The sequence below is a fragment of the Mirounga angustirostris genome, unplaced genomic scaffold (genome assembly GCF_029215605.1).
Source record: "Mirounga angustirostris isolate CCGP_5_RB_7025 unplaced genomic scaffold, mMirAng1.0.hap1 SCAF_16, whole genome shotgun sequence".
Taxonomy (NCBI): domain Eukaryota; kingdom Metazoa; phylum Chordata; class Mammalia; order Carnivora; family Phocidae; genus Mirounga; species Mirounga angustirostris.
The window spans coordinates 1,560,679-2,701,576 of record NW_026991724.1 but is presented as its reverse complement, the minus strand read 5'-3'; the positions used below and the strand labels follow the sequence as shown (position 1 = coordinate 2,701,576).

The window sequence follows — 1,140,898 nt, the reverse complement described above, 5'->3', positions numbered from 1 at the left end:
GCGGCCCCGCGTCGCCGCTGAGCGCGCTCAACCTCGCCGCCGGCCAGGAGGGCGCGCTCGCCGCCGCGGGCCACCACCACCAGCACCACGGCCACCACCACCCGCAGGCGCCGCCGCCCCCGCCGGCTCCCCAGCCCCAGCCGGCGCCACAGCCCGGGGCCGCCGCGGCTCAGGCGGCCTCCTGGTATCTCAACCACAGCGGGGACCTGAACCACCTCCCGGGCCACACGTTCGCGGCCCAGCAGCAGACTTTCCCCAACGTCCGGGAGATGTTCAGTTCCCACCGGCTGGGGATGGAGAGCTCGGCCCTCGGGGAACCGCAGGTGAGCACCAACGCGAGCTGTCAGCTGCCCTACAGATCCACGCCGTCTCTGTACCGCCACGCCGCCCCCTATTCCTATGACTGCACGAAGTACTGACCTGCCTGGCCCGCTCCGGCTTCGCCTCCCACACCCGGACCTCTCAGACAGTTCAGGCTGCAGAGACGCAAAAAGAACCAAAACATGCCCACCAGCTTTTTCTCAGACCCCGGAGCAGAGAGAGCGCGCGCCAGCCTCAGCCCTCTGTGAAGCTGCAGGTAACTCTAATTCGCTGCCCCGTTTCCGAGATCCTAAGAAGCCCCGGTAAAGGGACGCGGCCCAGCGAAATGAATATTGATTTTAAGCCCCCCTCCCCTTCCAGGATGGTTGTGCTCACTGCTCCAGCTGGGGTTTCAAAAATTAAGTTACGGACCAAATCCCATAGAGACCCAGTAATGACTCTCTGTAGAGACCCCCATAAGTCTATGGGGGCCTCTATAGATTCCGTTTGTGCTGTGTGTAATTTTAAATTTCTCTAACCGTGCTGTACAAATGTGTGGATTTGTAATCAGGCTATTTTGTTGTTGTTCAGAGCCATTAATATAATATTTAAAGTTGAGTTCACTGGATAATTTTTTCACCTTGCCCAACCATTTCTAACTGCCAAAATGAAAATTCAAGAAACCTATGTGGGGTTTTTACCCCCTGTACACTTACGAGATATACTTTTTCCCCCCGGTGGTAGGTCTTTTACAAAACAAGGAAATAATTTATTTTTTTGTTGTTGGCGGATAAAAGAGTCAAGTATCTGATACTTTTTATTTACAAAGTGTGATGGTTTTGTATAGTAGATTCCTCCCTGAGCATTCCTAAAAGAAAAAAAAAAAACTTTAAAAATTTAACTTCACCTGTGTTTGTCTTATGTGGTCTTAATTGTTGTACTTACCTTAAAATAAACCCATGTTGTTTCTCTGCCCAAAGTCCGGACAGTGTGTTTGTGTTCTCGCCTTTTTGAAAAACAAGGTGCGTTTGCAAATCCACCTGTTTTGATTATTTTTGTTACACAGGTGGGTAAACTCATAGAGGTATACAGAGGATCACAGAGGAATGGGGGCACTCCCCTATTGTCTTGTTAGTGATGGAAAAGACTTTCGATTAATTTAGATCCCACCCTGGCCTAGGCAGTGGAAAAACAGCCCTGGTTGGATGTGGCTGCCTGAAGGACTGCGTGCAGTCGTGTCCATTTGCTGTAACTGCTTTTTGCTAAATGCAACAAAACATGCCGATTGTCAAAACAAAGAGTACCATTACACCTCAGTGTCCAGCCATCCCCAACTGAGGAGGCAAAGGAGGAGAAAGAGAAGTGTGTTCCATTAGCTAACTACTACGAACCAGGGGGAGTCCTGCTTTCTCTCCATTTCCTAAAATGCGGACTTCCTTCCCCACTGTAATGGTTTTCCAGAAAAGAATCTGAAGTGGGCAGGAGAAGGTCCAAAGAAGATTGATTCTGGAGCATTTAACGACCATTCCTGGCAGTGGCTAGATCAGAGTTGGATTTCAGAACCTCTTTACTTCTTGATTTGATTTCTTAATCCTTACCCTATTGCAGTGAAAAATTGTAAAGGCTCATTGGCCTTCAAGAATAATTGGCAGTGCTTTTAGAGTTCTAAATTTATCAACTCTCGGGACTTTAAGTAATAGGGAGATTATTTGCCTTTTCAATTTTGAGATCTTGTCTTTAAAAAATTTTAGCGATGAAACCATTGTGAGGGATGCCTGGGGCAGGGGGATGGTTTTATTATCTGTTTCACTGGCCCAAACGCACAACTCCCCTGCTGGTCTCTGCGTGTGAATTTTGAGGCCAGAGCTCCAAATTGGGAATGAGTTTCCCACCCAAGTAGGTGAGCTGTACTTTGCTAAGAGTGAAGCTCCTTGTGAACTTAACATTTCAGGTGATGATGAGTTTTCCAAAAAGTGATTTTCCTTGATGCACTGGCGCTGAACATAACCTGGGTTTGGGTTGTTGTTTTAACCATGGCAGTTTGTCTGTAAGTCACGCTGAAATGGAACTGGGGGACGTGTGAGCATAATACATTTCCCCATATGTGCAACACAGATTCTTTCGATCTGTAGCCCCAGAGGTGCTGGCAGGTAAGCTGGAAATGCAGCATTTTCATCCTTTTTCTAGTGCTCAGGATTGGAGAGCCTCAGTGCTTGCTGCTTGACCTCTAGCAGGCCCCCTGGCCCCCTTGCTTTGGTTGAGTGAGCTGGACCAGCCAGCTAGGAAAGAGAGGGAGACAGAGAGTCCCGTCTCCCGCAGCAGAAGAGGTCAGCCCTCCTTGCGCAGCTCAGTACTCTGGTTCTGTTTTGCTCCTGTTCTTAAGATGATGTTTGCCGCGGGATTAGGGCAGAGTAGTCTGGCTGGCTTTCTCCTTCCCCAGATTTTTCCTAAGAGTCCACCCTGAAAGCTGGCCTTCATCTCAAGATTCGGAATTCAGATGAGGTCTGAGAGACACGCGGGAAATAAAGGAGAGAAGTGGGAAAGAATCGGGTTAGAGATCCAGGCTGCCACTGAAGCCACACTGGGATCTTCTATCTTTGGGGTGGCCTCTGAAAGAAATCCCTGTACGCGGGCCAGTCACCCAAGTGAGTAGCTCAAGAGGGGTTCCCCCCACCCAACCACCCATAGAGGCCATGGCTAGGGGTCCTTCCATTTCCCTAGGAACGCGGGCAGCTCGAGGGATTGTGTTTGGGGCTTTATCCAGGCCTCTGGAGGCGGCAGAGGGGAGGGGTGTGTAAGGCCTGGGCGCGCTGGGACGCCCCCGCCCCCGAAAGCTTCCTGAGTCTGAGGTCCCAGGGGCCAGGGTAGGTGCCGGTAAGCTCCGCCAGAAGGCCGGCCCTGCGTGCTCCGCGCTGCGCTCAGAGCTCCCTGGGCTCAGCAACCCCACAGTCATTCGGACTTCAGGCTTAGGGACTGAGCCGCCTCGGGGCATCGGTTGCTCCCCCGCAGGGTTGGGGGATCCAGCAGCGCGAAGCTGAGCATCGCGGGGCGGAGGCGATCCGGCCGCCTCGCGGGTCGCCGCCGCCCCTGCTTGTCTGTTGCCCCGCGTGCAAAGACCGCGCTCAGGGCACAGGCTGTCCTCGCTCCACCTATCCGCTCGCCTCCCCTCGCTTGGGCTGCTCGGTCCTCGGGAGGCCCAGGGCCGATCAGGAAAAGGGGAAAGGAGGTCGGGGATGGAAGGGCCGGAGTGTTGGTCGCAGGCGGCCAGGACTCCTGGCCGAGCTGCTCTGCGGTCCGGTCTGCCAGGCACAATTTGAACGAAGGCGCGGCAGATAATCGCGTCCCTTCCTGATCTAGTAACACGGAGCTAGCTAGGCAGGTCTCAAAGATACTGCAAATAAAACGAAGCAACCCCAACACCGCGGGAGAGACCACTGCCCATAGAGTTAACCCTGCCTGCCCTAATGGCCTTAGCTGCGACTGTTTCTAACCAGGGTCCCGTTTGGACAGATATGGGCTGCTGGGAAAGACTCCGTGGCCTCTGAGAATCCTGCACATTCCCAGCCCCAAGGAGGCTGCTTCTTGTAAGACTCCAAGACATGCCCCAAGCTCACAGCTTTCCTGGAGAGGGACTGTTGTATGTGGCCCAGCCCAGGCCTCTCTTCCCAGGCCGGACTTGAGTCTGCGGCCAGGCGGTCTTCATCCCCTGGTTCAATAGCCTGTCCCCACCCACACCAAAATCAGTGGTGACCTGTGTCCTCTAATTGCTGGAGCACCCGGCTAGGAATTGGAAGACCAGGTGACACTGTGAGAGCAAACAACTTCCCTCCCTGGTCTCAGTCTTCTCATCTGTAAAATGACCAGGTGCGTGTAAGGTCATTTGGGGCAGCCCAGCACTGTCCTTTCTGGCAGAGCCACACTCTCATGATGGGCCCTCACTTATCCCCACTCCCCACCTGGCTGGCAAGAAATGAAGATCGGAAGTGGGAGGGAGGAGCAAATGTGGGGTCCTGGGAACTTTGGTGCTTGGCTCATAAATCTTTCGGGGCCCATCTCCTTTCCTTTACCCCAAGACTGAGTGGGGTCGCCTTTGGGCCTGGGAGAGGCTTGTGAGCTACATTCAAAGCAGAGAGAGCGGAGTTCCCAGATCCCCCGTGAAAACTAGCCCTGGTACCCGAGTGCTTGCCTCATCACTCCTCACCCCCACCCCAAATCCAAAACACCGAACAGGGTGTTGGCCACGGTTGGTGTGATTGGAATTCACTGATAACCATAAACCTGAGGTGGGTGGAGACAGCCGAACCGAGAAGACACCCATTAATTAACGGGCAGAACCAAGTTTCTCAAGAATGTGCTGGGGTCTCGGAACCTGTGACTGGTGCCTCAGGGTGGCACGGTGCCTGTGTCATCCCCGTGGGGACACTCCTGGTCTCAGGGAGTGGTGGACATGGAGAGAGACCTTGGGTCTCACCTTGGGTGCAGCTAGGCCAGGGATGGCGGGGGGGTTCGACTCTAGGTGAGCGGGACCCACAGGGCCAGGGCCACCAGAGAGGGCCTTTCGGCACCACATACTCGAAATGCTTTCCCAAACTCTGAGAAGCATTCCCTGCTGCCTCGTTTTTGCATGGCTTCGGCTCGCCAAGGCATTTGAAATGTTTGCTTTTGGACAGAGGGATGTTTCGGGGAGTTTGCAGTGAGGACAGCCACCGGGCCCGAGTGGACGCCCCTGCCTTGATTTGTGCCAGCCCGTTCCGGGCTTTGGTGACATTCCTGCTTCACGGCGAACACAGAAGGACACAGTCCGTGTAGAGTGTGATTCTCGAATGTGAAGCTCTGGTGCTGAGGTGGTCATGCCAGGAGCAGGCTGGTGGGTGTGTGTGCGAGTGTGTGCGTGTGTGTGCACACGTGTGTGTGCGTGTGTGTGAAAAGCCGGCGTGAAGCGACGGGGGTGGGCTGGCAGATGGACTAGCTCCCTGGCCACACAGGTCCCTTTAAGGAGATGGGATTGGGGAGCTTGGGGAGGGCTGCCCCAGCCTGGGGGACAGCTTTGTGCTCAGTCTGTCTGCCCACCCAGGCTGGAGGTCACAGAGGCCAGAGAGGCCCCTCTGACCCCTGGCTTAGTGGCCCTGGGCCCTGGGTCTTACCTTTCCCAATGGCCCCATGGGGGCTCTCTCTCTGCCTGCCTGTTGTTTTTACAGGCCGCCCCTTCAACCAAGCTTCTAAGCCGAATCCACATGCACCAACTCAGGGCCTCCTCACAGGCCAACGGAGGGTTTGTGTGACCTCGGCCGTGCTCCCTCAAGCTCCCTGGGCCCATTTCTCAACTGAGAAGTGATGGGATTATCACATAGCGTTATTGTTGAGGATGTATGAACCCAACACACGTCAGGGAAGTCCTTTGCTAGTGCCCTGGCCACAGGGAGGACTCCCCGTGAGCTGTCGGGATTCACCCCGACACCGGGAGAACCCTGACTCTTTGGTCTCAGGTGACTGTGTGTGTCAGGCTGCTTGCTGATACGCCCTAACCACCCCTGTTTTAGACCTTTTAAATCACTGCTGGAACAAGATGAGCTCTAAAGAAATCTGTAATTTGGAAAATCCTGCCCTGCTCTCTGGGCTTCAGCCGACAGGCTGAGCATTACATTCGTGGCTCACTTCCCCCAAGAGAAGCAGGAGAAGACCCTGCTCCAGACACACCTCTCGGAGCCTCTGCAGATTCCTGAGGATGTCAGACCTCAGAGAATCCACCTTTGCAGGAAACCGTGTGTGTTCCAACACCCTGTTCGGCTACTTATGGCCTCCACTATCTGGGATGTTCACCGCCCATTCCAAATCTCATTTGTAAAATGAGCGAATCCATCACCACTGTCTTTCATAGATGTTGTGAGGGTTCTTGAGAGAGAGCTTCCTCGGGGCCCTTTGCATCCACACACAGTAGTCCTATTATAATGGGATGGTTCTCTTGTTTTGCAACACTTCCTCGTGTTAACTTCCTGGCCTCGGTGTCCTGGTCCACAGAATGGGAATGATGAAGACTCCTGTTTCTTAGAGCCGAGAAGAGAAGTGCCTTAATCCAAGGGACATCTTAGGAGGGTACCAGCACATAGTAGCATTCAAGACATCTTAGTTATTGCTATCGTCCTGGTCATCACCATCTCCAACGTGTTTACGGTGTCAGTAAGGTGAACTGGCTGAGTAGGTCCTGTATCTTCCCACCCTCCCCTCACACCCATTGCAAGCATGGGAGATCGTTCATTCGTGTATATATACCTTGTCAACTGTCTTCGCTCGGAGAAAAGTGATGCCAATATTTGGGAGGTGACACAGATCATCCTTAACTTGAGTATTTGCTTTTCAGTTGACTTCAGGAGCAGAGGAAGGGTAAATGCCTCCGGGCGGGTGGGGTAGGAAGACCTCCTGTCTCTCCCCTCCCCTCAGCCTTTTTCTCTGAGGCCTCTTGGTCCTGCCTGGTGCCTGGCCTCTGCCCAGCCTGCCCACGGAGCAGGCTTTCTCCCTGGGGGCTGGGAACTGTACTCTCTGCCCTCGTCCCACGCTGACCCCAGAGTAGGAACCCCTCGCAGTCCTTGCAGGAGCATCTGGGCAGGCTGGAAATCTCAGGGCTTTGCTGTGGGCTGGGAGATGTGCGGGCACTGACTGCAGAGAAGAATGCATGTTTGGGGCTATCTGAAGACTACGAGCCTAGGGAGAACTTTTAGTGTCCCCATCTGGCTCTCTGGGATACCCAGTTGTCCTGGCCGTCTCCCAGGCTCTTCGCCTCCCCCACCCCACCCCCGGACCCCCAGCAGGCCTCAGATAGGGCCTCAACACACCGAGCTTCCGCACGAGGGCGCATCCGCACTCGGAGGCCAGAGGCTTGTGCTATCCACTCCCCGGAAATATGCCCCTGCGCCGGGCTCCTTCCTACAGCGGGCTCCTCCTCGGCTCAAGTTGCAAACTCCTAGCCTGGGAGCCCAGGATTCGACCCTGCGCGGGAGCCAGGTTGGGGCACCACGCAGATCTACTGCTGGAAGGAACCTCCCGGGGATGCTGCAAATCTGCAAACGTGAGGGGCTGGACTTGCCTCTCCAGACCGCGACTAGAAGCTGTTTTTTTTTTTTTTCCCCTCTTTCTTTCTTTACTATCAGTGCCCCGCCCACCAGCCTCCCGGTCTCCGCCTGCGTCCGGCCCATGCCCAAATTGGGCGGTGTTTATTATTGTACGAATTCAAGCTCGGATTTGCCTTGGAGTTTAGAAGTAGCGCGGCGGAGGCGCGCCTTTCGGGAGAGGCAGGGATGCGCCTGCTGGACTTCGGGTGCCGGGCAAGCTCCAGGGAGGGCTCCGGCTGCGGAGGGGTTGGTGCGGAGTGACACCCATCTGTCTCCTCCTCTGGGCCTGTTAGAGCGGGAGCTGAGGCTGGACATCGAGCTAGATCCAAGCTTGAGCTTGCTGGGGGCGCGCTGGTCTGGAGACTGGTCCCCGGGACTATGGAACTGCGGGTTGCATCCGCCCAGGCATTGAAGTGTCCCCCCCTCCCCCAGGGTTGAAAGGGGGTGCTGCGGTGAGATCTAGAGATCCAGAGAGATGACAGCGCCCCGCCCCCTCCTGGCTAGAGGGCCATCCTCAACACCTAGGCCAGAGCCAGGCTGGGCTGGATGGTTGGCCTAAGTTAGAAAAGCAGCGCCTGGGAGGGAGGCCCGGAGGTGCCCCCGCACTGGCCTGGCGCTCTCTCAAGCTTCGCCTGCACCCAAACCGGTTTTTCCACCCTGATTTTGACTTCCTATGGCGTGTGTCAAACTTTCCCACTTCCTTGCTATCTGGAACCCCCGAACATAGGGGTTACTCTATGGATTCCCCATTTTGGAGTGGGATTCTCCCGGCTTTCCCTTGTTCAGGGGTGACCTGGCCTTTAGCAAGCAGATGTCCTCTCGCTGCTGACATGCCCCGCCCCATGCACCATAGTGCCTCTCTTTCCCTTCCCTGTGGAGCACGGCCCTGGGCCATTTCTACGCCCACCTGCCGCCCTCACCTCTCCCTCTCTTCTTTGTCATCCCCACACGGTTTACTCAATGAAACGCTAATTCAATTAACCCAAGTGTTTTTTTTTTTCTTTTAAAAAATATTCAGCAGAGATCATAAACAGGAACTAGTGGTGCATTAGCCCCCCGACCCCACCCCCACCGCCGCGGTGGGACAGAAGGCCGCTCCTTCTCAATCGGCGTCATTCAGGGTTTTTGATTCCAAGCATGACGTGGCTGAATGTAAAATGAGACAGGGTGGGGGTGCTTACACCCCAGGGTGAGTGGGTGGGGGTGGGTGGGTGGAGAGCAAGCAGGCTTCCCAAATGCTTAATGTAATCACGGGCCAGCTGCGTGCACTTGTAAAGTTGTTATAACCCCCCTCCTTGTTATAAACAGGAAAGCACAGAATATAAAGCAAGAGACCCGCATTCACAAATACCAGCTCTCCTGCGACAGCTGCCAAATTCCCCTTTTATGGTGTTCCTCGCTTGCAACCTCAGTCCCATCAGAAAGACCTTAGCTTCTCCCCCCTGACCTCTCCAAACGGGTTTATTTTGGAACTACCCTCAACCAAGCCGTGGCCCAGGTACCCCCGCCCTCTCTAGCTCCCCAGTACCCTGTGCCTTGGCTTCCGGAGAAGCTGGGCTCCTGGAGGCCTCTTCTGGGTCCTCAGGGAGCCCCTGGAGGTAGAGGCTGGCCCACTGAGGGATACCAGGCCCCCCGGGTGAGCGCCTCCAGCTCCTGCAGGTCATCCCAATAGTTTCTCCAAGGAGGGCTGCATCCTCTTCTCCCGAGACTCCCAGACCTCTTAGATAGACACGCCGCTCCCCCCACACCCAAATATCTAAACGCTTTCAAAGACCTCAGGAGGCATTTTATGAGGTGGTTCCATCTCCTCATCTATGAAGGCTGAGAGAAGAAAAGACCTTTTGTGGGAGGCTCAGGATAACTGGGCTCCCCCAGGCCAGCAGTAAAACTCACCCCTGCGCCCCCACCCCATCCCCACCTCTCCTTCCCGGCCCAGCAGACCCCCGCTCCCAGCCACTGCGGTCCACATCCTGCCTCACTGACTGTGCTTACGGCGTCCAGGGGTGGACGTGATATTTCAAACATCAGATCAGTGCGTTTATATATTGGGTGCCCGGAAATTTTTCCAAATAAACACAGCTTGATTCAACTTGGGTGGGCGGACTTATCAACAGACTAATTCTATAAACAAATGAAGGAATAGCCCTGAAACCGATTGGCTGGTATCAAAAAGACACGTGGAGGGAAAAGCTTGGAGTTTTTCAGCAATGAAATTTTAATTAATGTGGGTGGGCTGAGCACACAACGACTGTTTATCATAGACAATTTATTTTCCAGCGCTAAGTCAACATATAATAGCAAACTTACAACAATTATTTAACATTTTTAAAGCCATGAAGGGACAGAGCACGGAGCGGCCAGGGAGAGCGGCAGAGCGGGAGGCAGACGCACCGCGGGCTCCCCCGGAGGGCCCTCGCGGCGCGGGGCGCAGTCCCTAAGCCCTGGGTCGCCTGCGTTGCCGGGGAGCGCAGCGCCGGGCTCCGGCTCGCCATGAGCCACCTCTTCGGTCCCCGGCTGCCTGCTCTGGCCGCCTCACCCATGCTCTATCTGTACGGCCCCGAGAGAGCCGGGCTGCCGCTGGCCTTCGCCCCCGCGGCCGCTCTGGCCGCCTCGGGCCGGGCGGAGCCCCCCCAGAAGCCGCCCTACAGCTACATCGCGCTCATCGCCATGGCCATCCAGGACGCGCCCGAGCAGAGGGTCACGCTGAACGGCATCTACCAGTTCATCATGGACCGCTTCCCCTTCTACCACGACAACCGGCAGGGCTGGCAGAACAGCATCCGCCACAACCTCTCGCTCAACGACTGCTTCGTCAAGGTGCCCCGTGAGAAAGGGCGGCCAGGCAAGGGCAGCTACTGGACGCTGGACCCTCGCTGCCTGGATATGTTCGAGAATGGCAACTACCGGCGCCGGAAGAGGAAGCCCAAGCCAGGCCCAGGGGCCCCCGAGGCCAAGCGGGCCCGCGCCGAGACGCAGGAGCGCGGCTCCGAGGCGCAGCCCCCCGCAGGGCGCCGCGGCCCCGCGACCCCCCGCCAGGAGGGAGCGCCCGCGCGCCCCTCGCCCCTGCGGGACGGCTCCTCTCCGCCCGCGCCCCTCCACTGGCCTGGGCCCGCGTCCCCGGAGGAGGACGCGGGCGACGCTGTCCAGGGCGCAGCGGCCTTGGCCATAGGCCAGCCAGCGCGCACAGTGGATGGCCCGGGGTCTCCTCCACGTCCTGCTTCCCACGGCTCTCCGAAGAGCTCCGACAAATCCAAAAGCTTCAGCATAGACAGCATCCTGGCGGGACGGCAGGGTCAGAAGCCCGCCGGAGGGGTCGAGCTCCTGGGGGGCGCCAAGCCGGGGCCCGGCAGCTGTGTGGGTGCCTCGCTTCTGGCCACCTCCTCAAGCCTCCGTCCGCCTTTCAACGCTTCCCTGATGCTCGACCCGCGCGTCCAGGGCCGCTTTTACCAGCTCGGGATCCCTTTCCTCTCCTATTTCCCTCTGCAGCTTCCCGACACGGTGCTTCACTTCCAGTAAAGCAAACAGTGACGGGGTCCTTCCCCTACCCTGGGCTGAGCTTGTGAGACCAGGGGTCTAATCGCTGGGGGAAGGAGCCACGTTTTTGTTTTGTTTTTGTGTTTTTTTTTTTTTTAAATGATCTTTTCTTCTGCAACGTGTGAATCCTGGGAAGTGTTACCAACTTTTGCACGCAGGTGGGCAGGGTCGCCTGCCTCCTCCGAGGTGAGGCGGAATTTCCCAGAACCCGGAACACCTCCGGAGATTTAAAAGACCTTGCCTGGCTAGGACTTGGGCATCTCAGACCTCCTACCGCCAGAGCAGGAGAATTCCTTGACCTTAGGTCAGTCTAAGGTTGTGGTCTTCCACTGCCCAGCACAGGTCCTTCATGTCCAGAGCAGCAAGGGCCCAGACAACCAGGGAGCGGGACTGAAGGACATGGTGGGGTGCTTTCAAACAGAGCCACAGTCTGACTGTGGCCAGCTCGATTGTGGGTTGTCACTGTGGCTCAGGCCTTGGCTTTGGGTCCATGGGGTGGTAGGTGTTCACAGCTGGGTTTGTCCTTGAAGTCCAGTTGTGGGGACACTGGCAGTGACCCGTGTTTCAGGTTCTTTGGGAGATCTAGGGCCTGGTGAGGATTTACAACCAATGTCCAGGTGGAAGCTAAGAAACCACACTTTTATTTTAAATAGAGAATTTCTCTCTTTTTTCTTTCTAGACAGTAAAAGGAATATGCTATGTTCTTTGGCTAGATGCTTGACTCTTTTTACTACAATGATTGCCCTGTGAAAATGTCTATAGTAACAACTTCTATTAAGAAAGTGCACTCTATATGATAGCATTTTGTTGCATTATGATAGCCCAATAGTCAGTACCCATGATCTCCAAGACGTGTTACCAACATTAGCAGGCATCCTGTCTTGTTGCTTTTGTTTTTAAGGGATCAAAAGATAGCAGAGGACACCAGAAGTGTGTGAGGGGGAGGGAAGCTGTCTTAGACACAGAAGATTTTCCATTTGCATGTTTTTTCAAGCTCTAGGTTTGATTTTTGCTACATTTTCCAGAATTGTGTAGTAAAGGACCACCTTTAATCCAAAAAGTTGGATGAAACAAACACAAAAGGCAGATACTGGGAGAGATGGGTCATGCTGGGCAGAGAAAGGGAATCTTCTGATATCTGCTGGAGGGTGTGTCTCTGGACCCCAAAGAACAGGAAGCTCAGCCAAAGGATTCTTTCAGACATTCCCAGCTGATGGCATCCCAGCCCGCACCCAGCTCTTCCCTCCAAGCTCCTTCCCCGGGGCGGGCAGTCCTAGAGCCAGCAGCTAAATAAACACCTCATGGAGGTGACTGGAAATCTGGAGGGTGGGGAGCAGGAAGATTGGGGGGAGGACAGGAGGAGGGTTCTGCAACAAAGATCTGGTTAAGACAATGGAGATTTTTACAGCCCAGTTCAGTTTGGAACTTTTGGGAAGTGCATCTAACCCCTTACAGTATCTCTCTTTGGGTTGCCTTGGATGGGAAACTGAATTTCCTGAACCTCTAGGTTATTTTAATTTTATCGGATGTGGGAAAGACTCAGTAAGTCATGAGAGTTCTGGAGGTAGGCTGCAATAGATCTTCCAAATAACTTTTAAAATAATTTCCAGGACTTAGATAAAGATGAACACAAACTTTACAGCAAGAGAGCCTATCGGTTAATATATCCGAAAGGACATTCCAGACAAGCATAATAATTTAATAATTAGTAAGCACACAATTGGCTTTCTGAGAATTTATTCTTAAAGCCATGTGCTACTGACCCATAAGTTTCCTTGAGCATATTCTGCCCAGGTTGGTGGGAATGTTCTGGTGAGCTGCACAGTGTCCTTGATTTTAAGAACTTTGATGAGATCCCATTGTTGAGATCCGGGCTCACTGTGATTAACCTACAATGTGGTGGAAGGGCTGTCATGGATATTTTGTTATCCCAAAGTCTCAGCCTCTGTGAATAAAGTTGTTTTTTCATTAACCTCTCAGTGACTGGTTCAGTGGATTACTGGGGGGAATAAGCAAACAGTGTAATAGGAGAGAGGAGTCAGGGATTATATGTGGGAGCCCTGTCAGCATCTCAGGAGCAGAGAAGCCTGGGGCCAGTGGGTGCTGCCGGAACATCATGGAAACTCCACGGTGTAGGTTATGTTTTTAATTTTTCCTTTTGTGTTTGATTTGCTATCTCATGTGTTTTGTTAATTTACGATGGCTGTCTTCTGGAGAAACCAATAATCTAATTCTGCCATTTTAAAAAGATGCATTTTAGAGTTACAATTCCAAGAAGTATAATATAAACATTGTTTTTGTGTCTCAGAAAAAAAAAAAAGGCAGGAGTGTGTATCTGCTTTGTAAGAGTGTTTATACATACATAAGGAGGCATTCTGTTAACTAATCCCCGCATTCATCTGGTTTGGGAAGGCTGAGGGGAATGGACGGTACAGTGATGGAATCTATCGAATCGGTACAGTCCCGTGAAGATTCCTTCCTACTGAAGAAAAAGAGGACCTGTCGGTCTTAGCAATCCACACAGCTATGCCGGTGCTCCGGATTTAATCACAGGCTCCAAGTTGTAGGTCAGTAAGGCAAAAAAAAAAAACCCAAACAAACAAAAAAAACCCCAAAAAACTCTTACTTAAAGCAAACTCTCCTCTGTATTTAGGGCAAACCAGAAGCAACCTTATCTTTCTACTCTTAGGCAATCTGAAGGTACACCTCTGTGTTCCCTGCTAAACAAAGGGAACAGATTCTGTTTTTCTGAAAAGGGTCTGTGGTTTAAGCTCAGTGCATGCACACACACACACACACACACACACACACACACTGATGAATACATTGATCATAATGGGGATATAGCGGGAGTACCATGTACAACGATAAAGACAGAAATGTGTATATATATACGCATGGGTATGTATGTGCATACATGCATTTGTATATGTGCGTGTGTGTATGCGTGTGTGTATATGTGTGTGTTCTGTACACACGAATGTGCAGAAGTTCATCTTTTTTTACATATAAGTGGGACAGATGGGCTCAGACCAAGTGCTGAATCCTTTCAAATTAATCCAAGTATTGATACTTTCAGAAAGATTTTCTTTTTCGATATAGTTCAAGCCAGGGTTGAAAATTTGGATTTTGCACTATTCTGATGAAACTAATGAAGATTTTCTTAAACAATCTTGGAAGACATACCAACGTTGAGATCTTTACTTCTTCGACTTGCGCAAGGATAAGAGAACTTTGTAAAGGCCTTTTGCTTTGGTTTTGGATGTTCATTGGCTCTTGTAGCAGCTAATGACCCTGCTGGGTCTCAAATGCCTCTGAAGGTTTTCCGGAACCTGAACAGGATGTGATTGGCCATTTCAGCGTGTATCCACGTGTGGGTTAAAGAACTGGCCACACATGATGTTACTGTTGCAGCTGAAAGCTACTGTTAACATCAGAGACATGGGCGATGTTTCCAGTAGCGGGCAGCTCTAGATGAGAGCCTCAGCTTTGTGCACTTCCCATCTTCATGGTAGCTGGAAACGTCTTGTTTGCAGGAAGCGGAGTTTGTTCCACAGAGTAAAAAATGCACATGATAAGAAGCAAAGTTCATTGTTTAAAAATAAAGAGCATGAGTTTGTTGGAAAGATAAAATTCTTTGGATCCACATTTCAAGCAGTTTTTAAAAATATGTCTGAATAGCTAAATGGCAAGTTCTCTACTACACTTGTCCTCATGGGTTCTCTAGGGCCGGGCAGACACCATACCTTTGTGCAGCATCCTAGTGGTGAGCACTAGGAGGCGGTGGAGCCTGGGCAGAGCTGAGGGCTTTGCCTCATCCAATGATATCTGAATGCCAATTTTACTGGGCAGACCATGTGAAGGGCACTAGGCCCGATGTGTATTGAAGCCCAGGGTCTACAGCATGGTGGGCAGATGAGAGTGAGTACAAGATGCAGTTCTGGCCCTGGAAGGTGGCTGTAAGGAAAGGGGGTAACCACAGCACGGTCCTAGGTCCTGAGGGGTGTCGTCTACATGGTCAACACCATTGTCTTTATTTACCTTGGCAGTGAGGGGGGAGAATGGAAGGGAGGTGGTGAGGCAAAGATTTGGTCTTAACCTTTTCCCATTAGGCATGAGAATCAGGGTTCCAGAAACAGAAGCCCACTTACATGGGCCGATGGAAAAGACCAGGGTAGAGGGATTGCTTCTGTGGGGGAAGGGCCGGGGGAAGGGCAGCTCCATGGGGAGTAAGAGTGAGTGTGGTTGCAGCTTCTGCAGGCAGGAGCCGAGGGGAAATACCCCAACCTCTCTCCTCTCCTGCCTTCCAGCCTCATGTGGATACCTCTCATTGGCTGACCCTCCTAGAAGTCCAGGCTGCAAGGGAGCCCAGGTAATGCAATACATAAGGGGCAACCTGCAAGGCCAAGAGGGGCTGAGAATGCACGGGGGTGGGGGCGGGGCAGATAGACTGTGCCCAGCACAGTCGGGGTGGGGGGTCCTTCCTTCAGGGTCAGTCGGTGGCACCTGTCCTGACCACACTGTTGGTCCAAGAGCCGGGACTAGGATGTCTTGGACAATACTGGCAGCTACCTCTGGCCTTCCAGGAGATCTGACTCTCCTACTTGTCAAGCTTCCAAGAGAGGTGACTCTAGAGCCATCTGAGACCCGCTTAGGGAGGCACGGCCTGGGTCTGGACTTTGCTCCCGGGGGCCCTGTCCCCGGCCATGCAGTCTCTGCCTTCATAGCTTTGAGCCTGAGTTGCTGGGGGCTGTGAATGATGCTACACGGGTATCTTTCAGTTCATTGAGAATCTAAAACAAAATCACCTTTTACTAAAAGTGTCCTGAATACGGCTGGTGTAATCTCCTCCTCGCAGGCTGTGTGGGCCTCACGCTGGGAGGGCACTTCTGGCCCAAGGGCAGAGGAAGTGGGACACATGTGAAGTGTTTGGGCCCCAGCACAGCATCTAGGTCAAGCCCTCTGGGAAGGGTGGAAGGATGTTCCGGTGTCCACAGGACCGCGTCACCTTGGACAACACTAAGTTGAAAGCGTGACTCCGGTCCTCACAATGTGCAATGTAAAGTATTAGAAATGCCACACCTTTCTGGCATCCTGGCATCACTACTTTCCCAGGTAGCTGGTCACCATGTACTACTTCGTATTTTTCCAGGTGTTTCTAGACACATCTACCAGCGGGGAAGAATTCCTCTCATTACTGTCTTAATGACTTGTTACTGTTCGGTAGGTTGAGTTGAGGTGGGTTTAGGGAGGGGTATGTTAACCTAGTGAAGAGTGTGTCCTTGGTGCCCACCAGGCAGAAGCTAATTACCCAGCTCTGCCCTTTTGTGTTGTGTGACCTCAGTAAGGTGACCTAACACTTCTGTGCCTTAACTTGCTCATCTGTACAAATGGGCATAGCATCAGCAAAGGCCTCACAGATCCATCCTGAGGAGTAAAGTAAAATGATGGCTGTAAGTCCATAAAACAATGCCTGCCCTGGTCCCCAGCTCAAAATGGCAATCACCATGATGCCTCCTGCAGAAAGTGCTCAGTAAATGGGAGGTCTGTATACAGACAGAGCCGCTCATCTAAACACTTTGGTTTTATGGGCCCGTTTGTGCCTTCCTAGTTATGCAATGAAATCATGACCCAATAGCTTTGTTCATGTTATGTAATTCTGGAGGTAGCAGAAGGCTTCTGGGGGTTGACTTCTCTGGGTAGGCTGGGATGCGTTTTCATCTCTTTATTGCCCTGTTATGTCTCTTGAGATGATCCAACCCCTTGAACATGAAACCAAAAGCAAAATAAGCAGCGATGCATGGCGGGGGATCCTAGGAAAACCACAGGAGAGCCAATCCCGCAGGCCAAAGAGAGTGAGGTCCCTTTGGCGTTTCGTCGCTTCACACCAGAGCCCAGAGGGGCTTCCCAGGGCCGCTGTCTAGCCATTGTGAACCAAAGGGCCCTGGGAATGAATGCAAGTCTTTATTTCTGCCCTCAGCACCAGGGCTGCTCCTGCAGGCCAAGGAGAGGCCCCAGCCCTCTCCTGGGGAGAACGGGACCGGCCCAAGGAGCAGTGTTCCTTAAACTCTTGTGTTTCATAGCCCGCCTTATAAAGTGTAAGGGACATTTCTTTAAATGCTGTGGCTAAATATAGCAAGGGCTTGGTCAGCTAGAACATTTTTAGAAAGCACATTACAAATCAGGAATGTTTTGAAGAAATAAATAAACTTTCCCACATTTTTGGACTTTGAGTCGGCACTGTGGGCTCCATCTTGGGAGCCTGATGGTGGTGGTGGGGGGGGTGGTGATGAATAATTCACGTTGGGGCTCCAGCTGGTGCCTGAGTCCCCTGGCAGTGACATTTCCTTCTCTCCACTGGGCGTGGGTGGGAGACACTGTCAGGTTAAGGGCACCCCGGCGTCTGAGGAAGGGCCACCCAGTGACCTAAGAAGTGAGGATTAAAGAGGAATGAATCTATTTCTAGCACATTTCACGGCTCGTCTTGTCTTGTTCTGGATGTTCACTGGACTTCCATGTGAGAGGAGAAGGATCCTGGGGGCAGTGACACCCTCTCTCTCTGTTGCAGGATGGCCAGCCGCTCTGGCCCCTTCCAGGGCCGGTGTCCCATCCCCAAGGACCCCCATCAGGTCAGCCTGTGGTGGGACTGGACGATGCGTCTCTAAAGGCTGCTCAGGGGTGTCTGCTCGGCAGCCAGAAGCAAGAGCCACGCCGGTGAGGGGCATGGCCGTCTGTGGGGCTCAAAGGACCAGCCCATCCTTTCTTCTCACCTGTCGTACTGTACTCGGTTTCTAGGTGATGGGAATAGATTCTTGGCTCCTCTCCATGACCCCCACTGTCCTTCTGTACTCTGGGTCGTGGTGCTCTGCATTCAAGCAGACGTTGCAGCTGATGTGTTCACGGGAGAAGTGTGGACTATGCAGGAAAGTATTGAGAAAGGAAAAAATCTATAATCTCCTGATCAGCTGTAACAATCCCACCTCCAGGAGATTCTAGAAGACTGGCATTTCAAGGCTATTCTGGTAGGTCCCTCTGGATGGACAGAGGTGAGGTCCACGCACACACACGTACATGCATACATGTGTATACATTGCCTTTTACTTCATCACTGCCACCACCCTCATTGTCATCTCCCTGTCACCGAGGAGCTGCTCTATATTCTCTGTGCAGGGCCACGTGCAGTGCTGTGGACAGAGACCTCTGACAGCCAAGCAACAGAGGGAGATGAGGAGAAATGAGATTTGCTTACTTACTTACTAAAACCTTTTGTTTCGAAATAATTACAGATTCGCAGGAAGGAACAAAGAAATATCCAGGGAGGTGAGAGACACTTATTTTGTACAAGAATTCTTAAGTCATTCTGCAATCTAATTTTCATTTCTGGCACTAGGGATTGGGGACAGAGACCCCCCACCAAGTGATGGCTGGTTGACAGATCTGCTCAGTGACCCCACTGTCTCCTCCCTCCTGGCCACGCTGGCTTCTGTGTCCGAGCCACGCCAGACCCCAAGTTCTGCTTTCGTGCGCTTTCCTATTCTCCCAGATGTTACGGAAGTACCTGCTGGTGAACAATGGGACCTCTGTTGTCCACTGTGCTCAGTGGGTCTCTACCTGGACTGAGCCCTAGAATCACCAGGGGGCTTTACAAAATACTGATGGCGGGGTCACAGCCCTGATGGTATGTCAGAAACCTCTCCAGATGGTCCTAGTGTGCAGCTGGGTTCAGGAACCAGTGGTTTCGATATTCGTAAGGGATGGTCTGAAGTCAAGGGCCCAGATTATTCAGAAAAAACACTTGGCACGAAGAAATGAAAAAGTAGGTTTGGGGCTGAATGAAGCGGACTGGCTGTGGATGTTATTCAAGGCTCCATCACTCCTTGCACGCCCTCCAGGGAGAAGGTATTGGGCACATCATCTTTGCCACACATCATCCCATTGGATCAACAACCCTGTGAGCTTGCCTAGAGTCTTCCCGCTTGATGGATGAGAGAAATCGAGGTTGGTGGGAAGGGAAGCTGACCAAGCGCACCTAGTCAGTGAGAACCTGAGTCCGAAACGGAGGCCGGCTGTTCCTGAAGCTCCCGCCCTCCTTCACACCTTCTCAATGCGGCCACACACAGTAGCATGCCAGCTTGGGGTGGAGGAAGCACGTGCATTTAGGGATGTGCAGAGAGCAGCGGGATGGTTTATATTTCCCGCCATCGGGAATGTGGCTTGTACCAAGCGGCTTCTGTAATCAGAATCGCTAGTCGTTCTTTAGCTAACCAACAGCGAGTGCCCACTAACAGCCGGGCCTCGGACACTCCTTAGGGGCTTAAAAGTGGACCGGGCCCACATCTTGTCCTCGAGGGTTTTGTGTGCAGGGGGGGAATCCTGGGGAAGCAAATGGACACGCCAAGAGCAGCCCCGAGCAGCAGGGTTATCTGACTCAACACGTTGATAGCCCCAGGGCTCGCCAAAACCCCGCACAGTGCGTCTCTGTGAGATCCCCACAACCAAGAACGAGCTGATGTTATAGTCACATTTCTCTCACCCTCTCATCTCTCTTGGATTTTCAAGCTAACGGGCCTCTTAACCTCCCAGACTGGTGAGCCAAGAAAGAGCAATTTCACGATGCTTAGTAGCCACATTAAAAAAACAAAACAAAACAAAACAAAACAAAAAACTGAAAAACAGGTGCAGTGAATTTTAGCAATGTATTTTATTTAAACCCACTCATCTGAAATATGACCATTTCAGCAAGTCACTGAATACCAGAATGTATTGAGGTACTTAGCATTTCTTTATGTGGTACTAAGCCTTGGAAGCCCGGCGTGTGTTGGGCGCTTGGGGCACCACTCAGCGGAGCCGGCCACGCTGCAGGCGCTCCGGGGCGGTGTGTATCCGCGGTCGCCCACGGGCAGGGGCGGCTCCAGGTTCTCTTTGCTCGCCCCTCCACACGCGCCTCTGGAAGCCTGTAGCTCCTTAGGGTCCTTGTCCCCACAGCGGTCAGGTCATGAGAGCTGCACAGGTCTCTCCCCATGCTGCGTAAGCTCTACCCTGGCGAAGGTGGTATCGTTTTTGTCGTGTTCCTTTTCTTCTGTAAGCGCTAGCCTAGTGCCCGCCACACAGTAGGCATCCAAAAACGTCACAGGCTTGCGTTTTCCTCGGTGCCTGACTCTCCTGCCGGAGCGAATGTCCCTCAGCTTTGATAAGCAAGTGCTTGGCGCGTGAGAGCCAGTATTTGTCAGCCGGATGGTCTTACAAAGGCCCAGGCCCCCATTCGGATGTCTTCTTCCAGGAGCCGGCAGTAGGGCTTAGCTGACAGGTGAACGTGGATAGAATTAACTGGGCGCTGGGGGCCCAGTCTGGCTTTTTCCCTTGGGAGTGAGCTACCCTCAGCAGGCACTCATTCTGTTCACTCTCGAGGGTCTGGGGGTGGGGGCAGAGGTGGTCCACAGCTGCCCAGACTGGTGGGCAAGTCTATTGCTCACCATGCCTATAAGCCACATTCTCGACCAAGCCTTTAAAGTAAATGTGTTGATGTCTTTCGGCCCAATCCCATCATTTCCCAAATGGTTCAGAATTCAGGCAAATCCCCAGTTTTCCTAATGAGAACCCCACCAAGGGGCAAGGAGGAGGTGTGAACTCCCCGAGGCACAAAATTATATAGTGCAGGGTCGCAGGGGGCTCCCAGCTCCCAGTCTGCAGGGCGGGGGTCAGGCTGCAGCGCATGAGAAAAATGCTAGCCGGAATCGCTCTTCTCACTCTGGACGCACCCCTGCGGGCGAGGACCTCCCCGAAGAATCAAAGGGAGTGTGGTCTTCGGAGCACCGTGGAAGAGACCCAGGGTTCCGTGTTTAATCTCCACAGCTTCCAGAGGGGCAGGGAGACCGTTCAAACTGCAGACGCGACCTTTGGATTTATAGGTTTTCGAGAGAGTCGTGTCCCGTCCCCTCTGGTGAGAAGGATGCTCCCGGGAAGCTAGAGTTGTGGGGATGGGGGTGGGATAGGAACAAGAAGGCGGGGCGGCAGCTGGGGACTGTGAGAAACAGGAAAAGTCCTTGGAGCTCCATTAAGAGCAGGCGGTTGTCTTTCCCAGCAACAGAAATTCTCCATGGGCCCCATAATTCATGCTGCAGAGCCGAGCTTGAAATCAGCTCAGAGAAGCTGCTCTTGGTATGACCACCGACTACGAGGCGAGTGTGTGTGCGTGTGCATGTGCGTGTGCGTGCGTGTGTGTGTATGCACGTGTATGTGGCAGAAAGAGGCTTTGGGGGGACAAGACTGTCCACCGGTGCCCCTTCCTCCATCCCTAGATTTTGCGGGGGGACCCTGCCGGCGCCCTGCACTTCCTCCCCTCTGAGTCCCACAGCCATCCCTCAGTCTTCAGAGAGCTTCCTGAGCCTTTGTTTTCATTAGCAAAGCAATATGTAATAATAGTTGTTAAAATAATTGTATTTCTGTTTTTACATCTGTAAAGATTAAGTTAAACAGTATGAAGCCCATTAAACTATTTCATGACACGCTGCCGTAAATTGCCCTTCGTTCCCACTGCTACTATTATTCCAGAGTAAACTTCAGAGATCGGGCGGCTGCCACGAAGGGTTATTTATAGCGGCTCATTCATCAATGAAAAACTTCAAAAGGAATCTGTTACTCTTCTATTGGGAAGCCAAAGAAAACTCACATAAAGACAGCCCTGTTAAGAAACAAAGCGGAGGCGACCGCAGGACATTTGGTTAAGTGAAATCCTGATTTCTAACAAATACCATGTCGCAAAAAGAGATTGCTCGCAACGTGAATCCATTTAAGCAACTCCGATCCCGTTGGATAGTTCAAATAAGCTGTTAAACAATTGTATTTACATTGGCTTCAAAGGGCCTGGGCTTCCTTTGGGGTTTTAAAAGTGTAATAGGTTTGTGATCCTGATGTAGTGGAACAAGTCTTTTCATCTTAAGCGAGCTCGAGGGACGGACTCATCCCTTTGCCTGTTGCTTATGGTTTGAACCTACAGTTTTCTTGGCTTTTAGTATGAAAGCGAGTTGGGGATTGGAGTCGAGTCTGCAATGGCGGGAATACCATGCACTGAGCACGTACTATGTCCTTGGTACCACCCTTCAGAAGCAGGTAATGTTGGCTCCGTCTTGCAGATAAAAAACTGGAGTTGAGGAAATCTCAGTCCTCGTCCGTCATGTGGGCCCAAAACGTGACCCCTAGATGACCCTGCCTTTTGTGACATCTTAGAACCGCAGGGATTTGTTTCGTGTCGGGTCCCGAAACAGGACCAGATGCAGCCAGTTACATGTTCGTGGACAGAACAGCCACCATACAGCCGGCTCGCTCAGGAAGGCAAAGCCCAAGATGTCATGATGGGAGCCCTGGCACTGGGCATTCCCGCACCTCGACCCTGGACAGGACTCTGGTGAGCAGGGTGCCCGGTACCCAGGAGATGAGCCGTGGCAAGGAAACCGTGTCTGATGACTCTGTGTTGTGGAGACGGTTGGTATTTCTGGAGGCGGAGGCTGGGACACCGGCCGAGACAACATGGGTTCGAGCATTCACAATCATCAAGCAATTAGCCTGCGCTGGGAACCCCGCCAAGTGAGAGCATTACGGGTTTTCTGTCACTTATTTTTCCCAGGCCTGTGATGTAAATAGTAATGTTGTGCCCATTTCACAGACGAGCAGATTGAAGCTCGGTGAATTAATTTGCACAAAGTTGCTCAGCTGGGATTGGAGAGGGCTCAACTTGGGGGCTGGCATGGGGGAGGCTCGTGTCCTTCTCTCTCCGCTCGTACCTGAATGGATGGATGGCTCTGGATTCAGACAGGACAGGGTCATGGTGATGGTTGTGCAGCTTGTTTATCACATGGACCTGGCTGGGAGGCTGAGTCAAGGCGGAAAATCAGGACGCCCTCTGCTTGCTGAGCTGTGTGCCTCAGAGAAGGTGGCTCAGGAGACAGTCCTATCTGGATTGGAAATCTAGCTTTGCTACTCGTTAGCAAGTTATGCAGCCTCTTGGAGACTCAGATTTCTCACCCCTCAAATGGGGTAATAACATCAAGGCGGTAGTGAGGATTGAATGGGATGAGGTCATTTATCTGCAGAGACTGGCGTGCATGATAATCCCCACGGCAGGCATCGCCTGAGCGCCGAATCCCAGCCAAACCAGAGCCTGACCTGTAGAGATGCGAGACGCGGGCAGTCCCTCCAGCTGCACTCCCAGATGGGGCTCTTCTGCCCTCATTCTGCGGAGAGGTTCGGTAGCTTGCCCAGCACGGCACAGCTCCCAGTGGGAGAGCAGGGAGGCAAAGCCAGGCGGTCGGGCTCTGGAGTCTGTTCTCATCTCTCTCTTTAGCAGACCCTCAGTGAGTACGGAGAGCATGGGTGCCACCCTTTAGAGCGCACTGATGGGGCGAGGATGAGAGTCAGTGCTCATTCTGGATGTCTGCTGACCGCGACGCATTTCTTGTGCCCCTCCAGGGACACCACCCCCCTGAGGACTCGCAGAGTTAGGTTCTAGAATGTTGTCCTCCAGGTGGGCAACACCTGATCTAGACAGGCCGCCTCTGAGTGCTTGGGAATCAGGCCTTGGACCCCATCCCCGGCACCACTGCCGTGGATCTCAGCGGGTGACCCCCAGCAGGGCCCTGTGCTCTCTGGACTCGGTTTCCTGTATGACAAGGCAGTGGGTTCCCGGGAGGGCTGAGGACAGCTCTGTTGTAACGCGCTCTGGGTCTCTGCCATCGGAGTTGGGAGGGGCCCCCGTCGCACGTGCCTGACCACAGACGCTCCTTCTAGGGTCCAGACTGACTCTCAAAGGACCCGCACTTTGTTTTTGTTCAGAGCCTGAGGCAGGTGCCCTGTCTCAGGCATACAGAGCAGTGACCAAATTACTTCCTTTTGTGGGAACTGTGTTCATTTCCCATAGACGGCTGTCAGAGGGAGTTCGGAGAGCATCTCTGATTAGGGCTGGGGACCTGAACAAAGCGGAAATGCTGACTTTTGCAATTTCCTTGAATTTCCTTGAAAGCAGTTACCAGGAAGAACAGGTGACTGCAAAGACCAGAATCACTCTCTGGCTGTGTTAGCGGGAGCTTCCAGCGCACGGCCTCCTGGCTTGAGGAAGGGAATGGGGCTTGTTGGATGCAGGATGGAGGGAGCGAAGCTAGCGCCCACCCTGGCCTGGCGCTCCCCCTGCATTCAGGGGGTCTTTTCCTTGGACCTGCTCTTGGAACTGAATGGATTCGGAGGCATTTTGGATTTGCTGACCATCTCACTCAGTTTTAAAAATGCTTGGGGTTTCATAAAACCGAGAAGATATTTGTCACACCCTTCCCCTCCATTTTTAAACCCATGTGGATTTTAAGGGGAATTTAATCCATGTGTTTCTGATTCATTTGCTCTTAACTCATCAAAACCTTGTTTCAAAAAAGCTATTTGACGTCCAAGGAGCTTTTGGAGCTGGGCTTTAGATCTTCTCAAAGTCTCCCCTTCCCGGCCTTGAAATGAGATATTGCCTTTTGCCAAGCATAAATGAGCTCACCAGCTGAAAAAAAGGTTCCTGTTTGGTTCACAGTTGGAGACTGTGAATTCTCAGTGGGCTGTGAAGTGGGCAAAACTTCCCTCCTCTGAAGACCCGGCAGGTCCCCACTCCTCGAGGCAGGACCCATATCTTGCAGCCTTGGTGTCCATCCGGGAGCCTGCTCGGTGGCCACTGGCCGGGGAGCGGTGGGAGTGACGGAGCCCACTGAGCCTACCACCTTGCCTCTGCCCAGAGAAGGGGGAATGCTCGGAAGATACTTTGAGGAACAGTTTCCCCACATTTAGGGGAATGTAACTTAGGAGTGACTGCTAACCTCTTTATAAAGTCTGAATTATTTTTTTAATTGCAGTAGAGCTGACAGAGTCTGAATTATTTTAAACTTTTTTATGCAGAGAAGGGTTAAGACGTGCAGGAGAGTAGAGAATGCACACCTCCCCCACCCTCACAGGACTTTACCAATTATCCGTGTGGTGCCAGTCTCGATTTTGAAATGAATCCTGGACTTCACATCATTTCAATCTTAAATATTTTGGCCTATATCTCCAAAATATAAGGAAGGGCTCTTAAAAAATCCACAATACTGTGATCAAAAACTGACAGTAAATTCCTGAATTTCATGCAATATCACATCAGTGACTAATTTCCCCCGTTTCCCCACAATGTGTTCTTTGAAGATTTTTGACCAACTTCACCGCTTCGCTCAACTTGCTAAGTGTTTTCATATTTATCATTTCTTCCTCAGAGCATCCCTTTGGTGTGGCTGAGAAGGACCGAATAATTAATTTGACCAAGCATTGTTTGCTGAGCGCCTGCCTTGAGTGGGGCCTCTTGGGGGACTGCACAGATGTTAGCGAGCTGGAGTTTCTATACCCAAGTAGGTGACACTCTGTAACCACCAGCCATGTGATAAGTAAACTGAGGCCTGGAGGCTAAGTGGCTATCCCGAGGGGTCAGGGCTTTCAGATGGAGCCAGGAGTCAGGACACATCCTTTAACTTCCCAGACCGGGTCTTTCCACTGAAGCCTGATGCCCCTTTGTGGTGTTGGACAAAAGCTCACCCTTGGCTACTTCTCTGGGCCTGCTGTCCATCACTTGGCTGTGCCAGCGTGGGCGGGTCCCTTTGTGTTGCCCGAGCGTGAGACCCGCACAGAGGGCGCCGACTTGCAGCCTGCTTCCCAGGCTGGGCAAGTGTGGGCTGTTTTCTTTGGTTCACCAACATTTCAAAGCACGCTGTATCTTGGAGATCTTATTCTTGGTAGCAATCCGAGCAGCCTAGTGTCTATACCTTACAGCTGGCCCCCTGCCGAATTTGCCACCCCTGGATCGCGGGGTGGCCTCCTAGACACTTTGCAGGCTCATCAGGGCAACGATTCTCTTACCCTTTAAAGTCTATGTGTAGGGACAGCATAGGCACACTTTTACACAGGTGCACATCTTCCTATCACCGCTCAGGCTACTCTAGACTCTTCCCATCACCCCAGAAGTTCCCTGGAGCCCTTCCCCAGTCAGGCCCCCACCCTGCAGGTAAGCGCTATTGTGGCTTCTGCCGTCATTAGTTTTATTTACTCTTGACTGTCATTTCCTCGCTCTGGAATCACACAGTGTGGACTCATCTGTGTCCGGCTTCCCTTTCGCAGGTTGTGATGTGCCTCCCGCAGTATTGTGCACCCTGGTTTGTTCCTTTCCCCTGCAGTGTGCTGTTCCCGTATGTGAGTGCACCGCGGTCTCTCCCTCTGCACGAGCACACCAGTCTCCCCTCCCTGGCACGAGTGTACCTCAGTCTCTCCCCCTGCATGAGTATACCGCAGTCCCTCCCCCTACACGTGCGACCGCAGTCCCTCCCCCTGCACGAGCGTACCGCAGTCCCTCCCCCTGCACGTGCGACCGCAGTCCCTCCCCCTGCACGAGCGTACCGCAGTCCCTCCCCCTGCACGAGCGTACCGCAGTCCCTCCCCCTGCACGTGCGACCGCAGTCCCTCCCCCTGCACGAGCATACCGCAGTCTCTCCCCCTGCACGTGCGATCGCAATCTCCCCTCCCTGGCATGAGTGTACCACAGCCCCCCCCGCCCCCGCACGAGCATACCGCAGTCCCTCCCCCTGCACGAGCGTACCACAGTCCCTCCCCCTGCACGAGCGACCGCAGTCCCTCCCCCTGCACGAGCGGACCGCATTTTCTCCCCCTGCACGTGCGACCGCAGTCCCTCCCCCTGCACGAGCATACCGCAGTCTCTCCCCCTGCACGTGCGACCGCAGTCCCTCCCCCTGCACAAGCGTACCGCAGTCTCTCCCCCTGCACGTGCGATCGCAGTCCCTCCCCCTGCACGAGCATACCGCAGTCCCTCCCCCTGCACGTGCGACCGCAGTCCCTCCCCCTGCACGAGTGTACCGCAGTCTCTCCCCCTGCACGTGCGATCGCAGTCTCCCCTCCCTGGCATGAGTGTACCACAGCCCCCCCCGCCCCCGCACGAGCATACCGCAGTCCCTCCCCCTGCACGAGCGTACCACAGTCCCTCCCCCTGCACGAGCGACCGCAGTCCCTCCCCCTGCACGAGCGGACCGTGGCCCCTCCCCTGCACAGATACCCCACAATCTATTTATCTATGGCATTGGAATAGGCGCTTGGGTTGTTTGCAGTTCTAGCACGAGTACGGCTGCCACGCGCGTTCTCACACATGTCTTTTTGACGGACCTAAGCCTAAGCCCTCGTTTCCGTCCGGGTCGTGCTCCAAAGGACCACAGGGTGGTCGTGGGGGCCTGCCGTTCGCTTTGCTAAGTCTGCCAGACAGCGTCCCGGTGAGGCAGGGCCCCTGGCCTCCATTTCTCGCTCCTTCAGAGGGGCCGCCTCCTCCTCTTCGCTCACCACCCTGTAAGCCCCTGGCACACACAGCGTGTTCAGCTAACGCGGCCCATGCCTGGGGAGGAGTCCTGCCCAGACCCCCTGCCCGCCACACCCTCGTCCCGGCCGCTGCCAGCACCCGCATCACCCGCACACATGACATCGCACACTGCTCCGTTTTTTCTTTTTCTTTCTTTCGGAGCAAGAGAGAGCGCGTGTGAGCGTGAGTGGGGGTGGAGGGTAGGTGAGGGGGAGGAGCAGAGGGAGAAGAAGAGAGAATCTTTTTTATTTTTTATTTTTATTTTATTTTTTTTTAAGATTTTATTTATTTGAGACAGAGAGAACGAGAGACAGAGAGCATGAGAGGGAGGAGGGTCAGAGGGAGAAGCAGACTCCCCGCCGAGCAGGGAGCCCGATGCGGGACTCGATCCTGGGACTCCAGGATCATGACCTGAGCCGAAGGCAGTCGCTTAACCAACTGAGCCACCCAGGTGCCCAAGAAGAGAGAATCTTAAGCAGGCTCCAGGCTGAGCACGGAGCCCAAGGTGGAGCTCGATCTCAGGACCTGAGCCGAAATTGAGAGTCGGACACTTAACCGACGGAGCCGCCCGGGAGCCCCCGCACACTGCTCATTCTGTCCTAGGCCTCCTCCTGTCCTCCAGAGCTTGGTGAGGCTGGCATCCCCATGCCCACTTTGCAGAGGGCAAAGCTGAGGCTCAGTGGAGCAATGGCTGGTCCCTGTGGTGCTGAAGGGGTGGAGCTGGGACGCAGACCTTCCTGAGGCCCGAGCGCTCGGTCATTAGCCCACCCACCCCTAAGCACCCCTCAGCCTTTGGCACCCCCAGTAAGCCCACTGCCAGACGGCCCCCCCAGCCCTTCTGTTCCCGGGGATTGGTTTTCAGTGACAAGCTCATTTCTAGACAGTTTGGCTTCCCCTGGGATGTCTCCAGGGGCTACAGTCTGTTTATAAATGGCCCCTGGGCCTTTTCCTTTACTGGCCTCTATTGACAAATAAATGGCTGACTCACAAGAGTAAAAATATACTTCTGGTTTGGAGTTGCGTGGAGTTATTAGAAGTTTGTTGTGTCTACTCAGATGGTACAGCCGTGCCCTAGGACGAGGCAGCTGACTGACTGAAGGACAGACGCCAGCTTCCTCAGTTGCTACCATTTGTTGTAGGCCGTAGGGACCAGGTTCACGAGGCCCCGGGGTCACTCCCCTCTGGGGTTCTGGCTGAGCAGAGCCCTGGATCTGGGGCCGGCAGACCTGGGTGGGTGCCACAGACCTGTCATTTCTCAGCTGTGTGACCCCGGGCCGGTCATCAACCTTGCTCCCAGGGTTGTCCCGAGGAGTGTGCAACACACGATTTCAAACAAGTTGTCAGAGTGAATGTTTTGAGGTAGGAAGAGGGGGCCCGATAGGAGCTCTGAGAAGGAGTCTGGGCCAGATCACAAGAGCCTGTGGAGGATTCGGGACGTCTCGGCTTGGCGATGCCAAGAGCCCAGCGCAGGTTCTGTCGCCTCCCCATCCTGTGCCCTTGGCAGACATTGCTAATTGATCACAGCGTTTCCCTGCTGGGGCTGGAAATGGAATCTCCCAGGGCACATTCTTGTGGGATCCTCAGGATGTGGCCCAGGCAGCCGCCAGCAGTGGACTGGAGTTGGCGTGGAAGTTAGAGCCTGTGTGCACTTCTTGCCGAAGATCAGCATCTTCCAAGATGTGAGGCACATTCTCCGGGGAATTCTGAAGGTGGCTGAGCTGCGACATCAGGCCTCATGCTAAGTGCATGTGAATGAGCAACACAGAAAGGTATTTCCTGCCCCTCCTCATTGCTGGCCCGTCTCTGTGATAGGACGCCTCTCGAGTGACCCTGCTCTGTCTGTACCCCTCTTTCAACGCTCCTGACCTCCATGTGTAACAAAGACAGATGAGCTTCAGCTCAGAGGCCTGGGTGGCTGGAGCGTCCGGTGAGGGCTGGGAACCAGTGTTTGGTTTCCGTGGTATTTATTTCCACGATCATGCCTTCTTCTGATGGTCCCACTATGGGTTTTCCATTTATACTAGGGGCGTGAGGATTCTTATAAAGGAGTCTTGTCCAATGAAGGTGAGTCCATTTAAAGGAGATTCAGTGCATAAGGGCGCAGGGTGGGTGTGACCATCAGAGCGCGTAGACAGCCTGCAGGGGTGCTGGCTGGGGGGAGCTGCTGGAGGCCACACAGGAACCCCCGCGATGCGGGGCCTCGGCCCAGGGCTCTCGGGAGCCGTGGGAAAGTGTGGGCGGGACAGGCAGGCCTGGGTGGGCCCCTGCAGCCCCTGCAGCAACAGTAGTCTCTCAGGGGGCTCCAGAGCAGGGCGGATGCAGTGGGGGGGGACAAGTGGGGCTTTGTGACGGGTGCCTTGGGCGAGGAAGACGAGGGAGCCATAGATGTCACCCACGGCTGGCGCCTTGATGACAAGTTACCGGGACGTGCCCCTCGCCACCACATTCTTCGTGCTGATGTGATGTGTCCACTGTGGTTTGCCTATTTCCAGCCCTCAGTCTTAGTTTCTTAGACTTTAAAAAATTTTGGTAAGATACACAGAGCATAAAATGTACCATCTTGGCCATTTTTAAGTGTACGGTTAAGCGTACTAAGTTCATTCACGTTGTTGGCAGCCGTCCCCACCATCCATCCCCAGAGCTTTTCCGTTGTCCCAAATGGAAGCTCTGTCCCCATTAAGCCCTAATTCTCCATCCTCCCCACCCCAGCCCCTGGCCCCCAGCCACCGTTCCACTTTCTGTCTGTAGGGACTCGACAACTCTGGGAACCTCATATGAGTGAAACCATAGAGTCTTTGTCCTTCTGTGGCTGGCTTATTTCACCCAGCATAGTGTCCTCAAGGTCCATCCATGTGGTAGCAGGTGTCAGAATTCCCGTCCTCTGTAAGGCTAAATAGTATTCCATCGTCGGGAGAGACCACATTCTGTTTATCCATCCATCAGTGCACACCTGGGTTGCTTCCACTTTTTGGCTATTGTGAATAACGTTCCTATGAACACGGGCGTGAAAATATCTCTTTGATACCCTGCTTTCAATTCTTCTGGGTACACCCAGAAGTGGAATTTCTGGATCAGATGACCAGACATCAGTCTTTAAACCCCATAGGCATGACTCTCTTGTGACAGAATTCAGTACTAAGTGATGGGCCTGTGACAGCAGATACTGTAGGGAAGAAGGAACCTGCCCAATACTCCTTCAATCATAAGATATATGCCTGAACTTAGATTCCCCAGAAGCAGAGCCTGAGACAAGGATTGGGTGCAGGGAGTTTACCTGGGAGGTGGTCCCGGGAAGCACAGGCAGGGGAGTGGGGAAGTGAGGCAGGGCAGGGATGGGTGCAGCAGATGTGCATTAATGAGGAGGTGACTTTGGAGGGCACTGGGCTCAGCAACACTGGGGGACCCGGGAGATCCTAGAACATGCCTCAGGATCATCAAAGCGTGAGGACACTGGGGTATTCACCCCCTGATTCTGGTTCACCATGGGCTGTGGGCTGCTTTGGGGTGAGTGGGGATTGTGCTTCCTGGACATGGTGAGGGCCCATGGGTGGGACGCTGGCAGCCTTGGCTACGGCACAGGTGGTCCCCAAGCCCTGCCAGGAAGCCGTCCACTCCAGAGGCTGGAGAAAGAGTGTGCTTGGTTCCAAACTCCCCCCAGGTCAGGGCCCTTCTGCCACCATACTTCTGCCCCCTCTGGATGGGCAGGCGTGTGGTCCTACTGATGACTGTGAGGGATGGGCAGGATTTACTGCACGAGTAAGAGACCAAATCCTAAAATACCAGAAAGACTGCAGAGGGTGTCAAAACCAGGGCCGGCAAATGGGGGCCCATGAGCCCCTCTGCTCTCGAATCCCCCAGCCAGTACACTTCCCCTGAAACTCCGAGAGCCTGCCTGGTTGGAGTCGGTGCGTGTGAGCAGACCCCCAACCCGCACCCCCCAGTGCTCCTTGAACACCTTGCTTCCCAGTCGGGGAGTTTGGGGACCAGAGCTCGTGGGTCTCTGGAAGCAAAGCCTTCTCTGTGAGGCCACAGGCAGCACCAGGGCAGATCTTTCGGCCTTGGGAGGCACTTAGCCTGATGGGCGTTCTCGTCTCTCAGTCTCCGGTGTCTGGAAACCAAAGCACTAAGAGCTGTCTCACCGGGCTGTGTTCGAGGGATGGACTTCTGCAACTGTGGTGAGACGGTATTTAACATTTCAGAGACAGGAATGGCCATCCGAAAAAGCTAAAATGATATGTTTTGGCCCCGTCTCTAACCTTTGGAACGATGCCCGGCTTCCGACAGTCTGATGCTGTTTTGGGGGAGGAAATCTTGTGTTGAAGAAAAGCACATTGCTTTTGTCCAGCGTGCTCTCTCGTTTGGCATCCTTCATTTCAGACACCGCAGACACGGTGTCTCTTGATTCTCTTTGCCGCCTCCAAGTGGGGCGCACCCTGGACACCCAGGTGGTCAGAGCCTGTGCATTCTGTCCAGGGAGACAGAAAGAAGAAAACGTGTTCTAAGAAGTAACTTCTCTTGCCTCCAAAATACTCGTGGTTCTTTGCAAGAAAACACGTTCCCACAGAGATTTGAGAGAAATCCTCCCAGTGAAGTCCTTTTTATCAGAAAGGGATATTATCCCCTGAGTGGCCAATTTGTAGAAGACAGATGTGTTCTGTGATTCCCGGGATGAACGCTGGTTGTGATCACTCGCCTCTTAGAGAACAAGTCAACACCGGATCACTTTAACGATGTATTTAGCGCACAACGTGGTCTAATTTGGGGATTAAACCAAAACCAACCCAGCACTGTATTATCTAAAAAGCAGTTGCTTGATTGCATCACAAAATCAATGTTAATGGGTTATTTGTAAGAATAACTACCTGCTTGCTTTCCTTTCCTCTTATGACTCCTTTAAAGATTAGTGTTGCATTTGACATGAATGTATACCTTTTCGAGCTGGACTACTAGGTGACTCAAATTAGAGGAGGGAAGTTGGATCTGGGCTCGCTGGGCCCCCTGGAGACCTTGAGTCCCCATCTGAACCTGGCCTCTACTTCTCCATTTGTAACACAAATGGTCTGAACTAAGTCATCCTTCTAGAGCTACTCTTGAACGAGAAGACGATTAACGTCGACGGGGCAGAGAGGGACGCTATGATTACCTAGAGCAGCGCTGTCCGGTAGGACTTTGCATGACCATGGAGGCCATCTAGAACGTGTTCTATAACACGCCACGTGCGTGCTCCCCTGCTGGGCAGCTACCAGCCGCAGGTGGCTCCAGGCGCCAGAGCAAGCGAGGAACTGAGCTTTAAAAACGATAAACTGTAATTCACTGAAATGGAAGTTGGCTCCACGGGGCTAGCGGCCACGGTCCTGGCCAACTTGGGGAGAGTCTGCAGACTGGCAGATGCGGCAGGCCGTTTTCCCCCGTGGGTCTCACTTTTCTTTTCTTTTCTTTTTTTTTTTTTTTAAAGATTTTATTTATTTATTTGAGACAGAGAGAATGAGAGACAGAGAGCATGAGAGGGAGGAGGGTCAGAGGAAGAAGCAGACTCCCCGCTGAGCAGGGAGCCCGATGCGGGACTCGATCCCGGGACTCCAGGATCATGACCTGAGCTGAAGGCAGTCGCCCAACCAACTGAGCCACCCAGGCGCCCGGGTCTCACTTTTCTTATCAGAAAAAGAGAACTTTGGATAGATAGGGCTTCTCAAGAGTTTCCACCAAAGTGCAATGCTACAGTCAGAATCCGGTTAGGAAAACAAGCCACACTAGGTATTTCAAAGAGAGACTGGGTCCAGGGAACGGGGTGTTTTTGAAGCCTTCAGAAAGTCCCAGGGCATGAAATCAGGAGAGGCCGTACCCCACATTCAGGTTCATTGAGCAATTCAAAGACTCGACCTGTTGGTACTGTTGCCCAGAGGTCAGAGAACTATAGAAAGCAGGGCTCGTCGGGCTGCCCCGAGCTGGGGGGCTGGCAGGGGAACACAGAGGCGGTCACGAAAACTTACATTTGCCACAGCCCACATATCCCCTGAGGCCGCCAGAGAAGCCGGAGTGGCTTTTGCCTTCCAAAGGTCACGCGAGAGCTCCCCATCAGCAGCATGTATACTGCATGGAGAACTCCAGGGGCCAGGGTAGCTCTGTCCTCTGGCCCTGGGGTCCAGGAGGTGGAGATGGTGTTGACTGCCCCCAAGCAACATCTCGCAAACATGTCCAACACCGCTGGAGGGTGACCGCGTGCCCAGAGATCGGAGGTGGTGCAGCGTGGTGGGGCCCTTCCTCAAGGACAAGACTGACATCTGTGGTTTTGCCTGCTCAGTATCTGTATTCCTATCTCCTTGGCAACAGCACTGGGATTTTCCATGGGCGCCACCGCTCCCCCACAGCCCATCCCTTCAGTTTGGGTTGGGTACTTTACCCTTGCATCCAGAAGTGGCCTAGGGATTCAGGCTGGACAACTAGGTGATTATCTCACATGCCCTGAGCCAGAGTGTTGGGGCCAGGGATGTTAGGAACCCATTTAAATCAAAGAGACCCAGTGGTCATGGGAAGGGAATTTCTCTGTTTGGATGGGGAGCTCAGGGAGATAAGATGCAAGGCAGGAGCCTAGGCAGCCATCCTGCCCCCACGAGGGCAGTTTCTGGGACTTTACTTGCCTCGTAATGACAATAGCAGCAAAGGTCATTGGACACAGCCAAGAGTTTTGTTCTAAAAAAAAAAAAAAAAAAGAAAAGAGCCAATGGACAGGAAAGCAGAGGTAAAAGATGGGGTTATGGTGTGAAGGATGTGTTGTCCCAAATTCACAATGTTGAAATCCCCATTCTCAAAGGTGATGGGTTTTAGGAGGTGGGGGGTGATTGGGTGGTGAGGATGGAGCCCTCAGGAATGGGATTAGTGCTTTTAGGAAACAGACCCCACAGGGCTCCCAACCCCTTCTGCCCTATGAGGACACAGCAAGAAAGTGTCCAGCTGCAACCCACAGTAGGCTCCTGCCAGAGCTGCTTAATCATTTTTCATAAAAATCATTAGAAATCAAAGTAGTGCATAGGTTATCAATTCTGATAATATTTGGTGCACTTCTTTACTTAAATTGCATTCAAAGCACTTATAGAGAGCATCTGGAATGTTCTTTCTGCTCTCTGCAAAGTAGAGAGGATGCAAATATTTACTATGCCTTATTGTTAGCAGAGAGAGAAACCGCGTCCAGGAGAATAATAGTAAAATAAACGTTTAATAATAACAAAATAAACTCTCCAAAGGTTTACATAGAGCTAGGAGCTGAGTTTCAAAAAAATTTTTTGGTAGTTTACTTTATTTAAAATACTTCCCTCCACCCCAACAGCAAAATTAATATGTATTTGTGAAAAGTTCGAGCATTACAGATGTATAGCAGATTTTACTTTTTAAAACGTTCATTCAAGTCACTTTTAAACTGCTAATTATTTTCATCTACCTCTATTTTATTTAAACATGTTCTTAAATAAATAAGTGACATAATTATTACTTTAAAAAAATAATATTAAATTTATAACATAGGGAGTGCCAGTTCCTGCTTTCAGGATAACCATATTAAGAGACTTTGGAGCCTATTTGTGCGCACGCCCGGGATACATTATTTTTATTTCTTTTTAATAAAAAATGGGAATGGACCTTACTGTTTTATTACCTCTTTTTCACGTAATGAGCGATTTTGGGCATTCTCCATGCTTATACACGTGGATCTTTCACTCTTTAATGGCTGTAGGGTTTTCTTTGGGGTTGTAGTTTATTTAACCAATCCTCTACTGGTGAACATTTGGGTTGTTTCCAGTGATTTGCTCTGACAAATGGCACTACAGTGAAAATCCTTGTGCTGTTATTTTGGCACATTTATGAGAGTGGGATAAATTTCGTGAAGAAGAATTTTAAGTCACAGGATAGGTGCCTCCTTAAAAAATCTGTACTGGATATAACGGTGCGCCCCGCACAAAGTTTGTGTCGGTCAGCTTGCGCTACCAAAGGGGTCCCCCCCGCACCACCACGTTCACTTCTACAGGTGGTTTTTTTTTTTTAATTTTTTTTAGAACAAAACTCTTGGCTGTGTCCAACGACCTTTCACTGCTATTGTCATTACGGGGCAAGTAAAGTCCCAGCCCCTTTACTAGGAGACGCCACTTCAGAGCTAGCAACGCCGCGTTCGCCGCCGCCTCCGGCAGCTCCCGGTCCTCCTGGTGATCCCGAACTCACAACCCAAGCACGTGCAGCGGACGTGCTCAGCCTTGCCGAGTGCCCACGTGCTGGCAGGACAGCCAGAGGGTTCCCGCCTCTCCTGTTGGTACAGCTGGAACTTGGTGGTCCCCCTTCCTGTTCAATGGTTGGGACACACACGGTTTCGTTCTAACATCATGGGATGTTAAGACCCCGGAGAAGCACTTTCTTTTCCTGGATGGTGAGAAGTCCCCCATGAGAAGGCTCTGCAAACTAGTTTTGGAGTTGCTGTATTGCTTTCTCAAAAACCAGGAGAAAGGACTATATTGACCTTCCATGGCTTGGGTTCGAGGAGGCTTCCCACAACCCTGCCTTGATGCCTTTGCTCATGCCGTGTGGGGTCTCGCTCTCCGCCCAGGCCCTGGGCCTCCCTTCGCCTGTGTGTCCACACTCTGCCTGGCCTCACTGCCGTGGCCCCGGCTTCCCACAGGCGCCATGACGCCCCATCCCCGGGGGACAAAAGCAGAAGTTCCCGTGGGCGTTTTCCCAGCTGAGCTCTCTCGGGGTACTGCTTCTTCAGCTGGAGTCTCAGGGCGAAAATCTGGACGGGTCCCTGGAGATGTCCTCCTGAGCCATGCAGGAATCTGCTTCAGGTTCCTCTCCCCCTTTCCATCTCCTGCTATAAAGGCTGCAGATCAAGTAGGTGCTCTTGCAGACCCCTGCAGTCACAAGAGGCTGGGTGAGCCCATCTTGGCTCATGATGTGAAAGCGGAAGTCTTCTGGAGGGATTTATGGGACGCTTTTCTGTTCTTCACAGAGTTTCCCCGTTTCACCCTTCTTTTTATCTTGAATGTGGATATGATGTCTGGAACTGTAGCAGTCATCTTGTGCCATGAGGCATGGCAGAGAAAACCACAGAGACAGGGAATCTGTGCACATACAGTGCTGGGCCACTGACCACGCTGCCTCCTCTAGACTTCTGGTCATGTGAGAAAATACACCTGATTTTTTAAAGCCACTGTGGTGAGTTTTCTGTTGTCTGCAGCCAAACACGCTCTTAATGTATACAACTCTTTAATAAAGGATGATGATATATTCATACAATGGAACATGGCTGAGCCACTAAAGGAATGATATTACTGTACATCTTTACTAACACAAAGAAGTTATTATATTAGGTAGGGGGGAAAAAGTTCCCAAAGAACATTTTTATAATTATGTAGATAAAAGGACACATAAACATATATATGCCCACACTTATGTTCATGAATTTCTATTGGTAAGAGAGAAAATCTGGAAGTATAAACATAACATGTTACGTGTCGTGGGATTTGAGGGTATGTGTCACGTTCTTCTCTGGTGCTCTAGCCTCTGAAAATTACAAGATGTGGGGAGGACCTGAGACCCCAAGATGTGGGCGTGGAGTCCCCACTGGGCGAGAAAGCTCCCTCCCTCAGAGAGGCACCATCCTCTGCACAAGACAAGGGGCTTCAGGGCCAGTGACACTGTGGGTCTTTCGGAAAGGGCCAGCCTTGGTTTGCTCCTGTCTCCAGCAAATACAGAAGTGTCGGAATGATTCAGTTTAGCTCCGAGCGTTTGGGAACTGGACGCGGCAACCAGCAGGCAGTTGGGGTGTCGGGCTCTGGTCTTGAGCTGACGGTGCCGAGCTGTAGGGGCTGTAGGCTCAGGTTATTTACGGGTGCCTCCCACCTGGGGGAGACCGGGGGCATTGTGGCTTTGTGTGCTGGGTACCGCTAGATAGGTATCGGAGAATGGAACTCCAGGGATGTCCCCTGGGACCCACATAGGAGCCGGAACTGAGGGGGAGGTGCCAGGCGCAGACCCGGAGCCGCCCATGACGTATGAGGGACTAACCCTGGAGGTTCGTGAACAGTGACACGCTGGTGGGCTGGTTAACAGGAATAGGACGGGTTAGCCGATGAATGCGACTCTCCACACTAGACGTGGGTTCCAGGAGCACAGGGACAGTTCCCGAACTCCCAGAGGGGAATGGAGACAGGGCAGCTCCCCCCAGACCAGCCCGGGCCTCCTCCCCTCCACCCTGCTGCATGCGCAGGGCCATCAGCCTCCCTTGTGCCTTGCGACACCGCGGGTCATGGCCCTGATAAGAGCTGCATCTCTTCTCAGACCTTCACTCCCTGCAACAGTGCCATCCAGGAGAAAGGTCTGCAATCATGGAATGTTCTAGAACCACACCGCCCAGTGTGGTCACCACATGTGACTATAGGAACACTCGAAATGTGGCTGGTGTGATTGAGGAATGGAGTTTTTATTGTCACTCAGTTTTCATGATTTTGATTTAAATAGCTGCACGTGACTGGTGGGTTCTCTCTTGGGCAGTGGGTCCCGAGGCTGGAAGCCCCTGCCTTGCTTGTCTTTGCCCCCCGATGCCCAGCTGAGTGCATGGCAGACAGCAAAGCTACACTAAATGATGATCTTATCTAACCTGCTTCTTTCCTGCTAATGTGGTCAGATCCTGGGTTTGTAAGAGTTAAGTGGGAGTCTCTCTCCTCAGCCTGTACACATTAACTCCCTGAAGGATGGTGACTGGCCAGGCCTGGTCCATATCTACTCTCCATATACCTAAATATAAACAGTAACTCTTCAAAATAATCAAATATCCAGTTACTGCTCAAAATTTTCCAGCTGCCATTTCTCTATCTATCTACATCATCCCCAACCATATCTACACCATCTATCATGTATGTTGATGGCATTCACTATCTTTGTCTATGCACTATCTACCTATCTGTTCTATCCATCCATCCATCCATAATACAATATATCGATATTATCTATCCACCCATTCATCACTACCTATCATCTATCTATATCTATCAATCCATCCATCCACCCATCCATCCATCCACCCAATATACCAATATTATCAATCTATCCACCCATTCATCACTACCTATCATCTATCTATATCTATCAATCCATCCATCCACCCATCCATCCATCCATCCAATATACCAATATTATCAATCTATCCACCCATTCATCACTACCTATCATCTATCTATATCTATCAGTCCATCCATCCACCCATCCATCCATCCATCCAATATACCGATATTATCAATCTGTCCACCAATTCATTTCTCTCTGCCTATCATCTATCTATCCACCCATCCATCCATCAATCCGATATATTGATATTATCTATCTGCCCATTCATCTCTTGCTCTTTCTCTCTATTACCTATCTATCTATCTCTCTATCATCTATCATCTCCAGCCGGCCATCTATTTTTTCAAGTCAGGATGCAAATGAGGTCCCCACACATTACACGTGATATCAGCACCCAACTCTTCATTCCTAGGTTGTTGGCCTCACCCCCTGAGCAGTGACATGAACATAATTGGGGACCCTCCCATTTCCCACCTGGCTCACTCGGGGAGGGATAACTCCCTTGGCCCTGGTGTCCTGTCCACCCCCCATCTCCTCATCGGTTGCTGAGGATGTACTTGTGGAGCTCGGAGCCCAGAGCTGGCAGCCCAACCATCTGATATGGTGCCCTCAGGGAGATTTCAGCACTTCGTCATCCTTGCTGTCCTGGCGCCAACCACTTGGCCCAGCCCACTGCCAAACGGAGCTGTCGGACCCCATGGCTGCGTTTCGCATGCTCGGACACAGCCAGGCCACGTCTAGACAACCCTGTGCATCCAGGAAAACACCCCAGGTCTGGTCAGACTGGATTGAGCTCTCTTCCCCAGAGGCTGCAAGCCCATTTTGGCACTGACCGCCCTGAGTGCAGGTTTTAGGACTCAGTGCTCGAGAAGGCAGCCCTCCCCACGGAGACTGGGAGACTGGGAGGAGGCACCGTCGCAGCTGGGAAACAGATTTCCATGGGAGCAGTTACTGCTCTTCTCAAAACTGCTGTTCTTTTAGTTTCTCCATCTTCCAACCCCACTCCTGCCCATTCCATCCATCATACCTCTTTCATTAAAGCAGCACAATTCTAACGATTTGACTTATCGTGTGCACAGAAGGCCCCCTTTTATCCTCACAGTGACTTTCCTGTCTTACCATTCCTGTTTTCTGTGGAGGAAGAAGGGAGCCCAGAGTGGTTAAGTTCCTTGCCCAAGGTCACACAGCAGGGCTGGGGTTTGAGCCTAAGTCTTTTTGGCGAGGGAGCAGAAGGCTAGCTGAGGACAAAGCACAAGCTGACAACCAGCAACCTCCCCCGCGCCCACTCCTCGGTGGGACCTGTATGACATTCATCCAGTAAACTTCCAACTATCTTTTTTTTTTTTTTTAAAAGGTTTTATTTATTTATTAGAGAGAGAGTACACGAAAGAGAGCAGGGGCAGAGGGAGAGGGAGAAGCAGGCTCCCTGCTGAGCAAGGACTCCCCGATGCGGGACTTGATACCAAGACCCTGGGACCATGACCTGAGCCAAAGGCAGATGCTTAACTGACTGAGCCACCCAGGCGCCCCATCTTCCAACTCTCTTAATGTTAATGCCTTCCTAGAGGGAAGAATAACCTTAACTTGACAATGGCAAGAACTCAGGTATCCTGTGAATCTTTAACATATGATAATCCTTTCGAAACCTCCCTTTTCCTTACCTCCCCCAACTCCCAAGTATATAACCAGCCACCCCTCACAAACCCAGGGCAGCAGCTCTCTCTGCCCACGGGCCCTGTCCTGGTGCTTTAATAAAACCACCATTTTGCACCCAAGACGTCTCAAGAATTCTTTCTTGGTCATCAGCTCCAGATCTCACCCCACTGAACCTCACCTATGTTCCAAAACTACATCATTTTGACTCCAAAGTTAGGAAGGAATGGATTGTCCAACAGACCCTTTTCCTTCCTGGATGGCAGGGCCCTCAGGCACCCAGAGGTGGGTGAGGGGCAGAGCCGGGACGGAACCTGGGAGGATCCCATAGATGCTGTGGGGACAGGGACCCTCTCCACAATGCCCCACTCAGGCTGTGGGCCGGGCCACAGGGGGTCCTCTTGTTTCCCTGACTTTTCTGTCTCTCCAGCCTGAGCTCTAAGTGCCTTGGGGACACAGTCTTCTTGGGACGTTCCTCATATATCTCAACCCAGTAGTAAAAACTGGTCGCCACCTGCCCACCAGAACTTGTGACTGAGTCTGAATCCCAGCCACGGCCCCGGGACACACACCCCATCCTCCTGTTACCCATGGGGAAACTAGGCTCAGAGAGCACAGGAACTCACCCGAGGCCCCACGGCCAGGCCAGGGCTGGGATTCAAAGCCAGGAATTTCTGGATGTGTTTGTATCCAAGGGAATAGCTGCTCTCAGCCCTGACTCAAGCACCTTAGGATCAACTGCCGAGCGTCAGAAAAATGGAGATGCCTCTGGACCCTCAGAAACTCAGGTACAATTCGTCTGGGGTGGGGTCTAAAAGCTTCCCAGGTGATTATTGTGTTCAGCCAGGGTCTGGGGTCTCTGGGCCAGTGGAATCACCTGGGAGCTTGCTAGAAATGCAGAGTCCCCGGCTCTACCCAGCCCCTCTGACTGGTCAGAATCTGCACTTTCAACAGACCTCCCAGTTGTTTTGAAAACAGTGTTTTCCCCTATCGTCTTGCAAACTGGAATCATGGAAAACCTTAAAAATAACCAGGGCCCCTCCCTCACCCCACCCCTGGCCTCTGACTTAATAGGCAGGTCGGGCGTATGATGGGGGTCTAGAGTTTCAACCCCCTGGGGTGGCTCTGCTGAGCTGCGATGCTGAGAGCCCCTAGTTCGGGGTCCTTGCTAAATTCGGCTTCCGTAAATGGGTGGTCCTCAGTGTCTTTGTGAGGTAAAGGACCCTTCCTCTGGTGTAGAAAATATTTGTATTTATTGATTGAGCGTATGACGAGAGTCACGACAAAAAGGGACCGTTTTCTAGGGCTATCACCTCTCACCCACTTTCACCGGATTTGGGGTGTCTCTAGCTCCTGTACTCCTCCCCGCCAACCTGGGGGGGAACAGGCACTGACCAGGGCATTTGAATTTAGGGAAAAGTGAGTCTTATCAATAAGAAAATGGTAACTTTGGGGACATCGTTTTGGGACACTTCTGGCTAATGGATTGTAAAATTGATGGAATGACTCATAAGCAGTGTGTTTGTGTGTTTTAATGAAACAGAATAGAATAAATAAGACTAGAATAGAATAGAGACTTGCAGACCACATCAGAAGTGGTAAGAATATGGTTTTGGTTATACTGGGGTGAGGTGCAAGGCATGTTTCTCATCGTGCGTGTGGTACAGACAGGAACTGAAATCCACTCTGGAAGGACCTTTTGAAGACACTTTCTCTCTCTGTCTGCCTGACCACCCTAGGCCGCTGGTCTCTGACTGCCTGATTGTGAGGGGAGGAAGCGGGGGACGAGCGGCCTTCTGTGCCTTTCATAAAGCTGCAGAGCCACGAAGTGGGAGATACATAAACCCTGTCCACCTGCTCGCCCAAAGTCTGACCTCCTGGCTGCCCCTCTGGCACCGAGAACCAGGTAGATAAAACTGCATGGTGGCTAAACTTCTGGAGCCTGAAGACCCCTTTCCATGTACAGAACCTCCCGGTAACCACAGTTCCGGAACTACGCTTTCAAGACCCAGTTGTGGGGAAAACAGGTAGGCTTTCATACATCTGGAAGCAACTCTTGGGTGAATTTGCATGTACTCCTCCAACAGAGTCCCGCCTGGGAGCGGTGGGTGGCCTCGCGGGAAACCCACCCAAACCCTTGACCTTGTGGTTCTTTGCTCGGCTCTTGGCCTGTGACTTCACCTGCACTCAACCAAAGCCACTCATCCCCGAAGTCTCTTCCTAGAATCGTCACCACCGTTCGGTCCCATGTCTGCAATCACTGGTTCCAACATCCACTGTGACCACAGGCTCTTCTTCTATCTCCCCCAGCCCTGATGCAGGAATTCCTCATCCTCATTAGGCCTCTGTGTCTGACTTGACTTCTCATCTTTGTTCCCCACTGCCGGTCACCTCCCGCCCTGCCTTTTTCTCATACCCAGCTAAAGTTTCCATGGCCTAGCCCTTCAGCCTGTCACCTGCCAGCTCCCACCAAGGGCAGCTTCTAGAACCCAGAAAAGACAAGGAAAGGAAGAGGAAATGAATTATTCTCTGGAGCCTCTGGGAGGAATGCAGCCCTGCAGACGCCTTAACTGGAGCTCCATGAGAGCCAGTGCCAGACCTCCGACCTCTAGAACTGTGTGGCCGCAGATCTGTGCCATTTGAAGTCACCAAGCTGGTGGTAATCTGTTACAGGAGGAAACAATATGGCCCTTTGCCTCTGTGGTGCTGTAAGAGGGTGGGTGCGGCCGGCGGCCCGCCTGACCCCTGGGTCCTGTTCCTTCCTCGGCACGCCCTTCCCCCAGAGGCTGCACACACCTGCACCTTCCCCAAAACGGCTGAAGCCACTTCACCCGGAGCGGTGGGGCTTGTGTGCCTCACCCCAACCTCAGGGTGGCCTGTGGCCCACAGCCAGGTCCTCACCTTGAGCAGGACAACGTCCATGCCACAGGCTCTCCTCCAGGGCCCCCGTGGGGCCAGGCTGAGGCTGACTCCACCCCAGCCTGCACCGCTGCTCTGCTTTTCCCCGGCACACCCCCCACCCCCATCCCTCCTCAGGGGGTCTCCTGAGAGCACCCACACCACAGATCCTGAGTCTGCATCTGGGGACCCCCGATCCCGCTGTAGGGTTTTCTTTGGGGTTGTAGTTTATTTAACCAATCCCCTACGGGGTACGGCCCGGCCCCGTGAGGCAGGTGGGCCCCGAGCTGCGGGGCCTCAGCGAGGGGGAAGTGCTGTGTGCCCTGAGGCTCTGCCCCCAGCCCGGGAGTAACCCAGGGGCTAGCCTTGGAACCAGGGCTTACCCTTGGGAAGAGCCAGCACGCCTGGCCCTGGTGGGGTCGGGGAGGGGTGCTGGTGGCAGTCAGCTCGTGACCCCTCCCCAGCCACTAATCAATCAATCTGCTGGCACGACCTTTCACCTCCAGGGGTTTTAGCCTTTCCCCTAGTCCAGGGCGCTGGGACAATGTGGCAGGATTCCATCTAAGGATTAAGCCACCGCCTCTTGGCAGCAAATAATGGGCACGAAAGACCCCCTGCCCCCACGTTGTCCCACCCTGGCATCTGGAGCGAGAACCTAAAGACACATTTTCTTTATTAGCTGGAAACAGTCGACCGGAAAGGAGAGCAAATCCAACAACAGCCACAACATGTTGAGCATCCCCTGCGCTCCAAGTTCTCTCCCTGTGTCCACTTTTCTTGCACAGTGCGACTGCGCTCATTCACTCCACTTACAGACGAGCATCCCGAGGCCCAGAGGGGCCAAGTAACCTGGACAGGGTCACACAGCCGCTGGCTGGGAAGGCGGGGATGTCAACCCCGCCTTGCCAACTCCCCTATCTGCACACTTTCCTCCAGGCACACTGTCTCTCTGATTCCTGTCCCTGCTTAAAAACAAAGGTCTTCACAGGTTTATGAAATGAGGAGATGTGTTTGGTGAACAAAACGTCTGGGCTCCGCGGAGACAGAGAATTACAAGGGCCCCTGGCTACCTGAAGCTCTGACCTAAGGGTTTAAACATGTCATTTCACCGAGGAAGGCAGCCAGACCCTAAGAGACTAAGCCAACCAAGCCATGAGTCTGAGAGGTGTCTGAGGCAGAGGGATGTCCCGTCTCAAACCGGCCCTGGAGCAGAATCGGAGGGCAGGACGGCTCAGCCGCTTTGGAAAGCAGATCGACAGCCCGTCGTGACGTTCAATACACACGCAGAGAGTCCAGCCGCTTCGCTCCAGGGATCACCCAAGGGAAATGAGACTGCTATCCACACACAGACTTGCTCATTGCTAACGGCCGATACCGGGGAGAGTCCGAGCGTCCAGCCCGGGTGAACGGACAGACAGAGAAGGGCACATCCATACAACAAAGAAGACAGCGCGCAGCCAAAAGGATGCTTCACACAACACTGAGCTGAGGAAGGAGGCCAGACCCCCAAGGGCAGAGGGTCTCGGGAGGAAAGAGATTCTAGACAAGGCAGAACCGATCAGTAGTGACAGCCTGGGGCTGGGGATGGGGAGGGTGGGTCCGATGGCAAAGAGGGCACCTGGAGCTCCCTGACGTGCTGGAGACGTTCTGCATCTCAGCCGGGACAGTTGCTACCCGACTGCACACGTGCGTCCAAATGTATCAGGCTCACACGTATGACAGGTGCCTTTTATTGTACATAAATCACGTCCTGGAAAAGTTGCTTGAAAGAAACAGGCCTTGTTCGCAGACGGCTCTGGGTGTGGCCGGAGAGACCCCTGGGACAGCGCCAGGCCTGGGGCAGTCGCCCGAGCCCCTGGGGCTTGGTCTGCTCCGCAGGAGAACAGGACGCTAAGGATACGGTGGGGGTCCAACAGGGTGGCTTGTGGGAAACTCCGTGCTGGGCTTGGGGCACCGGCTGCGGCCTCTGTGCGCCCTGGCCTCCTCAGTATGGGGCAGGAAAATTCCAGTTCCCTCAGCTGCCCTCGATCTGGGCGGGGATCCCACTGTGGCGCTCGGCCTGTGCTCCCAGGCGTCTCCCGGGGTGTCCTCTGGGGCCTCCTCTGATCTTCCCTCCCCTTCTGGAATCTCCTGTCAAATAACCAAGTCACTCTCTGCTGGCCGCACCCCCGTGTGCGTCTCTTTTCACTCTGGGTTGGAATCCTGACTTCTCAGCCTCTCTTGCAGGTGTGGGTCCCCTGGTGCCCCCATGTGCGGCTCACTGATGTAGGCTGTGCAACTGGGGTTGGGGCTGAGCTGGAGCCGCAGTCCACGGTCCTGGGACAGGAGCCTTCCCAGGGCCCCAGGGCCCTCCCGCCAGGTGATTTCAATTTGTTGTGACCTCGGGCAAAGCATCATTTCATGTGAATAATATGTACATCCGGTTACATTTTAATTACTGACTCTGGTCCAAGGGAAACCTAGAGCATCTTGTGAAGGCCTGGTTCCTGCCACTTTTTCCCCTAGCCCACAGCCTCCCCGCCGCCCCTGCCTCCAGTCCCTCTGGCCCCTTACAGATGCTGTGAGGTGCACTGAGCTGGGGCGGTGCTGACCGTGACCACGCAGCTTCCCAGGGCAGGCTGACAACACGGACAGTGTAGACGCTGTCATGCGTTGTCCACCCGACCCCCACAGCAGGCAGCATGGGGCCCCCTGACGCTGGCTCTGGGGTCCAGATTTGAGTTGTTCATCCTGTAGGCGTTTTGGTCACCCACGACCCCAACAGTTCGTGGCTCATGACAACAAGCGGTCTTTTCCTTTGCCTGGGAGTCTGCAGGGCTCGGGGCAACCACTGGTCTCTGCTCTGTGCTGCCAGAGGCCTTATCCGGACAGCTGGACTGGGTGAATGACATCTCTCTGTCTTCACGTAGCCTGTTGAGGAGGCTGCTCCAGCATGGCGGCTACGAGGAAGCCGGATTTCCCACGAGGTGGCTCAGGGCTGTAGGTGTTCTGAGAGCCCACAGCACAAACTATAGGCCTTTTGCAGCCTAGCCTCAGCGGTCACCTGAATGTCGTCTAGGACCAGCCCTGATTCAGGGCCCACAAGGCATGGGCCACCGGGGGCCCATGTGTGCCAGGTCCTAGGCTGGGTGTGGGATGGCTGGGCTGGCCATGAACAAACCAAAGGGGGACCAACACTAAATAGAAGAACGTACACTGTACCAAGTGGCGAAAATTGCCAGGAAGGCACATAAGGCAGGGCCAGTGATGGGGGGCAGTGGGCACTGATGTAACACAGGGGAATGGGGACAGCCTCTCAGAGGAGGGCATTTGAGCGAGCTCTGAGGGACATGTGGAAGGAGTCTCTCTGGGGAAGAACGCCCAGGCAGAGGGAAAGGGACAGCCAGTGCCAAGGTCCTGAGGCAGGTGTCTTTATGTGCAAACAGCAAGGTGGTCTGTGTTTGTAGGATCTGCCAAGACTGTTTAATGCAAAGTGAAGGGTATAGACCCTGGAGGGTTTTGAGCACAGGAACAACATGTGACAGGTTTTAAAAGAATCCCTGCAATTCCACGCTCATGGATTGGAAGAACAAAGATTGTTAAAATGTTCATACTACCCCAAGCCATCTACACATTCAATGCAATCCCTATCAAAATAACACCAGCATTTTTCACAGAGATGGAACAAACAATTCTAAAATTTTTATGGAAGCAGAATAGACCCCGGATAGCCAGAGGAATGTTGAAAAAGAAAAAGCCGGCAGCATCACAATTCCAGACTTCAAGCTCTATTACAAAGCTGTAATCATCAAGACAGTATGGTACTGGCACAAAAACTAATCTTCGACAGAACAGGAAAGAATGTCCATGGAAAAAAGACAGTCTCTTCAACAAATGGTGTTGGGAAAATTGGGCAGCCACATGCAGAAGAATGAAACTGGACCATTTCCTTACACCACACACAAAAATAGCCTCAAAATAGTTGAAAGACCTAAATGTGAGACAGGAGTCCATCAAAATCCTAAAGGAGAACACAGGCAGCAACCTCTTGGACCTCAGCCACAGCAACTTCTTCCTAGGAACGTCGCCAAAAGCAAGGGAAGCAAGGGCAAAAATGAACTGTTGGGACTTCAAGATAAAAACAGTCCACAAAACCAAAAGACGACCGACAGAATGGGAGAAGATATTTGCAAATGACATATCAGATAAAGGGCTAGTATCCAAAATCTATAAAGAACAAATAATCCAATCAAGAAATGGGCAGAAGACATGAACAGACATTTCTGCAAAGAAGACATCCAAATGGCCAACAGATACGTGAAAAAGTGCTCAGCATTGCTCGGCATCAGGGAAATCCAAATCAAAACCTCAATGAGATACCACCTCACACCGGTCAGAATGGCTAAAATTGACAAGTCAGGAAACGACAGATGTTGGCAGGGTTGTGGAGAAAGGGGACCCTCCTACACTGTTGGTGGGAATGCAGGCTGGTGCAGCCACTCTGGAAAACAGTATGGAGATTCCTCAAAAACTTAAAAATAAAGCTACCTTACGACCCAGCAATTGCACTACTGGGTATTTATCCAAAGGGTACAAATGTAGTGATCCGAAGGGGCACCTGCACCCCAATGTTTATAACAACAATGTCCACAATAGCCAAACTATGGAAAGAGCCCAGATGTCCATGCATGGATGAATGGATAAAGAATGAAATGAAATGAAATGAAAAAAATGAGATCTTGCCATTTGCAGCGATGTGGATGGAACTAGACGGTATTATGCTAAGTGAAATAAGTCAATCAGAGAAAGACAAATACCATATAATTTCACTCATATGTGGAGTTTAAGAAACAAAATAAATGATCATAGGGGAAGGGAAAAATAAAATAAGATGAAAACAGAGAGGGAGACAAACCATAAGAGACTCTTAACTCTAGGAAACAAACTGAGGGTTGCTGCAGGGGAGGTGGGTGGAGGGATAGGGTAACGGTGATGGACATTAAGGAGGGCACATGATGGAATGAGCACTGAGTGTTATATGCAACTGATGAATCACTAAATCCTTACCTCTTAAACTAATAATACACTCTAGGTTAACTAACTTGAAATTAAAAAATAAAAATAAATAAAATGTCAAAAAATAAAATAAAAGAATCACTGCAGCTCACGTGGGTAGAGGACAGCGTAAGGGGCTAAGAGACCAGGTAAGTGCAGTCTCCATCTTCCAGGTGAGCCCACTGGCTCAGTGACTTAGAGACAGATGTTTCCTGCTGTTCCCTCCACCTGCAGCCCTGGGCAGCTCCCGATGAGCCCAGCAGCTGAGGCCTGAGCAAGATGGCCAGCATGGGACAGGTGACAGTGACACTGGGGCCCGGAGACACCGCAGGGGTGGATGCCGGCTGGCTGAGCCTGCGGATGCACTTCCAGACGAGTCAGCCACTAAAGCCAGGAGGGGCAAAGCCAGCGAGCAACCTGCTTTTCACGCAGAGCAGCCAGACTCTCTCGCCTGGGCCATGTGCCATCAGCCCGCAGAGGGGTCGGCGATGCTGAGTCCGCCCACCGGCTTGGGCGTGCCCACCCTTCAATCTTTCAAGAGCTGGTGAGGTTTGTTCTCACAGATTTGAAAAATGCCTCTCCAGTAAAGATGCGGGACCACCACGACGGTGATAACCTCCCAACAGGCTGAGCGCCAGGGGCCCTTCCCTCGGAGCACAGGCTTACCCAGTTTATTTTGGTTAGGTGGTCGCTGACGTGGAGGGACACGGCTGCTTCTCATTTGCAGTTCTAGAAAGAGGGGCTGGCGAGGGTGGCCTGGGGGTCAGAGCCCTGTGTGACCTCCACCTCCCACCAAACGTCCACGTAGTCCTTGCTAGGATTGAGATGCGCTGGGACAGAGCCTCGCACACTGCAGGGCTCCGTGAATAGGGAAATGGGGACACAGGAGCAGGACCCCTTGGTGGTGCCACCTAGTCCTGTGCCTCTTCTCCCAGCCAGGCTCCCAGCAATTTGTGGGACCCCACTGGTGGGGTCACAGAAAGCTGGGGGCTCCTTAGGGAGGAAAGTCACCTCACCCTGCAGGGCACCTTGGAAGGATGTTGAATTTTGGGGTGAGGCTGAGCAGCCGGGGTACCTCTCTCCTCCCCAAACATCCACTAGCTGGTCCTAAGCGTGTGTTACAAGGAAGTCTGGCTTTAGAACGAAGTGGTTTTCATCCCTAGATGAAATGCTGGCGCTTAACCCAAACAGCTTTGGATGGCTTTTTTTTTCTTTCCTCTTTTTGGGAAAAGAAAAGTTATCGATTGGGCAAACACAGACGTGTTTAATCTTTAATCAGTTCGCGGTGTGTGCGGCGTCGACGCCCGTGTCCGGGCCAGAATCAGCCCACAGGGTGCTCACTGTGGCTGTAAAGGGGAGGCAGCTGATGACAGAGAGTGTCAGCGTTCGAACGCGGGCTTCGGTGGTGTGGGGCATTTGCTGGATGATTCCAGGTGATTCTTTAACATCGGGGCGTGCAGAGAAGTGACTCTAAGTTCTGTGGTGAAAACCCAGAAACCGGCTCCGTCATCAGTCCGAAACTACCGTCAGATTCCTACTTGTACATTATTAACAAGGCTTTTCCCGGCATGTGGCGGCCGAGACTAAGTCACGGGAGGTGAGGCAGCGTCCGCCTGGACCTCGGGGGGTGCTCTGGGCCCGAGTCATTGCACTGTGAGGAAGCCAAATGGCCCCATGGAAAAGCCACGTGGAGGTGTCCTGGTCCCAGCCCCGTCTGAGGTCCCCAGCAACATCAGCCACCAGCCAGGTGAGCCAGACCCCCTTCAGGTGATCCCAGCCTCCACCTTGAGGGGTCCGGGTGGGTAGTTGCTGCTGATCTCTGCGCAGAAGTGTGAGCAAAGCCATGTCATCGTGTGAAACCACCACATTTTGGAGTGGTTTATTAGGCAGCAACAGATAACCACACACAGCAGGTGCAAACTGTGTGCGGAGCTTCTCAGCCCCAGGCTAGCTGACCTTACTTTATTTGTGTTAATTATAAGTCATTCCGTAGGACAGTTATTTTGGTTTTATCATGTGTTTAAACACATTGAAGAAAAGTTTTTTAAATTAGGGGTGACATTCACGAAACATACAATGAATCATTTAAAAGTACAATTCAGTTGCACTTAGCACATTAACCATGTTGTGAAAACACCACCTCCAACCCAAGTTCTAAAATATTTTCATCGCCCCAAATGAAAACTCTGTATCTGTCAGCAACTGCTTCCCACCAGCCACCAACCTGCACTCGTCTGTGGATTTCCCTGGTGTGCACATTTGATGTAAGAGGAATCACTCTTTGTGGCTGGCTTCTCTCACGGGGTGTAATGTCTGCAGGGCCGTTCAACCCATGTCAGCACCTTGTTCCTGTTTGCCCCAGAGTGATGTTCCAGCGTACGCATAGACCGAGTTTGGTCAATCCATTCATCAGTTTCTGGATACTTGAGTTGTTTCCACCTTTTGGCTGCTGTTGATAGTGTTGCTATGAATACCTGTGCGCAAGGGATTGTTTGAGTCCCAGTTTTCAGGCCTTTGGGGGATACATGTAGGAGTGAAATGGTGGGGAAGATAAGAATTTCTTCTAACCACCAATAGTCGGTGGCTTCTAGTCTGAAGGTAGGGAGGGAATCTCTTACTGAGTCGCCTGAAGCATCAATGGCACCAGGTAAAACGCGGTATTTAAAACCTCTTAAGGGGCGCCTCGGGGGCTCAGTTGGTTAAGCATCGGACTCTCGGTTTCAGCTCATCTCCGGGGTCCGGAGATTGAGCCCCGCATAGGGCTCCATGCTCAGAGGGGAGTCAGCTTGTCTCTCTCCCTCCCCGCGCTTACCCTCAGCTCTCTCGCTTTCTCTCTCTCAAATAAATAAATAAATAAAATCTTAAAAAACCCCAAAAACAATGGGGCACCTGGGTGGCTCAGTCGTTCTGCATCTGCCTTCGGCTCAGGTTGTGATCCCGGGGTCCTGGGATCGAGCCCTGCATCGGGCTCCCTGCTCAGCGGGAAGCCTGCTTCTCTTTCTCCCACTCCCCCTGCTTGTGTTCCCTCTTTCACTATATCTCTCTCTGTCAAATAAATAAATAAAAATCTTTAAAAATAAATAAATAAATAAATAAATAAAACTGGGGACCCCAAAACACAATTTTAAAAAAACCCTATTATTACGGTTCTTAAGAGATCAACTCCTTACCCTAGAAAAAGATGTTGGGGAGGGGCTGTTTGCTACTCTTGGTGACCCAGATTTATAGGAGATGGTTCAATAATATTTAGAAAAAAGGCAATCTGACCCAGCCTTGCTGGGAGGAATTGATGCCTTTTATTTATTTATTTATTTTATTGCTGACCTTCGTTTTTTACTTAAATATAGTGATCTTTAAGAGAATAAACCAAAAGGGACGCCTGGGTGGTTCAGTCAGTTAAGCGTCTGCCTTCGGCTCAGGTCATGATCCCAGGGTCCTGGGATCGAGTCCCACTCGGCTCTCTGCTCAGCGGGGAGCCTGCTTCTCCCTCTCCCACTCCCCCTGCTTGTGCTCTCTCTCCCTCCCTCTCCGACAAATAAATAAATACAATCTTAAAAAAAAAAAGAGAATAAACAAAAAAAACCCCACCTTTACACAGCAAATGTTTTACATAAATGTAAGCATGCACATCTACTTCATAATTATGGAAAATAAACTTTCAGGCACAAGATTTTAAAAGTCACTAAAGAATAAGACAATGAACCCCAGACAGATACAACAGAGGCAACGGAAACATACATTTCATTATGCTTCAGTTGGTCTTATCGTCCAGCCTACGGGTCAAGGCCTGAGTGTCTGAAATCCTACCTTCCTTGCCAAATTGAAACATCCAATTTGGCTGTTAAAACACATCCACACAACAGACTATTATCCTTCAAAATCATGTAATTAATACATCTCACACACACACACATAGATGCACCCCCATACGGACACCCTATGTAACCAGCCTCTCAAGAAAGTGAGGATTTGGGAGTTTTCGTTTTTCCACCACTGAAGCACATACATATTAATACCACACAGGAAAAAACGATCCTGCTACAGAAATAAAATAGTTAACAACTGGGATCATCACAAGCTTCTGCCGCGGGCAGAGATCATCACATACCGACAACTTCCTGGGGTTCCACCTATTATAGATTAGGGGTGGGCTCGGCTGCCCAGGAATTTGACCGTGCTTGACCAAATGAGGCTGAGCTATGAGGCCTGATTTCCTCGCATGACGAGAATTCCAAAGATAGACTTGCACGTTGTAGTGGCTGAAGGAACTTGCTAAGACCTGGGTCTCCTTCCAGCGCGCTGCCTTCCCGCCTGTGGTACATGCAGGAAGGCTGCATCTCAGGCACAGAGCAGGTGGTAAGAAGAAGGGAAGGAGGTGTGTGCCCAGATTTTATTAAACACGCATGCACACATGTGCAAACACATGCTCACACCCACACACGTGCATGCATACACACGCTCATGTGCATACATGCACGCTCGCACACATCCATGAGCACGCGCACGCACACACACACAAGCCTTCCCCGAAACCAACTCTGTGGACAGTCATCTGTTCACATCTCATTGGCCAGGAAAGGGTCATTTGGGCACCCTTCACTGCTAGGGATGCTGTGTATTTTTAATTTCAACAGATGTTTTGTCTTGGAATGATTTAGGAGTCATAGAAAAGTTGCCGAGACCGTACCGAGCGTGACCATATACCCCACACCCAGTTTCCCCCAGTGTCTCTATCTTCCATAACGACAGCACATTTTGCAAAGTAAGAGATCCACGTTGGTACATCACTGTTAACCAAACCCCAGACTGTAGATCTCCTCCGGGATCCCAACCTGCATTTAGGCTCCATGTCTCCTTAGCCTCTGCTGAGCTGCGGCAATCTCTCAGACTTCCCTTGTTTCTCATGACCTTGACAGTTTTGAAGAGGACTGTTCAGATGTTTTCCAATTGTCCCTCAACTTGGGTTTGTCTGTCACCCTGGGTTTTTGTCATGATCAGACTGAGTTTTGTGTTTGGGGAAGCATAGCACAGATATGAAATGTCCTGGTGATGTTCACCTCTGTCCCCTGCCTAACGAGGTGTCTGCCGGGCTTCTCCACTGCAAGCTTCCTGAAGTTCTCTCTCCATGCCCTTGTCTTCGGAAGCAAGGCACCTGATTCAGCTCACGTTCAAGGGTGGGGTTAAGCTCTACTTCCCAGAGAGGAGAGCATCTACATGCAGGTTGCAGCATTCTTCTTGCAGGGAAGAAGAATGGCTATATTATCACCCTGGATAAAATTGGGGACATACTGATAAGGAAGTCGGAGAGCATGGGTATTATTCCCTCGGCTGTAAATGGAGATGAACAATATTTGCCTTACCTATGCTGATAAGAGAATTTTTACATTTAACGTTGGGTCTTCCAGAAGCTTGGAACGATGGTGGGGGTTCTTATCAGAGGCTGTCAACCTGTGACCTGTGAGTTTATTTATCCGAGAATCATGTCCCAGAGACTGGAAGAGAGCTGGGGACGCAGTGTGAATAAGACTGTGGCCAACATAGCTCGTCGCCATCAGCATCCATGTTCCCTTTTCCTTTGGAAACAGAATCCTGGTATTTCAGCAGGCCCGTGGCTGCCAAGGGGAAGGATTACATGTCCCAGCCCCCAGGACATGAGCATGTGACGAGCTGCTGGCCAGTGGGGGATGGACAGAAGTAATGTCTCCAATGTCTGAAATAAGCCACGGTCTCTTGGATGGATATGCATAATAGCCATTATGCAAATATGCACATCTTGCTTCTCCAGCTCAAATTTTAAAGATTACCAAAAAAAAAAAAAAAAGACAGTGGGTTCTGGTGCTTACTTTTCACTCAACCAGAAGCTTGTGGGAGGGTCATCCCTGGGGTCAAAGCTGTGGCATCCATATTGTGTAAATCATTTTCCTCTGGGTGCTGGTAAATTCTGTACCCACGAGTGACTCAGAAGACTGTGAATCCTAACCAAAAAGACCATGGTTGCTGGGTTCCCCTCTTCCTGCCTGTGCCTGCTTGACAAGCCACACCACTCCTACGAGCCTCTGTGGGCGTATCTGGGAGTGTTGATACCTCTCACACAGATAATTGGGTAAATCCAATGCATTTTGTAAGTAAGATACTCAGTATGGTGCCTGATAGATCGTGAGTGTCTCAATAAATATTTGCCTCTATTTTTGTTAGCATTATCATGATTATTACCGAAATGTTTGTAGGATTTTTTAAAAAAGATTTTATTTATTTATTTGAGAGAGAGAGAGAGAGCATGAGTGGGGTGGGACAAGCAGACTCCCTGCTGAGCAGGGAGCCCGATGCGGGGCTCGATCCCAGGACCCTGGGAACATGACCTGAGCTGAAGGCAGATGCTTAACTGACTGAGCCACCCAGGCGCCCCATTAGGTTTTTTTTTTTTTAATTTATAATCAGGCCAGAGTTCATTGTCCTCCCCTACCTTTTTTTTTTTTGGTCTTTTTTGTTCAACCCAGCTCTAAACTGCAGTCCTAATGAGGCTTGTCTTAAATGTATGATACAGTTTCCAAATTTGGAACACATGAACCAATTCGGGGCATGGGAATTAGGCTGCATTCCGGATCAATTAGGGAAATAGTTTGCAGTCACTACGACATTTTGAAACACGTCAAACGAGAAGGAGAAACCAACTGTTGTATGTCACCGTCAGAAAGAACAAGTAAGGCATTTCTGTCTATTTCCAGAACGGCTCGCAGAGTCCCTGACGGAAGTGCAAGAAACAGCAGGCCCGTGTCAGAAGTAAGCCTCTGACTCACAGACCCCCCAGCCGACCCCGGGAGATGGGGTGACTCCATGGGGATTAAAGGCCCACCCAGTCCTGGTGACCAGGGGAGCTGAGTGCCAGCAGGGTCACCCTTTCCATTTTTCTGTCAAGCAAAAAGGCAGAGTCTCCCTAGAGAAGATGGAATATTTGCTCTCAGCCCAAAGACCCCAAAGGACCAGAACTCTTTACCCGAGATTACAAAAGAGGAAAAAAAAAGTTTAACTGCATAGCGTTGCTGGGTCTGGACGTTCTCTCTAACCCCGCACTATGAGCTAAAGCCCCTGGCATCTGAGTCAATGAAAAATGAATAATGCACTTAGTTAAATATTTCCTTCCACCATGAAATCCTTGCTGGCCCTAATGTCTTCTCCTACTTGACGTTTTCCCTTCTTTCCTGGCCGGCTAGCTATACTGAGCGCTGGCATTCCAAGGACCTGCGTTGTATTCCAACACAGGCTTCCTCCACCGTTCCATTAGATGCCTTTGAAACTGAACCCCTTCACCCCACATTACTTCCTCCCCTGGAGCTGCTCAATCCCTGCTCAGCAATCCCCTTACAGTTGTAACTTCCATTTCTAAAAAGCTGATAAAACTGTAGAGATGTTTGAACCCCATCCAGGGCAGTCGACTTCCAAGCGATGCAAGGAGGGGAGAGAGAAAGAGGAGTTGTGGGGTTGAGTTGTGGGCGAAGAAGGGCTGTGCGCAGCGGATTGTTCGCCGAGGCTGCTGGGTAGGTGGTGGTCCATTTTTGGCACATTTGGGGCCTTTGCAGCACAATCCGGGGGTCGTGGGACTACTGTATAGATTTCTGGGTGGCTTAAAGTGTTCTCCTTCGTCTTTCTGGTGAGTGGCTGACATTGTGGAAGGAGGGAGTGACTGAGCAGGATGCGGACTAATCGCAAGGAAGTAGGATAAGGTGTCTGCTCACATAGAGCGGGTCTGTGGCTTCTCTGTTCCTCTTTTCTTGGGAGAGAGGAAGTTTCTGGCTTTGCTGCAGGGAGGGAGGGGCCGAGGAGCCTGGAGTTTGGCAGGGCAGCATCTCTGGAAAGGGAGAGGGAGGGGAAGGTGTCTGGGAAGAGGGCTGACTCCCCTGGAGGAAAAGGGATTGCTCCTTTTCTCTGCCGGGGGTGATGGTGGGCAACATCAGGGAGGAGGGCTTTTGGCCGTCCTCAGATCTGGCCTGCTCTTCTTGGAATGCACCTCTCAGGGTCCATGCGCCCTGGCTCCCTTACGGCTTTGCCCAACGGAGATCTGGACAGTGGGGCAGGAGAGGGTGGGGGAGGCTCTCCTCATCTTCCTCCATCTGAGCCTGCGCCGAGCTTCTGGCTCACCCCATCCTCTGAGGTCCTCCTTCTGCTGCCATCCCCACCTCTGGGCTTTGGCAGTGGCCGAAGCTGGCTGCTCACCTTGCTCACCGTCCCCTCCGAGGCTTCTGGGTTGTGGAACCGACTTCCTCTGTTCACTTCTGTCTGGTAGAAGTGCCCAGTGGAGGAGGCGGGGGCAGTGGGGCAGCAAGGTGGTCGAGGCTACACTCTGCCAGGACCCCGGGCTCCTGGGGCAGCTGCCCAGTAGAGGAGGGGGTCTTCCATGCAGAACCAATGCAGCAGGCACTGGAGCAAGGCCCCTGACCGTGGCATGTTCTCCGGGCCCACCCCGTGCAAGCGGCTTTGCACTAAGGAGAGTGTCTGCAGGTGAAGAGGTGACAGGACAGCCAGCAAGCTCCACCCCGCAGCACCCAGGGCTGCCTTGGGCTCATGGAGAGGTGGCCGTGGGCGCCCGAGCCAGGTGGCCACGGCGTCTGCACCAATGGGACACTTGGCAGTGACAGGTGACGGCAAAGACTTGCTGCCTTGGCACCTGCATCTGTGGCCAAGAGGAGGCGGGACACATGTGCACCTCTGGGCTTTGCCACGACTCCCCAAGGGCAGCTTTGCTCAGCTCCACGGATCGCTGGAGTGGGGCTAGAAGTCAGACACAGGCCTGCCAGGAACACTGGTTCGACCTGGGGATTCGGGGCCGGGGAAGAGACTCCGTGTTGCTGGACTTGCATAAGGTATGTCTGGAGGCTGTACAAAGACGTGCTTTCTGCCTTGCACACCCCGAGGTCTAGGGTGAGGGAGGAGAGACCCACACACGGGTCGGGGTGAGTGGCATGGAAGGAACACAGCATGGGGGTCCTAACTCCTCCCCGCTCCCAGGTCCAGCCCTCCTGGCCCTGCGGCCCTCCTGCCCGGGGCTCCAGGCTCCGTGACCGGCCACAGTCTTTTGGGCACCTTCCCCTCATCTGTCGGAGCCAGGACAGTCTTTGGTTTCTCCGATTTGCATCCTGGAGTATGTTAACGATGTCACAGTCCTTGCGCAGAAGGAGTTTATCTTAGTCTGGAGGGGGAGAGCGACAGGGACAATCCCGGGGTGGGGTGATGGGGCCATGGGAGGGACGCTCTTCCTGAGGGTCAGAGGGCCACTGGGAGGGGGTGAAGCCTGAAGAGTGAGCACGAGTGTTCGAGTAGGAAAGGAGAAGTAGAGAGCACGGTTTTCCTGCACCGTAACAGGGCGCCTCTCAGCTCCTGGCTTTGGTGGCAGGCCTCTCAAAGGCTGGGGCTGATGGAGCATATTTTTATCCACCGTAGTTTCTGGTAAATGGCCAGGGTGGATGCTCACACGTGACTCCTGATTGTTGAGTGACACTGCGATCTTCCAGGGGATGGACCTGCTTTTGCTGAAGGGAGAGTGATGAGTCACAGGAGCCACAGAGTACTCGAAAGAACCACAGAAGGCCCCCAGAGGACGCGCTGGTTGAATTGGGTTTTGAAGCATTCTCTTCAAAAGCCGAGGACTGGAAGAAGTGAGTCCTGTGGCGGACTCCCCCGCCCGGCAGTCATGGCCAGGCCCCCGTGTGTGGGGCGGCAGGGCCTCACCTTGGAGGTCCTGTAGGATTTGATCAGAACGAAGGCAAGGCTGACGCAGCGGGGATCAGGGAACAGACAGTGCGCGGCCGTGGAGCCAGAGGTTCGTTGCTGAGCCTTGGTGTCCACGTCTGCCTGAGGCACTCGCGCGGACACATGGGCGCTGGCCGGGAGCTCAGCGAGGCCATGCTGGGGAAGCAGCCGATCGGAGCGGGGCCCACGGTGGGTGTTCTCACTGTGTGGACAGCAGGACCCGGGGGCCACGCTGCCACGGAGCCGCCAAGTGGAGCAGCGGGTGGAAAGAGCAAACAGCTCAACTAAGGATGCCTGTTTTGATCTCTTGCACGTTGGATGTTATTTTAGCGACTTTTATCATGGCCTCGCCCCGCCTGGCCCCCACGTGGTGCCTTCTGCATCCCAACGAGGAAGTACGTCAGGGGAACATTGCTGGGGGATTTTCGGTGGCTGACTGAGTCTAGCCCCCACCCTGGCCGACTCCAGCCGGCCAGCTGGTCTGTCCGGTTCCCCGGCTGGCATCCCAGGGTGCTGTCGGACGGTGGTCACCAGTGGTACGGGATCAATATCACGATCGATAAGCTCTCCTCCTGGTATATTTTGGCTTCTCCCTCCACCAGCTTCTCAGCGGGGGTTGTGGGGGCTGTTGTCACTGGTTATTCTCCTATTTTCCAGATGTGCAAATGGAGGCATGGAGAAGCTAAGAGACGGTGCCCCGCGTGTGCTTCTTGGTCCCAGGAGCAAGCTCAGTCGATCCCAAGATCAACACTAGGAGGGAAGTGCCCTGATTATAGTCACACTGCAAATCAAGAACTTCACTGCCTGAGGCCACAGGCCACTCAGAACCGAGAGGACACTTGCATTTGCACCAGCGCCTCAGAATGCAGAGCCCACACTCCCAAGGCTGCGCGTCAGCCCCGGCTTAGTCTGGGCCTCCCCACGTGGATGGCACAGATGGTCTGCTGTGGGGCACGGGGAGGTGAGAAAGGCAAAGACGGATTCCTCGCCACGTGGTCTCCTCTGCGGGCAGCCGAGGCCCTTCCCAGAGGGCACGCTGTGCAGCACGGGACACAGCACGCTCAGGAACCCGACACTGGGGACCGTCCCACAGCTCCTGATCCGTGTGGAGTGCTCCTGTGGGCATTGGCTCTGTGGTCCTTGTGGCCTATCCTGCAAACATCCTCAGACGGTCCAAGAAATGCAGAAAGCCATTGGCATGGGAGGGACTGTCTGCCGCCGACCCCAGCTGGGCTGAGGGCTCCTGGGCTGTCAGTGTCCAGGTAAAGTCTCTGCGTTCAGCCCTTTCATGCCTGTGTTCTGGACTCTTCCCAGTCCCACCGGAAAGGGCTGGATGATACAATCACAATGGAAGGGAAACTTTCTGGCTGTTTAACTGCTCAGGGCACCACCTGCCTCCCGTGCGGACCTGGCATGTTTCTGACAGTTGCTGTCCTTGTCCTTCCAGCGGAAGCAGGGGCCAGCGCTCCACAAGGTCCCAGAGCGCCACGCTGCCCCTCTGGCTTCTCAGACCTCGCCTGGACAGCAGGATGCCGGGGAGGAAAGGTCAGGCCCATCTCCTCTGGCAGCCCCAACATCCGGGTGATGGGGACGCGCCCGGTCGGTCAGCCCAGGGGCTCTAGGCTGAGTCGGCACTGAGGACGGTGCGGCGCACTCACCAAGCTCCTCTGGGGCTCGGTCTTCGGTGACCAGCGCCGCGGGAGCGTGGCGGGTGGAAGTCCGTCCGCTGGCGGGGCGATGGGGGGCCCAGCCGGGAAAGCGCGCTGTCAGCGGTGCAGCCTGTCCTGGGGACGTGCCTGGGGCCAGCGTGGGGCGCGGTGCAGGGACCGCCAAGCGGGAGGCATGGCTCCTGGTCTCAGGGAGCTTCCTGAGCAGAAGAGAGCCTGGGGGCAGGTCTGGTCGCCTTCTGCTGTGTTCCGCTGGTCATGGTCATGCCTGGTCCTGTAAGCCTCGTGCTGACACTGCGTTAGGCATGCACACGCACTAACTCACTGAATTTTAACAACAGCCCGGTAAGCTGGGGGCTGCGGCCGTCGCCCTGCGAGCCATGACAAAATGAAGCTCGGGGGCCAAAAGTCCATTGCAAAGCAAACACTTGAACCCAGGTGGCTTGGCGTAGAAATTCGGATGTAAAACCCCGACGCCCTTCAGCCTCAGCTTCACCCTTAGTCCCAGTGAAGCGTCATGGAGAAAGCGGCTAGGGTAACGAATACTCCCCAGGGTTTACTAAGTGCCAGCCACTGCCATGCTTTCTGCGCCTTCTCCTTGGAGACCCTACAGCCGCCCCATGGGGTTGGCACTCACTGCAGGAAGATGAAGCTCCGAGGGTTGAAAGGACTGTGCCCAGGTCACTCAGGCAGGAAGTAGTGGAGCTGGGATTTGAACCGGGCAATCACCAGGCCTCCAGGTGCAGCTCCTTCTCCAAAGAGGACTAATCCCTCTGAGGGATGCTCCACGGAAACAGGGTTCCAAGCCCAGCACGTCTGCAAGAACTGCTGAATGCTCCCCTCCCGTCAGGGGACTCAAAATGCTCCTCGGCAGGCGAGAGGCTCAGAGGAGCCCCATGGCGACGAAGGCGTTCCAAAGGGGACTCACTCCCAGGTATAAGATGAGCAGGTGGGGGCGGGTGTCATGCACAGCTGGAGCCTGCAGCTCCTGACACGGTACCCCTTGCTCGGGCACTGCTGCTGCCAGACTAGATATTCACAGTTCTTCCCGCCAAGGACAAATGGTAACTATGCGCGGGATGGTGCTGGCGGCCACGCCATGCTCTCTTTCCGGCCCTCGCTTTTCTTACATAGGTCATCACTTCTGAAGTTATTTTTTGCCTCAAAAAGAAAGCAAACTGATTCTATAATGGTTCTACCAATAAATCCACACTAGACTGCGTGATGGGGAGAAATAGGTAAATCATCAAGTGTCGCTAGTTGGAGATTTTTAAATGCACCCTTTCAGATCCCGAGAGCTCAAAGAGACAAAAGTAACACATAGGCGGGCGTTTTGAATGACCTCCTAACTTAAGTTTGCTCCAGCGGACGCATGTAGAACTTTACAGCCAACACACAGGGCACCTATTTTCTGGTGAAATTTCCATTCCCACTCTTGGCACATTCTCTTTACTTCCCAGCTGTCTTCTGCTTGCCCCCCGCCACTGAAGCCCATTTTGTTCCTTTTTTAGACATGCCTTCGATGTACTCTGTGATTTTAAAATTGCTTGGAGCTAAGCAAGAAAAAGAATTGAGCGCTGAGTTCCATTTGCAAATTACTTTCAGTCTGTGGCTCTGAAAAGAAGGGCTAGGTAAAGTGCTGGTAGCCACACTGCTTTCTCAGGGGGCGGGCTTGAAAAATGGCAGATCAAAAGCTCCTCGGGAACGGGTGTGGGTATGTGCTGGGAGTCTGTTCTGTCTGAAGGAAATCTCTGGCAGGTATTAATTTGAGGGAGGAAAAAAAAAGGCAAGGTTCTTAAAGGAAGTCACCGTGAGCAGGAAAAGAAAGGGGAAGGGGAGAAAAATCACAGCGTGTTCTAATTGCGACTCGGAAACTTCATAAACACAACTTACATATGTATCACTTATAATCACGGCCCGGGCCAGAGCAATAATTAGGATAAATCCTTTGTCAACCCTGCTTAGAAGTCCTTATGAGGTAGTCGGAAATTAGTCCACATTCTAGACAACAGTTCAATAAAAGTCCGATCCAACCCAGCCTCTCCGCATGTGGAATTCCACACGGCCTGTAATCAGATGTTCACCAAATCACACTTTCTCACTGCCAAACGCCTTGGCAGGTTCGCATAAACAAGTCTTGAATTCATTAAGTTGCATTTTTTGGCCTTCTAATTAGCTAAAAGTTGTACACTTCAAGCACAGCATGTCAAGAGCTCGATTTCAAGGTATAATGATATGGCATGGAGGCCAAAGTCGCGGCCTTCTGTTGGAAATGTTGGTCGGTGGCTCTGTGGTGACCTGACCTTGGACCAGCTTTGGCGGGTGACCTTGGCGATGGGCAGAGAGACGTGGGCAAGAAAGCATTCTTAGCACACGGTCACTCTGTTTAAAAAGTGAGCCCGCACCAGCTGAGGTTTAGATGCTAGACACGAGGTCCTCCAAACACAGTCACCTAATGAGCAAGTTTTGTTGTCGTTACTGTTTTTTTAATATTCCCATTTCCCCCCTCAGTGACCCCACATCAGCAGACTCAGCCACAGATCAGGCCTTATTGTGATAACGTTGAAACACAACCACGTCACCAACAGATGTTGCACATGCTCATCCGCAGGGCGCTTGTGGATAACATGATGGCATTCCCATGTAAGTCCAGCTCATTTGTGTAAATTTAGAGTTAATAGCTTTGGACTGCATAGAGAGGACGCAGGGCAGGAACAGAACAAGCAGATTCTAAAATAGGCCGTGAAGACCTCCAAGTCCAAGGCTGTCCTGTGTTAGAGTGAAGGTGGGACCCCCGAGGCGAGAAGCGCAGCCGCGTGTGAGGCTGACCAGCAGCAAAGCAGGGTTGGAAGGGAATCGTCGTGTCTTTCTTTCAGAGGGCACCCTCACTTTTCTAGGGCGATTCACATCCCTGATCTCACTTCAGACTCCGAGGAGCCCCGTGCATGAGGGTGTGGGTACAATGCCCCGCGTCCTGCTGCAGAGCCCCCCAAGGAGCGAGGAGGCCGTGTTCCTGCATGAGGGCATGTGGTCAGCTGCCAATGAGCACGGACGGCACTCCAACTCCCCTCAAGTTCAGATCATGCCTTTCTGCTGGAGCACAGGACCCTGGGGGTTTCATAAAGGACAAGGGAAAGTGCCATAAGGCAGCAGCTTCCACACACGGCAAGCACAGCCCCGATAAGAAGTCATTGATCTGGTTATCCAGGGTGGTGGAGACTGGGCACTGGCCTCCGTCCCCCCTTCCTTGCCTTTAGTAATAGAACCTCCCAAGTATCAGGGGTGTCTGCTTGCTGAGCTGGAAGACTGTGTCTCCCATCAGTCTCTCCGGGCGAGTAGGTGTGACCTTGAGACTAAGTTCTGGCCAAAAGGATGTGAGAGGAAGCGTGAGCGCCCATCTGCTCCCGTCCTTAGAGAAGGGAAGAACTTGCCTTCCACTTGCTCGTCATCCCCGCCTCTGGGCTGTAGCAGCCCTGGGGCTGTGAGCCGGCTGGGCCAGGCTGGTGGAGGTGACCCCCAGGGATGGGGAACAAGATGGGAAGAATGGGGGTGTCTACATGATCCCACAGAGCAGAGCCCTCCGCTCACCCTGGCCCACCTGCCCACTGCTGGACTAGTGCGGAGAGGGAGACAAAATCCCACTGGTTGATACACTATATCTGGGTCTCTTTATTACAACAGCATAGGCCGTTCCCGGACGGATGTGCCTGGGGTTACACACTCACATGCGCACACACACACACGCACGTGCAGGACAGATTCAGATGTTTCAAAAACAATGCCTCATCTTCCCAAGTGAAATGTGCTCTGGTCTACACTATTCTCTCCTATCTTACTCTCTCCTATTCTCTTCTACCCTGTTCCACTTTTTCAAGAAATGGCTATCACCATCACACTGACTTCGTGACCCACGTTATGACCTGTATGACCTGCAGGCCTGGAGCTCTGCTCAGTGACCCACGGGCGAAGCACTTTGAGAAGAGAGGTGGAAGGAAGCAACCTGCGCCAGCAGTTGGGACGGATACGGACAAATGCAGAATGGCATGAGCCCAGGGCCGACAGGGGCGCTGAGGGGTTGCTGGAGTCCGTGGGGAGCTGGGGCTCGGTGGGCTCCGTGCAGGTGCATTCATAATGGGAGAGGCAGTGACTTCGACCCCAGTAGCAGGAACGTGCCACAGAGGGCCCGGGGCTGTGCCTCTCCAATCTCAGAGCCTGGGTGGCACGTTTTACACTCTCGAGCTCGTGTGCGTCAGGGGGAGGTACCTGGAATGAGGATTCCCTCCTCCTCTGGGCACTCTGTCCAGACCACTGTTCTCCCGCCTTTCTACTGGTATTTCCATCTTCCTCGGGGCTGGTCCCACACCCCAGTCCCCACTTCTGCACTAACTTACAGGCAACAGGTGGTACGGGAAGAAAGAATGTGTCCCTTGAGCCCACATGCTGGCTGGGTGATGCCAAGAGTTAAGTAAACTTATCTCTGCTTGGTTTGCTCACCTAGAGGATAGGTACAGTAGGACCTGCCCAGTGAGGATTGGCCTCTGACAAAGAGTCAGGTGGCTGGTGATCTTTGAGGAGCTGCTAAAACAGGCTCCAGTCCCCAGAGTGTAAAAGAGATGATGTATGTAAGGGGCTGACGTGGCATCTGGCTGGTTTTCGGATTTTAATGTCATCTGTCACGTGTGTGTCATTTATCATTAGATCGTCAGCTCCTTGGAGATTTGGGGACTAACTTGCAACATATCAGACATTATTCCAGTTAACAGGAGGGACAGAAATGGAATTTTGCAGTAAAAATTTTGTAGCAAAAGGGTCGCTATCGTGCAAAGAATTTAGTGGCTGAAAGGATTCGAATCAAGGATTCATTTTTATTATTTTTCCTTTTTTATCATTAATACCTAAAATTGAAGAAAAACCCCACAACCACCTCTCCCAACGTCTGATATTCTCACATGATGTTGAAAGGGTATTTACGTTAAGCTAAAAACATTTTCCCACCATTTGCCGAAATAGAATAAGCAAACGTAACGTGTGCGAGACTTTTAGAAGGCGGCGGCGCTACCTTCCACGAGGGGGGAGATCACACATTTCAGGGAAAGAAAGTGTCTTAATAAACACCGAGGATTTTGCAATGAGCCTTGGCACGCGGGGGTTCACGTTTGAGACAGCAGGGCGGGACGACCTGCAGGTTGCTCCGCATCTCTCAGCGGGGTTCTCCCGGTGGCCACGGCTGCCTCACGGGGCTCACGGGGCACCGCGGCGAATCACAGGGTCACTTCTACTGAAAACATCTGGGCACAGAGTCATTCTCCAGGAATGTAGCTCTGCTCAGTGGGAAAGCCTAGGGAGCGGGCGCCCGGGTCCGTTTGTGGGGTTAGCCGTGGGCAGGGCCCCTCGGTTTCTCTGAGCAGTCTCACCTATGAGTGGCTGTGCTTTCTGAGGAGGGAGGGCTCGCGTCCCGGACGGATGGATGGACGGACAGACAGGGCTCAGGGAGGGCTGCGATGGAGCCTCGCTGTGGACCCGGGCCCCGTGGGAGGATGGCAGCGGATGTTGTTGACGGAGGACCCCTGCGCGCCAGGTGCCGCCACGGGCAGTGTCTCCCTGGAGACACCTGGAGGTGGGCGCCTTGGCATGGCCTTCTGCAGGTGCAGGCTCAGGTGCAGAGCGGTGAGGCAGCCCCGGCCAGCCCAGGAGACTGAGCCCCAAGTCCGGCTGGGGACAACCACCTCGAGAACCTCCTCCTGGCACAGGGGAGGCGGGGCCCAGCAGGCAGCCCCCTTCCCGTCTTTGTTGGGCAAGGGCTGTCCCTGCTTCTTTGAGGACAGCCGTGTTTAGGGGGCATGTAGTTTAGAAATTTTTCTCTCCCCGACTACCTCTTTGCGAGAACACAGAAACCCCAGGCAGAAGGGAGCCCTGAGTGCCTCTGTGTCGCCCTCCATGTGCAACCCACAGTGACCCGCGTCCAGAAACATCCTCCAGGAAGCGTCCCTGGCAGGTAGCAATGGTAGAGGGAAGATTTTCACCTGAGGGGCTGACTGCAGGACGAAACTCTCACTGAGGTCACGGCGGACTCGGAGGGGAAATTTCAATTTGAGCAATAAAGGCATTCACTTCTTCCTCTGTGGGTTGATGGTTTTGTCCACAGAAACCCATTCGAAATATACATATGTATGTATTTTAAAGCGACATTTAGTTTATTTAGAGTTAAAATAAACCTCGGTAAATATGTTTGCGCTCTCTTTTTACCCTGCCACAAATAAAATATAATGAGCTCGACGTTTAGATAATCCTCTGATTTTTCTCAGCAGACATTTTAGATAAAAGACAAAGAGTTTCTTATTTTTGGGTTCATAAAACATTCTACATTTATGGCTTCATTTTTCTGAAATTCAGATCAAAGCCTGGCTGTGAAATTTTACTGTCCCACTGCTCACGGGTCTGTTGACTTAGTGCATACTTCAAAAATCCCTTCTTCCCTCTAGACCCTCTGACCACCTCCTTTTTTTAAAGGATATTTGCATTTAATACTACTCAGGACCTTCAAGATGTGGATTGACAGAGTGAGGTGGGGGGGTGTCGCTGAAACAACATTTTCCCGGGCTCTCATTAAAAGAATTAACCATATTCATGGTGAGGGGCTGCATCCTCAGAGGCACGACACCCCAGTGCTGAATGCCAGGCGGAGGGCCCGTTCTCAGCCCGTGATCGCCCCCACGCCTGCTCACTGGATGCCTTTATGATCTTTGTTTATATTAATCCCCAAAGAACTAAGCTTCATTTCATTTTATTTGGGAGGGAAATCCAGCAGAGAGAAGTTCAGGAGACCCAAATGTTTCCATAATTGCGTTGAGTTCTGAATGTATTTCAGGCTGACAGCTGAGATAAAATGCCCCTTGCGGTCTGGTGTTGGGAGTCATTTTGCAGAGCCCTGTGTGGGAAATCGAGCTGGGGCTGCACTGGGGCGGGCAGGCCGGCTCCGAGCTCACAGACAGCGGGGAAGGGGCCCCTCCCGTCCCTGTAAACCGCCCTGCTGTTTCCAGCCGGGGTGGCCCTCACTCCTCAGATGAGCAACGCGATGTTGGAAACAAATTCGCAGAGAAGAGACTCGGAGGAGGGCAGGCCCTTGTTTGCCTCTGATGTCGTGTTTCCTAAATTGCCCCTCATTTTCTTTTCCACCCACTCGGATAATTCCTGCTTTCAGTGGTGACGGAAATGCGCAGGGGCCAGAATACTGCGAGCTATTCCCAGGATGACCGCAGTGAGACCGCAGGCCCCATGCATGTGTCATGAGAAAGACCGGCTCTTGCACCCTGCTCCCGGTGCTGGGGCTCCTGGAATTTCGGGGAGCTGGCTTCCTCCCCGACCCACGGCAGGGTGGCTGTACCCCGGCCGGGTCTGCTCTCTGGCATGATCTCAACCTCTCTTTGTCCCCATCCAAATAATGGGCCCATTTTATCGTGGCCCTTCTTATCGGTCCAGAAATCTCTGCAAATGATTTCAGAAAGTCTGTCCAGCACTTGGGAAGAGATCCATGGAGCAAAAGCCATCCTACAGAAGGCCCCTAGGAACTCAGAGGCTAAGTGATCACGCACCGAAGCTCACCCAGCTTTCTCGGAAGCCATTTCTAGATGGAGTTTAGCTTGGGGGGAAATCTCAGCAGGCACATAGTTTGAAGGGTGGTTCTCAAAGGTTCTGGTCTCAGAACCCCCTTCCAATCTTAAAAATTACTGAGAGCCCCAGAGTTTGGTCTGGGTGGGTTATGTCTATTCGTATCCACTGTATTAGAGTTTAAAACGGAGATTTAGTGTATTAATTTATTAAAAATGACAGTAATAAATCCATAACCTAAATAATTCATTAACAAAAAAAATTTTTTAAGTTTTATTTATTTAAGGGGTGCCTGGGTGGCTCAGTCATTAAGCATGTCATTAAGCATTAAGCCTTCAGCTCACATCATGATCCCAGGGTGGTGGGATTGAGCCCCACATGGCTCCCTGCTCTGCGGGAAGCCTGCTTCTCCCTCTCCCACTCCCCCTGCTTGTGTTCCCTCTCTCTCTGTGTCTCTCTCTGTCAAATGAATAAATAAAATCTTTAAAAAAAAAGAAGTTTTATTTATTTAAGTCATCTCTACACCTAATGTAGGGCTCGTACTCACGACCCCGAGATCAAGAGTCTCATGCTCTTGTGACTGAGCCAGACGGGCGCTCATAAATAATTCATTTTTAAAGGAAAAATAGCAATATGTTCCCAAACAAGAAAATCAGTGAGAAGAGCTGGCATTGTCTTACACTTGAGCAAATCTCCTTAGTGGCTTGTATCATGGAAGATGGTCAGTTTTTACGTCTGCTCCTGACTTCCATCTGTCGCCCTGTTTTGACGGGAGCATATGCAGAAAGTCAGCCCCCCTCAGAGGCGAACAGAGCTGGAGAAGGGAGGAGCACTCTGGTAAGCATTTCCAGACGATCAGAGCTTTGCCCCTCTGATACTACACCAAAATTCAGCAAATGGTGCGTCTCAAAGCTTCGCTGCAATGCGGGAGCTGAAATCATGTGGAACAACCGTGCATTCTCTGTGACAAAAAAAGCCCTTTGGGGTGTCTGGCACTCTGAGCACACCACTCACCCGGGGATAATTTTGTAACATCGGATGCTGGTCGCTTAGAAAATGCTGGCTCAGACGTTCCAAAGGCGGATGCATTTGATTATATGGTATTTTAAACATCACGTTGATCAACATCACCACCGATATCATTAGAGAAGTCTTTAAGAATTAGGAAGCTGTTGACCTTGCAGTGGTGAATACACATTTCCCAAAACTCTCATTTTTCCCTGAAAGTTTACATTTTGGCATTGCAGCAACCGGTCAGGTTGTTTTCCTTGAAGTTACAGTGGGCTCGCTTTGTTCCTTTCAGGAAGATGCCTGCCAGTCATCTAAGTCTGAATAACGGTGATTTGTCTGTCACTTGTTCTTTCAAGAAAAATGGTGTTCCATGGAAAAGAAAAGGCTTGTTCAGTGCACAACTCAGACAACCGCACATTGTACTTCAGTCTCAGGACTGCGTATGTCGATGTACCACACTTTGAGAGACACTATCTAGAATATAACTCATTTGGATGCTTATTATAAATACGCCTGACTTCCCAACTTACAAATGGTACCCATTGCATACATTTGACTGGGCATGGTGCCACGCACATGGGATTCCGTCTATTCCACAGACTTTCAGAGCACCTACTATGTGTTCTAGGCACTTGGGAGACAGGTCGGCCATCCGAGACAGAAGATGTGGTCCATGTTCTGGTTCTTCCTCTCAGTGACTGGGGTCCACAGGAGGGAATCTGCAGACCGACAGAACAGGTGCCTCCGGAGCTCCCTCTGGGAGCCCTGCTGTGCTGGGCATCTTTGTTTACTTATTAATACCCGCTGCCCTCCTCCCCTCATCTGTCCACCTGCCCACTTAGCACGTTGTATTGAGCACCTGCTGTGTGCAGGCATGGGCTGGCATGCTGCCACCAACCCCCCAACCAGCCCGGTCTCTGTCCGGGGGCTTCCCGTGCAGCCTCCGCCCCTCTCAGGGTACTGGCAAGGTGTGGCCAGACACACGTGAGGAAATTAGGGGATGTCGTGAGAGCTGTGGAAGGGAGGCTCCTGAGGGTGCTCGGGCTGGGAAGTACAGATGGGAAGGCGGGGCCAGGTGAAGAACATTCTGGGCTGAGGGAGGAAGCAGCCTGGCATGGCTGAGGAGCAACCATGGAGGAGGCTGGGCGGGCAGCAGGGGAGAGCCCACTCGGGCCTCGTGGGCAGGGGCACACGTCTCACTTCTCACGAAGACAGACAGACAGCCGTGTGGTTCCGCACAGAAACCTGGTCAGACCGTAGAGTCCCTCACCGCTCTGCTCGGTGGAGGGCAGGCTGCGGCAGGGGAGCTGGTGGGCGGGAGACAGCGAGAATGCTGGGGGATGGTTCAGGGGTGAGGGGGCAGTTTGGAGCAGGGTGGGGGTGGCCAGAGAAGAGATCCCGCAGGCCCTGCAGAGAGCCACGCTGTTCCTTCGGCTCTCCCACGGTCCGAGGGAGGCTTGGTATGGCCATTCTGTGGAAACCGCCGGTTCACATTCAGAGTGTGGGTGATCTGCCCGAGGCCCCCAAGTCACACCAGGGGAGCAATATCCTTTCTCGTGAACTCAGAGACTCTTCCTGTGTGTGTGTGGGGGTGGTTGAAGGATAAGCTTGGGGCGGGGAGGGTCCCTGAGCCCCCTGAAGACTGTGCCCCAAAGGTTGTGTCCGTGAGCATTTGTGTTCTTGTGAGGAGAGGGTCCCAGAGGGAGGCTGCACCCCCACGGTGATTCAGATGCCCATGGCCTGAATGCTGTTCTAGAACCATCAAACTCCTGGTTGACATTGGGCTGCATCCTGTGCCCCATCTCAAAGCCGGACTGCTGGACTGTGGTTCGTTACATTAACGCTCATTAATGGAACGCTTGGACCCACGCTGTTCTTATTTTCCAGACTAGTGCTCACCCCTGGGGTTCTGTCTGTGGTCTTTGAGGCCGGGGTAGACCTGACCTGTGGACTGTTTTTCTCATCTTCTCTGTGGATGCTGGTTAGCACCCAACCCACCGTGTCTCCTGGCTGCGAACGTGCGGAAGACACAATCCAGGAATCCTGCCATTGTCTGGTCCCCAGAAAGGAAGACCGTCTTTCTCAGAGTGCGTCCACACTGTTCAGACAGGCAGGCTCCGCAGGCACGATGCCCAGGAGAAGGGTCAGATCCTCACTTGACTTCCTGAAGAGCTTGTTTGGAAGTGTGATTTTACTGATTCATTCGCACAGCTCTGTTGAGCTCCGTCATGCTATCGGCACCGTGAGCTAATCCAGAGGAGTCTCAGACCCTTGTCCTCGAGCACTCTTGAATCTACTGTGAATTTATTTAATCAACATTTCTTTGCTGTCAGGCTTTCCATAGATTAAAAAAAGAACGCCAGAGAGCTGATTCATTATCATGAATATTTCACCCCGAACCTGCTTTCTATCAAATCATCTGCGTCTCCTAATCTACAAAAGTATGTATGTTAATGCTTTTCTTTTTCAGAGGGTGTTTGTGAACTTTCAAGGGGCAAAAAAAAAAAAAAGACTTGGAAAAATGAATAGCCATTTCAGGAATTTCCAGAGTAAATGAGGCTTTGAGCAGAGCCTATGATCACTGTGCGTAATTCATTAAAAACAAATCACTCTGCAAAACTGGGGAAACCAACATCCTCAGACTGTCTCTGCGCCATCTGGCAGCCACACAGTCCATGCTGCTGCTAATGAAGCTCTTCATATAAATTTGAGAGTAAACAGATTCGGACAACGTTTCTTGCTGGGAAAGCACCAGCGAGAATCCCCAATCACACAGGCCCTTAAAGTGTGGTCTGGAGAAAATGACCCTTCTGAAGACGTGTGTGAGCACGTGTGCGTGAGCATGTGTGCATCGTCTAGAATTATTGGGCATTATTACAAAGCCGTGGGAACACAGACCCTGTGTTTTCAATAACTGATCTATTTCCAATAGGGGGCAAGTCAGGAGAACAAGAGCAGCCCCCATGCCGAGCGCTCGGCAGGCAGACGACAGCTCGGCAAGCGCCTTTCGATGCCTGGTGTGCATCACCCTGGAGCACCTGTCAGGCCCACGACCCGCGTGGGGAGAGGAAAGGCTTTGCCCTCTCCACGTGTCACATGTCCCGTAATTAGCAGACTGAGGACTTAAATTCAGGCTTTGAGTCCAAAGCATGTGCTCCTAATCATTGCACTTCATTCACAGATCTGGAAGATTCTCTGGAATATATCCCCTTTCTACCCACTCAGTGTAAGCATCTCAGGAGACCGGCGGGGGAGGAACTCTGGACACCTGCTGTTCTGGGTGCGCACGCTCACCTCCTCGTGGCTCGTCCCGCAGTTTGCCTTTTGTTAAGGGAGGCACCGTATCTGAAAACATCTTGCTGTTTCCTGCTCTCTTTCTGCTTCTTGGTTTGGTTTTGTTTAAAAGTTACCTAATAGAAGAGAGTCGATTTAAGTTTAGAATTCTGATTCAAAGTATTCTGGTTTCCACGGTTCCGGGTGGTCAATGCGGCTTGGCAGGGATGGACCCGCATGCACAGTCTACACCGTGGCTCCCGTCTGCCACTGGATGGGCTGCCTACTCCTTGACTGGCATGGAAATGCCATCTAGGCCTAGATGTTAAAATATGCTCTTGTGAACTCTGTAAAAAGCAATAACAATAGAATTTCACCCCAAAGCCCGTATCTGTGCCCACAGCTGATCTGTCAGAACTCACGGGGTGATCCTGAGGCAGAGCAGAGGACCTGTGTCCGTGGATGGCCACGTGGCTGCTCAGCACAGCTCCCAGAAAAGTTCCCCAGTGTGTGCGACCGCTTGGGATCTTGTTTTTCCTTTGTTGACTTAGCTGTTTCCTCTGGAATTTGAGGATGGTCGCTTTGGGGGCGGCCCCTCATTGTGCTCATCATGGAGGCCAGCCTCAGATACTCCGGTGTCTTCTCTGAAGGGGAGTCCACGTGAGGCTCGTGGACAAGCTGTTTGTAAGGCTGAGCCATGTCAGCTCACTATTTCCCCCCTGTGGTCTGGATTCCTGTAGGAACCTTTGACTCTCCTCTGATGCTTTTCCACCTTATTTACTTGAGGAAAAAGTACAGAACACATGAATATTCTGAACTGTTTCCAGAACGATTACACTCGCTGGCGGGCAATCGTTTCACGTCTCTACCACATGGAATGCCATGTGGTCCCCCTGTCCATGGTCTTTTTGGGGGATATCAGGAGGGGAACTCAGAGATGATGCCCATTTCAACATGGCGAAGTAGATTCCAACAAGGGAAGGGCCAAGGACCTCCTGACCTTCCACGCTTGCCTCTTTATTTTTCTGAACCATGAAGTCTGCCTGGCCGCGTTTCTGTTCTCTGGTGCTGTGGGCTGGTTGGCGCTGGCCCTGGTCAGAAGGAGAACAGAAAAATCCTCGGGGAAAGTACAGGATGTGACAGAAAACTGAGCTGGTGAATCAGGGGTGGGCTGGTCTCCATTGTGTCAAAAGTGCAAGAGTTCTAGAAGGTTGTGGGCAGGAAATGGCATTGCTGAGTCAGTGCAGAGGACCTTGCTCCGTGAGTCAGGGCCCATGGACAGACACACCTTGGGGCACAGATGTAGACGAAACCCGGGAGAACGTTCCAGCCCGGTTAAGAGAAAAGAAGACTCGCAAGCCTGCTGAGTATTCTCGTGTAGGAAACTGTCCCAAACTCCAGGCTTTTCAGGGAAAACAAGATCTTGAGATGCAGTCTTGGGTGGGCTCCCTGGGAGCAGACCCTGGGACACAGCTGTGTGTGAAGGGGTGTATTAGGGAAGTTCTCAGGGAGGACAGGGGAGGGGGCAGGCGGGGGCGTGAGAAAGGAGGGGAGCCAGGCGGGAGTGGGGGGGAGAGGCCCACACAAAGCCTCAGCCGCCAGCCGTGTGCGCACAATGGGGCAGGAGGTTGGAGGACACCGCAGTGTGCGGGGGCCAGCTCGCCAGGGACGGACACTGCAGGCCCCGAGCGTCCCAGCTCCGTGTTGAGTGACAACCATGCATTTAGCTTGAAATCAAACATGTGGGAGTATTTACACCATGGAAATTGGCAATTGCTACAATTCAGGGCTTTTTTTTTTTTTTAAAGCCTGTTGCTGCCCACCTCCCGGCCCGGGATGGGGGGGACACCCCAACACTGTCTACACAGCAGGTACTTCTGAGTATTTCCCATGTGTCAGGCACTGTTCTGGGCATTTTTGCACCTTAGCTCATTTGATCCTCACGGTGACCCCTAGAGAGAGGACTGTTTCTCATCCCCATTCACAAATGAGGTGCTGAGAGGTCAGGGCATTTGTAGGGATCGGTCAGTCAGTCAGTGGCAGGGCCACAGCCAAAGCATCCTGGTCCGAATCTGCACCCACACATGTGCAATATTCAACAGTGCAAAATACGCAGGTGTGTATCACAGACAAAACACTGTCCCCGACAATAAAAAGTATGCAATTTTAACACTACTTATAACTGCAGAATACTGGAAATTACAAAACGCCCACCCGTAGGAGATCTGGTTGAATAACCTACGGTACAACCACACAGTGAAGCCTGTCCAGCTGTAAAAAGGAGTGAGAAAGTCTGAGAGGAACTTATGTGGGGCGGCAGCCAGGGTTAAGGGGGAAATCACCTAAGTGCAAAACAATGTACAATACACGTATTTTGCAGAGAATATATATATTATGCACATGTATATTTCTTTTTTTTTTAAGATTTTATTTATTTATTTGTCAGACTGAGAGAGAAAGAGGGAGACAGAGAGCACAAGCAGGGGGAGGAGCAGAGGGAGAAGCAGACTCCCTGCTGATCAGGGAGTCCGACGCGGGACTCGATCCCAGGATCCTGGGATCATGACCTGAGCCGAAGGCAGATGCTTAACTCACTGAGCCACCCAGGCATCCCGCATATATGTATTTCTTATACACATATATGGACACGGGCACATGCATGTATGTGTGTGTGTGTGTGTATAATTATATATATAATATTTCCTCTCCCCCCCAAAATACAGGAAGGACAGACCAGAAATAACTAAGGAGATTGATTCCCTGCAGGGTGTGGGAATGAGAGAAGGGATGGGGATGGAGTGAACTGTCCAAGTGTACATTTTTTGAATTGTTTTGATTTTTGGAACTAAGTTAATGTCATATTTTACTCTTTAAAAATTTAAACCCATAGGGTGAGGAAAACGTCTGCGAGGGAGTACGTCTGCTTGCGTGGGCACCTCTTTGGCACGTGCAGTCTTCACGTCTTGCCTACAGATGCACCTGTGGTCTGGATCCGTCTGGAGGAAGCCCCATCGCAGAGCCGGGGACGCACTCCCTGGTGGATGATCGCACGAGCACCACGGCAGAGGTCGGCAATGAGCTCCTGGGATTGCCGTGTGCCAAGAAAAAGTTCCCACTGCTCAGATTCGGGGGTGTTCGGAAACGCCAGGAAACCATCCAAAACTGAAGGCGTCGAAAGAAGGCTCTCCAGGCTGCAGAAGACAGCTCTAAGAGGAAGGGGACCCCCAGGGACCGTGCTCCTCTAGCCAAGAGCCTGGTTGTGAGCCCCCAAACAGGGGTCAGGAGGCCACGATGATGGGCTCTAGGTAGAGACGTGGAATTCAGCTTTTGTTCCAATCTGGGTTTATTGTCCGCATCTTGTGCCAGACCTTCTCTCGTGGGGCGGAGGACGCGCTGCAGACGGGGCCAAGCAAGCCAGCAGATAAGAGAATGTGAAACCAGACCGAGCTGCTCTCCCGCTCTCAGCCGCCCCGCCAGGCTGTGGACTTCATGAGAACAGGCTCTCTCTGGAGGTTTGTGCTAATTCCTTTTCCCAACTGGGCTGGGAATACCATCAAACAGCTGTGCTGGTGTGGTCCAGGGTGTCTGCTTCTATCCTGACAGCCACCGGAAAGCATGCACATCCAAGGACCCAGGGAGGTCATCTTGGGAATCTGCAGCCTTGTGGAATGAGCTCCGTAGTTAAGGAGAGTCTCCTGGTTTGGTTTTCTGGCTCATTCTTGGGACTGGTTCTGATCTCACATTCCTGGGTCATGTGGGTTAAGAGTCACCTCCTCATCTAATGTAGAGGACGGGGGTCATTTGCACAGATAAGAGCCCTGCATTCCTGTCCTGATTTCTTCATGTCCAAGCTGTGTGACCTTGGACACATCACTTTCCTTCTCTGAACCCTGGATGATAAAAGGAAAATACTGATTCCTGCGTGGACAACAATGAAGTGCACATCCCCGTTGTGCAAAGGAGGCACCAGAGGCTGAGGCTCCACCCACGGTCATACAGCTAGTGGGCAGAGGAGTCAGGTGGGCCGCACCCCAACGCCCACTGGCCTTCCTTACCCCAGCGGGATAGCCAGAGCTCTCCCCACTCACCCTTACGTTGTTTAGAGTCTGGAAACCCGCTAATCCCCGACCATGTGTCCTTCCCAGACAGTTAACGGGTCTCGCTTCAGAGCTCAAGCCAGAGGGCTGGCTCCCCCCTCCGTTCACTTAGTGTCCAAATTTCTGATTCACTGGGAGAAGCCCAGCACCTCCCCTCCAGTGCCGTGATGACCAGAACCGGCTACAAGCCTCCAGAGGCAGAAGGGTCTTGGAATGCGTTTTCAGTTGGAAGGAGAAGGGACATGTCTCTCTCAGGGAGACCACTCCAGCACCTGCAATGCAGCTAACATTCGCTGGATACACCTGGAATTCTCAACCTGGGAAAGAGCCGGGGAGAGGCACCCGACTGCTGGGCCCAAGGTGCTGATGGGAAAACAATGGGCTCGCTTCAAGTTAAGCAAACTTGAAGCTTATCTTGGGGTCTTAACTTAAATCCCTGCTGAATGTCTGGGATAGAAATCAGGTTCACCCCGTCGGAAGTCTGATTTATTGTGATCATGGCAGACACTGGAAGCTCCAACCAAGACCGTGTCTGTGCTCTGCAGGGCTTCTGCATCCGTCCCGCAGCTGCGTGCTGCGTTAGCAGGCGGCCGCTCCTAAGGGCGCCGGCACCGGACTCCGTCAGGCTCAGCCCCCAGGATGACTTGGGTCTCTCTGTTGCTCTCTGAGCTTCAGCCTCCTCATCTGGGAAATGGGCGAGCTCAGGCCCCCAGTCACTCCATCTGCCCAACCAGAACCTTCTGAAAGGAAAGCTTCCATCGGGGGCACCCGGCGCGAATGGGGACCACCTCCAGCATCCAGAAAGCACTCCACGAACGTCAACTCGGGCTCTGCCCTCCTGTGCGCACTTCCAGGTCCTTCTGGACACCTCACAGCTATCCAGTTGTTTTGCTGTGGCAAGGGGCACATAGAGGGAGGATTGCTGTTATTTCTGGAAGCAAAGGCCCGTCAACACTTCGCTCAACGGGATGTAGAAATATCCCGTTTTATTTCTGTGTCGCAGACATGGTGCTGGATGCCCGCTCCGGGGAGCGTGGAGGGGGCTAGCTGTTTCAGAGGCACCTTCGGGCCGGTGCGCCCACCATGAGCCAGTGAGGCCCCCTGTCCTCCTTCAGGCTCGTGCGGGAGGCTCTCTCCTCCACCATCTTCGAAACCACCCGTCCTTTTCAGGAAAAAGAAAAAAAACCAAACCAACAAACCAAAAACGCAGTAGTCTGACATTCCAAGAAACCCCAGGAGCAGGAATGCAGAAAATCAAATGTGCTGGTCCCCGTCCAGGGGCCACTCCAGGGAGACAGAGGATTGCAGAGCTAGTGGCCAGCCCTCCAACACTGACATTTTCTTACAATGTGCTTAGGTCCGGTTTGTGTTGCTTTCTGTCTCCACAACAATTACCAAGATTTATTTTTTATTGCTCCACTTAACTCTGCCAGGACCACACTTCCTTTTCCTTCTTAAAGGAACGGCCGAAGGAACGGAGGGGCCCAGGAAGCCAGCATTTTCGATCACAAACATGAAAATAAACAAGGCTGTTCGTGTCCTCTGGCTTCTGGCTCTCCTCCGTTTGACAGATGGGCTCACCCAGAGACGCGGCCGCAGTCCCCAGGCGGGGCAGCCTTGCTAAACTTGTCCTTCCCAAGGGGTTCCACAGAGCACCCACTGGGAGCCCAGAGGCACTCTGTTCTCTGCAGCGGGCGCCTGGATTTCTTGCGTGGTCATGAGGATGGAGTCAGGGGTGCATCTTTCTCAGGGCTGATGTGGTTTTCCGAGATGAAGGGCCCCTTTGGGGTGTCCAGGTGGTCTGGGATGGGCTTGCCTGTGTGCTTCCTGGGAGGAAAAGGGGCAAAGGGCCCTGGGGTCACCACTGGAGAGGTGGGGGCTGTAACCAGAGAGGTGACACCAGTGTGATGACCAGGGTGTCGTTCTGCTCCTCCAGGTCCAGGCTGTGTGGCCCCGGAAGGTTCCTCATCCTCTCTGAGCCCCAGTCACGTCCCTGGAAAGCACCTGCCTCCCTGGGCTGCCGTGAGGGTCCCCTGAGACCAGGGACGGGGAGGGGCTTGCACGCCTGGCAGCCTTACCTGTGGCCGGCTGGAAGATGGCCCCACCTTGAGATGGAGAGATGCTGCTGCATTCCCCGGGGGTGGGGGCACTGTAATTAGAGGGTCCTTAGAAGCAGGCACAGGAGTCAGAGAGAAGTGATGCGGGGCCACCGGCATGGACTGCTGGAGAGAGGGCAAAGGAACACATGCTCCCCGGGACTCTAGAAGGAAGCGTTCTGCTGGCACCTTGACTTGAGCCCCGTGAGCCCTGCCCATGTCAGACTTCTGGCCCCAGACCGAGAGAGTGAATGTGTGTTGTTTTAAGCCGCTGAGGTCGTGGCCACTTGATACGCGGCCACAGGAAGTGGATACAGTGTCTAGAACCACCATCACCGCGACCAGCAGGGGCAGCAAGCAGAGAACGCCATGCTGCCCCCTCCCCACGCTGTCCCCCCAGGGCTCCCATTGACCTCCAGTGCCCCGAGGCTGCCATTCATTCATTCATTCATTCATTCTGAGCTCCCAGAGTCTGCTTGAGACACGTTGCTCCCCGCTGACCCCTCAGGCTCCCCCACCTTGAGTCTGTGCCCCACCGAGCAGAAGGGGTCACCCTTGAAAACTTTGTCAGGTCACAGCCCCTGTGCCTGAACCCGGCACTGTCCTCTGTCCCAGCCCTGGGACACCTCCCCCGGCCGTTTCTGGCACTTAGTAGGTGCACAGAAAAATCTCTCACACGTAAGGACAGGGGGCTGTCATCTGTGCTGTTCGAAGCTGTGCTCCCAGTACTCAGGGCAGCATCTGGCTCACAGGAGGATCTGCAAATACCTGACCGGGGTGGGGCCTGTGCCCATCAGCTCTGCCTCCCAAAGGCCAGCGCTCCTGGCTCCCGAAGTAGGGGGAACCACTGGCTGCTCTGGGGTCTCTCCCTGCAGCCTCACAAACACACGTCTATGTGAATCAGGGCGGGTTTGACATGGAGAGAGAAAGGGGGTCAATAGGCCATGAATCAGCCATCCCTTGCTCTTCCCAGATGAAGTGGCTCAAAATGTCGTCTGCCCAGGTGGTGCCCTGGGCTGGTTCTCTTGACAGCTGTGGGCTAAGGCAGGGTCTGGTCACCGAGGGCCGTGGTCACCATCTTCCCGGCAGGGCCTCTGGACCGGCAGCCTCTTGTGCAAGAAGAGAACCCCAGCCTGTCTTGGCGGTGTGTGCCCACAGCCTGACAAGGCCCCCAGTTCCAGGCTGTGTGTCGGGGACTGCGACCTGTGCCTTCCCCATGCCCCCCAGTTCCTGCTGGAGACCAAGGTCAGAGGAGGAGGCCCCGCCAGGATGAGGCAGGTTGGGGTGTCCCTGCACACCCTCCTGGGCACACACACCTAGCTAACGCAAGGAGGGCCGAGCCCTCGGCGACCTCTCTGGAGAGGCTGGCCCAGGGCGCATGGCTTCTCGCCGGGACCACGTGTACCTGGGACTGTGGGTGGGCTTCGGCCTGGCTTCCACCATCAGCCACCAGCCTGCCCATCACCGAACCGGGAAGATTTCCTCCAAACAGGACCTTTGGCCTCTGTGCGAAGGGTGCAAGGGGGAGCCAAGGGGGCTCCTGATCTGAGGCTCTGGGCATGTTCTGAGATGCTGCGGGTTTGGACTTCAACGTGTAAGTTCTGAGCCGACAAAACAACCCTAAGGCCCTCCTTGAGAGGTACACACCTCCATCACAGCCGTCACTGGTGGCTCCTTCCACCTCTCGGAAGGATTTTCTGAATTTTCCAAGCCTTTCCTGCGTTCGACTTTCTGTACATTTGTTCTAAGTGTGCAGGCCTCAGAGGCTGGGAGGAAGGTGTCGTGGGTATGCCGCTGTGTCCCCGCACCCCCTGACGGTGCCTGGCGGGTGGAAGGGGCTCGGTGTTCACCGAGTGACTGAACACGGGGCCTGCCTCCCGCGTCCCCCGTCAGACTGCGCGCCTGCCCGGGGCAGGGATGTGGTGGTGGCTCTGGTGGGCCAAGGCCAGGCCCGGGGCGAGCACTCCGTACATGCTTGGGAATTAGAGTCACTCTTTGGTCCAGCGGCAAAGTTTCCTGTGAGTCAGTAAATCAGTATAGCTAATGAAGGAGGAGCAATCCCAGAGGAGCAGACGTTTCAACCATGCAGATTATTCCTGAGTTTTTAAAAAGTGTCTCTTTAAAGGAAGAAGTCCCCGGGGGCTCCGGCTCTCCACGAAGGCCGACTTCCCACTCTCTTAAGTAGCTCATTTTGGCCCCAAGACAAGATTCAGTTGGTAGTTTTTAATAAATAATGTTTTGTGTTGCAAAAGTTAGCATTGGAAATCTTCACAGAAGTAGAAGGAATTAAGAAAAATAATCCGTCAGCCACAGACAAGCAGGCTGTTAATGTGCCATCATATTTCCTTCTGCTCCTTCTTTATGTGTCTATTTTTATGTGGCGATAAACAAATTTAAGTGCAACTGGGTTGGGGCTTCAATTAAACAAAAATCCATCTTGAAAGCCTTCTCCAGGTTCCACACACTTGAAGACCCCCAGGCACGTCCACCCTTGAGGGAGGGGCAGGGAGGAGCGCAGGCCTGGGTCTGGGGTGGCAGGGGCACCAGAGGCCCTCGACTCGGATACCCGCGCGGGGGACACGGCTGGGATGAGCCCGCACCTGCCGAGAAGCCTGTCTCCTGGACTGGCCCCGTTCCGTGGGGCGCGGTGGGAAAACGGGGTGGCTGCCCCCCACCGCCAGCCCGGGGAGCGGCTCCAGGCCGGCTGGGATCCGGGACGAGGCCACCGGTGTTTTGGAGGGAAATGATACATCCTGACGGCTGGAAGCGCTGGGACCGATTCAGGCTTTGTGGTGGTCGCTGATGTCATTTCAGAGAAAGAGCTAAGAAAGCTGTTTTGTTTTTCAGACTATGTCTCTGAAATTGTCTTCGTTTTTGTTTTTGTTTTTTTTTTTTTTAAATCTGACTTTATCCCAGAGTGGACGTTCCAAACCCCAAACCTCTAATCCAGGCTTGCTTGAAGGCCCCTGCCCTGGCCCAGTGCTGGCGCCGGGTGTGGGGTGCTGGCGGGGAGGCCAGGGGTCACCCGGTTCAGCCGGCCACAGAGCTGGGCCCGGCGGGGGGAGCCCTCCAGGGAGACCCTCCTCTGCTGCTGGGCTGGTGGGGGGCCTGGGGGTGGGGAGGCCAGGGAGAGGGGCTGGTCAGGAGGCATTTGTGGAAGGGCACGTGTCTTCCAGAAGGCACCGTCGGTATCCAAGAATGCCACAGAGTGCCTTCCAAAATTCTCTCTTCCGGGTGTGTGGGGGAGGCTCACCCTTGGCTGACACGCTGGGAACGTCGCGAGAGCTGTTTCTGGCCTGGCACTCAACGCCCCACACGAGCGGGGGAGCGGGAGGGGAGAGATGCAGGGAAAGTCCCCGCCTGCAGACCACGGGGGCGGGAGGGGTAGCGACAGCCCTCCTCCCCGCCAGGGAGCCCCCCAGGACCCTCTTCTGGTCCCCCCAGTCTGCCCTGCGGAAAGGGACCCAGCCTCCCCTTCCGGCACATTTCTGTTGCCTTCAAGTCCCGGAAGGGGGACGCTGCCGTCTGGTGGACGGGGGGAGTGTGCTTGGCCACTGATGGCTGGGTCAAAAGAATGCCGGGTTGCCGGGGATTGGGGCCCTACTGCGTGGCCGAGTTCAGCGTGGGAGGCTTTCCACGGGCCACCTCAGTAAGCCCTCACGGCAGTGCCGTGGGGCGATTCATTCTCTGGATGGAAAGACTGAGGCTTTCAGAGGTGAGGTCGGCTGGCTGGAGGTGGCAGGGCCATGGGGCAAGCCTGGGGCTAGGGGGTCCTTTGATCTTGCACCACACTACCTTTAGCGTAGAGTGGGTTTGCACGCGTTACCCCAAAGAGATGTGCACCCGTGGATGGGACCTTATTTGGAAAATGCGTCTGTGCAGATTAACGAAGGATCTTAAGATGAGGTCCCTCTGGAGGTAGAGTGGGTCCTTATAAGACACAGGAGAGGAGGTGACACAGACCAGAAGGCCATATGAAGCCGGACAGAGGCACCTGGCGGACTCGTCCCCAGCGCCTCCAGAGGGGACCAGGGCTGCTGACACCTTGATGTTGGATTTCCAGCCTCCAGAGCTGGGAGGCAGTAAAATTCTGCTGCTTTTAGCCTCCAGGTTTGTGGTGATTTTCTTTATAGCAGCCCCAGGAGGGCAACACAGCTGCCTTGAGGGTGGGCGGCCTCTCCATGCTCCACCTTCTTGGGCCTAGACCAGCATGGGGGGTGCTGGTGCTGGCTGGGCCCCGAAATGCTCACCAGTCTGCCTTGTGGTTGTCACTTTACTGATGTCACTGGGAACTGGCTCGTACAAGGCCTGCGGCTGGTGCCGCGTTTCTCCAGCCCTTCCCCACAGGGTAGGACGATGCCATGACAGTCACCTCGCTGTCCACGGACCTCGGCGGGGGGCGGCACTCGGTGAGCACTCACACAGTTGCAGCTAGCTGGGGCTGGTCTGCACCGGGGAAGAGTCACTGGAGAGGGGGGACCAGGCAGCCGGGGCCAGAACTGCTGGGTCTCTCCGTCTCTCTTGTCTCTGTCCCTGTCTCTCTCTGTCTGTTTCCCTCTCCCCAGGCCCCACACCATCTGTGTCTACATGTGACTGGATTCTGGGCAGCATCCATGCCAGTCAAAGGCTCCTGGAGCAAGCACCCTAGAGGCTGCCTGGCCTTCTCGAAAGCAGCCCCCTCCCAGCGTCGCCCCCCCGGGGCTCACCCCGGGGCTGCAGGCGCCGCTCCAGGCTCTATCCGGTTGCAGCTTCTAAGGCCTGTAGGGCTTGAGGTGAGTCTCCCCCGCAGGCTGACTTTCAGGCAGAGCTGGCTGGTCCTCACGCTCCCACAGTGCGCCCAGCCAGACCCTCCCCGCTGCTCGCCTCCCCCCTCCTCGGCTCTCCAGCCAGTGGCCCCAGGATACAGTGAGGACAGTCCCACCAGGGAGCAGGCCCGCTGGTTTGGCTGCAGAGGCCAGCGCTCTGCAGTCACGGGTGCTCGTCGCCCGCGCATCCGCCCCGCCGTGTGAACACGACAGCATCCCAGGCAAGGATGGGCCGGGCAAATACCCAGGATCCCTGGTCTTCCCGAGACATGGCCACAGAGTCGTCAAGCTTCCTAAAGCAACACTTGTTGTAACTAAAGTGTACTTTGGGTGTTGGAAATATAAACCTCAGTGCTTGACCAGGTGTGACCGTGGACGCGTGCGTAATGGGACAAAATGCAGTCTGTGGATTTCTACCACAGGTTTATATTTTTAACATTTACAACCAATAAACATTGGTTCCAACATCAACATAAGAAAAGGAAGACCATAAATCCTTCCTTTCCAGTAGTAAAGGGAGTGGAGTCCCAGACCATAATGCTCACTGTCATCTTTTAATAGCAACTGCTAACGGAATGCTTGCCCCATGCCAGATTCCAGGCTAAGCCTTTTGCATTTATCATCTCACGGGTCCCCAAACAACGCTATTATTGTCATTCCCATTTTAGACAGAGGCAAACTGAGGCTCAGGATGATGGGTCACTTGTTCAAGGTCACATGTCAGCAGAAGGCAGAGCCAGGGCATGCGTACCCCGCATGTGATCATATCCCTGTCACTGAAGCTCTTCTGTAAGGGCACAAAATAGTCCACCATCAGCTTTTACTGAACATCTGCTTGGGATGCCTCACCTTTGAACATATTAACTGCCAGATGAAATTTGGTGGTACTGGGCTGCAGGGTCTGGGGAAATCAGCCGCCGGCAGACGGATTTGTCCTGGAGCTCAGCCATCGGCCAGGGACAAGCGAGATGGTTCTCAGGGAATTCCATGGGCCCCGGACAAGCTGGAAGAGGACGTGCCCTTTCCTGGAGAGAGATTCTCAACAGAAACCAGGAATATGACGCTGGTTCTTTGAGAAGATCCATATGTTTGATAAACATCTAGCTGGGGTGATCAGGAGAGAGGAGAAATGACACCAATTGCCAAGATCAGGGAGGAGGCCACAGATCTCACAGACAACTTGTAGGAACGCAGTGGGCACGTGGCTTGAGAGACACAAACCACCACAGCTAATGCATGAAGAGATGGATGACCTAAAGAGTGCAATCCACTGAAAAAAAACCCAACTGTATTTGTGGTTAGAAACCTTCCCACAGAGAAAACTCTAGTCCCATGTGGCTTCACTGGTAAACTCTACCAAACATTTAAGGAAAATTATTTTTCCAATTTTGCACAAACTTGTCCAGAAAACTGAAAGGGAAGGGACGCTTCCCAACTCATTTCATGACCTGGCATCACCCTGATACCAAATCCAGACAAAGAAATTGTAAGAATGGAGAGCTATGGACTGATATTCCTCATGAACACAGAAGAAAAAAATTCTAAACAAAATTTAGGAAATCAAATCCAACGATATATACAAAGGACAGTACATCACGGCCAAGTGAGGTCTGTGCCAGGAGGGCTGGGCTATTTGATTAGAAAGTCAACGAAACTCATTGTATTAACAAGCCTAACAAAGTCATGTGATCATCTCCACTGAGACAGAAAAAACAAAAACAAAAAAACATGTGACAAAATCTGCCCTCCATTCCTGATTTAAACCACTCTCAGAGAGCAATGAATGAAAGGAAACCTCCTCACCCTAAAAAATTACAAACTATCACACACGCCAAAGTTAACTCGAAACGGGTCATAGATCCAACTGTGAATCCTGAAACTGTAAAAGGTCTCGAATAAAAGGAGAAAACAGATCAAGAGTTGCCAGGGGATGAGTGCATCGGTGGGCAGGCGAGTAGGAGGGAGAGATTGCAAGGGACCACGAAGGAGCTTTCTGGGTGACGGACATGTTCATTTTCTTGACTCTGGTGATGGTTTCATAGGTAAATATATGTCAACTCTTCGCAGATGGTACACTTTAAATATGTGCATCTTGTTACACACCAATTATACCTCAATAAAGCTCTTTTTAAAACCAGTCCGAACAAAGAAACATCGCCCCTTTAGAGATTTTTTTTTTCCCCTTTTCTAACAGGAAGGGACATTCGAAGTCAAATCGAATCTAGATTGTAGAGTTTTCTGACTGTGTGTCTCGGGCCCCGAGGCAGGTGGCTACCCTGGGGTCTCGAGCTCACGCTCTTCCACAGCCTGACTTGCCTGTTGCTGTCCCCTCCCCTTGAATCTGGTGGCCTGTGACATCCTAACAGGCCTGTGCAGCTTCCCCTGGTTCTCTGGAGACTCCTGCTCTGGGGGAAGCTGGCCACCCAGCAAGATGTTTGACCCCTGAGACCACCATGCTAGAGAGGCCACGTGTGGGCCCATGAATGGCGGTCTGGCGCTCACGCTCACAGCTCAACTCCACACGTCCCGGGCTCCAGTCTCAGGGCATCGCGTGTCAGCCGGGCCGTGTGTCAGTCCCGGATCACTTCTGTCCCCTCTTAGTGGGTCCACGACGATCTCGACAGTCTAGACTATTGTTTCCAATTCGAGTTGTCAATCTTCCAAAAGCAAATCTGCTTTTTAGAAGAGTGGAATCGGGCTTATAGTTATGAATGTTCCATGCTGATCCCAGCATCCTGCTTTTAATCTGGCAGATGAACCCCGCGTGTGCGCTGCGTGACTACAACTTTGTTTTTAAAGCATCACCCGAAGAAGCGTGTCTTTTAAAAAGTTGTAGGAAGAGCACAGCACGCTCACCCATGTACCTTCCCTTTTGGCTTCAGCCTAGGCAGCTCCAGCAGCTCCTGCAAGCATCTGCTCTGTGACGTGGTTCCTTCTTCCCCTTTGATGCCGGGGACCTTGGTAGACCAGGAAGCCGCAGCTGGGAATGCATTCAGAGACCATTAGTACAGGAAGCATTGTGGAATCCAAGGAAACCATGAACCAGCAAGTTGGAAAACAGTCTATGAAAGGCCTTTTCAGGCTCTTTCTTTCAGGAGGAGTTTGTTTTTGGATTAAAGAAGTTTATTCAGGTATTCACAAATACCCAGGCTCTCCGCACCGGCTGGAACGTGGAAACCCCTCAGTCATACTCAATTGCTGTAGAGGGGACTGGCGTGTTCCGACTGGGGAGTACATGGATGAAAGAGGCGTAATTAGGTGACACGCCTTCAGAGAAGATGAAAGGCCCCAAACATCCTCAAAAACGCAGGCAAATACATACTCTGAAATCACTACACTCTTTATTTTGGAAGTAGCAGCTCCCATAAAGGGCTAGGTGTCAATGGCATGGTGTGTAGTGAGGTCCTGGACTGGGTTTCTTTCTTTTTTTGTTGTTTCTTTCCTCCCTTGGGGAAGAAACATGATGGAATGTCGTTCCTGTATTTCCTCCACTCCCAGCAAACGTGTGACGGCTCCCTCCCTGACCAGAGACTCTGAGTTGTGCCAATGCCTTGCTGGGCGTCCACTGGGGGCAGGACAAGAGGACCAGCGGTCAGTGGCGGACCTATTTGGACCCCCACCCTCTGCCCTCTCCATCCCAGCTTCCCCTGAATGGCTCATTTATAGTCTTGACTCCTTTGGTTAATAAACAGCACCTTTTCTCTGCTTATGTTGCTAAGAAAGCACATAAAGTTCCATAGTCTCCTTGCAAGCTCCTTTTCCTTGTACCAGTCCTGTTCTCCGATCTCATTAAATACAGGAGATTGGCAGATTCCGATGATGAAGGGGTTTTGTAGCTGGGGTCCTCCTCCTCCCCTCTACCACTCATTTTCAGAGAAGACAGAGCCCTAGGGAGCTTGCAAGACTTACTCTTACTCTGAGGAGTGGGTCTAGAGCCAAAACAGAAATCAGGGGGGTGGGCTTGACCCCCAATGAGCACTTTTCCTACTGCTCAAGCTACTCCTTCTCAATTTCCCTTTATTTTTATCCATTAATGGACATACTCTGACTGTGTTGCAGCAGTCATTAACACATATTTAAATAATTACGGAAAAATCCGCATTTTATGCATCCTTAAGCACTTTGACCTCTGGGTTTCTGCAGCTGGATCTGACGGAGTTTTAGCTATTCGGCACATTCTAATTAGGGTCCCAACTGCCTCTTTGCCCCTGTGGGCTTTAAGCAGCCCACACAGCACACCTGCCTTATTGAGCTCAGAGTCTCCAAAAGCGCTTACACAAACACTTGGCTTTTTCTTTCTCTTCTCTCGCTCACCACCCCCTTCTCTTTCCTGGCTGAATTCGAGAGTACAGAATGAAGGTGCTATTGAAGGCCACTTTGACAACACCACTAAATAAGGATTCCTCTTGGCTAGCAGAATTTTTCCAGTTCAGACCAGGGCTACACAGAAGGGGATGCCAAGGCGGTGGCTGTGGCTTGAAGTAGGAGACACGTAGGGAGGGCCACGTGCAGACCAAGAAGACACACATTTATCTATCTGCACACACACACACACACACACTCACACACACATATATATATATGTGTCTTCCACCTCAAGCTGTATATATATCTCTCCAAAAATGGAATCCCACTGTTTTCTACTGTGCTTTTCTACGGTGCGTTATATTATACTAATTTTCCTTGTCGATGCATCTAAATGGCTAATGTTTCATCATATGGAGATGGACCATCAACTTTAAAACCACGCATCTCCTGATGAACACATAGACATCAAGCTTGTTATCTGTTGCGTGTATATAATTTTGCTCTCCTCGGCAGCATTTCATAAACAGCTATGCATACACACCTTTTCCATCTGGTCTGAGTATTTCCTTGGGACAAATTCCTACAAGACTTATCCTATAAAAGCTCTGTACACTTAATGTTTTGACAGGTATTGCTCTTAAGAAAGGTGGGGGTGGTTTAGAGTCCTACCACCTGTGTTAGAGGATGAGCCCGCCTGCCCCATCAGTTGAGGAGATGAGACGCCAAGGGTAAGGAGAAGCTGGGAAGGACGTTTCAGGCACAGAAAGCGGGGGCAGGTGGGGGTGAGCGGGGAGGGACAGGCAGGGGTTGGACCCTGTAAGGCTTCAAGCAGTTCATGGGGAGGCACACATGTTTCACTCCAGAGTCCGTGGCAAGCCACAGTGTTCAAGCAGGAGATCTGGATTAGATTAATGAAAGGAATTGTGTCCCTCATTCATCTGTCCGTGACTTCTTTCTAGGAATGTGCTAGATGTCTTCATTTGCCTGCCACGTGCACTGCTCTGTGCCCCAAGAGGCAGCAAAGGGCCCCCTTGCCCTCTGGCTTCCAGCTGAGTTCAATCAGTTGGGCCCTGGTAGGGGGCCAGAAGGCGGGAGGACTGTTTGTTCCCCTGGACCCCTTCCTGCAGTACTCCCTTGGACCGACTTTATGCCCTGACTAAAGGGACATGTTTGTTAGTCCTGTCCTGCAGATACAGCTCTGTCCTCTGGCCCTGGTCACGATGGCTCTCCTCTGTTGCTCACCTGGGGGGGTGCATCTCCCTAGTTGGTTTCCTTTAGTCCTGGCACAGCCTTCTATTAAACTCTCCTCAATGACCCCATTTGACTGCATCACCTTTATCTTCCTGGAACCTTGCCTGGCACCAAGGGTTTGCCACAGTTATCCTTAATTATTCTACATTCTGAAGAAAAGTATATTTCGGCACAGCAAGTGGATAAACAAACAGGAAAGATAAGACATCTCTGCACCAGAGAGGAAGAGAAGAGAATGAAACCAAGATTGGGAGAGTGCCTCATACATCCAAACAAGGCCATCAACCACGTCTGCTCCCAAGGTCCTAAATTTGTCCCCTTCCTGCATTTGCTATCTGGTCCTCATTGGAGACATGACCATCTGCCCAATCAGCCAGGTCAGAAGAATGGCAGTCATTGAAGGCTCCTCCCTCTCCCAGTTGTCACGCACCAGGTTCTATATATCCTGCCTAGTAAGTGTGCCTCCCATCCTTTCTATGCATCCACCCCAAACGCCATGAATGAGTTGAGGCATTCACCATTGCTAGAGTCTTCAACCCCCAATCTGACACCAACACACAGCCCACCCTCTGTCAAGTGCCCATGGTGATCTTTCTAACCGATGATGTTACTCATCTGTGAAATAATCTTTAATGGCTCTGTCTTGGTTTGGGTTTTCCAAAAGCAGAGCCTGAGGCAAGGACTTGGTATAGGCGGTTTGTTTGGAAGTTGATGCCAGGGAGCAGGAGTGAGGGATCAGGGGCATGAGATGAGGGAAGGGAAAACTCAGTAGAGTACATTCATGAGCAGTTACCACTGGGGGCAACTCCGAATTGTCAGGGGAGCCTGGCATGTGTCCACTGACCCATGCCCCATTGGCTGAGGGTTGCCCCTGGGATGTTAACTGCCCTGCACTTCTGGGCAGCTGGGGGGCCTTCTCTGCACCAGAGGAAGAAAAGCAGAGAGATGTGGGATGTTGGCAAGTGCCAGGAACTGCCCTTGACAAGGGTGCTGAAATCGGGGTGGGGGTGCTGAATGGATGCCATGCAGGCATAGTAAGCATCTGCTGCAGCCTCTTCCTGGTGGTCAGGATGAAGCCCTTTATGACCCATCTCTTTTGTCTACCTTGCTTCATTTTCTGATGCCCATCCCCTGTACTCAAGACCACCATTAGGCCACAGGATGCTTGTACCCATTAGAAAGTCACCCCTTCTAAGGCAGCTTTGTGCCTGTGCATCCTGATAAGCTTGGGTAGGCTGGAATTCACCCCACTGGCCTCTTGAGGTTGGCATCCTTGTGTAGTACACAGCCTGAACAACTGTATGGGGTAGCCCTAATCATTAATCTCAGTCTAACGAATTGCACAGCATTCCCTGAATACACCAAGTGGTTCATATTTCTGTGTCTGTACTCTTCCTTCTGCCTAGACTTCATTTGTCAAATATTTATGGAGCATCTCTATGGGCCAGTCACTATTGGAAGTGCTGGGAACAGAGCATAGAACAATGCACACATGGAAATGCCTGCCTGTGTGGGACTCACACTGGAAGTGGAGACAGACCCCCAAAGCAATAAATGAGTAAGTGTACAGTATGCTAGATGGTGTCGTGAGCCACTGAGGAAAAGACAGTGGGGGGCGGAGATCGCCGGGGCAGGGGCTGGGATATTAAGCAGAGGTCCGAGAGGTGACACTTGCGTGAAGACCTGAGGCGTCTGGGGAAGGGTGCCAGGCGGAGGGACAGCCAGCACAAAGGCACCGAGACAGGGTATAGTGACGAGGACACAGTCAGGCCAGAGCACAGTGAGTGAGGGGCAGAGGCAGGAGAGGAGGTCAGAAAGGAAGGGCAGGCAGGCGGTTGGATGGCGCCGGACATGGCCAGAGCTTCCATCTCTACTCAGAGTGACATGGGAGCACGGGAGGGCTGGAGCAGAGGAGGGAAGGGACCCCAGCCTCCTCTCAACAAGGTCACCTCTCTCGTCCTGCCCCCAACTCATCTCAACTAAACTGGCTTGGCCCCACCCCTGCAGAAGCCCTTTCGGATCCCACCCTGTCCTGCCCTACTCCGTGTTCACATACTCCGCCCATCTTGGTAGCTTCTGCGCTCTATCCCGATGGGATGGCAGGAGAGAGACCAGAAGTCCCACCGTGGCCTCAGGGACCTGCTCCTTGGGCCAGTCAGATGGCCTCCTCAAATGAGACCTTTCCGGAATATCAGTGGCAGAACGTTTTGGATGCAGTAGGGAAGGACTGGCCTTCTTGAGGATGGGGGCCCTGAAGGTCAGCAAGGACATGACGGTTTCCCGTGGAAGACTGTTTCCTCGTCCATAAAGCAGGGAGATTATGTCTACCGTCACCGTGTCGTAGGTGGTGGCAATCACCAGCGTCATCACGCCGCATGCGCCGTTTCACTCCGAGTGAGCACGCAGGTGGCTTCCCGGGAGAAGCCCAGATTCCCATTATTATCACAACAACAACACGTAGCCAGAAGCCCAAGGCGGCACCACGTTTTCCTTTCACTCTCTCCTTGACACGTAAGGAGAGAAGATGAGAGGGAAAAGTACTTTAAAATGGTGTTTTAGGAGAAGACAACCGGTGGGTTCCTACACAAAAGCAGATCGCGATATCGGGGCACGCCCGCTGGGATGACGGCTGTTAGGACAAAGGTGGGAAATCACTAGCGTTGCCCAGGACGGGGTGGGGTGGGGGAGCCGGGGCTCCTGCGCTCTGCTCCTGGGGACGCAACACGGCACAGCTGCCCTGGAAGCCGCTCAGCAAGTTAAACAAACACGCCATGTGGCCCAGCAATCCCACTTCTGGGTCTGTACCCAAAAAGCTCAGAGAGACACTTACACACCCATGATCGAGCAGCACTAGGCACGATACCCAAAAAGGCGGAAGCAACCGCGTGTCCATCAACAGATGAGCGGATAAACGAAACATGGTCCATCCGGTGGAATACAAGGAAGGACATCCTGACGCCTGCTACAATGTGCATAAGCCTGGAGGACGTTATGCCGAATGAAATAAGCCAGATGCAAAGACACAAATACTGCGAATCTGTTGACGCGAGGAGCTGAGAGCAGGCAGACCCGTGGAGACGGTGAGGGTGGGCGCCCGGGGCTGGGAGGCATTTGGGAAGCTGGTGTTCAATGGGAACAGAGTTTCTGTTCGGGAAGATGAGAAAGTTCTGGAGATGGATGGTGGGCATGGTTGCACGATAATGTACTTAGTGCCACAGAGCTGTATACTTAAAAATGGTTAAAATGGTAAATTTCATGTTATGTATATTTTACCACAATTAAGAAAGAAAACCAGCGTGCAGCAGCTGGCTCCCGGGCGGGGGTGAGCGGTCAGGAAAGGAGACATGGACGCTGTGCCGGGCGCCCCCCACGCGGGGGAGGCCCCGCCCTGGACCCCCTCCATCTGCAGGCCCAGGTGCCGTCTTCAGAAGCCAAAAGGTCACCCAGGGGACATGCTCCTCTGGAGAGGCCCCCGGGCTGCCAACGTGTCAGCTCAAAGACGCTGCTGGCGGTGATAAGAATGAAGAGGTGTAACTGAAGTGTCATCTGAAAGCTACTAGAAGCTTAGCGACACTTCAAAGGCGCGACACAGGGACGGGGCCCAGGACAGCAGGGCGCAAACAACGCGGCTGGCGCGGTGATTATGACTTCTCATGTTCCACCCTCGGCGTGTGAAAAGGGCACAGGCGGGGACTCACCCGGGCGGCGGCGAGGAGCGGGGTTTTACGGGGATGGCAACTGTCTCCCTGATAAATCCCAGGAAAGCCGAGAGCCCCTGAGCAAGAAGGGACACAGTGGTCCGCAGCAGCTGGGCCACAGACACAGGGGAAGGAGGCGGCGGCAGGCAGCCTTCGGGGCCGCGGAACCTGACTCACACCCCCTCAGAAGGAATGGCCTCGGAGAATCGAAACCCCCCACGCCTTGGTTGCTCTTACTCCGAATGAGAAAAAGGAAACTCTACGTCCCCGAAAGTGCCCAGGACCACGCAAACTCAGTGCCTTCTCCGCACACGGCCAAGGAAGCCAGGAATCCTACCATTTGGGGTGTCTTCGTTTAAACAAATGCAGCTTTGGAAACAAACTCTAGAAGCCCATCAGGTGCACACGTCCCTCCCCAGAGAGCAGCCCTGCTGTGCGGGGAGGCACCTCTGCTCCTGCTGTACTCAACCCCCGAGGCAGGAATATTCAGGGTGCCCGGGTAGATGAGCCCCGGGTGCTGGGGTGTCGGGGAAACTCCCATTGCTGCTTCATGGAACCATGGCCCAGGGGACGAGGCCACCACGGTACAGAGGGGAGCAGGCAGTATTGGGGGTCCTGGCTGGGGAGGACGGGGGGATTCCCAGTGGGGCTGCTGCAGAAGCCCAGAGCTGAGGGGTAAGAAAGGGTGCCGGAAAAGGCGCATGTCATACTTTCTGTTGGTCCTGGGGGGTGGGCGGCAAGCAAGGGGGTCCAGCAGAGGCTGGAGGGGACAGGGAGTGGGTGTAGGAGGGACACATTCCCCTCCAGTGGCAGGAACCCAGGGCACGAGGGGCGGAGCGGAAGTGAGCCCGAGCCATCACCAAGGGCCCTCCAGTCTGGGTGTTTTCCGGAGCCCAAGAGAAGCTTTTGCATGGTTTGAAGAAGACAACATGGGTTTTGTAACTCAGGGTTGTGTCTCAGGCTGAGATCCATGGGGTGTGGATGGGGTGGGACAGGGAGGCCAGTCAGCAGCTGTTGGGAAGTCTGGGCCACAGTGACACGGTGAGGACCAGGGGAGAGGCCCTGAGGATACCGGAGGTGGATGGACGTGGGCTTCTTAGTGAGCTTTCCCTAAAGTGCTTCATCAGAGCTGGTTTTGGGGGCAGCCTGTGTGTTCTGTCTTGGCAAAAGGGTGACCTAACCCATAGTAGGAAGCGGGGTTTCTGAGAGCGGAAGGCCCATCCCTTGCACCGGAGCCGACACAGGCTGGGGTTGGGGGTATCCCATTAACCCCATCCCCTCCCCTCTAGGACAGACAGTGACAGAGCAGCCACGGGCATCACGAGGCACCGGGGTCCAGAATCCACAGCCCTCTGGGCCTGGACGCCCCACCGTTCCCATGCTAATGCCGAGCCCTGCCCCTCCACCAGCACAGCCCAGTGATGCCAGGCGACCAACCCCGCAAGCTGCCCGGGAGGCCGAACAGCCAGCCCGTGCTGCCCGGTCTGCTAGTTCGGGGAGAAAGTGGACACAGAAACGTGGGGCTGGAAATCGAGGGTGTCTTTCAAGGGGCCATGCCTTACCTTGGTGATTCAGATTCCGCCGAGGTGTGGTGGTGGCTGTGACTCTGCATGCGTAGCAGGCTCCACGTGGCATTCTGGGGACCCAGCCAGGAGTGACGCAGAGAGCCGTGGCCGGGGGCCTCCGCTGAAGCTCATCGCCTGTCTGACCTCAGGGTTCTGGGTAAGATGAGTGTTCCCATTGTGAAGGTCAGGGTCCGTTCCTAACCTGCGAGTCTGCAGGAACGAGGGATCTACGGAGACGTGTCTGAAGCCCAGAGGCGGGTGGACGAGGAGGAGCAGAGCCCAGGAGCGACGTCTCTCTGGAGACACAGATGAGGACCAGTCCGTAGAGTGCGAGCTGGTGGCTCCATGGGAAGAGCTCAGACACCGAGGCCATAGAGCCGGGCTCCAAACCTCAGCTCTGCCCCATACTTGGCCAGACCTCGAGCACGTGGCCTCGCCCCACCTCCTGTGCCTCAGTTTCTCCATCCGTAAGTGAGGGATAATAACAATGTCCACCTCCTGCAGCTGTGGGGAGTCACCAGCTGTATGGGGAGGATGCAGAGAATGTGCAGCATAGAGCTGGCCTCGAAGCTATTGGCTCCTGGTTTCGCCTCACTGTCCAGCGCTTTGCTGTATATTCTGGAATCAAGAGACACCGGAGTGCAGGATGAATTCTGAGACCCGCACCGCCCAGGTCGAATGTGGCTAGGCTGCTTAAAAGCACCTCGCATTCAACTCTGCAGATCGCTGAGTGGTTTAACCTTTCGGGTTCTTTAAATAAACTCCCTTTGCTCCTGCTGCGGTGCGCTCCTGAGCACCATTCCAGCCAGGACTGGAACCAAGCAGGAAGAGGTCCGCTCCCCTGTGACTCTTCCGAAAGCTGGAGCCGTGTCCGCGCCGTGCCCACCGAAGGGTCCTCTCTCTGAATGCGTGACTGTCCGCAACCACACCTCCAAGGTCAGACGTGCACGAAGTCCTGGGGGGACCGAAACGTTGCCTTTGGGTTACCCCCTTACCGGAATGTTCTGTCTCCTGCCAAAGATAGTTGAGTTAGGGCACATCTCCCCATATTCAAGAAAACAACAGTTTTACAGAAAACCCCCAACACAGCCTCTCATGTGCATAAACATGGCCCCGTCACCCCGGAGCATCTGTGGGCTGGCAAGATGGCCCGGGAGTGATTGTGTCTAAATGCCCCCTCTTTGCAAGGGTGAGAATAGACCAGAAATGTGGATGCGTCATAGTGCAGTTGGAGGGGCTCTGGACTGCTGGGCACATAGCCGGCTCTGATGGAAGCCCCCATGCAGTTGCAGATGCGGACTCCATGGCCTCATGCACAGAATTCTATCTCCAAGCTCCGCACCCACCCGCATTTCCTCAACAGCTCTGAGCCCTGGCTTTTCCAGCCCTATGGTAGGATAAAGGTGTCTATTTACAGAACGGTTGGGTACACCAAATCCCTTCATGCCTTTAAAACACGGGCATGTGGTGAATGAGCAATAAATCAGCACGATTTTCTGAGAGCTTATCACGTACGAAGAACTATTGGAACTTTTCTTTTCTTTTCTTTTTTTTAAAAGATTTTTATTTATTTATTTGACAGAGAGAGGCACAGCAAGAGAGGGAACACAAGCAGGGGGAGTGGGAGAGGGAGAAGCAGGCCCCCCGTGGAGCAGGGAGCCCGATGTGGGGCTCAATCCCAGGACCCTGAGATCATGACCTGAGCCGAAGGCAGATGCTTAACGACTGAGCCACCCAGGCGCCCCTGGAACTTTTCATATCATCAGGTTTTTTAATGCCAAAAATGAAAACCCCATGAGATGATGATCATTGTCCCCACCTCACAGATGAAGAGATTCAGGCACAGAGAGGTGAAGCAATGTGCCTAAGCCTGCCCAGCTGGGCAGCTCTGTGTTCTTACTGGCCATCCCACATTGTCTTGTGTTACTTTCCTTCTTGTCCTTATGTTACTCTTCCTATTTTTCGTCCCCTCCTCCGTCACAGCCTTACCATCTGACAGCCCAGCACCCCAGTGACCAAGCGATCCCTGCTCAGGTTTCTTGTGCTCCCCGGCACTGGGTGCATGAATAATATGCATGAACTTGACCTTCCCAGATGAACCATGGCCCATGTTTCAAGGTCAGGCTCAAGCGTAACCTCCCCTCTGAAATCTTCCCTGGTCCCTCCAGTCGAGGTCATCGTCCCCTCCTCTGTGCCCCTCTCGGAGCTTGTTGCCTGTTCTCCCCACTGCGTCTGATAAAGGGTCACTAATTCTTCCTTCCCATGGAGGCTGTGGGCTATTTCTCTGCCCCTGAACCTGGGCTTGGCCATGCACCTTGCTTTGGCCACCAGGGTATTAGCAACACGATGTGAATGCCATGCCCTGGGGTCCTAGCGCTTTTTGCTCTTGGGAGGCTAAGGACTCTGTGTGAACAAGCCTGGGCCAGCCCGCTGGTCAGTCAGGGCCACAGGAGAACCAAGACAGCCCAGTCAACAGCCTGGCCTCAGTTGCATGTGAATGAAAGGACTCTGTGTCATCCAGCTCCCAGCTGAGAACAGACATAGGAACAAGCACAGCAGAAACCATCCAGCCCAGCCCAGAACTAGGAACTGAATAAATGGCTGTGTAAAGCCACCGAATTTGGGGCTGGCTTGTTACACAGCACTAGCCAACTGATACACTGATGGATCTCTGTTGCCTGGAACGGTTCCAGGTGCTTACATAGGTGCTCAGTGAGTAAATGGATCACGGCACTCAGTGAAGAGCTGAGTGAATGGATGGGGAGGACACTGGGGTGTGACGTGGAGGAAACGTCACCTAAGTTGGTTCTGGGGAGGCTCCGGTTTCTTCTACTTCCCCATCTCTAGACAGAATCTCCCATCTTAAGCTGGGTAATGAGTCCACTAACACCTTCAGCCCGAGTCATCTGGTCAGCACTCAGCAGTCACTTCCTGTGCACTTTGTTACACAGAGTGATTGATAATCGAAACTTAAAGCTTCCTTAGCTGCAGTGACAAATAGCCCTGCAGTCTTGGTGCTTTGCAACAACAAAGATTCACGTTTTGTCCGTGCTACAAGTCCTCCCAGATGAGGCTGTGGCTCTGCACACATTCGGTTTGGGATCCTGGCAAGAGGAACTGCTTCCATGTGGAGTATCACCGTCACTGAGCGGATGGAGAAGAGAAGACGGTGCACAAAAGGCTTTCCTTTGTCTTGCTCCCCCTCCATCCCCAGCACAAAGCACAGTGCGCAGCAGGTATCAGGTGCTCAGTGAACATCAGTTGACCGACTGAATGGCTGCATGATGTGGTAGGTCGGTCGTGGGCACACAATCTCATAGTATATACTATTCTTTTATCAGATAATTCATCACATTGCATTTTTAGAACTTTTTGTTTTGAAATAGTTTTAGACTTACAGAAAAGTTTCAAAAATCACAAGAAAAGTTTTTTTTACCCTTACCCAGCATCCCCTATGTTCATTTACATAATTATAATAACATTATTCCAAAGCTAAGAAGTCAACATTGGCACAATACTAACTAAAATACAGACTTTATTTGGATTTTTTTTTTTTTTTCCCACTAATGTCTTTTATCGTTCCAGGATCCAGTTCAGGATCCTGTGATGCATTTTGTTGTCATATCTCCTTGGTCCCCTCCTGTTGGGTCTCAGTCTTTCCCTGTCTTTCACGATCTCAGCCTTTTTGAAGAGTGCTGGTCATGTGCTTTGTAGAACGTTCTTCCATTTCGGTTTGTCAGAGGTCTGCTCATGATGAGACTCAGGTGATGTGTTCTTGGCGATCGTGCCCCAGAAGTGATATTGGGACCTTCTAGAGCATCTCATCGGGGGTGCATGATGACTTATTATAGGTGATGTTACCTGGATCTCTTGTTAAGGCAGTGTATCTGTCAACTCTCTCCATTCTAAAGGCCACATCATATTTCAGTAGCCAGTTGACTTGTCTGGATCTACACGAGGATGGAACCCTCTAGAAGACAGGGTCCCTGTCCATTTTCTTTGTCATTATATCCCTAGCACCTGCCACCACATCTTAATGCCAACATCTTATTAAATGAATGAAAAGACATGAACCAATCTTCAGGGAGCTGATAGGGATAATGGGTTTTCAGACTAAGTATCCTGGCTAGAAAGATTCAGGCAAATTGTTGTACCCATGTCTCCTGTGTGTCCAATGTCTTATTTAATCTCATATTGTACTTTCTCTTTCCTATCTTCTGATTCTCTATCTTATCCTATGGCTGAATGAGATGCGTCATTTGTGGGATGTTTGATTTACACAATTTGGAAGGCCAAGTGAAAAGCAAACAAACTTTACATAAGCAATATAAAAATTGATATTTTTTACTGACCCATTTTCATGGAAGTCCACCTTTCCCCCCACCAGCCATTCCTGATTTCTGAGAGGGAAACTGACTAGACCCTAGGGCCATCCAAGGAAGTGGGAAGGTAGAGCAGGTCTGGACATGTTTTTCTGTGTTTCTGACAGTTTTGTCAAGTCAAAACCAGAACTGTAATCCAGGTCTCCCATTTGTCATTTTCTTGGTCTCATTACCATAACGCTAAAAACAATCACAGTGAAGCATGTATGAAAATAAATCCACTCATCCATCCACCTATCCATCCATCCATCCACCCACCCACTCACCCATTCATCCATCTTTTCATCCTTCGATCTTTCCATTTGTCCATCCATCATTCAATCCATTCATCCTTCTGTCTTCCCTTCCATCCACTCCTTCCTTCCTTCCTCTCTTCCTTCCTTCCTTCTCTCAATTCTTCTCCCCTCCCCTTTTCCTCCCTCTCTCCACCTATCATTTTCATGTTAGGGTGCCCACTTGACCCAGTTATGACCAAGGAGACATAAGAAGACTATTTCTGGGGAATAAGGGAGAGAAATTCAATAGAGGTCTCTTTTTCCCTTCCTTCTTAGGACACTGTCAGGAGAAGAGATGATGCTTGGAGCTGCAACAATGAGGACATGCTCTGCATCTTGTACTGGGGGTACATAGTGAAAAAGACAGCCCCTATTCTCCTGGGTTCACAGTCTAGTGCAAGAGACAGAGAAAAATTACAATCTGGTGTGAACTACTATAGAGAAGTGCTAGGAGGAGAAAATTAGGGACAGAGGTTCTTTTTTTGGGGGGTGTGGGAGTGGGTTGGTGAGGTTCGTGTAAAGTCAGGAAGGAATAAAAGGTAGCGAGAGAAGAATATTCTGGGCAGAGGACACAGCCTGGATAGAACCAGCTGGAAGTGGGGGAGTTTCAAGGCAGTGGAATTAAATTGGTTCAGAACGGATGGGAAGGAGAGAGGTGCTGAGCAAGGAGCCCGAGAGTGTGGGGCTCAGATGGGAAATAGTGGGATGTGCCTCTCCCAGCTCTAGAGGAACACGCTGTCAGCCGTGATCTCCTTTGTGACTGTAGAGTCCCCATTGGGTTCTTTGTTTTAAACTGCAGCGCCCCCACCCCCCGGCCCCACCGAGCCCCTCCTAGGGACACGCTCAGTGGCAAGGGTGGGCCTTGCTTCTCTCTGTGATGTGGAGTACCTCTGGCCTTTGATATCTGTGCTGGACTCCTGTTTCCTGCTCTCCGCGGTCTCAGGGTGAACAGAGGAGGGACGAGCTCCTCCCTGGTCACCCCTCCTTGATAAGGTCAGCCATCAAAGGCCGATGAAGGAAAGCGTCAGAGCTCATGGCCCCTCGCTGCTGCTGACAGATTGATTGTGCACGGAAGCAGCTAATGATTTGGCCAGCCCCGTGCTGTCACCTCACCATGCCTGGCTTTCCCTGGGCCCTTGCTTGGCAGGCAAGGCTCATGGGAAGAAAACTACCCTGAACACACTGTTGACGACGGGGGTGGGGGGCATCATGAAAATAGCCAGGGATGCGGCCCCCAAACCCTTCTCCTGGGCAAGGTGGCCCAGATGCAGCTGGGCACTCACTGCCTTCCAAGAGATCCGGGCCAAGGGAAAAAAGGGACCTCCACAACTTGGCAAAAGCCCCTTCCCCGCGACAGTCCCTTCCCGCGGAGCAGGACGATTGAACAAAGGGGACGGGAGATGCGCACCGCACACCAGTGGAGCTCTTGGCTGTTTGCAGCTCCAGGTTTGATAACTTTGGAAATCCCATGAGAGAGGTGTTTTGTCAAGGCATTCACAAAATTATTTGTAAGGGAACAAGAAGGCTCTCCGTGACCAGCAGGAGGCACTCCCCAACTTGAGGGCAGGGGACTGCATCCACTTCTTCATCCCCAGGGTGACACCAGGCATGTAGCGGGACCTTAATGACCAGCCCCTGAGTGTGCATGTCAGTGTGTGTGCATGCGTATGACCCCCTGACGCACAGGGCAAACACATCGCTCCTTCCTTTATTCTCCATCTACCTGCTCATGTGACCCTCACGGCAGCTCTTTGAAGGTGTCATAAACCCCTTTGTGCAGTTGAGAACCACGGAACTCAGAGAGGTCATGAGACCTGTCCACGCCACACAGCTGAGGAGTCAGGTCTGAGGTCCAGGGCCTCCTGGCGCCAACACTGTGTCCGAGGCTGGGAGGTCCAGCAGCCCCGCCACACGGGTGCGCTGCCTGGGCTCACCCTATGTTGCCCGACAGCTTCCCATCAGGGGACTGGTCAGGAATGCCATGCGGACCCGTGCGGACCTGATGGTCAGCCTCTTGCCGTAATGATGACCCTTCACTCAGCCCCTCGTTCAGGCCTGAGGACACCGGCCCCTCCAGCAGCCGGCGCCCCAGGGAAGCTGGGCTGAGATACGGGTTTGGGTCTACTTGAGTTTGTGAATGGGTGAGTTGCCTGTGGTAGAGACAGGCCCTGATCCTGTGGGAACCCATCCTTGGGTCACCTGTCGTGGTGGGATGGCTCGGGCTGGTTGAAATGGTGCCCATAGAGAGTCCTCACTGAGCACGGATTGAAACGCCCGCGCCTGGGGTCTGGACCTGGGAGGGAACCCACGAGGGAGGGCGGGGCTGCCGGGCTGCGTGGTGACCCTGAGTTTGGGGAGCTGCCAGGCTGTTTTCCACAGCAGCGGACCCCTTCATGTTCCCTCTGGTAATGACTTTCCCCTCTTCTGCGTACTTGAATCTTACACGTTCTCGGGAGCGCTTACCCACGACTTCCATTTTCTTCCCTGAAGATAAAATTACCTGGTGGTGGAAGGTGGCCTGGAAGGTGGTCTGTATCTGGTCCTACCATCCGGAGCCTCTGAGACTCCACAGGTGATCTGTACACCTCGAGGGGAGGGACGCCATGAAGGACAGAGATGCTGTAGATAAATGGAGAGTGAAGGCAACTCAGGGTGTGGGTGTGGATGTAGATCAAGACCGCGACCCCAGCAGAGATTTTGCAGCTCAGCGTGAATCGCCGCCGTGAAAATGAAGGGCAGCCCATTTCAAGCGAGAAGAGGCTTTCCCTCCCCTTCCCTTCTGCATCTGGAGTCCCACCTGCTGCCCGTAGGCTCGGCGCTCGGGAGCCCATGGGACGCTGCCACAAACCACATCAACAACTTCAAAATTAATATTATGAATTCCATAGCAAAGGGGCCTGGGCCCGAGAGGGGGCACTGCTGGCTGCTTCTGGCCCCAACAGTAAACCTGGGGACAGCTGGGATCCTCAGGTGGGCACCGTCAGGTTGGAATGTAGGACAGTAAGGACTTGGCCATTTCTGGGGTCATGCTCATCAAGGCTGATCGAGGACACATCTCCTGAGATCTACAGCTCTCATTTCCTGGCACACATTGCCAGACATTTCAGATTTATATCAAAAATAGGCTCTTTCCACTCCCCCAACTGCACACCTCCCTTGTTTGTTTGGTATAAAAGGGCCCAATGTTTTCACATGAGGGACATCCTTCGATTTCCTGTTTTGTGGAAGCTGGAGTTCTCAAGGTTTGTGAACCTTGGATGGTTGGAGGTTGGCAGGAGGTCACTCAGTTCAGACTGGCCTCTCCCTCTGTCCAAACAGATCATGATATCGGTCCTAAGATCAGGACAGATCATCTGGGCAAGTTATTAAATCAGCTTCTGTAAGCTTCCTTATCAGTAAAGTGGGCAAAAGAAGAAGGTCCATCTCAGCAGGGCGTCGTGGGGATTGAATCAGACATGCATGTAATGCTCTTAGTGCCATGCCACGCCCACTGCAAATAATCAATGGCAGCATTATGATGGTCACCAACCACCCCCCTGCGCACAGTGTTTTCTTTGTGCCCACACCTCGCCTTTCGAATTCGTCAAGTCTGCAATTGGCTCGGAAACGAAAGCTCCCTTCCCCAGCTGGGTTAAACAAAGGAGGCAGAGCGAGCTCGGCCCGACCCCAGACCCGCGGGAACCAGCTCTTCCCTTGGCCAGGGGTGAGGTGAGAACACCTGGGAGGGGCGCGGGCGAGCAGCAGGCACCTGTGATGCCCGCCCTCTAGTGGAAGGCCCAGGCTTCTGAACTCAGGTGTGCCAGGAGGCAGGTGCACTCGAATGTGCTCGCAGACCCAGGTGCGTTTTCATGTCCTCCAAATTCAGTTCTCCTGAAACACAGCCAGCGAGCAGCGTCATCAGAACTGCAGGCAAGGCAAACAGAACCGTGTCTTCGGAGATTTACATGGGTGATGTAATTTTCCTGCTTCGCGTCTTAAATCGACCCCCGGAAGCAAAGCGCGGGGTCAGGATGGCCACCAGCAGGTGCGGGCTTTCCTTTGGAGACGCCAGAAATGCTCTGAAGTGAGTTGTGGGGACGGCTGCCCGGCTCTGTGAGCGTCCTCAACGCCACTGGACCATGCACTTCCAGTGGGTGAACTGTGTGGTAGGTATGGGATATCTCAGTTTTTAAACGTTCTGTTGTTTTCAGACATTTCCCCAAGTACTCGCTAATTACTGAGAGGGAACACACACGGAAGGATGGATCGTGCCCAGATTATTTCGCTGCTTTGTCAGTTGCAGATGCGTTTTATCACATGGGCACAGTGGGGTCCGGGTGGTGCTGGGTGCAGAGGGAGATGGGAGGCGTCCCGACCCAGAGAGGGAACTGAGGTTTCCAGACTGACCCTCAGGAGCGACTGGACAGAAAGAGAGAAAATGGCTCCCAATAAGGAGCTAAGTTATTTGTCTGGTGAGTTTAAAGGATGAGGATGTGAATGAAGGTTCAGGTAATCCAAGATGGCTTCTTGGAGGAGACACCTGAGCTAGAGCTTACCAGGTCTAGTAAAAATAAGACGTAAAATACAATAAAAATAAGGAAAATTAAATAAAAGGAACAAAGAGTTATAATAACAGCAACTTCTCTCCTTCCTCGGGCTCTCCCAGGTGCCGGGTACTCCAGAAGACAGGTGCACCCTGTGCCTCCCTATCTCCCATGTCCCACTGGTGTCCCCACTGGCTGACCTCAGCCTGAGGCCAGAGTGCAGGGGCCACCAACAGAGTCTGTGGGACCTGCTCCCAGGAAGACAGGAAGGAGAAAAGGACAAAAGGGTGACCGGGAGGGCTGAGCAGAGGCATCCAGCCCCAGAGAGCAAGGCCGCAGGTGGGTCAGAGCATGATGTGAGCAGAATCCTAGAGGGAGAGAGATGTACCAGGTGGACTGTCAGGGGGTCAGTGACTGGCCCTCCGCCGCCTCCAGTTTTTAGAGTCCAGGGGCAGACAGATCACTTTTACCATTAGAAGGTATTGGCCTCTTACTTTATTCATTTACTTTAAAATCTTGCTACCTAACACGTGGTCCTCAGACACCCCCTGGGAGCTGGTTAGAATTGCAGAGCCTCACTGACTCAGAAACTCCATGGCAGCCAGACCCCCGGGTAATTTTTATGCAGGTTGCCCTGGGAGAGGCAGTGGCTTAAATCACCCCAGGTCTGGGCAAGTGGGGGTGCGGGAGGTCGGGAACAGAAGTTTAAAGGTGGGATTGCCGTCCTCGCTGCAGAGGAACAGGTGTGAAGAGCAAGACACCATGGCTGCCGTCTGCCATCCCTGCAGACCCCCGGGCCGCCCACCATTCTTGCAGCCCAGTCCAGCCCGGATCCACTTCACATCTATCGGAGCTTGCAAGCGAGGTGGCATGTAGTTGCCAAATGTCTGTATAATATTGCCCACTTTTATTTTTGGCAGAAGTACAAAATGTGTGGGTGATCAGGAAACAGACAGCAGGCCCATCCTCCACATTACCCGCGTCTACCCACAGGGTGCCAGCAGGCAAGGGGTGTAGCGGAGACGGCAGGAGGCGGGGAAATCATCCAACGCATTGCTCGCCGGGCACCGCGGTCACCATGGACAGCGCTGTCTGCACGCGGGAGGGAGCCTGCAGGGAGGAAGCGACCTTGGCTTGGGTCTGGGAGCATGGGCCCGCGTGGCCAGGGACAAGGGCAGGGAGACAGAGTGTCCTTCCGGGCAGCCACAGGACCCACCAGCGACAGCGCAGAGAGCCGGGCTCTGCGCTCAGCAGGCCGTGCTCGCGTGAGAGAGGGTGTTGGCGTTTGACAATGTGGAAAAGCACTGTGTTCTTTCTTTGGTTCCCAAGCATACCTCAACTGGCATTCTTATTTTTTAAACCTCCAAGAGTGAAGCTCAGCAGAGAAATGACAACGCTGATTACCATGTGAATTTGACAGTCATTTTGGAATCTGGCCAACAGGCGGTTTTATGTTGCCCCTTATCTAAAAGCGCCGTGCTTGAGTCTGATGTGCCAGCCGCCCGTGTATTTCGAGCGGATGTGTTGTCCCTCCCCACCTGAGGTCTTGCTTCTATGGCTTTGGGCAAAGGGGAAGACTGACAGAAGCGGTCGTTCCGGCTCCTGGTGGCTCCTTGCAGCTAAGATGGCTTTGCAAGTGGTGGAACTGGACCGTCCAGATGCCAAGGCCCATCACCACGGGAGAACAGAACAAAGGGATCTGAGGTTGCATCTAACTGGGTTGCACTCAGTGCCAAGTGCAGTGGAGACGGAAACTAATGGTGAGAGCCATGTGACAGGCTGAGGCGGTGATAACCACGTCACGTTGAGGTCACAGCCTCTTAGAGTCAAAGGACGCTTCTATCCTGGTTCTGCGGTGCATCCCAGAGTGAGCTGAGGGGGGGTGGCTGGGGGTGCTCCCCGTGCCCCAGGGGTCCCCCTCTGCAGGGAGGTAATAGTACTCAGCACAGCACCTGGCCCTGAGGACATGCTCAGTGCAAGAGGGCTCTGCTGGTGGCGACCCCCAGGTTACCTTCGAGATCATGTTGGTGTATCTTACAGGCAGTCAGCTAAAATTGCACGATATCATGTGTTTTATGTGAAATGTGGGGGGAGGCTACACGTGAGGAATATTTCAGCCGCGACCATGGTGTATAAGCCATGAAATCTTGATTTAAAGATCAACCATGGGACCCCGTTGTACTCTTGCGTGTGTGCCCTACGTCTCTGCCTGTGTCATGACATCCGACTGACACACACTTCACATGTACATGTTCTCCGATCTGTCAGCATGTGCAGGGCATCCCAACTATTCCTGGCCCACGGCCACTAGCACTGCTGATGTGGCGGGAGGGGCGCCTCACGCTTTCTAGCAGGACACTCAGTGCGGGCCTGGGGGCTTCCACAGCGGATGGTGTCGCGGGGACGGTGCTGCAGGTGCGCTGCTGGACTCGCGGGCTCTGATTGAAGCCGGGAGGCCGGCCGTGGACCAGCCCCGCCGCGCCTTCCCGCCTCATTCCCCTTCCTGAGTTTGTGGTCTGTTTTCTCCACAGGTGTCCCTTGGGAGCACATACCCTCTGTTTTGGACGTGGCTTCAGACTTACAGAAGAGGAGCACAGAAATTCTCAAGATCCCCTCCACTTCGATTCCCCACATGTGATTCTTGACTACCACCCCCCACCCCGGCCACACCGCACAGAGACACGTGCACAGAAGGTCACAGACAAGGTCCACCTCTACCACTGAATGCTACCGTGTATGTTTCCCGAACAAGGGGTTCGCCTACTGAGCTGTGACACAATGGTCAGGATGTGGCACATGGCCCCGTCGGCTGATTTGCAGATGCCACTCACGTTTCCCCCGTGGCCCTAGAAGGCTCACTCCACTGAGAGTGGGCGAAGCTCCATCCTCACCGACCCACCTGCCCGCATTCTCTGCACCCCCCCGGCACTGTGTTACTTCTCAGTCTGGGCCCACTTCTAATGTCTTATTTCAGAATCAGGAGTAATACCGAGGACAGAAAGTATTGTGTATAGGCTTCTCTTTCTGTAATACATTTCTGTATCAAGCAATATTCGAAAGCCTGGCCACTGAGCCATCCTGACACAGAGCGTGAATCACCACTGAGATCTGCTGGTACAGGGGACGATGCTTCTGAGCCCAACTGAGTGTGTCTGTGTGCGCGTGTGTTGGGGGCAGCGTGCACCCCTTGTGTGTGAACACAGCATAATGCAGGGGCCGCCGAGTTAGTTTCAGGGCATTTGAATGGTGGTCTTGACTTTGTACAGCTCTCCTCCTGGACCTGGGGCAAGTAAATTCAGTTCTCTGGGGCTTTATCTCATCACCTGTTAAATATCAGGTAAGATCACTGTTATATAAAGGGATCTGTTTTATTTTAACATTCTGATTCAAAGTCCATAGATACACTGAGTGTGTGCATGTCTGTGTGTCCGTGAGTGTGACGAGGTCGTGTGTGTGTGTCCCTAAGTGTGACGAGGTCTGTGTGTGTGTGTGTTGGTGTGACGAGGTCTGTGTGTCTGTGAGTGTGACGAGGCCTCTGTGTGTGTGTGCATGTCTGTGTGTCCATGTGACGAGGTCTGTGTGTGTGTATGTGTGCATGTCTGTGTGTCCCTGAGTGTGACAAGGTTGTGTGTGTCCCTGAGTGTGACGAGGTCTGTGTGTATGTCTGTGTGTTGGTGAGTGTGACGAGGTCTGTGTGTCCCTGAGTGTGATGAGGTGTGTGTGTGCATGTCTGTGTGTCCCTGAGTGTGACGAGGTCTGTGCATGTGTGTGCATGTCTGTGTGTCCGTGAGTGTGACGAGGTGTGTGTGTGTGTATGTCTGTGTGTTGGTGAGTGTGACGAGGTCTGTGTGTGTGTGCCCGAGTGTGACGAGGTCTGTGCGTGTGTGTGCATGTCTGTGTGTCTGTGAGTGTGACTAGGTCTGTGTGTGTATGTGTGTGTGTTGGTGAGTGTGACGAGGTCTGTGTGTGTGTGCATGTCTCTGTCGGTGAGTGTGACTAGGTCTGTGTGTGTGTGTGTCCCTGAGTGGGATGAGGTCTGTGTGTGTGTGTCCCTGAGTGTGACAAGGTGTGTGTGTGTGCATGTCTGTGTGTCTGTGAGTGTGACGAGGTGTGTGTGTGTGTGCATGTCTCTGTCGGTGAGTGTGATGAGGTCTGTGTGTGTGTGTGTGTCCCTGAGTGGGACGAGGTCTGTGTGTGTGTCCCTGAGTGTGACAAGGTGTGTGTGTGTGCATGTCTGTGTCAGTGAGTGTGACGAGGTGTGTGTGTTTGTCCCTGAGTGTGACGAGGTCTGTGTGTGTGTCCCTGAGTGTGATGAGGTCTGTGTGTGTGTGTCCCTGAGTGGGACGAGGTCTGTGTGTGTGTCCCTGAGTGTGACAAGGTGTGTGTGTGTGCATGTCTGTGTCAGTGAGTGTGACGAGGTGTGTGTGTGTGTGTCCCTGAGTGTGACGAGGTCTGTGTGTGTGTGCCCGAGTGTGACGAGGTCTGTGCGTGTGTGTGCATGTCTGTGTGTCTGTGAGTGTGACTAGGTCTGTGTGTGTATGTGTGTGTGTTGGTGAGTGTGACGAGGTCTGTGTGTGTGTGCATGTCTCTGTCGGTGAGTGTGACTAGGTCTGTGTGTGTGTGTGTCCCTGAGTGGGATGAGGTCTGTGTGTGTGTGTCCCTGAGTGTGACAAGGTGTGTGTGTGTGCATGTCTGTGTGTCTGTGAGTGTGACGAGGTGTGTGTGTGTGTGTGCATGTCTCTGTCGGTGAGTGTGATGAGGTCTGTGTGTGTGTGTGTGTGCCTGAGTGGGACGAGGTCTGTGTGTGTGCATGTCTGTGTCAGTGAGTGTGATGAGGTGCGTGTGTGTGCATGTCTGTGTGTCTGTGAGTGTGACGAGGTCTGTGTGTGTGTGCATGTCTGTGTCAGCGAGTGTGACGAGGTGTGTGTGTGTGCATGTCTCTGTCGGTGAGTGTGATGAGGTCTGTGTGTGTGTGTGTGTGTCCCTGAGTGGGACGAGGTCTGTGTGTGTGTCCCTGAGTGTGACAAGGTGTGTGTGTGTGCATGTCTGTGTCAGTGAGTGTGACGAGGTGTGTGTGTGTGTGTGTCCCTGAGTGTGACGAGGTCTGTGTGTGTGTCCCTGAGTGTGATGAGGTCTGTGTGTGTGTGTGTGTCCCTGAGTGGGACGAGGTCTGTGTGTGTGTCCCTGAGTGTGACAAGGTGTGTGTGTGTGCATGTCTGTGTCAGTGAGTGTGACGAGGTGTGTGTGTGTGTGTGTGTGTCCCTGAGTGGGACGAGGTCTGTGTGTGTGTCCCTGAGTGGGACGAGGTCTGTGTGTGTGCACGCGCGTGCACGCGGGCAGGGGTGTAAACGGCACTCCAGCTCTGTCTCTCTGCCTTCCTCTGGCCTGGGCTCTGTCCCCGCGCCAGCTGCCCTGGTGGTGGCAGGATGGCTGTCAGCAGCACCAGGCAGAAGGGACCCCCCCTTTCCCCACAACCAGTCCTTCCCATGCCTGACCGAGCCACTCAGGTACAGCCTGCCCCAACCTAGCAACAGTTGCCAGGGGGCCGCCAGGACCTGATTGGCTGAAGCCTGGGTCCCCTAAGAAATCATTGGCAAGGGGGAGGAGCTCGCTGTGCCACATGACCCCTTGGGCTCCACCGGGGTGGGGGGATCCACGGGTGTTCTCAGCTCCCGCAGGTCCCCCCTGGGAATGGGGGAAAACGCTGAAAACCGCCGGGTTCTCTCAGGAACCAGGAGGGTGGGGATGCCGGGACAGCAACCTGTGGTCCCCCCAACAGCTCCCCTTTCATAGACGAGCAAGTGAGGCTTGGAATCGTAGCCCGCTAGTCAAGCATTTGAAACTGGTCTGTTTGGGCTTCAAAGGCCACGAGATTTCCTTTTTACCTTGATTCCTCCCTTGAAATTGAGGTCACTGTGCCGTGCAGTTTAGTGAGCTACTAATTACCCGACCAGCCTAGGAGCACCTACTGTTCAAAGCTGTTCACAGCGGCATCGCTCACAACAGCCCAGCGGTGGGGTCCAGGGGCAGATGACGGATACACAAAATGACGTCCACCCACACGACAGATTGGGCCTCAAGAAAGAATGGATGGTACTGGCACGCCCTACGGCATGGGGGTACCTGGAAGAGGGGATGCTCAGGGAAAAAAGCCAGTCGCAAAAAGACCAACCCCCTGTGAGTCCCTTGGCACGAAGCTCCTAGAGCAGTCAGATCCCAGAGGCGGGAAGCCGCTGGTGGGGGTGGGGGGAGGGGACTCGGTGTGCAACGGGGCAGCTCCAGCTCGGGAGGGTGAGGAAGCTCTGGACGGGTCCTGGGTGGTGATGTCGCACAGCGTGGATGTGCTCGATGGCACAGAACCAGACACCAAAACCCGGTCAAAGCAGATTTTATGTCATGTGTATTTTACCAGGAGTTTAGAAAATTAGTTTTTTTTTTTTTCAACAAGTTGCGTTTCCGAGGAAGTTGGCATTTTAACCCTTTGTGTGGAGCAGTTGTGCAATAGTGTTTACGCCTGTCATTACTCTGCTCCCTGAAAAGCCTTCCCAAACTCATTAGCCACACCAGTGTCAGCTGTCCCTGATTCCCTCGAATGTTCTCCAGAGCGTGAGCAGGGGACACACATGTACACACTCCTCCCAACAGCGCCACTTGGCCCTGAAGTTAGAAACGAATTATTTTCCATTATACCACTGACCCTGTTGTGCGTCCTATGAACACCACATGTTACACGTCTCTATTTTTAGTAAAGCGTGGCCTCGTGTGTTCTCTGCCTTTCCCCCCAGCACGAGCACTACCCACATGGTGCCTGGAAGCAAGGGCCTCTCTTCACTCCACGTGGCCTTGCATCGCTTCCCAGACGGAAAGCACGTACGGCAGAATTCACATGATCGGGGAAAAGGTGGATTTTATCAGCTCCTCAAGGCACAGTGAAGTGGGTCCATATTTTATAAAACATGTGTTTGGCAAATGATTCCCTGTGGGTTGCAGAAATCCAGATGGAGGAAGTTTTCTAAGTGCGATGTCAGAATTTTACATCTGCTGATCCCAACAAGTGTTATGGGGCCAATGAGAATTGAATTGTTTGTTCACAAAATCTGACAGCACGGATGTGTTTCTGGGGGCGTGTGCAAATCTAGAAGGCAAAGGCCATGGCGTCCACAACCCCCACTGGGCCTGGGTACTGCTTGGGCTGGAAGAAACCTTAGCACTACCTAGAAGGGCTCCCCATCTTACACACCAGGAGACTGAGATACACATACAGCGAGTCACCCAAGGTTGGAACTGGAATCTGGGGCTCTGTAGACGGCACAGTGTCCTTCAGCCTCCGCCATGCTGGACAAGGCACTGGCAAGTGGCCTTGGCCGCATGGGTTTGCTTCTCTTGGCCCAGCTGTCCATTGCAGTTCCTAAGTCTGCCTGCTTTACCCCTCAGATCCCTGATTTCCCTGTGCACAAGATGGAGAGATAAGAGGAGCTCCCACACAGGGCAGTTAGCTGGTACCATGCTTGGTACGTCGTGACGGGCTGATGATAGTGAGTCATGGCACAATAAGGAGAGGCCAATAGCACACCACCGGGATGGCCACGAGGGGTCCGAGGGAGGGCCAGGGGACCGGCTTGGGTGAAAGGGCTGGAGGAGCCTGCTAGCAGCAAGAGGCCCGCAGAGCCCGCTGCCATGCTCGGGCCGGGTGGCACGTAGGGCTGAGAGATGGCAGGCTGGTCACCAGGAGCCCTGAAGACTGAGATGACAGTATGCTGTACTTTGACCACATTAGCGGGAAGCTGTGCTGGCTGCTCTCTAGTTATCCCTCCAGACCCGTTCCTGACGCCACTCTGTGCCCTGGGAGGCTGCCCTGTGTGGACTTCCTGCTTCCCAGTTCCTGCTGGGATTGGCCAGCAGGACACACCAGAAGCAGCCTGGCACGGGGAGTAGGGGTGGCCAGGATGCCTCGTGGTAGCTCTCCCCAGCTCTCTCCCCTTGCCCTGTCCGACCCAGCTGGCTATGACTCCCTGCTCTCCCCGGTTCTTTGTTGGCTCCCTCAAACCCTCCCTGCGTTCTGTAAACCCAGCTGCCCCCAACGCCCGCTTCGGGTGCCTCTGAAGGATGCTGTTTTCCTGGTCAGAGCAGGACTGACGTAGGAGCTGACAGTCAAATCACAGCAATGTTGACATCTAAATTCAAGGGGAGGATATTACATGTTCTGGATAGTTCCAGAATCCCCTTGAGATTCCGTGTCAAAGGAACAGGCACATAGATGCCTGCAGAGACCAGAGCCCATTCGGAGGCCACAGCGACCCCCTCCCACACTGCCCCCAGATGGAAGGGTTTCCGCGGTCTTGGGGCTGGTCTGGGACTTAAATCTGAGGTCACTCTACTGTCTTACAATATCCCATTCTATTGCATTCCAGCCTGCCTTCCTTCCCCCATTCTTCATTAAACACAGAGTCGAAGAAAACAGACATCAACCCGATTCTGGAACTTATGACCCAGTTCTGCCATCATGCACTTGGGCCCTGGGGATTGTGAGGACACCTTGAGGGGATCTATGAGGTCACACCATCTTCATAATACTAACATGTTACTCGCCTTGTCCAGTGTTGATATTTGCACCGATTGTTCAGAATCAAGGGTGGGCAAAGTGCTAGGGGCTCCGTGTGGATCAAGGCAGTGGTACCAGAGTGCACTTCCCAGGGGGCCCCTTTTTCCACTGCCTTTTGGCTGCAACAACTGCTTCACTTAGGAATGTCCTCGGTGAGGTGGCGAGATTGTTCATATTGCTCAATCTTGACCCTCAAGTGTATGTCTTCTTAATATTCAGTTTGATGAAATGGGAGGGCCCGTCACCTGCCATTCGATCCCTGACAGCCACACCCAGTGTCTGGGATTTGGAGGAAAAGCACTTGAGCCATCAAGTTACGAGCTGAACCACCTACTTCTTTCATGAAACACTTTACGAAGAGAGCGACTGACAGACAGACAGACTATGGTCATTCAAACCAGCATCCTTAGACATTTTTCTTGAGAAAGAACAGTGAGCCTGTTACTTTTAGGAAAAATTCAAACTTTTAAGCAAGAATTAGAATTTTGGAAAACTTGTATCTGTCATGGTGAGCTTGACCTCTTCTCAGTACTCAGAAGATTTTTCTGATGAGATCAGTGGTAATATTAGCAAATGTCAGTTTTCGAACGTTGTAGCAGATGAGAGAATCCAACAATTTTCTACTAAGCCAGACAGTAAATGGATTTGAAAAATGTGAAATAATGTGAATCCTCTCACTACTTTTTATTTTGCAAAATCTAATTACTTTTCTAAAATATGTTACTTATGTTAATATTCACAAATATCACAGGTTTACTTTTGTTCTTGATTATGACTTAATGGATTCCATATTTTATTTTACTTTTTAAAGATTTTATTTGTTTGAGAGAGAGCATGCTCGTGTGCGTGTACAAGAGACGGGAGGGGCTGAGGGCAGAGCCTGACGTGAGGCTCGATCCCAGGACCCTGAGATCATGACCTGAGCCAAAGTCAGATGCTTAACCGACTCAGCCAACCAGGCGCCCCAATGGATGCAATATTTTAAAATTTTACCAGTTTTAATGTCAGATTCTGTAAATACCAATAGATAGAAGCCACATAAGCAAATTCTTTGGGATCCTCAGCAAGTTTTAAGAGGGCAGAGTCCTGAGGTTCAGTGGTTTGAGAGACCCTGTCCTGGGCACAGTATGGTAAGTGTTCACATCCCCTGAACCTGAATAAGGGCCAGGCGGGACTCAGCAGCCACCCCTTCATTGGATCCTCATGAAGCTTGTACCCCCAGTAAGTGGTGTGCTGGAGATGAAGGGTCTGGTCAGATAGAGTCAGAGTGCCCAGGAGGCTAGGCTTTGATTCCTTCAGCCTGGTCAGATAGAGTCAGAGTGCCCAGGAGGCTAGGCTTTGATTCCATCAGCCTGGTCAGATAGAGTCAGAGTGCCCATGAGGCTAGGCTTTGATTCCATCAGTCTGAAAGCTGTGTGTCTCTGGACAAGTTCATTCCTTCTCCGAGCCTCCCCTGGAAATGGGGGTTATTGTGGCTGCCGCCTGACGGGTGTGTGTGGGAGCAGGGCAGTAGACGTGCTGGTGGTGAGCACATGACAAGCAGGTGCGTGTGCTGGACACCGAGCTCGGTGTTCCCTGTCCAGGTCCTCCCTGGGTCGTCTGTGCAGCCCCTAACCCGGGTACTGTCACCCCTTCCGGTTCATAACGAGGAGACGAGGCTCCCTGTGAAGGGGACAGTGCCTGTCCCACACCGAGACCAATGTTTTCAGTGTGTGTCTAGTGCGAAGCCTAACGACTCTGCCAGAAACCCTTTTCCGAAGGGTCAGGATGCTCCTTGGGCAGCAGGAGCCTCACGCCCAAAGAGAAGAAATGCCTCTGCTTTCCCGGCCGCCGTGGGCCAGCCGCTTGTTTAGAAACCTCCACTGGGTGGGGGGGGCAGTGTGGGCGGGGGGAGACGCAGCCTACCGTGGGGAGACTGCCCTTCCCGGATCCTTGAGAAGCAGGTATTTCAAGCTGTGTTTGCGCACAGGGGCCGCCAACAATCCCTCTGCTTGTCTGCCTGGCGGTGGGGTAATTTTACAAACTGGCTTTTACTGGCAAGGGAGGCGGGCGGATGTGGGCGGTGGAATATTCCGCTAGGTCGCAGGTTCAGATCTGGCCTGGCTGCTGGAGGCTCCTGGGGTGTGACCCACCCACTGAGAAACTGTTTGTCCGTTTCGACTGAGGACCTGGGCCACGGCTTTCAGCCACCAAGTGTCTGTTAAGACCTACTAGGTTCCAGGCCCCACGCACGTTATGTGCGGAAGATACAGCGGTGAGCCAGACGGGCAGAATTCACGTCCTCGGGGGAGTCTCGGTCTCATAGGAAAGAGAGGATTTTGTTCTGCTTCTTCCTTTCATTTTTTTGTTTGTTTGTTTTTTGTTCTGCTTCTTCTTTCATTTTCTAGAACAGTGGTCCTCAAACCCGGGTCATGGGCTGGTCCACCGGGGGCGGGCCTGGGACTCTGCCAGTCTAGCCCCCTCCCAGAGGATGCTGAGGCTGCTGGACCACATTTCGGATGGAAAGGCTCTAACGGGTGTGTTTCCTTCGAATGTCTGTTCAGTGCCTAGAACAGAGCCCAGCACACAGTAGGCGCTTAATAAATACCCCACGGTCACTCCATTTCTCAGGGCCAAGATCTCATGTCTCCCTCTTGCCCATGGGCCCTCCACTAACTTTAGATCTCTAACCAGGGATGAATGAGCCTGCAAGGCACCCAGGCTGGCATGAGGAGTGATGGGCAGACAGGCAGACACGGGCCCCCCTTTCCTCTGTAACTCTCTACCTCTATTAATCATGTACGATTTCACTTGCTCATGTGTAACCCAAAACCTCATGTTGCCACACCAATCCCACCGCACCTCCCAAAATGGGGGCTGGTGGAGTGGGGTGCCCCCCTCAGGCACGCGAACCTTAGCCCAGCTACCATGAGGCCTCCAAAGCTCAGCTGGGATATCCCCATCCATGACCGGCACTGCAGATCAGCCCACGACTCAATGTGCCCTCTGTTTATTATTCCAGAGGAGCAATTTTCAAGGGGGTTGAAACTGTTGTTAAAATTAAGGTAAAGAATGTAAACCACAGCCAGGCTCGTTCACCTTATGCTTCAAAAGCCTCTTGTTTCTGGAGGCACCACCTTCCTGCGAGCCTCCTGCAGGTCCCGATTAGCTCTGCTGAAGAATAAGGCCGGTGGCCCCACGGATGCACAGAGCAGGGCCGGGAGTGTGCTCTGTCTCTGGGGCATGCACAGCTGTCCTGGGCCTGGAGGCACCTGCTGAGCTTGTGCAAAAAACTTCGTGGAAAGGTCGAAGAAACCCAGCCAATGAACTTGACAGAAGACTCAAGGGGAAAACAGGAGTCTGCAAAATCCACGGGTGCCTTAGGGACCCACCATCCTCATGGGGTTCACTCTTGTCTCTCAATGAGTGAGGCACACATCCCATTCTGGGCTAAGTCTCAGCAGCTCAGAGTCTGTTGCTGTTAAAGCGCAAAGGGGAAGCCTCTTGATAGCTTCAAACACCGAAAGTCAGAGCCCTTCAAGGAAAACCACTCTCAGTGAGCTCCACCCACACGGGCAGCTTTGAAAACGCTCTTCCCAACTTCCTCTGGAGATTAGATCAATGGGGAAGATGATGATGATGATGATGATTTTTTAAATCAACAGATCTGAGCTTTTCTCCAAAGCGGGCACAGATTCAAGTCCAGGCCACATCTCTGACAGCTGTGAGCACCAGCACGGTGCCGGAAGACCAGGGTACCCTCCACACCTGTCTGGGAGGTGACTTGCTGTTCCTGGTGGAGGAGATTGCAGGATCTGGCTTCATCAGCTCTTCTGGTATTCGGGAGCTTGACACTGTGCAAACCACAGCCCTTCGACGACCCTCCGCCTTTGGGAACACCTTCCGTGTCAATGCTCACGTGCAGAGGGTGCGGTGGTCAGGACTCCAGGCCGGGTGGGTGGGAGCTGAATCCCCCTGCTCGAGAACCGCTGAGGGGGCCTCAGCCGTGTACGAGCTTCCGACGTGCCAGGACACCTCTCTGCAAAGGGCTGAGGATGGAGCACCTGTGGTATTGTTCCCTGGGAAGGGTTTGTGCTCTCGTCTCGGACATCATTAAAGTCTGTTGGCCCCAGATTAGAAATAAGGTGGTACATCCAACAGGATTTAGGGATGATTTAGGATCACAGAAGGTTCCTGTTCAGCCTTAGAGTTGTACACGTGCCCAGCAAATCAGGGGAGCCTCCGGTGTGAGTCCCCATCTGAATCGGAAAGCCCGAGAACCAGGAATGCCGGTGTCTGAAGGAAGGCAGGAGATGGACATCCCAGCTCAGAGAGGACACATTCCCCCTTCCTCCAACTCTCCATCCTCCTTGGGTCTCAGCAGATCGGGTGATGCCCGAGGCACTGGGGGGCCCTCTGCTTTACTCCACGCACCGACGCAAATGCTGGTCTCTTCCAGACATGCCCAGAACATGCCTGTTTCACCAGGGGTCTGGGCGTCCAAGCCTGGGCGGCTTCACAGGTAAGATTAACCAGCACGTCTACACATCAGTCCCCAGCTTGTTTTCACAACGCCATCAGCATCTCCTCTCGTGAGCACGTGGAGCCCCCTGCTCTCTGCTGCCTGGGGAGGGGCATGCCCTGTTGGGATGTGTGACAATTGTTTACCATTTCCAAGGGATGAACTTGAATTTGGCTTCTGCCAGTTTGGGGCCATCCCAGGAAGGCACAGTGGACCCCCTGGCATCTCTACTTTGGGGCGCCGATGCCGCGGGCAAGCCGGTAAGCTGCCTGGGGCCGAGGCCATGGTACTGATGGCGTCTGCCTGGTCACTTGGAGCTGTGGAACCAGGCGACGGACGGGGCGGGGGGGGTGGTGGCTGCAGCCAGCCAGGCCCTCACGGAGGTCTAGAAGAGACGAGACGCCAGGAATCCTGTTCCAGACCGGCACATTCCTCCTTTTGAATCTATCACAGTGCGCTTCGAGGCCAGGGCTTAGCAAATGGAGGGTAATTGAGGATAGTGGGTGGTCCCATAATCGCCGGGCAATTAGATATGAGGAAGCCCTCCCCGGGGCAGACCGACCACGGACGTCTGCACATTTATCCAGCTGCCAGCTGAGCTCAGTGCGGGGCACTCCTTACCCTCTGCAGCCGTGTCTGGTCTCCACGGCAGGGCCTTGGACACGCCAAGAAGTCCTCTGCGAGTGGCAGCAACCACCCTTCGGACGACTGGCAAGAGGAAGCTTGCATTTTACTCCTCAAGGGGGGACCAGAAGCAAAAGTCACTGTGGCATGTTCTTCAGTAGCTGGATGGGTATTCTGTCCATGACATGGGTGTCAGGGAAAGTCTCCTGATTCATCTGTCTTATCGCATTCCTCAGTCTGATAAATCCAACTGCATCTGTCCCCTCCCGCTCCCCACTAAACTGGACATCTGGTATTTTTATTTGCGTTAGGGTTTGTGAGAAATGTTAAGTTGGGTGGCTTTAGCTTCTGGGAGGGGAGGGCAGTGGTGGGGTGAGGTCAGTCCTCCGGAGCCAGGTAAGTGTCTGCACGGGTCGTAAGCAATCCAGCGTATGAGCGAGGGGCTGGTGCACCTCTCCCCACCGCGGCGGTCGGAGGCCAGGTGCACAAGAAGCCGTGGCTGGTCAAGCGCGGGGCAGACAGCCCCACTGTAGTCTAATCAAGGGGAGGGGAGGTGATGGTGGCGGTGCAGGCGGCGGTGGAGGGGATGGAGACAGAACAGCTTGCCAGGCGCCCAGCATCCTCTGAGCGGATGCTGTGGCCACGGCACCCGTGGGCAAGAGCGCTCCGGCAGATCTGGGAAACTGACCTGGCCGTTTCCACGGTTCCTCCGAGTGATTCTTGAGTAGGTTGTCAGATTTCACAAATAAAAATACGAGATGTCCAGTTCAGTGGGGATTTCAAGATAACCAGGAGTCCTTGTTTCCTGGTGCTGCCAGAACAGAGTATCACAAACTGGGAGCTTAAAACAAGAGAAATCTATTCTCTCACAGCTCTGGGGGCCACAAATCAGGATCAAGGTGTTGGCAGGGCTGTGTTTCCTCTGGAAGCTCTAGGGGAGGGTCTTTCCTGCCTCGCCCGGATCGCAGGGCTCCCAGCGTCCCTGTGAGTTCCTCGGCTTGTAGACACATGGCTCCGGTCTGCCCCCATGTTCCCGTGTATGGCCCCGGTGTTCTCTGTGTCTTCACGTGTTGCTCTTATAGGGACACCACCGGTCCCTGGATTTACAGCTTCCCCTCATCCAATATAACCTCATCCTAACCTAGCTAATTACATTTGCAAAGATCCTATTTCCAAATAAAGTCATTCTGAGGGTCCAGGTGGACACTACTCAACCCACAACAACGAATCTTTTTAAAAATATATTTATTTTGGGGGGTGCCTAGGTGGCTGAGTCAGTTAAGCCACTGCCTTCGGCCTAGGTCACAATCCCAGGGTCCTGGGATTGAGTTCCGCATCGGGCTCCCTGCTCAGCGGGGAGCCTGCTTCTCCCTCTCCTCTCCACTCGTGCTCTCTCTTGCTATCTCTCTCTCTCAAAGAAATAAAATCTTAAAAAAAAATTTATTTTTTATTTATTTCATTTTAGAGGGGGAGCTCGAGAGGGGGGGAGGAGCAGAAGGGGAGGGGGAGGAGGGAAAAGAATCGGAAGCAGACGCCCCACTGAGCGTGGAGCCCAACGCGGGGCTCGATCTCACAACCCTGAGATCATGATCTGAGCCGAAACCAAGAGTTGGATGCTCAACCCACTGAGCCACCCAGGCGCCCCTCAAAGTTATTCATTTTTATCTGAAATTCAAATATGGCATGCGACATACTTGCACACTAAAAAATTCCTTGCTGTTTATCTGAAGTTCAAAGACTGCATGGTACGTACTTATACTAACAATTATTCCTGTTTGATCTAGTGGCCCCATCCCTGAGTCCCAGGGCATCTGTGTCCAGCCCCATGTGAAGAGTGGCGGCCTCTTGGGCCCCTGCCCTCCTGGGAGGGAGCCTGGCCCCCGAGCCTGAAGCCCTGCAAGTGGGCCATGCCACCCCACTCCCAGCCCCTGCATGGGGAGGGGGAGCTCAGACTGAACGAGGCTGTTCTCCCCTTCCTGGATGGCGGTAGGGAAGGAAATGCTTTACCGAGGTTGCAAAGCAGGAAAGAGAGGTCAACCCGTCATTCTTTTCCTTCTCTCCTTCGGGGCGGGGTTGAGCTTGCTGCTTGAGCAGAGGCTTGAGAATTGTTGGCACCAAAGCTGAGAGCCCCTGTCCCCGCAGATGCCACGGGCTGGGAGAGCAGAATGGGGGCTGCCCCTTCATCAATCCAGCAGAATGCACTAAGCCACGCCAGTCACTGGAGCCGTGGGGGGTGCAGACATCCACAGCCGTGCACCCGACCCATGCGGCGCCGCTGCCCACCAGACGGATTGCGGTCAGTGTGGTCAGCCTGTCTGCTCTGTGCCGAGCCCCATGTCAGCGCCATCTGTTTCTGTGCTCACAACAACCCGGTGGGGTCCCTGAGCGCCCCTGTTTGCACCTGTGCGGCTCAGAGATGTAGGGCAATGCCCCCAGGTTCACGCACAGTCAGTAAGTGAGCGAGTGGGATTTGAATCTACTCCCCCATGCCTGACTCAGAGCCCACACACGCTCATAAACCCAGGCTCCCGAGGTTGTCTGCCAACGTGGTCAGGCATGCGTGTATCCATTCCACAAGTGGTCTTGCATTTGACCAAGTGCTGGAGGCTGGGTGGAGCTCAAGGGATACACGGCAGCATCGCACACATTCCTGGGGTGCTGGTTACCGTGGCCGAAAACGAAGGACGGTAAACATGCAGGAGTAGCATGTGAGGGTTGTGTGCATGTGTGAGTGTATGTGTGTGCATGTGTGCAGTCTTAAATGGATGGGTCAGAGAAGCTCTCTGATAACATTTTGTAAGTCATCCAAAAGTGAGGGAGTGAACTATGTGGATATCTGACGGAAAGAGTATTTAAGGTGGGGGGTGCAGCAAGTGCCAAGGTCCTGGGGCAGGATTAGGATTGCTGTGTTGGGGCTTAGCACAGAGGCAGTGTGACTGGAACTGCATTTATATCTCATGGCTTCCGTCTTTTTTTGATAGTGGCTTTGTATACCCCATCAGAAAACTTTGGGGAGGCATGGCATAGCCAGGGAGCCAAATCGTTTGTACTGACTGGGTGAATCTTGCATTTCTAAGCCAGTAGATGAGAGGAAGGTCTGTTTGTAGAGCAGAGATTCAGGAAGAAACCCCTAGAGATACCCACTACACTAGCTAGGGACTGCATCTTCTATTCTTACAGATACAGGCTCTTTGTGGGGGCACTGAACACACATATTATCTAGAAATCTAAAATGTAGGGGCAATTCATTTTTCTGTAATGAAAAACTACCCTGTATGTGTGAGCTGCTTTCACTGACTTCCAATCTTCAAAATCTGATAGAACAAGGCTTTGGTCCCACCAGGTTCAGCTGGCTCGGTCCCAGAGAGAACGTGGGCAGAGATGATCTCTGGTTGTGGACATGAGAACAAAAAATGAGCAGTGGGGGTTGGGGAGGGGCAGGTGGGCCGAGAAAGACCAAAGGACCAGCTCAGGGATAGACAGGAGTCTGGGATGAAATATGGACCCCTGATATGACTCGCACCTGTGGAGTGGAGGAACATTTAAATCTGTTATTGAAGCTGTAAGAGTATCTATTCCTTCAGAATCCGAGTTTCTGAAGCTGAGCAGGAGGTGGTGCATCCTGAGAACCCAGGCACTGGAGGGGGCCAGTCCAGGACCAGAGCTTCCCGCCGTCTGGCCTTGGGAGTTGCTTTGTCTGACACACAGGGAAAGCACAAAGCACGGCTCCCAGCGCGGCTTCGGGAAGCAAGGAACGGAGTAGCTGAGCGTGACAAGCAGGACAGAGGAAAGCCGTGGGATGGTTGCAGGGAAGGGGAAGGGAGAGCCTGGGAGAACAGCTCCCGGCACGCAGGGAGAAGGGGGTAGGCACCGAGGACAGGCACGGGGTGCTGCCGGAGAAGCAGTGAGCGCGTTCAGGGCACCCCCCCAATGCCGGTGCACCAGAAGTGCCCATGGAAGTCTTCCCCACCCCACTGCCACGCATCAGGAAGCCACGGACAAGGCTACACGGTCTGCCTGCTTTCCTGGGGATGACATGCGGCCCTGCGGGAGAGAAGGAAGGCTGGTCTGAAATGCCTTTCATGTGCGGAGATGACCGAGCGGTTTCTCCAGTGTTCTGAGGGTGAGAAAACTGGACAAAGATTACAAAGTCCAGGTAAGTGGCCTTTCAAGTATGAAGACGGCAGACAGGGGTTTTCTGAAACAACACGAGAGAACTCTGGATGTTGGGCTCATCAGTCCCCCCCTGGGGCGCAGGGGAATTAGCGGGTGAGATGGAGCTACAAACAAGAGACTTATAAGGAATAAAAAGAACGGAGAACCGTTATAAATGGTGGCAGAAAATTTGAGATCCGTCTGAATATGGGATTTTGCACACTTGGGGCAGAAGAGAATGCACGTAGACAGACGCTAAATACAGGGCTCCATGCGCGGCACCCCATTATTGCAGAGCACAGCTTCCGGCACTCAAACCTGCCCACGTGCAAGGACACCTGAAGTCAGCGGGCCTCCAGGCCCCTCCTTGCCCACGGGAAGGTCACACAGCGCCACCTTAAGGGCGTGGCGGACAGAACTGCCTCTCGGCTCGCTTCTAAGCTTAGAGTGACTTCTAGAAGTTATCCTCCTGATGTAAAGGATTATTTCAGCAATTCCCTCCATGTTACTTTACACTGCTTTCCAATTAAATTCAAGTAAAACGAATATAGTTTAATTTAAAAATAGCATGGATGGTGTTACTCGGGCGCATGACATTATCTCTCTTTTCCGCTTTCTGCTTGTATGGGTATGCGGGAAGACGTCTGGAAAGATGGCCATGCTGATACTATTTTGGATGAGTTAATACATTTTGGGCAATTGGTTGCTTTCTTAGGAATTTCTGCTTAAGATTTTTTTTTAAAAAAAGCGTGTAAGTGACATTTATAAAATAGAAGGGAAACCAGTATTTAAAAACACACCACTCAGACACCTTTCTTGGAGGAAAAAAAATAAAAATGGAGTATATATTGCAGCTTCCTGAACAATAAGTCTACATTAATTAATCACAGGAAATAAGTCCATAATTAGAAAACACGGAATCACTAAACCGAATTACATTAAATCATCAGGAGTCTGGCCTACCACGGAGACACAGATGTCAAAATGATTCCTTTTTCCACTTTTCAACTCACTGATTTATTCAACAAAGTGTCTGAGTACCTACTATGTGCTGGGCACATCTCTTTTATTTGATGACAGTTCCCTCGGATCCTACAGATGAGTGACAATGTTACATTCAGACAAAACAGAAAGGAAAGCCGGAGTCATTAGAGGGGTTCCAGGGTCACTTGGCAGCCAAAAGGAAGCTTCCAGAAAGCATCCTCCTACAAAGAAGGTATGGTTGGAATTGCCGTGAATACTCACACCCCAAATAATATGTCCCTACTCTTTGTATAAGAAGCAAAATCTGTTAAAAAGTAGAATGCGAAGGAAGCAGAGATGCAATGATAAGAGCGTGTCTCAGCTTTCCAAAGATGAGGGAAGCAGAAATGGACAGATGCTCTTCTCTCAGGCTGATGTATTAGATACACAACAGAAGTTGTATTAGAGAAATTCCACGCTGGTGTCAACCCAGATGACTTTGTTTTGACCTTGGCCTTCCTGGGAAGCTAACGGAAGCCCAGCACAGGGCTCCCCTCGTATTCCCTGTTGCCCCAGCCCTGTGCCCAGTCCTAGGGCTGCCTTCCATCAGATGGGCCAGCCACCCTGCAGTGGCCCCTTCCAGTCTGTGGGCCTTAAACTATGCAGCATTATCCTACCAGATGGAGCCACTTCATGTGGAGATGCTGGGAGGAAGCTGGATTCCGGTGGCTGGGCTGTCTGCCCTGTCCGGAGCTAGAGCCCTGTCAACCGGCCTTGGTCCAGAAAGCCCGGGAAAGCAAGACTTGAGCATCTCAGGCAAGTATGGAGAAAGACTTTCTTACTTCCGTGTCCTCAGCTAGCACTCTGGTTCTGGCTCCAGCCTCCTGGAGACTGTGGATGTGGTGGGTGACAGCCAGATGACAACCTGCACCTCCCTGCGATGCAGAGGCCACGTGGGTGGAGGATGGTCCACCGCCCCTGACAAGAGTCCCTACAGTCGCTCTGAATCAGTGGGCAGATCTGACCTTCCCAAACCAGGCCACATACCAGCCTCTGCGACACACGGTACAGATGAAATGGGCTCAGTCTTACATCTGGAAGGACATCATTAGAGGTGGTCCAAGCTAGGAAAGGTCTCGGCAAAGACAGACGGCGGCTTAATGTCCAGCCTTGGAAGACTTTGCTCTTTCACTAGAGGCTGAATTTGTCGCTGAATGCTCGCTGTCATGAGCAAAACTTGGGCCAAGGCTTCAGCTGTGACTTAACTCTTGGTCCCGATACATATGTGCATTCATTGTGAGTAAACTGAGGCATGCCTGGGTCCCTGTTGTGCGCAGGGGGTGTGAAAGGGAAGGAAGCCCCATGCTTTCCTGCTGTTTTGAGGGCCTGCTTCAGGTCCGGTTTCCAGAATAGACCTGTAAGTGTCTGTCCCCAGCTTCACTTTGCTCCAAGTGCAGTGAGTCAAGGCTTCAAGGTGAAGCCCTTGTGCATCAGATGGAGGTTCACTCCTCATTTCTATGGACTCGGGTCTTCGTGTGCCAAAGAGGAGGGCCCCTCCCACCCCCAGGGGAGTGGCTGCTTGACAGGTGGATGGAAGGGCCCCGAATGTCTGAGCTGCAAAGGGCCAGGACGTCAGGAGAACAGAATGTGAACAGCTGGAGCAGGCAGGGGATGCTGGCCCGGCCTGGGGGTGTCCACTTTGTTTCATTTCCCCCTTGTGTCTCCAGCTGCAGGGACCCCAAGAGACTCCTCCTGGGGTCCAGAATCCCCTCCAGGATGGACGTTCCCAACCTCTGGTCCTCACAAACCGTCAGGTCCAGCCCCTCCCCAGGACCAGGGAAGCCCACTGAGCGTCCTCATAATGTTTGTTTTCTTCTAGTTAATTGCACCTACTGCCTTTTATGCTTATTTACATAAACATATTCTAATATGTTTATTTATAGAGGTTTATTACATTACTGCAGAGGTTTACTCTGTTTCTTTGTCCTACAGAAATCAGTAGCGAGCAGGGCACCTTGCTGTTTCCGTGCCCTCACGAAGCCTGTGAGCCGTCTGCAGGGCCTGAGCATGGGACCCTCACAGGTGGAGCCCCTCGAGCCCCCGATGGGTGCCCGGCTGGTGGCGGCCATCCCAGCTGGCTGGCGTTTCTGCGGTCACTGTCATGAAGAACAGGGCTGACAGCCGCTGTGACCCGGACAGAGCGTGAGGCAAGCCGCGGGTCGCTGGTCAGTGCCACGGCAAAGCCAAAGCCCGGAAAACACCCACGACAGAAATAACCACACTGCGTGAGGCCAGCTGTGTAGGTTCTCTCCTCCTGTGTAGTTGGCTGAAAAATAAAGTAAGAGCCACTGGGGTGGTGGGACTTAGGGTCCGAGGCGGGACTGAAAGAAGTCTGTTGGGGGCCGTGGTGCAGGGCAGCTGGTGGGACATTCACCACCGCAGAGGCTCACAGAAGTAGTGCTCATTTCCTGCGATTTATGGGACCTGGAGGCTTTTGTTCTGGCTCGGGGTCCTAAGGGCTGGGAGACCTCACCTGTGGGTAGCTGCTAGTGGGGCTGGTGCTCATGGATGGGGTCCAGGCTACGGGAGCCCACAGGAGCCCATAGGACGCCGCTCGGGTGAGGGACGGTGTCAACAGCGGACTGTTCAGATGCGGGACCATCCCTTTCTGATTTACGACCCAGGCAAGCAGTTCATTCATCCAGCAGGGGCCCCCCGTCTATTCATAGCTTACTGGGGGCAGGGGAACGGCCACTGGAAGTGGTTTTGAACTGCTTCCTGTGGTTTCCCCCACCCCGCGGGGGTGGGGCTTCTATTTGTAGAGAGCGTTCATGGCACTGAAGGTCCCGTGCCCCTAGACGCGCTGTGGGGCTGTGGGTGAGCGGGGCAGACTGAGTGGGCTCTCCGTTCAGACGGGATTCTAGGGGAGAAGGCCACCACTTCCATCTGAAGGGGCTAGAGGGGCTGACCCGGCCAGCCGACGCTGGGACACTTCGCCATGAAATGTGTCACTGTGGTTGGCAGGCTGGGGACCTCTCCACATGAGGCTGCATGGCCACTGCCCATCAGACATCAAGATACTCTTCTGCTTATTGGCATTGACCCTGGGCCTTCCCCGGACCCGATGCCACGCTGTGGACGGTTTTCAGAATGGCTCCATCTCAGGTGCTCTGCTCTCTGCCAGTTGGTGGGTCCTGTGTTCGATGTGCAACATACTGTTGGTGCAGGGCTCACGTGTAAGGCATTTTGTGGGAGGCCGTCCCGGCGACACCTGCCTGGGAGCAGGCGGGTGAGGCAGAAAGGCAGGGCCGAGGCCGTGGATGAGCAGAGCTTCTCAGAATGTGCGCTGAGGCCAGCAGGCCCATCCATCCGGCCCTCCCATGAAGTGGGGTCTTCTGAAGGTGAGGAACCCTCCCAGGGACGGCACGGTGGCTTGAACCGTAAGCCTCAGGACATGGGGCCAGGATGCCAGGGACCAAGCAGGAGAAGGGTTTCATGGAGAGCCAGGCTGCAGAGGGCCGTGCTGAGCTGATTTCCGTCGCCCGTCCGCTGTGACTTCTCTTGGGTCTCACAGTGCCATGCTCCCACAGTGTTCCTCTGGCTGTGAAGCCCGGGGCCAGATGTTTCAGGGTCCTGTTCCTTTCTCTTGCTCGGTTTGCTCTCTCTTTAACATTCAGACTCGGCATCTTACTTCAGCCTAAGCACTCACTCAATGCAAACCACCTCCACAAGGAGATACCACCGGCGGGAGGATGGCCTGAGTTAAGAAGACTGACAAATCCCAAGGGCTGGCGGACATAGGAGCAAGAGGGACACGCGTGAGTCCCTGAGCAACCAGGATGGCTGGCTCGTCCCTCTCTTACCGAGAGTCAGGCCAGGCATCTGGGCGGGGGTCCTGCAATGTGGGGCGGGAAAGCTCAGAGCGGCTGCCAGGACGCCCACCTTCCCCCACCAGGCGCCGGCCGCGTGGCTCACCCTCATTGTCTCAGGCCCCCACCTAGGAGCTGAGCATGCTGTTCTCTGCCTCTCCAGATGGGGACACCGAGGCATGGAGAAGGCATGTGAGGCTTGTGCGATAGCAGGGCCGGGGTGTAGAGAAGGGGATGACACAGTAGCTGGTTGGCTTGCATTCTGCAGGAGCTTTCCCTGTGGACGGCACACCCTGGACTCTGAGGAAAACCACCACCTGGACTATATCTCGTAAGGGATGGGATCCCCCAAGGGCCTTCTCAGCCTGTGCAGTGACGAGAACCGGGTTCAAGGGCATCCCCGGCCAGCAGAAGGCCAGGAATGAGGCTCAGCTCACCTGTACCCTACCCGGGCCCAGTCTTAACAGGTTGCTCAGCACCTGGGGCTGGCCCCGCGAGTGCTGCCGGTGTCCCTCACAAGCACACGTTGGGGCGTCGGCTCGCGGCCAGGAGCATGCACACACACACACACACACGAGCAGCAGTGTCTATCAGAGCCCCCAGGGGACGCTTTCTCCCAGAGCAGATACAGAGATGCGCACACAAGAAGGGAGAAAAGGGGCCGCATCTGAGTTCTTTTAGCCAAAACCACCCCCCAGTTTATTTTTCCATGCCTGAAAATAATGCGTTTTGAGTCTTGTGAAGTACTGTACTTCAGGGAAAAGGCACCGCGACTTGAGGAACCCTGAGTCCCTCCCACAGGTGCAGCCCCAGCCCTGGGGGACACGGGGAGAAGGACAGCAGAGCCCACGCTCATCCCCAGAGCTTTCCCCCGCCTGCCGCAACCCCAGCATCCCCTGCAGGCTGCTTTCCACCTCAACATAACGCAGCGAAGGACACGTGTGGCTCTGGTAGCCGGGGTGCCGATTGGAAAGGCATGTCTGGGACGGGGTCACTGAAGTTATGCTTTGTGGATTATCTGAGGACGAGAGAACCCCAGGGACACATACAGAAACCACGCACCAGGGCAGGCCCACGGGAAGACGCCCAGCTGAGTACACACAGTTAGGAGAGAAGACATAGACGGGTTTCTGGGAGGACCACAGTCAGGATGAGTTCCAAGGTACTTCTTAGCCAGTGTCCGACAGGAGAAAAGTCTGACCTTAGTCTTACGTCTTCATCTGTTTGTGCTTTTTCTCTCTTATATTAATGCAACTCCCTTTCCTGCTTTAATGCACCTTTAGCCCTCCTGTCCACCCACCCATCTGTGACCTTGTGCTATCTCAGCATCCCTGTGTCAGTCATTGACACGCTAGTATAAATAAGCAGTGGACGGGCTCCTTTTCTGGGCTGGAAGTGGCAGTTAAGCCCCAGCCGGTTCAGGGCTTGTGCTAGCAGCTGGGCTGTGGCCCACTCTATCTGCCCCTCTTCTGCTCCTGCCTGAGACAGAAGCAAACATGCTTCTATCTACATATTCACTGGGGGTACTTACGCACACCTGGGTGTGTGTGCGCTCACACATACTCTTTCAGGCCTCCAGGATGGAATGCAAGTCACATTTTCCAGATGTCTTCATGGGTATTCCAGCACTGGGAAATTCTGCCTGGGTTGCCTTCCATGAAGGAAGCAAGCGAGCGAACGAGTGTTCACATGTTGGAACAAGCTGGCTGTGTCCATCCTTAACAAGAGAGGAAGCAAGGCCCCCAGGGATGCTGATGACCCTGGGTATAGGGCTTTGCGATTATTACTTGGTCAGGCTATAAACAGGGAGCCTTTTTTGTTTTAATGGTAGTGGGCACCAGCTCAAAGATGTCTGCTAAAAAAACTCTGTGTTCTCTCTGCTGACTCATTTGGTGGGAATTACAAACCCAAATGCCAACATGTGGCTGACCCACATGACCCTCCACTGGAAAATAAAGACAGGGTCATTTGAGTTCTTGTGTGAACAAACAATGGCCATGCAACCAGATTTTCTTTCTCTCGCTGTTTTCATCCCCGCCGACAGCTCTGCACCAGGCATTCGGTGGGGCCGCAGTATGTCCTGAGGACAGGAGACTTGATCACAAATTGGCACCTGTTTTCTGTTTTTGAACCAGGGAGGAAGAGTCTTGCTATGCAGCAGGGGGAGGAACACCAAGACTCAGAGTGGTCTGTTTTTTCGGCCGAGTCCACAAGTGCCAGCATGATGTCAGCAGAAAGGAGACAGTCTGGGGGCCAGAAACCCTGGACTTTGGCCTCGCTCCGCCACCAGTTTTCCCATCAGCAGAGCGAGGGTGCTGCTCTGGGCCAGGCGCCGCTGGTTGGTCACCGCGGCTCTTGGATCCTCTCTCTGAGCCTTGTGAACCTGGCTGTTGCAGAGCCATCGGCGGTCGCTCAGAGACCTACGGGCGCTCGCGGTGCCCACATATGGGGTGCCTGCTGTCGGTTCCCCGTGGATCCCCGTCCAGGCCTGGTGATGGGGGGATTGCGACGAATCGTGAGCCTGTGCAAGATGGGTCCCTTCCGGGCTGGGGCACGTAACTGCCGTGGCAGGCCCCTCCACAGCTCCTTTTCCCCCGCAGGGGAGTGGGACCGTCCAGCTGGCGGCCACTTGATGAGCCTGCGTCACTGGGCAGGGACCTCTGCTCCCCAACAGTGGACAGGCCACAGGAACAAGAAAGAAGCCTTCACCGATTTCCTCAGGGCTTGGGGGTTGTTTGTTACTTCAGCGTGGTGTGGCCTTTCTGGACGGATCCATCACTCCCAGCCCCTCCAGTCCCGGGGTCTTACACGGCTGGGTCTGAAAACTTGGCCATTCCGCCTCAGCCCGAGCTGTCCCTTGGGGCCTGTGACTCCAACACCAAACAGAACACTTCATTTACTGTATTCCAGAACACTCTCGTTAATGTGCTCAGACATGCCTAAGAAGAATTGAAGATGCCCATTCTCTTTTCTTTTACCATTTGCATTTTTATTTTAAAATTAATATACCATAAAAATAATTTTCAAAATTTCATTTACACTATGTAATGAATTCAGTCATGGAGAAGAGCGTAGCAAATGGTTGCTTTTGCACAATGCTGTGTTCCCTGAGCTCACGCATGAACCCACGGGCAGCCCAGACCGCCTTCCAGAGCAATGTGGAGAACACGTCTCCACCACCTCTCAGATTTGACCAACCATTTTAACACTGGGATGGGATTTCTGGCAAATTTTGTTCTATCCTTTGCCCTCCTCCTCTGTTTTTTATGCCCCCTTTCTTTTTTTTCCTCCAAATTCTGTATATGGAGCATGCATTACCTTTGTAATCCTGATTTATGGTTAAAATAATAATGCATCTTCAGCTCTGTTTCCGACACTTTTATATTCATCATCTCACTTCCACCCCACCCCCGTGATACATGTGGGACTGGTACTATTTTACAGTGGAGGAAACAGGCTCAGAGAGGTGATGTGACCTGCCCAGGGTCACACAGCTCCTAAGGAGACGAGCTGGAATATGAACCTAGTGTTTTCTCCAGCAGACAGCTCTTTTCATGGAAACACCACCACCTCCTCTGAGGGATGAAAAGTTCTTAGGAAAATCTTACCGTTAAGATGACATGTCTTTAAAACAAAGGTACATGCCACGAGCTGAAAGAGGCATTTTTTTTGTGAGGATTTAAGGGGTAGGAATTCACTCTCCTTGAGAGAGGATCCTGAAAACGAACAGTTAGCCCTTTCTCCCTCTCCCCCAGCTTAAAAATAAATACATTTTGGTTTTGTTTAAGTTAAAAGAATGTGAAGAGAGAGAAGTTTACTAGTTGCGGGTAATTTATACAATCTGTAACGACAAAATCATTTCTATTTATTTACTCTGAAGGGTCTAACCTGGTGCTCTCCCAAAACAACCCCTCCATTGGCTGCAGACAGGAGCCTCAGCCTAGCATAGCGGGAAATGGAAAACAGAGAGCCCGTCACAGAAGACGTGCCAGCGGGGCTGTTTGGTCTCGCTTTGCTTTACGCCTGGGGGACTCAGGCTGTGCACGTCCACGCCCCTCGAACAGCACTGTGTGGATGATCTGTCCGGTGCTCCTGTGAAGGTTTGGTGTGGGGCCTGGGACTCTGCATTTCCGACAGGGACTAACAGTGGCCTTGGAGGCTGCTTCTCAGCTCCGGCTGCACGTGTGAACCCCCGGGGCTTTCAAAGTCCCAGCGCCCGAGCCCCAAAGCAGAGCAATTAAGTCAGAAATGCCTGGGTGGGACCCGGGGGCACCAAGGAATCCAGGGCTGAGACCTGCCTGGAACACTCGGAAGACCCTTCGCTCCACTTCAAAGCGTGCACCTGGGCACCGGGAGCCACCGGCTGGCTCTCCACCACGCAGCAGGGCACACCTGCAGGAGCTTCCGTCATCTGCTGATAACATCCTTTCCTCTCCGGGCTGGCCACGGCTCGCGTTGGGTGAGGTCTACTTCTCTGCCCCGCTGGGGATGGCCTTGGCCTCGTGACTTGCCTTGGCCGGCGGAACGCGGGCAGACGTGAGCCAGCGTGAGTTCCAAACCAGGACTGGAGAGGCATGGGGATTCCCAGGCACCCCCAGCCTCCGCCACGTGGCTGCTGGTGTCACAATGGGAAGCATGTGGAGCAGGTCTACACCTGGCCCAGCAGAGTCACGCTGGCTTCGAGCCCCGTGAGGAACACATGGTGCTACTGGAGGCCTCTGGGAGCGCAGGGGTGTGTGTTACCCAGCATCACCACAGCGCGCCCTGGCCGGTCTGCCGTCGAGGGAACAGGAGTGTGGGAAGCACTTAGTAGAGCGTGTGGTACGCGGCGGGGCCCCGTGCACGTGAACGTGATTAACACCCATTTCGTCCGCAGCTCTGCTCCTGTCCTTCCTCCCTTTCTGGGCGGGGACTCGGCAGCTCACCCCCCCTCCCCACACATCTGCGCGAGGTGCCCACACTCCGACTTCGGGACAGGTTTGCAGAGCCTCTGCCGGGTACGTGGCAAACAGCAAAAGCCCTGCCTCTGTGAATGGGGTTGTTCAACCTTATCTCAAATTCTCTTGGTGCGGCTGGTGGTTTTGTGTCTGCCAGCATTCTCTGAAAGGGTTTTTTGTGGTACAAGCGTGGAAGGAAAATGAGAAGCGGGAAGGAAACAGGCTTGACTTTGTTACGAGGTGCTCTGGGTTTCAAAGGACACGTGAAGGCGAGTCCTGGCTGTGGGCTTGAGGCAGGGCGTGGAAGGAGGCTGCTGTCACCTTCCGTGTCCTTGGACACTGCTGTGAGCTGGCGGTGCCCCACTGGCTTCCTCACCGGGACCTTGGCACACACACACGAGTTCAGTTACTTGCTGACCCTGGGGAGCAGCCTGATCGTCCTGCTCACACCTCATCGGGCTGCCCTGAGGGCAGAGGGAGAGCGAGCCTGCACCTCGTGGGGCCCGAGGTTGGCTGTTCACACTGTGGTCCCTGCCTCTCTGTTTGAACAGATGCTAGTCCCCCGAACGGGTCACCAGCCGCGGCTCGGCTGAAATGCCATCTGCCTAGTGACATTTCTCGTCTGGAATGAAGATGTAGCAAATGCTCCGTGTGGATGGGCACAGGACATTTTCCTTCAGGGGCAAGTGGGACCTTACTCCACGCGACAGGCGGCCTAATGAGGGTGAATGGAATAATCGTGCGCAGGGACAGTCTAACCTGGACATCAAGACGGTTGCACCAGAGGAAACAAGGACAGGTCCGTGTGGTGAGTCAGATGAAGCTGGTGGGGAGAAACGCACAGTGTGTAATTTCCCTAGGTGCCAGGCAGCAGGATGGAGACAAGAAGAAGATGCAAAACTGGACCCACACGCTAAAACCGTGCCACGCGGTAATCTGTGCACTGGACCTGCTTCCCTCTTTGACTCGCTGTTGCTTGTCATTCATTGTTCTCTGGGGCGTTCCGGAGGCTTTGAGTTGTGCAATTTCCTTTTCACTTTAGAATTTTTTCGATAAGAAGTTTGGGGTCTGTTCTGGGAGTAGTGAGGGGTGAATGTCAGTAAAAAAGGAAAAACACGGGAGAAAAACCATCTTCCTTTCAAAATCCACAGAATCTTAATCCACATAAATGGCTTCTTCATCTGTCTTGTTTTGGAGACTCATAGAAGATCCTTTAACAGTGCATTCTGCTCATTTGCAGCATTTCTTTGTGGCTCAGGATGAACTGCTTTAGGGCAGGAAGATGGGGAGGTGGGGAGCTTCGCCTGGACTCTGCTACATATCCTGCGAACACCACAGCTTAAACCAGCCCACAAGCCAGACAAGCCCCGTGAAGACAATGCTGAATGGAAAGATGTAGGCTGATGGGCTCATTACAGCAAGTGGGGATTTTTGGTTATTGAAGTGCGGTGTGGCCAAAGGGAAACCGGAGTCAAGGAATGTTAGTTACTTCTGGTACCTTTAGCCATGAATTAGCCCTTATCAGCGGTGGCTTCTTAAGGCTAATTCTGCCCCAGAGAGGAGGCATGGCACATGCCCGCGCACCGAGGTCGCCCTGCATTTCCCAGGATTGCCGCAGAAATGGATCCTGCGATAACTTCCCCGACTCGTTTTAGTTAATTCAACCCCTGCACGAACCATCTCCCCCCACAAGAGGCGAAACAAGCTGGACCTTGCTTCACTCTCCTGCCCTTGCCCAGATTTTTGCAGAGATAAGTGTGAGCCCTGAAAGGTCACCCGGCAGGCTCTAGAGCCATGGAGAAGGCCTGGGGTTTTCCCTGGAAAAAAACAGTTTCCTCACTCTTCCTTCCAGCTTGCACAGAGATACCGTTCCATCACCGTCTCTGTGCCTTCGGCACATGCCCTGTGTATTGGCGATCAAAGTCAGGGGGACCCTGTTCCACTAGCTCGAGCGGCCATGGCAGGACAGGGGACACCCCAGTGGGAGTTAAAGGGGTGGGAGGCGAGGCACTGAGGCCGCCCGAGCACACAGAGGACTGGGGGGGTTGCTCCCGGAGACGGACTCCTAGTGGCTGAACTGCACACTGCAGCCAGCGCTGGGGGAACCCCGGGGGAGGGCAGAGGGCCCCCCATGGGCGAGAGGTGGCGCTTTCTCCCACTGGGTTTTTATGAATGCACTGGTCTCTATTTGAATTTCCTCATGTAAGCAAGTGAACAAGACAAAAATTCAAAACACCTGGTAGTTCGAAACTTACTCATTAAAAGAAGAAATCCCGCTAATAAGGACGCTAGCAGAAAAGATGAAGTCCAGATGAACCGCAGCTGCCGGTTCAAGTGACAAACTCGCATCCCTTTCTTCTCTTCGAGCGGGGAAAGGGGAGGCTATCCGCAGCTTAAAGTCGGTTAACGCAGATTTTCATCATTGTTATCCTAAGCAGAATCATTGTTATCGTTGTAATAACATTTGCCCGGCGTCCCCGTGGTGGAGACTGTGCATATGGCGACCACATTGTCTGAGCCAGGAGTCGGGAGCGTCATTGGCCCGACAAGGAGGGGATGCTTCTTGGGGCCCGGGGGGTGGGGTGGCCAGGCCTCTGGTCAGAGGTGTTGCGGGCAAGCCTCCTCGACCTCGGGCGTCAGGATCGGGAATGCCACCGCATCTGATGGAAGGAGTCTGCCTTCCTAAACACTCGTGGGAGCCCGCGTGTCCACCTCAGGGCCACCACCAGGATGGTCAGAACTGCACCGAGTGACGTGCTTGGTGGCAGTTTCCTAAAGCCTGCAGTGTTTCCCCCCCGTGCTCCCTTCTGGAGAACAGGGTGAGAACGACGTCACCAAGACACAGAGGAACCAGGAGAAGCCCAAGATGAAGGACGACAGAGAAACGGGCAGAGCGTGAGGATAGGAGGGTCCTGTGCGGGTGTAGACAGGGCTGGAGGAACAAGCAACCAAGGGTGGTGAGCACAAGGACAGCGGCCGCGGTGGCCGCCATCTGCCAGCATTTGCTGGTGCCCGGGTTCCCCTCCTCGGAACCTCCCAGCCCCCCGAGGCTGACATCCTCATCACCTGCCTCACAGGCCAGGGAAGGGGGACCGACGATGACATGGCCGTGGCGGGAACGGAGCAGGCGCGTGCACCCTCGGGACCCTGCCACTGCCCCTGATGAGCAGCCTGCCGGCCAGGCACCTGCCTAAAATGTCACTGTTGTCACGAGAGCCTGGCCTTCTGAATCCCCATCTCAGCAGTGGGGGTGGGGATGTGGGGGGTGTGCGTGGGGACAGTGACACACTTGCTTTGGGGCCATGCTTGCTACGCTAGGGTGGGGGCATGAAGCTGGATGCGGGGGACACACAGCCGGAGTGGGACAGCAAGCAAGGGCTGAAATATGGAGCCACGTAGCTCTCAGAGGTGAGGGTTTCCATGCTGGAAGGGGGTGCTCGTGGATCACCAGCCTGTGGTTCTTGGTTTGGGACCATCTCTGGGGTTAGGAACCTCTCTGAGGACCTGATGCTGTCTGCAAACGGGGAGAGAGGCCCGTGGATGTTCCAGGGTGTGGTTGGCTTCAGGAGGCTGTGGGGACCCACTGAGAGCACACACGGGACTCCCACCCCAGCGCGCGGGCATGAGGGAGGCACAGCAAGGTGGGTAAGAATGCACGTCTGGGGTTGAATCGCCTGGCTCCTCTCCCAGCTTCATAACTCACATACAAGAGGCTCCTTCACACCTGCCCGTCAGGCCCCCAGCGGCAAAGACTGACGAGCGCCCACGCCTGCCTCACCGTTACCACTGGCACCTTCGGATGAGGCCACGCAAATGACAGGCTGCCCGCAATCACAGACAGCTGTCAAAGCTCGGTGATCGTTAGTGCTGGTCGATCACTGTGATCATTACCAGTGACAAGCAAGCCGAGGCGCAGGAGGGAAAGTGGCCCAAGGCCACACAGCGGCAAGAGGACCAACGTCCATGGAGAACCCCCGGCTCCCGGCTCCCTAGGGTCGCCTCCCTACGGCGTGGGCCCCTAACTGCGCATCCCCCGGTGGAGAGGCGTGGTGCTGAGCCCGCCGCTCCTGTCTAGCCCACACACCCTCCTCCCGGCGGGAAGAGAGCCTCAGGGTTCCCTTGGTGTGTGGGTTCCCATCCAAAGTGGAACTCCACGTGGGCCCCAAACAGGGGGGTCTGTCCGTGGCAATGACCTGTGGCCGTCCTCTTAGGGTGAACGGAGGCAAACCGGCCTCGGGTCTTCGGATCCCGCCCGCCCCTCCGCTGAACGGGAGGCCAGTCTGGCCGCACAGTCTTGTCGGCATCCAGGGCTTTTCTCCACTCGCCCTGGTAACCCGGCCGCGACTCAGCGTGCGGTAGGCTGTGGCTGCAGGCCCTCGCTCAGGGCTGTAATCAGCCTTCAGCGTGTCCCAGTGACGCAGGCCAGTCTGGGGTCACCAGGAGGCCAAGCTGTGTGAGCAAAATGCTCACAAGTTCCCGAATTCGCCTCTCGCCTTGTGATTGCCCCAGGAGCCTCCCTCGGAGGCAGGAGGCGCGGGGCCACGCATTTGGCGGCTGGAAACTGATGAGAGGCTCGTGGGTGTGGGGCAGGGCAGCGCACATATGTGTCATCAGGCGATTACAGGGTCCAAGGGCTTAAAAATGTACCTTGCCGCATTCTTTACCAGCAGCGGGCGGAAAGATGGGGATAAAATGAGAAGCAGCTTGGATCCGTTCCATGAAAGATCCCAGGAGGGGCTAGTTTCTGGGTGTTAGTGGGCACTGAGGGCCAAAGCACACCGCCGTCCTCATCCATGGGCTTTCGGTCCAGGGGGAAACAATGGGAACCCGGCAAGGACTCCCTCGGGATGCGTTTCTAGACTAAAGAGGTTGGAAGCATGTGTTGTTCCCCTGTTTGGAACCCTCCGAATAACTTGCGAGGCCAATTCCTCCATCAGATGAGGACTGTGCAGGCTTGTATCTGGCCTTGGCTGGCTGCGTCCGAGGCCGTGTCCAGGGAAGGCTGGAGCAGACGCCCTCCGGTTGCCGCTGATTCCGGATCAGTTAGTGCCTACATCCCCGTGGTCCCTCTGGAGCCAGGCTGCCCCGGTGTGAGATCTGGCTCCTCACCTCCCTGCTGTGTGTCCTTGGGAAAGTCCGCTGACCTCTCCGTAGCTCAGTTTCTTCCTACATAAAGCAGGGCTTCTGAAAGCACCACGTCCCGTGGTTGTGAAGATGACATGGGATGGGTGGGCGTGAAGTGCCCCACCCATGCCAGTCAGCAAAAGCCATCTTGAAGGGTATGTTTGGTTATGAGTGTCATTATCACTGTTGGGACGGTACCCACTAACCCACTAATAGGCAGTGCAGGAGGGCTGCATTGCTGCGATCCCAGCTTTTCCCTGTGGAACACAAGGACCCAAAGTGGGAACAGGCAGAACCAGGAAGGGAAATTCATGGGAAAATATCCTAAGTCTTTCTGTGAAACTGGGTGCATCTAATCTCATCGGGCTGTTGAGCCCCGAGAGGGACAGAGCGACGGTGGGCGCTGCCACGGGAAATGCGCGCTCTAGGCAAGCCCCCGGGCCGCTCCCTGCTTGGGCCAGTTTCCCCTTCTGACCTCAGAGTTGAGTCTTTATCATTCATTCCTCTGGGATATTAGCCTGTCTTGTTTGGGGTCCCCCGAAACAAGGATTTTAGCATGATGCATTCATTTGGGAGGTGATCTCAGGAACACAGTAGGGCAGTGGGCAAGCGGGAAAGAGACCCAGAGAGAGGAAGGAGCCAACTGCAGGGCAGGTTGGGGGGTCCTTATCGAGCAAGGTTGTCTGGGAAATGCCGTAGAGCACAGACCTGAGAACTATCCCACCCAAGGAGAATGAGCTGGAGGATTTATATGCCGGCTCTCATGGCCAGCGGCTGGGGCTGCTCCCAGGGGCGTTAACTCTCTGCGCCTCTTGGCCGGACACCAGCCACGCATGTGGGCAGAACCGACTCCGGGGGCTTGGGACAGCCCTCCGCCAAGGAGACGTGGTGCCAGGAGCTGGAAGAGGTTAGGGCGCGGGCAGGGCCTGATGGCATCTGCTACAGGGCCATTCGAGAAAAACGGCCTGGCTTTTTCCAGCTTTGGCTTCTTCCTCTGCTTTTATTCCTTTTGTCTCTACCGGCCCAGCGTTCAAACAGAAGCACGCTGCTGCCCTGCGATTTTATTTTCCACTTGTCCTGGGTACACCTTGTGCCCTGTATATACGCTAAGTTCTTTTAAAAGCAGGAACATGGTTTTCCACATGCTCAGGACACAAATTACGGACAGACATGCTCACGCGTTTGTTCTGTCCCTTAGGGCCACTGCAGAATATCCCGGAACTCACTCCTTCTTCTTCCCGAGGGAAATTCTTCAGCAGACGAGCAGCCATGTCTACAGCATAGTGATGGAAAGAGGGGCTCGGAGCCCCCAGGGCTGGGGAGGCGCCGCAGTGTGAAAAGCTCCAAGTCAGCCGCCAGGTGCACAAGGAGGGATGGAGGAGGCGGGGCTCCTGGGCAGGCGCTGAGGGCTGCTGAGTCTGGAGCCCAGGGCCCTGTGCGGTTGTGGAGAAATGTACGTAGAGGATCCGAGCCGTTCCGAAATGAGTTTTGATTGCCACACTGTGTATCTCTGATAGTAACTGTTTTTGAGCCTGAACTACAGAGATTCTGCCCTCCAACTGTATCTTCCAGAGGGCACTCTATGCAGTCAGCATCCAGTAAATGCTGCTGAATGAATGGATGGACGGGCGTATTTATGAGCAGTCAGAACTAGAATGTACCTGGAGACCCTCTGGTCCAGGGCTCTGCTTCTCACTTGCCTCTATAAAATCTCCAGGAAAGATGCAAGATGTCCCATTACATTGGAATTTCAGGTTAAAAATGGATACTTCTTTAGTGAAAGTGCATCCCAACTGGTACATGGGACCCAGTTAATACGCAGTTTGCTAAATGTGGCAACTCAGCTTTAGGAACTGTGCCAGTCATGGAGTTTAAATTGAGTGAGACAAGCCATAGACAATAGGGAGTGGCGGGGAGTGGGGAAGGTTTAAGGTCAATGAGCACATGTCCTAAGTGCATCTCTAAGAAAAAAAAAAAAAAGATCACTGTGTGGGCAAAACAAAAACACATCTTCTAGACCAACACTCTTACGTTAAGTAAAGAAGCCAAAAGCTGGGAGGGTAGGCAGCAAGGTTCAGGCCCAGATGACACTCGAGCCCATGTGTCCTCCCCCACAAGCCAGTGTCCCTCCCACCATGTCACCGTGGAGGCTGCGTGCACCCCGATGTATGGCCTCAGACCCCGTCCCCACCTTCGAAAGGGCAGATGGTGAACGATGTGGCAGGATAGGATCGGCTTCACAGAGCACCCCGTGTGGCCCGTGCACATTTTCTTTTCGACAACAAAGCCATTTCCAGACGGAGCCACAGAGCAGGTGACCCTGGTCTCCTGGGTTCCAGTGGACACTGCACCTTCTTCCTTGAATGCAAGCAGCTGGTATTATGATCATGTTTTTACTTTTGCCATCTGAGGTGCGCTTGATAAAGAATTACGGTGGTGATATTAGGTAACGAGATTCAACATCTTGGAAAAGTTAGGTCCTTTCCAGAGGCTCAGTTTCAGCATCTGAGAAAGGCGGGGGCTGGGCAGATGGTGCGTGAAGCCCTGGTCTCTGATGAGGGCGACGAGTGCGGTGGCTTGCCAGGGAAGGTCCCAGAGCATGCCTGTTGCCCGGGGTGCTCATTGACCACGTTCCCCTCCACCCTCCAAGATGTCCCCTTTTGCACGAAAATGTGCGCATGTGGCCCCATCTGGCGGAGCGTGGCAGTGAGCTTGGCTGCAGCAGGAGGCTTGCCAGCATGGTGACAAGGGGACCCGGCATGTCGGGCATCCCCCGAGAGCTGGTTGTTAACACCCACAGCACCCCCCGGCCCCTACTCTTGTGGTCAGCACCTACTCCGCATACGTGTCCGCACCAACTTCCAGGCTGTGGGTGAGTAAGCATGGCTAACAAAGCCTACTCTGAAAAGCTCTTCTGGGGACAATGCAGTCGACGCCCATACTCCAGTCCTTCCAGTGACTGGATGGTAAAGAAGTCCCCCGAGTCCTGGGTCCGTCCCAGCCCTCAGCACCTGTGACAACTGGGAAGCAGAGTCCCCTGGCTTGAGTGCGTTTCCCTGCTTCGTCGTGGGTACCGTTGGGTTGGCCCAGCTACTGCGGGACACAGATGCTCTAGGAGAAAGTGCTACCCGCATTTGGTCACTGCCAGGTCTTCCGCAGGCCCGTCGGGGGACCGGGTCACTAGATTCAGATGCCCACCTGAAAAGGGGTGACTAAAATGACACATGCCTGGGGTGCCTGGGTGGCTCAGTTGGTTAAGCGACTGCCTTCGGCTCAGGTCATGATCCTGGAGTCCCTGGATCGAGTCCCGCATCGGGCTCCCTGCTCTGCAGGGAGTCTGCTTCTCCCTCCGACCCTCCCCTCTCTCATGTGCTCTCTCTCTCTCTCTCTCAAATAAATAAATAAAATCTTTAAAAAAAAAATTTTTTTTTTAAATGACACATGCCTGGGGAGGCCGCAGGTGAGGGCAGCCTCCAGCCTGGCCTTCCTTCCTGGGTCAGACTAGGAGCCTTCTCCTCTGAGATGGGGAGTCTCTCCCCACCCCCACTCTTGGGAGGAGGTGCAGATAATCCCCACCCTCCAACAAGGCATGCCCGAAATATGCCCTGATGAGCCCCAGCCACAAACAGGGCACTTGCCTCAGCCTCCTGATGTCATCAGCAGGGAGCCCCAACCCAGAGGGGCATGAATGCTAAAGGTTACACAGAAGATGAGTAATGAGCTAGAGCAGAGGTGAGGAGTCCTGACTCCCACGAAGGGTGAAATCCAAGCATCCTAGAACCTCAGAACAGGGAAGGCCCTTAGAAGTGATAACATCACCCCGCCTCATTTTAAAGATGGGGCAGCTGAAGGAGCGGGCCGGGCTCCCAGGGAAGCAGTTCAGCCTGGTGATGGGGAGTCAGGAGCTCTGCAGTAGGACCCAGATCCCCATGAGAAAGAAAACATCCCTGCTGGAACAGACTGAACCTGAAACCCACCCAGAAGCCAGAAAAATCTAGATTTTTCAGTTATATGAACCAATAAATTCCCTTTATTTGTTTAAGCCAGTTTGGATCACCCTAAGTGATTCATTGAAATGCTGTTCTAAGGTCACATCGTGCCAGACTTTGGCATCCTTAGCCTTCTAGCTAAATGAGATAGGGCATGAAAAGCATCTATGCTGCATTTAACACATACAGGAGTCTCATAAAAATTAATAGTTTTGCCTTCCTTCCTTCCTTCTTTACTGTATTCAAAGCAATTTCAATGACACTGTCAAAAATTAGATTTCCAAACTGCTCACGGATAAACACACTCATTAGTCTGGACTGTTTGGGGCTTTTTCAAGTAATTGCATGCCTTGGGAAATATTAATACAATGCCTTTATTTCTCCCTTGAGACAGAATGAGCGACACTAACCCACTTGGAATGCAGCGAAGCACTTGAACACTAGTTAGGGGCTGAGTTTAAAACTGGGAACTGGTTATGTTTGGTTAAGATTTTAAGATGTGCTTTTCCACCGTTCCATGTGCTGCTCGGGGCTCACAGAGCGAAGGCGGGGAGTCCAGCCGAAAGGGTGGCGGGCAGCTCTCCCGTCCATTCTCCCCCCGCCCCACGGGCCCCCATGCGGCAGCATGAGCGCATGACCTGCACCGCGTGGAGCTCGGGACAGTCACGCGTCAGGACGGGAAAGGCGATATACCAGCATTTCCACCACTCTCTACCTGGAATATGGGTTTTGCCTCCATTGCAGATACAGGTGGCAAAGGGCGGTGCTAGCATTAGAATACCTGTGAGACTTCTTGCCTCTAGAACCCAGCTGTTTTCAGATCACATTCCAGGTGTTGCGGATAGCTCAACATTTTGTATGTTCCAGGTTGAAATTAGAGGGGCTCTGACATCTGGTCACTGAATGCGTTAGTAAAGAAATGCATACATCACCATATTACAGATGTTTACATTCTGTTGGCCCTAACCAGCTGGTTGCTGTTATTTCTATTATTATGGCCCAGAATGTCCATTTCCCTGACAGTCTCCCCACGTAGATTGTGGGCTTCTTGGTGGGAAGGACCATGCGTGCTCCATCCTTATTTCCAGCATCGAGCACAGGGTTCAGAGTCTAATAGGAACCTCCTACCTATGGACTCAAGTGGATAATGATGATGCACAGTGGTTTTATTTTATTTTTTTAAAGATTTATTTATCTATTTTAGAGGGCAGGGGGAGGGGGCAGAGGGAGAATCCCCAGCAGACTCCCTGCTGAGTACAGAGCCTAACGTGGGGCTCGATCCCTCGACCCTGAGATCACGACCTGAGCCGAAATCAAGAGTCACACGCTCAACCGACTGAGCCCCCCAGGGGCCCCTGCACAGTGGTTGTTATGACCACTTTCCCTGGGAAGGCAAAGTGCGAGGTCTCCCTTTTTCAAGGCGCGGGCATGCTCTCACACGTGGACCACAACCATACCTCTGCCTGCAAGTGGGGTTTGCCCACTCAGTTGTACTTGTTGAACATCAATCCCACACATACACACACGTGCACGCACACACACGCACACTCACATGTACATGCATGCACACGCACACAAACACGTGTGCTCACACACACATCAGCAGGAAGCTGCTTCCTTCCTGCTCCCACTGCTCCCCTGCCTCCAAGAAGATATTTATGATTTTTAATACATGGGGACCACGACTAATTAGGCTCCTCACCCACGCCCCCGCGGGGCAGTGACGTGGGCGTTCCAGCTCTCTGAGCACTGAGGCCTCACATGCCACACCGATGAACTCACGGGGGACGGAGCCCTGGCCCTGCTGCCTGGGAGAGCATTGTCTTTCAAACCAGATTAAAAGAAAACAAGAACGTGGCCCATCCCCAGCTTGAGAAGCACGGAATTATGCACTTTGCCCAAGTAGGAATGTGGCCCATTAATTACTATTTGTCATCAATTAATTGCTATTTGAAATACGGCCCCTGGCTTGTGAGGAATGCCCCCGTGCCCCCCAGCAGAGAGGGGGTGACTGGTGTGTGCTCATGAGCTGATGTAACCTTCCGGGCATGAAGAGGTGCCTCAGAGCTATATCCTGAGAAGGGGGCAGGGGGCCCACGTAGGGTTTGGGGCATTTTTTGGTAAAGGAGAGAAAAGATCCAGGAGCATGTTTCCCGAACTCAGTGAGCACAGGTGAGGGGCATGGCTCGTCCAGGGGACCAGGCCAAGTTATTACCTGCAGGTCCTGGAGTCAGGCAGTCTGTTCCCAGGTAGTCCTGACACACTGGCGCTAGGGGCTGGCATGATCCGGTAAGGTGACGCGGGCAAGAAACCTACTCCCTGTGGTGGGTTAGGGGACCCCATCATCAGGAGGCATTCACAGGCAAGAGGCTTACTCATGATGGAGAGGAAGGAGCAGAGGGTGTGGCGGGTGGGAGGCCAGGATTTCATTCTTGCATCGGCCCCCACGGGCCCACTCACCAGCGGAGGGCCTTGGGCAGTGACTAGCGGGTCTGTCTCAGCTTCCACCGCTGTGGAGCCTGATGGTGACGGTAAGGCCTGGCCCCCGGCCTCGCTGCAAGTGTCAAGCCAGGGCTCGTGTGGGAAACATGAGGACGCGTTGTTTGGACCAGGGCTGTGCCGGCAAAACCACCCATGTTGCAGGGACCAGGGGTGAAATTGGGTTTTAAAATCCACAGAAGCTATCAATAATAGTCGCATTTCAGGTGCACAAACTCTGCGCCAGGCCTGTGCTGAGCGGGGTGTGGACACGACCGTGTTTGCAGAATTCGAACTCAGAGCCAGCTGGTTCAAAACCCTGACCATGGGGCTAACTGTCCAAGGGTGCAGTTACCTTAACCAATAAGACAAGAGCGTCCTGTCCCCCTCTTTGGGGGAACTTTTGCTGGAAGGATAACAGACACAGGGTGAAGTGCAGAAACCCCAAGTTCTATGAATTTTGCGAAGTGGACACGCCCATGTCGCCACCGCCCATCTCGAGGACTAGAGCACGGCCAGACTGCGGCAGCTGCTTGTGGCTCCTCCAGCCGCTGCCGCCACGGAGGAGGGAGGCGGTTCTGGCTGCGGACGAGACAGGGAGGCACTCGCGGCTCAGCCACGGTCACGGAGCCACCGATCCTCAGCACCCCTGCTTCCCCAAACACTATCGAGAACTCCAAGCAGCTCCTGTTCATGTATTTTGTTTCGTTCTATGAGTATTTACTGAAATATAAAACTAGAAATCTAGAAACATACTTGGTTCATTTGGAATAATAACACAGTCACTCATGTTATTATGAATAACGTTTTAAATAAAAAATAATTGTGTTCAGGATGAGCGGCGTGGCACTGTTTTACCTTCTCACAAATCTCTTTGTGTCTCACTGAACAGAGGAGAGCTGGGGGCTCACACCTGCTCCTTCATTCTGTCTGCGGTCCTATCATGTCACGTAGCTTCTGGAATTCTCCTCCAGACCCTCACGGGACGAGAGTGGAAAAGCAAATGGCATCCTGGTGATGTTACAAAATTGCTTTGATCTCTCAGATCCCCTGAATGAGGCTCGGGGACCCCGGCGGTCCCCGGACGTCGCGCTGGGGGAGGCTGCCGCATGCTGTTCCAGCGTGTGAGTACGCCACCCTTTCCCCACTCACGGTGACGGGTGTCTGGGCTGTTCCCAGTTTTGGGCTATGATGAATGAATTTGCTACGGACAATTTGTATACGACTTTGCGTAGGCACGCACAGATGCACGCACATGCACGCACTTACACACATGCCCACGTGCACAAGCCGTTTTGTTGGGTACGTAGGCAGAGGTAGGATTAGTGCATCACGGGGAAGCTGTGTATTTAGCAGATCTGTTTTCCGAGCTGTTTCCCAACATGCTTGTCCCAGTGACACCCTCAGCAGCAGCAAACGAGGGGTCTGCTTCATCTTTCCCCTCTTCTGTTAAAGTAACAGACCCCATCTAGGCACAGCGAGTCACCAGGAGGGGAAGAAAACCAAGGAGCCAGGAGCATTTTTAAAACCTTCTACTCTGAAATAATTTTAGATTTTCAAAGAGTTGCAAGGTGAGTACAGAGCGTTTCCGAATACACCTCGCCCACTAGTGATGACCCCATCCCCTACCCAAGGACATCCATCAGGTGTGAGAAACCACCAGCTGCAGAACCAGGGCCCAAGAGACGGACTCCGCGTGCCTTTCCTGGTTTCCCGCCAGGCCCTCCTTTGGCGCCAGGACCCCTGCCAGGGCACCACATCACATTCAGCGCCATGTCACCTTAGGCTCCCCTTCTGGGACAGTTTCTTGGACTTTCCTTCTTCTTCATGACTATGATCCTCTGAAGAGTCCTGGTCGGGTGTTTTGCAGAATGTCCCTCAAATTGGGTTTGTCTAGTGTTTGCTCATGGTCAGAGGAGGTTATGGATTTGGGGAAGAACATGACAGAAGTGATGTGTTCTTCTCGTTCCGTCCTACCAGGGGGTGAGTGCTGTCTTGGACCATGGTGGCGCGGGTCACTTAGGGTGGGGTCTGCCAGCTATGCCCAGCCCACTTCACCGCCCCCCTCAGGGCTCAGGCTACAAGAACGTGTGGGCGTATGTCACCACCTCACCATAACCAGGAGATCTTTTTTTTTTTTTTTTTTAAGATTTTATTTATTTATTCATGAGAGACAGAGAGAGAGAGGCAGAGGGAGAAGCAGGCTCCCAAGGAGCAGGGAGCCCGATGTGGGACTCGATCCCAGGACCCTGGGATCATGACCTGAGCCGAAGGCAGACGCTTAACCATCTGAGCCACCCAGGTGCCCCCAGGAGATCTTTTAGGGGAGAAATCCCGAGGCTCTGCCACCATTCTGCTTCATCAGAGCTCCGCCGCTAATTTTCGCATTTGTTGCTGGGTCTTGCCACAGTGACTCTCATTAACGGTGACTCCTCTTTGCCCTCACTCCTTGTACATTTAGTATATGGAAATCTTCTGCAAGGAAGATTTATCTCTTCCCCATGTATTTATTTATTCAGACATCTGTTTATATCAGTATGGGCTCATGGATATTTATTATTTGGGTAATAACCTAACACTCCCATTATTTATTTTGTTGTTCAGATTGTCCCAGGTTGGCCATTGCAAAATCTTCTGGATTAATTCTTGTGCCCTTCTGACATGGCCCATCCCTTTTTTCAAAAATACTTTCTTGCTTTCTGCCACCACAAGATACTCCGGGCTCTTATTCTTTTTCCCTGCCCAGTCTTCGAATCCGTACTCCAAGGAGCTTTGACCCAGGACTCTTTCCACCCTTCTCTACAGTTACAGTGATCATGTACAAGTGGGGAATGCTGTAGAGGATAGCCTGATTCCCAAAGGTAAAAGTAACATGTTTCGTCCACAACATGTTGAGTGTATGTTTGAGGCTCTATCTTTGTGATGTGATCAAGTATCTGTTTTCTGAGTAACTTTTTTTCCTGAGGATGCTTATTGATAAAGTATCTATGGGTGTGCCCTGTGGCGGAGGACCTGTAACCCTGGGGCCGGGGGGTGGGGTGGGCGGGGGGGCGGTGGTGGCTGAGTGTGCAGATATTCCCACCTGTGTGACTGATGCGCATTGACCAGGTCACTCCCCCAGTGAGAGCAACACGGCTGCCCAGGGTGGTTTCTGTGTCGGACTCTCAAATACGAGGCCCCAGGGAATCCACCCACTAAACCTTCACACCATCCTCAACACAGTCGACGCATTGCGTGGATCTGTAAATAATTCAGCCATGATGATTTGTACCCACACTGTCACTCTAAACACGTGAAAACGTAGCTGGTGTTGGTAAGGGAGCTGTGCATTTTCGGCATGGCAGACCGTGTGTTCTCTGCGGGGACGGAAGGCTTCGGTTTCTTTTCTGGCCAGCAGTAACTGGGCTCCTTTGGCCACCCCTTCGGTTCCCTCCAAAGCCCCACCTGGCAGTGCTTGTGGCCATCCTGTCCATGAAGTGAACAGTGGGACTCAGGTGTGAGGGCCATCTCTCCATGCAGGGAGGGGTTAGCAATCTGCACACACATCTGTCCTCCCTCCTGGAGAAAGGCGTTGACATCCGAGGGGCCGGGCCCTGGAGGCAGAATGGCATTTCCATGTTGGTTGCTATCGTGTTTTGACAGGAAAGGGACTAGAAACGGCGTCTCTCCGCGTGAGGGTATCTTCTGATACAGTCAGCCCATGTGAACCTCACCTCCGGTGGTTCGCTGGCTCAGGAGCCGTGCATTTGTCAGGGGCTGTGATGGGGCCCCCCACCTTGCAAGGATGACATATGGCTGAGGAATGCGCATCGCCAGGAGCCTGCCTTGGGAGCTCTCTGCTCCCGGACTCATTCCTTAAACTGACCCCAAAATGCCTTGTTGGGTAACCGTATTGCAGTGATGCTGAAGCTCCTGGAAATAAGAGTTTACGGAGACAAAGGATCATCATCAAGATTTTCTCTCTTTGGGCTGAAAGCCTTTTAGTTGTTTGAGGGAGTCCTGCTCAAGAGTAATTTTGGGCAAAGGAACCAAAGAACTTAGGATGATGAATGGAGAAACATAGAATCTTTTGGGTGAGAAGGTTTCTTGAAGTTTAAACTCTCTGGCTAAAGAGGTTGAAAAAAATAGTTATTATTTATTGAGTGCTTTCCAAGGGCTGGCATTGGGCTAAACTCTCTCTCTATTTGAACCATATGAAACTGTCTGTTTTGCAAGTACAAACAGGTCAAAAGTCAGTAGTTGCATATGGTTCAAACTAAGACAGAGCCTCCTTTCTTGCAAGCCTATGAGAGTTGGTGATAAACCCATTGTGCAGATGAATAGGCTGACACCCAGAGTCAGGTAACTTGACCTCGGGCACACAACTGGTAAGAACGGCAGAACAGGGACTTACATCCATGACTCCAAGATTCACACTTGAAGTGATTATGGCATAGTGTTCCTGTTACACATGTTTGTGAGGTGCCTAGGATGGGTCTTGATGCAAGGTTCAATAAGAATAAATTATGAAAGCATTTTGTATTCATTGCATTCATTATACACACATACGTTGAATCATACACACATCAGATCCAAGTCCATGATTTTCATGAAATCCTCCATATTTGGCTATGTTTGGGATTTGCTGGGAAGTCTCCTCACCCCCAGTCTTGCCATAAACCATCCTCAGACCCCAGACAACACCGCCTCACCCATCAGAACCCGGAGTCCTCAGGCTTCCTGTGTGTCAAACCCGCCCATAAACCCCAGTTGGATTATGATAGCTCCAATTTTCTTTTGGAAAACATAGAAGCCATCATATAGGCAATTCTTTCTTTTGCGCCACAGGGTTATAAAAACGTAGACATGGGGAATTCGAGGGAGAGAATCTGGCCCAACAGAGCATCTCCGGGAGCAGGAGGCTGGATGTCAATCCCACGCGTGCCCTGAGCCAGCTGTGTGGCCGTGGGTGCCTCCTAACTTCTCGGATCTGCATGTGTTCGTCTGTGCTGTGGGGGTTGGGCCAGATCGTTAACATTCTTTTTTAGATCCAGGAGTCTCTAAGATCATGTCATCTCACTACGAAATGGTGCATCCTCCTGAAAGGCCATATTCTCCTGGCCATATTCTCATGAAAGGGGACCTCCTGCAAGATGCTCACCAGCCTCTACCTAAAACTGCTTGGTTTCCATTTATCTGTGTTTTGAACGCGCTCAGAACAAAGTGTACAAGGCACAGGAGGGTTTTCAGTGACGAGTCACCCCCCCACCTCCCCAGTCCCCCAGTTTCCCTTCGAGGAGACAAATGCAGTTGTCGGTCCTGGCAAGGTGAGCCCATACAGATAAAAGCAAACATGCTCAGATGTGCAGACTGTCTCTGGCACCCTGACTGTCTGCATTAACCATGTTCCGGAGCCACTCCTGCTCGTCTTAAACCCACACCTCTGCCCACGCCCCTTTCACACTCTGCTCTGGAACCCAAGCCCAGCTCCCAGCACCAAGACCGATGAAGGACTCAGACCCCATGGTACCGCCCCACGTCCCAGAGGAGAAGCGGATAGACAAGGCTGCAGCATTTTTGATTCTGTGTTTGTTGAGAGCACTTACCTGTGGCCCCACTTGGACTGGGGAAACGAGGAGGCGTGAGCGCCGTCTCCCGTGTAACCCGCTGCTAGCGGTATGAACACATCAAGCCTTTGCACTTGGAATAAATGCGCATTTCCTCCCTGCGGCCCCCCTGCCCTCTGTCTGAGGTCCGGTCCCCTCCACCTGCACAGCCTGATGCTAACTGCCCACCCCCGCCAGGCCCTGGGGCCTTTTCGCTGTTCCTCCACCCCCAGCTCCTTTCCAGCTGGGGGTTTCCAAAAACGCTGGCTGGGTCGCCCACTCGCCCTTCCAGTGTGATTCATGGGAGTGGCTGTTCTCACCATGCTGTCATCGCTCGCATGTCACCAGCTCAGGGAAGCCACCACTGGCTGCTGGTCCTAAGCTAGCTAGTGCACCTAGGAACTGAAATTTAATTGGCTTGATTGTAATTTATTTAGGTCTAAATGGCCACATGTGGCTTGGGACTACCACACTGGACCTGCGAGGCCAAACCAGGCTGCCAGCTAGTACCGTGGAGGCTCGCGAGGTGATGCATTCGGGCCCCAGGCCTCCTGGGTGTTATCTGCGTAGCGTGGGTCGGGGGCCTGGCCTGGGCGTCTGCTGGGTTCTCCATCCCCACGGATGTCTCAGGAGCAGCAGGCTTGGGCTAAAGGGGCTCATCAATGTCCTCGCTTGCCAGGTGAGGAAAGACTTTGAGGGGAGGAGGGGACTTATCCGGCAGCAAGACCTCGCGAGCCAGTCCAGGGAGTGGGTTCGCATGGGATGTCGGGACAGCTGTGTTTTCTGCCTGGGTTCTCTGTCCCTGAAGACCTGGAGAAGCGGGCACGTCAGCCATGGCTCTGCCTCCTCGCCAACCCCTCTTCCCCCAGCCGAATCCTCCTTCCTTTCATGCTGGTCACCTTCCCCACCCCCGGACAGAACTGATGAAGCCAGGTCTAGAAGCAGCAGATTCCCCAGGATGACGATGGCATCACTCTTTCCCTTTCCAAGCCAGGCTGAGGAAAAGGACGCTCTGAGTCACCGCTCTGCCTATCCCTGACCAGGCTGGCCGGGTGCCCTCCCTTGTGTGAAAAGCCAAGAAGGCAGCTTCAGACTTTCCTGCCACATCACCGGCCCCCGTGTCCGTCCTGGGTCCACAGACTGCTAGAGGCTCCCAGCGGGTCAGGGCTCAGTCTGCATGTCTGTATTCCCTCCTCAGGGCAGCCCCTGTGGACGCGGCCACAGTCGTGATCCCATTTTAGAGATTAGGAAACTGTAAACGGTAAAATAATGTGCCTCGGGTCTTCCATCAGGGAGCCATGGGGCCAGGACGTCAACCCTGCACCCTGGCCAGCATCCGCTCCATCTGTGGGGATGGCATGTGCAGTGGGCACCAGGTCTCCTGGGTCAGGAATTCAGGAAGGGCTTAGCTGGGTGGTTCTGCCTCGGGGCTCTCCTCTGGGTGCTGTCAAATGTCCTCGGGTGTTGAATGGGCGTCCAAGATGTCACACACACAGTGTCCTGTGGACACCAGCAGGTCAATGCCCTGGGGCCCGCATGCAGCCCCTCCATGTGGTTTTTGCTGCATAGCATTTGGGTTCACCTCCCAAATGGGTGAGCCTCCCAAGAGACCCAGGAGGAAGCACCAGCCTCCCTGGGACCTGTTCTCTGTCCCTGGCTATGGTCACCCGGGAGCACACTCATCCCTCCCCTGCGTGTGTGTGTGTGGGAGTGCCACCCTCCGTCTGGAGCTCCCGTGGGAATCCCCACATTCTTCACCAGTATTACGCTGAGCAAAGATAACGAAGATAATGCCTAACATTTATGGAGAGCTTGTTACTGGAAACGGCCACGGGCTGAGAATTGCATACTATTTCTTCTTCTTTAATTCTCTGTGAGTGATTATTTCCAGTCCAAGAGAAAGAACGATGGGTCCAAGATGATCTAATTAATAAGCAGGGAACCAGTGTAAATATATGGATTTTTAAGGGGATTTATTGCAAGGAATTGGGAATTGGCTCACATAATTGTGAGGACAGGCCTAGCAAGTCTGGGGTTCGTGGGGCGGGTGGACAGGAAGCGCCCTCAGGAGCTGGAACTCCACCAGCACGGTCCCCAGTGGTGTCATCCATGGGTGGGCGGGACGCTCTCTCCCTCTCTCCCTCCATCTCTGTCTCCCTCCATCTCTGTCTCTGTCTGTCTGTCTCTGTGTCTTTTTCTCTCTGTCCTGAAGGCATCTGACACCTGCCACATGGCCAGGAATCAGTACAGGTGTAAGAGAAAGTCTGTGTCTTTCGGAGCATTGTTGTGATTATCAGGAGCACCCTCCAGACATCTGCCTACACATGGGGTTTTCACCACCCTTTTCTGGTGGGCCCATTATTCCCATTCACAGATGAGAACAGATTCAGGAAAGCCAAGAGGCCCGCTCTGCTGGAAAGCTGTGGAGCTTGACTTCGTAGCCAGTTCCCTCAAGAAGCAAAAGTACAGATGTTCTTAGGACGGGTCCAGGCCGATCATCAAACACGGCGGCGCCCTAAGCCCCCAGCCCTAGCGCGCACCACCAGCCCCCCACGCGGTGTCCTCCTTGCCTGGGAGATGACCACGGCCTGCTCTTCTCTGCACTTGGCACCTGTGGGCGTGGCTGTGAACCCATAAAGAGGTCCTCCCTGCTTCTGAACTCCACGAAAGCACAATCTCAGCGTATCTGCAGTTTGTGACCTGCTTCTCTCATTCGTCACTGGTTTGTGTGGAGACTTTGGTTCCTTTGTGCACTTTCGGGAAATGACAGCCATGGACAAACTCAGCCAAGGACCCCCTGAGCCCGTATTTAAGCTGAGCTTAACTCTAAACCCTGGAGCCCCCATCTGGCTGCCTGCAGTCTTGGGCCAGTTTTGCAGAGGCAGGCCACACAGGGACACACGGCTCCAGGAAGACACTGTCACACCACGGCCCCCACTGCAAGAGCACTGCGTCCCCGGTGCGTGACTTTCAGAAGATAACATGACTCAGACCCGGAGGTTTGGAATTAACCTGCCCAGGTCACCCAGCTAAGCGGCACAGCAAAGTCCACACTCACGGGCAGCCTTCGGGCTGGTGGGGCTGTGGAGAGTCCATGAACACGGGTGGAACTTCTTAGCAAACAAGGGACAGCCCGAAGTTCACCAGTGCCTTTTATTGCTACATAATGCAGGTTCATGGCAAAGCCTGGGCTGCCCTCCCACGCCTCCTATCAAATGATTTCTTTGTCTTATGCTCATTTTGTTGATGATGTCATGACATGGCCCATCAACCCTTAATTAAAACCATGGCTGCAGTGTTCGCTTCCTTTAAACCGTGAAAGCCAGGGCTTTGGAGAGGTCCCTTCAGAGTCACAGAGGCTCAGGAGAAACAGTTGTGGGTTTCCAGAAGGAATCAAGAGGTTCTCAGAGGCGCTGGGGCGGGGAGGGACTTGGGGCACTGGGGGCTGACTGGGTCCCTCAGAATGCAAGCTTACTTGGAAATAGAGTCATTACAGATGTCATTAGTTAGGATGAGATCACACTGGCGTAGGGCGGATCCCTGATCGAAGATGACTGGGGTCCTTAGAGGGGGACCACTGGGGAGGACAGAGACACAAAGAGCAAGGAAGGATGGCCCTACAGGGTTCAGCGGGAGCACGGCCCTGCCAACACCTTGACTGCAGTCTTGAGAACAGCAAGACTGTAAGTGTCTATGGTTTTAAGACACCCAGTTTGTGTTGCTCACAAACCAATACCCTGGATCACTTGTCTGTGAATCCTCAGGGGGACCGTGGTCTCCATCTGCAGGTGAGGAAACCGATGGGCCCAGGTCACACGAGGATGTCTGCGGCGCAGTGACAACCTGGCACGGCCATGGTTACAAGACATGTGCTGGAAGGGCACCAGGGTGTGAGTGGGTGTGAGCACGCCTCCATGTGTGAGAGAGGGAGTGTGGGAGTGAGTGTGTGTATGCACGGCGTGTCGGTGTGCGTAGGCGTGAGAGCGTGCGTGTGACCGTAACACGCAAGCACATATAACTGTCCCCCATGAGGAGGGTGAAAGACCATGATCTTATTCCACGAACACAAGGCTTTCTCGTGTCTCTCTGGGGTAGTCGTGGTCATTTTTCATTTCAATTCTTTAACTTTTTCTAAAATTAATTAATTAACATATAGTGTATTATTAGTTTCAGGGGTAGAATTCAGTGATTCATATGCCAACAAATTATGCCATCTGGAAGACATGGATGCATTCCTAGAAACATATAAACTACCAAAACTGAAACAGAAATTCTGAACAGACAGACCCATCACCAGCAAAGAAGTTGAATCTGTAATCAAAAATCTCCCAAAAAAAACAAGAGTCCAGGGCCAGATGGCTTCCCAGGGGAATTCTACCAAACATTTAAAGAATTAATACCTATTCTTCTGAAGCTATTTCAAAAAATAGAAATGGAAGGAAAACTTCTAAACTCATTCTACGAAGCCAGCATTACCTTGATCCAAAAACCAGACAAAGACCCCATCAAAAAGGAGAATTACACACCAATATCCCTGATGAACATGGATGCCAACACTCCCCAAGATACCAGCCAATAGGATCCAATGGTCCATTAAAAGGATTATTCACTACGACCAAGTGGGATTTATTCCTGGGCTGCAAGGCTGGTTCAATCGCAAATCAATCTTTTTTCCACATTAATAAAGGAAAGGACCAGAACCATATGATCCTCTCATTTTAAAAACTTCTCATTGAATAGTCTCCTTTTCCTTCCCATTGCCTTTTTCGTTATTGTGGTAACGTACACATGTCATAAAATTTACCTTTTTGACCCTCAAAGCTGCACCATTCGGTGGCACCAAACCCATTCAGAAAGTGTGCAGACACCACCTCGGCCCTGTCCCATTTTCATGCCCCAAGAGGAGCCTGTGCCCTCCAGCAGCCACCCCACCCCTTCCCCAGCACCTGGTATCTGCTCATCCGCATCCCCTGTGTCCCCGCCGACTGAGAGGGACCGGGCGGTGGGTAGGGAGGGAGCTCTAGGAGGAAGGTGACTCGCTCTCTACCATTGTCCACTGTTGTTCATTGTTGAAGTGCTTGAGCTTAGCCCGAGCAGATCAGGGCCAGGTGATCACTAAGGACTTTACCATCCAGCACCTGCTCCAGCTCGGGGCCATGATCTCTGGGAGCAGTCATGCTTGCTCAACCAGCTCAGACTCCAGGACAGTCTGGGGTGGGGGGTGGTGGTGGTGGTGAACTCATCCTTACCCACGACACGCTCACCGCGTCAGAGGTCGGAGGGCATGGCATGGGATTTAAAGCAATCACCAACTCACAATTCTACAGACAACGATCTGCCATGCAGGTTGAAAGGCCAACAAGGACAGAACCCAGTAGCCACAAACATCTGCTAATGTGTCATCTTTTAGAAACGCACAAACAAAATAAAACAGCATGTCTCATGACTGGTGACATTCTTGTAACTTTGCTTAGTTATACGAATCCAGCAAGAGTAGATTTCAAGGATGTCAGTGCACTTGGTGATTTAAGATGAATGGAGCCAGTTTAGGGAAGAAAGAAAATAGCACGTTTTAAACACCAAAACCCTAAAAATTCTTGTCCCAGGAAATCAGTGACCTCTGTGGATGGGCAGCTGGAACACAGGGTCACTCTGAGCCGCAGAATGAGAACAACGTCTCTGTTACAAAGAAAGCATGGGCGTAAGGGAATACCAATTGGTAACAATTAGAGACGGATCAGATAGGTGGGGGAAAGTTCAGATCTCCTCTGGGGTATATTTATATATCCTCCCCAGAGCAAAAGGCTCGTTAACCTGTGACTGGCTATCGGCTTCCCCCATCAGTGACCTGATCCAGTCTCTCTGCAAGGAATTTCAACTGTGGATGACTTTACTCAACATTATTTGTGACCATGTCACCGGGGACACATTTTCCCCAACTATCTGAAGCACTGCAAACCACTGCCTCCAGGAAGCAGGCAGATGCTGTGGACTCATGAAGTGGATTGGGGGCAGACAATAAGGGGTGGTGGGGACTGTGGCAAACTGTCAGCCCAGACCTTGTCCAAAGTGACAGTCATGGCTGGGCTCCAGAGCTTCATTCCCAGATGGGAACACTGGCCCTGTATGGCCAAATCTGCTGAGTTTATCCAGAGCGACAGGATAGCTGCATTTATATGTGAAATGTCCCATTTTTAAAGCAGTGTGGGCCAACAAAATAAGCCTGTTGCGGTTGAAGGCGCCTGCACTAGTCACAGGGAATGGCAGTGATCTCTCTCTATGCATTGACCACAGCCTCCCTTCGCCCATGAAACGGTGGCCTTTGGCACCAGGCAAGATACAGATGTGCGGTCTGCCCAGTGCCTTCCTGCTAGGCCAGACAGCATCCCACCCCTGAACCTTTGCCTGCTCAGTGTCTCATGCCAGGAGGCCCTTCTTGACCCTCTCTAAGTGCAGGTGGAGTATGGGGTCACAAGGGAGGCTGTCTTTGTGATTTGTGAGAAGTATGTTCACGAGCGTGCATGGGGGTCAGAACTGACGACTAGCTGGCCTGCCCACCGGAGACCTGGGCATTCCCAGTGCTGGCCTTTCTCCCCACCGAGTCTTTCTTCATCCCCTCACGAGTTTACTCATGGCCCGCCATGGTCGAGACAATGTGGTCTCACTAACTTTAGGAGGTCGATGGCTTCGACCTAAAGCACCCTTCCCAACACAGGCTCCGCCTCAGGCTGGCCTGGCAGAGCTGTTACAGTTGTGATGCTCGGACTGAGGTCCGGAGCCTCTGGGGAGGGGTCCCAGCGCCTGCGCATTTATGAAGCTCCTGCAGAGATCACTGGCTCTTTAAGCTCAGGCACTTCCACGAAATCCTCAGCCTACCAGCATGTCTTCCTCAGAATGTCTCATTTTGTGTCTGCTCATTTGATACTTGGGACCAAACCAAAGTCAATTAGAGATGACCCCTTAAGGTCAGGGACCATATTTCAGCACCTCCGACGGCATGTGGTTCGGGGGACATTTGTGACAGGGGCTCCGCTTTCAAAATGACCAGGGTTCTCACCGCGTGAAGCTCTCGTTAGGAGAGAACTGTCGGCTGCCTGGTTAATAAGCTAACGGAACCTCCCTCTGGAGAGGCTCGAAACTGAAGCCCACATGGATTTAGGAGGTGCAGGACTATGGCAGAGCCTGCATGCCATGCAGTAAGAGATAGCACTCACCAGGGTAGTCGCTGTGGCTCCGGGATGGGAACGTTCACCACTGGGCTCCAGCCATTTCTGGACACGTCAGCGCGTGGGGTACGGTTCACGTGAGCAAACGAAGCCAACCCAAGGAACGGGACCAGCCTCGGTGTTCAGATGTTAATCCGAGTAAGCCCCAGCGGTTGATAACCATGACGTTCTGGAAACCAGACACCGTAGATCATTACACAGCAATGTCAGGCAGGGGGTGGTGCCCCGAACCCTCCCCAGTCCCTGGGTTCAAATCCCACAGGCTGACTGTGGTTCTAGATTTTTTTTCTTTTGGGTCACCTCTACTTAAGGCCAGGGACACCTTTCAGCACGATAAAGGGCACGCTGCAAGTGGCCGGTGTCTATTTTTCAGCTGTCATTTCCAGCTCACCTTGCCAAACGTGACCTTAAAGTGGGTAAGGAACACTACTGAACTCTGTCCAGGATTTTTTTTTTTTCCCCCAGACAGTAACTGCCCATAAACCAATCAGGGTGAGGAAGTTAGGGGTGTGAACTGCAGAGTAACATACTTTTAAAAGACAAATTACACCCATCCCCGGGCACAGTCTATGAAAATTGTATGGTTAAGCAAACAAATGCAACTAGAACAGGAATATCCCATCTCTGGATGCAGGCTAACGGGTCCCTGTCGGCTGGCTTGCAGGCGGGCCTCGTGGTCACTTTGCATAAAGCAAATCTTGTTCGCCCCCTTCGCCTTATCTTTTCTCTGCCAACTTCAAAAGCTCAAGTGAGCCCTCTCCCAGAAGGGTAAAATTTCCAGGGTGACAGATGCAAAGAGCAAAGCAACTTGAGGTCAAAGGCAAAAAGAAAACAGTCTCTCATCTGATTAATGGTTTGAATTTAATTAGTGGGGAAAAGCTCAAATCAGACAGTGTGTGACTTGGTCAGGCCCCAGGTCCCTTCTTGCAAAATTGCAAACGGCAAAAGGGTGGGTTGGCCTGGGAAGGTTGACCTTTTCGAGATGCCTGCTGGTTTTTTGCTGGTCTAACCGGCAAGTTAAAGAGGAGTTTAAACAGGCACGTTGGTGATGTTCCAACCTCGTGGTTTAAAGGGTGGCTTTAGGGTTGTAAATTCTGAGGTTTTCGAAAATGAAATAAAGTTTGGAAAATACAGCAGCAGCATATTCTCACCCTCTAACCCTATCACCCCGTGAAATGGGAGGAGCGGACTTAGAGACCTTCTAGGGAGTCTGGATTTAACAGTCTCACAGCCATAAAGGGTAAAGCAGGTAGGGATGTTGCCTTTTCAAGATTAAGTTTGGTTATTTAAAACAGGCCTCACATTTGTTCACTCATTCATTCATTCCACGAGCACCCACTGGGGCAGCCACAGTGGGGCAGGCGTGAGCGATTCAGACAAATCCTCCTGAGAATGCACCGCGAGCCCAGGGAGGGCAGTGACTCAGCCAAGTTCACACCCAAGTGCGCAGCTGGGTCTGGATGAGCATCTCGCTTCCTGAAGCCCAGCCACCACCACCCCTGCCCCCACCGCCGTTCTAGGAAATCTGCAACCCCAGGACTGCAAAATGGGCGAACAGGTAATAGTATTTAAAAAGGGTTGTATTTCAGAGGCATTTAGGACACTGTTTCTCCACCTGGCTGTATCTTAGAATTTCCTGGAGATATTTATTAAAAAAAAAAAGGAAGGAAGGAGACACCTGCCCTCTCTCTAGATAGACCCAGTCAGAGTCGCTTGGAAGTTGTGTTTGAGCACCAGTCCTTCTCGAGAGCTCCCTGCGAGCCTGGCGGCCACAAGGGCACTCCTGGCCTGCAAGGCATTGCAGACAGGTGGCTCAGCGAGCTCCAGCATGGGTTAGCTCTGGGCCGAAGCCCAAGTCCCAGGCCTCTGGGCAGCAGTGGGGAGCACAGTTCTTCTGCTCTAGGGTCTACTGGTGGAACCCTGGGTCCCCCGACGCCCTGCCTCTCTGTCCCCCTCCCAGTCCTATTCTTTCCCATCTCCTGAACTGGTCTTCACTGTCCTCCCCAACCCCCAAAGGCTCCTGTTGTCCCCCTTCCTCCCCAAACTTCTTTCAGACTTTCGTGCTGACCTTCCCCCACCCCCCAGGCTTCTTGCTGATCAGAAAAAGCCCTCTTCTTGCCCCCTGGTTTGGACTTCCATTTCCCAACTGTTTTAAATCCTAGGATCTTCCCTACATTAGGAAATGGATATCACAAAGGCACAATAGCTCCAGCTTGGGGATTCCATGTCTGAGGTTTGAAAAATAGAGTTTTTGTCCTTTATCCCTGTGAATATTTGAATAGGGACCAACCCCTGTGCATTCTACATGTGATCCCATCATACAAACTTTCTACCCTTAATCACATCTTCAAACAAAAAGATGTAGCATATTTTGGCTCAAAAAAGACCCTCATAAGTATTGGATGAATGGATGGATGGATGGATGGATGGATGGATGGATGTGTGGATGGATGGATGTGTGGATGGATGGATGGATGGATGGATGGATGGATGGATGGATGTGTGGGTGGATGGATGGATGGATGGATGGATGGATGGATGAATGGACGGATGGATGGATGGATGGATGTGTGGGTGGATGGATGGATGGATGGATGGATGTGTGGGTGGATGGATGGATGTGTGGGTGGGTGGGTGGATAGATGGATGGATGTGTGGGTGGATGGATGGGTGTGTGGGTGGGTGGGTGGATGGATGGATGGATGCATGGTGGATGGATGTGTGGATGGTGGAGGGATGGATGGACGGACATGTAGATGGATGGATGGAAGGTTGGATGGAGGGATGGAGGGATGGAGGGATGGATGGATGGATGGATGGATGGACAGATGGATGCATGGATAGATGCATGGAATGATTGCTGAGAGCCCCAATTCTGAGGGCATGTGGATCTGGATTTGAATCCTAATTGAGCCACTTACTAACTGTTGACAGGTTTCACAATGACTCTGAGCCTCAGGTAAGGAGGTTCAACTTTAGAAGGTATTGGTGAAGTTGAAATTAGATAATTTTTGTAAGAACCCAGCAGAGTGCCTGGCCCAAAGAAAATGACTGATTTTCTAAACTGAAAACAATAGCAAGTTAAAATACCCCCTTTCCTGGCCCTGTTTCTGGAGAGAACATCGGCCCCAAGGATTGAGAATAGCTTCAGAGTTCAGTATAAATCGGGTTTAAATAATAATTTTTATACCAAAAGGATCATATTTCATATACCATTCTACAACTTCCTCTGTTCGATATATTTCACCCACACTATCTTATTCACAATATCTTGTCCACATCATTTTACAAAGATATGTCATTTTTAGATGTTTTCATAATATTTCACCACATGAATAGTCCAGTGGACTTTGGGCTGTTTCTAATGTCTTATAATTCTAGGTTCAATGATGATCCTTGAACACAAGTCTTCATATTCATTTTTTAGAGGGGCAGACAATTGCTGGAAGTGGAATTTCTAGATAAATTGATAAGGGATAAGATGACAATTTAATAAAAAGTGCCAAACTGGCCTTTCCAAAATGCATTCCAACCATGCTTAAGAGGACCTACATCCCAACATCCCAACTAACTTGGAATATTTTGGTCTTTTCAATTTTGGACAATCTGGCAAACAAAAATTAAGTCTCCTTTTCAAATGTGTGCCTGCATTTGATTATTAATCATGGTGGGCATATTTTACATGTAGATTGGCCATTTGTACAGTGTGTTTGCGAAATGCTTATTTATGTCCTGCCCTTGGCTCATTTTTCTCTTTCAGCTGTTTATATTTTTCATATTGATACAGAGATGTGCTTTTATCATGTGGATCTTAATCATATGTCTGCCATATGTATTGCAAATTTCCAGTTATTGAACTACCTCCCAATCTTCCATTACAGATCTCTATAAGATATAATGTATATTACTCTTTTTTAACAGAGATCACTGAACATAATTTAACATCTTACTGATGACCCATAACTTGGCCCCTCTTCATGCACTCCCAAAGTTTATGCAATTGTTGGTCCTCTCAGTAAATGGCCTCACTTTGCCATACTTGTGATTACTTTTCTCTACTTTGTTATCTTGGTATTAAAAATTATATTCTCCCCCAATATCCTAAATGTACTTTTCTCTCTCAGCTACTGCTGGGCAATCCACCGAGTCTGTTAGAATCATGCATAAAGTAGGAGTCACTGGGTCACCGATAAGAGCCTGTGTTCTTTCCTACTCAGAAACCGAGAACCCTGTAGCAACACTTGAAAATTCTGAGTCATTTTGTATTTTCTTGCTAACCTCCATTGTTTTTCAGCTCGTTTAGGGTGCTTAGCATTTGAAAGCATAGTTAGGTGAGGTGTTACTCTATTCCAGAGGCCCTTACATAGAAGCTGGTAACCATGTCCTCTTTCTCGTGGGTTGACCGACTGTCAGACCTCAGACTTCATTTAGCCCATCCTTGCCCTGCCCAGACTTGGAAACCCTTCAACAGTGCCCCCAGCCAAGCGGTCCTCTAAGCCGTCTGGACAGTTCCCGTGGTGGACAGAACTTTCTTTAACCAGCTGTCATCAATCAAACAATATGTGGAACGAAATTCCCCAGAATGTCCGCCCCTGGTCCCAGCTCTGCCTCTAGCTGGCCTAGCTCTGCATGTGTCTTCTCCACGGGCAGAATGGTGATGGCTATGTAGTCTGTATAGATCTCCCTTGGTGGGCCTGCACCCCTCCCCAGCAAAAACACCCCCTTCCGCCCTAAGGGATAAACACTGGCTTTCCAAGTCCCACCGGGACTGTGGGGCCAGCCTGGGAATTCCACAACCTGAGCTGCTCTGGGCTCAATAAGGCACCAGACCCGAGGGGCGCCAAGCTCCGGGTGAGGTCATCGCTGTTCCAATCCCATTTAGCCTTCCCTAAACACTGCAAGAAACCTGCCCACCAGGCACGTCGATATTAAATGTCAGCCTGAAAGGGTTCTAAATCAAGGCAGGTTAGGTGTCTAAGCTTCTTAAATCTTGGCCGCTGCTTTGAATGCTGGCAATTGGCTCCCCTTTCCTTCAGAGAGCTTCTGGCAACGTCTTTGACTGTGATTCCAACGTCAACTCTTCCTGAACCCCCCAAAAGGAAAGAAATACGCACAAAGAAGGTATTTGTTTTTGTTCAACAATCTGGTCACTCAGAAATGAGAATTCAGGCCTGTATGCCCAGATGTTCCCCTTGAGGAGGGCATGACTCCGTCAACCACCTAGCACCAGTGGCCGCCACAGGGGTCCTGAGGCAAAAGGTCTGGCCCATGTCATGTTCTGGCAGAGGGCAGGCTTAGCTCAGCTTGATACAGGCATACGGAGACCCAACCCCACGCAGGGCAGAGCAGGACAGAGGAAGATAAAGAATACATCATTGGGGAGCTCTTGTGGTTGGCCAAACCCAATGACCACCTTCCCTAGAGGTCAAAAAAAAATTGCTGAATACCTACAGTCTTGGGCAAGAATATGAACACTTGGAGCTTTCCTTCTCTGGCCTTGCGGTATTTTCTCATCTGTCAGTGAGTGTTTGGACCAGGAAACACTGAAATCCCCCATCAAACCTAATGTTTTTAGAGTCAAGTGGGTTACTTGGTGGGGAATGGGCACCAACCCATCTCTGCTGCCTTCACTCTCCTCGTGCAAGGAGGCAGCACTGCCCACTCGGGGGTGCCCCGTGGGCCCTCAGGAGGCTGCGAGATTTGTTGCCAGCACCAGCATGACCGTCACCGTCACTATCATCAGCCATCATCATCCTCACCTGGGTTTGCAGACATTTAGATGGAGCTAACACTCAGGATGGTTAGCGGTCCTTTTAGAGGTGACACACTCACTCCATGAACATAGGATCATGTTCGATATTGACTATTTTGGTTTTCATCTTGACAACACCCCTTTGCCTCAAATTCCCGTCCTTCTCCATTAGCACATGGGGGCGCACATTCTATGAACGGTGTGGAAAGTGGTGGCAGAGCGAGGTGTCTCTTCCATCATTGTGTGGGGTGATTCTGTAAGCACGATGCAACACGTAAGTACTGGAACACAGCCCGGGAAGAGACTAGTAGACCCCGTTTTGACCACATCCTGTCATCTGTCTGTGGTGTGTCCCCATTTGCTGAGTCTCCAGTGAATTTCCTGCACAATAGCGGGCAAGGGGGGAGAGTTTGAGTTTCCCTCTTTTCTAAGCCAGATGACAAATTGGGACAGAATTATATGTATAATGTTTTTCTTAATCTCTCTTCTACTGCTTGCTCATCTATACAAAGACCTTTCAGACCATCATGTAGAATAAGAAAAGGAAGAAGGAAGAAATTTCACAATGTATACCTCTATCAAGTTATATATCGAGTTATACACCTTAAATATATACACTTTCTTTTTTTTTAAGATTTTATTTATTTATTTTAGAGAGAGAGAGTGCACGTGTTCGCGAGCCAGGAGAGGGGCAGAGTGGAGGGAGAGAGAGAGAGAGAGAATCTGAAGCAGACTCCGCGCTGAGCACAGAGCCCGAGGGCGGGTGAGATCACGACCTGAACTGAAACCAAAAGTTGGATGCTCAACTGTCTGAACCACCCAGACACCCCAAACATACACTTTCTATATGTCAGTGATATCTCAACAAAGCTGTTAGGGAGAGAGAGGGGTGATGAAGAGAGAACAAATCTCACCGTACCCTTCCTTCAATGAAATACAGAATGAAAGTATTTCGAAAGAGCGTTAAGAATAAATCCCCAGAGTCACTGAGTAAAATCAAAGTCTTGATCCCTGTCTGCACTAGAGGTCCCCAAATTCTTAGGGTGACCATATAACTGGTTGTCCAAACTAGAGCCCATTTAAGAATAAAAGGAGACACTAAAACCTATTAGTAGACATTAATTAGTTAAGAATCGCCTCAACTTAACTGTCCCAGCCCAAAGGGACTTACAGTCATCCTTCAGGCATCAGGCCTTGGGCTCAGTGGATCTATAACAAATTTTCACCAAAGGATAAATGAGAGAAATGAGGGCCATATAAGTATGCATGAATTTGTTCACGATTATCTACTGCCCTGTCTTGAGAAGGTCTATCTTTCATCTGTAATGATGTTCTTCCCACTTTTTTGGTGTGTGTTAAAATATTCTTTTCAAAATAAATTAATTGGTTATAGAGGTAGATAGTAGGAATTTGTCACTTTTGTTCAACTGTTTCCTTGTTATTTTTCAAGTACTTAATAGATACAATGAAAGTTTGTAAGCCTAGGTCAATCCACCTGATTTAAAAAAAAAAAAAAAAAATTCTTGGTCTCTGAAATCACCAAATCTGGAGCCACTTATCTGAACCTCTCTAGCTGAGCACAGAGAGGATACCCCCGGGTATTGCCCTTTGGCTGCCCGACATCCTCACCCTTCTGAGAACCACCCATTCCTCCAACCACACTGCATCAGTTCCTAGTGTTTAACTTGGATCCCCTCCCCACAGACCATTAGAAAGGGTCATTCCCTGAGTCCCACAAGAGCAGCGCACCCCACCCCACCAGCCCATCCCCACCCACCCCCACCCCAAGCAGTGGCAGCTCCTTCATCATCACAGATAGGGGAATTTGTCTCAGAACCATCTGGCAGGCATCACTATGCAAACGATGTCCCCACTGAGGGAGCCCATGGCCAGATTGCTATCTCAAGACCCCATGTTGGGCTGCTGTTATTTTTAAAGACAGCTCATTCAGCCACTGCAGGGAACTAATTTCTTTTCAACAAGGCCTGCAGCCCTGCCTCCACAGCACCCATCCAGAAGTTAGGGAAGGCACACAGAGATGGAGGGGGGTCGGGGTGGGGAACTATGATTAGCACAATTTCTAGGATCAAAGTCCTTTATGACCTGAAAGATCTCAGGCTGTTAGATTATAAATTGGGGTTTAATTAGAGCCTTGTCAATCAACTTTTACCCCTGCCTTGGTTAGGGGCAAATGGTTCTTACTTTGTCAACTCATTCATTAAGTCTTTTGGAGAACACAGCTCAGGTTTTTATGTCAAGCAGAGAAGCAGACGTGGGTGGTTGTCCACTCTTAGACACGTTTTTTTTCCCCCTTTTGGAGAGTGGAAGTGCCTTTCCTTTGCTTTAGAAAAATAACCAGATACATAGAGGTTTAAAAGTCTTGAAGCATCTATGTCTTGTTAATTCTCAGGCAAAGACGAAGGCACAACTTATTCTAGAGGTCGAAGAGCCTAAGGCTTGTATTAACCACCTGACTCTGAGTTCTATTCTATACTAATACACTTGGGCAAACTATTCAGCTTCAGTGGGCATCATTCCCCTCCTCTCTGTGATGATCATGTGATGGCACCAACTCACAGAATTGTCCTTCTTGTTATTCTTTTATTCAACTACAATTATCTGTCACCCACCATGTCACAGGCTCTGGGCTAGTTCTGGGAGTCCCACTGCCAATAAAACAAAAGCCCTTGCAGGGTTTACATTCTGGGCAGAAAAGGGCAGAGGAAACCCACACCAACCAACAAATAAATCTATGATGTAATGCCCGGGAGAGGTAAGTGCCATGAAGAAAAACTGAATAGAGTGTAAGGAAAAAAATAAGAGGGAGGTGCTAATGACCTCGAGGAGTTAGCATGGTGCCTGGCACATAATAATGGTCAAATAAAGTTAGTGATGACGATGGTGGTGTGGATGATGGTGATGATGATGATCATGATGATGGGGTGATGACGATGGTGGTGATGTCAGTGGTGTTGATGGTGACAATGGTGATTCCTGAAACTCTCTGGCACACCAGATCCCTTCCTTCATTTATTTCCATCCTTGGCAACAACCTTTCAATGATCCTATTTGGGGTGCATGAATGCCATAACCATGCCTACTTTTTCCTTTCTCAAGTTCAACTCTTTCCCTTAGGTTTGGTTAAAGGTTTTGGAATAAGCTTTCAACTAGACCTTTATTATAAAGCAACACACATGCACAGCCCAAGAAATCATCCAAACTGCAAAAGAAAGGGGTTCCTTGTGTTTTGCTACTTGGCAACGAGCTCGTCTTAAATCAGAACAAGACTGATTCTGCACAGATAGGAGCTCTTGGAACCAGCTCTCCTTGCTGCCCCGAGCTGCAAGTGGCTGAGTGCCCCTCAGCCACACCTGTGCCTTTTATTAAATTCTGGGAAGAAAACCCTTGGACCAAACTGTTCCATTACTAATTTAGCACTGCAAAGCAAAACAGCAATGAGGAATGAACTTCCCTTGGCCCTCTGGCCCTCATGATAAGTGACCAGCCCTTGGCAAAATAGAAACAATGGTCATTTCCCCGCGATCTAGGGACAGTGGCAGAACGGTCCCATTCCATCCGTGTTTCTGGCTGCCTCCCAAATGGGAGGCCCTCATGTTCATCTAGTTTTGGATAAAATCCATGCATTTGCCGTTGAGGCTGGAACCAGGCTAAGCTGGAGAACGAATCGTTTTCAGATTTCTCTTCCCATTTCCATGAGCAAAGGGGGGCAGAGGGATAAAAGGAAATGAAAAGTCATACTTGGGGAACCCATGCATTGCTGTTTCTGCTCATCCAAACACATTAAGAATGAAAGCATTTTGCTCTCTTAAGGGTCATTCAAACTAATATTCTACTACCAGGAGGATAAAAAGAAAGTTCCATTACTTGGGGATTTTTCACTGCAGTGAAAACATTTCTAACTTAAGAAAAGAAGGAATTCATGGATTGTTCTGGGATAGCCCATGGGCTCGACAGGAGTTTTAGAATGAGGTCCCAGAGTGTGGGGAACCCAGATAGCCTGAGGGCCCAGCCTGACACCGCTCTCAGAATGAGTCAACGCCAACTGTTTCTAGCCTGTGCATCAATCAACACTGATTCGAAATCCAGGGGGGGCAGAGCTGGTCAGGTTGGCCCCACTTGAGTAAGTGACATGTTCCCTTGCTGGCCGCGGGGGATGTACGAGTCTGCTCAGGCTGCTGTAACAAAATGCCACAGAATATCACAGACATTTATTTTCTCGCAGTTCTGAAGGCCTCAAATCCAAGATCTAGGTGTTGTTAGGGTACTTCTTCGCGAGGCCTCTCTCTTCGCCTTGTAGATGGGCTGCCTTCTCGCTGGGTCTTCTCCTGTCCTTTCTTCTGAGCATACGCTCAGAGACAGAGCCCTCAGGTGTCTCTTCTTCTTCTTGTAGGACGGACACTGACTTCATCAGAATGGGCCCCACCTTTATGACCTCATTTAACCCTGACCACCTACTTGGAGGCCCCTCTCAAAATACCCACCACACCGTAGGTTGGAGCTTCAATGTATGCATCTATGGGGGAGGGGCAGGTAACAATTCAGTACCTAGGAGGGGAACCAGCGCTTTGGCTGAGAAGTCATTTGGGGTGTGGAGGTGGACACTGGGCACGCACAGCGACATCACCCAGAGGGATCTGCTGACTTCACCTGGCACAGACAGTGGGATAGACGTGACCTAGTGCCATCCTCTAGGACTCGCTCTGGGGACAGAATGTCCTGCACATGACAGCCATGCAAACAAATGGGAGCTACAGAGCCGAGGGGTGGACGTGTAGAGAGGACAGCTCGCTGTGCTGGCAGGAGGGCGTGAGGAGGGCTCAGAGTGGGGGCAGCAGGCTGAGCATGAGCAACGTCACTGACGGTGAGTCTGGTCAGCCCCCCTGGATCTTCAGGGCACGCCATCTGCCTGCTGTTGTGGGCGTGGGCCCCAAGTGGGTGTGACCAGAATACAGCAACCCCATTGTGGGCGAGCTCACACCTTGCTTTCGCAAATGCCAGTTTTTCTGGTACCCAGGCACCCCACACCCCCGCTGCTCCACCAGCTGGAAACGCCTCTCTCTCCCCAGTTAATACTTATGGGTCCCACATCCTGTCCTGGAGCGTGACGCCACAGAAAGGCACAGATTCGGGGCCCGGGGAGATGCCCCTTACAAGCCGGGCGACTCTGGGTGAGCGGCCTCACCTCTCAGAGGGCTCCTTTTTATCATTTCCACAGTGAGGACAGCGGGGTGCATCCTTCCTGACCCACTGGCCCAGAGTGGGATCATAGCCAATCATGGAGGAGAGCCTCAGTCCCCAAGAGCTCTCGGCTGTAGCTCGTTCAGTTACTCATGTGTTTATTACTACTTTCCTCTCAGGACCGTGGACATTAGTCATTTGCTGAGTACTGTCATTCAACATCTTGTCCACGCACGGGACTATTTTAAAAGGTGGTATAATCATATTGTTCAAGGCTCTTGGAGATACCAGATGAAAGGACTGGTTTAACTTGCTGCGTTTTAACCAGGGCAACCCATGTTTTGGTGAAGTGATAAGTTCTTAATGTTTACTATCTTATATCAATTATAAGAGTAACGCACTTTTTATGTTAGAAAATTCGGAAAGTGCAGAACAAATATGGAGAAGATAAGAATCACCAGTAATGTCGCTGCTAAGGCATGATCACTGGATAATGTGATACATGTTTTAATTCCACAGGAGCCTCATCCTCCGCACTCACACAGGAGCACACGTTCACAGCACACCATACGCTGAGACCGAGGTTGCGTCTTTAGGTTCTGCACGAGGACAGGGAAATTCAGATCAACGTCTGCACAGCTTTCCCTCACTTGGCTCCTTATTCATAGTTATGATCAGATCCCCTCATTTTGGGCACTGACATTCCTCCTAGATTTACCCTCTTATAACTGCGGTGATAAACCGCCCACATTCTTGCACGAACTTCTGTGTGCGTCTCAGATGGTTTCTGGGCTCAGCCCCTAGAAGCAGAATTACTGCATTCAGGAGAGAGGGATTTAAGTCTTTGGGAACTCGTGCTCTGGGCGGGATGGCTCCCCTTGCCCGAGTCTTGCCATCTCTAAGTGTGGCTACTGCAGATTGCCCGGGGTCGCAAGCTCTAGCCTTGCTGGCCCGCCGTGGGCCCCGGGGCCCGTCCTTTCTGCCTGTACCCGTCCCCCCTCGGCCAGAACCCACAGCGCACAGTGCCTCTGGAGCTATGGGGGTGGTGCTGGGGGGCGCTAGGACAAGAGGGGTCACAGGTATTGGATATGGGGGAACCAGCCAGCCTTCGGCATAAAATAGCACGAAGCTTTCAGTGAGGACAGCCAGGAAGTGGCAGAGCCGGAAGGCAAGCCCAGGTGGTCTGGCCTGGAGCCCCCGCCCATCCATCCATTCCGGATCGCAGTCCAGGGCCCAGCACTGGGCACTCAGCAAAGAGCGACACAGGAAGAATACAGGAGCCAGGCAGGAAAACAAAGAGTAAGCTAGAGATGAAATAACCTAACGGTGTGACTGTGGAGACAAATCCGGAAGGGAAGGGGACGGGGTTGAAGGAGAGGCGGGCCCGCGGCCGGCTGTGGGACCGCGCCCTTGCCGTGCGCAGCGTCACAGGCTACAGGGCTCGAAGTGGCAGTGGGCAAGGGTGGGAGTCAGGAAGCCCGCGGGGAGACAAAGGCAACAATGCAGGTGAGGGAGGATGTAGGTTTGGCCCAGGGTAGGAGCCACCCAGGCAGGAGCGGATGCCTGGGCCGCGGGATTTGCTCAGCGAGCTCTGGAGGCGGCCACCACCGAGGCACTGGCAGGAATGCAGGGAGAGCAGACACTGGGGCGGGGGATCAAGAGTTCAGGCTTCAACAGGAGGAATCTCCAAATCCAAGAATCCGAAGGAGTAAATCTGACGACGCAGATAGAGTGCGGCGCGTGGTGCCTGGCACCTAGAAAATACTCAAAAATATGAACTATGTGACCGGTTCTGGAATACCTTGCGGTGGGCAGGGCTCCGCACCACGCACGCAGCCTGCTCAGCGCTATCTTTTTATCGTGGCCGGCCTCCTTGCATTTATCTCCCAGTGAAAGGCCCAGGAAATATGAGCTGACGCTGGATGCGGGCCATCCCAGGCAGTCAGGGAAGATCAATGCCCTGTTTGAAGGGGGAGCTCCCGGGGTTCGCGCCGCCCACGCACTCTGAAACCTGATCATTACCGTGTCTTTATGAAGATAGAATCCCTGACAGGTGATTATTTTTACTGTCCCACTTCATATCAAACATGCTCAAGATTAGTCACTTGTTAAGGGCCGGCTGTTGACAGGGAAGGGTGGAAGGGGCAGGCAGGGGTTCCTGCTGCTCTCTCCGGGAGCTCATTACGCTCAACAGCGGGTTCCCCCCACCCAGAGCCCTGACCACAGACAGCGGGGAGCTGGGGGCCCCAGGCTCTCCAGAATGCCCGAAAAGACTCTGCAGTGGTCTCTGGGCTTGACAGGCTCCCAGTGACCATTCAGGTCTCAACTGAAATGTCACTTCTTCCAGGAAGCCTCCCTGCCCAGGGCCAGATGAGTGTCCCGCGTCATGCTTGCTCCTCTTCTCCCAGCACTCTGTATTCTCGCACCGATTTTATTAACCATCTGTTTGACTTGTTCAGCACCCATCTCCCACATGACACGAGCTTCCTGGAGGAAGGTCTGTGTCTCTTGATTTCACTAACCACCCCACCCCCAACCCCAGGAGGCTAACACATGGTAGGGATGGGTCAGGACTTACTGATCGGCTGTTGACAGAGTTTGCGCAGAACGGAATGGGAAAAGCAAAATACAAGTACAGTCATCACTCTGGGCCTTGTCGACGTAAAAGATGAAAAACCAAACTGAACCAAACCCTAGATGACAGGCATTCACTAATAACCTAAAACCGCTGGCTCCAGTCTGTGGCTACAGATGTTAGAATAACGAGGAGACAAAATTATTTTAAGGGGTCTGTGAATTCATGTTGGGCCAACTATTTGCTTTATTTAAGTTTATGTTTTTTATTATGAGAATTTCCATAGTAAGTAGGGTAATAGTGTGATGATGTCCCATACACCTGTCAGCTCCATTCCACAGAGTACGACATTTCCTACACACTTAAATAGACACCTTGAAAAAAAAAGATGTCTTCTTATAATAATAGCAAAAGCATCTTTACAGAAAATATTCTGTCCTGCCCAGATGAGTTGGACTATGATTTTTTGAAGTATGTGTTTTTGCAATGATGGCCTTTCTAACTTAAAAGTGCTCCAGATTCAAGAAGGGCTTTTTTGTCAGGGGTGTACTTCCTTCGTTCACAGATATTAAAAGTACAACGGCCATCCTGAGGGGCCTGTGACATTTCTTGACATCATTTGTGCAAAGGACAGGAAGCTGATCTAAAACCTCCTGTCTCTCTGGGTGGAAACTGCAAAGAGAAGCCATCAGAGAGGCCTGACTACCCCCTCCCCCCACCATAGAGCCGCCCCAGGAGAGAAACGGGAGCTAGACAGGAAGAGACAGGAAGGTGGCTGTTCAGGGTGAGAACGGTCCAGCAGTGTCTCTGGTTTCCAGACTGTGTGGGAAGTTGGGTCTGGATGTCCAGTACATGGGATCGAAGTTCTGGTCCATCTGCCGCGAGCTAACTGCACCACATTGCTGGACTCCTTTCACCCAGTCCCCCGTTCGGTCATCAGCAAAATGAGTATAGGAATTCCAGCCTCCCACCCTCTCTCCTCAGGGTTAAAGACCCAACTGAGATTGCTGTGCACATTTTAAAGAGCGCGCTGATGCTCTACTGCGATCGGGCCTTTGTGAAGAGTCCCTTGGTCGTCTGGGACCTTGGGGCTTCTGTGAGCATCCTCCCCTATCCCATTCCCCCAGTGTCTCGGGGGTAGCTGCCCCACCCCAGGCCAGAGCATCTGACCCACTGCAAAAGGCCCAATCCATTAGCGGCTTTGTCCACATCATGCCAAACAACTGCAGCAGCCGACCCTTCTCACTAAGAAGACCAAATGGCCTTGGGACAGTTGGAGCCAAACTCTGCCCCCCGCACGCAGCCCAGACTGCTAGCCTCCCACGGCAGCTGCCTGGTCCCCGTGCAGCTGGCTCCCACCCGGGCTTCTCTCTCATTCACAAGCCACAGCCAGGCCCCATGCCTGGAGATGCAGGGATGGGATCTCTGGCACTGGGGCCGGGCAGCGGGACCTGCTGGGAGCTCCCCAGGTCATTCTAATGCGCAGCCAGGGTTGAGAACTAGCTGGCTAATCAATCCACTCAGGGCAACCAATGTGCCTGTTCGAATCCGGGAGAAATGAGTCAACCAAATCCGTTGTTTGATAAAATCATGCTCTAACCAAAAAAATAATAAAAAGTTTATCCAGAGGGAGATTGACCCACAAAGGTCGAACAAACCACCACTGGCCTCCAGCTGTCAATGGAAGAGATCCCAGGGGATGAATCACCGTGAGAACCCGGCTGGCTCGTCCGCCTCGAGCTTCACCTGGAGAGCCACGCTGCCCTGCATCCACACATGCATCCAGCCACGGGCGGAGGAGATTCACTCAGGAGCGCACCCCAGAGCAGCCAGGTCCAACAACAGAGCTCCGTGATGGCCCCGATGGGTCTCGAAGCGTCGTGTGAAGCCAGCCAAGCAATTTGCAGAGGGAAAGTACAATAGGAGACTGTTTATATGCAGCATAAGAACATGAGCCTTCATAACGTGTTCTGGATGAATCCACATGTGGCCACATATAAAAACACGCGCGGGAATGACAAACGTCAACATCAAGGTGGTGGTCAAGTCTAGACAAGGAAGCCAGGGCAATGGGACCAGGAGAGGTATATGGAAGATCTCCAATGCATCCCTCAGGTTTTCTCTCATAAAAACAACATCCAAACACACAGGGGAAACGTTAGTGTTGGTTAAATTGGGTGGCACGTATATGGTGACTGGTTGCTTTATTCTCTGTGCTCATCTGCATGCTCCAAGTATTTCAGATTTTTAAAAGATCAGACAACATTTCTTCCTTCCTGAGCTGGACTTTGGGGTCTAGATCTTTCCGGTTTTAGACCTAAATGAGGATTTTACATGTCTCTGTTGAATGTCAACACTTTGGGTCCTTCATTCCAACTTAGTACAATTAATTTAGTTCATAAACATTTATAACAGGCACCTGCTAAATGCCAGGTCCTAAGCTGTGGGTTTTTAGAGATGCTTTGGACATAACTGTCTACTCTCTTTTGACTTATTTCTTCCTCACACACCTCATGAGAACTGTTCCTGAGTTTTGCGAATTCTACAGTTTGATGAAATGGTTTTTCTTCAGCCGAGTAGATACATACCAGTAGTGAGTAGGTTTGCTACACAAAAGCATGCTTATGCTTAACACCACTGTTCTGTGCATTTAAAAATGGATAAAACAGCAGATTTTATGGTATGTGTTTTTTTGCTGCAGTAAAAAAGAACAGTGAGTATGACAGAGCTAACTGCAGAGCCCTGTGGCAAGCCACTAGAGACTTCTCTCCATGGGAACTTTGCCATCCTATTTGAATGTGTGCATGCGTGTGCACGTATGTCTGTACGCACATCTCACATACAGAAATGTAGCCCGAGTTATAGGTGGTCAGTCCATGAAGAAAAATCTCTCGAAGCATCTTGAGACATTTTCAAAGTGTTTGCTGCGTTTGTAGAAGGAAAAAAAACATAAACTTGGTTGAGCAGAGATTTTCCGCGTCTGTTGTGAAGTGTCCCGTGTGCCAATGTCACGGAGGAGAGGGAAGCCTGGGCCAGCCTTCCTCTGGGGGAGGGTTTCCCTCCTTGCTCTTCACCTGGTCAGCTGGTCACAGGTCTGCGCCCGGGCTCTGAGACCCCACGCCGGGCGCTCACGTCCCTCGCTGACGCCGCGACTGCCCACTGCAACAGGTGCCTCCTTCCGCGATTTTATCCCTTTTACACTCATCTCTTCCGGTATGCTTTTCTTCACTGTGCCGCTCTATCAATATTTAGTTTCTAAATATTGAGTTTCTAAATCGCTGTTCTTGTCTTGTTTAGCCAGAACACTTCATCCCAGCGAATCACTTGTAAATTCATTCATTCACCACAGAGGTTCCCAGCCCGCTGCAAAGAGAGTCACCTGGGAAGCCTCAAAAAGACATCCCGGCCCCAGAGCAGACTACTCACGTCTGAATCTCCGGGGCGGGGTCCAGGACCAGGTATTTGTCTCAAGCTTCCCACATGAGATTACTGTGCAGCCAGGACTGAGAAATGTGGATGTTGTAGGTATTAACTATACCCCTCTGTGCACCAAGATGGGACTGTTGAGGGGGGCAACAAGGAGGCCTTCCTGAGAGAGGTGTCAGGCTGCATTTCCCAGAGCACGGCAGCCACAGCCGCCCACAAGCACCTCTGGGAAGGGGCGTCCACGTTGCTCCTGGTGCACCTCTCCCCACCTGGAACGTGGGCAGGCCCTGCAGCTGCTTTCACCGACGACGAGCAATGGAGGGGGACTCTGTCTATCTCCGCCCTCACCTGGACTCTGCTTCCTGCAGGCAGCTTCTGTCTGCATCTCCTGCAGGCACCGGTCTTACCGCATCCCACCGTTTTTGACAAGCTGTGTTTTTTCATTTTCACTTAGGTCACTGTTCTTTTAAAAAATGTCTCTTGAGACTTCTTGGATCCACAGGTGATTCAGAAAAGGTATGTCTAGGAGGAACCCCTGGAGGAGTTCCTGCTCAGAACCCAGCTGTCGTGAGGCGGGGAACCATGGACCAGCTAGCAGCCAAGCTGAGCCCCTGGATGCCCCCACTCGGCCCTGTGACTGAGCCCCGGACGCCCCCACTCGGCTCTGTGATTGAGCCCCAGACGCCCCCACTCGGCCATGTGTCCTCTCCACCCCACCCAGCGCCCCAGGAGAGCTACCAGCTCACCATGCATGTCTATAGGGGCTGGAGAACCCAGGCGATTTCCTTCATGGCTTTGGGCTCAGCGTGAGGCTGGGGTCAGCTTTGCTCTAGAAGGTGCCGGGACACGGCTTTTAAAGGTCGTTTCTCCCACTTATCTTTGAGGGTTTTGCGTATGATTTGGTGACAGTCCAGTGATGACCATCTCCCTTCTAAGTAACTGCACTGTGAGCTGCTTCCCAGGCAGGCCCCAGAGATGTGGTAGCATGTTAGACCTTCACCAGCAGCATCTGTTGGCCTCTGGCCACCTCCACGGTCGCTGCCGGCTGTTCCCGGAGAAGCTCTGCAGTAAGAGTCTCCCCAGTGAAATGCAGACACGCCTGACTCAGGACGTGGGGGCCACGCATGCTGCAAAGCTGCCCTCGGCACCCACGCTCCCTCTGTTCCCATGCAGAGCAGAGACCAGGTTTTCCAGGGCGACCCCCTCTCTGCCCTGAATGGGAGGGTGGGCTTGACCCCACCCCAGATCTGAGGTGCCCTTGCAACTCAGGTCTGGCCCGGAAGGCTATCACCACCCCTGCCGGAGTGATTGGTTCACGACACGTGGCCCAGCGTGGCCAATCAATGCCACAGACTCCGATCCAGCTCTTGGGTAGAGCTGACATTGCTAGGGAATCGCCTCGCTGCTTCTGGGGAGAGCCAGAAAAAGAATGAAACCAGAAAAAGCTAGGCGGGGATGAAGAGAGCCGGAGACCTGAAGACGCAGCGTGAGGCCGCAGGATGGAAGCACGTCTGCGGCAGGACCACCAGGGCTTTCTGAGTCCACACTGGGTCATCTTGCCCTAAACCAGGCACGAGTTTTGTTTCTACCACTTGTCACTGCAGGAATCTCGAGGAGACCCCCTATGTGGGCAGTGCTCACTGGCTGGTCCCAGGGCAACCGTGTGTCCTCGTTTCCAGGGGCTGGTCCTAGTGCTGCGGCAGTTCTGTTCTAATTACCGGCAGCGTCCCCTTTACCCTCGGGGGGATGATAAACCAAACAGTCGCTCTTCCAGTGATCTGTCACTGGGTAGCCAGCTACCTCAGAACCTGGTGGCCGAGCCCAGCACTGTCTCATGGGCACACAATCCTGCAAGCTGGGCTGGGGGGTTCAGCTGGGAGTTCTTCTGCTCTCTTGAGGGTGGTCGTTTGTTGTGAGGACATGTGGCTGGCAGCCGGCAGGCTGAGCTCGACCAGGACACTGGGATGGTGTACCTCCTTCTCTCCACGTGGCCCCTCCAGCAGGTGATCGGACCTCCTATGTGCCCGCTCCAGGCTCCCAGCAGCACAAAGGACAGGCTACCAGGGTCTCTTACAGCGCAGGCCTGCGAGGGCCACAGCCTCCCTTCCACCTTCTTTTAGTGGAAGTGGCCACGTTCCCAGCCCTGGTCCGAGGAGAGGGGACTGACAGGGCTGTGAGTCTCTGCAGGTGGGGCTCAGTCCCCAGGTAGAGCAGCGTCAAGGTGACCCCAACCACCTGCTCTCTGGGGCCCAAATAAGAGCCTCGGTGGCTCATGTCAGTGTTGTGAGCTCAGTGGGGGGAGAGGACACGCAACTGCCCACCTTTCACTGCTCTGGCCTCAACACAATGAATTCGGGGACCCCTACTCCATGTGCTAGCCCCAGGAACATCCTCACTGACTGCAGACTGGTTAGAAATGAGACTCCCAGACCCAGCGAACCAGAATCAGCCTTGTAACAAGACCCTTGGGACGCGAATACATCGTAAGGCACGAGAAACATCACGCCAGATTCCACGCTGTCGTGGAGAACTCAAAGCTGGGTCTGCACAGAAACCACAGAGTCAGGGCAACAGCCACGCCCCTGGACAAGCCACGTACGATGCACCCTGACATCAGGCCCAACACATCTGCCCCCAGACCCGACCCGAGATACGAGGCTCCTGCTCACACCCAGCAGGGCAGAGGGGCAGCTCGGTCTGGAGCAACTCCCTCCTGGCACGCCCGGACCTGCTCTTCCAGCCTCCCTTCTATAAAGAGAGAGAGGGGGTGACTCTGCTGCCCTCTGGGCCCTTCCAACCCTAAGACTCTGGGAATCCAGGAAATCCCAGTTTAGATCTGCGGCCTCAAAAGCTGGCAACAGACAGAGTGGGACCCGGAAGGCCCTGCCATTGTGAGCGTGGAGTCTAGACGCTGACAGGGAGCCACCGAGGCAGGAAGAGGTGAAAGTGCCCTTTCTCAGCAGTGGCCTTGCAGGAAGCAATAAGCAGGCAGGGCTCGGCAAAGCCCGCCGGGGCCGCAATCTGGCTACCCCCGGGCATGTCCAGCACACGGTTATTGTCCTGCGGTGGTGGTGCATGTCCAAATACTCACACACCCAACCCAGTGCTTCCTCCCCGATAACGCCAGCAGCGGGAGACGCCCCCGTGTCATCCTGCACAAACAGGTGATGTTTGTTTACCGCGTGTAAGAGACAGCCATCTGACCAGCCCATGCCAGCTGAGAGCAACGGGGTCTGATAAAGGCGGCTTATCACAAAGGATTAGCCAGTGTTATTTTCTCTTTGTTTGTTTGAAGTTCGGTGTTTGGACAATCGCTGTGAGCCCCAGTGCGGTCGGGGCCAAGTTTAACAATGGCCACGGAGACCGTGGGGCTCGTTCGGTGTAATGAAGCAGAATGGGTGGGGCCGGTGCTGCGTATGAGGGGGGGTCCGCTGCAGGGTCAGCAGGCTGGGCTCTGACAGCTAGCGACCAACAGCTACGTGCGGCCAAACCTCTGTGTGCCCGGGACTGGTGCTTCTCAGCCTCGGCCGCACGTCCCAGTCCCCCGGGCACCTTGGCCGCTCCAGGCTGCACCCCAGGGCAGTGCAATCCCAGGCTCCGACCACTTGGGGATAAAATGCAGATTCTGAGTCAGTCTGTCCCAGGTGGGGCCGAGGTTCTGCATTCCTGACCCCCTTAAGGGATGCTGATGCTGCCGGTCCGTGGACCACGCTTTGAGTAGCAAGGCTGAAGTGAACAGATGTGGGGCGGGGAGAGGGGTTCTCCGCTGTGGGAGATGTGACGGCTGAGTTGCTACTGAGGCGGGAGAGACAAGTCGAGCTCAGAGCCGGGGGGCCTGGGCAGCGGTGCGGGACAGAACGGGAGGAACAGCCTGGGCTTTGTGGGCAATCGCCAAATGTGGGCCAGAGAATAAGATCTCATGGTAGGATTCCTTTAAAAGCATCTCTGCTGAGATAGAATTCACAAACCATTCCATCCAGCAGTTTCAAGCATACAATCAGTGCACAATTCCCAGAGCTGTGTGGCCGCCGCCACGGAAACCTAGAACGGCTCCCTCCCGAGGGTGTTACTGCAGACTCTGGAGGAGACCAGTGAGGTGAGCCCTTGGCTGGGAGCCCGGGGAGCAGCCCATCTGAGGGGGAGGAGGACGGGGCTGAGGGTCTCGGATTCTGAAGCCCTCCGGATGCCCCCAGGCCAGATGACACTCACTTCTTCCTTGTTCGCTCACCTTCCACACCCAGTAGCCTCCGGACCAGCCAGGGGCCCCGTGGGCCAGGGCCTGGTCTACCCCTCCCCGTAGCCCACACCTGGCCTGCGCAAGCACAGGGGCTGCCGTGAGGACCTGCTTGCTGAGAGTGTGCTCTGAGGCCCCCCTCGGCTGTGGGGTGGAGTCTGGAGACAGGCAGGGTGTGGAAAGAACAGAGGCACCATCCAGACGGTTTCATGTCAGGCTCACAGTTGGCACCTTGAGGTCTTCTTCTGTCGAGTGCAGAGGGAACCCCTCCTGGGCCCATGGCCATCCGAGGGCCCAGGAACAGCAGCACCGAGTACTGGCTCTCGTCCCAAGGATGGTCCGAGCAATGAGTGGACTCAAAGGCTGGAACATGCCGAGGAATATAAAGAAACGGGGATTTCCTTGAAAATGGAGATGTCTTCAGGAACAAGCCCCCATCACTGCTGATCATTTAGGAAAACACTTTCTCAAGACGTTAAGCGGGGGGCGTGCGTGAGCTTGACCATCATCCTAACCTGGAGCTTCTGGGACAGACCCTTCCTTGGGTAAATCACAAATTCTCACCAAGCACCGACTGTACGCTCGTGTGGGAAGCTGACCAGGAGAATGACGGTGCCATTGAGGAAGTCAGGGGACCCCAAGAACAAACTCGTCCAGGACAACCAAGAGCACAGAGCACACGCCTCAATCCAGTGTTTGAGAAGCGCGGCCAAGACCACTACTTCCTGCCACTGTTTTCACGGGGGATTTTGTTCAGGGTGGCCACGTGCCCAACTAAAATCTCCACTTTCCAGAGTGTCTTGTTAGAGGACGAGACTGGATGGGGTTTTAGAAGGGCATTTTAAAAGAGATATGCTCGGCCTTTTGCTCCTCACCATTTTCCCTTCTAAATGCCTGGAATTACGGAAGCCAGGCAGTGACAATGACGGGTGCTCACAGAGGGTGCAGGGCAGGAAGACTCAGGCACCCACACACCGTGATGGCATTTGGAGGTTAGCACAATGGCCCTGAGGTATCTACCTGCAGACATTTGTGTGGGAAACAAGCCAATAAATGAACACACAAGAACTAGGGTTTGCACTCGTACCAGAAAGCTGTCACCTGCCCAGCGTCTCCCTCCGCCCCCTACCCATCACACAGTATGGATGGCAGAGATAAGGCCAGGTAAATTCGGCCACTTTCAGCAAGATTGCACGAAAACGCCCGGCCCCATTCGCTATTCCAGACAGACGGCAATGGTAGGGACATCCACGTCCCTGCACGGCAAGGTTTCTCGGCCTCGGCACTATGACCTGGGGGCTCGTGGGGCCATCCCATGCACTGCAAGATCCGGAGCAGAATCCCTGGCCTCCACCTGCAAGATGAGATGCCAGTAGCAGCGCCCCCATTGTGACAACCAAACATGTCCCTGGGCGGGTGTCCTGGGCGAGACACGGGGTCCCCGTTGTTGCAGGAACCTGAGGCCGACTCTGTGACATGGTGGCTGTATGGGATCTAAAACTGAGGAGGGGGGCGCCTGGATGGCTCAGTCTTTAGCGCCTGCCTTCGGCTCAGGTCATGATCCCAGGGTCATCCACATCGGGCTCCCTGCTCGGCGGGAAGCCTGCTTCTCCCTCTCCCACTCCCCCTGCTTGTGTTCCTGCTCTCGCTATCTATCTCTCTGTCAAATAAATAAATATAAATCTTAAATAAATTAATTAAATAAATTTTAAAAATAAATAAAACTGAGGAGGACCAGGGCTTACCTAGTGCTTTCCCGGCATCTCTTGCTGCCAGGTAAGAGGCAGTGAAGGAGGAGGTTAGGAATGGGGCTGGAGAGTCAGGGAGGAGGCCACAGCAACAGCCCAGGGGACACGGCAGGGCTTGCCCAGGTGTGGCATGCAGCTTATGAGAAGGGAGGTGCTCCAGACGGAGTCTGAAGGTGGGGCTGACTGGGCTGCTGACACGGTGGGAAGAGTGGAGGTGGTATTTTCTGAGACGAGAAAGACGGGGGGTGGGTGCCAGTGGACAGAGAAACCAGAGGTGTGCAAATGGTGGTGCTGATGGGCGCCGACAGGCTCTCCCACTGGCCAGAGTACACTCTGTGCCTTCCGGAGGGAGGTTTCTGCCTCTGACACATTTCTTGGCTTCAGAAGACCCACTCACCTGCACAGGGACCTCGCACAATGAAGGCCATGGCCTGCTGGCCATGGGGTGTGTCTGGAAAATCCCCAAACATTTTCCCAAATGAGGCTGAAATCCACTTTTTCAGATCCCTGCGGCCATTCAACAAACGCACGCGGTGAGAGCACGCTCCAGCGCTCACGGGCAGTCCGGCCGTGGCACCTCTGGGGCCCTAAGGGAACAGACTGACCGCTGATCCCCACGGGAACCTGGTCCGGGAGGAGTGACAACCACAGACAGCCCCTGCCCGCACGCGTGTGACTTCACGCGCAAGCCTCCACCCAGCCACAGCCATAGCGATGGCAAAAGCCACCACCCCCTACCCACGCGGTCCCCCATGCGGGACGGAACACCCCGTCTGTTTGCAAGTTGACACGTCTGGAATGTGGCCAAAGCACCCAGTGGAGATAGCAGCTCCCTTATCTGCACCACCTGTTTCTCATGAGTAAATCCTTTCACACCAAAATGACATGAATGGAAGGTTTAAAGGAGCACAGGCTCGACCTAGTGCTGCCCTGAGTTCCACACAAGGCAGCACAGATGGCCCCAGAAAACCCCTTTTTGGGGATTAAGAAGAATGGAGAAAGCAGAAGAAGGGCTGTAAGAGGCAGACCAGCAAAGCCGGGTCGCTCTCAGTCGGCAGAGATGCACCCAGCGCTCCTTCTGCTCTGGGGCCTCAGCCCGGCAGAGAAAACACGCACAAGCTGGAGGCGAACCAGAAACAGATTCCCATTCGAAACCCACGTAGACCAGAGAACAGGAAAGCAGATCGTGGACAGAGTTTGCACCCCTCCAGCTGACATGCTGGTCGCCTTCGGGTCACTGCAGCTGGCGGCACGGACTAGGGCAGCTGCAATGACAAAACTCAGTGCGGTGTAACCCCGGGGCTGACCGCGAGCCCACTGCCACCTCTGATTCCAGCCTCCACGGCACAGGCAGAAGGAGCCCCGGCAAAGCGTGCCTGGGACTTTACGGCTTGCGGTCAGAAGATACGTTACTTTTACACACATCTTACTGACCTCTCGCCAGGGGCACAGAGAGATGCAGACCTGCATGCGCCTGGACGCGGAGACCCCCACCCAGACTCCCTGGCATTTCCTTCGGCTTCCCAGATGCACACAGGCGGAGGCTGTTTATACGGCCACAGTGTTACTACTGCATAACGCGAGTCACGGTCCTAAGAACACATGCCTAGTGGGTGGTTGTCAGGTGCACAATCCCTGGCCGCGTGTGTACCATGACGTCATTCTTTCATTCGCTCAGCAATTGTACATCGAGTACTCACGATGTGCTGGGTGTCAGGCTGGGCAATTTACAATCATCATCTCCTTTAGTCTTTGGAATGACCCTATAAGACAGTGCCGACGTCACCACTGACTTGCAGACAACACAGCCTAGTATAGAAGCAATGCAGAAGGGGAGTGTATTTGGGAATCTCTCTCCTGTACTCCGAGAGGGCCAGAATCAGACCTGGAGGCCCTGCAAACAGCTTGGATGCTCAGCTCAGCTCCAGGAGATGCTGTCACGGATCAGAGGCCAGCGCTGGGCGGTAGAGGGACAGAGTGGAAGCCAGGCTTTCCACTACTCTCCTGGCCCGGCCCGCCTCCTACACTCTTTCCTTCCAAAGCAGGTGCCTCGCACACCTCCATGTCCAGCAGGGGCGGTGGGGAGATGTGTACTTCGGGAGCAGGACACAAAGCAAGGTGCTGTGTGAATGTTGCTGGTTAAGGCTCAAGCATGGCAGATGCTCACTACACGCGGTGCGTTCTATGCACGACACACGGAAACTCCAGGAGGTCCAAAACAAACCAGCACCACCACCCAGGCTCCCCAACTGCAAGGGGACACACTGGGGCCAGAGGCACGCTTCCCCCGCCCGCCCCAGCCCAGCACCCAGCTGCAGGTCCGGCCCAGGTGAATACAGCGTCAGGTCATCACACATGTAAAGCACGTTCCTCTGGGGATTTTCCTAGCCAGGTAATCTGACATGCGTCTAGACATCCCCCTTCCTCCATGGCCCTCGTGACATCGAAGGCTCTCAAATCAATGATGCAGGGAGCAGGCAGGTCCCCTCCTCCCCAGCATCTCCCCAGCCTTCCTGCTGCAACACCCCTACCCCTGGGTTCCTGCACGCGGCCTCCAGCTCCATGGCCCGGGAGAGCTGTGCTCCTGAGGAACAATGGGGCCTGGTGGGGAGGCAGCGTTTTAGGTTGGGTTTATGCTCTTACTCCAGATTCTCCCCGTGTGAGCATCTGGGGCAAGCCCTTCACCACTGAGTCTCAACTTCTCCATCTGTAAAATGGGAATAAAGTAACAATAGACGTGCAGCAGAGCTCTGATTATATTGCTCAGCGGGACAATGAGCATGACAGCCATCTCCAAGCTGGGAAGGGCTTTCTGCAGATCAGCTGCTCGTCAGCACTGCCTCTGAATGAGACATGTGTGTTACCTCCCTGGTAGGATAGTTACGTCTTAACTAGCAACGCCTTAACCCAAAGGATGGTTGGAATGCCGTCCTACTTGGGGACACGATGTGGTTGGGAACATCCATTCAGCCTCGCCACGCCATCAGGAAATCGGGAACTGGAATCCTACTGCGTTTGGGTCCCGGCCTTGATGCTTTTGAGCTGTGTGACCTTGGGCAAGTGTCTTGAGTCTCTGAACTTCCATTTCTTCCTTTGTGACATGAGATCAGGCAAACGCATGCTTCATGGGGTTACGGGAGGTCATGCATGTAACACAGGTGGCTCTTAGTGCCAGGCATACAGTCGGTGCTCAGTAAATGCCGAGGGGGAGGGAGAAACAGCAGACCAGGAGGAGGAGAAGAGCATGGTGGTGCTTCTCTCCCGCGGTCAGGGGAGGGCAGTGAGGGACGGTGCCCCCGACTGGCAGCAGCAGGAGTCACCGTGGCAAGACGTGGGGGCAACGAACGTCCTGACCCCTCTCTCCTCGCGCCCTCCAACGGGGAGCCAGAGCTCGAGCTCAGAGTGCCCCGCAGAGACCAGCCTTCTAGGCACAGGGGCGGGCACTGCAGGGAGGACAGTGGATCTCCCAGATGGGGCCAGGGACACACATGGGAACGCCCCTCTCCCTCCTCTCTGCGAGTCGCCCACCACCCGACCCTGCACACCAAGCGAGCAGGCCAGAGGCAATGGCCCTCTTTTTCCATCACCTTCTCCTCCTCCACAGGCAGGAAGCCACGTGGCATCTGCCTCCACCCCACGGCTGGGGCTGCATTTCCCGGGGACCTGAACGATGTCGACCGACGGATGCCCGAACAAGCCTGGGCACTCGGCTCTCTGCCCTGATGAGGGCTTTGCCCACTCCCAGCAAAGCCTTATGCACGAGGCAGACATGCTCGGCAAGAAGGCTTCAGCCTGGCTCTGGCGTGGGGCCAGCGCCCTGGGATCTCGTGGCATGGGGACGCGGTGGCCTTAGGACCACACAGCCCGGGGACGGCGAGCGGACTGGCTCTGTATGTTCCATGAAAGAAGAAGGAAAACACCCTCCTTCTGAAACAAAACCCACCGTGAACAACACTAAGGAGACATTAATTTACAGAATCAGAAATCAGGCCGGCGGGAGACTTACGACAAACAGAGAGGAAGGGCGTGTGCCGTCCCAGCTCCCCGGCCCCAGCCGCCCCTGGTCCCGGCCACACCGCCACCACACCCGTGCCTCCCTCTGCAGGACACGCAGGCCTAACCTGTCTTGTCTGAAGCCACAGCAGCTCGGTGATGGGCTACTTCTCTCCCTCTCAGAGGAGACGAACAACACAGCCGGCAAACCGAGTCGGAGCTACTCCAGCTCTGGTCCAGCTCTTCCAACTCCAGGGGCTGTAAGCTGAGTTTTTACCGCAGTCCCCAGGGCAGGACGGGAGATCCCAGCAGACTGTGCAGGGCGGTGTGGCTGAGAATTTCGCCCGTGAACACAGAGAGTGGACGCCCACAGGGAGGCCACCAGCCTGACAGCTCCCAGTGGAGGCCCTGAGAAGGTCCAGCCAGTGCCGCCCAGGCTGGGACACATCCCACCAATGAGACAACATTATTGGAACGTTCAGGGCCACTGAAATTCACCTGGTGCTGCTCTCCTAACTAGCCTGTGGCTTCAGGAGGAAGCCCGCAGCCTGGAGGGCGTCTCTGATGCACAGATTGCCCCTGTTAACAAGCTGGAACAGGCTTCGGCTCGAGGCCTTTGGCAAGGCCAGGATCCAGTGGAAGCACAGAAAAGGGATTGCCGACCAAGTGTGGGGGATGGGCAGGTCAGGGAAGGCTTCCTAGAGGAGGTGATGGGCAACCTGAAACATGAGCTGGAGTCTGTCAGGTAGAGAGGTTGGCAAGAGTGGTCTGGGCAGAGAGGAGGATTTGGAGCAGTGAGGAACTCTGCCTCCTTGAATATGAGTTGCGAGGATGGTGACAGATGAGGCTGGACAGGTAGGGAAGGGCCTGGAGTCCCTGTTACAAAATTTAGGCTTCATGGTGAGAACAGTGGGGACACCTGAAGGTTTTTTGTTTTTGTTTGTTTTTTTTTTTTAAGTAGGAAGTGGTGTTGTTGGGTTTCCATTTCAGAAAGGTCACTTGGGCCTTAGTGGGGAGGATGGTTTGGGAAGAGAGGTGGCTGGATGCCATGTTTGGTTGTGTAGGTTGGGCACTGCACAACTCTATGGGTGGCACCCCTCTATGGTGACCTTGGCATGTGGAAAGGGCTGACATCATCTGAGGGCAGTTGTCAAGGCAAGTTAGTGACAGATGTAGGGCCTGTAAACCAGTGGCTACAGACACAGAAGGAAGGGAATTAATGGTCTGAGAGGAGGGCTTTGACTCTGTGACTTGGAATCAGGCCTGGGGCACAACCCGTTGCCAGCTGGGTCCCTAAGTGTGTTCTTTGTGGGATCTGGGGGCCACGCAGAGGTGGATTCATCATGGCGTTAATGCAGTTTAAGCTCCCGGGCCTAACATGCATGAGGCTCTTCTAGTGAGTTCCCAAGATCCTATGTTCTTAGGAAATTTGCAAAAGCAAGGTATTTTTATTGCAATTGACTAAGACTTCCCTGCCTTCCACTCTGACCAGCCCTCTGCCACTGCTATTGGGAGCATGACAGTCTTGGCATGTGGCTAAACAGAAGTTGGTGAGTGAGGTCTGCACTGTAAAGGAGAGAAAGAGGTACGAGCATCATCGGGGACGGTTGGGACATATCTGGCCTCCTGGCATCGGAATACGCATGCTGCCCTGTGCTGACTGACTTGCCACCACAGCTTGGAGGTGCAGAACCAAAGGTTGGACCGGGGAGACAAAGATGCCCGTGATACCCCGCACACAGTGGAGGGCACACCAGGTTTGGGATGCACAGACCCAGACACCAGTCTGGAAATTCCTCCAAACACAGGCACATGGTTGTGGATGGAGGATCCAGTTTTCTTGGACTCACAGTCACATGGAAGTTCATTTCCACCAGGAGTGCCCTCGACAGTGTGGTGGATACGTGATGCGCGAACCACAGACTTTCAAATCGTTTTTGGTGGGAATGGTATATTTGGCAAAGTCCGAGTATGCCATTATAATTGGAATTCGGAAAAGCATGTGGGAATATTTTAATAACACAAGTGAGAAATTACAGACTCCTAATTTGGACATATCTGGAGAGTACCCTTGTTTGTCATGGTTAAATTCCCTCGTTAAAGAACCGAGGGACACATGGAGATAAGATATTGGCCGATGGAACAAAGGTGACACCCATGAGCAGGACGGCAGCATCCGGATGCTGAGAAGGGAGTTAGAACTGAAATGTCCAGATCAGAACAAAAGCTCCCGTATGAAAGAAGTCCTACCCAAGTTTCCCTCCTTTTGGCGACAGTCTGGAAATTTCTCCCTACCGGTGCAAATGGGGTCTGCAGTGCAGGTGGCAGTAAAGAATGTCATCATGGGGAGAAGAATGTCATCATCATCCCTGAACTACCAGCATACACACAGGGAGACACACTGCGACCACCACGCCAAGGGAAAGCCCACCTCTCCTCCTCCTCTCTCTGGACATGTGATCCAATGGGTCTCGTGCAAGAGGGGGTCAAAGAAGATGCAGCCCCAGAGAAAACAGGAAAAAAGAAGTGTTACAGATGTGTGTCGGGCTCTTCAGTAGTAAAACTATTTGTGGATTCAGTGATGCTTTTAAAATCTGCCATTTGGGGTGCCTGAGTGGGTCCTTCGGTGAAGCATCAGGCTTTGGCTCAGGTCATGATCTCTGGGTCCTGAGATCGAGCCCCGTGTCGGGCTTCCTGCTCAGCAGGGAATCTGCTTCTCCCTCTCCCACTGCTGCTCCCCTGCTTGTTCTCCCTCCCTCTTTCTTTCGCAAATAAATAAATAAAATCTTAAGATCTGCCATTTGTTATGGCTTCTTTTCCGAATACTCACTTTTGAAACTGCTTTTATATTTTTAATTTTGAATTATTTTTCTTAAAGAAGGGTCTCCAGATTGTATGAGGTTTGAGCCCGAAGACTTAGGTCTGCCGGCAGGGCCAGGAACATACTTTGTACCTTCAGACCAGCCCGAGGTCGTATGGTAAGACCGCAGCCCGCGGCAGGGCTGATGCGCTGGAGGCGTGGAGCTGAGGCAGACACGGCTGGACCACCACGGCTCCGAGGGTGGGTCCCTGCTCGGGGGGCGTTTGCAAGCAGCTCGCTCATTAGTATCACCGAGCTCACATCTGGGAAAGCGAGCCCCCCACACAGCCTCTGTCCTTGAGCCAAAATAACATACTCTAAGCTCCGATACAGTTGAAAGTGAAACCACATGGTTTTTAAAAGTTTAAAAGCTCGTTTGAAGAAGGGCAGAGGGTCAGGAGAGAAGGAGCTATGTTTAGGAGAGCTGGCACTTTCCACGAGGAAGAGTCCACCTAGAACGGCGGGTGCGCGGGCCGTCAGCGCTCCTGTCCACGGTGGCGAGGAGGATGTGGTCTCGCGAGCCAGCCCCCAGGAGCCTGGGGGTTTCAGAGATGGGGAGGGGGCTCGGGGGGAGGGCTGGAGGTGGCTGGGGACAACCCTGAGCTGCAGGCCAGCTGATGTGATGCTGGCCCGGACGGCAGGAATGGGTCCTCCAGACGCTTCTCACGCGCCCGAGGAGGACCACTCTAACCACGCGGCGCTCACGTCTTGTCCGAAGTCACCACGCAGTCTGGATGGCGAAGTGTGGATTGGAAATCTGCATCTTCACGGGGACCTTCAGAGTCGCCGTCATCAGATGCATGCAGTTGGTGCTCAGGTTTGTTATCTGAGCCCATCACCCACTGCGGTTTCTAAAATGCCCTTTTGAGATTGTCCAGTTACCACTGTTTTTACCGTTCAAGGTACCACTGTCAGGGCCCTTTGGTCATGATTCCCCGTGACAGTAACACCAGCTTTGGTACCGATGGGCGCGTCCATCGGGTGCTTCACAGCTTACCAAGGTCTTTCTTCATAGAGTCAGTGCTCACAAGAACCCTAGCAAGGAGGTGTCAGTCAGAAAACAGACTCAAAAAATACATACACGTACGGGACTTGTCCAGGTCAGGCTGGGTAGGAAGCGGCAGAACAGGACCCGCGTCCTCGGTGTCTTAACCCAGCGTTTGGACTCTGTTGGAAAGTTCGTGCACTGTTTCCTCTCAATTTCCCTGCCATAATATTAGGGAAGGGGTAGCTTGGGTTTTGGGGGTAATACCTGTCCCATCCACCTCACAGAGAAGCTGTAGGGTGAGATTAAATGTCTGTTTCCAGCAGGACGAGTGCGTCCTGGGGGCCCCACCCTGGGCCCCAGGCCTTGGCACGAGCTGCCCCTTGCCCACGGGACCGTCTCACCTCTCCACGGGAGCTGGGACATCTGTCTTCTGCCCCAGACAGCAGAACTCCCTGTTCTCAGGCATCAGGGCTCAGGTGGTGACTTCCACCCTGGGCCATCCCTGCTCCGGCCTTCATACCCGGACTGCAGTGCAGGCTCAGGCCACAGACATCTCGGCCTCCAGAACTGTGTGAGCCGGTCCCTGTAACGAATCTCCTCCGCATCCATATGTCCAGTATCCTACTGGCTGTGTTCCTGGAGAACCCTAACACCCTGTTCCGTAACACGGAAGCACGGCTGTCGCTGACGGGGTTCTAAGGCAGGTGGTTCCACTGTTACCCGCTGAATGAGTGTGTGCGTGAGTGAATTAACGAATGGGCACAGGACTACCAATCTGGGGAACCCGTGTCCACCATCGAGTCTCTTCGTACAAGGACACTGTTTCATGAGGATGGTCCTTTGGCAGTTTGTCAGCCTCGAGGTCCTCAGGGGCAGGCAGGCGGCCCGAAGGAAAGAAATGGGAAGGGTCTAGGTATGACTTCGCTCCCAGCCAAACACATGGAGGTAGGTGAGTGTGTAAACCGTGGTGGGGTCCCTGCATGGAAAGATCACCAGCCTTCCTGTCGGCTGCCAGTCTGTAACCCCGCATGCATGGCGCGGGGACACCTGTTTGCTGGTGACAGTTTTAAATGAGAAAACCTCAGGTCCCCAATCCCTTACATTGAAACTGTTGGGGGCAGGTGCGTGCAGAATTCAGAGCTGGTGCCTACACCACACACGATGGACTCCCCCCAGCAGGTTTGGTCATACAGTGAAGTGGTATCACCAGAGATGAAAAACTGCCACATGCACGTTCGGGGAAGAGCCTGTCACCAAGTGACGGTCTTTAAAATTTGGGTGTTCAGCTTTCTGGATGTTGGGACTGCTGAAATGCTATCATGGGTCTGTGCTGCTGGGGAGTCTCAGCCTTCTAGGCAGAGCCCACAGCCCGTCTCCTCCAGCTGAAGCAGCTCCTCTGTTCTCCATCTCTATCACTTCCCTCCGGGCTTTTGGGAGGCATGGACGTGTTTTCTCTCCCTCTGCATCTCGAGTACAAAGGCCAAGCTGGCTGCTGATTGAGAGTATCTGCACTGGATGAGCACATTGATAGCGCATGAGCTGAGGCAGGACCCATATGCTGGGTCACCCAGCAAGCCACGCGAGCGGGGCCCGGACCACATCTGCTGGCTCCTACCTCAGGGCGTTTTTCCTTAAGAGAGGAAAGAGCCCAGGGTGTCAGGTGGAGGATAGCCCATCACGGCTGATTCTGGTGAGGAAGCGGGGGCCCCGCTCCACGTCCACTGAAAACCCTCTTGCCTTTGGCATTCACTTCTCCTGAAAGTGAAAATCCCTTTTGTCTGTGGGAAAAACCTCACAAAAAAAGAAAAGCCCAACCGAAAAGCACATTGGTTTCTATTTATAATCCGAGGGAAGGAATTTCACACAGATTCAACTCATGTATGAAAAAAAAAAGAACCTATTACTCAGAGTCGGATGTGTTTCCCATTTCCTATTAGCATTAATTTTTTAGGTCACCGCTCAGTTATTTGGAGATTGTTTCATTTAAAGATGATTTATTGATCAGGGATGGTGGGAGAAGCTCAGCGAGCTGTGACAGAGAGCTGCCCGGATGCTCCCCGCTCACCTGCCGTGCCCATCACCCAGGATGCCTTGGGCACCTCTTGGGGCGCTTCTAACCTCGGGTTGGGGATGGCGGGTGAGAGTTCTGCGTGTTTTCATTTCTTCCCCATGGACAGGAGGAGAGGAAGAGAATGAGAGAGAAGACAAGGTCCAATTTAAAGGACAGCAGAGCTGGGGACAGAGCTGGAATTTCCAGCCACCCTTTCTGCCTTGCCTCTCTGCTGTTGGCAAGTTCTATGGAAAATGAAGATGCCTTTGAATGCATCTCATTCCGTGGTAAAAACCCAATCTCGAGGCTGGAGGAATTTGGGGAGATTTGAAACTTTTGACCCCTTGACTGGGTGTGTCTGTCCAACTAGAGGCCACGAGGAGGTCAGCTGGAGCTCCCAAGCAGCCAGCTCAGATCACAGGATGGCACGAGCAGATCGATGAGGCTCACCACTAATAGTCACCTGAAATCTCAGAACTGAACTCCTGGCATAGTCTCTCCGTTCGTGAAAAAGTAAGACGAGCCCAAAATAGCAGCGCTAACGAATATTGCCGAGAGGTGGGGAGGTGAGCGTTTACAGAGGCTGCAGGAAAGGAAAATTCTTGACGTGAATTTTCTCCATTGGCTCCTGTTATGAATGGGCTGAACTGTGTCCCTCCCCCAATCCGAGATGTTGGAGTCCTAACCCTGTGGATGTGACCTTATTTGGAAACAGGGTCTTTGCGGATGATCAAGCTAAGCTGAGGTCATTAGGGTGGGCCCCAATCCATTACGACAGGTGTCCTCATAAAAAGGGGGAATTCGGACACAGAGACAGGGACACATAGAGAAAGACAATGTGAAGCCACAGGCTGGACAGCATCCACAAGCCAGGGAATATCAGAGGTCACCAGAGCCAGGAGAGAGGCACAGAATGGATTCTCCCTCACTACCTTCAAAAAGAACGGACCCTGCCCACGCCTCGATGTCAGATCCGTGGTCTGCAGAGCTGTGAGAGGGTATGACTGTGTTATGTAAGCCACCCCGTTTGTGCAATTTGTCACCACGGCCCCTGAGACCTAGTACCACAGCCGTCGTCGGAGGCGGGTGCCCTTACTATTCCTGCTGTATGGATGCGGTGACAGAGACAGTCATGGCTGCAGGAATGAAAGAAGTTAAGTGACTTTCCCGAGTCCAAACAGCATGTGAACAATACTGTCTGGGTTTGAACCGCGCTCTCTCTGACCACAGAGCCCCCGATCATCGCCACGTCATCCCTGATGAACTCGTGTCTCGGTTGGGGCACACCTGCTTCAACCCCTCAACGCACAAGGGAAGTCAAGGATGCCTGAAGAGGTCCAGCCAGCAGCGAGGTGCACATGAGGACCCAGATCGCCGCCAAGGCTCGACTCCCCACGACACCCGGCTGACCTCAAACAGCTTGACCAGAAACCACTCCAAACCAGGGCAAGAGCGAATTTGGGTCTGCGGTTGTGGTGGTGTTCCGGGATGCTCCTTCCCTGGAAAGAGCAGATGGCAGGGCCGGGGGCTGGGGACTGAACGGGGCTGTATGCACTCTGCTGCCCACCACACCTGGCTTCGCACTCTGGGCCGGGCAGGATAGGACGGACAGGTGGGCAGCAGACAGGGCCCCTGGGAGAATGAAGACGCTTGTTTCCAGAGCACCCGTTTGCCCCATGGTGAGTTGTTAACCAACATCATATTTATATTAAAGCAATAATCATAACTGATCTTCTCAGAAGTGCATTCAGCTGCTGGTAACAGAGGCCTTAAATGAAGCAGCTTCCATGAACTGAGAGGCTCTTCTCTCTTCCCACCTGGGCTGCGGTGGGGGCTCCACGGTACTCTCAACACAGGTGGAGAAGGAATGAAAGGTGTGCTCTGGGGGTGTGGGGACGAGGCTGTGTCCTGCCTGGCTGGAGAGAAGAGTCCAAAGTCTCACACGGGACATTAGACCCAAGAGTTAGGTTGAGGTTCACCCACTCATGATGGCTGAGCGGGGAGCGTCTGTTCCAGACTGAGGGTTAGGAGGAAGGAAAACCACACAGGTGTCCTTCAAACACCCTCTCTTTGGTGACAGGGACAGATACGGTACCTAGGGTAGCTACTGTCTATGCTAACCCTGACCCACACGCACCCGATACAGAGGATTGGGCATTCGGCTGGCTTTATCGCCAGGAGGACCCCGACTCCCCAGATTAGCGTTTCAGTCACCAATGGAAAGAAGTGGTCTTGTTTCTGTTTGGGGAGAGAGGCAGGGGAGCGGCTGTGATGTGGGAGGGGATGGACAGGAGAGCAAAGGGGACACTCTGAAACGGATTGCTCTGGCCCACTTACGCCCCTCATGTTGGCTGACAGATGCTGCCAGCACGTGGGTTACTTTAAAATTTGCCCTGGTTCCCGGACTCGGCTTCTCTAATGACCACGCTGCCCCGAGACTGGACCTTGTGGGTGATGGCCTTGGACACAGTGCACGGCGGGGTCCCTTCTCAGCTTAGTGGTGAGGCAGAAGCCACATGTGGCCAAGGGTACCCTGGAAAGTCGTTGAACTCGCCCTCAAAGGGCAGGACTTGGGGCTCAGAGAGCTCAAAAATCTCAGAAGTCACTTCTTTTTTTGTCTCTGAATTCTGGCCATGGCTTCCCTTTCCCTGGGGCTGATCTGGTTAAAACAGGGAGAAAGGAATTTGAAACGTGACTTCTTTTCAAGCACATCTGATCAGATGCCTGAATGAGAGATGTCTGCGCGCGTGTGCGCTAGGATTCCACCGAGCAGGCTTGAGGGAGCAGCGGGGTCATGGCCTCCACTCCCATTCCTTCAGTCCTGCTGGCTGGCCTGGCCCCCGAACCCCCTCCCAGGACCAGGGCATCCTTCTTGTCTTCTTGATCTAATAGACGCACTTTCAAACACAGACCTCCCATGCATTTTTAGCCTCTGGGGTTGGTGACTTCTTGCCATTTATCGTCCCAAAGTGAGAACGTCAAGGTGGGAAGAAGAGGAAGAGTCAACAAGGAGGCAGCCTCAGAGCAGGCCGCTTGGAGAAGGCTGGACGCCCCCCATGGCAGGACCACTGCCGGCATGGTCCCGGCGGCCAGGGTGTGGGTGAAAACCTCACAAACGGCTCTTTGTCGCTCTGCCGGGGATCTGGGACGTCCCGTGAGTTGCAATACACACACACCCACTGGATTAAGAGCCGTCAGACTGGTTCCCAAAGCAAACACTGAGTTAATTTTTCCAGCATATTCCTTTCATGTCTGGCCTGCTTCAGGCTTCACTGGGTCACTGGGCTCTTTGTTGCTGGCTTTGCTGAAGCCCCCCAGCCCCCTCCGCCTCACTGGCTCCTGGAGTCCTCCCCCGCCTACACCCAAGCCCTAGTACACTGTTCCGTTTCACGTGAGGGGCAAGAAGAGCCCCCAAAGAGATTGGCCTTTGAAATCTCTGAGTCCATGAGTGCGAGCTCCCTGGAAGTGTGGGATCACGTTTCTCCGAGCCCCTGGCACGTGTTGGCCTGTAAAAGTCAAGTCCTCATTTCAGGACACGTCCCAGCATCTGCCGTGTGTTTCTGCGCCTCATGCCTCCCCTACTGGGGACCATGCGATCACGCCCCACCACCCCCAATCCTTCTGGACACGCAGCAGCGGCTGCCCACTGCCCTCAGGCCGTAGCTGCGGTCCTCCACAAAGCTGACGGCCCCGCCTGGTCTGGCTCTGCCCTCACCACTCTCCCCCAATCATCTGAACATACTGTAGGTCCCCGAGTGTCCCGGTAGTCCCTTACTGCCATGACACAGGAGGAAACCTATTTGCCATCTGTGTCAGTTAAGGTCCTAACAGGAGAGTCGAAATGCTCCGAATATTGAAAACAGAAGAAATACAAGGACCTGGCCACACACGTGATGGGATTGCTAAGAAAGCAATCAGAGGATGAACAAGGCCCCCCAGAACCCCACTCTGGCACCCGGGGGTCCAAGGCTCCGCTTGGCCGATCCTCAAGACCGCCCCCCAAGAAGATGTCCAAGTTCCTTCTTTCAAGTCTGCCTTTTCCCAACCCACTTGCCAAACAAGAGCAAGGCCCTGGTTCTAATTCCCAAAACACGGTTGAATAAACAGGTTTCTCTTGAGGGATCCACAAGCCCGGGTGGGGGGGAGCAGGAGGGGCTTTCTGCACCGGACTCCATGGACGTGGCAGATGCAATGCACGGACGGGGCCAGCGCCGTGCTCTGTGACACCCAGATTCATCGGAGGGAGTTTGGAGAGGGGGTGGTTTACGGAGCCAGGTGGGGCGGAGCCAGGGAGAGGCCAGGCGCTCCAGAGAAGAACCATGGGAAGGTTTTCCCTGAAGATGACTTTCTAAAGAGAGAGCTAGAGAGGCCTTCAGATTTCCTGCCCAAGGTCATTCATAGACGCAGCCGTGACAGGGGACCCGCACGAGAGGCAGGAACAGGACGAGGGACCGACTCTCCCAGCAAGCTGTCCCATCTGCCCTGTCTTCCTGCTCGTTTCTCAAAGGAGAAGGACACCCGGGCTCTAGCAGGAACCCTGGCACCAAATGCTCACAGGAAGGGATCAGAGTCCCTGCTTCTTAAAGGAAGGCAGACTCAAAGACCTGGCTTCCCCAGCCCCTAACCCCCACCGCAGGGGTAGGGGGTGAGGACCCATCCCACCCTGCGGCCACACCTCCAGCTCTTGGTGGGTGGGTGGGGGGGGATTGAACTATAATCCCACCTCCAAAGGCAATTCACTTCTAAACTCTCCTTCCTCATCTTCGCGACTCCTGCATCCCCTCCACGCTCCAGCAACACTGGCCAGCTAAGATTTCCGGAATATTCTATACCGTTTCAGGGTTAAGCCCCAGAAGGCTGTCCCATCAGCCTGGAATGAACTTCTGGCCTTTGTGGAGCCGTTTGTTCAGATTCTGCCTTCTTCTGGAAGGTTTTCACGCCCTGCCCCAACTCCCACAAAAACAGTCCTCTCTGCTTTGTGGTTGTACGGCGCCTGCCTTCCTTCAACCTGAGCGTGTCCCACACTTGTTGCCTCCAGTGTCCTGGGAGCTGCTTGAGGACCAGACAGGTCACCACTGCAAGACAGTAGGCACTTGATAACTTGATAATTGTTGATAACTATTGATAACTCCCAAATAAAAGGATACAGTGAGCACTCGGCAAACCCCAACATAAAAACTGAAATTGGTTTCGGTGCCAAGGATGGTAGGGTGGTGGTTCTCAGTTCTGGCTACATGTGGGGGAGGACAGTTTTAAAAAAATACTGATGCTGGAAACCCGCCCCCCCACACCCCGAGATGAGAACATCAGTAGAACCTTCTAAAAGTTCTCAAGGTGAATTTAATTGGCCAAGAAAGAGCTCACTCATCCTTGCTGGAGGACATAAACATGAGTAAGGCATGGTTGCCCTTCCTTTGAGCCACTGACATGACCCAGCTGACTTTTTCTCTCCAAGACAGGAAAAGAGTGGTTCTTAAAGTGGGAACCAAGGAACAGCAGCAAAGCCTCCCCTGAGAACTTGTTAGAAATGCAGATTCTAGGGCGCCCGGGTGGCTCAGTTGGTGGAGCGTGAGACTCTTGATCTGGGGCTGTGGGTGTCCAGTGGGCTGGACACTGACCTGCAGGGGATCCAGACTGTGCTAGAGTTTGAGAACCACAGCCCTACGGGCTTGTTTTTCAAAGTGTGACTCACTCACTGCCACATCAGAAATGCCAGATATTGCGAACATGTAGATTCCTGAACCCCTTTTCAGTGCAAATGACTCAGAGCCTTGGGGCTAGGAGGAGAATCTCACATTTTACCACCAGTTGGGAGACGGAGCTCCATCTTACAGACGGCTTCCTGGGGGTGGTGACCTGGTCCCTAATGTAACACGGTTCCACTAAGTGCCATCCACCCCCCTGTACCCCTGTCAGAGAGTAGACTTTGCTGAGTTGAGGGACACTCAGGAGTACCACCCCCACTGTCCCCATGCAAATGTCTTTTCTGCACCTCCCGTGTCAGGAAGGGACCTCTCCCTCCAGGGGCGACGGGCCATCACCACTAGCCGATGACAGACACACAAGAAGGCATCACGTGGGACTCTGAATTAACTTGTAGCTCCACATCTGGGACCAGATAGCTGTCAAAACTTCTATCAAACACACATTTTATAATCAGAAAACACCCTGTTTGGGTGGGGGGCAGAGATTTCACTTTTGTTCACATTTGAGCAAACACACGAGCTTTTCAGCTGCTAACTCGTCAAGTGCAAATATATCCCGCGTTCCATTTTTATTCCATTGGTGAAGCAGTGCCAGGCCGAAAAGGAAATGGGAACTGTCCCGCCAAGGACAGCAGAGGCCCTGCTCCTTTCCTGTTGATGCTGTTGCCATGGAGACACAGCCAAGCTGCCCCCTTCGGATGCGCCGGCGGAAAGTTCGCATCGGGCTCCCACTGGCTGCCTGAGAAGTACCCGCTCTGCTCAGCACAGCGCCCTCCGTGGCTTGTTAATCAGAGAATTTTCAGCTTCAGCCTTTGTGGGTGGGCAAGAATGTGCCTGTGGAGAAGACCAGCCATTTCCAGATCGAGGAAGGAAAGCATTTTGCTGTCAGAGCACCCGGTGATCCCTGTTGGGTACAGTGCATGCTGAATTTTATCTGCCGCTTACCACCTCAGGACTACAAAAAATGACCAAGTCCTCTTCGTAAGCACCCTGCAGCCTGGGAAGGCCCAGGAGAGTGGCCAGGGCAGTGGTCTTCCAACTGGGTTCCAAGGAACCCCACGATGCCTCAAGGAGCCGGTGGGGAGAAGGGAAGGGATGTCCACTGCGTGCTGGTCTGGTGACTTTGGGCAAATGCATTCCCTTCTCTATGCCTCCGTTTTCTCCTCTGCTGAGTGGAGGTAATGGGGCCCACTTTGACGGCTTTGCAGAGGGGTTGCGAGAAGTAAATGAAACACTACCTAGGCACATGCTTGAGCAGTACTTTAACCCAGAGGGGTGATTTGGCAGAGAGGGCAAAGGGCATTTCAGGAGAAAGAATGGCCAGAGCAAAGGCCAGGTGGCAGGCATGTGCACATGTGCGTGGGGGAAATGCGTGACCCACGTACAATGGGGTGTGCTTGGCAGCTTCCGGGAGCCAGCGTCTCTCACAGCTTCCCCCCGGCAGATCCAGAACACCAGACCTCATTCGTTTGCTTCAGGGCCATTTCCTTCCTGGACCCACACTGATCGGTGCCAGGCCATGGGTTTCTCTTTAGCATCTTCCTGGATTTAGGGAGAGCACATACTCTAGGAAAGGAATGGTATGACTGCCAGAAACATCCGGAAGCTCTGCTAAGTGCAGACCAAGGGGCTCTGTTATTCCCAGGGATGATCATGGTGAAAATAAAACCATCGGGGGCCCCACCCCACCACCGACCGTCTGACCCTCCCGTCACCCCTATGCCAGAGACCATTCCTGCCCCCACTTTGCACGCAGGGAAGCCACTGAAGCACAGAGAGTGTAACTTGTCCCCATTACTTGGACGTGCTGGGATTTGAACCCAGGCTCCATGGCTGACACTGTTGGTCACAGATGTTTCCATATCAGTTTCAGCAGCAAGGGGTGGCTGGAGGGCTATGTCAGCACTCTACGGTCTCTCGGCCCTCACCAAGACAGTGTTAATGAAGGGGAAGGTGGTGATCCCTCGGTGCTGAAGGAGGCTGGAAATATAGTCTGTTAGCTGGACACCTGGCCCCTTTGCATAAAATCTGTGTTCCTTTAGGAAGAAGGAAGGTGAGGTACTTGGTATTGACACTCCTTCTGACATTCAAAAAATGATGCCGGTTTGCAGGTTGCATTGTCTAACAACATGATGGCCCAGCCTTCCCCACTGAGGGCCTTCATGAGCTAGGTCGTGGTCTCACATTCCCTTTGGGGACCACAATACTAAAGAAGGTATCTGGAGGGAAGGCCAGGGATAAAGAGAAGGGGAGCTGTATCTTTCCTGAAGGCAAGAAAAATCTCCCGGTCCTCTTCATTCCAGAGCTGGGGTCCAAAATCTTTTGCAGTGATCTGCTGGGACACCTTTCCCAGTTTGGTGTAGGATTGGGGCTGTGGAAAGGATGGTCTTCATTCATTATAGTTCACTCACTAGGGGTCTGTTGTCCCTCTACACCTCCCTCTCCAACACGGGTCCTCTAAGACACTGGGGATCATATCTAATGAGAAGGAAATTCTCCGGCATGTCCTGTTCATTGAGAGAAGACAGCCCTTGTCACTTCAGAGAACATCCAACGAGCCAAATTCACAGCTTTGGAATCCACCAGACATGCCAAGGAAACCCACTATCATTCTCAGGTCTTGGAAAGTCTTCCCAAGGACACTGTAAAGAGGGCCCCAGGGGTTGTCCACCAGCCGGAGAGATGCCCCCACCCAAGTGTGTGTTTGTCCTTCTGTCTGGAAGCTGCAGACCCTTACACCCCTGCCATGTTGCCCCGAAGATGCACACCACTCTGTATCTCCCTCTCCAGGTCTGAACACGGTGCCAAAATGGAGCCAGGAAAGGCCAAGAGGCCTGACTTGTGAGACAGGAGCTCCAATCTTGTCATTGCCTTAGCAAAGCAGGGAGGAACGTGCCAGGAAAACAAGGCACATACTCTGCCACATTTCCTTGTAAAGCCCTCAACCTCTTCTTCATAGGCGCAGGCTCCAAACATGATGGGAAATGCATACCGTAGTCACTGGGCACCCTGATTTCCGAAGCTGCACCTCCACTAGCAGGTGACTTATCACAAAAGGGGCTCCCCATGGTCACAAAAATAAATTTTAAAAATCATGCCTTTCTTACTGGAAACACAAGTTGGGACTTCTTCTCCATGCTGTTCTCTACATAGGCAAGGAGATAGCCAAGGGGACCTATTCACCAACAGAATGTCACTCTTCTAACCAGGGACTCGGCAATCTGGAGGTGCCCCTCATTCATTCGTTGATTCAATAAATCTATTAAGCAGCTTTGCACCAGGTACTGTTCAAGACAGTGAGGAGCGGTGGGGAACGAGACAATGAAGAGTCCCTGCCCTTGTGGAGCTCACATTCCAGCAGCAAAGTGGCACATAGTACAGTGCCAAGGAGGGGTGGTCCTCCCAAGGGGCCGCTTTTTTCATCAAGGGGTTGTGAGCAGAGCAGACACATGGCCGTCTCAATAGCCAAAGATAAGTGAATCCATTGTATGGTTTCAAACAGCAGTTTTCCTGAATGGACTTAAGGAGCTGAGGACAGAGTTCTAACCACCAAAATGGTTAAACCTTTCTATATTCATGATGTAGAAATGCAATGCATCCTAATCAACTCCATACTCTCACTACTGGGTCAGGGAAAGCCAAGAGATTGAGCTGGACATGGAAAGACCTGGTATTATTTTTATTACAATGCCTCCAGGAATGACTGATCCATTTGATCTCATGGACTTCCAGCAATTGTTACTGAATCCCAGATACTCCATGTCAAGAAAGAATGTGACTCTAGCTGTAGATTCTGTGTAAGATGGTTTGCAAGGCCTGCCCAGGACCAGGAGAAAGTGCAGCAGACGAGTAGAGGGTGCCCTGGTCCTAGGTCTAGACTGGCAGTCCCAACTATGATACTGAACCCTCTGCAGATCTCAAATTATTAGCAGAATTATTTTTTAAATCTACATATAAAATTAAAGTATGTTTGTTAAACAAGGTACATATCACACAACCCTGCAGGAAGAGGAAGAGGTAGAATGGTGTAGAATGGTGCTAAAAATATCCTACAGACCCTCCTAATGTTTCACAGTTTTCCAAAGGGTGGACCCATTGAGCTGATTAGAGACAGGAAGAGGAATTGGGGTGGCAAGTGTGTATGTTCCATTTCTAGAATTCAGATGCCAGTTTCCTTGTTTGGGGGAAAGAGTGTTTAAAATAGATAAATCACACAGAAAAAAGGAAAGTTACTCAATTTATGCTGTCAAGGTTATACTCTCACAGCATTAACACTGTAGCCCTGTGATATGGAGATGCTCCGTGTGCTTTGTGTAGCTTGTTTGAAGTTGCTAACTTCATCATCACCATTGTCAGCACGACCACCATCACCACCTTCATTACCTTCATCATCTTCATCACGTCATCACCACCATCACCAACATCATCACCTTCGTCACCACCATCACCATCATCACCATCACCGTCATCATCACCGTCATCATCACCGTCATCATCACCATCATCATCATCATCACCATCACCATCATCATCACCATCATCATCATCACCACCACCATCACCTTCATCACCACCATCATCACCACGACCACCATCACCACCTTCATTACCTTCATCATCTTCATCACGTCATCACCACCATCACCACCTTCGTCACCACCATCACCATCACCATCATCACCATCACTGTCATCATCACCGTCATCATCACCATCATCATCACCATCATCATCATCACCATCATCATCATCATCACCATCACCATCACCACCACCTTCATCACCATCATTATCATCATGGGTGTCATCATTATGATTACTATGATTAATGTCAACAAGTAGCCCAGAGTAACTGTGCACTTCTAAAGCTGCCTGAGACACATCAACAGGGACAGGCACGGGGGGAGCCTCGTAAGTGGAAGCCTTTCTCTTTGGCGTCTCTTTACACACTTACACGTAACCTTGAGCCCGGCATTTTATGCACCAGCTGTAGCGTCACCTCTGTCCCCGAGTTTTACCCAGAGCCTGACCTTGCAAGTCAATTACAGCTGTTTGCATTGTGCTTGTGAGCTTCCAGCATCCACCCGGGCCCAGCTTTCAACAAAGACTGGATTCCGTGAACTCTATTCTTTATTACCAGCTGGTTCCGATTAGACATGAACCAGTAAAATGAGGAGTAATACAGTCGCAGTGTGTTCCTAAATGTAGCACTTTTCCATGTGTTTTGATTTACCGGTTGGCCAATAAATCCCAGCCCTTCAACAAGGTGGATGCCATACCTCACATGTTCGGCTTATTTTGGTAATGAAGCTTTTTAGAGATTGAAAAAAGAGTGTGGTGACTTTGGTGTGATAATATCTCCTGGAGTGTGTGTGTGTGTGTGCACGTGCGCGCGTGCATGAGAGCTTGTGTAGGAGTGTGAATTGTGTTTGTGAATGTGCAAATGCATGTGGATGCAAATATGTGAGTGGTACGTGAGAGTAGGTGTGTCTATGTGAGTGTGTGTGAGTGGGTGGGCTTGTGTGAGGGCTGTGTGTTTGTAAAAGTGTGCGTCTGAGTGTGTGCAAGAGTGTGTGCACGTGATGTGTGGATGTGTGGGCACGTGTGACCGTGCAGGTGTGTGAGGGTGCGTGATGTATCGGGTCGGAGAGTCAGAGGCGGGGTCTCTTTGGCAGGGCATCGGGCAGCGATTCAGAGCACCAACGTCTATACAGACATTCCCTGTCAGCGCCCTTGGGAAATAGCCCACAAGTACAAGAAGAAATACACAATACCATGTTTCCTCCCTCATTTCCAGGCGGGCCCTCCCCTCCTAAACATCTACTTTCCACCTGCTTTTTGAGGCCCCCAGGAAGGTAGCTGTGACCCAGCAGCGTCCCTTGCCCTCGTGCTGGATGGAGCCATTGACTAGTCAAGCCGCGCACTTTCACGTTCAGCAGAAAAAAGGCCTAGGAAAACCTCTGTGGGGCTCCAGCTGGTATGAAGGAAGGTGCTTACATATGCAGAAATTTGCACAACTAGGATACTTTGGTACCACCCAGAAGACCCGCAAGTCAGTCTAGAGCAGGAGACCAGGTGACAGGAGGGAAGACCCCTAGCCCGCAGAGTCCGGGTACCCCCTTCTCCTTGTGTCTGCACTCAGTTCCCCAGGGCAGCCTGCTCCCCAAGATGCCCAGTCCACAGGGAATCCCCGTCAAAGCGCCATGCTAGTGTTCAGCTGGGGCATAGTGCATGTTTGTGCACTGAGGGCATGATGGGGGAGGGTGGGGAGAGTCCTGGGGATGTTTTCTGTGGGAGCTGGATTTGAGGTGGTGTTGTGGATTCTGTTGGGGAGAGAAAAGGCGGTTTTATGTTGGAACCACAAACTAGAAGACAACTCAGAGACCGCCCAGCCTGGCTTCCTGCAAAGGAACGAGCACTGAACCTTTAAGAACGGGGCATTTCAAGCTATAATCCATCCATCATTCATTCATTCATTCATTCAGAAATGATGTTACAGGGATGAATAATACGAGTCTTGGCCCTCATGGAGTTTTCCTTGCAGGGGGAAAACAGAGAATCAGCAAATCAACACGTCAACCAGCAGGAGACACCATTAAAGGTTGTGGCAGGTATGGGAAGAAACGGAGTGCTGTGTGGGGGTGGTCAGGGGAGGTACCCCAGAAAGTCACGAGAAGCCAAACCCGAGGGACGCCATGGGAGGAGCAGTCCCTGGAGACGCAGTGGCAAGTGCAGAGGGGGTTCCAGGGGCAGCCAGGTAGAAAACCACTGCATGAGAGTCAACTTATCTAAAATCTGCAGCCCAGAACATCTCAGGCCTCTAGGTGTGTGGGTGGTTATGGCCCCTGGGCAGATGTGGAACTGGGGAAGTCATCAGGCTCTTTGATTTGTTTGAACATGATTGCCCATTAAAATGTAATAATGCAGGCTTTTTCTCCATTTCTCTTAAACTTAGCAAGTTTTTGCTGGCGTGCAAGGAAGGAAAATCAATCCAGGACAAATATTCCTTACTTGTAATTTTGCAGAAAGACAATGTGCCGAGGAAATGTCCGGTTGCTTCCTTTTCCGAAGGGTCACTGCCACAGTGTGAAACCGTCTCTCATCCGATCACAGGGCTCCCCTGGCCCCCAGAGGTGGCACTCGGCTGCATTGTCACTTTCGGTAGGAGAATGGAAATAAGGCCAATCTTGCCACCAGGCCAACCTGTCAAAAGAGAGCACTTTATTGTTGTAAGGTAGTTCAAAGGCGCGTGGAACAAAATCCCTATAACATCAGGCAGGAGTGTATTAAAACCCCACAGAGTATAAAGGTGCAGACCCAGGAGTTCGGTCCTGGGCGTGGTACCTGGGCTCATTTCTTTCTGCTTCCACATGGAGAGCTTTCACTGGTGGAAGCACCAAGGACAGAGCGCGCCAAAGATCTTGTGTGGCGCGAGCAAGCCTTGCCCTACACCTCCCAGCAAACGGGACAGCATCCTGGGAGAAGGTTGTGTGTTACGTCCACAGTAGAACTGCTTTAATTTTGCACCATTGCTATAGTAAGACAACCATTACTCAAAAGCTGAGGGTGAGGCTTTCCAACGTTCTATTGGATGGCCTGTATTTAATGCCTGTCCGCCGTGTGTTAGGCAAGGAACAAAGGACTCGAGCATCCTGCCTTGAGTGATCCATGCTGGGGGAGCAGGGAACTTTCTCTGGGGAAGGTGGTACCTGGGCTGGTGGTCTGTCACCTGTGTTTACTCTATTACAAAAAGTTCCCTGTTGAAAGCTTAGAAAATAAACACAAGCAAAAGAACATACAAATTGCTCAAAATTATGATGCTCATATAACTTGTTATCCAAACAGGGACATTTTTGCAATGAGAAGGGGCACTGTGACTAATAACACCAGGAGATGTCAGGCATAAATCAAGGCTGACTGGGGCCAACCAGGACATGGGGGCACCTTATTTGTAATGCTGCTCCCAGGGGTGACCCCTGGTGACATTCTGGAGTTTGCTCTGCAACCCTGGTAATGGAGGATCAATTCCGCTTCTGCTTGAATTCTGAAGAATTGTCCAGCCAACCACCACATTTATGTCATGATCCTTACAGCAGAATAGAATCAGTGTAGGGGATTTTCAGAAAGAAATCAAGTGCATTGGTGTATGGGGTGTGTGGACCCCCATGCCTGTGCCTCCCTAGGGTGAAAGCCAGGTAAATGGCAATACACTGAAATTTTAGGTCTATACTCAGCAGTCAAGCTTATCTCCCACTGAATGGCCATTGTCTAACACTAACCAGAGGGTGGCTCCCTGATACCTGCTTTCATTGCCTCCATCAGATGAAATTTGTACCTGCTGCTGCTGCTGATGCTGGTGATAATGGTGGTGATGATGATGGTGGTGATGATGGTGATAATGGTAATGATAATGGTGGTGGTGATGATGATGGTGGTAATGATCATGATTATGATGATGATGATGGTGGTGGCGGTGATGATGGTGATGGTGGTGATGATGGTGATGATACTGATCATGGTGATCATGATTATGATGATGATGGTGGTGATGGTCATGGTGATGGTGGTGATGATGGTGATGATACTGATCATGGTGATCATGATTATGATGATGATGGTGATGGTGGTGATGGTCATGGTGATGGTCATGGTGATGGTGGTGATGATGGTGATGATACTGATCATGGTGATCATGATTATGATGATGATGGTGATGGTGGTGATGGTCATGGTGATGGTCATGGTGATGGTGGTGATGATGGTGATGATACTGATCATGGTGATCATGATTATGATGATGATGGTGATGGTGGTGATGGTCATGGTGATGGTCATGGTGATGGTGGTGATGATGGTGATGATACTGATCATGGTGATCATGATTATGATGATGATGGTGGTGATGGTGATGATGGCAATGGTAATGATGACACTGATCACGATTATGATGATGATGGTGATGGTGGTGATGATGACGATGATGGTGATGGTCGTGGTGGTGGTTGTGATGATGATGGTGATGATGTTGGTGGTGATGATATTAATCATGGTGATCATGCTTTTGATGATGATGGTGGTGATGGCAATGATGGTGGTAATGATAGTGGTAATGATGGTGATCATGATGATGACAGTGAGGATGGGATGAGAACGATGTGGTGATGATGGTGACAACGAACACTTACATGGAACCACAGGTGCCAGTCCCTAGCCCAAGCCTTTTGCATATATTAACTCATTTGAGTTCTCATAATTGCCCTGTGAATGAGGAACTGTAATTACCTCCATTTTACAGATAAAGAAGTTGAGCCCTAAAGAGTGAAGTCCCTTGTCTGATCTCAAGAAAGACATTTTAGAAAAGCTTGTTCTGGGAGTAGTAGCGCAGAGGAGTTAAAGTAAAAGGTTTTGTTCTTTGGAAGCCGTAAAGAGAACTACAAAAGCTTGTTTTTAGCTCATCTGGAAATGAAGGTCAGCAGGGTCTCCTTGCCTTTTATTTTCTTTCTTTCTTCCCTTTCTATGTATTTATTTTTAAATATTTGAGCCTCCATTTCACTGACAGAGTGTGAAAAATATTTGTCCCTTTCGAGGTGCTTATTCACCCTGGAAAACTGGCTGTCATCCAAATGTCATCCAAATGTGTAGTCAGCTATCAGTGTAAACTAAGGATTCACATTCCCAAAACAGAACACAGTTAGGGATTGTTCATTTGTTGAAAACCCTTTAAACCTCACACTGTTTACTTCATTGCTTTTTCCTTGTTTATTGGACCAAAAAGAAAAAAAAAAAAAGCCAGCACAAACACAATGAAAAACAGACAAGACAGATGCAGTGCACTGAGGATTTTCCATAGATGCTGAGCATCTTCTGATGGCTGGCAGACAGTGAGAGGAGGTGGATGAAGAAGGCTCAGTGAAGTCAGCACACACAACTGTAGGGCATCAGAGAAATCAGGGCTGCAGCTGGGAATGCAGGAGGCCTGCTCGGAGCACCAGGCTGGGCAGGCCATGGGGCTTCTTCTCAAACCCTCACGGCCCTCAGGAAGGCACTATGCTAGGTGCCCAGGGTAAAATTGGGGGGAAAACGGAAATCTGGGGACCAGAGGAACTTCAGTTGGGGAGGGGAATGAGAAGACACTAAATAGGCAATTACAAGTCATGTTGATGTTCTACGATGGGGTATGGCAGAGACCATTCTGTTTTATTTTCCTTTTCCTGAGCACACATGAGGGATTAATACATTTTCCCACCTCCATCCCAGTTAGGTTGGGGGCCAGTGATTAGTCTGGCCAATGGATTGTGGGCAGTGACCTGTGGCACTTGGGTCAGGGGCAGTTAAGGGCAGGAGTCAGTTCTTGACACTCTCTACCCCTACCTGTGTCCAGAAGGGAAGCCTCCACCAGCCTGGGTCCCTAACTGATGATGGGGAAAGGGGACCCCCTGAACTTTTTTGAACATGTAACCCAAGTGAGAAATAGACCTTGATTGTGTGAAGTCACTGAGGTTTCAGGGTTAATTTGTTGCTCGCCTGTCCTGGCTGACATGAAGGGGCAATCAATCACATGTGCTTGGGGCACAGGGAAAGGGTGGTGGGAGGAGATGGTGGTCGGCAAAGGCATCTCTTGGAGGTGAGAGGGACACTGAGCCATTACGGAGCTGTTCAGGTGACAGTGGAGGAAAAGCATTCCAGGCAGAGGGAACAACATGGGCAAAAGCTGAAGGGAAGGAACTGTGCATACCCAAGAACATGCAGAAGGGTCCAGCGTGAAGGGACTGGAGGGGCAGGTGCAACTTCCAGGTAAAGGGAGCTGGGACCTTGAATATCATGCTAAAGGGTTTGGACTTCATTGTGTGTCTTATGTCGGCTCAGGCTGCCATAACAAAGCACCACAGACTGGGCAGCTTAAACACACTTGTATTTCTTGCATTTCTGGTGGCTGAAGTATGAGATCAAAGTGCCAGCCAATCTGCTTCCTGGTGAGGTCCCTCTTCCTGGTTTGTAGACAACTGCCTTCTCCCCCATGTCCTCACTTGGTCTTTCTTCCTCCTCTTACAGGGACATGATCCTATCAAGAGGCCCTATCTTCATGCCCTGATCTAATTACCTCTCAAGGGTCCCTCTTCAAACACCATCACACCGGGGCGGGGGGGTCAGGACTTTGACATAGGAACTGGGTCAGGGGCACTATTCTAAGCCTCGTGCAAACCAGGGAGGGTTGCCAGGATGGTCTTAGGAGCCGAGTGACAAAAATCATGTTGCATGTTAAAGGGTCATGCTAGCTCCATTGTGGCTTGGAGATAGAAAAGAGCAAAGCCAGAGGGAGAAACCCAATTTCCACCTTCTACCCATCAGCACACATCTTCAATATTATTTACTGAGGACCTACTATGTGCCCAGCACTGTTGTAGGTGCTGAGGAGACAGCAGTGAGCATAACAGACCCCTGTCCTTGCGGAACTCACACAGACACACGTGGGGGCGGGGTAAACCTGTGTTCTTTTCCACATGTGTGTTGTATGTCGACAAAATGTCCAACACACTTCAGGCGATGCATATTCCAAATAATCTGCCCGGGGTGGGGATGTCCACGGAGCCTGGGGAGGGCACTGTCTGCAGCAGGGGCCACACTTCTGGGTCAAGCCCGGCCCTGCGGCTGCTGCTGGGACCCACCCATGTGCCGTGTGCCACCTGGGGCTGCGCACCCCCCTGCCTCCACCTCGGCCGCGCCCCTGGATAGCAGGGGGATATCATCGCCTCTCAGGGCTTATTTATGGCTTTTTCCGTTGCAAGTGGAGCCAGCTATCAGGCCAGACACACTCTGCTTTTGAAAATTTAGCCTGGTTTGTGACTCCAACATTGAAATGGGATCTAAGGGGAGGGCTCGTATCTGCGTTGACACAGACGGGCCAATTGTGTCTCTTTAATGACAAGATAAAAACAGTTTTCAAAACAGGAGAGAAAGCACACGCAAAGCAGAGGCTGCGGAGGCTCCCGGGGAGGTGGCCGCTGAGCCCTGGTCTGCAGAAGAATAAGGGACGTCGTGACCCCTGGCAAAGTCTTGAACACCCTTCTCTCAGTGACCCTATTGCAATGCACATGGCACCCCCACACTCCCCATGCCTGCCCCCCATTCTCCTTTTCTCCCCGTGTGTCCGTGCACTTTACTTTCAGTATTGTCTGACCTCCCTCCAGCACCCACGCTCCCCTGGGGCACGTGTCTGTTCAGTTCTGCCCCTGACTGTACCCCAGTGCCTGGACGAGAGAAGGCCTCATGGGGCTGGGCTTGCTGCTTCTGGATTCTCTACCCGTGGACTCAGATGGCCTGGACTCCCCGTGTCTGGCTGATTTTGCTCAGCACACTGTTTGGTTGTGGATCTCTCATTCTTGTTGCTGTGTTAGGCTGCATTCTGACCTATACCAAGTCTATCCATTCCACTGTGCTGTGCATTGTGGGTCTTCCCAGATTGGGCTTAGTACCGAGGCACGGCCAAGAACGTGCCAGTCCTTGGGCGCTGGGGTTTAGATCCCTAAATGGGTTGCACCAGGGCAGGCAGGTGGAAGCCCCTGGCCTGCTTCCATGGAGGTCCTGCTCAGCGGAGGCACTGTTTTTTGTTAGCTAGAAGGGATGTCCAAACTTTCAGAGGATACCCATTACCGAAAATAAAGACACGGCAAGTGCAAGAGGAGTCCGGGCTCACACTGGGACTGCTCAAATCCCAAACTAGGGTGGTCCCCTCTGGCGGGCTGAAAGAGGACTACCGTTCACAGACCGCCTGCCCCCTAGCCCCCACGGCTTCTTGTGCCCCGCCGCTAATGGCCGAGGCCATGCATCGTACCTGGAGATCTGGCGGCCGATGTCCTCTGCCCTTTGTGTCAAAGGGGAAGGTGGCAGACGGAGCAAGGAAGAGGCCAGTTCTGGGCCCAGTTTGCGGGAAGCCACGGCCCCTCCCTCGAAGGACGAACTTCTACCGAAACCCTCCCCAGGAGAGCCTGTCCCCCAGAGGTCACACCCTGAACCCCCCATCAGCTTCTGCCACATACACTTGTTGGGTTTTATCTCCATTTCTAATTTGAGCTAAAATTTCCAAAAATGAGAGATTTCACCAACCATGATCTACTTCGGCTTCTCTTAAACTACAAGCAGCGTGCCCACCCCAGCCCCGTGTTTCACGGTGGCCACACGTGGCAGAGCTGAGAAGTGACATCCTACTGATGCTCTGTACGGGTAGCAGGAGTAAGTTCCCAAACAGGAAATTACTTTATGCACATGGCGCACGCGCCCGAGCCTCACGTGAACTCGATTCTAGGTGTTTGACAGGAGAGACAGAGAGAGACGGGGAAGAGAAGGATTTGGGAAGGTGAGGGCCGTTTTGGCCGCTGCGTCACTCCGTGGATCTTACAGAGATGAGCTCAGAGCCCAGCCCCCGGGCGCCCATCGGAGAGAGTGTCGTGCGCCAGAGAAGGCCGCAGGAGGCCCCGCTCGCGGCCACGTCGTGCGTCTGGGCCCCCCCCACTCAGGCCAGGTACGGCCGCCCCAGTGCAGACCCGCAGCCCCTGTGGATGATGTCACTGTGCTTTCGAGGTTTATTTTTTCTCTAGTGTTCTTAATTGGGGGTTTATGTGCCAACATTAGAACTTAATTCCTGTTCAAATGACAACTCTGTTGACTGACATTAAATACGGTTTTTAGCCAAGCTTCTGCATCCAACCCCGCCTGACCTGTGCCGTCCCCTTGGTTCACACTCTCTGCCATCTGAAGTGTCCCCACACTGCCCCAGAGCAGCGTCAGGCCCCCAGGGAGGAGGAAAGCCATGGTGGAGTCCCGTCCGCTGGCCTATCCTCCCTCCCTCCCTCCCTTCCTGCCTTTACTCAGCAGACATCAATGAGCAAGAACCCCCATGAGTTGGGGCTGAGAGGGACCAAGTTGAATAAAAGATGAGCTCTGGCCTTTGCCCTCAGGGCGCACACAGAAACATGTGCGGTGGGGACCAGACCTCCGTTCCATGTCCACGTCCCCCTCCACTCAGTGGGGGCAGGACCCCCAGGCCTTACCAGGAGAGCCCACCTCCCCACCCCGAGTCTGCATTGGGCAAACCCTGGTGCAGCTGTTCTGGAGCCTGAGACCACCCCTCTGACCGTGGATGCCGGTCGGTGGCCCCGGGCTGGGGGGCCAGAAAGCCCCGAAAGGCAGCTTGCAGGGACCCCACAGCATCTAGCAAGTGGGTCTTTCAGTCTGTGCTCCTGTGTCTCAGCAGACTTCCCACCTTCTCGGTTCATGCTGACAAGGGCACATTCTTTTCTGCCGTTGAAGACCCCAGAAGCGTAGGAGGGAAAGAACCAGAGCCATGGCCTCCCTTTCTCCTCCCCTCACCCCGCCTCTGCTCTGCCCCGGTCAGGCTCTGTGCCGCCTGCAGGCAGGGGCTCAGTGGGGAACCGCAACTCCAGAGCCCACTGCCTGGTGACCGGATCCCCTTCCCTGGCCATTGCCCTTCCTGCTGCTGAGACAGAACGGCACCGTGGGGACGATACTGCCAGGCCTCACACGTTGTTAGTGTGTGTTCGTGCGGGTCGTCGGGGGCAGACGCCAGGGCAGAGTTAGGCACGGGGCGGCGGGTCGTGGTGCCAACGTGAGGGGCCAAGCGGAACAGCTGCACCGGGCTCTGTAAATCTGGCTAGCTCTTTTCAAAAGCATCCAGACAGCATTTATCAAACACTTAAACACACTTTGCCAGTAATTTCCACTTCTAGCAATTTATCTGATGGGTCTAATCCAGCATCTGCATGAAGATAAGAATTTTGTATAGCGTTGTTCACGGTAACAAAGGATTGAAACAGCCCCAATGTCCAGCATCAGGAGCCTGGTGACAGAAACGGTGGGACGTCCATACACAGAGTGGTACGCAGCCGGGTAAAGAGAAGGAGGCGTCGCCAATGTAGGACAGAATTCCCGGAGAGACTGCCGAGTGACGGCAGGCAAAGCTGGACTCGTGGACACAGAGGGGTCACTGAGTGCACACGCTCCATCGGCCCGACGGACACCGAGGAAGCCCAGCAGTGCGCTGGGAGGCGGGCCGTGCACCCTCCAGCCCTCCCATGCCCGGGGTTTGCTCTGGCTCTGGCCACTCCTGCAGACCGTGAGTCCCCATCCCGCGGTGTGAGGGGCCAGGCTGTGTCCATGCTCGTGGACACGGCCACAGCATGCAGCACGCAGCCCGGCGTGGGGCACAGAGCAGGGCCAGGCGGCAGGAGTGGGATGGCAAAGTGCATCCCCACTTCCCAGCTTAGGAGCCTGAGGTTTGGGGATGCAACAGGACCTGTCTGAGGTCAGCTGGCCCGTGAAGGTGGCTGGCCCAGCGCCGTTACCTCCTGTTCCCCAAGACAGGTGTTGGGGATGCGAAGCCGGCCACCTTGCAGAAATGCTTCATGGTGACGACCAGTTCGTCTGCACGGGGGAGCAGGTGGGAGGCTACGGCTTTGCTGAGAGCGTCATGCTCCAGGACATCTCCCACTTCCCAGGAGCCACCGTGCCCGGCTTCTCCGAGCACTAACGAGCAGCCAGTTCGGGTCCACACGCGCCCCTCCCACGCGGACAGACTCGTTGTGGGTTCCAAGCAGCTATGAAGGTCGGCGAAGCCAGTTCACTGGGAGGCCAGATGCTTCCCCTCTGTCTTCAGCCTGTCTCCTCCTCCTCCTCCACCCCAGACACGCGCGGCGTGTGGAAGACATAAATCACCGTATTTACGGTGCTGCAGAATCTGTTTATTCCCTATGTCCGTATTGTTTGACCGGCACTCACGCTCGTCTGAATCAGTTGGCTTATTCTCGCCTCCCCACGGCTGACGGGAGAGAGAGACTGTTTACTCAAAGCTGAGAACTTCAAAGAATGAGTCCTTGTCTCGAGGGGCTCCCAGCACCTCACACCCGTGAGCCTCCTCAAAGTGGGGGGCTGAGCGCCAGAGGCCCTTCCTGGGGACGTGGTCTCCGTCCTTTCTCTAACGCGGTCACATGCACGCTCACACATTCACACGGTGACACACCCACTCACTGCTCACACACACTGAGATGCACTCACACACAAATTCAAACTCACTCTCACACTCACAAGGTGACACTCTCACACACTCATGCTCACACGCACACCCCACACTCACACTCACACACACCCCCTCACACCCCCACCCCTCCATATACACTCACACACTCACACTACGCACACCCACCCCCACACACACTCTCACACATAGATAACAAAGACTACTGTCTCTCCCTGCAGTGGGTTTTCCCCTAATTCCCTCAAACTTTCCCGTTTATTTCCTGTCCTTGGGAAAGGGAATTTCTGAATCCTTCTGGGGTTTCTCATTAAGATCCTGACAAATGGGAGAACAAGGAGGACTTCATGCCCACCGCATCACCAAATATGGGATAAAAATGTGCCCTTTCCCCTCCTGCCCCCCCCCCCAGCATGACCAGAGTGCTACCTATGCCCCAGAGGGCCGTTCCTCAGGCCTGTCTCACCCAGCTCCCAACAAATGCTGAAGGGGCCGGCGTGGCCACACAGACTTCCCCGTGAAACCCAAGATGCACAGGGATTGCCCTTTAAACACAATGCGGGGCTTTCTTTAGAGGCGGCCTGACCCGTCTGCATTGCTCCTGCCTTAGCGCTGATTGACAGGGCCCCTGGGGCCCACAGGGTGAGGCCTCCACCAGGGCTGTGGCCTTTTCTGGGGTTTAGAGGCCCCCCAACAGATTATCGGGATGGTCCCTTAGGGACCAATCTTTCAGGTTTTCCTGTCAAGGATTCCTACCTCCTTCTTGGGACGCGGAAGCGGGGTTGACGGCAGCTGGGCTGTCCACCCGTGTGGCCTCCGGGAAGTCATCCCCAGAGCCGGCTCCATCTCTCCATCAAGCACACACACCACCGCCAGGACCATCCCTCATTTTCTTGTCCCTAGGGTTCCCTGACAGTGGGGGAAAAGGCTGCAAGCCGCAGTGGGGGTGTGGCCTCGGCTCCCCGACCCTGGGCTGGGACCGTCACCACAGATCTATGAAACACAAGCCCTGTGATCCCTGCCGTTGGCAAGCGCACAATTGTGGCCTTATGTTTCCCCATGGCGGCTTGCCTTCCCGGACAGGGACGGGCGGCCTCTGCCCAGCAGCCTGAGACCCCAGCATGGTGCACAGCAGCAGGGAGGCCCCATGGAGCCCCTGCGAGGGGCCACGCTGTCCTCTGGGACACTCACAGCCAGGCGAGGACGAGCTCCTGCTGCCAGCCTGCAGATGGGGAAACTGAGACACGGCGTGCCACCAGCAGCGAGCCGCCTGCCTGGGACTCTGGCTCCATCCTGCACGCCCTGTCTCAGCCCAGTAACCTCTGAGCAGCCTGTCGCTCCCAGGAGATGTCTCAGAGAGGTAACGAAGAGTGTGGGCAATGCTGGCAGAAAGGCCTAGACCCCCACACTGTGTCCACCGCCTGCTCCTTCATCCCGCTGCCCGGTCCCACTGACCCTCCTGTCTTCCAGCACACACACCTGCCTGCCACCTGCTTTAAGGGCTGCCCGTTCCTTCCAGCCAGGTCCCTGCGCAAGTGCCCTCGAGGGGCCTTCCCATCCACCTGGGCCAAAATCATGGCGCCACCATCATCACCATCTGTCTCCTCAGCTGGCCAAATCCTCACGAGAGCACTTGCTTCTCACCAGCACCCATGAGCAGATCTGTTTCCTCACTTATGGAGTCTTTCCTCTCCTGGGCTGTGGGTTTACTGAAGGTAAGGATTTGTGTAGATTCCATCCACGGATGTATCTCCAGGCCCTAGAACAGTGCCTGGCACACAATAGGGGCTCAATAAGCATCTAATGAATGAACAGACAGACGAGGAAGAAATGAGGGACCTGCAGGGTGCGTTCGCCTTAGCTTCCAGCAGGGATGGCTCCATAATGGCCTTCCTGATCACGGTGGCGTTCCTTCCTGCCCATCACCCCCCGTACACTGATTCCCGCCCCTGAAACCGTTGTATATGACCTGCCCGACCCCCATGTTCCCAGCTGTTGCCCACAGGCCCTGGGGAGCCCACGACTCAAACTGGGCCGAACAGAAATCAGTGTCCCCTCCCTGGAAATTGAACTGGGATCAAGAGGGCTCATCTTGTTTTATTCTGCTGGGTACATACTGTTGTGAAAATATTTCCCCGGAGCAGAGGGAATGGACTGAAGGAGGACGATCAACGAAGAAAAACACAATACAGACAGAAAAGAGGCAGAAGGGCGGTGGAGGGAGATGGAGAATTCCTGTATCCCCCTGGGACCTGGTCCCAGCCCATCCACAGCGTTCTTACAGATCCCCCTTGTGTTGCCTAAGCCACCACCAGCGGGCCTGTCCTCCCCACCAACAAGAACCTAGCTCAGGTCGCAGGCTCCTTTTCCACCCTCAGCCTGTCCTCCTGCCCCCTGCCTCCCATCAGTGTGTGAGCACAGGGCCGCGAGTTTGGAAGAGGACAAGGGCGTCCTGGCAGATCACGCTGACCTCCATGTGCTCAGGGAAACCTGACTTGCATGCATGCTCGTCAGCATCAGGCTGCCTGTCCACTGATCCCACGGGCCCTTTGAACACCTCTCTAGCCAGACACTCAGCTTGTGCCGGGGACACAGCGATGAGCAGACAGGCAAATGCTCAGCTCCTGGAGAATTTGCATTCTGTTAGGAGAGGAGTGACTTCACAAACCCAAAAAATAAAAGCCAGATATTATTCTGTAAGTATGATGGAGGAGCCTGGGGGCAGGAGAGGGATTGCCCTTATAAATAGGACTGTTTGCATTGGTGTCACTGAAAATGTGGCATTTCAATAACAGTTCAAAGAAGTGAGGGAAAAATCCACGTTCAGCAATCCAGGAGCAGCAAGTGCAAAGGCCCTAGGGTAGATGGTGCCTGCTGAGAAACAGAGAGCCAGCCCACCGGTGTGGGAGGTAGTGAACAAGGTAGTAGTTCTAGAAAGAAAACAGGGGACACGGGCTGCAGGGGACACGCCAGGGAGGCCAGTTGCCCACTGTGTGCATGTGATTTGGGCCTCACAGAATTTTGGGAATGAGAGATAAGGAGCAAAGACTCACAAAGGTCAGGGGGATTTAAGGCCACACAGCCACTATGTGGAGCGTATGGGGCTCTTTCCACCTGAACAAACCCAGGGGTTTAAACTAAGTATTGTTCAGAAGCGGTAACTGAATTCCATGGCAGTGCCCCATGTTACATTCCCCCTGGCAGTCCCCAGCCGGGGCGGGGGGTGACTGCTGATGGGAACATTCTGGAGTCAGATACAGGTGGAGGATGCACGGCACACCATGAACGGACTAAATGCCGTGGAACCCCCCACTCTAACACGGCTAACATGGCGACCTCTATGTTGGGTGTATTTTACCACAATCGGAATAAAAGCGACGGCCTATCTCAGGCCCCCTCGGGACATATAGGGACAGTTGCATTGTCGCCTTTGTTCTGTCTGTTTAGCACATTTATGAATGGGCTTGGACTCTCATCAAGGGTTTCTGGAATTTACCTTGAGAAGAATGTCTAAGAACGGCCCGGTGGGGCTATCTCCAAGTGTCCTGTTCAGATTTCCGAGCTGACGGGGACAATTTGCCGACTGCTGGCTTCACTCTCCAAACCAGACCCCGAGGCATCAAGGAAGCGCCTCCAAGGTCACCCCAAACGAGTCCAGCACCAGACGACATCAACACCCTGCCCCTCATGGAAGCCCCAAGAACATGAACTAATAACAATAAATAGCTATTTGGTTATATTTTACGGACGCATTTGGACTGCATTTCAGGCAATTTTATGGGCAAATGCTATTTTGAGCATTCCCAAATTCCCAAATTGCACGTGAAGCATCTGCAGCGTGAACATCTGGAGTTTTATGCTCGCGGCTCCTTGTGCGTGCTGGGACATAAATCTGGACCTGTTCTGAGATCCCAGCGTGCTTTACCGATGGGTAAGACAGGCCTACCCTGCGTCATCGCCACGTCTGCAAGACGAGGACGCCCATGGAAGGTGGGGCACGCTGGGTGGCAGCGGGGGCCGTCAGTCCCACCAGCTCTAAAGAAGCCATGTCCATCCTTGTGGGTGTGGCTGTGCTCCCTCTCCCTAAATTTAGGGAGAGCCTGTCCCAAGTGGGCACAGGTAGACTCATGCCATCACCTTTCCTGCTAAGTCTGCAGCCCCCAGCTGGCTGGGCTCAATGAGGGGAGAGTGTTCTCAGGGGCTGCCCATTGCCTGAGGGTGAAGAGCAGGCTCGTGGCCAGGACGGTCTGGGCCAACTCCTGCTGACCTGAACAGAACCCCGTCTGTGTCCTTAGCGAACGTCCTTCCACCACTGAGCACCGTGTCTGGCTCGTGATACGTGTCCCACTGTTAGCGCATAAACACTTGTTAATAAATTCGTAAACAACTGAACGAATGAAGAATGTCATCTCATGGGCACCTTCGGTGGCTGTGCATCCGCAGAAGCAAGCTGGCCATGGGATGGCGCATCGACATCCTTCCGTCGTCTTCCCCACAGGTTGGTTTACGGCCTGCAGTCCCATGGCCAAAGTCTGCTGCGTAAGTGACTTTCAAAGCACACGCATCACCGTGCTGTCTGCACGCCATGTCCCTTTGTGCACACACTTTCTGTGATCTCAGGTGTGTGTGCGTTTTTCTGCTTTTTACGTTAACGTTCCATCATTTGTTTTTTCAAGTTTCTATAGGATCTGAAATTAGCTGCTACACAACCATATTTTATTGTTTGAGAGCACGATAACCACATTCTTTCCTATAGAACAGGGGATCAGCAAACTATGGCCTGTGGGCCAAATCCTGCCTGCTGCCTGATTCTGTAAATAAAGTTTTATTGGAACACAGTCAACACTCATCTGCTTACAACTTCCTGTGGCTGCTTGGGCACTGCGAGGGCAGAGCTGGTGGTTGTGACAGAGACCATATGTCTGTGGCCCACAGACCGAAAACATTTATGATCCAGTCTTTTAAGAAAAAGTTCACCAACCCCTCTTCTAGGACATTTAGATATTTTCCAGGTATTGGCAGTTTGATAATCTAGCAGTGAACATCTTTGTACTTTTGACTTTTAACTTTCAATGTCACCTTTCCTTTGCAGTGCTTTGTGTTTCCCTGTATTGACATTCATGTTGCATAAAATTTATTAGGCTATCGAAATTCAGTGAGAATTCTGGTTTCACTATCATCAGGCATGAGTGTTAACATTTAGAGTGTCACAGGTTAACCTGGGAAGTACAGGAATGATACCCGAGGGCTTTAATTTCAGTACTTTGCATATCTAGTGACCAGATCTTTATTTTGATGGCATTTTTACTTGCCCCAAAGTTCAATAATGAAGTTATGGTGAATCTTTTTTTTTTTATAAGAGATCCACAAACACCTTGACTTGCTGTGAAATCCTCTTCTAGGGAAGAGCAACCTCTGGGAGGAGGAGGGAAAGGGCTCATTTCTCTATGGGAAGTATATTTCTGTGGGGACAGCAATTTCAGTGGGAAGCATCCCCTGTTTGTTGATGAACAAGAGGAAGACTAACAAGACTAGAGTCTAGGAACCCTCTGTTTTGGAGATGTGGGATTTCCTCCCAGCCTGCTGACTGTTACCTCCCAGGGAAACTTGCAAGAACGTGGCCCTAACTGGACCCCACCCAGCCTTCAGGTTGGAGCCAGGTCTCCCAGGGAGCACTGCTGGTCGACCAGGTGGCTGATAGGAGGGCTGTTCCGGGCTGCTGACTCTGGTGTGAGATGGCTCCAGGCTGGGACTGTGTGTGCCTTCGGTGTTCCTGTGGTCTTTCTAGAGCAGATAGACACTTTCTAAGAGGCTGAAAATTCCATGGCAGCTACCCAAGAGCCCCCAGGCGGAGGTGAAGCAAAATTTCATGGTTTGTTTATGCTGTTTCTCAGGTTGACCGGGAAGACATTGTCAGATGTCACTCAGCTCCACAGTCCTCCACCCTGCCTCTACCCTGAGTGGCACCCCACTGCTTTCAGCCTCAGGGCAGGACAAAAGAATTCTCTGGGAGTAAAGTTGTAAAACAGAGTATACATCAAAATAGACTAAATGAGCCTCATACTCATGGCCCACAGTGCCTTTCACGATCCACCCCAGGGGATTTCAACCCCAGCAGCACGTCAGAAACCCGGTGGGAAACTTCTGACATTTACTGGGAGTGTCCTAGCCCCATGTATCATGACTGAATTGATCTGGGTGGACTCCATCGCCTACATCTCTCAAGGGTTCCCACAGAGATTCAGTGTGAAGCCAGGAGTGGAGAACCCATTAGAACAAGAGTCAGATAAGACAGTGGGTGTGAGCACAGATGAACCACTGGCCCACACTTCAGAGGCCGACACCTGGGTGCAGATCCTGACTCCAGCCCTTGGTGGTTGTGTGCTCTGAGTGATTTGAACTTCTGCACCCCTTCAACCTGTTTTCTCATCTGTAGAGTAGAAGTGATGACAGCCAATGGGCCAGGTTGATGTGAAGACTGACCAATATGTAAGTCAAGATGGCTCAGATGTGAACTGTACATCCTCCATAAGTAGGAGGGTTTGTTCTTTAATATACTACCATTACTGCTAAAGCATTGGCCCTTTAGAGGGAACCAAGTCACTGGCTTTAATGGTGTTGTCAGTCCCCAAAATGATTCTAGAAAGGGTCTTTGAAGACTGCCTTCTTATTGTCATTTCAAAGATACTTGTGTGTGGCCCGTATCTTTGATTATCTCTAGGGATAACAAATCTTTATCTTTAGGAGTTGGTTTGAATTTTAGAATAGCCAAAATATTTCAGAGCCAGTTCTGGTGACTCATGGATCTAACAAGCACGGCTTGTGTTCCAAGTGAAGAAATGAAACCAATTTCATAATTGGATTTTATAATCCCTGCATGGATCTCAAAGTCTCAAATGTCAAGGACCAACCTATTGTTGATGGTGCCTTTGTGGATTGGGGATGTCTACCTACTGGTTTGTTCATTAAACAAGTGTCTACTGATCCTTTGCAAAAGGAGGCTCTGAATAGATTAAGCTAAAGATACATAACCGAAAACTACTTGATCTTATTAGAGAGACCCTCATAATAATACAAGAGCATCCTGAGAAGACTAACTGACAGTCTTATGAAGCCATTGTTGTTTAGGACAGCAGCCCTCAGTTAAATAAGCAAAGCTTAAAGCTGAGACTGGAGGTGGTAACTAAATCCTAGTCTTCTCACTGGTAAATTAAGTAGTTAATCCTTAGTGGACAGAGGTAAGTTTTAGGACACAGACATGTAAATTGGTCATCCCAGAGCCAATGGTAATCACCAGCATCCAACAATCACTGTTCGTGAAATATTATCTTGACTTTGTGTCTCAAGCCCTTGGTTTCCTTCAAGGCTAAATGAAGTTAGTTGGGGAAGGCAGGGAGGGGAAGCAGCTAAGAGCATGGGCCTTGGGGTCCAGTGGGCCCCACAGTCAGTGGGGCCCATCACAGTCTGGCTGTGTGGTCTGGGCCAAGGCCCTTGAGCTTCATGCTGGGACCAGGGGGAGAATCCCTGGCTTTGGTCCCAGAACTCCATCTAGAGCTCTTTCTTTCACAAAATAACTGCCCCTCAGTTTCTGCCTGAAATGAGGTCTCTGGCTGCACCATTTCAAACACATCAGCTTACTACGTTTGTCATAAAGGCTGAGCAACTGGGTCAGCCATGAGGCTATCACTCCACCTGGTCATCCTAACACAGCCCAGCATGGCGGTCAAACCCACTCGTATCTCGGTGCGTGGGTTGTTTGGGACTGTCCTACTGAGCAAAGCCTGTATACCCCCTCCAAGTCCAGGTGGAAGAGATGTAGCTCCATGGGCAGCATTAGCCAGACATGGAAGTCGGGAGACCCCCTTGAGTCTGGTTGTGTAACCTTGGGCAAGCCACATAAACTCCCTGAACACCCTTTCATCTTTAATTGTATGGCTGGGACAGTGTCTGTTCCAACACTGTGGGTACTGTGATCATCGTGCCTATTGTTCAGAGAAACAAACTGAGGCCCAGAGGGAGTAAGTAACTTGCCTGAGGCTGACTCTGGCAGGAGGGGGCAGTGGCAGGACTCGAACCCAAGCATCTGGCTCCAGAGCCCATGTTCTGAACTGCCTCTCTTAGCAAGGCTAAAGCCTATTTAAAGCTAGTTGAAAAATGCCTTTGGATGCACTGGGGCATAAAAACTTTCTTCATATGCCTGAATAAAATTAGAAGATGTCACAGTTAATTTAGCACATTGGACCATTATGCTGGATAATTCAAATCAGCGAGTCTGTGTGATCTTGTTTGAAATCGGCTGTTGCTGTTATTAATACAGCTAAAAATGAAGAGGAAAGCCTTCCTACCTTGTCTCCTGGCCAAATCCCCTGACGGTTTTCTAATACCTGTAATTATTAACTGGAAAATTTGCCGTAATCTTTGTGAAAGAAAGTTTCCAAGTCAGATCTCTATCAACAAACACATTGTAGATATGGAGGTAAACAGCTCAGCTCATCCCACCTGCCTTGTTTGTTGTTTTTTAAGAACATGCATGAGTGCATTTGTAGTTGGGCATTTTTGGTGGCTTTGCTCTCTTGGCTTTCTGTTTTCCCTATCCACGGGTCAGTATTTCCTCCACAGGGGAGAGGAATAGGGAGGTGGAGACAGCAGGGAGTCTGGGGCTGTGAGTGGACACCCTGGAGAAGATCCTATGAGATCAGCTCCTTGAGACCCTGAGACCAGCCTCCTGGTGAAGACTCTAGAGCAGTGTCCCATGGGAGGGTCTCCATCCTAAAGCTTTAGGTCAGAGATGTTCTGGGGAGGGGTGCTGTCCACTCCCCCCAGATAGCCCTCCCCAGAGCATGGATGGTCAGGATGGGTAATCACAACCTCTAGAGTAGAAATGTAGAATAGAAAAGAATATTCCATTTGACAATATTATATAATGTATGGGGGGTGATCCTTTTTAACAAAACTTGGAACTGCGGAGTGACAAAATATTTTTGGTTGGTGGAGATTTTTAGATGGGATTGTGATTATTAATGAAAACTTATTCTCCGTAGACCTTTGGGGGAGTGGGTGTGCAACTCAGTATATAAAATGGGATGTGTTTCTGTGTTTCTCGGAAGGGGATATCGTTTGAAATGGTTGAGAAGCACTTACTTGAAGGATGAGCCAAAGAATTAGTTGAAAAGAATCAAAATGGTCACTTTGCATTTATTCAAAATATGGGAATGTCGCAGCTGCGGGGGTGGGGGGTGGTCAGCACTGAGCATGAACTAGTCTGAACTCGGGAAATTACGACTCTGACGGGGGGGTTAGGTAAGGTCCTCGCAGCGCACATGGTCGGGGTGTTGGTGTGTCCTGGCCAAGGCCTGTGGCAGCCCACACGGGCATGGCTCTCCTCTTTGAGACTGACGTTCTCACTGCAGAGGGCTGTCAGCGTCTAAGTTCTTGAGAAAGATCTCCACGGCTGATAAGCCCTCTATGGAAGAGTTACAGGGCCACTTCTTGGCAGGGCCACTCATCACCTGTTTCTTCTGCTATTGCACAAGTCCATGCAGCACACCAACTGTTCTCATTTAGGTGTCCTCCTCTGGCGCCCCGTGCCCCTCCTTCTGGCAGGAAGCGTCTGTTTAAATCTTTCGCAGATTTAGAGGGAAAAGATCACGTCTTCTGGGCCCTGCCACTTGTGAGACTTTCTCTCGTCAAATGTGTCCTCTGTTATTATTCTCTGAGACATGTCCAGGGTCACGCGGTGACCGAGGAGCCACTCCCTCCCACCACGATGGCAAGGGTCACACACTTATTGCCCCTGAGATGGAAGGCTGGGGGTGGGCACTGTGCACAACAAGCCATGTGGAATTTGGGCCCAATGTTGTTAAATGTATTGATTTTTTAAAACATGAAGTCTTTTTTTTTTTTATAATGGAAAAGTCCCTCATTTCTAAAAACCCTGAATTTCCCAGAATGTGTAAGCTCAGTTAAATCCTATCAGACAAACTTGAACAGAGGGACAAGCTACAAAGTCTGCCCTCTTCCTAAGTGCTGGTGAAATGAAAGGTGAAGACAGGCTGAGGAAAGTTCCAGATTCAAGGACACCAATGAGGCATGATGGCGGCAGTGATGTTGAGTCCAGGTTGAAGCCTGGACGGGAGGCTGACAGTTGCCATAAAGCACCGTACTGGGACGCACAGTGACATGGGAACATGAGCATTTGCTCAAGCACCGTGACATCGTGGTTGTGCAGGAGAATTCCTTGTTCCTACGGGACAATGCTGATGTCTTCGGAGGTAAAAAGGGACACATCCTACAGATTAGTTTCAAGGAGTTCAGCAAAAGTAAAGCAATAAGCAATGACCATGAAATGACCATGAGAAAGAAAAGGAACTAAAGCGCAGATACAGCTAAATATTGACCTAGGTGAATCCAGGTAGCAAAACTATGGGAGTCCATTTTAACATCTGGGAATTTTTCTATGGGTGGACCCAAATTCTTTTAAAAATAAAAACTCCAACAGAAACAAAGAAGACAGGAAAACATAAGGCCGGGTGAGCCAAACCAAGCTCTGCTCTCCCCCATGGGCCCCCAGATGGAGGCTCCCAACAAGAAGGCGTCCGCCCCTGGAAGGCGCTCAGGTGGTCTGACCACAGAGTGCCCACAGTGCCAGGCACATACTGAGAAGAACGAAGCAGGCAGCTCCTGCCCTCGTGGGGTTTACGTTCTAAATCTGTTCAGATAACGAGCATAAGCAAACACCGGCCTCGGTAAAATGACACCCCGTTAGTGGCACGGAGAAAGCAAAGCAGCAGAACGGCAGTGGGGTGACAAGATGCAGTCCTGCAGGGTCACCTGGCCACGGGGTTGGTGGGAAGCTGGGAAGCAGCCCAGCCATCACAGACCTAGCGAAGAGCCTTCCAGGCAGTGGGATTGGCGACGGCATGGGAGAGAGTCCCCACGGCAGCAGCCAGGGTGACGTGGGGAGGAAGAGAGGCCCATGTGGCCAGCCTGGTGGACGGAATGAGGGTTGGGCTATGTGGGTTTTATTCTAACGGTACCTGGAGGTCACTAAAGTACATCATGTGTGTCTGCCCTGACCCTCTGTCTTTCTGTGTTGTTTCTGGAGCCCTGTGCCCAAGGATACTAGTAAGAACAAAGCCCCTGGCATCCCGCTCCCTGTGCGCCAGGCTATGAACACACTACAGCTCTTAGCCAATTTACCGCCCACATCCCCCAGTGAAGGAGGCCGGACCATTACCCCATTTACAGATGAGAAAACCAACACGGGTCCTTGCAGAGAAGAGCTCCACACTGGGTAGAATTTCGGCCCCTGAAAAGATGTGTTCCAGTTCTAACCCCCCTACCCGTGGACGTGGTGCACCCATGGACGTGGCCTTATTCGGAAAGAGGGGCTTTGCAGACGCCATCAAGTGACGATGAGGTCGTGCTGGAGTGGGGGGGCCTGAATCCAATACCTGGTGCCCCAAGAAGAAGAACGAAATTTGGACGCCGACATACTGAGACGGAAGACACACGCGTGAAGACAGAGGCAGCCATGGGAGGGACGTGGCCACAAGCCAGGGACTGATGGCAGCACCACAAGGCAGGAAAGCGACAGGAAGGAACCTCCCCTGGGGCACGCAGAGGGAGCACAGCTCTGCCCATACCCTGACCTCAGACTTCTGGCCGCCGGAACGGGGAGGGATGAAGTTTCGGTGGTTTGAAGTCCCCCGGCTTTCAGAGCGTGGTGTGGGCAGTTCCAGAAGGCTCTCGGAAGAGCTGCCAGGCTCTGCACCTGATGGGAGCTAGCACCGCACTCCACAAGACTCTGGGGGCACGGAGGGGCTCCCGGGCCTCATTCGGGGAACTGTTGCACTTTGTGTGTGAGGCCCTCCTACAGCTCGCCATCCCCAGCCCCGAGAACCGTGTCAGGTGCAAGTCCTCTGGACCCTGACACCACGGGAGGGAGAAATGGACGTCAGCAAGCCACTAGCCCCTTCCCCCGCCCCCTCCAAGGCATAATTGAAGAAATTATAAGCTGGGGCCACGTGGGAGCTCTCCCGTCCATGGAAGGGCCGCTGGACCTGCTCTGATGGACAGCTGGCCACGGAAGGGACGGATGCTCCACGGGGCCCCCACCTGCAGGAGGGTCGGGGCCGTGCCGGGGCCTCCCTGGGCGCCGTGAGCCACCGCCCTGCTCAGATACCTGTCAAATCAGCGTGTGCAGCTGTCCAAACTGTGGTCCCGAAACCCAGTGACCGGGGCTTCGAGAGGTCAGGGACGACACACACAGGAGAAGCTGCTTTCTAATGAAAACACTTGCAGGAGAAACAAAGGAGACTTTCTCTTGGAAACCGCCCTGCCTCTGCGCCAGCCCTGGGGGGAAGGAGAGAGATGAGCGAGCAAGCAGGGAGGTTCTGGCTCTGGGACGGGCTGCAGGGGAACCCGCCGAGCCCACCTCGAGGACACAGTCCTGTCCCCCAGTGGGAGGACCCAACCTCCGCCTGCCCGCAGTCTCGGGATGTCTGACTCCTAACCAGAGAAGACCGTCTCCATAAACAAACCTGTCGGCTTCACCGTGAGCTTCTCAGGAGGCATTTTCCTCCCAGTGAGATAGCCACTCCTGGGGGATCCTGAACTTTGTGAGTTTTCATTTGGGAGTAAACAAGCCCCTTTGATTTCTCTCACGAGGAGCCCTGGGAATAGATATTCTGGTCCAACATCCAAGCTGGGGGATGGCCTGCTTTTTGTATAACAGTAGTGACTGTTTAGACAAAGGAATGGTAGTTCAACTTTCAAGTCTTAGCCAGAAATTACACATAAACAAGCGGTCGTGACGGCACCAATGAGTCCCAGATGTGGCAGGTAGAGGGGTGGGGGCTCCTTTGTTTCTCCAAGCCCCCGCACAAACAGCAGGTGCTCTAGAAATGCATGCCTGGGCAGTGGGATTGAGAAGCGCGTAATTTGAACTCAGGCCCCTGCACACACAGGACGGTCTGGAGCAGCATTTCACTGGGCGGCTGGGGGCACAGGGGCAGGAATGGGTCACGGGGGTCCCATTGTACCAGGGTGATAGGAGCCACAGAGCTCGTGGCTCCAGCAGCAGACTAAACCCACCAGGGGGACTGAGGTCCTGCCACTGTCAGTGATGGGGGGAACACATCCCCCCCGGCTGCCAAGTCAGATGGCCACACGGAACATTAACACGGGTTGTAACAGGCGGGCAAGGTGACACTGTTCTGGCAGACGACAGGACACAGCTCTTCCCGATGACCAGCTTCAGGGCACAATGTGGCTGCAGCAACGGCTGACATCGTCATCACATCTCGGGGCAGGCCGGGCGCTAAGCACTTCCCATCCATCACTGCAGCTCCTTCTCCCGCATCTCAGCAGCAGACCCCGTTATCGTTCCCACACTGTGGATGTGCCGGCTGAGGCTCTGGGGGCTGACCCGCAGAAGTGCCACAGACGGGAAGCAGAGGGACAGAGGCTGGGACTGGCTGGGCCTGACTTCTGGGCATGCTTGTCCTCTGCGCTAGAACATGCTTCTCCTCCATGACCTTTCCTGCCTGGAGTAACTAGTCGGCTTGGTCACGACACTGAGTCTCACTACCTGATTCATGAAGCCATTTGACAGCATGTGTTGGCAGCTACTGTGTCAGATGCTGCAGGGGTTTATGCCCAGAGGATGCACCTAGGCACTGGGCGCAGATCAGTGATCAAAAAAAAAAGACAAAATTTCGAAGCACCTGGGTGGCTCAATCAGGTAAGCGTCCGACTCTTGATTCAGGCTCAGGTCATGATCTCAGGGTCCTGAGATTGAGCACTGAGCGTGAAGCCTGCTTAAGATTCTCCCTCTCCCCCTGCCCCTCCCCTCCTGCTTGTGTGCATGCTCTCTCTCTAAAAGAGAGAGAGAGAGAAAAGAAATTCCTGCTCTCCTGGAGCTGATGCTCCAGTGGACAGAGATAGAAACCATGGTGAAGAAGTTACACAGCATGTGAGAGAAAAATGGACTGGTGCGGGGGCTGGAAGAGCTGGGGGAGAGTGTGCACGTGGATTTACCACGTGCCAGCTCTTTGTTTGAGGCTGAGGGTTCAAATGTGAATCATGTGAGGCTCCTGTGGACAAGAAGCTCCAGGGTCATCCAGGGGACACCCAGCATGGGAACCAGTAGTCACCATGCGTGGGAAATGCCACAATGCAGGTAAGAACAGACAACATGGAAACAGAAGTGCCCAAGTGTACGTGTGTTACATCCCCTGCCGGGCGGCTGCTACCACCTGCAGCCACTGCCACCCCAGGGCTCGCCCTGTGCTAGCCCCGACTGCTCGTGCTTCGGCTCCCTGGATCCTTAGAACACCTCCATGGGGAGGAAACTGAGGCTCAGGGACATCAAACTACCTGCCTCGGGGCCCACGGCCCTGTGTCTGAAACCTGACTCATGCCCAATGTCCTGTTCTCCAGCACTTCTGAAGGAACGAACCATTTCTTTTTTTCCATCTGCTGCAGACAGAACACAATTTCTTACATCGATCAGATGCTCAAAACAAAGTGTGTTGAGTGAATGACTGCATTTTAGAGTTGCGTGTTCTGAGCTTTGTTTCCTGTATGTCTCCATTCCTCATCCTCCTCTCCCCAGTCCCGTACACATGGAAGACAGAGAGACATTCAGAGGCGAGCATGCCCAGGGCGCAGATGCGCACGCAGCTCATATTCTGGCTTAAGCACAAGCTGCTTGCCTCCCTGCCTCTTCCCTCTGCCCTACCTGACACAAGCGTGTTTGGAGGACAGTGGGTTCTGGAGCAACATGGACCTTGGCCTCTTCCTCCTCACTCCTCAAGTTATGCCCCCCTCGGGATGGAAGAGCACTGGATCCCTCCTTGCATGCCCAACTCTTGGCCTGGCAAAAGCTCAGGCCTCTGGCCAACCCCAGGCCAGGTGGCCTCAGTGCAATCGTGCATGCCGCAGGAAGCCGTCCAAACTCAAATCCAATTAGCTGCAGCTTCCAAGTCCGTCCGGAATGAAAGGCATGGAAAGGCGTGACCGCTCATCGAAGGCTCCAGGCTTGGCTGTGTGTCTGAGGCTCAGCCCAGCCTCTGAGCGAGCTGAGGAGGAACTCCCCCAAGATGCTCTGTGGGCCCGGAAACGTTCTCCTGGAGCAGGTGGGCCATGGTTTCAGGTTGAACCGGGCTCTGAGTCCAGGGTGTCAGAGGTTTATCTGAAGACTTTCCAAACCTCTTGCGTTGGAAAAATTGCACTTGAAGGCTGCTATGCCCCAGCCATCCAGTGAGACTTCTGGTACCTCTGCCCTCCATCCTGGCCAGAGCCCCCAGAGCCAGCTTCTTCACTTCCACACCCCTGCATTCTCAGCCCTGCACAGAGCCCCTCTGACTTCAAAGGGAAGGACGGAGGGGAGACAGGAGGAGACAGGGGCCAGCCATCAGCAGACAGTATGCCTGTGTGAGCCCCGTACTCGCAGCTGCAACCCCGACAAGAGGGCCACAGCGGGTGCTGATGTGGGGGAAAGAGAAGCTGGAGGGGACCCTTTGAGAACGGGGTCAGGCCTGGCCACGCTCGCACGAAGGTGCAGTTCCAAAAGTGCCCGGAAGCCCTGAACAGGGGCCCTCCACGCAGGAATTGTCTTCCAGAGGTTAGGTCTGAAGAACGTGTGAGAGCCCGCACTACCTGACGTCTGCCCAGCAGCCTCGGACCACCCACGCCCAGGAAAGCTCCACTCCATGTCAGAGAGGAAAATCGGGAGGAGGATACCAGCACCTCCACACCCTGTGAATGCAAGTCTCTCTGGCAGCAACCAGTGCTGTGGGGAAGTGAGTGCTCACACAACCCAGGGTCCTTGGAGAGCGTGGGGCCCAGGATTATGAAGCAGCTTGTCCCTGAACCACACAGCCAGAGAATGGCAGGACCAGGACGGGAGGGAGCGTCTCCTCGTCTGCTCATCGTTTTCTCCACTCTTCCCCAGGGTGAAAGCTGGCTGGGGACAGAGTCTACTGCTCATTCATTCTTACACTCAATAAATATTACTAAAGGCCTGGACCCTTGGTCAAGCCTTTTTTGACAGAAAGTATAGATAAAGGAGGTAGACCAGCAAACCAGCCATTACAAAAGAAGGACTGCAATCACTTATGATCCTAGATGTACAGTCGAGGTACGCACCCTGGGGGGGGGGGGTAGTTTTAAAAGGTCCCAAGGTGATTCTAATGTGCAGCCCAGTGGGATGCCACCTGATCTTCCAATATCTTATTCCCACCATGGAAATGCCTGAGGGACGGGATCCTGGTAAGTGCCGTGCCTAAAAACTCACACGAGGGCCGCTCCCTGTGTTGGAACTGTAGCCCCTCTTCTGATCCTGACTGCCACACTACATCCCCCCACTTCTAATGTCTTCATTAGAACACATTCCTAGAACCTGAATCCAGCTGTTTCCTGGCACCCCAGTGCCACCGAAGCAGCAAACTCAGTCCCGGCTGTCCTTGCACCATGCTGACTCGGGGCATGACCACGGTGACATCCCCACGCAGGTCCCGCAGTGGGTCAGGCTGCTCTCCATCTCAGTAACTCACTCAGTGAACCCACAAATACTTATGGAGCATCAACTCCAAATTGTGGGGTGACTTTGCTCCAAATAAGAGGGTTGAGGTCTTTTAGCATAGATCCAAGTCAACTGGGGTTCCCAAAGGAAACTGGATGAGACTCTTGAGCCAAATGTCCCGATACCCCAAGCCTCATGCATCTGCCTCGCCCCTTCAGCCCACCCATACTTACTGCTCCACCAATCTGGTTAACGTCAACACCACCCCTTCTCTGTCTGCACAGAAACCTCCAGCATCCTTTATGACTTCTTCCTCTGCCTCAGCCCCACATTTCCAAACCAACAGTGCCCACACACACGCTCAGTCCCAGGCAGCTACCTTTTCAACTCCTATGACCTAAATATGTTACACCTCTCCTCGAGCATCCTCCCCCCTTGGCAGGCCATCTTATCCGTCTATTAGGGAGAAGAGGGTTCACTGGGCATTCACCTTCTCACGTAATCACCTCTCCCCACACACATGCTTCTTTTCTTCCTCTTTCTCCCCTCCTCTCTCCCCCAAGGCTCTGATATTCTCAGCACAAGAGTCATTTTCTGCAGGCTGGGACCATGCAGACGCTTCTGACCCCTCGGTGCTGGGCTCATGGTAGGTCTGCAGGGCCTCCTTGCAGAGTGGAGGCAGCAGGGCTGTTCCACCAAAAGCATGTAACTCATGGGATCTATGTAGGGTTGACACACCCGCCCAGCACACCCAGGTCTCTGGGACAGAATTAGGATTTTGCATCCTCAGGGACTCCCAGTGACTGGAGCCAGTCGTCAGGCTACCTGTCTTGTACATCTGTGATCCTATTTCAACAAGAATTCTTCCAAGGTCAGTACTGTTTGCCAGATAAGGAAACTGGATGCCAGAGAGGTGAAAAGCTTGCCTGAGGTCACCCATTCAGGAGGCGAGGGGGCTGCAGTTGAAATCCCAGTGAGAACATTCCAGCTCCCATCCTCCCCACCACCCAGATCCTCTCCACACTGAATGCTTGGTCCCTTCCCAAGGCCATGGGGACACATCTGGGCTTTGTGGTCTCTCAACACTGGCCATGTCACCTGGATGGGGAGAAGGCATCTCCAAGGCTCCTGATTCACATGGACAGACTGTCCCAACCCTCTTGCTTTGTAAACTGAGGCCCAGAAAGACTTGGTGGCTTGTTCTGGGTCCCAGGCAGGTGTCACCAGACCCAGAACCCCTCAAGTGAGTTTTCCTTCCACCGTTTTCCATTGGTGTGAATTTCCCCACCTGGGAGGGAGGTGAGGAATGGAAAACTCCACACCGCATGGCAGAGAAAGAGGAGCTGAGCTTCGCAAGGACTCTCGAGGTCACTCCTGCCTGAAACTCACACGGGTGAGGAGCCCAGGCGTCAGGTGGCCTGGTAATCCCCACGTGACATCCACGGTGGAGCCCAGACACAATGCCAGACCACCAGACAGGTGACTTCCTGCCAGGGGTTCTTTCTACACCTCTTGTACCCTCTTTCCCATCTCTTCTCTCCTAGTGGGGGTTTTAAGGACTAGAATGAGAGACCCAGACTTCATCGTGTATAGTGGCCGGGTGTGGGGCTTATGGACACAGCGAGCTGGTGCAGGACAACAGGGCATGTCCCCATCCTGGGGACGGCCCTACCCACATCCAGCCAACCGCCGCCACAGGGAAGGTCCAGCTGTGGGTGGGTCTCCCGACTGAGCAAGAAAAGCCAGAGCTCTCGGTTTTTAGATAAAATATCCTGTTTTTAAGTGAACAGTGTGTAAAAACTTTAACACATCTATGATCACATCTTCAAATCTCTCGGGTAGGGATATCACTGTGCCCCACGAGGGCAGCTCTGCTGTGACCAACAAGAACAGAAGCAGCCTCTGGCAGAAGTGACAACCGGCATCAGCAGTTCGAAAGGAGACATGTCTGCATAACCTGCCACCCACTTTTAGGTCTGTGGTCGGCGGCGCTATTAGCAGCTGGGCTTCAAAGGGTGAGGAGGACAGCAGGTGGAGGCCTGCACAGTGTCCCTGCTTTCATCCTGTCGTTAATGAGGGTTGGTTTACACAAGCATCAAGTGCTGATAAGGGCACCTGAGGGTCGTCCGTGTAACTGCAGCGGCGAGTAGACAATTTATTGGACAGCCAAGTCCAGCCCATTAGTCATGAACTATTGGAAGACGTTTCGGATGTTGTTTTTAAACCGTCTTTTGAACCCCGGTAGACTTGAACTTCACGTAGGTGGTACCAGGGAGGATGGGGGCGGAGGGCCGCCCGGGAGCCAGCGCGACCACCGCCATCCCGATGTCTGCACGGGGTGGTGGCATGGCACGTGGGGGTCGGGAGACCTGGGGGGCGCATTCGCTTCAGCCTCTGACCGGCTGCACCAACGCGGGGGGCCACGGGCGTCTTCAGCCTTCAGTAACTTCCTCTGTAAGAAGATGCCTCTGGCTAACGTGCCCAACATCCATTTTGCGAGGGACCTTCCTCGTCCCACCCCCGGAAGCCCATGTCCCGGGAAAGCTCAGTCCCAGAGCAGCCTCGTCACTGCCCTGCCAGCCCCGAATCCAACAGCTCTCATGCCCAAGATCGCAGTAAACGTAAAGGTGGTGTGGACGTGTGGGGGAACGTGCCGTTGCCCAACATGCCCATGTTATCCGAGAACCTCACACGGGACGATTCTCTCTGTTGGAAACCTCTGTTGAGCTCGACTTCTCCGGACATCTGGGGTGAGGTGGAAAGACATCTTGAGCCTAAGTTCTCTGTGGGTTCTTTTTTGTGCTCACAGGCTGGGTTTGCCCGCACACGCATCTGTGGAGGGGCTTTGTACGGAGCCTCGGGCCAGAGACAAGGCAGCGGGCCGCCCAGGGGAAGCTCCCGGCCCTCAGGGCTGACCCAGCCTGGCACAGCGCCCACTGGCTTGAATCGCTGTCTACATTTCCCGGGTGCTGTTCTGTGGGAGGTGGGAGAGGGATAAATGCAAGTGACCTAAGGTCTCAGGGACGACTTGAGTTTTATGCGTGCATATGACTCCCTCAGCTCCAGCTAAACGCGGGTTCTGATCCGTGAGCCTTAAGACCCTGCCAGGCACTGGGTGACTGACCCCATAACAGAGACTGGATCCCACGCCCCCCTCTTTGACCCGGTGACAAAGCAAAGTCCTGAAAGGAGTGAACCAGATCCAGGAGCAGACTGAGCGTGCACACTTCACATGGGGTCGTCCACCGGCGACTCTCTCCCGGAGTCGCGCTCAGCCCCCACTGCTCCCTCTCTCGCTCAGGCTACATTCCTGGGAATATTCACCATTTGTTGTTAGCTAATCAGTCAGTGGAACTGTCCAGGTTGGAATCCAACAACGCTCAGGTATGACGACTCCACCCTGCCCGACACCTTCTCTGCCAGAGACCAAGGCCGTAAGTGGATGTCTACTTTCCCTGCTCCCACCTTCTCTGCAGCCCAGCCTCCCCCCTGAATTGTATGTGTTGGCTTCCTTCGCTCCAACCATAAAAACACTAAAATAATCAGAGATATAAACAAGGGTATGCATGCTTTATAAATAAGAAAAACTAGAAGTAGCCTAAACGTCAAGAAAAGGGATTGACTGAATCATTTAACACATTATCTGTTAGATGGAAGAGACGCAGCCATTAGAAACTGTATTTCTGCCTGTGAACAACGGGAAGTCATCACCATTGAAGAGTAATTATAAGGACAAGGTTGCAAAACGCCACAGAGAACAAAACATTGATTTTGTTAAAAAAATATATATATATATATTCATATTCCATAACGGAAAGCTCCAGGAAATGGTGTCAACATCTTAACAGGTTGGTGGCTGGGTATGGAGCTGTGGTGTTCTCTCTTCTGATGTGTTCTTTAGTGGTGTTGTCGACACAGGGCTCTAAAGTCAAGATTTCTGGGTTCAAGTCCCAGCTCTGCTGGTAGCAAGGTTCTGAGCCCATGGGTGCCTCAGTTTCCCCTTCGTAAAAGCGGAAGTGATATGACACCTCCCTCCTAGGGCTAGGGGGTAGGTCTGATAAGGTGCTGTGGCAGAACTGAAGGTCCTGAGAGTTTGGGGTGAGATGGCCACAGGGACCCACCGCGAGGATAAACCTGGCCAGGCTATGACATGGCTCCCCCACCCCACTCAGGTGTACATACATGCACACATGTGTGCACGCATGCACACGCACGCACGCACACACACTTTCCTCCATTCCAAACCTGACTGGACTTCTGATCCTATCCGAGCGCTCCTAGGCCATAGAAGGGCCTTTGCCGCCCTCTGTATTCGCTGTCGCGCCGCGCCCCCCCGCAACCCGGCCGCTGAGGGAACAGGCGGGCAAAGGAGCCACAGGTGAGGAAGCCCCTTCTCTGTGAACCCAGAGGCTCCTGGCGCCCAGCATCCACTCGCTGTGGAAGTCCCCGGCTTGGGGCCTCCACAGGGCAGCATCCTCGGATACGGAAGGGCAGGGCTGACCGCAGGTGGGATCGGGGAAACGCCCCTACTCCGAGTTTTATTCAATGAAGTCCCCTGTTGGGTCCCACCCCATCACATTATACCTGCCCTTATTCAAAAGGAAAAAACAAAACAAAACGGCACGCTTGATCCCGTTCTGGATAGGCACGCACACCGTTTGGGATTTTCTAAATGACAGCACCTGTTAATTGTCTGGTTAGGTATGACCTATTAAACATTTACCGCCCATTTCCTGTACATGTCTGGCGAGGCCAGCAGGAAATTTAGAACAAATTAAGCAGCAGCTGCAGTCCGTCGTGCTTTAATGGCCCCGCCATGATTCTGCGCGGCATTGTAAATATGAGGGGCAGATCTATTAGGGACAGGCGGGTTCCATCAAGAAAGCCTCCGCCTCCCCGTCCTCCTGCCAACCGGGCCCGTAAAGTTAAATTGGCCAGCACGCATCTCTCCCTCCCCGCTTCCCCCCACACCCGTCCATCTGAGGGGAGGCTTTCTCATGTCCACACCCCCTCACCCCTCCCCACCGTTCCCACACGATTTCACATGTGGTCCGAGAGGGGCACTTCCTGCCGTTATAAAAAGCAAAACCGAGACCCCAGCAAAAACAGGCTGTGCGCAGAACACCCAAGTCGACAGTGTGAGAGAGGCTAATCCACTCCATATGACAAACAGCAGTGGCCCAGGGGCAGACCCAGGCCCGAGGAGAGCTCGCCGCAGCCCGTCCCCCACCCCCACTCCCTGCTCAAGTGGACCCTTCAGAACAGGAGAAAAATATTCTTAGGAGCACACCCCTAACTTTAAACTGATTATGTTTGGGTTTAATAGCCTACCATGCATTGTTCTTTCTTCACTTTGAAAATAAACTCTAGGAAGCATTAACGCAAATACAATATAAACACGCTCGTTCCTACATTTTCGCATCTCCTGGGTGTGCTCTGGCTCTCTCCGAAGCCATGGCTTAGCCTGATGTGAGAACCAGATGGATCTTGAAACGGGAAGCTTTGCAATTCTCACCGTGTGAGCAGACAGCTGTCCAGGTGATCTGAGGGAGGAGAGCGCCCCACAACACGACTCGCATAACCGCTTCTACCGCCTCGAAACAGTGAAACCTTCAAGGGCTGCTCTTTCCGGCTGCTCTGCAGAAAAATGCCAAATATTACCTCGGTTATCGAGGGAGGTGTGACCAGAGATTTAGATTTAAAAGAACATATCCTGTGGTAACCATACTTCAGTCAATACTTTTAAATTTCTGGCTCATGTCAGATGCTGGATCCCTGACTCAGTCATTCGGTCCCTGCTGCTAGCCAGCCAGGGGGACGACCCCTTTCCACAGCTGCTCCCCAAGGAAACTGGGCCTGAACATGCTTATCAGTCACCACATCCAAAATAGAACCCTTCTACTTCCTGTTTCCTACTTCCTGCTTCCTACTCCCCAGTTCCATAAACCATTCTTGAGAGGTGCTAAAAATGGAAAGGACAAGATGAAAGAATTAGCCAGAAGATTTATACCAGCCCATAAAAGTCCCCTCAGTGTTCCAGAGACTAAATTGTCAGTTCTACTTTAATTGAACCTTTTACTGAGTGGTTAATCTGAATTTTGTCTATAATTCCATTAAAACCTACTAGGCCAACTGTTTGTGGTTTGGTTGTTCTGGATGACTTGACAAATTAGTCTAGTAAATTTTGGGTGTCTTAAGTACTAAATTAGGTCATTTGTTTAATGAGCCAATCCACTGCCCAGAGTTTGACCCCAACCCACTAGGGTGAGTTCACATGGAGTTCCAAGGCAGAGCCCTCATTTGTCTTATGCTTCCAGAGAAACTGCTCTGGTGAGGGCTGACCATGGAATTCCAACCTTAACATTGATTTGTTAGTGATGATTAGCAAAGTAAATTCCTTTCTTCATTTTCCTTTCTATTCTCCTCTTCCAGTGTTGTCACTGCCGTAATCACCACCATCACCATCCCGTCATCACCATCACCACCATCGTCATCATCACCACCATCACCTCCATCACCACCATCATCCTCATCAACATCACCACCGTTACCTTCATCATCACCATCGTCACCATCACCACCATCCTCATCATCACCATCATCACCATCATCCTCATCAACATCACCATGACCACCATCATCCTCATCCTCATCACCATCACCAGCAACACCCAGTCCCACATGGAGCACTTAATATGTGTCAGCACCCAACTGCTCAGCGCTCTGGGTACCCTACCCAACCCTTACAATGAAATAGTGCCAACATTAGCCTTATTTTCCAAAAGAGAAAATAAATCTTAAAAATGCTCATTTTCCCAAGAGCACATTCAGTCACTCATACTCACACATTCATTCATTAACTCTTTCAACAAGTATTTAGTAAGCATCTACTAGGTACCAGGCAGTGGGGATCCAGAGCTGATTAAACCATAGTTACAACTTCCAAGGGCTTCACCATTCAGTTGAAGAGAGTCATGAATATTAATAAATGTAATGTAATTCTGTAATGTAATTATCATAATTCAGTAGACCAAAGTACACCTGGGGCACAAAGGAATAAGTAACCAACTTTGTCTCTAAAACATTCCCTGAATTATGTATATGAATTCCAGCCTTTTCGACGATATCCATTCACTAACATAATATCCACCCAGAAGGTCGTGTGTATGAACTTGTTACCTTCTGAGAATCAGAAACTCCCTTAGCAGGCTCTTCTGTGTGTGTATAGTACAGAGGGGCTGACATTCATAGCTGTGACTCAGAAGAATGACCACCTTTCCTAACCGCACTGTGAATTAGCCACCACTCCTCTCTGGGAAGGACTGTATGGCTGATCTAGCCATGAGTACCAGAATGGCATGGACAGTGTCATTTTCCTTCACGACCCGCTATGCTAAACACCGAACGGGGGACACCACAGGTTCTGAAGAGATGTTGGTTGACTTGATTAGCTTTGATTTGATTGGGTTTTCTGGAAAATCAGTTCTCTATATAGGTTCTAGGTAGTGACTCTATTAACCAGGGTGGGGCTGCTTGTTTCCAGCCCAAATGGGATGACATGAGCTTGGTGCAGACTCTCCAGTTATGACCATCTTGACTCAAGAAATAATCTTAGGTTTAGATATGCTCAGAACCTTAATTCAGCAAAAGAGAGAATAAGAGCGTTCTTCTCTTATTATTACCTTCTTGAATATCCCCCATGCTTGAGAGCATTTCATTTCCTATCTGACCTGCTCTACACATTTAAGGACCGACCATTCCAACGCTGGCAAGTAGTCAATCCACAACACACCCTTCTGAGCCGTGATATTTGGTTTTGTTATTTTACAAAGGGCTCCTGAGACACTGAGCTGAGAGGAGGGACTTCTGGGGGGCGGTAGCCCAGTCCCCTTCTGGCAGCTCTGGCTGCACATTCGTGTGACAACTGTGACGTGAGTATCTGAGAGGCAGCATCCCGAGTCCACCTGCACCAGCTCCCACCCACATTTCTCTGCCCTGTGTCTCAATAGGCACCGACGAGGGGATTAAGCATTTAGGAAAAACAAGAACCAGTGGGCAATCACCTCATGTACTCAGACTACGGATGATAACAATGCAGATGAAACTGTCCATTTAAGCTTTTCGTATTTGCTGCAAGTACACAAAACCTCAACTCAGACACACACACACGTACGGGAGGGCAGGGATTTGTGCACATGCACACACATTGATGTGGACCTTGGAAATGATACATGAAGGTAGAGACAGTCTCATGAACCAACAGGGGTCCAAAGGAGACTCTAACGTTGTCTAACTTACGATTCCACATCACCTTCCTGCCCCATTCTAGTCTCTACTGATACATCCCTTCTCTGAACTCCCTGGAGTGTGCCAGTCACCCCATCTAGGCTGTAGGTCAGTGGGGGGGGGGGGGTGCTGTGCTTTTCCCTCCATTTTAATTGACATTATAAATACACGGGGAAGTGCACAACCAGTAAGTGTGCAGCCTAAGTATACCCTGGTGTTGCCACCACCCGGATCAAGTACGGAGTATTTCCACTCCCCCAGTGAGCTCTCTGTGAAACCGCCCTCCTTCTGCCTGTCACCCCTGAAATGAGCAGAACCTAGGGGCTCAAAGCACTGGCCCGCTCATTTGGCATCCTTCATGGCTGTGTGATATTCCTTTATCAGATGCCTCACTTCTCCAAACGCTTCCTCCATAAAATGATAGCAGCAATCACGCTATCGACCCTCTCCAGCCAATGGCATTCTTTTGAGGATAAAGTGAGGAAATGCCCACAAAGTGCCTGCTCCACGGTAAATGCTGACGACCACTTAGCTAGGATTAGCATCGTCGCTGTAAGATGCCAGTACGGAAGGTGTTGGGCAGTTTAACGGCTCTCCCACGTGTGGGTGTGGGCACCCTGTTGTCTACTGTCCTCCAGAATTCCTGGTGGTGGGCTTCGCTGAGATGCTTATGGTTGCTAGTAGTTTGCTTATTCTTATCCAGCTGTGTGGGGTAAACTTGGCTCCTCTGCCCCTGGTAGGAGCGCTTGGGAGGACATCACGCCCGGGAGCTCTGGCGTCCTTGCAAAGCCAGAGAGGACTAGAGGCAAACGATGAGAGGGCCCACCTCCCCGGCACCACAGGCTCACTCCTTCTCCGGATTCAAAGGGCTGGGCTGCAAGCTACACAGCAGGATGTCCTCCTTGTGGCCCTTCCCTTTGCTTTTCGGTTTCAGCAGGGGAAGCCCCCTCTCCCGCACTTCTTCCCACCCCTCTGGACTAGCACCACTCTCCACACTCAACCCTGCCCTGGTGCCCTTTGCCACGCAGCCTGTCAGGTTTCGATTAGGCCAGGGGAACACCACAGGAAATGAGTCAAGGAAAGGAAGGCTGTGATGTTTTTTTAATTTCGAATACCAGATTTATTTATTTATTTTTTAAATGGCAGCGTCCCAGCAGTGCCAGGTCGAGGAGGAATGCAAAAAATGTGTAACTCGAAACGTTTGAGGAGCAGCTAGATCCTCCAATTGTTTCTGATAAAAACCCTTTGGAAGCTCTCAGCTGTCCCCTGGGAAGACATCTGCCGTGGGAGGCGGACGCCGGGATCATGTCCAAGGTCGGGGTGGGAAGTGGTCAGGTTCCGACCACCACGGCCAGCCTTCCTTGGGCTCCTCAAACCTCTGTCTACTGGCCTGGCTGCAAGGGAGCTGCACGGACCTGGACCCGTCCCTGACCTTGCTGACCCCCAGACTCCAGAGGGGGTGTCATGACTGTTTAGTGAGGCTCAGTTTCCTCTTTTTGCCAAAAGCATGATTTGAATTGAATATATGGGTCATCTAAACCCTCCTCGCCTCCAATGCCATAAGAACTGCCTGTCAGTAGAAGCTGGCCGGTCAGGATCCCGCCAGAGACACAGAATCAGCAGGAGAGAGATAGTAAGAGATCAATTTCAGGGGATTGGCTTAGTGAAGGCGGGGCCCGCCGGGCGAGTCCAGCATCCGCAGGCCCCTGGCCGGACCTCTCGGGCGTGGGCTGGAGCCGCCGTGCACACGCGGGGCTTCTCCTTCTCCAGGGAAGCGTCAGCTCTGCTCTCGGGGCTTCCAGCTGAATGAGCCAGGGCTGCAGAGACAATCCAGAACCATCTCCCTGCTGAAAGTCACCTGATCGGGGACCGCAGTCCCATCCGTGCAGGACACTGTCCCCACGGCACAGAGGAGTGTTTGATTACAGAGATGGGCTCGGCAGCCTCACCAAGCTGACACACTGTGGCAACCGAGGCACGGTTCAAATCTGGGCAGGCTGGCTCCAGAGTCCACACTGGTACTATTTCATTATTATTATTATTATTAAGTCAATAGAATTTATTTTTAGAACAGCTGTAGGTTTACAGAAAATCCGAAAAAGAAAGTTCAGAGTCCCCACCTGTCCCTCTGTGTCCCTTATGCACAGAGTCCCTGTGACTAACATCTTCTGCTACATTTATTAGAGTCGATGAACCCACACTGATACATTATCATCACTCAAAGTCATAGTTCCCCTTAGGCTTCACTCTCGGCGGTGGACATCTTCTGGGCTTGACAAATGTATAATGATGTGTATTCACCATTACAGCATCACAGAAAGATCTCACTGCCCTGAACATCCTCCGTGCTCTGTCTGTTCGCCCTGTCCACGCACACTCCTGCCACTGATCTTACTGTCTCCATGGTTGTGCCTTCTCCAGAACACCACAGAGTTGGAATCCTGTCTTATGTGGTCTTTTCAGACCGACCTCTGTCACTTAATGATATGCACTTAAAGGTCCTCCAGGTCTTCTCCTGGCGTGATAGCTCATTTCCTCTTAGCACCGAATGATAGTCCACTGTCTGGGTGTGCTGAAGTTCCTTTTTCCATTCACCCACTGAAGGACATCTTGGCTACTTCCGAGTTTTGGCAATTATAAATAAAGCTGCTGTAAACATCTGTGCACAGATTTTTGTGTGGACATAAGTTTTCAACTCCTTTGGGTAAATTCCAAGGAGCACGATTGTCGGATCATATGGTAAGAGTATGTTTAGCTTTGGAAGAAACCACTAAACCATCTTCCAAAGTGGCTGCACCATCTTGCCTTCCCACCGTCCCACCGTCCCACCGTCCCACTATAAATAATGCCTCTCTTGAGTATACAGGCGGAGTATGCAGGCGGAGCTCAATGCAGGGGGCCGTGCAGGGCGGTCAGCCCCACCCCGCTCTCCGCGTCCACGGAGTCCAGCGTCTCTCTGGCAACCATCCCACTCCACCCTCTCTCAATTTTAGCTCAGGTCACGGCCAGTTCAGTTATTTGAATGTCTGCAGGAATCTGCGTCCTGCTGGTCTCCCGGTGGGGAGTCCGGAGGGGATACTGAGGATGCAATCATGCTGGTCTGGCCTGCACCCATGTTTCTTATTTCTCATTTGCAAATAAAAATACTCGGCCCCTCCAAGGCCCACAAACTGCCACCTCCCCAGCTGGCCACGCACTGCAGCCATGGGGTAAGGCAGCCGCAGCAGGGCCTGGGACACGGGAGCACCTGCGAATCCCAGCACGGAGGCAGCCACGTCCAGGGAAGGCCTGTGCCTGTCCCTGGGCCTCACTGAGCACTTTCAGACATGGGAGTCATTTTCCAGGGGTTGCGGTTGAGGCCTGGCTGTCCTCGGGTGAACGTCTGTGGAGCACTTACTACACGCCTCGTGGAGCACGTTGCTGGCATCTCGTGACGTGGATGCCGCATGTCCCCACTTCACAGACACGAACCTGAGGCTCGAGGCGGATACGTGACCTGACCGAGACCACGCAACCGCGGAGACCACGCAACCGCGGAGAGCACAGAGTGGGGCTTCAGGCCCAGCTTCCTTGACGCCTGGGCGCACAAGACACCGCAGTCCACGAACAACTACTGAGTGCCTACTGCATACTGTGCACACACCGATTCTCCTTGGAGTCCTAAACTCGGTGGGGCAGCTGTCACCTCCCCACTGCGCAGACACCAGGAAGGAGGCCAGGGCACGGGAGCAAGATCTGGTTAATAGCAAGCCCGACTCTTCCCACTTGGGGACATGAGTCTGGCATCCGTTGGGTTCCCACCTCAGCCCTTCCTGGACCATCTGCATGACACTGGTTTGACTATCCCACCCGCAAGACTGAAACCACAGAGTGCCTTCTTCACAGGCTTCCGGAAACCCCCAGCCCAGAGCCCAGGCACAGAGAGCATAAGTTGCCATTTCTATTACTCCCTCTCCCCATTCTGGTCTCAGTGGGAAGAGGCAGGTGGCAGCCTCCGGCCAGGACCCTTCTCAATGGCGAGAAGGAGACCCGCCCTCTATACCCAACCGTGAGAAGCCCCTTCCCACCTCCTGTTCTGAACGGCAAACATCCCTCGACTTCCCAACCCCAGAGCCAGGTCCCGCTGAGAGCGGGGAGCTCATGGAGCAGACAGAGCTGGAGCCAGCACTGAGTGCCATGAAAGCCACCCGAGCTCTCCGGCCAGAACAGACCCCAGGGGGACGTGCTGGATGGGGCAGAAGTCACAGCAGTCTGAGAGCGTCCAGCTTCCCGACGGGTTCTGCTTCACGTGAATATGGCTTCCCTTCTTAACCAGATCGTTAAGACGCTTGGGCCAGGCTCCCGGCCACGACCCAGAGTCCCTCCTGCCCACCCGAGCGGCACTTCCCCAGCAGCCTCCAGGAGGCCCCAACCTCCTTTTTTAAGAGGTTCCAAATGGTCCCCAGTCGTGTCTTCCTTCCATGAGACACAGGCAATTTAGGTGTCATGGGGGCCTTTGTAGAGATGTCAATGGATTATTTCACGAGAAGGAAACCCCCTCTTTACACCCCAACGTGGCTTCTGCTATGGAGATGAAAGAACTGGGAAGGCAGGCCTGAAAACAGATAATTCATGGGACTGTCAGAGCGTGATCTGAATGACATTCACACCAGGCCGAGCCGGGGAGGGGGCTGCAGAGCCCAGGGGGTCTCGCTCCAGGGGGACGCAGGCCCGGCTCGCAAGTGCTGAAGTGATAATCCAGCCCACGGGGCCTGGACAAAGCTGGACATTTTGTCCTTGCTGTCAAAACGCCACAAGCTCAGGAGCAGATGGAGTGGTGTTGGCAGTCGTAAAACGCCCCCGGCCCACCAGGGACAAGCAGGTTAACAGAAGGGATTGGCGCCATGCATGTCATAAAAGCCCCACAGACCTGTCATGTTCCGATAAATCTTGATTCTGTAACGGAATAGCACTGTGGTTCCCAGCCTTGGGTTTCACAGGTGAGCCGTGGACTGATGGATGGTTTGGGAGCTGGGGGGACGGGGGGGGAGGACAGAGGAAACCTTACACGCCACCCCTACCCCCTCTCCGGCTCTCTAGCGCCAGGCAGGAAATCCAGGCTGCAAGAGGATATATGGGGCATTTGTTACCCGGATCCATGCTGGAATGCTGGAAGGCAACCAGGCTCCGTCCCCATCACTCGGCCCTCACGGTGGGTAAACCAGAGGAGCTTAATAAACACTGGCAGTTGCCCTGTCTCGGTGAGGCTCCTGGGCTCAACCGCTGGGTAAACAGAGGGCTAAGGGGGTGGGGTCCCTTCACTGCCCACGGGGCTGCACCCGCCCGCCCTGCACCCTGCACTGACCCCCACGCCTCAGGGAAGCGCTCCTTTCTAGGCTCCATCTGCCCAGAGGGGACACCTTTGGGTCATCTGTCCACGAAGAGCTGCCCTGTCCTGTGTCCCACAGTGGTGCCATCTTGCCCGCAAGACCCTTGTTAAACGTCCTCTCTGAACGCTTCCAAATGAAGCATGAGACAGAGCGCTGGGGTCTGGTGGGGGCGGCAGGGGACGGGAGAGGGTGACATGGAGCCACGGCCCCCACACCCGGACGGGCGAGGGGCCTCGGCCGGCGGGGCTACGGTTCTGTGTGACTTCCATGCAGGAGCTGTACCTCCAACTTGGTCTCCCACTCAAGCAGACGTTTTGGAATGTGAGGGAGTGAGAGTGACTTGTTTACGGAACAACCCTGAGCCACTCCGAGCTGGGGGTACAAGCCAGTGCTGTCTAAGCAGTGACTGTCTCACGGGGGCGACCCAAAGGTTCCAGAGCCCAGAACGCCAAGGGTGCTGCTGACCGACCGGGTCCCGTGGGGGGGGGGGGGTAGGTCTCCTCAACCGGCCCCGGGGGGACCCCATCCACGCTCGCCACCAACAGATACACCCCACCTCCTGGGCTGCTCTGCCCCTTGGCCTTCGGCGCCCTCAACGCTTAAAGACAGGTCATGAAAACCAGGGGGCCCGCCCTCCTCTGCCCCATCACGCAGCCGGCCGGTGGGAAACGCAACAAGACTGCGGGCCGCACGCTGGCGGCCAAGCCTGTCGGTAGCACCCCGCTCCCTACTCAGACAGGCTGCTGGGGAGGCTTGCGCCCCGGGGCTGTCCTCATGCTCTGCAGCCAGGCCAGCTTCTCTGTTTGCGGTTCCCCTGGGTCACCTGCCTGGGAGCTGGGAACTCAGAAAAATGGAGGTGCAGCTGCCTTCAAGGGGACTGTGCACAGACTGGGGAGGGGGCGCTCACTAGCCTCCCCCCACTGAGCTCCAGTGTCCTCGTGACTCCAGGCCAGCCTGCCCTGCCCTCACCCCACCGGTCCTCTTGGGCTTCACACTGAGTTCCTCAACGTTCCTAAAGGGACCCTGTTCTCCTACCTCCTCATCTTGGCATACTCAGTTTTCTCTGCTGAAGCCCCTGCCCCCTCGTCCTCACTTGGACCCCAACTCCTCCTTTTACACCTCCTGTTCTGACTCAGGGCCTGCAATGTAGCCGATGGCTCCCTTTCCCCACTGCCCACTGCCCACCAGGATCCCCAGCAGGGTCCGCCTGCCCTCTTCTGCCCCCACCCCCTGGAACTGGGCCTCCCGCTCCCTGAGGGCTACAGCCCCAAGGTCCAAAGTGCCCCCCACACCCTCGCAGTTCCAACCAGAATGGCAGTAAGCACGGCCCCCCAGAGGAGACAAGGAAGGCCCTGAGGCATCTTGGAGGCGGTGGGGACTCTGGACCAGGACGGATGAGACACAGGGGTCGTCAATGGAATGTGCACCAGAGACAGGAAGCGGAGTGGGAAGTGCTCGGGCCGTTGGGAATGGGCACTTTGGGGGTGGCAGCTAAAGGGACGAGGGGTCTTTTTGGGGTGACAAAGCGTTCCGGAACGTATTGGGATGAATATTCTAAAAGCCACTGGATCGTACATTTTAAACGGGTGACCTGCGTGGCGTGTGAACGGTCCCTCAGCACGGCTGCTACAGAAGTAATGAATGAAGAACGGAATCCCACAGCCCATCCCAGGCGGCCGTGGACACGAGCAGTGCTGGGCTGGCCTGGACCTGGCCTAACTGTGCTGCTTGCTGACAGGGGGCCTTGTCCCTCCGGCCTCCTGGGCCACCGTGTCCTCGTGTAGAAAGCGGTGATGAGCTGGACGTCCGTCCAAGGACACCGAGACACATAAATATAAGGAAATGAAAGGAAAGTACGTGGCCCAGCAGCCACTGTAAATTCTCAGCAAACAGTACGAAAACCAACAAGAAGAAAGTGATTCTGGCTGCCTGAGCCCCGCATGAATCCAGGGGGACCAAGCGTCCCGCTCATTCCGCACTTGCTCCTCCACGGTGCCGAGCGGTGCCGTCAGCACCTGATTCTGCAGAGGGGAGCGGGCCTCCTCCCCGGGGGTGGCGGGCAGCCCACCACCCGGTCCTCAAGGCAGCGCGGAGGCCTCTCCCAAGATAAGCGCCCGCCTGTTCGCCCGCGCCCTCGTCATCTGTGCAAGATTTCTGGCCTGCAGGCTGCAGCTCCCACTGTCAGGAGGGGCCAGCGCCGCCACAAGATTAATGAAGGAGAAGGAAATGTAATAATGCACGGCCAGCCCGCCAAACTGCATAAATCTCTCTGGAGATCGCACAGGGGACGCAGTCCTCCCTCGCTGGGCCTTGAGAAAGGGCATCCTCCAGGTTAAACGGAGTCTGGGAAACAACGCGGGCCTGACATCACAGCTCACCTGCACACACAGGAGCCCGAGCCACGCAGGGGCCGGTGGCCGAGGAAGATCACTGCCCGGGGGGTGAGGGGGCCAGTAACAAGGGGAAAGCCAGCCGGAGGCAGCCGGGCCGATGGACGAAGACCCCAGCACGGGCTTCGGTTCAAATCCAGGCCTGCCTCTCACTAGCTCTGAGATGCTGGGTGGGTTTCTGTTTCTCTTGGCTTCAGCGTCTTGTAAAATGGGGACAAGGACGGAATCCCCACAGGGTGCTCTTGTGGGGCTGGGCCGCATGGCCTCAGAGGGGCTGCTCTTACGGCCGTGCACTGGCTCTGCCTCATCTCCCTTCAGCCGGACACTCAGGAGAGAGGAATGATCCGTCCCGTTTTACAGATGTGTGAACTGAGGCCCAGAGCAGGGCGCACTCATCCCAAGTTCCACAGCGAGGAACGCCCAGGCCTCGCTGCGCTGCCTTCTGGCGGCCTGAACGAGCAATTCAAAGTGCGGCGGTCCCTCCCTGTGACTCTTTCCGTTTTGACCCCGGGGCCTCCCACAAGGCTCACGGGCTGCCATTTGTTACGACTGCCTCCGGACCCTCAGCGGCAAGAACAAACGTCCCCCTCCCACCTCCCATGGTCCCCACAGCACGCCACATGCAAGTGGCCTCAGATCTGCTCCAATGGGGGACTGTCTCCCTGTCCATCCCTCCTGCCACTGCCCCTCCTGACTGGAATCGTGAACCGCCGTTTCGGCCCTGCCTGGGGTCTGCTCGGTGTATGGGCAGCTCGGAGGTCGGTAACCCGAGCTGGACACCCACTGTTGCTGAGAAGGGGGGACCCCTTAATGGTTCTAGCAGATGCCGCAGGGAGGGAGAGGCCGCAGGCAGCCCCCAACTGCCCACCCGGAGATAACCCCTGACCCCTGCCTCTCTCAACGGGCAAGTCAAAAAGTCCGAGCACTGGGGAGGCCAATAAATCCTTGGGCGTCGGCCTCCCAGGATTCCGGCCTCCCGCCTGGGGGAAGGTGTTTAAGCTTCTTGAAAGAACTCGTTTGCTAACCCTGCAGGAAGCTGCTCAGGACCTGCTGGGACTGCGGACAGTCGGGGCTCTGGCGCAGGTTCTAGAACAGCGGTGCTGCAAAAAGCATCTGGGGGCGTGCGTCCCAGCACCACGCTGAGCAAGGCCACCGGGTGTGGGCGCCATGGAGGGTGCTGGCCGGCAGTGGGGGGGACCCCCAAGCTTCTCTTGCTGCTCGCCCCTGGGACGCCTGGGGGTGGAGGTCCCTGGCACAAAGGGGGCCATTTACTATTCAAGAGAACGTCAGACTAGATAACAGGACGGATTTAAGACCATATATTCATATGGCTAAAATTCAAGGCACAAAAAGGCATTTCCCTGTGGCCTTTCCACACGGGCACCTGCCCGGGGTTCGAATACCTGGAAAGCTCGTAGGCACAGAAGCGGGTGACTGTATGCACGCATGTCCATGAGCACACACACTACACACGTAAGTTTGCACACACGGGAAGTCATTCCAGGGCGGGCCCCGTCTGCACAAAGGGAAGCACATTATACATACGGTTTGGAGCTTTGTGGTTGTTCATTCATCTGTTTTGAAGTTCCTTCCATGTTGTCATATAAAGAGCCCGTCATTCTTCTTCATGGCTGTATACTATTTCCTGGGATGCCCCCTACTGATGGGGCCTTCCTGACAAATGTCACTTCTCCTTGGGTTCCCACATTAGGTGGCATCCCCACCGTGGCCATCTGGGACTCCAAGTCACTCTTGGCCCCGTCCCTCCTCGTCCCTCTCAATCTCTGTGCTGCCTTTTCTGGGGTCCAGCTCTCGCCTGAGGCTCTGTCAGTGGCTGGGTGACTCTCAATGTCCTTCTGCATCTTGACAAGTGCTCCTCTTGGTGACCTGACCCCTCTCACACACGGCACAGCTTCTCTCGTATGTCTGATGGGAACACAGTACGTGCTGGATCCACCTCAGTGAAGCGAGCGTAGGGAGAGTACGTCCTGGTGGGGGGAAGTTGCCTCCACCTCCGCCACGGAGCATGGGGCATTCAGATCTGCCGGAGGGTACTGCACGCGGAGGAACAGGAGGGGCTCAAGGGAGGCCTGGGGGTGGGGGGACGTCTGACCCTCTGTGTATCAGCCGTGTAACCTGGGTCTCCTCCAACCACCTGTCCAGCAGCGGCCAGGAAGCCACGGAGGCCGCCGAGCACGGGGCGCCCCCACGGGAGGCAGAGCCCCTGGCCAGCCACCCCGCAGCTCTGAGGCCAGCCCCGCCTGGGTCCACGTCCTGGGCCCCCTTCCTCCCAGCGAGGCGACGCTGGGCAGATTCCCTCCCTCTCGGAGCCTCAGTTTGGGGATAATTCTAACAGTACCTGCCCCTCCAGCCCACGGGCTTGTTTGGACGAGTCAGTGAGATGGGGTTCGCCTGTCCAGCCGCCGCACCGCATGGCAAGTGCTCAAGGCATTTTTGCTTTTACTGCTGTCCCAATGCTGTCGTGTGTGTGGCCGCCGTGGCCGCGGCTGTTCTCCCGACACCGCGGGCCTTCCGCACAGAGGCCCCGCGCCCACCGCAGCGCGACCCTGCGCACCCAACGCACTGTGAGCAGGTGCTGGGGATTGCCGCTTCCTCATTCCCTCCAGGTGCTCCCGGCTGCTTCCCCGCCCATCCTCACCTGTGGCCCCGCGAGGGAACACGCACGGTGCCTTTGCTGGGGGAGGCCTGCCCGCAGGCGGGGGGTTGAACCAAATGGCCTTTTGACCTCTCTCCCGCCCGAGCAGCGGGATTTGGGATCACCGGGCAAGCGCACGGGCCAGCGACATTAACTCCTCTTTCCGGAAGTGCGAGGTGATTCAGCCTTCGGCGGCTCTCAGGGGCTGTGTTAGATAAGACTTGCCTCAGGCTTTCCCCCAGGGCTCGTGGAAGTCTCTGGGTCTGTGTGACATCAGCTTGTGTCCTCCCGGTCCCACCAGTGACCTTCCACTGACCTTTGGAGACCGGCGAGAGAAAACGTCATCTTTCCCCTAACCCACTGAACTCTCAGAAATGACGAAGTGACAGAGGCCGCCGGGGCCTTTCCAGAAGGGCCTCGGCCCCCGCCAGCACCGAGGCTGAGAGAGAGCACCCACGCCCCGCCTCGCGCTGGAAACGGCCGAGATCTTCCTGAGAGGCTCTCTCCTGCGAGGCCCGGAAGAGCGAGCAGGAAGGCAGGGGGCCGGCCGATAGGCCACCTAAAGGAAGAGGAGGAAATGGCCAGCAGAGTCTAGACGCGTTATCTTGCCCCCCGTGCGGGCACCAGCCCCACGCTCATCCATCGTCCCTGGGACCGACTTCCTGCCGCAGGATTTACGCCAATGACTTCACCCTCTTGCTATCTCGACTGTCCCATTGCTGCCCGCTCGGGGCTCGCAGGAATTAGGGGCCAGATAACAAGTCTAGACAGCTCAGAAGTTTTAAACGGATTGTTCTCCAGGGGGAGGAGGATGGCTAGCAACTAGCTCTCGGGCCCGAATGCTGACACCCTGGAGCACGCTCAGATGCCGAGTGTGTGTGGAGCGGGTGAGGCATTTGCTCTCCCCGTGCGGCCCCAGCACCCCGAGGCTGAAAACGGGCACCCGCGGCACAGTCGGGGGCCCACCTCCCCCCCCCCCCCGGCTGCGCCTGGCTCAGGTGAGGCCCCCGCGGCTGCCTCGGCTTGTGCAAACCACAGGCCACGATGAGCGGCAAATGGAAGTCCACCCAGCGCAGCTCCAGCTTCCCTCCACGTGGTCGCTGCTCGGAAGCACTAGTTCAAACACTAAGTGTCTCACGGGAAGGTGTCATGGTGCCCCTGCTTTGCAGGTGAGCTGGACACACACCTTTCCCTGCCCGTGGGGCTGCACCCGCCTGAGGCCGGCTGTCCCACAGGTAACCTGGCAGCCCCCTTTCCCTCCTTCTTCCGCCCGGTTACGGGCTGAATTGTGGACGCCTCGCTCCCAGGACCTCAGAATGTGACCTTATTTGGAAATAGGATCCTTGAAGATGTAATTAGTTAAGATGAAGTCATACTGGCATTGGCCTCCAATCTAACATGACTGCGTCCTTATAAAAACGGGAAAGGCGGACACAAACACGCACACAGGAAGAACAGTGAAGATGAGGGTGGGCGTGGGGCGATGCATCCACCAGCCAAGGGACATCGAAGAGGCCAGCAAACCACCGAGAGCCGGGGGAGAAGCCTGGGACACAGTCTCCCCCATGGGCCCAGGAGCAACCAGCGGCCCTCCACCAGTGCCATGAGAGCTGGCGGGCAGTGGTCCCAGGTGAAACCCTATGAGGGTGATCCATGCAGTCCCCCCGAGGCCCAGACGGAGGGAGCCCTGCTGCCCACACTGGTCACCCTGAACTGGTTCCTTCTTTTCCCCGTCGTCTGCCTCACCCCTACCACCGCCCCCTGCCTCCTGAGGCCACCTCCCAAATGAACCCCTTGCTCTCACGCCTGAACCCGGTCTGCACGGGGTCCAGACTGAGACCCTGGCAGATCACAGAGCTCTGTGCAGAGAAACCAGGGTGAGAACATATATCCAGGCTGCACGCTGGGTTCTCTGGGTCTCTCAACAGAATATCTGCACCCACATTAAAACCGGTGTGATGGGTGTCACGGCAGAAGCCGCTACATTACCCACCCTGCTTCTTAGGTGAGAATACTGATTGTAACTAGACTTGGGATGGTCCAGCCCAAGGACTCACCATCTCAGAATCCACCCTTACTAAAGACACAAGGTCCCAAGTAGATATGACTGTGTCTCTCTTCTGGCCAGTGGGGTGGAAGGGAGCATGATGTCCAGCTCCAGAATGTGCTGCATCCTGCATCCGATGCAGACTGCTGAAGGGATCTCCTGCCTTCCTCCTCCTCCTCCCCTCCTCCCCTCCTTCTCTTCTTCTCTTCCTCCCCTCCTCCTCGTCCTCCCCTCCTGGTCCCCTCCTCCTCCCCCCTTCCTTCTCCTCCTCTTCTTCCTCCTTCCCTCCTCCTCCTCTTCCTCCTCCCCCTCCCCCTTCATTTTCCTCCTCCTCCTCCCCTCCTCCTTCTCTTCCTGCTCTTCTCCTCCTCTTCCTCCTTCCCTCCTCCTCTTTCTCCTCCTCCTCTTCCTTCTTCCCTCCTCTTCCTCCTACCCCTCCCCCCTCGTTCTCCTCTTCCTGCTTTTCTCCTCCTCCTCCCCTCCTCCCCATCCTCCTCTCCTGGTCTCCTCCTCCTCCCCCCTTCCTTCTCCTCCTCCTCCCCTCTGCTTCCTCCTCCTCATCTCAGACTAAAGAAGGGTGTGGTTGAAAAATGCTGCAGAGTCTACTATTGATATTTCTCCATCAGAGCCAACTTGAAGCTTGTGACTCTAGCAACCCTTTCATCCATTTCAGAGAGCCAAAGGCAGCTTTCATTTGCATTAATCCAAAAATAATAAAGTGAGAGAAATTGTTTTAAAAATTTGGGAAAGAATATGGGTGAATCCCAGAACTGATGAGTCCAGGAAAGACGAGGATGTCAGAAGCAGCCTGTCCTGATAAAACTGGAAAGTACGCCCCTCCAACAGGTGAGGGGTGACCTGACACATGGCGTGGGGGTCACTGGAAGGCCCGCTTGCCTGAACCCACAGGAGCCCCATTTGGAGGAATTTCCTAAAATGACAATGAGCAGGAACAATGGGTGAGTCAGGTCTTTAATTGCCAGAAACGATCTGGATTTTCATAGCGATGTTGAAGTGTTTAGAAAGTCTGTGTTACATAAAGATAAACTCATGAGGGCCAGAGGCTGAGGAGCAGCCAAGAACAGTTAGGAATTTGCGCTCCGCACTGTCTCCCATGGAGGGTTAGCAGTGTGTTTTTGAGGCATGGAACGGGACCGGTTTATATCGAAGACACCGCCCCCCTGCCCCCCTTGTTGGCTGCACAATGGCCAGGTCAGCAGCTGTGTCTCATCCCAGCAGATCTGGTGTGTCACTAGGATTGGAGGGAGGAGCTTGGGACTCCTGGAAATGACGGTGCTGGCACATCTCTCCTCCTAGGGACAAAAGCATGTGCTTAGGGTCAGACCTGGCCAGAACTCTCCTTGATACTCGCTAGCTGTGTGCACTCAGGCCAGACGTTTGGCCTCTCTGAGCTGCACTTGACACACCTCTTAAATGAACTCAAGATTGGGTTCTGTGAAGATTGAAGGAAATAACATAAGTACCGGCTAAAGACCTCATCTGCTTAGGCAGCTCTGACAAAACATCACAGACCAGGGCTTAGAAAAAACAGATGTTTATCCCTTACACTCCTGGAGGCGGGAGATCAGGGTGCCAGCAGGATGGGGTGGGGGATACTCTTCCAGTCTCAGACTTCTGGCGGGGTCCTCATATGGAGGAAGGGGTGAAGGAGCTTGCTAAGATGTCCTTTAGAGGGTGCTAATCCCATTTATGGGACCCTACCCTTATGACCTAGTCACCTCCCAAAGGTCCAGCTTCCTAATACCATCATCTTGGGCATCAGATTTTCAACAAATGAATTTCAGCTGGAAGACCATAGTAGGTAATATCTGGTGTATGCATTGGGTGTGGTATGAAGTGTGGTATGATGTGTGGTGTGAGTGTGGTATGAAGTGTGGTGTGAGTGTGGTATGAAGTGTGGTGTGAGTGTGGTATGAAGTGTCGTATGATGTGTGGTGTGAGTGTGGTATGAGTGTGGTGTGAGTGTGGTATGAAGTGTGGTGTGAGTGTGGTATGAAGTGTCGTATGATGTGTGGTGTGAGTGTGGTATGAGTGTGGTATGAAGTGTGGTACGAGGTGTGGTGTGGTGGTGAGTGTGGTATGAGTGTGGTGTGAATGTGCTGTAAGTGTGGTGTGAGGTGTGGTGTGAATGTGGTGTGAGGTGGTGTGAGGTGAGGTGTGATGTGTGGCACGAGTGTGGCAAGAGGGGTGATGTGAGTGTGGCGTGAGGGGTGGTGTGAGTGTGGCATGAGTTATGGGGTGAGTATGGCATGACATGGGGTCTGAGGGGTGGTATGACATGGAGTGTGAAGTGTGGTATGAGATATGGTGTGAGTGTGGTGTGAGGGGTGGTGATGTGTGGTGTGAGTGTTGTGTTAAGTGTGTGAGTGTGGCGTGCGGTACGGTGTGAGTGTGGCGTGAGGGGTGGTGTGAGTGTGGTGTCCAAAGTGAGGTGGCGGAAACGCCCCTGGACAGGAAGCCAGGGGCACTGGATAAGCCGCAGTGGCCGAAAGGACGGCGAAGTGACAACTTCCGCGGCGCAGGCAGAAAAGCAGGCACAGAAGGAAGCACCCCAACTTGTGCTAGAGGGAAGGAGGGAAGGAGGGAAGGAGGGAGAGGAGAGTGTGCTCGCCGTACCTGTGTCGTTCTCACGTAGACCTGACACGGAGAGTGGCCGCGAGAGGCAGTGAGCGCACACCGAGGGGGTCACCAGCACCCGTCGTCAGGGGGGTGACAGCGGGCACCCCGGGCACCGCCTCACATCCTGCAGGTCGGCGCGGGGACGCCACCGCGTCGGGCATCACAAGGACATGGAGCCGCGGAGCCGTCAGCACAGCGCGGACCCGAGCGCCACGGGCGCAAACCCCGGGAGGGCTGTCGGCAGGATCCCCCACGACACCGCGGGTGTGCACCCTATAACGCGGCCAGCCCCCTCGGGGCAGATGCCCACCGAAAACGGGTGCCTGTTTCCCCGCAGGCCCCCTCCGAGGACGCTGAGAGCAGCTCACTCGTGAGAAAACCTGGAGGCAGCCCAGGCCCTCCAGCGGCGGCCGCACAATCAAGCGTGGTCGGCCCACGTGGCAGACCCCGGGGGCGCCCCGACGACACAGGTGGGGCCTTGCGCGGCATGGTGACTGGCGGAAGCAGGGCACGGAGGGGCACATCTTTGAGTCCATTTCTGCACATTCGATAGAGTCCGCAGCAGGCACAACGGGTCTGCGTGTTGGAGAGGGGCTATGTGCAAGCGGCCTTGGGGCGGCGGTGGGGGGGCTGGAGGGGCTCTGGGGGTCCCACTCTGGCCCTGTGCCCGGGTGCTGGGCACTGACAGCATGGGTGTCTGCACTACGTCCTAAGTCCTCAGCCTGTACCCTCGGACATGCGCCCTTTTCAGACTGCATCGCACACCTCGATAAAAAGCGTACTTTGAAAGAAGTTGAACAATCCTGACGGCAGGTATGCGCTTATCTGGCATTATTTTCCAGATACTTGGTTTATTTCATGATTTAAAAAATTGGAGGGCGCCTGGGTGGCTCAGCTGGTTAAGCGACTGCCTTCGGCTCAGGGCATGATCCTGGAGTCCCGGGATCGAGTCCCGCGTCGGGCTCCCTGCTCAGCGGGGGGTCTGCTTCTCCCTCTGACCCGCTTCCCTCTCATGCTCTCTGTCTCAAATAAATAATTAAAATCTTTAAAATAAAAAGTCTTTGGGGGCACCTGGGTGGCTCAGTCATTAAGCGTCTGCCTTCGGCTCAGGTCATGATCCCGGAGTCCAGGGATCGAGTCCCGCATCGGGCTCCCCGCTCGGCAGGGAGTCTGCTTCTCCCTCTGACCCTCCTCCCTCTCATGCTCTCTATCTCATTCTCTCTCTCTCAAATAAATAAATAAAATCTTTAAAAAAAAAAAATTGGATACAAGAGGTTTATCGGCAGGATGTGCAAGAACTCAAGCCGCTTGTCGGAAGCGCTTTAGGGACCAGTCCTCATGCCCACACCAGCCCTTTCCCGCTCGCCCCGGCTACTGACGGGGAGGAAGCTGGCCCGGGGCCGCGGGCCAGTGAGTGGGGTCAGGAGCGGGCCAGCCTGTCTACCCCACCGTCCTCTCGCCGAGCTCTGAGGTCCACATCAGAACGAGAAGGCAAGGGGCCGGCTCGCGGTCACAGTCACGTGGGTTCTCCAGGGAAGGGACAGACGAGAAGGTGGCTGCTTCCAGCCCAAGGTGCCCCCCCAGCCCCCATACACTGGGAAAGGCAGAGAAAGCTCAGCACGGCCTGTGCTCAGGGGTGCGGGGAAGTCTGAGTTACAATTTAGGGACTTCGGGGAGTTCCGATGGCCATCGCAGACTGATTTGTGCTGGGTCACAGGTTATCGGAGACTGCTTCGAGTAAGGGGAATAAGGAAGTGGGCGGTTTCTGTGGGGTCTGTGAGCAAAGACAGGAAACGGCAGAGTTCTCAGAGCCGCTGAAACCCAGGGAGGGGGCTGTGGGCTCCACGCTAGGCCGGCCCCGCTCGCCGGCCACAAGGCCACCCGGCCACCCGGCCACCACGGCGGCAAGTCAACAAACGTGTGACCACAGCTCCGTGTGTACCACAGGGCCTCTGAAGACGAAAGGCTCTGACAGGAGAAGCCACCGACCAGGTCACCTCCCCAGGCCTCCCAAAGGGTGTGCCCAGGACAGCAGGCCCGGCGTGGTCCCACCACACACTCACACTCGGGGGCACAGACCTATGAGCTCGGGGAGGGCTGCCGACAACCAGCCTCTCGGGAAGCCCCACGAACCCCCGTGTCTTTAACAGTCGTATGAGCGGTCTCGCACGCGGCAGACGGTTTGCCCCTTTAAAGTGCGCGGGTCGAGGGGCTTAGCGCGCTGTCGGCACTGACATGTGTCACTGTCACCACGGTGCATCTGAGGATGTTTTCATCGCCCCCAGGAGAAACCCAACACCCCTCGGCCACCATCCGCCCAGTCCCCCACCTCCCACAGCCCCGGCAACCACGAATCCACTTCTTGCCCAGGAATCATCTGACACGTGGCCTTTGGGGTCTGGCTTCCTCCACTTGGTGTGATGTCCTCCAGGTTCACCCACGCCGTGGCCTGTGTCAGAGCTTCGTCCCCTTTCATGGCTGAATCATATTCCGCTGTGTGGACACACATTTTTTCATGTTTTGTGGATTTTGCTCCAAAAGCGGCGCTGTGCTCTCATTACGGTCTCCTAAGCTAGCTTGGAGGTGAGGGTATTGTGCAGCAGACATCCTTGGGCGCTTATCAGAGAGGGGTCAGGGAGGCAGGCGTACTGCCCAAGAACATTCCAGAAGTTGCTTTGTCTGGGAATGAGCGTACACAGAGTTAGGAAGTGGACAGAGCTGCTGTCCCGTGGCTCACTGTCTAGATGATGAGGCCCAGAGAGGGTCTCCTGTCTGAGGACACTGGAGTGGCAGGCACCCTCCACTTCCACGGACTCCCGATGGCTCCCTTGTGAGTGCAGGAGGCTATCCTTCCCCTGGGTCATGGACGTCTGGCCATTTTCTCACTAAGAGTCTCCCAGGTGCCGAAGACAGACTCCCAGTTCAGAAGGACCCAGACTGAGCTCATTTCTATTTCATGGCACACCTCCCCTGACACTGACCTCTGGCCCTTTCTGAAAGCACCCACGGGCATCACAGACTCCACAGTGGCCCCCACAACCCCGGCTCCATCTGGATGGATGCTGTGCGGTTGGGGGAGGCTCTGATTTCACCAAATTCCCGACACAGGTCCGGGTTCCGGGAGAAGCCTCCCTGCCCTGGGTGTGGGCAGGCAAGATCGTGGTCACCGGTTGGACACGTTTGGTCCCTTATCACTGGTGCCTTCAAAGCAAGCATATTTGGGAGCCAGATATTTTTCATAAATAATGGGGGTCAAAAGCTGATAAAAATCAATGCATCTGAAACAACGTGCCGTTCCTGGTACGGTGCTCCAGCGGATATCTTGTGGCCCGGCGGGTCCCTTTGAAATGTTCACAACAACAGAAAGGCTTGTTTTTCCATCCAAAGCAAATGAAGTACTCGCAGGAGGCAAAAGCAAATACTGTCTGGGGGCTGGAGTGTTTCTGGCGGCCCGGGTGTGCTGAGGGGACCCAGGAGATGCACGGCTGTGGCCGTCTGCAGGAAGAGGGGTTCCCCGTGGAGCATGGCAGGGTGCGAGGTTGTCTTGGGGATGAAAAGTCAGTAAGAAAGAACACAGAGTATGAAGAGAGGGGTTTGTGGAGCAAGGGGTTTGTAGACGACTCCTGCAGCCACCACTCGTCTACATCCTTCCCTCTGGGAGCCTCAGTTTACCTGTCAGCCAAATGGGATAATAACAGCTATTTTGTTGTTGCTGTTGTTTTTGTTTTATAGGGTTGTTGGGAGGAAAAAATTGGTTCAGGCACATGGTCAAGTCCTACCTTAGTGCCAGTTCTCCACATGGTCAGAAACTCGCGAGCTGTAAGTGCTTCTGCAGTAGCTCACTTTTAGTCTGTACGTAAGACCCAGCATCCCTCCATCTCCTGTGTGTTCTTGTTGGTTGTGTCATTTTCAGGACCAGTAAGTGAAAACTGGATCCCTTCCAAGGCCCTTCAACCTCATGGTTGAGTCTCTTCGATCCAACTAGATTACAAGGCCCAGGGACAAGGGCCACGCCCGGCACATCTTCTGCGCCCACCATGGATTTTCACTAAATAATAAAAGCTAATGGTCACGGAGCCTTGACAAGCACTCACGGGTACCAGCACCTGCCACATAATAACTCATGTAATCCCCACAACGATTCCATGTTGGGGCAACACTGTCATCATCCCCACTTGTAGATGGGGACCGAGGCTCAGAACGGCCGGGCGACCTCCCGGGGCATCGGTGCCAGCCAAGGCAGCCTGTCCCTCTGGTTCCACTCATGGTCTGAGCATCAGTGAGGAAGTGAAGTGAGGGGTGGGAAGCAGGGGGTGAAGTGGCCACTGCACAGAGGAGAGCCAGAGAGTCCCAGGGTCAGCGTTTGGGTGATATCTGGGGCAGGCAGGTTTGAATGAGCCCAGGAGAGAAATTTAAACCAACGGAGGGGGGATGTAACATGTGGCTGCCCGTGGATGGTCCCTCAAAAACTTAAACACGGAATTAGCACATGGCCCAGCAATCCCATTCCTAGGTGTATGCTCAAGAGAACGGAGAGCAGGTGTTCAAAGACCCACAAACACATGTTCACAGCTGCACTATTCACAACAGCCATAACGGGGGAAACCACCCAAATGTCCATCAGCGGATGAACAGATAAACGCAGACATGGTCCATCCACGGGATGGAATCTTACGTGGCCACAGGAAGGAATGAGGTTCTCACGCACGCTACAATGTGGATGCACCTTGACAACATCACGCTGAGTGACAGAAGCCCGATGCCAGAGATCACATCCTGCATGACTCCATGGATATGGACTGTCCAGAGCAGGTAAATCCACAGAGACGGAGAGCAGGTAGGAGGTTTCCAGGGGCTGGGGGAGGGTGTCGGGGGACGCTAAAAGGCTTGGACTAATGCAGAGGGCGTGGTCACACAACATACTCCCCACACTCAATGCCACAGAATTGTTCGCTTCAGAATGGTTAATCATGTGAATTTCATGTTAACCAAACAGAAAGAGGGAAAGGAAGAGGCTGGTCTACACAGACAGAGATGCAGGTACCGAAGGAGAGAGCAGAGTCTCGAGGGCGTGAATAGGCAAAGTCCACGCTGAGCAGGGAACCCAGAACCATGGCCAGGAGGCAGGCCAGCCCAGAGGCACAGCCGGGGTCACGATGCTGGCGAGGTGCTAAGAGTCGGAGCTGGTTCTCGCCAGATGGCGGCTGCCTGGCCTCTGGGTGTGGACGGTGCAGCCCTGCCCTAAGGCAGGGTGAAGGGCAAGTGGCAGAGAGGCAGTGTCCTGAGGGTGCGACTGGCTTTGCCAATTGTGAGATGCATCCATTCGGTCCTTCGTGAACAGGTTTTAACTGAGCACCTATTACATGCTGGTGGGAAAACTCAGTGGGCAAGGAAGTTCCGATTCCTACCCTTGTACAAGTTACATTTTAGAAAGACACACAGAGAGTCAACAATTGTGGGAAGTGACCTGAGGACAAAGCAGGTGCTATGATGAATATCAGGGACCCCTGACCTGGCCAGTGAGTCAGGGAATGCTTCCTGGAGGAAGTGACATTAGCCAGGGAAAGAGAGGAAAGAAGAGCACCCCACAAAGAGCAGATGGTGTGTGCCAAAGTTGCAAGCTCGGAGGGAGCATGAGGGTGAGGGGCAGAGGACAGCCTGTGTGGTGCCCGCTCAGAGAGAGTGGGGGCCAAGTGGTGATGTTGGCCATGTGCCGGGCACAGAGCTGAGCACTGTACAAGGGACACCGTGCCACCCAGTTGTTCCCACTTCCCAGGGAGGATGGTCAAGCACGGAGAGAACTATTAATGTGCCCGAAGTCCCTTGGCCAGGGAGCACGGGGCGGACTTGCACCCAGCCAACGGGCGTCGGAGTCTGGGCTCCAAGCAGCACACGTTTACATGGGGAGGTTGACATGGCCCAGACCGGACTCGGGAGCCACAGCGGGGTCTTCCCACTTTGTCTGAAGAGTATGGAGAAGTTCCTGAGGGTGGTGGCAGGGTCAGGTCTGCATTGTGAAGGGGACAGTTCCTGGGACACGGGCAGTAAGGGATGAGAGACAGAGCGAGAAGTCAACAAAAATTTTCACCGAAATTCATGAAAATTTCCATTTCTTTGAAAATTTATGTCCACACAAAAACTTGTCCGTGAACGTTCACGTCAGCTTTACTGATCACAGATGGAAGCTGGAAACAACCCGGATGTCTTTCCATGAGGAGTGGGCCAACAGCCGTGGGGCCTCGCGCGTGGTAGGGGATCCGTGGTACACGGTCCGGTGACCCTCAACCACACTGAGTAAAACCAGCCCATCTCAAGAGGCTGCGCACGGTGGTTCCACCCAGACGGTGTTCCCAATGCGACAAGATGGTAGAGGTGGAGGGCAGCTTGGCTGTGGCCACGGGAAGGAGGCAGCAGGGATCCCCGGGACGGGGCTGTTCTCGTGCTGACCATGCTCGTGGTCACAGGAATGTACCCGTGTGACAAAACACGCACACGCGTGCATGTCAGACTCATGAAGTCGGGCGGCCTGGTGGCTGGCATCATTGCCAGGGGTCCTGCTCCTGCCCCGTTCCTGCCCCAGTGAGTGGCTGCTCTCATGGGCCCAACTGGGAGACAGGGATATGGACTCCCCGGGGCTGTTTCTCACAGCTGCATGCAGACCTACAATCATTCCAAGGTGACAAGGTTTTTAATGGAAGTGAACTGAAGGTCACAAAAATGAATTATTAATTAGTTGAATAGAGGAAAGTGCGTCACCAGGTGGGAGACGGTGGCACCCTGGGTGCAGGTGGTCCCCGCAAAGCCATCACCCAGAGAAAGTGCTCTGCTGCGTCCCAGCTGCTGGGAGGACACTGTTCTCCCACCAGAGAGCAAGGACGGGGAAGGCAGGCCGTCCCCACCGGGGCTGCCCGGCGGGATCGCCGGCCTGACGTGGGCGCGACACTGGCATTTTGGAAGAGCTCCCCAGACGGTGTGGTGGGGGCAGCCAGGGACAGGAGGAGCCCACACTTCCAGCCAGGGCTCATTCTTTAGGGCTGGAGTGGGGGACCGCTCGCTCAAACCCAAGGAACTCAAGGGCCCAGGGAAAATGTCAGTGCCCGCAGAGATGCGGCGAGAGTGTGGTGCGGGCCTTTCTGGAAATTCTCTCTGTTCTGCCTGCTCCCCCATCATTTTCTCGAGGCAAAAATAAACACCGACATCCCCGCTGTGTCAAAGTGACGGGTGTGTACACCCTCAGCTTGGAAAGTTATGCCCCGAAGCCGAGCTAGACAACCAAACAAAGCCTCCCTGTCAGTGAGTGGATGTGTCCAATATTTCAAGCAAAACGGTTTAAAGCTATTTTTGTAATGTGACTCTAAGTGGATAATGTAAGGCTATGGCCAAGCCCCGCGAATGAATACATTTTTGTTTGCAGTTTGAAAATCAATAGAAGGCTTGGAAACCCTGTGAGCGTTCGTGCACAAGACAATCTGTGTCACTGAAGCGAGGCCCGGCAGCCTGGGGAGCAGGGACAGACCTCCGGCTTCGACAGGCCAGTGCCAGCCTCGGGAACAGAGGACTGGCCTCTCCACCAACCATTGCTAATGACCACTTGCACGCATGCAAATGTTGTCCCCAGGTTCTAACACTCTTTCCGAATCTAAATCTGGGGTGTCAGTTTCGGCGCCAGGCAAAGTTTAATTCACCTGCAGTGAAGGCCCGTATCCATCTGGAGGCTACAAGCCTCCTCGTCTGGCCTCCACAGGTACCAACAGGTTTTCAAAAGCAACACCTCCTTGCACGCATGCTCCCTTTGTGGGGAAATGGTTTCCCTCCTGGGCAGCAGGGCAGCCAAGCACTCAGCTCTGAAGCCCCCAGATCTCTTGCCTGAATTGTTAGAAGACTCTTCCTAGTTGAGTGGTCCTTACCCTGGGTCCACCTCTGGTATTTAGTGGCTCTGTGGGCCCACTTGATTTAGGTGCAGAATTCCATGTGGAATCCATTTTCCTGGGACGCAAGTCCGTCAGCATCTCTGCCTCTCACTGGAATCCATACCCCAGAGCTTGAGGCTCGCTCTCCTGAGCTGGTCCAACTCCCCGCTACAATCCCACCCCACCGGCCTGCACACAGAACCCAGTCACCCTGCTCTTTGGGCTTTAAAACATATTTTTTCCATATTACAGAAGTGATGCATTCATTCTCTTTACTGAACACTGGGAAAAATCCAGATAACACTGATACCCAGATTCCAGAGCCTGATGCCAAAACTCAAGCGAGATGGTATCTATTGCCTCCTGCCCCAAACACCTGGCAGCCCCCAGCACTGAGGCAAATTGCAAATCTCTGTGCTGCCTGTGGGTCTCCAAGACCCCCGGCCCTCATCCGGCACCGGACACCTAGGAGCTGCTCTCTTAAGTCTGCATAATAAATAAATGGGTGTTTCCAAATTGGCCATCTGGCATTGCACAGATAAGACCTCTTATCTGCTGATAAAGAGAACTGGAACCCTAGGGACAAACTGGACCGGTAACTTATTCTCATTCTGCATCCATCCCATTTGAATAACAGCTAATATTTACTGAGTGCCTCCTGCTGGGGCCCCCGAAGGCACAGGTGGGGACTTGGGTGACAAGGATCTGGAGGAAGGTGAGTTCAGGAACCACTGGGAGGGGAGCCAGCCCTGGGAGCTTTAATGGAGAGGTCGCTGCTGGGTAGTCGGCATAGACCCTGGTGGGAGCCTCATGGAGCTATGGGGAGACACATGGAATTCTCTTCCTACAGGACAAGCCCTGCATGTCTGCTACCTGCTCCCGTCTCTCACTGGTGGGTGGGGGGCTGCTCTGGGGACACCGACTCCCTGCATGGCCCAAGCTTTGAGCCAAGAAGCCTCCTGGGTGAAGAGCAGCCAGTGCTTAAGGAGGGAGGCCGTGAGGGTGCAGGAGAGTTGCCCACCCAAGGGTTAGGCAACCTCTAGAGAGCAGAGGGGGAATCTAACAGGTTTGCTACACCCATCTATTCTGTGCCAATTTTCTGCTAGGAACTGTGGGTGCGCTTCATCTCGACCATGCCCCCCATCAAGTGGGAGTATGACCTCATTGCTCTCCCCATCTCAAGTACGAGATGCTTAGATGAAGGCAGCAGAGGACTTCGCCCATGGTCCTCCTGAGCAGCAGTGGACGGCACACCTAAGCCCACTTTTGTCTGATTCCAAGTCCCACGACCTTCACCAACACGCAGGGCGCCTCCCTGGGGAAGGGCCCGGATGGCACCTCGCTGGGCCGGCAGGGAAGGTGCCAGCAACAGGGAAATGCTGAGTCATGGCACCTGAGTTCTGCTGACCTGATCTGTCCCAACACTTTCAGGAAAAACAATACACTCTCTTTGATCGATGTCCAGGTCCACGACGGGCTCAGGTTCAAAATCAACACGTTCCCAACGCGTGGAAGCCCTTGGGTTCTGGGAAAGCGGGGAGAAAAGGGTTTTTCTTCCTGGAGTTTATTTAAGATTTCCCCTCCCATGTTGCAAAAGTGTCCTTGAGGGAGGCCACATGGCAGCAGACACCGGGCCCACCCATGCAGGACACAACATTTCAGGAGAAGCCTTGATGAGAGGCAGTATCTGCAGGATGGCCTCAGTTTCCCCATTTGCAGAATGGGTTGGGTGCACCAGTCACACTGGAAGTTGTCACCAAGACCAGCTGTGGTCACATCCTAGTGACCTGACGCCTGGAGTCTGCATCTCACCCCTACCATCACCAGGTGGACAAGAGCGCGCGTGAGGCATTAAGTATGTACCTCTGAGTATGGAGAGAAGGACTTTGATGGGGAAAAGCAAGAAGCAGAAGAACCTGTAATGGGGGCTGAGCCTGCCTGGGACCACACCCTTACCTCGAGCCACAACAGTGCCCAGCGGCCCTGGTCAAACCCTTAGGGCCCAGAGCCTTCTTGGGAGCCTCTGCTTTGAGCCACCAGGTCATACTGTTTTCTCTGGGTTTTCTTGGCTAGAAAAAGAACCTTAGGGCCCGGACAGGACCCCGGAGGTCCTCCACACAATACCTTCCCCTCTGCTCTCAGGCCATCTGCACAAGAGTAGGTAGGTGCTCTGAGGCACAGAGCAGGTAGGTGGCGTTCCTGAGTCCACAGGGTGACCAGAAAGCCCTTTAAACCAGGTGGACCCAGGTCCTTCCCCTTGGGGCTGATGGCCTCTGGGATCTCTCTGACACGAGGCAGAAAGGAAAGTTCATGTAGGGAAGCAACCCTGATTTTTTGCTTTATTTTCGATGAGAAGGAGTTCCATCTGGGCAGTTGAGAGGTGAATGTACGCACAAAAAACACACACACACTCTCCCTGGGAGGCGAGAGGCCAGCTCTAATGATAATACATTTCCTGAGAACTTTCCACTTGCTCCGAAACACTTCTAATTATGTCTGGAGTCCTTCCTTCCTATCGCACAGGATGAGCTGGAATATGCAGCTCAGGAGTCTTATCTCTTGCGCGGCAGCCTGGACCTGTGCCCAGGGCTCAGGACTCAGAGCAGGAGGGGAACCCCGGCCAATCATCCTCCTGAGCTGCACTCGCTCACCTGCAAAGAGGAGACAGCAAGACCGGCTCCACATGCGGGGTCACTGAAAGGATTTGGTGACATGGTGAGTGGAGACTCCCACCCGCCAGTGGTCCCCGAGTGCCCACTGCTCTCCCTGTGGTTCTGGAGGGGGGAGGCAACGAGGCCACCTCCCACCCACCATTTTCTTTATTGTCATGAAACTATGACGATCTTCTAAGGAGCTCTTGGGAAGCCAAATGCTTCTTCAAGACCATATGGGCCCCTGAGCCAGTGTGTCCCCAACCATCTCACGGGGCTTCACGCAATTCCCGGACTGAAACAGAACTCAACTCACTTTACAGAAATGACATTATGATACATGATAAATATAGGATGCCTGTGGAAAACATGTCAAATAAGGCGGTGACGCTGGAGTCAGGGACGAGTGACGGAGCACAAGAACTCAAGGACAAGGAAAGTCACTCAGCCTTGTCCCCAAGCCTTGAGCCAGCCCTCCAAGGTCTGGAGTTGTCAGCCCAGCCCTGACACCTGGGCCTGGCTTCTCAGAGCCTGTCTCCTGAGCTAGTACCTAAGGGCAGGGCCCTCGTCAGTCAGGCCCTGGGGACAGATGAGGAAACAAGGCTGGGAGAGCTGAAGTCTCTCGTCCAAGGTCCTGGGACTCAGGACTAAAGTTTCTGGAATCCTGAGTCCTAAAGGCCCTGTTATGCATGTCTGTGTGTACCACCCCATGAGCTGGCCAGAGAGTCAGCACTCTGTCTCTCTCCCCACTTTAATACCACAAATGCAGGTCCCAACACACACCCATGCTGGTGTGTCCTTTCCTCCCCTTTCCCTGCCAGCCCCAGCCTCAACTCATTATCTGGCCACTCACTGACAACGTATGGGGAGATGTGGGGGCAGAGGTGCCCCCACCTTTCCACATGCAGCCCTGACCTTCCCACATTCTCCCAAGATGGAGGTCTATGCTCTCCACTCGTGGGTGGAGTTGGTCCTCAGTATATGGCAGCCCCAGTGGCTTTGAAAGGACTTTAGCACGTCCCATTTCACTGTACTGGGGACTCATTTCCCTGCACCTCAGCAATCACAACATCCCCCGGGTCTAGTACTGAGCCTGGCATGAGGCCAGCAGGTACTATGGAGCATGTAGGTTTTGGCATCAGACAGACCCACAGTAACTACCTGGCCAACTACTGGTAGTGTCACCCAGGCAGGTTACCTCATTCCTCCGAGACTTAATTTCCTCATCTGTAAAATGGGGATGATTTTCCAGGATCTCATTTGGCTTACTGGGTTCTCAGAGGGATTAAATAGACTATATAGGGCACTTGGCACTGTGCCTGAGTGATGAGAAACACTCGAGATATGATAACTATCAACATCACCATTATCATCACCATCTTACTATCACCACCATCATCACCATCATTACCACCATCACCATCATCACCACCATCATCACCATCATTACCACCATCATCACCACCAACACCACCATCATCACCACCATCACCATCCTCATCACCATCACCATCCTCATCATCACCACCAACACCATCAACACCATCCTCATCATCACCACCAACACCATCAACACCATCATCATCACCATCATCACCATCATTACCACAATCACCATCAGCACATCATCACCAACAGCACATAACCATTATCATCATCACCACCATCATCATCATCACCATCCTCATCACCACCATCACCATCCTCATCACCATCATCACCACCAACACCACCCATCATCACCACCATCACCATCCTCATCACCATCCTCATCACCATCACCATCCTCATCATCACCACCAACACCATCAACACCATCCTCATCATCATCACCATCATCATCACCATCACTGCCATCACCATCATTGTTTCCTCTGTAGATGCTTTGCTGAGGCAAAGACTTATTCTCATGGCAGCCACTGCATCCTTGGTTTAGAGCTAGTTGTGAAGCAATCCAAAGCACATCTGAAATCTGACCTCCCAGCTTTACTAGCCTGTTCAATCTAGCTAACTCACTTCAACCATAGCATGACAAAGGCAGGAGGCCCAGGGATGGGCCAGTACCCCATGTGCTCCAATACTCAGGGTCCTGCCATGCAATCTGGGGCAGGTGGCTGGGTGGATTTCAGCATCACCACCCTCTCCCCATCCCTATAATGGAGATCCCCAACTGCCCAGCTGAGCCAGGGTGGGGTAAGAATCACTCATTCCGCGGCCTCCTTTAAGACCTGCACCAGGAAGTGAAGAAGTCACTTCAGAGGCTCCTGTCCAGAAATGGAACATTTTCTTCTCACTTGTGAGCTCAATGTGTACTCAACCAGGATCAGAACCCACGCCAACCGACAGGCCGTGCCAGGGTGTTAGGAACGTTTAGATCCTAAGGGGAGAAATGAGAAGCAGGGATGGGCCCACATTTCCGATGACTGGTGGTCATTGCTGAATGTCTCCATTGCGCCAGCAGCTAGTGGTTTTCTCATCCCTGAAGAATGTTTCTGACGGAGGAGATGCCCTCAACCTGTTTCCTTCCCTCCAAAAGCCACCTTCAGCATGGAACTTATGTCATTCTTGGCAGAGAATGTGGCAAGGTTTTATGAGTGATGCCTTCCCAAGAAAATGGTTTTATACCTGTTTCTTTGAAAAGGAATCCAAGCCCAGATATGCCAAGTGCCATGCACAGAGTTGGACAATGTTTGCTGGAGCATTCAGGTCTTGATCTGATCTCTGCTTGAATCCACTTTTCTAAAATACATGATGGGTGACGTTTGTTGAGGGTGTGCTCTGGACCAAGCCTTTGGCTAATGGCTTCATATACATTATTGGGTTTGCTCTCTATAACAACCCAATAAGTTGAAATTTTCAATATCCCCTGTGGGTGGATGAGGAAAGCAAGACAAGAGATGTTACGTAATTCACCCAAAGTCACTCAGCTAGTAAGTAGGAAGCTAGCATTCAAGGCCAGGAAATCTCTCCCCAGAACCCCCGTCACTGGCCACCATAATCTTTGGTCTGTGCTGGTGTGGGACTGGCCCCGCCCACTTCTTACTGCTCTGTATGTCCGGGAGGTACATTTCCCAGCTCCCCGCTCTGACTTCCCGGCAGGCTCAGCCGACAGAAGGCATTGGTGGACAAGTGCAGGGTGGGAGGAGGGGAAAACCCAGGGCATCTCTCTTTCCCTCTCTCTCCATGCATCTCCTTCATGACTCCATGCTCCCACCACACAGGACCACCAAGGTACCAGCCCCTACCAGGTGGCCCTGTCTCCCGCATTCCATGTCCCTCCAGCCCCAGCAGTGCTGCTGATTCTCTGCTCTTGCTAATCCTCGTGGTTCCCCACACCCCCTACTTGATTTTTCCCATGCTTGTCACCTACAAGCCATATCCCTGTATGACATCCCTCCGTGTGAAATACCCAGGGTAGCTCCTGTTTGCAGAAGGGACACAGTGCTCAGGAGAAGAATGGGTGGCAGAGAATGTGGAACTTGGTGAGCACAAACTATCTCCTTGGCATCACACTGCGTGCCTCCCAGGTGTTAGGTAGCTCATTGGACCCTCGCAACAGAACTTGGCGAGCAGGTGCTCTCCTCTGCCACATTTTACAGAGGAAGAAAGTCAGCTCGGTGAGTTAAGCAACGGGCTCAACTGAGAGAACAGACACTCAAACCGCACTCTTCTTGCGCCAAATCTGGAGCTCTCACCTCCATACGCCGCTACTGCCAGCTCCCAATTCCCTGCCTGCTAACTCCCATCCACAGCCTCGCAGGAGGGCGTGATCTGTATGTGCTCGTGCACCTGACAAAAGCCAGCCCTGACCTCAGCCTGTGGAAAACATTCTTCTATGCCACCTTCCAGCGCTTGGGATTCTGACCACGTTCGCACTCCCGGCCTTGCACGGCTGCACGGTGAGGCCCGAGCTGGACGCCCTCAGCAAGGGCTGCTCTGGCAGGCCCAGATTTATGGCTTTGTTATTACTATGTTTTGGAGTTTTTACAGCCCCGCGCTCCCTGGAGAATCCCAGCGCTTTCTCTAGGACGTATCAGTCAGACGGCGGAGGAAATATCCAAAATGCTGGGAACATCCTGTGTCATAGCGTCCCCCCGCCCCCACTGGCCCCAGGTACCGGCGGCCTTTTGTTTGCAGCCAGAGGGAGGAGGAAACTGATAAAGGGCAGGCGTTGGGGGGGAGGCCGGCAGCCGGCACCTCTGGTGCCCTGGTCTGTCCTTCCCGATGACAATGTCCCCGGCTTCCTGACCAAAACAGTCAGCACCGTGGGCCCTCTGATGTGCAGCCAGAGCTCAGGCTGGAGCGAGCCCCTCTTAATTAGCCCTCACTCGCTCCGGGCAGATTGCTGACTCTGCAACGAGCCTGTGCGCTCACCAGTGGGGTCCAGCGGAGTTTGCCCACATAGGAAACAAGGCCCCATTGTCCTGCTACTGCCCCTCCCCCACGGCCCGCCTCTCTCTCCCAGAATCCTCTGGGCGGCGGCTCACTTGGGGACTTGAGGCCTAAACTCCAAGGGGGGACGGTTGGGAGGGGAGGAGTGAGCCCGGACAGCAGGAGCAAGACCGGGAAAGGAGAGCGCTGGCTAGGATTCCGGTTGGAGCCTTTTTTTGGTTTTAAAAACACATGCATAAAAATAACAAAATCAATAATGATCAGAAATACAGAAAGGTCCGGAATAATATATAGCTAAACTGTTGAAGGGTACTTTTTTCTGATTGGTAGGATCGATTCATTTTTTTTTCCTTTAGGCTGTTCTATATTATCAAAACGGAGAAATGTTGACGAGCATCTGTCACTTGTTTATAGAAACAAGAGTTGCTTTGCTTTCACAAGTGTAACACTGATGAATCCCTCTAAGTGTCCTTCATTCAAGCGCCTGACGCCAGGGGCAGAAAGGTGTTCAGGAGGCGTGCGTGTGAACTCTGCGGCCACTTCCCTGGCGTGTGCGTGGGGTGGCGTCTCGGTCTGTGTCCTTGTGCCAGTCCAGGCCCTCCCCTGTCCTCCACAGAGGGAGGAGCAGCCCTTACCCGCCCTGTGCAGCCAGGGCAATGCGGAGCCTGCAGCCAGGAGCGGCAGAGGAGGCCCGCCAGGTCAGGCCGGCACGTGGCGAGGGGCAAGGTACCTCGTGGACAGCCCTGCACCTCGTCGGCCAACAGCCCCGTGTCCAGCAGCCCACCCCACGGACTCCGCAGGCCCAGACTGGCCCCAGGGGGGCAGTGGGTGGATGGGGACAGAGGCTGTAGGGCCTCTAGCTCCTAAGTGGAGGCCACCCAGAGATTGGGCTCCAACGTCCCACCCTGAGAAACAAATGCGACCTGTCCTCTGACCTCCAGCTCACCCTCACCTCCCCTCTGACCCGCCCCCAGATCCAGGCCCTCGGAGTACCCCCTGCAGGCAGCGGTGAGGCCACGCCTGTGCTTTCAAGTGCAGGTTTCTGGCCTCCCCAGTGTGGGGGGCTGCTAAAAACACACCGTTACTGACGGGCGACATGTGGAGGGCTGTTTTCAGTGTCGGCAAAGCACAGTGGAGCCATTCATAATTCCACTGTTTAGGGGCAGGAGAAATGCCCCCCTGTGGTGACAGATGTCCCCACGCCCAGACTCCAGTCTGCCTGGGGCTTGGAGTTGGCGCATGTTCTGTGACGCTGAGCTGCGTGCAGGAGGCTTCCCTCTGTGTGCGGTCCTGCCCCGGACCGCCCCCCGCGGCCAAGGGAGGGGTGCCTGTGACGGGGAGGGAGTCCCAGTCCTCGGAGCCGGGGCAGGTTCCCCACGTCACCTGCTTCATCTTCCCTGCTCACCCAACAGCATCGGGCACGAGGGATCACCATGCCCACCCCAGAGGGGGAACCGAAGCCGCACTCGCTCCTGGTTCAGAGGCTCGGCGACAGCAGCTGTCTCGACAGCTCACTTTGCTACTTGAATCATAAAAGCTTCCAAGAAGGAAAAGAAGGAAGGGAAAGAAGCTGTGAGCCCAGCGGGCGTCAGGAATTTTCAGACATGTAATGGCTCGGTTCCTCCCACCACCCCGAGGGTGAGGGATGATTAGAACTCCCCTCCAGAGAGGAGACTCAGAGATGCCGAGCAAGTTGTCCAAGAGCACAGCGTGCGGCCTCCAGGATGCCTAGCAGGTTTGTCAACTCTGCCTTCTCTAGACACGACACAATCATGCGGGAGGAAGGGGCGCGAGAGGGTCCTCGCTGTCAGGCCCAGAAGCCAGAACAGCATTGACTGAGCTCTCGGCATAATTAAGCTCAGTGCAGATTAGAATACTGGATTTTGTTCTCATGGCTCAACGTTTGTCCTTCCACTGAACAATCTGGAAGTATGTGGCAAGCTTCGGGGGGGAGGACATGCGGAGCCTGGGTGGGTGGGTCGAGGGAGCCAGGGGTCCAGGTGGTCTCCTGCAACAGGGAACAGTTAGACCCCAGACCTGGGCCCCGGTCTGTGGAAGGAGCCCTCCACACCCCCACGACAATTCCTGACGCCTGGACATGGAGTTCCCCTCAGCTTCCCTCATCCCACCTTCATTATCATCGTCCTTGCTGGGAACTGTGTCAAAAACTCACTCATTCAAGGAACGGGGTTGAAAAGCTTAAAGGATGAAAGTACAGACCTCGGAGTCCCTCGCGTGTGGACCACAGCAGAGCGCCTCACTCCAGGCCGTGGACTCGTAGCTTCGGCACGTCCACAGCCCTTGAGGGTCTCAGAGGCAGAGTGGGTGGGGCAGCAACGGCCGTGGGCCTGCAACCCAAAGGGGGCACATACAGTCCTGCCTGTGCCCACACTTCCCTCGGGAGGTCACTGCATGTCTCTGAGCCTCAATTTCCCCTTCTGCACAACAAGGCGACAAGACGGACCATTTCCAAATGGAAAATCCAGTAGTCCCTACAGTTTGGTTGACTGCTTCTCAGCCTATAACAAACTCGAAAGAGGAGGCACATGGTGGAAATATGGCCGGCTACAGGGAGGGGACCAAAAGTAGAGTAGCCGAGGAAGCTGCAGTTCAAGAGCGAAGCCTGTGTGTCTGGAAATTAGCCAGTGGCCTGTCTGCATGCCTCATTTTCTCTCTCCATGGGAATCGGGGCAATGACGCCTACTTCCCAGAGCAGGCTGTGAGGGGAAGAAGATAATGGGCCAGAAATGCTCAGCTCAGCAGGCTCCTGGCCCCAAGTGAGTGCTGGAGTCTCAGAATGTGCTGGAAGAGTGGCCTCTAATTGTTGCTAAAACTCACAAAGACAAGGGAACACACAAAGCATCGCAGCCCAGGACTTATCTACCCTAAACAGAGTGCTCTGCCCATTTAAGCAGAGTCTCACGCCACCCCAACAGCCTGGCCACGACACGACTGTTCCGTTACGCTCGAGGTCCTGCAGGCTGGGGATCTGTCTAGAGCATAGCAGGAGCAATGAGGTAGGGAGAGTGCAAGTGCCCAAGAACTTGAATCGTCTAGAAGCTTCTTGCATCACACATCTAGCAACTGGCCTGGGATGACGGGAAACAGGCGGTGAGCTGGGACAGGTGACTGAGGTGTCCAAGCCCGAGCTGAGCTTCCTGACAGTGTGGCGGCCGCAGGGTAGCTGGATGTGGCTACAAACAAGCACACACAGCTGCGCAGCCTTGGCGGCCCAGCCTCAGAAGACAGGGAGCATCGCTGTGTACCGTGGCTCCATCACCCGCCCGCCCAGACTGAGGGTGGCCACACAGGGACATCCTGCGTGACCCAGCAGCTTCCATCTCTCTCAGAATAAGACCAGAGCCCTTACAAAACCAGCTGGTCCACCCTTCCCACACGCCTGCCCTCGGACCTCACTAGGACCACCCTCCCCTCACACCCCCACTCCGGCCACGTTAGCTGGCAGCCTTGCTGTCCACGAGCTCCCCCCACATGCTCACCCCAGGGCCTTGGCTTTGCACTTCCTTCTGCCATGCCTGCCATCTCCCTGACATTTCTGCTCCAACTCCGTCTTGTCAAAGAGGCCTGCCCCCCCGAAAGAGCATCCCCGTTTTTCTCAACCCCCTTCCCCGGACAGTATTCGTGGCACTGACCACCCCCAACACATTATATGTGTATTGGTTTATGTGCTTCAGAATGTCTACGCGCCTCCCCCAAAACGCAGCCCCCAGAAAGCAGGACTTGGGTTCACAGCTGTGTCCAGATGCGGCCCTTAGCAGATGACAAGCCAGCATTTGCTGAATGAATGAATTAGTGAACAGCAAACCCAGCAGGTGGCGTTGAGTCCTACAGGAGAGTGTGCATCAGGTCACAGACACCGTCGGTGAAGCTGGGACACGCACCCGGGAACGTCCACGGTGCCAAGGAAGTGAGCACCAGGCCTGAACTCAGAGGAAAGATCAGCCGAGTCTGGGTTTGACTTGGTCCCTCCCTGATCAACTGGATCCCTCGGGCAAGTCAACTTCTGCGAGCCTGTCTCCTCACCTGGAAAACCGGCATGACACACGCCCAAGAGTGTGGCGAGCCATCAGAACCCACTGCAGTTGGCATGGGATGGAAACCCCTAGAACGCAGCGGCTCAGGCTACTGTAATTATCGCAGCCCAAGCCACCGCCCACTTGCCCCTGGGCCCGCCCCTCCTTGGGAGGATGGGTAGCCAGGTGTGAATGTGCCCCCTGGGGAAGCTCTGGGCTCTGGGGGGCGAGGCCCAGCCCAGACTGGGCTTCCTCCCTCCTGTGCACTGACGGCGGACATCAGCCTGCCTCTGCCCGGGCCACGGTCCCACCACGAGTGACCTGGGAAGGTCTCCCAGGCTCGTCTACTGCGGGACACCACGGAGATTAGAGCATCTGTCTGTTTGGCAGGAGACCCTGCGTCCGAGCATGCTCATCTGTTGGCCCACTGCTCTGATAAGAAGACAGGCCTGGACAGGCGGTGAGAACGGGCTTTCCCTCCGCTGTGACAGGCAGCAGCGCCTTGCCCAGGAGAGACAGACGCATCTCTAAACACTTGGCACGCCGTAGCTCGTTGTGAAAAGCAAAGCAGAATGGGGGAACATGGATGAGAAAACTCGGCTCTATGGAGCTCACACTGAACACCCAGAAAGAGCACACATGTTCAGCCCGGCGGTGTGAGGGCAGCATTCTGGGGGACAAGTGCTCCGTAACCTTCTATTACTGCGCACGATACACAGGGCAGAGCACCCCGTTGGAAGTTTCCAGCACAATGACTCCACCAACCGAGGGTGTGTGTGCCAGGCACGGGTAATGTGGAGACACGCAGGGTGGAGGTGGGGCCCAGACTCTTCTGCGTTAGCATCCATCATCACGAAGGTGTTCTCCGGCCCCACCGAGGCCTGTGCCGTCCCGTGCCGGCCGGCCCCCCAGAAGGAGCTCACATGGCATCGCGGGTCTCTGGAACATGACAGTCCATGTCCCCAGCTGGACCGGGGCCCCCAGGGACAGGACCACCGGGCCTGCTCTGCCCCCCCATCCTGGCGTCAGTTCCAAGAAGCCAACTCTCCTGAGCCAGCCCACCTCTTAGCCCCCTGCAGTGTCCAGGAGACACAAGAGCCCCTTGCCTGCTTGCTCCCATCAAGACTTCAGGGAGGCCCAGCGGGCGGGACACAGGAAAGATTTATCAGCCCCTCAGCCCTGTAAAAAGCATTCTGTCAAAGAATTTGAAAAACGCGTCTCATATTCAGCATTCGGAGACAGCTATTCCCTCTGAGAAGGGGGATGATGTGAAACACATCAGTCCCTTGTGTGGCCGTCCAGCAGCCGGGAGATCTGGTCCTGACAGACAGGGGCCGCGGAGGCCAGGAAACCTGGCAGGGAGACGGCTCCTGCCCAGCCCCACATCCCCCCTAGGGAGGCTGGCGCAGCCTTGAGGGGCCCGGGGATGCCGGGGGGGAGGCCCAAGATGGGGCTCTGGGGACACTGCTGACAGAGCACCTGGAGGGGATGTGGCTGGGAAGAGGGAGGCACAGGACACAGCCTCAGAAACTCAGTCCAGGCTCAGCCTCGGCCGCCACTGGGCACCAGGGAAAAGTGGGTACACGGCTGGCTGGCAGGGAGCGGCTTCCGGGACCCCTTCGTTCAGAAAGCTGATGCTAAGCAGGCAGTGGCCCCGCTGCTCTGGCGAGGACAGGCCCCCCCATCCCGGTCTGTGCACCCGCCCCCCAGCAGGGCTTCGACGGGTGTGAGGGGGAGGGCCTTGAAACATACACGCGTGTGACGGACTACTACAGGACGCTGCCCGGCTCTCCTGAAAGGCCTCTGGGGCCCTGGCCATGCCCTCAGCCTGGAACTTTCTCTAGGGCTTACTTTGCTTGTCCCACTCATGTTAGCCCAACGTCACCTCCTCTGACAAGCCTCCCTAGTCACATACCCTACAGACGTGCCCCTGACATCACGGCCAAGCATCTGCACACACATGCACACATACATGGGCACACGTGTGCACACGCCTATGCACACGGAGACATGCATGTGCATACTTATACACACATATAGCTGTGCACACACAGGCATGCATGCACACGCACACGTATAGCTGTGCACACACCGGCATGCATGCACACGCACACGTATAGCTGTGCACAACAGGCATGTGCACATGCACACACACGTATAGCTGTGCACACACAGGCATGCACGCACACGCACACGTATAGCTGTGCACACACAGGCATGTGCACATGCACACACACGTATAGCTGTGCACACACAGGCATGCACACTCATACACACATATAGCTGTGCACACACAGGCATGTGCACACGCACACACACGTATAGCTGTGCACACACAGGCATGTGCACACGCACACACAGGCATGCACACGCACACACACGTATAGCTGTGCACATACAGGCATGCACACACATGCACACGTATAGCTGTGCACACACAGGCATGCGCACACACACACGTATAGCTGTGCACACACAGGCATGTGCACACACACACGTATAGCTGTGCACACACAGGCATGTGCACACACACACGTATAGCTGTGCACACACAGGCATGCACGCACACGCACACGTATAGCTGTGCACACACAGGCATGCATGCACACATGCACACGTATAGCTGTGCACACACAGGCATGCACACTCATACACACATATAGCTGTGCACACACAGGCATGCATGCACATGCACACGTATAGCTGTGCACACACAGGCATGCACGCACACACACACGTATAGCTGTGCACACACAGGCATGCACACTCATACACACATATAGCTGTGCACACACAGGCATGCACGCACACGCACACGTATAGCTGTGCACACACAGGCATGTGCGCACACACACACGCACACACCACAACAGGACTCTGGAGCCATAGTTCAAATCCTGCCTCTGCCAAGCGCCCATGGGTAGGTTACTTAGCCTCTCTGTGCCTCAGTGTCCCCATAAGTGAAATGGTGGATGGTAACACTGTCTGGTTGCTAAGACTCTTGGGGAGGGGTGCTAGATGAGGCGGGGGGGGGCAGCACTTCTCCTGTCCTTGCCGAGTGAGAGACAGCTGTCATCATCTCTGCGTCAACACTATCTGAAATTATTTTAGCTACGCATCTGCTTACCGCTCCACTATCTCCCTCCCTGGAATGGAAGGGCCCCCAAGGTATTCTGGCCCTTCGTGGAGGGCAAAGTGTAAGGGGGGAAGTGTGGGATGATGGGGTCTCCTCCGCTGCCTGCCCAGGAGCCCAGCCGTGTGCGGCCACACCACATGTACAGAAGCCCCGACGGGTATCCACGTGCAGGTCTGGGCCACCTGTGTGTGCCAGGCACCAGGCCAGCTGGAATTGTCGTTTCATCCTTGCAACCAGACCAAGGGTGGGTCCTCTCATCACCATGTTTCAGACAAAGGAGAATGGAAGCCTAGATAGGGTGAGTAAATCAGGCAAAGTCCCACAGCAGAAAGAGGAACGACTGTCTTGGAGACCAACTTGTCCTTCCTGCAATGTGGACCTCAAACACACCTTCCTTTCCACAAGGCTCCTGTGATGAGAAAGACTCTCTACATTTTCTCGCCAAGCCTCCCGACAACCCTATTGGCACGTCCTTCTTTGGCCTCCTTCTCACCAGTGAGTTAGTGAGGCTCAGGTGCCATCCGCAGAGCCGCCCAGAGCCAGGGTGGCAGAGGCCCATTCAAGACAGTTGGACGCGGGGCTCTTGTTCCCTCTGCTATGACCTTCCTGACTCGCACAGCAATACTGTGCCCTCCCCCATAAACTGAGGCTCAGAGAGGGCACCCGACATGGCCCAGCCCCAGCCCCCAGGCCATCAGGCATGGGTCGTGGACTCAACTCGGGGGGTACTGGCTGTGGTATCCATCCCGCCACACCCACGCAGCAGTTCCAGATCCCGAGTTTCGTGGGCTGGCACACTCTGCTTTGCACAATCCAAGCTGAATCCCTTTCCCATCTTCCTCCAGTGGGTGCGTGAGGACCAGCTCCCAGCCCTTCTCGGCCTCCGCGTGGAAGCCTCCCAGACAAGGCTTCCGGCGGAGCCCTGATGTGGTCAGCGCCCACAGGCTGCCCCAGAGCCGAGGGCTCGTGGGGATGACAGCGGGCAGCGGCTTGCTCTGTCCCTGGGACTGACCGAAGCGGCTCGAGTGACACTCTTGGAACCTGCTCCCACACTCCTTGGCCAGAATCGCCGGAGGGGCAGATCCCAGGAATCTGCCTGCTTGCAGGAATCAAATCCACGTTTCGCTGCCCACACTCAGGACCCGGAGGGTCTCTCGGAATAAGGTTTATGAGGTGGCTTCTGGATTTGATTACAAGGAAATGTGTTCCCCACCTCAACCCTTCAACTCTCTCTGCCCTCAACTGTAGGAATGTGATGCTGGCTGATTTCTCAGCAACTGCCTCATTTCTTGCAGATACCAGACGATGAGCCAACATTCTACCTCGCTTCTGCAACTCACGAGTCACAGGGCGATTCAAGGAGACGGTCAGACTTCTGGACCTCGAAATCAGTGAGATGTGAGCGTCCCGGGCCACCACCTGAGTGCTTTCAAACAACAGGAATTCATTCCCTCCCTGGTCTGGAGACCAGAAGTCCACAAACAAGGTATCACCAAGGTCACTACACTCCCTCCAGAGGATCCAGGGGAGGATCCTTCTTGCCTCCTCCAGCTCTTGGGGGCTCAGGCATCCCCTGGTTGTGGCCATGTCTTCCGGTCTCTGCCTCCCTCCTCACGTGGACTCTCCTCTGTGTCTCTTATAAGAAACTGGTCATTGGATTTAGGGCCTGGCCAGGTAATCCAAAGTGATCTTATCTCAAAATCCTTAGCTTAATCACATCTGCAAAGACCTTATTTCCAAATGAACACATCCAAAGGTTCTGGGGATGTGGATGTGGACACATCTTTTTTGGGGACACCATTTAAAGCTCTACAGTGAGTTTCCTTCTTTCTCCTGAGCAAGTGTATGAAGAACCATCCCCTGGCCAGGCCATCCCTGGGGAAGAACGAAGACGGCAGGGGTCAGGGCAAGTGCTCTAGTCTCAGCATCTCCCTTCACCCCGTATCCACAGGAGACCTTGGTCCTGGTCTCCACCTACCCTGTTCTCAGAGCTGAGGATGCAGCAAGAGCCATGACCGACTGAGGCCTGGCCTCCTCTGAATTTACGTGCCAGTGAGGGAATCAGACAGTAAGCAAACACAAGAATAAATGGGTAGATAAATACGCCACGTGGTGACAAAACGCTTCGAAGAAAAAAAAAGTAGGATGTGGGACAGAGAATAAAGGAATAAGAGGGCTATTTTAGATGGAACAATCATTGGAGGTCTTGCCGATGACAGAGCTGCAGAGGTCAAGGCTGTGGGTCCTGAAAATAGCTAGGGGTTCTTGCAGAAGAGGGAACTGCCACACAAAGGCCCTGGGGTAGGTGTGCACTGGGAGTGCTTATAGAGCACAAGGAGGCCAAGTGGGGTCAAAGAGATGATGAGGCAAGATAATGCAGGGCCTGGGAGGCCCAGGGAGGGTTTTGGAATTTTCTCAAACTAGCACAGAAGCTGCTGGAAGGTTTCCAGCAATAAGCGGTGGAGTTGGGTTTCCCTTTAAGGGGATCACTCTGGAGGGTGAGTGGACAGCAGAGTCCAAGCAGAATAAGCAGGGAGGTGTGGGGGGCTCTGAGCAGGCGGAAGCATGACATATGATTCTGTTCTGGGTGGAGCTTGAGTCCTGCTCTGGGACTTGCCACCTCGTCTGTACAGGTTAAGGGGGCGATTCCCACAGACCACACTCGGCCACTGAGGAGTCATGCAGAACCGCACACCTGTGCCCCACAAGGAGCAGGGCAGCACAATCACCTCCACCCGAAACAACCATGAACAGCCTCACCTCAGAGCGCCCTTGAAAGGGGAAGTTTGGCCAAGAACGGGGCTTCTCCACTCAGCAGCTTTGACATTGGGGGCTGGATGCTTCTCTGGGGCCGTCCTGCGCCTCGTTGGCTGTTGACAGCATCCCTGGCCTGCACCCACCAGGTACCAGCATCACCCTCCCGGTGACACCAAATAACATTGCCTGCACACATGGCCCACGGACCCTCGTGGGGTGCACGCAGCCCAGTTGAGAACCCCTGTCCCAGGGGATGGCCAGCACGGGCTCGCCTGGCACCAGGCTCCTGGCTCCTGCAGGCCCGTGCCAGCCCTTAGACCTTGAGCGGGTGTGGCCACCACCTCCACAGGGACGGAGACAAGAGTGCTTCCCCCGGCTGGGGCGGGGCTAGAAGGGGCCCATGCACTGAGCCCCCTGCTCAGAGCCAGGAAGCTACCAAAGCCCGGCTGCTCCCCACATTGCCCATCATCACTGCATGCCAAAGGGGTCAGCTCCTCATCCCTGTCTGTTACCAGCTGGCCCCAGGGCCTCAGCAGGCTACCTGCCCTGTGACCCTGGCTTCTTACCCCTAAAACGGAAACACCGATAAAATGACCTGGTGTGTGTGTGTCATCATCCCCAGCCTCAGTCCTGGACCCCCGTGCCGCCCAGCTCTGGCCTTCTGTCTCTACCCTGACACGCCCCTCTGTCTGCAGCCGCTCTTGAGGGCCCCCTGCCCACCCCTTCCATGTTCAGTGGCCCTGGATGGGTGGGGGCAAAGGGAGGCAAGGGGACGGCGTTGCGGCTGTGTGACCAGCTGCCAACCAGGAGAGGTTTCTGGAACACCGGCTGCCTCGGTGGGTGATGGGCTTTGCTGGCCTGCCAGAAATGATAGCCAGGCCCTGTTTGCTTTGCCTTATCTGAGTGTTTTGCACCAGTATTACCTCCTGTCCCCTCTGTCCCCTTACGGTGGTTATCAGCAGGCAGCCACACAGCATCCGCCACACAGGGTGAAGCCCGTGGCGACCTTTCCCACGCCCATCTGTCTGCACCCGAGATCAAGGCCCTCTGCTTTCACGCAGGCCCTGCCAGAGGGTCGCCCCAAAAAGGGTGGGCCTGGAAAAGAGACCTGTCCTCCGTTGGAATTTAGCTCCGAGAGAGCCCCAGGGACGCGCTTCTGCATGGGAGGAGGGGACCTTAGCGGTCTTCTGTCCCGGGGCCCCGGAATATTAGAACCAGCCCTGCGTGTGTCCTGTGGCTGCCGTGACCGAAGACCACACGCTGGGCCTCCAACACCACAGGAATTCACTGGAGGCCGCAAGGCCAAGATCAGGGTGCCAGCAGGGCGGGTCCTCCTGAGGCCGCGAGGGATTCTGTGCGGGGCCCTCCCCGGCTCCCGCAGGCTTGCTGGCGATCCCTGACGTCCCTGTTGTAGACACATCACCCCACATCTGGTGTCATCCTCACACAGCCTCTCCCTGCGAACACAGCTATGGCCACATTCCCCCCCCGCCCCACACCCTGTTTTATAAGGACACTGGTCATATCGGCGGACTAGGAAAACTCTGATGACCTCATCATAACTTGGTCTCCTTCTGCAAAGACCCTATTTCCGTAGAAGGTCACATTCACAGTCACTGGGGTCAGGCCTTCAACATCATTTTGGGGGGACACAACTGTGAACTAAAAAGAACACGTCCAACTTCTGTCTCACCCCCATCAGCAAGCAGGGTCTCGACAGGGAGGCTGGATGATTCCAGTGTGGGGCCCCGGGAACTGCTGCCCTACCCAATGGATGGGGGGAAACGGAGGCCCCAAAACTGGACATGTCCAAGCTCAGTGGGTGGCATAGGCAGTCTGCGACTGAGGTCCCCTCCTCCTGATTCCTGCCATGTCCTCAGCCCCAGGCTGTCTCTGCAAAGCCAGGGCCAGGAACTGCTCTCAAATCTGCACGGTGGGGGCCAGTGTGGAGCCCAGGGCAGAAGCTGCATGTGAACTTTCTGAGCTAGTTTTCCACGTGTGTTTGGTTTTCACGTCCCACTCCTAAATGGCGTGAGGGAGGGCTGTCTCCATTCTCTCCACGTGGGATCTAAGATTCAGAGAGGCAAATTCACTTACTCAAGGCAACACAGCTAGCCAGGCCCATCCATTTCCACAGCCTGCTCCCCAAACAACGCAGGCCCGGAAAACCAAGCCTGTGGGTGCTGGGCCATTAGGCAGTCCTGGGACAGACTTGTGGGGGCGCTGGAGTCTTCCTGCGACGGGTTCAGGAATGGCTCAGTAGCAGCAGGCCCATGGCCCAGTCCCAGCTCTGCCACTGCCTAGCTGTGTGGCCTGGGGTGAGTGACTCAACCTCTCTGTGCCTTGGTTTCTGCATTGGTAAAACAGGCACGAAAGTAGCACCAACCACTGAGGGTTGCTGGGGATTCGATGGATTAACACACGTAACATGCTTCTTGTGGTGCCTCCCGAAATGTCAGCTTGCGGCTCCTCAGAGGTGGGCCCAGCTGTCCCCCAGCTGCTCTCCCCAAATTTATGTTTCAGATCGGCCCGCGGCCCCATCCCCACTCATGCCCCCCTCCTTCAGTGGACACATGACATCTCACTCCAAGACCAGTCCGAGTGACTATTAAGGTGATAAATCTCCCACCAGCCCCTGCTGCCCCCTCCACTGCCCGAACAGAGACCGCACTGTTATAAATGTGTCCGGCCCATGAAACCTAACCCCAACATGCCCCATGACAGGGGCGGCAAGAGCAACTCCAGCACCGTATAGGACTGGAAGCCAGTGCCTGCATTTCCCGCCTCCCACCCCAAAGCTGCAGGACAGGGTGGTGCAAAGAGGAGATTTGCTGCAGATTCTAATCTGGGGTGCACCTCCGGGGGGTGGCGAAGTTCCACAGAGGGTAGCCAGGTGCAACAACAGCAAACCACAGGAGGTAGCAAGGGGGAGGTAAAGAGGTGCACGAGCCTCAGAACCCACATCTAGGCCCCCAGCCCATGCTCTGGGATCTGTCTTTCCACACATTTGGGGCAAGAATGCCATTCTCATCTTGCTCCTCTGTGAAAAGAACTTACTGGCTTCTATAACAAAAGAGCCAACCCAGTGGTAGTCTGGGGTTTCAGGCATGGCTTGCTCCAGGCCTCAAACAATGTCTCCAGAAACTGATTTCCCTCTCTATTTCTGGGCTCCGCAACAGGCTCTAGGGATTTGATGTGGACGTCTGGTGTTTTGTTTTTTTTTGGGGGGGGTCATTTTTCAGCCTATTACACATGCATATATGGGGTGTAGAAAAATGCTTCATGACTGGCACAGATAACAAAAGTGACTACTCCTGCTAAGGACAAAAGCTGACATTTGATTTTGGCCCTCTGGTTTATGAAACCCTGTGCCTCGAAAACTTTATTTAACAAATAACAGTAAATACTATTTATGGAGCACTTACTACACCCCCTTTGGGATCTACTTTGAGGCTCTTCCCTGCTTTTCAAGGGGAGGGCTACAAACCCATTTTACTGACTAGGAAACTATGGCTCAGAGACTTATTTAATTTGCCCAAAGGCAGAGCAGGGATTCAGAGCCTGCGTCCTTTTCAACACATCCTCCTGTCTCCCTTGTTTGGAAATCCATCACCGGAAGATGAACCAGCTTCAGGGCTATGTGTTAATAAACCCGAGGGCTAGGACATTCCAGGGCTGTGCTCACACCCATCCGCTCAATGATTCAACAAATAGAAGGGCATCTTTCTGGGGAGCCAGGCACAGTGGTGGTATGGAGAAGGAAAGACATTTTTCTCTGTCCTCAAGGAACTTAGAATCTGCAACCCATGTCATAACGCACAAAAGATCCTGCTCCAATGAGGAGGAGGATCCTGAGGTTCAGAGAGGACCCCCAGCTGGTGAACAACAAGGCCAGGATTTTCTGCCTATACCACATCCCCCTTCAATGTTTGGTAGCTGTGTTCTTTTGTTAAAATGCTGTAAATTACCACCCCCCAAAAAACAAGAGGCTCACTAGGACGCTCCCACAGACTAGCTGTATGAACTTGGGAAAGCTAATGAGCCTCTCTGAACCCCCTTTTCCTTTGCTGTAGACAGAGAGTGAACCTATTGGAAAGCCACTGCAAGCAATGGAATCGCCAACCTTGAAATGCCCTGAGAAGTGCAGTTAACGGGCTCACATACCTGAGAGACCTGGGGGAGCCGCCAAAACGATTTCGGGCCAGTGGGTTCTCCTCTTTCCAGTCATGAGCGGTTCCATCCTGGATCTGTGCTCAGGCATCTTCTGGTGACCGGCAGCTCCCAGGGCCACATCTGTCCGGATTCAAGTCCCGCAGGAAAGAGGGAGCGTCTCCATGCTGGTGCTCCCTGGGTGGCCGGCAGGCGTCTTCTGGCGGCGCTGTCCCCGGTCACCCTGGTCATCGCTCACCTTTGAACCAGGCAGGCCAGCTGGGGGGTGCTGGATGGCGGAGCCCTGGGTGGTATGCTGCTGGCTCCGTCCAGAATGGATACAAAGAGGGAGGAATGCATGCCAGGGACGTACACAGCACCCACACCGAAGGGCTCCGCGGTTCCCTGCTCTGAGCACACACTGAAATCACTCGGGAAGCTCGCAAAAATGTCAGTACCTCCAGGCGAGATGGGGTAAATGAGAGCCGCTGGGACGGGCCCAGCCATCGGTGCGCTGCCTGACTCCCACTGGTGCTGCCGGCAGTGAGACCGAGAGCAAGCTTGCTTACTCAACAGTTTTTCCTTTCCTTTCTTTCCTTTCCTTTCCTTTCCTTTTATTTTATTTCATTTCATTTCATTTCAATTTATTTTATTTTATTTTTATTTTCTTATTTTTGAAAGGCAGATGGCCATGGGCAGCACCTCGTTTGGGGTTTCTGGAGTTTTGGAAGCTTGAGTCCCCTACGTTCTCCTACGATACGCTCTCCAGATGGGCCTCGAGAGCTGGTTGGGAGGTTCCAGCAGGGGAGAGCAGCTACTCGTGTGGCCTGGACGGAAGAACGGGGGAAGGTTGTCCCCTTCGACCGAGCTCGTGGTTTCGGGAGGGACGCACAGGGGGCGGTGAGGGGGCAGGGGTGCCCACCCCGCCAGCCAGATCAGCAAGTCAGCCCTGGCCGTCATTGGGGTGCCGGATGTTGCAGATGGAATACCCTCACATCCTCAACTGAGTGTCATTTCCAGTCAGCAGTGTCTTAGTCTTCTGGGGCTGCTATAACTGAGTGCCAGAGATGGGGGCTTCCACAGACACTTATGTTCTCACGGCTCCAGGGGCTGGGAAGCCCACGATCAGGTGCCAGGACCACTGTGTTCTGGTGGGAGCCCTTGTCCGGCGGGCGCGCTCACAGAGGGAGTGCTCCCGTGTCTCTCCCACTTTGTATAAAGACGCTGACCCCACGTGACCTCAGCTGACCCTGGTCACCTCCCAACGGCCTCACCTCCAAGTGCCATCCCGTTAGACGCTGGAGCTTCAACACACAAACGTGCAGGGGACAGGGCTCAGTCCATAAGAAAGTGCTTGGTCCCATATTATGGATACAAACCCAGAATGTTCTACGAGAAAAGAGGACACATCAGAAATTCTGCTAAGACAAGGATCTTGACATGAGAGCAGACCGTTGTGCCATGGAGTGAAATGGTGTCACGGCAGCGGGCGTGGAGTCTCAGCGGGCCTCCACGTGCCTCTCCATTAAATGGGCTCATTGGGATGTCCACAGAGGCGCCCGCCAAGCAACTGGCCTCCCGGCAAATTGTTTTTCCACTTGCTACGGATGGAGGAAAGAGCCAGACACGGCAAATTACTCGGAGCTTTTAGATGACCCAGTTGGAGTCGCCCTTGCCAGCCCACGATGGTCTGATGACTGACGGGCCCACACGTGGTTCATTCCATTACAAGGGCCTGACTCGGGAAAGACAGCTCGGTGGTCAAGCCGGCGTCATCAGAGCAGTCCTCCTGGAAAGGAACAAGGTCAGGCACTCCTTTCTTCAAAATAAGCCATGAAATGCCTAAATATTATCATGACATCTGGGTGGTCGTAATAAATAAATTCTAAATTTGCAGAAAGATAGAACATAGACTTTCTCATTATCCACATATCCAGAGCAACTCTTATCTTTTTCGTGTAGGGGCCAAACGCCATTCACGTTGGGGCGACTCCATGACAACACGTGTACGTCGTCCGTAAGGACCCTGGTGCTAAAGAGGGCCAGTAGCCAGAACCCCGGAAACACATCAGCACTGTCTGTTCACTTCGTTGTAAGAATATGTCTAACACCTTTTCAGTGGTTTCCACCCCCAAAAATTGAAATTTAAAGCAAATTTTTACTTTTGGGTCACAAGGAAATTCCTTGATGGCATGTTTGCCATGTGGCTCCTAGCGAGAGTCCAGCGTTTCCTTAAGGATCTCTGGACTGCGGGCGCTGGGCAGTCGTGGGTGGGCCGGACACTCAGGCTCAGGACTTACACCCACGGCCCGCTCTGCGGAGACACGCTCATGCCAGAACTCACGGACGTCTGAGCTGGAAGACAGCCCTGGGGAAAGCGCACCAGAGGCGTGGCACCCCCGGGACAGTCACACCCCGCGTGATGCACGATCACAGCTCCCCCAGATCCGGGGATCTCTGACTCAGGGGCCTGGGGGACGCGGGCCCAGGCACTGGCAGATTTCAGACACCCTCGAAGTGTGTCTGAAGACACCCTGTTTGGGCATCTGGGGTAACCCTGAGCTGAGCTTGCTCCAAGCTCCTTGTCTCAGGAGGGAACGTGAGCACCTGCGGAGGGTGGCCAGTGGTCTGGAACCACACAGTAGGGAGAGGAGCGGGGTGTTGGCAATGTCAGCAGGGCCCTTAGCATCCACACTCCCCTCAGGGCTTCACCAAGACTGTGTTACTGGGTGCACTCGTGTCCCCCAAAAAGATTCTGCCAAGTCCTAAGCCCTGGTACCTGTGAACATGACCCCATGTGGAAATAGGCCTGTAGAGGTGTAATTAGTTAAGATGAGGTCCTACTGGATTCGGATGAGCCCGAAATCCATGACAACTGGTGTCCTTATAGGAAGAGGAAGATCTGAGACACAGACACAGAGGTGAAGCCTAGGTGGGGACGGAGGCAGATACTGGAGGGACGTGGCCACAATCCAGGGAACCCCTGGGAGCTGGAAGAGACCAGAAGGATCTGGGACTTTCGCATAGCAGAGCCGACAGCATGAGGAGGCATCAGCCCAGCTGACATTAGGGAAGTTTGCACGGCAGGGCTGGCTCCGAGGGGCCGTCTCCCCGGAGCCCTGGGCAGGCCAGGCCATTCCCCTCGACTGCAAGCCTCCCCGCCTCCCACAGCAACCCCATCGACCTTGCCTGGACCCACTTCCACTGCAGCCAGGAGCCCCGACCAGTCCAGAAGGGTGGCAGGCAACATTCCCTCCTCTGGCCACATGTCCTCCGCTAGGATGCCTGACTCCAGACAGAATCCCCACCTGCACCGAGGGGCAGAGGCTCACCAGCACCGGGCCCCACCTGAAGCACATCTGGCCGTCACGGGCCAGGCCACGTCCGCAGCTGTTGTCCCCACCACAGGCTGGGAGGGAAGCGATACGGTGCACCGGCCAAGAGTGTGTGTTAGCGCTGCCCGTCGGCGCTGGAACGTGGCCCCTGTCACTGAGCGGGGTGGGCGTGCAAAGCTCCCTAATCCCTTGGAGCTACGCGTCCTGGTCTTCAGTAGAAAATGTCATATCTAGCTCTCATGAACGGTGCCGGGAGTAAACACCACGGCGCTTGGCACAGAGCAGCATGCCGCCAACACCACCGTCACCGTGGGCTTCAGTCTGGCTCTGGCCGTCAGCTGCCGGGGCCCAGCTGTTTGGCAGCCTCTGGGCGGTTTGAGCTGAGGACGGAGGGCCTTTGGAAGCCCAGTGGAAGCGGGAAGCAGGCCGAAACGAGAGGCCTCAGAGGGGGCCCCAGATGTGCCAGTGCTGGAGGCAAGCGGTCCGTTCAGGGGTAGCTCCACATGGAGGAGCACAGCCAACAAGTGGGCACATCGGGGGCTACGTCTGCTTCTAAAGACGGGGGTGGAGGGCAGAAAGGGAGCGGAGGTCCGGTTCGTTCATGTCCTGCCCCCTGACAATCTCCAGCAGCTCCTTAGTGCCCCCAGGCGCACATCCACACCCCTAGTACACACTTCAGAGCCTCTCTGGTCTGGTCTCTGCTCATCTGGCCAGCTTCATTCTTTGCCATGCTGATCCCCTTCCCACCTCAAAGTGCACACCCCAGACAGGCTGACCTGCTTTTAATCTTCTTAGTGACTGACGGATGGATGGAAGGATGGATGGATGGAAAGAAGGATGCTAAGAAGGAGAGATGGATGGATGACGGATGGATGGATGATGGATGGATAGATGGATGGAAGGATGGAAGGAAGGAAGGAAGGAAGGAAGGAAGGAAGGAGAGATGGTTGGTTGGATGGATGGATGGATGGATGGATGGATGACAGACGGATGGATGGATGGAAGGATGGATGGATGGATGGATGGATGGATGGGGGATGGATGGATGGGGGATGGATGGACAATGGATGGAGGGATGGATGGATGATGAATGGAAGGAAGGAAGGAAGGAAGGATGAACGGATGTTTGGTGGATGCAGGGATGAGTGAGTAAATGAGTGAATGAACAAATGAACACATGAACAGCCTATGATGTACACAGACAATCTCTCCTATCTCCATCATGACACCATTGTTCTTTCTCACCTCTGGCTACTTGCATCCCACCTGTCCCCCTAGAGGTGGTGCCCCAAATTCAGATGGACTTGATATTAGCATTGCCTGGTGCGGGATTAAGCAAGAGAGCTCTAAGACTCACTCATGGAAAAGTCACCTGCAAAACTAATTTCTCTACAATAAGTTCTATTCTGTCTTTTTTTTTTTTAACCATTTACATATTAATTCTTTAGCAAGGGAGAAGGGAGATAGCACCGAAATGCACAAACAGTGAAGGCATGTTAAAAAGATCGGTCAATACTGGGTTCTGCTACGCCCGCGTCCTGCTCTGGTGTTAATGTGTGGCTTCTACAGGGACCATCTTCCCAGGCAAATGCCAAGAAAGGGATAACAGACCTTGGCTTGCTTCCCACAGTTCAGGAACTTTTCCTTAATCATGAGTAAAACATCTTCATTTGGGGATCTGAGCAGACTATCAGAAGGGACGTTGCGTTAAGCCTCTCAGTGTGTGGTTTATGTATTTCTCTGCTCGCATGGAGTCGTCCAGGGTCACGCAGCTACTAGGTCACCGAGCCAAAATTTGATCCCGGGTGTGCTAAAAATACTTTCTTCTCCTACAAAAGAGCTGTGTCCTTAGAGGCTGACCCCCTTCATGAGAGGAAGCTGTGAATTTAAGATACAGATCAATGCTTTCAGAGTCAAAGTGACCCGGGCCTCCCCTCTGAGTGGGGCCAGCGAGTCTGTTCCCGCGTACCAAGGTGGTTAAAAGTTCAGCGTTGGAGACTGCAATCTGACTTCCTGAGATCAGACCCAGCTCCGTGACTTAGGAGAGCAGGCCTCGCCGACCACGTCCCCCTGCCCGCACGCAGCCCCTCCCGCATAAACACCACTAATGACAGGAACCATGTTTTCGGAGCACTGGTATGTCCTAGTGAGGCAGATCCTGCGTGTGCCCCAAAGCCCAGAAATTCCACTCCTGGGTGCAGCCCCACCAGCCCGGGTCCGCGTGTCCCCCAGAATCAGGGCAGGCGTGCTTGTGAGCACCCCGGCCTGCAACCGCCCAATGCCCGTCCACAGGGAGATGACGAGTCCGTTGCGTGGCGGCCACAGTGGGAGACCACGCGGTGTGAAGGAATGTGTTGTCGCTACCCCAAACAACGCAGACGGCTTTCACAAGTGCGTGGGTGAACAAAGCCTCACATGAGTGTGCCTGCTGTGTGGTCCACTTGCACTGTGTTCAAAACGGGTGGAACTCACCTTGGGAGAGCTGTCATCTGAGGGTGGGGGGCCTCTAGGGCTGACAATAATCCCTTTCTGCATCATGGGTGTGTTCAGTGTGAACATTTATGTATAAATCTAGATGTGAAGATGTATAGATCCTATAGATGTATAGATACAGATAAAATTTCAATAAAAGCGTGAAGAATCCTACCTGTAAAATCCTCACTCAACACAATACCTGTTCCCAGGTAAGCCATCAGGAGCCCCACTGTTGATCCCTTCCCCGGGCTACACTAGGGCACACACATCAGCACCAAAGGAATACTTCCTCTGGGTCTCCCGGGCCGTCACTGTGGGAACCAAGCAGTCAGCCCAGGGCTGGCCCGCCAGCCACTACATGGCTTCACCCTCCGGGCCTCCACTGCACACCTCTCCTCTTCCACGCCCAGGGCGGAGGCGAGTGGTCCTGGGGGCGGCAGGCGGGCAGGCGGGATCCTGAGCAGAGGTGAGCCAGGCAGAGCATCAACCCAGGGCTGTGACAGAAGCACGGACTGAGGGAAACCCTTCTCAAGGTCCAGGGGGAGCGAAAGACATAAACAGAGCCAGGACACCGAGGCGCGCCTCCAGGAGGACGGAGCAGGTTGAACTAGGGAGGCCCAGTGGTTGCAGTAAAGTGTTCAGTGACATCTAAAAGTGTGAGGCTGTCCATCGGCCGTCCAGAACCCCAGGACATGGAGGACAGGATGCAGGAGCTCAGAGGCGAGGCTGGGGAGCACAGCCATCCGGGGCTTCCTAAAGTGTGAGTTGGGGCTCGAGCAGAGGCTGGTGGGGCCATGTAGGGAACAGAACTGTTCTCAGAGGGTTGAGGGGCCCCAAGTTTGCCCCCCTGACTCCCACCCTGCCCTCCTCATGGCCCTTTATGGGGTTCCTGGGGCTGCAGGGAGTAGTATGTAAAGCTCCAGGAGACAGGACCACTCTGAGGGTTAAATACGTGGGCCATGGTACCCAGATAGTTGGTCAAACACCAGTCTGGATAATTAACATTGAAATCAATAGACTGAGTAAAACAGATTACCCTCCATCGTGTAGGTGGGCCTCATCTGATCAGGTGAGGGCCTTCATAGAGAAAAGACTCACTTCTCCCAAGCAAGAGGGAATTCTGCCACTGACAGCCTTCACACCCAAGCTGTAGCAAGAGCTCTTTCCTGGGTCTCCAGTCTGCTGGCCCGTCCTGCAGACTGTGGACTTAGCCAGCCTCCATGATGACATGAGCCAATTCCTTTGAATGAATGAATGAAGCTTAGAGATAAAGAGAGAGAGACGGAACCTTCCGAGCATTTGTTGGAGATGCAGAAAGAGGCAGAAGAGAACCTTTGCAGCCAGCAGAAAGCCAGCTGGACTGGGGCAGCTACAGGGTTGCACGCTGTGTAAGGAGCAGGTACGCCAAATCTCCATGATATCCTGTGACTGGACAGCCCTGGACACTCACTATCACAAGTGACACCTGCTTGCCAACGGGGCCCTGGGAGCTACCCATGCCTGGCACACGCACAGTAGGTGTTCAGTACACAGGTATGGACACATGGATGGTGATCCCCTTCAGGTGTGAACACCGCCCAGGCAGGCGCTTCTGTTTCCCCATGGCACTTGCTCAGTCTAGGACGTGCTGTTCATCAGCGTGCTTTAGCCTGGTGTCACGTTCCTACTTTACAGTTCATATGGGTAGCTCATTTCTTTGAGATGCACTGTAAATAAACATATTCGTCACAACCAGGGGATTTAATATTACAAGGATCATACAAAAAAGCCTAACACTGTTGCTGGCACAGAGAAGTAAATTTTTTAAAAATATGTTTCCTTTAGAAGTTTCACAGAATGAAATGTTTAAAGAATCAAGCTAATTATTACAGGTCCCACCACCCCAAACAAAAGTCCTTTAAAATCTTGGCACCCTCTGTAAGGCAACCCCGGGGATGGTTCTCACAGGTGTGTTGCTGAGCAAAAGGAGACGGACACAGAAGAGAGCCCTCTGCATGGCCCCAGGATGGGCAGTGTGAGCCCTGGGAATCAGCGGTAGAATCAGAGAGAAGCTTCCTCACGGAGGAAGGGGCTGGTGTTGACCGGAGGGGCACAGGGTGCTGCCGGGAGGGCAGAGATGTTGGTCTGGGTGACGCTCATGTGGGTGTGTGCACACTGGAGAAATCCACTGAGCAGGACATGGAGACAGGCGCTCCTCACGGAATGCATCTACTTCGGTAGAAAATACGCAAAACAGCTTTATTCTAGAATAGAGTCTAGATAGCAGTGGGTTTGAATGTTTTTATAATTGCTAGGAGGAAATGCATTTGCATGGTTTGGAACTTGAAAGATCTCTATTCAGAAACCTTATCCCTCCCTATCTCTACCTGCCTCACTGGCTCCCCGCATGGCCTGCCAGGTAACAATGCACCTGATGTGCACGGACTCTTGGATACTCCACAAAATTTTACTATCTAACTGTAACAGCAAGTAAGAACTATTGAGGGCTCACTATGCACCTAACATTACAAACACCACTTCTGTTTTTTATCCCCCCTTTACTGGTGGGGAAATTGAGGCACAAACATGGTAAGCAATTTGCTCCAGGCCACGGAGCTAGTGAGGGGCAGAGCTGGGCTCTGAGCCATGCCCTCAGCCCTGGGTCACATGGTGCTGGACGCATGGCTGGGAAACTTGACCATAAAACCCAGTCGTGAATTTTCTGGCGACAGACCGAGAGGGATATTGCTGGGGAGCAAAATCCATCTCTTTTACAACTGTCCTGACGTGTTTATGGATCCATGCATTTGATGGGGGAGGGGAGGAGAGTGGGCTGCCCGCCCCCCCGCCACTATGCAGGGCTGAGTCCAACCCCTACGGAAAAATGAGAAAAACTGCCCATTTTGAATGATTTCTACCAAAGCAGATTCCAGAGTTGATCTTCGCCACATCTGCCACCAGACTCCGGCTGACTTTCAAGTGTCCTCTAGAACACAAAGCAGATGTTGGCAGGGAATTCGATGTTTGCATCTCAAAACCTCATTGTTCAGTCGCCCATGGGCCTGACCTGGGTTCCTGCACCACACTGTGACTTCTGACGGGGTGCCCCCCATGGCACACAGACTGGGGGCTGGAGTCCTTCGGGGAAGCCCCCGGGCCCAAGAAAGAGCCAGAATGTTGTCTGCCACTCAGAGTCCAGGGACCCAGTACCCGACTCTTTCCCTGGGGGGTATTTCTCCCACGGTCTGCATTTGCGGAGCATGACGTGGACTTGGGGGCAGTGTCCGAAAGGCACCGTGGTTTCTGTTCTCCCAGAGTCTATCTCCTCCTGGGGCACAAGATGAATCCCCCTTCTCCCAGCGGGAGAGAAAACATCCCAAAGGCAGCTCAGAAGACAAGATTCTGGTTGTGTGGGACGTAGAGCCGAGTCAGGGGTCTGAGTGTGCCCTGCAAAGAAGGGGGCAGGGAGCAGCTGTGGGGAGTGGGGTTCAAGGTTCGCCCTCTGCACGTGCACAGAGCTGCCCATCTTTGTGGATGGCACCCAGACCGGCAAGCTATTTACACAAGTGGAGGGACACTGGCTGCGTTTGGAACCAGCTGAGGGAGGGGCTGGGCACCCACTCCGTGATGCCCGGCAGGACCTCGCCCAAGTGTCCACGGGACGTAGCAGCACCCACAAGGGCTCCCACAGCCACCGACGTGGGTTTGGAGAGACCTTCGGAGCTGCTCAGCGGAATGGTTCCCTCTGTCAAGAGGCAATAATTACCTGTAATTATTATGCAAGTTTCTCATCACTGCATGTTGGCTAATTAGCTACAAATTGCTCTGGCAGTAAATCCCCTTGGGCAGAAAGACCTCGTTCCTTCAGAATGTGGGCAGGTTACGGAGGGGGAGGCAGGCAGTGGCTGCCCCACAAAGGTGGCTGTCCTTGACTCGAAGGCTTTCTGAGAAGTCTCCTGGAACAGGGCCGTGTGGCGGAGAGGGGCCGCGGCCCGGGGTGCAGGACGGCGGCCCCCAAGCCGCACTTCTTCGGGGTGTGGAGGAACGGGATGTCCACGCGCCCAGACCCCACATTCCGAGCAGGCTCCACAGAACCTCCTCCACGCCTGCCCGTCCTTGCCACCCTGAGGAGGGGGCTGGACGCCCACAGACCCGGGCTGCTGGCTTCCCACCAGCAGCATCACACAGCCCAACCCCCGAACCGAAATCTGCATCTTCACACGGGCGCTGGCAGAGAGCGCCATCACAGCCCGAGAATGTCTTCTGGGGTCCTGGTCCTAGTTTTTAAAAGGACGTTCATTAAAAAACAAGTGTCCTTTCATGGGGCGCCCACACGAGTGGAAAGTAACGGGATCTAGAGCCGGAAGGCAAGTTCCATGGGGCAGGGGTCACAGGCTGTCGGCGGCTGTGTCCCCAGGCTCCAGAGCAGTGTCGGGTACACAGCAGGTGCTCAATAGATGTTGAGTGAGCATGTGCACAGACAGGAATGCTCACGCTCTAGACTGGTGCGGGCAGGACGATCTGGCCGACGTCCTGAGGCACTGGCGTTTAGTCTCACCGCACATGCTCAGAAGGGTCGACTTCAGGTGGACCAGGGTTAGCTTGCAGATTTTAAAAACACGGAGAGACTCTGCATCCTTCCGTGCTTACTAACACGGCACTGGCGGGCATGCGTGGAAGAGTCCCAACCGGCTGCCCGTGCCCGAGCCCTCGGACGGAAGGCGGCGTCCGTGGCGGTCAGGGGCCAGCAGCGGGGTGGCCCCTGCCTGGCCTTCTGGAGAGCCGCAGGCTTGAACCTGTGAACCTGAGTTTTGCTGAGTTCCCGGGCTCTGGCTGTACGGCGGGGGTGCGGGACCCTCCCGGGGCCCTGGGGCTCGCTCTCCGCCATGGACGCTGGTGGCCCTGGTCCGGACGCGGCTGGGTTAGGGGCTTCCTCAGCAGCCCCCTTACTGGCTCAGCCTCTGTTTACCCTACTGCCCCATGACAGCTGCTAGCAAGTCCTAGGGCGGAGCGCCAACGGAGCACCGACACCCATTTTGCACGTGTGGTTTTGTGCAAACCACAAAGCTGTGTGAATCTGCATACGAGGCCCCGAGGGCGGGTGCTGTTCTTACACCCATTTTATAGATGGGAACACGGAGGAGCTCCAAGAGAGAAGGGGCGCCACGTGCCACACACCCCTCCCTGGGCCCCGGCTCCCACACCAGGAAAATGGGGCCGCGAGGGCCGCTCTGCTGGCCTCCCAGGGGGCAGGGAGGCCCAGGGCACCGAGAGCCCTTCCCAGCAGGGCTACTCCCGTGTCGAGGACCCTCAGTGACTCACCCAGGACCAAGTCCACAGCAGAGGCTTAAGGAACCACCATCAAGGAGCTAACATAGTAGAAACGCTTGCTACGGCGCCGAGGGCTGCAGGGTCCTGGGTTCTAACGAGCCGTACATCCTCACATTCTGGGGCCGTGTAAGCGTGAGATCACGGAGCCTGCACACCTGTGCCCCTTGGGGATGGGGACAGGAGGAACCCGTGAGGGAAGGGCTGCTGTCTGCTCCGTTCACGGTCAGCCGGATCCTGGGGCTCACACTACTAGCAGTTTCTCTCCTCCCGAGTAACATGTAACAGTGATGATGCACACCTTACCCTCTGGCTCAAATCATACCTTGAAAGTCCCTTGAAGTGGCCGCTCCTGGCCCAGGCTTCTGGACACCCCTAGACTTTATTACTTTGACACTCTCTGCACTGGGACTGTCCTGCCTCCCATCTGTCTTCCACAGCCCAGCACCCAGCTGAGAAAGAAGCCAGGCCTTTCCTTCTCAGTCTTGCTCCTCCTCTGGCCCACCCAAGGCCTCGTCCATGTTGTTGGCGGGGGACCACTCCAAGAGCTCCCATTTTAGAGGTCAGACTGCAAAGAAGCTTCCCTTGGGGCCCCCGGGACACGTGCAGGCTGATGGGTTTAAAGTTTCACTTTGGCCTGATGACTGCTTTACTGATCTAAAGCTCAGTCTCCTCCACTGGGAATTAGGAATAAAACATTATAGGATTAATGCATGCATGGGGTTGAATAGTGTCTCCCCAAAGCTCACATCTACCCAGCACCTCAGAACGTGACCTTATTTGGAAATAGGATCTCTGCAGATGTAATTAATTAAGATAAAGTCACACTGGATGATGGTGATCTAATCTAATGACTGGTGTCCCTAAAGAAGGCCATGTGAAGACAGAGGGAGGGAGGACGAGGCCCTGTGACCACAGAAGCAGAGGGGAGGGACGCCAGGGGCCACTAGAAACCCCACCCACACCGTGATTGGGGATGTGTGGGCTCCAGGACTGGGGGACACCTCTCTGCTGCCCCCAAATTGGGGCAGCGTTTTATAGCAGCCCTGGCAGGCTGAGGGGGTGCCCTCAGAGCATGGCTCTCGGGAGGGGGGGAGACGGGGGGGCTCTAATTTAGTGCACGCCCCCATCGTCAACACCGAGGCTGCGACCACCTACTCTCTGGGAGAGGCAAGAGCCAAGCATGGGCCACCCCGGCAAGACGCCCAAAGGCGCCAAGTGAGACAGGAGAAGCCTGCGGTTCTGGGGCCGTCCCCTCTGCGTGAGCCCTGGGGCAGGTTGTACCCACAGACCTCTCCCTTTGCAATGACCACAGCTGCCCCAGAGCCCCCAACAATGGAGCAGACTGTGGGATGCTGCATTTGTCTGGCTGTTTGGGGAACAGGACCTCGTCTGCCCCCTGGAACCCAAATACAGATGTGTGGGGTCAGAGGCCGGGCTAATTAGCTTAGGAAGGCCACGTACACTTGACCTGAGCCACGAAGGTCATTGGGAGACCCTGAGATGCCCCTGTGCTATTTTTAGCCTTGGGGGCCCCGTGATTAGACCACAACGTCCGCGTGGCCCAGGACGGCTTGGTGGGGTGCTCCGCTGGAGAGGGCGGAGGGGAAGGAAGGAGAGGGTGTGCAGGCCCGTGATGAAGGGGCGCTTTGGAAGACATCAGCCAGCCAGCCGAGGCCTGTGGACGGTCACAGGGCCGGCGTTCCCTGTGACTTTTCACTCGCGCTCTCTGTTAAGGTTCACAGCGGCCTTATGGCTGCCGGCTCCTCTCAGCACTGGAGAAACTGAGGCAGGGAGTGAAGAAGTGGCCCCTACAATGAGCCCACCATATCCTGAGGCGGTTGTGCAGACTCTCTGTACTGCAGGAGAGTTATGTTTGAGGGTTTTGCGGGGTAGAAAAATACATACTTCGATGCAGGATTATGGGGTGCACGTGCAGCTGGGTGCCCTGACTTGCCCAAACGGGGGCTCCCAGGGCAAGTGGTAGAGAGGCGAACCCCACTCCATCACTTCCGGCTGCGAGCCCAGAGCAGGCGGCTTCTGCACGCCGGGCCTCGGGCCTCTGCAGTAAAACGCAGATTCCCGCCCCGAGGGCAGGAGTGCCTCGACACACACGGCGGGCTTAGTGCGTCTCTCGGAGCGGGCCAGGGCTGTGCTGGGCTTCCCGTGACACCCCGGCCACCCCAGCCGAGTGCAGGAGAGCGCCAGTGACAGAGGAGGGAGCCTCGCAGGGGCAGCCCCTGGGGCAGGGCCAAGGAGGAAGGGGGGACGAGGCAGGCCAGCCGGTCCGGCTCCAAGGCTGCGACATCCCGAGTGTGGGGCCCCAGCCGCGGGGCTGGGATGCTGAACGCAGGGAGACGGGAGATTAATGGAGCTCTGATTACAGGGAGATAGGGCTTTCCGATGGCTTCCAGGGGCCCCCTTTGCAGGATTAGTATTTATTACACCCTGAATTAGCTGGCAAGAGGGTCGGCTTCTGTGGAGACGGTCAGGGGAGCCTCGAAGCATAATGTTCCTTTATTGCTCCATAAACACAGCCAGGCTCCCTCTTCTACCTCCCGCCCCCTCTCGGTCCCGTCCTTTTACGCCTTTTAAACCTTTAATCAGAGGCTAATTGGGCAGAATAATAACAAATCCCTTTCAGCTCTGCCCTTCCAGAACCCCCGCCTGGAGGTGGCTGAGGGAACAAGGCCCTACAGAAGCCCCGGTAGTGCCCAGGAGGCCAGAACTTCACGTGTGTTCTGTGAAATACGGGATACCTAATACCCCTGCTAAAACAAGTGGCAGAGAGCTGTTGTGGAGGTTACCACTGCGGCATGCTCCTCTAGGGGGGAGCCAATTTACCCTCACCCAGAGCCCTGCAGTGCACAACCTGGACAACCACACACAGCAACCTGTTGCTACAGCAACCAGGTAAAATAGAAATGCGAAGATACCCAGTCAAGGCCAGAAGTGGCATATTAAAGGTGACTTTTGTTTTCTTCTGAGCTTCCCCTGCACTTTCTAATCGTTCTATGGCAAAGAGACTTAGAAAAACAGGCCCAGTTCCAAGTGCTTGGCATGTATTCACTCTGTTAACATGCACAACAATCCTAAAAGCTAGGTCTTATCATAATCCCCAATTTATAGATGAGGCACTGAGGTGTCACGTGACGGATCATGGATGGCCGAGCCGGCCACTCTGGTTCTGTACTCCCAATTACGAATGCTAAATTGCCTCTTATTATTCCATCCCCAAATGAAGTCAACTGCGTTTATTTTAAATGACCCAGCCAAATTCTACTTCTAACACTTCAGTGGCCCCCCTCTCCCCTTCCCCAGGTACCTGCTTTTCACTCAAACCCTTCGGTCCCCATCACACAGTTCTCTGACAGACTTTGTCCTTACAAGTTATTTATACTCTAGCAAGAATTTTAGACCATACATAGCCCTCGAAGGACCTAATTTCTCACTAAATCATGAAATTCTTGAAAGGGATCAGTAAGCAAGCAGAGAGAATCCGGAATGGGAAAAGGGAATTTTGCTAATGACCCAGAAGTCAAAATGGTCAGGCACCACTGGACAGATTCATGATAGGCTAACTTCTAGGAACAGAAGGATGTTAGTGATCATTTCATGACAATTCTAGATATGGGAAAAACAAGCCCCAAGAAGGAAAGCGGTTTCTGCATAGCACACAGTAAGACAGTTTACAACTGAAACTCTGAGTCTCATTCAAAGATTATCTTCCAGACCTGGCCTCACAAGAAGACAGGATACAAGCATCTGAGCGACAAGCCCACGCCCCCAGACTGACCCAAGCCCTGAGACATGGAAACATCACTGGATATGCGACAGACGTTGGAGGCAAAGGGTCCCCGGGGCACAGATCAACCTGTCCCATCACAAGGTGGGAGAGGCAAGGCTGAGAGAGTTAATAACGCCGGCTATGGTTTACCAAACACCTGTGAGTCAACAGGCCCTGTGCCGATCGTAAAACTCATCACAGTTAACCTGCTAGCCTTACATGAGGTAGGCAGAGGTTTGGCAAATGCTGGGCTAAGGAAATTTAAACAGAGTTTGGGTTTATTTATTTTACCTGCAGGGTTTTCGGAGCCTTGACTATGCTTATGTGAGCTCTGACTCTCCAAGAAATAGACAGGATTGCTGACTTCCCTGGTTCTTTGGGCAAAGAAACACCTTTCCGTGGAGCCTGTCCTGGGACACAGTCCAGTTCTAGATTGGAACCACATACGACATTCCAAGAGCTCTGCCAATTTGGCATGTGTGCAGATGCCCAGTAAGTGGCCCCAGCCGCAAGGGCCCTGAATTCCAGGGCCAGACAGGCGAGATCACCTGGCATCTGTCTACCATCACGCAGACGCGTGGGGGGCTCCTTCCAGCACGGGGCATTGAGCTCTTCACCACAGTGGGGTGTGAGTGAGAGCAAGATGAAATGGGTGTGCGAGACACGATCAGTGGGCGCAGATCAAGCTTCTCTTTGTCTCGGACACAAGAAGACCACGCTTCTCAGCCCTCCTGCCACTGGGGAGCGTGGTATGTGCCTGGTTCCCCGGCCTGTGAGCCGAAGCAACACGGGCCAGTCCCAGGCTGGATCGGTAAGGACAGGTGAGGCCTCTCTAAGCTTGCTGCCACGCGCAAAGTGAAAGCCTCGTGTTGAGACGATGGGGCAGGAGGATGGAATGGGCCCGGTCACTGGCCCCCACATGGAGGGCAGCTATCCCCAGAAGCTCGCCTGGACCTGCGGGGGCGTGGCACAAGCTGGAGCTCCGTATTTGCCACCTCACTGAGGTTGGGAGCTGTTTGTTACTGCAGCACAGCTAAGCAGAGCCCGGCTGCCAGGAGGACACTGAGCGAAGATGGGTGAATCAGACACAAATTCCTCCTTGGGGCACAGTACTCAGTAGGGGAGATTCGATTTTAGACACGGGTCCTGGACCCAGCTCTAGGAGGTGTTCCGTGAGCTTCTCAGGAAGTCCTGGGAGGTCCGAGCCCCCCCACTGCCCCCAGTGACCTCAATCACACACCCTTCACCTGCCCCCTCTCCCTCATTCCCATGCCCTAGACCACCTCCCCAGTAAACCACCAGCTCTAAGGGGGAGAGCCCTGGATAAGACCAGGAATGTATTACCAGAATCAGTGGGGGAAGGTGGGATATGGGGAGAAGGTCATTGAAAGGTTTTGCAACAGACCCAGGGAACAAAACATAAAAAAGCAAACACTGCTCCATAGAGAAGTGACAGCAAAGGTGGTTGAAGATGAAAGCCACTGGCCAGGACCCCCGTCCCCCGTGACTCTTCATTGTTTCCCCTAAGCTTCCCCACAAACACCTTTTATTACTTCCTTGATTTTCCAAATCTGGAAACTGAGGCTCAGAGAGGCACACTCTTTCCTCTTACCTGGGTGACTTCCCATCCACCCAAAATATGTTCTGGGAGAAGATGCAACAGGAGGAAAGAAAAGGTGACTCTGAGATCAGCCCACCCCAAGAACCCTTCCTAGAGGAAGTGGACGATTCCAGACATGGAACCCTTTATTGGAAACCAAGGCAAATATGCCACATCACGATAACTCTTATTACTATCCCCCATCCCAGGGAAAAGGCTTATGCCCGGTGGCGGGGGGGTGGGGGGTGGTTCTGTAAATCCCAGTTAGTTTCTGATTAAATACCGGATCACCAGGAGTCTCTCTAAACGCTCCTTTCCCGAGCCTGGAGGATCTGTGGCTCAAGTGCTTTGTCAGGAAACAGTAACTGCCCAACACAGACCATAGCTTGGAGAAGCTCAGCAGTGGGAGCGGAGAGGGGCAGTGTAGACATCCAGCCCAGAAAAGCACGTCCCACCCTGTGGTGTTTGCACCAGATGGACTGATGCGTCTCTCACAGAACAAGCTGGTGGACAACAGGGTCACACGAGCTGCGGGGGCACAGAATCGCAGCCTTGAATCCAGCTGCTGGTGCTCCCTGCAGACATTCTCCCCAGCAGGCTGTGTAGACGACGGGCAGGCTGTCCTCCTGCCCATCCCCTCGCTCCCTGCCCCCGCAAGCCCAGGTATGGACCATCAAAGACCATTTCACCCCCAAATGGAGTTATAAATCAGTCCTTTACGGGGATGGCTTGCACAACACACCCGCTTCGCTGTCAAAGAGTAAAAAGGAAAAGGAAAGACCGTGAAGACAAAGGCCTGGCTCACAGGCAGAGGAGCAAGACGACAATATTTGTTCAGCGGGCTTGGTGCCGAGCTCCCGCAAGAGCCCAGCGTCAGGGAGAGCCAGTCCTTTGAACTGTCCCACCCTTTGTTATCCTAAGAGGGTTGATGATAAGCCCACCCAGCACAACGATATTCTCAATTCGAAGCATATGGACTCCATTAATCTGCCCTCACACCTTTTAAGAGCTCCACATCTCCGCGCCCACGAGCTCCAGGCAGGGCGGGAGCCCCAGGGTTAATTTTCCTAAATGGGTTTTAGTCAGGCGCAGCCGGGCCTCCTTGGAGCGCATGAAGTTGACAAGCCGCCCACCAGCCGCGATCTGTCCTTGGGGTAAAGGCGGCTGCCCGGCCTGCACCTCCAGCCGTGGCAGACGCAGCCCTTGAGGGACACGCCGGGTGCACCGGCTGAGGGGGCGCCCCGCACGGTGTGGGGGGCAACGGGCTCGCGTCAGAACCTCAGCCCCGCCACCGCCAGCCATGTAACTTGGGCACGCGCCTTGGCATCTCTGGGCCTCAGTTTCTCGCTCTGTAAAGCAAGGCAACAGTTAGTGCCCTGCAGCCTGGTCCCGCAGGCTGTATGCGCGAGCATGTGTGAAGCGGTGCTAACAGCTCCCGGGACATACTCAGCGCCCAACAGAGCTCTGTCGGCCGGGGAGGACGTGGGAGCAGCACCCGCCGTAAGAGCACGACGGCCATCAACATGGCACAGCCTGGGCCGGGCACCCAGAGCTTCAGATGGCTGGTGGCGCCAGGCTGACGGCAAAGCCCGGCCCTCTCTTGGGTCCGGCCGAGCCCCGCGGTCAGCCCCCCGCCGGCCCCCGGGACGCTCCCGCCCCTCCCTCCTGGTGCTGCAGGCCACACGCTTCTAAACTGCTTATTTCTGCTTTCACCCGCCCGGCCACATCCATGTAGAAAGAACCACAGAGCTCGCAGAGTGCGCCGCCAGGACTCCAGCCCCCAGGCCGCTGTCTGCGGTGGATTTCACAGAGCATACTTCCCCTTGGCCGCAGATGGGATGGAAGCACCTCGCCCAGGGTCACCCAGACCTCGACAGCCCCCCGCCGTAGGCAAACTGATGGTCGCCTGAAGGAGGTGGCCGGGAAGGTGCTGCGCGGCTCTGCTCAGGGACGCCCTTCTGCCTGGCGCGGAAGCAGCAAGCAGACCGGATAGCGGAGAAACAGCTTCATAGGTGACATTACACTGCTGACCTGCAGTTCACTAGGTATTTCTGAGTTCTGTTTCTCAATTTTTGCCTTTTTTTTTTTTAAATAAAAGAGCATGGGGAAAGGGTCCCCCAAGAGGCTGTTACTTGGCAAAGAACATGCTTAAGATTTAGCAACCTCAGAGTTTCTTTTTCTATTTATTTTATAGATAAGAGCCTCGGGTCAGGGTTTGAGACGGTTTGCATGTAACATCGTACCATTCCTCGGGGATGAATTTTATTCGACTGTTCTCAGCGGAGTGGAAAAGCATTAACACACAAGATGAACCCACCTCCCTTCTCCAAACGAAATGAAATCAGGCTGTGACAGAGGCGCCGGCCCTCCCATTCGCTACGGCATCCTTCACAGCAGCCAAGACAGGGGAACGGGCTGTGTCCGTGGGAGGATGAGCAGATGAAGCCAGGGGAGCCTCACACTCCCACGGCGGGGCGTCAGCCGCACAAGGAAGGGAATCCCGGGGGCGTCATGCTAGGTGAAATAAGTCAGACACAGAAAGACAAATCCTGCACCATCTCACCTACCAGTGGAGTCCGAGCAAGCCAAAGTCCGGATGCCGGCAGGAGAGGGGGGTCGCCGGGTGCTGGTGGGCGGGGGAGGGGGGGCTGTCACGGGTGGGACTCTCCACCGTGAGACAAGGATGTTGGGGGGAGCTCAGGTGCAGTGTGGGGACTGCGTTGTGCACTTAGAAGTTGCTGAGAGTGGATCTTAAGTGTTCTCACCACAGTAACCGTGAAGCGGTAGAGGCTTCTCACGGTGACCGTCATCACGTCTCCAGTCATCACGTGGATCCTCAAGCACGCACGGTGTCATCTGCCCATCACGGCTCCACGAGCCTGGGAACGTGACCAAGGCGGCTCGCTGATGAAGTAGTTACCAGGAGGGGAAGCACCCCCTCGTCCATGTCAGCCCTGGGAGGTGGGAGGCGCCGGGCCGAGCCCGGTGTTATCTCAGCGGCTGTGTTGTTAGTGACGGTGACGATGATGTGCTGTGGGTGCCGTGGTGCTGCCACGGCTGTGTCGATGGGCTGCTGATGTTGTCACTGCTGTGTCATCGGGGTGTTGCTGGGTCGTCGGGGTGTTGCTAGGTTGTCTGGGTGTTGCTGGTTTGTGGGGATGTTGCCAGGTTGTTGGGGTATTGCTGGTTTGTTGGGGTGTTGCTGGGTTGTGGGGATGTTGCTAGGTTGTGGGGTGTTGCTAGGTTGTCTGGGTGTTGCTGGGTTGTGGGGATGTTGCCGGGTTGTTGGGGTGTTGCTGGGTTGTCGGGGTGTTGCCAGGTCGTCAGGGTGTTGCTAGGTTGTCTGGGTGTTGCTGGTTTGTGGGGATGTTGCCAGGTTGTTGGGGTATTGCTGGTTTGTTGGGGTGTTGCTGGGTTGTGGGGATGTTGCCAGCTTGTTAGGGTATTGTTGGTTTGTCGGGGTTGCTGGGTTGTGGAGTTGTTGCTAGGTTGTGGGGTGTTGCTGGTTTGTCTGGGTGTTGCTGGGTTGTGGGGATGTTGCCAGGTTGTTGGGGTATTGCTGGTTTGTCGGGCTGTTGCTGGGTTGTGGATTTGTTTCTAGGTTGTGGGGTGTTGCTGGTTTGTCTGGGTGTTGCTGGGTTGTGGGGTTGTTGCTAGGTTGCGGGGTGTTGCTGGTTTGTCTGGGTGTTGCTGGGTTGTGGGGCTGTTGCCGGGTTGTTGGGGTATTGTTGGTTTGTCGGGGTGTTGCTGGGTCATGGAGTTGTTGCTAGGTTGTCAGGGTGTTGCTGGGTTGTTGGGGTGTTGGTGGGTTGTTGAGGTGTTGCTGGGTCGTCAGGGTGTTGCTGGGTCGTCAGGGTGTTGCTGGGTCACGGAGTTGTTGCTAGGTTGTCTGGGTGTTGCTGGATTGTCAGGGTGTTGCTGGGTTTTCGGGGTGTTGCTAGGTTTTTGTCACTGCTGTGTTGTTGCACTGACCCGCTCATCAGACACCCTGCCGCATGCCACCTCACTATGTCAGGGAAGGGATTCAGGCACAAATCTAAGTTTTGTGCTACCTTAAGCTCACACAATTTGGAGGATTGTCATTAAAATACACATACACACACACACATGCACACACATGATAACCAAATTTAGTATGAAAGTGAGTACTTATTTGTAATGAGAAAAGAAATAAAACTGCAAAGACTCAAACCAATAAATATAACAAATATCACACAATCCAAAAGACAACATCCCCTTTCATTAAGGAACAGCCTGACGCCACTCGGACCCTCCCCTGCACCCCCTCCAGTAAGACCACCAGGGGAGATGTGAGGACACACAGTGCAGCAGAGCCCAAGCGCCTGGTTCCCAGTCCACTCCGCCACGTCCGGGCTGGCGGCCCTGCACCCAAGGACCCTCATTTCTCCACGCCTCCAATTCCTTGTCTGTAAAGCAGGAGGCCGCTGATAGCTGAGCGACCTCCCAGGGGTGTGGGCAGAGCAAGAGGAAGCTCGGCCTGCCCATGGTCAAGCTCTCCTCTGCGGGGCTAGTGATGTGAGTGGTTTCCCCACATTTCCTCCTGGACAAAGTAGGTGATTTAGAACAGCGACCACGTTCTCAGCGAGTGTGGGATCAGGGCCATCCTGGCAGCCGGCAGCAACTGGGTGAAGGTGTCTGGGCCCCCCGCCCCGGCGCAGGCTCTGGGACGAGCATTAGAGGCAGAGGTGGTTACCTGTGAGGTGGCTGGCACGAGAGGGGACGTGGAGAAAAGCAAGAGCCAACAAGGAGCTGTTTTATCAAGCCCTTCCCAGCACAGTGGCTGCGGCTCGCTCCTTCTGGGGAGCTGGGGTGTAAACAGGCTTCCCATTGCTGCTGGAACAACTCACCCCAAATTCATCACCCCAACAGCACAATTTAGTATCTCATAGTTCTGTAGGGAGAAGTCCAAAATGGGTGTCACTGAACTAGAATCAAGGTGTTGGCAGCCTCCTCCCTCTAGAGGCTCCAGGAGAACCCATTCCTTGCTTTTCCGGCTTCTGGAGGCACTGGAATTCCTTGGCGTGTGCCCTCTGCCCCATCTTTTGGGCCAGCAGGGGCTGGTGGCATCTCTCTCAGGCGGCCTCCCTCTGCCACTTTCAAGGGCCCTTGTAATTATACGGGGTTCATCCAGATAATCCAGAATAATCTCCGTACCTGAGGCCAGCTGATTAGCAAACTTCATTCCATCTGCAGCCTTAACTGCCCTTTGCCAAGGAAGGTGACATATTTGCAGGCGCCAGGGCTTAGGCCGGGGACATCTTGGGGGCCCCTATTCTTCCTGTGCACCTGAGTAACAACACTCACACACATGCACACACTCACACACATTCTCGCACACTCGTACTCATATTGGCTGACACCATGATCATCCCAGGCTGGGCGGACACAAGCTGGCCATGGAGAGAGAAGCCCGCCGATGCAGACGCACTCAGGCCCAGGACGCAGGGGCATCTGACCCTCCTTTCATGCTTTCTCGTTTGTTCCCTGCCTCTGGGAGCTTTCACTGCAGGGGGCATATGACGACCCCCAAAAGCTAGCTTCTACCTGGTGCATGAACTGAGTCGGGCGACCCCAGGTCATCTCCATTCTTGCGCTGTTCCCCCTTCCCTGCCCCACACATGAGGGGGTGCTCGGGACTTGGACTTCCCTGCCTCTCCAAACGCCGTGGAAATCCCAAGCGCCCTCCACGAAATCTCCCCCTGCACGCCCACTGGCTCACCACCAGGCCTTTGTCATGCTGAGCCTCCTGGAAGTCTCTCCCCACCCCTCAGCCCCCAGCCCCTACTGGTCCCTCACGACAGGGCCACCATGACTCCTCCTGCAGGACGCCCTCCAACCGCACTCCTGATGCCCAGGTTCTCTGTTCAGGGGCACCTTGTGCACCCTCTACTTGTCCTTGCCTTTTATCACAGAAACATGCAAAGTCAGACTCGGAATTTATTATATGTCCCTTTCAATACTGAAGACGAAACAAGGCAGGCCTGTGGAGTCTGGGGACCAGCTGAGCGGAGCTGAGCGGAGCTGAGCTGAGCACAGACACGCAGACGATCCCTCAAGGTCAGGGAAACCAGCTTCTCCTCCATTCAGGAGCAAGGCAAGCACCTCCGTGACAAAGGGCACGTCACACAGCCAGGACAGAGAACAGCACCCCTCCCTGAACAGCCTGTTTCAAGCTCCTGACCGGCTCGCCGCAATCCCTGCTGGGGATGCTCCTGCAGGTGAGGGGCCCCAGCACGCCTACTCCCTCCCCGGTAGGCTCACATGCTCTTCAGCAGCTGCCCAGAGTGAGAGGGACCACTGCACGTCTGCTCCCTCCTGGGCACCCAGAACGCAAGTGCGGGCTCGGGCCAAGGACATCACAGGCGTGCAAGTTCTTGCTGTGCCATCAAGATTTGCTGGCTTAGTTTCTCTGCTCCCTCAAGCCCAGAGCCAGCAGGGCGGCTTCTGGAACAGTCACAGCAGACCCTACCTTGCCCCACACTCTCTCTCAGCTCCCGATGCTGAGTAGCTGCCAAGGAGGCACTGTTCTCCATGCATAACCCCAGACAGAAAGGTCTGTGCTCCTGTTCCATCTGCCCCAGGCCCCTGCCCAGGCTGTCACTGCCTGGAGATGCTGTGGGGTGAAGCGTCTCAACTCCAGTTAGCTGGGAGTCCAGGTGAGGACTCATCCTAAAAGGTCTATCTCCCCTCACCTCCCTGGCCTCACCTCCTATCACTCCCTCCAGCTCACTCACAGGACTTAGCCATGCCGCCCTCCTCGCCTTCCTCCCTCTCATACACTCCCCTCCCCCGGAAGGCCCTCCTCTGAAACCCACACAGCCCCCCACCCCTCACATCCTGCCTCGTAGCTCATCGTCCCCAGCGGCCTCCCCAGGCACTCCATTTGCAATAGCAATTCCAGGGAGGCCCAGGTCTAAAGGCAGTCATACCAACCCGGCGCTAGGCCCCAGGTATGCACAGATCCCAGCAATGTGTGAGAAGCTGGCTCTTGACTGCCACATCTACTCCATGCGTGTTGCTCCTGAATGACCTTGGAAGGCGGGTCTCATTGCCATGCTTGCATGGGTGGGGAAACTGAGGCTCAGAGACATGAACTGGCTTGCCTGAGGCCACAAGGATCCTGAGTGGGAGTCAGGACCCGACGTGGCTGAGGGCAGGAGGAACCCGGTAGAAGGCCAGGCCAGTGATGTACCTCGGAGCTGTATCCCGGGAGGCGAGAGCCAAACGCTTCACAGCAGACAATGAGCCCCTGTTGGACGGAAAGGCACCCGGACAGCTATAATTTAATTGTGATTATGTGTTGCCTGCCATTTAATCCATTTTACACGTGGGCAGGCAGGGGTTTGGACTGGAAGAACAGGAGTGAAATCCAAAATGAAGCGTGCCTGGGGCAGAACTGGGCCCCCGGCGGCCACCTGGGGCCTGGCACACACCTGCACCTGCTGGGCTTCAGTGTCTCTGCGGGCAAGTGTCAGAAGGAGGCTCTAAATCACCAAGTTCTCGCCATGGCCTCGCTCCACCTTTGAACCAAGAGCCCACACACGTGGGGGTGACCGCATCAGGCGCTGATGAAGTGCGTGGCTGGCGTGGTCACCGCCTCTCCGAAAAGACGAGGAAACTGAAACACAGAGAGGTTGGTCATCTTCCCGAAGGCCCACAGTGAGTAAATGATGAAGCCGGGAAGCGACCCCAGCAGTCGGCCATGGCACATCCCTCAACCCTGACCACCGGGCTTCGGGGGAGGGAGCAGGGTGTCTGGGAGCCTCGCCTCTCAGGCTGGAGGAGGAGAAGCCAATGCACAGAGGTCACACGTGTCACACCCATCCGATGAGTGACTACAAATGCCCGGAGGCACGCCATCAAGCCAGAGAAGGTAAAGGCATCATCTTGGAAGAAGGAAGGAAAATTAACTTTGCCCACAGATGACGTGATCCTAAGGAACATGCACACACACACATACACACACAACTACGAGAACTAATACACGAGGTCCCAGGACACAAGATCAATACCCAAGAGCCAGTTGTGGTTCTATGCACCAGCCAGGGACAATCCAAACACAAAACTAAGAATGCAATCCCGTTCACAAGAGCATCACAAGAACAAAATACTTGGGAATAAATTTAGCAAAAAGTGCAAGACTTAGGAAAGATCACTAAACTCTGCAGAAGGAAGTCAAAGAAGAGCTAAATAAATGGAGGCACAGTCTATGTTCACAGACGGAAGACTCGTTATTATTAAATTAGCACTTCTCCCAAATTGATCGGTAGATTCAATGCAATTCCTATCAAAATTCCAGCAGGTCTTTTCTTTCTTTCTTCCTTCCTTCCTTCCTTCCTTCCTTCCTTCCTTCCTTCCTTCCTTCCTTCCTTCCTTCCTTCCTTCCTTTTTTTTCTTTCTTTTTTTTTACAGAAATTGACAAGCAGATTCTAAAATTTTTATGAAGCTGCAAAAATACCTAAATGTTCTAAAACTCACTCATGGTGATGGCTACACCACTTGTTTTAGTAAAGTGACTGAAAGCATTGAATCGTGCATTTGAAATGGTTGAATGTTACGCTACGTAAATACACATCGGTGAAGTTGTTTTTGAACGTTCCCAGGGCTGCTAATACAGTGGGAACACTCTGCAGAGTCGGAGCAAGAGAAAGCGAGAAATTCAGGCTCTCTCTCATGGAGAGGTGACAGGAGAGGTGCCAGAGGTGCCGGGGCGCAGCACCCTTGAGCGGAGGGATCTTTTGATGTGCTTCGTTCCTAGGAGTGTCATTTAATCCCAAAGTCTCTCTGAGTTCAGTTTCTCTTTTGCTGCCATATACGCCGTGTGACTTTACACAAGACAGTTACCCTCTCTGAGCCTCAATTATTCTGCAGGGAAATCACTGGCACAGTCAAGTGCCACGCCAGAATTTGGACTTACTCCCATCCGAGCCTTCTTCCTGTTACAATTCTGCATCCTACATCCTACATCCCTTTAGCCGTTACACATTCTACATATTTCTGTGGCTCTTGGTAGCGAGCGACTTCTCCAGGGAAATGCTGCCACCAACAGAGAGACCAGGAGGCCTCGGTTCCCCCATGCCCGCTGCCCCCAGGGCCCGGCTTCTCAGCTCCCACCCTGGGGGAGTCACAGCCCCCCACTCCTCTGTCCACATACCCTTCGACAGCCCTTAACCACCCCGTCTCCACACCCCGTCTCCCCACAACACCCATGCCCCCCATATTCATCCAACCCAGCGCACACCCACGTCCCCGGCCCCCATGCCCGGCCCGCACCCAGGGCCCCCTCGGGGGAGCTCCTGAAGCCAATGCAGCCCACGAGACTCAGTTGGAGATGGTGTTGCTCTCGTTTCCCAAACTGCAGGCTTCCTCTCTCTGCCTCCTCTGGAGAAAAGGTCACTGCGGCTGCTATTTCTTATTTACATGACAGTCCTGAGCTCCTGGGTGTCGGAATCGTGGTGGGGGGCTCGGTAGGGACGCACTGGGGGGGAAGCTGACCTCCCCAGTAGGCCAGCAGCAGCATTCCGCTGGGCAGGCAAGGCACAGAGCTGAAGGCTCGCAGGAGGGAGGGAGCAAGAAGACCAGAGTGAAGCCAGCGAGCACAGGCCCCAGGCCCCTAGGCAGGTGGGGGCGGGAAGGACGGCACAGGGTGGAGTCAAGGACACAGGCTGGTAAACTGAGGCTGCCGCCATGACTCTGGAGCCACTGGAATGGCTGGTCACATCAGCATCCCTCATCCGCTGCCTTTGTTCCCTGCCTCAGTCTCCAAGCCAGTCAGGCTCCCTCCTCAGTATGTCATAGGCAGCTGGGGGACAGAGGCAGCTCTCCAGCTTATTAGCTGGTGGTGGGAAGCCTGGAGAGAGGCTGAAATGAGCATTCCTCCGTTCCACAAATCGTCACCAGCACCTACTGTGTGTGCGGCGCTGGCTTGGCACAGCGGATACGGCAATAAAAATTCCTGCCCTGTGGAATTTACATTCCAGCTGGGGGAGAGAAACTTCCAAATAAAATAATCAATAACCAATACTGTAACGACCTGCCCCGTCAGACCGTGGGAAGTGCCAGAGAGGACAAGGCAGGGCGGGGCGCAGAGCAGAGTGGGGAGGGTCACAGTTGGGGTGGGGGCCCATCTCATAGACTCTCCGGTGGCCTGGAGGCCTCCCACTTCGGGCATTAGGGAGGGGAGTGCCCTGGGAGCGCCGGCCCCCCTGCAGCCCTGGGGCTCCCGTCCCCACATTTTGCCCCCCCCCCCCCCCCCCCCCGCCGCCCACGCTGCAGACCAGTCAGGACAACAGCGACCTTGGTGGAGCCTGGAAGACACTTGCAGGCGTCTGTGCACCTGCCTCAGGGGGATGCCAGTGGGACCCTCCTGTCCTCTCCCTTTCCTCCCTGCCTGGGCTTCGGGGCTAAGTGCTGTTCTCAGTAGGACAGGGTCCAAAAATGCTGCCCGCTAGCATCCCCTCCTGGCAGAAGACCCCAAACCCGGGTCAGTAGACTTTCTCGAAAGGGCCAGAAAGCAAACGTTTTAGACCACATGTCGTGGTCCATGACTGACGACTTAACGGCCACTGCAGGGCCAACACAACCACAGACGCTGCACAAACGAATGGGCGTGGCCGGGTTCCAATAAAGCTTTATTTACAACAGCAAGGGGTGGGCCAGATGTGGCCAGCGGGCTGCAGTTGGCTGGCCCCTGCCCTCCAGCACCAGCTGGGCTTCATATGGCTGTGACCGCTCTGAGGTCCTTGGTGAAGGAAGAAATAGTAGAGGTAACGACGGCGATGATGTGTGCTGGGTGCCGACTTCCTGCCATGCGGCTCTTCCATCTGCTGAGCTGGGAATACAGTGCTGAAGGCAAGAGGGCAGCCCCGCCCCCCACACTTGGAGTCTGGTGGAAAGTTCCCAGACACACACTGGGGAGGTGCTGTGTGTCACCCCATTTCACAGGTGGGGACATGGAAGCTTGGGGAGGTGACACAACGTGCCCAGTGACACAGATGGTGAATGGTGGACACAGGTGAATCCTAGTCTTCGTATTCCTATTTGACGCGCACACGGTGTCCCATCCCGGATCAGCCCGTGTCCCCCGGCGGTGGGACAACCCTCCGCCACAAGCTCACTGATGCCCACACGGTGTCCCATCCCGGCTCAGCCCATGTCCCCTGCAGAGGGGGTCAGCCCGTGTCCCCCAGCAGTGGGACAGCCCTCCGCCACGAGCTCGTGCCCAGAAGATGGCCCTGGTAGAAGCAGTGAGGAAACCACGGGGCCTCGTGCCTCCCTGAGCCACCACATGAAACAATGAGCCAGTATTTCTCAAATGACACACGATGCCTACCTGCCATCATCTTCGACACTCCTTTTTCAACAAAGACTTTATTCTCTTGCCAATGTCTTCACCCTCAGATGTAAGAAGCCCTTTGATCTATCGATTACATTCCTGCGCTCCTCGGGACGTCAGCTGTCAGGGCGACAAGCATCCCGTCCCCGCAGATGACGCCTTTGACCGTGAACAAGCCTTTGACTAACAGGGTGGAAGAAAGCTGACGGGGCCCCAGTGAAGAACAGGCTGGAGGCTTCAAGGTGGAGGCGAGACGAGCCCTTGCCTGCCCTAACGTGGGAACCTGCGACAACCCACACCGACAGGCACTTGGCACATCTGAAAAGGGGTCCACGGACCCACCGAGGCTGGGCCGGCCGAGTCACCCCGTTTGAAGGGGCGGCCGTCATGTGGCGGGAGCTCCCTGACTGAGCAGATGCTCTGACGACAGGGGAAGAGGTGACCTTTCCACCCTGGATCCACAGGTAAATGGGTCAACAGACACACAGGGTGGCAGTCAGCCTGCATGAACGAAGAGCTGGAACAACAAGATGGGGGTGCCCCCGCGAGGTGGCCCCCAGCGCCGCCGCTCAGACTGAGACAGAGGGCTCTGGCCCCCAGGAGTGACCGCCACCATCGGCCGCTATTGCCACCAGCTCCTCTACCAAGCACATCCGGATGGCCCACAGGACTCCGTGGCACCCAGGTGAGGCCACTCCTGCCAGGAGCTGCCCCACAGAAGGCCGTGCTCCAGGAACGGGAACCGAGTGGTGGCCCTCGGGGAGGTGGGAGGGAGCCCTTCCTGTGGCATCACCATCTGTGAGAGGCTCCCAGCCTCGAGGCACCAGGTTCCATCAAATCGCTGCTTTGTGTTTACCCGCAAACCTGACCTCCAGGACTAAAATGTGCTCTCACAACAGCCCAGCTCCCAAGTCCACGGCGACCATGGCCCTGTTGCTGGGCCATACTCGGCGTGGCCTGGCTCCTGCTCATCACCGTTTACTCCCTTCTGGGGGCACCTTGCAGCTCCTGGAGGCCAGCTTCTGAGGCCCAGGTACCATTGGTCAGACCCTAAGACACGTGGGATGCCACGTAAACCCAGGGAAAGTCCCCTCACACAGGATACTGGTGACAGCTCTGGTCTGCTGGGCCGCTCTGTGCCAGGAACCGGACCCTCGTCCTGGTGTGCCCAGCGCCGGCAGGAAGCAGGTGGGCCAGGCAACTAGGGCGCTGGAGGGCAGGTGCCTGCACGAGGTGGTCCGCAGCCTGTTTTAGAACAGCCTGGGAGCTGAGTATGCTTTTTACATTTTTTAAATGTAAGAAGTAAAAATACGAATGTGGGACCATAGGTCTGTGGTTCATGGAGCCTAAAATATTTCCTTCGTGTCCCTTCAAAGTGTTTGGTGACCCCCAGAAGAAGGCCTAATAAATAGAGGGGAGGGAAGGGTTGCCGTGGTTACCAGAACGGGACAGGTGGGGTACCACTGCTCTTGCCTCTCCCAGGATTCTGGCCCTGGGAGAGGGGGGTTCCCGTGAGTGCTGAGGACCAGAGACCACCGCCCACGACCGTGCCGCCTGAAGAGCCCAGAAGGGTCCTGGGCTGTCGGCTCACAGACCATGTGGCTTGGCTGGGCCCCGACACCAGCTCACGCTCTGCCCCAGAAACTCTTCTACAGAGCAGGTGAAGCAGGGTGGCCCAGAACCTTCAACAAAATAATATTTGAAAGCCACTGAGTTCAGTGGCTCCTGGTGAAGGGTGAGGAACAGGCCGAGGGGTGGTAACCATACCGGGAACAGCGCCCAGCATTAGCCATAAAACCTGCTGAAAGCCCTTGTTGACAGGGCGATAGGGCGAGAGCCGTCACCAGCATCCCACGGCCGGCCGGCCTGGGGCTGCACCTTTTCCCAGGAGATTCCAAGCTCCACCTCTTTCTTCCTGGCCGCCCGAGGGGGCTCCAGTGGGAGAGACCCCACACAGACCTCAGCTCGCAGGCTCAGCACCCATCGCATGCAGGGAAAGTGGAGGCCCCGCCTCCGGGCATGTCCTGGGGCACCCGACGCTGCAGCAGATGGTCACCTCGGTGGCCCACAGCACCCATAGCCTGGACCGTCCCCTCCCGAGCTGACTCTGGGCTCAGTCACGTGACTGGCTGCGGTCAGGGGGCATCAACGACTGTGACAGAAGTGAAGGCTCAGTAAGGACTTGCAGACTGGGGCATGGCCATGCTGTAGGAGGCAGAGGTGACCCGGCGGGAGCCGGCCCCAGGGGCAGCCCTGGGATGGTGGGCCGTGAGCGGGGACCAGCCAACCCGCATGGAGAGAAACCACGGAGCTGCCAGCCACACCACCACTGGGCAGCCCACCGAAATGAGAGACACAAATCACTGTTTACAGACACTAAATCTGGGGGGCTTATTAGGCAGCAAATACCCACCACCCCCATAACCGCAGATGATTTTGCCTCTGCTTGCACCGAAAATGACAACAACCTTGTTGCAGATGCCAATGCCCCCCTTCTGGGCTACTTCCTTCAGAAAGAATGCCGGACGCCAGGACCACCCAAGTTCTAACCACCTTCTGGACAAGCAGTGGACAAGCAACCACGAAGAACCAACCATCGCTCATCAGTCTTTGCGCCGCTTGAGTTCAATGACCCCTGCTGTCACTTCTGGCTTCCCACGCCCTCCATCATCCGCTGCGGGTCTCTGGCCGAGCTGCCCAGCCTCTGAGCTCTGATGTCAGGGCCTGTCGGGCATTAGCGGCCACCCAAAGTCAACAACCCACACAACCGGCCCTTTGACGTGTGAAGTCACGGGACCTGCTCCCAGGTGGCATTCGTGCTATTCAGGAACCAGCCCAAGGGTCGTGTTCGGCATGGCCCTTCTCGGCCGACAAGGCTTGCTCTTGGGGGCAGAGCAGCATGGACGGAGTGGGTCCTTGGTGGGTCCCAAACCTGGGAGGAGGCCCCCACGGTAGGAGGCGACGACAGCGCTTCGTGGAGGGTCTGATGTGGGTCAGGAGCTGTGCTGGGCATTTCCGGACAGACGGGCTTTGCTTGAGAAGCTCTACCCACAGTGACCTTTAGGGCAGTGAAACTGCTGTGTGACCCCGTGAGGGCAGCTGCATGACATTGTGCCCAAACCCACGCATTGTGCTCCAGCAAGAGGGAGCCCGACGGCTGCAGGTAACGAATGCCTCAACATCAGCTCGGCACTTGTCACAAATACACTGCAGGAATGCAGTGTGACTGGGAGGCAAGGGGGACCGAGCCAGCAAGGACAGCCGCAGCCGGGAGCCGGTGGCCGAGTCCTTCGGTGGCACGAGTGATCACAGGAGCTCACAGACCCGGGGTGGGGTGGACGCTGGGGCTGGGGGGATCCACCTCATCCCTCAGTGCTGCCCTCAACTGCAGGCTCAGAGGTGCCCGGTGCGTGGGGGCCTGGTCTGGCCCACCTGTCCCGGCAGACACAGGGCCCCCTACCCACCCCCCCACACACACACCACACACAGGCTGCGGCAGGCTGGGGGAAGTGCGTGCTGGCGGTCTGAGCCTCAGCCTCCCAAGCCTTGTCTGCAGGGCCTCTGAGCTGGACACGAGGCCCTGGGTAAACACACGGGATTTTCCTTTGAGGCTTCTGAGTGCTTCTCCAGGCCCTAACTGTCACCTGCTTCCACTGAGGGATTCCAGGCCTGCATTTCCAGGGAGGTCTCAGCTCTCCCAGGCCCAGGGGAGTGAGGATTCTTCCTTAACTCCTGGGGGACCAGCAGTGACTCCCAAACGGGAACCCACAGAAAGCTGGCTCATCAGGCTCATGATGCTCACCCAGGCAGCAAGCACACAGCAAGTGTTCGCTGGGTCAGGCCTGTGCTTAAAGTTTCGGATGTGCAGAGAACACACAGTGCACTGTGGAAGATGAGCGCTTACAGCACCACCTTTTAGAGACACGCAGGAAATACCCGATGTGGACAGAAGCAGCCAGGCCTGGGCGAGGGGCAGGATTCACTGAGGGAGGAGCGTTTCTGCGGCTGGGGTGGGTGACAAGCAGGTTCATTACCCTGACCTGTCCACCCGCCAGTGTAAGTTTTGTAAGGAACTGTCACATCGAATTGTGATAGTCACGGCGGGGCCGGGAGCCTAAGGTAGGGGCCCAAGGGCTCAGCCAGAAGGCCTGGCTCGGGGCCCAGCTCTGCCATTTACCCAGGACTGTGGCCTTGGACAGATGTCCTAACCTCTCTGTTCCTCAACTTCCTTAGCACCCATCTTGTTGAGCTGGAGATGGGACGTCATCACCGTGAAACAGTGAGTGTTCAGCAGGGCCGCGCTTGGTGAGCTCTTGCTACTTGGTGCGGTGGTTTTCTTCCCTCTCCAGATGATGACACTGAGGGTCAGAGTGGTGGAGAGCCGTGCTCGAAGCTGCCCAGCAGAGGAAATGGCAGAGCCGGGACTGGACCCCGTATCTGTGGGGCTCAAAGCCCTTTCCGCTCGAAGGCGGAACGAGATGGAACTTTCACAGCAGGAGCAGGAGCCCCAGTCTGCTCAGATGGACATGGCCGGCCGGCAGCGAGCACCCCAGATGGCCCCCACGGCCCCCAGGGGGAAGGCCTCTTTGCTCGGAGATGCTGCCACCTCCCCCTTCAGAGGGGCTGTGCAGGGGCCCTCCAGCGATCCCTGTTGTTCCCCTGGGTCCTCACGGAGCCCTCACCTCCCCAGGAAACTGTCCCCAGCCTCCACAGCCTGGCCTGCCTCCAAAGTTAAACATGGAATCAGCATAAGGCCCCTCAATTCCACTCCTGGGCACAGACCTGAGAGAGGTGAAAACAGGTTCTCGAGCAGAACTCGGTACACGAGTGAGCAGCCCCGGTGCCCATGGACAGAGGAGTGGATAAGCACACTGTCGTTAACCACAAAGCCAGAAGCAGGAATCCAGCACTGATACGTGGTTGGATGCGGGTAAACCTCCAATACGGCCCAAATGAAAGAAGCCCGTCTCAAAAGACCACCTGCTGTGCAATTCCACTCATGTGAACATGCTGGAAGAGGCAAATCGACGGTCAGAAAGCAGGTGAGTGGCCGCCAAGGGCTGGGGTGGAGGCAGGAGTGGGAGTGACCGGTCGTGGGTGTGGGGTCTCCTTACGGGGGGATGCATAAGTCCTGCAGTTACAAGTGGTGGTTTCACCAAATGCGCTAAATTCCACCAGACTGTTCAGTTTAAAAAGGTCCGCTTTATGTGATGTGAGTTTAACGTCCATTTTTTAAAAAAAGCGGCGGAATGAAGTCTGGGACGATTGGAAGCCCTGGAAAGTCCATTACTCCGTTGCTGACGTTGTGTGAGCGGGAGGCTGGCGGGGGCGGGGGCGGGGGCGGGGGGGGGGGGGGGCGGCGGCCCAGGGAACGCAGGGCGCGGCTTGAAACGCTCAGGGTTGAAAGGAACAGGAAGCCCGCGTAACGCCATAAATCAGGATCTTCTGACTGGGCTGCTTGTACCCAGCAGAACAAAGTGTATTGAATGTCCCGAGCCGGTGAGAGTCCCAGCTGACGGGCTCTGCCGGGGGTGGGGGGCCTCTAATTGCACACTGGCCGCACACTTGAAAGTTGCTCTATGAAAAATTAGGACTCGACATTTTAATGAAAACTGAGTTAGAACTGGTATTAAACCTGAGCCAGAGGATTTCGGGGACAAGCAGGAGAACGCACGTGGACAAGCATCTCGCAGGGGGAGCGGCTGGGGGCATTTCCTCTCCTGGCCCCTACAGAGCTCAGTTCCGCAGCAAGGACCTTGGGAGGGGATGCTCGAAGGTGACGGCACGCGGAGGCCGCACCCCAGTACTCCTGGGTCCTGGCCGGCCAGAAACGGGGTGCGCACAAACCCCCAGTGTATCTTTCCTGCAGCTTGCAGGGCCGGAAGCCGGGGCTGGGCTTTGGGGAAGGTCCTGTCTGTGCCGAGAGCGACCTTTGTGAACCACGTTGTCCCATCTGTACAATGACGTGTCAATGCTACCTGGTCCGGCTGAGAAGTAAATTGACTTGTGCACGCTGTCCCTCTTTCCCTTGTTTCAGGGGCCGACCTCAGCACCCTGCAGACCTCACCCTGGACCCAAATCTCTCAGGGCTGCCTGGCCTGAACCCCAGACTGGGTTAAACCCCCAGTTACGCCCTGTCTACAACTGTTCCCCTGCAGTCAACCTACTCTACTGGGATTATTTATATATGGGTCCTCTGGATCATCCAGGATCGCACCCCCACCATCTCAAGACCCTGAGCTTAATCTCATCAGCAAAGTCCCTTTTGCCACATGAGGTCACATGGGGATGTGGATGTCATGGGAGTGTTATTCTGCTGACCACGGGTGGGAAAGATGCTCCGTCTTCTTCATCAAAACAGACACAATTTATGGCCCCACGGAACTGACCACTTGGTAGGGGAGAAAGATAATAAAACAGCTGCATGAATAACCTCTCTAAGGTTGGCTAACCTTTGTATCTCAGTGACGACAAGGATGAAAAAAATGCATATTTATGGAGCACTTACTATACACCAGGTATTCTGTTGAACACTCCTAGATGTTACCAGATTTCAGATGATCATGTTAGAGGATGGGTCTTACCATTCCCACTTAACAGAAGGGAGAACTGAGGCTTCTTCTGAGTGTGTAGACTCCAGAGCTGACTTCTTGGCTACCGTCCTAGGCACAGGGCCCCCGAGTCCTCAGCCCCCAACCACATGCTGGAACAGAGATCCAGGAAGACTCAGGTAGTGTCTGTCCACTTCGTAATTGCCTGGGGGAGGAAGGGAGGGGCTCAGGCTCTTCCCCTCCCATGCAGCTCCTTCCCAAACAGGCCCCTGGGGGAGCAACAGGAGGTTAAGATGCTTTTGTGCTTGGCCAGTCTGGCCCACCTCAAGCTGCAGTCCAGCCAAGCACGGGCAAGTGGGCACCTGGGCCACCTGAACCAGGAAGTCACACATTGCCACTGACACCACTCTTGGAAGCCTACAGCATGGGTCTCCCCTGAGGAAAGGAATAACCGTAGATAGAAGTTTCCAGTTGTCTCGACCGTGATTCCGAGATGTGTGGCTCCTCTCTCCACAAAGGACTTCGCTGTTGTCCGCGTGTGCTCAGGGACGTCCAGCGTGTCCACTCACCAGGTTATCAGGAAGACAGAACCCCTCTGAGAGTGGAGGGAGACCCAACACGCGCTCTGTGCTTACAAACTCTTAGTCTAGACACAATTCTAACCACGTGGTCATTCTTCCCATAAACAGATCAGAATGTTCAGATTGGAACGGGAAGAAGGGAAGGATCGCCAAACCTAACAGGTCCACAGACAACAACAGTGGCCCCAGTGACCCGGCGTGTGTCCAACAGTGCAGGCGGGGGGCTAGCCATGGAGACGTGTCCCCGGGAGGCGGGAGCCCTGCCCCTGCCCGCGGTGCCACGGCGTCACAAAGAGACCGAGTATAGTGGGCCAGACTCCCGCCACCCACTTCTACGAAGTCCAGGGCGACGCTCCCACCTCCGGGGCTCAGCTTTCCCAGTGAGAAGCGAGCGCTGAGGGGAAACAAGAGGCTGGGTGCAAAATACCAGTGTGGTCTGTGACGGCCACGTGCCTCAGACGGAACAGAACTGTGTCTACAGCCTGGCCCCTTGGGCGACCGGGTGAAGGGAGGGGTGCCCCAGCAGCTCCCGCTTGGCCTCACAGCTTCCCCCGTCCTAGAGGTGACGGGACAAGACAGGACAAGGGGAGCGAGCCCCCTAAAGCCACAAAGCAACCCAGGGGAAGCGCGGGATGCACCCAGTCCACTGGCCCCACGGCCCACATCCCTCTACCCTGCTCCTTTCTGCTGTGCCCTGGCCCGGAACTGGAAGGCTCAGGGGGACAGGGAGCTTATCCCCTCCTGAGGCATTTCATTCTGTCCTGTTTTATTTCAGGGAAACGGGGATGAGGCAGCTGACATTTGAACCATCTCAACTCCCCCCACCGACACACACACACACACCACAGCCATGAACCACAACAGATGGAAACTCATTAATTATGTCTGAATCTACAAGTTCTTAATGATTTAAGAGAAAACCAACTGACCCCCTTTTAAGACTGACAGGGAATCAATCTGTCATCTCAAGAACTGGGTAAATGAAAAGAAATCTTCTCTCCCCTGTATGAATTGTCGCACACCGTGCACAGTATGAACCGTGACCTCTGTAGTCGAGTGGCAGCGTCTCCCCATGAACTGATTCCAGCTGATAAATGAAGACAAAGTGATGGAATTAGAGCATCGCCATTTTGCAGCCCCTAATGAATTAATGGAAACACATTTAAGCATTAACAGCAGCTAACATCAAAACAGAGTGGGAAAGGGGAAAGAAAACATATGTAGGAAGAAAAAGCTCAGAGGCAGGAGAGACAAACTACAAACACCCACAGTGACTTTGACCCCAACAGGTAGGTCTGTGTGTACAGACACACCTGGGCAGGTGTGAGCATTCTGTCGGCACTTCACGGGGAGAAGCAAACTCTGCTCATACCTTGGAAGCAGAACGTTTGAATAACCAGAGAGGAAATACAAACCCTAACGTTAATCCAAACATCTCTCCTTATTTTCATAATCGCCCCACCGAGCATGAATTGCAAAGTCGTATTTAATACGTATTTCGGTGCCAGGCCCATTCCATTGTCCTTCCATCTATTTTTGGTTTTGATCCTTGAGGCAACTAATATTCATGTTCAGGAAACAAATCTATGAAAATTATACCAGGGTTTGTGCTAAATGCAAAGCAAGTGCGTGCAGGTTGAGTGTTTCCGAGCAGCGAGGGGCACACGCGGCATTACTCACCCTGAATTCCTAACATCTGTAGGTCCACAGGAGACTTAATTCTTCAGGAAAAGGCCCCTACCCTAATTAGATTTTACTTGGCTTATTAGTAAATCTCATTCACTGACTTAATGAGAAACAAAAGTCATGTGATAAAAGAGTCACGAGCAATAAAATGTTAACTAAATTTATACAGCAGAGGGCTTGAAATTTTCCCTCCGTATCAGCAAAATTGAAATCCACAGTGGAAACAGGAATTGCTATAAATGGCTTCAGACCTAGGCATGGGGACTATTTATATTCAGGATGTAGCTTATTCCAGAGAGAGCACACACGATTTTGGCATTTAAAGTGCCAGACGTGTGTCTAAATCTTTATTAATTGGGTGTAGTAATAGCTGCTAAGATTTATTTCATACTTCCTAGGTGCCAAGCTATTCTAACAGCTTTAAATGCATTAACACACTTAACGTCACGAGGCATACCATTATTATTCCCATTTTGCAGATGGGAAATCCGAGGCTCCAGAGGTAAAGGGGTTACCGGGGGTTACTCAGAGGGTGACTGTCGGTGACAGAATGCAGCCTCCAAGCCAAGAGAGCCAGCTCCCATTCCTCCCCACGCTCAAAAATCAAAGAAATCTTTTCTGCTTTTTTACTCAAACGTTAGTTTTTTGCATTATTATGGAATAATTCAGAAATGTGACTGCACGTTGGGAATCCACATGGATGTCAGCTACAGCTTGAAGACAAAGACCTTCTCAGCCCCACTTTTTATTGGTTTTATGATAGTATCTGAATTTCAATTAATTTCAAAGGAGAGACTGGGGTCTCTGAGTTTCTTCAAGGGGGGCACGGGCTTTCAAACTCGAGGTCAGGAGGGAAGTCCATGACTGAGAAGGACATCTTCAAGAGTGTGCGTGTGCCCTACCCCAGGTGGCCCCGTAGCCACCACAAGGTGAGAGGCAGGTGTTTATAAGTGTGCACCTGGGACCTGGACAGACCCGGGCCCTCTACGGAAAGGGCTTATACAGAATCTGCAGTGGCCTGGCTGAGCCCTGATCTCTCTTGGCTGACCCAGGCTCTCCGAGACGGCAGCATCGTTATGGTCTGGTTGTGAGCAAAGCCCAAGGTGGAAGGGCACACCGCATCCAACCGCGTCCAAGCAACGGCCTGGGGAGGGCTGCCTTCCCCTGAACTTCTGACTCCAAGCACACATTCCTTCCGCCACAGGGCAGCCCCTCTGCCAAGCCACTGAGCAAAAGCCCTCAGGGTATTCGAATCCAACAGAGAGAAAATGATTCTTGCGTTTTCTGCTGTTTCCCAAGCTATGGTGGCATCTGCCCATGTGACCGCTCAGCCTCATCTTCGCCCCAGAGCACCTTCCCCTGGGGGCAGTGACCGCATCCTGTGAGGGCCCAGAGAGGCCATCTATCCAGCTCCCAGCTGCAGGTTGGGCGGGGGACCCACGCTGGGCCCCTGGGATTATTTCTTCCTAGAAACCCACTGGAGCCAGCACATGGATGTGTTCCCCGAGCACCTGGCGCCCCAGATGCCTCGTGCTGGCTGGTCCCCTCCTACTGAGTCTGAATGACTCGTTCTTCCTTTGGATCTGTAAGCCCCCAGTGCTCTCTGATAGCCCCTTGTTCTTGTTGCTTACTCCTTGCTGGAAAGTTAGCTGGGACTCCTAGTTGCAAAGTTAGAAATTCTCTTGGGCCAGCCTACCCCAAAAAGCCACTGGTTGTCCCCTCAACTAGAAAATCGATGGGGTGGGTCTGGCCTCGTCACGCTTGGGTCTGGGGATCCCACTGAAGCTGCCAAGAATCCGTCTCTCTCCCATCTCCTGATGCTGCTCATCTGCATGTTCTCAAGTGAAACAGACTTCGGCAGCACCAAGCCTTCCTGCTCCATAAAACACAAGACCCAGGGAAGGGAGCGCAACTCTCCCGTAGCCCTGGGAAGGGCCTGGGGAAGACTGGGGTCAGCTCTGGATGGTGCCACATCTATCTCTGTATCCATTACAGTGGAGGGGTGTGCCAGGAAAAATCAGAGTGGCCAGGCCCAGGTCTCAGCCATCCACAGGCCAGGAAACAGGGCCAGCGTTACCCAAGACACACAGACGACGGCAGAATTCTGTGGGTTCTCCAGAGGAAATGATGCCAAAGAAATGCTCCCGCCAGCAAGGACAAGATCACCCTGTCACAACCAAAGGGCCCCATCTGAGACCAGCCGCACTGAGTCCACTCCGAATGTGGGGAAGCTGAGATAAATCGGACCCCAGGAGGGATGGAGTACTCAAAGAGCTTCCAGGAAAGCCTGTCCATGGGCTGCAGACAGCTCGCATGGAAAAAGGACGATCTTCCAGGCAAGATGAGGGATGGCTTCAGCCCCACGGGGGGCTTGACGATGCCCACCTTCCAGGTCTGGAGGGCTTCCAATGGGTGAGTGGTGGGAGAGACGGCCCAGAAAGAACAGCACGTCCCGACCGCAGTCACCCTGAGGCTGCTGGAGGGGAGGAAAGAGAACCGTGCAGAAGCCAAGGAGCCAGGACGCGCCCCCTACGCTGGACATCCCCCGGGAAGGGTTGGTTTCCGCATCCTTCAGGCGGGAAGAAGACCCGTGAGCTTGGAGGCACGGCCTGGGAACATGGACGTTCTGCAGAGATGGGAGGCGCGGGAGGGTCTGCAACACTGCAGCATCTCCCGGGGAGCCCGCTCCGCTCCCACACAACTCTGGAGGCCAGCTGGTGCTAGCAACTCCCCAAGTCTCCACCCGCAGACGTTCGCGTTCCCTCCCCAAACCACAGCAGGCGTCCACCCACCGCGGACAGCAGGGCTGGCCACGGCGCCGGGGAGCTGGGCCGCTCATCTGGACCCAGCATCGAGACAGGGCTCTGTCAGTGGCATGAGGTGGGTTCACTGTGGCCCCCAAAGGCCCCCCAAGGGTGAGTCCTGCTGCCCCCAGCCAGGCCTGCTCATCAGCCTGTATTGGTCCCTCCCCACCCCCTGACGGATGTCCTGGGACCCGCTCCCTGAGATTGGAGGCTTTGCCTCAGGCTCTGCTTCCGAACGCTCTGCGAGGGAAGGACTCGTGCCCATTTTGTTCCCCGCTGAATACCCAGTGCACGTAGTAGGTGCTCAAGACATTTGATTTAAAGGACAAATGAATTAAAATGCCTTGGCCCCACTCTCTGGAAGCCGACACTTAACTTTTTTTATCCAACACGGACAGGCCGATTGATGTACATGTTAGGGAACATTCTAGAGAGAGTGGGGATGTTTGCACCAGGCTGAGGGCTGTCAGTGTGCAAGGGCCATGTTTACACCGCTTGGTGAGCGCACCTGAGCCCTGCGTCTAAGTGTGGGTTCCAGCGCCCCACCCCCCAAGAGTCTGACCTAACCAGGCTAAGATGGGGCCCAGATGCCTTCTGATGTTGAGGACCCCCGGGTTAGAGCGTGGGTCCCACCGAGGCTATCTTTCCCTTTCTCATCACATCGGCGGGGACTATTTCATTTCAAAAGAAAGAAACCCAATCCAGCCAGTTTATGCCAAACGCAGGGGTGGGAGTGGTTAACGATGGAGACACAGGGATGTCTGTGGAAGTCCGGGGCAGGGCTGACCCAGGAGGCGGGAGGCTGGCCAGGACCCGCAGCTTCTGTGTCTGGGTCTTCTCTGTGCAAGCCAGGACTGCCTGCCCCTCTGTCCCCGAAGCAAAGCAGGGCCTCGTCGGGGCCGTGAGTGTGCACGCTCCCCCTGATGAGGACCCCAGTCGGCCTGGGTCCCCAAGGCTCTGATGGTCCCGTCTCAGGTCAGGGGACCTCTGGGACCAGGCCACCGTGGCCAAAGAGACGGATGCTCATGGCACAAGCAGGGCATCCCAGGCATGGGGTGGGGACAGGTGTTCAAGGGTCACCCTCTCCCTGAAGCTCATGGCAGCCCCCCTTCGTCCTTTTGAGAGATCTATACACCACTCACCCCACACACACGGGACAGCCCTTCCTTTCCTAATGAACTCGCTTCGGACACCCCAGCGTGGCCCCCTGTAGGCGGTAGCATCTGCAAAGTGGTGGGTTTGGGTTGTTAGCAACGTTCTTACAATGCAAAATGACATGCGCAAGCCCCACTGGAGCCTGAGCACAAGAACACGTCACTGATACGCTCCTGTCTTCACTTAAAACTTTGGTACTTTGTTCATCATGTGTGTTTCTTGGCTTTTCATTTTTTAAATGTTGTGTTCAAGTGTTGTTTGTCTTGCTGACTGTGGTTGGTGCTCCCTTCAATCCTGCATCCAAGGTAAGTGCCTCCCCTGCCCCGCCCTGCACGGCCCTGCACGTTCTCTGAAATAGAGGTTTGCAGCCCGGCCTGTGCCATCCCAGCTCGTCCCGCGCTCTGGAGACACTTCACCCGCCTAACATAGAATCAGCAAGGTTGCTGGCCCAAACCCCTGCCCGCCCAGCTGAAGAAACTGAGGCCCGGCGCGGTGGAGTGACTGACCACAGACTTGGCCCTACAGCCCAGGTCGGCCAGGGAGCCCCTGCTCCTGATCGTCGGCGGCCTGCTGGACCCTGGAGGAAAGAGCAGAGGGGCCAGGGCGGCGGCTTCCGCCTCTGTTGGCTTTGTTTAATTTCTGGAGGAGCAAACCAGCCCCGGCCCAGGAATCACAAATTCCTCTGGGAAGGAGTCTGCCCCTCCTGAGCCACGGCTAGGAGCCCCTGGGGAGCGCGAGGCTGGCAGCAGGGGAGAAATCACAGCGAAGTGCCCCTTCTGCCTCCCCACGCCTGCGCCCGGCATGTTTAGGCGGTGACATCACAGGCAGGGAACAGAGACCACCCTGAAAGGAAAAATGAGTCACAAAAAGGGCAGAGGGGTGGTGGGAGGGGATGTGGCTGGCCCCCTTCTTTGCCTTGGAGAGCACAATCAACACCGGAACAGAAAGATTCTCTAGTTATGAGAGGGTGTTGCATTTCAAGCACATCCCTGGGGCCAAGCCCCGGAGTGACAAGGAAGTGTGTCATCTCACAAAAGTCCTCCGAGGAAGGTGCTGTTATATTCCCATTTTACCACGGGGACACTGAGGCTAGGAGAGGTAATGAGACTTGCCCAAAGTCTCTCATTCCATAAAAAGTGGGGCCAGGACCCGAACCCAGGCTGCTGGAATTCACACACCCCCTGTGACATGTTGCAACAGATGGGCAGGACCCCCAAACAAGGAAACCTATCCTCTGCCCCCCAGGAAGCCCCAGATCTCTGAGACAGAAGCAAAGCATGCTCCCTGAATCCCGGATCCAAGAGCACCCACACCCCAAGCCTCCCACGAACCTCTGTCTTCTTTCCCCTCCAGTCCCCCACGTCCTGCCCACCAGCAGGGTCCTGGATCCCTCCCTTCCCAGACTCACTCTTTCACAAGATCATGTGGAATATCTGGGCAGCTGGGGCTGTGCCCCAGGCTTGCACCCCTCATGCCGGAGAGAAGCTGCCCTTCGCTGATGAAACTCAAGATAGAGCCCATCCACCCACGCACGAGATTCCTGCAGAATTATGTGTAATTTTGGTGGGGAAAGGGGGCTTAGATATTTCAGATGAGACTAAGGGGCTGGCTGGAGCCCTTCTCTGAACAGGCTATCTCCCGGACGCCCGATCTCACCATGTGTGAATGAACGGTCGGCGAGAAGCCCACGTTCCCGCTCAGCCAGAAGCTCTCCACTTCGAGAGTGCACACCGTATCCTTTCCCACAAGTGGGAGAAGAGGCTTTCCCACTGCGAAGCCCATTTCCTGCTCAGACCAGGTGGAAAATCTGCTAAACTCAAAAGGTCAAACCTAGTTTAATTTTATACCCTTTCACTAAGAATGTTCCCTTAAAAAAGAAAAAAAAAAGGGGGGGGAAACTGTATGTTTCTTTCCAACTTTTCAAAAGTTAATTCATGTGGAAGAAAAAAAAGATTAGGATAAAATTTCAAATATTAAATTCAAATGCAGGATTAATGACTTTTATTTCTAAGCCCAAGAGGTTGTCTGGAATTTCGGACATTTTTGGAGTAGTCGAAACCAGACATAACCAGATGCGGTTGTGTTTTGAACCAAGTCAGCACAAATTTCGCACCTTGAAAGACTATATCCACGTCCATCTTAATACAAACAGTCCCCCTTTTCCAAAACTCTCCATCTAGAATGAATTCAGAGCCATCAGCTTAAACACGAAGACTAAACACTATTCATTTGTATATGGAAGTAGCTGACGAATGTAAATCTTTATTAACCAACCCCCACCCCTGTACGATGCAAACCTCCCCACCTCCCTCTTCACCCTCCTCAAACACACATGCACATGGGCCAGAGGGACAGGTGACGATCACTAATCGGGAAGAAGAAAGAATAGTGTTCCTGCAATGTGTGATGTCTCCAGAGTTATTAAATACTGTGATAATGTGGGTGGTGGGGCATCTCAGGTTCTGCTGAACCCTTGAAGTACTGAAAAATCTCACATGAGGGCCCAGCCCAAGGTGGTTTGGACTACTTAGGGTGAAGTCTGAACAGGAATGGAGAGGATTTATGCCAGGCCATGGATAAGCCTCACAGAACCATGTCCCATTGTCCAACAGCATTGGCACAAACAATGGCAAGGAATGGAGGGAAGGTGCATGGCGACTGAGGGTCAAGGGCTGCCAGATGAAGAGTATGTTCCCCGGAACATGAACACTCCTTGAAAAATGAACACGTTCCAATATGTTTGGAAAATACTGCATACTCTAAGACCAGCGTCAGCGAACTACAGCCCATGTGCCAAATCTGGCTCACTACTTGTTTTTGTAAATAAAGTTTTATTGGAACAAGGGCCATACCCACTCACATACTGTCTGTGGCTGCTTTAGGTGGCAACCACAAAGACCACGTGGCCCGCAAAGCCTAAAGTATTAGCAGTCTTCTGTAGATAAAGTTTGCTAAGCCCTGCTCTAAGACCACCTTAGGGATTCACAGATAACATCAGCGCATTAATGAATGACTCCATGAAATCCTGCGGCAAGGAAATCTATTGTACTCTTTTTTTTTTTTTAAAGATTTTATTTATTTATTTGAGAGAGAGAGAATGAGAGAGAGAGAACACATGAGAGGGGATAGGGTCAGAGGACGAAGCAGACTCCCTGCCGAGCAGGGAGCCCGATGTGGGACTCAATCCCAGGACTCCAGGATCATGACCTGAGCCGAAGGCAGTCGCTTAACCAACCGAGCCACCCAGGCGCCCTATTGTACTCTTTAACATAATATTCACAACCATATTTTATTTGATTTAAAAAAAAAAAACCTTTTTCCTCCATGAGATACATATTAATCCTTTCATAAGATGGGCTCCATACACATTTTGGGAAATACTGATGTGCATGTTTGCATGTACCACTCAGCCTGTGGTACTTGCTATGGCAGCCCAAGCTAACACAGCAAATAAGGCTTTTCAGCAGAATGCTTATGAGAAACACCTGATATTTTATAGCTATGTTTTAGGAAAGATTCTTCCTTGCTAATGTGTAAGCATCTAGCCTACAGTGGGTTGGAGTTTAAATCGGTCACTTACTAGCTGTGTGAGTCTGGGCAACCTACTTGCCCTCTCTGAGTCTGCACGTCCTCATCTGTGACATGGAAACCACCCCTCCCTCACTGGGAGGGTTGTCGAGTGTGTGTTTGTGAAGGCTGAGTGAGACGGCCGTCATTGGGCAGTGGTTCTCACGATTACCGCGTCTCCTCTATCCTGAGGCAACCTAAGTTGTGATCGATCCATCATCAATGGGCTAAGAATTTTAAGGGCGGAAAGAGACACTAGAACATATGTCCTCATCGAGGACAAGAAGCTTTCTGACGACAAACACACGTGGATGTGAGGGGAAACAGAAGTGGGGCTCTGGGCCTTAAGAAAACGTGATATTCCTCTTGGTCTAATATTGAGAGAGGCCCGCGCTTCACTGGGATGCAGATATGACAGGGACCGGTCGCATGGGCCTGGACATTGAGCCCATAAGCCCTGGGACACTGTGTCACACAGTGAGGGATACCTGCCACAGAGCAAGCCTTCCGAGGAACTTCATTCACCGACTTACTGGCCATCTGACAAATACAGATTAGACACCCACCCGGCAACAGGCGAGGGACCCATCAGCAGACCAGCCAGCCATGATCCTTGTGTTCTAGGAGCTTACAGGCCACAGACGTGCCCAGTGCTGCGGGGCCTAAAACAGGCTGACTGAAACCCACAGTGGGAGCTCAGAGGAAGGTGCATTTAGGCAGTGATTCAAAGCATGAGAACTAAAGGCCCGGGGAGCAGGGGGGAATGTCGGGGACAGTGTGCCAAGCAAATGGAACAGCCTATGCAAAGACCCCGAGGCAGCAGAGAGCCGCCTGGATGAGAGGGCCTGAAAGCCCCACGACAGAAGAGAGAATGAGCCCGGGCAGAGGGGCTGAGGTAGGGCTGCACCAGTCCCCTCCTTCGTGGGCCCATCCATATTTTCAGGTGAATATCATCAAGGCTGCCCTAAAGGCTCTCCCACTAGGAAGGGACCCTGAGATCCCCCTCCTTGCATTTGCCCAGATGCTGGGAGGCTGTATCAGCGGGGACACCATGATCCGACGCAGGGAAAGCTGGTTTCGTGCCCATATCACAGTCCAGGAGCTCAGAGGGAGCCCTGCTCCAGCGCCATCCAGAGCCCCAGGCTCTGTCCATCCCGTGCATCGCCCTCTTCTTGTCTTGGGCACACACCACATGTGGCCACAGACAGCCAGGGGCCACATCCAACCCCAAGGGAGGCTGGGCTGCAGAGGCCGACTCAGTCCCCAGGAAGGGAGCACCAGCAGGCCCTACCTGGGTGAGCCAGGCCTGATGCGTTCTCAACCTCTAAGATGGGTGCAGGAGGGACCTGCATCTCACCCCCGGATCAGGGAGTGGGCCTACAAGACACCAGGGGGAAAGCTCCAGGGGCAGAATGGCAGGCACTGGGAAACAGCTTTCGGGCTCAGGTCTGTCAGGTGCCCCCACCCAGCCCACAAATTGCACCACCCACATGACGGTTAGCCCTCTTCCTGCTCACAAAGTCAGCCCTGTCTTCAGGCTGGCAGACACTGTGCAGGGGGCGGCTCAGAGTCCACCTGGGTTTGCACCTGCACCCACAGATGTATGGGCTGAGGGGCCCTGGGTAGGCAAGCTCACCTCCTGTGAGACAGGTGCTGGTGAGTTGGTATCTTTAAAGCACTTAGCACAGTACCCAATACAGACTAAGTCCTGGACAAGTATCAGATGCATTAAGTAGTAGAATATAAATCCAGAAATACCATCTAATGGTCTTACTGGACAATTACTGGACTATTTTCTTTTAATTAATTGATTTAATTTCACTTGCTTTTGCCTAAACCTAGAGGCTGGGTTCTGGGGTTTCACCATCTCTAGGAAGCCCGCTGGAGAATTTGCTCCTTTCCCACCCGAGCACCAGCCTCTAGTGATAAGATCCACGGCACGTTCTTGCCCAAATACTGCTTGAATGCTGCAGACACAGTATGTTAGTGGTTAAAAGATGAACTCTAGGGTGAGACCGACCAAGGAAAATTCTAGCTCTGGACACCTACTAGCTGTGTGATCTTGGGCAAGTCACTTCGCCTCTCTGCACCTCATTTCCTCATTTGCAAAACGGGGGTGATTAGAGTACCTACCCCATGGGGTTGTCGTCAGGGTTTCAAGAGTCACTCTGTATTAGGCCTTCGTGAGAGCCACACTTTGGGGTGTGTTTTTACCACTGTTATTACATGGAGCTGCTGGAAAATCTGCTCAGATGATAGACACAGCACCTGGCACAGAACGAACACCCCACAAGTGAGGGCTGGTGTCATATTCATTAGAGTGACACGTATCCCTGACTTGATTTCTGAGTCTGGACAGGGACTATCCGGGCCACTCTGCCATCACGCAGTTGGCAATGAAGCAGCCGTTCTTCCAGATGGACCAGGAAGGTGCCAGGTGCCGAGACACCCCGGTTGGGACCCTTTCCTGTCCTGGTGCTGGAGGAAGGCGCAGGCTCATTCCCCACACAGCTCAGCCAGCTGTGGGCCGGGCAGCCTGCCCATCGGGATGACGTGCTCCCCTGGGACCTATGAGCGCCCCCCTCCCACAGGCTCTCGGGGCAAGAGAAACGGGCCTGGGCTTCTGCGGGCCCAACATTCCCACAGGCGCCGCTGGCTGGACAGCCAGTGAGCGGGCGGCCGGGGCCTTGGACCCTGGCCAGGCGGAGGCAGGGGAAGTCTGTGACATGCCCATCTGCTCCCCAGCCTCAGGGTCACAGGAGCTGGGATCAGCCGGCATGCCTCGAGCCACAGGCCCTCAATCTGTCATGATACCCCAGGAAAAAATACAGTGAAATACTGTTTTTTCATCCCATTTATTACCCTAACAAGGTGCTTAACCTGGAAGCACTGTTGGCTCCAAGTGGCGAGCTGTAGCCCACGGAGGATGGGGGGCCGGCTGTGGCCCGGCCCCACTCTCGGGTATGAGAGCCCAAGGAGGCTGGGCCTTCCCAGGGCAAAATGACAGGCACGGGCGAGAACGGGGCCGAGGGCGAGGTCCACCCGAACAGCTTTATGGCCCCGCACCCACTTCCATAAAAATCACCTCTGCAATGACATCAGGGGGCCTCTCTGTGCAACCTCCTCATGCTGGGTGGGGCTGCCCACTTTGGAACCCAGAACCAGAAGTCAGCTGTTTCCAGCTATAAGGGGCTGCGACCTTGGGCCAGTCCCTGGTCAGGATTCAAGGGGGGGGACTGTCCCAAAGCCGCGCCCCCTTCCATACACAGAGCACTGGGCAGATCTCCACCACTGAAGAATCACGTCTGGACACAGCCGCCCTTGGATCCCAGATAGAAAAGCAAAGGTCCCTGCAGTGAATCGCTTCTCATCAGCCGTTGACCTCTGGTGTCTGAAGGGTCCTGCTACTTCCTGGGTCCTTCCGGGCCAGGGTGAAAATACTAAAGGGACTCCAGCAAAAGTGAGAAGGTGCAGGGGCCCACGCTCAGAAGGACCCCACACTGGGTCCGATGCTCTGCTGTGGGAAACTTGAAATCCTTCACAATGTTTCAGCAAGGGCCCAGTTTCATCCTGCAGCCGGCACTGCCCACACCTCACCCACCTGGTCCTGCCCCATCGCTGACTCTTCTCAGAACTCTGACCTCCTGCAGGACCTGTCAGCCAATACCTCATGAAACCCTCAGCCCCAGATTTAGGGGACTACTTTTGATCTCATTTTGCAAACGAGGAAACTGAGATGCAGGGACCATGAGCAGCGTTCCCGAGCCCTCACCACTAGTAAGCAGACTCAAGGGCCAAATGCAAACTTGTCCTTTCTTTTCTCCCGAAAGTGGGGAGGAGGATTCAGAAAAGCCTGAGAGGGTCTCAGGGCAGCTCCGTGTTACTGGGAGAGATGCGTGGAGAAGGGAGGGACTGGGCCATTTCCCCAGAGGAGAAATTCCAAGTGAGGCTCCAGCGAGGGGCATCGGGGGGAAGGAGCTAAGGCAAAGAGGGCACTGCAACATCCCCAGCATGGGAAAATGGAGCCCCCAGCTCTAGGAGTGGGGGCTGCTCCCCAGTGCTCCAGTCTGCATGACCCCAGGGATGGTAAGAGTCCCCGCTTTGGCATGAAAAGCAACCTGATTCCATCCTGTCCACTGCAGGGTAGCATCAGAAACATAACCAAGAACCCCTGAGAAAATGGGTCTCACGCAGAAGCATGTGAGGCCCTAAGCAAAGGCTAACGGAACTCAGGAGGGCCAGTCCAGAGAAGCGATAGCTCCGAGAATCCTAACAGCTCTCCAGTGGAGGAAACATGCAGACGATGAATGCCCAGCACCAACTTCCCAGTGAAGACACCACAGCGGCAAGCAACAGAAATACTGACGGAAACTGGCTGATGCATCTGGGAAACACCAGGGTCCAGGGAGGGGTGCTGCTGGACCTGTCAGAGACAGCCCCCTGCTCTTGCCCACCTCCATGTCTTCAATCTAGAACTGACCATGTCCAGGGCAAGTCCAAAGACCACTCCCTCCCATTCCCCCACCCCCGGCGCTAAGAATGGAAGAAACCTTTTTCCAGAAGACTCCCAACTGCCCTGGGGCCTGAGAGGCTGACCAAGCTCCCAGGGCGGGAGAAACCACAGCCAGGCCCCCCCAGGCGGCTGTGGGCAGGGCAGCCGGTAGGATGGGGGAGAGGTGAGTAGAGCAGGTACCCCTGAACTGGACATACCTCCAGACCCACACCATTCCTCGGCATAGACAGGCACCCCAGAGAGAAGATCGGGGCCCTGCCCTGCATCTGAGCCCTGGCTCTGCATTGACTGCCTGTGTGACCACAGACCCATCCTCAGACCTCTCTTCGGCTGCCTGCGGCTGTCGGGGGAAACGGCAGTCTGTCCCATGATCTACGAGTTTTATGCCCACATAACTAAAGCCCACCTGGCCGAATTCAGTGCGAGCTACCAGCGAGGACGTCGCGTGGCTTGCATTATCCCCAGGAGCACCAGGAGCAGGATTACAGGCTGAATGGTCAAGTGTAATTCCCAAAATCAGGCCAAAGACCCGCTCTTACAGTGGGAATTCCTGGCCACTGCTCCAGCCCCAATAAAGCTTGCTTCCACTGCACTTAACAGACACCAGAATATGCGTGGCTAAAACCACGTTATAGAACGTGCTTTTCTCACATACAGGTCTGAGTTCTGCTCTCCAAAATCACCGGGGCCATCCACGTGGGCTGTAGTGATTCATCCAGCCAGGGGGCGGAGACCAAGGGCAGAGAGGAGGGCCTGCCCTTCCCTTTATGGGCACACTCCGGAGGCTGCACGGCTCATTGGCCAGAGCTTGTCGCATACACCGTGGCGGGGGGAGGGGGCGGTGACACTCAGGCTTTACTCGGAGTGGCGAGGGACATAGTTGGACATTCTGTGACTGTGGAAGGGGGGATAATCAGCTGCTGAGACAAGCTGTCCACAGAGGCTGTTCCCTCTGTCCTGGACACTGTTCATGTCCTGCCCAGCTCCGATCCCTGCTCCCATCCCAGCTCCGACGTCACTTGGTCTCCACTGTCCTCCTCAGCCTGGGCCTGCCTGTCCTAGAACCTTTCAGGTTTGTCATTTTCTGGGTCTGCAAGGACTGCCCGTGTGACCGCAGACCAGTCCTCAAAACTCTCCTCGGTTGCCTGTGGCTCTTGGGGAAATCGCTCCAGGGATGGCTGCCTCCCTCGGGGTGAGCACCTTGGTTTGCTTCCCGCTAGGCACCAGCGCCTGGCTGGGGCTCTACCTACTGGCAGAAGGCCTGAGGGAATGTGACTTCCTGAGCCCCAGGCCCGGGCCTGCAGATGGACACAGCTCAGAGCCACTAGAAGAAAAGCAGGCAGGACCATGGCCAAAGCCTCTTTACCAGGCCGCAGATGCTAGTACCTGTTTTAATGTGTCTGGTGCCCCCAGGAGCCCTTGGAGCAGGTCACGTCGTGTCCCGGCCCTGCAGAAGTGGACACAGGGACACAGACACTCCTGGGGGAGCAGCAGGCGGGGACTGAGCCAGCACACAGTAAGGGCTCTCCGGGCCATCCAGGACCCCCTCCTGTCCTGGTCCCCAGGCCTCTTCTGGGAGCTCATCCCAGCCTGACCCAAGGTCCCCTGCAAAGGTCTCCAAGGACCCCCAGCCCAGAGACCCACGCTTGCATGAAACCACCTCCAGAATTCGGCTGTGTGACATGACCCCCACAGAGGCTCCCAGAGACATGTAGCTGGGCGACACATGCCCGTCTCCTCCAGGGCCACAAGCCAGCAAACAGGAAGGCACGTTGCTCTGCGGGGGAGGCCAGAGGGGTGTCCAGCCCTGCCGGGCCACCAGCTTGTCCAGGAAATGTGAAAACATGCTCCAAGGAAGAATCTGCCGGGGGTGACTCAGCCAAGTTTTATATCACTCTTTAAAAAAAATGTTTTATTATGAAAAGGGTACGTATTCAGTACAGAAGGAGAAGGGGGCATACGATGCACAGAACCCAGGGAGACACCAGATTTTCCGTAACCCAGTCATCACCCACACCAGGCAGGGCCCACCGGGGACCTTGCTCTATGAATCACACCTCACCCTCCACAGAGAAAGCACGTTTCGATGACATCTCGGACTCTGTGTGTGCGTCCCTCTACGACGTGGGGATGTTATGGTCCCAAGAGATGCTGTCACAATGCCCCTCAGGGCAGCGGTGCGTGTGCATGCGCGTATATGTGCGTGTGGGGTGAGGGCAGATGGGGGTGAATGCCTTGGACAAATGGTGCCCTGTGCCCTCCCACTAAAATTCCCAGAAGCCCCCTCTGTGTTTCGGGGGAAATCCAGAACTGGTCAAACTCGGTTTCTGTCTCCCATTCCTACGCCAACCTTCAGCATCTTACGGTCAAGGGCCAAATAGATGAGACAGTTATTCTGTTCCTAACAAACATACGCCTGGCGCTGTCCATATATCAGGCACTTTAGAAACATTAACTTGGTTAATAACAACCCTACGAGGTAGTTACTCTTAATAGCCACATTTTACAGATGAGAAAACGGAGGCCCAGAGAGGTCAAGTGACTTGCCTGAAGTCACACAACAAGTAAGCTGAGGGGTCTGGATTCGAACCCCAGCACTGGGGCTCCAGAGATTGTGCTGGTAGGAAACACAATCTGGCTGACCGTGGAGGAGGGACACACTGAAGCAGACTCACCCAGGAGAAAAATGTGAATAAAGACGGGACAGGAGCTCCTGCTGGGCCACTACTTTTTTTTCAAAGGAATTCCAGCAAGAAGATTGGGTTTAAAGTCATGGTTCTGAACCGGGCTATATATGAGAATCCCCCGGGGTGCCTTGTAAACTGCTTCCCAGGTCTTGCATCTGGGGCGGAGCCCAGGAACCTCTACTTTCTAACACTTCCCAGGCGAGTCGTGCAGCTGGGTTTGAGAACCCCAACTCCCGGGAATGGGCTCTCTCCACGCGTCCTAGCTGTGTGGCCTGGGCTACGGGCTCAGCCTCCGCAGGGCTCACCTTCCCCATCAGAGAGAGGGGATGCCTCTGCTGTGGTGAGAACGAGAAGCACGGGCCATGTGCGTCCCTCACAGAGGGCCTGGCACAGACCATGCCACCCTCCCTCCTTGCTCAGTCAGCTCTCCCTGCAAAGCACCCTCCATTTCCCCCGGCTGCCCTAGCAAAGCACGACAGGACGGGCGGCTCAAACAACAGAGATTTCTTGTCTCCCAGCCCGGGAGGCTGGAAGCCTGAGATCCAGGCATGGGCAGGGCTGGCTTCTCCTAGGCGTGCACATGGCCATCCCTCCGTGCTCATCTATGTCCTGATCCCTTCTAAGGACACCAGTCAGGGTGGTCGGGGCCCACCCTGCTCACTTGACTTAATCACCTATTTAGGGGCCTTCTCTCCAAGTACAGTCACATTCCGAGGTCCTGGGGGTTGAGACTCCAACATATGAACTTTTGGGGGACACAATTCAGCCCAGAACAATCAGTTAAAGCACACAGCACCTGTTCTGAGGTGTTTTCTGGGGCATGCTGGTGAGGATTCAGATTCTCACCCTCATCATGCCCCCCAACAAGGCACAGTGAGGCGGGAAGGTTTCATTTAGTGAGTGAGCTTCTGATGATCGCTTACCGAGCACTCCTCCTCCGGGCTTCGCCGCTGCCGGCCCTGCGCGGGTTAATCGGGAGGTCTCTGGAGTTGGGGGGATTTACTGCCCCCAGACCTTTATCATCTCGCCCTGACGTTGAGGGCTCACATTTCCCACTTAATTACTTGTCCCGCAATCAGAAGAGATAGCCAGTTCTGTGCTGAGTTGGCTGCAGCTGTGAACTGTTTATTTACTTTTCCTCGGCCCGGGAATGGCTGTAATTTGAAGGTTCACATCTCAGCTACCCTGCCTGGTGCAAAGCCTGCTAAACACTTCCATATTGCTGGGGTGGAACGCCGCTGGGAGCCACCCCTGCCCCCGTCCCCGGGCGGAGGGCGCTGGGAAAGCAGGTGTTCCTGGTTATCACGGCCACAGGGCCGCGAGGGGAGGTGCTGCCCGTCCGTACTGCCTTTTCCGCGGTGCACCCGAGGAGCTCAGCGGAGAAGCCAGGGGCCACGGCAGGGACGAGGACCTCGAGATGCCAGGACAGGACTGCCACCACAAAGCCACCCCCTGCAAACCAAGATGCCCCCCCACAGTGCAAGCCGCACCTCTAATTCCTGCGCCAAATGGTGTAATTACCACTTAAGTTGTCAAATGGCATCCAGATGGTCTTACCTTTCACACCAGCGGTTTAATAAGCTTTTAGGCGTGACCTTTGCAGCCTGTCCTCCACCTGCGTAGCCCCCTGGTTTGTGAAATCCGAGCCCACAATTAGATCTGATAATGAGTGCCCGGGCAACCAGCCTTGAACTCTGCAAGCTCTCTTCGAGGGGTGCCCAGCAAGTCACCCCATGCCACTGACAAATGGCATGTGTCCCACCACAAACAGAAGGGCCCCTGTGCAAAGGTCCCTGGAGGCCTGCCTGGTGACATCACAGAGGCCCCGAGAGACCCAAGCGTGCATGTGGGGGGCCGGGCAACTCTGCAAACTCAGGCAGGCTGCTCCAGGAACCAAACTCTGGCAACCAGAGGCTCAAACCTGACTGAGTCCTCCAGGGCAGCCTCCCAGGGGAGAAGGTGTCTCTAGTCCTGCCTCCCCCATGAGCACCAACGGGTGCGCACTCCGCGGGAATCACCCTGATGCCACAAAGCTGCGCGCCACCCTCCACCAACGCAGACCCATACACTGAAGGCGGAGAAACTCCCGGTGAAGCTCTCAGTACAGGGAAGAAGGATCGTGGACTCTACTGTCTGTTCTGAGAAGTCAGATGATCGTTTCCCAGCACGGGGGGCAAAGTCCGCTAATGGTTACGGAGCTAACGCACATACATCACGCACCATTCCCGGGGCTTCTCACATATTCACTAATTTAATCCTCACACGGCCCAGGGGCTATTTTTATCCCGCATTTGTAGATTAGAGAATGGTGGTGCAGAGAAGTTAAGTAATTTGCCCCAAATCACACAGCTAGCAAGTGGCAGGAATGGGATTTGAATGTGTACGGTTATTAACTTAATTATTTAAGTAATTAAAAAATTGATATCCATGTAGGATAGCATGTTATACGTATTGAACAAGTTTAAGGATTTGCACAAGGGCTTTGAAAAGGCCAAATATCCCATGAACAGCCCACACGTTGATATTCTCAGGGCCCCAGCTATCTGAAGAAAATGGATGGATACATAGACAGGAAAAAAACAGAAGCCCTCTCCACAGTAGGTTGGAACGGAGGGTGATGGAGGAGGGACCAGACACTTGAGCTCTTGGCCAGAGTGAGAAGTTTCCATGGGAGAATATTGTCCCTGATCTTTGCCAGGGAGTGGTTAGAGCAGACCACAGACCAGAGAACTATGGGAGAGTAAGACCCAACAGGGAAACTGGCACGATGTCTTTGTTCCAACCCCCTCATTATATTTGACTCTTTGAGGGTGGGGGGAACATCGTTATTCCCTCTTGCTGACCTTCACAGGGATCTTGGTTATGTTGTCACTGAAAACCTACTCTTAAGATTATATTGCCATTCATACTAAGGTTTGAATGACTGACATTTAGGAAGAGGAGACGGTGTTCAGGTTATCTATCATCTTAAGGTCAACTTGGCTTTCCAAACAGAGACTATGAGAAGACCCAAGATAAACACGATGCTTACAAAAATCATCATTTTTACTAACATATTGGGAGGGACACAGAGGCTTTTTAAAATACCTCTGCATACACTGTGGAATGCAAAGCAATAATAGCATGGACTTTTTTTTAAAGATGTATTTATTTATCTGAGAGAGAGAGAAAACACGAGCAGGGGGAGGGGTCGAGGGAGAGGGAGTCTTAAGCAGGCTCTGCACCGAGCACGCAGCCTGGCACGGGGCTCCATCTCATGACCTAAGATCATGACCTGAGCTGAAACCAAGAGTCGGACACTCAACCCAGTGAGCCAGCCACGGCGCCCCAATGGCATGGACTTTTAATGTAAGGAGATGTCCATAAAGGCCATGCTTGGGCCAGTTTCCCTCTTGGTCCCCACTCCTGGGGAAGGCAGCCTACTCTGTAAACAATTCCATGATAGAAAATCTTAAGGAACAAGGCCTTAAATATGTAAGTTGTTCGTTCCAATGGTGACATTATCCAGTACGTGACGGATTTATTTCAGTGTGAGCTGGGGGTCCCAGTGACAGTGCTAGGACTCAGAAGCCACCTGTGTTAGATGCTTACAAAAAGCCAACTGTCTTAGAATGTTCCAGCCGGCCAAGTGTTCACGGGCAGGGGGATCACCGGCAGACCCACCCTGCGGTCCACGGACCTCTGCTGAAGCCATGGCGGCTGCAGCTCCTGACACCCCAGGTAGCCCTGCCTCCGAGCCTAGCACGGCCCTCCTGCCTGGGATGTCTTTCTCCCGTGTCTCCTCCCGACAGGCATCCCCCTGCACCCTCTCCCCTCACCACCCCTGCCCCCACCGTGTCCCCTGCTGTCTTCATTGGCCTCTGCACCCTCAGCCTTGGAGCGCTGGGCTGTCTGGTCCACCCTTCCGCCCACGGTGGCCGGTGGCTGTGGCCACTTCCCGCACACTGCCCTCCTCGAAGCCTCACGCCCTCCTCCCCCCACCAGGTGGTGCCCTGGTGGCGGGGCTGGGGCAGGTGCCACCAGCGTGGGCATCCATAAGCCACCGTAGTCCCGTTCCCCAAGAAGGCTTCATCTACAGAGCTGCCTCTGAGGGCAGGGCCGTGTTTACCCCACGTTAAAATGAGACATGTAGCAGCTAACATGTGTTACCCCCAGACACGCACAGATGCGGTGACCTGCTCCGGGGAAAGCGGACAGAATGCCAGGCTGGGGACGCCTGACCCCAGGCTTCGGCAGAGAGGTGGCAGGGAACGGTAGCAGCGGTGTGGCCTGGAAGTGTACACGGTTTCACAAGCCCGTGTCCCCCAGACGCCCCCGTGCCCAGGTTCCATGACGGCGCCCACTTCACGAAGGGGAAGCTGAGGGTCAGAGACACCCAGCAAGGCGGCCGAGATCACACGGTGGCAGAGCTTGAAACTGAACAGGAGCAGGCATGCTCAGGAAGCATCTGACACCCCCAGACGAGAGCATGAAGGAGCTTGGGATGCAGGGGTGGGAAGTGGATGGCTTGGTTTCTAAGATCCAACTCGGTCTCCTTCTGAGAGCATGGGTGTGTGTGTGTGTGCATGCCTGTGCACACGTGTGTGAATGTGTGTTGGTGTGCATAGGTGGGTGTGAAAGGGTGTGTGATGTGCACACGTGTGCGAATGTGTTGGTGTGTGTAGGTGGGTGTGAAAGGGTGTGTGGGATATGCACACGTGTGCAAATGTGTTGGTGTGTGTAGGTGGGTGTGAAAGGGTGTGTGGGATGTGCACACGTGTGTGAACGTGTTGGTGTGGGGGGGTGGGCGTGAAAGGGTGTGTGTGATGTGCACACGTGTGTGAACGTGTGTTGGTGTGCGTGGGTGGGTGTGAAAGGGTTGTGTGATGTGCACACGTGTGTGAACGTGTGTTGGTGTGTGGGGGTGGGTGTGAAAGGGTGTGTGATGTGCACACGTGTGTGAACGTGTGTTGGCATGGGTGGGCGTGAAAGGGTGTGTGGGATGTGCACACGTGTGTGAATGTGTTGGTGGGTGTGGGTGGGTGTGCAAGGGTGTGTGGTGTGCACACGTGTGTGAACGTGTGTTGGTGTGCCTAGGTGGGTGTGAAAGGGTGTGTGATGTGCACACGTGTGTGAACGTGTGTTGGTGTGCATGGGTGGGTGTGAAAGGGTGTATGATGTGCACACGTGTGTGAATGTGTGCAGGTATGTGTGCATGTGGATCAGCGTGTGTGAGTGTGTGTGTTCCTCCCGCAGAAAAGTCTCAGGAGGACAGCATGAGGCCATTTGGTCTGGCCACCATATTTCACGTTTTACTGCACCCCTGCTTTGGGAAAACATAAGTCAATAAACATAAAACCAGCTCCCAGCTTACAGCTTCCTGCTTTGGCTCAACAGAAACCCTGAATCAGAGAGTATTTGGGAATCCCCTGAGCCAGAGTAGAAAGTTCACAGAAGACATGGACCCCAAACCTCCGAGGATCCCACCGGGCTCCCCTCCACACGGACTCTCAGGAAGGATGGTGGGAGCTGACAAACGGGGGAGCAGGCCTGTCTGAGCCCCTCTTGCCCGAGAACCTGCCGATCCTGCCAGAGGAGCAGACTGCCCGTCAGGCCTCCTCTCTGTGGAGGTGACCATGCTGAGGGTCTCTCCACAGGCCCAAAGCCAAGCGAGCCGCCGCCCCCATCAGCGGGCATCCTGGTGCCGGTGAGCAGGCCCCGGCCCTCCAGCTTGCTCACCTGAGGAACAGGGCTCACCAGCAACCTCCACCACCAGCTGACCCTCCAATAGTGCACGTCAGCCGCGGGGCACTGAGCACCTGAGCCCTCCAAGGAGGGGAAGTGGGCGATCTGACGCCCACACTTCGCAGGAGGGATCTGCGGCGTGACACAAGTCCCCTGCCTGGCGTGGCCGCTCTCTGGAGCCCAGCCTGATGCTACCTCTGCGGACATTTCCAGAAGGGAGCTCACAGGTCCCATCTGGCAGGAGCACCTCCGAGGGGTCTCGCTGTCCCGCGGCTTCTTGTGGGATACACGGGTGTTTTTCTCACTGCCCTTCCTTACCTTTCAGTGTCCTGAGAAGAGTCAGTCCCTCTCTGGCCCCAGTGCCCTCAGCTCTGACAATCAGGGGACGGCTTGGTGCTCCCCAATTCAGGGTCCCTGGACCCCAGGGGACAGCAAAGAGGTTGAGTGCCTGTATTGGTGTCAACACTTGGGAATTTGCAGTGCAGATAGTGCAGTCCTGAAATGGGGCCTCAGAGGGTGCCCAGAACACCCAAGGTCTCTGCTTCTGACTCCAAGCGTCTGAGCTCAGTGTGGGCCATCTGGTGCTTGCGATGACCAGAAACTGCCAGGAAGGTCATGTCTTTGAATGTCATTATGACAGTAAGAATGAAGAATTAAGAATTAGTCTTTCCTTCCAACAACCCCAGTCAGTAGGGGAGGAGACTGAGGCTCCTAGAAGCTCCAGGACAAGGAGAGACCAGGTGGCGGCAGTGAATTAAGACTCAGCCCGACTCCAGAGCCTTGGGACAAGCTGCCAGCCGGCACTTCCCAACGTGCCTACTCAGCAGAATGACCTGGGGCCTGCCGCAAACTACTACCCAACCAGGCTGACTCTGAACCCTGGGCCTGAGAATCTGCATTCTGAAACAGCTGTCCCTGGAGGTGGGACTCAGACCCACTGCCCACACTGCAGCGCAGAACTCGATTGACTACCTGTGCCCATCCACTCCCGGCTTGATGACAGCCTCTCACAAGTGCCACTGATGGGGAAGGGGTGTCGGAAACCCAGCCCGGGCCAGACAGGCAGACCTGTCCTGCCCCGCCCGCCTGCACAGCGCCCCCGAGGGCCGTGCGGGGCACGGCGTCCCCCACGGCCCCCTCCCTGGCAGGGAACCCACTGTGGCCTCTACACAAAGAATGGGCGGAAACGCTAAGGGCAGGAATTCACCCCTGCATTTCACACCGCTGTCCGCTGGGACAGGCCTGCCGAGGATCCGAGGGCCGGGAGCAGCTGAAAAGGCCAGGGACACGGGGAGCCCGGCCACGGTGTGAGGGGCCTGGCCAACAAAACACAGCTCCCCCCCAAGCTGGGCGGGAGGGCAGCCGAGCAATCGCCCGCAGAAATCTGCAAGCTCATCACGGAGCTTGGAAACCTTGGTGGGGACACAACACAGGACGCATCCTGCTCAGCAGAGATAAGAGAATTCCCAGGTTCTCGCCTCCCCCGGGGGACAGAGAGCTGGGGGGAGCTTGGAGGAACATGACAGAGGTGCCCCGAAGCACCTTGCTGCAGGGAAGCTGCCCCGTGCCCTTCACCCTCCCTTCCAAGCTTTGGGACAGGACTGGGGGGAGGAGGGGTCACAGGTCGGGTCGGGGTGCTGGGACCAGGTCACAGATCTCACTCCTCCCGACATCAGGCCTCAGGCTGACTTTCCAACACCACCCCTTCCCCACACTGGCTGTGGGGCCCTGAGCCAGTGGCTTTGCTGCTGTGTCTCAGTTTCCCCACCTGCAAACTGGAGCTGCGGGTGGACAGTACCTCTCTGCGTTCTCCCGGGGCTTTCTGCGATCTCGTGTGCAGAGTAACCGCTGGTGCGCATGGAGGGTACCAGTGGCCGCAGCCCTTGCCGCACTGTCCTGTCCGCCCTCCCAGCCAGGCCCGGGCCTCACACCTCACAGTCCCCTTCCGTGGCTTCCATCAGGAGACAGACACACGACCCGGAGAAGACATGGGACAGGGCAGAGGGAGTTAAGCATGGAGCCCGAGGCCACCCTCAACCACATCACGGGAGGCTCGTTCTGAGAGCAAGAGCCCAGAGCCCGACCCCAGAGCCCGACCCCAGCGGACTCGAGTTCCACTCTTGTTCTGTGGGCCCGCACCACTGGCCAGGTTTATCCAGACGCTAGCATCTGAGCTGCTCGTGTGTGTCCAAAAGGATAACAAGCAGAGGAGTAAACACTAGTGGTCAGGGCGCTTGGCGTGGACCCTCCCACACCCTTCCATGCAGAGATCCTCCCTGTGGCCCTCACAGGCCACATCATCGAGATTCCGAGAGGTTAGGTCACCTGCCCAGAGTCACCCAGCAGCAATCAGGGGGTCTGCCGCCCACACAGGGCAGACACCCAACACTTGGGAGCTGTGTGTGTGTCCCCCTTCCCCCCGGAGGGCAGGCTCTCACCCTGTCCCTTTCTGTGGCCCCCACAGGATGCCGGCACAGCACCCAGCCAATGAGGGTTCAAAAGCGTAAGTTGAATGGACTTGTTTTCTTTCCCAGATGGTTTTGAGCGCGTGGTGTCCAGAATGGGCTGGAGGAACGCCAGGCTGTTTGTGCATGTGGCCATCGGCGTAGGGGTATCCAGTGGGTCCCCAGCTGCTCCTGCCTCTACCAGGGACCCATGCCACCCGTGAGATCTCTTTCCCTACCTCTAGGTTAGCTGAATGAGTTCAGGCAGAGCCAGTGTGTTTTGGGGGAGAAATCAACAACAAAGCGTCCCAGAACGCACCTGGGAACACAGAACCGTGCGTCAGATTTCCAGGTAGAATACACAATCTCTAGTCGGTTCGACATGTGCATGACCTCTTGGGATAGGACCAAATGGCCTGCAAAATGGGAGCCCCTGGTGGGGAAGCCACACCCCTCCCTCTGCCATCTTGATGCCGAAATAGTACCTGCGCCTCCAGACCCACCCTCGGTCACTCTTGGCTCAGAGGTCCCACGCCTGCCTGGGCAGCAGTCACGCTGCCCTGAGCACCGACCTGAACTGGACACGGCGGGCGCTGTGCACACATTCTCTCTCGTTCTCGAGTCAAGAAGGTGCTAGGAACCAGGACAGCCCATTCCGAAGCCCGGGACCTGCCCCACTATTCCAGAGCCTCAACTTCCTTCCACACTCCCTGGAAGCCACTGCTTCCTGCTTCCTGGGCCCGGGTCCACCACGACCTGCTGCAGTGCATTCAGGAGCTTGGAAAGGGGCCGTAACAGCCCTGCAGATGGACGCGCTTGCCAGGGTCTTCACACCCACCTTCTCCCTGGCCACCGTAAACAGGATCTTTGGGGATGCTTCTGGGAAGCCCTTCGCTCCCCTGATTAAAAGACACAGACCCAGCTGGCTCAGTCCTGCAGCCCTTCTCCCCTCTTCCTTTGAATGCAGACATGATGGCCGGTGATGTAGCAGCTGTCCTGAGACCATAACAGGACAGGCAATGGCAATGTAGTGGAAAGAATGATGTCCCACCTCACCCCCGAACCATCCACATCCCAACCCCCAGAATCTGTGGAAATGTTGGCTTATATGGCAAGGGGGAAGCAAGGCTGCAGGTGGGACGAGGGTTGCTAACCAGCTGCTCTTAACATAGGGAGAGCACTCTGCATGACTGAGTGGCCCAGTGTAACCACCAGGGTCCTTACAAGGAAGAGGGAGGCAGAAGAGGACAGTGGGGGGACAGACGTGATCGGAAGGAGGGCAAAAAGACACCACATCGCCGGCTTGGGTGAGGAGACGCAGGGGCCCCACGTCAAGGGACGCAGGTGTCTCTAGAAGCTGGGAGGAGCAATGATTCACCCCTAGCGTTTCCAGAAGGAACCAGCCCTGCTGACACCTCGATTCAGCCCAGTGCGGCCCATGTCAGGCTCCTGCCTGCAGATGAAGATTGTAAGTGCATTTTGTTTGAAACCAGCAGGTCTGGTAGAGCAGCGACAGGGCAGAGGCCGGCAGCTGTCTCTCTCCGGCCACCGAGGGTCTCTGCCTTGTCACGTGACAAAGGGGACCCTGTGCCCGTTTCGGTCCCTGCAGGTTGGACTACTTGAGACTTGAAGCTGAACGCCTTCCTGATGGGCATCTGCATCAGCCATGCAGCTTTGCATCTGAGAGTTCTCTCTGCGAGAGAGAAAGGGCATGGCCAGCTAACAGCGCGGACTGACCGCCTGTGATAGCACTCCCAGTCTGAAGATGAATTTCGGTGGCTCTGGGGCCTCTTCCCAGAAAGGAAGGCACACTAAGACCAGACCTCAGTGAGCAAGTCTCTCGAGAAGACTTTTTCCTCCCCAGAATGCCCTAAAGCCCTTCAACACTCCAAAGAGAGAGACGGGTTGTTAATTAAATGTTTACCGAATCTTAAAGTGGACCTAAGACACAAACCCTAATTGCCATACACGGAAGAGTTAACTTGTTGAGTGTCACGGCAGGGTCCCCGGGACAACAGACGTGTCCCTTATTGCCTACTTTACAGGACTGGGTAAAAGGATTCTCCAGTTTAAGGTGGGGCTGGCTTCCTTGTTTTACTTTTAGGGCAGGCTTTTATCCTGATAGGATCCTGTTGACGGACAGTCCTGTTTTGGGACCACGACTTCACTGAGACGTAGTTTCTGCCTTGTGTTTTCCCCATCTCCTTTACTGCTTATTTCCAGGGAAGGCCATGGTGAGAAGGGCTGCTGGTCCGTGCCCTGTGAGTGGGGACACAGGATCTTCGTCAGGGACATCCTGCTCTGTGCTGCGTGGGGAACCGGGCTCAGGAGGGGGTCGCCGGGTGCAGGCCGGGCTTGACAAGCTGGGCACACGGGTGATCCCTGCTGCCTAAGTATGCAGCCAGGTCAGGAGGAGGCTCTCAGCCAGAAGCAGAAAGAGTTTGCTCCCAGGGCCAGGCTCTATGCTCAGAGAGCCCACTGGCAGAAACCGCCGGCTCACCCAGGAGTCTGAGGGGGTGCGAGGACCACAGCAGGACGAGGGAGGCTGTGGCGCCCCCCGGGGTATGGTTGAGAAGGGGGACCTCCTCCCCAGCTCACCCCCACCCCCATTCTGCGGAGAGTCCGGGCCCGGTGGCACCCTCACCAGCTGCGGCCAGGACCGTGAGGCCAGCAGGGGTTTGCCATTTGAACCCCACTCTGACACCGACTACCAAGTGGACCCCCATGTCCTTCTCCATGAAACAAGAAAGAAGCCACCTACATTAAGGGAAGTCTTGGCCAAAACCCAACCCCTTACGCTTCCAACTGGTAGGAACATATTCATTTTCTTCATAATGAGGCTGTGGGTGAAGTCTTCAGAACGGTAAGAGATAAACATCTCCTCAGAAGGGTTTTTGCGAAGAAAAATGTCTCCCTCACCTTCGAACCGAGAGAGCGTCACGCACTGGCCACATGTGATCTGGGCCGGTCGCTCAGCCCTCTGCTGGCTGCCTGACCACATATGCTCCCCACCCATTCCTCCTTGTTGACAGGATTCTGGTTTTATTTGGCTTGGCAGTGGACCCGACTAAAAATATGCAGTTTCCCAGACTCCTTTGCAGTGGAGAGTGGTCAGGTGACGCAGCAGCAGCCTCAGCGACGGAGGTGAGCCACCGAAGACGGCCCTTCCAGAAAGACGGGACGGCGCGCCCCTCCCTGGCCCGGAGCCGAGCCTCACAGGTGCGGTGTGCACCTCGTGCCCGAGAGCCCACAGGCACCGAGCCCAGAAGATGGGGGGAGCGGGGCCCCTGCCCAGACCGCCTGCCTCCAGCCGCCCGGGCCTCAGACAAGCCGCCCTGTCACTGCCGACCACCGCGGTCCCTACCTGTGCGCCATCTGAATGGGAGGAGCCGCCCCCGACCCCGCCTTCCAGGAGGGGACACTGGCCGTAGACAGGCAGTCTCCACGGAAACCTCTCCCGCCCAGGCCAGGGCCTTTACCCCGCGCCCATGGCAGGATCGATGGCGATGCCATCCAGCTCACCAAGTTCTTGGTCTTCCGGGGCACAGAAAGGCAGGCTGCCTCTACTCACTAAAATACATGTTGTATTTATTTGTCTGTTTTATTTTACTATTTATTTATGTCCTTGGTGAAACCAGTTTCCAGGACGTACATGTGACACCTGGACTTGCTGTTTCCTCCCGGGTTGTGGCTGAGGAGATCCCCTCTCAGGAGGGCTGGGGGGCCTGCGTCTGTGAAACCGGGGTAGCCAGACCTGCCCGCTGGTTGTGGGACGGTGGTGCGGAAGCTAAAGCAGTCACCCGCCCTGACTTCCGTGCTCTGAGCCGGGCCTGGGCCTCAGACCGCGCCTGCCCTCACGGCCCACCGCCCGCAGGGGCCCACGAGGAGGCCCTGCGCCCCTCACCGGCTCCGTCACCCAGGCCCGGATTCCTCTGCCCCCACAGCAGGCTGACCTCCCATCTCCGTTCAGACGCCCGCCGCCCCGTCAGACATGCCCCCCCCAAAGCCTGTGGTTGCCCGCGTGCGCACGTGTGCCCTCCCGATGGATGGCGGGACACGGCAGAAATGACCTCGCTTGTGTTCCCAGCGCCCACGTGCCCCACACACTACCGTGGAGCCCTGAGCGCCTGCCCGCGGAACACGTGAGGGAGCGCGGTAGCAACACAGTGGGCTTGGGTTTGGAGAGCTGGCTTGGCAGAGCTTTGTCTTGCCACATGGACCTTGTTTTCCAACACGATGTCATGTCCTGACTTCTTGTACCTCGGGGAGACTGCAGCGGTGACAGTCTCATCATGTGGTCCATCTGCCACATGGGAGAGGGGGCTAACCCAAGGTGACCCCAGAGCTGAAGGGAGAATATGCTCTCGCATATAACAGCCCAAAAAGTGTGGGAGGAAGAAGGGAAATATTCACATAGTTACCCTGAGCTCTTCACTGCACTTAAGTGGGGTCTTGAAGAAAGGAGGGGACTTGCTAGTTGGAGAGGGAAACGGCACTGCAGGGGCAGGAACAGCATATGCAAAGGCCCTGGGGCACAAGACAGCATGGAGCCCTTGAGGAGCGGCAAGCTGTAAGCGTGGCTGACCCCTCGAGGGCATGTGTCAGGGCGCAGAGAGAGGATAGCAGAGGCTGGACCGTGGCTGTTGGTGTTTGGAACACAACACTGTCATTAATCCCGCTCACAAGAATGGCAACAGTTATTGGCTGCTAACTCTGTTCCGTTCGCCTGACGTGTATCACCTCAATCCCCACATTAGATGGGTCCTATTGTTATCCCCACTCCACAGGAGACAAAACCAAGGCCCAGAGAAACGAACGGACTTTCCCCAGGACAGCCATTTGGAAATGGCTGAGCTAGAACCCCAGGCTCCTTCTGCCTGGCCGCACAGCCCTGTTCTCAAGGGCCACATTAGACCACGAGAGCGGCTCGTTGCCCTGGTGACTACGTCACGTCAGCTTCCACCACAGGCAAGCTCATGTGACCTCTGGGGCGGCCAGCGGTGGCCCTGCTGACATCGGCCAGGCTGACTTACGTGTCTAGAGGTCCACGCCAGGCTCTGCGTGTCCCTTGTCCTTCCTCAGGCACTCATGCTGGCAGCAGAGGTCCCGGGGCACGGCTGGAAACAGGTAAATGTCTCTCTAAGCTTCCGCCTGCGTGACGTTTGCTAACATCCCACTGGCCAAAGCAAGTCAGATGGCAAAACCCAGACCCGGGGACAAGGACATCCACCCGCCTTCCAGGAGAAGAAGCTACAAGTCCTCAGCAAAGGGCTTGGACCCAGGCAGGGGTGCAGACCTCCGAGCATGTATGCCTTCCACCTGCTGCAGGGGAGGAAGGCCGGGGCGAGGGCCCAGGGGGTGCTGCAGCAGGAGAGGAGGGGCCTCATGGAGCCGGTTCCTCCCCGGGGTGTAGGAAGGGTGACCTGTCTGGGGCTACGGCACACGTCAGTGGGAGATATACAATCCTTGCCCAAACCTTCTGACTTCAGGACCCCTACCCCTTGGGACTGACACCTGGGTGGGTCACTAGATCCAACCAAGAAAAACAAAAACTTCGCTGAGTACTTAAAACAGAGCCAATTCAATACTGGAACGTTGCTGCGGAGCTGGAAAAGCTCAGAAGCCTATGAGTGGAGCCAGGGGTGAGCGGTGCAGGAAGCTGCTTGCACCCCAGGCTGGAGGATGGGAGGAGCTGGGGGCAGGGGGGGGCGAGGGCCTGTCCCTGCAAGCAGCAGCACTGCCGAATCCACTGCGGCTCCTCCCTCCTCCACCCTGCCGCCTCCCCCAGTGCCCCACGGTCAGATCAGCTAAAAGCAGGGATGCAGGAGCCTGTTCGGGGCAGCCTCTCAGCCCCTGAAGCACAGGGCGGGCAAGGAAGGGACGAGGGAAGGGCAGAGGGCAGAGGACTCCCAGAGAGCCAGCATCTGCCCCTCCCTGGAACAGGTAGCCCCCGTCTCCCGTGTGCTCTGGGGCAGCACCCCCCCAGTGGCCAGGATGTGCACACAAACCCCGGGTCTGATCTGGGAGGTCTAGGTGGAGCCTGAGACTCTGCATTTCTAACCAACCCCCAGGGGCTGCTGATACTGTTGGTCTATGGGCCACACTTCCCGTGGCAAGGCACCAGCAGGGGAGCGCCGCAAGGATGTGCAAACGCCTTCATGAAGGCCCTGAGCCCAGCGCTCCCTCCTTCTATGAGCCTCCGAGGCAGGAACAGCAGAGAAAACCAAAATCCAACAAGTTCAAGAGACTTACCCAGGATGCCCAGCTGGTAGGTGGCCAAGATGTGATGCCAGGCAACCCCTCTGCCCATTTTTTTCAGGGCTCCAGGGACTGGTCCAGAGACAGTTGTGATGTTTTCCTTTATCCAGCACATTCTATGGGCCCAGATTTTGCATTCACAATCTCAAATCCTCACAACCTGAAAAAGGAAGATTGCTAGCTCCATTTTACGTAGGAGGAAACTGAGGCTCAGAAAGTTTAAGGAATTCACCAAGGGTCAGCAGTGGGTGAGGGCAGAGCCCCATGTGAGCCCCAGTCTCCTGCTCGAAAACTTCTGCTCCAGGCATCCCACCTCCCTGCCTCTCAAATCCTCCTGCTCATGTATTCACTCAACAAATAACTGGTTTAACAGAGCACCCCGAGACCCTGGTTAAGGACGTGGGGTCTGTGATCCACTGGCCTGGATTCGGGGCCACAGTTCCCCCCACCCCTCCACAGCAGCTGTGCCACCTACAGAGTTCCACTCAACCTCCCTGGGACTCGGTTTCCTCAACTGTCAAGTGAGGACAACAGCATTCCCTACGCTGTCCACCTGCTGGGAGGCAGCCTGCAGTCACCCCGGGCAATACCTGGCATGCGGCCAAATCTGATTAACACCCACGCTTGTTGTAAATGTGCAACAATCCCAATGCTCAGATTCTAGGCAGGGGAGACAGTCAACTCGCAAACCAAAAAACAGGAATTTGCTAAATGACCGAGCGTCCAGTGTTAGGACTCCAAGAAGGTGGGGCGCTGGGGTCATCAGGGAGAGCAGCATGGCATTGTTGTCTGAGCCCCTGTCCAGGCGGGGTCTGTGGCCGCATCTGCTCATGCCGTGGGGCTGGGCGCTCCGGGGGGCTCCTGCTCTGTGGACGAGCGACAGCTCCCGTTGTGAATGTACTCCATCCCCATCACCAGCAAGCCCGGCCGCAGCCTGCAGGGACACCTGCGTGCCCAGACCCTCTCCAGGCGAGGGTCAGCATGGAATGTCGGGGCCCTGGTGCAGCTCCTGCTGGACACCTCCTGTTCAGAGGCAGCAACCGCAAGGCCACTGGGAAAGGCGGCCTCCAAGGCTCGTTGGTCCAAACCAAGCAGAGACGCTGGGCAAGAGCATTTCTGAGACACAGGCAGGGATCTGAGTTTCTGGCACGTGTCTGCACAAAGAAACCTCAGCCTTCTTGCTCCTGACATGCAGCTTAAACATGTTAGCTGAGCCCCGGATGGAATTCCCATGATTCCCCCTCTCCTTCTGAGAGCAGTCCCCGGGGGGGACGAGGAGGAGGTAAACGCATGATGTCCCGTGGGCTGTATTCCCCGAACAACGGCTCTCTCCACCGACAGCTGAAGACTGGATGCTAAGTGGGTCTTCTGGTTTGTTTGGATGTATTTTTCTCTTTTCTTTTACCTTTTAACTAAAACACAACACAAAATAAGAGCTCTGATTGCATTCAGCTGTTAGGAGGAAAGTATGCCTCCCACCTCTGCTGGCAGAGATCAAACGTGACTTTCTCAAAAAACAAAAAGTGGAAAGTTTACAAATTCGGGACTCAGGCCCTGCAACAGTGCACCATCTCTCCTACCCACCTGACGCGATTGCTGGCAAAGAGGCCCCGGCATTTCTGGAAGCCCACACGAAAGATGGTACCCAGCCCACTTTCTAGCCTTCCACCAAAATAAAACAGTAAAGAATCAAGTATAAAAAAAGTATTTAAAAAGTAAAAAGTAAAACAACAACAGCCCAGAAAAGAAGCAGCAATAATCTTTGTATCAACTGAGGTCCTATCAGCCTGGTTGGCAAATGGAAACAAAAATATTTTAGGCTGAAATTGGTCAAATAGTCTGGTTGAATTAATTTTCTAAATATATATATATATATATAGTCCCAAACAAGTTTATTCATATACATGAAGTCTGAAAGTGCTTTTCCTTGCTGGGTTGAAACCTGAAATATTTTCAGCTAAATGAGAAAATGTTCGCTGTTGAACAGCCTAGTAGAGCTGGTCACAAATGTGATTTCTGGAAATAAACAAGATCGTAAGAAGGTTGGCCAGAGCAGAAATGTAAGTCAACATTCGTAGCTGATGTCATTAAATTATCCCTTAAGCCAAAGTGCCAAGTGACACAAATTTTTTCATGTTAATTCTAATATGATCACCTCCCTGGGTCTGCACAAATCTGAAGGGATCTCTCTCCAGAATCACTAATTTTCTTTTCTTCAATGTGCACATATCAAATAGCTCTCTCTATTCTGTTAGCAGACCAAAGTATTTGGGATATACAAGTCCATATTTTCTCTGTATCAATTTACAAAGTTTCACTTGATACAAATGTGGCTCAATAAACGATGGTTATTTTTTATGGGTTAGTATCTTGCTCAAGAAAATTAGAACTAAGTTTCAGGAAGATTTATTTTCATTTTAACTATTGTTCGCTGGTCACTGCCACTCAATACTTAAGTGACTTTCTCCCCAAAGGGCAAAATCTTTAAAGCAGAACAGAATTCATCTAAACAGCTGGGTTTCTTGCACGATCATCGTATTAATACGGAGACTTGCGAGCGGTGAGTAACTTGCACAGTTTGTAAATACATACAAGTAAAAAAGCCAGCACGTCGTTTGATTAAATTTTTAAAGATCAGTACATGATTAATCACTACCAGACACGATAAAGGTGTTATACTATGCTACATGGACCTATTTCTATGTCCTTAAACAGTGTTTCACATTTGGAGTCAAATGAATTCCTTTACCATCTTTTTATTTTTCAAACACAAATGATAACGTCATTTTTAGGAACAAAAGATAAAGCTTCCTGTTGGTGTTGAGCTCCAGTTTGTTTCAAGTAGCGTCAATGTGCACACTATTTCTTTTCAAATTAAACAATGTGGCAAATTATTACCTAAAACAAATTAAGGAATCGTGGTGTCTGTCCCACGAAGAACCAATACACTGAAATCATCCAAATTTGTCCTCATTTTAATTTTAACATTACATAGGTTGAAAAATGTGCTCATCAGATTTGAGGATTCTCTTTAGCGAGAGATGGGGACAGAAAAATGTCTGTCTGTCCTTGAAATAAAGTGGGGACTTTACTCTCAGTGGCCACCACCCTGAGATCACTCGTGGAAGAGGAAGGTTGAGAAGCTCTAAGACTCTGCAAGCACCATTCCAGCAAGTGCTGACAGAATAAAACACAGGGTCCAGGGGGATATTCCCACATGTATTCCTCACATCAAACGGAAAAGCCTTTTTTGAGAAGGTGAGACTCGGGTGTATCAGTCACTGTACTTGCCTGGTTTTACTCGTCCGTTTGGACGCAAACTTCCTCGCAGGCACACTCTTCATGATTATCGAAAGGGTATCACTTTTTCCCCCTCAAACATAAACAGGCAATAGATCAGATCTTGAAATAGCTGCTAAGCTTCTTCCGTCTCTATCTTGAATGTTTCCAGGAACGATTTCTTTGAAGGCTGGCTGGGCAAAGTCTCGGACCGTTTCAGGAGGGCGACGCTTTTGCTAATAAGCATTGGCTTAAATTCTTCATATACTCTTTCACAGCTTGGCACGTTTCACGCGAGGCTCAAAAACTTTTTACTTGTTACGTTTATCGCTGACTGGACCCGCTCGGGGAGAGGTGAAGGGGGACCTGACGGGGGACCTGGCCGGATTTCGGATTTCGGGCAGAATCTCAGCCTCTGCCCCACCCCCACCCCAGGGACCACTCCAGAAGTAACATCGCCATCTACTGGGCAGCAGGGGAACCTGCATAAGAAGGCCAAGCTTTCTGTTCCAGCAATCCAAATGGGAAGCTTGCAAAAGATGTTTGAGTCGCAGAGCGCCACAGCTTCACGGAGGACGGGGACCGGAGACTCGAGGCAGGCGCACAGGAAAGTGGCAAAAGCAGACTTTCGGCACAGCTCTGCTGTGCGGCAATTCCAAAAACGCTCTAGCCCACCGCCCTACCCTGCAACCCCCGAACGGAGGAGGTGAAAGTGAGGGCATGGCTATGTTTTATTTCTAAGACTTTTAGATTAGTTATGAGTTTCTGGGGTGAAGGTTTATTTTCCCAGAGGTCAGCGCCCACCTTTTCCTCCCCACACTTCCCCGGGCTGGGGACACACACACACACACACACACACACACTAACACTCACACACACTCACACCCACCCTTGGGGTTCTTTAACCTGACATGGCTTCGTGAACACAAGAGCACAAAACTGGGATAACCCAAGTATTATTCTGAACCCTTTTTCTTGGGCACTTAAGCAAAACAACTATCATTTTGTAGTTTATGTAACTTTTCCTTATAAATACAATCACGATCAGATCATACATCTGTACGATGTCGATTTCTGGATTTTCTTATGCAAATAACCAGCTTGCTTTTCTCCTTCTCCCTGCTCCTAACTGATCACTGGATTTGCCTTGAAATTTGAGAATTAATTGCTTTCTCTTGGTAATTAAAGGCAGGGTATTCTTTTCACGAGAGAACTGCATTGTTGTACAATTGCCCACACTCATTAGAATAGTTTCACAGAAGGAAGTCAATTGTGGCCTAGAATGTTAACATTTGTTTTTTTACTATCCTCCCAACATTTGACAAAGATGTTCAGAAGATTTTCAAAAATAAACCACTTATGTTAAATTAAAAATACAATTAAATTTATGAAGTATCACAATGCACCCATTTTTAAAGAGAAACATTTTTACTGAACCTTATTTTTCTTTATTACACATCATAAAATTTTTTAAGTGTCCTAGGAGCCTAAAGTCAGGCTTGCTATTGCATTACAGTCAGAAATTACTTCATTTCATACATATATTCATTTCACATATATATATGTGTGTGTGTGTGTGCCTGTGGGTATAACCAAAGTATTTACATTTTGTAACTTAATTTCTTACTCAGTCGAGTTCGAAAGATCTGGACATTATAAAGGCAAACTCATTTTCTGCTGGAATGGAATGAGAAAATGAAAATTTAAAAATTCATTTTATTAGGTAAATTCAGGAGGGACTCACTGTTCACCCTGAAATAAACCAGCCTGCTTCTGTTGACTTTCTCCATCTCTCAGAGCCTTAAAATGAAAACTGGAGTCACTGCCGATGGTAAGCACACTCCCCCTCCCCTTCCCATCGATGTCTGTACACGCATGGTAGAGGGTCCTTTCCTAAAAGTCAGCATGGTGCTGCGGGTGGACCGAGGGGTTCATGGAGGAGCCCCACAGAAGGTTAACTGGCAGAGAAAGACACAGGAGGCAGGATGTACGGACGGACGGACAGACAGGGTCGGAGCGTCGCTGGAGGAAGACCGGGCAGTACTCACGATTTCCAGTGCCTGCTGCAGTCTCTCTCCCGGTCCCGGTTCCAAAAGGAAATGTGGCTCTTTCGTGCAGAACCAGAAACGAACATCCAGGAAGTTGGCAAAAGCACTAGCTAAACAATCAATAGAGGAAACACAACAAAATAAATTGCCAAATCTGGGGGTTTTTTTCCTCCAATAAAGGAAAAGAAAAAGAGTAAACAGGAGGGTGGCGGGAAAGGGCCTATTTTATTTTCCCCTGTGAGACGGAGCCGGGCCCCCGGTGGGCCTAAGTGTGGATCTGGGTACTTGTTCTCCTGCACCCACGTAAGGGAGAGGACCACCGGCTGACTCAGCGCTCGGGCTCGCTGCAGACCCCAAGACTCTGCTCAAGTTGTCCGAGTTCCTGCCGCAGATCTGAAATGAGTTTTCCTATGAAAATACACTTAAAACTCAGCGACCCCCACCCCTCACGACTGCCTTCAGTGACAGGAAATGTTAACCATTTTAAGCGCTTTTTATTTGCATTTGCTCAAGGCTGAAGGAGTGAGGAAGAAATGTCCTCTTAATGGTCGCTGGCGATGGGGATGGAGGGGTGAGCCGGGACGTGTGTTTCTGGACACGGGGCGAGCATCCTGGGTCCTGAGTGGGCCCCAGGCAGCAGTGACTTCGCCTTGAGTTCCCACAGAAGGAGGAGAGGGTTTGTTGCCGTGCTGCAGTGAGTCGTATTCCAAATTCCCCTGTGTTGTTGATAAATGAGAAGGCAGTGCCCTCCCACCCTCCAGCCGGGGAGGGTAAAGGAAAGGGCCCCTCTCGCAATGTTTGTGGTGCCGAGATGTGTTCATGTGAGTGTTTTCTCCCTGGGATCAAAAAGGCGGGGGGGAAGAGATTTTTTTTCCCCCAAATCAACTAAACACTACAGCTCAGAAACACAAGCAATGTGTACAACATTGTCCTTTGGAAATCCATCTTGAATTTTTTTTAAAGTCCCCTCTTTGATCAAAAGCCGACAGAGAATTACATTTTTCTCCATTCTGTTGCATTTAACATGGACTCACCCGGGGTGAGTTTAAACAAGCAGATGGCCCAAGCATGAATGCTCCTTTCAGTCTGAGCAGTCGAGGTGGGCTGGTCCGAGGGGGGCGGGGAACTGCAGTGCGGATTAATTACAGAGAAGGGGCAAAAGCTGCCGCATTTGGGGGGCAGTTAAGACAAGAAGAAACCCATGCTGAGAACCATGTATGCTACTTCTGCACGCTGGGCACAGGGTAACAGTCAGTCCTTCTGCAGGAAGGCAAACAGCCTGCTTCATTCAAGGGTGTCAAGTAGGGAAAACAAAACAAAACAAAAGCCCTTCAAAGTGTATTTCAGGAGATGAGCGAGTGCCCAGCGAGGGCCCAGTAACCGCCCCCCACCCCCACCCCAGGAAGTCCTGCACTGGAGCCCTGCTCTAGGTGCCTGGAGAGGCAACGGGAAACTGAGAAGGGCCAGTCCCGGGTGAGGCGCTTCAAGGGGTGGGCGTGAGCCAGGCCCACTCTCTCCAAGCCCCGTCAGAACAGCAGCTGTGGCCGCCCGTGTGTGGACTTTGAGCCACCAACTCACGGCCAATAGGAACCGGGATGCACACAGCTGGGGCGCACATGGACACTCCTGATGTCACTGCTGAGAGCCACGCCATCGTGTCTCCCCCGTGTCGAAGAGCAGAGGCGCTGGCTGATGCCTGTCTCTGTGTAGGTGCTCCCCCTGACCTCAGAGACCTTCCAGATGGCTCCCCCACAAGGGCACAGAGCACGCAGAAGAGGGACAGACTGCCTCACCACTGCCCACGTACCAGGTGTTATAAGAAGTCCCCAGATCCCAGCCAATTGTTTGGATGAGGTCTGTGAGCGGGCATCAGGGCCAGGTCGGGGTAAGATGGTCCAAGACAGCTTTTCCACTTTCCCTTGTACTGCAGGCATGACAAGCATCACCTCCCCTCTGTGCTCCCTCTCCTCTGGGCTCAAGGTGGGCGGCTGGGAAGAAGGGAAGAAAGTTACAGGGCATACGGAGTAATTTATTAGCCATCGAGCATGCCCTCGAGAGTGCAGTTAAAGGCCATGCGTTTACTGGAAGCTCGAACCAGAGAAGAGGAGCTGGGACACTGCAGACGCCGACAAGGCTGGGCTGCTGTGAGTGCGTTCTGGGGCCTCTGGCCCAAGGACCCCACAACCCAGGGCCGCCCCACCCTGGCGCCTCTCACGGCTGTGTCTCCATTCCCCAGGCTGCTGAGCTGACCTGTGTCCCCGAGCTCGTGTGCTCAGATTCCAGCTCTCCCAGCACATCGGGACTGACGCGGCCCCAGGCCCGGATCCGGCAGAGTCCTGACAAGCTGGTGAAGGCATGAGAGTCTGCAGGGGGAGAAAGACGAAGAACGTTCTAGAAGGGGACAGAGTCCAGACCCTGGGCCAGAACGCAAGCAGCACCCACTTCCTCTCCTACTGGTCTTTCTCTGAAACACAGACAATAAACCAGGGGCAGGAGGACCGCATGTGTAAAAACAGCGTGGAGATTGCACACGTGGGCACAAACACACCCCTTCTATTTGTCACCCATTTACTTAAGTCCCAGACTATTTCTTCTTACTAAAGCCTTCTTTTTTTACACAATTTTATCCCCTACTCTCACGAGCTTCCCTCCTTAATGCAAATGAAGGTATTTCCCACAGCCCTGGTGCTGGAATGTTCTAAAACGCTAACATCGACACATTTCTACTTCATTTTATTACAGAACGTTATTTTATGGCACAGAGTGTGTGGTGTGTGTGAAGAGTAGGCAAAGGAGGGGTTCCCCTGCAGAGGGGAGCTGCCCGCAGTGCCGCTGCCTCATATAAATCCCAAAAAGTGACAGTCAAGCTGGCAGGAGAATTTGGGAAACCAACAGACAAAATACACAGTGCAGCCCGTGGGCCTCACCTTTACAAGGCAGAGAGAGCTTCTGGAATGGGCGGGCCGGGACCTCCGGGGCTGCTCATTAGGCAGTTGATGAATTGGACAGGGGGCCCACTGCCCTCCTGGGGCAGCGAAACGCTCGAAAACCGAGTTTTATTAACCTAATAAAATGAAAAGAAAAAAAAAAGTCAGGGAAATTTCAGCTGGAAGAATAAATGCAGGAAGCATAGTAAGTTAACCTACTTTTAATATATTTGGAACGATTCTGGCGGACAAAAAGCCATTCCCACAAAGACCCCGCGTTCCTGATGCTGGATTTCAATGGACTGGCCCCCAGCGAACCACAGTGGTCTAGAGACGCCCAGCGATGCCCTGTCTTCACGTTCTTAGGAATGAATTATAAATTGGTCCTTTTTCATCTTATCTGACGCCAAAGCCAGGGCGTGCTAGCAGGAAAAATTGCAAAGGGAGGTCTTTGAGGCAAAGCGGGCTTCTTGAAAATAAAGCAGACGCTCCCCGACCCTGGCTGGGACAGGAATGTCATCAGCACCCAGGAATCTGAGCGCGCCCACCTTGTGGAGCAGAAACATGAGAATTAGAGCAAATAAGTCCAGAACATGCAGACATGACAAGGTGTCCGTTCTTCACAAATACCTTCAGGGAGCCTCGACTTTAGAAGTGGGAGCTGGGAGGGTCTAGCTTAGGAAGAGGCCAGCGCCAGGCGAGGCTCCCCACCTCCCCCGGATGACACGTGCGAAGCAGCAAGTGGCCAGGTCAGTCGGCCACTGCCATGCAGACCTGAGAATATGCCTTGTCTGGCCGGGGCACCTGACCTGGCCCCCCACTCACTCCACCTGAACCTCCAGAAGGAAAGAGAGCTTTCTTATCTCTGGATCCCAGAGGCAAAGGCTGCTAGTGGTTCTGGCTCAGGCAGTGCCGGCCCATGGGAGGGAGGACATGTCAGCCCCAGACCTGTCAGCAAGAACACGCCACGGAGGTAAAGCTGCCTCCTGCCAGACCCCCGATTAGGTGCACACCAGCTCAGGGCTGGCCTCGTGGGGCAACGTGTGCACAGAATCACCCCAAAATACCCTCCTAAATCCAGAAGGGAGGTGTAGCCCTACTCAGCGGGCAACTCACACTCCCCATGGCCATGCCGTTCTGTTTTAATATAAAATATGTGTACGCGCTAACATTACATATGCATACGCACACCCATGTTACCCTCACTCCTCCCGGAGCCACGTTCCAGCCCCTGGTGGCTCTCCCGTTCCTTGGGAATCTACGAAGCTCTGAAAGTGAGGACAGCTCTGTTCCCTTAAAAGTTGCTTTCACATTTCCTCCCCGTAGGGGATTCTGGGGGCAGTTAGACCGTCCTGTGTGATCCTGTGATGGTTCGTACGTGACGTCGCACATTCGACAAGATGTGCAGAACGTCCCCCACCACAGTGACCCTCATGGGAACTATGGGCTTTACCCGACCACGATGTGTCCATGTGGTACCAAGCGCGCTGCGAGGATGCACGATGTCGTGACCCCGAAAACTGAGGTGGGGGCAGGACGGAGATGGGGACTGGGCTTGCCACTGGATTTTTCTGTAGACCTAAAACCACTCTAAAACCTGCAGTCCACTAAGAAAAGAACCTCCTTGTTGAAGTGACAGAAGGAATTTCCCTTCGCCTGCTCTCTTCCCGTTTGGTATTTCCTGGGACAGGATTTTCAGAAAGTAGAAAAGTTCAGAACAAAACAAAACAATCCCACCAATGCACAGCTATTTCGGCTGCCCGCTCGGGGCCCTTCTGGGCGGGGTCCAGTCCCCAGGACGTTTTCCCAGGCAGGTTTCAGCAGACCAGGGAACAGCCAGGCTAACTTCAACGGTGTCCCATTTATCTTTTATTTTTACACTAACATCCATTGTGCTGAGTGTACTGACAGGATCACTATAAATAAACCAAAATCCTGCTTTCCATTTGCAGTTGGTTAGATCCAATTTACAACCAAATGTCGGCCTGTCGACCGGGATTACCAGAAGGACTCTGCCCCTGCCCGCAGAGGCGAGAGCGCAGGCTGTGCCCCCTGCAAGTCCACAAACCTGGCACAGATCAGGGAGGAGGAAACCACCTTGGGGCGTAGACTCCAAGGGGACAGCTGGCCTGGGGGGCCTCCTGCCTCAACAGGGCCTCCCTGCCAACCCTTGCTGAAAAGACGGGCCCGCTGCCGGGCGAGACGGACAGACACAGAGAGGGAGAGAGACAGAGGAATACGGAGAGGGGCTGGCCGTGCACCTGGTGTGCTCGCGGGAGCTGCTACGTGCAGCCTTGGCCACTGGGAACGTGGACGCAGCACCCCCCCACCCCCACCAGCTGGCCCCTGCGGTGGTGGCTCCTCCTGCAGCAGCCGTGGGGACGCCACCAGGTGGCGACGGGACAAACTCAGGTTCTGCGCAGGAGCTTTTTATGGGGGTGGCCCCAGGATCTCAAATACCAAGCACAGAGGGGGACACCACGAGTCTGTCCTGGCCGCCAGTTTCGGGTCTGCGTGGTCCCACCACGCCATCTGAACTCCAGCATGGGGAACACATCCCATATCTGACACCCCACAGAAGGGGGCTCAGATGACCCAGCAATGTGAATCGGAGCCTATCTCCTGCCCCTGCTAGCTCGGACAGGGGCAGCGTTTCCAAACATCTGGCCCCGTCCCCCACCCTTAAAATTATACCTATTCCATGGGACTAGGAGGGCAGAGGTGTAGAGGACATCTAACAGAAGAGACATGCTCCCCCAAAAAGAGCCTCGTGAATATTCACTCTTCAGACAAGACAGGCAGGACAAAGCCATGTCCGGGCACCCCGTCCCTCCCTCCCCACCCTTCCTCAGAGTGATTTTCTAGACTGAGCCACAGACATCTTTATGGTACTTCTTAACTGACGGTTGGCACTGAAAAGGAAACTTCAGCTGGTACTGACCATAAACAAGTAGTCGTTGTCAGAGCCGATGTTTAGGGGGGCTTCCCCGGGCCCCGGCCCCTTCCACGGATCAGAAGGCTGAGTGCACTGCTAGGAAGTGCACACAGGCCGGCCCGTCTCTACCTGCCTCCTGTAAACGGCCACCTCGGGGCTGCCTCCTGCTAAGGAACCCCAGAGCCGAGACAGCACGCTTCTTCACCAGAACTGGGCTGGGAACAGGAAGGCCAAGGGGAGGTACTGGACCCGGAGGTGAGGGATAAGTAAGCTCAACGGCCCCGAACCCCGTGAGGCTGCTCTCCCGCGTGAGCGCCAGGTGCAGGGACACACCAGCCCAGAGGACAGACGGCCTTGGGAGACGTCTCCCAGAGCCGCCCTCTCGCACGGAGCCTCGAGGAGAGAGCGGCCCCAGAACCACAGAGCAGCGGGGTCAGCTCACAGACCTCGAGTCAGAACGCTTGTGCTCTTCTGCTTGCTGGGGTGCTGCTGCTTGGCCTGGAGGAGCTTCAGCCTTCCTGTCCGCAAACGGGATCATAACTAACACCTGGGCTCCGGGGCTTGTGTGACTCCGAGCAGAGAGGAGCCACCCGGCCAAGGCCATGCCCTCAGCAACAAGCACAGCTCCCGCCCTGGGCTCTCGAGATGCCCTCCCCGGCCTGGCCCTGCCCCAGGACCCCAAAGGGCTTTCATCCTGACAGCACAGCACACGGTCTCTTCAGTGGGAAAATGAGTATAAGGAAACATGTGCAGAACTGTGTAAAATAGCCAGATGCTGACCCAGAGCCTAGAAAGAAATACACCAAAACGTCCAAGCTTGCCTGGGTGATGCTGTTTTGGTGGTAAGATTACTGATAACTCTTTTCCCTTCTCCAATGTTCAGTGTTCTTACTACTTCCGTAAGAAAGAGGCAAAATTGCAAAGGGCAAGGAAATATAAATCGGAGGTGAATAGATGTTTTTTGCTCCTGACCCACACTCATCTCCCAAGTTCTTGGTGACGAAAGGTCCCACAGTCACGTAAGCCTTGCTGGGGCCCGAGCCTGGCCCCTCTGGAAGGGCCCCCTCTGTCCCTGCAGCCCTTCCTCTGCCGCGCCCAGGACAGGAGCTTCTAGGTTTGCAGGGAGCCTGCGAGGCCTGCTGGGCGACTCCCCGGCTTACCCTGGCTGTGGCGCCTATGAACTCTCCACCACAGCTAGGACCCCGTCCACCGTGCCCTGCCATTGGAACATCCCTGTGGCACCTATGAACTCTCCACCACAGCCAGGACCCCGTCCACCGTGCCCCGCCGTTGGAACATCCCTGTTTTTCCACACCTTCTCTTTCGCCATTACCAAGGGCGAGGCAATTGGTATGCTTGCACACAAAGTAGCCTCGCTTTGCAGATCAGCACACAGGGAAGGATAAAATCCAAACTCCACGCCACTCTTCAGCTCAGGCTGCAGCCAGAGCCGGGTGGGCCTGGGGTTCTCTGTGGTTTTGCTTTGTCTTGCGTGTCTTGGGTTGTGAGGATGAAAAGCAGCGACGCTGGCAGGCGGTGCAGCAGGCCCGGCCTCCTCGCCTTCGGTCCCTCTCCACGCAGGTCAAGACTAAAAATAGCTACCACCCCAAACAAACAAAAAGCACAACAAACAACATTCCAGCATGGAAAGGGAAGTCGCAGATGGAGAACCCCAGGTCCAGAAATCCATGATGTGGCGTAGAGGGGCTCGTGTCCAAGCTGCAGAGCGCAACGGAAGACCCCAGCTGCCGGAGGAGCCAGGACTGCGCCCCTCCACGGCCATCCACCTGCACCGTCACGGAAGGCCCGGGACAGGGCTGGCCCTCCCAGGTAGGTGCGAGCCGACCAGAGGAGACGCCAGGCCCTGGCTGTCAGAACAGAGGCGCGGGACCGGCACAGAATCGAATTTTCTTCTTGCCCAGTGAACCCTTCCCCCCCAGATTATCAACCAAGTAATTGTGATCGACAATAAAGAACTTTTCCCTACCTGAACTTGGGTTATTCTCCTTTCTTCTTATAGGGGTATTTCTCTGCCTCTCCCCCAACTTGGAATATTTTCGTTTGCTCCCCACTCCCCTTGTTGGCCGAGAATCCGCGCACGCTCTACCCTGGCCATTCCAACCCACCTGCAGGCTGAGGGCTTCTTGTTTTCAGAACTCCTCAGCACCCTGCCGACTGACTCCCTGACCAGCGGCACCTGTGGGCCGCCCCAGTCCTACCAAAGGGGCCGACCTCCAGGACCTTGGATGTGCCCCGATCCACCCCGTGGCCCCTGCTGACAGAGACTCCAGCAGTTTCCAGCTGGGCCCTGCACATCCTGTACTAAATGCCCTTCTCCAGTGTCGGAACCCCCTGGTGCTTCCCATTTGTGGGAGTTAGAACACTCCGGGTCAGATTGCAGGGTCACATTTTATGTGGGCTTCAGATTTCCAAATCAATGGCTAGATGTTTTTCCCTCCCCAACCTGCAGCCACTTTCACAACCATAGCAACAGACAAGGGGCCGCTCCCCACCTCCCACCGCTCCCCCACCATTAGCCCAAGGGGCTGCCCATCGTTTCTATTTTCATCCGTCTGAACCAGCCCCGTATCTTTGTCACGTCTGAGTCCAAAGGAAGCACACGATGCCCCCTTGAATTAGCTCTGGCTCCAATTTCCTTCCCAGCTACATGTGGAGGGTCCCAGTAGCCCCAAAGGGCTCCTGGAAAAGGCAGTCCATTAGCCGGGCCCAGGTTTATCTGGTCTCCCCACATCTCATTCCACGAGGACTGAAGCGGCCAGAGCGCTCTTCGGAGGACGCTTCTGATCCAGCCCTGTCGTCCGCCTCCAAATCCCAACAGAGGAAGTCAGAAGAAGTAGGGCTGCAGATGTGGCTGGAAAGGAACTCGGGCAGAGAGCACTCACCCCTATACTAACCATTTTGTGCACTACCGTGTCAAGGCCCCCAGAAACACGGCTGCAGGCAACCGAGTTAGGTTTATTGGCTCACTGAGCAGGTACAGTACACCATGAGTAACCACGTGCAAGTCAGATCCGAGTCCGGGAAGGACACTTGTGGGGTTGCACGTGGTGAGCCGGTAGCAGGACGGCCTGGGCAGGGGCGGGTCAGAATCTGTAAGCTGCGTGTGTGGCTGGAAGAGCCAGGGGATCGGATTTGCATTTGGTGGAAGAAGGCCAGGTTATAGATATATTTAACTGATGAGTAGCTATTCTGTTTCCATTTCACTGTGAAACAAACCCTCCCAACATTAGTGATTTAAATCGATGATAATCATTTTGCACATGAATCTGCAATTTGGGGCCGCTCGCCTCCACTGTATCAGGTGTGGGGCCTGGGAGGCTGGGGCCTGGGGCTGCCGGTCACGACACCACACGTGTGCCTCTCCACACCCGCACGGGCGGATTCTGGGGACATGTGTCCCAGAAACAGTGAAAATGGCATCACCTCATCTCGTCTACAATCTGAAGACGTGAAGCATCATTTCTGCCACATTCTTTCCACTGAGCCTCTCACAAGGACCAGCCCATGTTCAAAGGGAGGAAAACAAGATCTTGCCTTTTGTTCTGAAGCCAGCACAGCGGAAAAGTGGGAAGGAAGGATGCGGAACACCGTGATTCGATTTGCCTTTTGAAAAGATGCCTGGGTGGCCGTGTGCAGGCTGCGCGGGAGGGAGAGAGGGACGCAAGCAGGGAGGCCAAGGAGGCAGCTGGGGCCACAGCCGAAGGTGCAGATGCGGTGCTCTGGCCTGGGGCTGGAACCCGAGGGGCAGAGGGACGAGAGTTTTCAGAGCCGAGAGTGAAGAATAATCCCTAGGTTTCTGGTTGACTTTGCAATTGCTCTGCCCTCACCTCCTCCTCCTGGCCCTTTGCATGCTCCATCCTGTCATCCAAGTACCTGCTCAGTGTCACCTCTAGAAGGCTTCCCTGATGCCTCGGGCTGACCCCCTGACCCCACCCATGAGTCTCTCCTCACCCAGGCTCCTTGTTTATGGTATGTCCCCTTTCCTGAAATTATGTGCTATTTGTTTCTTTGCTTGCTTAATGTCTGTCGCCTCCACTGGAGCATGAACCCCATCCTGACAACCGGAACCTTGTCCATTGTTCATCATATCTCCAGTCTCTTACACAAAGTAAGTGCTCAATAAACATTTTTCAAAGTCAGTGAATGATGGCAGTGGTGATGGTGGGAATGCCATCTTCTGAGACAGATAATCCTCTGAGAAGATCCACTTAAGGGAAGGAATGGTGACCCTTTTGTGGAGAGGTTGAGATGTGAGTTGCCTTTGAGATGCCCACAGGAGTTCAGAATACGGACTGAAGCTCAGAGGAGAGATCCAGGATGGGTATAATGTTGTAGTCTTCTGGCTAAAGGAAACAACAAAAATGTGGGTACAAATGGGTTTGCTTAGGGAGAAAGTGTTAAGCATGAAATAAAGCGGGCCTAGAAATGACTTTTGAGGAATCCAAACATCTCATGGTCAAATAGAGGAGAAACGAGCATGCAAGGTGAACAAAGCAAATGCCTCCAGAGAGCAGGAGTAAGACCAGAGGAGTGCATGTCACGAGAGCCAAGAGAGGCAGTGTTCAGGAAGGATGCGGTGGCCACATGGCAAAAGGCCGCCCGTGGTCTGAAGGCAGGTGTGAAAATTGTCTTTTTGGATATAGTGATGTTGAGGTCACTGGTGACTTCGGCAAAGCTGCCTGAGTGGGACAGTAGACGTGAAAGCCAGGTTGCAATTCACTGAGGAGTCGAGAGAAGCTTAGCGGATGGAAACAGCAGGTGTAGACAACACTCCTGAGAGACATAGGGTGAAAGGAGAGAAGATGAATCAGATGGTAGTTGGAGGATGGTGTGGGGTTGATGTTTGTTTTTTCTTAATGTGAGAATTGGTCATGCCTATACACCTTGAAAAAAATAGTTGTTACCTGGAATTTACAATATAGATCTTTATGTGACCACAGTCCACCTTCAAATAATGTATGTGGACTCACAGGTAGTTTAAGGTTCTTAAAAGACTATAATTCCAATTGCACCCTCACATTGCTTTTGCTCTTGTTATACTTCTCACTCTCACATATGATATGAACACACTGTACATCATGACTATCTTTGCTTTAGACAAAGCAGATATCTTTAGAGCAGTTGGATGTAGGAAAAAATAAACTTTGTATTTATCTTTGTCTTGCCATGCCCAGCACTTTCCATTTCTTTATGTGGATCCAAGATTCTGACCAGTTTCATATACCTTCTGCCTCAAGAATTTCTTCTACCATTTCTTGCAGTGCAAGTCTGCTGGTAATAAATTCTGTAATTTTTTGCTTATCTGAAAAAAATCTTTACTTGTCCTTCATTTTTTAAAGACATTTTTCATACTCTGGTTTCTCTTCAGATCGTATAAGTCTTTCACCTTTTAAAGACATTTTTCCCTGGTAATGGAATTCTGGGTTAATCTTTTCTCCCCCCCTTTTTAGTACTTTAAAGATGTGACTCCATTGTCTTCTGGCTTGCATAGTTTCTGCAGACAAGTCTGCTGTTATTCTCATCCCTGGTCTTCTGTATATAGTATGTCCTCTTTCTCTGCCTACCTTTAAGATTTTCTCTTTATCTTCAGTTCTCACCTTTCTATGTCCTAATGAAAGCCAGAATGGGCTGATCATGCTTTAAAAGATGATAGGGGTCTAGTTAAGAGGATACAAGAGAAAGAAACCTTGATCATTAAGGTTTCTGAGAAGATGAGATGCAAAGTCAGGTGGAAGGATGGGTGTTAGATATGAGAACAGATCATTCTTCATTGCAACAGAAACAAACAGCAATGGAATGAGTAGTGGCATATGTAAAATGGTCTCTGTATTAGTCAGGCTTTTCTGGGACACTCAGTATAACAGCTCCAAAATCTCAGCGGCTTATACCAGTAGATATTTATTTCTCATTTGTGAGCCTGTGGCTTGGCGAAGCTCAGTCAGGCTCAGTTTTGAGTCTGCTCCACATGTCCCTGATTCCAAGGAGCAACAGATACCTGGCCTGTGCTTCTTGTGCAGATGGCAGGAGCAAAAAGGTGGAGCAAGATTTCCCAGTGACTCTCAAAGCCTCTTCTTGGACTTGTGCCATCATTTCTGCCCACATTCCTTTAGTCAAAGCAGGTCCCTTGGCCACGTTCAAAGCCCCTGGACAGGGAGGTGTGTTCCATCTGGGGGCTGGGGAGTGGGACATGAGCATCCGTGTCACAACAATACAAACTACCAGAACATCTTTGGGAGGACAAGTTAAGGAGCTTCGAGTTCTTCTATGAAGTAGGGGACAAATCCAACTCCTGCAAATGAAGGAAGGGGGGGAGGTTGAGTTTTGGGGAAAGTGGAGAAGGGTTGAAAGAATGTGGAAATACGTATATCCTGTGAAGCAACAGGCCTCAGGAATGTTACTATAGGTTTGCTCTTCGGTGTACTCTTCAGCAATAGAGACACTTACCATGCAGGGTACTGCTGGCACCATAACTCTGGCTCCCACTCAGGCTCAAACTTCCTTTCCCCTAGATTGGGCTGCTCTGGAGCAACATCACCTTGTCTCCCCTGGGGGGAGAAGTGGAGGAGTTGGTGAGAACACACTTTCCCCACACTCTCCCTGTTTGGTTTTAGAAATAGGAAGACTCCATGAAACTGTGTTTTCACAGTTCGTTTTGGAGTAGAAAACACCCACCCTATCCAATCACCAAGGTAATTTTTTTTTTCCTGTGTTATAACAGAGAGGAACTTGGCCAGGTTACACTCCACTCCAGGTGAGTGGAAGCTGGAAAATCCAAGCAGCTGACAATTCTGTCCAGAGTTGCTTCTGACTGGCCCCAATCTGAGTTTTGCTAGAATGTTCCAGAGGTCATTTCATCATTGCTGGATGCACTCTGGTGCTTACTCAGTCCTCTTCCTTTAAGTGTTTAGGTGCCATGGTATCCAAGAGAAATTCAATGCCAGGGTTCAATTCACCCCACTTAAATTGTTAAAACTCCTGTTTCTGGCTGCAGTAGAGCTCTTCAAGCCATCCCCTTTGACCCAGGAGGTATTCCATGCCAGCAACTGCCCTGCCCAGCATCTGAAGGCTGGCCAAGGGGCCATCTCAAAACTCACCTCTCCTGCTGATCATGACTATACTATTTCCCCGGTCTACTGCCCTGCTAGGGTGAGGAAACAGAGTTACCAACACTCCCTAAATGTCACATTTAGTTGATCAGAGGATAAGTCAGTCACAGGGTGTGCCATGCCACAATCCTGAGGCAACCATGTCTTAACAGGCAGCCCTCCTAGCCATGACTCACTGGCTACCCATAACTCACATAACTAACCCTCTGAAAGCCTGGGGTTCAGATGGGGTGACAATCTGCACGTGGGATGCACTGAAGCAAGGAGCCTTTCGCCACTGCCATGCATGCACCCAACTGGTCCTCCAACAAGTTAAAGCAGCATGGCAGCCCCTCCTCCAGGCTCGGGGACCAAGCTGGACTGTATAAGAATGAACAGCCGATGTGTGTGTGGAAACCAGGAAGCACCGGGTGTTGCTGCTAAATAACCGGGGTGGACGGCTCGTTAGGGCAAAAGACTGCCATTTAACAGAGTCTGTGAAACCGGCTTTCCTGGTCTGGATGCTGATGTCTAATCCTTACGACTCTCTGAAGTGAGGGTATATCCATTTCCATTTTGCAGAGGAAGAAACAGAGGCTCAGTTATGGGACTCATTCCAAGTTTCACAGCTACTAGCAAGTGACAGCTGGGATTCAAACCCAAATAGCTTCAGGATCATGACTGCTCCCATCCAAAATGCTGATGAGTAGTAAATTACAAGCACCACATGTGACCAGTGTGGATTCTAAAAACATGAGATTTAGGGGGGAAATGGACTTAAGACGTTTCTGAGTTTCACAAAACTAATTCCACTCTCACAAGGTAACTCTCTTTCCCAAACTTCTCAGCATGACTTTTTTCATCAAGCTCTCATCTCTTAGGGATAGGTTACAGATTAGGTGTGAACTGGTATAACACAGCTGTGTGGCAATTTAGCAATGTGTATCATGAGCCTCAAAAAAGATTCATACCAATTGGTCGGGGTGACTTTATAAGTTATTCCCCAAATGAGGACATTTGAGAGCAAAACGGGTGCTGTGACTACTATTGCTCACTGGGTCAGGACAACAGGAGAAAACAGGGACTGTACAGGCAAGCCTACGGGAGACCAAGCAAGTCAGCATCAAGGACCTCCTGAAGAAATTCATTCATTCATCCACCATTACCTAATTCATAATTATCAATTGTGTACCTGCTATATGACAAATACAACGTGTATGTTGAAGGACCATCATAACAGTGTTGATTTCAAGAGCAATAATTAGAAAACCACCTACACACCCATCGCTAGTGAGATACTTAACATTCCGGAAGATCCAGGTGACAGGAGACTCTGCAGATATTAAAGTTCAAGTTTTCTCATAATGAATCAATAGGAAACATAAAATATTTAAAAAGTATGAAGCAATTTATATTTAGCATGATCCTGATTTTATAAGGATATATAAATACTGTGTGTTTATGCACGAATAGACAAAAATTGCAGACAGTGTATCAAAGGGGTGATGGTAAAACAAGCCGCCCTAGATCATAGAAGGTTTCTCAGGATAAGAATACTGAGTGATTTTTATTTTATTCTGTGCATTTTTTTCTTTCTGTATTTTTTAGTGTTTCACATGAGCATGTGTTTTAGCATGAGGACCAGGACACAAAGAACACTGAGCCAGTGCTCAGTGGAGAGAGCTGCGTCTTGGAGTGCACGGGGCAGATGCTCCCACCTCAGTCAGACTTGAGTCTGCGGTCTGTGTGGTCTTGGCCCTCTGAGCCTCTGCTCCTAACCTACAGACTGGGAGCAACAACGGCACCTTCTCATCGATCTGCTGAGCAGCACCCATCATGGTTCCTCCCCAGCCTGTCCTTGTCCCAGTGCCGCCATCTTGGTCACTGGCTCTCAGAACCAGGCTTTCCATCTCATCTTTAGAAGATACTAAAGCTGAGGAAGCTGATGTCTGCAGTTTCTTCCACATGACAACTATAAGATGTTCTGGTAAAAGTGGTATCTTCCTGCCGGCAACAGTGAGCCCTGGGAGCCCCAGGCTTGGACCCTGCCAGGCACTCACTCTCTTCAGCAACAGTCACACTTGGACAGATCTTTGTTGAGCGGACTTCTGGTTCAAATCCCAGCTGTGCAGCCCACTACTTCTATGATCTAGGGTGGCTTGTTTTACTTTATTTTTCTCTGCCTTGGGTTCCTTAGATGCAAAGCTAAAATAAAATATGAACCTTCCTTCTGGGGTGGTTATTGGATTGAAAGAAACAGCACAAGTAAACACTGAGAACTGCCGCTGGTGTGTGGCACGTGTGTAACCCGTGTTCGTGACCTGTGACCTGTACTCCCTCTGTTCATTTGGGGTGCTCGTAAGTCTGAGGAACCCAACTATCAACAGGATGCCCACAGTAAGCAAGTCCAAAACCATGCATCTGTGAATGGAAACTGCTCATTTGTGGTTCCCACTGTGATTAGAATTATTTCTTTTTAAAATTGTTTAATGTGCTAAAACACACATAACATAAAATTTAGCATTAGTGCTATTTAGCACATTCACAACATTGTGTAACCATCACCACTACCAAGTTCCAGAACATTTCATCCCCCAAAAGGAGACCCTGTACCCATCAGAAGTCACTCCCATTCCCATCCTCCAAACCACTGATCTGCTTTCTGTCTCTGGGTTTTTCCTATTCCGGACCTCTCATATACAAGGAATCCTACAATATGTGGCCTTTGTGACTGGCTGCTTTTACTTCGCGAAATGTGTTTGAGGTTCATTCACATGTAGCACTTGGCAGCATTTCGTTCCTTTTCATGGCAGAGTAATATTCCATGGTACAGACAGACCACATTTGTGTATCCACTCAACTGTTGATGGACATTTGGGCTGCTTCCACCTTTTGCCTGTGAGGAAGAATGCTGCTGTGGACATCCCTGTGCAGGGCTTTTGCTTGAATTCCTGTTTTCGTTTCTCTTGGGTAGATACCCAGGCGCAGAATTGCTGGGTCGGAGGATAACTCTGTGTTTAACGTACTGAAGAACTTCGAGACTGTCCCATTTCACATCCCCACCCGCAACGTATGAGTGTTTCTCCACATCAGGACTGTCTCCGGACAAGACCCTTGTCAAAAACAGTGTCCAGCCAGTCTCCCTTCCGAAACATCTACTCTCCCACGGAAGACCCTGCCTTAACGGACTGTGGCTTGGCACCATTTAGAAGGGCCACAGAAAGGTGCACATTATCGCAGTGTGAGGCTCTTTCCAGCCTGCCTGGCAGAACACATGTGAGGAAAATGGCGACTCCCACCAGCCGACAGGATGGCAAAGTCCCCACAACTCAGCCTCCAGGAGCGCAAATGGTCCAGGCACTTTGGAGACAGTCCCTGCGAACACATGTGGTTCTGATCAGGCGTGCCCTGTGCAGTGTCCTGTCCGTCTACAACTTATTATTCCTGACAAAGTATCCTCCCCTCCGAGCTCAGGGAGCCCCCCCTACCCTGAATGGAAACAGTGGGTTTGACTGAACTCAGTTTGGGGCCCCGTCACAAACTCAGGAGCTCTGTCTTGTGGCAAAATGTATGAGATGTGTCACCATCTCCCTCAGGCCCTGGATCCCCAGTACCAGAAGTGGGTTTTACCAAACTTACCGAAACAGAGAATGGAACAGTGGTTGCCAGGAGCTGGGGTGGGGCTTGGGGGGGGATGCTGGACAAAGAGTACAGTCTTCCAGTTACAAGAGGAGTAAGTTCTGGGGATCTAGGGTACAGCATGGAGACTACAGCTAATGATACCTCATTGTATGGGTGAAACTTGCCAACACAGTAGGTCTTAAATGTTCTCACCACACACACACACGCACACACACACACACACGTAACCTTGCCAGGTGATGGGTGTTAGCTAACCTTATTGTGGTGATCACGTCACAATACATACACATACCAAATCATCACATTGTAAACTTAAACTTACACAGCGTCGAATGTCAATTGTATCTCAATAAAACTCTAAAACATAAAAGTGGGTTTTACAACTCCAAGGAAATCCAGGTTTGCACTGGAAACAGATTTCCCCATAATGGGCCAGAAGAGGGTTGAGTGGGAGCCTGTTAGAAATGCAACATCTCAGGTCTTGCGGAATCCGAATCTGCACCTAAATTTGGCCCCTAGCCAGCCCTGTGCATGGAAGTTTGAGAAGCTCTGCTGGGGATCCGTGCAGGCTCCAGAGTGCTGTTGAGCTCAAACCCGGCCCCTCTGACCATTTGCTATGTGAGCACGAGCAGGTTCCTTAACCTCGGCCAACCTTGCTTTTTACCCATCTGGTGAAAGGCATCCAGGAGCATTCAACTACTTGGATAACTTTCTGCATCAGATTCATCTCAGAGCGTGTGTTTTTGTTCTTACTGCTGCAGAACAAATTACCTCCAAGTTCGCAGCTTACATTGATAAATGGTCCTGTATCCCACAGCATTTTCAAATGCACCCTGAACGGTCATAAATTTTTAAATCCTATTCACCATTATCTGCGTCCATCTGACTCTATTTTGCACATAAATAAAATGTTTCAATATGTGTTAAACTTCTCAGGAATGTGACTACTGTGTACCTCACAGGGGGGTTGTATTATACTTACTGAGAACTTTCTCAGGGCTGATCACCATGTCAGAAAAACACATCACCAAGGACAGAATCACCAACACCACCTCTGTGTCCAGCCCACATTTGTAGATGTTGCACTCCCAGCGCCATAGTGTATAGAGTACATTTTCATCTCAACCTTGGAGCTGCAAATTTATGGAAATGCCTGCCATATAACCTAAAGTATAAAGCTAGTCCTCATTAAGTCAACCATCCAAATCAGTCATACTTTCTAAATGAAAAAAAAAATATCTTCCTTTTGTCCATTCAAATGTGTTAATAGATGCCTCCAAACACAATCATTTTACATTGGCATTCTAATTCTAAGGTAGAAAGAAGACAGGTGATTAGTTAAATAGGAATGAAGAAGGATGGATGGATGGATGATGGATACATGATGGATGGATGGATGGTTGGATGGATGGATGATGGATGGATGGTTGGATGGATGGATGGACGATGGATGGATGATGGATGGATCACTGGATGGATGGATGGATGGATGGATGATGGCTGGCTGGCTGGATGGGTAGATGATGGATGGATAAATGGATGAATGATGGATGGATAGATGTATAGATGATAGATGAATGGATGAATAGAAAGGCAAGGGATATACCTTTACCTTGATTTTGTCACCTGGATAAAAAATGGTTAAAAATACCTTAGGGAAGCTCTCTTTGCTTTTCTTCCCTGAGGACCACCCTCAAAGACCACATACTCTCAAAGGCCCTCTTTGTCTTAAACCATTGGATAATTTATCATAATACGATTCCACGCTTTTCTTTGATAAAAACAGAAGAGCACTGGGAAGGAGGAGGCAAAAAAAGAAAAAAAGAAGAAGGCAGGCCAGCTCAATTCTATGGAAGTTGATTCCTTAAACTATTCATATTCAAGTAACATCTAGAATCCTCGTGTACCCCTGAGGGAACTAGAGCTTTTGTACAACATCCTATTTGGTGTTTGTAACATCCAGTCCTGTGCCACCCCCCATGCTCCAGGGACATACTGGACGAGCCATCAGTCCAGTTCAGCCCCATTTGCCCCAGAGGCCAGAAAGAGCAGGTGGCTTGTGCAAGGGCACAGAACAAGGGGCTAATCTGGAAAAACTGCAAGCCCATTTTCCTTGGCAAACAAGTAAGAAACAGAGGCTGTTGTCCTGGATGCAGACACCTCAGACTCCTAGCTTCCCCCCCGACACACCAATCACCTGAGAGGAAGATGCCGGCATGCCCTACCCCAAGAAGCCTCAGGTGCCTAATTACTCCTCAAGCCGCTCCACCGAAGAGGGGATCGGGCCAGGGCAGGGCGGCCAGGGCTGAGGAAGGAAGAGCAGAAGGTCGGTGCAGTTGAGAGAAGGATTTGGACACTGATCCCCGTCCTCCCAGGTCTATGGCCCTAGAACTTGGGCCTCTTCCTGAGGCCTCTATCTCCAAATATGCAGCCCGTCCCCAGGCCTGCTGGCAACAAGGTGGCATGTCCCGGGATTACAGCGCCCTCCGGGGTCAGCCGGTCTCGCTGCCAGACTTGGGAGAAGAAAGGACCGGCGCCGGTGGGTTCTTGCTGCAGAGGATACGTGTTCAGGCTTCCCCACAAGGCCCAGGGCACAGGTTTCATTCTGCTCTGGGGCTGCCCGGCTGTCTAAGGTTGCAGGCTGTGGCCGACGCTCTTTGCCTTTCACCAGGACCCCCTTGGAAACTAAACAGACGCCTGTGGGGGCTATTCATGCTGCACCAGAAATAACAAGTAGGCAGCCAGGAGGAACAATGGGCACTTGGAGAAACTCTGACTGCGAAAGGCAAGAACCAAACAGAACTCACTAGTAAACTGCACCAGCAGAAGGGGGTGGGGAAAAAAGAAAGAATCGGGTCAGATTGGTTTTTAAGTTGCAAGAGCATTTGGCGAGGGAGGAAGTCAGAATGTGTTTTCATGTGCTCTGTTTATGAGGGGAACCTGCACATTTATAGGCCCCTCTACGATACTTGCCAAATCTCATGGTTTGTTTTGTTTTCCCAGCGAAATTATTTATGTGCTTTACTTGGTGGAATATATGGACGAGTTTATTTGCTGGGGGGTATGGCACCCTCAGACGTGAAGGCTGGGGGGCTCCTGAGAGATGTGTGCATTCCCTTCCCCCGCCCAGACCTCAGACTGAGCCTGCAGCCACCTCTCACCAGCACGTCGCACCAACGCTGAACCGCTACGTACGTTCGCTGTCATTTGAAAAAGACTTTATTTTGGAAAATAGTTGCATGTAAAATGGCCTTTCACCTACATTCACCTTTAACATGTCGGCATCTTAGTTCACACACAGCCACTCACCCCCACACACACTCGTGTGCGCAGTACCCGCCCCCACCCGGCCACACACTCACACACACGATTGCTGAGCCTGTTGAGAGCACTTTGCAGACATCACGACCCCTTGCCAGCCCTGCTTCCGTGGGCCTCTCCCAAGCATGATGACAGTCTCTGACAGAACCACGGCACAACTGTGAAATTCAGAACGGTGTCACTGATACCCAGCTGCCCTGTAGCGCACGAGGCACATTCAGATTTCCCACAGGCCCCGTGGCCTCCTCTGCAGCAGTGCTGCCCAGGCTGGGCTGACGTTCTCCACCCGCTATCCCGTCCAGTTAGCCTCTTTTAATTGGAGACATCCTTCCATCTTCCTATCTCTCATGACACTGGCCCTGCTGGAGGGTACAAGCCCACTGTCTGGTCAAATTTCCCTCAATTGGGGTTAGCTTGACATTTCCGCATTATCTGATTCAGACTATGCACCGGGGGCAGGAATAGTCCAGAAGTGACGCTGTGTCCTCAGGACATCATATCAGGGGCCCATGAGCAAGGATGTGAATTTTGACCACTTGGCTAAGGTCGAGTCCGCCCGGATTCTCCACCATGAAAGCCCTTTTCGGGCCTCTAAGGAGTACCGTGCAGGGCATACGCTGACCGGTGCAGATGCCCTGTTCCAACTCACCCTCAGTGATGTTAGCCTGAGTCACTTGATGTTTTCTTACTTTTTGCTTAAGAGGAAATACCATATCCCTTGCTATAAATGAAGCACCAATATCATTTTCTTTTTAAAAAGATAATAGAAATACAATTTTTAAAAATCAGCTACATTTGCCTTCCTAGGACTCTGAGCTGAGGCTTCTCCCTGTTAAAAAGGAGATGTTACCATGTGGTTGGGAGTTGTTAAGGACCTGTCAGCACCCAGCAAAGACTTTCTCCGTGTTAGCTCAAAGAACGAACCCTATAACCAGATACACTGTAGTGCTGAGTATGAGGGCTCTGCCCCGCAGCCCCCTGCAGCCGCCACCGCTCGTGGCTGTGCCCCTCAGTGCAGGGTGACCCCCGACCCATCAGCTGATGGGGACCTGATCCTCCACTGGAACCCCCAGTGACTTTGTAAGGATGCATATGCACCAGCCCTCCTGCATTCTCGCTGAAGTTCCATCGGCTTCAGACTCCTTTTTCCTTCCAAATGGAGCAATCCTGAGGACTATCCAAACCACCTCCTACTATGTAATATAATCCTGAGGCATTTTGCTCCAGTGGACCCTGCTACAGAGGCAGGATCACACACTCTGACCTGCTTGGATAAAAACTGGATTTCATGTCCATGTTGATCTAGCCCATCTTACTCTTCGGTGTAACCTAGACCCTGTACCTGGTTCATTTTCTGACTTCAGTGACTCAGTGCTCATAAAACACATTAACTCTGAAGCCTCACTCTATAACCCAGGAGCAGGGTCATTTTTTCCATAAAATCTCTCCCAGGGTATGAAACAGATCTTCAACACAGAGCTGCTCTGTTGGGGGTGAGGAGCCCCCAGCCCACAGGCCTCCTCCTCTGTTCTCTCTGTGACAATCCTCCATCACTACCACGGAGTGCCAAGTGCTGTGTGGGAAGAACCCAGCCGGAGGACCCCTGTTCTAGAACACGGCATGGGGAGCCCAGTGTGGTGTAGGACACGGCATGTTCCCAAGCCCAGAGAGGCCAGCACGTGGTCCCAAGTTCATTTACATTTACTCTTGCAGATTTACCAACCACTTAGAAGGAAAAGCATTTATTAAGCAACCATCCCTCTTGGGCCCACCTCCCAGATCACCTCAGAATTCACGTAAATGCTCCCAACAGCTGTGACATGATGGTAAGATGGCCATGAATCCCATGTCACAGAGGATACTCAGGTCCATGGACGCCAGGACATTTGCCAGGTTACCCAACCACGCAGCGGCACAGCCAGATTCACGGTCAGGTGTCTCTGACCCCATAGGGCTGCGCTCATGCGCAGGGCTGTGAGACCCACCAGCTGGGGGGAGGGGAGCCCCGCCTGCAGGGCCACCTCCTGCCCACTCTAACGGGACCCCTGGGTGAGCTGTCAGGATTCCCTTTTCCTGAATTTAGCTCATAGGAAGGAACATTGGGAAGCAGATGCAGACTGCAGCCCCCGGGGTCCATATTTGTTAGGAGTTTGGTTCTTGTTTTTTGTTTTGTTCTGTTTTTGTTTTTTGTTTTTTTTAAAGATTTTATTTATTTATTTGAGAGAGAGAGAATGAAAGAGAGCACATGAGAGGGGGGAGGGTCAGAGGGAGAAGCAGACTCCCTGCCGAGCAGGGAGCCCGACGCGGGACTCGATCCAGGGACTCCAGGATCATGACCTGAGCCGAAGGCAGTCGCTTAACCAACTGAGCCACCCAGGCGCCCTGTTCTGTTTTGTTTTAACATACCTCCCTGCACACAAAAGTCTGTGAAGATGGTGCTCTTCAGGGAAGCTTATGGAAAGCACTTCCCAGGCACCGTGTGCCCTGAGGAAAAGCCCGGGTCTGGATGGTGGCCCCAGCACATGACCCCGCAGGCTGCTCTGGAGCTTGGCCATGGGTCAGGGCCCAGCCCGATACTTCCCACGTGACCACAGTCAGGGAGCAGCAGCGGTGGGGGGGACGAGGGTCTGTGTCCCACAGATGAAGCAGAGGCAGCCAGCCCTTTCCCCTCCCCTGGGACTCGAGCAGAGAGCATGGCACACAGTGATAGCATTTCTATCCTTTCAGCTAGCGCCAAGTGCTCAAAACAGACATATTTTGTTCAAGTCTCAGCTCTGCCAATAATTAGTCGTGTGACCTTGGGCAAGTTACCTACCCTCTCTGAGCCCTTGAGTGCTACAAGAGCAAGGACAAAGGTTTCTTAGGAAAGATTAAATGGGATAACACAGGTAAAAAGCTTGGGAAAGTAACACGCAGCCCCTTGTCAATGGCCTGGTATTAAAACAATCAGCAATCCAGGGACAGAGTGGAATTGCCATGCTTCAGTGGAACACTATATATGCTGGTGGGTTGTACCACTTAGTGCACAAGCTCAGCTCTCCAGACCTGGAAGTCGTGCTTAAACACATACATTGTGCCCATATGTTCAGATACACACTGAGTCACTGGAGTCCCAGCTACCCTAAGATCTAGTAAGGAGTTTTCATACATAAACACTGCATCCACATGTTCGTATATACATTGTATTACTGAAACCCAGCTGTCTTTTAATCTAGGAAATACTTTTCATACATATGCAGTGAATATACATGGTCAGATCAAATTGTACCACTTGAATCCCCAACTATTCTATGATTTAGGAAGCTTTCATGTACATAAAATTTATATGAAATGTAAAATATAAATATATTTTAATAATATAAAACACAAAAATATAAAATTTCTGTATGTTCAGATATAACTGTATCATTGAACCCCCCCCATGCTGTCTTATGATCTAAGAAGTGGTTTTTGTATGTACTCATTGTATACATATGATCGGACATGTCCTGCATCACTGGATATCCCTCATGTTACCCTACGACCTAGGGAGTAGTACTGTTCATATGTGGACAGTATTTCTATATGTTCAGGATATAAACACAGGGTGTCATTCCATGTATTTAGGCTCTCTTAATACCTTTCAACAATATTCTGTAGTTTCCATAGTACAAGTCTTGCCCTCCTTAGCTCACGTTATTCCTAAATATTTTATTCTTTCTGATGCTATCGTCAAAATCATTTTCTTAATTTCATTCTCAGATTTTTCATTGCCGGTGTATCAGCACACAATTGATTTTTGTATATTGACCTTGTATTCTTACAACCTTGACCGACTCTTTATTATTATTATGGCTGAGCCCAAGATCAAAGGAGCCCACGTTCCAGAATCAGCACGCGGAGAAACGCCTGCCGATCCGCAGTCAAGTGTGCATGAGCAAGAAAGAGACTCTCCTGTGTTAGACCCTGTGGGCTTTTCTGCATACCAGCTACCATCACCTTCTCTGACACAACGTCCTGCTTAAATGCCACTTCCTTCCTGGGTCGCTCCCTCCCTAAATTGGGAACCTCCCCTTGATTCTCTTATTTGTTTCCTTTTTAGCCTTATGAAAAACTGTCATTCTTTAGCTACTGTGTCATTGATAAAACGTCTTTCTTCTCCTAAAGGCAGAGGCTATGTTCACCTCATTCATCGCTCTACTGCTTGCATAATATAGCATATCACATACTAAGCAGGAGCGCAGTAAATATTTCTTGAGTGCATGAGTATATGCTTTTCTCCTCTCGTGTGGCTTCGGCTGCCTGTTTGCAGCACTTACAGGTGTGAGGCAATGGCTGAGGGCTTCACGGGCATGGTGCTCATGGAACCGCCCAGCACCCTTCTGAGAGAGCAACTCTTTGATTCCCATGCCATGACCCAGGGAAGGCAGCCTGCCCACCGGTACTTTGCTAACAAGAGATGGAGTCAGGATTTGAACCCGAGTTTCAGCATACTCCTCCGCTAGCCATCCTCTCTGCAAATTAGACTTCCTGACCGTTTCCATAAGAAGATCTGGTTCTGCGGGTGGCCCTTTAGCTACTCCAACTCCTTCCAGGAGAAGTGCAGCTCTGAGAGTCTGGAGGTCCCCGTAGCTGTTCAGATCCCACCCAGGAACCACCCAGTGGTGGCTGGAGTGTGGAGGAGGTACCTGAGGACTGGGAGATTTGCTGTCTTTGCCAGACTCCCCTGTGAGGCCCTGGTTTAGCTTACACGTGAGTAAATGGGCTGAGAGGCTAAATAACACACCCAAGCTAGTAGATGGCAGAGCGTGGACTGGATCCCAGACCTGACTTTTGCCTCCTTCACCAACAATCCAGCATAAACAGGTGTGCCTGGATGCCGAGGCATCACTCGGGAGCACACTCAGAACGTCCTCAGGATTTACTGGCCACCAGTCTGCAAAATGCCTCTTGCAAATACACATTTAAAGTTTTGCACAAGAGTAGAATATAAAATACGCACATATAAATATCCACCTCTCTCCTCTCAGTCTCCAATGCCACATTCTCTCGATTTATAGAAGCATTTCCTTGCAATAGGATATGCTGGAAAGTTTGAGCCTAGCTCAAGAAAACGTGAAGTATGTTCATTTCAAGGCAAATTAATTAAAATGCAATCCAAGCTCTTTGGAAATGACACAGAAACAGTACTCAGCGCTTGGTGTCCATCCAGACAGAAACAGACCCTCCTGCCTCCGGCCAGCATGGAGACAACCTCGTTTTTTCTCATTTTCATCTTGGACTTTTGATTTCACCATTCAAAGAGCTCAGCTTGGGGTATCACCTAGCACTTCTGTTGTTAGGAGTCCAGTCTTTTCATCCTTTCAATAAATATTGAACTACTGAGTGCTGAGTCAGGTGGTATTTCATTCAGGGTCCCAGCAAGAATCAGGTGGCACATTAGAAAGAGGGGATTTGAGCACAGTTTAACAAAGGGACCACTGAAGGTGCAGGCACAAGGTACGGAAACCACAGGGACAGTGCAGATGCCCCAGGCAGCGGGCCTGTCGGCACCCCCAGGGCTGCAGGGAGGGGAGGGAGCGGCAGGGTGAGGGCCACCTGACCAGAGCTGTGGCCTGGGGCAGAGGAGCTCAGCAGAAGAAATACCCCAGCCTCTCTCCTTCCACCTTCGGGTCCCTGCCATGCCTGGTTGGCCAAACCCAAGCTGAAGCTGGAGAGTAAGGAAGCCACTGATGCAGTCCACACCATCAGCCTCCGGGGGCACGGAGCAGGGTGGGGAGGTGCAGCCGGCATCCCCAGGGCAAACAGAAGACATCCAGCACAGGTGGTCTCACCTCTTTCTCTTCCTAGATGTGTGCCCTCGACACACCATCTACCCTGTCTGCGCCTCACTCTGCTCTTCTGGAAAATGGAGGCAACACCGTCCCAGCACTGGCGACTTTGTTGAGAGGATTTGGTGAGCCCTCAGCCAATCACGGCTGCTGGTCCTTCACAGGCCATCGTGGGCCAGAGGCGTCATGGCTCAGCTATGAAAACAGAGCTCATATCTTGGCCCCTGCTTCCCCGTGCTCACCTAAAAAACACCCTGAGACCTCAGATCTACTGCACGCTCCACAAGAATAATGACGAGCATCAGTAATATAACCGCCTAAGAGGTTTGCTGCAAGGATTGAATGAGGTCGAGCATGTCCAGCACTTAGAACAGCACATGAACGAGAGTGAATGTAATAGGACTGAAGAAACGGCCCCAAGTTTTCCTGGCCTCAGAAACAAGATGATGCTCTTCTCACCCGAGGCAAAGTCCATTTCCCTGCCCCTCGAATTCCGGCTGGCCGGCCACTGGCTTTGGCCAAGGGAGTAGCTGAGCAGCGGAGCCGCCGTTTTGAATGCAGGCCCCCCAGGGTCTCGTGCTGTCCCTCCGGAACCTGCACCCACAGGTGGGCGAGCCCAGCTGGCCTGCTGAAGGGCACGGGACCCCACAGGCAGCGGTGAGCTTCCCGTGCTGATGTAGCAGGCGGCCGCAGGCGCCGAAGGAGCCCCGCCAGGACCAGAAGGACCTGCCAGCCGAGCCCAGCCCAAGCCGCTGTAGAATCATGAGTTAAATGAACGGCGGTGTTTGAAATTGCCACATTCGAGTTGTTTGTTAGGCGGTGAGAGCTTGTTGACAAGGGAAGCAGTCGGTCACTGCCAGTGGGCACCGTTACTGCTACTCTTTCACTGGAGTAGTATCAGTGAGGCTACCTCGACCCTGGGTCATCTGTCCAGTCCTCAGGGCCAGCGACTGCCTACGTGTTAGCTCATTAGCTCTTCCTCGTGACCCTTCCAGGTGGTGTTGTGGTCTGCGTCCTACAGCTGAAGAAACAGCCGTAGCAAGGGGACTGCACCTTGTCCAGGAAGTGGGAAGCCAGAACGGGGGCCAGAGCCTAGTGTTCTCCCACAGTCACTGCCGGGCCTCTCAGGGGGGTCACTGTCCTGATCTTCTCTAAAGAATGGCATTATCTGAACACTTTAAATTTTATTTTAACAACTTTGTCATTATAGGCTGAACAGTGACAGGAAGGTCTGCATAGTGTTCTTTCTACCCTAGGCTCGACTGTCCAACTCCACCCCTGTGTTGGCAGGGGCTCTGTCAGCGACAAGGGGCTCACACAAGGTCAAGACTCAGTCTTTCCCCCGGCCTGTGGCTCTGCCCTTCTGCGTTGACGGCATCCCCAGTAATGCCAGCAGAAGTGAGTGAGTTCTGTGCCCATCCCTGAGCTGCCCCGTACGCTCAGGGGGTGAACATCGTTATCGATAATTCTTGGGAAAGTGTTCAACCCTGGAACATGACAGAGGAGGCCAGCCCAACCCAACTGGAAGGAAGGAAATTAGGGAAGAGGGTCTCCCCTGGGAAAATCAGGACACCATTAGCCAAATACGAAGGACCAGCGGTGGGGCCCCAATAGACCTACATAAGCCCAGGTCTGGCCTTTGGACTTGCCCCCTGTCCAAGGACAGTCTGAAACTGTCAGAAGAGAAGCAAGCCTTGCACTCTGACCACATCTAATTGTGGAACCTCACAGGTCAGAAGACGTCACACTACAAAAGACCTGGTTTCTAGATTTCTTCAAGTAAATCACAACAAATTTCAGCCCCTTCTCACTGTACTAAGGTGGCTGCGTGTCCTTCAGCGAGCCACATAACCTCTGTGAGCTCAGTTTCCTCAGCTACAAACTGAAGATACTCATACTGGTACTAAAGAAGGACCACAGATACAAAATGTCCTAGACAAATGTCTTGGCTTTCCACTGCTTTTTTTATATAGCATTTCACAAGGTAGAGCTGAAAAGACACATTTTCCTGTTTGCTTAAATTCCTAAATGGGAATCCTGCTCCCACCTCTGCCTACATGGTGCTGACATCCACTTCCTGGTCACTTCTCGCCACTTTTCCTGTCTTCGGACATTGGTATTTCTTGGAGGACAGTCTGATTGCTGGCAAGACTCACAAGCAGATGGCTTTGGCTCATTTCTATAGATTGCAAGTACTTCCAAAAATCAGATAGGAAAATGTCAAGTCAAATGTCGGCCTCGTGATTAGCCACAAAACTCCAAGAGAAAGGATAAATTCGCTCCTAACAAATCGAATCATTAGAATGTATAATTTGAAAAGGCGTCCAGAGAGATGATGTTTCCTGAAGCGAAGCTGGAGCAGGAACGGCAGCACCGTGACACCGGCGGGTCTTGGCCATCATGCCGGGCCCACCAGCAGCCCCAGGAGACGGCACCGTTCCTGTCCCCACTTTGAAGAGGACGGAGCTGAGACCGAAGGCCCAAGGAGGCAACCCAGCGAGAACGGGACCGGAGGGGAAGGCGAGACAAGCGGGATGGGAGGAGGGCAGGCATGAAGGAAGGAACTCCATCACCTCCCTCCCTTACTTCCTGGCTTCCCTCCAGGAGGTGAGGGCGTAGTCACTGCGGAGGAGAGAGCAGCCCTTCTGCAGCAGGAAGGGAACACCTCGTGTACCTTGCTCTCTTAGCTCCATGATGAAAGAACGCTGGGTTCTCATGGAGCATGCTCTTCTCCTTGAAGAAGCTGTCACTGGAGTAGTCCAGGGAGGGCCACCATCCAGCCCGGCCACTGTCTGCATGGCCGGCGGCTTCATGGTCCTCTCAGTGGGTCACAGCCCGGGAAACACGAAGACCACACCTTGCCCCTCCCAGCCACCATCACATTAATAGTCATTCTCTCCTTTCCTCCATTCACTGTTGGTTTTACAAATAGAGATGCAGTGTCTGAAAACTCCAGTAACTCAAAGGCACACTTTCCCAGTGGAACCGAGCTCCTTTCCACTTTTATATCTGAAAATGAAGCAAAATCTTCCTTCAAAAGAATTCTCTTCCAAATGGGTCTACTTTCTAGTGGAGACGGGAACCTCACCCACTCATCCAAGGTCCATAAACACATGCCTCTTTCCCAAAGCCCCACATGATGCAGGATGCAGCTTTCCCTCTGAGAAGTTAAGGCCCAGAATCCAGGAATGGATGCCGGGACCGGGGAACGAGCAAGCTAGTCTATCCTTCACGAATGCCAGTTGAACTCACACCCTCAAGGAAAACCCAGAGGCATTTGGGGACCAATGCTTTAGAGATCGATGGAGAAGCAAAGATTTCTTGCCCAGGACAGAAAACGCACTAATCAAAAAGGAAGACCGCTAAATTGTACTTCATCAAAATTAAAAACCTCTGTTCGTCAAAAGATAACAATTTTTTTAAGTAACCTCTACACCCAACACGGGGCTCCAGCTCCCAACTCCGACATCAAGAGTCACACAGTCCACCGACTGAGCCTGCCAGGTGCCCCCAAAAGATAACAATTTTACAAGCAGAACCATAAGCCACAAATGGGAGGGTATGTTTGCAAAACACATATCTGAGAACGGACTCAATATAGAAAGAACGTCCACAAATCAATAAGAAAAAAGGTAAAGCAGTCAAGTAAAAAATAGGCCAAAGCCCTGAAGAAGCAACTCGCAAAGGAGGTAAATGGTCCATAAGCATGTGAAAAAGTGCGAAACATGTCCTTCCCCTGAGAAAATGCAAACACTGAGATAACACTAACGTCCACCAGAATGGCTGAGATCCAAGGAGACTGATGATGTCAACTGGCCGGGCCTCTGGACCTCTCCTAGGCTGCGAGTGTCAACGGTGCCACCATTCTAGTTAACTGCTTGTCGATTTCACAAAACGAAATATACAGTCGCCTTGTGAACAATCCTCCTCCTAGGTGTGTGCATGTGAGAAATGAAGGCACCCAGATCCTTGACTCAGGGTCGGCTCCCGCGGGACTCCAAAGCAAGACACCTCGTTTCCGAAAAGATGAGCAGTTAGGGAGAGGGCTCCAGGGTCAGACGCACCTAAAATTAAACGCAAGTTCTTCTGATCCTGGCTCTGTGACATCAAATGGGGGATTTAAACTTTACTTTCTTCATCTGTAAAAGGACCGTAATATTGGAAGTAACTTACAAGGTTTCTGCAAGGATGTAGGGAACTAACGCACGCTGGCACATTTCACGATGCTCGTCAGACAGTCAGCACTTGAAAATGCTTCATATTATCAGCATCGTCAAAGTTTGGGATCCAGTTATGTTCATTCTAATACAGAAAATCAAGCTGTTTCTAATATTTTATATACGTGGCCCCTCTTTTGTTTCTGTTTTTGAGAGTTTAAAAGAAATTCATCCATAATTCTACTGGGAACAAAGGATGTTGGGGAAGGTGGTTCTTGAGACATCTGACTGTGCCAATAAGAGGAAAAAATGCTAAAACACCAGTTGCCAAGATTGTTTCATTGATCTGTGTCTACAGAGACCACAGGCTGTGAAAGATTAGGTTATTCGCAGAACAGCAAATTCATTTCATCTCTCACAAGAAGACGGATGTATTCCACAAGTGTATCCCAGACTGATGTTGAGCAGAACTAAGTTCCCTTCCATGAACACTTTTCAGCTTCTCTGATGAGCAAGTTTTATGCTTGGAGGTTGGTCACCTTGTCTCTACTGTTACATTCTTGCCTCCTCTGTTTATTGGCTTAAGGGAAAGACTATAAACCTACTGAACATTTCTTCTTTTTTATGTCTTTCATGTGTTATTTTGAGATCAAGAATGTGATGTGTCCATTTAGAAACTGCCTACCTGCAGGAAAGAAAAACTTACCACAGCTGACATCTTTAATGCAGTCCCAAATACACAGTGAGTAGCCTGCCTGGGAGTGGGTGGCAGGCGTGTCCTTTGACAGAGGGCACATTAGGTCTTCTCTTCTTTTTCTTTTCTTTCTATCTTTTGTCCCCACATCTCCACTGGTGTTATTTGGAGAGAGACTATTCCGAGAACACGTGCTGGCTTCATTACAAAGACACACATGAAGCTCAGGTCACAGAAGCATGAGAGGCCCAGGGTGGTGGTCAGGGCTCCAACTCGGCTCCCACAGCTCAATACCTGCCTTGGGACCCTGGACATACGACAGCACCCCTCTGAGCCGTGGTTCTCTCTTCCGCAAAGGTGGTTCCAGGGCCTACCCCACAGAGTGTTCAAGACACTTAAATGAGACAGTCATTCAAGCGCCACCAGGCCTGGCCTCAAGAAGCCGTGGCTGCTAAGAATATTCAAGTTCGGATTGGTCAATACTTGGGCAAGGTAAGACTGTTGCTTTCTGCTTCAGTGGAAACATTAATTTATACTACGTATGATGGTTAATGCATGAGTTCTTTTTCTCTATGATAATGTGGAATGCCTACCAGTTAGGAGGCGTTCTGGTACAAGGAAAAGAACGCTCAACTAAAGATGGTTTAAATGATAAAAAACATGCAGTTGTATCACATTTTTAAAAGTCCATTAGTAGGTGGTCCTGGGGTTGTGTTGGCAACACAATAATGTCATCCTTGCCCAGGCCCTTTGCATCTTTCTGCTCTGCCACCCTCAACTTCTCCCCCTCACGTTATCCCTCATGGTCCCAAGATGGCTGCTGCAACACCAGTCACCTCAACCACATTCAGTGGCAGGGCCAGGACAATTAAAAAAAAAAAATCTCTTCTCATGACCCTTCACATGACTTCTTTTCCTTGATTATCAAGGAATAAAACTCTTCCCTGAAATTCTCTGCTGACTTTCCTCTGGCTTATTGACCTGAATGGAGTCACTTGGCACCCCCTGATATCAAGGGAGGAAGAGGAAGCACCTATCTGGCTCATGCAGGCCTTTGCAGCTAGAGAAAGGCACTGGTGGGGATTCTGATGCCCCTAACCGATAGTTTCTGCTACAGGGTGTGGGACTGTGGTAAATGGATGGGGATATCCAGCCCTGTGCAGTTGAATGAACTGAGCGTTGGGAAGAAGTGTGGCACGACTCACTGGTTCCCCTACTGGGTTCTGGCCTTCCTGCTCCCTTCCAGTGTGAGCCTGAGCAAGCACTTCACCTCCGAGCCTCCCCTGAACAACAAGAGGCTTTGGGCAACCTCCCAAAAAACAACTAAAACTCATGCCATTGCTTTTAACCACATACGAAAAGAGAACAGAATATTGATGAGTGAATTATTGATTGATCACATTAATTATTGGCAGACAAGCTTGTTAAGACTGCTTTTGACAGTAGAGAGACTTGAGCTGTGTGTTGAAGGATGGGTTGGCTTGCAATAGTCAAGGGAAGTGGGAATTCCCAGCACAACAGGGTCAACAAAAGGGTGGAGGTGGGCAAGGCCATTGTTTGTTTGGAGGTCAGGAAAAAGACGGACTTCACGTAAAACACTTTGTTCAGTAGCCTGTTTTGCCCAAAACTAGTCTCCCAAGATGTTATAGGAAGGACATGGGTCTGTGGTCTATTACATCAGATCTACTACATTACACTCTAGCCCAATACACCCAATAAAAAAAATACATAATGCGAGCCACATAAATAATTCTAATTTTTTAGTAGACACATTAAAGAAATAAAAAGAAATAAATGAAATGTATTTATTTAACTTAATATACCCCAAATATTGTCATCTCACTGTACAATCGATCTAAATAATGAATGAGATCCTCTGAATTCTTCTTTCTCATACTGAGCCTTCGAAAACCAGTGTGTGTTTACAACCACAGGACAGACCAGGCGGATTTCTGGTCAGTGGCCATGTGGCTGGGGGCTGCAAGCAGCAGCCCCAGCTCCTCTGGGAAACCCCTCCCCGCATACAGCAACCTCCTCCTCTCGGCTCCCTTCCTCCCTCCCTCCCTCCCTTTCTGTCCTCAGCACTTCTTGCCCCAGGAACTAGTGTTGTAGCGAGCTCACACAAAGTAGGAACTGCCAGCTAGCAGAAGGCTTCTCATGCTTTTCCCCGAAGTGCCCCCCATTGGCAGAGAGCAAGCAAGGACCTTGGAGAGGTGGGTGGGAGGTAGCCATGATTTTCCCTCAAGCCAGGCTGCTGCCACTATGGAATTTCTTTGAAGTCTTCTGTTTTACCCTAAAAAATTATGGAGATTCTACATTCTACTCCAAAATATATCCATGTTTGTTTGCATACTGAAAATGTTTTAGATTACTTGGCATCTAGGGAAAACCAAAGCGTAGTATGTTTATGTTGTAGTTCTCTTGCCCGTTCTGCCTACCGTTGGGGTTATGTGCACCCCAACTTAAGGGGCACATGATCACCTGATCCCCAAGCCTCCCTCCAGCTCTGGGTGCCCACGACTTTCTTGAAAAATTAAGTTGGATGGTCCATTCCCTTGTGTCTCAGCAACCCACGAGCCTGTGAAAAGGTTTTGGTGTGTTTTTTTTTTTTTTATTTTTCTTAACCATTCTAACCTAGGACAACCCACTAACTGGAGACTTTCAGTACCAATCTTCCAAATGCTCCCCTCTCCCTGCCGGTAACTGTCCCCACTTGTGCTGAAATAGCCCTAGAAATACTCCCTATAAGTACCTCCAGGAAATTCTTACTCCTGGAAGAGGTGTGATTCCTACTGAAACTACTTGTGAAAAACCAACATTTTGACAGACAATCCCAGTATGATCATAAATTTCTAGTCTTATTAAAGGATCACCAGTAATTAAAGTGGTAAATTTTATAATCATTACAAAAAGCTTATATATAAATAAATATATTTTACATATATAAATGTGACTATGTTATATACGTTATATGTAGAATATAAAAACTGTTCTGTGAAAGTAATACAAATACAGTAACTGTATAAAATAAAACAAATTTTTTTGAGAGACTGAGAGAGAGCAGGGAGGGGCAGGGGCAGCAGGAGAGAGAGAATCTTAAGCAGGCTTCATGCCCAGCATGGAGCCCGACGTGGGGCTCGATCTCATGACCCTGAGATCATGACCTGAGCCAAAATCAAGAGTCGGATGCTTAACCAACTGAGCCACCCACCCAGGTGCCCCTATAAAATAAATGTTTTTAAAAATAAATAAAACATAAATATATAATATACTATAGATGTGGAAATTTTATTATAAGTACATAATAAATAAAATATAATTATATAAAATATATACCTAGGTTTGTAAATAAATATATTATAAAATTATATTTAAATTTTTTCAAGCTTACCACTAATAAGGATACCATTAACCATCTTTAGCCTAAAGGACCCTGGGACTGGAGGTGGCCACGGGCTCCCGGGCAGCACACTGTGGACTGCACGGGCCTGAGAGACTCCCAGAGGGGCTTCCTGTGGCAGGCAGGGATTTTTCTAAGATTACCACCACAATTGATCCCGTGTCACACAGTCTTCCTGTGGATGTAATGCTGGGATGTCCCCTCCTCTTGAACCCTGGCAGGGCGGGGGGGAACTTTGCGACTGTCTCCACCAGTAAAGTCTGATGGAAATGACCACCAAGCCTAGACCCTAACAATGCCATTCGCATCCACCTTGTACGTCTAGATGAGTGCTCTTGCTGAGAGGGAGTCCAGGCTGCCACAGGAAGACCAGGGGCAGAGGGCGGGCTAACAGAGTGCTGCGGAGTCCCCAGTTAACAGGCAGCATGACCCGCCACACACGTGAGTGAGCCAGCCTTCAGATGGTCCCAGAACCCAGCCATCAATCACCTGCAGCTTCCAAGCCTCCCTGGCAGATGGCACGCAGAGATGAGCTGCCCCGAATGGCATACTCGTGAGCAAGAAATGGATGAAAACAACGACAAAATCAAAGTGACACACATACCCACCACACACACACACAGCCCACATGCACACGCACTCACACTGTGATTATGAACAGCGTGTCCCTTGCATCTGCTCTACGCACTCTTCTTGGATGGGCTCATCCATCTCACAGCGGTCTGAAGCCCACGACCCAACCCTGTGTTGCCAGCTCCCAAATCATGCGAGTTTCTTCCCCAACTTGCAGCAGACCGTCCCTGAAGAGAGTGGTGAGGCTGCTCAAGGCTGCTTATCCGTACGGTTTGCTGCAGAAACTCCGTGAGTTTCATTACCCAGAATGCCCAGGATCCCACGGGGCTGTTAATGATATACAATATAAGCAATGATTTAACATTCTAAAATCCAACAAATCCTGAGTTCTGAAATAGATATGGCCCCCAGGGTCTCAGATAAGGGACGCAGATAAGGGACCCATGGGGTAGACTGCTCAGGTCATGAGCCCCAGTTGTGAACAATGGAAAACAACAAGCCAGCTCACACTCACTGGGGTCATTTCATTATTGCTCACGTCCACCCGGGGTCAGCAAACCCAGCCCATGAGGCCACAGTGAAGCCGTCCAGCCTCCAGCCATGCTCAGCTGGGGGATCAGCAGTGGCTGCCCGGTGAGGGCCAGATGCACGCTCCCAGGCTTGGCACCGATCGTGTTTCCCAAAGCCCATGCCCTCACTCGCTGCTGCCGACATCAGGCTCCACATTAAACACCAGATTAGAGCTGTTTGTCACAGGATTTGCAAGGCTTTCCTCCAGCAGCTGAGAGCAAGCCTGCATTTCCCTGGAACATCTAATACAGCTGTCAGGGGCTCTCTCGGGCCGTGAGCACACAGCTGGGCTTGGGTGGGGACAGCAAGGATGGGGAGCGAGGAATGGGCCAGAGAGCCCCCTGCCAAGGAAGAAGAGGGGAATTCTTCACCCAGACAAATTGCCCATGCGTCACAGCCCTGGAGTCTTAGGCCACCTTGCTCCTGAAATGCTGTGCCTTTTGCAAAGAGCTGTGTTCTCCAGCGCATGGATCTGGCCAGAATCCCAACCCTGCTCCTTACTTTGGAACTTTGGACAAGGCACTAAGACTTGTCGTGCCTCAGTTTCCCCACCTCTGACTTGGGGATGCTAACAACTGTATGCACGCCGTGGGGCTACCGTGGCATGGAGACACCAAGGACCAAGGCTCGTGGACGCTTTATTCAAAGTGTCCCCCAAAATGGAAATGACCCAAGTGTGTGTCAGCAGGGGGACGTGTAAACACACGGGCGCATGCTCGCACAACGGAATTCTGTGCAGCGAGAGAGGAGCAGACCGGCCACACCCCAGCACACAGACGGACGTCAGACTGACAACAGGTGAAAGAGGCCAGCACAGAGGAGGACCTGCTGTGTGATTCCACGGACGCCAAGTTCAAGAGCAGCAAGTGAAGAGTATGGAAGTCAGGGTCGCGGTGAGCTGGAACGAAGGGCGCTGACGAGGAAGGAGGATGAGGGCCCCCGAGCGTGCCGGGGGGCTCTGTGTGTCTCAGGGGACACATACGTAGCACCTCGCTGAGCTGCACACTCCACAGAGTGCACTGGATTGTATTTAAGCTAGGCCTCAGTTAAACCCCAAAACAAAATGGGTGTATCGTAGGTACTCGAAAGTTGGCAGCTTAGAGAATGTTTGCGTGTGGCCCTCCGCGCAGGGACGGCCTTTCTTCTAACTAGATCGCAGACAAGCTCCTGGTGATTTTATGCCCTGAAGGGTTTGTCATTTTTCTTGACTAAGTAGGGTTCTCTCAGGTCGGCTTGGTTGTGCTTTCTGGCTTGTCTCTGGTTTTGATATTTTTTTCTTTGGAGGGAGAAAGAGAAGTTGGGGAGTGGGAGGGCAGGAAGGGGAGAGCAAGAGTGCTGGGACGGTGCCAATGTAACCAGCCACCTTCCAAGAAACGTCCGTCAGCAAACGCACCCTGGAATTTCCTCTGTGAGTGCTTCAGGGCTCAAGTTTTCCATGAAGCCCTGTGTTCCGGGGGGGACCCAGAGTCTGCCCAAACGCAGCTCCGTGATCAAGAGCCGCCTCCCGCTGCAGGACCTTGACAGGACCGAGAAACGGCACCGAGACGCAGAGGACGATGGCTTTACTCCATCCCAAGAATGGGTGGGTCCTGGCTTGGCTCAGAGTGAGGCCCGGAACCTTCCCTCCCTCCAGGCCAAAACACCTCCCCGCGGATTCTTTAAACACTGCTGTGTTTATCTAGAAGGCTGGCTGAGGCAGTGCTGAGGCGGGTGGTATGAGTGGACTTGCTTCTCACCTCCCAAGCAGGAGGCCTCTGTCCCGTCTCTGCAGGTGGCCTTGGCAGGGGTGAAGCAGGGACCGGGGACACTGGACCTGCTGCCCCTGGCCTGAGCTCACAGCAGGCCTGGGAGGGGAGGCCCATCTGCACCCAGCTGACCGGGGCCAGCTCATCGGTATGCAGGCCAGCAGCCTCCGTCCCTCCTCTCTGGTCTTGCTGCTACAGCCCGGGCCTCTGACGCGGTCAGCACAGCAGAACATCTGAATCAGGGGACCCAGACCTGCGCTGACACTCAGTCCATGCCGAAGGGACCAAAGGGCCCTTAGGGACACCCTGGGACCACGGATTCAGGCCATGACAGACAGGCCCAGAGACGGGTTTGAGCCACATCCACACACCGTGCGGGTACAGAGCCTTCCCCCTGGTGTTTGGATGTTCACTTGGTGCTATCATCGTCATGGCCGCTGTGTCGCCTCGTCAGCCTGCTCAGCACAGGGGTCTCCCCGCCCCATGGTGTTCTGTGCACAGCCGGTCTGCCCTCTCCAAGCCCTGCAGCCTGCTGCGCAGTGTGCCACCGCCCCCCACCACTCTCCAGGGGTCTCACCAACTCTCCACAGCTCCTGCTCTACCAAAAACACCCTCACCCGCGCCCCCGTGAGGACTCGTGAAATGCACGGAAGCAGAGCCGCTGGCTACATTCAACTCCTGGGGCTGCAACAGATGGCTTAAGACAACACAACTTCACTGCCTCCAGTTTATTCTGGAAGGCGGCATCCAAAATGGGTCTCAGGGGGCTCAAGTCAAGGTGTAGGCAGGGCTGAGCCCTTCTGGAGGCTCCCGGGGAGAACCTGTTTCCTGTCTCTCCCAGAGTCCAGAGGCACCACATCCTCGGCTCTCGGCCACATCATCCTGACTTCTGCCTCCCTCATCACGGTCCCTCTCTGACTCTGGTCCCTTATGCACCTCTTACAGCGACCCTTGTGATGACGCTGAGCTGGGATCACCCAGGACCATCTCCCCACCTTGGGGTCCTTAACTTGACCACATCTGACAAGTCCCTTTTGCTGCATAGGGAAACACATTCACAGGTTCTGTGGACTGGCGGATGTCTGTCAGGGAGAGGCATGCCGAGTGAAGTACACACAGGCTTCATCTGTCCAAGCAGAAAGAACCAGCGTGAGCTCCCAAAGGTCTGCATGGGGTTATACTTTGTCCAGCAGAGCACGAGGGTCCCTATCTTCCCACCTTCCTTCCCTTCAGCAGCCCCTGCCTTCCCTCCACGAGTCTTGCTCAGCCTGAGACCCGGGAGAGCCCAGTCCACTCATCTCGGAGGATAACCGCCTATGAGAAAAATTGGTCTCCAAAGGGTACATCTTGTAAAACATGAAAAAATATAATACCCAGTGCTGGCGAGGACACGGTAAAAACAGCAGTTTCCTGCCCTGCCCATGGGAATAGGAAGCAAATTGGCAACCATTCCCAAGAACCTTGACAACACTTGAACATTCTGATCCCCTAATTTGTTCTGGCAAACTCTCCCAGGGAAATAATCCCAAATACTTCACGTGGGAAGTGCTGAATAAACAGGCACTTTGCTGACCTGAGCTGGACCTCGAGGCAGCAGGGGGCTGGAAGAGGAGGGGGGGGGCAGAGGTGAGCTTCGAGCATGACTCACACACCCTTCAGGAGAATATCCAAATGTTAGCGCATCACAGGACAGAGAGCAAGTCCAGGGCTGCGGAGGGACATTCCTGTGTGGTGGGTGGCCACCTGTGGGCACCCCTCCTCCCCCCATCAGAGCCCCTGCCCCTAGCTCTCCTCGTCCCCATGGGGTAGGGTCAGGGCCGCTACTTTCCAGCAGAGCAAATCATAAACACCAGAGAGAGAGGGAGAAGGTGAGGGCGAGAAGAGTCTGAGTCGCAGGGTGGGAGAGGGAGGCCAGCAGGAGTGTGGGAACAGGGAGAGGGAGCTCTATGGTGCCTGAGTGCACTGGCCCGTGCCAGGAGCTTGGGGCTCAGACTGTCCTGGAGACAGCTGCTATTCCGAGTCCCGGCACAGAGCAATCACCTCCCACCCCGCACCTCACAAAGTGGATTTGATCACGGCTAAGTGCCCTTCTAATCAAAAGTGATGCAGAGTGAGCCCCTCTGGCAGAGGAACAAAATACCATCTTCCCCCATTCTGCTGCCGGGAACTCGGACGGGCTGGCCACCATCTTGGTCCATGGGGGCTGCATCCTGGGAGGGCAGAGGGCTGAGCTGGGGGGCCCGGTCCCCCCCGGACTGCACAGCAGCGGTGCCCACCAGTCCAGGCAGCCCACGACACAAGCAAGAAAGCAGCATCTCTCATCGTGATGGCACTATTTTTCTTGCCTCTACCACTCATAGCTGAATCTGATCCCAACTAATACAATGGCCAACAAATAACAAAAAAGATAATACTGTCATAAAATACCAGGGTTCTAATAAAAAGTATTATAATTGTATAATTGTAATGATATACAGATAGAACATCCTATCACTCTTAGACTTGGACAAGCAGGACCCTTACCCCAGGGCCCTACCTCACTGAGCACCACAGTTTGGGGCACCTTTCTCAAAATTTCCTAAACTCCCTCCAGTGGCTGGGACCAGCCCCCTAGGCAATGCCGCCCAAGCCAGGAGGGGACCCATTCGAGCCCTGGTCCTCATTCTCTCCCATCCTCCAGCCCTCCACATGAGGGGTCGACCAGATGCTCTAAGGAGCATGGGGGCTTGCACCTCTGGGTTACGCCAGGTTCTATGGCCAGGCCTTGCCACTGATGATGCAGCATGTGTCAGCAGGACTGCATGAGATTGGGCCACCAGGATGGTGATGACACTCTGATTTGGAGTCACTCAGACTGTCTATTAAGACACAAGCCCTGGAATGAGTGTCAGTCTGGAGCCCCGCACGTCCTACAAGCCGCCCCGCCATCATTATTGTTAAATGCTTGTAATTACTGCTAATAACAAAGAGTCCATATCAATCCAAAACTCCAGAGCAGTAAAGCTAATCCCTCTCCCAAAAGGTGAGGGACCTGGGAACCAACTTCCTAGAGCCAACTGGGGCTGCCCCATCAGTGTCCCACAGTGTCCCCGTCCTGAGGAAGTAGAAAGCCATACATTTCCCTCTTTGCCTCCCTCCTGGCCAACCTCCATCTGACAGGCTTCTCAAAAAGATGAGCATCAGCTATAGCACCTGTCTCTCTGAGTCTCTCTCTTTACATCTCTGTTCAAAGCGACTGCTTGGCGCTTCAGAGCCCAGCAGACAGCAAGGAAGCAGAGAGCCACGAGGAACGGCAACAGGGACTGGGAGTACACAGGGCTGCACACATTCTCTCGTTGGTCACACAGCCAGCCTAGAATGAGCCTGCCCTCGTCCCCTGGTTTGCAGGGGAAGAACCTGAGGCCACCTGTAGGACTGGGCAAGCCCGGATGTGGTAGGAGGCTGTAGCCACACCCTGCACAGGTGGCCACGGAGGAAGGAGGGAAAGGGAAGGTGCAGGGAGCGCTGGGGGCGTTTGACATTGTTAAACCTTTTCAGCTATGCAGCAAAAAGCTGATTCGGCCCCTCCAGCTGGCTCTGCATCGAGTCACAAAGGGAGAGTGTCTGTGTTCCATTCTCAGCCCCCAGCCCCCAGTCTGCCTGAGCCGTCGGGAGGGAGCCTGGGAATTGGTATTTTAACTCCTAGGTGACTCAGCTGTGCATTCAGGGTAAGGAACTACTGGATGAAATTATCTCTAAATTTCTCCCCTTCCAGAGTTCTGGCCCTTCTGTCTCCTCTTGGGAAGACAGTCCCTCCCTGCCTCCTCAATGCAACACCATGTGGCTTCTCACACCTCGCTTTGTGTTACAGATAAGGACCTGAGACCCGGAGCAGGAGAGTGACAAGGCCACGGTCACACCACGGGTCTCCGACGAGGCTCACTGACCCCGGTTCCCTAACTCCTGACCTCCTGTTCCAATCTGAGCCCACTGGGCACTGTTTCCCTCTGCCCCAGAGAGCAGCCTCTGCTATGAACATAAGCATCAAAACATAAAATCAGACAAGACGGAGAAGGACACCATATACTGCTGGGTGTCCAAGTCCTCCAGGTGAGCCCCACCTGACCACTGCACGCTCTGCCAGCCCGGTGTTCTCAGACACCCCTCAGTGGTGCCCCGCCAGGACCCGGGAGAGGCCACCTGGGACATGCCGGCCCATCCAGCAATCTGTTTCCAATTCCCTGACACAGGGGGCGATTCATCCTCCTCCCTCGGCAGCCGCGCCGCAGGCTCCGCATGCCTCAAGGATTACACGCTGAGTGAACTCTGCCGGGCGGCTGAGTCAACGGGAGGCAGGACAACGCGTTCCATTGTTCCCCACCCGCCTTCCCAACGCCCTGGTTGGCAAGAAATGTCTCTGAGAGACAGATGGAAAGAAAACATTCCCCAGGCCTGGGCCTCCCCATCAGGCTGATTAGCCACCATCCCAGAGATGGCTTTGCAGAGGCTGGTGAGCTGGGCTCACTTCTGTCACCAAACAAAGCTGTCTTCTCCCTCATCGGTCCCTGCTGCTCAGGAATTAACCTCAAGATGGGGGGTCAGCCCAGGGGACCATTTACCTGGACTGCCCAGGGCAGGCCAAATTGCAAATACTCCATTTATCACCATTCATTAATATAGTCCTTACTATCACGATTTACTGAGCACTTACAATGTGCCAAGCGTAAACTCCGCACGCCCACCAGGACAACAGAGGCTATGTGGAAGGCACCTGCTCCGTGCCTGGCACTGTGATGTGAGCTGCCTTCTTGTTTAGTCCTGCGGACACAGCTGTGAGGGACGTGCTGCTGTTAGTCCCATTTTACAGACGGGAAGGCAGACCAACAGAAGTCAGCTAGCGAGAACAGGCAGAATCCGAACCCAGGTCTGTCTGCTCCGAAGCCCATCAACCGTTTTGCTGAGCTCGCTGTCTCTTCCGTAAGGAAACTCACAAATCCCTCGCACTCTTCAGCTCGGAGCCCTCATGTTGCCCCCCCAAGCGCCCCCTCCTCGGGAGCCGGTCACGCGGTTGATCGCGAGGGCTCGGACACTGGCCACGCTGGCACGTGACAGGTGAGCAGCCGCTCTGGGTCCCCCTTTGGCGAGCAGCATGGTGCCGCGTCTGAGAGAGGGCGTATGCCCGGCGTGCTTCCCGGCTGCGGCACCGAGCTGGAGAGGTGACGTCACAGACAAGACCAGTGCCTGAGAATGGGCACCGGGGCCGCGCAGAAGGCTTCCCCTGTCGGAAGGCTCCGAGCACTCAGGGCAGCAAAGGTGACCCGCGCTGGGGTCAAGGAGGAAGCAGGACTGAGTGACGCCCGCGTCAGGGGACGATGTGTCGGATGGGAGGGCCAGCATAGAAAACTGTTCCTGTCTCCCCGTCGGCCAGCATTCACAGCTCTCCTGAGAAACCAGCCCCAGAGAACGCTGGGAAAACCCACCAGGGAAGGAGAGGCACTCAGGCCAGCAAGAAAACTCCATTCAAGAGCCATGTGCTCTAGCTACTCCTTCTCCTTCTGTGTCCTCGACACACTTCAGTCGCGGGCCTCTGGAACGTTCTACCAGTCGATCAGAGCGTGTGCTGAAGCGAAACCCACTCACTCTGTCTGCCCCGCCGGGCGACGGGTTCCCCTCTTACACCGACCGGCTTTGCTCACGACGTTCCATCCCTTGTCTTCTCTGAATTGCGAGTCTGGAACCCTGGAAGCACCAGCTAGGTTGAAGGGTTGCAGCCTTGGGCTTTTGGAAAGGTAGGCATGTCTCACTAAAACACAAGCTGAGATGTAGCCGCGCAGAGACAGACGGCCCAGCACCAGCACCAGGACCGACAGACCCTCAGGCCAGACAGCCATGGGTCGAAGTGGTTTCGCGGACACACGCCCCCTGAGCTGGACCTTCCTGGGGTTTCTGCCACCGGGGTGACTGTGGTGTTACCCCCGAGCAGCTCTGCTGCGGTAGAAGAAACCAGCACGGGAGAGGCTCCCCCAAACCCAGTCATACCGGCCTCATCAGCACTTTCTTGGTGCACCTCACAAAAGCCACTCCAACTAGCTTAGGCTAAGAAAAATGAAAATAAAAACTAGTAAAAACAAACAAGGAAGCAGAATTATGAGAAGAAAAGATGGAGGGGACCACGGTGCATCCTGAGCGGTTGTTGGGGGCCGTGCGTGGCGTAATGCTCTGCTGCCACATCTTGAAGTTCTCAGCTTTATCTGTGAGCAGCTCAGTCCTGCCGGGGACCCCAGGAAGATGGTGCAGGACCAGCCTTGACACACTCCTCCCAGGGGTGAGGGGCCGGGGGTATCTATCCTCCAGTCCCATCCCTTGCCGACTGAGGACCCCCAGCATCTCCGATCTACCCGGCCGGGGGGGTGGGGGGGTCCGTGCAGACGGTCATGAGCGCTCCCTGGAAGGTGAGTGCCGAGGGCATGAGGGCAGGGCGGTGGCAGCTCGGGCACTGTGCATTATGGAAGGAGAGTAAGGACAGCAGTGGTTCTACCTAGAACGATTCCAGGGGAAACCGTGCCTGGCTGCATCTGACTCTCAGCAGGCTGGGTGCTGGCCCAGCTAAGAATCCCGGAAATCAGACCACCTTCCCATTCCACGAAAACACAGACGCTCACAACATAGCAGCCCGCCCGCAGCGCTCCGTCAGATTACGCCACAACCCTGCTTGAAACTGCTAATGAAATGCAAACTCGGCCCCATGGGCTACAAGCAGATACCCCATGACCTTGCCCACCTCCCTCACCACGCTCCAGCCATGCTGGCCTTTCCCTGCACCAAGTCCCTTTCTCATCTTTGGGCCCTGCTAGAAGCTTTGCCTTCCATCTATGTTCGTCCCTCCTTCTCCCTTTCATGTCTGGACCCTTGTCACCCTCCGGGTTACAGCTCAGATGTCACCTGCTCTAAGAGGCTTTCCCAGGCCGTGCCAGGTCCCCTTCCATTAATTTCCAGCATGGCACTCTGTCCTCTGGGGCACTCGTCACCAGAGATGGTGAAATTTCCTTTCCAATCATCTGTCTCCCCGCTCACTTGAAATTCCATGAGGCAGGCGCCACCCCTGCTTCTCTCCCCGACACATTCCTGGAGCCAAACACCATGCCCTAAGGCTCAGTATTTGGCCAATGAATAAATGAATTTGGTTTCCTGAAGTCTCTGCCTTCAAAGGGAACCTCCTGAACATCAAGAGCGATGCTGTAATAGAAAAACCATGGGCTGGGCCCCGTGGCAGAAGGCCTGGGGGAGAACTTGCAGCCGTACCAACCAGCATGTGCCCTTGGCTGTGTTGTGGGAAGGCGCTCTGTCCCTCCCGGCACATAGGAGGTGAACACCACAGCACCTCTGTTTCTCCGTGCTGAGCTGACCTGCTGCACTATAAACCTCCAGCGCCCCCGGGGCTTCCCGCCCAGCAGCAAAGAGGAGAGCGAATCACCTCCTCAACATGGGGGAGCTGGGGCCTTCCTCATTCTCTCTGGGGGCTGTGCACCACCCCCCTCCAGCCCACATCCAAAGACACCAGGACACGTGGACGTGGAGATGGACTCCTTCCTGAAAGCATCCCTCCAGGAGGGCAGGCTCAGTGCTGTGAAAGCCAGCTGTGTACGCATCTAAGGGAAGGCAGGCAGCCACTGAAAACAGCCCTGCCCAGCTCCCTCTGTGACAGAGACATCCCAGTATCTGTCTTCCTGCTGCCTTTCTCCCCCGGACCCTGGCGCCGGGTTCGCCTTTGGCCCTGAAAAATGAGAACGGGCTTGGCTGGGAAGCAGGAGGCAACTGAGCTCTGTAAAGGGGTCGTAAATTTTTAAAAATTAAAAATTGGGAGTAAATCATCAGTGACTCAGAAAAAAACATTTCTTTCCAATCTGGAGGTTCTTATCCTTTGGGGGAACTTGGACTCCTTTGGAAGTCTTACACAACCAATGAGCCACTTGTCAGAATGTTTTTAAGTACGTAAAACTTGCAAGATTACAAAGGAAACAATCATATTGAAATACAGTAATTAAACTAGTTTTAATTGAGATATAGTCACATATGCGCTTTTTCAGGAGCACAGATCTCACAGGGTCTAAGAGCTTCTTTCACTCAAAGTAGCCCCGGACTCAGATGACAGTTCAAAACAGCAGTGGTGCCTGTCCTCCAATGAGGAAATGTCTGTGATTTCGCTGGTGACAAAGTTGCAGACTCTGTCAGTGCTCCCGGCTTGTTACCTTTATCCATAATGGAAGGAAATGCTAAATTTCAGTTAGCAGCTGGGGAAAATAAAGATGCAATATTTTTCCACCCAGGTTCTCGGTGCTCTGAATTCTCCCCACGGATACCTCAGTTAGGGACCCCGGTGGGGTCATAAGGCCCCTGGCTGCCATTCCGGCCCCACTCACAGAGTTAGCGAAGAGAAAGCACTCAGGCTGGCACTTACGAAGTATAAGATACCCAAATTTCATGGGTTTTTTTTTTTAAATGAAAAGAACACCTCCAGGGATGGGGAGGAATCTGAACTAGATTTGGAGGTTTGGCCCAGGTACAGAATTTAGGGTAAATTTTTCCCCTTGTTTTGGCTCATCTGTCTTCTACACATGTATATTATTTTTAATTATTACTAAACTTACATAATGAAAGGAGACATGCACTGGAGAAGGACGGCTGTAAACAGCTTTCATGCCAATGTCTGCAGGTTAGCACTGTCTGCATTTCCCATGATGGGTGCATGGTGCATCTGAAATTAAAAGCTCCTACATAGTCACTGAATTGTATACTTGAAATGGGTGAATCATACGGTATGTCAGGTATATCTCAATAAAAGCAAAAGCTGCTAAATTTTTCAATTTGTTAATTAACTAGATTTTAGAGACAGTCTGGACATACGTGATGAACGTAGGACGACAACTAGTTAACTAAAGTTAACCCATCAAACACACTTAAAAAGAGAGACAATAAGCCCTTTGGGAAATGTAAATATTGTGTGCATACTGGATGATATTAACTAATGACTGCTAAATGTTTTAGGTATGATAATAACACCATAGTTGTGCCTAAAAGAAGAGATCTTGAGTGTGCAAGGCATCTCTTTGTTTTATTTCTTGCAAGGTGTATAAATCCACAATTATCTCGGGGCACCTGGGTGGCTCAATCAGTTAAGTATCTGCCTTCGGCTAGGTCATGATCCCGGAGTCCCAGGATGGAGCCCCTCATCGGGCTCCCCACTCAGCGGGAGTCTGCTTCTCCCTCGGACCCCCCCCCCTTCTCATGCTCTCTCTCTCAAATAAATAAATAAAATCTTTTAAAAATGAATAAATAAATCCACAATTATCTCAACATAAAAATTTTATTTAAGAAAGAGAGCCATCCATATCCTTTAGAGATACATTCTGACTTAGGGACAGATGAAAAGATACAGTATCAGAATTTGCTTCAAAGTAACCCTGCCTGGTAGGGTGGGAGAGAGTGGGTAGAAACACAGAGAAGCATCTCCCTTGCGCTCACTCGCTCCACCAGCTGCTGTTGCATGGCAAGTTCACAGAACTTCCTTCTACTTTTGTAGACATTTGAAATTTTCTGTAAAAAAACATTTTTACATGCTAATCTTTTTTTAACTAACATTTTAAGGAGCTAATCTTTTCTTTTAACTGCCTACCGGATAGGCAGGAGCAATGAAAACCACACCAGGTAATCGGGTTTCTAGAAAATCAAGTTTTGTGATATAAAAACTCAAAGAAAGAATCATCGTGTTTTCCTTTTATAAGTTGAGGGAATTTTAAGTAACAAAACTCTTGCCCTTCCCACCTCCCCAACCAACATAAACCAACCTGAAGGTGAAAGGAGGTCCCAGCGCTCCACTCCCAGGGAGCTGAACTTCTGGAGTAACCCTGCAGTGGGCAAGGAAGTCCAAGAATTGAGGTCCAGACCCAGGGTCCCGGGCCTACCTCAGCTGCAGAAGATCCCTTCCCCACTCTGAGCCTCAGTTTCCCCACAGTCCAATGCAGGGAGTTTGCCCTGGAAGAACCTCTAGGCTTCTTTCCAGCTGATATGCTCTGGGATCGCTGGAGCCACGTTTACTTGGGCTCTGGTTGAGCAGGGACTGGGGCCTGCAGGCCGCCCTTCATCATGCAGGCTCTAACATGCCCCTTACTGAGACCCTGGGGAAGTCACATGCCCCTGCTGCTTCCCAAAACATGGGCGTTCCATGCCCCACTGTGGGCCCAGCATGGAGAGCTGGGCGGAGGCGTCTACATGTGTACTTAGCCAAGGACCAGGCCCAAGGGTGGTTACAGGGACCCTACGAATGAGGACAGAGGGTGTGAGCAGTGAGCCTCTTTCTGGCTGGGCCCGTGGACATCCCCCTTCCTTTGGGCCTCACTCCACTCCACCTTCTGGCCCCCACTGAGCACACACTGGTCTTCCCAGGTGTTCCTTAGGTGTGACTTGGGCAATTGCAAACACAGGACCTGGAGAGAGCCAGAAGTGACAAGTGCTTCATGGTGTCACTGACAGCAGATGAAGCATGGACTGGTCATAGACCCCCTTCAGAGGCCCTTGGCTCTCTTACATGGTCCAAATTCACATCCAAGCCCTACAGGCCTGACTCTGAAGCAGCCACTTAGATGGCGTGGCTTCCCTTTTCAAAATCCCTGCAGGGACACCCACCCAACATTTGGGGGTCTTAACCCACTCTGCCATTCAGGCTCTGGACACCCTGGCCTCAAACCACCATTTCAGCTGGGTTCCCACAATGCTCCTGAAACACTCCTCCTTATGAAGAAGCATTTTCCAGAGTGGGTTCCATGAAAAAGTATCCTACAGAATGTCTGTAGGCATCACACTACTAAAAGTTTCCAAGGTCAAATAAGTTTGACAATCATGGGGTGACAAATCCAACTGTGTCTTCTGCAGGCCTTCTCAGTGACTTTACTGTACTGATGAGCATCGTGCATTCAAATCACCAAGAGAGGTACAGGGATGTCACATTTTCACATTTTCTTGCTGACTGGACCCCAGAACTTGTATAACAGGCACTTTGGGGACCAAAAGTCTACGCACTTCAGGGAACAGTGCTATAGACAGATTGGTCTCCACTGTTACCCATGTGATCAGGGCTGTTGCAATTTTCCAGCAACTTGATGTTCATTCATTGCAGTTTGCAATTTTTTCACAACCAAGCCCATTCACCCTGATCTCATACTGTGGCAACTCATCCTTTTAACATAAATACAGGATGCTTGATTCATTTGCATTGATCTGCTTGGACTCTTGTCCTGGTGACCTTCTAATGGTCATAGCTGGGGCCGCACTTGTTCTTAGAGTGTATACTTTCTGACCTTCCAAACTTTCAAGCATTCAAGAAAATGCTATTGAGCACCTAGTATGTGAAGGACAGAGGCAGAGGCGTCCAGCTGAGAAAGCTGCCCATGAATGTTCGGCCAAAGCGGAGAGAGCTTCTCCACAGGGTTCACACCTCACAGCCGTCCCAGCCAGCAGGTCCACAGTGGTAAGTCTGGAAACCAGAAGATGTTTTGCTGAACTTAAGAGTTCGATCCTACAAGTCCAAAATCAGGGAAAGAAAATAGAGGAAAGCTGCCAGAATTCTCACCTACAATGACAGCAACTGTCATAGCACAGAGACAAGTGGAGAAAATCTGACCCCCAAAGCCAGTTTTGGGGTAAGCCTCCAGTGTGTGGTCCTTGGTTACGGCAGGCCCGAGACACTCATATGCACTCTAAGGCATGTTCAGCTTTAGACATCTGAACATGCCATAGAGTGCATACGAGTGAGACATCCCCTCAACCCTTGATGGGCAAGGAGCATGGCTTTGGATCAGCACAGAGCTGGCTTTGGAAACCAGCAGCTGGGCTGCCAGGGGGCCACACTCAGCTAATGGTGGTGAGCTGCAAACCTGCAGGGGAACCCCCAGATCCAGGGACCGGAGGCTGTGGTCTTGGTGGGATGAACAGCGAAGAAGCCAGAGGCTGAAGAGAGATTCTGGAAATGAGAGCAGCATAGAAGGTCAGAATAAGCTTTCCTCTCATCCCTGCCTTTCCGAGAAGTGAAGCCAAGAGGCCCACTGGACAGTGAATGCAAATGCACCTTGAGAACTGACCAAGCTGTGACTATGCTCCCCAACCACAGAGACCCATCCGCACACAATGGAAGGCTCGGGGCTCAAGGTTTCAGGCACACCCTTGGCCACATTTACCAGCTCACCTCTAGCTGTGCACTCAGATACTAGGGGACCACTGGGAGGCCAGACTGCAAATTAAAACAAGAATCAAGTAGGTCTGAGCAGAGACAGCAGTGGCTGCACAGCGCAGGGGAGACAGGTTTCAGAGCTTAAGTCCAGGAAAATGACTAAAATAAAATAAAATACAACTCCCAGAAATACAATTCAGAATCTGTATTTGCTATAACATAGTGTCTAAAATGCCCAGCACCATGGAGGGGCCCATGTGGCAAGAATCTGAGACCTCCTGCCCACGGCCATGTGAGGAGCTGTCTCAGAAGCAGACCCCAGCCCCAAGTGGGCCTTCACATGAGACGGACACCCTGACCACCATCCTGATTACCACCTCATCAAGAGAAACCCTGAACCAGAGGCACCCCACTAAGCTACTCCTCAATTCCCTCGGAAACTGTGGGAGACAGTAAATGTCTGTGGTTGTATTGAGTGGCTATGCTTGGGGATAACTTGTTACACAGCAATGATAACCAACACATCCAGCTGCCATGATGGGGACGTAGGGAGAAGAGCTGTTTTCCCCTTCAGTGTAGAGGACGTGGAATCTCTAGAAAAATCTCAGTTCCACAGAAATGCATGAGGCTCTTGGACCCACAGACATAGTATGTAAGTGATCATAATATTCTAAACATTAAAAAAAAGTCACCCTAAAGTAATAAGTGTTGGCGAGGGTGTGGAAAAAACGGAACTCTCTTGCACCGTTGGTGGGAATGCAAACTGGTGCAGCCACTCTGTGGAAAACAGTATGGAGGTTCCTCAAAAAGTTACAAATAGAGCTACCCTATGATCCAGGAATCATACGTGCACCTCAATGTTTATAGCAGCATTATCTACAATAGCCAAGATATGGAAGCAGCCCGAGTCCATCAATGGATGAATGGATAAAGAAGAGGTGGTGTATATATACAATGGAATATTACATAAAAAAGAATGAAATCTTGCCATTTGCAATGATGTGGATGGAACTAGAGGGTATTATGCTAAGTGAAATAAGTCAGTCAGAGAAAGACAAATACCACATGATCTCACTCATATGTGAAATTTAAGAAACAAAACAAACAAAAGAAAATGAGAGAGAGAGAGAGAAACCAAGAAACAGACGCTTAACTGTAGAGAACACACTGCTGGTTACCAGGAGGGGAGATGGGTGAAATAGGTGATGGGTATTAAGGGGTGCACTTGTCATGGGAAGCATTGGATGATGTATGGAAGTGTTGAATCACTAAATTCTACACCTGAAACTAATATTATACTGTATGTCAACTCTACTGGAGTTTAAAATAATAATAATTAAAGTTAAAAAAAAAAGTCACCCTTTATTAACTCAATTTTCTCTTTCAAGTTTGAAGAATTTTTTTTTTTCCTTTCTACACAAAACAGTAACAGCAGAATCCCCTAGAATTCTCTTCACATGGATGGAAACAGTAAAGTGAGCTTAGGATCTATTCTTGGTGTCCATCAGTAAAATGAACACAGCCCAGTCCCAAAAGGATTCCATGGTTGGATGGCAACAAGAAAATCAAATAAAGCCACACATGTTCCAAAGAGGAGGCTGCCATTAAAATGTGGTGCTAATTAGCTCCCTTGTGCAATCATCCAGGAGTGAGCAGGGATGGGGGGTAAGAGAATTTGGGCTCCACTAGGCAAATATTTAGAATGTGTACACAAACATAGCTGTGAAGAACCGAGGGAGACCCAAATAAAGTGCTGAGTGAACTGATGGCCAGGGAAAGAGTTGTTCTGGACGGGACTGTGTGAGCACAACAGGAGGCTACCAGCAAACGCTGTGCTCCTAATGAGGACCTCCAGGCCAGAGTGCCCCTTCCCACCCTCCGGCCCCTCTCCAAGCACAGTGAGATCCAAGGGGCACTGGATTCAGACACCAGACAGAAGGCGCACCTGCAGGGACGTGGAGTGAGCACTGCAACGGGTCTGAGTATGACAGCCATTGTCACCAACATCGGCAACCATCCTAAGAGGCTGGTACTATTATTATTCGCATATTGCCAATGATGAGACAGGATCAGGAACAATGACTGGCTGGTCGAAGGTCACAAGCTGGTGAGTCTATTAGAACCAGCATCCAAGCCTGTGTCTGTTTGACTCCACAGCCCCATCTCTTAGCTACCATGGTATACCTTCCACAATGGTTAAGAAACCCCTGTATTTCTGTTGTACCCATGCCCAAAGTTCTGGGGCAAAGTCTAGCTGTTGAGTGTCACATTGCAGTCCATGAAAAAGTGCTGAAGGAAACAGAGGGCCGGAGCCTTGGGTGCCGTAAGGAGTGCAATGAGAGACACCAAGACAGCTCTCCTCCCTCTGTCTCTGTGTGTGTCTCTCTGTCTCTGTGCAGGTCTCTCTCCCTCCTAATTCCACTTAAGTGAAAATAGTTGGCTTGAAAGGGAAGGTGGCTGCCGGGATCACAGCTTGTTGAGAATAACTGCTTTTTGTATGGTTCTCCTCCAAAGAAAGTTCATTCAATGGTCCTTTCGTGATCTCTTTCCTTTTAATGAGATTTTTTTGAATAGGTAAAGGTTTCACAGGATAGAAAATGCAAAAAGAACCAGGTATCCAGTAGCAGGTTCTCTCCCCACCATTCCCCAAGCACTCCGTTTGCTCCCACTTCCAGAGACATTTTCTGGAAAGTCCTTTTCTACCAAATGTTAGCTGATCATTCGGTAATTCCACACCCAGATGTGTTCACTTCACAAGCTGTCTCAGATACGTGAGTCGCCCCAAGTAGAGAGGGTAGCACAGTCCCTGGTACTTATTCCACATTCACCATCACCACCATCTTCACCGAGTCTCCCACATCAGGACACAAAGGCCACCTCTCTTGTTCTAAGCCGCACGCTCCTCCATCGTGTGGATGGATCATAATTCAACTAGTTCTTTTAACTGACATTTTTATTGTTTCCCATCTTGTAAGGTTGCAGACGATGCTGGACCAACAGCTGCGCTCACGTCACCTCGTACACACACAAATCTAGTCCTAGGATCAAAGTCCAAGAGGGGTGGCCGAGACTAGGGTATGGCAGCTGTAATTTCTATAAACATGGCCAGATTTCCCCCAGAGAGGTTGTACCAATTGTCCTTCCCAGCAGCACAGAATGACATGAGGGTCCCCGCCCTCAGCTGCACCGCAGGCCTGAGCACCCTCGTGAGCGCCTCAGCCAGCACCGGCCTCCTCCCGCCTCCTCCATCCAACACCTCACAAGCCAAAGGCTGGCTCTGCCCATCATTGCCCCTGCAGCAGCTCCTCTCTGCCCCCCACGTCCATCCTCAGCCCAGCCACTGTGCCGGCTGAAGCTCACAGGCACCAGGTGTCTGCACGTCTTCCTCCACGGCCCTCTCTCCTTCCCCTTCACCTCCCATTGGCCTAGCCCCATTCCTATCCTCCATCCCTCTTGCCTGGACCACCCCAATACACAGCACACCATCAACAGTGCAGGGCGATCTAGAAGGTTAAAGGGAGAAGCAGGCTCAGGAAGGTAGCCCTCCAAGCCATGGGCAGAGTCAGAGCGCTTGCTTGCACGAAGTGGGACTGGGTGCTCAGGTAGGCTGCAGGGTGAGCAGCTAACTGAACCAGCCACGTGAGGGCCATGCAATACACCATCAGCACCTATGAGTGGGTCCACCTTAGACGTGTTCTGGCTGCCTTTCTGGCCTCCGACCCTAGCCCCCTCCCTGTGATCCACGGCCTAATGAGGTTTCCAGATGGGTCTCAGGGTGTGACAAGCCCGGATCCCCTGCACAATGCCCGGGCACATCCCCAGCTACTCTGGGGTGAGCAGTGACAGGGGCTCTTTCTCTTTCCCTGCATCCCCAAGGCTATGAACTCTGGAGGCTGGACCCCATTCCTGAGAATCCCAGAAGGACAATGTGGAAAGTTCTAGGCAAAAAGCCCCCTGCAGACTCTTCCGTGTGCTTTCTTTAGCAGGAGTGGTAACATGGTGGGCTGGAGGGACTGTGGGGCTGGTCCCCACACAGCGAGATGCTTCTCCCTGAGCCTCAGTTTCCCCACCCTGGAGGGGTGTGGCCCTGCTCATCTCAGAGGGTCTCCCTGGGCTGTGGGTGAAAGCTCCAAGCGGCATGTGTCCCGGGTCGTCCTGCTTGGTTCCTCAGCTCCCGCTCCCTGTTCCTATGCACACAGGCCACCCTTCCCCTGGGGCTTGTCTCCCACAGCTTCTATGACAAATCACCACAAACCAAGTGGCTTCACACAGCACACAGTTATTCCCCTATGGTTCTGCAAGCCAGGAGTTCAAACCAAGTCTCCCTGGGCTAGAGTCAAGGTGTTGGTGGGGCTGGTTCTTGCCGGAGGCTCCAGGCAGATCCATTTCCTGCCTCTTCCAGCTCCAAGAGGTGCCCACACCCCTCACCTGGTGGCCATGTCCCCCAGTCTCTGCTCCTCCACATCGAATGTCCCTCTCCCTCTGTCCGTGACACCCATGATTGCATCTGGATCCTCCAGGATCGGCCCCATCTCGAGATCATGAACTTAATCACATCTGCCAAGTCCTGTTGCCAAATAAGCTCACAGTCCCAGGTTCGGGGGATTCGGGCACGTCTGGGGGGTCCTACCACATCCTCCCTCACCTCGGGCTCCAGTGAGCTATTCTGGAGAAAGGCACCCACCAGTCATCTTCCCTAGGGTGCTGAAACCACCTCCTGGGCTGGGATCTACTGTCGCCAATGGGCTCACACTCTGGGGCCACCGCCAAGACCCAAGTCTGGTTGAGGTCTGGTCCCCATAGGTGGAGAGAGACACTGTGCCCCTCTCACACCACAGAAGGAAGGTGGCCACTTATTTTAATTATAGGAGAAGCTTGTTCAGACTGCATGTCTCAAAGGAAACCCTCAGGCAACTAGAGCACAAGCCTTCCCAAACCCCATGTCTGTACCCACTCTGCACCCCACAACAGCCTTCCTTTCCTAAATGCAGAAACTAGTCTCAAAAGATCTGAGACCTTTGGCCTCTTAAACCCCACCGGGGAGCGTGGGGGCCGAGGAGACGGCAGGAGGGAACAGCCCCTCCCTTCGTGGGCCAGAGCTCAGGTAACTCTCGGATCAGAGCCATCCCCATCACGGCCTTGCTCTGCGGCTGCTCCCGTGAGGCTGGCCTCCAGGACGGAGTGAGGGTGGGGAGGTCGAGGGTGTCTACCAGACCCCACAGGGGAGGTCTGCTCTCCGCCACTGGTGACACAGAAAGCTCACAGCCAGCAGGCACTGGGGCCAACCGGGCCATCTGAAGGCAATGATGACCGCAGAGGAGGGGCTTTCGTGCACACAGGCCTTTCCACCAGCCTTGCTGAGCTGTCCCTCCCAGCTTCCAGGTCCCCTAACCTTCAGGGCAGCTGCAGGTCAGGAGGAGGCCTCTGCATGCCTGCCTCAGTTTGCCTTTTTAGCCAGGGCCTTTTGTGGGGGTCTTTGTGGGGGTCTTCCTGAGCCCTCCTTCAGGCCTTTCGAGCCCAGATTCTGCCTGTATGTGAACCAGCCACAGTACCAGCACAGAAAACCACTCTCCTCGGGAGAAGCCGGGGCCCTCTGCTCTCTCAGCTGGGGTACCACCTGCTGACGGGTCAGATGTCGAGGTCTTTACCTCAAATCTTCCACCCTGCCCTGGGAACGAGGATAGGGAACCACCAAGTATGTGACGTGGAGCAGACACCAAGGCTGGGGCAAGCCACCAGTGGAAGCTTCCAGATGCCATGAGGATGTATCTCCACCTCCTGGACACAGAGCCAGCTTCTCCTCAGCATCACCCTATCAGCTCCTCCTTGGGCTCAGAACATCACAGACACATCTTTCCAGCCACACCGGGAGAGACACCAGTGCCTTCACCCGACGTGGCCATCCTTCAGATGGGCAAACCAACCCAGCACCCCAGCCGACGGGTGCATCTGTGAGCCCAGGCTTCTGAACTTCCATCTCAGAAAGCAGAGGGAGCCGTGGTCCGTGCCATCTTGGGTCTGGAGCACCAAGCCCCTCTCTGCCTGACGTGCCATCACTGTACTCTCAACCAGGAAAAGGATACGAAACTGACAGACATGAGCACAGAACTGGGGGACTTCTCGACGTGTCCTGCTTGAAATGCACTCGCCAACAAAAAAAGTGCAGCAGACTCAGGGAGGCGGCTGGCGGGCTCTTGTCTCCCCGCAGAGGACAGTTTTCACCACGGAGTCACGGGTCACCAAAAGCAGAACTCAAACCCAATCAAAACACGTGTTGAGATTCTATTTTATTCCTAGGGCTCAAGCAATGAGTCGTCTTGAGGCTGGGAGGGAAGTATTCCTCCGGATTCTTCCATCAGGGACAAGATGAAAGGGGCAAAAGTTCTGGCAAGTGTCGGCCATGGAAGAGAAGACAAAGTAGACACGAAAAGCACTGAGGACAGAAAAGGCAAATCGCATCCACGGGGAGGACATTTTAAATCTTAGGTGTAGATGAAATGGGAAGTTTACTGGCAAGTGTGAAGAGCGCACACGGGCTCAAGTCCAGGCCAGCAGACGCGTCCTGTGCGCCTCCGTGCAGCGGCTGCCCCCCGGCCGAGCCCCACGCTGTGGTGAAGAGCCATACACACTGGCCTCGGGCCGCGGCTCCTACCCTGGAACCCCTCAGGGAGACTCAGAAAGGGCTCGGAAGCCCTGACACACACTGAGTTTCCCATGGCTGCTGTAGCAAACCACAAAGAGTAAAACAACAAAGACTGATCGCCCTCTAGCTCTGGAGGTTGAAGTCCTAAAACTGGGGTGTCAGCAGCACTGTGTTCCCTCTGGAGCTCCAGGGGAGAATCTATGTCCTTCCCTGCCAGCTTCCAGAGGCCCCCGTGTCCCCCGGCTCATGACCCCCCTGACAATGGCAGTTCTGACCTCGGCTTCCAGGGTCCTCTCTCTCCCTCTGGCTTGCCCTCCTTACAAGGACCCTGTGATCACACCGGTCCCACCTGGATCATCCAGGATTGTCCCCCATCCTGAGATCCTAAACCACATTGGCGAAGTCCCTTCTGCCACGTTACGTTCACGTATCCGTAGGCTTCGGGCTTAGGACAGGGATATGTTCAGGGGCCATCAATGTGTCCAGCATAAAGGGGCAACCACACGCTTCCTTGGAAGAGGCACCATAATTGCCCCAGCTCACTGAAGTGGTCTGGGACTGAGATGTTGAAAACCTTTGAGGTGATGACTGGATGAGCAAAATGTGATCTATACACACAAAGGAGTATTTTTCAGCCTTACAAAAGGAAGTTCTGACACCAGCCACAACATGGATGAACCTGGAGGACATTATGCTCAGTGGAATAAACCAGTCACAAAAAGAAAGATACTGTATGATTCTGCTTATGGAGGTACTGGAGTCGTCAAATTCATCAAGACAGAAAGTAGACAGTGGGTGCCAGCGTCTGGGGCCAGGGGCTAAGAAGGGGGTGTTTCATGGGGATGGAGTTCCAGTGTGGGAAGATGAAAAGTTCTGGAGGTGGATGGTGGGGACAGCTGCACAACATGAATGTACTTAATACCACTGAACTGTACCCTTAAAAATGGCCATATGGGGGGCACCTGGGTGGCTCCGTTAGTGAAGCATCTGCCTTCGGCTTGGGTCATGATCCCGGGGTCCTGGGATCGAGCCCCATGTGGGGCTCCCTGCTCAGCAGGAAGTCTGCTTCTCCCTCTGCCGCTCCCCCTGCTTGTGTGCTCTCTCTCTTTCTCTCAAATAAATAAAAAAAAATCTAAAAAAAAAAAAAAGGCTATAATGGTAAATTGCATGTTATGTGTATTTTGCCCCAATTTCAAAAAGAATAAGAGGCTTTGGGGAAGCAGAAGAACACATGAGTGCCCCCCCAGCCTATGCCCCCCACGCCCCCCACACCCTCAAGGACACGAGAACCTGACCAGGGCCAGGAACCCGCTTGTGATGAGCTAGAGAAGACTGCAATGGTCAGAAGTTGGGTTGTGGGCCAACCTCTGCAGCCAGCTGTGTGACCTCAGGCAGGTCACTTAAACACTCCGAGTGTCCACTCTGCCCGCGTACAAAGAGGTAAAACCAGCCACCGTGCAGGCTCGTGGTACCTGGCCCCCGGGGGTACCGTGACTACATGGCAGCTAGATGGGTCCCTCTGTGCGTGTAAGTTACCGTCACTTGCAGGAGACACGAGCCCAGGCCAGCCTTCTCCCGCCCACGCTCTCAGTCCACACTTTCTCCTTTCTCAGCCCTGGGCTGCCGCTTGCTACTGTCCCCGGCAGCCTATCGACACCATCTTGGAGCCTCTCTTCTGCTGAGCCAGCAGCAAAAGGGCCACAGTTTTCTCGACTCGCAAGACAGGCAAACAAACCCAACCTGACCCTTGGGAGCCCACCCAAAGCCTGTAATGAGCAGGGTGATTTTTCCAGAAACAGCCTGCCTGGCCGCCCCCGCTGCTGAGCACAGCAAGCCCCGCCGGCGACATGGGTCACAGTGGCGACATGGGTCACTCCAATTCCCGCTCACCACAGACTCCAGGAACACAAAGATCCCGTGTGGGGGCCACAGCCCCTTGGGGACACCAGCTGCCAACTCCAAATGAACCTCAAGGCCCAAGGGTACTGGGTCAGCTGCCCCTCCAGGGCCCTGCTCTCTGGGAGGGTTTGTCCCCAGCAGCCACAAACATCTCTCTGGGGTGGGACGGAACGTCTTCTCCCTCTTCCCCACCCACCCAGGACCTTCTGCTGCTCAGGTGCCCAGAATTCAAAGGGAACTGAGCTCCTGTCACAACACAAGGTCACTTGGGATTTGTCCTCGCGGCAACAGCGCTGACCGTGGAGATGGGCCTCCTGGAGGAGGAATGGCTGTGACATCTGTTTTTATTGCTTCTGAGCCTCCCTCCCCTCCCCCTGGGCTGAGACTGCCCTGGTGGTCCGGCTCCAGGGCCCTGGCCATGCCCCTCCCTGGCCTGAGCCGAAATTGCAGGTTGGGGAAGTGACTGTCATCGGCCGTCTGCGAAGCCAGGGCCCTGTGCCATCCACGTTGCCCTCACTTAAAGCCACCAACCCACGAGGAGGGTGGGCGGGAAGAGTCTTTCCAGAAAGACAGAGCTGTGCAGCCTAGATAAGAGGTGCAAACAGCCCAGATGCCCACCAGCTGACAAGTAGATACACAAAACGTGGATATCCACACAACGGAATACTATTCATCCACAAAAAGGAACGGAGAGCTAATCACACCACAACATAGAGGAACTTTGCCAACATCATGTTCGGGGACAGAAGCCAGACACAGAAACCACGTGATTCCAGTGAAGCGTCCAGAACAGGCAGATCCATGGAGTCAGAAGGCCGATTAGTCATACTTAAGGCTGGGGGATGGGGAGTAGGCAGGAAGGGGGTGGGAAAGCAGGGATGAGAGCTACATGGGACAGGGCTTCCCTCGAGGTGATGAAATGTTCTCAAGGTGACCGTGGTTATGGTTGCACTTAGGTGACTCGTACACCTCGAACGTGTGACCATATAGTATGGGAACTGTATCTCAATAAGGCTGTTTTTATAAAAAAAGAAAGTAAGAAAACGGAGCTGGGGCAAACACAACTTCACCAGGTACCAGCTGTGTGACCAAGGGCAGGTCACTAACCTCTCAGTGCTTTAGCTCTTTCCCCTAAAAGAGTGGCCATCTTAGGGGCTCCAGGGTGGCTCCGCAAGTTAAGCGTCTGACTCTTGATTTCGGCTCAGGTCATGATCTCAGGGTCCTGAGATTGAGCACCAGGTCAGGCTCTGCACTCAGTGGGGAGTCTGCTTGAGATTCTCTCTCTCCCTCTGCCTCTGCCCCGCACCCCCCACTGCGTGCACAGGCTCACACACACTCTCTCCCTCTCTCTCAAACAAATAAATAAATCCTAAAAAAAAAAAAAAAAGAGTGGCCATTTTATAGCAACTGTTCTGTTATCCACGGATTAATTAGACAAGGTGTGTGGAGACTTAGCACAGTGGCCAGGGGTCAATACACAACCCTCCCTCCCCAACCCCATGCAGGGACCGTAGAGATGTTGGCACATGCGGGTAGACAGACCACTTTTATTATGGATAAAGCTGACTGGAGAACATGTTCTAGCTCAGCTGGTTTATGGACGGGCAAATGACACAGACTCAGCCAATGAGCAAACTCACAGGCCCCCTCGGGGGGAGGGGGGCAGTCTATCCCAGTACCTAACCAGCACAGAGGGCCAGGAAGGGGTCCCTAGGGGAGGAAGGGACATGCCGAGGCCGACCACAGGGGGCACCTGTGACACATTTTCCCCAACGACGGTTGATCAGTGTGTTTACGATCGTTACAGACGACGAAGAACACAGTGTCCATCGGGCATCAGGTGCTCCGTAACTTGTCAGTGATGTGTTAACATAATCTCACATTTATGTATGTGTGAGTATTGGGAAAAATACAAAGTGTAGCCACCAAAGGATTAGCAGCACATCACTCTGGGAAGCAGAATTACGGAAGATTTGCGTTATCTTCTTTGTGCCTCCCTGTATTTTCCAGATTTTCCTAATGAACATGTATTTTTATGTTATTTTAAAGAAACATTTCTTTCTGGGGCCTGAAGATTTGAGGACATGTTGCCTGCCCTCAAGAAGCTAAAAACTCTATCTAGGCAAAAAATACTCAATCGGGTCAACCGTTAGCAAAGGAACTCGCGTGTGGTTTAGACAAAGTGTGTAACGGGAAATCAGAGGAGGAGGCGGCTCTGGGGCAGGGCTCTGCCCAGAGCAGCACCGGGCCAGGGAGTTCGAGCACCAGAGGACACATGGCCTCTTTCAGCTATGCAGCCCCAGCTCCCGCACGTTCCAGGTCACGGAGTGGGTCTTAAAGCCCGACTGCTAACATCTCTGGCTGCAATGGCAATTTCCAGCCGCCATCAGCACTTTTACATTTGATGTCCAAGCCTCTCAGGGATGTTTCCAGCCAGTCTGTCTTCACTGTGGTCCTGTCGCAGTGGCTATATGATTTGTTTTCAAATGCCAACAGTCAAACTTACGGCTCAGGACCACAAGTGATGGCCACTCAGCGCCCATCCTGCACACCGCGGGGGCTGGGGGACTGGGGGCTCCATTGGCACCGATGGGAACTTTGAAAAGTAGGGAAAGCCTGAGGACACGGCTCCCCTGGCACGAGTGGGCAGACACGTGGAATCTGGCACAGGCGAGATTTTGCAGCCGCTGCCTGGGGTTCCTGCCAAACACCCACCTCAGTGCTGCAGAGACCGTGACGTCAGCGGCAGACGTGGGCGTGAGCATGAGCATGCCCCGATCCTTGTTCTTCCAGCTCTCCAACAGCTGTGAGCTCCTCATCCTCGGAATTAAATCTCTTCCTTTCCTGAGCGATATAAAAACGCTTGCGTCTGATTCATTGGTATTAGAAGAGAAAATACAAGATAGCTCTGATGATTGTTATTGTCCTATGATGGCTGTGTCCGAGCTCACAGAGAAAGTAAGAGGCACAGCTGGGACTTAGATGGACTTAGACTCAGGGTGCCTTCCTCCCCAGCCGGGACCCGCCTCACCACTTTACTGAAGCCTCTGTCCAAGTTCTGCGTGTCCTGGGGTTTCTTCATCTACACACGCAGAGAATGTGGATGAGGCAAGAGATTAGGGCGCAGCATCACCAGCCAGGGTCTCAGAGGACCTGGGAGAATACTGTGCATCTGTGGCTTGTTTAACCAGCATCTCCTTCTCTACCTGGAGGCCTAACGATAGGTCAGCCAACAAAGGCCCATGTCCAGTCTCACCTGGGCTTAAAAGCCTGTTAATGGAGGCATGTGTCTGTAAGGGAACTTGAGAATACTAGGACCAGCAAATTCTTGGCCCATTTTCAGGCAGTAATCCCAAAAGAGCCATTGCCTGGGTCCCTGGGGACTCTGTCACTACTATGTCGTCTCTGGAGAGGTAAGACATCCTCAGGTTTGTATGTTTCCAGAGGATGTTGGTGACTTGAACAGTTGTGAATGCAGCTGGACCTCTGTTTTGAATGACTCAAGTGGAAGGTCAGAGGCTCCTGGCACCCGTGGGGAGCTGTGGGCTGTTCTGTCCTCTGCTCTGCATCCTTCAACCTCCTCAGCTGTGGGAAGGAAGCAAGCCCATTCAAGAAACGAGACTGAAGTAGTTTCTGGTTTAGGATTATTCTTTTTTAAATCAGTGGAAAATATGTATATATTTATTTTAGGCCCATTAGAGCCTTGAGACTTTAATGTCTAAATTGCCAGAATTATATGAATTCCCTTTCAAAATCATTGTTGTAAAAAAAGTCTGTAACGTGGTTTGGAACTGTCCCCCACCCCGTAAAGTGATATCACCACTTTGTCCCTGATCCTTTTTCTATTTCATCAAAGCAGATGTGCTCATCCAGTTCCGCTGACTTTGGAAAGTCCACTTTCTGCCATGGCAAGTGGGTGCTTCTGCCGACAGGAGTCCTGACCTAAAGAGCAGCTCAGGAGCCCCTTTTCATGGAAACGGTTCAGGGAACGCTGGGACCGCAGGATTTATTATGCTAAACACTTCCCCCCAGTAAAAAAAATAAATTGTGGTAGAGTAAGGTTGGGAGCGCCAAGCAGGTGGTTCTGAGCAGGGAGCAGGCACATCCCAGGGCCAGCCAGGGAGCGGAGCCAAGTGGCCCTAGTTTCAAATGTCTTCAGATTTTTCCAAAGCGAGAACACAGCAAAGTTTTGAAAGTTCCCTAAAGAGTCCAGAGATTGGCTGGATCACATCATCACTAGAGGCTATGGAAGCCAACAACAGCCTGGACACACGACCCGTAGATCCCAGAAGGTCCGGGGCTGGGCCACAAGGGCAAGAGGGGGGATGAGCACTCGGGCCTCTAGGCCCCCCACCCGCACACCCTATCTGCAGCCATCTGTTTTATTCTGATATTGGGTTCTGCAATGGACTCCAGATGAAGAAAGTTATCTGGGACCAAGAAAAGTTTAAAAACCTTGTATCTTCTCCAAGAGTTTCATTGAAGAAAATGAAACCCAGAGCGGAGAAATGACTCACCTCAGGTCAGAGCACTAGAGTCACAGACCATCAGGCCTGGAAGGCCAGGGACAGTATTTGCTCTATGGCCGTGATACCTACAGTAAATTGGTCACCAGACTGTTCCCTGGAGACAGCTCCCCAGCCGTGGTGAGGTATGGCCTCACCACTGGATTCTGGCCCATAAGCGCACCGCCTGTCAGCAATTCCCTTGTCTGGCAGCCAGACCCAGAGCAGGCAGCGAAGGACTCAGCGTCTGCAGGAAGGAGCCCGAGTCCCTGGGTGATCCCGTGGAGCACAGACCAAGAGAGCCACCCCACCAACCACTTTCAACAGTTACTTGTGCATCGTCTCAGAATTGTTCTATGCATGTACCAGCATAAATACAATTTTTTTAAAAATCGAGATAAATGAGTTTATTCTAAACACAGTCTTCCGCACCTGGCCTCTTCATCTTGCACTATGGAAGCCATTCTGCGTCCTCACACAGACCACCCTCGGCTGTCTGGTGGTGACCTGGTCTCGCTTTACAGACACGCACCGTCCTTTATTTATAATCATCTTCCCATAGATATTTCAGTGGTTTTCAGCATTTTCTGTGTTTCAATATTCAATACTGACTTTGGATATTTATTTGAATATTTCAAATGAAATATATTCGTTTCAATACTCATGGGCCTCAGGGCACACATGTGAGTGCATCTGCAGGGCCAATTCCTGGATGAGAAACGCCTGGATTTTATATTCTGATATGTGTGGCCAACTTGTTGTCCCGAGAAGCAAACCTAACTCGTGTTCCATGCAAACACATCTCGAGAAAGTTGACAAGTGGCTGCAGAATGCGAGATGGTATCATGGACGATCCAAGGGACGCTGTTGGTTGGGAGTTGCTGGGTCCCGTGGCCCACACGTGGAATCCCTGCCTCTTGCCCACAAGATGCCAGGATGGCAGCTTTTGACCTTCTGGGTAACGGCCAAAAGATGTTTGCCCTGAATCAATAAAACACATGAATCCCAACAAACCAGGCTCCCTCCTCCCGCATCAAGAGAGGGAGGGTGTGACGTGCACCCCCCTGTCCCAGCTGAACACATAAGAGCTTCAGAGAATGTCGCTGGTTTGGATTACCACAAAAATAATGTGGGATTGTAAATAGGCCTTATGACTTTTTATGAGGAAGCCATGTGATGCTTTTACTGCCTTCACAGCAATAAATGTCGACATCAATTTAATTATTTGCTGCCTGCCCCCTTCCCACAGAGGGAAAGTAGCAGTGTTCTCACCAGGTCTGGGCCCCTTGGGGGACCACGAAGGGAGTGAGCGGGATGCTGTCTTGGGACAGAGGTCTGAACCACAGACCTTCCAGCTGGAGCAGAAGCTCGGGGGGTAAGGCCCTGACCCGGTGGCTCCCAGGGTGCACCCCTCAGCAACCTCGATATTTGGTGCACGTTACCATAAAGTGGAACGGCGGCCCCAATACAGGCAACACCCACCTTCTCACTTTAGTTTTATAACTGATTCTGGGAAATGGGACTCGTTGCACTCTTGAGGCCATGTCCCTCATCGACGGAAGGACCTGGTGTCTGTAGTCAGTGGTTGAGCCGGGAGGCAGAAACCATGTCCTGGGTTCAAGGGCAGCAGTCACAGGACTGAAGTCTTGAGAACAGTCCACAGCTTCCTCGGCAACCAGCCCTTTGACAGCTCTCTGACCCCCCTCCCGCCCCTCTGGCCACCCTCAGCCACACGGTCTCCTTGCAGCTCATCCAACAGTCCGGGCACGTTCCTACTCCAGGGCCTTTGCACTGCCCATGTGCCCTGGCGGAGAGTTGCCTGCCTACCCAAGTTTCCATGGGGCCCCCTGTCCAACTTTCTCAAGGCACTTCTCGAATGCCACCTCCTCAGAGAGGGTTCTGGACCAAGCATCCGATTTAAAGGGGTGGTGCCACCCCAACCCCAACACTCTCTCCCACCTGCTCACTGTCTTTTCGCTTCATACACATCACCCGTGCACGTCTGGTACCATAGCTTACTTATTTGCAGATTGTCTATCTGTCCCCTAGAATGTGCCCTCCAGGAAGGCAGGCTCATTTCTGTAGTTTTGTTTGGGTTTTGCTCTTCTCTACCATATCCCCAGATCCCAGAACAGAGCCTGGCATAAAGTGTCAGTGAACTAAAAGGCGGGTGACCAGGGGGTGACACTGTAATGGAATACACTCTGCAAATCCTGTTTCCCTTCCGGGACACACAGGAAGGCTGCACTTCAAAGCCTCCCCTGGGCTGGTGGGAGCCATGAGACCCATTTCTGACCAGTGGGCCATGGGCAGAAGGGTTCTAAGCTTCTCCTACACCTTGTCTGGGAGGCACCCACAGGAACCCAGCTCTGTCTTCTGCTTTGTCGGTGACTATGGGGCCACACGACAAGGGGTGGAGCTACAAGATGACAACAGCCTGGATCCCCATATCACAGCATGGAGACAGCCTAAAATTTCAGGGTGTACTTGTTACTGCAGCAAAGCCTGGCCAGTCCTAACTGATACAGTCACACTGGACGAGAACTCAGGAGGCCTGGGTTATAGAGTCAGTCCTATAACATAGCATGTGCATTCCTTAAAATCCCTGAATTGTGCAAAACTGCAGGACAACCACCACAGGGCTTATGAGAAAAGGTGGTTAGGAGCCCGGCATGCAAAAACTTCATCAGTGACACAATAAAAGATAAACAATAGGAATCTAATAAAATGGCATCTCAGTTTCTCAGTTAAAAGGTTAAAAAATACATCAGTGCAACAGTAAATATGACACTTGACCTTGAGAAAGACCTGAAGTCTGCTGGGGCCTGGGGCTCTGAGGGCTAAAGCCTGTGAGTTACAATGAGGGGTGGGAGGACAGGATCTGGATTCCTCGTGCAGAAACATTCTACTAGGTCTGGGATCAGCAAATCTGGATAAATGAGATGCTAATGAAGCACAGCCACGCCCCCTCATTTGCATGCCATCTGGGTCTGCTTTCCCACCCCAGTGGCACAGTCAGAGTGGGCATAACAGAGGCCAGCAAAGCCTAAAATACTAACAACGTGGCCCTTTACAGAAGTGTCTGCCAACCCCTGACAAGGTGGTCTCCCGGACTGCACCGCGTGTGCCAATTCCCATACTTTGATTTGTCATCAGAGCGGTGGCCAAACCCTGCGTTCTGATGGCCTCGGCCGTGAACCAGGAGGGGGGGTGGCAATTCCACAGGCACATGCGGCGGCCGGACCTTATCGGAGTAAACCATCCAAGCCTGCGTCATCTCTGCCCCACCCCGGGCACCGTGCCCCTGTCTGGGGGCTGCTGTCTTCCCCAGCCCCACCCACGAGTGTCCTCTGGTCAGCCCACACCCACCACGGGCTGGGCAGCACTTGAGCGAAACCTTCCATTTCCCCTTCCTCTCGGGGGACGCCTCGGAAAGCCTGTCTGTCTGGGCCTCTGACGGGCTGGAGAGAAGGCTATGAGCTTGACCCTAATGAGTGGAGTGCAGCATGCCAGACTAAACATCCTTAATTAAGCGCCCACAAAGGTTAAATGGGCAATTAGACTGCCCCAGGGAGGGCTGAATTAGACAGAATGGCCCGTTACCCCCACAGGACCAATGAGGACTTCCCTTTGGAAGGGACACCCTCTACCCCAGGAGGGGAGGGCCATGAGTCCCCCGCCAGGCACAAACCCCGGTTTGCCACACTTGGTCCAATGCAGTTTCTCAACAAAGCTGAGTCCCTGGCCTATGGGACTAGTCATCACAGGGACATCTGCTGACCTTCTGGGCCAGCAGCCCCAAGAGCCTGAGAATGGCATGATGGAACGTGCACTAAGCCTCTTCTCCCCCACCACTCACACCCAGCCCCTCCGCCAATCAGAGCAGACCCTGCTGGTCCCCTCCTCCCCCGGTGCCAACTCTCAACCACCTGTCACCTGGGCCACTGCAGCAGCCCAGAGGGCCCCCTCCCGTGGGTCCAACATCCAGAGGGATCCTTTATGCTGTAAAGGATCCTCCCTCAACCCTCCACACTTCCCACTGCCCAGTGTGTTACACACCGGCCTAGAGGCGCTCCCACCTGCCGCCTGCCCCTCCAGCCTCCGGGCCTCCACAGTCACTTTCCTCTGCCCGGATGCCCTTCCCCAAGATGTCAGCCCCACTCAGTCTCCCCCTTCTTCTGGGCCAGAAGCCATCCTATCCCAGAGGCCTTCCCTGATCCAAGGGCAAACACAGCTGCACCCCACCTCACCACCCTCTCCCTGGCCCCGCTTTGAATGTCCCCCACAGCAGACGTCATCTGACGTTCTGTGACATGTGCGTTCCCACTCTGCCTCTCGTGATGGAGTGCCGCCTCCATTCATAGGTGTACTTCGGCACCTAGAGAAGTCCCACACACAGAACAGGTGGCCAACAAATGTGTGCTGGATCAATAAATTAGCTCATGAACCGTGTGCTTCCCAGGTGCCAGGCAGTGTGCCAACAGGCCTTCTCTCCCTCCCCCAGCAGCTACTTAGACCCATTTGCAGAAGGGGAAACCGAGTCTCAGAGCCACTCACTGACTTGCCCCAGCAAGTTAAGGTCAGAATTCAAACCCAGGCCTGGCTGGCTCTCAGACCCAGGCTCTTAATCACTACAAAATGCAGGGATTGCATACGGAAGTGGAGGACGGGGCGCTCCCCCGCCCCCGGCCCTCCGGGCCCAACTACATGTGAGGCAGAGGCAATTCCCAATAACGGAGAATGAATGGCGGCGTTCTCGTTCACTGCCTTTCTTGAGAGCCAACCAAAAGGAAGAGAAAGGGCCCAACCATGAACTCCCTTGGGTGAGTGGCAGGGGTCTCAGGAAAAGGAAAGGGGGGGCAGTTCCTGGACTGTCTGGTGGACGAGCAGAGAATGGGCTATTGCTGACTCCTTTGTGGGTGCACCGAGGGCAGCCCCAAGGATCAGCTTTGGGCTCCTGGTTGCCCAGCTACAAACAGAAGACAAGGGCAGGTCCCCTGCAATGCCTGCCCCACGGAGGCGGGGCACCTCCTGCCACGCCTGCCCCACCCCGCCCCACGCAGGGCCGCCCACCCACCTCCGCACCATCGCGGCCACACAGAACACAGTAAGGTCTGTGCAGCCCACAGACACCAGCCAGAGGGTGTTGGAGGCGTCTATTTAGGACATGGTGGAAAAAAGCATATTTCCTTTATATTTTCTATTTATGCTAAGAAAAAAATAAAATTCAAAGTGGGGGAAACGTTTAAATACTGAAAGAGTATAAACCTTTCAGGGAAAGGAAATTTCAGGGTTTTTTTAAGTAAGCTTTTGATCGTGCTTTTGTGAACATCATTTTTTAGAATTAGGTTTTATGCTTTAAATGGTTACACACCAGCCTGACTTCTCCAAGTTTTTGTTCCTCCCAAAGCCGATCGGATTTGAGGACGTGAGAGGGAGTAGTGTATCAGGGAGGCGACCCCAGCAGCCACGAGTGAGGGAATCAGACAGTGAGGCAGAGAAAGGGCACAAGCCAATAAGGGGTGCACCGAAGATGGGGGGCCACTGCGGGCACACGGAACGTGGTCCCATGGGGGCCTCTGAGTAACCATGAGGAACACGCCCCAGAGTGGTCCCACCATCACGAGAGAGCTGCACACCAACATCCCCAAGGAATAACGATGCAAAAGTCCTCAGCAGGATACTAGCAGCCAGAATCCAACGGCATTATTAAAAACTACACACCATGAGCAAGTGCGGTTTATCCCAGGAATGCAGGGACAGTTCAACGTATAAATCCCAGTTGGTGCAATCACCACGGTAATAGAACAGGGCAGGGGGGCTACGTGGTCATCTCAATTGTCACAGAAAGGCAATTGTCAAAATCCAACACCCTTTCATGATTTAAAACAAACAAAAACAACAACAAAACCACTCAGAAACTCGGAACAGAAGGGAACTTCCTCAACATGATAAAGGACATCTATGAAAAACTCACAGCTCACGTGAGACTCGGTAGGGAGAGACTGGAAACCGTCCTCCGAAGATCAAGAACAAGACAAAGATGCCCGTTCCCAACATCACACTGGAGTCCTAGCCAGAGCGACAACAGGAGTAAGAGGCACCTAAAGTGGAGAGGAAGTGAAACTCTGCTTCTATGGCAGATGACACCGTCCTGTGTGCAGAACTGCCCCTGGAGGGCAGGGAGTTGGGGGTATTTATCTGCCCACCGTGCACCTGGAAGAACCAGGTCGCCCTCGGGGAAGTGAAGCCAGGCCCCGGCTGCCAGGACTGCTCTGCCAGAGCCCCAGGTGAGCCAAAGGGCCAGGGGACACGGGACGAGTGATACATAGCATCCACCACTGGTCAAAACATTGTAATAACAATACCTGGAGGTTGCCCAGGTACTGCCGTGCGCCACAATGCCTGGAAAGACCACCTCTCCGGGTGGCCTCAAGCCCCTCAGCCACACCCGCCCCCAGCTTGCCCTTCCATGTTTCACTGCTAACTCCAGTCCTGAGAGCTTGTCTCATTCCCAAGAGCACAGAAAGCTCTGCCTCACCCCAGGACCTTTGCACATGCTACTCCCTCTGCCCAGGCCTCTTCCCTCTGTTACTTCCTAACCCCTCTTCATTCAACAAATGTCACCACAAAGGCCAAGTGCTCGGGAAGTCCTGGCTCAGCCCCCCAGGCCAGGTCAGATGTGCTGAAATCCCCTGAGCAATGATATGGTGCGTCCGTCCCCTGATGGACTGAAGGTGCTGGAGGGTAGAGCACAGCTGTCCCCCTCACCGTGGTGCCCGTGGTGTCTGGCATGGTGCCTGGTACGTACCACCACTGGTGAGATGTTGGGTGAGAGCATAAATGAATAAACAAACTCATCATGGCCGCGTCTGGTCAAGTCACTCCACCTTGTTGAGCCTGGCCTCTCACTTCTAAAAGTGCCGCCTGACCCACACTGGGGGCTGTTGTGACGATCCCATGAGCCGTGTGTGTGGTCACAGCCAGCCCTAAGCCCGGCACACACACCACGGTGACCGTTCACCGAGCTGGGGGTGGGGTGCTTCGACATAACGCTGCCGCCATTTGCCAGACAAAGACCCGAGGCCTCATGGTGCTGAGTGACTCGGCCCAGGTCTGATCACCAGGAGCCGTGCTCTTGGTTACAAAGCTCTGTGCCATGTGAGGAGAGCAGGGAGAAGTCGAGCCAGCGACTCTCCCTCTGGTCTGTACCTAACACTCCGTGGTCCTCTGAGAGCACAGGGAAGAGCCTCATTCCCACAAGGAGCACAAATGATGTGTTAAAGGGACATGGAAGGCGAGGGGAGGAGCTACCCAAAGATCCCACCCCCACGGCTATGCGGCCCCTTGGTCCCTAGGGGTCCAAGACCCTCATGTGGGGAACACCCAGCGAGACGCCCTCAAAGACCCCTGGCCCTCCTCCAACTGCCACGACCTTTCACCCAGCTGACCACGGGGAAGACCACCGGGGAAGCGGAGGTCAGCCAGCGAGGGGGGCTGGCGGAGGGCGAGGGCACCTCCAGGAGGGGAGATTCTGGGGGGTCTCCAGGAGGGAGGGGCAGGGAGAGGCTGGGGAGAGGGCGAGGGGCACAGCTCCAAGGGGGATGCCCAGGCGGCCGGCCGTAAGCTTCATCTTTCCCTGGAGTCTTTCATGTGAGGGATCCCAGGGAGGAGGGAGGAGGGAGGAGGCAAGAAACACAGAGCCCAGAGGCGAGAGGGGGACACGGGGACATAGACGGGCGAAGGCAGACACAGGCTCAAGGACACCCAGTGACACAACACAGAGCAGACAGGGGTGGACGGAGGGTCTTGGCAAGCCCTCGGAACTGAGGTGGGGCGCAGGGCTTAGCCCCCCTCTTTCACAGCCAGAGACTTTCATGGAAAACCTGCACACGGGCTCCGAAGGGCACAAGATCCTCACACAGTCCAGAGCAAGCGAGGGATTCAAGGTATTCAAGTTGTGTCAAAAACAAGGCAAAACCAACGAGCACAAAGGGCTCCCCATCTCCCCCCCTCCGGCCCTCCCTCCGTCCTGCTATTTGCCCCGGCTCTGTGCCCCTGAGGAGTGGGCCGGGCCACTGGGCCGCTGGGCGCAGAGGGAGGAGGGGAGGGATGGGGCCCGGCTGGCAGGTCGGGCTGCAGAGGCCTGCTCCTCATTAAGGCTCGCCCAGCCTCACGCTACAACGCTAATTACGGTGCAGCATGTCATGTTATTTTGATTCATGTTTCCTGTCTGGAAAACAGACTGCAGCGTCGGGCCCTGGGCCAGGACAAAGGCCAGGAGGGCAGGGGCAGGAACCTGCCCCTCACTGACCAGAGCCCCGCACAGGAACCAGAGCTTTCCAGGGGAGCTTTCCAGGGGTCTGCGACCCCCGCGGCCCAGTGTTCATGGCGCACTGCTGACCTCTGGCCGGTGCCAAGTTCAAGTCCTGCCTCGCCACTCCTCCCGGCCCAGCCTGGCTTGTGTCCCCTTGTGAAATGGGAGCACGCAGCACCGCGGGGTCTGCACAAAGCCTTCGGCACCAGGTGGGCACATGCGTGGCCGCTCTGCAGCCTGTCCTCATCTTTATTCTCGTCAGAACTTCAGGGAAGCGGTGGCCCAGGGGACAGCAGCCACCTCTCTGGAGGCAGTGTAGCAGGCGGGTGGGAGGGTAGGCTCTGGGCACCGTTGAGTATCCAGTTTTCCTCCTTGTGCAAGAGGTTCAGCCCCGCATCCCGCTCACCGCTCCCTGGACAGGCGAACCAGATCTGCTCACACACAGCGCTTACGGTAGCGCCCGGCACAGAGTCACGGCTCGCAAGCAGAGCTACCGTCACAGCTCCCGTCCCCATCGTGGTGATGACCCGGCCTAAGGCACGCCTGGCCAAAGGGTTGTTTCCGCTCCGTTCCCCACAGAGAGTTTCTAGCGCCTCCCAGGCCCAGCCCCAAACTCAAAGCAGCGGAAACCCACAGCATCTCAAAGCCGTACGCATGGAGGTCTGACCGCCACAAGTCCATGCTCAGGGAACCTCGGAAGTTTGCGGCACAGCCAGGCTGGGAGGCGCGGAGCAGGGTGGGGGGCTGCCAATTGGAAGACAACACCCATCCCCTTCACCTGCCAAAGAAGCCAAGAGCCAGTGCCAGGGAAAGCTTTCGGGGACATGCTTGGAGGTGAGGGGGCCTTTTCCCTCAATCCAGAATGGACAAGCCCCCTGAGCTCCTTCCATGTGCCAGACAGGGTCCTGGTTCCTGCCCTCCAGGGCTCACCATCCGCTTGGGGTGTGACAAAAAGACAGGACTACCCAGAGCAGCACTCATGACCAGTGGGTGGGACGGGTGCTGTGTGGCCTCCCCAGGAATGGAGACAGAGGATGGCTCGCCAAGGGGCCGTGCTAACCGTGGGGAACATGACACAAAGTGAACGCTGAATGATTTAGAGAACAGTCACGTGTATTAAGTAGAACAAGCAAGGTGCCCTTGCGCCCACAGACACACACACATACACACACGACACGTGTGCAGTCGCAAAGGGCCACAGGTAAGTACGGAAGACAAGAAAGAGAAGAAACACGATTCTGTCCGCCTGGAGCAAGCCCAGAGTGCATGAGCAGATGAACGGACGCACAAACGTGGTCCATCCACACGTAGCACATTGTTCCTTCACTAACACAGGCCACCATGTGGCTGAACCCTGACAACCTGATGAGAAGCCAGACACCAGAGACCACATACTGTAGGATTCCTTTTCTCTGAAATGCCCAGAAGAGGCAGATCGGGAGAGAGAAAGTGGATTAGCGGCTGCCGGGGCGGGAGCACTGACTGTATGGAAACAGGTGTGAGGGTCACACTCAGGGCTGAAAAGGCTCTAGACCTGAGTTCAGACAAGGTGAAGTTACTAAGAATCCTTGCATCGTACATCAGAAACGCCTGGACTGTGGGACGTGTGGGATCTACCTGCACAAAGCGGTTTTAGGAAGCCTGTACTCCCTGCACGACGACGCCCTGGGTCCCGGGGGGTTGGCCGCTGGGCGTGGACGGGACTGAGGCTTCCCGCCGACTCATTCCAGCCGGACTGCTCAGCCGTGGGAGTGTTTGCCCACTCCAGCACGTTCATTTGGTACAGAAATAAGCCACCGTCCACTGGAGGGGTGTTGGTCTCTAAGCCTGACCGTGCCCAGACACCAGGGCAGACTGGCCTCCACCACGCACAGGCAGAACCGTGCAGGAGTGGACCCCGGGCTCCTGGCCCCGTTCTAAGCCCTTCTAGTGCTTATGGCTGAGTAGCCGGAAGGCAATGCAATTGTGGGAACCCAGCGATATCCTACAGACCTCTGTTCCGGGGAGACACGGTCTGCATTCAGCCACTGCTCTCTGATCGTCCAAGGGCCTCTACGGAGATCTCGTCTCAGCCGCTAGGCCAGAGAGCACCATAGGAAGGGCTCAACACATCTTAACTCATAACACCCCCGGGGGCAGAGCAACGCAGCCCCATTTGGAAGAAGGGGAAACTGAGGCCCAGGGATTTCTCTACGCTCCTAAAGGGCGGAATTGAGATCTGAACGTGACTGGCAATGTGACTCCCTAATTACATTTGCAGGCGACTCTTAACTCAGATGCCACCGATGCTCTGCTCCTCACCATGGGAGCAGTCTGCAGGCCCCTTCTCTCAGCCCTCCTGGAGGAACCAGCGAGGTGCTGGGGTGTGGGCAGGGGGAATCATCTCTCTGCCCAGGCTGTCCTCCTGCCCTCCACCTGGTGGGAGACTGTGGGCAGGACCCCTTCACCAGGGGCCGCTCTGCACCAGTGCCCACTGTAAAAGCCCGCCCCCTCTGATGACATTCACAGGGCTTTCCTGGGGGGATCTCGGACTTACAGGACTGTGTTTTAACCTCCTGGGCAGCCTTGAGAAAACACTTCAGGCATTCTTCATTAGCAAAAACAAAAGTTTTACAGTCCAAACAGTGCCCGGCAAAGATCAGGGAAGGGAGTAGAGGTAGAAATGAGACTAAAATAAGAAAGAACTGATTTAAAAAAAATAAAGGTAAAATTGGGGTGCCTGGGTGGTATAGTTGGTTGAACATCCAACTCCTGGTTTTGGCTGAGGTCATGATCTCAGGGTTGTGAGATCGAGCCCCGCATCGGGCTCCAAGCTCAGCGCAGAGTCTGCTTAAGATTCCCTTTCTGTCTGCCCCTCCCCGCTGTGTGCACACACTCTCTCTCTAAAATAAATAAATAAATCTTTTTAAAAAACTAAAATAAAATTCATATACCTTAAAATCCTTTAAAGTATGTAATTCAGTGGTTTTTAGTATAGTCACAAAATTGTGCAACCATCACCATTACTATTAATTCCAGAACATTTTCGTCACCCCCAAAAAGACACCCTGTACCCATTAACAGTCTCTCCCTGGTCCCCTCCTCCAGCCCTGGGTGACCACTACGTTACTCTCTGTCTCTGTGGATTTGCCGACTTTCAACATTCCTATTAATGGACTTCTCACAACGAGTGACGTTCTGTGTCTGTTCTCTCACTCTGCATGATGTCTGGAGTGTTGACATGATACATGAATGTTGTACATGTATCAGGACTTTCCCTTTTCAGAGCCGAATAACATTCCACTATATAAATAGCCGGCATTTTGTTTATCCATTCATCTGTCATTGGATACGTGAGTTGCCTCCATTTTTGGCAGCTATGAAGAATGCTAAGAACATCTGGGTACAGGTTTATGTGCAGGCATGTGTTTTCATTTCTCTTGGGCAGACACCTGGGGTGGAACTGCCATGAGAAATGGAGTCTTTGAAGAGAAACACTTCTCCACCGGCATCTCAAGCACAGGGAGGATACAGAGATGAGCACGAGATGAGCAGGGAGCGCACTAGGAGTTCAAAATCCAGGCAGGGCTCTGGAGTGGTGGGCTTCGGCTGAGCCTGGTGAGGTGGGGGGCATGGGGAGAGCAGAAGCCCAGAGGGCTCTCTAGATAGGAGGCACGGTGTGAGCGAAAACCCTATGGGGGCCTGGGCATGGTCCTCAGACCACAGGTGCCAAGTGCTGCTAGGATTCTATGCTGTACACGCTTCCCAGACGGATCGCCTGACGTCCACAGAGTCTGACCAGCGGGGTCCTGCAACAGGTCTGGGCAACCCACCACAGCTAAGAGGTCAGAGCCAAGATGCATGGCAGCAGGTATATCTTTCTGTACTGAAAATTCATTTTGAGTGTATGCTGGGGAAAAAAAAAAAACATATACAACCAAGACTGGAGAGTAATGCAAGCCAGGTACCAACATCACTATTAAATAACGCCGTGAATCACTGTAATTGTTAGTGACGTGAACACTGACAGATCATTTGTGTGAGTATTTGACAAGTAACCATTACTCAATCATGACAGCTACTTTACCCCTCTACAACAACCCTATAAGGTAGATACAGTTTTCATCCTCATTTCACACATGAGGAAGCAGAGGCTCAGCAAGGTTGAGTGACTTGCTCAAGGTCACACAGCTACTGAATGCCAGAGCCAAGATTCAAATCCAGGTTCTCTGGCTTCAGAGAACTGATGTCCTAGTGACCGAAGAGTTAACCAGAAAGCCTTCTTTGTTTCGACCTTCACTAATATATCCCAAAACATAAGCACAACTCTGATCATAGTACCTAAACGATGGGGGTGAATCCGTGCATAAAGGACCGACAGGGACCTTTAGGAAAATAAAACCTGCACACGGGGTCTCAGGCCAGAGGGTCTGCAGGGGTCCCAGAGCCCTGGGTGGGGGAAGGGGTGCCGTGAGAAGGTTTCTCATACTCCCCGGGGCCGTGGCAGGGCCAGCGCATAGGCCAGGATGAGGTCACCCTGGAGTGGAAGGGCAGGCTCAGTGTCCCTGACCAGGGGGTGTGGAAGGGACTCTCTAGACACAGGGCCTCCTCCAGGATGAGCACGCCCTGCTGTCCAGTTGTCCAAGGCCAGAGGCAGTGAGGCCTGGCTTGGAGCTCCGGCCCGTGCACCTTCACTTACATCACCTGTCTGTCCGCCCATGAAGCTGCAGGGACAAATTCACGCAGAGCCTACATAACTGAGGACTAGCCCAGCCTAAACGAGCCAGGGATTTAGGGACTCGGCAGCTGTGATGACTGGATGAGTTTCAGGACCAGATGACATGGGCTCACACCCGACCTCACTGCGGGCGCCCTCTGCCACCGAGCGGCCGCCCATTGCTGCAGGGAATGGGGCCTTACAAACTCTCCCCCACGACACCATTCCTGCTGTTCCAGAGCCAGTATGACATAAGCCGTCAGCACAGTCCCTGGCATGCAAACAGCAGGCCATCCATGCAGCTATCAAGGCTGTAAAGTAAGGGATCTGCGCTTTAAAAAGAATGCAAGCAAATAAATCAAAATGTTAAAATAACTTAGCCCTAAGTATGGGGGTCACACATGATTTTTATTTTCTTGAAGATAATGTTCTGAATTGCCCAGATTTTCTACTATACTACATGTAGTTTTCATGGGAGAAGGAGTGACTTTTAGGTTTTTTTTTAAAGTTCAACCCACCTGACAATCCTCACCTCCGCTGGTTGGACCACAAAGGGTGCAAAGACCATGTGAGCCCACAGGCCGCCCCTCCAAGGCCCCCAAGAAAACCAACACGTGTGTGTTGCCAACACCTTCAGTGAAAAATCTTTCTTTCCATAACCCCTTGAAACCTGCCCTAGTAAACCGTGTGGGGTCTGCTGGGGAAGCTTGAGGGTCAGGGCAGAAACCCATGTAAAGAGAAAGCCCGGCTTTGGTTGGCACCTGGTGGGCCCACCTAAGACGGATGGCTGACCCGGAGGCCATGCAGCCGGCCCCGAGGAGCTGATGGCGGGGCATCGAGGACTCCTCTGCCCACGGACTTTCAATGGTAACCAGCCCAGGAGGCGTGGGCACCGCAGTCTCTGACCGCATGGCTCTTGTTAAAAATGTCCTGAAACGCACAGCAAACACCTAGGGTTAACCTCCCAGGATTGTCCGGGTCAAGGTCGCTGCCGTAATTATAAAAGCGGTACAACACTGAGAGCATGTCTCTGTGCACCATGAGCATCCCCTCTCCCCTCTAAGTCGGTGCAAAAATCCTTATTTAAACTATAAATTGAATTAAAAACTCACATTTAATATTTAGTTATGGTGTGGTTAACGGTTTTATGGGCCAGGCTATTGCCTTCCTATTTGCTTACAATGTTGTCCTTTATGTTTGCCAAAACCAGGCTGCTCGAATGACTTAGAGGATGCCAAGTTATTAACAATTATTACCTTTTACAGTCATTTTTGGCCCAGGTATGCTTTTTTGGTGGTCTCATAATTTCAAAACAGGGACCTTTGAAATCATATCCCAAGACCAAATGGGCCTGTGGAGGACACTTCCTCTCTCCTGGCCGAGTCCGGCCCGTTTCCCATTGTGAAATGTTTTTCCACCCCACATGTTCACAGCGTGAGCTGAAGCCCCAGGCCTGCGGTACAAATCGTCTTCCCGGGAGAAGGAGCCCTGTGTGAGGCCAGGGGCCCATCCAAGGGCGCCAGTGAGGCAGGACACGTCAGGCTGCTCATTGGGACGGTAGACGACCGCAGAGCAGAGCCATGAGTGACAGACCCAGGCAGTGACGTGGGTGGCCTTCATTGTTGTCACCCAGGCCACGAGTCGAGGGCACACAGAGGCCCCCCACACAACCAGCCTCCGGCCCTGGAGCCCTACCACCAGCAATGCCCCTCCCAGAGCTTCTCTGAGGCTTGCAGGCTTGGCCTAGATGCTCAGCATAGTTATATCCCACTTCTGTATGGTCTGGACACCGGCTCGGTGTGTGTATGGGATGATATGTGTGCACAAGTGTGTGTGTGTGTGTGTGTATGTGTGTATAAATGAGAGAGGATAGAGAGAGGTCTCAGAACCTCCCAGCTCTCAAAATAAGTTGCATGAAATCCATCTTGCTTAGTGTTCTGCTTGCTTTCAAATATACGGAAAACCAATGGGAAAAAATGAAATTCTGTTATTCTTCCTTTTGGGCCCCACATCCTCCAAAATCAAACATTTGTTCTGAATTTCAAACGGCGGGGAAAGGTGGGTAGGCACAGGCTTTCCTAAGCAGAGACCAGGCAGTAAATAATGACTGGGTTTGGATGTAGGTTTCCAGCCCTCCCTCAACAGTTGGGAGAGAGGTGTGGCTGCTTGGAAGGTGGGGGTGTGTGCCAGGATGCAGGGCGACCAGATCTTCTCTCCATCTGCCTCAGCAGCCTAGGCTCACCCCAACCAGCCACCCCCAGCACCCACTTTCGGGGCAGGACACCCTCAAAATGTCTCGGTCCATCAGCAGGACAAACAACAAACAAACGTGGACTCTTAGGCAGCCACAGAAAGGGATGAAGTTATGGCACACACGACAACATGGATGCTCCTCGAGGTCGTCACACTCTGTGAAGGAAGCCAGACACAAAAGGCTGCACGTTGTGTGACTCCATGTACATGGACGTCCAGAACAGATGAATCCAGAGACAGAAAGCATATTCCTGGTTGCCAGAGGCCCGGGAAGGGACTGCTGATGGATATGGGGTGATGAGAACATGCTGGAATGAGATAGAGGTGGTGGTGGCCCAACACCGTGAATCTGCCCGAAAAAAAACCCATCGAATCGTGCACTTTAGATGGATAAGTCGTATGGCAGGTGAATTTTATCTCAATAAAGCTGTTTAAAAAATAAAACAGGATGCCTGGGTGGCTCAGATGGTTAAGCGTCTGCCTTTGGCTCAGGTCAGGATCCCGGGGTCCTGGGATCGAGTCCCGCATCAGGCTCCCTGCTCGGCGGGGAGCCTGCTTCTCCCTCTGCCTCTCTCTGTCTCTTATGAATAAATAAAATCTTAAAATATATATAAGAATAAAAAAATAAAACATCTCCTATACAGCCCAAGCGTCTCTAGCCCCTCTGGAGCCTCCCCCATTCCAGCACCTGGGTGGCCATGACCCTATCAGACCCACCTGATTTCTGAGAGACACCCCACGCGGCTAGCTGCAGAGGGCTATGCCCCAGAAACTAAAGCTATCTGGACCTGGCTGGGCCCCCGGCAGCGGCCTCTCGGCTCTAAGCTTTCACGGGCCCCGACGAGATGCTCCTTAGCGCTGGGGGACAGAGCAGGCCAGCACTGCCGGCTTGTGACACGGCAGGATGAATATGCAGCCTCACGGCTGTTTGACGAGCAGGTTTGTGGGTGGCTTTTACCGCTGCTCACACTCTGCCACGAAGGACTGGCCCATCCCTCCGTCAGCAGTGACCCTACTCCCAAATGGCCTTAATGAGGAAATCAGCCACGCCCCATGGACAAAGGATAAAGGAAAGAGCCATGAACGGTCAAGGATAAACGTGGTCCTCCCTCCTCTGTCCCCTGAGAGGCGGTCTGATCGCCTCCTCCTGAATCTAGGCCAGTCTAACGGATTTGGCTGGCAAACCGAATGTGGCAGAGTGACAATCTGGGACGCCCAAGGCTAGATGTCAGAGCCCTTCCTGCCTCTGCGTTTTCTCTATGGACGCTCCCTCTGGGATCCCTGAGCTGATATGGTCCCTCTATGAGTGCCCTGCTTGGGGGGGCCACCTGGAGGTGACAGTCCCAGCTGAGCCAGCTTTCCAGCCAGCCCATGAAAGCACCAGACGCGGAAGCGAAGGTGCCTCGGACCCCTGGGACAGCCCACCCACCAGCTGAAAATCACCAAGTGAGCTCCACGGATGTGACACAGGGCAGCAGATCCGGCCAGCTGAGCCCTCCCCAATTCCTGACCTACACAATCGTGAGATAAAGTAAGCGTTTTCATCTTCAATCCTGCTACCTAAATGCCTGGCACTGAGTGATAGTGCACTGGAGACTCTCAGCACGGCCAACACTGCTGCCTCGTGTGGGTCTGGCTGCAACTCTGGTGGGGCGCTCCTGGCAGGTGTGGGAGGACGGGGTGGGCAGGGACGGCTGGCATCCGCGACGGGCAAGATGGCCTTGTTCCGTCAGGAACTGCCCCACAGCCTGTGCAACGTTTGACATGCATAGAGGTAAAATTTCCTCTTCTAATTTTCTGAGCCTGGAACATGACTCTTTTTTACATCCAGATATAAAGCATTTTTTAATGATTTTAACATGCCCTGAATTTTCCAAGAATGTGTCTACCACATAAACCAAGGAAAGACTACAATTTGCTTGGCTTGAAACTCTACTAAAAACTGTTCACCAAAACCCGGTGAGAGCTGGTGAGCCCCCGTGGTGTCTGAGCCGCCCATACAGCGCTCAGAGCGGCTCCTTCTGAGGCTGCTGCCCTCCTGGGACATCTCTGCATCCAGAAGCAAGTGCATTTAGTCCTTACTTCAAAATCTGAAGTATGAAAAGAAGGGCTTGATGATAGGCCATGAAGTACCTTCTTTAAAATCCAATTTCGTTAAAAAATATATAATAAATAAAATAAAATCCAATTTTGTATTAAGGAGGACACGTGTGGTGATGAGCACTGGGTGTTATACTCAACTAATGAATCGTTGAACACTACATCAAAAACAATGTACTATATGCTGCCTAATTGAACATAATAAAAATGAATAAATAAATTTTAAAATATTTTAAAAACAAATAAAAAATAAAGTCCAATTTCATTCGAGGTGCCTGGGCCACATCGGGCTCCCTGCTCTGCAGAGAGCCTGCTTCTCCCTCTCCCTCTGCTTCTCCCCCTGTTTGTGTGCTCTCTCTCTCTCCAATAAATAAATAAAATCTCTTATAAAATCCAATTTCATTCATGATGAGGGGAAAGAAACATTTGACCACATAATATAGGTGAGCCTGGGCATTTATATATCAAAACACGTATTTTGAATAATATTTTATTTCTCCCTTAGATGAGGGTTACGGCCTCGTTCTTGAAACTGGGTCTACGGGCCGGTTACATTCTGTGAACTCTGTTCCATATACCTCGTGGGGTATAGCAGCTGTTATAAAAAGGAAACACCGGATCTGAGGGAGTGGAGGACACACTATGCCACGCGGACTCGGGTCCCTGGCGCCATTCAGGATGGGCAGAAGTTTCCTGAAAGAGCCACAAGGCCCTGTCGATGCTGTAATTCTCTTTTGCTCACTCCTCCTGGCAAAGGATTGTGATGATGGCAAGGACCACATTGAGAAATCATCAGAAGAGAAAAACAGCACTTTGCTGGAGACCAAGGACCAGCAAGATGAGCAAAGATCTTTAGGCATAGGTCCACCCTCCCTGGCATGATGTTGCTTTGACCTCCCCAGAGCAGACCTGGCTCTAATCCCCACTGCCCAGCTCCTGTGGGACCCAGGGCAAGTCAGGCCCCCTCTCTGAGTGAGGTGATCTAAAAACACCTCAGGGGACAGAGTCCCAGGCGAGATGCGAGCACTCCCCTTTGCTCAGGGAACCCCTGAAAGATGGCCCATCTGCCATGACCTTCCTCAGTTGGCAACTGGCCCTTCTATATAGGAGCAGAGTGAGGAACAGTCCAGGGACCAGGCAGGGAAGGAAGCAACGTCCCTCTTCATCCCTAAAGTCAAAAAGCACCATTTCAAACTGACGAATATTAACGACAGAAAAGAAAAGAAAAAAAATCCCACAACATATTAATGGTTCAGAACACACATGGCAAGGTCAATTCTGGAGAGAAAAAGTGAAAAAAAAAAAAAATAGGGCTTTTCAGCCTGTGAATAAAAAGTGTCCTTTAACAGGCGATAATTATATACAGGAAGGCAATTAAAGTTTTAATAATTTAATTACCTTCCTGCAAACCCATCAAGGGAAAATATGGAGTGAAAACATTTTTGAGGGCCCGCAGCCATGACGAGGCGCGATCAAAGGCCTCTGAGATAGCTCAGCTCTGAGGCAGTTGACACATTAATTTTTACGGGCTGACCGCCGTTATTAATAGAAGAAACTCGATGGAAGTATTTTTCCACGGTGGGGGGGCCACATCATCATTTGATGCCTGATGTTACAGCAAACATAGTTTTGGCTTCTCTCTGGAAATAAATCTTGTTTTCTTTGACCTTCATTTGGCTTGAGGCAGGGCCAACTTTCAAGACCGGGCTTCACAGAGAGGGCTCCCCACTCAGGGCTGCCATTTGGGAACATCAACAAGACCGTGAAAGGAGATCAAAGCGGGTCCAGCTAGGAACCTGGGGCAGGGCTGGCACGGCCACATGGCAATGGGAGGTGTGTTGGGCGGTGCGCCCGCCAGGGATGGGCTACGGGTCCAGCAAGCGCCCGCCGCTCGCTCACCCCACCGGGATCACACCCCCAAGGCCCTTACTGTTATTTACCCAACATCTCTAATCCTCACCACCACTTTGTTGTCATTGTTGTTTTTATTGTTGCAGAATAAATGTAAAATGTACCATTTTTACTATTTACAGTGTACAGTTGGGTGGCATTGGGGACATTTGAGACATTCGGGACATTCATGATGCTGCGTAACCATCACTTCCACCGAGTTCCCGAGCTTTCCCATCACCCCAAAAGGAGCCCCGAGGCCCGTGAGCAGTCACTCCTGTTCTCCCCTCCCAGCCCCCCACAACTGCTGAACTGCCCTCTGTCTCTGTGGATTTCCTGTTCTGGACACTTTATATAAATGGAAGCGCCCATCACGTGGCCCTTTGTGACTGGCAGCTTTCACCCGTTACTTTTTAGACTGAAGGAAGTATATCTTAAAAGGAAGCTTTGGGTTATTATCACTAATAGAAGACCTGCACCACATGGCATAAATGGAAAATGACCATGAGAAATACACTGAAAACAAGCTCATGTCGTTACACTGCTCAGTTCGGCAGCCTCAAGTTGAGCTCCCCCTGTGAACCCATCCATGCGCAGCTGGGACTCCATCCGGCTGGGGGCTCCTGAGGACCTTTCTGAGTTCCTCGAGTTTTCCTCCAAATGACAGAAGGCAGGGACTGACAGCCACCCACCCCCAGGTTAAGGGATATGTCCTGGGGAGTCCATCCTGCCCAGCCCCCTGGTGCATCAGGGAAGCCACACAAGGAAAGGGGAAACCGTGGGGACAAAACAGCCAAAGAGTCGCCCTGGGGATAACTGAGACTTCATGGTTGCTGCCAGCTTCCCAGAGCTCCCCTGTGGACCAGGGTGGGCACAGCTGAGCTGAAGGATGATTTATACCAGTGCTCACAGGCTTCTCCATGGAAGGGACAGCTGGGGATGGGGCAAGAATGCCTAAATATATAGAATTGGGAAAAATAACTAGAACTATCTTCCACCAACTACATGTTCAGGGCTGCCAGGTTTCATATCCCTCTGGTTCTGGCAAAAGTGCACCTGGATTTCTTTCAGGGTAACAGGTGCTTATTATAACTCGTGGAAGCACTCATAAAGCCCCAGGGATTCAAGAGTTGCAGAGGCAAAGTGAGCAGATTTTGCACAGCCCCAAGGACACAGAGGAGGGCAGAGGGGAGCCGGCTATCACACTGGGTGCTTGAAGGGCTCCTGACAAAGCCTTTTCAGCACACACTTCCATTTTGTGCTTCACAGCAACTGTCAAAGGTCTGTTGTGGTTCCATTTTACAGATGAGGAAACAGAGTTCCATGTGACGCTGTAGCTCCCTTGAGGTCCCGCAGCTGGTACTGGGTGTACAAAAAGGAGCTTTGAATGGATTCAATGCGCAACAAGTGCTCCCAAAAGGCCCATTTCCTAATACCCCTCCCTGGGGACTGCCGGTCCCCCAGGGCTTGCTACTTCAGCGACAGCCCTAGGTCCTGACCCCTAATCCCACTGGGCCTCCTCTTGCCACTTCTCATGCTGAAGAGAACATCTCCCATGTCCTGGAATGCAATTTGGCCGCAGGGGGCTCAGAGGCTGCCAGGACCTCCCTCAGCACCCCTGCCCCCTCCCAGCCCTGAGGTCTGACCCACACCATGGGCCGGGCGTTGGCGGAGGCGGGAGGGACTGCACACCACTTCCTCCCCTCCTGGGCTCAGCAGGTGCTGGGTGTGGGCCGACAGCATGGATTCTGAGAGATGCTCCGTCAGCCCCAGCCCTGACCCCAGGCACAGCTGGGTGGGTCTGGGATGAGGGGCCAAAGCACTGAGTCTGGGCCCCAGGTGGTCTCAGCCCCTACGTGACCTCACAGATCACTGTGAATGTCCGGACCGGGCTCCAGCCACCCCCTTCACAGCTCTCAGGGGCAGGCTGCAGTTCGAATCTATATCTGCGAGGCGTGGACAGGGATGAGATGACCAGGGAGAGCTCCACCCAACGTCAGGGCCCTCCTGAAAGAAGGGGGGTCCCAGAGAGACACCAGTGGAAGGTGGGCCCATTAGTGGAGCAAAATCCACTGAGTCTGGGGTCTCCTTACCAGCCACACACCTCCTCTCCCCAGTCTTCTAACGTACCACCCTTCCTTTGGGGGTCCCTCCCCAACCAGTGGCAGGACTGCCAGTCAGCCACAAACCTTGGCCATCACGGGATTTTTCTAGAGTCCAGAGAGGCAGAGATTCCTCTGTAGTTACAAGGCTGGCAGCCACACATTGAGCCCTGTAGGAGATCTGTCCTGAGAGACTACCCCGATCCCCAGGAGCAGACATGGGAGAGGGATAGTCCCATGGGGCTGGGACCTCTAAGCCAGCTCCCCAGCCACCCTACCCAAGAACCAACAAATTCCCTTTGCTTTGTCTTCACTGTCTCAATAGAAATTCTAACCATTCACATATCTGGAGCCCATAGGGTGTGTGGAGCTCCGCTCTGACGGCCGTGCTGGATTAACGCCCTTGGCCCCACGAGAGCCCTCACATGAGGAATCAATCGAGGCATGCAGTTAACAGCTCATGCCGGGGCCAGCAGTAGTGGGGAGGGCCAGGACTTGAACCCAGGCCTCCAGGCTGCCTTGACGGTCGGCAGAGCCTCGCAGTGGGCATCACTACTGCCAACAAGAGCAGGATTGAATGGGGCCACGAGACCCACACTAGAGATAGAATGGGAGGGGAAGTGCCAAACTCCCTGTGGAGGAAGCATTCCGTGCCCACTCTTCCGTGCTCCCCGGCAGAGCCTCGGGGTCGGGGAAGCACGCACTAATTTGCTGGCAGCTCCAGACCACGGCAGCCGGGATGCTGCACAAACTCACAGGGGAGCTGCCCGGGAGCTGGAGCCACCCACAGTCACCTTTGCAAGACACCAACACTTGTCCTCAGCCTCCAACCATTCGGCGGTATTGCCAACCGCAGAAGAGCCTAGGCCACTCTCACCAATAGAGTTTGTCCGACTTGCAAACCCAGGGTCCTGCATAAGCACCATGGGCCACGCTAGCTCCTGCCCCCACCCCCAGTCCACCGAAGTGCCGGTCCAGTTTGTTGGGCGGATCCCATCGGTCTTGTAAAGGGAGGCTCCCCCTGCCACTGGGGGCGGAGACAAGGCCCCCTCGGTGTGCGGTGGCACCCCTATGCTGTGGGCTGCCTGTCAGGACCCAAATGAGGGGAGCCTCCAGTTTCTTAGCTCTCTGAGACTACTGCCCCAGCTGTCGTGATGGAGAGAGGCAAGGGCACCTTTGGAAGCCTAACGGCCTTCAGTTAGTACGATTTCTGCCAGAAAACTACTTTTCAAAAGTTTGAGGTGGAAATGATCAGAGGGGACCATGCGGAGGGGCACTTGAAAAGATGAGACACAGGTAGTGACCATGTGGACCCAGCAACACCACAGAGCATCCAGTTTCAGTAAGGGATAGTCCGTTCGGAAAAAAATGCACACGCCATTTTGCACATAGTGTGAGGGGTTCCCAGGCACCCTGCACAGCATCCTTGGATTCACTTTCCTGCAAGTTCTTCCTCAGAACCATTCTCCGCAATAAACCCTCTCAGAGGCCTAGAGAAGCTCCATCCAGCCTTCATGACAGCAGAACTCATTTCTCTAAGCCCCTGTGTTGGTCAGTAATCAAACAGGTATTAAGCACTTACTGTGTGCCCGGCACGGCTCTAAGCACTAGGAGCACATCAGTGAATGGAGAGCCAGCCCTCAAAGAAGTCCCGGTCTGGAGGGCAGGGAGACAAAGGCATGTGCACAATAGCCTGGAAGGGTGGATCAGCACTGTAAGCACGATCAGAATGGGGCTCCCCGCTTCACGTGCCTGGGTCCCTGAGCCAGAATGACCAGAAGGGCATCTTGGAGGAAGGGACGTTGCAGCTACAACCTGATGAGAAGGACACATGAGCTGAGGTGGAGAGGAAGATGAGCTGGGGGTGCTGGAGCCATTTGTCACAGAGGCTTGGCATCTCCCACTGCCTCTCCGGGCCAGGTCTGGGCTAAGACAGGCACAGAGAAAGGTGAGGGGTGCTCATTAAGAGTTCGGCCACCAGACGGATTAGAGAAAAATTTCAAGGATCACCACACTAGCAGAAAGCCTCCCAACTTTTCCTCCAATATCCCAGTCTGGACACAGGTACCAGGCTCAGAGAGGGTGGGGGGAGCACCAGCACTCCAGGCTCAGAAAGGGTTGGGAGCGAGCACCAGTCCTCCAGCCTCAAAGAGGGTGGGGGGGAGAGCACCAGTGCTCCAGACTCAGAGAGGTTGGGGGGGAGTACCAGCACTCTAGGCTCAGAGGTGGGGAGGGGTGGGCACCAGCACTCCAGGAGGGGAAGAAGACGGTGGAAGAATCCTGTTGTTCTTCTGTTCTCTTCTGTTCTCTTTTGCTGAGTTCTCAGACAACCCCATGGCTTAGGAATGACAGTAGCTACCACAGTAACCCATGGGACCCTAAAACTTCACGGGGAGCAGAACCTTCCTCACTGATCAGAAAAGTTGTGGTCCCAAGAGATGGGGTGAATTCCAGGCACTTTTTATCTCTCTGTCCTCCTGCCTCCTGGCCCAGCCCCAGGCACAGTTGAACAGTGTGTTGCACAAGAGAGTAACTGAAGTCCCAGCTCTTTGAATGGAGCACACACAGGGAGCCTAGGGAACTGGAAAATAGTAAGGGGGGTCATACAGTGGGGGGAGGTTGAGAAAGGAACACTGGGTTCACCCCTAAAAGCTGCTTATGAACTCCTGGGCCCGTCCCTAAGCTGCATGCAGGTGCATGTATCTGACCCTAAACAGTGTGACTAACACTTTGGGAACTGAACACAGTATGATTGTTGCCCTGGTCCCAGACTGGCCACTGAGTGCACACCAAGGGCAGCTCTGTCTAGCATGGCAGAGGCTTTGGAAACTGACCTGCTATTAGGACCATAGCTCATGGAGACTGGTGGGAACTTGGTGCCTAAACCCAATGAGGTCAATCACTTGATGAAACAAAATTAGCAATGTCTTCTGTGCCATTCAAATAAGACCTAATGCTTCCCAATATAATATTCAGAATGTCCAGGATACAGATGAAAATTACTCAGCATACAAAGAAACAGGAAAATCTTAACTTATAGCAGCAAAGGCAAGGGTCAGGCCCCCACATCAAGATGACACAGATGTTAGAATGATCAGAAAAAGACTTCGGAGCAACTATCATAAAAAGGCTCCACAAAGTAAGAGCAAACATTCTTCAAGTGAATGGAAAGACAGGAAGTCTCAGAAAAGAAAGAGAAGATATAAAGAGCCCAACTGACATTTTAGAACTCAAAAGTACAATAACCAAAGTGTTAAAGCTCACTGGATGGGCTCAGTAATAGCACTGAGATACCAGAGGAAGGAGTCATTGAATGTGAGGATAGATGAAGAGAAATCATCCAATCCAAACAATAAAAAGAAAAGGAAACAAAAATTTTATGACAGAAAAAAACCCACATGAACAAGAACCCAGGGACCTGTGCCAGAAGGTCTCGTGCGTGTGTCCCAGGAATCCCAGGAGGAGAGGAGAAAGAGCACAGCACAGAAAAATATCCGAGGAACAGCTGCTGAAAACTTCTCACGTTTGTCAAAAAAGCAAACCCTACAGATTGAAGAAGCTCCATGAATCCCAAAAAGGATAAACTCAAAGAAACCCATGGCTAGATATAATATAATCAGATGCTCAATGCAAAAGGCAGAGTACAGATCTTGAAAGCAGCCGGGGAGAAACAACATGTTACTTCTAGGAAAACAATGAAGCAAAGCCTGACAGAACTGAAAGGAGAAACAAACAAATCCACAATGAGAGTTGAAGAAGTCAACAGTCCTCTCTTTGTGCAAGGAAACACACAGACCGGAAATCAGCAAGGATGTAAAATGGAACAACACCATCCAGCAGCGGGATCCAATTTATAAAATACCAACAGCAAAATGAACTTTCTTTTCCAGTGCATGCGGAACACAAAGATAGATGGCCATTTCCTGGCTCGTAAAACAAACCTTAACAAATGTAAAAGAACTGAAATCATGCACAGTATGTTCTCTGATAATAATAAAATTCAACTGGAAATCAATTATAGGATGGCAACAGGAATATGCCCCCAAACATGGAAACTAACACACATCTAAATAACCCATGGGTCAAAGAGGAACTCTCAAGAGAAATTAGAAAACAGTTTTAATTGGATGAGAATGATGGTATGATGAGATGGCGCTGTGGAATTCTGCTAAAGCAATGCTGGGGGAGGCGTGCGTCTCCTCCAATTCTTGTGTTCCTAAAGAAAGGGCTTAAACCAAGGGCCTGAGTTCCCATTGTTAGAAACGAGAAAAATAAGAAAACAGATCAAAGAAAGCAGAAGAAAATAAATAATAAAGAACAGAAATCCATAAAATTGAAGAGAAAAATAATAGGGAAAATCAATAAAATGAAAAGCTGGCTCTTCAAAATAATAAAATTTACAAAACTCTAACAAGACTGACAAAAAAACTCAGGGAGGAGACACAAATTATTGATGTCAGGAACACCAGAGAGCACATCACTGCAGACGCTCAGACATCAAAGGTATAATAAAGGAATGCCATGAAAATATCTATGCCCATAAATTAGACAATTTAGATGAAAAGGAAAAATTTCACAAAAAATTGAACTACCAAAACACACCCAAGAGGAAATAAATAACATGAATGGTTTTATGACTATTTTAAAAATTTAATTCATGGCTTAAGACCTTACAAAAAAGAAGTTTCCAGGTGCAGTTAGGCTCCCTGATGAAGTCTACCTGACATTTAGAAATAGCACCATTCTATATAATTTCTTCCAGAAAACAGAGGAGGAGAAAACACTTACCAATTAATTTTATGAGGCCAGCATTACCCTGATACCAAACCAAAGACAGTGCAAGTTTAAAAAGAAAAAAAAAAAACGGGGTTCCTGGGTGGCTCAGTCAGTTAAGCTTCTGCCTTCAGCTCAGGTCATGATCCTGGGGTCCTGGGATCGAGCCCCGTGTGGGGCTCCCTGCTCAGCGGGGAGTGTGCTTCTCCCTCTCCCTGTGCTGCTCCCCCTGCTTGTGCTCACTCATTCTCTCTTTCTCTCTCTGTCAAATAAATAAACAAAATCTAAAAAAAAAAAAAAACTACAGACCAATATCTTTCATCAGAGACACAAAAGTCCTTAACAAAATGCCAGAAAATTGAATCTATCAATATACAGAAGAACCAATATGCCACAACCTAGTGTTTACCCCAGGAATGCAAGGCTGGTTCACTGGTCAAAAATCAACATAATCTACCGTATTAATAGTCTGAAGAAGAAAAACCCCATAATCACATGAATCAACACAGACATATCTTTTGACAAAATTCAATATCCATCCACAATTAAAAAAAAAAAAAAACTCTCTGCAAACTAGAAATACAAGAGAACTTCTTCAATCTGATAAAGGGGATCTAAAGGCTGGACACTTTCCTCCTATGACTGAAAATAATGCAAAAATGTCTATTCTCAACACTCGTATTAAGCATCATCCTAGAAATGTCAGCCAGCACGATCAAACAAGACAAAGCAATAAAAGGCATACACACTGTAAAGAAAGAAAGAAAATTTTCCCTAGTCACGTTATGGCTAAAACATAAGGTCTGACCACACCGAGTGTTGTGAGGATGGGGAGAAACTGGAACTCCCCTACACTGCTGGTGGGGATGCAAAATGATGCAAGTTCTTGGAGAAACAGTTTGGCGGTTTCTTAAAAACAAACATTAACCTACCATATGATCCAACTAGGGATTCGCCTGAGAGAAAGGAAAACATACATCGTGCAAAGACGTATACACCAACGTCAACAGCGGCTTTATTTGTCACAGCCCCCAGCTGAAAACAGCCCAAATACTCATCAGCAGAGGAACGACACATTGGAATCCGCACACTGGAGTACTACTCAATGACCTGTGCGCACCATGACAGGCGCCAGTCTGGAAATAACCGTGCCGAGTGAAGTAAGCCAGTCAAAGAAAATGAGCACACTAACTAATAGTAGGAAATGCATACCGATATGTAACAGAAAGCAGGTCAGTAGTCACCTAAGAATGAGGTAAAGGGAGAGTGTAAGGGGTCGCAAAGGACACCAGGCAGCCAGATCAGGGGGAGCTGATGTCATTGTCTTTACTTCAATTGCGGTGACGGTTTCATAGATGGAAACGTCATGTCAAACATCACATTGTATGATTTAAATGGATGCAATTCATTATATGTCAATTACACTCGGAACTTTTAAAGTTTTTATTTAAATTACAATTAGTTAACATGTGGTGTGATATTCATGTCAGGTGTACAACATAGTGATTCAGCACCTCCATACATCACCCACTGCTCCTCACGACACGTGTGCACCTTCACCCCCATCCCGTTTCCCCCCAGCCCCCCACCGCCTCCCCTCTGGTGACTAGCAGTGTGCTTGCTGTAGTTAAGAGTCTGTTTCTTGGTTTGTCTCTCTTTCCCTCTTTTCCCTCCTTTGCTCTTTTGTTTTGTTTCTTAAATTCCACACATGAGTGAGATCCCATGGTATTTGTCGTTCTCTGCCTGACTTAGTTCACTTACCATCATACTCTCTAGCTACATCTACATTGTTGCAAATGGTCAGAGACATTTTTTTTAAACTCAGTAGGAATGAAAACAAATAACTTAATTAAAAGTGAATAAAAAGACTTTAACAATACTTCACCGAAGAGGGTATGTGGATGACACATAAACACATGATAGGATGTCTAGCACCATTAGCCACTAGGAATATGCAAATCAAGACCGTGATGGGGTACCACTACGCACTCATTAAAACAGTTAAAATTTAAAATACTGACAATGCCAAGTGCTGGTGAGGATGTGGAGAAGCAGGAGCTCTCGCCCACTGCTGGCGGGAATGTGAAGTGCAGCCACAAGGGAAAACAGTTTGGCACTTTCTTAACTTAAACATTCCCCTATCGTAGATGATGCAGCAATCTCACTGCTGGTATTTTACCCAAGAGAAATAAAGACGTATGTTCATGCAGAAATCTGCACACAGACATTCACAGGTGCTTTATTCATAATCAACAGAAATTGGAAACAACCCAAAAATCCTCCAGCTGCTGAATGGACAAAGTGTGGCGCATCCAACAATGGAATACTACTCGGAAAGGAAAAAGCAAAAACCACTGATATACACAACAACTTGATTAGATCTCAAAGGCAGGATGCTGAGTGAAAGAAGTCATGCTCTAACGCTCACACTGATGTGAGATTCTGGAGGAGACAAAGTGATGGTGACGGGGAGCCGATCGGGAGTTTTGGGGGCTAGCTACGAGGAAAGGCGTGACTGTGCAGGGGTAGCATGAGGGAGAATTCTGGAGTGGTGCAGCTCTTCCCTATCCCGAGGGTGATGATGCTGACACAGGGCTACATGTGTGTAACATTCACAGAACCATAAGACAAAAAGAAAATCCATTTTCATGTATGTTAATTTTTATTAATTTATTAAAATTTATTATTTATTAAAATTAAATTTTAAAATAATAAGGTAGGAAAAAGCAATCAGGGTCAGAGCTCTGTAGCCCTCCACCCTAGACCCTGTGCTGATGAAGAAAAATGTCCCCCAGACCATGTGACTCCAACTCAGAGCAGTATGACCCTGACTCTCTGCCTCAGTCTAGGGGAGGGGGAGACATCCTCCTTGTGCAAGACGGAGAAAATTCATATTTGCTGGAAATTGCATAACTGTAATTCTCCTGCTCAGCCAATTTAGTCCTGAACCTCGAATGAGGTAATAATTATAGAGCCTGAGGAATCTTAACAGCATGGAGGAGAAACCCAAGCAAAGCCAGTGAGGGAGAAGTTCCACCAGAAACGGGAAATCTGAGCCTGACCAGAGGGCTCGTGGTTGCTCTCCCTCTGGAGGCTATGAGTTCTCTGCCAGGGCACTGTCAGCCCCCTGGAAGCAGGCTCTGAGCCACCAAGTCTGCAGCAGAAGTGTGCTGCCGAGGCAGACGCTGTGGGTAAAACCCCCAATGAGCTGTCTCTCATCGGGCTCCCCCGCCATTGTGGGCGGGACGGTTCTCAAATGCACAGGGTTGCCACACTCTGCGGGACGCAGTAGCTCCTCCCAGCCATGGTGACAGCCAAAACACCCATCCCCGTGCATGTCCAAACAACTCTTGGGGTGGTACCACCCCCAATTAACCACTGCTCAAGTAGTCAGAAAAGAAAGTGACATCTACTTGGAAGCAACTGCTCCCTTCGTCCTGATGTGACAGAGCGTCCCCCAGTCCTTGGGCCCAATGCAATCTCACGCAATGAGCTGAAAACCATTAATGTCTGGGTATCCTCAGCAGTTGTGTCCTGTCTATGAGAAAGGGTGCTGGTGCTGGCCAAGAAGCCCCTTCCCTTTCTTGGTGCCCTTCGAGGAGTGCTCTGTAACCATCAGACTCCACCACGTGGAACCCCTAGTAGGGTAGCACGTGGACCTTAACACCCACGGTCCAGACCATCAGCAAGGCATTTAAGGTCAGAATGCCCCAGATTTGGAAACACAAAACCTAAGTCCAAGTGCAGACTTCACCACCTTAGCTCTCTGAGCCTGTTTCCTCATGGGTGAAATGGGGGTAACAGGTCAAGCTCTTTCTCATGTCATAATGTTTTGCACATTCTGTTCCCTTTTCCGGGAATGCTCCTTCCTGGCTGTCCTTTTTTTTTTATGTTCAGTTAGCCACTGTGTAGTACATCATTAGTTTCTGATGTAGTGTTCAATGATCCATTAGTTAGGTATAACACCCAGGGCTCATCACAGTACATGCCTTCCAGGTGGTCCTATGGCTGGTTCCTTCCTGTCCCAGAAGTTTTCTTGCAGGTGCTATCTCCTCAGAGATGCCTTTCCCAACCAAAGCAAGCTCCCACCCCGGTCACTTTGTATCGCAGTGCCCTGTCGGCTCCCACCAGGCATTCGTTGCTCCCAAGCTGGCTCTGTCTCCTTCCTGACTGTCCTTCTGTTCCAGACGAGAATGGGAGCCCCATGAGGATGGAGCCCTGGCCTCATCTACGCTCCATACACCAGGGCCTGCTCACAGCATTCTGGCTGGATGAAGGCCTAACCCCTAACTTCTGGGCTGTTTCAAGGGTCAGGGGAGAGCCAGTGTGAGCAAACCCTGCACCTCTGAGTTGGCCTCACTGGGTAGACCTTGGAGATTCCCACCCACACCCTCCCTTGGAAACCAAGAGCAGGAGTTTGGTGTAAAAGCCTCAGACCATAAGATTCTGAATGCTGCATTTTGCCAGCCTGGCAGAGTATAATCTTGCTAGGAAATAAAAAAGGATAATGTTGCCACAAAATTCAGAACCAATAAGAATCCCAGTTCATCAGCCAGACCAGACGCATCCTTCCCTCCCGGTTGGTTACATTTACCAAACACTCAGGAATCAGCTCTCATCAGTCTCTCAATACAGGCACCACACCCAGGGCTCCACGCTTGAGCTTAAATTACACTTGGACACTCAGCTTAGCACCCAAAATGAAACTGAGCCTCTCCATGGTGTCTCAACATCCACCCTCCCAAGAGTGATCTACCAACCAGCATTCATGCTGGGAGAACAGGGTCCCCGCTCCATAGCAGCTGGACCTCTGGTGCTACACTCTCAGTGCCTTAACATGCCCCATCGGTCAAGTGGAAAGGGTACTCACTGCATAAACGGCTAAGTGGAGACCAGCACTTACAGAGGCACCTAGCATACATATAGTAGGCACTCAATAAATGTTACTTATGACCAGTATTTCTCACTGGGGGCTTTGAGCAAGCCATTTCACCTTCAGTTCCTAGTCGGCAAAGTGAATACAAAAACCCCTTTCCGCCTACAAGGTTGCTGAGACAGTTCCATTAGATCAAGCCTGAGGGTGTAGTGGTTGCCCAGGGATGTGTGTCTGGCTCTCCCTTTGCAGATCTGAGGGGAAGGTGAGAGGGGCTACTGAGATTGTAAAAGCATTTCTTCTTTAAGCAAAAGCTATTAAGATGGAACCTCTCTCAAACTTTTAATCAGAGCTATGAACCAAGTTCTAAAGGAAAGGGGGGGGGGCATGCCATTGTAGTCATTGCCATGGGAGAATTGGAACAGCAAGATGAAGTCGGGGCTAAGGGTGCAGGCTCCAGGCCAGCTGGAGTGGGGGGAGGTGGGGCTGGAGATCTAGGGAGTCTAACTGCATAACACCACAGCTAGCCCACATGGCATCCCACTGCAAATCTGTAAAAGACATCTCTTTCCCCAAGACACTTTGCTGCCACCTTATATAATCTATAAATATTATATTTATATAATATACAAAAGTCCATTTACTATTATGTGAATGGTGCCTAGGATTATGTAGTACACAACCTGTACAACTGTATTCAGCAACCCAAAGAGCTCACACACCCAGTAAGGCTTAAGGAAATCAACTGAGCACAGATATATGGATTTAAAACAGTTACAAAATAGAGCGTGCAAAAGGACCTCAGGAGATACGGAAAAATTGGAACCCTTGTACATTGCTGGTGGGAATGTAAAATGACTCAGTTACTATGGAAAAGTTTGGCAGTCCCTCAAAAAGTTAAACATAGAAGTACCATATAACCCAGCAATCCACTCCTAGGAATATAATCAAAAAAGAACTGAAACAAAAAGTTGCACATGAATGGTTCATGGGAGCATTATTCACAGTAGCTAAAAGGTGGCAACAGACCAAGTGTCCATTAGCAGAAAAATGGATACATAAAATGTGGTTTATCTACACAATGGAACATTTGTCAGTCATAAAAAGGAGTGAAGTATGGACCCATGCTACAATGCAGATGAGCTTAAAGAACATTATACCAAGTGACAGAACCTGGTCACAAATAACCACATGATTCCATTTATATAAAATGCCCAGAATCAGTAAATTCAAAGAGACAGAAAACAGACCAGTGATTGCCAGAGCCTGGGGAGAAGAGGCTAGAGTGACTGCTTAAAGGTTACTGGGTCTCCTTTTGGAGTGATAAAAATGTTTTGGGACTACATAGAGGTGACAAGTGCACAACATTGTGAACATACTAGATCCCAATGAACTGAACAATTCAAAGTGGTTAATTTTGGGTTATGTGAATGTTGTCACCTCTATTTTTAAAATACCTCAGCAGTTACATTTAGGAAAAACCATGGAGAATGACACATGGACCAGGTGCCCACCCCTTATGCTAGGAGGATACCTAAACTCTGGCAGAAACTTAGAATCCCCCTGGGGGGAAGGGAAGCATACAGATGAAACTGACCCTCCAAGCCCAGAGTCTTAAATCAGACGTGACTGAGTTCCTTGGAATTGGCAGATTGGATCTTTATGCACTCAGTAGAAATGGAACCTCAAGAAATAAGTTTGATTATACAGAAGAAATAAGGAAAAGCACAGTTGTGCACATCTCACTCCATAATTGTTAAAGTCAATGTCTGCATCTGGACTAGAATCCTGTTTCCCACTGTACTCCCACTGTATGGACAAGGACACCAAGGCCTGGGAAGGCCAAACCACTTGTTCAGGGGACACAGCTAACACCTAATATAGAAATCTGGGCAGCCTAACTTCAGAGCCCCAACCCACTCCCACTACCCCCTCTAATGTGAAGAGACATCACTGGGCTAAATACAATGCATGCTTTGGGGAATGTGCAAAGCTTAATTCATGGAGATAATGATGATGATGATGATGATGAAGATAATGATGGTGATGATGATGGTGGTGGTGGTGATGGTGATGATGGTAGTGACGATGATGACGGTGATGGTGTGATAGTGATGATGGTGGTGATGGTGATGATGATGATGGTAATGAAGGTGATGGTGATGATAGTGATGATGGTGATGGGGATGATAGTGATGGGGACGATGGGGATGATGGTGATGGTGATGATAGTGGTGATGGTGATGACAGTGGTGATGGTGAAGATGGTGGTGATGGTGATGATGGTGATATGATGGTGGTGATGGTGATGATGGTGATGATGATGGTGATGATGGTGGTGATGATGGTGATGGTGATGGTGATGATGGTGATGGTGGTGATGGTGGTGATGGTGATGATGGTGATGGTGGTGATGTGATGAAGGTGATGGTGATGATAGTGACGATGGTGATGGGGATGATAGTGATGGGGACGATGGGGATGATGGTGATGGTGATCATAGTGGTGATGGTGATGATGGTGGTGATGGTGATGGTGATGATAGTGGTGATGGTGATGATGGTGGTAATGGTGATGATGGTGATATGATGGTGATGATGGTGGTGATGATGGTGATGGTGATGATGGTGGTGATGATGGTGATGGTGATGATGGTGATGGTGGTGATGGTGATGACGGTGATGGTGATGACAGTGGTGATGGTGGTGATGGTAATGAAGGTGATGGTGATGATAGTGACAATGGTGATGGGGATGATGGTGAAGGTGATGATGGTGGTGGGAATGATGGTAGTGATGGTGGTGAGGGTGATGATGGTGATGGTGGTGATGATGGTCGTGAGGGTGATGGTGATGATGATGATTTTAATCATGATGGTGATGGTGACTGTCTTAGCCAGGTTGGGCTGCTGTAACAAAATACCACAGACTGGGTGGCTTAAACAGCATTTATTCCTCATGGTTCTGGAGGCAGGGAAATCCAAGATCAGGGTGCCAGCATGGTCAGGTTATTGGTAAGGGCCCTCTTCCTGGCCTGCAGATAGCTGCCTTCTTGTGTGTCCTCACTCGGTGGAGAAAGAATGAGTTCTGGTCTCTTCATCTTTTAAGGACACTGATCCCATTCCGGTGGTCTCACACTCATGACCTCATCCAACCCTAATTAACTCCCACCTCTTAAAAGCATCACACTGCAGATTTGGGCTTCAACATATATATTTGGGGGTGGGATACAAATACTCAGCCCATAACGGTGATGATGATGGTGATAATGACAATGACGATATGAGAGATGGGAACAGGATATACATCACAGGGTGGTTTTAATGATTTATTCCAGAAAAATGTTTAAAACCCTTTGTATAATTGCTGGCATATGATAAAGCCCTCTGAATGCCAGCTATTGTGACTTTGTTGCTATCATTATAAAGTTCTAGATTTAAATCTGATTTGTAAGCATCCCTCAATCTGCAATGTGTATTAAGTAAGACTCTTCAGGTTACAGATTACAAAGGCCCACTTCTTTGGACTCTGGAAATTCCCTCAACCACCTCTCAACAGAATGACTAGAAGGAGGAAGCCCCAAAATAGGAAAGACTCAGAGACGGTGACTTCTGCCACAGATTTACAAATGGATACAGATATAACAAAGATGTTGGAGATGGAATTCAGGGTAGCAATTGTGAAGACAATAGCTAGAATGGAGAAATCGATTAATGGCAACATAGGGTCTCTAAGGGCAGAAATGAAAGCTGAACCGGCAGAATTTAAAAATGCTATCAATGAGATCCAATCTAATCTGTATAATCTAACAGCTAGGGTAAGCAAGGCAGAAGAACGAACTGGTGATCTAGAAGACCAATTAATAGACAAGAAGGGAAAAGAGAAGGCCAGGGAAAAACAACTCAAAATCCATGAAAAGAGAATCAGAGAAATAAGTGACACCATGAAATGTTCCAATGTCAGAATTATTGGGATCCCTGAGGGGGTGGAGAGAGAGAGAGGACTAGAAGATATATTTGAGCAAATCTTAGCTGAGAACTTCCCTAATCTGGGGAATGAAACAAACATTCATGTCCTAGAGGCAGAGAGGACCCCTCCCAAGATCAAGGAAAACAGGTCAATGCCCTGGCATGTAATAGTAAAACTCGAAAATCTTAGAACCAAGGAAACCATCTTAAGGGCAGTTAGGGGGAAGAGATTCCTTACGTACAGAAGGAGGAACATCAGAATAACATCAGACCTATCCACAGAGACCTGGCAAGCCAGAAATGGCTGTCAAGACATACTAAATGAGAAGAACATGCAGCCAAGAATACTTTATCCGGTAAGGCTGTCATTTAGAATGGATGGAGAGATGCAGAGCTCCCAAGACCGGCAGAAACTGAAAGAATATGTGACCACTAAGCTGGCCCTGCAAGAAATATTAAAGGGGGTTCTATAAAAGGAGAAAGACCCCAAGAGTGATATAGAACAGAAATTTACAGAGACAATCTGTAGAAACAAGGACTTCACAGGCAACATGATGACAATAAATTCATATCTTTCAATAATCACTCTCAATGTGAACAGCCTAAATGTTCCCATAAAATGGCACAGGGTTGCAGACTGGATAAAAAGACAGGACCAACCCATATGCTGTCTACAAGAGACTCATTTTGAACCTAAAGATACATCCAGACTGAAAGCGAAGGGAGGGAGATCCATCTTCCATGCCAACAGATCTCAAAAGAAAGCTGGGGTAGCAATTCTTATATCTGACAAATTAGATTTTAAGCTGAAGACTGTAGTTAGAGACACAGAAGGACACTATATCATTCTTAAAGGGTCTATCCAACAAGAAGATCTAACAATTGTAAATATATATGCCCCCGACATGGGAGCAGCCAACTACATAAGCCAACTGTTAACTAAAATAAAGAGTCATATTGATAAGAGTATGTTAATTGTAGGAGACTGCAATACTCCACTCTCAGCAACAGACAGATCATCTAAGCAGAAAATCAACAAAGAAACAAGAGCTTTGAAAGACACACTGGACCAGATGGACCTCATAGATAAAAACAGAACATTCCAGGTGCCTGGGTGGCTCAGTTGGTTAAGCGACTGCCTTCGGCTCAGGTCATGATCCTGGAGTCCCGGGATCGAGTCCCGCATCGGGCTCCCTGCTCGGCAGAGAGTCTGCTTCTCCCTCTGACCCTCCTCCCTCTCATGCTCTCTGTCTCTCATTCTCTCTGTCTCAAATAAATAAAAACAGAACATTCCACCCTAAAACAACAAAATACTCAATTCTTGAGCGCACACGGAACTTTCTCCAGAATAGACCACATACTGGGTCACAAATCAGGTCTCAACTGATACCAAAAGATTGAGATTATTCCCTGCATAATTTCAGACCATAATGCTTTAAAACTGGAACTCAATCACAAGAAAAAATTTGGAAGAAATTCAAACACTTGGAAGCTAAAGACCACTCTGCTCAAGAATGTTTGGGCCGTCATGATCCCAGGGTCCTGGGATCGAGCCCTGCATCGAGCTCCCTGCTCAGCGGGAAGCCTGCTTCTCCCTCTCCCACTACTCCTGCTTGTGTTCCCTCTCTCGCTGTGTCTCTCTCTGTCAAATAAATAAATAAAAAATCTTTAAAAAAAAAAAAAAGAAGAAGAAGTTTGGGTCAACCAGGAAATCAAAGAACTTAAACAATTGATGGAAACCAATGAGAACAAAAACACATTGGTCCAAAACCTATGTGATACTGCAAAGGCGGTCCTAAGGGGGAAATACATAGGCATCCAAGCCTCACTCAAAAAAATAGAAAAATCCTGAATTCACCAGCTAATTTTACACCTTAAAGAACTAGAGAAAAAGCAACAGATGATGCCTAAGCCATGCATTAGAAGATAAATAATTAAGATTAGAGCAGAGATCAATGAATTAGAAACCAGAAACATAGTAGATCAGATCAATGAAACTGAAGCTGGTTCTTTGAAAGAATTAATAAGATCGATAAACCACTGGCCAGACTTATCCAAAAGAAAAGAGAAAGGACCCAAATTAATAAAATTATGAATGAAAGGGGAGAGATCATGACTAACACCAAGGAAATAGAAACAATTATTAGAAATTATTATCAACAACTATATGCCAATAAATTGAGCAACCTGGAAGAAATGGATGCCTTCCTGGAAACCTATAAACTCCCAAGACTGAAACAGGGAGAAATTGAAAATTACAGGCCAGTAACCAGTAATGAGATTGAAGCAGTGATCAAAAACCTCCCAAAAAACAAGAGTCCAGGGCCTGATGGATTCCCTGGGGAATTCTACCAAACATTCAAAGAAGAAATAATACCTATTCTCCTGAAGCTGTTTCAAAATATAGAAACAGAAGGAAAGCTTCCAGACTCATTCTATGAGGCCAGCATTACCTTAATCCCCAAATCAGGCAAAGACCCCTCAAAAAGGAGAATTTTAGACCGATATCCCTGATGAATAGGGATTCCAAAATTCTCAACAAAATCCTAGCTAGGAGCACCTGGGTGGCTCAGTTGGGCGTCTGCCTTCAGCTCAGGTCATGATCCTAAGGTCCTGGGATTGAGCCCCATGTCGGGATCCCTGCTCAGCGGGGAGCCTGCTTCTCTCTCTCTCTGTCAAATAAATAAAATCTAAAAAAAAAAAAAAAATCCTAGCTAATAGGATCCAACAATACATTAAAAGGATCATCCACCACGACAAAGTGGGATTTATCCCTGGGATGCAAGTGTGGTTCAAAATTCACAAATCAATCAATGTGATAGAACATATTAATAAAAGGAGAGAGAAGAACCACATGGTCCTCTCAATTGATGCAGAAAAAGCATTTGACAAAGTACAACATCTTTTCCTGACTGAAACTCTTCAGAGCATAGGGATAGAGGGGAACATTCCTCAAGTTCATAAAATCCATCTAAGAAAAACCCACAGCGAATATCATCCTCAATAGGGAAAAGCTAAGAGCTTTACCCTTAAGATCAGGAACACGACAAGGATGACCACTCTTGCCACTATTGTTCAACATAGTACTAGAATCCTGGCAACAGCAATCAGAAAACAAAAAAAAAATAAAAGGTATTCAAATTGGCAGAGAAGAAGTCAAACTCTCTCTCTTCACAGATGACATGATACTTTATGTGGAGAATCCAAAAGACTCCACCCCCAAATACTAGAACTCATATAGCAATTCAATAATGTGGCAGGATACAAAATCAATGCACAGAAATCAGTTGCTTTCTTATACACTACTAATGCAACTGTAGAAAGAGAAATTAGAGAAACGATTCCATTTACAATAGCACCAAAAACCATAAGATACCTTGGAATAAACCTAACCAAAGAGGTAAAGGATCTATACTCTAGGAACTACAGAATACTCATGAATGAAATTGAAGAAGACACAAAAAGATGGAAAAACATTCCATGCTCATGGATCGGAAGAATAAACATTATTAAAATGTCTATGCTACCCAGAGCAATCTATACCTTCAACGCCATCCCGATCAAAATTCCAATGACATTTTTCAAAGTGCTGGAACAAACAATCTTAAAATTTGTATAGAATCAGAAAAGACCCTGAATCACCAAAGAAATGTTGAAAAAGAAAAACAAAGCTGGGGGCATCACGTTGCCTGATTTCAAGCTACATTACAAAGCAGTAATCACCAAGACAACATGGTACTGGCACAAAAACAGACATATAGACCAATGGAACAGAATAGAGAGCCCAGATATGGACCCTCAACTCTATGGTCAAATAATCTTCAACAAATCAGGAAAAAATATGCAATGGAAAAAAGAAAGTCTCTTCAATAAATGGTGCTGGGAAAATTGGACAGCTATATACAGAAGAATGAAACTCGACCATTCTCTAACACCATACACAAAGATAAACTCAAAATGGATGAAAGACCTCAATGTGAGACAGGAATCCATCAAAATCCTAGAGGAGAACATAGGCAGTAACCTCTTTGACATCGCCCACAGCAACTTCTTTCAAGATACATCTCCAAAGGCTAGTGAAACAAAAGCAAAAATGAACTTTTGGGACTTCATCGAGATAAAAAGCTCCTGCACAGCAAAGGAAACAGTCAACAAAACAAAGAGGCAACCCACAGAATGGGAGAAGATATTTGCAAATGACACTACAGATAAAGGGCTGGTATCCAAGATCTATAAAGAACTTCTCAAACTCAACACCCAAAAAACAAATATTCAAGTCAAAAAATGGGCAGAAGACATGAGCAGACACTTCTCCAAAGAAGACATACAAATGGCTAACAGACACATGAAAAAATGTTCATCATCATTAGCCATCAGGGAAATTCAAATCAAAACCACCTTACACCAGTTAGAATGGCAAAAAATGACAAGGCAAGAAACAACACATGTTGGAGAGATTGTGGAGAAAGGGGAACCCTCTTACACTGTTGGTGGGAATGCAAGTTGGTATAGCCACTTTGGAAAACAGTGTGGAAGTGCCTCAAAAAATTAAAAATAGAGCTACCCTTTGACCCAGCAATTGCACTACTGGGTATTTACCCCAAAGACACAGATGTAGTGAAAAGAAGGGCCATATGCACCCCAATGTTCATAGCAGCAATGTCCACAATAGCCAAACTGTGGAAAGAGCCAAGATGCCCTTCAACAGATGAATGGATAAAGAAGATGTGGTCCATATATACAATGGAATATTACTCAGCCATCAGAAAGGATGAATACCCAACTTTTACATCAACATGGATGGGACTGGAGGAGATTATGCTAAGTGAAATAAGTCAAGCAGAGAAAGTCAATTACCATATGGTTTCACTTATTTGTGGAACATAAGGAATAGCATGGACGACATTAGGAGAAGGAAGGGAAAAATGAAGGGGCAGGGGGAAATTGGAGGGAGAGACGAACCAGGAGAGACGATGGACTCTGAGAAACAAACTGAGGGTTTTAGAGGGGAGGGGGTGGGGGGATGGGTTAGCCCGGTGATGGGTATTAAAGAGGGCACGTACTGCATGGAGAACTGGGTGTTATACGAAAACAATGAATCGTGGATTGCTACATCAAAAACTAATAATGTATGGTGACTAACATAACAAAATTAAATTAAATTAAATTAAAAAAAAAAAAAAAAAGGCCCACTTCAAGCTGTTGCACACCCACCAGGGAATTAACTGTTGGTCCTCACTACAGGAGACTCCCTGTTACAGTTAATATGGACGAAAGGCTCAGACAGTATCTCCAGGTCCTGCACTCTCTCCTTCCCTCTGAAGCCTGTCTCTGCACCAGTTTAATCTTGGGTAGGGTTTTGCACGAGGGTGTTCAAATTCTCACAGTTTGGCAATCCCAGACAAAGGGGCATCTCTTTTACTGTGTTCCAGCAGAAGATCCTCCTCAAGGGCTCTCACTGGACTTGTTTGGGTCACAGGACACCTCCAAATCAATCACTGTGGTCAGAAAGGAGGGACCTGGGTCTCGTGCCCACTAGAACAGGTGGACTGGCAGGGGGAGGGAAGGTGATGCCTTGAAGAAACAAAGGAGACATGGATGCAGAGTGGGTGAAATCAGCAGATGAGCCCTTTATGCCCAAGAATTTGGGAGGTCCAGGTGTGGAGCAGCCTCCTCAATCGGGGAAAACATCTATTCATTTGTATTTATTGAGGGCCTGCAATACAGCAAGCAAGCTTACTGTGCTTATAGGCTGACCATTTCCTGCAGGAGACCCAGTAAAAGCCGTAGAAACTGCACTTCTTACCCAGCCTCCGGGAGAGAGGCTGAGGTCCTCTACAGCCTTGGACGAGAGAAGACACCCCCTCCCTGGCTCTCCCTTCACAAGAAAGGGTTAACAGTGACAGGGAGGACCGCCAGTCCAGCAGCCCAAGGGGAGGGAGCCCACCCACAGGCTTCCTGCAGGGGAGGGAAAGACTGGGTGGCCTGCAGGCAAGGTATGCTGGGTGGGTCTGCTTACTAAGAAGGGCCCAGAGCCAGCAAGCCGTCGGGTCAGAGTTTGGCCCCCAAGAGCCACTGGGTTGAGTTCATTCTTCTCAACTGATATCATGAGGCGTCTTCTGGAGGAGGAAGGAAATGACTTCCCGGGTCACATGTAAAGATGATCTAGAGGGCGTTTCGGAATCAGGCAGATGAGAGGAGGTGCAGGATTCAAAGTGGCGTGTGAGAGAGAGTGTGAGTGTGTGAGAGCGAGTCATGAGAGTAGATGTGTGTTGGAATGTGTGTGTGAACGTGTGAGGGCGTGTGTGAGTGGGTCAATGTGTGGGAGTGAGCATGTGTGTGAGAGTGTGTGAGGACGTATGTGTGTACTGATGTGTGAGTGCGTATGCTTGTGTTGCTGTGTGGTGTGTGGCATGAGCAGGAGGACGAAGACTACAGACCCTTCCCTTGGTCTTAGCCGCTCGCCTTCTGAAGCCAAGCAGGGCCACAGCAAGCCTGCAGTGAGCACTGCCTCCACCCTCAGGCAGCTGCGTCAGGGAGGCAGGGACTAACCTGCTGTGTTCAGAGGAGGGGACTGGGGCTCTGAAAAGTTAACCAACATGTTCGATGGTGCACGTCTGCGACTCAAACCCAAACGTGCCTAATTCCAAAACTGCAGCCTCCCCACCCCTGACAAATGTCCATTCTGTGTCTCCTTCTCCAGGAAGAGGAAGCTCCCTGAATCTGGGGGAAACAACCCTCAAAGCCAAACTGGGGGCCCCAGGGCTGGATGTGCCCCTCATGTTGGTCATCATCTTGTTTTGCAAAAATTTGGAATTCATTATCTTTAGGCAGTTCATCATAGTCTCACAGACCCTATCTCCTTAGACCCCAATTCCAATCATTTATGCCCTCTGCCCGGCCACTCTAGGCCTTTGAGTTTGGGACCAACCGTTACTTCCGAGTGTGAGACAGCTCTTGTCAGAGTGAGCTGGGACGTCACCCTCCTCCACGTCACTCCACCCTCTGCCCACAGAGGTGGTCTGATCCATCTTCCCATGACCGTGGTGACAGTGAGGAAGGCAGTGATGATGAGGATGGCAGGATGGTGAGGAGGAGGAGGAGGAGTTGGAGGTCAAGGTAACGGCACCCAGGCCCTTTTTTAAAATGATTAAGGCAGACTTTTCAGGGGCGCCTGGGTGGCTCAGTTGGTTAAGCATCTGCCTTCGGCTCAGGTCATGATCCCAGGGTCCTAGGATCTAGCCCTGCATCGGGCTCCCTGCTCAGCGGGGATTCTGCTTCTCCCTCTGCCCCTCCCCCAGCTCGTGCTCTTGCTCACTCGCTCTCTCTCTCCCCGTCTCTCTCTCACACAAAAGTAAGTAAGTAAGTAAGTAAATAAATAAATAATCTTTAAAAAAAAAACGATTTAAAGGCAGACTTTTCAGGACCATCACAGTAGGTACAGTGCTCACTGCAATGGGGCTATTGGGGTGCAGAGACTGGGCTCCACTCTGAACTCAGCAAGGAAAAGGGAGAATTTACAGCCAAGGAGCAGGTGGGTCAGCAGATGGGAAAGTAATAGGAGGGAACATCAGGGGTGGGGGGGTCTGGCAAAACTGACCTGACAGAATGTATACAGGAGGTCAGACCCCCCTTACCCCCTGGCGGATGGCGGGGCTGAGGCATTTGGTCAACGATCAGATGCCTAGGGTGGGGGATACTGACTTAACTGACTTAGCAGTGTTCTTGCTAAAACTGGGCTCTTGAGGACATGCCCAAGGACAGAGCCTTGTTGGAAAAGAGCTCAGAGTTTGGTCAAGGAGAGAATGGCTAAGTGACAGGCCCCAAGTCCCATGGCTAGAGGACTCTGTGACCTATCCTCTACACACCCACCATCCTACAACCCTCCAGGTCTAATCCAAGACAAAGACAACTTTGGGTTGTGCCTTGATTTCAGGTAGAAAGACATAGTTTCAACATCTGAAACAATGCACAGTCCCTTCTTCGGCACCTTCACAGAACTCCCAAGGGTCCTAGGGCACCACCGGGAAGTGCTAGCCCAGAATGAAATTCTGTTCTGGGCACCAGCGGTGGGGAGTGTGTCCACTAGCTGTCTGTCCCTTGGGGCCTGTCCCAGCTGCACAGAGCTACCTGGCCCAAACCACCGGGGCTTGGGCACTGAGGCCAATTGCGGACATTCTGATGGGCTGTCTTCACCGCAAGTGGCCCACAGACTGGCCTAGGCTTTGTGAGGCTGCATCCAAGTTTCACTTCTCCTTCCACCAATCCTGCTCAAACTCTGTGTTGGTATCTAGTTTCAGAGAGCCCAACCCATGACAGATGCGGTGGAGAACTTTGACCTTGCTTCCCTCATCATACAATCACAAAGCCGGGGGTCAGGGGCACATCTGTTAGACCCCAGGAGCCTATGTCTGAAGCCCTCAGTTCTCTAAGTCAGAGCAGTGGGGCTGATGATGGAGGCAGGAGGGGGGGAGGGGGTCTCTGATGCCCCACTACCCTCCTGGATGAACATGCTGTGGGAAATCAGAGTTGACCATTGCTTTCCTCAAAAGAAAAGAAAAGCCTTAAAGACCAGAAAAAGACATCAACACGGAGGTCTTTAGCCTGTGCCTGGCGGCCAGTCGGCCTACAGCAAGTCTCGGCTCCGTGTGTCCCTCAGGAGGGGCTCTCCAGACTTACTTCCATGGCTCGACAAAAACAAATCAGACCCAAGCCTCGTATCTACAAAGTTTCACTGAGAATGATTGTTTTCTCACACAGACAGCTCTTTCTGCCGGCCTGGGGGTGGGGAGACCAGTCCTCTGTTGTGGGACTTGACTTCCGAGTCCAGGTTGCTGCTGTATCAACAAATCCAACTTTGTTTGGCAGTGACAAGACCCTCACCCTTCCTACTTTATTAATCTGTTCACTGGAGACTTGGCACAAAAGGCCTTTAGATTCGACACTCTCTGATGAAGGAGAAAAACATCCTAAATCCCTGATGGCTTTCAGGCCCTGCGTCCTCTGCAGAGGTTGAATGGCAGACATTGTCAGCCCCAAATAGGAGTTTCAGACAGAAAGAGCTCCAAGCCCCTGGGGCCAGGAGACAGGGTAGAAAGGTAGGCACAGCTCCATAACAGGTAAGAGTCACCAGAGACGTGGGATGAGGTCCTGTGGGCACTAGACCATGTTTCCCTTATTCGAAGGAGAGACCCATCCGCACCACGCATAATCCAGAGGCCCCATAGTCTCTCCCTGGGCATCTCCTCAGGCAAGTGTTGTGGCTGTTCAGTAGGGCATGTCAGTGCACAGAAACTGAAATCTATCAAGAGTCTGCACCAGTGTGCGCACACCCGCACACCCACCCACCCACCCACACACACACACACATCCAATTCACGCCTAACCTTCCCCTTGGTGTCAGCCAGAGAGGGTGGGTGGAGAGGTGACATTCAAGGTTGGAGGGTGACTGACCTGAGAATGCAAGGAGCAAACATCTTAGAACACCCCAGAGAGCCTCTGGAAACTGATTGGAACCATTTGTGTGGTCAACAAGAACGAGGGCCACAGAGACCGGGAAGGCCGGGACAATATCGGCTCTGTTCTGAGGCACGGAGCAGATGCCAGGGTTCCTTCTGACTTTACAGCTTTTTCTTGGCCTGTGCGGGTGAGAGAGGCTGATTAAGCAGGACCCGCACTGGATGTGGAGCAGCCTGGCAGAATGTGGCAGAGGACATGGGCTGGAACCCTCCATCGGGCCGCCTCCAAAGCCCAGAGGCCCCCGAGGTTCTTCTTCACTCTACCGCCCTGTGCCAGAAGCCAGGTCCAGGCTAGGAAGCAGAGCAACACCAATACCCCTCAGCCTTCCTCCAACTAATGAACCCCCTCAGAGAGGGACGGAAAGACACTCGGCCCCTCCAAACCCATTTTTTCCTGCACTGGTGTCTTAGGTAAAACCGAGTAAGCCCCGGGCATTGAGTTTCACTGGGCAAGTTACTGTGTGGTCTGTTCTGAGAGCCAAGACTTTCCAACCATACATTTCAACGGCGGTTACTCAAGTTTGGGTAAGAAAACACTTACCCAATTTCCGAGCAGACGGTGAACCGCGGGGCCTGTAACAGATACGGAGGAGCCGAGTGTGCGTTTCCCGGCAGCACTCGGCTCCGGGGCCCAGAGCGCACGTCTGCGGGGCTGATACAGGATGCAGCGTGCCTGCCAATTAGCCTCTGGCCCCTTCGGTGGGAGATGGGGCAAGGTTCCCTGTGTGCGTTTCAGAGAGTTTCACAAGGTGCCCACTCCCCTGCTGCAGGGGTCGGGGCCCACGGGAGGAAGCTGGAATGTGGACTGGAAAAGGAAAATACTCCGTTAATGAGGAGCCAGAAAAGACTGGAAATGCCAGAGCTGGAAGGGGCTTGAAGAGGGGCGGACTCGGGTCTTGGGGCCTCGGTGGCCTTGCCCATAAAATGAGGGAGCGGGGGTGGAGGGAGGGTGACTGAGGCCAGCCGTTCAAGGCCACCCAAGGTGTTAGTGGCTCAGCTGGGCCCGGACCCCTGACCCCAGTCCAGGGCTCTTTCCGCCATGGCATGCTCCAGTCCAGCATGGAGCCCAGGGAGAGCACTCAGCAGGAGGCAGCATCCCTGTAAGCATTCCTTCTGCTACACCCAGGAGGGAATTCCCCAGGCCAGAGGATCATCATCGAACCTTCCTTTCACACAAACACTCTGAGATGGTACGACCCCCTGAGCCACGTCTGACTGAGTCTCCTCCAGTACGATATTTACTGGATGCCCCTGCCCTCCATCCCAGCCAGCAATGTGCTGCTCCTGCACTGGGCTTGAGGGACACAAGGAGGCCCAAGGCACTACCCCCACCCTAGACAAGTTCCAGGCCAGATGGGGAGGCAGATGCTGAACAGGTAATTAGAATGTGGTGTGATAAGCAGGACAGTGATCCTGGCTTTCCCACAGGCCAGCAGTTCCCTGAGGATGGAGCAATATGCTGTCTCCCTTCAGATGACTGATAGCAATACAGGTTGTTGGTAGTGGGAGGCTGGTTGTTGATTAACTGATTGGTTGGTTGGCTGATTCACTAATTATTAGTTGGTTGTTTTTGGTTGGATGGATTTGTTCACTAGTTGGCTGATTACTTGTTGGGTTGGATGGTTAGTTGATTACTTATTTATTGGCTGGTTGGTATTGGTTAGGTGAGTAGTCGTTAATAATGGTTGGTTGATTAGATGGATGGGTGGATGGTTAGTTGATTAATTATTAGTTGGTTATTATTGGTTGGGTGGGAGGTTGTTCATCATTTGGTTGGTTAGTTGATTGGTAGGCTGGCTAAAAACAAAAAACAGCTCTAAACCACCCTTTAGGATGTCCTAAAGGGAATGTGGACTTTGGGGTCAGAGAGCATGGATCTCATTCCCAAGTCTGCCACTTCTAAACTTTGTGACCTATAAAAAGTCCCTTCTCATTGACATTTCCAAAACATAATGGTATCTACTTTGTAGCTAACATATGTAAAATGACTAGTACTGGGCACCCAGCAAATGGAAGTTATTATTATTATAATTATTCACCAAGGAATTGAAGGATTAGATTATGTAACTTGTAAGGCATCTTTCCTACAATCCCCAACTTAATGACACCCTGAGATTTTGCACACTATCCCACAGGCTCAGCCTATGTGATGAATGATGAGCTTGTGCAAAGCACCCAAAAAGAAATAGAGTTTATCACAGCCATTGCATAATAAAAGCCAACCTATAACTTAGAGTATAGAATCCTTGAAGGAGTTTCAAATCCCACCAGCATTCGAGGATCCCCTCCATTGGCCATTTGGGATTAAAAGCCAGCCTCAACACAAGCCCCTGATGGAAAGAAGGCTCCCCAAAGTTCACCTACACATGACTTACAAGCATCCAAAACACCTCACAGTTTGCAATGCACATTCACATCTATTACATCATGTGACCCTCAGTATACTCATGGAAGGTAGTCAAAGTTCAATTAGTCTCCCCAGTCTACAGATGAGAAAACTAAGGCTCAGAGAGTTGGAGTTACCCAAACAAGTTACAGAGCAGAGCCCAGAAGAAGTCCTATGCCTTTCTACACTAGGGCACACGTTTAAAGCCTTGGAGCACAAATGGGGACTAAGCAGAAGTCCTTGGTCCCAAAAAATCTCTGATGCTGATGTTCCACAGTTCGGAATCCAAGCCAGGTGCTTTTGTCAACATGTTTTCCAAGAACAAACCACTACTCAAACTCATAAATGTTCTAAACCAGCATTTTTTAAAATTTCCCATGAAAATCACAAAGAGTTGCAAATAAAAAAACAAACACTGAATATTAACATTAAGTCAAATATCACACAGTACTGTAAAATACCAGGGTAACCAGATGCCAGCTCAAGTGGAACTGACTCCCATCACTTGTGACAGGGAACCCCTGTCCAACCTTCTCTCTCCAGGATTCCGAGAAGTGGGTGCGGCTACCCGCTCCTTCCTATCTGGCTCCAAGCTCTTGTTTGCACTGAAGTTTTTCATTTATGCATCATCTCATCAGCCCACACTAGACCAGCCCTGTTCTGCTAGACTAGGAGATTAGACCCATTGAAGAAGAAAACTAGCAAATTAGAAGAAAGGGCTGAAAGATCACACAGAATGCTAAGAAGTGAAAGCCAAGAAGGGGAGCTCAGAGACACAGAAGACAGAATGAGCAGCTCCATCAAATATTTAATAATGTTCCTAGAGAGGAAAACAGAGAAAGAGAGAGAAATGCTTTTACTAAAATTTTTCCAAAATCAAACAAGGATACATATTCAGACTGAAAAAGTATACCAACTTGCAAGCAGCTTGGAATGAATAGATGAGTGGATGGATGGATGGATGCAAGGATGGAAGGAAGGATGGATGCAAAGAAGGAAGGATAGATGGATGGATGGATGGAAGGAAGGAAGGAAGGAAGGAAGGAAGGAAGGAAGGAAGGAAGGAAGGAAGGAAGAAAGGAAGGATATTCTAGTGGTGGACTTGAATAATGACATATCTATGAAAATACTCTTCTTACTTTAAAATCAAATGATAAATTCCTAACTTACCTGCTGCCAAGTACATCTCCCAGAGGGTAGAAAGAGACCTAATGCCCTGAAAATCACTCTGACCAACACAGAGGATTTCTTGGAGATACAGCAATGTAAGAATCCATTACATTACAAAATAACAAAGATGAAATCCCTACCTCATCTCATAAGCAAAAGTAAACTCCAGATATGCTAAATAGCTAAAAATGAAAAGTAAAATATTAAAATGTTTAGAATAAAATATAGGAAAATAGCTTTATGAATTTTGAGAAGGATTTCTTACCAACAGGTAAAGACACAAATCATAAAGGAAAAAAATCTAAATTTGGGGATGCTGGAGAAGGTGCAAGCCTGAGTCCCAATGAACAGCTCACCAATGGTGGGATTTCAGTGATAGGCAAACATCTAGGAGTTTCTGAGTTCCTTCAAATCATCCTGGAAGACAATCATCTCTTCAGTCAAAGTATCCAGACCAGCAAAGAATGCTTATCATCATCGCCATCACCATCATCACCACCATCATCATCACCACCAGCATCATCATCACCATTATCATCACCATCACTATCATCACCATCACCACCATCATCAGCATCATCATCAATATCACTGTCATCATCACCATCACCACCACCACCATCATCACTACCATCACCATTATCACTATCAACACCATGACCATCATGATCACCACAATCATCATCATCATCATCGTCATGACCACCATCACCATCCCCACCATCACCACCATCATCATCACCATCATCGCCACCATCATCGCCACCACCATCACCATCATCATCACCATCACCATCATTACCATCATCATTACCATCATCACCACCATCATCACCATCATCACCATCATCACCACTACCATCACCATCATCACCACCATCACCATCATCACCATCACTATCACCAGCATCACCAGCATCACCAGCATCACCATCATCACCACCATCACCACCATCACCATCATCACCACGACCATCATCATCACCATCAACACTATCACCACCATCATCATCACCATCATCACCATCATCATTATCACTATTACCATCATCACCATTATATCATCATTATTATCAACAACTAATACATACTGAGCACTGACCATGTACATTTAATCTTACACATTTTACCTGTATTCACTCATTTAATTCTTATGGAAACGTTCAGAGGCATAGGGTAGATCATTATTCCCATTTTGCAGATGAGAAAGCTGAGGCTCAGAGAGGTTATGAGACCTCATTGTCCCACAGCTGGGAAATGATGGCATTGATGCCAGGGCTGGCCATGTCCATGTCCATGTCCTCTGTCCTGCCTCTTTAGGTCCTGGCTCATGCTTGTCATGCTGTGGCCTCCACCAAGTGTGTTCAATCTGACATCTGGAAATCTACCTTCTACATGCACCAGCCAGAATACATTCATCTATAGATTTCACAAAGTTTGTTAAGACCTACTAGGTCCTGGAGGTTCTGCAAGACCCCAAATATGTTGAGTTCAATTCCACATGGCTCATTTCATCACAGACTGATGGGAAATACCAGGGCAAACACTTTTTCTAAGTTTAGAAACACAAACAAACATACTGAATATTTTCCAAGGGTTCCATCATGAAAGCATCGATATGAGGGCATTGAGCCTAATGGAAAGTGAAAGATCCATGCTGGAGAGGGTAGGAGTGAATAAACCCTCTCCCCATCCCCAGGTTTGCTGGAGAAAACTGTTTTTGCAGGTGGAGAAATGACTGCATTTCAATCAGGATCAAATTCCGAGGGCTTTGCCAGTGCTCGCAAGTGCCCACATGGTACAGAGTGCTGGCCTGGCCAACTTCCTACTCAATAACCTATTTCTGCAGCTCTTTGGATATTAAAAAAAATAAAATACAAGATAAATTCAGCTTAAACCCAAATGAATGGATTCATTCCCATTTTAATGCCATTTGAGGGCGTTTTATAGCCTGTACTGTGTATCTTTTACACATCTATTTTTAAATACTGCAAACTTAATGATCACTATAGAATATATAAAACTCTTTACGAAATTCCATCTACAAAATTACAGCAAAATCTAGGCAGTAAAAATGTGCAGTCGACACTGTTAGGCAGTCGTGGCAGGGCCCGAACGGAAGTGAATCAATCCTCTTTTGAACAAAGGGCACAAGCTAAATGTCTTGGCCTTCTCCTGACGGCTGCCCCAATTGTAAACCCACCTCTTGCATGAAAATGCAGGAACTTACAAGTGATCAACTGTCCATGAGTGATGGCCACTCTGTAGGAACTGGGGTCAGCTCACGTTCTCAAAACACCCTTCAGCCATTTTAACAAAATCAGCTAACACTGCAGGCCAGGTGCTGTTCTAAATGCTTTACATATACTAATTCATTTAAGACTCGTGAGATGGCTACTGTCATTGTCACTGTTCTACAGATAGGAAAACTAAGGCACAGAGAGTTTAAGCAGGTTGCCCAAAACACGCAGCTAGTAGGTGACAGAGCTGGAATTTGAACCCAGGCCAAATGGCTGTGATCCCTGCTCTTAATCACCATGCTTCCTGCCTCTTGTGGATGCCTGCCAACAAGGTCATAATTGATTGTAGGTACTTTGCTACCAGATGTAGAGAAAATATAATGATCCCAGCTTCCCCATTAGAATGTGGATTCCCTCCCTCCAGGTGAAGCAGACAGTGACTCCATCCAATAATTGTGCCACTACTATTCCATATAGAACATTGGTGTGAATTAGAAAAGTGTGCCCCTTCTTCAATCCATCAGAAAATGGTCATTTTTGTTGGAACAAGTCACTTTATTAGCATCTGCCCAAAAAGTATGACAGCAAGCATCCATAACTATGATATCTACGATGTGAATGGAGCCCCTAGGGTTGTGCAGTGCACAACCTGAGCAAGTGTATATAATGGCCCTACTATCCATCCTCAACCAAGTCAAATCATATGCAGTTTGGACAGTGTTCCTGCAAAACCAGCTGACACCAAAGCAGAGAGGAAGAGTGTGGTCCCTGAAGTCACATCTCATCTGGTCACTGATAGGATTCTGGGAGGTAACAGAATTAAAGTGTTGCTAGAAACTGCCCAGCAGATGTTAGCTATTGCTCTCATCTGTCCATATAAAACAACCCCTCCTCTTTCTCATCTTCAGTTGTAGCCCCAAATACCATTAGAGAGGCTGCAAATTTCTGCTCCAGGGGGAGTTTCTCCACCCAGGCTTCAATGCTTGAAAGAGCTTGCTCCCCCAGGAGGCTCTCCTCCAAGTTTCCTTACATGTTTTGTTAAAAGTTCATCAAGATGTTTCTTCCCCATTTGCCCTTCATGGAAATGCTGGGCTGTTGATGGTAACATGACCTAACATCTGCCTTGACTCTCTACTTCCCTAAGTACAGTGAGCATATGATCCTGCTAATCCTCCAGGGAACCCTCCAAGGGAAGTATTTTTATCCCCATTTTATAGATAAGAAAACTGAGACTCAGAGAGGGGAGGTGCCTTGCCAAAGTCACATACTGTGGAGGGAGCAGGGCTGACGATTCCAACCTGGTGTATTTGGACTTCATAGCTATTGTTTTTACCCAAGCCGTAAATCAGCCAGAATAAAACCATTTTGTCCATTTTACTGATAAAATTGACAGCAGTCAAGTCATGGTCCTGAAGCATGCACTTGAGGACGAAGACAGCCCTCTCTGGACAAAAACCACTTCTACTTCCCATTGAAAGAAACAATGAGAAACAGAATAGCTGCCCACCACTCATGGCACTTGGTTTCTCATGGAAACATGGTGCTGAGCATTTTATCACCTTGTCAACTCAAAGCACTGACAGAGGGCTCATCATATGTGAGGGAAACATGCTTTTTCACTAGGTGTTTTCTCCTAGAGCAGGACCCCATCAGCCCTTTTTAATACAGCCTTATTGAGATCCAGCCCACACCATGGGCCATTTTTGTAGCTGTCACCTCCCCCATATCATCATCCCATTGCACAGATGTGGAAACCGAGGCTTGCAGGGGTAAGTGTTCCAAGGCCACCCTGCTGCTCAATGGCAGACCTGGGATTTGAACCTGGGTCACATTCTCTCTGTAAAGGGGATGAGGTTGAGGGTGCCATGGACAGCATGGCCTTGTCATCACCACACTGCAGTGCACGTCAGAGACGGGGACAGCGCCACACTTTCGTCTGATTTACATTCACCCAAACGCGTGTAATTGATCACTTCACTCATGCATGTCCTTGAGCTGGAGATGTGCCCACCTCCAGGGAACCCCTAGGAGCAGGCACTACACTAATAAACTTTTTCCCCTAAATTTCACTCTGATTCTCGGAGCTACTGAGACAGCGCACCAATATTTCTGTAATTTTTTAAATCCCACATAAGAAAGTCAGTGTACAACACAAGCCTCTGTGGTTTCCAGCTGCACCCTAACCCTCTTCTCGCCAAATTTCTGAACAGACAAGCCCCAATACTGAAGCCCGGACGGGGTGGTCTGCCTGAGCACACGAGGTATGACAGTTTACTCTCAAATAGGAGGCAAGCCAGTGACAAGGAGTTGAGAATGAGGGAGACAGCAGATCTCAGCAAATATCCATCCATAGTGGACATGACGCCCCGACCAAACGGGGGTAACATACAAACCATTATTAAAATCGTCACATAAGCCAGTAAAATACCGCTGGTTTACAATAAATTAATTCAAAGCCAATTAATTTGTTTTACAACAAATTAAAGCCAATAAAATACCATTAAAACCAAAAAGTTTATTACCTTTGGCATAATCACAAGACACCTAGAATGTGGTCTAGAGACAGTGTTCAGTGACAAGTTGCTGGCCTAGGATGGTCGGGATCCCGTGCCCCCCACCCCACCTGGAGCCACCCACCAGTCTTGTCACAGGTGAGATATGCGTCATCGTCACAAGAGAACACCACGAGTCCAAAATGTCCCTCACGCACCGCAGTGAATGTAGGACTGTGGAGTCCAGGGACGGCGTGGGGGTCTCCACGGGAGTTGGCTGATCAAAAATGGAGGCTGTGTTGAGGACCGAGGCCAAATGGAGGCCCGCGGGACCCAGCTCGGAGCTGGAGGGCAGGCTCTGCCACAGCTGAGGGGCTGGTGGGGGCCGCATGCATCAAACAAATGATGTCAACTCCTCGCAAAGAACAAGACATGAGCATCCTCCCCAAACTGTGAGGTTATTTTCTTTATAAAAACCTCCGAAGAGTGAGGCCTTTGGTAACATATTACAGGCATGAGCCATTCTCCTCGGGATGTGTTCTGTCCTCTAGTTTAATTCTTGTGACCTCCCCGAGGAAGGCCTGGCGTCCTTGTGGAGCAGGCGGCTGGCATCTCTCAGGCCTCCTACCTTTCTAAACAGGACACACAGATGAGCTGTTTTCAAAGAATTTTTCAAGTTCACACAAAAAGAGCAGATTTTCCCATCTGCCTGGAGGTTGCTTTTGGGCCACAGCCACGGGAATCACAGGGAGCACGGCGACATTCCCAAGAGTGCCCCCACCACCGGAGCTTCAGCCAGAGAGGAGGGACCCCCGCTCCCCATCTGCAGAGGCCACTGCCCCCAGACGGCTCGGCTCCGCTCTCGGCCCCAGGCTGCCTCCTCGTGTTTGTGGGGCTGGCGCTGCTCAGAAGGCCCACATCTGCTGCCCTGGCCACAAGCGACTCACGCTCCCCGCCGCCAAGGCCTGCGGTGCCAGCCCCACATCGCGAGCCGGCTTGGATTGTGGTGGTCTGTCTGTGTTTGTTGAAGTTGGGCTGGGAGAAACGGCCTCGCAGTCAAGACGGCCTGGAATGCATGCCCAAGCACTGCACAGACGGCTCTGTCAGCAAGCTCAGGAAACAGGCTGAAAGGGCTGGGACAAGGCCCAGGTCTGGAGCAGCGTGCCTTGCCCAAGAACACGCCGTCAGAGAGGGGAAGCCGAGCGCTGCCGCCAGGACAGAGGTCTCTTCTGTGTGGAGGCCGTCCTGTAGTGTGAGGCCCTAGGCCCCTTGGCCGGGGAGAAAAGCAAGTAGGAAGCACTGATTTTCTTATTTGACGACTAGGGCTTTTTCCACAAGGAAAGCTGAATCATGCTGACGTTCTGGGGACTGACAGCACGTCCTCTTTTCTCAAAGGCACAACCCCTGGATACCGCCCCCCTTAAAATAACAGCAAAAAACAAACAAACAAAAAACCATTAGTAATAATGAAAGAAGTTCCCACTTACTGAATGCTTACTAGAGAGACACTACCCTGCAGAGCGATATTCAGACTGTTTAGCAACCAGAAGCCACGGCACCAGCAGGTAAGAACGCACCAGGCAGGTCTCAGAACCGCCGTGACACCCAACGCTAGCCCTTGGCGGCCGCATCACGGGGAGGCCGGGAGGGGGCGGGCCCGGGGGCAGAGCAGGGGCAATTGGCCCATGCCTGGGGCCTCTGGGCAGCAATCCTGTATACACAGTGTGGCCGGACTTCAGCGTAACCCGTCAGAGCCCGGCACCTGCGTGCCAGCCCAGTGCAAAGCCCCCGTGCAAGCTGGTCTCCAAAATGGCCCTAAACAGTTCTGCTCCGGCCTGCACGCGCCAGAGTCGAAGCTCACGCCCATTCCCGTGACCCAACTGCCCCTGCGCCCGCTTGGTCAACAGCGTGTGGAGGACGTGACGTGCGGCTTGTCCAGGCCCAGGTACGAGGAAGACCTGGCACCAGGAGCCCTGAGCCTCCTCAGGAGCGCCCTGTGGCTGGAGAGAACAGCTGTGGGAAGGGGCCCTGGGGAACGAGAGCACCACGCCGGGGAGCCACCCTGCCACTGGGCCACAGTCCAGCCGCCACCCCAGCGTGTGACCGGGGCACACGGAAGAGCCGCCCGCCGAGCCTCAGCCGGCCCACAGAATGCTGGGCCTCCACACAAGTTGCTGTTTGGTATGGGGTGCAGCGCTGGACCCCCCGCAAATGGCATGCTCCCTTATTTGTTTAGTATCACTGTGCAGTGGGCATTACTGCACCCAGTTTACAGACCCTGAGAGGTTAAGGAGTTTGCCCAAAACCACAGTAAATACCGGAGACCAGCTGGGTCCTTCGAGGCGAGCCCACAGCCCCTCGCCCTCGGACGCCTGCCCTCAGTGACCCTCTGCCAGCATCGGCGGGGCCCGCCATCACTGCTCTGCCCATCAGGGCTCCTCACCCCTTATGCTGTGAGAGCCAGCAGGCCGGCCGCCCACCTGTCCCCTGGGAGCACCGCACAGATGCTGCCCCTACCTTCTGGGAAAGCCAGGCGGCCGCAGGCTGAGCTCCGTGGCACGTGTGGCTGCCGGACGCTCCGCGGGATGGCACTGTTGACGCTGGACCCCGCTCCTGCTGGTGGTCGAGCTGTCGCTGCCCACTCTTCGTTGTTCACACACACGAGTGTCCCTGAGAAACACAGACGTTGCATAACACACTTCTGAGCTTTATCTCTGTCAGCACTAATGCAACTGGAAAAACAGAAAATGCTCACGTTCCCCCGCTGGAAAGCACTTTTCCACATTTTTCTGTCTTCACTTCCCAGCTATGTTAGTTAATTACTCAAAACAAAATTGCCCCACGAGACTGAGTCCGTTCTGCTGCACAGCCATCCCTGTCCGGGCCCCACACTCCCCCAGCCCTCAGGGTGGCCACTGTCCCCAGTGAAAGCAATCACGGGCCAGAAGAGAGAGAAGCATCCTTCGTGCTCCTGCCTGACCCCATTCTCCTGCTGCCCTGTGCTGGTCCTCCCAGGCTGTAGTCCATTGCTGCCGCTGCCAGGAAGCCTTCAGGGAGGACTCCCTGGAGGCAGAGGACTTCACCCCCCACGTCTCCACTGGCACCTCACATGCAGCCCTAAGTGCCAGCATCTAATCTAACCTCCCCTTTCAGGCCACGTCGTGTCAGCTGCATCGTATGCACCATGGTTCCAGTCTCATGTTCTCTCGTACACGTGGTCGTCACAGCTCAGCACCCGCCCGGTGCCCGGAGCCGGGCCCTGCACTTCCTGCGGACCATCTCATTTCATAATAGACCAGTGACAACCCCAGTGTGCAGAGGAGAAACGGGGATTTGAGCCCCGGCAGCCTGACGTCAGGCTCTGTGTCATTAACCACATTACTAATTACTTCACAGCCCTCACAGCATCAACAAAAGGAGGAACAGTGAAAGAACAGAGCCTAACCTTGTCCGGAAAAGCAGCAACAGAGAGAAAGTTCTTCACCGGCAGCACTCGGCCCTGGCTGAGACATATTAAGACAGGACCCCCCATTACACTGCCTGTGGCGGTCGAAACGCACACACATTCTCCTACTCGTTTTGGTGGCCCAGCCCAAGAATCCTACAAAAGCCAAAAGCTTTCACTCAATCACTTCTGCCGTCTGAATATCTCCTGAGGAAACGAGTAAATGTGGCTAACGGCCTACACGCGGCGGTGGTTGCCGCAGGACGACGTGCGGCCGCACACACTATGAAGCGATGTGGCTGAGCAGAAGGAGGGACAGACTACGAAAATCTGGTTGACGCTCACTTCCTGCTTTCACTGCTCGGTGTTTCCAAATTCCTTCAAAACAAAGATACTGCTTCCATGATCGGGGGGGACGTCCACGGCACTTTGAACGCAAAGCAGGGATACAGGTCACCGCATTCCTGTCGGCAGAGGACCACCTTTTGGGGACATTTGGCAGCCCGTGTCCCACCCCTGCGGTTCTAGGAATCCGTCCTATGCAAACCCCTGCACGGATGCGCCGGGACACATGAGCCAAGTACGGTCACTGAGACACAGGGCTCGTGGTGGCAACCAAGAAGTCTGCTTAAGGGGATGGTTGAATCAGCTATGGGACAGCCGTACCAAGCAATACCATGCGGTTACGGAAAGACACGGGCTTGGACGTGAAGCACGGGCCACGGTACACTGTGGAGTGAAAAACGCAGATCACAGACCTGTGTGTATAACATTACCCCATTTGTGTAAAAAAGCATAAATGTATGTGGCTGTTTATGCAGGCACTGGACAGCCTAGAAGAATCGACACTAAACTCGGAGCCGGTGGTTACCTGGATGGGGAACTGGAAGAAAGAGGAAATTTTATGTTTTACTTAGCTTTTATATCACTGGAATTGTTTTCAAAAGCAGTTCTGCTTCAGGCAAGTAAACACATTCTTTCTTTACTTTCTGTTACGGAAAAATTTAAACACATGCAAAAATAGAAAAAGCAGTACAATTAACCCCGATGGACCAGTCCCCTGGCTTCCAGCTTCCAAAACGATCAACTCCTGTCTTGTTTCCCCTGACCCTTTTCATCCAGATACAATTACTACTGTCCCACCTAAAAAACAGCCGCTGTTCCATCTCATCCCAAAGCTAGCCAGCGTTCACATTCCTAATTTCTCATCGTGTTAGGAATCATTTAACAGTTTGTATCAGAATCCAAATAAAGGCCACAAATTATAATCGTTTGATAGGACTTTTAAGCATTTTTATCACATGGATTATTCTCCCTCTCTCTCACACACACAGATATACACACATGCACATACGTGTATGCATGTGTCTGTGAACATGTGTGTAGGAAGCGGGTGTAACCTGAGGCATGGAGAGGCGAGGTGACTTGCTCTGGGTACACACACGGGCCTGGAGGGTAAGAGCAGCCGACAGAGACTGCAGACCCCAGCGGCTCACCTCACAGCTTCCCACAGTCTGGGTTCAGCTGGTTGCGTCCCCACGGCATCATTTCACCTGTTCTTCTGTCCTTTGGGTTTCCTGTAAATCAGAGGTTGGATCAAGAGGCCCGATTAAGCTCAGGTTTGAGGTTTGGGGCAAGACTGCTTCAGAGCAATGGTGTGCTCTGCCATCGGGAGTCTTCTTGTCTCATTTTGTGATGTGAGTGGCAGCAAACCACTGGCTTGTGGTGCGTGAGACGTCCCTCCTGGGCTCCGCCAGGCACGAGACCAGCCTCTCTGCACCGAGCCGTGGTTGAGGGAGCAGACACAGACAGTCATCGTAATCACAGGAGACTTTCGTCAACCTTTCTGCTTTGCTTCCAGCTCCCCTAAGTTTGGTTACATGACCCCAGAAGCGTGGGGAGACGGCACACACCCCACACTATCGGTGTGCCCTTGGCTAGTACCTCCACCTGTCTGAACCACCATAACGCAGGACAGCGCCTTCCCCTTGTGTTCCATTGTGCGGGGGCTTTGGAGGCTGAGGCACTGTGGGGAAACGGGGCAGGGTGCTTCTTTGTACAGGGGCTTCATTCCACACTCAGGCAGCTCAATGAACGGGAGGAGTTCACAGACCCTGAGGCGAAACTGAAGACCTCTCATCAAGGCTGCCTCCCCTCCTGGTTGTGTGACCCCAGGCAAGTTACCTAACCTCTCTGTGCCTCGGTTTCCTGCTATGAAGTGGGAATAACAAGATCACCCGCTTGCCAGGGTGCTAGCGAGACCTGGGTTAGGTAACGCGTATAAGTGGCTGGGCACCCCCTGGCCCATTAAATTCGTGCTTCGACTCCAGGACCTTTGAAAGGGGTGGGGAGGAAGCCCAGCGAACAGGTGATGAGTCGGCAGCCCCTGGCGGACACTTCACGGCAGGTCGCACTGTGACGGGAAGTGCTCTGTTCCGAAGTCAGCCAACCCTGGCAGGGCTGCGTCCCAGCTTGGTGAGGTTAGGCAGGTCTCGTCAGCTTTAGTATCTGTGAGAGGAGCCTGTGAGGAAGCCCAGGTGGCAGAGGGGGCGGCAAAGATCCGACCACGTAAGAGCAACATCAGTGGGAGGATTTCTTCACTCCAGGCACGCTGTCTGGGCTTCCTCTGTCTTACTGCGTTCGGCATCACAACCGCCCTCGGAGAACTGGTCCATCTTCACTCCCTCTGAAGTTTCCAGCACTCTGCCAAGGATACAGGCCGATCACTGGTCCACAACCCCTTATCTGCAGCCTTTGGGGCCAGATGTGCTTCAGAGCTCAGAGCTTGGGGGATTCTAAGAAGGCCATGAGTTACACACCACGCACTGTCTTAACTCTGGCACGGCTGTGATCAAGGACCTTGCTACTCCTGCAGCAAAGCATACAGATGTGCCCCGCTAAGTGAAATAAAGACCTAAAGAGACTCACCTCAGCTCCTGTCAAGTTTTGCCACCCATTTAATTTGCAGGAAACTTAGGGAAAAAGTTTCAGTGGTCCAATCTTTTGAAATTTGGGCACCGCAGAGAAAAGCAAGTAGGCCGGCAGTGTATCAGAGAGACTACATGTGGGGTGCGGTGGGCAATAGGCACAGCTCAGACAGGACTTGGTGACAAGCACATCAGGCCAACAGGAGGCTTTATGGACCCCTGCCCACTTTCACGGATAATCCTGGGAAACGAAGATTAGCTAATCCTTTGGACCATGTGGAGGACTGGCAGTAATGGGGCCCAAGAAGGCAGAGATTAGCATGTAGGCAAGTCCTTGACCATCCTTGGTCTCTTGGTCCCTGCCCTCATTGACAGGGGTTAGAGGGTGGGGGACACTGGAGTCCTCAAGCTGCTGGGTGGCCAGCTAGAGGTGCTGTGGGCTCATCTGCTCAAGCCCCCAGGGCCTAGGTAGTAGCAGGACCGTGTCAGGGACACACAGCACAGTCTCTAGGCCTGTGGCCCTGGCATCCCTCCTTTCTTACAGGACTCCGTCTCCATGGCCATGGCTGATCGGCCCATGGGAGACCCCATGAGCCAATCAGAGTGCTTCCCTGAAACTTCGCACAGCAGTGAGAAGGCATGGACGTCCCTCTCGACGCCCCCAGCAGCCTGAGGTGAAGGCGCAGATGCTGTCCCTTGGGCCCCCATGTGGAGGAAGCAGTTTTAGAGAGTGAGAGAAGAGGGGCGTGCAGAGAGAGATGGAGGAGAGAGAGAGCCATTTCTCACACTGCCCTGGCTGAGCTGACCCAGAGGCACAGGTCCACGACTGCCCTCTTCATGGCTTGGATTTCCCCCCTTTCAATATCCTCCCATGTTTACCCTATTCCATTGAGCTGGGTGTGGGGGAAGAAGGGGTCCAAGCAGCTGGCTGTGAGCAGACACCTGGCTTGTAAATGAGCACTGTGTTGGAAAACAAGCTCCCGCGTCTACATTTGTTCAGGAGGTTGGGGATATGGGATGGGTACATCTCACCCTAAACCCACCCAGCACCTGTGGGGAAACACCGACCCCATTGCAGAGTTTGGATTTACGCAGACTCTGCATAACACCTTATAAAGAAAGCCACTGGTGCAGAAGATCACAGAGCACCTTCAAGTCTGTGGTTTTATTTCTTCTGAGACCAAACAAAAGCTGGAAGCGGGCAAGGAAACATTACTGAGTTGTTTACTCTCTGCTCCCAGGGGCCATGCACCGCCCCACACAAGCAGCCCCAGCCAGGTAACAGCGGTGGTTTATAAGGTGTAAGTGCGGAGGGAGAGCCAGCACCATCCTGGAGGGAAGCTGGGAGCAGTCACAAGGGTCCAAATGAAAAGTTAGCATCAATAAAACCTCATGGGGCCGGCCTGGCATCCTGGGCCTGGTGGGACCATGAAGGAGAACTGCCCAGTGCCAGGGGAAGTCCCGTCTTCGAGCCCTGTGACCCCAGGCCTCCTTCTCTGGTTCTCCGCGTGCACAGCAGGATATAAATGCCCCATGGCTCGCAAGTGATGCACCCACCATTCAAGCCACCCCTAGAGAGCAGTGTCCCCAAATCCCAAATTTCTAAGTGAGAGAATCTGGCCAACCCAGAGCCAAGTGTCCCTTCCCCGTCCCAAGTACTCATGGTCAGGGAGGGTCACACAAAAAAGCACCACTCTGCTCCTTTTTCTCTTCCGGGAAGCCATTCCCATGTCCAGCCAGTCAACAAATACACCCTGAGGCCCTCCTGTGTGCCAGGCATGGTGCAAGTTGGGGGGGGGGGGGCGCATCATGATCAACAAGAGAGACCCAGTCTTTGGCTACATAATGCCCCTGCCCCAAGGAGCGAAGCAGATGGAAATTTAATAAGCACACAATGGAATCTGGGCCTCCAGAAGTGCCATGGTAGAAAAGAGCCAGGGTGAGGAGAGAACTTATAATGGGGGGAGGGGGGAGGCTGACCTGGGACCTAAAGTGACATGTGAGTTACAATCGAAACACTGTAGACGTTAACTAGGCAAATGATGGAGAACAAGTCCCCAGGCAGAGGAGAGAGCTCAAGCAAAGGCCCCGAGGCAGAGGGGCAAGGCTGCTTGGGAGTGCAGAGGGGCGCTTGCAGTGAGCCGGAACCGGGCAGGGGTGCGGCAGTGACAGCGGAAGGTGCTGGGCAATGTGGCCAAGGCCCTGGAGCAGTCTCTGTTTTCACGCTAGCAGCACTGGGCACCATTGGGAGGCTTTAGGCAGAGAAGCGAGTCATGTGGATACGAATTCAGCACAGTGAGGTTTCAGGTGAGCCGCAGGAAGGGTGTGAGGAGTCGACCTCTTTCTGGTGCGAGAGTCTGCCTGAGTCCTGTCTCTACGAACTGAACCCCATAAGCCTCCATTCTCAATCCTGGCTCTTGCCGAGGGCACCGTCCACCCAGAGCTCTCTGCTCCTAGATCCAAAACTCTTCTTGGCTCTCAGCACCACCCATGGCGTTCCGGTCCCTGGGCCTGGGAAACTCACCAGCACGGAGAACAATATTTATCTTATATTTAGCCACATCCCCACCAGATGACTAATATCCGGTCCCCACGCCACAGTGAAACACAAGACTCAGCACACAGACTGTGGGACAGCAGGCTGCCACAACCACAGAGTTAGGGCGGAAGAGGGGTGCTGGGCATTTATCGTGATAAATCAGCGACCACCCCCCACTCTGTCTGTGAAGACACAACTTCAGACTGCTTCTTCCAGCCCTTCCAAGGAAAGCAGTGTGACAACACCTCATACAGAGAGCACCACGGGTCAGGAGCTACTCTGGGCATTTGGCAAGAGTTAGCTCATAGCCGCACATTCCAACATGGCAGTCCTATTACATTGCCCAATGTATTGATGAGGAATCAAAGGCACAGGGAGGTCACACAGCCAATAGGTGATGCAGCCACTCTGAACCCACAATGGGCCTCCAGAGCCCCCACTTTCACCACAACGGTCTACTGCCTCCTACAAGACATCCCGCAAATGCAGCCCAGATAGGCGAGGTTGCTGTTTCGTTAATTATGTTCCTGCTGAATGTCCAATCAAATGCACACGTGGGATGGAGGCCACAAGGGCCTGAATGACCTGCCCATCCTGCCCTCACTGGCCAGGTGATCACACCTGCCCTGCTCCCCCTCAAATCTCCCATTGAAGTTCACTGCCAAAGACAGGTCCCGCCCCCAGCCCTGGAGCCCTGCTACCGCCCCTCAGCACCTGCGCTTTCCCTCTGAAACACTGACCTCCACCTGTAATGTTACATCTACACATGCGCTTAATTCTTTCATGGAACCCGTAAGTTCCAGCAGACAGAGACTGTTTCTGTTCTACCCACCGCTGACCTCTCAGCGCCTCTTGCACAGCTCATGGCATAGAATCATCTATGGACAGAAATGGGAGAGAAGGAGGGAAGGAGGACAGGAAGAGAAACCCAGTGCCCCAGGAGCACACAGGGTGTGCGAGCTTGTACCCAGCGACTGCTTCTTACTGTCTCCCTGACTAATGAGTCATCAGTAGATGTTTGACATGCTTTTAACTTCTTGAAAATTATACCTTAATAAGTGTCATCAGGAATGGCTTCCTAAGGAAGATCAAAACTGACCTGGGCCTTGAAGGATGGCTTAGGGGCATGGGTGGGACAGGCAGAGGCAAGGCGGTGTGCACCAGTCCCCGCGGGGACAGCCACTCCACATGGGGCATCCTCCTCTACTTGGGTGGTGTCTACATTCTTCATGCTGGTACAATGAATGGGAAGATACCTTAGCAGGAAGGGAGATATTTCTACAGAAAGACACTGGATTAATCTGGCTCCAATGGGAAAAGTCGTGTAGTGGGAAAGTAAACTGGAAGAATTTGTAGTGGTTAAATAACTGTCAGTGCATCTAGAGAACGGGTGCTCTGCAGCGTGGGCCAGAGTGAGAAGATGTGCTGTGCTGATGCAGATAGGGCTCTAACTTCCCTCAGATACATTCCATACCTCACAAGAGCTGGGACACATGTTTTATGTTAAAAAAAAAAAAAGAATAGCATCGAAAAAGACATATGGGTAGAAAATGATACCATTTATGCTTAAAATTATATAGATGTAGATGTAAATATAAATGTGATTTTAGGTGCACCTGGGTGGCTCAGTCGTTAAGCGTCTGCCTTCGGCTCAGGTCATGGTCCCAGGGTCCTGGGATCAAGTCCCACATCGGGCTCCCTGCTCGGCAGGAGGCCTGCTTCTCCCTCTCCCACTCCCCCTGCTTGTGTTCCCTCTCTCACTGTGTCTCTCTCTGTCAAATAAATAAATATAATCTTTAAAAAAAAAAAGTGATTTTATACATCAAGAAAACTTCTAGAGAGATGGTAATGAAAAGTTGTCCCAAACCTGGTCTTGGACAGAACCTTCTAATTTGTCATTCACAACATCCTTCTGGGAAGAAATGGGCATTTCTGATAAAACGCTTACACAATTTTCAATAAACATCAAGCTGACCCTCAGTCAAGAATCGATGATTGGCCACCGGTTATTCTTTCTTCCAGGGTCCATGCTAAAGGTCTGAGAGATGGAGGAAGCTGACAGCCTTCACTTTCTGTGCTTCTCGCATCTCTGCCTTGTATTATTTTAACAAATGTTTTTGAAGACTTAAACATGTATCACGGCCAGGTTGTGGAAGAGCTTACATGCCACATGGGAGTATCTGGGAATTATCATGCAAACGATAGGGAGCCACAGAAGAATTCCCCGGACTCAAGTGTCATTTCTGGAAGATTTACATTGAACTAGTGAGGTACCCCCCTTGCCCACCCGTGCTCTCCCTACGCTTTTCCTAAAAGGAGGTCTGGAAACTGCAGTCCCTCCGTGTGACTATGCTGAGTAGATTTAAGCAGAAAGTGTTTAGAAGAGCTGTGAAACACTTTGAGACAGGCCGAGAGGGTTAGCGGGTCTTCGGTGACCCTGGCTGAATGGAAGACGCTAGCGGCACTTGGCCAAGAGGTGGAGGCAGACCGGGCGCCCGGAGGAAGCTGGGCAGTGGCCCTGGATGTTGGAGAACACGGAGCAACCCCGACAATTCCTGCACGTGTAAGTGCAAACGAACTCGGTCCTGTGGAGACACAACTCGTTCAGACACACACGTTCTGCCCGAGAGACATGAACAGGCGTGTGCCTGGGACAGCACCACCACCAGTTCCCGACTGCCTACAGACACATCTGTTCTTCACATTCCCTCTCAACGGGCTCCACCGACTTACCGACTTATTAGTGACCCACATAAAATCTCTTGCATGTGTTCATTTTATCTCTGCACGAGGGTTGTGATTTTGCCTCCTGAAAATTAGACTTTAACATGACCAAATCCGAATGGAAGGAACGGGGCAATGGCTCTGCTCCCCGCCTGTCGTCCGAGAGGAGAGGAATCAGAGAGGACCACAAGTTGGAAGCTGAGTATTTTACGGCTGAGCATGTCAGGCGGCCAGGGCCGGAAAGGGAAGATGTGACTTGGAAACAGTTCAGCAGTCAGTTGGGCATGGAGTGGCAGGGGACTGCTCCAGATGCAGCAGAATGGGGAGGGGGCGGGAAGCAGATGGAGGAAGGGTTGGGGACAAGGGAAAAGCTGACGATCAGATGTGCAAGGCACTTACAGACATGCTTCTGTAATTAGACGATGCTGAATAGGACAGAAAGAGAGAAGGGAAATGAAGGGTTGAGGGGACTGGATGTGGGGAAACTTGTTATTCTTGAATCTGAACAATGAGGTGCTTTCTTAAAAGGTAATCAGATAAGAGAGCAAAAGGGAGACTTGTTCCAAACTGCACCGAGCCCATGATCACACAATATTTACATTAAATTTAAAGGCTAATGCGATTCCAGGTCAGTGATCCCCAGAGCAGTGTTTGCCTGCCAGCGCGCTCTCCTCACCCAGGGACAAACGGGCAGGCTGTGTTTTGAATAATAACAGTCCAGAATAGTACAGGGAAGGGGTGAGCCTTTGGGAGAAGATCCAGTCTCTGAAGGTCTTTTCAGGGCTAACGTGACTTCGGTGAGGAAGAAAGGGAAAGCACTCCCGAGTCCTCTTCCCGGACTTGAGGTGACTGAGCAGTCGGGCTCCAGGGTCCTGCTTCCCTGAGATGTCAGTCAGTCGCTGTCACATGCTTTGTGGGAGGGCGGGAGGGCAGGGGGGTGGGGGGACCCCCTCCCTGCATCCCTCCGTGCCTCTGTGTGGCCGGAAGAGGCTATCCAGGCAGACTAGGGACTGAACCTCCCTGGATTCACCTACTATGAAGACAGAGCACAAGAGTACTTCAGATGGAAACCTCCTGCTTTTTCTTTTACATAATGCAAAACCCACATACAGGGGCCAGATAAACAGCATTCTGGGTAAGTCCAGAGGTTTTGAAGGCAAGGCTCAAATTCTTGCAACTTCAGCTTGTTGGCCTTGGGTGGGCTCGTCTGTCCGCCCCTCAGGTCCCGTTAGCGGGCGCAGGGCCACAGAACACTTGGCGTGGTGTGCGGCATGCATGGAACTCGCGCTCAGACACTGACGATCACTAGCAGCGGCCGCAGTGAACTAGACACCCCAGCTGAACATAATGGCTATCTTAGGATCATGGGAGATCACCAGTAATCGCTTCCTTAAACTCATCTTGAGTTTTGTCATGTTGTAGTCTCTTCGGTTGTAAAATGAAGTGAGACTTGGACTTGGCGGGGAGGGTAGGAATCATCATTTCTGTAACCCTTCAGTGGTAACACACAGTCCTTTCCGTGTGTCTGGCACTGTCCTGTTCAACACTCACGACAAACCTGTGCGGCCGGTGCTGTCCCTGTGCCATCTGACACACGGAGAAGCCAAGGCCCAGGAGGCGTGCGGAGCCTGCCGACCACATGAATCCAGCAGTCCCGCTCCAGGAACGGAATTTCCCTCCACGGAGAGGGCACACCCACAGACAGACCACGAAGGTGGAAGCCCGCACACAGGGAGACATCTCGGCCATAAACCTGCCCTTTGGCACACCAGGTCCGCATGCCGGCCGTGGAGCTGAGTCAGGGTCCCCCAAAGATGCCCACAGGAGGCCTCTCTTTCCTGCACCTTCCAACTGGCTTTAAGACCAGTTCTGGGGGCGCCTGGGTGGCTCAGTCGTTAAGCGTCTGCCTTCGGCTCAGGTCATGATCCCAGGGTCCTGGGATCGAGCCCCGCATCGGGCTCCCTGCTCAGCGGGAAGCCTGCTTCTCCCTCTCCCACTCCCCCTGCTTGTGTTCCCTCACTTGCTGTGTCTCTCTCTGTCAAATAAATAAATAAAATCTTTAAAAAAAAAAAAAAAAAAAGACCAGTTCTGTGCTGGTGGCCAGAGACCCACTGGCTGTCTGTGGCACCGGAAAATCCCTGAGCTGCCTGTACCAAGAACAACTGAACGCCCTGCGAGGGCGGCGGCCCCCTGGCCCACTGTGGGCAGAGGGGAAGACAGATGTCACCTGGGACAGACAGCTTGTCTCCTGCCCGGGGACAGCCCACGCCAGCCACCAGGTGGGGGACCAATTAACGTATGAAGTCAGCTTTCGAGGCCCCACTGGCAAAGGCAACATCTACGCACACAGGTTTCCATTGGTGCAGGAAACGGCGGCAACGCAGACACAGCCGAGCCGGGAAGTCAAGTCAGGTTCAATGATTTCATTGAGCACCAGGGAACGCTCAGCAGCTTCACCAACACCATGGCCCCCTGGGGACTCAGGAAGACTTAGGGCAGTGTCTGGAGATCGGAGCATGAAGACATCCCCAAAAGGCAGTGTTCGGGCACAAAAATTATGCTTCTGTGTGGAGCTTCGGAACGCCCGGGCTCGGCTCAGCCAAGCTGACAGAAAGACCTTTCATGAGGCTCTCAGGAGATGTTTCCAAAAAAGAAAAGTAAAGTAGAGCCTTTCAAAGAAGAAAGCTCAGCCCTCAGCAAAAACTGGGCTTTTTAAAAAATTAATCAATTTTTGTGGTTTCAATAAAAGCAAAGGCTTTTGTGGTTTTCCCTCAAAGTTTTCACCATTTTCCATAAAAACAAAAGGCAATATCTGAAACCATTTTCTCCCAATGAAAGTGGCGAAGTTTTTGCTCAGGGACAATTTCTTGGAAAAACATCTCTGTGGCGTTTCCACCTTGTGACAGCTCAGCTTGAGCCCAAGAAAGCCGCTGGCACGCCTGTCCACTGGGCGTCCCTCACCGGCAGCCAAATGCGCGAGCCTCGGGTCACTGAAACGCACTTCCACTGGAAAACCCCCAGGTGACGAGAGAAGATCTTTTCTCTCTCAAGACGTTAGATTAAAGGGGGTCGTTTTGCTTCCTGAGGAGTCAAACATGAAGGTCTCAAGGTGATTTCTGATAGGCAAGACTTGTGCCAGGAACAGGTCTGGTTGCAGAAGACAAAATCGTCCCTTCCTGATACCTATTAGAGTTGCATCAGTAGAACCGTCATACCTGAGACCTCAAAGGAAACCAGTTTGAACCCTGTTATCTTACAGGTGAAGAAACCGAGGCCCAGAGAGGCTGTAGGGCCTTCTTTAAGACACAGATTACTGGGGCACCTGGGTGGCTCAGTCGTTAAGCATCTGCCTTTGGCTCAGGTCATAATCTCAGGGTCCTAGGATCAAGCCCCACATCAGGCTCCCTGCTCCGCGGGAAGCCTGCTTCTCCCTCTCCCACTCCCGCTGCTTGTGTTCCCTCTCTCGCTGTGTCTCTCTCTGTCAAATAAATAAATAAAATCTTTTTAAAAAGGACACAGATTATTGGCAGAGCTGTGATTCAAACCCAGGGCTCTTGACCTCCACCCAGTGGTTTTTTTTGTTTTGGTTTTTTTTCTATATCACACATTCTCTCGGTAAAATTTACTTATTTTCATCAGTTCTTAATTCCTGGAACAAATATCATCTACACGTTACCCAGCAAATTTTATTATTTCTTTTTTTTTTAAGATTTTATTTATTCATTTGACAGAGAGAGAGAGCAAGAGCACAACACAATCAGGAGGAGTGGGAGAGGGAGAAGCAGGCTCCCGCTGAGCAGGGAGCCCAATGCAGGGCTTGATCCCAGGACCCTGGGATCATGACCTAAGCCAAAGGCAGACACTTAACAACTGAGCCACCCAGGTGCCCCTAATTTTAGTATTTCTTGACCACCTAGAACGGAAGGTCAGTAACATTCAGACTCATGGATGATTCCAAACGCTCACACAATCTCCCTCGCAGAGAGGGATCCAGAATGTTCAAGGAACTTTGAAGGGCTCATCTTGGTCAATGAACCTATAGGATTAATAACCTCTCCTGGATTTCTGCTTCCCCACATTTAACAGTGATAACAAGACTCTCCTAATTTTGCTTTTTTGCCTTGGCTGCTAGGAAACTCAGAGCTAATTTGTATGCTTAGCTGCAAAAGCGTCCCTCCGTCTAGATTTTTTTAATATAATTTCTATCTCTACACCATTATTCTCCTCCCTCTTGCCTTTTATTCTGAATTAATGGTTTTTATGCCTTGTATTTTCAGCTTAAGTCAGTCAAAATTCCTTCTGAAAACAGATAATAAATACTAAAATAAATGCTTGTTCTCTCAGATCTTAAACCGAAGTAAATAACAAAATTACTCAACAACAGACAGAACATTGCAAGGGAAACACAAAAGTTAATATGAAAAGAATGCCCCCCCCCCAAAAAAAAGCCAGCAAAAGGAAACCGACATGTTAATGATCAATCTCTAAGAAACAGCAAGTTGTCACGGTGGACGGCCCATCCTGCTCTCATCGTCACCGGCCACGCAGAGCCAGGGAAGCATATCTGCAGGTCTGTCTTGGGCCTGAGGACTCACTCTCCCTGTGGTGGCCCAGGTGTGAGGAAGTGGTGGGACTGCGGAGGGCATCAACTCCAATTCCACCACTTCAAAAATAAGGACTAAGGCCCAGGGAGGGTGAGTGACTTTCCCAAGGCCACACAGCTTGGAAGTGGTGAGGTTGAGATCTGGGCTTTTTCTACAGTATCACACCCTTCCTCACAAACACATCCCGTTCTACCAAACCACATGAGACAGATGTAAGAATTTAATTCACCAATGTGAGCTTTTTAGCTTTTGTTCTTTCAGGACAGCCTAAAAGCTAAACCAAAAGAAAAAAGGCTAAGTTTCTACTCACTGATCTATGACAGTTGACAAGCTGGGTTCATGGGGTGGGGGTAGGGTATCTAGGTAACCAGGCTCAGCGTGGAGTCTGCTCGGGATTCTCTCTCTCCCTCTGCCCCTCCCCACTGCTCATGCTCTCACTCTCTCTCTAAAATAAAATAAATAAATCTTTTTAAAAATAATAAAATAAAATTCTGAGAAGCTTTATAACTAAAACTTAGCTATAAAGAGATCTGGGTAAAACTGTTGGTAAAAACAAGCTGGTCTACCTATTCAACAAACACTTTTTTATTCTATAAATACTTGATAAGGGCCTCCCAGGTGCCCAGCCCCACAGAGGGGAGGGGAGCAGTAAACCATGCAGAGCTCAAGTCCACCCAGGAAGCTCATGTGTGAGAAGGAGGACCTCAAAATGAGCTCTAACGTGCTTGATAGTGAAGCAAGAGGAAACCCACAGCCTCTCCACAGAGCCAGCCTCTTTGTGAACACAGAGAAGGAAAAAAACTTCACTCTCCAAAAGGAGTCAGTTGCTTCTGTGAAGTGAATTAAAACAATACAATCAGAAAGTGTGGAGTCTTGGAGAATGTGTGGGCAGCCTGGAAAACTCGGGCTGGCTCCGCCCACATGGTCAGCCCACCATCTTCATGGGGTCCCTGCCTGAGCGTCTGCAGAAAATGTAATGTCGAATTCAACAGCTTCCCCGAAATCTGGGACCACAAACAGGTTTGGGATCTAGAACATTAGTTTTCTGTGTGCTCATGGAGAGGGATTGATTTAAATATGTCGAGGACGTCTTAGTGGTAAAAGTGAGTGGATTTTTTTTTTTAAGGAAAATTTTATTGGGAATATTTTTTCCCCTTAGGTGTGAAATTTGGCAGGTAACCGCATTCTCTGATGGACTGTTGAAGACTCGGTTAATTAGAAATAAGATTCGGGTCCAAGGTAAACATCTTGAGCCTGCTAAGTCTCCTTAGGATGTTTGTCTGAAATGCTTCTGAAAATAGTATAGCTTTCTATAAAGAAATATTAACTGGTGTTCATAAATGGAGTTGACTATATTCTAACCCAGCCCTTACTAAATTGGTATTAGAAGAGGGATTAGTCCCTGACTTTATTTGAAAATCCCAAGAGGAAAGCAACTCCAACCAATGGTTTCTTACCCGTTCTCCAGAAACAAGGCCAAGGAGCCTCGTCCTCAGTCAGAGCTGCGGGAGATCGTGCAGCAGTCTGACGGCTCAGCTCAGAAAACGAGCACAGCTAATTGCCTACTGTTTGTTGAGACAATCAACCGCACAGACAGAAGGCAAACAGCAGCACGTCCTCGGAGCTTCACTTGGGTTGGGACACTTAATCCTCATTTGTGCATCTGTGCATCTCACAGCTGGGGGGCCACCCTCATTTGGGGATGGTCTCATCTTCCCCACTCAGTTTCCCCCAGCTGGTTTTCAGCCATCACACTACAAAGTGCTAAGAGGAATGTCAAGCCTCCCTGAACTCCCATGAGGAACCCACAGCGAGGACGGCCCCTCTGATTTGGGGGAACAGCACCCCCACGCAGCCGCTGGACATCATGCCCTGCTTGGAGGCTGAGCCTCCACTGGGCGCCCTCTAGGGGCCACACGCCGGCAAGCACCATTCCCGGCATTTTCGAATGAGTAAGCCCCAGGAGCAGAAAAGTTCTGCAAATTTCCCTCCCAACCAAAAGGGTTAAATGGGAATTTGAAGCTAGACATTTGGAGAAACAGGCAAGAAAATAAAGAGAACGAAGGGGTGCTTGGGGACACAAGTCTGGAGTGAGCTGAGAACACAGCTGAACTCCAGCATGAGAGTAGAGGGTCCAGCACCCACTGAGCTGAGCAGGCTCCCTCCCCACTGCTCTGATAATCAGGAGGATCTGGGAGGCCCACGTGCCCACCTACACTCGTCCATCCGCGGCTTGTGCTCAGCGGGAAGTCTCCTCCTTCCCTCGGACAGATGCCAGTGCTTCTCCCATCCCCTTTCCTGACACTTACCAAACTGTGTCTGAAGATAAATGAGTGAACACACACACAAATGCCATTATTAATCACTAAACATCAGCCCCACACAGGCGGGGATCTGGGTTCATTCAATCCTCCGCACTAATTATGCCTGGCACATAGTAGGTGTTCCATAAATATATGTCGGACAAACGTATTATGCACAAACTATTTAATAGTAAGTCTTTGTTGGGTGATAGATTAAGGACCCAGGTCTCCTGGGTCTCAGTGCCAATTCCATGAGACTCTCACTTCCCTGGACCCCAAAGGGACCACACTCCTGCATTTCAGTCTCTTGAGCCTCTCTGCCTCCTTCCCATTCCACCGTGAGGCTGCAGGAGAGAAAGGATAAGCAGGGGCTGCTCCCTGTCTGCCCCCAAACTCCGTACTTGGCAGGAGTTTCTGTGACAGGCTGCCAAGCCTGGCAGCCAAGGACTGGGGGTCACAGCCTCCCGGCAGATGAGGCCCAGGACTTTGCTTTGTGCATCCAGCCCAGGTGAGAGGGTCCAGTCCCCAGGGCCCACGCATGGCGTGCTGTCCGCCTGCTTCTGGGGCGTCTCCAGCTGCCCAGAGAGCATGTTTCTTCATCTCCCACAGCACACTGGATGCTCTGTGAGTGGGGAAGGCTCCCTCCTCCCCACAGGGAGCTTGCAGCTTGATTGCACTTGTGGGTGAGAAAAAATGAGGCATCATGCTCCCTAGGATATTGGTGTCTTTGTTTTAAAGTATTTCTCTCCTCTTGATGCATCACAAAAACTCCATCACCTCCTTCCCCTGTGTGTTTCTCCTCCCTCTCCTCTCTCCGGGGCTACTCAGGCACAAATGCGTAATCCAGAGTGACGAGTGAGGACCAGGGCAGGGAGAAAATTCAAAAAGAAAAAGAGAAGCAAGAAGAGCTGGCTGCGCCCTCTCTGCATGCTCGCGTGCCCGCAGGCAAGGCACAGGTGGTGTTCAGGTGGAGGAGCTGTTGGGGGCTGGCTGTGTGGCAGGTCTGGTGGTACAGGGATTCTGGTGAGGGGTGTGGTAGCCTCCTCTCCATGTGGCGTCAAGACCCCCAAAACCCAGCTTCAAGAGGACCCCCCGGTTGCTCCACTGATCCCTGAGAAATCACTCACTCAGCAAGTACTTACTGAGGGCCTACTACGTGCCCGGCACATGGGGCCCAGCAGTGACCACAAGGGACACGAGGCCCATTCACCCAGAGGTGGGGTGAGGAGGCAGGCCCCAAATATCAGGAATAAACCATTCGGTGTATATGAGTGTCCTGAGGCTCCTATCACAAAGGTGCACCCACTAGGGCCTCACTTTAGAGATATCTGTTCTCTCAATCACAGTGCGGGCAGGGCCACCTCCCTCTGGACCCTGGAGGGGAAAATCCATCCCAGGCCTTTTGCTCAGCCGGCCGCCCTCGGTGCTCCTTGGCTCGTAGACGCATCACCCCAAGCTCTGTCTCACGCCTCTCCTGTGCATCTCTGTGTCTCCGTCTTCTTAAAAGGACACCTGTCATTGGATTAAGGCCCACTCTAAAGACCTCATTTTAACTTGATCATCTGCAAAGACCCTATTTCCAAATAGGGTCACACTCATAGGTTCCAGGGGCTAGAACTTGAATATATCTTTTCAGGGAACATAATTCTGCCCATAGTTGTGTTTGGAGAAAATAAAGCAGAGAAAGGAAGAGCCAGAGTCAGGGGACAACATGTGTCTGTGTGTCCAAACAGTGACATTTCCAATATCCGTGTCCAAACAGTGACATTTCCAGCATCTGTGGTCTTAGAGAGCCAGGACAAGCATGACCCCATCCCCTTTGGACCCTGGGGACTCTAAGGCCACTCTCATCCCCCTTTCTTTTCACTTGGCCCATTCGAAGCAGAGATGAAAGTCACCACGAGCACCATTTGGTCACCAGGACCCCTGGTGCCAATTTTCTCGACCCTTCTCCGCACCCGGGGTGTTTGTCTGGCTTTGCAGAGTAGGGCTCTTTCCAGCCTGTGCTTCAGGCGAGAAGCTGACACATCTCCACTAAAGCTGCCTCATAAAAGCTGGAAATATATTGAGCAAAGGATTCCATTTCCTGTCCTCGGCCAGCAGGCGCATGTACCAGGCTTTCATTCTCCGCCAAGTTCTCCAGGGAGGTAACACTGCAAACCATTTTTCTGCATAAATGTTTACACTGTATAATTTTCCTTTGGTGCAAAGCATTTCATATACACAGGGAAAACAAGACAGAAACCAGCATAGCCGAGACTCCCAAAGACGGGGGTCTCTGGACCTGATGGGCGGGGAGAGAGGACAGATGTTGGCAGTCAGGTGAACAAGCCCTAGCGTCTCCAGACATCCTTGGGCCCACTTCCTCACGTGGGAGCTGCAAGCAGGCCTCACCGCCGTGGGTTTGGGCAGAGCAGAGAGCTCCACACACTCATCTGGCATCCCCTGAGCCTAAGGGTCACAAGTATCTTAGATAAGGTTCTCTCTCATTAGTGCCCCCTTTGTTTGAGACCTAAACTGGCTCATATTTGCCTAAGGTCCTGAACAGACCAGGAAAAATAATTTTTTAAAATTAACAGACTCTGTGCTTCAGAGCAGTCTGAGATTTACAGAAAACTGAGCAAAGCTCCCACATGACCAGAGGCGGGCTCCCGCCCAGGCCGTGGGGCTCAGAGTCCAGGCTCCCGGCTGGTGCCCCACACAAGGCAGACAGCTAGCTGAGGACACCCCAAAGGGCTGGGTCCATGGAACCTGCTCCCCAGCACTTCCCTTCAAGAGGGGAGCACACAAGGAAGCAAGAGAAGCTGTGGTTAACGAGTATGCCAGAAAGGAGATGACCAGGACGACGTGGCAGAGACTTAGAGGACGTGCCTGCTTTGCCCTAGTGTTCAGGAGCAACATTTTTACACACTGCTGTTCATGGCTGTGTTTTATTAGTAATATTGAAAAGTGAGAAACAGCCTCAAGGTTCAAATATAGCAGTGTGGTTCATTAACCTCAGCAGCCAATGCATGAAATAGTACATGGTCACCAAAAATAATATAAAGACCTGGGGAAATGCTGGGGAAATGCTTACAATATAACTTCAAGCAAAAAAAAAAAAAAAAAGAATATAAAATTGTACTTGCATGCATTACCCTAGAGCATGTAAAAATATACATACATTTAGAAAGAAACACATCACATAATTAATGGGGTTTGTCTTTGGCAGCTGAAGGGATGGAAATGCATTTCTTTAATAAATACAGACCCTTATATAGTAGGTGGAGAGAAGTTTTAAACAAAGAAATGACCCAAAAGCTCCAATCAGTTCTGATGTCAATTGGAGGTTATGACTAAAGGGTCAGTATTTAAACCAGTATTACTATCTTTGACATTCAGCGATTTCTGACCACTCAGCACAAACTAGCTTAGAAATGACTTCAAGATAATTTGCATGTATATTCATATGTATACCATACATATTTATACACACATACATGTACATTCACAGATGTATAGTATGTAAACACACATATATACACACTCAAGGACACACCCATATATCTCCATCAGGATTTTTCTTCCCCAAGGAAAAGTTACAAATCTTAATTAGTTTGGCCAAAAGAGAAAAAAATCCCTGAAGGTGGGCCCCCCATGGTCTTAGGAAAACAGATGGCCAGTTGGGATTTATGAATACATGATAGAGAGGAATAATTTTACACACGACATGTTCCTGGCACAGTGTCAGCCATACATGTTCAAAATTATTTTTTAATTAATTTCAATAGTAAAAAAAGAAAAGAAAAAAGTCATTAAATCCCCTGCTTCTAAGCATTTTCACTTAAATAGATCCATTTGTTTTTTAACTGACTCAATAGAAATTCATAGGCCAAAAAAATGAGGTCTGAGCGAGTAGCCTTGGCCTCAGACCATAAACCTGGCTGCTCTGAGCGCTAATCCAGGCCCGGTTTTAAACTCTCCCTGTGGTCCTGGGCGAGCTCTTCAGGCCTAGCTTTCCAGTTCTTTGCAGAGAGTTAAAATCACCCTGCGTTCTGCAAGACAGGTCCGTGGCTGGGGGGCTGGGACTGGCCTTAGTGCTGGGCTGCAAACATCACGTGGGCCCAGAGAACCAGCTGAGGGCTCTGCACAGTGCCTGAGGCCACTTGCCTGCCGGGGGCCAGACACTGTCCCCCTCCCAGCCTCACTTTCCCCTTCAGAAAGATGGGAGTAACAAAGCACCCCTCATCAAGACTGAATAAGATAAAGCCCTCACGTGCCAAGGGCCTTCCCCAGATTGGATTCCCTACTGTGGTGTTTACTTCCTCCTCCCAGTTCCTTTCTTAAAAACTGACTCCCCGAATGGCTGAGCTCATGCTTGTGTGTTTCCCTTCAGCAAAGTCTGGTTTTGAGTGATCATGGCTCATTTTACTGAGCACTTACTAGGTACCACGCACCTCCCCGATGATCAGTTACTAGGTTATGTTCCCCTGAGACAGACGGGGAGGCTGTGGCTCAGTCAGCAGTAGAACTGGGATTTTAGCGCAGGCAGCTGGACCCCCAAGTCCACAAGTTCAACCCCTCCTCCGTGCTACACGTGAAGGGACAGGAACAGGGACATGGATGCCAACTAGGATCCAAGACCTGAAGGAATTCATACAGCTACCCTCCCCCTGTCTTCTCCCACCAGGCCCAGACTCAGGAGCCACCATTTTCAAGCTGTGTAGTCCCAGGTCGGTTATTGAACCTCTCTGTTCCTCCTTTTCCTCAGTTTCAAGATAACAACAGCCCCTACCTCAGGGGCTGCTGTGAATTATAGTCAGTGAAAGAATGTATGTAAAGTGTTTGCAGTGAACTGAGATTCAGAGATGCTGCACCATCTACTCGACGGTCCACAACCTAGATACCCCCCACCAGTTGCAGGGGAAGCTGGGAAATGAGGACACGGGGTCATCAGTATTAACTTAGACCTGAGGTTGGCGAACCTTTTTCACAAAGGACCAGGCAGTAAATATCTTTGGCTCTGTGAACCACATGGTCTCTGCTGTCACTACTCAACTCTGTCAGAGGCACCCATCAGTGAATGGGTACGGCCCTGGCCCTCGGTTGTAGTTTGCTGACCCCTGCCGCAGATGGGTCTGGGGCTGGGTGCCCTGGACGGAGTCAGAATTCTGGTAGGAAGGACGTGGGAGCTGCCAAGTGCAACAGAAATGAAGGGCCAGGGCACTGCTAAATGGAGAAAGAGCTCTGCACCAAGTGTTTGGTGTTCCTAGAAGAGGCCCTCCCTCCTTGCAGTTCTCAGAAGCCTCCCACAGACCCCAGCTCCAGGTCTGCTTTCTGGGCTAAAAACTCAGCTGGCTTCTAACAGGGGCATAGGCGACTGGGTGGGGAATGGCGCTCCTTTCTAGCTGGGGTCTCCCATAGAGGGTCTCCTCGCCCAGTTTCCACCTGGGGCATGGACTTGGGTCCACGTCCCCATGCTCCTTCTGGCCACAGGGCCTTTGCACATGCTGTTCCCTCTGCCTACAACATCCTTGCCCACCTACTTTCCATCTCCTTCCCCCTCCAGGCCTCAGCAGAAGCACCAGTTCCCAAGGATGACCTCCCTCAGCCAGACACCACCCCCTCCTGGCTCAGGCCCCCTTTTACAAACTCCCATGCACCTGCACTTCCCCTTGTAATTCTAACCACACTGTGGTTCTACAATATTTATTTGTCTCCCCCACTGGATTTGGAGTCCTGTGTGAGCAGGGACCACATTGGTTTTATTCTCCGTGGTTTCCCCAGTTCCTAGCTCAGGATCTGACTCAAATATTTGTTGAACAAATTAATAAATAAACAGAAAGAAAACTAAATGTCCAAGTAGAAATCTTTCCTTCCAAGGAAGATGTTAAAACTCAGTGGCATTAAATCACTGGAATAAGTATGTTTTAACTCTTTTTCCTTCTTCTAACATTTTCCCACTTTCGTGCTTTCCAAATTTATAAACTGGGGTAAAGTGAGTTCACATAAAGGACTAAGCTTTGTTTTAGAAAGTGCTTCACTGACTGATGTATTTCATTAGCACTGAAAACAATGCAGTTACATTATATGTTTCATACAAACTACTAATCCACATGTGCGTAAATTTGCCTCTAAGGACAACTTAGTATTTTTATGATATGATTTCAATATTTCCCCATTGTTCCAGTGCAATATTTTTTGCTATTAAAATACATAATAAACTTCTAGAGGGGAAAAAAAAACAGGATCACTCTAAGCAAGTAAAACCAAGAGACTAAGGACTCATATAACCACTTTTTCTTTGTCTCTGATGAGGGAAGTTTCTGAAACTAACTTTACTTCCTCGGTTATAAAAATACATTGAAACAGTCATAGACAGGCCTCAAGATTAACTTGAACTCATCACACTGCTTGAGCTTTCTGCCCTCGTCCTGCTCTGCAAAGACAGAGCGGTGTGCCGTAAGCACCGAGAAACCAAGGAACCCTGACTAGTATTGTTTACTTACTTGCTGTGTCCTCACATGGTGGGGAGGAGGCGCTGGTCTTTTTTTTTTTAATTGAAGTGTAATTAACACTCGGCATCTTGTTAGTTTCAGGTGTACAATATAATGACGCCAGGCAGTTCTCTGCATCCTCTTATAAGGACAGTGATCCCATCATGGGGGTCCTGACCCATGACCTCATCTAATCACCTCCCAAAAGCCCTGATCACCTCCAAAGACCATCGCACTGGGAGCTAGGGCTTCAACACAGAATTTGGGGGGCACACACATTCAGCCCATAATACTCATTAATATTTTTAATTGCTGATTACGTGTTGAAAGGACGTTATTTTGGATACATTGAGTTAAACAAAGTATATTATTAAAATTAATTTCATGTCCACTATTTATTAGTGTCTATTGGAAAATTCTGGATTATACATGCAGCTCAAATGATGTTTCTATCTGACTGCCCTAGTTCACAGACCGTGGATGTGAACTCCACCTGCATGACTACTGTTATGACCTCAGGTTCCTAATCCACGAAATGGGAGTCATTCTGGCACAGAAATGTGAGCTGGGTTTATCTGCACCATCACATGGCAAACAGCCCTTCCAAATGGGCCGTGTTCCCTGGGAGCATGTGTGTCTGCTGGAACCCTCTCCCTAGTGAGGAGTGCTCTGCTCCCTTTAGTCCTGGCAGGGCCGAGGGGATTGCAAGGCCTTTGTTTGGGGAAGAATTGATTGGCAGGAGGCTGTAAGCAAGAAAAACAAACAGGGCCCCTCTCTGTGTGATTATTTAAGAGAAATGCTTGAAAACAAACAAGCAAAGAAAGAAGTAGTCAGGACAGAGAAATCAGAGTCGTTCACAAGGTGCCCTTAGAGCTCACTCCAAGCCCCAGACAGGAGCAGACAGAGCAGAGGAGGGCAGCACAGGGCGAAGGGCACACAGAGCAGGACACGGCAAACGCAGCACCCAGCTCAAACTAACCCAAGTCTGGCAGGAGAAGGAAGCTGACAGGAGTTCAGGTGAGGGGAGGAAAGAGGTCCCCACATGTGGAAGTAATTACTGAAACATTCTACACCTTTCCAAATGGCAGACAGCCCCTCCAGCTCCAAACATCTTTGCATCTCCCAGTGCAGAGCCCCCTGAATCCAGGTGGCTGAGGGGCACTTTCAGCATCAGCCCTGGAAGCCAGAGGAAAACATCGCAGCTCAGGCTAGGGGAGAGGGGCATTCTGCTGGGGCCCTTCTGCGTGCTATCCCCAGGTAGAGCCACAGAACAAAAATGCAAGGATGGTTTGTCTGCTGCCACTGGGATGGAACCAGCTGGAACCTGCTCACATCCTGCACCAGCTGGCAGTCACATTGTGATGGATGAGGGTCAAGAACCTGCCCCTGACCTGTGTCCTGGGGGGTGGGGCTTTACTTAGTACTCCTGGGCCCTCTGTGGGGAGAGGGATGAAACTGGCTGAGCCACACAGCAACAGCTCGTGCGCCGCTGAGAGGCCTCTGTTTGTGGCACTCTGTGGGTATTACAGTGAGCAGGTGAGAGCCACTGGTTTTGCAGAAAGAAGAGTCCTACATCCTACAGTTTCAGCTAGGACCTCTGGCCATTCGCCACCTAGAAACACTAAGAGGCTGAGCAACCAGGCCCAATGGGATCATTCACACGGCCTGCTTTTTTGAGAGGTTCGATTAAGAACCTGCCCAGGCCAAGCTAACCCAGGGCAGGCTGCTCTCTGCCTCTGCTCTGCCCACCAGAGAGTTTCCCAGAAGGCACTCTCTCCATCGAGTGCACCCTATCATCACCCGTTCCCAGCAAACACCCTGTCCTGCCACTGCTGATGACCTCCTGGAGGAAGCTTCCTTGACGCTGTCCACATCCATCCCAGAGTTAAATGCGCCCTCACCCCCCGGGGCCCTTGCGAAGTCCTGCCGTTGCCCTCCGCTGCACATCGGGATCACCTGTAGAGGTCCTCGTTCCAGTCTGGCTGCCATGAAGGACCTCTATCTCTATCAGCCTGGCCTTCACTGACCAGGCAGACAGTTCAGAGCCAGCCTGAGCCCTTCCCCTGTCATGGGGAGCACAGGGGAGCCACCGGCCTGGGTCTGAATCCCAGCCCAACCCTCCTCCCCCGGGGACCCTGAGCAAGTGACTCGGTGCGTAGTAACAGCACCCACCTCCTACGGTAGGAGCAGCCAGCTTCCTGTAGTTGAAGCGCTGAGAGCAGTACCACACAGCAGGACCTGGGACACGGCGGAGTGTCAGCTCCAAGTTCTCCCCCGGCACAGAGCACAAAACCAAACACTTCTATAAAATTCTGATGTCAACCCCAACAGCCCACTTGGAACTCTCTGCCTTACAACAGGAGGCCAGGTTAAAGCCTCCAGCCTCGGGACAGAGGGATTAGCAGCACCGTGTCTGCTTAGTTGCTCAGCTCCTGCTCCTCCAGAGGACAATCCCCTTGAAAGACGAGATTATGTAGTGCGGAGAAGAGCGAGGCTGCCGCCTCCCAGCAGAGCTCGGGGCTCAGGCTAATTTCCCGCAGGTGGTCCAGGCCAGGACTCCTGGAGGCCCAGGGACAGAACAAACAGCCTTTCCTGTCCCCCAGGGATCACAGCATGAAAACACATTTAAACCTTAAGCAGCTGAAAGGCCATGTACATGTAGGCCACTCCACATACTTAAATTCTAAACATCAGCATGCCAAGGGCTCTCACAAGTGCTGGACCCCTGCTTTGACTATTGAAAAGTGTTCACCTTCCAGAAAAATAATTCAAGCAGAGTGACGTGTGCCTGAAGAAATCACTCAGAGAGCGCCTTCCCTCCTCTGGAACAGGCCTCCCTTCCCCAGGCGTCAGGGCCATGTGAGAGGCTGGTGAGGGACGTCTGGAAAACATTCCTACTGCGATATCCTAACGCTCCAAAGGAGTCGTGGCTTAGCATCCCGGGACAGGAAAATGTCCTTGTTCCAGGTACGAAATCAACCCCTGGAGGTAAGGAGAAAGGGCCCAGCTTTCTCTGCTCCTCAGGTTCAAGGTACAATCAAACCTTGAGCACAGAAGCCGAATGCCAGACAGAGTTGAAATGGAAAGTTCTCGGACAAGCATCAAAAGCCTGAATTCAAAGCTCTGCCCCTACTGCTTCTGAGCTGTGTGATCCTAGGCCGGTTTCTTGACCTCTCTGAGCCTCGGTTTTCTCATCCACAATATGGTAGAAATATCAGTACCTGCTTCCCAGGTTGGCAGTGAAGACTCAGTGAGACTTGGTACTTGAAGGCTCTGTTTTGGAAACTATAACACAGTATTCAAACGCGACTTTCATCTATCTGAAGGCCAGTGTGTTCTGCCTTGCCATCCAAACAATCTTTAAATCCTGTTAAACACCCAGGTGTTCAAAGAGATATAAGCAAAGACCTTCGCTGCTTTGCTTTTCATAATGGCAAATCAACTGGAACTCAATTCGTGTCCATCCAAATTCATGTGTGACCCCCAGATGCTGAAGAGCACAGAGCACATGAATAAGGAGGGCCCTGAAGAGAACACCCAGACATTTTGTGAAGTGCGAGGGGACTATGCCCCAGCACAATGCGCCCACAGCCTGTGCATGATGGCAGGGCCGTTTTTGCTCAGTGTCAAATCTGCAGCTCCCAACATCACACCTGGCACACGGCAGGTGCTCAGAAACGCTGGGTGAACCAACACATATGTATGGTATTATTCAACATGTTGAAAGTGGCATTGAACAAAAGAAGTCCTACTATCCACACGCGTATGAGTGCTAGGGAAGGAATTGGGAAAGAGGCGTTTAAACCACTCAGGGTGATTCCCTGTGGAGGCAAGGGCAGCACATTTTGGTCTGAACTTCAGAATCATTTGAATCCTTAGTCCTGAGAGTTGGGGGCTCACCACATAGTCAAAAATCCATGTGTAACTTCTGACTGCCCCAAATTTAATCTACTGATAGCCTCCTGTTGACCAAAAGCCTTACCAATCATATGAACAGTCAGCTAACACGTATCGTGTATGTTATATGCATTATATACTGCATTCTTACAGGACAATCAGCTGGAGGAAAGAAAATGTTATTAAGAAAATCATAAGATAGAGAAAATACAATTACTGGACTGCATTGCATTTATTGAAAAAGGGGGGGCACCCAGGTGGCTCCATCGGTGGAGCATCAGACCCTTGATTTCAGCTCAGGTCATGATCTCAGGGTGGTGGGACTGAGCTCCATGTCAGTCTCCCCACTGAGCATAGAGCCTGTTTAGGATATTCTCTCTCTCTCCTCCTCCTCCTCCTCCTCCTCTGCCCGCCCTCTCACACTCCCTAAAAACTAAAAAAAAAAATCCACATATAAGTGGACCAACACAGTTCAAACCCGTGTTGTTCAAGGGTCAGCTGTATATTCTTGCATAGCTTTATGATCTATAAAATAATCTATAAAGTAATACCCCCTCCAAATAAAAAGCAAAAAAAGAAGAAGCTCATGTATAACTAATGCCCCCTATTAGATCACAAGAACTCAGGAATCATTAGAAAAAGAGTCTTTGGTGACCTGTAACTAAAATTAAAATTAATAAAGTTGGAGGAGAAAGTTGCACAGCGAGGACTGCCCACCCCAGGAGCAGGAAACTGGTGGAACATTTGGAACAGAGAGATGCTGTGTCCAGATGAGTAATAATAAAGGGGCTGGAGCTGGAAATCAGGGAGCTGCCGCTCTTGCCTCTGTATCTTTATTAACCAAGATCAGTGTGGGTTGATAACAAAATGCTCAAACCACACAGGTGAGGAGACGCTGCAGGAACAAGGCTCGGGACAGTCCAGCTCCCTTTTCATGCTTTCTGAGCCCTGCATTTTCAGAGGAGACAGAGGTGGGAGAGATGCCCTCGCTCGGGCTAGCCTCAAGGTACAGAGAGGAAACGGCCGGTAACAGCAGTCAGAAGAACGAGACACACTTTCTCCTTAGTGTGTTTTTTTTGTTACACACACACACACACACACACACACGGACAGCAGCCAAGGAACTTCTAAAACAAATTAATCCCAAAATTAAGGTTGGGAAAGAAATCTCCCCCAGGACAGCAATCATGTTTGAAGTTGAGTTTTCTGTTTGTTTATTTTAGAGTTCTCACAATCTCTTTCCTGAACAGTAGGTAAAACTATCTTTGGGGATCAGGCAAGGAGATCTCCCGCTGGCTCTCAGTCAAAAGCTGAACAGATGTTCCTGCAGCTGGAGAACCAACCAGGACCCATTATTTAGTCGGCACCTACGGACTTGCAAACCCACATAACACTCTCCACACACCTGCGGTATCACATCGCCTCAGATGATCAGGACTGCAAGCCCATGCAGCCCTGAGACATCTGCTAACTTCCCAATTCTCCAAAGGAACCACTGGGCCATCGGGATCAGGCTGTGGAGACCTACCCCATTGCCTTGCCCCAGGATGAATACTCGGGCTTCACCTTGGAAGCATCTCCCCTTAGCGCCATCCCAAGCTCTAGCACACATGATACTTTCCCAGGTGTACTGTGCCCTATCTGCCTCCCCACCTCCCAAACACATCCCCATGTTGGGGCTTCTGCATCTCCGGTAAACTCTGCCAACTGGTCCAGGTGTTTCTAGGCATCCAGGCGGCTTTGGAGGGGAGAAAATAATAGCTGCTCTGAAGAAGACACAGATGGAGAAGTCCTCTGGAAAGCTGTGATATTGCTGAGGAACGTTTATTCAAAAGACAGTGGAGACCCAGCTCCCAGCCACCTGCTGACCAATGACATGGGGCATGTGGCTCTGAAATGTCAGCCCCCCCCAGCCCAGATACACACGGCTGTCTTCTGAGGGCTGCTCCTCCCCAACACTAAGCACGTGGACCCATTAGACGCTTTCCCAGCCCTATTTCCCACCAGGTGGCAGCTGGTGGTGGTGATGCATGAAAAAGATACGAGCAGAGAAGCAGAAATGAAGGTCAAATGGACTCATGATGGTGCCTGAGCACCTTGCTGTAGTTTGGGTGCCTAACCCCACCAACAACCCCAGAGCTGACTACCTGACCTTCTGTCGCACACACACCGAGTCCGGCCACATCTGGTCTGCGTGGAGTGTATGGTAAAACACACATACCACGCAATTTACCATTTTAACTGCATTTACAGTGTACAACAGAGTGACGTTTAGTACATTCACGGGATTGCAACTATCACCTCCGTCTACTTCCAAGACACTTTCATCCCCCAAAAAGAAAGCCTGTGTTTGCTGCCCCCACTCCCCATCCCCCTTTCCTCCCCGCCCTGGCAGTCCCTGGCTTTCTGTCCCTGTAGACTTACCTATTCCGGACATTCCATATAAATGGAACCATTCCATATGGGACCTTTGGTCCAAATCTGGTCTCAGGCGACGCTGAGCAGCACTCAGTCCCCCAACAAGGCTCTCCGTTCCAAGAGGACACGGAGGGCTTTGCAGCCTCACTTCCACATGCGCCCTTGCTGACGGCAGCCTCCAGCATGGAGCCGCGTCCGGGATCGAGCCCTCCCTCTTGCCCTTACTCATCCCACACTTCTGAGCATTGATGTGGCACCTCCTGAGTGCCATGGGAGACTGCACGAGATGAACAGGGCGGCCACTGCCTTCCAAGCGCTCGCACAACCCGGGAAGGCTGGGGCAGGTCGCAGTCTCTGTGACAGGGACTGGAGCCCCATACCTGGCAAAGCTGGTATGGCGCTCATGGGTAAAGTGAGGGTGAAGGAGCAAGGCACCCAGGGTACCTGGTTTCAGGCAGCACTCCCTCTCAGGCCAGGCAAGAGCAGGCTCAGGGCACCAGCTAACATTTTGCACCCTGGGCACCTGACTCTGTCCTCCGCCAGGTCAGACCTGAACAGTGCCCAGCGGAGCAGGTATGCCGACACGTGCGGGTTTCCCATGGGCTGGGCAGTTTTCTTTCTCTTACCCATTGCCAGAGCCTTAGGACACAGCGTGGGCTCCTCACCTCCCTTCTTGTACACCGGGCTCAGAGAGGTTAAGGAGCTGGCCTAAAGCCACAGGGCTTGTGTGTGGCAGGCTAGAGCTCGAGCCCAACTCCAAACAGTCACAAGGCAGGAACCTGTCACATTATAATGAAAGTGCGTGTCCTTACACGGTGTCTCAAAGTGTGCGAGCTTTTCTCAGGGCCTCACCCGCATCAACATGTCCACTCCCCAGAACCCTAAAGGCAGGTATTAATTCGTCCCCCTTCTTACACCTGCAGCTCAGAAGGGCTAACCAGCTTGCTCTGTTTCAAGCTCGTGGAGGAACTGGGGGTGGGCCATGCGGCTGCGAGTCCGCCTGAACAACATCTGTGTTTTGTTGCATGGCATGGCGCTGCCTGCCTCTCATTTATATTTTGTGCTCACCGATATTTATTTGGCCCTTGTCCATCAGAAGTTCTGTGGTCCTCCTGGAAGGCCACTGTCTAGGGAGCCCTCTCCTGGGCCCCTCTGTCCATGGCCACGAATACGGGTGTGATAACTGCTTTCAGTGGAATACACGTGCAGTGAGACCTGAATATCTGTGTCACGTGTCACTCCACCGGGCCCCCAGCACAAACACACATGCTTGTCGGAAAACAACTCCAGATCCCTTTAAGGTCCTGGAGAGGCACAGAGAAGCTCATTTCTGATTTACACAGACCTCTGGCAGCCCATGACTGCTGTCCTCTTACACAGTCAAGCCTGAAACCCCCCTCACCTCAGCGAGGGTCAGGCACGTCGCTCTCCAAAGAAACAGAACCGACAGGGGATACATAGAGCTGACCCTCGAATGACGTGGCTCTGAACCATGTGGGTCCACTTATACATCGATTTCTTTGATAAATACAGTACAGGACCGTATTTTCTCTTCCTTGTGGTTTTATTACCATTTCTGTTCCTCTAGCTTACTTTAAGAATACAGTATGTAATACATGTAACATACAAAATATGTGTTAATTATTTAGGTTATCGGTGAGGATTCAGGTCAACAGTAGACCATTAGTAAAGTTTTGGGGGAGTCAAAAATTATACACGAATTTTCGACTACATGGGAGGTCCACACTTCTAACCCCCCTGTTGTCCAAGGGTCGACTGTATATATAAAGAGATTGGTCTTAAGAAACTGGCTGGCATGGGGCGCCTGGGTGGCTCAGTCGGTAAGCGTCTGCCTTCGACTCAGGTCATGGTCCCAGGGTCCTGGGATCAAGCCCCGCATCGGGCTCCTTGCTCTGCGGAAAAGCCTGCTCTCCCTCTCCCGCTCCTTCTGCTTGTGTTCCTCCTCTCGCTGTATCTCTCTCTGTCAAATAAATAAAATCTTAAAAAAAAAAAAAAAAGAAAGAAAAAAAAGAAACTGGCTGGCAGGCTTGTGGGGCTCAGCAAGTCTGAGATTTGTCTGGCTGACAGAAGGCTGGACTCAGACAGGGGCTGAAGCCTCGGTCTTGAAGCTGAATTTCTTCATCTCAGGGAAACCTCATACTTTGCTCTTCCGGCCCTCACCTGATTAGAGGAGGCCCACCCAGACCATCCAGGTTAATCAAAGCCTACTGACCGTAGAGGCTGAGCACATCTCCCAAAAGCCTTCTCGGCAAGAGATACGTTAGCATTTGGTCAGACAGCTGGGTACTAGAGCCTGGCCAACTCCACACATGAAACTGACCATCACACCACCAGGGGGGCGTCTCTGCCAGGCATCAGATCCCGCTCAGGAGTCAGAACCTGCTCAGGTGTCAGATCCCAGGGCGACGTAAACCAAGGAGCCGTAACTGAGACACAAGCAGATATCACCCGTGGAAGGAAGGGTGAAAGGATCTTGCTCTGATGTGTGCGCTCCTTTCTTCCTATGAAATATTATATGGGATACTCTGGCGCACTGAGCAAAACATATATGATGGCTCTGGGCATATGTGGATGGTACCCTTAGAGAACGCAGACATGACGGTGTGAGCACATTCTCAGCATTGTCGTGTCACAAGGGCTGTCCTGCTGAGCAACTGCTTCTACAAAGTTACTAAGCAACAAAAAGAAGCTTCAAGTTTTAAATTTTAGGTGTCGCATTCGCTCATAGGACAAATCACCCTTTAATAAAATGACTACAATGAAAACTCCCTCCCTAAATGACAGAAAAACTGCCGGACTCAAAACACGGGTGGCATAACCCCAGCCACCTCAACGGAATAAAACGGAGTGGAACCATCCCCGCCAGATCCGAGCCCTGGCAGGATCAAGGCATATCTTCTTCACCCTAAGACACAGGTTGGGGTGCAGAAGTCAGCAAAGAGATACCTCCGTTCAACTAAAACCTGGGGAGTCCAGTCCTCCTGAACAAGGCCCCTGGACCTGTCCAGGAGGGCTTTGTGCGACGGCAAATACACGAGAGAAAAATCATAAACACCCTTTTCCTTACGGTTGGAGGAGCGGCAGCAATGTCTACTTTACCGAAGGGGCGGGGGCCAGGGAAGGGAAGGAAACACTGGGAGTAAATACTGTCATCTGAGTGGCGCAGCTGATGAAAGCCAGGAAACTGGAAATGTGCGCACCGACAATCTGCCCCTCTAGCTCTATGCTGCAGACCTCGAACAAAAGCTGCACTGTGAGGCACATGGGGACAGCACTGGGCGGGACTGTGCAGGGAAGGGGTACAGGTTTCCTCTCCACTTAATGGTTTTTCAGTGCCGAGCGTAAAGACCAAAATGTTTTCTGCGGGGCCAATCCCCCAGCGGTCCAGTGAGATGGTTTGTGTTGAGGGACAGGTCACCCAGCCCCTTTCTTTACATCAAAACAGTTCAAGGGTGCTTCCTCCAGCGGGATGCTGCCTGCCCCCTCTGGACAGAGCCAGGCAACCAGGACGTCCCCGTCGGGAGCCCAAACACTCCTGGCGCTGTCCCTGTCCCATAAATCAAACCTGGCCATGGCTGCCGCCCGCCCCTCAACAGAAAGCCAAACACTAGCATGCAAAGAATCATCTCGGGAGGGCCTCCAGGTCTGGACCAAGTGTGCACGTGTGTGTGTGCATGCATGCATGCACAGAGAAAGAAAGAGCCCCTTAGAATGGCAACCACCACTGGCAGACTCGAATTCTGGGGGAAATGACAGAGGGACCCCAGAGTTCCCACATCTGTTTATTGAGTTCAGCCAACTGTCTTTGAAACAATTTAGACAGCCCTCCAGATAAAAGCCTGGGAGATTCAGAATGGGCTCCAACAAGCTTAACCTTGCTGGATGGGGCTGGGAGGATGAAGAGGGAAGAGGAGGCTGGGAGGCTGGGAGGCAGGGCGCTGGGGCCCAGGGGAGGCAGACCAGGCTTCTGTCTGAGTGAGGGGCCGAGAGCTCGGTGGAGGAAAAAAGAAGACACACCTTGAGAAGAAGGGAAGCATAGAGTAAGGAGCAGGAGGTATGGGAAAAGTGAACAGTAGATTCACTGAAATGGATCATTCTTCCCCTTTTGCACAATTTAAGGCTGAAATTCCTAAGTTCTGAGAAAAACCACTGGGGACCTGCACTTCTCACCATGTTCCAGGAAAGCCAAAGCTGAAGCAACGCGTGGCTTTGTCCCCAGAGCTAAGGGATCTCTTTGCCATGGTTTAAAAGTCCCTCCTGCACATGCACCCAAATGTTCATAGCAGCAATGTCTGCAATAGCCAAGCTGTGGAAAGAGCCCAGATGCCCTTCAACAGACAAATGGATAAAGAAGATATGGTTCATACATACAATGCAATATTACTCAGCCATCAGAAAGGATGAATACCTTTTGTGTCAACATGGATGGGACTGGAGATTATGCTAAGTGAAATAAGTCAAACAGGGAAAGACAATTACCATATGGTTTCACTTATACGTGGAACATAAGGAATAGTATGGAGGACATTAGGAGAAGGAAGGGAAAAGTGAAGGGGCGAAAATCAGAGGGGGAGATGAACCAGGAGAGACTATGGACTCCAGGAAACAAACTGAGGGTTTTAGAGGGGAGGGTGGGGGGGGGATGGGTTAGCCTGGTGACGGGTATTAAGGAGGACACGTACCGCATGGAGCACTGGGTGTTATACGCAAACAATGAATCATGGAACACTACATCAAAAACTAATGATGTATTGTACGGTGACTAACATAACATAATAAAAAATAAATAAAAGTCCCTCCTGCAAAACAGGTGTTGGTGAGGATGTGGAGAAAGGGAAACCCTCCTACACTGTTGGTGGGAATGCAAGCTGGTGCAGCCACTCTGGAAAACAATATGGAGGTTGCTCAAAAAGTTGTGCAACAAATACAGCTACCCTACAGCCCGGCAATTGCTGCATATTTTACCCCAAAGATACAAACACAGTGATCCAAAGGGGCACGTGCACCCCAGTGTTTATAGCAGCAATGTCCACAACAGCGAAACTATGGAAAGAGTCCAGATATCCATCAACAGATGAATGGATAAAGATGCGGTTTATATATACAATGGAATATTATTCAGCCATCAAAAAAATAAAATCTTGCCATTTGCAACAACGTGGATAGAACTAGAGGGTATTATGCTAAGCAAAATAAGTCAATCAGAGAAAGACAGTGATCACATGATTTCACTCATGTGGAATTTAAGAAACAAAACAGATGAACATAGGGGAAGGGAAGGAAAAAAGAGGGAGAGGGAAACAAACCATAAGAGACTCTGAACTCTAGGAAACAAACTGAGGGTTGCTGGAGGGGAGGGGGGAGGGGCTGGGCTAGATGGGGGATGGGCATTAAGGAGACACTTGTGATGAGCACTGGGTGTTGTATGCAAGTGATGAATCACTGAATTCTACTCCAGAAACCAATATTGTACTGTGTGTTAACTAACTAGAATTTAAATAAAAACTTAAATAAAAACTTAAATATATATATATATATATATATCCCTCCTGGAGGCCCTGCCCAGAGTGAATGTCCACACCTACGTGGACCCCTTTTGCACCCGTCCTTCCCTCCAAACTGCCCCCGGAGCTACACCTGAAGGCTCCCCATCTCTGTGCAGCCACCCTCCATGACGCCTGCGCCAGCGTGCCCGGAAGAACACACTCCTCTCCCTCTGTGTCCCCCAGCACCTCGGCCAGAACCCAGAAGGACTCACATACCTCCCCTGGGGTCCAAGAGGTGGGGCTGGTTCTTTCATCCTTGGGAGCTCCGTAAGCGCTGGCCCCTCCTCCCTGCAGTGGTAAGGAGGGTCTGCTTCTCCAGCAAGGCCCTTGGGGAAAGGAGCGGTCAGAGGCACCCTCTAGGGGCACCACCACCGAGACCACACCCCATCACGGCGAGCGCTTCCTCCCTCACAGGCACTGGGCTCAGGCTTTATACTCATTATCTCACAAGCTCTCAACAACCCACTGGCATCTGGACTCCTACCTCCGCGTCTCGGAGGAGGAAGCCGAGCCTCAGAGTGCTCCTCTAACCTGCCCAGGGACGAAAAGCAAGGGGAACAGGCCAGAGCCCACCTTCTCAATCACTCAGAGAAACAGAATTGGATTCTCAACCCCATCAGCCTTGCCTGAGGGATTTCCAGGCAGAATCGAAAAACAAAAATACAAAACAGAACAAAAAACTCTGATAACCTATAAAACAGGTTCTCGTGTGAGAACTCAATACTCAGATACAGAATCTGAATGGAAGCTTTAACTCATTTTATTTTCAGGATTCTTTTTTTTCTTCCAGATAACTAACCCAAATGCCCATAATTTTCCCCTAATCTTAAAGTAGCATTCTAGGGATAAAACATGGATTTCTCGGCTCTCCTTCCCCTTCGGGGCCCATAAGGTATGGGACAGCGCCACCTCCTGGTCAGCAGGCACGGGACGGCTAGCGTCCAGCATGGAGGTGTCTAAGCAGGCTGTCCTGGACACCTCCTGAGCAGTGTAGCCTCTCAGGCCCGACTAGGAGAGGAAATGAGTGTGGATGGGAGGTGCTCATGAGCAGAGGAGGCTGCACTGGCCCCCCCTGGGCTCAGTTATCTGCTGCCGTGCTGCAGTAGCCCAGGGGCTTCCAGGGACGCCTCCCAGCATATTCTGAAGGTTAGCTACCAAACGGGCCCATGCGCCAGAGGACACCAGGTCTCTTGGGGCAGGGAGATGGCCAGCACCCAGGAGAAGAGCCCAAGGTAGCCCCACCCATGAGCCAGGCTGGGGGCCCCGGGGAAGGAATTGGGGGCATGGGGCAGGTGCTCGGCATCTAGTACGGGGCCTGGCACAGGGCAGACCCCAATAAATGTGTGATGAAGCAGAACGAGGTAACTCAATCAGCAAGCAGGCCTGCCTGCCCAGAGCTTACAGGGCAGTGGGGGACATCAGAAACGCACAAATAAAAACATTGTTAATACACTCCCACAAAGTCTGTTGCAGTAAGTTAAAGTTTTCAGGCAAGTCTCTCCATAGAGCTTCCAATAAACACCTATAGGAGGAGCTGGGGTCCCCCAGACATAGAGGCCACTTGAAACGTTCATTCATTCATTCGTTCATTAAATATGGAGGGAGCATCTACGAAACACCAGGTACCACGGTAAGCACTTTATGTGTATTGTCAGTAGATCTTCACCACAACCCCATGAGGGAAGAATACAATCTGCATCCTATAGATTCAGAAATTGTGTTCCAGAGGTGCTAATTAGCTTGTCCAAGGTCAACACAGCTTCTCAGTAGCAGAACCAGAATTTGAGCCAATGTTCAAACCCAATGCCCATGTATTAAGTGTGCTAAGCCCCACGATGGTCCTTCCTCCAGAAGGTATTCAGTGAGTTCCTGTCACAGGGCAGGCACTGAGCCAGACTGTCAGGATCCGTCAGTGAAGAGAGCAGAATGAGGGCCCTACCCCCCAAGAGCTGCCGCACGGAAGACAGACAACAAACAGATGAACAAGAGAATGAGGTGCAGGGGTGAAAGGAGAGGGCACACAGGCAGAGCTGGTCAGACCCACTGTCAAGCTTTGGCTCTGGGCCTGTTTTCTCATCTGTATGACAGAAATAAGATCAAGCAGGTCGATGTGAAGATTACAAAATACCTGACACCCAGGACATGCCCCCATAGAAGTGGTTGTTTTTGTGAGCAGCTCAGGAAAAAGGCAGCAAGCCCCAACAGGAGGCCCACGGGGAGGTGATGCCAAGAGAGGAGGCGCTTGCTTGGTGTTTAAGAGCAGTCTGTTGGCTGTGCCGGGAATGCTGGGGCCAGAGTGACTAGAGCAGGCCTTGCAGCGAGGCCACAGGGTGGCGACTGATGCGTCAAAGGCCCTGTTAATGACACTTGCTGAGGTGCTTGGGTATGCTGTGGGGTTTTTTGTTTGTTTGTTTGTTTGTTTGTTTGGCAGGGAAGATTCTTTATTTCTTTTTTAGACTTTTTAGTTTGACACAATTTCAGACTTGTAGAAAAGTTTGGGATAGTATAAAAAATTCCCATATCCCCTTAACCTGGATAGCACCAACATTAACATTTTCCGACATTTGTCTTATCTTCTTGTCTATGTGCCTTAGTTTTCAGAGTCATTTAAGAGTAAGCTGTCATGCAGACATGATGACCATTTGGCCCCTAAGGACATCAATGCGTATGTCCTTGAAACAAGGACATTCTCGTTCTCAACTATGGTACTCAGTACAGCACCTCACGACTGGAAATTTGCCAGAATGCAATGTCACTGTCTAATCTACCAAGTGTCAAGTGTCCTGACAGTGTCCTTCACATGAAAGACAACCCCAGACCTCACACTGCACTCTGCCTGCGGTCCTATCTCCTTGGACCTCCTCTCATCTGGAACATTCCTTAGTCTTTCTGGTCTTTCTCAGGCCAATTCTGGTATAGCGTGTCCTTGGGTTTGGGTTTGTGTGATGTTTTGTCATGATTAGTCAGGGTATGTTTTCTGGGAAGGAGCTCCAGAAAGTGACGTGCGGTCCTTCTACAGTCCTTGTAACTCTGACTACACGACCAAAGAATATATCTGATATTGTTCTCAATGTTGAGTAGATTCAGAAAAATCACAATCTTCTGATCCAAGTAAGTAGGAAACTAGTAACATGTTGTCTATTAAAAATAACCTTTAAATAAAAGATGTCGACATGTTTTAAGTAAAAAGATGGTTCTGACAATAATAAAGTAGTAAATACCAGATTTCTCTTCCCACCTTATACAAAAGGAAGGAGGAGGAGGAGGAGGAGGAGAAGTACATGAACAGTCATGAGTCCAGGAGAGTCATGCCTGAGACGGTGGAAACAAAGGGGGTGAGCCTCCTGAAATAAAATACACAGTACCTGCGATGGAGAACTTCACCATGATCATCACTAGATTCTTACAGCTGGGAAAAGAATTGGTGAAGACAGGTTAATAGAAATTGTCCAAACTCTAAAACAAAGAGGAAGAGAAGGAGGAGGGGGCAGGGAAGGGGGAGGGGGACAATGATCATGATGACAACGAGGAGTTTTAAATACACTTGGGACAGTATGAATAATTTAACATATGTGTAACTGAAACCCCAGAAGGAGAAGGGAGGGACACAATGGTGTAGAAGATATATTTGAGGAGGTGATAGCCGAAAATTTTATAAAAGTAATAAAAGATATCATGTCACAAATCCAAAAAGATTAGAGAACCCCAAGCAGGATTATTGGGGGAAAAAAAAAAAAAAAGGATAGACACATCACATGCAAAATACTGAAAGAGAAAGAGAAAATCATTAAGGCAGGCCAAAGAAATTAAGGAAATAGAAGAATGGCAGCAGACTTCTCATCAGAACCTATGCAATTCAGAGGACAATGAAGTGTCATTGCTTAAGTGGGGAGAGAAAAGAACAATGGTCAACACAGAATTCTATCCCCAGCAAAAATACCTTTCATAAATGAAAGCAAAATTTAAAATTCTTTTTCAGATAAACAAAATATGAGGTAATTAATTACCAGAAGATCCCCATTACAAGATAGTAAAGTGAAGTTTTTCAAGTACAAGGAATATAAAACAAGATGGAAACTTGGATCTACAGAGAAATGAAGAGCTCTGGAAATTGTTTAAATGAAGGGAAGAGGGGCGCCTGGGTGGCTCAGTTGGTTAAGAATCTGCTTTCGGCTCAGGTCATGATCCCAGGGTCCTGGGATCAAGGCCCACATCGGGCGCCCTGCTCAGGAGAGAACCTGCTTCTCCCTCTTCCTCTGCCCCTCTTCCCGCTTGTGCACAAGCTCTATCTCAAATAAATAAATAAAGTTTTTTTTTAAATTAAAATAAAAAAATTAATGAAGGGAAGACCTTCTTAATCACTCTAAAATGTTGAGTGTCTAAAGCAAAAACAAAAGCAAAGCACCGTGGATGTATGGCCTATGTAAATGTAACATGACACCAGCAGCACATAGGGTGGGGATCCACACACTATACATGAAACGACACGCTATCCGAAGGTAGACTGAAAAATAAGGATGTACATTCTAAGCCCTAGGACAGCCAAGAAGTATCATTAAATGCTTGATAAAAATATAGTAAGAATGTATTATTGATTTATAACACATGTATAAGTAAAATGCAAGAGAAAAATAGCACAAAGGTAGAGGTTAGAGGAAACTGTTACATCTTTTTGACAAAACCAACCAGACCTAAAAATGAGTGGACTGCCCACCTTGCAGGGTCAGGAAGAGAGCTGAATGAGGTCACATACGTGCAGTACGGAGCCCAGGCCCGACGTGTGTTAAGTGCTTGGAGATATTTGTGGAATGAATGAATCAGCAGCATACATCCCATTCATTATATGACAACTGGGGTTTCTTCCAGAACCCCAAACAGCTGAATGCACATTTCCCATATGGGGCTCACAAGGAAGTGGGTTAACTGCCAGCTAGCTTTTTGTCTTCAAGTTCTGATCTGGAATACCATCTATAAACAATTCCATCTCCAGAAACTCAGTCTCCCTCCCAGGAGCTTAAAAGCGAGGCAGACAGTTTAGTTAGCAATGGCAGTCAGGAAAAATAATCTTACCTAGAAAAGGGGACAAAGAGAACCACAGCTTATGTTGAGAAAAGGAAATTTTTGATCCCCCCGACATCTGTAATGCACATTTATCTTGTGATGAGCATTTGCACTGCTGTGTCTGACCTTGGGAAGACTCTAAGAAGTCTGGCTCATTTGAAGATGAATGCATAAACCACACACAAACTCTACAGCAAACTAGCCAATAAGTACTCCCCACCCTGCCCTTGACACCTAATTATTACTATGAGTCTAATAAATCTAATATTAAATGATATTACTATGAACCTAATAAGCCTAGCAGGCTAAGGACAGCAAATAAGGCCCATGGAAAGATTTTTAACTGAGATATTGGTCAGAAGTACTACCCACTTATCATTTTGCATGGAAGAAACATGACCCAGCTTAGAGAAAATGCTTACAGAAAGGGAGTGGTGGGGAAACCAGGGCATGTCTGGGGAAAAGCCAGTGGATCTCTGAGGCTGGCACATTGGGCCCTGCATGCCCCATCTGCTCTCCCCTCGACCACCAGTCTACTCCAACAGTTCCTGCTGCAGCCAGCCATGCCTCACTGCACTGTGCACATCCTGCTTTCTGCTCAGCTTCTCTGCCATGGCCTCCAGAAGCCCGTTCATCACAGAAGTGCCAAAAACGCATCACCCCGTGGAACTGCCCTTCACCAACAGGAGGTCAGAGCCAGTGGAAAAGCACTCACCCCTTCTGCCTCCACAGACAAATTCTAGGTTCATTCTACACACTTGCTCACAAAGTCCCCAACAGAGACAAGTCCCCATTGCTCACTGCATGGTTAACAGCAGTCCAAACTAGGGTCACCTGATCTCATGCCACTTCCCCCAAAGAATCCATTTGCTCTATGACCAACTAACTTACAGAATTTACTAAATTTCACAATTTATCAAAAACTGGCTTATCTCGTCTCTTTATAACATTGATAACATCCAGGTTGCTGATCCCGGATGGGTGGTGGGGTGACAAAGTTGAGATGGTGTTGGGGTGGGGTGGGTTGCCTCAAACCCTGCAGTCCTGGCCCCACCATCCTCTTCAGCCCTCAGCGATCCTTCCAGGCTGGGAGCCTGCGCTCTGGAGCACTGCAAGCCTTCAGTATCAGCAGCGGTGCCGACAGCTTCGGGGCCCTGGACAAGTAACTTGTTTCCATAACTTTCTCTATAAAAAGGGGGACAAACCTCCCACCCCAGAGGATTACAGAGAGGGAGAACTAAGATGGCGTATGATCAGCCCACGGTGTAGCAAGCAAATGATAAACACAGAGTATTGTATCATTGCCTTGGCCACAAATATTGCCTAAGGAGCCCCTACAATTCTGAAGAAGGAACTGGAAGACATAAAATTCCTCCAGGCTACAGACCTGATCATCTTTTAAGAGACCAACTTCGTGCACCACCTCTACCCCCCAGCTGGGTCAAGCTCTGAGAACATAAAGAGATACAGTACTGCCCTCCAGAGCTTTCCAGGATGGAGGCAGCAGGAAGACAGGTACAGGGAGGATGAGGCAGGACCCAAGCAGCAGCATCCACCAGAAAAGGGGCTCTGAAGGGAGAAATGGAGTAGGGAGGGCTCTCCTGGCAGAAACAGTGAGCAAGCAAAGGAGAGAGGCCGGAAATAAAAACGAGTGGGCCAGGAGAACCAGGGTGTGGGGCCAGGAGAGGCCTGGAAGATGGGGTTTCATAGGCCAGAAGGGCGCAGATTACTGGGAACTGTACCCCACCAAAAGGAGAAAATCTATTCCTGCAATCAATGGAGGTGTTCCTTTAGGTGTAGTGTATGGCTATTATTCCTTTGAAACCCAAATTTTAATTTGCATCTCTGGCACAGATAGACCTTACCCACTTAAGAGTTTCCAAACTCCTAAATCTGGCAGAAATTCTTATGGGCATGCAGATGCTTGGTGCTCCCCATCTGTCACCTCTGTGAAGTTACACTCAGTCCTGCTCTTGCCCCAAACCCCTTGGAATAAATCTCACAGTCTGCATGGTTGCCAGAGCCTAACATGGATTGCGTGATCAGGTGATCAGGTGATCAGGAGGAGGAGGGTCTGGAATGAGGCGGAGAACCTCCGAGAGGTCGAGGCTTGGTGAACTCCACCTTGCCTGGAGAACATGGGCTTCTCTTCAAGGAAACTGACAGCTGTGGGAGCCAGAAAAGGGCCCTTCTCTTATCTGAGTCCTCGTTTATCACCCGTAAAATGGGCATGACGACTGTGCCCCACCTCACAGAGCTGCTATAAGGAACAGGTCCTGTGGTCGAGTTAATACAGTGCCCGGGACATAGGAAGCACTCGATACATGGTACCTAGGATACTAGCTATTCTTATACCATCATCACCACCACCCCCATGGCTAAGTGTGGCTAGCGTACTGGAAACACCCCATTTCATAACCCAACATTCAAATACAGGTGCCTCTCCTGGACATGTGGATGGAACACTAGGTGAGAAACATTCTGAGCACGCATCACTCCTCTCTACTCCCATGCCTGTGACTGACCCTGCTGGCAGATCCCAGAGCTGAGACATGGTCTCATCCTCACTCTCGACACACAGCTCCAGGCAGACCCATCAGATCACTGAGACCTCCGCACCACTTGTGGAAATGGGCTTAAGCGGCAAGAAGTAGCGGGGATGCTGTCAGGAGTGCGCTGAGGGGACTCCTGGTTAGCCAGCAGACTTCAGCTCTAGGCCCAGGATTTTAAGAGCAACTTCAGATTTACTCAACAAGAGTGTGAGAAATGTACTGAATTATGAATCCCAGAACAGAAAATAAAATACATCAGTGGAAACACGTGAAATCAGAATACTGCCCAGTTTAGTTAACAGCAGTGTATTCACATTTCCTAGTTTGGGCTCTTGCCGGGAAGAGGTCAGCTGAGCTCGGGGAAGCTGGGCACAGAATTCTCTGCGCCATTGTTGCAACTTCTCAGTAAATCTAAAATTATCACAAAATAAAAAGTTCACTTAAAAAATGAGTCTGACTCACACAAGAACAGCCAGGAGCTGAAGCCCAGCCAGCTAGATCACCTGGAAGGAGGGGAGGCCAAAACTCCAGTCCCCAGAGCTCACACGGAATTAACAACTGTGACAGCCATAGGTGCCCAATCGGAAAGGATCAGCCCAAAGTCCAATATTCAGATACGGTATTGATTAACATCGATAGGTAACCATCTTTCTGGGTAATTTTTGGTCTCCCTTCCTGGAATCCTCTTTCCCAAAGCAGGCAATTTATTCAACCTAGGACGAAATATGATTCAATTTTAATGTTTTTTAAGTTTTTTTTTTTCTTTTAAGTTCACACATCTGGGGGAAAAAATAATTTGCAAGTCTTGTGTCTCAGTTGCACTTTTTTTGGAGAACAAGATCACAGTCTGTGGAACCTCAGTGCCTTCGAGCTCTGAGCTCCTGTCCACCCCTTCACCAAGAGACACCCCTGGGCTGAGCCCACACTCCCTCGCGGCCTGGCTGTGCGACCGGGCAAGCCACTGCGGGTCCCGGGCCCTCGGTGGCCTCCTGTTAAAGGCAGGAGGATCACACGTGCCCCACAGTCTGGGGGGCAGGCAGAAGTAGCACCGAGCAGGAGCCAGCGTTACTACTGCTGCTCAGAGAACACCAGTCTGCTTCCCTTCCCCTTTTCCATGGTAGGAAAGCAAACATTCTGTTACAGGCCCTCGAGCTCATTTCCTGGAAGCATATTCTCATACTCCTGAGCATGCATTTGATCATTCTCCCACGTGCGGTGGGCGTTAAGTGAGAGAACGTCTCTGGCTCTCACTACATACAAGATACTGTTCTGCAGAAACAGGACATGTCTATCAGTTACCTAGTGCTACATAACAAATTCCCCCGAAGTTAACAGTTTAAAGCAGCGAGTGTCTGTAGTCTCACACAGTCTCTGAGAGTCAGGAATCCAGGGGCAGCTCCCCTAAGAGGAGGAGAAGGAGGGGGAGGGGGAGAGGAAAGGAGAGGCACCAACCTGGAAACCACAGTGTCTTTTATGACCTAATCTTGGAAGTGACATAGCAAATCCCATTAGCACACAGACCAACCCTGGTGAGGAGAAAACACAAGGGTGTGAATTCCAGAAGGGGGGACCACAGGGCATCTCGGAGGCTGGCTGCCATGACCTATGGAGGTCTGTTTCCAAAAACCCCATCTGGGAGCACAGGTGGGGGCAGCCACATCTTCCCCTGGTGCAGTGTCACATGGCTGCCATCAATGAGGGTGGCAGCAGGGCCAGCAGTCCCCGGAAGGCTGGGACCTGGCGGGGAACTTTCCTTCCCAGCTGCAAGACAAGTGGCAGGTGAGTGACGAAGGCATTAACACCTCCCTCTGGCCAGGGTAATATCCACATATTAGCAGGCTCAGGCTTCACGTGCATGTCAGAACTCAACCAAGAATCAAAAGAGCCCCACGTTCGGTTCAAGTGGTCTTGAATTTTATTTAAGAAGGAAGAATTTGGGATTGCACAAACAAAGGCTATCTGTGCTGGATCGGGTCGTAATCAGCTTCTCTCTCACCTGGGAGGACAGAAACAAGAGAGAAGCTGGGAAACCCCAAGTTTCACTTTGTCTGGAATGGTTTGAGGTGAGTGGGAAGCAAAGTAGCTATTTTAATAGGAAAATAAATGAAGTGATCATCTTTTTGTTTTTAATCTTTTCACTGTTTCCAGAGGAAGAAAATTACCATGTCTGGCTTCCTCCCAGGCCAGCCCATGGAACCTGGGCCCTCAGCGACCCTCAGGGATCTAAAAGAAGTCACAGTCACTCAGGGAGCAAGGGGCAGTTCCAGGTGTCCAGCCAGCTCCTGCACATTTCACATCTGCACTCTGAGAGGCGACAGGGCCACAGCACTCCACCTGTTTCGTCCTCTGTAAAATGGGGTGAAAACAGTACCTATTTCAGAGTATACTATTATCGTTGATGATGATGGCTGTGGCTACATGTATTGAACGCTTGCTCACTGTAGGCAAGGCATAGGGCTAAGCATGTCACCAATATGATCTCATTTGACAGGTGAAGAAGCAGAAACTCAGAAAAGTGAAGTCCCTGGCCTTGCCCACCTAGCTAGACACAATGTTGACCCTGGGGCTGGTGAAACAGAGCAGTCCCATCGGCCTGTGATAGGTGTGTGGATGGATGGAAGAAAGGATGGATGGATGGATGGATGGATGGATGGATGGATGGATGGATGGATGGTTGGGTGGATGGACAAATGAGTGGGTGGAAGAATGGAAGGATGAATGTGTAGATGGGTAGATGGGCAGATGGGTATGTGGATGGATAAATGAATGGATGGATGGATGGATGGATAACTGGATGAATGGATGGACAGATGGATGGATAAATGGATAGATGGAGGGATGAAGAGATGAGTTGGTGGGTAGGTGGATGGAGGGATATAGGGGTATATGAGTAGATGAGTATGTGAATAGATGGATGAATGGATGGACAGACGGACAGATAGATAAATGGATAGATGGATGGAAGGATGATGGACGGACGGGTGGGTGGACTGATGAACAGATTAGCAAATGGGGGAATAGGACCATTGTTCTGGTTGTGAAGAGTCCAACTCCTTCCTTTAGGGGAAGCATTGGAAATTTCCATGTGTTTGCTTTCTACAGTTTCTGACAAATGTTCCACAGGAGAACAAGGTTTGGCTGCAAAATACCTCTTCTTCTCCTGATGAAAAATAGCACCTCTTTTTTTTTTTTTTTCCTTGCAAGTGATGCAAAACATTTCACATGGACCCAAACATATCTAGCACCTAAGGGTCAGGAGCTGGGGACTTCACCAGACACATACATCATTAAAGTTCCCCTGAAATGAACATTGCCACTGTTTTGTGCCCATGAATAAAGCATTAAACAAAATTGAGACTGAGACACCTCATTACCCAGGGTCATTAAGTAACTCAGGAAGACTAGAGCTACGTTTGAAGCCAATTAAGAGGCCTCACACTGGGTGTTAGAACCATATGAGGGGCTGGCATATCCCCTAGCACATAGTAGGCACCTCATAAAATGTTTAGAACAAGTCAACAGGATGCCCCTGCCCCAGAGATTAGCCAACTTCACCAGCGTGCTCTTAGATCCCCCTCATCAGGTTACCTAGGACTACAACACTCAGAGCTCAGGACCACTGTGAGTGCACAGAGCAAATGACCTGCGCTAATGACAAATACCAACAATTCAGCTGTTTTCATTTCTTTGTGTGGTAAAATACACAAATATAAAACTTACCACACACTAACCATTTTTTTTTTTAAAGATTTTATTTATTTAACAGAGAGAGACACAGCGAGAGAGGGAACACAAGCGGGGGAGTGGGAGAAGGAGAAGCAGGCTTCCTGCGGAGCAGGGAGCCCGATGTGGGGCTCGATCCCGGGACCCTGGGATCATGACCTGAGCCGAAGGCAGACGCTTAACGACTGAGCCACCCAGGCGCCCTTTACACTAACCATTTTTAAGTGTACAGTTCAGAGGTACTAAATACATGCATAATGTGCCAATATTACCACCATCCATCTCCAGAACGTTTTCCTCTTCCCCAACTGAAACTCTTTGGGGTCCCTTGGGATTCCATATGAATTTTAGGATGGGTTTTTCCATTTCTGCGAAAGACTTTATTAGGATTTTGACAGAGGTCATGTTGAATCTGTAGATCACGTTGGGTAGTACTGACATCTTATGAATATTGTCTTTTAGTCCATGAACATGGGATGTCTTTCTATTTGCTTATATCTTCTTTAATATCTTTCAGCAATGACTTGTAGTTTTCAGTGTACATATTTTTCACCTCCTTGGTTATGTTTATTCCTAAGTATTTTATTTTTTGATGGTATTGTAAATGGAACTGTTTTATTGACTTCCTTTCTGTTACTGTAAAAAATGCATCTGATTTTTGTGTGCTGACTTTGCATCCTACTTTGCTGAATTAATTTTCCAGTTCTAACAATTTTTGTGAAATCTTCAGGATGTCCTACATATAAGATTATATCATCTGTGAAGAGAGGTAAATTTTCTGGACTCCCAGGAATACACTGAATAGAAGTGGTGAAAGCAGGCATCCTTGCCAACAGAAAAGCTTTCAGTCTTTCACCAGTAACTATGATGTTCACTATGGGTTTTTCATACAGGATTTTACTATGTTGAGATAGTTTCCTTGTACTCCTAGTATGCTGAGTGTTTTTAGGACAGCAGTTATTTGTTTTTATTTAACAAACACTTCCTTAGCATCAGCTGCCAGGCACTGTTGAAACTGCTTTATAATTATTAACTCATTTAATCTCCAAAGCAACCATATGAGGTATGAACTACTATTATCTCCATTTTATAGATGAGGAAACTGAGGCATGGACTGAACACATAGGAAGCTGTGGAACCAGGTTTCAAACCAGATCATCCAGCTTAGAGTTCACGTTTGAAACAACCAGGAAGCAGAGCAGAAGCCAGCAGGCTGAGTATCTATTATGCCAAAGACAATTTATCACATTACCTAATCCTTCCCCCATATCGTATGATGTAGATCTTTATAGGCCCATGTTACCACTGAATAAACTGAGTTTACAGACATTTAGGAAACTTCCCCAGGGCCACACTATTAGTGAGAGATGAAGGCTGGGTTTGAATTTAGACTGTTGAGCCATAGAACATCGCCAACCCACCCACAAGGGGTAGCGTCCAGAGCCACACTGTCCATAAGCCACTTGTGACCACTGAGCCCTTGAAACATGGCCAGTGCCACATGTTGACATGACATTTTACATAAATTGAGTTAAATACAATGGGTTATTACAATTAATTTCATGTGTTCCTTTTCACTTTTTTAAATGTGACTACTGGAAAACTTACATATGTGGCTCACATTATATGTGTATGTGTGTATATACATCCAAGAATGTAGGAGGACAGGCAACAGCAAGGACCGGCACAAAGGAGGATCTGCTCCCATGTCTCCCCTGAGCACTCACTCCCTTTTCAATCAATGTCCCTGGTACTAGGTACCTTGGGAGAAGGCTGACAGCTGGTGTCTAACTCCTTGGGGCTACCGTGGACCACACCAATCACCAATAAGAGCTGCTTGCTCCACCAAGGGGAGGATGCACCCTGGGAAGGGGGCTCAGGACAGAGGAGACTGACTGCACATCATTCCTCCACTGATACCAGGCACTCTCAAACCCCAGGAGCAGCCCTTTCCAGACCCCAACAAGCAGTGCAAATGAAAGGCAAGCCCTGAGCACCAGGGGCAGGCAGAGAAGGCAACCCCACCATCAAGAATACAAGTGCCCTGGCAACTCAGCATAGAGAGGGTCTTCCCATTCTGCACCAGGAGAACCCAGACTGTGGGATCCTGGGCTGTGGAGCACACATCTAGTACATCATCACTGATGGCAGAAAGATGACCTGGAGATGTAGGGTGGGAGGAGAGGAGGGTGGTAAGAGGCGGGCAGGAGGAAGAAAGACAGGGAAGAAGGAAATGGGAGAGGAGGAGAAGAGAGGAAAAGGGGAAGGAAGAAGGGGAGAGGAAGGGGGGAACTGGAGAAAGGAGGAGGGGTCACTAGTTACTGAGTGCTCTCTGCCTGCCAGGCCCTTGCAAAGTAATATCATCATCCCCATTTCTCAGATGTGGAGAACAAGGCTCAAGGAGGTGACATAATCAACCCAAGGACACACAACCAGTAGGCTGTAAAGCTGAGTCAGCCGGGTCTATGTGACACCAGACCTATTTCTATTGCTATGGCACATGTTCAGTCACCTGGTCAGTCAAGTGACCAGGTCATGGTCTTCCATCTCCAGGACAATGAGTCTTTCTGCATAGTGTGTGTTCTGTAATTCTGTGATCCAGAACTCCGGGTGTCCTAGATGGCCTGGAGCATGTGCGTGCAGGCAGCAGGACCCGCAACGGCTGACCCCCTACCTCAGTCCTGTCTTCTCCACTCCCAGGGCTCTAAAACGGGCCAGCTGGTTACTCGGATGTACGTGTCCCTTCCATGCAGACACAGTTCTAACAGCCACACCCACCTCTCCGTGTGGCTGCTCGGCAGTGCCCACCACCGCACCTGCTCCTTCCCCCGCTTCCCTGGCTCAGTACATGACAGCATCAGGTTTCCAGGTGCCTCCTCTCCTGCTCTCCCACCCCCAGCCAATCCATCAGCAAATCCTGTTGTCGTCATCCTCAAGATAGACCCAGACCTCAGCATCCTTCCAGTTTCATTCTTGGGTGGCAGAGCACCTCCGGGCAGCCCTCTATGGCCAATTCTCAGCACAGCCACCAGAGGGAGCATGTTAGAATCCAAGCCTGATCAGCGACTCTTCAGGGACTTGCAAGGGCTTCCGCAAGTCAGAAAAAAAGCCGAAGACCTTCCCATGGTGCCAAGCCCGAGCTGACCTCCAGGCCTGACCACTCCTCTCTCCACCCTAGCCACAATGGGCTCCTGCTATTCTGCATACTCACAACATGTCCACCCCCAGGACCTTTGCACCTGCCACCCTCTGCCCAGCAATCTCTCCCCCAGACTCTCCATTCCATCCTCTGTAGAGCCCCCTCTTCAGAGAAGCCCCACCCTCCCCCATCAGCACCGATCCCTCTACTCTGCTTCACCTTCCTAGCACCGACAGAGTCTATTTGCCCATGACCATGACCTCAGTCCCCACCATTTCATGCCCCATAACAGAAACATGCTCTTACAGGACACTGGCGTCCAAGGACATTCCTGTTAAAGATAACACTGCCCTTTTGCTCTGTTTTTCAGTATGTGGGCTGGCCTGTCAGCTGTCCTCAGACAGACCCATATGAGACAGAGGAAGGGACAGGTGAAGGTTGTGGACAGACCATTCTTAGCAGAGGCAGTGCACCTCCCAGCAAATGTGTGAAGAACTGTGTACATCTTAATTAAATAATGCTAATTAAATGACACAGCAACAGCATTTTTATCTCCCAGGCTGGCAAATATTCACAAGCGGAATCATACCCAGTGCAGGTGTGGGGAAGAGACAAACTCAAACACAGCTGTTGGTTCACACCCACACGGCACTCTTAGAAAGAGCTGCGACACCTGTGTCCGTAGAGAGTGCGCTGCACGCTGTGCAGAGTGGGGAACACGTCTCTTGCTGGATGCTACATGACTCACAAGCACAAGCAACACTCCTACAAGCCTGCGTGCACAGCTCCGTTCAGACACATGCACACAGGCACAGTCCCCAGTGGATCTGACAGTGGAACCCTCCCAGAGCACCAAACATGCTGAGACTTCCATAGAACCCATGCGGGCAAGAACTGCTATCTGGAAAACTTCTGGCAAGAGGGAAGCAAGATACAGGCAACGCAGTGTCAGCATTAATAAGTGAAATAAGTCAGTCAAAACAAGACAAATACCATAGGATTTCACTCATACGTGGAATCTGAGAAACAAAACAGATGAACATAGGGGAAGAGAAGGAAAAATCAAGTAAGACAAAACAGAGAGGGAGACAAACCATAAGACACTCTTAACTCTAGAGAAGAAACTGAGGGTTGCTGGAGGGGAGGTGGGGTAACTGGGTGATGGGTATTAAGGGGGGCACGTACGATGTAATGAGCACTGGGTGTTATATGCAACTGATGAAGCACTATATTCTACCTCTGAAATTAATAATATACATGTTAACCAACTTGAATTTAAATTTAAAAAAAAAAGTCCAAAAAACAAATTTAATAAAAAATTAATTTAAAAAAAAGTTGTTTAAAAAAAGAAAGAAATGAAATGAGACAAAACAAGGCCCTGGAGCAGATCCTGGTCCCAGGTGGTCCCATGGGGCCACTTCTGACCCATGTGGCCATGTGTGGCCCTGTGCAGTCACAACAGAACCTCTCTGGGGAGTGGTTTCCTTTTCTGCAAAAAAGAGGATAACAATAATCTTAGCTTTCAATAATTAAATGTGAGAATTGTAAGCATTAACTGAGGTCCCAGGGACAAAAGTGTATGTAAGTTAATAATTTCTAAACCCATATATAGCAAACTCCTCCCCTGATGAAATAACAGATCTAGTCCTTGATTGTCAAGGGATGCTAAAGCTCCCAGGTGGGGCTTTGCTGCATCAGGCTGGCCCCTCTGGGCTTCCTGGCCGACCAGTCGTAGCATGTGACGAGTGGGACCACGAGCACCAGGAGTCTCCTGACACGATGCCACAGGGAGCACACAGCCTGGCCTCAGAAGCAATCTTGCAAAAAATAATATACCTCAATCCGTTAGGCCTCTAGATCAGGAAACACAACAAAAAACAGCAATGAGGCACTGTGTTTATGTTTAAAAAATCCTCACTTCTGATACATTTTCAGACTCCTATGCCTGTTTTTATACATAAAATGGTTTCTCGAAGGAAGAAAGGAGAGAGGAAGGGAGGAAGGGAAGGAGAGAGGGAAGGGTGGGAGGGAGAGAGAGGAGGGAGGGAGCATGCTTGCTGGGAGTGGGAGGAGGGGTCAGCCAGTGAAGCACACGCAGGTCAGAGGATAGGATTTGCACCCTAGAGACAACCTGCCCAACCTGGCAAGGCACCCTGGAGCTCAGATACCTGGACCCCCCACAAAGCCCACGCTGTCGGCCAGTGAGGGGCAAACCCAGGCAGCTCAGAGGAGGCCTCTGGCTACCGGCCCACCCCCTGCTCCCTACCTGGGAACAGGGAGCGTGTGTGCTGCAAATTCTGGAATTTCCCCCCTTCAAATGTGGGATGTCTGGAAAGGATACACTTGCTCGGCTGGTGCTGAGACAACAAAATTCCCCAAACTCTGGAACGCCAGCCTTCGCCTCCTCCAGAATGCCACCACCTTCCACTGCTCATGGATCAACCCTGAGGTTTGTTGTTTTAACATAAAAACGGTGCCCTCCAACAGGGCTGCTCTCTTGGAAATGGCCAAAGTGAAAGCAGGCAGTTCCCCATCACTCCTGTGGCCCCAGACCCCCCAGTGGGGCATCCGGCAGAAAAAACAGTGGCTCCCCCAAATCAACAAGGGCTTATGGAGCACCCACTGTGCACCAAGCGAGAGCTGCCAGGACAGCAGGAAAACCCAGGAGGACCCTGAGCCCCAGCCGTGGCCGACACGCCTCACTGACGGCCAAGCTCTCTCCTCAAGGGCCCACGTGGCTTCCGTGTGGCCGCAGGGCCCCAGCCACAGGACCGACCCCACGTGAAACAAAACCCAGTGGATCTGGGGCACTATGTCCCCCAGGGAGCTCCCCTAGAGGAGAAGTGAATTGGAGACACCTGGAAGCGGGGAGATTCTTGAGAGGGAGGTGACCTGAATGGGATGCGAGAGAGCTAAGTTCAAGTCCTGCGTCTGCCACCAGCTTGTGGCGTGGCTTTGGACATGGCACTACCCTCTCTGGGTCTCAGCATCCCTACCTATGAATGAGGTGGCTGGACTAGGTGTCCCCACAGCCCCTGCCAGCCCCTAGGTCTCAGCACCGGGGTAACCAGAGAGCTCCCTGAGGGTGGAGCTGGGCAGGGAGCCCACCCAGGACTAGGGCAGGGCTGGGCTGGGCAGACAGCGGGGGCTCCACCCAGCCACAGCAGCCTGGCAGAGCCACTAGGGCTCTCACCTTCTCCCAGGCAATCCCAGGTGGGCCCATAGGTCCCAGGAAGCCAGACAGGAGGCTGGAGCAGGTGCAGGGTGGGGTTATGTGGGCAGGCAGGACACCAGGCCCCCATAAGACCCGTCCCCAGTCCTTCAGATGCAAGCTGACCTCCCAAGGCCACACAAGCACCCGGCTCTTGGGCACCTGGCCCCATCAGCAGGTCATTTCCAGACAAGAGTGTGATGTGTCCTGGTGCATCGCTGGAGCTCTGTAATTCATGAACTTACTCATTCATCCAACACGACAGCTACGGGGTACCTCGGGTGTGCCAAGCTCTGTGTTAAGCACCAGGCATACAAGGTGCTGACTTGGTAAACCTGGTCCAGCTGGTAGAGAGGGATGATCCCAGCAAGCATTATCAGGTGCCTGCAGCACGCCCTGAGTCCTGCAGTGGAGACACGCCCCAGGCCAGGGCTGTACGGGTGGAGATCCCTCACAGCTGTCCAGCAAGAGCCCAGCACAGTGCCCTTAGATGGCCAGGCTGTGGGAAACAAGTTAATACTAGCAGCAAAGTTCACACATAGGGACTTCCAGGAACTAGGACCCACGTGGCCATGTTAGGGGAACCGGGGTCAGAAAACGCAGTTTTGAATCCCAGCTCTGCCACTTACAGCTGTGGGGCCCAGAACAAGTTACTACACCTCTCTGAGCTAGACATTTCGCACGTGAGTCGGATCTCACCCAGCAGGTTGTTGCACATCTGACACAAATGGGGGGTGGTGCAGCTCAGTTACTGAATCGTGGCTCTGCCTCTTACCAGCCTCTCCGAGGCTCAGCTGCCCCATCTGTAAAATAGGCTGATGACACGGCAAGTCGTCCCCAGCAGTCACACTCACGTCTCTGCAGTCCCAGAGCCGAGCGTAAAGCAGAGGGGCATGGCCGCGCAGAAGTCTGCACCCCTAGCCTCCCGCATCAGAGGTACAGCCACAGATGAGAGCCTGCCTTGGAGTGTAAGAACCTTCCGGATCCACACACACTAATATGCTATTCAAGGCTTCGGGGGGGGCACCTGGGTGGCTCAGTCGTTAAGCATCTGCCTTCGGCTCAGGTCATGATACCAGGGTCCTGGGATCAAGCCCCATGTCGTGCTCCCTGCTCAGCGGGGAAGCTTGCTTCTCCCTCTCCCACTCCCCCTGCTTGTGTTCCCTCTCTCGCTGTGTCTCTCTCTGTCAAATAAATGAATAAAATCTTAAATAAAAAAAAGACTTCAAGGGAGCTGCAGTCAGTAGAACACTGGCCCCCAAAGATGTCCAAGTCCTTCTCTCGGACACTTGAAGGGGAGACGGCTACTGAGTAAGAAATGAATAAGGAAGTAGATATGTTGCTGAGTTCTTTGGGGAAAAAACACAACCACCCTCAACCAGAAACACTCGCCCTGTAAAGGAACCCTCCACAGTCTGGATGTGAGTTCTCCAGTCGGTGTTTTCCAAAGCCCGAACACTACCCCCCGCCATGGCCACCTGTCGAGGGGACTCTGCAGCTGAAGAGAGAACCAGGACAACGGCTCCCTTCAGAACGCTGCCGTTCCCGGCTGGGGAGCGCTACGGCACCATCACCCTCTGGGATCGCCTGGCTAGCTGCTCGGCCCAGAGCTCCCGGCTGCTCCATGCGGCCGTCCACTGGGGGCAAGCTGACAGCTGGGGCCACCATCCTCATGCGGAACCAGCCACGTACTCACTGGATGGGAAAGCAGTCATCCCACCCCCGAAACAACCCGTAGGTTCTGCTCCATCCAGGGCTAGGAGAAACTCATCAACCGCAGCAAGCGCTTCCAGCAGGAAGATGCTGACCATTGTTCTGGAAGCCAGGAGAAACAGGTTTACAGCAAAGGAACAGCTCTCAGTTGGCTGTAAAGGACCTTTCTGGAAAGGGAATTTAGGGGATTTCCCTCAGGTTGCGATTCTCTTGTGGGATCCTTTCACATCTTAGAAATCCAATGTTCATCAATAGTTTGGGGACTTCATTTGCATTCTAAAGAGCAAGACATTTTCCCAGGAATTGTTTTTCCTTCTGCTCATTCTGCCCTGCTTGCTGCATCCTTCTGTTCTCCATTTCAGTGTCCCTGCCTCCTGAGACCTTGCCCTAGGCACGTCCCATTGTCCCCTGGCTCCCCCCACTCTACACGCACCCCTACAGTACTGGAAGGCATGTCATCCCCCACCGTCCATCACCAGGCTGGGACCGAGGTCTGGGACAGGGATGAGGACGCAGGCCAGAGCCTGGGGGGGGATGGGGTGGTGGAGATGTCCCTCTGGATAAACGCTGAGGTGCTCTGCAGTTTCATTGTCACTTGGATGTGGCAGCTTTCATTCATGGCAGTGGCTTGGCCACATTCCCCAGCATGATTTTTTTCAAAGGACGGATTCTCTGACTGCTTGGTGTCCTTGGTCTCCAGGTAGACAGCAGACAGGCTTCTCCCCAAAAAACCAGAGACACCATTCCCGTCTGGAACAGCCTCCGGGCCACGGAGGTCCCTGGGAGCTGGCCTGGCTCCGTGAGGCCTGGGCAGGGCAGCAGCTCACCTCTCTCCCAGGGTCTGGGTCTGTACACCTGTGCCAGGGGTGAGTGCTCGCTCCACCCGGCAGCCCATCACGAGCCTTCAGCATGCCTGGGAGATACCAAGCACCTGAGGTGGAAATGGGGCTCGGGGAGCCTGCTGCCCTTACCCTCAGAGCAGTAACAAGATTTAGGAAGGTGAGAAGCAGACCCGCATATCTACAGTAAACGCTGTAACCAGGCTCAGTAACATTCTAGAAGGCCATGAAGCCTTAGGACAGGTCAAAGGGCCACATCTTTGCTGGCCACATTGCTAGCTGCTAGGCCCACATGGCTATTTAAAGTGAATTAAATTCAACTACAGTTCAGTTGCAGTGACCATACCTCAAGTGTTCAATAGCCACATGTGGCTTGTGGGCCGCTGCACTGAACAGGGCAGATCTAGAACGTGCTATCACTGCAGAAAGTTCTACTAGCCAGGGCTCGGCTGCATGGTAACTGCTCAGTGAGTGGTACGAGACACAGATGGAAGAGAAGAGGAGGAGAGAGAACGAGCTGGGTGGTAGGGAGGTGAGGGACTAGTAGGGGGGCTGGAGGGAGGGGTGGGAGGGGGCCGGGAGAAAGGGGGGAGGCAGCGGGGAGGGGACTGGCGGGGGGCATTAGGGAGGGGGCAGGCAGCAGAAGGGGGACTAGAAGAGAGGGGGAGGCAGCGGGGAGGGGGCTGGGAGTGAGGGCAAAGGAGGGAGGCATTAGGGAGGGGGGAGGCAGCAGAGGGGCGACTAGAAGAGAGGGGGAGGCAACAGGTAGGGGGCTGGGAGTGAGGGCGAAGGAGGGAGGCATTAGGGAGGGGGCAGGCAGCAGAGGGGTACTGGAGAGACGGGGAGGCAGCGGGGAGGGGGAGGCAGCAGAGAGGGGGCTAGGGGAGAGGGGGAGGCAGAGGGAGCAGTTTCTCCAGGCTCCCTGACTGAGTGTGAGGCGCCAAGGACCATAGGAGCATCCTTCTCAAAACTCCTTAAACTCCTTGGAACACATTCCGCCTGGAAGGTCGCAGATTTCAGAGCCTTTCCTGGAGAAAGCAATCGGGAGGGGAGGGAGGCTGCAGGTCAAGGGAGGGCCCCACAAGGCTGGGCCCACCCCTCCTGACCTCCCTAGCTCCTCCAGCCTCTCTAAGCGGTTTGCAGACAAGAGGCTCTTAGTGCCCTCTCGTGGCTCCTCCTGTCAAGCTTCAGGACAACACACACACAGGCGGGAGTGCCGGGGCTGGGCCAGCCCACCGCAGAGGAGCGTGTCATCCCGGGAATGTGTCTGGGGATTTCGGAACAAAGCGGTCACATACCCTCCACCTGGAGCAAAAGCGCTGCCACCATCCCAGCGTCTCTGCTGCAGCCTCCAGGCAGGCCTCCATTCAACTTGCTTCAGCCACGGTGCTTTTCCCAAACACAGTGTGACGCGCTGTGATCTTTAAAAAACCACCAAGGCCTCCCGCAGTCTGGTCCCTACTCCACCTCCTGTCATTGCCCCTCCTAGGCATAAGCTTCCTATGTAGACAGAATGCTCCGGACTGTCCTGGGCAGGCCCTCACATTGCGCACCTCGGCTGCACGCTGTCGTCAGCCTTCGTCACCAGGACAACAGGACTCGCCTTCCCCCAGGAACCTACCCTGACCTCAAGACAGGTCCACAGGCCTTGTCTTATATTAGTTTCCCCGGGAAAAGCAGAGCCTGAGGCCAGGATTAACTGCAAGTGCTTTATTGAGAGGTGATCCAGGGAGGCCTGTGAAGGAATGGGGAAGTGAGCCTGGGAAGGTGAGCAGCCAGGACAAGGGGCATCACCAAGGTGAGCACAGAGGACAGTGGGGTTCAGTCCTGCTAAGGAGCTCCAGGAGACAGTACAGAACACAGCTCAGAGCTGTCCCATCCAGGGAGGAGGCTGGCTGTTTAACCACAGCTCCCAGCCACAACTGGCTGAGGGCTTCCCCCCGGGGACGTCACTCCCTAGCACATGCAGTCTGTGCCTGCACTGGCTCCCCCAGCCAGAGAACACCAGTCAGGAACTGCGGGTCCGTGGGGCAACATGGGAATGACTGTGAACAGGATGTCAAGAGCACCCCCTGCCCTCCCAGCCCCACGCTCACGTGTGCTTCACTCACTACGCAACTGTCCCCATATTACAGTATCCCATCAGCCTAGGCGCACGTCTTACGCTCACCCCTGCCAATGCCTGACACACAGTACGCACCGATAAATATTTGCTGAGTGAATGAACAATGCTCAGTGTCACCCTTAGGCCAGTGGAGATGGGCCCTAGGAGAACACCACTATGCCCCCAAGGGAAGCCTGGAGGCCCTCCAGGACCACCCACTCAAATGCCCCACGGGGCCAGCCCCTGGCCCAATGGCAGCCTCGTCATCCTCAGCCCTCCAAAGCCTAGATCTCCACCTCTGTCTTCTTCCCGTCTCTAAGGTGGCCACCCCAGTTCACACATTCCCTACCCCCAAGTCTGGTTCCTGTGGGAATCCGTCCATTCCTTCCTGCCAGGGTAGCAACAGAGGTCAACTCGGGGTCGGGGTCGGGGTCGGGGGTGGGGGTGGGGGAAGGTTCAGTGGTTTCTACTTTCTCCTCTGTACTCTTCTGTATTCTCAAAATCTTCCAAAGCGAACTGTGCTACTTTAATTAAACTTTTATTTTGAGATCATCGTGGATTCACAATGACTTACAAGAAATAATACAGAGAAATCCCGTTATCCTCATCCAGTTTGCCCCAATTGGTAACATCTTGCAAAACTGTAGCATAATCTCACAACCAGAACATCAATAAAGTCAAGATATAGGATGTTTCCATCACCACAGAATGCCTCATGTTGTCCTTGGATGATGATACCTACTTCCTTCCCACCCCCCACACACCCCCAAGCCCCTGGCAGCCACAAGTCTGTTCTCCATTTCTATAATTTGATCATTTCAAGAATGCTATGTGGAACAACTGGATATCCACATGCAAAAGACCATCAAATGCATGTACCTCACACCATATATAAAAGTTACAAAACTCACTCAAAATAGATCAAAGCCCCAAATGTATGAGGTAAACTATAAATCTCTTATGAGAAAACATAGGTAGGGGCACCTGGGTGGTTCAGTCGGTTGAGTGACTGCCTTCAGCTCAGGTCATGATCCCAGGGTTCTGGGATCGAGCCCCGCATCGGGCTCCCTGCTCAGTGGGGAGTCTGCTTCTCCCTCTCCCTCTGCCTGCTGCTCCCTCTTGCTTGTGGTCTCTCTGACAAATAAATAAAATCTAAAAAAAAAAAGAGCAAGAGAGAAAACATAGGTAAATCTTTGTGACACTGGATTAGGAAATGGTTTCTGAGAAATGACCATCTGACCTAAGAAAAAACAACCACCTAAGAAAAAATAGAAAACTGGATTTCATGGAAATTTAAAAACTTCTGTACTTCAAAGGTCATCATCAAGAGAGGGAAAAGGCAACCCGCAGGGAAAAATATTTGCAAATGATACATCTGATAAGGACCTACCATCCAGAACACAGCCAGAACACAAACTCAACAACAATGAAAGAAATGGATGATCCAATTAAAACACAGGCAATGAGTCTGAACAAACATCTCTCCAGGAAGACACGCAAATGGCCGATGAGCACGCGGAAGGACACTCAATGTCACTAGTCATCAGGGAAACGCAGATCAAAACCATGATGAGACACTGCTCCACACCCACAAGGACGGCTATCATCCAAACAAGGCTAACAGCAAGTGTCAGCAAGGATGTGGAAAAACCCAAACTGGTCTGCCTGGCTGGCATGGATGTGAATATAAAATGGGGCAGTTTTCCACTGTGGAGAACGGAGTTACCTCAAGCCCCGGCATTCCCAGGTGCAGACCCAAGAAGAACGCAAACAGGTCTACACAAAAGCAGCACGAGCGATGGTGAGCCGACAGGCGGAAACAACCCAAAGGCCCAGCAGCCCCGGTTACCCACATAAAAAGGAATGCCGCGCTCACGTGGGCTACACGTGCACTGAGAGGCGCCAGACAGAGCAGACCCACATGCCACAGGACTGCACGCACAGGAAAAGTCAGAAAGCAGGTGGGTGGCTGCCAGAGGCCGGGCAAGGAGGGAAGGAGTGATGCAGGAGCAGTTTCTTTTTTGGGGTGACCACACGGGTCGGGAATGAGACAGCAGGGGGAGGGCTGCACAACCATGTAAATACACCAAAATCCACTGAATCATATGCTGTAAAAAGGTGAATTTTATGATGTGAATGACATCTCAGTTTAAAAACCTCAACTGCCCTAATTTTATGCAACTCACTGAAGTGCGAGCCGCCTGACACAGGTGCCCACAGCACCTCTGGCCGGTCACCGGTGGGCCCGCTGTCCCGGGCAGAGGGAAGAGAGGCACCGAGGCGGCCCCCTCCCTCAGGGACGCCGGGCTGGAGAACGCGCCCCCTCCACAAAGCGTAACCAGCGTCACCATTCAGTCAGGCGCCACTCGGGAGTTTCAGGAATAACATTTATTGGCCGCATTCGCCAGAGTCTCACCCGCATCCACAGCAACAGCACCACAACGGAGCACTGCCTGACGAAGAAGAACTTAGACCCAACCCCGGTGTGAGTTACAGGATCTGAGAAAATGGTGGCTTATCACAGACTCCTCCTGACTTGACGGCTTTCGTTAAAGACCTCGATTATGACTGACATTTTCGTTGATGTTCTCGGCAGTGGCTGAAGACTCCAACTTCAAAACCAAAACAAGTGGCTGGAAAGCAAAGAGAAATGCAGTTACTTGGAACTGTGCCCCACGCTGAGCCCATGCCGCCCTGGCAGGACCTGGTAGGGAGCCTCCCTGGGTTGGAAGGCGGGGGGACCCCCACAGTGGAGGAGGACGCCATCTGAGTCCCCGAGGAGCCCAGGCAGGAAAGGGTACAGGGAGGCGACGCCAGGGTGTGTCGTAGCTGGCTCACTTCCAGCCGTGGGTCCTCGGATGAGGCACTCGGCCCCCAGAGCCCACTCTCCCCCTCGGGGCAGGAAGGAGAGTCCCCGCCTTGTGCAGCTGTGAAAGGGACCCGATGCAGCTGCAGTGGGCCCCATCGAGAAGGCCCGTTTGACTGTCACAACTCTTCAAGGGTCCCTGCTGGGGAAGTCTCAAGCTCACCTCCCCTCCGGAGGCCTTCACAGTTCTAGCAAATCTCTGCCAGGCCAGCCCACAGGCAGCTGGCAGCTTCTCCTGAGAGAAGCTGGACGAACAGTTTGGGGGATTTCACAGAGCACCCCGCAGACAAGAGAGTTCTCCTGGACATCTAGCTGGCACCTGTACCTCGGCCCAAGAGCCTGGCTCTGAGGCAAACGCCTCCTCCACGGTCATTAGCACCTTCCCTTTGGCCTACCCTGACCATCTACCTCATGTACCATCTACAGCCGAGCTGCTTCTTACGCTTCCCAGAGTGGGCACCAGGGAGTCCAACTCATTGTGACGGTCAAGTTGGCAAACACACACAAAGAAAAGATGAATCTTCACGCAAAGCAAAGAAGAAACAATCTCACGGTTTCACGAGCCTACTCACGCTCACAGATCACCCAGAGCCACCGGCCCCCTGCCCAAGAGCACATGCCCCAGAGAGGCTGCAGGTCCACAGGGGCACTCGCATGTGGATGCGCCCTGTGGCATCGTTTGTAATCACAGGGTTAGAGGAAATATCAGTGCCCAACACCAGGAGAGCAGACCAGCAGGGAGGCAGGCCTTCTGCTTCCAGCCAGGACCAGAGACAAAGACAGAGCTAACCCCCTGCTGTGAACAACACCAACGAGGACACTGGACAGAAGACACCAACAACCATTTTCAGATACTGGACACTTTCTAGTACATTCCTCTTACAATTACAGGAAGACGGACGATTAAGAAGCAAACAAATCAATATATATAAATTTGATCTGCTGATACAGTTTTGCACATCTTCTATCCACACGCATTTGTGTATCTGCATGTCCTTGCACACAGCTGTGATCAAAGAGCCTGAGTACAAGACCAAAGGAAGCAGTCCTGCCTGTCCCCAGGCGGGGGGTTGGGAGGGACACCCTGGAGGAGGGCCTAGGTGGGGATCTAAGTGACAAGGCCTGAGTGAGGCTGGTGGGGTTGAGGCTGGGGCAAAGGCCTTCCAAAATGGAGCCTCGATGGCTGGGACCAGGCCGGCGGGGAGAAGCCGCAGGTCCCCAGGCCGGAAGCTGTGCTTACTCCCCAGCGGGGTGGCTGGGCAAGCGGCCTTTAACAGCCACCTTCAACCTCGACGTGACGGAAATGTGTGCAGACTGGAACCAGTGGCAGCCACGGGGACGAGGTGAAGAAAGGCAGGCTGCCCCAAGATGCCCAGTGCCCCACCGTCAGCTCTGATGTGCCTGGACTGCTTGTCCATTAAGTGTGTGCTGGAGTAAGATCCCCACGTAGGGTGTGAGCAACTAACTCTGGACGGTGAGAACAGCACCATGGTGATCCCACTGCAGCCATTCCTTACCCTTTCTTCAGCCACAGCCAACTTCTCCCCCATCCTGGATTCAACTAAACCCCCAGCCCCTGACCCAAAAGGCCGGGGAGTGAGATGGGCCCAGGGCCCCCACCGCCCCCGCCCTGTGCCTGCTCACCGAATGGCCACCACGACCCTCAGGACCGCCTGCAGGAGGGTCAGGAGGCTGAAGGGCAGGAGGGGGGCCGGGGGGCTCACTCCCCTCCCTGGGGCCAGTGGCTCATGCTGGTGAAGGGCCTGGAGCTGCTGCCACTTGAGGAGGAGGCGCCCGTCACAGCAGATCCGCCAGCGGTTGTACCAGGAGCGCAAGTCCAGGGCGGGTTCTAGGCGAGAAAGCGAGTCAGGCCCCGGGCAGAGTGGGGGCAGAGTGGGGGCAGAGCGGCGCATGTGCATACCACAGAGGGGAGAACGCTCCAGAACCCAGGGCAAGGATGCCAGGTGTCCCGGCAAGGCCGGTCACGGCCCCGAGAGTGCGGACGCTGACCGACACCCATGGAGATGAAGAGAACACCGCTGTCTACTTATTTCTGGGCTGACTGGGGGCTCATGCCAGCATCTTTATCCCTTACAGCCACATGATGAGCTAGTTAGGGATGAAAAAACATAGAATTTAGCTGGGATGTGCCTCCCATTAATTTTTTGGGTTTTTTTCCCAAGGGGAGGCACAAGTGGGTGAAGCTCAGATGAAACCAGACTGGCAAGAAGTTGATAATGAGTAGAACTTAGTGATGGAAACACGGGATTTATGGGAGTATCTGAAAAAAACACAACCACAGATGGGACTCCAGTTGCTAGCTTTTGAGATCTGCTCTGGTCCACATGGGACCCTTCCGACATCACATCTTATTTATATTACACTTATTTATATTAGAGCATGCTACGACTACAAATCACACTATATTTATATATTACATATACCACATGCAAACTCTATTTGGCATATTATATGCTACATTACTACTCTAATTATACTAACGTGTAAAAGCATGGTTAATATAGAACACAATATTTTCTTTATTAAACAATCCTACTGCAAAAGCATAGGGAAGAAAAGCAGATAAGCCCCCTCTTTACAAAGAAAATACAAGATGAAAAATACAGATTTTTCTCTTTAAAACGGAAATAATCTGGATTTGAGGCTAAGGGAAATATTTTTAAATAACTTTTTTTAAATCATACTTTTAAATCACTCTACACAAAGTTCAAGGGGAGCTGGTACCAGTGAGACCTGGGCTCTCAGTCCTGTCCTGGGAACATCTTTGGGCCTGAATGGGTTAAGGCTTGACTCGTTGTTTGTATAAATTGCCTGCACTATTAAACAAGGACTGGAGAAAAGTTAATACTAGCTTTTGAACATGTATCAAATTGATGCATAGGATTCAACAATAAGCCGAGCTTTTAGCTTTTCCTAAAGATGCAGAGTATTCAAAACCAAAAACAACCAATAAAAATAACCCACAAATGTATGATTACACAGTTAAAAGAGCAGTTTCTCCAACTGTTCTTATCCTCCTACTGTGGTTTCTTTCTTAAAGGGATTTCTGGCTCTTCTCCCCCAAACTGGAGCCAACATGCTGCTTTCTGTTTTGTTGATTATACGGCCCCCAGTCGTGCTCTTTGAGCTCCTGAGCTCCCGTCTTCCCCACCCCCACAGGTCACCTATTCGGTCAGCCCAGACACACATCACCAACCCGCATCCACACCCACACAGGACTTCAGTTTTTCAGGGCCACAGGAATGGGGTCCAGCTGCACGGCCTGCAGCAACTTGTTTTTCTTCGCTGCAGTGTGTCTGGGGCTCCCTCCCGTCGTCCCTAAGGGCTGCGTGCTCTACATGGCAGGTGCCACATTACAAATACACCCTCACGCATGTCCATCCTCCCACTGGGAGACATTTCAGCTGCTTCGGACACCTTGCCAAGGACACTGCTGCTGCAGACAGGCAGGCATGTGGGAGTGTCTACCAGACACTACCCGGACATGGGCTTGCTGGAGTAAAGATGACGCGTATTACAAAAGTTGACTGATGGGAGAAATGGGTGAAGTGGTCAAAAGGTACAAACTTCTACTTATAAAATAAATAAGTCCTTGGGCTCTAACGTACAGCACGACCATAGTTAATAATACCGTGTTGTATATTTGAAAGTTGCTAAGAGAGTCGATCTTAAAAGTTCTCATCACAAGAAAAAAAGTTTGTTAACTATATGAGGTGAGAGATGTTAACTAGACTTACTGTGTCGGTCATTTCACAAAAATATAAGTATCAAACCGTTACACATACTCCTGAAACTAATATAATGTTCTATGTCAATTATATCTCAATAAAAAATAATTTGATAGATGCCTCTAAACTGCCCCCACAAAGGCTGTGTCCATCTGTGCTGCTCCTAATTGTGTCACTCTTATTATCAGGGAAAACAGTATTTTTGCAGCATTAAGAGGTGGGCATGCTGGCTGGTGGCCACTCATTTCCTGGGCACTCTCCCACCCGGCCCTATGCTCCTGGGTTCTGGGCAGGCCGCTCAACTGCTCGCCCATCACAAGAACCGAGCCCCAGCCTGGCATCCATCCATTCCCTCCTTCACAGATTCCAGCAAGGGCTGCTCACCACGCACAGCACGGGAACGGCTGGGCAAGGGGAGGATCTGATGCGAACCACCCAGCATGTCCACCCCTTTGCTCGCGTGCAGTGCAGAGGAAGCATACATGTCGGCCATCGGTGCCGGACAAGGCTTTCAAGAGCAATCCAACCCATTTGTTTTAGAGACAAAGAAAATAAAGGTGGGGATGGAGATGCCACCTCCTCAAGGGCTGACGTGAGTGCATAAGTATATACCGGCTCACAGATACATAAATCCACAAACACGCTTTGTTGCAGATACATACCGCATCATGAACATACGTATCCGTGGTATGGACCACGTCTGCCAGAAATACGTGGACGTGTGCATACTAGCTCTCAAATACATAAATGTATAAATGTACCACAAAATGAGTGCATACCTAAATACGTCACAAACATACATTGTGTCCTGCATATGTAAATGTAGGCATAGGTACCGTATCACTAGTAAATACACTTACTAGGTCATAAGTGTATGTGTGTATGTATACGCCAGAACACACACACACACAATGTCACAAACTATGGAAGATTAGAGCCTAAAAGAAAATACACTTTAGATACCATCTAACTCCAGGCTGCAAATTGGCTTCATCTTGAAAGCCAAGGCAGATAGACTGGTAGAGTGTAAGGCTTCTCTAGGTTCCCTGGGGAAAAATGGTAGATGGCTAGCGACGCCTGGCAAGAAAAGGGGGTGAAGATGCGGTATGTGTGTCACATGCCCATCTCTGTTTTACAGATACCTGGGGATGAGAGAAGTCTCCCCATCCCCACCATGACACCCCGCCTTCCTTGGGGAGTGAGGGGATGAAACACGTATGCTCGGTTACCTTGGATGCCTTTACAACTCTGCTGCTTTTTCACCACCTAAAAGAAAAGAATGGGGGCAGATGTGTCAGCCCAGCCTGGTGGTCTACCAGAAGGGTGGGCCCAGGGATTGGGCCGGAAACCAGGAAAGGGCTGTGGCCAGCTCAGAATGCAAGCCATGGTCCCCTTTTAAAGGGCCTCTGAGTCTTAATTCTGGGGACAGTTTGCTACTTGATGAGAGAAAACCAGCAAATGATAAGTGGATGAAGGCAGAAAGCAAGCCTCTATCGACCACCCAGGACACCCAGAAAGCATGGGAGAGAAGGGGCCATGGGGCTGAGGAGGACTGGACCTGGCCAGCAACCCCAGGAGTCACCGCCCTGGAACCCAGAGCCCTGGAGGCGCCCAGACAGAGCTGAAAAGCCAGGACAGAAATTCAGAGCGATGGACCTTCCCGGCTCCTCCCTCTGCCTGCCAGGATGCCCAGAGAGCTGGAGAGGGCGCTGAGGCAAGGTGAGGGATGTGCAGAAGAGGAAGGAGTAGGAGGCAGGAGAGACGGCATTAAAGGTGGGGGCAGTGATGAGAGACCCCCTTTAGAGAGCCGTGCGGCCCACCCTCCCAGCACCCCCCAGGACACCGAGCTGGCCCTCCTCTGCACACACCCACCTCCTACACTCCACTGCACTCACTGTGCCTTCCAGGAGACCCCAGACACCAGTGGAGGCCACTGTGGGGAAAGAACCCAGCACCCTCCACCCCATCTCCGGGTCCCTCTGGGGCCTCGCTGCCGTGAGCCTCCCTCTTACCTTCTTGTGAGGCCTCAGGACCTGGGGCACCCAGTAGGGCATCACGGCCTGATCCCTAGGCATCGGGAGGCGGCCCCCAAAGCGGTGGCATGGGCAGGGGCATGCCTCGGAGGTTTTGGGGATATGAAACCGGACCATCTTTTGGATCTAACAGAGAGGAAGGGAAGAGAAGGTCCAAAGGGGTTGTACCCCAGAAACCTTCGCCCTGGGACGGGGCCCTGGGGAGCTCCTCTTCTGTAACCTCCCACAGGCCCACCCCAACCACCCAGCTGAGGGAGCAGTCTCCCCCTCACGACATTCCCTGGGGCTGCCTGCACCTCTGCAGTGGGAGGTCTACATGGCTGCCATGGGGGGACACGTGAATTACAGTCAGGAGACGTGGCTCTGTCTTGAGTCTGCAGGCCTCCGGGAGTGGCCCCTGGGCACAACGTTTAGCCTCTCTGAGCCTCAGCGTTCTTGGCTACAAAGCTTTCTGAAAACATGGGTCAGAGTCTAAAATGGACAGTGTCTGATCCAGCAGTTCCACTCTGGGACACGTGTGTACCTGCAGAACGACGCTCCCAAGAACAGTCGCTGCAGCACAGGTGTCGTGGCCCAAGAGCCCAAGGGCCTGTCTGGCAGGGACACGGGGACAACAGGGAATGGGGCAGGCTTTGGAAAGTGCAAGGCAGACCCGTCTGTCCTGATGTGAATGAATGCAGAGACATGATGTGGAGTGGGAGACGTAGCACACAGGCCCGGATGCAGCCATGTGCAGTTTTTACAGAAAATCTACGTGCTATGACTCCTGGGCGTGAGTTGTTGGGACCACACGGCCTTGTCTCATTCTCTACCCTCCCCATAGCCCTGCCCTTTGCCCTGGGACCGCCGTTCGTTCCGGCAGAGGGGCAGCGTGGAGCCCGCCCCCGGACTTCGCTTAGGCCATGCAGGGGTTTGGCGCACAGAACGAGGAGGAAGTGACGGCAGCCAGGTCTGGCCAGGCAAAGCGGCCACACAGGCCTCTAAACGTCTGGGCCTGCACAATGGCCCCTAGATCAGGGGCAGGTGGGGCCGGCCCACCCAGCTGAGCCGCTCACAATGACAGGGACTGCAGTTTGAAGGCAGGCAGTCGGGCAATGTGTCACGTGCCGCTGGTGAAAGACCACACGCACAGCACATCTCCGGGCTGCACAGGGAAGCCTCGGGGGAGGCGCAGCCGGGGTATCCCCCCTGAACCAGCGTAAGTTCCCGCCATGTGCTCGGGTCACACGTTAGAGAAAAGACAACAAAACCTACTTGTGAGTGGACCCTGCTGACTTCCCGAGGCAGAGGAGAAGTGGCCCAGAGAAGGTGTGCGACATGCTGCAAAGCACAGGACCCCACAGGGGAGGGCCCAGGGGCGGAAGGGTCATCCAAAGGAAGAGATGGAAGGGGTTCTGGAGAACCCAGGAACCTCCGTCCCCCCCCACCTCCTGCCAACATGGCACTGCCCAACAGGACAGGCATACTCGGGCCGGTTCTGCCCCATCCACCAAGCGCTGGCTGAGCACACTCTCTAAGCACGCACGGCGCTAGGAGCAAAGACCTGTCCTGCCCACAGCAGTTCACTATGCAGCGCTGTCCGCTGACAGAATAAATGCCAGGATGCGGGGGAGCAGGAGTGGGGAGAAACTCCAGGCCGGGAAAGTCTGTCTGGGAAGCATCACTGAGCTGCGCCGCAGGGGCCGGCTAGGTGGAGAAGGCAGCAGAGCAGCATGTGCCTGTTGGAGAGCCCTCAGGATGTGGACAGAATGAACTTCCCAGGCACACCCTATGGGCTGCCCCCGCAGCAATCATTCCCCAGCCCCCCTTGTTAAAAGAACCCAGCTTTACTCAAGGGGCAAAGTGCCCAGTCCCAAGGGAGCAGCACCAGCCAGTCAGGGCTTTGCCAGGAATGAGTCTGGAGGTGAGGACAAAGAGACAAAAGAGAAGTTGGCTGGGGCGTCTGGGAATTTTTTTATCCCTGATGAGAGAGCAGAATGGGAAGGTAAGCCTTCTATGCCTCCCCTGAGAAAAGGAGGACCCCAGAAAGGCTCACTTTCTGCCACGTGTATCATGGTGTAAAAAGGAGACCCATGGCCACCATCTCGAAACACTAAAGATGACAGCGCCACACTATGCGTAAAGGATAAAAAGACGCTGGTCCTTAAGCACACTGTTCAGCCGTAAAGCCAATCCTAGAAGAGTCCTCTCTCTACCAAGAATGGATGAACCCACTGCGGGTCAGTTTCCTGTTACTTGCACCTAACCCTTCCCTCTGTTGGAACAGAAGCCTGAGGGGCAAGTGGAAAGGAGGCTGGAGCCAGGCGGGGGCAAGATCAGGAAGGACCCCAGGAACTGTGTCCGGGACTTTGTTCCACACTCAGAAGTTGGGAGCTACAGAGGAGTGATAGGACCAGATCCACAGTTTTAAAAGCTCATGGGGCTGCCGATCAGAACATGGACAGCCAGAGCTAGAGAGGACAGAGGCGGGGAGACCAGCCGGAAAACATGAGACAGGCTAGGCACCTTGGCCTTTGTATTCCTTCCATCCTGCTTAGGGCCACCTCCTCCCTGACGCCCAGCAGCACAACTCAGTGGGGAGAATTCTGGATTCTAATCCCTCGTGTGCTATGAACTGACTGTGTAACCTTAGAAAAGCCTGCCCCACTCTGGACCTCAGTCTGCCCATCTTTTAGAGGGGTACAATAGTATCTACCCTGCCCAACTTTCAAATGATACAGTGACCAACAGGAGGGACTAAGGCCGTCATCACTGCCTAGAACATGACTCAGTCATCTTGAAGCCAGTGACCCCTTTGAAAGTCTACTAAAAAACAAGAAATGAGAGAGATGGCCTCACTACAGATTCTACTGATATTAAAAGAGTAATTAGAAAATATTATGAATAACATCATGCCAATAAATTTGACAATGATGTAATGGGTAAATTCCTTAAAGCTTGCTAAATAAGAAGCAGATAACCGAAATAACTCTGTATCTACGGAAAAATTAAACTTGTAGTTAAAAACCTTCCCACAAAGGAAGCTCTGTCCCACATGGCTTCAGTGGTAAATCCTACCAAACATCAAAGGAAGAAATAATACCAATTCTACACAAAGTCTTCAAAAAACTGAAAATGAGAGAATACTTCTCAACTCATTGTACCAGGCCAGCGTTACCCAAATACAAAGGCAAACAAGGACAATGCAGATCAATATCCCTCATGAATAAACATGCAAAACTTCTAATCAAATATATGAAGGAGAATGCATCATGATTAAAGGGGGTTTCTCCTAGGAAATGGTGTAACTTTTGAAAATCCACCAACGCAATCCATCATATTAACAAACGAAAAAAAGTGATAATCTCAATAGACAGAAAAAATCCAATGTTCATTTTGGATAAAACCTCTCAGCAAACTAGGAATAGCCAGAACTCCCTCAGCCTGATGCAGGGCATCTAAACCAACAGCTAACATCCTACTTCATGGTGAAAACCTGAATGCTGTCCCTCTAAGATGAGGAAGAAGACAAGGACATCTTGTCTCCCCACTCCACTCAACAGTGTACTGGAAGTTCTAGCCAGGGTATCAGGCAAGAAAAATAAAAGGCATCCAAACTGTAAAGGAAGGAATGAAATCATCTCTCTCTGCAGATGACATGATCATCTACGTAGAAAATCTGATGGAATCTACAAAAAGAGCTACGAGAATAAAGGAGGTAACCATTATTGTAGACTGCAAGATCAAAATACAAAAATCAGTGGTATTTCTAAATACTGGCAATGAACAATCATAAACCGAATTTTTAAAATGATGTCATCAAAGCTATGAAAAACTTACGGATCAACGTGACAGAAGGTATGTCAGACCCGTGCACTGCTGACTGCAAGCGACCCCTGAGAAACACGAAAGGCCTACACGGATAGAGAGGTCACCACGTTCTCAGGTCAGAAGAGTCAGTGTTATTAAGATGATCATTCTCTTTACACTAATTTACACAAAAAAGACCAACCAAACTCCCAGCAGGACATTTCTGTAGAAACTGGCAGATGGATTCTAAAACTCACATGGAAATGCAAGGAAACTAGAATGACCAACTTAAAGAAAGAGAACCGGCATTGAAGGACACACGGCTCCTTATAAAGTCACAGTAATGGAGACAGCGTGGCGGCATGCAGACAACGAGAGCAGCAGAAGGAATGGAGTCCGGAAACAGACCCACAGCTACATGCACAGCTCGTTTCTGGCAAAGTTGCAAAGGCCAGCCAGGGGAGAAAGCATGGGCTCTATGACAGGTGGCATTAGAACAACTGGACTCCCACAACGAAAGCAAAGGAACTTCAACCCATACCTCAAGCTATACACAAAAATTAACTTAAAATGGATCACAGACCTAAACACAAACTGTAAACTATAACACTTCCAGAAGAAAATAAAGGAGAAACCTTTCCGACCTTGGCGTAAGCTAAGATTTTTTAGGAATACTTAGAAAGCATGTCCTACCACTGTGCTGGGGGGAGGAGCACACCTAAGCAAGATCCAGAAAAGGTCAAATTGATAAACTGGACTCCATCAAAATTTAAAACTTATGCTCTGTGAAAAAAACTGATAAGAGAATAAAAGAACAAGTCAAAAACATGCAGAAATGTTTACAAATTGAATACCTCATATTATATCCAGAATATATAAAGAACTCTCAAAACTCCATAATTTAAAAAAAAAAAAAGCAAACAACCCAATGTTTCTAAATGGGCAAAATATCTGAACACATATCAAGTAAGACATGCAGATGGCAACAGCATATGGAGGAGACACTCAGCATCACCAGTTACTATGGAAATACAAACTAAAGCCAGAGCAAGACGCACACCTATTAAGATGGCTAAAATTTAAAAGACTGACCAAACCACGTGTTACTGAGGATATGGGGGAACTGGAACTTTATACGCTGCTGGTGGGAATGTAAAATGATACAACCACTTTGGAAAACAGTTGACAGTTTCTTAAAAAGTTAAACATACACTTACCCCATGATCCAACAAGTCCACTCCTAGCCATTTGCCCAAGAGAAGTGAAGGTATGTTCATACAAAGACTTGTACACAAACATCCACAGCAGCTTTATTTGTAATAGACAAAACTTGTGGAGATGGTGCAAATGTCCTTCACTAGACGAATGGCTGCACTGTGGTCCAGTCATATGATGGACATTACCCAGCACCACTCAGCAACCACATGGAGGAAGCTCGGAAATAATTATGCTGAGTGAACGAGGCCAAAGAGGACCTACTATATGATTCCATCTATATAAAATCTGAGAAAATGCAAGCTGATCTGGGGTGACAGAAACAGATCAGTGGTTGCCTGGGGATGGCAGGGCGGGGAAGGCTGGGGGGAGTCACAAAGGGGCACAAGGAAACCTTTCAGGGTTGTGTGTATGCACGTCAGCTCAGCAGCCGTGGTGGTTTCACAGATATCTATGTCAAGACTCAGCAAACTGTACACTTCACATATGTGCAGTTATCACATGCCAGTCTTAATTCCATAGATCTGGTTTTTGGAAAAAAAAAAAAAAAACCTGGATTAAAAAAAACACACAAAAACTGTCTCCCAGAAATTGTAAGAAATCACACATATGACATCTTTGATTTTGAGGGGTGACTGGTCCCCTGAAGTTAACCCTGGACTAGACGAAGCAGCCCTGGTCCAAGTCACCTACCTGCTTTCGGGGTCTCAAGGACAAAGGAACCCAGTAAGGCAACGCCGCCTTGACCCTGGGCACCGGCAGGCAGCCCCCGAATTTGGCCTGGCACTCACAGCAGATGGGCTCTCGATGAACAGTGCTGGGGACGGGACACATCTGAGCAAGAGCCAGAAAAGACAGAATTAAACATGCTGCTGTGTCTGCAATGTGAGCCAAGGAACTCTCTGGAATAGACAATGAATGCTTGGAGAGAGCCAGGGTTGAGGCCGGGCGTCCAGGGGCAGGGAACAGGGGCCCCAGCTCCTCCTGCAGCTCAGCAAGAGGCAGGCTACCATGGCTCACTCTCCAGAGTCAGTCAGAGGGGGACCAGCGGGGCCTGCAGACCAGCTGCTAGGACTCCCAGCCACTTCCTGCCGCGTTACCATGGGCAAGTCTGGGGGAGTACAACCGACTGCGGTGGGGAGAGGGTTGCTCTCCTTGGATGTCAATGTGCCATCGGTGCTTTACATTCACAAAGGCTTCCACATCCATCCCGTGATCCTCACCACGCCAACATGCAGGAAGGAGCGGGGAAGTCATCCTCTCCAGGGTCAGGTGAAGAAGCCGATGCCCAGAGCAGGCACATCAGGGGGCACTACTGTTCTCCCAGGCCTCCTGAATCCCTGTGCTGAAGTGTCTTCAGGAGCCAGGGGTGGGGGAGGCAGTGGGTGACCCTACAGAGATACTGGGGGCCGGCTGATGGGCCCTGGAACCACAGACTCCGTGTCTGCCACATCCTCATGAGATGCTGTGGGCCCACCCACCGTCTCCACGTTCCCAAACCCGTGGCCTTATCGGAGTTGGAGCAAAGTTGCTGAGAGCTTGCTTTCCTTACCGACTGATCTACGAGGCTCACTTCTTTCCCAAAGGGTTGAAATGTGCTCTTCCTAGAAAACAAGAACAGGAAGGCTTAGAAAGTTCTGAGCTGTGTGTAAATGGGGGGGGAGCGGCACTGCTGGGTGAGGACCTGGGCCGGCTTCCTCGGAACCGACTCCCGTCACTAAACCCCAGGGAGGGAGGGGGCGTCCTTCGGAGACCAGGGGGGGCGGAGGGGCCGACAACAGAAGCAGGTGGACGCGTGCCCCGGAAGGCCGCGCTTCCCAAACCTACTGGCTTCACCCACTCCCCAGCCAACCTGGTGCTGGGCCCGTCAGGGACCCACAGGAGGGCTCCCACCGGGTGAGAACTTCCCAGCCACACCCGCAGGGCAGCCCGAGCGGACTCGGAACACTCAAGGCAGAGACCGTGGAAACTGCGCGCAAATGGAACGGCCTTCGGGGCCGCCGCTCTGGTTCCTCCGCAGCGCCTGCCCCGCCCCCAGGCACGAGTCGCCACGAGGCCACACGCCGGCCCAGGCGCCCTAAAGGGACCGCGGCGCAGAGCGAGTCCCCCGGCGGCGCGGAGCCTCAGGGCTGGGGGACGCGGGGCCCGTGCTTCCCCGTCGCGGCCCCACGTCAGGTCCCCGGGCCAGGCGGCGGCGGCACGCGGCTGCCACGGGCGCGGGGCCGCCCCGTCGCCGCGCCCGCCCTTCAGACGCGTCCGACGCCCCGGCCCCAGCCCCGAGGCTGGCGCCCGGCTCTCGGCAGAGCGGCCCACGGGTCAGCCCGGCGAGCCTCGTGCTGCGGCTTCGTGCCCGAACTTAGGGCAGGGGCAGATCCCTCTGTTCGGGGCTGTCAGCCCCAGAGGCGCCGGCTCCAGGGGAGCGCAGCTGACGGACGGACGGACGGCCGGCCGGCCCGACCACAGTCCCCAGCGTGGGACCCTCCCCTGACGTTCTCAGGTCGGCAACACTAACTGGCCCTCCGGTGCTTACGTCAGCGTAGGCGTGCCGTCCGCCCTGCCTACGCGCTCCAGCCGCCGCCGGGCCGGGGCGACCGGGGCCCGCGCCCCCCAGGGACGGGGCTGGGGCCGCCCCGGGTGCGGCGTCCGCGGCCCGGCGAGCGGGGCTCCGGGACGCACCTGCCTGCCGCGACGCGCTCGGGGCAGTGCGTGCTGACAGACCCAACGGACACCCGAGGGCCCCCGGAAGTGCCCGCCGCGGCTCCGACAGGGTCGCGGTGCTGGTGGTGGTGGTGACCATCGTGAGGCGGGTGACGACAGCGGGGCCGGCCCCCACGCGTGTGGCTCCGCCCCGAGGCCAGCCCGCGCGCGCGCGCACGCGCACGCCCGCGCGCGCAGGGCCCGCCCATCCGCGGGCCCCACCCCTTCCGTCCGCTGGCCGCCGCCCCTCCGGCCCGACGGTCCCCGCGCGCCGCTGCCGTGCCCGAGCCTCGCCAATCACGCGCTGCCTTCCAGGCACGTGCCCTCATCTGGCGGCCGATTGGCCTCTGGCGGCGTGGGGCCCCGGGGTGGGTGGGCCACAGGGAGGGCTTGCGGCGGAGCCCTCGGCGCGGGGCTCGCTTCCTGGCCGGCAGTCGCGGGCGCCGCGGCGGTGTCTCCGCCCCGCGGCCGGCTGACGGAAGCCGCTCGTTGCCTTTCTCGAGCGCGGACTTAGCTGCGCGCCCGGCTTGTGGGCCCACGCCGTGACTCTCAGAGACGCGTGTCGTCCCCGCGCGCCCTGGGGCCGGGCCGTCGGGGGGCCCCGTCGCGGCCCGAGCCCTGGCCCGCCTGCCGTTGCCCCGCAGGCTCCGAAAGACGCCGGCCGCGCCCGTCCGGGGAGCCGGGGGCCGCGTGCCTCTCGGCGTTCCTGGCGGGACCCAGGCCCCGCCCCGAAGGGTGTCCGTGCGGGCCGTGGTACTCGCGGCTCGTGCCGCGGTGGCCCACACCGGCCGCAGTAACTGGCCCTGGCGGGCGGCACCCCGGTGCGCCGCCTTCTGGCCGCGGCGCTGCCCGGGCCTCCCGGCGCCGAGGCCTGCGCGAGCGTGGCCCCCGCGCCCGCGCCGCCTGGGCCGTGCCCCGGCGTGCTGGCGGCCGCGGACGTGGGACGACCCGCTGCGTGGCTGTGCTGTCATGTCGCCGGCGTCTTACTAGCGAATGACAGAGTCACCCGGGAATCTCCCCACTAACCTAGCATTTCATCTGCCCGCCCGCCTAGGAGCGCGGTCGGCTTTCGCGCCTTCTCCGCTCCTGAGCCCACTGGGACGTGGCTCTGCTGTAAGGGCTCGTGGCCCCTGGACGCTCTGGCCCTCGTGCTGTTCCGGGTCCACGGTCGCTCAGCCCCGCCCCCGGAATGGCTGGAAGGACCAGCAACACCAGGCCCACCGAGGATGCGGCCGCTGGAACCCCCCGTGTTGCTCACGAAGCTGGTAGAACTGCTGGCAAACCACGTGGCACTACTTACAAAACCCAAGCCTGTGAATGAGTACCGTATAACCGAGCTGTTGATGGCCCGGCCATACACCCCAAAGAAACGAGAACTCGGTCCACCAGAAGGCAAGGCAAACCACAGCAAGGTTAACAGCTCCAAACTGGAAGTGACCCAAACGCCCGTTCGTAGCCGGAAAGATGAAAGAAGGAGTTGGTGGCATTTCCAGAGAGAGCAGCACTACATGTGGATGAGCAAGAGCACACAGCAGTGTGGAGAAGCCAGACCCCCAAAGCAGGCCCATGATTCCCTATGAGTGACCCCGAGTGTGCAGAGGAACCAGGTCCTGACCCCAACCCTGGCCCTGCCTCTCCATCACTGTGTGCGTCGGGCAGGTCGCCCCACTTCGCAAGCCTGGGTGCCGTCTGTAAAACACCGATAGCCGCAGACCAATCCACAGGAAGTTTGAGGAGGTCAGATAAGACCGAGCGTGCAGGGGCGCCTGGGTGGCTCAGTCGTTGAGCGTCTGCCTTCGGCTCAGGTCATGATCCCAGGGTCCTGGGATCGAGCCCCGCATCGGGCTCCCTGCTCGGCGGGAGGCCTGCTTCTCCCTCTCCCACTCCCCCTGCTTGTGTTCCCTCTCTTGCTCTGTCTCTCTGTGTCAAATAAATAAAATCTTTAAAAAAAAAAAAAAAGACCGAGCGTGCAGTAAGCCTCCCATGCAGGTCAGCTGTCATTACGTGAGTGTGGCAGATCCTATTTTTTCCCTGCATTTTCCTTGTCCCTCCCTACTTCAGCCAGGGGTTGGCTCACAGCCACTGCCTCAGAGGAGGGAAGTGGGACCAGAGAAGCCTGTGGCTACCAAACGTTGTTTCCAAAGCCCCCAGGTAGGAGGAGGAGGAGCAGAGAGCACTCTGAGTCCTGGAGTCGCGCAGTTGTGCGGTGTGTTCACCGACCAAGGGTCCCCAGCTGAGAACATGAGTAGGGCTTGCATTCAGCCTGCACTGCCCCTGCCCCTGCCCCCGGAGGCCACCTTATATGACCTGCAGGGGAGCACCCTGGGCTAGCAGTGGCTCAGCAGACCAGAGGGGACCATCTGACCTGGCTTGAAGGGGACAGACAAGTGGTGGGCCACTGAGGCAGGCATGGCCAGCACCTGTGCCTCCCCCCAGCCCCCACAGCACTCACATGCTGATGGCTGTCAACTCCTATAACTGCCCGACGACAGGACTCTCCAGACCCTTGTCCGGGGGCAGGCCAAGAGTGCCAGGGACTAATGGCCCTGGGAGTAGCCCTCAGCAGTGACGGGGAAGATGGGTAAGTATCTGAGCTTCTGTGCTGCAGGTGGGACCGCTGTGGGATGTGCTCCACACCACCTCCCAGCATCCCTGCAGGCCTGAGCCCCAGCTGCCCCCACTGCTGTCCCCTTGCTGATGCCCTGTGCACCACCCCTCACTTCCTACCTCCCTCCCCACACCCTATCCCAGTTCATCTCCCCGGTAATAGACTTGCAGATCCTAGCTCAGGGCTGGCTTTTAGGGGAACCCAGCCAAGACCGCCCCTTCTTGCCACCCCTGTGACCGTCACCTACAGCCTGGGGTTCTCTTTCAGAGTGTCATGAAGCCTCGTACCGCCTGCCTGAGACTGGGGCCACCTCTGCCGTCGGAGAGCTGGTGGCAGAGCGGGACTCTCCACAGTCACTCTCGCATGTGGTAAGGGCGGCAGGCTGTGGCAGCATGAGGCCAAGTGAGCGCTAACAAAAGCTTTAAAAACCCAACAAACCCTGGGCAGATGCGGGGAGACCAGCAGAAGGAGGGCAACTGCCGCCTTGCTGGGGCAAGATAAGGGACAAGTCACCAAACAGCCAAAGATGGGGCACAAACGTTCTTCTTCAGTCCCTTGTTCCAGACTGGACTTCCCAATGATTTGAACCCCCTGTAGGAGTGGAAAGAGAAATGGGCCTGTCCTCTACTCCAGATGAGGACCCAACCCCACAGTTAGAAGCAGGGTTTGGGGAGGCCTCTGTGTGACCTGATGGAGCTGGCTGCCAAGACAGAGGGCCCAAAGTGGCAGGTCACCCCTACCCCTGCAGGTGGACAGAGCAAGGGACAGATCATCCTGCAGCAAGGACACTGTCCTCAGGACCATCCCAGCCACCACCATGCTGGCCCTGGGGACCGTGGCTGGAGGACTGTCCTTTCCACATGTCCACGTCCGTATCCTTGAGAACGCTGTTACTGCTAACCCAGAAAAGAACCCAGAAGTTGTGATTTTGTTTTGAGGTTTGTTATTACAGGATAACCTTGCCTGATAGACCCATGACAGGCACAGAGGAGCCCTACAAAGCTAAATCCTGTGGGTTTGGTAAAAACATGATTTAAAAATTTTTTCAAACTTTTTTTTAAAGTAATCTCTGCACCCAACGTGGGGCTCAAACTTACATTCCTGAGATCAAGAGTTGCACGCTCCTGTCCCCCTTTGGGGGCACTTTGAGATCTCTTAGAAGTATCCCTTCCCAGTCCAGTCTGGGTCACGGTCATATCAGGTGCCACCGACTCCTGTGGTGTATTAACGGCCCCCGGGATCGAGGACTCCCTTTTTCACTCTGACTGGGGCCCTGCATATGCGACCGGTCCCCGCTGTGCAAGTCAGCTGTCCCAAACCATTACCTTTCCTTGTGGGACCGCAGGCTCCGTCGTCACCCCTTATTCTCCCCACCTCTCCAACCACAACATTCTAGAACTCTCTCTGTGATGCACTGTGGAACCTGGGCTCCCTTTCCTTCTCCTTCACCATGTCCTGTGCTCTGCCAGGGGATAGGGCACCACCACCATCCTTACTGTCATCAGAGCGCCACGAAAGGGACACAGTCCGAGCCAGACAGCCAGGGACCTGTCCCTGTCTCACCCCAGCACCAAAGACTCACATTCTAGTGCTTTCCATGAGATCCCCAGAGCGTCTTCTAGGAGGGGGGCTCCGTGCCATGGCTCCACGCCATGTCTCCCCATGCCCGTGGTGCCCTGTGGGAGCCTGCCTCCCAATAGAACTGTGGAATGTTAGAAGCAGTGGGGGTGAAGCTCCATGGTGATGAGGGCCGTTCACCCGGGCTCCGCAGCCTCTGTCCCCATCCTGGGTCCGGGAGGGAGCCTGAGGAGAGGACGGGAATTGGGTCTAGGTCCTCACCGGCCTCCTGGGCCCTGGTCCACGGGGGGTGCTCGGCAGCCGCTCTCTGAGAGTCTGCAGGAGGGCTGACCAGCCCATGCACTGCAGGGCTCAGGGCTCCCCTCCTCCCCTCCCCAGGCAGGGGTGGCTGCGTCCGGGCTCCTGTTGTCCACCGAGGAGTCACGGGCTCTGGTGAGGTGAGCCCTGGGGCCAAGCCACTAGCAGGTGGGACCTGAGACCGCATGTGGCCCAGCAGCACAACCCAGACAGGAGTGGAATCACATCTACACCCCAGCTCTCCCGTCTCATTCCCCGAACCCCACATCCAGCTGTGCACGACTCCTCATCCAGACTCTGGTCGCTGCCAGGCCATGCCAGTTCTAATCCGAATCCCCGCAGCAGCCTGGTATAGGGTACCTCCCACCTGCACCTTCCTCACCAGCTGTCCCTTCTCAGCGTGGCCATCAGGGCTCCCGGGGGCTCGCAGTTAGCGCCCCAGGCCTCCCTCGGCCAGAAGGACGCTGTGTCACGTGCACCTATGTGGCTACAAGCACAGATGTGCACTTACAGACCCGCACAAACTCGCACGGCCTACTGGTGGTATTAAAATGTCAGGGGGAGTATGAGGGGAAAGGTCTAGAAAGGCTCCTGGGAGGGAGAGGATAACGAAGAAAAGGCTGAGAGGCGCTGCTCACCGCAGTGCTCTCCTGGAAACCGGACATTCCAAGCAGGCAACGCTACAGGGATGGAGGCGGAGCAGGGGCTGCGGGTGGGGTGCTGACGGCGCAGGGCAGCACCAGGGAATGGAAGCTCCGGACCCCAACCGTGACTCTTGACGGGGCTGTGTGCACACCCATGAAACACGTGCACATACTGAACGGTCCCACGAATTGTAACACAGAAACCAACCGAGATAAAAAAGGACAGCTCAACCATTTCTCACTAAAGAGCGAGGCAGACACCCGATAGTTGAAAGTCACGTTCCTCTGCATCCTCTTCCCAACAGATGCTGGAAAAGGAGATGCGTGTTACGCAGCACGGAGGACAGCCACGGACGGGCCGCCACGCGGCAGCATCAGAACCCTGTGGGGGGTTTCGGAAGCTACGAGTGCTCGGACCCTCTCCCCAGCGGCCGTGGCTCAGCACCCCAGGGCTGGGCAGGCATCTCCCTCTCCCACTCAGCCACCCCACAGGGAGCCAGCCCATCGGTCCAAGTGGCTGGCAGCACGACTTGTAACACACGGTCCACACCTCCTCCCGACCCCCAGGCACCGGGGCAAGTGTGCTGGGGAAGGCAGCGCTGGACCTGGGAGGAGCCAAAACCCTGGAGCACCAGAGAGATCCAGCTCCTGGGCCCCTGCTGAGGTTCTGGGAGTGATGTCCCTCCTGGGCTGAGGGAGATGGGTGAGGACACAGCACCCACCCACTGCCCTGGCTCTGCAGATGCTGGGCCAGGCATCGCCCAAGCTAGGCACCACAGGTCCAAGTGCGCCCACGTCCACGTTGGCCTTGACCCCTCACTGCACTGGGGATAGACCATTCCACACCCTAATAGGGTGCCCCCGAGTGTCCAAAGGAGGCCCCTAGGCCCATTTGGGGGACATTTCATGCTGTGACCTCTGCAGGGCAGAGACCCCACTGCTGGTTCACTGCTGTGTCCGCAACGGGCAGCACCATGTTTGGGGCATGGAGGTGCGGGTACTGACCCAGTGGTTCTCCACAAGGTGACGACCCACAGGGGACACTGGCCATGTCAGCAGACATTTTGGGTTGCCATGACAGAGGAGACCAGGAATGTTGCTCAGTGCCCTACCACATGCGATGGCCCCAAACATGGAGACTCAATGCCCAAGAGAGAAGGCTCCACACAAGCAGCTGGGGTTGGGGACTGAGCAGCGCCAGGCGTTGCTGTGGGCTGCTCAGCAGCCCTGGGTCTGCGGCTGGACCTGGGCCAAGGCGTGTGCCCACAGTGGGAGAGCAGGACCATCTGGGGAGGGAATGCTGGGTCACTTCTCAGGCCTCCCTCTAGCGCTCCCCACATATGTCCTAGCAGTCCACGACCTCCTTCCCTCTTGTCTGCTCCCAAAGAAGCACCTGTTCATCCCAGGACTGGGCATCTACAGAAGGGCCAGTGGGGGGTGGGAAGGGACTGTAGGTGCCACCCTCAACGTGAGCAGAGCAACTATTCCCTGCAGCCGTATGTTTCCAAAAACCAGGTGCTGGGAAGGCAGCCTTCCAGCACTGCTAGATTTTCAGTTCGTGCTGGCTGGGGTCCCATGTGCATGCAGCGACCCTAAATCCCCACCAGAGGCCAGACTACAGAAAGTCCCATGAGGGGGCCCAGGGGGATGCAGGGCGCACTGGGAGCTTGGCCAGGGCCCTGCCAGCACAGCCTCCCATGGGGGAAGGACTAGGCAGCCTTCTTCCAGGGGGGCTGCGGGGCTAAGCCACCGCTCAGAGGAGGGAAATCCTCCCGCCCCTGAACAGGAACATGAGGTACTTTTACTTCCTATATTAAATTCTTGCACTTTTTAACAAGAAAATTACCTTTACAAACAAAAAACTCAGAAATGAGACCCTCAGCTGTGTGCCCACCACAGAGCCTGGCCCCTGCCCTCATCTACCCCGTTCTTATCCTGTTCTCAGAAAAGGCAAACTCCCCTTGAATTTAGCCTGAGAAAATCCCACTGTGGCCCCAGCTTCCTCAGGGCCACTGGGTCGGTGATGGGGACACCTATCAAGCCGAGGTCAGAGGGAGGGATCCAGGGACCTAGCATTGTCTGGGTTCCCAGGGATCACTTACCGCTTCATTGCACAACCGGGAAAATCAAAATGTTGTCAGGTCCAGGTGTGAGAGGCTCCCAGGGGGGCCCCCCACCCCGCCAGGATCCAGTCCCGTCCTTTGGCCGCCAGCGCCCCCCACCTCACGTTGCTCATGGCTCCGGCCTCCATCTAAATCACATCCCCCAAAAAACAATTACAAAGCACACAACAACGTTTCAAAAACTGATTTATGGAGAAACAGCCCCACAGGGTGGTCCCATCCCGGTGACAACACTGGGCGCAGGCTCAAAGCAGCCACTTCCTCGGGTCCTGGCCCTGCCACGGGGGCATCACCCCCGCTCCAGCCCACCCCGCACCACAGCAGACGCCCGAGAGGGACAGTACCTTCCCCCACCTCACCTGTCGGCTGTCAGGGCGTGGGATTTCAGTATCAAGCAGCAGAAACGGGTTTCTTCTCCACGTAGGCTACGTGATCTCAAAGAACAACCGAAAGTAAAATTAGGCTGAAAAAGTAAAGGTTCTGACCCCTTCCTGTGTTTTGGCGGGTCTCCCTGTGAGCACAGAAAGGGCCCAGAAGAGAGGATGTCTTCCAAGCCTCAGAGGCACCGCCGGTCACCCACGCCTCCTGAAGGCCAGCCTGCAGGCCGCCAAGCTGTAAATGACACAGAGCACTCGGTAATTTGGCACCGTCTTGTTCCCATTCGCAGCTGCAGGCTAACCGACGGCACCATGGCTTATTCCGACTCTCTAAACACTTCCGAGGATGTATAGTCAGATGACGTCCCAGACCTCCCAAAAGTAGGAACAGGAGGTCAGCCTACGTTACCTCTGGAACCGGCCAAGGACTGGGGTGCACGAGCCGCAAGCCAGGGAGGGCTGTCTGAGAACTCTCCCGTAAGCATTCCTGAAAGTTAGAGCACAAAGACAGAGGCAGAACGAGGGCTTCTGACAGAACAGGGCAGCCTCCTCAAAGCACCGGGTCTGCGCGGGGAGCTCAGAAATCCCAGGACCCCTGTGGCCGAGTTCGCCACGCCAGGGGGCCGAGCAGGGGGCCGAGCAGGGTCCTCTCCGTCTCGTGAGCACTGGAGCAGTGTGAGCTACACGGGCCACCCACAAACCGAGCACCAGCCCTGAACCGCTGCAGCTGGTGTGGGGCACGGGGGTGGGCTGTCTAAGGGACGGGCCTTGCCTGACCGGGCCACAGCAGCAAACCCCAGGTTCTCAGGGAGAGAGGACGTCGGACGGGCCAACTCCAGCTCGGAGCTTGTTCTGCATGAAGCGGGGACGGAGGCCTGGCCTGCTCCTTGAGCGAGCCCACTGTGGGAGTGCTGCCACCCTCCGCCTTGGCCAAGAGGAACGCCAGGTACAGGCGCCCAGCCTAAGCTGCTTGGGTTGGGGCACGAGGTGAGAGAGGGAGGGCGGGAGGGTGCAGCCCTCAACACCAGCCACAGTGAGCCAGCTGCCCAGATGGAGGGACGGAGGGGCGAGGCCTGGGCGGGAGGCCCAGTCTGGCCTGCGGGAGGAAGGATTCTGGAACTCCCACCACCACGAGGCCTCCAAACCTGCTCCCACCCAGCAGCAGACACTGCACGTCTGAGCTGCGTGGGCCAACATAACCAGATAGACCGCCAGGCCTGAGTGGCCAATCGCAACAGCCTCCTGCACTGAACATTCAGCCCCAGTACGTAAGAACCTCCAAGGACTCCCATCTGAAATCTCCAATCGCGGCTCTTCCCATCAAGCAGCAGAACAGCACATGCCCAGGGAGGCAGACATGCACCTGAGGCTCCTCTCCTGCCACTCACACCACGACAGACTCACCCGACCTCACGGTAGCACAGTGGCAAGTAAGGGGGTGCCAACCAGGGGAAGATGGCCACACCGACCCAGGTCCACCGCCACCTTCCCCGAATCATGCAGCACGTGGGCACAGACCGTCCCTAAGTTGGGTCATTCAGGTTCCTTGTGGGGACCTGTGTTATCAAACCGCCAGCTGCCCTCAGGCTTCCAACCACAACCTCAGCCTTTCTGAATCCTCCCCTGCAATGAATTACCGGCTGGAAGCTGCCAGGATGGGCTAGTTGCCCGCTCTGCCCTCAGGCACGCCCCCTGGGGCTGGCTTGCACAGCCTCTGCACACTCGCCTACTGAACTGGAAACCAAAACTGGCCACAGTTCCACTAAGTGGGAAATAAGACGTATGCTGGCTGCCCGGCTGTGCAGATGACAAGCCCCCACCCAGACCACTGCCGAGCCGTTCGGCCCCACAGGTCCCCGGGGTACCGCCTGATGCCAGAGCCAGGGACCCACGTGAACACAGCCAACAGCCACGGCTCGCAGGAACCATGGAGAGACCCACACTCCACAGGCAGGTTCCACCGTCTGGGTTCGAGACCGGTTTTTCATCAGAAAGGCTCATCTTCAATCTGAGTGGGCTGTACAGACAACGGGGGGCCTCGGGCGGAGCGACCTTAGAGTGAGCCTCAGGCTCGGGCGAAACGTGGCGCACGGCAGCCGCACGCCCCGCGGGCCTTCACTCCGTTCTCACCGAGGCTTCCCGGCCGCGGCTACCACCATGCAGGAGCAGCATGCCTGGCACAGGACACACAGTGATGGCCACAAGGGGGTGGGGGTGACAGCGCTTGGAGGCTCGGTCCTGCGGAAGACACGAAAACCGGGACCGCGCCTCAGGGCCTACTAGAAGGATGTGGGAGGTAGCCATGGTGTGTCCAACAGCCAGCCGGACGGGACCCCACCTTCTTGGCTTGCCTCCTTCCCAAGTCGGGAGCTGGGAAGAACCTCCTAGAAGGTCTGCCTTTTAGGGACCATGCCCCAGAGCTTATCAATTCTACAATTCTGGGAAGCAAAGGAAGATCAAAGTTGCCAAAGGTACTGAAGCTAGAGCAATAGGGATTTTTTATTTTTTAAAAAAAGGCCAGTCAGGGAGAAATTCATCAAGAAAACATGTTTCATGGGACATCTCACGTTGGTCTCTACATGAAGGCACCACGAAGCTGCCCCCTTCCCTGGGGTCCCTTGCCCCCGGCATGAGGGCTCAGCACAGTCCACCCAGCAAGGGCGAGCAACAGGGAGGGGGACCGTTGGCCTGCCTCCCCAGTGAAGCCGCCCGCCCCACAGGAGGTGAACGTGGTGACCGCTCTCTGCAGGCTGGAGGCAGAGCTGCAGCTAATTCTTGGGGGTGTACGTGCATTTGGGGCTCTGTTCTTCAGGAGACACTAGATCAGCAGAGACCTTACAGTGGGTCCCCAAATGCAGGCGTCTCTGGGACACCGGCACAGCACCCACAGAAGCATCTGTGCTCAGACCCCTGCCGTGGAGGATCCCAAGGGACCCTGGTCTCCAAAGTGCATTCCATCCATGGGGGTGACTTCTAGAAAGCTGCCCTGTTCCCCGCAAAGGGGCTCCAAGGTCATCTGTGCCACCACTCTGCTGCTTACACCCTCCCAAGAACAACACCTGTGCACGCTACGCAAGTGGGGGAACGCAGGGCTGTTCGGATGCGGCCCTGCCCAATTCTGGGGCAGGTTCTGAGACCAGAGCGTGGGCAGGAGGTGGGTTGGGGGTGCAAACAAACGGCCTGTGTGGAACTGGATGCAGCAAAGGTCTTGATTCTAAAGCTGGACAGAGGCCAGGGCTGCCAAGCCGCCGTTCCCTCCCGGCCCGCATCGCTGACCCCCTGCACTGATGCACAAACGTGTCAGAGGGGAAATGCTTTTGTCCAAACTCCAAGCAGGTTAGCGGAGAAACGGCACTTCAGTCCAGGGTCCTGGCCCAGCATCCTGGACCCCCCCGGGCCTCCGTTTGTGCACACACTGCCCCACACCCAGGCTGCCCTCGCCCCAGGCCCCTGCCAGCCTGCAGCCGCTTCCACTCGCCTCCAGCTGGCACGGCCCACACACAATCCCTCTTAGGAGCCCCCAGGGTCGCTCAGCCTGTCCCTTGAAAACCACCAGCAGGCCAAGGACAAACCCAATTTCTCCACTTGAGTTGTTCACAAAACTCTGCAGCCAACCCTCTCAATCAGTCCCGTTCTGGTTCTTTCTTTCTTTCTTTCTTTTTGTAAGACGTGCTCAGTCAGCCTTCCCACGAGCTCCTAACGAGGACACACACAAACGTCACACACTCTGTACAAAGAGTCTTGGGGTGGCTGGGCCGAGACTCCTACAAGGTGGGTGTTCTGGTCAGAAGGCCGAATCTCCAAAGTGCATGCTGCTTCCTTTCCCAGGTGCCAGGTCCAGGGCCCCGGGAGCTGCCCCGCAAGAAAGTGGCCCGTCAGGAGGTCAGGGACTGGATGTTCTTGAGCATCTCCTCGAAGGCCTGTGGGGATGGTGCCTCTGCATTCCGGAAGGTGGCCTGCACCCTGCTGTACAGGCTGAAGGATTTCAGCTCCAGCCAGATGAACCCGAAACGGTCCTCGTCGAATAGGATGAAGACCCCAGGGGTGCGCTCAGGGCTGGTGAAGCCATGGCCGGCGATGAGGCCTGTGCCGTAAAAACTGTGCGAAGACAAGAGGGAAAGCGCAGGGAGGACAGTGAGAGGGGCCAGAAGGAGCGCGCTGGGCCCCGTCCCACCCCATCAGCCCCCTGCTGCAGCACCCCCACACCACAGGCCAGCCCTCCTCCCTGCCAGCAGGAAGCAGCAAGTCACGGCACCTGAGAGAGGCCATCACCTGGACCACCAAGCAACTCTTAAGTGCCCAGTGCGCAGAGCCGCGGGCCCACGGTCAGGCTCACCCTGCTGACCGCCGCTCTCCACCAGCTCATCCAGCTAAAGAAAGAGGGTCTCGGGCAGCCCCACCGCGTAATTCTGTCCCGAAGTACACCTTCATAAAGCTGGCTCAGGTAACCAAAATCTGAATTCCCAGGACAGTTATGTCAGTACGTGAACAACTCAAATATAATCAATAAAGACTTATTGGCACCCAACCGTCGTGAGCTCAGAAGGCAGAACTTTCAAATACCCGTAAAGGCTAAGTTTCAAGTTTTGAGAGCAATGTGAGACTGAGATGCATTTACGTCTTTCTTGCCAAGAAATTGGTGCTCATATAGATAATGAGGAGCCGCGGGCTGGCCTGATCTCCCAGCACACAGAACGGCGCCCGGCACCCGGCCCTCCATCCACCACGCCGAGGCTCCCCTGGGCAGGAGGGGGAGAGCAGGCCTATGCATGAGGGCGAGCGGTTCGTGGGATTCTCAGGTGGGGAAATTGGCCCCAGAACCCACAGGGAGGCAAAGTGATGCCCACCGAGCTTAGTACCAGAGGCAGCCATGTTCTGCACCCTCACTGGGGCAAGGCCTCGCAGACACACAAACCAAACAGGGAAGGGACCACAGCACGCCCCTCCCAGGTCACAGAGACTGATGTGCGGCACGTCCCATGCCTCCACTGCAGGGCTGGCCTGAGAGCGCCCGACTGAGCCCACTGGGCTCTCGGCTAGCCACAAGACACTGCGGGCTGTCGAGTTTCATAAGGACGACAGAGCCCTTCTCTCTTACGACCACTAAAAAGCTCACAACAGTTGAAATCATACTGGAACACCATTTGTATATCTCCTCTCAGGAAACCCGCATTCAGCCACTTTTGTGATAATGGTGTAACATAAAGGAAAATGGAATGGATTTCCCCTACGTGAGATAAAAGAAGAATACGTGCATTGATCTCTGCCCCGGTGCCTGGCACAGGGCTCCTGAAACCCTGGTAAATTCCTAAGGGATAAGAACACTAGCAGGTAACCAGCCAGGAACAGAAGCTTGGAATCCTGAGTGGCCCCGCCATTCTCCAGATGAGAGAGGAGCTGGAAATGGAGCTAATGATGGACCATGCCTCTGTGAGGAAGCCTCCATAATACCCCGAAGTATGGGGTTCAGGGGGCCCCCAGGTGGGGGACACCCATGTACATTCCACTTCCCAGGGGCTGGAAGCTAGTGCGCTCAGGACCCTACACCTTTCTTCATGTGGCTGCCCACCTGCGTCCTTTCTCACTCCTTCAACAAAATGGTAAACGTAGTGTCTCCCTAAGTTCTGGGAGCTGCCCCAGCCCATTAATCGAACCCGAGGAGGAGGTCGTGGGAACCCCCGACCTATAGCTGGTCGGTCAGAAGCACGCTTGGGACTGGTGTCTAAGAGGACAGAGGCAGTCTTGCCGGGTCTGACGCCGTCTCGGGGCGGGGGGGGGTGTCAGGACTGAGTCCAGTGGCCGGACACCAAGCCGGTGTCGTGGAGGACTGCGTGCTGGTGTGGGGGGCACCACCCCAACGGGCACTCGGTACTCAGAACCAGTTTACCCACCAAGCCCACACACACACCTAAAGCCTCCCTCGGGAGCTCAGAGCCCCGCCCACATTTCTTCTACGCGTGAAGTGCCAATCAGACGGCCGTCACCGGCCCAAGACAGCAGTCAGCCCGGAAGTCAAGGAAAAGAGACCTTTCCACGCAACTGGACAGACATGCAGGCCAGGCAGCTGTGATGCCGAGAGACAGGTCATCCCCTCAAAGGTCCCCTAGGACAACTGTGCAGGAGAACCAACTGCACTGACGGAATATTCCAGACCCACACTGTGCAATACACGTGTGCTGCTGGCACCGGAAATGCGGCCAGTGGGACGGAAGACCCAAGTCTGTGGCTTCATTCATTCTGGTTCACCGACACCTAAGAAGCCCTGAAGTGTAGCGGGCTGGGGCGGGGGGGCCTGAGTGGCTGAGGGCAGTGACCCGAGACAAAGCCGTAAGGACAGCCGTCAAGCAAAGAGCAAGCCGGCCCTGGGGCAGGAGTGCGCTGCCAGCCCTCTGCGCACACTTTCTGAGCCGGCAGAGAAACCACAGGAAGACACAGACGCTGACGCTGGATGGTGCTCAGCAGGGGCCGGAGGGAGACCCCCAACAGGCCTTACCTACAAGGACAACCAGGTGGACTCAAGCCGGCTTCTAGGGGGACAAAGGCGGAAGAGCCCCCTCCTTACCAGCTGCTTTCAACGCCACCTGCAGAGTCACCTGTCTACCCTGCACCTGACTGGCGAGGTGACAGAAGGCACTAGGAAGGGGGCCTCATGCCTGGCGGTTCTAATAAGCCCCCTCGGAGGCTCCCCAGGGCGGGGGGGGTCGGGAGCCTCCAAACTCCGTGCAGCCCAGGGAAGGGCGCTGTCCGCACGAGCCCAAGCTGGGACTCAGACGGAGTTGTCAGGGGCTCCCCGCCGGGTGCAGGGAGCCCCCACACTGGCCGGCGCTGAGCCCGGCCCCCACAGCCCGTCTCCACGCAGGTGGGGAGGCAGGACTCCCCAGAAGGCCTGTCGCGGCCCACGCTGGCATTCTTACCACATCCTGCAGGTGCGGGGATAGTCCTCGTTCCTCGAGCTCACGCCCACAGGCAACACAAACGGCTGCCCCTGCCCGCACTGGGCGGGCTGCTCAGGGGCAGGCGCAGCCGCAGCCGCAGCCTCTCCGTCCCCAGGCTCCCCGACCTTCTCGGCAGGCATTTCCACACTGGGCTGGGCAGAGCCCCGCTGGGGCTCCCGGGGGCTCTGCCGGCCGCGGCCCCCACCGTCCTCGAGCCCGTTCTCCTGCTGCTGTTGTTCCTGGCGCACCTGCTCCCGAACCTCCAGGACGATGCGGGAGAGCTCATTGAAGTTGCGGAGGCTCTCCACATCAGGCAGCTGGATGCGGTGCATGAGGTCGACCTCGACAGTCTGCTGCCCAGCAGGGATGTTGGGGTCACCCTGAGGAGCGAGCATGCGGCCATCAGCAAAGACACACCACTCTGTGTGGTTTCCTGCCTAGATCACACCTCTGGCCCAATCAGCTCACTCCAGCATTCCCACTGACTTAGCAGCATCCCTTCTGAAGAATATTTTAGAAGCCCTTAAAAAATATGTGCCTACAGCAGGCACCCCCATCTGTGAAGGGATCCTCGAAAATAGGGGCTAACAGCACCTGAGTGACCTCGACACATGCACAGACACCCGGCATAGTGGCTCATGTGCACTTGAGCCCTCCAGGTATAAAAACCTCCCCATTCTAGAACACTGGGGCTTCGAGAAGGGCACAGACCCTCCCAGAGCCAAGCGGCAGAGCCAGACCTGAATGCCAGCCCAAACCTGTCTGCCTGGAACACAAACGCTCCTGACCCTGAACCTGGGAGACCCTCCAGGCCCTGCAGCTCCACCAGGGGCCCCAGTGCTGGGCTCTGCACACAAGGAGCCTTCCCAGAGCATAGGGACCCTGGTCAATCGAGGTCCAAGAGTACAGCTCCATGAGAACAAAGAAGAGGCACTGTTCCCCAGGACACTTCAGTGCATCTGGCAGAAACACACCCCAACTATGCAAATGACCAGTGAGCACAGTGTGGACGGTGCCCCTGCAGCAGGCCCAATGGCCAACTGGTTCAAGACCCCCATTCAGCTCAACAACCCTCGGACTGTGTTCCTCAGCTGCTGAGGCCAGGATGGCATCGGGAGCCTGTGTAATAATGCAGGAGGTCTCCGCACCTCACAGCCACCGAGGACCTCCTGGAGCCACATACCCAGGCCCCTGCCCCACTGAATCAGCATCTCTAAGGCCCAGCATCAGGGTTTCTCCAACAGCCCCAGGGGTTCAGTGTGTGGCCAGGACTGAGAGCCATGGGTAAAGCCACCTTGGAAAGGCTCCAAATCCCCTGGAGGTCTTGTGAAATACAAATCCTAGTTCAATGGGTCTGGGTGGGGCCTGACAGTCTGCATTCCCAGCAAACTCCCCAGCGCAGGGGCGCCACAGGCCCAGAGTCCACTGTGAGTAGCTGGGGTGCAGCCCGAGTCAGGCTACCACACAGCCAATCAGACTGAGCTCACAGAGCGGGGCCCGCCAGGGTAGCACCCGGACTCACCGTGATCTTCGTGCCCCTGGCACGCTTCCCATGGAAGCTGAGCATGACGATCTCCAGGCCGTGGCTGCCGTAGGTGCCTTTGAAGAGGCCGGGTCTGATGAGGTCATCCGGGTGGCTGGGCGGGAGGTAGATGCGGCGGTAGGTCAGGCAGTTGCTGTGGGGGGAAGGGGCGGCATGAGAGCAGCTCGGCGGACAGGCCAAAGTACAGAGCTCACTCACCTCCCTGCCGTGTGAGGGATGGCAGACAGGGCAGGGTAGCCTAGAACAGCTGGGCTGAGCTTCCTGCCAGGCCAGCGGGGGGCGGGGGCACCCCACATTCCTGAGCCACAATCACCCCTCCTCAAAACACTTGCAAGGCACATCTCACACCTTCTCTGGAATTCCAACAGGGCTGAACAGGGGCGCACGTTCGCTCTACCAGCACCACAAGGGAACTGGGGCAGGGAGCACTCTCCAAAGACAAGGGGATGCTGCCCCTGCTCCGTCACCCTGGCACAGGAACCCCAGAGACTGCGAAAGGGATGCTCACTGCACAAGGGACTATTTAAATGTGTCATGGGGACAGGGCGTGGGGCGGAGGCCAAGGCAGGAAGAGCAGCTAAGAGAGGAAGTGTCCCCTGGCAGATGTGGGGATACCACCCTGAGGCTCCAGCACACAGGCCAGGCTCGTGATGATAAATCAGACAGAAAATAGACACCGAGGTAGGGCAGCAGGGGGGGCAGGGACAGAGGAGGGACAGAGACTGTGCTCACAGTACCCACAGAGGGGACTGCACTTACTCGTACTGACTGGTGTAGATAAACTTCATCAGGATGAGCTCCTGCATGTGCTCGTGGAAAATGTCCTCCAGTGTCCGCCCCCATTCTTCCCTCAGCCACGTTCGGAATTCCTTCCAAGAGAGCACAGGTCATGAAAACTACCACGACGCGCATGGAGGACTGCTCGCTGTGGCGCTAAGTGGATAAAAGCAGCACTCTTGGGGCACCCGGGTGGCTCAGTCAGTTAAGCGTCTGCCTTCGGCTCAGGTCCTGATGGTCCTGGGATCGAGTCCCGCATCGGGCTCCCTGCTCAGTGGGGAGTCTCCTTCTCTCTCTCTCTCTCCCTCTGCCTGCCTCTCTGCCTACTTGTGCTCTCTCTCCATCAAAATAAATAAATAAAATCTTTAAAAAAATTTTTAAAAAGCAGCACTCTTACAGCTGGGGTGATGCCCTAGGCACAGCAGTTCTGGAGTCCCAGCGGGGTGGACAAGATGGAGATGAAGACTGGGCAAGAGGAGGGGGCTGCCATACTTTGGTCTCCGAGTCCCTGACCTCCTTCCTGTGAAGCTCAGCCACCAAAGGAAAGTAAAGGGCTCTGGTCCCCACTTTCCCAGAGCACACAGGCACAGACTTCAACATGCAACAACAGGGACCGTGGGGTCCCTTCAGCCTGTGTCCAGAGCTCCCTAGGTAGCAGCCACATGAGCCTCACTTCTGTGGCCACCAACGGGACATGCGGTGTCTACACCGAGCCTGGTTCTGGGGCTTCTAGGAAAGCAGGAGCACAGCAGGACTCCTGTGGCTAACTCCTGTGCTGGTCACGTTGGCCAGAACTGCCTTCTGCTACTGCCGAAGAAGAACAAGACAGGTATGGCCGGGAGGGGGGCTGGGGCAGGGAGGTGCCCTCATAGTTATGTTACAAGTTCAGAAAGTTCATTTGTGAAAAGGGAGCTTTTATAAACACTGCGTCCTCAAAGCTCAGTCATTCATTATGGGATCAAACAATGTGAAGGACAGTTAGTGCTTAATAGCTTGATTCTGCACATTTAACCAAATTAATCCATCGCTCTGAGTTCCTAGCTCAATATACTGTTTCTAATGACCATGCAGAGTTAGTTCTACAAACAGAAACAAAAGCAATTTAACCACAACAACAAACCAAGAGAGCTATAATCTTTCAGTTGCTTTCCTATGTTCCCGCCCAAACTCTGGCCATGCACAGAAACCCCTCACTGCAGTGACAAGCACACAGCTACAAGGCCACAAGCTCATTACGCACAAATCAACTGGAAGTTTCTACACCAGCGGCACGGAGTTGGAAAATGAAAAATTTTAAGTCCTATTTCTAGCAGCCTCAGACAACATGTGACTTGGGAATACGTATTAGAAAGTGCGTGCAGGACCCCTACTCTGACAGCCACAGGACTGCCGGAAGGAAACGGAGACACCTCCATGATACAGGCGCCCGTGGACCAGAGGACCCAAGTACCAAGCCAGCAATTCTCTCCAAAGGCATCTATGGATCCAATGCCATGGCAGTCCCAGTCCCACCAGTGTCTCTGTACAAACCGGTAAGCCGATTCTGAAATTCACGTGAAGCTGGAAAGGACCAACAATGTCCAAAGCAATCTTGCAAAAGAACAGGGCTGGAGGAACTGCACCAGTTCATGGTGTGACTTACTATAAAGCTGCAGTAATCAAGACAGTAGTACAAACATCGGGGTCAACAAATACACCACCGGAATGAAACAGAGAGCCCAGAAACAGACCCATTCATCTAGTCAGCTGCTTTCCGACAAATACATCCAATCCACCCAATGGGAAGTGGAAAGTCTCTTCCACAAATGATGCTCCAACGACTGGACATCCATATGGAGAAAAGGACCACGATCCCTGCCTCACACCACACACAAGAAATAATTCGAGATGGGCCACAGACCCAAAAACAACGTGAAGCTACCAAACTTCTGAAGAGGAGACTCTGCAGCTTAGGGATAGGCAAAGTCTTTTAAGACACAGACAACAATAATCACAAAAGAAAAAACTTGACAAATTAGACTTCACCTCAAAACCTTCCACTTCAATGGAGTAAGACCCTAAAAAATCAAACAGATAACGAAGAGATAAAAATGGAAGTGAGCTAATGTAACAAGTAGGGATTTTATGTTACCACGGTGAGTAATCAGACTTAAGCTAAATACCATGAGGCTGACTCGTAAGGAGTCATAATCTTATTTACTTTGCATGAAAAGGTCAGAGTCGTTAGAAATACCAACCAGACCCAATTACTCAGAACAAACACCTTTGAGATACGTTCATTATGAAATTATCTCATGAGCTATGCATACACAAGGAGAAACACAGGGGACCAGAACATACACGACAAGAATAGTATTTACCCAGGGCTTGCTCACAGGTGCTGGCATTCTATGATCATCGCCTCCATCTGCACACCAGTCCAGGAGAAGGGTGCTCACACCCTTCCTGTTCTACGGAGATGTGGGCTCACAGAGTTTGAGAAACCTTCCCCAAGTCACCCAGCTAGTAAGCAGCAGGATCAGAGCTACTCCTGAGCCCACGTGCTAAGGGGCCTGGTTTCCACCCGGGCCAAGAGGAAGGCCGGCAGGAGCAAAGGAGGCAGGGGGCTCACCCACCCTGGTGGGTGGTAAATGAGGACCAGCAAACTAACAACACATAACAAGAATCTGGAACAGGGCCTTTTACCTGGCAATCCCATTTCTGTATGATCCAAAAACCAGGGAAAGTTTTTGCACAGAGTTCCGGCAGTAACACCTGGAGGCTCTCAGCCTGGCGCTAAGGCACTCACACGCCCTGCCCTACTCAGTCCTCCAACCCCCGCAGGGGTCCACATTTCACAGATGAGGACTGAGGCTCTCAGAGAACAAGTCACCCAAGCGGAAGGTCAGGAGGGGGAGCACAAACCCCATGTCTGACCGCAGGTGAGCAGTTACGCTCAGGCAATCACCCTATGGATGACGGATGGAACAGTGCTTTAAAAATAAAGATTAAAAGAATTCTAATGAGCCTGGAAAATATTTCTGGAAGAGCTAAAAAGCTTAAAAAAAAAAAAAAGACCCAAATTAGATGGAGTTAGATCCCAGTTACATAAACAAAATTCAGAGAACAAGAAGGGATGACGGAGGACGGGTGTGGGGGCTGCTCCTGGGTGGGGCTCCCACAACTGCGTGTTTGATGGTGAGAAGATATCATTTCAGTACATGAGACAAAGAAACAAAAGCAACTTGTGTCCAGTCAAGAAGTCTGCATGACCAAGTGCAGAGCACACCCTAAGTGGGGCCAGCAGAAGCCCATGGCCTGGTCAGGAGGGACAAGGGACGCCCACAGCATCGCAGTGGTGGGGCCTGGCCGTCCTCTCTCCTTCCTCTCTTCCCTGTCTCTGCTCCTCCTCATAGGCCCCAGTTCTCCAGAAGCCTCAGGCTGGGGGGCTGGACAGGCACGGGGCGGGCAGGGAAGATGGCAGCTGGGCCTTGCCATCATCTGTGAAGGAGGCCAGGGGAGACGAGTCTGGGTAGGCCTGAGGGCCTGCCCTGCTCACAGGAACCCAGGAGAGGGGCTGCAGTGTGCAAAGCACACAGGTCACCCGGAGGCATTGTGAGGGGCAGGCTGAGGCCACCGCAGCCTGAGACATCAGATTACACCACGGCAGTCTGGACTTGGCATTCAAAGGTGGACATGCGGCAGAAACCCCGGGACCGGAGCTGGGTGTGAGCAGTGGAAGGGCTGGTGAGCAAGATGCAATGCATCAGCCAGACACCTGCAGGGCGGCTGTGGCCTTCACAGGGGAATGACGGGAGACTCACTGGTTCCTTCATGGGCAGCACTTCTCAGAGAGCACGGCCTGCAGAGGGGGACCGCCAGGGCATCCCCCACAAGCTCTCAGAATGCCACACAGGGTGGAGGACAGTGAAGCACCAGGCCAGCCCCTGGGGGCATGAGAGGATCCCCTGCCCAGGAGACCGTGCGCCGCCCTGTTCCCCTGCTAGCCCTGTTGGCCGCCAGGAGCCCTCCGTCCCCTGTGGTCCCAGAATTTTAAATGCCCATCAGCTACCAGAGCACAGGACAACCAGAGTGCACAGCTCAGCCTTTCACCTCGGTGTGCAGAGCTATCAGGAACATGGCAATGTCCCCCCGCAGCCTGTCCTCTCTCCCTGGGGCCTGAAGCCATTCCCCTGAGTCTGAAAGACTCCACGAGAAAGTGAAGACATTTCTGGCTGACTCCTGAACCGGCAGGAGACCCTGTCCCCACACGGCTGAGGGGACAGACAGGGGATGGACAGACAGAAAAGCAGGTGAGAGAGGGACAAGTGACTGCGGGGCCACACAGCAAGTTCTCCAGAACTCTGCTCTGCCCGGTGGCACCGCGTCTCCCCGATGGGCTCGGCAGGGGAAGACAGACACCTCTGACTACATAAAAATTAAAAACAAGAAAACTCCTGGAAAGAAAATATACCATAAATCAAATAAAAGACAAAAACATGAGGAAAAATACTTGCAACCCCACCTGAAAGACTGATTTTCTAATATGAGAAAAAAGCTCCTACAAATCAACTAGAAACACACCAGCACCAGAGAGAGCAGCGAGGATGTTTACTAACAAACATGTCACAGAAAAGCAGCCCCGGGGAGCCCTTAGCCAGGCCCCTAACCTCAGCCTCGGCACGGTCCTCGGTCGTGGTCACGGAAATGCAAACTGACGCCCCAGTCCCGAGACCAGCAAAGCTTTACTCCCACCCAGCGTGCACGTGTTCTTAGAGTTTCCACAAAGGACTTGTGTTAGTACTTTCATCATCAGAAAAAAGACCACTCCACTTCAAAATCACACAGACGCGGCTTACAAGACCTTTTTCTGATCCCAGCATACGTATTTCCAGAAATTCACTATCTGGCCTTTTTAAGGTTCACAGCTGAGGAGTTTCTATTCTCAGAAAACACACTGACCTTTTTCACTGAAACGCAGCCTGGAGCACTCACCTGTACGTTGTGTGTGTGACTGTGTGTGCCCAGGCTTCGACAACGGTGTTGTGAATGCAAAATGCACCGTCACCTTCACAGGCCGTGTGTGTGAGAAAACAGGGCCTCGTCTACCTCCAGAGGACTCCCGCGAGCACCTGTGTGCACCCCTCAGGCGCAGACATGCGTGCGTACGAATTTACCTTACACCTCCCCGCAATTCTCTGGCTAACAGGGAAGATGTCAGACTCAGAACTGGAGAAATACACAGCCATTAAATAAATGTAAGTTCAATGAGCATCCTACATTTTCAAAGTTCAAGGTTTTCTTAAGAACGTTCTGAAACAGCAGTGTGACTTGGATGCTCAGAAAAGGAGAACTCAAAGGCAATGGGAAAGTATCCGCGCAAATAAAAGGAAGTGCTAAGAAGCTCGCGGTGTGGCTCGGAGCCAGGCCTCCACGCTGCGCTGCCAAGACCTGGAAACCTCAGCCACTAGGCCCGTCTGTGGGGAGAACACAGGCTCCAAAAAAGCCCCCTGGTCTCCATGCAAACTCACATCCAAGAAGAAATCTGCAGTACACGGACACTCTCGCCAAAGGGGCGAAAGAGAGCAGATCAGAGGGAACGACTGCTCTGGGGCTCGTTCACTCCGAGGGGCGGCAGGGAATGAAAGGCTGCGAGCACGGACACGAACAGGGACATCCTGACGGAAAAGCCAGACGCACACATCGGGATGAGCCGGGGAGACGGCCCCTCGTTGGGGGCTCACGGGCGATGTCAAACCATTCAACCCCATCACAGCCGCGCCAGGGGAACAGAAGGCGTACGGGCTCACCTCCTGCCTCCCGCCAGACATCCTGTGGTGGTCAGTCTGGTTGCACTTGGTGGAGAACTCGTCCTTCTTCACAATCTTGAGCATTCGCCACAAAGGAGAGGGGAGCGTGTCAGTCATGGGTGGCACGATCAACCTCTCCCGCACCGACATACCCCACATGTGTACAGAAGCCCAAGATGCCACCGTATCTCGGCCAGCCCAAAGAAGGGACCTCAGAGCCACCCTGCACACGCACTTCCTTCTCAGGGGAAGGTGCATGTGCGTCTTCCCAGGAGGACATCTTACAGCAGGAAAAGGGGCTGTGCTTTCGTCGTGTGTTAGGGAACACACGTGCTGATTGGGGTGGCTGTCTGCCAAACCATTATCAGAGAGCAGCGTGTCTTACTCCAAGTTTATATTCTTGCAAAGAAGAAACCAGGGAGCAGTGAGGAATCACGACAAAAACAACGAGTTCCAACTGAACGCAGAATCCCTGGGGGGTCCCAGCGAGAGAGTCTCTGAAGGGCACATGACTAACGCACCCCGGAGTGGGGCTGAGCCCCCGCTTCCTCCCGTGCTCACTGCTTGGGGTGGACACAGGTCTGCAGCTGGAACACCACAGCCACTCAGCCAGCACCCCACCCCGGCGGCCACTGGGACCGGGGCGGACAAAGGAGCCCTAGCCCCTTGCCTGCACACAGCTGCCACACCTCAGGGAGCCCCGAGCGCTCACCTGAATGTGGCCGTTGTGGGGCCCTCTGTGGCCATACATGCACTCCACCGTGGCAGACTTTCTCTCCATCAGGTGGACTCTGAACAGGGGCTTGAATCGCATTGGGTCGTCCACATGAGGGTCATGGGGAGGCAGGTACATCCAGCCAATGATGAACAAGCCATCCACCTGCAGGGAGGAGAAAGGGCACAAGTCCACGCAAGGCTCAGGATGAGGTGCCGAGGGAGAAGGTCCCCAACCTACCCTGTCCGCAAGAACCACCCTCGTCCTCACACAGCAGCCCCGCTGACTCTCGGGGCCAGGGAACATCGCGGCGCCCCCATCTAGCGTACCACAACGAGCATGGCCCATCTACCAAGTGCTTGTTAATTAGAAGTAGTTATTGATTGTAAGCAGGGTGACTGTCGTTGGTGACACTGCATCAACACTGAGATCTTTTTTTTTTTAAGATTTTATTTATTTATTTGACAGAAAGAGACAGCGAGAGAGGGAACACAAGCAGGGGGAGTGGGAGAGGGAGAAGCAGGCTTCCCGAGGAGCAGGGAGCCTGATGTGGGGCTCGATCCCAGGACCCTGGGATCATGACCTGAGCTGAAGGCAGATGCTTTTTTTTTTAAGATTTTATTTATTTACTTGAGATAGAGAAACAGAGAGCGAGAGAGGGAGGCAGAAGCAGGCTCCTCTCTGAGCAGGGAGCCTGATGCGGGGCTCGATCCCAGGACCCTGGGACCATGACCTGAGCCGAAGGCAGACGCTCAACGACTGAGCCACTCAGGCGCCCCAACACTGAGATCTTCTAAGAGAACAGAACTTAAATGTTTTCACCAAAAGAGAGAGAATAAAAATGTGAAGTGGTGGACATGCTAATGCTAGACGGCAGGAACCCTTGCACAAAGTGTACAAATACCAATCACCGAGACGTACTTGTCATGCACCTTACAATCTTACCTGTGCACTATTCCTCAATAAACCTGGAAATAAAGGGATACATGCCTGCAGCATTATTTACAATAGCCAAGATATGGAAACAGCCCCAAGTGCCCATCGACAGGTGGATGGATAAAGAAGATGTGGTGTGTATGTACCATGAACTACTACTCAGCCATCAGAAAGGATGAGATCATGCCATTTGCAACGACATAGATGGAGCTAGAGAGTATTATGCTAAGTAGAATAAGTCAAAGACAAATACATAGGATTTCACTCAGACATGGAATTTAAGAAACAAAACAAACAAAAGCAGCAGAAACAGAAGGATAAATACAGAGAACAAAGAGATGGCTGCCAGGGTGAGGGGTATGGGCCATATGGGCGAAGGGGAGGGGGAGGGACAGGCTCCCAGGTGCGCGATGACTAGGTCACAGGAATAAGTCAGATGCGTTTGTGAGCACAGCGTCACAGACTGTCACCCAGCTGAAACTCACGTAGTTACCGTGTGTCAGCTACACTTCAGTAAAAATAAATTCTGACAGAAAAAATAAGTAGATTTTGTTTAAAAAGAGGAAGAAAAAAAAAGGTAGTTCAACCTAAACCTAAAAGCAAGCCTTTTGGAGAGAAGGGCCAGCTCTGAAGTGGAGGGAAAGACCAGATGACGCTAGAAAGAAGCAGGAGGCCCCCAGTCGGCCCCTGACCCACCAGAAACGGGGGGCTGCTTCCGGCAGCAGAGACCTGCGAGGCACACAGACGCCACGTGAGGGCTGCTGGAGACTCCCGTTAATTCCAAGCAAGCCTCGTGCAAAGCAGCTCTGCAGCCCTCAGGGAGACGGATGTGGACCAGGCCTCAGGCCACATGGTGCGTCCCCACCACGTCTGTAAGGCGGGGGAAGGACAAGGCCCACGTGCAGAGAAACACCCACATTCTTCAAAGATCCATATGGAAGTATTAACAGAGGAAACGGCACGGGCCTGGGATCTGCTTTAAATGCCTGAAAATCAGAAGCAAAGAGAGGAGGCAGGTGCCGTGGGCTTGCCGCCCTTGACAACGGAGGGCGACCACTCTGCCATCACTCTTCCAGTTCACGCAACGTGGCAGCGGACGGGTCGGAGTGACAAGGTGCCCGCGGCGGAGACGGGGTCAGAGCGACCAGGTGGCAGAGACGGAGTCGGAGTGACGAGGCGGCTGCGGCGGAGATGGGGTCAGAGCGACCAGGTGGCAGAGACGGGGCTGGAGCGACGAGGTGGCCACGGCGGAGACGGGGTCAGAGCGACGTGCTGGCCGCGGCGGAGATGGGATCAGAGCAGGGAGTGGTCCCCAGGCACAGCACGCCGCACGTTCCCTGAGGCCAGAGGGCCAGCCCGTAGTCAGGGGAGCCTGGGTGCCCAGTGGCCGGCTCTGGCTCACACATTTCTGTGGCGATCCAATCCAATCCGACCCGATCCGACGAGGGCGAGCTGGCCCTGTTCTGTCATGGCTCCATTTTCCCCTAGTTATCCCCTGCTTTCAGAAGCTGCAATTTTTTTTTTTTTAACTCTATTAGTCACTGCCAGTAAGAAAAACAATTATCACCCTCCCTGCCTAAAGCATGGAAGGCAGCCTGCCCACACGGGGAGCAGTCTGGCTTGTCCTGTGAGGAACATTCTAAATCCAAGGCTTTCCCCAGTGATGTTAAACATAAACATAAAGTATGTTTCTTAACGGATGTTTCCAAAGAATCATAAAGAACATGAAGCAATATTTATCCCTGTCCAAAACCCCACCTGGTGAGCAAAATACAGAGTAAAAGAGCACCCAGAGTCCCCGGGGGGCCCATGCGGGGCAAGCTCAGAAGGGCCCACACCAAGGCCCCGATGTGCCGTTTGAGAGACGTGCTGACGGCTGGTCCCGTGAGCTAGGGATTCCGGTCCTCCGAGGGTGTGTGCAACCAGGGGGGAAGCAAGATCAGAAAACCAGCGCTCCCCAAAGGGCACCAGACTTCATTCCCAGTGAAGCATCAGCAGCAGCGACATGGGGGCCAGGCACCGAGACGCCCCCCAGCCCTGGGGCTTCTGTGAAGAGAGCACACAGCAAGCTCGAGGAGGACGGCCACACTACAGAGCCCCAGTCAAGTGCCACATCCTACGATACAGATGCCCGTAAAGCACTAAAAATGAGCAGCTACCTTTCAAAACATGATAGGCAAGGGACTGAACAGCATCTAAAAATGAGACCGCAAGACTTTTCTCCTGCCTAGAACCCAGGGGCTTACGCCAACCAGCCCCGCCTGCTGACACCAGCTGTCTGCACACCCCACAGTTTAAATGCTGCCTGAAGACGTCAGGGAACATGCACAGTGGCCCCAAGATGAGAACCGAGAGCCTAAAAACAAGGGATAGGCTTGAGGTGAGCCGAAGGGGGCAGGGCTTCCCACCCCTTTGCCCCAGGTCCCTGACCGCTGGTGGCTGGGCAGAGGGGCGGCAGGGTGCTGGAACCCCCAGGGCTGCCGCAGAGGCCAGCGTGCTAGGGCAGGATCCCAAAGAAGCAGGCCCTACTGTGTGTGCAGCTCTGCCCTTGAGGCACCTTCTGGATCCCAACCCGTGGGGGGCGGGAGACGGAGAAGCCAAGCAGAAGGTGGCTGCTAAGAGGCCAACCAGCCAGGAGAGGGATCAGCGGTATCCCTGACCCGCTAGGGGAAATGCAGGTCCTGGAGAGCAGGAGGTGCCCGGAGGGGACACTCTGTGGACGGGGCCACCCGGGACGAGATCGGCCCTCACCACACCTGGTCAGGGCAAGGCGCTCTGCTGGCTGTGACCCCAGGCCAGAGGCCAGGCACCTTCGTGGGGGCAGCAGCATCCACGGCCACGTGTGCGGGCATGCCAGCAGCCCACTGCCACGCCCAAAAATCCCGAGGAAAAAGAGAGACTGTAAGCTGAACCAGAGATCACAGACTTTAAAGGAACTCTGACTAATATATTTAAGAAGACACAATAAGAAGGAAAACAAAGGTCACCAAAAAAAAAAAAAAAAAAATGAGGCCAGACTTACATCTTGGCCATAGTGGAGTAACGGGACTGCTGTGAGCCCCAAGGTGACCCCAGACAACAGGCCACACAGGGCTGTGATCCCAGAGAAGAGAAATAAGAGGTCACCCCTGCCATCCCCTGGATTCCTGCCAGAGGCACCTTCCAGACCCCGGGGCTCAGAGGGGGCCAGGCAGAACCGGGCAATGTTCTAACTTGAGCGAACAGAGATCAGAGTTCAAGGAGGCTGCCGGGGCTGGAGTAGAAAGAGGGGAGCCGGGCGGAGACAGAGCCCAAGGATCTGCCAAGGGTCCTGGGCTCCAACCACTCACCGAGCCCAGTACAGGCTGGGCAGCGTGCTGCACCATCCATCTCCAAGCAGCCGGGGACGGGAGTCCTCAGGGAACCCCCAGGGCATGGAGGGAGAACCCCCAGCACTGGGACCTTAGACACAGAGCTACAGCACATCCCTAAGAGACCCAGTGGCCTTCAACGAACACCCTGTCCACCTGACCAGCCCGACCCCATTTGAGGGAAGGGACTCATCCATCTCGTCACTCCTTAACAACAATGTCCACCATCACAGGGAAAAGAGCAGGCGTGCAGGGGACAGGAAAACGGCAGACAGCCAGAGTCAGGAAGACAAGGATGCTGAAACTAGAAATACTGTGGTCTCAGCAGCAGCCTGGCCAGGAATGCCCCTCATGGGACCTCAGTCAGGCTGATGGCAGGACAGAGCGCCCACCTCCAAGGCAGCCCCCACTCCAGCCGGGCAGGCTGTCCCCTCTGGTCCTCTTCTGCCAGCCCTGGCCCCCATGTTCCCCACACTGGTGACAGTTACCAGGACCACAGCTCTCAGTTCATCAGCCCTCCGGCCTTCGGTGAGCCTCACACTCGGAAGGCGGAGGGCAGTGCTTCTGGGGCCTGGCCCTTGCGGTCTGTGTGATGAGGTGCCCATGATTAGATTCGGGTCAGGTATTTTGGGCAGGAGATCCAGAGAAGCGGGGCTGTGCGCTTCACATGAAACCAGGAGGGGCCTGAGGTCAGAGTCCTACTGCTGGTTAGTTAACATCGATCACTGGGATGGGCGCTGTTGGCCACATCTCTCCCCAGTAAGGCCCCTCTTCCACCCTGTAATCTTGATCGCTAAATAACGGCCCCCAAAGAAGTCCACATCCTAATCCCTGGAACCTGTGCACATCATCACCTTACACAGCAAAAAAAAGGATTTTACAGATGTGAAGTTGAAGATCTTCAGAGGATTCTGGCTCATCCAGGCAGGCCCTAAACACCATCACTTGTACCCCTCTAAGAGGGAGGGAGACAAAGGTCTGAGACACACAGAAGGGGAGAGGCCACACTAAGGATGGAGGCAGAGGTAGGAGGGGTGCGGCCACAGCCAAGGGCTGCCTGGGCCCTGCAGCTGGAAGAGGCAGAAGGACCCTTCTCTGGAGTCTTCAGAGGAAGCGTGGTGACTCTTGATCTCAGCCCAGGAGCACGTTCTGAGGACGTCAGGCACACTGGGGACGTCGGGCACACTGAGGACATCAGGAATACTGACTGAGGACGTCAGGAATACTAAGGATGTCGGGAACACTGACGGAGGACATCAGGAATATGGACTGAGGAGGTCGGGAACACTGACGGAGGACATCGGGCACGCTGACTGAGGTGTCAGGAATACTGACTGAGGACGCCGGGCACAATGAGGACATCAGGCATACTGACTGAGGACATCAGGAATACTAAGGATGTCGGGAACACTGACTGAGGACGCCGGGCACAATGAGGACATCAGGAATACTGAGGATGTCGGGCACACTGAAGATGTCAGGCTTCCATAAGAGTGAAAGAATACATTTCTGTTGTTTTATGCCACCCGGTTTGTGGTCACTGGTATGGCGGCCCCTGGAAGCTACAACAGTAAGTGATAAGGGATCTGTGGGGAGATGCTCTCTGATGGTGGAAATACGGTCTCCCCAAAAAGTGCCCACCGTTGGTGCTCCCACCCATCAAGGACACTGGCCTGACCCCAGTATTACTATGGTGGGTGAGAAAAGATTTAAAACCGGGGCCTCACAGCCCCACTTTCAGACTTGGCTCTGAGGCCCAGTCTGGTCCCAAGGCCGCCGGGGCTGCTGGGTGAGTCACTCTGACACGGCTCCCCGGCGTGCCTCCCAGGCCGCTGAACTGTGTCTTCCTCGCAGGGCAAGCGCTCACACACATCAGTGGAATGACAGAAGGCACACAGGCAGAGTCACAACCGGGGTGCGCCTAGGGCTCAGCGATGGGGCACCTGCTACGATTCCACGTGACCCTGAGGGCCGGAGGGTGAGTGTCCACGGTTCCCAGGGCTCCTCATTTAGAACAAACTAGTGCACAACCCAAAACTAGAGTGTCCCAGAGGCGTGAGCACAAGGGCCCAAGGTGTCCAGGAGGCAGGGACCAGGCTATGGGAGGGAAGATGCCCTCGAGGCAACCAGTGGCTCATCACTACAAAGTCCAGGGACGCAGCGAGAAGGCTGAGAACCAGTTACCGAATAGCCTCTGGCCCCTAATGACAGCCATGCCGTCACACAGGCGACAGCGGGCTTGCCCCTCTGGCTGGAGCGGGCGAAGGCCCACGCACAGCGCTCTTGGACTTACCACCACGTTCAGCAGTCCTCCGTAGGGCCCGATGTCCGGCTGCCACAGCCCCAGAATGTGTCTGTACCGATGAAGCACTAGGGGAGAGAGAGAGAGAGCGGGTCTTCACACTGCAGCCGGCCGGTCTGCGCTCCGCAGGGACACAGGGGAAGGGCGAGACCGGAGCCGGGAACTGCGGACAAACCACTCATGGCGGCTGGGGACAGAGCCTTGGATATAAACACGGATCTCAGCAGACTGCTTAAGGAGTTTCTAAAGAATTCTAAGAAGGAAAATGTCTTTCAAAACCGTAATAAAACAGACAACAGGGCCACTTTGAAACCCAGGCTCTAAGTGGCCAGTGCCGATGACACTGCCTTGAAAGACAGAGTGAGCACCCTTGTGAAGTGGTGAGCCTCCCATCAGTGAGGGAGTCAGAGACAGGGACACCGCCTTCCTAGGGACTAAGGCAGATGGTGACCAGATTTTCATCACGTTGGGACACTGGCATCTATACATGCAGTCTGTCTATAAAGCAGTTCGACTAAAACTCATCACTAGAGTGAACTGCTCACTCTGCTGGGCACACAGGCCCAACAGCCCTGTCCCGGCAACAGGGGCCACCGTGACCCACGACGACACATCTGGTCCCACGCTCTTCTGGGTGTACTGTCAGGGTGTTTCCAGATAAGATTAGCATTTAAATTAGTGCACTGAGTAAAGCTGACGGCCCTCCCTGGTGTGGTGGGCCTTGTCCAATCAGTTGACAGCCTGGAAAGAAAAGGCTTTTCCACAAGCAGGGAACGCCTGCCTGGGCGAGCTGGGACATCAGTCTTTTCTAACTTAGGACTTGAAATGGGAGCAGGGGTTCTTCCACGGTGCCGAGCCTGCCAGATTTCAGACCCCAGCTACACCCTCAGCTCCCCTGGGTCTCCAGCTTATTGATGGCAGATCTTGGGACTTTTCAGCCTATATTAACCGTGGGACCCAATACCTTATGATAAATTCATCTAAAGAAACTGGTTCTATTTGTCTGGCGAACCCTGGCGCACACACAGTGGAAGCCAGGGATGGGCTGGACCATCAGCGCTGTATGGTGACACCATTCCGCGGGAGGGGAGCCCCAGCCAGCACGGCCAAGTGGGACCCAGAGACAAAGATGGGACGGCGGCTACCAGGTCTCCATTTGGTCCGGAGTAGAGGGACGAGGAAAGGGAGGCCAAAAGCAGCCCAGGCCTCTCAGGTGCGCCGGCAACCACTGATACCCGAGGAACCTACGGTACACAGCCGAGGAACACGGGTTTCTAACGAGCATGTACTGTCTCCCAGACACCTGCCATTCATCCCGTGTGCAATCTTCTGAGTTGGTTTACAAGATGCAAAGTGAATTCAGTCTGGTTATCGTATGGTCATACCCTGATAGGTTTTGCATTTAATTAGCAAGCAATAATAAGCAGGACCAGGAACTCTAAGGAAATAATGAACTCCAAACAGTGACATGTATACTCAAGGGTTTAGGGGTAAAATGTGATAGTATCTGGCACTTACTTTAAAATGTATCAAAAAATAAGGTGGAATGATGGAGAGATGGCGGATGAACAGCTGTGTGATAATAAAGTGCGGCTGAGGGTTGTAGGATCTGGTGATGGTAAGTGGGTGTTTGCTCCATAATCCCTTTTTTTTTTTCTGGTAGATTTTTAAATTTTCATGCTAAAATACTGGAGAATAAAATAAATGCGCCCATTTATTTTATGGGCCCTGACCATCCCCTCTTACTCCCTCTCCCCCCTCGCCCCCAGCTTGACTGCTAGTGATGGTCTGGTTCTTTCCAAATCAGTCTTACGATCTCAGACCCCCTGGACTGCTCAAAGAACATGCGAGACTCTTGGAAATTTTGAAAGGAGAGTTCCCCTGTTTTGCTTTAAAAGGTACAGCCCTTTGAAATAAAAACACTGCCTCCCATCTGTCTGCTTGGAGGGGCAGCACTCTCTGGATGTATAAGCTCTGCAAGTGTTAGAAAAATCATTGTGCCCCTCATGGCTTTTGCTAACACAACACTGACTCGCTGAGCCTGGGACCACCCTCATAACAGTCCAAGAAAGAGTCGGAGACCAGCATTGCCCGCCGACCTGCAAGCAGGTAACCCCTGGCTAACCCCTGGGCGGGACAAGCCATTTCCTCATGCAAATGTAAGGGCTGTGTTTTAGGACACTTTAAAAACTACAAGCTTCCAGAACAGAGTCCGGCATGAGCCCAGGGTGCCTCCAGACTGAAAGTGCCCACCTGAGTCACACAAACACTGGGTGTCCACACCAGGAGCGGGGCCATGTTCGGAGTTACCTTCTAATGCCCGGGGCCCTGCTGGGAAGGCCAGCCCCTGAACAATACAAGGAGTGTGCACATGTTCACGCATTTTCCCTCATGCTCCCACTGCACCTTCTGCCTGACCCTGCAAGGGTAGAGGAAGGGCCTGGCTGAGACATCCTGGAGCAAGGCGCTCCCCAGACCCAAAGGGGCTTCTCACCTGCAGAAGACCCCCAGCTCACAGAGCCCTCCTCACAATGTTTCCAAACAGCCGCTGACCACGGGTCAGGAGAGAACAGGATCAGGTTACAGACTGGGCAGGGGACCTGAGACGTGGAGGCAACTGTGTTAGACCCCTCAGGTGCTTTACTGTCATGGGCTTTAGGACTCTGCAGAACTTCAGTTCAGGGGCAGAGAGAGCCTCAACAAGAGGGAATTCCGTTATCCATGACAATCGAGAAAACACCACTGCTTCAGCCACACAAGGGCAGGACGCAGACCTTTCAGAATAATTCGTATTTATTCCAAACAAGGCAGCTCACAGGCTGCTCCCACCACTGGTCCCCAAGGTCAGTGTGGCCGTATTCAGAAAAAATTCCCAGCTCAAGACACCCCTGTTCCCCAAAATGGGGGAAATCATCTGAGCTGGCTAAGCGACCTCTCAGCTCAAGTGCTAGTGGGAAAACGCCCCATCCTAGTCAGTGCCAGTGAATTCTCATCGCCAATAGGAAGGCCACTTAAGAAGGCAAGCAGGAAACTCCTGGCACATGAAACAACAAACAGCAAACCCAAAAGATCCGACTGTCCTCGGCGCAGCGTGGGCTGGGAGGGGGCTCTCTTCCCCAGCGGTCCGCGGGCAGCCGCTGTGGCCCTCACGCAGGACAGCCAGCCCTCCACCAGCACGGCCCTCAGTCGTTCCTGAATCACCACATCTGAGGCTGCAGAGCCGGGGTTTCGGGTGATGGGTGTTCCCACCCGTGACTCTTGTCCAAAAGATTATCGTAAAGGCAACTAATGTATCTCCTGCCACTAGCTAGTAGCTTCTGGTAAATGAAAACAAAATCAGAGGAGGAGACATGTCCAAACTCATTTCACCAGGCCAGAATGACCCCACTACCAAAACAAGGAGGCCACAAGGACAGAGAACTACAGGCCAGTATCCCTGATGATGGGGCGCCTGGGTGGCTCAGTCGGTTTAGCGGCTGCCTTCGGCTCAGGTCGTGACCCCGGAGTCCTGGGATCGAGCCCCGCGTCGGGCTCCCTGCTCGGTGGAGAGCCTGCTTCTCCCTCTCCCTCTGCCTGCCACTCTGCCTACTTGTGCTCTCTCTCCCTCTCTGTCAAATAAATAAAAATCTTTAAAAAAAAAAAAAAAAATCCCTGATGAACGCAGATACAAAAATCCTCAACAAAATACAAGCAGATCCCACTCAACAGTACATTAAAAGGATCACTGACCACAATCAAATGGGATTTATCCCAGGGATAAATGGTTCAACGTCCACAAATCAATGTAGTAACAGCACCTTAACAAAATGAAGGATAAAAATCATATGTCCTAGGGATGCCTGAGTGGCTCAGTCGGTTAAAAGTGTCTGCCTTTGGCTCGGGTCATGGTCCTGGGGTCCTGGGATAGAGTCCCGCATCAGGCTCTCTGCTCAGTGGGGAGCCTGCATCTCCCTCTGCCTGTTGCACTCTCTCTCTCTCTCTCTCTGACAAATGGATAAATGAAATCTTTAAAAAAAAAAAAAAAAATCATATGTCCTCAATAGATGCAGAAAGAGCATTTGATACAATTCAGTATCTACTTATAATAAAAAACTCTCAACAAATGTCTAGAAGAACATTCCGCAACATAATAAAGGCCGTATATGAGAAAGCCCCGCTAACACCATACTCAACGGGGAAAAGCTAAGAGCTTTCCCTCTAAGGTCAGAACAAGGCAGGATGCCCACCTTGCGTCAAGTTGCAGGATACAGAATCAACATCCAGAACAGGACCAGGAACACCATCCCACAGGCTCCAAGAATTCGGCCAGGTAATTGGCAGGTGGGCTCCCTCGCCCAGATGCACTTCCCACCAGTGCCCTCTGCCCTCTCTAGGAGCACCCGCCTGTTTCTAGACTTCCCAGTGGTCTCCCCTTCCTCAGGACGCCTTGTGTGTTCTTGGCCCCACCTGGCAGATGGACTCTGGAGGAGCCTTCCCATTAGACTCTACCTGTGCAGCCAAATACCCTGTCACCTATGCCCCAGCATTCAAAGCGGCCTACCCATCTCCTCACCAGTGGTGCGCAATGTCCCACCCTCCAGCACTCCACCCAACTCCCTGTATCCACCAGAACTATCTGGAGCACCACCAGAATTCTAGATGGCAACCTCAAGACAGTTACTATCAATTCACACACAAGGACACGTAATAGCTACGTCATTAACACAACACATTCCCCCGAGATGCTCCCCACGCTTTAGAGACACGGACTACTAAGAGTATCAGGCAACAACATGCAGCCTGATAAGAAAAAAAAGGGGCGGGACGCCTGGCTGGCTCAGTTGGTTAAGCAGCTGCCTTCGGCCCAGGTCATGATCCCAGGGTCCTGGGATCGAGTCCCACATCAGGCTCCTTGCTCAGCAGGGAACCTGCTTCTCCCTCTCTCTCCGTCTGCTTGTGCTCTCTCTGTCAAATAAATAAAAATCTTTAAAAAAAAAAAAGAAAGAAAAAAAAGGGGCAAAAGTGACCCAGCCAAAGAAGCTCATGTGGGGCCACAAAGCTCCTCAAAGGTTAGCTTTAGATGGGCTGACCTGCCTCTCCCTGGGACAGTGTCTTTGGCTTGAGGCTGCTAAGCCTGAGACCAGAGAGACCAGGGAACCAGGGAACACGGGGTCTCAAGAGCTCCAGGAATAGGGCAAGTGGATAAGGGAGACAGAAACAGTGCCAGGTCCCAAGGTCCTCACACGCCAGTCATCACAGTGGACATTTCTGGAAGGTTGGGCTGGATGAGGCCCCTTTGCTGATTGACTGCTAACCGGGGGGGTGGGTCAATCCAGGACAAAATGTGCTAGAGGTAACTTCCAAGAGTGTTCAGGAAGAACCCAGTTCATGCCTCTGACTCCCCCTGACCCACCCGACCCCCTTGACAGCTCAGCCAGCTCCTCACGCCTGCTTGTTCACACTCCCAACAAGCCCCGCGGTCACCGGTCTCCACTCCAGCAGTTCAGCTCTGGGCCTGATGACATGAACAAGGTGGGCATTGTCAGGAGCCGTGCCCAGACCTTGCACACACCCAGAAGCAGGCTAACTTAGTCCACGCATCTCTGCACTGACGCCAGGATGGTCTCCATGGGACCAGCACACTTCGGCTGCATGTCCACAGTCTGACAGGGGTTAGGAACGATCCCGTAAGCGCCTCTATTTCCTCTGCTCCCATAGGTTTTGTTAGAAATTGTGCATCTACGAGACTTAGGAGCACGTCTGCTCCAGGCAGGCGCCACAGACACATGGAGGGTTCAGAGGGGTGGGAGTAACGAGGGAGTGGTGCTGTGTGCTTCTAGGAACGTAAAAACGCCTTTTAGTGCAAGCAGGTATGTGTGATGTCTTCTGGACAACATTCACTTTCCACCTCAGCTCAACCGAACAGAGAGCGGAGATGTGTGCAATACGCCTCAGGGAAATTTCTAGACACAAGTAATGCCAATCGGGAGGGGAATCCGGTTCTAAATAATCCAGTGCTTCTACTCACTTCTGCCCAGTGTGGGTCCACTGTATGATTTTTTTTTAATTCACATATGCTGTAATGATGTGACTAATGAAATCTAGAAACAAAACACATTTAATTTTGGAGCAGAAGTGTTTTAAGGCTTCTACCCTGTCCTCTCCCCTCAGCCTCAATAAACAGCAAATATTAAAATGTGTACCAACAGGGGCGCCTGGGTGGCTCAGTCGTTAAGCGTCTGCCTTCAGCTCAGGTCATGGTCCCAGGGTCCTGGGATCGAGCCCCACATCGGGCTCCCTGCTCCGCGGGAGGCCTGCTTCTCCCTCTGGCACTCCCCCTGCTTGTGTTCCCTCTCTGTCTTTCTCTCTATCAAATAAATAAAATCTTTAACAGAAAAAAAAAAAATGTGGCCTTGTTGGTACTACCCAAAAACCCCAAAGCTGCTGAGGAATCCCGGCCCACGTGTGCAGCCGACCCAGGGCCACGGCTCAGGTGTGGCCTCGGCTGTGGCCGAGCCCAGAAAACAGCCAAGGTAAGAAACAGCAAAAGCCAAGGAGGGCAGCTCTCTCTTAACACCCAAGCAGTCCTCGTGCCCGGAGTTAGAGGTCCCTCTCCATGCAGCTTCTCAGCCGTGCTCGCCCGCAAATGCCAAAGCCAGCAGGAGGTACGTACGGCAGGTGTAAACATCTCTGTACTCCATGTGCTCGTAATCGGGAAGAATTTTCATGAAACGTCCCGACTTCACACGAGGGTTTATACCTGAACAGACACAGCAGGGAAAGGATAAAGATGGCTCTGCTTCCAGGACAGTATGAATAGTTCCCAGGACTCAACACCCTCCCTCCCTGACAACGGACACTTCCCATTACACACTCAGCCCCCAGAAAACTCAGGGTGCAAGCGTTTGCCAGGGGTGACGGGTCTTCCTTTAACCAGTGGAGCCACACCAGAAACTCATGAAGGCAGGCAATCTCGGGACCCTCCTCTCTCGGTGGCCACAGATTAAAGGAGCACACGGAGGTGGGAGAGCCGAGGCTGTGGTTGGGGGATATCTGGGGGACCATTTAGAGAACCCCTATGCCCGAGTCTGATCTCTCCCTTGCCTGGTGCACACCTGGCGTTCTCCTCGATCTCTACTGCATGTGTGTTTTGTTTCTGATTAAGGGCGATGTTGGCCTACCTCCTAACTCAGGCCTCCTCCCTCCTGAACCTGTCTATGCCAGGAACCAAACTTGATTTTCCTCCACAACCCATTCCAGAAGCTAAGTAATTTTCTCCTCAATAAGGCCTTCAGAGCAAATTCACAAAAACACCGCTCCTGCATCGTGAACATGAAAACTGAAGCTGGCTCTACCTGGGGCAGATGCAACACTTCTGGACACTGAATAAGGTAATCATTCCCCCGATTTTGCAACCATTTTTAAGGGGTCAAGATTCAGCGGTGAAAAGAAATCTCCAGATGTCCTCCTGCGCCTGCCCATGTCCCCAGCATTCCAGACTCGCAGATAAGCCTGTCCCTTCTCCCTCTCCCACCCCCAGCTTACCCCCGGCCACACCATCTGCTGCTCACAGTTACTGCCCACCTGCCTGCCCACCTGTGCTCCACAGGACAGCATAACTGAGCTGAGCTCCGTGGGGGCCTTATTCCCACATCTGCCCCCACACCTGGCAGGTGTCAGCACCTGCCTTCCTCCAGGTGCTGTTTGGAATGCTTACTCCTAAACTCCTAAAGAACTCTGCCTTCAAGTGGCGTTCAGGTGATATTGTCCAACGACCTAACAAATTCAAGGAGTCCGTTGATAAAAACTTGATAGCAGATACTCCTAGAAACCAGCTGACCGTCCAGAAAAGCCAGAACACCTATGTTTTACGTGCACATACACGGAGATTGTTGTGGACGGAACACCAATGCTGAGAGCCAGCCTAAGTCCCTCCAATTCCAAGCTCTGGTTGGACTTAAGATACTGAGCTCTGGGCAAGCACGGAGGAACCAAGGGTGGAGCCAGGGCCATGTGGGCACCCACAGAATGGAGGGTGGGAGGCAGGCGGCAGGACTGGCGTTCTACTTCTGGAATCTGGGCTTTGCAGGGTTCAGAGCAGCACTGCTCTGGCTGCGGAGAGGAGAAGACAGGAAGGGATCAGGCTTTCTGGACATGTGGCTACCAGGGCCCCCTAGACCCACGTCCCCTGGGATGGTGGAAGGTGGAGCGGAGCCAAGAGAAGAAAGCAAGTCCAAGCACGCACAGGGAAAAAGGACCTGGTAGGTCCTGAGCAGCCAGCCTTGCACTGGGGTCCCAAAGACAGGGCTCAGGAGGCAACTGCCGAGCTGGGCATGGTGGCTGGGGCAAGGATGAAGCCCAAAGCCTCAGGAGGGAAAAGCGGGGAGCTGGGCATGGTAGGGCAGAGGGCTCCCAGAGGCAGGTGGTACGTCAGAGGGCATGGCTGAGCCCCCATGAGCTGTGCTAGTTGTGAGCAGACTGGCTCCCCAGAGGAAGGTCCGTGAGGAACCTCCAGCCTGCTGACAGGAGAGCTCCCCAATGTGAGCGAATCCTAACTCGGAACACCAACCACCGCACAATCCCAAGCTGCCATGGATCTCGGGTGTGGGGAGAAGCCTCTGACAGAGCAAGGAACCGACAGGATGGCAAAATCAGCCGCCTCCAAGGAGGGAGCACTGCCCATGTCTCCCCAAGAGTCGGCCCTACATGGAAACCCCATGCTCCCCTGCGGCCATGTGAAGGAGGGGCATCTCAGAGGGAGAACCCGAGTGACAGACCCACTAAGAAGAGGGATGCGGAGAGAGGCAGCGGCCGGCGTGCCCCATACCCTGGAGGGGCTGCCAGGGCTTCGGCTGGCTCTCAGAGACCCGCTTCTGTCTCAGTCCTGAGTCCCATGCAGACCACGGCCACCGCTCCCGGGTGAGGCATTTAGGAAGGAGCACCACCTGCTCTGCTTTCAATGGAGAACATTTCAAAAGAATGTGAAAACCAAAATCTACCAAGATGGTTTTAAGGTGAAACCTTAATGTCTTTTTATTTTTTTTAAGATTTTATTTGTTTGTTTATTTATTCATTTATTTAGAGAGAGCAAGCATTAGCAAAGGCAGAAGCAGACTCCCCGCTGAGCAGGGAGCCCGATGCGGGGCTCGATCCCAGGACCCTGAGATCATGACCTGAGCCAAAGGCAGACACTTAACCAACTGAGCCATCCAAGCGTCCACTTAAGGTTCTTTTAAGAGCAGTGAACAGTCAACTTCAGGCCAGAGAGAACTGGTCACCGTTGTCTCTTACTCTGTTCTTTGATCCCCAGCCCTGGGGCGCTAATACTGAACAAGGCGGGCACCCAGGGGTGAACCCACAGGCTGCTTCCTGCAGGTCGGTGCTGGCCTGCAGCTCCTGGCTGGTGTCAGTGTGAACAGAGATCCTCACGGCCTCACGCTAAGGGGCACCGAGGAAAGACATCTGGGGCTGGGGGGACTCAGAGCACTCAGACAGGGCGTGTCACTGGTGACTCTGGAAAGCAAAGGAGGGGAGAACAGGAAATGGGGGCTGGGGGGCTCAACATGGGGACGCGAGGCTCCGGGGTAGACGGAGCCCCAGAACGGGGAGCCTGATGTGGGGCTGCAGGCAGGTGGCCGAGGAAGCCCGGGGAGTGGCCACACTTCCCAGTGAAGCTGCTGTCCACATGACCCTCGGGCTGTGGGCCCAGATCCAGGGAAGGGGACACCTCTGGAAGCACCCCAGGGTTGTTCCCAACACAGCCACGTTTCTCAGATCTAAGGGTTCTCCACGCCTAATAGAAGACACCATTATCTGTGATGGGCTGAAAAATAAGGCTGACACCCCCAAAGATGAAGAAAAGACCCCCCAGGTCAGGGCTGCCGCTCCCAGCGCCGTCCGTGGAGCACCAGCTACGTACGACTCTCAGAGAGTGTCCGGGAGGGGACTGTGGGCTGTGGGTCACACTCTCCGCACTCCTATCAAGGGTGCTCACTCTGCATCTGCATCTGGAACGAAGGGGACCGTGGCCGGCAACAGGTTCACTTACGCTTGGCATAGACGTCTCTACAAGACACGCCCGTGATGTCCAGCTTCCGCAGGTTCTCGCAAACGCCATACTCTGCAACAAGAAACATTTGCTGGAGATCACAGTCAAGAAGTCACAAGGCTGCAGAAACAGACAGACTGAGCGCAGGGAGGGAAGGTGCACGCCGAAGCCTTGGCCCTGTCTTCCAAGGTGGAGTCCGACCCTCGCTGTTCCACACTTGGTCGGCACCCACACTCACTGATGAAGCCATTTTTCTGCTTAGACCACACTTGACAAAGCAACAATCCGCGCTGTCTATCCTGATAAACTCTAGAAGCCTAATTGCACAAACCCCAAATTAGACAATCCCCAGTGGCCTGGAAACAGCTCGTTCCCATGGAAATGAGATCGTCCTTGGTGTCAGGGTCACACGAAGGCCCGCTGAACCCACACTGTGGCTCACCATACCACCGGTTCTATTAAACAAAGCCACGGCCCATGAGGGGAGACCCCGGTGAGAGCCTGGACGAGGGCCTGGAAGGAGGAGCTGTGCCACATGCCTTGGGCACCAGGCCCCCAGACCCCAGCCAGCGATGGAGATCCTGGATGCCCTCCCTGCCTCCCCGTCCCCGTCCTCGCCTGGCTGACGGCACCCTCGTGCTTCCTCCTCCCACGTTTCCAAGTCACCCACCCCAGCCTCCCAGCTGAAACCTTGGGTCCTTCAGGTCAGGTCCCGGCAAGGCTGTGCAAGGAAAGCACCGTAGGGAACGAATCCCCACGAATCCAGAACTGCCGGGAGGCAAGAGCCTGCCCTGGTATCCACCTCTGTGCGGGCCAGGCACCACTGTATTCGGCCCTGCTAGCAGGCCTGAGAGAGCTGCTACCGTCTCATCCATTTCGGCGGGGAGAAAACATGCACAGAGAGGCCCGGGGCCTGCACAAAGGAGCACAGCTGGTGGTGCAGGACCCAGAGCCGAAGCCTGGATGGGGCGCCTCATGGTGGTGAGCAGAGCCCGGGCAGGAAGAAGCGTGCTCAGCACCCCTGCTGCCCAAGTCCTCACAGAGCCCCACCAGGACTCTCTGTGTCATCCCGGGTACAGTCATTCAGCTGGGGCATCACGGACAGCCACCTCTGTGGCCAGCACTATGCGCCCATCACAGGAAGGGACGCCAAGGCTGGGCAAGGTTGGCAGCTCAGCAGTCCGTCTGAAACATGGACTCATGCAGTGTGGCCAGCACTGGCCAAGTGCCATCCCCTCATCATGTCACTCCTGATGGGGTCTGGTCTGGTCTGTTCACCAGAATGGATGATATCGGCCCAAACGCTTCTACGAAGGTAGATAGGATTCCAATAGTGCACAAAGCAAAGCTCCAGATGCACAGAGGAGAGAAGGTATTTAGGGCAAGGCAGCTACTCGGCAAATGTCCCTCCCGACAGGGCCTGCCCAGGGGAGCCCCGCTTTTCCCTACCTCCTCTGCTGATGAACAGACATGAAGTCAAAGACTCCTCTAAGATGTAAATCACGGCCTTGCTCACTATCAGGCAAAAAAATAAAAAGCATATGTTTTATCCTGCTGCCAAGAAGAATGTGGACTCCATTCTGGAGGATAATGCAAGTCTTAGGAGCCTATGAGGACAGACAGATGAAATATGCTGTCCATGCATCCAGGGCAGGGACACAGGAACACCCGCATGCAACGGGGTCCCCAGCATCTCAGAGACCACAGCTTGTCCAAACCCCTGCTCTCCCCATGCACCAGCTGAATGGCCCACCCTCACCCTGGTGGGCAGAACACACTGACAACCGGTCTACCACACTCTCAATATAAACGCTAAATAAAACTCTCTTCACCATCTCCTGCTGGCTCCATGATGCCCATGATGGCCAAGTGGCTCCTCCTGAAAACCCGGTCAGCGGTCACTACTTTGGCTCTCCGTACACACACTTTGGCTTTCTCCTGTGCAAACAATGCACTTCAAGATTGTTACCGCGTAACAGGATTGGCGTGTCGGTTTGTTTCCTGGGTGGTTTTGAAAGGACAGCTCCGTTTCTCGGTTCCAGCATGCTACCGGTGCTTACAATAACAGACAAGGATGAGTCTCTTACTGCCCCAGAGACAAAGTGGGGTGACCGCAGGGGGCAGGGGTCTTCTTCTTTGTAATGTGTGTAGTGCTGTGGGCAAGACACTGGGACTCTCGGTGCCAATGGTTAGACTCGAGGCACAGCCCTGAAAATGCATTCAGGTACGCTCCTGTGGCTGATGGCCCCGGAGGTCCACAGCCAGGCCTCTCTGAGGCATTGGTACTGCTGCTTAGGTGTTTCTCCAGGCCCAGGCTGTGAAGGCTGGTGACCTGGCTTATGATTTTTGAATCAGAGTCCAACGCACACTCCAACCTGACAGAAACAATGCTTCTGAATGGCTCCCAGGGTTTTAGCCAGGATGGCCACCTCATCATAAATTTCTGCACATTGGGCGCCTGGATGGCACCGTCGTTAAGCATCTGCCTTCGGCTCAGGTCATGATCCCAGGGTCCTGGGATCGAGCCCCGCATCGGGCTCCCTGCTCAGCGGGGAGGTCTGCTTCTCCCTCTCCCTCTTCCCCTCCCCACTGTTTGTGCTCTCTCTCTCTCTCTCAGTCTTTCTCTCAAATAAATTTCTGCACACTGTGTCAAGAAATGGCATTGCGCATACGGCACAGGATATGAAGTTGCACAAGCAGATAAAGCATCCACAGAAACACTATGAACAATCAGAAGAAAAGCAAAATTAGGATGTAGTGCTAATAAACAGAGCAATCCTTGGTGGGTTTTTCTTAATGTTCCCAAAAGGTCATAATAAATCCACCAAGGCAGAATAATGTTATTCTGACCCAATCATTCCTACAAGAATTGTCTGGTATTTTCCACCTGATGGGAAAATCTTTTTTTTTAAAGAGGGGCTAAGAACAATGCCACATCCTCTGATTGTTCTACAAACGTTCCCATAAGTCATCAAGGGAAACTGCCCTTAAAATAGCTTGAAGGCCTGTATACTCACCAGCACCGTGTATCCTTCCTTCCAGAAAAACCACCCAGTGTGAACGCCACCCTTTGTCACAGGTCCTGTCCCCGCTGACTGCAAGCGAGCACACCACCCACGCCGCCTACAGGTGCTTCTCAATCCAACACTGGATTTGGTGGTACCAGCTGTCGATTCAAAGAATTTCCTTGGTGGGGCGTCCAGCTAGCTCATTCGGTGGAGCATGTGACTCCTGATCTCAGGGTCGTGAGTTCAGGCCCCATGATGGGTGTAGAGATTAAGTAATAAAAACTTAAAAAAAAAAAAAAATTCCTTGCTAATCTTTTATATAAAGGAGCTTAAGCAATCCTTTTTTGAAAGTATTTACTCCAAAGATAGCAAAAACAAAACAAAACAAAAAGCTGGGAAGGGAGAAACATGGGTCAGCCGGACTTGAGGGAATTTATAAAATGAAATGGTCATGCTGTGGAGACCAGAATGGGGACACAGAATCACCCTATGACCCAGCTGTCATTCTACTTATGGGTACAGCCCCCAAAGCACTGAAAGCCGGGGCTCAGATACTTCTACACCCGGGCTCACTACAGCACTCCTCACAACATCCAAGAGATGGAAGCAACCCAAGTGTCCGCGGGCAGATGAGCACATCAACACTACATGGTCCATCCATTCTCTGGAATGCTATCCAGCCTTCAAAAGGAAGTAAACTCTGTCACCTGCTGCAGTATGGATGATCCTTAGGGACATCATGCTCAGGGAAATAAGCCAGTCCCCAAAAAAACAAATACACTGTATGATTGCACTTCCATGACATACCTGGACAGTCAGACTCCCAGAGACAGACAGGATGGTGGCTGCTGGATGGAGGGAGGGCAGCTGGTGTGTAAAGGGACAGAGCTGCAGGTGCGAAAGATGAACAAGGGCTGGAGGCGGCCGGGGGCAGGGGGCGGGGGACGGGGGGGTGTTTGCACAACAATGTGAACGTACTGAACTACTGAACGCCACAGAGCTGTACAATTAAAAATAGTCCAAATGGCAATTTTTGTTGTATGTATATGTTACCATAATAAAAAAATTAAATTGCCACTTCAAATACTCCAATCAGAAAATTTCCAAAAAGCTATTTGAAAAATGTTTTGCCAGGAGGGAAGAACAGCCTAGTACTTTGGCAGAGTCAAGTCAACACCTAAGCGGCAGCCTCCTGTGACCTAACTGCCCGGGGCTGCCAAGCGCTCTACACTCTTTCCTGTCTGACGAGCTCAGGGCTGCGTGATGGACTTTACCAAAAACGTCCTGTCCCCACAGCACATTTCTGAACATGCACTAACTCTGGTCAGTCTCTAGAGTAGGAGGTTAGAGGTTTTCTCTCTCTGCCCCCCCACCGCTGCAGGAGAACCCAGGAGACACAGCTCTGCTTCTCGAGGCCCCTTCCCCGGAGGAGAAGGAGATTCAGGGACATGGTAGCCGTGGCAGTCAGGGCTGAGATGCGCACGCACGTCGGAGCAGAATGTGACAAAGAAAGTGAGCGCCGTTCTTTGGGGCACTGTGTTGGTACCGGGAGGCTGACACAGCGGGGACCTCGTCTCATTCTCCCAGTCAATGCCATGAGGAGGGAGCTCTGCCAGGCTGGACAGGCACGGCACTAAAACACCACCTGCAGAGTCTGGGGGCAGACGAGATCCATCTGGAAAGGGGGGTTCTCTCCCAGCCCTGAAAGCAGCCGGGTGGCGGAGAAGGGAGTCCACAAGAGTCTTAGGTATGGAGAGGCTCCAGCGCAGACTATTAACCTGTGGGCCCGCCAGCAGAGATGTACCAGGAAGTGCAGGTGGCGGGGGGGGAGGGGGGGGTACAGGGAGGCCACTGTACCACTACGTAAGTCAGAGGCAGGAGGAGAGGATACTGTGACCCAGACGTGGTACCAGGCAAGCAGGAGGGAGCGAGAGAAGAAGGGCTGGAGTGGGCACCAGAGGCTTCTTTCCTACCTGCTGTGCACACACACAGTTCTCTAAATAAAACTAAACGGCAGTTTGATCAGAAAAATTGATTTTTGTTTGCACTAAATTAGGGGATAATTATACTCCTTAATAAAATATGGTTCACACTTTTACTTCTGAGGCTAAAAAAGAAGTCAAAGGCAGGGGCGGGGGCTCGTGGGGGAGGGGACCTCCACCAGGTGGGATGGAGGGGTCAGGCAACCAGTCCCCAGGTTTCCCGGCACAGCCACTGGGTGCCAAAACCCAAGAATGCCCTCCAACAACAGAGCAGTGACTTAAACCCCTGGGCTTCTCCAGCATACTGCTCTACTTAGCTATTACTGTAACTGCATGAAATGCCTTTTCTTTTTTTTAAATAATGTAGCAGATCTGGAAAAACACTCTGCAGCCACCTCATCTTAGGATGGAAGAATGTATAACTCAGAACCTGGACACAGCCCACAAGTGTCTCCTACTAAACACCTGGACTATTTGGGAGGCTTAACAGTTCCCCAGGATGGCTGAAACCGCCTACAAGATTAATGTGACTTGTTCTCAACGAATTCAGGCCACGTGAAGAGAAACAGTCTCCGTGCCAAGGGACACTGTGAGAAACACACTCTTCCAGCAGGAGGACTCTGAGCCCAGTCCAGCTCCCATGACAGGTACCTGCTGGCCAAGGGAGACCCGTTCCTGCCGACGCCCACCCTTCCTGACTGTCCCACTGTCCCGCCACCCATGGAGGAGACCAGGACAGAAGCCTGTGAGCCTGACTCTGCCATCGTCTCGCCCTGGACGTTGTCTAGTACTTCCGACACTTGCCGGCTCCTCCACTCATACCCCACGGCAGGCCTGGCCGGCTCGGGTTCACCAGCCTCTCCATCGCCACCGGGTGGACAGCGATGGTATCGGTGGCAAAGGATGCTGACTCATGTGTTCCAAACCCTGCCCATCTCGGGAAAGGGCCTTCGTTTTCAAGAGGAGACTTGTTCCTCTGCAAAGTCCCAAAGACACCCTTGTGTTTGCACGCCCTTTCCAGCCAGAAAGACAAACCCAGAGCCTCAAATGCATTACGTAATCACCTTATGAAAACAGTGACAATGGCAGTGCCTGGTCCTCTAACAACTAATCCATTCTTTTTGGCAAGGTACCACTGTCTGTCCAATTAAATATGGCCAGGGGGAAATCTTTACTCGATGCTCTCTGGGTACCAGGTTCACTTTCCAGCTTACTTTTTTAAGGCTGAAATTAAGGAAATCTGAAAAATGCTCCCCTACGAGGCACCACTGTCTTTTTCCCTTTCCTGCTTTGCTGAGGAAAAGTAAGAGATTTCTCCATAAAGCAGCATAGGAGATTCAACTTGAAAAAACAGAACTGCAGTTCCTTCAAGTGGCAAAGCAGAAGAAAAAGATGAAGGTTTTCCTCCAAGTTCTGAGATCCTGCTACATGTACAGGAAGGGGGCTGTAATTATGATGGAATTTAAACCCACTTTAGACTTAAAAAAACAAATCAAAATATTATACAAATATCATTCTATGTGTCAAAAAAATTTACCATCAAGGGAAGAAATGGGCAAATTATATATTATAAATTCAAAACCAGACACCGACAGGTACTGAACTGAATAATATGAAATCCTCGTGTCTGAGTATTTAAAGCTCAGTGTGGAAAGAGAAAATACATGTATGAGCATTTCCTTTGTTTCTAATTTTGTCTTTTGCTATTATTTGAATATTTTGATTTAGAACTACAGTCTGAATGTACACTTCAAAATTCACCAAGTAAATGGTGAAGTATTAACGAAGAAAAGCCTTGTCAGGGTCAAAGGCAAAATAACGCACTTGGCTTCTACCCTCAGAAGTCTGAGAAATGATGACTTATTTATAGCCCCACATGCAAGTAACTGCAGGAGGCCGGCAGCCAAAAGAGTGATGCATCAAAAAAAGTGTTTACCCTCACCCTGGCCTGTGCCTGCCCTGGAGGGCTGGGCTTGGTTCGGTTTGTTTCCTGTAAAAGGATAAATATCACCTAGTTGTTTTGTGCTTGCCCCTAAATCAGGAGCATGGACTTGGCTTCTCACTAGCAACCTTCTTCCACCTGCCTAGAGAAATACCACTAGAAAATATTTAACCCAACAGCTCCAGTATGCAGCAAAAGACCAAAGTTCTATAAAAATAACTGACTTATTGTTAGGACACTGGAAATTGTGAGCTTCTCACCAAACATTATAAATATAGCTACCTCGTTTTTAAGTTTCTAGCGCTACCCCCCACCCCCACAAACTCATCCTATCATTTTAGGAAGGGCTCTTAAACACACATGCATTGTCTGCCCCCTGAAAGTCAGTCATGGCCCCAAATTCTTTGAAGCAATAAAACACAGGTGTGTGCCATTCTCTTTCTGACTCCCATTTTTGTTGCTTGTTTTCTGTTCTGGAAAATCCAATCATCAAAAGACAGAAAGCAAACACGTAAACATGCAAATTCACTTATTAGTCTCACTCATCCTCCCAAGACACTAAAAAATGGAGCCACCGTTATACCCATCAGAGCTGGACCAGACCCAGAGGTTCCATTCCAGGACAGCTGAGGGGCTAAGACAACTCACCTCCTCAACCAGCCTGAGATCCGGCCTCCTGCCCACCAAGGCTGGGAGGGCTTTGGTTTTTACCTAAATGGACTCGGGGCTTTGGCAGTATCAACACTCACCTTAACCAAATGTCTAGTTCAGGAAAGATGAACTTTGAAAGCTAAGAGAACTAAGATCAGACCCATCCCATACCTGACTGTTCTTATATATACAATGAGACCAACTCTATGAGACATCTATGAATACCATACGGGATTGCCAGCCATCCAATTTTTGACATAGATAAGCTGGAAATTAAGGCTACCAGAACGATCTAGTGAAACTGAAGACCTAGCGACCATCTTCCTGACCTTCAGATGAAAATCATTACTTAAACCCAAAATACGTAAGTTTGATTAACACTGTAACTTTCACAAAAGTCATTACAAATGAAGTTAAATAGCATTATCACTATAGACTATTAAAGAAATGTCTTGAAATGTATTAAACAGAAATCTATCCAGAATAAATAAATAAAACCCACAAATCAGTAAGAAAAAAAAAAAAATAGGGTAGAAAGTGGGCAAGGAGTAGGGATAAGCAAATAAGAAAAATCCAAACCGCCAATAATGTTATTTTCCAAGTGTGCATCCTCATCAGTTAGCGAACACATGCAAATTAAAATAATTAAAGGTGAATCATTCAGAGTAGAGAGAATTTGGCACATACTGGATTAAATGGGATAATTCGGAGCAGCCGGACCAGAAATGACAACTGCCTTGTGGTGAGACGGTGCGTACTGAACACCTGCATGTCACCTTTTGTGACTCACCTGCTCATGCTTTAGTGTCAGGAGGGTAAGCAGCTAAAATTCACAGCCGTAGTAACTGGGCAGTACCGAGTGAAACTGCAGGGCTCACGGCCCACCGCCCCCCACCCCAGCAGCACTACTTCTGCATGTATTCCATCTGCATTCAACAGACATGGAGATTGTTCACTGTACACTGTATATAACTAAATAAATACATAAATAAAAATAAGAGAAGGAACAAAGCATGGTCTCTTCAAATTATGAACCACCACACAGCATTTAAAAAGACTGAACCAGACTTAAATGTATTCACACAGAACTTAAAAACACAAATTCAAAAGGGGAAAAAGCAGATGCACAGGACTTACAGTATGATATATTTCTAAAAATTAAACCATCACAAAATGTTTTATTTGGGGACACACAAAAGCATATGTATACACAAGTAAATTAAACCCACGACAGAGGCTGGTTCTTAGAATCAGAAGGGCAGTGCTGGTCAGAAGTATCAGCTGAGACGTTTTCCTTAAAAAAAAGGTAGAGAAGGGGCGCCTGGGTGGCTCAGTCAGTTAAGCGTCTGACTTTGGCTCAGGTCATGATCTTGGGGTCCTAGGATGGAGTCCCACATGGGGCTCCTCGCTCAGTGGCAGTCTGCTTCTCCCTCTGCCTCTACCCCTGCTCGTGCTCTCTCTCTCTCATATAAATAAAATCTTTAAAAACATAAAAAACCTAAAAATGTTAAAAATTTAAAAAGGTAAAGGAATCAAAAGCAAACATAACAAAAGAATTAACAGTTATTTACTGGGGGTGACTAGGAAAATGCCTCTTTTACCATTTTTGTCTTTCTTTCTTTTCTTTCTTTTTTTAAATTTCTTTCCTAGCATGTCTGCCTGCCTTGGTGGAGAAGATGCCTTCTTCTAATGTCACAATGACTCTTGCCCCAGGAAAGCGGAACTGAGAAGTGCCCCAGCAGGCAAGGACTGCAGTCCTGCGTCTGTCCCCAACTTCCTTCTACATCTTCATCAGGGCTTCCTGCACTTCCATCAGCAACTCTAAAGAATTCACCCTGAACTCTAACCCCAGTGAGTTTTAATCCATACCATACCTTCAAGTTTTTTTGATTACATAAATGTCGTTACTCTGTTTCTACAGTTGAACTAGATGAGTTCCAGTTCCCCAGAGACAAACCCACCAGAAACCACCACACAGGTCTGGCTGACCTCTGGCTGACTGATGGAGAAACTTCTCAAAGCACAATGGAACACCTGTGAAGAATCTGGGTCTTACAGGTGTACAAAAAGCAAAACAAAGCAAATGAAAAGGTAGAGTTCACAAAGAATGTGGAACTTTCTTTACCTCTATTTTAAAACGTCAAAAGATATGCACTTGCCACATATATGACAAAAGGTTAATACTGCTAATATTCAAAGAGGTCTTAAGACAAAAACAGATGCTTTAAGAGACATAAACAAAAACGCACAAATAAGGAATCACAAGAGATGAAATAAAATGGCCAAAATGGCTCACAGTAGAACAATACCATTTAGGGGGTGAGAGCTTCATGTGCATGATCTTATTTAATCCCCAAGTGACCCTACAGAAGCAGCACTTCCCAAAAATACTTGGGAAGGTGAAGCATGTCCAAGATCTCAAAGCACATAAACTGAGCCTGGCCTGCTGACTAAAACTCCGGACTCTTGACCATTGAGCTTCACTGCAGAGATAAGATGACTGATGCCCTTGTTGGGGAGCATCTGAGGAAAGAGGCCTTCTCACGCACCCTCTCTGGGGATGCAATTTCCAACAGCTGGGCAATGGGCATCTACACCATCAATGCGCATACCCTATTACCCACAACCCTGCTCTCAGAGGAAGTGCACCCTAAGAAAATAATCTCAGAAGTCCTAGAAGGCAGAAGTAAACAGCACAAATTTGTACAAAACCGCACAAAGGCAGCCTTGACAGCATTGTTGATGACAAGAAAAAACTGCAAACCCAAAAGTCAGTTGGTAAGGGCCTAACTGGTCTGGTGGCAGATGTATGCAGTGGAATCCCACAAAGCTTTTTCATGCTAAACTGTCTGGGGAAGAATATATATGGTATGATCCCGTTTTAAGTAAAAATGTGTACAGGACTCTACATGTGCATATGGAGACGTGTTCCAAAATTTTAAGAGTGGGTTATCTTTGACTGCAGGGGTCTCTGACGATTTTTACTTTCCTCTTGCTGCTGTTCTGCATTGTTTGGGTTTGTTTCCCAGCTATTCTTTTTACCAAAATAGGAGGCCTCATGGAACACCTGGGATCTATCAACGTTTAAACGTAGAGAGCCTTGAACGCCGGACTAAGTATAAACCTTTCCTCCTGGGATTTGTTACAAAACTGTCCACCACCCTCACTCCTGCCACCAGCATCCCTGACAGGGAACTCAACCCCCTCGGGCAGTGCCCGGCTCCCCCCGCCCCTCAGGAGACCCTCCACAATCCTGGGCTCCCTAACCATTCCGCCTCCCTAACCATTCCGCTCCCCTCAGCTCCGCCCCCCGAGGCCTGAGGACAGAGGAGGATGCCCACTCGCGTCAGCTCACTCCGCGGCCTCAACCCAGCCCCAGGGCAGCCACAGCCCAGTCTCCGCGGCTGGGGACCCCCTCCCCTCGCAGAGCTCCCCCAGAGCGGGTAGAGCGCGCGGCCCCGCGGCGCAGCCGGGACTCCACGTCTCCCGACCCCGCGCCCCGGACTTGTGGGAGAGGCCCCCGGAATCACCGCCCCCGCCCGGCCGGGACCGTCCCCCGGAGGCCCCGACCCGAGGCCGGGCCCCTTCCGGAGCCCCGGGGCGCCCCCGCCCGCCCGGACCCCCGCCCCTGCGCGCTCACCCTCCCGGCAGCGCCGCCTCCAGATGGTGTCGGTGTGCAGGATGCGCCGGAACTTGGTGCAGACCTGGGCCAGGCTGGGCAGGTCGGTGCCGGGTAGCGAGGCGAAGATCTCCACCAGGAGCTCCGGCGGCAGCTCCAGCAGCGAGCAGCGCGGGGGCGACTGGGGGCCCGCGCCCCGGCCGCCCAGCGCCCCGGACAGAGCCGCCGCGCCCGCCTCGATGCGCTCCTCCTCCGGGTCCGTGTCCGGCTCGCTGTCGGCCGCCGCAGTCTCGGCCGGGCCCCGGCGCTGCTGGCGGCGCCGGCAGCCCCGCGACGGGCCCACGCCGCAGAGGCGAGCGCACACCGCCATGCCGGCGCGAGGGACGGCCGTCGCGCCGCCGCCGCCCATGCGCACGCGCCGCCCGAGAGCCGAGCCCCGCCCCTGGGGGCCGGGCGGGGAGCGCCGGGCCCGCCCAGGAGCCTCCGGCCACGCCCCCGCGCCTCTCGGCCCCGCCCACCACGAGGGACCAGGACCGGCCCGCGGCGGGGTGGGCCTATGGGCTTCCCGCGGCCCAGCCACCACCTGACGCCTTCGGGCCTCGGGCCCGGGATCCCGCGCCTGGACGGAGCACGGGAAAAGAATGCTGCTTAAAATGGCACGATGGCGCCCCTTCCTGACCGTGGACGCGCGCGAGGGCCCAGCTCTCCACCTCCAGAGTATGAACTGACGCCCTCCCCACTGCGCTAACCGAGGTCGCCGCGCCGTGGGACGCAGGCCGGCGTGACCCCGCTGCCAGGACGGCCCGAGGAGCCCCGGAGGTTGTCCCCCGAGAGCCCCCCTGGGACGGCCTGAGGATCCCACCGGAAGTTCTCCCCTCCTTCACACCCCCAAGACGCCCCGAGGACCATCCCCGAGGATCCCCCCAGAATGCCCCAGAGGGCCCCCTGGAGGTTCCCTCCCAGAACAGTCCCAAGGAGCCGCCTCCCCAAAGTCCCTCCCCCGAATCCCCAGCACCCCTCCGGAGAAGGTCCCAAGACTACCACCACGGCTCCAAGGACTGCCCCAGGATGGCGTCCAGGACCGCGTAAGGCGTGATTAGGTGGCCACTGGAGCGATGCAAACTTCTCTAGCATTCCGAACCACGGAAGCCAAATAGAACCCTGACATATGCCTATCAGACCCCTTTCTTTTATCTAAAACCTGACATTCACTCAGTTCCACCCTTACTGCAATGAAAAGAAAAATCATGCTAGCTGACGGATCAAAACACCAGCTCCCGCGTTGTCCATACTAATGTTGTGGTTCTGCCCTAGTTACCTTGTTTACTGTGCCCCGGGGCACATGTGTTCTAGAAGGTGGGGCCCAACTGGAGAAATGTGTAAAGCCATCTCGTGACTGTGGCTTACCTTAAATAGCTCACAACAACAAGAAACTGTAGTTAATTAGCTGTTTCCAGAGAGTCAGGCCCCTGACTGTGGGTGTGGTTACAGGAACCTCTCTACAACACAGCCCTGAAGCGCTGGAGGAATTGCCCAGTCTAAAGGGAAGCCTAGAATGCCCTGGCCGGCTCAGTGTTTCTGGGCAAGGGTGATCTTGCTAATCAGATAGAAAATTAATGACCCTGCCAGTTCCCACAAATTCCTCACTATTCACTACCGCCTCTGTAGGGAGGTCTCAAGGTGGGAGAGAGGGAATCCGGTAATCGGGGAAGCGAATCTCTAACAAAAATAACAAAACGGTATGTCCTAAATTAAATCTTGACCCACTTAGGTCCACACAATTGAAAAACAACAGCTAACTGACCTCGCTGCCCCAGCCGGCTTTTCAGTCCAGCCTCCATGCTGGTTTCACAACTCTCCTGCAGATAGTAACACATGAGCAAAATCAGACTCACTGTGGCACTCACCTATTTAAAGGTATTTAATGGCCCCACTGACTCCTTATCACATCACACATAATTGCCCAGTCTAGCCTCCTGGCCATCTCTCCAGAGGAGCCACCTGATAATCCAAAGGTCATCCATCAGCCTAGTCACATCTCTTGACTTTGCTCAAGTGGTCTCCTCTGCCAGGAAGACCCACCTCCTCACTCCGTGCCATTAAAGAGCCAACCCCCTTCCTGCTTGTCCCCAAATAGCATCTCCAAGGAAGGATGTTCCCCTTTTCACAGCACCATCACATTTATTATAAACACTTGCTGCCTTTGTACCAATCTCCCTAGATGTATCTCTTGTCAGGTGGTAAATATGCTAACACACATCATGCAGTCAATGAGTGTTTACTGACTCAATGCTGAATGAAAAAAAAAAACTGGCTAAAAGACTAAAAAGTGAGAAATATGAACCAAACAGATTTAGAGAAGCCTGGTGGATCAGCATTATAATCCAAGCTGGGAAGTATTTCAGCAAGCAAAAATGCCTGAACTAATGTGATAAATTTTTGCAGAATGCCCAACTAGCCTATGTGCTATGTTCTGCATGGATCCATAGGTTCTAAAATATAATCCTTGCCCCTGTTACATTTTTGTTTTGTTTTGTTTCTAAATCTGTCTACCCCCCAGTAGGCAATTTTCTCCCAGAGGAGCTTAGACTTGTATTCATGTACAAAATAATTTGGTTAAATTTTTGTCAGAAGAATGGTTAAACTATTTTTTTTTTAAGATCCTATTTATTCATGAGAGGGAGGGGGAGAGAGAGAGAGAGAGAGAGAGAGAGAGCACAAGCAAGGGGAGAGGCAGAGGGAGAGGGAGAAACAGGCTCCCCAGGCAAGCAGGGAGCTGGACTCAGGGCTTGACCCCAGGACCCTGGGATCTGGATCACAACCTGAGTTGAAGGCAGATGCTTAATCGCCACCCAGACTTCCCCAAATGGTTAAACTATTCTGTTTATAGTTTGGATTATGCAACTATCCAACAGTTAGGAAGACCTATCTATATCCGTATATCCTTGAGGGCAGGAATAACAGAAGGCTGTGTACAATAACCCACCCCAGGATATGGAAGGATTGAATTAGTGCTAACCAGAATAGAAAGAAACATAGCTGTGGGAGCATGGGTAACCCCTGTTGTCAGGAAGGAACCCAAGGGGAAAGGTCTCGGGTAGCAGATAATTATTACACACTGAATCCTGAAAGCTTTGTGTGTCCTGAATGCTTTTATAGTCCCTTATATATAACGTATCCCATACAAAGTACACTAAGGAGGATATGGTTGATAAAAGAGATCATTTGTTTTAACGCTAGATGAGACTATAATAATTAACTCTTTGTTATGGAGAACCGATAACATCTAAGGAGATAAGCAAATTACAGGGCAGGATATTTTTCTGTTGGTTCCCTAGAAGTCCCAGAAACTAGTATTTCTTGGACCTGAGTAAACTGTTAACTTTACCCATTCTAGTTCTCACAGTCCAGATGTGAAAAGTGGCATCTTACCCACTGCTCAGAAGAAACAGCCAAGGTAATGGAAAAAAAGAAAAATATTCAAAGGCCAAACAAGAGGGCCCATAGACTCCCAAGAGATGCCTCCCTTAACAGTCCCATATATGGGCAAAAAAAGGAAGAAAAAGGGGAAAAAAGCAATCCTTGAGAATTTGCTTAGAATTAAACAAACAAAAAAACCTGTGGAACGCCAAAATAGCTGCTCATGCTCATTTCAGAAATAATGTTAGATTATGTGAGTGATTTGTGATGGCTTTCCCGCATGCGCTCGCTTGCAGATTTCTGAAGTTGTCCACCAGACACAGCTTCATGGCGAGAGGAAGCGCTGAAAAACGGTGCCCCTCCCAGCTGCTGATCGTACCTCCGAGGAGCAAGCGAAGACACTCCTAAACACTGTAACCTATTGAGGGTCAACTTCAAAATCCTCCTGACTAAATCCTTTCTGAGAATAGTGCCTGCGGCCACTCTTGAGCAATACTTGTTTGTTTACTTGTTCCAAAGAGCAAAGAGATGACACAGGAATGATAGGACAGCAGGCCAATAGTTGCCCAGACATCCTCGGGGCTGGACTATCTCTTCCAATCAGAAAGAGGAGAGGTGGGACAGGCCAGGCAGCCCTGGGGACCTGAACAACTTCTTGGTTTGACTTGTCCTCCATGTTGTGTGTGGCAAAAACAATGTGTCCTGCACTGCAGGTTAATGTTTCATGCCTCATTTAACAGATTCTTAGAAATAGCTAGACAGTATGATTTACAACCATGTCACCTTACTAATGCTGGGGGCGTCGTGTTCAATTTTTAGTGGTTACCTTATTTTCTTCACAATTATGGTCATTTCATATTATGGAAAAGGGAAGAGGGTCGAGTTATTTAAAATACCACCTGGCTTTCTAGAGTAATAGTTTGATAGTTTAAAGTCACCATGAGATTCCTGGAGAAAACATTTAATAAATTTGAAAGATGTGTTCTTGCTTTTCTACTTTATATGGATTATTTTAAGGAACAGTAATATTTGTTATTCACTTAAAAATAAATCATGCTATGCTTATATTAACTAGCTTAAAATAATTCATGAATATTAATTTGCCACTCTGAAAATTGTTCACTACCTCAGACTTCTATTAAACTGCAATCTGAGGGCACATGAAATTTTTCTAAGTTACTTCTTTGTATGTTAATATAAGTTAATAAATTTTAGATATAATTTATATATTATGAATATGCTATTCTTACATGGAGATTATCCTTATGAGACACCTTTACATGCCCACAGCCTTGGATGATTTCCTGAGAAACACATAGGGAGATGTGGTTTTATTTTATTTTATTATTTTTTTAAAGATTTTATTTATTCATTTGAGACACAGAGAGACAGAGAGCATGAGCAGTGGGAGAGGCAGAAGCAGGCTTCCCGCTGAGCCAGGAGCCCGATGTGGGGCTCGATGTGGGGCTCGATGTGGGGCTCGATCCCAGGACCCCAGGATCATGACCTGAGCCGAAGGCAGACGCCCAACCATCTGAGCCACCCAGGCACCCCAGGAGGTGTGGTTTTAGATGCAAGTAGGAATTCAAGGATAGGGGAAGATTTTGGCAGTCACTGTTAATGTGGACTTCAGTACTTAAAAATCATAGTGATCCTGTCCCATCACTAGCACAGCCCTTGAAGCCTATCCCTCTGTGGCTGTGAACCCAAGGCCTGGGGTAATTTGGTAAAGCTTTATGGATGCCTAAGGGACTAGGGAAATATGAAACTCTCCTTCCCTTCCCCCAACCTCCATATGCCAGATAATTGATTTTTTTTTTCCCTCTTGCATTTGGAACAGTTGTCCAGCAAGAGAACAAAAAGTCCATTTCTTACAAAATAGCAATTAAGCCAAGAATGCAGCTCACCAATCAATAAATATCAAAAAAAAAAAAAAAACTCCAGAAAAGAAAGCAGCAAACAGTCCACAGTCTTTTTTTTTTTTTTTTTTTTTTTTTTTTTTTTTTTAGGTTTACTGATTTATTTTAGAGAAAGAGAGAAAGAGCAGGGGATGCTAGAGCAGAGGGAGCTGAGGCAGAGGGAGAGAGAATCAGAGAATCTCAAGCAGACTTCCCACTTAGGGAGTCTGACACTGGATCTCACAACCAGAAGATCATGACCTGAGACAAAATCAGGAGTCCCCCAGCCAACCGACTGAACCACCCAGGTGCCCGCGCACTCTCTTTTAAGACTTCAACCCTGATTATTTTGTTTGGCAAAAGGTAGTTCCGTAACAAGCACTGAATGAAAAATTTTTTTCCGATTTTCACAGAATAAATACAAAGCAACCAAGATGGTACACTTGGAGCTTGAAGCTTTCCTTTGGAACTTTGAAACCAGAGAGAATGTTTAAGTGCTGTGGATTCAGAGGTTTTTCAAGGTAAATAACGATTACGAAGAGGGGAGAACACCTGACAGAAAGTGACACATGCACAATGCACTGTTGTCTAGTGAACAGCAGGATGAAGAGCTACAGCTAACATCATGGTTCTGGTCTGGGGGAATAACTATACAAGGATCTGCAACATGTTTGGCTTCTCTGTAAGGAAAGAAGTCCCAGCTACAGTGAAACCACTCTGAGGAATATATTTTAGCATGTTTTGTATGTTTGCCTAATAATGTATACAGCACAACCCAATTACTCTATCAAACGATCCTATAAGAAAGGCTCCCACAAACAGAGGGGTAAGAGGTCGGGGAGCTATGGCGATGTTTCAAAGTATTAGGTATTACAAAGCAGCCCGGCCTAGGGCTGCAGCGCTGTCCACCCAGGTGCACGTCCAGTAGACGTGGGGACGTGCGGTAAACGAACGGTCTGCAGTCTGCAGGCTCCTCTCCAAGCACCTGACACCCTCCAATGTTACTGCCCGTTCACAGAGAACTCAGGCTCGGGAGGATGCTCGGCGGCGGGGAGGCCGAGGGGGTGTGAGCGGGCGGCCGCCACGCCCCAACTCCCCGGGGCCACACGCGCGCAGTTCCCTAAACACACAGCAGCGACAGGTACCCACTCTAGACGAGCAACCGGCAGCCCCCAGACCCGTGGCGCTGCGGCGGGAGCACGCACCGACTGTATTTTCGGGCCGGAGCTTTCTCGGCCATCGGCACACGGAGGCGGCACACAAGCGACGCGGGGTCAACAGGAGGAGGTGGACCACGCGGGACTTCGGCGCGGGAGGCACACCCACCCTCCTGCGGCCGCGCCTGGACCCCGGCACCCGGGCCGGCCCGCCCCGCCCCGCGCGCCTGCGCACCGCGGGGTCTTCTCTGCGCACGCGCGCGGCCCCGCTTCCGCCACGCCCGCCATGGCGGCGGCGGCGGCAAACGGACTTGGCCCCGCCCCCCGGGACGCCGCGCCGGTCACCTGACGCAGCTGCGGGCTGAAGAGACACAAGGGAAGTCGCTGTCGCCACAGTCGAGGAGCTTCTGCTGCCGCCGCCACCGCCTGCAGCAGCCGGGACCCTCCGCCTCACCGCCTCCGCTTCGCCGCCCGCGCCATGCCGTCTGAGAAGACCTTCAAGCAGCGCCGCACCTTCGGTGGGTGCCGCGGCGTGGGGGGGTGCGCGCGCCGGAGGGGGCGCTGAAGCGGCGACCCCGGGCGGCTGGGGTCGGCGGCGGCCGGGGCGAGGGCCGACGCGGGCTGAGGGGGGAACGGGGTTTCCTGTGGGGCTGGACGGGGTGGGACTCCGGAGCGTCGGAGGCGGGGACCTAAGGCGGCCGGGGATGGCGACGGCGGACCGGGGGGAGGGCTGAGGGGCCGGGGGCCGACGGCGTTGTGGAGTCGGGGGGCGGGGAGGGTCGGGGTTGACCGAGGGCTGGGGGGTCGGTGTCGGGGCCGGGGGGCGCCTGAGGGGCTGAGGGGGCCGGGGCCTGAGAGGGGTCGGACCCTGGCAGTCCCCTCCCTCGGTCGGCCGGGTCTCGGGCGAGGGCGGCCGGCCGCCCGCTCCGGGTCGGGGTCGGGGGCCGACGTAGGGCCGGGGCCTGAGCGGTCGGACCCAGGGAGCCCCCCCCCACACCGGCCGTGCCGCAAGCGAACCCAGGAAGGCCCCCCCCACCGGGCCGGGTCTCGGGCGAGGGCGGCCGGCCGCCCGCTCCGGGTCGGGGCCGGGGGGCGACGTGGGCCGGGGACGTAGGCCGGGGGGCCGGGGCCTCAGCGGGGTGGGAGCCCCCCTCCCACACCCCCCCGGCTGCGTCGCGGGCGAGGGCGGTCGTCCGCCGAGCGGGTCGGGGTCAGGGCCGGTGCGCGGTCCGACCAGGAAGGCCGCCACCCCCACCGCGGCCGGGTCGCCGTCGAGGGCGCCTGTCCGTCCAGGGCGCGCCGCGGCGGAGCTGCTGAATCACCTTTCTGGTCCCCGCAGCCGTGGCCCGGTTGGGTGCTGGGTTCTCGATCGGCCCTGCAGGCCGGGGGTCGCTGCCCCTCCGGAGGCGCAGACCCGCGTGAGGAGGGCGCCGTGGGGGAGGCCGGCCCGCAGGCCAGGCTGTGACAGGTCTTGGAGGTGATGACACTTGCCTGCAAGTGAATCATCCCAGGTAAGGCGCCTTGGTCCCACGTGGTCGCTTACAAACGTGGGTACCTTGCTGGAGGGGAGGAGTGTGGCGGAGCCCCGGGGGTGGAGCTTTGTGCGCTTCCCTGCGCCCTCCAGTGTGGACCGGGTGTGGCGGCGCGTCTGGATCCTGTTGGCTGCGGGAGAGCGGGGGTCCGCCGCTTTCTTTGGGGCTTGCCATTGCATTCGTACTTCTCCGCCGGCAGTAGCTGACTCCTTTCCCAGTTCAGGCTAGAACCCCGCCTTGGGTTTCCTCGCATTTGGTGAAACCGAAAGTAACGTTATCACAATATTGACTCCACCAGAAAAGCGAAGATAAGGAGGTGACTGGTGTTCCCTCGAAGCAAGAAAACCCTGCACTGGCAGCGCGGCCCCCCGGCAGCGTGTGGGTGGGGGTGTTTGTAGCAGCTCGGGGGAGCTCCCTGAGGTCGTCGTCTTTAGGGTCTCCGGCGGCAACACTGCACTCCTTTTGTTCCTTGCCTGAAGTCCGCAAAGAGTTGAGCGTTCGTACAGCTTGGACGTGGTGGTGTAGATCTCGTTACTAGTAATTATTCGATTGCTTGGTCCTGAGAAGCTGCCAAGCGTACCTTTTCAGTCCCTTGGGGCAGTTTGTTATGTAGCAACACTTGGATGTGCGTTTGCTGGAAATTTTCTCTTCAATGACCTTGTGAACTCTCAATATTGAGCTTTTATTCAGCCCTGAGAGCAGCATCTGAAGCAGATTTCCTCATGTATCGGGCTTCTGTCTTCACGGACTCTTGCATTTGGAAGTTAACTGAGGGGCGCCTGGCTGGCTTAGTGGATGGAGCATATGACTCTTGATTGAGTTCAAGCTCTTGATCTTGGGATTGTGAGTTCCAGCCCGACATTGAACATAGAGCTTACTTTAAAAAAAACACACACACACAATAGAAGTTAACTGGGGACATTTGTGTGGGAAAGATGGTTATTTTCTCATGACTGAAACTATAGTTATTTTCCTTTTGCTTAGAGTATTTTTAGGTTATTCTAGAAAAATCTCTGAGGAGTAGGTGGTAAGAGTAGGAAAAGTGATGAGGTTAACGTATTCTAATTCACCGAACCTGCGGCCCTGAGGGTGAACCAGGGGGGTAAACCAGGAATGCCCCCATTTTTTTTCCCTATTAGTACATCTTATAAATACTGTTTGTGGGCTTGCCCCATAGCTCACCTTTACTCCCCCTCTCCTTTTTTTTTTTTTTTAAAGATTTTATTTATTTGACAGTGAGAGAGCACAAGCAGGGGGAGCAGCAGAGGGAGAGAGAGAAGGAGGCTTCCCGCTGAGCAGGGAGCCCAATGCGGGGCTCGATCCCAGGACTCTGAGATCATGACCTGAGCCAGAGGCAGATGCTTAACCGACTGAGCTACCCACACGCCCCCCTTACCCCCTTTAAAAAGATCTCTTTAATAGTCATTTTGCAGAAAAAAGATCACATATCATTTAATGGCTACTACCTTTCCTTGCTCCACTGCTGACAATTTTCACTGATTTGTAGCCCAGTAAATGAGGGAAATCAATTCTTTGGAAAGAACCCCTTCTGTAGAACCTAAGAGCAGCCCCACTTATCTTGAGCAGTTCTTTCTCTTTCCAAGTGAGTGAATTTACCATAATTCAGAATTGAATATAGCTCTGCTTATATCTTCTACTAAGATTGAGAGGGTTGAAGTGGACCTTGGGGCTCACCCAAAACAGCCCCTTCTTTTTGTAGCTGAAGAAACTGGGTGGGGCCCAGAGAGGTGAAGATCATGGTCCACCTAGTGGTAGAGTCTAGTCTTGCACTTTATCTTCTCCCTGCCCTGTATTTTCCCAGCCTCCAGTAGGTAGCCATCATTTTCAGTACATGAGATGGGCCAACACGAAGTCAAAAGGCATAGTGTGTCTTTGCAGGTCTGTGGAAAAATTTTATGAACTTCCAGAGTTGTGTTTGAGCAAATAATTCTGGATTTGGTATGCTCAAATGTAATAATTTTGCTTCAGCTTCTGGGATTGCCCAAGTTTATTTAATGACACTGTTCTGCTCTGATTTAGTGGTGAGCAGATTTAAACTTCTCCATTAATATCAAAAAAGTTAGCATGTCTTGGGGGAAGTTTATGTGTTGGTCTAGGATAAATAGCTCCACCTACTCTAATAGGTAGACTGTAGAGCAAGGTTTATGCCAAAACGTTGGTAGCACTCCATGAACTGAAGCTGTGTTGTTACTCATTGAGTTGGGTATTATTTTTATGATTTATAGACAGATGGGGGCAATACTATGCTTCCATTTCACTCAGTTAAATAAAGTTATACTTTAAATACCCCAGGGAATCTCAAAGCAACTTTGCAAATGATATGTTGGTAAAAATAAGACACCTTAACTCCCTTCCTCTATTCTTATGTTTGTAAGTCTTATAAGGGTTCTTAGAGACAGGAGAAAAGGAATCTGGGAAATATATCTTGATACGCATTTGGAAGAGTGTTTTATTTCCATTTTACAACTTTAATTTGTTTATTAACCATCTTCTGTGTGCAAGGCTGAGCCCTTGGTAAATACAAAGATGACAGAAGTGGGTCCCTGGCTGCCAGGGGCACTCCTTTGAGGAAGACAAATAATAAACAGGTCATTACAACATTTAAAAAAAAAATACTTAAGTAAAAGAATTGCTCATATGTGCCTTTGATTTGTGTTGGTAGTAATGTTTTTGTTAAATATACTGTTAGTCTCTGAAAATAGCTGTCTACTCAGAAGAGTGAGGCACAGGGGCGCCTGGGTGGCTCAGTCGTTGAGCGTCTGCTTTCGGCTCAGGTCACGATCCCAGGGTCCTGGGATAGAGCCCTGCATCGGGCTCCCTGCTCGGCGGGAAGCCTGCTTCTCCCTCTCCCGCTCCCCCTGCTTGTGTTCCCTCTCTCGCTGTGTCTCTCTCTGTCAAAGAAATAAATAAAGTCTTAAAAAAAAAAGAAGAAGAAGAAGAAGAAGAGTGAGGCACAGGCATATACCGTATTTGCTCAATTGCTCCAGGCTTACCACTGGGTTTTCACTGCAGCTGGCCAAGATAGTTGTGACACTCCTATGAGACTTTCTGCCTTTAATAAAAATAATGATTTTTGTCTTTTTGGGGCCGTATTTTGGGGATAAATCAAGATAAACTTTTGATACTATAGTATAGAAATTATAGTTTCAGAATTGAAGCCTCACATTTAAGCCTATTTGGTTTTTTTCATTTTCCACTTGCCAAAACAAACCTATTTCCTTATATTAAAAAACTCCCCCTTCTGTCTGAATGTTTCCACTTAACGTTCAGATTTATTAGGATAAGCTTTTTTTTTTTAATTTGAGAGAGAGAGAATGTTAAGCAGACTCTGCGCTGAGCACAGAGCCTGACTGACATGGGGCTCAATCTCACCACCCTGAGATCGCGACCAGACTGGAAATCAGGAGTCCAGATGCTTAACCGACTAGCCACGCAGGCACCCCCCAGTTAGGATACGCTTTTAAATGTGAAGCATATTTCAGGATATATTAAAGAATCACCATTCATTTGCTAGAGTGAATTAATTGTGATTTCCTCTAACCTCTGAAATAATCTTAGCTGACAAAATGGAGGTTTTTGTTGTGAAGAGGGTTGAGAGGTAAATCTAGATGGTAGAGCACCTTTTCCTGGGGTAGGACAGACATAGGGACAGGTCTCAAAGCTGAGAGAAACATTGAAGGGGAATCAGTGACACCCTCAGAAATAGAGAAGGATTTGAAGGATAATGCTTTGGAAAAAATCCTCCTCCTCCTGTGTTTCCTTTACTCTCCATATTCTACTAATTAACTGCTTCACTCTGGACCCTAGATGTGTGGGTTTTCCACATATCAAGCAATTCAGCTGGCGGTCCTAGAATTTAAAAAAAAATTAATTTTATTTATTTTTTGAGTAATCTTTACACCCAATGTGGGGCTTGAACTCATGACCCTGAGATTGAGTTGAATGCTCAACCGACTGATGCCTCTTCTACAGTTTAACTCAATTCTAATTGTTTACCTGGTGATAGCCTCAGATCCAACAGGTTGAGTTCAGCCCCACAATATTGCCCCTCCTCACTCACCATTCCAAACACTAATTGCAAGTGCAGTTTGTTACTTGTGCTTTTTACCAACTGGCTATAGATCAGAGGTTCCTATGACCCCCTCATGTTTAATTAAATTGCTGGAATGTGTCACAGGAAACTGTTTATTTGCTAGATTACTGGCTTATTACAAAGAATATTCAAGCATACAAATGAACATCCTGATGAAAGCATATAGGGTAACATCGGGAAGAGTCCTGAGCACAGGAGCTTCAGTCCCTGTGGAGTTTGGTATGTGCCACTCTCCCAGCACCTGGAAGCCCTAAACCCCATCCTTTTCATGGAGTTTTCATTACATGGGCATGACTGGTTAAATCATTGGCCATCGGTGATTAGGTCGTCCTCCAAGCCCCTTTCCCCTCCCTGGTGATTGGGGTGGGTCTGAACATTTCAAACCCCAAATCACTGTTCTTTCTCCCTGGCAACCAGTCCCCATCCTTAGGAGCTTTCCAAAAGTCACTGCGTTAACATAAATTCAGATATGGTTGATTGGGGTTTGCTATGAATAACAAGAGATGGCCCTTATCAGTACCACTCTTTTTTTTTTTTTTTTTTTTTTTTTTTTAGTACTACTCTTATCATTTAGAAAATTCCAGTGGTCTTAGTAGCTCTGCGAGGACCAAGTACATATTTTTTGTTATTAATCACTATATTATAGACCACTAGGCTAAGCTTATTATTAACAATAACTAAATTTTATCTCTATTTTCTCGTACTGAATAGGAATGCACGCTGCTAGGAATCCCTGAGTTTGCAGTCTTCTTCTATAGCAGATATGTTAGTAATTTTATCTTAGAAGCTGATTTAGAAATGTTGGGTGGGAAAATAGAAATAGAACCTATATGTTCATATTTGAACATGGGCATTAGTCATTTTTATGAGGAATGATACTGAATGGTTTTTTTTAGATCAAAAAAATAGGCAGTGGTAGAATATATTCACATAGATCATAGCATCTTTCTTCTGAAGCCACCAGGACTTCCCAGGAAGTCCATGACATTGATCATTCATGTAAGTGATTATATTGAGAGGAATACAGAGATACTCTCCAAAAAAAGTATTCAACAGTAGACATTGTGCTTTAAACTTTTTGGATGGGGGGTGGGAGGAGGCAGGCACTGAGCAAAACTATTTTTTTTTTTTAACTTTGACAGTTTGTATATTTTTTTTCATTATTATTATGTTATGTTAATCACCATACATTGCATCATTAGTTTTTGATGTAGTGTTCCATGATTCATTGTTTGCGTATAACACCCGGTGCTCCATTCAATACGTGCCCTCTTTAATACCCATCACCAGGCTAACCCATCTGCCCACTCCCCTCCCCTATAGAACCCTCAGTTTGTTTTTCAGAGTCCATTATCTCTCATGGTTCATCTGCCCCTCGATTTCCCCCCCTTCATTCTTCCCCTCCTGCTATCTTCTTTTTTTTTTTTTTAACATATAATGTATTATTTGTTTAAAACTATTTCTTTTTAATCAGAGAGAGCACAAGCACGGGGAGCAGCAGGCTCCCTGCTAAGCAAGGAGCCTGCTGCGGGACTCAATCCCAGGGTCCTGGGATCGTGACCCGACCTGAAGGCAGACACTTAAAGGACTGAGCCACCCAGGCGTCCCTGAGCAAAACTATTTAAAAGTCAAATAGGGCATTTTCCCTGCCCCATGTCTCTTTTGGGCAGTTTCTTTTCCATTAAGCACCGTATCATTGAAAAGCAGGAAGTAATAAGAGAAACTTGCATTGAAGAGCCTATGGCTTATCTTAGATTCCTATACCAGCTTAAACTTCGAAATATTCACAAAAATTGACCGGTTGTGGGAGTCGTTGGAGGAAAGATTGGTAATGCCATGCAGTTAATCTGCTGTTTACATTTGACTGTAAGCCTGGGGTCCCAAACCCTTGAAACTAGAAATTCTGTACTCTTGGTCTTGTGTCACACTACCTGGGAGAGCGGTGTAAGTGCATGTTGGTTTACATGGAAATTGTGCTTGACGTTACATACCAACTTGCGCCAGGTGTGGCTCCTCTCCGTTCTAGGGAAGATGACCTTACTGCTCTGGTCTGTCACAGCTAGGGATAGGTGAATTTAGATACAGAAACCACCAGTAAAAGTGCAGGAAAGAAGCTGCATTTGGGCCCTTAATAATGCCTATGTCTCTTCCTTTTCGTTGCAGAGCAAAGAGTAGAAGATGTCCGACTTATCCGAGAGCAGCATCCTACCAAAATCCCAGTAGGTAGTCTCCGGCACCTATGTTTCAGTCGTTAACAGTGTGCGCAGAAGAGAGCATTGCTTAAGTACTTCAGTACGTGTGTGTGTGTGTGTGTGTGTGTGTGACTATGTGACAGGTTTCTACAGAGCTCCTCAGACGAGTAACCCCAGTGTCAACTTCATGACCTAGAATTGAGGTATCTTAATATACAGTTCTTTGATCTAAGCACATTCTGTTTCCTCCTGAGTCTGAGTTTGCTGCCTTAATGTTACACACTTCACAAGTCAAATGTATTTACTTGGGGGGAAAGGGATAGAGGGGCTAGAACTGTTCGTATTTTACAGTGGAAGGAAGTGTCCACTCTCTGCTTTAAAGGAAGGAGTACTGCAGTAGGAAAATCAGCTCTCAGGATTGAAATGTGACTGTACATTCCAGGCTTTTTTTTGATGCCCCAGAGAAGTCTGTTGTATTTGGCTGCTCTGCAGGAGATGGAGGAAAGACATTGCTCTTTCTTGTCACATGTAGGTGCCTCAGATGCTTTTTGCCGTGCCCAGGCAGCAATACCCTGTACCCCGAATCCTTTGCTGGCAGACCCCAAAAAGGTTTCTGTTGAGGCACCAGGTCTAGGGAGAAGTGGTTAAGAGGAACTTCTGGTTTCAGATAGAGGCTGAGTTCAGGCCTTAGGTTCAAGGTTACTGAGTGATGTTGAGCTAGTTACTAAAATTCTGAAAGGGGCTGCCACATCCTTATCTGTAAAATGGGAAGAGAATCCCATCCCATGTAGTAGTTGGAAAGATTTGCCTAGTTCTGTATACATGGTTGTTATCTCCTACAAATGCTACAGACCAGACACTCCACTGTTAAAAATTCTGTAGAAGCTTTCATGTTTGGCTTTCTGATGTGTCCCCTCAGACTAAACTGAGGGGAAAGAGAAAAGGTCCAGGGGGTTGGGGCTGTAAGGTACACAGAAAAGATAAGATGGGTCTGCCCAGCAGTTTGCCAACTATAGGATTCGACAGTAAAAGACACAGTCTCTGTTTTCCTTGGACTGCCTAGAAGTTTCAGTCTGTCCTTATATTTGGGGTCAACATATGGCCCGGGGATTTCCTTAATTTTAAGGTTTTCTTCACTTTTTGGGGCTAGCTATTGGAAACGAATAGCCCAGCAGTCTGCCAGGATTTGTTCTGCAGCCTCCTTTTGAAAACATGAGTATCTGCGTACATTAGCAGTCCTCTTTTCTGCAAGCAGTTCCAGGGTTTTTGCAGAAATCACATACTCATACTTCCACATAAGTGCTTGTGGCTCCTAAACAAGTTTACAAGCGCTCCTTATTGGGGATAGCATGGATGGACAGGCAGCTTGCTGGCTCTCCAGTCCCCGTTCTCCACTCCCCAAGGACGGCTTTTTCTTCCTTCGCTCCTGTCTATAATACTGCTGTCTAGATGCAGCACTGGGGAAGGCACTTTTCAGGTCTAGCCAAATGACTTACTCATGACTTAACGCGTCTTCTCTCCCAAATTAAAAAAGTACAGGAAAAAGAAAAAAATAACTGAAAAGTCAACCAGTCATTTATAGGGGATTGTTTTCATGAAGATCAACAGCACTGGAGAGTCAGGGACACCTGAGAGGAGGAGGGAGTTCCCAAGGCCATGCTGTCCTGTGTCCCCAGGATGCTGTTGTGTCTTCCTTTAATGAAGCGGGTCTAAGGTCGGGAGATCTTCTTCTCATTCTGACTGCTTCTGCCTCTTCCTGAAGCAGGAATTTAAGATTTTTTTTTTTTTTAAAGATTTTATTTATTCATTTGAAAGGGAGAGACACAGCACAAGCAGGGGGAGAGGCAGAGGGAGAAGCAGGCTCCCCGCTGAGCTGGGAGCCCGTTGTGGGACTCGATCCCAGGACCTGGAGATCAAGAACTGAGCCAAAGGCAGATGCTTAACCATCTGAGCCACCCAGGCGCCCCAAAGTTAAGATTTCTGTATTGCCGGGCGCCTGGGTGGCTCAGTCGTCAAGCGTCTTCCTTGGGCTCAGGTCATGATCCCTGGGATGGAGTCCCACGACGGGCTCTCTGCTCGGCAGGAAGCCTGCTTCTCCCTTTCCCACTCCCCCTGCTTGTGTTCCCTCTGTCGCTATCTCTGTCAAATAAATAAAATCTTTGGGGAAAAAAAAAAAGATTCTGTATTGCCTCTGATCTCTCAAACCCAGGCAAAAGTAGTCTTATCTACTGATTCTCCCTTGTGGCTACCGTGTTCTGAACACACCCGATGGATAAAAGTCCTTGATCTTAACAAGGAAGGGAATAGCAATTTGATTTGGCCTTATACAGAACCCATGTGGGTCCCATATATAGTGGAACAATGTACAGACAAGTATCTTCCCCTTTTCTAACATTATGCAAAGATTTCCATTCCTGTCTCTCAACTTCTCGTCGTTGTGGCAGGGTAGAGAGTTGCTTTACCTGAGAAGAGTGTCTGTGGTACTCAGAAGATGATGAGGCACAGGCAGTCAGCACTCTGGCCAGCTTTTGTGGTGGCTTCGAACTAGGGGAGAAATTGTCCTCTGTGGAAAGGAAGTATGGGCAAGGAACTAATGAATTTATTTCGGTTCATGATGTGGAACTATTTTTGTTCCCTGCATAGTGCAAGATTCTTGACTCTTAAAACTCATTAAAGAAATATAAGGAGTATTTTGTCAAAATGAAAGAATCTTCAAGTCTTTCTGTGCAAAATTTGTCTCCAGAGCCAGCTGATCATTGTCTCTACTTATCAGATATTTACTTAGGACTTTTCCCACATCAAGTAGAGAAACCAGTCTAGTATGAAAAAGACATTTGAGTATATTACCGTAATTAAGATCTCACACATTTCAGAGGAAATAGTGGTATTGCAATTGACATAGATTCAGAGCTTACACTCTAAGCTGGTACCTAGCATCTGCTCTTTTCTGGCTAGTTAGTATATTTTCATGGTTCCAAATAACAAAAAGAATATATAGCAAACTTCTTTCACCACCCTGCTCACCTCCCTGGAGGCAGCCAATTTGTCTTGTGTACTATATTCTGTAAGGGATAGAGTCTAAGCTAATAAATGATCACTATTTGCAGATCTATGGGGAAACTAACAAATGCGCTGTTTCTATTTCAAACCCCGTTTTGGTATGTGCCAGTTACAACATAGAAAGTATTTCATCTCTTCATTGTTAACGGTTATTTTAAAATCTCTCGTCTGGCTGCTCTTCTAGGTGATAATAGAACGGTACAAGGGTGAGAAGCAACTTCCTGTCCTGGACAAAACCAAATTCCTTGTACCTGATCATGTCAACATGAGTGAGCTCATCAAGATCATTAGGTATTTAATCACCTTTTTTTTTTTTCTATTTCTTTGGGTAACTGCTCATTCTGTATCAGACTTACAGATAAATCTTTAGTTAACATCTGTGCAAGCTTAATAAAACCTAAAGATGTTTCCTTCCTTCCTGAGTTCTTTTTCTTATCTGCTGGGTTTCCTGTCTCTTAGATTCTTTCATCATAACATCTAGTGTAGACGTTGTCTCTCTCTCAACGATTTTATTTATTTGACAGAGAGAGCGAGCGCGCACAAGTAGGCAGAGCGGCAGGCAAAGAGAGGGAGGAGCAGGCTCCCTGCTGAGCAGAGAGCCTGATGCGGGGCTCGATCCCGGGACCCTGGGATCATGAGCCGAGCCGAAGGCAGATGCTTAACTGACTGGGCCACCCAGGCTCCCCCAGATGTCTCTTAATCAGAAAAGTTTACAAGTTTTGTATGGCAAAATTATTAAAAGATAATGTAGACTTGGTAAAATGGTAATAAATAGTTTGTAAATTATAGTTTGAACTATTTCATTAGACACTAATGGCTATTCAGAGAGCATACTAATTTAAAACTGGCCTGGGGAATACAGTAATAATAACCTACTAAGAATTACCACTAATATCAGTCATGAATGTAATCCTAGGACATGTCCTATGCTCTATGAGAAGTTTTAGGAGAGTCCTCATCTGTAGGCACACACATTATTTTGCCAGAAGCAGCATTCACAAAAGCTTTATACTTTTCTATCAATGGGGGTAGGTGATATTTTTCCATGTCCCCTGCATATTGATGTGTTGGTATCTCTTTCAATAGGAGACGCTTACAACTCAACGCTAATCAAGCCTTCTTCCTGCTAGTGAATGGACACAGCATGGTGAGTGTGTCCACGCCGATTTCTGAAGTGTATGAAAGTGAGAAGGACGAAGACGGATTCCTGTATATGGTGTACGCTTCTCAGGAGACATTTGGAATGAAACTGTCTGTGTAAGACTAGAAAAATGCATCTGTTCTTGAATTTTTTTAAAACCTTACCAAGGAGAAAAAAAGGGATATTTACCAACTGAGATTGAGGAGTTCATCCAATCACAGATCATCAAACAGTAGTGTTCCTGCCTAGGAGTTTTAGGAAGTTGTTTTGTACTGTAAGCAGAAAAACTGAGCTCCAAATGAGCACCTTCAGCTTTGGAAAACTACATTATTTAACCTAGGCTGTTTTGTTTTCAAATTTAGAAGTTTAAAAATAAAATACCTTGTATTCTAAGTTGCCAGTAGCATAGACCTTCACATTATTTTAATCCTCCTTCCCTATTAGGAACCTGCAATTTAAGCATTCAGAGACATTCTTTACGAGGTTCACTGAACTAGCCAACTTTTTGTAGAAGGTTTTCTATTCAACTGGGGAAATACCTGTAAGAGGATCTTTAAGTATAAATTGTCAAGCATAGTTGTCTCCCCCCCCCCCCTCCGCCCCCCATTTGCTATAATCGTTGGCAAAAAGCTGGGAAAATGGGGGTAGGAAAACTCTGAACTGCTGCCCAAGGTTCCTGCTCCTCGTGTACGTGTACTGTGAGTCCGTGCTCTCACAGCACTGGCGAGTTCTTGTTTGCTTCTCTAGACAGTAACAGAAAAGCACCACTGCTCAGTAAGAACCTTGAATAATTTAAAATTTTGGTCTAGTTTCTCAAAGGGCCCAGAGAAAGAACGTGTGACATTTCTCCTGGTTTGTATGTTCTCTAAGAAGTCAAACTGCTGTCCGCTTTGGTTAAAGAAACAAGCTGTTCTATCCGTTTCATTCCTTAACTACAGTGCTAGAAACTACAGGACATGGAAACTAAAGCATTAAAATTCAGATGCACTCCCTCTGCCTTTTGGCCTAAAGCTGTAGATGATCCATGTTTTATGTTAAGTGTGTGACTCTTATTAAAAAGTTACATTTTTAAGAGTATTTCAGTTGTCATTGTAGGTCAGCCAACCATCAAAGTTCCTCCACTCCCGAGTGCATGTCAGTTGTGAAGAAAACAGTAGCAAAAGGAGACCTAATGCTCTTCACAGATACTCATGTCAGAAGTTAAACATTTTCCGAGTTCAACTAGAATAACCAACGCTTCCTGCTACCTGCATGGGGTTCGCCATGTACTGTTTTTGTGGGAGTAGCACAGAAGGATCACAGACCCCTTCGGACTGTACTGCAGCAGGTCACGATTTCCCTTTGTGTATTTAGGCGTGTGTGGTGTATACCTGTACCTGTTAGTGGAAGTTACTTATTAACGGAGGGGGGGACGCGGTAGTACTGCATTCGGGTGCTTGACCCCTGACCTTCCGACTCCTCTTCCCGCTGCATGCTTCTGTCCACATGGCTAACTTTTAGTGTGTGTTTATACAAAATGTAAATTCTTAATCGGCCTGTCTTGTTTAGATTGTATACATCATTATATCTGACATTCTTGTAACTACTGTGTGATCAGTAAGATTCCTAGAAGAAACTCTGCTTTTTAAAAAAAGTACCATGCAGAGAGGGGTGACTTGTAATCCCACATTAGTGGGTGGTCACTAGGATCTCTAAACCAAGTACATTTTTAATGAACTAAGGTGAATAAAGGCACAACTAAAAACTCATGAAGCTCAGTTTAATGGATCAGTATTTGATACTTGGCAATGCTGTATACTGTCTACCATCCCAAGACCAGGTGGTGGTGGCGGCAGTGGGGGAAGGGGGACAGAGGGGCACCCATCTCTGAAGGTCTCTGCCTCGTGCCAGGCACCTTCCTTACCTTGGGCAAGGTTCTGCCAGCTGGTCTTGTCTTTGCACAAGTAAATTCTCCTGGGAACTAAAAGGCATAGCACAAAGAGGATGGATGGATGTGAGGCCTGGGTGTTTGTGGGAATAAACACTTGAAAACCTGCCGCTGTGAATGAAAGAGTAAAACACAGCAGGTGCCGAGAGTAGGTGCTGAGTGGTCGAGGAGGCGTTACGTGTTTGTGGTTTCCCCTCATGCCGCATCGGGGAAAGATAGAGCACAAACATCGGCCACGTAGTGGCCAGCATTGCTCGTTTGAGAAACTGCACCCATTCCAAATTGGAGCAGGCACTTAAAATGTTTTTGTGGAAGAATCCAGGGAGCGAGATGAGGAAATGTTCAGCTTCCCCGAGTGTGTTGCTCTGGCGTTCATGTCCCCCATCTTCAGAAGCCTGGCCTGACCAAACGGCAAGTCAGAGGGGCTGCTGTGGGCCCCAAGTATGGGCCAGTCGTGTGTCTCCTGACAGGAGCCCTGATGGCTGGAACTGTGTGTACAGGAACGTTTTCCTCTGGGTCGCCACAGGCCTGACGAGACCAAGAGGGCCTGGGGACCTCTGTTGGGAAAAAGGCGCCAGGTTTCTCCTTCCTGTGTCTGGCGCCGCTCATGAGAACACCACAGTCCTGGGCCAGCTCGTGCTCATTAGACCACCACCATTCCGAATCCAGAAATGCCAGGGCACGTTCATACCACGTCATACCTACGTGTTTAGAGAGACGTTCCGAAGAAACTTGACATCAATTCATGCCAATCTTATTTTTCTTAGGGAACCTAGAGCTGGAACATACCAAACCAAGAGTTAATGTTTCTGGTCATAGCAAGGACGTTTTTTTAAAACCCGGGAAACTGGAGAGAAAATGGATTTAAAAGCATGTTATCTCTTGTCAAGTGGAGAGGGCAGAAAGGGTTGACTCCCTAGTTTGCAGATCAAGAATTGCAATTCATTTGAAAAGATGTGTGCTTTCATATTCTATGAGACAAAGACCTAATAAAATGAAACAGCTTTTTTTAATTTTTATTTTCAGTACATTAAATTTACTCATAAAAACATTCTAAAAATGTACAATTTTTCCTTTTTAACAAAGTATAATAAAACATAAAAACTTCAAAAACAATACTTAACATTTACAATTCAAAATCAAATTAGCAGAATATTAAATATTTACAAAACTATATCTTTTAAAAATATTTATAAAGTTACATGCAATTTTGTAGAATTGACATAAAAGAATGGCTCAAAAATGGGAGAATTTTCCTTCATTCCTAAAAAGAAAATCTGTCCAATATAAGCTGTGAAGATTCTCGAATACACGAGGTCTCTGGTTTCAGTACCAAAGCCTTCATTGTGCATGTAAGAACTTAATGCATGTGAGGGGCTTGTTACAATCCCCGGGACTGACTGACGAGCCACACTGAGCTCCCCTCCCCCCAGAACAGTGTAGTCAAGTTGACCTTTGGCCTCAACCAGCAAGTATGTGGTTTTGCGAGTGCTGATTAAAAGATTTTTTCATTCAGAACCTCAGGACTTTGCAAACTGAGCCTCTTCAGAGCCCACGGCTCTCAACGTCACCTGCGCTTTGGAAAGGACGTCCGCCCGCTCAGGTTCCACAGGCCCATCCTCTGGGAAGGACACGGTTTCCCTTACCATCCTTAAGACTCAATATATACGCCACCAGTAACCAGGATGTAAAACGAGCAAGGCATCAAATAACCCATCACAGAAGCAGGAAGAGCACAAAATGAAAGGGAGTGAGGAGGGTGCAACCTGACTGCGCTGGGCCAGCGCTCTCCCGCGACACGAGCGAGCCCAGAGCGGCCGGGCAGACGCAGACGGATCCGATCGGCGGGCGCTCCGCCTGGGACGCGCTGCGGCTGCGGCGTGACGCGGGGCAGAGTCGGGGCCCCGCTCCGCACCTCCACACGGGGCAGTGCAAACTAGCTACGGTGACTTCTAAGGACGGAGCTAGAACACGGACCCTACCAACTACTATATTCACAAGCCGACTCCCATAATCTGGAGATCATAGATGCTGCTGGTTGGCTTTTTTTTTTTTAAATACCCAATCACACATACCTGCTTTGAAGAAAATAATTCTGTTGTTAATTTAAGTGCTAGCTCCCATTTCCTCAGTGCTCATTAGCAGTTACGAGTTTTAACATTTAAACACTTTTCCAATTTTCAATACTACCAAGAAAAGAAGGTAGAAAATTGTTTGCTAAAAAAAAAAAAAAAAAAGGATTAAAGAGTTGTTTTATCCCAACACTGTATTGTACTTCAATCTGTACATTCCACTTCCCCCATTCTTGGGAGACAAAAAATGGGGACAGAAACTTGGACAGACGACAGACTACACAGCAGAGTGGCTGTGCCCCACCTACCTGGTTGCTACAGCATTTGCACACTGAGCCCATGGTTTCAGGAAAACGACTACAGAGTTGAAAGGGCCAGTCAGATCTGTGTTTCTATGAAGAGGAGGCCATCTGAGGAAGTGCAGAATGCTCTTGAGGCTTACTGACTTTGGTTGCTTTTGGAGAGAAATTCATCAGAGATTACACTGCCAGCAAACACTCCCCAAGTCCAAGTATTCACTTGGGAAGAGTCGCACAGACCGGCAGCTGGATGCTCTGTGTCCCGTGTGCCTCACGTTTCCGTTTTACGATTCTCCCCTTGGAATGGCCTCACTGGAGACGTCACACCGCACACGCACGCTCAGAGACAAGTGGGAATTTTTCTAAGACCTTTGATGACTGGAACACAGCCACACATTAATGTCTGGACTTATTTACCTCAGTCTGAATGTCCTACTTCGAATCGAAGCTCCTATTTTAATTTTCTGTTGTATGGAACACACTAACCTCTACTATTTATCAAAATAGTCATAAGGATAACAACAGACGCTTTCATTCCCCAATACGGACCACTAAAACAAAAACCCTAAATATGATTTTTTTTCTTTTGTTATGAGACAGTTTTCAACAATTTCACTGTGTTGAAATAGGATTTATTTAAAATATTTCTTTGTTTAAAAAACCAAAAAATTTAAAAGTTTGGCTTTCAGCACATGTCCAGGCCACCGTAACGGCCTTCAGAAATATTAAAATCGTAAACATCAGTGGACACTCCCAAGTCTTCCTTTAACATCATATGACAAGTTCCAGGCTCGTACTCTTTAAGGCAAAGTTGTGTCAGTTCTCCTTGTTTTGACATTTTGTAGTGTTTATAATTAAGAGATCAATGTAACATTCCCCCAAAAAGTTGTTGTAAGCGTCACCACCACTTCAAAACCGTATGTAATACCGTGTACCAGGAAGAGAGAGAAGCATACAGAGGTCTGTCAATTCTGCATTGCATAGAAATGAAACTCTACTAAAATAAAACTCTACAAAAACGCTACTAAAAGCCCGTCAGAAAAAAAAAAAGGGAACTCTGCCCTAGTTCCCGCCAGGAAACGGATCATAAACTTTGAAGCCTCACCTCACAGTGCCTCAAATTCTAGGGTGTTCTTTTTGATTTATACCAATTCGGCATGAGGCTGATTGTCCCATTTTAAGGGAGGTCTGACTATTATGATTTTCTTTTTTTAAATAAATCTTCAACTGCAAGATCCCTGGGCGAGGCCTTACCAATCAATATTTTAATATTGAAGGCTTTAGTGTTAAAATAGTAGTATCTGAGCAGAAACCTCCCTTTTGGCTTTAAAGGTTTAAGTCCCTAAATTTCAGACCAAGCAGCTTTCATTGTAATGGGGTGAAACAGAGCCGTATGGTGAGGACTTACTTCCCACTTTGGATAAAACTAGATTTCTGCAGATCTTGTAGCTCTGTCCTGGTGGTGTGGGCTCTTCCAGAGTCTTACCACTTTCTACTGGAGTTTTCAGGTAATTTCGAGCAGAACTAACCACTACATACACAGCCTAATACAAAAGCAGCTGACAGGAGAACGTTTCAAATCTTCTGCTCATAGATTATAGGACTGTATTACTGTTGAAACGTCTGTCTCGAGTGTGACTCCGTTAGCAGTAAGCCTTGGGGTCCTTGGGAGATCCGTGAGAGAGACAAGAACTTGCCAACTTTGCTAAGGATGAGTAGCATCCGTCAGAGCTAGTCACGAAGGCCATGCGGTCACCACGTCTTGGCCAGAGCTCTGTCGCGGTGGAAGATGACAGGACTTCAAGCTACTGAAGGGCCGGGAAGGAAGGGATTCTCAAAGCTTTGACAACTAGGGATTCTCTGGGACTTGGACCCTTAGATACTAAGTTGTTGCGAGTAACTATTTCTATTTAATAACGTAGTTTAAATTTATTCGCAGAAAAAAAAAATTAAAAACTTCAAACTGCTACAAGTGTTTCAAGGAGGGAAGGAAATGCTAAAATCTCTGTTGTGTACCAAGTCACGTAGCCTGCTGGTGCCAGCTCCTTAAAAACGGGTTCTCTGAGTGTCTTGCACTGACTGGTCTCAGGGAGTCTGTCTCCCCGAGCGGCAGAGATTGACATCAGTTTACATTCTTCTGGAGTGCAGTCCTTAAAAAGCCCAGAGAGATTAGTGTCTAACCACTTGAGGAACAAAACGAAACAAAAAACAAAACAAAACGACAAAGGCGACATTTTCCCTCACCCAGGGGTATCAAGAGTCCGACTGGTGGAACTCCATGCGGAGAACTCCAACCTGCAGTTCTCGATTCCGATCTTGCGTAGCTGCCCGGGAATTACGTGTGAGCCTGGAAGGGCCGATGACGGCAATGCTCCTCGGGAGACGGAGGTCTCTGCATCGCAACCACGGTGGAGGCGCCGACCAGGCGAGTCCTGACGTCAAGCTCCAATCTAGGATTTTGGCAATAAAACTGAGTTTGATGCACTCCTACGCTAGGTTTTCTATCCAGTCTAGTAAAGTAAAGCACCTTTGGATTAAAAATATTAAGCTCAACAGCAACTAGACTTCTCAGTTTTGTATTTAATTTTCCTTATGTCTCCATGGCTTAATAGTGTTCTGCTGCCAGAGAAAAATGTCAGTCTGTGGAGTCCAGACTTTCTGCTGGAGGGGCATATTTCAACCTAAAAGTACCTAGAGAGAGAGGGGGGAAAAAGAGATCAAATTTGAATCACTGTGCAATTACGCCCAACAACTGAGCTGTCCAAAGTTCTTTCCAGAGTCACTGGTCAAGAGGCGGGTGCTGGAAATCTGGACTGCCTGCTGTGCCCACTCCCAGCTCCTCGCTTCCACCCGCGAAACTAGACGTGACAGACAGGTGGGTCAGCGCCAAGGGGCGACCCGGCCGGGCAGCAGTCCGGTGCTCTACTCTTCGGGAGCTCGGCCGGGCGGGGGGCCGGGGATGCCTGACCCTCACCCCGGGCCTGGGCCCGCTGCTTCAGGACACAGCCTCAGCGTGAGGACGGCCCACGGCCACCCCCAGCTGCCACCAGAGTCGTCTCTGACGCTCTCTGGGTGAGCGAGATGCACAGGCGGGTGTGGGGAGCCCAGGCCTGGGGCAACCGTCAAGCGCCCACACAGAGACCCGGGGGCTGTCCGGGCCGCGCGGCTCGGCTCCTCCTGCCTAGTCGCATGTCCCTTCCAAGGCCGCCCGCAAGAACCAACCTGCGGCACCGCCACAGCAGACGCGCACTTGAACTGGACTAGAGACAAAAGAGAGCAAGTGCAAGTAAGGGGTGGCGCGTGGCAGCACGGCGAGGTGACCCGGCGCCCCCCGCGCCGCCAGCCCGGCCCCCCGCGGGGAGCAGGCTGCGGTGCCCGCGCGGCCTCGAGGCCGAGTGGCGCTCTCGGGGGCCCGCCCGCCCGCCCAGAGCCCCACGCTCTTCCCCGCGGCTCTCGAGCCCCGGTTCCTGCCTAGGGCGCAGCGCTTGGCGGCGGTTTCCCCGCCGCGGGCAGCTCTGCGGCCGCCCCCCTTTACCTGGCCGATTGAAGTCCATGGACGGCTGCTTGCAGTCCTGAGCGCGGTGCCCGGTGGCCCCGCAGTTGTAACACGACAGGTGGCCGCTCTTCTTGTGGCCCGAGCCGCTGCTGCTGCCCGCCGGCCCCGGGGCCTGGTACGCGCCCGCCGCGCCCGCCAGGAAGCTCTGCAGGGGCGGCACGGCGAAGGCCGACGGGCCGCCCAGCACGGGCTCGGGGGCCACGCCGCCGCCGTAGGGCGGGTGCAGCACGGGGAAGGCGCCGCCGCCGTACTGCTGGGCGCCCACGTAGCCGCCGCCGCACACGGGGCTGAAGGGCAGGAAGGGGAAGGGGAAGACGGACGGCCCCGAGAACGGGTGCTGGAAGTAGCCGGCGTAGCTGACGGTCAGGCCGCCGGAGCCGCAGCTGCCGCTGCAGCCGCACGACGTGCACACGACGCAGCCGGGCGGCGGCGCGGGCGCGGGCGCGGGCTGCGGGGGCGCCGCCTGCTGCTGATGGTGGTGGTGGTGGTGGTGGTTCTGGGCGGGCGCGGCGAGGCTGCCCGGGGAGCCGCCGCCGCCGCCGCCCCCGCCGCCCCCGCCGCCGCCGCCGTAGAAGCCGCTGTCGGGCGCCGACGAGAGCGCGGGGCTGGAGCTGGGCGCCGGGCAGCCGGGCGCAGGGGCCACGCTGGCGAAGGCCGTGGGCGGGTGGCTGCTGGAGGCGGCGGCGCTGCTGCTGGCGCAGAAGCTGCCCTGCAGGGGCCCCACGGGCACACTGCCCATCGCAGAGAAGGCAGCTTTGGTGTTGGTGTACAGGGCAGTCCGGGGGCTTATTATTGCAGGGGGCACGCTTATTTGCACGTTACTCGAGCAGGGAGTTTGCCCGGAAACGGCAGAGTCCGCGGGGACAGAGGAGGACACCAGCAGCTTGATGGGTGGCCGAGCCACGTGGAAGACGGCGCTCGACGTCCCCGCGGCAGCCGTGCTCGCCTCCCCCGCCAGGGCCGCCTGCGGGGCCGGCTTCATCACCCTGTCCAGCGCAGCCGTGTGCACGACTTTGGCGCGGGGACCGAAGGACACGGCGGGCGACACGGAGCTGCTCTCGGCCAGGGCAGAGAGCACCTGCAGGGGCTGCTGGGCGGTGGGCGTGGGCGCTGCGTCCATCACGCTGTGGCCGAAGTTCTTGTCCACTTTGATGCCGCCTCTTGGTCCCGAGAGCTTACTCCTTTCTTCTAGAGACAGCAGCGAGTGCACGGAAGGCGGGAGGAGCTTCATGTCCGCGCCCCCCCTTTCCGACTTGTGCACGGAATTCAGCATCCGCATGGGTGCCAGGTGCGAGGCCGCGGCCATCATCTGGGGGGGGAGGGGGTGGTGGCCCGCCGGACCGGAGCCTGCCTCGTTCTGCACCGGGAGAACCTGGGCCGTGGGTCTGGCGGAACTTGAAGCGAAATGGTTCAGTAGCAGGATGGGCTTCTCCTTCTCCGAGCCCTCCAAGTGCATCTCCACACCTAGAGATGGAAACACAGCGGTCAGCACGGCGCCCCGGGCCAGGGCAGGGGCAGCAGGGCGCTCCCAGGACGGGCGTCCTTACGTCTGTCGTTCTCCTCGGCGCTGTCCGAGCTCTCTTCCCGGGCCTGCACCCCCATCGGGCTGGGTGAGGAGCTGGAGCATTCCGAGGAGCTGCCCTCCCGGGCCGTCTGGTGAGGGGGCTGCTCCACTTCTACCCGCAGCGCTGCGGAAGAGGGGCGCCGACAGGGGTCGCGCCGGCCAGTGTCTACCGCGCCCTCCCCACCCGCCTCGGCGCACACCCATCCCGCTGACCCGGGCACCAGCCCCGGGGAGGCGGGTGCTGTCACTCCTGCTTCAGACAGGACCCGGGGACTCGGAGAAAACAAGCTGCCCGAGGCTCCACTCACACCTCGGAGAAGAAGCGACAAGGGGCGCCCAGCCACCACGGTGCTACCAAAGTCATCTCCCAACACTGAGGGACACCCCATTTTACGAGGCCAAGGGATGGAAGACCCTTTTAGGCAAACAACCACTCAAAAGATAGACTGGCATGTTTTTCTCCCTGGCGTCCTGTCACTGGTGCTACTTCCACAGTGTAAAGAAAACCACGGGCCATCCGTCCCCGGCATCCGGCGCCCCGACTGCAGAGGCGAAGGCAGGGAGAGGAGGAGGGCGGCTAAGAGCCCAGGGCCCGCGGCTGCCAGGCGCTGCACGACAGGGAGGCTGCGCTCTCGCACTCTGGGGAGTTCCAAGGTGGACCTCTGAAGCAAGGACCTACAAGGACCTGTCTGCACCCTCCTGGGGAAGAAGCGTATCTTCATCTGTTTGGGGTACCTCTTTCTCTTTCCCTCTGGCCGTGCAGCTGCCGGATCTAATTCTCTTGCCCGAACAACTTCAGGTGAGTCACTGGTCTCTAGGTTCTAAACCAAATGTCCCTTCTGTTTTCTAATGGTGGAAATGATGAAAGCTAAAATAATGAGCAGTAACTGTAAATTCTAAAAATAGGCAAATGCCAAAAGGCTGTGTGTGGTCTGGAGTCTAATAACTATCCTCCAAAGGAGGAGCCCGCGATGCTCCCCTCAAGGCCACCCCGCCCTCACCCACCTGCAGCGTGGGGGCCTCGCACGGTCTGCACGGGCCCGACGTGGCTGGTGGGGGGGACGCGGGCCACTCCGCTGCTGGTGACCGGGGGTGGGGCTGTGGGGTTCAGGCACCGTTTCTCTGACTTCTCCCTGTGCCACAAGAGAGCACGTGAACGAGTGAGCGTTCAGGTCTTCTGCTAGAGAACGGTTGACTGTTGCCCAAGCTCTGCTCTCCTGCACAGATTCCATACAAAGGGGACCGCCCCCAGATACCCTCAGACATGGAAAGCAATGCATTCTGACTTGTCGGATTCGCTGCACAGGGCCCTTCCTAGCACACCCAAACCACATCGTAGAACTGTGAAAGCATTAATGAAGCTTTGATAAGCAATCAAAGTAATCCAATCAAGGGCATTTAGCTAAGTGCTCGCTAGCACCTGTTCAGTGCAGAGGCACTCTAAGAGCGACCCCCTGGCTGAACACAGGCCCATGAGACGACCCATCTCAGAATACCCCTAGGCCCCAGATGACCACTGGGATACTTACAACCAGCACAGTGACCAAAAAGAGGGAAGATTCCACACGTCCTCACCTTCCCTCTTTAAATAAAGCCCCCACACACTGCCTCCTGGCTGAAAGCCTCTCCTCAATGAACTCTCCTTTGTTCCGCTTCAGGTGAACTCTTTCACCTCCCAGGCCACCCGACAGTCACCCCACATTTGGGGGCCCTCATCCAATCGAGATACCCCACTTAGATACCACATTCAGTACATCAGGAATGAAAAGAAACAGACGTTTCGCAGTGTCACACTTACTTCTCCAGCTCCAGCTGAGTCTTGAGTTTTTTCTTTGCTCCCATTGTGAGGGATTCAAATTTATTTAGATCTTCCTCAGTAAGGCTCAGAAACTTGCACAGAAGAAACACATCATAAAGTTACTGAGAATCAATTAGGACTCTGAAAACAAAGAACTTGGAGTATAATTTAATAAACGTATTCTACCAGTAGCATCCACAAACAGATCAAACCTAATGGATAATAAAAGCCTTGGGAACAGGGGCGCCTGGGTGGCTCAGTCGTTAAGCGTCTGCCTTCGGCTCAGGGCATGATCCCGGGGTCCTGGGATCGAGCCCCGCATCGGGCTCCCTGCTCAGAGAGGAGCCTGCTTCTCCCTCTCCCATCCCCCCTGCTTGCTTGTGTTCGCTCCCTCTCTCGCTTACTCCGTCAAATACATAAATAAAATCTTAAAAAAAAAAAAAAGAAAAGAAAAAGCAGCCTTGGGAACACCAAAACAGTCCATTGCTAAATGATGTGGTGTCCCTCGTTCAAAACATGAAATGCTCACTTTCCATATGAGGCTCAGCGGCCACGCCCACTGGGCCTTCCGCACACGGCCTGGAGAAGACGGGGCACCTGGAAGGTCCGCACTATGCAGGCAGGTGACTAAGGAACATGTCCTGCAGTTTCCACTTCTACAGAGACTGGGTCTGTGGAAATGTCCCCCTCCTGTCCAGGGACCTACCCCCTGGGGTAAATGCAAGCTGTTTATCCTCCTCCAGAAAGGAGAACTCTTAACAGCTCTTCTGTCTCACAGTCACCGTCATTTTAGGGGCAAAGCAACTTTGTTGGAAAGCAAGTGACCCAGAAAAGCAGATACCACCTGCACCGAATGGCTAACTAACCCGGGGGTCTTATACCAAGCAGACACAACACTGGTTCGCATGACACTTCATAATGCGATGGTGATTTTATGGCTAAAATTCAACTCCTACATTACATTCAAACTTTTTTAAACTGATCATGAGACAAAGTTGGCAGTATCTATTGTTTTTTAGGATTTATGAATCCTAAGCCAAGAGTATTACAAATATACTTAAAAGCTTGATTTCTAGATTCAGTTGCAGATTTTTGGACAATAAGATGTTTATATAGATAAAAGCACCAAGTGATTGTATCCAGCAAGGGGCATCAGAGCTCAAACACCGCCATGAGTCACATTTAGTTTTCTCAGTGACACCAACACTTCAGAAATTCCAGAATTTTCTTTAACAACAAAAAAATGCTCATCAAAACTCTCTGTTGTAAAAAATAATTTCCAGGGAGCCTGGGTGGCTCTGTTGGTTAAGTGTCTGACTGCTGATTTCAGCTCAGGTGGTGATCTCAAAGTTGTGAGATCAGCCTTGGGGCGGGCTCTGCGCTCAGCAGGGGGTTTGAGATTCTCTCTCTCCCTCTGCCCCTCCTGCCACCCCCCTCTATCTCTTAAAAAATAAAACAAAAAACGAAACAAAAAACCAAAACTTTGTAGGGCTGCTTGAAAGACATAAAATTCATCTATTACTTTCAGCTGTATGACCGTCAATCAAGCCAGATGGTCAACGGGCTGCTCCCTCGCATGCAAGTATTTGGGCGCCTTGTAAAACAGGCCCTTCCGGCACTAAGTTCCTGTACGCGCACAGCCCAGGCCGAAGGGCATCTAACAAAGGGCGTGTGCGCACCAGAATTCACCATTTCTTCTGAAATGGCTGCTGGGGATACAATGTCCTTCATATCATGTAGAGTATCTAACCCATGAAGACCCCAGACTACCTTAAAAAAAAAAAAAAAGCTGTTTGTTTACAAGCAATCCCGTTCGAATTTTTGCTCTGGCGGCAGGGAGCCTTCCCACCCACATGCACCGCCGCTCCCCGGTGGGTGTGCAGGACGCCGGGCACACATACAGGCATCGACTAGCAGGCCACGGGATTCCCACATCGTGCACAGTCCAGACACCCACCTCAAGCCCGCTAGGAGCGAGGCAGAGGAAGACTGTGTGTGGCCTGCCCAGTCATCCGCATACCTTCTCCATGGTGAGCTGTTTGAAGACCGGGTAGTACTTGTGCAAGCGCAGCTTCCTCAGCCAGTCTAGGATCCCGTTCTGCTCCTGGGTCTGAGGGGCCTGCAGACTGGAGGGCATCAGGATGGCGGGCGAGCTGTCCATCTGGGCCCGGTAGGCCAACGCCGAGCCTGCACCCCCCGCGTGGGAGCAGTGGGGCAAGGCGGCCGAGCTGGCCGAGTGCGGCATGTGGTGCTGGGCGCCGCTCTGAGAGGAGGGGATGCCGGCCACGCCACACACAGGCCTGTGGGGACAGCAGACAGGTGGTTTTCCCGGGACCATGGCCTCCTTCCCGGACACACAGGTGGACAGTGGGCAGAAGCCGGCTGCCGTGTGCTGGGCTGCATCTGAGGCCACGCCCACTGCCAGCATCAGAGCCCTTTCCTGCCACTGCCCCCCCCCCGCCCCCCGGAGGCCTCTGTGGGTGTGCACGTGTCCATGGATGCGCACCCGTGCGTACGTGTGGCTGAGCTGCCCAGGCTCTGTTGTTCGATCATAGCATGATACTGAAAATCATACATTACAACTGACTCCTCGATCTTTAACGTCTGAATGAACTCTGTGAAAGGGAGTCCTAGCAGCAGGCTGGAAGAACACTCCGCATTCTGCTTTCCACCCTTGACCCTTCCGGCCCAGACTGCAAACCCGCACGTTCACGGTGCACTCCGTATGTAGCAGGCAAGGGGTAAAGGGGAGAGTCAGCACCGTGGAAGCCCGGACCACCTGACTGCATCTTCCCACAAGCGTGCGGGCGTGTTGCTGTCGGTGACGCTGGCCCACCTGTCTGTCACCCACTCACCATCAGGCCTCCTGCTGAGGGAGGACCCTGGGCACAGTCGCTCCCTGGGAGCTTATAGAAATGAAGCTTCTCGGAAATTCTGCTGCGCTAGGGTGCGCAGGGCCCGGAAATCGGCATTTGCAATAAGAGTCCTTGGGAATTCCAACTCCAGTGGCCCAGAGAACCACTTCTTTTTTTACATGGACAGATCGTAAACTGGAGTATCTCTATCCAAATCCCCTCACACTATTATTCAAGACTAAGACCAAAAATGACTTCACTCTACAAACATTTATACACAGGCAGAAGTAACCTCTATGCGGATGTGAAACGTGCTGGTTCCAGATGCCTCACCTTCCAGACACGCCCATCATGGTACCCACTTTAGAGAGGGAAGGGGTGCCAGGACCTGCAAGGTAAGATAAATGTCAGAAAGGTTACAGACTATAAAGATGTTTTTATCTTTACGTAATCACATTTCACAAACTCACTTGGACTTTGAAGCTGTTGGGTGGGAGATGAAGTGCTGAAAAATTTCTTAACGTGGTCATTTTTTAATACGTGAGAAGGTAATGAAGCCAAATACCTAAAAATTACACAAAGAGGTTTTATCAGCATTAAAATGGTTATTACCAAAAACTAAATCAGAGTGAAATTTTGATTTTCAGTTAAGAGAAATACCCATGACAGAAAAAAGTAAACAGAAGCACCACAACCCATATTCTCCCTGTTTCAATTCCACTCTTGTCTGATTCCTATCGTTTCCCGGGGCCCCTTCCACACGCCCACCGCATCACACCGTGGTGGGGGCATCGGGCTAGCACGAGAGCACAGTCGGGCCCCCTGAGGTCTCCTGCAGCGTGTGGCGACCGGGCTACACCCGACTCATCGGTGCCAGGATGCCGGGCCCGGACCCAGGAAGCAGGCCTGCCCCCTCTGCCCGCTGACCCATGCAGGGTGTGCTCAACGGCCAGGAGACATGGCTTATGGGACTTTACCGGGCCCTGGTTTTGTCCTGCAACAGTCTCAGCTTTCCACTACGGGACAGAAACAGTAATTGGATTTCATTTCCTCAGACCGTCAACATCACATGAAGTGGTGGCATGTACTGTGAAACTCCTTTATTCATATCCTCAAAATCATGCCTCTGTTACTAACTCTACCAAATTCTCCACAACTGATGAAAATCCCCAGGGACGCCCCAGAGACCCAGACCGCGGGGATGACCAGGCAGCTCAGGTGTGCACCCACCCCGCTCTGGCCACGCCACACATCGCCACACGGGCGGGCCCCACAGGGCACTGCTGGGGCTGCGTCCCTGGCCTGCAGGTGCGGGGCAGCCTTACCTCAGGTCCGCTTCCAGATCCATGTGGTTTCGCTCTACGTAAAAGGAATCTGGGCCAGCTAAGCAAGGAATGAACTTCTCCAGATTTTCTTCAGGGTACAGCTGGGGTAACTGAAAGAGATGGAAAAGCACTGGACGTCTGTCAAAATTCACTTGACATGGGCCTCTTCCAGTCGAGAGACGGGCAGCCACTAGATGCTGACCCTGTGCGGGACACTACAACCCACCTGCTCTCAGCTCTCTGGGGCTCTAATTCCACTCAGGATGTGGAAAGCCACAAAAAAACATCACTCCCACCACAACATCAGTAAAAACCTCCATAACCAACACGATCGTACCTATCCGTGAGCCCATCGGGAACTCAGCTGCAAGGTCACCACGTGAACTGAATTTCGAGAGGGACCTGCCCCTCCAAGGAGAGACAAGACACGGGACCCGTCTCCGCTGTGGCAGAACACGAGGAAGAGGTAGCCGCCATGCCAGCAGGCAGAAGAGTCAGAAGATGGACACTTCCCGTGGGCTGAGTGTGGGCCAGACTTCGGTCAGCCAAGAGCCCCAGACACAAGGGGAGTGTGCCCTCCTTCCCAAGCTCGCTTCCACAGGAGACTGGAGAGAGCCTCCAAGGCAGCGGAGGTGGGGGCTGGCTGCGCCTGGGGGCCCGGCAGGAACCCTATGCCTGCCCTGGAGCCTTCTCTAAATCCAAAGAGAAAGCCCTTAAGCCCCTGGGGGAGGGACAAAACTGCTCCTGCTCCCAGAGCCCAGGCAGACCCTCCATTTCTGGGGATGAGGCAGGAGCACTACTGTCCTGCCTCCGCGGAAGGGGAGGGAGTCCTCCTGGCACCTGGCGCTGGGCCAAGATGCCCTGCTTCTGGGGGAAGGTGCAAGCACAGCCGGCTGGCCCTGAGGAAGGGGCAAAAGCCCTCCTGGGCTGAGGATACTGCACCAGTACAAAGAGGAGGTCAACTGCTGCTGGGGAAGAAAGGGACAGGTATGCCGAGAAAGCCCCCAAGGGCCATGTGCCTGGGACTGAGGCTGGACCAGGAGCATGGAGAACACCTCATGCCCACCACAAGTCTGTCACCAGGCAACAAGTAAACGCAGTCTCCGCCGGGCGGGGGCGGGGCTGGGGTGGGGTGTGTGTCAACAGATCAGGGAGAGCCCCTCCGGGCCACGGACACATAGGACTGCTGAGGGCCAAGGGTGAAGCCAGACCACTGAGAGAAACTTCTGACACTTCTCCCCAGGCTCAAGGTGACAACCACCCTCCACTGGAAGAACCTGAAGCCCGTGGGGGTACTGGAGGTAACTAGCAGCAACAAAACCCAAACCCAGCTCAACTCCTGATCGGACCAAATCGAGGACCCCACTGAGGGCCTGAGAGAAACGGCAGCATGCCCATTTCAGGGCAGATACGCTGTTTCCCTCAGTCTCTACGTTTTCTAAACATGATGTCTAATATTCAATCAAAAAATTACAAGATACACACACACAAAAATAAGAGGGAATGAAAACTATTGTGAAGATAAACATCAGAGCCAAACTCAGAGATAACTGGATGTTGGAACTATTAGATAGGGATTATAAAACAACTATGATTAACATACTGAAAGATTTAGTGAAAAAATGGACAACATGCATGACAACAAATGGGAAATCTCAGCAGAGAGATGGAAACTTTATTAAAAGATGTGTCAAATGGAAAAGCTAGGAAAAACAAGAAACGAGAACAATAGAAAACCATGGTCCCAGAGATGAAGAACTTGGCACATAAAACAGGCTCAGCGGCAGCCTGGGCAGAGCTGTGGACTGGACGTCGGGGAGCCTGAGAACAGGGCAAGGGAAATCGTCTGACCGAAACACACAGCGAAAAGAGCAAGAAAAAAAAAAGGGCACTCAAGAGCTGTGGACAATGTCAAAGGTCCAGGTGCACAGAGTTCAAGTCCAAAGGCAGAGAGAGAGGGGGGCAGAAGAAGTATCTGAAGAGATAATGGGGAAGAATTCTCCAAAATTAACAAGAGACAACAAACCAGGTATCCAGGAAGGTCAGAGAACACAAAGCCAGGTGAGCATGAAGCACCCAGTGGGGTCAAAGTTTGCGCCCGTGTTAGTGCAGTCCAGAGCAATGGGTGTTCTATAAACGAGAGGCTAGGCACGCAGGAGAGGAAATGTAGCGTCCTCCGCGTCACAGACAAAAACGTGAATTCCGGGGGGGGGGGGGGGGACCAGTAATCCCAGAAAGCATGGCTGACAGGCCAAGAGGAGAGGCATGAGCAGACAACTTCTGAATAGGCTTTTAAAATACGATCCATCCACTGGATTTTCTCCTACAGGATTACATCCTTGATTTTATAGTGAAAACGTTAAGATTCGCTTTGGAGACACTTTTGATATGTCCCTCCATGAGACAAAGGGGACGAATTAAGATGCTTTGGCTAGCAACAGCGGTTCACTGTGATGGCCCGGGCCAGTGGACTGCAAACACATTGTAACCGTGGAGGTGTGCATGTATGTATGTATGGACACACGTCTAAGTGGGCAAAGCGGTATTCATTTAGCAGTGGAACCTTTTGTTTGGATGACGTTTGTTGACGCCATCAGAAAATGAAGAGGAAAACCCAGCATGTCCAACAGATCGAGCTGGGACTGGACTCTCTCTCAGTCTCTCTGCAGAGTAACCGAAGCAAACACCCTTCAGCCGCCTGTGCGGGTCACAGCGTCCTGCCTCTTCTCATTCTCAACAACTGCAAGGAGCGGGGATCGTGGCACCGAGGACCATGTTTTTATGGTCATGCACGAATTACTTGTTCTGCCAGCTGAAGGAAGCAATCCACTGAAATCACTCTGCAGTATTATCGAGAGCCTTTTAATTTTTATAAGAGCCCTTAATCACCTTACCTTTGAAATAAATTCAGTCACTTCAGAGGAAGATTTGGTTACTGATGTTACTGAAGAATCAGACCACAAGACCTTAAAAACAAACAAACAAACAAACCTTAAAAACAGACGCCACGTACGTCCCTCACAACACACCTGTCCAGGGAGTCTCCACGGGCACAGGTGCAGTGAGCGTGCTGAGCCCTAAGTGTGGTGCACCTGCTGGATGGGGTAGTTACACATCCCCCGACTCGTGAGAGAAAAGTTCACGTAACTCAAGTCCTTTAAGGCTTCGCTTCCTGTTTTGTGCCATTATTCAAATATCACCAAATGACTCAAGCATGGAGTCTGAGGCTTGCTCCACAAACTTGTACGCAGCCACCGACAATCACGACTGCGTGTGTGTGCCCGGGCACACTGTCCTCAAGGGGACCTCCTTGCTGCTGAAAATGAGACAAGGCCCCCGCCCTCGGGAACCTGACAGAACGGGGGCCGGGGCAGTTGGCACCCAGGGAGCGGCCAGGGTGCAGGCTGGGGCGGAAACCTTCCGGAGAGAGCAGCAGGAAGGGCTCTCTGCAAGCAGCCCCGCAGTGCTGGGCGTGCCCGAGACCCGAGCACACGGCTGCGTTTCCGCGCTGCGTGTGGCGGGCGGGAGGCCTCGTGTCATCACCGCGTCCCAGCCAGTCCCCCTACATGATGGACTGCAGGCGTCCTGGGGGGACGTCTCCTCCCTCCGTCTTCCCGGTGCTTCTCCAGTGTTTCCTGACCACCTTGGGGCGCTGAGGACTGGTGGGGGGCGTGCCGCACTCAGACACGGGAGCGGGGCCGGGAAGCAGGGAATCCACTGCAGCAAGAGGCGAGCAGGGGCGAGGCGGGAGGGCCACCAGAAGGGTGAGACTGGGAAGCAGGAACTTGGCCCTCAGATCCAGAAGAAGCCACCAGAGGGCCTCAAGTCACGAAGTAAAACGACCAAAAAGAAAGCGCTGTATTCGCAGTGATGGAGCAGACGGAGCGTGGCGGTTTGGAAGACCCCGCTGCTCCCGCCACCTGTCCGCGCCTTCTGAGAAACAGCCTACTGTGGCTGCCGATGGACCCAACGTCCCCTTTCCTCTGCTGAACCCCACACGTGTCCCTCCCGTCCCCACAGCTGCCGCACCACGAAACCACCACCACGGTGGCTGTCTCCTTGAGCTCCCGGGAAACGCAAGCCAGCAGAGGAAAGGGAATCCTCCCCGATCTCTGAGTTCGGGGCGCCTGGGGCTCACTGATGCGGCAGTGCTGGTGCTCCTTGAGTGAACGGGCCTCGCCGCCCAAATGGACCTACACCAAGCTGCAGACCCCAACCTGCTTTTGTTGGAGACAAATCTCACCAACAGCACTGAGCACAAGTTCGGGGCAAGTTGCTACCCAAGGAAACCCCAGCACCATCTAGGATGAAAGGCAGAAACTTTCTGGTCTTTAGATGTTGGACCCCAAGCACTGCTGACATCTTGGGCTGGTCACGGTGCAGCACGTGGTGGAGGATTTTTGTTTTCCCTGTGACTCTTAAACCCAGATCAAAACCCAACTCTCTTCTCGTGCACATTCACGTAGCACAAATGCACCTTAAAGCCCACAAAAGCACGAACCCCAACGTCCAAGCTGCGCGCGCAGCACAGACGTATCGTGCTATGCTCAAACAGACAACCTGCTTCCCCAACAACAACGTGCTTCCAACAGGCACCAGCACTCCAGGCCGCCAGCTCCCGATGCTTTACTTGTCCTTCCAGACTCCAGTCTGAACAGACAGAAAGCGAGGGCTCACTCCCGGGACGCACCACACTGTGCGGCGGGCCCGGGCTTCCTCACGCTCACCCTCGGCCTCACCCGCCAGGCCAGGCACCTGCACCAGAGGAGGGGACAGGCCCAGGAGGGGCCCGGACACAGAAGAGCCTCACGGCGTGCTTCGTGCTACACACGCGTCCCGCCAAACCCGAGGCGGCACCAACCGTGAGCGACCCCGTTATGTTACGTACCGCCAAGAAAAAAGCTGCCGAATAAATGATGGCAGTGTGGTTTCCTGTCACTTGTACCTGTTTGAAGAGCTGCACAGCCTCACTAAGCCAGACCGTAAAATACCCTAAGTGTACACAAAAAGCAAAACATGCACAAAACAGATACTTAGGACGACGTCACACTACATCTCAGTCCTCTGACTCACTTGACAGCTCCATCCCCAATGTCCCCGGGTCACCCACAGCACTCTACTCTGGAGCACGTGGAGCAGAATGTTCTCTCTGCCCAGGGAGCAGCCCAGCCAGAGGCCCTGCCCACGACTCCTGCCGCACCACGGACGTGAGCCGGCAGCCCAGCACCAGAACATCCAGCACCGGCCTCGAAGAGCTCAAGGCAGCCAGGCTGAAACACAGACCATAGTTTTAAAAAACTAAAAACTACCAATATTCTCGGTGATCTAAGAGAAGAAAAGCATAGCCAAGAACAGGATGCTATGAAAAAAGAATTGTCAGAGAACAAGTATTCTTTGAAACTGAAACCAGGACAGGGGTGAAAAACCCCACTGATGAAGGGGAGAGATGACGCAGTCCTCCCTCGAGTAGATCGAAATATCAAAAGGAGAGAAAACAGAGAAAAAAATCAAACAAAGGACCAGGCCAATATGAGGTCCAATATGCAGACAGCCGGAGTTCCAAAGCAAGCAAACAGAGAAACACAAAGCAGAGGAAACCAAAAGGGAAGATTCAGGACAGGGCCCCCAGATTATGGATGTGAGTTTTCAAGTTAAAAGGGCCCACTGAGTGCCAGCACAGTGATGAAAACAGACCCACAGCCAAGCATGGGTGAGCGGTATGCAAACACCCAGGACTGAGGAAACCGTCCAAAGTGCCAGAGCTCAGGACCAGGAGGCGGGAAGTCAGCAGAGCATCGGATCCCTGAGGAAGAACGACGCCCAGCCTCCGCCTGTGTTCTCAGTCACACTTGGGGGGGGGGGGGGCATGTCCAGACATGGAAGGCCCCAGAAGTAGGACCTCCCAAGTGCCCTTTCTAAGAAGCTACCAGAAAGAGGGCGACGTAAGACCCGAGAACAGGGGATGGCGCCTGTAAGGAGGGAGGGGCCGTGCGGGTGGGGATGAAGGGGAGAGCTGGGGCTCACCGAGGGCCATCGGGTCCACGTGGCAGCAGAACCACAGGGCGCTGGGCCTGTCCGAGCGCAACGGGGGTACTTTCAGACAATCACAGGACTTTTGGAGTGAAGTCATTTCTAAGAACTTGTCCCTAAGCAAAAAACAAACCAGCAAACACAGAGACGACTCGAGGGAAAGCCCTGAGCATGCACCATGTGGCTCCAGGATCAGCAACCCTCACGCAGTCACTCGAACATGCGCGTCAAAACAAACAGTTCCCTGCTCTCTTGGCAATGTTCGCAGGATTACTGCACTCTCAATTCCGCAAGAACAGCTGATGAAAACACAAACTAAATTAAAAGAATAGTTGTTAAGACTCATCTTTGCTAATGGCAGTAAGATATTCAGAGCAGTTAAGATTATTTTGAGATGAAAACATAAAACTTTCAAGGAAAAGATAGAGCACTAAAGTAAATGCGATGCCTGGGTTCTTCAGAAAGAATGGTTTTGACCGGCACTGTTCTCCAGTTCTTTCCAAGTTGCTGAAATTCTACAGTCTAGGAGGTGCCTCAAGGGGTTGGGACATCTTCTGGTATTTTCCCTCTCTATCCTTCACTTTGAACAGGAAATCATTTTACTAAAATAAGTTTTACTCATTCCAGTTTTTCAACAGTGAATCTGGGAAAACTGGTAACATCTGGACACTCCACATGTGCGTACTTGCAAGCTGACTCTGTGTGCAGCCTCTGGCTTCCTGCGCCCTGATGTGGCTCCTCAGGAACCAGTATGGAGCGGCTCCGACTCCAGTGAAAACACAACCAACCCCATGGAAAAGAACAGGAGGCGCAGACTCCTATTTGCAGTACATGTTTACATACGAGAAGCATCTCACTTCAGCTACGTAGGCTTTCCTATAAAAGAAGCCTTTCATTTGTTCCCCTGGAAAACACTGATCCATAAAAAGTGAAACTAGAGATAAAGAGGACCGAGGAAACGGTGGGCAGAGGCCACCTGCCCCTCCGGAGCCAGGGAGGCCGGCAGGAGAGAGGTTTCTCTGCGTCTCCCTCTGCGGCCAGCACAGCCGTCCCATCGCGGCCCAGGATGGCCGGCGCTTCTAGAAGGTGCTTGATGGCTCTGGTCCCAGTATGGTAGCTGTTTACTTCCACATACTTAAAGCATGTGGACACATACTTTAACACATCTCTGGGTTACTTAAAGGACAATTTATTTAATCTTCATTAATTAGGGTTCTGTGGACAAAAAGCAAGGCTTAATCCTAGGTGACCTTTTTTTTTTTTTAAAGTTGTACTGAGTGCTAAAGGACGATAAACCACGCCTATCCAAAGGGCATAATGTGCTAAGTCTGGCCATATGTTTACATCCAGGAAACCATCACTCCCATCAATACCACGAATATGTCCATCACCCCCAAACATTCCCTCCTCCTCTCCCCAGGAAGCCACTGTGTGCCTTCTCTCACTATAGACAGTTGGTGTTTCCTACAATTTTATGTAAATGGGCTCACACCATATATCCTTTGTGGCAAAGGGTCTGGTTTTTTTCACACAGCGCAATTGTCTGAGTTTTCTCCACGTTGCTAGTGTAACAATAGCTCAGTCCTTTCCACTCTGGGTGGTCTTCCACGGTGTTTCCAGAACCACCACGGGTTTATCCATTCTCCTGCGGACGGACACTCAGGGTGGTCCGCCGTATCAAGCTGGCGTGAACACTCACGTACAAATCTCCATGTGATCAAACGCTTTCCTTTCCCGTCGATTAATACCTAGTGGTAGAACTGATGGGTCATACTTTAGGGAAAAGTTTAGCTCTCTATAAAACTGCCAGACAGCCTGGCAAAGAGGCCGTAGCCCTGAGTACATGCTCCGGCCGCCGGGGAGAGTCCCAGCGCTGCTGTGCGCCGTCTCCAGCTGTAGCCGTGCTGCAGGCCCGCAGCGCCATTGGTCACGGTCCTAATGACTGGTGGGGCCGGACATCTGCTCCCGTGGGGTGTGCGCCCTCCAAACGTCAGTTCCAATCTTTGGCTCATTTTTTACTGGGTTGCTCTCTTATAACTGAGTGTTGAGAGTCCTTTATCTACTTGGGATGAAAACTGTCTATCAAATATGTAACGTGCAAATGTCTCCTAGTCTGCATCCTGTTCGGCCGTCTCCTCACCCTCAGGGTGCCTTTCCAGGAGCAAGTTCGATACTCCGATCAAGTCTCACGTATTCATTTTGTCTTTCACGGATCATGTTCTTGGTGCCATAGCAGAGAAATCTCTGCCTAGCCACACAGTCTTGAAGGCTCTCTTCCAGAACTTTTATCAGTTTAGGTTGTACACTTAGGACTATGATCAGTTTTGACTTAGTTTTCTATGTGAGGTGAGAGGTTTGGTCAAGGGTTCCAGAGCCATTTGTTGAAAAGACCGTCCTTTCTCCACGGAACTGCTGGCCTGTCAATCGGCCACTGACCCGTGAGTCTAACTCTGGACTCTGTGCTCCGACCTGCTGACCGGTGCCCCACGCTCACGGCGACCCCATGCGCCAGTGTCCCTGTAGTCTAATGGCGAGTCTCCGAGACAGGCAGTGTGCAGCTTCCAACTTTATTCTTCTTCTCAAAACTGTTTTGACTACTCTGTTGTTCTTTCCATATACGTTTTAGGGCTAGCTTGTTGATTTCTAAGACAGAAAATTCCTGCTGGGGCTTATTTTTGAGGCTAGTCATTTCCAACGATAGCAGGTGAGTAGTTAGGTGGGCCCGCCACTGTCCTCGGGCCGCCTGCCCTCAGCTCTCCTCTCTCCGGAGCATGTCGCTGGCGGGAGCCCCCGCACTTACACTCCCCAATGTGCACAGCCTCCCTCGCATGACACAGGTCTCCAGCCTGACACGTGAATGGCAGCCATCAGCAGCACCCTCCCAGCCCCACACAAAACAAGCACACGGTTGAAGCTGTGCAAATGAACAGTGTTTTGGAATAACAAGGTCAAAACATATTTTTTTTTAACGTCGATCCTATCTTTCCTTTGCGCCTCGAGTTACCATTCAACAAACACAGTTTGGGCTGGAGTCCCTCAGGGCATATCCAGTTAGTACCCCAAGGGGCGCCTGGGTGGCTCAGTCAGTTAAGCGTCTGACTCTTGATTTCGGCTCAGGTCATAATCTCAGGGACTGAGCCCATGTCTGGCTCCGTGCTGAGCATGGAGTCAGCTTGAGATTCGATCTCTCTCTCTCCTTCTGCCCCTCCTCCCACTCATTCACTCTCGCAAGTAAATAAAATCTTAAAAAAAAGAAAAGAGAAAAAGTACCCCAAAAGAAAAACTAGTTTGGACTTCTGGGTTAGAGAGGAATGCTCACTTTCCTAAACACAAGAATACTTCTGTCAGTTATCACTTCAGGAAAAGTAAGAATCGCAGATAACCAAAGCTTTTGCTTTAAGTCTTAAAACACTTCAGCTCACCCACTGGGGTAGAAACACCTTCAACTACACACCTCACCCTTTGTGACAGCATCGACACCAGGGGCACTCCAGAGTCCAGGGCCGCAAGCTCAGGGCTCCCGGCTCCTTTTGGAGTTGTGCAGCTTGCTTGCAGAGCACTCAGGCCACCGTGTCCCCGTCCTCACCAGCCTGTTGCCTCCCCACTCCTAACGTAACTCCCACCTCCTCCGAAAGGCCACGAGAGGCCAAGTGTGTATTTTGCCAAAGCTCACGTCTTCAGAGAGAAGCTGCAGGCAGTCACACCAGCCAGAGTCACCACATCTCACACTGTACAAGCCCAGGCTGTAGGCCCGAGGACGGGCTGAGTGGGGCCCACCCCCCAGAATGGCTCAGCCGTGTGGAGGCGGATGATCGCGAGGGGAGGTCCGGCCGTGAGACCCAGAGCATGGTGGAGGGAAAACAACATGCTCAGGGCTCTAGGGACCTGCTAGGCTCCCACCTCTACGAGGCCTTGAAGGTGTTGGGATTCCAAGGTTCTCCGGGTGCTGAGACCTGGGTGCTGGTCACAAGTTTCGACAGCCTCCAAAACCTTAGGTGAGTCTTTCCCGAACGTTCTGAAGACACATGCATAGCGAAACAAGGGATTCTCACAATGCAGTACACCCTCCGAATCAAATGAAGATGTTACCCTTTTAGTGGTGAGACTATTTAAAGTATTTCGATGCATCTATACCCTCTGGAAAGTTAGTGAACCACACACAGCATCAGAGCATACAAACTAGATACGAACCAGAAGCTTTTACTCCTGAGAACACTCCCTAGTAATACAGGAAGCAGATTTCCCTTATCAATCAGTGTTCAGGCACATGGTCAAAGGAGAACCTCACACAACATGACAGCCAAGTAACAGAACCCTGGGGATATGGCCAGCCAGGATACATTTCCCAGCCTCCTCTGCAGCTAAGCAGGACCAAGAAACTAAGTTTGGGTCAACAAAACATAAATGGAAATGTCTAGTGGCCGCTTTCAGGCCGCTTTTCCTTAAAAGAGAGAGAGAAGTAAAATTTTCCCTCCTCTTCATCCTGTGTCTTGCTACCTGGAATGAAAACGTGAGGACCTGCGCCCTGGCTACTACCCTGGACCATGAGGCTGAGGGCGCACACCCCAGGGATATCAAGGCAGTCAACTGGGGGGAGCCCAGGCCCCCAAGGGCCTCATGGAGCACAGCTCCCGGCACACTGTGAGGCCGCTGAGCCACGGTTCCTGGGGGCCTCCAATCCTCATATGCCGTGCGTCTCAATTTTCACACGGTGTCCCTGTGTCAGCCGACTGTGGTGACCGAGCAGTAGCAGCCGAGCACGCCGGTCTAGACCACGCTCAGCACACAGGCTCTCGGGAGACTGCCCGCCCGTGGCCCAGGCCCGGTTTTCTGCCTCCCACAGCACTCACTGGTAGAGCCCATCTTCCACTTAGATCAAGCTAAGTATCTACTCATGGCAAATGTTTCCTTCCTACCCCTCAGAGGAGAAAAGGGAAAAAAAACTTGGCATCTTACCTCAAAGGAACATTCAACATTTCTTTCACTTTTTTTGTGAGATAATCCCTTCAGGTCTATCTTTTCAACACTCACTGTAAAAGCAAAAAACAACAACAACAACAAACAAAATTATAAAAATGAAATAAAACCTTGGGGCACATATTAGTTAGCATTTGATATTTTAGCAATTTTCAAAACGAGGCTTCAGATGCCGGCGCCGCTCGCTCTCCTCTGCCGAGTGCTCGCCTGGGAGGAGGGGCGGAAATGGAAAGCAGAACGCTGTCACACTCGGGAACGGAGGGGAATTTAAAAGCGGAACAGGAAAAAAAAAAAAAAAAAGGCCAAACATGAAAACAAATCATAGAAAAGGAAGAGAACGGTCCTTGGAAAAAGAACAGGAGTTGATGGGAATGCACGAGGGTACAGACCCCAATTATGAGGGCAGATGTGGTAGGATCTGCTCCGACCTCGGGAAAATTCCACATTGTCGGCTGTGACGGTGTCACGGTCCTGTGACAGGGCCCGGCTGGCGGTAGTCAAGGCAGCACGGAAGGCTCCTAGCGCTGCCTCTGAAGAGCAGAACGGGGAGTCCGGGGCCGCAGCGGCCCAGCGCCAGCGCCGCAGGGGACAAAGCACGGCCCCAGCCCCCGCGCGACAGGTCCTGCTCTGCCCTCGAACTCACAGGGCTGCATCCTGTGTCTCCTCAGAACCAAAAGGGTACAGTTAAGTTCTTACGCACTTAAACTACAGTATGAAAATGCAAATATCTGAGCACAAACATTTGCTGAAGATAAAACAGCCACTTACAAACGTGATGCCCGTTCCAAAGTCGAAAACCACACACACGAAGGTGTGCACGTCCTATTTCCAATTCAAATGAGAATGTTTCTCAAGTGCTAACGGGACGGATTCCTGGAGGGTCTATGTTGTCTGCAGACACGGACAGTCCAGTCACCCCCCTATGCAGTGAACGAGCAGAGTCCACGACAGACGAGGGGCTTCAGTACGTGCGTGTTACACACGTCTTCCTCCATGTCAGTTTTCACAGCCCCAGAGAGTCCATGGCCACAAACCTAACTGTCCAAGGGGAAGCACTTAACAGAACCTCTGAAACTATTAAGCTCCATGTCCTGCAGACGCCCAGCGTCCTGGCCTGGCCTGCCACACCGGCATCTCCCAAGGTCTTCTCCAAGAACACCGGTGCTCTAAGATGTTCAAGGGCACCCCCAGAAAGCTTCACGGTCAAAAAGCTCAGAGGAAAAAATCTAAGACTTTCTGGTAGACTGTCTTTTACATTAGAATATTAAAGGCTCTGAGCAGTCCTGAAATGAACAAGTCTATTCTTATTAACAATTCCCCAGTTTTGGGGGCCACAGAACTCTTTCTTCCCCTCCCGTGTACAGACCTCCCAGAGAACAACAAACCACTCTGTGCAACGTGCTTCGGGGAAGGTTCTAACCCTGCAACGCCCAACACCACAGCCACTAACCACATGGGACTATTTACATTTGTATTAATTACAACCGAACAGAATCAAAAATCCACTTCTTTGGTTGCAGTAAGCCCATCCTAAGTGCTCCACAGCCAGATGGGGCTAGTGGCTGCCATGCTGTGCAGTACACAGAACATTCGGTCATCACAGAGACTTCCACTGGACAGCGCGGGTCTAAGCGGGGCTGGCCAACTGGAGGCTGCCCTGGGCCTGCTTGTGTAAACAGCTTCGTTGGCACGCAGCCACGCCTTTTGTTTACCTACTGTCAGTGGCCGCCCTCCACCCCACGACAGCAGAGCCCAGCCATTGTGCCAGAGACCCTATGCCTCCCGAAGCCAAAAATATTTACTATCTGGATCTGTGCAGAAAAATATGCGATCCCTGCTCTAAAACCAACAAACCTGCTCACTCACCAACATGTCCTATCAGATTCCTACTGTGCGCAAGGTCAAATTCTAGGGGCTGTGAACAGAGCAGCGAACGTGACAGATGGGTCCTCACACTCGCAGAGGTTACTGGCTGTTTCGGGGAAGACCCTTCACCTGCTAAACGGTTCTCTCTGAGGCCTCCCTAATTTTGTAAAGTGGCATCAGGGTCGATATGCATCTCGGGAGATACGAGAAGCCATTCGGTATGAAGTATCTTAAGCTTAAAATAGCACCTTACAGGAAGGAATTACTTAAAAAAAAAAAAGTGTTTCCTTTCTAGCAAAACAAAGAACACACATTTCGAGGTTGCATACCTCCCTATTCTCACTCAGTGAAACCACTCGCTGTTCCTGTCTGGCCTCCTCCATCAGACTGCCAGCAAATAAACAGCTTTTATGTTTTCCCAATAGGCATTTTTAAAAAACCGACCCACAATGACATCACTCTAACCTAGAGGTCTTCCCCCTTTTTAAACAACAGAACATACGAAGTCCATGAACACAGAAAAATGTAGTCAGCATTTTCCCCGGCCACAGGACAGCAAAGCGCACCTAAATGTCTCAGGACTGAATAATATTAGGATTTATGAAAAAAAGTCAAGAGAGAAAACCCCAACTGGACTGAAGGCGGAAGTGACTCATCTCTGGACAGGAGAATGTGGAAAGCAGATGAACGCTGTTCCAGCTGTCTGCGAGGAACAGAGGCATCTGGAGCTCTGTGGCTGCAGTCTGGGAGGCCTGTCCAGGACGGCGGTCGGAGCGAGCGGCGCCACCAGCCCCCCCACGGGCAGCGTGTGCGGCTCGGGCACCAGGCACCGCGGGGGAGCTGTGCTATTTCACCTGCGGTGGGCCTGTCCCTGTGGAGACACCTGCAGCGGGCGTGGGGGCGACAGCGGCTGACGCGGGCTGGGGCTAGGGGTCTTTCGTTACGCTTCAAAGATGGTCAAACATGTTCTCAAGTTTGGAGCTCACGTTAAAGACCCGATTTCAAGAACAAAAACATGGAAAGACCTTGTAATATTAACTAAAAAATTACAAATTGTATGTGTAACATGGCTATACCTGTTTAAAATGTAAAAGAAAGATGAAAAATAAGTTATCAAAGCTGACAAGGATCACTGGGCTTGGTGGTAGAATTATGAGTATTTATCCCAAATTTCCATAACGTAGTTTCATGATTTTAAAGGGTATTCGTTCCCATATGTACACAAACATCTGTTTACGATCCACTTCTCTCCTGCTAGATATAGTGAGATCCCTGTTCCTCACACCGCCCTGGTCAGTCCTGCAGATGGTCATCTAACCGGCACGTACAAGTCTCACGGTTTTCTGAAGAGCGCAAGCAATCATGGCTAGGTCTGAGGGGCTAGAAATCAATCCATCAGGTAGGGATGAGATTCGCGTCGCCCACAACGACTCCCAGACAGAAAGGCCACAGACAGAAGCGCACTTGGAAGGTGGACCGGGCAGGAGGGCTCCTATGTGGGGAGCAACGGGCTGGGGTCTGGACTGCATGCAGGCACATCTGTCGAGGACCGACGGGTTCCAGGCAAGGGTACCCGAGTCTAGGCCAGCCGGCTCGCTTATGCTAAACTGAGAAAGCAAAGTGGGATGTGAGTTCTCCTTTTAAGATGGTTTGTTTTAACTTTCCTCCTTTTCTCATTCAAGATGCACATGAGGAATCTGCCTCCAGTCCTGCAAGCCAGACCACATGGCCGTCAATAAAACATCTAATTGCAATGAACTACCACTTCTATCATTGGATAGATACCTAATTTAAAAAACCAATACGCTAATGTAACTGGAAAATGTGGGAGGGAATTGGTGTGGGAGAGAACTACAAAGGCATTGCTCGAGCAGTCCAGGCGGGGGTTCCAAACATCCTGAAGCAGGACTGGGCATCTGAATGGGGGCGGGGGCTGGCAAAAAGTCACAGACGGTTTACGGCTGAGCCAGACCCAAAGGCCTCTCAGCCGGCAGCGACAAACCCGGGACCAGGAACACATTCTCGCGATCGCAGCCCTGGGAGTTCCCAGTTCAAACGGCCATGTTCTAAGGGTCACCCTCACTGCCAAGCACCTTCAAGTGATTTACAAGAGCTGACTGTCATGTCACACGTAGATCTCAGACACCCATAGGTAATAGCTTTAATGTGTTCCAAGAATGAGTCACTCTTCTGAAACTTCCCTTTGTACCCTAAACTCTTCCGGAAAAAACTGAGTGGTTGGTACTTTTCTGCCATAGATCCTTTACTTGATTTCGATGTATCTTTGGTCAAACAGTTTAATTTCTATGTGCCCCACATAGGAAAGCACTTCAAAACTTACCAAAACTATGCTACAAGCCATCAAAGCCAGAAGTGTATCATTTATGACTGCGGGAAAAGATGCATGATCATCCCCCCTGGCACAAACACCTCCTTCTCCCGAGTCCTATACAAAAGAACTCAATGTCTTCCTACTTAAAATAAAGAAACTGAACCAGAATAACATTTAAAATGCTTCCTGCTTAGGGGCGCCTGGATGGCTCAGTTGGTTAAGCGTCTGCCTGCGGCTCAGGTCATGATCCCAGGGTCCTGGGATGGAGCCCCGCATCGGGCTCCTTGCTCCTCGGGGAGCCTGCTTCTCCCTCTCCCTATGCCTGCCGTTCCCCCTGCTTGTGCACACTCTCTCTCTCTAATAAATAAATAAAATCTTTAAAAAAAAAAAAAAGATGCTTCCTGCTTAAATTTTTATTACTGAAATCTAGTTTTCATCTAAAAATTGAGAAACTATATTCTTAAAGGTCTCAGCTGAATAGTAACGTTCGTCATGTATGGACAGACTTTCTCCCTTCCGTGTGGTTGTCCATGTTAGTGGGGATCATTTTTAGAAGCAGTTTTTCAGCTATTGTTAAAATCTGAGCATTCACTACTTCACTGATTAACCTGACCCTCCTCCTCTCTGACATCTTTCTAGGACATATCATGTTATATTTAAGAATTCCCTAATTTGTTTTTCTTTGATTTTTTTTTATCTAGCTACCTTGCATTAATTTGATTTAATTCTCTAGAAATATAAATAGAAACAAGAGTAGTGCATGGCATGATCTAGAAAATATAAAGCTGATAAAAGGTACTTCTCAGGTAGCAAAAGTAGGAAATGAACACATATATATTCTATTTGAATGGTTAGTGATATGGCACTTGAATCTAAGGGCCCAAGGATTTTTCACTTATTTAAATATTAAGGCAAACATTTTATTCAGCATTAGTATGTTCCAGGCACAGCACTAACCATAAGTGACACAAAAATTACGAAGTTCACAGCAGTGACACGAGAGGTGGACTTCAAAGGGAAGAGCCCATCTGAGCAGAGGGACGTGGTGATCAAGGCCCAGGCAGGACAGAGCAGGGCGTCTGAGGAAGTTTGCTCACGGCTAGAGCCAGCAACTCAGAGGAGTGACAAGAGACCAGAGCAGAGGACAAGATGAGGCCGGCCCACAAATCCCACAAACCCCACAGTGGGCCTCCTCCAGGCAGGTCAAGGTAAGCCTGTGGGCTCTGCTGTCAGATGGGTTCCGTTAGAAATGTGACACCTTCCAGCTCAGTGACCTTGGGTAGTTACTGAGTCCCTGAACAAAAGGAAGACCGGTCCCTACCTCACAGGCCTGTGACATCAATGAGGGGCACACACACACTGAGGGGGGCACCTAGTGCAAGCCCCATTCCTGAGTAGGGGCACTGTGGTCCAGCTGCAGGGCGGGTCCCTGCTTGGGGATGGACCGGACGGACAGGAGAACCCACAGGTGGCAGAGGGGATGGAGGCCTGAACCAGGATGGCGGCCACAGTGATGGCCCCCAGAGCCACACCCGCCAGGGCTGTGAGGCTGAGCCCCTCGTGTGGGGCAGGGAGCTGGGCTGGCCTGAAAGTGTGGCTACAAACACCGGAAAGTCAGCACCCATCGCGTATACTGGAAACTCATTTAGGGGCAGCAGTGGGAGTGATGGGTCCATTCCGGGCACAGAGCAGAGGCACCAGCAGGCCACCTCAGTGGAAATATTCACAGTGATTCGGGGTCCCCGGCAAGGGTCTCAGCTGAACGCTCAGATCTTAAAAGTCATCAATAGGTGAACAGAGGACACTCCAACAGAGCGTGAGTGGATACCAGAGAGGAGGCCAGACAGCACCAGCGTCTCAGGGGCCGACAGAAGCGGGGGTTTCACAGGGAGCGAGCAGACAGAGAGGCAAGAGGAGAACCGGGACGTGTGTTACCAGGAGACCAACGGAGCACGCCACCCCAATGCTTCTGGATGTAGGATGGTCCACGGTTTAAAAACGGAAAGAAACCAAGAGAGGACAGAGAGGTGGTGGTGGGCGGGGGTAGACCAGATATGCCAAGCGAAGATAAGAGCTGACGTGTCGCGACCTTTCATGACAGCCTGGGACAGGAGGGTGCTGAAGTCAGGGTTCCGGGGCTCACGGGTCACAGGGAACCACCTGCTCTTCCCAGAGCTGGGCTGCGGGTGCACAGCACGCGTGCGTGGGGCGGACACAACCACAGCAGACAGGACAGGCTGGGGGGGTGGCGCTACTGCAGCGGACCTCTGCAGAACGTGTCACGGCTGGCTGCGGGACAGCCCTTCCTCTGCGGCCCGTACCCACTTCCAAGGTGTTAAGTACTTCCACCACGGCCGATTCTCTGCCATCAACAGGACATCAAGAGGCCAAAACCCTGCTGCACTTTGAACAGCTGGCCCCGTGGGCCGGCACGCCGGGCTTCAGTACACCGCTGGGCAGACTGCACGGTTCTCGCGCTCTGCATCCAGTGGGTGGCTATGAATTCGAGGCAAGGCCTGAGAAGTGACAGATGTGTGCCGTGACCCCGGTGGCTTCCCTCGACGGGGGTCCAACAGAGCTGAGCCCTGCTGTCTGAAAGAAGCCCTGGGGGATGGTCAGCTCGACTCCTATGTGTCCAGGTCACTCCTTCTTTAGGGGATGAGAAACCGTCACTCAGACAGCTCTGTTCTGTGCTTCGAATGAGACTTGTTGGCTGAGGAAGGTTGCAAACAACCAGTTTTGAAAAAATAATAATGCACAAAAACATAGCAAAAAAGTCAACAGAACAACTTACTCTGAAATACACCAAAAAATGCAATGTCTTCATGGATGGAGAGATAGATAAGGGAAGAAGCAGGTAAAATAAAATGAAATTATGGAATCTGGATGGTAGGTGTTCACTGTAAAATTCTCTGAACTTCATTGTATGTTTCAAAGTCCTCATAAAATGTTGAGAGAGCCAACAGACAAATTAAAATGATCCAAACGCCTCAGTTCCAAACGCACCTTTGATCCCCAGGGCTGCATGAGCAAGGCAGCCACTACCGGTCTTCCAGAAGCCTGGTTTTATGGTCGTGCTTCTTATCAGAATTCCTACTCTAACTCTGTGTCACCAACAGGACGAGACTTTTGGAGCTTGACCTTGACGTTTCCCTGTGTCCTAAAGCTGCTGCACAACAAACACAAAAACCACAGTGGTGCACGACAAAAAGCATTTATTCAGGAAAAAAAAAAAAAAAATCCCAGTTTTAACTTCTAATATGATAAATATCTATAGGTATAACCTACATAAACAAAAGTTCTTTGGAATCCTCAAGCTTTAAGAATGCAAGGCGGTCTGGAGACCAGGTTTTAGGACCGCAGCTAAGCGGTCTGTGGTGTCACTGAGCTTGCTGAGACTCTCAGTCTCACACAAGGACAATTCTATGCCTTTCTTTTTTTTTTTTTTTTTAAAGATTTCATTTATTTACTTGACAGACAGAGACAGAGCGAGAGAGGGAACACAAGCAGGGGGAGTGGGAGAGGGAGAAGCAGGCTCCCCGCGGAGCAGGGAGCCCGATGCGGGGCTCGATCCCAGGACCCTGGGATCATGACCTGAGCCGAAGGCAGACGCTTAACGGCTGAGCCACCCAGGCGCCCCACACAAGGACAATTCTAAAAAATAACTCCTCCAGCCCAGAAAAAGCTAAAGAACCGCTCTCACCGAGAGCATCACTACAAGTAATTTCAGCCTCACCCTGTACGTCACAGATGTTTCCCTACGCGTCAGTACGGCGAGCTGGGATGCGCGGGCTCTGAGCTCTCTCCAGGCGAGCCCGGCAGCGCCGCGTGGCGGTCCTGAGGAGGGCACAGCCCATACCTGCCACTGGAGCCAGATGCCAGGAACGGCTGCCTCAGTCCCTCTCCTCCCGTACTTGAAAATCTTCACAATGAAGAGCACAGGGAAAGACGACCGCCACCTTGAACGCCATCTGACGAGAGCAGTCAGTTTCTGGCTGTCCTCCGTGCTATCCCCTGAACTTTTATACAAAACAAACGGAAGTTCTGACTTCTTTTATCACTGAGGACTTCCAAGGAAGCAGAGAAAAATCAAAATACAAGTAGAATATAGAAAAGACAGCGAGAAAACGCTATAGTAATAACACTTGCAGTGACTTCAGGCTTTGCCAAGAGCAACCGCCCAGGCCCCGCGGAGCGTCACGAGAAACGTGACGAAGAAAACCAACTTCACTTGCTTGCCAAATTCTGGGCAGAAGAAACTTCTTACTTAGAACCACTGAGTGGAGAACACAGTGGACAACTAACAACGCCTGGCTCACTATGCTTCGTTTGCTGCACCTGATACCAAAGCCAGCTCACCCGGGGCTCTCAGCACCACCACACACAGACAAGGGACAGACAGAGAACAGTCACGTATCTTGCAACTATATTTAAAAGATAGGAATGAGGGGTCTTGATAATTATGTCTCAAGGAAAAAGCACTATGGGAAAGAGGAGGCCGTCCCCCCACATGAGGAGGGTGCAGGGCAGAGGGCCCATGCTGGACAGTCGAGGGACAAAGGACACAACACCTCACTGGAAGGCAATTCCCCCAGGGCGACATGTCTAAGGAAAAAGGACAAGAGCAGTGTCAGGGTAGGAAAGTCCCTATGCCTGAGTGACAACTATCCATCCAGGGAGGTGAAGCCCTGCTGCGTCTCCTCAACAACGGCGCCATCCAGAAGCTGACCTACGAGGATTCACGGTTTTGGTGCCAGAACACGTTTATGCACATAAACACAGGGCAGCAGTTAGGATGTGGCTACTTCCAGCCTATGACCTAAGTCAGGGACAGCTGGCTCTGTGATTCTCAGAATGGGGCTTTATTTTAAAAACGAAGTATTTATGAAACACCCGTGAGGTACACTGTGCCCGAGACACGAACAAAAGGAGAGCAAAGGCCAGTGAGGGAGGGGGCGGGTAGCCTGGAGTGCCCTGGGCCTCTTGATCACAGGGCCAAGTTGGGCCCATCCTGGCCCTCACGAGTCCCACACATCACCTGCACTCGCCTCCTGGGAAGTCCCCACGCCACCACTCAGACTACAACTGCATGGTTGAGTGCGACACTTGGACTGTCCAGCTGACCCAAGAACCAAGAAGACTCCGCTTCGTCTGAAATGTGCCCTCTGCCATCTCCAGAGCGGCACTGTCCCATATGGTGGCCCCTATCCACGCGGAGCTATCGCGGTTCCAATGGAAAGGAAATAAAAATAAAATTTCAGGTCCTTGGTTGCATGAGGCTCACTTCAAGTGCTCAAAAGGTACATGTGGCTGATGGCACCTGAGTTAGTGCAGAGAGAGAACATTCCATTATCACTGCAGAAAGTTCTACAGGGTAGTCCTTCTCCAGAATTTAGGACTTATTTGGTATGGGGCAGGGAGGAGAGTGCAACAACTTTCATTTTTCCCCTTAATAAACATCAGTATTTGAGACTTTTACAGCCAAGATATGTTTGTGTATTACTTGCACAATTTAGAAAAATAGCGTACCATACAAAAGACCACGGCTGATGAAAGATCTCAAAGTATTTAACCGCACAGCATCACAAAGATCTGCTTTCCACACCCTGGTGCACCTCTTTCCCTGGGAGTCCTCACACAGACAGACTCACCTTTGGAGTGTTTCCCCACAGTCCTCTTGGGTAGCGACTCCTCCGTGGAATGTGCTGATGTATGCAGTGCGTTCTCCAAACTATTACTCACGCTGCTGACGGGGGCCTCGGTTCTTGGAGTCACCTGGGAGGACAAAAAAAATCGTCTTATTTTCTTCCATCTGGTCCATGTGGAATGATTTTTATTGTTATCTTAAAGTCACTGATATTTATTATAGTTTCAATTTCCATATAAAAATGTTATATAAAACACTACTTACACAATACTGTAACAATAAGCGCTTCCTGCACCCATCTCCTACTCACCCCTGCAATTTAAAACCAGCCAGGTGAGGCGTGCGTGCACGTGGGAGCTTGGCCACGCCGCTGCTTCGTGCGTCCGCACAGGAGCTCCATCAGCCGAGCTTCCGTGAGCTCCGTACCTCCCATCTGAGGTAAAAGCTTGTATTTTGTTTGTTCAAATCAGAGAGTTCCCTATACAATTAATTACACAGCTGGACCTGACGCTGTCCTATAAATCCTGAAGAAGTCACAAATGCTCTAAAAAGAACAGTCAAGAAGAGACTACTACCGGATCTACGTGGGGTACACATCCTAACGTTACACTACAATCCCACTTCTAGGAATTCGTCACACAAAGTTTCACGTGAGAAAAGTGGGGGGTGGGGGGTGGCGCTCACAGCAGCAGCTTCTGTACGAGTGAAAACTGGAAAGCCTCCGAGAGAGCTGAGCATACAGCCCCGACCAGATGAAGGTGGGCGGGGGCCCGGCCCCTGCGACAGCAGGTCTTCAGCACCCCCAGTTCACGCGGGCTTCCCGCCCTCCTGCTCTCTGCCCGCCGCCAGCGTGTCTGTGCAAGCGCACGGCCAGAGGCGGAGGAGAGCCGAGGAGACGGCACTCGGTGAACCGCAGTGACGACGGAGAAGAGAGGAGAGCCCCCGGGGCGGGGGCAAGAACTTTCATTTTTCCCCCTTAACAAGGATCAGTACCTAAAAAGTTTACAGGCGAACTTTACTGAGTACTTGTAGGCTTGAGAAGAATGAAAGTGACCAATGCTTTGACTTCCTCAGAGTCACAATTTAATATATATCAAAATTTCAAAGGCGAGTAAAGATTTTAAAATTTATCAAGACAGGTGTGAGTTTTAAAGGGTGAGAAACACTATGCTACAAGGAAGGGGCAAGGTTTGGGGGAGAAAAGGAACGTGACTGCTGGTCTCCATCCTGATGTGGAGTGGCGCGAGACGCACGCCTCGCCGGCCCTCGGTTTTCATCAGCCAGCTTCACTAGCTGGAAGGCAGGGGGCGGCCCATCGGACGAGCCCGTGAGCCCAGAGCAGGCAGAGGGCCATGAAGGCAGAGGGAGAGAGCCAGCAGGAGAGGCCAGAGATGCCACCAGGCCTGCAGCACGGCGACCGCGCATGCCGGGTACCCAGCAAGCCCTCTCTCCTCCCACCCACCCGCGTCAAAGCCACCGCAGGGAGGCCTCCCCGCATGCACCCAGCACAGGACCAACAGGTCCTACGCCACACGAGAAAAGCAACCCAGCACAGTCTAGTGAAATCTGGAAGTTCACAGAGACCAACGAAATGAATCCTAACCACCCAAGACTCCTCTAAAAAGTCAATTTTTTGGATAACATTACCAAGATACTATCAAGACAGTTAAAATTTAAATTACTTATATTTGTCATTTAACTAAAATGGATTATTTCCCTCAGATTCAGCAAAGTTTCATCCAATGGTCAGAGCATTCCAGGAATGAACTTCTTTCCTATTAAATAAGATAACAGAAGCAACACTTACAAGTAATCAATGAAAGACCAAGATTTTTAGTTCCAAACAGTAAATATTACTTTGGGAAACAACTCAGGAGGTTAACATTTTTAACTCTTGTAATAAACCTAACCACAGCAGATGCCATCGGATCTGGCCTGGCTCACACGAGCCCCCATGTCCTCTGGGCTCCCTTGGGAAGTATGTCTAAGTCCTCAAGTGCAGAAGGGTGAGGCCGAGCTGTCCGGACAACCAACCGTAGAAGTGCCAACCTTGCTAGTGACGAACCCGCACACACTGATGCCCACCCAAAAGCATCCTGAACAGCCACAAACAGAAAACCAGCCTCCGGACTCTGCCTCCGGAAGGGTCGAAGCAGGGGCAGAGTCGGAGAACACAGCCCAGCCAGGACGCCTGCCTCGAGCACAGCCTGGGAGGTACAGACAACTGCACTGGACGGGCGGTTCTCAACCTTGAGGCGTGGGGAACCCCCGAGGCCCAGCAAGAACGTGCGTCTCCCACCCCCACCCAATCAGAATTTCCGGAGTGGGGCCTGGACACTGGTCATGGTGTTCTTTTGTCCTGTGCACTGGGTACCTCAGCCAGAGTGCAAAGCACAGGAGGCCTGTTGTCTGGTCAGCCCCTGTGAGGACCAGGTGTCACCCGGGGGGACAGGAAGCTCCTTCCACGGGGTCACAGGAAAGGTAAGGGTGTAGGTGCGTACGCCACGGTTCCCAGGAGAAGGGGAAAGCCTAGGGGTCACACTATGGAAGCACACACCATGCCGACAACACAAACGTGCAAAACAAAACTCGTTAAAATTATAACCAGCAGAGAAGTATTTGTTTGCCTCACTGTGTTTTACCAGAGCGTCTCTTCCTAGTTTTCCAGATGCTCACTTTTTCCAACCAAGCCTTTATCTTGACTTTGCTCCTTTGTTTACATTGAAAGCTCTCTTCCCCTGCATTTCCCAGAAATGCTGTGTTTGGGGTTATTTTTGGTTAAGTTAATTTGCCCCATGTGACCTCCGCAGTTCAACCCAGATGCTCTCTGACTCACGCTCACAAGCGGCGCTCCAGTCATGAGCCTGATGGACACGAGAATAAAGACTTGAGCAGTTCCAAATGTCGCCTCCTGCTATGGCTGGAAGGGCAACAAGAAGACGCTCTCCAACAACCAGCCCGACTCAGCCACTTCCATGAAGTTCCGAGTCCTCTGTCCCGTGAGCACCTCGCTTTCTCACTCAATGGACACTCCCTGTGCCCCCGGGACCAGGTGATCACCGTCCCACCTCCAGACAGCCTCTGCCACGACCTACAGGGGACCTGTCCCCTCTCACTTCTCCCCTCCACTCAACCCACTGTGGCCCCACCAGGGTGGGCCTGGCAGCCAGGATCTGCCCGAAGGACCCCCCAGACCCCGTACGCACCTGCACGGACCCCTCACACATGTCAGGTCTACGCTCGTGTGACCTTCTTAGGCCCTCTCACAGCTCGATGAAGTAGGGACTTTTTGTCTGTCTTGTTCGCTGCTGTACCCTCTGGACTTCGAACAGCACCTCATATGACAGAGGCACCTAATGGGTGTCTGAAAAATCTGACCATTTCACCAAGTTTTAGTGAAATCAGGATTAACCGGACAAAAACGGCACCTCTACTTCCAAGTAAAATGTCTGCGTTCTCAGTGACACACTACACAACCAGCACAGAACTTCACCGGATCGGACACAGGACCGACCGAGCCGTGAGCGTGAATGAAATCGGACTCTGGAGCACGTTCCTGGGCAGGAGGCACTCACTCCAGTCTGGGGTGCCTCCGGGAAAGTGACGTGGTCCGACAGGGGCAGCACACGCGGGGACACAGTAACGGGCCAGAGTGCCAGCCTGGGATGCAAGCAGCTGACGCCCCAGCTCTGAGCGCTAGGCCCTCTCGCTGGCACGCCTCGCTCTCCAAACTTCCACGTGCACAACGCTTCCACAGTTTCTAAAGTGCAGGTTCTGACTGAGAAGGTCAGGTAGGGCCCAAGACTCTGCATTCCTCTCAGGCGCTGCAAGACTTTTCAAGATGAAGCAGCTCACCGTGGTCAGAACGTCCAAAGGCCAAACCACCTCCCCTCAGGCGGGATGCGAAACGGAACCCCAGCTCTGCACAGAAAATGAGGTCAGACGAACTCCAAGGCCCCTTCCAAGGGTAAGGGACAAAGATGCCAAAGCGTAGCACATCAGCCTGGAGATGCGAGGTGGGCCGGCAGCAAGGCTCCTGCCCGTCCGTCCGCTCCCTCAAACAGATGCTTTCCTCAGAGGTTCCCTCAGTGCTGGCCTCTGACCAGAGAGACCAGAAGAACATAGGCTGCCTGAGGCTTTGTGCTGAAAACTCACTTTCATACTCAGGGACCAGAACCACAACTGTTAGCAGAGAGGTTTCATTTTAAAAAATTGATTTCATTAAAGATCTTTCTAAGTCATTGGATGCGACAGAGGCAGGCATAGGGCAAGGCAGGCAGCAAGTGTGCAAACATTCAACATCTGAGTGATGGCGGGGAGTTTTTAAGAAAAATCTGGCAAAGCAATAGTGAATATGCTGGAAAAGCAAAGTCTCAGTGTCCCAGCTGTGCTGTAATAGAAACAAATCTTCAGTAATCAAGGTAAGAAACTGAAGGTGCTGCAGCAGGCAACAGGAGAGCCCCGTGCATTTATTCCCAAGGTGATGGTTGTCAATGGCGAGGCCCCCCGAAGAGTCTCTTAGGGGAACTCCTACAAAAAGACGATGGCCAGCCTTTCCCCTACCATGAAGTTAGCAGTTCCAGATTCTACCCTCCGATACACCCAGACACATTCAACACGGCATCTCTGTGAGGTTTCTCCCCTGCAGTGATGCACACGGTAACAATGAAGTGCTGTTCCCGAGGGCTGTAAATAAGACGACGGCTGTGCGCAGGGCTGGGAACGAGATGGCGAGCCAGGCTGTGCCACCAAGAGGCGGTTAAGACAGCAGATCAGCTCAAAACTGCTGTGCACATGGTGCACATGCAATGCCCGAGATGTGAACATACGGGAAGAGGCCATGCAGAATAAAAAAATGAGAGCGACTAGAATTATGAGCACGCTTCATGCCTCTCTTATCATGGATGCAATCTGCTCGTAACCACGCCAACCCACTCAACCCTCGTCACTCTCTCCACTTGGAACAGCAGGAGTCCCCCCGCCGCCCGGGTCCCCCGACCGGTAGGGGGCAGTCCTGCAGCTATCAAGCTTCACGAGTTGGTTGGCGCGGGTCAAATCCAGGGAGAGCAGAGCCCCTTACAGAGGCCACAGCACTTGTTCCAGCAGCCCCTGCTGGCTGTGACAGGCAGCCAGGATCCCCGTCGCTCAGGTCCAGTCACCCCCAGTGCAAAGTGGGGATAACGGTGCCCACCTCATATAAATAATGCACCTAAAGTAGAGTGCTGGGCAAACAGTCAATATTCAACAGAACGTCGGCTGCTCTTGTTCCTGAGGCCACCAGTCTGGCTGGGACACCGTGGGAGAGGCAGAAGTGCCCCGGGGGACACCAGCTCCGTGAGGACACCTGGAAGAGACGCACCTCTGATGTCCTGGCAGAGAACTGCTTGCATGAGGCTGATTCGTCCTGAGCGCACATCAACTCAACGGTCTGTGGCCACGCCCGCCTGGGAAGAGCTCCACACACCACCACTCTCCGTGGCCCCTCACCAGGAGCTGGGGGCTACCTTCTCTCAACAGACAAGCCACTGAAACACGGACTCCACCAAGACCAGTGATCACCTAGTCTAAAAACAGCACAGAGCAGCTAGAAAGATCATTTATCATTTGAAGTACAGTCTGACAAAACATTCTTAAGAGTCAACGTTCCTACTGTTACAACGGGAGCAATCTCAGCCCCAAAGAGCAAGTGCAAAATGGGTCAACTGTCCTCACAAAAACCAGGCGTATGTAGCAATCTTTTATTACGCCAGTACAAGAGCTCTGGATCTACTAATCCGTCTGGGAATAATCTATCCTAAGAACACAATCAGTGATACAGTCATAGGTTTGTGTACAGGAGGTTCAACTTAGCTTTGAAAGAGCAAAAAATATATATATATATCTGCAAATGACAAAAATGCCCAATAAAATTAATAATAATCTAAACACGTAAATTCACATCCGTATGATTAAGTATTATGCAGCCTGTAAAAGATAATTTGAAAAACCAAAAGGCACGGGGATGCTCACACTCAGATCCTGGGAACGAGGCAGAATGTGTCATCGGTGCATATGCACACGGACACTGAAGACAGAAGAAAATATACCACAATACTAATGTTTATTATCTTTGGGTGATTTTCTAAAAACATTTTTCTATTTTCCAATTCTTCTGCAAGGAACGGTTACTATTAGAACTAGAATAAAAGTTAGAAGCTACTAAGTCTCAGCGTAAGGAACTTCCTACAACACAGGAAAACAGAAGCAGCTTCTAAAACCAAATGGCACCAGGCACCTGGGTGGCTCAGTCGTTGAGCGTCTGCCTTCGGCTCAGGTCACGATCCCGGGGTCCTGGGATCGAGTCCCGCATCGGGCTCCCTGCTCAGCAGAGAGCCTGCTTCTCCCTCTCCCTCTGCCTGCCGCTCTGCCTACTTGTGCTATCTCTGTTAAATAAATAAATAAAAATCTTTAAAATTAAAAAAATAAATAAATAAAACCAATGGCTCACCCCGAGGTGCTGAGTGGCCCAGACAGGTGGGGCAGATGCTGCCAGAGGACCAGACGTGGGGGGCAGACACGGCAACAACTAAGGCAACTCCAAGGGGCGGGGCATGGACTCTGTGGGTGCAGGGACTGCTTGGGTGAGGCCAAACTGGAGAAGGAGCCAGCCAAGAAAAGGAGGGGCCTTCCAGACACAGAAACGTAAAGTGTGGAACGCTGAGGCAGAAGGCCTTCCTGCCTGAAGCTTATGAATGTCAAGGGGCAGCGGGGGCCGGGGCCCTCAAGCACAGACATGAGCTCCAGAGTGTCGAGCTCCAGAGTGTCGACAAACAGACTCATTTATTTTCAGTTTGTTTTCCAAGCAACCCACCTCCATACAGGAAAGAGTATCATCTGTTAAACACTTTTAACTCAGTGGGAAAAAAAATACATAAAATCAAAAAGAAAAGTGATTTGTAAGCATTTCACTAAAATAGTAATTATGTGTCTCTCAAAACCAGAAAAGGAAAATAGATAGTTTAGTAGTGAAAGCTATTTGCTGACTTAGGCCAAGTGAAAGCCAATGCTAACCAGAAACCGTTCTCCACGAAAAAACATTCCTTTTAAAATTTCTTACCCGAGAGCTGTACTCATTAAAAAAGAAAGATTGCTGCTCAAAATCTCTGCAAAAGGTACCAAGTACTTTGCTAGATGAGTTCCAGCCAAGTGACTACAAAACCAAGTCCTTCCACCAGCAGCCTTCAGAGCAGAGCAGCCTCTCCCAGGAGTTCCCAGGCCTCGGCGTGCACACCCGCGTGCACACCGAGAAGCTCTTACAAATTCAGACCGCAGGGCACCCCCAACAGACCAATTAAGCTAGAACCTGGGGGGCGGGGTCAGTCACAAACAGCTCTGCAAGTGCCCAGAATCCCTGCCCAGAGACCTGCAGTGCAGACTCAGCATGGATTCAAAGTCAAGGGCCCTAGGTGGCTGAAGACGACACTTCTGCGACGCAAACCTACAGAAGGGGGTTCAAGCAGCACCTAATCCACTTCCTTGGCTTGTGCAGGATTAGGGCAGCTAGAACCCAGAAAGCGGCTCTTGTGGAGCCGGTCATACAGCAGGTGCTCCACAAACAGCCACCACGACCCAGGTCAGAGGGGGAGGAGGTGTGGCAGGAAGGCTCGTCCCTCGAACAGCCACATGACCGGCATCTCAGACGGTCACTCTAAACACAGTGCCAACAGGCTTGCTGTGTTCTCCAGAGAACAGGCACAAATTTCAGGTGAGGGCAGGGGAGTAAAAGACACCAATGGCTGCTAGAGGGAGGTACAACGTTAGCAGGAAGGAGCGACAAGTGACCGGAATTTAAAAAGGCACAGCCATGTGGGAACAACCCAATCTTAATAAACTCGAGGGCAACACTATGTGAATACAGAACAATGCATCCAGGAAGCTCTTTCCTTTCCCCTCCAGAAATGCTAAAATCACGTGACCAGGGTGCTATGGAAAATGGTGAAGAGTAGCCAGAGCTTCAGGTGCACAGGCCGCAGCCCCTCCCCCCACGGCACTGAGCCCGCGAAGGCAGGGCTTCGGTCCCCACGCGCCACCTTCAAGACTTCTGACGTTAAGGGCACATACACCCAGTACCGTTATGCGTATTCTGGTCACAAGTAGTTTAAATATTGGGGATTTCTTTGAGAAACTGGCTCAGTGTCTAATACTAATAAATAAACTGCTATAATGACCGTTTTGGTTCCCAAGGTAATATACAACTGCTGAGATGAACCATTCAGAGCTGTTAGCACATTAAGACGGTTGTTTTATGACCCCCATGAGATACTGGCCATGACAGGAGTTCAGTCACAGAGCATTTAGACACCCAGGATGGGAAAGGACAAGCACTAAAACAAGCTAGAAATGACCAGGAAGCATCTGGATGAGAACAAGAGCATATCAAAGGTCCACCAAGTGTCAGTAAAACATGCCCTTGGGTTTTATTTCCATAGAAGCCACAAGTTCCACTTAATGAGTCTTGACTGGACACCTATTAGGAGCAAGGCAAAGCTGCTCAGAGAGTCAGAGACCAGGCCCCTATGGTTAGCCATGAAGGGAAGGTCAGGCCAGAAAGAGCTCAAGTGGACTGAACAGAAAAGACACTGAGGTCAAGAAATTCAAGACTGACGTCCCACAGCAGATATAAGCAGACCCTGCATCCAACAGGGAAATGGTATTTGCTCACAGGAGCCCCACAACAGCAGGGAGACCAAAGCCCACACCGCCCTTCCACACTTCTCCCACCAGCTCACTTCCAGCTCCTCAGCACCTACCTACTCAGGACCAGAACGCCTAATAATCACTCCACCACTAACATTCTCCAACAACCCTATGATTTCAAGGCACCAGGCCAGCTCATTTCTCCTCCACGCTGAGCCTCATTCTTTGTAAGGACAAATGTCACAGTTACTATAAAACCCTCCTTCACAGCTACACTTGCTTAGAGAGAATTAATCCTTCCTACAACACATGGCCCATATTTACCACAACATGTGGATTATAAAAAGCAGGTGGTTCTACTTTCAATAATGGCTGAGTATTGGGGCACCTGGGGGGGCTCAGATGGTTAAGCGTCTGCCTTCGGCTCAGGTCATGATCTCAGGGTCCTGGGACTGAGTCCCACATAGGGCTCCTTGCTTAGCTAGGAGCCTGCTTCTCCCTCTGCCACTCCCCCTGCTTGTACTCTCCCTCTCTCTCTCTCTGGCAAATAAATAAATAAAATCTTAAAAAAAAAAAAAAAAAGCCTGAGTATTCAGACCAACCTTCTTACAGATAACCATAAGCTCTGGACAGAGTATAAAAAAACAAGAAACTGAACATGACCAAAAGCAGGCAGAAACTAAAGGAAGGTCTACACTCGGAAAAAGAGACTTGTACTGGGTGGGTTTGATGTGCTGCAGGCACATCAGGAAAAGCAGCAGTGGAAGCTCAGCTTGAATTCCACAGTCCTGCTGATTTGAGGAGCCAAGATCAGAATTCTGGTAAAATGTAATGGCAGCAAAGTGAGGGAGAAGTCCCTGACAGAAGAGTGCCTTAGAAGGGAAACACGTCTAGGGGCGCCCGGGTGGCTCAGTCGCTGAAGCGTCTGCCTTCGGCTCAGGTCATGGTCCCAGGGTCCTGGGATCGAGCCCCGTGTCAGGCTCTCCACGGGGAGCCTGCTTCTCCCTCGCCCTCTGCCCCTCCCCCTACTTGTGCGTCCATGTGCGCTCTTGCTCTCTCTCAAATAAATCAAATCTTAAAAAAAAAAAAAGATGGGGAACATGTCTAATTCTGCATATAAATTCTGCCTGCACCTCTGCATGAGCCCTGGAAATAGGTACAAGTGGGGCAGGACCCAAGAAGCCAGGCTAACACCAAACCACCGGAGACTGCGACTGCCGCTCAACAGAGGAAGACCGTTCCGGAGTTTGAGTCAGGCCAAGTTTACTGCCTACTCAAACAAACTAAACAACCACCTGATACTCTGCAGGAGGACCAAACAAAATCCAGGGTTTCTACAGTGTCTCGTTCACAAAATCCAAGAAGCAATCTATAATTACCAGACATTTAAAGAAACAAGAACATGACCATACAAAGAGAAACAGGGGGCCGAGCACAAGACGAGTCATATGCTGGAATCAGAGGCAAGCAGCATGAAGTGGCTGTTAAAACGAAGCTCAACAAAAGAAAAGCAAACATTTGTGATGTAAGAACCAAAGGAACATCTCAGGAGAGAAATGGAAACTCTTAAAATACGAAAATTCAAGAAGCAATCAAGATGTCCCACAGTAGGGGAATACATAAATGAACACATGGATATGTGTGTCCGTCCACACAAAGAAATATTATTCAGCAATAAAAAAGGAGCTGTCAAGTCATGAAAAGGCATGGAGGAAAATGAAATGCATACCTGAAAAGTCTACATCCAGTGTGACCCCACCTGGATGACACTCTGAAAAAGGCAAAACTATGGAGATGGTGAAAGGTCAGGGGCTGAACGCGGGTGGTGAAAAGGCAGAGAGCCCAGAGGACCGTAAGACAGTGAAAATACGCTGGGAGGTATCACAGTGGTAGACACCCGTTATTATACATTTGTCCGAACCCATAACCTGTACAACACCAAGAGTGAACCCTGACGTAAACCACAGACTCTGGATGATTATGACATTCAATTTATCTGTGAACTTAGAACTGCTCTAAAAAAAATAAATAAACCCTTAAAATCATAAAGAATTTAAATAGAAATTCTAAAATGAAACAAATGCTATTTCTGAACTAAAAAATCCACTGGATGAGCTTAACAGCAGTTTGGAATTAATAGAAGACCTGCAGAATGTCAAGAAAGATCAACTGAAAGTGTCCAGTCCAAAAAAAAAGAGAGAAGAAAAAAACTGGATAAGAAAAGAAAAAGCTTCTGGGACCTGTGGAATAATTTCAGAAGCCTTAACATCCCTACAGGGGAGTCCCAAAAGGAAGGAAACATCGAGACAGGAAAAACTATGGCAAATTATGAGTGAAAATTTCTCAAATTTAGTAAAAGACATAAACTTACAGATCCAGTAAGTTCAGAGAACACCAAACAAGACAGAGTCAAGCAAACAGCCCTGGGCGCGTCAAAGCCAGGCGGCCCCACACCAATGGCGAGGGCGCACGCCGGGGCGGTGGGAGGAGCCAGCGCGGGCCACCGGGCCAGGACCATGGGCTGCGGCCACCGGAGGACCATGGCCTCCCCTCCCTTCCATGCTGGAGGAAGGCTGTCAACAAAGACTCCTACGTCCAGTGTAAATGCCCTGTCACAACACAGGCAGAAGTTAAACATTCTTGGATGAAAGAAAACTAAGGGAGTTTCTAACCCACAGACCCAGACTCCAAAAAATGCTTAAGGAAAGTTTTCCTGACTAAAGGGATGTAGTAACAAACTGGCTCTTCGGTGAGGAATGGAAAGCACTGAGAATACCCAATATGTGGATAAATATAAGACTATATTTTCTTCTTAATTTAAAAAAAAAATACATTCGTATTAAAGCAAAAAGTACTCTGGTATCACTGGGGTGTCCAGCACATGTAGAAATAATAGGTATGGTGACCACAGCGTGAAGGACAGAGAAGATAAATGGTCGCAGTACTTACACTTCACGACAAGCCGGGCAGCACTCACCCCACCGACGTGGGCTGAGGTGGGCTGTGGAAAGCTAATCTAGGTTCGTGATCCCTAGACCAACCAGTGAAAAGAATGCAACGTGGCACGCCGAGAGCCAGGGGCTAAAATGCGATTCTATGATTCCACTTGAATTAAGTTCTAGGACGCTAATCAATACTGGAAAAAAACAAAAAACAAAACCCAGAAGAAAACATAGTTAAAGGTGGGAGGAGCGGGGAGGCGTGAGCTGACCAGGAAAAAGTAGTGACAGGAACGTTCTAGATCTCCACAGGGGCTTGGTTACAGAACGTCACACATTTACCGAAACTCAAAAGACCGAGAACCACCTGAAACGATACACAAAAACGTGCGCATTTCTGGAAGCGCACATATGTGAGGGGCTATGGGAATGAACACGGCAGGCAGCCATCGTGCTCTCATGACAATGACAACACCGTGGAGTCCACACATACCACAGCACAGGGGCTCGCGGGCCACCAGGGCAGCCACGCTCCAGCGCCCGCGAGCCCCAGAGGCCCCGCCCCGTTCTCAGTCACGATCTTTGCTTTTCCCTCTAACTTTCAATGATGAAGTGAAAACATTGTTAAATATACTTCTGGCTTCACATAATAAAAATAGCCACTTACTAATGTCACCTTTGGCAAATTACTTACACTTAATTCTCACGGCTAAAACGGGCACAAAGACGGGAACTATGGAGCTGTTCTGAGGACTAAATAAATACATGGGAAGCTCGCAGAGCAGCGCTTGAGCACAGCAAATGGAACTGTTAGCACCGGCATCATTCCCTCTCACGGCCTGTCCTCTCCTTCCTCTCTTTATTGATAATTCTGGAAGAAAAAAATCACTTTGATTGGTCAGTTAGCCTCCTCAATACAAATATTAAGAGGACACCAGCTCACGAGCTTCATATGTCATTTTTAAAATACAGAAAACCACTGCACAGCAAGTGTTCTCAGAAGTCCCACACCTCGCAAAAGCGCCCACACAAGAAAACTCAAGGGCCCGGAGGCCGCGGTCAGGAGGAAAGCGAGCAGGCTCCGATCGCAGCACAGGACGAACGGCGTCCAGGTCCGGCACGCACACCACGCAGCGCCGGCGAAAGAAAATTCCCTTAGTTTTCTTTCATCCAAGAATGTTTGACTTCTACCTGTGTTGTGACAGGGCATTTACACACAACCCCTGGACCCGGGACTTTCGAAATGTCTCACTGATTTTATTCACGGTACTAGGGCTAGGTTGGTAGCATTAGTCCCAAGATTTTTTATTTTGTTGAAATGCCCAAAAGAGATGGGAGAAGGGATCCTCTTCCCCATAAATTAATTCTCCTCCTTCCACAAAGTTATTTCTTCTAGTCTAGACTATACTTCCAGAAGTCGTTCCTACACATACATGTTTTAATTAGATTCACTGTGACTCAGTAAGAAACCTGAGGATATAATTTCTTTCTAGTAATTCTACTGAAGTGTTAACATAAAAGTCCCAAATAATTAGGACATGACTCTGTAATGCTCCCTTCTAATTAATCTGATGTCCCCGTTGAAGGTCTAGAAGAATATAAACCACACTTTAATTGGCATGATGAATCCTCGTTTGGTTTACTGCCATTCTGCAGGAAACTCTAACACCAAGGCGTACCGTGATCTATACTCCCGTAAGCATGTGAGGACCATAAGCACAAGAGCCTTACCGCCAGGGCCGCCAGCACCACCCGGACAGCAAAGTCACGGGAGGCGGGGCCACAGAGCACCAGAGAGCTCACGCCCCTCCAGCGCCCAGTGGACGGTCCGTACACTCCACTCTGTCATGGGGTAATACCATTTGAACTATCAACCACAGAGAGTTGCTCCCACAGGAAGCTTTTGCATACCAGCTTTTGAAAATTAATAAAGTAAAATACTGATGTTAAAAATTCCCTAGAATCCACAGCTACGTAATGCATAAGAGAAACAGCCAGAAAAGCCATTAAGGAAGAGTGTGATTTGGTAACAGCTGTTAATGACAGGACCACAGAAAAGCAAAGCATAAAGGAAAAAATGTTTTCACTAGAGTGGCCTTTCATAAACATCCAACACCTCCCTCCCACTTGGCTTTCACAGATGCTCAGGACACAGCCCCTGCTGGGTGGCAGGGACCATGAGGCTCTGGACTGAAAGAGACAATCTCTGCCCTCCAATAAGTCAAGTCTGGTGATGAAAATGTAATGAAACCCACTTCAGCAGAGTATGATGAGGTTTAGGACAGAAGAAGGCCACAGAAGGCTTGTAAGTGTGAGCCAAGAACTGGGGGTTGGGGAGCCCCAGGTACCAGGTGTCCCATCTGAGAGAACGGTATCTATAAAGGCTCAGGGGAAAGAGGAATTGCAGTAAATATAAGGAACCTCAAGTACAGACAGAGGTGAGTATAGACAAGCAGAGGACAGATCACAAAGGCCACAGCATGCCCTGCTAAGACCTGCATGTTGGAGAGTAACAATCCTATAGGCATCTTACAAAGACCATTCCAGGGACACCATGAGACCTGTTGTTAAGAGGCTAAGAGTGGGGCCAGGGGGATGGGTTTTCATAGTAGACTAGACCCAGACCAGGGGAACAGGTTGTCACAGTAGATTAGAACCAGGCCAGGAGAATGGGTTTTCACCCTCCTGACACAGGCCAAGGGGGACAGGTTGTCACAGTATACTAGACTTAGGCCAGGGGACTGGCTGTCATAGCAGACTAGACCTTGGTCAAGATGAGAAGTTGGACATGTCACTGCTATTTCTAAGAAGAATTAAGGTACTACAGTTTCCGGATAATTTAATTAAAAAACCAAACAGAGCAGCTACAAGTTATTTCATGTAGACTTTAAACAAGGACATCAGCTCAATTCTAAAAGGAGGTGATCACTCACTTGCATGCCAGCATGCGTTCTGGACTCAGGGGAAGGAATGAAGTTACAGGAGGCTGGGGGTGTGCTTGTTCCCCGAACACCATTTTAATCTACGTCCTGGCTCTCTGGCAAATGGCCCCGAATCTAAGTCCACCTCCACACAAGTGTGCCATATATGGAGCCGTCATGTCAAGTGTGACGGGGAGGGAGAGAGACAGAGAGAGACAGACAGGGATAGACAGGGGCTGTGGTGTCAGCAGAGAAGAAACCTGCCAAGCTGCTGAGGGCCTGTTAACTGACTGGGGGCCCAGGAGAGAAGGCAACTATAGGAGAGGCATGGGCTTCTGGCTGGGGGACAGGGGGAGAGCAGTCAAGCAGAGTGCCTTTGGACATACTGAGCTACCTGGAACCTCCAGCTGGAGCCCGGATCTAGGTGGCATGCAGATTTTGGATTCATCAGTGAGAACACCATCATGTAAAGGGCAGGAGAGCTGAGAGAAACCGAGAACACTGAGAAGTGAGAGGAAAATCGGCAGTGCCGGGAATGAATGGGGGCGGAGACTCTCGGGACACTCAGGCCACGCCCAGGCTCCTGAAAGCCAGCATCTGGGGGAGGCACCTCCACAACCACACCTGCTTAAAAAGAAGAGAAAAGCACCCTCCCCTGGGTATTCCACTGTGTGGGGAGCCCACAGAACCAATGAGAGATAAGAAAGATAAGGACTGAAAAGCATGCAAGGAACCAGGCAAATCAGAGGCCATCCAGATAAAGACATCAGTGAAACCCAGTACACACCGTCTAGAAGGAAACCCACATCTCCAAGTGGAGGGCAGCATGCGAGCAATGGGAAAAGATGGATTATTCAACAAATGGCACAGGAGCGACCGGGTTTGCATTCGGGAAAGATAAAACTAGCTCCATACCTTACACCAAATAAATTGCAGATGGATCTGTGAAACGTAAGGTCTGTACCAGAGGACGTCACAGGGAACGCTTTCACAACGTACATTGCATAACGCGCGCCTGACCATAGTCTATCACGCACATCACAATTTGTGCAATGCATGAGGTATAATACATTTCTAATTATGACACAAAACCCAGAAGCCATATAAGATTGATAAAAAGGACGCTAAGAAGGACCTGCAGGCATGGTAAAGTCATCAGGCAGGAAAAAACCCCAGGAAAACAAATTCTTGCCATTTCTACTAAAGACAAAAGGACAATTTCCTTGAAACTTAAAGAGCTCCTAATAAAGAAAAGACCAACAACTCAAAAGAAATGGGCATAGGATATGGAGAGCTTGCCAAAAATAAAAAGCTTGCTTGAAGAAATGCTCAAGCTCACTCACCAGGGGACTGCAGCACCCTGAGAGGCACCTCCCACCAGCCAGGGGCAGCCACCGGCGGGGACACGGCGAGCTCGCACACCACTCGGAGGCGTACAAAAGGCACTCACATGCACTGACGTAGGGGCGCCGAGGAGGGCCACCACAGTATCTAAAATCATCCCAGAGGCACACACCCTCTGGTCCACCAACAACTCCACTTCCAGGTTTCTAGTCCACAGAGAAACTCGCCAACGTTGAAAGGCACACACAAGACCTTCCAGGGGCTCGTGATTTTTCTATGTACCTGCGAAACACCCACCTAAAATCCCAAACACTACTTAGAGACAAGACTCAGTGAAAAGCATCCTCAAGTCCAGAGTGCTCCTTGCTGCTTTAGAGACAGGACCACAAGTCTATGCCAGTCCTTGGGGACCACACAGCGAGTCCAGGCCCACTTCATTACGCCCTGATCACAGATTACAAGTAGCTGCTAGAGTACCAATTATGGGAAACATATTCAGTCTTGCCTTTGTCTTCATTCTAAAATACCTCAGGCCTTGTAACTCAGAACAAAACAAACTGCTCAAGAAAGAACCTATTTTATGCCCATCCATTCAGTGTAAGAGTGACTGAATAAATTCTGGCTGTACTAACAAAAAAAGGAAAAAGAATTAACCTATTTTATGAAGTTCTTGATTATGGCTTTTCACCGTGACAGGAAGCAGCTCTATAACACGTTAGGTCTCTCCACATACAAAACCTCTGTGGAGCCTGGGGAGGAGCCACCTCGCCGACACTCATCTCTGCACTGCACACGTCAGGGCTAGAGTCCAAAATCAGAATCCCTCAGTGATCTGTAAACTCACTGGAGAGCTTGTGGCAACTGTTCTCAAAAGAGAACAGGTGTCCGATATGGTGGTTCCTCAAAAAAATTAAAATTAAAATTAAAAAGAAAGAAACAACCAAAGGATCTTTTTTTCTGAAATATAATCTACCTAAGGCAGAAAAAAAAAAGCACACTTATATAGAAACTATTTTTCCCTAAATATAACAGAAATTTTTTGTTACTAGCAGTCTCGGGGAGGGCAGCCACCGACTGAACAAACAAAAATGTCCCTTTTGCTAGCTTGCCTCTGAGGTCGTAAGATGACTATGTTGATTTGTGGGGGGGAAAATGTATCAATCCCAAATGTCCTCAGTCCCAAAGGAAGGTAAATGAAGTGTGCAGGGCTGAGGGGAAAAATGGGTAAAGTGAAGCTACCTGGTGAACATCGAACACTGCAGAAACACGGCCAACGCGGATGTTTGTCTGTAATTACGTTCTGTGTTAAGTAACCCCGCCACACACTCCGGAGAAGCTCCAGAAGACCTGCGGTTTCCACAGCTGCGCTCCAGAACGCCACCGAGAGCTGGAGCTGGGGCGTCAGTGGGGTCGGACACAGCTCACGCGCACCAGCCCACACGAGGGCGAAGGGCAGGACCCGGGCGGGCGGCTCACTCTCCAGCCGGGCGCCGGCAGCAGCGAGGGGCTGCACCACCACCACCAAGCAAACCTGCATCCCAGCACCCAGTCTCAACGATCGTGCACCTCACCATAAAAAGAGGGCAGTCTGTGGGCCTATAAAAGCTGGCCCAAAACGAGGAATCCAGAATGCGTTAAGACATTTCACTCCTGCAGCATCTTGAACAAAGCAGTGGAGGCAAAGGCAGCCAGACTGAGCTCAGACCGCAGGCCTGAGTCCATGGGCCGGGCCATCCTCAGCTGCCCGGAGCCCCAGTGTGAAGGTGGAGCCACCGCTGCGCCTTGAGGTCACGGCTCCTCCCGCAGCCATTAGCGATGATAAGGACAGCGCCCCGGACTAAGTCCCTTCCCGTGTGGTGCCGCATCCCTCTCAGCAGCATCACTCTCAGCGGCACCGGGCAGTTTCCCGGGAAAGGAGAGACCAGAAGGGGCCATTCAACCCTCACGTGACAACCAGCGCACAAACTACCAAGCTTCCACCTTTGAACCGCAATGATTTTCAGCAGCTCGCAGGAAGCAACGCGACAGAGCCAGCTGTCGCCTGCCCTGGGCAAGCCCTTGTTAGCAGCTTACTCACAAAATCTGCCCCCCCTCGCCCCCACGGTGCTTACCCTAGAGCGCTCACGGTGACGCCGCCGCTGCGCTCCCGCAGCCAGCCCCTTAAAAAGGCTCAGCAGCACCCACAGAAGTCAACCTCATGGAGTTGTTCGGTTGTGATCCTCGTCATGAGGATTCTGAAATGCCAGGGTGGGGGCAGCTTCCTGCTACCCTGCCCAGCCAGAGCTGACACTGCCACCCGGCTCCCAACCACGACACGGAGCCCACAGCGCCTGGCCACGACTGTCAGAGCAGCGCACTCTCTGCCACCTCCAGCCACGGCTCTGGAGAGCGGCCCCGCGCACAGCACCCCGCATCCCCCAGGCGGGCTCTCTTCACCCCCGGGAGGTCCCTCAGACGCCACACGTGGACGTTGCTCCAAAGACGACTGGTTAAGTGTTGAGTGTAAGGGATTAAAACAAGAGCCTGTTAACCACGAGGAAAAAAAAGTCTAAAAATAAGCACATGCAACAACCCAAGTGTTCATCCACAGACGAGCAGATAAACAAAACAGGGTCTAGCCACACAGTGAATATCATTCAACCCTAAAAAAGCAGAAAAGCACTGACACATACTACCACAGGAATAAACTGTGAGAACACGACGCTGAGTGAGGGAGGCCAGACACGGAAGGCCACACACTGTACGATTCCGCTTCCATGAAATGTCCAGGACAAGCAAATGCACAACACAGACGACTGGCTGTCAGGGGCTGGGAAGAGGGAATGGGGAGGGACCGCAAACAGGCATGGGGTTTCTTTGGGGGGGGGGGGTGATGAAAATGTTCTGGAAGGAGACAGTGGTAATGGTTACACAACTCCGTCAGTATGTTAAAAACTACTTAAGTGTACGCTTTGAAAGGGTGAATTTTACGGTTTTTAAAAATTAAATCTCGGGCGCCTGGGTGGCTCAGTCGTTAAGCGTCTGCCTTCGGCTCAGGTCATGATCCCAGGGTCCTGGGATCGAGCCCCGCATCGGGCTCCCTGCTCGGCGGGAAGCCTGCTTCTCCCTCTCCCACTCCCCCTGCTTGTGTTCCTGCTCTATCTCTCTCTCTGCCAAATAAATAAATAAAATCTTTAAAAAAAAAAAATTAAATCTCAAAAACTTTATGAGACTGACGCGCTGCCCACTGTGCTAAGAAGGCGGTTAAATCTCAAAAACTTTAAAAAAGCATATACCTATAACACATTATCATTTACATCAAAAAAAGACCGCAAAGGATAAAGTTAAACTTTTTCCAAAACTACAGCTTTTTACTTAACTAGGAAGAGAGTTGAAGAGTCCCAGGCAACTTTTATCACTAGCTCACACGGAACCCCGAGGAGCAGCGTACCTACAGCACCTGTCGGCTCCTGAGCGCGGCAAGGCTACCGCAATCTACCATCAGCTTTGCCGTGCCGACTGCTTTCCTTCTCGGACGTGAAAATTTCTATTTTACGTCATTCACACTCTTAAATGCCTTCTGCTTGTCCTCTGAGCGGGAAGGATTATCAAATAACACAGTGAGGGTTTGAAGATGCAATTGCAAATCATGACTATATCAGAAAACATCGTTATAAGAACTATCACTTTAAACAAAGAAAAGAAAAAAATCAAACCCTCGTCTTCATCCCTAAAGGATAAACACAAAGCCTCTAAGCTCAAAGAGTTCAAAAGAGAATAAAAACAGCTTACAAAAGAAATGCAAGCAGAGCTTTAATGGGGCTGTTTTCCCAGGATGACAGTAAACATTAGATCCAGAGACACTAAAACGGAAAACACTCAGACTACTTAGATTTCACCGGAGGGACCGCCTCCAAAAGCAGCAAAGGGTGCATCAGATCTTAACAGTAACAGAAAGTTACATGAATGAGACTGAAATTAGTTTAGCAGTGACAGAGGGAACGTGGGGAAAACTAGACACCATGGTGGCTCTGAAATATGGAAGCAATATAGCTCTAAGGTTACTCACCATAACGTCATTATTAAGGGTCAGGCAGAATTCTCCAATTTCCCACGGATAAACAGAAAAAATTGTCAGCTCCAAGCAACTACTCAAAAATCAATTTAGAAAACAGGAACCCTCTGAGACATAAATATTTCACTCTGTAACAACGTGCCCTGCCGAAGTCAGCACTCCTCCATAAAAACCCAGAGAGGATGGACCTGGCAGAGAAGGGAGCAGTCCCTGCACATCTGCTGGGTACGTCACGCGTGACCTCATGTAGCCCTCCAACAAGCCCAGGAGGCAGGTAACCTGCCACCTACTTCACAGGAAACACCAAGAGGAGGCGGGGTTCTGGCCAAGGTCACACAGCTGGCCAGTTGCGAGTGTGTGGGCAGGGGTGGGGGGGGGGGGGGAGACTGGCCCTTTGCGTCACCAGAGGGATTTCTCACTTGACAGAAAGAAAGGCTCTCTTCTAAAGCATATTTTCGTTCTAGAGCCAGCTCCTGCCCCACCAAAATAACAATCACCATCTTCCCCTTTTATAAAGGGATGAATCCGTATACACAAAAGAATTACCTTCGAGAGCTGAACAGGAGTGGAGAAAGAACCCCAGACATTAGTGCACGGCATCTAAACAGAAGGCTAGCAGCACGCGAAACGAATCATCAGGGACTGAGATCCCATGAACAGCTGATGGGGCACTGGCACCCCAAAGCCGGCTGAGCCCCCCACACACAACCACACTGCCTAGGACGCTGCTTTCCCTTTGTTACAGCTGAAATACCATCTTTCTGCCCAGTGCACAACATGAGATTCACAGTGGCAGCCGAACACACGTTTCAAAAGAAAACCACAGTCTCAGAGCTCCACATCACCAAAAACAGACGAGACACAGATTAAAACCAATGGAGGCACCACAACCACAGCCCAGAGAAAAACATTAAAGAAGGAAAGCCACAACCCAGAGTTGAGAGCTTGAAAGCCAGCAGCAGCAAACCAGAGAGGACCCAAGCGTTCCCTGAAAACAGCTCAGCCACGGAAAAGGCACCCAGCACCGCTGGTCCTGCCTGCAGTCTCCTCCCCACGCGTCCCCGTGTCATCTGAACACACGCCACGCTGGGTCAAAGAAAAACCCTTTTTCCTGGAGCACCACTTTGGCACCGGGTCCCCTGGGCTGTGAAAAACGAGTCTGAGCCCCGAGCATTTGGTGTTTACGTAGTTTTGAAACATTTAGACAAAAGTTCACATTCCCAAGTGGATGACCACGATGCCCTTCCTGTTTAGTTTGGAGACCAACACCCTGGGCCTCCCGGCAGACCCCGCATCTGCTCCCACAAAGGCAGGCGTCCCGCATGCGTCCAGGGCTGCAGACGTGTTTCTGTGCCTGTCACGGAGCCGGGCTCCGCAGCTGCCCCGCGGCGACACCCGCCCCACCAAGGGAACCCGCAGGCCGTGCGGGGCGCCGCACAGCCCCCGCGCCGCCCGCTAAGGTTCCCATCTCCACCTCGCCGACGGCTTCCCTTCCTGCCAAGGAACACCAGATGTGGAGAAATCCGGGCGACACCAAGCGTAAGTGATCTGTCGCCCAAGGGCCCGATTAAGGGGACAAAGGCCGTACGGCGCTCGCGGCCACGGGCGAGAAGGAAGGAACGGCACCAAGGGGCCGCGAACTCCGACCGCGCGGGCCTCCCCAGGGCCAGGCGCCCCGCAACCTGCGCGACCGCCCCCGGGGCGCGCGGCGGCGCGGGGGACGCACCTTGTGGCAGGCCGGGCAGGTGGGCAGCGCGCTCTTGCCGCCGTGGCCGCCGCCGCTCAGGCTGCTCTGGATCTGCGTGAGCTCCTGGCGCAGCACCTGCTTCTGGTGGAAGCTGAAGGCCGGGTGGTTGGAGGCCATGGTGAAGAGCAGCAGGAACTCATCGCCCGTGCGGCCCTCGTTGAGCTGCAGCCCGTAGTTGTGGATGATGGAGTCGATGTGCGTGAGCGTGCGGTAGAGCACGCCCGCCGCCTCGCGCTGCTCCGAGCCCAGCAGCGCCAGCGACACGAGCAGCTTGCTGCGCACCACCTCGTCCGTCAGGTTGGTGAGGCTGCCCAGGTCAGCCGGGTTGTTGGCCTTGATCTCCGAGTCGCGCAGCGAGTGGTAGTCCTTGCGGGCCAGGTCCTCGAGGCACGAGCCGAGGAAGCGCAGCTCGAGCGGGATGCACAGGTCCAGCAGGCCGCACAGGAACTCCACGCGCTGCGGCGACGGCAGCTCCGAGAACCAGCGGTACACGCCGTCCCTCTGCAGCGGGCAGCGCTTCTCCACCATGCTGCCGCCCGCGCCGCGCCGCGCCCCGGGGCCGGGGGCCGCCGGCCGGGGCCGGGGGCGCGGGCGGGCGCGGGGCGCGGGGGGCCGGGGCGCGCCGGGGCCGGGGCCGGGGGCGCGCGGGCCGGGGCCGGGGCCGGGCGAGGGCGGGCGGGCGCCGCGGGCCGCGCCGGGGCCGGGGCCGGGGGCGCGCGCCGCGGGCGGGACCCCCGCCAGGGGCCGGCGGGCGGGCGCGCGCGGGGCGCCGGGGGGGCCCGGGGCGGCCGGGGCGGCCGGGGGCGGCGAGCGGCCGCGGGCCCCCCGCTCACGGGCGGGCTCCTGGCCCGCGCCCGTCCCCAGCGGCGGCCGGTGCGCGGCGGCGGCGGCGGCCGCTCCTCGTCGTCGTCGTCGTCGTCGTCCGGGAGGCGGCCGCCCCCATCTCCCCCCGCGCCGCAGGGTCTGTCACTGCGGGCCGCCCCCCGCCGGAGCCGCCCGGGCCATGCCTCCTCCTCCTGCTGCTGCTGCCGCGGCGGCTGCTGCCCCTCCTCCTCGTCCTCCGCCGCCGCCGCCGCCGCCGCCGCGCCTGGGCCGGCCGGCCGTTGCCGGGTCGGAGGCCGCGGGCGGCGGGCGGGCGCGTCAGGAGCGGCGGGCGGGCGCGGGGCGCGCAGGGACTGGCGGGCGCGGCGGCGGCGGCGGCGGCGGCGGCGGAGGGATCTCTGCCGGCACTCGCGCGGGCTCGCGCTCCGGCCTCTCCCCGCGCCGCGGACGGATCCGGGCCGAGCGCCGCCGCGCTCGCTGCTGACGGGCGCCGGGACGAGGCGCAAGTGGGCGGGGTGGCCGCCTCTCGCGACAGCCGTGCCGGTCAGGCCCGCCCCCCTCGCCGATTGGCTCGGGCTGCCCCTTCTCGGCCCGTGATTGTTCCGAGGCCCCAATCCGATTCGCCCCCGCCGCGGCCACGCCTCCCCAGGGCTGTCGATCACGTCGGAGCCGCCCCGTCCCGCCCCTCGGCGGCCCGCGGGGCCGGCGCGGCGGAAAACCCGGGGCGGATTCCTGCTCGCTTTTGTTCCCGCAGATTTGCGCCGAGCATTGTTTGAGGTGGAAGTCGGGCGTCCGGCCTTCCGTGTGACTCCCGGGCGTCACCGTAGGGAGGCGGCGAGCGTCCCCGGAAAGCTGCAGGAGCGGGGCTCCGGAGCCCCGAGCCGCGCGACCCGGTGCTCCGTCAGCGAAGCTGTGTGACCTTGGCCGAGTCGCTTGGCCTCTCTGAGCCCTGGGCGCCGCCGCGGAACCTGAGGGTAATTCTTACCGCCCGGGGGGCTCGCGAGAAGGTCGTGAGCTTACGGAGGGCCGGCGCCCGCCCGTGCGAGCCGACCCGCCTGCCTTGGGGAGCCCTCGCCCGGAGGGAGCCGCTGTTAAGCCAGGCTCCTGTCCGCGAGCGGGGAGTGGAGAGAGCGCAACGGCGCCCGCCTGCCCGGGCCCGTGCGTGGCGCCGGGCTGCAGGCTGAGCCGAGGCCGGCGCGCCCCATCCCCTGGACACCCTGCAGTTGCAGGCCTTGGGTGTGGAACCCGCTGCCCTCCGGAGCAGCCGCCCGTTCTCCCCGCCCTGCCGCTAGGTCTCGGCTGCGGGTGTCTTGTGACTCACGTGCGGGCTCACTGGTTCAGCAGCTGTGTGTGCCAGGGCCTGAGGCCTGGGGCCAGGGGTGCGCGCTGCCCTGCTCTGCCTGCCTTGCGGAGCTCACGGCCTGCTTCTCAGCAGTGCCCGAGAGGAAGGACTGGACCCATGCGCGCAGTTCTTCAGGACAGGTCCAAGGTGCTGTAAACTTTCTAACAAGACCTTCTCCAGCTTTAGGACTTCAAGGTTGGACAGATTTTGTAGAGCCACATGAGGGAGAAAAAGAAAATCTGCTTCCCACTCCCTGACCCCTCTCCACTCCTTGGGCGAAATTTCCCAGAGCCACTCCGGGGCTCTTGGCCAGTGACAGGAGGAGAAAGCATCCAGGTGACAGTCCCAGACATCCCAGCAACCAGTGACACTCCCAGACATCCTGGCATCCAGGTGACAGTCCCAGACATCCGACAACCAGGTGACAGTCCCAGACATCCCAGCATCTGGTCGACAGTCCAGACATCCCAGCAACCAGTGACACTCCCAGACATCCTGGCATCCAGGTGACAGTCCCAGACATCCCAGCATCTGGTCGACAGTCCCAGACATCCCAGCAACCGGGTGACAGCCCCAGACATCCCAGCAACCAGTGACACTCCCAGACATCCTGGCATCCAGGTGACAGTCCCAGACATCCGACAACCAGGTGACAGTCCCAGACATCCCAGCATCTGGTCGACAGTCCAGACATCCCAGCAACCAGTGACACTCCCAGACATCCTGGCATCCAGGTGACAGTCCCAGACATCCCAGCATCTGGTCGACAGTCCCAGACATCCCAGCAACCGGGTGACAGCCCCAGACATCCCAGCAACCAGTGACACTCCCAGACATCCTGGCATCCAGGTGACAGTCCCAGACATCCGACAACCAGGTGACAGTCCCAGACATCCCAGCATCTGGTCGACAGTCCAGACATCCCAGCAACCAGTGACACTCCCAGACATCCTGGCATCCAGGTGACAGCCCCAGACATCCCAGCAACCAGTGACACTCCCAGACATCCTGGCATCCAGGTGACAGTCCCAGACATCCCAGCATCTGGTCGACAGTCCCAGACATCCCAGCAACTGGGTGAAACTCCCATACATCCCAGCAACCGGGTGACAGCCCCAGACATCCCAGCAACCAGTGACACTCCCAGACATCCTGGCATCCAGGTGACAGTCCCAGACATCCCAGCATCTGGTCGACAGTCCCAGACATCCCAGCAACCGGGTGACAGCCCCAGACATCCCAGCAACCAGTGACACTCCCAGACATCCTGGCATCCAGGTGACAGTCCCAGACATCCGACAACCAGGTGACAGTCCCAGACATCCCAGCATCTGGTCGACAGTCCAGACATCCCAGCAACCAGTGACACTCCCAGACATCCTGGCATCCAGGTGACAGTCCCAGACATCCCAGCATCTGGTCGACAGTCCCAGACATCCCAGCAACTGGGTGAAACTCCCATACATCCCAGCAACCGGGTGACAGCCCCAGACATCCCAGCAACCAGTGACACTCCCAGACATCCTGGCATCCAGGTGACAGTCCCAGACATCCCAGCATCTGGTCGACAGTCCCAGACATCCCAGCAACTGGGTGAAACTCCCATACATCCCAGCAACCGGGTGACAGCCCCAGACATCCCAGCAACCAGTGACACTCCCAGACATCCTGGCATCCAGGTGACAGTCCCAGACATCCCAGCATCTGGTCGACAGTCCCAGACATCCCAGCAACTGGGTGAAACTCCCATACATCCCAGCAACCGGGTGACAGCCCCAGACATCCCAGCAACCAGTGACACTCCCAGACATCCTGGCATCCAGGTGACAGTCCCAGACATCCCAGCATCTGGTCGACAGTCCCAGACATCCCAGCAACTGGGTGAAACTCCCATACATCCCAGCAACCGGGTGACAGCCCCAGACATCCCAGCAACCAGTGACACTCCCAGACATCCTGGCATCCAGGTGACAGTCCCAGACATCCCAGCATCTGGTCGACAGTCCCAGACATCCCAGCAACTGGGTGAAACTCCCATACATCCCAGCAACCGGGTGACAGCCCCAGACATCCCAGCAACCAGTGACACTCCCAGACATCCTGGCATCCAGGTGACAGTCCCAGACATCCCAGCATCTGGTCGACAGTCCCAGACATCCCAGCAACTGGGTGAAACTCCCATACATCCCAGCAACCGGGTGACAGCCCCAGACATCCCAGCAACCAGTGACACTCCCAGACATCCTGGCATCCAGGTGACAGTCCCAGACATCCCAGCATCTGGTCGACAGTCCCAGACATCCCAGCAACTGGGTGAAACTCCCATACATCCCAGCAACCGGGTGACAGCCCCAGACATCCCAGCAACCAGTGACACTCCCAGACATCCTGGCATCCAGGTGACAGTCCCAGACATCCCAGCATCTGGTCGACAGTCCCAGACATCCCAGCAACTGGGTGAAACTCCCATACATCCCAGCAACTGGGTGACAGCCCCAGACATCCCAGCAACCGGGTGACACTCCCAGACATCCCAGCATCTGGGTGACAATCCTAAGGAGTGTAAAATCTGCATAGGCAGCAGGGGAAAGTCTGGCTCCGTTGGGTCTCCCTATCTCATTTCCCATTACAGACTAATTTCTATAAATAATTAAATTAATCCTTGTTCTCTTTGACCTCACCTTTCCAAGTGATTCCAGGAAAGTAGCCACATTCCAAAATTTATGATATGTGGAAGTAAAGCAATGTGAAAATCAAGGCGAGTCAACACCTTTGCCTTCTCTTGGTTAATTAGGTTCCTCGGAGCGGAAAGATCTCAGGGCCCTCCAGCACTGAGGGTCCCTCCAATCCAGCCCAGCCAGGCTGTGAAGCCCCCAAGTGATGGTGTCAAGCTGACCTGTGTTCCGGTCCCAGGTACAGCCAGCTCTGTGACCTTGGCCACTCACTCAAGCCTCCATGTGTAAAAGGAAGCCAGGACCCCACTCCCAGCTGGCAGTGGAGGTCAGAGGTGCGAACAGAGGGCCCAGACAGCTGGGACAGCTGAGCCACAAGTACCAGGATCAAGGCCCCCCAACTCTTGACTGCCTTCTTGCCACTTTTTGCTGTGCGATGTGCTGTGGAATGTGTGTAATGGCCAGAATGGTGTTGTCCCCCAAAAGGTCATGTCCACCCAGAACCTCAGGATGTGAATTTTTTTGGAAATAGGGTCTTTGCAGATATACTTTAGGTAAGAATCAAAATGAGAGTGTCCTTTGTAATAGGAAACAACAAGCAGAGACTCAGGGATGGGGGACGCCATTGAAAACAGGCAGAGGTTTAGAGCCAGGGCATGCCTGGAGCCATCAGGAGCTAGAAGAGGTAGAAAAGACCCTCCCCTAGAGCCTGTGGAGGGAGCACAGCCCTGCGGACCTCTTGCCTTTGGACGTCTGACTGCAGAAGAACATTTCTGTCATGTGAAGCCCCCGGTCTGCGGTCATTTGTCATGGCTGCCCCTGGACACTCTTACAGCGTGATTTCCCCTCACTCCAGCGCAATTTAATTCAGCTCCGCGGATAGTGAATCGCTACCCTGCAGGACTAGACCCCACTAAGGACTTGGGGGCCTCCAAGAGGAATGAGACCCAGCTCGTCCACTTTAAGGAACAGACGGCCTAGACTCCTGTCTCCAAAGCAGATGGCCACCCATCTGCGGGAGCTTTCTCTTCGCATACTGTTCCCTTTCCCAGGAAGCAGCTAGGAGCCTCCTGGAGGGGAGAGTGGACGACGACCTGCCAGTCCCTCCCAGTGTTGTCCCTCAGGCCTGGCCGTGGGGCTGTGGTTCTCTTAGCCAGCCGCTGTTCTCCCTCCCACCTAGGGCTCCTTCCCTAAAACAGCCTCCAGCTCCGGGCTGTTTGGAGCTGGTTCTGTCCCCTCTCTCTGCAAAAGGTGATCCCTGGCTTCAGGTGGGATTTGAACATTCCTCCACCTCCTACAAAGTGGAGGGCCTGAGGATCCATGGGAGGAGGCTGGGGAGGTGGGGCGCAGTGTTAAGTCAGATGGTGGGGCCTTCCTCCACACAGTCAAAGGGGTTGCAGGTAAAAGGGAAGCAGGCCATGTGTTCAGACAAGGAGAGATGCCCGGTGAGACGCTGAGTGGGACAGCAAGTTCACTCCCAGGAGTGAACATACCTGCAACGTGCCTAACTCAGGCCAGGCATCAACGGTGCCATGGGCCCTGCCCTCGGGAGCTCACGGCGTAGGTCTAGGGCAGAACAGTAGGTCTGTCTACGTTTTCCATAAAGCTGGAACGGAGTATAAATTAATACTATTTTTGAGAAAGAGAGCGAGGGAAAGACTGGGAGTTCACCCCAAATGCCCCAAAGAAACGCTTTTGTAATGAAGACGTGGTGTGCCTGGATGACTTCCTGTGTCCGGAGTGGCGACACTGGTGACTTTGCTGCGGAGGCAGGGCCAGGGCTGTGGCCAGGGCTCGGCCACCTGCACCCCACCCCCCGCCCTGTCACCCCACTTCTCCCTTCTCGTTTACAACCCAGCCCTAGAGGAGGAGCCTAGAGGCTACGTTGGGATAGGAAAATGAAAACAGGGCTAAGGTTGAGAGTCCAGTTAAGACCAGAGCTCCTCGAGCAGTCGGGGCTCAGGTGCACACACAGCCTCTGTGCCGGGATCCCCCACTTACCTTTCCCTGAGGGTTCATTGAGGGGTGTGCATGGTGTCCAGTTGGAGATACCTACTGAGTTTCATTTTTCCTTTGTCCGAGGCTCTGTCTTTCTGAGACAGAAAACAAAGAGACCCAAAACCCCTTATGTGCAGGCCTTAAGAAGTGGGTCCCTACTCTTACCGACGGCACCCTTGCTTGGTGCCTCAGCTCCTGATCACCTCATGTGATCGCCACAACTCTGTGTGCCTGGTTCTGAGAGCTGCTGCTATTGTTCCGTTTTACAGATGTGGACCGGTCACCGTGGGCCCAGGGCTGTGCAGCTTGTGCGTGTTGGAACCACGTCCTGACATAAGTCAGTTGCCCAGGCTCTGTCCCTCCCGGAGGAAAGTACAAAGGTGACATGTCATTTATGCATTATTTCTGCAAACCAGAGACTCCGGTCGTATTTGTTGCATGCCAGTTTTTCCCAGCCTGGACTTTGCTGACTGAGTCCACCTGGAGTCATAAATGGGCAAATGTCCCCATTGTGCCCGGCGCTGTTTCTGCAGTGCTGCACGTTTTCCTTCAGGGCAGACCTGCTTTCCTGGGTGTCTTTGGCCTTTGGCTATGTGCGGCATTTCCACAGCAGAGAATTGTCTGGGCTTTTATTTAAGATGGACATTTCCTAAGCCTGACCCCAGGTGTAGAGTCAGACTCCCAGGGGCTGGGGTCTTGGACTCTGCTTTATGCTAGCTCTCGGGTGACCCCAGTGCACACCGACATTTGAAAACTGCGTTGGGCAGTGGAGGTTTTGCTTTCAGGCATCTGGCGTCCTTCTCTGGACGAAGAGCAACCACGAAAATAATCACTTACGTCCATATCACAGGCCTGCCAGTGGACAAGGATCCTCCCTGTTATATAGCTGGGGAAGCTGAGGCTTAAAGAGGTCACACCCTCAGTGGCTCATGGGTTCTCGTTAAGTCCTGAACCTTATTTCTTCTGTATGTTTGTTCATTTTTCACATTTTTGCCTTTCTCAAACCATAGTTATATCTCTGAAAGCCAACAATTAATTCACTGCTGCTTTTGGGTTTTGTCTTTTTTTTAAGACTTTATTTATTTATTTGACAGAGAGAGACACAGCCAAAGAGGGAACACAAGCAGGGGGAGTGGGAGAGGGAGAAGCAGGCTTCCTGCAGAGCAGGGAGCCCGATGCGGGGCTTGATCCCAGGACCCTGGGATCATGATCTGAGCCGAAGGCAGACGCTTAACGACTGAGCCACCCAGGCGCCCCTCACTGCTGCTTTTGGTTTTGTGTGTTTTGCTTATCTTTCTACTATGGAAATTCTCAAGCATACCCAAAAGTCATCTGACTGGTATGGTGATTCCCTGTGTCCCTGTCACCCAGCTTCCACGGTAATGGCTAATTTATTGCCCCCACCCTGGCAGACGCACATTTTTCTAATGGATTATTTTAAAGCAAATAAATTAGGAGTTTTATACATATATACATAGTAATATACATATATATTAGCGTTGTTTTGCCTGATTATGGAGTAATACATACTCCTTGTACAGAGATCGTATCTCACTAAAAGACGACGTAAAAGTCACACATAATCTCGCTTCTCAGTCGTAACAACATTAACATTTTAAAACACATCCTCCTAGACACTGTTGTATTCACACATATTTATATGCACACCTATTTTTTTTTAAAGATTTTATTTTTATTATTTATTTGAGCCAGAGAGAATGAGAGAGAGAGAGAGAGAGAGCACATGAGAGGGGGGAGGGTCAGAGGGAGAAGCAGGCTCCCTGACGAGCAGGGAGCCCGATGTGGGACTCGATCCAGGGACTCCAGGATCATGACCTGAGCCGAAGGCAGTCGCTTAACCAACTGAGCCACCCAGGCGCCCTATATGCACACCTGTTTTTACAGAAGTGGTATCCTCCACAAAAATAGGGCTCTTCTCCACATTTTGCGATCTCTTTTTTCCATTTAACAACATATCACAGATGTCTTCCCATGTCACAGACTCTCTTGTAACTCCTGGTTTTCAAGGGCAGCCTAGAATCCTGTTTGGATATGCCACGATATTTTCTACTAATCCCCTCTTGCTGTGCATTCAGGTTGTTTCTGTGCTTTGCGATTGAGTTTCAGAAGGCATTCTGCTTACCCTGGACCTTGCACCAGGCTGAAACCCGATCTACCTCCTCTAGATCCCCTGGGTGTTTCTGAGAAGCACAAGCAGGGCTAACGTGGAGGAACTGGACTGCTTCCCAGTGCCATCCCAGTCAAGGCTGCGCCCCCTGGTGTGACGGCTCAAGACACAGGTCACACCCAGACTCAAATCTGGGTGAAAAATACATTCCAAAGGCAGATAACATATGTCTGGGTGACAAGGTGTAACTCTAAAAGATGGGAGGATTCTTTTTAAGCAAACACACCAGCGCTCACCCAACCCAGTAACACTCCCAACTTCAAGGTGCTCACCCCGGAAGGCAGTCCTCCTGTTGTGATAAAACTGTGATTGCTTGAAAATATATCCACGAACTCCTCTTTCATGCAGCTGTCTCCACAGTCTGTATAAGTAATTTTTGGAGACACTGTAGGCTGGGAAGTCTTTGTGCTTTGAGGTGGATTGATATCTGGAAACAGCCTGTGCTTATGAAATAAACTGCAAACAGCAGAGTCTGCTATGTCTGGTTTGAGCAGAAACAAGTTTATTAAATTACAACAGGGGATTCAGAGTTTTCAGTAGGGTTGGAGAACCAAATGTGGATGCCATTTTTGTATCTTTTTTTTTTTTTAATGAGTTGCCTGTTCATGTTTTTTGCCCATTTTTCTATCAGGTTTTGCGTCCTTGTTTCTGTCAATTTTTATTTATTTATTTTATTTAAAGATAGATTTATTTATTTTTAGAGAGATGGAGGGGGGGCATGAGCGGAGAGAGGGGCAGAGGGAGAGACTCTTTCAAGCTGAGCAAGGAGCCCAACATGGGGCTCTATCCCACAACCCATGTGCGGAAACCAAGAGTTGGATGCTTAACACACTGAGCCACCCAGTCACCCCTCCATCAATTTTTGAGAGTTCTTTATATATATATATATATATATATATATATATATATTTATTTATTTATTTATTTATTTGAGAGAGAGAATGAGAGAGAGCACATGAGAGGGGGGAGGGTCAGAGGGAGAAGCAGACTCCCTGCTCAGCAGGGAGCCTGATGTGGGACTCGATCCCAGGACTCCAGGATCATGACCTGAGCCGAAGGCAGTCGCTTAACCAACTGAGCCACCCAGGCGCCTGAGAGTTCTTTATATATTAGAGTTAATAGCCCTTTATCTGTGATTTATGTTGAAAATATTCTGTCCCAGCTTGTCAGTTGCCTTTGACTTCATTTATGGTGTTTTTATCTTGAAAGAGTTTATTTTTTTTAAGATTTTATTTATTTATTTGACAGAGAGAGACACAACGAGAGAGGGAACACAGGCAGGGGGAGTGGGAGAGGGAGAAGCAGGCCTCCCGCGGAGCAGGGAGCCCGATGCGGGGCTCGATCCCAGGACCTGGAATCATGACCTGAGCCGAAGGCAGACGCTTAACGACTGAGCCACCCAGGCGCCCTGAAAGAGTTTATTTTTATGATCACTTATTACATCTGGATTTTTAGTTGTGGTTAGAAAAACCACTCCCTACAACCAGATTATAAAGAAATTTATAGGTTTATAGGTTTTCTTATATATATGGTTTCATTTTTTTCATTTTTAGATACCTGACCCATTTGGGGTTTATTATTTATTTATTTTAGAGAGAATGCATGTGTGTGCATGCACAAGCAGGAGGGGAGGGGCAGAGGGAGAGGGAGAATCTTAAGCAGGCTACATGCTCAGCACAGAGCCCAGTGCAGGGCTTGACCTCATGACCCTGAAACCATGACCTGAGCTGAAATCAAGAGTGGGATGCTTAACAGACTGAGCCACCCAGGCACCCCTGCAGTTTATTCTTATGTGTAATATGAGGTATTTGCTTTTGAAACCCAGTGTTATATTTAATTACACCAGGGGTTGCAAATTAAAATGCTTGAAAGAGGCCGGCAAAAAGTAAGTGACTGAAGATGGATGGAATAATAAAATAGGGTGAGGGTTGTAGCCAGTCAGGATTACATTAAAAAAAACACGCACACAGGCGCACCTGGGTGGCTCAGTCGTTAAGCGTCTGCCTTTGGCTCAGGTCATGATCCCAGGGTCCTGGGATCGAGCCCCGCATCGGGCTCCCTGCTCGGCAGGTGGGAAGCCTGCTTCTCCCTCTCCCACTCCCCCGCTTGTGTTCCTTCTCTCGCTTTGTCTCTCTCTGTCAAATAAATAAATAAAATCTTTAAAAAAAAACAAAAAAACACGCGCACACTGGGGCACCTGGGTGGCTCAGTAGATTAAGCGTCTGCCTTCAGCTCAGGTCCTAATCTCAGCGTCCTGGGGTCGAGCCCCACATTGGGCTCCCTGCTCAGCAGGGAGTCTGCTTCTCCCTCTCCCTCTTCCTGCCGCTCCCCCTGCTTGTGCTTGCTCTCTAATAAAGAAACAAAATATTAATAAATAAATACATAAATAAATAACACACACACACAGTGGGTGTATTAGTTTCCTAGGGCTGCCATAGATAAATTATCACAAACTTCGTGGCTTAAAACCACAGAAATGTATCCTCTCACAGCCCCGGAAACTGGATATTTAGATGGGGTGTCAGCAATGTTAGAAGGGTCAGGAGGACAGGAGATGTCATTGCTGCTTGTAAAACAGACAAGTCCACGTGGGAAGGAAGCAAAGGGTGGTCCTGACCAACAGCCAGCAAAGACATGGGTCCTCAGACCTACAGCCTCCAGGAAGTGGATTGCCAGAACCTGCTTGAGCTTGTAAGCAGATTCTCCCACTGGCAAGAACCCAGCCACCAACATCTTGATTTCTGCCCAGGAGACCCTGAGCAGAGATCCTAGATGAGTCTGTTCCAATTTCTGGCATGTGTAGCTGCCAGATGATACATGGGTGCTGTTTCAGGCCTCTCGAGTTTGTGGGTTCTGCAGTCGCACAAATTAACATACCTCTGCTTCTGGCGAAGGTCTGGGGGTGGGGACGCTGAGAATGATGAGGGGGAATGAAGGTGTGGGATCGGACAACCCCATATTCTGCCTCCCCCGGCCCCTGCGTGCGTTCAGCCACTCGCCCATGAGACCTTCTGGCCCCTGTGAAGACATAGAGGCACCACATGAACTCAGCTTGGGGTGTCCTCGGTGGCTTCAGAGGCTGATGGAAATCAGAGACACATCCCCTCTTGTGCTTGAGCAGTTACTGAAGACGAGGGAGCCGAGTGGGTCTAACCACATTTTGTCCTGATGTTTTATAGGTTTTTAGGACCAGGAGGATTCATGCTAAAGTCCTTAAATGTAATAAATTCCCTCTTCAGGGTAACAGCCCAGAAAATTGCATCCTGCTACCCGCCCCCGCTCCCCGCAAAAGAAGCAAGCAGCAAAGTGTTTTGCTCTAGGTGCACCTAGCCTGGGGGCAAGTCACTTCCCAGCTCCCAGGAGCTCCTGCCCCATCGACTCAGAGGTGGTAGGCTTGAACCACTAGGCTTGTGGCAGGTGCTCAATAAGCCTAGCAGTTAGGGTTAGGATTCTCAGGTGTAATGCTTCTTGCACCTCACCCCACACCCATGTTGAGAAGCTGCATGCCCCAGGGCTGTTCCTCCAAGAGCAATTTCCTCATCCCGTCACAAAGGGGAGGACTGGAGAAGGGGCTCACGCAGCTCTGGCCGCACAGGCATGTCACCTGGGGACAGGTAACCAGCGCTGGGCCAGGGGAGGAGCTGAGCCCTCCCTGGAAAGGTAACCCCAGGAGCCCTGAGCATTGAGGGGCCACGTGGACGGCAAGTGCCAGGTTTCAGGTGGGAGGTAAGGGCCCTATCGAGAAGGGTGGTTCGTTCAGGGGTTTGAAAACTATTTTGTCTCTGACAGGCTTTAGGACTCATGTGTCCAAGAAAACCCTCCGGCAGGAGGAGGAGAGATGAGCCCCTGCAGCAGAGGACTCTGGAGGGCCTCTGGTGGAAAGGGGGGTATGAGGAAGGAGAAGGGGGGGATCCAAAACCCCCTACTCAGGCAAGGCTGACCCAAGGCCATGGGAGCAGGGGTGGGGGGTGGGGTCTAATCTTGGAAGAAGACGTCTTTGTGCCTCTGAAGGGAGCAGGTGTGGTCCTTTACATTCCCTCCCAAAGACAGAAGGCTGACACGGTCTCTTTTAGGGGTTGTGTCCCCCAAAAAGGATGTCTTGGAGTCCTAACCCCCAGTACCTGTGAATGTGACTTTATTTGGAAATAGTGTCTTTGCAGATGTAATCAGGTTGAAATGAGGTCATGAGGGTAGGTCCTAATCCAAGAACTAGTATCCTTCTAGAAGAGGAGACACACAGGGGAGAGGTTATGTGAGGACAGAGGCAGAGACAGAGGGACTTGAGGAGCCCCTGGGAGCTGGAAGAGGCAGGAAGGAGCTCCCATAGAGCCTCCAGAGGGAGAGAGGCCCTGTTCCACCTTGACTCTGGGCTTGTGGCCTCCACGGCTGAGAGAGAACAGATTTCTGCTGTTTTAAGCAAACCCCCACCCCACTCCCTATACGTGGTGTTTTGTAATGGCAGCCCCAGGGCACGCATCTGGTCTCCAAGACAAGAGTGGGGACAGCCACTCGGTAGGTGTTCAACATGGCTGGTGAACGACCAGAAAGCCATTCCTGGTTGTTCTCTCTCACCGTCTCTGGCTACGAAGGTTGGAAAACAAAACTTCTACATGCCCAGCTTCCCTTGTATCCAGGAGTAACCTTGTGATCCAGTTCTGGCCAATAAGACTCAAGTAAAAGCCTGACAAGGGGTTTTTGGGAAACTGCTTTTCTACCAGAAGGGGAACTGCGTCAGGCAAAGCTCTTCACCCTGCCCACCAGAGCTCTCTTGAACGCCGTGCAGCCACGCATTGGAGGGCCACGGCTACCATCTTGTCACCTTGTGATGATGAACAGGAGGGACACTCAGCCCAGACCTTGTGCCTGGCACCACCCAGTTGCTCCACCAAGCTCCTTTTTGAAAAATAAACCCACGTTTGCTCAAGTTAGTTGGGCTCTCTGCTACGTGCTGCTGAATGCATTCCTAGCCAATACCGTGGTTTGCCCACAGAAGCCTTCCCGAGCCCATCTCCCCTCTGGTGGACCAGAGAGGTTAAGGGCAGGAGCTGCAGAAGTCAGAGGGAGCGGATTCTAATCCTGGCTCTCACCCTCAGTTTGCATTTCGCCTCCTCTCCCGTGTCCCCCCTTCCTCTGCAAAATGGAGGTAGAAGGATCTACTTCAAAAGGTGGCTGGGGAATGAGATGAGATACTGCTTAGCAGGTGCTCAAGAAATGGTGGCTGGCAGCATCTCTAGGAGCATCTTCTTCCTGTGTTCTGTTGAGGGTAGGGGTCCCATAACAGGCTTGGTGCTGTAACCAGTGCAAACAGGGCCAGGGTGAGAAGTCTTCCATATCCCCTGGCCTCTGAACGAGTTCTTTTTTTTTTAATTTTTTTATTGTTATGTTAATCACCATACATTACATCATTAGTTTTTGATGTAGTGTTCCATGATTCATTGTTTGTGCATAACACCCAGTGCTCCATGCAGAATGTGCCCTCCTCAATACCCATCACCAGGCTAACCCATCCCCCCACGCCCCTCCCCTCTAGAACCCTCCGTTTGTTTCTCAGAGTCCATAGTCTCTCATGTGAACGAGTTCTTGATGCCGAATGAGTCCCCCTGACCTTAGTGTGTGTGTGTGTGTGTGTGTGTGTGTGTGTGTGTGTGTGTGTGTTGGCCCAAGCCATTTCCGTGTCACAGGACAAAAATAACAGGATGTTATCATACTTGCCGTCATTTATCCAGTGGGTTCGGTGCACAGAGCACAGAGTCTCAAGTCACTTTTAAAGGACAGATGGCTAGAAAGTGACAGTGCTAGGCCTCAAGGCTGGGAGGTCACTGTGTCTCCTGCCAAGCCCAGCCAAGCTAAAAGTTTTGGCACCAAAAGCAGGAAAGGCAGAAATGCCAGGGGACAAAGCACTTTCATGCCTCATTTAACCCTGTGACATGCCTTGGAAATCAATAGATTGTTATCCTCACCTGGCAAGGGAGGCGATCAGGCCTTGAGGAAGGAGAGCAGGCGTTGGCAGAGCGGGGCCTGCACAAAGGTTTCCTGGTCCCCAGTCCCGCTGCCCTGTCCCCTCCAGAATGGCGCAGATGGAGGCTGAATAATGAGGAAGGTCATCATGGAGTGTCTCTTCCACATGGCTCAGGTGACCCCGGTGTCACGGAGCTCACAGCCCTTCTGGGGACTTGCCAGAGGCTCGGTGCTCTGCATCGTGTCCCTCGGCTCTCTCTTCACAGATAAAGAGGCTATGTTCCCTCTGCACACAGTCGGCTAGGACAGATCCCATGTCCTGGCCACTGTGTGACCCTAATCACGTTAGAGGTTTCCTGACCCAGTGGAGGTCTTGCCCTCACATGTTAACCACAGCGGCCCGGATACATATGTGTGTTTGCATGCTTGCATAGGTCATGTGTGTTTGACGTCAGCTTCAGATTTTGTTTAAAGAGTTGTTCTATAGCTGACGTTTTTTTTAAACCACTGGCCCACATGCCATACGTGTGATTCTTTTCATGCATTGGCTCCTTGGCGCTGAGACTCACTCTCTTCCACGCAGGGACAGCGTGCCACAAAAACATCAGTACAGAACCATCAGAACCGTCCCTGGCTGTGAAACGCGGGAAGGCCATGCCAGCGCATCCGAAGGGAAGGTCAGTCTTGTCGACACACATCTGTTAGAGCCTTAACTAAATTCTTTGCTCCCCGAGAACAGGGACTAGGTCTGATACGTGTTTGTCACTTTGGGTTTCCAGCTCTAGATGGACGCCTTGTATACAGTAGGCACTTATTCAATGTTTGCTGATGGTCGTTCTGACTTGCCAAATAAGCTTTTGCAGTGCTTCTTCCAAAGCTCTCCCTTTTCTTCTGTAAAGATTGTGGTACCATGCTAATTTCTCCAATTAGTACAGTATCTTGTCTATCAGAGATGATTTGTTATGTGTAATTATGTTTCTACCCTCGTGCTTGCAGAGTGGAATTTTTTTCCAAAATATTGTTAACATTTCCTTATAACACAGTGTGAATCCCAGGATGGGAAAGACTTGATCTGGAAGAGAATTTGGTGGTCATGTGAGGTTAACTTCTTAATTAGCAGATGAGAAAAGAGTCAAAGGGGCCATTGGGGATCACCCAGCCAATCCACTTATCAACCAACTTTTGGGAGCTGATTGCTAATGTAGAAAATGGTTGGTATGATTCACAACATCTTCATATTTTTGATCACCTATGTTTGGCCACATTTTTCTGTATTAAATGTATGATAACATTTGACAGTAATACATCCTATTCACTATCCATCCATGCTTCTGACATTAGCATGTGACATTATCCATGTAATCTGCTAACTAGCAGCTCAAAAAGCCAAGAAGTCCTGAGACAGGAAGGCTCTAGAGTTGGTTAATGCCCTGGCTCACAGACACCGTTGAGGACCCAGCCTCCTTCTGTTCACACATTGTGCCATCCTCTGGGTGTCAGCCTTGACGTCGGGCTGGTTCTCCTCATGCTTACAAGTGGCTGTAGCTGTTCTAGGCATCACATGCAGTTTCCAACAGAAGGAGAAAGATTATCTTTCTTTGTGTATCAATTTTAAGGGAAAAAAAAAATCTTTCACTGAAGCCCCTCCGCTCATTGGCTAGGTTGTGTCACATATCTGTGTTGAAAGTAACAACAGACAAGAGGACTAGAGCCATTGTGATGGCCCTTGATCCATCAGGATACGCCTTCTGCCTGTCCTGAAGTCCTGGATATGCAGAGTGTGGAAGCCAGAACAAAATAAGGGTTCCATTTGCAGAGGAGGACAGTGACGCTCAGGAGGTCAGCTGTGGTCTACCGTCGCGCCAGATTCCTAACTTGGATTTGTCTGACCCCAGCTGTGTTTCCACGGGGCTGCGCGGCCGTGCAGCATGAGGTGTGGGTGGAGTGGGGCTCATATCATGACTGGGCTGTTGTCACCCTTTGTCATCATCGTGGGGGCCACCATACTCCATTAGAGCCAGCTTTTGATCATGTCTGTGCTTGTAATCAGTCATTTCACAGCTGGGCAGATACAGCTAGCCCAGATGACCCCCTGGGCACCTTCTAGCACTGTCTGAGGCCAAGTCTGCCAGGTTCATCTCCTCACCAGCGGGGATGGACTCTGCGGCCTCTCGGGACACTTTCTGCCTTCCCATCCACCGCGGGGCTGGTTCTCCTGCAGTGAGGAGAGGGACTTGTTGGCTCCATGTCCCCCGTGAGCTCCTTTGGGAGGTTTGAGGGGCTGTCTCTGCTGAGGCAGGAGCACCCCTGGATTATCTCACCGTCGCTGGCCCATTGCCACAGATAACAGGCGCCGCGTCTCCCTGGGCATGCATGCCGCACTGCCCGTGCCCCGCCTCCGCCCTGCGGTGACCATACCGACACCCCCTTCATCATGTCTGGGTTCATTCACAGTGGGCTGTGTTGGAAATGAGAGCGAGCTGGAAGAGCCCAGAGCCTGGGGAACCTGGGTCCGTGGCTGCGTGGCCCTGGGCACGCCACTCAGTCTCCCTGCACCTCACTTTTCCTATCTGCGTAATGGGCTGCTGTGTGGCTCAGGGACCGTGAGTACAGCAGCCTGAGAGTGGCTGGCGCCTGTGAGCAGTGACACTTTCTCACAGCGATTGGGGTGTGGCCGCGGTGGGTTCAGATGGAGCAGACCGATCTCCTAGGGGTCACTTGACATCTTGGTGTTCTTAGAAAGCAGAGCTTAAATTTTCCCATGGGGTCTGGCTTCCAGGTCTGTGGGCTTGCTTGCTCTGTGCAGGGAAGAGCAAACTGGGAGAGCAGCCCCAAAGCTTTGTTTCTCGGGGGGTGCCTTGGCTTCCTGTGGCGGCTGTAACAAATGCCCACAAACTCCAGAGCTTAAGACAGCACACATATCTATTTCCCCGTTCTGGAGGTCCGAAGTCTGACACGAGTCTTACAAGTTTAGAAATGGGGGTGAGACTGGAGCTCCCGGTAGCCAGAAATGTTGGAGGGGGGGCCAGGTCTGGCTTTCCCACCATGCACAGAGTCCTGGTCCTGCGAGCACAGGGCCGCTACAGGGAAAACGCAGTTCTGGGTCCTTCTCCCCTCCAAGGCTGCGGTAGCAGGTGGAGACGAACATCCTTACCCCCGCCCCTTTCTCCTGAGCACCGTGCTGGCCCAGGGACACAGGGTGGAGGTGAATGTGTTTGGACAGTTGACGGAGATTCTTAGCAAAGGCCTTCGAGGAGAGCTTGACTTCCCTGAATTTATCTGCCATGTTTTGCATGAAAAGCCTGAGCGCAATTTTTTTTAAAGCAGAGAGTATATGGCTTCCACAGCGTCCCCAAAGGAGTCTGAGACCCGAGGGACATTACAGAGAGTTGGGAGAGCATCGTTCTGAGCTCAGGCTGCGTTCTGGCCGTGGCGCTGTCCTTCACCTCTCAGAGCCTCAGCTTCCCTCGCCTGGACAATGGGACCATCCTGCCCCACTCGGGTTGTTGCCATGGGTGCACAGCCCGGTGCCTCAGGGAGCTCCGTGGTTGGCGGCGATGCCCAGTACCAGAGACACTGGAATTTGCTGACTCTATCCTTCTCTCTAGGGCTGCAGTGGCTGCCCTGGGGTTCCTGGCCACCAGTTTCCCCAGCAGCCTTTTTGTTTGTTTGGAGCGGTTTCTTGGGGTCTCCTAGAGAAAAGATTCTCAGCTGAGTGCTAGCAAATGAGTATGCTCCCCACCCCCCTGCTTGGAGGGCTCCCAGCTGCTCCCTTGGCTGCCCAGCTGAGAAGAAATGATGTCAGGAATGTTTCTCTCTTGGGGAAGCTGGAGACTCCTTTTAGCAGGACAAGAAGACACCGTGAAAAAGGGGTTCAGGGGGGTTTGCCAAAGCATCCTCGTGTGGTGCTGTGGGAATATCCGTTTCCTATGTCCGCCTGCAAGAGGGGTTGGGTGGGCTGGGCTAGTGGTCTGGGTCTTGGTTTTCTCAGCCTGATCACATTCATTTTATGCCACAAAACACTTCAGTGGCTCAAGACCGAAGGGGCTGGGGGACTCCAGCCCCAGCTCCCAGCCTTTCGGTAGCCGCGTGAGGGGCCCTCTCTGGGCTCCACATCAAGGCCTCCCTTCCTGGCCAGAAGAGAGGTGGCACTGTCCTTAGATGCCCTGTGGCATGAAGATGCAGGGCCTGCAGTGAGGCTCCTGTCCGCACATATTGGTTAGGAGCTTCTGCTCTGGAATCGTGCTGACCGGAGCTTGAAACCGGGCTCCACCACGTCGGAAAAATTACTCAGTCTGTCTGAGTCTCAGTTTTCCAACCTGCAGAATGCCAACAGCAAGGATTCCTGCTGCCACAGAGAGTCGTGAGGCCTGAATGGGTCCCCGTTGCAGGGTGTTCTACACAGGTGAGCATGGACACATGGGGAGTGGGCAGAAGCAGGAACCACTGGGATTTTAGTCACCTGACTGTGAAATCAGAAAATCGGGAAATGCAGAAAACGTCAAGGAAGAGAACCCATAGTGCCCATAGCCCCGGTGCCTGGAGACGCAAACTGCTATAGCTTTTGTTACATGTCCCTCAGGCCTGTTTGTAGGCTCGCGTGTCTCACAGACTCGAATCACTGTTGAATGAGCACAGCGTACGTCTGTAGGTGCGTGCTAGTTTTTCTTAAGACCGGGCATGATGTTGCTTAACCCACTTCTTTTAAACTTAAAAATGTATCGAGAACATTTTCTCCAAATCATTCCATTTCACCAGATTGCATATTTTCCCACACTTTGATGTTTCTGAAATAGGGACGTGTTTTAGAATCATTGTCAAAAGAAACGTACCAGCTGCTGCTTCTTCTTCTCTCTCTCTCTCCCCTGAAGGGGGTCACGGGATGGGCGATCGGGGTGACAAATGACAATGGGGCGTTCTGAAGAGGCTTCTGGAAGACCACAGGGTGCTCTTTGGTGCCTTCGCCATAATTACCTTGATTGACCCCTATTTTTGGATGTTTTAGCTCCTTCTGATTTTTTGCTATTATCAACAAAGCTGAGAGAAAAAAAAAAAAACAAACATGGCAGAAACTGCAATCAGGTGGGTCACTGACCCCACGGGAGAGGATGGATGGAGAGGCCAAGGTCACAGCCAGCCCGTGGTGACCTTCTGGGAGGAAGGGAGGAAGTGAGTAGCTCCCAGTGTCTGTTCCTCGGGTCAGCCCCTCCTTCACGGCCGGGGCACAGAGCGGCCCTGGGTGGGAGGGGTGATGCCCCACGCAGCAGCCCCACTGAAGCACGGTGCTGGCTTTAGGCTGGGGAGCTTACCACATGGGCTTTCCCTTCCCCACGCGGAACAGAAGGCACGGAGAGAGGCCCCTGGTGAGCGCCAGGCACAGCTCGCTCAGAGTCCACATGCTCCAAGTCAAGGGAGGAGATGCTTTCTCCTTTTCTGGAGTTCCGTCTCATGCCTACGTTTCGGGTAGGATGCTATTTTTAAGAGCCTGGCACTGTGGGTTTGTACACCCCAAGGGAGGAGGGGGACTCAACGCAGGGCAGGGCTGGGCAGGCAGCAGGCAGGAGAGCGGGCGGGGGGCTGCATTTGTTCTGCTCTAACAATGAGACTGCGGGCTGGCAGGCTGGCGGGCTGTCACACCCACGGCCGACATTAATCACATCCTGCCTTGCCTTCCCCAGCAGCTCTGACACATGAGGCCACATCCCACTTCTGGAAAGTGCCCCACTCAGACTGTAAGGGTGCTTCTTGGCCACACTTCCTGTGTTGGGTCCTCCCCCCTCCTCCCCGACATGTGTCCCTTCTGCCTGGCTCTGGAGACTGGGAGGGCTCTGGCCACCACCAGGAGCAGATAAAGCACCTTGCGGGCTTTGAGGCAAGGATGCCAGTCCCCTTTGGGACATTAGCAGTTGTGTGGGGCGGGGCACGATGCCCAACTGGCTCACTCTGTCACCCAGGACTTTGGGGTTGACTCTTGCTAGCCATGTTGGGTTCAGGGGTGGGGGTTACTGGGTGGAGACGGGCGAGTTTACGGAACAGAAAGGAAAGATGGATACCCGATTACAGGTCAGACGGAGCAACACAGCGCCCAGGATCTGGGAGCAGGATCAACAAGAGGCCTGGGGTGGAGGAGGTCAGTGTACTGCAGGTATCAGTTTGCTCCATTTTATACATGAGCAACTGAGAGTCAGAGAGGAAGGGACTTGCCCAGGGCCAGATGGCTGACCAGAGGCACAGCCAGCCCTGGACCTCAGTCCATTGACGGCAGTGGGACCACCCAGGTCTCTGAAGTCCGGGGCCCCCGCCAGAGTCCACCCTGCAAAGCTTGAGGTCCTCCAGCAGGAGAACCTATCCCAGGGCTCCTTCCCCTCAGAGATCCTGAACCCTCGGGCCACGCATTGCTTATTCCGGATTGGCAGGCAGCCTGCGCCCCAGGAAGAGGAAGGGGGGCTCAGGCAGGACCGGGGTGTGACTCATTTCTGTCTACCCAGCCAAGTGCCAAACAGAGAGGCTGGCAAGCAGGAGCCGGTCGACAGCTACCAACCAGCAACCGAAACCCTGCTCAGAGTGGCCAGGCCTTGATTTACACATAGGTCACAGAAGAATGGCCTTGGCAGGATGCCAGTCCTTGCCTCTCTGACCATCCTGTCTGACCAAGCCCCCTCGTCAGCATCTGCCCCCGTGACGAGCCCCTCCCCTCCTTGCTCCAGCCACGTGACAGACTTGCTGGTCCTCCCTCCCCACTCAGAGGCAAGCATGTGGTCCACCTCGCCTAGAGTGCTGCGCCGGTTTCCTCCCAGCCCCACCAGCTTGGCATGAAAGAATTCAGGCAGTCAGAAACCCACACGTCTGGCTTCACAGCTTCCTGGTGTGGATCTTGGGCAAGTTGCATGGCTTCTCTCCGCCTCTGTTTCCTCCTTGGTAACTTGAGACCTCCCTTGCAGGATTACTGTAAAGATTGGGAGTAAGGTGGGCAGACACCAATGCTTGGCACAGAGCAGATGCCAGCTACAGTGCTCTTACTCTCTGCCCAAGGCCTGGCATCTCCCTGCAGGACGAGCCTGGAGGAATGTTCCAGGCCCCAGGGTTGCTCTCTCTTGTGCTAACCATCACCTTGATCTGGGTCATTTGGATAGCACTTTCCAGATGCTACCCTGTATTGCACTCGTGGCAAAAGGGAACATTTTGGTTGCTTAAGCCTAAGCCAAGCTAAAAACTGACTGTCATCAATTCTTGCCCTCCAAAGGGAGTGGCAAATTCATACTGGGGATGCTGGCCTGGGGACTCTGGTGAGCCAAGAGCAGAGGAAAACATTTCATTTCAGAGCACAGGCAAGTGCTTCATGCTGCTAACTGCTGGAGTCCTGCCTTGGCCGAGCTTTTCCGTGCTTACAGTCTCTATGTTGCTTGGGACATTTTTGGCTGCAAATGATAGAAATTCCACCCAGATCTCTAAAGGAAAAATAATGTTTATTGGCTCACTATCTGGAAAAGACAATCTACAGGTGAGTTAAGCTTCAGGTACAACTGGATCCAGGGGGCTCTCCTTCTCTTTGCTCTGCTTTGCTCTGTGTTGGCCTCATTTTGTAGATAGCCTCAACATTTGGCTAGGGATGGTAGTACCTCTAGGGCTTCTCTGATATGTTGTTGTGTATTCCAAATTTGGCCACATCTACACACATCCCATCCCACACACTCTTCTAAAATGTGGCCTTAACATACTTCCATCAGGAGCTGGGGTTTATGGTCCCTCCTTTTGACTTTGAATGCCCTTTGAACTGCCTCAATCCACAGACAGTGGTGAAGTTCCATGTAATTCCTGAGGCTAGGCCTTAAAAGGCATGCAGCGTCTACCTGGCTTGCTCTCTTTGGGGACACTAGCCCCTGGAAACCAGCAACCATGCTGTCAGGAAGCCCAGGCTGGCCTTCACAAAGAGACCACACGGAGAGGACCTGAGGCCCCTGCTGACAGCAGCTACTGCCCCATATGAAAGGCTGGGCCTTCAGTAAATTCCAGACTCTAGCTTTCAAGACTTGCCGTCGAGGCCCCAGACATTGTAGAGCAGCAGGGTCGTCCACACTTCGCTTTGTCCTGACCCACAGGATCCATAAGCATAGTAAATAGTGGTCTTCCGTCACTAGGCTTGGGGTAATTTGTTACATAGCTGTAGCAACTGCAGTAGGTTTCATGATCGCCGCAGCTCCAAATCTCAAGTGAGGAGCCAGATCTTCCCTCCCCCAACATCCAGTATCAGTTCTTAGTAAAGATGCAGGCTGATTCAGCTTGGGCACGAGTCTCCTCTAAAGCGGCTGCTGTGGCCAGAGGGATGAAGGGCCCTGGCCCTCAGGCTGGGTCGTGAGCCACGCTCTGGCCTGGTGAGGACTGCAGGGACTTGGCCACGGGTGGCTCAGGAAGGAAGAGTGGAATGCGGCTATTCGAGGAAGGCGTAAGCATTCTGGGATGTAAAGGCAGCCCCACAGCTTTCGTTATGAATTGCTCTGCCTACCAAGAAAACGTTGTATTTGTTAAGGTGTACGTGGTAGGGAGCTGGGCAGAGGAACCCAGCAAAATAAGAGTCATGCTGCCTTTCCAGCCGTATCTGGGTAGAATTTGGAGAAAGCAGGAGAACGTCACAATATGCAAACTGATGCCTCAGTTACCCGTGTTTGTGTGAGGAACTGACTCTTTTCTCCCCAGGGCCTCCTCTGCGCTCAGCACTGCATTGGGTGTTTCATATACATTCTCATTCAGTGAGCCCACAGCTCTTGGAGGGCAGGGACTGAGCCTTCTGGGCAGCATCCAGCACACAATGGTGTGTATTAGTTAGGATTACATCTCGACTGCTCCAACAGAGGCCAAAATAACAGTGGCTTAACCAAGGAAGAGGTTTCTTTCTTTCTCTCATGATTGCCCAAGACTAAACAATTCAGGCTAACATGACAAGCCTAGCTGCTCCTTTATATCTTGTCTTGTTGCGCTGCCAACCCCAATATGTAATCCACCCTAAGACCTAAGACGGCTGCTCCAGCTCCTGCCAGCACGTCTGCATTCCAGCCAGGGCAAAGAGGGAAGCCAGAGGAGGGAAAGGGCGCCCCCTCCTCTTTGTAAGGACAAGGCCCAGGAGTTTTACTCTTTTCTTCTGCCTACATCCCATTGGCCAGAACCCAGTCACATGGCCCCAGCTAGCTGCAGAGGAGGCTGGGAAATGTAGTTCATAGCCAGTGACCAAGTGCCCACTGAAACTCAAGGTTTGTAATGCTAAAGAAAAAGGGGGAGAATGGCCCTTGAGTGACAACCGGGAGACTCAGCCTAAGACTCTCAAAGCTGTAGAGTTGGCAGTATTCCCTGTGGGAAGTGCAGTGTGTACCCTAAGAGCTCAGGCCCCAGAGCCAGACTTCCAGTGGCTTTCATCGTGGCTCTACCCTTTAAGAGTGGTGTAAACTTGGCCTCGATTTTCGATTTTCGTATCCATAAAATGGGGGTGACAGGAGCACCACATGTCATCGATTTGAAGATTCACGTGTTAACATCTCTAAAATTGGAATGTATTTACAAGTAAGGACGTGTTTCCCTGGAAATTTCTTTGATTCTAAATAGCATAGAACACAACGATGTGTCTTACAACTCCTGGCGTCTAATATTTGATGAAATACAATTGTTTTGAGGGTAAAATATGGAGTCAGCTCATTCTGTTTATGAATAGAACTATCAGTAGGTTATATGGAATGCAGTTATCAGTATTCGTATTTTTCACTTGGCTAGTGCCAGGCTTGTAGGAAAGACTCAGTAAATGCCGGCCGCTGCTGGCATCGAGCATGGCCAGAGGGGAGAAGGATGTGGCTCAACCAGCCTGGGCTGACATGTACCCAGGGCTCAGTGAGCCTATAGCCGCCCCCCACCTTTCAGCAAGGCAAGAGCCCAGCAGTCCTTCCTCCATCCCACACACCACTCTGGTGCTCAAAGTCAATTTTGCAGTTGTTAGCTGGGTGGAGCGGGTGGGGGTCAGCCCACTTATCATCTTAGTCGGCTTGGGTTGCTCCAACAAAATACCACAAATTGGGGTGGGGGTTGGTGGTGCTTATAAACAACACGTTTATTTCCCATAGTTCTGGAGGCAGAGTGCAGCATGGGAGGGCTCTGGTGACCTCTGACTGTATCCTCCCATGATGGGGGACAGAGCTGGGACAGCAAGCCCCTCCCAACTCTCAGAAGGGCACGGGTCCCATTCCCGGGGCTCCATCCTTATGGCCTCATCTAACCCATAGCAAGTCCCAAAGGCCCCACCTCGTCATGTCACATCAAGGGTAGGGTTTCAACATAAGAATCTGGCCGGGGGGCGGGGGACACAAACATTCAGTCCACAACACTTACCTTCTTGGTTTTCCATCGTAAGCCCCGGAAGAGTTTCCTATGACTGCCATACAAAGTACCACAAACTGAAGGTCTTCAAACAAGAAAAATGTATTCTTTCAGTTCTGGAGGCCAGAGTCTGAAGTCATGGTGTGGGCAGGGCCACGCTTCCTCTGGAGGCTGCAGGGGAGGGTCCTGCCTGCCGCTTCCACCTTCCGGGGGCTCCTGGCGTCCCGTGGCTTGTGACCGTGTCCCTCCACCGTCTGGCCCTGCCGCCACCTGGCCTCCCCTCCGTATCTCTCTGTGTCCTGCCCTCCCTTTACAAGAAGCGGGCCCACTTTAGGGCACACCCCAATCCCATACGGCCTCCTCATAGCCTGTCTATACACCTGCAAGCACCCTGTTTCCGAACAAGGTCACATTCTGAGGTTTCGGGCAGATGTGAATGTTGGGGGGGGGGGGGCCGCTCTTCAACATGGAGTGCCCCTCCTCCTGGTCTGCTTCCTGCCCGGCTTTGGTGGGTTCTGCTCCTCACCTCCTCACTTTTGCTTTTTTCCGCTCCCTGGCGCATCTGCCAGTCCTGCGTGGCATCCCTGACACCAGCCGTTCTGAACATTCTGTTCCACGCAGATGGGAAGGGCGGTGCCCAAACCCTTCTGCTGGCTGCCGTTAAAATATAATAAGCTAGAGAAGAGATGAGGGAAGATAAGCCTGGGAGCAGTAACTAATAGGAAGGAATGGCACACGGTGTGAACTCACTCAAGCACAGCAAAATTTGGAAAATGGGAACAAAAATTGGAACTTTGACTTCCTCGGAAATCGTCTTCTATTTATTTTTATTTTATTTTTCTCTTTCAGTAAACATTCCAGTTAGGACTGAACTTGTTAGAGCACAAAGAAATGGTATAAGAAAGAGTTCGAGTCTGGGGTATTGGCTTTTTTCTCTCTTGAGGTGAGAAGGAAGCACACAAGGGAAGTTGGTTGTGAGTGTGGGTTACCGATGAGCTGGTGATCTACACGGGGACAGAAGGAGGCCTCTCGAGAGTTCACAGGATCAGTTAGTTGAGATCAGCTTCTGGACGCACGTGGGCCACTGAGGCGCAGCGACGGTTTTGAAATTGTTTAAAAGGCACTACACACTCGGTTTTTTTTTTTTTTTTAAAGATTTATTTATTTATTTATTTGACAGAGAGAGACACAGTGAGAGAGGGAACACAAGCAGGGGGAGTGGGAGAGGGAGAAGCAGGCTTCCCGCGGAGCAGGGAGCCCGATGCGGGGCTCGATCCCAGGACCCCGGGATCACGACCTGAGCCGAAGGCAGACACTTAACGACTGAGCCACCCAGGCGCCCCTACACACTCGGTTTTATTAGAATTGTGGAAAAAGTGTTCTGAGGTCAGGTTTCATTATTTAGAAGCTGGAAGGGATCTGAAGAAATCAAACGGAGCTCAGTGGTCCCCAGACCTATTTCAGCCCTAACTAACACCTTAAAAATTTTTTTGAATGCTCTTTTTCTTATTCTGAAATGAAATTCATAGGACACACACCCATTGCAAAAAACAACCAACATGAGGCCCTAACTGTAACATAAAGGAGAGGTCATCTAAAATTAAACAGTATGGATTTCAAAGATAAATGTTTGGGGCTGACCCTACTAGACAATACAGTGGTCAGTCGCTTGCACCAGAGGGAGAAGCTTGGTGACACGGCTGTGTCCCACGGAGGCTCAAACACCATGAAGGCATTGCTCCGGCGATGTGATATTCCAAAATGGTGACCGACTCTTGGCCAAGTCCAAATGGAAGCAACCACTTCCCCTTGACTGCACGGTAGTTGCAGTCCTGGATGACCCAGCGCACATTATAGCTCTGCAAAAAAGCAGACAAACAGAAAACGGAGCTAGGTTCTTGACCCATAAATTCCAAGATCTTTCATTTCCATGAAGGTCTGGTGGGACACTGGAAAGTGGAGGGGTTGGGGGGATTCTCCATTTTGGGGAATTGTCCCACTCATGGAAGCCCTGCAAATTTCCAGAATATTCCTTAGGGGGCAGCAGTGCTCCTGTTGAGGACCAGTGATGTGTGGGGTCCCTCATTTTTTAAGGTAAGCAAAATGAGGCTGCAGATGGGATGGGGCTTACCTAGGTCACCCAGTGGTGTAGCCAAAGAACTGAGTGTCAGAGCAGGGACCCTTCTTTCCCATAACAGAGGGCCCTTTCTTCCAGCACTCAGTCTTCCTGCTGAGAGATGGGGGGCTGCTTCTAGGCTAGGTAGCCTTGTGAGCTGCAGAGTCACCTGAACCGGCACCCTGGAGGAGGAAAGAGGAGTCCCCCAGCAACCCAGAGCTCACTTTACAACAGTGAAGCATTAGGAACACAAACTTTGGAGTCCAATGGACCAGGGTCCAAGTCCTGACTCTTGCTGTCAACTGCCCAGTTGCTTAATTTCACTCTGAGCCTCCGTTTTCTCACCTGTGGAATGGGGTTAATAATCCGACCCACCTGTAGGGGTGTTGAGGGACTTAGTGGGAAACATGCATGTGAAGTGCTTCCTTAGCCCAGGACCCCGGACTAAAGACTTCCTTAGCCGGGCGACTTGGCCAGTCCCGCTCAGTGATCACAAGAGGTCTGTAGAAGGCCTCAGCTGGGTGTGTGCTTGTGTGTGTGCGTGTGCGTGTGTGTGTGTGTGTGTGCGCAGAATCCCTTTTCGATTAATCCTGCACTTTGTTTGCTTTATAATCCAGTGGCTTTTAGGATATTCAGACAGTCGCACAAACATCATCACTACCTACTTCCAGAATTTCATTACCTGCAAAAGAAGCCCCATATCCAGTAGCAGTCACTCTCCACTCCCCCTCCTTTCAGCCCCTGGAACCGCTGATCTACTTTCTGTCCCTGTAGATTTGTGTATTCTGGACATTTCCCGTACGTGGAGTCACACCATGCCTGGTCCATCATGACTGCATGTTTCAGTTCATCCCCATGTTCAGCATGTTTCCGGGGTTCATCCCCATTGCAGCCAGAGTCGTGACTTCATTACTCTTCATGGCTGAATGATACTCCACTGGGTAGACCACACTATTGATCCATTTATTAGTTCCTGGATACTTGTTTTTTCCCCACGTTTTGGGCTCTTATGAATAACACTCCACTTTGATGACGCTACCATCGGGACATCCTGGGGGCTGAACGAGAGCAAGCTGAGTCTATTCCACATGTGGGCCTTTGTTTGGGGGGGAAGGACATGGATGGGACAAGCCTGGGTTGGGATCCAGTTCCATATAAGGCCCTGTGTGCCTTAGCGTCTCTGCATCTCCGTCTCCTCATTGAGCAAATGGACGGTTAAGAGGAATCAAGACAGTGTTTTGTACCTGACTAGTCCATAGTAGGTGTTCAACACATGGTCTCATTCATGGGAGGGCAGCCCCTTTAATGCCTAATTATTGTTCTCTGGCTAGGGCAGGGCGTCCGCCTTCAACCCAGCTCACATTTATAGGATCCAGTGGGTTTTAGTGAGGGATGTTCTGGAGCGCGCTTGTATGCACTCTTGCCAACTCTGCAGTCAATGACTTTGATTGGTAGCTTGAAATCAACCAAAGTGGGAGTCTTTATATCCTGGAAATCCGCAAACCTTCAAACGAGCCCCCCACCCCACCCCACCGAGAGCCTGTTGTTAAACATTTACCCGCACACCATGGGTGCTAGTACTTTCTGTCAGGCTGGCCTGGGTGGCAGCAGGCCAGAGAGGTCAGGAGGGGGTCAGCTGAGACAGTCCATGGGTGAAGCCCGAGGGTGCTGGGGCAGACGCAGTTTCCTGCCCAGCGCCCCTCCCACTCCTGGCTGCAGGGCCTGCCCCCCACTGTAGAGGTGAAGACCTCCGTCGGAACCTGACCCTAGCCAATAGAGCCTGTTGTGGGGGCTGCTTTGGGGGAATGCTTTCCTCCCCCATAATAAGTCTTGCAAAGCTTGAGCTGCGCCTGTTCCTGGGTGTTTCCATGTCCACAAATGTGATGCCTATAGGGACAGCAGCTGTCGTGTTCCGTGTGCAGACGAATGTGCCGGGGATGAGGGAGCAGAAAGAAAGAGGCGGGGTCCTCAGTGGCACCCTAGTCCCCTCACCCAGTCCTGGAGCTGCCTGACTCTGAGCTGCTCACACTAAATCGTAAAAATTCTTTGCTGTTTAAGCCATTTTTAGCCCAACGATCTGCTACCTGCAGCCCGCATCATCCTGATTCAGATGCCAACATAGGAAGAGAGGAGCAGAAGGAGACTGGGTTTCCCCAGAGAGTCGAGGGCAGCTCAGATTCAGGAGGCTGGACCGTCACATAGAGCTGGCCAGACAAGGATTCTTCCAATGCAGGCAGCGGCAGGGAAATGGAAACAGTATTAGAAAAAAACATATCAGCCAAAACCGGCTCACAAAGAAGGAGGAAGTCTGAACAGTCCTGCAACCAAAGATGATACTGAACTGTCGTTCCAAATCCTCCCACAGAGAAAACATCGAGCCCAGTGCATTTTACAGATGTAGTTCTACCAGGCGTTTAAAGTCTACACAAACTCCTCCAGCAAATACAGAAAGGAGGAATATTTCCAAACTCATTCTCTGAGGCCAGTGTAGTCTTGATACTAAAAGAATACTGACACCAACAGTGGGAGAATGGAAAATTATATGTCAACATTACCCATGAACATAGATGCAAAAGCCTTACAATATTGGCAAACCCAGTCTTTGATATATAAAATGGTGATGCTTTAAAACAAATGTAAATTTACACCAGGGATACAAGAGTGATTTAATATTTGAGAATCTATAAATGTCAGTTATCACAGTAGCAGATTAAAGGAGAAAAACCAGGTGATCATCTGCACCAGTGGAGAAAGAGCAGTGGCTAAAACTCAACATCCTTTTATCTTAAAAACTGGTAAATTAAGAACAAAATTAAACATTAGCTGGGGCATCTGGCTGGCTCAGTCACCGGTGCATGCGACTCTTAATCTCAGGGTCGTGAGTTCAAGCCCCATGTTGGGCATGGAGCCTACTTAAGATAAAAATAAATTTTTTTTTTTTTTTTAGATTTCTTAAAAAGAACACAATTAGGGTGCCTGGGTGGCTCAGTTGGTTAAGCGACTGCCTTCGGCTCAGGTCATGATCCTGGAGTCCCGGGATCGAGTCCCGCATCGGGCTCCCTGCTCGGCGGGGAGTCTGCTTCTCCCTCTGGCCCTCCCCCCTCTCATGTGCTCTCTCTCATTCTCTCTCTCTCAAATAAATAAATAAAATCTTTAAAAAAAAACAAAAAACAACAACAACAAAAAACTTGAATCTACAGGGAAAAAATAATTAGGAATGATAAGAGTTTAGCAAGGTTATGTCCAGTAATTAAAAACTCGGATCTAGAGCCAAGGGAACAGAGCAGCGAACGGCAGGACTTAGATGGAGGCCCAAGAGCATAGTCTATCACAGAGCCACTGGTCCCCAGGATGGGCTGTGCCCAAGGCCAGAGCTGGTGCAAGAATGTGGGTGGGTCTGGTTCCACCTGGTCAGAGAGGAGGCACAGCAGGGTGGGGAGCAAATGTTTCCTGGTGCTAGCCCCACAAATCCCGTGTTTCACTCTCCACTGGTCCCAGATATAGCGTCTCTGGGTTTCTTCTGGTCCAGCTAGCCTGCAACCAAATAGTCAGCTTAGATTCTTCCATGTTTGCGAGAAACAGGCACACCCAGGCACCATGCCCTTGTTCTGCTGCCAGCGAGCCTGGAGTCTCTGTGCCTTTCTCCTTCCGTCTCATGTGCCTGCTGCCTTTTGGCCCTCACCTCCCAGAAGAAAGGATGTGGTTGAGCACGTCTGTCCTTCACCTGTGCTCACCTCCTCTTGTTCTGGTTTTCTGGCACCGCCTAACCAACTACCCCAAACCTAGTCACCAGAAGAAAAAGGAAATCATGCATCATGGTGACAAATCTGTAATCTGAGCAGGGCTTGGCAGGGATAGCGGGTCTGTGCTCTATGTGGATTCAAGTGGGGCAGCTCAGCATCTGAGGGTGATTCAGTGGCTGGGAGCTGAGATCTGCTGAAGGTTCTCTCACTCACAGGGCTGATGGGACCTCACTCGGGCACCGGCATGTGACCTCTCCATGGCAGCCGGCTTCCAAGAGCGAGCATCCCAAGAGAAGTGGGTAGAAGGTGCATCACCTTTATGACCCAGCACCAGATCTGGGACAGAGTTACTTTGACCATGGTCACAAGCCTGCTTCAACTCAAGGGAAAGAGATCTAGTCCCCACTTCTTTTGGGAGGAGCAGAAAAATCCTACTATAAGAAGAGCGTGTAGGTGGGAGATACTGTTGGGAAAACACAACCTGTAACTCCTTTCTCCTGCTCCCGGCCTCCCCTTTGTCTGACAGACCCATCCTCTGTCCATAGAGGAAGCCCATGACCCAGGCTGGGCCAAGTGTAACTCACGGTCTCTCCAACCATGGGGATCGGGCCAGGAGTGGGCCCGTGACCCCAACCAGCGCAGCAGTAGCCAAGCCCACAGCCACAAACCCTGCCTCAGGAATGGACGGCATGGCAGAAAGACAGATGATGCCATCCTGTTGCTGTCCACCCAGGACTCTTGTCTTCAGGGTCTTCTGAGGAAAATGACAGCTTAGCTGGACAAGCCACAGGAGTGGGTTTCCTGTGACAGCCGAGCACAATCCTAGTTTATACTCGGAACAAACAGCCACTTTCACATCCACTCCGTGTTCATCACTGAAGCAAACACAAAGCCCAGGATCACCGTGGATGGCGACTCTATTTGAATAGCTATTCAGAGAGGGACCACGTCTCTTTTGTTCATCTTTCCAAGCACTGGACATAAAAGACTCTCAATAAACTTATCTTGGATGAATGAGTGAGTGGAGCAGACTAGCAAAAGGCTCCGTGACAGTGGGTCCGGTGTCAGATAAATCTGGGTTCAAAGCCCACTCCCTCCTCTTACCACCTTTTGGATCTTGGGCAGGTCCACTAACCTCCCCCCGCCTCAGTGCCTTATCTGTCAAACGGTGATACCGCGATCAACCACCTGCGAGACTTGTGGTGAGGATGAGCAGGTTGAACGGGGGTTCTCTCTGGCGTTGTTACTGACCTGTCAGGAGTGAGAGTGGCACTGGGGGCCGAAGAGGTGGAGAGTAATGGGGAGATGGCCCCACTTCCGTGCCCGAAGAGGTGGGATCTGTTTTCAGCATCTACACGTTCCTGATCCTTGGGCAGGGCGGTTTGGGCTGGGCTCCACAGGTGATCCTTCTGTGGGATGGCGTGGGACCACTCACATGGCTCTAGTGATTTGGTGGTACACCGGGGCTGCATGGTCAGAGGTGGCCACTGCCACCTGCCTGGTGGTTCATGTAGCTTGCTTGGCTCTCTTCTGCTCCACGTGGCCTCATCTTCCGTTGGCAGATTGGGTCTCCTTGTGGCCATCCGAGAGAGTGGGAGCGGGGCCTGCAGGGCCCCTCAAAACCGAGGTCAGAGGTCGCACATCACTTCTGCCACACTGTGTGGGCCCAAGCCCTTTGCAGATTTGCCAAGTCTCATTGCAGAGGAGCAGGTCCATAGGCCCGCGTGTTTCAGCTCCTTTTCCCAACCATACCATCTGCGTGATGATCTACCCCCCAAATCTGCAGTTTTTACTCTGAATCATTTTCTACTGCTGTTGTCAGAGATTTGCCACGAACCTCGTATTAACACTCTGGAGGTCGGAAGCCTAAAATGGTCTGCAGGTCTGCGTTTCTTCTGGAGGCTCTGGAGGTGAATGTGTTCTCCTGCTTTTCCCAGTTTCTGGAGGTGCCATGCTCCCTGGCCTGCGGCTCCTCCCTCCATCTTCCCAGCCGGCAGCTCAGCGTCTTCACCCCCGTCTGACCCCCCTACCTGCCTCTCACGAGCACACTTGGGATTGCATTTAGGGCTCGCCTGAATCGTCCAGAACAATCCACTCGTCTCGACACCCTCCATCTACACGGGTCCCTTTGCCAAGTGAGGTAAATATTCACAGGTTCCAGGGCCTTGGGACCTGGACATCACTGGGGTGGTTATTCTGCGTAGCACAGATTCTCACATGCTTTCTTTCTAATTTGGTAGTTTCCAGACGTTTTCTAACATATTGCCATATGAGGTTAAAAAAATATAAGAGCATGCCGTACTCTATGTAATTAAAAGCCTGGGCTCCTCAGCCCAACTCCGAGGCACATCCCCTGCCGGCTGCCCTGGCCGCACTCCTCAAACTCCCCACGCCTCCGTTTCCCCACCTGCACGACGAGGGCCGCTCGCGTCCTGTGGGTGCCTTAACAAAACACCACACGCTGGGTGATTTAAACAGCACACGCCAACCGTCCCACGGCTCTGGAGGCCAGTTGTGCGAGATCATGGTTTGCGGGGAGGACTCTGGCTCGCAGGCCGCCACCCTGCCATTGCATCCTCACACGATGGAGGGAGCAGCGTGCTGTCTGACATCTCTTCTTGTAAGGATGCTCTCTCGGGTCAGGGCCCCCTTTGGAACGCCTTTCATCTGCTATCCTTGCTGCAAGTTCAGCCACATTGGGGGTAAGACTTTGACGGGTGGATGGGGGTGCCCAGTTCTGCCCACACCGGGAGCGAGAGCACCTCACCGAGTTGTAAGGGGCGAATGAGTGTGCATGTGAGCGGCTGGGGGCCGGGCTGTCACTGTTACTGCGCAGAAGGCCCGGATCTGCACGCTGCTGTGGCTTTGTGCACGTTAGCAAACCTAACTGAGAAGCTGTGAAGGATGAGATGAATTCAAGTGGAAATTATGACAGTTTCTTCCCGCGCTGCCAACCGATTCTCTCGCATCCAGCACTTCTGTTTAAAGAGGTGCTCCCCGCGTTCTCTGTGTCCGGTGAGGCTGGCCCTTAGACCCTCACTGCTGACGCCAGGTCTCCCTCACCGTGAGCGCAGCCGGTCAGCAGACACCAGCTCGGGAGGCCCGACTGCCTGAGATCGGCGTTCATTCCAGAAATGTGGAAAACGCCGGCACTGGGCGGGGGACGCTGCGCCTGGGCTGAGGGTGGATGCAGTGCCCTGAGACCTGCTTCCCGGTTCACTCGGCTGCTCCCGAAGCCCAAACCCCAGCCTCCATGCAGTCAGGGAACACAAGTTCACAGTTGCCCTTTGCCCTCCAGAATGCATTTCCTACCAGCCCAGGGGCTGACGCAGGCGGAGAGAAGCCTTTTCCTATCTGATTTGCATTTTCATTGCTTGTGCTGAGTGCCCAGACTGAAACCACACTGGGCCTCCTGCCCTCTGACCTCCCAGGCACAACCCCCTGAAAGCCAGGAGAAATGAAGATTCCTGCCTCCCTTCCTGGCTCCTTTCGTTTTCTGCCCTTCATTCTTTTTTTTTTTCATGCTTCTGTTCATCTGTGTTTTTTTTTTAATTGAAAAATTAATGTATGCAAATGATAAAACAAGACCCAAATGCTACAGAGAGGTGTGCAATGAAAAGTAAGTCCCCTTCTACCCCAAACCTTCAGGGTGCCAGACCCACCTTTCCAGAGCTAAGCAAGGTCATCCGTTTCTTCTCAGAAATAGTCTTTATCCACGTGCATGCGTGTATGTGTATCCGTGAACATGTGTGCACATACACAGCTGTGTGTTTGCAACATGGCACGCACCTCTTCTTACACAAGCGGGGGCATCCATGTGCTTTGTTCTTGTTCCTTCGTTCATCCCGGAGACTGTTCTGCCTCACCTCGGACAGACCCACCCCTTCTTTCTCTCTGACTGCGCACTGGTTGTTGGTACTCAGGCACCAGGAGGAATGTATCCACCCCTCGCTCCAGAGAGACATGAGGCCGTTCCAGGTCTTCACTGTAGTAAACAGAGCTGCATGGAACGGGGCTCCGGCACGCTTGTGGAATGTGCCATGTGCCATGGACAGCAGGAACCTCAGAGGCAGAACTGCATGGGGGACCCGCCGTCATGCTCCCGCCCTAGGGGGTCAGCACGACGCCCTGCTGCCACACCACGCAGCTGGCCACGGGCCAGGGGGCCCTTCAGGTGTCCCACCGGGTACTCACTCTCACCAGAGAGCAAAGGCGTTCAATCAGCTGGATTTTCAAATGACTTAACCACCAAATCCACCTCCTCAGCCCTCGGTTTGTGAATGTGAGTCCTTCCCTGGAGACACTATTAGAAAGAAGAGGAAGAAGAAGAAGGAGAAGGAGAAGAAGGAGGGGGAGGAGAAGGAGAAGAGGAGGGCCGGTGGAGAAGAGCATCCTCAGAACGTGGAAAGCATTGCTTTGGGCACCAAGGGAGCCAGGCAGACTAGAACCCAGACCCGCAGACCCCGGTCCCTTCGCTCTGCCCGAGCTCCCCCAGCCCAACAGAGCATTCAACAGGACTGTCCTTGCTGGCTCAGAAACAGCGAGACCCGCACCTGTGCTCCTTTGAGGCTTCCTTAGTCCCCAAGTCCCCAGAAGGGGTTTTGAACACCCACATCGTCCCTGCCACCACACAGCCACTTCGGAGGTGAACATCTCTGGGGTTCACAGACGAGATGGAACCGCCCCAGATACGGTCTCTGAAGCAGAAACCGCTGCAGGATGGGGCTAGGCTGCCCCTGCCCGGCGGGACAGGACAGCGCTGTGACCTTGCTTCCCAAGCATGGCCGTTTCCCGTGGACAGTGGCCCGGCCACCACGAACCGCCCTGCCGAGCCCACCCCGTTCACACCACAACGACCGATCTAGAAATTATTTATAGACCCAAAATCCACAGAAACCGTTGTGTCTGCCGTTGCTATGGCAACAGGGACGTGGAGTAAGCTTGGGCTTGAAGGGACCACGGAGGCCGGTGAAGGCGGCTGATCTCCAGCCGGGAGCCCCCAGCTCCCACGCGCTATCGGGGGTCACCAGAATTGAAAGGAGGCTTTCAATTGTGCTTCCAGTGAGGGCTGGCGCGTGTCCCGGAAAGCAGCACCACCGGGGTGTTAGTGGTTGGGTTTTGTTAAGCCTCTTGGTGAAATCGTCCAGAACAAGGCCTCCGAGCCTGGCGGAGCATCGGCCAGCCGTGGAGCCTTTCAAGATTCTGGCTCCTCACCCCAGGCCAGCTGCAGCAGACTCCCAGGAGGATGGGGCCCAGGAGTCTGTATTTTACTTTTTGGATTGGTGGAAACCCATGGCACTCAGTGACCTAACCCCACAGAGAGCCACACACGTGCCCTTGCGTCCACTCACTGTCCTAGGCACTTTGGTTAGCGTCTCAATTTCGGCTGGTTTTCTGGATGAAGATCAAACACATACAATGTAAGTTCTATCCTTCCCCTTTCAAAAAATAAGGATACTCTATGCACTCATAGGCACCTTGCTTTTTTCACTTAACAGTATATTTTATTTTATTTTTTGTATTTGTTTAAAGATTTGTATTAGACAGAGGGCACACAAGCAGGGGGAGTGGGAGAGGGAGAAGCAGGCTTCTCACTGATCAGGGAGCCCATTGTGGGGCTCAATCCCAGAACCCTGGGATCATGACCTGAGCTGAAGGCAGACACTCAACCAACTGAGCCACCCAGGCGTCCTTAACAGTATATTTTAAAGGTGTCCCCAGATCAGTAGCTGCAGCTGCTGTGTTTTTTAATAACTGCACAGTGCTGTCCCCTCTGTGTGCGGGTCCTGCATACTTCCCTGGATCTTTTTTCTTAGGACAAGCTGCCCAGAAGCAGAACCTAATGTGAAGATTTGTTTTCAGGTGACTATTAGGAGGGTCCGTCCCCTGGAGAAGTGCGTATAGGCATGGGGGAAGGAGACCACCCAGGATGCCCACGTCTTGGTGAAGGGCTGCCTAGAGTGATGTAAACCCCCCAGGCATTTCCACTGGGGAAGGCAGAGGGCCTGCAGGAGCCAAGGACGTCCTCTGCACAATCACCACAGCCCTGGCTGTGGGAGCTTTAAACACACCAAACTCTGGGTTCACAGAAATGGCAAAAATGGATCCTCCAAACCAGGGAGGAGGCCGGACACTCTCCCCTGAACCGAAACTGGTTCTGCTGTATTTGATTCAGACAGGCGGCTTCCCAGAGACTCTCCCCTAGCTCAGGGACCACCCCTATTTATGGGGGACCTCCATGAGCAAGGGAGTATGAGGGGTCCGCCGGGTACAGATCAATTTCCTCCAGACACCTGGTGCCCAGCAGGCGAGCACGATCAGACATGCTGGCCCCGTTCTCCACCCTGCAGCTGGTGCCTCGAGATCAGGCGCTCTCTCTGCCAGCCATGATGTGCGCGGAGCCCCGGTGCCAAAATCACTCCAGTGGTCACCACGTTTTATTGATCTGTTTGTGTCATCACTGTAAAATACACTGTTATTGGTAATAACTTGGTGATCGATTCCCCACATTTGATAGTAAAGGTTAAGGTCTTTCGGATACACAGGATCCTGAACATGCTAGCATGGACTGCATCATTCGAGGCCTCTGAGAGGCCTCTACAATCACCCCGTGCCACCCCCCACACAGGCCCGCCTGCCGTGCATGCTCTGCAAATCATCCTGCAGCTGGAGGCCCAGTGCCAGCAGGGGCTCTGTGGTCCTGTGTGAGCCGCATGCTTCCCGGGTGAGCTGCGTTTCTGTAAGAAACTTCCCGTAAGGACTTCTGACTCTGCTGGCCACCCGTCATGCTGTAACTGGCCTCACCGCCTTCCCAGTCCCGTGCAGATCCCACCGTGCGCAGGCAGGGGCCGTCCTTGACTTCTCCTGCAAGTCTTCAAGGCCATTTGGCATATGGGGCACAAACCAGTCTATGGGATGTCTTAGGGCAAATCGGAAAAAGCACAGCCCTCCGGGGGCAGGAAACTTACAGGTGCGTGCAGTGACAGGGACTCAGTCCAGATAGGCAGCCTGATATATTAACTCTAACGAAGAAAACCAAAGCAGCAGAGGTGGGGGTTTCTTTCTGTCTCTCTCATGTCAAGGTCAAGCTGGTGGGGTTCAGGCACCTCCTCACTTGTAACTCTCCGAGTCCCCTGGTGCGGACTTGTTCACCAGGCTGCAGGCTAACCCCAGGGCGAGATCTGCACGCAGGAGGGGTCCCAAGATGCTGCTGGACAGAGGGAGCACCTGCTTTGTGATGCAACCTCATGGGGTGGGGTGGCCCTTTGAGGTGTCTCGAGCACAGGTGAGGGGCTGGGACTTCATCTCCTGCAGGGACCGCAGGGGGCTATGGCTCTGAGCAAGGCCTCCATCTTCAGCTGAGGGCATTCCTGGAGAGGGCTGAGGACGGAGGGCCACCTCCTGGCAGCAAGCGGAGTGACGTAAAGTGCCCCATTCACTGGGGCACATAATGCCTAACCAAGCTGGCTCACCTCAGGCTGCATCGCAGCCAGCAGGAAGGGGGTGCGAGGGAGGGTGCTCCCCAGGCTTTAAGGAGGCGTTCGGGAACTGTGCGCATCACCTCTGCTCAAGCCCCTGGTGGGAACTCAGTCCTGTGGCTGTGTCTCCCTGCAAGGAGGCTGGTGCCGTGGTGTTTACCGTGAGCCGCGTGCGCCTATTGGAAGCCAGGGGTCTCTGCTGTGAGAGTGGCGGGGAGATAGATCGAGGCATCTGCGCCACCACGGGCCGGCCCAGAGCCCAGGGGCCCCGAACATCAGTGACGGCAAAGGAGAGATTAAGCCCTGATTGTCTGCTGCAGGTAGGGAAGGTGGGATGTTTAGCAGCACTCAGAAGGACCGTGTGTGTTCGTTTTTTAGGCTGCATAATAATTACCACAAGCTTAGTGGCTGAAAACACCCAGTTACTGTGGGTCAGAAGTCCAGGCTCGGCTGTGTGGGGTCTCTGCTCCAGGCCTCACCGGCTGCAGTATGGTGTCGGCTGGGCTGCACTCTCATCCGGAGAGTCAGCCAGAGAGGCTGGTTCCAGGTTCACTCAGACTGTTGGCCGTATTTATTTCCCTGTGACTGAGGGACCGAGGACCTTACTTCATCACTGGATATCACCTGGAGGCCACGCTCAGGCCCCACCTCATGGCTCTGTCCACGGGCATTTCCTAGCACGGCTGTTGACTTCTGCAAGGCCCTCGGGAGGATCTCTCTCCCTCCATCAGCTAAGACAGGGCCTTATGTGATGAAATGTAGGGGCATCCCATATTCTGTTAGCTAGAAGCAAGTCACGGGCGCCTGGGTGGCTCAATCAGTTGAATGTCTAACTCTTGGTTTTGGCTCAGGTCATGATCTCGGGGTCATGGGATTGAGCCCCGCATCAGGCTCTGCGCTCAGTGTGGAGTCTGCTTGAGATCCTCTTTCTCCTTCTGTCTCTGCCCCTCCCCCTGCTCTCTCTCTCAAATTAATAAATACATCTTTTTTAAAGAAAGAAGCAACTCATATGTCTTGCCCACACTTGAGGGGAGAGGACCCCAACTGGGTGTGGTTCATTGCCAGTCACCCTAGGATGTGTCTGCCGCAGCATGATTCTGTGAAAACAGTTTCAGAAGGCCCTAGGTCCAGACCCATTTCTGCTACTGCTGTGTGACCTCGGGCAAGCTACTCACCTTCTCTGGGCCTCAGCATCCTCATCTGTGCGACTAAGCAGTGAAGGTCAACGGTCAGTAGTTTCAACATTAAAAGAGATGTGCGTTTTTCTTAAGTTCAAAGAGCGTGTTTAGTTAGCAGTGCTGTTTTCATGTTAATCCTAGGAATGCTCCCGACTGTGGCTATGCATGCTAAGCATAACTAATGTGCCACAGTTTGAACGGCTCATAAGCACATCTCTAAAACTCTACAAGGGCAGGAATGCCACCCTCGCTTCGCGGACCAGGACACCTGGCTCAGAGAGGCCGAGGGACCTGCCAAGCCACGCAGCTAGAAAACGGCAGGGCTGGGCACTCGGCAGAGGCCTACCCAACTTCAGAGCGTGTGCCCTTCGTGCTGTCCCCTCTATCTCTAATTGGCAGCAGTCCCTGCTCTCTGATGGAATTTAACTTTCCAGCAGGCTGGCTGGGGGGTGGAAGGAGGCCGCCTCCTCCTTTGACCTTGACAAAGCCCCGGGGAAAACCTGGGCCCGTCACCACACCCTCCTGCTGACGTCTCCCCCTTCATCACCTCGCAGCTTTCATCAGAGCTCAGGGCCCAGCAAGTGCCAGAAGGGACAGCTTGACTCTCTGGTGGCCAGGCTGGCCCTGGAGTATACTGACCATCACCACACATCTTTATGACATCCCATCTTGAGGAGAACAGTGGTCCAACTGGTCATCACCAGTTAAATTGTCTTTGGAACCTGTTGGTGCATTTGCCTGCCATTGCCTTTCTGACTTTTCCTAGGGTTTCTGCCTCGACTGAGAGCAGTTGGGGTTTCTGAAGGAGGGAGGGTGGCCATTGCACACCCACCATAGACCGCACGAGGAGGTGCTTACGGGGTGTGATTCATAGGGGTGTGGCAGGCAGAGGGCCATGAGGATAATGCAGTGATCCTGCCTGGGGTATGCAGGGGAGTGGGGCTGGAATGTGGGAGGAGCATGAAGCCGTAGACTAGAGGGGCTGTGCCCTTCAGTTGAGGGACCTGGCCGGACCACCCTGGGGGAAGGGTCCAGAGGAGGAAACACTCGGACCTCCTTCTGCACCATCACACTCACCTTGCACCAGGGCATGCTGTAGGCATCCAGAAGCCAGAGAGCAAAGATGGCTGTTTCTGCAGAACAGACAAGTCAGCTCCGTGGGCAGAGACCAGGGTGGACGGGGGTGCGGACGGGGGTGCGGACGGGCAGGGTGGTTTCGGTGGCAGCCATCTGAGCAGGTGTTTGCGCGGGCATTTGCATCAAGCTTTGTGGCACGTGTTTGTGGCAGGCTGAGCATGTGGCTGAAATCCCACAGCGGGCACGTAACAGAGCTGGTGTGTTAGTCAGACTCTCTGGCCTGGAGCTGGGTGCAGGAGGAGGGCCTGGGGAGAGTGGGACTGTTCTGCAGGATAGATGGAGGACGAGGGTGGGGGTGGGAGAACAGATGGGAGGGAGGACGTGAGGAGGGATGGAGGCAGAGAGGGCAGAAAGGAGCCAGCAGGAGGCGGGAGCTGGGTGGGAATGCAGGTGAGGAGCAGCCTGACTCTTTGACGGCTGCCTTTAATGGCAAAGAAGCCTGTGACAGCAGAAAGCAAAATGTGTACAACTTCGGGGAAAAGAAGCCGTATCTTCCTGACTTCATGGCTGGGAAGGTATTCTTTAACAAGATCCCCAAAGTACAAACTGTGGAAGAAAATATCGGTGGCTTTGACATTAAAAATGTAAAAATTTCTGGGGGCGCTTGGGTAGCTCCTTCGATGAAGCGTCTGCCTTCAGCTCAGGTCATGATCCCGGGGTGCTGGGATTGAGCCCCACGTCAGGCTCCGTGCTCAGCAGGGAGTCTGCTTATCCCTCTCCCTCTGCCCCTCCCCCGCTCATGTGCCCGCTCTCTCTCTCTCTCTCAAATAAATAAAATCTTTTTAAAAATGTAAAAATTTCTTAGGGCGCCTGGGTGGCTCAGTTGTTGAGCGTCTGCCTTCGGCTCAGGTCATGATCCCAGGGTCCTGGGTTCAAGCCCCGCATCGGGCTCCCTGCTCGGCGGGAAGCCTGCTTCTCCCTCTCCCTCTCCCCCTGCTTGTGTTCCCTCTCTCACTGTGTCTCTGTCTGTCAAATAAATAAATAAAATCTTAAAAAATAAAAAATAAAAATGTAAAAATTTCTTTTACAAAGTGAAAACACAAGTCACAGACTAAAAGTCTGTGCAGTGTAAGCAACTGATGAAAGAGTAGCATCCAGACCATCTGACGAGCTTCTGAAAACCTGTAAGTAAAAGACAAGGAACCAAATGGAAAGATGAGCAAAGGGCACAAGCCGGCGAGGCGAGTGGAAGAGAGAACGTGCTTGGGCCCCGTGCGCTGCACACTGCGGTCCATGGGAACACACAAGTCACAGCACGGTGCTCTTTCACTCCCAGCAGGTCAGCAAAGCACCGGGCTTGGTCAGGATGGGGGACATGGGCATGTGGCACTTCCTGCAGGAAGACCCTGCGGGCAGCCCCCAGCAGAGGAGATGCCGCAGACGTGGCCCAGTGCTAACTGCTCTTCAGAGGACAGGCCACGGAAGAATGCTCCCGGGTGTGTAGAGACACACGCACCAGTGTTCACTGTAGTATTGTTTATAATAGCAAGCTGCCTGGGAGCGTCGGTCAGTGGGAGAGTGAATCACTCAATTATGGTAAATTTGTACAATGGGATCCTGGAGCCTCTACCATAAATGAACGAAAGCTGGTAAATCTCCCAACATAATGAATCAAAAAAGCTGAATGGCAAGTGTGGCATCACGCTACTTCTATACAGTTTGAAAGGAAGCCCAGCAAAGGTGGTCCAGGGTTTACCTGGGGGCTGTTTGCCCTGCTGAGATGCAGACTCCTCCCCCCACCATCTCGTCACTGAGGCCCACTGCCCAGGCCGGGGCGGGGACTGGGTGTGATGCAGTGTGTGGCAGCGTGTGTGTGTGTGTGTGTGTGGCCGAGAGGAGTGTGTACGTGAGAGAGGGTGTGCGTGTGGCCGGCAGGGGCGTGTAGTGAGCGAGGGTGTGCGTGTGGCCGGCAGGGGCGTGTAGTGAGCGAGGGTGTGCGTGTGGCCGGCAGGGGCGTGTAGTGAGCGAGGGTGTGCGTGTGGCCGGCAGGGGCGTGTAGTGAGCGAGGGTGTGCGTGTGGCCGGCAGGGGCGTGTAGTGAATGAGTGTGTGCGTGTGGCCGGCAGGGGTGTGTAGTGAGCGAGGGTGTGCGTGTGGCCGGCAGGGGTGTGTAGTGAGCGAGGGTGTGCGTGTGGCCGGCAGGGGTGTGTACGTGGGCGAGGGTGTGCGTGTGGCCGGCAGGGGCGTGTAGTGAGCGAGGGTGTGCGTGTGGCCAGCAGGGGTGGCAGGGGTTTGTACGTGATCGAGGGTGTGCGTGTGGCCGGCAGGGGTGTGTACGTGAGCGAGGGTGTGCGTGTGGCTAGCGGGGTGGCAGGGGTGTGTAGTGAGCGAGGGTGTGTGTATGGCCGGCAGGGGTGTGTAGTGAGCGAGGGTGTGCGTGTGGCTAGTGGGGGTGGCAGGGGTTTGTACGTGATCGAGGGTGTGCGTGTGGCCGGCAGGGGTGTGTAGTGAGCAAGGGTGTGCGTGTGGCCGGCAGGGGCGTGTACGTGGGCGAGGGTGTGCGTGTGGCCGGCAGGGGCGTGTAGTGAGCGAGGGTGTGCGTGTGGCCGGCAGGGGCGTGTAGTGAGCGAGGGTGTGCGTGTGGCCGGCAGGGGCGTGTAGTGAGCGAGGGTGTGCGTGTGGCCGGCAGGGGCGTGTAGTGAGCGAGGGTGTGCGTGTGGCCGGCAGGGGCGTGTAGTGAGCGAGGGTGTGCGTGTGGCCGGCAGGGGCGTGTAGTGAGCGAGGGTGTGCGTGTGGCTGGGAGGGGTGGCAGGGGTGTGTACGTGAATGAGGGTGTGCGTGTGGCCGGCAGGGATGTGTACGTGAGCGAGGGTGTGCGTGTGGCCGGCAGGGGTGTGTAGTGAGCAAGGGTGTGCGTGTGGCCGGCAGGGGTGTGTAGTGAGCGAGGGTGTGCGTGTGGCTAGCGGGGTGGCAGGGGTGCGTACGTGAGCGAGGGTGTGCGTGTGGCCGGCAGGGGTGCGTACGTGAGCGAGGGTGTGCGTGTGGCCGGCAGGGGTGTGTAGTGAGCGAGGGTGTGCGTGTGGCCGGCAGGGGCGTGTAGTGAGCGAGTGTGTGCGTGTGGCCGGCAGGGGTGTGTAGGGAGCGAGGGTGTGCGTGTGGCCGGCAGGGGTGTGTAGTGAGCGAGGGTGTGCGTGTGGCCGGCAGGGGCGTGTAGTGAGCGAGGGTGTGCGTGTGGCTAGCGGGGTGGCAGGGGTGTGTGCGTGATTGCGGGTGAGCGTCGGTGGGGAACAGTGGTGTGTACACATGTGCACATATATGGATGAGTGTGAGTGGGTGTGTTTATAGGCGTGTGTGGTGTGTAGGAGTGTATGTGAGCGTGACAGTGTGTGAGTGACGCTTGAGCGTGTGATTATGTGTGAGCAAGTGAGTGAGTCTAGTATGGCCATGTGTGTGTTGTGACAGTGTGAGCCTTGTGTGACGATGGGTGTATGAGTGTGTGAAGTGAGGCTGCGTCTCGGGGTCACAAGTGTGAAACCATGAGCGGCCGGCCCCCCAGTGTTGGTGACTTGGGGGCCATCCCCGAGGTCCCCGTCGCTGGGCACGGCCACTCTGCCAGCCAGAGCCACAGGGGGGACCCGAGGAACAGGGTCCCTGGCCTCCTTAGGAGTCGCTTTTCAGGGAAGAACGCAGCGATGGGGCCCCAGGCATGAGGACCTTGGGTCCCCCAGTTCTTTGGCAATGTTCCCACCAGGTGCGCTACCTGGGCTGTCCAGCAGGTGGCGCTGCCTGGGCAGTTTGCAGCAGGATGTCTGGGTCTGGGCCCAACCCCCTGTGTGCAAGACGGGGAAACTGAGGCAGTTCTCCTGCCCCGGAGGCTTTTCCTTCCACACCAGGGAGTTCATTCCCACAGGTTCCAAGTGTTCATGGGGACCTGCTCCATGATCAGGGCTGTGAACCGGGGTGAGCAGAGCAGATCAGCGCCCCTTCTGGAGCTCATGCCCCTGAGCCAGGACAGGTGTGTGCCCAGTGGGAAGTGCCTGGCCCTGGAACAGTGCCCTCATCCCATCCCCAGCACACTGCGCCTGGGAGCACCCCAGCGCTGGCTGACCCTGAGCCCCCCTCTGGGAATTACGGTTTCGGCTCTGCATCTCATCTCCCTCATTAGCCCCTGTCTCTTCTGTCTCCATGTGTTTGGGGGACAGGCAGCACATCCCAGTGCACAAGAATGGGGACACAGATGGATATGAGACACCCCGCAAAGGCACTGGGACCGCTCCACGCAGGCGCCTCAGCGAGCCCTGACCTGGTGTATTGGAAGCGGTGTGTTCAGAACGTGTTCAAGTCCTCTTACCTGTGGATGTGGCCTTACTTGGAAATAGGGTCTTCGGAGAGGTCATCAAGTTAAGCTCAGGTCCTGTTGGATGGAGCGGGGTGAGCTTTAAATCCAATGTCAAATGTCCTTATGAAAAGAGACCCAGAGACAGACACACACACCAGAGAGTTCACATGGCGACAGAGACACAGGCTGGAAGGACGCGTCTACGGGCAGAGGAATGCCCTGGTTTGCCAGCCACCATCAGAAACTGGGAGAGACAGGAAGGATCCTCTCTAGAGGCTCGAAGGAGCGTGGCCTCTGCTGACGCCTTGATCTCAGACTTCTGGCCTCCGGAATGTAAGAGAACAGACTTCTGTTGTTCTAAGCCCGCGGTCTGTGCTGCTTTGCTACGGCAGCCCCAGGGCGCTGGTGCAGAGGGCATGCCCGGGATCGGGAAAGAGCCTTTGGCTCACAGCAGCCCTGAGGGGCAGGCTGCCACCCCCCTGCTCCCTTTTCCTCTGAGACCTGCCTCGGAGGTGGCTGAACATGGGCCAGGCGGGCGCCTCTGGGGCTCCTACCCAGACTTGGCACCCATCTCTGCTAGCAGCTGCATGCAGACCCCTCAGCCACCACTTACACACGTGTCCCTGGGTGTCCCCCGGCTCTGGCCCGTGCGTGCTCTGAGCACACACCTGAGTGGCGCTCCAGGCTGAGGCACGGTGAGGGGTCTTGTGCCTGCCACTCGCAGGGCAGGGACTTGCCCTCGGAGCCTCAGGTGTCCCATCTGTAAGAGGCTAGTCCTAGCTGGCCCACAGGGCTGTCGTAAGGATGACACCAGACATTGCTGTCCTGCGCGTGAAGAGCAGGCGCTCGGTAAGTGGTGGATCCCGACAGTGAGTGTGGAGTGCAGCCTAGAACCCAGGGTGAATGAGCCAAGGGACGGGACAGCAGCTCCTGGATTCCCACCTGCGAGCTGGCGGTGGGTCAGGCAGGAGGGGTGGCCCTGGGGCAGCCCGAGGGCCGAGAGAAGAAAAGTGCATCTACAGATGGGGTTCACACATAAAGCGCCCACACAATGTGTGGGTTAAAACCTGAGTATTTAAGAGAACACAGAGGTTCTGCTGGAGGAGCTTTGGAAATGGATGAACAGACGCTGTGAGGTTTCTGAGCGGAACATGAGCACTTCGGACCCACCGAATCCAAATGGAAGGCTCCCGAAGTCAGGGTGGAGTGAACAGCACACAGTGGATCACGTGATTTCCTAGCAACACATGTCAGAGATCCAGTTTCAGGGACTGACCTTAAAATCCGTTCACGTGAGTATAGGCCCCGACCCCAAACCTCGGGGCAACAGCAAGCACCCAGGAGGAGCAAGTGGGGGGCCTGGGAGTCCAGTGTGGGGAGGACACCAACGGCATCCCCAGGTGCCAGGTCTCCTGCTCTCTGCAGTTGGGTGGGGGGCTGCATGGTCTGGCCCGCTGGACCTCCCTCTGCAGTCAGAAGTATCTCCTTCCATCCGTAGCAGGAATAGGCAGCTGGAGCCCCAGGGGAGGGAGGTTGAGGTTCGATTTTTGTGGCTTTTTTTAAGGTCAGATATTTCTGTAGGACCTACATGCTGGGCGTCTCATGGGGCGCTGTCCTCCTAATGTCAGTGGACACATAGATCATGAAATAAAGCGGTTATTCTTGTCAGATTTGTCACTCCAGTGTAAACTTTGGCGGGTATGGCTGTTTTAAATGAACCGTCCAGCCCAGGCGGGAGGCTCCCTGGGCATCTTGTCTGTAGCCAATTTGGGAAATCCAGGCCGGCCAGAGAGCAGTCCCAGACACAGAAGCCACTTTGTGCTTGAAGATGTTCCCCCCAGTGTTACTTATAATGGGAAGTGTTGGGATCAGCAGACACGTCCAGCCACAGGGGATGGCAGAGTGAGCAGCGCCATCTCTCCAGACAGAGTGTCCAGGGACCATCTGCAGAGGCGGCTAGAAATATGAACGTGTGCTCTCGAGACCCAGCAATTTCACTTCCCAGAATCCCTCTCCCAGGCACACCCAAGGGAGAGAGTACAGCATTTCACAATTCTTGTGAAAAGCCGGACTCCACCTCGCTGACACCCAGCAGAGACGTGGTTGAATAAGCTTCCAAACTTGGAGCGTGGAATGGAAAGCAGAAACAGATGGGCAAGTTCAAAGAATTCAGTGGAGGGTCGATTTGTGAAGGTGCGAGTGGGGCTCAAGGCGGTTAACAAAGGATGCGGGAGCCAGCAGCCCCTGCCCTCCTGGGGTGGAGGAGGAAGGGGCCCCGCTCAGCAGAATATCAGGGTCCCAGGACAGAGGCGGCGGCATTTAACAATGTATCTGAGTATATGCAGAACTCCTAAATGTGATTTATTTTAGTGTCTTTGCTCTCCTACCTCAAGGGGGGTATGAGACCATGCAACAAAGTAAAACGTATGAATATACGTACCTATGTGAATATATATGTATGTGTGGAAACACACACACATACACGTGTATACGTACATGTAAAGTGAAAAACATAACAGCAAGCACATATGTAGGTATGATCTTAAGTTTGTAAATAAGTCAACAAGTACCTTTCTACAGAGATGGTTCTTAAAAATCAGTCTGGCCTGGTGGGTACCAAAGGGTTAGCAGTGACAACCCCGGGATATGAGGGTTAAGGGCAATCTTTTTTTCCTCTCTCCTCATTACACTTTTTATTTTCTGAATATTTTGCAATGAGTACTGTACTGCTCTTACAATGAGAAAAATAGCTATTTTGCAATAAATACATAAATAAATGTTGCAAGGGAAAGCCAGTGTTTACCAGGATTACGAAACAGTGTGGACAGACACTTAACGGAGGTGCCACGAAGCAGGACAAGACGGCGGGCTGCCCGCGCGTGCTCCGTGTGTGTATGGCGCGTGCGGACAGAGGGGACCCTGCCTGGGCAGGAGATGCAGGGTGGCCCTCTGATGGGCTGCTTCTGCCCCCTTGCTCTGCACTCGGCTTTTCTGTAAGATTCCCGCACAAAAAATGAACCAAACAGGCTTTTCTTTTTTTTTTTTTTTTTTAAGATTTTATTTATTTATTTGACAGAGAGAGACACAGCAAGAGAGGGAACACAAGCAGAGGGAGTGGGAGAGGGAGAAGCAGGCCTCCCGCTGAGCAGGAAGCCCAACATGGGGCTCGATCCCAGGACCCCGGGACCATGACCTGAGCCGAAGGCAGATGCTCAACAACTGAGCCACCCAGGCGCCCCCCCAAACAGGCTTTTCGAAGAGGGCAGAGAGGCTCAGCTTTGAGGAAGGGAGCTGGACGCCGTCTCCAGACAAGAGGAAGGGGACACATCGGATCTAGAGGGTCCCATAGATGGGACAGAGTCTGCTCTCCCAGTTCCCACATGGGGAAACCGAGGCCCAGAGGCACTAATGCTCCTTCCTTGCTCACTGTGCCCTCAATGTTGTCACATGGGCTCCCTGCAAGAGCTCTTAAGACTAGATGCTCAGATCATCCCCATCTTGTTGAAACAGAGCAGTTATGCAACTCGCCCAAGACCGCACAGCCAGAAGCAGGCTTTGAAGCCCAGAGCCAGACTCCGAGGCCACATGCTCGGCCATGCTTGCTGCCTCCAGGAAGGGCTCGTCCGTCCTGGCCCACAGTTCAGTCCTTTCTGCTGAACGCCACTGCCCTGCCTGCATCCAGCCCGTTCCCTTGCCCAAAACACCCTCACTTTTCCGCCCTGCCTCGGGGGAGGAGGGTCTGTGCTGCCTTGTAGGCAACGTCCCTTCCCACACACTCGGACTTGCCAACCAGCTTTGGGCCATGCTGCTCACACCCAGCTTCCCCGGGCACGGTGGCCGCTTTCTCACAGCTGGGTAGCGTCTCCACTTCCCAGCCAGACAGCATTGTCCCATCCTGCCTACACTTTCCGGAAAACCAATGTCATGGCTGGTGACTGGATGGGCCTGGCCCTGGGTGGCGTTCCTGGCCGGCTGGGCCCCTGGGGACCTGATGGGCATAGAAGTAGCCTAGCTTCTCCCCAGCTGCTAAAAGATCGCCCAGCTGCAGGCTCAAGGTCTGAGTGCCTGCCTGGCCTCTGTTCAGGACTGGCCCTGTTTCCTTCCTGGGCAGAACAGAAAGCAAACCTCAGTCTGTGACCCCAAGGGTTTCCAGGCTGGGACTCGGGGTGGGATGGGCTGGGGCACAGAGGCCATTGCCTCCAACAGCCTGGAAATTCCCGCCGCCACTCAGGCTCCCCGCTGCTCGGGCAGAACAAGGACAGGCTCAAGAGGCAACTTTGCCTCCCATGGAGACTTCAGATGGTCATATCAGCCAGAGTCAGGGCAGACATCTCAGAAATGCTATCCTCACCTCCAACCTTCCAGGCAGGTGCTGTGATCATCCCCACTTTACAGATGAGAGGACCAAGGGTCAGCAGGGAGACAAGACTCCAGCTTGTGAATTCCAACACAGGTCCATCTATCCCCACCTATCCATCCATCTCCTCTTATTTTTGGACATATTTCAGGGTATGTACATTTCCCCCTAAGTACTTCGACGTGCGTATCACGAACAAGACTTCAGTACTGCAGATACTTAATTTTACTTCTGGGAATACAGATGTCCTGCGTCCTTCTTCCTGTCCCCACTCCCACCCTGCAGCCACAGGCTGGGAGATCCTGGGCCAGGAACCAGCAGGACCCTCTGAATTGCCCCCCCAGACCCCTGGTTTCTAGAGGACCCTCCTCCTTGGACAGTCTAAGGACAGAAGCTGGTGTCTTCGTTTTTGCCTGGGTTCATTCCTCTAGAAGCCTTCAGTGCAAGCCCAGTGCTGCCTTTCTGCTCTGGAGACACGCGTGCAGCAGCTTCCCCTGGGTGTCCTACCAGCTCTGGCACCGATGCCGAGCTCCTCACCTTGGACCAGCTGCTCCCATAGGTAGTGAGCCCTCCGTCACTGGAGGTAGTTAAGCAAAGACTGAAACGAGCTCTGGAGCGGGTGGGAAGATGTCATAGAGCACATTCGAGCCCAGAACAGGGCCTGCCTGGCATCAGGGTTTCTGCATCTCTGCCCTGTGGACGTTCTGGGCTGGACAGCCTTGCCGCTCGGCCCTGGGTGCCGCTGCAGGCTGTTTTGTGGTGTCCCTGGTCTCTGTCCACTAGACGCCGGTAGCACCTCCCACCCAACCAAAATGACCCCCCAGAAATGTCTGCAGCCATTGCCGAATGTCCCCTGGGGGGATCTCGCACCCTGTTGAGAACTCCTGAACTAGCGGGAACTGAAGGTCCCTTCTGTCCTCAAATCCCAGGACTGATTCTACTCCCAGGACAACCCCCTCCATCTTCTCTGTTCACGGTGCTGCAGCCTTTCCGTTGCTGTGGAAACTGGGCATTTTCTTGCCTCTCCATCTCCTTGCCCACCTCATTTATACCTTCTTTCAACCAACGAAACCCATGTGTGGAGCCTGGGGGACGCCACCACAGACAGCCCTCAGTTTCCTCTCCAGTCAGACCCAAGACACAGTCACTGACCTCCCAGGGTTGAGGATTAAGTGAGAGGTGCCGGCAAAATGTGCAGAAAGCGGTCGACTCCTAGAATCGGGATGAAAGTCTGCAGGGGAGGAGGGGCAGCCGACGCGAGTGGCTCGGTCCAGTGGGCCGGGGCTCGCTGCCCAGGGCGGGTTGGGGTGGACAGCTTGACCGTGTGCTGTGGCTGCAGAAAGACCTGCTCTGGCGTGGTCCTTGCCCCTGGAGGCAACAAGCCCCCTAGGGGGCCTTAAGCAGGGGTGAGTGCCATACCCTGGGAGTGAGAAGGGGGTAGGAGTGGGGCTGGGTGGGAGGCAGTTACAGCCGCACAGGAATGGGGCAGTGAGGACTGGGCCCAGTGGTGATGGCCAGAGGAGGGGCTGGGTAGCAGGAAAGCAAACAGGGAGAACAGATTCTAATGGAGCAGGAGCGGGGGGGCGGGGGAAGGGGGGGCCAGGCCTCCTGGGGGTGGGGCCATATAACCTGGGGGTGGGGCCAGGCATTCTGGGTGGAGGGAGGAGGAGCCATATATTGTGGGGGGAGTGAGGCCACATATCCTGAGGGTGGGGCCATATATCTTGGGGGGTGGGGCCAGGCTTCCTGGGGTGGGGCCATATGTCCTGGGGGAGGGGCCGGGCCTCCTGGGGGTGGGGCCATATGTCCTTAGGGTGGGGCCAGGCATTGGGGTGGAGGTGGAGACGGAGCCATATATTGTGGGCGGTGGGGCCACATATCCTGAGGGTGGAGCCGTATATTGTAGGGGGAGGGGCCAAGCCTCCTGGGGTGCGGCCATATAGCCTGGGGGTTGCAGGTCTTCTGGCTGTCTCCCAGCCTGCTTTTCACGGGCCTACCTGTGTTTCCCTCCTAGCCTGAGCCATCTGGCTGAACAGTACCTTTAGAAATCTTTGCCTGGGGCGCCTGGGTGGCTCAGTCGTTAAGCATCTGCCTTCGGCTCAGGTCATGATCCCAGGGTTCTGGGATCGAGTCCCCACATCGGGCTCCCTGCTCGGCGGGAGGCCTGCTTCTCCCTCTCCCACTCCCCCTGCTTGTGTTCCTGCTCTCGCTATGTCTCTCTCTGTCAAATAAATAAATAAAATCTTTAAAAAAAAAAAAAAGAAAAAGAAATCTTTGCCTGGAAAGCATGTGCCTGGAATGGTTGGAGACAGTCCGGTGTCGGTCCCTTCGGGTGATGTCGCACATGGAGCCCACAACCGCGCCTGGGCGGGAGGGAATCTAGGCGCTCTGGTAGAGTGCAGAACTGTGTGCCACGTGCCACCATTCCGATGCAGAAGGAGAGCAACCCACAATGCTATGTGCTTGTATGGGCATCCAGATTTCTGGGATGACCCCAAGACCCCTGCCATATTGCTTACATTGCTTGCCTCTGGGGAAGCTGGGCTGTGGGACAGGGCGGAGAAAGAGACTTCTCACCTTATTCCTGAGTCGGTTGGGAGCAGCCCGTGTGCACTTCCGGGAACAGAACGAGTCTCGGGCATAGTGGATAAGGAGCACGTCTCGTCATGGGACCCAGCGGCGAGCAGATGTGGGCATCCTGGCTGGGGCAGCAGTGACCTCGCCCAGCTCCTGCCGTCATGGCTGCCCGACAGTGGCTGCACCCCCACCCTCTGTGGCCTCCGCACAGGAAGGAGGGCCGTGCAAAGCGCAGAAACCAGCTGAGTGGGAAGGGCCTTTCCAGAAGCCTGTTCCTGACATGCATGTGCTATCAGCGGTGCTGGGTCCCACGGCCCAGCCCGGCTGCAGGGAAGGCTGGGACATGGGGGTTTTCAGCAAGGACTTGACACCCTGGACAAAATTGGAGCCCTGGTAGGGAAGAAGACGGAAGGTGTGGAGGCAGGATGGGCACCCTGTGTGCCTTTTGAATTTTGTGCTAGGAATCTCCATCACCTATCTAAAACAAACAGCCCTCCCCAGCACGGCTGAAGCGTGTGCTGGAGAGCAAGCTGCTTGTCCTGCCCCCGTGGCCCCCAGCTTGCATCTGTCCCACAGCCTCGGCCTCCGCACACGGCCCCCCATGGGAACAGGATGCAAGCACAGTGTGGATCGAGGAGGCTCAAGGCAGCATGGTCTTCCCCCTTCCTGCAGCGGGAAGATGGGGATATGCCAGGGACAGGTGAGATGGCAGATGGTGGCTGAGGGGTTGGCAGTCTGCAAGGTAATGAGGTAGCTCGTTATCAGGCAATTTTTGTTGGTGGCTGAGAGCCCAGCCCCAGTCCAACTCACTCAGCCCAGGGACGTGAGGTCTGGGCCTGGTCCTGCCTGTTTAGAGAAGGCACAGCCCTGCCTGCATGCAAAGGGTCCTTTGGTGCCCCTCTGTGATGGGCCAGGATTCCCAAATCTGCTACCTAGAGATAGGTATGCGTCAAAGGCAGATCCTGGGGGTGCCTGGGTGGCTCAGATGGTTAAGCGTCTGCCTTCGGCTCAGGTCATGATCCCAGGGTCCTGGGATCGAGTCCCGCATCGGGCTCCCAGCTCAGCGGGGAGCCTGCTTCTCCCTCTGACCCTCTCCCCTCTCATGCTGTTTCTCTCTCGCTCGCTCTCTAAAAAATAAATAAAATCTTTAAAAAAAAAAAAAAAAAAAGGCAGATCCTGGGCTTCACCCAGAGAGGAAGATTCAGCAGGTCAGAGGGTCCCAGCAGCCTGCCTTTTTAGGCAAGCTCCCAGGTGATTCTGACACATTCAGGTCCCTGGCTCGACCTGAGAACCATATCCAGAGGAGTTTTGCTGAGATCCTATGGGAGGCTGAGCACAACTCCCTTTATATGCATTAGGTTTCGTCCAGTCCTTGGGATCGTCACCCATGAGATAAAACTGTCATTAGCCCACTTCACAGACAAGGAAATAGAAACCTAGGATGTGAAGTCCTTTGGTCAAGGTCACACCGCCATCTGGAAGGAACCTCTATCCTGGCAGACAGGCTTGCTCTCAGGAGCTGGCAAAGCCTTGCAAAGCCTGTGCCTGTTGGCCTGTGTGACCTCCATGACCTGAAGGTGTCCCATTGCTGTTTCTCTTCAGCAGAAGGGCAGACCAACACCATAGGGCTGTGTCCTCACTCTGAGTTCCAGCCCTATCAGACTGTAGGCACCTGTATTTGTCAGAGAAACAGAATTAATATTATGTAACCAATTTACATTTACATATATACACATTATACACATATACACACATTATATATTTATATATATAAATCTCTCTCATACGTATACACACATACATATATGTATATATATATGGAGAAATTGGCTCATGCAATTATGGCAGCTAGCATTCCAGACTCTGCAGGGTGGGCTGGCCTGGGCTGGAGACCCAGGGGACAGCTGATGCCACAGTCCCAGTCTGTTGTGTGCTGGCAGAATTCCCTCTGACTTGGAGGAGGTCAGTCTTTTTTTCCTATCCAGGCCTTCAACTGATTGGATGAGGCCCACCCTCATTATGGAGGGCGACCTTCTTCACTCAACCCACCGATCTAAAGGCTAGTCTCATCTAAAAACATCCAGAATAAGGTTGGACTAAATAATTATCTGGGCACTGTGGCCCGCCACCTTGACACATAAAATCAAACATCACAGTGCCCGGTAGATACTTGTTGAATGAATAAATCCACCCTGTTGGGGCCAGGCAAGGCCCAATTCTGTTAGGGCAGAATCCTCTCTGATGGGCACTGGCCTGGACACGGGAAAGCCCGCCGTGTTCCAGACCAGCCCTTGCCCTGCGGGTCACCTCTTGCTGTGGCCTCAGCCCTGGGCTCCCGTTTGTTCCCTTGCTGGAGGGAAACCAGCCTAGACTGGGGCCAGCTGGGTACCTGCCCGCCACTCTGCAGAAGGAGAGGGGTCCGGCCCCGCGGGGTGTGGTGGTGGCCTCCCTGGGGCAGCCGCCAGCTCTGCGTGCCGTTGGAAGCATCCCAGGTGTGAACACTTACCACCGCCTCTGGAGGATTTTGGAGCTGTGTGTCTCCACACATTGACCTTGAGGCCCAAGGCTTGTTATGTAACCTGCCCCCCCCAGAGGGTTCCAAATGTTTACCAAGTGTTTACCGTGCCAAATCCGCTTGGCCATCACCAGGGAGTGCGTTCAGGGCCCATGCTCCCCGTGGGGAGGTTCTGTCAAGCCCACGGCTTTCTGGTTTTCAGTCCTCGCTCTGCCACTGGGCGCTGCATGAGCAATGTGCCTCGTTCCCTCAGCTGTTGAATGGAGAACACCCTGGGTGGTTGCGAGAGGCCAGGGGGCGATGCACACAGGCTCTAAGAGGCCTGGCGGGCCGGAGGACGTCCGTGACGTCAGCACTGTGGTGCCACCCACAGAGGCCAGCCTCCCTCGACCCTGCCGCGGGCTCACTGAAGGGAGGCCTGGGGGACAGTGGTGGTCTGCCCGGTTGCTCGTCGGTGTCTTGGCCCACCGTGCCCTCCCCCACAAACGCCTCCCCATGGGCTGCGTCAGGCCAGCCACCAGCGAGGAATCGGCCCACCTGCCTGCAGGATGGCCCTGAACGGTGAGCCCCATCCTGCCGCCCCCCAGCTGTTACAGATTCCTCATCTGTAATGTGGGGATGATGACTGTGATGACTCCCTAGGATGGCTTTGGAAACGGGAACGGGATTGTAGGGAAGGGGCTCACCCTGGAACTTGGCACACAGCAAGGACTCAAAACACACGCTTAGTGGCAATCGACAGGGGGTGTGTTGATTAGAAATCCCAGCTCTTTGTAGATTGAGCTAGCTCCTTGATACTTCTGGTTCCTTCCTTAAACACAAAATTCACCACTTCAAGGGGGCATTCAGTGGTGTTTAGCACATTCTCGGAGTTGGGACAATCATCAGCACTACCTGCTTCCAGAACTTTTCATTGCCCCGAATAGAAACCCTGTCCCTATCAGCAGGCACTCCCCACTCCACTCGCCAGACACCCCGGCACCCACGAACCTGCTCTCCATCTCTGGATTTGCCTCCTCGGCACACACAGCTGGTGTGGATGGATCCACACAGCAGGTGGCGGGGTATCTGCACCCAGTTTTCTCCTCCCTGTTGTAGCACGGGTCAGCACTTCCTGCCTTTTCACTGCCCAGTAACATCCCACTGTCACTGCATTGCGTGTATCCATTCTTCAGCTGATGGACACTGGCTTGTCTCCTTCCACTAACTTTGGAAACATTTTTATCAGCAGACTTTTTACTGAGATACGACATACCAGCCAAGAGCACGCAAATCCTGCATGTGCCGTGAGCTGCATTCTCAGAACGAATGCGCTCGTGGAACATGGCCAGCCCCCGTAGCCCCCATTCCTGTGCCTCCTTGACACTGGCTGCCCCCCGGGAGTGAGCACTGATGTGACCTTCAGCGCGGAAGATTGGCTTCTGACACAGCAGGTGCCTGTCCCGCTCACCGCTGTGTCTGAGACTCATCCACGCTGCGTGCGGCTTCCGCTCGTTCCTCTTACTGCCACATGGCACTCTGTTGTATGAGCAGACCACATTGATTTATTCCTGCCGCTGTTGATGGACAGCGCGTTGCTCTGAGTGAGAGCCGTCACCAGCTGCGCTGCTGTGGACGTCCTAGCACGTGTCTGTGGATGGACAGGTGCATTCACTGCAACGGCGAGTGGGACTTGAAGTCATGGTGCATGCGTGTTCAGCCTCAGTAGGCACGGTCGGCTCTACAAAGCTCTGTGACTCAAGGCTCCAGAAGTGCCTGAGAGTGCCCGTTACACGGCGTCCTCACCCTCCGTTAACGTTTGCTTTGTTTAAGGCTTCACTGAGATACAATTCGCAGACCATACGATGCATCCGTGTCCGAAGTGCGGTTCAGTGGTGCTTAGTGTACTCACAGGGCTGTGCGGCCACCACCACGGTCAATTTTAGGACGTTTTAATCACCCTGAAGAGGATCCTGCATGCCCTAGCTATCATCCTCCGGCCCCCACTCCATCCGGCCCTGGGCCATCTCCGATTTACCTTCTGTTTCTGTACAAATGCAGTCATACCGGATGTGGTCTTTGTGACTGCTTCTTAACTTGACACAGAGTCCAAGGCCCCAGGCCGAGTGGCGCGCATCAGCATGTCAGTCCTCTTTGTGGCTGATTAATACTCCAGTGTGTGGCTAGCTCGCGTTTCCATTATCCGCTCAATGGGTGTCGGCCACTTGGGTTCGTTCCACCTTTTGGCTGTTGTGAATAATGTTGCCGTGGATATTCTGGTACACGTTTTTGTGTGGACATATGTTTTCATTGCCCTCGGGTCGAGACCCGGGAGCAGGATTCCTGGGGCAGTCCCTCCATGTTTAACCGTTGGAGGAAGTGTCCGACTGTCTTCCACAGTGGCTGCACCGCTGTCCATCCCCCCAGCAGCCATCTCTGTGCCCAGCAAGACACACCACTCCACCAGGCGGGGCCGAGCATAGGCAAGCCTCAGGGAAGGTGGCATCCTGTCTCTGCATGCACGCTGCTGGGGAGCCGTGCTGCCATCGCGTGGACAGCCCGGGACAGCTGGCATCTGGGGAGAGTCCACTTCGCCCTTGGGGGCGGCCGTGTACGCAGTGGTCATGCAGTGTCTCGAGGCGGCGGCGGGCCTAGAGTCAACCGTGGGATCTGTGGCCCGTGGCCACGGTTTCTCTGGTGGCAGGCGTCTCCCAGGAAGGACGATCGGTGCAAGTTCCTCACACAAGTTGGAGGGGCCAGACTTGATTAGTTTTGTGGTTTCTAGGGAATGTCACACAGGCCTGCCCAGAAATGCTGTCCAGCCCCGCCTGGCAGGCCCATGCTCGTGTTTTGCCAAAGCCCAGCTTTTGCTTGTTGGGGAGGGTGGGACTAAAACAGCTCCTCGGTTCTGTCACTCACAGAAAGTTCCAGAAGTTGCCTTTGATGTGGAGAAAGCACCCAGAACAGAGGAAGGGGCTCTGGCTTCTGACTGCAAAGGGGTCAGCCCTCCCAGGGGGCCGTTGCCGCTTGGATGGAAACATAGAGGGGTCCGAGCGGGCTCTGGTCAGCGGGGACACCAGCCTCGGCATGAAGGCACGGGGTGCTGGGTGGTCAGTGGGCACCGTTGTGCTGAAGAGGAGGCCCTCCTCCTCACCTGAGCTCTGGGCCTCTTGTTCTAACAAGATGCACAGTCTGGTGGAACCTGGGCTCGGCTGAGTAGCAGGGGCTTGGATTCTGCCCCTGATTCCCGAGGGGCCTTGGGCAGGTCACTGGCCATCTGGTCTCAGTTTGCCCATCAGCAGGAGCACAGGGTCAACCTGATGATGCTCTGGGCTCTCCCAGCTCTCAGGAAGCAGGCCCCAGCTGCACACAGTTCTTTGGACAACAGTCCTCCCTCCGAGGCAGCTAGCAGGGCCTGTGGCCCTCCCAGAGGCCACGTGGAATGTGTTTATGTTCTGGAGCTGAGGACTGCCTGGTTCCTGGAGGCGGGCCGCCCTGGCGATCCTGCTTGTCCACCAGGGACTGCCCAGCATTGGCATCCAGGCATCCGTGGAGCCCTTGGGCCTCCCAGTGGCAGGAGGGAGAAGGGACAGCTCCTGGGAAGTTCCAGACCCTTCCTTCCTTCCTTCCTTCCTTCCTTCCTTCCTTCCTTCCTTCCTTCCTTCCTTCCTTCCTTCTTTCCTTCCTTCTTTCCTTCCTTCCTCCCTCCCTCCCTCCCTCCCTTCCTTTCTTCTAAAGATTTCATTTATCTATTTGAGAGAGGGACAGAGAGCACGAGAGAGAGCACGAGTGGTGGGGGGAGGGCAGAGGGAGAGGGAGACACAGGGGCTCGACCCCAGGACCCCGGGATCATGACCTAAGCCCTCCGACGGAGCCACCCTGGTGTCCCCAGACATTTCCATTTCAAACAAGGCAGGAACTTGCCCAAAGCGGTGAGATTCTCTTTCCTTTCTTTCATTTACTTCACTTTTAGCTCAACGATCTACACTCAGTACCTGTTTGATAGATTCACTCACTCATTCACTCGGTGACAACGTTAAAGTCTGTGGTCAGAAACTGGCCACAAAGATGGCTAGTATATCATCTGTGGGCTGCAGTGGCCGCATCAGGCTGGGTCACACCCGCCCTCTAGTTTGGCCTCCGCAGGGCCCTCGAGAGGCAGGTGTCCTTCTGTCCCCTTGACTCCCATTAGCCTCCCCACCTTTCCTGACAAGGGACAATGGCCATCTTCTCGGCATCAGCCTGGACTCACTCAGGGGCCTCCACAGCCGAGGCCCCCAAAGGAAAACCCCTGCTGGTTCTCCTGGGACCCGAGGCCCCACATTGGGGGATGGAGAGCAGTGCGCCCATCGGGGGAGGTCGTGGCACAAGGCCGTGGCACGGGGGTAGGCAGGGCCTCCTGTCGCCGAGCACTCTCATCTCACGGGTGTGAGGAGTGCCGGTGACGGAGGCAGGACCCTGGGGGTGCGGAGCCCGGGGCGGGGGTGGCTCTGGCCCGCAGACTTCCAAACGGCGTCCCTGGCTGCTGCTGGAGCAGTGCGACTGCCTCCCTCCTGAGTCACGTTCCCAGCCTGGATGGGGTCATGTCTTCCCTGGGCGATGGGCTGCTCTGTCTGAATGGACAAGCAGCGCTTGATGAGGAGCTTGTTCGGCCCCAGGAGACCAGCAAGACAGCCCCCCAGAAGGAAGGTGGGTGAGGCGGGGTCGGGGGATGGCCTGGGAAGTCCGGGTCCAGGTCAGTTCTTGGGGTGAGACCCACCGTGGGGCTGAGAGCTGTGCTGGGCCAGGGACACAAACACGGGCCTCCTCCAGGCTACATGATTCACCCTCTGAAATCTCTCTCTCCAGTGTTTTCCTACTGATCCCTGAAAGTCCTTGTCATGACCTCTGACCGCTGACCTCCCCTGCCTCCCATCGGTCATATTAACAACCACCACACTGAGGGCTCGAGGGGCCGCCTCGTCCCACTGCCGTCTGGTTCCAGAGCCCTGCCTTCTGCCTGGCGACAGCTAGCCGTTGGCATGCCCTGCTCCCCCGGCCTGTGGCCTGCACCCTGGCTTCCCCTCTGCCTCCCCTCCCGGGAAGAAGCCCTGAGAAGCCAGGTCCACCTGATTCTCCACAGCTCCTGGGGGCACAGGTGGCCCTGGGAGACCCTGGCCTGGGTGACCACTGTGGTCTCTACCCACTCTGGCTTCCAGCTGGGCACCGTCATTGGGGGGGAGGGGATGGGGAGGCACAGAGTGGGCTGTTTGGTTGATGCACCCTAGCCAGCACCCCTGAGGCCTAGTGGATTGCCCAATGCAGTGGGCGCTGCCTCCCCTAGGGGCCGAGCTGGAAGTTTCTGGAAGGAGGTTGTTTGTCCCAGTGATCAGAGGTGCAGCCTGCACTTGGGGGGCTAGAGTAAAATTCGCCTTGTCCCTGGCGGCATGGACAGCATAGTCAAGTGGGAGAGACGGCCTTAGAAAAAAGAGCCACTCACACGGAGAAGGACCAGCAGCCCTCTGTCGGCTTCCTCCTACCTGCTCTCAGCGCAAACCCCTGCTGCCCCCAACGGGCCTGATTTATTAATTACCTCTGCCTCCCTCCGGGCCACCTCCCTCATGCTCAGAAGCACATGTTCCCGGCTACCTGTCATGCCCCCGTTTTAATGACAGTGGCCCTCGGGTAGCCCGTGGCAGCCTCTGGGCTAAGCCCCCGACCCAGGTCAGCTGGTCACTCCCACGACTCTGCCCAGAGGCAGGGACGCTTACAAAGGCCCTTTCACCAACCAGGCCTAGAGGACTTACTAACTTGCCCAGGCTCACACCCCTAGTTAAGCTCCAAGGCCCACTTGGAGATTCAAACCCCAGCACGGCCTAGTGCTCAAGCTCTTGGCTGTGGGGTCTTTTGTCGCTGATGGTTGAAGGAGCTGAACCGAGGTGGACACTTGTGTTTCTCTAAGTTGAGATGGGCTCTATCAGGATTGGCAAACGACGGCCCACAGGTCAAATCGAGCCACTGCCAGGTTTTGTAAATAAAGTTTTATTGGAACATAGCAACCCCAGGGCCCAGAGCCCCGTAGGTGCCGCAGAGACCGTTTATCTGCAAAACCGCAAATAGTTACTGTCTGGCCCTTCCTAGGAAAAGTTGGCAATGCCCTGAGCTGCCTATGACAGGACAAAGGAGGAGGGAAAGGCGCTTCTCCCTCCTGGACCTCAGCTACTTAACAGCTTCTTCTTGAACTGACTCCGAGAAGGGCCCCCTCGTCTTCTGGAGGGCAGACAGTGTTAGATTGTCCCAAGGGTGGTGGGCACGTGAGTGTCCATTATTCACTCCACCCTACTTTTGTATGTGTTTGGAAATCCCCAAACTAAAGAGTAAATAATAATACAAATAAAACATAGCAGGTTAAAAGTAAAGTCACCTAATAATTGCATATTTACAGGTCAGTCTTTCAATTATTTTATTTGGAACCAGCACATTTATTTGGACAAAAACCCTTCTTCTGAAATGACTTCAACTGAGGCCCTTTTGGGGGTAACAGGAGGAAAACAATGAAAGAGGACACAGACATGGGTTTAGCCAATCTTCTGTGGGGAGGACCTCCCAAGTGTAGGGGCCACAGTGAATAAGCCTTGTAGCAGTCTCTTTCGAAAGAAATCCTGCGAGCGCCGAGGTGGTGAAGACCAGGCATCGAGACCTGCAAGTGGACTTGGGAGAACACCGCCCTCATATTCCGTCAGCGGAGACGTGTGTCTTGGTGAAGGGATCATCAACAGCCCCGGAGTGGATCCCAGCCTCAGAACGGGAAGACAGAGCAAGATGCCGCGCCTGGGGAACGGAGCGTGAAGGCTCACGGCGTGGCTGTCATGTTGGCGACATACACCGTGAGTCTGGAGACATGATGCGGAGGAAGCTCTACCTGTAAACTGACGTGTGGAGTTAGAGCGGGTCCAGCACCGCCCCCAACACTGAGACGTTCGTGTGCAGTGAGCCGTGCCTTTTTTCTTTCTCACCTCAGTCGTGGTTGGGTGTCTGGCAAGTGGTCTTCGGGGGGCGAGGGCCCGTCATGTGGTGGGTCCACCGTCCCCGGGGTGTCAGCATCCTGGGCTGGATTCAGCGTCCGGGCAACACGTGGGCTGCGAGCTGGGGAAGGCTGGCCTCAGGAGGTTTCTGAGGCCAGGCTGGGAGTGGTGCACGATGTGACTGCCGGAGTCCTGCCAACCGAACCTGTGTGCCTGCACTACCTGCCGGGGTGGATGGTACGTGTGTCCCCGGGAGGGAGAGGGGAGCTGTGGGCTAGACAACTCGCCGGCCTCCACCACGTGTTCTTATTTTGTTTTGTTTGTTAATTTATGTTTTTTAAGTTTTATTTATTTATTTGAGAGAGAGTGTGACACAGAGAGAGAAAGCACAAGCAGGGGGAAGGGCAGAGGGAGAGGGAGAAGCCGACTCCCCACCGAGCAGGGAGCCCGATGCGGGGCTCGATCCCAGGACCCTGAGATCACACCCTGAGCCGAAGGCAGACGCTTCTCCGCCTGAGTCACCCAGGCGCCTCCCCACATGTTCTCTGTGGCCTTATTTATGATCTAAAATTGCATTTCTAATTTAACTAACGGATTAGATTTCAATAGCATTCCTGTGACGACTTCTTTGACATCCAAAACATTTCTATATTCAGGTTGGACAGAAACCAATTTGGAGGATCCTACTGGGCGTTTCCCTGGGTTGGAGGCTCCCTGATACGTAGGCACAGGTGTGATTTCTTGATTGGGAAGATGTTTGCAAAGACCGGGGGAAAGAGCCAGGGGAAGAGCAGGAGGGTACTGTTGCTGCCTGCTCGCTGCTCCCCTCCCTCAACGACGCAGCAGGGGGCCTCCGGCGGCGGGGGGGGGGCTCGTGGCAGGACAGCGCGCCCGCCATCTGACCAGTGAAAACACGGCAGGCACAGTGGGTTTTATCTTCCCACGAGAAAAACACACGCGAGAAGGTCTGTCAGGGGACCCACAAAGGTGAATAGCGGCAATCCCTGGGAATAGAAAGGGCGAGTGTCCATTTGGTCAACACATTGCTGAACATACGTCATAAGTCAAAGGAGCACAAAGGTGCAGCCTCCCTGCCGGGCCCTGCTCCTCCACCCAGTGGCCGCCACCCCGGCTTCCAGTGCCACCAAACTTTAGTTAGTCCCGTTGGGAGCTCGGCAGTGATCACGGAGCCCCTGAGCCGGCCTTCCTGCCAGGAGTGCGACCGCTGTGTGCGTAGATCAGGGCGGTTCACCTCCTCACTGTGCAGCGGACTTGGGGGGTTTTCAATTCCTCCTGATGCTTATTTACATTTTCCCATTTTTCTGCAATGCATATATATTACATGGTGAAACACATTTTTGAAAAATCAAAGCAGGGGGGAGAAGCAAGTTGATTGCAAGGAGAATCAAACGGCACGGTCCTCGGGTTTCTGGTTCAGGAACAGCTTCAGATCATATCATTTCTGGCCAAGGCCAGCCTGTCTGGCGGCCAGAGTGGGGGGGGGGGCGGGGAGTGTGGGCAGCTGTCGCCACAGGTGACGTCCTTCTCCAGTCCCATGATCCGACCCTGGCGGGCAGACGAGGCCTGAAGCCAGGAGGGAGCAGCCTCGCTCCTCTGCGTCTCGCTCCTCTGCGTGGGCTAAGCGTATGCTCCAGAGGCACCACCCCGAGGCTTTGGGCTCTGCTGGCCCTTTTCCTTCCCACTAACACTGGCAGTGAGGTGAGAAGGGGAACCCACCCGCCGGAAGAACAAGGGGTCAGGCAGCAGGTGCCCTGGGGAGTGAGCACGGCTCGGCGTGCCATGGGCAGAGGCTCACCTCAGCGGGACAGAGTGGGTCCTGGCGGCCGTCAGAGAAAGGACACAGCTTGTGCGGCCTGGGCTGGAGGAGGTCCTGCAGTCTGGCGGACATGCGGGGTCCGCCTCTCCTCTGGGACCGCCAGGCTCTGGGCGGGTCTGGAGCCACACCTGTCACCGAGGGCCCCGTGAGCTTGCGGGGTGGGGGGGCATCGCATCTCTCCCTGGAGCCCTTCCTCTCGATTGTAAAGTGAGCACACGTACCAGGTATGCTCTGGGATTTCTTGTTCTCCTTGGCTGCGAAGAAGCCAGCACAGAAGGAAGGAGCATCACTGATCCGTAGCTCGGAGGGGAAGATAGATTTACGTCATCGAGTACCTTCCCTAGAGGTTCAGAGTGTGGGTTCCAGACTCAGGCTGTCTGCTCTTGCATCCCGGTTCCACATCTACCAGCTGTGTGGCCTCCCTGAGCCTCAGTTTCCCCATCTGCAAAATGGGGATAATGGTAGGACTGACCCCAAAGGGTTGTGCAGTTTAAATGGGTTACTACATGTAAAGCCCCAAGGGTTATGTTGGGCCTACGACAAGTGCTCAGTAGCTATTGTGAGGTGTGCCAACACACGCACACACGCACAATTCACTTAGGCACACGTACACACAAATACATGCGACACACAGCAACACACATACACTCACCTACGTGCCCATGTATACTCAGGCACACTACACGCATGCAGATACATATGCATGCACACAGCCACACGTGCAAGACATGCGGATACACACGTACACATGTGTGTTCACCACGGGCACACGCATGTACGTGCTCACACGTGTGCACACCTGTGTCCACAGGGCGTCATCTACTCTCAGGACAAGGGGGTGCTGCCCCCTGGGTGTGAGCCTGCACTGCAGGACTCTGAGGGGGGCGTCTCACTTTCCTCCCCTGGTCCCACCTGACCTGTGTCTTCCGGGGGAGGCGGTGTAGCCCCGGGCAGCCCCGTGGAACCAGAGCGTCACGGTGCCTAATGCAGCAGCCTCGGGAAAGCCCTTGATTCTGGCTAGTCCTTACTGTAAATGATCAGGCATCCCTCCTAATGGCAAGGCTGGTCCTCAACCGGACCAGAGGGCACACCTACCGTCCTAGACCGGGTTCCGGGAACGGACCCTGAGCCAGGATTCCAGTGGGTTCAGTCAATCTGGAGGTGATGCTAGAAGATCTGGGGGGCAGTGGGGGGTGGAAGGAGGGACACAGACGTGTTAATTCTAACCGCACTAGGATGCCATCCCACTCTTGTCCTTGGGGCCAGCGTAGGATGTAGTGTATTCAGTAGGAGCTGCCCCTGTGCACAACCTGCGCGTAAGCACCAGCACCTCAGCCCACCCCGAGCCCACCCCGAGCCCACCCCGAGCCCACCTGAATGTGCGCCGCATCTGCCGAGTTGCCTGCGCCGGACTTCTCGGGCTTCCCGTCAACGTCTCTGCTCGCCCGTCGGCTCCTACCTGCAGTCCATTCTCACATTAACAGGTGTCCCTGCATATCTCCATGCACCAGGCCTGGATGTGGGGTGAGCAAGCCCCCCCTGCTCACATGGGGCTCACAGACCCCCATGCAGATCTTTCCCCAAAGTCCCGTGGAAATGACCCCTGGAGAGAGCGCAATCATGAGCTCTCAGCGCGCTGAGAGCATGGTGGGAGCGGGCAGGTGGGGGGTGGGGTTCTCAAAAGCAAACAGTCCCAGGGGGTCCACACCCAGGTATCTCCCCAGGAGAACTGAAACCATAGGTCCACACGAAAACCGGTGAATGAGTGTTCACAGCGCCATTATTCACGACAGTCAAAACGTGCCGACAAACAAACCTCCACCCATCGAGGAATGGACAAGCAAGGGTGTCTACCCATACAATGCCATGTTCCTCAGCCACAGAGAGGGATGGCACTCTGACGCAGGCTGCAGTGCAGATGCACCCCGAAAATGTTTCCGACGTGAAAGGAGCCTGCCTCAGAAGGTCCCATAGCGTTTGTTTCCTTTTATAGGAAACGTCCAGAAGACGCAAATCTGTACAGACAGGAAGTAGATTCGTAGTTGCCAGGGGCTGGGGGAGGGGGCAGGTTTCCTTTGGGGTGATGGAATGTTCTGGAACTAGATTGTGATGACAGTTGCCACAGCTCCGTGCATGTACTAAATGCCACTGGATTGTTCACTTTAAACAGTTAATTTTATGTTGTGTGAATTTTACCTCAATAAAAAAAGAAAGAAAAAATAGAGTTAGCAGGGGGTGGGAGGCAGCGTGTTTCCATATGGAGCCTACAGAAGGCCCCGTGGGACACGGGAGGGACCGTCCCTGCTCGGGAGCGCCTCCCCTGCCTCGCCCCACCACACCCCACCCAGGCCTCCCGCGGAAGCCAGGCTCAGCCACAGGCCCCAGGCCTCCCCCAGGGCTGGGCTGCCGAGCACCTCCCGTCACCGTGTTAATAAAGGCATGACACCCACACAGCATGTTCGCTGAGGGCTCTCTGCTGAGCGCTGGCCCTCCTCGTCTGCCTCGATCCTCCGTCGTCCTGGAGATAGGCCTGATGATGGAGCCCACTTTCCAGAAGGAGCCTCGGGGACAGAGATGGTGGGAGGAGATTGGAAACCCAGTCTGTCTGACTGCAGAACCTCTTGACTTGGGGGCAAAACTCCAAACACCTTCTGTGGCAAGGACTGCTGGGTTCTGCGTCAGAAGTGACATTGGGAAGGAAGCTGGGCCAGGCGATTGAGCTGCAGATCAGAGCTGGTCTGAGTTCATTCCGTGGTGTTAGTCCCTAGAGGGTCAGATGGTCGGACTGTAAGGGAACTGGCTGAGAAGGTGGGCTGGAGGACCCGGAGGGGGACCAGGAGGAAGGCATTTGCCCCCAGGACTCATAGAGACATGCTGCCCGGGTTCAGCCCTCCGGGGCACAGCTCAGCATGCTGGGTCAGGGGTCCACACTGGTGGTTCCTGGCTCATCACCACCCCATCCAATGCCAGGATACTACGAGGAACAGACGCTTTGAGACTGTTGGTGGTGGGGCCAGGTGGATGCCCAAGTCCATCTGTGTCCTAGCACCCAGCCTCTGAGTGATGCCAATGGGTGTATTAGTTACCCACAGATGCATAACAAATGCCCCCAAACTCAGGGGCTTAAAACAACACACATGTATTAGCTCCTTCTTTTGGTGGGTCAGGAATCTGGGAGCTGCCTGAGTTTTCTGGCTCCTGATGTCTCGTGTGGTTGAGGTCAGGGGGTCATGTGGAGCTCTAACTGGGGCAGAAGTGTCCACTTCCAAGATAACTGTGGTTGTCGACAGGCCCCAGGTCCTCGCTGGCTGTTCACAGGAGGCCTTTACTCCTTGCTATGTCTCTCCATAGGGTGGCTCCCAACCTGGCAGCCGGCTTCCCAGAGTGAGCGAGCTGAGAAAAGGAGAGAGGGAGAGGGGGAGAGAGGGAGAGGAGAGAGCACGTCAACTCTAACTTTGATCTCCTTAAGAAACATTCAAAGCAAATACGAAAAAATTAACATTTGTTCGATCTGGGTGGTGCTACATGGGCGTCTGGTACATGCTGAACTATTCATCGTTTGGAATCTTGAGTGTATGTTGACAAAGGAGCCGCTATGAGGATGCTCTGGGAGGGGTGGCTTGAATACACCCCCACAGACACTAACATGCTGGAGACTCGCAGGGGTCGTCATGCTCCCCGTGCATTTGTGCATGTGCGCACACGCATGCCTGCCACGCGTGTCCCCGAGTGTCTCCGAGCCGGGAAGCAGGCGAGCCGACATGTGCTGGCGTCTGACTCCATCCGAGATGCTGGCAGTGGTTAACCCCGGTTCCCTGTGCCCCGCGGCCCTGTGGCCGGGCCGGCTGGGAAAAAGCCCAGCTGCTCCGTCCTTCGGTGCTACAGTAGGTTCGCAGCCCACAGCTCCTTTCTGAGCGGAGGAACCCTCCCCCTGGCCCCATCATCCAACCACAGGAAGACCCCAGGCCAGCCTCCTTCCCCTGCTCCTTCCAGCCATTCTGGAGCAATTGGGGAGCTGCCTTGCTCTCCCCAGAAAGCCTCGTTACAGGAGTAACAACCTGTTCCTACCCTCGGAGCCTGTGTGTGTCTCATCACTCTTGACATCCGAACACAGCTTTGGGTGGGGGTCCTCCCTGTTTCTCCAGTGTGGATTCAGCACAGTGACCCCTGGGAAGTTCTCAACTCCCGATTCTGGGAGGCCGGGGCCAGGTGAGACAGTAATCTGGCTATGTATTAGCATATTAGCATCTTTGTCTCCTGGGAGCCCCACCCCTGGGTTAGCATTCTCTGGGGCACGGAGCCCTTGGTCTGGCCCCCTCCGCACCCACCCTGCTGCTCTTCCCTGGGGCTGACCCTCAGAGTCTTGGTGGGAGAGAAGAGAGGAAGAGGATGGCCCCCACTGACACAGACAGACACCAGGCCCATGAGGGGCCTCATCCCCCATGTTAGCTCATCATCCCTCACAGGCATGTGGCTCTGGGAAGTGTACCATGAGGCACAGCAGCCCTGTTATGCTGGAAAGAGGAAATAGGAGCACTGTCTGGAATTCCTTGGCTGCCAGAGGGACAGAGGGACCCAGAGCACCTGATACTTGGTGGCATCTCAGATTCCATGAAATATGGCACCTGTGGTCAGCAATATGTGTGAGATATGTGAGGGTGTGCAAATATACCAGTTTTGTGTGTCCCAAGAACGCGGGAGCTTATAAAAACAACCCCGATTTTGCGCTGAGCATTAACACTGAACCGTCTGAAACTGCCTTTCTGGAGGGCAAAAATGGCCCAAATCAGCAATTTCATATGGTTCGCATGGAAAGCAAAACACTCTTAAGTGTTCTGTGCCCTCCCCCCAACTTTTACCAGGATTGAATTTATTTATTTGTTTGCTTCTCCCCTCTCCCAACCCCAACGCAAGGAAAGCACAGGCATTGGCAGCCTCTTGGGGGTAGAGCGGAAACCCCCACGCATGTACACAGTCTCTGGTTCCCCATTGCTGGGGTTTGCAGTGGAGAGAGCCTGCTGCACGGCCACTCCCGTCCAGATGGGGTCTCCCTCGGCCTGCCGTCCTCTCTCAACTTGCTCGCTGCAGGGACCGAAGCCCGCAGGCCTAGGGGCTGCAGGAAAGACCCTCCACGCACAGGGCTGGACCCCCGCCGCCTGGCCTTGGTGCAGAGAGCCGGACTCTCTAATCCTCTCTGGGCGGATTAGATTCGCAGAAATTGGCTGCAGAAACGGCCAGGCTGGGCTCGCGGCCAAAGGCAGAGGTTCGGGCTCTGCGGGGTGGGCACGAGCTGTGCCGGACGCAGGCGGCATGCCAAGAACCAGCCTTCTCCAGCCCCCACAGCCAATGCAGCTGACCGTTAACACCCCGCCTGGGGCTGGGGTCTGCCGGCCCCATTGAGCAGTAGGCTTCCCGTGGACGGGAAGTGGCAGAGAACCCGTGGACACATGGGGACCCCTCCGCTGGGAGGAGAAATGCAGAGCTCAGGCCTCGCCCAGCCCGCCGAACCAGTGTCTGCTTTTTCATGAGCGTCCAGGTGATTTTGGTGCTGTGGAAGGTTGAGCAGCACTGTGACAAAGGGGACCATCAGGTGGCAGCAGCAGTTTTGCAGAGTGCAGGTGCCCTTTGACCTGGCCCTTGCGCACTTTGGGATTTATTCAACGGAAGCGATCGGGGTGTACACATGGAAATGTTTGATCTAGTGACAAAGCGCTTACCGTGGATGTCCCGTTCCATCTTCGCAGCAACCCTGGGGTGTGGCTCTCTGAGGCTTCCGAAGCTAAGGAGGCCAGAGTGGCCCAGCCAGGACATGGCAGGGTTAGGAATTAAGGTCAGACGGTCGCCTGCAGACCGTTCGCCCGTCCCACTCAGCAGCCCGATGCCTGCATGTGCGAGTGACTTTATGTATTCGGGAGGGGCAGGACGATGCATCTCCCACCCTGGGGGCTGGCCACGTAGGATGCAGTCTGTCTATAGAACTGGGTGTCCTACTCCCTAGTTTGGGGGACTCTTGTGGACACTTGAACAACACCCCTCCACACTGGCCTGAAGCCTATGCTTTCCTCCCGTCTTCCTGCCCTCTTAAAAAGTCCCGGAGCCCCGGGGCTCATGTGGCTTCCCAGGGGAAGGGGTGCCTGTTCTGCCAGCTGAGGCCTGTGACCTGGCTCCTGCTGTTGAGGCTGCTACTGGAATCGCTGGTTTCCATGGACCAGTGAAGCCCCTGTCTGCAGTGATGTAGGCCAGCATCGCCACAGGCAGGCCGGGGCGGTCCTCGTTCTAGAACACAATGCTTGGGACCAAAGGGGTGGGGAATTGTTGCTAAAACTGATGCGAGCTCTGTGTCCAATGGGTCTGCAGCGCTTCTCCCAGGTGTAGGAGGGCACATGGGTCCACAGAGACAGGTGCAGCCACCTTCCTCACCGCAGGCTCCTGGGAACAGTGCGGTGGGGGCACAGACAGCCCAGCATCAGTTACACGCTTGGGCGCAGAGTCGGCCAGTCTTCCTGCCCCCTCTCGGGAGGCTTCCAGAGCTCTGAAGAGGAGGCAGCCTGCCCTCACCCCCCAGTGCCATCCCTGTCCCATTTGTGCTCACGATGAGGGCACATCAGAGGCCAAGTGGACCCTGGAGCCAGACTCCTGGGTTCAAATCCTGGCCTCGCCACTTAGCAGCTGTGTGACCCTGGGCAAGTGGCCTTACTTCTCTGCGCCTCAGCCTTCTCCTCTGTAAAATGGGTCTTAATAGGATACTTCGTTCACACAGGTGTGAGGATTAAATGAGATTGCATATGAAGAGCACTGAGAACATATGAACACAAGGGGGACATGACAAGGCTCTAAAGCACGATATAAACTACACATGTGTGTAAGCATTTGCTGTTATTAATGTCCACAGACGAACACCAGCAACCAGGAAGTTGGGCTGTAGAAGACCCTTTAATGAGATGGGAAAATGTCTGGGACATATTGCTAACTGAAGAAAAAGTAAGTACAAAACAGCCTTTTCAGTATGACGCTGATTTTGTAAAATATATCCGTGTTAACTGTGCCCCGAAGAAAACAACTTGAAGGAAATAAGTCGTTAACTGTGTATGTGCTGGGCAACAGCATAATGAGGACTTTCATTGCTTGTGCGTGCTTTTCTGCATTTCCCGGAACATGTATAGTAAGTGTGATGGCTATGATTTGAACGAAGCACATTCTTTTTTTTTTTTTTTTAGATTTTTTATTTATTTGCGAGAGAGAGAATGAGAGACAGAAAGCACGAGAGGGAGGAGGGTCAGAGGGAGAAGCAGACTCCCTGCTGAGCAGGGAGCCCGACATGGGACTCGATCCCGGGACTCCGGGATCATGACCTGAGCCGAAGGCACTCGCTTAACCAACTGAGCCACCCAGGCGCCCATCGAAGCACATTCTTAACAGCTGCTCTGCAAAGAAGAAAGCTGTAGTTCAGGGGTCCCCAACCCTTTCTGGCAGGGAGCTTCGTCTCATTTTCCCAGAGCCGAGGCCCCTCCGCAGGGCGAGGGGGTGGGGCTGGGGTGACAACCACCGCTCTCTCACCCTGCCTCTCCCACTCGGAGGTGTTTGTCTCCTCTCCTGGGGGTGCCTCCCACGGGGGGCTGTCGTTGCACAGTCCCTGGGCAATGCCGAGGCCAGGTCTTGGGACATAGCTCTTCATAAACAGAGAGATTGTCACCACCTCCCCCTGTGCCCGGGACAGGGGGGACGCTGAGGCTCAGAGAGGCTGAGTGACCTGCCCAACGCCACACCGGTGCTGTGGGGCAAGGTTAGGACAGAGCACACACCTTCTGAGTCCACTCCAGGCCTCTGGAAGTCCTTTATTTGGGCAGTTCTTCATTCGATTAGGGGATTCCTTCAGTGACATAACTGCTTATCACCCAAACCTAATTGCCATTTGTCAGTAGAATGTGTCGGCTTCTACAGTGTGATAGCTTTCTGGCCACGTGGACAAAGACCATGCCTGTTTCTTTCTCTGTGTGTCCCCAGCTCTAGCCTTGGGTTTCTTGAGTGAATGTTGAGCAAGCTGTTAATTGTTCAGGGTGAAGGGTCTATGTTTTGGAGGCAGGAAGGTGGGTGGGGAGGGAGCAGGGCACAGAAAGAAGTGAACATGGTCAGCTCTTCAGTTAGCAAAGGGCAGAGATTGGCTCCTGCTGGTTGGAGGCCTGAATGTTGTTTGGGGTGGATGGAGCTCACAGCTGCTGCAATGGGCCGGGAGAGCTACCTGATTCAAGCAAACTCCAGGGTCTTCAGCCCCAAAGGGGTGGAGGGTGACTCACACTCACGCTCCATGATTGGCTCCCTTCCTTGTCGCCTACCTCCTTCTGGAAGTCCTTGAATGTCCATTTTCTCTGGCCACCGTGGGGGCAGGAGTGTGTGGCTCAGAACCTGGTCTCCCCAGGTGCCCGAGATGTGCTCTCACTGAGAACACGCTGTTGTGGGAGCAGGCGACACTGACATGGTGGGTTCAGACACACCCCCCGTCTTCAGGTTCTCATTGGGAGGCAGGCCAGGGGGACAGAGGGCAGGGCAGACTCTTGAGGGGGAGCAGTCCTCTCAGGGAAGGTGGGCATGTTAAGATTCTTTCTTAGCAATGACACCAAAAGCACAAGTTACAAAAAGAAAAATAGATACACTGGACTTCACCAAAATCAAAAGCTTTTGTGTTACAACGAAAGATGCTGTGAAGACAGTGTAAAGACAACTCACAGAAAGGAAGACATTTTTTGCAAATCATCTATCTGATAAGGGGTTTGTATCCAGACTATATAAAGAACTCCTACAACTCACAATAAAAGCACACATTTAGGGGCGCCTGGGTGGCTCAGTTGGTTGGGCGACTGCCTTCGGCTCAGGTCATGATCCTGGAGTCCCTAGATCGAGTCCCACATCGGGCTCCCTGCTCAGTGAGGAGCCTGCTTCTCCCTCTAACCCTCCCCCCTCTCATGTACTCTCTCTCTCTCATTCTCGCTCTCTCAAATAAATAAATAAATCTTTAAAAAAAAAAAGCACACATTTATTTTTTTTTAAATATTTTATTTACTTATTTGACAGAGAGAGAGCAAGAGAGGGGACACAAGCAGGGGGAGTGGGAGAGGGAGAAGCAGGACTCCTGCTGAGCAGGGAGCCCCATGTGAGACTCGATCCCAGGACCCTGGGATCATGACCTGAGCCAAAGGCAGACGCTCAATGACTGCACCACCCAGGTGCCCCTAAAAGCACACATTTAGAAAAGGGGAAAAGGTTCAAATACCTATCGCCCCAAAAGAAGACATAGGAGAGGCCGGTAAGCACACCTGGAGATGCTCCTCATCACTAAGCACCAGAGCGGACCGGTGACTCCTCAGAAGGTGAAACAGAGCCACCACATGACCCAGCAACGTCATCCCTAGCTGTACACCCACAAGAAGTGAAGACATATATGCACACGAAGGCTTGAACACAAATGTGCACCGCAGCATCATTCACAGGACCCCAAAGTAGAAACAACCCAAATGTCCATCATGTGAGGAACAGATACACCAAATATGGTCCATCCACACGATGGAATATGACTCAGATGTAAAGAGAAAGGTAGTCTGACACCTGCCATGATATGGATGAACCGTGAGGACACTGGGTTCAATGAAAGAAGACAGTCACAAATGGCCCCTCTTGGATGGTTCTATTTATATGAAATGTCCAGAGTCGGCAAATCCTTTGAGACAGAAAGCAGATTCATACTTTCCAGGGGCTGGGGGAGGGAGGAACCGGGAGTGGCTGGTAATAGCTCGAGGTTCCTTTTGGGGGTGATAAAAAGGCAAAATTACACTGTGGTGGTAGTTCCCAACTTTATGATTGTACTAAAAACACTGATTTATACACTTTAAATGTATGTATTATATGGCATGTGAATTATATCTCAATAAAGCTGTTTAAAAAAAATCCTTTTGCAAATGCCTGGAAACCAGCTCAGAGTGATATAAGCAAAAAGGGAATTTGTTAGCTTCTGTACATCAGTAAGTGAGTAAATTCAAACACAGGCTGGCTTCAGGTTCTGCCTGATTCAGGGGCTAAAACAGGTCATCAGCCCAACACCCAGGCTGAGAATCGGGGAGTGGTCTGAATGCTTTTGCCTGACTAGGGGGTAATGGATCCTGAGCAACCCTATCTATACCCATTGCAGGCTTGAGTTGGCTCAGGAGGTAACCACTTGAGAGACGGAGAGGGAGGCCCTCCTGGCTTGTCTATAGGGAAGGCGAGGTTGGGGGACCGAGCTGGAAGAGGGAAGAAGCTCTCCCCACACCTGGTTACCTCTGAGTCATCTTATGATGCTATGCAAATACTTGATCACCTTATTCATTCAGTCACCCAGAACATATTTACTGAGCCCCTGCTGTGTCCAGACCCTGAATTGGGATAGAATATCAATCCAGCAGCTTTGGTGTCTGCTCTTAATCATCCAGCAGAGAATGGTGCTGAGGAAACAAGCCTGGACCATAGAGTGTGCCAGGTGCTACGATTCAGAAGGTCCAAGGTATTTTGGGAGCACCCGCCTGGCCTTGGACGGGGAGGGGGTCAGGCCGGCCCCCTGGAAGAAGCAGTCACTAAGCTGAGCCATACAAGAGTGCAGGAGGAAGGGGAGCAGGACTTGCCAGGGTGGAACCAGCTGGGGCAGGGTGAGGAAGAGGAGCAGGATGTACGGAGTAGAGCCTGGGGAGGTGGAGGGGTTGGTGGGTGCCGGTCAGGGAGGCCTTGTAAACTGTGTTAAGGAGGCTGGACGTGATCTGCAGGCCAGTGGGCTCTGATGAAACCTATCATTGATAGGACGGTGTGAATGCACCTGGCCTGGCCTGCGTGTGGAACAAAGCTGATCTACACCAGCCAGGGTTCTGACCCACGACTGGGACTTCTGGATTTGTGTCCCCCGCCTCTGAGCCTCTCCACGTTGGCTTGGACCCTCAGATACACCCCCAACGTATGGGAGCTCAGCCCCCTGTCCACAGCCCTTGTTCACCCTCCATGAGTTTCATCTTCCTCTTCGATGAAGGAGCAGATCCGGGAGCCACCTGCCGCGGCCCAGCTCACTTATCTTCCCGGGGAGGGACAGATCGGATACAGGGTAGGTAAGGAAAAGGCCTGAGGACACCACTAGCTGTCTCCTTCTGAGGAGGTCTAATCACACTTATTAGCCCTGGGAAGCAGAGGAGGAGGAGGAGCTGAGGAAAGGAATCCATCTGGGAAGGGTTTCTCTCGGTGTCTTGATGTGCGAAGCACCAACTGCCTCTGTAACCTCCGCCCGCTCCTCCGCCAGTAGACTGTGTCCCCGCATGCCATGTCGGTGATACCAGCAGGCGTCAAACAAGGTCAAAATGCAGATCAGACACAGCCACAGCTGTGTCCTAACAGCACCCCCGGACTCCAGCATTCACGTCGGTGACGCACTTCGATTCAGCAAGTGTTGAGGGAATGCTGACAGTTCATTCATTTATTCCTTTGCTCATTCATCATTTACTCAGAATTCTATGATTGCATTCCTAGCGCCAGACACTGTGCTGGGTGCTGGGTGGGGACGAGAGGAACTGGACAGGGTCGCAGCTGGCAGCACCCCCCAACCCCATGTGCGTGGATGAGGCCATGAATTAAAAGACAGCTACCTGGCAGAGGGACATATGTGGTTACGGGGGGAGCACAGCAGCTGACAAAGCCCAGAGAAGAGGCACCCACTGGGCCAGGGGATCCCTGGAGAGGGAGGTTTATGCTAAGTGTTCCTGTGCACACATTTCAGGATACACAGACAATAGCCCCTAACTGGAAACAACCCGAATGTCCAGTTACAGTGGAATGGGCATCCATACCATGGAATATTGTGCAGAGAAGGGGACAAAGAACCCTAGAGACACACAACCACATTGTTGGGCAAAAAAAGAACACGGATTTTCCAAATCCAGCCACAACAAGTCCAACGACAGACGGAACTGAACTGCAGTGCGCAGGGATGCACATTCACGGGGGTAAAGCTATAAGGGAAAACAAGATGATCGGAAATTCAGATGAACAGTTCTGTCTCAGGGGAGGAGACAGTTATGACTGGGGAGAGGCACACAACGGGTTTTGGGGATGTGAATAATGTTCGGTCCTGGGCCCTGGTGCTTGATTGTTCTTGGACATTTGCTATATAACCATTCATTAAATTGTACAAATATGTGGCTTGAGCACAGACAACAGCTCATCTTCCCCAGTGAGGGGACATTTATGCACTTGAGACAGAGGAACATGGTAGTTACATGCTCGTGCTTTGCTGTCAGCTGCCTGGGTTCATTTCCACTTGGGCAAGCGACTTGACCAGTCTAAGCCTCAGGTTTCCTCATCTGTGAAATGAGGATAACAATAGTAACAGGCTCATGAAATTGTTTTAGGATGAAATGTGATAGTGAATGTAAAGTGCTCAACACAGACTCAGGCAAAAAAATGTAACCGTCATCAGCATCATTACCATCATCCTCACCATCACCGTAATTACCATCCCCAGCATCGTAACCATTATCACTCTCATCTACATTATCACCACCATCACCATCATCACCACCATCCTCATCATCACCACCATCACCATCATCACCATCCTCATCACTATCATCCTCATCATCACCTTCCTCATCATCATCATCATCACCACCACCATCACCAGCACCATCACTACTATCATCATCATCATCGCCACCATCCTCATCATCACCTTCCTCATCACCACCATCATCATCACCACCATCATCATCACCACCAACATCACCATCATCATCACCTTCCTCATCATCATCATCATCACCACCATCATCATCACCACCAACATCACCATCATCACCACCATCCTCATCATCACCACCATCACCATCATCACCATCCTCATCACTATCATCCTTATCATCACCTTCCTCCTCCTCCTCATCATCACCACCAACATCACCACCACCATCACTACCATCATCATCATCGCCACCATCCTCATCATCACCTTCCTCATCACCACCAACATCACCACCACCATCATCACCACCATCCTCATCATCACCACCATCACCATCATCACCATCCTCATCACTATCATCCTCATCATCACCTTCCTCATCATCATCATCATCACCACCAACATCACCACCACCATCACTAACATCATCATCATTGCCACCATTCTCATCACCGTCACCATCATCACCACCATCCTCATCACCACCACCATCACCATCATCATCATCATCACCACCATCCTCATCACCATCATCACCATCACCATTATCACCACCACCATCATCACCACAACCTCTCTTTTTTTCTTCTTGCTAATTCATCCAAATCACTTCACATTATCTTCCTTTTCCATTTCTTCCTTCCTTCCTCCACCTCTCTCTTTTTCATAATAATCTTCACTTAGAAATTGAACGGCCAGTGACAGTGACCCTGGGGTCATAGACAGCTCTAGATCTTGACAAATAAGGAAGTATAATTATGCCTATAGCTTTTCAAAGCTCTTCCATTCTCAATTTTAAATCATCTGTCCCATCAACGGAACATCCCAATTTTTGCCTCTGGATATGCTTCCTCTACTTGTGCTGGAAAGGCCAATCATGTGTTCTTCCTGCTGTCACAAGGCAGGTCCCCACTCCCTGACCATGGCTGATGGTCAGGAATCAGTGCCTGACTCAAGATGACCCCAGGGGAGTGTCTCCCAGGAATTTGGATCTATAGAGTCTGGTTTATTGACTGTCAGGGTTTGGACTGAGAGGCAAAGGAAAGAGCAGAGTACAGTAGACTGCAGAGAGCAGATACACAGAGCAGATGGGCCAAGAGGAGAGACAGGGGGGCCCAGGATGAGGGACAGACTTGGGTTCTGACTTCCTGGTTCTTGGCTTCTGTCCAGAACCTGCTTTCACCTCTATCTTCAAGGTCAGAGAGGTCTCTATCTCTTCAACAATTGCCACATTCCCACCTGTGCTGGTCTATTAGTTGCATAATATCTCTCTTTAAATGGATCTCCCCCACACCTCCTTTTTTCTTTTTAACTTGGATGGATTTATCTATAAAGAAAACCTTACATTAGTAATCTAAATAGAAAATTAGTAGCCTATGATACTTCTAGGAGACTATAAAAGTAAATACAACAAATAAATAATAAAAATAGATATGTTTATATCTATTAAATTAAAAATTAAGTAGTGATCTATAAGTAAAAAGAGAAGACTGCTTTATTTACAAAGTGTTTCAGGAGTGCAAAATAGAATCACAATGAGATACCACTACAATACACTGGATCGGCTAAAATTTAAAACACTGATATTACCAAGTGTTGGTGAGGACATGGAGCAACTGCAATGCTCACCCTCTGCTGGGAGGGGGCGGTTGTAAATTGACTGGACCACTTTCAAGAACTAAATACTAAAATTAAATATACATCTACCCTAGGCCCCAGGAAGTTCCCTCCCAGGCGTATGCTCTAGAGATGGGTGTCTGCCAGAAGACACATAAGAGAGTGCTTGTACCAGGTTATTCAAAATAACCCCCAACTGGAAACAACACACATGTTCATCAACAGAGAAGAGAGAAATAATTCGTAGTATATTCATGCAATGGAATACTACACAGCACCGAAAAGAACAAAGCACGGTTACACATGAACACATCAGATGAATCTGACACGTGATGTTGAATGAAAGGAGCCGGATACAAATGTATGAGTGCATGGACGTGAGTCTCAAAGATAAGGCAGAACTAATCTATGGTGATACAAGTCAGCGTAGCTGTTCCCTGTGGTGGTGTGGGGGGGCGGAGTATTGGTAGGAGGTACATGAGAGAGACGCTCTGTGTCTTGAACCACATGGTGCTACTGTTACCACTGTGCTTGGTACCTGCATGGGGTGGGCCCCCGGAAGAGCAGCGACAGGGCACGATTCCTGCATTGTTATTGCTGCTGGCTCCGGATACCGTGAGTCTAGCGGCTCAGTGGGAGGGGATGCTGCAGGCCAGCAGGTGGCCACGTGCCTGCTAGGAACCCAGACAGCCACTTACTGGCAGGCTAGCTCATTTGCCCTAGGCTCTGGCTCCTCATCTGTAAAGTGGCGCCCACCCTGGGGCTGATATGTCTTGGGGGAGGTAGGGATTTGGGGGCGCTGAGCCCAGCTCAAAGCAGGCACCCCTGGCTATCCTTATGGAGGATGGTTTCTGCACTCCAGGTGGAGAGGACAGTTAGTTTGGATGAACTTGGAATGGCAAGCTTGGAGATCTGATTCCTCGAGAATTTACTTGCCTATCTTAGGCAACTCATTTATCTGTTCTCTGCCTCAGGTTCTCCATCTGTAGCGTGGGGATAACAACATCTCTTGGAGTTGTTATGAGGAATAAGTGAATTAACCTCTGGCACTCCACTGGCACTCCCGTTAGCACTGTGACCCCTGCATTGCCCGGGACTAGGACAGGATCGAGCCAGCTCCAGCATAAGGAACAAACACTCCCAGCAGGGTGTCTTAGGGTATAATTTCAAAGCTCAAACTAGCTTCCTCAACTTTTCTCCTTAGCAGACTTTTGACCCTGGAGCTGGTCAGCAGCTAATCAAGAACAAAGGCTTCCTCTGTCTCCTGGATCAGTCCCTGGGGATGGCCTGCCTGTCTGAAGGCCGGGTGCTGGCAGCAGACTGCAGCCCAGGAGGACGTTTCTGTCAAAGTTCACCTGACCTTTCTGGGGTCAAACCCTGGGGTTGGCACTTGCTAGCTGTATGTGGCCTTGGGCTACCTCCTTTAACTGCCTGAGCCTCAGTTTCGCCATCTTTAAGAAGGAAGAGATGGTCACAGTCTGGACCCCAAAGGGCCATGCCAAGACTTAGATGAAATGAGGCATTCCAGGTCTGGCACAGAGACATTGGCCAACAACATCCAATGATCCTGACTACTCCTGATTTTGCTCCCACCCACGGCTGGCATCTTTTTCTGCCTCTGGTTTGGGGAGAATCAGGAGTCCTGGCACAATCTCACGGCACCTCCAAGTAATTGTCATATTGTATGGTATGGTATTCTTGTCCATGCACGCATGGACAGGTGGAACATTAAAATCAGAGGATGAGCAGTGGTGGCTGGGAAGAGGACAGGGGGACACCTCCGGCACCCTCGGGGTGATCTTCATTCTTGGGAATGACCACCCCCAGAGAGGGCAAGGAAATACAGCTATGAGTTGTTGAAGACCAGTGAGGCACTAGGGACCCCCAAACACCTTAGTCACCTTTGCCCCAGCCTTCGGAAGTAGGAATTGTGTTGGTGACATTTTACAGATGAGGAGAAAGGGACACAGAGCCATCCTCATGAAGCATATGGTCTGTTCTGGTTGCTACTGCTCTGTAACAAACCACCCCAAAACCTAGTGGCTTAAAACAGGTGTTATGGACTAAATGTTTGTGTCCTTCAGTTCATATATTAAAGCCCTAACCTCCAGTGTGGCTGTATTTGGGGTAAGGAAGTAATTAAAATTAAATGAGGTCATAAGGGTGGGACCCTGATCCCACTGGATTAGTGTCCTTATAAGAAGAGTCACCAGAGGGTTTTCTCATTCTCTCCCTCCCCACCCCACCCCCAACCCCCCCACCATGTGAGGACACAGTGAGAAGGAACATGGCTCTCCCCAAAACCTGACCTTGTTGGCACTCTGAGCTCGATTTTCAGCCTCCAGTATTGTGAGAAATAATTTCCCGTGATGGAAGGCACTCAGTCTATGGTATTTTGTTTTGGTAGCCTGAGCAGACTAAGACGCAGGGCTTGGCACACTTTCTTCGTAAAGGACAAGATGGTGAGAAGTATAGGCTTTATGGGCCATGTGGTTTCTGTCAAAACTCTTCAACCCTGACACTGTAGTGTGAAACCGTCTGTGGCTGTGTATACATGGGCGACACGGTTGTCCCAGTCAAACTTTGTCCCTAAAAACAAGCATTTGGCCCCTGGCTTAGTAGTTTGCATGAGCTCTGCCTGGCTTAACATAACAGCAGTCCTTTATTTTGTTCAGAAACTGAAGCTATGATGGAAACCAGTATCCATTGATGGATGAATGGATGAAGAAAATGTGGCATATATTATATGTGTGTGTGTGTGTGTGTGTATAATGGAATATTATTAAGCCATAAAAAAAGAAACCTCGCCATTTGCAATAACAGGGATGGACCTTGGGGGTATTATGCTAAGTGAAATAAGTCAGATAGAGAAAGACAAATACCGTATGATCTCACTTATATGTGGAATCTAAAGAAAACAAAACAAAGCTCATAGATAAAAGAACAGATTGGTGGTTGCCACAGGTGTGGGGTGGGGGTGGGCTGAATGAGTGAAAGTCAAAAGGTACAAACTTCCCGCTATAAAATAAACAGGTCACAGAGATCTAATGAACAGCATGGTGACGGCAGTGACTCATACTGCAGTGCCTATCTGAAAGTTGCCAAGAGAATAGATCTGAAAAGTTCTCATCGTAAGAAACATATTGTGTCACTGTGTGTGGTGATGGGTGTTACCTAGACTTAAGGTGTGGACCATTTTGCAGTGCACACATAGATCAACCCGTTATGTTGCGCACCGGAAACTAATATGTTGTCGTATGGCATTATACCTCCATTTTTTAAAAATTGAAACCATGACAAGGCATGGTGAGGAAAGCTCCACGGGTGGGGTCTCTGCTCCATGGGGCAATAGCTGGGGTGACCCGCCCAGAGCTTGAGGATCTACTTTTGAGCTGCTGGGGGTTCATCTGGGGATGTGGGCCGGAAGCCCCGTTTCTCCAGACCCCGTGTGCCTCTCTGTGGGCTGCTTGGGCTTCCCCATAGCATGGTGACTCAGTTCCAAGCGCCAGCATCCGAGAGCACGAGCAGAGGTCGTATTGCCATTTACCTGACCCTCGGAGTCACATTGCGTCACTTGGGCGAAACTCAGCAGCAGGAGGAGTGTCCAAAACTCAGCAGTGGGGTGGAGGTATCCCTTCTCTGGGGAACCCAGGAGCCTTTCTGCAGCTGAGACCAGAAAACTTCTGGGCCACAGGGAGAGGAAGCAGGCAAGGGAGAGGCAGTGCCCATGCAGAGGCCAGAAAGCTTCCAGCCTGGAAGACCAGTCGGCTTGGGCGGCAGTCCTGCTCCGTCCGTCGTTCCATTCCCTTCCACTGGGCACTTCACAGAGGCAGCCCTCAAGCTGGTCTTTCTGACAGGTGAGTATGGAAGCTGAGGTCAGCTGAGGATGCCGGTGAGGTCCCTGAGGTGAGGCACTCATCCCAGAGCCTGGTGCCCAGAGCCATGAAATTCTGCATGGTGCTATGACTTTTTGTTTTTTTCTTCTGGTTTCTGTTTTGACATTGCTGGGTGGTACTGTGTTTGTAGCCTTACAGAATTTCCTCCAAAATGAAATCAGTACCACCCGCCATATGTGATGGGAGAATGATTTACAAATGGCACAAAATGCATGCCTCTAATATCTGCATTTCGGAGGATAAAGTCCATCAGTGCTGAAGCTAATATGACCATGTGTGGGAGAGGAGAGAGGGTCGGCTGGGGGAGGTTAGAGGAGGGGTCCCTTGTAACTGCCGGGGGAAGGTGTGTATCAGCCAGAGTGCTGATCAGAAATTGCTGGAACCTCAAGTCCTCATTTTCCAACAAGATCTCGGTTGTGATCCACTGCTTGTGTGAAGAAGGGCTGCTGAATCAGCCAAAACCAGGTTGGGACTGAAATGGAAGAAAGGAAGAGCAGAGTGTAAAGGTAATGGCAATTTTATGTCAGTGAGGTTTGGGGGGAGCAGGCCGAAAGTGGGGCGTCCCCTGTAGGAATCCACGACCTTCGAGGAGGGGCTAGACTCCTGATAACACCACTGTTTCCCCTTCTCCAGTGCTTACCATGCCCTGGACGTCAGCTCCTTGAATCTCCATGGCAATTTATGGGAACTAATATCTGCCCATTTTACAGATGAGAAAACTGAGCTCAGAGGTAGTAAGTGACTGCCCACACCACACAGCTGGCCAGCTCTGGAGGCAGGATTTGAGCCTGAATCTTGTGAGGAGTGGCGGGTTTGTGTACACATTCACAATATATAATTTTTCATTTACACCAAACAGTCCTGAGACACTATTTCCTACCCATCTAGATTAACAAAATAAAATAAGTGGAAACATAGTAGGAAGTCTGATAATACCAAGGGGTGGCCAGAACACAGAGAGCCAGAAGGGCGGGGCACTGCGGGGGGGGGGGGGAGAAAGAAAGTGCTCTAATCTCTATTAAATTCAAGATGTGCTTGACCCAACAATTCCACCCCTAGGCCTTTAGAGAAACCTTCCAGGTAGCACAGGGAGGCAGACACCAACTAAAAGGCACCTTGAATATTGCAAATCACAAAGCAAAACTGAAAACTCCCTAAATATCCCTCCATAGGTGGGGTGGATAAGGTGGTAACTGCTCTCCCGGCCAGTGGAGTTTAGGGAGGGGGCTTTGGTGCCCAGAGCAAGACAGGAAGTTGAGCTTGAACTCTGGGAGTCCTAGAGGGGCTGGTATTCCCGTGAGAGCCTGTTCAGCCAAAGATGGGAACAATGCAGGCAGGAGAAGGTGTGAGCTCGGCCCCTGGTTAATTGGGAGACTTCAGGTCACACCTCTTCCCTGGGCTAAATCTCAGGCTCGACTGCCGGGCTTTCAATTCCTGTCTCCCTGCCCGCGGAGTCTCGGGCTGGCACTGCAATTAGCCCGGACCCTGTGCAATCTCCCCCCTCCCCCAGCGGCACTCCGCTGTTGCCATTTGCCAAACATGTTCCCGGAGAGCCGAGAACCCGGCTCCTGCCTGCGGATTTATGGTCCAGGAAATGCATTTTAAATTGGTCCCAGGATACTCGGACCAGGAATCAGACACCATCACATGGGGGGATGGGGTGTGTGGGGGGGAGAGTATGTATGGAGAAAGACCTAGTAACGCCCTAGTGACGATCCCACTCTGCTCCCCAAAGCGCAACCGCTCCCGGAGTTGGGGGCTACCTGTTGGTCAGGGCGCAGGGAAGGAGCAGCATTTGGGTGTCTTTACTTCAAGACATGTGCGTGTGGCCGGACTTTCTGTTAATTTATGGGGAGGGGACATACACCAACTACATGTTTTCTCCCCCCTTCCTCCCACATGTGGACATAAAATTGCCCGTGAGGAAGAAGGATAGATTATTTGTCGTAGGGAAAACCACCTGTGGCCTGCCAAGAGCGTCTCCAGTCAAGCCAGGGACAGGTGTCGCAGATAGGAGCCAGGCGCCAAGGGCGAGGCGCAGGGTGGGAGAGGGGCAACCCAAGGGGCGCCCCAGAACGCCAGGGGCCTGCTCTGCCAGGCTTCACCTCGAGGCTCCCAGGAGGAGGAGGAGAGCGCCCTGGGTGCTGGGCGCCTTCCCGCTAGGCAGTTCCTGTCCCTTTAAATCTAAGTCCCGGGAAAGGGGGGGCTGGGGCGACCTGTCTGGACCCCTATTTACACGCCGGCCCGGCAAGGGAGAAGCCCGGCGGGCGGGAGCGCGGGGTGGGGGGTGCGGGAGGGCGGGCGCCCGGGGTCCCCGCCCGCGCCCTGCGTCCCCCACCGGGGTGGGGGAGCAGCGCCCCTCTCCAGCCTGCCCGCGCGCCCGGGGCAGGGGGCCAGTTCGGGCCCGCGCAGGTCCGGGCGGGGCGGGTGTGCGGGAAGCCGGCGCGGGGGCGAGCGGGCGGGAGTCGCGCGAGCAGGGGACTGGGTCGGGGCGGGTGGGGAGGTGCGCGAGCGGAGGGTCGGGTCGGGGACGCGCAGGGGGACGCGCGAGGCCGGGGGCCGGGGCGGGGGCGCGCGGGGGCGCGCGGGGCGGGGGCGCGGGTGGGGTGCGGGCGCGCGCCGCGCCGGCCCGAGAGCGCGCGCCGGGCCCAGAGCGCACGCCGCCGCCGCCGCCCGCCCGCCCGCCCGCCCCGCCGCATTGCTGCTGCCGCCGCCGCCCGGCCCGGCCCGCGGCCCCCAATATGGTGCAGCCGCCCGCGCCGCCGCCCGTGCCGCCGCCGCCCGCGGGCCCCGCCGCCTCCCTCGGGCGCCCGCAGCGCGGCAGCCGCAGGTGGGGGGCTGCGCCCCGGGCCTGAGCCGCCCGCCGTCCCCGCCCCGGCCTGCGCGGCCAGCCCGGCGGGCTCGCCTCCGAGGGGCACTTGCCGCTGAGGTGGAGCCGCTTGCACCAGACGCTCCTGCTCCTGCCCCCTCCCTCCCCCTCCCCTCCCCCTCCCTCCTCCCCTCCGGTCCCGTCTCCAGCGGGAGCGCGAGACGCCGGTCGGGCTCCGCGGCGCAGCTCGAAAAGGAATAATCGCCCCCGATTGACTTAAATTCCGCCGAAGCCGGCGCCGCGGCCGCCCGCCGCCCGGGATCTGCGCGCTGTGGTTTTTGCTTTCTCCATTCTTCCTTAAAAAAAAAAGCAAAACAAAACCAGCCAGCCAGCCAGCCAACCAAGAATCCGGTTTGTTGATCGCCTTGGTTTTTTTTTTTTCACCGTTTGCGGGATTTGCAAACCGAGTTACATGCATGTCCAGTGGGGGTAGGTTTAATTTTGACGATGGAGGGTCCTACTGTGGAGGCTGGGAGGACGGCAAGGCGCACGGCCATGGCGTCTGCACCGGCCCCAAGGGCCAAGGCGAATACACCGGCTCGTGGAGCCACGGCTTCGAGGTGCTGGGCGTCTACACCTGGCCCAGCGGCAACACGTACCAGGGCACTTGGGCGCAGGGCAAGCGCCACGGCATCGGCCTGGAGAGCAAGGGGAAGTGGGTGTACAAGGGCGAGTGGACGCACGGATTTAAGGGGCGCTACGGGGTGCGGGAGTGCACGGGCAACGGGGCCAAGTATGAAGGCACCTGGAGCAACGGGCTGCAGGACGGCTATGGCACGGAGACGTACTCAGATGGAGGTAGGTGCCACCCGGGTGGCCGGGCCGGGGCCGGGGGGGGGGGGGGGGGGGGAGGCTGGGCGGTGGAGGCACCTTCTTCTCTTGCCTCTTCTGTTTACCTCTGGGGAAGTTGAGCTTCTCCCTCCAGTGGGGCCGTGTGCACCTGGGGCATTTCCTGGGGCTTCCTGGAGGCCACAGTTGCCCTGGCTACAGGTTGCCCCACTGCCTGGTGGGGGACAGCACCCCTGTGTCAGCTGAAGGGTGTTGGGGGCTTTCCGGGAGCACAGCCAGGCCCAGAGCTGCGGGGCTGAGCAGAGTGTCAGTGCATGATCCAAGCGCAGGCCACAGACCTGCTGGAAAGGCCAGACTGGGCCCGGAGCCCCGGGCCCTGGGCCTCATCTGGGACCCACCAAGGGCAGATGGGAGCTGGGAGGGGGCCCCTTGCCCTTGTTGGTAGAGCTCCCTTGGTGCTAGGCCTCCAGGAGTCAGGCCCCAGCTCAGCTCCTTGTTTTCCTGCGGTGCTGAAGGGCCTCCCTTAGTCCTGATCAACCCAAGCCAATGGAAAGGGAGCGATTGGGAGAGGGACACAAACCCAAAGCAACACAACACAGCAATAAACTTCTAGGTGGTTGGACACGGGCTAGCGCAGCCAGAGAGGCTGCTAGAGGGAGGGAGGAGGAGGCCCATCTGTTTAGCGAGAGCCCAGGAATCTTGCCTTCCAGTGGCTGAATCATTTTCACCGGTAGTTTAGGGAATGCTCTGTGCCTTCATTCCAGCATGCCACGACATTCAGTGCTGAGCCTGCCTGCCTGTCTGCCCTGGCTGCAAGATGGTTTCTGTGCACGGAGCCTTGGCCAGCTTGCAGATGCCCCCTTGTCCCGGACACTCCAGTGTCCACTCCTCTGTGCAAGAGAGAGGCACGGAGCATTTACTGTTCCTGGAAGCCAGACCCCAAACAGGCCTGCTCTCCAGAGGCCCCCCTTCCCCCATCTGGGAGCTTAGCCTCAGAAGTGGCTCTGTGCCCCCCTCTGGGTAATTTCTCAGGCATGGATGCCTGGGGAAGGCGTGGGGCACAACAGTGACTTGTGTGCTTCTGCCGGGCGTGCAAATCATGAACGTACGTGTGGTCTTCTCCCGCCTGCTTGCTGCCTTCACGTCTCATGAAGCAGGCACTAAACACCTGCGCCCCGGCCACATCCAGGACTGATGGAGGGCTGGAGAGTAATTATTATTTTGGCTTATGCAACTGAGAGGCAGGGTTCATTATTACTCAAAGGGGAGGAGGCGTGGGGGGCAGTTAATTATATAATGCTCCTGCCTATCAAAGCCGTGCCCAGCCTCATCCCAGGCGGCCTCTTCTGTGCTCTTGTTGTTTTCATGGAGCAGGTTGGAGAGCATCCCTGACCCTGGGGCGCAGAGGCTGGACTGAACAGACAGCCCTCTCTGGGTTTTAGGCTGTGTGTGTGTGTGTGCGCGCACACACACACACACACACACACACACGGCGAGGCTCGGGCAGTAGATGTGGGTGGCTGAGGTGGGCGGCTCAGCAGCCTGGCGCTCCCAGCTGGGCTCTTTGGGATCCCAAGGGTAGTTGTCACCCTGGGGGCTCTGGCCTTGCTGCTCTGCGGATCTGTCCCTCCAGAGGTGCTCCCAGCTGTGCCTGAGCCAGGAAAGCAGCTTTGCGGCCTCACGTGGGAGCCTGGGGAGGAGAGGAGCCAGGCCCCTGTTTCTGTGGAACTCCCCAGAATATCTAAGAGTGAGGTCTAGCCCTCCAGGCTGCCCACCTTCTCCGGACATCTTGGGTGGCCCGTAGGTGCTATGAGCAGGTGCTCTGGGCTCTAGGAAACCAGCAGTAAGCAAAGCAGACAAAAGTCATTGTCCTCAGAGAGCTTCCATTTCAGAAGGAAGAGTAGTAATTTCCTTCGTGCTCACCAGGGGAAGAGACACCCTGATTCTGTGGCCGGCCATGAGTTTAGGGTCTGATATGTTGATGTAAGAAATGCTTCCTTCAATGGATCGATGTTCTTGGGTCTCTATCCCCCATCCAAGTGGCTACATAGGGTTCTGCTCCCTAAAGCACCTCCCTCTACGTTGCCCTGCTTGGGTCCTCCCATGGTGGAGAGGTGGGGGTCAGGTCCAGTTTACAGATGAGGCCAGAGAGACCCAGGAGCCCACGGGCCAGACCAGAGCTCCCAGCCTGTGGTGGCAGAGTCATGGTTGAAACCTTGATTTGTCCAGAATGGAGCCCCCACTCCCCACACCACACCACCTGTAGGCCAGCCAGGTAGCAGGGCACCAGGGCTGACTGCTCCTTCTTGGTTGGCGACATGGCATGACGGAAAATTGGGGTAATTAGGCCAGACATCTGGGGCCACCTTTCGGCAACATGGTCCGTGCTTCTCATCAGGAAGGAAGTGACTGTTGAGAAGGTGTGCCCTCCAGCAGTCCGTCAGGCAAGCAGAACCCAAGTGGGGTGTTGCAGCTGTGGGTCTGGATGTCTTCTCCACAGGCAGCGGGTGGGTGTGGTGGCTTATGCTTTGGGGAGGGCAGGCGGAGCCTTAATGAGTTCATGGTCCTGACTCCAGTCCGACTTTTGCTTGCACAAGGGATGGGAACATTGGGCAGGCATCGCACAGCTCCTGAACTCCAGCCCAGCTCCCAGTGCTGACTTTGGGAAACGGTGATTTTCATGAATAATGCACAAACGGCAAATGTATTCTCCGTTTGGCTGGAATTGCTATGGACTCCATTTCAACTGGGGCCCCTTCTGCCAACTCCTTCTCCTCTGGGTTCATCCTCCCCCAAGTAAGACAGGCGTTTTCTAACGACGTGAGCCCAGTGACTTCCACGGTTGGTCGGTCGGTGTGCCGAGGGTCCCCTCGGAGATGGTGAGGCCCCGGGGGGTGCAGGGCGGCAGGAGCACATGCTGTGGAGTTGCAACCATTCGGCTTTGTGACCTTGGGCGAGTTACTTAACTTCTCTGAGCTTCCGTCTCTTCATCTGTAAGAAGGGCTGATAATATCTGTAAAGTAGGTGGGGAATAATTGAGGTGCGTGCACGGCTATGCTAGATTTATAGTAAGCTTTCCTTATCACTTACCACTATCCTGTTCTCCCATGACATGTGCATTGAATGCCACTTAGGGTGATCATTACTGGAACCGATAGCCAGGTGTGATCATGGTCATGATGAGGATAAATGGCAATATTAAACACTTACCGTGTGCCAGGCATGGGGCTAGTGTTTGCATGAATTCTAGCCCTGAATTCCTGTCCCTCTGCAGGGCTGGTTTTCTCGTTTCTCCCATTTCCCACACTGGGAAGCCAAGGCTCAGGGGGTGCAGATGACTTGGCTGGTGGGCGCCGGGCAGCACCAGGATTCGCGCTCAGGACGGCGATTCCAGAGCCTCTGCTTTTGTGTGGAACACGTTCTCTCTGCACCCTTGTGCAGAACTACCTCCTCATGCCTTCCTCTACCTCCGCACCCCGCTTCTCCTCTGGGTGCGGCAGCCTGGAGTTGTAGGCAAAGGCACAGATGCACTCCCCTTCTCCACGCGCCAGACCCCTGCGCTTGGCCGCACGGGTAAATATTTCCTCCTGATGCCGTGGACGCAGGACCCCTTGGACCAGAGTTACCCCCACAAATAAACCCTCCCACAGCCTGAAAGATGTGAGTCATCTCACACACCAGGCCTCCCCCCTCCAATGCAGATTCCGTTCACTGGCCCAGATCCCTCGGCCCACACAAATCACACACGCCCACAGTCAAAATTCCAGGCCCTCTGCGCCTGTGAGCACATGCACACACAATACACCTGTCACCCAGAGACGTTTCCACCTCGTCCCCCAAAACACAGCCACGTGTACCCTCCAAATCCCTCCCGACTCCTGCTCTGAGAAGCAGGAGTCCCTGCAAAGGGAGAGCGCCCGCCTTCCAAGAGGGCTCAGATTACAGAGGGAGCGGGATGTTTTGCTTCCACTTTAAACACCTGTTTATGCAGTTAATGCCCCTTTGAAGGGGGAAGAAGCCCTCATCCAAACAAAATAAATGACCATGGGGCGTATTTTTGATACTAGACTATGAATATGTGAAAACAAACTTAAAAAAAAAAATCCAAACACCCAGGTTAGGGAGGAAGGAAGCAGGGCTATGGACACACGGGTGATGGGTGACGTAGGCCAACGGGAATTCATTTCAGAAACAAAAGCAGCACTCAGCCACTAGAGATAAAAGCATCTCCTCGGAGATTCTGGTTCAGCCACTTTGGCAAGGGAAAAGGCTCCAGGAGGTGAAAAGAGGAAGAAAAAGCAAATAACTAGTTCTTTGTTGCCAATAATAGCTGAGAAAGAAGTGTTACTGCGCGCTCCCCTCACCCAACACAGCCCTGGAGCGATGTGGGTGCTTCAGATCAGGAACCCCACTGCACGCTGGTGCAGGGATGAGGGTGAGCACCCTCCCGAAATAGCCGCTCTGCCGCGGAGTTAGTGAGGAGCCCTGGCTGATGGTGACAGTTAGCCCAGCTGACCCAAGGAGGAGGGGGCACGGCCGGGAAGACTAAGGGTGGTGAGGGCTGCTGGGGGACGGCCAAGAGCCTCTGCTGCTTTGCCTCGAGGCTCGCTTTCCTCCTCTCTTTTCCCCAGGCCTGCACAACTCAAAAGATAAGTGGCTGTCATCTCTGAGCTGACAGCCGGGTACCTAGCACAGCATCCTTTGGTGACAACAGGGCATGTGGATTCATGGGATCTAGAGGGGGACGGTGTTTGTTTGGATTTCCCACAGTGGTTGCCCCCTCTTAGATCAGCCACTCCCCCAATTTACAGTCTCCTGGCTCGCGCGAGGTGCTTGGTGGATGAAGTGAGCACTGCCTGGGGTCCTGGCTTTGCCTCAGACAGGCTCTGTGCATCCGACCAGGGGTTCTCTTGGACCCTCTGTGTCTTCATTTGGGACAGAGGAGCGGCGGGTCACTTCAGCACCATGGAGAGCGCCACCTTACACGGGGCCCTGGCTTTGTTCTCTTTCTCTCCAGACTGCCTCTTCCAGCCAGGCCGCCAAACTGACCCTCCTGGCCAGTGACCCCCTGGCCCTGACCTGTCCAGCACCCTTGGCCACGAGAAGTTTTCCTGTTCCCGCCCGTCTCAGGTTGGGGGTGCCTCTGTGCTCACGGGGCTTGCGGGGGCTGTACGAGACGACCAGAGGCAGGCAAAGGAATGATCTTGTGTGTAGCAGCCAATGGGAGACTACTGTGCCACCTTCCTCCTCGATTCAGCACCCGCGGGTTCCTCATCTAGAGGGTTTTGCTTTGCTCCTGGCTCTGTCCTTGCTCCTAAGACGCTCTGCTGTTGTTTCCTGTGAGTGAGACGGACGGTGTAGAATAAAGGGAACCCATTGTGATGGCGTGCTGACGTCCCAAGGGCGCGGTGCAGTCGTGGCCACAGGATGGGGCGGGGGGGGGGGGAGCACTGTTTAGTGAGCAGCGTTCGTGGCAAAGCGCTGGGAAAGACGCAGAAAAACAAGGCGCCTTTCCTCTATCCCCTTTGTCACTCTCTTTGCTGCTGTTGGCTCGTCCAGTCGCCGAGATGCGTTTCCTGAGTCCCTACCATGTTTAAGGGGGAAAGACACAAAAGCTCGGGGCGACCTTTAGTGAATCAACCTGGAAATAGTTGCTGAGCCGGACTGGGCCTTTGTCCGTTGGGGCTGCTGTCCCAGAATCCCATAGACTGGGGGGCTTCTAAACAGCAGTGTGTATCTCTCACAGCTCTGGAGGCTGGGAAGTTCGAGATCAAGGGGTGGGCAGCTTGTGTTGGGTGAGGGCCTGCTTCTGGGGTAGACTGCCGACCTCCCTGTGTCCTCACGTGGGGATAGGGCCAGAGGAGCGCTCTGGGTCTCCTTCATCAGGCACTAATCCCATTCCTAAGGGCCCCACCCTCATCACCCTCCCCACCCCACCCGAAGGCCCCACCTCCTAACAGCACCTCCTTTCTAACCTGTGATTCTGGGGGACACAGACGTTCAGTTTCTAGCACAAGGTATGAGGTACACAGTTTGCAGCGATGTGTAAGATGCAGGATGACGTGACTTCTACCAAGAAGTCTGGATGTGAAACTAAAATGTGTAAAATAATCCGGAGTTTCTCACTCCAGAGTTTGGGGACTCTTGTGGAACCACCACAGGGGAGGGTTCTGAGAAGGGAAGGGGGACTGCGTGTCCTTGAGCAGCAGAGCCGTCCCAGGGGAGGGGACGGCTGAGCTCAGGCTGAATGAGGGCTGGTTGGGGGCCACGGCTCCCAGACGGGGTTGCTGATTCTGCAGGAGACACTCTTTCTGTGTGCCGGCTCCTGTCTTCCCAGGTACCCGGGGTCTCCTTGTTGCTACTGGAGGCCTCGGAAAGAACCCAGGGTCCTCTGTGCTGCTGGGGGAGCAGGGGTTGGGCGGGGGACTAGCCCACCACTGTCGCTCCTCAAGGCCAGCGTCAGAATGACCTGGAAGGTGCTGAAAGCAGATTTGCTGGCCCCAGCCCTGAATTTCTGGCCTGAGAGCCTCCATGATAATGTGCATTTCGAATACGTCTCAGTTGGTGCAGCTGCTGCTGGTCTGGGGACTCCACCTTTAGAAGCATGGCTCTGGGCTAGTGCTTCTTTTCTCTTTAAATCCAATTAATTAACGTATGGTGTATTATTAGTTTCAGACGTAGAGGTCAGTGATTCATCAGTTGCGTGTAACACCCAGTGCTCATTCCATCACGTGCCCTCCTTAATGCCCATCACCCAGTTACCCCATCCTCACCCACCTCCTCTCCTGTAACTCAGTTAGTTTCCTAGAGTTAAGAGTCTCTTATGATTTGTCTTCCTCTCTGATTTCCTCTTACTTTATTTTTCCCTCCCTTCCCTTCTGTTCATCTGTCTTGTTTCTTAAATTGCACATATGAGTGAGATCACATGGTCTTTGTCTTTCTCTGACTGATTTTTTTTTCTCTGACTGATTTATTTTGCTTAGCATAAAACCCTCTAGTTCTGTCCACGTCGTTGCAAATGGCAAGATTTCATCCTTTTTGATGGCTGAGTAGTATTCCATTGTGTATATATGCACCACATCTTCTTTATCCATTCATCTGTCAATGGACATCTGGGCTCCTTCCATAGTTTGGCTATTGTGGACATGCTGCTCTAAACATTGGGGTGCATGTGCCCCTTTGGATCCCTATATTTGTATCTTTGGAGTAAATACCCAGTAGTGCAATTGCTGGGTTGTAGGGTAACTCTAGTTTTAACTTTTTGAGGAACCTCCATACTGTTTTCCAGAGTGGCTGTATAGGCTGGTGCTTCTTAACCCCAGCTGCACAGCAGAGCCACTGAGGATGGTTCTCGGGGAGACCGTTAGAAATGCAGAATCTCGGGGGCGCCTGGGTGGCTCAGTCGTTAAGTGTCTGCCTTCGGGTTAGGTCATGATCCCAGGATCCTGGGATCGAGCTCCCTGCTCCTCTGGAAGCCTGTTTCTCCCTCTCCCACTCCCCCTGCTTGTGTTCCCTCTCTCGCTGTGTCTCTCTCTGTCAAATAAATAAAGTCTTTAAAAAAAAAAAGAAAGAAATGCAGAATCTCAACACTGCCCCACTCCCCAGCCCAGAGGTCTCTGGGGCCAGAGTCCATGTTTGCAAGATGTCTAGGTGGCTCAAATGTAGTACCTAGCACACTAGTCCCAATCTCAGCCGTACGTGGAGTCATCTGGCTGCTTTGGAAAATGCTGATGCCTGGGCCCCACCCAGAGTTGCTGATTGAGGTGGTCCGGGTGCAGCCTGGGCATTGGGATTCTTTTAAAACTGCCCTAGTGATCCTAATGTGCAGCTGAGGTGGAAGGCTACTCGTCCAGCGTGTTGCTGGGAGAGTGGCAGCGAAGACCCGGCTGGGGTCCCCACTGGGCTCTGGGAGGGTGGCCTCCTGGCCCAGGTCCACGATAAAAGCCGACAGGGCTGAGAGCCGCTGTTCTGGACGGTTCTTCAAGCGCCGGGTCAAATGGCTCGTGAAGTAGATGTTGTGCTTCATTAAAATAAAAATCAAATAGACTTGCAGAATTTCAAGCACGGGCCGATGCTCCAGCGAGGAGAGCTACTGTGTTTTTGCGGGCCCTCCTCACCTCCACCTTCTCCTCCTCCTTCCTTACAGGGCGCCCGTCCCTGGGTTTAGGGTCCTGCCAAAAGCCAGGACAATCTCTCAGGATCTTTAATTCATTGCACCTACAAGGACCCTGTGTCTGTGTGAGGGCACTGGGGTTAGGACGAAGACACTACCGTGTCTTACAGACCCCAGTTTGAAAGTGGGCCAAACAGACGTGGTCACCTAGAATCCCAAAGCCACAGAGTTTCCTTTGAAAGAAGGATACTCACCACGTTTAAACGTCTGCTTTTTTCCAAGTACTGGCCTGCGCGCTTTACCACAGACCTTGTTCCTTTTAGTCCTTAAGGCCGTGCTTTGAGGTGAGGCATGCGCTCCCACGTATGAGGCATGCACTCATAGCATGGGGCGGCTTGGCGAGGCCACGGGGCCCCTGGGCAGCGGGGTGGGCCTAGCGCTGTCTGCAGCACCCGGTGGGGCTCCTCCTGGTGGGACAGTCATCTGACGGCCACCCACTTGCTCGACAGTTGAGGAAACTGAGGATCAGGGAGGCGGCCACTGTCTAATAGTAACACAGAGGCGGCGGGGGGGGGGGGGACCCGATCTCCTGAAGCCCGGCTTTCCATGGCTCTTTGCTCAGCAGTGCATAAACTCATGGGTTCTTCCAGACTCTTCCGAGAGTGTGGGGAAGCTGAGGGTCCTCTCCCAGGACACATGCAGGTCCCTGCACACACAAGGCATTTTGTGGGTACTGGGGGGGTTCACAGACTCCCCGAGACTTGTCCATGGATCCCAGGATAGACACCCTCCCATTCTCCATGGGGGCCCAGACACCATCATCGCTGTGCACTGCGGGGCGGTGGGGGTGGGCAGGAAGAGGGCCAGAGCCAGCAGACTCCTACAGCCCACGAGTCCAGAGCAAGGACTGGAGCGGGCAGGGCTGGCCTTCCCTGCCTCTTCTCCCGTGAACACACCCCTCCCCACTCCGGGGCCCCAGGGCCCTCAGCTGCTCCTGCAGGACTCACCGGTTTGCCTCCCCAGGGAGCATTTGACCCTCAAAACTTCTTCATCCTGTACCCTCCCCACCAGTTCAATAAGACTCGAGTCTCAGCGAGCATCTGGCCATGAGCTGGAGCTGCCTGTGCCTTCTCTCATTCGGTCTGCCTGGGAGGAAGGCATGACTCCCCCATTCTGGAGGGGGAAACTGAGGCCCAGGGAGGCCAAGGAAATGGGGGTGCTGGCTCAGGGTCTCAATAGCTCAACAGTGGTCTGCTCCAGACCTCCCACCCTAGGCTCCTGGGACAGGCTCCCCAGGAGGGAATCTAGCAGAGGGCACATCTGGGGCAGGGGTCCTGAGGACCACACCTGAGAAGCCCCTGTCCCTCCCTGTCGGCCTCTGCCTTGGGTGAGGACCATTAAGGGGAGAAGAGGAGACCCCTGAAGGTGGCAGAGGGGTGGTCTCACTGTAGGGAGTCGGGGAGGGATTTCCGGTGGGGGGGGGGTTCAGGTACTAAGGGAGGCCTGGGTGGGGGGCCTCCTTGGGAAGCACGCATTGCAAACCAGTGCAGGCTTTCTCGGAGGCTGGTTCTAGAAGCTAAGCCAAGGGGCCGTGAGCTGGCCCCCCACTGCCTGCGTGGGGACTGTGCAGCCAACTTCTGGGCACGACCTTTCTGTGCCCCCCCCCACCCCACCAAGCTGTCTGCTTGCTTCCTGGTGAGGTCAAAGACCTCTGTGGGTAGCTCTGAGGGAGAAAAGGCAAGAGCTGAATGCATTTCTCCGAGGATGGTGTGGGGCGCCAGACCCCCAGAGCGCCTCTGGACCCTCCGTGCACACATGCTCTGTGGAGGCCCCTTCCCTGTGGACTGGAGCCCCGGGTCGGGGGTGGCAGACCCTGGATCTGGCGGGTTCTTCACTGGGCCCTGCAGTAGAGAGAGCTCCAGAAATCCTGGTTGCCTGATGCGTGGATGATAAACCCGCGGAGAGCTGGAGGGTAGGAGTGGCAGTGGTGTGGAGAGCGGGAGAAAGGGCGTGCAGAGGCTCCGAGGAGGCCAGAACAGGTGTGGCTCAGGTCCAGGTGTGGCTCGTTAAAGACCCAGAGGGGAAGCGCAAAGGGGGGCGGTCTGAGCACAGCTTCCCAGCCACCCGAGGGAAGGGCGCCCAAGGATTCAAGCAGGGCAGCCGCACTGGCTGGTGTTTGTGCTTTTGTAATTCAGCTTTAATTTTGAGATGCTTGTAGACTCACACGTGGTTGTGAGAAGAGCGGAGGCATCCCCTGTGCCCTCCACGCGGTCTCCCCAAAGGTAACACCTGACGTAAGGGACCGCACAACGTTGTGGCCGGGATGTCCACAGGGACACCGAGCGTTTCATCAGTGGGGACCCCCAGCGGCCTTTCAGGGCCGCACCCTCCTCCCTCCCATCCCCGACACCCACTCAGCTGCTCTTCCTCCTGGCATTTTCTCATTTCCAGAATGTTCTATACATGGGATCCTAGGGGATACAACCTTTCAGGACTGGCTTTTTCACTCCCTGTGATTCTCTGGAGATCCACCCCGGTCGTGTGTGCATCCACACACCTTGCTGACCAGGGTCCTGGGGTGTGCGTGTGCGCAGACCACGGCTTGTGTAACCATGTGCAGTCGAGGGGCGTCTGGGGTCGAAAGGAACACAGCCGCTGCAGACTTCCACGGAGGGGCTGTTAGGTGAACGTAAGCCTTCCTGGGATACAGTCCTAGGAGCATAGCTGCTGGACCCTTGCTGTCTGTGTGGTTATGTCTGGGTATTCACGCTGGCTGCTGGGCAGGGAAGGAAGTGGGGACCAGAGTGGAAGCTGGGGACCCCTGGGAGGGCGGTTGTGTCCAGGGGAGGGGAGGTGATGGCCTGTGTCTGGGCGGGGGCAGTGGGTCGGGGAGACACAGAGCCCTGAGGGTTGGAGGTGGGCTGAGCAGGCGGGTGGAGCCCAGGACAGCCATCTCCCAGGACGGGACGGACCTCCCGTTTCAGACAGACGGGACTCTGAGGGCGGGGTGGGTGTGTGGTGTGAAAGACTGCACGCAGCCGGGTGAGGGTGGAGGGTGCAGGGGGATGGTGCGTCTGATCCAGGTGGGGGCACCGTCCATTGGGAGGTGGCATGAAGTCGGGAGGGAGTAGACTGAAGGGAAGAAGCCCCAGGACTCAGAATTGGGCAGGAGAGGGAGGATGACGGGGTGGAGGATGTAGTCAGGCTGGTCGAGGGGGAGGGCGCTCCTGGGGGGCGGGGGGGAGGACAGCAGGGACAGAGATGGACAGGGACTCAGCCCTGTGTTGCCCCTTCTCATCCATGAGGCCACCTTATCGTCCCAGCACCCCCCGAGGCCAGGTCCACACAGCTGTGCCATTTCACAGACGGGGAAACCACGGTTGGGGGAGAGAGAGACTCGGAAGGTTCGGGTTCCAGGAGCAAGGGAATCACACGACCTAGGTCTCGGGGTTTCTGCGCGTGTGCAGGCTGCATGCAGATGCTCCATGAGCCGCTAGGACGTCGTGTTGTTCCTGTAAACCCGTTAGAGACACGGTGGTTCCGTATCACGCCTGCACCGAGAGGGGACAAACGATCGCGCCGTGACGTGGTTTTGGTGTCATGTTTGTGGAGGTGCAGGTGACGGATCGTAGTAAAGTTCACCTGTTGAAGTGTACAATTCAGCGGTTTTTAGTATGTGCCCAGGGTTCTGCAACTGTCACCACCCCCTAATTTTAGAACATTCTTCTCCCCCAAGAAAGAAACCCCTCGAGCAGTAAGTCCCTCCCTGGACAACCCCCGACCTGCTCTCTGTCTCTGGATCGGCTGGGTCTGGACCCTTGGTGTGGACGGGGTCCCACAAGGCGGCCTCTGTGGCTGGCCTCTCGGTCAGCGTGAGGTTTTCGGGACTCGTCCACGGACCCCCCCAGGCCATAGCCTGTGCTTATCGGTTCATCCATCGGGGGACTCTGGGGGAGCTGTGCCCCCGGGCCAAGATTTTGCAAGGATGTGCGGTTTGTGGGCGCAGGCAGAGACCCGGGTGGGGCGGCGATGGCCGGGTCCCACCTTGTGCCGCCGCGCTCCCACCAGCGGGGCTGCAGGCCCAGCCCCTCCACGTCCGCACCAACACCTGCTCCTGTCGTCCTTCCACTCCAGCCGCGCTCGTGGGCGTGGCGTGGTTTCCCTGTGGTCTGGATGTGCGTCTGTCTCCCTGAGGACTGGCCAGAGACGTCTGTCCACGTGTCGTGGGCCACGTGCATGTCTTTGGAGACTTGTCTGCTCGGGCCCTTGCCCACTTTAAAACTGGGTTGTTTCTCTGTTGTTGAGTTGTAAATTTTTAAAATACACTGTAGATAGCACAGTGACTGGACGTCCAGCGCCCGACCCCTGACCGTCCCCCGGATTCCTGTGTGCCTGCTGCCTCCGCCTTTGGATGGTACATTCCTTGAAATAAACCCAGTGCCCTTCTCTTGCCCGTAGAGTACCGAGCGTGGAGCCAGGCACACAGTAGGGGTTTAGGCAGTGATGACTTGACAGAATCAGTACCACTGCCCACGGGCGAGGAGGTCAGGGTATGCTGTCCGGGCCCTGCAGTGGGGGCGTTGAAGGGTCTGCTTACCAGCAAGGCAGAACAGCCATGGTGTCCGCAGGGCAGGTGGGACCCACACAGGCACTTGTTGAGCGCCGACTGTGTGCCTGGCCATGAGCAGGCCCCGGGGCGCTGTGGTCCTGTTGCTGAGGCTGAGGGGACCATGTCCATGCACCTGTTCCATGGTTCCCCTTCAAGTGCTGACGGGATGGAGGGAGCAGGGCCAGGACTCACAGTGAGACCGGGCAGGTGTGAGAAAGCCTGCGGGGGAGGGACTTTCCCACGGAGCCCCAGAGGATGGGGGGAGAGGCTGGGCAGGCTGGGAAGGTCGCAGATGCTCCAGGAGGAGCGGAGGGAGCAGGGCCACACCAGGGGGCACGGGGAGCCAGCGGGGCTGTGTCTCTGCCGGACTCATGGGGCTGTGTCGAGCGGTCAGGCTGTCCCTGGCCGTGGAGGCCGCAGCCTGACCCTTTGGGTCTGCACAGAACCAACCTGACTGTAGACCCAGTGGGGACAAAGGCCCCGGCCCGGAGCCCGGCCTGGAGCCTCCCTGGACTCCGGCGCCCCACGCCACGCGGACAGCGTGGGGGCTGAGGGGCTGTGTCTGCGGTGCACGGCCCAATCTGGAGGAAATTAATCGTGGCTCCCCGAGAAAATGCGGCAGAAATATAGCAGAGGTCACAGTTTCTGCGGGACTGGAGGCAGCCCTGGCGACAGTGACCGTGAAGTGTCCACAAGCGCAGAGTGTCCTGTTAGCCGGAGTCCTGGGCAGGAGGAGGGGAGTGCAGGAGTGTGCCGGCCAAGGGAGGATGGTGGGGAGACGGAGAGGGAAGGCGGGAGAGACCAGGGAGGGAGAGACAGAGAGGGAGAGGCAGAGATGGAGACAGAGACGGAGAGAGACAGAGATAGAGAGAGACAGAGATGGAGAGACAGAGGGAGAGAGACAGAGATGGAGAGAGACAGAGACGGAGAGACAGAGGGAGAGACACAGAGATGGAGAGAGACAGAGACAGGGAGAGAGAGAGGGAGAGACAGAGAGGGAGAGACACAGAGATGGAGGGAGACAGAGAGGGAGACAGAGAGGGAGAGACACAGAGATGGGGAGACAAAGATGGAGAAGGAGAGACAGGGAGAAAGACAGAGATAGAGAGAGACAGAAACTGGAGAGACAGAGATAGAGACAGAGCCAGAGATGGAGAGGAAGAGACGGAGAGAGATGGGCAGAGGGAGGAGGAAGGGGAAGAGTGGTGAGGAGGGGGTGGGAGGGGAGGGCCGCAGGCAGGGGAGAGGGAGGAGGGATGCATCCCTAGTACTTCTCACTTGCCCTTTGTTTTCTTTTTATTGACATAGAATGTATTATTGGTTTCAGGGGTACAGGTCTGTGGTTCATCAGTCTTGCACAGTTCACAGCGCTCACCATAGCACATACCCTCCCCAGTGTCCATCACGCAGGCCCCGCATCCCTCCCACCCCCTCCCCTCCAGCAACCCTCAGTTTGGTTCCTGAGATTGAGTCTCTTATGGTTTGTCTCCCTCTCTGGTTTCGTCTTGTTTCATTTTTCCCTCCCTTCCGCTATGATCCTCTGTCTTGTTTCTCAAACTTTTCATATCAGTGAGGTCATATGATACTTGTCTTTCTCTGATTGACTTATTTCGCTCAGCATAACACCCTCCAGTTCTACCCACGTCATTGCAAATGGCAATTGCTCTTTGTTTTCAAGCGGCCATTTCTTGCTCACTGGCGCGTCCTGCGTCTTGTACGCACCTTTCCGTTGAGGCTCCAGGCCTTCCCCTCCACCCACAGCGGCCAGAGGAGAGGAGTTCCTGTAGAAACATCCAGAACTCCTTCGGGGGTGTCAAGGCCCTCCAGCCAAGACAGCCAGGAGCCCGCCTGCCCTGCGGTGGGACAGTCTGGTTTATTCCTCGTTGCAGGAATTCCTGCAGGGAACCCTGGAGGGAGGAGTTGTTGGAGCCTGTGGCCGGGGGGCCAGACTGGGGCTTTGGGTGAGTGGTTTGGGGCGGGTCTGAGAGCGGGGTTCACTCTGCTCTTCCTCTCTCAGCCTCAGGGACTCTGGCTGATGGCTGAGGAAGTAGTTTTGGGAAAACCCAATCTCAAGGGCCGGTCAGCCTGGACTGGGACAGGCTCTGGAGGGAGTCATCTCGGGGGTTTGGTGGAGGCGTCTGTGCCGGCCACTGGCCACTGGCCGGCTGGCTGGGCCCCTCCTGCCCCTCCCTCTGCCCTCCCGGTCTCCCCTCGGAGCTGCTCTATCCGGAGACGCCCGCGGAGCCCCTCGTACCCCTCCTTGCTCTGGGCAGCACTGTCCTGGGGGCACAAGGACACACTGCTGGATGTCCCTCCCCAGGCTGGCACGAACTTGGAGCTCGCGTCCATGGGGGCCGCAGGGGCAGGCGGGGGCGGGGGGGACTGGAGCCCTGTGTGTCCTTGGCCTGGGCCACCCTTGGCCGGCCACACGGACATCCAGCAGGGTGGGTGTGAGGTTCGTCCCGGGCTGTCGGGCCCTGCTCCGGGGGGCGGGCCTTGGCGGTAACGCTACCCCAGGATGTTGGCAGCCACTGTCCCCGGGGCGTGTCGTCTTATTGCCGACAAAACTGCAGCTTTGGCGCCTGAGCACTGTGGTTTGTTGCCCGTCTACACCTCAAATAGAGGCTAGTGAAAATAAGGATGGGAGTTCTCTCTGCACCACCCCCAGTTCCATCCAGGGGCCCCCTGGGAGTCTGTACATCCCAGGCTGGGGGCCTCTGCTCCCACCTCGTCCCTTGGGAGATCTCAGAGCCAAAATCGGACCGTCCACCTCTGTGTCCTGAGGGGAGTCCTGACCCAGGCACTCTCCACTGCACAGGCCGTGGGGCCTCTGGGCCGTCCTCCGGGATTTGGGCACCACCTGGAAACACACCCAGCCATGGGACCCCTGGGCCGTGGAGCAGGAGCCCCCCAGGGGATTGAGGAGGGCTGGTATTTGGCAGTTCTGGGAAGTGGAGGTGCGTTCCCAGTGGCAGTGATGTCTCCCTCCCCAGGAAGGCTGCAGCCACAGAGCGCTGGGGCCGCAGAGCGCAGCTCTACTAACCTAAGGCTTGATTTTTTAGTTGATTGAGATAGAGTTCAGTGAGCACACACTGCACCCACTCCAGGTGCACAATTCAGTGATTCCTGGTGGGTTCAGAGTCGTGCACACATCACCACCATCGACTTTAGGGCCTCTCATGGCCTCAAAGAGAAACCCCGTACCTAGCTGTCCTCTCCCTAGCTCCCCCCTCCCCTTGGCAGCCACCAAACCTTTTTTAAGATTTTATTTGAGAGTGAGCGAGCAAGTGAGAGAGTGAGCACAAGCAGGGGGAGCAGCGGAGGGAGAGGGAGAAGCAGGCTCCCTGCTGAGTAGGGAGCCCCACCTGGGACTCGATCCCAGGACCCTGAGATCAATGACCTGAGCCGAAGGGATGCTTAACCGACTGAGACACCCAGGTGACTTTTTTATTTTTTAAAAAGATTTATTAATTTGAGGTGGGGGGCCAACCACCGAATCTCCTCTCTGTGGCTCGGTTTGCTAACAGTGGACATTTCATGTACGTGCATCAAGCCCCCTTACTGTCTTCTCGGTCTGTCCATGTGGTAATGCGTACCAGAGTGGTCCCTCCTAAGACTTGCTGGTGTTCCAGGGCATGGATGGACCACATCTGGCTCATCCAGTCGTCTGCTGACGGCCATCTGGGCCGTTTTCACCTTTGGCTGTCTGAAGAACGCTGCTGTGAACATTGGTGTGCGGGTGTTTGTGGGACGGGTGTTTTCTTTTCTCTGGGGGGTGTACCGAAGCACGGAATTGCCAGGTCATATGGTAACTCCGGGTTTAATTGTTTGAGGAACTGCCTGCCAGACTGTGTCCCAAAGTGTCTGCACCACTGTACATTTCCACTCAGCTTATTTTTAAAAAGAATCATCTGGAAGCCCAGAAGTCTTTACCAGCATCCCGCCTCGGGTGGGGGTGGGGGATGGATTTATTCTCGGATGTGGCAAAGTCTGTGTTTGGAGAAAACCCTAACAAGGCTGGAGGTGGTAGTCGTGCTGGGCGCGGGGAGCACTCATCGTCCCCTCCTGCAGGTGGTCCCCAGCACAGTCCTGCCCCTCTGCCTCCACCCGAAGCCCTGCTCTGGTCTTCCTCCTACCGGTGGTGTTCCCGTCATGTGTCTCTGTCCCTCTAAATCTCAGGTCCAAGGGGTTCTTTATTCTATGCATGTTCTCCGCCCCAGCACGTGGTAGGTTCTTTGCAGACACTGGTTAGGTGAATGAACAGTCATTTAGAGTAGGGGTCTTCTCCCCACGCTGCAGAAAACGGAGGCTTAGGGTGTGGGGAGGGGGCTAGAGGAAGCTCCATAGCTGAGTGGTGACCATGATCCCGCTCTCTACGGGAGAGGTCATGGGAAAGGAGAGGACACTGATGTAGAAGCTAGCCCCAACCACTGATCAATCTGTTTTTCTCTGAGATGGCAGACTCTGGGTGACCCGCATATAGATGACAGAGTTCTGGGGGACCCCCTGAAGAGATGGCAGGGAACTGGGGGACCCCCAGAGGAGATAACAGGCATGGGGGGCCTCTGTGGGGCTGCGGCAGGTGGGGGGCCTCCGTGGGGCTGTAACAGGTACGGGGGGGCACCGTGGGGCTGTGGCAGGCGGTGGGGGGCACTGTGGGGCTGTAGGCAGATGGTGGGGCCTTCAGTTGATTAAAGAACACACAGGGCTCCATCCCTCACTCTCTGCCCAAGTCCTCCCAGGTTCCCATGTTCAGTCCCTGTCTTGCGGCAGTCCTGTGGATTAGGTATCATTGTCACCATTTCATGGATGTGGAAACTGAGGGTACGTAACTCGTCCAGACTCATGGTTGATGGTGGAGCTAGACTTGCCAGCCAAGTGGCCTCGTGGGAGTCCTGCCCCTTGGAACAGGCAGCCCCGCATAGACACCACCTGCTCCAGGTCCTCTGACACAGAGCTTGGGAAACTGAGGCCTGTGGAGGTCTCACGGGGGCTTAGTGACTGCCTTGGGGGGTTGGAACCCCTGTGTCCCGCTGTGGGTGTGGGTGTGTGTCTGGGATGATGGCCCAGAAGCCATGTTATGAGCCTTGTCTTAGTGTGGCCCCCGGGCCCCCAGGTGGGGCGCTCCGCTGCGGTCCTGGTGTACCTTTAGCGTGTGTAGGACACCTTGACCCTGAGAAGTGACACAGGGCGGAGATTTCCCAGGAGAGAGAGGACGGAGGCTGCTGTCTGAAGGCAAGATGGAAGCTTGACCGGCAGGTGGCTTTCCAGCAACAAGATCGTTGGTTCTCAAAGGACATTCTGTAAATGAGAAAGTGATGGGGGTGCTGGAGCAAGACTCTCTTCAGAGTGCTTACAATTCTCTCCTGCCCAGCTTCCTCCCAGACCCCCCCCAAGTCCATGCTCTGGGCAGACTGAGTGTCCGTGACCAGTTCCCAAAGCTCTCCAGGTGCTTCTCATGGGAGAACATGTGTTCTCGACCCTGAGTGGCATTGGTCACCTGGAAGCTCACCCAGGTGCCAGCCCACCTGCAGGGGCTCTGCTCCCGTGGGGCTGGGGGCCTGGGAATCTGCATTTCAGCAAGTTCCGGTGGTGCGGATGCTGCCTGGGAGACCCATGGCAGAGTGGGGCAGTAGCCAGGACACACGGACAGCCCTCCAGTGGCCCCTTTGCTTGCTTGCTTGCTTCTCAGACTACCAAGGCCTCCTAATGAATTCTACTTAAACACGGTGATTGCCATGTGCAGCCGGGGATGGAGGAATCTGGGTTGGGGACACGGGTGGTCCCTGCTCACTGAGGCCGGGCGAGAGATGGAGCTGAAATCTGGAAGCTGGTCGGGGGGACACCCAGGTCTAGTCAGCCTGCGTGTCGGAACCATTCCCGGGCCCTCACTCAGAACGAGTCCCCTCTGCCACCCTGTGGGAGCGGCTCTGTGCACGAGGGTGTGAGAACCTGCAGGCCCTGGGGGAACGTGTGTGGTTGGGGCTGGAGCCCGCACTCCTGGTTGCTGACTTCTCCCTTATCTTTCAGCAGGTAGTGGAGATAATTGTCCAGAACACGGGCCTGGGTTTCTATCAGACATACCTGGTTAGGGTCCTAGCTCAGCTGCATCCTCCATGATGGGAGTGTGGCCAAGTGACTCTGGGCACCCAGCGGGAGAAGCCCTTGGCGTGGTGTGGATACTGTGTGCACTGGGTAGTGTGGGCTGTGCCGTTCCTGCTTGCGGGGGGAAGGAGCCCCCGCCCTGCTCTGGGAAGTCAGGGTGATGAGGCGAGCGGAGTCCGTCTTCCTGGGGAGTGTGGCTTGGAAGGAACGACATGGGGACGCCCGCCTGGGGTCCACAGACCCACCACTACTTCAGACTTGCCCTGGCCTTGCACCAACCAGCTGACCTCACTGTGTGTGGGCCTTCCCCTAGGATGGAGACCACGAGGAGTCAGAGGTTCCTGCCAGCTCTGGGGATAGGAGTCCCATCTCCCTGCTCTTCCTGCTGTGTGGCCTCGGAAAAGTGCCCTTGTCTCTCCGAACCCCCGTGGGCCCTTGTGGAATGACCCCACGTGGCACTCTATCATGAGTGCTCCACAGTGGACCGTGTCCTTCAGACACCGTGGTCGTGTCCTGACCGCCGGGCTACCCAGCAGCGTTTTCCAGGTGCATCCACACCAAGAGGGCAGTGGGTAGGGGGAAGTCTTCGTGACGACCAAGATCCCTGACTTGAAAGAACAGTCCTTATTCTGAGATGGGGGTTTTGTTTCCTTCTGTGAAAAAGCACATGCCCCGCATTCGTAACTGCCAAGACTTGGAAGCAGCAGAGCTGCCCTTCCCCGGGGGGTGGATGACCACACGACGCCGCCACAGCAGAGCTGGACGCCTCCGGTGATGGGTGCCCTGTGCATGAGGCCAGGCTGGAGGGGCTCACCGTGCACCATCCCAGCTCTGGGGACAGGGCAGGGGTCCGTGGCTGCCCGGGGTTCGGGGGAGGGAGGAACAGGCAGAACACAGGACTTGTAGGGCGGCGGCAGACTCTGTAGGGTGCGTGCACGTCTGTCCAGACCCACAGAATGCCCAGCCCCAAGCGTGACCCCTGCTGTAAACTATGGACTTCCGTTAGCATGTCGATATTGGCCCACTGACTGGAACAAATGTGTTGCATTAATGCAAGGTACCAAAATGGTGTGCGGGGGGGGCATTCGGGAGGTCTGTGTGCTTCCCAGTCTTTCTGTAAACCTGAAACTGCTATTAAAAAGAAAGAAAGAAAGAAAGAAAAACCTCTTCCCGTGATGGATGGATGTGGGGAGGAGAAGGGGCACCGTGGACACCTGCCGTGGACCCACACGCTGAGGACGGGGGGATGCTGGTCTCGGGCCTAGTCCCCTGGCCTTCGTGCCTCCAGCACACTCAGGTGTGCCCCCCTCCACGGTCCACCCCCACCTGGGTGGCCCCTCGTGCCTGCCCCCTGCACCTGAGAGGCTTTCCTGCACTGCCCACACCTGAGTCCCGTCTCTGCTGGGTGGAAGGGGGAAGAACGTGGAGGCCGTGCGTGCTGTTCTCCGCTGGGGTCTGCTTTTGCTCTGCGCCCTCCAGACCCCAGGGGGCTTCCTGGCTCGCGTCCCACTCTCCCGGCCAGAATGACTCTTCCCTGTTGGTGCTGCCTGTGACCTCCGGGATCCGTTTCCTGCCGCCAATCTGCACCTGTCTAACACCTCCACCCCACGGAGACCGCTGCCCTGAGGCTGGGCCCCCTCTCTCCGGCTCCCCCCGCCCCAGCCTGCTCAGGCCCCGGGCCAAGCACTCAGCAGGCCGGCGTCCTCTGCGGGGAGCGGGGCCCCGCGTCGGCACCCCCACAAGATCTGAATCCTTCCCGAGCCTTGGTTTCCACGCTCCCACAGCAGAGAGGTGAGGACATGATGAGTGCTGAAGAGCCCTCTGGCCAGTGTTCCTCCCCTCCCCCCACAAAACGTTTCACCTTCATCAAGATAACGTGTGCCCGGAGTTGAAGGTGTCCACTAGGGCCCCAAACAAACACCCGAGGGCCCCGCCCGCCCTACCTGGCCAGAACTTTGAGCCGCCAACTCTGTGCACTTAGTGTTCACGCTCTTGCCGTCACGTGTGGGCTTGCTGCTGGGCTCCGTGAAGAATTTTCAGTCGTAACTGCAAGGAGGACACGTTCGGGGGCGCCCGCCACTGGGGCTGATTCCCCACGCCCCTCTCCGCGTCCTCCCGCACAGCTGAACCTCCTGATTGCCGCCTCTTTTCAACTGGGTGGTTTTTAATCCCTCGAGCTTTCCCCACCTTCCCAAGGCTCCGTGAGAAACCTCTCCGTGCGGCTTTTCACGTGGACACACCGGCCAGATTCCCCACCCGTATATCCGTACGTACACACACATTCTGTGGAATACACGTTTTCTAGATTTCCCTCCCTTGTCTCCGGGAGTCCCGTCTGTCCCCTGCTCCCCCTCTGCTTCCTGGACCTCCCCTGCTCCTCTCCTGGGTGTGGAATCTCCCACCTCTTGTGTTTTCATGGTTTACTCCCGCACTTTGCTGCCATATGTCCTGCCATAGCTTTGTAAGGAAGAGTGCCTGGAAGGTCGTTTCGGTGGTTTGCTGGATACGTTGGTCTCGTACAGAGTTCTAGGCTGACATCATCCAGAACTTGGGGGCGGGGGGTGGCTGTCCCTCATGGCTCGGCTTCACTGCTGCAGAGGACGCCCATACCGTTCTGATTCTCTGCCATTCAAGTGCAGTCGCCTCTGGTCCCCCTAAGTGTTTGGGATCTTTGCTCTTGACGGGGGGTTCTGAAACGCTGCTATGCCGGGTGTTGGTGGGAGTCCTTCCCCTTCATTGTGCTGGAGTCCGTGAGCCCCTCTGGCCTGGACCCTTCGGTGCTGGGACGCTTTCCTGACATACGCCTTTGGTAATTTTCCGGAACTCCTGCCGTACAGACTTGGGGCCCCTGGCTGACTCATGCTCGACTCTGATTTTCTTCTCACTGTTTCTCACTACTTTGCCCACCTCTTCTTTTTGTTCCAGTTTCTGATTTTCTTGAATTTATCTTCCAACTCACCAAAATTCATATTTTAGCCATCATGCTTTGAATTTCCAGGAGCTCGTTCTTTGTCTCTGACTTTTCCCTTTTTTTTTTTTTTTGTTGCATTTTATTTGCACTTTGTGGACACAGGATCTTCTCTCTACGGATTTAATTTCTGGGCTCCTGATGTCTTCCATACTCTGCATTTTTCGTGATTCTCTCCAATGCCTCCCCTCCCCCCTACACTTTTTGTATGTTTGGGTTTTTCTTCCTATTGGAGGCTTTCTCCAAATGTCTGATGACCCTTGGCTGGTTTTTTTTTTTTTTTTTTTTTTGAGTGTGAGCACAAGCGGTGGGAGGGGCAGAGGGAGAGAGACTAGCAGACTCTGGGGCTCCCACAACCCCAAGATGCTGACCTGAGCCGAAGTCAGACCCTTAGCCAACGGAACCACGCAGGTGCCCCTTGGCTGTTGGTTTATTAAAGTAAGATACCAAACAGCTGACTGGGCCGATTCAGCCCCTTCAGAGGAACTCCCTGCTCCTGCCGGCTGTGCTGATTCCAGCTGCCCTGCCCTGGATTGTCCGGGAACTCGGGCGGGGTCCCTGTTCAGAACAGGGACTTCCTCCTAGAGGTCAGGGTCTGGCTCCTCTCTGCCGGGGGTCCCCCAGGTGTGATCTCCTGGTTCTGCTTCTCCAGGAGGAACTTCTCTTTCTGTGTCCTCTGTATGTGTTCTCAGCACCCTGATTTTTATATTGGTTTACTGGATATCACAGACTGGGGGACTCAACCCATCGCCGTGTGCTGGGTCCCAGTCAGAAGGCTGGTGGTCCCAGATCAAGGTGCCGGCAGGTTGGGTGGCCCCCCCTCACCGCCTCTTCATGTGGATGTTTCCCTGTGCACACACCCCTGCTGTCACCCCCCCACTTCTTACAGGGTTAGGGCCCACACTAACAGCTCCTATTTCTTATTGTGGTCAAAGATCACATGGACTTTACCATCTTCGCCATTTTCCCGTAAAATCCCCTGCTCCCGTTGACTACTCCGCTCTAGGCCCTGGCACCCACCATCCTACTCTCTGCCTTGGATTTTCACTTCTTTAAGTATCTCCTATAAGTGGAATTGTGCAATAATTGTGTCTTTCCTTAGTGTGGTGTCCCAAGTGTTCACCCGTGTCCTGGCATGAGTCTGGATTCCCTCCTTTTAAGGCCGAGTAACGTTCCATTGTGTGCATAGACCACGTTTTCCTTATCCGTGTATCGGTCCTTGGGTCCTTGGCTTGCTTGCATTTCCTGACTGCTGCAGACGTGGTGTGCGGAGGCCTCGGAGACCCTGCTGTGTGTCCTCCGGGGGGGGGGGGGGTGCACGGAAGCGGCCCGCGGGCTCCTACGGTCGTTCTGGGTTTATTTTCCGGAGGAGCCCCATGCTGTCACCCAACAGCTGCAGCATTTCGCGTGCCCACCGACGGTGCAGAGGGGTTCCGTTTTCTCCACGCTCTTACCGACACCGTTTCCGTGTTTTTGACAGTGGCCGTCCTGGTGGGTGTGAGGTGGGGTCTCGCTATGGGTTTGACGTGGGTTTCCCTGATGGCGAGCGATGCTGAGAATCTTCCTGTGTGCCTGTTTATTAGTTTACCTCAATCCTGTCTGCAAAGGCCATGTCGCCAAATACGGTTAGTTCTAAGGTACTGGGGGGCAGGACTGCGACATGGGGATTGAATTCTGTCCCCCCCCCCCAACCAGCCGTAACTCTTCGGAGCCCCGCTAAAACAGATTTTTAAAAATGATACTTCCTGGTGTTGGTGATGAGGGGGGAGATGGTCACTCTTTTGGGGTCTTTTCCAAGGGCAGTGTGTCAAAAACCTTAAAACTTCCTTTTGAATGAGCAAATTCATTCCAGGAGTTTATCCTGAGGCTATAACCTGCGTATGAAGATAAGCTATCAAAAGTGAGGAATGGGGCACCTGGGTGGCTCAGATGGTTAAGCGTCTGCCTTCGGCTCAGGTCATGATCCCGGGGTCTTGGATCAAGTCCCACATCGGGCTCCCTGCTGGGTGGGGAGCCTGCTTCTCCCTCTGCCTCTGCCTCTCTCTCTCTCTCTCTGCCTCATGAATAAATATATTAAAACATTTAAAAAAAAAAAAAAAGGAATGACCTCGATGTTCCACAGAAGATGGGCTTGTTGCTTCTGTGTTGTGGAACATTCATGTGTTGGGCTAGCCGCAACCATCACTAATGATGGAGACACGGTGGAAAGCGGTCCAGGGTACATTGGGGAAGAAGGTTCTAGAACCTAGTATGCCCACATGTGCAGTGATTCTGGCACCCTGGCTCTGCAGCTCATGGGCTGGGTGCCTTTGGACTAGGCTCTTCACCTCCTGGTCCCCCTTTGCCACATCCCTCACCCCAGGGATGCCCCGACCAGAAGAATCAGCTGGGGGCGGTGGCAGGTGCACGCCACCTGCTCTGCTCTGACCGTGCTGATTCGATAGGTCAGAGTTCATGCCTGGAACTCTGGTTTTCTCAAAAAAGAAAAATATCACAGCGGGTGGCTTTCGTGTTACGGGGCATGTGGGAAACACCTGTTTTAGAGTCCTGCCTGGCTTGGGGGTTCTGGGCTTGGCCCTGTGAGCAAACATGGGTGCAGCTTGACTGCTGGGTGTGTCCTCCTGCTGGTCAGTGGCCCCTCTGCCCACCCAGCCTGGCCAGGGTGCAGGGATGCGGGCATCTCTGCGTTCCCATCCCCCCGGCATGAAGGTGGGGGTGCAGGGATGGAGGGGCCTCTGCGTCCCCCAGCATGAAGGTGGGGGTGCAGGGATGGAGGGGCCTCTGTGCATCCCCCAGTCATGAAGGTGGGGGTGCAGGGATGAGGGGCTTCTGTGCATCCCCCTGGCATGAAGGCCAGGTTGCAGGGTGTTCTGTCCATCTGAGGACAAAGGAGCCTGGAGCTTTGTTTTGTTTTGTTTTGTTTTTAAAGATTTTATTTATTTATTTGATAGAGTGAGAGAGCACAAGCAGGGGGAACAGTAGAGGGAGAGGGAGAAGCAGGCTCCCCGCCAAGCAGGGAGCTCGATGCGGGGCTCGATCCCAGGACCCTGGGACCATGACCTGAGCCACAGGCAGATGCTTGACCATCTGAGCCACCCAGGCGCCCCTGAGCCTGGAGCTTTGTAAATACCGGCTGTTACTCTCAGGGAGATACCAGTTCAGCATGGGGCTCTCACGGCCAGTCTGACATGTCCTGGGGCACACAGACACCCGGAGGACAGACAGGGGGTTCTGGGGTGTCCTAGGGAGTGTTTGGGCCCAAGGGACATGTGGGCTCACTAGAAGGAGTGAGGGGTGTCTGGGGAGCCGGCACTGGAGAAGCTCCCACCTCCGTGTCTTGCTCTGAGGAAGAACACCCAGGCTGCTTCTCCGTTTCCTCCTCTGGTAGGAAGCAGTCACGCGGGCTTCCTCACTTCCTGGCTGATGTCCCAGAGGGAGAAGGTGGTTGGCCACAGTCTGGGGTCCAATCACCTGTGATGGGAGGGGAAGGGCTGCCCCCGGTGCCCCCAGGAGGGAATGGCCTTGTAGGAGGCAGGCCCGTCCAGGTGTGCGGGAGGCTTCTGGAGGGGAGAGCACAGCCTGGGCTGTGGTGTTGAATTGCGTGGGCCACGCCAGATGTTGAACCTCCGTGGGGTCCCAAGCGTGGTGTCCGTCTCCCCGGGGAGCTTGTTAGGAATGCAGCTCAGGCTGCACCACCTGAGTCAGAAGGTCGAGGGGAGTTGGCATGCCCCATGTGGGGGACGCCGATGCTGCTCAAGCGTGAGCCCCCCTCGCTGGTCTTGTCTGGTTTGCTCTTCCCTGCGTGTGAGTCTCGCTGGCTCTGGATGGCATTTCATGAGCGATGTTCAGGGAAGTTGGCTCGCTCACCTGCGATCCCCTTAGATCTCCTGATTCCAAGTTCCAGGTGACGGGATGGAGGGGTTGGTCCATTATCTTTGTTGTGATGGGCAGGTGAGGGGGTGACAGAATCCCTGGGAGGGTCACCTGCCTTCCTGAGTTACCCGGAGGGAAGCAGGGATGCCCCGAGTGATCTGTGTGCATCTGGGTGTCTTGTGTGAGGGGCGGCCCGAGGTCAGGGTGAAAGTGCACACAGGAAGCTACCCTGCTCTGGGGGCCTTCCCAGCATGCTGTGGGACAGCACCTGCCAGGCCCGCTTGGCCTTCCCCTCAAACTGGGCATGCTGGCCTCTGCCTTTTCACACACAGGCTGCTTGGGGTGTCAAATGAAACAACAAAACACTGGATTTAATGTTCTGTGAATAACCAGTTGGATTCAAACACCATTGGGAATCGGGGGGCTTGAATTGAACCCTTGTCCCCCCACCCCACCAGCCCCAGCAAGGAAGGAGAGGCAAAGGACTGGCGCAGGGAGGAGGTTGGGAGGGAGGGCAGGGGGCAGAGGTTGGGAGCCTCCCTCTGGGAGAAGCCGCCTCCCCAAGGCTTGTCTGGGGTCCGTTCTCTTGGTTCCTGCCTGCCCTTTGCAGCAGGCAATGAAGACTGCACTTCCAGGCGGGTCCTAGCAGAGCTGGTCTGCCGTTCCCGCGATGTCGGATCTAGTTTCTTACCGACGCCGGCCACAGCCTCACAGATGAGTTCCCACTGGGGGTAAACATGCACATACAAGCAAACTGCGGGCTCTGGCTGCTCCCAGCTCTTGATGTGCGTGCGTGCTACTTATGGACCTAGCAGGGGGCGTGGTTGTCACTCGGGCTGCCTGACCTGCGGTGCACCTGCTCCAGGGCTTAGGGAGAGGGGGTCCCGGGGTTCAGGACCTGCCCTGGGAGGGCCTCCGTTCCCTCACCTGCAAAGGGAGGTGTTACCGGCCCCCTAAGGTTTGGGTGAGGAAGAGTTAGGGTGAGTGAGTGTTGATGCCTTTCCATGCTCTGCACGGCCGCCTTCCCCATCTTACAGACAAGGACGCTGAGGTTAAAGCAGACTTTCCCAAGGTCACAGATCCAGAGCGTGGGGTCGGGACTCGAACCCAGGTCTGCCCCACTCCCGACGCCTCCCCGAGGCCCTGCCCGTCACAGCCTCCACCAGGCTATGCGTGAAGCTCCTGGGAGTGCCTTCACTTTTTACATTTTTTAAGTTAAATAGACATAAAATCTACCATCTTGACCATTTTGAAGTATACAGTTTAGTGGTGTTAAGTGCGTTCGTATTGTGCAACCATCATACCATCCACCTTCAGAGCTTTGTCATCCTCTGCCCGACCTGGAGCTCCATCCCCATGGCACACCTCCCCAGCCCTGTCCCTGGCCCCCTGTGCCCCCCATCTGCTTCCCGGCTCCATGGATCTGGCTCCTCCAGGGCCCTCGTGTGAGTGGAAACATTCAGTGTTTTTGCTGCTGGGACGGGCTGATTTCACGGAGCGTCGTGTTCTCCAGGCCCATCCGTGCTGTAGCAGGTGTGAGAACGTCCTGAGTTTTAAGCCTGAGTGACACTCTGCTGCGTGCATGGACCCCATCTTGCATATCAGTGACCGCCTCGGCCTCCTCTGAGGGGAAGGAGGGGCAGGGGCTGAGCCTCCCTTCCCTCACGGGAGGTCCTGCACTTTGGGGGGCCTTCCATCGCAAAACCTGGGGTGTCACCATGGAAGGTCCCAGCTGGCTGGCCAGATTCAGCAAATAAACCTATGGGAGACCCAGCTAAACTCAAATTTCAGATCATCACCGAAGGTACTTTTTGTATAAGTATGTCCCAGGCAGTTCATTCCCCCAAATTACTCATTGTTCCTGTGAGACTCAGCTTTAACTCAGCCTCCTGTGCTGTACCTGATAGCCCTGTCCCTAAGCCACAAGTAGAAGGGGCACCCTGGGTTTCCGGGAGAGAGTCCCTGTGATGGCAGTCCACTCGCAGCCTGAACTGGGACAGGAGGGCTGCTGTGTGGGCAGCAGATCTGCCTGCCTGAACGAGCCTGCTACCCCCAGGCCTCTGCACTCCCACTGCCCCTGGTCCCGGGTTCCCACTCACAACCCCGGTTGGTGCCAGCCACGGGGTCTCTGTCCCAGGGTGGGCATGCGGTTTGGCACAGAATCAGCCACAACCTTTGTCCCGCCCCCATGACTGCCCTTGCTTATAGCCAGGTTGACTCTGGGGAGTGGTGCAGTGGACGCTGTGGGGCAGATGGGTGCCCCCCCAGGGGGAAGGTGCCCACTGCCTGACACAGGCAGCCTGACGCAGGAAGAGCTCGTGGTCGGGCAGGGGTGGGAGGAGGGGAGAAGGGGTGGGGAGCACCCCTGCTGCTCCACGTCTGCCCCTCCACTTGGGGCAGTGGGCTCAGGACTGCCTCCCCCCTGCAGGGCACACCCCCACCCAGCTTTGGGGTTGCCAAATGACTGAGCACTGTGCGGGGGTGCAAAAGCCCTCATCTCGGGGTGGGATGAATCCCACAGGGTGGCACTGAGGGGCGCATGCGGCTGAGACCACCACTGGCTTGGCTCCGCCCCGCCCTCCCTCAGCGACACCTTCAGGAGGGCATTGGTCTCAGGCTCTGCTTCTAGGAAGCACCTGCCTGTGGGTCACTTTCAACGGATAGGCTGCTGTCTGCTGGAGCGTAGGGTTCCCAGGTCCTTTGTCCTGGCGCCTCGCCCCGGCCACCTCTCTCCCCACCGAGGCCAGGCGCCAGTCATGAGGAGAATAAGGTGTCAGGACACAAGGCCCTCCCCCTCTGGGGAGCTTGCAACCTGGTTGAGCAGGGAGACGTGTCCTGCAAAGCCGGGCATCCCCCGGAGTCTGCTGGGGAATGCTGGGTGTTGACCTGGATGCCGCGGGTCCTGTGTGGGCGTGCGGTCAGCTCCACGGGCCGGGGTACCCCGAGGCATTACTGAGGAGGGGGTGCCAGCTGGGTTGGATTGGGTGGGATTCGAATGGCAGGGGTGGGGATTGAGTAAGGGCAGGCTGCATGGACACGTCTCAGGCAAGCCCATGAGAGGTCAGGACTTGTTCTGACTTGGGGTTGTGGGTGACAGGGACAGGGGTGACACATCCCTGACTGAAGTCCTTGGGGGCCACACGGCAAGGCTTTGGATTCCACACTTGCTTTGCGTCTTAGCTCTGGTGTGGGGCGAGCACGTGAGGGAGAGGGCCTGGGTGGGAGACAGTAGGGCGTAGTGGGGAGTGGGGCAAACTGGAGGGGCACCCCATCTCAAGGAGCATGCTGCTGCCCTCCACTCCATTTTGCCATCTGAACACAAAGATCTAGGGTTGCCAGATCCTATAATTCTTTAGGAGAAAGAAGAGCTGGACTTTTATGTGAAACATCTTGATTTTGAAATGCTGGCAATTCATTTTTTATAAAAACCCTGTGGGACGAATAAAACTTGTATATTGGTGAGTTTCTGGTTTACAGCCCCTGTGGCAGTGAGTTGGAAGAGCGGTGGGGCAGATTCACCCCATTTTCCCTGAAAAGCCCTTCCAGGGCGGGGAGCCCCTCAGTGGAGTCCGGCTGAGGCCTGGCAATAAGTCTAGGAACACAGGATGGACTCCACACCGAGGGCCGTTTTCCTCTCCCAGTGAGTTAGGGCATGAGGGCTTTCAGACTCCTACAGACGAGGAGACTGAGGGTCAGAGAGGTTCCCATCACACAACAAGTCAGTAGAGCAAGGATATGAGCCTGGTTTTATTATTTTTCCTTTTTATTCTGTTGTGGGAAGGTATTCTATATATTGTAGAATTTGCCGTTTTAACCACTCACTGGCATGATAGTCACAGTGTCGTGCAACCATTACCTCTATCTATCTTCAAAACTTCTCCATCACCCCAAATAAACCGACCCCATTAGAGAACAACTCCCCGTTTCCCCCTCCCCCAGCCCCTGGCACCTGCCCTTCTCCTGTCTCTGAACTTGACTGTTGGAGGGGCCTCATGTCAGGGTTCTCACATGGTGTCCGTCCTCCTGAGACCAGCTTCTTTCACCCAGTCCTCCAGGCGCATCCATGTAGTGGGTGTCCGTTTTATGACTGAATAATATTCCATTGTATGAACGGTCCCCCTTTTGTTTATGCATTCGTCCATCGACAGACGCCTGGGTTGTTTCCACCTGTTGGCTGTTCTGAATGATGCTGCTGTGAACATGGGTGTGCAAATATCTCTTTGAGTTTCTGCTTTTCATTCTTCCGGGGATGTCCGGTCTGCTGGTTGCAATGCCTTCATGTCCCCAAGTGCTTAAGATGTCCCCGCTTACTGCTCTTCCAAACCCTTCTTGGATGCCTCCAACAACTGGGAACTTCCGCCCAGGGCAGCGTCCTCACACCCAGTTTGTAGCCCGGGTCTGTGTCCCCGTGGCTGGACTCCCGGGCCCCATGACTGTTGGGGGCCCCCCAGCGGCATGTGCCTCCTCCCCCTCCACGTGCAGGGGGAGCTCTCCAGTTCACTCCTGACTCTGCATCAGACTCTGACACCTCCCTTTCCCCTCCCCAGCCTCTAAGAGAATGAGAGGCAACCGTGGGCAGCAGGGCGGAAGTGTCTTCACCAAAGACCACTGGGGATATAACCACGTTGTTCCGAGACACAACCACGGAGGCTGGGTCTACCGTGTCCCGCCACCCCCCGCGCTCACCCCTCTCTCCTTTTGTCTCCGCAGGGACCTACCAGGGCCAGTGGGTCGGTGGCATGCGCCAAGGCTACGGTGTGAGGCAGAGTGTCCCCTACGGCATGGCGGCGGTCATCCGCTCGCCCCTGAGGACGTCCATCAACTCTCTGCGCAGCGAGCACTCCAACGGCGCCGCCCTGCACCCCGACGCCTCCCCGGCAGTGGCCGGCAGCCCGGCCGTGTCCCGCGGGGGCTTTGTGCTCGTGGCCCACAGCGACTCCGACATCCTCAAGAGCAAGAAGAAGGGGCTGTTCCGGCGCTCGCTGCTGAGCGGGCTGAAGCTGCGCAAGTCCGAGTCCAAGAGCAGCCTGGCCAGCCAGCGCAGCAAGCAGAGCTCGTTCCGCAGCGAGGCCGGCATGAGCACGGTCAGCTCCACGGCCAGCGACATCCACTCCACCATCAGCCTGGGCGAGGGCGAGGCCGAGCTGGCCGTCATCGAGGACGACATCGACGCCACCGCCACCGAGACCTACGTGGGCGAGTGGAAGAGCGACAAGCGCGCGGGCTTCGGCGTCAGCCAGCGCTCGGACGGGCTCAAGTACGAGGGCGAGTGGGCCGGCAACCGGCGGCACGGCTACGGCTGTATGACCTTCCCCGACGGCACCAAGGAGGAGGGCAAGTACAAGCAGAACGTCCTCGTCAGCGGCAAGCGCAAGAACCTCATCCCGCTGCGCGCCAGCAAGATCCGCGAGAAGGTGGACCGCGCGGTGGAGGCTGCCGAGCGGGCCGCCACCATTGCCAAGCAGAAGGCGGAGATCGCGGCCTCCAGGTAGGAGGCACGGCGCGGGGCCGGGTGGCGGGGCCGGTCCTCAGGATGAGGCACGGGTGTTTCTCGAACTGTGCCCCGTGGAATCTGGGGGCTCCTTGGAGGTTCTTGGGGCGTGGGGGCCGGGCAGCGGTTGGTCTGACGGGGTTCTGGGCCCGACAGCCATTCCTCCGACAGAGCAGAGTGCCCTTTGTTTCACGTGCTGGTGTTTCACATGGCGTAGCCGTGGGTAAAGAAGGTGCACCGTTCTGCCGGCGACACAAAGGTCTGATGTCGCCACGGCCGTGCTCCCGGCGCCGCGGGCATGTGGGGGAGGGAGGAAGCTGCCCTGGTTGTCCATGGGCCCCAGGAGACAGCACCAAGCGCGGGGACCGGCTGGGGCCCGGCAAGGGGCCCATAGGACACTTGTGTGTGGGCCAACAGCTGGTGTGAGATGCAGCCCTTCCTGAGTTGGGGTTCACAGGGCTGCTGGGCACTGAGCAACAGGCCCTGGGTTGGCTGTTGGCGGGCACCATGTTGGTTTTCGCGGAGACTTTGGTGTTGGTGCAGGGCGTGGGCTCAGAGCTGGGAGAAGGGGCTCAGGGCCCGGTTGCCCGGAGCTGCAGGGGTAGGTAGGCGGGCGTCCTGGGGACCGCTTTACCCAGGCTGGAGGCGTCTGGGAGGACAGCCCCGGCGTCTTTCTGGATGATTCTCTGTTCCCAGCCAGGGTCAGGAAAGCTCCTGGCTCCGTTAAGTCTCAGGCTGCCCAGCCTTGTCACTAATTAAAGTTTTAGTTTGTTTGGCTCTGGTTTTCCGTGACCTTTGATCCACAGCAGAAGAACAAAAACCATAGCTGGGGTTTATTGGCAGAATATCCGTGGCTCCCAACGTCTGAGGTTTTAGAGGGAGAGGAAATCCATTCTGAGAAGCCCAGAGAAAGACGCAGCCGCTCCCTGAGGACCAAGGTCCCACAATGCGCTTCCCTGTCCTCCCCCAGACGCGTCTGGGCATGGAAACAAACAGGACCAGCGTTTTTGACGACTCCCCTGGGGGTTTAAAATGAAATTAAGTGTAATAGTTATTTTTTCCATCCTAAATGTGACATTGCTCGCATAGAACATGGAACGTAGGAGGAGGACGGCGTCATCGCCTCTGGTCAGCTACAGCGTCCGGACAGCCTGGCATTTGGGTGCATTTCCCACCGTCCCGTTGTGTGTGGTGTGGTTTGTTGACCTCCGTGGACGAGAGCCCGTTCCAGGGCTGGGGGACCGCGTGGCCGAGGATCCGGTGTCCTCGCGGCAGCTCCCGTCTGGCTGCGGGTCCGTTCTCGGCCTCCAGGTCTCCTGCAGAAGTGACTTTAAAGTCCAGCGACCAGGAGAACATCCTTGGGACTGAAGACGTGGGACACAGGGCAGTTTTTTGACAAATCCCACGGAAACGGGGGCTCGAGGTCATGTTGTGGGCAGAGCTCAGAGTCCGCACACCTGACGAGCTCCACTTAGGGCAGGTTTCAGTCTGAACCAGGAGTGACGGCCCCGACCCGCGGTGAAGGTCCAAGGACTCAGTTGACGACAGCGCTGAGTATTGGGGCCGGCTCAGGGGGGCTGCTGACCCTGGTCCTGCTCAGGCCTATTGCTACTGAGCAGTCCGGGGAAGGTGCTTCCCCTCTCTGGGCTGGGTTCCCTGTGGAAGGACAGGATGGAGCACTGCACGGTGCCCTCCACCTGTGTGGGGCCTGGTGCAGGCCACTGTCACCCTCCCAGCCCCTCCCACCCTGAGGCCTTTTGGGGGAGTGGATGTGCCTGAGTGAGACTCTGAGCTGCATGGGCCTCTTGGTGCCCAGGATCACCCATCGGGGGCAGGGGTGACAGCGTCCTCTGTCCCTGCAAATAGGGATGAGGATGAGCCTCCCTTCCAGGCTGTGGGATGGGGCCATGCTTCCTGCATTTTCTCAACGGGCTTAGATTGGGGAAAAAAGAGGGCATGGACCTCTGTCTTCGATAGCAAAGCCCACAGATGAGAGCTGGGTCCGTGTCCCAGATGCCCTGAGGCCCCCCCCCCAACTGGAGTGTGAAGTGGCCTCGGTGGCTGCCGGTGGCTAGCCCCAGGTGGACTCTGGTCATTGTCCCAGCCACGAGATGCCCAGGCCATGCGGGCGGTAGCAGAGAGGGGCCCCACTCCCTCCTCGGGTCCCGGCTGGGCACAGGTTACCGAGGCAAGTCCACGAGAGACCATGTGGCGTCTCCTCCCCCGGGGGGCAACTCTGTGGGGACAGCTGCCCAGCGGATGGGGACACGGCCTTTCCTGCAAAACATGGGTGGGGGGGCACACAGAGCTTGAGTTCTGAGAAGGGTTCCTGTATGTGGGCCCACAGCTGAAGGGGTGGCGGCGTCGGGGGAGTGCCCACAGCCCGGTTCCCAGTCCCCAGTCTGTGCACGGAAATCGCTGGGGCTCTATGGCACATGGAGCCCAGCCCCCCAGAGATGCTGGGTTCCTTGTCTGGGGTGCCGCCTGGGCTCAGAGCTCCTTAGGGCTTTCCAGGCCATCGTCCGGTGTCACCAACACCGGGGGTGGTAACATGCCAAAGGCGGGGCCCCACCCCAGAGCTGCTGGTTCGGGGGTCTGGGCACAGCCTGAGATCCTGCATTCCTCAGGAGCCACCAGCACGCCCCCAGGGCGGAGGTGCTACAGGAGACGGGAAACGGGTGGGGGAGGGCGTGCCTGGTGGGTCGGTCCGTGGGGGGGGGGCGCGATCAGAGCAGAGGGCACTGCTGTCCTTCCCCTGTGCCTTTCTGTAGCATTCTCTTCCCCCGTTGTGACTGACGGCCGCCCCCTGCCCTGTCACCGATGGGGGGACACCCCGGGTGCCCTCGAGGAGCCTGCTCCGAGCAGCGTGTATTCTGATGGACCTCAGTATAGTCGCCCCCCGTTGTCATTCGCTCCAGCCCTTCCATGAAGCATCCTTAACGGGACGTCAGAGGTGTCCCTCCGTGCTTGCTGCCTCTCCATCACGCCTCCCGGGGCCCATGGCAGACACGACTGGTCGATCAGCAACCCCCCAGCAGTATCTCGAGCGCCTGCTGGATGTTCAGGCCGAGCCGGTGCCCCCGCAGTGGGGCGTCGGGGGTCCCGGTGGCTTTGGGCCGCTGTGAGGTCGCCGTCTGCCCCGTTCTTAGCGCGATCGTGGGCCGGGGGTGCCGCGTCCAGGCAGCCGGCCAGATCACCCGCGGGGATTACCTGCGGCACCTCTCCTCCTTCAAGGAAACAAAACCCTTCAGGACCTGGAACGTGTGTGTGTGTGTGTGTGGCTTGCTTTTTAAAAACATTTTATTTCTTATTAAAATGATATATCCACGCAAAAATAGTAAAGTAATAAAACAGATTGGTGTATGGTCACCGAATCCCACCAAGACCAGTTCATCCCCTTAGAGGCAATTACAGTGACTCCCCCTTAACCTCGGGGGATCCGTTCCAAGATCCCCGGTGGATGCCTGAGCCGTGGACAGAACTGAGTCCCTTGTGCTGGGTTTTCCTAGACGTTGTACTTGTGAGGAAGCTTAGTTTATAGATTAGGTACAGAAAGAGATTAACAATAATAATGGAACATCGACAACCACATACCGTGATAGAAGTTACGCGAACGTGGTCCTTGTTGTTCCCCCCCACCCCGGTGCCGGGGTGGGGACATGCCCCCGTGTGAAGATGGAGTGCGTGGAATGACTTGGGTGTGGGACAAAGCATGAGGCCACTTCTGACCACGGGTCAGAAGGGAGATCACCTGCCTCCAGACCTCGACTGACTGTGGGCAGCGGAAACCTCGGACCAGGGGAGACTACTGTGCGTTTTTTAAGTGGGCTGCACGCCCGACAGAGAGCCCAACACGGGGCTTGAACTCACGACCCTGAGATCAAGACCTGAGCTGAGGTCAGGAGTCAGATATTTAACCGACGGGGCCGCCCAGGCACCCCTGACAACTGTACGTTCTTGTCAGGCTTGTCTCTGTGTCTCTGCAGACCTGGGTCTCACACCCTCATGGTTCCCTGCTGCAGTGATGGGACCGTGCTGTTCGTGGCCCACTTTTTTCCTCACTTAGGTTGGGATATCCAGACCCGTGTGTTTCTCTGCCGGCTGCACGATATTCCATGACATGGATGCACCTTATGGGTCCAACCCTGACTCTGTGAATGAGTTTTGGATGCATCCGATCTCTCGGTCTTACGAACGAGGCCGCAGAGGCTGTTTGCCTGACCCACTTCGCTGCCGGCTTGCAGAGTTCTGCCCCGTAGCCTCCCGGAGCAGGCCTTGCTGGCTGAGGGATGCATGCGTTTAAAGTCTGGTGGATGCTGCCAGGTGGCCCGATTTACCATGGCAGGGGTGGGGTGGGGAGGGAGGGCCGCAGCCAGACGTGGGGCGGCCTCGACGGACTGCTCTGTCATCGTTTGTCCCTGTTGGAGTCTGACTAATGCCCCAGAGATGTCGTCCTCCTGATCGCTGGGCCCTGTGGGTACGTGACCTTCCGTGACAGAAGGGACTTTGCAGACGTGAAGGGTTTTAAGAGGAGGGGATCGTGCAGGACTGGGGGCAGTGTGATTATAAGAGTCCTAGAGGAGGTGCGCACAGGCTCAGAGTCAGAAGGCCTGACATTGGAGGCAGAGGTGGGTGAGGTGGCCTCTTGAAGAAGGAAGGAAACTGAGCCCCCCACCCCCAGCCTCTAGAAGGAACCAGCCCCGCCCGCCCTGTGACTCTCTAGAAGGGGCAAGCCCGTCCCCTTCCCCCGCTGCCAGGCGGTCAGCTTTTCCAAGCCCTGCAGAGCTGGGCTCTCTGTGCAGGGTATGTGAGCTTCCTGCCTCCGGGGGAGGGCCGGCCACCTACTAAGGACAGGCCTTGTGGTGGGCGAGAGCCATCTGTTCTGGCTCTGGCCTCCCGACATGAAAACCGAAGGAGATGCTGGGGAGTGGGTGCTAGATCCTGGGAAGGGGCCGGGGCTGGCCGAGGGCTCGCCTGGGGGCGAGAGGCTCCTGCTTCCCAGGCTGCATGCACCCCCAAACTTTCAGTCCTGCCCCAGAAGTCCAGGGGCTCCTGAGCGTGGGCCTGTGTCCCGTGTCCTCTGGTGCCTGGCGGGGGCCGGCTCCTGCCCACACCGCCACCACGCCACACCCCGTGGTGCCTCACCCTCGCACAGGGGTCAGGGGATGTGGGCTGTCGGATGTGATTAGGCTCGTGGCCTGTTTTGCTCCGCTGTGTACCACTCATCAGACAGAAGGCACAGAGCCTGTGACTCAGCCCCAGGCAGCGTTCCCACCTGGCACTCAGACAGGCACCTTGGATGACGTGGGAGACAGGAAGCTGGCCCCACACTGGCCACATGCAGGAGAGCCCTGCACCAGGGGTCCCAGGGCCCAGAGCAGGGCTGGGGCCGTTTCGCCCGTCCTCTCCTGAGCTCGCCGCCTCTCCAGAGAAGCCGGTGCTTCTTACAGGGCCCTGGAGGGAGGGACTTCAAATCGGTCTCCGTGATCTTTCCCCAGACTTGGTGACTATCGGGTATTCCCCTTCAGTGGGACCCCCAGCCCTCCTGCTACAGCGGGAGCCCGTTTCCTCCTCTTGGAGAGACGTGGTACGTGGTCCTGCTGTGTGCAGCTCTCCAGCCTCCGGTGAGGCTCGTGAACTCCCCGGGCTGTGTCTTCCACTCTGTAAAATGGGTTGAAAACAGCAGGTACCTGGTGGGGTCGCAAGGACAGGCAAGGGACGCCAGGTTGTCCTTCCTGGCACCTGAGAGCAGGCAGGGAGAGAGGTGCAGAGAGCAGAGCGAACCCCCTGCCCTTGACCCCCTGGTGGTCACCGAGCCTCCGTGTCCCCCGCCCCCGAGTGAGCTGCACCCTTGGTGCCGGGGACGGCCACGTCCACGTCAGTCAGACCTGGACAGTGTGGTTTTACTGGGGCTCGTTTCAGTCCAGCCTGGAATCCGGTGGGTGCTTGTCGCAAACTTCGCATTTGTTCCTGATTCCAACCCCCCCGGCCGTGCCCTTTGCCGTGTGACTTTGGGGTCCCTCCTGTTAGAGGCTCGGCCACGTGCTTTGGTCAGTGGCATGGGGTGGGTGTGGCGGCCGGCCCCCAGCTCGCCCCTCTTGGGCCCCTGCCAGCACCGTGACAGCATGACCTGGGGGTGGGAGACCCTGGGAAGCCCCCGATGCACCGGCGAGAATAAATAGTCACTTCAAGCCACCTCCTTTGGGGGGATTGCTACCTGGTGCCTAGCTGACTGATACACACCATCCCGCGGGTGGTTCTGGAAAGAAGGAGTCTCTGCTGCGCCCCAGCCATGCTGCACTGTTGACCCTTTGGGGAGAACACTCCTGATCTTCCCCATGTGAGTGTTCTGGGGCTGCCATGACAAAGTGCCGCCCTTGGGGGGGGGCCCTGAAACAACAGGAAGCCAATCTCTCCCAGCTCTGGGGGCAGAGGTCTGAAAACAAGGAGTGGGTGGGGCTGCACTCCTTGTGGAGGCTCCCGGGGAGGGTCCTTCCTGCTGCCTCAGCTTTGGGGGTCCCAGGGATTTCTTGGCTGGTGGCCACGTCCCCCCAGGCTCTGCCTCTGTCCTCATTTGCCCTCTCCCTGTGTTGGTGTCTGTGTCCCCTCTTCTTACAAGGACACATCCTTGAGTTGAGGAACACCCTAGCCCAATCTGACCTCCTCTTAATTAGATCTGCAAAGACCCTATCCCAAGTAAGGTCACGCTGAAGTTCCGGGTGGATGTGAATCTGGGGGTGGCCGGAGGGAGGGGTACGTCCTGATTCAACCCGCGGCACTCTGCACCACAGCTAGGCTCTTCCCGTGCTTATGAACCCCGGTCCGCCTGCTCCTTCACCTCCCGCAGGTCACAGCTCCTTGTCTGGGGAGTCAGCCTGTTCTCCAGAGAGCTGGGATCGGAGCTCACCACACACTCACTCAGGGCCCCGTCCCCCCTCCCCGCAAAGTGTCTTTAGTTCTTGGGGTCCCGTGGCCCTGCCTCAGCTTTCCTGGAGTTTTCCATGAAGCAACATCCACCCAAGGCATGCGGTGTGTGGACCTCACCAATGGCGAGATGGTAGGGGGGTTATCCCGTCACTGACGGAACCTGCCACGGCTCTCAAAACACCCCAGCCACTCCTCCGACTTGAGCTTCAGGCCTCCCACCCACTGGCGTCCCCCTGCCTCTCCCAAGTCCCACCAACGGGCTCTGCCAGCCAGTGAGCCGCCCAGCCCGGCTAGCGCCCAGGGAAGGGCCACCCTTGAGCGTGAGAGTCACGGCTTCCAGGCCGCCACCCTCGAGGCCGGAGGGAGAATTGGGTGGGGATGAAAATAACGGGCTGGGGGGGGGGACCCCCTCCCAGCAGGAGCACGCCACTGAGCTGAGTCTCCGCTCTGGAAGGATCCTTATAGTTGGCATGACAGCTCCTAAACGTAGTCTTCAGGGGATTTCGAAGAGCAGTTTGACTACTTGTGGTTTTCTCCTGACCTAGGTCTGTGTAAAGTGGGACTTGGCCGTGGTAATCAGGACTCCATTGCAAGCAACAGAGTCACAACTCAAATAAGTTCAAGACGAGAGGGGCTGGGTTGGTTCTTGTTTTGTGGGCTGCTGTCAGGCATGGCTGGGTCCAGGAGTTCAGATGATGTCAGCGCTTTCTCCCTCTCGGCTCTGCTTCCCTCTGTGTGTTCATGTCCTTTTCCAGCAGGTTCCCTGCATGGGGCAGGAAAGACCAGCAGGTCTGTGCTCACGTAATCCTTGTAGTTCTCAATCCAGAGGGAAGGAGAGAGCATTCTGACCAGCACGCACGTCGGAATGATCCGGAAAGGCTCTGAGCGGCCAGACTGGGTCACGTGTGCACCTCCAGCGTGATGCAGGGGGTGGAGGACTGATGCCGTGACTGCCGCAACGTGGAGTGGGGGAGGGACAGTCGGGGCATGGGAACCCTGCCCCAGCTTCGGTAGGGAGCAGGGCAGAGATTCACGTCCTCATGCGGGTGATGGATGCGGGCGAGCCGAGGCCCATCTCCTCCTACCGAGACAGGTTCCCCTGACGTCCTCAGGTTCATCCACGTTGTAGCAGGTATCAGAGGGTCGTTCCTTTCTGTGGCCGAGTAGTATTCCCGCGCACGGATGCGCCGCATCCATGCATCCTCTCCCCCGTGGGCGGGCATTTGGGTTGTTTGCACCTTTGTGATGAATTCCGCTGCCATGCACATTCACATACGGAATCTTGTGTGGACGTGTTTTCAGTTCTCTCGGGTGTCCACCTAGGAGCCGAATTGCTGGGCAGCATGGCGATCCTAGGTTTAACTCTTGGGGAATCTGCCGTGCTGTCTGCCACCGTGGCCGCCCTGTGTTAGGTTCCCACCGGCAGCGTGGGTGGATTCTGGTTTCTTCCTGTCCTCGGTGGCTCTCGTCACTGTTGGTCTGCTTCTCACCATCCCCGGGGGTGCGAGGGGGCATCTCCCTGATGGCTAACAATGGTGAGGTAAGAATGCACTTGTTGGCCATTCGTGCATCTTCTTGGGGGAGCTGTCTGCAATCTGCGTTTTTAACATTTGTGTTCTCTGCCCCGTCAGCTACGCTTGTTTGTTGGAGTCCAGGTCCCCATGTGAGGCTGAGCTCCCAGCGGGGGGGGGGGGGCAGTGGGGTGGCACTGCGTGCTGCCCTGTTTCTCAGCATCCAACAGGGCGGAGGGGGTGCCTGAGCCAGGGTTTGGGGAGGCGCTTCTGGAGCCGACCATGAAGCTATGTGGCGCTGACCTACGCAGCTCTGAGCCCTCGACCCCATGGTGCTGTCCTCGGGGAGCTGTGGGCCAGCCTGGGGACAGACCTGAGTCTGCGATTGTCACCAGGGAGACTCGGTCCCTCCTGCCCCAAGGCCCTGCTGAGCTCATCTGCTAGAGATGTTGTTGCAGGGCCTCCCCAGCGTGGGTCCCTCGGGGGAGGAGACTGCAGCTGCTCGGCACCCTGATCCCTCCTGCCCTCGGCTGCCCCCCAAGCACCCGGCAGGTGCAAGCGTGTCAGGGAGGCAGGAGGACGTCAGCCCTTGTCCCATCTCACCACAGCCTCTCCCCTGGCGCCCCCAGCCCTGGGCCCCTGGTGGGTGTGTAGACATAAGCGTCCCAGCTCTGCCACCTGGGCCTCCCTTGGCAGTCGATACCACCTGCTCTTGGCGGCGGGCGGCTGCGTGTGCGTTCTGTGGTGCTGTCAGGGGGGCTGGCGGTGGGGTGAACGGTGCCCCCAGATGCACAGCCCTCCAGAGCCTCAGAGGGGCGGCTCGGGTGCTGGGATTCACGACTCCTTTACCCCACGCTGGTGCTCTCAGCCCTGGTCTCTGCTGTGGCGGGAGGCGTCATGCCCCGCTCCCAGGTCCCACGGCCGCCTGGCCCCTGCCCTTCATGGCTCGGGCAGATTCATCACTTCCTCTCTCGGCTTCGAAAGCTGCCACGAGCAGGAATTTTCCTGGGGCAATGAGAAAAGTTAAAACGGGGCACTTTCCCTCCCTGCCCTGCTGGTACTTGGTCTGGCATGACCGTGCAGGGCTGGCTCGCGGCCCACCAACCCGTCCCCCTTCTTCCCAGGCACACCGCAGACCCTGCAGCAGGGTGGCCACAGGCTGGCACAAGCCAGTGGAGCGGGAGCCGGTGAGAAACGACCCTCCCCTCCGGGCCTGCAGCTTCATACACATGGCAGCCTTGGGAGCCAGTGTTGAGGATCCCCGGCCCTGGGGTCCCACGTCCCCACCTGGAGGGGAACCACGGTCCATTAGGAACACCTATTCATTTAAAAAAAATGTAATCGTGGTGAAATGTGTATAACATAAACTTTACCATCAGAACCATTTTTAGGGCACCTGGGTGGCTCAGTTGGTTAAGCGACTGCCTTCGGCTCAGGTCATGATCCCAGAGTCCCGGGATCAAGTCCCGCATCGGGCTCCCGGCTCAGCAGGGAGCCTGCTTCTCCCTCTGACCCTATCCCCTCTCATGCTGTTTCTCTCTCTCTCTCTCTCTCTCAAATAAATAAATAAAATCTAAAAAAAAAAAAAAAACATTTTTAAGTGGACGTTCAGCGGCATTAAGTACATTCATAATGTTGGGCAACCACACCCTCCATCTGCAGAACTTTCTCGTCTTCCCAGAGTGGAGCTGCTGTCCAAGGGAAACAGCAACCCCCCGCCCCACCCCCATCTACTCCCCGTCTTCTGTGGATCTGACTCCTCCGGGGGGGACCTCTCTCGTATGAGCGGAATCCTGCAGTGTTTGCCCTGTTGTGACGGGCTGACCTCGCTGGGTGTGGTGCCCGCCAGGTCTGTCCGTGCTGTGGCGGGCGTCACGAGAGCCTGCCCGTTGTCTGCATAGACCCCGCTCAGTGCACCCAGCAGTGGCCGCTCAGGTTGCTCCCGCCTTTTGGCTGCTGTGAACATGGGTGTGTCCTTTTATTTTCGTTGGTATTGGGGAAAATCTCCAATACATACAAAAGTGGAGAGAAGCGTCTATGACACCGTGGGCCACTCACCTGACTTGAGCCCTTTGCAGCTCATCACTCCTCTTGTTCACCTGACCCCTGACCCAGCCTGCACCCCAGGGTCGCTTTCGGAGCCAATTCTGGGCATCCTGCCATCTCCTCTCTAAAGATAAAAACAATTAAAAACATAAGCTCCACATCATCCCACCTGAAAAAATAGCACCAAGACCTAATCCCATTAAGAATCCAGCCGAGCCCTCATTCTGCTGTCGTTGGCTCCTGGGTCTCTTGAGTCTTGTTAAAGCTGCACTTGCCTCCCCACCCCCGACCTCTTCCCCTGGCAGGTGTGTTTGCTGAGCAAACCAAGCTGTTCTGTAGGATTTTCCACAGTCTGGGATTGGCTGAGTGCACCCAGGGTGGGCTTAACCTGCTGCTCGGTCCCGTGGATTCCCTGAAACTGGTAGTTAGACCCGGAGGCCTTATCAGAGTCCGATTCTGTTGGCTTGTTCCCGCAAGGACACGTCCCTCTTGGTGCGGGTCAGTGGTTGGCTGTGGCCACTGCCTGGTCCATTGTTTCGGGAACACCTGGTTTTGACTTGGCGTGAACAAGAAATCCATGTCTGTTCTGTCCAAGCCATTGTCCCCCCGGGCCTGTTTGTTACACGGTTGGCCCAGTCTGACAGATGCGCAGGTCGCTGCAGCTGAAGTCTATCCTGGTGCAGCCAGCCCAGCCCTCGGGGAGTCTGCTGGACACTCTCGAGGCTGCTGGCCAGTCCCCCAGGACACTGAGGGAGGAGGCCCTTCCGTGTGCTGGTTCACGTTCCGGCAGACGCGGCCACAGAGCCCGCTCACCATGACCCCAACAGGCAGAGGAGGGGGCCGTGCTGGCGTGTGGGACCCTGCGCCCAAGGCTCCTGATGTGAGGCTACAGTTAAAACTCAGCACCCCGTGTGCAGTGGGATCCTGTCTTTGCAAAGGAAAACAGATGTATGTGTTGATGAATATTCAAATGCTCGAATTTTGGCTTTGTGGCTGAGTCCCTGTCACTTACCCAAGTGCCCCAACTTCACCCATGCCTTCCCTGTGACCAGGATGGCGCTGTCGGCTCTGAGTGTGGTAAGCAGGGTGGGGCCTCGAGGGGTGGTCCCTGCCATGGGGGTCACGTGCCCTGTTCCCCTCTGCCCTCCACATGGCACAGGCAGGGCCCAGGAGGCCCTCAGCTCATGGAGGGCCTGGAACCACACCCAGGAGCCCCCTGGAGTAGGCACCCCATCCTCTTCCTGGACCCCAGGGATTGGCTGAGCTGGAGACTGTGACTGCTGAGGCCAGGCCCCAAACAGACTTTGAGGCAAGGTCTGTGGGGCCTGCTCTTCTCAAAGGAGCTGAGCACCTGCTGCTGGCACTGGGAATAAGAGAATTTCGGGGGGTAGAGGACCTTCCTCTGGGAGAGCTCACCTCTGCCCGTCTTCAGTGCCTCCTGTCCGGTCATCTCTGTAGACAACAGACTGGCATATCAGCAGCTGTAAGAGGAGTCTGGTCTCTGTTCCGGCACTTCTGAGTCTCCGGGATACAGTCCGGACTCCCTTGCTAAACGACAGTCCTCCTTGAATTCTGGCCTTGGGTCCCCCCACCCCCTGGCCAACATCCTGCACAGGTGCCCCGCCACCCTCTGGGCAGCCTTCCCCTTTGCACCTTCTGTTCCCTCTGCTTGGAATGGCCTTCCTTCAGCCCAGTGAGCTCCTACACAACTCTCAAGACCCAGTTCAGATGCACCTCTCTGAACTCATCCCTGACTCGGAGGAGGAGGGTTGGCTGCTCCCTTTCTGTGGTCCCTTTGTGTTGGCATCTGTCTTGAGGTGCAGGATTTTTTAATTTGTTGGGACCACGAGCTCCCTGAAGTCAGGGCTTTGCTTCTCTGTGCAGCAGGTACAGGAAGGAAGAGGGGAAGGAGGGGAGTCTTGCTGACACAGATGAATGTATCTAAGGAGTCCACGTCATGGGCTGTAGGATCAGAGCCTCAGTTTCCACTCCCAGGGCAGCAGAATGGAACAGGAGGATGTTCATGGAACACTCGACACATCCCTGCCACCGGAAAGCCCTCTGGGATTGCAGTAGTCTTCAGCCTGGGATCCTCCAGGCTGGTGTGGACCTACAGCCAGCTCATGAAACGACCTTGCAGCGGGCTCTGCGTCCTGTCTCACCACACCCAGATGCTGCTCCCTTGGGTTCTGGTCACGGCTCCGCCCAGCCTGCAGGTGACCACGCAGGTGCGCTGCTCACCTGGCAACCTCCTGGCAGAGACTCGCGGCAAATCCCCACCGAGCCTGGAAAACGTGTCCCTGCACACGAGCTGCTCTTTGTTGCAAACTCCTGAAGGGTGTGCCTGGCGGGTCGCTGTTGTTCACCTTGGCCGTGGCTGGTGCCAGCCGTGAGCCTCAGGGACCGGAGGGGTGGCGCTCTGGGGCTGGCAGGGGCCTGGGCACTCGTGGTGGCCCAGCTCTGCCTTGTCCCTGAAGATCGTGTTGCTCCACACGGGGTGGGGACCTCGGTCAGCAGCCGTCCGGTCACACGGAGGCCACCAGACCTGGCTCCCGCGCGGGCCTCTTGGTAGAGGTGCTTCACCGCTGGGCCTCCGTCTCCCTGCCCGTGGAACGGGCATTCCTCACTTCCATTTTAATCTTCATTTCCTCTTCTTCTGATTCTGTAACTTCCCGGGGTGATGTGTTTAACGCCCCCCCCGCCGGCCCGGTGCAGCACTGGTTGGCATCCCGCCTCCGCGGAGGGGACCCGTGTGGCCATCCCAGGTCCACACTCTGCTGTGCTCGCTTCCGAGGCAGCTCCAGATAAAGTCTGGGGGACAGGAACCTGCCACCAGGGACACGCTCGGGGATCACGGCACCCCTCTGCTGCCCTCGTGGCCTGACAAGCTCCCCTTCCCACCCGCCCGGCGGCTTCTGCAAAACTGTGCTGAGGTCACTGCCCCCCCACCAAGGGGGCCTCAATGGTGGGTCTCGGGGGGGCCCCTCGAGGCGAACCAGCCAGGGTGCTGTGGCCATGAACCTCCGTCCTCCAGCTGTCCCTGCGAGCCAGGTGCCCCGGGGTCTCTGTCCCCCCTTGGGGGCTGTGTGGGACCCGTTAGGCCCATGTCACAGCTGAGGAGGTAGAGCCGTGCTCCTGCTGAGCCTCCTGTGGTCCTGACGCGTCTCCTCCCCCTTGGCCCGCTGTGCTGTCCGGCTCGGGCTGCCGTGAGCTATCGCAGACTGGGGGCTCCTTGTTGGTGGGGACGGGGCTTCTGGTGGGGCGGTGAGGGGGCTCACGGGTGCACAGCAGCGTGGGCATGATAATGCCGCTGACCTGGGCACATAGTGGGTTGACCTGGCGAATTTGGTGGCGCATAGAACATAAACCGCAATGAGAAGGCTCACGGTGGCCTGAACGAGACAGACGCTTGTTTCTCCTGGGGAACGACCAGAGGGTGAGCGGGCCCCGTGCACACACCCTACTGGCCAGAACCGAGTGACACGGCCACTCGGCTGCTGGGGAGGCTGGGACACACGGTCCCCATTGTGGGAGGTCGTGCGCCCTGCTGCGTGTGTGTCCTTGCTTGGTCATCTCAGGAGACTGCAGGGAAGCATACACGGGTGGAGCGCTCTCCAGTGAGCTGCCCTCTCTGGCCCTTGGTGCCCTGTGGCAGGTTTTTCCAAAGTCTGTCCCGTAGTGAAAGTCACAGAACATATGTTTTGCCATGTTGACCGTTTTTAAGTGACCAGGTCAGCAGTGCTTCATATATTCACGTGGTCATGCGGCTGTCCCTGCCACCATCAGCAGAACTAGTCCCAAACTGACCCCCGCCTCCCCCAGCCCCACCACCCCCCAGCAGCTCTGTCTTCATGGATGGATGATGCCAGGCCTCACATCCGTGGGATATCCACGGGACATGTGGACATCCATGGGACATCTGTGGACATCCGCGGACATGTGGACATTTGCGGACATCTGTGGGACATCCGTGGGACATCCATGGACATGTGGACATCCATGGGACATCTGTGGACATCCATGGACATGTGGACATCCGTGGGCTATTCATGGACATGTGGACATCCATGGGACATCTGTGGACATCCATGGGACATCTGGACATCCGTGGACATCTGTGGGACATCCGTGGGACATCCATGGGACATCTGTGGACATCCATGGGACATCTGTGGACATCTGGGGACATGTGGACATTCGCGGACATCTGTGGGACATCCGTGGGATATCCATGGACATGTGGACATCCATGGGACATCTGTGGACATCCGCAGACATGTGGACATTCACGGACATCCGTGGGATATTCATGGACATGTGGACATCCATGGGACATCTGTGGACATCCACGGACATGTGGACTCCGTGGGACATCCGTGGGACATCCGTGGACATGTGGACATCCATGGGACATTTGTGGACATCCATGGGACATCTGGACATCCGTGGACATCTGTGGGACATCCGTGGACATCTATGGGACATCCGTGGGACATCCATGGACATGTGGACATCCATGGGACATCTGTGGACATCCATGGGACATCTGTGGACATCTGCGGACATGTGGACATTCGCGGACATCTGTGGGACATCCGTGGGATATCCATGGACATGTGGACATCCATGGGACATTTGTGGACATCCACGGACATGTGGACATCCGTGGACATCCATGGGACATCCATGGACATGTGGACATCCATGGGACATCTGTGGACATCTGCGGACATGTGGACATCCATGGACATCCGTGGGACATCCATGGACATGTGGACATCCATGGGACATCTGTGGACATCCATGGGACATCTGTGGACATCTGTGGACATCCATGGACATGTAGACATCTGTGGGACATCTATGGACATCCATGGGGCATCTGTGGACATCCGCGGACATGTAGACATTCGCGGACATCCGTAGGACATCCATGGACATGTGGACATCCATGGGACATCTGTGGACATCCGCGGACATCTGTGGGACATCCATGGACATGTGGACATCCATGGGACATCTGTGGACATCCGCGGACATGTGGACATTTGCGGACATCCGTGGGATATCCATGGACATGTGGACATCCATGGGACATCTGTGGACATCCGCGGACATGTGGACATCTGTGGATATCCGTGGGATATCCGTGGAACATCCACAGATATGTAGACATCCGTGGGACATCTATGGACATCAGTGGGGCATATGTGGACATCCACGGACATATGGACAGTCGCGGACATCTGTGGGACATCTGTGAGACATCCGTGGACATATGGACATCCATGGGACATCTGTGGACATCCGCAGACATGTGGACATTCGCGGACATCCGTGGGACATCCATGGACATGTGGACATCCATGGACATGTGGACATCCATGGGACATCTGTGGACATCCATGGGACATCTGTGGACATCCGCGGACATGTGGACATTCGCGGACATCCATGGGACATCCGTGGGACATCCATGGACATGTGGACATCTGCGGACATGTGGACATCTGTGGACATCCATGGGACATCTGTGGGATATCCGTGGGACATCCACGGAGATGTAGACATCCGTGGGACATCTATGGACATCCATGGGGCATCTGTGGACATCCACGGACATGTGGACATTCGTGGACATCTGTGGGACATCCGTGAGACATCCGTGGACATGTGGACATCCATGGGACATCTGTGGACATCCGCAGACATGTGGACATCTGTGGACATCCGTGGGACATCCATGGACATGTAGACATCCGTGTGACATCCGTGGACATCCGCGGACATGTGGACATTCACAGACATCTGTGGGACATCCGTGAGACATCCGTGGACATGTGGACATCCATGGGACATCTGTGGACATCTGTGGAACATCCATGGACATGTGGACATCCGTGGGACATCTGTGGACATCCGTGGACATCCGTGAGACATCTGTGGACATGTGGACATCCATGGGACATCTGTGGAACATCCATGGACATGTGGACATCCATGGACATATGGACATCCGTGGGACATCTGTGGACATCCGTGGGACATCTGTGGACATTTGAACATCCGTGGGATCGTACAGTGCCTGTCCTGCTGTGATGGGCTTCTCTCACTGGGCACGATGTCCTCGGGGTCCCTCCGGCTCTAGCAGGTGTCAGGGTTTCTGGCCTTTTCATGGCTGAGGAGTCCTTCTGCCATAGGGATGGGCCATGTGTGGTTTGCCCACCATCCCTCGAAGGACACTCAGGTTGCTTCCACCCTGTGGCTGCTGTGGACAGTGCTGCCGTGGACAGGTGTATATGGCTTCCTCTTGGAGACCCTGCTCTCCACACTCATTGGACTGTGCCCAGAAGCGGGACCGCTGGACCACACAGTGGTTCTCGGCTCCAGTCCTTGAGGAACCGCAGGGCTATTTCCCACAGCAGCTGCACCATCCTTTGTTCCTGCCGACAGGGCACCGGGCTCCACTTCCTCTGCGTTCTCGCCAACACTCGCCACCTTCTGGTTTTCTGATGGTGGCCGTCCTAACAGGCGTGCGCTGGTAGCACTTTGCTCAGCTTGTGTTAAATCTCCGTCACGCACCCAGCGGGGCAGGCGGGAAACCCAGGCCCAGCCAGGCACCTCCTCTCCCTGACTCACCCTGACCGGGCCCTGCAGGAGCCCCTCCTCAGGCCACCTACCCCGGTCCCTTCTCTGGAGCCTCACCCACTCCCCTTCTCTGTGGCCAGAATCCATTCCCAAAGGGCAGACTTCACTGTGGGACCAGCTTAGAACCTTTGGTGCTTCCCACCAGCAAGACCCCCCGAGCTCTGGCGTTCCTCCCGCCACGCTGCCCATCCGGGGCACTCGCCCTGCAGCCATGCCCTCTGGCTGCACGCCCCACCTGCCGTCCTTAACTGGGGCCCAGGCACCACTCCTTCTGGACCCCTCCTGGTCTGTGAACATTCTTAAGGGCAGCGCCGTGTCCCCCCACCCTCACCCTGTCCCACCGCCCACCATAGGTGTGAACCAGTGCGGGCTGAGTGAGAAGTCAGGGTGCTGGCCCCCACCCTTCCCCGCTCTAGGCTGCCCCTCTCTGCTTTGGAGAAGGCTTCCTGGGCCTTGCAGGTGGGAGGAAGCTCAGGCCCTGGATGTCCACTCACTACTCCACAAGGTCCTTATTGGAGAAGGCAGGAGGGTCAGAGTGGGGACAGGAGACCACAGATGGGACAAGGCAGCAGAGGTTGGGGAGCAAGCGGAGTGCCATCACCTGTCTGAGACTCGGTCTCCCTGTGTGTAGGGTTGCTAGTGACCGGCCTGCCCCCAGGCTGTGTGTCTCGTTAGTGGGACCGCCCTCCCAGTAGGGCTCCCGGAGCCTGTTTCGGGGCAGCGGGCCTTCCCCCAGCACAGGCTGTGATGCTCCCACAGGCGGACGGACATCCGTGGGGAGGGCAGACGCGTGAGCCCGAGTGGGACGTCTGGGGGTGCCCGAGACTCGCCCAGGACCCCGTGCCTGAGGGGGCCCAGCCGATCGGGTCTGCCCTCCCCTTGTGCCCAGGACCCCAAAGGGTCTGTGACGTCAGCTTGTGCTCAGGCAGAACCGGGCACCACGGCCCCAGCTGCTGTCCCGTGGTGCCCCGGGCCACGCTGCCAGAACCATCCACACCCGCGTCCCCGCTGCAGACAGCAGCCTCAAAGGGGAAGATCCACCCTCCCCGGTGGGTCTCCAGCCTCCCCGCAGCCGCCTCTTCCCGGACACGCAGCTCTCACCCCTCCCCTCGCTGAGCCACACTGTCCTTGTCTATGAGGTGGACAAGAGCGCCCACCCCACACGGCATCCTGGGCACTAAATGACGAGCCCACGTAAAGCTGGAGGGACACGTCTGCGGGGAATCCTGTGTCCTCCTGGGACATGTCTGTGGGATTTCGTGCAACCCATCCTCGCTTCTCTGAGCCTCAGTTTTCCCATCTGTTAGACAGGACAACAGCACTGATCTGGCAGGGCTTGGTACAGTGCCAGGCACGGAGCAGGAGACAGGAACTGGGGGGTCCTCATGCCCCTGCCCCCAGTGGGGCTGCAGCTCCGGACGCTCTGGGCCCTCCTATGGTGGCCTACGGATGCCGCACAAACGGAAAAATCGGTGGCTTGAAACATGTTTATTATCTTGTGGTTCCAGGGATCTGAAGCCTACATCAGCCGTGAGCTGGGCTGGTTCCTTCTAGGGGCGCCGGGAGCATCCCCTGACTGCCTTTTCCGGCTTCCAGGGGCGCCGCATCCCATGGATTGTGGCCCCTCCTCAGCCCTCCCAGCCAGCAGCTCCGCTTGGTCACCGGGCTCACTCTCCAACCTCTGCGGCCCTATCCGTCCTCTCACTCTGACCCTCCCGCCTCCCTCCCGTCCGCCAGGGACCTTGCGGGGACATGAAGTCCCCCTGGGCAGTCCAGAAAATTTTCCCACCTCCAGATCCCTAACTAAAGCACACCTACGGGATCCTTCCGCTGTGAGAGGGGACACCCAGGTTCCAGGGCATGGACGTCTTGGGGCCGTGATTGTGCTGACCACCCATTTTCCGGGCCCGCCGTCTGTGGGCAACAGTGGATCCTCGTTGGAGGGAGCGAGGCCTCGGCCCCGAGTGTGGACTGGCCTTCTGGGGGTCAGGCTGTCGGGGGCAGCTGGGGTGAGGGCTGGTGTCTGGGGAATGTGCCCCTCGCCCCCGGAGTGCCCCGGGCCCACGACCAGCTCGGACGGGAAGGGATCCCATCTGCCCTTGCACTAGCCTCCACGAAACTTGGGTGTTTTCGTAGCTGGGCGTTCTGGCCCCGGTGGCGGGAGCTTCGGGCCATGAAGCACCACTGGGTCATGGGGCCGCATAGGCCAAGAACATGGCTCGTTTCAGGTGTTCATTGAGAGGCATAGCACGTGCCTGGCGCTCAGATGTGATTTGTAAGTAATATTTCCAAATAATGGGTCTTCTTGGTGGCCCCAGGAGCTGTGGCTCCCGTATCGAAAACCATCCCAAGGGGGCCCTCGCCTGCCTACCTTGGGCACAGGGAAGCCCGCCGACTCCGAGCTTCCCCACGTCTCTGGGCCCGCCACCCTGCATCGCTGGGACAGCGCGGCCCTGTTGTGAGAGGTGCGTGTGGGCAAGGCTGGCTGTGGGTGCTGCCTGGCCTGGGAGATGCCCCGCTGACCTTGGGGGACCCCCGAGAACCAGCAGGCCCATTGTTTCTGTTGGCAGCAGACTCAGGGCAGCCCTGAAACCAAAAGGACAGCTGGATTTTTTTCCCCCACCACCCGATTTTGCTGGATTCGTGTCTGATTTCCTGGGACCGTCCACCAACAGACCTGGGTTTTGGCTGTTTTTGGTGGACTTGGACACTGGTGTCCTGGCTTATGTTCAGGGTGTTTGTTTTGGGTCAGGGTCCTATCAGGTGCTCTGAGCAGGAGACCAGGGGAAAGGGAGCCCCGGCCCCTCCATGGTCAGTCCTGGCTTACGGCTGCGTGTCCGCCAAGCCTTGCTGATGGTTTGGGGTGAGGGGCACGCTATCTCCCACGGTTGGCTGGTGGTTCTTCCTCATTTTCCTCTAATTAAAAATGTTGTTCTGACCTTCATCACCTGCCACCCACTAAGGGCCCAGTGGCCTTCTCGGGTCTCCCTCTGAGATCCACCCTCACGGCAGCCCCGTGACCCACCGCAGCTCTGCTCTCGCCTGCAGGGACGAGCCCGGGCCCTTTGCAACAATGTTGGGGGCCCACCAGTCTGGCACTGCCAAGCTCCCAGCCTGGCGGCGCTCACCGGCCTCGCTGACACGTTGTGCGCTGGGAATGCGGGGGACCATGAGGTGAGGTGTGAGCCGGTCTGCAGAGCAGGTGATGGGACGGTTTCCAGGTGGCAAGTTCTGATGCGTTGTCTGCTCCAGATTAGGGAGGAATGAGAATATAACATAAATCACGTGTTGAAACACGTAAACACAGGGCGGACGGGCAGCCGCCGCACTGAGCAGGGACGGGGCGCACCCCGAGCTTGACAGCCGGCCCCTGCCGCCACCACCAGCCCCCTGCGGCCGCGATCCCGGCGAGCCAGGCCAGGCCGTGTTTACCGCGGTGCTTATGCGTTTGACCCCCAAACGCACGCGAGGCCGGGCTACCGTCTTATCAGGCTCCCTGCGGACGCGTCACCTCTGGGGTGCTTGAGTTTCCCCCGTGAGCGCTGCGGGCTATGTCGGGAGATCCCCACGGCGGGGTGATTTTTAGGAACATGTGTGCCGTGTCCTAGCACTGACCGCACTGTGTTTACGGGAGGGAATGCCCTTGATTTCAGGAAATGCTGAAGAATCTAGAGCTTAAAGCTCTTACCTCCCCGGGGGCCCGAACCCCACTCGCTCTCCAGCTCTGAGGGCGTCTGGGGGTGCAGCAGGGAGTGGGGGCAGGTGGAGGCGAGGCGAGGGCTGTGGCGCCTGGTGCCTCTACGTCTACGGAGCTGCTGGCTTCGCTGGGCCTCCCCGGGTGGCTGGTGAGGAGAGAGCCCCAAATGGGGTTCGGGCAGTCTGCGGGGAGACCTCACACTTCCCGGCACCTCCCTGGGGGCCTTCAGAGCTGTAGTCTCTGCTGACTTGATTGCTGGTCTTCTCCAGACTCCACTGTTTCAGTTCATATGTGTAACGATGAAACACTTGGACGGATATTTAGATTTCTGGTGCTTCCCGGCCCACTCTTCGGGGTGCAGGCCCAGCTCCAGGACGGTGACGGGAGAGTGGTCCTGGCACAGGGTCATCCGCAGGTGCGACCCGCTCCGCGCAGACCCGTGTCTGCCCCCCGCATCTGCTCCGGGGCCGCATCCCACCTCCCCACCTGGCTGCGCAGCCCCTGCCTGTCCGCTGACGGTCGGTCGTCTGGCCGCGCCCAGTGCTTGCCCTGTCCCAGCTGTCATGGGTGTGACTCGCCCGTGACGTCACTGTCCCCACACTCAGATGAGGAGACAGACCTGCAGGTGCGCAGCTGAAGTCCTGGGCTTCCTTCCCCCCCTGCCCTCAGGTGTCTGGCTGGGTGCCGCCACCTGAGGGCACGAGGAGGGCCGAACCAGCATCCCTGCGAAAGCGGGGCAGAGACTGGTCCCTGCAGGTGGCTCACAGTGCCCCGGTCTCTGCTGCTGGACCGGCCTGTGCCCCCTGGGCCGCCTTGCCGATGCACGGCTGTCCCTGAGGGAGCGGCTCCCGGGGCGGCTGCTGGCAGGACGTCAAGCCCCAGGGCTGGCCACACGCCCTTACAGCTGTCATGCTAGTGAGAGGGGCGTCATGATCCACTCTGCCCACGGGGGGAGACCGAGGCCCTGAGCCAGCAGCCCGCTCCTCCCCAGCTCCAAGCCCCTCGTTCCCTGGACATGGGGACGGGAGGTAGCAAGCCCGCCCCCCTGGCCCTCTGCGGAGTGCCCCACTAGAACCTTCTGCAGGGTGGGCACCCAGGGCGCCAAGCCGGGCCCCTTGAGCCAGGACCCTACGAGGGTTGGCTGCCTGGGGAAGCCTGCTCTTTTCTCTCAGGGGCTGGCTCCAGTGGGCGACCCAGAAGGGACTGACAGAGGCTTTGGTTTCTCCCCGATAGGCCAGTCCCAGGGCGGGGCCTGTGGGACACAGACGCCTGCAGACTCTGGTGGGGCCGAGGCGCCCCACGAACGGTGTCCTGTGAGCATCTGGGGTCAGCATCTTGGGGTCAGCCACTCATCACCAATGCTCTCAGCACCCCTTCCCCACAAGCTCGGGGTTCGAGGGTCCGGAAAGCAGGAGCTGGGAGGGACAGGGATGCTTGGTACCTAAAACTGCCCCCTTCCTCCCATCTGCCCTGGGTCCCGCCCCCCTTGTTTCCACCGAGCCCGGCTGGCACCTGGCAGGCCACGTCCCCCTCCTTTGATGAGGCCACTCTCACAGAGTGCCTTCTTTGCTCTCTAGAATGTTCTGTGCCTAGCTGGAAGGCAGGTCCTCATGACTCCGTCCCCTGCTCTGAAGTCAGATCGCATTGTTGACCCCTGACCCCGGGCCACTGGGCGGCGCCCCCCTCGCCTCCTGCAGGGTAGATGCAGAGCCGGCAGGTGCAAAGCTGGGATGCCCATCCATGTTTGACGTTCAGAAGAGTGTGCCCTGTGGTGCCGCTCCCGACAGTCACAGTGACCCTGGGAAGCAGGCAGCATTGTTTTCCCATTCTACAGATGGGGAAACGGAGGCCAAGCGGACAGTGAGCCCCGACTGCTCAGCTGTGACCGCAGCAACGGGTGCCCGGACGGGGGCCGTGTGGGAAGGGCAGGGTGTTGGTGGTCTGCCGCCGAGGGTGGAAGCTCCAGCCTGGCTGCGGGGTGGCTGAGCGCCACCCGGGTCGGGGGAGGGGAGGCCGGGCTGGATGCGCGCTGGCCGTGGCCACGACAACAGCAGCAGCAGCGCGGCCCTCCTGCGGGGCCGTGTGTGCGGACTCCCTGGGTCCCCCGTCCTATGTGTCTGGCTGGGGTGGAAGCCAGCCACCTCCCTGGCCGCCTGGGGGCTGCCGCTGGGCCAGCCCACGTGCCTGCCTCCAGAACATCGCTGCCCTTCCACAGATGGAGCCACGGCGATGGGGAGCTCACCCCTTGGGCAGCTGGTGGCTAGAAGCCCGAGGCCCTGGCCGAGACTGGCATCCCTCCCACAGAAAGGGGGAGAGGCTGAGGAGGGGTCTGGACGGGCACGGGTGGGTGACTGCCGCGGGGGGCCCAGCAGCAGGGATGGAGGCCCGGGGAGGGCGGGCTGCTAGAAAGAGGGTGTCTCCTGTAAATGGCCTTTGCCCCCATCTGTCCCATCACAGAGCCCCTGGGAGAAGCAGGCCCACGGGGGAGACCCACGGGGGCGCAGGTGGGAGCACAGAGCACGGCCCCATGGCATCCTGCCGCCAGGGCTCCCCTCGGGCCTGGCCTTGCTTATTCTGTGAACAAACGTGTTGATTCGCTGCGTGAGCAGTACTGGGCCGGGTACCAGGACCCAGGAGGGCAGACCCCAGGCGAGCGTCTGTCCATGCGAACGGCATCCTCCGTGAGCGCCCATCAGCCCTCGTCCTCGCCTTTGCCTCTGCTGTTCTGTCCTGTCCATGAGTGGATATCTCAGTGCCCGCCGTGCACCAGACTCTGCCCTCCACTGGACGGTCACGGTGCTGCTCCCGAGGAGCGGGGTCGGGGAAGGAGATGTTCCTGGAAAACCGCAGAAGTGTATTGATTGAGCGGCTCGACAAGTGCCCATGTTGGCACCTGGTGCCCGGGGTTAGATGCACGGCCTCCGGGAGCTTGTGGACTAACTAGGAGTACAAGCTAGGAGGTACGAGCCTCCGTGGCTCTGGGAGCTTCTAAGCAGGGTGGGGAGAGGGAGGGGACCCGCCCAGCCTGGGGAGAGGACCAGGCAGGAAGGACTTGCCAGGAGAAGCGCCTGGTCAGAGATCGTCTGGCCGGGCTGGGGGGATTAATCCTGGCCCTTCCTGAGTCGGAGGCCGCATGACGTCACCAGAGGGCAGTGAGGCGGTCATGAGGGGGGCGGGTTTCGTGGGCGTGAGGACAGCGCACTTGCAGCCCCACACCCACAGGGGCCCTGCTCTGGGGTTCAGTGCCCTGCCTGCCCATCTTGAAACTTCTAGCCTCGGTGTCTGCGTTGTTTAAATATAGTGTGATGGGTGGGGGGGCGCCTGGGTGGCTCAGTCATTGAGCGTCTGCCTTCGGCTCGGGTCATGATCCCAGGGTCCTGGGATCGAGCCCTGCATTGGGTTCCTGCTTGGTGGGAAGCCTGCTTCTCCCTCTTCCTGCCTGCTTCTCCCTCTCCCGCTCCCCCTGCTTCTGTTCCCTCTCTCGCTGTGTCTCTCTCTCTCAAATAAATAAGTAAAATCTTTAAAAATAAATAAAGTCTGATGGGGCCACGAGCCGCAGTCTTGGAGCCTTGGCTCCCATGGGACAGGTGCTGGGCCACCAGCCCCTGACCTCTCCTGCCCCCGGCCTCCCCTCCAGCATCCTGCAGTGGTGACCAGGTCGTGTGGGCGAGGGAGCCCACGTTCCACCAGTGCCCACTGCCCCCTTGGGGTCCTGGCACTGGGGGCCACCCTGAGCGGACAGGGTCACAGCACGTTTGGTGGGCTCCGTGGCAGGGGCCCCTTGTTCCCCGTCAGGCCCAGGCATGTCGGGGCGTGGAGATTTGCCTTCCCGTTTGCTTGTCCCCTGGAGGCCGGGACAGCAGGCCCCAGGGAGGGGAGAGTGACCGCAGGGCCCATTTGTCACTCGCACTGGGCCCCCCGTGGGCACATCCAGTGCGTGATCCCCTTCGCTGCCCTGTTGACTTGGCGACGCTGGACGCAGCCCCAGGCCGGACCGTGCTGTGCCCCCACCCTCTGGTGTTGCCGTGCCAAGGTTCCTGGGGAGCGCGCCCAGACATCACGGCCAAACGGGTTCCTTTACCAACTGAATGTGCCCGAGTGTCATTTCAAGAGCAGGTTGGGGCAGGGCACTAGGTAGGCAAACCGCAGACGACCGGGCATGGCTTCCCCAACTGGGTTTTCTGTAAATATGTGTTCCGTGGGGCGGGCCAGCCCAGCCCAGCCCAGCCCAGCCCAGCCCAGCCCAGCGTGCCTGAGAAGGACACCACCATGTGTGTTAGCTCTTCATGCGTTCAGGATATGCCCATGCCCAGCCCCCCACCCCCTGCCCCCACCTCCCTGCCCCCATCCCCCTCCCCTCATCCCCCTGCGCTTCATCCCTCTGCCCCCCAACCCCCGGCCCCCCATCTCCCAGCCGCCCATTCCCCTGGCTCCCCATTCCCCTGCCCCCAGCCCCCCAGCGCCCCATTCCCCTGTCCCCCACCCCCCTGGCCCCCATCCCCCGGCCCCCCATTCCCCTGACTCCCATTCCCCTGCCCCCTCCCCGCCCTCCATCTTCCTGCCCCCCATTCCCCTGGCCCCTATTCCCCTGTCCCCCATACCCCTGCCCACAGTGGTGCCCCTACCCCCCTGGCAACCATTCCCCGGCCCCCTTCCCCTCACCCTCCATCTCCCTGACCACCATTCCCCTGCCCCCCACCTCCTGGTCCCCATCCCCCAGCCCCCCATTCCCCTGCCCCCTCCCCCTGCTCTCCATCTCCCTGGCCCCCATCTCCCGGCACCCCATTTCCCTGCCCCCTCCCCTCGCCCTCCATCTCCCTGACCCCCATTACCCTGCCCCCCCACCCCCCTGGCCACCACCCCCGGCTCCCCATTCCCCTGCCTCCCATCCCCCTGCCCCCTCCTCCTGCCCTCCATCTCCCTGCCCTTCATCTCCCTGCCCCCCTCCCCCCACCCTCCATCTTCCTGCCCCCATGCCCCCGGCCCCCAGCCCCCAGCCCCCCAATCCCCTGCCCCCCATCCTCCTGCCCCCCATCCCCTTGCCCTCTCCTCCCGCCCTCCATCTCCCTGCCCCCTCCTCCCGCCCTCCATCTCCCTGCCCCCATCCTCCTGGCCCCCATCCCTCTGCCCCCTCCCCCCACCCTCCATCTCCCTGCCCCCATCCTCCTGGCCCCCATCCCCCTGCCCCCTCCCCCTGCCCCCTCCCCCTGCCTTCCATCTCCCTGCCCCCATTCCCCTGCTCCCTCCCCCCGCCCTCCATCTCCCTGCCCCCATCCTCCGGTCCCCCATCACCCTGCCCCCCTCCCCCTGCCCCCCAGCCCCCCCAGCCACACTGGTGCCCCCCGCCCCCCAGCCCCGTCCCTGCACAGTCACAGGCAGAGGTGGCCTGTGTACCCGCCGGTGATGGAAGCGCAGCACCCGAATTAGCCATCTTTCCACTTGCTCAATGGGTATGTAGGCTACTCGCAGGGCGGCAGTTCGCCTGCTATTCCTGGTGTGCGGGGGCTTGGGTGTGGGGCGAGGGAGGAGAAGAGGGGGCGCTCGGTCTAAAGATAGACCGTGGCCGGGAGGGGCGGCGAGGCGGCGGGGAGAAGAGCACAATGATGTCGGAGAATCGGCTCCTTAGGAGAAGCGGGTGCTTGGGGAGAGGCGCCTCTGGGTTGCCATGGCAACTAGGACGAGCCCCCCCCAGCCCCCCAACAGGAAGGCTGGGGCCCCACAGGCATTCTGGTTGCGGGTCGCTGCAAGTGGCCAGTGTGGTGTCATCGTGCTGGGGGGGGGGGGGACTTCCTTGCAGGAGCCTCCGTGTTCCCACCTGTGAAATGGGGGACGGCCTCCCTCTTTCTTCATAAACTCCTCCACGTTAACCAGGAGAAACCCAGCCTCGCTCTTAAGAACTAAAATGCACATTAGAACAACAACGGAATCACGCAGTGTTTTACCTGTCAGCTTGGGAAGGATTTTTTAAAAATTGACAATCACCAAATTAGAGCAGATGTGTGGAAACAGGCAGCCGTGAAGACAGACGCGTGTGTGAAGAACCAAACCACCGGGACCGTGATTTGTAATCGCACAGCAGAAAACAGCCTCCATGTCCATCAGCAGACCAGGCTCAGTTTATTTCAGGGAAAAAAAAAAAAAAAAGAAATCCATTAAAAAGAACAAGAGAGCTCTGTGTTTGCTGGTGTGGAACAATCTCCAAGAAACGGCGTTAGGTTAAAAAAAACAAAACCCAACAACAAAAAGGCAAGAGGCAGAGCCTAGCGCACGCGGTATGCAAACATCTGCGTCCCAAGTTTGTGCTGCATGCGATGGGAGGGGGGTGCCTGGCCGAGCGGCTCGACGTTTCGCACCAGGGACAAGAGAGAGCCCTCGTGAGCTTGTATGCAGACCTGTCGGTGACGTATTAGGGGCAAAAACAACTAAGGGGAGAACATATGTAGACTACGGCGCCATTTACATTTCAAAAATTAGACGTGTGTGCCTTTGAGCACATGGGCCCTGAGCTGAACGAGAGTCCGCCAGAATTAAGAATAGTTACCTGTGGGACATTGAATAGGTGTGCAAACTGTTGGAAGGGGAAATTTACATTCATTCTGTACACTTGAAAAATTTTTTTAAAGAATTCATATTGTTTTTGTAAATTTAGAAATGTATATATCCAGCCGTAATAGCCAGACAGGGGAAGGTTTTAGACCTGCCGTCTTTAGGGTTGGTTCCATTACCCACTCTCTCCCCACCTCACTCCCTGTTTTCTGACATGCTCTTGTTGCTCGCTCCCCTGCCCCTGGGCCTTTGCACTTGCTGCTCCTTCATCCCGGAACTCTTCGCCTGGCCAGCCCCTCCTTGCCTCCAGCTCAGGGATGCCCGTGGTCCACCCCAGGGATGCCTGTGTCCCTCCCCAGGCCACTGTTGGTGCCCACTGCTCTGTGGTTCTGTGCACACCAGCCGTCCACACTCAGACATGCCACCTCCTCAGGGCAGGACCTGCCTCGTGCTTTGAGTCCCCCCTGCCAGCATGTGGTCGATGAGCGCACCAGTACCCACTCTCCCCAGTGGTGGGGACTGGGGGGGGCTGGCAGCCTGCGGTGATCGTGCAGTGCCGTGGGGGGAGGGGGCTTCTGTGTCTGGGGGTGTGTTTGAGCCCGCTTCTGTCTTCTGCGCTGTTCCAGGAGGGTGGTTTTCTAGAGTTTTGTCTGTTTTTATAGCAAAGAGTTCCTTTGACCTCAACCAGGAGCTCCGTGATGCCGGGTGGGAGGCGGCCGGGTGCTGCGGGAGGGCGGGCAGGGGCTCTCCAGGGTGGCACCGCGGCCCCAGCCCTCGGGCCCTCAGCTCCTGCCTGAGAGAAGTGCTTTCGACACAGCAACCAAAACACAAAGCAGACGAGCAGGTCTGGGGGCGGGAGGAGCCGGGAGCGAGTGCTGACGGCCGTGAGCTTTCTCGTAAGGGCGATGTTATAAAATTAGCTTGTGGTGATGGCTGCACAGCTCCAAGTTCACTAAAAACCACTGAATTGTACCCTCTGAGCAGGAGGGTGTTACCGTGTACCAACTGTATCTTGAAAAAGCTGCTAAAAAATAAACCCCGCAAAATAGCCGCTAACAAGAAGCGGCGGGCTGTGTGCGGCCTGTGCTCTATCTCCTCATGCCCTGGAGAGGTCCCTCCTGCAGGGCCCCTTACTGCGCCCGCTCTACAGCTGAGTAAACTGAGGCTCACGGAGGCCGGACCTGCCCCAGAGGAAGTAGCCGGTGGCTGGCGCACTCCGCAGCTCCTGCTCCTAGAACCCGATCCTAGCAAAGGTGGGGGGGGCTGCGGGGTGGAGGGGCGGTCAGGACTACCTCCTGGGGTGAGTCTGGCCTGGGACGGAGGGTGCTGAAGGGTGGGGCCCTCACGCCCTGTCGCAGGGGGGACGCTGGACCTCAGATCTGTCCGGCGGAACCTCAGACTGCCCTGCTTTAGACTGAGGTAACCGCGAGGTAATTGAGGATCTTGAGATGAGGTCATCCCAGCTGACGTGGGCCCTAAATGTAACGACAAGTGTCCTGAGGAAGGGAGGGACAGGGAAGCCGGAGGCAGAGATCGGGCTGGCGTGTCGGCAAGCCAAGGAGCGCGAGGGTGGCGGCGACCGGCGCTGGGGGCCAGGCAGGGGCGGCTCGTCCCTGGAGCCCTCGGGGGAGCCCGGCCCCGCGATTCTGGCTTCTGGACCCCCAGAGCCGGGGGAGGACACTGGCATGGCCCCCAGCCCCCCTGGGCACGGTCTCCGCGTCAGGCACAGGCCATTTCTGGGCTGGCGTGCGGAGCGCTGGTGGCCGGCTGTCCCTCCGTGACGGCAGCTCCGTGACCCCCGTTGGCGTCTGGTGCTTTTGTGAGTCAGCCTTGCTCGATCCCGCCGGCGCATAGGGCATCATGTCCTTCATTAGTCTGGGTTGTTTTCTTTTTTTCTTTCTTTGAGGATTTTTAATAGGAAAAAAAATGGGGGTAGGGAGAGACGTGGCAGGGGAAAGAGAAACCAGCTGCTGTGGTTTGATCTAGAATGTTCTCTGGCTTTGCAGGTCTCTGTCATTCTGACCAAAGGACACATGCTTTCCAGGGACTTGGGTGGGACTCAGGCTCTACAGAAGCCCCCCCCACCCCATTTCCTGGCCCCGTAGAAGACCCCATTGAAATCACTGCAACAAGGGACTTTCCTTTCATACTGTTTGGCCCTGTTTGAGTTCTTGTCTGACTTGAACGGTTCTTAGAAGTCCCACCAGTCCCCCCGCTTCCTCCTGTGGATCGGCTCAGGCCGGCGCGTGATGTTGCCTCCGCTGCTGGGGGCTGTGACGGGCACAGCGTCCGCCCATACGGGCCCGTCTGGGTTTGTAGCTTTCAGTGGGCACCTGCGTCCCCTCTGCCCCCCAGCCTGCCCTCCCCCAGCAGCTGAGGGCCCAATCAGCATGCTTCTGAGCCCTGGTCCCGCCCTGCCCTTGACCCTTCAGAGGCCCCTTGCTGGTCTCGGGAGGAACAGGGCTCTGAGCTCCAGCGCCTGCCCCAGCCCCTTGCTCTGCTCAAGTCCTTGGGGGCTCCGTGGCCTCCATTCCCGCCCAGGCCTTCCACATGCCCCATCCGCCACTCACCTTTACTGCTCTCCTACTTGGCCTTCAAATCCCAGCTCACGGTCCCCCTCCTCCAGGAAGCCCTCCCTGACCTGGTGGTGGCCCCTGGGGATGCACCCTCAGCAACTGTTAGAACCAGCGGCGTTGTGGTGAAGGCCCGTCTTGCTCTCCGAGCCTCCCAGGGGCAAGTGCTGGGCCTTCTTCTCTCCCGCGCCCCCAACACCAGTACAGGCCTGACTCTGTGGGGCACGCGTGTGAGTGGCTTAAAGCCGGGCCCTTTCCCGTCTCTGGTCTCAGCGTTCCCACCTGTCACGGTGAGCTGGGTGCGCTGCCCGTCAGCCATGTGGCCTCCCGTGGATCGCTGCGGGTCGCCGCATGTGGATGCTGGGCACTCCCTGGCCACCAGCTGTTGGCCGAGCTGCTGGAGTTACAGTGTGAAGTTCCTGGGGCTGGTGGAGGGCGGGAAAGACAGGCTCAGAGCCGAGGACACACCTGAGAGCCTCCGGCCTGTCTGCCGGGCTTCACGGCCAGCTGTCCACAGGAAAACGGCCGGGGAGCGCCAGGGGTGACCCGTCCCATGGGGTGCACGCCGGGGGCCCAGGGTCAGGCACCCCCTCTCCAGAGAGCCCCAAGCCTGTGGGACTTCCCGCCCCAGAGGCGGGTCCAGGAGCTGAGCCTTGACTGCACATCCTCGCGGGCATTTTGTATTCTCTGTCCCTGAGAAGCCCCCCAGCCTCATAAGCTTCGGGGCCCACAGGGTAGCCTCATCAGGGCTGGGGTGCAGGGGGACCCCTGATTCGGCAGGGCCTGGTGGGCCTGAGAGTTTGCGTTTCTGTGGGGCCCCAGGCAGGCAGCTCACCCTCCGGCGGGCGTGTCCCGTCCTGGCCGGGGTGGGGGGGGCGGGCACGGGGTGGCGGGCGAGTGGTCCCTTTGGACGGGCGTGCTGAGGGCCGTCCGACTTGGCACCTCTCGGCGCTCAGCTGGTCGGCTGCCTGGGGCGGCAGCAAACGCGGGGGCCTCCCAGGCTGTGGCCCGAGGCCCCTGCACCAACGGCGAGGTTGCTCAGTGCCGTCTGCGCTGGAGGGCGTGTGGGAGCGGCTCCGGCCCGAGCACTGCCCTCAGCGCGGTTGCCCATGTGGTTCCCGAAATAAAGCAGCCGCAGGGTTCTGCCAAGAAGGGACGTTCCGGTGGCAGTTGGAAGGATGGGCCCCGGGACTGCAGCCCAGGGTCGCCAGAGCCCGGAACCAAGGCCTCCCTGTCTGTCCTTCCTGACGCCCCCTCCCTGCCCAACCTTGGCTGGGGGGGGCCTGAGCCCTGGGAGTAGGGGTCAGCTCTGTGCCTAGAGTTCCGCGGGCCCCGGGAGGGACCAGGCCGGCTCGCGGCCACAGCCCCCTTCCCCACGGTGGGCGGGGCTGCCGAGCAGGGCGGTGAGCGCCCAGCTTGTGGGTCCTCCGGGGCCTCCTGCGGGCCGGCTGGTGCTGGCAGCATGGCTGGGGTCCACGGGGGGCCTGGTGACCAGCCCAAGTGTCTGGGAAGGCAGAGGGCTGACTTCAAGCCCAGGCCTGGAACTGCCCCTCCGGGGCTCTCTGGGCGGGTCTCCGGTCTCCTCCCAGGGCAGCCCCACCTGCCTGGCGCCCCCGAAGGACACTGGAGGCTCAGCGTGGCCTTTTCTGAGCTGGGCTTCTGTGACTCTGCAGGTTGGTGGGGCCTGAGAACCCGCATTTCCGACCAGCTCCCGGGTGGTACTGTGGCTGCGCTCTCACCTGAAAACCCTCGGGCGCGTACTGGGTCCCTGCCAGCTTCTCTCCCCTTCCCTCCCCTCCTCTCTCCTACCCTCCCTGGCACCAGCCCTGACCCTGCTCCTTCCCAGCCCAGCCCGGAAACCATCCCCCCGCTTATAGTTTATCAGAGCCACGGACTGGTGGTGAGGAAGTCACGTGGGTTTGCAAGAGCTGCCACCTCTGTTCAGCGGCATCGACTGAAGGGGCAGGGCAGGTGGGCGAGGCTGGGGCACCGGCCGGTGGTCCTGCTCGGGAGGCCCTGAGCACCCCTGGGCTGCAGGACGGCACATCGTGGGCAGACGTGCAGAGCAGGCCAGGAGTGGGCCTATCGGGCTTGGACGCTGGCTCGGCTTCCTCTGGGCCTTGGTTTCTTCTGTGAGGGGGATGGGCGCTGGGCTGCAGGGCGTGGGGAGCCTTGGGTCCCGGGGCTGGACATCGGGCAGGCGGTGTGGCCGCTCTCCCCCTCCTGAGGCCACTCTCCCGGTGTCTGCTCTCTGGGGGGGACCTTGACAACCAGGTCTTCACTGCATCACATCCTCCCAAACGTGGTCACACGCACCACTACCCAGGTTAGGACCCAGCACGTCTCTTGGGGACACAACTCAGCCCTTAGCTTATGCACATGTCCTCTGAGAGGCTGAGAGCCTCCCAGGCCCGAGAAAGACAAAAGCTGCTTGGTGTCCGTGCCTCTCGGTGGCTGCCGGAACACAGCTTTGTCACACGGGGTCTGAGAGCGGACCCCGCTTCCCCGGTGCCTCACTGGGCACACACGCCTTCATTCCGGGTGCCGGCGAGCGCGCCTCCGTACCACAGTCTGTTCCCGCCGCCGCCACCGTCCTCCAGGGCCGGGGACACAGCCGCGAGTGGGATGGGGCAAGACCTCGAACCAGGGGCACCTGGCAGGCCGGATGACGGACCACACGGCACGTGGTCACGGGAGGGGGCCAAGGTCGGAAGGCAGAGGGTGGCTGCCGGGGGCCGGGGAGGGCTCAGCGGGCGGGGTGACTGCTGATGGGGGCGGGGGTTTGGAGGAGATGGGGATGTCCAAGAATTTGTGGTGATGGTCGCACAGCTCTGTGGATGTGCTAAAAGGCCCCTCGTTGTGAAAGGGTGAACCGTGTGCCATGTGGTGGGAGAGACAGGGAACAGGCAGCGGCGTCTGGACGCCATCTCCGATGTCACCTGTCCGCGGTCGCCTCTTGGGAACCCTGGGCTCCACCTGGCAGGCTGCTGGGAAGGAAGACAGTGTAAGCTCCAGGGCAGGGCTGGTGTCCTCTCTGTCCACACGGGGACGTCCTGGGCGGGAGGGGAAGGCGCGGCACAGGGCAGGTACCCTGGTGTCACGGAGGCATCCTCCGCACTGAGGTCTGAGTCCCCGAGGGCCGCCCTGGGACTCTGTGGGGCCTGGGCAGCTCAGAACCTCGTAACACCTGACGTGTTCGGAGCCTGCCTTCCTCAATGTGCCCAAAGCAGGTCTCCACTTGTGAAAAGACGAGCCCATGTGTGGCCCAAGAAATGCGTGTGTCTCCCCACCGCTTCCATCCACAGCCCTACAGTGGCGCCCCCGGGACGTGCCCCGGCCTGACGTACTGTCCCAGGGCGGCTCTAACCAAGGCCCAAACAACAGAAGTGTGTCTCCAGCTCTGGCAGCCGGAGTCTGAATCCTGGAGTCACAGGGCCACGCTCCCTCTGAAGGCTGAAGGGGTGGGGGGGTCCTTTTGCCTCTTCCAGCATCTGCTGGCCCCATTCGTCCGTCTCCGCCTCTGTCCTCACGTGGCCTCCTCCACTGTGGGTCAGGGCCCCTCTTCTTATAGGGACACCAGTCATGGGACTCAGGGCCTCTCTAATCCAGTAGGACCTTGTGTGAGCTAAATACATCTGCAAAGACCTTTTTTCCAGATAAGGTCACATTCATCAGCGCCGGATGGATGTGAATTCAGGAGGGGGGGATGCTGTTCATCCCCTCCAAGCCCCTTCCCAAAGCAGATGCACTAGGAAGGTGGCGGCCTGAGTCACTTATCAGAGACTCCTGGCACCTTTTTGAGCTGGAGAACTAGGATCATTAGGCCAGATCATTGAAGCGTGTGGAAGCCCGTATTTCTGTGCCTCAGTGTCCCCGTCTGTTCTGGATGTGAAAATGAGCCCTCTGGAACACAAGGCAGGTGTCCTGTTGCAATGTGTAAGACCCCTGACCCCTGTCCAGGGCGCCAGCCAGGAGGGGACGGGCTAAGGGCTGGCCCCCTTGGCCCACCTCTGTGTACCCACATGAACCTCCCCCGGGCACCCCTAGCCCCCACCGAGGCCCACTTTAGTTCCTCAGTTACCAGCGCTGGGGACAGCTGCGTGCCCCATGGCGACATCCTAGGGGGACCTGAGATAGGGCATGGGGGCCTTCATTGCAGGAAGACTTGCCCTCAAGGAGTAACAAGGAACAGTGAAGAAAACCACATTCTGGCTTGGGTGGGGAGGGTCTGGCACGGCTGGAGACCCACGAGCTGGGAAGCCCATCCTGGGTCACACGCCCCCACCTCTCTGGGTCTGGGATGGTGCTGGGGGCAGGATGCCCTCAATCCAGGGTGTGGGAGCGGGCCGCTGGCTGGCTGTGCGGTCTGGATCAGGTACACGGGGGACAGAAGGTGGGGACCATCCGCGAAGGAGGACTGGATGTAGAACAGCCATAGGCGGGGGGTGGGGAGGCAGGGGAGTGGGCCGAGGTCAGGGAGCAGAGTCTAGGGTCTCCAGCTTTTGGCACAGTGGTTCTCAGAGCAAGGTCCCTGGACCACCAGCAGCATCACCTGGGAGATTTCCAGGGCAGCCAGGACATCCGGTGGTGCCACACCTCGCAAAGCCCCTATTTCCCAGGAAGGTCGCAGTCCCAGATTCCAGGTGGGCAGGGGCGAGAGGGGGTCACCAGTCCAATACAGGTGCCACAGTGGAAGTGGGGGGTGGGCACGGGCAGGTCACCCCACGTCCTTTCGTGGGCCTCTGCTGCCCCTGGTCTGTGTGCGGGAGGGAGCCTGGGGCAGTCGGGGTGGGGGGCGCTGCTTCCTGCCCACCGTTCCGCTGCGTCCCCGCGCCGGTTGGGGGGGGCCGGGGGTCTCACCCGGAGAGCTTGACTGCCGGCCCGGCTGTGAGTCTCAGGCAACGTCAGCCCTCGTGATGTGCTGGGAGGTTTTTTCTCTATTAAATGCGCTCTTCTTGATTCAATTTTATTTTCGGGTTGGCACAGCGCATTCTCTTTCTCTATGTGTGAACGTATGTATGTAAATACACGTACGATGTTGGTGAATTAACGTTTGTGGTATTTTTACTAAGCGAAGGTGTGGAAACCAAACAGCCGCCCCTCCAGGGGTGGGCACGCCCTGCTCTCCGGGAGCGTGTCCACCATGGGAGGGTCCCATGGGGGGCAGGGGGCGCACACCCCACCGTGCGGCCTGGAGGACAGCCGCAGAGTCTCCAGGCTCAAGGCCGGGCGCCCGTGGGGAGTGTGAAGGTGGGGACCAGGCTCTTGCCGTCCGTCGGGGCCCAGACCACACCAGTGAGGCGCAGACGTTGCCCAGGGATACGGTGTCCCGTGGACCCTCCCTGGCAGCAGCTGTCTCCCCCGGAGAAGGCGGGGGTGGGGAAGGGGGTTGGGACCCTGGGACTTTGTTTACAGGGATTTAGGACAGAAACAGACGGGAGCCTTTTAGGGAGGTTCCCCTGTGGGAGAGGGTGCCATGGTCAAGCCACATGTCTGGTGGGGCCGGAGGACCTGGAGGGCGTGGCTCCCACGTGTGTGCAGAAATGCTTCCACACGATGCCCGCTAGCCCGACATGGGGGGGATTTAAGCGGAGGCCTGCGAGGTGGGCTCTTGTATGACAAACGCGCACTCACGTTGCTCCCGAACGAGGAAACCTCAAAGTCGCTGCTTTAACCAACACAGAACGTCCCTCATCTCTTCCTGCAACTTCATCCTGCGAGCAGCCTCGTCTGATCCGGTGCGCTTGGCTGGCTGACGATCCAAACACTCTAGCCGCTCCTCCTCAACAACCATCCGTAGCTGCCCGTTACCCACCATGGCATTTCCTCTACTGGCCGCTCTGTGCCACCCGGCTCTGGCGGGTGGCCTGTCCCGTCTCTTGGTCCAGAGCCGATGGGGCTCCACGTTTGCTCATATTCACCTGGTCGGCGTTAACTGTCAGGAACGTTCTCGGGGAGGGGTCTGCGCCGGGGGTGTGTGCCTGCCCTAAGCCATCCAAGTTCAACTTGGAGAAGGAACCACCGCCTAAGAGCGCTGGGCCCTGTCCCAGACCGTCGACGCTGGTCTTCGGGTCGTTTTCCCTGGACTCACCATGCACGGCCCCAGCAGCCTGCATCGAGGGTCTTCTGTGAGGCTGTGGAGGTTCTTCCAGGTCGAGCGCCTGGCCGTCCCTCTCCCGAGCCCCGGGTTTGTCTCACGGGTGTCCTGAATGGCATCCGGGACGTTCCCCTGCTTGGCCTGGCCTCCAGGGAGCTCGAGCCCCCGGCACCCTGTGTGTGAGACGCTCAGCTCAGCTGCCGTCCTGCGTCTGGTCTGCTGAACAAGCCCACGGGGCAGCCGCTCACTGGAGGGCGTTGGCCAGCTGAGGACCCTCGGTCCCAGGATGGGTGGTGCCAGTGTTGGAAGCAGCAGCCGCGCGCGGTCGGGCCCGTGACCAGGGCGGGTGCTTCGTCAACCCCAGATGGTCTCGGAGAAGCCCCCACGCTGGGGCAGGGTGGCAGTGGGGAGGGACTGCTCACGGGGACGGGCCTCCTTCGGGGTGATGGAAACGTCCTGGAACCAGACGGAAATACCTGTTGCACAGCCTGGAGGACATGCTTGGTCAGAGTCGGAGCAGGCCCACTGACGGAGAGGGCTGTGGGGAGGGCTCGGGCACAGGGGTCACTGGAGATAAAGGGTGTGGGGTCTTGGGGCACTGAAGGCGTTCTAGGAGGAGAGTTTTTCAGGAGGGGAACCTGAAAACCACTGCAGTGTGGACCTTAAACGGGTGAACTGTATGGCATGGGAGGTACAGCTTGAGAAAATGGTCATGAGGGCAAACCGAACCAACCTACAGAACATTCTGGGGAAATCCGTGTCGTCTCCCCAGAGCCATGTGCAGCCGCTGCCCTGGTCCGGGCGCACGTCGAGAACGCGCCGTCCGCAAGAGCACCCCTCCTCCCTGGGCCGGGCTGCCCGGCTGGGCCTCCTTTGTCCCTCTGTCAGGCCGCGTGTCTGAGCTCCGGGGCGCCACGGTCCGGTGAAGGCCATGGATGCGGCTGGGGCAGAACGCCGTGCGGGGCACTTGGGAGCGAATGTCAGGGGCCAGGGCTGCAGCCCAGAGGCTGGGCAGGGTGTGGCAGAAGCGGCTCCCCCGGGGCTCCTGGCAGCCCCCGGCACTCGGGGAGGGGGCCCCAGGCAGCCGTGACCGTTTGTCAAGTGACGTATCATTGGTGACAGGCTGCCGCTCTCAGGGACAGGCCACGGCGCGTTGGTGTCTCGGGCTGGGACGCACTGCTCTGGAGCCAGGAAGCCAGGCCGGTGAAAGGCACGGACGCCTGGGGCTGTCCTGCGTCGGGCACCCCGTCTAGCCCTGTCAGAGGAGGGGTGTCTCGTGGGGGCCTCGGCACGGAGGCACCATGGGGGTGGTCCTGCTGGCAGCGTCCTCACTGGGGTGTGGCATCCTCCGGGCAGGGCTGTGGGCACGTGCCTCCAACGTCAGGCCTGAGCTTAGGGACTTCAGGCCCCATGCAGGTCACTGGGGCCAGAGTCTGTGGGACCAAGGGGGGAAACTAAGTCACCGAGAAGCACGTTAACCCCCGGAAGGGCCGTGCCTGGGCTGCATGGGGCGGACACCTCAGGCTAAGAGTGCAGGGACCTGGGCTGAGCCCGTGGGACACGGACGTGATTTCTCTCAGCACCTGGAGACCCTGCCTCATGCAGACTTGGAGAAATCTCTCCCCACTCCGCGCTGGTCTCCCCTACACATACGGGGCTAGTGCGAGCAGCTTCCAGAGGGGCCAGGGGCCAGCCCCAGTCCATCAGCCCCCGCACACCCCAGCCTCCTTTCCCGGAGCCCTGAAGGCGCCACGTGAGGGGCAGCGGGGCAGACGGACTTGGAGACCCCTCTGGCGGCTGCTGGGCTGGTGCTGCCCTGGGAGGCAGGTGTGGCTCGGACACGGTGTCCAGCACGGCCAGCTGGTGCCCACCCTGGGCCTGGAGCCAAGCCTCAACCCGGGGAAGGGAAGTTTGGTTCCTTCTGCTCTTGGACCTTCTGACAGCCGACTGGTCCAGGCATCACAGCTGCCCCCCAACTCCTCCTTTCTGGGCAGACCAGCATGGATCAAGCTCCTGCTTGTGTCTGGAGGCTCAGAGATGAGATGGCTGTGTGCTTTGTCCTCTAGCACGTGGACACGACCCCGGGCAGGAGGGAGGCTCCTTCAGCAGGACCTGGTGCCCGCCCGGGCTGAGAGCCGTCCTTCAGGCACAGACATCCCTCCTAGGCCAGATTCTGGCCTCGCTGGGGTGTGCCCTGGCCCGGAGGCTCTGGCAGGCACGCGGGCCTGCTATGGGGGGGTGGTATGGTGGCTGGATGAATACACGCATGCGTGAGGGCTGGAGGCCACTGACCCTCCGCCTTACTGCCAGAGCCCTGACCGGCCCTCCCCCTCTCCCCCTGCCAGGACCTCCCACTCCCGGGCCAAGGCTGAGGCCGCCCTCACTGCAGCACAGAAGGCCCAGGAGGAAGCCCGCATCGCCAGGATCACTGCCAAAGAGTTCTCGCCTTCCTTCCAGCACCGCGAAAATGGTGAGTGCGCATCCCCCCGGGGGCGTCCGTGCGCGGGGCTGCGGCCCACAGCTTCTGCGTCCGCATCCCGGCGCACTCCTGCTCTCTGCCGTCCGCGCGCTCTCCCTGCCCTTCCTGCTCCTGGGGTTCTAGACCTTTCTTGTGGAACTACTCTGTCCAGTTGGGGGACTATCAGGCCAGCTGCGGACCGAGGCTTCAGTCTACACCGTGGGAACCGTCGCAGGGGACTCGTGGGCGCTGGCCGGTGGGAAAGCGCAGCTCTCGCATGGGGAGGAGCTGGAAGCCACTGCACGGCAGCCAGATGCGTGGCCCTCCTCCGTCCCTTGGGGAGGCCGGGCCACAGCCGTGTCTAGCCCGGTGAGCCTAGACGCAGCTCGGGGCCAGGAGGCGGCCTGGAGCTGGGGTCAGTGATGGGGCTGCTGAGCCCTCAGGCTGGACTAGCTGCCCCATCTCCCGCTCCCCCTGCCCCCAGAAGCTTCCTCCACCCCTGGAAGCTCCAGAGCCACAGCAGGTTAGGACCCGGGAGTGAGCGGAAGCCGCTATTCCCAGACCACCCCAAGCTCTCCTGGAGCCCATGGCTCTAGGCCTTCCTGGGAGCGGGTCTGGCCTTCTGGGCAGCCCAGAGAGACCAGACCTGCTTCCGGGAGGCAGTAGGGCCTGAGTGGCCTCGGCCCCCCCAGGACCCACGACGGAGCACAGGTGGGAGGAGTCCAGGTGCCAACACTGCACCATCTACCCTGGTTGTGAGAGGGACGCCTCCAGGAAGGGCTGGTGCTCTGGAACCAGCTCGCGGCTGGCAGCACGGGCCTCTCCCGGTGCACGGGGTTCACAAGGCAGCCGGACCAGCAGCCTCCTGGCCTGCCCACGGGCATGGTGTCCGGGCTCCCCGGGCCCCGAGGACGTCCCCGGCACAAGCAGGCCAGGTCAGGGCCGTGATCCCTGGCCTCCTGTGGTAGGGCACCCAGTGCTTCAGACCCCCTGTGCTTGAAGGGGTGCACTGCTGTCCCCACCCCCCTGGCCTCACGTGCCAGCTGGGGTGTGCATGGATTTGGGGAGTGGAGGGGGTTGACCACTTAGGCCAGCACTCACAGGTCCGAGATCCCTACCCCTCAGGACCCCAGGGGGCCTCCCTTGGTCACCCCTCCGTGGACCAGCCATGACGACTGTTCGGTGTCCAAAGCTCAGCCTCGTGCCGCTCACTGCCCCATGTCCAAAGCCCCAGAGGCAAGAGCGGGAGCCTCGGGCCTCCACGTGTGCAGCAGAAACAGCATGGCGCACTTCTCCTCCTGCATAAGTGGAGGGCTGGGCCCGGCCCCTGCCAGCCCATGGAGGCCATGGCTCCTGTGGCCCTTCCTGCCCCAGCAGAGAAGTGGAGAGGAGAGACCACTCCTGTCCTCACACACTGCACCCTGTAGAAGGCCACCTAATGCAAGAGGCTTCTTTCCACCTTACAGAGGAACCTGGGGTGGGGGGCAGGGGATCTGAGAGCACGGAGCAGGCCGGCCCCTCCGCTTGTATGCTGAGCCTTGGGGCTCTTGTGTAGCCGGGGTGGGGGGCGGCGTGGCCCAGAGCTTCTGTCCATCGCTGCACCCTCGGGACCTGGTCACCCCCCAAATGCTTGTCGGGTGGGGGGCTTGGGGTTCTACAAAAGGGCTCTGGGAACCACTGTGCCCGCACCCCACTGGCGAATGGCGCGTGCCCTAGCCCTGGCCGCTGCCCCACATGGCCCAGGTCCAGTCCTGGTCTCCCGCGGTCTTCTGGTGAGATCAGGCCTCACGAGACACAGAGGGTCTGAGTAACCCAACCTCTGTGCTTCCTGCCCCTCCATAAAGGGCTCGAGTACCAGCGGCCGAAGCACCCGATTTCCAGCAGTGACATCGAGGTGGCCTCCACGGGGACGCCCCTGCAGCAGGAGAGCCCCGAGCTGTACCGCAAAGGCACCACCCCCTCGGACCTGACCCCCGACGACAGCCCCCTGCAGAGCTTCCCCGCCAGTCCCACGGCCACCCCGCCCCCGGCCCCTGCCTCACGGAACAAGGTTGCCCACTTCTCCCGGCAGGTCTCGGTGGACGAGGAGCGAGGCGGGGACATCCAGATGCTCCTGGAGGGCCGGGGAGGGGACTATGCCCGCAACAGCTGGGGTGAGGAGAAGGCCGGTGGCCCCAGGGGCATCCGCGGCAGCGCCCTCTGGAGCGGTCAGCCCGCGGAAGACTTCCGCTGCCGGGGCTCTGGCCACAAGCAGCCCAGCAACCCCAAGTCCCGGGAGCGGCGGACGGAGTCGCCCCCTACGTTCTCCTGGACTTCCCACCACCGGGCAGGCAATCCCAGCTCCGGGGGCACCAAGCTGCTGGAGCTGGATGAGGAGAAGCTGAGCAACTACGAGATGGAGATGAAGCCTCTGCTGAGGATGGACGCGTACGTGCAGGAGGCCCACCCCCAGAAGAGACGCTATAGCAAGGGGGTGGCCTGCCGGGGCCTGGGGGAGGACCACCGCGCCGACGACCGGGGCTTCGGGGCACAGAGACTGCGGTCCAAGTCCCAGCACAAGGACAGCGCCAGGCCGGCCCCCTGCACGGAGCCCGCAGTACAGAGGCTGGAGAGCCTGCGGCTGGGGGACCGGGCTGAGCCCCGGCTGCTGCGCTGGGACTTGGCCTTCTCCCCGCCCCAGAAGTCCTCACCCGTCGCACCCGAGTCGGACGAGGAGAACGGGGACGAGCTCAAGTCCAGCACGGTGAGTGGTCGCCGGCCACTGGCGATGGGGGCAGGCAGTGCCCTGCCACCTTCAGCTGAGGGGTGGCTCTGCGCACAGGGGTGGCGGTTCCTTCCCCAGGAAAGGGACCCTCCACACAGGAAGTCTCTGCGGGCGACGGGGTCCCACTTTCCTTTAGAGCCCAGAGAGGGTTACTCCTCCCAGGCTCGATCCTAGCAGCGAAGCTCCCAAAAGAAACTGGGCCGTAGCGGGAGCCCGTCTCTCCCCCTGGCCCGGGAGGGTACTCCCCTGCTCTGGTGAGGAGCCCTTGCTATCACTGGGTTCATGGACGGTCCCGGGTCCTGGGGTCAGGGTCAGCCAGAGCCGCTGGGGCATGGGGCCGGGGACTGGCTCAGGACTGTTGTGCCCAGGCCACACCTTTTACATGGGGCCAGGCGCTGGGGTCCTCCCACGAAGCCCACTCTCAGGGGCAAGATGGACAGGATAAAACTTTGTGAAGGCCGTCCACGCCAAGGCTCCCCTCCCTCCCAGAGCTCTAGTTCTTCCCACGTAGCCTGAGGATGCTTGCTCTCTGGCTCACCCACCTCGGGATCTGCCACGTGGGTTGCGGCTGCGATCCAGGTCACCATGGCCAGTGGGGGACACTGGGGCTCACTCCTGGGTCCTTGTATGAGCATGCCTCCCACGGCAGGCAGTTTGAAGGATAACGGAGGCCCCTGGGCTGGATGGTGTGGGGCCAGGTGGGTTCTCACACACAGGAGGGACCTTCGGGGACCCTCCACCTGGAGGCTGCCTCCCAGGGGCAGACATGTCCTGTGCCCCTGGTCAGACAGCTTCTCCGCCCCACCCCGGGGCTCATGCCCCCATACGCTCCACTCTGGAACCTGCAGCATCAGCCCACAAGGGCCTGTTCCCCTGCTGCTGGAGTGCCTTGTACCTGCTCCATGGGGCACGCAGAGCCTCGGACACCTCTGGGACCCAGCAGTGTGGCCAGGCAGGGTCGGTGTCCATGCCTGTCCCCTGGAGGAACGCATTGTCTGGCAGGTCAGGGCCCTGTGCTCCTTGGAAGAGATGCTTTCGGGGGCAGGTGCCTTCCCCCTGAAACCACTGTGAGCATCTTCTGGGTGGGCTGGTTCCTAAATGCTCCTGCTTCCCTGTGCCCAGATCCCACTGGAGCTCGGCCCTATGAGCGCCCGCTGGGGGAAGACTGGCTTGTACTCACAGCTCTGATCCCTGTCCCAGCAGCCAGAAACATTTGCACGCCTCCGGGTTTATGTACCCATGCGCGCACACGTGTGCACGGTGCGCGTGCGGTTATGGTGGGAAGCTGGATGGACACGGGTGGGAGATGTGGGAGGAGATTCTCCATGTGGCCTCCTTAACTATGTCGGTGCTGTAAGATGAAGCTCCCGGGGGGAGGTGCGAGCAAGCGGCTGGCCTGCAGCGGACACTTGTATGTATTCTGCTGGTGCCCCTCTGCTGGTGCCCCTCAGCACCGAGGCGCCAAGGACAGCCGGCCCCAGGGAGGGGAGGCTGGGGCACTGGGGCCTCTGCTCCAGGGGCAGGAAAGGCCTGGAGGCAGCCCGAGGCTGCACAGGACAGCACTAGGCACAGAGCTGAGCAGCTGACGGGAAGGAGCGGTCTGCTGGGAAGCCAGCTCGAGGGCTTGGACATCACCGGGTTTGGGGCCTCAGGCTGAAGCCGTTCTGGATGGGCCACATCAGGAATCCCAGGGCCAATATTTTGTCCCAGCTGCAGAGGACATTTACTTACAGTGACCTGGCGCTGGGAGGGCATTCCAGGAGCAGTCACTGCAGCCCAAGAAGCAAGAGGACCCTCTACTAGACTTGGGCCACCCCCCAGCCGCCCTCTCGGTGCTCCTGGTTTGGGGAGGGGGTGGGGGGGCAGGGGCAGGCTGGGCGCGGGCTCACCTCTCCTGTCCTCCTCCCATTGCAGGGCTCGGCTCCCATCCTGGTGGCCATGGTGATCTTGCTCAACATTGGAGTCGCCATTTTGTTTATTAACTTTTTCATCTGATGAGATGTAACGTTAGCAAAAACAACGGTTGGTGTACAGAAGGGACGTAACCCACGACAAAAGGGAAGGATCGTTAACTCGGACGGCCCAACAACCACTTCCGAGTCTTTTCACAGAACAACATGATTGGGTATTACTCACAGTTTGCCTTTTTTTCTGGGTAATGTTTTTTGGATTTTAGCCAAAATTCTTTGCTTGTATAACACGATGCTGTGTGGCATGGCAGAAGGAGGCCAGCACGCCGACCCTCCAGCTTGGTGTGGAAGGAAAGGGATCCCAGCAAATCAATGGCCAAAAACTCAAACGGCCACGGTCCTCGCCGCCATCACACCCCGCCTGGGACTGGAGAAGGAGGCAGCCGGAGGAAGATCCCCGCGTGTCCAGCCGTGCCCGGCCGAAGGGGAAGCGGCCACTGGGAGGCTGAGTGTGGGAAGTCAGCTACCTCTGCTTTTCCTCTGGGTCCTGGAGGAGCGAGCAGGGGATGGTTACGGGCGTGCGGCAGGGGGAAGAGAGCGTGCCGTCCCCACTGGCAGCAGCCTGGGCCTCTGTTTTGAATCTGTGCTGTGTACTTGAGGACGCAGGGACCTGCTGCCTCTTCTCTCCCCCCACCCGTAATGCCACACCCCGCCCTCTGCTCCCTCTGGCCTTCACGGCGAGGCTCACTCCCCACAGAGTCTGAAAGCAAAGTCCTTATGTTCCCTCCAGTCTGCCCCCCCACCGCTCCCCCCACCCCCGCCCTGACCCCCAGGAAGCAGGGCTGCGGATGGGGCAGAGGGCAGGGAGCCTTGTGGGCTCACTTAGCACGGCTGGTTCCGAGTGTGGCACCTCTACACTTGGCATGCAGGTGTATCCAGGCTCCCTCGCCCCCGTGAGACGTCATGGCAGTGACATCCTCCTCTCACAGTCACTAAGCACACGGGTTTTCACATCTTTGTCCTGTGCCGGCCTCCACTCCCCCCCCCCAGATATGCACACTCCTTCCAGATGCCTCGTTCATGCGCCGGAGCTGGTCTGGTCCCAGGACAGGAATGTGGGCAAAACCCAGTGGCTTAAAAATTCCTGAGCAATCGTAGCCTATTCCTCTGCCCCCCACCCCCCACGTAACTGGTTTCAGTCAGTTCTGCCTTCTCTACCACTGTCGCTCCATCATCCAATGAAAGAACCAGGTTCCGGAATGTTTGGGCGCCCCGTGGTCCTAGTGCTGGAGCCAGCCCTGGCCTGTGTGTATGGACGTGTCTGTGGGCCACGGCCACGTCCATACCCAGGCCTCTGAGCTCACGCCTGGGACGGCCCTAACCGTGAGCTTCCACAGCCGTCCCGGGCACAGCCCGGCTATGGACTCTGCCTTGCTTTGCTTATGTTTAGCTGTTTCTCTGCTACCTTTCAAGCAGATTTCTTTACTACACTGCACTGGATTGCTATATTTTTAACCAGAAATAAACTAAAGATTAGAGCATGTTCCAGTTAAATCCAGTTTTTTTTTTTCTGTTCTACATTCACTCCCCATTTCCTCTCATTTTGTCTTAGTTTGGGGGTCTTTTTTGGGGGAGTGGGGACATAGGAGAGCGAGGATCCGTAAGAAATACACTGCTAATAATGTCGCTTTCTAAAGGGAAATTACATCTTTTTGTACATCGTACTTTCCGTTCTTTTTTACTACTGAGTGGTTTGCTGCAGATCTGAGGTGAACCAAATAAAGACTCCTGCTCCTTGCAGCTCAGAGTCCTCCATGCTGGGGCCTGGGTTTTAGAGTTCGGTTCGTGACTGTTCGTAAAGATGACAGACTTTTGTACATTCCGGTAACAGCACGACATAAAATGGGGCCTAGAGCTGCAGGTTACACACACACACCCCCCCCCCCGCCCCCGGGAGGAGCACAGAGAAACGCGAGTCACCGCCCCGTGAAAGCAAGAGTGGTTTCGGGACGAGGGGCTCGCGTCCCATCACGCACCTGGCCCTGACACCACAGCTGTGACACATCGCCCGCCCTCCCTTTCCCTGCACGCCCAGGGAATTCCCTGTGGATTCCACCAAGACCACAACGCCCTGGGTCTGAGAGCCTCTAGAAGCTGACTGTTCATTGGTTTCCCCGCTGATCAGGGAGCAGGCCGCTCAGCAGGCGCGAACGCTTCTGCCCGCCGGGCTGGCTTTCCTACTGGCCCAGAGCCTCAGGTTCCCCCAGCAGGTGCCAGTCCTCCTGTGGGGCCAGGGCAGCTAACCTGCTTCTCTCTGCGTGTTCCTGGTGGGCGCGCAGGCGGAGCTAGACCAGGCCCCACGGGAACATCAGGAAGCCCAGGCGTGCGTGTCAGGGCTGTCCCCCGTGGTACAAAGTGTTGACACTTTTTTATTTACTCCCAGAGCAACCTCGCAAGAGCCCTTTTCTCCCCTGACAGCTTCTTCCACGCTCTAGCTGTGAAAGCCGGAGGCAGAGAAGTTGAGTGACTGGAGCTCCTGAGCCTGAGCCCGGGGGGGGGAGTGGGGGGGGGGGGCGCGAACAAGTCGCCGCTCCATGCCCAGCTCTTGCCGCCCTTCCCGGGCTGGGAAACCTGCACTCACACCTCACCCTGAAAGACCTGGGAAGGACACTGCCCTCTGGGGTCAGCAGGTGAGCTCGTCTGTGCCCACAGAGCATCTGTTGCATTTACCAGAAACGTAAGGAAACTTAAGACGACGGGCTGCTTGTGCTTTCTGAAATTTGCTCAGTGCCTGTCAAGTGCTTGGATAATTTCAAGCACATGAAAAATTATCCACCCTTTTAAGCTTGCTAATCATTAGCACATGGGATTCCGAAAGACACAGAGCAGGGATGCAATAGACAAGCCTAAGTAATTGACAGGAAGAGGACATCGCTGGAGAAAACTTCCCGGGAGACACAGAAGTTCGACGCCCGTTGCCAAAATCACTCTCCCCACAAGTCCACAACCACATTTACCAGCCAATACACTCATGTCTTGTCGAAACGACTGCGCGGGCTGTTCCCGCCACACACACTGTAGGATAACGGGCTCCTTGCCGTTTGCGCCAACCCAGACTCCCCAGCAAAGTAGGAAGAACACGGGTGGGTCCCCGCAGCCTGCAGCTGCCCCTCGGGACCCGTGTTTGGTGCCCACACCAACAGGGCAGCCCCACATCCTGGTCCTAAAAGTGCTCCCTTTCCCTTTCAAGAGAGTCCCAGTTTGGACGATCCATTATATGGCCACCCCACTTAAAACCAAAAGACGTTACTGAAAGCCCAGTGCAGATACAAGACGTTACAGGCTTGACGCGGACGAACATCTGGGGGAATGAAGGAAATAAAGTGGTGGTGTTTCTCGCATTTTTTAGTTTGGGTTTTTGGCCACCTTTTTTTGACCCCCCCCGAATCAGCACCAGTGTTGGGGTCCCCTCTTGAGGCAGGTCTCACTTCCACCAACGGGGGGACATGCCTCGGACACCAGCAGCGCCTTCCTCCAGGGGAAGGTGCTCGCTGGAGGATACAAGACAACACCTCTCAAGACAAAGGAGAGGGCCAACCTTGGCTCTAGATGAAGCTCACTTTCTTCAACTCCTATGGGTTTTGTCTTCCAGTTTTTCCTGCCTTTGGTCTCAGAAACTTAACATAAAGGTGCCTACTAGATTTTAAGCCTCTATGTCCACAGCTGCATGTGCTGCTGGGCCCTACAACCCACAGCCAGCCCTGAGTAGAGCGGACAATGGCTCGTGTTTTCATGTCCTGCCTCGGACAGGATTTGCTCACGTCACTTAAGCATAAATGTGAAACAACAGGACCAGGATTCCAGACAAAAGGAAGGCGTAAGAGTGAAGTGCGCTCTTGTCGGCAAACTCGAGCTGTCTTGTTAGTTTCGTTCCCTGCCCAGGCCCGGCCACGTGTCAATGCTACTGTAAGCAAAGACTGGAAAAATGATCTGTCCCCAAGTGTTCCTGAGATCCGTTCCCGGGAAGTGTCACTTAGCCTTAAAAACAGCAAGAAAAAGTGCAGTTACCCTTGTTCAACAACAGAAAGACGACGCTGTAATTTACAGTCTGAAAGCTCGGGAGACCAAGGGTCGCAGGCACCGAGAGCCTCTGCGGGAGAGAATGGGGAAGACGCTGGGCTCCGCGAAAAGCCGCAGACAGGAGACACCAGCACGTGTGGCGCCCGGACGGTGGAGACCCCCGAGGACCCTACGCCTTCTCCAAAACTGCAGCCCACGAGCTAGGAACAAAGGGCACTTCCCCAATCTGCCTCTGCACGAAACCCCAACACGGAGGTGCCTGAGACACAGAAGGGCCAACACGTGTTGTTCCAACTTGTTCCTCGACCTCTGAGAAGCAGGCAGCCCAGCCGGGGCCAGTCCGGGTGTGCGGCCTGGGCCCGGCGCTTCGGGGGACGGCAGAGCAGGGAGGGCAGAGAGCAGCCACCTTATACCTACCTCACTTCTGTCGGCCCCCACCGCTCCCACCTGCCGAAGACCCAGTCACACACCTCGCTGCTGTGTCTGCGCACACCCTCCCCGTCTGTGCCCCCACCGCCTGGTGACATGGCACAGTGGCAGCCCAAACCCACGAAGGGCAGGCGGCCCCGAGGGACGGCAGGGCAGGTGTTGGCTGGGTCCCCGCTCCCCTCCACGTGCTGGGAGCAGCTGCCCCGGCGATTCATTCCATGCCTGCTACGAAGATCAGATTTCAAGTCCCTTAAGATCAGAGTTACCGTCGCCCAGCGCTTCCCGTGTGAGGACACACGTCACAGAGGAAGGCCTTTCCAACACCGTTCAACCATGAGGCCAACAGAACGCCCGCCGCCTGAGGGGGTCGCCCTCCCTAAACACGGTCAGTCCCCGGGGCACCCCACACCTCGCAGCCAAGTGCCCTTCAGTGAGTGGCACCCATACCACTCGCCTGCGAAGGGCAGGAGTCAGGGGAGGGCTGCCCTCCGGTGAGCCAGCTGGGCCGGCTTCGGGCGCAGGAGGTGGGGCGTCCGCCCCGAGGGGGCCCCACCCTACCCAGCACGGTCACTGCCGCCACCAGAGCAGTGTGGCCTGCACTCTCTGCCCTACGCCCGCTGGCGGTGCGCGGCCCGGGCACTCTGCGGCTCACGCCGGGGGGGGTGGGGGACCCCCGGGCACGGAGCCAAACCCGACAGCCGGACTCGGCTTATTTGCACCATTCACCATGTCCAAAGAACCACCATCCCACTGTAGCCTGATCGAAATAAAACCGACACGGCCCTCAGTGCTCAGGCGAGCGCACGCGCACACTCGCCCTCCACTAGACCGGAGACCACTCACCCTGACAGAGATGCCTTTTTGTGAATTCTAACATGAATCGGTCTCAATCTGCATTTTCTTTTCCCACTTTGTTTCCTGGTGCATGTAAACTTCAATGCAGTGCAATCGTTTGTGCATTGACAAAAAGGGAATGTTGACTATGTTTTGATTTTTCTTATTGATGAAGCGGCTAAAAATGTTACCTCGCCATTTTATCTTTTAGCTGGGAAAAATAGCTTGGTTACTTACAAAGTGAAACTTAAATACTTTTTCTTAATGAATGTAACACTTTAAGTCATACCGTTATGATGTATTTCGCTATCTGAAAGCAAGGGACACTGTCAAGATTTAAAACAATTTTGCTCCTTTTAGTAATAAACACCATCATTTGAAAACTCTGGGTCCCTTGCATCATCTCATTACAGATCAGGGTCTTCACTGAAATCTCCTAATGCCAAAATTTTGAGACGGAGAAACGGAATTACTTCTTGGGGCAGAGCCTGTGTTCCCCCGCCGGCAGCCCTGCAGCCTAGGTCCTGGGCAGGAGGGCTCTGGGAGCCCAGCCTGAAGCACGCCCCCTCCTCCCGAAGCCGGCCCCAGCAGCCCCCCACACCCCACAGGCGCTGCCCCAGGGGCCTCACGGCATTGCTGTGCTAAACCCAGTTTGATTTAAGCTTCCCATGGGGGAGCTTACTCAGCCTTTCTTTCCGATGAGAGTTTCTCCCATCTCAGGATCCCCCCCAGACACACCTGGGCCTTTCCAGGCACATGGCTGCCCAGCTCCACAAGCAGGTCTGGTCCAGAGGGTCCCACGCCTGCTCGGCACCGGGAAACCAGGCCCAGCACTGGCTGTGCCCGTGGAGGCTCCTCAGACCCTGATGGCTTATGTCCTTGGCCCCTGGCTGCGCCGCTCGGCGCCTTAGCTTCCTACCGGACACCACGGTCACACACTGGTGGGTGGCCAGGCCCAGCCTGAACCCAGCACTGACAAAGCTCTCTCGCAAAACAGAAACGAAGACGCCTCTGCTCTATCCTCAGGGGCTACGTGGGCCGGGAAGACAACACTGGCCTCTGGTGACCCGAGGCCTGCACACAGCCCCTGCTTGCTGGCTCAAAACACCCAGGGAAGCAGTAGTTACCAGAAAGCTCCTTCAGTGCTCACGGAAGTAAGCAGTGGACAGCAGATGGGAGTTCATGCTCCCTCAAGCTGAAGTGGGGCACGTCCCCCCACCCCCGCCCGAGGAAGCAGCTGCCCCGCCCCAGCCCCCAGTCATCACTGTGTCACCTCTTCCTCACCCCAACACACATGGGGGGGGCTGGTTCCCAAGTGTGAACCTCACTTGGGTCACCCGATCTGAACCCAAGCTTGTGCCTAAACTCCCCTGGGTGGCAGCCTGAGGGCCCCTCTAGCCCCAGGCAACAGCCCGGAGGACACCATCTGTCACCGGCAGGCCCTGGCCAGCCTCTGGCCCCTCAGTGTGTCTCTACTGTCAGCTAGCCACCGACTCCCTGTCTGGAAAACTTGGTAAGGAACCCACAACGTGTCAAACGGCAATAAATACCACTCTTGTTATCTTTTAGAGACAAACAGAGAAACACTCTGGTAAGGATGATTGTTCCACTGAAGCCAACCCCAGAAATCTACCACCTCTGACCAGCCCTTTGGAATCCATCTTCCTGCTGCATGACCCAGACAGCCGCTCAGCTGCCCCAGGGACTCAGGGAGGGTACAGAAGTCTTCACACTCAACGCCCCCCCAGCCCCCCAAGGAGCTCTGCTGGTGTCTGAGAGGGCACGGCCAAGGGATGGGCACCGTAAGAGAAAGGGGCAGAACCAACAACCCAGCCGGTGGTACGGGGGCTTACCAAGAACTCAGCCAACCAAGGAGCAGACAAGACAGGATATGCGACTGCAGGGCCCTCGCTGACCCGGAATACAGCTGTATCCAGCTGTTCTGGTTCCAGCAACGCAGGGAATGGAGGCCTTGGGCTTCGTACTGGCCACTCATGCCTGTGGTGGCCATCAGGGTGTCCGGAACATTCAGTGGGGCACACGAGTCACCGACAGACTGCAGGGTGGGTGTGCTGGTCCTGTTCCTGGCAGACTCTGGCGATCCTATAACACACTGCCGCCTCTCCCCCTGCTGAGCCTCTAAGGTGCGCCCATCCTGGTGTTTCAATCACGGCATCAAGCAGCAGAGACAGCTCCTTCTCTGGAAGCTTGTTTATTTATTCTTGTTGGTCCACTCAAACTGAGTTTTTTAGCAATAACCCTACGGACATGACAGCAAAACAGAGACTTGTTTGTACAAGGAGTTTCTTCAGGGGATTTGTGAGTTCTCTTTCAACCTGGCTGATTAACAAATACCCTCTTCCCTCAGACCTGCTCTGTCACAGAGACAATCAGTAACGCTCCGGCCTCTGACAACAGAAAGCCGAGGTGGAGCCAACAAGCTCCTCCAAGCAGCTCCTCCTAAAGCAGCGGCACCGCTGGACCGCACAGCTGGGGCTGAGTGCCACGTCCCGGCAGTGGGCAGAGCGGGCACCGGGAGGACCCGGAAGGTCCCGGGAACGAGCCACAGCATCCCATCAGCCACGCCTGAGGACCCTGCAGCGAGATTCCGCCCTGAGTGTCCGAGGAAGGCCCAGACTGCTCCAGCATCCAAGCGAACGGCCACAAACATGCCACTGGAGGCCGAGCACCCAGCTTCTCTACCAAACCCAGCCCACGTCGACCGAAAGGGTGCCGTGCCGCCTGGGCCCCAGCCTGGCCTCTCTCTGATGGCCGGAGCTCCCGCAGGCACAGCCCCCAGAGTGGGGCTCTGGCAGGCAGACGAGCAGACAGGATACCATCAGGGGACAGGATCCTAGTTCTAGTCTGCTGTTGAGAGCCCACCCCTGCCAGGCTCCATTCCAGAGGCTTGCCAGTCTGACAGCTGAGGGCCCACTGTCGAAGCTGGTGGGGGCTGAGCAGCGGGAGAAGGCTGGGCGAGCGAGGGGCCGTTTCTGGGGCAGGTCAGCCCTGTTCTTCCAGACCACCTTCCCGGGCCAGGCCCTGCTCTGTCTATTAGCATCCAGGCAATGATGCGGATGGCCTATGGGAGGGAACAAATGGGATGTTGGCCCTGTTGCTAAAAACTAGAAATACCACGTTCTCATTGTAGCAGGTATTTAAGATGAAGAAAGGTACCAGGTGTGACTTCAAGGCCGAAATGCTGACCCCAGCCATGCACCCTGGAGCGGGCACCGTTCCGTATGTGCACGCACCAAGGCTGCCACCGTGATGACCCCCACTCCACGGGCGCTGGACAGCAGCACCACGTGGAGACAGTGGGGTCCCCGACCTCAGGCTTCCCGTCCTCCTGCTACTCTGCCAATGACAGCCTGGAGCCTGAAAGGGAAAGAGCAGAGAGGGGCTCTAGCATCTCTTCCTGAAAGAGGCTAGTGGAGCAGTTCTGAGTCATCGGGGACATTCACTCAGAGGCCCCCGAGCACAGCCAGCGGCAGAGAACACACAGAACCGCCCAGCCAACAGGAACTTTATTTCAAACATCGGCAGAGACACAAAGCGTGTAAAGGTGGTCGGCAGGCTGCCACCAAGAACTTCTGGAAATCAGAGCTGAGACCTCCAGGCCGACAAAGTACCATCAACCAGGACATGCGGCTCCTTGTCTGGCCAAAGGGAAACCGCCCACAAAGCACCCGCGTGCCACCTCGTCTTCCAGGTGCCGCCTGCAGCGGGGGGGGGGGGGCCTCGCCCCAGCACGGGGCCCCGCCACCACCACCAGGGCAAGCGGGCCGCACAGATCACCACCTCGCTGCGGCTGCGCCCCAAGGCCGCTTTATTTTAAATCACACCCTGTGATACCGAGGGAAAGCAACTGCACCTCACACAGGTTAACTTCTGGGGGCGGGGGGACGGCGCTCAGGCCAAGTCGTCGCACAAAGCGTCTGCCACGGCGTGGGCTGCTCTCTTCCCGGCGTGGGGCCCCACGTTGTCCAGGGTGAGCTCTACCCGACACTGGTGGGGCCCGAGCAGGCCGTCCGCAAGCCGCTCGGCGGGCAGCACCGTGCGTGCGGGAGCTGCTCCGTGGGGAAGGAGGGGGCGGGAGGGAAGCACGTTGAGCCCAGGACGGCGGCCTGGGTCTGGCAGCTCCAGAGGCCACCCGCTCACCGCCTGATGGGGCGATCACGGGCACCAAATTTAAAGAAATCATATGGCGAGGGCATTCTTCACTCCATCCAAGAAACCAACACGGCGCCGCTCAAATGCACTCCACGTACGAATGTTCTTTCAAAAACTTAAGCTTGCCTCGAGAGCACATCTACAAAGCAAAGCCAAATTTTAATAAAACTTCAGTAAAGCCATAAAGTCTCTCATTACCAGTAAAAATTAGGACTTTGGGAGCCAACTGACCCCCAAGCTCTAGGTCTCCTGGCACCCCTCACCGGCACGTGCACCACACTCACCCCCAGCCTCCCCGCCGCTGTCCTCGTCCTCGTCCCCGCCCTCGGCGCCCTCATCCTCGTCGCTGTCCTCTTCGGAGTCCGTCTCCTCCAGCCACTCCTGAGTTCCTTTAAAGCAAAAGTGCGCATTCGAAGCTTCAGCACAGTGGGCAGCCCCCTCACAAGACTCCTGGTGTGGAAGCGGCCCGAGCCCCGGCATCACCGCACGCTCAGAGGAAACGCATTTTCTCTCGGTCTCCGAGCAGAGGTGGGGTGAAGGAGACTGACGGGCGAAGACACAAGACCCATACAGAGTTCTCTCCTGCTCCCCAGCTCTAGCCTGGGCTCGTTGGAAGATAGGAGTCTCTCACTGGCCACAGAGGAACCTTCCCCAAGTGTGGATTTTAACTTTGTTTCTAGTCTCTGGGCTTAAAGGAGTGGTGGCTGTGTCCAGCAGCTGCCGGGGAAGGACATAGAGGCGAGGGACGGAGCAGTCTGGACCAGAGCACAGGAGGCCTGGAGGTGCCCCAGGTCCTGGGCCGGCTCCCCTCACGTGCTGAGGCGGCTGTCCCCGGACGAGGGGCTCTGTGAGATCTGCTCTGGACAAGGCCCCTGGTGAGCAGCAGGACGGGTCTGAGGCTCATCGGAGTGCTCGAGGAGGCAGCCCACCCCCCTCCGCTCCCGGAGCAGGGATGGACGCACAGAGGATGCAGCCCCTTGCCCACCGCGGGCTCAGTGGCACAGGGCAGATCTGAGGGGGCGCCTGCTTGCAGGCAGATGTGACAGAGACGCTTTGCTGGGGTTCCCGCCCCAACCTGAGGAGGAGCGTACCTCCACCCCAGCTCACCTGGATCCATCTCCACCAAGGCCGTCCACTCCTGCATCTTGTGCAGATCTAGGCGGTACAGGTCGCTGAGGGTGACCTGGCGGTCACCTGCCTCAAACATGCCTCCGTACAGGTAGAGCTGCCCGTGCTTCACGGTCAGCATGGCGTTCGAGCGGGGGCTCGGCTCCACCACGGCGCCGCCGGCTTCATCAGGGCTGTCCTCCTCGTTGGATGGGGGCTGTCCAGCCGAGCCCGGGGCAGCCAGCATCTGTTTAATGGTCACCACGGTCCCGTCCTCTGTGACCACCTCTCTGACCACCTCCAGTGGCTCCTGGGCACCGGCCCCCCCCAAGTCCCGCTTGTCAGCACCTTCGGGCTCTGCTTTTTGGCCCCTCCTACGTTTCTTCTTCTCTGACTTAGGTCCCTGTTGAGAAGAAGCAAGGCCATGCGTTTTAGCAGCAGACAGCGGTGAGCAGGCAGAACCCCTGGGCCCCAAGGGGGCTGGGCCACAGGTGAAGCACCTGTTGCGGTTCACCCTGGGGGCACAGAGCCTCTGCCTGCGTGTGACCCCTCCAAGAAAAAGGCAGAGAGCGCCACGCATCCAGACACTGGCTGCACGTCCACCCGTTTTCCCACAGAGACTCTGCAACCAGAGTGGGGTCTCTGCCGGAGTGGGGTCTCCGCCAGAGTGGGCCACCTCCTTCGGCGTCGGGGCCGCTGACCCCATCAACTCCTCTAGATCTGAAGCCCCAGTGGGACCCCGCTGCTGGGACGGCCACCCATGGTGCCGCTGTGGAGTGAGTGGAGGGACATGGGCGTCCCTGCCCACGACGACAGTAAAGACGCCGAAAGCTCCCATGGGCCCCACACACACAGGGACTGGGGAGGCCCAGGGCAGCTTGAAGCCTTGCCAAAAGAACCGGCTGACGCGGCAGAAGGAAAGCAGGTGCAGCCCTGCATCGGGGTGCACACTTCGGGGCCCGGCTCTACCTTCAGCTGCCCCGCAAACCAGCGGTTCCTGGCGGCATCATAGAAATGCAGGTCATTGAGGAAGTCCCCCTCCAGGCTCTCCTCCTCTTCCTCGTCACACACACCCCCGAAGAGCAGTGTCTGATGGTTCGGGGTCACAGCCACCGAAAAGCCAGACCTCGGAGTGGGCTTGGCTCCTGCAGGATTAATCCGGGTCCAGGCCCACCTGCCTGCTGGAGGAGAGGGAACACAGGGTAAGAGTTTGCCGGCCGAAGGCTCACCCAGGATCACCGACCCCAGTGAATGGGACAAGCGGAAACGCAAGACTGCAGGTAAAAGGGCACCAAGTTCAGGCATTCTGAGCCCTCTGCAGAAACAAAACACAGTTCAACACGCCCCCGAGTTTCATCCTGCTCCTGAAGGTCCTGCGTGCACTAAGTAATGTTTCCACATGCCCTCCAGACAGCCCCTGGGCCAACCACGCCCCAGGGGCGGCTCTGAGGCCGAGCGGAGAGCGAGGCGGGCAGGCCGCAGTGCTGGGAGGGCCTCATGCCGCGCCAGGCCCCGCGGGGGGGCCGGGGGACCGAGAGAGCTGCTCCGTGCGGGCTGTGCGCACTCGCCCACTGCTCAGAACCGCAGACGCTCCCGCAGGCAACATGCTCACTCTCGCTCTCTCGGCACGTGCCGTGCCTGATGAACGTGGTAACGCTCAAAATGTGACCCAGTGTGAAGCATGGGGGATTATCTTCCCACCACATCTAGAAAAAAGAACCGAGACTGTCCTTTTATTGAACGTTTAAGGAAAACTGAACAGAAGCAACAAATGGCCAACGTCGTACCATGTCGTGCCCACCTGTTGTTCATCAGCACACAGCACAGCTGTGACTCCGGGGGGCACCCAGTACTGGGCCACGAGGACTACTCCTCACAGCCAGCACGTTAACGTGGTACGGAAACAGAGAAGGAAAAACATCAGAGTGCCCTAGCTCACAGTGCACCACGTGCTTCTTGCTGGCGGTCGAGGGCCTGATGCCCGGGTGCACAGGTTGAGCACACGGGCTCAGGGTCCGGTTCCAGCTCCGGCTCCCTGATGTGCACACCAGGCAGCTTTCTCCTTGACTCCAAACCTTGGTGCCCACTGAGGAAAAGGCAGATGTCCTCATCGGTCACTGCAGGGCAGCCTGGCTGACTTCCTGAGAAGTGCCCGGCTTCACGGAGGTTAGGGTGGGAGAGACGGAAGGGTGCTGCGTGCATTCTACAGCTTACAGCCTCACGGGGCGGGTGAGAGGCTTGCTGCGGGTCCCAAAGCAGACCCAGGACCAGACTGGATCACCTGAGTCTAGCCCGGCCTGCTCATCCCAAGTCTCACAGGCCACCACCTGACTTTCTGAGCTTTAGAAAGCAAACGGGGGGCCGCTGACCCACAAGAACCATGCCCAAATCCCACATCCCAGCAGCCACTTGCTCGAGTGAGAACAAGTCAGGGAACAGCTGACAAAGAGTGGCTTCCACTCGCTCTGAGGTCGCCGTCCCAAACACCCGAGGGTGAGCACTCCTCGGCTGTCCCTGCTGTGCAGACACTTAGGGTTATTCAAGAGCACCCGGCCTGCCTGCTCCGGTGAGGACTTGCCCATGACTCCAGCACAGTGTGCAGGGGTTCGCCGCCACCCTCCCTTCCCCCAGCCCCCCATCCACAGAGCAGGAGGGCTCTCGGGTCCCTGCCCTGCTTCCCGTAGGAGCCCGTGGCCCACCCCCATGACCCAGTGCATGTACCTTCTCTTCCGTCCTCAGGCTGCAACAGGAACATATCTGAATGCTGGGTGCCTCTGTCCACATCTTTCTTGACTCTCTGCAAAAGGAACAGGGAGTTGTGAGAACTGGCCAGGCGCCACCTACAACACCCTGCCCAGCTCCCTCAAGCTTGTGGTCTGCCTCCCTACTGGGGTGCAGGGGGGTGGGGGGCACCCTGGGAGCCTTCGTTCGGATGAGCCTCAAAGAAAATCGGAACTACGACCCGTTCAATTCTGACCTCATTGAGCAGATGTAATAAAAAATGTTAGTATGACTTATTAACCAAGAATAGATTTTGAATGTTAAGAATTCACCATTCTAACAAGAACTGTCGTGAGCTCCCAAGGCTCTGCAGCGACCCTGTTCCAGGTGGAGGGGCCCTCCCCCGAGGCCATCATGAAGTTCCATCGCAGTTCCCGTGTGTCCCCAACCCCATCATCTTTCAATTCATGTGCTCAGACTTCCCTGCAAGAATGACATTCACACTTGCTGCCCAAGCCAGCCAGGTGCTACCACTTAAAAACTCTTCTGAGGGGCGCCTGGGTGGCTCAGTCGGTTAAGTGTCCCACTCTTGGTTTCAATTCAAATCATAACCTCAGAGGCGCCTGGGTGGCTCAATCGTTGAGTGTCTGCCTTTGGCTCAGGTCATGATCCCAGGGTCCTGGGATCGAGCCCCACATCGGGCTCCCTGCCCGGCGGGAATCCTGCTTCTCCCTCTCCCACTCCCCCTGCTTGTGTTCCCTCTCTCGCTGTGTCTCTCTCTGTCAAATAAATAAATAAAAATATTTAAAAAAAAAAACAAAAAAACCCTCTTCTGAGCGTCGCCAGCAATGAAACCAAGGTTTCTCAGCCCTGAGCCCTCCGCGTCACGTCAGCTGCACTGGCCCAGACTCCCCATCTCTGCCTTCCCTCAGGAGCCGAGAAGTCGCTGCTCAGCTGTGCTGCATCCTGGGTCTCCCTGAGGTCTGTCTGACGCTTCTCTCAGCACTGCTGGGGCTGTGGGCCCCACAGGTAAGGCGCCCTTCCCCTGTAGCACACCAGGGGTGCACGCTGGCGCCCAGACTTTCCACTGCTGCTGATCCCGGTCACCTGGCTGTCACCTCTGCCCCCTCCGAGTCTGCAGCTTTCCACAGCCCTCTGGGGAAGGACATCACTGTGCACAGCCCCGCTTGCGGAGGCGGAAGTCAGACTCCAGCCCTTGAGGGCGGAGTTGGCTACATGATTTCTGTGGAATTCTGCATAGGGATTTGTCCCTTTCCCCTGATTTATTTACTCATTCAATCATTTGCTTATAATCAAATGGACTCACAGATTTTTATGTTCTACTCTGGGCTGTAATCCTATCCACTTTACTTACTTTGTTGCTAAAACAGTTCCAGCTTTGGCCACTGGAAACCCTTTTGGTGGCTCCTGTGTCCGTCTGACACAGCCCGTCATGTGGGTTTCCTATAAGCACACCCTTAGGTTGGGGCACCACAAGATCCTCCAGCCTCATCCCGTACGTTTCTTGACCCAGGCCTGGAATCCGCCATTTCCCTGAGGAGCCCCAGGTCCTCTCACTGGTCATGGTTAGAAACCGCGATCTGGGCACCAGGAGTGCTCGCTGCTGCGGTTACTTCTACCCCCCCGCCCCCCAAACGCAAGACAGGATCAGGAAATATGGACGCATACTTCCTTTCCTTTCAAACACAGGTGTGCGTTTACTACAGGGGGGAGAAGCTGGTCTCCTTTTGGAAAACAAAGCCACAATCCCACTGTCCACAGACTGGACATGTGACCTGACTATCCTAAAGCCCAGGAGGTTCAGGATCGGCCCTGAGTGGGGAATGGCCTGCATCTCCGGAAATGAAAACTGGGGGTGCGCCTCTCTGGTTTTCCTTCCGGACACATCTGCAGGATTCAAGTGAGGCAATGCCTGCACGTTATTCAGACAAGATGTTTGCACAGCGGGAGGGGCTACCCTTCCACACCAAAAGGCCTGGCACGTGCAGGAACTGCATTCACAGCCAGAGGCCCTGCCCGCCGAGGGGACCTGGAACGAGTTCAGTGACCGCTCTGTTGCTAGAGACGTAAGTTACAGCGGAGCCGCACCCCCGCGTTGCTGCACCCGCTGACCTGAGAGCTGCGGCAGTGGCCAGAGCCTTCTAGTTAAGGGGGATCTTCTATGCTGTACCAATTAAACACCTCCTCCCAAGGCCCACGAGCCAGAAGGCTTCCCGAGAAGGGCGATGCCACAGCCCGGGGCCACAGCCTCGTGCCGGCTGGCGCGTGGGCCAGGGCTCTGGCTGCACGGGGACGGGCAGCCCTTCGGACCAGAGCCCACTGGTGCCGGGGCCCCCGCCCCACCAGCTCACTAACTCCTCCCGTACAGCAGTTACTTTTCCTGAAGTGCAGGGACGTGCCCCAAATCCAGTCTGCAGTCCTCACAGGGACCCACAGGGAGCTGCCCTGTGTGACGCTGCTGTCGTGCTGCGACTTCTAACGGGCACGGCCAGGCGCCCACGGGATTCAACGGGCGCGGCGGAGGAAGCAAGTCTGCACAAGCCTTGGGACACGTCCCCGTCCCACCTCGCAGTGTGACGTCCCGTACAGCGTCTCAGCCTCTCTCTGGGGAGGGGCACTTGGGTGAGAGGCTGAAACTGGATGCATTTTACAAAGAACGTATTCCCCCGCTCACTCGTTTCTGTCCACTGCAGAACTAAGGGAATCCATGGAACCCAAAGACACTTTCGACAGAGACGTGTATCAAGCGTTACAACGTTACACTGAAAAACAACAAAACTATCTCCAAAGTGACTACGAGTGTGACTGAGACCCAGGCACCTCCTCCCACTGCACTCACACTCTGCACTCGGCTCTTTGAATCAGCAGCTCTAGCTCCCTCGGCCTCAGATGTGGAGATGGACTCCCTTCAACCTCCTGGGCCACCCCAGTTTCAGGGCAATCTGACCCCAGCAAGGGGCGGTAACGGCTCTGAGACGAGTAAGGGCCCTGCGCTGCTGCGCTCTGAGGACCCTTTGTTTGTCAACTGTCCACTCTCTGGGGCCTTCCCCAGTTTGTCCCCAGAGGGTGGGGAGAGGTTCCAGACAGAATGGCTGCAACCTGGTTGAGAGTCAAAAGTGAAAAGGACCATGTGGAAGAAGCACCTTCAAGGAACCCATGTTCCCAGGGCCAGCGAAAGCACCGTCCTCAGCACATCCCCACCAGGGCCTGCGGGGACAAAGGAAGACGCCACACGCCACTGGGAGAAGGTGCTCCGCAGCTCCTGGGGAGGGGGTGGGGCGGGGCAGGGCAGGGAGGCCCATGGCCTTGTCGCTCCTGTCCTGATGGCTGAGAACCAGCACGGAACCACCCACAGAAACTACCCCGTGTGCATGAGACGTCCTCCCCAAAGGCAAAGAGGAGCTACTGTAAGCCAAGCCATGAATGCCGGGCTCACGAGTCCAACAGGTGCAGACGGCCCTGCCCCCTCTCTCGAAGCAGCCAGCATTGCCAACCAGCCACCTGAGCATCTTGGCAACGGGAGGGCCTTTTATAAAGTTAGCAAAACTTCATCCTGGTTCCCTGGATTCACAACAGCAGCAAGCTTTCAACACCCGGCCCGGGACAGCTGAGGTGCCCAGGTGGACCATCTGTGATACACGAAACCACCAAGAGGCCGTCTCTCCCACACCTCACAAGTTCAGACCCTGCTCTGCAGGCCGCCCCCGGCCACTTCCAGGGCATCTACACTCGATGCCGTGTTTGGCGGCTGTCAGCTCACTGCCATGGTGCCCGACCACGCCTGCCCTGGGTGGGGACACCGGGCAGGAAGCAGCACTCCGCCAGTCCAGGCTGCAGGACCGTGAAGTGTGTTCCAGTAAGGACTCAGGCAGCCAGTCACCCACTTAGACTAACACCCTAATATCCCATAGCAGCCCCAACTCCCATCTTCCCCTGATTGGGATAAATCCCCCATGGATCCAAACAGACAAGCTCTTCATTGTGATTCAAACGCCAAAGGCCTGGAGCAAGTGGTCACTGAGTGAAGTGGATTCAGCTTGTCCACACCCCTAGCCACTGTTCCTAGTTGGAGAAGAGCAGTTGTTGAGAAGGAGGCACTATTTTGATTAAATATCCTCTTTAAAGTGGCGTGAGCGTCACAAGGTTCCCTTCTGTATCCCGTCCGGTTCACTCTATGAAGCACAAGATGTGGGCACAAGCTTGTGGCCAAAGCAACCTGTTTCTCCGGCCCTCCCATCTATCAAACATCTAGCTAAGGCCAGAAAACCAATATCCTCTTTCCAGAACAAAGGCTGACCACTTCCTGAGCGGTAGGGCCATGACTCACTAGGGTGAGAGGGGTGGGAAGAAGGCGGAAGCGGGACACCCCCCCAGTGCAGGACGGACTCCTTGACTGCGTCATCCCAACCACCAAGAGGCGACCTGCTCGGCCCCCCAAGTCAAAGGGCCCATTCCATATGTGGGAAATGACATTTAAAACCACAATGAGACACCACACATCCGCCAGAATGGCCGAGAATAAAAAAGACTGGCGGGGGGTGCCTGGGTGGCTCAGTCGTTGAGCGTCTGCCTTCGGCTCAGGTCATGATCCCAGGGTCCTGGGATCGAGCCCTGCATCGGGCTCCCTGCTCAGCGGGAAGCCTGCTTCTCCCTCTCCCACTGCCCCTGCCTGTGTTCCCTCTCTCGCTGTGTCTCTGTCAAAAAATAAATAAAATCTTAAAAAAAAAGGTAGAGGCCGCTCTACCTTGACTAGCGGCATCAAGGGTTGGCAAGGGTGTGGGCAACCAGTGCGGGAAGGGCTGCAACACGCTCCACCCTGTGACCCAAGCAGTCCTGCTCCTGGGTCTCTGCCCAAGAAACCAGAAGGTAGAGCCACACAGTGACCTGCACAAGAAACTCACAGCAGCTTTGTTCATAATGGTCAAAAACTGGAAACAGCCTGGTGTCCACCAATAAAGAACTGAGAAACTGTGTGTCACAGCGGAATACTGCTTGGCACGAAGCAGCAAGCAACTAAAACGTGCAACGTGGTCAGATCTCAGAAGCACGTTGAAGGAAGGACGTCTTCCTCCACCGAGCACATCTGTCACAAGTCCTAGAACAAGCACGTCGAGGACAAGGTGAGACAAAGCAGAGACCGGCACCTGCCTCCAGGTGGGGGAAAGGGCATGGCAGATGAGGGCTTCCAAGCACCCGCACACACACCTGTCACAACCAGCAGGTACACACTTAAAATGTGTGCACGTGACTGCAGAGAAACTGTACATTAAGAATGGCACGTTGAGGGGCGTCTGGCTGGCTCAGCCGGAGCAGCATGTGACTCCTGAGCTCAGGGTCAGGAGTCTGAGCCCCCTGATGGGTGCAGAGAGGATGTAAAATAAATAAAGTTAAAAACAAAAAAACACTTGAATGCTGAACTCTACATGCTGGTATGCATGCTCCAGTATTCAGGGGGGAGTGACCGATGTCTGCACTTTTCTCTGAAATACGCCCAGAAAGATGTGAACAGTACATGAAGAAGTGTGGACAACAGAGCGCTAACTACAGAAGGGTCTGGGTGGGGGGACGTTAAGTGCTTGTAAGTCTTTTTAAGTCACTCTGTGTTGGAGAAATTTTCAAACTATGAAGGCTAAGAAAAAGCCTGCAGTGAGAGGCCACCTCATCCCTCTGGGGCTCACAGGCGCGTGCAAGCTGGTGAGGGGCTGCTTGTGGGCTGCCGACGCTGTGCAGGGCACCCTGTGCGGGGGACACGCACCAGAGCCAGCCCATCACGCTGTGCACACCCCCAGAGAGGCGTGCGGGGCACTCACTCCAGCATGTCTGTGCTGCTCGCGGCGACGGCGGCCTCTACCATAATCAAACACTGTACGTCGTACCTGGTGCCTGTGGCTCAGGCATCAAGAGCACGCGCCTCCCAATACAGAATTATTCACACTGCAGCATGTTCGGGCCCTATGGGTTGCGACATGATACGGCTTAATGTGGCTGAAAAAAATCTTAACATATCCACAGGGGAACAGATGAACACTACATCCATCTCTACTTCAACAGAAAGCGTTTCTATTAAACCAACTCGCAATCCTATTTGGAAGTTTCCATTCCTGGTGAAAAAGGCAACAGAGAGGAGCTCCTGGTTCCCTGCCGGCCGCGTCTCACCTGTTTCGAGTAGCCCCCATAGATGACAATGCTGCCCTGGGAGGTGACGGACATCTGGCAGCCTGACCGAGGTGCGGGCCCAGCCCCTGATGGGGACAGTCTGCTCCAAGCGAACGTGTCCAGGTTAAAGGCATACACATCATTGTAGTAGATGTAATCTCTGGTTATAACACAGGGACACAAACAAGGAGGTGGGAACATTTAAAAGTGAACCTGATTCAAATTAAAGGTAAATTTTCTGCCATTTGTAGTTAAGTTATTGGTTTCATTAAAGTATAAATCCACACGGGGCGCCTGGGTGGCTCAGTTGTTAAGCGTCTGCCTTCGGCTCAGGTCATGATCCCAGGGTCCTGGGATCGAGCCCCATATCGGGCTCCCTGCTCCTCAGGAAGCCTGTTTCTCCCTCTCCCACTCCCCTGCTTGTGTTCCCTCTCTCGCTGGGTCTCTGTCAAATTAAAAAAAAAAAAAAAAAAGTTTAAATCCACATGAAGGGACCGCGGGCATATGGGAGTTTGCATCTGGAAACTAGAGATAATGCTAGCTTAAAGAATACAGTAATCTGCCTGGATCTGAAAGCCTTTCTAGGCTGAAAGTTATACCATACTTCCTGACAAAGTTTACAAAATCCACAATCAAGTGGAAATTAGGTTTCCACGTGTGTAATTTTTAGCTCATGAATTACAGAGCCAGGTGAATACTCAGACACTTAGAGCTGGGCTAGGGCTGGGAGGAGACCCTGAGTTGGGCTGAGCATTCCTGAAACCAGTATGCCTAGAGGCCCGTCCCGGGGGCCCAGCAGCCCGGCAGCAGCAGGAGGGCCCTGCCTAGTCCGCCTGGGACTGAAGTGGCCAAGGACCTGAGTGCAGTAGGGACCTGGAGAAGGAGCCTGTGCGTGGGAAAACAGCAGCTCGAGGATGCAGTGTTCTGATGTAACGTCATGGACAGTCACAGGCAAAGCCAAGGGGCCTCAGGTCGGAATGACATGAGAAGAATAAGAGGTGCTCTCCAGGTATTCAGAACAGGCAGCCAGGCCTGAAGTGAGAAGCCATCCCACAGTCTGAGCCCAAGTGGGGCGCCCCGCAGCCAGTGTGTGGAAGGGCCACCAGGAGAGGAACGCGGGCCAGAGGCTGGGGTCCCCTGCCGCACACAGCCCGGGGCACAAGCCGCCACCTGGCAGGTGCCCCTCCTGACTGGCACCCACGGAAACGCACCTTCTGTAGGATGGCTTTTCATACGTGAACGGAGAACACAAATGCTCAGCGTTCTGAGAAGGCATCGCTAGATTCTACTGTTTCCTCAGATTTTACCCTGCAGATTTTTAGTAAAAAAACTATTCTAGGGACGTCTAGTGGCTCAGTTGGTTGGGCATCTGCCTTCGGCTCAGGTCATGATCCCACTGTCTTGGGATGGGGCCCCACGTCGGGCTCCCTGCTCAATGGGGAGCCTGCTTCTCTCTCTGCCCCTGCTCGTGCTTGCTTCCTCTCTCTCAAATAAATAAAATCTTTAAAAAAAAATGCTGTTCTATGGGCGCCTGGGTGGCGACTGCCTTCGGCTCAGGTCATGATCCTGGAGTCCCTGGATCGAGTCCCACATCGGGCTCCCTGCTGAGCAGGGGGTCTGCTTCTCCCTCTGACCCTCTTCCCTCTTGTGCTGTCTCTCATTCTCTCTCTCAAATAAATAAAATCTTTAAAAAAAAAAAAATGCTGTTCTACACATAAATATCAACTGTTCTTTGGTTTTTACAAGTCAAACTAACTTGTTTCATATGGAAGGTGACCACACAGGTAGCTTTACTAGTACCATGTTTTCCTACGTGTTTTTTTTTTTTTTAAAGATTTTATTTATTTATTTGACAGAGAGATAGAGAGAGAACACAAGTAGGCAGAGAAGCAGGCAGAGGGAGAGGGAGAAGCAGGTTCCCCGCAGAGCAGGGAGTCCCGATGCGGGACTCGATCCCAGGACCCTGGGATCATGACCCGAGCCGAAGGCAGCCACTTAACCGACTGTGCCACCCAGGCACCCCTTCCTACGTGTTTTAATACTTTATAAACAATAACTTTAAGCAAGGTAACAGATGATAATAGTTTTGAAAACAGTTCGGATTTTGAAAAAGTTGCAGATTACAACCATTATAAACCATGATCCACTTTCTAACCTGTGAGTTCCCAGGGGAAGGCCTGCGTTGGTCCCACCATCTTGCACACAAGCGGTGAATTAATGTACCAACACACTCACGAATCCCCGTGTGTGTGTGACAAATAATTCCTAGTTTTTTTTAAAAAGTGCCCAGAATAAACAATAAATGACAATCCCTTAGGTATAAACTTCTACAAACAGCCGGGGCTCTCTCATCCGATACGGCAATAACCCGCGTGCGCCTGTAGGGCGGGAGGGCGGGCTGCCCAAAAAGGAGCAATTTTCTGTGGAGGCCACGCTGCTCTGGGCACTGGTGAGCCTGGTGTCCTCATCTATGACGTGGGACCACAACCTGTTCTACCAACGGGACGGTCTTTGAGACTCAACATTAAAGCATCAGTACACCCATGTTACAGCTTTAAGGACACAAAAATCACTCCTGTGTAAGTTGAACTGAATTATGCTTTTGAAATCCCCTCCAAGGGTATTTAAGAATTTATATCTCCGGGGCACCTGGGTGGCTCAGTCGTTAAGCGTCTGCCTTCGGCTCAGGTCATGATCCCAGGGTCCTGGGATCGAGCCCTACATCAGGCTCCCTGCTCGGCGGGAAGCCTGCTTCTCCCTCTCCCGCTCCCCCTGCTTGTGTTCCCTCTCTGGCTGTCTTTCTCTCTGTCAAATAAATAAAATCTTTAAAAAAAAAAAGAAAAAAGAATTTATATCTCCTTTTCTCAATTAATAAAACGTCTTTAATTCATGAAGACAAACTGCAGCTTTAATTGAGCCAAATCTACACCACAACACCTCAACGAAGACCGGGGTAACGGGGGGTATGAAACACAGCAAGACTCCTAACACGAACGTCCTCCTTCACATCCACGTACAACGACAGATTTAGGAGCCAGTCATTATCAGAAAAAATCATGTGACAGAAATGTGAGCGGTACCACGACCATTCGTATATTGATGACTCTGCTATTCCTTAAGGGGTTAGGAGACGGAAGCCTAGAATACGGCCACTGGGAGAGACACGCGCCCACCCTCCTCCACGTAGGGCCTGGTCAGGGGCAAAGCACAACACATGGGCCTTTGCCAGGCAGGACAGCCTTGCCGCGTTACACAACCCAGCACTGCATGACGATGATGACAGGAACTCAGACCTGTCACCACATGTCCTGTTTCTTGGGACTGAACTCAGGACCTTCAAGAGGCTATGGTGTGGACGACAGGCTCCCAACAACCGGAGAGCCAGCGAGCCTGGCCTGGCGTGAGCACACACAGAACACACGATCACGGCAGCTCGTACCAATGTGGCCACACACGGGCACACGGGAGGCCCCTCTTCAGACATCACTGCTCTCGCTGCGTTCCCCAACACTGAGAAGTTCAAAGTTATTTTAGGCCAGAGGCTCTCAGAGTGGGGTCCCCTGGCCAGCAGCAGCAGCATCACCTGCAAGTTTGCAGAAATGCAGATTCTCAGATCCCGCCCCAGGCCCACTGAGTCAGAAACCAGAGGGTGGGGCCCGGCAACCAGACTTTTAACAAGCCCTCCGGGGGATGCTGTACCAGGCTAACGGTGGAGAATCCTGTGTTACATAGGACTGGCCATATCATCTGCAGGTCTCAGTGTAAAATAAAAATGCAGAGTCCATTATTCAATAACTATTAAGAATTTCAAGACACTGACAGCAGAGCATGGGGGTCCTGTGGGGTTGCCTCAGCTGCATATCCACAAAGCTGGCTCTGGTTTTAGGGATGGGCAGTGTTTTCCATGTGTATTCAGAATGGTTCTTCCCACAAAAAGTCCACTCCTTACTGTTCCAGGAAAGAAAGATGTCCTGCTATTGGTACCAACCTTGTACTCTCATGGAAGCCACCAAAAAGGATTAACTGTCTCTTCCAGGCTACCATCCGATGTCCACTCCGACCTGAAGGGCCTCCTGTTGATCTGAAATGAAGGAAAAAAAAAAAAGACCACTTTTTACACCGATTTCGGTTTCATAAGCACCTACTGAGTACCATTCAACTTGACCAGAAGTAACCCAGACCATCCTCAGTCTACCTAGCTGCTGTAAACATGGACAATCAAATAGGAGACAGTCTCCATGACCTTGGAGTAAAGATCTCTGAGAGCAAGCCGGGACTTAGATACAGAAACTGGACTCCATTAAAACAGAAAACCTCAGCTCTTCAAAATAAACCATTACAGAATAAAACAGCAGAAGATGGAAAGCGGGGGGGGGGGGAGATTTCTGCAAACACTCATCTATCTGATGACTCGCACCCAGAATACATAGAAGAACTCTTGTGCAAAAGATTTGAAGAGAAGGCTGAATAAAAACAGGAAAGAAAAGACACACAAATGGCCAACAAAGACAGCAAGAGATGGTCACCTCCCGCCATCATCAGGTGTTCGGTGAACAAGCTGAAGGCACAGTATGCCTCCTACCACAGGCCACTAGCGGCCAAAACCCAATGACAGGATCAAGTCCTCAGGAAGCACGAGCCGAGAGCTGGCTCCCTCACACAGCATGGGGGCAGCTGTAAGATGGCATGACCACTGCGACCCTTCCTTACACCGTGAAATGCACTTGGCACACCACCTGGCAATGGGATGCCAGATCCTTACTCAGATATGAAAACACAAGTGCATACAAAGACCTACATACACACATTGAGAGAAGCTTGATTCAGAACTGTCAAAAACCAAAAGCAGCCAACAGATGCCTCGACGACCGAATGACTAGTGCGGTACGTTCATACAACGGAATACTTGTCGGCAACAAAAGGGGGCTGTCTCCTGCTACACACAATACGGACAGGTCTCAAAGACATCACACTCAGCAAAAGCAGGCGTCAGAAGAGCACGTACTGTAGAATTCCACTTCTAGGAGATTCTTAAAAAGGCAAAAATCAATCTATGGTGATGAGAGTAGCTGCCTAGGGCCAAAGATTACAAGAGGACTGACAGCAAGTGAGCAGGAGAGAACTTTGGAGTGACAGACACCTCATCTGTCCCAAGTATGGCGGTGGTTAGACAGGTCTCTGCATTAGCTGAAACTCCTCTCTAACTGTCCAGCTAAAAGGTAGTCATTTTATTGAATGTGATTTTATCTCATTAAACCTGATATTAAAATACATGGCAATAAATAACAGAAGGGACTTTTTGAGTTCTGGTCTGGCATACAAGGGACTTGGAAGTCACAAGTCTGTCCCAACAAGTAGAAAAACTGAACAGATTGAAAGTCAACAACTCTTCTTGGATCACACACAGGTCAAAGTGCTGGCCCCAAAGTAAAGACAGACAGGTGAATACAGGAGCCACGCTTCCAGAAGCAGAGGCTCACGAGCAGACACTGCCAGGAAAACCTGAACTGGACGGACTGCTGGAGGCTCAGGGCAGCCACACTCAGAGTGGAACACTCCAGGGGGACCCGGTCACTCCAGGGGCCCCACCGTGCCATGAGACTTAGGCGAGGGGCTCAAACGCATTCCCACAGTAAATATCACAGAAAAATCCCCTCGTGCTTCTGGCAGGGGCAGGGGAGGGGAGAAGGAACCATTCTGAAAAGCGCCTGAGCGTTCTATTCCCTCCGGGGAAAGTAGCTAACCAGAGCCCACGGCGTGCTGGAGCAGTAACAGAGCCAAACTGACCCACAGAAGAGCAATGCCCAACTCCCGCTCCCTCTGGGCAGGCTGGTCCACCGACGAAGAGGAGGAAAGAAACTGAGAGGCACTTGGGGAGTTCCCAGTCCGAGGCACGGGCTCAGTAAAGACCTGAGACCTCCTCACCGGACAAGCGCACGCCTCCCCTGCTCACACACCTCACCACCACACTCCTGAAGGCCTATTTTCGGCACCTCCTCCTAACTGGTACATCACATCCTCCTAGTGAGGGGACACTTGCAAGGCACCTGAAAGGCAAAAACACAGTCTGAGGGTTCCAGAGCAAGCACCAGAACCAGACAGGCAGGGGTGCTGGAACCACAAGACCAGGAATTTAAAACAACTGTGATGAATACGCTAAGGGCTGCAACGGATAAAGCAGACAGCATGCAAGGACAGATGGACAATGAAAGCAGCGAGACAGAAATCCTAAGAAAGAACCAGAAAGAAATACAAGAGATCAAACCACTAACAGAAATGCAGACAGCCCAGAATGGCTCGGACGGGTTCACGAGCAGGCCAATGTGGTTAAGAACCCCCGAGCCAGAGGATACAGCAATGAAAAGCTTGAAAACCCCAAACCAAGGAGAACCAAGACTGGGAAAAAACTGTTAATAGACTGTGGGACAATTATGCTATAAAGGTGTAACAGAAGCACAGTGGGCTTGCCAGAAGGAGAAAACAGAGGAATAGAAGAAAAATACGAAACGATGAGAACTTCCCCAAACTGAACTCTGACATCAAACCACAGACGCAGGATGGTCAGAGGACACTAAGCGGGCTACATGCCAAGAAAGGATACCTAGGCCTGTCATTTTCAAATGACAGAAAAGCAAAGATAAAGGAAAAATCCTGAAAGAAGCCACGGGAAAAAGAGCACTTTACCTACAGAGAAACAAAGATGAGAATCAAATCCAACTCTTGCTCAGACACCGTGCCAGCAAGGAGAGAGTGGAATGAAGTATTTATGGCGGTGGGAGAAAAACATCAGCAACACACAACTCTGTGCTCTGCAGAAGTATCCTTCCAAAGTAAAGGAGAAATAAGGTTTTTCCGACAAACGAAAATTAATGGACTTGGTTGCCCATAGACCTGCCTCACAAGAAATGAGAGAGTGAGAGAGATTTGGGTCAGTAACTTGGATCTACATAAAGGAAGGAAAAGAACTGAAGAAGGAATAAAGTGAAGGTAAAATCAAAACTTCTTTCTTATCTTAACCGATCTAACAAATAACAGTTTGTTCCCAGTGACAGGAGCAGCGATGCATGTGACTGTAGGCTTCTACAGACACATGTTCGTAAGCTTGTTCCTACCAGTGAGACAAAAGACAGCAATGATACAAGGACAAGGGAAGGAATGAAGATGATTTTGCTCTTTCAATGTATCCACACAACTCATGAAGTGGCACCGTGTTATCCGAGGGTGGACTTGGATTAGCTGTAAATGTACACTGCCAATCGTAGGGCGGCCACCAAAAACAGTAAAAACATGGCATAACGGATATGCTAAGAAAGGAGAAAACTGGAATCCTACAACATGCTCAATTAAAACCATAAAAAACGACCAAAAAGAGTCAAAGACAAACAGAAGAACAAAGGACAAGAGCAACAAACAGAATACAGTAACAAATACGGTAGATAATCCAGTATATCAATAATCACTTTGAACGTTAACGGTCTAAATGCACCATTTAAATGACAGAGATCATCAGAGCAGATCAAACACAAGACCCAGCTATGTGTTGTCTACAAGTAACCCACTTTAAACATAAAGATACATGCAGATAAAAAGTATACACATGGAGAAGATACACCATGCCGACAACTAATCAAAGAAAAGTAAGAGTAACTACATTTCAGAGAGAGCAGATTTTAAAGCAAGGAAAGTTACCAGGGATTTAGATGGGCATTACCTAAGTATACAAGGATCAACTCTCCGAAAAGACAAGAGGTAACAGTTCTTAACATGTACAAACCCAACAAGAGAATGTCAAACTATATGAGGCAAAAACTAACAGAAATGCAAGGAGAAACAGACTTCTCTGCTGTCACAGTTGGAAAATTCAATGCCCCTCTCTCAAAAATGGACAGACACAGCAGCAGAAATCAGCGAGGACAGAGCTGAACTCAATACCACCATCTATCAACGGAATGTAACAGACATTCACAGACCACTTCATCCAACAACAGGCAGAATACGTTCTTCTCAAGCTCACCTAGACCGTTCACCATGATAGACCACGTTCTGGGCCACAAAACACACCACAGCGAGTTGAAAAGAAGAGAAATCATACAATGTCAGCTTTTAGACCACAGTAGGATTAAACCAGAAATCAATAACAGAAAGATAGCTGGGAAATCCCCAAATACACAGAGATTAAAACAACACCCTTATAAATAACATGTGGGTCAAAGAAGAAATAGAAGAAAATTTTTTTTTAAAGATTTTGTCAGACAGAGAGAGAGAGAGAATGTAGCACAAGCAGGGGGGGGAGTGGCAGGCAGAGGGAGAAGCAGGCTCCCTGCTGAGCAAGGAGCTCAATGAGGGACTCAATCTCAGGACCCTGAGATCATGACCTGAGCCGAAGGCAGATGCTTAACCAACTGAGCCACCCAGGCGTCCCTAAATAGGAGAAATTTAAAAATATTTTTAACTAAATGAAAGTGAAAACACAATTTACCAAAATTTGTGGGATGCAGTGAAAGCAAACGCTTAGAAGGAAATCTGTAGGACTGAATGCACATATTAGAAAAGAAAAAAAGATCTAAAGTCAATAATCTAATTTTCCACCTTAGGAAACTTGAAAAAGGAGAAGAAACTAAACCCAAAGTAAGCAGAAGAAAAGAAGAAGAATGAGAGCAGAAATTAGTATTGTTGAAAACTCTGGAAAATTTTGAAATATTTGGAAAATAGAGAACAACAAAGCCAAAAGCTGATTCAATAAGGCTCTAGGCAAGCTCAGAAAAAAAGAGAGAACACGGGGCGCCTGGGTGGCTCAGCCGTTAAGCGTCTGCCTTCGGCCCAGGTCATGATCCCGGGGTCCTGGGATTGAGCCCCGCATCGGGCTCCCTGCTCCGCGGGAAGCCTGCTTCTCCCTCTCGCACTCCCCCTGCTTGTGTTCCCTCTCTTGCTGTCTCTCTCTGTCAAATAAGTAAAATCTTTAAAAAGAAAAAAAAAAAAAAGAGAACACAAATTACTAATACCAAAATTAAAGAGGGAACATCACTACAGATTCTATAGAAATTAAAAAGATAAAAAAAAAACAAAAACACACCAATACTATAAACAACTCTATGCCCACAAATTTGATAACCTGGATAAAGTGGATCAATTCCTTAAAAGACATAACTTACCAAAATCCACACAAGAGGACAATCTGAATAGGCTGACATCTATTAAAGATACTGAATTAATAACTGATAATCTCCCAAAACAGACAGCACCAGGTGCATAGGGGTTCACTGTGAATTCTACCCAACATTTAAGGAAAAAATGATACCAATCTTCTATCATCTCTTTCAGAGCACAGCTTCTATCGTCTATCCAGCATTACCCTAATACCAAAACCAAATAAAGACATTACAAAAAAAGACTACAGACCAGTATCTCTCAGAAACATATGTGCAAAAATCCTCAATATTAACAGATCAAATCCAAAAAAGTATAAAAAGAATTACACACTATGTATGACCAAGTGGGATTTATCCCAGGTATGCAAGGCTGGTTCCACATTCTAAAATCAATTAATATAACCCATCACATTAACAGACTAAGAAAGAAAAGTCACATGATCATACCAATAGATGCAGAAAAAGCATCTGTCAAAATCTAACACCTACTCATCATAAACTCTCTCAGTAAACTAGGAATAGAAGGGAATATTCTGAACTTGATAAAGATCTACAAAAAACCTACGACTAATATCATACTCAATAATGAGAAGCTGAAAGCTTTCCCACTAAGATCAGGTACAGGGCAGGGATGTCGCCTCTCGCCACCCCTTTCAACATTGTCACAGAAATCCTTGCTAATGCAATAAGGGAGGAAAAGGAAGTAAGAGGTATAAATATTGGGAAGAAAGATATAAAACTGTCTTTGTTTGCAACTGACATGATCTATGTATAAAATCTGTAAGAACTGACCAAAAAACTCCTGGAACTAGTAAGTGATTATAGCAAGGTTGTAGGCACCAAGATTAATATACAAAAGTCAATTGCTTTCCTACATACCAGCAATGAACAACTGAAATTTGAAATTAAAAACAAGACTATTTATATTAACACCCCCAACATGAAATACTTAGCATAAATCTAACAATATGTACAAGATCTATTTGGGGAAAACTACAAAACTATGATGGACAAAATCAAAGAACTACATAAATAGAGGGATAATCCATGTTCATGTATAGAAGATATGGTATTGTCAAGATGTCAGTTCTTCCCAACCTGATCTATGGATTCAATGCAATCTCAACCACAATCCCAGCAAACTGTTTTATGGGTATGGACGAATGGAATCTAAAGTTTATATAGAGAAGTAGAAGACCCCAAATAACCAACACAATATTGGAGAAGAACAAAGTTGGAAGACTGACCTACCTGACTTCAAGACCTACTATGAAGCTAAGTCATCAAGACAGTGCAGTGTTGGGACGCCTGGGTGGCTCAGTTGGTGAAGCGTCTGCCTTCAGCTCAGGTTGTTATCTCAGGGTCCTGGGATCGACCCCGGCAACAGGCTCTCTGCTCAGCAGAGAGTCTGCTTCTCCCTCCCGCTCTCCCTCTGTGCTCACGTGCTCTTCCTCTCTCTCTCTCGCTCAAATAAATAAGACAGTGCAGTGTTGGTGGAAAGAGTAAACAAACTGATCAACGGAATAAAACAGAAAGCTCAGGATTAGACCCCCATGAGTACAGTCAACTGGTCTTTAGCAAAGGAGCAAAGGCAATACAACAAAGCAAAGATGTCTCTCCAACAAATGGCGCTAGAACTGGACATCCACATGTCAAAAACTGAATCTAGACACAGACCTTACATCCTTCACAAAAATGGATCACAGACCTAAATGTAGAACAACTAATAACCTGGACTTCATTAAATTTTAAAACCTCTGCTCTACAGAAGACAATAATAGGAGAATCAGAAGCCACAGCCTGGGAGAAAATATTTGCAGAAGACACGTCTGAGAAAGGATCAAAATCTACAAATAACTCTTAAAACTCAACAATAAGAAAACAACCGAATTTTTAAAAAGCTGACATATCTGGGCATGCCTAGGTTCTTACAGATTACAAGTCTCAACTCCTATGAGAGAACCCACCTCTAGGTGCCTCTGCTTCCTGCATGCTGCCTTGGTGACTCTCAAGGCCCAGCTCTCCCACCTACAGAATTCAGTCAAAGTCCACCTCCCTCAACAATGCCAGGCTGCAAAGGATGGTTACAACCTGAACCATGCAGTCCAGCACTTACTTATACATTGCATTCTTCTTCATTTATTTTTGTGCATTATACGGAGCTTCCCCCAAAACTGGTGCCATTAAAAAATACATCAACAGTGGCACCTGGGTGGCATAGTCACTTAAGGTCTGACTCTTGGTTTCAGCTCAGGTCATGGTCTCAGGGTCGTGAGATAGAGCCCTATGTCAGGCTCCATACTCAGCGTGGAGTCAGCTTGAGATTCTCTCACTCTCTCCCTCTGCCCCTCCCGCTTATGCTCACGTGCTCTCTCTCAAACAAATAAATCTTTAAAAAAAAAAGCCACCAAAACACAGAATCTCAAAATGAAAAGGAAGTTCAAACTGCCCAAAGTGTCCTCTTTGGCAAATTCCAGATGAACAGCTCATCACACACTGCTGTGAGGACCCCCAGGGTCTTCCCTATTGCAATCCAGAACCAATTCCATGCTCTCCACCTTTCCCCAAATGCTTGATCACATGGTCTCTCTCCCCTAAGGCCCTCAGTTTATTAATGTCCCAACTAATGTGTCACTCAAAATAACCACCCTACTCATCAGTGTAAAGTCAGCCAAAAGTAATCGATACCTGTTCTTGGATGCCATACCCTGTTAATCCAAACTTGAAGCATTAGCCTTTGGGTAGCCTCACCATGTGCTGATGCCAACCAGGATTACTAATTACTAAATCCCTCCTCTTCTACTAGCAAGGGCAGCTTTTTCTAGTCAGCTCTCTTAATCCTATATTTACATGCAACCTACAAGAGACACTTCTCCCACTTCAACTTCATCTTGCTGGATTTGGTCCACGAAGGTAATTTTGGAGGCTGAATTTGTCAACCAATTTATTTGCTCTCCCTTCCAGCTTTGTATCACCCACCAACTTAGTAAGCCTATTTTTAAATCCAAACTCATGATAAAAATACCAAAGGAACAGGGCTCAGAAGGAGGGTCTGGGCCCCCCACGATGCCAGCAGCCGCAGACTCACGCCGCTGCTGGGCGCTGACCTCAGCTGGCACCCTGCATGTGGCAGCAGCGCTCTCCGGGCGGCCTCGCTCACAGGCTGTGGCAGCCACGCAGCCACCTCCGTCTGCTCTGTGCCGCAGCTCCGGACACGGGCCGCCCTGCACAGCGGCACGTTACAGAGGCTAAGGAGAAAAACGCCAAGCATGCTGGCAACAGGTAAACTCCCTTCTGAGCAATCTTCTGATGGAATCCTTTAAAAGTACAATCTGGGGAACAAGTTTTCGTTCAACAACTAAACTAACATGGAGCTTCCGATTCTACTTCAAAAAGAGTTACGCAGGAGACCCGAATGCTACGTGAACCTAAAGGCCCACTGTCATTGCGCGATGACGCCCAGCGGCCATGAGGCTGCAGGTTCAGGGCCCTCACTCAGCTTCCTGTCCACGAATCCCAGAGGTGCTTGCTCCTCTGGTGAGGCAGGCACGAAACCATTCCCTTTTTCTGGCAGCAGCCCAGTATCACTGTTTTGTAACCAAAAAGGGAAACTTTTTCTATAAAATGACTCTATATACCCCTTTAGGAAAATAAAGCCAACCAAAAAAGCCTGTTTATATCTGAATCTCCAACAAGCACTTTTCAATTGCCGTCACTCCTAAATATGGAGTCTTAGAAAATTAACAAGTCCTACTCAGCCAGATCTCTATGTGGCACAAAAATACATGTGCAATGTTGTGGGAGTGAGTGCTCTGAAGTGCATCTGAGCCATGTGCCGAATGGCATTTCAACAGGGCAAGCTGCCGCTCAGCACCACCCAGGTCCCTCTATCGGCCACCGCAGTGACATTTACAGGAAACGGACAAGCATCAACGCCATGGCTTCGGGCACAAACAGTGTTAAGCACCTGGTAGGCAAATGATTCCCTGAGTTACTTTAAACTTTACATCTTACAAAATGATACGCTCTCGTACCATGCTGTACCGGCAGCCCCAAGACGCCTGGTAAGCAAAGGAACCATTTCTCTCATAATCCCTGAGATTCAAGGTCACACAGGTACACCCAACAGGGAACCTAGTCTAGTGGCTCATCCTCAGAATGGAAAAGGCCCTTCCTCCAAGAATGGTTACAACATGGCCTGAGCAGGAAACATGTACAGGAACATCTCCCTTTTCATTTCCAACAACGTACCTTCGGAATTCGGCCCCACTTTTCCATGAATTAACAGATTCTGGGCTTACTAAGTATAAGGTATTCAGTCACATCACACAGAATAATTAGTAGCAGTCTCTAGAACCCAGGCAGCCTAACAGACTATATCCTTGTCTTATAAGATTTTTTTTTTATTCATTTGACAGAGAGAGACACAGCTAGAGAGGGAGCACAAGCAGGGGGAGTGGGAGAGGGAGAAGCAGGCTCCCCGCGGAGCAGGGAGCCCGATGCGGGGCTCGATCCCAGGACCCTGGGATCATGACCTGAGCCGAAGGCAGACGCTTAATGACTGAGCCACCAGGTGCCCCATCCTTGTTTTATTTTTATTTTAACTATTACTATTAATGATAAAACTACTATTTCTGGGGTGTTTATCTTATGCTACACATGCTCCTTTTATGGGCTCTCATTCTTAACAACAACCAGATGGGCAGATACTATCTTTAATCCCATTGTACAGATGAGAACACCAAGACCTAGAAGTCAAGAAACACACTAGGCTGGTCAATGGCAGAGCCAGAACTGAAAGGAGACAGTCTGCCCCAGAACTCACGCATGCAACCACCAATTAAGACACTGAGCCATTCCAAACGAAGTTGGAGGTCTGAGCACTGAAGAATCTGTGCATCAATAAACCTGACCACTTACCCTAACGACAGTTTTGATGTCTCACACCTTCTGCATTCCCCCATCACCTGTCTGTGTGTTGGACCCCCCTCCTTGCCCAAGCACGTCGAGAGTGATGGTCAGTCAGCAGGGCAGGAGCAGGGGGTCTATACATGTTCCTGCTCCCACTTCTCCAGGTGCTGGGCTCCACGCACAGCTGCAAAGGAGGGCAGAGAGCACTCAGACCACAAGCCCAACAGCTCACTGCAGACCCCGGAGAGCAGGGAACATGTGTGTTCACTTCTACGTGCGTTTCAGGTCCCAAAATTCACACACTTTAAAATTATGTGGCATGATCCTCACAACTGGATCAGACAAGTAATTCTGACTCCCTCTGCTAATGGTCCTTCTTTCCTAGGATGCCCATGTGTCTCAAATGCAGCGTTATTAACATACACACACTAAGTAGGTTTCACTGAGGACCAAATGTTCATGCCTTTCTCAAATCAAGAGAAAATGCACACGCACATTTCTGTGTATTTTTTCATTCAACCATTTTTATTGCTCATTTACAAAGTGCTCCGATGCACATAAAAGTGTCTTCGTTGTACACGAATGTTCCTGGCAGCATTATTCCAAGATAGAAAAGTGCAAACAGCCCAAATGTCCATCAGTGAACGAATGAACGAACAAAATTGCAGCCCATCCATACAATGGAATATTATTTGGTCACAGAAAAGCACTAAATACTGATATAGATTGGACCTTACAAATTATCTGAAGTGGAAGTTGGTTACAGAAGCATGGAAGTTGCAGGACCATGGCTGTATGAAATAGCTGGACGAGGACAATGCACAGACAGAACGCAGACGAGAGATGACCGGGGGGGGGACGGAGGAAGGTGGGGGGAGCGGTAACGGAGTGGAGCGTCTCTCGGGGGTGACGGAAATGCTCTATGTGAGCCGGCGGTGATGGCGGCACGACTCTGAACTGCATGTCGTGAAAGGGTGACTTCCTGGCACGCAAATGACATCTGAAAATGCAGAGCTCTGTAAGTAGCCTGGCCTCCCTCCCTCTGGGTCTTCAAGTCACAGGTAAAAGCTGGGGTGGCCCCAGATTCAGAAATAAATGGAGAAAGGGTGCCAAAATCTCTGTCCCCTTGGTGGGCCCACCGTAGCAGACGAAGGGATGAGAGCGCCTGAGCGGTCTGTGTTGTTGCCCTCACCATTTGTCCCCCACGGGCCCCCGCTCCGCTCACAAAGTTCCCTCGGCACAGGCAGTGCCAAGGGGAGATGGAGTGCGGGGAGGAGGGGGAGGCGGCAGGGCATGTCCCCATCCCCCACAGCTCCATAACCTCCCCCGTGTCACAGCCTGGCAGTGTCACGTGGCCTCTTGCTGTCTCCAAATGCCCTGCCTGCTGTCCCCACTGGTTTGGCTTGTCACCACAGGTATGACCCATTCCCCCCATGTTTATCTGATGAGACCCTCATGGGTACAGTGATCTTTGTCCGAGGACAGATCTTGGCCAACACCACAAGCTAGCTGTCATGGGCTGAATGTTTGTGTCCCCCCCCCCCCCCATTCCTATGGTGAACCCTAACCCCTGACGCAACAGTTTAGCAGTGTAGCCTTCGGGAGGTGGTGAGGGCTGGATGAGGTCCTGAGGGGGGGGCCCCAAGACAGGATCCGCATCCTTACAAGAGGAGGAAGACAGTTCTGTCGGGGAGCGGAGCAGCTGTGCAGGCACCCGCCAGGGAAGACAGAGACTGAAGGAAATCTCAAAACATCTGGGAAAGCTGGTCACACACACCCACCGTGAGGCCGCCAACAAATTCGCACACCTAAGCTTCGGCCTTCTTGATGTCAGCAATCCTATCACCCTTCCTCTCATCAAACCTCTAGGACGTCAAGTCCACGTCTGTTGCTAGGAACGAGAACAGAAGTGAAGACAAGAAAACACTGCTGAGAGCCCACCAGGTGTTAAACGCACAACAGAGGCACGGCCAGGGACAGAGCACAGGAGCACGGAACTCGCCCACAGGGCTGCCAGCTGAGTAAACCAGCACCACCAGTGTGCAAAACGGTCTGCCGCGTGTGCCAGAGCTGAATGTGCACAACCTCACGACCCCGTGGCCTCATTCTGCTCAGACGTACACTCAACAGGAACGTACACGTATGCTCATGGTAAGATGGGTCGAGGAATGTTGACAGGAGCACCCCTTTGCAATAACCTGAACTTGGTGACTTTCCAATGCCCACCAACCACCAGACGCAGTGTCCTATTTCCATAAGAGAATACTACATAGCCCCAAATGAGCGAACTATTACCACAGGCAACAAAGACAAATCTCACAAACACAATGCTCAGTGAAAACAGCCAGAGAAGCAAGACTACCTCTACAGGATGCTCAAAGCCAGCCTAACCTGCCCTTCGGGTGGGCAGGGGGGAGTGACTGCAAGGGGCGCAGGGGGCTTTCAGGCACGGCGATAATGCTCTTTTCCAGATCTAAGCACAGAGGTGTGGTTGCTTTTGTAAAATTCATCAAGCCATACAAGACTAGGTAAATTCATCCAAGGTTACTTTTCAAAACAGCCCTTTCACAAGAACTCAACTGGCATTTGGTCCCTTCGGAGCCATCAGCACCACGCGGGGAGGCCAAGCTCCAAGTAGAGGAGGCTGGAGAGACGCTCCCCAGCAGGCCGGGAGCTGGGGGCCGCACCTGGTCCTCGGCACATCCACACGGGTACTGCCAGCACTCGGGGCGGTGGCTGGACGAACTCAGGTCACACAGCTTCCAGCGGCAGAACAAGGCATGCGGTGGGATGGGACTCAAGGCCGTCTCTTCTCCACACAAACCATCGGTGCACAGCACGGCCACGAAACAAGGAAACACACAGGCACTGGTCGATCGAGGCGCCCCTTCCAGTGACCTGACTTCAGACCTCAGAATAGCAGCTCCTCCCTGGCTACCCCATGCAGGCCCTGCCTCTTCTCGCTGGCAAGCTGAAATCAATTCCCCAAAAGGCACTTTCTTCAGACCAGCCCATGCACGCAAGGATGGGCGGGACACACCTGCCGATCGGATAAATCAAAAGTCATCAGCTAGCAAGACAGAATACACCCTGCCGTCCCACAAGAAAAACCTGTTTGAAAGCCCAGAAAGGGGCTAAATATACTCTGGATGCCGATTTAATACGACCTTTCTCTGAAGGCCTCCTCAGCTGTGAAACTACCCCCCACGGGAGAAACATTTACCGAGAAATGAATGCAGAGCGCCGGGCTAAATCCTGGGCACAAAACACACTCAAGCTCATCAAGGGCTCTGCCTGTACCTTCCGAGCGATGTGGGTTCTCCTGGACTCAGGGGCCTTCCCCAGAAACAGTAAACTCAGTCTGCATTTTGAATGAATCTCCTCGCCTTTGAGACGAGACCAGATGACGGAGCCACACCGCCAGCAGCAGGCCCCTCTCCTCGGCAGCCATCGCGCCAGGGCGGCAACAACCCAGTGCCACTCCCAGGAGCAGCGCCTCGGCCTACCCAAGGACCCAGCAGGCAGGCGTCCCTCAGGATTCCTCCTGCACGCTCGCAGTCACGGTAGCCCAGGTAGGTAAGTGTGTGCCGCCCGGCCGGGAGGCCAGCCAACAGCCCAGGGGCCTGCAGTCTGCAACAATCAGTATATTACAGAAGCACCAGCTGCTCTATTTCCTGGTTAAGGGCCTAAGGAATTTTACCCGAGTTTTCTTACTCCTGAAAGGGCAGCGGGCATGTTTCATGCTCACATCCATGAACAAGGCTCTAAATAAGCACGAGACCCACTAGTCACCAAGGCCAATGGATGAGCAACTAGGGCCTCCAGCTGCAGCCCAGGACTGCCTGGATCATTGAGTGGGGTGGGAGGGCTTAAATAAAAGGCAGATTCCTGAGCCCCGTTTGAAACTGCTCTGCACCAGACTCAATGTTTGGGGTGACGCGGGCAGGGAGGTGCTACTTGGTGCATAAAGTCCAAGAATTCACGAAGAGAGGTGTTACCTCAGCTCTGGGCCACAACCCCACAGGTCTCCCAGCCACGACACCATTCTCTAGAGAACCCTTCCAAAGTGCAAGTAAGGACAGAAAACGACTTACTCCACAGGGCCGCTGCCCGCCGTCTAGGAGCTGCTTCACGGAGAAGGGAGGTGTACGAAGACCACCAAACTAGAACCCGGAGCACTGGCACAGCGCCGGCGACAGGCCTCCTCCCAGCGAGGAGGGAGTGCGGCTGGAGTCTGCGGGTACAGACCCGAGGGGAGAGCGCGGAGACACAGGCGCCCTTTGACTTGGCAATTCTCGTAGGCGGTTGTAAATTTTATCGACGGGTGAGAAATAAACCTAACTGGAGAGAAGTGCAATCTTCCTGATCAGGAAGGTAGGATCAGAAAGTTGTCAACTCTCCCAAAGTACAATCTATAAGCGAATGAAGTACTGTATGGTGACTGACAAAAAAAAAAAAGGTGAAAAAAAAATAAAAGAAAAAGAAAAGAAACCCAATCAAAATCGCATTGGAACTTTTAAAAATACCACTTCAAAAACTGATTCTGGAACTCGTATGAAAAAAATGCACAGCAAAGCAATGTTTTAAGTAAATGAGCAAAACCCTCCAGCTCTGAGAATACAGCGCTGGCTGCAGGGACGAAGACAGAGCGATAGCAGAACAGGAGCAGACCCCGCCCCAAGCAGGTACAGTTCTTGACCCACCTGGCGAGCACACCTGCACATGGACACACTCTTGGGCTTTCTTCTCAGGCACGGACTGGTCTGCTTCACGGTTTTTGGTATCTATCTTTGTATAAAACGAGAGCGAGTGTTTCTTTAGCGTATGTTCCTAAAAGCGCACTTGGGGACGGAGGCCCATGTAAAGCTGTCCTGGGACAACAGGTGCCTTGACATCCTGGCTGGGGGGCGTCTTGCTCTCCAGCCTCACCGCCCCCCAACAGTGCCCGCCTTCATCTGCGGCTAGCCTGCTATTGCCCCCCGCGCAGTCTCCACCAAGCTGCGTGCTGCTCACTCCTCTACAGTCTCCATGGGAACACGTGCTCACGCTCCCTTCTCCCCACTGGTCCCTGTTCTCCGTGGTCCTCGTGGCGCCATCTCCCAGACAAAACTAACACATCAATGTGGGTCAGCGCTCATGGCTTCTGGGGCAGTGGGAAACCTTTCTGCGGATCCGCCCCCACCCCCAACATGAGGAGGGCTGTGGGAAGCTGGAACGGTGGGAGGGGGGCAGCAGGGGTGGCACTTCCCTCAGTGGTCTCAGGACCACCTCTGGGGCAGGCGGGGCAGGGGCTGCAGCCTGAGAACGGTCAGGGCACCAAGCGTTTTAGGAAGTCTGGAGCTCAGCGCCCAAGATGATACAGGGTGGGAGACATCAAAGACACGGAAGTGGACGTCGGTCCTCAGGTAATGTCTCCTGAACACCACTTACGACTTTTTGCTTCCTGTCAACAAGCTCAAGACACGAAACACCGCATAACGTGAAGCAGCAAAACACAGAAATCCAGCTGCTCATTTATAATCTCCTGGCAGGGGCGCCTGGGTGGCTCAGTCGTTAAGCATCTGCCTTCGGCTCAGGTCATGATCCCAGGGTCCTGGGATCGAGCCCCGCATCGGGCTCCCTGCTCCGCGGGGAGCCTGCTTCTCCCTCTCCCACTTCCCTTGCTTGTGTTCCCTCTCTTGCTGTGTCCCTTTCTGTCAAATAAATAAATAAAAAATCTTTAGAAAAAAAAAAATAATAATAAATAATAATCTCCCGGCAAGCAAAATCAGCAGCAGAGCTGGGGACAGAACCCTCTATCTCCTGACTTGCAGGCCGCACCTGCTAGTCAGGTGGACACTGCCACGTGGCCCCATGGACAGCTCACGTGACGCTCACCCACCAGAACCGGGGTCCTCACCCAGAAAGAAGAACTTAGACACAAAGAAAAGCAAAGCACCTCCTCCTTTTCCAGCCCTGCCACTCCATCCAGACTAAAGCAGAGGCTTAAGAATGCCAATGGGATGCACCTTGCAGTTTCCTGTTAGCTTCTAACAGGCTCTACGACATACTTTCCAAAAACTCTTGCATCATTACAATAAGCATTCAAGCAGCGAGGGACCTGTTTCGCAGAGATAATTTCCAACACAGGACGGAAGCCGTGGAGACCGTGCACACATGCTGGGGCCGACAGCCCTGGGTCGCACAGAGGCGAGGGCAACTGTCTCCGGCCGGCTGGGAGACAGTGGCCACAGCAAACCCCTCGAAGGGCATATCCCCGAGTGGCCATGTGTCTCTAGTGCCCCCCGCTTCCGTGTTACACACCCACAGTACGTGCCACAGAACCAGGAAGGGCTGAAGGCCACGAGGAAGTGTGGCCATGGCAAAGCAGCTGAGGACATCCCCACAGCCACCAGGAGCACAGGCCCCACTGAGCCGCTGTCAGAGGGCAGTATTGTCCCATGGAGCCCGAACGGTCCTTCACCCATCCACGAATTGCCGACAAAACGCTACTCAAACTGATGAAAATGCTAAGAAAATATCTTGAATCAATTCACCAAAGATGGACAGGCAATAAATAACAATTGGGTTTTTAAAAGAACTGAAGCAAAGCAAGAGGAACAAAGATGGTGTGCCCTGGGCCTAAATACTTTTTCAATTGAGGATGAATGACCAAGTTTCCACATATACATAACAAAATCAATTTCTGATATGAAAATAATTGGAACTGCTGTGCCTGCCAAGACAAAAAGCAAGTAAGAGGAAGGGAAATGAAGTCAGTACTCGGTAGCGTGCCCCAAGGCTCCCCGGTTCCGAACTCAGGAGGACGGCTTAACCCCTCCAGTGGCTTCGCTGAGCCTGCGGCTACAGACGCTTCCACACACACAGCAGACTCGACGGTGCGAACGTCCCAGGCCTGCACAGCCTGGCATCAGCGGCCTCCTCAATGGCTCCTCATCAAACAACCAAGCACAGCCTCCAGAGAGTGAGGCTCTCTTCCCACCAAAGTCCTAGGCCCCGAAAAGGGCTCCACACCATGACTGAACTCTGCAATCCAGCCGCCCACTCCAGCACGGGAGGAAGCTCTGGTCTGCGGCTTTGAAAGCAGAGACAGTACCCAGGGAGCGTGGTGTGCGTGGCCCTGGCCACAGGGCATGTGCACCCCCGAAGAATCAAGCCACCTAACCCTACTTTCCATCTGTCATTCTTCCGACGTGCAGCTCTGACTGGCGGTGAATGTGCAGTACACATGTGACAAACCCATTATCAATGTCACAGACAAGGGCAGACATCAAGCACTGGCGACGGCTGAGCCTGGTTTACTGAAGAGCAGCAAGAAAGCTCTCCCCATCCCTCCTCTCCTCTTCCCAGCTCTGCTATTTCTAGGTCGACTAGACCTAAGAAGAGCGCTCCCTTGTAGTGAATACCACAGGTCCACTGCCAGCAAGCTGAAACCCAGAGCTGCCTCCAAAGGGATCCACAGATGGCCCGGGAGGGGAACTGCATTCCGGACGGTCCATATAGGTGCTGAGGGTGGATGGGAAAACTAGCAGGGATAATGCGCTGCTCCCAGCGAGGCCGGAAACGCCTTCAACAAAGTCAAGTGGTCAGGTGGCTGTCGCCAGGCCGGACTTCTCTGAGAAGGGTCTAGAGAAAAAGGCGAGCTCTCCCCTGCCCTCAGTCACCAGCGAGACTGGCTGCTCAGGGCTCTGCAATCGTGCTCCACAGAGCCCCGGAATTCCAAGGGCTAGGACTGCGTCACCATGAACGCAGAATGGCGCACAGGACAGGAGCCAGGCCCAGAGGTCAGGCTCACTACCCAGCACCTTACCTTACTTGCTCCCAGGTCTTGGTGGCCAAGTGCAGCACCCAGAGATCCTTGTAGTGGTAGAACTGCTCTCCATCGGGAGAAGCAAACTCCCCTCCAAAGATCCACAGCTGTCCTCCACCCTGAGGCACCACCACAGCCTGTTAGAAGAAAGGGACAGGTCAGGGCCACCAGGCAGCTCTCAGCCAGGTCTGCGTCCCCAAGATCCACCAGAGCACGACACATGGTGGCCGTAGCCGGCACCCACACTCAGTGATCACTCTCCCCTGCATCTGAGGAGAAGATTCCTCAGAAATCCTGCATTCAGCAAATCCTCCGAAGTCAAATACCTACCACACGTCCAGGTATCCCTAGGTTGCAAAAGAGATTCAGACAACCCCAGATCCCATTAAAACGGACACAGCTGTGTCAAACGTTCACAAGAGCTCTAACACAAACTGATATTTATCTCTAAGAGCCTGAAGCACAACAGCAAAGGCAAGCGAAAGCGGTGAAAACAGCGCCCTTGGGGCCGCACATCCCGGAGGCTCGGGCAGTCCCACACCTGTGGGCACATGAGAGGCAGCAGGGGAGCCAGGCCAACCAGGCACGTGCAGCACCAGGCTTTGAAGACCGACGTGGGCATATTTCAAGTACAACAGGGCTGGGGTGCCTGGGTGGCTCAGTCGGTGAAGCGTCTGCCTTCCGCTCGGGTCATGGTCCCTGGGTCCAGGGATCAAGTCCCACATTGGGCTCCCTGCTAAGTAGGGAGCCTGCTTCTCCCTCTCCCGCTCCCGCTCGTTCTCTCTCTCAAATAAATAAAATCTTAAAAAAAAAAAAAAGTGTGACTGGGCTCAGCAGAGTATCAAAGCTCTCAGAGAACAATGGTCTTGGGGCACATCTCATCCACCAACGCACCCATCTGAGTGGGGAGGTGAGGGAGGATGGGAACTCCAGGGTTCAGGTCACTTCCCATGCCCAAGGTTACTACCTCAACGAAAATGAGGCAAGAACACCCAGCACCCCAGAAATACAAGCATGAAAGCACACGATTTGCCCAGGGGAGACTGGGAATCACATGCTGGGTCCCCCATAAGAGCGGAAAAATCAAGTCAAAGCATGTGATTAAAAAGCATGTGTCAAAGCAAGTCAAAGCATTCTGATTTTCCAGAAAAGGGAAAGTATCGTGTAAGGGAATGTATTTCAGATAGCTAAAATAAGAGTGAATGCTACTCCACGTAAATCGACCCGTATAGATGCAAATAAACACCTATTCGGAGAATTCTAAAGGCAATTTCTGGACGATCTGGTCCAGGGCTTTGAGCTGTGAAGGAGTAGACCTCTTCTCCAAACACAAGCTTCAGTACAGACTAACAGGTGGTACGAGTGACTCTGGAAGCCCCTGCCCAGAACCCCAAAACCTATGCCCCTTCTCACCCTGCGGACACTCTGCTCCCGAGGCTGCACATCACTTCAGAATGCCTGGCCTCTGGGAGCTTGCTGCAGGCTACGTGCGAATGACCCACGACCGCCTGAACCCACCAGAGCCAAACCCCCCACTGGCCGCCCAGTGACGGGAGTCCTGCTCCCTTGAGATCTCATCCAATGACACACCACCTGGTGGGCAGCATGATTTCAAGGACAGTTGTGATCTGGCTGGTTTTACCGTGAGGTGAGATGATCTGGAAACCGCATGCCTAAGGGGACAGACTTTACAGAAGTGACCATACAAGCACCCCGCAAACCGAGCTGTGACAGAGCAGAGGCTGCGCCGGTCCACATGCGGTCACCAAACATGGGTACCCGGCAACGAAGTCGATACACAGGCGCGTCCTTCACACCAGAGGGGCCTTCTTGCCCGGGAGCTCAGAAGCAGTGGCCGTGGCTGCAGGCAGCATGGCAGGGATGGGGGAATAGGTCCGGAGCTGTGGGGACCCCCCAAGGCCCCCTTAAAAAGCGCACACTGGGTGGGTTGGGCAGTGGTTCTCAGGAGGCTCTGTCCCAGGGCACCCGCGGAGCACCCCAAAGCTCCTGCAACAACGCAGGTCCTTTGCCCTACCTGGCACCTAAGAACACTGCAGAACTGGGGCTCTGTCACCAATGCCAGTCCTGCCCTGCACTAACTGGGGGTCCTGGTGGCATATTGAGGGTGACACGGCCCTCTCCACTCCCATTTTAATCCGTTTTGTATGTGCTCTCTCAGCACAGATGACCACCCTATGAAGAGATGAGCCAGTTTCCTAGCACCCTAAAACGCCAGTCCGTGTGCGGGGAAGACGTGATCGTTTCAAACCACTAAAGCAGATGCGATGATCCGCTGAGGCCCAATCTAACACTTTTCTGAGTTTGGAGAAGTTAGGTGGTACGTTCGTACTACACAACGCAAAGGCGCCTTGAGGCGTGACGTTACAGAAGTCTAGCTATCATACAACGCACACGCACGGTGGATTTGTATGTACTGATGAGTAGTCCAACAGGAAATACAAACATGCAAAAATACGAATTACGTGTTTATTTTTTTTAGGATTTTATTTGAGAGAGAGAGCACACGTGCATACGAGCACAAGCCGGGAGTGGGGGGTGGGGAGCAGACTCCCCGCTGAGCAGGGAGCCCGATGCAGGACTTGATTTCAGGACCCAGGACCATGACCTGAGCTGAAGGCAGACGCTTAACCGACTGAGCCACCAGGCACTCCCAAATTACGTGTTTAGACAAGAGATGCAAAAATACAAATTAATAGTTCTGGAAAAATGGACAATGGACTTAGTTTCCTTTTTAATTCTTTTCATAATGAGTATGTATTACTTAATCAGTTTTTTCATTCCTTTTTTTAAAAGATCGATTTGAGAAAGCGTGCATGCACATGGGGCAGAGGGAAAAAAATCCCAAGCAGACTCCCCGCTGAGGGCAGAGCCCAAAGAGGGGCTTGATCCCACAACCCCGAGGATCATGACCTGGGCCAAAACCAAGAGTCGGACACTTAACCAACTGAACCACTCAGGTGCCTTGGTTTTTTCAGTCATTCTGAAAAAATGAAGTCAAACTCCAGGCAAGAAGAGCTCTGTCTTCCACATCCCATCCCCCACTTGCCGGCAACAGCAGGCCCAGCACAGTGGGAACTCTGGAAGCTGCTCGAAGGTGGGTCTACAGTCAGCAACCTCATAGTTTCATCTAACCTACTCCTCAAAGACTGTGAACACCAAGAGAAAAGTTCACATACTAATCAAGAGAAGACTAAAACTACAAAGAGCCCAGGCATCAAACCTGCCCTTCTGACCAAGAGGGACCAACGTGCAACACAGCAGACTCCCTCCGTCAACAAGGGGAACACTGGACCATCCACGAAGCAGCTGTAACCAGACAACAGGAAGAGCAGGACCGTGCTCCTGAGAGATGGCAAATGGGCAGGACGAGCCCTTCGACTCTGGAGGCACTTTCTGCACCTGACGCGGGGAAAGGAGCGCAGCAGGGCAGGGGGACTTACTGAGCTGAGGAGACAAAGGTCAGAGTTCAGGGATGCGAAGGGCTGCTGGTTTGCAGGGCAGAACACTGGAGACAGAGCACACTGCAAATCCACACAGGGGCCCCACTGGAGCCTTCCAACCCCAAGCTGCACAGCTGCAGGGCACAACCACAGGAGGCTGGGCAAACACCCACCAGGGCGAAGCTGAAAGCCTGCCAACAACCTGGGCTTACAAGGGGCTCGGAGACCAACAAGTTCCAACCAGACAGTGTGAAAAGTATCACTGAGCACCCAGGGCATTTGGTGGAGACCCCGGAAAGGCCACACCCTCAGGCTAGGCCATCCAGAGGGAAAGCCTCAAGAGGATCACGATGATCTGCCGGTGACTGAACCGTGTGCCAGGACAAATCTCATCCTTCACTGAGAGATGAGAACAAAACCCAGACCGTCAACGGGCAGCATTTGCCAATCTAGCCAGGTGCTGCCGAGTGCCAGGAGCATCCTTTGGCATCCAACCAGTATCTAACCATACATTCCGAGGGGGAAAATGTGACCCATTAGAAGTGTCAGTGAGCAGAAAGAGACCCAGAAGTAAGATGAGAGAATTAGTATACGAGGATGTGAGAACAGTTATAAACATGCCCAAAGATTTAAAGGAAAATATGAACATAATAAATAGACATGGGAATGGTAATCAAAAACCAATCTCTAGCGTGAAAAACACCATCTGTAAAATGAAAAATGCACAAGTTCACAGCACATCCACTGTGAAGGGCAATAAAAACTATCCAAAATGAAGCCAAAAAAGAAAAACACTGCAAGAAGAAAAAAAAAAAAAAAAAAAAAAGGATTCACTGACTATTGGACAATATTAAACAGTCTAACATACATCTAACTGGACTCCCAGAAAAATCTAAAAGGTACATCAAAATCAAACTGCTAAAACACCAAAGGGAAAGAGAAAATCATTTAAGCAGTCTTAGAGGAGGAAATAGACACGTTAAATATAGGAGAACGAAAATGACCACTGACCTCTCATTAGGACAATGTAAGCCAGGAACCGGAACATCTTTCAAGTGCTGTCAGTCTAGAATTTGCTATCTAACAAGCACATCATGAAAAATTAAAGTAAAATCCTCCTCCCTCTCATGCTCTCTCTCATTCTCTCTGTCTCAAATAAATAAAATCTTAAAAAAAAAAAAAAATTAAAGTAAAATGAAGACATTTCCACTTAGAAAAAAAGCTGAAAAAAATTGATATCAGCAAACCTGCACTTCAAGAAACAGTAAATGAAGTTGTAGGCTAAAGAATATTACCAGATGAAAACGGAGGAATGAAGTGTCCCAGAAACAGTAAACTAGTAAATCAACATAAGATATTTTTTTCTCTCGTTTTAAGATTTCTTTACATAATAACCATCTAAAGCAAAACCAGTAACACTGTATTGTGGAGATAACAACACAAAGGATAGAAGAAAATGTGGGTATTCTACTGTAAAGTTCTAACAGTTTTTGGAAAGTGGTATTTGAAGGGAGACTGTCCTAAGTTAAAGATGTGTATTGCAAACTCTGGAACAAGCATGAAAACAAAGACAAGGGACAGCTCCTAAGCCAACAGAAAAGATAAAGAATGGATATTAAAATACAATCAACCCAAAAGAAGCAGGAAAAAAGCAAAAAGGAATAAACAACAGGTGAGACAAATAGAAAACAAATAACAATATCAAAGACATTACTGACTGCCATGTCAATAATCACATTAAACGTAATGGACAGGGACACCTGGGTGGCTCAGTTGGTTAAGTGTTTGACTCTTGATTTCCGCTCAGGTCTCAATCTCAGGGTTTTGAGTTCAAGCCCCATGCCCAGTGTGAGGCTTACTTATAAATGAATGAATGAATGAAAGAATGAATGAATGAATGAAAGAAATAGACAAATACACCAATTAAAAAACAACTGTCATACCGGATAAAAAGACCCAACAACAGTGTTCATAAGAAATGCACTTTATTTTTTATTTTTTTAAAAGACTATTTATTTGACAGAGAGAGAGCGTGAACCCAAGCAGGGGGAGTGGCAGGCAGAGGGAGAAGCAGGCAGAAGCAGGCTCCCCGCTGAGCAGAGAGCCTGATGTGGGGCTCCATCCCAGGACCCCGGGATCATGACCTGAGCTGAAGGCAGATGCTTAACCGAATGAGCCACCCAGGCGTCCCAAGAAATGCACCTTAAATGTAAAGACGCAAATGGATGTAAAGAATGAAAACAGGGGCGCCTGGGTGGCTCAGTCGTTAAGCGTCTGCCTTCGGCTCAGGTCATGATCCTGGAGTCCCGGGATCGAGTCCCGCATCGGGCTCCCTGCTCTGTGGGAAGCCTGCCTCTCCCTCTCCCACTCCCCCTGCTTGTGTTCCCTCTCTCGCTGTGTCTTTCTCTGTCAAATAAATAAATAAAATCTTTAAAAAAAAAAAAAAGAAAAAGAAAAGATGATTTAAAATACATGTTCTAGGGGCGCCTGGGTGGCTCAGATGGTTAAGCGTCTGCCTTCGGCTCGGGCCATGATCCCGGGGTCCTGGGATCGAGTCCCGCATCGGGCTCCCTGCTGGGCGGGGAGCCTGCTTCTCTCCCTCTGCCTCTGCCTCTCTCGCTCTCTCTGACTTTCATGAATAAATAGAAAAAAAATTTAAAAAATAAAATAAAATAAAATACATGTTCTACATTTCCACCTTAAGAAAGCAGAAAAGGCAAATTAAACCCAAAGTGAAAGGAAACAATAAAGAATAGAAATTATTAAAAAAAGAAAAACGTATAAATTGAGAGAAAAAAAAAATCAGTGAACCCCATGTCAAGAAAAATAGGAATTCTACAGAAACACAACTTCTGTTTGGGATCCAGCGTTGAGATTTTGAGTCACACAGAACTTTCTCCACCTTTTAAGAATGATTTCAAAACTACTACATGACAAGTACGAGGCAGATTACTTTCCTACCGACTTCAAATTAGACCTATCTTTTAAAAGATTAGAAGGCCCTTTAACCACTTAACACAACCCCAGTCATCCGATAAAACTAGGAAATTCAAGTCTAAGGAATCAAGCAAAGGGCCAGTCACGAGTGTGCGGCTCACCGAGCGAGGTGGGACACCTAGGGCTCCGCATCTCCAGTTCACATCAACACAAAGCAAGCCCGAGAGAGAAGCCTTTCCAATGTACCAGCTAAAGACAGATTATGATAAATTACATCTGCACTTCCTGCTAAATTACATTTTTTTTTAAGGTTCTTAAGGAAATGGATAATAAAGAAAATCTCCCTTTACTTGCCAGCCCTAAAGATGAAGAAAATGGGTTTTAGGGTAAATTAAATTCATCTTCTTTTAGTCCCCTTCTGCAAAAAAAAAAAAAAAAGTACGGACATTACGCGTGTGGTGGCACCGTGTCACGTTATTGATGATGTTCAAACTGAAACATCTGTAATAGCGTTTTCTAGGGAAACTAGTTTGCATGCCCATACTGAAATGCACAGAAGTCACACTACTGTGCAAATACACCTCCAGCAAGACATGTTTTACAAGTCTAGCTATTTCAAATAATCCGCCCTATTCAAATATTTCTAACAGACTATCCATGAGTAAAAACAATATACAGCTCTATATCAAAGTAACTAAGATAAAAAAAAGAAAAGTTTCTTGGCTACGGAAAGAATAAGGAACAAAGTGGTTCATTTGGGAATTAGCAATAGGATCTTACAATTCCAACTCAAAAGTTTCAGTCTCATCCAAGTTATATTTTCAAATTCCTTCTATTTCATAACTGGTTTTTTTTATTTGACAGAGAGAGACAGTGAGAGAGGGAACACAAGCAGGGGGAGTGGGAGAGGGAGAAGCAGGCTCCCCGCGGAGCAGGGAGCCCGATGCGGGGCTCGATCCCAGGACCCTGGGACCACAACCTGAGCCGACAGTAGATGCCTAACGACTGAGCCACCCAGGGGCCCCTATTTCATAACTGTTAAGTGAGTGAAAGGGAAAGTAGTAAGAAAGGGATCTAATCCAGGTCACGGATCCGTGCCAAAGTTCTCCAAGAACTGATTTTTATTAAGGTCACTGTCAGTTAAAGCTGATCTCAGAATCAACACACTGTACTCTAAAATGTCCTGCAGCAGAAGAAAAAAATTTGCCAGAAGATACCCACAAAATGTACACTCACCTCAAAACGTAACACAAAAATAATACATTCAGGGCCCAGTAAGGAGATCTGAAAGAGTTTACGTTTTAAAAAGAAGTCTAAGCACTAATGAAATGACTTCCTACGATATCCTAAAATACGGATTCTTTTTTTTTTTTTTTAAAGATTTTATTTATTTGAGAGAGAAAGAATCAGAGATAGCATGAGAGGGAAGAGGGTCAGAGGGAGAAGCAGGCTCCCCGCCAAGCCGGGAGCCCGATGCGGGACTCGATCCCGGGACTCCGGGTTCATGACCTGAGCCGAAGGCAGTCGCTTAACCAACTGACCCACCCAGGCGCCCAATACGGATTCTTCTTATGGAAGACATCAAGGCATGGGCTGGACCACCCGGTAGCTCCTCACGACAGGCCTGGCCGACTGGACAGGGAAGTGAGGTCACTGGGCTGGAAGCTTCCCTACCCAGCAAGCTTACCCCCCTAGGCCCTCTCCTGAGTGATTAACTTGCATATTTGGGAAACTAAACAATAAAACTAAAACAACGTTAAGTGTATACATATTCATGCACACATGCACACAGCGGTTTGGAAGTTACTGCTGAAGCCAACAGCTGGGCCTCACAAAGACAAAGCACGACCGCACCACTCCAGGGGCGAGGTAAGGCTGGCTTCACCAGCACCTCGCTCTGACCTGTCCCACGAGGCTGTGTGCCGCCCAGGCACTTGGGTCTGCTTACTGTTGCATTACCTGGAGTCAAGTCACATCTGGAAAACCCTAAGTTCCCCACTCTCCCTCCAAATGCCAAAAAAAGCCCATCAGAATCCAAAGTAACAGACTCGGAACGGATGTGACAGCAGCTTCAGCTTTGCGAAAGTGGGGGTCCGAAAAATGCATGAGGCCATCAGGACCAGAGAAAACCCAAACCATGGGGCATCGTCAGGAAAGGCAAATTGGCCTTTTTTGTTGCCGTATCCCGGCCCCAGAAGGGTGCCTCAAATGTACAAGATGCCTCCTATTTCCTGAGGGAGCAACCCAGGACCCCCGCAATGCCTGCTCCTGGGGACTGAGCCACAGCCAGGACCCAGATGGAGGCTGACACTTCTACAGCGCCAATGGACCACCGTGGAATTCTGCTGATCTCACGAAGAAAGATCTCTTACACGTTAACCCCTCTCCAGAAACTTACTGCTCATTAATGCACCAGGCTGATAAGAACACAGAGGATGTTTTTAACCATCAACTGTTTTCTATTTTAGGAGAGAACACCTTTTGTTTCATGTGAGTTTTAGTGACTACTTTGGGAGAAACCATCCAGGGATCAAGAAGACATGATCTCATGATTGCCACCTCCTTGTCACCTGTCCCCGCAGTTCTCAGTGGCCCCCTCCTGGTGGTGGTGGCATCCTCACGGTCTAGGCAGAGCTGTGTGACAGCATCCTCCTCTCTCCCAGAAAACGGGGTGCCAAGAAGAGCAGCGAGTCACTGAAGCCTGCACACATCCGGCCAAACACACCCAGCAGGTGCCACCGCCCTTTCCTATCTCTCACTGGGCTGTGTTCTCGTAGAAAAGCCACCTAAACTCTCAAATTACACACTAAAATCAACTTCACCCCCCAGAACTCCAGAATCTAGAAGAGAAAGAATGGTGTACATGCAGGCTTCCTCTTTCCACCCCCTGTGCCTCAGTTAAAGAGAAGATAAAGAACATGACCTCTGACATCACACTGAACAAGTCTGTAAGAAGGAAGGTTTTAGGTCGCAGAATTCAATGTCGTAGAATTTGGACTGTAATGACCTTCAGGCCAAAGACTTTACAACCAATTTTCTGTTTCCTGTGGCTCTGATTCATTGTGAAATTCACAGAAAACAGCGAACCAACCTTGACTACAAAGATATTATTAAGTCCCAGACTAGGAAGGTCCTCCTAAGGCACGCATATGAATCAGAGCCCGCTGAGCACTCTGGCAAAAAAACTGCATTTAAAAATCACAAAGACTTTTATACTTATTCTTCCAGGACACAGTTAATAACTATGATTAGGGTGCCTGGGTGGCTCAGTTGGTTAAGCGACTGCCTTCGGCTCAGGTCATGATCCTGGAGTCCCAGGATTGAGTCCCACATCGGGCTCCCTGCTCAGCAGGTAGTCTGCTTCTCCCTCTGACCCTCCCCCCTCATGTGCTCTCTCTCTCTCTCTCAAATAAATAAATAAAATCTTTAAAAAAAAAAAATAATATGATTAAAATGGATAAGAAAACAAACTCAAAAGAAGCCCCTGAGCCCACATCACGTGACATGGGCCCAGAGTGGGACTGCTCCATCAGAACGTGAGCATTCTTGGGGTCCAGGAATCCAAGGAGTTATCTGGGAAGGCTGGGGACATGGAGAGATCATGGCTGGGACAGGATAGGACTTGTCCTAAGCTTGGAGGACTGGGGCAGATCATGCATTCTCAAGAACTGGGGCAGTCTCTGGTGAACAGATCAAACTTCAAGATCCCATTATCTAGGACACCTGGGTGGCTCAGTGGGTTAATAAGCATGTGCCTTCAGCTCAGGTCATGATCCCAGGGTCCTGGGATCGAGTCTCGCATCAGGCTCTCTGCTCAGGGAGCCTGTGCTCTCTCTCTGCCAGGTAAATAAATAAAATCTTTAAAAGAAAAAAAAAGATCCATTACTTATTAAAATCCAAGCTTACTAAGATCGTCCTGCTAAACCTGCAAGTACATTCTTCTTTTCCAAAAGACAAACCAGTCCAAATGCCTGCCAGTCTCTATGTGCAGTTCAGGCAGGCAGGTCCTCCTCTCAGACCAGTTTCAGATCAGTAGGCTACCCGTGAGCAGAGAACCCGAGAAAGGATCCCACGTACTGTGGAGGGATGCTTCACTCGCACCACAACAGACTCGTACAATCTTCTTTCTCCATGTTGAAAACGTATCACTCACTCAAATTATTTTCTGCACCGTGACACTGTTCCCAGTCCGGGGTTAGGACAATGAACAGGAAATACTAAGGGCCTGTCCTCGTGGAGTTACAGAACTGGACAGGGGCAGCAGCTCTGACAGAGCTCCCCAGGGAAGCAGAAACCAGCCGACAACAGGCTGACTTCAGCACCCTTCACTATCTCTGGTTATGACCCATTTCGTGCCTCAATGACTACCCTGGAACATTCCGTTTCTCCAGAGGAACTCCTCTCGCTAGCCACCAGGTCTGGGTCCTGCGGGAGCCTGTCACTCCAACGCAGGAGGAGAACCCTGCCACGGGGCTGCTGTGTGCTGGGCACCACACAACGCAGGTTTACCTGGGCCCTCTCCCATGCTCTTCAGGCCACCTGGAGAAGGTGTGCACCTCCATCTCATAAGTGAAGACACTGAAGAGCAAGAAGCTTAGCAATCCGTTCAAGTCAGTGACAGCAAGTGTGACCATGTGTAAGCCCCCCTGCCTTCTCTACCAGGCCACCTGTCGTCTACCAACTCCACGAGCACAGAACAGACCCTCACAGGTAAAGAAGGCGAAGGGTCAACACGGACACATACCTGGTGAGCACAGCGCCTTGGAGGTGGATTGGGGATCTCCACTTTGGTCCAGGAGTCCTTCCTGATATTGTAGATGTACAGTTCATTATACATAAATGTCTGCAAAAAGGAAGAGGGACTTCGTGTCATCAATGAAGCCTCCATGCAAGTGACAGTAAGTGGAAAGCAGGATCTCAATCACTAGTTTTCCCCAGGAAATGGGTTTCCTAAAGCCACGTAAATCATACCAATGCAGGAAGCCTGCGGCTGGGCCCCTCGGATCCTTTGGGATAATGACAAAGAAAAAAACTGTCTGCCCACCATGCCTATCAGCACGTAAGGTACCAAGATCCTTTGCTGCTCGGCAAGTCATCTCTCAAAGTCAAGCCTGGTTCTTAAAGGATGAGAATTCAGAGTGGGAGATGAACAAGTTAAGTCAAACTCACAGGGATCCTCAGCATGGAGGGAAGGCAAACTCAGGCTTTTCTAAATGTTTCATACACAATTCTGAAACACAGGTCTGTCTGGCCTGCTCAAAAATGAAAATTAGCTCTACAATTATCTGCACTTTCTTCCACTATTCAAAACAACTCTGAAACCCATCATGAGCATATGAATAATCAACCCAAGTGAGCAGTGTGCTGGTCGATCTCAAGCAGGCAGTAAGAGCAGTGACTCTAAAGCTCACTGAAGGATCCCGGTGGCTTCTCAAGGACAAGGTTGCATGCCAGTCCTACAGGCTCAGGAGGTGGGACCAATGCATATTTGATATCATGGCTTTAAACTAATTTTACTCAAAATGAGACGCATGAAAATTTGAGGAGAAAAGAAAAAAATATATACTTTACTTTTTGGCCATTGAAATATTCACCTCCGAAAAGGATTAATTCGTCTTTCTCGGGATGAGCAGAGAGTGAGGCATGTAACCTACAAGAGACAGAAGCAGCAGTTCAACACACCATACAGCCACGTGGCGCCCAGCTGAGAGCCGGCCTCCTTTCCACCCGAGGGCCGTATCAGCTCCCCAGACTTCTGTGAAAGACAAGCCTGGCCCTGGGAACGGAAGCTAAGGCCCCTAACCCTTAAAATCAACCTCACAGCCACAACACCAGGAGGGCCCCGGACCTGGGTGACTCACACAGCATTTGGGTAAAAGCCATCAGGCAGTGAGAAGTCTAAGTGTTCCTAATCTAAGTGCCACATTTCCCACAGCTAACTTTTTACAGGTCTATCCTCTTAAATCACAATCAAAACTGTTCTATAGGGACGCCTGGGTGGCTCGGTTGGTTAAGCATCTGACTTCAGCTCAGGTCATGATCCCAGGGTCCTTGGGATCGAGCCCTGCACTGGGCTCCCTGTCAGCAGGGAGCCTGCTTTTCCACTCCCTCTGCCTCTCCCCACTGCTCATGCTCTCTCTCGCTCTGCACTCTCTCTCCAGTAAGTAAGTAAAATAAGTAAATAAATAAGTAAACAAATGAGTAAATCTTTCACTGTTTAAAAAGTCCAGTACTTAAACATTGCAATATGTATCCAGATAGCTTCCACCTAAAAAACACAAATAGCTTCCTACTTACATCACACATGAGGACAAAAGACCAGCTAAAAGGAAACTTTAAATACACGTGGACCATCTCAGTAGAAAGTAAGACAGTGATGGGGGTGGGAGGACAGGACTAACAATCACTGGAAAATCCCCTTCTTTCAAAATCCCTCATGTGGACTTCCTCAGGGGGCAGACTATAACAGTAATTTCAGAAGATACTTCGTAAAGGAAGACAAAGGTTTCAAGGTCAGGTAAGTTTGAGAAATCGGAAAACTCGTTTTCTCTTGGAAATTTACTGTACACAAAAACATTTTATAGGTTTAGAAAGTTTGCCGTAAAGAAACCAATGTTATAAAATAGGACTATGCTGGGGCATCTGGGTGGCTCAGTGGGTTGAGCGTCTCTTAATTTCAGCTCAGGTTGTGATCTTAGGGTTGTGAGATCGAGCCCTGTGCTCGGTGTGGAGTCTGCTTGAGATTCTCTCTCTCCCCCTCAAATAAATAAATAAATCACACACACACAAAAAAATTGGACTACATCGTGGAAAATAGTCTCACAGTTAAACACAGAATTAGCACATGACCAGCAATCCCACTCCTAGGTACGTACGTGCCAAAGAAACCTGTAAACAGGGACTCGAAGAGACACCTGCATGCCCACATTCACCATAGCACTACTCACAGGGGCCCAAAGGTGGAAACAACCCAAGGGTCTATCGACAAGATGAAAGCGGTGCATCCATACAATGGAGTATTATTCCGTCTTAAAAAGGAATGGAGTTCAGGTTCATGCTACAACATGGATGAACCTTAAGGACATTATGCTAAGTGAAAGAAGCCAGACACAAAAGGACAGCCGTTGTGAGACTCCACTTATGTGAAATATCTAGAAGAGGCAAATCAAACACCAGGAAGTAGTAGTCACCAGGGGCCAAGAGGAGGGACATGGGGAGTGACAGCTCATGGGTCCAGAGCACCGTGAATGTAAGGAATCCCACTGAACAGCACAATTAAAAATGGTTAAAATGGGAAATTCTATGTTAGATATATTTTACCACAGTTTCTTAAAAATTTCGAAAGGAAACCATCTGTTTCCCAAAGTTAACTCCAAATCTTTTTTTCCACTTAACACCTATTAAAATTTTCTAGGGAAAATTAACAAGCACAGCTAGGGAACAGTAATCCAAGTCAGGCACAGAGCCCCCATAGGGTCCCCTCAGGGTCCCTGCCCCCCACACCCAGCCACACACACCCCCTCCCTCATGCACATGGGTACCCTGAGGCTCTGATGCACCTGGTCTATGGTCCTTGCTTCCCCATTAAATTACATCGCAGCCAATACCTGGAAACACATACACTCACAAAACTTGGTAATTTTCATGGTTTTTCCTATAATACGATGGAGGAGGAGGGCGGGAGAAGTTACTAAGGTTACTGACTGAAAGATCTCATTGTATCTCAGCTCCATCAGAAAGCATTCCCAGCTGACCAGGGAAGCGCCAAGGTTCCTAATTATACCCTAACATTAAATCTGGCTTTTTGGGCACATTACTTTAGGAAAGTTTTTAAACATCACCAAAAGGCGGCGGGGTGGGGGAGAATCAATCCACATTCAGAATGGCTTCCCTCAGGGGTGCTGTGGGTACGAAGCCTTCACGATCTCAAGGACTCACTTGCTTAAACCACTCCAAGGACAATGTGTGTCTACCACATGTGTAACTTCTGTGTGGCCCCCAGGATAACACGCCAAATACAGGGCAAAGTACATCCCGGTTCCTGATGTTGTTTCTTATATGAAGACAGGGACAACTCGCAACTCCGGGAGCTGCTGGATCACGCTTTGTGTCACCCCGTTCTGCACAGGGGCCACCACGTCGTCCCCCCCCATCTCTGGACAGGGGAGACTAAACCCCGTGTCTGAGGCGGTGGGCTTTGGGCATCAAAGGCACGACCGGCAGCCCCCTCCTGACATGCTGGACCTGGGCCTCCACTCGGGCTGGTGGCCCCTCTAGTAAGATTAATCTCATTTATGTGGCGCCTGGGTGGCTCAGTCATTAAGCGTCTGCCTTCGGCTCAGGTCATGATCCCAGGGCCCTGGGATCGAGCCCCACATCGGGCTCCAGCCCCACATCGGGCTCCCTGCTCATCGGGAAGCCTGCTTCTCCCTCTCCCGCTCCCCCTGCTTGTGTTCCCTCTCTCGCTGTGTCTCTGTCAAATAAATAAATAAAATCTTAAAAAAAAAAAAAAGATTAATCTATTTCTGACAGCAACACTAGTAAGATTAATTTTTATTCTGAGGGAAAGGAAGCGAATTATTTCTCAACCAAACCAGTCCCGTGTGCTTGTCAAGTTAATGCATTTCCCCTTCTCTGAAGATATCTTTTCTAGAGTCATTTGGCCTTTCCTGATTCCTAACTCAATGCATTCAGGGTTTTCCCTCTAACCTGTCAGTAGCAAATACAAGAATTAGAGGGCCCTAAATCAACTTTTAACACACCTGGAATTCAGAAGCTGAGAGGACAGCAACTGACACAGAAGAGTAAGAAAGTGGAAAACCAAAGCCTGCTCATTCTGGCTCATTCCAAGTATCTGAAATCCTACCAAAGACTCTGGAGTTCTTCACGTAATTTACAAATTCATTTAAAATGACTTATACATGTTTATGTCTGAAAATCACACTTGTCATTACGAACAGCAACAAGAGACTGTGATCTGAAGTTCTACGCCTGTGACACACACTTCTGAAACATTTTAAGAACTGAAGAGCTCACTGGGGCAATGCTCTCATCCATGAACTGTGATCAGCTGGACAGCTTTTGAATGGCACAATCCCTGCTGAGTAGCTGAGCCAGGGGACCTTGTTTCTGTGTTTGTGACAACAGATCTGAAAAGCCTCACTCCCATTCTTCAGAAGAAAAGTGAAAAAACTGTTTTGTGGTAGCTTATCTGGGATGGGAACCGGTTTTAATGAGGAAAACATTCCATGTGCCCGGTTATTTATGAAAACATGGTGCCAATTTAAAGTGGTTTTCCAATGTACACAAATCCATCAGACGCTCGAATGAAGAGTCCTTGCTGGCTTACCTTGGTGAAGGTGGGGGGCATGGTGTCTCCACGATCTGAGTCTTTGTAGCATCCAGTGTCTGGAAATGGGCTATCAGAGCTTCAAGGTCTTCCTAAAGGCAGACAAGCAGTCACACCTGAGACATGTTCTTAAATCCTCCTATGTGGTCAAAAACCTGCGTCAACCTTCCCACTCTGTCTGACCCGCCCGGGGTCCAGTCACATCCAGGGATGAGCACATGTTCCTCCCATTTCAGGGACACAGACTCTGACACTTGCAAAAATACTCAGAGCTTGACCCTACAGGCAGTTCTCTCGGGAAGTACACAAAGATGCACACACACTGCATATACCACCTCATTCCAAACCGTCACACTCCCCACAAAGGGCCTCCCATTTGGACAAGCCCTCCCTGACTTCTGCCAGCACCTTCCACCACTTCTCATGTGGCCAGGCCTGGCCGCCCCACCACATGCTCTGCGGTCTGCATAGCAGTGTCTGCGACTCCCCTGCTCGCTTACTCATTTTGTTTACATCGCCCTCCCGCCAAAACAATAAAAAGGTGAGCTCCAAGCAAGACTTGTCTGTTTAGAACTGTGCCTGCGGCCTGAGAGCTCAGCAGCTATCAGCTGCAGCCAATCTGGGTAAGAAGGTCTCTATTCTTACAACTGCAGAAACAGATTTAGAAGTTAATGTGCCAATTCACCTGCCCAGCTGGACAGCACTGGAACCTGGTCTTCCTACTCCCAGTCCAGAGTCATATCCCTGCATCTACTAGTGATTACACACACACACACTCCAGTAATGTGTGACCTGTGCATCATGGGGAAAGTTTCCCTCCATCCTTATTCTCTTCTTGAATGCTCGCTCTCCTCCCCTTGCTCATGCTGGGATCTGAGATGTGTCCCCACTTCCTTCTTCCCTGCTTCGCTCTCCCCAACCCCACAGCCCTCATTCCCCAGTTCCACATTCCACAATGTAGGCAGCTGTCCTTCCTGAACCTAAAAACACTTCCAGACTATCCTATTTCATTTCCCACCCCACCTCCTGGCTCCAAGCTGCAAAGGCTGCCTCAGTTCCTCTCATCAGACCACATTCCTCGGCCTGAACAGCCGCCTGCAGCCCTCCACCTCCCGTGTGTACCCATGTGCCCCCAGGAAGCAGCCACTTTCTGGGAGAGTGCTCCTCACTATTACGCATTTCTTTATACTCTTACTACACGTAAACAAATCCCTAAGTAATACGTATTATCGTTTCACATTTTTCAATTTCACGTCACCTGCATCATATTGGGCATTCTCCTGCAACTTGCTTTTTTGCTCGATGCTGTTGAATGAAGTTTGAACCCCGACTCCAGTCGTGTTCACTGTGGCCGAATTACCACTCCCTCCCCTCCTGGCTTCTCCACCCATCCTGCTGATGATGATCATCTGGGTCAATTCCAGGGCTTTGTTTTCACAAACACTACTCTGGCCGATTTTGTGAAATGTCTTCGTGTAGCTGGAGTTTTTCCAAGGTAAGCCTTCAGGTGCATAACTGCTATGTGGCAGCTTCTACTTTTCTCGATATGGACAAACCAGGATCCGAAGGGGCTCTGCCAGTTTTCACCCTCATGGCGGTCCACAAAAGCAATCACTATCCTGCCACTTCTACGTGAGCAGTTGCCTAAAGGCTCTCCTATCGGCCACCGCATCTCTAATGCAAAACCGCTGCCTCAGGTAGGCAAGGCAAGTTCCTGACCCACTGAACTTTATGGAGACCTGGGTGAAGGGACTGACCGTTGGGAGTCACAGTTACCCCAGAGCGCCTGGCCCAGTGTCGTTCACCTGAGAGATCACCTTCCTGGGGGCAAAGGGCTTCAACACGCACAGTGTGGAAGGGGGAGGAACGTGTGTGACACCCAAGTGGAGTTGTCAACCAGGTATCACGTGAGTTCTGTGGTAGGCAGAATTCCCAGCGGTCTCCAAGATCTGCCCTCAGGGCCCCAGCCAGGAAATGATGGGATGCACTCTCATGATGAGGTTACACTATATGACACAGTTGACTTTAAGAAAGGGAGAGTATGCTCTGTGGGCATGACCTCATCAGATGACCAGAGCTCTTCAAGATCTGTTAGGAGGGCTGATGAAGGCAACATGCGAAGTCCCAGGCCCCAGGCCCGACAGACTCTCTCTCCCCACAGGGGAGCCCCTGTCATCCCCTAAGCACCGGGCTCTGCAGAGAGATGGGAACACGAGTGAAAACCGGCTAACAGTTACCGAGTGCTTACTATGTGCCAAGCACTGTTCCAAAGATGCCCCACAAATTATCTTTCTGCGCCACGACCCTACGCAGGCCCGTGCAGTCACACGTGAGAAACTGAGGCACAGCGGTTGCACAGACAGGTCACGCTCCTCTGAGGCCTTCCAGCTAGCTGTGGCAGAGGGGAGATGCAAACCCCGGCCTGTGGCTGCACAGGGAGGGGGTGAAGAGCCTTACAACAGCAGAGCCCAGAGGAAGCAGGAGGAGAAGCCCGACCCCACCACTTGACAGATGAGGACACAGAGACACGAAAGGCTTTGGAGAAAAGGGGAGCAGGGCGGAGTCAGAGCTGGGCATGGGGAGCCTCTGGTCACACTGTGGCTCCGCGCCCCTTCACAGCTGCGTGACTTCTTGTTCCTGACTTCCTCCCCACCAGCTGGGCGTGCCAAAGCTACCGGGCTCACCTGGTCGTCCGGACTAGAGCCCAGGCAGCACAGCACACGCTCGTGAAGCATCATAAGCCGCGCAGCTGGGGAAGCGCGCGAGCAACCGCCAACAGAAGGCGGAACATCCGCGCTCAACTCAGCACGGATCCATCTGCAGACCGGGCTCGGGGGCGCGCGGCGGACACGGAGACTGAGAGACCGCGGGGCCGAGAGAGACGGAAAGGAGAGACGGACGGCGGGACGAGAAGACCGCGGCGTTCCCAAGAGCTGTTCCGCAAACCCCGCGGCTGCCCTCGCGCCCACCGAAGCCCCCGGCTCGGGGCTGCCGTGGGGGCATCGCCCTCTCTAGGGATGACGACCGAGGCTCGGAAGCGGAGGCCCTCGCCCCAGACCACACCGCCGCCGCGCCGCGCCGCGCCCCTCGGCCGGCTCCTCCAGCCCCGCCGGCCGAGGGAAGCCCGACGGGACCCGGGGCCCCGGCGGCTCGCGCGGAGGGCGCGCCCGGCCTGGCTGCCGCCTCGCTCACCTCCTCCTTCCGCGAGCGCTTGGACACCTTCTTCTCCATCTTGGCAGCCGTCTTCTCCGCGCCGCGGCGCTTCTTCTCCCTCTTGCCCTTCTTGCCCATCGCGCCGGTCCGACGGGGCGCCGGGACTCCCGGAGGGGCGGGCAGCGGCGCGCGGCGCGCCGGAAATACGTGCTCGCGGGGGCGGCGCGCGGAAACGCGGCACTTCCGCCCGCCCGCCCCGCCCCCGCACGCGCTTCCGGCCGGCGGGCCGCGCTCACGTGGCCCGGGCGCTGGGTGCGCGGGGCCCGCTGGGGGCCGGCGGGCTGTGGGGCGCGTCGGCGGGAAGCCGTGGGCGGGAAGCCGCCGCCTCTCCGCTCCCCCGGGCCCGGCCGGGGCGAGCCGTGGCTTGGCGCCCGCACGTAGGGACCCCGTCGGGTGACGCGGGGCGCGAGCCACCGCTGCCTCTTCCTCGGACCCTCTTGAAGTCAAACGACTGCCTCGCCTTCGGGCCCAGAAAAACGTCCCTACCCTTGCTCGGATTTGGACTCTCAGGCGAGGACGGTCCCTCCTCCCGCTCGACGACGGCCGCACGCGTCCCGCCGCGGAGGACCCGCTTCTCCCTCGCGGGAGGACGGCTGATGACCCCTCCGGGGGCGCGCAGCTCACGTGCCCCGCAGAGTGAAGCAGCCTGCAGGCACAGCGTGCTCCAGGGTCTGACCGGAGTGCCCTTCGAAGTGGGAACGCCGTGTGCCGGGCGTGCGAGCGGTGGTTTGCACGGAGTAGAAGGAAAACCCTTAACGTGAGGGGCGCCCGGGTGGCTCAGTCGTTGGGCGCCTGCCTTCGGCTCGGGTCGTGATCCTGGGGTCCCGGGATCGAGTCCCGCATCGGGCTCCCTGCTCGGCGGGGAGTCTGCTTCTCCCTCTGACCCTCCCCCTTCTCATGCTCTCTCTCCCTTAAATAAATAAAATCATGGGGCACCTGGGTGGCTCAGTTGGTTGAGCGACTGCCTTCGGCTCAGGTCATGATCCTGGAGTCCCGGGATCGAGTCCCGCGTCGGGCTCCCTGCTCGGCGGGGAGTCTGCTTCTCCCTCTGACCCTCCCCCTTCTCATGCTCTCTCTCCCTTAAATAAATAAAATCATGGGGCACCTGGGTGGCTCAGTTGGTTGAGCGACTGCCTTCGGCTCAGGTCATGATCCTGGAGTCCCGGGATCGAGTCCCGCGTCGGGCTCCCTGCTCGGCAGGGAGTCTGCTTCTCCCTCTGACCCTCCCCGCTCTCATGTGCTCTCTCTTTCTCACTCTCATTCTCTCTCAAATGAATGAATAAAATCTTAAAAAAAAAGAAAAGAAAAGAAAACCCTTAACGTGAGTTAGAAAATGCCATCTTTGCCGGTAATCAGGGAAGTAGAGCAAATTAAGGACAAGGACGAGCCAACATCTGGCAAAGGGAAAGCATCTAGATTCTTTGTGACTGAACGGACACAGGGCTCAGCCGTAAAGAAATTACCTTGGATCTACGAGAATTAATCAAAGGAAACCTCGCTAAAACAGAGTGGGGGGCCAGGAGGTCAGTTCCAGGAAGCACTGTCCACTGCAGAGCCCAGCAGAATCATTTCAGGCCCCATAGGGAAAGATGTAGGTTGCATTTTCTGCAAGAAATAGACCACCCAGCAACTCAGCTGCTAAGTCCTCATTACCCTGGTTGTCTCGCACGGACTTTTGTGCCGAACAACCCCTCCTAGCTCCCTCCTCCTGCTCCATAAAATAGCACCCCTCTCCTTTATTGGACTTGCCTAGGGTTTTGCCGCAGCTTACCTGTCCTGAGTTGCAATTCCTCTGCCATTGCTGAATAAACCCACTTTTGCTAGTAAAATAACTTTTATTTTTATGGTTAACAGATCCAATCAGATGCTAATCCCCAAAGAGCCAGGGTGAATGCTTTTCCAACCAACTCCAACCCTTGTCCATAAACCTAGTTATGTAAAAAGAAAAATGAAGTTTGGGGAAACTATGGGAAGAGGTAGAGGAGGATTCAGGCTGCATCTGTGTCCAGCGCTGCTTGGAGGAGATTAGGAGACCATGTGTGATGATGAAAAAAAAAAAAAAAAACAGATGTTTATCAGAAAGCAGCTACAGAATTTCACCGTCAGCTGGCTCCTGAGCCTTCAGACATAATCATCTCTGACAATGAGCTACAGAAGGCCAAGTCCTTACTATTGCCCCTGCTTTCCTTCTAGTGCAATATGACTTTAAGAACATACCTAATCTTCTTGTACTTTTCTAAGAATATTGGATGACGTTGAGGCAATGCACTGGAAGCCAAATGGCCCTTGAGTCACAGAGCATCTGTAGGAAATACATTACAGTGGGCCCCTCTTAAGGACTGAGAAAGGGAGAGCGTATTCCCTATTAAGATTTAGAAGGGTCTGGTAGATGCAGGGTTTAATGCTTTTATTACCGGAAAGAATCTTCAAGCTGAGTTGGAAGGCTCTTGGGGGATGTGTCATGGTGATTTACGTGAGATTGAAATTCTCATTACCCAGACAGAGAAGCTAGAACATTTAAAATGAGATCAGAATCTCAAAATAGTAAAAAGATTAACTACATGGTCCTATTTTAGTGAAATCATATTTTTGATACTTTAATGGATTATCTTAACAACCAATAGGTCATTAACTGTTAGTGTATCTTTTGTGTGGTCAGGCGCCCTCTGCTGTCTTCAGGTTGGAACCCAGAAAGAGAAAAAATATTAACAATGGAACTAACTCATTACCCTCACCACAAATAATCAGTGTAATTGGAAAATTCTCCCATGGGTGGTATAGATGATGTGGTTCTTTGCATGTTTCCCATCTGGAAAAATGGGACTATTTAGCCAGCCCACCTACTACAAAACATTCTTGGGAGCATCAAACAAAATAACAAAAAAGCTTAGAAGAGTTTAGCAAAATACAAACTTAAGAGATTCCGTGTGCTGTGAAGTCATGAATTTGAGCTGGCTGGCAATCATTTCATGTAGCAAAATGAACTGGACCCTGCAACGCGTGAACATTGTACCAGAACACGAGATACAAAACGCAAGACCTGACCACCTGTTCCAGGAGCTTTGGTTCTAACAAGACAGATAAACACGTGATGACACTCCTCAAATGCTTGAAGCAAGGAATGAAGAGGGAAGGAAGAAGGGAGGAGGGGGGAAGGAGAGGAAGGGAAATCAATCTGTTGTTTCACACATTCATCCAGTGTTCTGGACGTCGGAGGGGAAAAGGAAAATCCAGTCTCGTTGCTCCATCGGGGCTGAAAGCAAAATTCTCTCCTTTTGGGGTTATTTATATAAAGTGTGCTGTTTAATTTCCAAATATTCGGGGACCTTTTCGTCATTTTTTCCAATTTATTTCATTTATTTGAGATCTCTAAGAGTTTACTGCTCTCGGTCTCCTTTTAAATGCATCTTACACATTTTAATATGCTGTGTTTTCATTTTTCATTCAGTTCAAGATACTTCCTAATTTCCCTTTTGAATTCTTCTAATATCCCTGGGTTACTTAGAAATGTGTTATTTAGTTTCCAGATAATGTGGAGATTTTCCAAAGATCTTTCTGAAAAGTTTTGTTTTTCCTCTAACTGCTTGCATGATTTTATCTTTATTCTTATTGCCTGCAGTTTCACTAAGATATATTTAGATATTAATTTCTTTTTATTTATCATGCTTGGGGCTCAGTGGGCTTCGTGGAGCTGGAGACGGCTCTACCATTTTCTCTTCAGAGGATGCTGTTCTTTCTCTCTCTCCTCTTCTCCTGGAGCTCCAGTTAAATACGTGACCTCCCTTCTCAATCTCTGTGCCAGGTCTCTTAACTAATCTTCCCCATTTTCCATTTCTTAGTCTCTCTGTGCTGCATTCTGGATAATTCTTTCTGATTTATCTACTAGTTCATGGGTTCTTTGCTCAGCTCCATCAAATCTGTCTTTCTGACAGCCCAGGCAATGCCCTCTGAGGCTCTCAGAACCAAAGTCAAACATGGCAACATTTGCTCATGCCTGGAAGCAAAAGCCATTTGCAGAACCTCCTTTCTACCCAATTATTTTGCTTTTCCTTTCTGTTGGGTTCTGATTTGGTGACACTTTACTCCTTGTTAGTTCTGAAATGTCTTTAAGAAACTCATTTCAACATTTATCCAGCATTTTTAGTTGCTTTGAATAGGAGGGATTGGTCCACATAACCCACAGCCTTGCTTCCTTTTTTTAGGTGGTATTTTTCAGTATGTAATTAACACATACTAATTTTTAAAATTTGGAAAACACAAGTCTAAGAAGGAAACTTCAAAGTCGCCCATGGGCTTCCCTCCCACATGCAACCACTCTCAGCATTTGTGGGATTTTCCTGCTGACTGATGGTAAGCAAAGGTCTGGGTTGTCTTTCCCTCATCTGCTTAGCTCCTTTCTCTTCCCCTGTCTTCTTTATCACTCTTTCTCTTTCTCTTCCCCTGTCTTCTTTATCACTGATGGTCAGAGCATCACATGACAATCAAGGACAGTCTGTAGGTTCGCATCCATTTTGTGTCGACCGTGTCCCATAAACCTACCCAAACAGCCCAGAGTCAGCTTTCCTGAACGCAGTGGTCAGAGGCGCGAGATGAGAGAAAATACAGTAAGAGAAACAGTGCAAATCTCTCCCTAATGATAAATTTGATTTTTTTTTTTAGATTTTTTATTTATTTATTTGAGAGAGAGAGAGAAGGAGAGAGAGCACATGAGAGGGGTTAGAGTCAGAGGGAGAAGCAGACTCCCTGCCGAGCAGGGAGCCCGATGTGGGACTCGATCCAGGGACTCCAGGATCATGACCTGAGCCGAAGGCAGTCGCTTAACCGACTGAGCCACCCAGGCGCCCAGATAAATTTGATTTTAAGAAGGTAAAATTCCTTTGCCAAATAGTTGGAGATGTTCGTCATTCTTCAAGTAACTTGATTTTTAAAAATTCCCATAATATCACTATGTTGAGCATCTGGCTCTTGAATCCCCGGAACCAGCTCTGTTTCCAAGCTCAGTCGCCTCGTAGTTAACAACTTACACTGAGGACTGTTTGTGGTATCCCCTTAAATTCCAGCTGCCTGGCTATGAATCTAGATCACACCCACTAAAACCTCCCCGCTCTCAAGAAGGGCTTTTGCTGTCACTGTTCATCCACAAGGCTCTGATCTCAGGCCATCTGGAGGAAGCAGGTGTTAACCCTTCACGGAAGCACAGTTGTGAAACCTGCATTCTGGGCACAGAGCTCACCACATCCTCCTTTCCTTGTCCACACTAGTGAATGATGCAATTAATAGAAAACGTGCAATTAAAGAAAGACCTTCTCCATCAGAGACTCTGAGGGCCCGTTCGTTATAAGACGTGCCCAGAGACTGGGCTGGTGAATTGGTGCAGTGTTGCCCAGTTGTTCAATGACACGCCAGGAATAACAGAGTATCTGATTTCCAGGTTAAGTCAAGATTTTCCCACTAATGGACTTCCTCTAATGGTCCTGAGAATACATTAGAAACCCACTGTGTCAGAATCACCCACGTGCTGTAGCTCTCTTCCCCTAGATTTTAATCTCCCTTCCACCTTGTCTTGTTCACTTTTCTATCCCCAGACAGCAAGGTCACACTGTTTGTTAAATGTTCACGAACTATGAGTAAACAGTGAATGCATGAAGTCCCCTCATGACTGACAAGGGCTGCAGAACGCCTTGTCCAGCTCGGTCAGACAAGGGGAGGAGCTCAGTGGTCAAACATCCTAGGATAGCAAGCTGCACTATACATGGATCATCCATTTCAGATGGATCATCTCATCCAAATAAGAACCACACATATTTGAAAACTCAAGTGAGATGCAGGTAGAGATTTAGAAAGGTCCAGCAGAGGAGCATGGGATCGATGAATGAATTCACAGTTGCTAGAATGAGAGATAAGCCCACAAAATTCTGGCGAATTTTGAGTGAGAGGCAAATCCTGTCTTCCTATATAATGGACTTTGCGTGAGGCTTGATGGTCTCAAACCTTTAATCCTGATCCTTTAACAAACCTGCTCTCAGCTCTCCGAACCATACTTCACATTTTCCTTCCTTCCTTTCTACCTCCCCTCCTTGTTTATTTTTTACCCTTGCCTGAGAAGGAAGGCCTCAGAGGGGAATTTGGCAGCAATAGGAGATGGTTAACACTGCAAACAAAAACGCCAAGTAGGTCCTTCCGGAAAACGGGTGGAAGCCGATCCAAGGCAAAATCCTCATGCCAGCGACATTGGTGTGAAGCCGTGTGAGGTCCTCACACTCTTGCTCTGCAGCCTGGACCCTCCTGCGTGGGCCTCTGCTCCAGGCCCTCCCATCCCCTCAAAGTGTGTCCCATGCCCTGGTCTCTCAGATAGCCTCTCTCTACAAAGAGACAGGTAGCTAAGGATTTTATACGTAATGTAGATTGCTCCACGTCATATATCGTCAGGGAAATGCCAAGTAAACCAAGGAGACACCATCTCACGCCTATTACAACAGCCAACATCCAGACCACGGATAACACCGAATGCTGGTGAGGACATGGACCAGCTTTTCACGTCAGTGACGTAGTTTATGTTACCCTCAAACATTCAAAAGCAAGTCGCAGGCCTGTAAGACCGGTGCTGGGAGTCGGGTTACAGCGGGTGGGGTCTCAGCCGCCAGGGCCCAGCTCCCGGAAAGCAGGGTTAGGGGACACACTCAGGCCACAGGCTCCCAGGGCTAGCAGGCAAGGCTCAGGGTGCCATAACCAGCTGCTCCCGGACTGACTGTTATTCATACATCTTAAAGGTTGCTCCCCTTGGCAAAGCTGGTCTCCCGGATGTGGGTGAGGTTCCCAGACAGAGGAGGAAACTCCCGCTGGCAGGCGGCTCGGCCAGCAGGGGGCATGACCCCTCCCACGGAAAAGCGGCTTTGCCCATAGGCACCCGGGCAGCCAGTGTTCACCTTGATTTATATTTAATAAACCTAGGGGTGCCTGGCTGGCTCCGTCCGCAGAGCGTGTGACTCTTGATCTCGGGGAGGTGAATTCAAGCCCCACATTGGGCGTAGAGATTACTTAAAAATAAAACCTAAAATATGTATGTTTAGTAACACAATAAGAAAAAATAAATATAAAAACTAGCAAAAAAGAGAAAAGCATGACCACACTTTAAAATTACCAGGGACTGGGGCACCTGGGTGGCTCGGTCGGTTAAGCGTCTGCCTTCAGCTCAGGTTGTGATCCCAGGGTCCTGGGATCAAGTCCGCATCAGGCTCCCTGCTCAGTGGGGAGCCTGCTTCTCCCTCTGCCCCCGCCACCTCATGCGCGAGCGTTTGCACGTTCTCTCTCAAATAAATAAATATAAAATAATAAAATAAAATAAAATAAAATAAAATAAAATTACCAGGGATTATGTGAACTGGGCATCCTTCCCCTGCCCCTGACCCCTCCCCATTTCTGCCCCTTGCCCCTGCCTGGTCCCCCCCAGCGCCCACAGGGAAGTCACCGGGGTCTGCATTTCTTGTGCCAATGTTTTTGAGAGTAGAAGGTGGGGTGTCTCATTTCCTCTTGGCATTAGACCACTCTGGTCTGCGACCCGGGTGGCCACTGCCCGGAGACAACCTGATCCTGTTCTGGGCCAAGGACGTGGGCAAAAAGGGCCAAGGGAAGGGACGTCAGCGCAGAGAGGGCAGCAACAGCAGACAGAGCCTCCTCAGAGGTGACGAGCAGGCCGTGGTCCTAGGGGGCCACCAGCTCCCATGGCCCCCAGCCAGGCCCAGAGCTCTGGGACTGTGGACACAGTGCCCACGACAATGACAAAGGAGCTTGGGAAGTGGACATCCCACTACCCACCACCCGCACCTCACAACCCAGCAGCCTCTAAAGGCACTTGTGGGTGGCGGTGGCCGGGGTCACACGCGACGGGAGCCAGCCGGGCCCCAGTTGTCCCGGGCTCTGGCAGATGATGCAACACCAGTTCAAATTTGCTAATAAGTCCCCAGCATGCAACGCCACGGCTGGCCACCAGAGGGCAGCCCGGCGACGCCGACTGCGGGCACAGGCCCCGGGCTGCAAACCTTGCATCATCTCCCCACGTGCCGTCCAGGCCAGCGACAGTGTGTAGCCATCGGAAACGCAGCCTTCCTGGGCGCAGATGCGACCTGCCCTGGCGCTCACGCCGGGGGTCCGTGGTGCGGACGGGGACCTCACCTGCAGGCTGGCCGGGAGGGGCCCCCACCGGACACCGATGGGAAAAGTGGCTTTTCCCAGTTCACTCGGCCCTCCCAGAGGAACAATGTGTTAGAGACCGCATCTTTGTTTTCCTTTGTGTTTTGGGAGGGGCTTCAGTGCAGACTTAGCAATCATTTCACAGGATTAATTGAGGGAGGAAGTAGAACCTCCAGATCGTAGATGGGGGGCCTGGCTGCAGCCCTGGGAACCGGGGAGAGTCTGGGGAAAAGGGTTCCAACCAGATCCCAGGATGTTTGCCGTCCCTGGCGTCACCTCACCCAGTGTCTATGGAAACCCGTCAATTACTGTTTGCTCAACCGTTCTCAGACAGTGCAGAGAGGATCCTGACAGGTGAGGACAGTTAAGGCCAAGGGCTCCACGCAGAGGCTGTTGGCGTCCTAGTGATCCTGACCATCAACATCAGCATCTCGGTCATCAGAGTGCCCTGGTCGGAAGAGGCAGCTCCCAGCTTCCTGCCGACAACCACACGCCCTTCTCCACCAGCTTGGACTGGGCTTTCTGGCGCCTTCCACCCTCTGCACACCTGCCTGCCCCCTCCCCTGGCCCCAGCTTCCCAGCACTTTCACCTGTGGCTCAACTGGGTTTTGTTGTTGTTGTTGTTCGTTTGTTTTTCATCAGATGCATGTGTTTTCTTTTGGAATAGTTTTAGATTTCCCGAAAAGTTGCCAAGATAGTTCTGAGAGTTCTTGCGTGTTCATCTTCCATGACCATGGCGAGTTGGTCAACACAGGGAAACCCACACTGGGGCATGACTGTTAGCTGCACTCCAGACTTCATTTGGATTTTGCTGGCCCATCCACGAATGTCCTTTGTCTGGTCTCACTCAGGATACGTACGACACTGCATTTAGATACAGCTCACTTCTCAGAGGGCAGATCCTAACCCATCCCACCCAGTGTAGGTCCTGGGCCTGGAGGCTCCATGTGCTACTCTTGGGAGACAACATACTCATGCGTGGGAATTCCCAGCGTCTCTTAGGTGCAGTTGGGCTACAGGTGAAGGTGGGCTGGGGGCATTCATTTACCGTTCTCCCTCCCCCTTCCCCCACCACAAACCTTCCTCCATCCTTTTAGGGAATCGCTGGCATCCTTATCACTCCAGTTGCCTTGCTCTCAAGATTCTAAGTATCAGTCATTCACTACTTAGTATAAACCACAGGCCGCACATTGCTGAGATGTGCAGATACAGATTCCTGTGGGGTGGGAATCATCTAGAATCTGGGGTAGAAGCAGGGATTAAAGCCTCTTTGAGAGTCTCCTTACTTACAGTCCCCTCACTCCTTCTGTGACTGGGTCCCTTTTGGCCCCCCAGGATGCCTGCTGTAGCATTTCAAAGCATCTCCCTAGGAACCTATGTGCTAGTTGATGCCCACCCGCCAGATGCTTCCCCAAACCTCGCAGCCAATGTGCTGACGCAGGACGTCATTGGAGACTCCCTTCCATGCCCCAGATAGAGACTAGCAGGATGAGCTCTTTGCTCCAGAAAAGGAAGGAGAATCTCTGCGTAAGAATATCTTACTGAGGCCAGACCCTCCTTAAGGCCAGTCTCCTAGCAACCCCAATGCCTTTGTCCAACTACCCCTAAATCATCGGGTTCAGCTCAAAACATCAAAACAAACCCATGGGTAAGAGGCAGAAACCAAAATGTCTTCCAGCGGTGCACCCAGGAGGGCGCAGAGCATTAGTTTCTCCTGCCCAGGGGCCCCTGGGCTCACGGGAGCCAGAACGTCCGCGATCTTGTTCACCAGATCGCTGTATCTCATGGTGACGGTACAATGGGGCCAGAGGGGCTCTGAGCTGTGCCGGCGACCCGAGGAGACCGCTCCTCCGAATCAGTGACCGCAGTAAAACCGACGGCCTGCGGGGCCATCCGTGGGCCATGCCAAAACTGTCCACCCGGCGTCGCCCCACGCTGCCGGCCCCAAGCGGAGAAACAGGACATTCTCCCGACCTGTCCTGTCCTTTCTGCCGTGTCCCCAGAACAGCACTGGGATGGGGAAGCATGGGATTCCTGCACCCGGGGCGCCAGGGTCAAGGGGTCGCCGAAGAGCCTGCGCATCTGAGAGCAGAGCTTGGGGCGAGCGACAAGGGTGAGGCGCTGCCCGGAGAGCCCAGCACAGGGTACGCGCGGCCAGTGTGAGCTCTCGCAGCCCTGACGGGGCACCAGGGTGATGGGGGCTGGCTTCCCCGTCCCTGTCCCCATCCCGGGCCCAGGCTAGGCCGGCTCCCCGCTCCCCTCCGCCATCCTGTGGAGACACAGTTAATCCTAGACTGAGCTCCTTAGGTCTCCCTCCCCCACCCCCCACCCACGGGGCTTGCAGAATACCCCCGCTTTATTTTGCAAATCAGGGGACGGAACACAAAGAAAGGAAGCTCTGGCTGGTGGATGCAGCCAGGCAGCCAGAACCAGCGGTCAGCTGCCTCCTCCCAGCCCCCAAGCCGGACTTGCCGCCTGCTCAGGCTGCCAAGGCCAAGCACACCGCACGGGCCCAGACCCACGAGCGCTCACTCTCTCCCAGGCCTGGAGGCTGGAAGGATGAGGCCAAGCCGTGGGCGGGATAGGGTTCCTCTGACAGGTCTCTCCTTGGCCTGCCCTCTCCCCGTGGCCTCACGGATCGTTCCTCGGCGACACCGTGAGATTTCAGGTTAGGGGCTCAGCTTAATGACATGGTAACCAGTCCCCTCTGGAGAGGCCCTAGCTCCGAACACGGTGACTTGCTGAGGAACCGGGGCTTAGGGCTTCCATACATGAATTTTGTGAGAGACAAGTGACTCTGGTGGTCTCTCTCTCTCTCTCTCTCTCTCTCTCTGTGAGGCTGGGGCCAGCGACGCTCAGCGCCTTCATGTACTCTTCACTAATCCTAACACTTCGTTTTCATCAAAAGATTTCCCCAAGCCCTGCGTTTTTGGTTTTTGGGGTGGAGTGAGAGGAGGAGTGGGCTGGGATCAAAAATGTGTCTTCAGACCTCGATCTAGGCTGTAGGGGCACCCAGTGCTCTTGGGAGGGTTTTCCTTGACTTCCTCCATATTACGTCTTCATCACTGGGAATCGTGGGTCTTGAGGACACCTGGGATGACAGAGTTAGACGGTCCGTGGTTGCCCATTAGCTTTGTCCACGCCGTGCACACGGTGGTCTCAGAACAGCGATGTCCATGCTACCAACGCACGTGGGATGGGGTGGCATTACCATCTCGTGCACATGACCCCCCGCTCACGTCACGTGTGTTCATTTGCACAATAGACACTGTGGGATCTCACGGCCACGGCATATTCTAGCGCCCCTCCCTTAGCCCTCGGACTTCAAGCCCCTAGACAGCCCACGCTCGCCAGTGTCCTTCTAGCGTCCTTCTAGCCGTCCATCTCTAGAAGGCTCATGAGAACAGTGCGTCCTTACACGGCGGCAGCCCTTCGTGTGCTTTGCGTGGGAAGATCCATTTTGCTGGGTATAAAATCTCTGGCTCCGGTTTTGAGGCCTTTCAAGGTGTGACTCCACAGTCTTCTGGCATGAAGTGCTGGTGTGGAAACGTTGGATAATAATCTTGATTTCTGTCTCTTCTAAGCCAGTGCTGGTTTTTTTTTTTTTTTTTCTTTTTCTTCAAATACCAGTCATTTTGCTAAAATATGTCTTGGCATTGGTCATTCTGGGCTGGATTTCAGGCAACTTTCCTTGAAAAAGTTTCTCAGGATTTGTTCTGCTGTCTTACCTCGGCACCTTCCTCAAAGAGCCTTGTTATTTGGTGTTGGATCTTTTTTGCCAATTTTCACAATTTCAAAGTTTCTTTCAAATCCTTTGAATTTGTTTTCTTTTGAATTTTAAACTGTCTCTCCTTTTGTTCTGCTCGTCCCCTGACATCGCTTCCTTATGCTGCCTTCACTCTTGGGCTTCTTCTGTTTAGTCTACATTTATGAAATAATCGTTCCTTTATTTTTAATTCTTTGCTTGGGTGTCTCACCTCACTTCTGAGTTTTAAACATTAACTTGCGGTGCTGGCATTTTCTTCCCCCTATATTTTGTATCATTTTCTCAAACAGTTTTAGTTTATTCTGAAACAGCATGTTACAATTTTGATACTTCCTTTTTTTTGTTCTGTTTTGAGCACATCCTTCTGCAGTTATTTCTTCTCTGTAAGGAAGGTCATTCTGCGGCATATTCTCATTTTTCTTGCAGTAACTTTGTATGGGATTTGCCCTTGATGATTTTCTGTTGCTTGATGTGAATTTAAGGCTCTTGAGCCTCTTGAAGAAGACCTGTTACAGCTTTTCTCATTTCCCGGACGGCCCTCTCTTGTTGCTCTCCCAAGCAAACTGTGACTCCCGAGGCTTTAACAAACGTGGTCACTGGCCCTGCTCCCTCCCTGCTGTTGTCCACTGCTCTCCCTCCCTGGTCTCTGTTGTCCCTGTCCTGCTCAGTTCTGACCCAGCAGTATTCCCTCTGTGCAGGGCTCTGTCCTGAAAGGAGGTCCTGGCCACCAGGGGCTGGACCATCCATCCCCGTGAGACATTTCTTATTTTAAACATTTATTTATTAATTCATTTAAAACGTTAATAACCATCCTGTTACATGTTAGCATAAACTACCTACTTTTAATGAAAAGCAACTATATCTCTTTTTAATAAAAAGTGACAACATTTCATGAAAAGATGAGTGTGATTTGATGTTTCTGCAGATGTCTCAAAGTCTGCCTTTACAGACAACTGATAGAATTCTTATATCTGCTTGTGCATTTAATCTGTTGGGCGATAACATGTCCCCTGGCCTCTGGAAAACTCCACTGTACGCTCATGAGAGTCCCTGGAAATTTTACTTTTCTTTTTAGTTGGACTATCTGTTTTTATGTGGGGCTTCGGAATATCTAAAAACCATGAGGCCACGGCCATCTCTCCAGAACCCTTCGTAGGCTTTTTGATGGGGAAAGGAGGTAAGAAATTGGTGAATCGACAGCATCCTCTCTTACCACATAGATTTAACATGGCAAAAGCAAGCTAGCCAGGCAAAAATGCAGGAAAAAACAAATAAAAGGCATAAGGTTTGAGAAAGGGGACTCTAAACTGTCATCACTCACACAGAACATAGTGTAAAAAAATCTAAAGGCATCTACCAATAATCTATTCAAATTAAGAGGTAAACTTAGCTAGGCTGCTGGATACAAGATCAACATACAAAAACCGGTTGTTGTTTTTTTTTTTTTATACCGGCAACAAATAAATGGAAAATAAAAAATCTTTAGAAGTGACCATTTATAAGAGCATCAAAACCATCAAATACCTAGGAATAGAGTGAGCAGGAGATGGACAAGACCTCTACACTGAGGACCACACTGCACCGTTGGGAGAAACCTAGGCAGACCTACTATGTATGGAGAGAGAGGTCTGAGAGATGAGAGGAGACTCACTACTAGAAAGGTTTCAATCTCCCCAAAATGACCTATAGATTCAACACCACTTCACCAAAATCCCAGGGGGCCCTTTGCATACCCGTGTGCGCGCGCACTCACAAACTGACAAGGCGATTCTAAAATTTAAACGGAAATGCCAAGGACTGAGAAGGACAAGGCAACATGCAAAGCCGAATAAGCTATTGTTTGCCACTTTCACTTGAAAAAACAAATGACTGATGAATCTTTGGACTACAGAGCGATGTCAGGAGCTGCTGGTGTTCTTTGCTCAGGGGAGGTACTATTGAAAGGGCCCACAAGTCCGCATTTGGCAGTTTCCCTTCTTTCTGAACCAAGACTCATGCACGGCCTGAAATCTTTGGCAAACTATCGAAAAATGACAGGATGAACGAAAGGCCAGGACGAAATCAGGTTGGTGGGAAGCAGCTCCCCGGACTTGTTGGATCGTGTTAGGGACTCCATTAATCTGTTGGAGTAAGAGCCAGCAACTCTTGGGTCGCTCCAAAGGCTTCATTCCTTGGGAATTAACGCACAGGATCCTGCAGGTTTCAACAAACAAATCCAGCAAAGGGGGTGGGGGCTGGATATGCCCCGAGCATCCGGGGCCATGGTCCCAGGGATGGCGCAAGGGAATGCTGCTCTGGACACATGAGGCTTGAGCTGCCGTGCCAGGTCCCTCCATCCACGAGATGGTCAGCAGTTGGTTTGGCTGTGCCTGTCACAAACCTGGCTTCACAGGGGTGCAGAAATTTGCCGGGCAGACCATGACACGGCACGGCTGCTGTGAAGGGCGCTGTGGGTGGGGAGGCTTCTGAGAATGTGCTCACCGCAGCAGCCCCCATCCCATGGATGTAGTTGTAGAAGCTCCGTGGGACCCTGTGGACACCTTGCACCCTTGCCCATAGAAAGCGGGCTGATGCCCCCTGCTTGGGTGTTTGCTTTTGGCCTCTTTGCTTTGCTCTTTGGGGGTCTCCAGGGTCTTCAGAGGTCTCCTCCTTGGGGGAGCAAATGGAAATAAACTCACGTTAGGCTTGCCATTTGTATTAATCCAGAGAAGACTCTTGCTTCATTGGCCCTCTTTCTACTTGGCTAGTGGACACATCTTTCCAGCCCTGGGCAAAATCATGCAATGCTCTAATTCTCCGGAGATAATTGTAGGTCTCTGTAATTAACAACCACACCAGAATGGAGTGAAGGACCCTGCTGCTCGGGGCAGGGACGGTGAATGTGCTGAGACTCGGCTGCGCTTCTTGCCTCCCGGGCTTGGCTGAGCATCAGCACCTTCCTGGTTCCCCCAGGGCTCTCCTGCCTAGAAGGAACAAGCCATTTCCTGCTGCCAAGATGCAGGGCATCATTTATCTCGTGGTTACAAAGCTCAGTCAAGCGGAGGCACCCTGCCAATGAATACTATTGTGCGCTGCCGACAGCCAAGGCCAAACTCGGATTTGGAAGTGGCGGGTTGCAGAAGCAAGATTCCCAGATCACGCGTGGAGAAGACTCTGCAGAGGAGCATGGCTCCCTGATTCACTGGTCACTTCCTTACAGTCGGAGGGAAGTTCATCTGCTCAAGGAGCACAATGAGGGCCCAGAGCCCGGACACTCAGGCGTCCCCGCCGCACACTGTGCCCTCTGTTTCCCCCAGCCGAGGCCAAGAGCGCTTTGTGTGTCTGAATCATTGGCCGGGAACTGGGTGACAAGCCCATGCCAAGAAACAGACGACAGGGCTGGCTTTAACTCATCAGCCTCTGCAGGAATGCCTCGTTCATTCGACAAATATTTGTCGAGTGCCTGCCATGTCCTAGGCCTGCTCTGGGCTCCCTGGACCCTCGGCTGGGGCAGTCCGTTTCTGGAGGCGACACGGGTGGGAAACAAGTGAACGGAATCACAGATGGGTTTGGATGATGATCAGTGTGTGAATAAGTTAAACAGGACAGCACCGTATGGAGGAGGGGCTTCCTTCCGGAGGAGGGCGGGAAGACTCTTGAGGACAGGCCCGGTGACAGAGTGATGTGGGCATTGGGGGCTGCTAGGGTGTGGGTGAGGGTGGGTGGAGAGGCAGGGCCCCCTCCTCTGGGGTCGCCAGCATGGGGAGGGGTCTGGACTTTGTTCTAAGCACCACGGGAGCTGCTGGTGGGTAGTAAGCAGGGCAGTGACAGGAAGGGACCCACCCTTTAGAGAAAGAGCACTGTAACCTCTGTGCACTGAGGGGTGGACAGTGAGGGCAGCAGGGTCACCGCGTTCTGATCCCCAGGAGGACCCTGTGGATGTGTGACCTTGTGGGGGCAGGTGCAGAGGGGACTTGGCAGGTGGCAGTCAGCGGGGATCTTGAGCGGGGAGACCATCCCGGGCTGTCAGACTGGGGTCCTTACAACGGGAGGTGGGAGTCCGAGTCAGAGGGAGGTGGAAAGGCCCCCACGGCTGGCTCTGGATGTGGAGGGAGGCCACAGCTGAGGGTGTGGGTGGAGAGAACAGAGGAACCACCCCTGCGGACCCCTTGATTCTTGTTAGCCCCTAGAGACCCAGTTTGCACGTCTGACACCCAGAACGATAAGAGAATAAATGTGTATGTTTTGAGACGCTAAATTGGTGGTGATTACAACAACAGGAAACTAATACAGATGGCAAGAGGCCATTGGAGTGGCCCGGGTGAGAAAGGTGAGTGCCCAGGTGCCCAGGGGCGCCGACATGTTCACCTCGCAGCACACAAGAGAAGGGAGGTCACCGATGGCCACCAGGGCAGGAGGGTGATGTGGCCGACTGGGATGGGAGGGGCTCAGGGTCTCTCCTTCGGTGGCCCTTGACCTCCTGCGCTTCAGGGATGTTCTGGGCTGGAGTCCATGACAGGTGGGGGAGGAGGCTGAGTGAGAGGCGGAGTGAGAGGCCCAGGCAGACAGCTAAGGCCCAGGAGGCGTGTGATGCACTCTCCTCCGCGTCCTCCCTCTGCCTTCACCGGCTCCGCTCTCCACTGATCTATAGGTGCTTCTGTCCGTGTATGCAAATACTCGGAAAAGGTGATTCTGGTTCTTTTGGTCAAAAAGTCAGATACTTTCCTAATATCCTGATTTCGTGATAAATCAAGACAGAAACCGATGGTAAGGAAAATGTAGAACAAACAAGGTGGGTGCATAGCTTCAGTGTATTAGAAATAGGAACCAACAGGGTGTACAAGGGTCCTGGGGCCACCATAACAAACTGCCACAAAGTGGGAGGGGGTGCTGAAACACAGAAATCTATTGTCTCACAATTCTGGAGGCCAAACGTCCAAAATCAGGGTGCTGGTGGGGCTGTGCTCCCTCCGAAGGCTCTGGGAAGGATCTTCTCTCAACCCTGTGGCGGCCAGTGATCCCTGGTGATCCCTGGTGTTCCTAGGCCTGTTGTAGCTTCAGGCCAGGCTCTGCTTGTCTTCACATGGGTTTCTCTCTCTGTCTTCACATGTCTTCATACAAAGACACCAGTGGTTGGATTTAGGGCCACCTTCATCCAGGGTGAAGCAGTGAGTTGAAAAGCGTCCCCCCAAAAGATATGTCCAAGTCCTAACCCCTGCTCCCTGGGGTGTGACCTCATTTGGAAATAGGGTCTTTGCAGATGTGATTAGTTTACAAAATCATTGCTGAATCTCCTTGAAAGAGACAGGAGAGGGAGATCTGGGACATAGGGACACAGGGAGAGGCCATGTGAGAACAGAGGCAGAGAGTGGAGGGAGGTGGCCCACAAGCCCAGAGATCCCCGGAGCCACCAGACCCTAGAAGAGGCAAGAAGTGTGCGATGGATTTTATGTGTCAACTTGACTGGGTCACAGGGTGCCCTGATATTTGGTCAAACATTATTCTGAGTGTTTCTGTGAGGAGAGTTTTGGACGGGATTAATGTTAAAATCAGTAGACTGAGTAAAGCAAATTGTCCTTTGTCGTGACAGTGGATCTCATCTCATCAGCTGAAGGCCTGAGGAGATCCAAAGGCTGACCCTCCTCTGAGTAAGAGAGAATTCTTCCTGCTTGGAAACCCTTTGTCCTGCCTTTGAATTCGAAGTGACATGCTGGTTCTTCCCAGATCTCCGATTGCCTGCTCCCCTGCGCTCTTGGCTCTCGGCACCTCCATAACCACGTCAGCCGGTTTTTTACGATAGATCTCTTCCCATCTACGTACGTGTCCTCCTACTTCTTGCCTGCAGAGAAGCCTGACTAGTCCAGAAGGATCTAGCCTGCAGCGCTGGGAGGGAGCTCGGCCCTGCCCACACCCGACTTCAGCCTCCGGCCTCCACATTCCTGTCGCTGGAAGGCCCCAGAACACGTTCAAGAAACCCAGCAAAATGCAGAGAGGCCACGCTCAGTTACTGGGAGACCTCTTTTCCAGAACCTCACCCTTCCTTCGAAACGCAGACTTACCCACGGGCACCGGTGACCCTCAGTGTGGAGGCGTCTCACCCCAGGGCCAGCCCTGCCCCTGCAGAAGGACGGCTTCTGTGGGCTTGCCTGTCCCTGAGCTGCAGGGGGGATGCCAGGAGGGAGGGAGGGACGCAGTGGGCTCCCCTCCGGAACTCTCGCTTCCATCTCTATACTGTGCATCTCCAACAGCCTCCAGCGGCCTCCAGGCGGGTTCTCATACTCGCAGCTTTTAGGCCCAAAGGGAGGGAAGGCTCTGGGCCTGTCTCTTTGGCTTTCAAATGAGAGCTTTGACCGAGGAGCTCCCCCAGATTTCTGGCCCTTTCCATAGGAGTGACCCAGGAGTTCACACCTTAACGGAGTGTCCGGAGTGTCCGGGTGTGGATCCCCTCTCCTGGGGCCTGCATGGCTCCATGGGCAAGTCCCCAGGCCACCGGGACGAGAGCTGCCCCTGGCTAAGGCGCCGCTGCCCCCACCCCCCGGCGGCCTGGGGTCCCCTCAGGGACACCTGAACATCTAGCAGGACGGAAGTCTATACTCTCCTGGCTGTTTCAGTCTGAGAACGTTCCAGCACACAGAGTGCAACTGCCTGTTTGGGGTCACAGGCAGCGACGGGGGACAGTCCCCGACGATGAATTGCTTGCTCCCTGGATCTTGGGTCTCCCGCCTCCCCTGCTTGGGTCGGCGTCGATCCTTCGGTCTCCACCTCATCCGCCACTGTCACGTGCTGAGTGGCTCCTCAAGGCTCCGGCCAGATCTGCTGCAAAGCCTCCACTCCGCCCTGCACACTCGGGAGGCAGCTCCTGAGCCGTGCCCTTGACTCGCGGGAAGGTGTGAGGTTCAGTCGCTCCCAGGTGACCACGCAGATGTGGGAAGCCTAGATAGAGATAGGACAGACGCTTCATTTTCCCTGGGGTCCCCTCCATGGGCCGCCAGGCCCTGCCCACGGTGCACCTCAGCTACCCCTCGGGGGTGACCATGTCACCCCGTGAACACTCACCTGCCCAACAAGGCTGGGGGCTTCCAGAAAGCAGGGGTGGGGTTTTACTCATTTAGGGGTCCCTCCAGCTCCGAGTACGAGGTCCTGCCTTGGGCTGCCCCCTGGTCTATACGGGGAGGTCTTGGACTGAAAATGGCTGGACAGAGGCTTTGGGCCTCCTTGCCTCCAGGGGTGGGGTGCACAACCCCGATGCTCTGCCGGTTCTGGGCTGGGCCTTGGGAGCCTGGCAGCTTCTACTTCTGGTCTCTCGGAACAGTGATTCCTGGGGCCCAGAATTCCCACCAAAGAACCACGGAGAGGCTGGCCGGCTGTGGGGCTCCCCGCACCAGTCCCACGGAGAGGCTGCAGGAGAGACACGTGCCTGAGCAGCCCTTGCAGCTCCAGCCACCCCAGCCCGGGGGCCAGACGTGGGGACCAGGAGGCCGTGACCTGACTAGACCTAGCTGTCCTCTGACCCCGGCTGTACGTCAGACCCTGCAGGAGCGGTCCAGTTGGGCCGAACTGCCCGGAGCCATGAGCCTCGTAACGAATTGTCTTAAGACACTAACTTTTGGGCCGATTTGTCACATGGCGATTGCTGGAGCAGATGGCTTGGCGAGAGCGGAAAAAAAGTCTTCTCCTCTGGGGTGACACACTGTTCAAAAGTACTCCCTCTGGGTGGGCACAGTGGATGGCTTGGCTATTGGGTGGGATTCTGTGCCAAGAGGCAGATGCCCTGTGCTCGAGCTGCAGGAGGCCCAGGCGAGGGTATACAGGGTGCACACAGAGCACTGGCCAGTGCCATGTGCCTTTTGCAGTGTACAAACTGTGCAACTGTACGTGGCACCCTGCGTAGAGGCCTCACTACCGACAGAGGGAGGTAGGAAGTGTCTGTTTCAGATGGGTGCTCCCTCACTGCTCCTCATCGCAGCTCCCTTGCTGTTCATCTCAGTCACAGCAGGCCCTTCCTTGAGCCGGCCACTTTTGGCGGCTGGGGAGCTCAGCCAAGTAGGGACCTGTAGGAATGCTCGCACAGAAGCAGGTCCAGGTGCCAGGAGGGCACAGAGGCGGTGCTGGGGAGGTGCCAGCAAGGCTCTGCAGCTCTAAGATCGGGTCTTGACCCCACCTCCCAGGGCACGGTCTCTAGTCGCTGCTTGTCCAGCCCCGTGTATCCCAAAGAGCTCTTTTGAAGTCCGTTGCTGGGGAAGATCACAGGGGCCCCGATCCGGAACCGAGCACCCACCCCCAGCCCTCTAATCCCTGGCTGCCCCTGCTGGGGCGGGTGTGGCTCTCCCACCTCTTCCCTGTGACCCCAGCCTGCCTGGAGCCACCTGGCCTCATAATCAGCCTGCTCTACCAGGGCCTGGAAGGACCTGAGCCGCCCTGCCTGAGGCTCCACCAAGTCCTCCCTCTGCCTGCCCTCCCTCCGCTGTGTCCTCCCTCCGCCCTGCCCTCCCTCCGCCCTGCCCTCCCTCCTCCCTGTCCTCCCTCTGCCGTGTCCTCCCTCTGCCCTGCCCTCCCTCTGCCCTGCCCTCCCTCGGCCGTGCCCTCCCTCTGCAGTGGCCTCCATCCTGCACCTCAAGGCCTCTCTGGATGGGCACCTCCCCGCTCTGGTGCCCACTGGCTGCCAGCAGGATTTGCCCAATGAGGATGGTACCGCAGGAGCCCTGGAGCTGATGTTGGAGAGGCAGGGAGGCCAGGGAAGGATGTGTTCCAGGCCCTTCCTGCAGGGTGCGGCCGCATGCCCTCGGGGGGCACCTACCAGGCGGCCCCTCCCGCAGCCGCGAGAATCTCTGGGTGCTCCTGACCTGGGCAGTCCTGGCTCCTAGTCTTGCCAGCCCCCCGGCCGTCATCTTGGTGACTAGCTCCTGGGCACCCCCACTGGGGGGCTGCCTGTCCCACTGGGACCCCGGAGGCGTGGAATTAAAGGGAAAACAAGCTGGCTTGAAGAACTCGTGAGAAGGCCTCCATCCTCCCTCTGACTCAGAAAAACCCCGAAATAAGGGGCCTCGGGAAGGCACCGCCCCCAAGACAGCTGTCGACTTCACCCCATGTCTTTGGGGTCGGATGGGGGCAGGGGCAGCATGTGCGGCAGAAAGGGGAAACCCGGCCCTCGCCCTCCCTCACCAGACTCCCACGTTTTGGGGTCACACATCCTCCCTGTGCCCCGTTCCTGCTGTGTGTGATAATAAGAGATTAGCAACACAATGTCCCCGGGCTCCGACGAAGACTCCTTGACCTGTGTCTGGTCAGCCTCCTCTGGGCACTTTTTCAGCTAGGCCTCATCAGCGGGCACGTCCTCAAAAGCCCTGTGTTAGCAGGAACCCTGCTACGTCGGTTTACCCAGAACCCTCACGCTGAATATCTGGTCGCCTGTTTAGCCAGAGCCTCCCTCGCCCCGAGGTTCCTCTTCGCGATTCACCGCTCCTGACCCCAGGGCCCCTTGGCTGTAAATCCCACTCGCCCCCAGCGTTCTGGGAACGTACATCTCTCTCCCCTCCTGCCGTCCCCGCTGCTCTGGTCCCTACGCCCGGCACAAAGCCTGCCTCCCCGTCCCCCGCTGATGAGTGTGATGCGCGAAAGCCCCAGCATGGCGCCTGCCGGATGCTGCCCCTCTCCTCGGTGGATGAACCCCTCGACTTTCGACCTTCGAGAGGGGACCCTGTTCTGGATGCCTGAGCAGGTGCTTCTCCCCTGGTCTTAGGGCCTCTCAGCAGAACTCGAAGGGACCAAGATGAAACCTGCAGCTTGGAAATTCTGTCTTCACCTTGGACGAGTGGGGTGGCTTTGGGCCTCCTTGCCTCCAGGGGTGGGGTCCACAACCCCGACGCTCTGCCGGTTCTGGGCTGGGCCTTGGGACCCTGGCAGCTTGCGACGAGTGGGGTGGGGGCTTCCCCCCTGCTCCTGTGGACGTGTTGGTGGGAGTCCTTCCCTGGAGCCCAACCCAGCAGAGGGTGAGGGAAGTGGAGGCAGGGGTTGGCCAGCCTTCAGAGAGGCCAGGGCCAAGAAGGCCAAGGGACAGGGAGATGTGCTGTGGCGGGTGGGGGGCAGAGCTGGGGCAGGAGGGACAGGACGTTCCGCTGAGCAGAGGAGGGAAGGACAGTTCCAGGGATTTGCTCAGCTCAGGGCCCCGGGGCTGGCACTCACCCAGGGGACACTTGGGATGTTTGCTGACATCTCTCAATACGGGGAGTGGGTGGGGACCATGCCATGGCCCCTGCTGGTGGGCCCGCCAGGGAAGCCGCTCGACATCCTGGGATGCAAGGGACACCCCCCGACGGAGCACTTCCAGCCCCAAATGTCGTTTGTGGGGTGGGCGTGGAACCCACAATGAAGGGCACAGCTGCCTAACTCCGGTCTGTCACCGTCCCCTCCTCCTCCCGGGGCTCATGACAGTGAGGAGATTTCCTGAGTCCCAGGCCCCCAGGCGCCTACTCAACAGAGAGCTAGGAGGCGTGGGTGCTGTGCAAACCCAGCTTCCAGGCCACCGTCCCCGCCACGCCGGCCCCTCTGTCAGCCGCCGGGTGCGGCCCGCGCCTCTCCCGACGGTCCCAGGGGCTCAGAGCCTCCCCGGAGTTCCGGGGCAGGATTCCCGCGGCTGGGTCCCGCTGAAGACTGGCGATGCTGTTTCTGTCCCTCTCGGGGCCACAGGCCCTACCGTCAGCCCCCACCCCAGGCGCGCACGGGCTCTGTCTGGGGAGACGCGTGCGTGGGCGCTCGCTTTCCTTTCCGTCCTCTGTGCTCAGAGCCTCCCCCTTCCGGCTCCCCCGAGGCAGGGCCCCAGCAAGGCCCGTCTGACTCTGACTGCAGCCGCCTCCCGCCTTCTGAGCGAGCGGCCTGCCATTTGCGTTCACGCTTCCCCGCCAAGGGCAGTTCCGGGGAACAGAGCAATCCCGGGGCCTCTTGCATCAGCCGCCCTTTTGCATGAGGGTTGGGGTGAGGACAGAGAGGCTGCCAGAGCCGCCACCTGGCTCCTGGGCTCAGGGAGGCGTGGAAACGAGCGTGCCCCGGGGGTTTCTTTCCCAACAGAGAGCGCTCAGCCTTCTCCGTGCAGGCTGGGACTTGCGTCACGGGAGGCAGCCGTTGTGGTCGGGCCGCATGGTCCTCGCCGTTGCTCTGACACACGCCTGCCCCCACCCGGGTCTGTGAGTCACGGACCCCGCGGGGAAGCACTGGGGGCAGGGGTGCTGGGAGTGAGGGGCGGGGCAGGGGTGCTGGGAGTGAGGGGCAGCGTCTGCGTGTTGACATGAGGCATGAGTTCTGGAGGGGGTCACTGCTAGAGCGATGATTCACGCACCAGGACACTCTGCACCTGGCAGGGGGGCAGAGAAGCTCCCCCAGGCCGACCCCGGTTGGCTGGGGCCCTGAGAGGCATGTGGCCTTAGTTCTCAAGCAGGGATGCCCGGTCGGCCGTGACTGGGGACAGCTTGGGGAGGGGGGTACCATGGGCCTCAAGTGCATCCAGGCCAGAGATGCTGCTCAATGTCCTCCAATGCACAGATGGCCCCCCCAACACACACATCCACAAAGAATGATCCGGCCCCAAACGTCCAGAGCCCCCAGGGAGAAACTGGCTTGGAGAGAAAAGGAGCTGTATGGTCCGTTGCTTCTGTCGGCCCCTGGCACGGGGGAGGCGAGCGGTGAGACTCTGCTGTTCCGTCCCGATCCCAGACCCACCTGGCAAGCTGTCCTGAACGAAAGTGGCTAATCCATTTCACCTCCTCCCCACTTCTCTCTGGGCCTTTCCCTCCCACAGCCTCTGTGCTGCCGGCCCAGGAGGGCCCCGGGGCACGGACAGATGCTCGACCCCGGCCACTTGTTGCACAATCCAGGGTTTCCACAACCTGGTGGCCTTCTATGGATTGCAGGTTTGACCAGGAATCTGTTTTCCAAAAAACTTTTTTTTTAAAAGATGTATTTAGGGATGCCTGGGTGGCTCAGTGGGTTAAGCGTCTGCCTTCAGCTCAGGCCATGATCCCGGGGTCCTGGGATGGAGCCCCACATCTGGCTCCCTGCTCAGCGGGGAGCCTGCTTCTCCCTCTCCCACTCCCCCTGCCTGTGTTCCCTCTCTCGCTGTCTCTCTCTCTCTGTCAAATAAATAAATAAAATCTTAAGAAAAAAAAGAAACTCGATTGCTGGTTGCTGAGGCTGGGGGAGGGGAGGGGCACGGCGTGACTGCTCGCAGCTTCGGGGCTGGCTGTACAGGAGGGAAATGCTCTGGAACCCGGGAGAGTGTGGGTGCTCACGGCTGTGAATTTACTAGATACCACTGAACTGGACCCTTTAAACTGCTCGACTTTATGGTGTGTGAATTATACTTCAATTTAAAAAATCCTTTAAAAATAGGGGCGCCTGGGTGGCTCAGTTGGTTAAGCGACTGCCTTCGGCTCGGGTCATGATCTTGGAGTCCTGGGATCGAGCCCCTTGTCGGGCTCCCTGCTCAGCGGGGAGTCTGCATCTCCGAGCTCTGACCCTCCCCCCTCTCGTGCTCTGTCTCTCATTCTCTCTCTCAAATACATAAATAAAATCTTAAAAAATAAAAATAAATAAAAAATCCTTTAAAAATAATTTAAAAAAAAGAAACTGGGGAAGAAGGGGCGGGGATGGCTTAGTGCGTGAAGCTGAGACTCTGAGCAGCAGGTGCCCCGACCCCTTCCTCGGACAAACACAGTCCTTGCTGGGTGAAGGAGGACATGGGTGGTGCACGTCACCAGGAGAGTTCCCGACGCCCAGGGCTCTGCATTCGTGCAGAAGCCCCTCCTCCTCAGGTCCCGGGGGATGCGGGGGAGGGCCCCAGGGCCAGGCAATCTTTGCCACTTCCCACGCTCTCCTGCAAGCAGCAGCTCGTACCGAAGAACCGCGGGCAGAGGTCAGCACATCTCCAGCCAAAAGAGAGACATGTCTGAAATCATCCCCTCTCTGCAGACTCACGGACGCCTGCAGGTCACTGATATCCATGAAGTGACCAGCCCTCTGCTCCCTCATGCGTATCGCAGGAGCTCGCTTAATCCTCCTGCCGGACAGAAGTATTATCCCCACTGGAAAAAGTCAGCCACATGGAAATGTGGAGAGGGCCCGGCCCCACGAGGTCAGGGGGCTGCCCCACGCCAACGCTGCACCCTGGCAGGCTTGGCAGGGCTCACGACTGACTTGGCACTCCCCAGCGAACAGTCGAGACCACCTACACCAGATATGCCAGGAGCTGGCTACAAATGTGACTTGTAGCCCCCTGTTGTGGGTGACAGAGTGACCCCCCCACCTCAAAACGTATGTCCACCAGGAAGCTCAGATGCAACCTCATTTGGAGATAGGGTCTTGGCAGATATAAGTAGTTAAGTTTAGATGAGGACATTCTGGATCAAGGCGGCCCTAAATCCAGTGACTGGGTTCATTACATTTGAGACACAGACACAGAGACTAGAGGGATGTGGTCACAGCAGGGGGACCCTGGGGCCCCCAGGAGCTGGGAACAGCAGGAAGGACCCTCCCCTGGAGACTTCGGAGGGAGCGCGGCCCTGTGACTCCTCGATTGTGGGCTCTGGCCTCCAGAGCTGGGATAGGACAGATTTCTGTGGTTCTGCCGCTGCCTGTGGTCATCTTCTGCAGCAGCCCTGGGACACGGATGCTGCTCCCCCCCACCCTCTGGCCTCACAAGCATGTGGTCTCCGGGAAGGGTGTCCTTCCCAGACCTCTCTGCTGACACGAGGCCAGCTCCAGGCTCACCCAGAGCTTCCTCCAGCCTGGCTCTCACGCCCCCGTGGGAGCACCAGGTGCTGTCCCCACCCCACCCACCGCGGCCGCAGCCCCGCACCACCCCCGGTCCGCACCGAGCCGTGACTCGCAGAGCCCAGCAACTACAAGAAATGTGGTCCTTATCCTCTTTCGTTTTGGAGGCTGCTGGAGCTTGCCCAAGGCCACTGCGTGGTGACCGGGACTGTGACGGGGACTCAGCGTTTGGGAACAGCCAAGACATCTCAGAGGACACATGTGTGACGCAGTTAGATGGGCAGACAGGGCTCAGGGGAAGCACCTCCGATCAGCGGAACTTCCAGGACAAGGGGCGACCAGCTTTCCGGAACCTCGTGAGAACCGTCGCAGGAGTGTCCAGGGCCACTGCAGCAAAGGACCATGGGAGGGGCAGCTCAGAGCAACAGAGACTTACTCTCTCCCAGTCTGGAGGCCGGAGTCCGAAATCCAGGTGTTGCAAGAAAATATTCACATCCAGCCAGAACCTCAGAATGTGACCTTCATTTGGAAAGAAGGACACTGCAGGGGTAATTAAGGTAAGAATCTCAAGAGGAGATCATCCTGGATTCAGATGGACCCTAAATCCGAGGACGGTGTGCTAAGGGAGACAGGACACACAGAGACACAGAACCACGGGACAGGCCACGTGAGGACGGTGGCCACAGTTGGAGGGTTGCTCCCCGGGGTGTGGAGCCCACCCAGCGGCCCATGGCAGGAAGGACCGCCCCCGAGCCTCCCGAGGGGGCATGGCGGCCCTGCGGACACCTCGATCTAGACCTCTCCTGCAGGGCCCAAGCAAGCGTGTGTCTGCGGCCAGGCGCTCTGTGTGGTCCTCTGTCACAATAGCACACCAGTACAGAGACCAGTGGGGCCTCTACGCTTTCCCCACGGAGAGCGAACAAAGCATCTTATGTGGTCTTCGCGGTGGGCCTGACCACGTAGGACAATCCTGGATGCAGCTCCTCACGGGAGCGATCTCTCCTGTGGTCAAGGCTTTGTCTGCCCAGAGCCCCTCCCTGGAGGGCCCACAGCGCGCAAGGAAACGCGCCACCCCTCTCAGCCTCCCTTTCCAAGCAGAGGGTCTGCTTATAATGAATTCATTGGCCGGCATTTCCCAGCAGGTCACCTTCACCCATGGCTGTGCTGAGGGAGAGGCTGGACATCCTGGTTCAAGATGAGTCCAAGTCCCTGTTCCAGTAAAGAGAGTTATTTACAAGCAGGAGACACTGAATGTTCTCTCTCCGTCACATCAAACATTGCGTATCTTTACATCTTCTCTGAGGAAGTGTTTAAACACTGTGGTGGCTTAAATCCAAACTTACAGCACCATCCGTGCCCCATCTCCGGGGCCTAACACTGCCCCTGAGTGTCCCTCTGCCCCACCTGGGGACCCCGCTGGGCAGCCAGCTCAGTGCTGACTCATCCGTCCACAGAAGGCCGTCCACAGAAGGTCAAGGGGCCGGCTGCTAATGGCTCCGCAGCCATGTTTCCCTGGACCCTGCCCAGAAGGATCGCTGGAGACCCAGTGCCGACCGCCGGGAAAACGAGGGGGAAAGCGCTGAAGAATCCAAGAGGACGTTGTTTCCAGTGGGAGAGCTCCGCCCGTGAAGGCCTCGGTGCCCACACGGGCATCTCTCTGCCGAGGATCCCGGTTCTGCTCCTGCTCTGGCCCCTCCTTCCATACCTGGGGGCGTCTGCCACACATCCGTCGGGGTGGGAAACGTCGAGTCCCTGATGAAACCCCAGACTTCAGCCATCTTGCTGTGGAAGGCACTGGGGCCAGAGAGTTTTCTGGAACTTGAGATCTTGAACAGCACCCTACCCTACCTTCCCTACCCAGTTCAGACATCCACCCAAAACTCCCGGCTGTGTCCAATGTCTGAATCTGTTCTCTAACAAACCACCAGTCGCCGTCCTGCATCCTGCTCTTAGAGCTCCTGGTGGCTCTGCCCTTTCAGTCTCCCACGGGGTGACATAGCCTCATCCCCCAGACCCACCCAGGGGCGGCTCAGGCGCAGCTCACCTGCCCAGACTCCCCTTCTCTCTCAGAGGCCCCAAGGTAGGTAAGGGTTCGGCAGAGTAACAGCCCCCAGGACGCCCGTGTCCTAATATCCTGAACCTGTGGATCAGTTACAGAGCGAAGGGGACGTTATGGTTGTGATTAAGTGCAGGACCCTGAGATGAGGAGACGGTCCTGGGGTCTCCACGTGGGCCCAGGGTCAGCGCAGGCCCTTCTAAGAGACAGACAGGAAGTCACAGAGGAGCCAAGGGGATAAACGTCAGTTGCTGAAGCCCCTGCCCATGCTGATGTGTTACGGTGGCCCCAGGACCCTGGCACAACGCCCCTACCACCTGCCACGCAGACTCACTGATCCTGCCCCAAGTTTCAGACTTTCTGGGACTAGGATCATGCAGTGGGCAGCTCACGGTGAAGGCTTCTCTCACCGGGCCGTGGTCTGTGGCACTCCTCCACGTGGCCCTGCCTAGCTACAGCCCATCAACCCCCACCAATGCTCATTGTCCCAACGTGCAACCACAGTGTCTCCTTTCTGGGATTCACGGTCTTGTGGGCAGTTCCCAGTTTGGGTCGTCGGGACCAGAATGGCTGCAAACAGTCTCGCACACGCCCTGGGGTGCATGCGTACCCAGAAATGGGATTGCTGAGTCACAGGTGCGAACAAACACTGCTTAAACATGTCCGGAAGGCTTGCACTCGTTTACACCCCTTCACGAAGTGAAGTAAGAAAATGAGGGACGCTGCTGATACTGGACACTGCCCGTCCTCTTGCCTGAAAGCAAGGACAGAAGGCAGAGTGGGGGAGGGCAGGGGTCAGGAAACACGGGGACCCAGGGGATATTTACCCGAGTGGGGTTTTTGCCGCCTGCAGAGTTCTGAAATTATGTACAGAGCTGGGCTAAAGCAGTTCAGATCGTCGGGATCGGAGAGTTTAGGTCCGCTTAGAAGAGCTAATCATGCCCGCCGTGCCCTGGCCCGCAAGCCGTGCAGAAGGAATGTCAGGACGTCCGCAGAAGCGGGTTCTGTCCTCTGTGAGGTTCCCAGGGACGGTCCTGAGCACCCCGTGTTTGGTGAGAGATGCAGATTTTCCTCTGGAGCCAAAGAAAAGAAGCAGGAAGCAGTAGGTGGCAACAAAGCAAGGAAGCTGGACACAGGCTCCGGTGTCCGAGAGGCCAGGACTTCTTGGCGCCCTTGCTGTGCCCTGGGGTGGCATCGGGCACCCCATTTCATCAGCCCCCCGATTCCCTGGCTTTCCTCAGGCTTCTCATGTGCACAGGGTACCAGTGTTCCAGCGAAGACAGAGAGCAGAGTACAAGGTGGATCAGACCAACTTGCCCTTCTCCCGTGGTCGTGACCGTGGCCTGCGTGGCCCCTCTTGCGTGGGTTCCCAGGAGGCAGGCTCTGACACAGGGATGTGAGGTGAGGGCTTGCTGGGGTGGCCCCGCCGGGCAGAGGGAGACGCTGAGCTCTGGTCATGACAGAGGCCTCAGCCGACCCCACGGGAGCTCGGGGCTGGGAGGGCTGCAGGAATCGTCCCAAACTGGGGCGGAGGGGCCTCGTTACTTGTCCAGCCACCAGCGGACGCCGGCTGCCTGCAGAGAGGCGAGGGGACCCTCCGGCCGAGGGCGAGTCCAGGAGGGCTGAGCGCGGCCAGCAGCCGCCCTGGGAAAGGCAAGACCCAGTCCTGACGGGACGTCTGGGCCGCGCCAGACGGCGTCCACTCCAGCAGCCCGAACCAAGCTGGGGGCCAGCGCCGTCATCCCTGGGCAGCTCCCGGAGGTAGTGGGGCTTTCCCGGCCGTGGTGAAGGCTCCTACCTCAGCGTCCTGGGCATGGCTCTTGTGCTCGAAGCCACACCAGGAGCCCTGGCTTCAGGACCCCGCAGTGTCCAGCAGGGAAGCCGCAGGAGCTCGGCTGGTCTCCACGGTAACCAGTGTCCAGAGGGAGGGGTGCCTCTGCTGACCACACCCCCCCGCACCCCTTCTGCCCCTGTGGGCCCTGCCCTGCGTGCAGGTCGGCCTCCTGCTCATGCTGGGCTCGCCATGTCCCGAGGAAGGGAGCCTTCCCCAGAGGCCGCTGCACTTCTCCCTCAGAGTTCTCGCCCGACCACGCACCCTCCGCTCCCGAAGCAGGCCTGGGAAGTGGCCAATCTATCAGTGGCCTCAGGGTCCTGGAGGGGAAGGGGGAGGAAGGACGAGGCCTAGGCCACTTGTCTTAACCCTTACCACCTAGGAGATCACGGGTGGGGAAACTGAGCCTGGGAAATGGGAGCCACGTGCTCAAAGTTGCATAGCTGGAGAGCGGTGCGCCGGGATCTTCTCAGATCCCGGGAGAACCACCTACTCTCTTCTATAGCTTCCATCTAAGCATCTCAAAGAATCTCCAGTATCCAAAATGTTCTTACACGTGAGCAACAAAAAGAAGCCAAAAGGCAATTCACAACATCCCAATAAACCTGGAGGGGCGGAGAGAAGGCTCTGCGTCCAGGGAGCAGCTTGGAGGTGCTCGGTGGGAGGAGAGCAGCACTTAGTGGGCGAGGCGGTGGGAAGAGCAGCTCAGTGTGGAAACAGCACGTACAAACGCCCTGAGGTGTGTCCCAGGCACAGAACGTTCCAGCAATGGAAGAAGGCCATCACGGCCTGGAATGCAGACGGAGGGCGAGGTGGTTCCACAATGTTTAGGAAAGTAGGCAGGTGGCCGATGTGCGAGGCCCTGAGCATTTAAGGAGCCGGATCTTTGTGTCAAAGGCAGTAGGAGCCGCATTATGCACCTTCGTGTTTGCTCCTGACACCTTCCCCGTGTTCACTGAGGCAAGGGTAGAAGCGGGGGACAAACAGGGCTCAGGACAGCAACTGTGGCCTCCCTGCAGGCATCCCACACCCCACATGGCCTGAGAGTAACTCACCAGCTCCTCTGAGGACGGCAGTCCAGCCTGAGAAGTCCAGCCGCTGGTCTTCCTGTCTTTGGGGAACGAGGATTCATGAAACCAGCAGCCTGAATGCTTCTGCCCTACCTCATGGCTCCGGACCTGCCCATCTAGAAAGTCCCACCCCCTAGACCCTCCTGAACATCCAGGTCTGGCCCTAGTGGTCAGATCGCCTCCTTCTGTAAGAGCTCACACATTGTCCTCCCATGAATCAGCTCTGGATGTTTCCCCAGCCTGCAAGACCCCACGGGGTGGTTTGTGCGCCTCCCCCTTCCCTTCTTAAGAACAGCTGTGGGGAGGGGGACGGCTCTTCTCCTTCCAGCCTTCCACAGGTGTACCCTAGGATGTACCCGTCTAAGCCCACTGCTTAAGCTCATTGCCATCACTTCATTAGTGGCCCCTGTGTGCTCTGCGTCCTTCTGAATAGGCTGTAAGGACCCTGGAAGCCTGGGAAGAGAACCAGGGGGAGGGGGCCGGAAACCTGCTTTCAATACACACCTGAGGACCGTTGAGTTGTGCGCATTTGCATATATCAGCTGTTCAAAAATATGCAATTAGGGAAAGCAGTGAGATCATTGTGTTTGGCGGAGAGGATGAAATCCTAGCAGGGGTTCACACTCTTACCAGACCGAGGACCTTCCACTCTCATGCTCTCTCGCTCGCTGTCTGCCTCAGTTTCTCCATCTGTAAAATGGTCTTGGTGCAGCTCTTTGACTTTCTGAGTTTGTGATTCTAACTCATGGTAGCCTGGGGATGTGGCCAGTTCCTTGAGCCATCTTCGTCATACTGCCAAGCCTGTCAAGTAGCAATGAGTCAGCCCTACAGAAGCAAGCCCGGTCAGGGCTGAGAGCCGCTCAGGGAGAAGGTGGAGGAGTCCGCCCAGGGTGGCTGCCCGGGACAGCGAGGTGGGGCCTCCTGGTGTGGAGCCCCGAAGGTCATCCCAGCCGGGGCTTCATAACCCTCTCCTGGGGCGCCACGAAGGTCCCCGAGAGGTCCTGACCCTCCCGGCCGAAGAAGCCTCAGCAAGATAGAAGCAGAGGTGTAGAATCAATGAGAGCGGGCTTGCTGATGTCTCAGGCATATCTGGTCCCTCCTGATGGGCTCTTGGAGTCTCTACTGGAGGAGCCGAGCCTCAGAAGGCAGGAAAAGGGCTCAAGGTGGCAGGTGACCCCCAGGACCTGGGAAGGCCTGAATGCTGGCCCCATTTCCCACCAGCCTGGGAATCTGCCAACACAAATGAGTCCCTTGTCACTGCCCGCCCCTCCCCGCACCCATATCACTGGGGCCCCCCAGAGCCTCCTGTCTAGCTCCTGATGAGCGAGGAGTTCATGGCCAGGGCTGGAGAGAAGGGACGCCAACGCCCCATCCTCACACGTGGGAGGGTGGATACTGCGGTCTGCGGGGCACATGGAGCACAGACAGCGAGATCAAGGCAGAGGCCAGGCAGCAACATGCCCAGTGCACACTTTAAAGTCTGTGTAGAAAGGGCACAACCCTTCACAGCACAATTAATTTGCACCACCCAGATCACACACAGAACAGTGCTGGCGTCCCAGAGAGCCTGCTGATTTGTAAAAGCTCATTTAAAAATATTGTTTTCGTGAATGGGTGAATCATCCACGTGATTCCAGACCCACAAGGAGCAAAAGGGCACAAGGCAAAAATCCCTTTTCCTGCCACATCATCAGGACTTCCAGTTCCCTACCTGGAGGTTCCCGAGGTGGCTGATTTCCACAGACTCTCCCAGAGATCTTCCGACCTCAGAGAAACATATTTGTATACTCTTTCCACCTTTTCTTTTAAGATTTTATTTTATTTATTTGAGAGAGAGCACGAGCAGGGGGTGGAGAGGCAGAGGGAGAGGGAGAAGCAGACTCCCTGTAGAGCAGGGAGCCTGATGTGGGGCTCGATCCCAGGACTCTGGGATCATGACTTGAGCCCAAGGCAGACGCTTTACCGACTGAGCCACCCAGGCGCCCGTTACCTCCTTTTTAATAAAAATGGTGGCACACTGGCCACCTTTCTGCATCTTGCTGGTTCCACGTGGTGATGTGCTCTGTTCACAGGCTGTACCATCCAGCACATGAAGTTCACAATTCAGTGGTTTCTGGCACACTCGCCTGTGTCGAGGTGAGGACACGCTCGTCCCCACGGTCAGCTTTCGTAGCTGCGTCATACTCCACTGTGTGCTTGGACCCATCCCGCACCAGCTTCCTACGGATCCACTGGCCTCGACACCCATTCCTACTTCCCTGTGGGGTGTGCACCTCTAATTTCAACCCCGATCGCTCATGAAGCCAGATGAACGTGTCTCCCTGACCCGATGGGAAGCTTGGCAGTGGCGAGCGCCCACTATGTCCACTCACAGAACCGTGTGCTCTGTGGCCAGCAGGAGCCCCTGAGAAGGGAGGAAAACATGGCCGGGATTGGCACGTGTGGGGCCCCATGAAGGGGGCCGGCAGTGGGGCCCAGTGACAGAGGCGACAGGTGGCCGGGGTGAGGGCAATGTGTCCAGGTGCGGACCACGACAGCCCCGTCCTCCTCTGCAGGCTGCTGAACCTCAGTGAGGCCTCCCACCCTGGAGGACAACCGGGGCTCACAAGCCCTCTCCCTTCATATTCTGGAAACAGCTCACCGCCAGGGACCCCCTTCCCCGACGACCAGAGGACACTCTCCGGTGACCAGGTCGGACAAAGGTCCTCAAACTCCCTCTGTGTCTCGGCAGTGATGACCCCATCGATCCACCGGAACAAAATGCTCGTTAACCAGACTGTGCTTTGGCCTCCCTTCCTCCCCAGACCCCTGGCCCTGGTCCCCCTCAGGGCGAGCCAGCAGAAGGCCTCCGGGTAGGGGGACGCCTGCTCTGCCCCGGTCTCTCCCGGCCGCCCTCCAGAAGAGAAACCCTGGCCTGTCCCCCGGGCGCTGACAAGCTCACAGTCCAAACCGCAACGGCCCAGCCCTTCCAAATAAAGTCTTTCCTTACTCAGTCCAGACAGTCCAGACAGTCCAGACTCAGGTTTTATTTGACAAATCCCTCCCTGTGGGAATCGCTGCTATCCGCAAGGGAGGGCCTGAGCCGAGCCCAGAAATCAAACAATAGCAGCTTCAGTGGAAGAAGGCTGGACGCAGCCCCCAAGCCCCAACGTGGCTCCTTGAGAGCGAGGCCGAGCCGTCCACGCGGGCGCCACAACCAGGAGAAAGGTCGCCAGAGCGAGAGGAACAGGACGGGGCAGCCGTCATGTCCAGGGACACCCTCCCACCGCCCTGGCTGCCCAGGAGGACACAGGTGGGCCCTCGGGGAAGGCCAGGCAAGTGCTCCCGGAAGATTGAAGTCAGCCGTCGGTTGTGTAATAGTTGGAGCGGCTCATCAGGAGGAGGAGCAGCCTGGCTGACCTCGGGGTCGGGGATTGTCCACACGCTGCTTTCCCAACCTCCAGCCAGGGGCTGTCCAAGGGCTTCGGAGGGCGGCCTCCCCCAGGAGGGACGGGCGGGGCCACAGGTGGGCAGGGATGGACCCACGTCTTGACTCTGGGCCCCGAGGCCCCCTTTGCGGGGAGAAGAGCCTCCCTGGGGCCCACGTACCGCTCTCCAGACAGCTTGCACAGAGGCTGCTGAGCGAGAGGGATCTTCTGGAGCCTTCCACGCCCTCTCTGACCCGGACAGGATTTGCTCTCCAGGGGAACTGGTAGAGACTCGCTCTGTGAGTGATCCGCTCACCCGGGCGCTGTGGGTGTGTGTGCTGTAAGCCTCCGACTTTAATCACATGGTGGGGCTCCTGTTGGCGGCATGGAGTCACCCTCCGGCTGGAAGAGAAGGGTCTGGGTCTTGCCTGAACTGGACCCCAAGAAGTACAGAGGGCAGCGCTCGGCGTGTTTGGAATGCAGGAATTTAGAACTTTCTGGCTGCAGGGTGAAGGGCGCCCGGGCCCCCAAGCAATACGTCTGGTGTGGGCACCCCGTGTGCGTGCAGGGGAGAGGGTCTGCCTGCTTTCACGGGGACCGGACCAAAGGATGTGGGCTCAGGGCCCCTCCCACCCTCACCATCTCTGGAGGCTGTTCAGTGGTTGGGGGGGCGGGATAAGGGTTTATGGGACTCTGGAGGCCACAGAAGGGTAGTGTATTTGGGATGCTCAGAAAGGGTCTTGTCTGGAAGCAGGCACACACTCCCTCCCTGGGGTCCTTGTGACACCCCAAGGTTCCCGAGCTCTCCCACCTGGCCCGGGGGTCGCCCCACCCCCTCAGCTCAGAATCCCCGTTCCCCTTGCCGGACCCCTATTCCCACAGCCTGCAGAAACCCTACACTCACTGGGTTCTGGCTAATTCCACGGGCAACGGTCCCTGTCTCGCTGCTGCTGGCCTGACCCCTCTAAACCCCTCACCAGCTCTTCATACAGGCGCCCGGTGAATCTGGGGAGCCTGGCAGGATTTCCTAGGACCCGGGGGACCGCGAGAAGTCTCCCATAGCACCAGCGTTGCTCCCCGCCTCCCCACGGCTCCTCCGAACACAATAGTCCTCCCCTTGCACACGGGGCAGTGGATGCAGGTTGTGGCATGGAGTGCCTAGTACCCCCACCTTGTGGACCCCTCTCCCCACTCCCTCCCTTCCTCTCTGGTCTCCCTGCCTCCATGTCCCTCCCCCCCCCTCCGCCCCTCACAAGAAGAGCGGGACCTCGGTCCGCTGTGGTTGGTCTGAGCACCATCCTTTGCAGCATCGAGACCCTATTTCGTCAAGGACAGCTGTCCCTGGGCCGGGGCTGGGGCCACAGGTTTCCCACCTGCTTCCCTGCGAACGGATGTGGGATTTCTGCACGCTCCTGGACGCAGCACGAGCTGAGTTTAGCGGGGCTCCCTGGAGCAGACGGGAGCGGCACGGTGCTTGGGCGGGAGTGTGGACCATCGTGGGCCCCTGGCCCTTAGGGGCAGGGTGGGAGGGTGTCCAGCGGGGGCAGCAGCTCTGGGCACCCCGCCCATGCAGCCCCCTACCCGCTCGGCTTTGGGGCTCAGTGTGCAGGGGTGCACAGGCGGAGTCAGGAGGCCCTGGTGTCGTCGGGTGGCAGCAGGCGGCACTCCCCCCCCACAAGCCCGTCTGAGGAACGGGGCGGAAACCCCCTCACTGAGCACCCAGACCTGCAGACCCAAGGTTCAGGCCGTGGCTGCCCCACAAAGCCCTTCCCACCCTGGCAGACCCTTGCCCGCCCGTCCTTGAGGCCCCGTGAGAACGCTAACACTCAGATGCAGTGTGCCAGAGTTCCGTGTCGTCCGTGGAGGAGTGGTGTGGCCTGCAGCCCCGCTCCACCCCGGGGCTCGATGAGAGACTCGGGTGTCTGTCGTGGGAATGAGGGAAGGGCTTGGCCCTTCCTCTTGACTCCAAGCTGGTATGTGCCTCCCCTGCCCTCGGGGTGCCGGCCCGGCAGCAGTCCCCGCCGCCTGCAGGCCCGAGGCCACACAACGCTCCCTCCGAGAGGCAGATCTGAACTCTCACCCAGCCCCTGGCCTCCTTCCGGGCCTTCACCACCCATCCCGAGACAGGGGCTGTGGCCACCGTGGTGGGCTTCCCACGCTGCCGGCCTCTAGGAGACCACGTTGGTGAATGAATGAGGTGGGCCAAGAGGTGCACGATCAACCCCCTCCATGGGGACAACACCCAGGGTCATTCCTACACCCAGAATCTGGCGCTGAACAAAAGACACAGAAGACCACCAGTAGTATTTAAGATTGTTTTTCTTCAAAAACCAACGAAAAACCCCGCACACAAAAAGCCCAGACTCCCCACCCTGAACCAGCCAAGTCAACAGGTTAGCCATTGAAGGGAAAAGAGAAAGAGACGTTAGGCCACCCACACACCATTCTGCAGCAGGCGTCCCGGCTGGGCTGCCGTGGCCGGGACACACGGGGCTGCCAGGACAGCGGGAATACCATGCACCAGCAAGGGCGGCTGCCAACCCCGCAAATAAATACACATGGTGCCCACAGCATCCTTTAAGTTAGTGACACGTTAGGACAAGATAAAACAGCAGGCCCACGAGCAAACGCTTGCTGGTTACAACACGGTTTGCTTTAAAAAAATAATAATAAATAAACGAAGGCAACAGATACATGTGCTCGGGACACCTGTCAGTAGAGAGTGGTCAGAAAAAGCGGAGTCTCTGCCTTGCCCAGAACACCACCATGGAAGTGTGCCTGGCGTCTGGGGCGCCGTCGGAGGGGGGCCCCTGGGCTGGGGGGGGGGGGGGGGGGGGCGTGGCTCCAGGAATGGCAGCCTGGGCCGCCAGCAGGCCTCTGACCTGCCTGCGTGAGAGGAGACCCCGGCCCCCATCCATCCCCGCAGGCTGGGGGACCAGGCCGCCACGGGCAGGCTGCCCAGGCCCCTTGGCTCCCCGCATCCCTCCCAGAGCCGCACCGTGCCCAGGCACAGAGCAGGCAGGATGGATGACGGGCCGCCTTGCCGGCCTCCTGAGCTGCTTTCAGGTTGTTCTGGGTCCTGGCGGCAGGCTGGCCACGCCAAGCTCACGTGGCCCTGGGGGCTGAAGAAGCTCCTCCGGCTGCAGCCCGATGCCCGAGGGCCCAGCTCGCCGGCCGCACTGGCCTCAGCGGCCAGCCCCGAGGAAAGCAGCATGGGCAGCGCAAAGAGAAAAGCCCGAGGGGTCAGGACAGCCCTGGGAGCAGGTGCAGCGAGAGCCCAGCATCCCAGCAGCAGAGTCCGCCTGGCGGGGGGGGGGGGGGGGGGGGGCGCCTCACCCACCAGGAAACGGAGCCAGCTCCAGGCGGCTTGCTGGGGTCAGTTCTTCAGGCCCAGGGAGGGATTGTCTCGAGAGACTACCTGGCTGGAAGTCCTTGAGGACTCCCAGTCATGGTGTCTGCCGTTCTTGCCTGGTTTGTTCTACGTTTCGAGTGTGAGTCTTCGCCAGGAACAACCCTCCGTCAGTCCCAGTACCGGATGTGGGACAGCCCGGAGGCCGCGCGACCCACAGCCCACATCCGAGTCGTCCTGCCATTGTGGCTCCGCTCACGCGGGTGTCTGGGGTGGGATGTACGAAGCCAGAAGCCCAGCGCGTCCCGGGGGGTGCACGTGGGTGGGGGCTCGGGGTGGTCTGGGTGCCCGTGACCTCTGCTCGGCCCCCCCGATCAGGCAGCAGGCACCAGGTGCAGGAACCCGCCTTCTGCTGAGTCAGGGCCGGCGTCACTCTCTGAAAGCAGCTGTTCTGGTGACCTTCTCTGCTCTCTTCTGGGGGGTCTGGGAGGGATCTACCCTTGGGTCTTTAAGGCAAAGAGACCTAAGTCCCGAGATTAGTTTTTGCTAAAATCACTACATCTACAACAACAACAAAAGCAAGCCAAGCGCGTGGTCTGGGCGGCCGTCTGTCAGTGCAACTCGGAGGTCCACACAGCGAGGCCTGAGTCTTGGTGGCTCTGCTCGTGGGACTGGAGTGTCTGGTGCTCAGAACCCCTCCCTTCCAGGGGGCCTATGTCGGGCCAGGCTGGGCGCTGCGCTCCGCAACCCGACCTGGTCCCTTGGAGGCACATCGTGCTGCGGGGGGCGAAGGGGAAAACTCTCCCCACTCCCCCTCATTGCTTGAGAAAATAATCATCTTGGTGGCGTCAACTTGACCCCAAATTTAAGTTAAAAAAATAATACAAATAAACCAAGGCTGAAAGGAGCGGGGCCCACGGTGGCAAACAGCCTGCGGAGGGTCAGGGGCCCAGCCTCTTCTCGGTGCTGCACTCACGAAGGTTAAGACAGAAGTTCGCTTTCTGGGGCTAAAGTCGTACCAGTTTTCACTGGGGCCCAGCCCCCTGACCCGCTGGAGGAACGGTGCGGGGCGCTCAGCTGAGCTGCCTGGATGACAGGACTGGAGTCGCTTTTCAGGGTGATGAGATGTTTCAACACCATCTTTGTGTGTTTTCTTTCTGGCAGCTTCTTGGTCCTTCTCGCTTACGTCTCCTGGGGCACCACCTGCATGAGCTTCTGGCAGAGGACCGTCGTAGAAACTGTGGGGGGCAGGGAACAGCTGGGTTAGCTCGGTGGGGGTGGGCATCACCGGGCGGTATGGGCTGCAGCTCACCCCGTCCCCCGCAGCCGCACCTCCCAAAGCTACAAGAGTGGCTAGAAACCCAGCGTTCTCTCTGGAACCTCCCGAAGCGTGTACATCTGCCCCGGGCCTGTGGGCCTCCCTGCTGCGGGGACCAGCCCGCAGGTTAGAAGCGCCGAACGCTGTGCAAGCTGCCCAGCTGGTGTGGCCAAGGAACCTCAGCCCTCAGCCCGGCTCAGAGCCCGGGCTTCTCAGCAGCCACAGTGGGACGGAGGGTCCAGGCACACCCTCCTCAGGATGACTGCCGCTCGCAGGCGGGCGTATATCAGGGGCCCGACCAACACCTGTCACCCACAGGTCTGTGAGCACTCATTCTGGGGGCTGATTTCCGCATGGAGCGGCTCCTGCTTCAGGCCCTCGGGTGGTGTGTTCTGAAAGATGACTGACAGGGAGCCCCTGGGCTGGGCTGGAAGCAAAGCTTCACCAAAATGACCGACAGGCGGGCACCAGTGAGAACGCAGATGGCCACCTGGCACGTGGTGACTGGGGCGCAGGCCTGTGGACGCCCTGACTCTCCCAGAAGCCGGCCACATTCGACGTGGTTCCAGTCACGGGTCCTAAGCTTGGCTTGTGAACGGAGCCCAGGACGGCGGTCCCGGATCCCGCATTGTCCTTTCTGCCTTTCTAGGTCAGCCGGCTGTGTTTAAGCTGGCGACAGACGGTGGGATTTCATTACTTGGCAAAAGCAGCCTGGTTCTCTGGAATCCCTTGTTCTGAGATTAGCTGGTACCAAGCTAAGCGTCTTATCCCTGAAATACGTGGACCGGACGTCACTGCCAAACCCACCACAGCGCCCCAAACCTCGGTCAGCGCCGTGAACGCCTCACCGCCGGCCCCTTGGCCAGGGCCTCGCACACCTGTCGTCACCCCTGGCTGACCCTGGAACCTGGGACAGTGGGCGCTCTGCTGCTCCCGGATGAGGGGGTTAGACCAGAGCTGCAGACAGCCCTGCTCTGGGGTCTGGGGCAGGGGGAGGCGAGGGGCTGGGAGGGTTAGACCAGAGCTGCAGATGGCCCTGCTCTGGGGTCTGGGGGGTGCCGGCTGAAGGGATGGGGGGGTTAGACCAAAGCTGAAGAGGGCCCCGCTCTGGAGTCTGGGGGGTGCCGGCTGAAGGGATGGGGGGGTTAGACCAGAGCTGCAGACAGCCCTGCTCTGGGGTCTGGGAAGGGGGGAGGCAAGGGGCTGGGGGGGTGCCAGCTGAAGAGATGGGAGGGTTAGACCAAAGCTGCAGATGGCCCCGCTCTGGGGTCGGGGGGGTGCCGGCTGAAGGGATGGGAGGGTTAGACCAGAGCTGCAGACGGCCCTGCTCTGGGGTCTGGGGGGTTAGACCAAAGCTGAAGAGGGCCCCGCTCTGGGGTCTGGGGCAGGGGGAGGCGAGGGGCTGGGAGGGTTAGACCAGAGCTGCAGACAGCCCCGCTCTGGGGTGGGGGGGCCCAGACTGCGGATAAAGGTACTCACAGATGCCTTGGAGGAGCCACTTGGGCTTGTTTTTCCACCAGACCCCGAAGAAGTAGACGGGCAGGCCGCTGAGGATGATGGTGAAGCCAATGCCACACTCCACAGGGGTCTTCCAGAAGGAGACGGCGATCAGGAAGACGCAGGCCAGGATGAAGAACACGGGGAGGGCCAAGTTCACCTGGGGATGGGGACGGGGATGGGGCTGATGCCCGGCAGCCTGTCGTCCGCCAGTCCTGTCCCACATCTCCCACGGCCTGCTGTCCGGAGTCCCGTCCGCCCTGCTGAACGCAGTGCGTCCCCCATGCCCTCGGCACACCCTGCCCCCCACCCCGCTCCAAGCCACTCCTGCGTCCTAGCCGAGCTCAGAACGGCTCTGACCTCCGGGGCCTGTTCTAGCCTCTACCGGCTCTGGCCTGAGTGGTTTTCTGAGTTGGCCTGGGCGAGTCGGCGGGGCTCCTGACGACGGAGACCTCTACCACCCTCAGCAACTAAGCACAGAGAGTGCTGACAGGCAAACGGAAACAACCAGGTTGGGCCCTTGAGGAGTCCCAAGGTCAGGGAAGATCAGCCTCCTGCTTCACTCACAGGGTGGCGACCTTGGCCCAGCACCCGATCCACTGCCACCCAAAGGAGGGGCCCGGTGCTTCTGGGAAGACCGTGGCCACCCGCTAATCACTAATCGCACACCGGCACCCTCCTCCTCAGCCCTCTGTGCACAGGCGGAGCTGCGGGCTGCACCCCACGGGCGCGCTACCCACCCGCAGCGTTCAAAGCGGAGGAGCCGCGGACACGCCCACAGCCCGGCGCGCGGCTCCCCGCACCCCCGCCCGCTTCTGCCGGGCCGGCTCACCTACACCCAGAATCGGCCGTCTGTCTACACACTGGCAGAAACCCCGGGGGGGTGAAGGACGAGCGAGGGTCCCACTAAGTCAGCCCACACGGCATGCCGCCCCCGCCGCCGGCCCCACTGGGACAGCGCCCCCGACAAGCGAGGGCCGAGATGATCCCAGGCACTGAGGTTGCCTTGGTCCCCCCCCAAGAACCCGTCCCAGACCCTGCTGGCCTCTGCAAGGGTGCTTGGTGGGGAGCCAGGGAGGAGGCCCGCGGACAGGTGCCCACTGTGAGGCCCACATGCCAGCAGGGGCTGCACGAGGGACAGGAGCTGCCAGCCAGTGACTGCCTGCTGGCCAAGATGTGCGGGTGGAGAGATGCCTTCTTGGAGAGACAGGGTCACCCCTGGGAAGCTGGACCCCAGTCCCAGGCTGACAAGGGCCAGCACCCTGCTTTCTCCTGGGCAGGCCAAGGCCAGGGCGGGCGCAGCGGGCACCTCCACCTGCAGCCCAGCTGGTCTCCCCTCCTGCCCTGGCACCTGCCCCTCCCCGGCCGTCCGGTTCAATGCTGCCCCAGGCCAGTCAGGGCCTCGCCTGCCCACCTGCCCTGCAGCGCTCATCACCCCCCACCTGGCACGCGGGTTTCTTGCTTACTTCTGCCCTCCTTAAAAGAGAAGCTCTAGGGGACTCAGGGGTCTCATTTGTTCTCTGATGAACCCCAGCACCTGGAATCACGTGGTCAGCACTCAAGAGGTTCCCAATAATGGCCATCACGTGAACTAGTTAACTCTCTGTCTAGTTTGGAAGCACGTTCACACACATCTGGCTCGAGCCTTACCAGAAGGTTCCGGAGAGGGTACCCTGACCCCTCGTTGGCGGAGGGAAGACGGAGGGACGGGGGCTTGCCCGGCCACGTGCCTGAAGGCATAGCGCCCGTGAGTGGCGGACACTCAGGCCCTGTCTCCGAGGCGCGTGGCTCTGCAGAGCCCCCGCCCGGCGGGCCGCTCACCTTGATGGGCCGCTCCAGTTCGGGCTTCTTGTAGCGGAGCCACAGCATCCCGGCGATGGCCAGGGCCACGCAGAGCCAGTTGAAGAAGCTGAAGAAGTTGATGACGGAGAAGATGTCTCTGGAGAAGGCGTACAGCAGGGTCATGACGCACTGCAAGAGACACGGCACCTCGTGACAAATGCGCACTCTGCACACAGGCCCGCGTGGCTCCTGCGCGCGGCCCGCTCCCCGCCGTCTCCCCGCAGCTCCCCTTCCCGCGCTTCCATGTCTTCTGTTTTACGGCCACTACGTGTAATTTTTGGAATTAAAAACTTAAAAAAAATCTGTGAAGCACGAGGTGAGGAGGTTCTTTGTGTCTCCGTGTCGGCCTCGAGCGTGCAGCCAGCCGACAGCAGGCGAGGCCGCGACAGGCTTCGTGTGGAGAACGCGCAGCCTCCCTCCCGCCGCCGGCCTCCACGGGGAAGCCGCCCGGACGGGCCCCGAGGGACACGCCAGTCTCCTGCTTCGGCCCGCCAGCCATCGTCCAGGGATGGAGGACAGGATGCTGACGGCACTGCCCGCTTACCGTAAAGATGAGGGACGGCATGGGTGTCAGGAGCTGGGGGTGGATCATGGACAGGACGGAGGGCAGATGGCCCTCCCTGGCCCCCACGAAGAACAGCCTGTGGACAGAGCAGTGGGCATTCAGCCTCCTCGCCATGCGCCCCCAGGCAGGGCAGGGAGCAGAGCGGGCCCATCCCAAGGGCCGGGCTCCCTGCGTGGGCTTCCCGGAGTCCCTGAGGGGCTCGGCTGGCAAGGGGAAGACAGCCTTCCTCATCTCCAGTCCCCCTGGGCAGGGTTTCGAAACAAACCCGTGAAAGAGTCCAGAGGGAGACAGATGTCACCTCTGGGCAGGGGACCGGGGGGCAGAGCAGAGTTCATGGTTCCCTTATTTCTGTATTCCTCAAACACGACAAGACAAAACTTAGAGCACATGTCGGAAGGCGGTGTGGAGCAGCCCCCCCCCCCCCAGCTGAGCCTCCTGCCTCTCCCCCAGAGCTGGGCGATGCGCGGGTGTTGGGTGCGGGCTCACCGAGAGGACGTGAACAGGGACCCATTGACGGAGCCGAAGCAGGACAGGCCCACGAAGACGGGGATGATCCAGGACATGACGCCCAGGTGATAGTTCCCGAAGTCCTAGGCACACAGTGAGCATGAGCCCCTCGGCCCCGGGCACCCGAGCACAGGGCTCCAGCCTCGCAGGCCGGACGACAGGCCGTCCTCACAGCCTGGCCCTGGCACACTTCTGCCTACACGGCTCCCCACATGCTCATCGTGCGTCTGTACTCGGAGTGACCCCCCCCGGGGTCTGGACTTCGGGGGGCAGCCCCAGGGACAGGACCTGGTTCAGCACGGGGCCCTGTGCCTCAGTCCCCTCCAGTCTCGGGCACTTGTCACCCCACATGATGCCAGGGGGGTCCTGTGCACAGTGTCCCCCCATCAGCACAGCCCATCCGCTCAAGGGAGCGCAGCTGTCTCTGGCTGGGCCCCCAGTGTCCCCCGCACCCCCTCCCCCCAAGCAGGACTTGGTGTTTATCCAGAAGGTAGAGTGGGTGGGTGTTGCAAGAGCGGAGTCCCCTGGCTCTGGGGCCACCCTGCTTGGCCTGGGGGTTGACGAGGCACTCAGCCAGCCCCCTCGGCGCAGCCCGGGCACGTCGCACCCTCCGCTGAACCCAGGGGCCGTGGTGCCCAGTACAGGAGACTCAGGATGCATCCGGGCTGCCGGTGGGGGAAGGCCACCCAGCTGCACCACCCCGCGCTCAGGGCTGGACGCCCCGCTTGCCTGGGACTCGCCCTTTCCCCAAACCCATACTCGGCTCGACAAATCGCTCCACGTGCTGCCCTACAGCTGGCCTGGGGGAGGTTGGGCACCACTGCCTGAAAGCCCCGCATCTCCCGTGAGCCCGGGTGAAGAGCCAGTGCCCTACTCTGTCTGGGGGTGGCAAAGCACAGCTCGGCTCGACCCCTCCGAGGAGGGTGTGGTTCGCGGCTGAGGGGCCTGGTCTGCTCGGCGTCAGGGGCTCAGAGGTGGCATCTTACCACAGCCACAGCCTCCGACGTCAGCATCTGCTCCGTGGACAGTGTGGTGAAGTAGGCCAGGTTCGTCAGCACATACACCAGGGTGACGATGGGGAGGGAGATGATGATGGCCAGGGGCAGGTTTCTGGAAGGAGGGGGAGGCGGACATCATCCAAGGGCAGCCGGGCACGGGGCCAGACTGGATGGTGGGGAGCGGGTGCTCCATCTGACACACGGGCCGGGGCCGGAGCCTCACTGCGCGGGGAAGGCGGTGAGCGGCAAGGCGGCCACCAGCGTGGGTAAGGGGCCGGAAGCTGGCAGGTGGACGGCTGTGTGAACCTGGGCCAGTGACTCAACTCCTCCAGCCCCAGGCCCCGGTCCCGCGGGGCAGCCTTGTTCCAGGTCACACGGCCACCCTGCAGACAGCGTGGGGCCAAAGCCAGCACCCCGCCCCAGCGCCCCTCCTGCTCTCGTCTGAGACAGAACCAGGCTTCCTCCTCTCACGTTAAAGTAAGCGAGTCTGTGCGTACTCATACCTGTAGGGATTGATCATCTCCTCTGTGACAAAATTCAAGTAGTTCCTGGAAATGAGAGAGCCAAACTTAACTACACATCCCTCCCACAACACAGATCCCCCGGGAGCCCCCATCCACATGCGGGGCCCCCCTTGGTGAGCAGCTGTCCTAGGAGGTCCGTGCTGCCACCCCCACGTGGCCTGTGATCTGATGCTCTGTCCCCCCCGGGCAGAGGCACAGCCCGGCCCGCAGTGGGGGCCCCCTGGGCACCTCCCCCGCTGCAGACCCGCTCCGTGTGCAGCTCTTCACGTCCACACCGAGCACTCGAGGGCAGGCTCAGAGGCCACGTGGGGAAAGAGACCCGAAGGGCAGCCCTCACGGCTTCCGCGTCCCTGTGGAAGGCCTGCTGCACTAAGCACAAGGCATCCCTGTCTGCTGCCTGATCCTTTCCGGCATCTTCCGTGCCGCTGGCCTGCCCACCCACCGCAGCCACTCTTGTGGCTCGAGAGCAGGGGCCACGGCTGGGGACCCAGGGGACAGAAGGCGTCGGCTGGGGCTGTAGGCAGGCACCTTGCTCCTGGCGGGGAGAGAACCCCCAAGCCCAGCACCTTGAGCCTAAAGGCTTTGAGCCCGTCAGCAAAGGTCTGCATACAGGAACCAGGCTTGCTGTGAGCAGCAGCCACATGTGCGCCCGGGCACGGCTGCACTTCTCTGGGACGCGTGGGGCGAGCAGCGGCCCGAGAGCCCTGCCTGCGTTCCCCCGAACAGCCCGCGGACGGCCAAGAGGCCCGGATTTCTGGACCCGAGGGTCCGCCCAAGGCCCAGAGACCCCGACATTCTAGAACGTACCATCCCCCGTAGGCAAAGAGGCCGCTGTACAATGCCAGCACAATGTTCCCCACGTCCAGCTTGGTGCCCTCGAACGAGAACGTAGGATCCAGATTGGACACGTCACCTGGCAAAGGCCAAACACACAGAAAGGAATGCCAGGTTACAGATCACTGCAAAGAGGTCTCCCCACAACTTCTGGAATGTTCCTGGAGCAAAATACAGACACATTCACAAACGCTGGGGTGAAGGCTTTCCGCTGCCAGAAATTCAATGCACCTGCTGAGCCACCTGGCCAGCGTCCCCACACTTACCTGGGGCTAGGAGCGAGCAGGCACGAGTGACCCGGGGGACCTGGCCCCCAAGATGCCCCTAGCCCACCCGTGAGGGGGAGGCAGCTCTGCAGACTCTTGGTCACTCTAAGTACCAGCGGACTATGTGCGTTAAGGATGGATGCCCAGATAGGTGGAGGCAGGGGCATGTGTGTGTCTACCCGCGATTCATTCGGGTCAGGAGGAGGGGCTGGTCGCCCCAGTCACCTCAGGGGACACCCCTGCAGAACCCCTGACCTGAGCCCTAGATCAGGAGCACCTAGGCTTGAGTCTCGGCTCCCCCTTAGTGCTGGGAATATCTCGGGCTCCTAACCCTAAACCCAGGTTCCTTGCTTGGGGGACAGAGCTCAGAGCATGACCTGTCAGCAAGTGTCAGCAGGAAATTTCTCAAAACAACTCAGATCTGTCCCTGGAACCTGGATGTGCCCGAGAGACTGCAGCGGCATGAGGCGATGGGGCCACGCAGTGTGAGCACCTCCTGGACAGCCGTCCCTGCCCTGGGGGCATCTCGGCCTCGGTCCTCCGCGTGGACAGATGACAGCAAGGCCCTGCAGAGCTGTGTCCACCTCTCTGCTGACCGTTTCCACCGGGAGCGGCCCAGGGGGCCCCAGTATGCAGTCACACCACCCCATTGTCTGCCCTCATCCTCTCGTGGCTTCTCTGCTTTGTCTTCCCTCTGTCTTACCGGGACACGTGTCCCTGGGTTTAGGGCCCACCCTGATCCAGGATGGTCTCGTCTCAATCCTTCCCTCAAACACATCCGTGAAGACCCTTTCTCCACATAAGGGCACACTCTAGGTCCCAGGGGACACGGGTTTGGGTCCACCACCCAACCTGGCACACACGACTAGAAATGGGGGTCTTGGGGGGACCCTGGCTACCGGGGCTCTTTGTGAGGCTCCGCCCGGTACCCTCGGGCCCAGAGTCACTTGCTCCGTAACGAGGGGCCAGCTTGCCAGCCGGCCCCATAATCTCCAGCTCCTGGCTCCGGGGATGGCTGCAACGGGGACATGGGACATGGCCGGTCACTCAGCCCACCCGTGGCGGCCGCCTGCCAGGCACACACAGCTGGAGGAGGGGCTGTACTCTTGGTCAGGTGTGGATTGCTCCTTAGTTTGGGGACATTTCTAACAGAGTCCTTATGGCTCTGCATGTGAAGGCCTGTGTTGCATCCAGCTGAGAAGCCACGGGCCCAGGCACTGTGGGGCGAAGCAGGGATGTGACCCCGACCCACAGCCGGTGGGTCTTCAGGCCCCTGGGGAGCCCAAGGTTCCCCACACCCTCCCACAAGGGTGATGGCCTCAGTCACCCCAGAAACAGGACACAATGACAGCAGGTCAGGGGACTGCTGAAGGGAGATCCCGTCACACCTTATCTCCCCCAGGAGAAGCCTGCCCTTCAAAAGCAGCTCTGGACCTCCTACATGTTCTGGACTCACCCTTGAGCTTGTTTGTCCTGACCCCACAGGTGTGCTGAGGCCTTTGATCTCAAACCTGAGCTGGAGGTGGACGTGGCCACGGTCTCGTGATAGACTGTTTGGCCCCGGGGTGGCCGGAACCTCACCCACTGCCCGCATGTGACCTGTCTTGGAGGCCCAGGTCCTAGGACTGCCTGGTCACAGGGTGGTCAGCAGGCCGGGTGGATGGGGGCCGTGCAGAGAGTGGGCTCAGGACAGCGCGCCCTTCATTCAACAGCACCTAGGAGAGCTCCCAGAGCCCCCCGGGCTCCCTCCTGGCGGCTCCCCCATGGAAATGGTCTGCAATGTGCACTCCACGTCTGCAGAGCTCCACCACACCCCATGGCCCTGTCCACGTGTTTCTGCTGTCCAGCAGCTGGGGACACGGAGACTTGGGCCACCTGCCCTGGGAGTGGGGAACCACCAACACGCAGGGGGATCTAGGACCAGGATTGGGAACCCGTCCACACCACCTACACCACCTACACCTCCCAGAGGGCCCCAGCTGCTCCTAAGAGTCTGGGGGCGCCGCTGAGACCACCCTCACTCCCCCAGACCTCCCGAGGATGCAGGTCCCACAGCCGCTTCTGGAGCACGGAAGGCTTTCCCCAAGAACGGCCCCTTACACATACTGCACGCATGTCTGGAACCTACGATTTTCTCACGAACCTGCCCCATCTTCCTACTAGAATACACATCTACGTATCTTGTTTACTCTTCAAATTTAACAATTTTCCCATTTGCTGTGATATACGTTTGGGGGCAGCTGTTAAAACTAGTCTCCCCTGAATTAGTGACAGCGTGTGTGCACGTGTGGGTTGGAGACATTCCATGCAGAGGTCACTTTTGGGGGCCGCCACCCAGCCTGGTACAGGAAAGATGAAGTGTGGGTGCGCAGAAGGATCCTGGCTACTGCAGATAAAGGGCTGGGACAGGGATAAGATTCGAGGTAGGACCTGCCGCCTGTGGTTTTCAGCTAAGAACCAGATGCGTTCAGCCCTGCGAAGGCCCGCGCAGCCTCGATGTCCTCCTCAGGCGCCACTCTCCCTGTGGCCACCAGCTCCGAGCCGGGACACGTACACACAGCCGTCCGGGACGGTCACGCGGGGGGTGGTACTGCCGACGTACAACAGTATTTTCTGGGACTTACAGCCTGATTTCCTCCAAGGAAATACTAGCTGCTCTGACCAAACACAGAGGAAAGAATCTCACTGGGGGCCTCGGCCAGGCCCCTCCCAAACAGACTGCAAAGATTTCTATTCCTAGGACAAGTGTGGTTGGGCCACCTGCTGGGACCTCCCTTGGCCGTCTGCGACCTCACCCCCTGGCTGCAAAGCGCCCAGTCCCTCGGAGGAAAGCAGACATCCAGGCGCACAGAGGGACCGCGCCCCCAGACCCCGCAGCGGCCCCCAGACCCCGCAGCACCACGTGGGCTTGGCAGCCCTCCTGCTTCTCTTGTGGTGTGTGTTGGGGTGTGGGGAGCAGGCAAAGCTCTGCCAAGGATTTGGCTGTTGCGTCTGGCTGCCAATCAACCCTCTGCCCAGTTCCTCTGGGCCGTCGCCCACCCTATCACCTCCCGTAGACGCAGCGTGCCTCACTGCACACCAGGGACAGAGGGAGGGGTCTGACAGTGACCTGTCCTGAGTGGGCAGCGTGCATGCGCCCCCGGCAGGGCTCCTGGCTTTGTTCAGACACAGACTGTGCTGGATGCCGGCCCAGAAGGGAAACCCGCAGCTTCTCCAGGCTCCTGACCATATGCTGGCCAAGCACGCTGCCCCTCCTTCTCAATGGGCACCAAGGAGCAGGCACTGGGTCTGCTTGGCCTGTGCCTGCCCTCGCTGTCCTGGGGTCCTGCTGGGGCTGGAGCCCTAACAGCAGGTGGTCTTCAGGGAGGTGTGGAGAGCTGGGGGGAGGGTCCGCCTGCCCATCTCCACCAGCTCCAGCCAGAAGCGGGGGAGGCGGCCACACCTGGGCGTCATGATGTGCATCAGCAACTGCGCTGTGTGGCCACGGCGGTGGTGAGCAGGGGCGGGGCGCAGAAGAGACACGGAGTCCTCCTGGGAGGAGGGCAGAGTCTAGAAGACTCCACGTGCAGTCTCAACCACCCACCTGCCCTCTGCAGCCAGGGGACATATGGCGATATCTGGAGACACGCAGGCTTGACAGGGCGGGGGTGGGGCCGTCTGGTGGGTGGAGGCAGGCGGTGCCGCTCAACAGGCTGGGATGCAGAGGGCGGCTGCCCGGACGGCAACGACACAGGGCAGGACTCTGCTCGGGCGAGTAGTGACCGATGCTGGGCCCGCGTGCACCGCTCCCACGGCTAGGGCAGACACGCTGACTGTGCTGGGCCCCAAAACGGGATGCCTCAGACATGGATGAATGACGACAGCCCCCACATGGCCACCGTGCTCTAAGCTACTCAGCCGGGCTCTCTCCCCACGGGGCCCCTGCCCCCCCAAGAGCAGGCCAGAGAATGACGGCGACAGACAGACACGCCGCAGGTCCTCCCATGGGCTCCAACAGTGGGGGCGTGGGCACCCTGGGATCCCACAGTTTAACGGGGTCCCGTGCCACCACCCCTTCTCTGGGGCTTCTCTGCACACCGCACTGCTGCCCAGAGGGAAGGCAGCATGCCGGCTGAGGCCGGGTCCTGGCCGTCGGCTCGCCCGCGGTGCACGCGAGTCCCCGGAGCCCCCGGACCTTCACGTCTGCCTCTACCAGCCCGAACACGCAGCCCTCCTAGAAGGGCTGCTGGGAATGTGAACGCCAACACACAGCCGGAAGCTGGGCCCGCCTCCCGCCCACGGGGACCCCTTGGGGGCCGGGGTAATTGGGGTGGAAAGCTCCAAGGCCCAGGGAGTGCTGTCAGGGAAAGCCAGCCCGAATCCCCAGGTCACACAGACAGCCATAGGAACCAGCAGCTCTGTGCACACGGGGACAGGCACGGTCCTTCCTCCCACCGGGTGAATGTGGCAGCCCTCCGGCTTCTGACCTGGGAGGACCAGGGCTCCCCCCACACCCGCGTCCCCTGAGACCTGGCCTCTGCGTGGCGGGGGAAAGCTGGGCAGATGCTCACCAGCGCTTCTCCAGGGCCTCGGGAGCCTGTCAACACCACATCTGGGGCTGGGCCGCAGGGAATCCCAGAACCTTCGGGCTGGCAGGCCCCCCCCCCCCCCCCCGTGCTTTCCCACAGGCAGAGCAGCCCTGGGGCACCCCTCCTGGGCTGGGGACACTGTGAGAAAGTCAGCCCCAAACTGGGGAACATCCACCAGCCTGGAAGCTCTTCTGCTTCTCGTCCCACTTTATCCTTCTGGGCTTCCATGGGATGGTCATTTACATCACGAGATGGGAAGAGGGTCTCCCCAGGAACTCCTATTAATCTGGAACCTCTGAATGTGACCTGGTTTGACGACGGAATGGAGGTGAGGATCTCATGGTGAGATCACGGATTAGGGTGGGCCCTGAACCCACGAGGGCCCTTGGAAGACACAGAGACACGGAAAGGGGCCACTCGGCCAGCTACAAGCCCAGGGACCAACAAGCCCAGGGACCGCCGGAAGCTGGAACAGACAAGGAGGGATGCCCCACGAATTTCAGAGGGACTACAGCCCTGAGTTTGGACTTTTGTTCCCCAGAACCATGAGGGGACGACGGGACACCGTCTGCAGACAGACCAACGGGACTCACTCCGTCTGCACCAGATGCCCTGGTCTCCACTCTGTGCCTCAGGGACGTGGCTGGGATAAGTTGTGGCCTTGGATCCTGCTTTGCAATCAGTGGCCAAGCAAACAGTGTTTGGCCTCAGGCTCCTGCTCTGTAAGATGGGCTGTCACGTGTGGGGCCACCGGGCCTCCGTGCTCTTGAGTCCCACCTGGTGAGGGAGCTCCGCGTGACCGGTGCCCTTAACGGGCCTGGGCAGAAAGCACCGCGATGGGTGTCCTGCTTCACCCAGAGACCAGCGTCCTGGGAGGGCACGCATCCTGCAGCTGGCTCATCGGGCTCCTCTTCCGCATTTCCCCGCCCTGGAGGGACGTGCCCGACACGTGGTGCCTGTCCTGCCTCTGCCTGATGTCTGGGAACGGTGATGGGGCAAGAATCTGGGTGTGGGCAGGCTGACGGGAGGTCGGGGCTTGTTCACCGGGCCAGTGTCTGTCCCTGGGACCCTCTGTCTTTTAGACCCCCGGAGGAGCGGGCCCCTCGGCCTCAAGATCTGCCTTAAACCTCAAATCCCAGTTGCAAAGGGACCTCTCCCCACTGAGCAGGCTGGGAGAGACCCCTGAGAACCAACTGTGCCCAGCACAGGGCTCTGTGGCTGCCACGGCCCAGGGCCCAGGCGGGCTGAGGGCCTCAGTGGGAGAGCCCGACTTCGCCGACTTTGACTTCATGCCGGAGAGCAGCACCAGCAAAGCGCGTGATTCCAAAGCTGTTAGGATCCTGGAGGCTGAGTTAGTGCAGAGGTGTGCAGGCCCAAGGAAAAGGCCTCAACTAAAAATTATCAAAGAAAAGGAGCGCCTGGGTGGCTCAGCCTGTCGAGGGCTGACTCGTGGTTTTGGCTCAGGTCATGATCTCAGGGTCGTGGGATGGAGCCCCATGTCAGGCACTTCGCTCAGTGCGGGGTCTGCTGGAAATCTTCCCTCTGCCCCTCCCCCACTCACATTTCCTCTTTCTCTCAAATAAATCTTCAAAAAAAATTTATCAAAGAACATCCACAGGAAAAACAACCAAGCCTGCCTCGATGGCACCTTCAGTACAAGTCTTCCCACAGGGCAGGCCCTGCCCTGCCCCCGGCCCCTTCCCTGCTCCTGGGACCCAGGTGACCAGAGTGGAGAACCAAACCCCAGCCCTGCACAGCCCCCCGGTGCAGTGCCCTGCGGTCCCAGCAGGACCCCGAGCCCCTCTGAAATGGGCCCTGAAGTCCTGTCAGGGGAGGCCTGCAAGGGCTCGCCCCTTCCTGTCCGGGCTGTCTCCCATGTGTCCCCCATTCCGAGATACCCCGTCATGTTGGGACAGTGCCCAGACGTACGAGATAATCAACACCGGGTTCAGGAGCCTCCACGTGCCGTGCAGACCACACCCATGTCTCTCAGCATTTTGGGGCCAACATCTCGGCAGCGGGCTGAGTTTGTGTGAGCTGCTGCAAGCCTGGGGTGTAGGGGCAGGGGGCTGGGGGGCAGGACTGCTTGGTGCATGGAGACCTAGCCGCCACGACCTCCCTTGGCAGAGGATATCCTGCTCAGACTCGGCGTGGGAGGGAGGAGGCGCTCTATGGGCCCTTTACACCTGGACACCCGGGCAGTCCACGCTGTAACCGCTCTCCCGCTGGTGCTGCAGCCCGAGCAAAACCACACGGGTCCACACGGGTCCCACTGTGTGTCCTCCGGGACCGACCTGGGCAGAGGGACGCACCTTCTGCACCCCACTCCCATCTCTGGTCTGAGGAACGCCCGCCTGGCTTTGGGAACGGGCTGGCCTTAGGGCCATGGCCCCCGTGGGGCGTCCCACATAAGGGGTCCACAGACCAAAAGGGTAAAAGCAGGTGGCAAGCATGAGCCCCCAAGTGCCCTCCACCCACCCAGTCTGCCTGCTTCTCTGCTTTGTGCCACCGGACCCGAAATGCTGACCTGAGCTCTGTCTCCCCTCCTGAAAATGCTGGGAGCAAATCCAGACACCTCGCATGGCGCCAGGCCCCACGGATGCCCTCCCACCCACAGCCACAGGGCAGCTGAGCAGCTCCCACACCAAGATCCCAGCCTGGGGCCGTGCAGAGCCGTCCCTTTGTCCCCTTAACTCTGTGCCTTCATCCAGCTGCACCCCCCCCCCCCCGCCCTCAGTCCTGGTCTGCGCTGGCGCCCCGTCTGCCTGTCTACAATTCTCCTGTTCATGTGCTGTCTGGTGTTCCCACCCCACAGCCGAGCCCTGGCCAGCAGGGCCAAGTCCCTGTCGGGGCTCAGCAGCCAGTCACACTCAGGGCCTCAGAAGGTTCCAGTGAAGGAGAGTGGGAAGAGCAAGGGTGGACTGCTCACGGGTCTCGAGGGAATGAGCCCAGCAGAGGCCTGGTGGCCGACCAATGGCCAGCTGAACTCAAACCCCCTCTGTAGCCCTCGGGCCCCCGTGGGTGCTTGGTGGGCTGGGGAGGAAGACCGGCCACTCAGAGCCCGGGGGAGCAGGGCACCCGGGGTCTGTGCCATGATGCCTGGCTGGGGGACAGCCTGGCTGGGGGACAGTCTGAGCACCATCGAGCCAAGCCCCGGCCCCAAGGATCCGGGCCCTCCCGCCTGCCATCAGCATGGGGACCCAGGGCGACGGGCAGGCTGCCCGAGGGAAGAAGAGTCAGACTACGGACTCCGTGGGAGGAGAAAGGCGTCAATTTTGCAACCATATGTCCCCCAGAAGGGAAGGCATTCATCTGGGAACAACACAACCGTCTTGAAGAAAACCAGGAGGCAGAATTCTGCAGACGCCACACTGTATCCCGAGTTCAGAAAAGAACTGCTTTGGGGCAAGGGGGGTGTGGGGGGGCGCGGGGGGGGGAATGTTTCCTACAGCAACAACATCACAAACACATTAGGTATCCGAGCCGAACAAAAGCTCTTTGCTATCCAACTGAATTTGTTTTTACAAAAGTCAGGTCACCCCCTCCACATTCCTCATCTGTCTGTAGCTAATCAGACCGGCCCAGCAAATACCTTCACGAGCGGATCTTCTATCAAATGACACACTTCTGGCTGCACAAAGTCTGGTCCGCCGGGTCCCGCCCAGCCGACTGCTCCACGAGGCTGCACAGGGAAGCCCCGACCAGGGTCCTCAAGACTCGAGGACTAAGGCAGATGATGAAGTCCTGTCTTCAAGGAGGTGCTAGACCCTGGAGCCCCGGGAAGGCTCTCGGAGTGCAGTGGGAGCCCCGGGAGCAGCAGCCCCGCACACACTCAGGGCCGACCGGCCCCTCCCAGCCCTGCCTGGTCAGCGCACCCGCGGCTGGGTGGGGGTTAAGGATTTCCTGGCTGATCTGACACATGCTCCCAGGATGACGTCCGGCTCCCTTTCGTGCCCCAGAAAGCGGTCTGGAAATCAGGTGGGATTTCCCCCTCGATGCGGCTGCTGATCGTAGCTCGTGGGTGCTGGGGTCTCATTAGGTCCCAGAACCACGCTAGGAACCTTCACACACGTGAATGTGTTCAATAAAGACGGTCTGCCCACATTATCTGGGTTCTCACTTCCACGTTACTAGGCTGGTGTAGACCAGCATGTGGGCTTCTCTCTAGCCCCAGAGAGGGCCCATGTGCACCCAATTCTCCCAAATCATGAACCCCCCCCGCACGGGCCCACGGCCTGCGGATGCTGAGTTCCTATGATGCGTGGGGCCCTGTGTGGCCATTAGGGGAAGGGCGCATGAGAGCCCAGGAACTGAAGGAACGGATTTCTGGGTATCACGGGCAGAAGCCCGGAGGACACGGCAGATATGGGGCCATCACAGGCTTTCCACCCACTCGATTCGTGGCTAGGCAGCACGTGAAGAGGGTGGGCTAGGATGAAGACGCCCACAGAGGCCCACGGAGTGCCCTGCTGGAGAAGACTGCACACGAGGGGCACGCAGCCCTGTGCTGGCATGCGATCTTGGACGACGCGGATCTAACCCCAATCCCGGCTCTCCTGCTGCGGAGCTGGGGGCACGAGTGCTGCCCTCCCGCACCCCAGGGCTCTGAGAGGACTCGGTCGTGGACAGAGGCCAACACAGAGGCTACGGGGCACGTGGCTGTGCGCCCTCTTGGTGACCCTCTCTGAAGGGGCCCTCAGAAGCTGCCCTGCGCCAGCCCCTGGGGGACCGCTGGTCTGTGAGAGCCAAGCAGATCCCACCCCCCCAGGAGAAACGCGTACTTCCCTTCCCAGCACCGAGAGGACGCACTGCCACCAAGCGCCACGCCGTGGGTGACCCACACGGATAAGACGAAGTGGCAGACCACAGTGGGAGGGGTTGGCATGGCAAGATGCTAGGGCTGGTGGGGGGCTCCTACATCCTCCCTGGGGGCGGCCACCCTCCATCGAACAGGCACTTGAGATGTGGGCCCCCATGTGCGCGATCTGCCTCGGTAACGGTTCCATCCCACCTCGAGTTCCGTGTGCCGGGCGCAGCCCCGAGGTCCCTCTGCGAACTGCCATGTCCCCATCCTACCCCCGCCCTCACGTGTGGGTAGGAGAGTGGGGTTTGAGGGGACGGCTTGGGCCATTTCTCCCCATCACTCGGGATTTAACTTTGCCGTTCAGTCTCTGTAACGTCAGTGCCTCTTGCCAGCCAGCGTGACCGGCTCAAAGGAAACCGTGCATGCTGGCACGGCAGACCTTCGGGCCGGGGCATTCAGGGCCAGGGACCACTCCCACCACAGGCAAGGCAGGGCCTCGAAGGACAACTGGCGGGGGCGCCCGGAGCTTGCACTCACCCTTCCCGATCTGGATGAAGCCGAGCAGAATGATCAAGGCCAGCGCCAGGAGCTTGGCGGCGGCGAAGGCGTCCTGGACCCGGGTGGCGGCCTTCACGCTGTAGCAGTTCACGGCCGTGAGCAGCACTGCGGAGAGAGGGCAGCAGTGAGTCGCGCGGGACAGGCGGCCCCGGCGGACAGGGGCAGCCCCAGAGAGGGGAGCCCAGCCCCTCTGGCGGCTCACACCTTCTGGGCCTTGTTCTGACTGACAGCTCTCCAGGCTCAAGGTCAGAGGCTGAGAAGCACACTTCTCGACTCTCAAAAACCTACAATCCCACACACCCCTAGGCTATCATAAAGATTTTTAAAAAAGATTTTTATTTATTTGAGAGAGAGCGCGAGAGGGAACACGAGCAGGGGGAGTGGCAGGCAGAGGGAGAGGGAGAAGCAGGCTTCTCGCCAAGCAGGGAGCCAGACATGGGACTCGATGCCAGGACCCTGGGATCATGACCTGAGCTGAAGGCTGAGCCACCCAGGTGCCCTCTCATAAAGAACTTTTTTTTTTTTTTTAATATTTTATTTATTTATTTGACAGAGAGAGTGAGAGAGCACAAGCAGGGGGAACAGTTGAGAGAGAGGGAGAAGCAGGTTCCCCGCCAAGCAGGGAGCCTGATGCTGGGCTCGATCCCAGGACCCTGGGACCATGACCTGAGCCGAAGGCAGACGCTTAACCATCTGAGCCACCCAGGCGCCCCCATAAAGAACTTTTAATGAATGAATTTCAACCTCCTGCCAGACTCTGACCACAGCCCTGCCCCGCCCTGCCCACGCCCCACCTGAGGCCTATCCTCAGAGAGCAGGTTACAAATACAAATGCACCTTTGCCACCGGAAGGAGTCTGTGCTCACCTGTGTGCACCCCTCCCCATTTCAGCCTAATTCAGGTGCCCACACAGCCCACCTAACTTCCCGAAGGTGGGAAACTCTTTTTGCAGAGAGAACCTTCTGGAATCCCACAGAGGAAACAGGTAAGTGAGGTACTGTTAGCATGAATCCACGTGACAAGCCAAGTGATGGGACCACGGGGGGCAATTCTGACACGTGAGATGGGGACTGAAGGCGAGGCCAAGTCCAAGGAGGGGGCGTCAGCCAGAGGTGACACTCAGCTGGGCCCAGCTGGGGGCTTTAATAGTGTACGTTGAAAACTGGAAGTCACACCAATCATAGCTGGTCCCGACCTGGAAGGCGGGGGACGTGGGGCTGGGCGGAGGGGGGCACAGGTGGGCCCCCAGGCCAGGCTCCACAAACGCGCCCGGACGCACACAAGCAGGCCCTGCCTGGCTTCCCGGGAGACCCCTGGCCCTGACCCGAGCTGGAAGCATCCGTGTGGTGACATAGTGGGTGTGCAGGAGGCGATGAAACTTTAATGTTCACTGACTGGCTGACGAGTAAACAAACGCTTTAGTATTCTCCATGGGGTTTTTAAAAAAGTTTCAAAACAAAATACAATCCTCAGTAAGCAAATGCGTTCCTCAGGGACCCACTGGCTGTTACCGCACCCACTTACAACGAAGCAAAACTACATTAAAACGAAGGCAACAGATCCTCAGCGCTCAGACCTTCCAGTCCACTGCTCCTCCGTCGTGTGTGCTCTCGGCCGCCGCCAGGGTGAGCTGGCCAGGCTGCGGCTCGGCTCTGCGCACGGCGCCCTCCCGGAGGCTCGCGCGACCAGCTGCCCGGCAGCACCCACAGCAGGGAATCCGCAAGGGCACAGAGCGGGGCCCTCCTTTCTCGGGGGCTGGTCCTCCGACTTTAACCCGCAGGACCTGGACCTGGGAAGGGCCTCTGCACGAGCCCTCCACACCGGCTGCTTCTCCATGGGCTGCAGTTAAGGTAAGAAACGCTGGAAAGGTCTCACACCTTTTCTCTTTTCGACACAGAACTAACCCAGGACTGGCAGACCCCAAGGGGGGCTTCTTCCCCAGCTAAAGTCAATCAGTGAAATTTTACAATTTGAGCAGTAAGGCCCCAAAAAATAAATCTGCACTAATGAACTGGATAAGACCTGGCAGTTCGGGCGCCTGGGTGGCTCAGTCGGTTAAGCGAGTGCCTTCGGCTCAGGTCATGATCCTGGAGTCCCGGGATCGAGTCCCGCATCGGGCTCCCTGCTCGGCAGGGAGTCTGCTTCTCCCTCTGACCCTCCCCCCTCTCATGTGCTCTCTCTCATTCTCTCTCTCAAATAAATAAATAAAATCTTAAAAAGAAAGAAACGCTGGAAAGGTCTCACACCTTTTCTCTTTTCGACACAGAACTAACCCAGGACTGGCAGACCCCAAGGGGGGCTTCTTCCCCAGCTAAAGTCAATCAGTGAAATTTTACAATTTGAGCCGTAAGGCCCAAAAAAATAAATCTGCACTAATGAACTGGATAAGACCTGGCAGTTCGGGCGCCTGGGTGGCTCAGTTGGTTAAGCGACTGCCTTCGGCTCAGGTCATGGTCCTGGAGTCCCGGGATCGAGTCCCACGTCGGGCTCCCTGCTCAGCGGGGAGTCTGCTTCTCCCTCTGACCCTCCCCCGTCTCATGCTCTCTCTATCTCATTCTCTCTCTCAAATAAATAAATAAAATCTTAAAAAAAAAAAAGACCTGGCAGTTCAGGTAGAAGAAAAACCTGAACTCTTCCAGCCCGCTGCACCCTGCCACCTGCTTATCACTCCAGGAAATTAACTGACACCCTAGTAGCGCCCCGCCCCCACGGCCATGTTCCTCACTGCTTAGAGCCCCGGCTGATGCAAGGACAGGCCAAGATTGTGCTCCACACTGAAAGTTCAGATCGAAAACTGCTCTCAAAGTCGTGACTTGTAGCTGCCACTCCGGAGTTGAAATGCTCAGGGGCTCCCTGCGCTGGGTGGGGCAGCAAAGAGCAGTGGCCTTTGGGCCTGGCATGGACCCCAGCCCAGTCCCTTGGGGCTCCTAGGCTGTCTGCCCCTGCACCTGCCAGGCTACATAGTAAAATGAGCTGCGGAGAGGAGGTGGGGCTCCAGACACAGTGTCCACACCACAGGGCTGAAGGAGGAGCTGAGCCTGGCCGGGAAAGGCTCAAATGTGCATGGGGCAGACAGCCCCGGGGACCTTCAGTGTGGCCCCGGGGAGTGGGCACATGCTCAGTCCAGGCCCTCAGAGTCAACGGGGAGATGGCTGTCCTGTATCAGCCACGTCAGCGATGCCATTCCCCGCACAGAAAAGAAAACAGAGGCTCAGAGTGGCCCCCTGCCCCAAGATGGTAGGGGCAGACCCCAGACTGAGACCCAGGTCTCTGGGGTCTATCTGGCAGCCCCACGGTAATCACAGTGGAGGGCAGGGAGGGGAGAAGTAGCGGGATTCCCTTGTCCTAGGCTTCCAGGGGAATGCTTTCAGTCCACTGCTCATCGATCCCACCGGCCACATGGCTGGGATCCGGGATGGAAGGGCCTTGGAGGGCAAGCCCACGCTCAGGGCCTGTTCCTTCCTGCCACCGGATCCCAGGGAGCCTGTGCACAGCAAGAGGGCGGCGCCGAGGTTTCCTGGGACAGCCTCACATTTCCTTATGGGGTGAGCGTGACGGTCATGGGGGCACAAATGCCTCTGGCCCCCCTCACCAGGCCCAAGTGGCTAGCACTCTGTAGGCAGATGCACTTTTGGCAGGAGGCCGGCCCACTGCATCACTCCCCCCATCCGTGTCCCAGGGAGGCAGGGCGGGTGGGGGAGGTGTGGCCCGGCCGCACTGGGAGGCGGCTCTTCCCCGCCCACGGGACACCCTGCTCAATGTGGCTTCTGGCAGGCTGGTCTCCTGGCAGAGGCGTGCGGGCACGGCTCCGGACACCGGAACAGCCGAACCGCCGCCTCTGCTCCGCCTGCTCCTCTGGGGTCTTCCTATACCCTCCCCACTTCGCAGAGGACAATTCAGGCTCCAGCAAGGGGAGCAGGCTTGCCCGGAGCTCCCAGCTCATGGTCGGTCCTGCTGCGGTGCCCACTAATGCTGTGCTGGTCTTAGCGGTCACGGGGGCAGGACAGGGGCCCAGAGTGCCTCCTCTTCCACGCCGCTGCCCCTCCGTCGGGAACACGAGGCGCACAGCCTGCCCGGCCCAGGCCTGACCCGCTGCTCCCGCTAGCGCATCTTGAGCCCTTCAGGGCTCTCTCTTCACACCGACGCGGCTCTAGGTCACGTCCACAGTAACCAGGTCATGGTCAGACAAGGCCGGCTGCAGGCGGGAGGGGAAGGGATCTGCTCACAGGACAAAGGGGACCTTGTAACATCCATTTCTTTTATACAAAGAATTGAAATACCTGATGAAACTTTAATGTTCACTGACTGGCTGACGAGTAAACAAACGCTTTAGTATTCTCCATGGGGTTTTTAAAAAAGTTTCAAAACAAAATACAATCCTCAGTAAGCAAATGCGTTCCTCAGGGACCCACTGGCTTCTGCCCTTCACGAAAGCAGCTGGTCGTGCATCTCAGGGCCTTTTGCCTGTAGCTCCGGCACCTTGACCGGACGCCTTCAGAAGGGGGGCTGCCGCCGCGGGTCTGATGGGGACACTGGGGTCCGGGGTGTAAGGAGAGAAGGTGCTGAGGGTTATGGGGTGGTCCCTACGGACTCGCAGCCCTCCAGGGCCTGTCACACGAGCAGGCCGGCCGACGGGGCAGAGGTGCCCGGGAAGGCTCCCCACACCGGCACCCCCAGATAGGCAAGGCTGTGCTCGCGCATGCCGACAGCGGGGGCCAGGAAGGTAAGCCAGCTCTGGGCTGCCTGAGCACCGCCAGGAGCAGGCTGGGACCGGCGGCCGGTCCCGCACACTGGGAGCTCGTCCTTCAGGTCTGTCTGTCCCATCCTCGTCCTGCTACGACCCAGGCCACATCACACCCAGCTCAACCTCAGCAAAGGAGCCAGGGTCTCGGGGGCTCCCTCTGCACCTTGATGGTGGGTAGTGCTGCCCAGTGAGGGAAGGACGACCCCACAGCCTCACGGGACACCTGGTCACAGGGAGAGCCTGGCTGCGAGCTCCAGCCCCGGCCCCAGGCTGACTGAGTAGGGGACTTGCGTTGAGATTCCTGCCTACAGACCCAGGGCTGCACGTCCCCAGAGGGCCACTCGGCCCTGGGCGCCGGCCCCGTCCAACCTGTTATTCTCAGGCTCCCCTCAGGGAGCACTCTGGGACGCTCCCCGACCCTGAGCGTGGGGTATCCTTGGGGAGTTGCCATCGGTGGGGCTTGACGTGACCCGGGACACCCCGCATGCTCTCTGCTTCCCCATCCCATGTGGGGCCCCCATGCTGCGGACGTCACAGAGGCATGGGGGTGGGGAGCACAGAAGGTGCCCCGAGCGGGGGGGACGTACTCCCCACTAGCACACAGGTCACCAGCCTCCTCCTGGCAGTGGCCTCTGTCTCTGGGAAGGTGGTTATCTGAGCAGGACTCAAACGCTCCCTCCCCAGCCTGGCCCCACCTGACCTCTCATCCCTCAATGCCGCCAGGGACCCCAATCGCCCACCACAGCCCCGACTTCTGCTAGACAGCAGCCTCGTGTTAAATGTACTCATTCGGCTGTTTCACCCAGAGGAGGGCAGTTGAAACTCAAGGGCAGCCTGTTTTCATTTAAAAACACCAAAACAAAAAAAAATTTTAAAGATAAAAGTAAGTAAAAAAATAAACAAACACACCCAAACAAAACACAAAAAACACATCAACTGAGGGTAAAATGCTGACGGGCGTAGCCGACGCAGTAACCCGGGCTGTGCTCTCTCACGACTGTGTGGACGCCAGTACCAAGGTCAGCAAGGATCTTGCAGAAGTGTGTGAGTGAGCACTTGATGTGGGCTCAGACTCACTCTGTCGTTCGGTGCCCTCGGCGCACCCCGGTGGCAGGCCGACCCCACCCCCTCGCTGACTTGAGGTCAAACACACCAGGGGAAGGTCACGAGTAAGCCCAAGAGAACCACCCAAAACCACAGCATCTGGGTCCTGGCTGGCACCTACTGATGAGGAAATCAGTCCAATGCCGCCCCCCCAGGGGGCCGCAATGACGGAGCCCACCTCGTCCCTGGCCCAAGGCTCTGCAGGAACTGTCCACCCCCAGAGATGGAAGGGCCCCAGGGTCAGAGCCCCCTCGAATCTCACTGCCTGAGTCCCACCTAGGAGCCACAGGCGGGCTCCTCAAACGGGTCTCTCTAAAGAAGGTGCTTTCTGCATACGGTTTTCAGGCCCTGGACGCCAAGGGCCAACTTCCGACAGGGCGCCAGGCTGCTCCGCAGGCTCCTGTCCTGCCTTCGCCTTACTTATCCCAACCCACCCAGCACACACAGGGGCCCAGAGCTTCGTGGGGGCTCATTTATCAGCACCTGCCCCCCTGGCCCCCGGAGGTGCACATGTCCTCCGGGCTCACCGCGAGCCCCCCTCTCAACAGGCAGCCTGGCGGCCCTGATCACCTGGGCCTCCCCCACCAAGCACTTCTTCGTGTCCTGCCTTAACTTTGTCGGCCCTCCCAGAGACAGATAGGATCTCACACTCCCGGACGCCAGAGGCCCCTGAGGGCCTCTTGGGACAGTTGGTGGGGCCCCATCCCAGAGCTTCTGATTGGCAGGCCTGGATGGGGCCGAGAGTCTGCATTCCTAACTCTCCCCAGGGACGCCAGGGCTGAGGGCCCAGAGATCCCACTTGGAGAACCGGAGGGCGATTTCACCTTTGCTAGGCTCCAAGAAAAGGAATGCGCATGACCCCAAACCACGTGACAAGGCCGACTCCCCTCTGGAACGTGCTAGAACACAGAGCCACAGTTCAGGTCTAGAGCTCTGCTCCAGACCCGCCCAGGGCAGGGAGCTGTTCTGACAGGGCCCAAGGCTGCCTCAGCCAAGGGGCCACTGGCAGCTTGTGGAGAGGCCAATGTGACCTCCCCATGCAAGTGGGACACTGGCTCTCAAGCAGTAGCCCCCCCCGCCCGCCCCCATCTTGTCCATTCACTGCTTCTCTGTGTAAAGAAATTACCAACAGGCCAGTGTCCCATTTTCAAATTCCCCATGACCACCCCTGGAACATGCATCTCCACATTTCTTCCCATTTTTAACCTGACCCCGGGGTTCATCAGGTGTCAGGAATGGGACCGGCACGTTCGTGACAGAACACACCAGCAAGGGGCAGATTTAGTCAGCTCAGAGAGCTGCCAGCCCCCCCGGGGCCTGGGGCGGGCAGGAGACCCCCCCAGAGAGCGGCATCTCGCTTTACTGGGCTTTCCTGAGGCACAGTCCTGGAGAACAGGGAGGTCCCCAGGGGCCACCTGCCCCAAGAACAGCCAGGACAACCTGGAGGGAACCCTCCCTCGGCTCTGAAGTGACCCCCGAGTGCCGACATACTGTGTGACGCTGGGCAGGTTGCTCAGTGTGTCTGGTCTCCGCACGGCTGCTGGGGGTGGGGGTGAAGGAGCATGCGAACTCGCTGCCCAGCAGCCCACCAATCGGTCACTGCCAACTGTGAAGATCTGCTCAGGACAGACCAGGCTGTTGCTCAGGAGGCTCGGTGCCCTGGGGGTCTCCCTTGTGGCCTGGAAACCCCCAGTCCATCCCCCCTGCTCCTCCAGTCATTTTACTGAAGAAGAAAATGGAGGGAAACCTGCTGTAGTCACAGGCCGAGAGGACGGGGGGCATCTAGCCTCATCTGATGGTTGGGTAAATGGAGCTCAGAGAGGTTGTCCGGCTGCTGAAAGTCACACAGCCCAGGGAGCAGGGAGAGGACACTCAGGTCTCCCAAGTCCCACTCCTGTGCTCTGGAGCTTTGGGGCTTCGACCCTGGCTCCCCCACCCCACACTGTGCCCCCATCTTGCTAGTTCTGGGGAGCCTGGGCATCAATCCCCCCAACCAGGTGATTCTAAAGCCTACCGATGGGGCAAATCCCCCAGGGACCCACCCCCCACGTGCACACGTGTGACGCCCGTGTACTGAGCACCGTCCAAAGGGAGGGGCTGGGTGAGTGGGGGGATGCTGGCCTGTGTAGGTTTAGGCCTGAGTCTGAAGCAGGCTGTCCCTCTGGCGTCTGCCGCTCTCTGGACAGAGGGTTCTTGTGCAGGCCATGCAGGGACCGTGCCCAGGACAGGGCCAGCCAAGGGCATCCTGGGAGGGTGCCCCCACGGTGTGCCCCCCACTAGGCAACAGGGCCTGACCGGAGCTAGAGAGCGTGCCCACGCACGTCTCCCTCCTCCCAGGTAAGGCTGCCCCAGGATGGGGCCCAGTCTGTGCCCCAGCCCTGACACGTCAGCACGGGGTCTTCACAGGGGCTGCAGGCTGCTGAACCTCAGTGAGGTCTCCCACCCTGGAGGACAACCGGGGCTCACAAGCCCTCTCCTTTTGTGTCCCGGAAACAGCTCACCGCCAGGGACCGCCTTCCCCGACGACCAGAGGACACTCTCCAGTGACCAGGTCGGACAAAGGTCCTCAAACGCCCTCTGTGCCTTGGCAGTGATGACCCCACTGATCCACCGGAACAAAATGCTCCTTAAGCAGACTGTGCTTTGGCCTCCCTTCCTCCCCAGACCCCTGGCCCTGGTCCCCCTCAGGGCGAGCCAGCAGACGGCCTCCATGTGGGGGGAGACCTGTTCTGCCTGGGACCCACCAGCCATCGCCCCCCCCACATCCATCCCAGGTCCTTGGGTCCTCTCCCTTAGCTCTGGGGTGTCTAAGATGATTGCAGGAGACACCCCCTACCCCGGGCCCGTAACACGAGGGTGCCCAGATTAGACATGGCTCCAGCCAGGCCCTGTCTCCACGCACTGCTGCACCCGGGAGGGCCACAGCTCCTGGTCCCCAGCTCATCCACTGTTCCCCCAACCAGGCACAAGTGCTCTGTCGTGTTCAATTTCCAGACAGTCCCTCTTGTCATCTGTCCCTGCAGTGAGGAGACGACTGACTCATATACCCTCTGCAGGCATGACCTACACAACCCTGCCCTGCTCTGAGACACAGGCCCAGAGAAGCTAAGCACCCAGTCCCAGGTCACACAGCCCAAGGGACTCACAGAAGTTGGGGGACAGGGACAGGGCCTGGGCCAGTGTCCCCACAGGCCTTCTGCAACAGCCCTAGATAACTCAGGCAGGACATGAATGTGTCTGTGCTGAGTGCTGAATCCCGTGCCAGCCCTAGGCAGCTCACACGGACATGGGCAAAGCACGAGGCTGGCCACAAGGTCACAGTGAGCTTCAGGCCCACGTTTCCCTGCAGTGGCCTCAGTTCTATATTGGCCACGTTTTGAGTAACTCACAGACCATCGCGGACAATCAGCTGGGCCTCAGCAGCGACAGACGTCAGCCAGCCACCAAGGTCAGGGCAACTGAGAGCAGGATCGGGTTGCAGGTACCATGCTCCAAGGGCCCAGATGGGAAGGTGGTGCCAATTCCTCACATAGCGGAAGGGCTGCACGTGGCCCCGAAAATGCCCCTGCAGGGAGACAGGTCTGCCTGGACAGGCATGCGGGGGAAAAGATGCCTCCCATGCTCTGAGCCTTCCTATGGCACACGGGTCCTGGAGGGCCTGCTGGGACGGCGCAGCGTAGTCCTGTCAGCGGCATAAAGCCCAGCGGTGGGGACAAGTGCGCTCTGGGCAGCGCCCTAGGCCAGCGATCCAGAGAGGGCCCAGGAAGGTCACGCCCACTGGGGGGTGCAGAATCAGGCAGCCCCTGGTTCCCAGCACCCCCAGGCTGTGGGACACAGAAGGTGGACGGGGACTAGAGACGCACGTGGGCACGGGAAGGGGGCGCATGCTGGGGGGCAGCTGGGGGCCTACCCCACCCCAGAAGCTCTCTGCAAGGTAAAGATCTGGATGGGAAGAAGAAGGAAAAATGAAAGGTTCCCTAGCCAGCTGTGCATATGGCGGGGGTCAGGGACCCCAGTCAGGGGGACAAGCACTCCCCAAAGAGTCCGGGATGGGACAAACCTCAGATCCCCACGTCTCCTTACCCTGGCTGACCAGACGCCTGGACCTGGTGACCGACATCACCCCAGGACCCTGACATCTGCCATTCCCTCCCAAGATGCGGCCATGTGTCCCCACACACGCGAGGGCAAAAGATGGTTCGGCACGGGCAGTGGGCTCTCAGCCCACCACTGCCTCAGTTTCCCAACAAGAGGGATGACAACAATGGTTTCAGAGGCTGGGCAGGAGCATGTGAGGAGAGGCGTGAGTCTGAGCGCACGGCAGCCAGGAGACGCCAGATCCATTTCTGACCCCCTTGGGGGGCAGGGGTGTGAGAACCCCATGACTATGCACACTTTGGAGTTAATACGCCTGAAACACATTTCTGGGCAGAGTCTGCACATTCCATTGGATTATCAAAGGGGTCCGTGACCCAGGGAGAAAAGGGTTAGAAATGCCCACCCAGCATCTCCTGCTTCCTTGAGGTCATGCGCTGTTGTGAAGGACCCCACGGGGCTGAGCTCCAGTCCCGTGACTCGGCGTGACTTGCTCCGGGGGCTGGAGCATGTTCACGTCTGGCTGGGAAAGTCAGATTTCAGTGCTAATGACTGGGCTGTCGTCTGCACTGAGCTCACGGCTTGTGACTCTGTGGTCGCCAGCAACTTGGAAATACCCAGAAGCCTTTGCCTCGTGCAGAGACGGGCCCAGCCCTGGCAGCTCACAGGTGTTCAGACACCCTGAACCAGGCGATACAGCGGACACATCGTGTAGGCACCTCACACGCCCAGGAGTGGTCACCACCTGGAGCTGATGGAGAAGAGCCGGTCAACTAGAAGACTGGGGGGTACAGCCATGGCCTCCCCTCCCCCTCTGGTCATCACCCCAACTGACTTAGCCTCACATCGGCTAGCCCTGACCCACAGCCAGCCAAGCCCGTTCCTGATCTGTGCCCCTCACCTACGGGACGGGACGGCCAATCTCCTGCCCCCGGGGTGGGAAGGGGCTGCTTCCTGTGGGACAGGCACGTCGCGGCTCAGACCCCAGCCTGAGAGGGAGACAGCAGCATTCACCTCTGGCTCTTCCTGCCTTCTCTCGTAAGGCTGGTCTCACGCCAGATCCCACATGGCCATCAGGACTTACAGAGCGAGTTTCTCTCGCCTTTACGTGCCCGGAGAAACCCCAGAGCCACACTAGACAAGGGCCCCATAGTGGTCGTTTTGGTCAGACCTGTAAGAAAAAGGCTTTATTCCCATATATATTACCGGCAGGACCATACTAAGCACCAAAGGCGACCTGTTTCAGAACAGCCTTTCTTAGGAAGCAGAAACTGTGGTGGATTATGTCCAGGGCACTGAAAAGACCAACCAGCAAAACTGAGAACTTTGCTCAAGCACCCACGACACACCACTGGAAGGAGCGGGCCACCGGGCCCTCCCAAGGGGCGCTGCGGAGCCGGGGGCTGCAGGGATGGGCTCGAGTCGGAGTGCAGAACAGAGCACCTTTCCTCTTCTTGGGGAGAAATTCTAGAACCCAGCCATTGTGGGATACCTGGAGGGCACTCAAACTGTCTGTGGCTCTTCACGGCCTTCTCAGATGCCCCCGCAAGGGCGGGCCTGCCTCCCTGGAAACCCATAACCGTTCTCCATGCTCAGTTCAGAGCAGCCTGCGCTGGGCAGCTCTGACTTCTGGGAGCCTGGGACCAGCCCTTGTCCCTTTCCAGACAGTGAGGCTCTAGACTAGTGCTCCTCCTGGCAGACAGGGAGTCCTTTTCTGTAACTGAAAATCCTCTTCCTCTCAGACAAAGCCACCCACACCCAGGCACACGTAACACACTCCCAAGGAGGTTCAGGGAAGAAGAGCCACAAAGGCTGATCAGCACATGGAAAACATCACCCCCACTCACAACTCACACTGGCAGGGCGCCTTCAACACCCCTCCTGGCCAGGCCCAGCAGTGCCACAGGGCCGTGGGGCAGGTGGTGGGCCCACCGCAGTCCCTCTGCAATCTATCTACTTAAACCTGAAAGTTTAAAAAGGTACTTACTTCTAAAGACTAGAGAGAGAACAGGCCTTTAAAGACATTATCTGGGCGCCCGCGTGGCTCAGTTGGTTGAACATCTGCCTTCGGCTTGGGTTATGGTCTCAAGAGTCCTGGGATCGAGCCCCACATGGACTCTGCTCAGCGGGGAGCCTGCTTCTCCCTCTCCCTCTGCCCCTACCCCTGCTTGTGCACGCGCTCTCTCGCACAAATATATAAATAGTCTTAAAAAAAAGAAAAAGACATTATCTGTTTCACTACATAGTGGGCCCAAACATTAAATCATAAGATTATACGATTATTATAATTGTATCATAAAAAGTCCTTTTGCCTTTAGAGGGGCTTTTCCTTTCTCAGACCAGTGTGTCGTCCCATAAAACCCTCATGTCAAAGCCCCACCAGAAACCACAGGTCTTCCTGTCCTCAAGCAGATCGACCTCCTACATTTGGGCAAATTTTTTTTTTTTTTTTTTTTTTTAAGCTGAGATCCACATCCTGAGACCGCCCCAAAAAAGGCAAATAATGCTCCTTCACGGGCGTAGCTGCTCTGTTCGGGGTGTCGGGAACGCGTGTGATGTCAGGCGGCCAAGCGGAGCTGCCCTGGGTTTTGCCTTCCGGACTCACCATTTTATGAAACGTGCCTGTCCCCACACTACAGTGTGGCTCGTGCAGGCAACTTGGTCCGCACACTCCATAATCCCCACAGCACCGGCAGGGCACTGCCGATCAGAAGCCACTCCCCGAGTCCCCGAGTTTCGAGGCCAGGACCCCAACCCTGAACGCAGCCCTGCTGGCTCCGGACCTATGTGCACTATTAACATCCAGGCCAATCCTCACATCAGGTGGCAGCTCTGAAAACAGGACGCTTCCATCCTGCGAGGCTGCTTAGAAGTTGGCCAAGGGGTAGGTGTAAGAAGTGCCAACGGCCAAAAGAAGAGAAGAAAATCACATGATGTCTGGTACAAACGACTTTCTTCTGAAATCCCACCAGAAAACTCTTCTGGCAAAGCACTCAGTTCACCAGGACTGTGTCCCCCAGCCTAACGCAGAGCATGCCCATTGTCCGGAAGAGGACCGGGGCTGTTTCCCAGCACGACTTGGGATCCCCGAAACCCACCCTCCACCCCCAACACACACGCACTTAATCCGCAGCCAAGCACCCCCTGTAAGTACTCCTGACGCCGCAGCGCCGAGGGGCACCACAGGATCCTGTCACTACTGGTTTCGTGTGAGCCAGCCTCCGCCGGTTCCGGGAGCAGAAATGAATGAATGTTTTTCTCCGCAACCGCAATTCCTGTCCGAGCAGCGGGCACTGGGAACCTCAGACAGGAAACGCGCTTTTCAGACGCTGTAGGGACGCTCAGCGCACGAACGGACGAGGCGAGGAAGCGGGACCCCCCCGCCCTCCCCGAGCGCAGGGCAGGGGCCCCGCTGACTCAGCGCCCACTCCCAGGACGAGGCGGCCGCGAAGGAGCGAGGCTCGCGGGGGCGGTGCCCGCCCCCGCCCGCGGCTCGGTACTCACGCACGCAGAGGCAGGCCACGAGCTTGGCGGCCTCCTCGGGCACCGGGCAGCTGGGGAAGAGCGGCTTGAGCAGGTAGGTGGCGAAGACGAGCGCCACGATGTACTGCGAGGAGGGCCGGATGATGAGCAGCTCGATCCAGAGCTTGAGGAAGGCGGGCAGCGAGCCGTACACCTCGAGCATGTAGGCGTAGTCGCCCCCCGACTTGGTGATGGTGGTCCCCAGCTCCGCGTAGCAGAGCGCGCCCACGATGGAGAAGACCCCGCACACGGCCCACACCACGAGCGCCAGTCCGGGCGAGCCCGCCTCCTTGAGCACGCCGGTGGGCGTCACGAAGATGCCCGAGCCAATGATGGTGCCCACGATGATGGCCACACCGTTGAAGAGCGTGATGCTCCGCTGCAGGGTCACGCCCTCCGCGCCCTCCGCGCGCCGCGTCGCCAGCATGCGCTCCCGCGCCTGCCGCTCCTCCTCCTCGGCCGCCGCGGGGGCCGCGGACACGCGCCGCTTCGGGCCGGAGCCCGCCATGCCGCCGCCGCCGCCGCCGCCGCCGCCGCCGCCGGCCGCACCGCGCCACGCGCCGCCCGCTCCCCGCCCGCCCCCCGCGCGCCCCCGCGCGCCCCGGCTCCCCGCGCGGCTGCCGGCCGCTGCGTCAGGCCGCGCCGCCGGCTTTATACGCGCCTCAGGCCCCGCCCCGGCCCCGCCCCGCGCCGCCGCCGCCCCGCCCCTCGGCGGCGCCCCGCCCCGTCCGGCTCCGCGCCGCGCCGGCCAGCACCTGCTCGGGCCGCCGCCCGCCCCCGCGGCCCGGGCCCGCGACGGCGGCTGGGAGCTGCGGAGCCCGCCCGCCTGGCCAGGGCCCGGTGGGGGCGCCGGGCGGGGGTGATCCCCACCCCCCCACCTGGCCTGCTCCTCCTGCCCACCTGGGAGCTGTCCAGCTTGGGCCTGGGCTACCGAGTCCCGCTCTGAGGCCACGTGCTGAGTCCCTGTCTGGGCCCCACGGGGACTCTCCACGGCAAAGAGCAGAGTTCGGGGCACAGCTCTAGAAGCGGCGACCTACACTTGGGGAAACCACGAATCTGCATAGGCTCACTTATACTGACTTCATGGGGGATGCCTGGAAGGAGCCCCCTGAGGACCCTGCCCCCAAATCCAGCAGGAGCTGAAAAGAAGGCCATCTCAGGATGGATCACGGTTTCTCAAGGGAGGCGATCATGTGGCAGCGTTCTAAGGCGAGGTCCCAAGCACCCCACCTGCACTCACACAGCAGAGGCACCTGCAAGGGCGTGTCCCCGGGGGCTGGCACTGCCCTGGACTCCAGGCACCTGACCGGGCGGGCGTCCTCCAACAACAAAAGAGCCGATCAATAATCACACGTGGAACCGTAATGAGCCAGCGGGTGCTGCCGAGACCTGGAATGCCTGGCGGGAGGAGAGAGACCGGTCTAGTTTAGCTTTCCCGGGATGAGGATTAAAGAGGGAGGCAGAGGGCCCCGCACGTGCACAGGGCCGTGCACAGGGGACTGGAGTGCAGGGCTCCTGAGAAGATGCGGGAGACCCTCCTGAGCTGGGTTCTAACACCCCGGGAGGGCTTTCAAGATGCCCGGGGATCCCGGGGTCCCACTGTTACGCAGCACCGTCGATTGGTTTTCATCTGATCATGTCCTCAATTTCCTCTTGCAAGTCTGCTCTGGACATATTTGTATCTCAGGGTTCTCTGTGGCAAGTTGAACGGTCTTAAAAAATACCCAATATCCGACTCTAAAATATCAGCAAAGAGTGCCATCTACTGGTGGCGTCCTCAAGGAGCTATTTGTCCTACAGATTGAAGGCGGCCGCTCACCGGGCAGCTTTTCAGCGCCAACCACTGCTAGTCTCTAATTTGTTAAAAGCTGTGACCTTTATTTTCACGGGGGCTGGTGGGGAGAATATCTTGAACATTCTTCTACAGAGGGAAAGCTCTCGGGAGTTTCTGCCAAAAGCCTTAAAGGGTTATGCCCTCTACCTAGTTATCCCACTTCTGGGAATGTCTCTAAGGAGGTAAGGAGTGAGCTGTATTTTGCCTACATGGTTGTTTACTATAGCTTTAAAACGTAATGGCCAGTCCTGGAAATAAACCAGAGAGCCGACGGACTTGCTTTGGTAAATGTGGCTGTATCCAGACCGTCGGCGGAATACAGGGGAACCGTGAAACATCAGGATGTGAAAGAGTATTTTCCTGGCACAGTCTAGTCTTGATTTATTGAAGAGGACGATGGGAGGTAACATTCCAAAGCCCCATTTGGCGGACTCTTGATGTGCTCTGGCTAAACGGGGTCTCCCCTTCTATTTTTCCGAGACCTGGGAAACCTGCCATTTTGGAGGAGGGGCGGTTCCTGTTTCTCAGGTAGAGGGTGTAACCAGGCCTCAAGGCCAGTGCCTCTCCTGGGAAGGAACGTTTCCCAGGGCCTCTTGGAACAGGGAGGATTGGCCTTGAAGTGGCGCTGCCCTGGAGGAAAGCGTGCACTGTGCTTCGCCGGGCGAGAGCCATATCTGCTGTGGGGCTTGCAATTCGCGACCCCTCTCAGGCGGCCTCTCTCCCTCTCCTGTTTGCAGCCCCAGAGGTTCTGGGGCCAATCTGGGCAGAAGAGAACCCATCGCAAGCCCCCCAGCCGCCGGAAGATGGGCTGGACGTCGGGCCAGTGTTGTATCCGCTCTGCACACGCTTCTTGCTTTCTGAGCGCAGTCCTGTAATCTCCAGAGCGGCCCTGGGGTTCAGGTTCCTGGCGGCAAGATGCGGGGTGCAGGAAATGGGAAGTGGGGAAGGGCGAGGGAGGGGCATAGGGAGTCTGAGGCACAGACCCGGAGGTGTCAGTGCTGGCCGTGGTGTGGTCGGCAAGGGACCCGAGTTAACAAGACGGGTAACTACGTGAGGTGATGGTGCGAGGTATACTCGCTGTGGGGTCACTCAGCCGCATATACGAACCACGAGTCCTTACGCGCGGTGCGCCTGAAACTAATACAATGTACCCACCGATCCTACCTCCGTAAACCTGGGGGGGACACGGGGGGGGGGATTTCACGCAGCAGTGTAACCCTCAGGCTTCGACTCAGGCTCCTGCGCCTGCCCCTGGCCCCACGTCCTTGGGGCCAGCAGCTCAAGGACCTGGGCAAATCCAGCCCCTCTCTGGGCCTGGGTTTCCCGGGCTCGAAGTGGGGATCATCGCTCCCAGTACAAACGAGTACGGAGAACAGGGTCGTCCCGGAACCACTCCGCCAGCAGTGATCACCAGCAGGGGTGATGGTGTCTATAAAATGGCAAATTTGATGAATTGAACCCCGACATGCTGAGAGCAGCCACACCTTGTGCGCGTGCGAGCGTGTGTGCGTGTTACGTGCGACGTTTTCTTCTTTCTATTTCCCTGTTGTTGCTAAACTTTCCACAGCGAGCATATACTTCTTCCTCGCTCTCAGTCTCTCTAAAGGCCCCATGCCCCAGAGCCCCAAGGTTGAAAGGAAACTCCCCAGGGCACACGCATGAGCGAGCTCTGGGTTCTGGCCCCCTTCCCACACGGAGCCGCCCCGAGCCTGGCTTGCGACTCCTCCCTGGGGAAGCCAGGAGTCTAGGGGAAGTTGCCCTCCTGCTCCCCTGGCTTCGTGTCCGACTGCCGTTTGGGGCACCCTCTGATGTTTTTGGTCTTGGGGAAGAAAAGTGTGGGCCCCTCGCCCGGGGAGAGTTGGGTGGCCCGACAAACCCTCGATCACCAGAAGTGGGTTCGGTGTCTTTCACAAATATTCCAGCAAAGTCATCACCCGGCGAGCTTCACTTAAAGCAAGCCTCCTGTCCCTGAAGGTAAAGAGAACTTGCAAACCATGCACGCAGGCTGATTTTCTGCCTCGCTGACAGACCCTTGGCTCCCAAAGTGAGGAGGGGCTCACTTTGTCTCCAGGGTTTAAAAGGCTTCCTTCCCACCCCGGGGCGTATTCCTGGGCGCCCCCGCTTTGAGCCGCCCCAGGCAACACCTGCCACAATGTTTGCAGCCCAGCCAGTGGCCTGCCTTGGAGAGGAACCTCCAACCGTGTGCCTGGGCGTCACCCTGGGCCTCAGCTGCCACATGGGTAAAAGAGGGGCCGTAGTGTGGGGTAGAACGGAGATAAGGCAGCCGCCCGCCCCCATGGGGCAACCTGCATTACAGCAGAGCCCTGCAAGGGGTGGGAATGAGGTGACCCTTCGTTGGCTCGGCAGGTGAGTCTGTCTGCCACTCCAGGGCTGTGCTTTGAATCGCCCCGCCCGCCGGCGAGGTCCTGTGCCTTTATAGCTGTATCAGATCCTTGCTCTCCTTTTGAACCCCTTCTTTTTCCCAGGAAAGGGCAGACCCGAAAATCCCTCACTGATGTGGAAATTTGCCCCCTGTCTGCCTCTTCCCAGTCCCACGAGAAATATTTGTGTCCTTTTCACAAAGGAAGCTTCCTTTCTTTTCCTGGAAATTTGTTTGTAAAAGCCATGCTTTTGTTGCGCTCAGCTGCTTGTTTTTCCCGTCCGCACACTTGAAAAGGCAGGACGGCCCTCAGCAATATCTGAAATGAAGTTCCGTTCAGGAGCAGACCGCACGTGGAGTGGTTCGCCCGGCCAGGACGTGGAGATGCTGTATGTTATTTAAGTCCTGCAGCAACATCGTGAGGCCCTGTTCGTGGCTGGAGAAATAAGGCCCAGCGCGTTCAGGAGGGGGCTGAGCCCAGCCTCAGCCGCAGGGTGGGCCTCCGACACGGGCAGCCGTGCCAGCCACCCTCTAGCGCCAGACAGACCAGGCTCACGGATCCTTCTAGTTCGTGGAGAGCGTCATTCCCGCTGCTCCTGGAGGCTCCCTGCAGGTCCGTTGCCCTCCGGCAGAATCCTTGCCCACTCTCGGGGAGGAAAGAGCTCCCGACTTCCCTTCACAGAATCCTCTTGGCTCCATTCACATGCTCAGCAAGGCCACCCAACTTTCTCAAGTTCGTAGGCGCGGAGATGGTCACAGTCTTCATGGCTCCGGGTGGGATCCACAGCCCCAGGGAATTTCTGAGTAACAGCAGGGAGGTTAGAGAGATCGTGGGGCTAGGTTTGCATTAAGGGCTCAGCCAAGGGAAAAACAGAAAGTGGTCCTACCACCGGCCACTGGGCTCAGGCCTCCCTGCTCAGCATGGTTCCCAAGCTTGGCCCTGTGGACGCGCTCAGGAGGAGTGCCCGCTCTTGAGGATTACGCAGGAGGCAAGAGCAGGGAACGGGGAGGGAGAGTTCTGGCCCGCCCATCAGCGGAGAGATGGGGAAGAAAAGCGGGGCAGAACCACATGCTGGAATATTAGTCAGCCACCAACATGTGAACTGTGAGAGCATCACGCTCCGTGACAGAAGCCAGGTACGCGGGATAGCATGGTTCCCCGTACGCGGATGTCCAGGGAAGGCAGCATCTAGAGACAGAAGGTACATTCGCGGTTGCAGGGGGAGAGAGCCGGGCGGGGGGGCAGTGACTGCTGATCGCGGGTTCTGTTTGGGGAGACAAAACGTCGTGGAACCAGATAGGGGTGCTGGTTGCACTACAGTGTGAACGTGCTAAACGGCACTGAACTGTCTACATTAAAAGGGCTAACGGTCACTTTTATGTTACGTGGATTTTAACCTCAAGAAAAGAGAAAAGGGTGCCGGCCTGGACTTGGCGGCCCTAGGTTCAAGTGTGGTCTCTACCACTGTGGTTAATGGTGCTCCAGGCAGGGCCCCACTCAGCTTTGGAGACTCAGTTTCTCTTTTATGAAGCGGGGCGGGTGGGAGGAGCCGAGGGTGAAGCACCTCACCAGAAAGGTGATCTTCCAGGACCCACGGGGGACTGGCTCTTGGGGTGCGGGCCTCCAGCCCTGGCTTACTTTCCCAGTGTGGGCTGAGCTGGAATGTGCATCCGAGGAAACATGGGCAGAAGTGGTTCTAGCGCTACCCTCACTGTGTCTTCTGCTGTGGTCACTCGTCCGGGCGTGGTCTCAGTGGCAGGAACGTCTGTGGCAGGCAGCGAATGAGCCTCTGAAAGTGCATTTGTCTTGCTGCCACCATGTGTCTCCCCTCCTGCAATCACTGACCATTCCAGAAGACCCTTTGGACCGGCCAGTGACCAGATAGCCCTGCAGCCAGGTGGTGTCAACGGTCCCACCCATCTCTGGCACAATCATCAAACCATTGACCACCCAAGCCAATCGGGTCTTCCCCCCAAGAGGTCTGGGTTTGGGACTCAGGGCTTCTCCTGGGGGTTTATGCCAAAGGCCTGAGGAACAAGTCAGAACACTGGTTGGACATTTTGGTCCTCATCTGATTTCTTCACGTGGATAATATGCAACCAGTGCTGGGCTCTGTCCTGCACCTCCTTGCACAGGCTTGTTTGGGAGGTGGCCCCCACCTTATTTAACGGATATTAGTTGAATTGTGTCCCCCTAAAACAACAGATAGAAGTCCTACCCCCCCCAGGACCTCAGAACGTGGCCTCATTTGGAAATAAGTGATTGCAGAGGTAACTAGGGAAGATGAGGTCATCCTGCAGCCTGGTGTCCCCATCCCAGTGTGACTGGTGTCCCTACAAGAAGATAGCACATGAAGACCAGACACAGTGACAGTGGAGAATGGCCAAGGACCACGGGTGACACCAGAGGCAGGAAGAGGCAGGACAGGTCCTCTCCAACCGGCTTCGGAGGACACACGGCTCTGATTTTGGACTCTGGGCTCCAGAACGCTGCGAGAATAAACTTCTGGTGTGGAGAGCCCCCAGCGTGTTGTGCTTTGTTGTAATAAGCCCTAAGCCGGTCCTGAGACATTATAGAAAAGGTGGACACCTGTGCCCGGGCCCCTTCTCAGACCTGGCCTGTCGTGTCGGCCTGTCAAGGGCGCAGCTAGAGCTCGCTAACCTGTCTGCGTGACATTCCCCCAGAGTGCCCATCTCGCTGAGCACCCGCGGGTCCCTGTGCACCCAGCTCCGTGGGGGGCCTGGCTCTCCCTGTGGGCACGTCTGAGCCTAGGGGGCCAAAGGCTCCAGCAGCTGGGAGAGCACGTCTGTGCAGAATCATCTTCTGGTGGAAGGAGGGACAGATGGACAGAGGCAGTGCTGTGCCAGGCAGCCTCCATGAGGGGGACCTGCACACACAGACGTGAGCTTGCAGGGTCTCCTCCCGCCTCAGACTGGCCACCTCCAGGCCATCTCACACCCTGAATTTGCCTCACCTGTGGAATACAGCGGGGAAGGAGGTAGTTCCCAGTGGCCAGCCTGCCTCCCGCGGCCAGCTCAGGCCCACAAGAAGGAAGTGCAGGGAGAGCCTGTTCCCATCGCTACTCCCATCCCGAGTGGACACGGGCAGTGGCAGGAGGGTCTGGGCTGCCTCTGGCCCCCACCCCGGGCAGCTAGGAGGAGTGAGGCAGCCTCAGGATGAAGCCCTGCCCGCTGGGCCCCAACACCACCCCGGCTCCCCGAGGCCCCGGGGGCAGCACCTGCCTGCTGGGGGTCTGGCCCCAGACATTTCCACCCTGTCCACGTAGCAGTGTGGCCCACACACGCATCTGTGTCACCGTACTTGGCCCTTTGGAGGTTCTAGAAGTGAGTGGGGCGTGGAAAAAGGAAAACACCAATCAAAAGTGTAGCTCTCACACCTTGAGGCCACGGAGGAACAATCGGAGCTGCAAGGGGTTGGGGGGGGTCCCTCCACCTTCTCCCCCTGACCTCCGCCCCAGACTTCTAGGCCAGCAGAGCGAACCCTGTCCTCTGAGCCGTGCATCAATGCCTTGACCTTACCCTTGACCCCCCACGTTCTCTGGCTCCCACAGCCAGGGGGGCAGAAATCACAGTGCAAATGTCTCCAGCATCCAATGCTTCCAGCCCCTGCTGCCGGCATGGTTCACCACTGGGTCTGCGTCTGGAACATGAGTGACACAGAGCCCTGGTCACCTCTAGCATAGTCCACACTTGCTTATGACATCCCGTCTCTGCACCGCCTTCCCCGCCGATGCACGTCCCGCCAGGGCCGGACCCTGTGTGCTTTGCTGTTTTGTTCACGGACATATCCCGACTGTCTTGCACACTAATTGGTACACACTGGCTGGAGGTGTTTGATAAATGGTTGTCGGACGTTAATTGCAGGGAAGCTGTGTGTTTCCTTATGGAATCGTGGATACAGATGTAAAGCCTGAGCTATTCACCTGCTGTTTGATGTCTGTATCTTTGATTTGTGTTTGTATGTTCAGGGACCTGGAACACCTGTAGGGCGGCCCCCTCTGAATTTCCAGAATTTAGTAAAAGGATCAGAAGATTTCACTTTACTTTAAAATAGTTTCCTTATTTCAATGCTACTAAGAAAAAAAAATTCCCAAACTGACACAGGAAATTCTGATAGAGTATAATCTTGACATTGAAAAAATACACAGCCTTAATCTTCAGTGCAACAGTCGGTGAATGTATCTTAAGTATGGCGGAAACAGAAGAGCTTTTTTCCTGTTGACAGCCATTCTAAGATTTCCATGGACTTGGGGCCAGGCATCTCACTGCTTAGCGGCCGACGTGTGAGCCCAGCCTGTGTATTAGACAAAGCACTGACAAGCTGACTCTCACACTGAACTTGCTCCCACCTTGCCCTGGATTGTTGGGGGAACTCATCCTACATCCTACAACCCGGCACTAAGCAGTGCCAGAGCTGAGGTGTGCCCCTTTCGAGTAGCTCTTAAAACCCTGCAGAGTCTGGAGACACTTATGCTCTCGGCAGCCAGGGCTTTCAGAGCTGCTCACGCAGGCCCCGTGGGCACAGTGGCTGCTGAGCCAAGGCCACACACACCAGGTCAGGTACAGGACTCAGAGCGGAAAGGTAGATTTGGGGAGGTGAGAAATCAGTTCCATACTTCAGAAATCTCCAGGAGGATACTGTTCACCACCCTACACAATGCTTTCTATGGTGAGGGCCAAACACCTAGGCTACTTCATGCTGTCCATGCTGTTCCATGATGCTCCATGGTCCTCCTAGCTGCTCTGTGGTGCTCCATGCTGTTCCATGTCTGTTCCATGCTGTTCCATGCTGCTCCATGATGCTCCTAGCTGCTCTGTGGTGCTCCATGCTGTTTATGTTGTTCTACGCTGTTCCATGTCTATTCCATGCTGTTCCATGTCTGCCCCATGTCTGTTCCATGCTGTTCCATGTCTGCTCCATGCTGTTCCGTGGTGCTTCTATCTGCTCTGAGGTGCTCCATGCTGTTTATGCTGTTCTGTACTGCCCCATGTCTATTCCATGCTGCTCCATGTCTGTTCCATGCTGCTCCATGTCTGCCCTATGCTGTTCCATGCTGCTCCGTGTCTATTCCATGCTGCTCCTAGCTGCTCCATGGTGCTCCATGCTGGTTATGCTGTTCCATGCTGCTCCGTATCTGTTCCATGCTGCTCCATGCTGTTCCATGTCTGCTCCATGTCTATTCCATGCTGCTCCTACTTCTCCATGGTGCTCCATGCTGGTTATGCTGTTCCATGCTGCTCCGTATCTGTTCCATGCTGCTCTATGCTGTTCCATGTCTGCTCCATGTCTATTCCATGCTGCTCCTAGCTGCTCCATGGTGCTCCATGCTGGTTTTGCTGTTCCATACTGCTTCACGCTCTCCCTCACTTGCTTTCACACACATCAATAGGACATGCAGTAGCACAAAGAGGGTCAGTTCTCTGGGGGGGTGCTGAGGAAAGAATCACTACGGAGGAGGCACTTGGGCTGAGCCTTGCATGGTAGAAGTTTATGAGCAGAACCAGGAGGGCAAGGGCATTCCCAGGAGAGGGAACAGCATGACCCGAGGCCCAAGGCAAGAGCACGCCTGGCAGACTTAGAGAGGGCAGGTAGCACCTGAGCATTATGGGTCGGAGTACCTCACTCAGTTTCCACAAATGAGTGTTTATTCTGGGCTGCAAGTCAGCAGGTAGATGAGGACACCACCCTTGCAGGGAAGCAAGCCGTGGACCAGGGACAGGATGAGTGCCCTCTCCAAGCGCAGGGCTGGAGGGCTGCAGGGAGGAGGATGAAGAAGGGGGCTCACTCAAACAGCTGTGGGGCAGCAATGCCAGCAGAGAGGACCCCGCACTCAGAGGCCAACACGGAAGGGAGCTTGACCTGCAGGTGTGGTAGGAGAAGAGTGGGTTAGGTGGGGACAGGGAGAGCTGGAAAGAAGGGGGGGCCTCAAGAGGCTAGTGGCGCAATCCAGCTGGGGTGCGGCACAGACCACGGAGGACAGCGAACGGATCTAGAGCACGTGACGGACTAGGGCTGTCACCAACAGGATCCACGGCTGTCTGGGATGCAGGGAGCGAGGGGCAGGGGCTCTGAGGGGCTCCTCAAGGCTGGCCTTAGCACTGGGGGTAGAGGTGCTGTTTACTGAGATGGAGTTGGGGGGTGCCTTCTGGCAGGAGGCCGAGCGCACAGGACGAGGAACCCCGGTGAAGGCCGAGGGCTCTGGGGGCCTCATGTTCCCAGTGTTTCTGCGGAGAGGTAGGGGAGCAGAGGGCAGCGGGCGGGAGAGCGGGATGTCCAGGCCGAGGAGACACGGGGTGAGAGGGGCCCAGACTCCTGGCTGGTGCAGACTGGGTGGGGGCTGGGGAGGTGGGCAGGGGTGGTCCACATAAGGATTCGCAGTGGGTCTTGTCCCTAGGGGCAGCACGGAGGGGATTCAGTCAGCCCTGCGGCCCACCAGGAGAGAGCATCTCTGGTTCTCCGGTTAGGAAGGGAAGGGGAGGGAGGGAGGGACAGCAATTTGCCAGGAACCGGGCACTTCTTACACATTTGTATTTTAAAAAATGAGAAAATAACATAAAAGCACAGGGAGGAGTCTTTGAGCTTTCAAGTTTAGGCCAGAGTTTCCACAATAGGGCCCTCAGCCACGATTGCACCACACTGAGAGCTGGTCCCACAAACCTGCGGACCTTGACCTCCGCATCTGGCGGCCGCTCAGGACAGGGAGTGGGAGTGTCTGTGTTTGTTTTTTGTACCATTGCTTTGAGGGCTGAGAGCACGTCTTTCCTCTTGGGGTGTTTGTGGTTTCAGTGCAATGCATCCAGGCTCGGTGTGGCTCCCGGGAGGGTCTCAGTGTCCCAGGGTTAACACCGGCTTTTAAAAATAACTGACAAAAGAAAACACCTACCAGGAGACTTTCAAAGGCGTCCGTGCCCTCAGAGGAAAGGCTTACATCACCATGAAACACGAGGATGAAAGTTCTCCCACCTGCCCCTGGAATTCTGGTTGGGACACGGTGTTACCGCGTGGCGGGTAGAACCAAGCCCAGGCTCTGCTCTTCCTCTTGCAAGGCCCCTCTGCACCCTTGGGCCTTTCTCTGCCCCCAAAGTCTCCGTGAAAAGGGATGGCACAGAGAGCCCGTTCTCCAAGTTCCCACATGCCTTCATAATCTGCAAGTGTGGTTCTCAGAAATTGCGGGACGTTTGAGTGGGTGCCTCTTTGGATGGAAGCGTCCATCCAAATGTGACTGCGGGGTCTGATAGCACGAGATTTTTCACTGAACGGTACAGTTCAGGACTTGATCTTTCCGATGTGAGGCGGCCTTTTTTCTCGTCTTTAACTGCACACATCAGAGGAGGCAAGAACCGAGCACTGCCCGGGCCCTGGCGGACCACCTCCCGTTAGAGAACGGCTCTCTCTCCCGTCTCCGCCTCTTCCTGGGCGAGTCACCATCTCTCAAGTGAGCCTCAATTTCCCCATTAAAACCTGGAGGCTGTTTCCCAGAATGCCCATAGAGCTTGTTACAACAGCTAAGTGGGATGGCCAGGGTCTTGTCCCTAGCCACCCAAGCCAGTCACTTGGGGAGCTTTCTCAAACACCGTTCCCCAGAGCAAGGGAACCGCAAGCTTTGGGGGTGAGGGCTGGGCCCATGCAATCGGACATGTGCTCTGCTGTTCAGTAAACTCCTCTTAATTATGAATGAAGTGACCGGGGACATTAGCTTAGACGTGGAACAGAAACATGTCCATTTCGGCGAGTTCCTCCTTCAATATCTCTTCTGACGGCCTCAAGCCAATCCTCTCACCTAGCGTCACCACCGAACTCAGTCCTCTTAAGAGTCAAAACATGTTTATTTTAAGCCATTTCTGTTGCAAACGAATGACCTGTGTCCTGATCAGTACAGAGCTGCCTTCCCTTGGAGGCGCCGGTCACCTGCTGGTAGCAATTTTGTGATGCCCACAGACGTGATGGACTTGACATCCCAGGTGGCCTCATGTCCTGTCGGCAGGGCCTCAGAAACCTCAGCTCTCAAGTGGGCAGTCAAGTAATATACCTGCCCAGGTCCCATTAGCGAGCTGTGCTGTCCAGCATGGCAGCCACTGGCCGGTCATGAGAGGCATTTGAATTCAAGTAATTAAAATTACGTACAGTTACGGTTCCATTCCTCAGTTGCACTTAACCCAGTTTAAGTGCTCAGTGGCCATGCGTATCCAAGAGCTGCCATATCGGACAATGCTATTCTGGAACATCCCAGAAAGTGCTATCGGACAGCACAGTTCTGGAACATTCCGCCATTACAGGAAAGGCTATTGGACAGCGCAGCTCTGGAGCATTTTCAACATCCCTCCCTCCCACCCCTGTGTTTCCCTGGCACCTTTCCCAATCCATCCCCTCCCCCCCACCTTCAGAGGAGACCAGTCTCGGTGCAGTTTTGTGCCTACAGCGTGGACGGCTGAAAAATGGCCCAAGGCGTCCTCGTCCTAATCCCCGGATCTGTGGATGTGTGACCTCACATGGCAAAGGGACTTTGCAGATGGGATTAAGGATCTGGAGGTGAGGAGATGAGCCTGGACGATGCGGGTGGGCCCCGTGGACTCACAAGGTCCTTGTAAGAGGGAGGTGGAGGGTCCGAGTCAGAGGGACGCTGTGGGGATGGAGGCAGAGGCCGGTGGTAGTGACATGCTTTGAAGGTGGTCTTAGGAGGGGCCCTGAGCCAAGGGACGGGGCACCTCTAGCCATTGGGGAAGCCCAGAAACAGCCAGAAGCCTCCAGCGGGAACCAGCCTGCCCGCACCTTGACTGTCACTCCCTGAGACCCGTGTCTGCCCTCTGCCCTCCAGACTGTAAGGCAACAAATGCATATTGTTGGAAGCCACTGAGTTTGGGGCAACTTGTTTGGCCACCACAGGACACTCCCTGTGCACGAAAGCCCACCTCACTCAAGATTCAGGCATCGTGACGTTTCCTCAGAGGACAAGAAGTGTTTTTGGTCTGAACCAGACTTTACGCCATCCTCTTCTCCTCGACCGTCCTCCCCCAGCTCCGCACCCAGGCTAACAGCCAGGCCCGCCACCCATCACCGGCGCACCCATGCTTGCTGGAACGGAGCTGCCTCCGCAGGCTCTGTGGGCACCCTGGAGGGCCCGTGGGGCTGCATCTGGACGAGGCATTGTAACGGGACAGGCACCGTGAGGGTGAGCTTTCCCAGCGAAGATGGTGTGCAAGGAGGTCGGGTTGCTTTCTCTTCAGTGGAGGCCAGAGCCTCGAATCGCCCAAAGCCAGACTGCAAATTGTGGAAACACCACGGGAGGCTCTGAGATTGGGGAAAAATAAAAATCTCTGCCAAGACAAACCACATCCATATCATACGTTCTCTTTGATTCGAGATGCTATTTGTGGACTGTAAGGAGTCTATTTATTCTTTAGCTCCCCGAAATGAAATGGAGGTTTTTTTGCTGCATTTCGGTGGATTCTGTATTTTCCGCGCAGGGACGGGGCCGTGGTGTGTCTGTCCGGACCCGGACTCTGAATCCCCGACACAGGCAGGCCGTCTCCGCATTCTTGACATTTCCAGAGAAAAAGATACTCTAAGTTTTTAAAAATCTAAACAAGTAATACCTACTTACTTTAGGGGGGAAAAGACTATTTAGGAAAGGAAGAGGAAGAAAACATGCAATGCTTATGTGCATGTCTCACTGTGCACTGGGCAGAAAGGTAATGTTGGGAGACAACGCGATGGGTTGTTCGTAGCTTTGCATCGCTACCAGAGGGGAATATTTGTGATGCTGTGAGAATAAAAATGCCATTATCAATCAGGATGTTCCTCAGCCTCACAAAGGAAGAAAGCTCTAACACAAGCTTTAGGACGGGTGAACGTTGGGGACGTTTCACGCTAAGTGAAAGAAGCCAGTCACAAAAGCACAAATATTATAACGGTTCCACTTACGTTTTATTGTAGCGCAGTCAGAATCGCAGAGACAGACCCTCGAATCGGGGCTGCCGGGGGCTGGGGGCGGGCGTGGGCAGGGAGCGCGAACTGGGGGGTGGGGGGGCAGAGTTCCAGTTCTGCAAGATGCAGAGAGCTCTGGGGCGGGGCGGTGGGGACGGCTGCACACCATTTTGAACGCAATAAACGCCACAGACCCGTTCACTTGGAAATGGGTAAGATGGTAATTTATGTGGTGTGTGTTTCATTACAATTAAAAAAAAAAAAAAGCAGAATGACCACAACTGAACGGCACCAGGTCCTGAGCGGCCACATTGGAAACCCCCTAGGCCGTGAAGCCAGAGCGGGGGCTCGAGCCGGGGAACGCAGGCGGCCTCAGGGGCCGGGACGGGCCAGGAAGCCCAGGTTTCCCGCCAGCCCCCCGACACCTTCAAACTGGGCTTCTAGAACTGTGAAGGAACACGTCGCTGTTGGGTTAGCCCCTCCGGTCTGGTTATCTGTCACAACAGCCCCAGGCCACTGAGGCGCCCAGGAGTCTGGAGGCGGGGAAGACTCATGTGGGTCCCCGTCCCTCGGGAAGCACGCGGGGGGCCATGAGTGTGGAGAGACAGAGGGCGCCTGTCTGAGACAAGGAAGCGTGGGCGGGTGGCCCGGCTCAGCTGGGGCTTGTTCGGGCATTGCCGTAGGCGCCGAGATAGCCCGTGTCCCCACATTTCCGTTCCCTACCCTACTGAGGCTTCTTTGAGGTGGTTTCTTTTCCCCGCAACTGAAACGCACAGTGACTGAAACAATGATCTCTTTCTCTCTTTTTAGTGTCAGAGGTGACATTCCCTCGGATGCCCCCTTCCGCAGCCTGGAAGGATGAACGGACCTTCCGGTTCATCAGGGGCTGAAGCGGACGGTAGTTGTCCACCATTGAATGCTCTTCTTCACCGAGCGCGGAAGACAGGAGCGTGCGAAAGGCAGCCAGCTGCAATGGAGAGCAACCAGAGTGGGCCGCGTGCAGGTACGGAGTGAACCAGCTCCCAGACGGCCCTCCTGCCGTGCGCACTCGCGCTCCGTCCCACCCCTGCCCACACACTGAATCAGGGATGGCCGCGCACAGCCAGCACGAGGCGGCGGAGGGGACGCCCAAGAGCGGTCAGAAGAGGCGTCGAAGCTTCTGCCTTGGTTTCCTGCATCCTTGCTGGAGAAGCCATTCGCCGTGTAGTGAGGACAGCCAAGCAGCACCCACGAGGGGAGCCGAGGCCCACGGCCAACCGCCAGCACCGGCTTGCCGGCCGCCAAGTGAGCCTCCAGCCCGGCTCAAGCTTTCAGAGCCCACAGGACATCTGACTGCAACGCCACGAGCGATCCCAAGCCGGAACCACCCCATACTCTGACCCCCGGCAACTCAGGGGGATTCTGACGGTGATCGTTTCCTCAAGCCTCTAACATTGGGAGTCGCCATGCGGCAACAGTCAACGAACACCTATAACATAAAAACTAAGCGAGTACATACAACAGGAAGTAACATTTGACTCGCTTCTCACTGAAGGAGCTAAAAGTCCATTTTTTATCACCTCATTTGTTCTCCGAATATACCGAGGAGCTCTGCGAGGATCACTTGCATGTTCGATGACCTACGGAGCTGGGTTGTGTCTACACAGTGACCACGTGTGGAGCAAGCTGGCGGCTGCCCCCAGGGTCACGGAGGGCATGGAGGACCCAGGCTCCCGGGGCTCAGGCACAGGATGCCCTGCACCTGCTGTTGGCTCGCTTAGGAAGGCAGCTTCTCTCCCCCCCACCCCCCACCACCTCCCCAGTTCCTCTGCCTGGGGTAAGGGGCTTCTGCTCTGCATTGCTGTTTAATACTCACCCCCGTCTTAAAATAATTAGCTCGTGTTTCTATTTCCTCCCAAACAGCAGCGTGCAGAGACTGTTCTCGATGGACCTCATCACTGCATCTGCTGCTACCCGTCTCCCACCCGCTTCAGCTGCAATACCTGGCATGCATGGGTGCTCATTACGTGTGTGCTGAGGGACAGAAGGGGTCTTGGTGACCAGGGGCCATTTGTCGACCAGGGTCCTCCTTGTGTCACTAACAGTTCTGGTTTGGGAGAAGAGTGGATCCCTCTGCCTTCCAAAGCAAACAGCGTCATTCCATGACTTCTGCACGAGAGGATGTTTGCAGAATCACGAGGCCGGAGCCTCAGAAAGAGACTGGCAGGGAAGGCCCATCCTGCATGGGGACAGGGGCCGCAGCCACGAGCTTGCTGCATGTCTGTCATCCCCAGACTCTGAATGCCTGACACAGACACAATGTCTCCGCGTTCTTGAGATTTCCAGAGAAAAAGATACTCTAAGTTTTTTAAGTGTTAACAAGTAATATCTACTTACTTTGGGTGTTGGTGGGGGGAGACTATTTAGAAAAGGAAGAGGAAGGAAATTAGAACCAGTGCAGAAATCCTGGGACATCCAGTATTAAATTTCTGGTGTAAGTTTGTGTGCCAGATTAGGGCATTACTCTGTGAGTGCTCGCTCACCTCCTCCCCGCCCCGGACCTCAGCCACTGGGACCTGCTGTGGCCAGCCGCATGAGAGCATGTGGGGTCTGCTGGTCTTTTGCATTTCTGTCATGCACCATGGACCCAGCTCTGGGTAGCCACTGGTCCAAGGAGCACGAGACAACCTGGGCCTGACCCAAACCCCAACCCCCTGCCATCCACAGACAACCCACAGACCCAAAGCAGGAAAAAGAGATGCTTGTTAGGAGCCATTGAGTTTTGGGGTGGTTTGTTAATCAGCATTGTTGTAGCAATAGCTGACTGACCTAATCCTTCTGGAATTTTCTCTCAATGTGTATAACTTAATACAGCCCGTGAGAGAAACCTCAGCAAACTCAATTATTTACTGTTCTATCATCCAAAGAAGGGGGAAAAAAACTCTAAAATCTCCTCCTCTCCTTCAATGATCCTACTTCTTTCACGGCTTTGCAAAATTGATCGACGATACTCCTTTCTTGGTTAATTTGTTCACCTACAAATACCTACAGAGGTCCCATTGTGGGGACCCATGTCCCAATTCTAACGTCACTTCTGTTCTTGCTAAAGTAACTTTAGACCGACACACACGACAGAGCAAAGCGCTGACCTCGTTCAGCCATTTGTCATCAGGGAGACTTGCCGCGCCTGAATTCAAAACCGCTGAAGATTAAGACAGAGCCAGAGTGTAACTGTCCGCCTAGCTCCTGTTTAGCTGGAAAATCCAAACCACACCGGACAATGAAACCCGTGACACACACTCACAGTGTCTCAGTGGCCCCAAACAGGACTTGAGCCCTCAGTCCCTTCCCCCCACGCCGGTTCCGGTGCAGCTCACCTGGCTCTGAGCCACTTCGACAGGCTGCTTCTGGATGATCCAGGTGACTGACTCGCTGAGCGGAGGCGTGGTGAGGGAGCCGGGGTAGGTCCAGTAGTCCCGACAGGTGGGCAGGAGATGGGAGGGCTGGAAGGGGCCCACGGCAGCCCGTGCACCCTGAGAGACCAAGACCGCAGGCGGCGTCAGGTCTCAGGCAGAGACGGTGGTGGCGGGGGGGCGGGGGTGCTGGCAGGAAGGGGATGGTGTCCCATCTTTATCCCAGCGACCAGGCCTTCACGGGACAGGTTTGTTCCCGGGATAAAGACGGTGAGGCCGCGGTCGTCACATTTGGAAGCAGTAAAGAAAATGTGACCCTCCTGTGCAGAGCAGGGATGCCCACCAAATGCTTACACGTTTCCTTTCTAAGGTATTCTTGTTTGCATACCTCCGCTGTGAAAACGTTGTGCGCACCTGACTCTATGTTGGGCACGGGGAGGGGGGGCAGGAGGAGACAGAGAGGACAAACTACCCACGTTCACGGGACTCACCTTTTACCAGAGAAAAGCAGAGCACACACAAAATAAGTAAGTGAAATATCAAGTCGCTCCCACCACAGTAAGCATGATGGAGGACACTTAAGTAGGGCAGTGGGATCAGAAATGCTGGGGGAGGTTAGCGGTTGGCATGTTAAGAAGGGATGGTCCTCAAGGCCTCATAGAGAAGGACACGTTTGAGTGAAGACTTGGAAGGGGTGAAGGAAGAGGGCTGCAGGTTTCTGGAGGAAGAGCCTTCCAGAGAGTGGGCAGAGCCAGTGCAAAGGCCCTGAGGCAGGGTGTGGCCTGAAGGGCTTGAGGAATAGCACAGAGGCCACCTGGCTGGAAGGAGGGAGTGAGAAACCAAAGCAGTAAAGCGGTGGAGGGCAGGGAGCCTGCAGAAGGGGACCCCCTGCTTCTGCCCAGGACTAGGGAACCCCTGAAGAAATCCACCAGCAGGGGCAGGAGTCCCGGGCCTGCAATCTGGTTGCCACTCAGCACAGTGCAGGGTGAGGGAAGGGTGCAGACAAAGGAGGACCTATTGGTTCTCCAGCCAGGGGCCCTCCAGCAGGCTTTTGCTCAGTGACAGAAGGGTCTCTTGGGGTCCCTCGGGTTGGCAGGCTCAGGACCATGGTCCCTGCTGCTCTGGAAAGCCAGGGAGAGCAAGGCCGCGGGCGCAGGCCTGGGAGCAACGCCATGCTAGCCAGCGCCGAGGTACCAAAGCTGTAGGCCCCGGGCGGCACTGCAGGAGGGCGTCCAGGCACGGGGCGGACACGCTCGTCCCCAGACCCTGTGTCTGAAGGCACGGTTCCTCCGTGGGGGGCGTGTCGGAACTCCCAGGCCCTCTCAAGGCTGATGACATCACCCTGTGTGCTCTGGTGACGTCGTGAAGGAAGCAGGTCACAGGTGCACTTGGGACAAAATGCAAGAAGTGTGGGGGGCGGGGGGGAGCACCGTGGCAAATCCACGTGCCTCCCCCTCCCCCGAACTGGCTTCCGAGGCTGTGACTGCGAAGTTTCAGATCCACCCGCAAGAGGTGTTTCTACTTTATTAAAGAGGAACGTCGGGGTATGTAGACGTGACTTTCTCAAAGCCACGTAATCGGCGGCAGAGCCCAGACGCTGTGGGAGTCTGTCCCACCCCAAAGCTGGCTGTCCCTCCTTCCCTGGGGCTGCAGGGGTGGGGATAAAGGCGGCGGCCTGTGTGGAGGGCCAGCTGGATGCCCCCGCCACAGCTTTCCCGCCAATTAAAGTTTTGGGAGGATCCATGACGACGCGTTTGTCAGAACCACAGAACGGCAGGCCACAGAGATGGTGTCTAACGTTGCCAATGTAAAGAATGGCTCCGGACGTTGGGGGCACCCAGCATGGGGCGCAGAGAGGGGCCACTGAGTCTAACGGGACCCCATCCCCCGACCTGGGAGACACAGATGCCCACCCTGCAGGCTGGACCTTTTGTGTCCTAGGATCTCACTCTTATTTCTCAGGTTAGGAAGCTGAGGCCAAAGACGAGCGTCAGGCCCAGAAGCGAGGCCCAAGCACCTTCCCTGTCACCCTCGCTGACACCCAGATGGCCCTGCGGAGCCAGACGCGCTCCAGAGCTTCCGTGGAAGGAAAGCAGCCCCCCGAGTAAACAGCCCATCACGGCCAGGTCCTTCCCTTCCCACCAAGAGGTGGAGGCCACGCCGTGTGGGAGGTGGACGCCCGGGGAAAACATCCTCGGTTTACTCTGGCTGCAGACCAGCGGGGAAGAGGATGCTCCCAGCACCTTGACCTTGGGAAGTTCCTGAGCCTGTGGACGGGGCAGCAGGGGGTGATCTGGTCTTGGTCCCACAGGGCCAGCCCCGAGGTCAACATCAAGGGGAACACACCGCCCACATCAAACAGACCCCGTGAAGCCGCTGAGGAAGGGCTGGCCCCCTGCTTTCATCTGGAGCCGCTCGGGCCATTGTTGCGACAGGTCCGGGCCCATCCGTCCCCGTCCAGGGACCACCAGGACTGCTCGCGTCCCGGAATTCTTTTGTTTGGTACTGAACAAATAAACTGCATTTCTTGGGAATTTCCATGTGTCCATCAAAGTCCTTTCTCAGCTGATGTTGGAGAAAAGCTGCACTGTTGTCCTTGTCTGTTTGAGCTGAGCTTAGTGCAGTGAGGTGCACCGGGGGGCCGAGCGAAGACGCGCTCGCGGAGGGTGAGCGGCGGGCTGGACTTCCTCCCTTCCCCTGGCCTCCCTGCTCTCCCGGGACAGGGTGACCCTGAGATCCCGCACCGGGAGTGTGGCAGGTGGCATGCTTGTGAGCACTCCTAAATGACACTTAGATATTTACTGCAGTCGGTTTTAAAACAAACATCATCCCTAGGAGATGTCGTTGCCTGGGAGAAGTCTAAAGAGTCTTTCAAGGCTGATCGGTGTAAGGAAAAATACTACGTAACGAACAGTACCAGTGACAGGCGGACATGGCAAACACCTTAAGATGCTGCCTGAGCGGCTGAATTTTGGGAAAGTCGGAGGGAGTCCAGCACCCACGCTGTACTGAGGAGGGAGGGGTCCTCGGGGAGCAGGGACCCGCGGACGTCCGGGAGTGAGCCCGCTGGGGACGCGCTGGAATCAGCCCCAGGGAGTCCCAGCCCTGGACCGGGGACTCAGACCCCCTCAGCCAGACCCTTCCACCCATTAGATCTTTGGTTGTTGCCAGTGGGTCATTAATCTAAGCAGACGTGCTTCTCGGCTGTGCCGAGCGCAAACCACGCAGCTTACCTTATGCTTGATTTCCGGCAAGACTTCCACCAGCTTCTGCAGTGCCTCGTGCCGGGCCCCCAGCTGCACGGCACAGACGGGAAAGGCCGGGGTGTGAAGGCAGCAGGCGGGAGGGCAAGCCCACCCCACGCTCCACGGACGGTGGTTCACCCGCTTCGCTGGGGGAGCCGCGCCCCAGCAAGCTTACCTTTAGAAACACGCCTATCACGGCCACGCCGTTCTCCCCCGTTACGGCTTCTTTGTAATTTCGGTATCTCACCGAATTCCAGTGAACTAAATGCAGCTGAAAGAGAGAAGAAAGGAATTACGGTGATCACGGTGCGGCAAGATGTACAGCATCTGCTCCGGCTTCCGGGCCGGACCCAGCGCCCATTGCCCGGTTTTACCGGATTCAGGTGTGCCGCCTGCTTGGGGCTCCCAAACTCGGAGAGAAGCTCAGACGGTAAGGGCCTGGGCACTTCTGGCGGTAGGGAAAGGAGGCTCGGCTTCGCGGTGTGAAATAGGACTTGGCGGCGGGATGGTACGCTCTTACTCAGAGATCCTTGAGCCAGCTTGCCAGATCGGCACCCGGACGCTCAGTTACATTTGAATTTCAGATAAACGACGCACAGTTTTTAATGTGAGTATGCCGTCCAAATTGCATTCTCCCCCCATGTCTGTCATTCTCCTTTGAACCTCATCTATGTCCCTATTTCGCGTTCCTCCTTGGGTTTTCCCGAGCTCAAAATCGGCATCAGGATTGGCCAGCTGACAAGGATTTAAGGGGCAGAGGACGAGCCGGGGAAACAGGGGAGGCCAGGTGCCGGGGTCTGGCTTGGGTTCTGTGTGATGGGGGCTCGTGGACCTGCTGAGGCTGAGCTTGGCCCAGACCCAAGAAGGGGCCTGGGTGTCCGCACATCGGTCCTTTTACAGGATGAGCTGTGCTACAGGCCTTTCAGTGTCAGTGTCCACACTGACAGTCCAGAAAGGCCTCCAGCCTGTCGTGGTCAACGAGACCCTCCCCGTGCAGCTGCTGGGTTGCAGGGCTGGGGGGCCTCTGCCAAGGGTGCGGGGTCCAGGTGACACCTCACTCCCAACGAGCCCCAGTGCTCCCAGCCATGGCACTGGGGCCAGCGAGGGTGGCCTGGCCTCTCCCAGCCCTTGCATGACTCACCTGGAAACCCCCCCCCGCCCCACCGTCCCAGTGCAGTCGTCCAGAAATCAAGACAGCTGGGTCCAATGCCCCAATTGCAGGCTGCTTCCTTCAGGGACCCCCACCTTCAAACTGGATTTGCCTTCCAAACCCCCACAGGAAATGGAGGCTCCCGCATGGGCCAGAGGCACGGCCAGAATGGGCCCGGCAGCCCCTGCTCTGCTGACCCAGGGAGAGCCACTGGGGGGCCAAGCTCCAGTCTTGTCTCTATGCAGCCGCCTCTTCTGTTAAAGCATCTGCTCATGGAAGACCATGTGCAGACATAGTTACCAAGACAGAAGGCATGCTGCCGAATGAGAAAGAGCATGTCACAAGCCCCACTCCTTCACTTTTGTGTTATTTGTAAACATGTCCGCACTTATAACAACAGGTGTAACTTCCTGTTTATACACTGTCCCCAGAGGTCACCTCTGGGTGTGAGATTGCAGGTGGTGTTCATGTTTTAGTTTGACTGGATCCCAGCTCTATTTTAACTGTAGCCCTGCTCCCATAACAATGGCAGCGAAAAGTTAGGATAAAAATTGTCCATACTTGAAATGCATCAGGAGGTCAGGTGTTCGGGGGGTGGACGGAGGGACGGGTGGATGGACAGAGGAGTGAGAAGGTGAATATGGCAAACTGTTAACCATTGCATCTGGGTGGCAGCCTCACGGGGTCTCATGGAACAGTTCTTCCAGGGTTTTGTGGGTTTTTTTGTATGTTGGAAAAATTTCATAATAAAATATTGGGGGGAAGTCTATAAACACCACTTACTGCACCGCCCCCCCCCCCCCACAGCTGCAAACACCAACTCCTAACATTTATCCCTACCGATTTTCTCTACAGAATCCCATTTTGGAACGATGCAAACGTCTCATCGCTTCAAGAAGATGATCTCTGTTGTAAGGATTTTCAGATCTCCGTCGAAGGCCCCGAGTGCCTCGAAGGACCGGAAGCTTCTAAGTCCATAATCGACCAGCAGCGGGCACGTGGCTGAGGGAGCGGCTCCTGAATCCCAGCTGCGGACCTTGGCAAGTCCCAGAGCCACTTAGAACCTCGGTCTCTCCTTCTGTTGGACGGAAGCATGAACGGCACCCTGGTCTTAGGACAGCTGTGTGATTGGATGGGTAGGGCGGCCCACTGCTCCGGTTTGAGCCCCGAGAGTCCAGTGTCCCGGGAATGCTCCCTTCCTGGGCACTCAGGCTGGCCAGTCACCCTACACGCCAGCCTGGGGCGTAGAAAGCCCCCACGACGTAGCTGCTGCGAGGATGGCGTCTACCAACCTCTGCCGGGTACACGTGGTCGTCCACCGTGTGCTCTGAGCCCCGCTCGTTCGCCGCCCCCCAGTGGAAATGGAACTGCTTTAGTCTGTAGAGGTTTTCCAAGGGGCCACCGCTGATCCCTGGAAAATGAAACCAGAGGAACCCGTGTGTTAGTTTGTCTGCCGGACTGCCCTTTGCTGGGACAGCGTCTACCTACACGGAGGTCACGCAAGTTCCCTCCTGAGAGATCGACGTCCTGCACAGAGGACAAAGTGAAAGGCCGGCTCTTGTCTGTTCACCTCTGTCCCTGGGGCCCTCTGGCCCCAGCTGACCCCAGCTGACCAGAGCGGGTGCAGAACTCAGCGCTGCCACCAGGTGGCGGCAGGGACCTCATCCCCTTTGGTGCCCCCGGAAGGCAGAGGAAACCTTTCTGAGATGCATGCCCGTCCTAGAAGGTTTCCAGGCTTTTCCTTAATTAAAAAAAAAAAAAAAAAAAAAAGTCTTTTGAATGAAAAAGTGGCAGCTTAAATTCCACCACCAAAGAATTCCACAAACTAATATGTAACGAGCAAGATGTTCACGTAAAGAAATTCCGAAAAACAGCACGCTGCCTTCTCCGTCAGCGCCAACCTGCATGCAGTCCCTGTTCCAGGTAGTCTCACTATACGACCAGGCTTTATTGGTGGGCTCTTTTCTAAGTCACCCTCAGTCCCCGGGGTGGCCTCCCCGGGAGCTGTTAGCAGACAGGAGCGTCCATGATGGGGCACTAAAGAGCCCGGTCCCGAGCCCAGGGCGAGGGCTGAGAATCCCATGCACAAGGCTGGCTGAGCTTCGGCTGCACTTTGCTAACAGATTTCCATCAGTGTTGCTATGGATAGAATGGTTAATGTGGTGCATCTTGCTTTTAACTGAAGTGAGCACATGGCTACTGGGCTGGGGGGCAGGTCAGGAGGCCCCCCCCCCCCCCCCGCAGATGCCAGGGGTGGCCCAGCCCGCATCAGCTCCTCTGGGTGACCGATGCTGTTGACAACGTCAGAGGCCCCTGGCTGGTGGTGTTCTCAGTTCTGCTTTCGCCATGAAAAGTACAAGGAGCAGGAGGAGCTGAACGGTAAAGTCGAAAACAGATTGAGTTCACGATTCTGCCCTCGACCAGCTCATAGAGCTCCTCGCTGCCTTTCTTCACTCGAAAATGAGGGTTGTTGGTCTAGAATCTCGTTAAGTTCTCGTCTAGTTGTAGAGTTCTGTGGTTTTATGAGGAAATCGACTCTCCTGAGCACACACATGTGAATTATACTTCAATTTTTAAAAATACACAGAGAGAAGCATATGAAAACGTCCTAAGTCCCAAAGCCCGAATCTCCCGGTGGGACCGTGGAGGAGTCGCTCTGCAGATGGGAAAGCCTCCCGGTGGGTTCGAATAACAAGGCTTTAATGGAGATTTTCTGTGGCTAAAATGACAAAGGGGGTTGGTTTTTTTCCCTGGGGGGGAGGTGAACTTGTAGGTGAACTACAACTGCCCTTTGTAGTTTTGGGTTGCCTTGAAGCTTACCAGCAGAGGGTGGGGTTTGCTGGTAATCCCAGCAACGGGAGCTAGGATTTGAGCCCAGGTCTGACAGGGAGCTAGGATTTGAGCCCAGGTCTGACACGAAAACCCACGCCTTTTCCACTTGATCCTTCCAAGCAGAAAACACAATTTCGGGATGTTAGAGGACCACGAACCCGGGCAGTGGAAATATCTGTGCTTGCTCCTGCCTGGCAGCCTCTATCCGCGGGGCAGAGGGGTTTCGTGGCGCGGGCCAACCAGTGGCCTCGCGTGCCAAAACACACCCGTTTGTGACCAAGAGGCAAGCCTGAGGGGGGGCGTGTGGCACTTAGAGTCTGAGCAACTTCCCTGCAGGAGGCGGCCTGGGCACCACGGTGGAGACGGTAGCATGCTCACCCATGCAGCTGACGCCATCCTTTCTAGAAGCAGAGCACCAGGAGGCAGGAACGGCGGGTAGACCTGGACTTGCAGCTTACCTCCGCCTCACACTTGCTGCGTGACCCTGAGCGAGCCGCTCTCGGCCCCTCCGAGCCTCAGCCTCCCCACCCGCGCAGTGAGTGTTGGTGGGATAAACGGAGGTGGTGACGGGGAGAGTGCCTGGTGGAGGGTTGTCATGACGATAGTCATGCTGGTGACTCCACAGCATGTAAACTTTCAAGGACTTGACTCCATCTGTTGGAAAACAATTACCAGCTAGAAGGTTCTTGCGGTCCCTTCCCGCTCAAGCGGGAATTAGAATTAGAATTCTATGTAGGGACGTACATAAGGTCTCCGAAAGAGCGACACCAGCCGTATGCAGCATAAATCCACCCGTAGCTGGATGTCTGCTAGAAGTCCGCCAAAAATGCCCTTGTAGAAAAATCTCCCGTGGTGCCAGGGAGGGGCAGCCGCGGGGACGGGAGGGGCTTGTGGGCGCAAGGTCAGAAGCCTTTTCCAAGGTCACCCTCCGCACAGGACTGGAGCCCACGGACGCGGCCCCACGCTCTCCCCGACGTGAAGCTGCCCCTGAAGCTGCCTCCCACCAGCCAGACTCCAGCCCGTCTGCTTCCGCAGGAGAACGAAGCATGGAAGGCCATCCTTTGGAAGCCTGGGGCCCTGGCCCACCTCAGGAAAGAATGTTCCTGTTCAGCGGGGCCTCCAAGACGTGTGTCTCTTTCAGGGTGACGTCTGGGCCTCTGTAAAGGAAGGACTCGATCCTGGGCAAGCTCCTAACACCGCCTCCCCCCCTCTCCCCAACCCGCCCCGGGCCCCCAAGGCTGCGGCACCTCCCTAGCCTTATCATATGCAAACACAAACAAGGAGATAAGCAAAACCTGAGCTTTCTAGGAGGACAAGTGAGGAGGAAGGAGGCTGGTTTATAGCCTGGGCTGGGCTGGAATGGTGCCCTGGGGCAGGTCGGTGGAGACACCGACAAACCTGGACCTTTGGCTGATGCAGGCATGGTGCCCCTTTCAGCCTGAGTGCACCCAGGAAGAGGGAAAAGGCAGGTCAGAAAGCACAGCTTCTACGTTCAAGAATGCCCTCAGTCACCCGGCGACCGCATCCCAGGCCTGCTTGAAGGTCCAGCCCCTCGGCTGGTGCCGCGGGGTTCCAGCCCACGAGCCTTGTCCTGCTGGGAAACTTAGGAACTCAACTTAAGGCTGCAGCCCTGGATCAAATAACCTCAAGGTGACTTTTCATAACGACAGTGCAGTGCCAGGTTATTTCTCTTTCATAAAACTATTTAAAAAGGCAAGCCTGATTCGGGAGAAGGGGGCCTTCCGCTCGCCAGGCCCCAGCCCCCAGACTCGGCCGCCAGGAGGGTGGGTGTGTCCCCCAGCAGTGTCCCTGAGCAGGTGCATTGAAACAGAATTGTGGAGTTGCCGGAGCCACGGCCAGACCCTGCAAACACCCGGAGGAATCGGACTCCACGGGGAAATTTGCGGTCCCCAGAAACTGGTGTGTCTGTGCTTGCAACAGTTGCTGTTAATAGCCATCCATTTGTCAGCTCAGAGCTTTCAGCAAGAGAAGCAGGCTTTTGGCGGGCACGGTTGTTTTAAGGCTTCAATACAAGAGAAGCTGAAGATGCTCTAATCACTTAAAACTGCAGATAACGCAACGTCGCCAAGTGTTACCAGCCCATCCTCGGGGCCACCCCAGGAGCTCGCTAAAGTCCCGGAGCTGCGACGGGCAAGGACGAAGGGCCCGCGTCTGTCGCCGGCACCAGCAAGGCCTCCGTCATTGTCCCGGCAAGCCGGAGCCACAGCTGGGGGCCAGCACACGTCGGGGCTGGAGCGGCGCAAGCCACCCCCCAGCACCCCCGCTCTCTGGGTGGTTACGCTCCAAGAGCATCAGGCAGTGGCTCCAGTTTTAGAGCCAGGCTGACTGGGACTCACTGATACCACGTCGCTCCGCTTTGCACGGGCTGTTTTTACCTCTCTGCGTCTCTCCCTGGCGCGGCCCCTGGGACGCGGAAGGGGCTCCATTAGTGACTGCGCCTTCTGTTTCACTCCTGGTAGTATTGTGCTTCCCCAAACTGTCACCGTCGTCACCATCAAATCAGAGACCCGCAGGGACCCGAAGCCGCCGCGATGACTGCCGGGACAGGACCTGCGCGCGCAGACACCGAGGGGCAAACCATCTGCAGGAAGTGTCCGTGAGAAGGGGCGTGGCCAGCCACAGAGGCGCCAGAGAAGGAAAATATTCGGGGAGCTCCTACGATGTGCCGCCCCGTCTACCGAGCATCGAGATGGAGAGAGAAGGGGACCGAAGCAGTCCTGTCCTCTTGGAGCTTGGGCTCCGAGGGACAGGCAGGCGGTGTGCTGGTGGTGAGCGCGAGCGGGGACGGGGGTGCGGTGGGGTGCGCTCTGCAGGATCTAGGCTAAGCAGCACAGAGGGACTCCCTGAGGACGAAGAGAAAGAGGGCGTTAGGCCGAAAGCGACAGGAGGTGGCGAGGGCAGGAGGGAGAGAGAGCAGGCCACCATGGCGGCACAGACGGAGGTCCGCGGGGTTCCTGCAGGGCACTGAGGGGCAGGTGCTGCCGTGGCCCAGGCGCGGAGCCTTTGCCGACAGATGGAACGTTCCGGTCTTTAAAAATGCATGCATTACCAAGGTTCAGCCAAGGCCCTCAGCTGTGTGGTTGCTCAGCTGCTCTGGCCTGGCCCCAGAGTCTGCTCCTGGGTCGGCATGCGGGGAGGAAACGTGCCGTGTGGGGACAGAGGCCCTCTGCATGCGGAACCCGGGGACGGCTGGGATCGGGGAGGCCGAGGAAGGCGCTGCCCACGGAGGCTTTCCACTTGCAAGGCCCGATGATTAACCATGCATGTGCGGCTCTCCTGAAGGCGTTCGTGCGTCTGTTCAGCATCTCCTTCAGAAGGTCCCAAAATTCATCTTCCCAAGGCCTTGCTGTGGCTCCTGGCAGTCTCTCCTCCTCTTCCTCGCTCCCCATGGGTCTCTCCCCCCGTCCCCGCCCCAGATAGCCTCCCCTTGTTGTGCTCTACGCGCCATGGTTAGTGGACCCCGCTCCCGAGGGCCGCGCGGGGTCACGGGCGGGGGTGCCAGTCGGGCTCGAGGTTGGGAACCGGCCCTTTCAATTTCGCTCTTTGTGTGAGTCGTGACCCGAGATCTGCTGGTGAGCAGGGAGTGCGTCTTGGGACTAAGGCTTCCCCACGCACAGGGTGCTTACTAAGACTTGGCCGAGAAAGCGGCAGAAGGGGCTGTCCTGCAGATTCACAGTTGTAGCTTCTGGTGTGGAGCAGGAATGATGAATTCCAGGGTGGCCCTCGGAAGGAACGCGAGCAGCCGGTCAGTGACCAGGAGAGGGGGGACAGCTTCCACACTGGGCAGCACTTTCTGAGGGCCCCAAGGGGACCCACCTCCCATTTCTAAGTTGATTCCTGTTAACTGGAGCGTTTCGTCAAACAGCTGCCCACGATCCACAGGGCGAGGCCATGACGGACGCACGGGGGGTGGGGGAGTGTTGGACCAGACGGGACTCAGACTGGCCCCCGGCATGCGGTCTGTTCCCAAGCCTGAGGAACTGGCCATCTGGAGAGATGCAGGAGGGAGCAGGAGCAGAGGAGGGGAGGAAGGAAGCCTGCCTCAGCCTGGTGCAGATGACTCTGGGTCTCTAAGTGGGCAGCATCGTGGGGGGGGGGGTTCACAATACAGACACTGGCTGGTGGGGACGGCGCGATCCCGGGGTCACCGGCCGGTAGGTGGAAGTGTCCCGGGGGACATGGGTCCTGAGTGCGATGGTGCAGGGGATGGAAAGATGGCACAGCATTCCTTCTGCCGTGTCCATGACCCGTCCCCTGCACCATCTCCAGCCTGCCTTTCCAGGAGGGAGCCCGTAGATTCGTCTGGGCAGCTCCGTTTGGGCTCCAGTGGCTCAAGTCAGCTTCTCTGGCGGGCACCTACAGGCCCCCCGCTGATGGAAGTGACCTCGGCAGACTTTCCCATTACGCTGATCTGCAGGTCTGTCTCTGCTGCAGGAGAAAAATCGACAGAGGTCCCATGGTGTGCGCTGGGCGCTGATCTCCGTGTCGAAGGCTCGCGAACTTCTCTGCTCGCAGGAACCGGCCCAGGTGGGATCTCTTGGCACCGGGGGTGGTGAGCAACCGTCATTTAGGCGATAAAATGCTGTCACTGGCCCCACCTTAGTGACTTAAAATCCACTTCAATGTGGCTTTGGTGCCTGATGCCTCATTTGCCCATTACTGTCCCTGCAAGGGAGTGACCCTCCGGGGGCTGCCCACAGGCCAGGAGGGGGCCTTTCTCCCTCAGCCAGTTGAGTGGGGGTCACACAAACAACATTGGAGTCCTGGCCGTCAGCCAGGCCGCAGCTGCTTCTCTGCCCTCTCCGTGCTCCCTCCAGTGGAAGCCGTCGGAAGAGCACGTGGCCAGAGCCTCCTTGGGATCCTCTCATGGCCAGAGAGGGCAAAAGCGATCATCCGGTCATCCGAGTGTTAATTCAGCTCACAGGGTGCTGGGCGCTTCCCAGGACCCTCTTTCAATCCTCCCGAGCCAGGGTCCGATCTTCCCCTCACAGAGGAGGAGGCTGAGGGTCAGAGAGTTTAGGTGACTTGCTAGAGGACATGCGTCACACGCGTCTCCTCAAGGGGACCTCCCTGAGGCCTCGAGCGCTACGTGCCCATCTGGTGGACCGGGCGGGTGTGGCCACCGCTTATGGGAGGGTCGCCCTGCGGGGCTGGGGCGAGGGGGCTTCCCGGGTGAGGCGCTGTGTGCGTGGGGAGGGGTGTCTGACGGTGGGGGTGGCCTTTCCCTGGTTTCCGCCAGCCTGAGTTGAGTTTCTGCCACATGCAACCCAAGAAGTCTTGCCCAGTACAGAGGATGCCTCACTTGGGATCAGTGACTGTGTTGGGAGCATGAAGCCGGCTGAGTGGGAGTATTTACACCAGGGAAGGTGGCAAACACTAAAATGGTTTCCTGTCGCTCCCCCAAGTCCTGGAAGGCCAGGGGCCAAACATTTACCAGCCTTCCCCGAGCCAGTCTCCGAAGTGCCAGGCCCACGTGGGAGGACAGACCTGGCGTCTTCAAGCCCCGAGCTCTGACTGCCCGCCTCTGGGGGTCAGGCACAGGGTCCCTCCACCCCGGGCCTTGCAGATCTGCCACTGCACATGGCATTTGGGCAGAAAGCACAAGGACGAGGCTGCCGATCCTCTACGTGTGCATCCCTTCGATTTCTTCTCTCTCAACTCAGCCACTTCTTTTGGTCTTCTGGATTAGGGTTCTTGGAAACAAGGGACAGAATCATCCATCAAACTGACCTAAGCAAAAAAGAGAGATTTATTGGTCCAGGGGCTGGTTTGGCCTCAGGCACAGCTGCATTTGGAAGCTCCAGCGATGGCCTCGGGCCTCAGTTTTTCTCTAGCTCTTGGCTTGGCTCTTCCCTGAAGGCCAGGGGCCCCGGCTAGCTGCTCACCACAGCACAGCGCAGGCAGAAGGGGTTCTCTTCCAATGTCTCCCAGGAGAATTCCGGCGCTCAGTGGTCTGACTTGACTTGCACGCCCACCCCTGGACGGATCCCCGAAGCAGAGGGAGCTGCTTGGACTGGCCATGCCCAATTCTGCGACTTATGCTCTGGGTAAAAACTCAAGAGGTGGAAATTCTTAACCCAAAGGAGGCTTTGATTTGTGATTCTCAGGGTAATTATGATCTGTAATAGCCTCGTTTGCCAGCCTAAAATCTGACCGCGATCTCCCGCTGGACACAGGACCATCCAGAGTCCAAGACACACATGCTGTAAGACATACAGCATACAAACATAACAGCAACAGCTTCACCCTTGAGGCACCACAGGTGCGTCCCCACTCCACCTGTCCGGAGAGTCGGGCGTGGGCTTCTTGCTGCGGGGTGAGCAATGGGTGTCCCAGGCCGACCCCACTGCCCGCCAGCCCTCCCGCTGGGGTGCACTCACTGGACATGGGCCTGGCTAGGACCCTGAGCAGGCTGCTCGCTCTCTGGGGACCTGACCACGAGCCCAGAACAGTCTCCCCATGTGCTAACATTTTCCTCCGTTCACATGGGGTCAGTGTCTGTGGCTTCATGCCTGATCTCTGTGGATGTTGGGTGCAGATTTTCTTCCACAGAGGTTCAGGCTCCTAAAATTCCCTTCTTTGGAGGGCAGAGAATCCTGCCGTGAGAGCTCTGTGGCCTCTGGCCATGAATCTCTGAGACTCATTTTTCTTTAATCTGTGAAAGGGGAGCTAACACCCATCTCACACAGTCATGGCAAGGAGTGCTCAAGCGTAGGCTCAGAGAAGGGGCCGGTAAAGGGCAGATGTGGGGGCGGAATGTGAGCTTTCCACTCGCAGGAACCCGGCTTGAACTTGACCCTTCACGTGCCGCCCTTCCCTCAGCCTCTGTCTCTCCTTGAGGAGAGTGAGGACGCCGAGCCTCTCCACTGTGGTGTCTGTTTGGGGCCATGCTGTTATTCACGGGATGGACGCGCTTCTTGAAGAGGGTGTCCACTTGTCTGTCCTGCAAACCTTCCGCCTTCTAGCAACGGCATCTCCATGTCCCTGGGGACCACCACTTCCCGGAGTATCCTGGTGCTCTGGGTCTCGGTCATGGTGAGGATGTCAGTCAGAGTGCCACGCTCAAGCCACCAGACCATTTCCCCTGGGGATGTCAATGATTCCGTCCAATGTCTCTTAACAATGCACATACAGAAGTCCAACGTGACCCTCACAGCTTTTTGTATTTTACGACTTAAAGGAAAATAAACCTGTTATATAGATATTAGTAAGACCCATAACTATGCATAATAATCATATGGGAGGAGGTGAACTCTATGGTAGCTCATCCCCAACCACATCTGTTTTTCTCAAAATTATTATTCCCGTAACTGTTAACCAAGTAATTAAAAGTTCAGGAGCTATTATTATTCCTTTTTTTTTTTCTTTTTGAGAGAGAGTGGTGGGGGAGAGGCAGAGGGAGAGAGAATCCCCAGCAGACTCGCCACTCAGCACGGAACCAGAGCGCCTGGAACACTGAAATCAAGAGTTGGATGCTCAACCGACTGAGCCGCCCAGGCGCCCCAGGAGCTATCATTCTTTATTCAATCTTTTAAAGTTGCTGCATAAAATTTTAAAAAATGATACAAATGTGCACATTAAACCTGAAAATCCAATTTTAGTTTGCTCCTTGGGAATTCGAACTTGGAACAGACCGACAAGGGCAGAAGAAAGGTTGGCACACTGAGTAAATAGGTTCGTGCATCCCTGCCCCGGGCTGGCTCCCGTGCTTTCCAGGAGCTGGGCATGCAGCTCGCCCTCCTCTCTGTTGTTAGCCCGGCTCATCCTTCCAGGAACTTCATCTGTGCAAATTTCGGCCAGAGTTGGCGTTCTGGTCCCTGGCGCTCAGCGAGCCGTGTGCTGTGAGAAGCATTGCTAAGGGTCACTGTGAGCAGCTCTGGGCACACAGGCAGCTACTCAGGGAAGGCGGGCTCCTTCTTACCTGTGGGACGGGGAGAGAGTCACCTGGAAAAGTGAGCCCTGCTGTCTGCAAAGCGCCCCGCAGGGCCTGGCCCAGGGAGAAGCCGGCACCCCGCTGCTGGCCGGTCCATCAGAGGAGGGCCATTGCAGCTGGGCGTCCGCTCACCATCCGGCCCCTCCCCTGGGAAGGCTGGCCGGTGGCCCGCACGTGGTTCAGGGTGCCCGGAGTGGGCGCTGTGCTGGCTCAGATGTCTCCCAGGCAGGGTGACCCAGAATCTCGAGGACACTTTGACGGGTGGGAGTCCAAGCCCAGGGCTCGTGACAAAGGTAGGACGCAGGGCGCGGGGCGGACCTTCCCCTCACGGTGGAAGCAGAGTGACGGCCCTGGGGCCGGTGTTGGAAGATTCCGCATCGGCCTGAAGGCAAGTCCCCACTCCATTGTCCTGCCACTGACCACGTAGGAAGCAGCCAGAGCCGGTGACCACAGCCCATCTTGTGCGAGGCTGAGCGCTTCCCCGCGGTGGTCTCTGTGGAGGCACATGGGACACGAGGAGCGCCCCTCCCCCCCAGCAACAAGTTGTGAAGACACGGGCGAAGTGATGTTCCCCAGGGATGCCCAGAAGACCCTCGGTGCCTAAGGTTTTCGTCGGGGGCTGGTCACAGAGGCACCCTCTGCCGCTGTGGACGGCGATCCCCACTCCCGGAAGGAGGACAGAGGCTCGGCATGAACAGGGCTCACGGGGATACCAACAAGTGCCGAAGGAACACCAGACGGAACCCACCAGCAGCCCGGATGTGGACGCCTTCCCAGACCCGACGGAGCCTCCATCCCAAACCTGGTCAGCGTCCCGGTGAGCCTCTGAGGGCAGGGTCCACACGAAGCCCTTGGGAAGGTGCTGAGACCCAGTCAGGGATGGAGGCTCCAGGGCCGCCCTCACAGCCTCGCCACCTGCCCGCCCCAGCCCTCCCCTGCTGTACCCTGTGCTCCTCCCCTCCTCCCCTCCCAGCCCTGGGTGTCTGTGGGGCAAGAACCAGCGAAGGTACCAGGCTCTGGATGCCCTGCCCCATCGTCAGCACAATTTCCTTCTTCCTCTGCCTTCAGGCCGCACCGCCACCTCCCCTCTCTCCCCCCACCTGCTCTGCTCTTCTCTGTGACGCACCATCTACATACATTGCCATGGGCCTCTTGTTTCTTCCTGACCAGCCCCTGGAATGTCCAGTGAAGCTGTGCATTATAATCCTGAAGATGACCACCACCTCCCCACCCTGCAACACTGAGACGCCTCTGTTCCTTGCCCCGCAAACACCACGCGTAAGCAAAGCCCTGGGCCCCTTCCCTGCCCAGTGTGGCCCCGCTCTCGGGCTGTGATGGGAGAAGAGAAAGCACCCCTGTCCCCGGCCCAGGCTCACCTGATCCCTCGGCCGAGTCGTCGAATTCCACCTGGAAGAAATAGCCGGTGTTCCAGATGTGCAGGCAGCTGGCTGCGGCATAGGAAACCCTGAGAGGCTTCAGCTGCGGGTCGTAGACACTGTCCCTCCAGCGGATGTTGATGGGCGACTGTCGGGTGCCCCCTGGTGTGGAGGCCAGGCCCTTCCAGAGGGGGTGCACTGGGGTGGAGAGAAGGAAGAGGAGGCCTTCACTGAGATGTCAAAATTATTAGTGCCTCGGGGGGAGGGAGCAACCCTCACAGATGAGCCCCCAGAGGAGACAGCCCTCGGGAAACTGGCCCAACATGGAGCCCGGGGGCCACCAGGCTGCCCAGCAGGTCTGCCCGTGTGTGCGGGGCCCTCGCTCCGTCTCCTCTCCGGACCATCCGCCAACCGACTCTCCGGCGCTGCATCCATCAGGTTTTGATCTGTGGTCATGGTCACGGTGTGGTCACAGGAAGTCCGTGCCCACCCACCGGGGAGAGACGTGGCCACCTGTCCTGCAGGCCGCCTTCAGGGCCTGGAAACAATGCCTCAGGATGCTCTGAGCTGTCGCCGGCCTTCTCACCATGGACGGATGGGTGACAACGGCCTTGGGGGCCGGCGTAACTGCCTGGACTTTTGTCCCAGCTTCCTCCTGCTCTAATTCGCTGTTGTACCAGCAGCCTGGGGTCTTCCATAGTCGGCTCTCTCCCCAAAGCCCCCCTGAGCTGGCACAAGTCATGACTGTGTCTGATGCGAAGTGACCTTTAACACACGGAACAGCCTCCTGAACCACGCCCGCCCCCGTCCCTCCATCGGGGAGGCCAGCACGGAGCGGGGCTGCACGCAGAACTCGCCAGTGGCTGGATGTCGCGGAGGTTGTCCTTGTCCCACCAGAGACTGAACTTGCCCAACACAGAGGTGCACAATGGGGAGGAGGGCGTATTCTTAGGTTACATTTGTGGAGTGGCGCGAAGGGGCCGCCAACCCCATGGAACATAGTCTCTGCCCCCAGGTAAAAGGGCATGGCTAAAGATGTCCATCGACAGATGAATGGATAAAGAAGAAGTGGTATATATATACAATGGAATATTATGCAGCCATCAAAAGGAATGAGATCTTGCCATTTGCAACGACCTGGATGGAACTGGAGGGTGTTGTGCTGAGCGAAATAAGTCAATCAGAGAAAGACATGTATCATATGACCTCACTGATACAAGGAATTCTTAACTGCAGGAAACAAACTGAGGGTTGCTGGAGTGGGGGGTGGGGTGGGAGGGATGGGGTGACTGGGTGATAGACACTGGGGAGGGTATGTGCTCTGGTAAGCGCTGTGAATTGTGCAAGACTGTTGAGTCTCAGATCTGTACCTCTGAAACAAATAATGCAATATATGTTAAGAAAAAAAGAAAAAGAAGAAGATAACAGGAGGGGAAGAATGAAGGGGGGGAAATCGGAGGGGTAGACGAACCATGAGAGACGATGGACTCTGAAAAACAAACGGAGGGTTCTAGAGGGGAGGGGGGTGGGAGGATGGGTTAGCCTGGTGGTGGGTATTGAGGAGGGCACATTCTGCATGGAGCACTGGGTGTTATACGCAAACAATGAATCATGGAACACTACCTCTAAAACTAATAATGTAATGTATGGGGATTAACATAAGAATAAAAAAATTTTAAAAAAAGAAGGTAAGGGGAGAGGCAAGAAAAAAAAGGGGGGGGGCAGCTCATCCTTGAGAGCACCCAGGCAAGGCGCCTGGACCTGAGGAGGCCTCCGCGCTTTCTCGCCGTGGCCGTGTACCCCCAGGGCCACGCTGCTGTGCCCAAGGTCGGTCTTGCCTTAACCGACGCCAGTCTCTGCCAGGAAGTAATAAAAGTAAAATGTTATCCCCTTTTGCTCTCAACCAGTATTCATGGCGCTCCTTCTGTGGGTCATGCACTGGCCCACAGGCAGGGAAGGACGGGGGCCGCGTGGGACAGATCTGGACAGAGCGAAGCCTCCTGGCAGATGCAGGAGCCAGAAACGCCTGTGGGAATGTCGGCCACACGCCGCGCGGTAGGAAGCAGCTCTCCCGAGGAGTGGCATGCCCTCATGTGCGGCGTCTGCCCTTTCCATGGCCGAAAGGCTCCCGCTGTGGCCGGATGTCAGCTGCCAGTGTGGATGCCGCCAATCCCAGGCTTAGGAAGCAGGGCTGGAGAACGCCCACCTGGAATGATTCCGGAACCTTCTGTAGCACTGTCTTTTCTCACTAGGCCAAGCCACCAGTGATTTTCAGTCATACAGAAGGCCCCCCTCACCCGCAGTGTCGCTTCCACCGCTTCGGTGACCCTCCAGCGATCCGCCACGGACCCGAAGCAGAGGACCCTCCTTCTGCTGCGGGGTCGGGTCTTTGTCGGGTCCCTGAGAGCCTACGCCCTCAGGTCACGGTGCCTACGTCATTCACCATGAGGGCGTTTTATCATCTCATGTCCTTGCCAGAAGGTGAGTGCGGTAGATTCAGCTGTTTTGAGAGAGAGGCCACCGTTCCGTAACTTTACTACACGTCTACGTTAGAGGTGTTCTATTTTGTTATAGGTTGTGTTGTTTATCTCGTACTGTGCCTAATTAGTACATTAAACTTGCTGTAGATGTGTGCATATAGGAGAGAACAGTCCTATAAAATCCCGTGCCTGCTGGGGGCCCCGGAGCAGATCCCCCGCGGAGAAGGGGGGAACAATGTGTTTAGGAACAAACTTTCTTTTTTTCCCCAAGGGAAATGTGCTGCCGAATACCAGTACACAAAACACTAGACTGGAGGCATAAATGTCTCAGGAAGCCCCAGTCTCCCCGGTTTGGCAGAATATATTCTGTGCGTCGTGGAACTCGGGAGTAACCACCAAGCCCTCAGTTCTCCTGAACGTAGCTGGGAGACCAGGGCGTGAGCGGATTTAGGCGCTCGGCACAAAATGTCACTCAGTCCTACATACGTGTGTGCAGATATGTGAGAATGTGGTTGGTAATTGTTAAAGACTGGGTACCACCTAATGTCCCCCAACAGGGTAATGGTTAAATACAGGGACATCCATACAACATAGCACTTGGCAAGCGTCGGCAAGGTGCCCGGCGCGGTTCTGAGCCTTTCCATTCCTGACCTCATTTCTGCTTCCAACAGCTCTGTAAGGGAAGTACTGTGATTACCCACCTCTTACAGGCGATGCAACTGGGGCTCAGAGAGGTTAAGAGACTTGCCCAGGGGCACACAGCCAGGATTCCAGTCTAGGTGGTCTGATGCTCTTCACAGTCGTACCAGTATGAAAGAGGGGACAGGTGCTGAGGGACAATCGTGAAGATGTCTCCAGTGGACACTGGAGAAAGCCAAGGTGCCGACCAACATGCACAGTGGGGTCCCTTTTTATTTTTTTGAGAAGTCTTGTGAATGTGTAGACACATTCTATGAGCATGGAGGAAAGTGCCGGAAGGCTGAGCTCTCAAGTAGACACACCAGTGACCTCCAGGAATTGGGGTTGGAGGAGGCACAGGTGGGAGGGCCTTTGTGTATGGTTTGAAATTTACAGATGGGTCCAGGGTGGGCACAGGTTTTGCATTCCTAGAAAGCTCCCGGGGGCGATGCTGCTGTCAGTCTGGGACCCACTCTGAGTAAGGGTCCGTAATGTTCACTGAGAGCCCGGGCTGTGGCAGGCTTTCTACGCCTGTTGTTCCATCTTTATGTGACCCCGTGTGACACGTAGTCCTCCCCTCTTACAGGTGTGGAGACGGGCTCAGCGAAGCCGCTGGCCCCGCTCTCACCTCTGACAACGGTCACTTGTCCCGAGTGCCCACACTCAGGAGCCACTGGTTGTGAACACCATGCTCTTTCAACTGTCCAAACCTGGGAAGTGCAGATACTTCAGAAAAGTGACCTTCAGAAGTGACCTTACTGCCAGCCTTTTTTTTGTTGTTTTGACAGAGGGGAAATCTGAGACCCAGAAAGAGAGAGGCATGAGTCCAAGGTCACAGGGCGTTAAGGACGGGCGCCTCCAGGGTGCGGCGGACCGGGGGCAGTCTTTGGACAGAGCTGGTTGCATGATCTGTTTATGGCAGGTTTGCTGAAAACGTTCTCTGCCAGACGGGTTTGGGAGCGGGGCTGGATGTTCCTAATAACAGCTCATCTTGGGGAGCACTTGCTATGAGTCTTCTTCTGAGGATCTCACCCTCCTGATGGCCCCATGGAGCTGAGGTTAAGGGAATTGCCCAAGGTCACCCGGAGGAAAAGAGACAGAGTGGGAACCTGAACCCAAGCAGTCCGGTCTGACTGCCTCCCATTTTGGAACACAATACAGAAGTAGCCAAATGTGAGACCGCATCTGGGGAAATGCAAGGATCTACTTACAAGTGTCATTCCGATTTCTTTGTGCACAGGGACCCCGCGAGCACCATTGCTCTGGCCTTCGCAGATGACTGCGGAGAGCCCCCCACATCTGCTTGACCAAGACGGAGAAACCAGAGGACTTCTGAAAGCTCCTGCCCAACACTGGGGTCCTTAGCATCTTGGGTCTGTTCCCCGCGGACCCCAACGAAAAGAGGGTGATTTTCCTACACTCTGCTCTCGCTTTGATCGGGACGACCATGAGATGGGGTTGGCCCACCTCTTTTTGTAGAAACTCACCCAACCCCCTGATCCGGATGGTTAAATTTCAACCCATGCCTGCCCCAGCATTCTGGATGATGTTCAGTGTGGCTTAGGGGTGGGTGCTCTGGGACAAGTGGCCTTCGCTGTGGCCAGCCCCGGGGCTCACTGAGCTTTGATCTGGTAAACAGCAGAGTGTGCCAGGGGGTTAAGAGAACATTATGGAGAGCCCAGTGCCAGTACTGGAGAGAAGGTGAGAAGCAAATAGGAGAGAGAAAAGTGCCGTTCTTGGGTGTTGACCCCTCGGCTCTTCGGCCTCAGGCCACCCAAGGCCAGCCTGGCACCAGGCCACACTGTGTGTATGCATAGGGAATGAACAGCAGGTTCAAAAGTGCAGGGACAGGAGTTAGCCAAAGCGCTGCTGGGACGGAGGGGCAGGCAAGCAGGTGACCCCTTTCTGCCCGGGGCTCCTGGAAAAGCAGCCAGTGCCCGCTTGCCACAAATGGACATGATCTGATCCAGATTTGTTCTGCCTGCAGTAAGATGTCCTGGCTGGCGCGCTTGTCTCAGCATAAATATGGATGGTGCCCCTTTCACGCACAAGGTGTCCACACTGGGACAGAGAATCTGGTGGTCACCCTGAACGAACAACTGGTAATATTCTCGGATGCCAGATAACAAAAACACCCTACTCTGCACTAAACTGTAGTTTATTCCTCTGGACACTTTTGCCGTGAAATGGATACTTGAGGGTTCGTATGGAATGATTTTAATTTCTCTGTGTGTGTGTGGGGGGGAGGTTTAAGCTTATAAACGTCAAAGGGTCAGGGACGTCATGACTTATCATAGAATCCTGGAATCTTAGATCTGCAAAGCCCCCTGGCCCCCAGAACAGGGGCTGTGAACCTTGGGTCCACGTGTGGGCTCCCGAGGACCCTGGGGGTCCCACGCTCAGACTGCTCTGCCGCCGAAGCCAGTTCTCTGCTGGCTCGTGAGTTTGACCGCCTTGCTTACAAGCATCAAAACCCAGCTCTGGAGTATATGTGCATTTCTTGTATGGGGTCATGTTAGACAGGTGCCCACCCGGGGGTGGCTTCATCCACTTATTCGTTCGTTCGTTCATTCGTTGACTCCTGGCTCAGTCTCCTCACCTGTATGGTAGGGAATAGCAGCAAAGGTTCTGTTGCGATTGTCAGGGTTCCACACGCTGATGCCCACAAAGCACTTAGGATACAGGCATTTCCATCCCCGCGCTGAGCTCAGCGCTCCAAGCCCTGGCTGAGCCCTGGCCGAACGCGGCTCCCCGGCGTCGGTGAGCCCGTCCGCGGCACCCCACAGGCCCCCGCGCTCTCAGTGGCATGTCCCTGACCGTCCTCAGCTGCTCTGCCTTCTTCTCTGCCCTACTGGAGGTAGACTGCCCCGCTGGCTGTCCCTGTGGTTCTGGGGTCTCCCTGTCCCCCCTGCAGCCGCACGGCAGGGCTCGGCTTTATTGAGAGGATGTTGCAGGCCCTGGCGGTCCTGCACGTGCCCCACAGCAGACCCAAACATCATTTCGATCACTATTACAGCACAAACTGAAATCTCTGCCACTGAAAGACATACAAAAGCCCTTTATATGCATGTGGTGGAAAATATTTGAAGCAGGTCCAAGGTGAAAAAGCGAGTCTCTGTCTTTCTCGGAGTGAACTGCTGATAGCAGTTTCTTGTGGCTCTTTCTGGAAATTTCCACGACAAAAAAAATCCTACATATATCTCACTATTTTTAATACAGGAGCTAATCATATCCTATATAAAGGGTATATATCTATAAATGTATAGTGTCACTTAATAATTATCATGAATAAGTTTTTGCACCTGTGTTTTTTAAATTTTTTTATTTTTTAAAAGATTTTATTTATTTATTTGACAGAGAGACACAGCGAGAGAGGGAACACAAGCAGGAGGAGTGGGAGAGGGAGAAGCAGGCTCCCCGTGGAGCAGGGAGCCCGATGCGGGGCTCGATCCCAGGACCCTGGGATCATGACCTGAACTGAAGGCAGATGCTTAATGAGTGAGCCACCCAGGTGCCCCAGTGCTTTTTTTTTTTTTTTTTTTTAAAGAATTTATTTATTTATTAGAGAGAGAGAGAAATCACAAGCAGGGGGAGCGGCACGCAGAGGGAGAGGGAGAAGCAGACTCCTCGCTGAGCAAGGAGCCCGCCTAGGGGGCTTGATCCCAGGACCCTGGGACCATGACCTGAGCCAAAAGGCATATGCTTAACCAACTGGGCCACCCAGGATCCTCTACATCAGCATTTTTTGCTCTGTTTTTGAACTATAGAATATTTCATTACAGGATATACCATAATTTATCAAATCACTCCCCTTACGGATAGCCTATTTTTTTTTTTAATCTCATAAATAGCACTGCACTGATCATCACTGAATGGAATTCCCAGGTCTGACATCTATGGGTCAATGGATAAATGTATTGGAATGGATGATACATGCGCCCACTTACTCTCTTGAGAGAGTGTACCATGTTCCATTCTTGCCCACTCTCCTTGTATTTCGAGCCAAAGAGCCTCATGTTTATTGAGCCCAACACCTTCTAATTCCTAGGTATTGCCTTTGCACATGAAACACCAGTCAGGGGGCTCCCTATGATCTGTAATTATCTGCCTGTACTGAAGATTTCTTACATGGAGTCATGATGGTTAATCTTGTGTCAATTTGGCTGAGCCACAGTGCCAAGGTATTTGGTTGAACATTATTCTGGATGTTTCAGTGTAGGTGTTTTTTGGACGTGATTAACGCTTAAATCATTGTACTGTCAGTAGAACATCCTCCCTGTGTGGGTGGGCCTCACCAAATCAGTTGAAGGGCCAGGCTAGAACAAAGACTGACTTCCCCTGAGCAGGAGGGAGTTCTGACAGCACTCTGCCTTTGGGCTCTGCAGGTCTCCCCCAGTTTCCAGCCAGCCTGCTGACGCCCCCTACCCTGCCCCATTGGATTTTGGACTTGCAAAGCCTCCCAGCCCATGAGCCAATTCCAGACTGTCCCTCAAGGTAGAGGAAGAAAAGATAGGGATTTCTATATTTATTTCCTCTCACTGGTTATAGTGTCTATTTTGCATGTCTCATAGAGCACACAGTGTCATACCTAATACAAAGGTATGATTTACTTGTAAATACACTTGAGTTCAAGGGCATGCCAAAAGCTTTTTACTGAACTGAGTGTGTGATCAAAGTGCAGAGCTCGCTGTTCTGTGAGACCGCTTGGGTTTCTTGGCATCACTCTTGCCAAATAGGGCTTTATTCTTACATGATAGAAATTCAAATCCATCCTTAAATGCACCCGCATACTCTCCAAAGTACTTTAAGATCCCCAAATGGTACAGACACTGTCCATAAAGAAATTCTATTGCAGTTGAAAAAAAGAGGAAATAGGAGAAACCCTGATTGGACAAAAATCTTGAAAATATGTGCAAGTTTCTATGTGCATTTTGTTCACAGCAATTTCTTTTGTTCTCCATGGATTTTTTATAGCAGAATTTTGGGCACACACTTTTATTGATTTTATGGATTTATAAACCTGTTTCCCTGATCTGAAGAGCTCAAGGGGATGCTTTGTAGTGGAAACCTCTTTTTCATAAGGATGTTAAGACCCAGCAGTGCTTTTGTGATATTCATCACCTGCCCGGCATAATTACACTATGTTCTGAGTCAGATGAAAACCAATGAATCATGGCTGCCTGGGAGCCCAAGAGAAACATTTTCTCCTCCTTTGCTGAAACATACTCAGCCTCTCCTTCCAGAAAGCGTGAATCAAGAGCTTCCAGGAACAAAGAAGCACCACTGGACCGACATCAATGTTGACATCACTGCTCACGTGTTCGGGTGTCTCCTTTGGGTCTCGTGGGGGCAAGTCTGTGTGTGCCTGCAGGACACCTGACCGCTTTCCTCTGATAACACCTTCTGACAATCAGTTTTCCCTGGGACACTAGCCCTCCCCAAATGGCCATCCGAGGTCAAGCTGACCCCTGTCCCTGATGCATCTCAGGTTTGACCAATCAGAGAGAAAGTAATTTACAAGTAAGCCTAGCTGACCAATGAGTGTTAGCCCTGAGAGTTTTGCCGCAATCATAGGGAAAGAGGCACCATCGGTGATGACTGTTAAACTGGTAAGATATGCACTGTGTGCAGTTGCTGGGAACCCTTCTTCAGCTCTTGCCCAAGAATGGAGAGAAAACTGAACCCAGGGATGGAAAGGCTGGAGAAGGAGAGGGAGAGAGAGAGAGAGAGAGAGAGAGAGAGAGAGAGAGAGAGAGAATGACATGGTTTCGGCCAAGCGATTCCTATTCCTCTATCCTGAAGTTCTCTTCCAAACTTTTCAGTTACATGAATCAATGAGTTCCTTTAATTTTATTCAGCTAGTGTACACGTCCCCTGTATTCCAAAGGGCCCTAACTTAGTAGGCACTTTGGTCTCCATCTTACAGATGAAGGAACCGAAGTTCAGAGCAGTGATGCATATTGTCTAAGTTCTCCCTTGCTGGAAAGTGGCAGAGGCAGGGCTCATGTATGTGGCTGTGAGCTCATTTTCTCATTGAGCCTCGCCTCCTGGCTCTTTGCTTCCATAGGCCCACCCATAAGGTGCACAATCAGTGCATGCTGCACTGCAGAGAAATGGCCATTCACCTATTCCAGATGCTTACCTGGTGCGAGGAGATTTTTGGTTTGGAATAAAAAGTGTGCATGGAAGCCTACGCCCCAATTATCTACTGCTGCCTGGCACATCACTCCAAGGGGTGGTGGCTGAAGACAACATTTACTGAGCTTACACATCTGCAATCTGGGCAGGGCTCAGGGGAAAGAGCTCCTCTCTGCCCCTGGAGGCATCTGCTGAGACAGCCCAGCTGGGGCTGGAGGACCCACTTCCCAGGCAGTACACCCACAAGGCTGGCAAGGTGAAGCTGGGGTCCTTCTCTATGTGGGCCTCTCTGAGTCAGGAAGTCAGCATTTGCTCACCCAGAACAATGAGGAGTGTCATTTAGGAAGTCAGGCAGGTTCTTCAATAAAGTCAAATGTGCAGTGAATATGAGACCCAGGAATTCTGTCCCTAGGTACACACCCAAGAGAAATGAAATCATATGTCCACAAAAACACTTGTACGCAAATGTTCACAGCGGCATTATTCACAATAAGCAAAAAGTAGAAATTACCCAAATGTTCACCAATGGAAGAATGGATTAAAAAAAAAAAAACAGTATCACAAAATGCAATTATCCAGTCATAAAAAGGAACGCGGCGACAGTGATGAAGGCCATGTGGTACTGGCCGAAGAATACCCAAATCCATCCGTGGGACAGAATAGAGAGCCCAGAAACAGACCCCCATAAATACAGTCAACTCATCAATGACAGAAGAGCAAAGGAGTACAATGAACAAAACCAGTCTTTTCAACAAACGGCACTGGACAACTGGACATCCCTACGCCAAAAAAGGAATCTTGAACAGACCTCATGCCCTTCACAAAAATTATCTCAAAATGGATCACAGACCTACATGTAAAATACAAAACTAAGAACTCCTTGAAGATGACACGGGGAAAATCTAGGCGACCTTGGGGGTGGTGATGACGACTTTTCAGACACGGCACCGAAGGCACGGTCCAGGAAAGAGATCATGGGTCAGCAGACTTCACTCAAGTGAGAAACGTCTGCTCTATGAAAGACACTGTCAAGAGGAGGAGAAGACAAGCCATGGCCTGGGACAGAATATATGCCAAAGACACAAAGAAGGTACACCAGCGCAAGTGAACTCTGGGTGAACTCTGGACTCCAGGTAACCACGATGCGTCACGGGAGGTTCACGAGTTGTCACAAATATCCCAGTCCGCTGGGGGATGCACGTGTGTGGAGGTGCAGGGAGCGTACGCCATGTCTCTGTACTTATTTTTATCAACTTTGGTGTGAACGGAAAACTGCTCTCAAAACTACAGTTTATTATTATTATTATTATTATTTTTTAAGATTTTATTTATTTATTTGACAGAGAGAGACACAGTGAGAGAGGGAACAGAAGCAGGGGGAGCAGGAGAGGGAGAAGCAGGCTTCCCGTCGAGCAGGGAGCCCAATGTGGGGCTCGATCCCAGGACCCTGGGACCATGACCTGAGCCGAAGGCAGACGCTTAACGACTGAGCCACCCAGGCGCCCCTATTATTATTATTATTAATAATAATAAAGACGTGCAGCCCTGACCTGTGCTACACCAGGGATCGATGAGCCCTGAGAGCATTACACTGAGTGAAGGGGCTGGGCTCAAAGGGCCACATGTTGCAGAAGGCTATTTGTATGAAATGTCTGGAACAGGCAAATCTGTAGACACGGAAAGTAGACGAGGGGTTGCCGAGGCTGGGGCCTGAGGAGTGACTGATAATGGGGATGCGCTGGCTTTGGGGAGGCTGAGAAGGTTCTGGAATGAGTTAGTGGTGGTGGTTGCAGAACATTGGGAACGTACTTAAAGCCACTGAATTGTACATTTAAGTGGTTAAAACGGTAAAGTTGATGTGATGTGTATTTAAATATTAAAAGGGGGGGCAGTCAAGCAGGTTTGGCGAAGTGTAGACGGACCAGTGGTTTGTTTTGTGACTTAGGCACAGCATTGACACCTACAGGGCAGGCAATAGTGGCGGCCGCTAATGCTTCATTCACAGTAGTAGAGGTGCCCAAGTCCTTGGCATAGATACAGAGTTTAAAAAAAAAACAACCTTCGGGGTAAGCATCCCCTTTGTGCCAAATGCTGTGGTGAGCACTTTCCATGGTCAGTTTCAAAATTTAGACACAATCTGCAAAGTAGGTCCTATTGTCCCACTTTACAGATGAGGACACTGAGGCCAGGAAGGTCATGTTACTGGTCTGGAGCCGCACAGAGAAACATGAGCTGGGAGTGGAATGCACGTCAGGCTGAGTTCAAAAGCACGTGATCTCACAGGTGACTTCCGTGAGGTCTTACCCGCCCCATTTTCCAGGGGTGGTGAGAGTACCTGAGGTCTTAGACACTTTCAAATACACAATGCGGCACCATTGGCTGTGGTCCCCATGCTGTACATTAGATCCCCAAACGCAGTCAACTTAAAACTGGAAGTCTGCACACTGTGACCAAAAGATCCCAATTCCCCCACCCGCCGGGCCCAGCTAACCACAGTTCTACTCTCTGCTTCTGTAAGTTTAACTTTTTTAGGTTCTAAAGTGAGACCATGCAGTATCTATCTATCTGTGTCTGCCTGGCTTACTTCACTCAGCATGGTGCCCTCCAGGTTTGTCCCGTTATCCCAAATGGCAGGATGTCCTTCTTTCTCGTGGCTGAACAATATTCCATTTTTTTATCTATGCCACAACGTCATCCGTCGATGGACACTGAGCTCATTTCCATGTCTTCCTATTGAGAAGAATGCTGCAGCGTTCAGACATCTGTTTTCATTTCCTTTGGATATTTACCCAGAAGTGGCTGCTAGTCAGATAGTGGTTCTGTCTTAATTTGTTGAGGACCCTTCCATACTATTTTCCATAATGACTGCACCAGTTTGCATTCCCACCAACAATGCATGAGGCTTCCTTTTCTTCCATCCTCACTGACACTGGTTATCAATTGTGCTTTTGATAACAGCCGTTTAAAGAGGTGGGATGTGATACCTCCTTGTGGGTTTGATTTGCATTTTCCTGATGACCAGTGATGTATCACGTACCTGTATGTCTTCTTTGGAAAAATGTCTACTCAGGTCCTCTGCCCATTTTGAAACCTCTCTCTCTCTCTCTTTTTTTGCTTTGAGTTGTATGAACTCCTTATATATTTTGAGTATTAACTTCTTATCAGATGTATGGTTTGTAAATATTTCCTCCCATTCTTTAGCATGTCTTTTCAGTGTGCCATACAGAACCTTTTTAGTTGGTTGTAGTCCCACATTTGTCTGGTCGTTTTGTTTTGCCTGTGATTTTGGTGTCGTATCCAAAAAATCAACACCAAGATCCATATCAAGGAGCTTTTTTCCTATGGTTTCTTCTAGGAGTTTTATGGTTTCAGGTCCTACATTTAAGTTTTTAATTCATTTCGAGTTGATTTTATGTATGGTGTAAAATGGGTGTCAAATTTCATTCTTTTGCATGCGAATGTTCATTTTCCCCAACACCATTTATTGAAGAGACTGTTCTTTCTTCATTGTGTTTTCTTGATGTTCCCATTCAAGATTAGTTGACTGAATGTGCATGGGTTTATTTCTGGGCTCTTTATTCTGTTCCATTGGTCTGTCTGTCTGTTTTTATGCCAGTAACATACTGTTTTGATTACGATAGCTTTGTGATAGACAGTTTGAAATCGGAAAGTGTGATGCCTCCAGTTTTGCTCTTTTCTCTTAGGATTGTTCCATCTACTTGGGGTCTTTTGAGGTTCCACACAAATTTTAGGATTGTTTCTTCTATGTTTGTGGAAAATATCATTGGAATTTTGTTAAGGATTGCACGGAATCAGTAGATTGTTTGGGGCCGTATGGACATTTTAACAATATTAATTCTTCTGACCCATAAACATGGGATATCTTTCCATTTTTTTGTGTGCGTCTTCTATAGTTTCTTTCATCAATGTCTTATAGTTTTCAGTGTACAGATCTTTCACCTCCTTGGTTAAACTTATTATTTTTTAAGATTTTATTTATTTGACAGAGAGAGCTAGAGCAGGAATACAAGCAGGGGGAGTGGGAGAGGGAGAAGCAGGCTCCCCGCTGAGCAGGGAGCCCGATGCGGGGCTCGATCCCAGGACCCTGGGACCATGACCTGAGCCAAAGGCAGACGCTTAACGACTGAGCCACCCAGGCGCCCGGTTAAACTTATTCTTAACTATTTTATTATTTTGATGCTATTGTAAATGGGATTGTTTTCCTCATTTCTTTGTCAGATCATTCTTTGTTAGCATATAGATTTTTACATGTTGTTTGTAAGTTCTGACAGTTTTTTTGGTGGAGTCTTCAGGGTTTTCTATGTGTAAGATCATGTTATTTGCAAACTGAGACAATTTACTTCTTCCTTTCTGATTTCTGATTTGGAGGACTTTTGCTTCATTTTCTTGCCTAATTTCCCTGGCTAGGACTTCCGGGACTCTGTGGAATGGGCACCCTTGTCTTGTTTTTGGTCTCAGAGTTAAACCTTTCAACCTGTCACCATGGAGTGTGATGTCAGCTGTGAGCTTGTCATACATGGCCTTTATTATGTTGAGAGTTTTTATCAAAAAGGATGTTGATGGGGCACCTGGGTGGCTCAGTTGGTTAAGCGACTGCCTTCGGCTCAGGTCATGATCCTGGAGTCCCGGGATCGAGTCCTGCATCGGGCTCCCTGCTCGGCAGGGGGTCTGCTTCTCCCTCTGACCCTCTTCCCTCTCGTGCTCTCTGTCTCTCATTCTCTCTCTCTCAAATAAATAAATAAAATCTTTAAAAAAAAAAAAAGGATGTTGAATTTTGTCAAAAGATTTTTCTGCCTCTATTGAGATGATCATATGGTTTTCATCTTATCGATGTAGTGTATCACATTATGGGTGGGTACGTTTCCCTCTGTGTTCCTGGGTGGGTGGGACTGTTCCCGTACTGGTTACAAGTGGCTACAGCTGGGTCTCAGGGCTGCTCCAGGAGGGCTTCCGCCATAGATGGCTCTTAAATTATTGTTGCTGAGGGGGGATGGGATGGGAAACCTCCTACTCTACCACATTGCTGACAGACTCCCTGGTCCTCAGATCTCCTGATGGACCAGAACGTGTGGCTGTGGTGGGATCCATGCCCGTGGGAGATGAGGCTACAGTGGAAGCTGAGGGCTACTTCTTTCCATTTCCCCTGTATTATCCTATGGGCTCTATTTCCCAGGACTCCAGTTCATCCCCAAACTTGATCTCTTGCCAGCAGGTGCTTTTGTGTGTCCTAGAGTAGGAGAGGAATTACAGAATGTCTCCCTTAGGTGGACAATTACAAAGAGCACTGTTCAGGGTAGTCTCCAAAGTCATGGGTGGTGGCCAGTGGCTGGTAGTGCCTAGAGTTCCCCACTTCAGGGAATGGTACTTCCATCTGGTTTTCCATATTTGCAGGCCCAGGTGGCATCCCAGATGCCCCTCTCCCTTACCTCTGCCCCCAGTACCGGGTTTATGGTCAAGTCCTGTTGATTTTATCCCATATCTGTTGATACTATTCACTTCTCTGCACTCAGTCTACACTGTGACCACCCTAGTTCAGGCCTTTATCATCTCTTGCCAGGACCCCTGCCACAGCCTCCCCAAGTGCTCTCCCCAAATCCACCTAGGAACCTTCCTCCCCACCCCCAATTCATTTTTCAACATTCTAGCTAGAGTGACTTTTGCAGATGCAAATTTGATCATATCTACCCTTGTCACAAACCTTATAAAGGTTTTCCATTATTTTAGGATCAAAACAAAACTCGTCCCTTGGCCAACAAGAACCTGCACGGCCCACATCCTAACTACCTTTCCCGCCATACCTCACAACATTTCTCTTCAAGGCTCTAGCACTGCTTTGGCTGTGTGACCCTGGATGTGTTGCGTAACCTTTCTGAACTTCATGTTCTTCACCAAGACCAGGGATTGTAATATGTGCCTAGCTCAAGGCATGGCAACATAACACATGGTAATAGGATTATTTCTTGAGTCAGACCTTCTGCTAAACCCTTTACAAAGTCTACTTCATTGAATCCTCCCAATATCCCCATGAGCTGTGAGTTTGAAATGCCAGTTTCCAGAGACGGTTGAGGCTCACAAGGCCTCACCAGTGTAGTTTGCCACAGGAGAGCTTGGATTCCAAGCCCAGGTCAGGCCAACTCAATGTCCCTGCTCTTGTAGACAATAGTACTGTTTTCTAAGCTTTTCTTGGGCACCTGGGAGTTTCATGAATAATTGACCTCTCTCTATCCTAGGGACATCTTCAGGAACAGGACTTTTCTGCAGAATTCCAGGATTTGCTTGAAGTAGGCAACACACAGCTTTGAAGAAGGGGCCTTTGAGATCTTTGCAAATGCCCAGAGCACACACATGGAAGGGGTCTCCCATTTCTGGTGCCATTCAGGCCAGAGTGCACCTCCCCCCCTTCTCATAAAGCCTAACATGGCACTAGCCTCATTAACTCCAGAACCTGAACTGGATTATTATTATTATTATTATTTTGAGAGAGACAGACAGACAGAGAGAGAGAAAGAGAGAGAAGGGGCAGAGGGAGTGGGAGAGGAAGAATCCTAAGCAGGCTCTACACCCTCCATGGAGCCTGATGTGGGACTCAATTGCATGCCCTGAGATCATGATCGGAGCTGAACTCAAGAGTCAGATGCTTAACTGACTGAGCCACCCAGACTCCCCTGGACTGGATTCTTGTATGAATTGACTGGCAAGGAGGAGGGCCCTCTGCAATGAAGAAGCAACCCTTCATTGGTAGACAGTTGTCTTTGCCAATTTCCAGCTATTTAATTATTTTTATTTTTTTATTTTTTTAAAGATTTTTTATTATTTATTTGAGAGAGAGAATGAGATAGAGAGAGAGAGCATGAGACGGGGGAGGGTCAGAGGGAGAAGCAGACTCCCTGCCGAGCAGGGAGCCCGATGCGGGACTCGATCCTGGGACTCCAGGATCATGACCTGAGCCGAAGGCAGTCGCTTAACCAACTGAGCCACCCAGGTGCCCTATTTAATTATTTTTAAAACCATGGTTCATCAGCTGGATATTGATACTGAGTAACACTTTCCTCTATTTGAACTTCCTGGGCAGCAAAGTAAAAACTAAATAAATCTGAATCATCAAAAACAAAAAAGAGAACTCCATGACTCTGGCATAAGCACAATTATAATTTTGATTGGCTTAATTTCTGATGATGACTTAGCAGCAGCTTGGAGCCCAGCAGTGTGCAAGGCCTGGCCAGAAAGGAGCCAGCAACCCACACCTGCAAGGGAGCTGCAGACAAGGACTTTGTGATACTTTGAAATACTATGAAAAATATCAGTCTACATTTATCTGCTTTGTACTCAGATATTCAGGTGTCCATGGTTAAGAATTCTTAGTTAAGTGTTTAGATTGGCTATGGTTGAGGCAGAGGTGGGAATAGAAGACATGGCTCTCTGAAACTGTTTTGCCCCTACTCAGCTCTCAGGACTTGTGTGGTTAGCTTCTGACGCCCCTTTGCCCACTATGGGCACTCTAAACCAGAGTGTTTTGGATTCCCAACCCGGCTTTTGCCTTTTTCTAGCAGTGAGACCTTGTTGAGCAATTTTCCCTCATCTCCACGCAGGACAATTCTCATTTCAGTGCGAATTATCTTTTCTTAAGACAGCTTTCCTGCAAAGCTAACCCAATGAATGACCTGCCTCAGTGGATCCCCCAAGTGTTAATTCTGAAAGAAACTCTAACTAGCAAGGTTGCCCAAGGTCACACAGCTCCCCACTGCCCTGAACCAGGTTTTTATCATTGGCAAAAAGGGAAGTGGGCAGGAAACGTACGCGAACAGTAAAGCATTTTCTTTTCCAAATGAAAAGAGCTCCGTAGTCTTGTTTTTGGATGATGGAAGGAATTCTTGCTCGTTGTAAGCAATTCAGAAAAACAGAGACGAGTGTAAGGGAGAAAACTAAAAAGCAGGGGAACCCCAGCGTACCTGAAGAACAACAGCGGTACTGCAGTGAACAGGGGTGCCGGGGACCCGAGCACCAGCTAGTACTGGCGGGAGCCCCTCTGCAGCCCCAGCGGCGGCCCCTGCCTCCCGACTACAAGTCCCAGCAGCTGCGGGCGCGGGCGCCGACGGGAGGCCAGAGTACGGAGAGACTACAAGTACCGGCAGGCCCGGAGCACACGCAAGGACTACGATTCCCGGGAAGCACCGCTCGCAGCTCGCGCAGGGCCCTCCGGGATATGTAGTCGTCGCGGGGAGCGAATTCCTCTTAGTTCAGCCTCGGAAGAAATGTGCGCTCCTCTCACGGTCCACCGACGCGACCTCTCACTGGGCTAACGAGGAGACGGAGCCCACGCCGGGGAAGGAAAGATCCCGAGAGGCCCCGACGGTGGCGCTGCAGGAAGACGCGTGCGCATGCTCGGCGCTCGCCGGCGCGGGCGAAGGCGCGCGCGGCAGGCCTGCAGCGGCAGGCCCCGCCCCCTCGCCCCGTCCCCGCGCCCGGCGCGCCCCGCTCGGGGAGCCTGCGCAGACGATGCAGGGCGGCGGGCCGCGGGGAGGGACTCGCGGCGCCTGCGCAGAGCGGCGGCTTCTCTCGCGAGGACGGACGCCATTATCGCATCTCCCCGACAAACACCACGAGAATTCCGCAGCCCACACGGTAATTGCAGCTCCCGCAGCCGGTCGCGTCTCCACCTCCCCCTTCCCGCGGGGCGAGAGCGAGAGCGAGAGCGAGATCTCCCCTCCTCCCTCCTCCCTGCGCCCTCCTCCGGCCGCCGCGCCCGCGCCCGCCGCCCCCGCCCGGGACGCCCTGCGCGGCCGGCCAACGGCCCGCCGCTCTCGGCCCTGACGCCCCTCGGCGCCCCGCGCGCCGCCCTCGGCCCCGGCGGCGCGCTCGGCTGCCCGGGCCCCCCTTCCCGCCCCCTGCGGCCCCTCCGCCCCGGGCCCGCCGCCCCGTCAGCCGCCCCCCAGCCCCCCGGCGGCCCCCCGGCGGCCCCCCGGCCGCGACGGCGCCCCGGGGGGCGGGCCGCGCGCCAGCTTCGCTCCCCCGAGGGGCCGCGCGCCGCGCCGGTGGGGCGGGCGGGGGGACGGGCCGGGCGCCCGCGGCTGCGCGCGGAGGCGGGCCGCCCCTGTCCCTTGTCGGGAACGCGGGACACGACGCTGCGAGCAGGGCCCGCGCCGGGGTCGCTGTCAGGCAGACCCCGCCCCGCGTGTGCCCGGGGGCACCTGCAGGCGGGGCGCACGCCCCGACCTGGCCGAGGGCTCACGGAGGAGAGCAGGGGGTCGGTGCGGTCCTGGGGAGCGTCGCGGGCCGCGGGGAGGAGTTCGCGGCCTCGGCCCCGCACCCCTTGCTTTAGGCCTTTCTAAGTGCGGCCTCGGGGTTTTGCTTTGAGCGCCCCTCGGCGCCCCGAGTGGATGCCCGTTTCTCCTCCACCGTGTGAGCACACTGCAGATTCTGCCTCGATGGAGGACCCGAACGCTCCCCGAAAAGCTGCTCCCACGCGTGGGCCTCCGAGGATCCAGACTGTGCCTGGCCTGTCCGGGCAAGGCCCGGCTCGGGGTCTGTTCAAGTGGAGCAGCTGGTCGCCCTCTCTGTGGACTTCGCTGTTCTGCCCCCGAGCGCACCCCAAGGCCTGGTGGCGTTGGTGAAACTAGCACTGAGGGAAGGCGGTGATGGGAGCAGCCTGTCCCTTCCAAGGGTACCCTTGGAACTGAAGCTGGGGAGACAGAAAAACAGCTTGGGGGTAGTCGAGTGGCCCGGCCCTTCAGCGCTAAGCGTTTAGGGCCACCCTGGCCACGAATATCTGGGGGTAGAAAAACACCAAAGTAGCCCACAAGCTTAGTTTTCTGTGTTCGGCTTCATTTTCCCTTTGTTTTGCAGTTAAAGAATATGTGCTTATGATGTGGGGTGCTGTCCACATCAGTTGGCTTTAATTTTTAAAAATGGCTGCCATTTATGGGTCATGCGCTGTGGCTGGGACTGCTAATCATTTCCAGTGTTTCTCATCACAGGGACCCAGTGAGGTGGAGACGGTCACATTGTATAGATGAGTTGACTGATACCCACAGAGGTTGGGAGGCTTGCCCAAGACACACTGAGCCAGGGGTTTGAACCCAATCTGTCTGAGGTCCGTGTTCTAAAAAAAAGCTCATATATCTAATACTGTAATCAAAGTAATCTGCACCGTAAAGCTTCAGTGAAAAACTGAGGTTGAGGAGCGGCACTCCCTGTCTTACTCCTCAAAGACTTACATCTTGTTGTTGTTCGCCCGGGGAGGTCTCCATAGCCCTGAAGAGTAAGGTCATACTTTATTAGTTTTACACATTGTTGACTTTGTTATTATAGGATGATTTAATTCTTTGTATCATATCCTACTTTTTCTATTTCCTTACTTCATTATGTTCAGTTAATTCAAATTGTTTAAGACTGAGCAAGTATTGTTTGCTTCATGACTAATACTTTTTTTTCCTCTTCTACAGCTTTTTGTTTTTTTTCTGTTGTTTGTATTGGCCTGTCTTTTTCTATGCATTTTCTGTTCCCATTGACTCTTTACATGTAAGTTTTAAATTCTCAAGGATAATGTCAGATCTCTCTAACTTCCCCTCTTCTCCCTAGTCCTCTTTTTTCTAATCTGGATTGATTACTCCTTAGGCCAGTACAAGTATTCTTATATTTTCCTTTTTTATACATCCGAGTTTGTTCAGGATTCCATATTTTAATCTTGGCTTTCTTCTTCATTTCAATTTCATTTCTGCCAAGTAGTCTTACTCCTTTTGGGTAACTCTTTAGGATCCTCTTTGATGTTAAGACATTTTCATTTTCAAAGTGCCCTAGGATGTGGAGTCCCACTGCAGATGCTCTGTGCTTCTGGGGGCTTGCCCTGAAGCTCTGGGAAATTCTCTTGTATCAGTTGAGAATTTCTTCTGCATTTATTCTTTCTGTTATTTTGATGATGGACATCTTGTATTGACCCACTGAATCTCGTCTTTATCCTCTTCCTCTGTCACTTTATTCTCATTTTTGGGAGAGGGCTTCAATTTATCTCCCAGTCTGGTTTTAAGTTTTTTATTTCCACAATTGAAAATTATCAAGAGCTTATTCTGTTTTTGTTTTCCATGGTAGCTACTTGTATTATGAATGTATTAGTTTCTTGATTTTGAGGATACCAATAAGGATTTTTTCAATTCTTTTCTTCCTTGAATTCTTACTTGCTCTAGTGTCATTGTTGTCATCATCTTTTTAAAAATATTGGCGTCATACTTCATATGGTAAATACTCCTTAAATATTGGTAATTATTGTTTAAGGCAAGAGGGAATGGGCAGAGAGCGCTGAGTCTGTGGGGCTGGTTTTGAAAACGTGTGGGTCTCCCCTCAAGTGATTGGAAACTTGTTACCGTGTGGGACTTCGAGTGCCAGATTGCAGAGAATTTTCCTCTGGGTCTTACAGCTTAAGAAAGACTCCTTTGATTTGGGGCTAGTCTACTTGGTCTAGGGAGGGTTCTTGTATAGCTTTTCTGTGCAGGGATCCAACTTCTGTGAGCAGGCACAGCCCATGCTCTGCTGAGTGTCCTGGCCTGCCACAGGCTTAGAGCCCTCCCTTGGCTGTACCCACTCCTGTGTGCTCCACATTGTGGTTTCCTTTACCCTCATTAGATCCTTTGAGTCTCCCAGAAGTTTGCAAAGTATCTGGCCTGTGTCTGTCTTTCTTGTGGGTTTATTATGTGCAATTAAAAATTATCTTAATGGGATGAACAGAGATCACCTTTGTGGCCAGTTACTCACTGTGAGCAGGAATTCCAGAGCCCGTTCTTGTCATTCTGGTTCTTGTCATTCTGCTCTCCTGCTGCCCTGTGGCCTTGGTAATGAATGCCTTCCGTTGGTGGAATGGGTGGCCTGATCATTGTCCCCGTGGCCATCTCTGCGTTGCAGTGTGGGCGGATGTTATGTGTTCCTGCTGGAGGTTCTGGTTCCGCAGCCTTGGAGGAGTGCCAAGCTTAGCTGGAGAAGGCCAACCATAGACAAATGTAGCAAAGGTTGTGATTTCAGACTCTTAAGGTCGCCTTGTCCACACCAGCTTCTCACACCATGTCATTATACTAGGTAGCACTTCGTGTGCCAGATTTAAGGATTGCCTCTAAGCAGTGATAACTGTACTTAAAGTGTAGTCCTGATGCATTTGAAAGTTGTGCACAGTGAAATATGTCAGCTGTATCTGTCAGGGCCTAGCAGGGCCCACATGAAGTGGTTCATGGGCCAGTGACCTCACCATCACTTGGTGTTTGAGAGGAAGGCAAACTCTCAGCTCCCCACCAGACCTGTGGAAGCAGAATCTGCAGCTTTGTAAACTTTTCATTTTGAAGTACTTTTAGATTTACAGAAAAATTGCAGAAATAGTTCAGACAACTTCCCTGTTTCTGTCACCCACTTCCGGTAGTGCTGACGTCTTACATAACCAGATATCCTTATAAAAATCAGAAAATTCACATCGGCACAGTACTACTAACTAAACTACAGACCTAAGTGAATTTCATAAGTTTTCCATTAATACCCTTTTTCTGTTTCAGGATTTAATCCAGGATCTCACTCTGCATTTAGTTGTCATGTCTCCTGAAGTCTCCTCCAATCTGTGATATTTACATAGCCCCAAAGTATCTCTCCCAAGATATTTATAAAGTACAAAGGGAAAAAATGGTAACTTCACAGTGGAAAAACCTGACAGATACCACCTTAACATTACCAGTAATAACACATATGATAATCACGTACCCCAGCGTGGTACACTGAGACAGAAATGCATACCCATGGTCCAGTCATGAGAAAACCCAAATTGAGGGTCATTCGCCAAAATCTTAACTGGTGCTCCTCAAAAGTATCCAGGTCTTGAAAGAGAAAGACTCAGAATTTGCATTTAAAAACATTGCCAAGCTTGGTGTATGCACTTTGACGCTGAAGAAATACTTCCTGTGCTAGATGGTCGCCAAGGAAATACGATAAAGAACCACAGTCTTGTTTTGTGGATTGGCAAATGGGTACTTCAGGCACAGGTTCTGGGTGAGCTTGTGGTAATGGTGTAGCTTAATAGCCATCATCTCTCCTTAATGATCTTCGTCCACCCTGTATAAGTCCTGACAACTTTAGCTGTGCAAGTAAATACATTACATGACCCACAAGATTAACTTGAAAATGTGCATGTAACTTTACCAGTTCAGCTCTTTAAATCTGGGAAAAAGAAACGTTTTTCTCATTTTGAAGAAGCTCTTGGAGGAAAATACATGTTAAGGTTTTGAATGAGAATGTCTCAGATAAAAGCTTTAAAAAGTCCTCTGTATAACAGGTAAATAAATATCGTTATTGTGTTCTCTGACTTCATGGATATGGTGATCATAAAAACAAAATCACATAATGGACTGTTCATTGGAAGTACTCTGAACCATTCCGAAGTGTTCACTTTTCTGGGGTGTGAGGAGGAGTTTTAGGGAATTTGAGAGCAGGTATTGAGTGGGATCACATAATTGCAGTTTGCTTTTAAAAAGCTACGCTTGTTTTCTTGTCGGGGCCCAGTACCTAGAGCTCATTTTGCTCATCACCGAGAATTAGAATCAGCAGTGACCCCTGCTTTCACTTTTGTCTTGTGTAGGCTGTGAAACCAGTGAAAAATTAGAGCTTTAGCTAATATCTCGTGCTATCTTTGCCTTGCCTTTTGGCTCTGTTCATTGTCTAGGACTGTGCCTGGGCTGTCCCCCCGACACCCCCCCCCGGAAGTTCTTGACTCCTTACCCCCAGGGCAGCTGTGAGGTGTGGCATCCTCATAGTGCACCAAAGTACCTGTCTTTAAGAGGAAGCGGAGCTTGGGATCAGCCCCTGGAGCCTCCCGATGCTTGAAACGTGTGGATGTTCTTGATTTAAAATGTTGTGGGAACATTAACTTTTTAAGCCACAAACAGATAGTATGCCCCAAATATTGTGGTATCACATGAAATTGATTCCTATTTTGAATTAATTTTCTGCACCTTTTATTTCTACCCACGGTCGAGAACTGTCCGATTTGATGAAATGTTTTGAAGCATCTACCTCCCTGGTGGGATGGACAGTGAGATTCACTTTATGACTGTAAGGAGCATAACCGTTGGAGGGGGGAGAGGTGGTGGTGGTGAATAGTGAATACCCCCTGAGGTCAGATTGATGACGGTGTGGAAGAGATGGAAGAATAATACCCAACAGAAAGGGCCGGAGAAGGCAGAGATGAGAACATGTTTTAATTCAGTCGCTGACAAAGTAGGTAGGTGGAATGGATGTACATGTGGAAATGGACTAGCTGACTTTGTATTAGCATTTAAAAAAGCTGAGCACCCCCAGAGCCCTGAAAGTGAAGGTGGGTTGGACGGAAGGCCCCAGTAGGGATGGCGGCCTGGCCACGCGGGTGGGAATGCTGTCCGGGAAGCGGGACTGCGTTGAGCCACTCAGGCTGGGGCCTCAGCACCTGTGGGCAGAACCCTGTACTGACCAACTGTTTAGTAATAAAGATTTATATTCTGAGCTTCAAAAAATGCTGCTTGTGGTCTGTAGTGATTTTTCTTTTTTTCACAAGGTAGAAATCATGAAATAACTTGAATTAAAGCTGAACCTTTCTGAACTGGATCGGGGTTTGAATGGAACTAGCCGTGAGAACTTGGTATGTGTACTGCCGGCACTGCCTTGCTGAGGTCCCCTGTGTGTCCCTGGGTGTGGCCAGAGCCCCAGGCGTCTTAGCCTCACAGAGCAGGGACAGACAGACTCAGGCTGCCGTTCCTGCTGTCACCGTGGTGCAGCCCTGTGATGCCGTCGGCAGGTAGATGGCTGGGATGCACCTGTCTGCCGCCACGCCATCCTGTGAACTCTCGTCGGCGGGAGCTGGGGATTCGCCTCAGGAGCAATGTGCCGCATTAGGCTGCCTTGTATTCCAGAGGCTTCCCCGAAGATGCCATGCAGTTCACTCCCCACATGTCTTTAGACTGAATTGGTCAAAGAAGGCTGTGTGTCCTGTTTACCAGCTAAAAGTTGCTGCGGCTGTTTGCAGGGACTTGGCCTTCTAGTTTTATAATTAAACATTTTATGGATTTTTAAGATTTGTGACATTCAACTAATTCTCACATTTTTTGCAAAGTGAGGGTCTAATATGTTATTTTAGATTTGTGTAATTCAAACTGATGTAAAATGCAATCATGCTATGTTAGGGAGGAGAAAGGAAACGGAAGGGGCGACCCGTGTAAGATGATAGCAAGTACTACAGCTTGGGGTTCCCTTCAGGTACGGCTGCTAATAAAAAGTGCCCTTAGACTTGCTTCTTGAGTTCTCCTGGGGATCGTTCGAGAACTCAGTAAGCGTGCTTTTACCTCGGTGGGATTTGTGTGGATCCGCTGTAATACGAGTCAGAAGTCCTCCATCCCGTTAATGAGAGGTGGGGCAAGAAGAGCCAGCGGAGACCGGGAGGCAGTTGAACCATCCTGTGACAGTGCAGGCACATCCTTCAGGAACTCCAGATGAGTCTTCCACAGTAATGGGTCCGAGTTTCTTGAACCCTCAGCCTCGAGGCAGTTTCAAGATCTAAAGATGCCACGAATGTCACTAAACACTTGGGAGCTCTAGGGCAGACGTCAGTAAGCCTTATGTGTAAAGGGCCAGATAAGGGACTCTCTTTGGCTTTGGGGTCTCTTGTCTGCCCTTGGAGGGTGGAAGCCAGAATGGGTGTAGCTGTTTTCCAGGAAAATTTATCTACAAAAGTCAGCAGGATTTGGCCCCTCGGCTATCGTTTGTGAATCCGCAAGCTCTAGACTATAAATACTAATGAAAGTTGGAGAAATGAAGCAGTGTTATGGGTTCAGGAGCAGTGAGATGGTAGGAATAGTTGAGCTAGGAATAGTTGAGCTGGTGCCAAGGGCTGCTCAGAGTGCTGTACTCACTTTACAGATGGTGCTGCCGTTCACGGGCACCATCACGCTCTCAACCGCACACTTGGAGACTCTGGGACCATCCGGAAGAAGTCCACTGAGCCATCTCATTCATCTGCTGAAGGCACAGAGAGTGGCGGGCAGAAACTTTGAGTCCATTTTAGGGAAATCTCCTTGGAAAGGAAGGGTCAGTGGCAGCCTTTCAGAAATAGAACTAGTGATGACAAAGTCACCTTCAAATGAGAATGCTTCCATCCATCCTCACCGCGTTGCTGTGGAGAAAAAGCCTCAACATCTCTTCGTAGGAATTGGGTGTTTTCAGGCTTTGAATTTGCAGGAATGGTACAAAGAATTGTGACAGACTTCTAGATTCTCACATGTTCCTGTTTTATACTTGATTTATTTCCTCTCCTCTCTACAACTCTGTTTATGTGTGTGTGTGTGTGTGTTTTTCCTGAACAGTGTAAGATATGATGTTCCTTTACTTTTAAATCCGTAAGTGGCTGTTTCCTATAAACAGGGATATTCTTTTATATATTACAACATAATGACTAAATTGGAAATTTATCATTGATACAGCTCTATTATCTCGGCCACAGATCTAACTCGGATATTACTGATTATCCCAATGATGTCCTTTATAATAAAAGAAAAAGGCACTCTTACACACTTTGATGAATCTGTTTTTCCCCAAAAATATTTGCCCTGGCCCATATAATCAGAAGTTAGGGCCACACTCCTTACAAATTACACGTTTAGTAAAATCAAATGTGTGAATTTATTGTTGAGAAAAATCAGTGAATAACCATTTCCTTCTGCCCTTCTGATTAGAGAGGAATGGGAAGACTGTCAGTAAAGAGGCCGAATGCTAGCTCTTTTAAAGTCTACTCCCATCATTAGTTGCAAGTGTGAATGCAGTGTGATTAGAACGTGCTAGAATTGTGGGTCAGAAATGAATATGACCTTACATAGTGTCATTGGCTAGATTTTTTTTTTTCAAAAGGTTAAATTTACTAAGGTTGCCCTCAGGTATACATAATCCTGTTGGGCTAGTTAAGAGCTATTTTCCAAGGGTACCTAATCAGTGCTGGACCTGTTCTTTGTTTCTGTTTTTTGTTATGTTTGTTTTTTAATCAGTCTAAATATTTTGGGTTTCTGAATTGAAAATTGTTGCCCTTGAGTCAGGTTGTTATTGGGCTAAGGTGAAAACGTCTCTGAGAGGCAGATAAATTATGTCATGTGTGTTTTTTGTTTTGTTTTGTTTTTAGATTTTATTTATTTGAGGGAGAGCGAGAGAGTGAGAGCAAGAGCAGGGGAAGGGGCAGAGGGAGAGGGAGAGGGAGAAGCAGACTCCCCACTGAGCAGGGACCCTGACGTGGGGCTCCATCCCAGGACACCGAGATTATGACCTGAGCTGAAGGCAGACCCTTAACTGACTGAGCCACCCAGGTGTCCCTATGTCCTGTGTCTTTAATCAAAGTAAATTTTTTTGGTGTAGCAAATAGATTTTCTTAAAATTTAAGAGTAAGTTGCATTTGGAAATTATCTTAGCTCCTAGCCAACAGTTCCTGGCCCCTACTTTGCTGTCCCTGTCCGAATGTGGGCCTGGAGTTCTGGTGTACTCGGCCCATGTGTTTGTTTCCCCCACTTCAGTATGGGTTAGAGTTCTGTGTTCCAGGTAGCAGATCTTCAGACGTTTCTGTGTCCAGGTGGAGCTGTCTTCTCCGAAGAGGCATTTCAGCCCTGTCGCTAATAGGATTGTCTTACATTGTGTGGCCTGGTTTTGGGCGGGCGGGCGGGGGGGTGGGGGGGTGGGAGAGTGTTGGGGTCTGAGACCCAGAGCACCTTGTTCTGGCTGTTTGGCTCAGGGCAGACTCTTCAGTGTCTCCTCCAGGGGAAGGGCAGCCCCAGCCCCACATGCCCGGGTTGTGTGGGGGCAGATGGGAGCATTCGGGAAGCCTGCAGCTCAGCATTCACCAGGCTTCCGTCCTTCGTGCCCTTTGCAGCCTGGACTCCCAAGTCCCCATCCCGTTTCACACAGGCTTCCTGGTGTTCTTGAGCGTAAGAGGAAGGCATACTAGTTTGATTAAGACGTTTGATGACTAATGTGGCTTTAAAAAAATTAAAATGTAGAGACATGCTTTACATGGACATTTTGATTGCATGGACTTTCTTTCAGTCTTAGACCCTTAATTTTGGGGTTCCACATGCAGTTTCTTCTTTGTATTGTTTTCCATGACTTAGTATTCACTACACATCAAGAACTATGACCTTGAGTAAGTGCCAAGATGCTGTATCTGGTATCAAGACCATAAACTTAGATCCCCTGGCCCCCACGATGATAGGGGCGTGGGGTGTGTCTGCCCACTGCCGAGCCCGTGTGAGGGCTGTCCACAGTCAGCCAGTGTCCCTGACATCACCTTCGTCAGTCTTCTTAGACTTTGTTTTCCGTTCTAGATCATATTAATTAGTGCTCTTTGGTTGTCAGCCCTGCCTCTGAGGGGTTGCGCTTGCTTGACATATTGTGTGTATCAGCAACCTCTAGAATTGTCCCTGTATCTGCCACCTGTCATTGTTACTTATTTTAATGACTGCTCAGGTTGGGAGTTAATCTTCTTTTGTTTTTTTGTTGCCTGTTTAGGATCACAAATTCCCTTAACATTTTGGCACATGCTAGTCGTTTTGTTTGGCTTCTGTGAAATTGCGAGGTGGAAAAAGGAGATGAGGTCCCTGTAGTGTCCTTATCCTGGGACTGATGACCACCCTCCTCAGGCTTTGCAGTACGTGGCATTAAGCAGGAGAAGCAGATTTCAGTTTCTGGAGGGAGGTAAAAAAGATCGAAGGATGCGCAGGCGCAGAAACCAGCGAGGAAGAGCAAGAACATGTAGGCTCAGTTAGCAGGACACAGAAGGGTTGCCGTGGAGCATGCTCTGCTTCCTGCCCATCCTACCCCCTTGTCTTCAGGGCACTCTGGTCTCATTTCCCTTAGGAAACATTCACGATGCATGTTTCATAAAAGGGGAGTGTTTAGGGCCTATCTGTAAAGTGGGGCACAGAGTGTCCCAGTCCATGGCTGTGAAGGTTGAAGGACGTAATGCCTGATACAGTGCTTAGGGGTCGACACATGGCAGCTCCTGTAATTACTGTTGTCAGCATCACTTCCAGCTCCTGGATCTTCTTAGGCTTGGCAAGCTCATATGGTGCTGATTTAAGTGATAGAAATTTGTATGTAGCCAGAATTTTGTTTGTGGTAAACTTACATCCCAGAATCTTGGAATTTTAGAACTGGCCAGGAACTTAGAGATGTTTTAAATTCGTAAACTAATAAGAAAAAGCTTGGCCATACTTGTAAAGTACATATTTATTTTAAGTGCAAGACCCCATGATGACCTTTGTGTTTCCGCTATGAGGAGTTGGCCGGTATGCAGACCACTGCCCCAGCGGCCGTCGCTGATGGGCGTTAGGTTTCAGACACCCTCTGTTCTCTCCAGGGAAGTGACTTCCCTCACACTGTATATTGTAAATTGTGATAGATGCTGGTACTACACAGTGCTATTACTTGTGTGGTATTTGTTATTCAACGGTACTTCACTGAGAATTTTAAATTCTTTTAGATGGTTTTAAACAGTTTGCAGTAGTGAATATGAATTCTTATCATCTTAGGGCCAATATATCTTTTTTTCTTTCAGATTTTTTTACTTATTTGAGACAGTGAGAGAGCAAGAGAGAGAGAGAGAGAGAGAGAGAGAGCAGGGGCAGGGGGAGGGGCAGAGGGAGAAGCCAACCCCTTGCTGAGCAGGGAGCCCGATGCGGGGCTTGATCCCAGGACCCTGAGATCATGACCTAAGCCGAAGGCAGACGCTTAACCAATTGAGCCACCCAAGTGTCCCAGGGCCAATATTTCTTATATGAACATATGTCAGTGGGGAAAGTGTTTAATTTTGTCTCTAATTCAGTCTCTCAAAAGGAGCTATACCTGGGTTTAGGTATATGATCATCAAAATCAATAAAATGTCTCTTCAAAACATAGCTTTCTTCTCTAGAGGTGCAAAAATTGGCCCATGCCATCTCATGCATTTCCACACCTCTGAATGTTTTCCATCTTAACTGAAAAAACAGAGGTACAAGGATATCGAGGTGTAGGGGAGAGGATGACTTTCCACTACAGTCTCCAAGTATTGAATTTTTTTTTTTTTTTAATGAGATGATTAAAACCAAGATTTCTACTGTCCTGTAGCTGAAGGATTGAAAGAGCTGTCAGGCCGAAGACTTGAGGCCTGAGTTTCAGGATTATCTGTGTTTACAGGAACATTTGAACTACAGGGTCATTCCTTTACTCAACTAGTATTTGTGGATGGCTCCCATGTGCCCAGCGTGATACTTGGCTGCAGTGGTCACCCAAGGCATACCGCAGTGGTTTTTACATTAAAGGGACACCTTCACCTACTGGATGAGCGCTTATAGCCCCAGAGCAGTCCTAGACAGCATGCAAACAGCTGGGCGTGGCCGCATTCCAATAAAACTTTGTTCGTAGAACTCTGTTTCATATAGTTTCATGTCACAAAATAGTATTCTTTTGATTTGGTTCATGGGCTGTACAAAAGCAGGTGGAGGGCTGCATTTGGCTTAGAATGCATTTGTTGGGTGGATGAATAAAAGGGAGTCATATAGAGGCAGACAGGGCAGAGCCAGATTGGGGAAGGTTTGAAACCTGGATGGAGGAGTTTAGGCATGACACTGTCTGCAGAGCAGGGCCATGGAATTTGCTCAAGCTGGGCTCTGAGAGGGTGAGCCTTCTTTGGAAGAATTTTAACTCTGGAACTTATCTACAGGGTGGACGAGAGTGGATTGGCTTCCCACCTCAGCCGTGTGTGGCTTTGGGAGGGACCAAGGGGACCCTCATCCTACCAGATCAGTGGACTCAAGTTCAGAGTGTGTCACGGAGAGATGGCGCTGCACATCAGAGGGGCTGGAGGTGGGGACTCAGTGAGAGACCAGGTCAGGGATGAGGAGGCACCCAGCAGACCAGGTGCAGTGGGAGAGAGGAGGCGGAGGAGGAAGTAAGTCAGGTCAGAATCAGCAAGCATGAAGAAGCCCTAGGGTCTGGTGATGGTTGGATACTTAAGGGTAACAGAGCAAGGGAGTTCAAAAAAGTCTGCAGGTTCTTTGTGGGAGAGGTTGGGAGATTGGTGGTATCTCCTTGAGTGGCTTTCTTGGGGGAAGGTTAGTGCCGTCGTGGGAAGAGTGGGAGTGGATTTTATTGTCAAAGGCCATGGCATGTTTGAAATACGGGCTGAGAGAGCAAGGTGGGAGATGGAGATTTGGGAGGGATGGGGATTACTCCCCATCATTGACTTGTGAGCCTGCTGGCCACCCTGGGAGCCCATGCCTTCCTTCCTTCCATCCAGCATCCCAGGTGCTGTTTCCTGGGAGCTGAGAAGGGGCCTCACTAGCGCCCTGCAGTGTGTGGGTCCCTTGGAACCAGATGGGTGAATGTGGTCTGCAGGGGAAGCCTAGGGGTGGGGGGAGCTTTCGCAGAAGGGCAGAGGTACTGGGGGAGGGAGGGAGACATGGAAGGGGTGGTGCCCAAAGGCAGTCAGTAATTGATACAGGGCTCTTGTCTGCTCCCTTGGAGAAAAGCTCCAGTCTGACAGTGAGTTTGGAAACCTTATTGTTTGTTTGGGGTTCAGAGGGAGAGGGAAGACAGGTTTTTTGTGGATGGGCTTGGGTGAGAGTTCCAGAACATGCTTTAGCAGTGAGGCACAGGAGGAATGTGATGGTAGCTGGGGGGCAGTGTAGTGGGTTGGAGGGTTTTATTATTTTTGTTTTTCTAAACATTTCCGTCGTTTAAGGCCTTTTATCAGATACGTTGCAGAGTAGCATGCGTTGTTCTTGCGTACCTGCACGGTTTCCCCCACTGTCTGCAGCGCACGCCAGCACGATGTGGGGCAGTGGCCGCCGACAGGGAGCGCTCCAGCCACCGCTTGGCCCCTCAGCATGAGCAGGTTCTATGGGGCCCGTGGTTCTGTGCCACCTACCCTACCTTTAATCTAGAGAAAAGTTGCTGGAAGAGAGCAGGGAGTTCACAGGTGTGTGTCCTCCATCTAGATTCACAAAGGGCTAGTATTTTGGGGTGTTGCTTCATCTGTGTGTACAGGCACACCTAGGAGACACTGTGGGTTTGGTTCCAGACCTCTGCAACAAAGTGAGTACTGCAAGAAAGCGAGGCATACGAGCCTTATGGTTTCCCAGTGCAAATAAATGTTTATACTATATTGTAGTTGATTAAGTGTGCAATAGCATTATGTCTAAAAAAACAATGCACATACCTTATTTATTTATTTATTTATTTTTAAAAGATTTTATTTATTTATTTGACAGAGACAGATACAGCGAGAGAGGGAACACAAGCAGGGGGAGTGGGAGAGGGAGAAGCAGGCTTCCCGCTGAGCAGGGAGCCCGATGCGGGGCTCAATCCCAGGACTCTGGGATCATGACCCGAGCCGAAGGCAGACGCTTAACGACTGAGCCACCCAGGCACCCCCACATACCTTATTTAAAAAATACTTCATTGCTAAAAAATGCTAATCATCATCTGTGCTTTTAGTGAATCATAATCACTGATCACAGATCAGCACAAGTAATAATGAAAAAGTTTGAAATATTGCGAGAATTACACATTTTGGTAAGTTTTGGTAACATGTACTTTTTTTTCCTGCTTTTGGAAGTTGTAGAGATCAATGTATTTCACCGCTAAATGCTTGAGTACTCATGTCCCCAGAGCAAGAACATTCTTTCACATAACCATACCTAAAAAAAGAATAATATTCAGTGTCACTGAAGATACTCTCCATATTTAAATGTCCCCCGAAATTCGTTTATGGCTAATGATCCCACCTCTCCCCCCACTCCGCCCGCCAAGACCTCACGGCATCGGGCAGGTCTCCTTAGGCTTGCTTCGTTGGGAGCAGACCTCTGCTCGTTTTATGCTGTGGCTTTTCAAGCGTCCTGACTGGTAGACCTGCACCTCTGACACCCTTGTTCCTGCCCCTGTCCCCAGCCAACTCCCCCAGATCTCCATCCTGGCCAGGGTTGCTTCCTCAGTCAGTGTTCCCCTAGCTAGGCCTGTTCTGAGCTCTGGCTAAGCCGTAGATCCAGGTGGATCCCAGTCGTCACTTGTACTCACTGTGTAAGTGTCTTAAGGGCAGAAGGAAGGTAGTGTCTGTTGAGCAAAGTGCCCAGTGGTTATTTTTGAAGAATGTGTGAATGAATGTAAGAAGATCACTTAATATTGGGTGAAAGAGTTCAGAGAGACTGATTACAATTGCTCCTGTAACTGAGAAAGAAGGCGGAGGTATTCCGGTCTGCGGTCAGGTGCGCATCATCGTACCCCGCATCTTTGGCTGAGGGAGTAGCACACGTTGTCGGAGTAAGTACTTAACAGTGTGAACAGTTTGTGGTTCACAAGAGAGAAGTAGAATATGGGTGCTGTAATAGTAAACAGGCTTCTGTAGTGTATTTACATTTATCTTTGGCAGTTGGTAAATCAAGTAAAAGTTTCTTGTAATTGCATTTATGGCTTGTATTTTATAGCAGAAGTTATCTGAAATTCACTCTGCTCATACCGGGTTCTTAGGCTTTCTTTCTGGAGATGTAATACCTGAAAGCAGCAGTTGTCAGAGTGGGGTCCGAGGAACCCCATGGGTGCCCTTGAGAACTTGCCAGGGGGCCTTGAGGGCAAGCAGTTTTCCTGATGATCCTAAGAGGTCGCTTGCCTTTTTTGTGTGTTGGCACTTGCACTGATGGTGTGGGGTTGATGTGGAAAAGCTGCCACTGCCCAGGTACAGCTGAGGCCAAGGCCCTGGGCTGCAGGTGGGTCCTTATATTCTTCACTGCCGTACAATTAAAAAAAGGCTGTTTTCACCTAAGAATGTCCCTGACGAAGCGGTGAAAATTAATTGCATTAAGTCTCAATCCCCGAGTACACCTCTCTTTAATACTCAGTGTGACGAACAGGAAGTTTGTGGAAAGCACTTGTGCTGCATTTCAGAGTTGGGGAGTTGCCTCGAGGACAAGCCCTTCTGCACTTAAGTTGCTCCCTGAGCTAGCCACGTTTTTTTCAGGAACCAACACGAGAGAATAATCGACAGACGATGACATTTCTTATTAAATGAACAAAGTTAGCCTGTCACTTCAAGGAAAGCAACCAGCACTATTGGCAGTGATCAAATTTGGGCTTTCAAGTGAAATTGGAATTTCAGAAAGTGTGTCTCTGCCGTTGAGACCCTGACAGCTTCTCGATACTTAAAGATGTTTCTGATGGGGCGCCTGGGTGGCTCAGTCAGTTAAGCATCTGCCTTCGGCTCAGGTCATGATCCCGGAGTCCCGGGATCGAGTCCCGCATCGGGCTCCCTGCTCGGCGGGGAGCCTGCTTCTCCCTCTGACCCTCACCCCGCTCATGCTCTCTATCTCATTCTCTCTCTGAAATAAATAAATAAAATCTTAAAAAAAAAAAAAGATGTTTCTGATATCAGTGTTAATATTAATGAATGTAGTGCTATTGATAATACATAATAAACTATGTTTGGAAAACCCGCATAACTCAGTGAACCAGTATTTTCCAAATGATCCCTGCATGATGTTACAAAGTTGCACTTTGGGAGAAGATCCATTGAAAGTGCAAGACAGACCAATGGATTTTAAAGGGATAAAGTAAAAAGTTCACTGATAAGGTTTCAGATTCCACATCGCAACAGGACTCTAGGGAAAAATAAGACACCTATTGAGTTTTGGTATTGTATTAACAAAGAACACCCACAGTTATCTGAAAAGACTGGTAAAGTATTTTCCCAGTCGCACTTCTGTGTGAGGTTGGGTTTTCTTCGTATGTGTCAACCAACAAGTTCCTAGTGCAAGACTGAAAGCTGACGCAGATCTGGAAGTCCAGCTATTTTCCATTAAGTCTGACATTAAAGAGATTTGTGAAAGTGCCGAACTGTGTCCCTCTTCTTGCTAAGATTTTGCTGCTGTTGTTGTTTTGGAAACTGAAGTTATTTTTCATAAAAAATGTTCTGTAATGTTGATTTTTATAATTTTGTTGATTTCTATAATTTTTAAATGAATAAAGAGCTATTCAAACATTTTCTGTTCTGGTTTTAAATCTGGTAACTACTGATAGATACGCCCGTACAAGCATGAGCTCTTTGGGGGCCTCGCTAACTTTAAGGTGGTAAAGGGGCTGCTGAGCCCGGTACGTGTGTGAACTAGGGCAGTGGGTGCTGTGGGACCAGCTTAAATCCAGACACTTCTCTTTCCTGCGTCGTGTTTGGTATTTGAGGAGGTGTGTAGTTTTTGGAAAAGATGAGTAAAAGTGGCAAATTTACATATTAACCATAATGGGAGGGACCTGCTCTCTGAAGCTCGTTGGGCCTTCTTTTTCTAATCTTAAATGTAAGCTCATTTAGGGGGGCTGTCTTAACCAAGGAACAGTGTGGCTGGGTTTTCCTAGGAAGAACTGGAAACCATGGGGAGAAGGATTTCCTGCTTCCCAATTTCCTGGCCCCTGACCAGACATTTATGGTCATATGTTCCCTTTTCTCCTCAGGTTGTCCTTTTTATAACCCCCTTCCCACCCTACACTGATTTTGGAGAAAAAAATAAGCAAGCTCAGTCTTTTTCACATACCTTCGTTTAATGAATATTGATTTCTTTGCTTACTGCATACTGGCTTTTAATTATGTCATTACTACACTTATATCCAAAAGGATTTGCCTAAATGGAATGATCTTTAGTTTCTTGGAGGTTTCCTGCACGTTCCAAGCATCGGTCCCGGGTAGTGGCACCCTGAGGCTCTCTTGGACTCGTGCAGGGGCGCTCCTGACGCTCAGGGCCATACCTTCAGTTTGCGTCTTCGTTGCGTGTAATGCGAAGTCAGACTAGTGCTAGACTTCAAGGCCCTTCCCAGGTAGGGGCATGCCTGGTTTGTCCCCGTGACAGTCTCTTTAGCTGGCTACTCTCTTGTCTATCTGATGGCTGGTAAATAACTGTAGTAGCGTGGAGTCAGGTCACCGTCCTAGGAGGTGATGCGGAAATAACCTTGTCCAAGTCAGATTCGACGTCAAGGCTTCGTTCAAGGGTTAATATAAGAAACGGGCTCTACCAAGAATTTCTGCCATAAAAAAACTGATGGGAAAGAAAGTCCTGTACGTGTGACATCTCTAATGAGACAAACCATGTGATGTTGTTCTTGCAGCGACAGAAGATCCCAGTGTCAACACAGGGAGGCTTTGTTTGGTTATTTTTTCTTGCTGCCTTTTTCATCAGGAGAGCTGATAGTCCATAGCATTTCATTTTTTAGCCTTTACTGCTAAAGCAAAGTCACATGCTCAGTTACAGTAGCTTTTCTTTTATTCCTGTTTTAATGGCCATGTGGTTTTTTTATGGGTATCCAAAACATTTAAAAATTAGCAAAATTAAAAATAAATTGGCAGTTGCGTATTTCAGCTGATGCCCAGCTGCTGACAGCTGATGAGCGGCTTGTTATATTTTCATCATTAACAACCGAATGTGTCATTCACGTGAAGTTCACTGTCATAAACTAAACAGACTCGTGACTTATAGTCCAGTCCTTATTGAAATCAAAACATAGACGCAGTACTTTCAAGACTTTACTGCATGGTTCTTAAGTAGGAATGTTGACCGTCCTAGATCTGCATTGGTGTGTAAGCCCACAGTGGGTTCTTCCACTAGACTTATCATGCATGTGCTCCTTGTGTCCCAGCGTGTGCCAGGCCCGGTGCTGGGCAGGGAGCAAAGTGATGGAAGTTCCTGCCCGAGTGGAGCTTGTCTTCCAGTGCTAACGAAATGAGAAGTTAGCGTATGCAGTGAGTGAGGCTGTCAGTACTTTGTAATAAAGCAGGAGAGGGGAGCAGGGAGGCAGGTGGGTGCTGCTGGTGGGTTTTGAGTGGGTGTGATTCAGTGTCTCTGGGATGATGGTGGGTGCTGGAGTGCCAGGGCTCTGAGCTGAACATGTGCCTGCCGAGTGGGAGGCCACCTTGGACGGGTCCAGCAAGGAGCAGCGGGGAGAGCCTGAGGGGCACGGGAGGGTGCCGGCTGGTACGCAGCTGGCTTCCCAGTGCCAGGAAGCACATGAGTTAGCAAGAAGCCTTTGGTGGGCTCTGAACAGATGAGGGACACAGTCTGACATGTATTTTCACGTGATCCAAGTGGCTTTTTAACTAGGGAATAATTATGGGGCAAAGACGGAGCAGGGAGACCATGTGGAGGCTAGCGCCCAAATCCAGATGTGAGAAGATGAGGCCAGAGTGTGGGAAGTGAGAGATTGGCCCACAGATTGGGTGTAAGAGGAACAAGAACCAGGGACTGAAGGTTTTGACGTGGAAGGTCCGGGGGGAGCAGGGTGGTGGTGGGGTGGGTAGCGAGTGCGGTTTAGGCAGGATGAGATCGAGACTAGACACCCAGGGAGAGTGTCCAGGAGGCTGTTTGCTGCATGGGTCTGGAGTTCATGTGAGAGGTCTGAGTTCAAGGGTGAGGCTGTGTCATCAGCACATAGATGGTATTGGCAGTTCAACTGAGAAGAGGTGCTGCAATGAGCCCGGGCATTCCGCCAAGTCAGGGAGATGATGAGGACCCCCATAGCGGGAAGGGAAGGCAAGAGAGGCAGGTGGAAGAGGTGGGAGTGAGTCTGTGCCGGTGAGCACGGGAACCCCCTGGGCGGTCTCACGGGTGGAAGAGTGTCTGATCGGGCTAGGTTCTAGAGGCAATGGAGGCAGCAAGTCTGGGCAGCTCAGTGGAGATGGAGGGCAGCTGGGGAAATAGCATGACTTCTGTTGGGAATGACCCAGGCCTGGTGTTGAGGGGATGGCATGCGTGTGGGTGGGAGTGAGCCCAGGGGCAGTGCCCAGAGCAGCCACAGGGGGAAGGTGAGTTCCTGGGAAGCACTGGTGGGGGGCCGGAGAGAGTGAGATGGCCAGCTGAGCCTAGAGGGGAGGGGCTGGGATGTGGACGGGGGAGGAGAAAGGGTGGGTCCAGGGGAATGGCGGAGCATCCAGGGGTACAGAGGGTCCAGGGGAATGGCGCTTCCCGAGCAGGGCAGTGTGGATTTGCGCACAGGCAGGCTGAGGTGGGTTGAAGGCAGGGCTAAGACGGTTGCCTGGTATTTGTCGGGATTTGATGTGGTTGGCCTTGTCTAGATACTTACTGGTTTTAGAGAAACAATTTCACAGTGATGATAATATGTGCTTACAGAAAACTCAATACTCGGGAGGGATAAAGGATGAAAGTTGTCTGTGTTGTCTGTATTCTCCCTCCCTCCTGGGTACCAGGAAGTTCACCTGGATCACTCCAGACCCTCTTGTGTGTGTTTACACACACACACGGACATGTGACTGCACATACGTGCCATTATTAGAAAACAGGTTTGGGATCATACACATACTGTTCTACAATTTTCCTTTTACGTTCCTTTCTGTTAGTATTCCAGAGATCTTTCCATCTTGGTTCACATCATTAAACCTGCCTCATTCACGTTAATGAGTGTAGCGTATCACAGTGTGGTGTGCCGTCATTTATCGACCATCCCCCTAAGATCAAGCACTTTGGTTGTTGATGTTGGTTGGTGAGTTTTGGTTTTCCTGTGAGCCGGGGAAGATGCTCTCTTCACAGATGTGCTACGGTCCAACTAGTTGTTGCTGTCAGAGACATTATTGAACATTAATCCCAGCCCAGCTGCTTTATTATATTAAGACTGGATTATTGGGCGCCTGGGTGGCTCAGTTGGTTAGGCGACTGCCTTAGGCTCGGGTCATGATCCTGGAGTCCCGGGATTGAGTCCCGCATCGGGCTCCCCGCTCAGCGGGGAGTCTGCTTCTCCCTCTGACCCTCCTCCCTCTCATGCTCTCTCTATCTCATTCTCTCTCTCAAATAAACAAATAAATTTAAAAAAAATCTTAAAAAAAAAAAAGACTGGATTATCACCAGGACTTCTGAGAAATGGTAAATTTAATTTGCCAAAATGGCAACCGCATGTACCACTCTGCTCCAGTTTTCTTGGGCTTATTGCCCTGGTTTTTTCTATTCAAACGTTCACTGTTAGCAGAATTTCAAATGACTCTATCCTGGCAACAGAACCATCTTGAGTAAACAACTTGGATAGCGTGTGGTGTCCTCATTTGGAAGAGCTCAGGATTAAGGATTTTATGGTGAGCTTGGAGTATTTTCTTAAGCCGCTTGCAGAACTTTGAGAGACCAGGAAAAAGCTTGAACTGGGCGTTTGAAAACTTTCCATTAGCCCTTGATGAGAGACAGCTCTTTAGCCTGGAACTTGTGGACCTGGGGCCATCATGAATGGGCGTCAGGGCGCCACACTTGGGTTAAGCCTGGCAGCATGTGGCAGGTTCCAGGATATACTGTTGTAGTGCAGGTGGTTTGCTGTTTTCCCTTCTGGTAAGGGAAGTCTGAGGCTGGTAGTCCAGGGACATGTGGGAGCTTGTTCTCTGCTCTTCTGATTCTTTCTGTCCCATCCTCATCCCTGGAGTCCGGCAGCCGGAGGGCAAGTAGGAGGGCCGTGGCCACATGTCAGCTGCCATGCACCACGGCAGCACTTATACCCCATCGGCGAGAACTGGTCCCTTGGACAGCATGCTGCAGGAGCGGCTGCGGGGGGCAGTCGGCCTGGGGGCTGTGTGTCCCTGTAAAGTGGGGCTCTTACACTAAGTGTCAGGAGAACAGCTACGGAGGTAGGCGGCCATTGTTGGTGTTTATGAGGCTCTGTAACTTGGCGGAATTTTGTCTCTCTGTGCTTTTTTCCTGGAAAAGGGTTCATAGGTTTTTTTTTGTTTTTAGATTTTGAAAGCAGTCTGTGACCCGAAAACGTTGTAAATCCACCAATTCAAAGGTTGGTTGGGTGGGGGTACCTCCCTGAGGTCTACCACCTTCACTAAGCAGTTCACCGTATCCTTTAATAATCTTCGCTGGGGTTCTTAATTTGGGCAAAAGAAGACCGAGTTGATGGCATGAGTAGCTGATCTTCAGATAATCTGTACTTAGAGGTCATCTTCAGAGGACACAGAGGTAGCACGACACGTTTCCTCAGACCTGACAGGCCCCCGTGCATCTGCCCGAGTCGCTCTGCCTGCTGGATCTCCGAGCAGCTACTGCGGTTGCCCCCCAGGGATGAGCACCAGCGTTTGGAGAACGCTACTCAGTGATTGAGGCTGGAATGGAGAAGTTCCCCGGCACTTTATGCCTATATGTTTAGGTGACCAGTTTTTTTTTCTTCTTTTTTTTAAGTAGGCTTCATACCCAGCACGGAGCCCCATGCGGGACTTAAACTCACGACCCTGAGATCAAGACCTGAGCTGAAATCAAGAGTTGGATGCTTAACTGACTGAGCCACCCTGGTGCCCCTAGTTGACCATTTTTTAAAAATGCTTTTTATTTCTGAAAAGGTGATAAAGGCACAGGATAAAAATGCAAATATTATAAAAGGGTAAACGGAAAAATAATTTCCTTTCCTTCTTATGTCCCAGGAATAATCTATGCATATTTAGCATATTCCTTAAAAACAAAAAAACATGCTATACATTTTCTGCCCCATTTATATTCATATAATTCTGTATCTTGGGAGCTGTTTCTTAGAGAGATCCACCTCATTCTTTCACATGGCGGTTTGGTGTGTCCCATTTTGTGGCTGTGAGTGTCCGGTAGAAACTCCCTGTTGATGTACATGTCGGTCGCATCCATTCTTTTGCTTCCAGAGCAACACCTTAGTAGTTTTGTTTTTTGGGGGCTTGTAGATCTTTGCACATCTATGTGAATCTGGGTGCTGGACAGATTCCCAGAGGGTGTGCGCAGGGTCAGGGCTGTGGCCAGCAGCGTTCTGATCGCTCTCGCCTACTGCTCTCAAAGGAGTCATACTGGTCTCTGCTCCCACCAGACACCCCGGAGAGCCCGCTACAGACGCTTCCAGCACTCAGAGTGACTGATTGCTGCCAGTCTCATGGGTGCAAGATGGTGTCTCCTTTTAAATTTGCAGTTTAAAAATTACATGAAGGGTTAAATTCTTCTCATGTTTAAAAGCCTTGTGACTTCTTTTTTCTGTGAATTCACCCTCATTTTGTATGCTCATTTTTTATCAGGTTTATTGATCTTACGTCTATCGCTGTGAAAGAAGGAAATTAGCTCTCTGGTGTATGTAGCAAATACTGTTTTCAAGTTTGAGTTTTGCCTTTAAAAATCCTTATTAAATATACTGCAAATTTACAAAATTGTAGTTCTGTCCACTTTGTTGTTCTCCCCTTTAATTTATAAGGACCCTCTTGGTCCTCCCCAGAGTTGCATCTGCATTCTGCTTTGCTGCGTGCGTTTCTGTGGCACTCTCTGGCGTGTTCCCTGACATCTGTGTGTCCTGGGCGTTGGTAGCAGTAGAATTCTAGAGATAGCTTTGTGTGTTTGGCACTGTTTGGTGGCAGCAAGCCTACCTCCTGGGTGGGGGTGTGATCCTCATTAAGCAAGGGGAATCAAAGGGCGCCTGGGTGGCTCAGTCGCTGGGCATCTGCCTTCGGCTCAGGTCATGATCCCAGGGTCCTGGGATCGAGTCCCACCTCGGGCTCCCTGCTCGGCGGGGAGCCTGCTTCTCCCTCTCCCACTCCCCCTGCTTGTGTTCCCTCTCTTGCTGTGTCTCTCTCTGTCAAATAAATAAGTAAAATCTTAAAAACAAAAACAAGGAGAATCGTGTTTGGTTTCTTTGTGATGTTCGTAGCTCAAGCACTACATTCTTAATTCATCAGGATTGCAAAGTCATTCCTTCATTTCTTTGAGGTAATACTTCAATCCAGAGATACTTCTTATCATGGGACTGTTTTTTCGGTGGTACATTTTATGTAGAAGGGCAGGATAAGTGTTCGAGTCTTTCTTTTTATTACCATTTTTTAAAAATTAAAGACTTAGTGCCTCCAAAGGTGACCTTTTTTGTTGTTGGTATCACGATGTCTTGAACTTAAAAATATTTTAAGTCCATGGACGTAGTTATCCTTGTTGATGGTCAGTTTTTTTCTGTCTTTGCCCAGGAGGAGCTTCTTCCTGTTGGCCATGAGTCCATTTGATTCAACCCTGATGTCTGTCACAGTTTCCTTCCCTCTGGAATGGCAAGCTGCTCTCGGATCCTTCTGCATACCCCTTGTCTCAGTTCTGGAGGTGGCCGTGTCTCTGGGAAGCCCTGGTTTCTTTTGGTGGAAAGTGTTATTTCAGCATCACAGTGTGGGCTCTAGGAATGCACATCGCTACTGGATTGACCACTGTTTCTTCGCCTTTCTGGTGGAGAGAAAGTGTGTGTACAGACACACGGCACACTCGAGTTCACCCTTGCAACCCCATCCACAGCCCGGGTGTTTCTCTGACCTCAGGGTCCTCTTGTTCTGGTTTTCAAGGACACGAATGATAGAATGGGAATATCCTGGAAGTCCTCATCGGCACACAGAACATTCTCAGAAAGGAATTCCAAGCTACCAGTCAACCTGATCACAGACGATTGTCGGCATTTGTTTTGTATACATTCTTCCAATTTTTCTCCCCATTTTAAGGTAAATTCTGTGTCTATCAAAGAACGTATAGCCACTGTGTGCGGTTCTTTTCCTTTATATTCTTCACTTAGTTCTGCTTGTAAATCTAGAATGCTCACCACTAGCCAGTTCTTACGTTGTCTCTTCAAGTGATTTTAGTTTTCAAAAGTTTGTTTTCTAGCAGTTTTTTCAGGAAGGGCTTATGGGAGTATTCTCCTGTGTACTAGATGTTGATAAATGTTGGCTGCCTTTACACTTGAAAGGCATTTTGTCTGGATATAAAATTCTTGGCTCACGTTTCTTTGAGTGTCTTAGATATGTTAATCTGTTTGTTTCTGTTGTAGTTTGATAATCTATTTCTTCCCCATTTTAAGTCACCTGGTCTTTTTGCCTGGATGTGTAAAGGAATTTCTCTTCTTTCTTTCAATAGTAATTTTATTAGAATGTGTTTTGGGATTAGGTGTCCGTTTTCCGCCCCCCTCTCTAGGTTTGTGGTGTGGTGTCTTTTTCGTAAGTAGTTTCAGACTTTCTCCCTTCCGGAGAGTTGTCTTGGCTCACACTTCTGGGCGCTCCATTTCCTCGGGCTTTGCCGTGGTTTTCCTCTTCAGAGCCTCCCTCTCCACATCCGCGGGGCCGCCTCTGCCCATCTGTGCTTCTGTTTCTTGAACTCTTTTCCTTCATCTCTTTCTCATTCTTACAATTTTCCTCCTTTTCTCATTTCATTTCTTAGGTGCAGTTTCCCGTGTTTCCTGCTTCTGGGCTCCTAGTTTCGTTCATCTCTGATCTCTCCTGAGTTCCGTCACTGCACGCCTACACTTCGTGATGCTGGCTTAGGGTTCCCCCTAAACTGCGTCCTTCGTGGACTTCAGGGTAGGGTTTTCATCTCCTTTAAGGGCATGTCTTCAAGCACACTGTCATGGTCTGTGGTGGCATTATTTTCCTCCTTATTCTCTTTTAAAATATATTATCTTTGCACAAGATTGGACTTCAGTATTTTCTCTTGTTCACTTTCATGTGGAATTAATTTTCCTGAATATTTAGAAGGGAGGCATGATTTAGAATAGTTTTTTCTAATTTCAGTATTCTAGGGCTCTATATTTTATTGATTTTAGAAAGTTTTAAAAGATGCAACAGTTTATTTTCTGAGCTCTCCTGGCTCTGTTTTTCTCCCCCACTTTTTTTTTTTTTAAAGTACGCTGTGTGCCCCATGTGGGGCTTGAACTCACAACACTGAGATCAAGAGTCTCATGTTCTGCCAACTGAGCCAGCCAGGCGCCCCTTTGTGTCCCACCTTTAATCAGACTTTCATTTTCCTCTGTCTCTATCTTCCTGTCCTATAAATTGGGTATTGTATTCCCAGTCATTTCTTTTTAGTGTATTTGGCCTAGAAGGGAGCTTTGGGTAGTTAGCTCTGAGAGTTCCTGGGGCCCGGACTGTTCTAGGTCTTCTGGACATGCCTGCAAGCCTATCTCAGTTCTCTGCCATTGGACGGTGCTCGGTCCTGGTTGCAGCGCTGCTTCTCTCTGCTTCCTGCTTCGGACCTGCTTCCACCATGGTGACCTTGTCGCTGTCAGAGCTTTGTCCCCACGTGCTGGTATTTTGGAGCTCATCAGGAACACCTCATCACTCAGTCTTGTTACAGACGTTGACTTGGATGTTGGTCGTGCTATCCTAGCTGGTCACGTGTTTTTATGGGGAGCTAGGCAGAGATCAAAAACCTTTGTCATCCCCATCTTTCCCCGGTGGGACTCCTGGCGGGTTCCGTCGTGGTGCCTGCGAGGCCTCCTCCCCGCCCACAGCGTGTCATCAGTCTCCCCTTTGTTAGGGACAGTTGGTGCTTGGGCACCTCATTCGGTGTCGTGTCAGGTGTGTCAACAGGGAGTAAAAATGCCTTTGTGATCTTATATTTGATCATGCATTTGTGTAAAAATGTTACCCATACTCTCTGAAGGAAGATTTAAGACGGGAGCTTGGTTCCTCCTTTTACAAATTTGTCTCTAAGAAGTTCTGTAGAATTTAAATCTGGATGAAAGAGAAGAGGAACCACGTTATTTATAGGCTAGAAGGACATGTGTGCCATCTGCACATTTAACCTTATGCCTATTGGAACTTACTCATTGAAAGGAGATGTCATTAGACCCCTAGTTGAAACCAGGTGATCTGACAATTTTGATTGGACTCCTCCTGCCACACGGGAGCGGTCACTCGGGACTGTGAGACTTTCTGGTGACAGGAACCGTACCAGAGAGCTGAGGGCTTGCTTCCTGCCCTCAAAGAGCAGGTAGTCTAGTTGGGGGGAAGAGCAAGAAATAATTTATTTTAAAAACATTTATTTGCAAATAACTACAACAGAAAAGTGTGATATGTTAAAACATGATGGTGGCACTGATTCCAGAGTTCTCCAGGACATCCCATTTTTAAGTAGTATGGTTTGATCCGGTGTTGACGGACCGTACCTGGCATCACATGACCTCATTTTTGTTTTGGACGAGGAGGTCCTTCTTGGCCTAATCAAAGTGTTTTAGGAGCAAGAAGAAAGGAACTGACTGTTCCAGAGATGGTTTTTGGCTCAGGGATGACAACTCAAACCCCTGCCCCGGAGGGCACATGGGGGACAGGACAGCGCTCCTGGGGCCATGGTAGTGGGGTGGTGCTGTGGTTTGGGTCTGCTCTGGAAGCCAGAGGACAGCAAAACAGAGGCGCTTAGCAGGCGGGCGGTTTGTGTGGCAGAAAGGGAATGTGGAAACAGGCTCAGGGCGGAAGGGCCCATTCAGGGAAAATCCAGGAGGTGGGGCAGAATTATCTCCAATAATTCTCCAGGGTGTGGTGCGTTTAGCAGGAGGGCAGCATAGTTCCGCGTGGGGCGTGGGGGGAGGGGAGGTAGGGGACCGCTGAGACTCCTGGTTTGGGGACGGCACGGGCAGGCCATCATAGGCCATCATGACTTTGGAGGTGGCCCGAGGAAGCGGGAGGCTGTCAGGTAGGGGCTGGTCTGCTGGTTAAGGACGGAGGCCATGAGCGATGTTTGTGAACTGCTTCTCACTTCTCAGAGAACACTACCATTCGGTGGTCTGAAGCGAGGAGAACCCTACGTTAAACATTGCACAGCTGCTGCCATGCTCTGGGACACACGCGGTTAGTAGTGAGCCTCATGTCACAGGTCATGATTGTGATCTCCCTGTCCCTATCTGTCTCGGTTTTGTAGGTGGCAGAAACCCAGTCCTGCGTGAGTTTGGCTCCTGCCCACTCCCCGGCCACTCTCCTCTCCCTCTGGATGATGTCAGAACAGGACCTGGCGGATGTGGTGCAGATTGCCGTGGAAGACCTGAGTCCTGGTCACCCAGGTATGGCGCTGTGGGACAGTACGTGGATTCTTAGTCTCTCTTCTTCAGAAATCCTGAAGCACTTGCAGAAATCCTCTTTCCTTTAAAAAGTAAAGCGAGAGAAAAGGTGATGCGTGTGCTAATTGTGGAGAGTGGAAACCTTAGCCCTGCATCCGTCCATCCCAAGGGCAGCCACCCGGCACCCACAGCCTCTGCTCTCCCCTTCCTCCCCCACCCGCAGCGGTCCTGTGACACGTGGGGTTCCACCACTTTGCTCCTCACAACCTCCTCTTTTTAAAGTTCATTACTGCAGTTGCTTGCTTTGTTGGTGTGTACCAGTCTGCCTCGGGTACCCTGACTCAGTGGACCTCTTCCCTGTAGATGGCATTTACTTTGTGTGGCTTTCCTTTTATGTACACCCTGCAGTAAAGAGCCTTGCTTGGATCTCTTGGCAAATATTTCTGTAGGGTAAGTTCCCAGAAGTAGAATTGCTGTGTACGTTAAAAATTTTGATAAGACACTGGCAGATTTCCCAGAAATGTTTATGAAGTTATTTTTTCATTGACTGCGAGAACTTTTCTTTCTGTACTCTTTTAAGGTGGGTAATTTTTCTTAATGATGCTAAAAGCACATATCTACTCTGAAACTTTATTTGTTTTGAGAAGATTCTTTATAAAAGTAACCCTAAGTTTTAGGAATTTCATTTATGAAAAAGCTTTGTTTACACATTTATTTTAGAAGATTTCTTCATAAATTTCTTTTCCTTTCTTCTTTTTTTGTCTTTTGATTTCATAATTTATTTTAATAGTAAAATACCTAATATTAAACTGTCCGCAGTTTCCTAAAATCAAATATATATTTTTTTAATTTTATTATGTTATGTTAGTCACCATACAATACATCATTGGTTTTTGATGTTGTGATCCACGATCCATTGTTTTCGTATAACACCCAGCGCTCCATGCAGTACGTGCCCTCCTTAATACCCATCACCGGGCTAACCAATCCCCCCCCCGCAAAACCCTGTTTGTTTCTCAGGTCCATAGTCTCTCATGGTTCATCTCTCCCTCCAGTTCCCCCCACCCATTTTTCCCTTCCTTCTCCTAATGTCCTCCATGCTATTCCTTATGTTCCACACATAAGTGAAAACATATGCTAATTGGCTTTCTCTGCTTGACTTATTTCACTTAGCATAATCTCCTCCAGTCCCATCCATGTTGATGTAAAAGTTGGGTATTCATCTTTTCTGATGGCTGAGTAATATTCCATTGTATATATGGACCATATCTTCTTTATCCATTCATCTGTTGAAGGGCATCTCGGCTCTTTCCACAGTTTGGCTATTGCGGACATTGCTGCTATGAACATTGGGGTGCATATGGCCCTTCTTTTCACTACATCTGTGTCTTTGGGGTAAATACCCAGGAGTGCAATTGCTGGGTCATAGGGTAGCTCTATTTTTAAATATTTGAGGCACCTCCACACTGTTTTCCGAAGCGGCTGTACCAGCTTGCATTCCCACCAACAGTATAAGAGGGTTCCCCTTTCTCCACAACCTCTCCAACATTTGGTGTTTCTTTCCCTGTCCATTTTGGCCATTCTAACTGGTGTAAGGTGGTATCTCAGCGTGGTTTTGATTTGAATTTCCCTGACGGCTAATGATGATGAACATTTTTTCATGTGTCTGTTAGCCATTTGTATGTCTTCTTCAGAGAAGTATCTTTTCGTATCTTCTGCCCACTTTTTGACGTGATTATTTGTTTTTTGGGTGTTGAGTTTGAGAAGTTCTTTATAGGTCTTGGATACCAGCCCTTTATCTGTAGTGTCATTTGCAAGTATCTTCTCCCATTCTGTGGGTTGCCTTTTTGTTTTGTTGACTGTTTCCTTTGGTGTGCAGAAGCTTTTTATCTTGATGAAGTCCCCAAAGTTCATTTTTGCTTTTGTTTCACTAGCTTTTGGAGATGTATCTTGAAAGAAGTTGCTGTGGCCGATGTCAAAGAGGTTACTGCCTATGTTCTCCTCTAGGATTTTGATGGATTCCTGTCTCACATTGACAAGGTCTTTCATCCACTTTGAGTTTATCTTTGTGAATGGTGTTAGAGAATCATCGAGTTTCATTCTTCTGCATGTGGCTCTCCAATTTTCCCAGCACCGTTTATTGAAGAGACTGTCTTTTTTCCGTTGCATGTTTTTTCCTGCTTTGTCAAAGATTATTTGACCATAGAGTTGAGGGTCCATATTTGGGTTCTCTATTCTTTTTTAAAGTTTGAAGTGAGAACTGCACATGACAAAAATCACTGAGTGTTTTAGTTGCCTGGTTATTATTTTTGGGATAGTAGAATTGAAATGCTGACTTTTTTTTTTCCCCTACAGAAAAGAGAATTTTCAGAAATCTCATAAGAAAGTACAATGATGTCTATCTTTTATGATCTGATATGTTAATTGAAAAAACTTCATTTAGAACTTAGTTATGGTCTGGAAGGGAGAGCAGTATAAATGATTTTAGAATTAAATGACCAGTCACAAAGAAATGGAGGCACTCTTTTCGGGATGCTGTGCTTTTTCTCTTATTTTGCCTCTAATTTGTTTATAAGAACCACCGTCACCTATTGGCTGGTGAGATCAAGAGCCTGTCAAGTCACTGAGCAAAGTTAGGACATGTGACTGCAGCTGTGTGACCACAGTCTTCTCTGTGAAAGCTGGCCAGTTTGTTTAGAGTGAGAACTTGCAGCCTTGGCCTCATCAGCACCACACCTTAGATGCCACTGAGCTAAAAAAAAAAAAAAAAGCAGAAACACTATCACTGTCCATTAAATTTTTAAAAATAGCTTCATATTTTGGTAGGTGAATGACCATTTAGAAAATAAACTGCAATGTTATAAAAGAAAAATGTTCCAGTTACATAAATTTTAAACCTTTTTAGAACAATTAAAGTTCTGGATAGTTTACTTCCCAAATAAATTGTTTCTCTGTAGATTATAGTTCAAAGAAGGCTTAGAGAAATCGTTTCTAACCTTGGTTTTGTCCAGTCTCCCTTCCTGAAATAACCGGGAACTGTAGTTTGTGCAGCGCTCTCTGAGGCCTTCGTAGACAGCTTCTGATCTCTGGTCCAGAAGGACCCGCACACACCCAGCACATCCCATGGTGCACACACGTGTGTGTCTCCAGAGCGGGCCTGAGATTGAGATGATTTTTCCTTCATCTCTAGGATACGGACTTTGTAAAATTTAGAAGTAGTTAACCAAGTGGAAGAAATGAAAATGTCCCATGGTCCTAGCAGGAGAACTGCTTATTGGCGTGGGCATCCTTCTACTTTTTTCTGACGTTTAGGTCTCTCTGCATCTGCACATCCTCCCCATATGGCTGTACTCACTTAAGCCGTCTGGCATGGACATAGAGGCAGCCTTCATCAGGCCTGGCCTTCCAGTTGATTGTCATGGCTTTAACATGAACATTGAGTTCTTTTATCTAATTCTAAGAGTAACATGTGCAAAATTATACAAAGCAGTGCAGGCAACTTGTGCAAATGTAGCAAAGGACAGCTGCCTGGCCCAGAGCCACTCGTTGCTGGAGCGCTGGTGGGTTCACCTCTGTCGGCCGTGGGCGCACCTCCTTCTATGTGGGTGCTTTGCTGCCCTTTGCTTAAAGCCTGGAGGTAGTTCTCGCTGCCGCAGGGCGTCTTCTTCCAGTTACAGGAATGAGCTCTGTGGCCCTGGACAAGTCACTTAACCTCACTGGACTTGCTTCCTATGCAGCAAATGAAAAGGATTAGAGTAATGATTGCCAGGCTCTCTGTCTCCTGGTCCTGGTACAATTCACCAGTTTCTAGTAGGAGTAAATAGACTAAGGTTTTGAGAACCTGTGTTTTGCCAATCACAAACACTTTTAGGCATGGATTTTTCCTTTTTTCACTTAATTAAATGAGAATTCATTCCCACACATTTCTGTGGAGGTGGTTGAGGCAATCCTGCTGCACAGGATCTACAGGGCACGATGCGAAGCCCTTTGGTAAGCAGGATGCTTCTTGTACTGTTGGCCCTTGGCTGGTTTCTGCAAGGTACAGCTTTGGGTAATTTACATCTAGGAAATCAGTTTACAGCTCTTGCCTAGGACCCATGAAAGGTTTGTGTTTGAGCCATAGGACTATTTATCATTACATTCTGGTTTCTTGATGAATTATCTGGTATGTACAGGCTTAAAGGCATTGACAACTTAAAAAATCGAGATGTGATTTGGAACCTCAGTCTATACTCCTTGTCAAAGTGGCTTGCTTTGCTGGAGGTGGGGGCAGGGCACCTAGCTTCTCCCCAACCCTCCCTTAGCAGATGAGGAATCACAGGCCAGCAGGCTGTGCTTTGTCCACACGTGTGGACAGCTTTGTGTGAAAGGGGCAGGGGAGGTCTCTGCTCTGCATAGGCACTGTGCCCCAGCTATCCTCCAGCCCCAAGTGTTCACCCTTGGTATCACACTGTGAGCTGGTTTGAGTTCCAGCTCTGCGTGGGACTGCAGGGAAGGCGGCTCGGCTTCGCTGAGCGGAGGTGGTTGGGCGGTGGGTGGTTCTGGGAGGGCTGGGGAGAGAATCGGGGACGTGGTCAGACAACACTGTGTGAACAAGGCAGACAAGGAGGCCTGTCACAGTGACTCTGTCCTACTTGACTGGAGTGTGGGGTGCACCTGAAAGGTGGACAGATGATACCCCAAGGTGTGTGTGCACTCACGTCTATTCTCACCAGGGCTGTGGCAGACGTGCTTCTGTGCGCACACACACACACACCATCGTACTGTTTGTGTTCTACATGTACGCCCGTGTGTTCTCACATCCTAGTACCCCTTCTGTAGAATAGGTTCCTAAACTGCTTTACATTAGAAAGTAGGGTGAAGCCATGGAGCAGGAGGGCGTCTCTGTATTACGTCTGCGTCCACAGGTGGCCATGCAGGAAGGAGGAGGAGAAATACACTGGGCAGGGAATGCTGGTGACTCTGGGCACGGAGAGGACAAGGGAAAATCCTGCAGTGAAATGGAAAGGTCTTCATGGTATGGCGTGAAGATAAATGCTGAATCTGAAACTCTGTACCATTGCAAGTTTGTAGATGTTTCGAGGTTGACTAGGCCTGGGGCCAAGGCTCAGGGATGGAGAGAAGTGTGGCTCAGGATTGTGATTGTGGATGGTTCTGGTGTTTGTTTCTCTCTTTTTTTTTTTTTAAAGATTTTATTTATTTATTTGCGAGAGAATGAGAGACAGAGAGCATGAGAGGGAGGAGGGTCAGAGGGAGAAGCAGACTCCCCACTGAGCAGGGAGCCCAATGCGGGACTCGATCCCGGGACTCCAGGATCATGACCTGAGCTGAAGGCAGTCGCTCAACCAACTGAGCCATCCAGGCGCCCGGTGTTTGTTTCTCTTTAGTGCTGTGTTTGTAGTGCACTTGGGATGGAGGGAAGGGCGGGGTGCTGCCTGTGGGTGGAGCCGCCGGCCCCCTGCAGCGGTGCTGGGCAGCTTGCGCTGGGCAGCTGCTGTGTGCAGAAGCACGGTGGGCAGGGAGGCCCTCCATGTGCCCGTGTCCCGTCTGCGCGTGGGAAGGCAGCTTATGTACACAGGGCTTTGATTTCCAAATGAGGGAGCCAGCCGACAGGCCTTTAACTTGCAGGGAAGTCCTTACTGCTCTTGGATTTTGTGAAGCTGGAAGTCAGGTGGGGGCTGCACCGAGCCCTCGGGGCGCGGCGTGTGGCTGCGGTGTGCGGGGTCTTGGGTTTGCGAGAGCTACGACGGACGCTGTTCGTGCCGAGGCCGGACGGCAGCGGCCACTGCGCTTACGCACGCTGTGTCTGCGTCGGTTTGCAGTCGTGCTGGAGAACCATGTGGTGGCGGATGACGACGAGCCGGCCCTGAAGCGCCAGCGCCTGGAGATCAACTGCCAGGACCCCTCCATCAAGGTGAGCGCCTCCCTGTGCCCCCTGCCGTTCCTGCCGGGGCTGCCCACACCCCTGCACCGTCCCCGGGGCCCCATGGAGGGGACCCCTGCCCGGGAGGGTCTCCCCACGCAGCCTTGCTCGCTGCTCCCTGCGGCTGGATCTCCGCGCTGACCCAGGGCGCATGGCCTCTGCGGGCCCGCTGCGTGTGCGTGGACCCGGGAGCCCAGAGCCGGTCCCTCGCGCGCTGCCTTCCAGCCCGGCCCTCGAGGAGGAGGTGGAGGCGGCCTTCCCTGCGCCTGCAGCTGCGTGGTGAGGAGTCTTGTCGGGCGCGGGGCCGCGGCGATCACCGTGTGGCTGCCCCATGCAGTGGGCCTGCCGTTAGACAAGCCCGTCGGTTCTTGAGAGGCTCAGTGGGCCACATGTGCACCGCACAGCCGCGCTCCCTGTGCCCTGGTCCCTGCGCCCTGTGCCCGCTCTGCCCCACCCCCCAACTCGAGGGCGGGAGAGGAGAGGACAAGCAAATTCCCCATTGCTAAACATTGCCCAGGCCGCGGCCCGGCTGCGGTGGCTCGGGCCCCAGGCGATGGTTGCGGGAAGCACGGGGCGCTCCTGGCCCAGGCTGGGCTCGTTGCCGGGGAGGGCGGCGGGTGCTGGAGACCGGAGCCCGCACTGTTGCAGCCGGAGGCGCCCTGCTGGCCACTGGGTGGCAGGCTTGCCGTGCACAAGCCCTTGGCTGTGCGTCCCGGGTGTGCCGCCTCCCCGGCTGGCTGGACTGGCCTGCTAGTGTGTGTGTCAGACCGGTGCCCAGGGCAGCACCCTGCACACTGCTGCAGTGTTTTCTGCTACGGCCCGGGCTCACACGCGGGGACAGCGTGCTGCAGTCTGGTCTCCGCACGTGCTTCCAGCAGAAACAAAGGAGCCCAGGTGCAGGGACTGTTCTGTTGGGAGTAGACACATTTGGAATTAGGGAATCGTGAGCAGGGTCCTTGCGGCTGTCCCCTGCAGTCACGGCAACCCTTCTGAGCTGTTTTCTTTTTTCCACTTGCAGTCATTCCTGTACTCCATTAACCAGACAATCTGCTTACGGTTGGATAGCATTGAAGCCAAGCTGCAGGCTCTGGAGGCTACTTGCAAATCGTTAGAAGAAAAACTGGACCTGGTCACCAACAAGCAGCACAGCCCCATCCAAGTCCCCATGGTGGCGGGCTCCCCTCTCGGCGCGACCCAGACGTGCAACAAAGTGCGATGGTAAGAATCCAGTGGAGGGTGGGCCGCCTGCGCCCCAGGCTCCTGCCTGGCTGCTCGAGTCGCCTTGCACACAGCTCGGTGGCTCTGGTTTAGTTAGCCGCAGACCTCACGCGTGACAACGCCCAGCCCGAGCGCCTGGAAGGCATCCCCACGGTTTCTGTCGGATAGAAGCCACACTAACACATCTTCTCTCTGGAGCAGAGCCATCAGGTCTTCGAAGATGTGCCTTTCTTTCCTTTTTCTCGGTTCTGTCTGGCCTGTGTGCACACATAGGTAGGGTTTCTCCATTTTACTTGAGTGTCCCAGATTTTCCCTTCATATCAGTAGTTTTTATCGTGTCTTTTTTTTTTTTTTTTTTAATATTTCGAGTCTAATGTTAGTGATGTGTGTGGTAGTTCATGTACTGTTTGAGTTGAAACTTGATAAAGGATTTACTTAGATGGGACGGGTGTGTCACAGTGTTTGGCCTGTTCGTGTGTGTTCGTCCTCGGTGCCCTGTGAGATGCTGGAGCTCCTGAGATGAGCTAAAGCTCAGGCTCAGGGCACCCGCGTCCATCAGTCTTGCCATCTTTACCTTTTCCCACAGCTGGCTCCAGTCTGTGGTGGTGGCGGGATTTGTCTTCGTAGTTGATGAGAGCATGGAGCATGTTTGCTGGGGGCCTTGCTGCCAGTGCCTGCTGGGCTCTGCCCTGTGCATGTGCCCCGAGACAGGAGCACGGGACGGCTTGGTGGACTTGCCAGGGAGTGTGGGATTGCGGAGGGGCTCCTGGTGTGGTTTGGGGATGCTTCCCTTTGAAGATGGCCCCTGTCCTGGTTTGTGTGGGATGCTGTGGATGACCCCTGCTGTGTGGGTGCGATTAATAGAGCCTCCAGTGACTGACTCCACAGTGTCCCCATGTGTTCAGCATGCTGTGTGGCCTCACACCTGACTTCTGTCCCTGAGCGGGGGGTGGGGGGGTAGTCCGTGGTGTTGCTCTGAGACAGGCCTCTGGCCCGTGTTTGTATGTGTCCTGATAGATCCAGCCTGTCCTTTCTCCCAGCAGACCGTGGCTGAGCATGTGCTCTGCAGGCAGGGACACTCACCCCATCAGAACCAGCGCCTTTGGTTCAGAATCCTTTTTCTGTGATGCCTACTTACCCTATAATGTAACATTGAGAAAATACAGTTTATCTTGGAAAAATGAGTATAATGTTAGTTGTAATGTGAGGAGAAATAAAAGGGTAGAAGGTATAATAAATGACGTGTGGTTGGGCTTGTAAGTGCTTGGGTGAAATACACAAGGAGGCAGTGAGCAGGCCAGATGCCCAAACCTCGTCCGTCGAGTCCTGGTGACCGGGAGCTCTGTGCACTAGTCCACGCACACCGGGAACTCAGATGCCAGTCGTCATGGAATCTTACCAAATGATGAGCCATTCTTGGTGTAGTTTCAAGCAAAAAGCAAAATGTAATTTTTTCTAGACTTGAACAGTAGTTGAATTCCTGGGAGATTTGTTAGAGTAAAACTACCCAAAAATATTTCGTGTATAAACGTAGAGCAGAGTAAGATTTTAGGCTCAGAAAGTTGTTAGAATCATGTTTTTCCTCATACGAGCGAGTGCCTGGGACATTTGAAGTTTGCGCAGCAAGACTTTTTGTTAGATGAGACCATCTCAGGAACTGAAGATGTCTTCGTCTTCTTGGCCCTACGCACTAAATCTCAGTGGTGTCTCGTGAGTATGATGACCCAGTGTACCCCACTGGATTTCAGAGCCCCCCCCTGCCCACCGCCACCCCCCAGAGTCTCCACTGGGAACTGCTGCTCTGAGGAGTAAGAAGAGAAAGAAGGACATGCTGCTTCCAGCTCAGAAGCCAGAAGCTGGCTTGTGTGGAGGATGGTCCTCATTTTGTCACTTTCTTACCTGTGTTTGGAAGAGCTGACCTTTGTGAGTCGGGGGAGTATCCATTCGGATCCTACCGTTGATTACTTGTGATGGTCCCGGTGGGGTCGCGATAAGTTGGAGGTCTGAAGAGTGCACCTTGTGAGCAGCTTGTTTTGGGATTCCTCCTGTGTCCAGAGCAGGGCGTATTCTTGGGAGCACGGGCCTCTGCATGGCACAGACTGCCATGGTCTGAAGCCGCGGGCTGACCTGGGCCAGGTCACATAGGTGTATTAACTGTCCTCATCTCGAAAACCAGGACAAGATGAAGGTGACCTAGGCCTGCCTTAGGGCTCCGTTGGCATCTCCCAAAGTTTTAACGATGAAGCTGGCGGGTGGGGGGATGGTGGCTCTGCTTCTTCTGGACTTGTGCCCCCAGACCGGTGTGCCATGTTCCTCCGGGTTTTGGGTTGTCTGATGATGGAGGGGCTTCAGCATTTTTGGGATTGCAGGCCTAGTGGGGAGACCCCATCAGCACTTCCCTGGGCAGAAATCCTACCATGCTCCCTGCTGCCAGCTATGATTTAGACCTGCTATGGTTTCCTCCATGTGTATTAACAAGTGGTAGAGTGAAAAGAAAGTTTTCTGATATTGACTCAGATGTATAACCTAGTCCATCCAAATTGGCTAGGTTTTCTGGCTTTAAAGAATTGTACTGGTGGATGTAAAAGCAAACCATGACAGAATGCATTTCCTGCGTCTCGGCACAAGGTTTGTTAATACTGTTAATAAAACCATTACGTACGGAAACCGACGAAAGGGCAAGAAAAGGGACGGTCCTTTCTCTAGTCTCTCCTAGGCATGGTTTTAAATAGTATGTATACAAATGATTTTTTCTTTTTAAAGATTTTATTTATTTATCAGAGACAGAGACAGAGCACAACAGGGGCAGAGGCAGAGGGAGAGGGAGAAGCAGGTTCCCTGCTGAGCGGGGAGCCTGACGCGGGGCTCAATCCCAGGACTCTGGGAACATGACCTGAGCCGAAGGCAGACGCTTAACCAACTGAGCCTCCCAGGCGCCCCTATACAATGATTTTTAAAGAAATAAGACAACAGTTGAAAACCACTAACACGAAATGCTCGGGAGAAGTAAAAGATAGGAATTTAATCCCAGTATATCAGTGAAAAAAATGTATGGTTTAATTAGAAAGTTACTAATTTGTAAACACATAAGTAATTGAAAATTTTATGTATGTAGTGTGGGCAGTGAGTGGAACATAGAAAAGGGAAAGTCTCCAAAACAAATTAAAAATTGGTTCACATTCTGCGTAACAAAGTACTTTTACCAATTATTTATTTTGGGCCTCAGGTATTTAAGATAAAAGTTAGAAGTATATGAGTTCTGGATTATTTTACATGCAAACCATATGGTTTTGAGAAGAACTTGATTCCTTAGGCCCATTTGCATTTGCTGTGGATGATTTTGTGGGGAGGTCTGAGTGTAACTGGGCCAGACAGACGGAGGCACCGTAAAGTTCTTTTTGGTTAACGAGGATTCTGGGTGGTGAGTGAGAAACCATCCCCTGAAACCACTCACCCTTGCATTTGGAGAGGCTGCCTGTGGCCCAGAGCCAGCCCTGGACCCGCGGAGCAGAGCTCAGTCCCTGTGCGCTCTGAGATTCACTCACCTGTTGGTTATTTCTTTTTTTTTTAAGATTTTATTTATTTATTTGACAGATAGAGACACAGCGAGAGAGGGAACACAAGCAGGGGGAGTGGGAGAGGGAGAAGCAGGCTCCCCGCGGAGCAGGGAGCCCGATGCGGGGCTCGATCCCAGGACCCCGGGACCATGACCTGAGCCGAAGGCAGACGCTTAACGGCTGAGCCACCCAGGCGCCCCCTGTTGGTTATTTCTAATAACAGCTAGCCCAGATTAGCCCACGCTCTTAGCTCTGACAGTTCTTTACTCGTTCTCTGTACTCCCCGGAGTGTGGAAGGCAGCAGAAGGCTGCCAACCTCAGCTGGCATTTAGCACCCAGATTTTTCAGATTCTATACCTGAATGAGATTTTCTAAATAAATTCAAGAAAAAGCAGTGGAGAAAGAAAATCTTTACCTGTGATGCTAACGCCTAATCATTGTGATAAAAATGTTTGCGAGGGTCTTTGGAGGGGTTTCATCCCATGGTGTTCTCCTTGGGGAAAAGGAAAACGGACTGGAATTGCTGCAGGTAGGTGATTCTCTTCCTTGAAAGTGCACTGTAAATTTGGATTTTGCTTAATTGTGATTCTGGGTGTAGCAACTTAGGCTTTACCTCTGAAGCTGCTTTCCCGCGGGTGGTGGAAGTGGCAGGTGGCTGGAGCCCCCCGTGATGAGCCGAGGCAGTCCCTGTACCGTAGGCTCGTCCTCCCAGGGGCCTCTGTTGGGTAACTCGGACGGGAGGGATCAGGTGTACGGACAGGGACACTTACATAGATCAGCGTAGAAATTCCTCTGTGGCACTTCTTTGAAGCTAGACACAGAGCTCTTTGAAGAGGGCCCAGTGAGCAGGACACGGCTGAGCACGGCGCTGCCCTCATGGATGGCCGCTGGAAGGCTGGACTGCGCCTGAGCAGAGCAGTGTCCAGATCAGGGGACAGAGGACCTGCTTGTGCGGCGGGGTCTTTTATTTAGTTATTTTTTAAGATTTTACTTATTAGAGAGAGACAGAGAGAGAGAGAGAGAGATGGAGAGCACAGAGGGAGAAGCAGACTCCTCACCGAGCAAGGAGCCCAATTCAGGACTCGATCCTAGGATCCCAAGATCATGACCTGAGCTGAAGGCAGACGCTTAAGCAACTGAGCCACCCAGGTGCCCCGTGCGGTGGGGTCTTATAGGGCCGGACTCCTAGGTGAGTCAGAGAGCAACTCAGACCTGGGTGTTCCGTGTTTGTTTTTATTAACAGGATGTACTAATTAAAAAGATGCTTGCGTTTCTTTCTTTTAAAAGCAATATGTTTTTATTTTTTTACGCACAAATGGTTTATTTTTATTGAGGTCTAATTGCCCTACAACAGATTTTTATTTTTTTATTATTTATTTATTTATTTATTTATTTATTTATTTATTTATTTTTAAAAAGATTTTATTTATTTATTTGTTAGAGAGTGAGTGAGAGAGAAACAGCATGAGAGAGGAGAGGGTCAGAGGGAGAAGCAGGCTCCCCGCTGAGCCGGGAGCCCGACATGGGACTCGATCCCAGGACCCTGGGATCATGACCTGAGCTGAAGGCAGTCGCTTAACCAACTGAGCCACCCAGGCACCCAACAGATTTTTATTTTTAAAAGCTTAAAAGTTTTTTTGTTTTTTTTTTTAGAGTTTTAGTGTGTTTCTACAATTTTAAAACAATTGTGGTAAATCAGTGGTGTCTTTATAATACTCAGACATAAAAAAGTGATTTCTTTTCAAAATCATCTTTTCCTTCAGAGAGCTGTCATACAAGACATACGGAGGAGGAAAATTGTTTTAGTTTCCCGTAAGCTGATTATTTACCCGCAGAGAGCTGAAATATTTGATCAACAAATTATTTAAATTCCCTCTACTACGGTTGCAGAGTCTTTGTTTTATTTCCCACAGGGCCTTTTGTTTTAAAGCTTGATGGATATTTGTGGAAAGGCTGTTCTTTGAGCCCTGTGGCTTCTGGATAGAGAGAGGACCCCTTCTGAGCATCTCTCTTTCCAGCCTTGGAGCGCTAGTGGTGGTGGTGGGCGCCGGTCAGTGTTCAGAGCCGCTCACTCGGGGCCACTGACCTTTTCAGTCAGGAGTGTAGCATTTTGGAGGCTTTGGAATGTGACAAACTCCAGATAGGGCTGTTTGAATCATGAAGAAATGGTTTGGTCTCAGCCATGACAGACTCATGTACAGATTTTGAGTTTTTGATGTTTCCACTTACTTTTGTAGACGTAGGATTTCTCTTTGTGCCTGATCTACACTACCTTGCCCAGCTGCCCACTTTTAGTGACCTAATCATGATACCCTGTACATGGCTGAATACTAGCCAAGGAACACCTGTAGCTTATGCACATACGATTTGGGGAATCATGAACATAATCTGATGACTCAGATATAATCTGATAACCAAAGCAGATAATAAACGTGTAGCCAGATGTTTGCATAGATCATGCCCATTCTTATAATCTGGAGTACTTCTCTAGTGTTGGAGTAACTCTGGTAACTCATTGGTTGGGATCTGTGGATCCATTTGGACAGAGTTACCATCTTAACACCATGGAGTCTTCTCCCTTAGGCAGGTTTTTAATTTCTAGTTTTCAGTGTGTAGCTCTTTCTCCTATTTTGTTAAATTTTTCTCTAAGTAAGACGTATTTTTAGATGCTATTATTAATGGTATTGTGTTTTAAATTCTAATTTCCATTTGTTCACTGGTAGTGTGTAGACATAGAGTAGGTTTTTGTTTACTGACCTTTATCCTGCATCATTTCTAAATTCACTTGTTTTAGTAGCTTTTGTGCAGAATTTAAAAGAAAGTGAAGTGTATGTAGTCATATATATATATATATATTTTTTTTTTTTACATAAAGAGCGTTTTATTTCTCATCAAATTTCTCTACCATTTCTTACTTTGCCTTGGTGGCTAGGCTTTCCCATTTTAGGGTGACTTTTTGTATTTTTACCTTATTTCTGATCTCTGAGTGAAAGCATCCAGTCTTTCACCATTAAGTGTGGTGTTAGCTCTAAATCTTTTGCTCTTTATTGGGTTGAAGAAATCCTATTCCTGATTTCATGGGATTTTTAAATTATGAGCAGGCATTGAATTTTCATGTGCTCTTTATGTATCTCCTATCATGTGGTTTTTCTTGATTGTGTTGTTGCAGTGAGTTACGCTGCATTTCTTTCATAATAAGCCTAATGATCATAGCGTTACTACCCTTTTTACGTATTTTTGGATTGATTTGCTAATATGTGGTTAAGGGTTTTTGCATCTCTCTTCATAGGGGATGTTAGTCTGTTGTTTTCTTTCTTGAACTGTCTTCGTTGCCATCAGTGGTGGGAGGGGCAGAGGGAGAGGGAAAGAGAGAGAATCCCAAGCAGGCTCACGCCCAGTGAGGAGCCCGACAAGGGGCTCGATCTCATGACCCTGAGATCACGACTTGAGCCAAAACCAAGAGTCAGACGCTCAACCGGCTGAACCACCTGGGCTGGGCGCTCCTGAAAATGTTTCTATAGGATTAGTTTCATTTTTTCCCCTAAATATTTGATCTGATTTGCCAGTGGATTATGAATTCAATTTCTTTAATAAACGTGGAACTTCTTGAGTCAGTGTTAATTTGTATTCTCGAGGGATTTTTTTTTTTTCCATCTAAATTCTGGAATTTACTAGTATGTTACTTTTCATAGTGTCCTCGTGTTGTCTGTAGGCCCACAGGACACTGAGTTGCTATGTCTCCTTGGGCTCCTCCTGTCTGTGACAGTCTCACAGACTTCCCTTTTTTTATAACTTTTTGAGGAGTGCTGGTCAGGTGTCCCTCAACTGAGATTCGTCTGATGCTTTTCTTATGCTTAGACTGGGATTGTGGGATTTCAAGAGGCAGACCGCAGAGGTGAAGTGCCACTTTCGTTCCATCTTTTCCAGGGTACGTACCGTCGCCGGACTTCTCTCTGTTGGTGTTGCCTTTGGTCACCGGGCTGAGGTTAGATTGTCAGATTTCTCCACTGGCGAGTTCCACCCCCTGCCGCCTCCCATCCTGTGCTCTTGGGAAGGACCTCACTGAGCTCAGCCCCGACTCAAAGAGTGGGGAGTCATGCTCCACCTCCTGGATATATTGTTACTCTCCTGCACGGGAAACTTGTCTCTTCCCCCTTTATTGATTTAGTCAACCACTTACTTATATCAGTGTGGACTCGTGGATATTTATTTTGTACTTTGGGTTAGAATCCAATACCCCTTTATTTTGTTGCTCAGATGTTCCGGCTTTGGCCACTGGGAGTGCTGTCAGGTGGCTCCTTTGTCCTTAGATACTCAGACACCCCCTCTCTGCAGGATGCCCCCTGCAGCAGTGCTAGGGTCCGTCATTGCTCCTTTGTTGGAAGATGGCTGTAGAGACCAGGGTCTGGGTGTCGTGTGTCCCCGCTGTGGAGTCACCTGCAGCCCCATGCTCCCCCGCGCAGTGACAGAGCACCTGCTCCACCCGGGGTCCCCGTGTCGTTCAGTTTTCCCTTGGTGGTCGTTTCTGTAGCTCCTTGTGAAGCAGCAGGAAGAATATGCATTCCCAGCTCACGCACTCTTCTGACCTAGGGGTTAGCGTGCATTCAGAGGGCTTTGTTCTCTTGGGGGGGTGCAGGGTTAGAACCTGACCCCTCCAGAGCCTGTCTGCTCCAGAATCTGCTCTCTTAAGCAGCTAGTGGTTGAAGCTTGTTGCATTAAATTATCCCCATTTCTCTGTGGCACTTGGTTATTTTGGGGGGGTTGGTTTTATACTGTGTTTTGCTCATCTCATTAGGTATTGTAGATAATTTTCTTTTTTTGGAAATAAAATTTTAGTGCTAATTTATTCTTATCCCTGAGAGTGTTTTTTTGGATCCTGGTTTTTATGACTCTAACCTATAGGGAATACAACTGAGCCCTGTAAAACAAAATTTCAGTGAGGGTTTCATTTGAATGCTGGGTGTATTTGTTGGGGGCATGAGCCGCTGCGATAAAGAATTCTCTGACCCTGTGGGTTGACATTCGCAGGCTGGTGCATTCTGTTTCTAAAAACGCGGCCTCTCTCCTGTTTACATCCCAGCCTGAGCACTTGTCCAGGGCTCTGCTTGCTTCCAAGAGGACCTGGGATTGGAGCCTGGCTGCGTCGTGGCTCCCAGGGCACCCTGTGCGGGGGGGGCAGGGGTTCATGGTGGACACTAGCCCCCTCTGTCTTGGACTGGAGGACCTCCGGTTGTCTGGTTTTACTGTGTAACGAAGGGTTGTTCCCCTGCTCCCAGCCCCCCCCCCCCCTTTGTGCTCTCCCTGAAGTCTGAGACTGGTGAGCAGTGTCCTGCACTCGGGGTATTTCATGATGCCCCAGGTTCCTGGTTGCTCTTCAGGAGGACAGCCGTGAAAGCTGCTGGAGAACGGACGTGTTCAGGGAACGCGTGTCTGTGGGGTTTCAGGAGCATCTGCAAATGTGTTTTCTTACAAGGAGAAAGTGGAATTATTTGAGATTTTTGCTAGCTCTCTTTCGTTAATTGAGATTTTTTCTTTAGAAAATCTGTATTATATCAGATTTACCCAATTGTACTTTATGAAGTTACTTTGAATTTGCAAAAGGATCAGCTGTCAGCAGAATAGGGTACAGTGAGACTTCACTGCGGGTGGGACTGAGGCAGAAATGTTTCCAGATATTTTTCAAATGTTCTGGCGGGACTGCTCCTCCCCCAGCCACAAAACAGAGAGCTGGGCATCACTGTGTGAATAGAAGCCCTGCCTGGGCTGCCTGCCTCATGCAGGGAGGGACTGTAAAGCCAGTGCTGTGTGAAGTTGTGGGCTTGCTTCACCCTTGACGGCAAGGTCCCTGCCATCAGGCTCGGCTTGGTACAAATGACAGACTGGGAACACTCTGGCAGGGCGGGGTGGGGGTGGGGTGGGTGTTTCTTCGATGCCCAGAGCAGGGCTCTCATCACTGAGCACTTAGGACTTCTTTGGGGAAGCAATATTCAGACGAGTTTCCTTTGGTCTTTTTAAGTTACTTAAACTTGTCTTTGGAAGGTTCATTTCTCCTAGGATGGTCACGTTCTTAGCACCTGCCCACGTAAGGGGAGGTTTTAGCACAGAACATGGTTGTGGCCTTTCTTCTCCGTCTTGCAGTGGTTTGAGGACAGGTATCTGCGTTACCCCAGCCATGGTTGTTGGTTCAGCGAGCATCCATAGGCGTGTCACTGTTGATGATGAATGAGACTTGCTGGCAGTTGGCTTCTTATTTCCTGGGTGGACGTTAGTGTGGCGTGAATGCAGTTGGTGCTGGTGGACGTTCTCCTTGGTCCCTAGGATCTGGGAACAAGGAAGGACCACCCACGCTGCTCATATAAACCCGGCCTTCCGGGGGCGTCCCATTTTGCAAGGGAGCTTAAGAGGTATTCTCCTGGGGTAACCCCAGTGCACTGAAATTCTTGGGGCGGGATGGAGGTCCGCTCCCCGCCCCACCATTTCTGTGGCAGATGGGCTAGCTGATGGCAGCGCGTCCCCTCTGAGCTCGCAATAGCTGCAAACCTGAATCAGCGTGCCGTTTCTCCAAACATGAACCTCTCTTGCCGTCCTTGTTGAGGGGGTTCTCTTTGTTAGGACACAGCCTGAGTTTTGTGTGTCTCCGTGTGCACGTGTCCATTCAGGATCCAGTTATATGCCCCTGAAATCTGTATGAGGCTTGAGCTAATTCAGAGTTAGAGTTTCTGTCAAGTTCTCTAAGCTGATGCAAATCTGACATCAAGCTCTTCTGGATAACTGTTGAAAACTCTGGGTCCAGCTGACTTGATGTCATTTTGTCTTCTCTTTGCCCGAGGTCTGCATGTGTTTCTCGCTGGGCTGTCTGCACGCCACATGCCGAGCTCCTCTCCGGTGTTGGCCTGCCTTTTTCCGGGCGCCCCCTCCCCTCCTCCTCCCGGTGTCCCCACCTGCATCCACCACGGTGTGGGTCCTCAAGCTCTCTGGCCCAAACCAGCTTCTTCTCTGTTTTCCTTTTGTAATAAAAAGCGGAAAACACCAACTTGTGAAAAATAATTTAAATCCTACATTTTTCAAGAAGACTTTTTTTAGGTCTTGTATTTTTGTGGTTTGTTAATTTTTTTGCATAGATTGCGACAGAGCCCCTTGGCATACATTCAAATGATAGTCCTGTTTTATGTGACTGAGGAGCAAAGGGGACAGAAATGTAAATGTTTTAAATTCTGGTACAGGTAATTCTAACATGGTCACAAAGCAATTTCCTGAAACTGAAGAGACCTGGAAGGCCACTTTTTAAGTATGGCTTGGAAGATGTTTGTGTGATACTTCTGAAAGCTGAAAAGTGAAGGTGTTTTGTTTTAAATCCATCAAAATAAAACCATTAAAACACCCAACACTGAACGGATAAGTGGTAGCCGTAATTGGCATTGGATCATTTCTGGTCTTGACTCACAAGAGGCTAAGAGCATGAAAGGCACTTGGTTTTGAATACGGGCTCTGTCACCCGTGAGTGGGGAGACCCAGGGCACGTTCTTACCCTTTCCAAGCACCAGTCTCCTCCTCGGGACAAGGGGAATGAAGTAGTACGTGAGGATTACTGTCCGTGAGGTCATGCATATAAGCACGTGGTGTTCTTTGATCCTCAACAGCCCTGTGAGGTTGAAAAGATTAATCCTATTAAGGCTTCTTGTTCACCGAGGGTCTAACATCAGCCACGCCTCGTGGCTTGTGCTGGGCTCCTCACCCCACAGAATTCCAGGTCACCCTTAGTGGATGACAGCACCCTGGGCTGTCCTTTGGGTGTCATCTTGTTAGATTTGTGTTCTGGCTCTTGGTTCTTGGTCTGTTTTCTTTGAGCGTGTGGACCAGCAGCTTGAGACCAAGGAATCTAGAGGCAAGAGCCAGAGGACTGACCTCAGTCATGAGGCTTATTGTTGAATTCATGCATGTGTTGAACACACAGGCTTGTGTACTGGGCATTCACCTGGGTAGTAAATGCACAAAGAGATCCTGTGCAAGGGATTGCCCTGTTAACAGGCTAAGCTGCAGTCAGTGAGCCATGGACTAGATGAGTGCTGTGGGGAGACAGCGAACGGGGCAGATCTGTGCCTCTCACACAGGGTTGAGTGTGTGTGTGATTTTGTTGTTGTTGGAAAGCAGGGGCACCCGGCAGAGTCCCTGGGAAAATGGTTAAAAAAAACAAAACCCTTGGGCTCTCTGGGGGTGGTCCTAGATTCCCCAGGGAATTCTGATGTTGAAAAAGTAGTGGGTTGTGAACTGTTGCTTCGTTGGTTTTGGTTAGGATGTCATTGGAGGGCTCTGGGCTCCAGTCTCACTTGGCCCTATGGCCTTGGGCAGGTGACTTTATCAGCCAGTCTCCATGGGGAAGGCGCTGTGGTGCCCCCTCACGCTTCAAGGAGTGAGGGTGTCCTTCCACATGGGGCCCTGGGGGTGGTGCTGCCTACTGTGACTGCCCCTGGGGTAGTCGCTGGGGGCCTTGCACTCAGTCACTGTCCACAGGCGCGAGTGGCCCTTGTGCCCCCTGGTCACAGGTCACTGGGCCATGTCACAGGGTATCTTTTATTTCTGAATGATACCATTTTGAGGTAAGCGTATCCAACTTGGGTAATTAGCATAATCTTAGAATTGAAACAGTCAGGACAGTCTGTGACAGGACAGTCTCTTTTCCTTAATTTTTTTTTTTTTAAGATTTTATTTATTTAGGGGCACCTGGGTGGCTCAGTTGGTCAAGTGTCTGCCTTTGGCTCGGGTCATGATCTCAGGGTCCTGGGATGGAGTCCTACGTTGGGCTCCCTGCTCAGCAGGAAGTTTGCTTCCCTCTCTCTCATCCCTGCTTGTGTGCTCTCTCACTATCTCTGTGTGTCTCTCTCTCTCTCAAACAAATAAAATCTTTTATTTATTTATTTTTTAAGATTTTATTTATTTATTTATTCATGAGAGAGAGAGAGAGGTAGAGGGAGAAGCAGGAGAAAAGACGTTTAGCCGACTGAGCCACCCAGGCGCCCCAGTATTTTGGTTTTTATTTAATAGGAACTTAAAAAGCAAAACGACAGACATAGAGGTAAGGGTACAGAAACCGACTTAAGGTTGCTAAAGAATTAATCGAGCACATAACTTTTAGAAAACAAAATGAGGGAGGGAGAGAGAAATTGATGAGTGGAACATAACAGAGAGCCTAGAAATAGGCCTGCTGAGCTTTGACAGGGGTGCAAAGACCAGTCAGTGGGGGAAGGACATCCTTTTAACACAGGGAGCCAGGGCACCGGGACATCTGCAGGCAGAATGAGAGGACGGAGCCTGGGGTCATGTCATCCCTGGAACAGAAATTAATTTCCTGTGGAGGACAGATTTCAGTGTAAAGCTGTGAGACCTGCAGATGAAGCTGTAGGAGAAAATCTTTGAGACCTAAGGCCTGGCTCAGACCTCTTAGACTCGATACCAAAAGCAGCGCCTGTGAAAATAGTGATGAGTTGGACATGACGAAAATGATGAACTTAGGCTCCTCGAGAAACCCGTGGGGACGATGGAGGGACAGGCTGCAGGCGGGGTGGGGAGGCTCGCACAGCGCACGCCCGACAGTGATGGAGAGTGCGCTCACCTGCAGAAAAGCAGCCCCGCTAGCAAGTGGGTAGGAAACACAAATAGAGATGTTGCCCAAGGGGAGATATGGATGGCGAATGAGCACAAGATCATTAGTCATCAGGGTAAGGCAAGTCCAGACCACGGCGAGGGCCACTCCACGTCAGTCAGAATGGCGACATAGAAACAGCACCACCACCGGGCGCTGGTGAGGATGTGGAGAAACTGCACCTCTCCTGTGCTGCTGGTGGGGATGGAGAATGGGGCAGCCGCTCTGGAAGAGTCTGGCAGGAGTGTGTAAGGCTACACATGGACGTACCATATGGCCCAGCAGTCCCGTTCTTGGGCATTTAGCCCAGAGAAATGAAAACATATGTTCACAAGCTCGACATGAATGTCCATGGCAGCGTTGTTTGTAATTACCCACACCTGCGAGTCCCCCTGTGCCATGGGAATGTCCTCAGCAGTGACCCAGAGGGGACTGACCTCGGGGATTCCGCCGAGCCCAGACAGCCAGTCTCCAAGGTCATCACGTCTCTAACGTTGCCCAAGTGTAAGAACCGTATTGGTGGAGAGCAGGTTAGCGGTTGCTGGGGGACAGGGATGAGCTGGGAGGGCGGGCATGTCTGAAGGGGCAGCACGAGGCTGCTCCTCAGCAGTGGTGGTGGGGGGACATGGTTTGCGCATGGGGTTGATCTGCCCGGCCCCCCCCACCCCCTCCAGACAGCGGTGCATGCGGAGCCCGTGAAATCCGAGTAAGGACTGTCGTCTCATTCACGGAAGTGTTCCGCTTTCCATACTATACCGCAGGCTTTATAGGATGTCACCACCGGGGACATGGGACTCTGTGTAGTACTTTTATTACTTCTGTAATTGTCTGAAAGCAGAACCAGTAGTGTGTGTGCGTGAGAGAGAGCGAGGGAGGAGAGGAGGCACGGCAGAGCGAGCGAGGGACAGTAGACCCTCTAAGGATTTGTACTGGAGCTGGCTCACACAGTTGTGGGGGCAGCCAAGCACATTGAAGTCTAGGGCAGGTCAGCAGGAGGAGGTGGAGATCAGGATCAGCTAGCAGGAGCCCCCTGGCATGTCCAAGACCAGGAAGAAAACCTCCACCCCTCGCCTGATCAGGCCAGGCCCACCCAGGATAATCTCCCTTTTGGTTAACTTAGGGTCCGCCAGTTAGGACTTTTAATCACATCTGCAGAATCGCTTCATAGCACATGCAGATCAGTGTGATTGAATAATTGGAGAGTGTAATTCAGCCTAGGCAAGACACTTACATTATTGTGGCAATTTTCCCATGTTAACCCTAGACCATTTCAATCTTATTAGTGTGATATAGATGTTCCTTACTTTTTGAAAAATGAAATAGTCTCTTATACAGTTTGAGGTTGATATAAATGCATTGCATTAGTCGAAAGGGTGTGGTTTCTGGCATATTAGAACGTTGATTCATCGCTTTCTCGGGTGTTTGCTTTATAATCTGAATACCATCGTCTGTACAAGCACCCACGAATGAGCTTTCCACGGTTGAATTTCACCTTATTCCTCTGCTTTTTGAAAGTTCATCCCCTCCCTGAAGTTTGCCGCGTCCACCGGCTGTGACCTGCTTCTGTGAAACAGGAACAGAGAGAGAAACTGAAGCTGAAAAATGTATTTCCTGTAGCCATGAGGCCCCAAGCGTTAAAAAGGGTGTTTTGGATTCAGTTCTCGTGACAGTTGTTAGGACACAGTTGAACAAAACAGCATATGTGTGTTACTCCTGTAACTAATTCTTTTTTTTTTTTTTTAAAGATTTTATTTATTTATTTGACAGAGAGAATGAGATAGAGCATGAGAGGGGGGAGGGTCAGAGGGAGAAGCAGACTCCCCGCCGAGCAGGAAGCCCGATGCGGGACTCGATCCCAGGACTCCAGGATCACGACCTGAGCCGAAGGCAGTCGCCAAACCGACTGAGCCACCCAGGCGCCCACTCCTGTAACTAATTCTTAATAATCCAGTCTTAGGAATGCATTCTTGAGATGGATGGGGCTTTAGTTTTGGTTAATTCTTGAATCCGCAGATGATTATGAATTAGCACTTAAAGTGAGACAAGGTTCAGCCTTGGTCCTACTTCCAGTGGTAGTTTTTAAAGTTGTAAGTGCTGAGAGACTGGGTTCACATAAATAACTACGTGGGAGGAGAGGCGCCTCTCAGCTCCTCAGGTTGTGACTAAGGTCTTTGTAAGCTCTCGTCAGTGATGGTTTTTGATGATCTCTGGGCTGAAAAGGTACCGAGTTGGTCTGTCAGTTTTGTAGGAAGCAGCACCGGTAAGCTGGTAGCGCCCTGGGGTGTTTCGGTGAGCAGCAGAGGCATGGGCTTTCTCGCATGCAGCCTGCTGTCTCCGAGGGGCCCCGTGCTCTCCTGGGGGGCTTCCGTCCCGGGTGGACGGCGCCTGTCTCTGTAGTTGCAGGGACAGCTCGTTTTATTTTAAGGTGGGAAAAGGGCTTTGTGAGAGGGAGTAAACACATTGACCAGGGTGCTCTCTCAAAGTGAAACCTTTTTAGGAAAGAGTACATTCTGCGAGGTGAGGATTTGGACATGGCGTTGCGGAGAGCTGTCCGCGTCCAGGGACCCCCTGGACGCCGTGGGGGACCCCGAGGGCTACTCATTTACCTTGAAGCTGGTTGCTGCAGAACATTATTTCCTTGCCCTTAACAAGAACTGTTAGGGGGGAAAGGTCTGTTTAGTCAAACAACTTTGCCAGATGGTGCCTAAAGAAATTTTAATCTGTTCCCTTCAGGACTTCTGAGAACCTTTCATGGGCTGCCGCCCATGGTGGATTCCCACTCGGGAACTGTTGTGAGCCCCGAGTCGTCCTAGTTAGTTGCTCATGGAAGGAGAGGGCTGGAGAGGCACGTGTGTGGGATCCTGCAGGAGAGCAGGGCTCCACGGAATATGCTTCAGGGAAAGAGCAAGTGCATAGGAACCATTAATCTCCTGTTTTGGATACGAGAGAAGCTGAAATCTTGAAAGCCTGCGTGTGCCCATGGTCCCAAGTCGAGGGTCACGACCTGGGTTCCTGTGACGCCTGCCCTAGGGGTAGGCTGTGAGGATTTGCCGGCTTACTTTAGGTGTCAACAAAGAACAAGTAGAATCACTGAAAAAAATAATGCTTTTGAATGAAATGCCGTTGATTATGCTTTTATTTTAGAAAAACACCTCGTGGTCCTGTGATTTCCTTGGGCACGTAACGGCGCTGTTTGTGCCCCTGATTTTGGGAGGGGGCGTTTTACAGCCGTGTGGTGGTGACACCGGGCTACATCTTCCTACGTGCTTTTGGTGACGTGAAGTCTTCTCACGTGAAAGCACTGTCCCGTTCCCCCCTACCCGCCCCCCGAGTTGTGAAACTCAAGAATGACCTCTTTGTGGGTAGTTCTACCGTGCATTTCCGGTGCTCCCCTGCCACCTCCTGACAAAGCGTGCCCAGACTTGCCGGGACCACAGCACCAGCGGCCAGACGCTGAGTGACCGCGCAGTCTGGGAGCACGTGCCCTGACATAAGCTGTTGGCTGCTGCTTGTTGAACCACATGGGCTGCCTCTCGGAGGGTCCCTGTCGGAGGGTCCCCTGTCGGAGGGTCCCTGTCGGAGGGTCCCCATGTCAGAGGGTCCCCTGTCGGAGGGTCCCCTGTCGGAGGGCCCCTGTCGGAGGGTCCCCATGTCAGAGGGTCCCCCGTCGGAGGGTCCCCTGTCGGAGGGCCCCCCGTCGGAGGGTCCCCCTGTCGGAGGGCCCCCCGTCGGAGGGTCCCCCTGTCGGAGGGCCCCCCGTCGGAGGGTCCCCCTGTCGGAGGGCCCCCCGTCGGAGGGTCCCCCTGTCGGAGGGCCCCCCGTCGGAGGGTCCCCCTGTCGGAGGGCCCCCCGTCGGAGGGTCCCCCTGTCGGAGGGCCCCCCCCCCCCGTCGGAGGGTCCCCCGTCGGAGGGCCCCCCGTCGGAGGGTCCCCATGTCGGAGGGTTCCCCGTCGGAGGGCCCCCTGTCGGAGGGGCCCCTGTCGGAGGGCCCCCTGTCGGAGGGGCCCCCTGTCGGAGGGTCCCCATGTCGGAGGGTCCCCTGTCGGAGGGTCCCCTGTCGGAGGGTCCCCAGGCAGGGTGCCACCTGTCCAGGGCGGGTGGGGGCTCTGTCTGTTGTATAATCCTCTTCCTTCAAAGCGAAGAGCCGAGGCCCTTTCTTGTGGTTCCTGCACTCCCCTGGTAGAAGCCGCAGGTGATACACGTGTGGTTTTGCCCCTTTCCCTCCAGAGCTAACCTTGTGGAATGATGTTGACAAGTACGGTGCTTATGAAAGCCTCGATTTGCCATGTAGGAATTCTTTGGGGTAGAATGAGTACAAATATGAAGCCGTGTTTCATGCAGACATAGGACTTCAGAAATCTTACTAACTGCGTAACACCCCATGACCTCTCGCTCCTTTCTGTGTAAAGGTGTAAATATTCCTACCTCAACTCAGCTGAGAATACCAGCAGTGAGGAAAGGTAAACTCTCTCCTAAAAGGAAAAAAGAAAGAAACAAAAACACCTCCGGTTTATTCTTTGCCCAGTGTAAACTGTCAATTAACTTTACACGTGACTTCTGCTTAGGGCCACCTCCCCTCCCTTAGTGCGGGTCATGGGGAGCGGACTGTATTGAATTACTCTTATGTACTCTTAAAATGAATGTTGTTGTTTTAAGGTCTTCTTTTTCTTTGTGATTCTTTTGTTCCCTAGCGTCGTCCCCCAGACTACAGTAATACTCAACAATGATCGGCAGAACGCCATTGTAGCCAAGATGGACGACCCCTTGAGCAGCAGGGCACCGGATTCCCTGGAAAATATCATTAGCAAGTCAGTAGCCACAACACCAACCCCACCTTTCACTACCACTGCCACCGTGATGAGTCCCCTCAAGGACCAGTCAACGTTGCCCGCAGTTGTTTGTGGTAGGGGAGGGCCGAGCGGCGCTGCAGGCCCGCGTCCCGACGTGCTAACTGGAGAAGGTGACACGTCAAGGGGAGAGGCACTTGGAACTTCCGGTGCCCACGTGCTTTAGGGGGAGACAGCTGGAGCTTGTCACAGTAGCCGCTGGGGCTCGTGTCCTCCTCCCTCCACCCCGTACTCACGTCTGTCTGTCTCTGTAGCAGCATGTCGAGTCAACAGACAGGCGTTTTTAACTTTGCTGAGTGATGAGGGCATTTCAAGGTGGTGTTTTTCTCCCACCTTTTTCTTTGGAGACACGGTAAATGTAACCTTGGTCAGAAATAGGAGAGCATAAAGGCAGCGGGTGATGATGAGGTCCGCTGCGGGCGGCCCTGCCCGGCGGTCTGGGCTCAGCTTTTCCTGGGAACGTGCCGGAGCGGGCTCTTTGGCCTCTTGTTTCCTTCAGTGCGTCCACAGAGTAGTTCTGTTTTGCCTTTTCTCTCAGTCCTTTCTGCAGAGTGTTCCTCCCCCAGCTGTGTCCTGTCTCCTTTATTATCCTAGCCCGGTCTTGAGGGAGCCCGCTGTGCCTCGCGCACGGCCTGCTGCGTCAGGTGTGGGGGGAGAGGCTGTCTGAGGAGATCTGGCCCGTGGAGGCGAGGCAGGGCTCGGCTGGAGGTCAGTGTCAGACTCTGAGCGTTCAGGAGCGAGGTCAGCTTGGGCAGGCTGCTGTGGAATCAAGTTCAGACGGTGGAGCCCCCTCCCCGCGGCACGGCCGGGGTTGGAAGCGCGTTTTGTCTCTGTAAACAGGGAAAGTGCGTTTCTTCCCCTTTCCCCATGCCTACCAGGCCCCGTGAAGGGATGTTGAGAGGGCCGTGGAAGTCCCAGGTAGCATGTCTCCAGGTAATACACACAGATGTTTTGAGCCCTTTTTGGAGCTGGTGGCTTGTGTGTTGTTTCTCTGGCAGGGTCTTATTGCTCCACGTCAGGATCCCTTAGAGTGGTGAGAACATCCCCCAGGAAATTCTTGGCTGGCTTTTTAGACCCACTTCAGTGTTTTTTGTCGGCGGGAAGAGTTAGGAGTGATAACTGCCATTGACAAAGCTGACTCGCTTCCAGAAGGTCTAACGGTGTGGCCTGGATGGGGTCAGTGGGAGTCTCCAGGCTCGCTTCCCACTTCCTCTTGATCCGGTCTTTCCTGTGACATAGCCTCGGAAGTTACTCAAATGTCCACAAGTTTGCAGGATCACCTCTGTGATCAGAGAGCTGCATTCTAGGCCTTGAGTCCCAGTGCGTTGTGATTTTACTTCTTTTGCGATATAAACATGTTTGTAAGTTTCTCAATTCCATACGGTTTCTTTCAACCCCAGACTTTCGGGCTGTTCAGTTGCTGTCAATCTTAGTAGAGAGAGCTGTGTGGGCAGCCTTGTGAGCTGCCACTCCGGGCACAGTTAGCTTCTCTGATAAAGGAAGGAGAGAGAAGAACATGGCAGTGCCTCAGTGCTAGTCTCTGCGAGTCCGTCGTGTGCTCTCACAACATTGGCTGGTGTTTTTGTCTCCCGCTCAGCGCGGTGCCCGGGCGACGACAGAACACCATTGTGGTGAAGGTGCCGGGTCAAGAGGACAGCCACAACGAGGACGGGGAGAGCGGGTCCGAGGCCAGCGACTCCGTTTCCAACTGTGGACAGTCAGGAAGTCAGAACATTGGCAACAACGTCACCCTCATCACCCTCAACTCGGAAGGTGCGCCTGCAAAGCTTCTTTCCTTTGCCTGAATGGCAGTAGGTACCGTTTTGTGTTTTGTCTTGTTTTTCTACTTCTTAGGAAAGCGAGACGGTCCCCGCCTTCTGGTGGTTCAACTTCATGGTTTGTCAGCTTCCGCAGTGGTGCCTAAGTGATCCATGCTCGGTCGAAACGTGCTTCGAATTTTGAATTTGGATCTTGTCCCGGGGCTGGTGGTGTGCAGTCTGATCCTCACGATGGGGGGCAGGACTCCCAGCAGCAGCCACCCCAACCACCATGCTGCAGCCCCCGCACAGCCGTCCTGTTTGTCGCTTTCAGCGCAGGATTCAGTACGTTCCGTGAGCTGTCTCACACGGTGTTTTTTGTGTGAGGTGATTTTGCCCAACTGTAGGCTACCATGGATGTTCTGAGCACGTCTAGGGTGGGCCGGGCTCATGTGAGATGCTTGGTAGGTTAGGGGTATTAATTGAATTTTTGACTGAACATTTTTCAAGCTATGATAGGTTTCTTGGGACATAACCCCATCCTAAGTTGAGGAAGATCTGCAGATGTTTACTGTTTTTATTTTTATTTTATTTTTTAAAGACTTTTTTTTTTTCCCCCAAGATTTTATTTATTTATTTGACAGAAAGACACAGCAAGAGAGGGAACACAAGCAGGGGGAGTGGGAGAGGGAGAAGCAGGCTTCCCGCCGAGCAGGGAGCCTGACACGGGGCCTGATCCCAGGACCCTGAGACCATGACCTGCGCCAAAGGCAGACGCTTAACGACTGAGCCACCCAGGCGCCCCCGTTTACTGTTTTTAAAAAGTGATAGAAGAAAGTGAGAACAACATGGCGTTTCATGTCCAGAGATCTCTGTCAATCCTGCAGGCTTTTTCTGTGTGAACACAGGCACTGTGTGATTTCCGGAGCTTTCCTCCCCTGCGGCATGGGGACCTTCCACGTCCATGCACGTCAGTCATATTCCGGAGGCCTTCTGACGACAGACTGTTGTGCTTTCATAGCCGGTAGCCGGTCACCACCTTCGGCCAGAGGTGTCTCCACGTCTCTGCCGAGGGCCCGACGTAGGTGCTCAGGGGGGATTGTTTCTCCTCCTCCGAGAGGCAGAGGGAGCCGCTTGGCCGTGCCTGGACGTGAGGCTGTTTCACCCATACCTGGCTTCCCGTCGCCCTGCGTCTCCTGCCAGGGTCTGATGTCTGCTCTCGACTGGCCCTGCTCCGCACAGCCGGCCTCACGTGCCTGGCACCTTTGTCCTGCCTTTACGGGCCAACTTAGGCTTCCCACGTGGCTTTCTACAGCGTCGGGAGGAGGGGGGACAGAGGTGTTCAGTGCTGTGGTACCGACTTCGAAAGCCTGGGTTTCGTTTTCTAGTAAACTTCTCAGGTTTTCTGGTTTTGGGTCTGAGTTGTTGATTTTTACTAAAAGAGCTGTTTAGATTCCTAAAGACAATGATGTAGATTTACTGAGCAAAGATTTTCCTGTTAGACCAGTTACCATATATGAAACATTGAAAACAGTGTTTTTCTCAAAGTTTTGCTCACGTCTGACGTAATTTGCTAGAATGGGGACAGCAGAGCAGGAGCGGGGAGAGAAACAGAGCTTAGGCACAGCCTTTCTTTAAAACTGAGATCTAATTTAAATACCCTAAGGTTGACCATTGTAAAGCATACCATTCAGTGGTGTTCAGTATGTTCGCACAGTTGTGTAGACATCATCCGGTCTGATTCTAGAACATTCTGTCATCCTGGAAAGAAGCCCCACCAGAGTCACTGCCCATTGTCCCTGGGAACCACTGGTCCACTTTCCATCTCTGGAATGACCTGTTGCAGGCACTTCCCACGTGGGGTGGCGTGAAGAGAGCGCCAGCCCTTCACCCCTTCCATCGCCGGGTCCTGCTCCATCGTGTGGATGGACCATGTTCCTCTGTTGGTGGACACTTGGGGTGCTTCCAGTTTCTCACTGTGATGACCGTGCCTGTCCAGGGGTTGGTGAGAACCTGTGTTTTCGTTCCTCTTGGTAGGCACCCGGGAGTGGAATCGCTTCATTTTTTTACACATTAAATTTGAGGACGAGAGGGATGCCCCGGTCCCAGCTATTGGGTATTTAACGTCCATGGTAGAGATGGTGCTTGCAGCGATTGCAGAGAACTGATTGCTCTGTCTGTCCCTGTGGATTCTGGGTCGATAACCCAGCAGGTCTGGCCAGCCACTTAAAGCCTGATGTTTGTTTGGTTTAAACTGCACCCACTGAGGAGCTCAGTACTGGAAGGTTCTGGGAGTTCCTCGGGTTATCTTAAAAACAAAATATTTCATCTTTTTAAGTGTCTTTGATGTGATTAATGTGAAAAATATTTCATTTGGGGAAACTGCAGAATGCTGCTAAATGAACACAGAAAAAGAGATCAAACTTCGAGCTTATAATATCTGGGAGAAAAAATACAGATTTTCTTTTTATCTGCGTTTGAGTTCTTGACGAGCCAACACACTCTGTGGGAAGCATTACTCTCTAGGAGATTGTGTCTGTTGGACATGACTGATGGACAGTACCTGTTGTTAGGATTGGGACAAACGTGCAGAACGTGGGTGGCTTAGGTCATGGTCCCGGGGTCCTGGGATTGAGCCCCACGTCGGGCTCCCTGCTCAGTGGGGAGCCTGCGTCTCCCTTTCCCTCTGCCCCTGCTCATGTGCTCTCTCTCTCTCTCAAATAAATAAATAAAACCTTAAAAAAAAGGATTGGGGCAAACTAGAGAAATTTTTCTGATACTGAATTTTACTTTACTTTGAAGAAGAGATCATAATTGGGGACCATTCTGCTTGACCATTGCATTAGGAGAAAGCATGCTGTGATGTGTGCTTTCTGCTGACTCTGCCCCGAGAGGGGCTCCCCCAGCAGTCTGACTTCTGACCGTGGTTGGCGCCCGAGGGCACGGAGGTGGATGGGGTCCTCGTGAAGTGGCTGCCACGTATGGACATGCTGGGGAGAAAGCTCACCATCAGTGTGTCTGTGTCAGGTTTACCATCGACCTGTAGCGGCGTCTTGTGTTAAAACCTTCTCTGAGATGGGTGAGCACCTTCCCTGCCACGGCTTCCCCATGATGGGCTCAGCTGGAGAGACTGTCTGGTCAGCTAGTTCATATTAGAGAGGCTCTGTTAACACGCAGACCTCTACAGGGCTGTGGGCTCGGCGTTGCGTGGAGTTGCTGAGTTCCTGATAACGGCCCAGAGCTGTGAGGAGACAGATTGCTCTTAGAAAAGTATGTAAGTGCCTGCAGTTTTAAAAACCACAGGTTTCAAAGTGGTTATTTCTTAAGAATTCCAAATGGTTTGCATGAATTGGTGTGTTGGTGTATATCAGTTTGGAGTCCCGTTATTTACTGCAAGGCACCATATCTTTATTTTTTAATTTTTTTCAAGAGAGAGCAAGTGGGCACGTGGTGGGGGGAGGGGAGGGGCAGTGGGAGAGAGAATCTCAAGCACACTCCCCGCTGAGCAGGGAGCTCGATGCAGGGTTCCATCCCAGGACCCTGGGATCACGACCTGAGCTGAAGGCAGACGCTTCACTGACTGAGCCCCCCAGGCGTCCCTAACATAAATTCTTTATGTTGTCATATCATTAAAAAACATTTTATTGGTGATCATAAATGGGCTCCTGAAAAGAGTGCGGTTACAGACAGGTTAGTGCCCAGTGAAAACCAAGTTGATGAAGTCAGGCTGATGGAAGAACATGACAGGTCAGGGGAGATGGTCTGCGAGGCGATGCCGGGTTATGGGGTTCTGGAAGGGGCAGCGTGTGACACAGATGACGGACACCCTGTCTGTGCCCCATGCTTCCCAAGGAGGATGTCCTTGGCCTCTTGCTGTAGTCACGGTTGAGGTCGTGATGACTCGCGCTAAGGAGGGCGGCCCGGCCTGAGTCGGTGGCCTTGCCTCCGGTCGGTGGTGGGCTCACGTGGTTTCTGTGGAATGTGCTTAGAGTTGCGGGGAAAAGACTTGGCTCCAGTACCAGAGACCGTTTGTTTTTTCCCTTTTCCTTATGATCCTGTATGTAACTCAACCTTCTTGAATTGCCCTTTTAAAGACCCCAAATTATCAATCTGTTCATAGCTTACAGGTGTCACCTCACTCCCAAATAAGCATGGTTGTTTGGGCTGCGGGTACACAGCTAAATGTGTCTAATCCCAGAAAGGTGGGCCATCTGGTTTTTTAGGTCGGGCTGGGGGTCGAGTGTTGTCCACACTCATTTCAGGCGACATGCGTGAGTAAGGGGCACAGTCAGAATGTACCAGGTTGTAAGAGTCCTGTGTGATCCGGGGCTGGGGGTGGCCAGCCTGGCAGGGCCTGTTTTGGAAAGTCGTGGTCAGCTCGTTCCAAGGGCTGCCCTCCATGAGCACAGTCAGAGCCCCTCGTTCCCCTGGCCCATGGGCCCCCGTGTCCTCACCGCCCCCTCTCCGCGGGCCATGGAGAAGAAGTTCACAACTTCTTCCTGGCCTTATCCTTTGACTCGAGAAGCTAATGATGTTTGCTCCCGGAATGGTCTGGTTTAGGAGGGGGACGCAGGGAGCTGGATGCCCCGCAGAGTGAGGGCCAGAGGAGAGGCGTGAGCACTGGGCTCCTGGAGCCTCTGGAGGGGGTGGTTGGCACTCAGGTTATAAAAGTCTCTGGGCGACGTCAGAGCTGGGCAGCGCAGTGCAGCGATGGGCCCGGACACGGATCTAATGCCATTTTGGAAGAAACTCCATGTATTCCTGCTGATCCCCCACATTTCCTAAGGTAACTTCTGTGACTGTGACCAGGCCCCAGAGCCTCTGAAAGCAAGAGTGGACAGCATGGTCCTGGAGCTTCAGAGCCCAGGGTGCACTGGGGCAAATGCCCAGAGGCTTCCCGGCAACTTTTTCTACTTGGCCCTTTTTAAGGCTTCAGCTTGGGTGCCGTAATGGGGTGTGTGTTGGGACACGTGGGGGGCACGGCCCCGTCTGTGGCATCAGCCCTGAGGGCACAGGCTGCTGCCCAGGGTCTCACAGAGCCCATGTCAGGGCGTTGCCTGTGCTGGGCTTTCATCTGGAGGCTCTGGGGACGGGCCTGCTGCTGAGCTTGGATAGCAGAGAAACGTAGAGGCAGAAGAATGTGCACCCAAGTTAAACTGCAGCCCCCACCGCTGTCAGACGTGCAGAAGGGTAGGGGGTGACTGGGGCAGGGTGGGATCGTGGGGTCCAGACACGGTGAGACTGTAGTGTCCGTCTCCCACCTCTCACGGGGAACTCGGGCTCATGGCCGACACACAGACTGCTTCAGGGATGCTCGAGTAGAATCTTTTTTTCACTTTAAGAAAGGTTTGAGTGTCTGGGGTAAAAAATTTTTATAATAGAATTGTTGACTTCCCACTCAACAACAAAAAACCCCCCAAAATTGTCCATTCCAAAAAAGCATTTTGAAAGAAAATGGTAGAATGTACCATTTCTAAATTGAAATCTCTGTAATTTGTAGTTTGTGGAATGTCAATTTCACAGATTTGAAATTCTCCAGTTTGGTTTCACATGATCATAGAACCCCTGGTTTTGCAGGAAGGATGACGTGTTGGGGCCGCCTGGCACCCACTGCCGTCCTCTGTGCGTGTGGCCGTTTGCACTGTTTGGGGCCTGCTGTGGCTATCCCTTCTCCTTAGATCTTTCTGGCCCCTCTTCTTATGCCGAGTGTTCATTAAATATCCACTGACTCGTGATGGGGATGAAGATTCTTTTGAGACATCTGTATGTGCTGTTCATAGAAGTTTAGCAGATGGCCACAGCTGACAAGTTGTGACAAGTGTTGCTTTCTTTTTATGTCAGAATAGGCTCCAGGATCCTGGAGTATCCTGGCACACGATTCTTTTATGGGACAGATAATTCTAGGTAGCACAACGATCAACTGTTCCATATATAGGGGCGCCTGGGGGGGCTCTATCAGTGAAGCGTCTGCCTTCGGCTCAGGTCACGGTCCCAGGGTCCTGGGATCGAGCCCCGCGTCGGGCTCCCTGCTTGGCGGGGAGCCTGCTTCTCCCTGTGCCTCTGCTGCTCCGCCTGCTTGTGCGCGTGCACGCGCTCTCTGTCTCTAATAAATAAATAAAATCTTAAAAAAAAACTGTTCCATGTGTTACACACAGAATTCTTTTTTTTTTTTTAAGATTTTATTTATTTAAGAGAGAGAGAGTGCACGCATGTGTGGGCATACACAGACACATGCGGCGGCGGGGGGAGGGCAGGGGAAGGGGCAGAGGCAGAGGGAGAAAGAAACTCAAGCAGATTCTTTGCTGAGCATGGAGCCCGATGCGGGGCTCGATCTCACAACCCTGAGATCATGACCTGAGCCAAAACCGAGTTGGATGCTCGACCGACTGAGCCACCCAGGCACTCCTACACACAGAATTCTTATTCTTTGCTTCAGGTGGAAGAAATTCATTATCTGCGGGTGTAGTCAGTCCTTGTCCTGGGCCTAGAGACACTGAGTCACGATGCACATGTAAGGTAATGCGGCCTGAAGGCTGCTAGGGGCTGGCCCACGTTTGCCTGCTCTGTGAATTCTGTAGGGATTTACCCTGCGATACCATTCCTGTTGGGAGCCATTTCTTCCATTTTATGCAGTACATTGCTTTTGAAATTGATCAACAGTTTGGGCAGCTTTTACAGAAGCCAGATGAAAGTTAATTTTTGGTATAGTTGGAAAATACAGCCCGACCGGTCATGCCTGTGAATCTGTTCTCTGAAGACTTGCCGGAGATGGCGGAAGCCGCCCTTGAACGAGCTTGACCGTGAAGTTTGCTGTGTTGTGGACCTGGCACCGTGTTCCGAGTCTTTGAACCAGCCTGGAGCCCTAGTGGGTCAGAGAGTGTTGGCTTCTTTCAGTTTGTTCCCTGCTCACCTCCCACGACTGTGGAGAGCTGAGTACGTGGAATGTCAGCACCAGCCAGCAGAGACACGCTGTGATGGGCGGCGCAGTGGGTGTGTGGGGCCCCTGGGAGCAGAGTGGGACCCACACGCCTGTCTGAGCAGCACGTTCCAGGGAGCCCTTCCCTCCCTCGGAGCTACGGACACAGGGGATGCCGTGACTGAGATGTTTCTGGTGGCTGGCGGGTAGGACCCCACGGGCAAAGCCTTGTCATCTTTGGAAAGAGGCGAGACGGTGAGTTAGGCTTGGTTGGAGCGACATGGCATCTGGAGTAGCTGCCAACCTGCTAGACTGTCCCCCTTGCCCCTCCGAGGTCACGCACAGGTATGTGCGGCAGTGGCGTGAGTCGTGACGCCCCTGGACGGAGGCGGCTGAGCAGGGAGCCCCGAGGTGCAGTTCGGCCTGTGAAGTCGTGGCGCATGGTTGGTGCTGAGTCCGTGCTGTCTGGGAAGAGAGATTTGCGCGAGCCTGGGCCCCGGGCCTGCCGCTGTCCGAGGGATTGCGCGTGGTGGTCTCGGGCACATTGGCCTCCGTGTGCGCCAGCGAGTGCTGAGGGGGCGTTGGACGCCGGTGGCCCTTCTCCGTTTACCGTCGCCTGCCTGCCGCTGCCGTCTTGCTGCGCCCCCCTGCTCCTGTCATCTTCCCGGCGCTGAAAGAGACCCTCAGAACGGATAGTTGTACGAAAGGGTTTCCAGGGTAAGAAAACTCAAGTTACTGCTGAAGGGCCTTTCTTAAGGTTTTCAGAAGTGCTAGTTAATTTCATTGAAGGTTTAAATAATTGGAGTAGAAGGTTAAGTTTATTTTTCTTACAATCTGGTAGTTTTTAAATAAGGCCAGTAGAGTCTGTCTGTTGTGTCAGATGCCCAAACTGACCAAGCTATTTTAGTAAAATAAATACATGCTTTTTGAATGGTCAAAAGGTGAATTTCTCAAATATTTATTGTGAGAAGGTGTTTCAACTTGTTTCCCACTTAAAAGACATGATTCATTGTCGCTGGTGAGAAGCTGGAGGCCAGCCTGGGTTCTTGCTCCCAGGTTGGAAGTGAGTTAGGGCTGAGTCCGTCCAAGGGGAGCAGGCCTGAACCGGCAGGTCAGCCCCACGAGCCCGTGCTGGACGGGCACCTGAGTGTCTCTGGCGGTCCTGTCCTCTTGCCTCGGGGTCATGGAGGCACTGCCCGTCCGTCTCCCGCCAGACTGCAGATGGTGATGGCGGAAGCCCCGGTCCCCTCTCCCGCTGGGACAAGTCCCCCACTTCCACGGCAAGGATTTTTCATCTCTTTGTTGGTCACTGTTACTCAGGCTGTGGTTCTTGTCCTTGCTTGACTTCTTGCTCTGGAGATGAGCGCGCACCTGTCACTCACAGGGCATCTAGGGACGAATCAGTTGTAAACAGGTCAGAAAAAGCCTTGTAAAATTTTGAAGTGCTTCATTGGAGTAAAATTTCTGGATAATTTCCCACATTACCAGAGAAATTTAAACCATTACTTTCAGGAATGATAAGGAGATGGAGGCTAAGGAAAGTTAATTTTTAGACTAATGTACTTTTTGGGGGGAGCAGCATCTCCTGAAATAATACTATAGGAGTTTGAACTGATGGGCACCTGGGTGGCTCAGTTGGTTGGGTGACTGCCTTCGGCTCAGGTCATGATCCTGGAGTCCCGGGATCGAGTCCCGCATCGGGCTCCCTGCTCGGCAGGGAGTCTGCTTCTCCCTCTGACCCTGCCCCCTCTCATGTGCTCTCTCTCTCTCATTCTCTCTCTATCAAATAAATAAATAAAATCTTTAAAAAAAAAAAAAAAGAGTTTGAACTCTCATCTTTCATCCTCCAGAAGATTCTGGTAACATTTCCAGAAGCCCATGTGCTTGGCACGGGGGACAGGCTCTTTTTGTCTATAGGCCGGCATCAGCACAGAGCAGGGCCCTAGCTGGACGTGGAAGCCAGCTTGCTTGGTTGGCGTGGTGAGGGGATGGCCCGGCAGCGTCCACGGACACTGTTTCCTGATTCCCCTGCTCCTGTTGGGGCGTCATCAGCGGAGGGAGGACACTGTCTTGGCTCACATAGTGCCTTCCATGTTCTGCAGCTCCTTGGCAGAGACCCGTCTTACTGATGATTATTTTTGACGTGAAGACAATGAGGTTTAACGGTCACTTGTCAGTTTGTTCACTGACACTTTGCCTTCACGTAGATGAAATCACTTTATCCTTCCTGGGGAATCAGGTTGAAAGCACTTGCATTTGCACATTTGGCTTCTGCGTCCACATGAATGGAATGTCTCAGTGTCCGTTTGCTGGCGTTTCCATTGTTCCTGGAACTGTGAGGCTCTCTGGCGGGTGACGTTCGGAAGAATGGCCTTTTCCCTTGTGTGTCACTGTGTCGGCTCCAGGGACAGAGTACGGGGTTTGACAAGGTGAGGTGCTCCTGGCAGAGGCATGTGGCTGTCAGAAGCCCCCATGCTGAAGGGTCTGGTTCGTGGGGCAGTGGAGCCGGCAGGAGACCTCGTGGCCTGGACAGCTGGGCTTTGGTGGAGGAAGACACTTCCCTGGGGTGGGGGGCCGGGGCAGCCTGGGTGGCAAGCTGGTTCTCAGGGCTAGGGGCCGTCATCCATCCTTGTCCTGTGCACTCCAGGTACACCGTCTCAGAATGGGTTTGACAAAATGTGGACTCACTGTTTGGAATTAAGTTTTAGACTAATGTACTTTTGGGGGGAGCAGCATCTCCTGAAATAATACTGAGCCCCTGTCCAGTGTTTACACTGCTTTAAAAATACCGTGTAGGGGCGCCTGGGTGGCTCAGATGGTTAAGCGTCTGCCTTCGGCTCAGGTCATGAACCCAGGGTCCTGGGATCGAGTCCCGCATCAGGCTCCCTGCTAGGCGGGGAGCCTGCTTCTCCCTCTGCCTCTCTCTCTCTCTCTGTCTCTCATGAATAAATAAATAAAACGCTAAAAAAAAAAAAAATACCGTGTAAACTGGGAGCTTGCTCAGCACAGTTACGTTACTTCTTATTCCCGAGAAGCGATCTTTGGCAGTTAAGCCCTTGTGCTGGCCCACGTGCCATGTCCGTGGTGGTCAGGGAAGCAGGTGCTGCGCTGGCCCGAGCCCCTCCTGGCTCAGGTGCTGCCACCCTTCCCCGCGGGCTCACAGGGATCCTCCTGTTCAAATACTTAGGTCCGGAGATGCTGCTTGGTGTCGGTGACACCGCCTTCGGTCTGATTGTACATATTCACAGTGAAACCAGCAGCGAGTGGTAAGGGAATGGGGAAGGTTTCAGCGCCGTGAGTCCTGGTTCTTCTTGGACTGCTGAGTAGCCACATCAGTGGCCATGTGTGTCCTCTCTCACCCCCCCAACACACATGTCCCCTACCCGTCAGTTCTCAGCACAGATGGGGTCACTCCTTTGTCCTTCCTTCCTCTTTCCCCTACTTGCTTTGTGGCTTGACTGCGGCAGGTGGAGGGAAGTCTTTCCACTCTGTGTGGTGTACTGAAGACTGGGTTCACTGAGGGTTCACATCCTGAGCATTAGACCCAGTGCCTGGCATAGAATTGCCCAGTAAGTATTTGTAGATAAATCAGTAAATACTCTAGAGGTTGGAGCTGTTTTGACAGTCCAGATAGGACCTGGAGACAGCCCCCGCAAGTCCCCCCACATCTGCATTTATTTATTTATTTATTTTTATTTTTATTTATTTTTTATTTATTCATGAAAGTCAGAGAGAGAGAGGCAGAGGCAGAGGGAGAGAAGCAGGCTCCCCGCCCAGCAGGGAGCCCGACGCGGGACTCGATCCCAGGACCCCGGGATCATGGCCTGAGCCGAAGGCAGACGCTTAACGACTGAGCCACCCAGGCGCCCCGCCCCACATCTGCATTTAGATCACTCGTCCGTTTTGTTTTTCTTTACGTAGGCTAAACGTAGTAGTAGCTGACGTTCAGAAACACGCGTCTATGGAGCCATGTGCTCATGGCACCATCTCTTCACTCGTAAAGGCCTGATGTTTCTCAGAAGTGGTAGTGCTTCCTCGTGGCTTATTCTCAGTCGCAAAAATCAGATTGGTGATTTGTTTTCTGTCCTTAGCTAAAGCTGGGAGCGTAGCCTCAAACCCCCTAAGCAGTATTCCCAACCGCCAGTCGGCCCCTAATGGGCAACGTGGTCATCTTGACGGGGCTGCTGAGCCTCGCCTGATGTTCATGCAGATCTCATGATTCGGGAAGCTCAACCGGGAGAGGCTCCCCGTGAAGGGGGCAGGGTGTGTGAGTCACAGATGGGCTAGCTACTTGCTCTGCTCCAGGCCTTTGGCAAAGCAGGGCACGGCTGGCCGCCCCTTTGTGGGGACCTCTTCCTGTGCACGGAGATCGGAATGTAAACATCTCGACATTTCAAAATAAAGCTCGTGCTCTCACGACCTTGAAGCCGGGATGGCCTGGCCATGGCGTGACCTAGCAGCGCACTTGACAGAAAGCTGGTGTCTCTCTCACACCCAGCCACGCAGGGGAGGTCTCATCTCTCCGTGCTAGCGCCCCTGCTCTCCCGCGGTGGCCTCTTCACGCTGCGATGCTCTCACACCTTCCCTGGGGGCAGTGTCAGAAGAGATGGGTGGGGAAGCGGCCAAGTTTCCTAGCGGAACTGATGGTTCTCTTGGTTTGTGATCCTAAGTGGGGTTTCCTTCTGCCAGAGGTTGAGGCTCCTTTGAGTTGCTGTTTGTTTGTTTGACGACCACGGAGCCCTTTCACATGCAGACTGGGCCACTCCGACGGCTGGAGGCTGTTACACGGAGATGGAATCCGTGGTCCTCCGTGGTCAAGCAAAGCCACGCCCCTCGCTCCGGGCCTTGCTTGGAAGCCAGGGGCTGGCTGTGAGCGTGGTCTCCACCTCACGGTGTCCTCCCCGTCTCCCACGGGGAGCTGGCGAGGTGCCCGTGGATCTGCGGCCAGCACGCCCCGGGTAGAGAGGTTTCTTCCGCGCCACTGCCTGCCCCCTTCTCTCTGCATGTCAGCGTTGTGCCTGTCTCACGATCATCGCTGTGGCCCTGCCGAAGGCAGAGAGTGTGGGGATCCTTCCCCACCCGAACGCTGAGCTCTGGGTGTTTGCATTTGATGTCACCCTTGAGAAAGCCAAAGTTTGGGGCATGTCGTGATTTTCAGTTTGCAGAGGCAGAGCCTGGAGTTGCTTGCACAGGAGGCCCTCCTCCCAGAATGTTCTCCTTTGGGAAATGGCCAGAGATTAGACTAGGCAGCTAGACAAAGGAGACCTGGAAGACTGACTCTAAAAGTGGCCGGTGTGTGTGGCACCCTGTGGACCAGCGCCTGTTTCCAGACAAGTTCAAGGATGAGGGGTCCATGCCCACAGAGCACACAGCCCCTTGGCGACCCTGCTGCTCCTGGGTACCCTGCTCCTGCAGTCAAGCAAGGCCGGGGGGTTTTCATTCTGTAAATAGTACGTTCGAGATTTTAGAAGGACAGATGGTGCATTTCTCACGGTTAGGGAAGGCACGTGCGCAGGGAGCGAAGGGTCACAAGACCAGCAAAGAGATGACAGTGCTCTGAGCCGGAAGTTAGAAGGTGCTTTCAACTGAGACTTCCCAGTGCCTCTGAGAGGTCAAAGGAGGGAGGGGAGCAGGGCGGGGAGGGGTCCACAGGGCAGGACAGGGGAGACTCCTGTCCTCAGGGAAGGACTCTGCAGCGAGAAGGACAGTATGGGCCCGTCAGCACACCCCTGGAGCCCTCTGTCCGTGCGGGGCCACGCCACCGAAATCCCCTGTCTCCCTCAGGACGTGCCTGGCTTCCAAGTGCTTTTCTCAGAGCGGTTCCGAGGGGAGGCTTGAGTGACAGAGTTGTGTGTGGGTTCTCGTGGTTCCAGAGGCAGATGCTGTCCGTGTGGCCGTCCTGCTGCTGAGGGCCTCCAGATTCAGGGTCAGGACCTGAAGGAGCCTCCCCAGTCCCTGACTCTAGTACTCCGAGACCACCCTTGTTTGCTGCCCGTCCAGATGCTGGCAAACTGGAAACAAACCCAGTTTTCATAAGTTGTGAAGAGAATCTGTTGTTTGAGGCTAGCGCTCGTTTGGTGTTGCCTCCTTGGACACACAGGCCCGTTTGGGGGGTATGGGCAGCATCCTCGGCTGGCCCTGCAGGGCCTTCTGTTACCAGACTTGTGAGGGCCATGGACAGGCCTGTCTCCCTGGCCGCAGACTGGCCAGCAGGGCAGGGCGCTCTGCCTTCCATTTACTTTTCGCCGAGTTAGCGAGGCAAGCCTCGCCCGTGGAAGCCGGTCTGGAAAGCAGAAGAGTGTTTCCAGGCTCCGTGCATCCCTCTGAGACGGGTCGCTGGAAGCCAAGGCGGCCCTTGTGGGAACGATGCGCTGGTTTCTGTTCATCACATGTCCTTTGTGTCCCTGGGGGTCGCCCCCGTGCTCCCGGCCATGTTTTGGGAGTTGGGGGAGCAGTTCGCCGGCGGCCTCCGTGGAGCGTATTTGAGCTGCGCACCGGGCACTCGGGTTCGTGCGCTTAGCTGAGACCGCCTCTTCTCTCTCGCAGAGGACTACCCCAACGGCACGTGGCTGGGCGACGAGAACAACCCCGAGATGCGGGTGCGCTGCGCCATCATCCCGTCCGACATGCTGCACATCAGTACCAACTGCCGCACTGCTGAGAAGATGGCGCTGACACTGCTGGACTACCTCTTCCATCGGGAGGTGCAGGCCGTGTCCAACCTCTCGGGCCAGGGCAAGCACGGCAAGAAGCAGCTCGACCCCCTCACCATCTACGGCATCCGGTGTAAGTGTGGCCCTCCTCTTTCCCGCCCCTCCCTTGGTGCCTGGTCAGAGGTCGGGGTCCTACAAGGTGGCGATTCGGGGCTGAGTCCGGACCTGCGCTCGGGGCTGGAGCATCTCCCTTAGTAAGTGCCGCTGGTCCTGCTGTGGGAAAGACACGGGGGGCGCGGCCCTTTCAGACCCTGGCCTCACCGGTCCTCGGGCCGCTCTGGAGGCCGGGGAGGGGCAGAGCCAGAGCCGACCTCTGCCCTCCGCTGACCGCGGCCTTTCCTGGGCTTCCCTGTGGCACGAGCAGGGTGCCGCGCGCCTCCTCCCTTTCAGACAGGGCTGCCTGTTTGTGGGCCGAGCTCCCCGACCGTGGCCAGCAGGTCTCATGGTCCTGGTCCTGATGTCCCCACAGCCTTTTGGCTTTCCTCCTCTTTGCAGAGTGCCCCACAGTCAAATCAGTCATCCCTGTATCCTGTTGGTGACATTTCAGGAGTGCAGGTGGCCCACGACCTTCGTAGTAGCACCCGCGTGCCTGTCACCCCTGGGCTTGTCCACTCCACAGAGCCGGTCTGCCTCCGGGAGTGACACAAAGCAGACAGACTCTAACACGAGGGCCGGGTAGCACTGTGTGAGACCCAGGTTCAGGAGACCCACTGTGGTTGAATATCAAGTTTAAGTCTGATCTAGCAAAAGGGGGAAAGTGTGTCACCCCGAGGTCACCGTCTCAGAGCAGAGAAGGGCGCTGTCCCGTCGGAAAGAGCCTTGTTTGTCACAAGAAACTCTCTTGACGTTGGTCCGTGAGCCTTCTGTCAGGAACAGAGAGAGGCTGGCTTTTCCCGTAATTATTGTAAACTAGCAGGAATATTTTTTTATGTGGCCACTTACACTGAGTTTTGATTAAAACTGAGGGTTTCCTGCTGACTGCAGAGATTTCTGGCAGTTGCTGAGGCACGAACCCAGCTCCCTGCTCACACTAGAGTGGCTCGTCATCCTGGTGTCCCCATTTCGTGGCCCCGGGCGTTCTGCTGTGCCCATCTGATCTGCCGGGGGGGGGTCTATCCCAGATCCTGAGGTTCCTCTCGGGTCTCTTCTGAGGGACTGTTCATGTGAGCAGCTGGCAGGAGCCCCTTGGGTGGGGACAGCGGTTCAGGGATGAACGTTTTTGCGAGGAGGCCACAGCAGTAGACATGTCTGACTCCGTGGGCCACCGCGTCTCTTGTGACCGCTCAGCTCTGGAAGCAGCCAGAGACAAGACAGACAGACCTGGCTGTGTTCCAACAGAACGTGATTTTTAAACGCAGGCGGTGTGGGCTGCCACCATCTGTCAGCCCTGCTCTGGAGCGTGAGGCTGGCTGGGATGCGCCGCTCGGGCCTGTGGAGGAGGCACGTGCTGTGCATGCAGCCTGAGGGCACGCGGTTGTGTGTTGACAGGCCGCCCCGTGCGGGAGGTGTGTGGAGATGAGCGAGAGTCTCCGCGTGCGGTCAGGTGTTTGTGAATGGCCACGGCCCTGACAGCGTGGGTGCGATGGGCTCTGGGGGGCGGGCGGCTCTTCCCGTGGAGAGTTGGGGGCTCCTAGAACCGGAAGCTGGAGGGTGGTTGCCCCTCATTTGGAGACATAGCTCAGAGCATCAGTCCAAGGAGTAGGGGCTCCCTGCACATGGGCTGGGACACGGGGTCCTTAGGCAGCGGCTTGGAGAAGGTTCTGGAGAGGGGGTGGGGAAGCCAGGCAGGGTGGTGCTCTGACAGAAGCACACGGTGATGGGCCGACGTACTGGAGCCCAGGGAGCCCGTGTGGGGGAACATGCTGCATTGAGCAGACAGCCCAGTCCTGTTTCTGTGTGTGGGCCGGTCGGCCCACCTGCGAGCCCTCCTCCATCGGGGAAGCGTGAGCTGAGCATCTCTCCTAGTGGCTCAGCAAGGGAGCATCGGTTTCCCCGGGCTCTGCGGGTTTCAGGGCGTGGCCCCCCGGCCCTGGAGCAGTTGGGCCTGCTGGCTGTGCTCACTAGCCATGGCACCCTGTGCACCGTGCCAACTGGGCCGAAGCCCCCGGCAGGTAACGCCCCGCGGGTGCTGCAGCCCCCCTAGGAGGCCTCTGGCCGTGCGCTCCTGGGGGATGGAAGAGCGCCGGCGTCTGCCCCCACGGTGACCGGTCCCCCCGAGATGCGTGCGTAGCGCCGGCTTTGAAACCGAGCTCTGGGGAGGGAAGGTCTTGGGCAGTCTTCAGGGAGACTGAAGGACGGGCGGTGTCTTAGCGGGGCTGTGTTGGGAGACTAAAGTGGGGGTACAGCCCAGGTCTGCACAGTGGAAGCAGCGGGGCGCAGACAGAGTCCAGGGATTCTGGACACAAGAGCAAGGCCTGGCTGAACAGAAACTCAGAAGGTCAGCATTATCGCTGTGCGCTGTGGAAGACCGTCCACTTTCTGTGTAGCAGATGACTCATTTACTTGCATGCTCGGCGGAGCTACGAGCTGAACGGCTGTATTTGCATTGCAGCCAAGTGCCAGGGCCCTGTGAGTGTGTTGGCGGGAGATTCTCGTGGGGGCCCAGGGAGGGCACAAGGGTTCTGGGAGGCAGGCTGTCCGGGGGCTGGTGGGGAGCTGCTCTGGACAGCTGCCTTGTGTGAGCAGCCAAACTTGGCCCTGTTTCTTTCCCACGCGGGGCAAGGCCTGTGGGTCCTTGAAGTGGCGGGGTTCCTGACCCAGAGTGCGCACATTTGCTCTCTCAGGCGCAGTTTGCAAAGAACGAAGACGTGTCTTTTAGAAAGGAGATCACGGGAACCGAGCGGGACTGTCCACAGGGAGCGCTCCCCAGGAAGCGGGGCCTGCCCTCCCCGAGCTTCCATCCCTCCAGTCAGGCCGCGGTTGAGAGGGCAGGCGGGCAGTCGCGGCAGCGGGTAGCAGCCGGTGCCCTGGCATGGGCTGCCTAACGGTGGCTCCGAGCTTGCGGCCTACCTGCCCCTTCGCCGTGTGCGCCCTGTGCCCGCAGTCTCCCGGCAAAGGGAGCAGAAGGGTGCTGGGTCGGGGCCCGCTGCGCTGGTGAGAGTTGTGCCTGTGGTGGCGCTCGGTGGCTTTACCGTGGACAGGCTGCTGTGTCCTCGACAGCAGGGGCCGTCAGGACGTGACATTCACAGTAGGTGGCGTCCGGCGTCTCCATCTGGAAGCAGGGAGCGGCTGTCAGGGGCCTGGGCAGGAGAGCGGAGCCCCCCGTCCGGTCGCACACACCCTTGCCTGCAGCTTCCCTGAAGCCCCGAGTAGCGGGGTCCTGGGGTGAGGAAGCACAGGCAGGAGCGGGTTTGAGTCACGACTTCGGAGTGCGAAGCGTGGGACTCCGGGCCGGTGCCCTTGCCCCTCGCTCCTACGCGGAGAGCGGCCCCCCAGGGCTGCCGGGTAGCGCCTGTGGCCCCCTGGTGATGTCGTCTCCCCCGCTCCTGTCCCAGTCTCACTGGGGAAAAAATTAGCATTTTGAAACGTACCGTAGGCTGGGTTTCTAAGAACTGCCTTTTTCATGAGGAAGGAGGGTCTTCTGAGAGGGAGAAATGGGGCGTAAGCTATTCCACGAGGAGCGCGTTTGCTCTTCTGGGTGTGAGCTTCTTTCCGGCTCCCGAGGAGTGACGGCTTCCCCCAGATTTGGGTAAGTTGACCATGTAGTTTGTGTGCTCGATGCGTAGGTAAGCACATCACCGTAACTTTACAGATTGGTAACATTTTCCTGAGGGATGTCACCCAAGAATGCAAGCACTTGATTTTCTCCCCTCGAGTTGAGAATATGGCCGTTGTTCTTGGGTTCACGGTCGCGGGTCCCAGCAGCCTGTCCTTAGAGCTGGACGGGCTGTTAAGCGGTGGCAGCTGCCAGGAAGGGGATGAAAGCACGTTCGGTTGGACAGCCCCGGCCCTCGGAAGGCATCTGGGAAGCCTGCAGACGTGGAGGGGAGATCCCGTGAGGCCCCCGAGCCCTTGGCCCAGACTCGAGTCCTGCTCTCGCAGAGGACTGCAGTCAGCAGTTGTGTGCCGTCAGCCGCCGCGAGAGAAGGCGCTGTTCCGTGAGGGCGCGGCGGTGGCACAGAGGCCGGCCGGCTCTTACCTGTGAGCGCAGGCCCACGTGAGCCGCAGGAACGCCCCGGGGCAGCTGCAACAAGCGTGGCACCCTGGGGGGCTTACCTGTCAGCCCCGGAGGCTGGAAGTCTGCACCCACCGTGTGGGCAGCGCCACGCTCCCTCCGGAGGGCCGGGGTGACTCTCTGCCCCTCCCAGCTTCTGCTGGTGCCTGGGCGTCTGTGCCGGCGCCGCTCCCCTCGCTGCCTGTGTTGGCACTCGCCTGTCCCCTCCCTGGGGGATGTTTCTCTTCCGTCCTTATAAGGACACCAGTCATGTTGGACTGAGAGCCCACGGTGCTCCTCGTGTGACCTCATCTTGATCACATCTGCAGAGACCCTGTCTCCAGGGCAGGTCACATTCTGAGGTCCGGGGGAGGACATGCATTTTGGGGGACAGTTCCCAGTGCCTAGGGCCGGGGTCCTTTGGGACTTGCTAACCAAATGTAGTGGTGCCTCACACAGCTTCTCTGGGGGTACCCGGCACGTGGGTTTGGGAACGCTGCGGGGCTGGGAGGCGGGCTGCTCGGCACAGCTGAGAGACGGGTGGTGCCCTTGCTCACAGGTCACCCGGACACAGGGCCGTGGGGAGGCCCTCAGGCTCTTCTCCCTTCGTGCTTCTCCGCTGTCGGGGAGCTTCTCCTGCTTGGGGGGTGGGGCTCCCCGGCTCTGAGGCCGGGACACCAGATACACATGGTGCATGGAGACACTCTGGCTGGTGCCCCTCACTCGGGGGCCGAAGATCCTGCTGCTTTTCTGGGTCAGTCATTATCAAGACTCGGTTTAGGAAATAAATTTCTGGCACTCAGTTTTCTGCTTTTCTTTGTCCTTGAACTTGAGATTACGTTAACAGTGATAGTGTTTTTCATTCCTCTGTGTACGATAAGCCCCGTGCCACCCACCAAGGACGTGAGATTACCAGCTTTGTTCCTTTTTCCCCCAGGGAGGCGCAGCCCCTCCGCGGGGCTCACTGTTGCAGAGCCGGGAGTCTGGTCTTAGGGTTCGAACCACTAGTGTCAGGATGGGCGTTCCGGGAAGTGGGAAGGCGGTGAACGGTGATGGAGCTTCGGATCTTTGGCGGTGGCCATACAGCTTGCCCGGGACGCAGTGGGAGCAGGCTTGGAGGGGCAGTCTTTTGGGGGGCGGCTGAGGGGCTTGCCTGCTGAACACTGTCCTCCAAGATGGTGAGGGGACAAGTGGCTCTCCTTGCAGATGACCCGAACCCCACGGCTGCCTGAGGACCCCGTGTGCTGGGGCAGTGCCCTGGGAGCGGCCTTCCGGCTGCTGTGTGTCCTGCCTGGGGCAGCCGTGGTGGCAGCTTTGTGGAGGGAGGCCAGGAGAGCAGAGGCGCCGGGTCTCCTGCATGTGCCCGGGCCGGCGGGCGCTGTGCAGGGCAGAGCGGGGAGGGAGGTGCCCCGGGGTCTGTGTGGCCACTTCTGCTCTGCTTGGTTGGGTGCCGGGAGGCCTGGATTTCAGGACCGTTTCTCACTCCTAACTGATAATCGGACGGGAACTGAAGCTCGGGGATTGGCATTCCTACTTCATGAGGTTTTCTTGGAAGCGTCAGCTAACGTAAGAGAGAAGTGAAAAAACAGTGTGAAAAAACAGTTAAATTCAAAGTAAGTTTTCTATCCCTCATTATTAAGGTTTCTCCTCCACCGCCCATTAAGCTGAGGTTGCTCAGTGCTGTCAGAAAGGACGAGTTTTTGGGAAAGTCAGAGGAAGCAGCGGTTTCACGGGCCTATAGGACCTCAGGTCCCCAGGCCGCCTCCTTACAAGCTCCGGAGGGCAGAGCTGAGGCCTGGGCGGCCTTCCTCCCGTGCCCCCAAGCCCACTGGGCTCCTTCCGCGTGGCGGGTGGGGGGGGGAACACGGTGGCTGTGCCACCAGGGGTCCTGGCGGCTGGCTGTTGGAAGGAGTATGTAACGTGAGGTTTTAGGAGGATTAGAAGTGGATAACGTGTAACTGTAGGAATGTGTTTTTTCTTCAAAGGCTGTAAGCCACATTTGAACTGGCAAATCGGTTTTTACGGAGTTGAATGTAAATATTAACATTTTTGCTTATTTCTTAGATTTATACACCTGTGTGTGTTGTAGATACTCATTTCTGTTCCTAACAAGTTTCTAAAATTTCAGACCGTGTCATTAATCCCTGGGGGCCTTGGGAAGGTTTCTCCCTGAGTGTGACGGTGTGAGGACAGGGGGACGGGGGAGAATATTCTTCCTTGCTGAAGCGTGTCCCTGGAGGGCCTTCTGAGGCCCGTGGCTGCCGCTTTCCCTCGTCTTGGAGAGCACCACTGTGTGACTGCAGCCAGGCACTGGGCTCCTGTCACCAGAGTTGGTAGCTAGCCCAGAACATTGTGAGTCGGCCCCGCACTCAAGGTCACACGGGGCACGTGGCAACTGCTCAGTAATTATTGATTACTGATCTGTGGTTACTTTAGAGAAGACCTGAAAATCAGAAAACAAAGAATTGGCCACTTCATATGTGTATTTCCTTTTCTGCATGAGGATTACAAAGTGCTGCTGAAATGACCTTGGATTATTTTTCTTTCTGATTCTGTAAATCCTGCTCCCCAGCCCAATTCCTTTTGGTCTGGGTTACAGAAATTTTGGTCGTTATATTTAGAGTCAGATTGGTCTTAAGCACACGCAAAGCCAAGAAGTGTCTTTCCAAGAGAAAAGAAACTTGACACTTCTATAGAATTTAGGAAAAGAAGCACTCCGTCTGGTGATTATCTCTGCGTGGGGGTCTCGGTGGGAGGAGGTTTTAGGGATCAGGCGTCAATTAAACTCTCAGCAGACAGTGTAAACACGGCTCTTCTAGCAGTCAAAACAGGTTGTTGTTCACCTCCATTTCTTTATTATTAAAATTCTGAATTCCGTTCATTTTCCCTTTGATCAGTAAAGTTTCACGAGCCGGCTTGAGAAGAGGTCCCCACATTGACGAGTGTTTCTTTTTTTTTTTTTTAAGATTTTTATTTATTTATTTGAGAGAGAGAATGAGATAGAGAGAACATGAGCGGGGGAGGGTCAGAGGGAGAAGCAGACTCCCTGCCAAGCAGGGAGCCCGACGCGGGACTCGATCCCGGGACTCCAGGATCATGACCTGAGTCGAAGGCAGTCGCCCAACCGACTGAGCCACCTAGGCACCCTTGACGAGTGTTTCTTGCCAGTGCTCGTGGTCCTGTCTTTCTGTTGACTTGGCCCAGAGAAGAGGTAAAGTGTCTAGTGAGGGTCTCTATCTGCCAGCCACTCTTCGGTGACCTCCCTGATCCCCGATTTCCTCGTTGATGGGGGGGGGTCTCTGGATGCCGAGCGGCATGTCCTGAGAGGGCTCTGTCGTGGAAGTGGTGAACACACGTGGGCGTCAGTAAGGTGCTCCGTGGCAAGGCTGTGTGCACCTCTGGCCAGCAGCGGAGCAGAGGAGATGCCCTCCCACGGGGTGTGCAGGGCTCTCGGGAATGAAGAATTACGTGCCTTTTGGGAGTTTTCCTCCAGACCGAATCACAGAAGCCAGCCTCAGACTCGGGCGGTGACGGCAGAATATCATCACATGAATTGTGACCAGCATTTAGTCTGCTGGTGCTGGGGCATCTGCCATGTGCCCGGGTGTGGGGGCTCTTGGGACACCAAACACAGTAAATATGTCGGTTCTCTGAGATGCTGGAGAGGTGGCTGGCACTGCAGGTGGGGGGACTCGGGGTCCGACGGGCTGGTTAAGGGCAGGGTCGCTGAGGTCGTGTCTGAGCAAAGGCTTAGGAGAGTGGGGGACAGCTGCAGGCACGGAGGCCCAGGAGGAGGCAAGCTGGGGCTTGGAAACAGGGCTCCGACAGAGTCATGGGCCCCAGTTCTGTTCTCCGCATTCGGGACATAACGTGCCCGGTGTGCAGTGCGAGCAGACAGAGTTGAGTGTGGGCGTCCTGGAGGCTTGTGGGGGCCCAGCACCCAGCTCGTCGCCGTGTGTACCGGTCAGCAGCATACCAGTTAAACCAGTGGAAAGAGTTCAGAAGGTCGCAGGTGTGTCTGGGGGAGGCGCTCAGACCCGTCCCGTTTCTGTGTTCGAGCGTCTCCCAGACAGCCAGGATGCAAGGGGAGGCCTGCGGCTCACGGTCCTTTAATTCGGGTGTGCTTTCAGGTCACCTCTTCTACAAGTTTGGAATCACGGAATCTGACTGGTATCGAATCAAGCAGAGCATCGACTCCAAGTGTCGGACAGCCTGGCGACGGAAACAGCGAGGCCAGAGCCTGGCCGTCAAGAGCTTCTCGAGGAGAACACCATCGTCATCTTCGTACAGCGCTTCAGGTATGCTTTGTCTGGCGGCCCAGAGTTCACACCGGGGGACTCGGGGGGAGCCGTCCAGAGTGAGCCAGCCGGTGAGAGCGCCGTGACCGGGAGCCCCGTTCTGTGCGTCCCCTGCGGGGTGAGTTACCTCAGGACCGCCGCTGGGGGCCTCGTCTGCCGCCCTGGGAGTGTTCTGGACGGAGGGCTTGGAGAGCAGGGCCTCGGCGTTGTCCTGACGCTGCTTGCGTTTCAAAGCAGGACGGTGGCGGCTGCGGCGGTGAGCAGCTGTGTTGTGTCCTCGAGCCGAGCTCGTTGAGCCGAGCGCTGGGGTTTGTGTGGGGACGGCAGATGGACGGGGGGCCCGTGCGGACTCGCGGTGCCCGTTACTACTGTTGTGAGTGTAGCACGTTAGTTACACTTACCCGCAAGAGAATGGGGACCTTCTAGACTCGCCTTTGAGGCATTGTTGGAGGACTGGTTTTTCCCGAGGAAAATGTTCGCTAGGAACGACAGTGTGATTTTAGTATTGCTTTCCCCCCAGCACATCTGAAAATATCTTAACAAAAACATTAAAAACGAAGTCTCCACAGCGGTGCCCTTGGTGACGGCTGCTAGAACCTGAGGCCCTGACTGCGGCTGGGGTCTGGGTCCCAGGGCAGCTCGGTCAGGGCTGCCAGGAACACCTGTTCTGAAGCACAGGGGTGACCGGGTCGCCGGAAATCCTTTAGGGTTTTGTCTTTGCGAGGCAACCTCAGGAAGCAGCCTTACTCCGGTCGTTTTGGGAGTAACTTGCCAGTAGTTCCCAAAGATGTTAGGTGGCCACACACATTGTGCCCCAAAGCCATGCTTCTGTGAGCGGCTGCCCTGAAGAGTCTCCTAGTGAGGAATCTAGGCCTTTCTGTTAGGATGAACCGTCTGTCTCGGGAACTTAGGGAGGTAGCCGCTGGGGGACACGCAGGAGTGGCCACTGCTTGAAGAAGTAGGCTGCCTCTTTGGGTCCTGGGACGGCAGGCGTCGGCACCTGGGCTCATGGAGGTGGTTTCAGGCAGGACAGGCTTTATCATCCTCACCCTGGGGTCCAGGTGGCCGAGCACAGAGCTGGACCCACAGTTGGCCCTCCCCGCGTGTCCCGAATGCACGAGGAGGAATGGCAGAATGGAGCTTTCTCCGTGGACACAGCACGTGCCCGTCTCCGGAGCTGCTCATGAGGCCTCGTGTCCCTGGGGAATTGTGTTTAGTTCTGATTCAGATTTAGTACGTCCAGACCTGCAAGTCCGTGTTTCCAAGTAGCAAGTGATGCCCTCTAGCTGGACCACACTGGGCTGTGGGAGCGGTTGCGTCTGGTCCGTGGTTGGGTTGTGGGGCCGGCCAACCCTGACCCTGCTTCTCACTCCGATTGGAGACCTGGGTGGTCTTTACCACCCACTCAGGTTTGAGCTCTGTTGTGTGCTTGGTGAATTTATGACGTTTTATGCTTATTTATTAGGAATTGTTCGTTTCTCTTCCAGTTATTAGTGTTTCTTTCAACTGAATGACAGTAATTCCGTTTAATGAGAGTTGAGTTTCTTCAGTTGTTTCTTTGTTTACACATATGTCAGTATTTCTTCTAAGATGCTCTGGGTTTGAGTAACTCTCTGGTGCAGTTGTCCTCTTGGGGATGGTGAGTAGCCACCATGTGAGCGCCTGTTCAGTGCCCGTGTGTCCTGGGCAGGCTTGGCATGTGGTGACGTGAGCCCAGGGTCCCAGGACGTGCTGTTTGGAATAGACCATGTCCATTGACGCACAACAGGACACGGCGGCACATCTCGTGGGCCCGCCCGAGTCCCGGCTCCTTCCTCAGGAGCACGCCACACCTGTGCCCAGGTGGCAGGGCTGTCCCTGTCCCACACAGCCTTGCCGCCTCCGCCGAGGTCTCTCTGCCCCGGTGTGTGTCTAGGGAGGCCCGAGACTGCGTTTCTGCGTTGCTACACCCAGTCTCACCCCTGCTCCCCAGTCTCAACAAGGGCCGCTTCCTGCACAGTCCGCTCTCAGCCACAGGCTTCCTGCTGAGTGCTGGAATTGAATTTCTGAGACAAACACAAAACGTGTTTTTTTCTTTTATCAAACTTTTAAAAAAATACGTGGCTTTTTTTATTTTAATGATTTATTTACTTACTTGAGTATGAGAGCGGGGGTGAGGGGGAGAGAAGATGGAGAGAGAGAAACTTAAGCGGACTCCATGCTGAGTGCAGAGCCTGGTGAGCAGCTCGATCCCTTGACCCTGAGATTGGGACCCTGAGCTCACGACCTGAGCCAAAACCGAGAGTTGGACACTTAACTGACTGCGCCACCCAGGTGCCCCTAAAAAGTCCACGGCTTTGTACATTTCTGTTGCTGTCATTGTTTCTGATTTTATTGTGCTGCGTACTTGACTAAAATCGGATAAAGCAAAGGAGGTGGTTAGCTAGAGGGCCTCTGGTTTCTGTCCTTGTCCTGAACGCGTACTCCCAGTCTTCCAAGGCAAATCTGAGATGGTGACAGAAATAATCCAGGACAATTCCTGGGTTCTTGGCTCAATTTGGAATGGGTACTGATTCCAGCTGGGTCTGCCTTGTTTACTTTTGAATTAGCAGACAAAAAAAAAAGAACTTGCAAATATGTGCTATTAAGGAAATTCTGAGCCCAGGCTCCTCTGTTTAAAGGTGAATTAGTGCTGTTGCTGTGAGCAAAGACTGGATGCTCACAAAGTCGGTTTGTTAAAACATTGGTTTTACACTCCCCTCTGGCCACAGCACGTGAACTTTTGCATGTGCTTGAGTGGAAGACGGCTGCATGTCCTGCTGGTGATGCTGCGCACGCCCCGCAGGCCTCATCAGTGAGCTGAGGGCCTCTCGCGGCTGTCTGCGCAGTGCCCAGTCGTTTGGACTTCAGAGAACCAGCCCTCTGTGTGTGCAGCCACCGCTCCTCTGGATGCGGAGACGAGGGGGCCCTCAGAGCGGCCCGCCTTTCTGATGCGCGCTCTGGCCGCGGGCGCTGCGGTCTGGAACCTTGGGCAGTCTCAGCACTGCCAGCTCCCGAGCGTCCTTGATCACAGACAAGGAACCAGCACGGTGTTCCGCACCGGACTTTGATGTCAGCACAGATTATGAGACATGGATTTAAACTGGTCTTCCCACTGAGTGACCGTAGGGAGCCACTGATTCATTGGGAGATTCAGTAATTTGAATCTCATACCCACATGTCCTGTCTTCTGCGGTTTCTTTAGAGCCTTGGGGACTGCCGTTCTTCCCGTATTTTTGAACCATTTGAGAATGGCAAGATCAGTTGATTTTTATTAGCCCTAGAGCAGAAATATTGGGGAACCTATTTGATTATGTAATTCTTACTGACTAGCAGAGTGGACTTTAGATGTTTTGGTCGCATACTGTCTTTAAGAGGTTAGAAAATGTGTATTCTTGGGGCGCCTGGGTGGCTCAGTTGGTTAAGCAACTGCCTTCGGCTCAGGTCGTGATCCTGGAGTCCCGGGATCGAGTCCCGCATCGGGCTCCCGGCTCAGCGGGGAGCCTGCTTCTCCCTCTGACCCTCCTCCCTCTCATGCTCTCTGTCTCTCATTCTCTCTCTCGCAAATAAATAAAAAAATCTTAAAAAAAAAAAAAGTGTATTCTTCCATGCATATTTTTAAGTTGACATTTTAAAATGTTGACAGCTAAAATTTTTCATTATACTTTGAAATAGAAAAAGATGTAACTTCTGACATAATGCAGGTGTTAACATTTTCACATACCATATTACTTTTTCAAACCTATTCAGTGGAATGTATATGTCATGTCAATTTAATGCCCACCATTAAGCTGTTAAAAAATACACAAAGAGCTTTTGTTGGGTAAGCAGACATTTTACATCTTTCTTTCTTCTCCTTCCATCCACTTCTCACTGAATCTCATCCTACTGTGATGTGTGTTTACATTTTCTTACTATCAATCCACCATAATTGCAGAAAATTGTACACACAAAATCAGAATGGTTTTCGGAGGCCTTAATGTTCTATGTGTTTAAGAAAATTCTATTAAGATATCCTTAGAACTGAAATTAATATGCAACACGTCAACACGGTGTCTATTTTGAATTAAAGGAAGTAAAGTTTTATTGGAAATGTATCTTTAAAGAAGTGGATGGGGATTTTCTTCCTCCCTAGTGAGTTTAATTATCCATGAACGAGTATTACTTACAGCTGGTGTAAAGCGGACTATTATCAGCTTTATTCCTGTTTTCATTTTTGCTGATAAATCCGGAGCCACTTCATTTAACAAATGGATGAGAATGCTCTGTATCTGAATTGTCAGTCCTTCAGGTCTTTCTGTCCACAGGTCCGAAATCTCCATTCCCTAGCGCTTAGAACTAATGATGCGTACCGAACGCGTGGCTCCTCCGTCCGGACTTGTCGACTAGAGTCTAGGAAGGGGCGGTTTCCTTCCCTCTCTTTGGGGATGTGGGGCAGGGGAGGGAGGGAACCCAGAGGCGGGCACGCGGCTGGTCTGGTCTGCCTCTGGCTGGTTGCTAAGGCCTTCTGTGCTTCCCCGCAGAGACCGTGATGAGCACACCGCCCCCCGCCAGTGAGATGCCACAGCCCCCACCACAGGCCCTGCACTACGCCCTGGCCAACGCCCAGCAGGTCCAGATCCACCAGATCGGAGAGGACGGACAGGTCCAAGTAGTATGTTCCCTTCTCGTTAGTCCGCCTCCATGAAGGCGGGGGCGGGGCGGGCTGGGGTAGGGGCACGGCCAGTGGGGGGGTCCCGCCCAGTGTCGCCTGCGTTTCCGGGGCCTGCCGTGGTTGCTTGGGGTCGGCGTGTCCTTCTGAAGTGGAAGTAGTCGGGTGCCAGCTTGCATTTCCAAACGCGGGCAGCTCCCGCAGGGCTGTGCCTGTCAGTGACCCCTCCTGGCTCCCCTGTCCGTGCCGCCCTGGGGGCCGCTGTCTGCCCTGAGGGTCAGGCCGTTCCGCCGTCCCTGCTTCTGCCTGTCCTCCTTCCTCTCGGGAGGCATTGTAGGTGCCCCGAAGCATGGGCACCCTCCCACCGAGGGAAGAAAAAGGAGTTTCCTTCTGGGATCAGTAGAGAGCGAGCGGCCTTGGATAGTGTGGGGCACCTTCTTTGGGTGATGCAGCGTGCACTAAGCGCGTTTAGGCTGTTAGCTCAGCAGTCCGCCTTGCATGGCCTGGCCCAGGTAGACATGCCTCCAGACCCTTCCCGGGCCCTCCGGCCGAGAGAGCGGGAGGGCAGGAGTGCCGCCAGGGAGATGCACGTGTTCCGCACGCCCCTGGGCCCCTGTGGGCGTCCTCGTCCCGCCCAGCCGCAGTCTCCCGCCAGTCTCGGGGCCCCGGTCTGACGTCGCACTCGGGGTGCTGCCTGGGAAAGGCCCGGCTCCCAGAAAGTTGCTGATGAGTGCTTTTTGAGGGCTTTTCTTATCTTCCAGAGGAGGGAAAGCTCTTACGAATGGTGAGTTCTCTGTGTAACTGACAGTCACAAAGGCAGTTACTCTTGTCTTAGTGGTAAGAAAGGCTTTGAAGGAAATCTGGGACAGGTCACTGTGACACGGGGTCTGCGCAGAGTAAAGCGAAAGCCGCAGCAAGTTTTGCCCGGTGTTGAGCCATGTTCACATTACGGCACTGGTCTGCCTTCCCCCACAGCCCTACGTGCATTTTAGCGGGGTTCTTGATTGGTGTCGAGCCACCTATTTAAGCGTTTTGTGTTTCTTTGACTTAAAACACACTGCCTGACCCACGTTCAGTGCAGACACCCACGTGCAGCCCCTCCCACCGATCACGCACGGCTGCGTGGCCTTCCAGCGCTCCCGGACCGCGAGGAGAACGCCTGCCGCTTCCTGGAGGTTTCTGTCCCTCCAAGTCGATAGCATGGTGAAAAAAAGTGTTTCCAATTTTCTGGGAAATTTCTGTTTCCCACATTATAAAATTTGCCTGTTTAGTAACATTTGAAGATTTAACAGATTTTTTCTAGGCCCCATTGTCTCTTTAGGAACTATTGCGAAGTGTTCTGTATGTGTTACAAACCAAGAGTTTGATTTCAAGAGGCTATTTAATAAGCTTACAGCAGCCACATGTTCTCTTGTACTATTCAGGATTTAGTTGTCTGGAACTGTCAGCGGGTAATCAAGAACAGTTCCAGAAAGCGTTTCTTGTTTGCTGTGGCTTTGATTTTCTTCTGATGCTTCTTGGTGTCTTCTCTTGCTGCGGATCCCACAGGGCCACCTCCACATTGCCCAGGTGCCGCAGGGGGAGCAGGTGCAGATCACTCAGGACAGCGAGGTGAGTTCCTCCGTGGCCCTGGGCTCCCTGCACTCTGCTCGCGGTCAGACGCCGTGGATGGCCAGGAGTCCCCTCGTGACCCGGGCGTCCAGCCGGGACCCCCTGACTCCTGTTTGCTCAGGGGGTCACTGTGTTGGGGGAAGGGACCGTGGGGAGAGGCCGCGGGACGTGCTGATAGGATGGAGATGCCTTCACCCGGCGGCCACAGGCTGCGCGCGTCCAGCCCTCGTCGGCAGGCCGCGTCCAAAGGGAAGAGGTTCTGAGGGGCCGGTGAGGATAAGCTGCTGAATGAGCGCTGGCCGGTCAAGTGAGGGGAGGGGCTCACGCGTGAGAACAGTCAGCTCGCGGGCGGGCGGGCGGGGGCGGAGGAAGCTCGTGGAGCGGGGGCAGCACTGGGTGGGGAAGGAGAGCCGACGGTGGGGTTGGAGGAGGTCGTGGGCGCGGTGTTCCTTTGAGGGGTGGGGAGGCTCCCTTTTAGGGGCGCAGAGAAGTGCGAGGCCCAGCCAGCGGTCCCCGACGTCCGTCAGGATCCTTCACTGCGCGGGGCGCATAATTTGCTGGTGACCTCCTGAAGGAAATTCAGTATAGATTTGCTTTCACTAAAAAATCACTTGAATATTTTCTGGATTTCGTGAATTTGCCTCGTTTTTCAGATTTCATAAGCGCGTCCCTCTTGTCTGTGTAATCCAGCATATGTTTCCATTAGGAATTGAATGCAATGAATTAGAAGAAATTGCTGATGCCATTAATGATTACTTTGCAATAAGTTACAATATGGGATTGGTCCTCTTAACACAGTAAAACTCTACCTTGTTCATTTAAAAATTAAATATTTTGTCAAAATGAAGGTATCTGCAAAGACAGTTTTAGCAGAGCCTACTAGACCTCTAAAATAATCGTTTTTCCTAAACAAATGAACATGCATTTCCAGCTGGCAAGACCCCGATGGGCCTGTGATCTGGTTGATTGTGTTGTGTCCTTTCTGCTTCATGGTTGGGACGCTGCGCACTGAGTGTGTAAGGCGTCCCCGTCAGGGCGCAGGGTGATGAGTACACGGGACCTCTCCGGGTGACTTTTGGTTCTTCTAATCGGTCTAAAGTTGTCTCAAAATTAAAGTTGGGGGGAAAATGACATTTTCATTTGGGGTCAGGGTTGGGGGGTGGGTACAATGTTTTCTTCGGTTTGTTTTTATAAGAAAAAATACTATCTGTGAACTCAGTGTTCATTTTGTTTTGGGTGTTTTATTGCTTCAAGGGCTTGAGTTTTTGTAGAACTGATATGAATGGCTTTGCTGGCCATTCACAGATGGCATGGGCTGCTCCTGCCTCTGTCTCATTGTGTCTGGAAGTTGTTCTGGTCCCTGATCTCTCCTTTTTTCACCCATTCTGCAGGGCAATCTGCAGATCCACCACGTGGGCCAGGACGGGCAGGTAAGTGCTCGCGTGCTCTCCCTTAATGCTTGCTTGCTGTGTGATCAGCAACCCTCGCACTGCCCCGGGGAGGAGCGGGCAGCAGGAGGGTGATGTGGCGTCAGCCTTGGGGACATGCCAGCGTTGCCCCTGCTGGCCCCCGACGTCCTGAAGGATGTGGACACGTGCACGGTGGGGCTCTGGGCTACGTTCGTTTCTTTGTGGGGTGTTACGTTGCCTTTTGCCTTGTAGATGAAACTCCACTATCTCTTTAGCATTGTTGTCTGTGCATTTACATGAGTGCCGTGGATGGTCATGTTTGTGCAGTAGCTACATATTAGGAGAAGGTGGGTTTTTTTTTTTTGTGGAGGTTACTGCAAAATGCCAGTCACCGGCATTTTTAAAAACTTCTGACAAAAAGCTTAGCTGAAACAGTCACTGAACACACTGGGTGTGAATTGTCTTTTCAAGGCCGGGTGCTCCAGCTGTGAGGGGTTCTAGGGAGGGGTCTGCTTCCTAAGAGCCAGTGAAATTGCTGGTGACTTTGAGGATTGACGTTTCCAGGCCCTTTCAAAGAGTTTCTGTCAAAGAGATGTTTATAATCTTTGAAAAATTATGGAAGAGTCTGGAGAGTCTTCCTTTCTTATACAACCTGACCTGTTGCCACAAACATAGAGCTCGTTTACTGTCAAGACAATAATACTTGTTATTCTGGAGCCCAGCCGTCTCCCCGCTTTGAAATGGCCGTGTGCGTCCCTGCGCCATCGGTGGGGGGCCTGGTGTCTGCCGTGTGTGGGGCGTGGAGACTGTGTGTCCCTGGTCTCAGAAATGAGAGGACAGTGGCACCCCGTGGGTGTTATCTGGAACCCTCCAAACGCCTTGGGAGAAGTGCAGCAGACCTCAGATTTAAATCACTTGTTTAGATTGGAGTTTCCGTTTTCAGTTTCATCTTGAAACATACAAATGAGGTTTTATTTATTTATTAAGATTTTATTTATTTGCGAGAGAGAGAATGAGAGACAGAGAGCATGAGAGGGAGGAAGGTCAGAGGGAGAAGCAGACTCCCCACCGAGCAGGGAGCCCGACGCGGGACTCGATCCCAGGATTCTGGGATCCTGACCTGAGTTGAAGGCAGACGCTTAACCCACTTAGCCACCCATGCGTCCCTATTTTTTATGTTTTAAAAAGATTTTATTTTTTTTAAAGATTTTTATTTATTTATTTATTTGAGAGAGAGAGAATGAGAGTGAGAAAGAGCACATGAGAGGGGAGGGTCAGAGGGAGAAGCAGACTCCCCGCCGAGCAGGGAGCCCGATGCGGGACTCGATCCCGGGACTCCAGGATCATGACCTGAGCCGAAGGCAGTCGCTCAACCGACTGAGCCACCCAGGCGCCCCACAAATGAGGTTTTATTCAGAGCCCTGAAGCACTGAAGAGCCAAAGCCACGCCGAGTTAACCAGCAGTCCTCAGTCGTGTCCTCCGAGCCCTGTCTTGGAGAGAAGGTCGTGGGGCCGGGCCCGTGGAGGTCAGTTCTCAGCAGGTCTTTGTTGCGTGTTTCTCTTGGTCGGGCACGAGCTGTCCCATCTAGGGTAGGAGAGGGCGGGTCATCGTCTGTAGTTGATCTCTGGTTTTGACCACTTAGTGGTTTGTGTTTATCCTCGTTCAAATGTCGCTGAACTTTCTAATTCATGGGAAAAGAAAGTATGTCATGTTGGATATTCTTGTCGTTTCTGTCTCTATTCCTGAGCGGAATTCCACTTGGGATTTTTGAAAGGTAAAACGACCAGGTGTTTATGTTTTGTTAGTGCTGTGTGTGACTGGAGACAGCGTGCCCCAAATCAGCCACGAGAGCAGGGAGCCCAGCTCTGTGGCCGAGACGGCAGCGCGGCTTTCCACCCCGGAGGGGCTCCTGGAGTGTGGGTCAGAGAATGATGCGGACCGGAGCGCTCTGCGCACGCTTAGCTGGTGCTGCGTCCCGCACGTTGGCTGCAGGCCGGGGCCTCTGCTGCCTGAGCAGCCGTGCTCGGCCCGGTGCTCGGCTCTGCCCTCGGCCTCTGTCCCGACTGCCGTCTCTGCTGCAGTTTCTTCATCCTCCGCTTTCTGAGCCTGTAAGCTCGTGCTGCCTTCCTAGCTCTGCCCCACGCTCGCTGTCCGTCCTGTGTGGGGGATGGAGCTTGACAACAGGCGGGGCGACGCCGATGGTGGCTGGAGGCATTTCCGTGTCTGCCACCTTTTGCTTTCCTGAAGGAGGCCCGGCTTTCTGACTTAAGTAAACCGTACGTGTTTATGTAAAGCTGCCTTTTTCTGGTCAAACTGTTTAGCTAATCCTTTCTTGTTTTCCCTGTGTGGAAATTCCTTGTTGTTTTATCACTTGGCTGACTCTTGTTCCTATTAAGTTACTCTGCTTGTGACAGCTTCATTTTTTAAGTTAACCGAAAATTTGCAAAACAGAATGATGTTTCGCAAGATACAGAAGACGCCGCTGAACGCGATGTCACCGATGGGCTGAGTGAGAAGCGCAGCCATGCTGGAGGCAGGGGCGCCGTGGTTCCTTCCCCTGCCCTCACATGCCCCCGCCCCCGGCTCCCTCGGTTCGCCCCGGCCTCCCTCCCCCGGCCTCGCACACCCACAGGAGGACGGTGCCAGGCGCTGCGGCCTCGCTCACACGGGGCCCCACAGTCTTACAGCCGCTCCCCAGCTTCTGCGCAGTGGGGCCTGGGGTCACTATGGTGTTTGATTTCCTGAAGACGACCCCACGAGGCTTGTTCTGGTTTTAGGGAGCAAAGGTACTGAATGGGGAGGACGCTAGTCAGAAGCCCGTGAAGAAACTCATGTGCTGCCCTTCTTTTGGGTTTACAGACCCACTGACTGATTAGCGTCATACTAAATCCTTCCCTGACAGGCTTCACCGTCACTGAGAATGATGATGCAGCAGTGCTCCAGACCCATGCAGAACAGCTCAGGGTCCCCTGACCCCGGGACCCGCCGCGGCCCTTCCCGCTTCTCCTGGCTCTGGTCCCGTGTGTCGCGGGTTTTCTCATGTTCTGCTGTTCTCGCTCGTGGGCATGACTTTCTCCGTCAGCGCCTGGTGTCTGTGAAAGCCCTGCGTCTTCGAGGCAGGGCGGCCGAGGGGCAGGAACCGCGTGCTTGTTCACCGCTGCTGCAGACTTTGTTTTCGGGAGAGGGAGAGCCGCTGTCTTGACGTGCTGTTGAGTTCCGTCCCGCCATGGAAGCGCTTCTGCACTGCGGCTCCCCCACGTGCTTCCCCTCCCTGGGCCGTGGCCCCTGCCGCTGGCCAGTCTGTTGTGGGGGCGAGTGAGCGTGGGCCTGGTGCAGCAGCGTCCATTGCTCCCCAGGTGTGGAAAGGAAAGATCAGGAGTGGGAGCCAGTGCGCAGCCCAGCAGAGAGCCCGGGGTTTAGTTGGAAGCCTCCTTTCAAGGGATGGTCCTGGTGGCACATTCACACATTGCCTGTTCTCTTCCTTCTGTTTCTGGCCACATGCATCTTCTTGCAGTGACCCCCTTCCTCCTCCTTCCTGATCTGTTTTGGGGGGAAGCTAGATGGTCAGATTTGTTAGGGTTGAAGTTCAAATGCAGTCATTAATTGTGGTCCTGGGCTCTGGGCGAGGGCACCTCCTGGGAGTGAGATGCGTGGGCCGGCGGGTCTGCGGCCCTGTTCCCGATGGTTCAGAGTCACTTTACTAAGCCCGGTGATGCCGTGCTGATTTCTCTGTCCACAGTCTGCGCGCAGGTGCTAGGGACACAGGCGATTTCTTCTACTGCCTCGTGCCGCGTCTTCTTTCTTACGCAGTGAGTATTTCAGGATTGATCATTTACTGCCGTGTGAATGCAGAGCCAACAAGCATGTAAAGAACATGGGAACTCGGAATGTGTAGCGGTGTTATCGTCTATGTGGTGACTTAAGGAATCTGGGCAGATGGGCTTTGTATAGTGAATGAGATCAGGAGCAGAGAAACCTGGAGTTCTCAGGAGAAGACTGAAGCTAATCCTGCGTGGTAGTGATGCATCGAGCACAGTGGATGCATAGACACATTGTGTATTAAAGGTGCTAGGCCTGGGAAGTGATTATTTAAGGGAGTTCAGCTTTCTGAGTTAGTGGTTGGTATAAGAGAATTTTCTTTCTTTCTTTTTTAGAGCGAGAGCGCGGGGGCAGGGGTGAGAGGAGAGAAAGAATCTCAAGCAGGCTCCACACCCAGCACAGAGCCTGACATGGGGCTCGATCTCAGGACTCTGAGATCATGACCTAAGCCGAAATCAGGAGTCAGATGCTTCACTCACGGAGCCCGCCACGTGCCCCAGTATAATAGAATTTTTAATTCAGTATGGATTTCAGAAGATTCTGAAAAATGAAAACAAAAAGGTCTCAAATGTTAAGAGCCATGGGGATTGCAAGTTGCAGTGAGGTGGGTTAAATGGTTTTGAGATGGATTTTAAATGAGAAATGATGAGGTCATGGGAACTTCTATGTGCAGTAACATGGCACTTATGGGCAGGCCAGGGGGCTACCTTGGGGAGGGTGGGCAGACTGGAGAGCCGCCGCGGGGAGCCCCCTAGCTGCAGTCGCTCTGCTTACCAGCTGGGCTTCGGCTCCAAGTCGTGCTTGCTTCTCAGGCTGTCCTCGCTCACTGCGGCCGGTGGACGGTGGGCCACCCTGGCCCCTGGACGGGCCCCCACTAAAGGTCTGGTTACGCTGCCTGGCAGACGCCAGGCTGCCCTTCAGGTGACGGGTCTGTGCTGTGTGGCTGGACTGCATCAGGGTCCAGTGTGTGAAAGTAGGTGGGGTTAGGACGCTCGCACCCCCTCGCGCAGGTGCACATACACACGCGGTCGGAGCAGGTCCACAGGAGGATAGTTAACCTCACTGCTGGCTAGTTCTCTAACACTTTTTACTCTGTTCTGTTTTCTTCTTTTTTAGTCTCTTTTGGGTACTAGTTGTGACACATTAAATCGATTTCATGGCCCACAGTTTGAAAAGTACTGAAATAGGTGACCAGTGGTGTCTCTTTATTTTCTTAGGATCCTGTAGCTCTAAGATGTTGTAATTAAGTAGTTTTAAAGCATTTACAACTATGTGGAGTTTACACTGTGAACATTAATACATATTTCCTTTCATATTTTGGTAAATCAAAAGATAATCAGATAAATCAGTAGCATAGAATGCTTCTTTTAGAAAAAGTCACAGTTGAGGGCACCTGGGTGGCTCAGTTGGTTAAGCGACTGCCTTCGGCTCAGGTCATGATCCTGGAGTCCCGGGATCGAGTCCCGCATCGGGCTCCCTGCTCAGCGAGGAGCCTGTTTCTCCCTCTGAGCCCCCCCCCCCCGTCTCATGTACTCTGTCTCTCTCTCTCTCTCATTCTCGCTCTCTCAAATAAATAATCTTTAAAAAAAAAAAAGTCACAGTCGAGCTTAAGAAAATGATTATGAACACCTTAATTCAAAACTCTTTTTCAGCGTACTTCTGAAGGCATTTAATCTAGATCGGGGAAGTCGGGTTACTTGTGTTACTTGAGTATCAGAATCAATCTTCCCTGAGAACTCTGGAGTCAGGCTCTGCGTTAAAAACCTTGTCGTCCCTGTTCCTGGTATTTCTCGTCGTCTTGTTGCTCATGTGGCAGGTGCTGTGGCCTAAAGGTCACTTGGTGCTCCTAGGGAGGGGCGGAACTTGGTGTTGTCTACCAAGTTTCTGGACCACTGAGTTCCTGTGCGCCTGTATGTCCCGCCATGGGGCGTGCAGTTTGCAGCGAGGCGAATGAGATGCCCCTGCAGGGGAAGCAGGGGGGGCCCGGGAGAGGAGCAGCCCTGTCCTGGAGGGCCAGTTGCAGCCGGTCTTTGCTGTAAGGCTCTGCTGGGAGCAGCTGTGGGGTCAGGCCAGCCTCTGCCAGCCAGGGGGGCCTTTCTCGCTGGGCTCCCGCAGCTCCTTTTGGATGTAATGTGCCTGAATCTCCCACGAGCTCCCTGTCAGAGAAAACTAGTGGTTGTAGGGCACCCCTTCCCCCCAAGTCAGCCATGTGCCGCTAGGCACCCCAGCTCAGGATGGGCAGGGAGAGCAGAGGGCAGGCTGAGCTGGAGGTGCGGCACCCCATGGGCTCACCCCCCTGGTCTCCCCGGTGTGTCGCTGTGTGCAGCCTCCCAAGAGACTGATTTTGGCGCGGCGGGGAGGGCCTGGCTTTGGAGTGGAGCACTGCCGGGTGGGGCAGGGGGCGCCGGGAGGGTTGCAGCCCGGGCCCAAGCCTCGGGCTGCCGCTCCGTCAGCGGGTTGCGTTGGGGAAGTGACTGCACTTCCTTGGCCTCATTGCCAGGGTGGGAACGGCAGGAGCACCTGCTTCGGGAGAGCCGCGTCCTCACCAGGAGCAGTCGGCCCAGTGCTCGGCGCCGGTGCCTGCGTGGCCTGTGACGGTGCTTGTTGTCCCCACGGCTGGGAGAGTGGGCGCGTTTGCCAAACCCGACCCTGGCCCCACAGGCATGGTGTCGGAGTGCTGGGTCGGGGCTGAGCAAGGAAGCGTGGACCCTCCGTACCTAGGACACAGTGCGTCTTCTGTGTCCCGAGCTCCCTGCCTGCAGGCCCGGGAAGATCTTCCTGTGGGGTCTGGCAGAGGACGGCCTTCAGTTTTACTGTGTGTGCCTGTGTATGTGCGAGACTCAGGCATCACTGGGAAAGCTTTTACTTAAAGCATTAATTAATTAGGATAGATGCCATTTCTCGTTAAAATTAACACCACGAATGAACCTTTTAAAGAAGGGAGGTCATCTGAGCCTAATCAATGTAGAGGAAGCTAGCTTTAGAAATTCAGCTTTTAAAAATGACTTAGTGGGCACCTGGGTGGCTCAGTTGGTTGGGCGACTGCCTTCGGCTCAGGTCATGATCCCAGGGTCCTGGGATCGAGCCCCGCATCGGGCTCCCTGCTCGGCGGGAGGCCTGCTTCTCCCTCTCCCACTCACCCTGCTTGTGTTCCTGCTCTCGCTGTCTCTGTCTCTGTCAAATAAATAAATAAAATCTTAAAAAAAAAAAATGACTTATTGTTTTGTTAGAGAAGTGCTGGACACACACACGTTTCAGTCATCTCAGGGAGCTGTTAACACAGCGGGGGCTGGAAGGCCCGAGGCGTCGTGTGCATGTTCCTGGGCATCCCAGCTCGGGCACAGACGCCAGTCACTGAGGCCACGGCGTGAAGTCTGGCTGGGGCTGAACTCCGCGCTTGCTCAGCCTTGCCCCTTCATACACGGGAGAGGCTCATAAAGTTGTGTAGACGTTTTAACCTTGACCAGACATTTTCAAAAAAACGTGTTTGATGAATAATACAGGATTAGAGTTTGGCCCAGTTGTGTGCATTAATTAGGAATGATGCAGTTGAAAGCGCTTTGGGAGTAACTCTTAAATCTCGGTAGACTGCGCCTTGTGTTTCTGTAACGCAATGTCTGTTCTTTCACCGAAACTTCTCCTGGTACAGGCCCTACGTTCTGGCCTCTGCCGTCCCAGAGCTGCTTGTGTTTCACCGTCTAGCAGCCTCTTTGCCTTCAGGGCTGTGTCAGCCTGACAGTTCTGTGGCCCATGAGCCACCTGAGGCTGGCTGTTCCGTGGGGCCGAGGGACGATGTGCGGGCTCTGGATTCGGGAGAGAAGATGCTGTTCTGACGCTGGCTTTCGACGGCAGCGCCCTTCCCGTGAGCAGGTGTGCGGGCGGCAGAGGGGCCCAGGTTTCCTGACTTGGAGGTGGGCGTCCCGAGGTGCTTTGTGGATGTGGACTTCACACTCTTCTTTGGGAAGACAGGATCATTGGAACAAGAGGTCCTACTTTTAAGATTTGAATGTGAGTCTCAAAAGGGGGGCCTGCCACACTCAGTCCCCACAAAGTACACTAGGTCAGGACTCAGCCTTGGACTCCAGGGACCCTAGCCTCCTTGGGGGAACTCACGGGCAGTTTGCCCGAAGTGCTTTCTCAGGTAGGAAGGGCAGGAATAGGCTGCATTCCTCTCAGAGGAGGGGTGGGGCTGCTCTGTCCTATGCGGCCCTCCTGCCACTCACCTGTGGGCCAGGTAGACCTGGCGCTGTGCATCATGGAGTCTGGTAAAGGGAAGCCCGGGGCACCTCTGTGCTCTCTGAACCCTTGTTAGAGCCCAGAGATAAGCACCCTGTGGTGTGAGTCAGAGTCCGGCCCTCGTGAGACGCCCGAGCACGTGCGTGTTGCGCTCTGGGCCGATACCCCAAGTGGGGACAGTGATGGTGCATTCCAGCCCCTCCCAGGCTCCCGGCTTCCCGGAGACGTGCCCTCAGGTCAGTGTTATGTCCCCAGAGGACTTCTGCTTCGGTCAGAGCCGTCAGGCCCCGGTGCCCGGATGCTGGTGCGCTTCTTGGACGGACTGCCACTGTGTGGTGCCTTCATGGTCATCCGCTCACGTGTCGGGCTGAGCCATGCCTGCTCTGTATGCGGCTACGACTCTGTACGGTAGTGACATGATTTTAAGGCTACTGTCTAGATTTGACCCCAGTCCGCAGTGTCCCCAGGTGCTGGCAGAAGCAAACACTGGACTCAAGGGGCTGACCCTTAGGACGGCGGGGAGAGCTGTGGGCGAGCTCAGTAATCATGGCCCCAGCCTCTCAGAAATCACATGCAACACCAGTTGACCGAATTTGTTTACAATTTGAGTGGTGAATTTTGAATAAAAACCTTGGCAAGTCTTTGTAGGGACTATGTGGACACTCAGGGTTTAGATAGCAAGGGGCACGGTATGGTACGTGCTTTGGTTCTGATTAATTTTATGGGACGAAGGCTTGCCAGCTCACAATAATTTTTCACATTTATCTAATCAGTTGGAAGAACAACTACATAATTAGCCTCAGTTTAAGAGATGGTGATGCAGTCATAGAATTAAACGTGAAGGTACAGACTTCACGCAGAGAGGTTCAGTGTGAGTAGTGGGGGAAAGAAGTGGCCAGAGAGGAAGGATGTTTATTCTGAATATATTCCGTCAGATTGGCTTCCACAAAACCAGGTGTGATGTGCAAGTGTAAGGTATTAGATTTGCATCCTTGTGACGTGCGGGGCCGACGGTGGTGTGACGCCCACGGCGGGCCCTGCTCGGTAGCAGGGGCTGCTGGGGTCCGCAGGGAGACGGGCCCGGTTTGGCACCACCGTGGAAGCAAGGGGGCTCTGAGGTCACGCGCTCGAGACACGGAGCTCCCAGTCATGAGACTTCACTTCAAGACCAGACGTCTCCTGTAACTCATTACGTGGCTAAAACGAAAATGCTTTATTTGTTTCCTCTTCTTTCTCTAAAGATAGTTGTTTTCTGGGGGGTTTAGATTGCATAAGGCCTAGGAAGTGTGTTGTTTTAATTAGAGCATTCTGTAATGCTGCTCAGCCCAAGAACGCTGCGTAGGAGAGAACGGGGTCTTTGCAGCAACGCGGTGCAGTCCCGTTAACAAGAATGCAAATCTTGTCTAGTGGGTTTGTGCAGATATTTAAGGCATGAGCAACAGGGATAAAGGCAGTTAAATATAGGCATTTAGTGTACCTACTGCTCTTGAGACATCCACTCCTTGAGGGTCGCTTGAGCATTTGAGTGACCAGGGGAACTGGTCTGTAAGTGGGAGTGATGGTTGGGCAGGAAGGGACTGGATCCCTAAAAACTGCCGACATTAATTGGTGTTGGCAGTCCAGGAGAGTCTGGTTCTCATTCTGCCTGAATTAGAACCAGTCACTAGTGAGTCGTGGTTCAGCTGTATGGAAGTACAAATAAGCAGAAATCCACAAGTTTGGGTAAGAGCGTGTGTGTGTCTGTTGTACTTTGAACTATTTGGCGCTAAGTTGCAGGCGCCGAAAACCTTACGGTAGAGCTGTAGGTAGGGGGACGGGGACGCTGGTAGAGGTAGGCAGGGGGACACTTCTTTGTGTGAGGAGTTGAAGCGTCACTCTTGCTTTGCCACACGCCACCCCAAAACTTAGGGCTGATGACCACCACTGGTCATTATCTCTCATGACTCTGTGGTTTTATTGGGTGCGGCGGGTGGGGGTTCGGCACTAAGTGGCCTCACTGGGGTCATCTGGAGTCCGAGCAGGCTGCCCTGTTGGGGGGCTGCTCCCGGGCTGGAGCTGGACTGGCCCGTGGCCGGGGGCTCAGTGAGGCTGTCCACCCAGGCCCTTTGGTCCTCCTCTGTGCAGGGTCCCCTTGTGGCCCCGGGCCTCACAGCACGGTGGCAGGGCTCCAAGATGGGAAGTAAGCAGCGTTTGAGAACCGAGGCTGTAGGCCTGCCAACTCCTGTGATGACCCTGCTTTCTCTGACGGCTGGTGCGGAATGTCTGTGCCGCAGTCCGGAGCTGGCGAGGAGGAGGTAGAGGATGTCTGCACGGAGGGTCACAGCATCCCGTGGCATCCACTCTACGCCCGGTGTGGCTGGACTGTGAGCTCCTTCAAGGCAGGGTCCGCGCTGTGTACACGGAGGGGCTCTGCCCACACGCACCGCGGGCCTTCAGGGAGCGTGGGATGCAGGGACCTTGGTCACTCTAAGGCGGGGGCAGCACTGCGTGGAGAGCGCCTGAGTGTTTTTATGGAGACGCTGGCTGACTGCGTGACCCACACAACACGCTGCAAGCCCCAGCAGTGACCCTCCCTGTTGGGCCAGGTGGGCTGGGGGTGGGTCTGTCAACACCAGGGTCCTGACCTCAGGCAGAGGGCAGCCCACCCATGTGGCACAAATCCACGTTGAGAAACTCCAAGCGATTTGTGAACGGTGTGCTTTGTTGGGACGGCTTGGCTGATGATGAAAGTCGGATGCATTTTTGTAATTATACATCGTGAAATAATTACTGAACTGCTGGAAGACCTAAATATTTCTTTTCTGCATTTAGAAAGTCTAGATTTTTAAAATTCACATTTATACCATTTCTGAGATATCTTTTCATTCCATTCATGTCAGTTCTTTGGGAGTTTAAGAAAACAAAGCAAAGACCTAAACATGTATTCATGGGACTAGAAATAATGCTCCAGAAGTAGTCTGTTTTTGGGTAGTTGGCCGCTGCCACTGGCTGACCGCCAGTCCCCCTTGGAGTACGATGGCCACGGCTCCCCTCTGCTCACGGGGCTCTTCAGCACCCAAGGACGGGCACCTAGTTTCTTACAGTTATTACCATGCTGTTGTTAAAGATCAAGACACAACCAAGAACGAGAAGTTAGGGGTCGCTTTAACCTTGAACATCATGTAGCAGGGTTCCCATCGTGCAGAGATTACCTAATTTTTGAGAGCTGACTGTGCCTTGCCCTCCAAAGCACCATGAGGAGCTGGCCTTCTGCCTGCAGGGCTCGGGCCCCCCCACCTGGAGCTGGACCCGTGCTTCCTCCTAGATCGTAACCACTCCTGTGGCATTCCTGGGGAGGAGATGGGAGAAGTTCAGGAACGAGGGGAGTGTTGGTATCTGTACATGTGGGGATAGGAGCCAGTAGCTTTTCCTGGGCTGTGCTGGGAGGTAAAGCCGGGATGGATCCCGTGACTCCGGGAGCCACACACGGACTCCGGCTCTCTAGATCACCCTCTCCACCACCGCTGTACTACCCCGGGATCGAGAGGGGTTTGACTGTCTTGAGCTGTGTTCTCCTCTGTCCCCTCGGCTCAGCGGCTTCTTTCTGGTGCCCCTGAAACGGCAGCCGCAAGGCTCCCCTGGTTTCTGTCGGGGGCAGGGGGACTTATGGAAGCTCTGAGGGAAGGAAGGGGCAATCGTGGGAGCCGTTTCCAGTTACGGTGTGCATTCGGTGGGCGCAGGTGCACTGGGCTGCTTCCTGACCCCGGCTGTGTGCGCGGCATAGGACTTGGATCCAGCGGATTCAGATTTAGGAAGGTAAAACACTGACTTTGTACCAAACTCTGTTGCTAGGCAGTCTCCTATCTACTGAAACATTCAAATCTGAGTCCGTTATTTCTCTGTGTGGGAGACTTTTGGCCACGTGGGAAATCTTTGAAGACTTGGGCTTTAGTTATGATGCTTAGAGCATGAATCACAGGATGGTTTAGTGCTGTTTCCACGAGACGTGTGTCGTGATACTCTTGTTTTTAGTAGCCGTAGCTGATGTTCTGAGATGTGCGTGAGAAGAGTTTACGTGGGTCTGTCAGCTAAACATCATCCGTTCGCGTGAGCCCCTGGAGAGTTGTGTGTGTTCTGGTAAGCCCGCCTCTGTCATGACGGACGCACCGGGCACACAGGTCATTTGTGTTAAACAGAGTTGGCGACACAGCAGGAAATCCAGGCTGCTCTCATTGTGTGTTTGTGAGGTGACTTTACCGAGATCCAGCTAACAAGAGCCTGGCGTTCTCTAAACTCTTAAACCTCTCCTGACTTCTTTGGCATTTGTCTTTCTCCTTATACTGGAAAATAAATTTCAGTAGCTTTCAGATTTTTTTCTGTGAAGTGGGGCCTTCTAAACCCAGCTGGGGAAGAGATTAGAAGAGAGAAGTATCCGACATTCTATGTGCACAACTTTTTTTGGAGTGGGTGAGAAGGAAGAGGGCGTACGTGTGGAGAGTGTGGTGTGTGTGCGTCGGGGGCCTTTATCTGTGGCGGTAAAAGGGGTTGTGTTCCTGGGCAGCCACAGGCCACTGTGGATGGTTTGCCTTAGAACAGCAGACAGGACAGTCTCCGCCTCACTGTGTCGCTTCACTTCTAATAAAAACGTTCCGTTCAGAAAATACGGTTCTGTGTTGCGTGCCAAACACAAACAGAAATCTTGGAGGACCTACGTAGTTCAGGGAATTAATCCCTTATGGAAGAGCCTTCCCTAACTAGAGACGATGGAAAATAGAATTTCAGCCATAAAGGCCAGAGCAGAATGGGCTTGGTGTTAATGAGTTCCAAAAACATCCTAGAAAAGTCACAAAAACCGGTGTGCATCTCCTGTCGCCGGACTGAGTTAGCCTGGCCGCCTCGTCAGCCCCAAGCTAGCACCGTGCTGCGGGTCCGTGAGCCTGTGTGGGGCGGCTGGCCTGGACGGGACCGAGGGGGCCGCTGTGCTCCCTGCCGCTGGCCCCGGTTCTTCTGGAAGCGCTTTGGTCCCCAGCAGAAGCTTGTTGTATGAAGCCACACGGGCTGGTGCTGGTGGGCACGGAACGCCCAGGGACGTGTTCCGGAGCGTCTGCGTCTCTGAGCTTGCCGACAGCAAGTTGGTGCTGCCGGCGTTACGGTAGGCCTGTCGTGTTTCCCTGTGGTGGCCACGGACCGGGCTGTTCCATGCCGGGCACTGGTTTGGGCCGGGGGCCAGGATGTTACGACTTGTTCTCGAGAGAAGTGGCATGAACTGGTGACGCACACGTATGTTTCCAGAATTTTGCGGAGCTGAAATGGTGTCGTCTTTGACAGGGCTCCCGGGTGGTCGAGGCTGAAGGAGCTTTGTGGTGCCCCAAAGGTGCTCCCCACTGTCTGGACACACTGTGGGCTGGTCGTGAGCCCCTTTGGGCGGATCTCACGTCCGAGTCTCCTGACTGCATACAGTCAAGGGGAGGGGTCTTCAGATCTAGGGCAAGCCTTGAAATCGTTTTCAAGTATGTTGTAAAAGGTTGAATCGTTTCTAATACCATTAGGTCCACAAATTTTATTCATTTCTGTTCCTTACAGAAGCCAGTGTAGGATCACATTATGATGATGATGAATGAATACAGTAATAATTATTGCAAATTAGCTCCTAGTTGTAAGAGACACAAGTGCAAGCCATTTTGAAAACATTCTTCCGTTTTTAAGGCATTTAGAAATGGAGCCATATATTCGCTGATAACTTTAATCATGAGTAACTGCCTGGAAATATACTGAAAACTTACAGCTCAGTAAGCTGAAAAGCTGTGACTTCTGAGTAATTCCTTTTTGGTGGGATCCAAGTTGAAATTTGTCTGTGTCAGGGAGGTGTGGTGATTTCCTTGGGCTGCTCTGTCGCGATCTTTTTTTTTTTTTTTTTTAAGATTTTATTTATTTATTTGACAGAGAGAGACAGCGAGAGAGGGAACACAAGCAGGGGGAGTGGGAGAGGGAGAAGCAGGCCTCCCGCGGAGCAGGGAGCCCGATGCGGGGCTCGATCCCAGGACCCTGGGACCATGACCTGAGCCGAAGGCAGACGCTTAACGACTGAGCCACCCAGGCGCCTCTGTTTAATTTTTTGAGGATCTCTAAAAGAGTTTTCCACAGCAATGGCACCATTTTATATTTCCACCAACCCAGACCTGGTTTTATTCTATTGTATTCTTTCTTCTTTATTTTTTTGTAAAGATTTTTTTAATTTATTTGACAGAGAGAGACAGCGAGAGAGGGAACACAAGCAGGGGGAGTGGGGGAGGGAGAAGCAGTCTTCCTGCTGAGCAGGGACCCCGATGTGGGGCTCGATCCCAGGACCCTGGGACCATGACCTGAGCTGAAGGCAGATGCTCAACAACTGAGCCACCCAGGCGCCCCATGTCGTGATCTTTTAACTGTGTCTGCGTCTCTGGCAAGCAGGCCTGCGGCGTCGTGGGCGCAGACGTCCCCGAGACCGGGTGGGCAGCCAGAGCCCGTGGCCCATATGCCAATGTGTCGGGCGGTTGGGCTGAGGAGGCAGAACGGCTAAGGAGCGTGTAAAGGGTTCTTGACACCCGAGAATTCTCTTCCAGGAGCCATCCCAGTAGGTGGTGTCTGCTGCCCCAGGAGCGGGATTTCGGAATTTCTAGCTTGTGGAGAATTTCTAGCTTGTCATCGCACAGAGGTTTCACTACTTCCTTGTCAAAGGGGTGGGGGGTTACGAAAGAGGGACACCTGTTAGGACATTTCATCCCTATTCTGATCACACCCAGCACTTCTCTGTGCAGACTCAGGCACTCTGACGGGCCCCCTTTGCCTAAAACCCCAGTCTGTTCCCCTGCCCTCCCCGTGGACTCTGGGCTTACCCTGCAAAGGGGACGGTAGCCAGGGGCTCGGGGCCGAGAGGGCTGCCGTCGGGCTGTGTGGGTCTTCAGGGCCTGGAGGCCTTGGAAACACATGGTCGTGCCTCGGGATGCAGAGCAGGGAGGAAGCAGGGCCACTAGGACCCACCCGCTGGCCAATGAGGTGGTGAGAGGCGCGCCGTGTGCCGAGTCCTGATGGATAAGATGCAGGAAGGAGCCCAAGTGAAGTACATGGAGCCCTTGAGCCATCACGGGACAGAATTACCGCAGAAAACAAGTTCTCAAGCACAGTGCGACTTCCACTTTTTTTACCTGCTTCAGGGGTGCACCACCGAGTATTCAGTTCATTTGTGATCTCATGAGGAATCTTTAGAAATCCTAGGTCCATTCTGACCGGGAAGCCTGGTTAACAAAGTAAGCTGCTGTTTAATGGTGTGGTGAGTGACTTAGAGCATCCTGCGTGGTTTAACTCACCTGCTGATCTTGGAACCTGAAGGACAGTGGGAATGAAGGTCCCTCTCCCACGTCGGGAGCCTGTGATGGTACGGTTTTCCCACCGACAGAGGGCACGGCAGACGGGACCCCACAGTGCTGTGTCTGCGTGTGCACCTCCGGGAATGAAGCTCCGTTCTGGACCCTGTAAGGGTTGAAGTCTAGAAATTTGCGACAGTCCGTAGCAGAACCATGTGAATGCCAACATGAAGACAATGCAAGAGCAGAGATCAGTCTCTGACCCAGTAACAGATCGCAGAATCTGGATGGTTTCCACCCTGTTCTGAGCAGCCAGAAAGGTTCCTTGTTGCCTCTCACACAGCTGATAAGGGAAACACTTGGAAATACTGGGTGAAATACCCTGCCTTCTTTATCTTGCCTCGAAGGCTTTGTGGTCCACAGACGAAGACGTGGGAATGCCACGGGGTTTGGGCTGGAAAGAGCGTAGAGGATCTGAGACCATCTGGTGTGCGTGCGCATGCAGGAGGGAGGCCGAGGGGCGATGAGCACACTGGACGATCGCTGCTTTGTGCGCAACATACGTGACAGGTAGAAAAATAATCTCGAGATTATCTCCACATGTGAACAAATACAGTCACTTATTTTTAAAAATTCAGGCCATTGTTTCATGTTGACTCCCAAAGTAAAACAAACAAAAAGCTTGTAAAGTGGCCCAGACTGATTTTTAATGTTCTGCTGCTTCATCTCCTCTGAGCTAGTGCGTTTGCCTTCCGCAGCGCTTCTCTCTTGAGGTTTGTGTCATCAGATGTCCGCAAAGCACTCGACGCTGTGCGCTTGGAATTAGGGACAGTCCTGTGTCCGGCGTTGCCGGTTGGCCCGAGCTCCGAGTTTGGCGTTGTAGTTGGAGCGTGGTGAGGGTGCCCGCACACGCGTGATTTTACGATGGGAGCCTTTAGGAGAGTGACGATGTGGCCAGCAGTCCAGCGATAGGCGCCCCGCCTGTCAGCGCCCACGTGCCCTCCCAGGAGTGGCGCCGGCAGAGGGACACCTCCTAGGCCGCACGCCCAGACGCAGGCGGCCAGCAGCCGGCCACTGGTGGGCCTGTCGCGTGCAGGTGTCTCGATGAGGTTCTGCGAGGGGCCCGGGGAGCGGGAGGTTTGCGGAAGGAGGACGGGGAGCCTTGCCTCCTTAGAACGAGGCCTTCGTGGTGTCAGCAGCAGGCGAGTCTTTTTGAGAGGTTTCTTTTCTGTCCGGGATGGCGCTTCGTTGGCACCCAAGGGGGAAGCCGTCGGTGATCCGCGGGAGTTCTGCCAGGAGACGATCGGCCCAAGAGACACCGGAGGCTTGAGGCTGTCTCCTCACTGTGAAGGCCCAGGTGGCAAGGGCATCGCCTACACAGACTCCCTCGCTGTTGGGAGCCCCGTGGCCGGTGTGTGGTCATCCTCCTCACTGTCCCCGACCCCTCACCGCCCGTGGTCGGCTCCGGCCCGTGCTGGGAGGTAGCCGGGCCGGAGTTGGCACAGCTGTGCTCGGTGCTGCTTCTGTCCGCTTGTGTTTTTACTGGCCTGTGGTCCCCGCTCAGAAGTTAGCCTCTGAAGCTCCCTTCCCTCCCTGGCAGCGTGGAACTAATGATAACAAGATGACGTCTCTGCCAAGTGCCCAGCGCTGCAGCCTTGGGCTGAGGCCCCAGGACCCCGGCCAGTCCCACTCCTCCCTGCAGGCTCCCTGCTCTGACGGTCCTGCTCCCGTGTCGGCAGAACGATGACTGCGGGGCTCTTGGGGTGACCGAAATGCCACATATGATCCTGATCCTTGTGGCCGCCCACAGCACTCTGGAGAGGACGTGCCGTGGCTGAGCGCGACGAAGACGTGCCTGTCCATGGGCTGCTCTCTCCGGCTCCCTGTGGGTTTGGCCAGGGCAGGGGTGCAGGGGGAGGGAGCCTGAGCTCCACGTCTTCCTGCTGCGGATCCACCCCCGTGCCCTGGCCCAGCTCAGCTGTGTGGACTCGCCTTCAGGAGGAAATTTGCCCTCCCGCCACCTGGTCATTTGTGCGGGTGGCTTCCCGTTGTTGGGGCCCAGTGGCAGCACGACCAGGCTGTGTGCGGTCACCAGTGGACTCTTCTCCAGCGGCCCTCAGCTGCTGCCCAGAGGCAGCCCACCCCTGGCCGGGGAGGTGTCGCTCTGCGAGTGGTGTTTGACTTGGAGAAAGTTGGCGGACGTTCTCTACACCCAGGCGACACGTTTGCCCCGTGTCTGATGCCCGAGTCCATCAGTCTTGCCTTGGGTGCCCCGTGCCCTCGAGACCAGCAGTGTCCCCCTCGGCCAGGCGGGTCTGTGTCCCTGTGACTGTGCCTTCACCGCGCACGGGACGGCTGCTCCTGTGGGAGGGAGGGCGCGGAAAGGGATGTTGGTCCGCTGTGCACCTCTGTGTGCGCGGGCGGCCTAAACTGCCTGGTTTCTCGCAGTCCTAGAGGCTGTCGGCCTGGTCGCAAGCCCGCATGCCGGGTTCTCATGAGGACCCCCTTGCTGGGGATGTGCTCCCACGGCCTTCCCTGGTGCACATGGGCGGAGGCCCCATGGACCGCCTGCCCCGACCTTACCTCCAAACACTTACCCTGGAAGTTAGGGCTTCAACACAGTCCTCCCCTAGCACCCAGTCTGTCCCTGGAAAGGATTTGGGTGTTGTGACTGATCTCTGCCATGGGTGCTGACGGGGGTTCGGGCCTGAAGGTGTTTGTGGCCACTTCTGCCCCACTCCTTTGGAGCAGACGGTAACCCTACTGTTTCTTAGCCCTCAGCGTGGGATTTTCAGAGACGCTAGCTCAGATGGGCAGGCTCCCGGGGGAGTTGGGTCCAGTCAGCCTTGACCCCTGCTGACTCAGGGCAGGACGCGCCCCTTCTCCTGCACGTGAACTGGAAGTTGGTCCAGAAGACGCCGGTTCTTCACAGAAAATTGGAATTTGGGTTTTGAGGGGACCGTCACTGTTTGTCTCCATTTTGGCAGCTTTCTCAGGATGGTCTTTAAGCGGCGGGAGCAGCTCCTGCCAGGGTCCCACTGCTCTCGGCAGCCTGGGCCTGCCGTGTTCTTCCCTGTGCGCCTCACCGGCAGCCCCTCCTTTGTGAGGGCTGTGTTCGGGGCCTGCCTGGACCCGACGGGACCCAGCCCCACACCTGTCAGGGCGTCCGGGGGCGCACGGCCCGGTGGTGGAGGAACAGGCCGGGGAGAAGGCCGCGCTCAGAGCACGCCTGGAGGACCTGCCTGTGAGCAGCCGACAGGGGTGACGGAGAAGGGAGGATCCGGCAGGATGTTCTCTGGGAGCAGAAGGCCTGAGCTCTGTCAACGAGAGAGTTGACCAGGTGGCTGGGTGTGGGGTTACGGCAGACCACCCCAAATCGGTGACCCCCACTGCATGGCTTCAGCAGAAATGTGCGGTCTCATGGTCGGGAGGCCAGACGTCCCAAATCCAGGTTCTCGGGGCTGCGTTCCTTCTGGAGGCTCTGGGGGCATCTGCCTGGCTCCTGGGGAGCTCCAGGCATCCCTGGGCTGTGGGCGCATCCCTCCACCCTGTCCTCTGTGGTCACGTGTCACCCTCCCCTTCCCATGTCTTATCCAAATGTCTGTCTTCTTATCTTAGGAAGACTGTTGCCATTGGATTAGGGCCCATCCTACTCCTGTGTGACCGCTGCGTAACTTAATCTCATCCTCCCAGATCTTAGTTCCACATTTATAGGTACTGGAGGTTAGGACGTGGACATTTGGGGGGACACAGTTGGGCGCATAGCTCCGTACGACAGAGCAAGCTGCTGTGAGGTGACCTGTGGGGCCTCGGGCAGACGCCTGCGCCCACCCCTCATCGCGGCATCACTGCCCCGTGAGCTCACCGCTGTCCTTTGTGCGGGACATGAAGGGCCACGTGGGGAGGGCCTCCTGATGCCTGCAGTCGAGTGTGCTCTGAGCCTGGGCCGTGGGGATGGAGTCGCGTCTGGCACGATGTCTGGAGACGGAAGACCGTCCTGGCCAAGAGGGGGGACGCTGTCACTCACGAGGCCTCCTCCGGCGTGTGGTTCATCTTGCTCAGCAGAAAACTCCATTTCTGAACCTTTCTTCTCAGAGTAGAAGAAAAACGCTGTGCTGATCGAGGCCACGGCCCCCCGTGTGCAGAACGTGCAGACGCCGTTGGCTGGCAGCTCACCGCGAATATCTGGCCGCGTGAACAGCGGGCCCGTGCGTGTTTACAACCTGAGGAACCGTTCGCGTTTATGTGGGGACTCAGGTGTTGCCCTTGGGTGCGCCTGGCGGCCACCTTCCCGGCCTTTCCCCCGAGGCCTGAGGGCTGCTTATCGTTCTTACCAGGTGCGGGCCGCCCATAGGGGAGAGCGTGAAGCTCGCACCCCCTCGGGGCAGCGTCCGGCTTCCCCCCGGGTGGGAGCCCGCGGGAGCCGACACTTGGAGCTCCGTAAAACATAGGCCCTTACGAGTGCTTCTTGCTGAAGTGACCTCGAGGAAGAGGGCCTCGCCCCTTTCAGAAGTCCTTTCTTTCACCCACGCAGGGCAAACACCACGGGAAGTTTTCTCGTTCTGTGCAGGGAGCTTTCTAAGTTAAAGCAGCGACCAGAGCTGTGGGAGCACGGTCACAGGACAGGGAGCCGAAGTGTGCAGGTCGGCAGGCGGGGTGCCCCTGGGCCACCCCTCCCTGCCCCAAGCGGGTGTGGCCCACTCGTGTGTAATCAATACAGACCTTTCATTTTCCTCCTGTTCTGTCTCACCCGCTCCCCGCCCACCCCATGCGCGGCTTCTAGAAGCCAGAGGCCTGGAACCCGTGGCAAAAACTGGAGGTCTCCGGATTTGACTTTGGCTGATTTATTAATCCCGCCCCAGTCTACTGGAAGGTTTTAAAACACATGGTTAAGATTTGTACCCAGGAATGCTGCCTTATCTGGAGTGATGGGGGATGAATACCAAGTATCTCCAGACTTCCGTTCCTGCTTTATTGTACTTTTTAGGTTTTGTGTGTGAGGTTTGTGCTCGATGCTGGAACGAGCTCCAGAGCAGACAGCAGAAACCACTTTTATTGCCGCTCGCCACATAGCATCTTGACAGGAGCAGGGTCTGGACGGCGGCTCGAGGGGCATTTTCCCTGCGGGTCTGAGGAACGGCCCCAGAGGAGTGGTGTCTGTGTCTACCCGTGATTTCTTTTTGTGCTCATTTCTGACCGTGTACTCTGGCGATTTGGTTTATGAAAGCACGCAAAATGGAAACCGGGAAACACATGAGTGTTGGTGTCAGAGGGTTCAGAGGCTTCAGAATGATAATTTGTGTTTGGCACTTGCTGTGAAAATGTAGGAGGAAGATTTGGGGCGGGTAGGCCTCCTGGCCAGGGGTGATTTGGGGCGTCCCTGGGACGGGCTTCCCTCTCTCAAGTCCTCGTTTTTCTGTCATGAAGAAGCTCCTCCTTGAATTCACATCTAGATGCCCCGGTCGACCTCAGGCTGGTGGCTTCGGGAGGTGGTGCTGCTGGCTGATGGCCTGGGAGCCCGCTGCATTCCTGTTAGATTTTTCTATATTCCAGAGCCTGTTGGGAAGAGGCTGCACATGTCAAGTGAGTGGGAGGAAGCTGGAAGCTCATCATTGAGACTTCTTGCTGGTTCTAGAGCCGGGGAGAGGATGTGCTGGCCTCTCGTCCTCCCAACAGAGCAAGGATGGATCGTGCTCTTTCTGTGGGTTCTCCTGGGGTGCCACACTGATCCATGTGACAGTGGCTTGTGACCTCATTTTTGCTGCTCTGTATTTCAGATTTGACGTAAATAGGTTTTATTCTTCACCAGTTTAAAATTAAGTCCAAATCTACACATTGTGTCTCAGCCTCCTATATATTTCAAGAGGCTGCTTAGAGCTTTGGGGAGCTTTCAAACCCGTCTCACCTTCCAGAACTCCTCCTCCATTGGTCATCCCGTCCGCGGGGTGAGCACGGACTCTGCTGTGTGGGTCCAGCACAGAGACAGCTGGGCCACGCGACCCAGGGTCCGCCTCAGCCGGTGGTTGATGTTGTTCCGTGGATCCAGGTGAGAGACAGCATCCCCACCCTCGTCCCCTCCCTCGTGAAGAAACTCCCCATCGGCAGAGCGGTCTGTTTGATCTCTTCTTTGATTCTTCCCATCGAGAAGCTCGTCTCCCTGGGGACTCTCGCTCTCCCCACCTGAAGAACGGCGCCACCGTCCAGTCACGCTCCCAGCTCCTGCGTGGAGGCCCCAGGGGGAGGGTTTTCTCTGCAGGGTCTGGGGTGTGAAGAAGGGCGAGGGCGCTGAGGGGCTGGAAGGCCTCTCCCGCCAGCCCCGCGCGCACGTTGACTTTTTGACTTGTTCCCGAATCAGTTGCCAAAAGCAAACGAGTGTGGACACATTGAGGAAGTGTGGTGTTTGGGTTAAAATCTCAGGTGAAAACATTTTCCCGTTTTTATTTGCGTTTGCCAGCCAGGCTGGTGAAGCGCCTGCCCTCGTCATAACACAGCACGTTCAGATTCTGAGCTTTCTGACGTTCTCGTTGGTAAGATGGAAGCAGCTGTGCAGGCCGTGTGCGGAGTCAGCATACGGTGGTGCTGACGGGAAGCAGCTCACCCCCAGGAAACCGGAACATGCCTGTTTCTCTGGCGGTCGTGGCGCACTGCCAAAACCAGAGGAAGGCAGAGGCTTCTCAGAAAACAGGTCCGCGATGGCGTGGCTTTCATTAAGGATAGTCGATGATTTGACCTTACATCAGCGCATTAAGGGATCTTGTACGGCGTGCCGTGGTGACAGAACCGTGACCACTCACCTAACGTTTTTGCTCCCGTGTTTCCAGACACTGCGTGGTTTTTACGTTTGAACCAGGATCGAGCAAAAGCGTGCTCAGTGAGGGTGTCCGTTCCAGCCTCTCCTTCCCTTCACCCACCGAAAGGCAAACTCATGGGCCGTTTTGAGCACCCCTTCCCTTCCCGTCTTTCCGCATCCGGATCTTTCCTCGCTGTCGTGGGGCCGAGTTGCTGCCGTGAGCACGCTCTCCCCCGCACCGCAAACCTGCGCCCAGTGGGAGCGTCCCGCACTCGATTCCGCCAGGTAGAGGAGAGGCTCTGCCCCTGGGGGAGTGGGGCCGGCCCCTGCCCGAGGCTGCCGTCCCGCGGCACGTGGGGGCTGGCTGCCTTCCCGTGGCCGCCCTGGGTCTTGCCTAGTATGGCCGGGAGAGGTCTGGTGCAGAGGAGGTCCGGGGAGTGATACAGGAGACTTGGGTTTTCGCCAGTTTTTCCAAACCTCTCTTGGGAGCGAGCACTGGTACAAATGGCTGATGATGGACAAGGAGCTGCTGTTGTCGGGCCAGCCCTTGGGGAGCGAGAAGCGGCTCCTTGGAAGGAGGCAGCTGAGGGAAGGCCCTCGTGCTGCGTGCGTGCCTGCGGCTGCAGCACCAGGTGGCCACGTCCTCGTGCGCTCACGGTCTGGAGGTCCATGTCCAGCGTCGTCACCGGGCCGCTCCTCCCGGAGGCTCCGGGTGGGGGGTCGTCTCCCGGCTGCCCCAGCCTCCAGACCCGCCCCATCGTTGGCTTGCTTCGTAACTGCGTTTGTCCGCTCTCAGAGGGCTCCGGCTCCCTGGCTCTTGAGCACTCGGGGGCTGCCCGGAAGAGCCGGCGAAGGCGTCTGGCACGTGGGTTGGGGATATGATGCCATCTCCCGTTCCCTCCGGGCTGCCCTCCCACGAACCTCAAACTGCAGAGATTTCCAGGAGGTCTTTGGTGCTTTGGTCTCTCTGTCCCACCTCCCACTGTCTCCTTGCCGTCCTTCTCAGACACCCCTCACTGCGCCCCTGAGCTTTACTCTTTGAAAACTGGAGCTGGCTGGTCTTTTTCTTACATGGCTTAAAAACCCATCGCTCTGTCCCGTGCATGGCAGTTTGAGGGAGGTCACTTGGGGATGCAGCAGAACAGCTCGGTCATGCTGTACACATTCGCACGGTGGACCCCACGGTGTGGAGGCTGGGCCTCTGCCGCCTCCTTGGGTTCGTGCGGCCGCAGTCGAATAGCGCTTACCCTGGCCCCGTGCTGACCGTGGTCTGCTTTGTCTCTGCAGGTGCTGCAGGGCGCCCAGCTGATAGCCGTGGCCTCTTCCGATCCCACTGCTGGGGGCGTGGACGGCTCGCCTCTCCAGGGCAGCGACATCCAGGTCCAGTACGTCCAGCTGGCTCCGGTGACTGACCACACCACTGCGGCTCAGGTGGGTGCCGTGCCCCCTTCTGGAAGTGGACGCACCGTCTGTGGACAGGTCCTGGGGCTTCTGTAGGTGTAAACGCAGCTGGGGTGATTCTGCTCCTGCTGTTCTCCCACGAGGGGGGTAGACTGTCATTGAAGGGCACATGATGCGGACGGAGGCCCTGATTTTTGTGATGCCTGACGACGTGAAGCTGGGAGTTAGGTCCCGGCAGATGCCAGTTTTAAGCAATCCTTGAGATCTACTGTGTCTTGTCTTCTCTGTAAATTCAGAGGCAATATTAATTGTGTCTGCCTACGCCACACGGCCAGCTCCTGCGGGCTGCAGAACGAGAGGGTCCCCGTTTACCTGAGACCTCACTGCCCCTCTGAGAGCGACAGGGCCCAGCCCGGGGTTCAGCACGCCTGCAGACCACGTAGCCCCAGCGCTCGGCCTTGACCCTGTTCCCAGGGGCAGGTTGTGGTTCTCAGCTCTGTGGTGGAGATGCAGGATCGCCCTGGGCCGCTGTGGCGCTTCCCTGGGTCCTGAGGGCCCCGTCTGGCCCGGTTTGCAGCCTCCCGCGTGGCAGCCCGGGGGCCTTGCCGGGGACGGCTCGTGCGTAGGGCCCAGTGTCCCCTCCGCTCAGTGTGTGCCTCCTCAGGGGGCAGTCTGGTGGCTGAGCCCCGGCTGCCCCCACCCCTGCTGCCCTTGTCATCTGGCTTTGCTGGACTGAGGGTCTTGTCCCCGCTGCCCATCCTCCATGCCTTCCCAGGAGTGGGGAAGTGCTCCTGGCATGTCAGATGAGGGGCCTGCTGCTTCAGGTGTCTGACGTTTGTGGAGCTGCCCCTCGGCGAGTGCACTTGGCCAAGCATGGCCTCCCCTCAGGGTCCCGCGGGCCCCCCAGCTAGTGCGAAGGGCCAGCCGGCCGCCCCGGGTTAGGGGACAGCGTGCGTTCGGTGTAGTCGGCTGATCGGAGAACAGCGGGGCCTGTTCTTCTGGCAGTAACATGGGACGGGTCCTGAGAGCGTGGGGGTCCATCCCTGGAGAGAAGCACAGGCTGTGGGTGGCGGGAGCGGCAGGTGCACCCTCTCCCTGTGTCCTCGAAGCTTGTGGGTGGTGCTTGGAGTCGCTGGCCTTCGTGCTGAGACTGGGCTGAGACCGGGCTGACGCAGGGGCTCTCGGCTGCTCCGACCACGGCTGGTCGGCTCCTGCCTGCGTCCTCACATGCTCTGGGCCCCCCTGGGCCCACCCCTCTCCCCTCTGCATCCGGTACCGAGGAGCCACGTGCATCTCCACGCCACCGTCTTCTGATGCGCAGCGCCGACGCCCCAGACCCCCACGCTCCCCTCTGTCCCTGCTCAGGACCGTGCTGGGTTTTGTGTGTGCTCCTAGCCGCAGGGGGAAGGGCATTCTCCTTTGCTTGCTCGTGAGCTGGCTGCTGAGGAGTGGAGCTCGGTGTAGCCAGAGAGGGTGCCCCAGGGGACTGTGACCAGGTGGCCAGCTGGCTGAGCTCGGCGGACCTGTGAGGACTTAAATTCTTAATCTCCTAATTCATAGCGAGGCCCCTTGAGCGAGCGTGCTTCCTGGAGAAGGCGCCGCCTCTCTGTCCCCCTCAGACTCCTCCGGCCCCTCGCACGTGAGTGGCCACGGCAGCCTGGGCCCTTGTGGGTCCACGTCCTGTGTGGCTTTTGTGCGGTAGTGACCACAGAGGCCCACTCCACCCTGGAGATGAACCAAGAAGGGTTGAGTGTGACCAGGAGCCAACGGTGTTGTGGGGACGAGGTGGACTTCTCTCTGGTTTGAGCAGGAGCCTGTCCTGGAAGTCAGGGCCCCTGCAGGCCCCCTCTAACCATGCTGGGTCGCTTGCGTCTGATGCCCTGCATGGTCCTAGGTGGGGTCATTGCCCTCGGGCAGTTTTCTTCCCTGCTGCCCAGCAGGCGTGGAAGGGTCCCACGGTGCGTGCTTCAGACCTGGGCTGCTGTGTGGCAGGCCGTCTTCCTGGACCATGAGTTCGTGGTCATTCTACAGATTGCAGAATTGAGGAAGGCCATGTCCGTTTAGCTGTTGGTCTCCTTGGCTTCCTGTCTGCATTCTTTGTCTCAATTCCTGCCTGGCAAGTTCTTGGGACCCACTTAATGAGTATGTGTAGGAACAGGCCAGAGAATGAGATGTGCACCCGCGGGGGTGTTTCCCTGTAGGAGACCTCGCTTGGCCTGGACTCAGCAGGTGATACAGTATCAGGGCAGCCCCGGACGTGGCCCACCGTGTGTGGCCCCCCATGCGTGGCCCTGGGGCCCGCTCCCCTGTCTCATCCTCAGGGGCTTGCTCTCCCGTGGCCCCGCCGGTGCCTCCTGTAGCCGGGGCCGTGTCTGCAGAAGGAAGGGGTTCCTGACTGTTTACGAGCAGGAAGGCCGTCTGCTCTTGTGGAGCTCTTGCTGGATTTACTTTGAGTCTGCTGGTCAGAACAGGGTCAGGTACGTAAACTCCTTCTTGGAGAAGACCGCGCTTGGCCGACAAGAATGTCCTAGGAGCCCCTGTGGGGCTGGAGGAGGAGTCTGGCTTCTCTTGGGCAGGACGCCAGGGAGCTGGCCCCGTGTGATGGGCACTGCCTGGTGACGACCTGCACAAGCCCGTGCCGGAGTTGGCTGCCCAGGGCTGCCAGCCGTCTTCGGTTCCCTCAAACGTCTGGAACTTTCTGAGTCATGTGGTTGGAGCCCTTTCTCTACATTTCCTGCCTGAGACACGGGTCTGGCTGCTGCGTTTTGAGGACGAAGGGGAGGGGAGGGGCGTCCTTATCAGGGTGTGAGTCTCCCCGAGTCCCCCACGTAGGCGCCCCCCTCGTCTGTGTTCCACTTTCTGTGTGCGAGTCCGAAGCTGCCTTTCCAGGTGATCAAGGGGAGGCACTCTGCGTCCCAGAGGGTCCTCTCTGCCCAGACTGTGACCCCCCCCCCCCCCCCGGCCTGCAGCCCCAGCCTGCCTGCATCCGCTTTCCCGTGCCCGGAAGTGTGTGGAGAGCCTCCTGTGTGTGTGTCCCGGGTTCATCCTCCCTCCTGACTCCTGCCTGGGCCGCCGTCCAGGGCTCTGCAGGCGCTGTGGGTGATGCCCGTGCTGAGCCCGTAACCCGCAGGGCCCTCCCTTCTCTCAGGAAGCCCTCCGTGCGGTGTCCCGTGCTGCCTGAATTCCAGAGGCACGGCCACAAACCACAGTAGAAGTGCAGCACCAGCCGCACACGTCGGGGCTCCTGCCTGCTGTGTCCCTGGCTCTCTGCGTCTTCAGCCTCCACGTGCTCATGCCTGGCCTCTCTGGTCACGTCTCCAGGGTGGCCGGACGCCCGCCTCTGAGGGTCTCATCTTTGTGACATTGCCTTGGGCTGACAGCTGGGGGAGCCTAGGGAAGAACACCTGTTAATCTCTATCTGGGGGCTTACTCTGGTCGTTGAGGGGGATGGTCGGTGGCTTATTCTAAATTGTATTTTCTCCTTCATCTTCAACCTGTAAATATACCTTTAAAGTCCTTTTAGTGTCTGTAGTTCATTGATTAGAACTTCTTTCGTTAAGGAGAAAAAGGTTACTGCCCCTCAAATGGTGTTTTGGGGGGACAGTGAAGCAGTTTTTATAAGAAAGCAAAGTGGTGACTGAACTTCTAGGTGCATAGGACGGTTTAACCCCTCGGAAGGCATTCCCCAGTGAGGAGCAGGGGTGGGACTGGGAACAGGCTTCGGCAAGCCCCAGAGCATGTGCGGGAGGGTCGGTGGGTGGCGTGGCCAAACAGAAGGTTCTGAAAAGACAGACCATGGCCCCGGGGAGAGTCCTCTTCCAAAGCAGGGGCGAACCTCGGCCCCTCCCAGCTCTGCTGTGTATGTTTCTTTCAACCACAAAAGCCATTGGTGTTTAATGACCTGCCAGTGGCCTGGACTTGCGTGGTGGGTACTTTTATAGAAAGCCCTCCTCTCTCCCCTCTTGCAGACGGCTGAGACCCTGCAGCCCACCCTGCAGCCTGAAATGCAGCTTGAGCACGGAGCCATCCAGATCCAGTAGGCGGGACGGGCCACCCACCCACGACAGGACCTAAGACGGAGCCGTGGCCGTGCTCAGCGCCGGCTCCAGCCAACCGCCCCGTTCTACGCGTGCCCTGGCCCCACGGCTTTGCACGGAGGTGACTGCACGTGTTCCGTTCAAGTGCGTCTGAAAGCCTCCCCCGCGGGGGGAGTGTCCCGCTCAACAGAAAGGGCCAGTAACAGCCACCGCCCCTCCAGAAGACCCTTCCTTTCGAGTCCCACTGTCGGCGTCCAGAGAAAGAGTGGGGAAGCACAGTGTGGATTGCATTAAGTACGTGCGGAAAATCAAGAACTACAATATTTTTCTCTGTTCAAACAGCTTTTTTTAATTTGCTATGGTGTTTATAACAAAAAAGAAAATTGAAAAAAAAAAAAAAGTGGAGTAGCAGAAGCCTTTTGCTGTGTGCTCTGTTCCGTGTAATGAAAATAGGTATTTGCAAAAGACAACTAATGATTTTGATGGAAATATTGCTTACCTACTTTTCTAAGGGGAAATGCTCACAACACTGTTAATTATGCATTTCTAATGAAATAAAATGTATTTATGACCACAGCAGCTTCGTGTCATTTCCCTGAAGAGATGGTTTGCCCCGAGGCCGGCCTCCTTCCTGGTGGCTGCTTGGGCCTCACCCCGTGGGCCCTTTCAGCCATGTTGACGGGAGTTGTGGGGTGTTTTCCAAAGGAAGGCTGTGGCTGTTTCTCCCGGTTCCATGGACTAGGCCGTGGGAACGGCTCCCTGGGTCACCGAGCGCTGTACCACGGCGTGCCCTCCGACGTGGGCACCCCTTGAGATAGCGTGAGCCTGGCTCGGTGTTGCAGGAGCTCCCGCAGGCAGACCCTGAATGACATGGGCCTCTCCCAGGGCCACAGTCACAGCTTGGGGGTCGCCGGGGGAAGTCACATCCATAGACGTACGCCGCATCCTGTAAAATTTTGAAAAGAAAGGTAGTTCCACACCAGCGTCCCGGAGGTGGTTTGCATGACAAGCGCCCAGCAGTGTCTGGTCTCTCTGTCCACTCTGTTTTGGCAGTTACGTTGGTGGGGTCTGGGGGATTCCCGCCACAAAATTGCGTTCACTGACTTAGACTGTGAGCTCAGTGCTTTTCCTGGAAAGGATTCGAAGTTGTTATCACAAACAGTCGCAGCTCTCCCATGCCCCGCCGTTGGGGGTCGCCGGGCTGGGTGGTTTACACCGGGGCACGCTGACGGGGGACGGCAGGCTGGGGGAACAGCTCCTGAGAGTGGGATGGCACCTCTGCGTCCCATGCCTCCATCTACCCTCCGTGGGTAGGGGCTGTTCTCCCGTAGATGGAAATGGCTGGAATCCCAGAAGGAGAGAAGAGAAGAAAGATCACGTTTAAGGGATTCCAGAAACAGATCTCAAGTAGAAAGAAAAAAAATCACGCCTGAACCCCCACACCGCATTGAAGGCAAGGCTAATTCTGAAAGCAGCCAGAGAGAAAAGACAGCCCCTGCGCAGGGGAGGGACCGCGGCAGAAGCACAGCCGAATGCTCTGCAGCCTCAGAAGTCAGAAGCACAGGCTTGTGCCAACAAGGCCCCGAGAGAAGGACGTTTTCAGCTCCTGCTTGAATGCTCAGGAAAGCTGAAGGTCGTTCGGGAACACCTGGGACAGTTACCATCGAACCCAGCGTTTCCACTCCTGCGTGTAAGGTACACACCCACGGACGTTGAAAGCACCTGCCCACACACAAAGTTGTACACAAGTGGGCATCGTGCCATTATTCGTATTAGCCCGGAAGTGGAAACAACCAAGTGTCTATCCGAAGATGAATGGGTAAACCAAATGTGATCTTCCCGTCCATACGTGGAATATTACTCGGCCGTAAAAAGGAGAGAAGCTCCAATACAGACTGCCGCACCAATGGACCTCACAAGCCTCACGCGGAGTGAGAGAGGCTGTGTACTCTACAGTCCTGTGGCCGGGAAGTGCTCAGAACAGGCCAGTCCGCAGAGGCAGCGAGCAGAAGCAGATCCGGGGCGCAGGGGGTGAGGCAAGGAGAAGTGGGGAGTGACTGCTCACAGGCAGAGTTTCCCATGAGGTGGCCAGCATTAAATGATGGAATTTTGGCCCAACCAAAATTTTTGAATTTTGGAATAAAATGATGACGTTGGTCCAGCTCTGTAAATACACTAAAAGTCGTTGAAATAAACACTTCTTAAAAGGGTGACTTTTTTGGCATAAGAATCCTATCTCAAGGTTATTAAAAATAAAGGATGACACTTCAAAAACATTTCATAGACAAAATGAGAGTGTCACCTGCAGATGATCCCTCCTGTAAAGGAAATTGCAAGGAATTGTCTTCAAGAACAGGAGTGTGGGTCCAGGAGGAGGTTTTAAAGGAAGAAGGATGGGTGAAACAAATAGAACAAATGGGTATGTCTAAGGGCTGTGCCTAAAACTGTCTCATGTTGAAATTTTCAAATACAATAAGAGATTGGAAAAAATTACTTTGTCAGTTGGGATCGGCAGGAAGGAGCTAAATTGTTTTAAAGCCCCTTTTTATTGCCCTGGAGAAAAGGGATCAAGATACTGTACAATTTCAAGACATCACGTTTAATATCCTTGACAAGCGTTTAAGAAATGCAGTACGTAGAAATCATTAAGGTGGCGGATATGTGAACGACGTGATAAGGAGCTGGGCCTAACCGACATGCGGCAAGCCGCGTCCAGCAGCCCCAGAGCGTGCAGTCTTCCCATGGGCTCTTTGGAACGTTATGAAAGTTGGCCTTGTGCCAGATCATAAAGATGGTCTCCCACAGACATCAAAGGACTGAGACCCTGCAGACCGCGCTCTTCGACCAAGTGGGATTAAGTTAAAAATTAATGAAAAAAAAAAGAGTATATCTGCAAATGTTTGCAGATTAACGGACTTTTAAAATAACCCATGGGCCAAATAAAATATCAAAATGGAAAGGTATCTTTAATTACCAATTAAATATGATGGATCAACATATCAAAACTTGCAGAATACGTCGAAAGTTGTGCTTAGAAAAAATTTGTTTCCTTCGGATATATTCCCAGAAGTGGGACTGGTGGGTCATTTGATAGTTTTGTTTTTCATTTTTTGAGCATCCTCCGTATTGTTTTCCTTGGTGGCCGCACCAGTTTACGATCCCACCAGCAGGGCACAGGGGTTCCCTTTTCTCCACATCTTCAAACCAAGAGTCGGACACTTAACTGACTGAGTCACCCAGACGCCCCTCATCATGGTTTTGATTTGATTTCTCTAATGATGAGTGATGTCAAGCACCTTTCCTTGTCCCTGTTGGCCTTTCATAGAACTTCTTTGGAGATACGTTTAATCAGGTCCTTTGCCCATTTTTTAATTGGATTTTTTTGCTATTGAGTTGTAGGAGTTCTTTCTGTATTTTGGATATTAATCTCGCATCAGATAGATGGTTTGCAAATATTTTTTTCCCATTGCGTAGGTTGTCTTTTCACTTTGTTGATGATTTCTTCAGCTGTGCAGAAGCTTTTTAGTTGGAATGGGGTCCCATTGTTTATTTTTTATCTTCTTGCCTGTGCTGCAGGTGTCCTGTCCAGACAGCCATTACCCATGTCAAGGAGTTTTGTTCCTATGTTTTCTTCTAGGAGTTTCATGGTTTCAGGTCTTACATTTAAGTCTTTAATCAGTTTCAAGTTAATTTTTGTGAGTGGTTTAAGATGTGGATCCATTTTCGTTCTTTTGCATGTGAATACCCAATTATCCCAGTACTATTTATTGAAGAGGTGGTCTTTTCTCCGTTGAGTATCCTTGAAGGGTACCCATTCTTGCCACCTCTATTCAACACATTACTGTGAGTCCTAGCCAGAGCAATTAGAAAAACAGAACTAACATATGACTCATCAATTCCATTTATGGGAATATATCCATAGGAAACAAAAACACTAACTCAAAAAGATACCTGCATCCCCATGTTAATAGCAGCATTATTTATAATGGTCAAGACATGGAGACTACTTAAGTGTCCATGGTTGGATGGATGGGTAGAGAAGATGTGGTGTATATATATATATATACACAGTGGAAATTACTTACTCTGCCATAGAATAAAGGGACTCCTACCATTTGCAACAACATGGGTGGACCTTGAAGGCATTAGGCTAAGTAAAATAAGTCAGAGAAAAACAAATATTGTATGGTATCACTTGTGTGTGGAATCTAAAACAAAAGACCAAACTCCCAGAAAAAGAGATCAGACTTGTGGTTAGCCCATGTGGAAGTTAGGAGGAGGGGAAACTGGAGGAAGGCTGTCAAAAGGTACAGACTTCCAGGTATAAGGCAAATAAGTACTAGGGATGTGATGTACGACATGATGACCTTAGTGAACACTGCCATATGATACACAGGATAGGTAAAGAGAGTAAATCCTAAGAGTTCTCATCACAAGGAGAAATTTTCTCTTTTTTCTTCTTTCTTTTCTTTCTTTCTTTTTTTTGTATTTATATGAGAAGGTGGATGCTAGCTGAACCTACCGTGGTAATTCTTTCACAATATATGTAAATCAAGCCATCATGCTGTATGCCTTATACAGTGATGTATATCGGTTATTTTTCAGTAAAACTGTAAAAAAGAAGAGTGGGCATCTTTGTCTTGTTCCTGATCTTTGAGGATAAGCTTTTTCACCATTGAGGTGATATTAGCTATGGGCTTGTCACATGAAGCCTTTATTAAGTTGAAGTATGTCCCTTCTATAACCTATTTGTTGAGACTTTTTTTATCATGAAAGGACGTTGTATTTTGCCAAATGCTTTTTTGGCATCTATTGAGGTGATCATATGATTTTTATTCTACATTTTATTAACATGGTATATCATGCTTATTGATTTGAATCATCCTCGTGTCCTCACACTTGGTCATGGTGTATGGTTTGCTGGTATTTTGTCAAGAATTTTCACATCTACAGTCATCTGGGATATCAGCTTGCAGTTTCCCTTTCCTGTGGTGTCTTCATCTGGCCTTGATATCAGGGTAATACTGGCCTTGTAAAATGAGTTTGGGAGTTTTCTCAAGTTTTTTGGAAGAGCTTGAGAAGGATTGGCACTAATTCTTCTTCAAATGTTTGGAAGAATTCATCAGTGAAGCCATCTGGCTTGGGCTTCTCTGTGTTGGAAGTTCTGATGACTGTTTAATGTCCTTGTTAGTGGTTGTTCACATTTTATTTCTTCATGATTTAGTGTGGGAGGTTGTATTTTCTAGGAACTTGTCCCTTACTTTGAGATTGTCTAGTTGATTGGCACATAAATGCTCCTAGTAATCTCGTAGGATCCTTTGCATTTCTGTGGTGTCAGGAGTCAGTCTCCTCTTTCATTTCCGATTATATTTGAATCTCTCCTTTCTTCTCAGTCTGGCTAAAGTTTTGTCAATTTTGTTTATCTTTTCAAAAAAACAGCACCACCCACTGTATACACATTTATAGTTGCTATGTCCCTTCAGTGTATTGAATTAACCCCTTTATCGTTATATGGTGACCTTCTTTGTCTCATTACGGTTTTTGACTTAAAGTCTATTTTTTAAAATACAAGTGTAGCTGCCCCTGCTGTGTTTTGTTTTCCATTGGTTTGGAATATCTTTTCTATCCGTTCACTTCGAGCCTCTGTGTGTCCTTAAAGCAAAATGGGTCGGGCGCCTGGGTGGCTCAGTTGGTTAAGTGACTGCCTTCGGCTCGGGTCGTGATCCTGGAGTCCCTGGATCGAGTCCCACATCGGGCTCCCTGCTCGGCAGGGAGTCTGCTTCTCCCTCTGGCCCTCCCCCTTCTCATGTGCTCTCTTTCAAATAAATAAATAAAATCTTAAAAAAAAAAAAAAGCAAAATGGGTCTCTTTTTAGCATGGTAGTTGAGTCTTCCATTCAGCTACTCTGTGCCTTTTGATTGGATAATTTAACCCATTTATATTTAAAGTAATTAAGAGAATTACTAATGCTTTTATTAATTGTTTCCTTACTATTCTGTAGTTCCCTTGTTTCTGGTTCCTCTATGGAGTGATGGTTCTCTGCGGTGGTGCGCTTTGATGCCGTTTCCTTTCTAGGGTTTTGTTTGCCTTTACTGTGAAGCTAACTTAACATCTTTTTCAAGTTGATAACAACTTTAATCACATGGAAAACTGCTCTTTACCCTTACCCCATTTTATGCTTTTGATGTCACAATTTATACCTTCTTATATTGTGTATTTATTGGCAAATTATTGTAGCTAGTTTTTTTTTTTTTTTTTAATTTTTATCTTAAGTAGCCTTCACACCCAGCGTGGGGCTTAAAGTCATGACCCTGAGATCAAGAGTCACATGCTCTTCCGCCTGAGCCAGCCGGGCGCCCCCAGATGGTTATTTTTAATACTTCTGTCCTTTAATGTTTGTGCAAGAGTCAGTGATGAGCACGTCAGCACACGTGTTAGAGTGTTGGGAATTTGAGTGTGTCCTCACCTGCATCAATGTGTCCTGTATTTTCGTCTGTCTTGTATTACTAATTAGTGTCCACCCATTACACCTACAGAACTCCCTTCAGCACCTCTCGGAAGGCAGGCTCGTGCTAACGACCTCCCTCTGCTTGTGTTTGTCCCGGGATGGCTTTCTGTCCTTCATTGCCGGAGGACACCTCTGCTGGCTGTTCTGGTTGGCAGCCTTTTTCTTTCAGCGCTCTGCATGCGTCACCTCGCTGGCCTCTGGCCTCCATTGCTTCTGTGGAGAACTCTGCTGGGAGCCTGTGGGTTCCCTGGTGGTTCCCAGTTATTCTGTGGCTGCTTTCAAACCTTTTTTTCCCTGCAATTTTGGAGAGTTTCATTGTAAGTGTCCCAGAGGAGATAGTTTGGGGTTGGAATTTGGGGGGTGTTGGAGCTTTGTGAACTTGTATTTCTTGAACTCAGCTCTCAGCACCCCTCCGCCTCTCTCCTCCTGGGACTCCAGTCACAGGCACATGGCTTCTCTGGAAGTTCTCCCAGAGCTCCCGTTGGGTTCTCCTCCCCTTTGCAGTTTGCTCCCCTTGCTGGGTGAGTCCAGGGGCAGGTCTCCTGGCCTGCCACTGCCTCTCCTGCCAGACCCGTCTTCACTGAAGCTCTCCATTCATGTCATTGTTTTCTTCAAGGTCAGGGTTTCTGATTTTAGAAAAATACTTTCTATTTCTTTGCTGAGCTTCTTTCTTCTGTCCATGCATTGTTTCCCTGATTTTGTTTAATTGTGTGTGTTTTCTTGTTTACTGAATTTCTTTGGAAAGGTTATTCTGCATTCTCTCCAGACACTTCATGACCCTCCCTTTCTTTAGGGTCATTGTCATTCTCTTGGTTTCCTTTTGAGGTGTCATGTTTCCGTGATTTTCTTTGGTCCTTGTGGTCTTGTGTTGGCGTCTGGACATTTGAAGAAGTAGGCACCCATTCCGGTCTGCACGGATGGGCTCTGGCAGGGAAGCCTTTCACAGCCTGTCTGGGAACCTGGGTGAGCTGGCTGGCCGTGTTCCAGTGGGCTTGCTGCTGGAGTCCTCGGGCAGGCGGCCTGGTGCCCCGGTCTGCAGGGTCAGGTCTGGACTCCGGGTTCACTGCGGGCCAGCGCCGGAGTCTCTGGGGCATTCAGGCACGTACCTGGCCCCCCACCCCCGCCCCTGGGGAGCGTGTCTATCTCAGTGCAAAACTGTCTTTTCTTAGCTGTGCGCCACTGGGGTGCGGTAATCCCCACCCGCACTCTGGAGCTCTTGCAAAGGCATTCTCCTGCGGGGAGAGTTGTTCAAACTGATTTTTCCAGGAGGGGACGAGCACCAGAAAGCCCTGTGCCCCCATCTTGCTGATGCGACTCTTAGTAGCTCCCATCTTTATGAAGTCTCACCTGTAACCTAAACGTTGTCACAAGGAAAACTCCAGGCACAGATGACTTCACTGTTAAGCGTTTAGATATGTTTCAGAAAGAACACAGTCTGTTAGAAACTCTTCCACAGAAGAACAACAACAACGAAAAAGGCTCACGTTCCGTCTTGTTTTATGAGGCAGCATAACCTTGACGCCCGAACCTGACAAGGACGTTGCAAAGAAAAAGCAAGGAAAGGAAGGAGAGAGGGAGAGAAAGAAGGATGGTTACAGGGCGGTGTTTCTCTTGAAAATCCCAAGGAGTCCTAAACAAAGGATGAACAGGCTGGATTTCATAATATTGAGTCCCATTAGATTATGAGCAAATTGGGTTGGGTTCAGGAATGCAGGTTTGTATATTTAAAAAATCAATCAGTATAATTCACCACATTAATGAAGAGACAAACCATATGATCTTGATAAACAGAAAAATGATTTGTACAGTTGAACACCCATTCATGATTAAGAGAGCTTTTAGCAAACTAGGGGTAGAAAGGAACCTCCTTCATTTAATCAACTGAGAACTCTATGGCAAATATCCTGCTTCACTGGGAGGTATCGGCCGCTCTGTCCCCGAGGTGAGGTTGAAACAAGACTGGCTGCTCACCACGTCAGTTGTCCCTGCACCACAGAGCCTGGCCAGAAAAGGAGATTTAAAGATGTAAGTCTTGAAAATCCAGAAATAAAACTGTCATCATTTGCAGAGATACGGTTATATATGAAGAAAATCCAGAGAAATCCATAAGCAAGCTATCAAAAGTAGTTAGTAACTACTAACTAGCAAGGTTGCTGGCCGCACGCTCAACGTTCAAGACTTGATTCTATTTCTAATTACCAGGAAAAGTCAATCATGATCCCTTACCTTATATATTATAGCCTTTCAGACACTGAAATGATGTAGAAATTGACCAAAGATACCTGAGACAGACAGCTGTAAAGTACTGTTGAAGAAAACCTGGAGGTGTCTGGCACGTTTGTGGATTGGAAGCTTCAAGGTATCCGTTCTTACCTAAATGGTGGATTCGGTGCAATTCCAGCTGAAATCCAAGCAGGGAGTTTTTGTGGAAGTTGACAGGCTTGGTCTGGAATGTATTTGAAAGTGCAAAGGGCCAAGAATAGCAGAGACCGTCTTGAAGACTTTGAACAACTTTGGAGGACGGTGTGGACGCAGGGCACCGGGGCGGGATGAGGCGCCTACAGGCAGACCCGCTCGTGCAGGGTTTCTCGTCGAGCGATGAACGACGTGGCGCAGCACAAGGAGGAAGGGCGCTGTGGTCCATGGTGGTTCTGGGTCAGCTAGATACACACAGGGGAGCAATCGTGAACCCTCATCCACAACGTGTCCTGAAATCTGAGACAGCACGCATAGGAAACCCCACGAAACTACTAGGAGGTAACGAAGGAGGACAGCCACCGGTGTTAGAAGCCCCCCGGCGGGGAGAGACCGTAGTGACCTGGGGAGCCTGGCATCACGGGCACATCGCTGCGTGCTTTTCTCTGTCACTCTTCAATTTAAATGTTTTTTTTTTTTTTTTTTTTTAAGATTTTATTCATTTATTAGAGAGAGCATGAGTAGGGAGTAGGGGCAGAGAAAGAGGGAGAAGCAGCCTCCCCGCCGAGCGGGGAGCCCGATGCGGGACTCGATCCCAGGACCCTGGGATCATGAGCTGAGCTGAAGGCAGGCGTTTAACGACTGAGCCACCCAGGCGCCCCTAAAAGGTTGCTTTTTAAATAAAACAAAAGACCAGTTTGCCACCAGCAGACCCACACTGAAAGGAGTTTTAAAGACTGTCCTTTTGGCAAAGGGAGAGTGATCCTAGACGGGAGATCCTGAGGTGCAGGGAAAGTGCAAATACAGTAGTCGTCTGAGAAACTGACTGTATTGAAGAAAATAACGTCTGTAGGGCTTAAAAAGAAACAGAATTAGCGTATCACGGAGGAGGATTCAGAAGGAACGCAGGAGACTGCTACGTTTGGATTTGGGTCTAGCGAGCTGCAGTTCCTTATCCAGGCCTGTGTATAGCATCCAACAAATGGCGGGGCGCGGGGCTGGAGGGGGCAGTTAGGATTCAGAAGAGCCCCCGGTCAGTGCAGAAGAAGGCAAGGAAGTAGGGGGACGGCGGGGGGCTCTGCGTGGCGGGCAGACAGCGGGGAAGCGGGCTGAAATGAGCGCACACAGGCAGTGTTCAGGGCGCTCACGGGAGGGCAGGCCTCCCCGCCGGCAGTCTGGCCGAGGCAGGACAGCGGTTGGGGCCCCGTCGCTCCTGGGGCGGCCGTGATCCAGCTCGGGCAACCGAGCGGCTATGCCGTGTTTTTGCTGCCTTGCAGCGCACGGAAGGAGGGCCCCGCGGGCCCCTCGCTGGGGTGGGGACCCTGAGGGGTGTTGAGCTCACGAGCGCAGCCGGGTTTAACCTTAGACTATCGCCCAGTGTAACTCAGCGCTTAAGAGAAAATAGGAGCGTCTCAGCAGAAGCAGCTCTTGATAAACATCACCGATTCAGAATGTTAAAAAAGGAGACGACAAGGATGGTTAGCATTCTAGAAACACAAGGGAACCTCCGCAACTTGGTCAGGGGCTTCCACAAACACTGGTCTGCTGATGGCGTGCTGCACACGTCACTGGGACTCAGGAGCACCTGGTGATGGGTAGTGGGAGGGGAGAGACCCATCACAATGACGTGACTGTGTTCTAGAACATTCCGAATAATTTCCGAAGATGAATTATCGGAACTGTTAAGAGAGCTCAGCATGTTTGGGGGATCAAAGTCGACACACAAAATACTGCATCTCTACAGACCAGCAGCAGGCTCTGAAAAATGAAATGTTAACTAGCCGTCATCAGCGTAGGCTTACAGTATGTGAAATACCAGCTTCTAAATCCAATTCCGGATGCACTGTTTTGGGGGGAGGCCTGTCCCGCGTCAGTGGGGTGGAGCGCCGTTTGCCCTGGGCCTGGCCTGTCTCCTGTACCACTGGCCCCTCCCTCAAATCCCAGCGCGGGGGGGACCCATGCCCCCACGTCAGGACCGCCTGCCCGGCCTGGACTCCAGGCCCAGCCCTGCCTGTGTGCCCTCCTGCCTGCAGCCCCTTAGTCTGTCACTCACCTTGGCCAAACCCCAAGCTTGGAACACCTGACCTTTCGCTGGCCTGCACCTGCAGCTGCGCCCGGTGGGCTGGGGAGAAGCCACGGGCTGGCTGGTTGCACGTCAACTGGGAGGCCCCGCACTCCCCGGCGGACACTTAATTCTGCCTGGTGGTTTCATCCTTCCTTCCGCTTGCGCTCAGCCAGCCTGCTGCATCTCGCCGTCTTCACTCCCCTGGGGATGCTCCCTGACGTCACCCACTGAAGCAGAAGAGAGGTTCTGCCTTGCTGCCCATCGACTGTCTCCCGCCGTTCCCATGAACGAGCCACCGTGCACCCCTGTAAGGCTGGCCCACCTGCCCCCCGCCCCCCGCCGCCCTGGGCCCCGTGCACAGACAGGCCCTGGGGAGATGGATGGGGTGAGCTCTGGGTGCTTAGTGGCTGCGGGCAGTGGAAACAGGAATGCATGGAAGCCGTGGGTCCGGTGTGGGCAGGGGGGGCGGCAGCCAGCAGCGGGGTGAGGGCAGCAGGGCCTGGGGCTGTGACAGCCTTCCTGCCCTGGCCCCTGGGACCGATCCAGGCCTTCCCTGAATCTGGCACACACATCGTCAGACAGATGCTGGGTTTTATCTGAGGCCATCAGAGTCCAACAGCCATGCCACTGTGGGTGCTCACGACTTGGCCATCAGTGCCAGCTGGGTCCAGTGGTCCCCGATGAGGAAAATGACACATCTATTGAAGGCCAAGCTTGCCTCCGTGATGGCAAGAGCCCTGTCCCGGTCTCATGCCTCAGCCCAGCAGGAAGACGGAGGGCGATAAGCCCTGTGTAAGGAGCAGCCTCTTCCTTACAGGCGGCCCTGGAGAATGGGGGTCTGAGGTCAAAGGGGCCTTCATGGTGCACTTGCCCTCCGGACAGAGTGGGCGGTGCTCACCATCGGCTCCCGGGTGGTCTCCCCCGGGGCACGGCTTCCTGCTTGACTTGGCACGAGAGGCTGGAGAAGGCAGAGGCCAGGGTGCATCTTTCCTGTTTCCCACACCCCATCCCAACAGCGGTCCCGTTGGAGGCCCTGGGTTCTTCTCCCACCCTCTGCCCTCGCTGGCACTGGTCTTGGGGACTATCCACACCTCCTGATTTAAGAGATGTGCATTTGACCTTGAATTCAAGTCCAACCCCAAGCTGCTGGAGACGCTCCATTGTGCTCCTCCCCCGTGACCCCCTCGTGGACCTCCGGTGACCCCAGTCTGCCTCTTCTGCCCAGAGGTAAATGGGCTTCTCCTGAGCTCCAGACCCAGCAGTTGAAGCATGGGGTGCAGGTCACAGTCAGGCACAGATCAGAGCAAAGCCAGAAACCCACGCTTGCTCGGTGACGGCGTGGGGCGTGCGCCTTTGCCCTGAAGTTGTCATCTGCTACTGTTTATCAAGCCTCAGAGCCGTGAATGGTGCAGGGTGCTCGCCCTGCGTAGTCTCCCCGAATCCCGGCTGTGACTTGAGCCAGGTTTGCATTCACATCGGCTCCGTGTGCCCAGAGAGGTGAGGCAGCTCCGACAGCATCTCAGCATCTCGGCCTTCTGCCTGCTCCGCACGCCTTCCCAGCGTGATCCCGCCGGTGGGTCTCCGCGCCCCCAGTGGCGTGGAGTGGTTTGTGCGCGCTCTGGGCTCAGCGTGTCCGGTGGGCGTGTGGCTCGGCGGGAGCACTGTTGGCATGGTCTCCCTGAGAGCGGTTTCCCTCTCCCACTCTCCCCCACGTGGATGATGCTGGGAACTTCTGAGGCTGCCGCTCACCCCGGGCGGGGTAGGCTCAGAGCTCAGACACCCCCGGCCCCCCACATTCTCACTTTCAGAAGGGCTTGTCCCCACGTCCCCGAGGCACAGCCGTTTGAAGTCACTGGTCTGGATTCCGTTTTCCAGACTGTGCCAGGCAGAGGGTAGAAAGGCCCCAGCACAAGACAGGAGCTGGAGGGAACTTTCTTCCTCTGTGTCCTTGGTGGCTACCCCAGGACCATGCTCCCTGGTCATGCTCCCTGGTCATGCTCCCTGGTCATGCTCCCACCATGACCGTGCTCCCTCCCTCCATGACCGTGCTCCCATGACCGTGCTCCCTGGTCGTGCGCCCACCATGACCGTGCTCCTCCCATGACCATGCTCCCATGACCGTGCTCCTCCCACGACCGTGCTCCCATGGCCGTGCTCCCACCATGACCGTGCTCCCACCATGACCGTGCTCCCATGGCTGTGCTCTTACATGACTGTGCTCGTCCCATGGCCATGCTCCCATGGCTGTGCTCCTACCATGGCTGTGCTCCCATGACCATGCTTCTCCCATGACCGTGCTCCTCCCATGGCCCATGGCCGTGCTCCCTCCATGGCTGTGCTCCTCCCATGACCGTGCTCCCATGACCATGCTCCTCCCATGACCGTGCTCCTCCCATGACCGTGCTCCCTGGTCGTGCTCCCACCATGACCGTGCTCCTCCCATGACTGTGCTCCTCCCATGACCATGCTCCCTGGTCGTGCTCCTACCATGACCGTGCTCCTCCCATGACCATGCTCCTCCCATGACCGTGCTCCTCCCATGACCGTGCTCCCTGGTCGTGCTCCCACCATGACCGTGCTCCTCCCATGACTGTGCTCCTCCCATGACCATGCTCCCATGACCATGCTCCTCCCATGACCGTGCTCCTCCCATGACCGTGCTCCTCCCATGACCGTGCTCCCATGGCCGTGCTCCCACCATGACCGTGCTCCCATGGCCGTGCTCCCATGGCTGTGCTCTTACATGACTGTGCTCGTCCCATGGCCATGCTCCCATGACCGTGCTCCTCCCATGACCGTGCTCCCATGGCCGTGCTCCCATGGCTGTGCTCTTACATGACTGTGCTCGTCCCATGGCCATGCTCCCATGGCTGTGCTCCTACCATGGCTGTGCTCCCATGACCGTGCTTGTCCCATAGCCGTGCTCCCATGACCGTGCTCCTCCCATGACCGTGCTCCCATGACCATGCTCCTCCCATGGCTGTGCTCCTCCCATGACCGTGCTCCCACCATGACCGTGCTCCCATGACCATGCTCCCATGGCCGTGCTCCCACCATGATCGTGCTCCTCCCATGAGGGTGCTCCCATGGTGGTCATGCCCCCATGGCTGCAAACTTCCATGAGGTCGGCATCGTGAGGTGTCCTAAGTGCATTCAGTCGTGGCCGCCGTCACTGCACACCCCACCCTTCCCCTACTGAGGCTGGCACTGCGGTGGCGCCCGCGGGTCTGGGGCCTGGCTGAGGGGCAGCGTTTGGGCCTGGGGGATGTGTGGGTGGGCTTGCTCTCTCTCCTCGTAGAATCAAGCGCTGCTTGCTGTCCTGGGTGCAGCACAAGCCCGGGAGGCTCTGAGTGCCAGGGCCCATGCCCCGGGGGTACGGTGGTGACACCAGCTGGCACTGTGGCGCCCAGCACAGGAGTGATACGCATTCACCACTGGGCCCGGTCTGGGGCCCATGACGTGGGTATTGCTTTTCTTGAAGAGGCCCCACAAAACCTGGAATTGCCCTTCACCTCGTCACCAGCTCCCACATGTCTCGGAACCAGTGGCTGAGTGACTGAGCGGGAAGGGGTCCAGTCATGGGACCAGAATGTGGGCAGTGGGTCTGGTTTTCAGCTCGTTTCCTATGCACTGCGCCTGGGACCCTTCTGGTTCCTGACCCTCCCAAATAAGCCGTACTTGTTATAAGGCTAAGCTGAAACCCCCAGAGCTGGGGGACGCTTCCTTGTGGGGGACAGACACTGGCCTCCGTCCCGGGCAGGCCCCTGCTTCCCTCCGGGCCCTGCCTGTCACAAGAAATGGACCCTCTCGAGACCCCTGCCCTGCTCTTGCTGGCCCACGTGATACGGTTTAAACACCCCTTCAGGTCACTCTGTCTGACCATGTCCTGCCCGGCCCTGCTCGGGCCATCCAGGCTGTCTGGAGGAGGTGAGCTGCAGTTCCAGCCCTCACCCCTGGCTGCTGGCCCTGTTCCCTAGCAAGGACCTCCGGGTGTAACCACGGAGGGGCCCTGACCGGCCGCCAGGCCGAGTGGGTGTGGGTCAGGCCTCTCCCCGGATCCCAGGCTCTCTGCGCCTGCCCCAGGCCGAGGCATGCCTCAGTGAGGACCTCATGCTGGCCGGCGGGCCTGGGGCAGCTCCAGGAATCCCCCTGGGCCAGACCCGGCTTATCACAGCGAAGCAGCTCCATCCTCCTTGCTGGCCTCCTCCAGCCCTTTGCCGCGTCTCTGATTGGTGGGTTTGCAAGAATGATCTCAGTGCCGTGGGTGTAGCGGACTTCGGGCCCATGGCTGCTGATGACAGGGAAAGCCTGTGTTTGCTCCCTTTGCAGTTTGTCACAAACCTTGCAGATGGATCTCGAGAGTAAAATTTGCTTTCCTCTCGTGCTTCTCTCTCGAGCCAGGACCAGGCCCCCAGAGGCCCAGGGGACTGCCCAAGTGCTCCCCGCCCTGCCTCAGCCCTCTCTCCTCCCGCTCAGCAGCGAGGCTGGGGCATCATTTCGCCAGAGCCTTGCAGCTTAACGGGGTACGAAGGTGGGTCATGGAGGACCCTATGGTTCTCAGCCAGGGGTGATTCTGACCCCCCGTGGGACATGGGCCAACATCTGAAGATCTTTTTGGTTGTTACAACTGGGGAAGGGGGTGCTACTGGCATCTAGTGGGGGGAGGCAGGACCCAGGACCTGTGGGGACAGGAGTTGGAGTGAGGAAGGAGGGAAGAGGGAGGATGTGGGGAGGAGTGGGGGGAGGAAGAAAATCCCGAAGGCCCTCACTTCTCCAGTAAGGCCAGGTGTTTCTCAGAGCACGGTTGGCTTCCCATCTGCATGGCGTCCGTTCTTTGCCTTGGCCAGGAGTTGGGGCAGGGGGCAGATGGGAGAAGGGACACCCTGGCCTAAGGGGTCTCCCACCCTGATGTCTGCATGCAGTGTCCACTGGAGGAGTGGGCACTGGATGGGCTTTCTGTGGATGCTCAGGGTACAAGACATGCCTGTCCCTCGGGGCCTTGCTCAAGCCCATGCCCTGGGCACCTCCTCACTGACCACCCCTCTGGGACGGCCTGGTCATCCTACAGCCTGGGCCCTCCTCTGGGCCGAGGCCCCAGGAAGCAGAGCATGTGGTGGATGGTGGGGGTTCAGCTCGGATCAGGAGAGGCTGGGGGACAGCCTGGCAGAGCTGAGGATGTGGATGGGTCAGCCCCACACGCAGGGCTAACACTGGTCCGGGAGATGGAGGAAGACGTGTGGACATGACGTGGATGACCCAGCAGGGCCACACAAAAGCAGGGGAGTGCCTGCGGACAGCAGCTACCCGCTGGGCAGGGGTGTGGCGTCGGGGGCCGACTGGCCGTGACCTGCACTGCCCAGCACCTTGGTGTGTGGGCTCGGCTCCTGCACACTCAGACCTTCTCCCGCAAGGCTCAGTGTGCTAGCAGAGTGGAAAGCAACATCCTGATAGTCCATGTGAACCCCATCCCCGTTCGGCCAGAGAGCAGAGAGGGTCTGTCTGTCCGTCTGTGCTCTGCCTCAGCTTGGCTTGCCCACTCTACCTCCTTTGGTGCGTGCAAGTTCCTTGTCTCCTCTTGGCCTCGGTGCTCGTCTGTGTTGTAGGGTATCCAGCGTCTCCTGGAGATGAGACTCCCATGGGGCAGGAACAGCAGGGACCGAGGCTGTATCTCTTGGCTGGCCCATCAGGGGAGGGGGCAGCACTGCACTTCGTCCCTTTACGGGTCATGGGAATAGTGACTGTTTAATGTGGTGTTTCCCAGGTCCCCTCTGCTGCAAGTTATTCTTTTCTTTTTTATTATAGAAAAGGATTTTGTAGAAAAGTACTTTAAAACTGTGTAAACATTTCATGCTTCCTCGAACTTCCACTTTTTTATTCATTTATCTGCATTTGAACTCAGGAACTAGTTTTTCTTTTTAACAGAATGTGATCTGTCACTCTCCGTGAGCCCCATCAAGCTGGCTCCCAAGCGTGTTGACAGCCCCTGGGCTCCTGGTTGGCTTCCTGGCCGCCTGGTGTGTCGGAGTCTTCCAGAAGCACCTGATGCTTCCCTGCCAGACTGAAATCTTCCATCTCTGCAGGGAGTCCTGCTCACTTTTAGTGGAAGATGGTATTCAGAAACCAAGATGTGAACGCTGCGGGTGCTCAGGACCCTTGCACAGCCATGTGTGTGTGTCCACGCCGACACACCCGCTCGCTCACCTGCCTTTATGTACTTTTATCTGCTGCTGAGTTTCCCAGGCCAGCGAGTTGTCAGCCTCCTCCCTCGTCGAGTGGTCCCCATTTTCAGTTCTTCGATGCACAGAACTCCTCACTTGATCCCTGCCAGGATTCCGTGGCCCTTAGGAAGCATCCTCCCTGGGCCTGTCATTGGGTGGATGGCGCTGCCAGGGGCCCACCAGGGAATCTGGGCTGATGGCAAAAGTCCGAACAGAATTTGTCACTGAGGCGCTCTGAACAGATTTCTGAAAGAGTTGCTGGTGTTTGCTGTGTTCTTTATAAGAGCAAAAAGCTGAAAAGCCCTCTCTGTGTCCAAAATGATTCTGTGAACCCTGGCTTGGTTGGGCATCTGCTGCAGACCTCTAGACTCCCGACTGAGGGTCCAGGGGCAGAGGGGGATGGCAGGAATTCTCCAGCCTGAAGTGCGTGGAGGTGAGAGGAGTGAGTGTTTTAGTGAACGAGCTGGGATTTGGCTCCGGGGCTACGCCGCAGAGAAGAGTGCACTCCAGACTCTGGGGTGGCTGGGACTTCCTGCCTTCTGGAGTTATGAGGAGCCCCCAACTCTTCACTCCACAAGACAGCCTCATCCCGTGCCCTCGCTCCTGGGCCAGCAGGGCCTTCTTGGACTTGCCGTGGAGCAGGGAAAGAGGCAGGGAGAAGCAAGTCCTATCTGAACACCCAGCAATCCAGGGTTCACGTGCCCTTTCTCCCTGTGCTGCCGGAGAGGCACCCTATCTTCCTCCACCTGGACGTGGTTAGTCAGAAGGAAAACCATGCCCACTGTGGCCCATTTCCTTTGTCAAGGCACTTGCCCGACCCCAGGGCCAAGTCTGCCCCTGCGAATGTGCGGCCACCATTTGCTCATCTGACTGCTGGTGCTCTAACCTTTAGAGCCCCAGCCCTTTCTTTGGTCCTGGATTCAGCTGTGGAACAGCCTGGCTAGAGCCTCAAGTGCAGAAGGAACGTCTCTTGGGAGGGCCAGATAGAGGGGCAGCATTAAATCCCCAAACTCATGGCTGACCAAGGCTTTGTCCCATCCTGCAGGGCTGAGGAGGCCCAGGGGCTGAGCTGCAGGGGCTGGGCAGTCTCTGCAAGAGGCCAGGGGCAGAATTATGCCACCGGCCACAGGGGTTCTCACCACTAAACCACTTGCCTTGAAAGGAAAGGTGCCCTCTGCTCTAGGAGCAAGAGAACATGGGAGGGCATGCTGGGCAATGAAACAAGGGTGCTTGGGGTTCAGGAAGGGGGTTCTCACTGGGCGTCAAGGCCCCTCAAGACAGGCCGTCAGCCTTCATTCGCTCCAACCTCGAGGTTGCTGGCTGATTCTCCCCATCTTCCTGCACAGGTGGTTCAGCCCTCATGTGCCCGGACATCTCTTCCCACTGATGTCCTTTCTCAACCTGAACTTCCTGGTTCCTCATGCTTCCTGGGCTAAGGAGTCCCCCAGTTAATTTCTGCCTCATTGACGGGTATTTCTTTTTGTGGTCTGCAAATACCCTCTCAAGGGTCAAAAGGGCCTTGTATTCTGTGGTGGTGATGGTAGACTAAAATCCAGTGAAATGTACAGTATGTGAATTATATCACAAATAAAACTGTGATAGTTTTTCTTTTTTTAAGTGGGCTCCACGCCCAGTGTGGAGCCCAACACGGGGCCTGAACCCATGACCCTGAGATCAAGACCTGAGCTCATATCAAGAGTCAGATGCCCAGCCTACTGAGCCACCCAGGCGCCCCAAGCTGTAAATTTTTTTTAAAAGGCCTTATCATTTCTAATTACAATAAATAAGTTAATGATAACAGCATAACTCTTTGGCACTTTACTGTTCTTTCTGTTACTCCTTTGGTCTTCAGATAAATGAGCGTAGAAGAGAGCTCAGACACCATCATCATCTCTTTGCTGATAAGGAAGTGGTGTGACAGTCACGCTAGGGAGTGCTAGGGCTAAGACGGCCCACGGATTTTGACTTTGGCTCTTCCTATGTGCTCACCATCAGCTGACCTTTGATGATTTCACACTGGTCACCATCCTGGTCTAACTTGGTCATTTTCAAGATTGATTAGTCTGCGTCCCTTGACCTTTTCATTGTTTTTCTCCGACCCTCTTTCATGGACCTCTCTTTAGGACAGCACTGTGGTGGTCAACCTCTCAGATGACCCCATTGACCCATGCATCTTGGTTTTGTCATCTTCCCACCTTGCATCAGGTCCAGTTCAAGTGGCCAGTGGAATATGGCAGAGCTGGTGGAGTTGACTTCTGAGGCTGAGCTATAAAAGGTGCTGCAGCTTCGTCTTGGTCTCTTGGGTCGCTCACTCTGAAGGATGTCTGTCATCGCTGGGACACTCAGGAAGCCCCACGGAGAGGCCACTTGGAGAGACGCTGAGTTCTGTGGCCAAGAGCACCAACCTGCCAGCTCACTGATGGAGCCACCTGGGAAGGAATCCTGCTGCCCCAGCCACACCTTCAGACGAGACTGCCGACCCAGCCGATGTGAGCCCACAGCTGCACAAGAGAGCCCAAGCAAGGATGCCCCGTCAAGTCCTTTCTGAGAAAGGGGGTCTGGGTCCCACTTATGTAGTTGAGCAGTGCTGTTGCCTGCAGCAATATGGAAAATAAACCTGCACTAATGGACTGAGTGACGGAGCGAGATTTGTGGGGGGAGCTCTGAGGGCAGTTCTGCCCGTGTCTCGTAAGGAAAGGCATGAGGGGAGACAGAAGCTCCCCACGGAGGGCTGATCAGCGAGACACCCTCTGTGTTTGAAAATATCTTTCTGATTCGTGATGGCAAACAGTGCTAAAAATAAGAAATGGGAGGGATGTGGGCCATTTGGGGAATCAGGACAGACTGTGGGGCCAGCCTCCAAAGTGGCATCAGTGATGGTGTTCATGCCCTCGTGGTGTTCATGCCCTGTGCATGCCCCTTGCACGCTGGGCCGGGCCTGCACGCGCAGTGTCATATGGTGGAAGCGACAGCATGGGGCTTCTCCTTGACGTAAGATTATAGAAGCCCTGCAGCTCCTCCCCACTCGGTCTGTTGGGGAAGCCAGCCGCCGTGCTCTGAGGACCCTCAAGTAGGCATGTGGGGACGAGCTGAGGCCCCAGCTGAAGCCAACCAGCTTGCCAGCTGGCAAGGAAACCCAGTCCGGCCTTCAGATGAGACCGCAGGGCAGAGCCCGGGTGAAAACTGCACAGCCAACAGAAAGGGTGAGAGATAGTAAGTGACATGTAAGTGACATTTGCTGTTTTAAGCCAGGAAGCTTTGGGGTGATTTGTTACCCAGCAATAGATTACTGTAACAAGCACCCACCTGCACAGAATACAGATGAGGGGATGCCCCACAGTTTTGGACCAGGGACAGACAGAATCATCCATTCTTTCCTCCCTGAGACACTTCTTAAGCTCCTGGAGTAACTGCACGCTGAGCCGCGTCAGTTACCTGCTCCGAGCTTCACCTTCACCTGGTTCTGCAGTGTCCACTCCAGCCTGCAGCGCCATGAGGAGGGCAGTTAGGCCGCCCGCCACCTTCACTTGACGGCAACCAGTCCAGCAAGTTCACCCCTCGGGAGGCCAGTGCTTGCTTCTCGACTCCTCCCGAGAGTCGGGCCGCGCCACCCGCAGGAGGCATGCCCTGTGTCTGCCCC

The 1,140,898-nt window shown here is 53.5% G+C and overlaps 11 protein-coding genes and 2 long non-coding RNA genes across 58 annotated transcripts in view; 6 read left to right on the top strand and 7 right to left on the bottom strand.

Moving 5' to 3' along the window:
- Positions 1-1,303, top strand: part of FOXC2 (forkhead box C2) — a 2,903-nt gene extending 1,600 nt beyond the window's left edge. Inside the window, exon 1 of the mRNA XM_045890291.3 lies at positions 1-1,303. This exon is cut by the window's left edge and continues 1,600 nt beyond it. Coding sequence (XP_045746247.1) covers positions 1-419 — 419 coding nt within the window. The 3' untranslated portion in view covers positions 420-1,303.
- Positions 1,304-9,431: 8,128 nt separating this feature from the next.
- Positions 9,432-13,171, top strand: FOXL1 (forkhead box L1). The gene has a single exon (XM_045890290.2). The coding sequence runs from the start codon at positions 9,897-9,899 to the stop codon at positions 10,920-10,922; it is 1,026 nt and encodes a 341-aa protein (XP_045746246.1). The 5' UTR covers positions 9,432-9,896; the 3' UTR covers positions 10,923-13,171.
- A 213,776-nt stretch (positions 13,172-226,947) lies between these two features.
- Positions 226,948-244,665, bottom strand: LOC123855191 (uncharacterized). Its single transcript, XR_010408165.1, has 3 exons — positions 243,082-244,665; positions 231,007-231,128; positions 226,948-228,465 (listed from the first exon to the last, which is right to left on the bottom strand). It is a non-coding gene; the product is annotated as an uncharacterized LOC123855191 (long non-coding RNA).
- Positions 244,666-342,344: 97,679 nt separating this feature from the next.
- On the bottom strand, positions 342,345-540,587 carry CUNH16orf95 (chromosome unknown C16orf95 homolog). 9 transcript variants are annotated; one of them, XR_010408252.1, is made up of 14 exons: positions 539,542-540,587; positions 538,418-538,469; positions 537,559-537,699; positions 531,841-531,987; positions 531,058-531,094; positions 527,724-527,928; positions 524,198-524,365; positions 466,489-466,641; positions 351,993-352,129; positions 351,316-351,428; positions 350,873-351,053; positions 349,066-349,175; positions 343,733-343,898; positions 342,347-342,597 (listed from the first exon to the last, which is right to left on the bottom strand). XR_010408252.1 is itself a non-coding variant. In XM_064581486.1 (7 exons), exons 1-7 carry the CDS (start codon positions 540,531-540,533, stop codon positions 524,239-524,241), a joined length of 1,701 nt encoding a protein of 566 aa, XP_064437556.1. In that variant the 5' UTR covers positions 540,534-540,587; the 3' UTR covers positions 516,641-524,238. The 9 variants fall into 9 exon arrangements, 2 of the variants coding, with proteins under 2 accessions (XP_064437556.1, XP_064437557.1); XR_010408255.1 differs by lacking the exon at positions 531,841-531,987 and having other exon boundaries at positions 342,345-342,597; XR_010408256.1 differs by lacking the exons at positions 466,489-466,641; positions 524,198-524,365; positions 527,724-527,928; positions 531,058-531,094; positions 531,841-531,987 and having other exon boundaries at positions 342,346-342,597.
- Positions 540,588-549,670: 9,083 nt separating this feature from the next.
- FBXO31 (F-box protein 31) lies at positions 549,671-591,169 on the bottom strand. Of its 4 annotated transcripts, XM_045890612.3 has the most exons (10): positions 590,787-591,168; positions 579,564-579,635; positions 576,189-576,275; positions 569,528-569,604; positions 562,946-563,113; positions 562,234-562,308; positions 556,427-556,536; positions 555,647-555,800; positions 554,104-554,504; positions 549,671-551,287 (listed from the first exon to the last, which is right to left on the bottom strand). In XM_045890612.3, the coding sequence occupies exons 1-10, from the start codon at positions 591,133-591,135 to the stop codon at positions 551,065-551,067; spliced, it is 1,716 nt and encodes a 571-aa protein (XP_045746568.1). In that variant the 5' UTR covers positions 591,136-591,168; the 3' UTR covers positions 549,671-551,064. The 4 variants fall into 4 exon arrangements, with proteins under 4 accessions (XP_045746568.1, XP_045746569.1, XP_064437073.1 ...); XM_045890613.3 differs by lacking the exon at positions 576,189-576,275; XM_064581003.1 differs by lacking the exons at positions 562,234-562,308; positions 562,946-563,113 and having other exon boundaries at positions 590,787-591,169.
- Positions 591,170-597,580: 6,411 nt separating this feature from the next.
- MAP1LC3B (microtubule associated protein 1 light chain 3 beta) lies at positions 597,581-611,027 on the top strand. Of its 2 annotated transcripts, XM_064581014.1 has the most exons (5): positions 597,581-597,758; positions 605,050-605,105; positions 608,323-608,429; positions 609,225-609,395; positions 610,375-611,027. In XM_064581014.1, the coding sequence occupies exons 1-5, from the start codon at positions 597,719-597,721 to the stop codon at positions 610,481-610,483; spliced, it is 483 nt and encodes a 160-aa protein (XP_064437084.1). In that variant the 5' UTR covers positions 597,581-597,718; the 3' UTR covers positions 610,484-611,027. The 2 variants fall into 2 exon arrangements, with proteins under 2 accessions (XP_064437084.1, XP_045746566.1); XM_045890610.3 differs by having other exon boundaries at positions 597,586-597,758; positions 609,225-611,027.
- A 1,181-nt stretch (positions 611,028-612,208) lies between these two features.
- Positions 612,209-667,806, bottom strand: ZCCHC14 (zinc finger CCHC-type containing 14). 7 transcript variants are annotated; one of them, XM_054511214.2, is made up of 14 exons: positions 667,188-667,805; positions 645,532-645,655; positions 635,662-635,735; positions 627,570-627,641; positions 624,676-624,785; positions 623,821-623,915; positions 623,684-623,738; positions 622,516-622,795; positions 620,496-620,587; positions 619,703-619,830; positions 618,681-618,821; positions 617,113-618,597; positions 615,822-616,027; positions 612,209-615,727 (listed from the first exon to the last, which is right to left on the bottom strand). In XM_054511214.2, exons 1-13 carry the CDS (start codon positions 667,734-667,736, stop codon positions 615,831-615,833), a joined length of 3,402 nt encoding a protein of 1,133 aa, XP_054367189.2. In that variant the 5' UTR covers positions 667,737-667,805; the 3' UTR covers positions 612,209-615,727; positions 615,822-615,830. The 7 variants fall into 7 exon arrangements, with proteins under 7 accessions (XP_054367189.2, XP_064437069.1, XP_045746564.2 ...); XM_064580999.1 differs by lacking the exon at positions 667,188-667,805 and adding exons at positions 634,606-634,720; positions 657,837-657,981 and having other exon boundaries at positions 612,209-616,027; XM_045890608.3 differs by lacking the exon at positions 667,188-667,805 and adding exons at positions 634,606-634,720; positions 645,838-646,621 and having other exon boundaries at positions 612,209-616,027.
- A 1,038-nt stretch (positions 667,807-668,844) lies between these two features.
- Positions 668,845-828,535, top strand: JPH3 (junctophilin 3). 6 transcript variants are annotated; one of them, XM_064581001.1, is made up of 9 exons: positions 668,845-669,004; positions 672,167-672,285; positions 674,312-674,422; positions 682,772-682,865; positions 737,636-737,724; positions 783,035-783,812; positions 822,206-822,330; positions 824,163-825,061; positions 826,997-828,535. In XM_064581001.1, the coding sequence occupies exons 6-9, from the start codon at positions 783,064-783,066 to the stop codon at positions 827,075-827,077; spliced, it is 1,854 nt and encodes a 617-aa protein (XP_064437071.1). In that variant the 5' UTR covers positions 668,845-669,004; positions 672,167-672,285; positions 674,312-674,422; positions 682,772-682,865; positions 737,636-737,724; positions 783,035-783,063; the 3' UTR covers positions 827,078-828,535. The 6 variants fall into 6 exon arrangements, 4 of the variants coding, with proteins under 4 accessions (XP_064437071.1, XP_064437072.1, XP_064437070.1 ...); XM_064581002.1 differs by having other exon boundaries at positions 668,845-669,519; XM_064581000.1 differs by having other exon boundaries at positions 668,845-669,519; positions 672,167-674,422.
- KLHDC4 (kelch domain containing 4) lies at positions 817,941-887,486 on the bottom strand. 9 transcript variants are annotated; one of them, XM_064581009.1, is made up of 15 exons: positions 887,323-887,485; positions 884,131-884,222; positions 880,353-880,431; positions 879,526-879,624; positions 868,384-868,520; positions 850,502-850,594; positions 846,514-846,673; positions 840,337-840,412; positions 838,585-838,796; positions 837,616-838,018; positions 836,793-836,897; positions 836,210-836,647; positions 835,513-835,713; positions 834,189-834,595; positions 817,941-821,293 (listed from the first exon to the last, which is right to left on the bottom strand). In XM_064581009.1, the coding sequence occupies exons 1-12, from the start codon at positions 887,419-887,421 to the stop codon at positions 836,625-836,627; spliced, it is 1,578 nt and encodes a 525-aa protein (XP_064437079.1). In that variant the 5' UTR covers positions 887,422-887,485; the 3' UTR covers positions 817,941-821,293; positions 834,189-834,595; positions 835,513-835,713; positions 836,210-836,624. The 9 variants fall into 9 exon arrangements, with proteins under 9 accessions (XP_064437079.1, XP_064437081.1, XP_064437075.1 ...); XM_064581011.1 differs by lacking the exon at positions 817,941-821,293 and adding an exon at positions 827,401-827,539 and having other exon boundaries at positions 838,585-838,793; positions 887,323-887,486; XM_064581005.1 differs by lacking the exon at positions 817,941-821,293 and adding an exon at positions 827,401-827,539.
- A 36,218-nt stretch (positions 887,487-923,704) lies between these two features.
- Positions 923,705-957,055, bottom strand: SLC7A5 (solute carrier family 7 member 5). Of its 4 annotated transcripts, XM_045890599.3 has the most exons (10): positions 956,481-957,054; positions 943,013-943,138; positions 932,811-932,916; positions 931,983-932,027; positions 931,468-931,591; positions 930,461-930,564; positions 929,954-930,050; positions 929,389-929,538; positions 927,550-927,727; positions 923,705-925,990 (listed from the first exon to the last, which is right to left on the bottom strand). In XM_045890599.3, exons 1-10 carry the CDS (start codon positions 957,004-957,006, stop codon positions 925,935-925,937), a joined length of 1,512 nt encoding a protein of 503 aa, XP_045746555.1. In that variant the 5' UTR covers positions 957,007-957,054; the 3' UTR covers positions 923,705-925,934. The 4 variants fall into 4 exon arrangements, with proteins under 4 accessions (XP_045746555.1, XP_064437568.1, XP_064437569.1 ...); XM_064581498.1 differs by lacking the exon at positions 930,461-930,564 and having other exon boundaries at positions 956,481-957,055; XM_064581499.1 differs by lacking the exon at positions 927,550-927,727 and having other exon boundaries at positions 925,691-925,990; positions 956,481-957,055.
- Positions 957,056-970,651: 13,596 nt separating this feature from the next.
- CA5A (carbonic anhydrase 5A) lies at positions 970,652-995,214 on the bottom strand. The gene is made up of 7 exons (XM_045890289.2): positions 994,977-995,214; positions 990,608-990,805; positions 979,738-979,856; positions 977,471-977,566; positions 977,284-977,346; positions 974,015-974,170; positions 970,652-971,625 (listed from the first exon to the last, which is right to left on the bottom strand). The coding sequence occupies exons 1-7, from the start codon at positions 995,212-995,214 to the stop codon at positions 971,383-971,385; spliced, it is 1,113 nt and encodes a 370-aa protein (XP_045746245.1). The 3' UTR covers positions 970,652-971,382.
- On the top strand, positions 983,931-988,800 carry LOC135362843 (uncharacterized). The gene is made up of 3 exons (XR_010408192.1): positions 983,931-984,066; positions 985,733-985,825; positions 988,672-988,800. It is a non-coding gene; the product is annotated as an uncharacterized LOC135362843 (long non-coding RNA).
- Positions 995,215-1,008,147: 12,933 nt separating the features above from the next.
- BANP (BTG3 associated nuclear protein) lies at positions 1,008,148-1,139,908 on the top strand. 12 transcript variants are annotated; one of them, XM_064581174.1, is made up of 14 exons: positions 1,008,345-1,008,546; positions 1,032,263-1,032,415; positions 1,035,600-1,035,738; positions 1,041,558-1,041,649; positions 1,042,677-1,042,876; positions 1,060,765-1,060,881; positions 1,062,518-1,062,693; positions 1,076,140-1,076,379; positions 1,084,590-1,084,757; positions 1,089,299-1,089,429; positions 1,090,966-1,091,037; positions 1,092,429-1,092,467; positions 1,115,902-1,116,045; positions 1,139,464-1,139,907. In XM_064581174.1, exons 1-14 carry the CDS (start codon positions 1,008,421-1,008,423, stop codon positions 1,139,515-1,139,517), a joined length of 1,851 nt encoding a protein of 616 aa, XP_064437244.1. In that variant the 5' UTR covers positions 1,008,345-1,008,420; the 3' UTR covers positions 1,139,518-1,139,907. The 12 variants fall into 12 exon arrangements, 10 of the variants coding, with proteins under 10 accessions (XP_064437251.1, XP_064437244.1, XP_064437247.1 ...); XR_010408190.1 differs by lacking the exon at positions 1,139,464-1,139,907 and adding an exon at positions 1,114,646-1,114,899 and having other exon boundaries at positions 1,008,347-1,008,546; positions 1,115,902-1,116,040; XR_010408191.1 differs by lacking the exon at positions 1,139,464-1,139,907 and adding an exon at positions 1,114,646-1,114,899 and having other exon boundaries at positions 1,008,348-1,008,546; positions 1,090,975-1,091,037; positions 1,115,902-1,116,040.
- The last annotated feature ends 990 nt before the right edge of the window (positions 1,139,909-1,140,898 follow it).

Excerpts from the sequence above, each read along its gene's own strand:
- FOXL1 (XM_045890290.2), top strand. The coding sequence starts at position 9,897 with ATGAGCCACCTCTTCGGTCCCCGGCTGCCTGCTCTGGCCGCCTCACCC.
- CUNH16orf95 (XM_064581486.1), bottom strand. The coding sequence starts at position 540,533 with ATGACAGCACAGCCACGCAGCGGGTCGTCCCACGTCCGCGGCCGCCAG. Across the intron at positions 537,700-538,417 it reads TGAGCCTCGTAGATCAGTCG|ATGTGTCCCGTCCCCAGCAC; the intron begins GTAAGGAAAGCA and ends GCTCTTGCTCAG. Across the intron at positions 524,366-527,723 it reads AGGGTCGTGGTGGCCATTCG|ATTTTATTTATTTGTCAGAG; the intron begins GTGAGCAGGCAC and ends TTTTTTTTTTAG.
- FBXO31 (XM_045890612.3), bottom strand. The coding sequence starts at position 591,135 with ATGGCGGTGTGCGCTCGCCTCTGCGGCGTGGGCCCGTCGCGGGGCTGC. Across the intron at positions 569,605-576,188 it reads CAGAGATGTTTACACCTGCC|TGCTTCATCGGTACAGACAC; the intron begins GTACGTACCTCC and ends TCTCTCCCCTAG. Across the intron at positions 562,309-562,945 it reads CCCACAACGGCCACATTCAG|ATTGTGAAGAAGGACGAGTT; the intron begins GTGAGCGCTCGG and ends CGAATGCTCAAG.
- MAP1LC3B (XM_064581014.1), top strand. The coding sequence starts at position 597,719 with ATGCCGTCTGAGAAGACCTTCAAGCAGCGCCGCACCTTCG. Across the intron at positions 597,759-605,049 it reads CAAGCAGCGCCGCACCTTCG|AGCAAAGAGTAGAAGATGTC; the intron begins GTGGGTGCCGCG and ends TTTTCGTTGCAG. Across the intron at positions 605,106-608,322 it reads AGCATCCTACCAAAATCCCA|GTGATAATAGAACGGTACAA; the intron begins GTAGGTAGTCTC and ends CTGCTCTTCTAG.
- ZCCHC14 (XM_054511213.2), bottom strand. The coding sequence starts at position 667,736 with ATGGTGGAGAAGCGCTGCCCGCTGCAGAGGGACGGCGTGTACCGCTGG. Across the intron at positions 645,656-667,187 it reads CCTGCCCGGCCTGCCACAAG|GTGACTCCAAGAACCGAGGC; the intron begins GTGCGTCCCCCG and ends TTGTCCTCCCAG. Across the intron at positions 622,796-623,683 it reads ATGATGGGCGTGTCTGGAAG|GCCTGTGTGTGGCGTGGCCG; the intron begins GTGAGGCATCTG and ends CTGTCCCCACAG.
- JPH3 (XM_045890600.3), top strand. The coding sequence starts at position 752,284 with ATGTCCAGTGGGGGTAGGTTTAATTTTGACGATGGAGGGTCCTACTGT. Across the intron at positions 822,331-824,162 it reads CTTCCAGCACCGCGAAAATG|GGCTCGAGTACCAGCGGCCG; the intron begins GTGAGTGCGCAT and ends CCCTCCATAAAG. Across the intron at positions 825,062-826,996 it reads ACGAGCTCAAGTCCAGCACG|GGCTCGGCTCCCATCCTGGT; the intron begins GTGAGTGGTCGC and ends CTCCCATTGCAG.
- KLHDC4 (XM_064581009.1), bottom strand. The coding sequence starts at position 887,421 with ATGGGCAAGAAGGGCAAGAGGGAGAAGAAGCGCCGCGGCGCGGAGAAG. Across the intron at positions 884,223-887,322 it reads AGCGCTCGCGGAAGGAGGAG|GAAGACCTTGAAGCTCTGAT; the intron begins GTGAGCGAGGCG and ends GTCTGCCTTTAG. Across the intron at positions 879,625-880,352 it reads AATATTTCAATGGCCAAAAA|ACATTTATGTATAATGAACT; the intron begins GTAAAGTATATA and ends TCCTTTTTGCAG.
- SLC7A5 (XM_064581498.1), bottom strand. The coding sequence starts at position 957,006 with ATGGCGGGCTCCGGCCCGAAGCGGCGCGTGTCCGCGGCCCCCGCGGCG. Across the intron at positions 931,592-931,982 it reads GAGATGATCAATCCCTACAG|AAACCTGCCCCTGGCCATCA; the intron begins GTATGAGTACGC and ends CCCTCCTTCCAG. Across the intron at positions 930,051-931,467 it reads CGTCGGAGGCTGTGGCTGTG|GCTGTTCTTCGTGGGGGCCA; the intron begins GTAAGATGCCAC and ends CTCTGTCCACAG.
- CA5A (XM_045890289.2), bottom strand. The coding sequence starts at position 995,214 with ATGGTCGTCCCGATCAAAGCGAGAGCAGAGTGTAGGAAAATCACCCTC. Across the intron at positions 979,857-990,607 it reads CGACTCGGCCGAGGGATCAG|GGATCAGCGGTGGCCCCTTG; the intron begins GTGAGCCTGGGC and ends TTCATTTTCCAG. Across the intron at positions 977,567-979,737 it reads ACCACGTGTACCCGGCAGAG|CTGCATTTAGTTCACTGGAA; the intron begins GTTGGTAGACGC and ends TCTCTCTTTCAG.
- BANP (XM_064581174.1), top strand. The coding sequence starts at position 1,008,421 with ATGCAGGGCGGCGGGCCGCGGGGAGGGACTCGCGGCGCCTGCGCAGAG. Across the intron at positions 1,032,416-1,035,599 it reads ATTTTTCTCCCCATTTTAAG|GTGGCAGAAACCCAGTCCTG; the intron begins GTAAATTCTGTG and ends TCGGTTTTGTAG. Across the intron at positions 1,035,739-1,041,557 it reads CCTGAGTCCTGGTCACCCAG|TCGTGCTGGAGAACCATGTG; the intron begins GTATGGCGCTGT and ends GTCGGTTTGCAG.